We start from the raw sequence: 1,153,433 nt of genomic DNA, 5'->3' as shown, positions 1-1,153,433 counted from the left end.
CGCAATTTTGTGTTTAAGGAAATAGTGAAAATTATAACTACCATCAAATTGCACCTATTGAATATCCACCTTTCGAGCACATTCTGCCAAGAAATGGGGGTTGAATGTAAAACACTGCTTTTCATCGCTGAGGAATGCTGGCTGGCAGAGAGAAATGTGCTCCTAGGAGCTGTAAAATCAGGGATGGGACATTTCTTCATGATATTAATAATCTCAATAAACACGATTTCTATCATTTCAAATGCAAAGTGCATCTCAGCAATATCTTCAATTATCTTAACAATCCTGAACTCACCGCAGGAGAAATGAACTTTTGCCAGTTTTCCATGGTGAGGATAAGGTGTCAGAATTAAAACAAGACAAGACAAAACAAGCTAGGGTAAAAACGCTCCAGTTACTAGGAAATTGATTCATTCCCAATATTTGATGATTTTATTTCTCATTAGAGAAAACAAGACAGTGAAATCTTGGGTATGCTTAAAAGCCACATCAAGATGCAGCAATAAAATGGAAACAATTGCTTGACAGAATGAAATGTGACCAGGGTAGACTGAGAATTCGTTTGTCACTATCCTCAAGTAAACTCAAACTGCCACATTTCGATATAATTGTGGTCCTAGAGTTTTCAAGGTACTACTTACTAAATCTCTCCATTAATTTCAGGTCTATGTTTGACTTGAATGGGCTTCCCCAGCAGCTCAGCAGTTAAGAATCTGCCTACCAATTCAGGAGCCACAGGTTCTATCCCTGGGTAGGGAAGATCCCCTAGAGAAGTGGTAATCCACTCCAGTATTCTTGCCTGGGAAATCCCATAGAGAGAGGAGCCTGGCGGTCTATAGTCCATGGGGTCGCAAAAGAGTCAGACACAGCTGAGCGCCTAAACAACAAACAATATTTGACCTGAGTATCCCGATTAATCAGATGGAGCCATCAAGCACTCACATTCCCAATCATCGATAACTGTCATTTTAGCCTCTAATTTAGTAGCAGTAAGAGACAGGAAAGAAGCATAATGCTTGTAGAACCTAATGCTTGAATTATTGAGACAAAAGTGAAAAAGGTTAGCAATGAGATCATGTCTCTTCCACAGACACGAAACAATTATTTTTGCCATTAATATTATGTTCCATTTTTATAACTTAAGTACTTATCGTGTCTCTTTCTATTCACTTAAAATTAATGGTCCGTGAGAACAATGAGCAAACCATAGGGTGGTTTGGGAATAAGAAACATCTGAGAACTGCTGGTGAGAGATAGCTGATGGAAGAAATGGCTGAGGGAATTCTGTAGGCTACTCAAAAGCTGACGGTAACGAAAGTACACCCCCAAGTGACTTATCCTGGTTGTGACCATGGAAAATTGGGGATAAGTGCTGAAAACTGGTGGAGGAGGAAACGGCAACCCACTCCGGTATTCTTGCCTGGAAAATCCCATGGATGGAGGAGCCTGGCAGGCTGTGGTCCATGGGGTCACAAAGAGTCAGACACAACTGAAGCAACTTAGTACAGTATAGCACAGCTGAAACTGGAGCAAATCCTGAGATTTGCATTTGATGAAGACAGTTAATATGGGAATAATGGACTCTTTTGAAATTCTTAAAATACAAGTGATGGAAATGATCACATTAGTGTAAACTGATTGCATCATTAGTCACCATTTTTCAATAAAAATTGATATATACTGGTAGAATGACAGTAGATCAGAAACACTTTAAATCTGCCAAGTGATGCAAACAATTTTTTCTCCTGTCAAGAAGATTCATTTGCCAAAATTTCAGCCCAACTAGCCCCTTGTACAGTATTCTGTGCGGTATAGGATAGGCCCTTGCATCTTGTGCGGTATTCTGGGCATCTTCTCTCAGTGATTACCACAGTAAAGCTCATTGAGCTTTGGGAACAAAGAAAAGTAAAAGAACAAATATTTCTGGTATCCATACATTGTATTAGTCTTAGGTCTAGAAACATTGTCACAGCAAGAAGAAAGAGGAGAGAAATTGCCTAGATCCTAAATCTCATTATCATCCTTCAATTTAGCCCCATTTTCAAATTTTATGAACTCAATGAAATCGCATCATAATAGATGCAGGGGGTAGGAAAAAATTGCTATAAAGATATCAGGACAAGTAATATAGCTGCTGTAACAAATCACCCCTATATTCTTAGCGATCTTGTAGAGACAGTAGTTGAGCAGTCCTAAAGAGAGATTTTAGTTCTCTACACAGGAATTGAATGTGGAATGGCACCCCACTCCAGTACTCTTGCCTGGAAAATCCCATGGATGGAGGAGCCTGGTGGGCTACAGTCCATGGGGTCGCTAAGAGTCGGACACGACTGAGCGACTTCACTTTCACTTTTCACTCTCATGCATTGGAGAAGGAAATGGCAACCCACTCCAGTGTCCTTGCCTGGAAAATCCCAGGGACGGGGGAGCCTGGTGGGCTGCCGTCTATGGGGTCGCACAGAGTCGGACACAACTGAAGCGACTTAGCAGCAGCAGCAGCAACCTGGATGGAAACCAGGAATCGTAGCCACTAAACCGCCAAGGGCTAGAGGCTAGAAGCAAAGTGGCCCTCAATATTCATGAAAGAATGTTTCAAGGAGGCAAAGTCTGTGAAAACAACTACAAAGTTTAGAGACTTGAGAGACACACAGCAAAACATGTGGGCTAGTACACAGAGAAACAGATTGTTTATTTAAAATTGAAACAAGGCAGAAAGACACACCCATGGAGAGTGCAGGCATCCTGAGGTGACTTAAGTCACCACATAGGACAGTTCTTTGAGGTCTGTGTTTATTTTTGGCCTTGCTTCTTTCCTCCCACCTGACTGGTCCTAGGACTCTCCCCAAGATGTGCTCACCACTTTTTGCTGACAGCTTCCAGCCCTGAGGGCTGTGGGGGTATGTCCACGTATGTTATGGGCTTGCACCCCCCTCTCTTTTGACCCGCAAGGAAACTTCCACGTGCAGATTGGGAAGTTTTCCTTGACCTCTGGAATGGGCACGTTATCGCTTCACCTCAGCCGAGCTCAGCTTTCGCCACGAACTTTGTCCATAGAGTGTCTGGATGAGAACAAATTGCAGTTTTACTCAACTTGACAAACACCAGCTGTCCAGCCCAGGGGCCCATCCGTCTCCTACCTCATTAGTCCTGTATCACAGCAAAATTCTCCGTCTTGACCAGGTCACAGTATGCTCTACACTGAGGCTGCCTCTTCCATGCAGGGCGGGACACAGTGATAGCCAACTGTCTGCGTCGTGTGTCACTGCTGCGTTCACCTCCAAGGCTGCCATGGGAGAGAACGAGCCGGCTCACTGCTGCATTCACCTGCAAGGCTGCCGTGGCGGAGAACGAGCCGGCTCACTGCTGCATCCACCTGCAAGGCTGCCGTGGCGGAGAACGAGCCGGCTCACTGCTGCATCCACCTGCAAGGCTGCCGTGGCGGAGAACGAGCCGGCTCACTGCTGCATTCACCTGCAAGGCTGCCGTGGCGGAGAACGAGCCGGCACGCGAGACCTTTTGTGGAGTTCTGTGTCCAGACCTGGAAGAGCATTACAGAACTTCTGCCCGCCTCCCAGTGCCTGGACCCTCACCCCACAGCCTGGGTTACCAGTTCCAGGAGGGGCTGGGAAGGTGTTGTCCTGTGCACCTAGGAAGAGGGAACGGGATTGGCAATCACGCAGGAAGTCTCAGGTGGAGATGTTAATAAAAAATACTACATAATTAGGCTATTAAGATCCAAAAAGCATATACATTTTAAACATAAAGCACAATACTTCAAAGAAAGTTTGAGCTGAAGGGTTTTGATGGAATTAGACTATGGACCCCTGAGAAAACACATTCACACACTTATATCTCACACACACAAGAGCTATCTCAGTAAAGATGTTTGAGAAGCTGGTAGCAATGTGCTCAGACTGAGCTAACCACACTTCCTCATCTTCATCTTGGTGATCTGCATCAGAGAGCTGATCTCTGCACACAAATACACAATCTGCACACTTAGCACAAAGCTCCCTCTCACATCTTCCCTCCAGTTCAGTTCAGTTCAGTCACTCAGTAGTGTCTCTTTGCAACCCCATGAACCACAGCACGCCAGGCCTCCCTGTCCATCACCAACTCCCAGAGTCCACCCAAATTCATGTCTATTGAGTCGGTGATGCCATCCAACCATCTCATCCTCTGGCATCCCCTTCTCGTCCTGCCCTCAATCTTTCCCAGCATCAGGTTCTGTTCCAATGAGTCAGTTCTTCACATCAGGTGGCCAAAGTATTGGAGTATTCCCTCCAGCCACTCTCTCAATGGAGATAACCATTAAGGGATGGAAAGATGGAAACAACTGACGTAATGATCTAATTACCACTGTGATCTGAACAAAGAGACCTCAACATGGGAATCTGAAAGAAGATGATTGAGGATTAATTGCTGCTGTAAAAACGGTGGAAGGAATCTAGTTTGTTCAGATTTTAAGATTAAATAAAGGAGAAACTTCACAGTGGAGAGGGATATGGGATGGCGTTTCATGTGTGTCCACTTCAGAAATCTGCATGTGATTTTCTCTTCAAAATAATTGCTCTCTCTCTCAAAGTTGCTCAGTTGCGTCCAACTCTTTGTGACCCCATGGATTATAGCCATCCTAGCTCCTCTGTCCATGGGGTTCTCCTGGCAAGAATACTGGAGTTCGTAGCCATTCCCTTCTCCAGGAGATGTTCTCGACCCAAGGACTGAACCCAAGTCTCTCACATTGCAGGCAGATTCTTTACTGTCTGAGCCACTAGGAAATCCCCAAATAATGGTAGAACTAAACATGTGTTGTACAAGGAATGCAGTCATGAATGAAATTTAAAAGTCCCTTTCGCGGATGAACCTGTTTGAAGGACAGGAAGTGAGATGCAGACGCAGAGACCAGCAAGTGGGCCCGGGGAGAAGGGGAGGCGGGATGGACCGGGAGAGCAGCACTGCCGTCTGTACACACCGTGTGTGACACGGACGGCTAATGGGGAGCTGATACACAGCACAGGGAGCTCAGCTCGGTGCTCGGTGATGACCTAGCGGAGTGGTGTGGGGGTTCAAGGGGGAGGGGATATACGTATACATACAGCTGGTTCACTTTGTTGTATGGCACAAACTAACACAGCATTGTAAAGCAATTATATGGCAATAAAAATGATATTCACAAAGCTATTAGCAGTATATCTAGAAAAAATAAACAAAAAACCAAGTTATCCAAAAGAAATCTATGTTCACTTTCTCCTGAACTTATATGCATATTGGCAGAGCATCTGAGCAGCCATGATAAAAATTGCATTTTCCAGCAAAAAGCAAAGCAAAACAGTCCCTCTGAACACAGCAAAGTGTCAATAAACATTTGATGAATTGAGAAACAGGTAAAAAATGGTATTGAAGTACTGACAGCTCCTAAATATAGCACCCTGTCATTTTTTCATTAAAAAGATAAAGTCAGTAATTAGACTTACTGTTTTGAGAATTAATTTTCCAGAATTTCAATAATATTAAACATGTAATCATTACATGACTCTAAGTAAATATTTATAAGTTTCATGTTGTTAAGTAAAAAGCGTAATTTGATGTAGTTGGAATGCATACATCTGGAGATAACAGTTAGCAATGAAATGAATCAAACTTCTACAGTAGAGTGCAAAACCCACCCAGTCACAGATTAACTCTGTGATTTGCAAATATTTTCTTCCAGAGTGTATCTTGCCTTTTTATCCTTTTCACAGGACATTTTGCAAAATAAAGATTTTAACTTTGATAAAGTCCCATTGATATACTTTTGATTTTATAGATCACACTTTGGTTTCAAGTCTAAGGATTCTTTGTCTTGATCCAGATCATAAGGATTTTCTTTTTTGTTTAAAACAAATTTTACATTTTTACCTTTTACATTTAAGTTCATGATCCACTTTGAGAGAATTTTTAAGGTATGACACTTGGGTCACGATTAATTTTCCTCTGTAGATGTCCAATTGCTCCAGCATTATATGATGAAAAGACTATCTTTCCTCCACTGAATTTGCACCTTTGTTTGGGGATATTTGTGGGTCTGTTTCTGAGTGCTTTATTCTATTCTACTAATCCATGAGTTTATTCCTCCATTTAATATCACTCTGTTCTGATTATTGTAACTGTAGAATAAGTGTTGACATTTGGTAGACTGATTTCTACTACTTTATTCTTCATTTTCAAAATTGTTTTAGCTATTATAGTTCCTTCACTTTTACATATACATTTTAGAATCATCTTGTCTGTATCCACTAAAAATCTTTTAGTAGGTTTTTTAGCTGAGTTATTTGCTTACAACTTTAAAAACAACAAATGTGAGAAGTCACTGTGTGACCATTTTATGTTTGCCTCAGTTAAGTTCTGGAGGGTTCCAGTTTTCAGCCTGTGGTTTTCAAGCTCAGTAGCTGTTATTATTTACTGTAAACATCATCTGTGTGGGGGCACAGAATGACTCTATCAGAAAGAGATGAAAGTTCTCATATTCCCTTCCACCAGCTTGTCACCCACAAGAATTTGCCTGCCTTGGTATCTTGAGTATAGCGCTATTTAACCCCTTGGTTTGGCATCTTGCTCCTTACTTCTAACCTGCTGCTCTGTGGCACTATTAGACTCCACTAATGGAAGTCCAACACAGAGAATAAAATAATCTAAGAATTATTCCAACCACTTTTGACAGCCACTTTGCCAATGATAGCTGAGAACTTCCACCCAAAGATTTAGCTGCCATATAAGGAGAAAAGGAAAGATATAAGCATCTAAATGCAGAGTTCCAAAGAATAGCAAGGAGAGATAAGAAAGCTTTCTTCAGTGATCAATGCAAAGAAACAGAGGAAAACAACAGAATGGGAAAGACTAGAGATCTCTTCAAGAAAATTAGAGATACCTCAGTGTCTCTTTTGCTGTCTCGTACACAGGGTTATTGTTACCATCTTTCTAAATTCCATATATATGTGTTAGTATACTGTATTGGTGTTTTTCTTTCTGGCTTACTTCACTCTGTATAATAGGCTCCAGTTTCATCCACCTCATTAGAACTGATTCAAATGTATTCTTTTTAATGGCTGAATAATACTCCATTGTGTATATGTACCACAGCTTTCTTATCCATTCATCTGCTGATGGACATCTAGGTTGCTTCCATGTCCTGGCTATTATAAACAGTGCTGCGATGAACATTGGGGTACTCGTGTCTCTTTCCCTTCTGGTTTTCTCAGTGTGTATGCCCAGCAGTGGGATTGCTGGATCATAAGGCATTGAAACATGTAAAATATCATGTATGAAATGAGATGCCAGTCCAGGTTCGATGCACGATACTGGATGCTTGGGGCTGGTGCACTGGGACGACCCAGAGGGATGGAATGGGGAGGGAGGAGGGAGGAGGGTTCAGGATGGGGAACACATGTATACCTGTGGTGGATTCATTTTGATATTTGGCAAATCTAATACAGTTATGTAAAGTTTAAAAATAAAATAAAATTAAAAAAAAAAAAAAAAAAAAGAAAATTAGAGATACCAAGGGAACATTTCATGCAAAGATGGGCTCGATAAAGGACAGAAATGGTGTGGACCTAACAGAAGCAGAAGATACTAAGAAGTGGTGGCAAGAATACACAGAAGAACTGTACAAAAAAAGATCTTCACGACCCAGATAATCATGATGGTGTGATCACTCACATTCACCTATAGCCAGACATCCTGAATGTGAAGTCAAGTGGGCCTTAGAAAGCATCACTACGAACAAAGCTAGTGGAGGTGATGGAATTCCAGTTGAGCTACTTCAAATCCTGAAAGATGATGCTGTGAAAAGTGCTGCACTCAATATGCCAGCAAATTTGGAAAACTCAGCAGTGGCCACAGGACTGGAAAAGGTCAGTTTTCATTCCAGTCCCAAAGAAAGGCAATGCCAAAGAATGCTCAAACTACTGCACAATTGCACTCATCTCACACACTAGTAAAGTAATGCTCAAAATTCTCCAAGCCAGGCTTCAGCAATACGTGAACCGTGAACTTCCAGATGTTCAAGCTGGTTTTAGAAAAGGCAGAGGAACCAGAGATCAAATTGCCAACATGTGCTGGATCATGGAAAAAGCAAGAGAGTTCCAGAAAAACATCTATTTCTGCTTTATTGACTATGCCAAAGCCTTTGACTGTGTGGATCACAATAAACTGTGGAAAACTCTGAAAGAGATGGGAATACCAGACCACCTGACCTGCCTCTTGAGAAACTTATATGCAGGTCAGTAAGCAACAGTTAGAACTGGACATGGAACAACAGACTGGTTCCAAATAGGATAAGGAGTATGTCAAGGCTGTATATTGTCACCCTGTTTATTTAACTTATATGCAGAGTACATCATGAGAAACGCTGGACTGGAAGAAGCACAAGCTGGAATCAAGATTGCTGGGAGAAATATCAATAACCTCAGATATGCAGATGACACCACCCTTATAGAAGAAAGTGAAGAGGAACTAAAAAGCCTCTTGATGAAAGTGAAAAAGGAGAGTGAAAAAGTTGGCTTAAAGCTCAACATTCAGAAAACTAAGATCATGGCATCTGGTCCCATCACTTCATGGCAAATAGATGGGGAACAGTGTCAGACTTTATTTTTTTGGGCTCCAAAATTACTGCAGATGGTGATTGCACCATGAAATTAAAAGACACTTACTCCTTGGAAGGAAAGTTATGACCAACCTAGATAGCATATTCAAAAGCAGAGGCATTACTTTGCCAACAAAGGTCTGTCTAATCAAGGCTATGGTTTTTCCTGTGGTTATGTATGGATGTGAGAGTTGGACTGTGAAGAAAGCTGAGCACCGAAGAATGGACGCTTTTGTTTTTTTTTTTTTTTTTTTTTAATTTTATTTTATTTTTAAACTTTACATAACTGTATTAGATTTGCCAAATATCAAAATGAATCCGCCACAGGTATACATGTGTTCCCCATCCTGAGCCCTCCTCCCTCCTCCCTCCCCATTCCATCCCTCTGGGTCGTCCCAGTGCACCGGATGCTTTTGAACTGTGGTGTTGGAGAAGACTCTTGAGAGTCCCTTGGACTGCAAGGAGATCCAACCAGTCCATCCTAAAGGATATCAATCCTGGGTGTTCATTGGAAGGACAAATGCTGAAGCTTAAACTCCAATACTTTGGCCACCTGATGCAAAGAATTGTCTCACTGGAAAAGACCCTGATGCTGGGAGTGATTGAGGGCAGGAGGAGAAGGGGACGACAGAGGATGAGATGGCTGGATGGCATCAGCGACTTGATGGACGTGAGTTTGGGTAAATTCTGGGAGTTGGTGATGGACAGGGAGGCCTGGTGTCCTGCAATTCATGGGGTCGCAAAGAGTTGGACACAACTGAGTGACTGAACTGAACTGAACTGAAAGATTTTTCACAATAGGGCTCAGCAAGACTTTGGGGCACGTGACTTCATAAATGGCACTTAGACCAGTTTTGTAAGGGCTTTGAGGATCTCTGAATTTAGGTATTGGAGTTGGGCAAGACCTGGAACCAATCCCTCATGGATAAGAAGGGACAACTGGATATATTATACTTTATCACTTCTTTGTGGAGGGCAATGACACTGAACAGTTAGGGATCAAATTAATTATCATCCTATGACATTATTCAGCTTTAATGGGAATAGCTCTTGGCATTTCTCAAAAGTCAGACAATGAAGCAGTAACTTCTTTAGGTGATTATGTGAATGCTTCCAGGTTGTTCCACTCTTCTTAAAAATGTCAAGAGACACAAGAAAGGATACAAGCCAAAATTGGATCAGGTCAGATATAAAGAAGATGTTCCCAAGAGTGTAATAAGCATGGAAATGTTTTACTGAAAGATGGAGTGCATTATCTTGAGACATCTGTACAAAGGTTTAGATGTCAGCCTGTAGCAAGAGAAATTGATTAAATTACTCTGGAAGTCTTCAAGAGTTTTCATTATTGGAAATTCTGAATCAAAAATCAGATCCCTGAAAACATGTCTAAAATATCTTTGGTTTTAATAAAGCAAGACCAAACAATTCCAAATCTGAATTTGAGGGTTACTTAGAAAATTAAGATTTTGGTATAAATTTAGTAAATTAATTTAGATTAATATTGACAATGGAATTATATTGCTGATTAAGACCTCCAAAGAATAGTTGGCTTTGCAATAATAATTGCAATGTTAATTCAATATAGCTGAAGTATGTTGCAGATGACACCACCCTTATGGCAGAAAGTGAAGAGGAACTCAAAACCCTCTTGATGAAAGTGAAAGAGGAGAGTGAAAAAGTTGGCTCAACATTCAGAAAACGAAGATCATGGCATCTGGTCCCATCACTTCATGGGAAATAGATGGGGAAACAGTGGAAACTGTCAGACTTTATTTTTGGGGGCTCCAAAATCACTGCAGATGGTGACTGCAGCCATGAAATTAAGACACTTACTCCTTGGAAGGAGAGTTATGACCAACCTAGATAGCATATTCAAAAGCAGAGGCATTACTTTGCCAACAAAGGTCTGTCTAGTCAAGGCTATGGTTTTTCCAGTGGTCATGTATGGATGTGAAAATTGGACTGTGAAGACAGCTGAGTGCTGAAGATCAATGCTTTTGAACTGTGGTGTTGGAAAAGACTCTTGAGAATCCCTTGGACTGCAAGGAAATCCAACCAGTCCATTCTGAAGGAGATCAGCCCTGGGTGTTCATTGGAAGGACTGATGCTGAAGCTGAAACTCCAATACTTTGGCCACCTCACGCAAAGAGTTGACTCGTTGGAAAAGACCCTGATGCTGGGAGGGATTGGGGTCAGGAGAAGAAAGGGATGACAGAGGATGAGATGGCTGGATGGCATCACTGACTTGATGGACATGAGTTTGGGTGAACCTGGGAGTTGGTGATGGACAGGGAGGCCTGGCATGCTGCGATTCATGGGGTTGCAAAGAGTCAGACACAACTGAGAGACTGAACTGAACTGAAGTATGTTGGACACACACATACTCACACCATACATACATATATTGCAGATGAATGTGTCTTATTCATATGTCATAAAATTATTCTGAAAATTTATTTAAATAACTTTCATTTTAAGAATTAAATGAAAACTTCTAAAGAATAAATTTATTATTTAAGTTACATGTTTAAAAATATAAAAGCAAACCATCTGACATCCAAATGTAAACACAAAGAAACTTCAAAAGTTGTACAATAAACAACACGTTATAATTGCCAAAATCCCCACACTATGGATTTAACTGAATTCAATTTCACAGACATTGAGGGAGCATCTCCCAAGTGTTGATCTTATGTTAAGCACAAGAACTTCATTTCATGATGGTGGACCAAGCATACATTGGGCTGTCCTCTGCCATTAGACCCCTTTGAAATAACAGTCAAGAGATACAAAGGGAATAAAGGAATTGTAGTAAAGAGAACTGCAGAAGACTTATCAACAGATGAAAGATTCTTGAGCTCCCAGACCTTGCTTCAGATGTGTCAAGTCCCTCATCCATTAAACCACTGATGTCTCTGTTGCTGACTCTGGGTTCTTTTCTTTGATCATGAAGCTGAGCAAGTCCCACAAGGATCCCTTGTGGAATCCAGCCCAACATGCTCTCATGTTCAGGGGAAGCTGAACAAGGCAGGTGATGTGGTGCTAGTTGGCACTTTTGTTAAAATACTTTATTTTATTGAAATATAATTGATTAGCAATGTTGTGTTAGTTTCAGGTATACAGCAAAGTGATTCAGTTATACATGTACATATATTCATTCTATTTTAGACTTTTTTCTCATATAGGTTATTGTAGAATATTGAATGGATTTCCCTGTGCTATTCAGTAAGCCCTTTCTGAGAATTTATATTATATATACAAATGTACAAGTGTTTATCCCAAGCTCCTGTTTTATCCCTCCCTCCATATTTTCCCTTTAGTAAGCATAAGCTTGTTTTTGATATTTATAAGTCTGCTTCTGCTTTGTAAGTCCATTAATATATTTTTAATATTAGATTCCACATATGGGTGATATTATGATATTTGTCTTTCTCTGTGACTTACTTCATTTAGTATAATGATCTCTAGGTCCGTCTACGTTGCTGCAAATGGCGTTATTTTATTATTTATATGGGCTAATCTTCCACTATATATATATAGATATAGATATAGATATAGATATAGATATTGGAGAAGGCAATGGCACCCCACTCCAGTACTCTTGCCTGGAAAATCCCATGGACGGAGGAGCCTAGTAGGCTGCAGTCTATGGGGTCGCTAAGAGTCGGACACGACTGAGCGACTTCACTTTCACTTTTCTCTTTTCATGCACTGGAGAAGGAAATGGCAACCCACTCCAGTATTCTTGCCTGGAGAATCTCAGGGACGACGGAGCCTGGTGGGCTGCCGTCTATGGGGTCACACAGAGTCGGACACGACTGAAGCGACTTAGCATAGCATATATATATATACATATATATATATATGTATATATATATATATCTCACATCTTCTTTATCTTTTCATCTGTCAATGGACATCTAGGTTTCTTCCATGTCTTGGCTATTGTAAATACTGCTACAATGAACACTGAGGTGCATATATCCTTTTGGATGATTGTATTCTCCAGATATATGCCCAAGAGTGGGACTGCTGGATCATATGGTAGTTCTTAGTTTTTTAAGGACCCTCCCTACTGCCCATACATTCCCACCAACAGTGTAACAGGGTTCCCATTTCTCCACACCCTCTCTAGCATTTATCTTTCATAGATTTTTTGACACTGGCCATTACTGAAATCAGATTGATTATATTCTTTGCAGCCAAAGATGGAGAAGCTCTATACAGTCAGCAAGAACAAGACCGGGAGCTGACTGTGGCTCAGATCATGAACTCCTTATTGCCAAATTCAGACTTAAATTGAAGAAAGTAGGGAAACCACTAGACCATTCAGGTATGACCTAAATCAAATCCCTTTCAATTATACACATTAAGTGACATATAGATTCAAGAGATTAGATCTGATAGAGTGCCTGAAGAACTAAAGACACATGTCCCTGACATTGTACAGGAGGCAGTGATCAAGCCCATTCCCAAGAAAAAAATGCGAAAAGGCAAAATGGTTGTATGAGGAAGCCTTACAAATAGCTGTGAAAAGAAGAGAAGCAAAAGGCAAAGGAGAAAAGGAAAGATATGCCAATTTGAATGCAGAGTTCCAAAGAATAGCAAGGAGAGATAAGAAAGCCTTCCTCAGTGATCAATGCAAAGAAATAGAGGATAACAATAGAATGGGAAAGAAAATTAGAGATACCAAGGGAACTTTTCATGAAAAGATGGACACAATAAAGACAGAAGTGGTATGGACCTAACAGAAGCAAAAGATATTAAGAAGAGGTGGCAAGAATGCACAGAAGAACTATACAAAAAAGATCTTCAAGACCCAGATAATCATGATGGTGTGATCACTCACCTAGAGCCAGATATCCTGGAATGTGAAGTCAAGTGGGCCTTAGGAAGCATCATGAACAAAGCTAGGGCAGGTGATAGAATTCCAGTTGAGCTATTTCAAATCCTAAAAGATGATGCTGTGAAAGTGTTGCACTCAACATGCCAGCAAATTTGGAAAACTGAGCAGTGGCACAGGACTGGAAAAGGTCAGCTTTCCAATCCCAAAGAAAGGCAATGCCAAACAATGCTCAGACTACCGCACAATTGCACTCATTTCACTTGAAATAGCAAAGTAATGCCCCAAATTCTCCAAGCCAGGCTCCAACAGTGAACCCTGAATTTCCAGATGTGTAAGCTGGATTTAGAAAAGGCAGAGGAACCAGAGATCAAAGTGCCAACATCTGTTTGACCATCAAAAAAGCAAGAGAGTTTCCGAAAAACATCTATATCTGCTTTATTGACTATGCCAAAGCCTTTGACTGTGTGGATCACAACAAACTGGAAAATTCTTCAAGATATGGGAATACCAGACCACCTGACCTGCCTCCTGAGAAATCTGTACGCAGGTCAAGAAGCAACAGTTAGAACTGGATATGGAACAACAGATATTCCAAATCGGGAAAGGAGTACATCAAGTTTGTATATTGTCACCCTGCTTATTTAACTTATATGCAGAGTACATCATGAGAATCGCTGGGCTGGATGAAGCACAAGCTAGAATCAAGATTGCCAGGAGAAATATCAATCACCTCAGATATGCAGATGACACCACCCTTATGGCAGAAAGTGAAGAAGAACTAAAGAGCCTCTTGATGAAAGTGAAAGAGGAGAGTGAAAAAATTGACCTAAAACTCAACATTCAGAAAACTAAGATCATGGCATCTGGTTCCATTATTTCATGGTAAATAGATGGGGAAACAGTGGAAACAGTTACAAACTTTTTTGGGGGGACTCCAAAATTACTGCAGATGGTGACTGCAGCCATGAAATTAAAAGACGCTTGCTCCTTGGAAGAAAAGCTATGACCAACCTAGACAGCATATTCAGAAGCAGAGACATTGCTTTGCCAACAAAGGTCGTGTAATCAAAGCTATGATTTTCCCAGTAGTCATGTACGGATGTGAGAGTTGGACTATAAAGAAAGCTGATCACCAAGAATTGATGCTTTTGAACTGTGATGTTGGAGAAGACTCTTGAGAGTCCCTTGGACAGTAAGGAGATCAATCCAGTCCATCCTAAAGGAGATGAGTCCTGAATGTTCATTGGAAGGACTGATCCTGAAGCTGAAACTCCATACTTTGGCCACCTGGTGCAAAGAACTGACTCCTTGGAAAAGACCCTCATGCTGGGAAAGATTGAAGGTGGGAGGAGAAGGGGATGACAGAGGATAAGATGGTTTGATGGCATCACCGACTCAATGGACATGAGTTGGTGATGGACACGACTGAGCAACTGAACTGAAGTGAACTGATACTGACCGGTGTGTGGTGATACATTGTTGCAGTTTTGATTTGTGTTTCTCTAATTATTACTGATGTTGAGCATCTTTTCATGTGTCCTTGGCCATTTCTATTTCTTCCTTGGAAAACTATTTAGATCTTCTGCATATTTTTTATTGTTTTTTTTTTTTTTTTTTTTTTGGTTTCTTGGCATAGATCTGCATGAGCTGTTTGTATATTTTGGAGATTAATTCCTGTCAGCTGTGCCATTTGCAAATATTTTCTCCCATTCTGTGGGTTGTTTGTTTTGTTTTGTTTTGTTGATGGTTTCCTTTGCTGTGCAGAAACTTTTAAGTTTAATTAGGTCCTGTTTGCTTCTTTTTCTTTATATTTCTCTAGGAGGTGGATCAAAAAAGCTCTTGCTGCGATTTATGTAGTTGGCACTCTTGATCCATTGTGCCTTGCCGCACATCATGGAAGCCCAGAGGTGAACATAACTTATACGCTCACTAAACAGCAATGAGGCAGTGTTAGTAAATGCTCCAGTTTTATCAGGAGGCATCAGTGTGGTCAAAAGGGAGCTGAACTCCCACTTTCACGTCAACCTGTACACTATACCTTCACTGAGTGACTGCCTGCAGAAGAGAGAAATAGGATCCAGGATCTCACAACAATACAATACAAATAGATAGAATACAACCAAAAACTCACTTATAACAAGGATCATCTCAACATGAACAAGAAAACACAATCCATGGATGCTGTGCTGACACAGACGCTGCATTAACCGACAAGGATTGTAAAGCAGCCACCGCAGAGTGGGCAGCTAATGCCGCTCCTGAAACAAAAGGTAAAATAGAAGGTCTAAACAAATAAATGAAATATATGAGGAGAATAAAATGGAAGTCTCAGAATGGAAAAAAATATATAATAATGGACATTTTAAGCAGTCCTCCATAAATAAACGTGAGCCCTCACTGGACAGACTCAACAACAAAATGAATGTGACAGAGGGAAGAGTCAGTGAGCACACACACAGGGCAGAAAAATGGCTCGTCTGAAAAACAGAGAGAAGATGGGCAGAAAATAAATGAACAGAATCCCAAGGACCTTTGAATCTGTAGCAATAGATCTAACATTTGTATAATCAGAGACCCAGTAGGAAAGGAGGAAGAGTGGGACTCAGAATATTTGAAGGAGGTAATAATAATTCAGACTTTTTTTAGCAAGACAGTCCTCTTTTATATTTTATTTTTAAATTTCATTTTATATTGGGGTATAGTTGATTTATAATATTGTGTTAGTTTCAGGTGTACATCAAAGTAATTCAGTTATACACATATATATATCTATTCTTTTTCAGATTCTTTTCCTATATGTTACTAAAGTTTCTTGAGTAGAGTTAAAGCAGTAAAAATTTTCAGAGGCCCCTCCTTATCAGAGTTGTTGTTGAGCTGCTAAGTAATGTCTGACTATTTGAGACCCCATGGACTGCAGCACACCAGACTTCCCTGTCCTTCACCATCTCCGAGTGTCCTCAAATTCATGTCCATAGTTGGTGATATCATCTAACCATATAATTCTATGTCACCCTCTTCTCCTCCTGCCCTCAATGTTTCCCAGCATCAGGGTCTTTTCCAGTGAGTCGGCTCTTTGCATCAGGTGGCCAAAGTATTGGAGCTTCAGCTTCAGCATCAGTCCTTCCAATGAACATTCAGAGTTTGATTTCCTTTAGGATGGACTGGTTGGATCTCCTTGCAGTCCAAGAAACTCTCAAGAGTCTTCTCCAATACAATTCGAAAGCATCAGTTCTTTGGTCCTCAGCCTTCTTTATGGTCCAACTCTCCCATCCATACATGACTACCAGAAAAATCATAGCTTTGACTATACAGACCTTTGTCAGCAAAACGATGTCTATGCTTTTTAATTCATTGTCTAGAATTATTATTGTTTTTCTTCCAAGGAGCAAATGTCTTTTAATTTTGTGGCTTCAGTTACCATCTGTAGTGGTTTTGGAGCCCAAGAAAATAAAATGTTACTGTTTTTGCTTTTTCCCCTTCTATTTGCATGGAGTGATAGGACTGGATGCCATGATTTTAGTTTTCTGAATGCTGAGTTCTCAGCCAGCTTCTTTACTCTCCTCTTTCATCCTCATCAGGTTCTGTAGTTCCTCTTCATTTTCTGCCATCAGAGTGGTATCATCTGCATATCTGAGATTATTGATAATTCTCCCAGTAATCTTGATTTCTTTGGGACTGGAATGAAAACTGACCTTTTCCAGTCCTGTGGCCACTGCTGAGTTTTCCAAATTTGCTGGCATATTGAGTGCAGCACTTTCACAGCATCATCTTTCAGGATTTGAAATAGCTCAACTGGAATTCCATCACTTCCACTAGTTTTGTTCATAGTGATGCTTTCTAAGGCCCACTTGACTTCACATTCCAGGATGTCTGGCTCTAGGTCAGTGATCACACCATCGTGATTATCTGGGTCGTGAAGATCTTTTTTGTACAGTTCTTCTGTGTATTCTTGCCACCTCTTCTTAATATCTTCTGCTTCTGTTAGGTCCCTACCATTTCTGTCCTTTATCAAGCCCATCTTTGCATGAAATGTTCCCTTGGTATCTCTAGTTTTCTTGAAGAGATCTCTAATCTTTCCCATTCTGTTGTTTTCCTCTATTTCTTTGCATTGATCGCTAAAGAAGGCTTTCTTATTTCTTCTTGCTATTCTTTGGAACTCTGCATTTAGATGCTTATATCTTTCCTTTGCTCCTTTGCTTTTTGCTTCTCTTCTTTTCACAGCTATTTGTAAGGCCTCCCCAGACAGCCATTTTGCTTTTTTGCATTTCTTTTCCATGGGGATGGTCTCGATCCCTGTCTCATGTACAATGTCATGAACCTCAGTCCATAGTTCATCGGGCACTCTATCTATCAGATCTAGTCCCTTAAATCTAATTCTCACTTCCACTGTATAATCATAAGGGATTTGATTTAGGTCATACCTGAATGGGTCTAGTAGTTTTCCCTACTTTCTTCAATTTAAGTCTGAATTTGGCAATAAGGAGTTCATGATCTGAGCCACAGTCAGCTCCTGGTCTTGTTTTTGCTGACTGTATAGAGCTTCTCCATCTTTGGCTGCAAAGAATATAATCAATCTGATTTTGGTGTTGACCATCTGGTGATGTCCATGTGTAGAGTCTTCTCTTGTGTTGTTGGAAGAGGGTGTTTTCTATGACCAGTGCATTTTCTTGGCAAAACTCTATTAGTCTTTGCCCTGCTTCATTCTGTATTACAAGGCCAAATTTGCCTGTTACTCCAGGCGTTTCTTGACTTCCTACTTTTGCATTCCAGTCCCCTATAATGAAAAGGACATCTTTTTTGGGTGTTAGTTCTAAAAGGTCTTGTAGGTCTTCATAGAACTGTTCAACTTCAGCTTCTTCGATGTTACTGGTTGGGGCATAGATTGGATTACTGTGATATTGAATGGTTTGCCTTGGAAACGAACAGAGATCATTCTGTTGTTTTTGAGATTGCATCTAAGTACTGCATTTCGAACTCTTTTGTTGACCACGATGGCTACTCCATTTCTTCTGAGGGATTCCTGCCTGCGAAAGTTCACATTTCTATTCCACAACTTACTAAGTTAACAATTCAATACAGTTGCTAATTAACTAAAATTTTGTGAAAATTAAATGTGATGTCAAAGGATAATTTTCAAAAACTGATGAGAGATACAAAATGAACAGAGATTTTTATTACATTTATTGTACACCATATATTACAATGCAGGAAAGAAGTGTTGAAAGAAATTTTCAAAAACTATTCTATGTGTTAGGTAGTTAGAATAGGAAAAAGGAGTCCAGAATGGTGGTGGACAAAGACAAAGAATGGAAAAGCCCACAAAAATAGAAGAAAGGAAGCTCCAAGGACTGGAGTGAGAACCTCAGGTAAAACAAACAGCCCTCCTGGCTAGACCAATTTACCTAGGGCAGGCTCAGGGGGAGGAGAAAAAACATATAAAAAGAGGAGCCAAAATTGGGCTGGGGGCTTCTCTTCTCTTAGTGTCTTTTGGGTTGGCCCACCCTCATGCCTTGAGGATGTATTTTCCTTTGCTTTCTAAATGAAACTGAACTGTGACACGGAGCTGTAACACTGGTCCATCCGTCTGTCCCTTCAAAATTTTGTTGTGATGAGACAGAACTGAGAAAATTACAAACTCCTCCGACATATGCATAGAGCAATACTTGATTTTATTTCAACAGTGCACATCTAATTTACATTCCCATAGATAAGAATTGTTTTCATTGCTGTCAGTTTGTGACAAATTAACTTCTATCTCCAGAGCTATAAAATAGCCTAGTTAAAGTCCTTCAGGATGGAATTACTCATGATGGAATTAAACAATTCCTGGGCCTTCAACCTTTTATTGCAAGAATATCCAGTTACCTCTTGCCCATTTCAAAGTCTTAAATTTTTCTCTATAATGATAAAATCTATAGTTTAGCCTTAGCACAGTTAAGGAAGGCAGAATAAAGAACATATTTGCTGATGTTACAGAGGAAGAGATTACATCTATGTCTTGTGCTTAGTGTTTTTAACAAATAAAAAATAATAAAGCAAACAAAAATATCAATAACTGTGAGGAAGACATTTTAAATATTAATACTAATTTCACTTTAGTTATTCAAAATACAAATTCAAAAAATACAATAACTAGTAACTAAATGCAAAATAGAAACTGTGTGCTTTGCTTATACACAAAGGGCATAAGCTCCATCAAATGAAAATAGAGATTTATTTTTAAAGACTTGAAATTATTCCAATCAATTCGTTTTCTCTTGAATGAAAGAACATGTATTCCCATGTTAGTAAGTCAAGCAACAGAAGTCTAGGAAGATCAAATGGAAACATGGGTTGTTCTTCTTTAATGTAAACAGCCTAAAAGTAACATCCAAAGGAGTCTGAAAGCAATTTCCTTGAATTATTGACATTTGGTTGAATTATTTGATTTAAGATTAATTTATTCTTATGTCTACAGGTTTGATGCATTTTAATTTTCAAACAATAGTTTGTTTAGCAAGCTTTAATTATATATCCTTAAAAAAAATTGTTGTTCAGTCATGTCCAACTCTTTGAAACTCCATGAACTAAGCCAGCCAAGTTCCTCTGTCCACAGAATTCTCCAAGCAAGAATACTGGAGTGGGTAGCCATTCCCTTCTCCAGGGGATCTTCTCAACTCTGGGATAGAACCTGTGTCTCTTGTGTCTCCTGAAAGGCAGGAAGATTCTTTACTGTCTGAGCCACCAGGGCAGTCCCTTACTAAGTGCCTAAAACCACACTAAGTAGTTTTATCTTCTACCATTCAACACTATGAAAAATGCTATAATTAAATCAAATTGTAATCAGACCTTCCTTAGATTTCAACCATAAGTGAAAAGTTAAGATCAAAGCAAAACTCCTGAACTAAACTGATAGGAAAGCTAAGTGGATAAGAGCACTGGAAAATGGTCACTTCTTGGACTTGGATTTCCAAAGGCATCAAGAGCTAAGCAGTATACTCTCCTGTGGCACATTTATGCCCCAGTATAGATTCACAAGCCTCATAGAATTCTCTGTAGAGTTCACACAAATATGATGCTCATTCACTTTTCTATAACTGTGCCAAAACAGAATTCTAAACCTTGTCACATTAATTTCCACTACCTGAATCTCACCCCTAGCCCCTCCTTCCCTACTAGACTGAGTCCTTTTGAGGGCAAAATATGTGTATTGTACTTATGTAGGCACCATATACATGATCTTAGCACCTAGAGTGGCTAGCATAGAGTAGGCATATGAAAGGTTTGTTGACAGGTTAAAAGAATGAAGAAATAATAACTTGAAAAAAAAAAAACAGAAACAATTAGAGATTTTTCTGAGTTATCAAAAAACCTGTGGGATCTGATGCCATCTCTTGACAGTGTCAGACCTGGATTGAATTATGGGACAGCCTGTTGGCATCTAGGAGTTGTTGAGTGTGTGGGAACCCACCCCCAAACACACATATGTTTTGGAGCTGGGTACTAGAATTATATTAGCAGGGCTTCCCAGGTGGCTCAGTGGTAAAAAATTTGCTTGCCAATGCAGGAGACATGGGTTTGGTCTTTGGGTTGGGAAGATCCCTTGGAGAAGGAAATGGCAACCCTCTCCAGTATTCTTGCCTGGGAAATCCCATGGACAGAGGAGCCTGGTGGGCCACAGTCCATGGGGTCACAAGAGTCAGACACAGCTTAGCAACCACACAGCAGCAGGAGCCTCAGACAGTCTGACCACAGGGAGATAAAACCTAATTAGGCTGGCAAAAAACCTGCCTTCCTAGATGATCTTCTTTGCCATAAATTGATATACTATGCCCTGCGTTTACATACCAGTCTTTATAATACAGCTTTGTTAGTGTAATGGAGCAAAACTTGTCATCCAAAAATATCTCTTTGGCATGTAGATTATTTCCTGTTAAAAACAATCAAGGCCCAAAAGACTCAAGATGAAACTTTATCCTTCTCCCTAAATGTCTAAAAGAATTTAGAGAGAGGGCATGTTTCAGCACCTGAAAAGAATATGGGCCAGTTGTGGTGGGGGAAACTTTGCCTCTCCCCCCTTTTTAAATCAGTCATTGAAGGTTTTCATTTTCCCTGTAACAGCAAGAGGTTTTTGCAAGTCTTTTAGCCACCAGTTAAATGATCAGGTGAAAAACTTTAGATAGGAGTCTGTCATCAAAAGTAAATTCAGTTGGAACTTCCCTAGTCATCCAGTGGTTAAGATCCCACACCTCTATGCAAGGGGCACAGTTTGGCTCCTTGGTCTAGGAAGATTCCATATGCTGTGAGGCAACTAAGCCCATGCACCAAAACTACTGAGCCTGTGCTCCAGAGCTGTGCTCCCCAGCAAGAGAAGCCACCACAACAAGAAGCCATACTCGACCATAACGAAGAGTAGCCCCTCCTCACTGCAGCTAGAGAAAGCCCACATGCAGCAATGAAGACCCAGAGTGGCCAGAAATAAAATAAATTTAAAAAAAAAAAATTGAAAAAAAATACAGTTCTATGAAGTGGCTCAAAATCTGAATCAAACTGAAAACAGGAAGGCCGGGGATTGAAATATTATTTTAAGAGCCTCTCTCACCCCCAAATGTGAGTCACTCCATGGGCTGAGGGAAAGGAGGGCAGGAGGCCAAGCTACCATTTGAGTGAAGCCATGGCTGGATCGGATCAGATGTGGTTCTGACGGTGCCCCACTGTCTCTGTCCGGCCCAGCAAACATTTATCTGCCAAACGTTTACTTTTGCACCTCCATGTTAACTGCCTTCCTCCTCTTTGGGGTCCCAAACCACAATCCCCACCATTCTCTTTGGCCTTTGGCTGAAGATGTTATTTAAGGTGAGAGCTTCAGCGATTTTGCTAAGTTTTCCTGGGTCTTTTCCAGGCATACATGTTATTAAACTTTTGGGCAATTTTCTCCTGTTAACCTGTCTCATGTCAACTTAATTCTTAGGCCAGTCAGAAGAACTTAGAAGGGTAGAGGTTAATGTCTTCTTCCCTGATACTAGCACGTATCAGCATCTCAAGTTTAATCAGCTCTCGGGCCCCATCCACAGTGAGCCTCTGAATGCCAGACCCTCATGAAGGTGGGTGCCCCTGGAGACACCTGGCAGGCCTGGCACTTGGGGCCTCTCCTGGAAGCAGTCTGAATTCCTAATGCTTCTCCTTTATGGTCTTTGACTAGGAGGAAATGGCCATCATGAAAGCACAAGAGAGTATTCACGGAGTGGTAGACGTAATGGGAGCCAGGGACAGGTTTTTGGGCACATCACAGGGGCAATCAAAAAAACAAAAAGGAGCTCAAACAGACAGAGCTGAAAGCTCCATTTGGACAGTGGAGAATTTCTAGAAGAAAGTGGCCAACAGTCTAACATTATAGGTGGTCAAGTGCGATGAAGGTTGAGCAGAGGCTACTGGCTTTAGCACCTGATTGTTCCTCATTAGGAAGCACAGTGCTCTGACATGGGGAGGATGAACGTGAGGGAAGAGTAAAGCAGTGTCGCTGCATCCAGGGGCATCCTTCACGGAAGCTGGCTGGGAAGGGAAATAAGATAGATGAGGTGGAAACTAGAGGAGGGTGGAGAAGTTTCCCTGGACTTTGAGGTTCTCCCCTAATTGCTGCAAGAAGGAAGAGCTTGTCTGGACTACAGCTCCCATGAGCCTCCAAGTATTCTCCCTGGGGCTGGGGTGGGAACTGTCTCTTCACCACTCTTGCAGCACTGGGAGGGCATGGACAGCCGCAGGGTGGGTCTTAGATGAGCTCTTCTTTTTTCTCCATTTGCTCACTTATGAATATAGTTGCCCCACCCCCACCCCCTTTTTTTTTGGTTTGCCTGTGCCAGTCTTCATTGTGGCGTGCAGGCTCTTAGTTGTGGCATGTGGGATCTAGTTCTCTGACCAGGGATCATACCGAGGCCCCCTGCCTTGGGAGCTCAGAGTCTTAGCCACTGGACCACCAGGGAAATCCCCCAATATAGTTGCCTTCTGAACCAACTGAAACCATTTATTGCTTAAGGAAACAAGTCTCCTGACAGTAGTTTCTTGTATCAGAGACCTGTGACTACTTCTGGGTGCCTGGGTCACAAAGGCTGGGGTTCTGCAGCCCCACCTTCACTTGGCTCCTCTGTGTCAATCCTGGTCTCCCTGTGCTTATGGCCAGTAGACACCTTCTCTGTTGATTAGGGACGGTGTCAACCAGGAGCTAACTTTGGGCCAGGTGGCCGTGGGTTCAGATTCCTCCCTTGGTTGTGTGACAGGGCAGCACCCTGGTGCATGATGTAATGAGCGTTAGTGGCAAAGAGAGCTGTAAGCATGGCAACTCTCTCTTTTTTCCTGCTGCTGCTGCTAAGTCGCTTCAGTCATGTCCGACTCTGTGCAACACCATAGACGGCAGCCCACCAGGCTCTGCTGTCCCTGGGATTCTCCAGGCAAGAACACTGGAGTGGGTTGCCACTTCCTTCTCCAATGCATGAAAGTGAAAAGTGAAAGTGAAGTTGCCCAGTCATGTCCAACTCTTAGCGACCCCATGGACTGCAGCCTACCAGGCTCCTCCATCCATGGGATCTTCCAGGCAAGAGTACTGGAGTGCGGTGCCATTGCCTTCTCCGTGATCTTTTTTCTTTTTTTCTGGACACCATTTAAAGTTTATATTCAAATGTCTGTCTTTAAACATGATCCATGGGGTCGCAAAGAGTCGGACACGACTGACCGACTTCACTTTCACTTTTCACTTTCATGCATTGGAGAAGGAAATGGCAACCCACTCCAGTGTTCTTGCCTGGAGAATCCCAGGGACGGCGGAGCCTGGGGGGCTGCCCTCTATGGAGTCGCACAGAGTCGGACACAACTGAAGCAACTTAGCAGCAGCAGCAGCAGCCGCAAGGGCCTGTGAAGAGTACCAAGAAGAAATGAAAACTTACACCCACACAAAATCTTTTACATGGGTGTTCATAGCAGCATTGTTCATAAGAGTGCCAAGATGGAAACAATCCATATGTCTATCAACTGATGAATGGGTAAATAAAATGTGATACAACTGGGTCTCTGTATTCTTGGATGAGATTCCTTAGGTGACTGGCTGTATTCATTGTACTACACCAGTTTTATAAGGGAGTTGAACTTCCATGGATTTTTGTGGGGGTTCCTGGAGCCAATCCCCTGCAGATACCAAGTGACAACTGGTATAACCCTATGATGTAGAATATTACTTGGAAATAAAAAAGAATGAATTACCGATACTTAGAAGGATGAACCTTGAAAATAAGTGTGCTAAGTAAAAGAAGTCATTCACCAAAAGTCATATATTCTATGATTTCATTTATATGCAATCTACAGAAAACACAAATTCACAGAAAAAGGAAGTTGATTAACTGTTGCCTACACCCGTGGGGATTCAAGGGTTGGGGAGTGGGTCATGATGAAAGCTCAGGGCTTTCTTTTCGGGGTAATGCGCTGTGTGTAAGTTGACTGTAGTAATGGCTGCACAGCTCTGTGGATCTGCTGATGCCTTTGACGCCTACACTTTAAACGGGTGAGTTGGATGGTATGCGACTTATATCTCAATAAAACTATTGGTTAAAATGCCAGTGGAGAGGCCTCCCAGGTACCTTAATTTTGGCCTGCAGTAGAAGAAGTCCCAGGATGTGAGCCTTTCTGGGGAACCCTATCCATGATGGCAGGCAACTCTGCTGGTTGTAAAATCTCAGATGAGTTACTTCATTTCTCTGAGTGTGTTTTTTCCTTTGTGATCTGGGGATGAGAATAATACTGTCCCCATGATAACATGGGAGAAGGCAATGGCAGCCCACTCCAGTACTGTTGCCTGGAAAATCCCATGGATGGAGGAGCCTGGTGGGCTGCAGTCCATGGGGTCACTGAGAGTCAGACATGACTGAGCGACTTCCCTTTCACTTTCCACTTTCATGCATTGGAGAAGGAAACGGCAACCCACTCCAGTGTTCTTGCCTGGAGAATCCCAGGGATGGTGGAGCCTGGTGGGCTGCAGTCCATACACAGAGTCAGACACGACTGAAGCAATTTAGCAGCAGCAGCAGCATAACATAATACATGTTATTTACAGTGCCTGGAAGGTGGAAAGATTTGGGTAAATGTGGGCTAGCAGTATTATCAGTGAAATGAAGATAATAATACAGATCTCACAGGTTGCTCTCATCCCAAAATGAGTTAATGTGATGAAATTACTTAACACTGTACCTGGCACATCAACAATGATCAATAAATGGTAGATAGGGAGCGGAGGTTATCATTGGGATTGTTGCTGTTATGATTTTAGTGTGATTCAGGACTAGGAAGGGGGAAGGATGGGGAAAGAATTTGAAAATCTCAGTCCTCACATGCACACACAATTTTTAAAATTAACAAGGAACCTAGGTTGTCTTTCAGAGAAGGCAATGGCACCCCACTCCAGTACTCTTGCCTGGAAAATCCCATGGACGGAGGAGCCTGGTAGGCTGCAGTCCATGGGGTTGCTAAGAGTCGGACATGACTTCACTTTCACTTTCACTTTTCACTTTCATGCATTGGAGAAGGAAATGGCAGCCCACTCCAGTGTTCTTGCCTGGAGAATCCCAGGGACGGGGGAGCCTGGTGGGCTGCCGTCTATGGGGTCGCACAGAGTCGCACACGACTGAAGTGACTTAGCATAGCATAGTTTGTCTTTGGTTTTAAATTACGGCTCCAGCATCACCCAGCCCTCAGAGACATGGTTTATGGTTCTTCCTGGCTGCCTCAGGCAAGGCGAAGGAACTTCAGCGCTGAAGGTGCTTCCTGTCTTAAGAGGTGCTGGACAGGAGCAGGGAGATGGAGGCTGACAGGGACCCTCCCTGACCTCGTTTGGCTCCCTCTGCACCAGACAGACCTGTAGGTCTGCTCTGCAGCCCACGGGGAAGTTGGGGTGCCCTTGGGCAGACCTGCTCAGAGTGGCTTTGAACTTGACTGAGTAACTTTCCAAGGTGAGGCGGACTCTCTCCTGATGTTGCCTCCCTCCTCCTCCCGATATGGTTTAGTTGTGCTGGTTTGGAGGGATTTGCTTTGGTTTCTACCTCTTCCTTCATTTTCTCTGCTTTTATTGCCTGCTTTTACTGCCTGAAAGCCCAGTTCCCTCATGAATTACTTGTTAGAGAAACAGCAAGAGGTTCTTTTTTGACCTCTGGCTCCCAAATCTTCATTTCTCTCCTCTGTTTTCCCTCTAATGCCTCTGGAAGGAGCCATCAGAGCCAAACTCTTCTTCCAGAAGGAGCAGAGTCACACTGTTGCTAAGGATCCTGGAGGGCAATGTCCTGAGATGCTCCTGTAGATATGGGGCTTAGACAGTCTAACCTTTTCTAGCTCCTGATATGCATTACCAAGGCTTTCCTTGAAGAAAGAACAGGTGCTTCAGGGCCAGAAGGGTCTGGAGAGATCAGCTTTCCTGCCTTCCCATCTGTCCTGCCTCCATCTGCTCTTAGGTAAGTCTTGCCCCATTTCCCCCTATTTTTGTGTGGGTTCACACCATATATCCAATGCATATGCAATTCTTATTAGTTTCAACTCTTAGAATCTGCTCAGCTCACATCTGCTCCCTTTTCACTAATTGCAATCACACTAGTCCATACCACTGTCAACTTAAAAAGTAGTCAAAACCTAGAAGTTGAGAGTTATGTTTTATTTGGTGGAAATTTTTAGGATTCAAGCCTGGGAGACAGCTTCTCAAGAGATCCTGAGAAAACCGCTCCAAGGAGGCGGAGAGGGGAGAGCATGTCTGCAGCAAAGGGCGAGTAGTTTGAGCATCAAAAGATTATTGTTAATTAAGTAAAACCAGATATCTCAAGTGAAGGAATTTAGGGAAGATGCAAGAGTCTGGGCTTACTGAAATCATTCCTTTCACAAGCATCTCAGCTACCTGGGGCCAGCCTCTTGAGATGTGATTTTTCACATCCTTAGTCCCTTGCTCACTGTAGGGAGTGGCGGCAGCTTGTGGTGGCAGCTTGAGGGCTGCCGGATAGCAGGCACTGTTCTTCCTGGGCTCAGAAATTCACATTTGGAGTGCTGGAATCACAGATGGCTGTGATTCCTTGTTTATTGATATGGCAGGAAATGCTCTATTTCACACCACCAATTCTCATTTGGATTTTTAAAATAGCCTTATCATGAATCTTTCTGTGTAAAAAGTTTGTAAGCTGAAACCTCAATAAATAAATAGAGCTAGGAGACTAGAAGGGGGAGCTGTTTCCCGCTGTGACCATCTCAGAGCCCTGCAGGAATAAGAAAGACTCTTTCCTGGCAATGACTCCACCAGTGAAAAGCCATGGACTAAACCAAGGTTTACAGAGCCCTTCCAACTTCTTTTTCCTCTCTCTAAGACTTCTCCTTCCCTGGCTGTAAGGGGGTTTGCACATTGCCCTCCATGGTTGCAGACCCTGAACTGAAATTGCCTACTGAGTCTGAAGAAACCCATCTCTGCTGGAGAAATATCCAGCAGTCTATTTGTGTGAGGTCAACATTTGCATCAAGCCTGCTTTCCTAGAGTCAATCACTCTCAGAAGCTGTAAGCAGCTCTTTGCAGGAAACCACCCTCAGCAGGAAGCCCGTTTTCTTGTCACTTGAGCATGAAGCTACTTGAAACTAACTTGTAAATCATGCTCTACTCTTCTCTGGCCCAAGCACAGCTTTCAAAACTTTGAATCACACAATACCTTGTCTAACTTGCTGGTTCTTTCTGTAAGATCAACGGAGTAGAAATGAAGAATTAGTAATTAACGGATGACCAGATCTTTTCTCTGGCTTCCCTCCAATAATCTCTCCAACAAACTGAGTGAACAAGATAACATCTAAAGGGTGAGCACGAGGAGTGGACAGTCCTGCACACAGAGGGCGGTGACAAGTCTGACCCCCCATCTCAACGGTTACCTGAGGCGACGTCCCTCTTCCCCAAAACCTTGCATGGCCGAACAGAGCCTTCACAGGCGCTTTTCAGAAAGCAGTGAGTCTGCTCCACCATCTCTCCAGGTGCCAACATTCTGATTAGAGTCATTTTCCCTTCTGCCATTTGTGAGTATGTAATTGATTTTGTAGAAAGTGAGCAATGGGACCTGATTCATTTGGTAACATAGCCAAAACATTAAAAACGTTTATTATTATGAAACCTATCATATAGGTTTTTATCATATGAAAGACAGCATATATGATTTAAAGAATAATCATAAAATGAACACCCCTAGTCACCCCCCAGCTTAAATAGAATTTACCAGCTTTCTAGACATCCCCTATATTTCTTCCCAAATTGCATTTCCCTGTCTCCCCTCAGAGGTAACCTGCATCCTGAATTTTGTGCTAATCATCTTTGCTTTTTATTTTGTTTAAAAAAGTATCCCTAAATAATAGATCAATTAGTATTGTTTGTTTTGGACTTGATCATTCTTCTATGAATTACGTCATTTTTCAACCTTATGTTTTTGCGATTCAGCCATGGTGATTCATCTGAAAGCTTAAGTGAGCTCATGTCCTTTGCCTGTTCAAACACTCTCAGTGGCTGCCCACGACAGTCAGGAACTAAATGTAGCCCTCTTTCTTTCCTCAGAAGATCCTACAAGACTGGCTCTTGCTTGTTCCCCTGCCGCATCTCTTACACTCCCCTCCTTGTTTGCTCTGCTCCAGCTGCACTGATTTCTTGGTTCTCAGGTATGCCGCCATGGTTCTGTTCTGGGAAGCGGGATCCCTTCCGGGGCCCCCGAGTGGGCTCCTGTCTAACACTCGGAAATGAATTGTCTGAGGAGACACACCCACTGACAAAGAAAGAGATTTTACTGGGGAGGGCACCAGTAGGGTAAGGGAACCCAGGAGGACTGCTCTGCCCCGTGACTCGCAGTCTCGGGTTTGTGGTGATAGGATTAGTTTCCAGGTTGTCTCTGGCCAGTCATTCTGACTCAGAGTCCTTTCTGGTGGTGCACGCATTCCAGTGAGGAGGATTCTGGGAGGTTGATAAGACACGTGGTGTCTCCTTTTGACCTCTCCTGAATTCTTCCCTTGTTTTGGCTTGTTATTTCTGTGTTCCTCACTAGGACCTCCTGTCATAAAACAACGAATGCAAATGGTTATGATGGTGCCTGGTGGTTTCAGTCACTGTTTCCCCAACAGTTCCTACCTCAGAGTCTCCGCATGGGTGGTGGTTCCCTCTGCCTGGACTTCCCTTCCCTCTCTTCATGTCATTTGTTTCCTTACTTCCTTCTGTTTTCAAATGTCGCATCACAGAGGACCCCTTCTTAATTTATTTTATTTTAATGTTTCCTGAAATTCTCACTTACTAGCTATCTCCTTGCTGCTGCTGCTGCTAAGTTGCTTCAGTCGTGTCCAACTCTGTGCGACCCCTGAGATGGCAGCCCACCAGGCTCCCCCGTCCCTGGGATTCTCCAGGCAAGAACACTGGAGTGGGTTGCCATTTCCTTCTCCAATGCATGAAAGTGAAAAGTGAAAGTGAAGTCGCTCAGTCGTGTCCGACTCTTAGCGACCCCCTGGACTACAGCCTACCAGGCTCTTCCATCCATGGGATTTTCCAGGCAAGAGTACTGGAGTGGGGTGCCATTGCCTTCTCCAAGCTATCTCCTTACCTTGATTTATTTTTACTTATAATACATTACCATTTGTCCTTACATTATGTGTTAATTTATGATCAACTTCCAGGCAATCACTTGTCTTGTTCACTTATCTATCAGAGTCTGGCACATATTATACACTCAATATTTTTTATTAATAAATAACTGAATAGATAAGTGAGGGAATGGAAAGACGCATAATCTCCATTAGTTCACCCTTTCAAATCACCCAAATATACAAACAATCTGAATGTAAACATTGTGCTTGCTTTGAAAATGCAATTTTAAGATAGATGCCTACTCCTAGCCCAAGGGCCACCCAGTATAGCTGGGGAGCTTTCCGTAGTGTAAGCCCTGGCACTTGGCTTTTCCTTTTGTAAAGCAATTTTCTGGTTTAGGCTTTAATCGTGGTGGTACCCACTTCAAAGAGGCATTGCTTCCAGAAGTCTATCGCCAATAAGCACTGTTAGGGCTCACAAGGGGCTCATAGCATATGGTTAAAATATGGCCCACTGTGGTGACCTGACAAACAAGGGATGAAGTCTCAGTGGCCACATTGCCCTGTGGGCATCCTGCTTTTGTCTTAAGGCGATACCCTGTTTTTCCCTGCTGGTGCCTGGTTTCTCAAGACTACGTGACCACCCGACTGTGAGACCCCTTCCACTACGTGACCACAAGACCCCAGCTGCGAGCTAAAGATAAACTGAGGCCCCCGCCCTCTGGGGCACTGTTTCCCATGGATAGGGTATAAGAAAGGTTGGCTGTATAGAGATCACTGGTTTCTCTCTAAAGCCGGTCTCTTTCTTTCTTTTTGTAATAAACCTTTCTCTGCCTGACTGCCCAGCTTGCTCTCTTTTTCTCCACACTCGCCTTGCAAGCACATTGACCGCCACTGGGCTGGACAGAGCCAAGACCCAAGCCCCTTGCTGCCTCCCTGAGGCTCCTTTGTTTTAGGAATCCTGGTTGATTTAGATAACTGGTTATTTGAACTAGTTTTCTTTTTTTTGCTTACTTTTTCTCTCTTATCTCTCTACAAATTCTCTCTCTTCCTTTTAAAATTTGCCAATAAAGACAGTCTGTGAAACCCTAGATCCCTGACCCTTATCTTAATAAAAGTAGAACCCCAGTTTGAATTGCATTTTCTATATGTGCAACTAATTGGAAAAAGACAAGTAAATGTTCTAGCAAATATTCTAGTGAGTAATGAGAAGTGGCTATTCCAACGTCACTAGTATATATATGCGGTGGCCCCTGACACTGTGCAGCCTGTATTTGTTTTGTGCCAGCTTTAGCCCATTGATAATAATACAGGAAATGTGGGCTAGAAATGCCTGGAAGCACCCACCTGGGCCCCAGTGAGCTCTCTTCCTACCCATCCACCCCCTCGACCCCCACCCCTGCAATCGCTCCTCCCCCCAGCCCTACCCCACCACTCCATCAGTTGCCTGCCTTGTATATGCCAAGACTTGTAAGTAATGCATTCTTTTTTTTTATCATAAGTTTGCTAATACTTATTGCTAAAGGGTGTCTTGCAATCATAATAAGAATCACAAGGGTTGGTCCAGTAGTAACACTGAACTGGAATGGGGACAAGTCTGTGGGGAGTTCACTGGGGCCCAGGTGGGTGCTTCCAGGCATTTCGAGCCCACATTTCCTGTATTATTATCAATACGCTAAAGCTGGCACAAAGCAAACACATGCTGCATGATGTCAGGGGCCACCACACACACATACTAGCGGCATTGGAATAGCCACTTCTCATTACTCACTAGAATGTTTGCTAGAACATTTACTTGTCTTTTCCCAATCAGTTGCACGTAGTAGAAAATGCAATGGAAACTGGCATAAAGAAGGAAAAGGATTTGTTGGTCTGTGTGCCTGGAAAGTCTAGCAGAAGAGTGGCCATCAGCCTGCCTGATTCAGCAGCTCAACAATTGTATGGTCAGGGGTGCACTTTTCTCTTACTCTTTTCTGCTCTGCCACCCAGAGTATTCGTTTCCTTCTCAAGTGCATCCCAGTAAGTTGGAAGCTGCCTGACTTCTAACTGAAGACTTGCAGGAGGAGCTTCTGTCTCAGCATTCCAGCTGGAATCCAGATTAGACTAGCTTAGATCACATGTGGAAACTGACCAAGGTGAAGACAGTCTCATGGTCACAGGCACTGCTCAGCACTCAGCGTCGAGGCTTGCTGCAGGCTGGAGGGGAGTTTAGTCTCCCCAAGTAAAGGGTCTGCAAGGGGTGGGGCTGGACACCTGAGTACTGTGAGCAAGAAGGGAGGGGTGACTACTGCTGGATACACCCTCCAAAAATGTCCACTGAATCGCCCATGGACGCTGTATGGGGACTGTGAGGTTGAGAGCGATCGATCAAGAGTGACAAAATGAAACCAGGAGTAGAAGTAGAACAATGCTGGCTCTACATGTTGTGAATGTTTCTTTTCTTAAAAAGCTTCTTATTGAAATATAATTGATATACAATGTTGTGTTAGTTTCAAGTTTGCAGCAAAGTGATTCAGGTATATTAATATATATATATATATGAAGATACATGTGTGTGTGTATATATATATATACACACACACATACTCTTTTCTGTACATTCTGTTCCATTACAGGTTATTATAAGATACTGAGTATAGTTTCCCATGCTATACAGTTGGTACTTGTTGATTATTTCACATATATAATAGTGTGCATTTGTTAACCCCAAAGTCCTAGTTTATTGCTCCCCTATCCTTTCCCCTTAGGTAACCATAAATTTGTTTTCTATGTCTGTAAATCTATTTCTGTTTTGTAAATAAGTTCACGTGTGTGTGTGTGTGTGAGTGCATATATATATATATATATATAGAGAGAGAGAGAGAGAGAGAGATTTCACATATAATTGATGTCATGTATTTGTCTTTCTCTGTCTGGCTTCCTTCAGTTACTATGACAATCTCTAGTTGCAAGACACTGGAGTGGGTTGCCATGCCCTCCCCCACGTGATCTTCCTGATCCGGGGATCGAACCCCTGACTCGGGCATCTCCTGCATTGCCCCACTTGGGAAGCCCCTAGTTGCAGGTATGTTGCTGCAAAAGACATTATTTCATTCTTTTCATAGCTGAGTAGTATTCCATTGTGTACACACATACACACACACACACATATATATATATATATATATATATATAAATACCATATGTTATATATCAATTCATCTGTTGATGAGCACCTAGGTTGTTTCCATGTCTTGGCTATTGTAAATAGTGCAGCTATGATCATTGGGATGTGTGTATTTTTTTGAATTAGAGTTTTCCTTGATATAAGCCCAGGAGTGGGATCACTGAATAAGGAAAAGGATATGGGTCATGGAAATAGAAATCAATAGAAAACTGGAGTGAGCATTACCTTCTAGAGTTAAGGACAGTCACAAAGTGTGAGGGCCTGTTCTTTTTTAGAAATCCTTATATAGGGGAGTAAGATCTGAAATTGTGCCAGGTCTAAGTATGACCTCTTCCCTTGGCTTGAAGCAACTTGGCTGAGAGCACGGGGGAAAAAAAACACTGGGCTTCCTGAGGCAGCACAGTCTGTGATGCTGTCTGTGTTGGCTGATTTGCCTTCCCAGGGCATAGAGAAAATAACAGCTTGAGGTTCTGCTTCTTTGCAGCAAAGACACTCACAAGAAGATCTCAGAAGTCAGCAAAGTGCATAAGCCAAATGTCTGGCAATATCCTGACCTGGGAAAGGAAGCCTGAACCTTGAGGGAAAGAGTGCCTTACAGAGGCTTGGCCTCATTGCCTGGCACCCACCTTTGCTTTGAGCTACTTTGTGTCCTGAGAAGGATTTGACAAGTCACGACTCCTCGGTTTCATCATTACCCTTCATCAATATTTAAGGAGCTGGAGAGTAGGGGTGATAATGAATGTGATGCAAAGGATAGGGAAGCATGGCTGGATTGTGTGTGTGTGGGGGGGATGTGCACATGTGTGTATGAGATGTGACTGGATCAGTAGATGTGGATTAATCAACAACTTATTGGGGACTACCTCTAGGCATATCCCAGACAGTTTCCTGACTGTGTGTGTCCTTTTAGTTTTCTTCCGTTGGTCTGTCTGAAGAGTCTGGTCTGCAGGTCTGAGTCCCCTAGACATTAAGTTTCTAAAAGGGCGAGTAGGAAGGAAATAGATGGAGCAGACCACACAGTGCCACGCGGCACCCACAAGGACGCACTGCCACTGCACACCATCATGAAGCCAGGTGTCGGGGTGCCTTTCAGACCCAGCCAGAGATATGAATCATGCTGCTCCCAATCACGAATTCCCATTACTGCAGAAAGGTGGTTTAGTCAGGACTCAGGTGACAAGCTTCCCTGGTGGCTCAGCGGGTAAAGCATCTGCCTACAATGTGGGAGACCCGGGTTCAATTCCTGGGGTGGGAAGATCCCCTGGAGAAGGAAACGGCAACCCACTCCAGTACCCTTGCTCAGAAAATCCCATGGACAGAGAAGCCTGGGGTCGCAAAGAGTCGGACACGACTGAGCGACTTCACTTTCACTTTCAGGTGACAAGAACAGGAACTCTCTCAAGTTAGTGCAGATAAAGGAGAATCTTCTGGACCCTAGTGTAGCATGTGCAACTGTGCCTCATGGAGTCTGGGAGGTTGCTGGGCAGCTGCCCTCTCTACTTCATTCTCCCTGACCACATAGCCTCTTATCTGGGATTCTGGTCTTGTCTTCCTCTCTGCACACAGCTTTCTTTACTGTCCTATAAATTCAGCCTTAATGTGGCTTGGCGCATCAAGACTGATCCCAGCTTGACAAGACAGTACAGTTCCAGTACAGCTCCAATACGTCAGACCACCCTTCCTGTGCTGGTTAGTTAGTTAGTTAACTAGTTAGTCAGAGCAAGCAGCTGTGTGATTAGGGTGGAGTCCCTTGGCATAAAGGGCCAGTCCTATGGCCGCTTTGGCTCATTCCTTCAGTATGGTCTGTGGGGATGAGGTGGTCATACATACTGGGGACACATTTACATTAAAAACTAATTTCTTATTTCCCTGAAATTCAAATTTAACTGGTTGACCTATATTTTTATTTTCTAAGTCTGGCAACCCTTTAGGGGGCACTCTGAGGGAGTCTACCATAGGGACTAAGGAAACAATACTTTTTCAAGAGCACTTTTTGTCTTTCAGTCAAGGACAAATGTCAGCTTTGCTATATGTGACAAGTTTGAATCCTACAATCTTCTGAATGCAAGTTTCAAAATGGGCATAATTATCTTATTAAAGAAAAATCATAGGTAAGATAATTACTTACATTGTTCCAAAATAAAATGTGAAATAGAGTGAAAAAATAAAGCTAATATAGTGGGTGGCAGATTTAACCCTATGCGTTCTAAGGGCCAGATTGAAGAACTCCCAGGTAAAGTAAGTTAGGCTCCTGACAAATGGTGGAGACTCAGTCATTTTTGGTTCTTTTACAGGTTTCACCTTTCTCCTGCTTTAACCTACCCTTTTATAGTGAACAATTCTCATGACTGTGCCATGAACACTCAGCATTTTTTTCTGGGAGTTGCTAATCATTAATTTGAGAAATACCAATTAGTTGTAAAGTTCATTTGATAATGGGTATACAGACTAATGGCAATCATTTTTTTTTTAATATGGATAATAATTACAAAGAAAATGTAAGAACTATTAAGGTAAAGGGATGGTGACGGGTTTCTTTTCTTACAATTTCATTTGCAGTTATTATAATGTTTTATGTGCAGCAAATTTGAATTAAAAATACATTTCCGGGGGCATTGTATAAAAGCATACTGTGTAAGGGTTAAAAAAAAAAAAAAAATCTCCATTTGCCCTGGTTGTTTAGTGACCTATTTGGGAAAAGGCTTACAGTAGTTTCTGCCAGTCATTGGCAATTAGTTTGATGGATACAAATGAAGAAATTGGTAAGCAATGCCATTATTTACCAATAAAAAAATAAAAAAGATCTAGCAGCCCTAAGACCTGGAGCTGGAACAAGGGACATGAAGAGATGATTCCTGGGGCAGTTTATAAAAATCTGAGAAAACCCAAGGCTCAAGGTGAGGAACCTCGCCTTTCCATCTCTGGGATTGTTACGATGAAGGTCAGGGGTTTGACCGAATATTAGGAGCCTCTGATGCCAGGGACTCGAACAACAACAGAACTTGCTGTGTCTTCAGGTTGTGACAAGAATAAATGAGCTGATATAGGTAATGCTAAAAACAGGCAAGCATGTAGAAAGCCCCGCATAAGCATCAGCTATTATTATGATACCTCTGTTTCTCATGGCTCATGTCAACCTCATTTTCTGGTGAGAATTTTTTTTTCCCCTTACATGACAGGAAACATAGGTATTCATTAGCTTTTAGCTTTTATGGTATTATTTTCTTCACTGGAAGGGGTTTGTCTCAATTTTCTAATTCCAGTTAAAACTTGCACAGCTGTGGGAACTTCCCCGGGGGTCCAGTGGTTAAGAATCCACCGTGCAATGAGGGGACATTGATTTGACCGCTGTGAAGATCCCACATGCAGCGGAGCAGCTAAGCACAGGCGCTGCAACTGCTGAGGTCTGTGGGCCAGAACTAGAGAGTTCATGCGCTGCAAGGAAAGGGCCTGCATAATGCAGTGAAGAGCCAGTATGACACAATGAAGTTACCGCATGCAGGGAGACCTGAGGCAGGCTCCCACGAAAAAGATGTCACGGATGTAAGGATGAATGAGAAGCAATCCAACCCTGCAGGGTTGAACACCAGGTCCAAATCAACTGGATGAGAAACATACCTTAATCTATGGAGCTACATTAAGATGAGGAGCCCTTACAAGTAGCTGAGAAAAGAAGAAAAGCAAAAGGCAAAGGAGAAAAGGAAACATACATTCATCTGAACGCAGAGTTCCAAAGAATAGCAAGGAGAGATAAAGCCTTCCTCAGTGATCAATGCAAAGAAATAGAGGAAAACAACAGAATGGGAATGACTAGAGATCTCTTCAAGAAAATTACAGATACCAAGGGAGTATTTCATGCAAAGATGGGCACAATAAAGGACAGAAATGGTATGGACCTAACGGAAGCAGAAGATATTAAGAAGAGATGGTTAGAGTATACAGAAAACTGTATTGAAAAGTCCTAATGACCCAGATAACCACGATGGTGTATTCACTCACCTAGAGCCAGGCATCTTGGCGTGTGGAGTCAAGTGGGCCTTAGGAAACATCATTACGAACAAAGCTAGTGGAGGTGATAGAATTTCAGTTAAGCTATTTCAAAGCCTAAAAGATGATGCTGTGATGCTGCACTCAATATTCCAGCAAATTTGGAAAACTCAGCAGTGGCCTTAGGACTAGGATTTTCATTCTAATCCCAAAGAAGGGCAATGCCAAAGAATGTTCAAACTACCACATAATTGTGCTCATTTCACATGCTAGCAAGGTAATGCTCAAAATCCTTCAAGTTAGGTTTCAACAGTACATGAACCGAGAGCTTCCAGATGTGCAAGCTCTATTTAGAAAAGGCAGAGGAACCAGAGATCAAATGGCCAACATCCAATGAACCATAGAAAAAGCAAGGGTATTTCAGTAAAACATCCACTTCTGTTTCACTGACTACACTAAAGCCCTTGACTGTATGGATCACAACAAACTGTGGAAAATTCTTAGAGATGGGAATACCAGACCACCTCACATGTCTCCTGAAAAACCTTTATGCAGATCAAGAAGCAATAGTTAGAACCGGCATGGAACAACAGACTGGTTCCAAATTGGGAAATGCGTACGTCAAGGCTGTATATTGTCACCCTGCTTATTTAACTTATATGCAGAGTACATCATGAGAAATGCCAGGCTGGATGAAGCACAAGCTTGAATCAAGATTGCAGGGAGAAATATCAATAACCTCAGATATGCAGATGACACCACCCTTATGGCAGAAAGTGAAGAAGAACTAAAGAACCTCTTGATGAAAGTGAAAGAGAAGAGTGAAAAGCTGCCTTAAAACTCAACATTCAGAAAGCTAAGATCATGGCATCTGGTCCCATCATTCCTGGAAAATGGATGGGAAACAATGGAAACAGTGAAAGATTTGTTTTCTTGGGTTCCAAAATCACTGCAGATGGTGACTGCAGCTGTGAAATTAAAAGACACTGGCTCCTTGGAAGAAAAGCTATGACAAACCTAGACAGTATATTAAAAAGCAGAGACACCACTTTGCCAACAAAGGTCCAGATAGTCAATGCTATGGTTTTTTTGGTAGTCATGTAAAGATGTGACAGTTATACCATAAAGTAGGTTGAGTGCCAAAGAATTGATGCTTTTGAACTGTGGTGTTGGAGAAGACTTTTGAGAGCCCCTTGGACACCAAGGAGATCAAACCAGTCAATCCTAAAGGGAATCAACCCTGAATATTCACTGGAATGACTGATGCTGAAGCTCCAATACTTTGGCCACCTGATGCGAAGAACTGACTCATTGGAAAAGACCCTGATGCTGGGAAAGATTGAAGGTGAGAAGAGAAGGGGATGACAGAGAATGAGATGGATGGCATCACCTACTCAGTGGACATGAATTTGAGCAAAGTCCTAGAGATAGTGAAGGACAGGGAAGGCTGGGTGCTGTAGTCTATGGAGTCATGAAGAGTCAGACAGAACTGAGTGACTGAACAACAACAACATTAAGATGATCCTGATTATTAGCAAAAGCAAACAAAAGTTCTCTCTGGAGGAAGAAAAAATAATCATTGACTTTTAAAAATTACTCCGAGTAATTCTTTCATATACTATGTCTGGCATATAATCAATGATAAACAAGTATTTGAGGACATGAAACAATCAGAAGAAACATCAGCATAAATAATAGAAAACAGAGACAGATAGGTGAAAGACAGGGAAGCCTGGCCTGCGGCAGTCCATGAGGTTTCAAAGAGTTGGACACAACTGAGTGACTGAACAACAAGGCATAACTCCAGACACTTGAATTATTTGATACAGACTTTAAAACAAATGCTTATTATGTTTATAAAGATAAAGGACAAGTTTGGAAATTTCAGCCAACTGTTGGAAGCTATTAAAAAAGTGACACGTACATTTTCAAAGGATTTCTGCATCGAGGAAGGGGGAAATAACTAGCAGCAGACCAGCATCCCACTTAGGACAAAGAGAAAATTTGGATACAAGTCAAAAGTCTTTTCTTTAAGGCAGTGGAACACAGCTGAAGCAACAGCCATTAGTGGGCCTAAGACTCGAAGAGGGAAGGATCTTGGAGAGGTGAGTTGACTGCTGCAGCCACATTTTCCTAAAGGCATGTGTCAATTCTGAGTGTTGTAAGGAGGCTGAGAGTCCGGTGAAAAGCCTGATGCAAAGCTTGGGAAAGATGTTTCAGGAGAACAAGGAAATCAGCAAAACTTTTGAAAGAGATTTTGGGGGCAGGGGGGTCAAGCACACAGCTGGTTTATTCCTCTGGACATTTCCTGAATACTAGGGTAGAATGTTAAAAATTTTAGTGAGAAAACTTTGAAAAGGGCAGTGGAGTTGCTTCAACAATCTTTTGAGTCAAGGTTAGAGCTTGGGGACCACTGGGGAAACAGATCCTGTAACTACATGAGGTTCTTAGTTAAAAACCCAGGAGAGCCAAAGGCAGATATTCCTAATTGGATTAAAGTGATAAACAATGATTCCATTTATCAAGTTGTTGAGTTGCTAAGTCATGTACAACTCTTTTTGAGACCCCATGGACTGTAGCCCACCAGGCCCCTCTGTCCATGAGATTTCCCAGGCAGGAATACTGGAGTGGGTTGCCATGCCCTCCTCCAGGGGATCTTCCCAGGCCAGGGATTGGCAGGCAACTTCCTTACCACTAGTGCTACCTGTGAAGCCTGAAGTTTACGTTGTTGTTTGTTGTTCAGTTGCCGAGTCCGACTCTTTGCAACCCCATGAACTGTGGCACACTATGCTTTCCTGTCATTCACTATCTCCTGGAGTTTGCTTAAACTCACATCCATTGAGTCGGTGATGCCATCCAACCATCTCATCCTCTGTAGTCCCCTTTTCCTCCTGCCTTCAGTCTTTTCAGCATCAGGGTCTTTTCCAATGATTCAGCTCTTCACATCAGGTGGCCAAAGAATTGGAGCTTCAACTTCAGCATCAGCCCTTCCAATGAATAGTCAGGGATTTTTATTTCCTTTAGGATTGACTGCTTAAACACAGTTTTGTACATAATGCCTGGCAATAAATAAAAGTTATTAGGCATGCCAAAGACTAAAGTCAAGAGAAAATAGTTATAGAAGACTCACAGGTGATCCAAATAAAAGGGCTAGCTGACAAGGATTTAACAAGAAACATGATTAATATATTTTTTAAATAGAGGGGGAAATAAATAAAATAGGTGAAAAGGTATAAACTTTCATTAGAGGTTTGGAATATAAAATAATTCAATTAAAATTCTAGAACTGAAAAAATATAAACAAACTAAGTAAAAATTTGAATGCTAACATACAATAGCAAAAGTCAAAAATTTAGAGGTTGTGTTTAACAAAAGATTAGACACAGCTGAATAGAAAACTAAAGACCTGGAAGATAGGCTAAAAGAAATTATACAGAATGGAACATGGGGAAAGAAAAGGATGAAAAATACAAAAAAGAGTAAGAGAGGAGGTAGTCAGAAGGTGTATTGTGTGCTTAAATGGATTTCCAGAAGGAAAGGAGAGAAAGAACAGGGCAGATGCCATGTGCGAAGTGATAATGGCTGAGAATTACTCAATTCATCAGACAGATTAATGGTTTTTCAATTCAGAGATAATGAAAATGTTCTGCAAACTGAAGTATGATAAATAAAAATAAATCCACACTTAGATACCTCAAAATAAAGCCAGTTAAAATCAAAGATAAAAATAAACATTTAATAGTAGGTAGAAAAGATTACCTTCAGTTGAGTTCAGTCACTTAGTCGTGTCTGACTCTTTGCAACCCCATGGACTGCAGCACGCCAGGCCTCCCTGTCCATCACCAACTCCCAGAGTTTACTCAAACTCATGTCCATTAAGTCTGTGATGCCATCCAACTATCTCATCCCCTTCTCCTCCCACCTTCAATCTTTCCCAGCATCAGGGTCTTTTCAAATGAGTCAGTTCTTCACATCAAGTGCCCAAAGTATTGGAGTTTCAGCTTCAGTCCTTCCAATGAGTATTCAGGACTGATTTCCTTTACGATGGACTGGTTGGATCTATTTGCAGTCCAAGGAACTCTCAAGAATCTTCTGCAACACCACAGTTCAAAACCATCAATTCTTCAGTGCTCAGCTTTCTTTATAGTCCAAGTCTCTCAGCCATTCATGACTACTGGAAAAACCATAGCCTTGACTAGATGGACCTTTGTTGGCAAAGTAATGTCTCTGCTTTTTAATATGCTGTCTAGTTGAACTATTATACTGACAGTTGACTTCTCAACCAATATTGAATGTCAAACTATAGAATTTTGCAGAAACAGAAGAGCTATCATCTAGAATCCTATAGCTAACAAAAAGTTCCTTCAATAGCAGAACTGACAGTGCAATTAAGGCATTTCAGATATGCAAAATTGAAAGAATTAATCACAAGCAAGCTCTGAAAGCAAAAAGAATATTATCCCTGGAGGAAGATTACAAATATTGGAATAAATAATGAACAATGGAAGAAGGCAAATATATCAGTAAAATTAAATAAATATTTCTTCTACAAGCTAATAATGATAATATATTGTGACATGTATCCTTATGTTAGAAAGTAGAGAGGAACACAGAAAGGGACAGAAGGAAAGAGAATGAATGAATGTTTATATACAAACAAATATATAAAAATTGGGAGAGGATAAAGAGGGTTAAATTATTTGAAGCTCCTTACTTTATTGCAGAAGCAGGTAAAAAAGCTAAAATTTGTTTTTTGACAATTTTAGAATTACTGTTAATAATATAGTTCCAAAGAGTCTAGTAAAGAGTACATTACTTCTATATGGGCATATGAAAACAAAAGAAAAGAAATGATCATCAAAAATAATCCCAAAAAAGGCAAAAAAAGAACAGAAAGGAAATATAGAATAGGCAGCATAAATAGAAAGTACATAAAATGCACATATTTGCAAATATATAGCAGATAGGTATAAATTCAAATATATCAAATATTTAATGTAAACATCTTTATTTCATAAACAGGCAAAATAATTCAGAAGTTAAAAACAAACAAAATCCAAGCACAGGCTGCTTATAAGTGACAAACCTTAAGTAAATAGGTATAGTTGACTGCAAAATGACAGAAAAAAATGCAACTATAACAGTATTAGACAAGATAGACTTTAAGGATGAAAGCATTATCAAAGATAAGAGGTGCCTCATAATTATAGAAGTTTCAATTCACCAGAATAATATAGCAATTTTAAGTTTGTATGAATTAAATAACATAAACTCAAAATATATAAAGCAAACCCTGACAGAACTATAAGGAGAAATCAGCAAATTAATAATTATAATGAGAGATTTAACGTATCTCTCTCAGTAACAGCTAGAATAAAGACACTAAATCATTAAAGCTATAGAGGATTTGAATAACATGATAAATTTGATTTAATGAACATATCTAGAACATGGCTTATCATGCCCATAATTAGACCTTCTAATGGGTCATAAATCAAGGTGCGAAACAAACTTCAAAAAGTGGAAATCGTATGTTGTATTTTCTTATCCCAATGCAATTAAGCTAGGAATCAATAACAAAATATAAACAGAAAAACTTCTTATATCCTGAAGTGAGTAAATATACTTCTAAAATTTTAAGAAAATGTCAAGGGGTAAATTAGAAATGTAGGGCCTTGGATTTAGCTTAAAGCAATGCTTAAAGAGAAATATTTGTTCTTAAATGCCTGTATTGGAAAAGAAGTAAAACTGAAGATTAATGAGCTCAGGATTCATCTAAAAAACATTGGGAAAAAACTTCAAATCAAATCTAAAGAAAGCAGAAAAAAAATAATGACAAGAACAGAAGTTAATGAAACAGAACAAAAGTAGATTAGATTAACAAAGCCAACAAGGATTACAACAGCCCTGCTTCTACTGCTGCTGCTAAGTCACTTCAGTTGTGTCCGACTCTGTGTGAGCCCATGGACGGCCTCCTACCAGGCTCCTCTGTTCCTGGGATTCTCCAGGCAAGAAGACTAGAGTGGGTTGCCATTTCCTTCTCCAATGCATAAAAGTGAAAAGTGAAAGTGAAGTCGCTCAGTCGTGTCTGACTCTTAGCGACCTCATGGGACTGCAGCCTTCCAGTCTCCTCCATCCATGGGATTTTCCAGGCAAGAGTACTGGAGTGGGGTGCCATTGCCTTCTCCGTACAACAGCCCAGGGAAAAGGAATTAAAATTTACCACATGCCTGCTATGTAATTTACAGTATGCTAGGGTCCTAAAAAAATGTCATTTAATTCTTTTTAATAGCTTTATTGAGATATAATTTGCATACTATAAAGTTTATCTGTTTAAAGCCTACAGTTCAGAGGGTTTAGTATATTCAAAGGACATGCAACCATAATTACTTAGAACATTTTGGTTCCCACATAAAGAAACTCCACACTCCTAGGCAGTCACTTCCCATTTCTTTCCACTCTTCCCTCCCCAACCAGGCCCTTGGCAACCACCATTCTACTTTCTCTCTGTAAGTTTGCTTCTTTCTGACATTTCGTACAAATGAAATCTTACACTATGCTGTTTTTCATGACTGACTCTTTCATGTAGCGTAATGTTTTCAGGATTCATTCATGTTGCAATATGGATTAGTACTTCATTCTTTTTAAGAGGTGAATAATATTCCCTTAAATGAATTACCACCTTTTGTGTGTTCATTCATCAGTTGAATGGTACTTGGTTTGTTTCTGCTTTGGGGTTATTACAATGGTGCTGTGAACATTTATGTATAAGTTTTCCATGGATGCATGTTTGATTTCTTGGGTTGTTCTTTATGTATCCTGGATAAAGTTCCTTATGGCATACATGGTTTGCGAGATTTTTTTCCATTCTGTGGGTTGTCTTCTCACTTTCTTGACAGTATTATTTTCAAAGCAAAAGTTTCAAATTTTGATAGAGTCTTAACAGTTTTGTAGTTTTAGCAGCTACATTTAGATTTATGACCCATTTTTTAGTTTATTTTTGTGTATAATTTAATGTTTACAATAGCTCTGTAAGATGAGTACTGTTCTATTCATTTTATATGAAAAATAACTGTGACTCACAGTCTAAATTAGTTACCAAAGATGAAACAAACATGCTTGGAAACTGGGACTCAGACTCAAATTTCAAATTAAACCCAGATACAAAGTTCACAATACCACAAAACCCGACTGGCACTTCTCACATATGAAATCTCAGTTATTTTTAAAGTTGGCATTTTATTCAAAAGTATGCTTATTTCATGAAATGCTGTTTCATTAGGTGTTTAAATTGGAAACAAAATAAAACAATTTGGTAAACATCTTCCAAGGCTGAAGTTCATTAAAAGGACATGTACTATAAGTTAAAAATACATATAAGAAGACCAACTAGACTCTCCAGAGCATGGTTAATGAGTCTCATAAGTCACATCCCATTACATTCTATTTCTTAATTAAATGCTACATAAACTATTAAAATGCAGCATTTCTTCTGTATAGGTAGCAATAGCACTGATATCAAAGGACAGTAAAAAGGTGTCTCAAGCTAGCTGCCTTGTAGCATCAAAGAGCTGTAGCATCAAAGAGGTGATGAAAACTCAAAAGGGTACAGAAATGAAAAATAATTACCAAGAGAAAGAAGAAAACTAAGCCAGAGAGGAGGGAGCCATCATTACTTTTGAAGGCAAATGATCTAAACAATGTTTGTTTATGAAACTGTCTGAAATGAGTCTAATAAGCTGCCTACTTAAGAGTACTTTTGCTGGAAAGTTTCACAGCCCCATACAAAATAGAGAGAAAGAGAAGAGAAACAGAGAGAGACAGAAAGAGAGAGACATGCACAAGTGATGAAAGTTTTCTTCTACATAGAAAATCTGATGACTAAACAACTTGCTCCCTGATTTGGAGGTGGCCTAGAACTCAACTCTCCTGTGGATCTCCCAAGAGATAAATTAAAGTACTTGAAACTGCTTCACTGGGAGAAGAAATTGACCAGCATTGGAAGAAGTGGGCCAACCAAGATGTGCTGACATTACAAGTGTATTAGCAAGAACTTTAAGGAGAATTTTCATTTTGGCTTATTGTCTTAGTCCTCTAGCAATATACCATGGACTAGGTGGCTTAAACAACAAATATTTATTTCTCACAGTTCTGAAGGCTGTGAAGTCTAAGATAAGGCCCTGGCAACACTGGTTCCTGGTGGGAGCTCCTTCCTGGTGTGCACACTGGGTGTCTTCCTGCTGTGTCCTTTCATGCCCAGGAGAGAAATCATCTCCCTGCAGTGCCTCTTCTTCAAAGGGCACTAATCTCATTCATAAGGGCTCCTCCTTCTTGACCTATCCCTCCCCAGAGCCCCACCTCTAAATAGGATCACACTGCAAATTAGGGCTTCAACATATGAATTTGGGGGAGACACAAACATTGTCTATAGCACTCACTAATATATAAACTACATAATATCAGTTCAGTTCAGTCACTCAGTCGTGTCCGACTCTTTGCGACCCCATGAATCGCAGCACACCAGGCCTCCCTGTCCATCACCAACTCCCGGAGTTCACTCAGACTCAAGTCCATCGAGTCAGTGATGCCATCCAGCCATCTCATCCTCTGTTGTCCCCTTCTCCTCTTGCCCCCAATCCCTCCCAGTGTCAGAGTCTTTTCCAATGAGTCAACTCTTCGCATGAGGTGGCCAAAGTACTGGAGTTTCAGCTTTAGCATCATTCCTTCCAAAGAAATCCCAGGGCTGATCTCCTTCAGAATGGACTGGTTGGATCTCCTTGCAGTCCATGGGACTCTCAAGAGTCTTCTCCAACACCACAGTTCAAAAGCATCAATTCTATAAGTAGGACAAATTACCAAGAAGACTTTAATGAGCTTCATACAAGTTCCCTACAGCATTGACAGTCAGGAAGGGTTTTGTTGTTGCTGTTTGGTAATAAGCACCTCTATCTTCAAATAAAATCTTCTAATCATTCTCAGAACTCCCAGCATGTGAAGTAAATAAATACATATCAAGTCTTATCTTAGTGGAGAAAATAGCCCCAAACTTCAAATGGTTCTGTCTCCTACACTCCCATCTAAGATCTCTTTTGTAAAACATTGTGAAAGCTATGGCATCTCCAGCATAATAAACTTTCCTTTTTTTTTTTTTACAGTATTCAAAATATTTGAAATGGTGGAATTAATAGATGGCAGGCATTTTGCTTTTAAGACTTTAAGGGCTGGGTTTACAAAAACAAAGCAAAGAACTAGCAATTGTACATCAGCTACTCAAATTTTTAAAAAGTAATTAAACTATTATGTGTTGAGTTGTGTCCAAGCAAAAACATGTTGAAGTCCTAACCTTCAGTACCTTAGAATGTGACTTTGTTGGGAAGCAAGGCATTTATTAGGTTGTTGTTCAGTCGCTAAGTCATGTCTGACTCTTTGCAACTCCATAGACAGCAGCACGCCAGGCTTCCCTGTTCTCTACTATCTCCCAGAGTTTGCTCAAACTCATGTCCATTGAGTCAGTGATGTCATCCAACCATCTCATCCTCTGTCAGCCCCTTATCCTCCTGTCTTCAATAATTCACAGCATCAGGGTCTTTTCCAATGAGTCGGCTCTTTGCATCAGGTGGCCAAAGTATTAGAATTTCAGCTTCAGGATCAGTCCTTTCAATAAATATTCAGGGTTGATTTCCTTAAGACTTGTTTGATCTCATTGCAGTCCAAGGGACTCTCAAGAGTCCTCCAACACCACAATTCGAAAGCATCAATTATTCAGTGCTCAGACTTCTTTATGGGCCAGCTCTCATCTGTGCATGACTACTGGAAAAACCAAAGCTTTGACTATACAGATCTTTGTTGGCAATCAAACTAAAATTTTTAGGGTCAGCACTAATTCAATAAGACTGGGTCCTTATAAAAAAGAAAAGGAAATTTGGTCACAGAGACATATATGTGTAGAAGGAAGACAATGTGAAGACACAGGAAGAGCACCATCTATGAGGCAGGGAATGTTGAGGCTACCAGGAGAGGGGAGAAGCACACAGGGCAGACCCTGCCCTCAGAGCCGTCTGGAGGAACCAACAAGCTGAAATCTTGATTTCAGACTTCTAACCCCCAGATCTGTGAGAAATAAATGTCTGCTAGTTAAGCCACCTAGTGTCTGGCACTTTGCTATGGCACTCTAGGAGACTAATGCACAAACAAAGCTTGAAATCTCAGAGTCTGGGGAACACTGGCTAAGCAGACTCAAAAGAAAAATAAGACACTCCTTTTCCCAGAGAAGGAAGGCAATCCATGTCAGTGAAGTCCCTCCCATGTACCCGGAACCGGAAAGGGTATGGTTTTAACTCATCTTCACATCTAAATTCTCATAGCAGCACTAAGACATTGCTTATAGGAAACATATGCAGTACACTCTGACATGTCTTAGTGATATTTTTCTGCATCTATTTCCTCAGGCAAGGGAAACAAAAGCAAAAACAAACAAGTGGAACTTAAAAGCTTTTGCACAGAGAAGGAAACTATGAACAAAGTGAAAAAAACCTATTGAATGGGAGAAAATATTTGCAAATGACATATTTGTTATTGGGTCAAAGTCCAAAATATATAAACAGCTCATACAACTCAATAAAAAAATGTCCAATAAAAAATAAGTCGAGGAACTTGAATAGACATTTTTCCAAAGAAGGCAAACAGATGTAAAATAGGCACATGGAAAGATGCTCAGCATCACGAATCATCAGGGAAGTGCAAATTCAAACCATGATGAGATATCACCCGACACCTGTCAGAATGGCTAGACAACAAATAAGAAATGTTGGTAAGGATGTGGAGAAAAGTAAATCCTTGTCACTGTTAGTAGGAATGTAAATTGGTACAGCTGCTATGGAAAACAGTGTGGAGGTTCCTCAAAAAACTAAAAATAGGACTAACATATTATCCAACAATTCCACTCCTGGGTATATATCCAAAAATAAATAAATAAATAAATAAATAAATAAAACAACCAAAAACACTAATTCAAAAAGAATATGCATGCAAGTGTTCACAGAAGCATAATTTACAATAGCCAAGATGTGAAAGCTATCCAAGTTCCCATCGACATGGATAGATAAAGATGTGGTATATATATATATATGAATAACAGTTTGCTATTTACAACAGCATGAATGAAGCTGGAGGATATTATATTTAGTGAAATAAGTCAGACAGAAAGACAAATACTGTATGTTTTTCACTCATATATGCAGTCTAAAATATAAAACAAATGAATGAATATAACAAAACAGAAACAGATCCACAGATGCAGAGAAACAGCAGTTACCAGTGGGGAGAGGGTAGGGGGCTGGGGCAAGATGGGGGAAGGGGATTAAATTAAGAAGATACAAGGATATATTACACAGTACAAGCAAAGAGTTAACTCATTGGAAAAGACCCTGATGCTGGGAGGGATTGGGGGCAGGAGGAGAAGGGGACGACAGAGGATGAGATGGCTGGATGGCATCATTGACTTGATGCACATGAGTTTGAATGAACTCCAGGAGTTGGTGATAGACAGGGAGGCCTGGTGTGCTGCGATTCATGGGGTTGCAAAGAGTCGGACACGACTGAGTGACTGAACTGAACTGATACAGCACAAGGCATATAGTTAATGTCTTATAGTAACTTTAAATGGAGTATAATCTATAAAAATATTAAATCATACCACCTTACCTGTCTCCTGAGAAACCTGTATGGAGGTCAAGAAGCAACAGTTAGAATCAGACATGAAATAATAGACTGGTTCAAAATTGGGAAAGGAGTACGTCAAGGCTGTATATTGCCATCCGCTTATTTAACTTATATGCAGAGTACATCATGTGAAATGCTGGGCTGGATGAAGCACAAGCTGGAATCAAGATTGCTGGTAGAAATATCAACAACCTCAGATATGCAGATGATACCACTCTAATGGCAGAAAGCAATGAGAAACTAAAGAGCTTCTTGATGAGGGTAAAAGAAGAGAGTGAAAAAGCTGGCTTAAAACTCAAAATTCACTATTCACTATTCAACATAGTTTTGGAAGTTCTGGCCACAGCAATCAGAGAAGAAAAAGAAAGAAAAGGAACCCAGATTGGAAAAGAAGAAGTAAAACTCGCACTGTTTACAGATTACATGATCCTCTACATAGAAAACCCTAAAGACTCCACCAGAAAATTACTAGAGCTCATCAATGAATACAGTAAAGTTGCAGGATATAAAATTAACACTCAAAAATCCCTTGCATTCCTATACACTAACAATGAGAAAACAGAAAAATTAAGGAAACAATTCTATTCACCAATGCAACGAAAAGAATAAAATACTTAGGAATATATCTACCTAAAGAAACAAAAGACCTATATATAGAAAACTATAAAACACTGGTGAAAGAAATCAAAGAGGACACAAATAGATGGAGAAATATACTGTGTTCATGGATCAGTAGAATCAATATAGTGAAAATGAGTATACTACCCAAAGCAATCTATAGATTCAATGCAATTCCTATCAAGCTACCAACGGTATTTTTCAGAGAACTAGAACAAATAATTCCACCATTTGTATGGAAATACAAAAACCTTGAATAGCCAAAGCAATCTTGAGAAAGAAGAATGGAAGTGGAGGAATCAATCTGCCTGACTTCAGGCTCTACTACAAAGCCACAGTCATCAGACAGTATGGTACTGGCACAAAGACAGAAATATAGATCAATGGAATAAAATAGAAGCCCAGAGATAAATCCATGCACCTATGGACACCTTATCTTTGACAAAGGAGGCAAGAATATACAATGGAGAAAAGACAATCTCTTTAACAAGTGGTTCTGGGAAAACTGGTCAATCACTTGTAAAAGAATGAAACTAGAACACTTTCTAACATCATACACAAAAATAAACTCAAAATGGATTAAAGATCTAAACGTAAGACCAGAAACTATTAAACTCCTAAAGGAAAACATAGGCAAAACACTCTCCGACATAAACCACAGCAGGATCCTCTATGACCCACCTCCCAGAATATTGGAAATAAAAGTAAAAATAAACAAATGGGACCTAATTAAATTAAAAGCTTCTGCATAACAAAGGAAGCTATAAGCAAGGTGAAAAGACAGCCTTCAGAATGGGAGAAAATAATAGCAAACGAAGCAATGGACAAAGAATTAATCTCAAAAATATACAAGCAACTCCTGCAGCTCAATTCCAGAAAAATAAAAGACCCAATCAAAAAATGGCCCAAAGAACTAATCAGACGTTTCTCCAAAGAAGCATACAGATGGCTAACAAACACATGAAAAGATGCTCAACATCACTCATTATCAGAGAAATGCAAATCAAACCACAATGAGGTACCATTTCATGCCAGTCAGAATGGCTGCTATCCAAAAGTCTACAAGCAATAAATGCTGGAGAGGGTGTGGAGAAAAGGGAAACCTCTTACACTTTTGGTGGGAATGCAAACTAGTATAACCACTATGGAGAACAGTGTGGAGATTCCTTAAAAAACTGGAAATAGAACTGCCATATGACCCAGAAATCCCACTGCTGGTCACACACACTGATGAAACCAGAATCGAAAGAGACATGTGTACCCCAGTGTTCATCACAGCACTGTTTATAATAGCCAGGACATGGAAGCAACCTAGATGTCCATCAGCAGACGAATGGATAAGAAATCGGTGGTACATATACACAATAGAATATTACTCAGCCGTTAAAAAAAAAAAAATTGAATCAATTCTAATGAGGTGGATGAAACTGGAGCCTATTATACAGAGTGAAGTAAGCCAAAAAGAAAAACACCAATACAGTATACTAACGCATATATATGGAATTTAGAAAGAAGGTAACGATAACCCTGTATGTGAGACAGCAAAAGACACAGATGTGTTGAACAGACTTTTGAACTCTGTGGGACAGGGTGAGGGTGGGAGGATTTTAGAGAATGGCATTGAAACATGTATATTATCATATGTGAAATGAATTGCCAGATCAGGTTTGATGCATGATACAGGGTGCTTGGGGCTGGTGGACTGGGATGACCCAGAGGGATGGGATGGGGAGGGAGGTGGGAGTGGGGTTCAGGATGGGGAACACATGTACATTCATGGCGGATTCAAGTCAATGTATGGCAGAACCAATACAATATTGTAAAGTAATTAGCCTTTAATTAAAATAAATAAATTTAAATTAAAAAAAAAAAAGCTTAAGGCGGTCATGAGGACCAGGCCTCCACTGTGTCCCGGGGCTGCAGTCTCCATAGTCTCCTTTCCTTTTCAGTACTCCCTTGAGGGGGCAATTATATCCCGATTTTAAATTTGAAAAAAGGCCAGGGAAATCTCAGAGAGTTCAAAGAATCTGCCCAAGACTATGAAGCTAGTCATTGGGCACATCTATGGATTCTCAGTGCAGGGCTCAAGAGAGCCCGTCAGCCTCTTGAGGGAAAAGAAAGCAGTTTTGATTTTCATGTCACCCTCTTTGTTATCATGTCCTGCTGTTTAACAAAGTTGCTCTGGGGCTCTCCAGATTCACAGATCACTGAAATTCACTGGTTAGTTCTATTTAAAGTCCCCGTTTCACAAATCCTCTGAATTACAGCCCTAATATTTACTGGAAGCTTAATTACATGCTAGGCACTGTTTCAGGCACTTAAAAAATATTAATGAATTAAAAAAATATTGTAAAGGAAAATAAATTAATTAATTAAATTAAAAAAAAACTCAACATTCAAAAAACTAAGATCATGGCATCCAGCCCCATCACTTCATGGCAAATAGATGGGGAAACAGTGCAAACAGTGACAGACTTTATTTTCTTGGGCTCCAAAATCACTGTGGACGCTGACTGCAGCCATGAAATTAAAATTCACTTGCACCTTGGAAAAAAAGCTATGATCAACCTAGACAGCATATTAAAAAGCAGAGACATTACTTTACCAACAAAGACCCATATAGTAGGAGCTACGGTTTTTCCAGTAGTCATGTAAGGATGTGAGAGCTGGATCATAAAGAAGGCTGAGTGCTGAAGAATTGATGCTTTTCAATTATGGTGCTGGAAAAAACTCTGGAGAGTCCCGTGGACAGCAAGGAGATCAAATCAGTCAATCCTAAAAGAAATCAACCCTGAATTTTTATTGGAAGGATTGATGACTCATTCAGCATGGCTGAAGCTCCAATATTTGGCTGCTTGATGTGAAGAGCCAATTCATTGGAAAAGACTGTGATGCTGGGAAAGATTGTGGGCAGAAAGAGAAGAGGGTGACAGAGGATGAGATTGTTGGATGGCATCACCAACTCAATGGACATGAGTTTGAGCAAACTCCAGGAGATAGTGGAGGACAGGGAAGCCTGGTGTGCTGAAGTCCATGGGGTCACAAAGAGTTGGACACAACTGAACAACTGCACAACAAAAAACAAATATATTCAATTAAAAGCAAAAATGAATTGTGCTGTTTTAGATTATTCTATGATTGCCAGAGGTATCTTAATATCTATTTTGAACCAGTGCAGGCAGAAGATGACAAAATGAGGGTTATCTAAAATACCAGAACTACTTTGATTTTCATATGGTGTTAAAGAATGTTGAATTTAGTTTTAGACAGGAGACGAAAGGGAGAGAGAAAAGAAAGTCAAATTCAATTTAAGTTCAGTTATATGTAAAATGACTCATGATATATTCAACTTATATTAATGACTTTCTACAATTATTAAAACATGCTTTTTAAATCTTGACATCTAGAAATGCATTGGTAAAAGCAGATTTTCTTAATAAAAGTTTTTAATATTATGAGTTTTTCTGGACCAGGAGGAAAGCATCACAGGGAAGAGTCACTTTGATAGAGGAGGTGATATAATCAATTTTGTCCTACTCAGGATCAACACGGAGAAGGCAATGGCACCCCACTCCAGTACTCTTGCCTGGAAAATCCCATGGACGGAGGATCCTGGTGGGCTGCAGTTCATGGGGTCGCTAAGAGTCAGAGACGACTGAACGACTTCTCTTTCACTTTTTACTTTCATGCATTGGAGAAGGAAATGGCAACCCACTCCAGTGTTCTTGCTTGGAGAATCCCAGGGACGGTGGAGCCTGGTGGGCTGCTGTCTGTGGGGTTGCACAGAGTCGGACACGACTGAAGCAACTTAGCAGCAGCAGCAGGATCAACAAGGGGATTGTGGATCTCTGGCTTTGATTCAGTTACTTTGCCAGCATTGAATAAGACCTTTAGAACATAACATCTATACAAACTAAGTTCTTTCAGGAGTATTTTTCTTTTATTTTTCTTTCTTAAAGTTGATGCCCCTCTTAAAGGGACATTCCTTTAGATTACATATTTTCCTTCCTCGAAGAGAAGACTTACTTTACTGTGTTTTTTACTTTACGGACTTTTTATAGAAATAGGGAGAGAAATAGTGTTCGCAAATTTCTTAGCATAATGGCTGGCAATGAGAAAACAACAAATCTTACTATAATTCCCTGGAAACCAGAATGTTAACTTTCTGTGAGAAGGAACATAAAGGTCATTCCACATTAGCAGCCTGTACCTTTTAGTTTCTTGGAGAAATGTTTCCTTCTACTTCTCCACCTTTCTGACTATGAGCTTTAAAACTTCTTTTGTTTCTTTAAGTCAGCTATGTCAAAGCCCTTAGATATTTTCAAACTTGAATTTTCATAGTCTTATTTTCAAAGAGCAAACAGTGAATTAGAAAGCACAAAAGAGGATCAAAAGATATTTGAAACAGTTTGTGACAGTTCAGTCATCAAAAACAGCAATGTTTTTGATTCATTCCTGAGTGGAGAAAATAAGTAGTATTTATTGACATCAGTGCCATTTGTTCCCTAGGAAAAAAACACATAAAACCTTGAAAATCAGCTCTGTAGGGAGCAATCCAACCATCTAATTTCATCATTTCTCGAGAAGTTTGCAGTGCTGTTTCCTGGATGAAAAACATGAAAGAACCAATGGCATAAAAGAGAAGTTCCACAGAATAATAAGAAGAATTTCTATTATTTTAAATCAGTCCTTCAAAAAAGACTGTGGTCACCTTAAATTATTGTATAATCTTAACCAAATTATGTGTGTATGAAAATCTGTATTTATACTGCACCTATTTCTACCCCCAATTTTAAAGTATCTTAAGGTAAAGAACTTTCAAAAGAATGATACAATTAGAATAGAAAAAAAGATAATGATGGAGGAAAAAGATTATTACTAATGATCAGGAAATAATATGGTTAATGTAATTAGCAATGTTTTGTTCTAAACTGTGAAAAAGGGGATGTCTCCTTATCAGAAAAAAAAGACACATGGCAAGACTTAAAATTGTGCTTTATACAGCATCTTCTCATCCAGTGGAAGGTCACATAAAGCCTCCTGGTACTGGCTCCCAAGCAACCCTGTTCAGCATGGCCAACGATTGAAATCAAAATATGTTTGTAGCTGCTCAATGCAATTGCTCACACAACAAATTTATTTTGTTCCCAGCTGGCAATAGTGGTAAAGAATCTGCCCGCCAATGCAGGAGATGTGATCCCTAGGTCTGGAAGATCCTTGGAGGAGGAAATGGCAACCCATTTCAGTATGCTTGCATGGAAAATACCATGGACAGAGGAGCCTGGTACTCTAGAGTCCACAGGGTCACAAAGAGTCACACACAACTGAAGTACTTAAAATGTACAAACGCATTTAGTTGACAGGTGTTTTTGTTTCTTTGGTTAAAGTGAATTGACAGACCAATCTGATACAATCAAAACCAGCTGGCATCATTTTGGCTGAAATATCTGATTGCAAGTAACAGGAACACAAGCAAACAAAGATTTTTTTCTCCACGTGAAAAGGAATCTGGACCTGGGCAGTGGATGGGTTTGGTATCTCCCTGGAGAATTCCATGGATAGAGGAGCCTGGAGGGCTGCAAAGAGTTGAGCCCGACTGAGCGATTAACACATACACAAGGGAAAATAAGAAATGTTATGGGAGTAATGACAAGACTTGTGGGGAAACCTTGGTTAATCCACCAAGAAGTCCTCATTCTTCGGAGCAGCAAGGTCTCTGTGGGGAGGTCTGAGCAGCTGTTGGAGCAGTGAGGGGCCCCTGACGGGCCTGCAATCACTGTGGGGCTGCCAGGATCCCGTGACTCAAGTTGAAGGAACTGGGGTCACCCCTCAGGAAGGTGCTGTCTATGTAAATCTCGGGTTCTCCTGCATTTGATTCCTACTCCTCTAGGGAGCTTATGGAAACCCTTGGGAGCAGGTAACATGGAAATGGCTCGACATAATTTAGGATGTTTTAGGTATCAGGTTAGCCTTTTGAATCAAGTTGAGGATTATTACAGAAACTGTGTGATTGAAGCCCTCAGAGAGTCTGGAGGCATAGCACAGTACCTGGAAAAGTTATTAAAACTGCAATGTTGGGGATATAAGCATGAAGCGTGCTTTCTCCATGATTAAAACTCATTAATGTTCATATCCCATCACTTGAGGGAAAAAGCATTTGTTAATCAAAACAGACCAGTGGGATTTATCATCCTAGCCTTGGTTCCCCATCAATTTCTTTTCTTGAAGAAATCCCTTAGTGTGCTGATCCAAAGTTTCCCCAGGGAAACCCCATTCTCCTGTTTCACTTTAATTTCCTACCAATGGTTTATTGCTGTATTAAGTGTACCTTTTTTAAAAAGTTCATTTCATACAGATTCTGTTGTCTCTCCAGTGGTTTTGCCTATTACTGCAGATTCAGAGGCCCCGCAAGAAACAGAATAACATCAGATGGTAAATCTTCATCGTTGCTTGTACCAGAGTCCCTATTTTATTTCTCTTCATAAAATCAAAAATAAGATTAAATATGTTAACATTCTTAATAAATATCACAATTCCCAGGAGCCACATTCAAAACTCTGAGTATACATGCTAATCATCTGAGTTACATAAAATAAATATATTCAGCTGTGCCTTGGTCTCTGAGGGTGTTTAGCAATGAATCTTGGTAAGTACTGGGGAGAATCTGTCTTGCTTAGGGTCCAGTCAAGACACAGAAGCCACACCAGTTATTTCACAATGTTGTTGTTGGTTGTTGCTTTAATTGCTCAATCGTGTCCAACTGTTTTGTGACCCCACAGACTGTAGCCCGTCAGGCTCCTCCATCCATAGGATTCTCCAGGCAAGAATACTGGAGTGAGTTGCCATTTCCTTCTCCAGGGGATTTTCCCAGCCTAGGGATTAAAACCCTGTCTTCTACATTAGCAGGCAGATTCTTTGCTGTTGAGCCACTAGGGAAGCCCTATTTCACAATAGAGACAGTTTAATATAAGGATTGCTAGTTGGGCATGAACAACTGTTAACTAGGTAACTAAAAAGCCAGAAGGAAAATAAGAAAGTAGCACAGAGGCAACAAATGCAGGAAGCAGCTACTCTCCTGGGCTGGGAGACAAAGGGAAGAGGCTGAGATTATTAAAATTTAGACGCCTGAAGAGAGCCCCTGCTGAGGAGGAACTTAGATCTCTGAGGAGGGGCTACTGCACAGCTGGTTCTGGATTTCTGGACTTAGCAGAGGGGCCCCAAGGACCTGAGACCCATATGTCTGAGGAGGGGGCGCCAGCTGACTGGTATTAGAGGCTTTGAGGTGTTAAAAAAGTCTGGCTCACTGAGTGCTGGAAAAACTACTGCTTTTTTACAGTGCGCAGGGGAAAAAAACCAACACGTGGCTGTGGGGTGGCCGGCAGGAACAGAAACCAAGAGGGGCAGAATGGTGGTTTTAAGGACCTGCTCTGATTGGCTACGTGCGTGTGCGCCAAGTTACTTCAGTCGTGTCCGACTCTGTGCGACCCTATGGACCACACACAGGCCACCCGGCTCCTCTGTCCATGAGATTCTCCAGGCAAGAATACTGGAGTGGGTTGCCGTGCCCTCCTCCAGGGAGTCTTCCCAACCAAGGGATTGAACCTGTGTCTCTTACCTCTCCTGTATTGGCAGGCAGGTTTTACCACTAAGTGCCACCTGGGAAGCCCCTGATTGGTTCTGGTGGTTGTGGTTTAGTCACTAAATTGTGTCCAACTCTTGCGACTCCGTGGACTGTAGCCTGACAGGTTCCTCTGTCCATGGGATTCTCCAGGCAAGATTATTGGAGTGGGTTGCCATTCCCTTCTCCTTGACTGGCTATAACCCAATACAAAATTTTAAAGTTTTTTTTTTTTTAATAAGTATCTGCTCTGGGTCTGGAGGACTGTTTTTGTATCTCAGCCCCCATCAGTTTCCAGCTCTGTGATCTTGGGCAAGTTAGACTCAGTTTTCCCATGCATACAGTGGGGCTGGGATACTTTATCAGAGAAGGCAATGGCACCCCACTCCAGTACTCTTGCCTGGAAAATCCAATGGATGGAGGAGCCTAGTGGGCTGCCGTCTATGGGGTCGCGCGGAGTCGGACGTGACTGAAGCGAATTAGCAGCAGGATACTTCATGCGATATTCCTTACCTAAGGATCAAGAGTGACAGACTGTGGAAAGCCCTTGGCAAAGTATCCAGTACAGAAATGCCTAATGCACTCCTGCTGCTATTGCTACTAATACATGCATGAGAGTTTAAATCAATGCTTCTCAGTCCCAGGTGGCTTTGTTCCCCAAAAGACATCCAGCTGTGCCTGGAACTATTTTTTAATTAACTGGCCCATTATCCCTGGCTACACTGGTCTCTAACTGCATGCTGGCGTTCTGCAGTTGCAGCGAGTGGTGGCTGCTCTCGAGTCGCAGTGCTGTAGTCAGGGCTGCTCCTGTGGACCATGGGCTCTAGGGTGTGTGGCTTCAGTCGTGGCAACACACAGGCTCAGCAGTTGCAGCACACAAGGCTCAGCAGTTGTCACACACGGTCTTAGTTACCCCAAAGCATGCGGGGTCCTAGCTCCCTGAGCAGGGATTGAACCCATGTCCCCTGCATTGGCAGGCAGATTCTTAACCACTGGAACACTGGGGACATCCTGGCAATATTTTTGATCATCATGACTTGGATGCAGTGCTCTGGCATGTAGTGAACAAAGGCTAAAGAGGCTGGTAATCATAGGACGCACAGGACAACAAAGGATCGTCTAGCCTCAGATGTCAACAATGCTGAGGTTAAGAAACCTTGGTTTAAACTAAAACAAAAAGAGTGTTTTAAGAACCTTGAAAGAACAGTACTTCAGAGGGAAGGGAGCTCAGCCAAGGCTAGAGTAGTCTGACCACATTGAGAAGGAGGACTCAGAAGAAAAGTGGATTTGGTAATGAGCAGAGGAAGGAGGGTACCTCAGATGGGCAATGACACAAGCAAAGGCTTGAGGGGGCACCTTGTCTTCTTCTCTGCCTTTAGCACCAGTTTGCATATCCAGACCCTCACAAAGGTGCTATAAATCACAGACTTAGAGGTGATGTGCCAAAGGTAAGTCTCCATTCAGATTGTTTTCCTAACAGAAATCTCACACGACCACTTGTAATCATTATGGTGAAGGTGTCCATTCAGAACACGTCCCTGGTTTAGCTCTCCTGCCAATCAGCATTTCACATAACCAGAGCAGCAGTCAGAAATATGTCAGATGAGAAGAGATGAGAAGGAGGCCCAGTAAATGCAGCTACCTTTTAGAGTCCTGCCTTCTAAAATCATTTCTCCTATAGCAATTCAGGGACCCTCCTGAGCAATGGCCTTTACAGGAAGCTGACCACTCTGGCTAAACCACAGTTTGGCAAATCAGCTGGGCTTTGGACCACACACTCAACCTCATGCAAATAACCTTACACGATTACTACAAAAAAGACACTGATTCAGTCTCACTTATTAATTTTTGCTTTTGTTGACTTTGCTTTTGGTGTCAAATCCAAAAATCATCACCAAGATCTATCCTCATGGGTTTACCCCCTATATTTTCTTCTAGGAGTTTTACTGTTTCAGGTCTTACATTCAAGCCTTTAATTCATTCTGAGTTGATTTTATCTGTATCCCATGTTCATTGCAGCATAATTCATGGTAACCAAGATATGGAGACAATCTAAGTGTCCATCAGTGAATGAATGGATAAAGATGTGAGAGGCACAGAGTCTCTCAGAGGCACAGAGTCTAGAATGGTGGTTTCCATAGGTTGGCAGTTGGCTGTAAGGGAGACATTGGTCAAAGAAAACAAATTTTCAGCTATAAGATGAATAAGTTCTGGAGCTCTAATGTACAGTATGATTATTATAGCTTACAGTCCTTCTTATATACTTGAAAGTTCCTAAGAGAGTAGATCTTAGATGTTCTCACTACAAAATATAAACAGTAATAATCTGATGGGTTGGAGGTGTTAGCTAATCATTTTACATATGTGCTGTGTGCTGTGCTTAGTTGCTCGGTCATGTCTGACTCTTTGCGACCCCATGGACTGTAGCCCGCCAGGCTCGTCTGTCCATGGGGATTCTCCAGGCAAGAATACTGGAGTGGGTTGCCATGCTCTCCTCCAGGGGATCTTCCCAACTCAGGTTTCAAACCCAGGTCTCCAGCATTGCAGGCAGATTCTTTATCATCTGAGTGACCAGGGAAGCCCAAGAATACTGGAGTGGGTAACCTATCCCTTCCCCAGGGGATCTTCCCAACCCAGGAATTGAACCAGGGTCTCCTGCATTGCAGGCAGATTTTTTACCAGCTGAGCTATTAGGGAAGCCCTTTACATATGGAAGTAATATATAATCATTTTGCTGTATATAAGTGCTGTGCTGTGCTTAGTTGCTTGGTCATGTCCAACTCTTTGTGACCCCATGGACTGTAGCCTGTCAGGTTCTTCTGTCCATGGAATTCTCCAGGCAAGAACACTGGAGTGGGTAGCCTTTCCCTCCTCCAGGGGATCTTCCCAACCCAGAGATTGAACCCAGGTCTCCTGCATTGCAGGTGGATTCTTTACCATTTGAGCCGCCAGGGAAGCCTGCAGTATATAAGAACACAATGTGATATTTCAGTCATATAAAGCTGGAGGAAGGAAAGACCCTGATCACAGTCAAGGCTGTGCCATAAATGAGTTGCCTGAGAGTCGTCAGGTTTTAGAAGAATGAAGACAACATTCAAGGAAGAAACGGGGTTGAGGATCTGTCTCTGCTGCCAATGAACCGTGTGACTGTCCTTGACTAAGTCCGTGCACATCTCTGTGCCTTAGGTTTCGTTACACTGAGAATAAAGTCACTGGGAAAAGGCTTGCTTAGGCTAATTCAGGGTGTGCATTTTTAAGGCTTTATCTTGCTTTTTTCCCCAGAATCTAAAATTCCCAGGTCTTTACTAAAGTTAGGAGAAACAATATAGTGGTTGGTTGGTTGGTTTGAACCTGCCTTTCCTGCTAGGGTGGAGATTCCATGGGGACATGAGTTTGTGGCTTCATCCTCAGCAGGTAGAGTGGTTCCTTACTCCTAGTCGGCACTCGCTGAATATTTGCTGAATGTTGAAAGATCTCAGGTCTGCCATGGTTTAGGAATAGAGCTAGAAAAACATAGGGAGAAGAAGAGACAGAACAACAGGTGATTTCCTAGAGAGAAGAGAGAAGAAGAGAGTCTTATTGGACTAGAGCTGAGTCTTGTAGAATGGGAAGGAGTTTGCATGGGAAGAAGTGAAGGAGAGGATTTTGTATATAGAGGGGAAGCATGCTAAGTCATTTCCGTCATGTCTGACTCTGTGCGACCCTATTTGTGGGCTGTAGCCTGAAGGCTCCTCTGTCCATGGGATTCTCCAGGCAAGAATATTGGAGTGGGTTGCCATGACATCCTCCAGGGATCTTCCTGACCCAGGGACTGAACCTGTGTCTTTATGTCTCCTGCAGTGGCAGGTGGGTTCTTTACCACTAGTGCCATCTGGAAAGCCCTGTATACAGAATATTAGATAGGCAAAGGCCTGGGGAGCATAAAAGATCAAAGTTCTTTTCAAAAACTGCGAGTTTGCCATAGCTTAGATCTGGGCATAAGATACAGAGGAGCAAACCTCAGAAGACAACCTGAGAGCAAGGCAAATAAAAGAGAGATGTGTGTGCCTGCTGGCTCCTCCTCAAGGAATGGGCAGCAGCGGAAGAGTCTAAGATGATAGCCTGGGATGTGCCAGCGCTTTCACTGACAGCAAGAGGGCTAGACGACAGGCGGGGAGTGTGGGCGGGCATCGTGCCTGTCTACGGCTGTGTGGGGGATGGTAGAGAGCAGGGTACATCTCTTCACCTCATCCGATCTTCTGAATCAGGCTGGGTGGGTTCAACTAACCATTCACCAGAGGTTTCTCTGCTTTTCAAAACAGTATACAAAGTTCTCATAACCTTCAAGACTCGAAACACCTTGTAGATTATTTGGTACATTCAGCTGAACTCAAGTGAGATATTGGTTGGTATCTGCATTACTTAGAGTTTCCTTTTGTAACGTGTTGACTGGTTTTGAATGAGTCTTCGTAACAGGTGGGTTTCTGTATTTAGGTTATATTATATAAATTTCCATAAGACAGCCTCTTTATCATCATCACCAAATTGTCTGACAAGCTGTACATAAGTGTTATATAAGTGTTATATGTGTATAATTGTTTCGAACATCAAACTGACAGTGAAAATTTCCCTAGTAGGCTCATTCCTGGAAAAACAATATTTCCAATATAATCATTTCTTATCAGCATTTACCATATTACTGAAGGGACTCAAGTAAAAACAATGAATACGTTTTCCTGTTTCATTGTTTTGAGATGGGCCATGCCCGTCCAGACAAAGGGACACATGTTGTTTATTCATCTCTATGTTTTTCTTGTCCTTTTGCAAGCCGTCTCTTGTCATTTTTAAGTTCTTCTTGCCCTCCCTTTACCACTTAAGTTGTTTTTCTCTTTCCTTATAGACCTGTATTCACATCAAGAGGGGAGGATTGGTCATTGGAGTCCAGACATCCTTCACGTTGTTGAGTTTATCTTGTGCTTTATGTCTAGGGAGAGGCTCACGCTGATCTTCTTCTTCCAGGGCTTTCTTTCTGTGCTTATTGTAGTGTTTTTTATAATAAAGATGGAAAGACCCTTTGTGTTTAGAACTCATGCTCTTCCCCGGATCACAGGAAAGACGCAATGAGCACCACTGAGTGGACAACAGTGCCTATTATATCCTTAGTACTTAGCTACCTCGTTACTCTCTTTTAAAGAGACCTGTAATTACTTTCAGCTGCTACTAATGAGCTTCTACCCTGGGGAAAAATCAGCTCCCTAAGTAAACATACTGAAAACTACATTTGCTCACCTTTTCAGTGGAGACAGTATATTGGCAGGTTCATTGGCAGCGGATAACCATGTTGAACTTTCATGAGACTGATCATGGCCACTCTATATTTTGGCTTTTGTTTTTCCATGAGTTTTCTCTTTTTCAGGGCTCAAAGCACAGCCTAAATGTAATCTCATTTAATTTCATTGAGTTCACTAAAATCCGGAGAAGTTTTAGCTGAAAGAATAATTTTTTCCCCCTGGTGTGCATCTCCAGCTCACATGTTCAGAATGATTAGTGCAAACTCCTAACAACTTTGGTAAAGCATATAAAGAGTTATAAAAATAGCATTTGCTCTCCCAAAAATACCCTCCTTCACTTCATTCCTTAAGAATTCACTGAGCATTTACTAAATGTGTTACTACATTTACTATATGTGTTACTGTTATTGCTGAAAAATTTTCACTGATGCTCCATTGCTTACAGAATAAAATCCAAAATTCTTAGTCTAGTGTTGTAGATGCATCTATGATGATTCCACTCATCTTCCCCCAGTTCCTACCAACACACACACACACACACACGGACATATGTGAGCCTCCAAACATGAATACTATGCCTTCTTTTAGACCTTTGCTTATTTTCTGACTACTGCCTAGAATCCTCCTCTCAACCCTATAGCATGAATCCTTACCACCCTTCAGGGACATCTATTATAAGGAAGCTATACTGTGCTGGTAAATATTTCACAATCAACACTCCAGAAAACAAAATAAACAAAAAAACCCCACCAAACCTAACAAACAAACAAACAAAATACATTTGCTGATTTCTATTGAGTAAATATTTCTATTCTGGCTAATTTCAATGTGATGTCACTATATGCAGAGCTAGGAAGAGATGAGCAGTAGCACATCATTATATCACCAGATACAATAAAATTGAATAACCTCAAGAGTACAGATAATGGTAAAAGTGAAGTAACTAAGGAGTTATGTATTTACTACTTTTGTTTTCAATATATTTAATTGTAACTTTAACTTAATTTTTAATAATGATTGTATTTAACAACTGAAAACTTGCCACTTGTCTCTTGCGAGCTGGGTATAGCCAGGTCCAGCACACTTCTGCAAGGACCCTACCATACTTCTTAGCCCACAGATATCTCCCTATGTATACACGTGCCTTCTATATAACTATTCTGATAATTTATTCAAGCAACCATTTATAGAGTGCCTACTATGCACCAGAGAGATGCTGAGAAATATTGAGGGCAGGAGAAGGGGACAACAGAGGATGGTTTCACCAACTCAGTAAACATGAGTTTGAGCAAACTCTGGGAGATAGTGAAGGACAGGGAGGCCTGGTGTGCTGCAGTCCATGGGGTTGCAAAGAGTTGGACACGACTGAGCGACTGAACAACAACAGTAAACTAATATACCAGGCAAAGATATTACCTATATTCTGTGTTCCATCAGCTTTTCACATAGGTATTTCTTCTTTCCTCAGCTAAACTAAGAGCTCCTTGAAGACTAGAACCATGTATTCCCAAAGTATCTATCACACGGTGGGGCTCTTACCAGGATCATCCTCGTGGGGGTTTAATTGGGTTCGATGGTAGCAGAAGAGTAGCTGGAGGCCTTTATAGAAAACAGAGAAGGAGCTGAGAACACCAGTGTCTTTGTTGCATGCAAAGCAGCTCCCAGGCATTGGGATCACCCTCGGCAGTGTGCTCATACTGTAGGAATACTGGACCGTCTTATACGTGCATTGAATTTGACATGTCACCTTTCTCCCTGATAACTGCCTGCCAGGTGGGCAGAGTGAGTATTATCAATGCCATTCTTCAGCAGAGAAAGCAGGCCCAGCAAGGGAGCAGAGACCAGTTTAAGGCAAGTCTGGAGCAAAGGTAGAGACTGAACTCAGATTTTCCTTCTTCCTGCCTGTTCAGGATTCTGAAGTAAAAACCTTCTAAAACAACCATCCTCAACACATTTTATTTTCTATCTGACAACCGCACCCCAGCTGGGAAACTAATGCTTCATGCTTATGGCAAAGATGATGAACATAACCACCAAAAAACATTGTGGAAATAGCTTTATTTTTATTTATTTATTTGTCGTTTGTGTTTTTTGCTTATTTTTTAAACTGGTCTTCAATGTTTTTTTCTTTTATTATTATTTTTAAAAGATTTATTTATTTCTTGGTGCAAAGGTGGATTCCTCAAGGGAACTCCAGGATCCAAAAAAAAAAAAGTATCTTCAAGAGTGGAGGGCCAAGATTTCCCCAGAGAACAAATAGTACATAAACCTAGGAAGAAAAAAAGCAATCGTGGTACCAAAGTCAGAAGTAAACAAATTTGTGTTATGTATTATTCAGAAAAGACATTCCCGCTCACGACTTGGAGTGTCATTTCACTTTACTAGGCTGGGGATTGATATTTTAATAATGGACTCATGGTTCCCAGAGGCAGGAACACTTACTGCATTTGTAAATAAAACCAGACTTCCTTTCTTTTAGAAATGACTGAAATGCAGGCTTTGAGTTCCAACGAGGCAGTTAGTATAATTTGCTCATAGTATGTTTCTCCAAGGACAAACCTAGAATACATATTCTGAACTTTCTTCTAGCTCATAGTTTCTCCAGACTCTTCAAAGACTAGAGGCAATTATCTAGCATAAGTTGCTTTTTCATCTTTGTTCTTCATATAGGATGCAATCCCCAAACACCTGAAGAGCTTACAAGTGCGTCTTTGCCCTTCCAATCAAGTCTTCCAAGTGTCAGTGGTCCATTTCACAGGGAAGGGTTCCTAGCTACCTGCAAGCCACAATTGGGAATTTTCTGCACACAAGACTGGTTGGAGCAGACTTCCCTCATGGTCCAGGCATTAAAAATCTGCCCACCAATTCAGGGGACACAGGATTCCGGATCCGGGAAGATTCTACATGTCCCAGGGTAGCTAAGCCTGTGTGCTACAACTACTGAGCCCCCACACCTAGAGCCCATGCTCTGCAATAAGAGAATCTACCAAAATGAGAAGCCCATGAATTGCAAATCGAGAGTAGCCTCCTGCTCACTGAAACTAGAGAAAGCCCACAGGCAGCGACAAAGACCCAATGCAGCCAAAAATAAATAAACAAAATAAATTTTAAAAAAGGACTTTAAAAATAAGTCAAACAAACAAACAAACAAAAAACAAAAAAAAATTTTTTTAACCCTATAAAAAAACACTCGTTAGACAATTTTACAAAAGAACTGATTGGTGCATTTGCTTTTTTTTTTTTTTTCTCCTTAGTGTTGTTTTTATCTTTTATTTATTTTTTAAAAGCCATGTTAAATTTAGTTTTACTGACTTACAGCCAGATGCACCCTAAGAGCAAACATAATTTGTAAATTTCTTCTCTCTTCCAGTCTATTATTTATATCTTTAACATGCTATTTCTCTTTTTTTTTTCCTTTTTTTCCCATTTTTTCCCATTTTTATTATGGTAAATACTCATAGGGCTTCCCTGGTGGCTCAGATGGTAAAGAACCTACCTCCATGCAGGAGAACCAGGTTTCATCCCTGGGTTGGAAAGGTCCCCTGCAGAATGGTGGCTACCCACTCGAGTATTCTTCCCTGGAGAATTCCATGGACAGAGGAGCCTGCGGGGCTACAGCCCATGGGTCTCGAAGAGTCAGACATGACTAACACAAAATACACATAACAGAATTTATCACGTTGGTCATTTTTTAAGTGTACAGTTCAGTGGTATTACGTACATTCATATTGTGCAACCCCTGCCATCCATTTATCTACATATGTGTATCTTTATATTTTAAAAATGTATTTATATGTTTTCATATTTTAAAAAATAATCTCTTAATCATCAAGTCACAACTGTGATCCATATAACAATTCACATGCTTCACAGAAGCGGAAGCTCTGCTGTCAGAGGGGAGCTGTCGGATGGGGAGAAAGTGGACTGCAGAAGGAACTGGTGTTCCCTTGGAGCTTGAGAAGTGTTTAAGGAGGGGATAATAAGAGAATGAGAAGGTCATAAATTGTTTTCAGTTAGGGAGAGAATGCAGTTTCAGACAACACAGAGGGAAAATTACTGGACAAAGTGGAAGTGAGCCTAAGAGGAAGTAGAAATAGAACAGAGGCAAAAAGTCACAGAATTGAGAAAGTCAGGCAGCAAGTTGAAGAGATAAAAAATGCTGTCCTGTCTGCTTCCAGCGAATCATAGAGGTGCCCGCTTGTGCAAAGAAACCCTTCCAAGGGTCCAGACTCAAGGCTCCATCAAAGGGCATGTGCACCCACTGGCGTGTAGGATGAAGGAGCCAGTCGCATCTGAAACTTCGGGCCTTAAATCAGCAAGCAATGCTCAGATTGCTGGTCCTACCAAGGGATACCTCAGCTGTCCTTGGTGGCTGAGGTCTGCTGTGAGTCTCCAGGAAGATGCAAGGTCTGATGGAACCTTGATAAAAATGGCTCAGAGCTATAAAGAATTCATGGTCATGGACGACAAAGGACGAGATGGTTGGATGGCATCACTGACTCAATGGACATGGGTTTGGGTGGACTGCAGGAGTTGGTGATGGACAGGGAGGCCTGGCGTGCTGTGGTTCCTGGGGTCACAAAGAGTTGGACATAACTTAGTGACTGAACTGAACTGATGCAATCAAAGCACAGGCTCCGTTACATAGTGATTCCAGTAACCGTAGCGAGTGCACCTAGTCTGAGAGTCGGGGATCTTCCCAAGAAGAAATGATGCGTGGGCTGATATCTGATGGAAGAGTGGACACTGAGCACACCTGATGGTGAACACGCGTACTGTTTCTGGACTGGGGGAAAATGAGAGTTCCAGTTGCTTTATATTCTCACCAAAACTTGGAATTCTCAGGCTTTTAAAAAAGGTTTAGTTAATACGGTCAGTGTGGTGTATCTCACCACATTTAATTTGCATTTCTCAGAAAAGTCATGAGGCTGAGTCCCTTCATGATTATCAGTCATTTGGATATCCTCTTCTTAGAAGAGCCAGATCTTTGTCCTTTTTAAAAAATATTGAGTTCTTTGTCTTTTCCTTATTGACTCTTGGGAGTTCTTTCTTTATTCTAAATGAGTCTTTTGTTGGATATAATTATTGCAAATATCTTTTCCCAATAAATGGATTGCCTTTTCATTTTAATGGTATCTATTTTTTAAGGAATAGAATTTCTTAATTTTAAAAAATTATGTTACTAGATCTTTTCTTTTATGCTTAGCACTCTGATGTAGTATTTAAGAAAAATTTTCTACTCCAAGGTCATGAGGATATTTACTTCCAAAATTTTCATTGTATTTAGGACTATGATTCATATGGAATTAATTTTGGGTATAGTGTGAAGAATGGATCGACTTTCTTTAAAAAAAAAAGGATATGTAATTTCTCCAAAAACATCTATTTAAAAGACCATTCATTCTCTCTAAATTGCAGTAATGCCTTTATTATAAAGTGACTATATAAGTATAGATTTGTTTCTGAAGTCTCTGTTCCATTTCATTGGTCTGTTTGTCTACCTTTACAATTGTTTTGATTTTTTATAATTTTAAAATAAGCTTTGAAACTGGGAGCTAAGTCCTTTATCTTTGTTTTTCTTTAAAGAATTCTTGGCAATTCTAGATCCTTGCATTCCTATAAATATTTAAAAGTCAACATTTAAATTTCCAGTGAAAATCCTGCTGGGATTTTGACGGAGACTGTTGAATCAGTCAAAATGTTAAGATAATTAACATTTTAAAAATATCAGACTGTCCAATCCCTTAATACAGTTTATCTCTCCACTAATTTAGAAATGATTCTCTCAGTATTGTTCAATACTTTACTGTATAGTGCTGGTGCGTATCTTTTGTTAGATTTATGTAATCATCTGGTGGTGTTTGATGCTATTGTGAAAGATATTTTCATTTTCCGGTTGCTCGTTGCTAGCACATAGAAAAGCATTTTGCAGCTGTTCATTGCTAGTACACAGTTGATTGCTAGTTCATTGCCAGCACATGCTAAAAAAACATTTTTTAGCATAGTTTGATGACTATGCTAAAATCAGTATCTAATTTTAATCATTCAACTAATTAGTTGCTTATTTTGGATATTTTAATAAACAATCATTGCATTTGTGAATATGAAACTTTACTTCTTGCTTTCCGATATTTACCTGTCGCGTTTATTTCCCTTGCCTCAGCCACTGGTTAGGACCCCAGGTCGATACTGAATAGACAAGCTTCTCTTTTCCTCACTGTCATTGTGCAGATGTAACTGCGCCTCCTGAGACAGGAGTTTTCAGGGGAAACAAACCATCTTTGTAAAAAGAAGACGAGAACTGGAAGCTTGAGCAATGTTCAAGAGGACTGTTATTGGCTTGGGATTAATATGACTTCATGAAACTTCAGTGCTGATTGGCACAAGGATGGGGAAGAAGCATCCCAGGCGTATTTTGAAAGGCTGTATCTGTTTTGAAAGAAGGTTGATGTTTTTAGGTCTCACATAAGGACAGTTATGAAGTATGACTGTGAGTGTGTTGAGGAATGTTAAAAGACTGTGTTCAGAGAGAAATTTGCCCAAAAGTGCATGAGACTTCTACAGAGTTTAAGATGAAACTTAGAAGAGAACTTTTTAAGAACTGAAAAACTCAGATAAACAATGCTTACTGTCACCTTTTCAAGCTTTACAGAATTCCCAAGGAAAACCATACCATCTCTCAATAGATTTTTCTCGGAATGTTTTACATTACACACTCAAATAGTGACAGACTTTTAAATACCTGTTAAACACAGTAGATGCATAACTCAATGAATGAACCAAGTTACAGGCACCTTTTTGAGACAGTGTACATATATATGTACTTTGAGAAAAGTATCTGTGATAAGGTACAACCTCCAGGAATATCTAATCCCCCTGCTTGAAATATAAATGCATATATGTTATATATATACATATAAAATGTATATATATTTCAAGCAGTATATATGTGTGTGTGTGTGTATACATATATAGTAATGATAAAGGTTTATCTGCATTGAGTATCCATTTTTCCTGTCTTATATAATTAGAACAGAGGAGCTTCTGTGGCCTAGACAATAACTCCATCTCTTAATTAAATGTGGGTCTGGCTGATCAGCCAAAACAATTTGCCATCCTTAAGGGAACTTTATTGAGTTTTCACTTAATAATAGTGGCCATATATGACCAAGTAAGCCTGTTGAGCAACAGTTAGAGCTGGACATGGAACAACAGACTGGTTCCCAATAGGAAAAGGAGTACGTCAAGGCTGTATATTGTCACCCTGCTTATTTAACTTATATGCAGAGTACATCATGAGAAATGCTGGGCTGGAAGAAGCACAAGCTGGAATCAAGATTGCCAGGAGAAATATCAATAACCTCAGATATGCAGATGACACCACCCTTATGGCAGAAAGCAAAGAAGAACCAAAAAGCCTCTTGATGAAAGTGAAAGAGGAGAGTGAAAAAGTTGGCTTAAAGCTCAACATTCAGAAAATGAAGATCATGGCATCTGGTCCCATCACTTCATGGCAAATAGATGGGGAAACAGTGTCAGACTTTATTTTTGGGGGCTCCAAAATCACTGCAGATAGTGATAGCAGCCATGAAATTAAAAGACACTTACTCCTTGGAAGGAAAGTTATGACCAATCTAGATAGCATATTGAAAAGCCGAGACATTACTTTGCCAACAAAGGTCTGTCTAGTCAAGGCTATGGTTTTTCCAGTAGTCATGTATGGATGTGAGAGTTGGACTGGGAAGAAAGCTGAGCGCTGAAGAATTGATGCATTTGAACTGCGGTGTTGGAGAAGACTCTTGAGAGTCCCTTGGACTGCAAGGAGATCCAATCACCATTCTGAAGGAGATCGGCCCTGGGATTTCTTTGGAAGGAATGATGCTAAAGCTGAAACTCCAGTACTTTGGCCACCTCATGCGAAGAGTTGACTCATTGGAAAAGACTCTGATGCTGGAAGGGATTGGGGGCAGGAGGAGAAGGGGGCGACAGAGGATGAGATGGCTGGATGGCATCACTGACTCGATGGACATGAGTCTGAGTGATCTCCGGGAGTTGGTGATGGACAGGGAAGCCTGGCATGCTGCGATTCATGGGGTCGCAAAGAGTCGGACACGACTGAGTGACTGAACTGAACTGAAGCCTGTTGAAGCACTGCTGGGGAGCATGACACAAATATCAATTTCTTCCATTTTTAATTTGTTAAGAATCTTGAAGTATTGAGATTTGATACAGCTATTAAAGACTTGAAGGTTGCACCTTTTTAAAAGAGTGAAATTTTAAGTAAACTAAAAGGTAAAATGAAACAAGTGAAATTAATTTTAATATTTTGTTTCATTTACCAATGCATCCGAAATATTATCACTTAATGAGTAATCAATATGAGATATTTTACACTCTTATCTCGTATGAAGTCTTCAAAATTCAGTATTTTACATTACAGTACAGTCACGTTAGACTAGCCTCATTTCAGTTGCTCAATAGCCACTTGTGGCTAATATTGGTGTGTAGTTCTAGTGTAGTTTATATCCACTGGATATAAACATTTTGGAAAGAATACTTCATAGACAATGTTGTATACTTTCACGTCAAGAGACCCAGGATGACACATGATTAGGGACATAAATTTTATCATTTGATTAAGGGGGTGATCATCAGATGTGTTCATTACAAAGGTGTACTTTCATTTGTATATTAGTGAGAAAAATGTAGGCTGATACTTTCAGTTCAGTTCAGTCGCTCAGTCGTGTCCGACTCTTTGCGACCCCATGAATCGCAGCACGCCAGGCCTCCCTGTCCATCACAAACTCCCTGAGTTCTCTCAGACTCAAGTCCATCGAGTCAGTGATGCCATCCAGCCATCTCATCCTCTGGCGTCCCCTTCTTCTCCTGCCCCCAATCCCTTCCAGCATCAGAGTCTTTTCCAATGAGTCAGCTCTTCGCATGAGGTGGCCTAAGTACTGGAGTTTCAGCTTCAGCATCATTCCCTCATAGTTTGGTGCCATGCAAATATCCTGTCCCTAATCAAATTTCACCTACAGATTTTAGCCACCAGGACTAATGTTTGCTGGAATGAATTTCCATAATAGAGGCTATAAACTACTGACTCTATGTCCGTTATTCTTTTATATTCATTTACTTTACATTTGTAAAGAAGAGCTTTTTCTCAACCTTTCCTCCTCTTTTGAGAATCACTATGGCTTGTGGGTTTTTATTGGGTATGCCACGATTAAATCAGTTTTTTAAATATTCAAATAATTGTAAATTTTGGCCTCTTAAAACGTGTTTCTGTAAAGCAACTGATAAGTTTGTCTTTACTTAGATACTTGCCTAAATAATGTATATTTTTTAAAATTTCATAATCTAAGGGAAAATACTGATAACATTTTAGAATAAGAATGATCCAAGGTCTGTAACGTATGGCTATATCACAGCTGTTTTTAAGGTTCATTTCTTATACTAATATGGCAGGGATTATCTGTTAGCCAGAGTGTAAAATAGATTCCATCTTACTCTGTCTAAATAATAGGGCTATTTATGTCATAAATAAAACACTGGTGTTAGGGCAATAATAGACTGCTACTGCCAATCTTTCACTCTCTATAGACATATATCTCCTGACAGGAGTTCCATCAAATGTGATAAAGAAGATTGTGATCTGTCAATCATAAACTGATTCATGGTGTTATGTTTATTTCATGTTACCTTATGAGTGATTTTTCACTCTTTTTCCAAATTCATACCTTTCTTCATGCTAATATACTAAGAAATATATTTCATGTCATTTTAAAGGAAAAAAAGCAGGAATCATAAAAATGCTCTTTCCTTTTATAAAATAAGCCAGACTTTCCCCATAAAAATCCTCTTTCTTTTTATAAAGTAAGCCAGACTTTCCCCATAAAAATGCTCTTCCCTTTTATAAAGTAAGCCAGACTTTTCCCATGTGAGCAGCTGTCTTCATTCGATATCAGGATTGCCTATACTTCTCCAGATTCACCAGACAAGCATGTTTGGGAAGCTGCTCATCCTTCCACGCCTCCATGTTTCCTCACCATAAACAGTGGACTATGTTGTACATTTAAGCAGTGATGGAGACACCATTTTCTTGGGCTGGTGCTTATCTGTGCCAAGTTACATGGCAAAGTGGTCTGGCTGAGTAATAACAGCCAAGATGCTGTATGTATACTCCTGTGTCCCTCCTCCGACCTTAGGGCCGCTTGCTGTTGCGTAATTTTACTTAGCAGAAGTGCTGGATCTTCTCTGCATCAATTCACATTGTCCAAGGTTTCTGCACATGCATACAACTTTGGTACAAGGATTAATGCTACCTAGCCTTCAGGCACTGACCCTCGGGAAGGACACATATAAACACCCCCTCTTTTTGATCACACTCTTACCCCAGAGCTGGCATAGAGCACAGCTACAGATTTTGTATGTAATCTGAGTCTATGTAATCAGAGTAGGATGAAATTTCATCATCAGTGCTGTCCAGTAAAAATATTATGTTAGCTATAAATGCAAGCAGCCTATGTAATTTATAATTTGCTGAGAACCATATATTAAAAATAAAAATGAACAGGTGAAAGTAAGTGCCAAGATATAGTTTAGTTAATAAATATACCAAAAAGTCATTTGAGGATATAATAAACCTAAAAAATCATTAATGGGATATTTTATGTTTTGTAGAAATGATATTTTTGAAATCTGGTGTGTATTTTACACTTACATCACATCTTGCTTTGGACCAGTCACATTTCAAGTGCTTGGTGACCCTGTGTGGCTAATGACTGCATTGAACAGCACATGTCTGACCATATTTTCCCCTGAGAAGGAAAAATAGAAGCATATTATTCATATGCTCCATCTGATGAGAGTTCAGCAGATACAATTTCTTGTTATTGTCCACTGAATATAACTAGTGTGAAGTCTCAGAATAGAATAGAAGTCTCAGAAGTCTCAGAGAATAGAACCAGCTAACATTTAAGGAATTTGTTTCCCTACAGTCTTCAGTTCAGATCTGGTTGGGGTGGGTAGAGAGATTTTACCCTTAAGTGTATCAAAGATGATGTCCATGATGATAGGAAATACAGTGTAGCTTTGCTGTGTTTGGAGAATTGTTCACATAAGTCATTCCAATAGGCTCAGATTCATTAGTCTGCCAACAGACATGGCCTAGTCTGCATGGTGCAGAAGTGTGGGCCAGTTTGCAGGAGGATTACCCTCCTTTCAGCCTCCCAGAATAAGAATCCCTTGAGACACTCAGAAGCAGCTGATTGGGTGCAAAGACACCTACTTTAAATCTACCCAGAGGTCTCTAGAGGGACAGTTGGGTGGCACCAAGGAAGGCTTCCAGAAGGAAGTACACATAGATGGAGTGTATCCATCTGGCCTATGGAGTCATCTGCAACTTGCCTTAAGCTAGTAACATAAAGACCTATGTATTCTGTGATTACATTCACAGCATTGCTTTCCTGGCCCAGGCCAGGGTGTATTTAGAGTAAGGTTAAGGACTGTGATGGTAGCATGACACGCTTGGTCAAACATTTATTGATCTTCCCTATTGTCCTTCCTGACCAGCTCACAGAACCACCACCCCGCACCCCTCAGTACTGCAGGGGCTCTCCATCCATCAGTCGTGTGGCAAACAGCGCTACTCCCCACTGTGTAAAGGCTGCCAGCATCAGACAGTTTCCTAACAAACTCCTGATGACATCTTATCTCCATTCCCCACTAGTTTTGCATCTGTCCAAACACACACAAACTCACATGAAAACACAAGTTATTTTCAGAATTAAAGGCCCTAGCTGGTGTACTGCTTATGGCAAAGGATTCAACAGCCATTAAACCATGCTTTAGTCATTAATAATCACACATATGGCCACCTTGAAAAGTTTCTTTTTCATATTTTCTTTATCCTTCAAAGTCTTCCTCACAAATGATGGCCTACTGCTGCTAGACACCCCTTGAGGGTTCATTTTCCCTTTTTTGTAATAATCAAGCCGGGAGTCTTTTAACCTGTCAAAATTAACTTTTGCTGCTCTACCCAGTGTTCAGGGTGGTATCATTATTTTGAGCATTGGGGTTTGCAGAAAGAAATCCTTAATGTGATACCCAAGTGGTAACCAGGTGGCTCAGTGGTAAACAATCAACTTGCCAATGCAAGAGACTCGGGTTCAATTCGTGAGTTGGGAAGATCTTCTGGAGAAAGAAATGGCAACCCACTCCAGTATTCTTGCCTGGAAAATCCCATGGACAGAAGGCCTTAGCGGGCTGCAGTCCATGGAGTTGCAAAGAATCAGACATGACTGAAAATGAGGCACACGCCAACACATGTGCCACCCAAAAATATTAGCTAATATCTAGATAATTCACTAGAATGCTCACCAGAGTAATTATCTAGAGATGGGTCCCAATCCTCCTCTGTGATGCTCAGGGCCACACGTGCCAAAGACACCTGCCCTGTGACGCATACTGCAGTAAAGCAGCCTCTGATGATGTCTGCTCTAGTCCACGTGGGGCCTTCAGCATCCTTCCAATAAAACAAAGCCACATCAGCACCTCTGAATTTTCAAGAAGACATATCCTAAGGAGGTGAGAACTGGTGCTTGCAAGCCCCCAGGCTTCTCACTAAAGTAGTATTGGAAAGATTGGTCCATACTTCAGATGCATTTCTCCAGCAACAATCTCATTAATGTGCCGAAGGTTGAGGAAACACTCTCTGAAGCAACCATCCTCAATACATTTTATTTTCTATCTGATAACCACACCCCAGCTGGGAAATTAATAATTTTTATGGCAAAGGTGATGAACCATAATTACCAAAAAGCTTTGTGGGAATGCTTTTATTTATTGTTTATGTTTTTGCCTATCTTTCTAACTGGTTTTCAATGTCTTTTTTTTTCTTTTATTATTATTTTTAAGATTTATTTATTTGTTTTTGACCGCACTGGCTCTTCATTGCTGCGTGTGCGCTTTCTCTGGTTGTGCTGAGCAGTGGCTGCCCTTCCTCGCAGGGCACAGCTTCTCTTGTTGCAGAGCACAGGCTCTAGTAGTCGCGGCCTGAGGGCTCTAGAGCACAGCTCAATAGTTTTGGTGCTCGGGCTTAGTTGCTCCGCAGCATGTAGGATCGTCCCAGACCAGGGACCAAACCCCTGTCACCCGCACTGGGAGGTGGCTTCTCAACCACGAGACCACCAGGGAAGCCTGGGAATGCCTTTAAAGGCCAGATTTCACAGATCTCAGGAGTATTATCTGTCACTTCCAGCTCTGCATGTACTCCTACAGCACCCTGCAGGGCACCAAGTCACTGCTGTGGCTTTCTATGCCTAGAGCGGTGGGTTGGCTGATCTTAGCCTGGGTGCAATAGAACACTAACAGTAGCTTGCCACCTGTCCTAAGAACAGGCAGAAAAACATGCCCATTAGAGTGAAAACAATTTGGTCCTTTTCCAGATCAAAATGATGGGTTTTAGTATCTCAAAATGATCATGATTAATCTGTGAGTATATTTCATCTTATCCTGGGAGTAATAGAAACTTAGGCTATCAGAATGTCACAATGCGGCACCATCTCCCTGTCTTTGAACTGCGGTATAAGCAGATAGCATTCATTCAAACCCTTCTCCCCTAAAGGAAACCTAGGGTTCAAGAGGCAGGAGCCCACTGTGCAGCCTTAGAAACCCCATCCTGAAGGAAGCCTCTGATAGGGAACGTAACTGACATCCTACATGACATCACCCCACAGGTTGCTCCAACCACAGCTCTGGGCTCGCTCCCCTGAAGCTGGTGAGGCAGCCCTGGAAGAAAAGAAGCCTGAAATTCATAGGGCACTCTGACTCCAATGGTCGTGGAACCATGGCAGCAGGCAGGGCACGTGGAGAGCTCCTGCAGTGCACTGGAAACCCCAGCGCTTGACAGCGAACCAGCATGGATCCCATGCAACAATGCTTCCCTGCAGAGGTGGCCATCTGGGAGTCACCAAGCCAGCACGCGTGTATTGACAGTTAACTAAGCCACGCATACAGAGTAGAAAGGGAGACAACTCTATTGTGTTGTGTGCCTCCTAAGTGCATCATACTCACCACATACATATTTGAAAAGATATATTCAAGTCTCCTAAGTAATGTCTTTACAGGTTCTGAAGCTGTACATTCTTCTTACAGCTATGTCATCACTGTCTCTACAGATCAAAAAATTTATTCTCTTCATTCCACCATAAAAGCTCTTCTCTGTAGGTTGGCATCATCTGGCCAAGCTCTAATACTTCAGAACTCTCATGGACCTGCATGTTTTTGATTCTGAAACATTTTCTTAAAGCGGGGGCATTGTCCCACAGTTCCCAGAAGCCCAAGGCTCAGAGTGGCCTCCCCAAATGATTGCTGTAATGCACTCACCCTAAGATATGAATTGTGAGTGATAAACAACATAAAAAATCAGCACTGATAAATTTATTTAAATAGAATTGGTCCTCAAGTTCTCCCGTCCACCTTACCTTGAACATGTGTGCTGTATAATGTGCTGTATGTCGCCTTGGTGCTTATGTACCAAGTATTAAGTATTTTGTATAGGTACAAGTAGTAAGTATTTTGCAGATGACACCACCCTTATGGCAGAAAGCGAAGAAGAACTAAAGAGCATCTTAATGAAAGTGAAAGGAGAGAGGAAAAGTTGGCTGAAAACTCAACATTCAGAAAATGAAGATCATGGCATCCAGTCCCATCACTTCATGACAAATAGATGGAGAAACAATGGAAACAGGGACAGACTTTATTTTGGGGGGGGTGGTTCCTAAATCACTGCAGATGGTGATTGCAGCCATGAAATTAAAAGATGCTACCTCCTTGGAAGAAAAGTTATGACAAACCTAGACAGCATATTAAAAAGCAGAGACATTACTTTGCCAACAAAGGTCCGTCTAGTCAAAGCTATGGTTTTTCCAGTAGTCATATATGGATGTGAGAGTTGGAGTATAAAGAAAGCTGAGCGCCTAAGAATTGATGCTTTTGAACTGTGGTGTTGGAGAAGACTCTTGAGAGTCCCCTGGACTGCAAGGAGACCAAACCAGTTTATCCTATAGGAAATAAGTCCTGAATATTCATTGGAAGGACTGATGCTGAAGCTGAAACTCCAATACTTTGGCCACCTGATGCGAAGAGCTGACTAATTTGAAAAGACCCTGATGCTGGGAAAGATTGAAGGCAGGAGGAGAAGGGGATGACAGAGGACGAGATGGTTGGATAGTGTCACAGGCTGAGTGGACACGAGTTTGAGTGAACTCCCAGAGTTGGTGATGGACAGGGAGGCCTGGCATGCTGCAGTCCATAGGTCACAAAGAGTTGGACACAGCTGACTGACTGAACTGAACTGAGGTTATTTTGGGAGTCTAAAAACAGATACTTTCCTCTCATAAAAAGTTCTCCATAGCAAAGCCTCACATTCATATTTCTTTGAGGAAACACATCAAAAGCTCTGACCACTCATGTGTTTTCTTAAAAATTAGTCTGTGTGGTATTGCCTTTCCATTGTGCTGTTCTCAAAGAGCTGAGCCATGATGATGAACCGCTGTGAGAAAAATATGTTTGCCTTTGGGTTAGTGTTTATTACTTTTAAAAAAAAAACAAGCTGAGTAGCAAGTAGCTTCTTAATTCCCCCAACCAAGGGTCAAACCCACACCCGCCAACCTGCAGCAGAAGTGCAGAATCTTAACCACTGCACCCCAGTGAAGCCCAAGGGTCGGTGTTTATTCTTACAAGTTACATGGCATTGGCCACAGATTTTGGTCAACCCAGAAACATCCTCAGATTGTTCATTTTATTGTAATGATCAGAGTACGAAAGTATAAAACTAACTGGAGGCGTTGCTGACCACCCCGCCCCCCCACCCCGCCCCCCAGACACAAGGAGTTCCCATCCACCATGGTCACCTTTTATTGGAAAGGTCACATTTCCAATAAAATCTCTTGCTTTGTTAGCACATGTGTCTCCTTGGACAATTCATTTCCGAGTGTTAGACAAGAGCCCAGTTTCGGGCCCTGGAAGGGGTCCCCCTTCCTGCAACAAATGGCGACTCTGGCGGGGACTCTTCCTTGCTGACACTGACATCCTGACCACTCGGGGTACTCAGAGGCCAGTTTGCCTGCCAATGGACCAGACCCAGCGGCCGCAACTGGGACCCTTTCGTCCCTGGTCTCCTCCTGATGCGGACAACTGGCCAGAGTGCCCCGACCGGTAAGGAATAAGAGACTTTATTTACCTCTCTCCCCTTCCCTCTATCTTTCCTCTCCTTAACCCTTCCTATCCTTCCCTGTTTTTCTAGTCCCCCGGTCCTGGATGCAGGAATCTGGTCGAAGGGCCCTCAGCCTCAGCTGAGGATTGGAGACTGATCACCTCCTCTTGGCAGAAAACTCGAATTCTGGTTCTGGTCTGGTCTGATTTCTGGTAGGGCTGAGTTCCAGTCCTCCCTTCTCTGCAGGCCCAGGGAAAAGTCCCGTAAAGCCTGGGTACCTGTAGGTGGCAGGTGGTCTGTAAGGCCACCCCTTTTGCCCCCCGTCTCCCGTCTCCTCCCCCTTCTTCTTTCAACCTGGCTTCCTTTCCTCCCTTGAAATCACTTGGATCTGAAGTTCTGTGTCTCTATAGGAGGTTTTCTGAGAGACTGTATTCTTGTATTTAAGGGCTTCCCTGGTAGTGCACAGGTTAAAGCGTCTGCCTCCAATGTGGGAGACCTGGGTTCGATCCCTGGGTCAGGAAGATCCCCTGGAAAGGAAATGGCAACCCACACCTGTATTCTTGCCTGGAGAATTCCATGGACAGAGAAGCTTGGTGGACTACAGTCCACGGGTTGCAAAGAGTCAGACATGACTGAGCGACTTCATTGTGGTCAGCTTAGAGCCACATCTGAATATTCCTCAAACAGTTCCCCCACTTCTCTGTTGTGTCATTTTTTGAGAGGAAGATTCCCCAGGCTGTGTGAAGCACCCCTACCTGGGGTATGAGCAGCATCTCACTTTTCTCTGGGAATTGCATAAATTCAGCAGCAAAAATAGGTGTGAGCTGCCAAATGGTTAAAACTCACAAGGTACTAAACATCATAATGAATCATCTGAGTACAAAGAACAGAATTTAAATTTCTAAGTGCTCTTCTCTCTGATTCTTTACCCCCTGTCAGGTTAACCTCATTAACCTATCACCAATAAGCTCGTGTTACTCTGCAACAAGGAAGCCCACAGCCTGTTGGACTTGCATGAGGACCGGGGCTGTCCACACTTCTCTTGATGACTGGAGGTTATTATTATTAACCTTTAGGCCCAGCTCTGCCAACGAGAGGGTCTCTGCAAACTCCTGATGGTGAGATAAAAGATAAGGTCTGGTTTCAATTCCCAAAATGGATTTGCGGTCATAGTCAACTCTATGAAAATTTCACATAGAAATTCTGTTTCTTTAAAAAAAGTCTTTTCAGCTTCCCCATCATTTCTCTTGGCTACTTTGTACTCTCTACTATAGTTCCTGCATGTTCTTAGATGCCAGTGTTTCAGATGATTTGTTTGAGGGGTATTGTGCAGAGCATGTCCCCACTGTATCTCAGGAAGGCTGGCCAAACCTTTGGGACTTTGGTGCCACAACAGGCTGTATGACAGCCTGAGTAATGATCTGTTGGTTCAGAGCTACTCTCTCTACTGTAGGACTCAGGACTGTATGGTAGCAAGAAATAAAATAAAATAAAATTGCAGCAGGATTTTAAGGTCCACCTTAAAAACCAGGCCCTTGGGGATGTTGGACACATACTCCTTAAATATTGTTCCTTTAACATCATCTGCCCTATTCTTAATAATCTGTGTTGCTAACTTCAATTCTGTTATTGTAAGCACTTAAGCATTTCCAACAAGATGATGAGAGCTTTGGTATTTTAACCCCAAAGTGGCTTATTATTATTATTTTCTTTTACCCATACTACATAATATTAAAATCTATATACAGACAATATTTATGTATATACTATATATACATATTTGTAATATTAAAAATTTCTATACCACACGCTTGTTCCACAATTTCCAGCTCTTAGCAGTCTTATCACTTGCACATTTTTGTGCATCCAGGGAAGGGTTAGGAAACATTTGAAACTGTTTCCTCATTTTTATTGCAGCTTCTTTCACATTCATATAACAATAACCATCACCATTATATATAAGTCAGAATATGTCCAAAAAAAACATACATTTTCTTAAAAAGTGTATACAGAACCAATTTTAAACATACTTTCCTACTGTCCACTTAAAAAATAGTCACAACCTAAAAATTGAGAGTTATGTTTTATTCAGAGGGAATTTTGAGGACTTTAAGCCCAGGAGACAGCATCTCAAGTAACCCCGAGAGGACTGCTCCAAGGAGGTGCAAGAGGAGCCAGGTTACACCAAAGTGTGTCAAAGAGCACGCGGTCTGAACAACAAAAGACCATTGTTCATTAAGGAAAACCAGATATCTCAAGTTAAGGAATTTAGTGATTGTCTATGTATGAGAAGAGGCAAGAGTCTGGACTCACTGAAATCATTCTTCATATGCGTCTCAGCTGTCTGGGGCCAGTCTCCTGTGTTTCACCATAGGGAGTGGCTGCAGCCTGATCCCAGTATTGTTTTCCTTCCTGGTTGTCCTGGAGAACTGGAATCACTGATGACTGTGACATCTTTGTTTATTGACATGGCTAGAAATACTCCATTTCTCACTCCTGATCCTCAAAAAGAAATGTTTTCACTTACCTTGTATGGTAGATATAATTGAGCACAGGGGGGTGAAGAGGTACCACAAACCAGCCTCCCACCATTTCCTGCCATATATTATTCAACTGGATAAGAACTGTCCTGTGCCTGCAAGCATGCATGCTAAGCCACTTCAGTCCTGCCCGACTCTGTGACCCCATGGACTGTAGCCCACTGCACCTCTGTCCATGGAATTCTCCAGGCAAGAATACTGGAGTGGGTTGCTATGCCCTCCCCCATGGGATTGTCCCAAGAACTGCCCTATATTCACTCCCAAAATGTTTGCTTCAGATTGCTGGCCAGTGAGATTCAGGGATCAATCAAGGTGATCTGATGATGTTCAGATCAAGTTTATATTATTCAGAAAACTGTTCAGCTGACAGAGTCACTCCCTGGCCCACTTCCCGGGGAGGACGTTTTCAGACGGTGGCTGGCGGGGGAGGCTGGTTTCCTCCTGGCTGTGCAGCACTGCAGGTTGCTGGTTTACGCATCATCTGGTGGTCGAGGGCAGCTGTTCTCATGAGTCCTCGCTGCTGTGAATGGGAGTCAGAGGCCCCTGTTTCACCTGTTTGCTCACTCCTGGGGAACAGGAGAGGACTCACTTCGTATTTCCAAAAGAGAGAGGGGCCTTCTAGCAGGGTTAATAGAGCAACAAAAAGCATTTTCAGAATAGATTACCCTTCATCACTAAAGAAGCCTGGAACACCAGAATCAGGCCGTGTGCATGGGCTCTGTGCCCAGGGAGAAGAGAAATGTTCAGTTGCTTTGGAAGCCTTCCCATTCACAAGGGCTTTCATTACCTTCAGAATAACGGCAACTCCAGATCTATTCTCTCCAGCCAGGAACTCTCACCTAAGCTCCAGACAGACAGATTTATCCAGCTGTCTACTGGCTCCAGTGTCCCACACATGATCATTGTGCTCCCCCCAAATCCTGTTCCTTGCTGCTGTTCCCCCTTCTCTGCAACTATGCTGCCCAGGTGTCTTCTCATCACCCATCATCCAGGGGACCGTGTGTGCTCCCTACTACTGAAAGGTGAATCATTTAATTCAATAGAATTTTGCTTTCCATTCAGGTTGGAGGAGTCTGGCTCCTTTCTGGCAGGGGGAAAGATGTCATGTTCATGTGTAGCTCCCAAGGTTACTCTAGGCAAGGACACCCAGGCAGACGACAAGGGCAGAGAGAGTAGTCGTGGCCTGCAGGCTGTAGTTTGCTGACCCTTGCTTGAGAATCTCAGCTGCATAAGATCAGAGCCTTACCTGTCTCATTTATATTTCTTGTGTGCTCAGACACACTTGACCTTCCTGGGGAAGAAAGAATCTTCATACCGTGTTTGAACTGAAATATGCTAGGGGTGTTCTTTATTTCAAGCAGGAAGCAGAGAGAAAAATCTTCACTGGACTCTGATGTTTTCTTACTAATGAAAGAAAGCCCTCAGCATTTATAAAATAATAGGCTAATTAATAGCAGACTTGGTGTGTTCATTTAAGGTTTGTGAGCAAAATCTGTTTTCTTTAACAAATACATTTTACAATCTAAATGAACAAATACAATTTCCTAAAATAAGGGTTAAACAAGTTTTGTGGTTCTAACAAATGTATGGCTAAAGTTTACAGTCCTGTGAAAGGAAATGAAATGTTTGTAGTTAGATAACTGAATACCTCAGAGAACCATCAACTTTCTTTTCAACCCTGGAACTAGCAGTGGGAGAGATTATAATCAAGAGAGAGATGTGTAAGCAAGCACATTGGATATCAGTAGGCACTTAAAAAATGAACATAATACAGGCAAGGGATTACTTGGGCAACTTTCCTCCTAAAAACAACTGCAAATACTATATTTTAAAAAATATCTCCTCTGTCTGACTCACTTCACTTAGTATGATAATCTCTAGGTCCATTCATGTTGCTGCCAATAGCATTATTTCATTCTTTTTTATGACTAATATTCCCTTGTATATATGTATACCCTGTCTTCCTTATCATTTCAAACATAACATATCATTTATACATGGAATCCAAAAAATAAACTTATTTACAAAACAGAAAACAGACACACTGACATAGAATACAGACTTATGATTACCAGAAGGGAAAGAGGGAAGAGGGATAAATTATGAGTTTGATATTAACTGATGGCATCACCGACTCAATAGAGATGAGTTTGAGTAAGTTCTGGGAGTTGGTGATGGACAGGGAGGCCTGGCATGCTGCAGTCCATGGTGTCACAAAGAGTCGGATATGACTGAGTGACTGAACTGAACTGAACTGATACATGCTACTGCATATATAACCGAGAAGGCAATGGCACCGCACTCCAATGCTCTTGCCTGGAAAATCCCAGGGACGGGGGAGCCTGGTGGGCTGCCGTCTATGGGGTCGCACAGAGTCAGACACGACTGAAGAGACTTAGCATCAGCAGCAGCAGCAGCAGCAGCAACTGCATATAAAATAGACAACCAACAAGGACCTACTGTATAGCACAGGGAATTTTATTCAATATCTTATAATACCTAAAATGGAAAAGAATCTGAAAAAGCTGAATCACTCTGCTGACACTTGACATTGACACATTATAAATCAACTATACTTCAATTAAAAAACCCTCCTTAAAAGTGCTGAAGACCTGATAAGTATGCTAGTCATCAGGGATGTTTCTCATCCTTCTGAGCACATGGAAGCTTCACACTTCTCTGCCCTCTTGAACTTGATGCACTCATGTGACTTGTTTTGGACAACAAAATATGAGAAAACTGATTTGTCTGACTTCTTGGCAGACATTTAAGATCAGTGGGTGATTCACCATGACCCCTTCTTCCCCACATGACAACCAGCAACATTACAGATGATCATGCCTCTGTCATGCATGGTCCATAAGTAAGGAAAGGGTGGGACACACCACCACAAGTGACAGAGACGTGTATTATCAAAAACACATGTGTGTGTTAAGTCACTGATACTAGGGGGCTCTAATCTGTGGCATACATTAGTTTATTCTGACTTACATATTAAGACTGTAAGACATTACCAGACTTAAATTGTAAGGGAGAATGTGTACTCAGAGGCTGTGAGCAGGAATCGAGCACATAAAAGCTCTTACCCTGGAGACACTTGCTGATCGGGAAGATCTGAACTTGGTTTTAATGATCTTGTGGTGCTGGAGTTAGAGGTCAACATCCAGTGACTGTTGAAGCAGACCCTGGGCATGTTATCCTGGTATTCTAAAGGAGCAACACCTTAGGGTAAGGTTGAATGCTTGCTGTGCAAGGGACTTCAGAGAAACTTGCCTTAGGATGGAGTACAGCCAGGAAGGAATTAAAAACAAAAACTAAAACTCAGCTTTGTGGGAATTCTCTGGTGCTCCAGTTGTTAAGACTCCAGACAACCAACGCAGGGGACATGGGTTCAATCCCTGGTTAGGGAACTAAGACCCCACAAGCCGAATGTCACAGCAAAAAACAAACAACAACAAAACCACAAAACCGACCAAACAAAGAAATAAAACCTCATCCTTATGAAACTGAAACCCAAATCTAGCCCTCTAATGGATCTTTAGTCCAAATTCACATCACAACACCTGTTGGCACTAGCCTGGAAATGCCTCCTTAGATGCTTTGATGCTTTACAAAAGAAAACACAGTTTGTTCCTAGAGGAAGGATCTTTTATCCTAGATGTAAAACAGCACCACAGGTAGTATTTCCAGGACAGTGATCAGTATACAATAAGATCAACTTTACTAAGCAGACAGTGGAACTACGTGCTGTAAGTGAGAGCCAGCAAAAACAAGAGTAAGCAGGCAGACTCATGAGGACATCAGATATTAGAATCATCAGGGGTGTTTTTGATTTTAAAGTGGCTTACTTTGTTTAAATAAATAAAGGCAAACTTGTTAGAAAATAACTGCAGGGAAGAACAAAGTTATAAGGAGTAATGCAGAAGATTACAAAAAGAATCAAATAGAGCTTATAAATGTGAAAAATGCAGTTCCCTATTGCAACATATTAATGACCTATCAGACAGGTTTAAGAGGCAATTAGACAATAGGTGAAGAGACATCAGAAAGATAGGCCAGAAAAAAAGACATTTGTACCATAGAGAGAAAAAATAATAGAAAACATGGAAATGAAGTTAAGAGGCTTGAGGGACAGAGGGAGATGTTCTAAAGAAAAGTGAAAGTGTTAGTCACTCAGTTGTGTCCAACTCCTTGTGACCCCATGGACTGCAGCCCACCAGGCTTCCTTGTACTTGGGATTCTCCAGGCAAGAATTCTGGAGTGGGTTGCCATATGCTTCTCCAGGGGATCTTCCTGACCCAGGGATTGAACCTGGGTCTCCTGCATTGCAGGCAGATTCTTTACCATCTGAGCCACCAGAGATGTTCTAACATATGTTTGAGTGCTACAGGGAAGAAAGAATGGATGGGGCAGAGGCAATATTTGGTTAGATAATGGTTGAGAGTCTTCCAGAAAAACATCAGTTCACAGATTTGAAGTTGTGATTCCCAAGTCAGATAAGCATAAAGAAATCACATCAAATATAGCATAGTGAAAGTACAGCTTCAAATACAAAGAATCAATGTTAAAAGGAGCAAGAGGGAAAAAAAAAGATAGTTTGCTTTCCAAGGATCAATTTAGTCAGGTTACCAGCTGAGTGCTAAAGAACTTCTGTGGGAGTCAGGAGACAGGAAAACAGTGTCTTCAATGTGCTGAGAAAAAGTGAATGGCAACTTCTATTCTCAAATCTATAAAAATAAGTTTTAAGAAACTTAAAGAAAGTAAACTTTAAGAAAGTAAAATAGACATTTTTTTTCCAGACAAACCAACACTGAGAGAGTTCATCAAAATAAGTTCTTATTAGAATTAAATTCTTAAGGATGTACTTTAAGTGCACAGAAAATGGCAACAGATGGAAGTTCCAGCACCAGATGGAAGGTCGCGCCAAGAGACTATACAGTGCACACTTGCCAGCTAAGGCATTCCAGTCCTCTCCCACTCTTATGGACTGTAGCCTGCTGGGCTCCTCTGTCCATGGGATTCTCCAGGCAAGAAGTAGGTTGCCATGCCCTTCTCCGGGGATCTCCCAGACCCAGGGATTAAACCCATCTCTTACATCTCCTGCATTGGCAGGTGGGTGCTTTACCACTAGTGCCACCCGGGAAGCCCGAGAGATGGTACATATATGGATAATTCAAAATGGATGTGGACTGAATAACACAATCTTAATGGTTTGTAGGATTTTAAAAATAGAATGAAAAAAACAGTAATACGGGAATTCTTAGAAATGTAAATTAAATAAGTACTCCAATGTCCCTGTGTTATCCAGAAGGAGAGTTTAAGATTTGATTAACTCTAGAGGTCTGTTACGGAGAAGGCAATGGCACCCCACTCCAGTACTCTTGCCTGGAAAATCCATGGACAGAGGAGCCTGGTAGGCTGCAGTCCATGGGGTCGCTAAGAGTCGGACACGACTGAGCAACTTCACTTTCACTTTCCACTTTCATGCATTGGAGAAGGAACTGGCAACCCACTCCAGTGTTCTTGCCTGGAGAATCCCAGGGACAGAGAAGCCTGGTGGGCTGCCGTCTCTGGGGTCTCACAGAGTCGGACACGACTGAAGCAACTTAGCAGCAGCAGCAGCAGAGGTCTGTTAAAGGGCTTCCCTAGTGGCTCAGAGCTATAGGATCCACGTGCAATGCAGGAAACACAGGTTCGATTCCTGGGTTGGGAAGATCCCCTGGAGGAGGGCATGGCAACGCACTCCAGTATTCTTTCCTGGAGAATCCCATGGACAGAAGAGCCCGACATTCTACAGTCCATAGGGTCGCAAAGAGCAGGACAAGATTGAAGAGACTTAGAACACGTGCACAGAGGTCTGTTAAATATGCATATTTAATTTCTAGGGTAATCATGAAAAAGAAAAAAAGAAACGTCTAAACTAATGGAACTAAAATGAAACTACCAAAAAAAAATGTTAGTCAAAAAAAAAAAAAAAAAGGCATGAAAGAGAAGATAAAGAATATGGACTAAGTAGACAAATAGAAAGTACAGAATATATACTGGTAGACTTAAATCCAAGTAAGTCAGTAATCATATTAAACAGAAATATATTATATGTCTCAGCTAAAAAAAATCAAGCTGAGAAATCAGCTTAGAAATCAAGAAACCATGGGATTAATCTAGTCTAAATGAGAATAGAAGAAGAATGAAATTAAAATGATACAAAGAGGACTTTCCTGGTGATACTGTGGATATGCATCTGCCCCCTTTGCAGGGGACACTGGTTCGATCCTTGGTCCGGGCAGACGCCACTGCCACAGAGCAATGAAACCCGGGCACCACAACGACCGAGCCTGTGCTCTGGAGCCTGGGGGCACAGCTACTGAAGCCTGCGTGTTCTAGGGCCTGAGAGCCTGTGCCGCAGCCACTGAGGTCCAGGTACTGCCTGGGCACCACAACGACCGAGCCTGCGCTCTGGAGCCTGGGGGCACAGCTCCTGAAGCCTGCGTGTTCTAGGGCCCGAGAGCCTGTGCCGCAGCCACTGAGGTCCAGGTACTGCAGTGAGAAGCCTGTGGACCGCAACTGGGGAGTAGTTCCCGCTCTCCTCAACTAGAGGAAGCCTGCGTGCAGCAGCTAAGGCCCAGGGCAGTGAAAAATAATTAAATACAGCACTGTGCACATGTCAAAAAAGGAAAAATTTAAAAATACGCATAAAAAGGAGCTCACTGTATTTAAAAAGATAGAAAGATACACAATGCAAATATTAACCACAAGAAATCTAATATAGCTATGTTAATAACAGGCAAAATAGCTTTAGAGCAAAAAGGCTTATTAATGATAAAAAGATCATTTCGGGGAAATTCCTGGGTGGCCCAGTGGTCAGGATTTGGCACTCTCACTGCTGGGACCAGGTTCAGTCCCTGGCCAGGGAGATAAGACCCCACAGGCTTCATGGTGTGGCAAAAAAAAAAAAAAAATCATTTTTTAATGATAAAGATTTAATTTACCAGTTAACAATTTTAGAGTCTTATTCACCAATAACGTCACCTCAAAATGTATAAATCAAAAATTTATAATACAAAGATAAATAAATCCAAATATGGCAACAGATTTAAAATAATTCTTTGAATAATTTGTAGAAGAAACAGAAAAATAATTTCTAACTGTATACAAAATATGAGCAAGCTAACAATCCTGATTTATGGCTGTATACACCTTCTATCTGACAAATGCAGAATACATACTATACATACCATTTCCAAGCCTACATAGAATGCTTTTTATAAGTTGACCAAAATAGGGTAACAATGAATGACCAATATACTTAGAAGGTTGGTACTCATTCAGAGCATATTCCCTGATCATAATCCAATAAAGCTAAAAATATAACTAGAATATTCTTATATTTTGGAAATCAAAAGCACTGTATATAACTCCCAAGTCAAAGAAGAAATTAGAACTTAGAAAATATTTTACACTAAAAATGAACAAGCAATGACATATCAAACTATGACATACAGCTAAAGAAAGACTCAAAGGAAAATTTATCCTTTCAATATGCATTTTAGAAAAAAAATGGAAGTTTAAAAATTAAAGAGCTAAGCACTCAAACAGCAAAATAAACCCAAAGAAATTTTTTAGAGTGATAATTAAATTTTTAATAGAAAACAAACCTACAACAGGAAAGTTCTTTGTAAAACTAAGAAAATTGATAGATTCCTAGCAAGATTCATGAAGTAAAAACTCAGCCATTTGAGGCAGCAGGAAATTCCCTTAGGGCACCAGGCTAAATGAAGTAACTACAAATGGCATGTGCCATCGAGCTCTCCAGGAATTAAATCACGGCCACTGCAGCTGCGGATTTTCAACACCCCCTGACAGGAGTTAAGGGTGGAGAGCAGAAAACAGGTGCTCTGAGCGCTGGGAGAAACTGGCAGGACAGGTCCTCAGGTAGGTATCTTCAGGAGTCGATTTCATGATCCCAATTCTTGTATTTCCCTACCTCTGCTGCTGCTGCTGCTAAGTCACTTCAGTCGTGTCTGACTTTGTGCGACCCCATAGATGGCAGCCCACTAGGCTCCCCCATCCCTGGGATTCTCCAGGCAAGAACACTGGAGTGGGTTGCCATTTCCTTCTCCAATGCATGAAAGTGAAAAGTGAAAGTGAAGTCGCTCAGTGGTATCCGACTCTTAGCAACCCCATGGACTGTAGCCCACCAGGCTCCTCCGTCCATGGGATTTTCCAGGCAAGAATACTGGAATGGGGTGCCATTGCCTTCTCCTCCCTACCTCTAGAAAAGCACTAAAATCCTTCATGGTGACAACCAGAAGGTCCACGTGACCAGCAGAAACCTTCTGCAAAAATATGTGCTTGATTGCATGTTCTCCCCTTCCACCAAAATCACATATGTAGTGACCGTCCCCCTACCTCTTTGGAGCAGTTTCTCAAAGCTGTCTGAATGTCCGTTTCAGACAGCCCATTTCTCACAGTTTCTCAGTGCTGTCTCCTGGTTATAGTCCTCATTTTTCCCAAAATAAGACTTGCAACTTTCACACTATGCTTTTTTTTTTGACTGTGTTGCACGGCATATGGGATGTCAGTTCTCCCACCAGGGACTGATCCTGTGGCCCCTGCATTGGGTGCACAGAATCTTAACCACTGGACCCACAGGAAGTCCCATCACATTGTGCTTTTTTTAAAAGTCAGCAGTTAGGCAGAGAAAGAAAAGGCCATGTAATTTCATTTATATGTGTAATCTAAAAAAAGCCAAAACTGAACACTTAGATACAGAGAACAGATTGATAATTTGGTGATTTCAGCGGTGGGGGGTGGCATGGGGGAAATGGGTAAAGAAGGTCAAAAGGTACAGACTTCCAACTATAAAATAAATATGTCATAGAGACGTAATATATAGCATGGTGACTATGGTTAATAGTACTGTATTGCATATTTGAAAGTTGTTAAGAGAGTGGATCTTAAAAGTTCTCATCACAAGGAAAAAATTTAACTGGGTGGTAATGGATGTTAAGTAGATTTATTGTGGTGATTACTTCACAATATATGTAAATATTGAATTATTATGTAATGGAAATTAATATATATCATATGTCAATTATGTCTCAAAAAAAGAGACAAGGTACAAATAACAGAAACATGAGATATTGTTACAGATGTAAATATTAAAATATAGTAAGATAATATTATAAATAATTTTATTACAATAACTTGGAAAAATTATATGAAATAGATAAATTTATAGAGAAATACAATTTATCAAAACAGACAAGGAGAAATAAAAATTTTGAGTCAAGTGGAAATCATTGAATAAATTGAATCCAGTAGCAAAGAATACACAGAATACAGGTAGCAACCCACAGTGTACATTAGCAACCCACACAGAATACAAGCCCAGCTTATTCCAAAAGCAAATCCTATATAATGTTTAAAGAAGAACATGAAAGGGAGGAAAGGAAGAGAAAAGACAAAGAGGAAAGAAAGGATAGTGTAAGTATTGCAAAGGAAGAAATAATATTGTCATTGTATGAAGTTAATATGTATATTTATTTAAAATCTAAATGAAATCTCCTGAAACTGATAAAAGAATTTAGAAGCGTTACCTATTTAAAAAGTCAATATATAGTAAGCATTGGTTGCTCGGTCGTGTCCAGCTCTTCACAACACCATGGGCTTTAGCCCTCGCAGGCTCCTCTGTCCATGGCATTCTCCAGGCAAGAATACTGGAGTGGGTTGCCATTCCCTTCTCCATGGGATCTTCCTGACCCAGGGATCAAACCTGGGTCTCCTCCATTGCAGGTGGATTCTTTACAGTTTGAGCCACCAGGGAAGCTGCATAATACAAAAAATTATATCCCAAAGGTCAAGCAGCACAGAATTTAATAAATATTTAGACGAATCCCACAGTTAATAATAGAAAACTCTAGCGAGAATCTACTTTTGTGTAAGTATAAGATTATCATACAGAAAACTTGTTCTATTAAAAGTATCTTCTAGAAAGGGAAGAAACTATAAGGAAACAGACTATGTTAGAGATTTGGTTAAGTGCACTCCTTTTACAAATTAGAGACCGAGACTCAATGTTAATAAGTAGCATGTCCAAAACATCTCAATGGTGGAACCAGGACTGATTTCTGAACTTGACTTTTATTCTGGGCTCTGGTTTACCATATCTGTGTTCTCTCATTTTATGATCTAATCATATTATTCATTTATGACATTTTTATATTTAAATTTGAAAAATTAACAAGTAAGGAAATGTCATCTATCCAACAACTCTCTAATTTTTCTAAAAAATGAGCTTAACAAGAACAGAGTGCAGTTCATAACATTAGAGCACTTGCTTAGATTCATTAAGGTCAGAACTTTACACAGGAAAAGTTCACTTCACACAGAATTCGCTTTGGCCAACACAAACCTTATATAAAACTCACAAATTTTAATCTATATCATAGTGACTTCATATGTTGTAAAAGGGTTTTCTATAATCTTGACATTTTCTTTCAGACTGCCAGTTTTCCTGTTTTAGTTGCCTAATAAGAGCTTCCAAAGACTTCAGTCTCCCTAGAGATATATAAGAATGAGTTATATTTTTACATATTAACAAGAAAATTCTAGAAATGACATTTAAAAAAATGTTTCATTCACAATAGGATCAGGCTGTTAGTTGCAAACAAGCAAACTGACTTCAGAGACTGGGTCGCTCATGTTGATGGCAAGTTTCTAGGAATAAGGTTTTAAAATCATGTAGCATCTTCTTATTTTACACTGATTGATGAATGGATAAAGAAGATGTGGTACAGAGAGAACAAGATGGTGGAGGAGTAGGTGACATGAAGTACATCTCTCTCCATGGATACATCAGGAACACACCTTCAGACACAGAAGTGCGTGCAGAACACCAGCTGAGAGCAGACAGGAGGACCTGACCTACATGCGGAAAGGAACATATAGACCCACGCAAAACTCGGTAGGACAAAGGAACTAGGGGAAAAAATAGGAGTGTTAGTAGGACTGGACCTGCCCTTGGCGGCTGGGGGAACTGAAGCAGGCGTCTGATCCCCACATCAGGGCAATTGTCTGAGTTAAAGGAGAAATATTTAAGGCTGAGAGTGAAACAGCTGAGATGTGCAGCCTAAGTGGAATGAGAATCAGACAGTCCTTGCCACAGGCATGCACACCCTGGACAGGGATGCAGGTCTTCTGGAAGGTGCAGTGGCTGGGAGCTGGAGTTTAGGGATTGTGGAGCAATCCCAGGGGCAAGGGCTGCTGTTGACTGTGGAGAGAAGGATCCAGGGGATGTGAGGCAGGAGATTATGGTGGGAAATGCCTGTGGAAGAAAGCCCGGCACCATGGAAGCAAGGCGATACTGCTGAGTCACGTGTAGGGCGTGGAGCCATTACCGTGGCCTCTCTCCCCCACATGCCAGCATCCGCAGCTGAACAATAGAGGGGCTGGCCCATCAAGTGCCTGACGCACTGATTTACAGAGTAGGACCCCACCCAGGGAGGCACTTCTATGTGCCTGACGCACCGAACAACAGAGAAGGACCCCAGGCAAGGGAGCCCTCTAAGTGCCTAAATGAGTGGAGCTATAGAGAAAGACTGGCCAAAGAGGCCTTCTGATTGCCAGCTACAACAGGCTGGAAAAAAGACTCTGATAGGGCTATAACTCCTTCGGTGGAGGCAGTCCGTGTCCCTGCACACGTGGTGCCGCCAGGGTCCCCGCAAGCCAAGCAGCTGCACCACCTTCACGCTCAACCCTCACTGGGGCAGAGCTGCCACGGGCAAGAAGAAACTCGCGTCTATGCGCACAGGTTCGCCTCCATTGTGTCCAACTCTTTGCCACCCTGTAGACTGTGGCCTTCAAGGCTTTTCTGTCAGTGGGGCTCTCCAGGCATGAACACAGGAGTGTATTAGCCAGTACTTGTTGCCATACCCTTCTAGACCGAAGGAGCTGCAGCACCTCCACACCTGGCCCTCACTGGGGCAGACCCAAGTCCTCCAGGGCAGCCTCAGGAGCAAACCCCAGTGGACGACCCACATGCAGAGGTGGAATATATGAACGGACTTTGAGAGCTCCCACAAAAGAAAACGCACTAGCTCTGATAGCTGTGGACATTGGGGACAAAGACACACAGGAGTGGACCAGATTAGAATCTGAGCTGCCCCCACAGCAGGTCCAGAGATCAGCAGTGTTGGAGGGCATCCCAGGGAGCTGAGGCGAACTGTGACTCCCAGCATGGGAAAGGCCTCTACAGCAGGACTCAAGAAAAACATTCATTATTCTTGTGTTTTGACATGTTCTGTGGATTCTTCTGGATTTTTTTTTTAATTTTCCGTTTTTCTTACTGATTCTCTTCCTGCGCCCCGCCCCCTCCCCCACCACCCCGTTGTAGTTGTCAATTTCATTGGCACTATGAAATCTAATTAAGCTTTTGAGCTTTTTTTTCCCCTCAGTCACATTTTTTATTGTTGTTATAAACCTCTGCCTCTACGTTGGCCTTTTGCATTTCTGTGGAGTTTTCCTTTTATTTTTTTCTTCTTCCTTTTTCTCCCTTTTCTCTTTTTTTCATTTTAATTTTTTAAACCTGTTACTAGTTTTTCCTACTGTCCTTTTCCCCTTGCAGTTAATCTTTAATGTATATAAATCTTCTTTTATCTACCTCTATTTAACTCTGCATATGTATTTTTTCTTTCATCTGAATATATTTGTTAGTTTTGTTTTCATTGCTTTCCCACTTGGCACCTTGCTCTAGTTTTGTTTTCCAGTTTGTGCTTTGGTTATTTTTGCTCTTAACTGGTAGATACTATTTTTGGTTTCCTTTGTTTGCTGGGTCAATCTATTGTACTTTATTTTGTTGGACTGTTTTGATTTTGCTTATGGGTGTGTATGTATCTGTGTATATTCAGTCACACTTTTTATTGTTGTTATAAACCTCTGCCTCTACATTGGGCTTTTGCAGTTCTGTGGAGTTTTCTTTTTTTTTCCCCTCTTCTTTTAATTTTAATTTTTTTAAACCTATTACTAGTTTTTCTACATTTATTCCTTTGCTTGCATTTCCTATTGTTCTTTTCCCCTTGAAGTTAATCTTTAATGTATCTAAATCTTCTTTATCTACCTCTATTTAGCATTGCCTATCTATTCATTCTTTCTTTCCTTTCCTCTCAACATATTTGCTAGTTTAGCTTTTATTGCTTTATTCTCCACTTGGCACCTTGCTTCAGTTTTGTTTTCCAGTTTGTGCTTTAGTTAGTTTCATTCTTAACTGGTACACATAATTTTTTATTTCCTTTTTTTGCCAGGTCAATCTACTGTACTTTATGTTTGTTGGACTGTTTTGATTTTGCTTATGCATGTATATGTATAAGTGCATATTCCATTATTTTAATTATTATTTGCCTGATTTTGCAACTGCCATTTGTCTGAGGTTCATCTTTGGTTTCTAATTCTTGGGTATTTGTTTTAATCTCACTTAATGCCATAACAAACCACCAATGGAATCTTCATTCCTGACCAGAGATCAAGCCCTGATCTCCCTGATCTCTTGGAGCACTGACTCCAAGACCCTAGACTACCAGAGAACTAACCCTAAGGTGTATCAAATAGTGAGAACTCACACAAAGGAAACCACTTGAATTCAAGACCTGGCATCACACCCAACCACCAGTAGCACCCAGTGCAGGATGCCTCATCTAAACAACAAACAAAAGAAGAATACAAACCCAATCATCAGCAGACAGGATTATCACTTCACTCAGCTTTGCCCATCAGAGGAAAAACAAAGCTAAACTAAAAAAAAAACAGCACAAATCTCATCCTATTTTGAAGCTTACACAAAACCACTGGACCAACCTTAGGAGGGTAGACACCAAAAGGAAAAAAGAATTCAACTTTGAATCCTGGGAAAAGAAGATCTCAAACACAGTAAGGTAAAAAAAAAAAAAATAATAATAATAATAATAATGAAAAGGCAGAGAAATACTACACAAATGAAGGAACAAACTAGCAACACAGAAGTCTAAATAAATGAAATAGGCAAACTTTCTGAAAAAGAATTCAGAATAATGATAGTAAAAGTGATTTAAAAAACCTTGAAAACAGAATGGAGAAAATGCAAGAATCAATTAACAAAGACCTAGAAGAATTAAAAAATAAACACAGAGAGGCAAACAACACAATTACTGAAATTAAAAATACTCTAGAAGAAATCACTAGCAGACTATCTGAAACAGAAGAACAAATCAGTGATTTGGAAGATAAAATGGTGGAAACAATTTCTGAAGAGCAGAATAAAGTAAAAAGAATGAAAAGAACTGAGGATAGTCTGAGACCTTTGGGACAATACCAAATGTACTAACAGTCCAATTATAGGGGTCCCAGAAGAAGAAGAAAAAAAGAAAGGGTATGAGAAAAAATTTTGAAGAGATTATATTTGAAAATTTCCCCAACATGGAAAAGGAAATAGTCAATTGAGTCCAAGAGGCACAGAGTCCCATACAGGATAAACCCAAGGAGAAACATGCCAAGACACAAACTAATCAAACTAACAAAGACTATACACAAAGAATATTAAAAGCAGCAAGGGAAAAGCAACAAGTAACATACAAGGGAAATCCCATACACTTAACAGGTGATCTTTCAGCAGAAACTCTGCAGGCCAGAAGGGAATGGCAGGATATATTTAAAGTATTGAAAGGGAAAAATATACAACCAAGATTACTGTACCCAGCAAGAATCTCATTCAAAATTGATGGAAAAATAAGAAGCTTTTCAGACAAGCAAAAAAAAGTTAAGAGAATTCAGTACCACCAAACCAGCCTTACAACAGATATCAAAGGGACTTTATATATTTAATAAATACAAGAGAAGAAAAAGGTCTACAAAATCAACCCCAAACAATGATCAAAATGGCAATAGGAACATAAATATCAATAATTACCTTAAATGTAAATGGATTAAATGCTCCAACCAAAAGACACAGACTGGCTGAATGGATACAAAAACAAGACCTATATATATGCTGTCTACAAGAAACCCACTTCAGACCTCAAGACATATGTAGACTGAAAGTGAGAGGATGGAAAAATATATTCTATGCAAATGGAAAGCAAAATAAAGCTGGAGTAGCAATCCTCATATCAGACAAAATAGACCTCAAAATGAAGAAGATTATAAGAGATAAGGAAGGACACTACATAATGATCAAGGGGTCAGTCCTAGAGGAAGACATAACAATTGTAAATATCTATGCACCCAACATAGGAGCACATCAATACATAAGACAAACACAAATAGACATAAAAGGAGAAACTGACAGTAACACAATAATAGTAGGAGACTTTAACACCCCACTCACACCAATGGACAGATCATCAAAACAGAAAATTAACAAGGAAACACAAGTCTGATATGATACATTACATGAGATGGATCTCAGTGATACCTTCAGGACATTCCATCCAAATGAAGAAGAATACACCTTTGTCTCAAGTGTGCCTGGAACATTCTCCAGGATAGACCATGTCTTCAGTCACAAATCAAACCTCAGCAAATTTAGGAAAATTGAAATTGTATCATGAATCTTCTCTGACCACAATGCTGTGAGACTAGATATCAATTACAAGAAAAAAAATGTAGAAAAGACAAATACATGTCTTTTCTTATTAAACAGCACACTTCTAAATAACCAACAGGTTATTGAAGAAATCAAAAGGGAAATCAAAAATTTCTAGGAACAAATGACAATGTTAATATGACAACTCAAAACCTATGGGATGCAGCAAAAGCAGTTCTAAGAGGGAAGTTTATAGCAATACAATCCTACCTCAAGAAACAAGAAAAACATCAAATAGACAACCTAACTTTACACCTAAAATGACTGGAAAAAGAAGAACAAAACCCCCAAAATTAGTAGAAGAAAAGAAATCATAAAGATCTGAGCAGAAATAAATGAAAAAGAAATGAAAGAAACAGTAGTAAAGATGAATAAAACTAAAGCTGGTTCTTTGAGAAGGTAAACAAAATTGACAAATCTTTAGCCAGACTCATCAAGAACAAAAGAGAGAATCAAATCAACAAAATTAGAAATTAAAAAGGAGAGGTTACACAAGACAATGCAGAAATACAAAGGATTATAAGAGACTGTTATGACCAATTATATGGCAATAAAATGGATAACCTGGAAGAAATGGGAAGATACTTAGAAAAGTTCAATTTTCCAAGACTGAACCATGAAGAAATAGAAATTATGAACAACCCAATTACAAGCACTGAAATTGAAGCTGTGATCAAAAATCACCCAAAAAACAAAAGCCCAAGACCAGATGGCTTCATAGGAGAATTCTATCAAACATTTAGAGAAGAGCTCATGCCTATCCTTCTAAAATGCTTTCAAAAAATTGCAGAGGAAAGAACACTTTCAAACTCATTCTATGTGGCCCCCATCACCCTGATACCAAAGCCAGACAAGGCAACACACAAAAAAGAAAACTACAGGCCAATATCCAATACACTGACAAACATAGATGCAAAAATCCTCAACAAAATGTCAGCAAACAGAATTCAGCAACACATCAAGGCTCATACACCATGATCAAGTTGGGTTTATTCCAGGGATGCAAGAATTCTTTAATATATGCAAATCAATCAATGTGATACACTATATTAACAAGTTGAAAGATAAAAACCATATGATCATCTCAATGGATGCAGAAAAAGCCTATGACAAAATTCAGCACCCTTTTATGATTAAAACTCTTCAAAAAATGGACATAGAAGGAACCTACCTCAACATACTAAAGGCCATATATGATAAGCCTACAGCAAACATTATTCTCAGTGGTGAAAAACTGAAAGCATTCCCCCTAAGATCAGGAATAATACAAGGGTGTCCACTTTCACCACTATTAATCAACATAGTTCTGGAAGTCCTAGCTACAGCAATCAGAGAAGAAAAAGAAATAAAAGGAATCCAGATTGGAAAAGAAGTAAAGCTCTCACTGTTTGCAGATGAAATAATACTGTACATAGAAAACCCTAAAGATAGTATCAGAAAATTAATTACTAGAGCTAATCAGTGAATTTAGCAAAGTTGTAGGATACAAAATCAATACACACAGAAATCACCTGCATTTCTATATACTAACAATGAAAAATCAGAAACAGAAATTAAGGAATAATCCCATTCACCATTGCAACAACAAAAAAATAAAATATCTAGGAATAAACTTACCTAAGGAGACAAAAGAACTGTACACAGAAAAGTATAAGACACTGATGAAAGAAATCAAAGATGACATAAACAAATGGAGAAATATTCCATGCTCCTGGGTAGGAAGAATCAATATTGTGAAAATGACTATACTGCCAAAAGCAATCTACAGATTCAATGCAATCCCTATCAAATTAACAATGGCATTTTTCACAGAACTAGAACAAAATATTTCACAATTCATATGGAAACACAAAAGACTCCGAGTAGCCAAAGCAGTCTTGAGAAAGAAGAATGGAGCTGGAGGAATCAACCTTCCTGACTTCAGATTATACTACAAAGCTACAGTCATCAAAACAGTATGGTTCTGGCACAAAAACAGAAATATAGATAAATGAAACAAGATAGAAAGCCCAGAAATAAACCCATGCACCTATGAGTACCTTATTTTTTACAAAGGAGGCAAGAATATGCAGTGGGGCAAAGATAGCCTCTTCAATAAATGGTGTTGGGAAAACTGGACAGCTACATGTAAAAGAATGAAATTAGAACACTTCTTAACACCATACACAAAGATAAACTCACAATGGATTAAAGACCTAAATGTAAGACCAGAAACTATTAAACTCTTAGAGGAAAACATAGGCAGAACACTCGATGACATAGATCAAAGCAAGATGCTCTATGACCCACCTCCTAGAGTAATGGAAATAAAAACAAAAGTAAACAAGTGGGATCTGATTAAACTTAAAATCCTTTGTACAGCAAAAGAAACTATAAGCAAGGTGAAAAGACAACCCTCAGAATGGGAGAAAATAATTGCAAATGAAACAACTGACAAAGGATTAATTTCCAAAATATACAAGTAGCTCATACAATTCCATACCAGAAAAACAAACAACCCAATCAAAAAGTGGGGAAAAGATCTAAACAAACAATTCTCCAAAGAAGACATACAGATGGCTAACAAACACATGAAAGGATGCTCAATATCACTCATTATTAGAGAAATGCAAATCAAAACTACAATGAGATATCACCTCACACCAGTCAGAATGGCCCTCATTGAAAAGTCTATGCTGGAGAGGGTGTGGAGGAAAAGGGAATGCTCTTGCACTGTTGGTGGGAATATAAATTGATTCAGCCGCTATGGGAGACAGTATGGAGAGTCCTTAAAAAACTAGGAATAAAACCACCATGTGACCCAACATTCCCACTCCTAGGCATATACCCTGAGGAAAGCAAAACTGAAAAAGTCACATGTATCCCATTGTTCATTGAGCACTATTTACAATAGCTAGAATATGGAAGCGACATAGATGTCCATTGCATTTATGGCACAAATGTGCCATAAAATGAGGGCATTTGAGTCAGTTCTAATGAGGTGGATGAGCCTAGAGCCTATTATACATAGTGAAATAAGTCAGAAAGAGAAAGATAAATGTCATATTCTAACACATATATACAGAATCTAGAAAAATGGTACTGAAGAATTATGTACAGGGCAGCAGTGGAGAAACAGACATAAATAGACTTACAGACACGGGGAGAAGGCAGGAGACGGTGAGATGGATGGAAAGAGTAACATGCAAACTTACATTACCATATGTAAAATACACAGCCAGTGGGAATTTGCTGTATGGCTCAGGAAATTCAAACAGGGTCTTTGTTTCTATCTAGAGGGGTGGGATGGGAGGGAGTTGGGAGGGAGGTTCAAAAGGGAGGGGAGATATATATATATATATATATATATATATATATATAAATAAAATATACCTATGGCTGATTCATGTTGTGGTTTGACAGAAAAGAACAAAAGTCTGTAAAGCAATTATCCTTGAATTAAAAAATAAATAAATTTTTTAAAAAGGAAAAAAAAGATGTGGGATATATATATAATGGAATATTAGTCAGCCATAAAAAGAATGAAGTTGGGTCATTTGTAGTGATATGGATGGACTTAGAGTCTGTCGTGCAGAGTGAAGTAAGTTAGAAGGAGAAAAATAAATGTATATCAACACATGTATATGGAATCTAGAAAAATGGTACAGATGAACCTATGTGCAGGGCAGGAATACAGAGACAGACATAGTGAATGGACACAGGGGGAAGGGGAGGGTGGGATGAACTGGGAGAGCAGCACTGACACATATACACCTGCTGCTGCTCAGTCACTGCGTCACGGCCAACTCTTTGAGACCCCGTGGACTGCAGCACGCCAGGCCTCCCTGTCCCTCATCATCTCCCAGAGTCCACCCAAGCTCATGTCCATTGAGTTGGTGATGCCATCCAACCGTCTTATCCTCTGTAGGCCCCTTCTCCTCCTGCCCCCAATCTTTCCCAGCATCAAGGTCTTTTTAAATGAGTCAGCTCTTTGCATCAGGTGGCCAAAGTATTGGAGTTTCAGCTTCAGCATCAGTCCTTCCGATGAATATTCAGGGTTGATTTCCTTTAGGATTGACCAGGTTGATCTCCTTGCAGTCCAAGGGACTCTCAAGAGTCTTCTCCAGCACCACAATTCAAATGCATCAATTTCAGCCTTCTTTATGGTACAACTCTCACATCTGTACATGACTACAGGAAAAAGCATAGCTTTGACTAGAGGGACCTTTGTCAGCAAAGTGATGTCTTTGCTCTTTCATACGCCATCTACATGTGTAAAATAGTTAGATAGGGGAAAGCTGCTGCATAGCATAGGGAGCTCAGCCCTGTGCTCTGTGACAACCTAGAGGGGTAGGATGGAAGGTGGGAGGGAAGCTCAAGAGGGAGGAATGTGTGTGCACATATAGCTGATTCACTTTGTTATACAGCAGAAACTAACACAAAGATTTAAGGAAAGAATGCTCCGAATAAAATCTCTCAGTTCAGTTCAGTTCAGTCACTCAGTCATGTTGACTTTTTGAGACCCCATAGACTGCAGCACGCCAGGCTTCCCTGTCTATCACCAACTCCCGGAGTTTACTCAAACTCCTGTCCATTGAGTTGGTGATGCCATCCAACCTTCTCATCCTCTGTCGTCCCCTTCTCCTCCTGCCTTCAATCTTTCCCAGCATCAGAGTCTTTTCAAATGTGTCACTTCTTCGCATCAGGTCGCTACAGTGAAAATAAATTCATGCAGCAGAACTGCCCTGAAAAGGACAGGAATTCAACCGCTCCTTCCTCCACTGATGCCATTCTGCTCTGGAACTCAACCGTGTGGCTGCCCTTCAAAGCTGAATGATTCTGCCAGAGTCCTCACCTGCGGGGCCTCCCACATGAGGCCACCTTCCTCAGGCTGCTCACTTCTCAACTGAAGTCTCATGTGGGTCAATCTGGTGAGTGGAGCCTATGTCAGGTAAATCTGTCCCATGTGCAAAGGACACTGTGGAACACAGTTTCCTGGGTCTTCTTACTTGAAAAATAGGAAGTATCTTGAAAAACATCTAATAAAATGTATTCAAGAACTTACGGAGAATTTAATAAATGTTACTAAAATAAATTAAAACAGACCTAAATAAATTGAGTAGTACACCATGATCATAGATTCAAAGATTCAGTATTGCTGAATGTAAAATTTACCCCAAATTTATGTAGAGATTTTTGTAATTCCAATCAAAATTCTAACATTTTTGAGTATTCAGCAAGATGATTCCAAGATTTTTATAAAAATTGCAAGAATGAGGTAGAGAATTTGTTATACCGGAAATTATCTCATTTTAAAACTACAGTAATTAAAAAAATGTTGTGTAGTTCAGGGAATAAATAAACAATCAATGAAACAAAGTAGAGAGCCCTGGAATCAATTTATAAATATAAAGAGTCTATTAATATAATATAGGCAGAGAAACCTGGCAGAAGAGGCAGTACAGATTAAGGGAGCAAGTTCAGTCTTTACATAGCGGGGAAGAACCAATCTGACTCCATACTGGATCTGTGTCTTGTGCTTTAATCTTTGTATTCTACTGCTTTTGCTACAAGTTAATCACTAAGAGCATGTCGTCTATGGTTTAAAGTATATATAACAGCCTGTCTCCTGGACTTTGCCTCAGTGCAGGCAAGTTGAAGCTAAGATACCTTTGTTTAGCCCACAAGAAACATTCCGACCAGGCTTGCCTGTAAATGGCTGCAGGAGAGAAGAGACACACTCCCTTCAGTTTGGTTGGAACCAGGTAATATTTGCAACAACTTACTGCTTTTTAAACTTTACTCCTTAACCCCTTCTTTCTTTGTTCTATAAAAACAACAACAACCAGCAGCCAAACCTGAGCAGGATGGTTCTTTCAGGCATTAGTTTACCATCTTCTTGGTTTGCTGGATTTCTGAAAAAGTCACCATTGCTTGTCCCAATAACTTGTTCGTTGGCTGATTAGCCAGTTGTGGAGTGAGCAGTATGAACTTGGACTCAGTAACTTTTACAAGAAGTGATTCTGAGACAAGCCTATATTAATATGGATAAAAATGGAATTGTATTCCTCCCTTGTACCATACACAAAGTCAATTCCATGTGGAAGGTGAGGTTATAAACGATAGAGAATGATTCTTTCAAAAGGTAAAAGGTTAAAAAAGAAAAAAGTAGTAACAGAGGAAAAGTTTGATACATTGGATCATATTAAATTAAGAACTTCTGTACCTCAAAAAAGTCATAAAGAGGATAAAAAGGCAAGCCAAAGAATAAAAAGGCATTCATGTCACATAAAATGAACAAAATACTAGAATCCAGAATATATGGCAAACTCCTAAAATCAGTAAGTAAAGAAAGAGAATAACCCCATAGAAAAATAGACAAAAGTTTTTAACAGGTACTTTTGGAAAGAAGAGACCTGAATGCACAGTAAGCATATGAAATAGTGTTAAACTTATCTGTCATCAGGAAAATACAAATTAGGAACAAAGCACGGCATATCCTCTCGACTGGCAAAATGTAAAACATCGTGCACTACCTATCGGTGGCCAGGAGAGGGAGTACAAATGGGTACCACCACTCTGAAAAACAATGGAGTGTTGGTGAATTTGAAGATGCCCCACTCCAGGTAATATTCTCTTGCAAAACGTGTGTACATGTGTACCAGGATACACGGTTGTTCGTGACATAAAAAAAAAACACTCACATGTATGATTCCTTTACATCAAATTCAAAGACAGGCAAAACTGACTGTTATTTAGGTTATATACATTGGTCATAAAATGATAAAGAAAAGCATGAAAATGATTATGACCCAATTTGGAGTAGTGATTAATTTGTTGGGTGGGGAGGTTTGTGATGAAGTACAAGGGAGCTTCTGGAATAAATACTGACAATATTATCTTTCTTAACTAGAGTGTTAGGTATATGAGTTTTTACTTTATAATTGGGGCTTTCCTGATGGCTCAATGGGTAAAGAATTCGGCTGCAATGCAGGAGACACAGGAGACACGGGTTCAGTCCCTGGGTTGAAAAGGTTCCCTGGAGGAGGGAACGGCAACCCACTCCAGTAGGCTTGCCTGTAAAATTCCATGGACAGAGGAGCCTGGTGGGCTACAGTCCAAGGGGTCACAGAGTCGGACACAACTGAGTGAGCATATGCAGAGCCTCCCGTGACTACAGTGGAAGATACATGAGTTTTTGCTTTATAATTACCACTAAAGCATCCTTACACCCTCTAGCTTATGCACTGTTTCTGTATGTTACATTTCACAATTAGAAAAGCAGTTCGGTTTGGTTCAGTCACTCAGTCGTGTCCGACTCTTTGCGACTCCATGAACTGCAGCACACCAGGCCTCCCTGCCCATCACCAACTCAGTAGACACGGTAAAGTTTCACATGTGCAATGCTATATCTCAGCTTCCGTATGTACTACAGCATGTTCGCCACCAACAGTTCAAGTTCCGTCCGTCACCATTCGGCTGATCCCCTTTACTATTTCTTTATCACTCCACTCCCTTCCCCTCTGGTTACCTCTGCTCCGTTCTCTGTATCTATGTATCTGTTTTTGTTCAGTTGGTTTGTTCATGTTTTTTTGTTTACATTTTGGTTTTATTCATATTTCATGTATGAGTGAAATTATATAAGTAAAACCATTATTGCCTAATTCCAGATGGTGCTACTTTTTCATTATACTCCTGTGATCACAAAAAGGCAAATACTCCCTGACTTTCTCATTTTCTGAGAAGCTAACAGTTGGATTCTCCAAATACTTACTTCAACAAAATTATTTTCCCTATGAAATATCATAGTAACATAGTTTCTTTTAATATTTTCAAAGTCTGTTTAAGTTTGGACTTATCCTTAAATTCAACAGACCCAAATTCAAATTCATCAAATGAATGCATATCTCATGCATGCAATTCTTTTCCGTATGACGAGTTTATCCCTTTTTATCTCCTAGGAAGTATCTCCCTTGATTTTAAGCTGTGTTGGAAACCCCAGTAGTCACTTATAAATGTTGTTGAAAGTACTAGAAACCAGAGTTCAATTAATTCCATTTTTTATAAAGAGGAAGAAAGTGGATTTTGCAAGCCTCTGTCTGACAGGTCAATTTGAAGCAAGATTCTGGGAGGGGTAGACTCTGAGCTATATAAATTTGCTTTGGGCACTCTTAATAAAAGAGGATATGAATTTTTTTTAGAACTCAAAGCTTTTTTTCCTTTTGAGTAACTAGCATGAACTTTTTTTTCAATTTTGATGAGAATTATACAGTGTACTGATGAGAATTATTCAGTGGTAAAGAACCCACCTGTCAATGTAAAAACCACAGGAGATTCAAGTTGGACCCCTGGGTCTGGAAGATCCCCTGGAGAAGGAAATGGCAACCTGCTCCACAGTATTCTTTCCAGAATAATCCCATGGACAGAGGAGCCTGGCTACAGTCCACAGGGTCGCAAAGAGTCGGACACGACTGAGTGACTACTTATGCATGCGCACATGTAGTGTACTGTCTCAAACTTTGCTGCCATCTCCTAGGAGCCAGTTTTCAGTTCAGTTCAGTTCAGTCGCTCAGTCGTGTCTGACTCTTTGCAACCCCATGGACTGCAGCACGCCAGGCTTCCTTGTCCATCACCAACTCCTGGAGCTTATGCAAACTCATGTCCATTGAGTTGGTGATACCATCCAATCATCTCATCCTCTGTCGTCCCCTTCTCCTCCCACCTTCAGTCTTTCCCAGCGTCAGGGTCTTTTCAGATGAGTCAATTCTTTGCATCAGGTGGCCAAAGTATTGGAGTTTCAGCTTCAGCATCAGTCCTTCCAATGAATATTCAGGCCTCACTAAACAGTACATGGAATTCTCTAGGCCAAAATACTGGAGTGGGTGGCCTTTCCTTCTCCAGGGGATCTTCCCAACCCAGGGATTGAACCCAGGTCTCCCACATTGCAGGCAGATCCTTTACCAGATGAGCCACAAGGGAAACCCAGGAGCCAGTTTTAGGCTTTATATCAACTATGAAAACATTTACAGTCTGTACAACTGGATTCTATTTTCTGTCTTTGGTCAGCCTTTCTATTCTGATTTAAAACTCCTTGGTCCTATTTTATCATGCTTATTTGTGCTCTGTCATTATACTGTATATTTTCTGTGTAAGGCACTTCTAAATCCTTAGTAAAACAAGATAAAGGCAGCAGGAAGAGAAGAGAATGAGAAAGGAGACCAGGGAAAATGAATCTGGTAGCGAAAACCATAACCATATGTTCCAGCATGGCTTCTTTGAGCATCAAATCTTGGTGGGCAAATCAAATTTCCTTTCTTAATAATAAAGATTTAGATTGAACAAATAGATAAGGATGGTATCATGGAAGTCCGAACAAGAGTTGGAAAAGAAATTCCAGACATAGAGCATTTCAGAAGGGAGAGAGTTTATTAAGAACAAAGAGCAGAGACAATAAGGGCACCGCCTCCTGGCAGGCCAGTGAGAGTCCACTATTAGAACAGCACGTGGCTCAAAGGACACCTGATCGTTGGGTGGTTAGTAGCCAATTTTTATTGGAGAAGGAAATGGCAACCCACTCCAGTGTTCTTGCCTGGAGAATCCCAGGGACAGGGGAGCCTGGTGGGCTGTCGTCTCTGGGGTCGCACAGAGTCGGACACGACTGAAGCGACTTAGCAGCAGCAGCAGCAACCAATTTTTATAGCCTTAAGACAAAATTCTTGCTGGAAGGATGGCATTAGGTGATTGGTTAGGGCACCACTGGGTGAGCAAATCTGGGCAATTTTGCGTAATTTGGGGTCAGGAAGCTGGCTGATAGGGACCAGGGGGATTTGGGCAACAGTTAAAATGGGGCTCAGTCAGTTCCAGAGGTGACCTTGGTTCTGGGCTCTGCCTCCTGGCCTTGGTGCAAGGACTCGCACCTGTGAGCCTGGGAAAGGACCCCACAGAAGGTAGGGAGCACAGGCCTTACCTGAGGTGTCATGAGACCCTTCTTGTAGGCATGGAGAATTCTAATAACAGCAAAGCTCCAGGGAAACTTAGAATGTTTGCCTGTAAGTCAAGAAGGTGACCCAGAGGGAATTTGAGAGTGGCAGGGCTTATGCATGGACCCAGGCCGTGGCCACAGGCTCAGTATCTTCACCAGTGACTTGCATAAAGACCTAAATGGCATCCTCATCAAAGTTGCTAATGCAGTAGATTATAATCAGACAAGGCCTGGAACACAGTACATCAAAACCGAACAAGGCACAGACTGGGATGAAAAAACGCTGGCTTCAGATTCTCCTCTGCCCACATTTTAGAGTGTCATCATGGGCAAGTCACTGATGAGCCTTCATTTCACAACCTTTAAGTTAATAATACTTACCCTTAGGTTTGTTATAAACATTAAAGGCAATATATGCAGCACCTGGCATAGAGTAGCTACTCAATAAATGACAAATATATTTGATTGCATAATTAAGATCAGAAAACATTAGGCAGGCTGGAGAGATGAATCATATCTAATAAAATAAGATGGCTTTATTTTATAATTCAGATTTGGTTAAAAAGAATAAATAAGTAAATACACCAAAACAACTTGCCAAATTTCAGGGAGAGAAAGCCATGTGCATAGCTCTCTCTACAAACCTCTCTGCAGTGGGTTCTAACCAGTCCACTTTGTGCAAACCTTTTAGCCAAAGCAGATCTTGTAAAGAAACTGGTAGTTTTCAGTCAAAAAGCAAATATCTCATATGTCCATTCTGTCTGGGAGAACGGCACTGCCCAGCAGTCTGGCACTGCCCCAGCAACACAAGCTGATGGTCATTCTCCCCTAGGAATCTCTGCCTGGCAGCCTCCCAGCTGTGGACCCCATGGATCCCACCACAGTCATTTACAGCCCCCAGGGCAGCACCTGGAAAGGATTCGCTTAACTGCCTCTCCCTCATTCTCGTTTTCCTCAGTTCTCATCACTGCTTTGAGCACATCCCAGGAAAGCTCTGGTTGTCCTTAGAATTCAGAGGTAGAACTTATTCTTGGTGAGGGCCACAGAGATACTGGGTTAATATTTTATCTGGAAAGTTGTATGATGGTTCCCAATCCATAGAAAGTGAAAAGAGTCTTTTGAACTCCTATGCCTAAAGAGGCAGGAGAGTGAAGCATTTCCCACAAACCCCCTTCCCTGGCTCTGAGGAGAAACGAAAATTTGGCCTCTATTTTTTGGCCCCATTTGTTCAGCAGAATTTGGCGAGTAGCTACCATGTGTCAGGCACCACAGTAGGCACATAAAAGTTGTTGATGGAAATAATAGAGAGTCTGTAATAAGAATTGAAAATGGTTTTATTTGAGCCCAACTGAAGATGGTGGCCTTGGAGACACAGATTCAAGAAGCAATTGAATTGTGTTCCACCAAAAAAATAGGGGAGGCTTATATATAGAGGCAGAATCCACAAAATGACACAAGTTGTCAGGAATTAGGGCTGAGGCTGGTGAGAAGTAAGGGAGCCTGTCAAACAAGGATTAATTGGGGTCCAAAATGGCTGCACAGTTCCAAGCAGAGACCTTGAAACCATAAGGTTGCCACTGGCATTTGCTAACAGATACTGCTTTGAGAATGGCTGGCTGGTGGCATTCTTGAGTCTGACATAGTTCAAAAAATTCATGTTCTCAATGATGCAGGAATGTGTCTGAAACTATGGCCACCTAGCTCCATTTTAAATGCCTGAACCACAGTTACTCCATTCTTATTTTGCAAATGCATTCTACTCTTTAATGGTTAAAGCAGATGTACAGTATATATTTAATGGGCCACAAACAGACTGTTCTGGTTGGCCTAAAGTTCAAGTTAAATCATGTATAAGCCAGAACGACTTCCCCATAATTCAATATGTGAATGCTTTTTCCATCAAAATGAATAACGCTGTCTCCCATTGGTCCCGTAACTGGCCATGCCCGATCATGCCAGTTGTCACGGACACCCCATTGAAAAGCAGTAAGCCCGTCCTGCAATCCCGGCTCAACTCCTCCAAGCTCACTGAACCTCGACCCCTTGTGACAGTCAGTTCTCTGAAATCCCCAACCTGCTTGCTTGTTTGACTCCATCTATTCTCATCTGATTTATATACTAGTCTTAGTCTCTGACTGTCATCTTGACTCTGACCCAGGAGCCCACCCAAGGCTGCATTTAGTGACTGCCTCTGCGCCCCACACCCTGTCCCACAGGCAAGTGGAGCCCAGGGCTGGGCCGCTGCAGGCTAGCCAACAGCCTGCCCATGTCATCTCCACCTAGGAAGGGGGAAAGCACAAATCTCAGTGGGTCTATCAACCTGTGCAGCCCCCCTGACTGCCTGCCCATCCCACAGCCAGCACAGCTTGAAGACACTCAGAGACCCTCCAGACACCCATGTGCAGACCAGGGGGGCTCTCTGAATTCTCCTTGGGAAATAATCTATGCAAATGCACAGATATTTAATACTGCTGTTCATGACGTTCCCAGAACCTGGAAGGGATGGCATACCCATTGGATCCCCGCTTGCCTTTAGCTATTGCCTAATAGATGACAAGCCAGCACCTGCTTCAAAGGCAGCCTGGCCTCGACTCTTGACATCCCACAGCTGGGCTGTGCAGCTAAGTAATGGTCCACGCAGCTGGCCTCCCAGCTTCCAGGTGGCTTCCATCTCGAGCAAGTCTCCACAACATATGCTCATGCTAGAATCAAGGAGCCTTTCATAGGAACTCAAACTGTGACTGCATTTTACAGCCAGGAACTTTCCTTTTCTGCCATTAATCTATATCACCAAAAATAAGAGTACTGGGAAGTTCCTGGCAGTCTAGTGTTAAGACTCTGCACTTCCGTTGCAGGGGGTGCTGGTTTGATCCCTGGTAAACTGTGTGGTGCAGCCAAAAAAGAAAATTAAATAAAACTACACCTTTATAAAAAATAGGAGTGCTATTCTCCAGACTTAGAGGAGCTGGAATGTTTCTACTAAGGGAAATTGCACAGTGTGGCCAGAAGAACTCTGGGCTAAGCAGAGAAAATTAAAGTTTATTGAGTACCTACTATTTTCCAGTACTCTAATCACCACAATTCAATTGGCTAAATATTTTTTTCATGTAAATTTTTTTTAAAATTTTATTTTATTTTTAAACTTTACATAATTGTATTAGTTTTGCCAAATATCAAAATGAATCCGCCACAGGTATACATGTGTTCCCCATCCTGAACCCTCCTCCCTCCTCCCTCCCCATTCCATCCCTCTGGGTCGTCCCAGTGCACCAACCCCAAGCATCCAGTATCGTGCATCGAACCTGGACTGGCAACTCGTTTCATACATGATATTTTACATGTTTCAATGCCATTCTCCCAAATCTTCCCACCCTCTCCCTCTCTCACAGAGTCCATAAGACTGTTCTATACATCAGTGTCTCTTTTGCTGTCTCGTACACAGGGTTATTGTTACCATCTTTCTAAATTCCATATATATGCGTTAGTATACTATATTGCTGTTTTTCTTTCTGGCTTACTTCACTCTGTATAATAGGCTCCAGTTTCATCCACCTCATTAGAACTGATTCAAATGTATTCTTTTTAATGGCTGAGTAATACTCCATTGTGTATATGTACCACAGCTTTCTTATCCATTCATCTGCTGATGGACATCTAGGTTGCTTCCATGTCCTGGCTATTATAAACAGTGCTGCGATGAACATTGGGGTACACGTGTCTCTTTCCCTTCTGGTTTCCTCAGTGTGTATGCCCAGCAGTGGGATTGCTGGATCATAAGGCAGTTCTATTTCCAGTTTTTTAAGGAATCTCCACACTGTTCTCCATAGTGGCTGTACTAGTTTGCATTCCCACCAACAGTGCAAGAGGGTTCCCTTTTCTCCACACCCTCTCCAGCATTTATTGCTTGTAGACTTTTGGATCGCAGCCATTCTGACTGGTGTGAAATGGTATCTCATAGTGGTTTTGATTTGCATTTCTCTGATAATGAGTGATGTTGAGCATCTTTTCATGTGTTTGTTAGCCATCTGTATGTCTTCTTTGGAGAAATGTCTATTTAGTTCTTTGGCCCATTTTTTGATTGGGTCATTTATTTTTCTGGAGTTGAGCTGTAGGAGTTGCTTGTATATTCTCGAGATTAGTTGTTTGTCAGTTGCTTCATTTGCTATTATCTTCTCCCATTCTGAAGGCTGCCTTTTCACCTTGCTAATAGTTTCCTTTGATGTGCAGAAGCTTTTAAGTTTAATTAGGTCCCATTTGTTTATTTTTGCTTTTATTTCCAATATTCTGGGAGGTGGGTCATAGAGGATCCTGCTGTGATGTATGTCAGAGAGTGTTTTGCCTATGTTCTCCTCTAGGAGTTTTATAGTTTCTGGTCTTACGTTTAGATCTTTAATCCATTTTGAGTTTATTTTTGTGTATGGTGTTAGAAAGTGTTCTAGTTTCATTCTTTTACAAGTGGTTGACCAGATTTCCCAGCACCACTTGTTAAAGATTGTCTTTAATCCATTGTATATTTTTGCCTCCTTTGTCAAAGATAAGGTGTCCATGTGTGCATGGATTTATCTCTGGGCTTTCTATTTTGTTCCATTGATCTATATTTCTGTCTTTGTGCCAGTACCATACTGTCTTGATGACTGTGGCTTTGTAGTAGGGCCTGAAGTCAGGTAGGTTGATTCCTTCAGTTCCATTCTTCTTTCTCAAGATTGCTTTGACTATTCGAGGTTTTTTGTATTTCCATACAAATTGTGAAATTATTTGTTCTAGCTCTGTGAAGAATACCATTGGTAGCTTGATAGGGATTGCATTGAATCTATAGATTGCTTTGGGTAGTATACTCATTTTCACTATATTGATTCTTCCAATCCATGAACATGGTATATTTCTCCATCTGTTAGTGTCCTCTTTGATTTCTCTCACCAGTGTTTTATAGTTTTCTATATATAGGTCTTCAGTTTCTTTAGGTAGATATATTCCTAAGTATTTTATTCTTTCCGTTGCAATGGTGAATGGAATTGTTTCCTTAATTTCTCTTTCTGTTTTCTCATTATTAGTGTATAGGAATGCAAGTGATTTCTGTGTGTTGATTTTATAGCCTGCAACTTTACTATAGTCATTGATTAGTTCTAGTAATTTTCTGGTGGAGTCTTTAGGGTTTTCTATGTAGACGATCATGTCATCTGCAAACAGTGAGAGCTTTACTTCTTCTTTTCCAATTTGGATTCCTTTTATTTCTTTTTCTGCTCTGACTGCTGTGGCCCAAACTTCCAAAACTATGTTGAATAATAATGGTGAAAGTGGGCACCCTTGTCTTGTTCCTGACTTTAGAGGAAATGCTTTCAATTTTTCACCATTGAGGATAATGTTTGCTGTGGGTTTGTCATATATAGCTTTGATTATGTTGAGGTATGTTCCTTCTATTCCTGCTTTCTGGAGAGTTTTTATCATAAATGGATGTTGAATTTTGTCAAAGGCTTTCTCTGCATCTATTGAGATAATCATATGGTTTTTATTTTTCAACTTGTTAATGTGGTGTATTACATTGATTGATTTGCGGATATTGAAGAATCCTTGCATCCCTGGGATAAAGCCCACTTGGTCATGGTGTATGATCTTTTTAATGTGTTGTTGGATTCTGATTGCTAGAATTTTGTTAAGGATTTTTGCATCTATGTTCATCAGTGATATTGGCCTGTAGTTTTCTTTTTTTTGTGGGATCTTTGTCAGGTTTTGGTATTAGGGTGATGGTAGCCTCATAGAATGAGTTTGGAAGTTTACCATCCTCTGCAATTTTCTGGAAGAGTTTGAGCAGGATAGGTGTTAGCTCTTCTCTAAATTTTTGGTAGAATTCAGCTGTGAAACCGTCTGGACCTGGGCTTTTGTTTGCTGGAAGATTTTTGATTACAGTTTCAATTTCCATGTATGTGATGGGTCTGTTAAGATTTTCTATTTCTTCCTGATCGAGTTTTGGAAAGTTGTACTTTTCTAAGAATTTATCCATTTCTTCCACGTTGTCCATTTTATTGGCATATAATTGTTGATAGTACTCTCTTATGATCCTTTGTATTTCTGTGTTATCTGTTGTGATCTCTCCATTTTCATTTCTAATTTTATTGATTTGATTTTTCTCCCTTTGTTTCTTGATGAGTCTGGCTAATGGTTTGTCAATTTTGTTTATCCTTTCAAAAAACCAGCTTTTGCTTTTGTTGATTTTTGCTATGATCTCTTTTGTTTCTTTTGCATTTATTTCTGCTCTAAGTTTTAAGATTTCTTTCCTTCTACTAACCCTGGGGTTCTTCATTTCTTCCTTTTCTAGTTGCTTTAGGTGTAGAGTTAGGTTATTTTTATAATTTCTGTGACTTTTTTTCCCCCCTCTGTTTCTTTCTCTTCTTCTTTTATATAACATCGTATATCTGCAATTCCAAACTCTACTCAAGATTTTTAATTTATGCTTTTGGGTATTTGATATCAATTTTGTACCTGCATTTTCTTTATAATTTTTGCAACATTGTTTTTGTTGGTTTGTTTGTTTTCTCTCTTTATTTTTCTTCTTCTTTTTTTTTAACATTGTATTTTTGAAATTCCAAACTCTACTCTAGATTTTTAATTTTTGCTTTTTGGTATTAGTTATCAATTTTGTATTTGTAGTTTCTTTATAATTTTCGCAACCTTGCTTGTTTTTCTTTGTTCGTTTTTTCTCTCTTTCTTTTCCTTCTTCTTTTCATTAACATCGCATTTTTGAAATTCCAAACTCTACTCTAGATTTTTAATTTTTGCTTTTATGTATTTGTTACCAATTTTGTACCTTTAAGAACCCAATCTTCAGGACCCACTTTTCACTAGGGAACGAGATTACTGGCTTGACTGCTCTCTCTCCCTTTGGACTCTCTGTTTTCTCCACCAGGTCGCCTGTATCTCCTCCCTAACCCCTCTCTACTCTACCCAACTCTGTGAATTTCTGTGTGTTCCAGACGGTGGAGAACACTTAGGGAACTGATTACTGGCTGGATCTGTCTCCCTCCTTTTCATTTCCCCCTTTTATCCTTCTGGCCACCTCTGTCTCCTGCCTCCTTCTTCTCTTCTCTGTATAACTCCGTGAACATCTCTGAGTGGTCCAGTTGTGGAGTGCACATAAGGAAGTGACTACTGGCTAGCCCACTCTCTCCACTATTGATTCCACCTCATCTCATTTGGGTCACCTCTAACTGCCTCCTCCCACTTCTCTTCTCCATGTAACACTGTAAACCTCTCTGAGTGACCCTCACAGTAGAGAAACTTTTCATCTTTAACGTAGATGTTTTATCAATGGTGCTGTATAGAAGGAGAAGTTTTGAAACTATTGTAAAAATAAGACCGATAACTGGAAGTAGGAGGCTTAAGTCCAAACCCTGACTCCAGGGAACTCCTGACTCCAAGGAACATTAATTGACAGGAGCTCATCAAACGCCTCCATACTGACACTGAAACCAAGCACCACACAAGGGCCAACAAGTTCCAGGGGAAGACATACCAAGCAAATTCTCCAGCAACAAAGGAACACAGCCCTGAGCTTCAAGATACAGGCTGCCCAAAGTCACCCCAAAACCATAGACATCTCATAACACATTACTGGACATTTCATTACACTCCAGAGAGAAGAAATACAGCTCCATCCACCAGAACATCGACACAAGCTTCCCTAACCAGGAAACCGTGACAAGCCACCTGTACAAACCCACACACAGTGAGGAAAAGCCACAATAAAGAGAACTCCACAAACTGCCAGAATACAGAAAGGACACCCCAAACTCAGCAATTTAAACAAGATGAAGAGACAGAGGAATAGCTAGCAGATAAAGGAACAGGATAAATGCCCACCAAACCAAACAAAAGAGGAAGAGATAGGGAATCTACCTGATAAAGAATTCTGAATAATGATAATGAAATTGATCCAAAATCTTGAAATTAAAATGGAATCACAGATAAATAGCCTGGAGGCAAGGATTGAGAAGATGCAAGAAAGGTTTAACAAGGACTTAGAAGAAATAAAAAAGAGTCAATATATAATGAATAATGCAATAAGTGAAATTAAAAACACTCTGGAGGCAACAAATAGTAGAATAACAGAGGCAGAAGATAGGATTAGTGAATTAGAAGATAGAATGGTAGAAATAAATGAATCAGAGAGGACAAAAGAAAAACGAATTAAAAGAAATGAGGACAATCTCAGAGACCTCCAGGACAATATTAAACGCTACAACATTCGAATCATAGGGGTCCCAGAAGAAGAAGACAAAAAGAAAGACCATGAGAAAATACTTGAGGAGATAATAGTTGAAAACTTCCCTAAAATGGGGAAGGAAATAATCACCCAAGTCCAAGAAACCCAGAGAGTCCCAAACAGGATAAACCCAAGGCGAAACACCCCAAGACACATATTAATCAAATTAACAAAGATCAAACACAAAGAACAAATATTAAAAGCAGCAAGGGAAAAACAACAAATAACACACAAAGGAATACCCATAAGGATAACAGCTGATCTTTCAATAGAAACTCTTCAAGCCAGGAGGGAATGGAAAGACATACTTAAAATGATTAAAGAAAATAACCTACAGCCCAGATTATTGTACCCAGCAAGGATCTCATTCAAGTATGAAGGAGAAATCAAAAGCTTTTCAGACAAGCAAAAGCTGAGAGAATTCTGCACCACCAAACCAGCTCTCCAACAAATACTAAAGGATATTCTCTAGACAGGAAACACAAAAACGGTGTATAAATTCGAACCCAAAACAATAAAGTAAATGGCAACGGGATCATACTTATCAGTAATTACCTTAAACGTAAATGGGTTGAATGCCCCAACCAAAAGACAAAGACTGGCTGAATGGATACAAAAACAAGACCCCTACATATGTTGTCTACAAGAGACCCACCTCAAAACAGGGGACACATACAGACTGAAAGTGAAGGGCTGGAAAAAGATTTTCCATGCAAATAGGGACCAAAAGAAAGCAGGAGTAGCAATACTCATATCAGATAAAATAGACTTTAAAACAAAGACTGTGAAAAGAGACAAAGATGGTCACTACATAATGATCACAGGATCAATCCAAGAAGAAGATATAACAATTATAAATATATATGCACCCAACACGGGAGCACCGCAGTATGTAAGACAAATGCTAACAAATATGAAAGGAGAAATTAACAATAACACAATAATAGTGGGAGACTTTAATACCCCACTCACACCTATGGATAGATCAACTAAACAGAAAATTAACAAGGAAACACAAACTTTAAACGATACAATAGACCAGTTAGACCTAATTGATATCTATAGGACATTTCATCCCAAAACAATGAATTTCACCTTTTTCTCAAGCGCACATGGAAACTTCTCCAGGATAGATCACATCCTGGGCCATAAAGCTAGCCTTGATAAATTCAAAAAAATAGAAATCATTCCAAGCATCTTTTCCAACCACAATGCAGTAAGATTAGATCTCAATTACAAGAGAAAAACTATTAAAAATTCCAACATATGGAGGCTGAACAACACGCTGCTGAATAACCAACAAATCACAGAAGAAATCAAAAAAGAAATCAAAATTTGCATAGAAATGAATGAAAATGAAAACACAACAACCCAAAACCTGTGGGACACGGTAAAAGCAGTCCTAAGGGGAAAGTTCATAGCAATACAGGCACACCTCAAGAAACAAGAAAAAAGTCAAATAAATAACCTAAATATTTTTTATTTCCATTCTACTGATAAGGAAACTTCAAGACTCAGAAAACAAGACTTTGGATAACTTGCCTGTACCATGTAGTTGATAAGTGGCAAGATCAAGATTTGCACCCAGGTCTATCTGAAAAGCTCAGCCACTTTCTCCCCACCAGCCTCCTTCAAGCAGGATCACTGGGGGCCTATCTTGGATGGTGGCTATTGCACAGGACATGGACCAGCCCCCTTCACTCCCTTGCTGAGCTCAGTGTCTCCTCTCTCAAAGCAGAATAGCTGACCTCACAGTACTTGTGATAATCAAACATGAAGGCATCTTAACAACTCAAGCCCTCAGGCCTGGACTCCATCCCTGAGGCTGGAGCCATTGTCTCCTGAGAATCTGCAGGTGCCCCCAGTGGCTGGGACCTCAGGCCACAATTTAGAATAGAAAGGCGAGTTCCCCATGGGGTAGGCAGTGAAGGGCACTGTCAGAAGCTGCAGGTGCCCAGGCCACCTGCCCCTGGACCTGTCTCTACCTGGGAACTGGAAGGCTGTGACTCAGAGACCCTTTCATCTCAGTTCCTGGGCTAAAAAGCTGGGCAAAACCTAGTGGGATCCAGGTATGAGTATGAGCCTTAAGGACAAAGGGTTGTTTTGTTTTGTTTCTCTCTCTTTCTGAGTAAGAAGGAAAGAGGGTCCTGTAGTCTTTGGAAGAGCGCGGTAGCAGCAGTGAAGGCCAGAAGTGCTGACAAGGGAAGGGGCAAGACCAGGAGGAGCCTCCTGCTTCATGAACAGGGATCACAGTCATTCCAAGAGAGGGCACACCAGGAAGAGGGCCTTCCAGGAGAAGCTACAGAGAATGTGAGAGGAGGGGAGCCCGAGGAACGCTGATAGGGACTCTCAGAAGATGAGCCTTGAGACAGCAGCACCTGGGGCAAGGGCCCAGGAGAGACTATAGGTCACCTTTGCATTGCACTGTCCAGATTAAAGACAGAAACGAAATTTACCTCGTGACGGTTGGTTAGGATACAGCTGTATATTAAGGTTTTGGGGAAACAGTGGCTCTTTCTGACCTCTCCAAGATTCACATCATCTGTATAATTCATGCTTTCTACATGAAAGGAGTTAATCTGACTTTTCTTGTGAGGGTACCAGCCAATTTACATAGAAGTATATGACTTCACTTTCACTTTTCACTTTCAAGCATTGGAGAAGGAAATGGCAGCCCACTCCAGTGTTCTTGCCTGGAGAATCCCAGGACGGGGGAGCCTGGTGGGCTGCCGTCTATGGGGTCGCACAGAGTCGGACACGACTGAAGCGACTTAGCAGTAGCAGCAGTATATGACACCCAAATGAAACAGCACCTCCATCATTTTGAATCAATGAAAATTCCCTCCTTGTAACTATGTCAGTGCATATTCACAGAAGAAAATTACAATATGCAGACTGTGAAAAGAAGGAAAAAAATACCCATCCTCCTATGACCCAGAGTTGACCCTTGGGGGAATCTCTTGAGGAATTACCCTTCCGCATGTATTTCTACACATATATTCTCTAGAAATAAGGCCGTGCTATCTCTGCTGATTTGTTATGTGACTTTCATTCACTCAACTATAGGTTTTTAAAATAACTATTCATCTTCAACATTATTTTTGATGGTGGCATAGTATTCCATAGTATTGTATCCAATTGTAACTTGATAATTCTTCTACTGGTTGAATGTTTAGATAGTTGACGATTGAATTTTTAAATTCTGGGGGGTCACATGTTTTAAAAAGATGTAAAATATATAAAATAGCACAGAAATATCTGTGTGAAAATTGCATTTTGACTACTACAAAACAGATAATGATAAAAATTCCTATAGTTAAATCTGTGTGCTTATATTTAATTTCATCACTAGGATAAATTCTTGGAAGTTAACTCAAGCTGTGTGCACATTTCCTCCCAATTTTTTACTTTTAAAATATTCAAATGTAGAGAAAAAGCAGAACAGTACAATAAACATAAATGGTAGACTTCTGTCAGGCTCCGCTGTCCATGGGATTTTCCAGGCAAGAATAATGGAGTGGTTTGCCATTTCCTACTCCAGCGGATCTTCCCAAACCAGGGATAGAACCCCAGTCTCTTATATCTTCTGCATGGACAGGAAGGTTCTTTACCGCTAGCGCCACCTGGTATTAAATACATGACATTTCACCCTATCTACTCCAGTTAGTATCTCCTAAGTACAATAGTCATTAACGCATTTAACTGCAACACCACAATCACACCCCAAAGTTTTGACATTGATTCAGAAATGTTTTGGGGCTTCCCTGGTGGCTCAGATGGTAAAGAATCTGCCTCCAATGCAGGAGACCTGAGTTCAATCTCTGAGTTGGGAAGATCCCCTGGAGAACAGAATGGCAACCCACTCCAGTATTCTTGCCTGGGAAATCCCATGGACAGAGGAGCATGGCAGGCTACGGTCCATGGGGTTCCAAAGAATCAGACACGATGGAGCAACTAACACGTTCACTTTTTCACAGAAATGTTACCCAGGTTTCCCCAATTATCCTGCAAATATTTGTTAACTGTCACCCGCCACCCCCACAGCCAGGATTCAATGAAGACTTACGCGTTACTTTCGGGTGTCATGTTCTTTTCATCGCCTTTAATTCGGGATCGTTCTTTTGCCTTTTATTTTCTTTCACGATGTATTAGTTATATCTACTGAAGTAGAGCAGCTATCTACCTCTCCAAACTTAGTGGCTTAACTCTAAACAGATGTTAACTCACATTTTTCTGTGGGTTAGGAATTGGAGAATGGTTTAGCTGTGCAGTTCCAGCTTGGGGTGGGTCATAAGGTTGCAGTCACAGGTCACCTAAGGAAGCAGCCATCTGAAGGTTTGCTTGAGGCTGGGGGGTCCCTTCCAAGGTGGCTTACTCATATGGTGGACAAGATAGATGTTGGCTGTTGGTAAGAGGTCTCAGTTCCTCACCACAGGGACTACTCCATAGGACTACTTATGTGTCCTTCTCATGACTTGGTGATTAGCTTCCTCAGAGCAACTGAGCCAGGAAGATACAAAGCAGAAGTCAATGTCTTTGAAGACCTAGCTCTGGGAGCCATACACAGTAAATTCTGCAATACCTTATTATTTACACAAGTCAGCTCTCGCCAGTGTGGGAGGGGACTATCCAAAGGCATGAATACCTAATAGCTAGGATTATTAGAGGGACATCTTGGATGGTGGCTATCACAGATGACACTGTCATTTTGAAAAGTCCAGGCCGGCTGTCTTGTAGAATATTACACATTCTGGGTTTATCTGATTTTCTCCTAACTAAATAATGTACATTTCTTATTATATCACATCAGGAGGTACATAGTGCAGTGTGTTCTCTTATTGATCATGCCAAGTTTAGCTACATAATTAAGGTAGTGTGTGTGACATGCACTCTACATTTTTGATTCGCTAGTAGCTTCTTGACAAAGCCTCTTCTCTTGCTGCTGCTAAGTCGCTTCAGTCGTGTCTGACTCTGTGCGACCCCATAGACGGCCTCCTATCAGACTCCTCTGTCCCTGGGATTCTCCAGGCAAGAACATTGGAGTGGGTTGCCACTTCCTTCTCCAATGCATGAAAGTGAAAAGTGAAAGTGAAGTCGCTCAGTCGTGTCCAACTCTTAGCAACCTCATGGACTGCAGCCTACCAGGCTCCTCCATCCATGGGATTTTCCAGGCAAGAGTACTGGAGTGGGGTGCCATTGCCTTCTCCTATCTTCTCTTGGTAAAGCATCAAAATCACACATGCCAATGTCTGGGGTGATTTCTCTGCCAAAAAATTGGAAAGTTCCCTTGTGCTTTGGTTACCAAACCAAACTTGGGTCTGCCTACCCAAAGCAGCACAGCAAAGCCAATCTACTGACATCAGATTGTGGTGAAGGGAAGCACAACATTAATGCAAGACACCAACAAGAGTATGGGCAGCAAGTGCTCAAAAGACCTGAACTCCCAAATGGTCTCTTCAGAAGAGTTTTTAAAGGTAAGGTGAGGGAGAGGGTCACGAGTTGCCTGATCAACTCATGGACAATGTTCTTCTAGTTGGTTGGTGATGAGAATTACATGGTGTTTGGGGACTCTCAATCATCAACCTTCTGGTTCCAGCTGGTCTGGGATCTATGTGCTGGTGGGCAGCAATTCACTTCTTCCACCTGACGGAAGTTTTCAGTATATGCTCAGGATATTATCTATAGCCCATGAGGAGGAACTAAAGGTTCTTGACTTTGTTAGCTAAACAATTATCATTTTGTCTTGCTTGATGATTTTCCTTAGTTTCTGCATTTTCTCACTTCTCTGATTCAATTTGCTCTTTGGAACTTTGCAACTTGGGGAAGGCCTAGCAGGCTAAAGTTTTTCTACAAATAAGAGGCAGGGTTCAGAGGTGGGGGAGGGAATGTCTATCCCCAGGAAGGCCCTACAGAGTACCTCTCTGTTTCATTTTTATACTACCAGTCTTTCAGCAGCAAACAGCTGTGTGTGTGTGTGTGTTTTGGTGGGGGTGGAGTGTTTGATATTGATACTGATGGACATTCTGAAGAATGCCATTTTGATAGGGAAGAGGTGAAGGGATACACCTTACCTCACACTTCACACAGGGAGTGAGGTCTGTCTTATTTTTCTTTGTATTCTGTTTGCCTTACACTGTGTTAGACAAATATAGTATCACGCATTTAATAAACATGTGCTGAATAAATACAAAAACAAATAAAAATGGAAAGAAACTAAGAGAAGCAGAGACAGAAACATGTACAACCAAAATATTACTTTTCACCAAAATAAATGACTAAGTCTCTGGGATTCTCAGCCCCTCCATTCCTGTCTTAGGGTGGTTTTAGGGCTTCTGTCCCCACTGTCCTCAGGCCCAGCCACCACGAGGGGTCTGGCTTCTCTGACGTCTCCATGCTTCCTTAGAAAGCACACTGCTTTCTAATCCCACTTTTCCTTTTCTTTACCATGATGATGAAATGCTTGCCTGGTGTCTTCTATCTTGCTAGATCTCTTAGTCACTCCAGGAAGGAAGTAAAGTACCAAGTAATGATGTTTTCCTAATGGTGAGAGCCGCGGTAAATGGAATTGCCTGAGCTAATCTAAATGCACTTCTGTATTCAGAATTACCCTTTCACATTCAATTCCATTTTCAATTCATTTTCTCTGTGCCATGTTGATCTATGAGACCTCCCCCTGAGCTGCATAAAACTGTAGTAAGGTGTCCCACAGTGAAGAAAATAATTAAAACAATAGGTTTCAGTTTGTAACTACCTTTTTTCTATTATAGAAAAAGAATGTGGAAAAGCACCAGGTACCATGGAGTTAAATGCCCCCTCTTCAAGCCTACCTCAGTTGAATCAGTGGAAAATGACCTTCTCAAACATGTTCTTCCTCCGACCCATTCTTATAAACACAAGAACTGAGAAGCCAGAACACAGCAGAAAGAAGAAAGGAAAAAGGGATGGAGGAGGGAGGGAGAGGGGTTGATCTTGCCTACCAGGGCCAGGCACTGTCACTCACACTGCCTCACATGAGAGATGTGGGCTAAAGGGCATTCATGAATTGCTCAAGGTCACAGGTAGGCAGGAAGTGTCAGGTGGAAGTCCAAAGATAAGGTTTCTCTGCTGCCAAGGCCAGTGCCTTGAACATCACACCACCACACTGTTATGCCTTTTTTCATAAATTAGGATAAAAAGCCCTTCACCTCCAACATTTTTTGGCTTATCTTCCATACCTCCACCCCCCCCAACAGTCATACACACCCTAAATTCGAATCTTATTAGATGATCCTTAAACACATAATGTACTTTAAAGTTATCAAAGGGTGAACATATCTAAAGGAAATTAAATCTGGCTTGCAAAGAGATATCTGGATTCCCATGTTCATTACAGCATTATTCACAATAGCCAAGATAGTCAAACAAGCTAAATGTCTGTTGACAGATGAATGGATAAAGAAAATGTGATATATACGCACAATGGAATATTATCTAGCATTTAAAAGAAGGAAGTCCTGCCATCTGCAACAGCAGGAATGAATCCGGAAGGCATTATCTTAAGTGAAATAAGCCAGACATGGGAAGGAAATATTTCATGATTTCACTCACACGTGATTAGCTTAAATGTCAGATTCATAGACCCAGAGAGCAGAATGGTGGTTACCAGGGACTGCAGGGAAGAAGGAATGGAGAGATGTTGGTCTAAGGGTGCAAAATTTCAGTTATGCAAGATGACTAAGTTCTGGAGATTTAAGGTACAGCACGGGACAATAGTTAACAGTACTGTATTGTATACTTGAGATTTGCTAGGAGAGTACATCTTAAGTGTTCTCACTGCAAGAATAAAAATAGTAACTATGGGAGATAACAGGTATGTTATCTAGGATTGTGTGTGACTATTTATTATATTATACTTTATCTATGTCAAAACATCAAGTTGTACACCTTAAATATATACAATGTTATCTGCCAATTATACTTCATTAAAACTAGAGAAATTTTATCTTATAATATTTGACAGCTAGTATGGTTACATTCAAAAAGTATATGGACTATGTGGGAGAAGGCGAGGGTGGGATGATATGAGGGAATGGCATTGAAACATGTATCATGTGAAATAGATGACCAGGGCAAGTTCCATGCATGAAGCAGGGCACTCAAAGCCAGTGCTCTGGGACAACCCAGAGGGCTGGGGTGGGGAGGGAGGTGGGCGGGAGGATCAGGTTGGGGGGACACATGTGCACCTGTGGCTGATTCATGCCGATGTTTGGCAAAACCCATACAATATTGTGGCGGATTCATTTTGATATTTGGCAAAACTAATACAGTTATGTAAAGTTTAAAAATAAAATAAAATTAAAAAAAATATTGTAAAATAAGTATCTTCCAATTAAAATAAATAATTTTTTTTTAATTTATATGGACATCCCTGGTGGTCCAGTGGTTAAGAATCTGCCTGCCAATGCAGGGGACATGGGTTCGATACCTGGTGGGGAAGATCCCACATGCCACAGAGCAACTAAGCCCATGCACCTCGAGTACTGAGCCTGTGCACCCTAGAGCCTGTGCTCTGCAACAAGAGAAGCCACCACAGTGAGAAGCCTGCACACCACAACTAGGGAGTAGCCCCACTCGCCGTAACTAGAGAAAGCCCTCTCACAGCAATGACGACCCAGTGCAGCCAAGACAAACAATCAAACAACTTATTTTTTCAAAGTATGCGATGAACATCCTCCTATCCACTTCTGTAGCATGCCTCCCAGTTTCCCTCCTCTCATTCAGTACATTTATGTGTCTTGTTCATTTTCAGAGATATCTTATGCATGACTGACTAAGAAAGGTTGTTGCTGAGCCATGAAAGATGCTGGGATTCTTGGCCTCTGAAGGAATTCAATCCTGAACCAGTGACAAGGCTTGATTGTTCAGAGATTTTGTGTAATAAAGTTTTATTAAAGTATAAAAGAGATAAAGACAGCTTCTAAAAGACATCAGAAGGGGGCAGAAACAGTGCCCCCCAGCTAGTCTTCAGCAGTATGTTATATTCCTATCAGCAGGCTGTTAATTAGGGAAAGGAAATGTCTTAAAATTCAGAGTGGCACCAGGCCCCTCACCCAGAACAGGCACTTTGAGATAACATTGGCACAAGGTGAGTCATCCCAGGCCATAAAATGATTGACATGGATCTTGAAGAAAGGCAAGTTTCCAAGCAAATACATAGTCTCATTAACATAGCTTAAGAAAACATTTGCATGAGTAAAACATACTGGTTTGTCAAGTCAGTTCTGAGGCTTAGGCAGAACACTTGAAGAAAGAGTCTAGGGTAGTTCACTAACATAGCTTAAGAAAAACTATACAAAAGAACTATACATAAAAGATCTTCTTGACCCAGATAACCCGATAACCATGATGGTGTGATCACTCACCTAGAGCCAGACATCCTGGAATGTGAAGTCAAGTGTGCCTTAGGAAGCATCACTACAAACAAAGCTGGTGGAGGTGATGAAATGCCAGTTGAAATATTTAAAATCTTAAAAGATGATGCTGGGAAAGTGCTACACTCAATATGCCAGCAAATCTGGAAAACTCAGCAGTGGCTACAGGACTGGAAAAGGTCAGTTTTCATTCCAATCCCAAAGAAAAGCAATGCCAAAGAATGCTCAAACTACTGCACAATTGCACTGATTTCACATGCTAGCAAAATAATGCTCAAAATTCTCCAAGTCAGGCTTCAGTATGAACCGTTGAACTTCCAGCTTTTCAAGCTGGATTTAGAAAAGGCAGAGGAGCAAGAGATTAAATTGCCAACATCCACTGGATCATTGAAAAAACAAGAGAGTTCCAGAAAAACATCTACTTCTGCTTTATTGACTATGCCAAAGACTTTGACTGCATGGATCACAGCAAACTGTGGAAAATTCTGAAAGAGATGGGAATACCAGACCACCTGACCTGCCTCTTGAGAAACCTGAATGCAGGTCATGAAGCGACAGTTAGGACTGGACATGGAATGACAGACTGGTCCAAATCAGAAAAGGAGTACGTCAAGGCTGTATATTGTCAGATAGCTTAAGAAAAACTATGCAAAAGAACTGTACAAAAAAGATCTTCTTGACCCAGATAACCATGATGGTGTGATCGCTCACCTAGAGCCAGACATCCTGGAATGTGAAGCTTATTTAACCTCTATGTAGAGTACATCATGCGAAATGCCGGGCTGGATGAAGCACTGTTGTAGCCACGCACTCTGGGAAACAAACTCCCTCAGGACAATGCAGATAGTGGAGGGCAGTGTATTACACCGGCATGCTGAAGGCAGAGTCTCCTCTTAGCCAAGGACCCTGACCAGTTTTTGTGAAAACCTTGTATATTCTAAGTATACGTGCCACCTCCCCAAATTCCCTGAAACTAGTCTGAACAAAGGAAAAGAAAGATACAATCAAAGTTAACCATGATTCATATGCCTTAAGCCTAGGTAGTTAACAGTGGACAATTATCAATAGGCCTGTGGTCATACCCCAATAAGCATAATAGAATTTATGATTCTATTCAGTTACACAGATAATTAGGGTATTCTTTTAGGTGATGGAGAGTCTAGGTGCGAGCCCTGGGGCTCTTCCATCAGAGGGGTCTGGTTTTCCATTTGGTATGTTGTTTCCATGGATACTGGGCACATAGCTCAAAGTCCACAGTCCGGCTCAAGATAGAGTCCAGCTTTTAAGATGGAGCCTGTTCTGTCTGTTTCCTCCTCAGCACAAGCTGGAATCAAGATTGCCAGGAGAAATATCAATAACCTCAGATATGCAGATGACACCACCCTTATGGCAGAAAGCAAAGAAGAACTAAAGAGCCTCTTGATGAAAGTGAAAGAGAAGAGTGAAAAAGTTGGTTTAAAACTCAACATTCAGAAAACTAAGATCATGGAATCTGGTCCCATCACTTCATGGCAAATAGATGGGGAAACAATGGAAATAGTGACAGACTTTATTTTCTTGGGCTCCAAAATCACTGCAGATGGTGACTGCAGCCATGAAATTAAAAGACACTTGCTTATTGGAAGAAAAGTTATGTCCAACCTAGACAGCATACTAAAAAGCAGAGACATTACTTTGCCAACAAAGGTCCATTTAGTCAAAGCTATGGTTTTTCCAGTAGTCATGTATGGATATGAGAATTGGACTATAAAGAAAGCTGAGTGCCAAAGAATTGCTCCTTTGAACTGTGGTGTTGAATAAGACTCTTGAGAGTCCCTTGGACAGCAAGGAGATCCAACCAGTCCATCCTAAAGGAAATCAGTCCTGAAAGTTCATTGGAAGGACTGATGCTGAAGATGAAACTCCAATACTTTGGCCACTTGATGCGAAGAGCTTACTCATTTGAAAAGACCCTGATGTTGGGAGAAATTGAAGGCAGGACGAAAAGGGGATAACAGAGGATGAGATGATTGGATAACATCACTGACTCGATGGACATTTAAGTAAGCTTCCAGAGTTGGTGATGGACAAGGAAGCCTGGTGTGCTGCAGTCCATGGAGTTGCAAAGAGTCGGGCACGACTGAGTGACTGAACTGAACTGAACTGAAGAAAAATGCATTGGTTAGCTCAAGGTTTGAGAAAAGTTAAGTTTAGGTGGAACCAGGTGTCATCATAGCAACACAGAATTGTAAAAGAAACCTCCTTTTAAATTTGTATAGAGAAGGGAGAAAAATTGGACACCTGCAGTTTGTTTCTCCCTGTTGCTTAAGAGAGAGATAAAAAGTGTCTGAGACTTGTAGCCTCTTCCTCAGTTTGGAGACCCCTAGCCTTCCTGCCTGTTACCCTCTCAATTATTTCTATTTATTCTTTATTTTATTCTGTTCACTTTATTCACACAAATAGTCATCTTCCTTACCTGCTATTCTGTACCTTGTACTTTTCCTTTGTAAAATATCTTGGAGATCGTTCCGTGTCGAATTACAAGGAGCCTTGTCATTTTTTATGGCGCCATGCTGTTGCACTGATGTTTCTTTTCCCAGTGCCCTGTGACACACATTTAAGGTGTTTGCAGTCTTTGACTACCCCAAGGTATGTTGCCACAATTAACCTAGTGTGCTGTGCACAAGGATGAATGTATCTCTAGCACAGCTTCCTAAAAGAGGAATTGCCAGATTACACGGAGGTGCATTTGCAATCACGAGCGATCTGCCAGGTTGTCCTCAGTAGGGGTCCGGCCAGTTTACACTCCAACAGCACATGACAGGGCTTGTTTCCTGCCCACACGGGATCACATACATTTTCAGCCTTTGACCGCCTGATAAGTAAAAAAATTGGACTATACATTTCAGGCATCCATGCCTTTGCCTTTACTTTTGAACCTTCCTCTGCCTCTCACCCAGATCCCTCTGACCTGTGACCTATCTACTCTGAGCACTGCCAGTCTCTATAATTCCCACAAGCATGTAACTCCTGTAGCTGGTTGTCCTTTCTGTTATTGAACCTCCCACATTACTTGGTTAGACGTCTATCTCCCTGACTATTAATTTCTCCAAGGCAGAAACTTTGACTAAATCACCTTGATGTCCTCAGGACCCAACACCAGGCCTAGAAGATATATAATTGTTTAATGAATATTAAAAATACTTAAATTGCATATGAGTTGGTGACACCATTATTAACAGCACACTAGGTTTTCGTAGTTTGAGGTAACTTCTCCTCTCTCATACACGTGATACTCTGTCCCTGGAGCCACTCTGCCTCAGGAGCCTCCCCTGCTTTGCCCCTGAGTACCCATTCTGTATAGGCTTCCCTGGTAGCTCGACTGGTTAAGAATCCGCCTGCAATGCAGGAGACCCTGGTTCGATTCTTGGGTCGGGAAGATCCCCTAGAGGAGGGATAGGCTACCCACTCTGTTATTCTTGGGCTTTCCTGGTGGCTCAGATGGTAAAGAATCTGCCTGAAATGCAGGAGTTCTGGGTTGGGAAGATCCCCTGCAGAAGGGCATGGCAACCCACTCCAGTATTCCTACTTGGAGAATCCCCAAGAATAGAGAAGCCTGGCGGGCTATAGTCCATGGGGGTCACAAAGAGTCGGACACCACTGAGTGACTAAGCACACACAACACGTTCTGTGCAGAGATTAAGGAGATAATGACTGGGAAAGAATTGTAGACTCCATCGTCAGATCTGACGCCATCCTTCCAGGAAAAGGTCTGGGTTTACTTCTGAAAGCAAAGTTGGAAAAACGCCAAATGTTTTCTGCTGCCATGTGTGCCAGACTTAAAAGGAATACATCTGATCCAAGGGGGCTTCCCAGGTGGCAACAGTGGTAAAGAACCCGCCTGCCAATGCAGGAGACATAAGAACTGCAGGTTCAATCCCTAGGGCAGGAAGATCCCCTGGAGAAGGGCACGGCAACCCACTCCAGTATTCTTGCTTGGAGAATCCCATGGACAGAGGAGCCTGGTGGGCTACAGTCCATGGGGTCGCACAGATTTGGACACAACTGAAGTGACTTAGCATGCATGCACACATCCTATCCATGACTTAACTAGAAAGGAGTTAGCTTTACTATTTCAGCCATGGAAACTTTCTCCCAACTTTCCTTGCAAATAGTCATTGCTTAAATAAAAGGTTATATTGCTACTGTTGCTACTGCTAAGTCACTTCAGTTGTGTCCGACTCTGTGTGACCCCATAGACGGCAGCCCACCAGGCTCCCCCGTCCCTGGGATTCTCCAGGCAAGAACACTGGAGTGGGTTGCCATTTCCTTCTCCAAAAGGTTATATTATTGAGAAGTAAAACAAGCCAGATTTCTTTGAAATGAAAGCATGGAGCTAGTTTGTACATTAAATATGTATTTAAGCTTCATGAGAACCACTCCTGACTGCTTTGAAAAGGAAATGAATGTGACTTTATCATCAGCTCTGCCCATTTTTCTCATGTATGCAATGTGTCATCCTCCTAGTCTACCTCCATGCTGGTTAAATGAAGAGAAATGATGATGTATCACATCTACTTACCTTAATTTCATTGTTTCTCATCATGAGCAATTTATATGAGAACTGACATTAATTAATTCCACCTTCATCTGTCATTTAATTCAACATTTAATCTAGTCCCGTGCATCAGATAAAAATGTAGTGTTCTAAATGCTGAAGTTTTTACCTTGAGTGAAAAAGGAGGTCATAAATCTAAGACAGCGCTGGCGTCTCGTCCTTTTGCCTGCCACTCCATCAACCTTAAGTAGATACTGGCTTCAGGGAAGTTCAGGAAACAGAGCTGTCAAGATGGATGGACTTAATGTGGAAGTGTGTGTTACCGTGACCAGACTCTCAATTCGTAATGATCCTCACAATAAGAAGTCTATTCTGAGGAATGCTATCAGAAATTCTAGCAGCCTTCACATTGAGTCAATACTGTTTCTAGCATTTCACCATTATTGTGGGTTCCTTTTTAGAGCCACAGCAAAGATCAAACACATTCCGATGTGCCTCTTTGAAGAGCCAACCGTGAGGCTAAGGCCCGCAGCGCTTTCCCGTTGCCCATGATCCGTCTCCCCAGTCTTCCTATCCACAGCTCAACACACTCGCCTCCCCCCCTCCGTGTGGGCTTGCTTCTCCCCCCTCCCCACCACTGCTCGGCGGCCGTGCTGTAAGTGAGCAGATCACTCATCTCTGTTCTGAAGCTGGGTCTGCCTCTTCCTTCACAGGTCCATGGCTGTGGCCCTGTCATTCCCCCGACTCAAGTCTGTGTGTCCTCCAAGGGTTCTCATTTTCTACTGTCATCTCGCTTCGCTCCACCCTAAGGGCTGAGGCCCATCCCTCGCCCCTGAGGCTTGCAGTTAAGCCTCTGATCCTGCTGCCAAGCACATTCCGGTCCACACTCCTAGCCAGCCACCTGGGGGTGAGGATACCCTGTACCTCTCTGTGGACCATGGACAGTGGTTGCTCACCTTGAATCGTCACCATTCACCGTTCTCCCTGAATACCTGACTCTAGGTGTTGGATCTATTAATGCTTCTTCCCACTCCTGTCAGTGCAACAACACCCCCCTCAGCCCAGCCCTTCCTTAGCAAAGGCAGGCGGAGAGAGCTCATCCAGACCCTGCTCTCCATCCTCTTTTGCTGTGGCTAAGCCATCCTTGCCCACTGAGCTCATGACAGATGGCAAGAGTCCTAGTAATGTAGTACACTTAAAAACATGTTTTAACCTTTAACTGTCACTAAATAAGACATCTTCCCATGAACAAAAACAATATAAGGGGGCTTCCCTGGTGGTTCAGTGGCTGGAACTCCATGCTCCCAATGCAGCGGGCCCTGCTGGACCTCTGGTCAGGAAACCAGATCCCACACGCTGCCATTAAGAGTCCGCAGGCTGCAACTAGAGAGAGATCCTGCGGGCCACAGCTAAGACGCGGTGCAGCCAAGAAAGAAGAAACAATAAAGAAATAAAGCGAAAAATGAGAGACTCTGTCCTTCAACCACAGTGCATCCCTTTTCCCAATGGTGAAAATTTGGAAAATTCACCTCCAGACTTCTACTGTGTATATATATCTTACTGAAACGAAGCAGCTCCGCCCGGTCCTTGCTCTCTACCATGTCCTCCACATGCCTTTTGCCTGGGGAAAACTTTAGTCAAAGAATAAGCTTGATCAGAGAAGTGAGAAATGCGGACACAGAGGAAAACAGCCAAGGAGACTAAATAATAATAACGCAGTCATCAAGCACAGTCAAGGACTTTAGTTCTTTCTCAAGGGTTACAGATAATATTCTGAGCCACGTCCTGTGAGTGGTCTTATAGATACCAAAATACCAGATGGAATGTTAACTACCTGATGATCAGACTGTACCCAGGACTTGAGCCACCACAATTCTGAGACTGGACCCCAAAGAACTGGGAACAAGTGTGCCCCGGAACTGAAGATGAACTCTACCTAAATCAGCGAGATGATGCTGGGCAGACCACCGATGCCAGCTGAAGATGACTGTTAGGGATGGAGGTGCTGTTCTGCATGTAACCTCCCCCCAACTCTGTGAAACCTCTCACCCCTGCTTGTGGGGGTGGGGGAGTCAGCCTTGGGACAGATGTCTGCCACCCGCCCCCCATTTGCCAGCATCTGAAATAAAGCAAACATTCTTTTCTACCAACCTGGACTGCTTGTGGGCTTTTGAGCGGCGAGCAGCCAGAACCCCCACGGGTGCCTTTCGGTAACATTATAAGGAGATGAACACACAGAAAGAAGATTTAATTTAAGGGGAAATGATACCATACTATACACTATTATCTTCAATTTGATGTTTTTTTCTCATTAAGCTTGATATTGGTATAACAGATACAATTCCCTGTTGATATACACACCTACCTTTGCACAGCAGCATAGTATTCCATAGTTTATATGAACTGTTGTCTATTTAACCATAATTCTGTTGATACATACTTAAACTGAATACAGTTTTTCAGCACTACAAATAACGAGGTGAGCTACATTCTCATACAAAATATTATAAACAGTTTCACAAGTTACACAGCCAGGTGTGTACATTCAAGCGAGAAAGAGACGATGGAGCAGCTGGTGAGGCAGTTGGAGAGAAAGGCGAGGGAAAGAATCATGTAGAGCTGTGATCTTCATAACCGTGGAGAGACCAAGAGTGATTTCCATAGAGGAATCAAACAACCATTGTACATTTTGGAAAACCACTTTGGTCGGATTATGGAAGAGAGAGGAGAGGAGCAAGATTAGAGCCCCAGCAGTATTTAGAAGGCTGTTAGCACCCAGGCTATTGTGGTAAGTCCATACACAGGGGACGGGTTGTTCATACCACACGATAGGTTACATAGCTCTTCAAGCTACATTAATATAAAAGATTCATCATTTTAAAACACAGACTAGGGCTTTCCTAGTGGCTCAGTGGTGAAGAATCTGCCTGCCAATGCAGAAGACACAGGTTCCATCCCAGATTCAGGAAGATCCCACAAGCTGTGTAGCTACTGAACCCCTGTACCACAAGGGTTGCGCCTGTGCCCTGGAGCCCGGGAGCCACAGATACTGAGCCCTCCTGTTGCAACTACTGAAGCTCGCATTCCCCACAGCCCCTGTTCTGCAACAAAAGGGGCCACCACAATGAGAAGCCCACATACCCCAACTGGAGAGTGGGCCCCGCTCCCCAAAACCAGAGAAAAGTCCTTGCAACAACGAAGACCCAGCACAGCCAAAAATAAACTTAAAAAAAAAGGCAGAATTACTCACATAGACACTGCTAGCATATTGATTTTTGTTGGTAATGAAATAAAGCAGTCAACAGAGTATGCACATAAAAAGGAAACTGGGCAATAAAAGTTGCCTACAAATAAATTGTAAAGATTTTTCTGAGTCACCCAAATAAAGGAGATTTAATCCCAGGCTACATTTTAAATTCCAATAACCTAACCTGGGAGACCTGGCTGAAATTCTGAGAGGAGACGTCACCTTTTTGAGGTCTAAAATACAACTTTAGGCCCAGCCAGTTCTAAACAATTACCTTGGCTATGGTACAGGAATAATTAGTGGGGTAGGCAGTACCCATCAAGGGCTCTTGAAAAGGACTCCAATCAGATGGGCATAGGAGGTGGTCCCCACTTAAGTAACAAGGGTCTGGAAGCAAATATGCTTAGAAAATAGTTCGTTTCCACTTGGCCTCCAAGGTACAACCCACTGTCTGTCTGCATTTTCTTACAGACTGAGAAAGAACAAATGCATCACCTTTGTCTTTACCCAAATTTGTACTTCATATTCATTTAATATCAATTCATCAGTTAATATTTGGAGAGAATGAAAGAAACACCCCTGAACTGGTCCTTACCTCTAGCTGGAGAGTTCGGTAACTCACAAGTAGATATCATCTCAAGAGACTGAAAGCTGACAGGAAGAGAATTAGCCTAGGAATCTGAGCCTAAGCCAGATGGGAGTCACTGGGCAGGTTTGCTTCTTCTCTCTCTCCCATGCCAGCGCTGCCCCTTGTCACAGGATGTGGTTGTTATGGTGATAGTGTAGAGAGGAGGAGAAGGAGTAGAGGGCACCCTCAGTACCTTGTGTTTGGTGTGTTGAGATATTTATCTATCTGTAGAATGTCTGCTTCTACGCCTCTAACCTGGCTCAAGTCCTGAGATGCCCACAGCCTGCTGAGGACACGACGAGGCCAAGAAGGCCCGGCAGCGGCTCCTTTGTGTCCCCAGCATGCGGGCCCCAGGTGTCGGACTCCTCCCACCCACTTTTGGTGATTTTTCTCTCAGGGTTTCGACACCCTCCCATGTTATCTTGCTTCCATCACGACTGTGTCAGCTCCATCAATCCTTGTCTGTTTAGCCCAGTCTTTCCTCAGATTCAGTGGAGCTACGCACAGCAAGGACTGTGTCCAGAGGCCGCTGTCCAGTTCCCGTTGTGCTGTCACCTGCTTTCCTCCAGCAGCTCATCCCAGCCTGAGTTCTGCTCAGCTAGGATCCCCGCCCCATCCATAGGCACCCAGGTGCCGGGCCACATTTCTAGGTGATTTATAATAGGGGGAGTGAAAAGTGAAAGTGAAACTTAGTCCCTAAGTCACGTCCGACTCTTTGTGACCCCATGGACTGTAGCCCGCCAGGCTCCTCTGTCCATGGGGATTCTCCAGGCAAGAATACTGGAGTGGGTTACCATGCCCTTCTCCAGCGGACCTTGCTGACCCAGGGACTGAAACTAGGTCCCTTGCATTGCAGGCAGATTCGTGACCATCTCAGCCATAATAAGAGAAAGAGATAGATGAATATCTCAACACACCAAACAAAGGGTACTAAAGACAGAGATAAGAAGGACAGCTTAACAACAGGAAAGAACAACCCCAGAACACCTAGGCTGATATGTTTTGATGTGTGGACCTTGAGTGTGTATTTGTGTGTAAAGATTACAAAAGAGACTACAAAAGAATCAATGACTTTGAAAAGAACCAGAAAAAGTCGATTTTGTAAAGCCAAATGCAATTCGGAACTTTGACAGAGATCTGACTTTTAGACTTTTGCCTAAAGTGAAAAAAAAAAAAGGATTTTATATTCCCTTTGACTTGTTCTCCTTAAAACTTTTGGAAATCTTTAAAAGCACTTTTAGAATGAGGTTGTTGTGCACTGGTCATGTGCAGGGCCCAGTGCTGACATCTTCAACTGAAATATAAATGGCACCGAAAACAGCACTAAATCAAATTCTGATGCTTTGCCATGCTATGCTAAGTCACTTCAGTCGTGTCCGACTCTGTGTGACCCCATAGACGGTAGCCTACCAGGCTCCCCCGTCCCTGGGATTCTCCAGGCAAGAACACTGGAGTGGGTTGCCTTTACTTATACATAAATGATTCAGTATAAATTATTTTATTTCCTTTGTGATTTTTCTTTGACCCATGGATTTTAAGACATATGTAGCTAATTAGCCATTAAGGAATGTGTAAAAAAGGGTTAATATACCGGGGTCTGAGACCGCCATCCTTTGAAAGGTCTGTGAGGTTGGTCTTTAGCTCTTATCTGGACACTTGGATTTTTCTCACCATTTGATAACAGAAAGAGGGACTCATTGTATCGAAATTATTTATACAAATAGTGTTTCTCGTGATGAACACCAGCTTCCCTTTGGGGAATCCAGAGTTTTGACCTATGCCAAGCACAGGGTGCCCACATGCCTGAGCTCCAGTAAAAACCCCAAACACCTAGGTTCAGGCAAAGTTCCCTGGGAGACACATTTCACGAGTCTCATAATCATTTGCTGCTGGAGTGATTGCTTCCTGTGTGGCTCCACTAGAAGAGGACCCTTCGGAGATGGGAATCCTCTTTCTCCAGATTTCCTCCACACCCCCCTTTTCTGTGACAATTTTGTTCTGTTTCCTTTACTCCACTCTGTCCAGGTACCTGTTAAGCCTTTCAAATAAACTTTTCATCTCTGTTATCACATTTTTATTTCAACATTACCATTTTTAAACGCAATTTTCATTTATGTGCTAAAATCCCCTTTTCACATGCATTGTCCACCTTTTCTATCACATCCTGAGCCATGTTTTTCAGTTATTTTATTTTTTATTGGGATATAGTTGCTTTACAATGTCATGTTAATTTCTGCTATACAACAAAGTGAATCAGCCACACATATACATAAATCTGCTCTTCCTTGGATTTCCTTCCCATTTAGGTCACCACAGAGCATTGAGTAGAGTTCCCTGTCCTATACAGTCAGTGCTCTTTAGCCTTCTATTTTTACATAGTATGTATAATTTCTATTTTATACATAACCTATAGTATATATAGGCTTCCCAGGTAGTGCTAGTGGTAAAGAACCTGCCTGCCAGTTCAGGAGACATAAGAGACACAGGTTCGATCCCTGGGTCAGGAAGATTCCCTGGAGGAGGACATGGCAACCCACTCCAGCATTCTCGCCTGGAGAATCCCCATGGACACAGGAGCCTGGAGGGCTACAGTTCATATGATTGCAAAGAGTCAGACACCACTGAAGTGACTTAGCACACATGTGTGCACACAGTGTATATATGCCAATCCCAATCTTCCAATTCATTGCACCTCACTTCCCCACATGGTATCCATACATTTGTCTGTGTCTCTATTCTTGCTCTGCAAATAAATTCATCTTTACCACTTTTCTAGATTCCACATCTATGCATTAATATATATATATATATATTTGTTTTTCTCTTTCTGACTTACTTAACTCTATATAACACCTGTATTTTTTCATCTATTTTAAAGTCCTTACTTTCTAGTTCCAACATTTGTACCATCTTTAGTTCTCCTTCTGTGATGACTCTGTTCTTGTCCAGGGGTTGAATCTCCTTTCCTTTTTGAGTGTCTCATATGTTTTTATTTTCTGGCATGCTAGAGATAAAAACCACTGATGCTCAGAAAAGGGCCCACCTGCTCTGTCAGGCTTCTAGCACACACGCGCAGGTGTGGGGGTGGTGGGCGTGGGAGTGGTCTTGCCTCAGTCGAACTTCTAGTTACCCAAGTCTAGTCTTGCATCTTTCCTTAGATTCTGTTCAACACTAGCCTCAAACATTTTGAAGGTAGGTCCAGGGTTTCCTTGGTATTAAGACACCTGCTCCGCGGTACCTTCTCATGCCAGCCCCAGCAAACTAACACAGATAGGAACGAAGGTATCAAAGTGGTATCTTGGACCAGGTTGTCCAGCATCAAAAAGGTAGAGGGTGAACAAAGTTCCCACACTATTGCAGCAAAATCATAATGATCTTTATTTAAAATCAGAGTCTACAGTGAGAAGACATCCCACATGAGTATGTACATGCCTGATGCCCTGGGTTTTTCCCATATCCCTCCATTCTCTCAGCTCCTGGATCATCACCAAAACCTGTGGGGAAAAAAAAAGGTCCCAGTTAGTGGACTGTTAGCAATGAACCCTGGCAAGCCAGGTGACATCTGCGGGCCCAGCGAACTGAAGCGAGCTTTTATTCCTTCAACTGCATTTCCTGAGCCAGAGCTGTGTCACACTCAACCCAGAGCAAAAAGGTACAGGATAAGAGGAGAAGGTGGGGAACACCCCATTGTCTTCACGTCAGGAGTGGCTAGCCAACCCCTGTAGTTGGTGCCTGGGGGCAGGAGGCAAGAGGAGCAGAAGGCAAGCACAGGCCAGGCCTGGTTCAGCACAGGCTCTGCCCAGAGCTGGGAAAAGTGGCTGCAGCCCCGGGAGAGGCCTTAGAATTCCTGTGTTTCTCTGTCTGGGGTCTGGACTGGGAGGCCTCCCTCGGCGGGACTCTCCACACTGGGCAGTTGAATCCCAACCTTTCAGTCACTAAACCTGGAACATCTACTTTCTGAGCAGTCTGGTTAAAGACCACCAGGGTCAGAATCAGATTCCCAGAACGCTTCCCAAGATCTGCACAGTCAAAATCTCCTGTTTGACAACATCCCAGGTCAAACACACACACACACACACACACACAAACAAACAAACAAGAGCCCCAGGCTCCATACCTTCTTTAAGTTTCTTTGTACAAGCATGGGTAATACCTTTTCAAGGAGTTTTAACAATTAAATAAGATAACACGTACCCAGCACTTGGAGCCCCCAAGCTTCCAGGTGACCCAGTGACTGGGCACAGTGTGTCAGTTGCTCAGTCGTGTCCGACTCTTTGTGACCCCATGGACTGTAGCCAGGCTCCTCTGTCCACGGGATTCTCCAGACAAGAATCCTGGAGTGGGTTGCCATGCCCTCCTCCAACGGATCTTTCCGACCCAGGGATCAAACCCACGTCTCCTGTGTCTCCTGCGTTGGCAGCCGGTTCTTTACCACCAGCACCACCTGAGAAGCCCTCTAGCAGCGACAGTGACGACTAAAGCTCCCTAAACGTTAGAAATGTCAAATGTTTAAATATGATTACCCAATGTTCAGTAATAAAATTCCAATGCAACTAAGTTTTGGGGGAAAAACCCTGAGAATACACAGGCTGAGGAAGGCCCTGGGGCAGAGGTGGCCCCACTGCCACACACACCTTCCTGTCCCCTTCCGTCCACCCCCGTCTTCTCGGGTCCCTGCTTCTCTCCTTCCCGGTCACCCTTCACGCTCTGTAGGTAGAATAATGACAAGGGAATGATGACGAGTGCCAGCCATGCCCTCACTCTCAGGCCGTGCCATCGCAGCAACTCCTCACACAGCCCTGAGGGGGCAGGCGGTGGCACGGTCTCCGTTTAAAGGGGAGCAACTGAGGAAAACAGAGGGTGGGGGTCTGCCAATCACACAAGCAAGTCACACAGCTTGAACAGGGTGGGACCAGGAAAGGAAGCTGGGCAGGCTCTACTCCAGATGCCTGAGGGGTGTGTGTGTGTGTGTGTGTGTGTGTGCAGTATGCCTATAGTGTGGTGTGAGTGGTGTATACTGTGTATATAGGGGTGTGTGTGCGTGTGCAATATGTCTGTAGTGTGGTGTGAGTGGTGTATACAGTGTATATAGGGTTGTGTGTGTGTGTGGTATGTCTGTAGTGTGATGTGAGTGGTGTGCACAGCATATACAAGGGTGTGTGTGTATCTGATGTGGTGTGTGTGTAGTATGTCTGTAGTGTGGTGTGAGTGGTGTATACCATGTATATAGGGGTGTGTGTGTGTGTGCAATATGTCTGTAGTGTGCTGTGAGTGGTGTATACAGTGTATATAGGGTTGTGTGTGGTATGTCTGTAGTATGATGTGAGTGGTGTGCACAGCATATATAAGGGTGTGTGTGTATCTGATGTGGTGTGTGAGTAGTATGTCTGTAGTGTGGTATGAGTGGTGTATACCATGTATATAGGGGGGTGTGTGTGTGCAATGTCTGTAGTGTGGTGTGAGTGGTGTATACCGTGTATATAGGGGTGTGTGTGCATGTGCAATATGTCTGTAGTGTGGTGTGAGTGGTGTATACAGTGTATATAGGGCTGTGTGTGTGTGTGTGTGGTATGTCTGTAGTGTGATGTGAGTGGTGTGCACAGCATATACAGGGTGTGTGTGTATCTGATGTGGTGTGTGTGTAGTATGTCTGTAGTATGGTGTGAGTGGTGTGTACAGTGTATATAGGATGTGTGTGTGTGGTATGTCTGTAGTGTGATGTGAGTGGGGTGTACAGTGTATATAGGGGTGTCTGTGTGATGTGGTGTGTAGTGTGTCTATAGTGTTGTATGAGTGGTGTATACAGTTTATATAGGGCTGTGCATGTGGTATATCTGTTGTTTGAAGTGAGTGGTATATACAGTGTATATAGGGCTCTGCGTGTCTGTAGTATGTCTGTGTGTGGTGTGAGTGGTGTGCACAGTGTATATAGGGTGTGTGTGTGTGTGTGTGTGTGTGTATGTCTGTAGTGTGCTGTGAGTGGTGTATACAGTGTATATAGGGCTCTGTGTGTGTGTGTAGTATGTCTGTAGTGTGGTGTGAGTGGGGTGTACAGTGTATATGGGGGGTGTGTGTGTAATGTGTCTGTAGTGTGATGTGAGTGGTGTGCACAGTGTATACAAGGATGTGTGTGTGTGATATGGTGTGTGTGGGTTTGCACATGTGTGCACACATGTGTGTAGGGAAGATCCTGGCAGGGTTGGGGTGCAGGATGCTGTCCTCGGAGCGGCACCTGCAGAGCACCCCTCGTCCTGCCCTGCAGAGCTTCTCCTTCCAGCCTCACTCACAGAGGAGCCCTGGACTCCTGCATCCCCTCAGGGGAAGGGGCGAAAGCAGCAGGAAGCCCAACCAGGAGGGCAGCAGTGGGGAGGAGGCTGCCTCTTGCACCCCAGGCCCCTGTGCCTTCTGCTCCTTCCTCGCCCGTGCGGGACCAGGCCCCGGCGCACCCGGACTGTGGGCGGGCTATGCCGGATGTGCTCACTGGGACGCGGCCTCCAGGACCTGCAGGGGTCCTGACTGCCTGACCCCAGCGTGCTGAGGGGCTTCTCGTCCACAGGGTGAAGGAACCCTAGCTGTGCACTGTCCTCTGACTGGCTGGCACAGCCCGGGCGGCTGACCTCCCCCGAGGAGTGGATTCTCTCCCATCATTTCCTGAGTGCATTGCCCGGCTGGGCATCAGGTGGGAGATTATCTGCCTGCACAGGGGCCCGGGCGCTATCAACGGGGGTAGGCTGGCTGCCCGGGCCCTCAGCCTGGCTGCCCTTGGAAGAGTTCTGCAGGCAGCGCCGTGGGTTCCAGAGGGCAGAGATGATCCTCTTGTATTCCCTGCGGAAGTTCTGGTTCAGGAGCCCATAGACGATGGCGTTCAGGCAGCTGTTGAAATAGGCCAGGAAGTAGCTAGAGACGAACAGCCCCTCTGGCACCCGGGGAGCCACTTCTTCGGGGTCAATGGCCACAGCGAGGCCAATGCAGTTCAGCGGCGCCCAGCAGATGGCGAAGATCACAAAGACCACGAACATGCTCAGAAAGCTCCGCACGCGACCGGACCATGGGCGTGGCTTGCTCTCCGCCTTGACCTTCCTGCGGGCGCGCAGCACCAGCACCCAGATGTGCAGGTAGCAGAAACACACAACAGCCACGGGCAGCAGGAAGTGCACGAGCACCACGGCCGCCGTGTATCCGGCGCTGGCCGTCTGCGCGAAGGTGCACGAGTAGACGCGCGGGTCGTACTCCAGGGATCCCACAAAGAAGTTGGGCAGCAGGACCAGCAGGGTGAGCAGCCAGACGAGGCCGACGTAGAGGGCGGCGTGCCGGCGGCGGCAGAGGCGGTGGTAGGTCACGCTGCGGCAGACGTAGCAGTAGCGGTCGACGGCGATGGCTGTGATGTTGAAGACGGAGCCGACCACGCTCAGACCCATCACGAAGGCGCTGGCCTTGCAGTGCACCTCCCCCAGGGCCCAGCCGTCGTGGAAGATGGCCACAAGGGTCAGCGGGTAGGGGTACAAGGCTACGGCCAGGTCAGCGAACGCCAGACTCACCAAGAACAGGTTACCTGGAGCAAGAAACGGGCAGAGAGAGTCAGGCCGAGACCGTGTGATCTTCATCCTCTAGAATATTCTAGCCTCTGTCCCTCCCAGAGGGACTCTCCCAGGACACCGATGTGCCACTGTCACCGTGCATCTGGGGGGCCCCTGCAGAGGCTGAAGTGACCACCTCAGGGGTCCAAAGCACCTGGCTGATGGAAAGGACCCAAAAGGCACAGCAATCAGAAAAGCCAGGTCTGATCCCAAGGGGGTTTGGGAAAAGGGGGCTCAGAGCCACTCAGTTGGGAGTGCCCCCAAGTCAGACCCTCAGGTAAAGCAGATTCTACACCTGTAGCTACAAACAGACCTACAAGGTAGAGAAAGTCCTCCGTGTCCAGATACACATTGTCACCCCACCTCAGAGAAGACTCCTGGGGAAGCTGGAAGACCCACAAGCAGGCTTCTTAAAATGCCTGTTTTAGCCTCAGATGCTTGAGGTCACCTCACTCAGAAATGACTGAAAAGACATTTGTTAGTTCCCTGGGAGTTCTCAGGACCCAACTGTTCCTGAGTCCAGAGCTAAGTTAGGATCTGAGGGAAAAGTGTTAGTCACTCAGTTGTGTCCGACTCTCTGTGACCCCACGGACTAGTAGCCCTCCAGACTCCTCCTCCATGGAATTCTCCAGGCAAGGGATACTGGAGTGGGTTGCCAAGCCCGGCTCCAGGGGATTTTCCTGACCCAGGAATCACACCCAGGTCTCCTGCATTGCAGGCAGACTCTTTACCATCTGAGCCACCAGAGAAGGGTCTGAAGGAAACAGGGTGTAACTGAATAGAAAGGAGCTCATTTGGACATTTGGAAGTGCTTTCCAAGCAGTGAGCTTCCCTGTCTCTTGCGACTTTCAAATACAGGTTGGATGGTGGAGGACAACCCTGTCTTACGGTAAACCGTGAGATTCCTTCCTATTCTACTGTCTCGGGAATCTGCTTAGTTAATGGGAGAAAATCCCCCTCAAATTATTTCACGCTGGTACTACAGGCAAGAAATGCACATCTCAGGACCTGCTTGGGATGTGGGGGAATCTCCTGCTTTTTCATTTAATTCTCAGTCTTGTTCTCTGTTTCCACTGGTAGATTTCAGTTTCTGATTCCACTGTGCATATATGCATGCTAAGTCGCCTCAGTCATGTATGACTCTGTGTGACCCCATGGACTGTATCCCACCAGGCTCCTTTGTCCATGGGATTCTCCAGGCAAGAATTCTGGAATGGGTTGCCATGCCCTCCCCCAGGGGATCTTCCTGACTCAGGGATTGAACCAGTGTCTCTTATGTCTCCTGCACTGGCAGGCAGGTTCTTAACATCTAGCACCACTTGAGAAGCCCTTCTGACTCTACTACTTAGACCTTACTTGGTCTCAGAGAGTGAGGGATTACCTCTTTCAAATTTGTTGTCAGATGACTCAGGAATCATTACAGTTGATTTACAATATTGTATTAGTTTCAGGCGTACAACATAGTGATTCAGTATTTTTATAGATTATACTCCATTTAAGGTTATTATACAGTATTGTCTGTATTCCCTGTGCAATTCTTACAGTTTAATTTGCACCTAGTATTTTTCTCTCTGAATCCCTTATTGCTATGCTGCCCCTCCCCCACACCCTCACCCCACGGATAACCACGAGTTTGTCTCTGTATCTGTGACCCTGCTTCTTTTTTGTTATAGTCACGATTTGTTCTATTTTTAGATTCCACATAGAAATGGAAACACGCAGTGCTCATTCTCTGTCTGACTTATTCTACCAAGTAGAATGGCATCCAGTTCCATCCAAGTGGTTGCACGTGGCAAAACTTCACTCATTGTTATGGCTGAGTAATATCCCATCGTGTATGTGTATACACCACATCTTCTTTATCCAGTCATCTGTTGATTGCCTCCATACCTTGATAATTGTAAATAATGCTGCTATGAACACTGGGGTGCATAGGTATCTTTTTGAATTAGTATTTTCTTTTTCTTTCAGACATATAACCAGCAGTGGAATTGATGGATCATATGGACAGTCTATTGAACGTGAGAAAATATTTGCAAATGGTATGTCCGATAAGGGGTTAATATCCAAAATGCAAATAGCTCATAAACTCAATATCAAAAAAACCAAATAACCTGATCAAAAAATGAGCGAAAGACCTAAATAGATGTTTTTTCAAGGAAGCCAACAGGCTTACGAAAAGATGCTCAGCATCACTAATCATCAGAGAAATGCAGATCAAAACCACAGTAAGATATCACCTGACACTGATCAGAATGGCTATGACCAAAAAGAACACAAATAACAAATGTTGGTGAGGATGTAGCGAAAAGGGAACAGAACCTTAAAACACTGTAGGTGGGAATGTAAACTGATGCCGCCATTGTGGAACACAGTATAGAGACTCCTCAAAAAAAAAAAAAAAGAAATTAACTGTTTTGACATTTTGACACTTGGAAGTGGGTGCTGGAAGTTGAAGTGACCTGGGGCAATCTCAGTGCTGTCACTGTTTAACTTGACCAAGTCCCTGAACTTCTTTTCTCTGTGATGATTGCTTTGTCAGTTCTGTTCTTTATTTTTGGAGCCCTCTTTGCTCCTCTTCAGACAACGTGGCATGGCTATTTCTGTGACAAAAATCCCTTCTTGCCAACGTGGGGATGCTGGCCTCCGCAGGGCCCACAGCCTCCTGGCGGGGTGACAAAGGAGCTTCCTGCCCTTGCAAGCACAGGACAAAGGCACGAGCGGCTGGGAGCAGGTGCGGCTCAGCCGGCTGTTTCTCAGGAAGCAAGTCAAGCTCTGCGATGTTAACGTGTCCCAGCCCAGAATAACGCCCCAGAGGCGGCAAAGAGCTTGTAAACAGTGGGTAGAACATATTCAGCTCCACGTGGAAAGTGATTCAATAACTTCCCCATTACTCCGGCCGTTCCTAAAAGGCTGAAATCAACCAGTTCCTGCTGCAGATCCATCTGCCCAGACGTCCTATCGTCTCCAGACTATTCCAAATTAGAGGAATAAAATTCTTGCCGTGTTTCCCATCCCTAAGAAGCCAGGCCCTGTTTAGATGAGAGTCAAGGGGAGGCTGAGTTCTCCAGTCCCATTTTCTACAGACAGGTGAGAAACTGAGCAGGACACACAGTGCTTGCTGCCCATCACCCAGGCACAGGCCTCTAACGAGCATTTATCTCACAAGCCTTGGCGTTACTTATTTCCATCGGCCTCCATCAGACAGGGCATGTTAGTGGAGACAGACCTTCACAACAGGGTTTTGTATTAATATGGGTGGAACTCCTCCCAGTATTCATACACAAAGCACATCCCTCCACATACACAGCCACCACGGTCCCCTCCCTCTCGGCCTACTTTCCCTTTTTCAGGAAATCTAGTCCTCAGTGGGGATGTGTTAATCTGGAAGAGAGCCAGCAGATGTTGAGCTATCTGGTCTTCATCAGAATTCTGCATCCCTCTTTCCTGTGCCCATTCTATTTTCTAAGAAGAATGTATTGGTTTTAAATTGTCTCTGCTCTTTGAGCTAAAAGTAGCAATGCAGAAATAGATAGTCATGGACTCATTTGCTCAACAAATACTGCTGAGTATTTACTGGGTACTGGCTTTGACTGTGGGCTTCTCTGGTGGCTCAGCCGGATGCTCTGACTATGCTGGGGCTGAGGGTAGTGTGGTAAGCAAGAACGATGCTTGAGACTCTTACAAACCTCATGGTCTCATACAGGGGACAATGAAATGAAAGTGAGATGTGAAGGTGATCTAGTGGTCACCATGCAGAGTGGCCAGGTTTGACCCTGGTCAGGGAACTAGGTCTTGCATGCTGTAAATAAAAAAATCCTGCATGCAGCAACTAATGAATCCACATACCTCAATGAAGACAAGGAGATCAGGCGTGCTGCAACTAAGACCCAGTGGAGCCACGTAAATTAATGAAATACAGTTTTTAGTGAGATGTTGTGAGTGTTATGATAGGGAAGTTAACACTATCATCTCTGTAATCCTTTCCAACAAGGTTAAACTTCCCATACCTTGAGGTCTTCCTCCATCTTCCACTTACTCAAAAATATGTGCTGTGTCCACTGAGCACCTATCATGCTTGGGTAGGGCACAGTGATGGCTGAAAGACATGCCCCTGCCACTGGGATGCCCACAGTGCTGTTGGGGAAAGAGACACAGAAACTGCCTTTTCGTGTAGGGAGAGCTGGGTGGGAGTCCAGCATGAGGGGGTGAGAACACTGGGCAAGAGTCGAGTCATCCTGGGGCTGAGGGCAGTGGGCAGTGGGGTGGGGATGAGGCTAGTCAAGCACGACCAGCCAAGGGATCAGCCACAAATCACAAAGGCCCTTCTTACGGGCCTGCCTCCATCCCAGGATGGCTATTTACCTCAAATGGGATCTTGCATGGGAAAGGATTTAAGAAATAATAATGATCTTCAAACAAATGTGAGGTATTCTTATTAGTTATATTCAGGGATAGGCATTTGAAATAACTGAATAGGTAATTTATTTAAAATGTGACTTCTTCGCAAATACTAAAACAATGTCCTTTCATATTAATGTAAGCTCCTAATTGGGCTTCCCTGGTGGCTCAGTGTTACAGAATCTGCCTACCAGTGCAGGACACCCAGGTTCGATCCCTGGGCTGGGAAGATTCCCTCAAAGAGGGCATGGCAACCCACTCTAGTATTCTTGCCTGGGAAAATCCCATGGACAGAGGAGCCTGGCAGGCTACAAGTCCATGGGGTAGAAAAAAGAGTCAGACACAACTTAGAGACTGAACAACAAACAGAGTTCCTAATTAATCTCCAAATTCTTTGAGGGTGGACATTGTTTTCTTCCAAAATCACAATATTTATGAAAACCCTGGATCGTGTGGGTAAATCATACAAGGGCTCAATTGAAATCTAACATAATTTTAACTTACACTTAGCAAGCAAATAGCGTATGCAAAAATAAGATGGAGATATTTTAACCACTTAAAAGAATATATTTATGAGCACAAGCATCAACTTAAATAAGTACTAAAATGCAATAAGCTTTGCTGTGCTCAGTGGCACAGTCGTATCTGACTCTTTGTGACCCCATGAACTGTAGCCCACCAGCCTCCTCTGTCCATGGACTTCTCCAGGCAAGCATACTGGAGTGGGTTGCCATTTCCTTCTTCAGGGGATCTTCCTAACCCAGGGATCAGGATCAAACCTGCGTCTCCTGCTTGGCAGGTGGATTCTTTACCATTCGGCCACCTGGGAAGCTCTATAAGATGCTTACCACAAAATCTTATACCATAACCATCAAAGCATTGCTTGGAAACTCTTATGGAAGCATTTTATTACTTTAATAGACTTAGTTATAACAAGAAGGCTTCCCTGGTGGCTCGGATGGTAAGGAATCTGCCTACAATGTAGGAGACCCGGGTTCAACCCCTGAGTCGGGAAGATCCCCTGGAGAAGGGCATGGCAACCCACTCCAGTATTCTTGCCTGGAGAATCCCAGGGACAGAGGAGTCTGGTGGGGTATAGTCCATGGGGTCACAAAGAGTTGGATGTGACTGAGCCACTAACACACATAACAACAAGAAAACAATTGGTATAGCACCTTAATGTTTATAATATGCATTCACACTAACTGACTCAATTGTTTTTCACAGGAATCCCTTAAGGCTGATTTTATGATGGATCAGCTGATTCCATTTTACAGATCAAGACATTAGCACCCAGAATATGTGAACAGAGAAAGAGGGGAGGGGAAAAAAAAAAAAACAAAACAAAAAAAACAAGAAGAGAAACAAGAGGAAATAAGGAAAAAGAAATGTCAAAGGGATTAAGGGTATAGAGTTTTTGGTCATCACAAGAGTGAGAAAGTGCCCTCTCAGCTGCCAGCTAGGAGACCAGCAGGGATGTGAGCAAGGGCGAGCCCGGTGAGTGCTGGAGGACACACTTCTGCACTGGAGACCACCCTTCTAATCTGCTTTGCCTTCAAGAGAAGGAGGGAAATGAACTGGTGCTTGGAAAGGGCTATCCTTTGATAGAGAGACTGTGTAAGATTTTTTGTTTTTCTCTCTTTTAAATGAGAGAGGATTCTACCTGACACATAATAAGCACATAGTAGTCTTTTTTTTCAATTTACAATGACATGCTGATTTACAACGTTGTGTTGATTTCTGCTGTACAGCAAAGTGATTCAGTTATACATGTATACACTTACTTTTCTTATATTCCTTTTCATTATGGTTTAATCGTACGATATTGAACATAGTTCTCTGTGTTACACAGGAAGGCCTTGTTGTTTATTCATTCTATATATAATAGTTTGCATCTGCTAAGCCTATGTATAACAACCTTAGCTATTACCTATTATTGGGATTTTTATATTATTATCACCTGCATTATATCAGTCTTATATTATTATAATTACATAAAATTATGACAACTTGATATTATTATTACAAAGAACAGAAAGAGGCTCATAATGTTGGACTAGGCTCCCTGGGAGATAAGATGTGAGAATTCCTATAGGATGAGAAAGGTGAAGTTAGGACACTGCTCCTGAAGTGTAAACTCCCTCAGAACTGGGACTTAACACCCTAAGTTTTCCTCTTTCAGCCATCAGTATCTTAAACTGTAAGACTTAATGGGGCATCAGGATCTTCTGAGTTTTGCAGCATATCATGCTAAATACAGACTCTGAACTTTGTGGGGAGGAAAAAAAGGCAGTCAAACATGAAAATGTTCACACTCAGGGATACTGAGGACTCCAAGGGGGCAATTAACAAGGATTATGAGCTTTATGGCTATTTGGCTAAAAGACATAATCAAGAGATTTAAAATGCTTCTATTTTTGCTCAGTAAAGAAAATACTTAGAGCTAAAATGTGACGTTGGAAGGCTCAGGCAACATCAGAGGAGTCTAATGCAACGCAGTTTGGTTTTCAGCTGATGATGAGCCCTCCAAAGCCTGAAGGCTCCAGCAGCTTAGATGCTTGCCACCAAGGGGCATCTCCAGGAGTGCTTGATGCTGGATAAAGCCTGGCTGAGGGGGGCCGCTTACCTGGTAACGCCTGGAGGGCGGGGACTGTGGGCCCAGTAACATTTCCTCCAGGCCCTTCAGAAGCTGTAGCTCAGGGTCAGCCTGTGACATGTAAATAAATCACCATTTACCTCCTCAATTCAGGATCTGCTCTAAGCTAACTGGGGATGCCAACAGGGCCAGGCTGAAATCCGCCCCAGGAAGTCTGCAGCGCAGCCAGTGGTTCTGGGTGAGAGATGATGCAGACTCTGCACACTGCTGGGCGTCCAAGTGACAGAGTGGATTCCAGACAAGGACCTGGGTGTTCAGCAAGTGCTCCATGTCTTTCTGGGTAATCCCAACATCAGATATTCCACATCCTTCTTCCTTAGAAATCACAGGAATGCCCTAGGTATGGCCATACCTCCACTCACTAACAACACCTCCCCAACAGCCTCTTAATCCACCTGCAGAACAAGAATCCATTGTCAGGCAGTGGCTCCTGATCATCACCTGGTGGGCCAGGAACCATGGATGCCGTGGTGCCTTCCACTAGCTGATGGAGATTATCTCTGCATTACAGTAAGGACACGTTTCTCTCAGCTCTTTTCTGTGTGTGGCTGACAGTCTGGATGGTGCAGGGTAACAACAGGAGGCTCCATTTTATAGGTGGTTTACAGTGAGTAGCCTCAAGCCAGAATGGGCAGAAGGCACATACACATTACTATATATAAAACAGATAACTGGTAAGAACCTGCTGTAGAGCACAGGAGACTCTACTCAGTACTCTGTAATAGCACAGATGGGAAAGGATCTCAAAAAGAGTGAATGCATGTATATGTATAACTGACTCACTTTGCTCTCCCCCTGAAACTAACACAACGTTGTAAATTAACTATACTCAAATAGTTGGAGAAGACTCTTGAGAGTCCCTGGACTGCAAGGAGATCAAACCAGTCCATTCCAAAAGAAATCAGTCCTGAATATTCATTGGAAGGACTGATGCTGAAGCTGAAACTCCAATACTTCGGCCACGTGATGTGAAGAGCTGACTTTGGGGAAGACCCGGCTTTGGAGAAGACCCTGATGCTGGGAAAGATTGAAGGCGGGAGGAGAAGGGAACGACAGAGGATGAGATGGTTGGAAGGCATCACCAACACAATGGACATGGGTTTGAGCACACTGTGGGAGATAAGGAAGGACAGAGAAGCCTGGAGTGTTGCAGTCCGTGGGGTCACAAAGAGCCGGACACACCTTAGTGACTGAGCAACAACATACACCAATAAAAATTTAAAAAACAAACTCTCTAAGGAGTCACTGGGGCACAATTTTAGGGAGCCGGCTGGCCACACAGGAACAACAGGGGTCAGTACACTCTAGAGAAGGTGCCAGTTAGCTTTTGAGGACAAGAATGAGATATACTTTGGGCTTTTAGTGCTCATGGCAGTTCAGTTCCCTGAGATTCGTACTGATGGCGTGAGTGGTGCTGAGTATACCTCACCTCATGAAGCAAAATTAATACCTTCTGTCTCACTGCTTTCTTGATATTTTGTCTATTTCAATTTGTTCCAGCAGACCTAGATTAAGTTTCAGAAATGGAATAAAAGTCTCTGCTCTCAATGATTTCACAGTCCTGTGGGGAGAGAAAAAACTCAGAGCGGTGCTGCAAGGGAAGTGCTGTGTTGACTGGGCGGGGTCGTGGGGGGAGACAGTAACCGCACCTTTTATGATATTAACTATAAAGCCAACAACCAGCAGGAGGGCTGAGGAAGGGGGTTGAGCTAGTGTCTTGGGAGAAGACAGTCTACCTCTATGTTGGCTACTTCTTTTCCTAGTCAAATTTGATTTTGATGTCTGCAAAAAGAAAGTGAAAGTGGCTCAGTTGTGTCCTACTCTTTTCGACCCCAGGGACTACAGTCCATGGAATTCTCCAGGCCAGAATCGTGGAGTGGGTACCCTTTTCCTTGTCCAGGGCATCTTCCCAACCGAGGGATCAAACCCAGGTCTCCCGCATTGCAGGTGGATTCTTTACCAGCTGAGCCACCAGGGAAGCTCAAGAATACTGGAATGGGTAGCCTCTCCCTTCTCCAGCGATCTTCCCGACCCAGGAATCGAACCTGGGTCTCCTGCATTACAGGCAGATTCTTTACCAACTGAGCGACCAGGGAAGCCCTTGAGGTCTGCAGCTGGTGTGCAATTCGTAGAGCCTAAAGGAGCCTCCATTTTTTGCCTGAGCCTTACAGCATATGGGATCTTCCCTGAACAGGGATCAAACCCGAGCTCAGGGTTTTAAGCACTTACCACCAGGGTAGTAAGGGATTTGAGGGAGATATTCTCTAGCCAAAAAGAGGCAGAGGAGCTTCCCGAGATGGAGAGAGAGCATCAGAGAACACAGGCCGGGAGCGGGTGGCAGCAGCTCCTGTCTCCATAAGCGGGAGCAGAGAGCTGGGGCTGTGACCCTGGGGAGTCCCGCCAGCCCCACAGGCTTGTGCCAGGGCGCTGGGGCTGGACCCCATTCTGTAGATGCAGGAAGTGGTCCCTGGACGCAGGGGTGCGTCTGGCCATGGTGACAGGGAGGATGGAGGGGCGGGGAAAGCCGTCTGGGGACCAGGGGCATGGCTTGTTTAGGGGACGATAAGAGTGTGAATTGGGGCATGTAGAGATACTATGAGACCAAAATCAGGAGGACTTGGGGAACAAAGGGACCAGTGATGACTCTCAGGGATCGGGTGTCTCAAAGATGAAGAGAGGAAGGAGGTTTAAGAACTAGCATCAGGTGAGCCGAGGGAATGGAAGGTCCCGGGAGGGAGCAGCCCCCAGTGGCACACAGCACAAGGCATCTTCCAGGAGGGCAGACCTAGGGGGCTCGGGGGAAATGGGGAGCAATGAGTGATTAATGGATATAAACCATTAGTCAGACGTCTGCTGAAAAGGAGAAAGGAGTCAGGAAGTTAGAAGGATACATAAGACCAAGGAAAGATTACTTTTTCTTTTGATCAAAGGATCCCCAGTGTGTGGGGTTGGGTAGAGGGGCTAAAGGGAAAGAGAAATTGAAAATACAGTGAGAGAGAAGGAACGTGATAGAGGAAGGCTCTGTAAAAGCAGGAGAGGAAAAGAGAAAATACAGGGGTGGTTGTTGGTGTGGCCTGGACAGGGGACGGACAACAGGGGTGGGCACAGGGAGAAGTCCCCAGATGCTCCAGGAGAGCCTGGGGTCGGGAGGGTCCCCAGGGAGCACGCACGGGGAAGCGGAGACACCATCCGTGCCACGCAACAAGTAAGGCTCCAGAAACGCGGCAGGGAGCGAAACACACTCCTGGTCTTACCGTCTAAGTGGCGCAGTGCTCTGCATCTGCCTCCCACCCTCCTTCGTTCCCTGTCTGCCATGCTCTAGGGCCATCTCTGAGAAAGTTAGCCCAAGGCATGAGCATAGAAGTTGCAGACAGGGGAGTCCCCTGTGCCCACAAAAGGACAGTCAATCTAACCATCTACACTGCTATGGAACATCCCTGTTATTAACAATAAGAATCTGCCAGACAGAGAAACTGAGTTTATAATAGTCAAGTAGAGGATAATGACACCTGCTAAGAATGCGGCTGTAACTTTAATGTGTGCTGTGTGCCTGAGTTATTGTAAATATACATGTTCTCATTATGACAGCCCCATTTTCTTAAGACGGATGAATTAAAGAACTAGACTCAATTACAGAAAGGTCCAAGATGTTTCTTAAAGTAACTCCAAACTCTTCAGTAAGAGGAAAAACTGACGAATAGTAGTCAAAGTCTCTCAGTAGTGTCGACTCTTTTAAATTGTATATATAAATTATATATGTGTGTGTGTGCATGACGTCTGACTCTTAGTGTGTGTGCGTGACGTCTGACTCTTTGTGATCCCATGGACTCTAACCTGCCAGGCTTCTCTGTGTATGGAATTCTGCAGGCAAGAATACTGGAATGGGTGGCCATTCCCTTCCCCAGGGGATGTTCCCAAGCCAGGGATCAAACCCGGGTCTCCCACATTGCAGGTGAATTCTTTACCAGCTGAGGTACCAGGGAAGCCGATGAATAGTAGAAGGGGTGCTAACTATTCAAAGTGCTGTCGGTGTTCGGGCATCTTGTGAAATCGCAGTCTGCCAAATGATTTTTCATGACCATCATCAATAAAGCCAAGGGTCAAATAAAAACTGGTTAAGTTGCGTGACTGGGGCAGGAAAATGTCAGAAACAGGAAGATGCCCTGAGGGGAACGGCTACCCACTCCAGTATTCTGGCCTGGAGAATTCCATGGGCTGTGTAGTCTGTGGGGTCGCAAAGCGTCGGACACGACTGAGCTACTGTCACTTTCACGCACAGATGTGCTATTACATTCTTTTTCCTGGTGCTGGGCTGTAGCAGACTCGCCAAGACACGGGAAGGATGAACACTGCGGGTGCCAGTGTTTTAACACGCTCATTACCCACCCCAGCCATACTCTCAAATCAATAAGGTCTCTGTGAACTCGCTAGGAGAGAGGAAGAGGCCAGCCCGCCTGTGGATGGAGGAGGGGAGAAGAAGCTTGCCTCCTTCAGGCAAAGGAAACAGCACCCTGCCCCAGCCACCCCACCCAAGGGAGGAAGCCCACAAAGGCTCCTCTAAACACCTGGTTAATCTGGGAGAGAAGCCCTGCTTCCCCGGGCAGGAAATGAATCCTTGTGGCTGCTACAAAAGACAATATGATCAAAATGATTTTAACCTGCTCTTTCCTAATAGATAAGCCTCTAGTCCAAGAACACAACAATATCTTGAAAAAGTTATTGCAGATAATAAAAGTCACCACTACTGAAATGACTGAGTTAGAAAGTTTAACTTTTCCTTTCCTTCCAGTTTAACTGAGATGTAATTGAGACCCAGCACTGTATATTTAAGGAGCAAAGCAAGATGATTTGATTTACATACACCATGAAAAGATTACCACAATAGGTTTAGTGAAGATCCATCATCTCAAATAGATGCAAAGAAACTGAAAAAAAAATTTCCTTGTGATGAGAACTCTTAGGATTTACTCTCAACAATTTTCATATGACATACAGCAGTGTTACATTTACCATGCTGTACACTGCATCCTGAGTACTTATTTATTTTAGAAGTGGTCATCTGTGCCTTTAGATTGCCTTAATTCAGTTTCCTTGGCCCTCAACTCTTGCCTCTGGCTCTACAAATCTGGTCTTTTTTTCTGTTTGTTTTTGCAGTATAACTAACCTATGTTGTGTTAGTTCCTAGTGCACAGCACAGGGATTCAATACTACTATGCATTTCAAAATGATCCCTATAAATCTAGTTATCATCTGTCACCATACAATTACTTCAAATGTGGTTTCCAATATTACAGATAGAAGCTCACATTTTTGTTTGTGCTTTAGATAAAAAACCTTGGGAGTCACTGGGTCACATAAAGTGTTTATAACAATGTACTAGAAATAGCCTTTCTGAATGGTCTGCCTCCTTAGAAAAGCATGATTAAGTTATCTGATTGGTTTTCTGCTATCTTTTCATTTTAATTCACTCTAACATTTGAGTTGCCCCTAGGCCCAAACAGGGAAAGGACAAATGGACAAACGGGTCACTGAGCTTCTCCGAAAGCTAGAATGGTCAGCATGCTCCGATGACCTCGGGGTCAGAGTTCAGACTCCCTCCCTCTGGTTTTGTTCCCTAGCACACCTACATATGAGAAAGTTGAAATGAGTGTATTGAAAGGGAGAAATAGTCAGGATTGCAACACTATTTTGCCAAATTATTATTTTAATCTTCGTTTAGTCCTACGAATTCCCTGTCTTCATTAAAGACGGGGGTTATTTGAAAACAATGCAGTTCTGACCAAGTAGATGCTGTCGACGGCTGCCTTTGCACTCTTGTTTGGAACCAAGATGAGGAGCTAAATATCGGACCAAAACTCTCCAAAGCGTTTCCACTAATTTACTCGTTGTCTCAGTAAATAATTTCTAAGCACGTGCTGCGTGAACCACAGTGCTTGGCAGGGGAGGGAGGTGTTGAAAATGAGATTCCTGTGGCCACGGAGGGGCACCATCCAAATCCGCAAAAATTGGAGCGCCTTAGCGAGCTTTGACTTTCAGACGCTCCTATTTTCACAGCTCCCTGCTCTGCCAAGAAGTGCTCGAGAAAAACTTTACCCGATGCACGCCGGCACTGATGCGCCAAGCGCTTCCCGATGCGTTTGCAAGAGCCACACGTCGGGGAAAGGCAGCAAATTCAACCTAATTTTGAGTTCAAGACCAAACCTGGGGACTTGAGAGAAGGGCAGGCGGCGCGGGGAGCGGAAGACAGACCAGGCGGCTGACTGCGCGGTCAGGGTCAGACCAGAGACCCGGCCCCCGGGAGCGGCCGACTCGGCGGCGGGCTGGGCGCTCACCTGCGTTCCGGAGCTTGCGGTTGCCGAGCACCGAGAGGATGACCAGCAGGTTGCCCACGATGTCCACGGCGGTGGTGACGACGAGCACCGCGGACAGCGCGGGCGCCACCCAGGGAGGCCGGGGCGCCCCGGAGGGCCGCGCGCCGCCCGCGCCAGTCCAGCGGGGGCTCTCTGCCCGGCCGCCCGCCTCGCAGCAGTTGGCGAAGGAGCCGTTCTCCGGCATCCCGGACGCTCCGGCGCCGCGCCAGCCACGGCGCACCCCGTCTCTCCGCAGGCAGGGCGCCCCTTTCCCTGCCCAGCCCCGCGCACCAGCGAGGAGGCCAGTGCGGAGGCACCTGGACTAGATGATTAATTAAGCGTGGGCAGGGGGCGGAGAAAAACGTAGGACTGAGAGGAGCATTTGGGGTGCAGGCGCTGCTGAAAGAAGAGCGTCTCTGCTTGGCTCGCTCAGGAGCAGGTGCGACGGCGCGCCGCCCGGAGCCCAGCACGTGGCTGGCCCGGTTCCGGCCTCAGCGCCTGAGCGCACCGCCCAAGAAGCTGGGTGTCCAGGAACACCCAGATTTTCAGACTGGAAAAGGTGCTGCTCGTCAGGACCTGCTGATTGGCTGTCAGAAGGGCACTGCCCCTCTAAAGCGAATACATAACTCCAGGCGCTGAAGAGAGATCAGGCAGACAGCTGCACGAGAAAGAAGACCCTGTGCCGTTTATTTGCTGTTTACCTGAGAAGTATTGGCGATGCCTCAGCCCTGTCCTCTTTATAAAACCGCGACAATACTTATAACATCTTTTTAAACATAATAATACTTAAAGAGATGTATGGTCAATAGTGGGGGTTATTATAAGGTGTTTTTTGAAGGGATTAGAACAAAAAGAGGAGTGCAGTATGGTTATAGGAAAGAAGAAACGCAGATGCCCTTTATTTAAAGTGTTTGAGCACTTTATCTTATAATAACAATTGCTCATCCCTCTCCAGGGTAATTTTATGCCAAGTACTGTCTTACCCACTTTTTGCATCACTAGAATCAAAATGACTGATAATCTATTTGGCAAAAAAGTAAAATACCTGCTTTGATGAGAATGAAAAATGGTACAGTTACTGCTGTTTCGTAGTTTCTTATACAATTAAACATATTCCATTTTTTGACCAGCAATGAAATGAAGATGAAACGTATGTCCACAAAAAGATTTGTGCAAAAATTGTCCAGAGCAGGGTTCGTTATAGTAGCCCAGACAGCCCAAAGGTCCCTCAAGAGAGAAATGGATAAACAATTGTTAATTGTCAATATGACTCGTCAGTAAAAGTTACTGATACACAACAACATGGGTTAATCTCAACAGTATTATGTCGAGCAAAAGAAGCAAGATATAAAAGCATACATTCTTTGTGATTCCAATTGTATGATGTCCAAAAACAGGGAAATTCATCTATGGTGATAGTTATCAGAACAATGGTTGCCCAATGCGAGGTGAAGATTGACTGGAACAGATCATGGAATAAATTTCTGGGATATTATTGGTATATGTGTTATTAATGTACATTTTACTCTCCCACTCTGCACACACACACAAAAAACAGAAACCAAAGAATGGAGAGAGGGACTCTAACGGTGTGATGTTGCAGGAGAAGATGATAGTTAAAGCAATAAATGCCTTGAGAAGTGAGCGCATCTGAGCCCAAGGAAGGCAGATTATTGTTAGGAGAGAGAGGCTTTCCCCCCTACAGGGGAAATGAAGCATAAGCCAGTGCAAATTTGGATCTGTTTCTAAATCAGCATGAGATGGGGAAGTTCCCCTCTGGCTGCCGTCTTCTCAGGGAGCTCCGGGCTGCCTCATTAGCTGGGATTCAGGGGGAAAGAGTGTGGGAGACAAGACAGGAGGCCTGAAATGTCATTGCAGAAAACAGGAACTTGAAGAAAACGCAGCAGGTGTGTCAGGAGACGGAAACGTCCCAGTGCAGCTTAAGATGACGGCTCAAAATGAAGCTCGTCAGCCTTGTTGGCGGCTCTGTAGCAGCAACTGGGAGCTGCTTGGGGTGGATGAAAAGAAGGCAGAGTGAAGCTCACCCAGAATGTCGATTTGCCAGTGAGGAGCAGCTCACAGAAGGAAGTTGAGGGGCATGGTGGGAAGATGGACCCCAGGAAGACCTTAAATGGGAGAGGATGAAAAAAGAAAGGAGGCTGGTAGTCATCGGAAAGAGGTGGGAGTCAGGGATGGGAGGGTTTGGATTTAACGAGTTGCAGTGGTGAATTTGAAAAAAAATAGTTTGTGATATTGGGAAAGTGACTTCCTTGACACTGAGGTTTCTGAGAATTGTGGATTCTATCGATGTGAGGGCTCTGAGAGTGATGATGGGGGTGGGTTGCTGGAGGAAGCTTGTTGAAACTGAGAAGGTCAAGTTACAGGCTGAGTATTATGGTGATGTGAGAAAAGGAAACCCATGATTTTGGTGTGAATCCCCAATAAATGAGGAGCAGTGAGTGGCAGGGATGAGGGGAAGACACAGCTGGATGGCAAGAGTGTCCAGGGGCATGAAATAAACTAAGTTGTCTCTTTTTTTTTAATTGCTTATTTGGGTGTTCCAGGTGTTAGTTTCAACACACGGGATCTTTGATCTTCATTGCAGTATGCAAACTCTTTAAGTTGCAGCATGCAAGCTCTTTAAGTTGCAGCATGCGGGATCTGTTTCCTGACCAAGGGAACTCCCTGCATTGGGAGTTGCAGTCTTAGCCACTGGACCGCCAGGAAGTCCCCAAGGACATTTTCATAGAAAGGACAGCCATGCTTTCCCTGTTCTTGCAAGTGCACATGTAACAAACAAAAAGTAGCATTTCTCTGACTGTCAGTGGCCCCCAGAGCAATTAGTCAGTTCAGTGTAACATATGTCGCTCCAGCTCAGAAACACTAATAACACACAATTGGTTGATTGTGTATGAAACACACGGTATTTGCCCAGGGTTTCCCTGGACTGGGATCATGCAGATATCCACAACGGATATCTCAAGACCTTTGGACATTAAGAATTGGGGTGCATGCATGCGTGCAAAATTGCTTCAGTCATGTCCTACTCTTTGCAGTCCTCTGGACTGTAGCCCACCAGGCTCCTCTGTCCATGGGATTCTCCAGGCAAGAATACTAGAGTGGGGTGCCATGCCCTCCTCTAGGGATCTTCCGGATGGGGGAGCTTGCAACCTAAGATGGTCATGCTGTCTCCTGGCAAAACTGCTCAGACCATGCCTTAAAAGGTCAGAAAAATGTTATAGCCACTTTGAAAGACAGTTTGGCTATTTCTTACAAAACTAAAAACATTCTTACCACATGATCCATCAGTTGCACTCCTTAGTATTTCTCCAAAGTTGAAAACTTATCTCCACACAAAAATTTGAACATGGATGTTTATAGAAACTTTTACTAATAATTTTCAAAAGTCGGAAACTACCAAGATGTCCTTCAATAGGTAAATGGGTAAAGTTTGGTACATTCATACAATGAAATACTGTTTAGCACTAAAGAGAAATGAAGTATTAAGTCATGAAAAGACATGGAAGAAACTTAAATGCATATTACTAGATGAAAGAAGCAAATCTGATAAGGCTATATATGATTCCAAGTATATTATATTCTAGAAAAGGCAAAACTATGGAGACAGTAAAAACAGCAGTGGTTGCCAGGGGTTAGGGGAGAAAGAGATGACTAGGCAGAGTACAGAGGACTTTTAGGGCAGCGAGTCTGCTCTGTGTGGGATAATGGTGGGTACATGTCATTACATTTGTTCAAACCCGTGGAACGTATAATACCGAGAGCAAGCTCTAATGTAAACGATGCACTTTGGGTGATTCATACATCTTCAAGCGAAACAGAATCCACCCTACTATCAACAAGGCAAACTAAAGCAAACCTAGGGGGAAAGTTATGATGACGGGGAGGCTGGAGTTATGACATCCAAGGTGATGGGGATTTCAGAGAGTATCACATTCAAAGAATGGAGAAGACATTCTAGAAGAAGTAAGCTCAGGCTGAGATACTGGGCAAGAGAAGTGGCAGGGACTGAGCTTTACAGTCATCTCAACTCTGGACTTGATGCTGGGCCTCGTGGACTCTGCTGAGGGGTGTGCAGACATCTGCATCCCGCCCCGCTTTTGCAGACTTCCCTTCCCTTGCAGAGAGGATGCCTGCCTGGAGAGCGGTCACTGCATTGACGACCAAGTGAGGACCCATGGGGACTGCTGCCCCAGGCCAAGGGCTTTTAACAGAAGAGGTTCTTCCCTAAGAGCTGAGACTGATAGAGGCTGCCCACAGTGAGGGAAACTCAAACCCCGGCAATGGGAATGGAGAGACACAGAGGAAAGAGTCCAACGTTCTTGGCTGATTTCTTTGAAAGGTAAATCGACATTTTGAATACCTGTGGAGGATCCTAGGGTTCCAAAAGCGAGTAGAACTGGCATTCTTTACACCAGCCCCCAAGTCCAAATGCAGATAGAAGTGTGCTCACAGAAGGTCATCTTCCCACACCCCAACAATAATACTTTACACTATGGATAATACTTGAGGCCTTTCCAAATCTCTTTTACCCAGGCCATCTCGTATTTCTTTCATCAGCTCTGTGAGGCCTGGGAGGCAGGTGCAACTGGTCCAGCTGGAAAAGAAAGGAACAGACTCTCAGAGACAAATAATACACCAAGGTTTGTGGCTGATGAATGGCCAAGATGAGTCTGTAACCAGCTGTCTGACAAAATTCAATTCTTTTTTATTTTATTTTTTAACTTTACAATATTGTATTGGTTTTGCCATATATCAAAATGAATCCACCACAGGTATATATGTGTTCCCCATCCTGAACACTCCTCCCTCCTCCCTCCCCATACCATCCCTCTGGGTCATCCCAGTGCACCAGCCCCAAGCATCCAGTATCGTGCATCGAACCTGGACTGGCAACTTGTTTCATATATGATATTATACATGTTTCAATGCCATTCTCCCAAATCTTCCCACCCTCTCCCTCTCCCACAGAGTCTTCCCTAGTATAAAATATGTAAAGCATATAATCAAAATTTCTTCAGGTAAGCAGTTTACAACATGGTTGAAAGAGCCACTTGCCCATTTACTGATAGTGCAAAAAATAATCGTAGCAGCCACAACTAATAGTGAGTGCTTTCTATGTGCTAGGAGACATTTCATTTAATCCTCACATCTCTATGAGATGGATACGGTTACTGCGTACTTTGAAGAAACTGAGATTCGTCTAGTGGATCTCGGAGCTAGGATGATTCCAAACTCTGACAGTTTGGCTCTTGCGTCAGGGAATGTTAAAACCTCTGGTTCTTCTCTGGTGGTCCAGTGGTAAAGAACTCGCCTGCCAATGCAGGGGACACAGGTTCGATCCCTGGACCAGGAAGATTCTATATGCCCAGAAGCAAGTAAGCCCATGCGCCACAACCACTACAGAGCCAGCACTGTAGACCCGCGTGCCCTAGAGCCTTGCTCTGCAGCAAGAGAACCCACTGCAATGAGAAACCCACGCACTGCGTCTAGAGAGTAGCCCCTGCTCACTGCGACTGGAGAAAGCCTGCATGCAGCAAGGAAGACCCAGCAGAGCAGAAGTAAATAAATGCTTGTTGTTGTTTAGTTGCTAAGTTGTGTCCAACTCTTTTGGGACCCCATGGACTGTAGCCTGTCAGGATCCTCTGTCCAAGGGATTTCCCAGGCAAGAATGCTGGAGTGGGTTGCTGTTTCCTTCTTCAGAGGATCTTCCTGACCCAGGGCTTGAACCTGAGTCTCTTGCACTGGCAGCCCAGTTCTTTACCACTGAGCCACCTGCTGCTAAGTCGCTTCAGTCGTGTCCGACTCTGTGTGACCCCATAGACGACAGCCCACCAGGCTCCCCCATCCCTGGGATTTTCGAGGCAAGAGTACTGGAGTGGGTTGCCATTGCCTTCTCTGAGCCACCAGGGAAGCCCAATAAATAAATTTTTAAATCTTTAAAAATAAAATAAAGCCTGTGGACACCTACCACCTCAAGAAAATGCGAGATTGTCAATGTTGGGCATGTTGAACCCTGGAAGAAGAAGGTTGTGTGGGTTTTGAAAAAGATGGTTTTTATAAAGATGCTTAGAGGGTATACCACACCTTAGCATTGTGAAGCTGCCCTAATCTTTTCCTGAAGTGAAGAATAGTCAGGAAAGAGGAATATTTTACAACAGAAGAGTGAAAACAAGACAAAACAACAACGGCAACAGAAAACTCACATCTGGATAGTCTTCCTCCTGTTACCCAGCACTGGCCCGCGGCACTGAGACCAGCACAGTGACCCGGAGACCCAGCTGGGCCAGGGCCACCAGAAGGTGAATCCTCTCCGCTGCTGGCTGGTTGCGTGATCTTTACCTTCTCTGACTTTTTCTTTCCCTCAGGGGAAACATCCGCATGAGACTTATTGTCCTGGTTATTTCAGATTTGAATCAAATTAACAGCTCAATGTTCAAGCAGAAGGGGCTGACCCTTGCCTCGGAGTCCAGTGAACTCCACATCAGTGTTTCTCTATGATTCTACCCTGTCTGGAATGCGTTATTTAGTGTGGGGAATGAGTTATTTAGTGGGTTATTTGGGCTTCCCTGGTGGCTCAGATGGTAAAGAATTTGCGTGCAATATGGGAGACCTGAGTTCAATCCCTGGGTTGGGAAGATCCCCTGGAGGAGGGAAAGGCTACCCATTCCATTATTCTTGCCTGGAAAATCCCATGGACAGAGGAGCCTGGCAGGTTACAGTCCATGAGATCACAAAGAATCAGACATGACTGAGCAACTAACATGCACACACACACACACACACACACATATAATTTATATATACAATTTAAATTGTTTAATTTTTTATTTATTGGAAAAAATTTTATAGTTTACAATTTACCAGAACAGTATATTTTCCTAGCAAAAATAAATTGAAGCAGAAAATCATAAGCAGAAAGATTCAAGTGAAAGTGTTACACTATGGTTAGAATGATTTTTATTTCTATGGAAGGAAATTTTTTTGAAATCTTAATGCTTTTGTTTAAAACCTGGTGAAGGACTTCCCTGGTGATCCAGTGGTTAAGATATCAAGCTTTCAATGCAAGGGGCACAGGTTCAATCCCTGGTCGGGGAAGCTCCTCATGCCATGGGATGCAGTCAAAAAAATTCCCAAAGGTTATGAAACCTGGGGACAAGGGGACTCATTCACAGGGAAATCAGTTAAGGGATAAGCTATTAGGGAATTGAGGTCCCCAAGCTGTGAGGCAAGTATGGTCCAGGAGCCAATGTGGATTCCATCTCTGGGGACAGAGGGCTGGAGCCTCAGCTTGGGGGGGGTATGTGACCAGTGTCCTGTCTCTCAGGGGCATGGCTATTTTAGGAGAACTCCCAGTGTCTCTGCAGAGGTGCTGTCTGCAGACCAGGCGTCTTCCCCAGAGGCTGGCTATTGTCGGCCCCCAAGGGCCTCCGTGCTGGGCCTTTGCCTCCAAAGCCAGTGAGTGGGACACTCAGCCTGGGGCAGAATTTTATTGCTATTACTCTTTAAATTACATAAATTTGTATTCAAATATATCCTTCTAGGTACATAGAAGTACAGGTCTCAGAAAAAAGTTTTCATCACCTCCCAGTCCCTATAAACATATTCAGAATACACAAGCCAACTGTCTCATGAATGCCTCCCCCAAACTTTCTCAGGTATCTATATGCTACTTTGGAAATTTCTACCTCTTACTGTCTCTCCATTAACACTCATCAATCAATTTTGTTGGTTCCATTGGGACAGAATTTGAAACACAAGTGACTCATTCTAGGTTCTCTCTGTGACTGCTTAATGACAGCTATTTTTTGTCCAACCAAGTTAACTTGCCAAGGCCTGGCCTGTCCCCAAACTAATATCCACAGCCAGCTGAAGCCTTCTTGAATTTATAGAGATTTGAGTCTGCTCTTGTGCTTGCAGAAACAGCTCATAATGCATGGGAGTGACTGTATCTTTGGCCCAAAAGTCACCTATACCAGACAAGCCTGGTGGCTCATTAAAGAAGACATGGATGACACGTGGAAAATTGGTTTGTTTGGAAAGGCCTGTCATCACCTGCACTATTAGTCAGAAGGCAGAGAACTGCCGGCTACCACTTGCTTACTTGACTCCCTGTGATCTGTTGTTGAGGGCAGGGATGGTTTGATCCGGAAAGTGGCCTGTTGTAAGAGGAGATTGGATTCTTGAGCCAGTGCCCAGGAGCATTGTGGGAACAAATGGGCACTTGATTGAAGTTCCTAAGAATTCACTGTCCACTGTTCACCCAGCACCTGCCTATGTTGGTCCCCACTTCCACTCTAATACACAGAATCCTCTGGTGTGCAGGATGTACTTTCATCACTGTTGTTGTGTCTGACTCTTTTAATCTGTGGACTTCAGCATACCAGGCTTCCCTGTCCTTCACTATCTCCCAGAGTTTGCTCGATTCATGTCCATTGAGTGGGTGATGCCATGCAACCATCTTATCCTCTTTTGTCCCCTTCTCTTCCCGCCTTCAATCTTTTCTAGCATGAGGATCTTTTCCAATGAGTTGGCTCTTTGCATGAGGTGGCCAAAGTATTGGAGCTTCAGCCTCAGCATCAGTCCTTCCAATGAATATTCAGGACTGATTTCCTTTAGCATGGACTGGTTGGATCTCCTTGCTGTCCAAGGGACTCTCAAGAGTCTTCTCCAGCTCTGTACATTTGAAAGCACCAGTTCTTCAGTGCTTAGCAAAATAAGGTTGGTCCTCCTGTGGGGTCTGTATCTACAGACTTCTCACTGTCATCGTTTATTCTTATACCTCTTCTTTTTCTTCTGAACCCACATCCCCTGGCCAGGGCTGCATCTAATGTTAACAGTCATTTAGAGTAGCTGACTTTATTTTTCTGGGCTCCAAAATCACTGCAGATGGTGACTGCAGCCATGAAATTAAAAGATGCTTACTCCTTGGAAAGAAAGTTATGACCAACCTAGACAGCATATTAAAAGGCAGAGACATTACTTTGCCAACAAAGGTCGTTAGTCAAGGCTATGGTTTTTCCAGTGGTCATGTATGGATGTGAGAGTTGGACTATAAAGAAAGCTGAGCACTGAAGAATTGATGCTTTTGAACTGTGATGTTGGAGAAGACTCTTGAGAGTCCCTTGGACTGCAAGGAGATCCGACCAGTCCATCCTAAAGGAGATCAGTCCTGGGTGTTCATTGGAGGGACTGATGTTGAAGCTGAAACTCCAATACTTTGGCCACCTGATGTGAAGAGCTGACTCATTGGAAAAGACCCTGATGCTGGGAAAGATTGAGGGCAGGAGGAGAAGGGATGACAGAGGATGAGATGGTTGGATGGCATCACTGATTCAATGGACATGAGTTTGGGTGGACTCCGGGAGTTGGTGATGGACAGGGAGGCCTGGCGTGCTGTGGTTCATAGGGTCGCAAAGAGTTGGACAGGACTGAGAGACTGAACTGAACTGAACTGAACTGAGCATATTTAGATACTGAGCATATTTACCACTTCCTAGGCATTGAAAGGGAGAAGGCAATGGCACCCCACTCCAGTACTGTTGCCTGGAAAATCCCATGGATGGAGGAGCCTGGTAGGCTGCAATCCATGGGGTCACTAAGAGTCGGACACGACTGAGCGACTTCACTTTCACTTTCCACTTTCATGCATTGGAGAAGGAAATGGCAACCCACTCCAGTGTTCTTGCCTGGAGAATCCCATGGATGGAGAAGCCTGGTGGGCTGCAGTCCATGGGGTCGCACAGAGTCAGACACGACTGAAGCAACTTACAGCAGCAGCAGCAGCAGCAGGCATTGAAAGTGGAAGTGTTAGTTGCTTGGTTGTGTCCGACTCTTGGCAACCCCATTCCTAGGCATTGCCAAACAATAAGTCTCTGAAGTAGGTAAGTTTGTTGTTCATATTTTACAGATGAGGAAACTGAAGCACAGAAATTAACTCATTTTTTCCCAGGCCTTAGAGCTAAGAACTGACAGGTCCAGGTGTGTCTAATTCCAAAGCCTCTTGACCATGACTGTCTTCCTGGTCAGGTAATACCTCTGAGATATATGATGGGATAGCTAACCCTTGAGCCAGACCACTAGCTGTGTGACCCTGGACAAGCTGTTTAACCACTCTGTGCCTCAGTTTCCTTGAGTATAAAATATAAACATGTAAAGTATATAGAATGTAAAGTCTTAACACACAGACCCAGAAATGTCGTCATTTGACCTTGAGGTCCTGGAAGTCAGTTGTCTGCCCAGGGCTTAGTGGCCAGGGGGGAAGCCAGGCCAGCAGCAACTTCCAGACCTCTCCCCTCTCATTCTGTACACGTGCTGAAGCAGGTGGCTCACTCTGGATGTGAAAATGTCTTTGGGAGTCCCAGGAGGCTCAGTTGGTAAAGAATCTGACTGCAATGTAGGACACTGCCTGCAGGAGACCTGGGTTCAGTTTCTGGGTCAGGAAGAACCCCTCTGGAGAAGGAAATGGCAACCCACTCCAGTATTCTTTCCTGGAGAATCCCATGGACAGAAGAGCCTAGTGGGCTACAGTCCATGGGGCCGTAGAAAGTCGGGCATGACTGAGGACCCACACCCACGTCCTCAGTATCCAACTTGGTGAGTGTCCTGAGTGCCAGGAACACACAGATAACTGACTTAGTGGAACTGGCTGGCTCTGGCTCTGAATGTCCAGACCCGGATTCTACAGGCAGGAACGAGCAGAACCAGTGAAGTTACAAATGCCCACTGCACACATGTAAATGCTTCTAAATTCCAAACCCTAGAGTGATTATATCTGACCATCTGGTCTCTAAGGAGGTGATAGTGAGCATCTTACCTACAGTTCTTTGACACCCAGAGGGTGTCAAAGGGAGCAAGCTTGGAGACTTGACTGAAATAAAACTAACCCACTGTTTTTGATGACTCAGTCACTCAGTTGTGTCTGACTCTTTGTGACCCCATGAGCCGCAGCACACCAGGCCTCCCTGTCCATCACCAACTCCTGGAGTTTACCCAAAGCCATGTCCATTGAGTTGGTGATACCATCCAACCATCTCATCCTCTGTTGTCCCCTTCTCTTCCTGCCTTCAATCTTTCCCTGCACCAGGGTCTTTTCCAACGAGTCAACTCTTCGCATGAGGTGGCCAAAGTATTGGAGTTTCAGCTTCAACATCAGTCCTTCCAGTGAACACCCAGGACTGATCTCCTTTAGGATGGACTGGTTAGATCTCCTTGGAGGCCCATTGCAAACATAAAATGGACACATAACCTCTGCATGAAGCCTCTGCTCACCCCTTCCATCCTCACGAGGCACCAGACACCCTTTACCTCCTTTGCTCTCTGCCCTCACATCTCCTCTTCTCAATGGGCCTTCTTATTTGCTACAGTAGCCAGTCCTAGAACCTAGACTCTTCTTGACATTTCTCCACGTTCAGATATCTCTTTCTGTTTTCAGACCTTGGGTTCTTCCGGTTCTTGGTTGAAAATGCAGACAGCAGGACTCCGTCACCTTTAGACATTACTATTTGTGGCACAGTCTGAGGTCACCCGGACTGGCTGTCTCCTCATCTCAAAGAAAACACAAGTAAGGCTATGAACACAGTGAAAAGCACCATAGCCTCTTTAAATCTTTTTTTAAGTGATTAATGCTTTAATTTCTGGCTGCACTGGGTCTTCGCCACTGCATGCAGGCTGTCTCTCATTGAGGCGAGCAGGGGCTGCTCTCCAGGTGGGCTGCATGGCTTTTCGCCGCGGTGGCTTCTCTTTCGTGGAGCACGGGCTCGAGATGTGGACTCAGGAGTCGTGGCGCATCGGCTCAGTTGCCCCTTGGCACGTGGAATCTTCCCGGAGCAGGGATCAAACTCATGTTCCCCCGCCACTGGCAAGCAGATTCTTAACCACTGGCCTGCCAGGGAAGGATTACTGTTTAATTGTCTCGGGTATGCAGGGGATTATATCTATACCATGTGGCAAAATACGTTAAGGCCACTTTAAGCTGTGCTCTCTTTTGTTGAAGTTGTTTTCCTTCACCGACTGACTCTCTGCGGCTGCTTCCCCACTTGGCCCAGCCTCTCTTCTCCTCTCCAGATCCTCTGGCCATGAGTTCATTTTAAAGCAGATAAATGAAACCCTCTACTAACCTTACTTGTCACCCTCATTAACAAAACAGCCTCTCAGTGTTGGTCTTCCTGCCCACTTTGATTCTCTAACTGGAGGAAGGGAATTCATCCTTCTTCGGAAGGAGTAGGAAAGACATGGAAAAATACCATCATAATGAGAAAGGGAGGAAGAAGCTGAACATACACCTCATAGCTGGTATATGCCGGAGAGACTGTCATTTCAGGGAGTGAAACCAGTTTGGCTTGGCCACAGAGTTATGGCTCTGAAGGTACTTTGTAAATATTTTAATTAGATGTCAACGGTTGGAAATAATAAGATCTCACACAAAAATACTGACATCTGGTTTCTCTTGACTGGAGACTTGTACTGCCTGGCCTGACTGTAGGCAGAACTTAATTGGGGCTGGCACTCTCACCTGCCCTAAATGGGGCCTGCTTTCTACTGTGTCCCCTTCGTGGATCACAGCCTCGTTGTGGCAAAGAGGCTTTTGTAACTCGATGAAGCTATGAGCGGTGCTGTGCAGGGCCACCCCAGACAGATGGGTCAGAGTGAAGAGTTCGACTAAACGTGGTTCCCTGGAGGAGATGGCCCCCCATCCCAGTATTCTTGCTGCAAGAACCCCATGAACAGTATGAAAAGGCAAAAAGATAGGACATCTGACTATGAGCCCTGCAGGTCAGAAAGTGTCCAATACGCTGCTGGGAAGAGCAGAGGGTATGACTAATAGCTCCAGAAATACATGAATTTGGGCAAACTCTGGGAGATAGCAGATGACAGGGGAGAGTTGGGTGCTACAGTCCATGGGGTTGCAAAGAGTCAGACACGACTTAGTGAGTGACAGCAACAACTTCTGTAGGGTGCCACATCCCCACCGCTCCCTGTATATTCTTCAGGGCAAAGTCAAATCAGCTGCCATCCTTCATCATGCTTACACTGCTTCCTTATGGTCAGAGAATTAAATTCAAACATAGGTAAGTAGAAGACCTTATGTGCTGCATGCTCCTTCTCTTACACACTAGTTCACTAATCTCACCTGCCTAATTCCCATAAGCACTGAAGTTTGTTGTGGTTTAGTTGCTAAATGTCATCCAACTCTTTTGCAACCCCATGGACCATAGCCCACCAAGCTCCTCTGTTTATGGGATTCTCCAGGCAAGAATACTGGAGTGGGTAGCCATTTCCTTCTGTAGGGAATCTTCCTGACCCAGGGTTTGAACCCAGGTCTCTTGCATTGCAGGCGGATTCTCTACTGTCTGAGCCACCAGGGAAGTCAATGTGTGGCAGGCATTCCACAATTCCCAATGAACTGAATGACAAGATTAAATCTGGCAGGAAGCCTTGCCTAATATCTGCTCTCCTGCATTCTCCCTCCTTTACTTCTGCTGCTCAGGAGAGGTAGGCCCTCTTCAGCCCTTCAACAAAATGTCGAGTGCCCTTTTGAGCCAGTTAGTCCAAAATCTTCTGAAACACTCATGACTATGCAAGCACGAGAATAACTCAAAAATATCTTAGCAGCACTTTATCAGTAGACCATGATAGAGAGTTTCCGGTTGCTAAGTTGTTATAAGCCTAGTCTAAGTTAGCTATAACTAGCTCACAGTTTTGTGGGCCAGCCAGTTTAGTCCAGAAGCTATTTAATAATCTTTTAAACCACTCAGCTAAAAGCCCCCTTTTGCAAGGAGAATTGGCTGGCAGGGTGAGGGCAGAGAGGAGCAAAGAAGACACTGAAAAAAACAACAAATAATTTTATAGGATATTTGCCCTAGATTTTTCAGTACACCTAACTGTACACTTTCAATAAGGATAATTTATTAATTGAATGAGATGGTTGGATAGCATCCCTGACTCAATGGACATGAGTTTGGGCAAACTCCAAGAGGTAGTAAAGGACAGAGAAGCCTGGTTTACTGCAGTCCATGGGGTCACAGAGTCAGACACGACTTGGCGACTAAACCACAGCAACATTAATTAAATAGTCAAATGTGATCTAATACTTATGCCTTTATAAATTTTCATTGAAATAATTTTAAACATTAGGGAGAAAATTCATTGTCACACCATCAGTCCAAATTCCTTATGATAGTTAAAAATATATAATTTCTTTCCCAATAAAATTGGCACTTCTTGGGAAAAGCCAAAGAATCCTGAGCTAAGGTGATAGGGTGATGTTAGGACTGGGGAAATAAGGTTTGTCTTCCTCAAGTATCCTCGGGAAAATGTTGATTTTATTTCTTACTTGTGCTACCGCTCTCTAGTCGACTTCACCTTTATTTTATACCCCATTTGGCTCCCTACTGGTTTCTAATAAATGTACACCCTCTCCCTCATTAGATCAGAGCAGTTTGAGGAGGGAGTGTACCTTCTTTTTCCTTTTTTAGCTTCATTAGCTCCTCACATGGTACCCAACATGCAATAAGCTGAAAATTGCTTCTTGAATGAATGAAAATAACTTTTTTGTTGTTGTTCAGTTATGTAATCATGTCCAACTCTTTCCAACCCCATGGACTGCAGTACTCCAGGCTTCCCTGTCCTTCACCATCTACCGGAGCTTGCTCATATTCATATCCATTGAGTCAGTGATGCCATTCAATCATCTCATCCTCTGTTGTCCCCTTCTCCTCCTGCCTTCAGTCTTTCCCAGCATTAGGGTCTTTCCCAATGGGTTGGTTCTTCTCATCAGGTGGCCAAAGTGTTGGATCTTCAACTTCCACATCAGTCCTTCCAATGAATATTCAGGACTGATCTCCTTTAGGATGGACTGGTTGGATCTCCTTGTAGTCCAAGGGACTCTCAAGAGTCTTCTCCAACACCACAGTTCAAAAGCATCAATTCTTTGGTGCTCAGCTTTCTTTATACTCCAGCTCTCACATCCATACATGACTACTGGAAAAACCATAGCTTTGACTAGATGGACCTTTGTTGGCAAAGTAATGTCTCTGCTTTTTAATACATTGTCTAGGTTTGTCATAACTTTTCTTCCAAAGAACAAGCATCTTAATTTCACGGCTACAGTTACTATCTGCAGTGATTTTTTGGAGCCCAAGAAAATAAAGTCTCTCACTGTTTCCATTGTTTCCCCATCTATTTGCCATGAAGTAATGGGACCAGATGCCATAATCTTAGTTTTTTGAATTTGACCTTTAAGCCAGTTTTTCCACTCTCTTCTTTCACTTTCAGAATACTTAGCATAAAAACTGAGAAACTCTCCTACTTTCCATCACTGTCCCCTCTCATAGCTGTGTTTCACTGCTCCCTCCTCAGCATGGAGAGAGACTCTGAGTAGGCTGTGGACATTGGGAGTAAGAAGCCAGAACAAAACCCACCTCCAGTTTTTCCCACTTTTGAAGAAAGTGAGACATGGATGAGCATGATTCCACCATGATTGTGATGCTGGTGTGAACTGTGAGTGTGGGCTCCCAGAAAGGGGTGGCCAGCTGGACACCAGGGTCCTCACTGCCGTGTGTCCACTGTTTAGGAGCAACCCAACTGTTTTAATGTATACACACACACATGCTCAGTCACTCAGTCATGTCTGACTCTTTGAAACCTCATGGACTGTAACCCACCAAGCTCTTCTGTTCATGGGATTTTCCTGGCAAGAATACTAGCGTGGATTGCCATTTCATCTTCCAGGGGATCTCCCCGACCCAGGGATTGAACTCACGTCTCCTTCATCTCCTGCACTGCAGGCAAATTCTTTACTTCTGAGCCACCTGGAATGACTAGCTATTTTAATGGATGCCATCAAATATCCCCATACCTTCCTCAAACCAGTCCACTGGCACCTTGTGCTTAATGCTTTAAAATGAAGTTACCACAGCCATCCCAAACCTGCTGGTTCTCTTTCATCTCCTTGTAAAAAGACGTCCCATATTTATCCAATTATTTACATTCACTTCCACCATCCTATAAGGTATTACTGAACTGAGAGATAAGTGTTGGGTAAAAGGAAAGATAGCTTTATTGAGGAAGCTGGCAATTTTGGGCGTCTCTTGTGGCTCAGCTGGTAAAGAATCTGTCTGCAATGTGGGAGACCTGGGTTTGATCCCTAGGTTGGGCAGATCCTCTGGAGAAGGGAAATGCTACCCACTCCAGTATTCTGGCCTGGAAAATTCCATGGACTGTATAGTCCATGGGGTCGCAAAGACTCAGACATGACTGAGCGACTCTTGGGGGAAAGGTAGACTCATGTCCTGAAGAACCAACTCCTCACTTCCAGGTTTTGCTCAGAGATAATGTAGGGAAAAGGGAAAAGGACCACTTACTGAGGAGAGGGTTGAGGGGTATGTGATGGGTCATGGGCATTCTTCTGATTGGTTGGTGGTGAGGTAACTGGGAGTCAACATCATCAACTCTCTGGTTCTAACTGGTCTGGGGTCTGCTGGCTTGTGGTCAGCATACAGTAAACTTTTTCCACTTGGTGAGAGTTTCAGTAACTGCAAAACAGCTCAAAGGATATGGCTCTGAATATTATCTTGAATAACCAGAGGTCCTTGACTTTACTTAATGGTTAAACTATTATTATTTTGTCTTGCTTGACTATTTTCCTTTATTTTTGCATTTTCTCCCTTCTCTGACTAAATTTATTCTTTGGCACTTGGGAAAGGCCTAGGAAGCTAAAGTCTTTCTGCAAGCAAGAGGGAGATAGAGGACATGGAGGCAGTCTGTGGAGGGGAAGCCCCGGTGGGTCCTGCTTGGTGACACAAGGGTAGGATGACAAGCAATGGCCCCGATGAGTCAGCCTGTCTGCTCCTACCTTGCCTGCCTCTGACACTTTTCCCATACAGCAGACAAGACTAGTTTTTTAAATGTAAATCAATTAATTTCCCAGCTCAGAACCCTCCAATGATTTCCTTTAACACTTGGAATAAACACTCCAGGCTCCTTCCTACGGTTGCAAGATTGGATCTCATTTGCTACCAGTGTCCCCTTCTCCTTTATCCCAGCCTCCTGGCCTCCGGGTCTCTGCTCTGTCTGCAGCCTCTCTCTGTGAAACAATCCACTTTCACTCTGCCTTTGGTGGCTCCTTCCTGAGACAGAAAGTCCCCCACCCCCCACCCCAAGCCCCACCACCATACCACCCTGCTTCATTTTCCTCCTGGCACTTAGGATTAACTGAAGTGATCTACTTCACTTATTTCTCTACTTGTTTATTATCTGCTTCCTCCATGTGGCAAGATATAAACAGCATGTGTGTGTGCTTAGTCGCTCAGTCATGTCCAACTCTTTGCAACCCCATGGACTATATTCCCGCCCAACTCCTCTGTCCATGGGGATTCTCCAGGCAGGAATACTGCCCTCCTCCACAGGATCTTCCCAACCCAGGGACTGAACCCAGGTTTACTGCTTTGAGCCTCCAGTATACAGATTTCCAAATACATTGTTTGGGTCTTTCCTTTGGTGAGAAGATCCCTAAAACTGTAGTCACATCCATAAGCTCTTTAATGATGAAATCAGCAACCTCAGAATAGTTCATTTTAGTAAGCAAAAAGATTAAAGAATTATTGCTCACTTTTTAAATGAATCATAATGGTATTGTGGTTATATATCTAAAAGGTTTTGATCTTTTAGAGATACATAAGAGATGCAGGTTTGATTCCTGTGTTGGGCAGATCCCTTGGAAAAGGGAATGGCACATCACTCCAGTATTCTTACCTGGAAAATTCCATGGACATAGGAGCCTGGTGGGCTACAGTCCAGGGTGCCTCAAACAGTCAGACACAGCTCAGCACACAAGTGATGAATTTGGCATAAGTTGATAATTATGAATAATGCATGCATGGGTATTCATTATACTAGTCTTTATATTCTTCTGTATGTTTAGAATTTTTCATAATAAAAGGTAGCAAAAGAAAAAAATTCTTACAACATTTTCAGAGACCTGTTTTAGACATAAAATCTCTTTTATTAAGACAGAGACACACTGTCTGCCTTTCAGGTCATGCCAACTCAAGCTCGCCCTTGGACTGGGCTATGCCTATCTCATTTTAGCAGCTGGCAGAGATCCACAGTGCCTTTCCAGGATGTAAGCCATGAGCACAGAAAACTTATGTGGTGCTCCTGAAAGTACTCCAAGCCTCCAGACCCATTCCTGGGGAAAAACATGTACTCACTAAACATTATTAAACATATAAAGTACCTATTTCAGATCATGTCATCCATATCTTTCCAGTCACTCAGACTGCAACTTTTAGGTCACCAGTGCCCTCCTTCTCTACACCCCATCTCTCACAGGGGGCCTTTTACTCCATGCCCAATGTCGGTGTCCTTTATTACTGCTCATGTCCACCGTTGGAACAACACAAACTGATTTCTTTATTCTAGCCCTTCTCTTCCCTGGAGCATACTTCATTTATTCTTTTAAAATTAATTTATTTATTTTAATTGGAGGCTAATTACTTTACAATATTGTAGTGGGTTTTGCCATACATTGACATGAATCAGCCATGGGTGTACATGTGCTCCTCATCCTGAAACCCCCTCCCACCTCCCTCCCCATCGCATCCCTCAGGGTCATCCTAGTGCACCAGCCCTGAGCACCCTGTCTCATGCATCGAGCCTGGACTGGTGATCTGTTTCACATATGATAATATACATGTTTCAATGCTATTCTCTCAAATCATCCCACCCTTGCCTTCTCCCACAGAGTCCAAAAGACTGTTCTTTACATCTGTGTCTCTGTTTCTGTCTCACATATAGGGTCATCGTTACCATCTTTCTAAATTCCATATATATGCATTAATATACTGCATTGGTAGTTTTCTTTCTGACTTACTTCACTCTGTATAATAGGCTCCAGGTTCATCCATCTCATTAGAACTGATTCAAATGCATTCTTTTTAATAGCTGAGTAATATTCCATTGTGTATATATACCACAGCTTTCTTATCTATTCATCTGCCAATGGACATCTAGGTTGCATCCATGTCCCAGCTATTGTAAACAGTGCTGCAATGAACATTGGGGTCCATGTGTCTCTTTCAATTCTGGATGCTTTGGTGTGTATGCCAGCAGTGGAATTACTGGGTCGTATGGCAGTTCTATTTCCAGTTTTTTAAGGAATCTCCACACTGTTCTCCATAGTGGTTGTGCTAGTTTGCATTCCCACCAACAGTGTAAGAGGGTTCTCTTTTCTCCACACCCTCTCCAGCATTTATTGCTTGTAGACTTTTTCATTCTGACCAGCATGAGATGGTACCTCATTGTGGTTTTAATTTGCATTTCTCTCATAATGAGTGATGTTGAGCATCTTTTAATATGTTTGTTAGCCATCTCTATGTCTTTGTTGGAGAAATGTCTGTTTAGTTCTTTGGCCCAATTTTTGATTGGGTCGTTTATTTTTCTGGAATTGAGCTGCCTGAGCTGCTTATATATTTTTGAGATTAATTCTTTGCCAGTTGCTTCATTTGCTATTATTTTCTCCCATTCTGAAGGCTGTCTTTTCACCTTGCTTATAGTTTCTTTCATTGTGAAAAAGCTTTTAAGTTTAATTAGGTCCCATTTGTTTATTTTTGTTTAATTTCAATTAGTCTGGGAGGTGGGTCATAGAGGATCCTGCTGTGATTTATGTCAGAGAGTGTTTTATCTATGTTTTCCTCTAGGAGTTTTATAGTTTCTGGTCTTATGTTTAGATCTTTAACCCATTTTGAGTTTATTTTTGTGTATGGTGTTAGAAAGTATTCTAGTTTCATTATTTACAAGTGGTTGACCAGTTTTCCCAGAACCACTTGCTAAAGAGATTGTCTTTTCTCCATTATATATTCTTGTTTCTTTTGTCAAAATAAGGTGTCCATAGGTGTGTGGATTTATCTCTGGGCTTTCTGTTTTGTTCCATTGATCTATATTTCTGTCTTTGTGCCAATACCATACTGTCTTGATGACTGTAGCTTTGTAGTACAGTCTGAAGTCAGGCAGGTTGATTCCTCCAGTTCCATTCTTCTTTCTTAAGATTGCTTTGGCTATTCCAGGTTTTTTGTATTTCCATACAAATTGTGAAATTATTTGTTCTAGTTCTCTGAAAAATACCGTTAGTAGCTTGATAGGGATTGCATTGAATCTATAGATTGCTTTGGGTAGTATACTCATTTTCACTATATTGATTCTTCCAATCCATGAACATGGTATATTTCTCCATCTATTTGTGTCATCTTTCACTTCTTTCATCAGTGTTTTATAGTTTTATATATATAGGTCTTTTGTTTCTTTAGGTAGATTTATTCCTAAGTATTTTATTCTTTTTGTTGCAATGGTGAATGAAATTGTTTCCTTAATTTCTCTTTCTGTTTTCTCATTGCTAGTGTATAGGAATGCAAGGGATTTCTGTGTGTTAATTTTATATTCTGAAACTTTACTCTATTCATTGATTAGCTCTAGTAATTTTCTGGTGGTGTCTTTAGGGTTTTCTATGTAGAGGACCATGTCATCTGCAAACAGTGAGAGTTTTACTTTTTCTTTTCCAATCTGGATTCCTTTTATTGCTTTTTCTTCTCTGATTGATGTGGCTAAAACTTCCAAAACTATGTTGAATAGTAGTGGTGAGAGTGGGCACCCTTGTCTTGTTCCTGACTTTAGGGGAAACGCTTTCAATTTTTCCCCATTGAGGATAATGTTTGTTGTGGGTTTATCATATATGGCTTTTATTATGTTGAGGTATGTTCCTTCTATTCCTGCTTTCTGGAGGTTTTTTTTTTATCATAAATGTATGTTGAATTTTGTCAAAGGCTTTCTCTGCATCTACTGAGATAATCATATGGTTTTTATCTTTCAATTTGTTAATGTGGTGTATCACATTGATTGATTTGTGAATATTGAAGAATCCTTGCATCCCTGGGATAAAGCCCACTTGGTCATGATGTATGATCTTTTAAATATGTTGCTGGATTCTGTTTGCTGGAATTTTGTTAAGGATTTTTGCATGTATGTTCATCAGTGATATTGGTCTATAGTTTTCTTTTTTGTGGCATCTTTGTCTGGCTTTGGTATTAGCGTGATGGTGGCCTCATAGAATGAGTTTGGAAGTTTACCTTCCTCTGCAATTTTCTGGAAGAGTTTGAGTAGGATAGGTGCTAGCTCTTCTCTAAATTTTTGGTAGAATTCAGCTGTGAAGCCATCTGGCCCTGAGCTTTTGTTTGCTGGAAGAATTCTGATTACAGTTTCGATTTCCATGCTTGTGATGGGTCTGTAAAGATTTTCTATTTCTTCCTGGTTCAGTTTTGGAAAGTTATACTTTTCTAAGAATTTGTCCATTTCTTCCAAGTTGTCCATTTTATCGGCATATAGTTGCTGGTAGTAGTCTCTTATGATCTTTGTATTTCTGTTATCTGTTGTGATTTCTCCATTTTCATTTCTAATTTTGTTGATTTAGTTCTTCTCCTTTTTTTTCTTGATGAGTCTGGCTAATGGTTTGTCTATTTTATTTATCTTCTCAAAGAATCAGCTTTTAGTTTTGTTGATTTTTGCTATTGTCTCCTTTGTTTCTTTTGCATTTGTTTCTGCCCGAATTTTTATGATTTCTTTCCTTCTACTAACCCTGGAGTTTTTCATTTCCTCATTTTCTAGTTGCTTTAGGTGTAGAGTTAGGTTATTTATTGGATTTTTCTCTTGTTTCTTGAGGTAAGCTTGTATTATTATGAACCTTCCCCTTAGCACTGCTTTTACTGAGTCCTATAAGTATTAGGTTGTTGTGTTTTCATGTTCATTCATTCCTATGCCTATTTTGATTTCTTTTGTGATTTGTTGGCTATTCAGAAGTGTGTTGTTTAGCCTCCATATGCTTGTATTCCTAATAATTTTTTCCCTTTAGTTGACATCTAATTTTACCGCATTGTGATCAGAAAAGATGCTTGGAATGATTTCAATTTCTTTTAATTTACCAAGGCTATATTTATGGCCCAGGATGTGATCTATCCTGAAGAAGGTTCTGTGTGTGCTTGAGAAAAAGGTGAAACTCATTGTTTTGGGGTGAAATGTCCTATAGATATCAATTAGGTCTAACTGGTCCATTGTATCATTTAAAGTTTGTGTTTCCTTGCTAACTTTCTGTTTAGTTGATCTATCCATAGATGTGAATGGGGTATTAAAGTCTCCCACTATTATTGTGTTACTGTTAATTTCCCCTTTCATACTTGTTAGCATTTGCCTTAAATATTGTGGTGGAACACACTTTTTAACTGTTATCAGAGAGTTCTTTCAGAAGCAAGTTGAAAAATCTACTCGGAAAGAGTCAATGGTTCCCCAATCTGGCCCCTTATTAGTAAAAGCATATCTATATTTTCCAGAGAAGGCAATGGCAACCCACTCCAGTACTCTTGCCTGGAAAATCCCATGGACAAAGGAGCCTGGTAGGCTGCAGTCCATGGGGTCGCCAAGAGTTGGACGTGACTGAGCGACTTCACTTTCAGTCATTGGAGAAAGAAATGGCAACCCACTCCAGTGTTCTTGCCTGGAGAATCCCAGGAATGGGGGAGCCTGGTGGGCTGCTGTCTATGAGGGTTGCATAGAGTTGGACATGACTGAAGCCACTTCAGTTCAGTCAGTTCAGTCACTCAGTTGTGTCCGACTTTTTGAGACCCCATGAATCACAGCACGCCAGGCCTCCCTGTCCATCACCAACTCCCGGAGTTCACTCAGACTCATGTCCATCGAGTCAGTGATGCCATCCAGCCATCTCATCCTCTGTTGTCCCCTTCTCCTCCTGCCCCCAATCCCTCCCAGCATCAGAGTCTTTTCCAATGAGTCAACTCTTCATTCCTTCCAAAGAACACCCAGGGCTGATCTCCTTAGAATGGACTGGTTGGATCTCCTTGCAGTCCAAGGGACTCTCAAGAGTCTTCTCCAACACCACAGTTCAAAAGCATCAATTCTTCGGCGCTCAGCCTTCTTCACAGTCCAACTCTCACATCTATACACGACCACAGGAAAAACCATAGCCTTGACTAGACGGACCTTTGTTGGCAATGTAATGTCTCTGCTTTTGAATATGCTATCTAGGTTGGTCATAACTTTCCTTCCAAGGAGTAAGCGTCTTTTAATTTCATGGCTGCAGTCACCATCTGCAGTGATTTTGGAGCCCCCAAAAATAAAGTCTGACACTGTTTCCACTGTTTCCCCATCTATTTCCCATGAACTGATGGGACCAGATGCCATGATCTTCGTTTTCTGAATGTTGAGCTTTAAGCCAACTTTGTCACTCTCCACTTTCACTTTCATCAGGAGGCTTTTTAGTTCCTCTTCACTTTCTGCCATAAGGGTGGTGTCATCTGCATATCTGAGGTTATTGATATTTCTCCTGGCAATCTTGATTCCAGCTTGTGCTTCTTCCAGTCCAGCATTTCTCATCATGTACTCTGCATATAAGTTAAATAAGCAGGGTGACAATATACAGCCTTGATGTACTCCTTTTCCTATTTGGAACCAGTTTGTTGTTCCATGTCCAGTTCTAACTGTTGCTTCCTGACCTGCATATAGGTTTCTCAGGGGCCAGGTCAGGTGGTCTGGTATTCCCATCTCTTGAAGAATTGTCCACAGTTTATTGTGATCCACACAGTCAAAGGCTTTGACATAGTCAATAAAACATAAATAGATGTTTTTCTGGAATTCTCTTGCTTTTTCCATGATCCAGCGAATGTTGGCCATTTGATCTCTGGTTCCTCTGCCTTTTCTAAAACCAGCTTGAACATCAGGAAGTTCATGGTTCACGTATTGCATCTTAGCAGCATCTATATTTTCATAATGTCAAACAAGCACTGACAGGAGAATGTTGGATCCCACCAAAAAAAGATACCCCACATCCAAGGGCAAAGAAGAAGCCCCAACAAGACAGCAGGAGGGGTAAAATTGCATGTAGAATCAAACCCCATACACACTAGAGGCTCTCAGAGAGCTCAAACAAACCTTGTGCGCACCAGGACCCAGAAACCCCACAGAGACTGAGCCAGAACTGTGTTTGAGTGTCTCCTGTGGAGGTACAGGTCAGCAGTAGACTTCTGCAGGGGCAGGGGCTCTGGGTGCAGTAGACCTGAGTATGGCATAAGCCCTCTTGGAGGAGGTCACCATTAACCTCACCATAGAGCCACCAAAACTTACACAGGACTGGGGAAACAGACTCTTGGAGGGCACAAAGAATACCTTGTGTGCACGAGGACACGGGAGCCAGGGGCAGTGACCCCACAAGAGACTGACCCAGACTTGCCTGTGAGTGTCCAGGAGTCTCTGGTGGAGGCGTGGGTCGGCAGTGGCCTGCTGCAGGGTTTGTGGCACTGTGTGTAGCAGTGGCTGCTTGGGACCTTTTGAAGGAAGTCACCATTTTCTTCATTACCTCCACCATAGTTTGGTCTCAGGTCAAACAATAAAGAGGGAACACAGCCTCACGCATCAACAGAAAATTGAATTAAAGATTTACTGAGCATGGCCCTGCCCATCAGAACAAGACCGAGTTTCCCTTTCAGTCAGTCTCTCCCATCAGAAGCTTCCATAAGCTGCTTATCCTTCTCCATCAGAGGGAAGACACACCGAAAACCACAATCACATAAAACTAACCACTCTGATCACATGGACCACAGCCTTGTCTAACTCAGTGAAACTATGATCCATGCCGTGTAGAGCCACTCAAGATGGACGGGTCATGGTGGAGAGTTCTGACAAAATGTGGACCACTATAGAAAGGAATGGCAAACCACTTTAGTATTTTTGTCTTGAGAACCCCATGAACAGTATGAAAAGGCAAAAAGATAAGACACCAAAAGATGAACTCCCCAGGTCAGTAGGTGTCCAATATGCTACTGAAGAAGAGTGGAGAAATAACTCCAGGAAGAATGAAGAGATGGAGCCAAAGCAAAAACAACACCCACTTGTGGATGTTACGGGTGATGGAAGTAAAGTCTGATGCTGTAAAGAGCAATATTGCATAGGAACCTGGAATGTTAGGTCCATGAATCAAGGAAAATTGGAAGTGGTCAAACAGGGAATGGTAAAAGTGAACAATGGCATTTTAGGAATCAGTGAACTAAAATGGACTGGAATGGGTGAATTGAACTCAGATGACCATTATATCTACTACTGTGGGCAAGAATCCCTTAGAAGAAATGGAGTAGCCATCATGGTCAACAAAAGAGTCTGAAATGCAGTACTTGAATGCAACCTCAAAAACAACAGAATGATCTCTGTTCATTTCCAAGGCAAACCATTCAATATCATAGTAATCCAAGCCTATGCCCCAACCAGTAATGCTGAAGAAGCTGAAGTTGAATGGTTCTTTGAAGACCTACAAGACATTCTAGAACTAACAGCCAAAAAAGATGTTCTTTTCATTATAGGGGACTGGAATAGAAAAGTAGGAAGCCAAGAGATACCTGGAGTAACAGGCAAACTCAGCCTTGGAGTATAAAATGAAGCAGGTCAAAGGCTAACAGAATTTTGCCAAGAGAATGCACTGGTCATACTTAAACACCCTCTTCCAACAACATAAGAGAAGTCTCTACACATGGACATCACCAGATGGTAAATACCTAAATCAAAATGATTATATTCATTGCAGCCAAAGGTAGAGAAGCTCTATACAGTCAGCAAAAACAAGACTGGGAGCTGACTGTGGCTCAGATCATGAACTCCTTATTGCCAAATTCAGACTTAAATTGAAGAGTCGGACACGACTGAAGCGACTTAGCAGCAGCAGCAGCAGCAAGAAAACCACTAGACCATTCACGTATGACCTAAATCAAATCACTTATGATTATACAGTGGAAGTGAAAAATAGATTCAAGGGATTAGATCTGATAGACAGAGTGCCAGAAGAACTATGGATGTAGGTTCATGACATTGAATAGGAGGCAGTGACCAAGACCATCCTCAAGAAAAAGAAATGCAAAAAGGCAAAATGGTTGTCTGAGGACGCCTTATAAATAGTTGAGAAGAGAAGTGAAAGACAAAGGAGAAAAGAAAATATATATCCATTTGAATGCAGAGTTCCAAAGAATAGCAAGGAGAGATAAGAAAGACTACCTCAATGATCAATGTAAAAAATAGAGAAAACAATAGAATGGGAAAAGATCTCTTAGAGATCTCTTCAAGAAAATCAGAGGTACCAAGGGAACATTTCATGCAAAGAGGGACACAATAAAGGGCAGAAATGGTATGGACCTAACAGAAGCAGAAGATATTAAGAAGAGGTGGCAAGAATACACAGAAGAACTATATAAAAAAGATCTTCATGACCCACATAATCATCATGGTGTGATCACTCACCTAGAGCCAGACATCCTGGAACACGAAGTGAAGTAGGCCTTAGGAAGCATCACTACGAACAAAGCTAGTGGAAGTAATGGAATTCCAGTTGAGCTATTTCAAATCCTAAAAGATGATGCTGTGAAAGTGCTGCACTCAATATCCCAGCACATTTGGAAAACTCAATAGAGGCCACAGGACTGGAAAAGATCCATTTTTATTCCAATCCCAAAGAAAGGCAATGCCAAAGAATACTTAAACTACCGCACAATTGCACTCATCTCACACGCTAGCAAAGTAATGCTCAAAATTCTCCAAGCCAGGCTTCAACAGTACATGAACTGTGAACTTCCAGATGTTCAAGCTGGATTTAGAAGAGGCAGAGGAACCAGAGATTAAATTGCCAACATCTGTTGGATCATCGAAAAAGCAAGAGAGTCCCAGAAAAAATATCTACTTATGCTTTATTGACTATGGTAAAACCTTTGACTATGTAGATCACATCAAACTGTGGAAAATTCTTCAAGAGATGGGAATACCAGACCACCTGACTCACCTCCTGAGAAACCTGTATGCAGATTTAGAAGCAGCAGTTAGAACTGGACATGGAACAATAGACTGGCTCCAAATCAGGAAAGGGGTACTTCAAGGTTATATACTGTCACCCTGCTTATTTAACTTATATGCAGAGTACATCATGTGAAATGCCAGGCTGAATGAAGCACAAGCTGGAATCAAGATTGCTGGGAGAAATATCAATAACCTCAGATATGCAGATGACACCACCCTTATGGCAGAAAGTGAAGAACTAAAGAACCTCTTGATGAAAGTGAAAGAGAAGAGTGAAAAAGTTGGCTTAAAGCTCAACATTCAGAAAACTAAGATCATGGCATCTGGTCCCATCACTTCATGGCAAATAGATGGGAAAACAATGGAAACAGTGAGAGACTTTATTTTGGGGGGCTCCAAAATGGTGGCTGCAGCCATGAAATTAAAAGACTCTTGCTCCTTGGAAGAAAGGCTATGACCAACATAGACAGCATATTAAAAATCAGAGACATGGCTTTGCCAACAAAGATCTGTCTAGTCAAAACTATGGTTTTTCCAGTAGTCATGTGTGGATGTGAGTTGGTCTATAAAGAGAAAGCTGAGCTCTAAAGAATTAATGCTTTTGAACTGTGGTGTTGGAGAGACTTTTGAGAGTCCTTTGGACTGCAAGGAGATCCAACCAGTCCATCCTAAAGGAAATAAGTCCTGAATATTCATTGGAAACATGATGCTGCAGCTGAAACTCCAATGCCTTGGCCATCTGGTGCGAAGAACAGTCATTGGAAAAGAGCCTAGTGCCAGGAAAGATTGAAAGCGGGAGAAGAAAGAGACGACAGAGGATGAGTTGGTTGGATGGCATCACCGACGCGCTGGACATGAGTTTGAGTAAATTCCAGAGTTGGTGATGGACAAGGAAGCCTGGTGTGCTGCAATCCCTGGGGTAGCAGAGAGTCGGACATGACTGAACAACTGAACTGAACTGAACAGAACCTTCTTAGAAAGAGATGGAGCATTATTGTGGGCTCTTGTGCCCCCTGGTGGTAGAGAAGGAAAAATACAAGCAGTGGAGTCTAGGAGATTGGAACCTATGCCTGTCACTATGTCCTGGAGCCTACACCTACCCTGTGAGAAATGGTGTCCACAAAGGACGAGAGCAACACACACACAGTGATGAAACACCCTGCCTGTCGCAAGAGACGCAAGAGACTCAGGCTCATCCCTGGGTGGGGAAGATCCCCTAGAGAAGGAAATAGCCCCCAGCTCCAGTGTCCTTGCCTGGAATGTTTCCTGGACAGACAAGCCTGGCCGGAATGGTCCAGGGGTGCGAAGAGTCAGACACAACTGAGTGACTGAATAGACACTCACTCATGTTAAACAGCTTTGTTCACTTCTAAGCGGTCAGCACTTCTGTTAGTGCAAGAATAGCCAGAAGATAAAAAATACTCCTATTGTATCTGCATCTTTGTATTTTGTAATAAAATGCTGGAGGATCGTCTCAAACTTCCCAGTTACCCTACTGGCCAGGAGGACTAATCTATAACTCTGGGGCGTCTTGCGGGGGTGGCCAGGGGAGAGTGGTCCTAAGCTGCAGTAGCGAAAAGAAAATTTTTTGAAGTTTCATAATCTATTATAAAAACACATGTGCCTGCTACATTCTAATGCACTAATATATCACTATGTTTAACACAAAAATGATACTTACCTCAAATCTCTGAATAAAATGAACTCTGTAGAAGGATTCACCATCTTTATGCAAAGCATCTTATCCCCTATGACTTTTGGGCCCAAGGGTCCCCAGTGTCAAGGGCAAAGAGGTCATGGTGACCTCATCAGGCCAGACTCTTCTGGTTCCAACCCCAATCCTCCTGTTTTCCATCCATCTCACACTGGTAGATTAACTCACAGCTCTGAAACCCAGTTTTCTTATCTGTAAAAGCAACATGAAGCTCTCAGCTCTGGAGAGCCAGACCTGTCGAGAATGGTGAAAGCATTGTATACACGGTATTTTACAAGTTGCCAAACATTCCCGTGAGTTACTTTATGTGGGAACTTGGACCCCTGGATGTGGAAGAGAGCTAGAAACCTTAATTTGTGCCTGAAGGGGCTCTGTGCTTATAGGCAAGTGACTTAACCCCTGAGAGCATCCAAGAGCTCCCAAGGGGTAAGTTATGAGTGAAAGACCTGGGATAATGACATTGCAGGTGATTGGGATAACTAAGCGCAACCTACCCTCTCCCCTTCATGAGGGATTCCCGGGTGGTGCTAGTGGTAAAGAACCCGCCTGCCAATGCAGGAGACAGAAGAGATGCGGGTTCCATCCCTGGGTCAGGAAGCTCCCCTGGAGGAGGGCACGGCAACCCACTCCAGCATTCTCGCCTGGAGAATCCCGTTGACAGAGCAGCCTGGCTACAGTCCCTGGGGTCGTAAAGAGCTGGACACAACCTAGAGACTAAACAAGAGCAACGGAACACAGAGTAGTGGCTGAGTCATGGGACAGGAAGGCTTCCTGCAGGCATTTGTGGTTGGTGGCCCACAGGGAAATAGGCTCAGAGAGGGTCCCCTCCGTCAGCATGCCTTCCTTTCCCCAAGTGGGATGTCCAGGATTTAAATTTGGATTATGATTCCAGATCCAGCTGTATTTTCACTTTTCTCCAATAAGGTCTCCTGGGATTGGGGCTGTGCATTTTATGTTAATTCCTCAAGTCCCTGGGGTGGGCCCACAGGGATCAGTGCTCACACAGTATTCCCAAATATAATCAGCAAAGCTTCTCAGGCTAATTACTTCTGGTTCAAGAAATAATGCTTCCTAGAGAGGTTGGTGGAAAGACAGAAGCCCCCGTCCAGTGGAACTTCTCCCTGGGACTAGGCAGTTCTCTCAGTTGTCTTAAGCTATGATAGGGAGCCAGCATTGACACCTAATACCTGCCCAGGCTCAACAGAGTTACAAAAAGTAAAAGCAAAAAAAGATGGTAGATCGTTTTCTCCAAATATAAAAGAAAACTGAGGCCCGCGGAATTTGGAGCCCTGACCCACACCCCTATGCCTATTGTGATCTATCTACGTCATAACCGGAGCCGTCCTCATCAGGGCTCAACCAAGTACACGCCCGCCTCTCCGTTACTGCTGCTAACAGCCCCGCTCAGCCATTATATGTCCACATGTTAGGTGTGTGCCCCAACCCCACCTAGTCCCTAAGCTGAGCCAAAGAGAAGTTTCAAAAATTCAGATCTCATCAGATCATACCCTTGCTTAAAATCCTTAATGACTTCCCATGACTCCTAGATAAATCCTCAGGAAACAAAATCTTCACAAAGCAAAATTCCAATCATACCCTGAAGTATCTCACCCTTTTCTACATCTCCAGTCTTTCCCCACACCCTCTCCATCTTTCTCTGCACTCCAGACATGTTAACCTTCTTCTATTCTTCCCAGCTCAGAGCCTTTCCATGTGATGAGTCTTTTGCCTGGAAGATTCTCTGTCGCCCTCCACTTTCTATATCCTCTAGGTCTCAGCTTGTGTAGCTTTCCCAGGAAAACCTCCCACAAACCTATAGACCCTAGGTGATGGCAGACCGCTCTCTCCACCTCCTCACAACATCTTAGATTTTTCTTTCATGGTATCATCACAATTGGAGGGAATCATTTAAGTAGCTGTTTAAACTTTGCTGACATGCTGTGAGTGTGGATGATGCTGCCAGAGTGAGCCGCCCTAGGCCTGGGCTGGGCGACACTGTTCATCGCAGCTGGGACAGACAAGCTAGCGCTTCTGCACCGGATGCAGACGTGACCCGGGGAGGGGAGAGAAGGGGTCAGATCATGGGGGCAGGGTCAAGCTCAGCAGTCACCGCGTATTTGGGCACAGAACTCTGAGAATTCCAAGAATTCTAAATTCAAACCAGGATTTCTGGGTTAACTTGAAAGCAAATAAACCATTTTATGTAATGATTTGTTACTTGATTCATAATCGTTAAATGGACACAGGCCATTGGAAAAGACCCTGATGCTGGGAAAGGTTGAAGGTAAAAGGAGAAGAGGGCGGCAGAGGATGAGATGGTTAGATAGCATCACTGACTCAATGGACATGAATTTGCGGAGGACAGGGAGGACTGGCATGCTGCAGTCCCTGGGGTTGCAAGGCATTGGACTGAGCACTGAACAACAACAATGTGGATCTCAATTTGTATTCTAGCCCAGAGGCTGATGACAGGATTTGTTAAATGAATAGATTTTATCCCTGGATCTCAGCATTTACCACATGGACTGATTGGATGAAAAAAATGTATGTCTGGTTCATGCAAATCAATTCCCTCAATAGCAAATGCATTCTATTTATTTATTTACTATTTAAATAAAAGGAAGATCCAGCTGCCAAATGTAATCTGCCTACAGAGGGTGAGCTATTTTTCTCAGGGCAGCTCTGACTTGAATGTGTCCTTTCCATGATTCAATAAGAAGTACAATTAATCACAAGAGCTAATATGTATTGGGCCCTTATGTTCAAGCACTGTTTTAATCCCTTTACATGGATTGATTCATTTAATAGTCTCAATCCTATGAAACAGGTATTGTTATAGTCCTCACTTCACAGATGAAAAAAAAAAGAGATTCAGGGAAGTTAAGTGACTTGCCTAAGGTCACACAGCTAGAAAACAGCAAAGCTAGAATTAAGTTCCCAGCATTCTGGGTTATATATTTTGTAATGTGATTTGTGCAGAAGTCCAAGTCTTCCTGTGCTCCCCCCACCACCCCCCGCAATAGCGATCTCTGGTAGCTCTTGGAGTCTTAAGTCTGAATGCCACACTCCCTAATGCTGAGTTGCCTTTGCAATGGGTGAGAAATAATAGGGGATTAAGTTTGGAGTTTAGTTAGCCAGATGACTAATACCACTAATACCCCCATCCCTGGGAAGTATTCCATCTAATTTTTACATTCAGTCTCTTCCTGAAGCCTTATGGGAAGGCAGAGATAAGATAAAGAACATCTCATTTATTTTCAACAATGAAAGTTTTGGATTTTCACTTAATAATAAATGACATCGGTTTTTTGGACTCTGTTCTGGGGTGGGGGGGGCGGGGTGGGGAGATGATTTGGGAGAATGGCATTAAAACATGTATAATATCATATAAGAAACGAATCTCCAGTCCAGGTTCGATGCAGGATACAAGAAGCTTGGGGCTGGTGCACTGGGATGACCCAGAGGGATGGTCTGGGGAGGGAGGTGGGAGGGGGGGTTCAGGATGGGGAACACGTGTACACCCATGGCGGATGCATGTTGATGTATGGTAAAACCAATACAATATTGTAAAGTAAAAAATAATAATAAAAAAATTAAAATAATAATAATAATTTAAAAAATAATAATAAATGACATCAAGGGACCCAGACTGGGGGGGAATCAAAGTTCCCTAAAGGTGAATTTTTTACATGCTGTAAACTTTAATTAGCAAATATATTGACTGCCCGAAAATGCTCTAGTCCGCCTGAGTAGAGCTTTATTGTTAGAATGGAAAAACCCGAGTCCCAAAGTGAAAGCAGAGAAGTCCTTTCCTGTTCTCAGGCAGTAGACTCACTGGTCGTAGCTCTAGGGACCCCCAGGGGGCAGTCTAACCGTCAGGGATGGACTGGGAGAAGTAGGATTGGGGACAGAAGGGAGGAAAGCCTGGAGGTGGACGCGGAGTGTGGAGCCTCCAGAGTATTAACTCCCCAGCTACATATATTCAAAAGATGCTCACGTTTTCTATTGTGTGTGGGCGGGGTGAAAGGGAGACCATTACTAAGGTCATGCTCAGTATCAAATTGCTATATGCCCTATCCCAGGAGACATTCAGAAACCCCTGCTGTAGGAAGGGTTCAGGTAGTGTCAATACTAATCAACAATTAATAAATATTTTTGAATGACAAAAATATTTTTATTTTAGTATGATTCTATGCAGCATTATTCATAACAGCAAAAAATGAAAACACCTTTTGAACTCTGTAACTGGTGCTCAATGAATATCAATTCTCTTTTCCTCCTCCATTCTCATCCTGATCTTCCTTTCCAAACTTACAAACCTGTATTTCACAGGGTCCTTATGAGAATAAACTGAAACAAACACTTCTCTGCTCAACCCAACTGCCATTCACTAGTAACCACGATTTATTGAAATGAAGTAATGTAACAGTTGCCAACATACAGTGTAAGTTTAACACGTTTGCTAAGCAAAACAAAAATGGTTGGAACATGGCTAAATGAAAGGACAATGCTCCCCCTTCCCAAGCTTCTATGGATGTGTCCCAAATCAGAGTGATGGAAATAAACCAGACTGCAAACTTGGGATAGTCCCAGTGATTTCAAAGCACGTACCAAAACCCAGGCTTTGGCATCAGTATTCCTGAAATAAAGCCCACACAGTTCTCAGAGGAGAGTTACTTCTGGACCAGAAATTGGCTGCCTTCTCAAATGGTCATTCAGAAGGCACCTTGTTCTGCACCACAAGCCCTGGTTGTCCTGTGACTGTATCTTACCTGCTCCTTGAGACAGTCACCTCGTGTTTCCCCTCTGCTTGCTCTCCCACCCTACCACACAGATGCCTTTTCCTTTGATCTCACATAGCCTTCTTTCATAGGTAGGTCACATGGGCCTGGAATAGGGAAGCCTGAAAGTAGATTCTGGCCTTGTCCTGATCCAGCTTATGCAACTGACCCTCAGCAAGCCATTGGCCTCTCTGTGCTCTCTCTATCTGCAAAACAGTAATGATCTGGGGTTTCCTTGGCCGTCCAGTGGTTAAGACTCCATTCTTCCACTGCAAGGGGCATGGGTTTGATCCCTGGTCAGAGAAGTAAGATCCTGCATGCCACATGCCATGCACAGTGCTGCCAAAAATAAACAAACAAACAAAAAACAGTAATAGTCTGGTCATTGTGTGATTGTTATGTTTGAGAATCTCTTTCCTGAAATGTTCACCAAACCCTCCTATTTCCTCACCTCCAGTTAGAATTACCCGAGTTGTGTGTTATCTCTCTGTTAAAGCACTGTGGATGTCTTGGTTTCATCTTTTCTTCCCGCATCCCTGGATCTCAGTCTCCTTATTCCCTGTGATGCTCAAGAATGTCTGATGAATGAATGGGAAAACAGTAAAAAGTACAATGCTTGAAAGCAGTCAAACTTATTTATAAAAGTCCAGATAGTTAATAGTTCAAGATTTGTGGGCCTGTTGCAAGCACAAGAACTAAAAAGCCTCCTGATGAAAGTGAAGAGGAGAGTGAAAAAGTTGGCTTTAAACTCAACATTCAGAAAACTAAGATCATGGCATCTGGTCCCATTACTTTATGGCAAATAGATGGGGAAACAGTGGAAACAGAAGAAGTGAAGTTGCTCAGTCGTGTCTGACTCTTTGAGATCCCATGGACTGTAGTCTACCAGGCTTCTCTGTCCATGGGATTTTCCAGGCAAGAGTACTGCAGTGGGTTGCCATTTCCTTCACCAGGGGATCTTCCTGACCCAGGGATCGAACCCAGGTCTCCTGCATTGCAGGAAGATGCTTTACCTTCTGAGCCATCAGGGAAGCCCAATGGAAACAGCGAGAGACTTTATTTGGGGGGGCTCCAAAATCACTGCAGATGGTGACTGGAGCCATGAAATTAACAGATGCTTGCTCCTTGGAAGAAAGACGGCATATTAAAAAGCAGAGACATTACTTTGCCAACAAAGGTCTGTCTAGTCAAAGCTTTGGTTTTTCCAGTAGTCATGTATGGATGTGGGAGTTGAACTATAAAGAAAGCTGAGGGCCGAAGAATTGATGCTTTTGAACTGTGGTGTTGGAGAAGACTCTTGAGAGTCCCTTGGACAGTAAGGAGATCCAACCAGTCCATCCTAAAGGGAATCAGTCCTGAATATTCGTTGGAAGGACCAATGCTGAAGCTGAAACTCCAATACTTTGGCTACCTGATGCAAAGAACTGACTCAATGGAAAAGACCCTGATGCCGAGCAAGATTAAAGGCAGGAGGAGAAGGGGACGACAGAGGATGAGATGGTTGGATGGCATCACCGACTAGATGGACATGAGTTTGAGTAAACTCCAGGAGTTGGTAATGGACAGGGAAGCCTGGCGTGCGGCAGTCCATTGGGCCGCAGGGTTGGACACAACTGGGCGACTGAACTGAACTGACTGAACTGCAACCACTCACTCAGCTGATGTGTCCCAAAGCAGCCATTGACACAGGTAAATGAATGGATGTGGCTGTGTTCCAATTAAATTTTAATTATGGACACTGAAGTTGAATGTCATCTGATTTTCACATACTATGAATTATCATTTTTCTTAATCATTTTAAAACATAAAAGTCATTCTTTGCACATGGGCACACAGAAAGCTGATGCAGGCCAGATTTGGCTCACAGGCCCTTGTTTGCCAGACTCTGCTCTAAAGCGATAGTGGGTGTGTGCTCAGTTGCTAAGTTGTTTCCCACTCTTTGTGACCCCATGGACTGCAGCCTGCCAAGCTCCTCTGTCTAAGGGATTTCCCAGGCAAAAATACTAGAGTGGGTTGCCATTCCTTCTCCAGGGGATCTTCCTGACCCAGAGATTGAACCTGTGCATCCTGCATTGCAGGCAGCTGTAACCCTGGGCCACCAGGAAGCCCAAAGCAATAGCAGATATGATTTTTTTTACAGGTGATGCTGGGACTGCCCACGGGTGCCTCTCCTTTCATGTGAATAGATACTGAGATGCACCAAGTATGTAACACTAGGCTGTATCTCCCCAACATCAGCAGGGAGGCTCCTCTTGTCACCTGCTGCCCTGAAGGTCTCACCAGCTGCTTTCCCTTCACTCTGTCCCCTCAAATGATCTATGACTCTCCTACTCCTGGGGTGCCTGGACTGGTTTTCAGTACACAGGTCATCTTCCCAGCAGTGGGTCACATGTGAGTTCTGCCCACATCTGCAGATCACGGGTTATTCTTTGGTCATGCAAATTGGTTAAGAATTGGGGTGAATTTGCCTCTGTCCTTTCTTGTTCATTGTGCAATTACACTGATTTATGTTATAACACCTTGTTCATTGAACACCTTGTTGTTGTTGAGTCACAAAGTCGTGTGGGACCCCATGGAATGAAGCATGTTACTATGTCCTCAATCAGCACTGCGCTATGGGACTTTTCAAGTCTACCTCATTTATAAAATGATTTGAAAGTAGCATTGATGTCTCCATCACCAAAATGGGCTTCTTTCTCTTTCAAGACCTGTTTAACTGAGGGAGGTTGGTAGGAACTAGCTTTGGAAGCATAAAAGATTTGTTGAGAAGGGAGGTATAATAAAACCATCAGTTATTGAGAGTTTAATACATACCAGGTGCCATTCTACAAATTCTCCCATGAAAGGATCAAAGCAAATGTAAGAGGGCAGATATATCGTTATTTCAATTTTATGTAGCAAACCGAGGCTTAAGAAAGTTTAACTGGTTGAAAGTCATTTATCTAGGAAGTAGGAGAGTGAGGCTTTGCCCAAGTGATCTGACTCCAGAGCCTCTTCTTTTTAACAATTTTGTCCCAGAATTGTTAAAGTCATAAGTGTATTTCATCATTTTCCACCATCAGTATAAAGTTTTGGTTAAGTTTCCTCTTCTTCCTTTAGGGTATTTTTATATTGTTACGTCACTCCATATTCTTTTATGAATTCCTTTTTCTTCCATCATCACCATCATTTCCCTCTCTCTCTTTTTTTTTTTTTTTAATATTTTTTTGGCCAGAATGAATGTGGGATCTTAGGCTTCCCAGGTGGCTCAGAGACTCAGGAGATGCAAGTTTGATGCCTTGGTCAGAAAGATCCCTTGGAGTGGGAAATAGCAACCCACTCCAATATTCTTGCCTGGGAAATTCCATGGACAGAGGAGCCTGGTGAGTTACAGTCCACAGAACCACTTTGAAGGGGTCATTTCAACGTCCCAGTTATAGTCATACTATATTATATCCCATATGTACATAGTTTGATAATAAGCATATGTCTATATGTACATATGTTATATAGAGTATTCAGAAGTCTGAGGATTTAAGGTTTGGGGTCATCTCTTGTGATTGTTAAGTGCCAAAGATAAACAAGAATGTGATTTGTTTCTTTATAAGAAATATGACCTCCATGGGAACTGCTCTTTTGCCCTATTTTTCTATGCTCTAAACCATTATTTTCCAAAGTATATTCCTCAGTACATTAGTTCCATAAGTGGTTAATAGTGTACCTCCTAAAAAGGGTTCCCCAATCAAATACCTGCAGTGAACTCTGCTGCAAGTTTTTGCCCTCATAGGAAACAGGGTCCCATAGAATCTGAGGCATGGACTGCTCTGTTCTCACCTTTAATGAGGCTGCTGCCTCATCCTATGCTAATGAGGACACCATTCTCCCGAGATTACAATGTTATCAGCTTCTCAGGTACTTAAAATGTACAGATTATTGTTCAGCTGGGGCTACTTCTCCAGGACATTAACTTCACCAGTTACGAATGCATTTTCTCATTGTTTCTTCTTTCTCAGTTTCATTTTCTGAGGGTTAGGAAAATAGCTTTCCTCCACATTCAGACAATAGCCTCCACTCACCTGCCTAAACCTTACCTTCCTTCCTTCAGTTTTCATTCCTTCTGTTCTTGCCAAGTCTCTTGACTACTTCAGTGCTTCACCAGAGGTGGTAACCTTGACCTTTTAATGACCATCCCCCTCCACACTCTCATTCTCTGTGTGAAGGCTACAGATGCTTATGGCCTTGTGAAAACAGTTCCTCATTCATTCATTCAGTTGTTAAAAATTAAGGACCTACTATGGGCTGGGTGTTGTTGTAGGATATGGTTGAAAGGATCAGTAAATGAATGGATTTCCTCTGGGATTTGGGAAGCTCTGTTAAGTAATGCATGGCTAGATAGGTATATTTATCTTTTAGGAAGAAAAGTGCTCTATAAATCAGGGAACTATTATATTTACATATTGGTCCCATGAAAAATGATTTAAGCAGTTTTCACTGTATTAAGACTCCTGATAATTTGCATTTATATAAGCACATTATTGGCACAAATTTGTCCCTCTGAGTAGCTCCACTTAAAGTGGTTTTGCTTTAATTATCTCTCACAGAGCAACTATAAAATGATTGTAAAACAATTTGCAAGTATGTGTGTTATCCATAAATGCTAAATAACAGTTAAATTATAAACACTATGCAGTGGAATCTGACATTTCTCAGGATAATATTTCAGTTGCTCACCTAATGTACTGTCAACTCTGGAGCATTAACGTCTGGATTAGGATAGATGTGTATCTGAAGAGGTAAGGAAGAGTGTGCACTTGCCTTAGGAGCATCCCAAAGGAAGGAGAACCTTCTTTTACCCTCTAATGTTTTTTTTTTTTCTGTATCTTACTAACCCTCAGTGGACCACATGAAATGATTTCCAAAGCAAACCAAGGTAGTCATAAAACATATATGTATTCAAGGGCTAACACCATGAGTTCAGATATATAAGGTGTTTTAAATAGTAACTGATGAATGGATACAATAGACATCTGAACACTTCCTTTGATCCTTTATTAATGCACTCAATGCAAATCACTGTGAATGACATCTTGGAGACAGCAATGAATAAGTTCGTCAAGATCCCTTAGCACCCATCCAAAAACAAAAAACAAACAAAAAAAAACCAGAAGCTCCTGATGATATTTACATAGTCACTTTTCTCCTCCACTGCTTTGAAGGTAACATTTATTTTTGCCAGCAGTGCAGAAGTTTAAAGTTCTCAGTCTGTACTCACTCTGAGCATAGTTACTCTGTGGGTCCTTTCTGAAGCTTACAGTTTCATTTCCAACCCATTATCTGATTCTCCTAAGGAGCAGTGGAGGGTAAGGGCAGAATGGTCATCAGTCCTATTCCACAGGTGAAGAAACTGTGAGGAACCGGTGGGCTAAAGGTCCATGAGGCTGCAAAAGAGTCAGACATGATTTAGGGACTAAATAACAACAACACACACTTCACAGTGAAAAAAGTGACAATTGAAAATATGTACTTTTGCATTGTTACATGAATGCAAGAATGAATCAGCAGTTTTATGCTGGATTCCTGCGCTGACTTCTCAGACTTGCTGTCTTCAAAAAGAAACCCTTTGGGACATTTAACTTTGTGTATCCTTCTTCCAGCCACCACCCCAGCACCACCTATTTCACATCAGCCTATTTCCTTCTCTGTCCCTGATGAACCACAGATGAAAAAAGCCGCTCCTGTGCCCCAGTTATTCCTCTGGGACACTTCTCTGAGAGGGATGTGGGCCTGGAGAAGGAGCACCCTTGACAGTTTCAGTCTCCATCCTGTGCTCTTTATTTTATTTTTAAATTTTTATTTATTTATGTATTTTTAATTTTAATTGGAGGCTAATTACTTTGCAATATTGTAGTGGTTTTGCCATACATTGACATGAACTAGCCACAGATGTACATGTGTTCCCCATCCTGACCCTCCCTCCCACCTCCCTCCCCATCCCATCCCTCAGGGTCATCCCAGTGCACTGGCCCTGAGTACCCTGTCTCATGCATCGAGCCTGGACTGGTGATCTCTTTCACATATGATAATATACATGTTTCAATGCTATTCTCTCAGATCATCCCACCCTCTCCCTCTTCCACAGAGTCCAAAAGACTGTTCTTTACATCTGTGTCTCTTTTTCTGTCTCACATATAGGGTCGTCATTACCATCTTTCTAAATTCCATATATATATGCGTTAGTATACTGTATTGGTGCTTTTCTTTCTGGCTTACTTCACTCTGTATAATAGGCTCCAGTTTCATCCACTTCATTAGAACTGATTCAAATGCATTCTTATTAATAGCTGAGTAATAGTCCATTGTGTATATGTACCACAGCTTTCTTATCCATTCGTCTGCTGATGGACATCTAGGTTGCTTCCATGTCCTGGCTATTATAAACAGTGCTGTGATGAACATTGGGGTCCACGTGTCTCTTTCAGTTCTGGTTTCCTTGGTGTGTATGCCCAGCAGTGGGATTGCTGGGTCGCATGGCAGTTCTACTTCCAGATTTTTAAGGAATCTCCACACTGTTCTCCATCCTGTGCTCTTTAAATTCTTACAGAGATGGGGATACCAGACCACCTTACCTGCCTCCTGAGAAACCTGCATGCAGGTCAAGAGCAACAGTTAGAAGCAAACATGGAGCAACAGACTGGTTCAAAATTGGGAAAGGAGTATGTCAAGACTGTATATTGTCACCCTGCTTATTTAACATATATGCAGAGTACATCATGAGAAACGCTGGGCTGGAAGAAAGCTGGAGTCAAGATTGCCAGGAGAATCATCAATAACCTCAGTTATGCAGATGACACTGCCCTTATGGCAGAAATCGAAGAACTAAAGAGCCTCTTGGTGAAACTGAAAGAGGAGAGTGAAAAAGTTGGCTTAAAACTCAACATTCAGAAAACTAAGATCAAGGAATCCAGTCCCATGACTTCATGGCAAATAGATGGGGAAACAGTGGAAACAGTGACAGACTTTATTTTCTTGGGCTCTAAAATCATTGCAGATGGTGACTGCAGCCATGAAGTTAAAAGACACTTGCTACTCAGAAGAAAAGTTATGATAAACCTAGACAGCATATTAAAAAGCAGAGATGTTACTTCATTGATAAAGGTCTGTCTAGTCAAAGCTATGGTTTTTCCAGTAGTCATGTATGGATGTAAGAGATGGAATATAAAGAAAGCTGAGCACTGAAGAATTGATGCTTTTGAACTGTGGTGTTCAAAAGAGAAGACCCTTGAGAGTCCCTTGGACTGCAAAGAGATCAAACCAGTCCATCCTAAAGGAAATCAATCCTGAATATTCACTGGAAGGGGTGATGCAGAAGCTGAAGCTCCAATACTTTAGCCACCTGTTGTGAAGAGCTGACTCATTTGAAAAGACCCTGATGCTGGGCAAGATTGAAGACAGGAGGAGAAGGGGGTGCCAGAGGATGAGATGGTTGGATGGCATCACCAACTCAATGTACAAGAGTTTGAGCAAGCTCTGGGAGTTGGTGGTGGACAGGGAAGCATGCTGTGCTGCAGTCCATGGGGTCACAAAGAGTCGGACACGACTGAGTATCTGAACAACAGCAACAGTCCTGTGCCCTGTCCTGCCTCTGGGCTGAAGTTTAGAGCTCACATGTGTTTGGATTTATACTGCTATATGGCTTATGATCCAAAGTGAGGAGAGATTGGGAGCCTTCAAATTAACTGCAGTCTTGGCAGAGAGATGTCACCCCTAGAGCACTGGGAAAGAAAAGCAATTACATAAATAAATATTACTGGGGTCTTCCTTTGTTGGACAAATGTTCAGTAGAGGCACCTGTGATCAAGTCAGTCAGCAAGGTGTACTGAAGGCTTGTGCTTCCACTGCCTGTGCACAGATCTCTGTACGTGAGAGCCTAACTGTGTGTGGGTGTGAGTGTGCTACCCGAGACTGGGAATGTGTCAAATCAGCTGGCCTGGGAATTCCTAGAGGTGCAGGTCCTTCGTGAACCATGACTGACACGTAAATGTTTGTGGATTCAAATCAGACAGAGGAGGACTTGCCTGAGTCTCAGTTTCCACATCTAAGATGAGCAACGGCACCAGAATGAAGCCAGGGGACTTCCAGGAGGCAACATATCCTGGCTATCCTAAGTATGTTGTTTTTAGAGAGGAACTCATTTTGGGGGCTTCCCTGGCGCTCCAGTACGTCTGCCAACGTAGAGGACACAGGTTTGATCCCTGGTTTGGAAAGATCCCACATGCCACAGGGCAACTAATCCCATGTGACACAACTTCCAAACCTGTGTGCTGCAATTACTGAAGCCCATGCAGCTGGAACGTGTGCTCTGAACGAGGGGAGCCGCCACGAGGAGAAGCCCGTTTGCTGCAATTGGAGAAGGTTCGCGGCGGCGAAGACCCAGTGCGGTGAAAACTGAATGAATAAAAAGAAATAAGCCCTAGAAAAAGAGAAAGGAACATGTCTGGATTAAAATTCCACCCCTGCTCCTGCCCACACGTTGGTTGTGTGGTTTGGACAATTGATTTTACCTATCTCAGCCATCTGTGAAATGGGAGTTAGGCAAAAGCAGCTTTGAGGTGGAGATGCAGTAACACAACGTGCTCCAGAAATATTTGTTGAATGAATGATGCTCAGAGTTGAGGGAAGGGTTTCCATGTTAATAGGACATGACCAGAGCTTCCTCCACTGTCCGTTTCCCCTTAAGTTGTCAAGCTCTGGAACATAAAGAAAAGGACCTTCTCCTCTTGTCTCCATTCCCCATCTAAGCAAGAATTATTTGAGTGGAAAATCACTAACTTAGAGTTTCTCCAACATTCGGTGCTTTGTCCCCTCCAGGCCAGGACTCCAGCTCCTGGGGTGTGGGGTGGGTGAGCCTGGTGTTGCCTCCCCCTTCTGCTGTTGAGGCGGGGACAGCAGACACCCCAATCTGCCATATGCTTCAAGACCACTGCAGAAAATGTGCTCTATAAGCATCTGTGCAAGAAATAACTCCATCCTACTTAGGATTTGATTTCCTATGTTTGCAGGTCTGCAAACTGGATATCTCCTTATTCAGGTGATCAGATGCTGGGAAACTCAGCTTTCCCTGCTTCTCATGTACACGCTTGAAATGGGACTAAACTAAGTCAAAACAATTCTTTTTTCAATTTTTAAAATTTTTAATCAAAGTATAGTTTGACTTTCAATGTGTGAATTTCTGTTGTATGGCAGAGTGATTCAGTTATACACATGTGTACATTCTCTTTTATCTTCCTTTTCACTGTGGTTTATCACAGGCTTTTGTATATAGCTCCTTGCGCTATAGAGGAGGACCATGTAGCTTATCCATTCTATATGTGCTAGTCTGCACCTGCTAACCCCAAACTCCCCCTTCATTGCCGCCCCACTTCTCCTCCAACTTGGCAACCTCAAGAGTGTTCTCTCCATCGGTGTGTCTGCTTTTGTTTTGTAGATAAGTACATCTGTGTCATATTTCAGACTCCACATTTAAGTGATGTCATACATGTCTTTCTCTGTGTGACTAAATTTAAGGTGTTGAAACTTTACCTTCAAAGTTCCCCATCACTAACTCATTTCATTCATCACTAACTCAGTTCATTTCATTTTGTGGCTTTCTTCTAAAGTATACTGAGCTTCCCTGGATACTGATAATAACAGAGAACAAATAAACAAAAGTTCCTACTGTATAGCACAGGGTATTATATTCAATATCCTGTGATAAACTATAATGGAAAAGGACATGAAAAAGAATGTTTTTACAGGCATTTCTGAATCACTTTGCTCTACAGTAGAAATTAACACAACATTGTAAATCAACTTTGCTGTTGTTCAGTCACTAAATCCTGTCTGACTCTTTGTAATCCCATGGACTGTAACATGCCAGGCTCCTCTGTTCTCCACTATTTCCCAGAATTTGCTCAAATTCACGTCCATTGAGTTGGTGATGCTATCTAAACATCTCATCCTCTGCCAACTCCTTCTCCTTTTGCCTTCAATCTTTCCCAGCATCAGGATCTTTCTATTGAGTTGGCTCTTTGCATCAGGTGGCCAAAGTACTAAATTTCACTAAAACAAATGAAAAAAAAAATATATATATATAATACTGATACTGTTGTGCAGACTCAGTTTATGTTTGTAATGGAGTCTGTCTCTAGAAACTTGAATAAAATGGGGTGATCTCATAGCTATACCTTTGCTCACTAACTATAAAGACCAAGGGGTTTTGGTTAATAGGTAAATTAATTAATAGACATATTTAGTTCATATGCCAACATTGACCACATAGTCTAGCTTTTTTTAGGAAGCAACCCTCCCTGGAGTAACTTTTCACTACAAAGTCACCCCTTCTTGTATTTATGCAGTTGCCCAACAAGCACATCTTGACCATGTAACTTCATTTGTCTCATTGTATTGAGCTTATCGTTCTAAATGATTTTATTTCATCCTAACTCATCTGAGGCCTGCATTACAGTCAGTATAGATTCATTCTAATTCTTAACCATCTTGTTCCAGAAACCCTGATGACTTTATGTTTATACATTGTAAATACTATTTCTAATAAAATGATAATGAATTGCCAGGGCCCTTCAAATTTGTAAATAATGGGAATATTTTTCTAGCAACTGCCAATTACACTAGCTGGGAAAGTCAGTCTATCAGGAGCACTTACCCTTCAGCTGATTTCAATGTCAGAAAACCTCTTCATTCTGATTATTCCTTAAGTTCAGAGTCAGCCAAGACTACAGAGATACTATGTAAATGGCTTAAATGGAAGAAGCATAACAATAATAATTCTTAATGAGGAGACAGTCTGGCTCAGCAGAAGCCTGGAAACCAGGAGATGGAGGGATATCCTCCTATTTCTTCACTAATGTGCTCTGTGACCTTGGGCAAATTGTTTGGCCTGTGTAGCACTTGGCTCTCAGTGAGCAGAGTCTGGCAACACAAGGCAGGGAGAGGAAGACAGGACCAGAGGAGACACTGGCTATGGATCACTTGCCACATGCCAGGAACTGCGCAGGATGACTGAGTTCACTGCTCAAGAAAGCGGGAGGCAAGAATTACCCCCATGTTACAGATGAGGAGACAGAAGCTCAGAGACAGTCGATTCCCACAGCTAGGAAGTAGAGGAACCCACTCCAGTGTTCTTGCCTGGAGAATCCCAGGGATGGGGGAGCCTGGTGGGCTGCCGTCTATGGGGTCGCACAGAGTCAGACACGACTGAAGTGACTTAGCATAGCATAGCATAGGAAGTAGAGGAGGCAGAATGTAGACTCAGGTCTACCTGATTCTGAGGTGAAATTCCGTTACACGCCTGATTTGCCTTTGTGCTATTTCAAAGAGGCTCAAACAAGACAGATTATCTCATCATAACTAGTAAGACTCATAGCAAGACTGATAGTAAGACTAGGGAACTTCAGATCCAGATCAGGGAGTGAGCTCAATTGCTCTGGATGGAAGGGCTGGAGACTCAGGAAGGGGTCTAGACTCCGACTCTCGCAGTGGTCCCCAACCTTTTTGGCACCAGGGACTGGCCTGGTGGAAGGCAGCTTTTCTACGGATGGAACTGGGGGTGTCGTGGGGGATGGTTCAGGTGGCATTGTGAGGGGCAGGGAGTGACAGGCCCTGAGGAGCGGTGGGTGAAGCATCACCCGCGGGCCACCTGCTGCTCGCCTCCTGCTGTGCAGCTCGATTCCTATCAGACTGAGGACTGGCATTGGTCTATGGCCCAGGGGCTGGGGACCCCTGCATTAGAGTTAACTGTAGGGTCCTCTAGTGCTGTATCAAAGGCTTGAGCTTGACTTTGGGATGAGAGAGAAGATGCTGACAAAGGCATGTGTTCCCCATCTTGATGGCAAGTGCTTCTGTTGGCACTTCTGGTCCCCGCCCCAACTTCTGAATCCCCCTGTATTTATGTGGAACATGCGTCAGCTGCACCCCCTGGCTGAGACGTATCCCCTTCTTCCAGGACTCCTGCAGTGGCCTCCTAAGGGGTTTTCTGACTCCAGCCTCAGCCTCTTGGAGCCTCTCCTCACTGAAGGAACAGTAATTTTCCCCCTGAGGACAATAAAGAGTAATCAAGAGATTCAAGCCAGGGGATTACATAATTAGACTTACAGTTTAGGAAAATTAAACTCTGAGCAATTAATGCATGATGATCTTCCCCTTTTATCTCTTTAGCCATTGTTTCCTTCCACTCATTCCCTCCAGGCAAACTGAGTCCAGAACTGTCCTTAACGGATTATTCTGCCTGACAAGCCCCTCTGCCTGATGCCCACGCCTGTGATCTTGCTGAAACATTTCTATGAAGCAGTCCTCCTCTCCCCACATGCTTGGGAAGCCCCCCAAAGACCTTCACTCACAGCCCTCACAACTCACTCGTTACTTTGAAATGGCTTCTTTGTCTCCCTTCCAGTGTGAGCCCCTCAGAGACGAGGGCTGCAGCACTCCCACAGCAGTCACAGCTCCCAGGGCTCCACTAGATGTTGCGGAATGAGTGGCTCTGCCGCTTCTCTTCTGAAAGGTGACCGGACGAGGGAAATACACTAACCGTGGGGACCAAGACACTGCAGAACCTTGGGACAATCCTTTGACCATCTTGGGCTTCCCTTGTGGCTCAGATGGTAAAGAATCTGCCTGCAACGCAGGAGACATGGGTTTAATCCATGGGTCAGGAAGATCTCCTGGAGAAGGGAATGGCCACCACTCCAGTATTCTTGCCCAGAGAATTCTATGGACAGAGGATCCTGGTGGGTTGCAGTTCATGGAGTCACAGAGTTGGACATGACTGAGTGACTAACCCTTTCAGTTTCACTTTAACCATCTTAGACCTTGATTCTTCTATAAAATCAGGAGAGAAAAGAGACAGATGTTTTCTGAGGATCCATCTTCTCTGACATTCCAGCTTTTTGATTCCTTAGGCACAAAGGTGAAAATGGTGATTTAAGAACAAGAAGTGGGAAATTTTCCTAGTGGTCTAGTGGCTAAGACTCCACACTCCCAATGCAAGTTCTGGGTTCGATCTCTGGTAGGGGAACTAAATTCCACATGACACACCTAAAGATCCTGCATGCCACAGCTAAGACCTGGCACAGCCAAATAGATAAAGAGAATAAATATTTAAAAAAAAAAAAAAAAAAAAGAACAAGAAACAGGCAATGCTCAAGGAGGTGGGCCTCAGTGGGATGGGGAAACTCGAAGTCTAGAGTATTGGCCTCTTGGGCCCAGGCTAGGGCTGTGGAGAGCAACTGGAGGCCGTCAGCCTTGGCTGAGTGACTGAGCACTGCCAAGAGCCTTCCTGGGGAGGGAGGAGGACATATTCAGCCTCAGAGAAAACCCCAAGTAGCCACAGTCCAGCCTCGAAGCAAGTGCCTCCCCACGCCCCAGCAGTCCTGGACTGCTGACTGGAAGGAGCCCCAGAAGGACCACTGACTCTCAGGGAGCCTGAGAGCTCTTCCCAACAAAGTCTCGTCATGACTGCTTCCTAATTCCGAGTCCTCAGCCCCTGGTGGTATTGAGCACTATACTTCCCAGTGCACTGCATGAATGAATGAAAGTCCACAGCTATTAAAGCACCTTAGTCTTGGGAAGTTACATGCAAAGTCTGATGCCATGCAGAATTCATTATTATCTTCTTATTTTTTTCTTATTTCCCAAATCTTCCCTTCCCCAACTCTACCCACACATTCACCTATCCATGCTTTCTTCATCTGAATATCCAATCAGTCAGAGAAAAAGTCTGCAAAATTGGGTTTGGGGGTAGGGAGTGGCATTCCCTACCCAGCTCTGGTGTCAGATTTGGGTGGAACCAGAGGCAGGCCCAGGGCTGGGCTTATAAAAGCAGCAGGTAAGACAGCCATTCGCTATTGTCACGGCTGCTGCAGCTCCTGCTGGATCGCCTTTGTTCCCTCTTCTCTGAAGGTAGGTGCTGGCAAGGGGCAGGAAACCACCTTCAGGCTATGGGATGGCAGGGTTTCTTGTACATGGAATGGGCTGGGGGGGTGGTGTTGGGTGGGGAATTGGAACGATGGGAGATATGTGGGGGAATGGCTGAGCCCCCACGTGTTCTAGGGAAGGCCCACATAGGACAAAGGAGGGAGGGGCCAGGGCCGCTTGGAATTCTCAGCTATAGCCCTGGGACTGTGACCCTTGCCAGGGTGCAAGCCTGGCAAGTCCTTTACTTTTCAGTTGGTGCCACCGTGTCCCAGGCTCTGAGCTAGGCCATGACGTGGGGAGGGGGTGCTAGGGCAGAGTAGGAGGAGAGGAGGCGTAGTGAGAGGCAGCCCACCTGCCGGGACATCCGGGCCTCACCCTCTCCCCACCCTCCCCTCCCGTGCTCCAGTGGAGCAGTGACTGAAGGAAGCAACCACTGCAATGGGCAAAGAGAAGACACACATCAATATCGTGGTCATCGGCCACGTGGACTCTGGCAAGTCCTCCACCACTGGGCACCTCATCTACAAGTGTGGGGGACTGACAAGAGGACCACTGAGAAGTTTGAGAAGGAGGCAGCTGAGGTGAGGCACCCACCCGCGGGGTTGGCTCTAGGAGTGGCGGGGGCTGGGAATGGCAGTCCGCTCCTGGCTGGGTCTGGTGGCACAGCGTGGAAGCAGGATGCGCTGTGAAGTCTTGGAGCGGTGGCTGAATCCCCTGGGAGAGATCCGGCTGCTCGCCATCAACGCGCTCCTCACTCCTCACCCCTCCCCAGATGGGTAAGGGCTCCTTCAAATACCCCTGGGTGCTGGACAAACTGAAGGCAGAGAGAGGGCGTGGCATCACCATCGACATCTCCCTGTGGAAGTTTGAGACCAGCAAGTACTACATCACCATCATTGATGCCCCAGGCCACAGGGACTTCATCAAGAACACGATCACTGACACCTCCCAGGTAAAGCAGCCCTTGTTCCCAGTCCCCTCCCTTTCGAACCAGGGCGGACTGTAGGGGAGGTGTCTGGCAGAGGGAGGGGAGGAAACTCAGGCTTTGTTTCCTGGGGAGGAAGTGCATCATAAGCCTTAGAAGGTTTTCCTCATCCACTCAGACCTTCAGTTCTGACCAATCAGAAGATAGACTCTAATGCGGTCCAGACACCATCCTCCTTTCAGGCTGGGGCAGGGACTACATTTTCTGACACCCAGACAAGTAAATTACCTTGTGGGGCTCCTGACAAAAGAACCAAAAGCTCATGTATGGGACTGAGTAACAGTTTAAGTGGGAGGCAGGACCTCTGCGCACAGCAGCATCCGGGGAATGAAGGCATTTGTCAGTTTCTGGGGAGTGTCCAGCTTGCAAGGGGCCAGGCATTGCCCGCCAGAAGCTCTAGCCAGCCTCCCAGCACATCCGGCGCCCCCTCCCCTAACCAATCTCTTGCCCGCACGATGTCTGCCTCCCGCAGGCCGACAGCGCTCTGCTCACTGTGGCTGGCGGTGTGGGCGAGTTCGAGGCAGGCATCTTTGAGAACCGGCAGACTCGCGAGCACGCGCTGCTCGCCTACACCTTGGGTGTGAAGCAGCTGATAGTAGCAGTCAACAAAATGGACTCGACGGAGCCTGCCTACAGCGCCGCGCGCTTCCAGGAGATCACCAAGGAAGTGAGCGCCTACATCAGGAAGATCGGCTACAATCCGGCGACCGTGGCCTTTGTGCCCATCTTGGGCTGGCACGCAAACAACATGCTGGAGCCCAGCACCAACGTGAGTGCAGGCGGGGTCCATGGGCGGCCGGGTCGGGGGGCAGAACGGGTCTTGGTTCTGGGGTGGGCATGCTGGGAGCCAGGCCCCTGCCTCGCCTCCCCCTTCACTGCATTCCTGTCCCTGCAGATGCCCTGGTTCAAGGGCTGGAAGGTTGAGCGGAAGGAGGGAAACGCCACCGGGGTGACCCTGCTGGAAGCTCTGGATTCCATCCTCCCCCCACCTCCCCCAGTAAACAAGCCCCTGAGGCTGCCGCCACAAGACGTGTACAAGATAGGAGGTGAGGAGCCAGGGCTGGGCAGACTGAGGGGAGATGCCACTGGAGGACGAGGTCCACTGTCTGACTTGCTGGGCTTCAGATCCTGACTTGTGAGCAGTGCCAAAGCCCCAGAGTTTCCAGTTTATCTGATATGCAGAGGAAACAGCCAGTCATTGAGTTTGGCACTTCCTACCAGCTCTGTAGGTGACCTTGGCCCTTGATCCCCAGGAAGCCAGCTCTTACCGGGTGGGGCTGGAGTGGTTCTAACCGCCTGCCCTTCTCCTACGCAGGCATCGGCACGGTGCCTGTGGGCCGAGTGGAGACCGGCTTCCTGAAGGCCGGCATGGTGGTCACCTTTGCCCCCAGTGGCCTCACCACTGAGGTCAAGTCTGTGGAGATGCACCACGAGGCCCTGCGGGAGGCCCTGCCCAGGGACAACGTGGGCTTCAACGTAAAGAACGTGTCTGTGAAGGACATCCGTCGTGGCAACGTGGCTGGAGACAGCAAGAATGACCCCCCGATGGAGACCGGCAGCTTTGTGGCCCAGGTGAGCCGCTCAGGAGGCCAGAGCCCTTGGTGCATGTGCCTCTGAGAAATCAGTCCTGGTTTTGGTGGAAGCCCCAGTCAGCTCGAGGCTTGGCCCTGGCTCACAGGTCCCAACAGTGATCCTCCTCCTCTCCCTCTCTAGGTGATCGTCCTGAATCATTCAGGACAGATCCAAGCTGGCTATTCTCCGGTGCTGAACTGTCACACAGCCCACATCTCCTGCAGGTTTGCTGAATTGAGGGAAAAGATTGACCACCGCTCAGGCAAGAAGCTGGAAGACAATCCCAAGGCCCTGAAGTCGGGCGATGTGGCCACTGTGCAGATGGTCCCTGGCAAGGCCATGTGTGTGGAGACCTTCTCCAAGTACCTGCCTCTAGGTGAGCTGGGGTGGATAGCTGCCAAGTCCTGGGAGGAAAAGCACTTCTGACTGAGGCCATGGAGCCATGCCTTCCATGTCTCTTTTCAGAAATCTCACTCTTTTCCTTCCTTCTGTCCTCCAGGCCATTTTGCTGTGCGGGACATGAGGCAAACTGTGGCTGTTGGCGTCATCAAGGCTGTGGAGAAGAAGGCAGTGGCTGCGGCCAAGGTCACCAAGTCAGTGGTGAAGGCCAGCAAGAAATGAAGTGCGTCCTCCCACACCATTTCTCAGCAGCCTCCACTGTATGAGATACTTCTATGACTGAATAAAGTTAGTAGTAAAACTTCTAGCAATTTTGGTTTCCTTCAAGAAGGAAAGCATGAGGTCAATGAGGAGATTCTGGGTAAAGAACCAATTTAAGCACCATAGGCTTGAAACTGTTTTATGCCCTGGGTGGTGAACATACCATTCAGGTCTTAACAGCCTTCTTATGTTTCCCACAAGGAAGAATTGTTTGGCGATGTGATGAAGTAGAGTCACAATGGCATAGGGTGAGATCCCAGGGCTAATAGGTGAGTCCAACACTACCATGTCCAAAGGCTTAGTTTTGCCAAGAGAATGCACTGGTCATAGCAAACACTGTCTTCCAACAATACAAGACTCTATACACGGACATCACCAGATGGTCAAGGCTGAAATCAGATTGATTATATTATTTGCAGCCAAAGATGGAGAAGCTCTATACAGTCAGTAAAAACAAGACCAGGAGCTGACTGTGGCTCAGATCATGAACTCCTTACTGCCAAATTCAGATTTAATTGAAAAAAGTAGGGAAAACCACTAGACCATTCAGGTATGACCTAAATCAAATCACTTGCGGTTATAGTGGAAGTGCGAAATAGATTCAAGGGATTAGATTTGATAGACAGACTATGGATGGAGTTGTGTGACATTGTACAAGAGGCAGTGATCAAGACCATCCCCAAGAAAAAGAAACGCAAAAAGGAAAAATGGGTGTCCGAGGAGGCCTTACAGATAGCTGAGAAAAGAGATGCTAAAGGCTAAGCAGAAACGGAAAGATATACCCATTTGAATGCAGAGTTCCAAAGAATAGAAAGGAGAGATAAGAAAGCCTACCTCAGTAATCAATTCAAAGAAATAGAGGAAAACAATAGAATGGGAAAGACTAGAGATCTCTTCAAGAAAATTAGAGACACTAAGGGAATATTTCATGCAAAGATGGGCACAATAAAGGACAGAAATGGTATGGACCTAACAGAAGCAGAAGAATTTAAGGAGGTGGCAAGAATACACAGTTCATTTCAGTTCAGTTCAGTCTCTCAGTCCTGTCCAACTCTTTGCAACCCCGTGAATTGCAGCATGCCAGGCCTCCCTGACCATCTCCCAGAGTTCACTCAAACTTATGTCCATCGAGTCAGTGATGCCATCCAGCCATATCATCCTCTGTCATCCCCTGAGTCAACTCTTCCCATGAGGTGGCCAAAGTATTGGAGTTTCACCTTTAGCATCATTCCTTCCAAAGAACACTCAGGCTGATCTCCTTTAGAATGGACTGGTTGGATCTCCTTGCAGTCCAAGGGACTCTCAAGAGTCTTCTCCAACACCACAGTTAAAAAGCATCAATTCTTCAGTGCTCAGCTTTCTTCACAGTCCAACTCTCACATCCATACAATACCACAGGAAAAACCATAGCCTTAACTAGACAGACCTTTGTTGGCAAAGTAATGTCTCTGCTTTTGAATATGCTATCTAGGTTGGTCATATTTTTCTTCCAAGGAGCAAGCGTCTTTTAATTTCATGGCTGCAGTCACCATCTGAAGTGATTTTGGAGCCCCAGAAGATAAAGTCTGACACTGTTTCCACTGTTTCCCCATCTATTTGCCATGAAGTGATGGGACCAGATGCCATGATCTTCATTTTCTGAATGTTGAGCTTTAATCCAACTTTTTCACTCTCCTTTTTCACTTTCATCAAGAGGCTTTTTAGTTCCTCTTCACTTTCTGCCATAAGGGTGGTGTCATCTGCATATCTGAAGTTATTGATATTTCTCCCAGCAATCTTGATTCCAGCTTGTGCTTCTTCCAGCCCAGTGTTTCTCATGATGTACTCTCCATAGAAGTTAAATAAGCAGGGTGACAATATACAGCCTTGAGGTAGTCCTTTTCCTATTTGTAACCAGTCTGTTGTTCCATGTCCAGTTCTAACTGTTGCATTCTGACCTGCATACAGGTTTCTCAAGAGGCAGGTCAGGTGGTCTGGTATTCCCATCTCTTTCAGAGTTTTCCACAGTTTATTGTGATCCACACAGTCAAAGGCTTTGGCATAGTCAATAAAGCAGAAATAGATGTTTTTCTGGAACTCTCTTGCTTTTTCGATGATCCAGCAGATGTTGGCAATTTGATCTCTGGTCCCTCTGCCTTTTCTAAAACCATCTTGAACATCTGGAAGTTCACGGTTCACGTACTGCTGAAGCCTGGCTTGGAGAACTTTGAGCATTACTTTACTAGCGTGTGAGATGACTGCAATTGTGTGGTAGTTTGAGCATTCCTTGGCATTGCCTTTCTTTGGGATTGGAATGAAAACTGACCTTCTCCAGTCCTGTGGCCACTGCTGAGTTTCCCAAATTTGCTGGCATATTGAGTGCAGCACTTCCACAGCATCATCTTTCAGGATTTGAAATAGCTCAACTGGAATTCCATCACCTCCACTAGCTTTGTTCGTAGTGATGCTTTCTAAGGCCCACTTGACTTCACATTCCAGGATGTCTGGCTCTAGGTCAGTGATCATACCATCGTGATTATCTTGGTCGTGAAGATCTTCTTTGTACAGTACTTCTGTGTATTCTTGCCACTTCTTCTTAATATCTTCTGCTTCCATTAGGTCCATACCATTTCTGTCCTTTATCGAGCCCATCTTTGCATGAAATGTTCCCTTGGTATCTCTAATTTTCTTGAAGAGATAGATCTCTAGTCTTTCCCATTCTGTTGTTTTCCTCTATTTCTTTGCATTGATCGCTGAGGAAGGCTTTCTTATCTCTTCTTGCTAGTCTTTGGAACTCTGCATTCAGATGCTTATATCGTTCTTTTTCTCCTTTGCTTTTTGCTTCTCTTCTTTTCACAGCTATTTGTAAGGCCTCTCCAGACAGCCATTTTGCTTTTTTGCATTTCTTTTCCATGGGGATGGTCTTGATCCCTGTCTCCTGTACAATGTCACTAACCTCAGTCCATAGTTCATCAGGCAGTGTATCTATCAGATCTAGTCCCTTAAATCTATTTCTCACTTCCACTGTATAATCACAGAAGAACTATACAAAAAAGATCTTCATGACCCAGATAACCAAGATGGTGTGATCACTCACCTAGAGCCAGACATCCTGGAATGTGAAGTCAAGTGGGTCTTAGGAAGAATCACTACAAATAAAGCTTGTGGAGGTGATGTAATTCCAGTTGACCTATTTCAAATACTGAAAGATGATGCTGTGAAAGTGCTGCACTCAATATGTCAACAAATTTGGGAAACTCGGCAATGGCCACAGGACTGGAGAAGGTCAGTTTTCATTCCAATCCCAAAGAATGCTCAAACTACCACACAATTGCACTCATCTCACATGCTAGCAAAGTAATGCTCAAAATTCTCCAAGCCAAGCTTCAACACTTCATGAACCGAGAGTTTCCAGCTTTTCAAGCTGGATTAAAAAAGGCAGAGGAACCAGAGATAAAATTGCCAACATCCATTGGATCATCAAAAAGATGATTCAGAAAAAGAGTTCCAGAAAAATATCTACTTCTGCTTTATTGACTATGCCAAAGTCTTTGACTGTGTGGGTCACATCAAACTGTGGAAAGTTCTTAAAGAGATGGGAATACCAGACCACCTGGTCTGCCTCCTGAGAAATCTGTATGCAGATCAAGAAGCAACAGAACTGGACATGGAACAACAGACTGGTTCCAAATAGGAAAAGGAGTACATCAAGGCTGTATATTGTCACCCTGCTTATTTAACTTATATGCAGAGTACATTGTGTGAAATGCCAGGCTGGATGAAGGTTGGATGAAGCACAAGCTGGAATCAAGATTGCCAGGAGAAGTATCAATAACCTCAGATATGCAAATGACACCATCCTCAGAAAACTAAGATTATGGCATCTGTTCTCATCACTTCATGGCAAATAAATGGGGAAACAATGGAAACAGTGACAGACTCTATTTTCTTGGGCTCCAAAATCACTGCAGATGGTGACTGCAGCCATGAAATTAAAAGATGTTTGCTCCTTGGGAAAAAAGCTAGGACTAACCTAGACAGCATATTAAAAAGCAGAGACATTACTTTGCCAAAAAAAGGTCCATCTAGTCAAGGCTATAGTTTTTCCAGTAGTCAGGTATGGATGTGAGAGTTGGAGTATAAAGAAAGCTGAGCACTGAAGAATTGATGCTTTTGAACTGTGGTGTTGGAGAAGACTCTTGAGAGTTTCTTGGACTGTAAGTAGATCCAACCAGTCCATCCTAAAGGAGATCAGTCCTGGGTGTTCATTGGAAGGACTGATGTTGAAGCTGAAACTCCAATACTTTGGTCACCTGATGTGAAGAGCTGACTCATCTGAAAAGACCCTGATGCTGAGAAAGGCTGAAGGCAGGAGGAGAAGGGGATGACAGAGGATGAGATGGCTGGATGGCATCAGCGACTCAATGCACATGAGTTTAAGTAGGCTCCGAGAGTTGGTGATGGACAGGGAGGCCTGGCGTGCTGCAGTCCATGGGTCTCAAAGAGTCGGACACGACTGAGGAGCTGAACAGAACTGAACTGAACCATGTCCTCGGAATACTGGTGCTAGGTGCTTTAGCATTCAGAGCCCTGAAACAGGAAATGCCAAATTCTTTTAGGCAGAAGGGGTACTATAAATGGATGTTTGAGCTTGATCTATTCAATTAAGTTAGGTTACTATGTCTAGACAGCGAGGAATGAACGGAGCTTTGTAGCCTTTGTTCCCTAATTTTTGTTTTCCATTTTTTTGGACGCAGCAGTATATCTCATGGAAATTTTATAAGCTATATCACATATATCATGTACTGGGAGTCAAGTCTTCCAGTTCTCCTGTGGCATATTCATTTATCCATCAATTTGGCAGATAATTTGTGCCAGATGGTGGTCTGATCCCTTAGACTTTACCTAAAGTGTAGAGACATGTAATTATCAGGTGATAAGTGCATAAAAGTGAGTGAGCAGTAAGAGGGTAGAGGTGGAAAGTAGACCATGAAAATTGTAAAGCAGTAAAAATTTCCAGTCATCCCAGCACGATGGCAACTTGGACCAGGTGGATAGTCATGATGGAGATAAGTGGTGAGAAATTCTGAATATATTTAGAAACTGATAAATATTTAAAGATTGCATGTGAGATATGAAAGGGAGTTGAAGGTGACATCTAGTTTCTTGGCCTGTGGAGTTAGAAAGATTGGATTTCTATCATGAGAGGTGGGAGTGGATTGCTAACTAAAAGAGATGCTAATCTGGAGCGGAGAGAGGTCCAGGCGGAGATAATCAGGGAAGTAATTAAAACATGGAAAGTGGATCCCTTTCCCAGAAGCATCTGCTTGGAGCTGCTAAGACATACACATACACCTTCCCTTCCTGGAAGTAAATTAATCAGTTGCATAACCATTGCAATCAATTCTCTACTGGAAAAGTCATTACTCTTCAAACACTGAGAGTACCATTAAAATGAATCAAAGCCTAAAAGGACTGTGGGAGCTTTTTCAGAAGTCAGGTTGGGAATCAGCAGGAAGTGATATTCCTAATCACTATGGAAATTTGATGTTCAAGATTTAGACCAGGTTGGCAGAGACCTTTTTTTTTCCCCACTGATCAATAACATGACCTGTTCCTGCCTGTCAAGTTGGCTTCCTTTCATGTACAAATCCCCAGGGAAACCCCATACCTAGCACAGACCTAGAAATAAGAGGATGACCCGTCAGAGCTGTCACCGTGCCAGGTATCAAGGAGCTCACCTTCCAGTGCTGGGAAGCTTGTCAAACTTCAGCTGGTGTCAGCATGAAGCGGCCTAAAGGAACCTGGACCAACCTTGGAGCATCTCAAGACTGTAAATGTCAAAGACCACCCAAACTGAGACCTGTGCAGGGGCTGTGGTTGGTGTGGAATGCAAATTGCTCGCCTGTTGGATTCCTCATGCCTCCTGGGGCGTGTGCAGAACGGCTAGTCCTTTTTGCCCTCAGAACACTTTATTTAAAATTCTCTAAATCGTAACCACAGCTTTGCTTAGAATGATTGGGGAATTAAACTTCCACCTAAGTTCATCCTTAATATGTACTTAATAAACATTTGTTGACTTGTGAATGAATGTCAACCTGCTTTTATTGAGAGAAGTGAATGCTTGAATGCTAATTTATTGCTTTTGAAAGTTTTTTTGGTGTTGCTGCTGCTGCTAAGTTGCTTCTGTCATGTCCAACTCTGTGCGACCCCATAGACGGCAGCCCACTAGGCTGCCCCGTCCCTGGGATTCTCCAGGCAAGAACACTGGAGTGGGTTGCCATTTCCTTCTCCAATGCATGAAAGTGAAAAATGAAAGTCAAGTCGCTCAGTCATGTGACTGACTCTTTGTGGCCCCATGGACTGCAGCCTACCAGGCTCCTCCGTCCATGGGATTTTCCAGGCAAGAGTACTGGAGTGGGGTGCCATTGCCTTCTCCGTTTTTTGGTGTAGACTAGTTTTAAAGTCTTTATTGGATTTGCTATGACATTGTTTCTGTTTTATGTGTTTGGTTTTTTGGCAGCAAAACACATGTGATCATAGTTCCCCAACCAGGAATAAAAGTCAGACCCCCTACACTGGAAGGCAAATTGTTCATCACTGGACCATCAGGGAAGTCCTGCTAATTTACTCTTAATTTTTAAGAACAATCATGGTTTTGATTCATGTTTTGTAGCTATGCCTTTTTAATTTGAAAAAAAAAAAAAAAGTATCATAGTTAATGCTCTAAGTACCATATTCTCTACTCAGTAATTCCACAGTGGGTGGGAGCAAACTTTGCTCATAAGCAACAGGACCTCATCTCATTAGAAACTCCAAGAGTCTTTCTATATAGCATTGCAAAGAGCCACCAGAATTGGCCAAAGTTTGGCACCAAACTATGGCTATAGCAGTTCAGACTAGTAGTGAGAGCTCTGACATTTAACCTAAGAAGTAGTTTCTGCTGGCCCAGTCCCCCTCCTTTAGCCCTTAGCATAATGTTGTAAGTGGACCTAAGGCACTTTGGAGTAGAGTATGTGAGTCGCTCAGTCATGTCCAACTCTTTGCACCCCCATGGACTATAGCCTGCCAAGCTCCTCTGTCCATGAAATTCTCCAGGTAAGACATTCCCTTCTCAAGGGGATCTTCCAGGCCCAGGGATTGAGCACAGGTCTCCTGCCTTGTAGGTGAATTTTTTACCATCTGAGCCACCAGGGAAGCCCAAGGCACCTTGGTTGGTCATAGTGATTAGGTTCTTGACTGGAAGGTATTAGAGGCCTCCACTTGTTACGTATCACTACCAGTTGATATAATGAACCATTCTCAGACAGTTCCTTCACATATACCTCTATTAGCAGGCATAAAATGATCACATGTCTGTTGTAGAGTTTGATGAAGTCTCTGAGCTTCTATTGCCCTTTCAGTCTCTGCTGCATGTAAGTGACAGCATTCTGGCAGTAGATTTCAGCTGGCATTTTCGTGGGGGGCAGAACCCCCCAAAATGACTCAAGATAAGATGGAGTCCTCAGGCGCTGACTGCCACCTCGGAGGCTGCTGGGTTCAACTGTCCATCCAGGGAGATGACTATGCAGTAGTGTCAGTCAAGCCGTGCGTCATCTCTGCTCGCTTCACCTGTGAGACACACTTTACTATTACCCATTAAAGCAAGCAGCATGCCCTCTCGTGCTGACTGGAGAGCAATAGCGTTGAGACTCATAACGCTGTGCTCTCCACTCCCCGCCTCCCCCACCCCCGCCGAATCCATCAGAAGGGCTTCTGATTACTCTTTCCAATGCTATCTTAACCAAAAGCTCTATGTTAACTAAGAAGAAACTGCTTCTTAGTTTCTGCTGGTTAAAATACTTCTTATCTCTAGAGTGTGTTGTCTCGAGGTACTTCAACTGACCCTACAGACTGCATCTCACATTAGAGCACTCCCCCTGGAGCCCACTCTTCCCTGTGAGATCATGTTGCCCCATCCCAGCCTTCTCGCCCACTTCTCAGGAAACCTGACTTGCTTTCCTGGCAGCTGCCTTCCTTCCGGAAGTGGCACTAGTAGTAAAGAATCCACCTGTCGGTGCTGGAGACACACATCCGGGTTTGATTCCTGAGTCAGGAAGATCCGTCAGAGAAGGAAAGGGCAACTCACTCAAGTGTTCTTGCCTGGGAAATTCCACAGACAGAGGAGCCTGGCAGGCTCCAGTCCGCAGGTCACAATGAGTTAGACAGGACAGAGTGCGTGCGTGTGCGCACGCGCGCACACACACACACACACATCAATGATGGAATCGTCCAACAGCTTCAAACCCCAAAGGAAGCACCCTGGCTTCAAGATATCAGTCTGCCCTCTGTCAGCATCCAGGGCTCTAACACACTTCCTCCCAGGGCACCTGTGAGCCCATCTTCCCAGGCAAACAAGGAGGCTCTGCCGCTCCACACGCCCTCCTTGGGGTGGTCTGTGCTTTTGTGAAGGGAGCTTGTTCTGGGCTGACACGCAGCTCTCACTGAGTCCCAGCCACTCCACGCTCCAGGCTGCGGCTGGTAACACCCGATTCTGAAGACTCTCTGTGGATATCTGGCCTCCTTCACGGAGTGAGGCCAGGAGGACATGAGGTCACTTATTGCTTCATTCATCCTTCCCCTCTTTCACCAGATGTTCGCTGATGCCACATGGGATGGGACTGAAGTAAACATTTCATCCTGCTCACCTCGATCTCACCCATCTGGCAGGGGAGACAAACAAGTGACTAGAAAATTCTAATAGGTGTAAGAAAGGTTGCGAAAAGGCTCACCTCAGGAGGCTGTGGAGAACACAGGAGGGCCAACAACAGAGCTTGAGGAATCAGAGAAAACTTATTGGAAATATTGACCTCTTAAAAAAACATGTGTGTAACACAAGGGACTTCCTTGCTGACCAGGGAACTTTGCCTTTCCATGTAGGGGGTGTGGGTTTGATCCCTGGGCAGGCACTTAAGGTCCCCCATGCCTCCTGGCCAAAAAACCAAAACATGAAAAGCAGAAGCAATATTGTAACAAATTCAATAAAGACTTTAGAAATGGTCCACGTCAAAAAAAAAAAAAAAAAAAGCACAAAAGCCCAGAGGGGAGTGGTAGCCAGGAGGGCAGGATGGTGGGTGTGTGGACTGGGAATGCCAAGAATGGGCAGGCCTTTGAAGAGCCTTGATGTCAAGCTGGGGTGTCTGGACTGGGTGGTGAGCAGCCAAGCTCAGGGGCATAGTTTCTCTCTGAATGAGACGTGCAGGCTTCAGGCTGCCTCAGAAACTTATCTTGAGCCCTAGTGCAAAGAGAACACGGGGAGTTGATGTGACCTGACACTCCCCTCTACTGCTGGGCGGTCAGGGTACCCCTACCCACTTCCATCAAGCCTGAGCGGCCCTAGTAGTGAGTGCAACCAGCTCGTTGGCAGGGAAATAAAAAAATAAGACTCTACCAGACTGAGACAGCCCCTTCTCAGGGTGGAAGCGAAATTGGAATTCTGAACAGACTCTCTAGTCATTTGTCTCAATACAACGGATTTCTTCTTGTTAATATTAAACCAAGACCCAGACTCCAGAAGCAGAAACCCAAGCTGCCATTGCCCATTCACATGCACGACTGGTATTTTGGCCTCGTCGGAAGGCACACCAGCTCCTGTTTACATAGCTGCTTGCATTTAATGACGACAACATAACACAACTGAGAAAAGTCACCCTATGGAAAAATCTGTTTTCCTTCTGTTCTGAAAAGAAAAATTCCACCACATCGGAGAGAACAGACATGTCCGGCATTCACAGATAGACGAAGACCCTCAAAGAGAAATCTACCCCCTCCTGTTCACCTATAGGCCAACTGGGCATTGGGAGTATTTTCAGAGAAAAACTTCATACCTTACTCACTCACATCTCCGTGTCCCATAATTAGCTGAGTTCTATTTATTCCCGGTATTGTCTCTGGCGCATTCCTTTTGTGAGACAATGGTGGGTAAGACAATGGTGCATAATTCAAACACAGGGCCAATCTAAATGAGAAACTGGCAGAGGGCTCATGGGACGATTGCATTATTCATGAAAAGACATCAGAACAATTGGAGGATAACATTAGATTTTAAATCACAGCGGCGATTACAAGACAATTATCCCAAATGCTGTAATTGCCGCAGCCACAGGGTGAGTGGCAGAACCTACACAGCGTTCGTGCCACTTTCTTTTAATACCATGATGAAGACTGATTTGTTTATTGTAAGAGGAAATTCTCCGGAAGGAAACATTTGTATTCCCTCCTTTTGTGCCCTGTAGAGCTGGCAACCAGAGCCTGGGTGAGAAAAGGAACCAGAGGCCACCCTCGAGTCTTTCAGGCACCCCGCCTTGCCTGCTGTAAGACGTGCAGCGCCCAACTCCTCTACTTCATCCTTGAACTTCAACCCAAGTACAGAACCTGGGTTCTGCTCCTTCTAGATGACGTTCCTCAGCCAAGGACTCCTCATGTGCGGCAGTGGGGTGTCACTTGCTTTTCAGGCAGCAAACTGGGGTTTACTTCCTGTCCTAATTCTTATTGACAGCACAGTTTGGTTGGCTCAGACGGTAAAGAATTTGGCTGCAATGCAGGAGACCCAGGTTCAGTCCCTGGGACTACAAGTCTCACTCCAGTATTCTTGCCAAAAAATTCCACGGACAGGGGAGCCTGGTGGGCTACACTCCATGGTTGGCCAAAGTCAGACATGACTGAGTGATTAACACGTTGCCTTTCATTATAAAGGCAGTTATCATGTACTGAGTACACACAATGAGTAACATGCTTCTCACATCTTGTATTTATTCATACTGAGGCAAAGCTGATTCATAATGTAGTGTGCAGTTCAGTTATGCAACAAAGTGATTCACTTATATATGTATATAAATACATACACACACACATACAAATATGTTCTTTTTCAGATTCTTTTTCATTATAGGTTATTATAAGATATAGAATATAGTTTCCTGTGTTACGGAGTAGGTCATTGCTGTTTATCTATAGCAGCACTATTTACAGTAGCCAAGATATGAAAGCTATCTAAGTGTCCATCGATGGATGAATGGAATATTATTCAGCCATATAAAAGGATTAAATAAAGCCATTTGCAGCAACATGGATTATCATACTAAATGAAGTAAAACAGAGAAAGACAAATATGGTATGACATGGCTTATATGTAGAATATAAAATAATTACAAATGAACTTATTTATAAAACAGACAGACCCACAGACATAGAAAACAAATTTAAGGTTACCAAAGGGAAAAGAAGGGGTAAATTAGGAGTTTGGGATTAACAGATATACACTGCCACGTATCTTTTCTTATGTAACTTAACCTCAGAGGTTCTTGGTTTTCTTTGCATTATTTACTCAACAAGCATGTCTTTATCTAGTCTCTGCTTTTTAACTGAGATCTGTTTCAAGAGCCTGGGTTGCACCAATGACAGAACAGAGCCCTGCCTTCTTGGAGCTTACCTCATGGGAGGTGTTTTGCACAGCCCTGGGGACACAATGTACTGTCTGAAGCACTGCTACTGCTGCTAAGTCACTTCAGTCGTGTCCGACTCTGTGCGACCCCATAGACGGCAGCCCACCAGGCTCCCCGTCCCTGGGATTCTCCAGGCAAGAACACTGGAGTGGGTTGCCATTTCCTTCTCCAATGCATGAAAGTGAAAAGTGAAAGTGAAGTCACTCAGTCCTGTCCGACTCTTAGCAAGCCCATGGACTGCAGCCTTCCAGGCTCCTCCATCCATGGGATTTTCCAGGCAAGAGTACTGGAGTGGGGTGCCATTGTCTTCTCAGGCAGAACCAAATGTAGGTTGGTTGTCAAACACTCTCCACCTCTTTCCTGACCTCCTTTCTTTGCTTTCCCTTCATTTTCTCTGTCCTTTTCTTCTAGTCTAAATTTGCTGCAGAACTCTGAGTCTATTCAAACCAATTCAACAAACACTCCTTAAGCATCTGTTAATTTGATAAGATCTAGCAATGTTTAAAATGAATTTATCTTTTGATCTCATAATTTCACTATTAGATCTTTATCATATAATATTCTTATGTAAGAGGGCTAAAATATATTCAATGATACACATTGTTGTGTTGTTTGTGACAGTTCCAAACTGGAAACAATGAAAAATATCCATCAATAAGGGAACTGTTAAATAAATTATGGGGCATCCATGTAGCAGGATATTATGCAGCTGCTAAAAGAATGTACTGATTATAGGAAGATGTCCAGGGACTCCCTTGAAGTGAAAAGGGCATGTTTCAGAACATTGTGTACAGTTGGGGCCCAAATTTGTAAAACAAATTTCACACATTTACATTTCGTTATTTAAAGAGACCAGAAGGGTATGAATCAAATTATTACACGGAGGTGCCTCTAGGGAGTAAGTTGAAAGTAGGAAAGATTTTACCTTTCTTCTTCATGTGTTTTCTGATTTAAAATCTGTGTAGATTACTTTTTAGTTAAAATAAAAGCACATGAAGAATGTGGATTTTCTTCCCAGCTCTGAGCACTGGATAATCAGAGATGACTAAGAGAGTATGGATTTCTGCCCTGGAGGAGGTTAACCTATGTGTCGACTTGGCTGGGCTATGGTGCCCAAATATTTGGTCAAATATTTTGGTCAAAGGGTATTCTCTGAAGCTGTTCTTTTTTTTTTTTTTAATGAGATTAACATTTAAATCAGTGGACTTTGAGTTAAGGGATTCCCTGGTGGCTCAGACGGTAAAGTGTCTGCCTGCAATGCGGGAGACCCGGGTTAGATCCCCGGCTTGGGAAGATTCCCCTGGAGATGGAAATGGCAACCCACTCCAGTACTCTTGCCTAGAAAATTACATGGATGGAAGGAGCCCAGTGGGCTACAGTCCATGGGGTTGCAAAGAGTCGGACACGACTGAGCAACTTCACTTCACTTGAGTTAAGCAGATTATCCTCTGTAATATGTGTGGGTTGAATCAGTTGAAGACATTAAGAGACAAAGACTGATCTTCCCAGGTAGCCTAGTGATAAAGAACCCACCCATCAACACAGGAGATGTAAGATATGTGGGTTTGATCCCTGGGTTAGGAAGATTCCCTGGAGGAGGAAGTGGTGACCCATTCCAGTATTCTTCCCTGGAGAAACCCATGGACAGAAGAACCTGTCAGGCTACTCCATCCATGGATTCTCAAAAGAGTCAGACACAACTGAAGGGACTTAGCACACCTAACCAGGTGAAGATGTTAACAGAACAAAGACTGACCCTCCCAGAGCAAGAAGGAATTCTGCCAGCACACTGCCTCTGGACTTGAACTTTAACCCTTGAATCTCCAGACTGCTTGTCTACCCCATCACATTTTGGACCCACTAAATCACCATGATCACATGAGTCAATTCCTTAAAATAAATCTCTCTATACCTCCTGTGTTGTTTTCTGGATAACCCTAATACAAGGAGAATACGGTTTAGTGAATTAATGACTCTCCCAGGGGAGCGTTGGTTCCTCCAGGCAGTTGTTGAGGCTAAACATGTAGTCAGCCTGAATACCAAGGGATAACTTGGGTTGGGGGTTGCTGCTGTTGCTGCTGCTAAGTCGCTTCAGTTGTGTTAGAGCTCCCTAATTGTCAGTCACCCCAAATAAATGTGAAATCTATGAGTGTGTTTGGCCTACAAAAGGAGATTTCAGAATTGTAATGATTTCCTCTGGAAAACAAGGCATGGAGCTTTAGAAAGCACCCACACCCATCCCTTATGCCCATAAGGGCCTTGGGCTTTGGTCTCGAGGTCTCCCATGGCCTTGTGGAAGCATCCATGTCACCAAGGGGGCTCATTCTCAAACACAAGGCTCTCTCACCCCAGCGGACGATCCCCATGTCCAGAGGGAAGAGGGCTTCCTTCTTTCTGACACCAGCCTCAGAAGATTTGAGACACTTCTCATTGCCCTCTCTCCCAGCTTTCCCAGCTTGGAAGCTCCATCTTCCATGAAATCATCCATGACCCTCAAATACAAAGAAGGGAAATTATTAACACTTAATTACAATTAAGTAGAAGCAAGAAAAATGCTTAAATATACAGAGTGAAAAAATAGAATCTGAAATGATGTCTATACTGTGATTACAATTATGAAACATTTATGCAAATGAATGAAAGACTGTAATGTAATCATAGAAAATACAAACAGAAATTGTTAAGGAAGTGGAAGTGTGGTGAGTCCTCCTCTCCTGTAATAAAGCTTGTTACATATTGCTATTGTTGCTTGTCAGTCAAAATGAAATAAGTGCTGTTTTGCCTGAGGAGGACAGGGTTGGTTATCTCTACTGGGCTTGTTTCTTACCTCCAGATCTCCTGGAACTAGAAACTAGAATCTTAGCATGTGCCAAACATCTGTCACATTTGTACCTATAAGCAGCATCTCATTTAGCCATCGCCCCAATTCTGTGTGGAGAAGGAAACGGCAGCCCACTCCAGTATTCTTGCTTGGAAAATCCCATGGACAGAGGGGTTCGGCAGGCTACAGTGCATGGAGTCATAAAGCATCAGACATGACTGATTGACTGAGCATGCATGCTAATTCTGTAAGGTAGATATCATTCTGTAACACCAGATTTCAAAATCCATGTGTCAGCTGGGTTGGTTCCTTCTGGAATTTCTGAGGGCAAATCTTCTCTGAGTCTCTCTCCTAGTTTCTAGTGGTTGACAACATTCCTTGGTGTCCGCTGGCTTGTAGTCAGGCCACCTCAATCGCTGTCCTTGTATTTTTGTGGCATTCTCCGTGTGTGTGTCTTCATGTATCTTATCTTCTTACAAGGAAGATAGCCATACTGGCTTAGAGGCCACCCTAATCCAGTGTGACCTCATTTTAACTTGCTTACATTTACAATGACCCTATTTCCAAATAAGCTCACATTCACAGGCACCAAGGGCTAGGACTTCAACATCTTTCCAGGAGACAAAATTCAGCTCACAACCACGGATGTCAAAGCCAGGTCTCTGTGCAACCAAAGCTACGTTCTGGGGTGGGACACTCAGAAATCTTGATAGTACAATTAGAGATTCTTATTAGTACAAAATGAGGCAACACATAACAGAATATCATTCTAATCATTTTGAAAACACATGCTGGATAAATGGTGTATTAATAAAAAGCATCACAAATACCCCAGGAAATATTTAAATAGGCAATGACCAAAGTAACATAAAAAAATGGACAATTTAAACACAGGAGGTTGTAGCACATCTTCTGTGAATGCTAGATTCATAAAAAGTGAATTTTTAAAAAACTGAATTTAATTTTTAACTGGTACTAAACTGATGACTAAAAGCTGTTGACAACCTCTTCCTGTTAAGGAAAGCAAGTTTAATTTGGTGGTAAGTAAACATAACCTACATTATATATAAGAATAATTTATTCATCCATTTTGTCCCAGGGCAAATCATGAAATAGATTTACACACACACACAGTAATTACAAAGAGAGCAACATGGGCAACTTAATGTTAGAGAAGATGAGAGTCAATTGTAATTTGTACATTTTTCTCTCAAGTATTTTTCAGCTCTGACAATCATTTCCATGATTTAGATTTAACCACTTGATCCTAATTTTTGCTGCAAAATCAAAATCAAAAGCAACAATTTAATTTACTGACTGTACTGTATGAACATTGCTCTTTACATTATCTAAATTCAAAATCTCTGCCACAAGACAAGAAAATTAAATTTTCTCATTGTTAAAAATGATCAGAATAATTCAGCAGAATGCCTCCAGGATATGGTTTTTCTAATTACCTTGTATCCTGAATTGTTAATTAATTATATTCTGAGACAAAAAAAAGTCCCATTGTGCTCAGAGCCCATCCTGAGCCTTTTTCCATGCTAGGTTAATTATTTACACAGTAAATCTTATCACTGCATTTCAGTTTTGTGCCTGAAGTTGCTGCCCTTTTGGTCATTCCTCTCAGAGTCAATTTCCTACCATTTAGAACAAGCATCCAGACCTTTAGCCCCTCCTACACACCAAGACCTCGTCGCCTGTCACTGAATCCCTTTGTGACCTAGTTAAATGACATTTTTTTTTTCTGGGTCACAGGAATGATACAGCCTTAAAATCTCTGCCTGGACAAGGAGCTCCTGAAATTGGCCAGGGACTCAGCTTCATCAGAAAGTGACTGGCCAAGATAGAGGATGAGCCTCCGCACAGATGGGCAACCACATCAAAGCCCTGTACCTCCTATCTGTGAAAAACACATTTATTTAACTAAGATGATGGATAACGCTCCAAAGAGTTTTTCCACAAAGCTAGACTCCAGAGAACACCTGCGCTTTAAACTCAAAAGGATTTTTCTTTTGTTATTAATAGCTTTAATTATTATGAACTGAACTGTTCCTCCAGCTGCCACTAGTTGGAGCTCTTGGAAATGATGAAAGCTGCTTCTATACAAAAGGACCTGGATGAAAATTAGGAAAAATCATCTGTGGCTACGATTTGAGTACTTCATATTTGTCACTCTTTGTATGCATTACATCACTGTCTTCCTGTAACCTGCCTGTCTTACAGATGAAGCAACTGAAGTGCAGAGTGACTAAGTAACTCACCCAAGTTCTCACAGCTGGTACATATTAGAGTCTGAATCAAAAGTCCAGCCAAGCTTCACAGACATTCGTGTACAGATGTATGTATCACCTGGCGAACTTATTAACAAGCAGATTCTGATTCAGTGGGGCCGGGATTCTGTGTTTCTAGCAGGCTCCCTGGTAAGGTCAATCCTGCTGGTCCCTGGACCACCGTCTGAGGAGCAGGATGCATGCATGCTAAGTCGCATCAGTCATGACCGACTCTGTGCGACCCCATGGGCTGTAGCCCACCAGGCTCCTCTGTCCATAGGATTCTCCAGGCAGGACTACTGGAATGAGTTGCCATGCCCTCCTGCAGGGGATCTTCCAGCCCCGGGGATCGAACCTGCTTCTTCTGTATTGCCAGCAGATTCTTTACTGCTGAGCCACTGGGGAAGTCCAAGGAGTAGGGTAGTAGAGCCTAACTTCACAGCCTCTAAGGCAATTATCATAGTTTCTGTCAATCTTTTTTGTTTCCAACTGATGAAAGCCCATATGAAAATCCACATTTTAAGACTTCCTTTGAGCTTTTTTACATTGCAGATATAAAGAATCTCAAAGTTAAAGTTTGTGGAATCACAATGGCTCAGATGTGGCTTGATGTTATGAGAACCTCAGCATTCAAACTCTATAGAACCTGCTTACATTTTTCTTGCTAACATCTGTCTTGCCTGGACCCTCCTGTTGGAACAGGCAGAACAGGCGCCTGTTCTCCCTGAACAGGCCGAGAAGAGCGGCACGCGAGACAGCATTTACAGATGATATCGAGACTTGATGGGTCGGTGCTCATGCAAGTTTGTTTGCTCAGTTGCCAAGTCGTGTCTGACTCTTCACAACCCCATGGACTGCACGCCAGACTTCCCTGTCCCTCATCATCTCCCAGAGTTTGTCCAAGTTGGTGTCCATTGCATCAGTGATGCCATCCAATCATCTCCTCTGTTGTCCACTTCTCCTTCTGCCTTCAGTCTTTCCCAGCATCAGGGTCTTTTCCAATGAGTTGGCTGTTTGCATCAGGCGGCCAAATATTAGAGTTTCAGCTTCAGCATCAGCAGTTGCCATAGCAGTGCCTAACCTGGATCTCCTGAGAATCTGGAGCAGCAGTATGGCTTCCAGAACAGAGGCCAGCTCTACGCACTTGGTGGAGAGAGTAAGTTATAAGTTGCTGCATGTTGGGTGTTACTGTTGGTGGAATGGGGCTTCCAAGGTGGCGCTATGCCAATGCAGGAGACATAAGAGACATGGGTTTAGTCCCTGGGTTGGGAAGATCCCATGGCTACCCACTCCAGTATTCTTGCCTGGAGAATCCCATGGACAGAGGAGTCTGGCAGGCTACAGCCCATAGGGTCTCAAAGAGTCAGACATGACTGAAATGACTTAGCACGCATGCATTGGTGGGATTATTATTTGATGAAACCATTTTGAAAGCAATTAAAATGGGAGAAAGGTTCAGACTTAAAAGTGGAGGTCTTCTTTGACTTAAAAATTCTGCTTGCAGAAATCCATCCTTCAGGAATCCTAACATGTGTGCACATTTATACAAGAATATTCATGGGAGTCTTGTCTGTAACATCCAAACATTAAAGCAGTCAGTCTAGAAGGGCATGATTGATTTATATGTGGAATCTAAAAAACACAAAGAATGAATGAATATAACAAAATAGAAACACATTCACAGATATAGAGAACAAACTAGGAGGGAGAGGGAGGGAGAAAGGGGCAAGGTAGGCGTGTGGAATTAAGAGATAAAAAATACTATGTTTAAAATAGGTGAGAAACAAGGATATATTGTATAGCACAGGGAAATAGAGCCATTATTTTGTAAGTAACTTTAAATGGAGTATAATCCTTAAAAGTACTGAGTCACTATGTTGCACACCTGAAACTACTATAATTTTATAAATCAATCATATTTCAATTTAAAAAGAAGGGCATGATTACATAAAATTATGGAATAATCATGACATGGAAAACAATGTCATTAAGCAGAATACAGCATGGACCTGTGAAGATGTCTAAGACAGAGGGTTAAGAGAACACAGTAAGTTTCAGAGCAATTTTTTAGAATCCCATTATGTGACTCTTATCTACATATGTGTATTTGTGCTGTGTGTGCTAAGTCACTTCAGTTGTGTCTGACTCTTTTCAATGCTATGGCTGTAGCCCGCCAGACTCCTCTGTCCGTGGGATTCTCCAGGCAAGAATACTGGAGTGGGCTGCCATGCCCTCCTCCAGGGGGTCTTCCCCACCCAGGTCGGACTTGTGTCTCTTATGTCTCCTGCATTGGCAGGCAGGTTCTTTCCCACTAGCGCCACCTATACAAAAAGTTGCCATTATCTGAATCCCTCACTGTTATGAGGTTGAATGGGGAAGCATACGTATTCACACTAAACAAATACTCACCAATGAACTGAAAATTTGTAAAAATAGTGTCTGCTCCAACATTTCTTCCTGCTTTCTCCTGGAGTCAAGGTCTGTCCCAGTCTGGCTGTAGCTGATCAAGGGCTCTGCATACTAAGTGCCAGTTCAATGCAACTTGCTACCAAATGAAAGGGCACATCTGGAAAAATGGATGGAAGGAAGGATTTCAGAAAGCCTGGGAAAGTGACATGGAAGGAGAGATATTTGACTCTTGTGGAACCTGGTTGACCAATGAGGGACTTGTAGATCAGAAAACATCTAAAAAGGAAATCATTACAAAAGGTCACCAAAAAAGCACTTAATAGAGACTAATTTGAATATAAAAAGTTTTACAAATTTCCCCTACATTTTTAAAGAAATGATCCTGTTTGTTTTGGAGGGAACATCAGTTGAAAAGTGCAGGGGAGAGAGAGGTCCAGGAGCAAGGGGACACGTGTGTATCTACAGCTGATTCATGCTGATGCATGGCAGAGACCCACACAGTACTGTAAAGCAACTATCCTTCAATTAAAAATAAACAAAGTTAAAAACAGAAAAACTGTTCAGGGGACCATTCATGCTTTGTTTTGGATGTCTTTATATTATGTCTGTCTTTGTGTGGAAAGCACTTATCTACTACTTGGGGCAATATTTCTTAAAATTCCAAAAAGTATATTCATAAAGGTTCTCGTTTAAAAATATTAATCTATGTAGACAATGTCCTAAAATCATATACTCTGGAAAACAAATGACCATTTTTAGAGACATATGCAAGTGTTCTATAAGCCCTTCTTTTGCCTGGCTTCCTTTATCTCATTTTTGTGATGAACCTGCACTGGTTTGGAAGTAAGAAAAAGGAAAAGAGAAAGAGAAGAATAAAGGAAGCAAGAAAGGAAGAAGAAAAGGCAGTACAAAAATTAAGGGGACATGAAAAAATGTTTTAGATAGAGTTTTCTATTTTTGATCCCCTTATTCTTGCTTGATCTGTTGGGCTGCTTTAATTTTGAGGCCAATTAATTCCAAATTATCATTATTGTTAATTATTTAGGTTGTTCCAAATCTTTATTAAGAACAGTACAGAACAAGCATAAGTGGCTGAAAAGTAATTGGAAAGTAAAAGAATGGAGAGAAAAAAGGAAGAATTTTGAGAAAAGAGCCAAAGTGCTTCAAGATGAATATCTAGGTTGGGAAACTGCCCTGCTGTGCACTAAAAGAGAATTAGTGACCACAGATGAGAATTTTTACAGAAATCACAATTGAATAGTATCATCTGTTGACCAGCTTGATTTCAGATGTTTTGGCAGAAGTGTTTTGTTTGGATCTTCTGTCCACACAGAGAAGGGCAGGTCAAGGTGTGAAGAGCTGCAGGCGACATGGAGGGGCCAGCGGAAACTGGAAGCTGCTAACTGGTAGGAACTTGGACAAACAGGAGAGCGTCAGTCTGAGAGAAACTTCAGAGGGTTTGTGCAGAGACTCGCAGCCCTGATACTGTCCTCTGAAAGCCCTGCTCACAGCAGCATTTGACGTGTGTTTGGAAAAGTGAATTTAAGGGAGAGTTCCCACCATTTTAGCATCATTTATGCTGAACTCTTACATTTCTTCTGGGAGTCTGGAATTTTGGTACATCCCAGGCAGAGGTGCTGACAAGACCAGCCTTCAGTGAATCCCTGGATGTTGAATGTCTGTTGAGCTCCCCTGTGGTTGACTATTTTATAGTCATGAGTAGAACTCTGTGCTGAATCTCCAGTTATCTTAGGGAATCACTGAACTCAGGTGTGCCTTGGAGACCCCGACCCAGACAAATAAAGTGGCCTTTCCACAGAGATCTGTTTCCAAGCTAAGAACCAGTCCATTATTTCAAAGGAACAGCAGAGAATGGAGACTGACATAAAAAAATCTCTTTCTTTTCCTCTTTCCCTAGGCAGACCAACATTATTTCTTAATTGACATCTCTGGGTGGCCCTACCATTTTAGAGGTAAGGATGGAGATTTAAACACATTCTCTTTCTGCTAAGGGTGGTCACAGGAGAGTCTTGAACACGAATATTTTCTTGCTCAATTCATGAGCACATCCCTGTGTTGTTGGATTGAAAGGCAGGAGACTTTGAGCATTCTCAGTGCTTCCCTCTCTTGACATCTTTCTTATTGCAGTTACTAGATTCACCAAAATGAGGAAGGATTTATAAGATCAAGGGAATTTAGTTGGAGATGTCACTGATTAATTTTTCAATCAAGAACGTCTAGTGAGGGTCAGAACTGCACTGTGCGTGCGCGCTAAGTTGCTTCAGTCGTGTCTGACTCTTCGCGACCTTGTAACTCTTGTGTCCACGGGATTCTCCAGGCAAGAATACTGCAGTGGGTCCCCACTTCCTCCTCCAGGGATCGAACCCTCATCTATTATGTCTTCTGCGTTGGCAGGAGGCTGCTTTACCACTAGCACCATCTGGGAAGCCTGGCATTGTCCTGGAAACCCAGGAAATAAAGGCAGTAAAGACTCAGCTCTGCCCTCAGGTAGCTTCTGATCCAGTGGAGGAGCCAGGGCCCTACTGACATTGGCTCAGACTGGGTTTCCAGAGCCCAGCAGCTTGTGAGCTGGTTCACATTATCCCGGTGGTCTGAAGCCAGCCATGACACGAGTGTTCATACTGAAACCGAGCAGCACCCTGCGGGGCTCCTGGGCATGGAAGCCTCTCTGTGTCCCCTGTTCCTAGTTTGTAGGGAATGGATTTTAGCCCCACGGCCTTCCCTGAGTTCCAAAGGGCAGGTTCAGTTATTAGTTATTATCAGGCAAGGGAAGGGATGCAGAGACAGAGGAGTAGCAGTTAAGAAATAATAGTGTAGCCTTGGGGCAGGATCCTGGTTCCACCTGAAGGGAAGAATACACTGTTTCCGAGCTCTTCTGTAGAACTAAAACCCCCAAGGAATGGAAGATGCTAACTACTTGACGAAGCATTCTTCATTCCAGAGAGAAGGTCACAGATTGATAACTTGGGAATCACAGAAGCTCATCAACAGACTACCTGAGACTGGATTAAAGGCGGGCAGGCCCCGAACACACTCTGATCCTTATCAGCAACCCTATTCTTGAACCACTGCTATAAAACTCCTCACCAAATCCCACATACACAGTTTGGAGGGCATAAGCACATGTGACCTCCTTTGCCTGGCAAAGCAATAAAGCTGTTGTTTTCTACTTCACCCAAAACTGTGTCTCTGATTCGGCACCAGTGCCTAGAGGCTAAGTTTTTGGCATCAATACCATGGAAGTGGGCAAAGCTAGCAAATTGGTGCGCTCCCTCTTTTATCTGATTGTTTATCTGCCTGCCAATGCATGGATGCGTTAGAGGAAGCACACTGATTGAAACCTCCCACCCTGGCCGGCACCATAGGAACTATTTGCAGGAGTCCTTTTACGACAGGAGGTTCTGGTAAGGAACACGGAACTAATAAGTCGCCACCAAAGAGAAGAGTTCAGGAAAGGTCAGAAGGAGACACCATGTGTCCAACCACCTCCCAGAATCCTCGCTGGCATCCACCTTGGCTGAGTGATGCCTGCGCCACCAGAAAGGACTCTGAGTCAGAAAGTTTGGCTAAATACAACCCAGAAACTAATAACAATACCCTAGACTGCAAGCCACAGGGCAGAGCAGTCCTCCCGGGTTCCTTCAACACTCCTGCTCTGCCCGGGTGCCCTTTCCCAGTAAAAGCTCTTGCTTTGTCAGCACATGTGTCTCCTCAGACAATTCGTTTCCTAGTGTTAGACAAGACCCACTTTTGGGCCCTGGAAGGGGTCCCCCTTCCTGCAACAGATGGACAGGCAACCGGAGGATCACAGCCCACTTGGTCAGGAGAGACTGAAAGCCCAGCCAGGGGAGCACAGCAGTGAGAATCCAGCGTCCCGGGGAGGGAGGGGCCCGTGGAGCTGGGCTGCTGGTGCTGGCAAGGCCAGCCCCCGGCCGCTCAGTGCCCGAGGAGGCGCCTTCCTGCTGCTGCTGCTCAGACAAGGATGCTCTCACAGCAGGCCTGGCCCTCCCGCGCCCAGGCGGGGTGGGGACTGTGCCTCTCCTTCTGTAGTCCCTTGTGGTCTCAAGTTAACTTCCTGTAATGTCACTTCTTCAGAAGATCAATTTGGCACTCCTCAACTTCTCTTGTATATATTTTGACTTTTAGTCTGTATACAAAATTGTCTAGAGCTCTGCTTTTTGGAGGAAACTTCAGGTGCTAATTGTGCCCCCAGTTTTTGGATTTATTTATTTATTTAGGATGGAGAAGGCAATGGCACCCCACTCCAGCACTCTTGCCTGGAAAATCCCATGGACGGAGGAGCCTGGTAGGCTGCAGTCCATGAGGACACGACTGAGTGACTTCACTTTCACTTTTTACTTTCATGCATTGGAGAAGGAAATGGCAACCCACTCCAGTGTTCTTGCCTGGAGAATCCCAGGGACAGGGGAGCCTGGTGGGCTGCCGTCTATGGGGTCGCACAGAGTCGGACACAACTGAAGTGACTTAGCAGCAGCAGCATTTATTTAGGAAGAGGCTTGCTGGTAAAGCTGCCTAGAATGCATGGGGATGCATTTACAAAAGATTTCTGCAGTGATGAGGCTCGATGATCCAGCACTGTTTTCATCCCCATCAGGGAAAAAACCCTACAGGCGATGGCACCCAGTAAGAAGCTACATCAAATTTCAATGTAGGTGTGCACCAGAGCCCGTGGAAGTCTTTATGGCAGAAAGAAGTTTCTGAGAAAACTACTATCCCTACAAATATAATTGCCATGTGAGCAATTAACTGAAGACAAATGAAAGGCAACACTTAAAAAAAGTCAACACCATTGATAGTTTCATTTTTTTCTTTTTACTTGAAAATTTGTTTAACCATCAAATTTTGGCAGTTACAAACCTGTACACTGTTCGATTTTTTTGTGGGTTTTTTTTTTTGTTGTTATCTTTTTTGTTTTTCTTTCATTTTTTTAGAAAAAGAACACAAGACTGAATACTGCCAACAGCATTATATGCAGAAACAATTCATTTCCTTAAGGGACAGGATCCACTTTAAGTGCTAGCTTTCCCTTTGCATAAGGTTTGGTGTGTGATGTGTGTGCAAATTGAGGTGAGTGTATGTGAGTGTGAAGAAATGATGTACTTCATTCTAAATCTGAAATGGCATACAAATCAGGTACTTAGTAACTGGGCAAAACACACTCGATTTTTAGAATGTCAATAAAAACATTTTCTTGGAAACAGAGAAAGTTAAATCAAAACAGTGGAACCAAAGAAAGGCTATAGAACATTTGGAAATGACTCAAAAACACCATTTTCAAATCTAAAATGCTTTATGTATGTGTGTGTGTGTAGTTACCTCAATAGTTTGCAGACCAACAGCATGGGTGACTTAAAATTATATTCAACCCCCCAAATTAAAGTATCCTGATAGGCATCAAATACAGTATATCTACAAAAGCCTGGAAAATTGAAACCATTATATACAATTTTATAAACATTTTAACACCGAAACATACATCTTTTACAAACCAGCCTGTTTGTAACAGGTAAATTTACATGACAATCTCTCTGATACAGTGCTTAAAAAGAACTGCTTCCATTTCTGAACACATCTGAACACATTTGTCATTTCCCAAAATGCAGTAGTATGGGCTCATAAAATTGTTCAATAGTAGCAATTCAGGTATTTGTTTGCCAGAAGGGTACTACAGTACATACTGATGGGTCCAAACACACTCCAAACGACTCTACGATTCTCGAGTGCATTCTAAACACTGGAAGAGACTAATTATGGCCTTTGTGTAATATTACATACTTGTAATTATTGCTTTTCATTATTACATAAGGAAAGAAAATCTTATTCTTTTCCTATCTCTTAGCCAGCTGGCTAAATATTAACTGATGCCAAATCCACATATGGCAACTTTAAACCCTAGAATTATACAACCAGAAGCTTAAAGACATTGTGGATTTCCACCAGACTAATGTGCAGTTGAACGCTGCAGGATAAACCCCAGCAAAAACACAGAACCCGCCTGCTCACAGACCACACAAAATGATGACACTAAAGAAATGCCTCTTCACATCTCCATTTCTCATGATTGGAAGCTAAAAACAAAAAACATAAAACCTAACCACTTTAGAAATATCCGTGCACTGGGAGGGCAGCAGAGAGGAGAGACCAGACGATTATCTGGACAACGCATGCCAAAGGAACACCAGAGCTCCCAAAATTCTCACATGGAGGTGTTCCTGGGTCCTAAATGATCTAGTTTGCTTACCTCTTGTCTCCCTGATGCTAATCATGTAGACTCAGGCATCGGCAGGGCAGCGGGTGGGTGGGGGTGGGAAGTAAACAGGAATTGGCCGACAGTGTTTTCCTTGCTTCCTTTCCCCAGGCTCTGCTACTGATTCCCAAGAGTGGTTCCGGGTAAGTTCCAGGAACGCATCAATCCCCTCTCTAGGTTTTCACCCTAATTGTCTGATAGGATAAATCTTAAATGCATGGACGTGACTTGTTCATATCACCAAGTCTTCTACAATGGCATTTCATGAACTGGCAGAATAGGAGTACATGGAAAGTTGGCATGGAATGAAACTCAGTAACAGAATCCTCATAGAAGAAAGCAAATAAATTAAACACCTACCTTCTTTATCTTTTACAGCCCCAGAGCTTCTGCTGACTGTATGACAAGCATCACTAGTCCAGCTACTCTCAACCTAATCAGAATGTGTGCAATACAAATAAAGTGCCTACAATGGGCTATGGAAAATGGCTTCCAGAGGTAGCACATACAGGTTAGGAAAACATGTATGGGAAAGACACTAATTGGCTTAAATCTTTCCCATGTGGTTCATCAGGGTGAATGGGGTAGGCATAAATACCAGGGCTGGGAGGAAAGAAAAAAGAAAAACAAATGGACCCGGTAGGTAATATAATCAGAGCTTTACTGTACTTACTGATCAGTTTGAGTTCATTTTATAACTAGCATTCCATCCTCATTTTAGAAAACATTCATTTGGTAAAAGCAATTTTGATAGATGCCCAAAGAAATGTATGAATTTTGTCAATATACCTTTCCTATGGGGGCTGCAAAAAAAACCTAAGATCATGAGGCTTCCAGAGAAATACTCTCCATGAGTTCTCTCTTCTAGTATATCCCAAAGCAGGATTGGGGTGAAATCAAAAGCTCCAGCAGAAGCAGGCAGATACCATGCCCCATGCAGGTTAGTGGTGAATAATAGTAATAGAAAGAATACTGGTCAAATGGATGAGTTCTAGTTCTTGTTCAGCTACTTAACTTCCTGTGTGAGCTTGGGTGAGTCCCTTCCCCTCTCTGGGTATGTTTCCTCTTTGATAAAATAAGGGGATTGGATAAGCAGATCTTAAGGACCCTTCCAGCTCTTGAATCATTGGTCACCCCACCTAGTTCCATCTTGGCCTGGCTGCAAACCATTTCAGAATCTACAGGAAAAGCTAATTATCCAGAAAGTGAAAAGATATCATGTGTTTAAAGGTAATTGATCAAAACATAACACACTTGTCTGGGATACATTTAACTGCAGAGCTACTCTGCAGAAAACCAGGGGAAGATATCCTGAAGAAAGAGGTATTTTATACAGGTCAGAGCCAAGAGTGGGCACAATTTTCTTGGGTGACTTCACAACAGCATTAGGATCTATTTATTACTTCATTACTGGGTTCCGAGGGCACTCTGCCTGGAGGGTATGCTGTGCAAGCAGGAGTGACTCATCGGCATTAATCTCCTTCTAATATTTCCTGGGGCAAGAAATGAATTGTTGGTTTTACTTTGATTGTTTTTTATGCCACTGCATCATAGAAAGTGTAGCAGCGATTCTATTCTAGACCATTAGTTTGTCATTTTCTCTGTGATTCTTGCAAATGGGTTTCTTACATAAGGAAAATACCAAAGATTTCTTTCTCCCAAGCAGCCTTAGTGAAATTCATTTATTTCAAGACCACAGTGCGGATAATGTTTCCATGAGTAGGTCTGACTAAGAGATAGGAAGAGGAGAAAAGCTGAAAAATCTGTGAAATGTATGAGTGTACAGTTTACTCAGGAAGCTTGAGAATGAAAAGGAATTTTTGTTTGTTTTAACCACAAACTTTTGGAAAAACTGACTGCTATAAAGAAGTGGATTGAACATGAGTGAAACAACTGAAAAATACGTCTGAGTGGATGAGACACACCAACGCCGTATGTCACCAGAAACTGTGGACACAGAGATTCGCTCATATGCAGAGAGTGCAAATATGCATTTATTTAACCATGGCCTCTGTGCACATGCCCATGAGCCGACTGAAGCAAAAGAGTAAAGTAACTCAGCTCATCACCTTTAAGCTTCGAGTTACTGTATTTCCAGTCAGATGATTCTCCTGGCAATTTTGGAAACTCAAGGTCAAAGCCCGCATGTCGGAAGACAGGAGAACCAAAAGGCAGGGTGTAATGAAACTTTATACTTTTTTCAAATAAGAGTTTAGTTCTGAAAAATTATAACAAAATACTGTTCTGTCTTCTTCCTTAAAAAAGCTCAGTTTTGCTTCAAGTTAATATAAACAGCAATACCAAAATAAAGTTAACTGAATCGGAAAAAAATATGGCATTTGGTGTTTCTCTAATATCATCAAGATCAGAGAAATTGGAAGGTTGGCCTTGCTGGCAGGATTTTTAACACAGGTTGTATCCTAAAACCTTCCTGTCACTTTTCCTCAAGAGCAGCCTTACTGAGTGCAAGCACATATCTGTACATAGGCCCAGACACACACACTATTATAATTTATACACAATAACTAATCTTTCTTCTCCTTTTTTTAAAAAACAAAATTGCATCTATAGTGATGATGCTACCAATTTAAAACACACACCTTTTATCTGCATTATCAAGAACTGTGATTATCTAGCTGAAAACTTTGGAAGTATTAAATTTTCTTTTTTTCCTTGAATTTGTGAATTCTGCTTAAATCTCTCAATATCTCTCATTTTAGGGAACAATGTACTAAAATATTCCTTTTTTTGTCTCTTTATTTCCTGATTCTCAGAACAAAGGCCAATTTCTGCCTCAATGTTAAAACTGTAGTTACAGCCAAGAATATTTACTGGAAAACACAAAGACTGATAATCACATTCTTTCCAATGTTTGCACAATGTTAACTTTCCCCTCAACTTACAAAATGGGACCCAGATATCTCAAGTATTCCTCTTCATTGATATCTTTCTCAATGATCATAAAATATAACTATATTATTTTGGATGCTTAACACAAACAAACAAACAAAAATAACTGAGCATACTAAACATGTTACCCAAACCTAACTTTATAGCTGAAAATTGGGTAGCTTATTTAAAAAAAATAAAAAGTTGATTTGAAAGGCTTCAGCCCATTTTCTTATTTAATAATGGTCGTTCCTCTTTTCTTTTGCCTAAGAGACTAACTTTTCCAACAGTCATAACTACTATTTTCACTTCCCCCCATTGGCTCAAAATTACATGCAACAAAGCCTCTTGGCTTGCTGCCAGGTATTAATACTGCAAGGACCAGACCGACGCTGTAACACTTCCCAGGGCACAAGACTGCACAAAGCAGACAGAGGGCCGTCTAACGTCACGGCTGAGCTTGATACCCCCTTGAAAAACTCGGTGCACCTCTGGGTCATGTAGGCAGGCACGTGCTGCCCGGGTGATGGGTCACCTCTCAGAAACAATTTCTGAGCCTTTCCTTTTCACCCAAGCGGAGTCGAGCTTGCTCGTGACAGTACGGGGAAGGAGTTTCCAGCTGAAAATACCACGTTGTTTGCTGTGCGGAGCGGGAGCCGAGCCGGTCTCTGCGCGTTGTGCCAGCCCGCGGGCTCGACGCCCCCTCTACACCTGGGTCTGCTGCTGGGTCTCCAGAAAGGGAATGTGGAGGCTGGCGAGGCTGAGTTCCCCGACGCTCTCATAGTCACTCACGGCCACTTCGGAGTCGTCGAAGCCGCAGCTGGCCGACACGTCGGAGGACGAGGGGCCCCGGGAGTTGTGCAAGGAGAGGGCCACGCCGTCTGCGGGGCCCGCCGCGGCCTCCGTGCCCGGGTTCACACTCACAGCAAAAGTACTGAACTCGCCGGCGGCGGGCGGGCCCCCCACGTCCGTCTCGTGGGGGAAGGGGTGGGGAGGGAGGTACTGGCTAGGGTGGAACTGCGGCCGCCTCCGGCAGCCCGGGCTCAGCGTGCCGGCCAGCGAGCCGGGCCGCGCGGGTGGCAGCCCGTCGTACTGGTCCGCGAAGTCCTCGGGCAGCGGCGGCGGCAGCGGGTCCTGCCCCAGGAAGTCATCGTCGTGCGGCGGCGGGTACTCGCTATCCACGTCGTACCCCCCCAGGTAGTAGTCGCTCTCCAGCCCCCGTGCGCTGCCCGGTGGAGCCGTGCCCTCCTGGCTCTCGTAGGTGGGCACCTCTTCTATGTCGGACAGGCGGGCCCCAGGCATCCAGTCGGACGTGTCCCAGTGGTAGGCTGTGAGAGGGAAGCCGGGGCAGTTAGTTTCCTCCAGGGCGGCGCTGGGCACAGGGCGCAGAAAGCCGCGGGCAGGGGACCTGGCATGCAACTTTCAATGCCCAGGAGACAGCTAAGAAGCCAGGCACAGCCCCATGCTTTTTATAGGGTCCTTCTCAGTCCCAGCCTTGCTCTTGCCCTGGGGGTACAGGCAGCGGCAGCTCTGAGGAGGACGCCTGATTGCTGCCGTGTCTCCCACTCAGCCTTGGTGAGCAAGGGCACGCTGTGGAAACACAGTTCTAGAAGGCTCTCCCCTCCACGCCCTCTTTCTAGCTGCAGGCTAAGTGCAGACCCAGGCTGGCAACATGCTCTAAGAGGCAAGATGCACCAGCCTTTCTGTGGACCGCAGGAGGGCGGGAGATACCCGTGCAAATGAATGAATGACTGGGGAAGGGAGAGGCTTGGGGAGGGAGATGTGGGCGGGGTTTTCACCCCTAGTGCCGAGCACACAAGACACCTGGAACATGCAAAAGTCAGGTCAAAGACACTCAGAAACGATGGAGGGAGACGGACAGGGTAAGAGCAAACTCAGGAATTCCTAACGCATAAGGAACATCTGGTGCGGGGGCGTGCCAGTGTCACCTCGGTTGAAGTTCTGTCCTTGATCCATGACGGACACTGTTTAAATACAAAGGGAGAAGTGAAACGGACAGTCCAAGGCATGTGAAGAGGGTACAACAGGGCATTTTAGATGACTTTTAACAATGCTCCTATTCCTCCCTGTTGTTATTTACAACACAAACAAACAAAAAACCCATGTATAGCAGGCCCTAATAGTTTTAAATCACTAATGAAAGTTACTAATTGAAATCAATCCCCATAATATTGTAGCTTTGAATGATTTCTTAAATATCCCTAGCTCATGGTAGGTGCTCAATCATGTTGAACGTAAGAATGAACTTAGTATTAATCTGGACTTCAACTAAGTGGATATTCTTCTCTGGGAAGAGATTTTGTAAAAAGAGTATCTCACATATTGAAAAAATTATGAGCTGGATTTTTTTTCAAAACTGTAAAATTCACTCTAATTCAGAGAGAGACATTCAGTGTCTCATTTGAAACCACCTTTTTACTGTTGCCAGCTGATTAAAATCACCCTTAGTTCATAAAATAAAGAAGCTACAAGGATGTATTATACAGCCCAGGGAATATAGCCAATATTTTATAATAACTATAAATGGAGTATAACTTTCAAAAAGTATTAATCACTATGTTGTACATCTGAAACATATATAATACTGTACAACTATACTTGAAAAAAATAAAATAAAATCATCCCTTTTTCAAAGTAACAAGGAAGCAGTATTTCCTAAAAAGGTAGTTGCCCAAAGAAATGCTACAGAAGAAAACAGTAAATACCTTCATTCTCTATAGTGTCAACTACATTGTTGACAAGCTGAATGACAGTCACTATGGATGCTTGTGGCCAGGAAAGACGACAGGAGGGAGGAGAAGGACAGTCTCAGGTTAGTTACGTCTTCTAAACATACACTCTTAACAACAGCACAGCAACAACAAAGGTACAGCCCGCAAATACCCAGAGTTTCCCACAGTCCACCTACTGGACTACAGCGGACACTCTTATCCCCTGGGGTTCTCAGAGGAAGGGAAACAGCAGCAAATCTAGGGCCAGTCCTCCTGAAAGGCATGGTCGGCAGGAATTGCCACGCCATAAATTCACATCTCGTGGCCCAGGGAAATCAATCTAGGAAGGCAGAGGCTCATAAGCTCATACTAATTTCTCATTAGTAACTCCCAAAGGCTCCGAGGAAGATCGCACTATTCCCAGGGATAATTACTTGCTGGTCAGCCGTGCTACTCTGAGCCAAATGCCAGTGATGGACGACGACCTTTGCAGGACTGATGGTTTCACCCTCAGATGGCGCCAAGGGCAGCCTGGGACGACCCGAGGCCCAGCTCCCACCCGCAAAGTGTTGATGGGAGCTTGGCCTCTGAAATAGTCAGAAAATGGGGAGAAGATTTCTGTGCCCATCTGGGTCGCCTTAGCATCTGATACCAGAAGCTTTTGGAGAGGTGATTAGGCTTAAACCAGTCGGTAGAAGGCTAAGTCAAAGACCTCTTTTTGTAAATGTCATATTACTCTTGGAAACATATGGCTTATCTTCAAATATCTTTTGATATTGATTTCTAACATAATTCCACAGTGATTAAGAGAACAGACTCTGTTTGACTTCAAAATCTTTAGACCATCAAATTTTTGTACCTTGTTTTATGACCCTGGATATATTCCAGTGTCTCCTAGTTTATAGTCCATGGGAACTTGAATAGAATTTGTATCCTACTATTATGCAGGTCAGGAAGCAACAGTTAGAACTGGACATGGAACAACAGACTGGTTCCAAAAAGGAAAAGGAGTACATCAAGGCTGTATATTGTCACCCTGCTTATTTAACTTATATGCAGAGTACATCATGAGAAACGCTGGGCTGGAAGAAGCACAAGCTGGAATCAAGATTGCCGGGAGAAATATCAATCACCTCAGATATGCAGATGACACCACCCTTATGGCAGAAAGTGAAGAGGAACTAAAAAGCCTCTTGATGAAAGTGAAAGAAGAGAGTAAAAACGTAGGCTTAAAACTCAACATTCAGAAAACGAAGATCATGGCATCTGGTCCCATCACTTCATGGCAAATAGATGGGGAAACAGTGGAAACAGTGTCAGACTTTATTTTTTAGGGCTCCAAAATTACTGCAGATGGTGATTGCAGCCATGAAATTAAAAGACGCTTACTCCTTGGAAGAAAAATTATGACCAACCTAGATAGCACATTGAAAAGCAGAGACATTACTTTGCCAACAAAGGTTCGTCTAGTCAAGGCTATGGTTTTTCCAGTGATCATGTATGGATGTGAGAGTTGGACTGTGAAGAAAGCTGAGTGCTGAAGAATTGATGCTTTTGAACTGTGGTGTTGGAGAAGACTCTTGAGAATCCCTTGGACTGCAAGGAGATCCAACCAGTCCATTCTGAAGGAGATCAGCCCTGGGATTTCTTTGGAAGGAATGATGCTAAAGCTGAAACTCCAGTACTTTGGCCACCTCATGTGAAGAGTTGACTCATTGGAAAAGACTCTGACGCTGGGAGGGATTGGGGGCAGGAGGAGAAGGGGACGACAGAGGATGAGATGGCTGGATGGCATCACTGACTCGATGGACGTGAGTCTGAATGAACTCCGGGAGTTGGTGATAGACAGGGAGGCCTGGTGTGCTGCGATTCATGGGATCGCAAAGAGTCGGACATGACTGAGCGACTGAACTGAACTGAATTGTGTGAAAATTGTATAAATCTTAATTGTGTTGAATTGGTTCATGGTGCTTTTCAGGCCTACTTTGTATGTGTGTGTTAGTCGCTCAGTTGTGTCTGACTCTTTGAGACCCTGTGGACTGTAGCCCGCCAGGCTCCTCTGTTCATGGAATGCTCCAGGCAAGAATACTGGAGTGGGTTGCCGTCACCTACTCCAGGGGTTCTTCCCAACCCAGGGATCCAACCCAGGTCTCCTTCACTGCAGGCAGGTTCTTTACCATCCAAGCTAGCAAGGTCCACTGTATCCTTCTACTTTTCAGTATATTCATTCTATTAACTTTTGAGAGTTTGATATTGAAACTCCAACTAAAAATCTTAATTTACTTAAAAAATTGTAATATATAGTGAAATTATCTGTAATTTTGTTCTGTCTTTTCCAAGTCTCCTATAAATGTGTTATCATACTTTCATAATTTAAAAACAAGAACGAGGAAAAAACAATACTAATTGGAATAAAATTCCTACCACTTTAGGAAGCCTGCTAGAATGGACCAGCCTAGAATGCTAAGCATGAAAGCTCAAGTGTGTCATGAAGCAGAGACTGTGAAAGTAGTCAATCGGACATCGTCACTGGAGTTGCAGTGCGGAGATGGAAACACTGTGTCCTTGGGTGCCTCTAGGTGAAACACAAACCAGAGACAGCTCTTCTTCTGGTAGGGCTGAAGAAGGGGGTAAACACCAAGGCAACCGGATCTGGAGACCTGCCTCTGACCTTCTGAGATAGCCTGGAGGAAGTCTGCTGTCAGCGCGGCTTGTTGCCCAACGGTTTCTGCACCTCTCAGGAGGGCCAGGGATTTGGGAAGGAAGTGGGAGGGATTACGGGTAGTGGTGGGGAAAGCAGAGAGTTTTACTTCCGTGATTGATGTTATGGTCTTGGGGCTCCCCTGTTTCTATCTTTACCTGTGGGGTGGGAGTGGGGGGACAGCAAAGACTGTGCTGCTTTCATTTTGTACTTCATGGTACAGAATGCCCAGTGTTGGAGTCAGCGCTCAAGAGAGACTCTGCAAGGGTTTAGGGTTGAATGATGCCATACATTAATACATATTCCATTTTTACCAGTTGTTGACAAATGGGAAAACAGCATAAGGTATAGACTAAGATAAGGTTGCCTGTCTGTTTATGACTACTGGAAATTATTCTTGGTTCACCACCATGTGGTAAATTCTCACTGTTTCATGACCATTTCTGCTCCCCTCCCCTTCCTGGGGGGATCAACCCAGTCTCCAAGCCTGGTTCCTCAGGTCAGAAGACTGAGTCCAGAATTAATGCCCTCTCCGTAAGCAGGGGCTCGTAGGCAGTGGAGGTGGCGGCTGTGGAGTCAGTGGGGCTCATGAGCCACATGGGACGGGATGCACCATTTTGGGTGCATGTTAGTGTTTCAAAGGAGCGGATGTATCATGTCTACTAGAGTCTCCAAAAGCTCACACCCGACACGATCATAAGGGGTTCTCAGCTGAATGAAGGCACTGCCTCTCTGGGAAGCAGGTTCTACAGGAAGGAGGTCTTGCCTCTGAACGAATTTCTAATGATGCGGAGGTTGGATGTAGAGTGAAGAGTGAAGACATCATCACAAGTTAAAACAAAAAAGGAAATAAATCACAGTTTGCTAGAGAGTATTCTTTGGGAGAAGGTGGTTCCATCATGACCCAAATCAAAGAGGACACATTGCTGGAGGTCTGGGGGAACCTCGTGTCCTTCTGCACCTGCTCACAGCTGGGGCAGCTCAATGAGAGCTTTGCTTTTTCTGTGAAAACACCCAACAGTGGTGTTTTCCAAAAACACCAAAGTTCACCAAAACTTTTTGGTGAGTTGACCAAAAAGCTGTGAGCATGGGCAGAAGTCCAAGATCAGGTCAGGAAACGAAACAGGTCCCATCACCCTCCCTTCAGCCAGCGGCTGCTGTACAGGAAACACCGTCCTCCAGGGGAAACAAATCCCAGGACTTCTTACCATTGTCGTCGCCCGAATCCGACTGGAAGGAACTCAGGGACTGAACTTCCGAGTTGCTGCCTTTATTACTGCCTGCAAAGCAGGTCACTTCTCCTGGGTCATCAACCCCTTTGTCTTCGCGGACAGCCAGAGAGAAAGCAGAAATGACACTGGTTATCTTGTGCATATTTCCAGCCCTGTCCCCTGCCAGAGTTCACTCCTTGGGGCGCTTTCATCTGCTTACAGAAAAGAATTCAGCCACACAGTAGAAAATTGATTGTGCCATCGGGGGCAAAGGTCTGTCAATCAAGAGATTTACATTATGGATTCGAAACCCTTAACCCGTGGCAAATGAGCTTCCAAATAGCTGACAGCCGAAAGTCACTGCTCTGTCTTCAAAGGGGAGCGACTGAGTGAGGAGTGAAGGGACGATGGAGTGGGCTGGGTTTTGCCCTTCAGAGTTAATTTAAATCATTTGCATGGGCCAATGTGGTGTCAACACCAGGTTAAGTGAGATTATTTTTAAAATAGGGGTATAAATATTTTATAGGCAAGAATATCATTACAGGTCTCCAAACTTCATCTCTGGGGAGTGAGTGAAGTTTTCCGTGTCGCCTTCTAGAGGGCAGCGTCACACCACTTTTTGGGAATGGCAGCACGCGGCACTCTGGCAGGAGGGCAGTCGGTGGTGTGGACGTGCTTTTAGCCACACACTTCCCCTTTCTTTGCCGCACAAAGACAGCCTGCACACACACACACCAACAGACACCCACACAGCCACACACACACTACAGGGCTACTGTCTTATTTGATGGACTAAGGAAGCAATGGAAAACAACCCGTATCTCCAAGTTGTCAAGGGAAAAATGAATTAGTCGCTCAGAGACTGTCTCGCCAGCTAGCGCTGCCTTGCTTAACAAAGGAGGAAATGTATTCCATAAAAACTCAGCAATACTTTAGGGGGCTGCTTGAGTTTTGGCCTGAGGTGGAGTCTGGAAATAAAGCTGTCACGTTCCGAAGTAGGGGGAGGGAACTGATCAGCAGGAAAACTTCCAATCATTACAGAGTGTGACGGCACCAAGAGAGGGGCCTCGTGCTTCAGGAATGGTTGTTCTTCTCTGTGACTGGAGGGATCACTGTTTCTTCCACATGGGGTGGTGGTGGGAGCAGGCACTGCAGTGTGGCCTCTGCCACCAGATGCTGGAGCCACAGCAAAACAATCAGTTGATAAACAGCTGATCTAAGTGGAGAGAGACACCAGGGAGAAATTCACCTATCAGCAGCCATACCGCAGAAAACAAGACGTGCCTTGGAAAAGCACAAAGTGGGCACCAGGCTCAGCCGTGAACACAGCTGATGGGAGGGAGGAGATGCCAGGTGACCCACCCTGGTGAACACAGTGCTGGGCAGAAACTCCTCTCTGCACTCCTCCACTTATTTAAGCCCCCCACTTTTCATTGCTAAGTAAAAGGAGGCTGTCTCTTTGTGGCCGGTGTGTTTCCCTTCCTGGCCCTAACCCCTGCCTACCTCGCACACGCAGGCATTTGCAAGTGGTCCAGATTGAGCATACTCTTAGCTCCTGCTCCCTTGGTGAACTCACACTCTCAGAGATTCAATCATCTGGAGTGTAGTTGGCATCCAAACTTTTACTTCTAGCCTTGCCTTCCTCCTAAACAACAGAGCCAGACACCCCTCAGGAGACCCCTTCTGTGTCCTCTGCACTAACTGAGCTGCTTCCTGCTTCTAGAAGCCCCTCTCAGACAGTTTCCTCTCAAATCTTCAGTTGAGTTCAGTCGCTCAGTCGTGTCTGACTCTTTGCGATCCCATGGACTGCAGCACGCTAGGCTTTTTTGTCCATCACCAACTCCTGGAGATTACTCAAACTCATGTCCATCGAGTTGGTGATGCCATCCAAGCATCTCATCCTCTGTCGTCCCCTTCTCCTCCTGCCTTCAGTCTTTCCTACCATCTTGTAATAGGTTATTCAGTTCAATTCAGTCGCTCAGTCATGTCTGACTCTTTGCGACCCCATGAATCACAGCACGCCAGGCCTCCCTGTCCATCACCAACTCCCGGAATTCACTCAGACTCACGTCCATCGAGTCGGTGATGCCATCCAGCCATCTCATCCTCTGTCGCCCCTTCTCCTCCTGCCCCCAATCCCTCCCAGCATCAGAGTCTTTTCCAATGAGTCAACTCTTGGCATGAGGTGGCCAAAGCTTAAAGACACCAGGAGGCATGCCCCCTTCCTCCATGGAGGAACCCTTTATCTCCTTGACTACAGGTGCTTTCTACCTTCATTTAAAACCAGCCTCCCCCCGCTTCTGCTCCAACATATATCAGAGTACTGTATCCCCAGCCTTTGGAAACTCCAGCCACCCAGGGTGTTATTGCTGCTTGAATATAAAGCCACTAGGCCTGATGAAAAGTCATAGGATACAACAGAGCTTGCCTGACTGATACTAGAGCGGGGAAAACAATCACCACCTCTCGCCTAGATGTTCATAGAGGCCAACTAACTGCTTCCTTCTCGCTTACTTTCTGCTTAGTCTCTTTTCCATGGATTGGTCTGAACCATCGTTTAAAAATGGAAATTATATTGTGCTACTTTCCTGCTTAAAATTCTGCATTAGTGTTGCTCACCAAGCTCCAACTACATTGACCTTGTTTATGTTCTTCAATAAACTAAAGTCTTTCCCACCCCAGGGTCTTTGCACTTGTGGGTCTTCCTTTTGCCTACAATTCTGTTCCAGGAGGCCAATAGGAGAGGGAAACACTAGCATCTGGCCTGGACCACATTTCCTGCTTGTCTCCTGGACCCTGCATTCCAGCCAAACAGAAGGACCTGCTCTTCTTCCGAATTTGTGGGTGCTTCTATGTAGAACACTTTTCTTTTACTAGACTTTTAATCCACCATGGTCCAGCTCCAGTGTCCCTCTGCTCCTCTCAAGTCTTCTCCCTAAGACTGGAAATACTCCCCTCTGACCTTCCAGAGCACACTTCCTGTATATTGCATATGTGGCTACCCTGCTTGGTTTATTGCCAAGAGTATGTTGTTATGAGAAGAACATGGGTTTTAGAGGCTGGCAGCCCTGGATTGGAATACCAACAGCCTCTTACGAACTCCGTGATGGTGGGCACCTTATGTATGTTCTCTAAGCCTCATTTTCCCCATCTGTAAATGGGGATAGGAACCAGAGCAATATTTCAGAGCTGGTGTGAACCTTCAGTGTCAGGGCCTGCCCTAAGGAGAGCTCTGTGCCTCTGGGGTCGCTCTCCCTTCCCAAAGTTCTACTAAACACTAGTGGAAGCAATGCTGCTGAATTCCTCCTGCGGACTCACTCTCAGTGCCCGCGTCCCAGCCGTTCTTGCGGATGGAGTCGCAGTCGGAGCGGCAGGGGGACACAGCGGGCAGGTTGGGGGCCACGCTGCACACCACCACGCCCCGCCGAGCCGTCAGGATGCGCGGGGACTCGGGGTGGAAGGTGGTCATCTCCTGGGGCTCGCTGCCCAGCCCATCCCCGATCTTGTCCAGGTTGCTCCTGGAGTCGCCCTGGAAGCATGGGGTGTAGGCCATGGGGCGCACGGGCACCTGCGGGGGCCCGGCCTCCTGGTACGCGTGGCGGCCGTCCCCGGCGCGCAGGTTCCGGAAGGGCACGCCGTTGCTCTTGCGGAGCAGGGCAGCCGTGGCGGGGTCCTGCACCAGCGTGATGTTGTTGCGGGAGTAGCTCTTGCGGAAGACCTTCTTGCGGAAAACGACGAAGAGGACGATGAGGGCAACGATGACCAGGAGCACCGCGGCGATGCCGATCAGCTCCTCCCTGCCCACATAGGCGTGCCCGGCCTGGATGTTGGGCACCACCACCGGCCGCAGCCCACAGTACTGGCCCACGTAGCCCGGCGTGCAGTTGCACACGAAGGAGCCGAACACGTTGACACAGGCGCCGCCGTTCTCACACTCCTCCCGCTCGCACTCGTTGACGTCCTCCTCACACCTTTGCAACAGAACACAAAAGCCCCCTCTTAAACAGCAGGGCTGGCGTGCATCTGCTCTTACACGGACATCTTTCAGAACAGTAAAAAGCCCCTGTAGGGGCCTCTGAAGCAACACAGAAATGACGCGATGCAGGGTACACGGGAGATGCGTGGGCCCTAGGACGTCCTCATCACTTCCTACCAACCAGCCAATGCCATCTCTCCTGTACTCTGAACCTGCCCGGCTGGGTGGGGAGGAAAGGGCTGTCCTGGGAGAGAAGAGATGGCATGGAAAAAGAAACCAGAAATGCTGTTGAAGACATACTGGTCTTCAAATGCTCAGGGCCAGATGGATCTCAGAATGCAAAATTTTGCAATTTTAGAAATGACATACACTACGTGTCTTTCATATTATGTAAAATACCCACCCCATCCCACAAACTGGCATAGGACCTATCACCAAATATACCAGTGTTTCTACAGTGAAACATATGGATAGTCACACTAAATGAGGGAAATAAAGACTAGAATAGCCTTGGAATGGTTTGCTTGGTTTTGCCAGCAAATGTTTGCCATGATTATATTCTCAATCTTTTTACTTCTTAGAGCTTTGGGGATTGTAGAATTGCAGATAAAGAGCTGTGAACCTAGACACCCCATATAGAGTTTCCCAGGAGGAGAAAGTTTTTGATTCTGACATTTCCCTCCAATGAACACAGTAATTTTTGGTCTCTCTGGGAAGCTAGGGTAATGGGGCATATGTAGGTGGTGGGTGGAGGGATAGGTAGCAATGTTTATCTTCCAGATTCTATGCTTAGGTTTTTAAATTTTATTTTTATTTATTTAATGTGAGATCTAGTTAACTCACCAGAGATGGAACCTGGGGTTCCTGCTGGGGAGGGTGGTCTCTCAGTCACTGGACTACCAGGGAAGTCCCTGTGTTTCTGTTAAAGGCTAATGCTAACTCAGATTACCAGGGGGAAAATGGTTAAAGCATTCTAAAGAGAAATAAATCAACTTTATTCTCTTTAAAGCAATCCATGACTTGCTTTGAGTATAGTTAAAATAGGCAAACATGTAAGTCTTCCTCTGAGTTTAACGTTATTTAAGAATATAGTCTTTCCTCTTCCTTGTCCTCTACTTCTGCAGTTGTTCTGACATGTTCATTTTAAAAGGTCCGATCACGTATATCTTTGGTAATCCACCTTTTAAAATGTAGTCAAACGTCCCTAATGTGAACAGACTGAGGCCAGGTCAGCTGGAAATTAGTCAGAATCACAGAGTAGTTAAAAATAAATGCAGCTTTATTACTTTAAATTACATCCAACGATTTAAAGTCAGCTAAGTATTTCCTGGTAAAGTCCTCAGGAGATTTGCTTTAATGAATACATAAGACTGATCTGTAATTAGAATATCACTTTGCTTGAGATTTTACATATATATATATGTGTGTATATATATATATATATATATATATATATATATATATATTTCTAAAACCATCAAGGATGGTTAAAGTGGTGTTTTACTCAGAACTGAAAACATTCCCTTTCCATTTGGCTAACACTTTAATTTCCCTCATTCTTGGGGGAATAAAAGATTTTCAAAGTAAAGGTAAGTCTTTAGTTTCTCAGGATGATCATAAAACCCTAGGTAGTAGAGTCCAGTTGATGAGTTCTGGGGAAATGCATAGCATATCTGTCTCAGAATTATCCTGGAAACATTAGGGTCATAGATGACTTTCTTTAAAAGAATTTTTTCCCGATTATATAACACATAGTACTTATATAACTTTTTGAAAATATAGAGAAGAATAAAGTAAAAATGTAATTTCCCCATAATCCCACTCCCCAGAGATATTCCCTGATAACATTCTAGTCATTGGTAAGCACTCTTCATGTACAGGCATTAACCCTTTGCCCATCCTATCAGTAGTGGATATTTTGCCCCAGTTAGTTTTGTTTTCTTACCAAGAAGAGGCAGTGTAGAAAAAGACTAACTGCACAGTCTCACTTACGTGACTCCAGTGAGTCCAGCTTTGCAACTGCAGATGAAAGTGTTTCCTATGGGGTCGCAGGAGCCTCCATTCCGGCAGGGGTTTGGGAAGCAGGCTGTGATCTCAGATTCACAGTTTCTCCCAGTGAATTGGGAGAGACAAGTACACTGATAACCTGGAGAAACAGAGGAGCTCGTGAGCCATGGATGCTGCTGCTGCTGCTCAGCGTGCACAGACTCTGCCATAACGTGGCCTCCTAATTCCTCTGAACAGGGTCCAAATTCCAAAGATGATTAGCAAATTGGTTATTTTGAACTTGGAACACATCTTGCCACAAAAATGCCACGTAATGGTTTGTAGCTCGTGCTAGTCCACAAAAATTCATCTAATTAACCACATACATGAATGATAGTAAGAAGGGTAAAAAGACACCCAGGGAACAGATCCCAAGAACAGAGATCAGGATGCGAAGGAAGATGCTTTCCCCACCACACTGCTACTGTAAAGATAGGATGTCTCTATGTAGGACTTTATCTAGATACTGTGCTCATGTCATTAGATCTCTTCCACAGCAGCTTCCTGAGAAGGGGTGTGCATGAGGTCAAGTGAGACCTCACACAGCTGAACGTATTTTTACTCCATCATTACACTTTTTTTTTTTTTTGATAATTAAGTTATGTATGGGATTCTAAGCAATTCCTTCTGTGTTACTTTTGAGAAATCCAAAGTCATTTTGGTTCCTGTGTGTGACCTGGTTTCTTTTCCCCTCTTAACAGTTTGGAAGGCCTTCTCTTGCTCTCAGTTTTCTGAGCTTTCACAATGATGTACACTTTCATGTGGGTTTACTTCAACCAGTCCTGGGTACTCAGTGGGATCTCTTACAAGGTGTAAATCGTAAGAACTTTGGGAAATTTTCTTTATTTCATTGATGATTTCCTTTCCTTTATTTTCTCTGTTCTATCTTTATGGAAGTTTTATGGTTTGGATGTCAGATCTTTTGGATTTTCTTTAATTTTATTTTTCTCTCTTAAATTACACCTCTGTGGGGTTTTGCCTTACTTTCTGAGTTTATCATCTTTTGAAACTTTTATTGACATTTTCATATATGCTGAATTTTTCCAAAGGCTCTTACTTTGTTCACTGAGCTTTTATTTTCCTAAAACACATAACATCCGGCTCCTGTTTTGAGGTTATACTATCTTCTCTTATTTCCCTAAAGATATTAATAATATGCTAATGAAGCACTCTCCCTGTATAGTATCTTCCAAGTCGCTTTTATCTGTTTCTGAGGTTTGGTCTCTGTGAAGGCACACTTCCTATGTCCAGTTGACTAAGCTCTAGTGCCCAGTTACTGGTCAAACACTAGTCTGGATGTTGCTTTGAAGGTATCTGTGGATGTGATTAATATTTACAATGAGTTGGCTTTAAGTAGAACAGATTGGGCTTCCCAGGTGGCACTAGTGGTAAAGAACCACCTGCCAATGCAGGAAACATAATGAGACGTGGGTTCAATCCCTGGATCATGAAGATCCCCTGGAGGAGGGCATAGCAGCCCACTCCAGTACTCTTGCCTGGACAATCCCATGGACAGAGAAGCCTGGCGGGCTGCAGTCTATAGGGTCACAAAGAGTCAGACATGACCAAAGCAACTTAGTATGCATGCACAAAGCAGATTATCTTATATAATGTGGCTTCAGTTCAGTTCCATTCAGGTGCTCAGTCGTGACTCTTTGTGACCCCATGGACTGCAGCACACCAGGCCTCCCTCTCCATCACCAATTCCCAGAGTTTACTCAAACTCATATCCATTGAGTCAGTGATGCCATCCAGCCATCTCATCCTCTGTTGTCTGCTTCTCCCGCCTTCAATCTTTCCCAGCATCAGGGTCTTTTCAAATGAGTCAGCTCTTCACATCAGGTGGCCAAAGTATTGGAGTTTCAGCTTCAACATCAGTCTTTCCAATGAATATTCAGGACTGATCTCCTTTAGGATGGACTGGTTGGATCTCCTTGCAGTCCAAGGGACTCTCAAGAGTCTTCTCCAACACCACAGTTCAAAAGCATCAATTCTTCAGTGCTCAGCTTTGTTTATAGTCCAACTTTCACATCCATACGTGACTATTGGAAAAATAATGTGGGTGGATCTTACCTATTCAAAAGAAAGCCTTAAGAAGAAGGAATTCTACCTCAAGACTGCAACACAGAAATCTTGGCTGAATTTCCAGCTCTGAGGATTTCAAATCAAAGACTGAAAAATGAACTCTTCATGAATTTCTAGCCTGCTGTCCTGCCCCATAAATTTCAGACTTGCCAGTCCCACAATCCTATGAGCAAATTTCTTAAAAATCAATCAGTCTCTCTCTTTCTCTGTTTGTTTCTCTCCCTCCATACCTATCTATAATCTATATATCTATCCATCAATCATCTGTCTATCCATTCATCTATCCTATAGCTTCTGTTTTTCTGGGGAATCTTAAGACAGTCCCTATCTTCCAAATGAGAGGATTTCATTCCTTGTCTGATAATCCTGGCTTATCAGTTCATACTGAAGAATGGGGTGGAAGAAAAGTAGAAATCTGATAGGAAGCTCTGAGAATATCAGTGGGGCTTGTCAACTATGATACTGTGTCAGTATCCTTGAGTGGGTCAATTTCCACAGTAATGACCCTTATCCCCTGTTCAGAGGGAGGGTGAATACCTGGTTTCTAGCACATGGGGGATTGGGCGGTAGTAGAAGAAGTGTGTGGGTCTCAGCATGCAATGAGCACATCATATTTACTGTAGTCCACAAATAACCATCCTCACTGTTATTAGAAGCACTCTTGGGTTAATCTCTGCTTCCCCCAGTGGTCAGTGATTGATAGTGGAATATTGTAGATTGATCTCTGCAGGTGTAAGATAATTAATAATCTGTAGATTGAAATAGCGTATGCTCTCCGTAATAACTCCACACTCCAGAGAACTCTCACGTACAGGAGGACATCGTGACTGTATGTGGATGCTCATAAATTTGGAGAAAGATATCTTCAGGAGGCAAGTGGAAGAGGCAAGAGAGACATCTTCACATTCACAGAAGAAGGAATCTGTGTAGCCCCAGCCTCCCTGACAATAAGAATCACAGAGAACCAGAGATTGAAGCTCAGAGAGAGACCCAAGACTCTTGAATGCAACACCAACGAAACATCAGAGAACTAATTTATAAAGAAAGATCACTGTTGATGCAACCTGTGTCCAGAGAGAGCTGGCCTGAAGTCTGTGGGCAGGATGCTTGCTTCAAATTATGCTGCTGACTTGGGGCAATTTTTTCTCCAGTTTGGGAAATTGTTCACTTAAAGGGAAGTGGGGATTGCTGAAAGCAGTTGTAACTGGGAAAAAATGCTTCTTTATGTCACCTGGCTAGCCTTTGGTGAGGGTGGCATGCCATTTAGAGGGAGAGTGACTTGTGAGAAGGAACTCAGTTCCTTTTTAGACTAAAGGGAGGGGCAGGAGAACCAGGAATCTGCAAAGCACAGCGATGATGAGGATGGGGAAGGCGGTCAGCCCAGTTAGGACTCCTCCTCTCCAGCTCCTATTTGACAAGCTTCTGGCTGTTTCTCAAACTATAGCAGAAGTAAGTGGGGGCCAGGGAGGGGCAAGGAGGGACTGTCCGAAAATAAGGGGCATTTGACTATCATGGAAACTGGCTTCTATGGAGGGTCATGGGTTTGATTTTTTGATTTGGCGTCTCTGACCTTGGGCAATAAGAATTTAAAGCGAGGCCTGCCCTCCAGGGCACCGCTGTACTCCCACACATTTCCTCCCGCTTTTCGTCACTTAGCACTACTCGCTACTCTATGCGGCCGCCAGCCTCACTGGTTAACCTCCTCGCTGCCACCATGTGTCTAAGCCATCAGCAGTGGCGCGCTGGAGCTGGCTCATCTACGGTTCGGGGTGCTGACTTTAAGTGTTCAGGAAGTTGGCAGACAGTTATTAAATCACTGGTAGCCTGATGCCAGCCAGGCTGGGAAGAGTTACACCACAGAAATCAGCAAACACTCAGATCAGGGCTTTTATTTTTAGAGAACTGGTTTACCAGCACAGCTGGGGATAGGGATAGAAGGACGGAAAAACACCACCTATGAGCACAGAGATCACTACAAATCCTGCACAAGGAGAAGCCCTGTTCTGCACCTGAGAAAATTAGATGTCTATTTCGAAGGTGATGATGATGATGGTAGCTAACACTTAGTGACATTTATTATGGACCAAGGACAGTTGCTTTCGAACTGTGGTGCTGGAGAAGACTCTTGAGACTCCTTGGACAGTAAGGAGGTCAAACCATTTAATCCTAAAGGAAATCAAGCCTGAATGTCCACTGGAAGGACTGGTGCTGAAGTTGAAGCTCTGATACTTTGGCCACCTGACATGAAGAGCCAACTCATTGGGAAAGATCCTGATGCTGGGAAAGATTGAAGGCAGGAGGAGAAGAGGGGGCAGAGGATGAGATGGTTGGATGGCATCAGAAGCTCAATGGACATGAGTTTGAGCAAGCCCTGGGAGATAGTGAAGGATAGGGAAGCCTGGCGTGCTGCAGTCCATGGGGTTGCAAAGAGTCAGACATGACTGAGCAACTGAACAGCAACAAAGGACAGTTCTAAGCACTTTACTTGTATTAACTCATTTAGGTCTCAAAACAAGCCTACGATAAAGGGACTATATTTATTATTCCAATTTTATAGATGGGGTACAGAGAAATAGATTATGTAGTCATGAAACTAGAGTGAACTTGAACCCCAGCAGTCTGGCTCCAGAGTCCTGCATTGTTCAGTTTTCTCCTGAATTGCATGTTTAATAGTCACACTTCATTTCACTCTCTATCTGAATTTCTCTGTTTATTAAAGACAGAAGCAAACTCTCCAGGATCTGCTCTCTTGATCTCAAATCCATGGGACAAGAGAAGCAGAGCCCTTTGCAAGATATCTTGCTTTTGTGAGTGTTAGTCACTCAGTCATGTCGGACTCTTTGCGACCCTGTGGACTGTAGCCCACCAGGCTCCAGCAAGAATACTCGAGTGGGTAGTCAGTCCCTTCTCCAGGGGATCTGATTGACCCAGGGATGGAACCTGGGCCTCCTGCCTTGCAGGCAGATTCTTTACCATCTGAGCCACCAGGGAAGATTTCAGAACTTCAAATTTGGAGAGATTTTTACATTAACGTGCTGAAAGGGAAAAGCAATTGGATTTTAAAAAGTAGTCAGGTTTTTTTTTTAATGAAAGAAAAGTTATATTTGCTATTAAGCCTTTGTGAAAGTGGCTTGTTAATAAAATTAACTCATTCTAACAAAGTATTATTTATGATCTCATTATCATGGCCTGAGCCCTATTATTATTAATAATATTTTTTTATAATATCAGCAAGTTTGCCATAATGATATTAAGTGATATAATGTTTTAGTGGCTTAAAATCACTTTGTCATTCTATGAAGGATCACAATAATTCCTTGAAAGAAAATAAGAGGCTCCATTAACACCCTAACTCCCTGGGAGTGTTGGAGAGATGAGTGGCTTGTTCAAGTATGTACAGCTAGTAAGTGATGAATTTGAACTTGAATCCAGACTTTCAGATTCTCAAATATTTCTGCAAGACTGTATTGGCATTGGAACTTGTCACTAAGCTAGAACTTGCCACTTACTAGGCTTCCCACAACTCTCCAGGGAGCCATTGAGATGCAGGGAGATGGACAGCATCAGGTACCCTTCAGGGAGCCAAATAATCATAATGAAGATAACAGCATATTAAAGCTTCTGCATTTCCAAAGCATTTCCATATATAAAACACAAATAGAGGGAAGAGAATTTAAAAGATGGCCAGGCATTATTTGATCACAAACAATATTTTAACACTTTTGTGTACATGAAAGAAAAAATTCAGAGGATAACCTCAAAGTTTTATTCAAAAGAATGGATTCTTTTTTCTTGGGTTGGAAAATATCAAATAAGGAAACTATTAGCAAGAACATCAGCTTCTTACATGCTAGGAAAAACGCTAAGAGCTTTCCATGCATTATCTCACTTAATACTTGATAAGAACCCTATGCTGAAAGTACCATTATTTTGAAAAATGGGAACTGAATCTTACATAGGATTATTTGCCCAAAGTTACATAGTTAACAAGTGGGAGATGCCACTTTATACCACTTTCCAGATTTAAAAAAGATAATTGAGTCTGTTGCTGTTTTGTAAGTAAATTCATTGTATCATTTCTTTTTTAGATTCCACATATAAAAGAATGAGCTTCTGGTTGTAAGGGGTGGGATGGGAGGAAGGGATAGGTAGGGAGTTTAGGAGGGGCATGTACTCTGCTGTATTTAAAACAGATAAACAACAAGGAGCTTCCCAGGTGGTGCTAGTGGTAAAGAACCCACCTCCCAATGCAGGAGACTTAAGAAATGTGGGTCCGATCCCTGGATCAGGAGGATCCCCTGGAGAAGGAAACAGCAACCCACTCCAGTATTCTTGCCTGGAAAATCCCATGGACAGAGGAGCCTGGCAGGTGACGGTCCATGGGGTCGCAAAGAGTTGAACACGACTGAACAACTAAATAACAAGAACCAACAAAGACCTACTACTGTATAGCACGTGGCACTCTGCTCAATGTTATGTGGCAGCCTGAATGGTAGGGGAGGTCGGGGGAGAATGGATACATGTATATGTATGGCTGAGTCCCTCTGCTGTTCACCTGAAGCTATCACATTGTTTGTTAATTGGCTACACGTCAGTACAAAATAAAAAATTAAAAAAAATAAGATAATTGTCCTGATAGCACTGAGATACACATGTAAAAAAAAAAAAAAAGAACGCACAATTTTCACCTCGCAAATCCTTATGAAATGAGAAGTGTATTTTAAAGCCTTGCCTCAAATCTATGCTCTTGCTTTCGATACTAGTTATAGCTGACACAGATGATTTTGAAATCTGCACCCAGAAGAACTTAAAATGCCCTCTCCTTTCCTTGCACAAAGAACATGGCAAAACCTATTACATGCAATAAATAGAAATGGTTTGAGCAATTATAGAGTGAATTTGGACCGTGTAGGCAAATAATCAAGATCATTTCTTACTCTGACTTAGTAGTTGTTTTCTGACCTGGTTCATCCAAGTGGTGACTTCCACCTTCTGCCCCACTCGCTTGGTGGAGGTGAACATTATCCTGATTCGGTTTTGGCTCCTTGATAAGGAAACATCTGCCTTTTGCACAAAGAGGGAAATAATGGCAAATGTGCAACTAGCACTTGGGATCTGAAGTCAGCATCGACCACTATGCTTGCTCAGTTATGGACTGCATTTAGACACTCCAGGAACTTTATGATTTGGGGAGGGGGTGGTGATGTGGTGGGTACACATCTAAGTTCTGGCTGTTTCCCATCGGCTGAGCTGCCTGACCTCTAGGAACCTCCGTTTTTATCGATAATTAAGCCTCACTCATACCCACTCATAGAAGATAATGAGGTTTCTGGATTCATCAACCACAATGAAGCCCACAAACATTAGGTGCTTTATTGTTGTAATTACTGTAATTAGAATGGATTCAGAAATCAGCTTCTTTTTTCTTGCTCATAATCAAACAATGGAAAGCCATGAGTTTTTTTGTTTGTTTGTTTGTTTGTTTGAACTCTAACTTGTAGGCAGTATCTGGAGAAGGGAATGGTTACCCACTCCAGTATTCTTGCCTGGAGAATCCCATGGACAGAGGAGCCTTGGCGGGCTACAGTCCAGGGGGTCACAAAGAGTCAGACACGACTGAAGTGACTTAACATGCATGTAGGCTATTTATTGGGAAATATTGAAACTTCTGTCCATGTGAGTCTCAGTAAGCTTGAGAAAACTGCTGACCACATTATTATGTGGGGTACCACCCAAAAATGGAGTGAGCTTAGCTGTGGCTTACGGCCTCTGTCTCTACTTCACCCCCTCAAATTGAAGTCACTCAGACTCTCCTCTTTCCCCAAGCAGGGCCCATGCAATACCTTCAGACCTCATGAGATGAAAACTTTTGAAAGGGAGCTCTCTAACTTTCCCAAGGAAAGCTGGCTCACAATTCTCACACTATACGTTGGGCTGAGCCTCTAATACTTTCCTTGAGGATCCAGAAACACTTACTGTGTTAACAACATTAAGCACACTGTAACATTTCACTCTCTAGCATGTTCTTTTGTGTCTGCACAAAATTTGAGTGCTTTAGGGTTTTGAGTTTTTCTATTAGGATCAATAAAATATTATTAATGCTACTACTATGAGGTTTTTCTAAAGTAATCCCCAGAAAGTTAATTCAGTATTTAGAAGAAAGACACCCAGAAAAAAAAAAAAAACTTTTCCCCCTCATAAGCTTCAAATCTTAGTCAAATTTGTCCACAGTATATTATCTTGGAGCCTGGCTTTTTTGTCCCCCAGTGCTAAGTGGGCCAGTGGACTGAGCACACCCAGGAAACCTGTCCAATTCCTTTAAGCCCGTCATGAAGGGAGGGAGGCTGCATAAGTGGATCCGTTGGTCACAGAGACATCAACAGGATCCTAGAACTTAACACAGGGCTTTGCACAAGTCAGGCAATTGATTAGAGCTTGATAGACTGAATTAATCTAGACATTTACAAGTTAGGGGCTCAAAACATCACCCAAAGTAGCACAGGTCACCCTGTAACTGAAGATGCTTCTGTGCCCAGCTATTTACAACATCTGGGAACTTGCTGCCTCGTGCATGTTGCTTAGAGGGGGAAGGTACACACTATTACTTTTACCTTTGAAAGGGAGCTCAGGATGACCCCAAACTTCTGAGGAACAAAGTTCAATCTTTACACTAAAGCAGTTATTACAAAATGCAGGCTGTGCACCTGACATTCAATTTCTGAATGTCCTATGTCTCCTGGAATTCACTGATTCACATTCTGGCAAATACAGAATTTATTGGGATTCTCAAATGTCAGTGGTTCTCAAGTTCAGAACTGCATAGACTTTGGAGGCTTGTTATAAACAGAGATGCCTGAATTCTACTCTTGCAGATTCTGAGATTCTGATTTGTAGGTCTGGATCTTTTTCTTTCTCCAAACTTTTCACTGATTATTTTTTATTTTTTTGGTGGTAAGTTCAGGAATTTGCAAAATACAACTCAGTGACCTAGCAGAAGGTTCCTCTGACGTGGACAAAGAATGACCGGGGCAAGTCAACAGATTTTCCTTTCTCCTTAACAAGCAAGAGAGTCTTCTAGAACAAGGTCTCATTTTAATCAGGTTCTCAGGTGGTGCAGAGGCACTGTGGAGTTTGAGAAATACTATATTCAACACGCAAAAGCAGAATAGAACTTGCTTCTTTTGGTGGGGGGGGGCAGGGGCGGTTCAGGGCAGTTCAGAGACAGAGAGATAAAGCACTATATCACCGAGGGATCTTGTTAAAAACACAGATTCTGATTTATTCTCAGATGCTGCATTTTTAACATTTCCAGTGATGCTGCTGCTACTGTTGCTTGGAACACATTTTGAGCAACAAAGGTTAAGAGTGTAGTCTGGGGGCAGGGGGCAGGGGGCAGGAGTTCCACAAACAGGTATCAAGTCCTGGCTTCCCGACCTTACCAGCTGTGTGACAGTGGGCTGGTTACTTTTTCATCAGAAAAATGGGAATTGAGGGGAGCAAAGAATACCACTGATCCATGTACAGGTGTGAGAGCTGGACCATAAAGAAGGCTGAGCGCAGAAGAATTGATGCTTTCAAGCTGTGGTGCTGGAGAAGACTTTTGAGTGTCCCCTGGACAGCAAGGAGATCAAATCAGCCCATCCTAAAGGAAATCAACCCTGGATATTCATTGGAAGGACTGATGCTGAAGCTGAAGCTCCAGTACTTTGGCCACCAGATGCAAAGAGCTGACTCATTGGGAAAGACCCTGATGCTGGGAAAGATTGAAGGCGGGAGGAGAAGGGGACAACAGAGGATGAGATGGTTGGATGGCATCACCTACTCAATGGGCATGAGTTTGAGCAAACTCTGGGAGACAGTGAAGGACAGGGAAGCCTGGCGTGCTGCAGTCTATGGGGTCGCAAAGAGTCAGACACACTTAGTGACTGAACAACAAGAGTATTTGGGTGAGAACAGTATCTCAGCGCAGAAGCACTTACAAGTGCTTACCACAGCGTCAAGGACATAGTAACAAACTGAAATACAAATGGGACTCTATCACTGAAAGTTATCAACTTCTCATTTTAAGATTGAGCTGTAATAACCTAGAGGGGTGGGAAAAGGTGGAAGCTGGGAGAGAGATTCAAGAATGAGATGACATATGTATACCTATGGTTAATTCATGTTGATGTATGACAGAAATCAAACCAATATTGTAAAGCAATCATCAATCAATTAAAAATAAATAAATATTTTTTTAAAAAAGAGTTAAGTTTTCAGTCTTATGAAAGCCACCTGAATGAGTGTTTCTGCCTGGCAGTCTTGGTTGCCACACTGCTTTGCCAAATTATAGTTTAGCTGCACTGTGTTTTCTGGTCACAGGCTTCAGCTGAGCAGGATGAGACTCTGAGGACTGAGACCCGCATATTCAGACTGTGGGTGCTCCCTGGGCTGCTGCCGACCCACTGGGTCTGGAAGCACAGGGGTCACAGTGGGACTAGGCTAGTTCTTTTCCACGGTGGTTGCTATTTCCAGCTCATGTTTATGAAATACATATAATTTTAAGGCTTTACCAAGAGAGAGCCTTCCCTCTGTGGTTGATTTTCAGAGTCATAATTACCCTCTTATTACAAGTCAGTGTTCTGGGCCCTGACTCCCCTGGGTTCTCGTGGCCAGCTTGTGGGACAGACAGAGGTATAACACTGGTCAAATCTGCTGACCACGCCGTTCCGAGCTAGCAGACTCGGCAGCCTTGTCAAGGGTTTGAGTGGGCTTGGAAGTGGTTTGAGCAGAATCCTGCTTCTCTGAAAGAAATCTGCTTCATGCTCTGGGTTGCCCACTTTTAAAACTCTGAATGATCTGAACAAGAGTCTGGTGCTAAGATTGTCACAATTTGAGAGCAGAGGATTATCAGGACAGCCAATGACCAATATCCTCCAGCATCCTCTAAGGTCCAAGAGAATGACTGTAGAAACATATGTGTCATGGAAGTTTAGAGTGACACATAACTCAGGGTTGCAACAACAGCAAGATGCTCAGATAACTGTGTTATCAACATTCTCATGTGCAAGGCATCATTTAAGCACCTTGCTCTACTTTCTCTAGCTCCAATTTCCTCTTTGACTGCTCCTTGCATTCTAGCCTTTGATCTGGGGAAGTAAGACTCTTTCCCTGTGATTAGATACCCTGGTAGCCAGAGGGAATTCTTCCAGGCATGAATATTCTTTCATTAATGACAGTCTCTTTGTTCTTTTTATTTTTTCTCTTTTTCTTTCTTGTTCTTTTTAAATCATCACTCACAACTGAGATGATTTCTCCCTTATTTTAAATAACCTTATAATTAGCTAAACAGTTCACAGATATGAGTTAAAGGCCAAACTGTTGGTTCTGCCTTTTCTTGCTCCCCCCACACCTCCCTACTATTTAGCACCAATTTAGGAGGGATTGGGGGCATGAGGAGAAGGGGACGACAGAGGATGAGATGGCTGGATGGCATCACTGACTCGATGGAAGTGAGTCTGAGTGAACTCCGGGAGTTGGTGATGGACAGGGAGGCCTGGTGTGCTGTGATTCATGGGGTCGCAAAGAGTCGGACATGACTGAGTGACTGAACTGAACTGAACTGAGGGCATGCATGCATGCTAAGTCGCTTCAGTCATGTCTGACTCTGTGCGACCCTATGGACAGCAACCCACCAGGCTCCTGTATCCACTGGATTCTCTAGGCAAGAATACTGGAGTGGGTTGCCATCTACTTCTCCTCAATTTAGGGCAGCAGTCCTCAAACCTTTTTGGCACACAGGGACAGGTTTGGTGGAAGACAAGTTTTACATGGACCAGGGGTGGTTTGGGGATGATTCAAGCGCATTACATTAATTATGCCCTTTATTTCTATTACTATTACATCAGCTTCAGCTCAGATCATCAGGCATTAGATCCTGGAGGTTGGGTGCCCCTTATTAAGGGAATTTGCAGATGGGATACGGGGACCCAGCAAAAAGTCCTCTCATGTGAACAGAGAGTGGGGCAAGAAAATGGATTCTCTCTCCTCTTTTCTAGAAGCCAAGACCCCAATCCTGATAGCCAGGCAGCAAATAGGTACCTCCTCAGAAGAGGGCTCTGCAGTCCCCATGGAAGCAAGTCCTCTTGGATTTCCTGGTGAGTTGCCAGGAGTCTGCTGGCCCGGGCTCAGCACTGCTGTGCATGGTACTGCCCTTTCTGGACCATGCCCAGTGGGGCGGGTCCTGAGATAAGGACCACTGGGTTCTCTCAACTACCTCTCTCATAAGAGGTAGTAGGTTTGGGAGAAGGGAGATGAAGATGAGGAAAGATACTTTGTTTTAGGAAAACATGAGCTCCCAGGAGAAAGGAAAGATTTGAGCTGATAAAAGAAAGACTTTATTCCCTTGAAAGAAAGAATACCTGCCACAGAATCCCAATCCCAAGTCCAAGTATAGGGGGAAGCTGGGGAGCAAGGGACAATGAGGTGTTTGACAGCAGATGCAACCTATGGGCAAAGCTGGGTCCCTGGAGAAGGGAAAGCATGGCACGTTCTTTAGACCATGTGAAAAAGTATCAATATATGGCAGGTGGGTCCTCAGTCCTGAACTTTGGTTAAGCCAAATGAGCTTCTAAAAACAAAGGACAACTTCTGTTTCTGATGGGGGTCATAGATATTTAATGAACATACCTGCACTGAAGACTTAGTTCAGGGATTTTTATGGTAATTAGAGAAGGATGAGCCGTGAAGAATTGATGCTTTTGAATTGTGGTGCTGGAGAAGAGTCTTGAAAGTCCCTTGGACTGCAAGGAGATCCAAGCAGTTAATTCTAAAGGAAATCAGTCCTGAATATTCATTGGAAGGACTGATGCTGAAGTTGAAGCTCCAATACTTTGGGCACCTGATGTGAAAAACTGACTCATTTGAAAAGACCCTGATGCTGGGAAAGATTGAAGGTGGGAGGACAAGGGGGTGACAGAGGATGAGATGGTTGGATGGCATCACCAACTCAATGGACGTGAGTTTGAGCAAACTCTGGGAGATAGTGAAGGACAGGGAAGCCTGGGATGCTGCAGTCCATGGACTGGCAAAGAGTCAGACATGACTTAGCAACTGAACAACAACAAAATTAAAATATACACTGAAGAAAAAACAAGCTCCCTTAGTCTTTTTCCTTAACACAGTGATTATTATTATTTTCATGCTAACCCATTGTGGAAACCCATAGCTTTGCCAGCAAAACAACATCCTGCCACTGTTAAATGTATGTTACAATTTGTGGCTGTGGACCTAGTATTTGACATGGAGTGGTGTTCTATTTCAACCCAATTTAATTATATGCTCCCTTTATATATCGTGGATAGCTCACACTAACAGAATTGTTTTGGCTGGTGAAAAACTGGCCATGACTTGTCATAATAGGCTGCTTTATAGAACCACTGAAGTATAGTTACTGCCCATCATTTGAGAATTATGGCACCGTAACCACCCTTTATTTACATATACTGCTGAGACAGTAAAAAAAAGCAAATAGATTTCTTAAATCGAGACAGCAGAAATCTCCCCCCAGGGCAACTGGCCCTCGTTGCAGCAGTAACATATGCAAGCCTAAATAACTTCGGTGTCCATGTTTCAGTAGCACATCATTTCATGGGCAGTTCGCAACATTCTAATAATAAAATGGAGTCTAAATTTGGAGTTGGGCTTCACCAACAGTAGATGGTAATGTACACAGCAAAATCTCTATGTGATTTGTGAGGAAGGTTTAAATTTGCTAATCACACTCCCACTGAGAGATTCCACAGAAGGCCTCAAGTGGAATCAGATGGCAAAGCCTTCAGCCAGGAGAGCCTGACCTAGTTTACGTTAACTCAGATCCTGCATCTGAGTAAAGTCAGGGATTCTTTCATCTTCAGACTCCTTGACTGAAAGAGTCTTAGCTTTCCCCTCATACAACAGAAACCCTCTTTAAATCCACACCATCCCTGCCTCTCCCCCTCTTTTTTTGCCTACTCCATTCTGTCCTCTTCATGATCTCTGGGGAAAATTGTACTGGGGTAAAGCATCATTGCTCTCATCGACTGTCTTGATAGTTCATGTAAATTGCCTTCTCCTTGTTCTTTTGGAGTTGCACTAGGCTTATTTGTAATACACACATTTTAAAAGCTTCCTCCAAAACATCTCCTCTACACTTCTGTTTCTAGGGTGGTGTATTCACCCTCAGGTGCCCTTTAGCTTCTAGTAAAGTCCCCTGTCTGCCTGTGAAAGGGTAGTGCGTGGTCATTACGACTCAGATTGTTACCAGTCTTTCTGCAGTTACATGCAAGTGGTCCAAAGGGGGCAGATACTTCAAAGGGCATCCTGTTCCTCTGGGCGGCTGAGACCTGGGAAGGTGTGGAGAGGGTGGGGAGAGGACACCAGACAGCACCTTGCAGGCCCCTGCAGCTGGCCTTCTGGGCCCTTGGGATTCTGCAAAGCGACTGGCTCCTGTAATTGCCAACTTCCATCAGGGGGTTAAGAGGCTGAGCCAGTACGAAATCCACCTCTCTGGGAGAGCACTCGGGTTGGTGATGCTTGAGAGAGAAGTCCGGCAGGTCTGCCTCCCCTCACCATCTCGCCCCCTATCCCTCCCATCCCCCTTCCCCCCATTGGCGGGAGCCCAGGGCGCTCACCTCCGGAAGCCAGGCTGGCGCAGCTGCCTCCGTGCTGGCAGGGCCCGCGCTCGCAGGCGTCGGGGTAGAGCACGCAGCCCAGCTTCAGCTCGGTCAGGCCCACCACCTCGGCGAAGCTGCTGCGCTTGTTCTGCAGCGGCAGCTCGTTGTTATTCAGCACCACGGAGTCCAGGCAGCCCTGGAAGCCGCTCAGCACCTGCGTGACCCGCGCGTCGGTCAGGCTGCGGATGCTGTCCGCCTGCACCAGGGCCCCGAAGTAGATGGTGCTGTCGGCGCCCAGTGTCTGGTAGTAGAGGGGCGCCCGGCGGCGCTCCACGTAGCTGTCGTCCAGGGCCAGGCTGGTGAAGTTCCGGTTGAGCTCCAGGAAGACCGAGTGCCAGCTCCCGTCGTTGACTGCACGGCCCGAGATGCCCAGGATGCCGGGGCCGCTGCCGCAGTCCAGCTGAAACCACAGCCTGCCGTCCACGATCTGTGCGGAATGAATACCGGGGCGCTTTTCAACATATATCTGGCCATGGACTCCTGGGCACCCCGTTCCCAACCCCCATTCCCAACTGGGCTTTTGATCCACTCACAAATCTGCTATGGTTTGGTTTTTAATAATCTCGCTTTCTCCTCATTATATGCCATGCAGATGCATACCTGAGATTTCACAAATTGTCTTGTAATTAGCAATAGGAGTGCAGGTTCAGAAATCCACACTAATATTTCAGAATATTCCTATTGTGTCCATTTCATCCTTTAAAAATTCACTGCAGTTTTCTGTTTAGGGGGTTCGTTTATTCTGTGCGCCCTTCCAAACTATGACCAGCACAGAGTGAGTTTCTGTGAACTCATTAATATTCATTTACAAATATTTATTGAACACCTACTGTGTGCCAAGCAGAGTGGCAGTGCCTGTGAGGGCCACTGAGCAGAGTTGTCACCTCTGTCCTCCCGGGCTTCTGTTTGAGTGGGGACACGGCCATGAGTCAAATAAGCCCAGAAACACATGTATATGCCCCAAGGAAATCTGTGTGACTGTGCTGTAGGGGGTGAAGGAGGCCACGCAGATGTCTTACTTTCCAGCTTCATGCATGTATAAGGTTTAAAAACTCTCTTATTAAATGCTAGCCATCTCCTTACAACAGTTCTTCAGGGTTGCTATTCATCATTTAGGTTAAGATTATCTTATAAAGTCCTCAGGGCTTGGCCAGTTGCTAGGAACATATGTATCTTCACTGCTACATTAAAAAGGGATAACCAACAAGGACCTACTGTACAGCACAGGGAATTCTGCTCAATGTTTTGTGGCAGCCTGGATGGGAAGGGGGTTTGGGGGAGACTATATGGCTGAGTCTCTTCGCTGTTCACCTGAAACTATAACAACACTGTTAATCAGCTGTGTCTCAATACAAAATAAAAAATTTAAGAAGAAAAGAATGGATGTGTATTTCATGACCTCAGGAGCTCCAGAAGGATCTGGCTCGCTGTGCACACCTTGCAGATACTCCCAGCCCCTGGTCTGGGGTCAGCTACAGAGAACCGCCTGCTGTTTCTGTTGCCCTGGTGAGGGAAGGCACCCAGGGCTCCCCCGCCCCGAGCAGGCTAACTCCAAAAGGACAGCAAACTCAGGGACATGTGCTACTGGAGGATACCAGTGGGCTGAATGCTGCTGGGCTGATCCCAGTCCTCCAGGGAGATCCAGGATCAGCTGCTGCGGAGGAGACAGGCTGGCCTTTCCTCTGTCACCCACCCTCATGTGCATTTCTCAGAGATGCGAGATGGTGTGAGGATCCAGGGAATGAAGGCCAGAGCACTGTCTCGTCAACAAGTCAGTGTTGGGCCAAGAGGGATTCACGGCCAGAAAGCATGAAACAGAAGCTACGGTTCTGTCCTTTGTGAACCAGCAGAAGAAGCCTGTGGAGGCCAGCCTCTGAGTCACGCTAGGGCAGCCAGCTTTCACCTAGGATCTGCCGACACACGCAGTCTTGTGCCAGGACTTGGGGAGAGAGCAGGAGCTTGTAGAGAGATAAAGGTAAATGGACAGAGGGGAAGGCATGGGGGTGCTCAGGGCACTGGTGCCAGGGAGGTAACAGTGTCACAGAAATAACCTGAATCCATCTTTCCAAGATGCATTTGGCTCCTGACAGACCTGTTAGGGACAGGTACAACAGCACTCACCCTCACAAATGGGATACTTTTCTATGCCTCAGCATTTTTTGCAGGCAACTAATTCCTAGGGACTCTCACTTCTGCATTTGGCTCCTGACAGACCTGTTAGGGACAGGTACAACAGCACTCACCCTCACAAATGGGATACTTTTCTATGCCTCAGCATTTTTTGCAGGCAACTAATTCCTAGGGACTCTCACTTCTGCCACTGAGACTCTATAAACTCATTGGCATCCTTTCTTCCTACATATAAAGTTTATGCCACATAATATGTGTATATGAAAGGCAGGAGGCTCTGTGAACCAGGCAGAGCCTTGGGAATTTAGGAATGAGAAATCAAATTCCAGCTTTGTCATGTATCACACAGGTTCCCTAGAGGGAACTGGTTGGCATCTGGGTTTGAAAAGTGAAAGTGTTAGTTTTTCAGTCGTGTCTGACTCTTTGCAACCCCATGTACTGTAGCCTGCCAGGCTCCTCTGTCCATGGGATTCTCCAGGCCAGAATACTGGAGTGGGTTGCCATTCCCCTCACCAGGGATCTTCCCAACCCAGGGATTAAACCCAGGTCTCCCATATTGTAGGCATATTCTTTACTGTCTGAACCACCAGGCAAGCTCTGGGTTTAAGACCCCTTATAGCAATGGCACCCCACTCCAGTACTCTCGCCTGGAGAATCCCACGGATGGAGGAGCCTGGTGGGCTGCAGTCCATTGGGTCTCGAAGAGTCGGACATGACTGAACGACTTCACTTTCACTTTTCACTTTCTTGCATTGGAGAAGGAAATGGCAACCCACTCCAGTGTTCTTGCCTGGAGAATCCCAGGGACGGGGGAGCCTGGTGGGCTGCCTGCCATCTATGGGGTTGCACAGAGTTGGACATGACTGAAGTGACTTAGCAGCATAGAGAAAGCAAAGGGAACTGCTGTGGCTTATTTTACAAGGAGAATGAGTCCATTACAGAATTGTCAGCCACCTTGTACACAGTACATACATCCTGTGCTAGTAATACAAATGTATGCAGGCAAAAAGACTGGAGACAAATTTTTATTTTCAGAGATCATTCATGTGTAATCTATGCTGTTGTTTTTGTCATTTTTTTGGTCATTGTTCAACAAAATGTACTGAATGAATATTGTAAATCATGCCAGAATACTTGCTCAGTGACAACTCCTGGATAATATCCATATTTTTATTTCAATGTCAGTAATAGAACGATCAAATGTGACTTTGGGGACTACCTGCCGCTGGCACAGTCCATCTGTTGTAGTGTTCAGTGGCTGTAGAGTCTATAGGGGTCCCCAGTCTATCAAGGAAAATCTTGGGGTGAGGGTGCAATTCATTTAAGGTTTTGTAAAAGGGTGTATTTAATTAATATATTACTTGGTACATTCCCCTCCCTAACCCTAACCCCCATCTCTTGGGATAATAAGTTATAAATTCATCCAGGAGAACTTATGTGGCTCTGATGTAGTCACATACATAGATGTTCTATCACTAAGGAAGACAAAATTATCCCTTGGTAATACAGTGTATGGTTAAGCTTACTGTTTTGTTTTTCCTGTTGAAAAAAATAACAGCAACAACACAGATGAGTGAATAGAAACCAGACACCTACAGGACCCCCAGCTTTTGAAAACAAAAGTGACTCATACCTTCTAAATTCTAGGAGTTTGGAATTTTAAGCCTTGTCTAGATATTCTTGCCTGGAGAATCCCAGGGATGGGGGAGCCTGGTGGGCTGCTGTCTATGCGGTCACACAGAGTCGGACACGACTGAAGTGACTTAGCAGCAGCAGCAGCAGATGACAAACTAGAATGCTGATACCAAAAGCTACCTTGTAAAAAGTCAATATCTGGCTATTTTACAAGTATATTATGCCAAGAGGAGGAGAGAATGCTTTCATATCTGAGTCCTCTCACCTTGGAAAATTATACTCTGATCATATTTAGTTTTTCTGTCTTCAGAATGGGGTTTATCCTGTTTTAAAGAATCTCTCTTTTAAGAGGACAAAGCTTCTTCAAAACAGAGGGCAAGTTAGTTTAACAGAAACTGAAGTATACAAGAAATTGTAAGAAAAGTCTACAGCAAGGATCTGAAATGGTGTGCGTTTGTCGGGGTGGAGAAGTGGAGACAGGCAGGCAACATGTTCAATTAAAGCATAATGTTACAAAAGGTGCAGGTATTCAGGGTTGTCTGAAATCAGCGATGTGCTTTAACTTCAATCTTCAGTGGCTTGGGGTTAGGGAGACAAATTATCAGAGCTGTAAGTCACCTTGTAAGAAAGCAGGATTTTGAGTAAGAAAGTATAAATTACAGTGCAAAGTCTACTGCTTCAGACTGTGTGGCTCTGGAAGTGCACATCATCATGAACTTGTAAGAAGGTTACAGATACTCTTTGAAAGGGAATGTTTCGAAACCTATTTTTAAGATGCCCATTAGTAGCTATCTGGCATACAGTAGGATGGACACAATAAAGGTAAGGTTCTAGTAGAGGCAGAAGGGATTAAGAAGAGGTGGCAAGAATACACAAAACTGCACAAAAAGGTCTTAATGACATGGATAACCACGATGGTGTGATCACTTACCTAGAGCCAGACATCCTGGATGCAAAGTCAAGTGGGCCTTAGGAAGCATCACTATGAACAAAGCCAGTGGAGCTGATGGAATTCCAGCTAAGCTATTTCAAATCCTAAAAGATGATGCTGTTGAGTGCTGTACTCAATATGCCAGGAAATTTGGGAAACTCAGCAGTGCCCAGAGGACTGGAAAATGTCAGTTTTCATTCCAATCCCAAAGAAGGGCAGTTCCAAAGAATGTTCAAAGTACTGAACAATTGCATTCATTTCACATGTTAGTTGGTTATGCTCAAGCTACGTGAACTTAGAATTTCCAGATGTACAAGCTGGGTTTAGAAAAGGGAGAGGAACCAAAGATCAAACTGTCAACATTTGTTGGATCACAAAGAAAACAAGGGAGTTCCAGAAGAACATCTGCTTCATTGACTATACAAAAACCTTTGACTATGTGGATCACAACAAACTGTGGGAAATTCTTAAAGAGAAGGAAATACCAGACCAACTTACTTGTCTCCTGAGGAGCTTGTATACAGGTCAAGAAGCAACTGTTAGAACCTTATGTGGAATAACAGACTGGTTCAAAATTGTCACCCTGTTATATGCAGAGTACATCATGCGAAATGCCAGGTTGGATGAAGCACCAGCTGGAATCAAGGTTGCTGGGAGAAATATCAACAACCTCAGATATGCAGGTGATACTAATTTAGTGGCAGAAAGTGAAGAGGAACTAAAGAGCCTCTTGGTGAGGGTGAAAGAGGAGAGTGAAAAAGTTGGTTTAAAACTCAACATTCATAAAACTAAGATCATGGCACCTGGGCCCATCATTTCATGGCAAATAGAAGTGGAAAACGTGGAAAACAGTGACAGATTTTATTTTCTTGGACTCCAAGTCTCCAAAATCACTGTGAACAGTGACTGCAGCCATGAGCTTAGAAGACACTTGCTCCCTGGAAGAAAAGCTATAAAAACCTAGACAGAGTATTATAAAGCAGAGACATCACTTTGCTGACAAACATCTGTATAGTCAAAGCTATCGTTTTTCCAGTAGTCATGTATGGATGTGAGAGTTGGACCATAAAGAAGGTTGAGTGCTGAAGAATCGATGCTTTCAAATTGTTTTGCCTGAGAAAATTCTTGAAAGTCCCTTGGACTGCAAGGAGATTACACCAGTCAGTCCCAAAGGATATCAACCCTGAATATTCATTGGAAGGACTGATGCTGAAGCTGAAGCTCTAATCTTTGGCCACTTGATGCAAATAGCCAACTCACTGTGAAAGACCTTGGTGCTGGGAAAGACTGAAGACAAAAGAAGAGGGTGACAGAGGATGGGATGGTTCGATGGCATCACTGACTCAATGGACATGAACTTGAGCAAACGCCAGGAGATGGTGAAGGACAGGGAAGCCTGGTGTGCTGCAGTCCATGGAGTTGCAAAAAATTGGACATCACTTAGTGACTGAACAACAACAACATACAGTAGATGCTCAAAAAATATAGTTTTAATGAATACACAATGAATAAATCTCAGTCCTCTGAATCTCTTCTTTTGATAAACAGTGCAGTACTCCTGATCTGCCTGCCACTGCCAGAGGCCAGGTCAACTACTGATTAGTTAAGGCAAGTCACTGATGCTCTCTGAACCTCAGTTTTCTTAGAGGTGAAAAAGTAGGCACTCACACGTGTGCACAAGAGAGTGAGAACAAAAATACATGGAAACTGCTGTAAAGCACAGGGAGCTTAGTCTGGTGCTCTGTAATGACCTAGAGGGATGGCAGGATGGAAGGGAGGTTCAAGAGTGAGGATACAGGTATACACACACTATTCACATTGTACAGCAGAATACACACAACATGGTAAAGCAGTTATCTGGGCTTCCCTGGTGGCTCAGATGGTAAAGAACCTTCCCGCAGTGCAGGAGATTCAGGTTCGATCCCTGGGTAGGGAAGATCCCCTGGAGAAGGAAATGGGAACCCACTCCAGTATTCTTGCCTGGAGAATTCCATGGACAGAGGAGCCTGGCAGGCTACAGTCCACGGGGTCACAGAGTTGGACACCATGGAAGAGACTTAGCACATACACTAATGAGCAAGTACTGCTTGTACTTTTGCTATAATATTGGACCTGAAAGACTAACATAGGGAAAAATATTACTTGTGTCTTGGGAATCTCTCCTAGTGATCCAACATGTTTCTTTTATAGGTTTGAGGAGAGCCACGGAACCTATCCCACCATTTTCATCATGACTGGCTGCCAGGAAATTCAGAGCTATGGTCTGTGTTCAACGAATCCCTGGTCTAGATTTTTCAATGGTCTGTTCATCCCTTTTTACTAGTTGAGTGTTAGCCTTTTGTTTTTTATCTTTTTAAAAGTTCAAGTATAATTAACTTATTATATTAGTTTCAGGTGTGCCACATGGTGAATCAATATTCTTATACATTACAAAATGATCATCAGTGTTGAGTCTGGCTACTATCTGTCGCCGTACAAAGTTATTACAGTATTATTGACCACATTCCCTATGCTGTATATTACATCCTCATGGCTTATTATAACCAGAAATCTGTCCCTCCTGATCCCCTTCCCCTAATTCACCTATCCCTGTTTTCATCTTAATGGTGCTTTGATTTTATCACTTCTGAGTTTTTACAGTGAGCCTGGAATCTCTTTTGGAAGTGACAAAGTATCAATCGTAAACAGAAGGATGAACGCCTCCTTGTCCATGAGCATGTTCATTTCCTGAGGTCTCCATGCAATTCTTCAACTGTCTTCGAGGGGTACCCTCTACCTTGCAGGTCATCTTAAGTACTTTTTAGAGAATGTGCTTTAGCTGGGAAAATATAAACAACCAAGAGGTGCGATTTAAACAAAACACTGCAGTGTAGTCATTGAACCAAAGTACAAGGCACACACTGAACCTAGAGCCAATGAAATTAAATCTTGCATGAGGCTGAAAATGTTAAGCAAACAGATTCAAATCCCCTAAGTGGATATTCCTGGCGACTGCAGGGGAGTATCCGCAGTAGTTTAGTACAGCTGTGTCCTGCTTTGGGCAAAGCCAACATATGAAAAGCAAACTTACCCAACAGACAGATTGGGGCAGGGGTGACTATTCACATCACAAAGGGATTAATGGAAGGGTTCCTTCAAATAGCAAGCATCCCTGGTTTATTAGAATTCCATTTATAGAGATTCAATTTACACAACTCTCAGAAACACACTTGTTTCATGAAATACAATATACCTTAGGAGCTAGAGCCATGTAAAAGGTTGAATTATTCTTCTTTCCCATCCCTAGGGTTCTGCACATTTTAGACGTTTACCAGTGAAGTATCAAATGACACGTTCCGTTTTAGGATCAAGCTATTCATATCCCATATTTTTGTTCTCTCTCAAATTTAATGCTATTTAAAAGAATTGCTAATAGAAAGTATTTGCTTCCTAAGGATGTTCAGCAGCTGACAGTCCTGTTAAAGATGGAAGGAGAGAGGGGAAGGTCAGTGACACCCGAGCAGGACCCCTGGAGCTGTGACCTCTACATGAGCCTTCCCAGTAATCATACAAGCCTGCTTCTCAGGGATGTTTAGGATGGTGGGGACACATGTATACCTACAGCTGACTCATATCGATGTATGGTGGAAACCATCGCAATATTGTAAAGTAACTATCCTCCCCTTAAAATGAATAAATAAATTTAAAAAATAAAATTAAAAAAAAAAGAAAGTGAGCTAAGGATGCTAGGAAGCTTGCTTCAGTAGCCAGGAGGTTAAAAAGACAGCACTTAGGTTTTTGAATTTATCATCTTCCATCATGAAGATCTGATTTGAATTCACTGTTTTCTAAAACTGTGCATCCTGAGTGCTGAGTGTTTCTCTCTCTCTTTTTTAAAAAATAAATCTGTCCAAAACTTTTCTAATTGGTATACTTTCTTATTTTTTATTTTTATTTTTTGGCCCTGTGGCATGCAGGATCTTCATTGCCAACCAAGGACTGAATCCTAACACTACACGGTAAGTGTGGGAGCCTGACCGCTGGGCCACCAGGGAAGTCCCTTTTTTCTTTTGAAAACACTGTTTTCCTAATGGGGATGAACTTATTCTCTGATTTGAGTGAGTCAGGGTAGCGGGAGATTCCTCACGAAAGTGGCCAACTTTAAACTCCAGCTCGCGGCTCACTCCCTCCGCACAGAGCCTGGAGTTCCAGAAGCAGGTGTATGAAGTCTGTGTGGCGGGAGGGGCCGTCGCATCTCCTCCTGTTCTACATGCTTTCCTCCCTCCAGGATTAAAGCCTGAGTCATCTAATCAACGTGGGTGGGACCTAACAAACAGCCAAAGCACAGGAGCTAACACGGCCCACCACAATCCCTGTTAAGCCGAGTGACAGAGCAGCAGGAAGGAGAAAACCACCTGCCATTTCCCCGTGGATGAGCGGGTCCTGTTGGACAGATGCCACCCACCTCTGAGTGCAGGTCCAAAGGAAAACAGTGTTCCATTAAACATGGCTCCCTCCTAGGCCCCCCTCCCCTCCCATCCGGAAGGCTTAGTCTTGTCTATAGAAGCCCACGTGGTTTTGGATGGAATGAGTTGTCGTAACAACACTGAAAGCTGGGGACAGCGTGGGGATGGAAAGCGTGATGTGAGCGAGACTGGAGGTGGGGCCAGGCTTGGCACGCTGTAGCCGTACAACCTTGTAAGTAATCTAACTTTTCTGAACCTCTCATGTCTGACTCTTTGCAACCCCATGGACTGTAGCCCACCAAGCTCCTCTGTCCAGGGATTTCCCAGGCAAGAATACTGGAGTGGGTTGCCAGGCTCTCCTCCAGGGGATCTTCCCAACCCGAAGATCGAACTTGGGTCTCTTGGGTCTGCATATGGGATCCCAGATGGCACTAGTGGGCTGCCTGCCAATGCAGGAGACACAAGAGACTCGGGTTCAATCCCTGGGTCAGGACGATCCCCTGTAAGTGGCAACCCACTCCAGTGTTCTTGCCTGGAGACTCCCATGGACAGAGGAGCCTGGTGGGCTATACAGTCTATGGGGTTGCAAAGAATTGTACATGACTGAGTATATATATGTAAATAAATCACATTTATTATATTAACTTCATAACACAAACCAAATGAGGCATGTAAAGCTGTTAGTATTACTGCTGCTGTTGTTTTTATGAAGGCATCAGAGGTTCTGATGTGAATACAAATGCCAGACTTGCTCTAAAGGAAATCTAGTGCCTTTGGAGAGTTTCTGAGGCTGGGAATGATTTAAAAATTAGGCTACTTGGGCCAGAAGAGGACATATGGAATATTCTATACCCCAGATCTCCAGTGTCCTTCCAGGGAAAGAATAGAAGTGACCTTCAGGGGTCACTGGGGATAGACCCATGTGGTATAAGAGGATACAGTCACCCTTTGGAAAGACCACCCCTGCTGTGGAATTGATTAGGAAACACTCTAATGAACTGTTGAGTGATTACAGCTCAAAGGAGGTCGGCCCTTGAACCCACTCTAGAGAGAGGTACCCCAGTCTCCAAAGAGGCAATTCTGAAGCTGAATGCACAAAAGGAAATGGGGTATTGGCACACTTCCCAGTTTTGCTGCTGCTCTCCGGCCCTAAACTCAGCTTCTGGTTTCTGAACTTAAAAGACAAAACGATTTCAGACTCCAAACCAAGAGCCAAAATACTAACATGAGAACTGACTGCGGGAAAAGATAACCCATTTTAATTACCTTCAGTATGATGCAGGGGTTTGCTCTGGTGTACATTATAATCCCATTGCTTTGCAGGGTCCGCAGACGCAGGGCCAGTTTAAAGTCTTCTTCTTTGCTGTTTTCAGAAAGCCGGTATTTGATGTAACTGTTTCCGGCAAAGCTGAGAGAAGTGTGTCCTGAAAAGACCATGATGAGGAGATATAGATACTTTGAACATCCAGACACCAGAAGGGACCCATGGAATCACAGAACAACTACCAATCAAGTTGATTAAAGACCGTGGGAAGTTGGCAAAGGCATTGAGGACAAACGATTTTGGATTAAAATCTGGTTCTCCATTTTGGGTCACATTCCAATTTCAAAGTAAAAAAAATATATATTTAACTAGTCAGATGCCCCAAATCTGAGTTCTCTCATGTCAAGGGCAACTTGGTATGTTCTCTAACCTGAATTTTCCTAGAGTCACTAAACTCCCAATTCCTGCTTTCTAAAATTAGCATTTAAAAAAAATATTCCTTCATGCCCACCCACACCACTTAGACGCTTGAAAACTTTCACTTCCATGAAACAAGGGAAAGATAAACCATTTTCAAAGAATATCTACATTCCCCAAGTATCCTGATGCTGAACAGCGAACTTAGGTCATTTGCACAAATGTTGAAAAAGGCAATGATACAAAGGAAGTTCAAGGTTTGTGCAGTCACAGCTCTACCTTTGACCATGAATTTCAGGCTCCCCTGCCTAGAATGTTTAGTAGCTACCCATATCATCCAATTCGGAGTTCATTCTCTCTCTCTTTTTTTTTCTTTACTGCCGTCCACTGATGTTTTAAGAAGCAAAGTAATGGCTGAAAAGCTGTCTCACTGGGGTGAAAGTGTGGAAATACACCAAAATGGATGATAATCGTGGACAATGAAGAATTTTCCATATAGAAAGGAGAAGGGAGATGGGCAAAAAGGGGCATGTGAAGCTAGGAAAAGTACCCTACTGTCACCCTGCAGACCCAGCTGCGGTGCATACAGCAGGCGCGTTGCGGGTGGGGCAGCATAAGTGTCTTAGAGCCTTAGAAGACTTCAAAAGCAAGTATGTGGACTCAGGGACAGCTCTGTTCTTGAAGTCAACTCTGAAAGAGCTTTGGCTTCCATTTTTAAGAATAGTGCTTGTCTTTGCAAAGCCTGAGTTTTCAGAACCCAGTGCTTAGCAAGTGCCTTTCACATACTAGATATAATTTTTTATTCCCATTGTAATTGCTATTATAATCATCACTCAATAAATATTTCTTGGATTCTAAAACTGGTATCAGCATGCCTATATCTGTAATACATCCTCTACTAAAAAGGGTTCTGTTGGTAACAAAAGTGAACATTACTCTTTTTAGAGGAAAGAAATGGTAGAACATATATGAATCAAGAGAAGTATTGAAACTGAGTGATGATCAGAAATGGAGGATCATCTGGACTGGAATAACACGAATACTGATTTTTTTTTTTTCTTTAAGACACAGAGGTGATCACCTCGCCTTTCAGGAACATGCAGTTAGCTGTACATTTGCAGTGGGGAGTCTTATCTGATCTAGGCTGGGCTTACCCTACAAAGGTCAACTGAACTGGCTCAGCTTCACTTTCTGTTGAGAGGTATGGGCTCAGAACATGAAATGCCATGCGACAGATACTCCAACTCCTCTGCCTAACCAACAGCCTTTTATTTATTTTCTAGAATTTCACAGTCTTAGCATCCACATGACACAACTGAAACGCAGGCTATGGTCTCCCATTCTATAAGGAACCCACAGGCATTGCATGTTTCCTGAGCACAGGCTGCAGCGGCAACAAATTCCAAGTATTTGAGGGGGATGCTAGCTGGGGTCCACTCCGAAGGAAAATGTTACATGCAGACAGAATGTCTTCTGGAAGGGCTAGGGCAGCATAATTTACTCAAGGGCTAGGGCTTGCAGAATATGAATTTAGATCCTCATCATCCCACCACACTCTGCACCTGAGCACTCTCCGAGCTTTCCCGGTGGACACTGGCAGAGGAACGGTCTCCTGCTGGCTTCATAACCAACACACTGCATGTCCCCCGGACACGGCTTCTCCACGCAAGGATCGTTGGCCCCTGGACACAGTCCTCCTGTGACAGAGGGGAACACACATGATCAGTAAAAGGCAATCACTCTACACTCCATAAAGTCCAGGAAGCACAGGATGGTTTGAGAGCTGGGCTCGTCAGGCTCTGAGCTGAGAGACAAAGTGCTGCCCAGAAGCAGGAAGGCCTGAGTGGGCTTCACCTGGTGCGGGTGCCCATTGGGGGTCTCTGCATCTCCCAAAGCTCACTGCCAGACTGAGGTAGGATGAGGGCAAAGAGTCAGTGGAGCTCCCCTTTTTAGGCTAAATCAAATATCAGATATACTAAGGTTGTGAAGTTACTGCTTGTAACTTCAGCTGAAGAAAGATCACATGACACAGGCTCTGATAGTCTTTATTGGCTGGGACTCCTGCATGTTCTTGTTGTTTAGTTGCTAAGTTGGGTCTGATGCTTTTGCCACCCCATGGACTGTAGCCCACCAGGCTCCTCTGTCTGTGGGATTTTTCAGGCAAGAATACTGGAGTGGGTTGCCATTTTCCACTCCAGGGGACCTTCCAGACCCTTGGATTGAACCCAAAACTCTTGTGTTGGCAGATGAATTCTCTACCACTGAGCCACTAGGGAAGTCCTGGGGCTTGTGCATATTGGGGGCCACTTGAATGCATCACTTGTGTTTAGATTTCTTCTACAACTCCAGGAGATGTTAGCTGTTGCTTTCAGAGGGAGGAAAAAATGACTTTTATTAAGAAAAGTGACTCATTCTAAATCATGCAAGCATAACTCCCATTGTTTCCGAATCCCTTCTGCTCCCTGCTATTGTATTGATTGGTTGTAAATGTGCCCCACTGGCTATCAAACATGGTAAAATTATCTTTGGCAAAGGAAGGCTTCCTTTTCACCTGTTCAATGTTCATAGCACAGTGAGATGAAAGGTTAATTCTTCAGAAAGCAAATTCTGGAAAGCAGATTAGCTGATTAAAGTAGAATTCAGGACCCAAGGGAGATTTTCAGAACTGTGAGGATGGCAAACACGGGTTCCCTGAAGGAAATGCACTTCCCAAAGGTCTTGGGTATTTCAAATGTAATTAGGTGAGAGTTTAAATGGTAAAATACTGTAGAAAAGAAGACACAAATTGAAAGCAACCTACAGCTGGGTTAGGCAGTGGCCTAAAGAAGCCCCTCTTCTCTGTGGACCAAGAACACACTGGACCTTAGCAGCATCTTTCCTCAGCAAGATCCGGTCCATTATCATCTTCCTTTCTAGCCCAACTCTTTCTTCCTCATTAAGCATACTGTTCCATTGTACAGTCATTTCTTTGTCCAGGAGAAAGTGGACACTTAATGCCAATAACAGATAAACATTTTAGGAACTTTAATCCTGGAGGGGAGTGATGTAAGAAGCACCAGCAGACTCAGAATTCATAAATCCTGTTTTCCACCAGTTGAGAGCTCAGCCATAAAAGATACTCCTGGCAAGGATCCAGCTTACAAAGTCTTAGAAGATGAAGGGATTTTTAACTGAAAATTTGAAGTGATCTTCACAAATGGTTCTGAAAGACCTAAGTGCCCTGAAATATATCTTCCTCTGTTCGTTCCAGAAAAATCTTTATTCCTGCTTTGTTTTTATCAATATTTATGGAATTTAAGACAGGTGTTCAACCACCTTATGATCTGTTTCAAGGCGCTTTTGATAAGCAGTTTTGGAATTTTTGATGCATTCACCAACAAGAAAAAAATTTTCAAGCCACTGAGGTGATGATAGGCCTGGGCATATAAAGATGAAAACAAAAACTATCCCATCTCTTCCTCCCCTAGGAAACAACGCACAAACACATGATTAGAAGACACTAAGGTAACTGATTTGCTAGGGATTTGTGAGGACAAGAGAAGCCCTAGAGAAGGAACAATCGTGCTTCCTGGGAGACTGTCATAAGTCTTTGCAAAGGAAGAAAGCATTTTAAACTCGGGTTTGAAGGATAAGATCTTTTGATTAGTAAGGGCCTGTGCTTTTTGGGAATGAATCAACCATGTGTGCATGTGTGCTAACTCGCTTTAGATGTTTCCAACTTTTTGTGACCCTAAGGACTGTAACCCACCAGGCTCCTCTCTCCATGGAGTTCTCCAGGGAAGAATACTGGAGTGGGCTGCCATGCCCTCCTCCAGTGGATCTTCCCCACCCAGGGATTGAACCCATGTCTCTCATGTCTCCTGCATTGGCAAGCGGGATTTTTACTACTAGTGCCACCCGGGAAGCCCTTAATCAACTGTAGTTAGTGGTTTAACTGCAAGCATGTTTACTCATGGAACGTTCACAACACTCGCTGCCCACTCTGTGTTGTCTCCCTGGGTGGCTTCACTTCTGTTTCTGAGGCCTGCACACTTCTAGGTAGCTCCCCCTTGTTGGCTAGTTAGCATTCACTCAAAAGTGCCAACTGAGCCCAGGGCTGATGTCAGCAACATGGAGGTGGTAACGAGCATCACTGAATCACAGAGTGCATTCCACCAAATAGACCTAACTCTGAAGTCATTGGACAGTAACTTCCAATTAGACATAGAAACGATGATTTATGTATTTAAGAAATCTATTCCTCTCTGTTCCATGGATGTGTCTTTTTCTATGTCCTATTTTAGCCAGCCAAAAGATGTCCTTTCTATAAAAGTCTGTGCTTGAGACATAGCGACATGTACTACATTCATAGTCTTTTCTACACTAATGCAATAGCTTCACTGCTTAGAAAACTTGCATTATCAAAAATGCAGTTTAAAAACCTCTGTTTCAAAGGGGGAAAAGAGGACTAGATAATTTCCAGACCCATGATAGCAAAGCTATTTTCTTCTTCCAGGAGTTATGGTAACATTAAAAAAAAAAGCTGTAAGGGCTTATAATAAAGGCTGCTGCTGCTAAGTCGCCTCAGTCGTGGCCGACTCTGTGCGACCCCATGGACTGCAGCCTACCAGGCTCCCCCGTCCCTGGGATTCTCCAGCCAAGAACACTGGAGTGGGTTGCCATCTCCTTCTCCAATGCATGAGAGTGAAAAGCGAAAGTGAAGTCGCTCAGTCATGTTCGACTCTTGGCAACCCCATGGACTGCAGCCTACCAGGCTCCTCCACCCATGGGATTTTCCAGGTAAGAGTACTGGAGTGGGGTGCCATTGCCTTCTCCGATAATAAAGGCTAGACACTATATTTCGGAATAAATACAGTATTTGCATACTTCTACCTTTTATTCACATATTTGACCTTTTCTTTTGCCACAAGTCCTGCCCTGCTAATTAGCATTGGGCTTCCCACTTTATCAACCATATCACTTATATTGGGTTACAGCAGAGTCACTTAGACCAGCAACTGGAGTTCAAATTCACAGTTCTTTTCTTCTTCTTTCCTTATATTATAACCATGTGTGTGCTCAGTTGCTCAGTAGGATTGGACTCTTTGTGACTTTATGGACTATAGCCCACCAGTCTCCTCTGTGCATGGGATTTCCCAGGCAAGAATACTGGAGTGGGTAGCCATTTCCTTCTCCAGGGGATCTTCCCAATCCAGGGATCAAACCCGTGTCTCCTGCTTCTTCTGCACTGGTAGGCAGATTCTTTACCACTGCACCACCTGGGAAGCCCATGTCATAACAATAGAACCTAGATAATTAAATTAATCAAATTAATGAATTATGTTAGATCCAGTCCCCCTTATAAATACTCCAGCTGGTGGACAGATAGAAGCTATATTAATACATTATAATAAGTACATTCTAAGATTAATATAAATGTAAATATTAGACATATAATGATACATATTTCTATTCATTCCAGCAGCCATTGACTTTGATAGGTTAGTGTTCCTTCTTTTTCTTTTTAATACGTTTCTTAAGGCAGAAGGGACAGTTCTGGCAAGGGATCAGTTTCTTGATGCTTTAAAAATCCCAGGGGGCCTCCTCCCTGCCTCCCAGCCCGGGATGGAAAGAGCCGTAAACCTTTGCTCCCCAGCTGCTGCTGTCAGTTCGCTCTGCTCGCATCTGCTCTCTTGCGGCTCAAGGAGGTACAAAGGCAGATTAGAGTCTGGAGGTTAGTGTGAATGTAACGTCCTCCTTAGCTGGGGACAGATAATGAGCAAGTGTATAAAATGTAGTCTCTTTCAAGCAGAGAAAGAGTTCTGATTACTGAGAAAGAGCTTTCCCCAAACCAATTACTCCCCATATACAGCACTGTATTTCTTTCCTCTCTATCTGCTATGATAAGAAGTTAGATCCTTTCTGAAATATTTATGAGAGGGACTTGACCTTTGTACACCAACCCTGAATAATGCCACATGTCCTTTGACCTCAGATGATGTCAGATCTTCCCAACCCAGGGATTGAACCTGTGTCTCTAGGTCTGGGTCCTGGGGACACCAACCTTCTTCCCAGCCAAAGCCCTAAAATCTCTAGCAACATAAAATGCAGCATGATTTCAATGGATGAGGAAGGGTTAACTTGTTTTGCAAAGTTTATGGTTGCTCGGTTCAGTTCAGTCGCTCAGTTGTGTCCGACTCTTTGTGACCCCATGGACTGCAGCACGCCAGGCCTCCCTGTCCATCACCAACTCCCGGAGTTCACCCAGACCCATGTCCATCAAGTCAGTGATGCCATCCCGCCATCTCGTCCTCTGCTGTCCCCTTCTCCTCTCTGAACAGAGGTCCACCGGGGGTGCAGGCTCTAGCTTTACATGCTCTATACCTTCAGGCATCCATCAGTTTGGGGCCAGGGTGAGCATGAAGGGAGAAGCATCCCCTTTATCAAAGCAACTGATGCCATTTGTGGCGAGTCAGGGCAGGACAGAAGGATCTGGTGCTTTTAGCAACTGTCAGAGCAGGAAGGAGACAGAGAAATCTCTGTCCCCCGCTCCTAGGTCCCCTCTGGAAGGCAGGGCAGTGTAATAGGGGACAGTGTGGTGCTGACAAGCGGCGGCCCTGAATGTTGTTCCTGACTAGTTATTCAAAGCATTTCCTGTGTGGGACCTATCAACATTAATGGCTGCTGGAAGACTAGAAGTAGACATTATTATATGTCTAATATTTACATTAATATTAATTTTAATATTATTAAAATATATTATACATTAATATATTTTCTATATGCCCTTCAGTTAGAGTTTTTAAGGGGTCACTTCACTTCTCTGGGTCTTGCTTCCCCTTCATGAAAAATGAGGATAATTACTCTTCAAAACTTGTGAGCATTAGATGGTTTAATGTATGTGAAAGCAACTTGTACAGAAAAAAAAAATTGAGGGTAAAAACAAATTACTACAGGGTCCCCAAACTGGAGACACTCGCCTGACTGGGAAACATGGCAGAGATCTGAGCTCCAGTATAATCCCTTCTTTGCTGTCCTTTTTGGGTCAGATTCACGATTTGTAAACTGACAGATGGTATGAAGTACCATGTGCTTGGGAGAACTTTGTGTTAATCAGTGTCACAGGCAACGTGCAGCGGGGTCAGCCCCTTCATAACTGTCCTGGGCAGAGGGATTCTTTTCACAAAGACTCTCCACCAGGAGGGGTGTGCACACGATGTGGCTACTCGTCACAAGGCTCCCCACCTCCCAAAGCTTCGCTTGGGTGGACATTTCGGTCACCCTTCACAGAGCTGAAAATGTAATTCACTCGAGCAGAAGCTCAGGGCTTTGGAACCTGCAGGGAGGAGAAAGGCAATCCTCTCGTGGTTTTAGAAGGGTCTCATTGCCCCATGTATGTCTCTCCTCGCCTTAGTGAAAGTCACTCAGTCATGTCTGACTCTTTGCGACCCCATGGACTGTCCATGGAATTCTCCAGGCTAGAATACTGGAGTGGGTAGCCTTTCCCTTCTCCAGGGGATCTTTCCGACCCAGAAATCGAACCGGGGTCTCCTGCATTGCAGGTGGATTCTTTACCAACTGAGCTATGTGCCTTATCTCCCCAGAATTCCCTCGGCTCCCTGGGTTAAGTCTGTACCTTTGGCTAATGTATTAGTATCCAGCTATGATTATTACTGCTGCCACTTTGAGCTTATTCAACCTCTTGATTTATATCTCTGCCTTATTATACTGAGAATCTAATAACTAACGGTAAACATCCTACACCCTGAATTCACATGCTTTGCCAAGGTGCCATGTCTCAGCCAATGCCACATACGTCAGTAAGCTCCCTTCAGAATTTCTGGCCTGCATGAAATTTTAAAACATATTTTCCTAAGGTCCCTTGGCTTTGTAATGGTTTCCTGTGGTTCTCTCCAAAGCACAGAATCGTCTTGATTGGTGTTTGCTTTGTTCAGCCCTGTTTTCTGGGATGATCTAGCCAAAGGCCGTCTCATTCAGGACACCCTCTCTGGGGCCGCTGTGTGTGGACGGAGAACATAAGGGATCATCCACATGGTAAGCGGTTGGTATCTCCTCCACAGTGGACACGTCCAGACCTCTCTACGCCCTTCAGGACTCCATGCACGCTAAAGATAAGGGATCTGCACACAGACATCTAACATGAATGAGAAATAGAAACTGCCCAGTTTGTAGGGAAATCCGGTTAAGGTTCAGAGACACTGAATTATTCAGGGGTGGGACTATGGGCTCTGTCCTCAGAGAATTGGAATGAACAGTCCTGGCCTGAGTGTAAACCCGATCTCAGATTTCCCCGTGCTTTTTAAATACTCGTTAAGGCTGAGTTTCACGTATAGTCCTGCCTCGTGGAAGCCTTCATGGTTTGACGTTACTGTGCGTGTGAGAAGTGCGTCACTGCGGCTGCGTCACCATGGCTGCCTATCGCAGGCCCGTTGACCTGTCCCAGCACGTTCCTTTCGGGACTGTCTCTCCACCAGCCAGTCCAGCTGAGCTCCCTGTCATTCGCCCAGGTCACGATGCTGCTTCATGGGCCACGAGGATGGGACCATGTCAGCCTCACTCACTGCTCTAACTCCAGCAGCCCATCCAGGGCTTGGAAAAGTATTTGCTTCACTGATGAGTGAATGAGAAAATAAAAGTAGTAAAGAAATGTTCCTTTACTACTTTCTCTTCTCAGAAATGCCTTCCCAGGACAAGTCACTGCTTCCAGTGCCTTTCACGGACTCCTCCAAGTAAGACAGAGAACTCCTTCCTTTATGCTTGCTCTCTATTCCAACTACACCACCTATGACTCTTTCTAGCTCCTATTCTTGATGGCCAAGGAACAGAGGACCTTAGGCTGTTTGTCTCAAAAAAGAGGATTCAAGGGGCCCTAGTAACTATCCTTAGCTGTCTGGAAGGCGGTTTGTATGGGAGGGTTAGACAGGTCAGGCTCCGTGTGGCTTAAAGAGTGCAGTGGGTGACCTCACAGGAGGGAGACTCAGTGCCCACGAAGCCAGCTGTCTCAGGTCCATCTTGAGAGGTAGCGAGTGCTAGGACTGGGCTCAAACCTCGGCTGCATTACTGCGGCAGGAGGATAGTAAATAGGATGGCCGAGGTGCGTGGGAAGTGGGAGTCAGTTAATTTCAAGTTTTCTCAAACCTGTGCGGAGGTAGGAGAGTACAGGGGTTGGGACGGCCAGGTGTGAATCCTGGCTTGACCTGCACTAGTTCTGTGGGATCCCGAGCAAGTCAACGGGCCATTCTGAGTTGTAGCTTCCTTAACTTCTGAGGAAAGTTAATGATCCCTATCCTTTAGGGTGACTGTGAGGGTTAACTACAATTACACATGTGTGAAAGACAAAGCAGCAACAGGTACAGTAACAGTAACAGTCCAGCTCAGTAAGTGTGAGCTGCTCCGCTGGTCCCTGCCTCCACCTGTGCACTGGTTGCACAGGGCTTCTCACCTCCATCGCTCGGCTCTACAGCTCCCCAGCCTGGACTGACTCCTCCCCGTGTCCCGTCTGATTCTAGGCATCGTTTCAGACCGAGGGCGGCGGCCTCAGCCTCAGGCCTTCTCCTACCACCCTGCACAGCCTTCCGACAGTGGGCTGCCCCCGGCTGAGGGCCCAGTGCTGACACCTCACCCCACAGCACTGAGCTCACCCGTGACAGACGCTCCATGCATTTGAATAGAGCTTCAGTTTCAAGTCGGGGTTCCATGTCTGAACCAAGACTGGACAAATCAGGCACCCACTTCCACCAACACTCATAAACACACCAATCTTAAATGCTAATGGTCTCAGGGCAAGTCCATTCTCTTGGACAAGTGTCTCTCCTTTTTGATATGTATCTAGATCAGATTTTTAAAAAATCAATGAAAATCTTCCCAAATGGACCATCACCACTGCCCTAATACTCTGTCCTCTGATTTCCTCATCGGAGCTCAAGGGCGTTTATCATTCCCCAGGTTTTCTTACCCAAGTGCCAACATCCCCTGAACACCCAAGGTTTACCAGGAGCCATCTCAGGACAGCAGAACCCTTAAACTTCTGCTCAGACATGATGCTCCATGGGGGCTGGAATGTAATAAACCTCTTCGGCACTAAATTTCAAGCTTGCTTTCATTGTGTCAAAGCAAACCAGCATTTTAGTTCAAGATGATTAATGATGTTAATTCAACCCAAAAAAAGTCTCCATGAGAGAAAGATGATATGGAAGCTGGGAAGAGGGTAGACTACTGAGGCCAAGTTTGTATGAATATTTCTACACAGCCCAGAAAGGATCGCTACCTCTGTTTATCTCCTAATTATTCCACCAAGTGGTTGGAAAGTCCATTTACTGTATCTGCCAACCTTCCAGGCTAAACAGCAGCCAACACTATGGTGTGTGTGGGGGGGAGTGGGCTAGGAGTATTTACTGACTTCAATTATCTCTCCTTTCCAATATATGAGAAAATGCCTAAAATGCTTAATGCTTTCCTTAACAGTTTTTCACTGTATTTTCATTTGATATGGTACTTTTGGAAAAGTGAGAGAACTATTAGTATTATAACGAGGAGCTCACCCCCTGAACCCACAGAAAATTTTTTCTATTTTATCTTGCTGTGAGATTTATTAGAGTTTGTTTTCCTAACCACCAGAATTAGGGTCACCAGGCTACATGCATATTGACTCAGGGCTCCACTCAAAGCCTCCTGTTATATTTGAGTGCAGGGCTCAGTAGTGGGCCTTTCTAGTAAGTCACAGGCCTACTGGAGTCCAAGACCCTCTGCCATCCTGCCATGGGTCTGTGAGACTGGTGATCAGTCTGTCAGGAACAATGGGGTTATCTGAATATTCTTATAGTGTACAGAGCATCGGGGTTATAAGTCATATACAAAATGGAAGAGCTCTTGTTCTTAGGATGCAATAAAACAAGGACCCAAGAATAAAATATGGAAGAGCTCTTATTCTGAAGATGCAAGGAATAAAACAAGGACCCAACATAAAACTGCATTGAATCAGTATGCCATTCTCAGCAGCTCTATGCCCTGGGCAAGGCAGGGAGCTATTGCATTTATAAAATGGAAATAATCATATAAAGCTGCTGAACATGGGGACTGGACCAGGTGGTGTTTTGAGGTCCTTTTACCACTAAAATTCAGTATTTTATTTTACAGCTTAGTTACACGAGTGACTTAAAGGTGGCAAGAGGCTGAGAGGTGGGCCTGAGTCTGCAGAGTAGCTCAGGAAATGCTCCCTTGTAGATTGAGAAAGCCTCTTCCTGGGATGTCTGGGACTGAATCACAAAAACTTCCAGAATTCTGGGTTTCCTATGAGTAGAAGGGTTTATGGGGACTCGAGAACAAGAGTCCTGGGCAAGGCTACCGCCTTGAAACTCACTGCATTTAAAACATCAGTGTCTCTTTAAGGAGCGCCTTAAGGCTGAGAGTGGTGGTCGTTTAGTAACTTAGTCATGTCTGACTCTTTGCGATCCCATGGACCATAGCCCACCAGCCTCCTCTGTCCATGGGTCTCAGGCAAGAATACTGGAGGGGGTTGCCATTTCTTTCTCCAGGGGATCTTCCCGAGCCACGGATCAAACCTGAATCTCCTGCATTACAGGCAGATTCTTTTACTGCTGAGCCACCAGGGAGAGGTCCCCACTAATAGCAGACTAACAGTATCCTTAACCCTACAACCAGAAGGAACTGAATTCTGCCAACTCTGAAGTGAGTTTGGAAAAAGATTCTTCCCCTGAGCCTCTGGCTGGAGAGCCCCAGATGTCTGACAGCTTGACTTCATCTTTGTGAATGCTTGAGCAGAGGAACCAGATGACAAGCTGCACCCACCTGCACTTCTGACCTACAGAACTGTGAGATAATAAGATCTTGTTGCTTTAAATCAAAAAATAAAGTAAAATAAACCATCAGTGTCTCTGGGGACTTCCCTGGTGGTTCAGTGGTTAAGACTGTGTTTCAACTGCAGGGCTCACAGGTTTGATCCCTGGTTGGGGAACTACGATCCCACATACCATGCATGGTGTGGCCAAAAGATAAAAATAAAAAAATAAAATATAACATCAGTGTCTCATGAAAGATGCAGAGGAAGATCCCTCTCTCCAACAAAATCACCCCTCTAAATCCCTGCTGTAAAGAAAATCTGCCAAGCCTACCCTCTGCCTGTCTCTGCTTGATGAACTCATACTCATCCTTCAAAACCCAGAACACAAGTGGTCTCTGGTCTCATCTAAATGTCACCGAAAGCTTTCCTCTGGCTGTGACAGGGACTCTGTGCCTTTTTCCTCCCCAGCATTTCTTATAATACTATTAAGGCAAACGGGGACTTGCAAAGCTGAGCTCGCAGCAGCCAGCTCCTGAGAGAAGGGACTGTGTCTTTTATTCACTTTGAATTTGCAGCACCTAAGACATTGCTGATGGGCTTCCCTGGTGGCTCAGATGATAAACAAACTGCCTGCAATGCGGGAGACCTGGGCTTGATCCCTGGGTTGGGAAGATCCTCAGGAGGAGGGCATGGCTACCCAGTGTAATGCTCTTGCCTGGAGAATTCCATGGACAGAAGAGCCTGGTGAGCTACAGTCCAGGGGGTCGCAAAGAGTCGGACACGACTGAGTGACTAACACAAAACATTGCTGCCACCGCAGATTTTTACTGAATGAAACAAGCTTTCAGAGAGCAAGGATTAATTAGCTGGTTTAGCTTCTCCTGCAGGGTCCGCCCTGTCCTGTCTTGAACCTCTTTTGAACTGTGCTGTGAATCCCTGCAGGAAGGCTCTAGCAGACCTTTGGTGCATAAATCAATTTGCCTACAAAGGGAACCTAGGTGAGGTCTGGACAGCTGGCATTCATAAATTCTGCATGTTGGTGGCATCTGCCAGAAACACATTTCCCCTAGCATGCATGCATGCATGGAATTACTTTGGAGCTAACTTACATACTCAACAGTTTGGACATCACTGCATCTCCACCTGATGGAAACACAAACAGAACTCACTGGGGACCACAGAGGGAGTAGCTTGCAATCTTCTAGGCTGCGTGGGGGTCACAGAAAGGTCTCCTGGAGGGAGCTGTGATTTCCAGGGCTTTTTTCTGATGAACTCATTCTCCAAAGGGCAACTCGAAACTCTCTGCAAAGGGAGAGGGTGAGGGCCATGTCTGTCCTCAATGATCTAAAGGGGTGTTTTATGGATGGCTTCTCTTCCGGCCACAGTCCCTTTGGGTCAAGTTCATACTGGCTAGGAAAATGCCGGGTGTGATTTTCTTTGACGAGGGCAGTGAATTTATAGCACCACGTGTCAGAGAAAAAAAGAGGGAGCGAGCAATGCTTCTTGCTGACCACCGTGGTCGACTCTATGGCCTCTGAGCAGGGAAGGTCAAAGTTCAGAGACTCTAGTTACATCGACAAACAGGAACCACCCGCCTGCGCCGCTCTGCGAGCCGAGCCCACCCCAGTTGTGCTCCCGAGCATCTGGCCCTCGGGTTTCACTCCAGCAAACCCAGCTGCCCTTACGCACCCTGGTAGCTTCTGAATGTGTTTCCCTGCCTCTGGCCCGGCCCATCTAACCCATCCCCTTAGCAGTCAGCAAGCTCTCCGTGAAAGACAGACCTGATTCTGTGACTTCTCCACCTCAAACCAGCCGATGGCTCCCACTGCTTTGGGATGATTTCTAGGACTTCATCCTAATGGCTCTTGTGCGATCACTGCTCATAAGTCTCCTTTGTCATCACCGGAAAGCTCTTTCAACACCCTTGGTGTAGGCTACTATCTTGCCCTTAAGCCTCATACAAACATGTTCTCAACTGGAATGCTGTCCCTCTACTACCTTTTTCACACATCTAGTTACTACTTTTCCTTTTTTGAAAAAATGGAAATATACTTGATTTACAATGATGCGTTAGCTTCAGGTGTACAGCAAAGTGATTCAGTTTTATATACATAATATATATTCTTTTCCAGGTTCCTTTCCATCATAGGCTATTATAAGATATTGAATACAGTTCCCTGTGCTACACAGTAGATCTTTTGTTGTTTATCTGTTTTATATGCAGATAAACAACAGATATGTATCTGTTAATCCCAAACTCCTGATTTGTCTCCCCTGCCTTTCCCCTTTCGTAACCATAAGTTTGTTTTCTATGTCTGTGAGTCTATTTCTGTTTTGTGAGTTCACTTCTATCATTTTTTTAGATTCCACATATAAGTGATATCACATGACATATGATACAGCCACAGTGGAGAACAGTATGGAGATTCTGCAGAGAATCTAAAAACAGAATCTGAAGAATCTAAAAATCTAAAGCTAAAAACAGCCACCATATGATCCAGTAATTCCACTTCTGAGCATGCATCTGGAAAAGGTGAAAACTCTAATTTGAAAAAAGTACATATACAATGTTCACAGCAGCACTATTTACAGTAGCTAAGACACAGAAGCAATCTATGATCAACAGACGAATGGATAAAGAAGATGGGGGTGTGTGTGTAACGGAACATTACTCAGGCATAAAAAATGAAATAATGCCATCTGCATAACACAGATAGACCTAGAAACTATCATACTAAGCAAAGTAAGTCGGACAGAGAAAGACTAATTCCTGCTTATCTTTCATCTCAACCTAGAGAATAGTCCCTTCAGGAAAACTTCCCCCTTGATTGGGTCCCCTAAGGATGCTCATTGCAGGGACAATGCCCGCCCACTTGTATGTCTGGCTGCCCATAAGCTCCAAGCTCCACCAAAAGGGGGCTGAGCCTGTCTTGATCACCCCGCAGCCCCGGCATCTCTCACGGTGAGAAGGCACATCGTGGGTGGTCCGGTGAGTGAATGAACTAAGACGTGCATGCGGGGACGGTAACCCAAGCCGCCTCACACAGCCCAGGCAGCGGAGGGGATGCTCCAAACCGCACTCACCATTGCAGGTGCAGCGCACATTCCGGTAGAAACGTGGGCACACGAAGCTGATGCGGGCCGTGCTGTACGTCATGAGTGCGTGGGAGTCCAGCGACAAGCCCTGCTCGCAATGCTGCTCCTGACAGTCCAGCCCAGAGCAGTTCTTCTCCAGGATGGCCGAGATGCGCATGGCATTCTCCAGGTGTCTCCTGGCGTTGGACAGCTTCTGGATGAGGTAGGCCGGCTTGTAGAACTCGCTGCTGTGCGTCTCCACCGCGAACAGCATGTCCAGCTCGCTGGTGCCTGCCACGGGCTGGATGCTAATGATGTGCAGGCTGTCCTGCTTCTGGGTCAGGACCGCGTTGCGCAGGGTGCGCCGGAACCCATGCATGTGGAGACCCACAAAGTCCTCGGGGGACACGTTCTCGAAGCGAATGGTGACGGTGTTCTGTAGCATCTCCTGCACCAGCTGCTCCACGTGCACGACCACATCAATGGGCACCTGGAAGCGGCCGTCGCTCACCGACACGTTCAGGACGTACTTGCCGCTGTCCAAGCCCCCCAGGGCAATGATCTTCCCATCGTGACTGTTCACCTTGAACAAGCTCTTCTGCTCCGATTTCAGCGCAAATGTGAGGACGTCATACACATCCTGATCTGTGGCGTGGATCTTCCCAATGACCCCACCAGGAAAGTCATCCTCCATGGTGACAATGAAAATCTCCAGGGGGATGGCTGTGGGCTTGTGGATACTCTCCTCAATGACCCGCACTCGGACGTAGGAGTGAGACACTTGCTGAGGCTTGCCAGAATCTTTCGCCTAAAATCACCCAGCAGGGAGGGAAGATGAGGAAGTAAGGCAAAAGCCCATGATAACTTTTAAAAAAGCAACATAACCCAGATAGAAAGTGTCTGCTCCTTTAACCACATTGCTGCTCCCTCCATCCCTTGTCATTATTCTACAAAATTTGAGCATGTACATATAAGTAAGAGGAGTGATTTATCACTTTTGGTGCCCATAAGTGCACTCTGCTATGAGAATAAAATGTGTCAATGTAATAAAGCCAGTGGGGGTGAACTGGGACAGAGGGATGCAGGGTGCTGTGAGATCCACAGTACCCCAAAGAGACTGGCTGTGTTTTAATTTAGGACAGAAGCCACAGGGGAGCCTCGTAAAGTGACATTCCCACTTAGAAGAGAAATCTTGGTTGTCTTTGGCTTCTTTGCTTTGCATGGGACCAGACAGCACTTTTCTGTACATTTAAGAAACAACGTTATTTCAAGTGAGAAGGACACAATATGGAGGCTTAGAATAAAGGGTGGTACAATGAGAAAAGCCTGAAAAAAGCCATTTTGTCTTCCTTCTTTCTGTAAGGACTGACAGAACCAACACCCTGACAGATCGTAACTGAGGACCTGCCGCATACAACGTGAAGGTGGTCAATGCTGGAGGACTTCTGCAAAGGGCAGATTCGCAGCAGCTGGGGCCCCAGGGTGGGCATCTCTGGATGGGGGCGGCCAGGTGATACCTCAGGAGATATGTCCTTGTATGTGGAAGGCAGTGTGAAAGCAGGAGCTTGGTCATCTCATGGACCCGAGTTCAAATCTTTGCTCTTCCTCTATGTGTCTGGCCTGGAATAAGTCACTTAACTTCTTTAAGCTTCAATTTTTGTATCTTATTTGAGTGAAATAGTCCTATCTACTTCACAGGATTCTTGTACTGTGGGGATTAAGACTCACGTGATTGCAACATACTCGGCACAGACCTGACCCACAGAAGTACCTGGTGCATGAGAGTTAATGTGATTGTTGTTATCTTTATTATTTCCATAACCACATGCTTTTTAAAATGGACTATCCAACCAGTCCATTCTGAAGGAGATCAGCCCTGGGATTTCTTTGGAGGGAATGATGCTAAAGCTGAAACTCCAGTACTTTGGCCACCTCATGCGAAGAGTTGACTAATTGGAAAAGACTCTGATGCTGGGAGGAGACGACAGAGGATGAGATGGCTGGATGGCATCACTGACTCACTCGATGGACATGAGTCTGGGTGAGCTCTGGGAGTTGGTGATGGACAGGGAGGCCTGGCATGCTGCGAATCATGGGGTCGCGAAGAGTCGGACACGACTGAGCAACTGAACTGAACTGATATGAACCAGAGATGCTAGAATGGAAAATTCACTTACAGGGAGATGGATTTAGCAAATAGGACTGAACTTGAAGTCAAACTGTGTAGAGCCTTGAAGGACAATGATGAGTTCAGACCCCATAGGTCAGAGGTTGCCCACTCAAAGATCAGAGGCCAGAAAGGCAAGAAGCCACTGGGTGTAAGGTAACAAACCCATGGTCCTGTGGGCTAAGAAGAACTGGACAGTCATGTCTGCCTAAAAATCCTAAAATTCAGTGTCTGAACAAGCCAGAATTCACAAGGTTCCTGGCAATAGGGAGCTCAGATGTTTTTAGTTTAGGGGTTAGCACCCATTTTCTGTAAAGGGCGAGACAAGAAATACTTTAAGTTTTGGGGTTATATGATCTGTATCAACTACTCAACTTCCAGCAGGAAGGCAGCTCAGAGCATATGTAAATGAACTGGAGAGGCTGAGTTCCCATAAAACTTTATTTATAAAAACAGGTTGAAGACAGGATGTGGTTCAGGGGTTATAGTCTGTTAACCTCTGGTTTAGTGGAATGAGATAATCAAAGTGGAATGATTAGCCTGGAAAGGGTACAGAGATAGATCAGAAAGAATAAAGCTGAAGCCAGAGGAACATCCAGGAGGTTTTGCAATAGTCTCAGTATGGGACAATTTAGAATAAAGGGGGGAGATTGCAAAGGGTATATACCTGATGCACGCTGAGACATTCTGGAGACAGAATGTGGGCCTCGGTGGTAAATTTAATATAAGGGACAAGTAGCAGAAAGCTCTCCATGGTGTTTACAAAGTCTGAGATGTGAAATATGCTAACAGGCAGAGAAGGTAGGAAAAGAACTGTACTGGCTTCTGTATGCACTCAAGTCAGTCAGTCATGTTTAACTCTGCGACCCCATGGACTATAGCTCTCTAGGCTCCTCTGTCCATGGGATTTTACAGGCAAGAATATTGGAGTGGATTGTCATTTCCTCCTCCAGGGGCTCTTCCCTATGCAGGGATCGAACACAAGTCTCTTGCATCTCCTGCATTGGCAGGCAGGTTCTTTACCACTAGTGCCAGCTGGGAAGCTCCAGTAGCTTCTGTGAGAAGGTACTAAAACTCTCTCCTTGCCCTTGAGGACCTCTAACTGTGATATAAAGTCATTTACATAATATTGTTGAAGGAGTGGGTGACAATTGAAGAGTTTATCAATGTGCGTCAAGCCAAAAGTCATTAATTTGAAAGGTTTCGTGGGGTAGGGTAAGCCATAACTTATCCAAAGAGATAAGGTACACAATTAAACTCTATATAAAGACTATTCTCATCATTGCCACTATTAATAATAGGTTGCTGTCTGTGTCAACTGTGCTTAAAAAACAGTCACTCAGTCTCACTGATGGGACCCACGTCTTGGGACTGGCAACATTTGCAACCAGGGGGTTTTTGGCACTCTCTCGTTTCCTGCTTCTGTTCATGCCCTTCCCGTAACTGCCACTTCCACCTCTTGGTCTCCCTTCATTCAACATCATGACCTTGAGGAAGCTGAAATGTTGGGAGGCCACTGCCACCCGAGTCCCTGTTCCTGTTTCCCCTCTCTGGGGAAACTTACCAAGAAGTGTGGTGTGCTAAGTCTCTTTAGTCATGTCCAACTTTGTTATCCTATGGACTATAGCCCTCCAGGCTTCTCTGTCCATGGGATTCTCCAGGCAAGAACATTGGAGTGAGTTGCCATGCCTTCCTCCAGGGGATCTTCCTAACCCAGGGATCAACCTGTGTCTCTTACGTCTCCTGCATTGGCAGGCGGGTTCTTTACCACTAGTGCCATCTGGGAAGCTCAAGCAGAGGTCTCTTAAAAAGCAGAGGTCATGAAATATTAATAGCTTCATCACACCAGGACAAGGATTGATCATTTCCCAAGTGGGGTGATCTGGGAAATACTTCTCAGGACCAAGAAGTAATGGAGAAGGAAATGGCAACCCACTCCTGTATGCTTGCCTGGAAAATCCCATGGACAGAGGAGCCTGGCAGGCTATACAGTCCATAGGGTTGCAATGAGTGGGACATGACTTAGCAACTAAATGACAACCACTCCCAAGCAGTAAACCTTGACCAGTGAGTTGTCCTTGGGCCTCATATGGAGCCCCAGAAGTGTTCAGAATACAGATTTAAGCCAGAGACCGTCAGTCCAGCACACCCTACAGGAAAGTCCCTTTTCAACAAAGATGCTTCCTTTCCTTCCTGTTCAATTTCACACACAGAGGCCTCTTTTATTGGTGTGAAATTGAATTTGAGATTAAAAGGGGAACACTCCTACACGGTAATGAATTATGTTGACTTGCTCAACAGAAAAAAACAAAAACAACCAAGGGGCAGAGCCCGTAGTAGGGGAGAAAGCTGGCCTGCAACAGGTAGAGGATGAGGCCATACCTGGACACACAGCACGTACTCTGGAGACTCCGTGTGCTGGAAGACCACGGCTGACCTCAGGATCCCGTCCGAGTCCAACACGAATGCCTCCTCTTCGTTTCCCGACAAAATAGAGAAGGAGAAGGGAGGCCCATTGTGAAAGGAGTCTTTGTCTGTCACCATGAGCTGCAAAACGCTGGTGCCTACTGGCTTATTTTCCTGCATAAGAGAGTATATTAAAAGGGAAGATAAAATTACACCTCTTTGCACATTTTAAAAAAACCCATCATTACCGGCTGAGAGTGCTGGGCTAGAAAACAGAGCTTTTAATGGAAGGGATTCCCTGTGATATTATCTCGTCTTCTGAAAAATGCTGGTGTCTGTAAGCATCATCCCATCATTGGCTGCCTCCCCAGACTGCCCCGTGAGACAATGAGCTGCAGGTGAGAACACAAGGATTTGGCCTTGAACTGCTTTGTAGGTTCCAAGGACGCTGCCTGGCTCCATCTGTCCTTGAAAGGCCGGAATTGCCCTGAGTTCACCCAGATGGCTCTGGAAATCCACGGTGCTCATCAGCCCTCATGATGGCATCAGAAATCCACTAGAGGCAAGAAAACATCAACCTTTTGGGATGGAAAATCTTTCCTCACACTTGTCACAACACGATTACGCTGAGGTCCAACACAGTGACACTGTGTCACGATACTGGACTTTTAGGGAGACATACAGGCAACTTCCTGGTAGAAATACAAAGGCATGTGTTGGGTGGAAAATAGGGCTTTAAATCCCACCCATCAGAACACAGTTCCTCTGTTTCTTGAGGGAAGAGAAAGGGGATGGGATATTCCTCAATCAGAGAACGAAGAGAAAAGACATCTACAACTTCATCAGAAGTTTAGGAAGCCCAGATGTCCTTATGCCAACATTATATTGCTGAAACTTTGCCTTATATCTCAGATGGAAACACAGAGACTCTTAGTCACTCCTTCTCAGGTCCAAGGTTGTCCTCTGAAAACACGAAATTAAATTCCTCAGTGGCTTGGGCACTGGTTTCCTTGCTCTGCCCTGTCTGGACTTTAGCATTACCAGAGTGCAGGCCTGGAGTCAGCTTCATTAGTTCAGGCCTTCTGATGAGATTGACTTTGGATTAACTAAGTCTGGGTCACAGAGATGGAGACAGTGACACCCTGCATGATAGGAGTCACACACAGGGAGGGTGCACTCACGTTTTAGGTGCCGAATTTGTCTTATAAGAACCATGTGCTGGAAAAAGAAAATTATTTTTGGGTGAACAATGGTAGGAGCATTATTTTTTTGCAAGAGAATGAGGCGAAGAGAACCTCAGAGACCTCTCATTTGCTTCTCCTCTCAAGTGGCCTTTGGGTCACTGGGAACCAGACACCGGCTGTCTCTGGGATCAGTCATGGAAACGCCCAGCCACGCACAGATTTACTGGTGCACACCGACAGCAGCTTCAGCACCACACCAAATAGATTTATGGATTTGTTTGCTCTCTCTCTAAAAGCCATTTCCTCTGCAGCAGAGAGAGGGAGAGAGGATGTGTGCCCGAGGGGTCGCACGTGAGGAAGGAGGGTGAAATACAGCGCAGACGGCCACGCTGCAGACAGGAGCCATGGTCACTGCTCAAGGGCTGAGTCTCTGTTCCTCCCTGGCTGACTTCCTGGAGCGTGGGTGAGGACAGGCCATCAGGCTGATGGATCATGTCATAAAAGCACAGGTTGCTGTGGCAGAGCCCGTTTTCCATGGGGCTAGTATGGAGCGGGGGAGGGGGAAACAGCGGCCCCGAGGGGACGGGGGTGGGGGTGAGCCAAACCATCGAGGAGACAGGGCGCCGGGGTGAAGGGAGGGCATCAGAGCCTGAGCAAGCTCTGTAGAGTCGCGGAGGGGCAGGCACACACAGCTGCTGGAAAAGGCATCAGAGAGGAGAGGAAAAACAAACACCCCCAGAGAAGAGATCCGGTTCCCCTGAGGAAGCACTGACAAGGAAGCAGAGATGCTCAGCCTGATCCTGGGGAGCCCAGTGGGGCAGGGCTGAGGGGGCTATGGATGGCCAGACTCAAAGTCTTGAATGTTACTCCAAAGGGGGTCTCTCAAGACCTGGCTCACTCTCATCTCCCCTTCTACCCACAAAGCCCTGGGAACCTGTGGGGGTGATTCTGAGGCTGATTTCCTAGAATATCTGTAGCCATCCCAGTACACATCTGTCCATCCCTGTCTCCTATAAATCCTCCACGCTGACAGTATTCCTGGACTGGGTTTCCTGATCCTCCTGAAGTCGGGCTTCCAGCTTCTAGAAATGCTAGGAAATGGAAGTAGCTCAGTGCTTAGGACTTGTGTTCATGAGATATCTTTTGAATAAAAATAAAAAAGGTAGGATGAAAAGTTATTCTCTCTGAGAGCAGAATACCAGCAGGAAGTCACTGTCTCCTGCAGTCTAATTTTAGAGAGCAGGTGGGCTTAAAGTGCTAAACAAACTGCTTATGGAAGACTGATTTTAATGAGGAGCAGTTCTAGCCTGATGGCCAATCCCTCTTTGACAAATGAGATGGCTCCTATCAATAGCCCCTGCTAGAACAGCACAAAGTGCTTAAAGGCAGCCTGTCATTGTGGGCAGGGAATACTCTCTTCTGAAGACAGACCTGAATTCAAATGCTGACTCCAGCACTTTACAGCTGCCTGACCTTGGGTGAGCTACTGAACCTCCCAGATCCTAACCTCCTTCACTCTAAACCAGGGGCTGGGCCACAATGGGGACAGATGTACAGAAAGCACTTGACACTTGAGAGAACCCCACTGGCGAAATTTTTCTTATCAATGTTTATTAATCAGTTGCAGTGAAAGAATCAGGCTCTTTTCATACCAGCTGGGAGAAATACCAACAACCTCAGATATGCAGATGACACCACCCTAATGGCAGAAATTGAAGAGGAACTAAAGAGCCTTTTGATGAAGGTGAAAGAGGACAGTGAAAAAGCTGGCTTAAAACTCAACATTCCAGCCATAGAAGGAACATACCTCAACATAATAAAAGCCATATATGATAAACCCACAGCAAACATTATCTTCAATGGGGAAAAATTGAAAGCATTTCCCCTAAAGTCAGGAACAAGACAAGGGTGCCCACTCTTACCACTACTATTCAACATAGTTTTAGAAGTTTTAGCCACAGCAATCAGAGAAAAAAAAGAAATAAAAGGAATCCAGATTGGAAAAGAAATAAAACTCTCACTGTTTGCAGATGACATGATCCTCTACATAGAAAACCCTAAAGACACCATCAGAAAATTACTAGAGCTAATCAATGAATATAGTAAAGTTGCAGGATATAAAATTAACACACAGAAATCTCTTGCATACCTACATAGTAACAATGAGAAACCAGAAAGAGAAATTAAGGAAACAATTCCATTCACCATTGCAACGAAAAGAATAAAATACTTAGGAATAAATATTACTAGAGCTAATCAATGAATATAGTAAAGTTGCAGGATATAAAATTAACACACAGAAATCTCTTGCATACCTACATAGTAACAATGAGAAACCAGAAAGAGAAATTAAGGAAACAATTCCATTCACCATTGCAACGAAAAGAATAAAATACTTAGGAATAAATCTACCTAAAGAAACAAAAGACCTATATATAGAAAACTATAAAACACTGATGAAAGAAATGAAAGATGACACAAATAGATGGAGAAATATACCATGTTCATGGATTGGAAGAATCAACATAGTGAAAATCAGTATACTACCCAAAGCAATCTAAAGATTCAATGCAATCCCTATCAAGCTACCAACAGTATTTTTCACAGAACTAGAACAAATAATTTCACAATTTGTATGGAAATACAAAAAAACCTTGAATAGCCAAAGCAATCTTGAGAAAGAAGAATGGAACTGGAGGAATCAACCTACCTGACTTCAGACTATACTACAGAGCTACAGTCATTAAGACAGTATGGTACTGGCACGAAGACAGAGACACAGACCAATGGAACAAAATAGAAAGCCCAGAAATAAACCCATACACCTACAGTCACCTTATTTTTGATAAAGGAGGCAAGAATATACAGTGGGGCACAGACAGCCTATTCAATAAATGGTGCTGGGAAAACTGGACAGCCGCATGTAAAAGAATGAAACTAGAACACTTTCTAACACCATACACAAAGATAAACTCAAAATGGTTTAAAGACCTAAATGTAAGTCCAGAAACTATAAAACTCCTAGAGGAAAACAGGCAAAACACTCTCTGACATAAATCACAGCAGGCTCCTCTATGCCCCACCTCCCAGAGTAATGGAAATAAAAGCAAAAATAAACAAATGGGACCTAAGTAAACTGAAAAGCTTTTGCACAATGAAGGAAACTATAAGCAAGGTGAAAAGACAGCTTTCAGAATGGGAGAAAATAATAGCAGCTTATGCAGCTCAATTCCAGAAAAATAAATGACCCAATCAAAAACTGGGCCAAAGAACTAAACAGACATTTCTCCAAAGCAGACATACAGATGGCTAACAAACACATTAAAAGATGCTCAACATGATTCATTATCAGAAAAATGCAAGTCAAAACCACAATGAGGTACCATTTTACGCTGGTCAGAATGGCTGCTATCAAAAAGTCTACAAACAATAAATGCTGGAGAGGGTGTGGAGAAAAGGGAACCCTCTTACACTGTTGGTGGGAATGCAAACTAGTACAGCCACTATGGAGAACAGTGTGGAGATTCCATAAAAATCTGGAAACAGACCTCCCATACAACCCAGCAATCCTACTGCTGGGCATACACACTGAAGAAAGCAGAATTGAAAGAGACACGTGGACCCCAATGTTCATCGCAGCACTGTTTACAATAGCCAGGACATGGAAGCAACCTAGAAGTTGACTGGCAGACAAATGGATAAGAAAGCTGTGGTACATGTACACAATGGAATATTACTCAGCTATTAAAAAGAATGCATTTGAATCAGTTCTAATGAGGTGGATGAAACTGGAGCCTATTATACAGAGCAAAGTAAGTCAGAAAGAAAACTACCAAAACAGTATATTAACACATATATATGGAATTTAGAAAGATGGTAACAATGACCCTGTATGCGAGACAGCAAAAGAGACACAGATGTAAAGGACAGACTTTTGGACTCTGTGGGAGAAGGTGAGGGTGGGATGCTTTGAGAGAGTAGCATTGAAACATGTATATTATCAAATGTGAAACAGATCACCAGTCCAGGTTCTATGCATGAGACAGGGTGCTCAGGGCTGGTGCACTGGGATGACCCTGAGGGATGGGATGGGAGGGAGGTGGGAGGAGGGGTTCAGGATGGGGATGCATGTACACCCATGGCTGATTCATGTCAATGTATGGCAAAAAGCACAGCAATATTGTAAAGTAATTAGCCTCCAATTAAAATAAATAAATTAATAATAAAAAAACCCCTCAACATTAAGAAACCTAAGATCATGGCATGTGGTCCCATCACTTCATGGCAAATAGATGGGGAAACAATGGAAACAGTGAGAGACGTGATTTTCTTGGGCTCTAAAATCACTCTGCTGATAAAGGTTTGCATAAAGCTATGGTTTTTCCAGTAGTCATGTGTGGATCTGAGCGTTGGACTATAATGAAGGTTGAGCGCTGGAGAACTGAGGCTTTCAAATTGTGGCTCTGAAGGAAACTCTTGAGAGTTCCTTGGACAGAAAGGAGATCAAACCAGTCAATACTAAAGGATATCAACCCTGCATATTCATTGGAAGGACTGATGCTGAAGCTGAAACTCCAATACTTTGGCCACCAGGTGTGAAGAGCCGACTCTCTGGGAAAGACTCTGATGCTGGGAAAGATTGAAGGCAGGAGGAAAAGGGGATGACAGAGGATGAGATGGTTGGATTGCGTCATCAACTCAATGGATATGAGTTTGAGAATCTCTGGGAGATGGTGAAGGACAGGAAAGCCTGGCACGCTGCACTCCATGGGGTCGCAAAGAGTCGGACACGACTTAGGGACCAAACAAGAACAACAAATCATGTGATGAGTTGATATTAGGCAGAAACAAGAGTAAGCCATGACAAGGAAACCACAGCAGAGGATGGAGGCTGAGTGCAACAGCACAGGTGCCTGGCAGGCCAGATTTGCTTACCTGAATCACAGCGGTGGCATTAGCAGGTGTAAAGACTGGGCTGTTGTCATTCACATCAGAAATATCGATGTTGACAGTGGCAGTTGAGGACATCGCAGGCATGCCGCTGTCTACTGCTTGGACGAGCAGGGAGTATCCAGACACCTACCAAAGCACAAAGGGCCCACAGTAAAGATCACGGTGCCTGCTTCCTTCTGGGCCCACACAGAGGTGCTGTGGGCTTGCTATGCTCTGCTAAACATGAGCTGTCTTTGCTTTGAGTCTTTGGACCAGGTTTCTCAACCTGGGCACCAGCTGGCATTTGGAGCCAGATCATTCTTTGTTGCCAGGGGATGATCTGTGCATTGTAGGATGTTTAGCAGCACCCCTGGTCTCTACCCACTGGAAGCCAATATTGCCTCTGACCATTTGTCAGAAACAAAAATGTCTCCAAGTGTTGCCAGATGTCCCCTGGGGGCACATCGCCCCTGTTTAGAAGCACGGCTCTTGGCCTTGTTTAAATCACTGCAGTTGCCACCACTGATCTGTCTCCTGTGTCAGTTTTGATACTTCGGGAGTACCTTATGGGGCTCTATCACACAGTGAGATCTTTCTAAGCCTCATGTCTATGGCATCTTTTTCCGTATGTTAACTTCACGTTGAAGACACATTTTTAGTCAAAAAAGACAATGTTTAGAAACTTGGTTTCACCTTGACAGAGGAATCTTCTGAATCATTCTTTCTGACCTAGATACCTTCAGGTAGTCCTTTTGTGTCTTCTCACTTAGGGCCAATGCTGCTCATGAAATCAGGACCACAGAATCCCAATGCTGAATGTACTTTTCTGCCTTCTTGCTTTGGAAGGACAGAAATTCAAACCATTCAGAAATATACACTTTTGCTTTTTCTTTAAAACTTCCCTAAATAAGAAACCATCAGTATCTATTGGAAGCAAGTTCTTTCAAAGGTTTTAATGCAAATATTCCCTGCTGCATTTCAGCCCATTTCTATTTACTCCCATTATTTAGAATGGAGAGTGCTCGCATGCTCAGTTGCTCAGCTCTGTCCAACTTTTTGCCACCCCGTGGACGGTAGCAGTTCTGTGTCCTGTGTAGCCCGCCAGGCTCCTCTGTCCATGGGATTTCCCAGGCAAGAATACTGGAGTGGGCTGCCATTTCCTTCTCCAAGGGATCGTCCCAACCCAGGTATCAAAATCGTGTCTCTGCAGCTCCTGCATTGACAGGTAGATTCTTTACCACTGAGCCACCTGGGAAGCCCATTTAGAATGGAGAACCTCCCTACTTATACTCACAGAATCCATGCCTGATTTCAGTGAAGGGGGTGGGGATCGTGGATGGGAAGGGAGCAGGCCTGAACTAGCTTACCCGTTCCCGGTCCAATTTCTTCTTAACTTTCACAAGTCCCAAGACAGGATCCACAGCAAATTCATTATCCCGGTCTCCATTCACAATGGAAAAACGAATCTGTGCATTGGGCTGGCTGTCTGCATCTTCTGCTATTAGCTTCACAGGACACAAACAAAACAAAGATATGACAGGGGAGACCCAGGAAAGGTCTATTCTTAGGGTCCAGGTCTACACAAATGGGCACTGCTCTGACAGGTTTCTTGGGTGCATTGCTCACCAGTGCCAGCAATCAGGCCCCAGGGGGAGAGATTTTGGGTTAACCTAAGAAGGAAAGCAGCATTACTGGAACTGTTATTTTATTTCTCTTCATTTTCATCTGAATGCAGCCTGATGCTTATTAGGCCTGATTTCCCTCAGTCCTTGAGCCAGTTAAGACAGACCCCAGACTAACTGATAGGGATACTTCAGTAATTCTTTCCCAATTCTGCAAAACAATGATCTCTGCCACTGAGTTGTATGTTTTGTAAACCTATGCACTTCCATGTTAAGGAAGTCCAAGAGAACTTCCTTTTCCACACGGCTAACATGCAGACCCACTGTCTCCTGCTCTGCATTGCTGGTTTGGCATTTGCATGTACAGAAATAGTCTCATATAGTTCCAGGCCCCAGGAGAGAGGGCCTGCAGGGTCTACCAGGGAGGTATAAAGAAGGAACATCCCCAACCTGGTGCTGCAGGAGCCAGGAAGGCACCCCTCCAGCCTAGGGGTGGTGAGGGTCCTGAGGATGGGGCTCCCTGTTTCCCGATGTAACTTTCATATCTAAGAGAACCTGTGTTCTCTTAACACATGTTCTTACTGCTATTAGAAAAAAGTTGCTTCCAGAAAGAGCTCCTCTAAGAGTGGCCAATCGATCTTAAGCTTGATCCTATTTGGAGCTGCCTTACCGTGTGTGTGTGTGTGTGTGTGTGTGTGTGTGCACGTGTGTGTGTGTGTGTATGTATGTGTGTGTGTGTGTTTGGTGTGAGGCAGGTGAAAATAATTTTTTTCTGTCCTTAGACTTGTCATCTAAGTTACAAACTAATAGCAGCTATTAGGAATTAATTCCATGGTCTGTTTTGTTTTCTTGAAAAACATCTACTCCTGGGAGGAAAGTGGTAAAAGATTGCCTACCCTTTGCTGTAAATGAACTTATCAGACCCTCTCTAACAGACAAAAGGGGGGAGGAGCAGCTGAAAGACTGGTGTCTGAGTAGAGTTCCTTGGGGATCAAAGGGAGCCTGAAAGGAGAAAGTGTGAAGAGAATCCAAGAGGGACTTTGCTCACTTTTTCACTCTCTTGAAGACCATTCATCCAAAATACCTAGACCTCTGAAATGGCACCTACCAAAATGACTGAGCCCCCGACCGCAGCGTCTTCACTTATGACAGCACTGTACACGTCCTGGCTGAACTCGGGAGGGCTGTCGTTCACATCCGTGAGGTTGATGCCGACAGTGGCCACAGCGCTGAGGGCAGGCGTCCCGCCGTCTTTCGCTTCCACCACCAGGTAAAACTTGCTGCATGATTCATAGTCCAGGGCCTCAGATACAGAAATACCCCCTTTGAAGAAAAATGGGGAGTTTTAGATTTAATCAGGAAAAAAAGAAACACTCTGGTCAGCAGCTCCACAATCATGGTAATATCTGTGACATCGTCTCCAGCCAAGACTCTGAGATATTCAGGAATTTGTTGACTTAATGCCTGCTGAAAGCATCCCAAAGTCTGATTAACGCTGTCAGTTAAAACACAGCTACCCACCAGACACAACACTGAAGAAATCGAGTCTTTGTTTATTTCTGCAACAGTGTCAGAATCCCTCAAGCAGCTGGAAATCTCTGGCATTATTCACCCTTATGGGAAGAGGGGCAGGAGAAAGTGGCCCCCGGAAATGTCTCCCCAGGATTCCTCCAGAAGACCCAGGCAGACTGGGACTGAGCCAAGATGCATCAATGTGATTCTATGACCTCAACCCTCATCAGTTAGTGTATGTGTGTGCGTGCTAAGTCACTTCTGTTGTGTCCGATTCTGTACTACACTATGGACTGTAACCCACCAGGCTCCTCTGTCCATGAGATTCTCCAGGAAAGAATACTGGAGTCGGTTGCCATTTCCTCCTCCAGGGGATCTTCCCCACCCAGGGACTGAATCCCTGTCTCTATATCTCCTGCATTCACAGACAGGTTCTTTACCAGTAGCACCACCTGGGAAGGACCAGTTAGTATATACTTGTGAACTTCACCTAAGTCTTAAATTGAATTACCCACTAAGGTGCCTTACCTACTCACAATGTGCTTATCTAAAACTTTTAGGTCACAAAGAGGACAAAGAAAATTAAGGATACTGTAACATGCTGGAGAAGGAAACACTTGGGAATCTGTAACCAAAAGAAGTGTGAGTTTAGTGTCCACAACTACAGAGAAGAGCTAACACTCATGAAAGTGAAAGTGAAAGTCACTTAGTCATGTCAGACTCTTTGCGACCCCATGGTCCATACAGTCCATGGAATTCTCCAGGCCAGAATACTGGAGTAGGTAGCCTTTCCCTTCTCCAGGGGATCATCCCAACCCAGGTCTCCTGCATTGCAGGCAGATTCTTTACCAGCTGAACCACAGGGGAAGCCCAAGAATACTGGAGTGGGTAGCCTATCCCTTCTCCAGTTGATCTTCCCTACCCAGGAATCGAACCGGGGTCTCCTGCACTGCAGGTGGATTCTTTGCCAACTGAGTTATCAGGGAAGCCCAACACTCATGGTACAGTTATTTAAGCAGATAAAAAAGGTGAAAGCAGCTAGCTGGATGGCACCCTCACAACGGGCTCCCTGAGTTCTCTTTCCCATCCATCCTAGTCCTTTCTGGTGGGCAACCTAGTCCTGAGTTCAGCAGTTGGTAGTTGATCACTGTGCCGTTTGCAGGAAAGTTCTCAAGGGCATTTCCCTGGTGACTCAGATGGTAAAGAACCCGCCTGCAATGCAGGAGACCTGGGTTCAACCCCTGGGTAGGGAAGATCCCCTGGAGAAGGGAACGGCTATCCTCTCCGGTATTCTCGCCTGGAGAATCCCATGGACAGAGGAGCTTGGGGGGCTACAGTCCATGGGGTCGCAGTTGGACACGGCTGAACAACTAACACTTTCACCTGGAGAACAGTCACTGAGATCAAGGTGAGTACATTTCGTTCATTCTCTTTCCAGACAGGCAGCGTCTCTAGCAGCTAAGGCTGCCTCTACTTAAGGTGAGAAGCAGAAGTCATACTCATAACAAGGGCCTCTTTCTTGCCATAATTAAGTTTTCTTAGCAATTACCACCTCTAGTGCTTTATTTTACATCCCAGTCTCGTTATCCAGAGCCATATTTAAACAGTACTTAACCACTCCTCATGGTATTCATATACAATGGCCATAACTAGACAAGCTAAGGCTAACACATATTTAAATGAGGAAAACTCCCACACATTTTAATTTGAAATAATGACCTTAATAAGCAGGGTTACTGCTGGGAAAAGCAGCTACTGCAATCCTTTCATTAGTTTTCACCCTCCCATTCTAAGGGCAGGGACTATATCTCCTCCAATTTTTTCACCCTCGTGGCATAGCTGTGTTACGTAGAGGTTAGAGAATGTATCCCAGAGTCAGGAAGATCTGAATTCAAATTCTGGATTCCCCACTCCCATCCCCACTTACTCTCACTGGAGGAATTATTTAACCTCCCTGAAGCTGATTTTCTCATATGGAAAAAGGGGGAGATAACTAGCAGGAATCGGTAAATAACAGGAGTCTGGCATATTTGCCATATTAGATGACAGTGCTGCTAATTATGATAGTTTCTTGTTCATACTTACTGGATTATCCAACAGAAAATGGACCTTCTTTACCCTCTGGCTCAAGAAGCGCATATTCCTTGAGAGACAAGGGGATTATGTCCAATGGCCAGAAGGTGTCAGAGACTGACTTTTCTTATCTGTGAATAAGGGACTGCCTTGCTCATTCATGGGAGGGAGGAGGTAAACAAATGAGAATAGCCAGAAAGAATGAAAGGATGGAGCCAAAGCAAAAAGAATACCCAGCTGTGGATGTGACTGGTGATAGAAGCAAGGTCTGATGCTGTAAAGAGCAATATTGCATAGGAACCTGGAATGTCAGGTCCATGAATCAAATCCCTTATGATTATACAGTGGAAGTGAGAAATAGATTTAAGGAACTAGATCTGATAGATAGAGTGCCTGATGAGCTATGGAATGAGGTTCGTGACACTGTACAGGAGACAGGGATCAAGACCATCCCCATGGAAAAGAAATGCAAAAAAGCAAAATGGCTGTCTGGGGAGGCCTTACAAATAGCTGTGAAAAGAAGAGAAGCAAGAAGCAAAGGAGAAAAGGAAAGATATAAACATCTGAATGGAGAGTTCCCAAGAATAGCAAGAAGAGATGAGAAAGCCTTCTTCAGGGATCACTGCAAAGAAATAGAGGAAAACAACAGAATGGGAAAGACTAGAGATCTCTTCAAGAAAATCAGAGATACCAAGGGAACATTTCATGCAAAGATGGGCTCGATAAAGGACAGAAATGGTATGGACCTAACAGAAGCAGAAGATATTAAGAAGAGATGGCAAGAATACACAGAAGAACTGTACAAAAAAGGTCTTCACAACCCAGATAATCACAATGGTGTGATCACTGACCTAGAGCCAGACATCCTGGAATGTGAAGTCAAGTGGGCCTTAGAAAGCATCACTACGAACAAAGCTAGTGGAGGTGATGGAATTCCAGTTGAGCTATTCCAAATCCTGAAAGATGATGCTGTGAAGTGCTGCACTCAATATGCCAGCAAATTTGGAAAACTCTGCAGTGGCCACAGGACTGGAAAAGGTCAGTTTTCATTCCAATCCCAAAGAAAGGCAATGCCAAGGAATGCTCAAACTACTGCACAATTGCACTCATCTCATACGCTAGGAAAGTAATGCTCAAAATTCTCCAAGCCAGGCTTCAGCAATATGTGAACCATGAACTTCCTAATGTTCAAGCTGGTTTTAGAAAAGGCAGAGGAACCAGAGATCAAATTGCCAACATCCGCTGGATCATGGAAAAAGCAAGAGAGTTCCAGAAAAACATCTATTTCTGCTTTATTGACTATGCCAAAGCCTTTGACTGTGTGGATCACAATAAACTGTGGGAAATTCTGAAAGACATGGGAATACCAGACCACCTGACCTGCCTCTTGAGAAATCTGTATGCAGGTCAGGAAGCAACAGTTAGAACTGGACATGGAACAACAGACTGGTTCCAAATAGGAAAAGGAGTACATCAAGGCTGTATATTGTCACCCTGCTTATTTAACTTATATGCAGAGTACATCATGAGAAATGCTGGGCTGGAAGAAGCACAAGCTGGAATCAAGATTGCTGGGAGAAATATCAATAACCTCAGATATGCAGATGATACCACCCTTATGGCAGAAAGTGAAGAGGAACTAAAAAGCCTCTTGATGAAAGTGAAAGTGGAGAGTGAAAAAGTTGGCTTAAAGCTCAACATTTAGAAAATGAAGATCATGGCATCTGGTCCCATCACTTCATGGAAAATAGATGGGGAAACAGTGGAAATGGTGTCAGACTTTATCTTTTTGGGCTCCAAAATGACTGCAGATGGTGACTGCAGCCATGAAATTAAAAGACGCTTACTCCTTGGAAGGAAAGTTATGACCAACCTAGATAGCATATTCAAAAGCAGAGACATTACTTTGTCAACAAAGGTCTGTCTAGTCAAGGCTATGGTTTTTCCTGTGGTCATGTATGGATGTGAGTGTTGGACTGTGAAGAAGGCTGAGCACTGAAGAATTGATGCTTTTGAACTGTGGTGTTGGAGAAGACTCTTGAGAATCCCTTGGACTGCAAGGAGATCCAACCAGTCCATTCTGAAGGAGATCAGCCCTGGGATTTCTTTGGAAGGAATGATGCCAAAGCTGAAACTCCAGTACTTTGGCCACCTCATGAGAAGAGTTGACTCATTGGAAAAGACTCTGATGCTGGGAGGGATTGGGGGCAGGAGGAGAAGGGGACGACAGAGGATGAGATGGCTGGATGGCATCACTGACTCGATGGATGTGAGTCTGGGTGAACTCCAGGAGTTGGTGATGGACAGGGAGGCCTGGCGTGCTGCGATTCATGGGGTCGCAAAGAGTTGGACATGACTGAGCGACTGAAGTGAACTGAACTGAACTGATGAAAGAGCTTGGAGAACATTGATATAAACACTATGAAAATACAAGGATGAGCATGTTTACTTTTCAAAGATCAGCCAAACTTTTTTCTGAATATCCATCTTCATTTACTCAAAGTAGCCTTAATTCATATTAACTCCCTCAGGAAAAGAAAGCCCTGGGGTTCTATTTTTGTTCTCTTGGTTTCTCTCTAGATATCTTTTCCCCAGGGGACGCCACATCATACCCCGAGTTTGCAAAGGTTATGGTGAGAAATGGAAGTGCTCTGGCCAGGAGGAGTGAAAGCGAACATGTTAGTGGCTCAGTCACGTTCAGCTCTTTGCGACTCCATGGACCAGCTGCCTCCATTCATGGGATGTTCCAGGCAAGAATACTGGAGTGGGATGTACCCAGAAGTCGAACCTGGGTCTCTTGCATTGCAGGCAGACTCCTGACTGGCTGAGCCACGAGGGAATTTCTAAGGATGCCCCCTGCCGAATTTCAACTCCATGCTGTGGGCTCACGGGGCAAATCCTTGGCCTGTAGGTTTGCCCTAGGATTTTTCAGATAGGAAAGCTCAGGAGGAGTAGTGTGGTTCAAGATGGGGAGACAGTATTTGCAGACGGAGCCTAAGGGTTTGATTGGGTATCTCTCTTTTCTGTTGGCTTGTTGTGTTAACTTGGGCTGTATGTCTCTCTGTGTGAAGTGCTCCTGGAGATTCGCCTCCACTTGGCCTGTCCGCACTCAGGCTGTGGGTCTCTGGTCACCTCCCAAGGCAGACATTAAAGAGTGATCAGCGTGGTCACCTTGAGACCTTCTCAACTCAGCACCCAGCCAGCTGGAATGGCCACTGTGTTTGATTCTAGCCCCTGGAGAGGGAAATGGCAACCCACTCCAGTATTCTTGCCTGGAGAATCCCATGGACAGAGGAGCCTGACAGGTTCATGGGGTTGCAAAGAGTCGGACATGACTGAGCAACTTCACTTCATCCTTAGAACAGAGCATCATAGGGCACTCTGGAGTCTGGGTGTAGGTCCTGCTAGGAGATTTGTTGGTCCACTTAGAAGGATGATTGATTAGAAAGGGCTAGGAGGAGAAGCAGGGTATGGCATAGCCTTGCATGCTAAGTACGTTGCTGTTTACCCACCTGTCTTTGGATTGATCCTAAATTTCCCCTGCTCATTTCCAGACCGGATGAGATAAGTAATCTCAGCATTTGTGCCTATATCTTTGCTGGTGGCAAAAACAGCAAGGACTTGGGTGCCAGGGGAGGTGTCCTCAGGCACTGACACCAGGTAGTCCCTCCTTTCGAACACAGGGGGGTTGTCGTTGACATCCAGAACGGTGATGCTGATGGTGGCCAGAGAGGACAGCGCCCGGCCTGGGCTTTGGTCGGTGGCCTGCACGCGAAGGGTGTAGGAGGACTGCTGCTCTCGGTCCAGTGGGCGCTCCAGGACGACGATGCCAGACGAGCTGTCCACGGAGAAGAACCCATCGGCCGAGTCGGCCAGGGAGTACACGACCTTCCTGTTGACACCTGCGGGAGACAGAGGGCGGGAGTGAACAGGGGCGTGGCCGGACGCCCTCTGCAGAGGAGGACGGCTCTGCCAACTGTCTAAGGGACATGCAAAGGAGCACGGGAGCTGTAGCAAGGTTCCTACAGCTTTGGTCCCACAGCAAGTTCAGCTTGTAAAATATATACACCCAGACCAAACGGTAAAGAAATGGAAAACACTGGCCTCGAATATCAGAAAGAGCTGGATCTAAAGCAGAATGCCTTGCAGGCGTCACGCTGCTATAAGTCTTTAACTAATGTTTTCAAATAACTGACTAGCTGTCTTGATCACGTTAGAGAGACTGACTTCAATTCTTTTGGCTCTTGTGGTTTCCAGAAGTCACATTCTTTCTTACCTGCCTATGTCAAATAAGATGAAAATGATTTGGAAAGAAGAAAGAATATATAGGCTATAATTATTCAAACCCTCGACCAATTTCTTTATATATTTATAATCCCCATCTGAAACTATTCTATTGAGGATTACCATATATTTTCTAATAAACAAGCCAGGAGCCTTAAAAAAAGAAAAAAGAAATAGTTGAGTCTTCTTAATATATTAAAGAATCCCATGAGTTTAAACTCTAAGATGTCAATAAGTATAAGGATCAAGATGTGCCACAGAAAGAGAAATATAAATTAATGAATTAATTACTTTGAAACATTTTTATCTAGAATCTATCAGACATTATTCTAGGGGCTAGAGAGTCCCAAAATGGTAAGGGTCTGACATTTCATGAAGGAAAATATTACATTCTGTTGAGTGTAAATAAGACATGAACAAGAACAATTAATCTGTAAAATATATGGGATGTGGGGGAGGAAAAGGGAGAAAAATGAAGCCATGAGTGGGGGGATCATGAGTGCTGGGGGAGAGGGAGGTTGGGAGCTGGAGGGAAGGCAGTGGTTATTTCAATACAGCGGTGGGAAGTTTGCACTTGAGTGAAGATGCAAAGGAGGGGAGGAGGGGGCAGCGCAGACATCTGGGGAAGAGACGGCAGGTGGGGACCCCCGGGAGCAGGGGCGTTCGTGAGTCAGGCTGGTGTGACTGAGGAGATGCGGGAGCGCATCGGCATAACCAGAGCCGAGGAGAAACACATGGAGGGAGAGAGACACGGGAGGAGGGAGACGTGGGATGAGGAAGACGCGGGAGGAGGGAGACGTGGGACGAGGAAGACGCGGGAGGAGAGAGAGGTGGGAGGAGGGAGACGTGGGAGGAGGGGGATGAGGGAGGAAGGGGATGCGGGAGGAGGGAGACATGGGAAGAGGAGGACGTGGGAGGAGGGAGATGCGGGAGGAGGGAGATATGGGAGGAGGGAGACACAGGAGGAGAGGGACGCAGGAGGAGAGAGAGGTGGGAGGAGGGAGATGTGGGAGGAGGGAGACGCGGGAGGAGAGGGACGTGGGAGGAGGGGGATGCGGGAGGAGGGAGACACGGGAAGAGGAGGACGTGGGAGGAGGGAGATGCGGGAGGCGAGAGAGGCAGGAGGAGGCAGACGCGGGAGGAGGGAGACGTGGGAGGAGGAAGGGGACGCAGTGGGAGGGAGACGCGGGAGGAGGAGGAGAGAGGCGGGGGAGGAGGGAGACTGGGTAAGGAGGGAGACATGGGGGGAGGAAGGGGACACAGGAGGAAGGAGATGTGGGAGGAGGGAGACGTGGGAGGAGGAAGGAGACGCGGGGGTAAGGAGATGCTGGAGGAGGAGAGACGCGGGGGGAGGAGGGGGACGCGGGAGGAGGGAGACGTGGGAGGAGGGAGACGTGGGAGGAGGAAGGGGACGCGGGGGTAAGGAGATGCTGGAGGAGGAGAGACGCGGGGGGAGGAGGGGGACGCGGGAGGAGGGAGACGTGGGAGGAGGGAGACGTGGGAGGAGGAAGGGGACGCGGGGGTAAGGAGATGCTGGAGGAGGAGAGACGCGGGGGGAGGAGGGGGACGCGGGAGGAGGGAGACGTGGGAGGAGGAAGGGGATGCGTGGGGAGGGAGAAGCGGGAGGAGAAGGTGAGACGCGAGAGGAGGAGGGGGAGGTGGAGGGAGGAGGGGGAGGCGGGGGAGGCGGGGGCAGGCGGGGGGAGGAGGGGGAGGCGTAAGAGTGGGGAGGCGAGAGCAGGGCGCTGACAGCATGGGGCAGATTTCACGGGCGATGGTCCCGGTGGTGAGGTGGGAGGCCTGGTGGCTCTGAGAAGGAGGCACGTGATGTGACTCAGCTATTCACAGGCGCTCAGGCGGCTGGTGCTGAACAGAACAGCAAGACAGAAGGCAGAAAAGACACGGGCCTCCCAGTGTCCAGAGCAGCGCTATGTACAACAGCCAAGACACACAGGCAACCGAAGTCGACATCAAGAGAGGAATGGATAAAACAGATACAGCATATATATACAATGGAATATTACTCAGCCATAAAAGAAATGAAATTGGGCCATTTGTAGGGGTGTGGATGGACCTAGAGTGAAGTGAGTCAGAAAGAGAAAAACAAATATTGGATATTAATGCATATACGTGGAATCTAGAAATATGGTACAGATGATCTTATCTGCAATAGAGAAACAGAGCTGCAGACATAGAAAACAAATGTATGGATGTTAAGGGGACAAATGGGGAGTTGGGGTGGGATAAATTGGGACTAGGATGGACATATACACGCTGTTGATGCTATGTACAAAATAGATAACTAACGAGAACCTACTGGATAGCTTGGGGAACCCTATTCGGTGCTCTGTGGTAACCTGAATGGGAAGGAAATTCAAAAAAGAGGGGATATATGTTTATATATAGCTAATTCACTTTGCTGAACAGTAGAAGCTATTAATATTAATTATTAAATAGGACAACATTGTGAAGCAACTATGCCCCAATAAAATGTAGAAACAAGCAAAAAGACAGGAAGAGGAGACATGCTGGCAGTCCCTGCAGGAAGACGGGCAGTGATAAGGGCAGCTGGGACAGACGGTGGAGCTGGGGGTGAGAGGCAGTCAGGCTCCAGGTGTACTCTGAACAGGCAGGAGTGAGAAGTGAGGGGCCCAAATGAATTCAGAATTTGGAGATGGGGAGAATAGGTGGAGCTGGCAGGGCATGGATGTAAATGTCAGAGAAGATCCCAGAATGACTATTGGGTTTTTGTCTGAGCCACTGAAAAGATGAGGTTTTCATCAGCTACCATGAAGGGCTTCCCAGGTGGCACCAGTGATAAAGAATCCGCTTGCCAATGCAGAAGATGTGAGAGACTTGGGTTTGATCCCTGGGTTGGAAAGATTCCCCTGGAGGAGGAAATGGTAACCCACTCCAGTGTTCTTGCCTGGAGAATCCTATGGACAGAGGAGCCTGGTGGACTACAGTCTATAGGATTGCAGAGTTGGACACAACTGAAGTGACTTAGCACACACACATGCCATGAAGAGGGCTGAAGGAGGACTAAAATCTGATCAAAAGATAATGGGCCCCATTGGGATATAGACTGAGTGTGAGATGGGCATTTTATATTTAAGTGGAGATTCAAGTAGAAAGTTTGTATAGGAGGCTGGAGATCAGAGGAGATGTCCAAACTGGAGTTATATTTTGAAAGGTCATCAGCATTCAGAGAACCAGCAGAGCCATAAATGGATGTGATCGTAAGGGAATATAAAGAAAAAAAAAAAAAAGAAAAAGAAAAGAAATCCAATGGCCAGCAAGCCTAGAGCATCCCAACAAAGAAGGGAGAGATTTTGTCAGAGGGTGGTTTCTAGTTCTATGACTCAAAGAAATGCACTTTGTTATCAAAATGTCATTTTACCTTAATATATACTAAAGCTAAAACATACAAACCAGGAAATGTCCATTAACAACCAACGAATCAGTGAATGATGATTGGATCAACTTTTGGTTCTGAAGATTGATTATACTATTTTTATCCTAGGGTCTCAGCACTTCAAAATGGTTTATTATAAGCCTCCAAGTCTCTAGGAGTTATAGTTTATAAGCAAAATAGAACAACTTCATGGGTGGAAAAGCATCATGTTGTCCTAAATGCTCTTAATGAAGACAGTATGACAGCTACCTGAAAATGTCTTTTGTGAATCACAGATCCTTAGAATATAAGCTCTTAGAGGGAGGACCTACATATGTGCTGTTTTCTCTTATACCATCTCACCATGGGGACAGGCCTTTGGCATTAATAAGAGGTAAACATTTTATTCCCTCAGCGTACAATTTCCCTTAAGCCAAAATTCCCAGCAAACCAATAAAATCACGTATCTGGAGGGAATGACATAAACTGCATTATGTGGCTTTAACCAAAAGGTCAACATTGAGAGTCTGCCCTTGGTTCCATTCCAGAGAGGCCATTTTCCCCAAAGTTTCATCATTTACTTTTATTTCTCTTTCAAAACCATCACCCTGTGATATATAAACACCAACCTCTGATTTTATTGGTGCTGGGATTAAAAACAAGAAGTCATTCCTATTTCCTTGCTGCCCCTTGAAATAAGGCCCCAAAGCAAAGCTTTAGGGATGCTTTCTGGCTATTTTTAGAAGTGGCTGCAAGACTAAATTATCCATCATACACTCCTGGGGTGAATACATGGAGGACTGCAGAGGTGATCAAGCTTTTACCTGAAAGAGAATAACCCTGCCTGAGTGTCTGAGTGACTATGTCCTAGAAGCTGCCCTGACCGATCTGATGGCCTTGGGACACCTCTCAAAGGGCACAAAGATGAATTCATGGAAACACACCGGCAATTGACATAAATATACCACTTCCTTCCTTGTTAGTTGCTTAGTTGTGTCTGACTTTGTGCAAACCCGTGGACTGTAGCCTGCCACACTCCACTGTCCAGGGGATTTTCCAGGGAAGAATACCGGAATGGGTTGTCATTCTCTTCTCCAGGGGATCTTTCTGACCCAGGGATAGAACCTAGGTCTACCGAATTGCAGGCAGATTCTTGACTGTCTGAGCCACCAGGGAAGACCAAGAATACTGGAGTGGGTTGCCATTTCTTTCTCCAGGGTATCTTCCCCTAGGAATCAAACCTGGGTTTCCTGCATTATAGGTAGATTCTTTACCAACTGAGCCACAAGGGAAGCCCAAATATACCACATGGGTTTTCAAATCACATATTCCCTGGGAATTTGACTCCCCGCCAGCATATGGAACACCACTATCCCCAACAAATAAGGCGTGGCAGGATATCCACGCAGGACCTTTCATCTGAACACTGGCCAACAAGATCACCCCCTTCAGAGACGCACAAGCTGAGGGCTGGGCGATCTGCCCATTGCCGCAAGCATTTTTAGGTAAGCACGAGGGACAAAGTCCTCTTTCCAGGAGCTCTGCTTCTGGATAAGCTTCCTCTTCAGGCTTGAAGACCAGGCAGGAATAAAGCAATTTCTGACTCTGTTCTGAAAGCCAGTGTGCTCCAACCCGCTGAGCTGGGAGAGGCAGGGGCTGGGTTTGTGCCCTGGCGCTCTCTGTGGCAGCAAGACCCAAAGGCGAGGTGCTTCTCATGGCTGCCTGTGTGTCCTTCACCGGGACCGAGAGCTGAAATCTAAAAATATTCCTGTGTTCCCAGCCTGCAGATTTCTCGCCCAGCCTTCAGCTCTGCACAGACACCCATGCAGGAGAGCGGTGTTCTCTGAGCATCCAGCCCTGTGGCAGGAGCCCTACGTTTACAAGGCTGACATCAATCAGTGACGCAAAGACCACGGCTCCCCTTTGGGCAGGTTCTGTTAATTTAAAACTTGGTAACAGGGTTTTTCTGCTTTAGCACAGCAGAAAACCATCCCCTGTCCCACACGTTGCTGACCCCAAGTCCCTGCCCCCCATACACTATTTCTGACGGTATCCTGGGCATGCACACCAGGAGGAGCAGGGAGAGTCATGGTTGACCTCACCTTTCTGTACCAGTCAGACTGACATGAAAGCCGCACTAGAAAAGGTGGGGGTAGGGCACCCAAGCCACACACCTGCTCAGAGGTGTCACTTATGATCTGGTAGCTGAAGACAAGAGCAGGATATATTTTTGGAATGTATTAAAACTCCAATTTAGACACAATTGAAACATTTCATTAGTTTCTAGCAATGAAGTCAGATGCATAAATGCCAATGTGCAGGCAATAATTTTGGTGGAGCCCTTGGGTCTCTGCTGTATTACTATGCGATAGGGGTGGTTTTTGTTAAATGAACGCATGTCCTGTCACTAAAATGGAAACTTTCTATCCAAGGGTGTTTGATAAATGCCATCCTTCAAATCTCGATCCTTTCCCTACGTACCTGGCAGAAAATCTGAACCTGAGCAGAAGACTCGCTTGCTAATTGGCCTCATGCTCTCACTGCATGTCACGACATATTATATTAAGGTAAAACATTAACCCATCGTTTTGCATTTATGTTTTTCAGTATGTAATTCTCCTCTCCAATTTGCACCTAATTTAATGAGGATGGAGCTATTTAGCTTCTTAAGATGCTGAAATGCCCGACTACCAAGTATGATTTTCATTGCATGTGAAGTTTCTGCACGTTAACTGCAGCAAATGGAGCAGGCAGGCCTTCAGAGGATTAAAATCAAGTAAAAAGAGAATGACTAAAATCCCAATCTGTTCAAGGAAGTAATAGGTAGTGGCATTTTGTGGAGTGGGCTGGGAGGAAAGAAATAGCACATACAAGTTCCCAGGAGGGAAGGCTGTGAAATCCTGGGGTGGGGGGTGAGGGTTCCAAGGGCTTCTATATTCACTTCTTTTGAAGGTTTCTAAGTGGAAGTTAGGTTCCTCTCATTTGGGCCAAATGGAAATAGATTATTTGGATGGGGGGCATGGGTTGTATGGAGAAGGAAATGGCAACCCACTCCAGTATTCTTGCCTGGAAAATTCCACGGACAGAGGAACCTGGCAGGCTGCATGCAGTCCATGGGGTCACAAAAGAGTTGTATATGACTTAGTGACTAAACAATAAACAAACGGACTGCATATAAACGTCAGAGTGTAAAATGAGAGCATTGTGGTCTCAATGTGGTCCAGCGCTCAAAGACAGGAGACCGTGCTTGTAACCCAAGTACACTTGTGTAGCTTAACCTTGTTGGGTCTCAGGTGTCTTCATTTTTAAAATGATAGAACCTAGGTCCACTGAGATCTAAAATGATCTTCCAGCACTATTTTTTATTTGCAAATTAAATTAATTGGTGTTGGTTTCATTTCTGTTTTCAAAGGGCTCATCCTCTCCTCCAACTGGCCATTAAATCGCTGGACCTCGGCATCCCTGGGCAGTTAGCAAAGGAAAAGTCCACATTAAACCTGATGATGACGAGCTACTGGAATCTTCTGGATGGGATGAAAACTTAACACAGCAGATTCATGCCATTTAGTTACGTGTTGAGAGTTCACACGTATACTTTACAGCAAGGCTTTTACATCTCAGCAAGAAATAACGTCCACTGCCAGGATCATCTGCGAGGATCTCACCTAGTGTCAGAATAACTCAGCTTGATAGTTGAGATTGTTAAAGGTGTTAGAAACAGCACCAAAACCAAATGGCCAGAGCGGTCAACACAGCAAGATTGCTGAGATTTTTTTAATCTGGTCTTTAAAAAACATTGTCTCCTCTCCTTGTGAGAGCAAGCTCCCTGAGCTTCTCGAACCTACAAGAGCACTGCTCTTACTTTGGGGTCTCACGTGGCAGGGGTGCTGACCCTGTCAGGGCAGGGCCTTCTCTGTGACATTCACCTTCCACCCTTCAGCGGCTGCACAGGATCTGGTCTGTCCACGGCACACAGAAAATGTGGACTGTACTAAATTGCTATAAACTGGCTTTTATAAACAGACATGAATTTATACAGAATAGATATCTGGGGGAAGATAATTTGAAATAATCTGATTGCTGAATCAGACTCTAGTAACACTTTTCATTTTGGTTCTAATCACTTATTTTTATATCAGCTTGATATATAGACGTGTCATAATTTATATACAATAATAGGAATGCATTTGTCTGACCAACATACACCTTCATGGAACCAGTATCCTCAAAGCATTTCAATTGTCCCCTAATGTTCCTTCATGTCCCGTGGCTGTCTGCCCCCAAATTCCATGACCTAGGCAAGCTAATAACTTGTTTTTGAACCAACACTTTTTCCTGCCTGCATGACTGCCTATTCATCAGTGCTTGAAATCCCACAAGTACATTTAGATTTCAGTCTTTATGACCCAGGCTTGGTGATTAAGGCACATTCTTATTTAAGCTATAAGGATTATCTTTTGAACAAAAATGCTAAACAAAGCTTTGGTTCTTGCATATGTCATTACATTCCTTTGCGACAGCCTTATCCTTAAAATATAGCACTTTTGAGAGGCGCAAGAGTTCTGTCTGTCTCACTGGAGACCCTGGTTATGACCCTCCCATTTAATAAGGATTTGTCAAGAGCCACTTGTTTGACTATCACGGGCACCTTGTTGAGAGAAGTAGAGCCCAGAAGACACCTCCTTAACTCTAGGAGCTTAGCAACTTGACAAGGAATTACTCATACTATTAACTATGTATTTAAGTAATACCTAAACTATTTGCTTAGGGTTAGAATGCCGAGTTCTTTTGATTCTACCTCTGAGAGCTGTCCTGTTTGTGGCTGGGGCTTAGAGTCAGATAAGGCTCCACCCTCTCTCACCTACCCAGCTGCAAGAGACTTCTAATTGCAAACTCAGACTCCATCCTCTCCTGACTAAACCTAACCAGAGTTAAGCTCCTAAAACTCTGGGTCCAGTCCTGCCCCAGCTGCTCAAGGTTGTCACTGCCTTATCACTTCTTTCAGCAAGAAGTAAAAATGGGGCACTTCCCTAGTGGTCCAGTGGTTAAGATTCCATGCTCCCAGTGCAGGGGTCCCAGGTTCCACCCTTGGTCAGGGAACTAGGTTCCACAAGCCATGCCGCAACTAAGAGTTTGTGTCCCTCAGCTGATTTTGCATGCTGCAACTAAAATCCAGAGTGCCACAAAGGAAGACAGAAGGCCCTGCGTGCTGCAACCTGAGACCCGGGACAGCCGAGTAAATACAAACGGATCATTAAAAAAATGAATAAATAAAAGATTGAGAATGGCTTTCCAGTCCTTTGCAGTCTGGTCGCAACTCACACTCTCCATGTCATTCCCAGCTCCAGTGCCACAGGGGACGGTCTGTTGGAGTCTCTCCTGAGGACACACGTGCATTCATTACTGCAGCTTTCTGCTCACACTCTCACTTCTACTCAGATCACTGTCTTCCCCTCCTTGTCAAAATCCTGCATGTTCTTTGCAGGTTCTGGGACAGCCTCCTTAATTTCCCTTCTTTCTGCTTCCTTAACATCATTTTCACATTCTCAGTAGCTATATTTATGTCCTCTCTCCCACTAGATTAACATATCATTTAGGCAGAGGGACTGGGTCTTTTTCTTCCTTTACATTTTATTCTTTCCCCAGTTTTATTGAGATATAATTGACATACAGCCTATATAAGTTTAAGGTATAAAACATAATGATTTGACTTAACATAAATCATGAAACGATTATCACAGTAGGTTTAGTGAACATCCATCATCTCATATAGAGGTAAAATTTTTAAAAAAGAAAAAAAATATTTTCTTTGTGATGAGAACTCACATAAGATTTACTTTTAACAGATTTTATATAAGACGTGGCATTGCATGCCTGCTCAGTTGTGTCCAACTCTTTGCAACACTTTGGACTATGGCCCGCTATACTCCTCTGTCCATGGGACTCTTCAGGCAAGAATACTGGAGTGGGTAGTCATTCCCAACTCCAGATCTTCCGACCCAGAGATTGAACCCAGGTCTCCTGCATTGCAGATGGATTCTTTACCTGCTAAGCCATCAGGGAAGCCCATATATTACATACAGTGATGTTAATTATATATGTCACGTACATTATATCCTTAGTACTTAATCTTCTTATAACTGGGAGCTTCTATCTTTCCACTGCCTTCATCAATGTTTCCCACGTCCACCCACGACCAAAGGACTGTATCTTATCTTTGTACCCCGGTACTGAACCCATAATAGGAGAGAATGAATGCTGAACTGCAGAGGAAGCAGCCAAGGGACCACAGCAAGTACATGATGAGCCTGCTAACATGACGAAGGCAGGGGCGGTGTGCATACTGTTCTTGCATGTCCACCACAAATGCATGTGCCAAAGAACTAAGGCCTCACAAAAGTGCCGAGTGGAGAAGTCAGGGATAGTTAATACTAAAAACGAACATAAAATACTCATAGATATATACAAGGTTGCTGCTAAATGGATATCTGCATTTGTGAAAACTAAACAAAACCGGTAACTACTCAATTTTCCAAGAATAAAAACTGGTTGAATAAATTATATACATTCAGCTACTGAAAAGAGTGAGTTATAAAACAGTATTGAGTTTAGGAGCACTTGTGTAAAGGAAAGGGCAGAAGAGACTTTTATCAAAGTGGCAACAGTGATTAGAATTCACTTATTTTTTCTTTCTGCGTATCCTTCCAGACTTTACATAGTGGTCACAGACCATGCTTGCAATAAGTAAAAGAACTACTATAAAACTCATGTACATAGAAAACAGTTCTTAATATCAGTCTTAGAGAGTAGCCACATTTTCACATTATTTTCAAACCTGTTTAACCCTCAACATACACATTATGTGAAATAATTGTAGAAAAAGATGCCCATCTGTTCTATAAGATTCTTTTCCTGGATATTTCCATTCCTCACTTTAGCTTTTATAGAAAAAAGATTTTTTGGTCAAGGTTCTCATTATAAAGTTATTTCAAGGGATACATTTTTAAAACCATTTTTTACGCTTAATTAAGCAGTTGAATAAAATTGCTTGCCTAAAATTCTTCTCTCATTTGTGGGAGGCAAATAAAATTCCATCACAGTGAGGGAACTCAAGCTGACCATTCTTTTCTGTCTTTAAAATATGCCTTCAGATGATAGGAAATAAAACAGAAAGTTGCCATGAGGAGGTCCATGGAATTGCAATTACTTCTGAAGTCAGAAATGACTTTTAAATAGACTCTCTAATTAGGTCTGTTTTAAGTGCCTTTTAAAAGTTTTTCATTGGGTGATAACTAATCCTGGCACATTCCCACAGGCAAAATACCAACTCTGGGGGTCAGTAGTCCCTTTTTACTGTCGTTTTGAATAATCAAAAAAAAAAAAAAGACAGAAGGCAGCACCAGATGCAGAATCAGGGAAATCCTGACTGTACCATAAACCTCTTGGGGACTTGTCACTTGGGCTGGCACTGGCTTTGCTGGGCAAGACTGGCACACCATGTGAGGTCTTGGAACATAAAAATGCAGGCACCCTTGTTTAACAAATGCTAACAAATGAACTTATTTATGAAACATAAACAGGCTCACAGACATTGAAAACAAACATGGTTATCAAAAGGAGAATGAGGGGGAAGGATGAACAGGGAGTTTGGGATTAACAGATGCACACACTATATGAATAGAGAACAACAAGGGTCTACTGTTCTTACAGCACAGGAAACTGTGTTCAGTACCTCCTAATAACCAATAATGGAAAAGAACCTGAAAAAGAGTATATATACACATACATATGTCTATCTATTTGTCTCTCTCTATATATATGCATGTGTGCTCAGCCGTGTCCAACTCTTTCAGAACGTATGAACTGTAGCCTGCCAGGCTCCTCTGTCCATGGGATTTCCCAGGCAAGAATACTGGAGTGGGTTGCCGTTTCCTACTCCAGGAGATCTTCCTGACCCAGGGACTGAAACCACATCACCTGCATTGGGAGGTGGATTCTTTACTACTGAGCCACCTGGGAAGCCCATACACACTCAGACACACACACACACATACACATGTCAGTATCTTTATATATATCTCTGAGTCACTTTTTTGTACACACCTGAAACTAACGTGATATTGTAAATCAACTATACTTCAATTGCAAATAATCTCAAGGCATCAAGGCAGCCAGAGCAGAGCATTAAACCAACATGGGGCCTTTCTAAGCAGGAGGCCCTGCACAGTTGCAGAAGTTGCACACTGATAAAGCTGGCCTCATTCTGAGTCTGCTTTCCACGGTCTCTCAAAAACTGCAGCTCATTAGGCTAAACTCAAGCATCTATGCATCTATGGTTTGGTAGTTTGCTAACTGGGATAGCCAATAAATAAATAAAATTAACCCATCAACCAAGTACTCAAAAGTCCATCCCTGCTGGGGCACAGAACTTCTAAACTGAACTATTAAAACTGTTTCCTGAGTGAGTCACTGACTGTGACCATTTATCCGTTCAATAAATATTCACAGGACTTTCCTGTAAGGTAGGCAATGGGGATATGAATCAGACTGGATCACAGCATCTCAACCCTCAAATGTCTCCTATTTCTAAAGAAACAAACATGCATATAGTAGATTGTTGGAGAGGGGTGGCCAAGGAAAATTTCCCAGAGAAGGAAACAATTGAATTGATCCATGAAAGAAATTCAGGTGTTGAAAGGAGTACCAAAGTGGGAAATTGACAAGAACAAAGGGCATTTTGGGTGTGTGAACATATGTGAAGTTAAGAAAGATGTAATAGTAAGCAGAGCACTCAGAGAAGGGTTAGGGATCAGTATTTCAAAATTCTAAGTTTAGAATGGCAGGTTTTGAAGCTTTTTGTTTTTGGAGCCACTAGGAAATTACCAGGGCTGCTATTAATAATTATAGCTAGAGTAAATAAAAATCTGGGCACAAGTTAATGGATATATCAGCAAAAAGAGAAGAAGGAAGATCGGAAGGAGTGAACTGGAGTGAGTGTGCAGGCGGGAAGCACTATGTAATATAGGGGAAGTTATTCCAAAAGCTCCTCACAGACGATGGACAACATAATTGCAGCTGTCTAGGAGGCTTCACAAGCTGAAATGGTACCGCATATCCTGAGGCAGAGCTGATAAGCACACCCCACTGAGCTTCAGTATATCCTGCAGAGGCGCCAAGCCAAAGCTGGGGTCCCAGATTCTGCATAAATTACTCAGAGGCAGGTAAAAATTCCCCCTGACACTCTAGTACTCCCTTGGTCCTGTCTTTCGTGCTGCTGCGTGTTGGAGCAGGGCTGACCCAGACAGCTCAGAAGCCAGTCCCCGGCGTGTGGGCGTGTGGTGTCTACGGATGAGGCAGTGTGTGGACGGGGGAGCTCGCAGGAATGAATCACTGAGATCAATTCTTAGAAGTCAGAATTCTCTACCTGTGCCTGCTGCTGGAACACTTCACTAAGATCTCCTCTCTGAAAGGAATGTGGTGTTTCATTTGATAAGGACTGTTTTGACCCCCTGCTTGGGAGATGTTAAAAAGAGTAATAATAATAGCTTGTATGTGTCCAATGCAAAGACTCCTAAACCAGGGAAGACATCCCAGTTAACTCCAGAAAAAAATGCACACCTAGCCCCATCCCAGACTTTCCCGAACAGACTCTGGAGATGCAGCCCTGCCTGTCTGTTTATTTTTAAAGGCTCACACGGGGATTCTGATATGGATCCAGAGCTGAGAGCCAGTTTGTCTTGCTTTTATGCATTATTTTATCTCTGCTGCTGGATCCTGGATTTGGGACGGGGTGGTCCCTAAGGCCCTCATCAACTGAAAGCATCCTATTTTCTTGGGCACATCACACTGTTCTCCTGTGTGACTGGCCAAAATGTTTGTTGGGGTTTTTCTATAACATCTTATGGAAAAGCCTGAATGGGCTTTTTGACCAACCCGATATTGTCTCCGATGGAACTGGAGAGGGGAATTTCCAGCCTCTGAGATTCAAGGCAGCCCAGGCCATATGTATGAGAAGCCCTGAGGAAGGAATCCACCTGTGTTCTAGACATGACATTAGGGAATTTAGCTGGAAAGTCATAGTTCTCTCACTGGGAAAGGAAATGGCAGCCCACTCCAGTAGTCTTGCCTGGAAAATCCCATGACAGAGGCGCCTGACGGGCTATAGTCCATGGGGTCACAGAACAGTCGGGCAGGACGGAAGCGCCTAAGCACGTCTTACTTCTTCCCACTCGGGCAGCTCAGCAGACCTGCACTGAGCGCATCCTGGGCAGCTGGGGCCTGGCCCCTGCTGGGCCACAGAGGTGGAGAGGCTGGCACATCAGCCCCTCTGGAGCTCACGGTCTGGAGAGAACACAAGGAGCTCATAGCTCATTTTTCCAGGGAGGAAGAGGAATTCAGAGAGGCGGGGAGACTTGTTTAAGGCTAGAGAGTTAGCAAGGATTGGAACTGGGATATTTAATCTGGTCTCATCCCAAAGCTACTGTGTGATGTCAGCTTTCAACGTGCCAGGACACGTGACCCGGAGACCATGGGGCGTCCCAGCCTGCGATGTCACTGGATGTCCTGCGGAAGATGCGCTGACGCTGCTGGTGGGTAGAGAGGTCAGGGAGCGATTTACGGGTCGGGAGTCATTTACTCAGGACTACTACTCATCTCACAGATGCTTGAGAGGGTCCACCATGCCTCTTTGAACCCCACTTTCTCCATCTGCTGGCAGCAAGGTCAAGGTCTGTTAGAGCTGTAGCAAGACATCAGGTATGAGGGTTTGGGGCTCTGCGGACCAAGGCTAAGATTATCTGTTTTGATATCTGTACGACAGACTAAGGCTTTTGCCCACAAAGTGCTCCTGAGAATGGCTCATGTCTCTGTCTTTAGGGGCAATTATTTAGCTTTTACAAACATTTTAATAGTCTGTCAGCCGCCTTCAAAGATTTAAGACTTCAGAAAATAACAGAGCTTTGGGGAAGGAAAAAAACATATTAAATCACTTGACTTGTATAGCTTAGAGGTAATAATTTCTAAGGTGTTAAGGAAAGACATAGAATATACAATACCTAAGAGCAGGCAGGTTGACATTAGACTTGAATCCTTCTCATAACATCTTTAGGAACATGTATATTTATATGGATATATGTATAACTGAGAAGCTTCCCAGATGGCTCAGGGATAAAGAATCCACCTGCCAGCAAGGAGACATGGGTTTGATCCCTGGGTCGGGAAGATCCTCTGGAGAAGGAAATGGCAACCCACTCCAGTATTCTTGCCTGGAGAATCCCATGGACAGAGGAGCCTGGTGGGCTACAGTCCATGGGGTCACAAAGAGTTGGACACAATTGAATGACTGAATACACATGTATAACTGAACCACTTTGCTGCACACCTGAAATTAACACAACATTGTAAATCAACTATATTTCAATAAAAATTTTTTAAATAAAAATACAAGTCTCACTTCTCTCAGAAAAACTGATGATTGTATTAAAAGCTATTAAAATAGAAAACAAAACAACTCCAGTATTTTCTGGTAGAAATTACTAGAGAATAGAAAAGCACTTTGTACTGAGCTGTCAGGGGACCCTTCTTTTAGATCCAGCTTTGCCACTAAAGAAGTCATCTTGGGTAAGTCTCTTTATCTTTGAGCCCCAGCTTCCTTCTTAGAGAAAAAAGGGTTTGACTGGATCTAGCCTTCCACGCATAGCACCCGAAGATTTGCAGGGGCTGTGACTCACAAGGGGACTGGGCCAGGTGACCCACGGGGGAGGCATGGATCCCTGAGAACAGCTGCAAAGAGCAGCCAGCAGCTGTTACGTCATCTCTCCCGCAGTCTGGCTGAGCCGCTCCGTCTGGAGGGAAGGCCCTGTGCCGACTCACCAATCCACGTGCAGGGGCCCATCTTCCTTCAGCATAAAGCCCTTGGAAGAGAATGGCCATGGGAGAATCCTTAGGGGTATGTGGGTAGAATTCAGAAGGCCTGTGAACTTGCACTAGACTGTTAGTTCTGTATTGCTCCATGCCAAACAAGCCCAGAACTTACCGGCATAAACAATAAATATCTAGTATCCTATGGTTTGCATGGGGCAGGAATAGCTTAGCTGGCTGGCTGTGGCTCAAGGCTTCTCACGAGGCTTCAGTCAAGCTGCTGGGCTGGGCTGTGGTTTCATCCGAAGGCCCCAGAGGAGGCCGCGTTCTCTTGAGTTCACTCATGCAGTTGTTGGCAGGCCTCAGGCCCTTGAGCTGTAGGCCCCTCGCAGACCTGCCTTCCCATGTCCTAGCTCTCTCCCCAGGGGAGCGATCCAAGCCAGAGTTAGAGGGCCTGCTCTGCCCTGAACTGTGTCCCTCTCAGATAGACCCGGGACCTGGGGTTCCTGGCTGCAGTGCTGCAAAGCTTGTACCTGGACACACCTCTGTTTGAGTTAATAATACAAAGAAACTATATGCAACTAAAAATAACTGTGTGCATGTGTAATTGGGGCAAATTCTGGACCAAAAAGATTCACAAGGACAAAAAAACAAACAAACCAAACAAGAGCAACCCAATTGCCATTTCTGAGAAGCTGGGAGCAGGCGTGTAAGAGGGTGCTGTGCCTGCTCCCTGGACTCAGCACCACAAAGGGGTGGGCAAGCTACGCAAGCCACCCATCTGGCCCAACCCCTGAACACACCCCTTCCCTCACTCCATGTAATGCACCAGTCCCCAGCCATTTTGGCCCCAGGGATGGGTTTCGTGGAAGCCAATTTTCCATGGATGGGGTGGGGGATAGTTCAAATGGGGTCATGTTAGCAATGAGAGTGAGGGGGAGCAACAGATGAAGCTTCAGCCAGCTCACCCGCTGCTCACCTTGTGCTGTGACCCCATTCCTAACAGGCCACAGACTGGTACCCATCCTCAGTCTGGGGGTTGAGGACCCCAATAGAAGGAGAAGTGATGCTCACCCCTCCTCGGGAAGCAAGCAAGGGAGGATATTGCTTGTTTTTGTTCCCTCTTGCAGTCGGCACAAGGAGCCCCAGTAAAATTTTGCCTGAATTTCTTGTTTGGCTTCTAGTCAACTTCCTCCAGGGAGAGCCAAGAATCCTAGTTGGTATCACCCCCACCCATAAATCCATATGTTGAAGAGTCAACCCCCTATGTGACTGTATTTAGAGCTAGGGCTCTTCAGGCATTAAGGTTAAAGAAGTCATAGGGTAGAGTCCTAACCCAAGAAGATTGGTGGTCCAGAAGAGGAGGGGGACAAAGAGTGCTCTTTTCCTCCCTGCACACACCAAGGAAAGGTCACGTGAGCGCCTGGTGAGAAGGCGGCCACCTGCAGGCAGGAGCTGACTGTGCTGGCACCTGAGCTGACATCCAGCCTCCAGAACCGAGAAGGTGAATTCTGCTGGTAAGCCACTCAGTCTGTGGTATTTTGTTATGGCAGCCCGAGCAGACTAAAACAGAGAGCATGACCAAGAGGGAAGGAACAGTCTTTCTGTAACCTGATCTCAGGAGGGATACCAGCCATCACTTCTACCATATGCTATTCATCACAAGTGAGCCAGGAGACTTTCCTGGTGGTCCAGTGGTTAAGACTCTGTGCTTCCAATGCAGGGGTTGTGGGCTCAATATCTAACTGGGGAACTAAGAAACCAAATGTTGAATGGCTTGGCTAAAAGAAAAAAAAATGTATTTAAAAAGATTTTAAAAATATTAAAACAAAAGGTGAGTCTGGAGTCAGTTTAAGTCCATTCAACTTTCTTTTTTTTTAATATAAATTTATTTTATTTATTTATTTTTAATTTAAATTTATTTATTTTAATTGGAGGCTAATTACTTTACAATATTGTATTGGTTTTGCCATACATCAACAAGAATCTGCCACGGGTGTACACGTGTTCCCCATTGTGAACCCCCCTCCCTCCTCCCTCCCCGTACCATCCCTCTGGGTCATCTCAGTGCACCAGCCCCAAGCATCCTGTATCCTGCATCAAACCTGGACTGGCGATTTGTTTCTTATATGATATTATACATGTTTCAATGCCATTCTCCCAATCATCCCTCTCCCTCTCCCACAGAGTCCAAAAGAATATTCTATACATCTGTGTCTCTTTTGCTGTCTCACATACAGGGTTATCATTACCATCTTTCTAAATTCCATATGCGTTAGTATACTGTATTGGTGTTTTACTTTCTGGCTTACTTCACTCTGTATAATAGGCTCCAGTTTCATCCACCTCATTAGAACTGATTCAAATGTATTATTTAACCTAGATGTCCATCAGCAGATGAATGGATAAGAAAGCTGTGGTACATATACACAATGGAGTATTACTCATCCATTCAACTTTCAAGGAGAGACATGGGACTATCAAGAGGTGGAGGGTCATAGAGGGTCATCCTTAGAAGCTGCCTACAACACTGGGAATAATTTACATCTTTACTTTGATTAACCTCTAACTGGACTTAGCATCACATTCAATTGTAAATGTAGACAACCAATCATGGCACCCCACTCCAGTACTCTTGCCTGGCAAATCCCATGGACGGAGGAGCCCGGTAGGCTGCAGTCCATGGGGTCGCTAAGAGTCGGACACGACGGAGCAACTTCCCTTACACTTTTCACTTTCATGCACTGGAGAAGGAAATGGCAACCCACTCCAGTGTTCTTGCCTGGAGAATCCCAGGGACGGGGGAGCCTGGTGGGCTGCCGTCTGTGGGGTCGCAGAGAGTCGGACATGACTGAAGCGACTTAGCAGCAGTAGCAGCAATCACTACAGGATGAGAAGCACCTGTGATCTGGTAACCACTGCTCTTTTCCTGTTGTTTTACAGTTGTGGCACATATCCCTGTTTACCACCACTCCAAAATATAAAAATTATGAGATCTACCATGTTAGATCGTATTTAATCTACTAAAGCAGACATTCATTTTACTACACACTAAGACCAAAAAATACCTGGACGCACCATTTCATTTCTGACCTTTTGCATTTTACTTTATGAAGTGTAAAGCATTATTCTGAGAAACAATCTGTAGGTGTCACCAAACTGTCAAAGTATTGGTGGCATAAAATGTTTAGGAATCCTTAAGCCAGTGGCTCTGCAAGTATGGTCCTGGGAACAGCAGCATTAACTTGCCCTGGGAATTACTCTGACACACAGGTGATCAAACCTCCTCCCAGACCCGATCAGAAACGCTGGGGGTGGGCTAGTAATCCCCAGGGTAACAGGCCCTCTAGCTGACTGGTGCGCACTGCAGGCTGAGGCCCACTGGTCTAGAGTCTTTCATTCAGAGTTTGCATTTCCAATAAGCTCCCTGATGAAATTAGTCTGGGGACCACTTTTTGAGAGCAGTGCTCTTGACTAAAACATAAACCATCTTGACTATTAGCTGGATATCTGTTAACCAAGTCTCCTTTGGTGCCACTAACTAGTCTATCGTTCATGACAAGTTAACCCTTCAGAGTTTATTCATATGTTAACTAGAACAATAACAAAAAATATCTGCCACTTTCAGAAGTTGCTGTGAGAACTGGAAATAATGTATCTGCAGTACTTGGCACAGTGCCTGGAATGTAATGGAAGCTCAAAAAAGCAAATGTCATTAGTCACATTATGTTTATTACCATTTAAAATTCTTACCAAACCCCAGCTTTGCCTAGCAGGGTTTAACAGTAGGAGAGAAGAGGTATGTGAGCAGTTCCACAAAAGGAAAATCTTGAGATGCTGCTGGAGACCCAGCTGCAAAGAGGGCTGGGTTGGCAAAGCAAGCATTCCTCCTGTGCTCCTAACATTATAGAAGAGCAAACAGTCTGAGGGAGAGCAGTGACTGGCCCAAGGTCACACAGCCTGCATAGTGCAGGGTACTAATCACCCAAGGCTTCCCCCCGCCCACACGGCCTCTTGACCTCTGGTCATGAGATGTGCCCCTTCAGGACACTGGGGGGATATGCAGGGTCCAGAGGAGTCAAGGGTTGCTGGCTTGTCTGGGGTATGATGTCGTCACCAAGAAGCTTCCCAAGCTTCTCCTTGGGAAGTCCTAAAACAGAAAAACGATGGTCCACCTGCACAGCTCCATTGTGGGGTTCATGGGCACACCTAACCTCCTTCACAGACTCCACACCCTGGCCCTTCTCTCCCACACAGCCAGGTGAAAAAGAGGTGCTTCAGAGTTTACCTGTTTGGTCAGGTGTAACATTTTTCTTTTGCTTTTGGGGTGGGCCCAGTGCAAAGGCAAGCTAAGCCCTTCCAAGAGTACATGCTGAGTGAATACTTGTTTTCCTCCATGAGACTAAAAGGTGGTGATGAAAGATTTCAAATCAAACCCCATTACGGGGACCTCCATGAGACCAGAATGGTGATGAGGGAATACTGATCTAACTTCATCCCAGGGACTGAAACGTTAGCCACCACACTGACAGCAAGGGAGAGCTCCAAATGGAGACAGATGTTTCTGACTCTGACAGACGGGGTGGCATGCACGACCCTCCCTCAGACTTAGTGACAGCATAGGAGACAGCCAGCCTGGAGCACTGGACTCACGTGCGTCTCCGCCAGCCTCCCAGCGCTTCGAGGTGCACTCCACTCATCTCTTAGCTGTTCCTCCTGAGTCTTCTCATGGTTCTAACAAGTGGGGGACATGTCAGAAGAGGCGAGAGATGGCGGGAGAGATTTAAAGCGGCCTGGGGAGGAAGACCTCCCTTTAATAGCTCTCAGCAGTTACTTTTGTGAACATTCCTCTCAGGTAAACAAGTTCCTGCTCCTTCATGGAGCACAACATACTCAGATCTAATGATGCTCTCAGACACTGGGCCAGCCTTTTTGTCTGACAAGATCTGTGCTCTGGAAAACCAAGTTCATTCCAGCTTTTGCCCCATGAGAGCCCATGTGGGGTCAGGATGCCATCTGTCTCCCTCATGAAATATGCAGAAAATGAATCTCCAACAAGAACTGCAAGCTTACATCACTACAGTGAATGGCAGTGCAAAATTAAGGACGCTGAGGGCTGCTGGAAAACAAACTCTTGGGTAAAAATGGAAAAGTTCTGTCAAGAGATACGTTTTCTCTGTTTCTTTCCTATTCTCTACTAATAAGAGGATCTATTGATGTTAGAGGGAAAGGCATCATTCTGGAAAGCTCTGAGAGAAAACTTCTATCTTTTCTATTCATGAAATTCACTCTACTGGTTGGGTCTGCTCACTTCTGTAACCCAGTACCTACAGAGCCCTCAGTGGTGGAAGGAACTTTTCTTCCCCATTTTTCAGTGACTCCAAACTAACTCCCTGTGCTCGCCTCAGAGTGCCCAGCCTGGCTGCCGCCGTGTTAGTCTCTTTAGTTGACAGACTCTCTTACCACATGGAGATGTCTGAAGGCAGATGTGCACCTCCCAACTGGGTTTTCCTCAGCCTCTCCCTCTTAGTTTCTTTTTCTTCCTTTGAAAGTCAGCCTTTTTTCTTTCTGCTTCTCCCCTTCCTTTCACGTCGAGGAGTAAGTGGTTGTGGGCTCTCCTTGCTGCTGAGGCTAACCCTCCCAAACCACAAGATGAATGCCATCTTTTCCCACTTCTTTGAAATGTGATGGGGCAGTTTCTCTTTCCTGCTTTCATTACTGTAGCAGAGACATGAGTGCTCACCAAATACCCTGTGGCCTCTCCTATACCTGCCAGCATCATCTGACTAGTTCTAGTCAATGGACAGTGACAAAGTGGCGCGAGTCTCTCCTAGGCTGAGGCAGCAAAGAGCTGCCGTGCCTTCTGCATCCCTCTCTTCTTTTGCTGCAGTGACCTTGTGAAGCAAAAGTCACAAAGGTGGTATTGACCCAACGGAGGGACCCGACTTCCACATTGCTGAATGGACTTGCACTGACCTGCTCCCCCAGGAGCAAGAATTAAACTTGTGCTGCACTAAGCCACTGAGATTTTTTGAAAAGTTACCTCAGTCTAGTCAAGGCTATCTTAGTTAATACAATCCTCTTTTGCTACTAGATCTTTCCCTTCTTCTTGCCCCAACATCAAGCCCCAACCCTTAAAACCTGACTTGAATGCAAATACCATTTTGTGAATATTTTCTGAGTTGTCTCACTTGAAAATTCACTGCTCACGTTTTCATGTCTCCACAGAGACCTGAGCTAGCATTTCACATGTGTCTAACTAATCCTTAAAAAATCCCTACTTTTACAGATGAAGTGACTCTGTTATAACATTGATCTCATTGTCTTTGAATGTTCATTTGTGCTTGTCTCTCTGAATGTTCATTTCTGTTTTTCTGTTTCCCATAATGGAAGCCCTTTGACGGCAAAGCCTTCCTACTCTGTCATGATTAGCAAACTTATCTTCACTCCTGAAGGACTGTAATTTAATTCCTGATGTGTCTCCAATTTTTTATCTTTTTTACACGAGGTCCTGCTTCAGGCCACCTAGGCTATCTCTGTCCATCTTGTACCTGAACTTGAGTTCTTGCTTGGCCTGTCCCTTGTGCCTTCAGTCCAGTCAGTTGCCAAAACTGGCAGATTTCACATGTAAAATCTCTCTCTCATCTGCTTCTTCCTTTTAAATCCCAAGCTACCACTTGAATTTTGGTCTTTGTGGTCTTTCTCAATGATCTCCTAGAAGCTTTCTTCATATCCACGTTAGAGGCTTCCATCAGATCAGCAGTTCCCAAACCCTGATGAATTTCTTTTTTCCTATGTGTGCAGTGGTTCTTTACCATCTTTTGGTTTAAGCACAATTCCTGGCTTTTGTCAACCCCCACAATGGGGCCCAGATGCCTTCTCTCATCTCACTGTCCAGCTTTGTGTCCTGGACCATGTGATGCTCTCCCAACTATTTAGTTGGGTCTAAAGAGATGGGAATACCAGACCACCTTACCTGCCCGCTGAGAAGCCTGTATGCAGGACAAGAAGCAACAGTTAGAACCAGACATGGAACAACGGACTGGTTCAAAATTGGGAAAGGAATACATCAAAGCTGTATATTGTCACCCTGCTTATTTAAGTTATATGCAGAGTACATAATGTGAAATGTCAGGCTGGATGAAGCTCAAGCTAGAATCAAGATTGCCAGGAGATATATCAATAACCTCAGATATATAGATGAAACCACCCTAATGGCAGAAAGCAAAGAGGAACTAGAGTTTATTGATGAAGGTGAAAGAGGAGAATGTAAAAGCTCCCTTAGAACTCAACATTCAAAAAACTAAGATCATGGCATCCAGTCTCATCACTTCTTGGCAAATAGAAGGGGAAACAATGTAACATTGACAGACTTTATTTTCTTGGGCTCCAAAATTATTGTGAATGGTGACTGCAGCCATGAAAGATGTTTGCTCCTTTGAAGAAAAGTTATGACAAACCTAGACTGTTTTAATACTAAAAAGCAGAGACATCACTTTATAGGCAAAGGCCCATATAGTCAAACAAAGATTTTTTCAGTAGTCATGTATGGATTATGAGAGCTGGACATAAAGAAGGTTGAGCACTGAAGAATTTATGGTTTTGAATTGGGGTGCTGTAGAAAATTCTTAAGAGCCCTGTGGACAGCAAGGAGATCAAACCAGTCAATTCAAAAGGAAATCACCCTGAATACTCATTGGAAGAACAGATGCTGAAGCTGAAACTACAATACTTTGGTCACCTGATGTAAAGAGTCAACTCATTGGAAAAGACCCTGATGCTGGGAAAGACTGAGGGCAGGAGGAGAAGGGGCAACAGAGGATGAGATGGTTTATTGGCATTACAGACTCAATGGACATGAGTTTAAGCAAACTCAGGGAGACTGTGAAGACAGGGGAGCCTGGAATGCTACCGTCCATGGAGTCACAAAGAGTCAGACACAACTGAGCGACTCAACAAAAACAGCACGTTCCCAACTTTGCAAATTTATCCTCCTGGTTCCTGCCTTCCTGAAGGCCTTCCTCCCTCTGCCTATTGAATCTCATTCATTCTGGATTCTGGAAGTTCTTCCTTTTATGACAGGTTTGTGTCTTCCAGATTTATGCCCTTCACTACTGCATAGACCCTGGGCCTGTCACGGCATATTTCTCATATAGTTCCTTCTATAATAGCTGCTATGTACCTACTCATTAAATATCAGCTATATTGAATGGAAAATAATTTTAATGTGTGCTACAAGCTTCCAAGTTTCTCCAAAATCCCTGAAAAGAGGTCTGAACTGTGTAGGAAATATTTTACAGGAAAGAAGTGAACATGTTCATTAGAACATTTCCTTGCTTTATGTCCCTGATGCATAAGAGGAAAAATATGTCCTCTTGAGTCTCAAACATCTGGACATTGGCCTCTCAATAAATCATGGGCTCTGACACATTTTTCCAGTGCAAGTTTACATTTGATTTTCATGTCACTTTGCCTAAAATGGTCACAGATTTTAGCTCTGATTTTTATCACTGCATATTTCCTTTGTTAGTTTAAAAAACCCTCAATACTGAGAACCTGGACACCTAACCTTGCCTTAAGAGGTAGACTAAATAGCAAAATATGAACCCCAAAGAGGTGGTGCAACAAAAAGTCTCCTAATGTTTACTGAAAGGATTAAATTTTTATAAATATGCGGTCATAAAGTCATGTCATTAGTTCATGGGGTGGCGGATGTTTCCATTTTACAGGAAAATGAAGAATTTAATGCTAAAATCTAGATAGTTGCCATGCTATTGCTTAGAACTCATAAAATGGGTGCTAAAGTAGTCTTGTCTTCCTGTTTTTATTTTTTTTTCCTGATCTAGGCAGTTACTCTAACATTAGCATTGGTTCATTATGAATAATGAATTTGGCATAGCAAAGAGTTGTTTGGCTAAAAATAATGATATATATATATATATATATACACACATGCTAATTAGAAAACCAGGATATGAAAGGTTAGCAAGAGATTGTAAGAATTTTGAATCTATGAAGTAATGGAATCAGATTTCAGGTTAATATATCTTTGTCTTTTTTCTGCAATTTATAGTGGCTTAGTATATGCTGTAGCCAAATACTGATGAAATCGCTGGTAACTTTAGGTAAAGGAATATGCTTGACAAAAGAAGTTTCATGAACCAAACAGCTCTGTCATTTATACAAATGGAGACAATCTTCTTCACTAGGATCAAAAACCAATTAGACAACTTGGATGGATCTCAAGGGAATGATGCTGAGTGAAAAAGGACATTTGGAAAAGGTTACAAGCTGCATGATTCCATTTAAATAACATTTTGAAATAACTAAATTATAGATATGGAGATTAGTGGTTGCCAGGGATTAGAGACTAGGAAGGAAGTGTGGGGAGAAGGTGGGTGTCGTTATGAAGGGGTAGCGAGTAGATGAATGGGGTGGTGGTTACATGAAGCTACACAGGTGATAAAACTGCACAGAACTACATGCACACACAGACAGACACCTGTGTCAAAATCTAAGTGTACTATAGTTATGCAAGATGGTATCACTGGGAGAAAAGATTGTGTGAAAGGTACATGCCACCTCCTGTACATTTTTTTTTTTTTGGCAAATTCCTGTGAACTTATGGTTATTTCAAAGTTAAAAGTTCTTAAACATCAGAATTTCCTTGTCACTTTAGAGAAGGGGCCTATGCAGGTCAGGCAGAAACCTAAGTGAGATGGCTGGGAAGGTGAGAACTGGCTGATGGCAGCTTCCAACCATGGTGTGACTATGTGCCTGGAATTGCTGAGTCTTCTGAGTGCTCTTTTTAGAAAATGCCAGAAATTGAAAATTCAAATTAATATCTCTTGACTTTTATTGACAATTAATCCAAATTGTTTGGAACACTCTATATAAGTCAGACTAAAGACACTGGATGGCTGGATTCAGTAGGGTTGGATTCAGTCTTAATGATTCAGGAACAAACTCAGCTTTAGGCCAGAGTTTAGGTTTGGCCTCCAGATGATTCACCTAGCCCTGCCCACCCCAAACTGCTCATCTCAATGTGTGGCTCAGGCTCCTCTGTGCTGACTTACAGCAGACTGAGAAGTGGGGATCAGGCCACTGATGAAAACGGCATAAGCACCCCCCAGTCACTGATACCTGGGACTTTGGAGAATATGGGTTTGACTATGGTTCTTCCTGCAGGCTCTGAGCAAGACCTCCACCCCCACCTTCTGAGCACGGTGCCTAGAAAGAGCAGGTGCTCAGTTTGCCTTTTTAGAGGAGCTCATTTGTTCCTCCCCAGCTGTCTTAGTTTTTATTTTTAAAGCTAAATGAGATCTAAAAAAACTGAGAATATGACCTAGAATCTGGTATTCTATGCTAGAGTTTTCTGGAAGTGAATACAATGGCCTGATGAACACACAATACGAATAGCACTCATAACCTCCGTGTTGGTCTGAAGCCATGAATGTAAGCCTTCTGCTGATTGGTGCAAAGAGCAGACAGAGGTGCTGATAGGTTATCCTGGGTCTAGTGTTTGAAAGCTTCATCATCTCTGCCCCTGCTAATGCACAGAGTCCAGTCAACCCTTCTTCCCCACTGCCAACCGGGACAGCTGACTCGGCAGAATTGAGCAGCACAAAGCTAGCTGCCTGCCCTCTACCGCAATCACATCTGTCGGTGGATAACCTCCCACCTCCTGTCTGAAGCATAACGTACTGATCAGACTCTCTCCATGTTCATTCTCTAGCAGACAGAGCACACCCAATTCCTTTAGGAAGGAGGTAAATAGAAAAACTCCAATTTTTTAAATTGAAATTCTAATTAAAAAATTTTTCAATCTTAAAATTTCATCTCTGGCCCAATTATACATTCTCAAAATTAAATTATTAATGATTCATCTGTACAATTTCTGTCCTCTTTTTTCCAAAAGCTTGCTATCAAGAGTCCAGGGAATGTTTTCTAATCCTCCTTTAAAAAGGAGTATTTGCAAATAATTCATGATTATAGGTCAATAAAAGAGTCTTTTCCAGAATTCCCTGGTGGTCCAGGGTTTTGGACTTTGTGCTTTCACTGCTAAGGGCCTGGGTTCAATCCCTGTCAGAGAACTAAGATTCCATAAGCTGCATAGTGCAGCTGAAAAAAAAGTCTTTTCCTATTTATTATGTTTTTTACCAAGCTTTACAATATGCAGATTTTTAAAGGGCTGGTTCTCAGCCTCGAAAATTATGCTAATAAGGTAAGAACAATAATTCATAGTATAGTCACTAATTTCTCTAAGGGGAAATATGCAGAGACCCTGGGCTCTACATTTGTTTTCAACTAATTATCATGTATTTACTTTTCCATTAGTCCAATAATTTTTCTTTTAATTCAGAATTAAGCAATAAGACACTGAATTATATAAAGGCCTGTTTATCATAACAGACACACCCCATCGTTCCCCAGTCCTCTGATTTACAGCTCTTAAAATGCACAGCCAAGAGGCTGTCTGTATGCCCTTTTGTATTTAGACTCCATCATGCAGTCACCTCAATAACTTATGCATTCTCAGAAAGGCTACCTAGCAATTAACTCCAGTCTTTTCTAACTCACCATCTCATTATGTAAAGTGGATCTGAACACAAACTTTATTAGCAACTTTCAATTCTAATTCCTTATTTCCCCCTGCCACTCCCACCCCTCCGAGTAATGTCAGTTTATGTGACCAAAATACTCTGGAAAATGGCAGTTAGAAGAAATCCACATTGGGCTGGCAGCACATTTAGTAATTGTCTTTGCACTATGGGGCGCCACCATAAATCGAGACTGTCATATTTCAGCTAAAGCATGGGTTGCAATTCTTTATAGAAATAGAAACGAATTCTTCCCACCACACAACAGTTAACTATGTTCAAGAGGAATGAGTAAGTAGGAAAGCTATAGTTTTTATTCTAAAGGTTAAAAAAAACCCCACAAACTCAAAACCCTTTGTTAAAAGTTAAAGGAATTTATAGTATCGCTTCTCTAAACCCTACAAAAAGGTAGGAAGATGTCTTGCAGATTTCTTTCACATGTGTGAAGTACATCAGCCAAAGAGCCGAAATTGTACTTGTCCTGACGGGAAGGAGGAGCCCAGGTGGGCTGATGGAGCTAGAGGACAGGTAGCACCTGAATGTGTGAAACGCACAGACAGGGAGGCCCCCCATCTGGGCGGCTGACTTACCAACATCCGGATCCACTGCTTGAACTCTGGTCAACAGAGCCTTGGTGGCCATGTTCTCATAGACACAGGCATTATAGTGGTCAGAGGAAAACACCGGGGGGTTATCGTTCACGTCCTCCAGGGTCAGACGGACGTCGGATTGGCAGAATCGGCCGCCCCCGTCGGTGGCCCTGGCAACGAGGCTGTACGCAGGGACCCTCTCCCGGTCCAATGGAGCCAAAGTTTTTAACTCACCTGTGAAAATAAATGGCCTGGCTTCTCAAAACTGTCTTTCTTCAAAGAGCAGAGAATCAATTACATACAGAACCCGAGTGTAGGAAGGACTGCTGATATTTGGCTCAAGAGCTTCATAATTTGAAAAATAGAGCAAGTTCAAATTTTTTAAGCATCAGGGAAAAATTTATGGGATTCTGGATGCAACAAGAAACCAACAGCATGACCTTCAAAGGAATTAATTCCACTGTGAAGTCTCCTGTGTCAGGGATTCCTTCTTTTGGCAGGACGGAGAAGCTCTACACCTCTTTAAACCTCGCAAGAACTGCTCAGTTCTCTGATGGTCAATCAGGTCAATGGTCTTTAGACCCAGAAGGGTTAGTCTGTCTGCTTCCAGACACTTAATCTTTTTTTAACCCCGTCTTCTAGAGGAAAACAAACAGTCCAAATAGGCTGGCTCCAGCAGAAAGGTTACAAAGGAGTCCTGTTGTGCCCGGCAAATCCCACTTGCTGGGAGAGTGGAGGGCCAGCAGTTGTTGCGGGGAGGTCCCAGTGCGGGAGAACTGAGGAGCCCAGAGCAGACATGCAGGAAGGGCATTTCATAACCATGGAGGGATTATTACTTTAATCACTGGAATAGCTATACTGGTCCTGGGTGTCAGTCCCTGTGGGGATTTCATTGCTACTTAAATTTCAATGGATAATGGCAATGAGCACAATGACAGACCTGAATAAATGCCATTTGGTGAAAAGTCAGACTCATGAAATATTATTATGTACTTTTAGTAAAATTAGCAGATATCACTGGGAGCAAGTCATCAGTACTTACAAAGCTGTTCTTCCTACAGCTTCCTGAAGGCAGGCAGTTCTCAAATACAGGCTGGATCATTTCCCCCTCCTCAAAAACATCCAGGGAGTTCTCAGTTGGGCATTCAGGACCCTCCAAGATCCGACCTAAACTTATTTTTCCCACTACTTTTCTGGCGAGTCAGCCTGTGGCTCCTCTGACCAGTGACAGTACTGTACACAGCATTTCCTAGAGGTGCTGTGCTCTCTGCCCACGCCACGCCCATGGCCGGCAGTGACCCGCTTTAGCCCCTAGAATCCTGGCTCAGTTCAAACGTTGGTTCTTCTTTACAAGCTTCCTCTTCCCTCTCACCAGAACATTAGCTGCTTTTTCCTCTGTGCTCAGATATAACTCTTTTGATATCTCAAGCAGGCACTCATGTCATTCTGTCTTTCATAACTATTATAATTTCTGTTATTATTATTACTGACTCACTGCTCTGTCTTCTCCACTGGGTTACAGTATTGCTCAGAGATGCTTTGAGGGGTTCATGTCAGAGTCTATCACAAATATTCCATAAAGTGTTTTTAGGTCTAGTAGTTAATAAATGCTAGCTATTCAATAAAAAAAGTGCCAGGCCTCTATATCCAAGTAGTATATTGTTATGCAACTAAGCCCTTCGCAGTAATATATAGCTGACATGGGAGTAGGTTATTGAGAAGCCAATACCTTCTGGAAACTCAGTAGTTAGTAATTATTCACTGCAACCAATACAATGCTGGAAATATGCAAAATTTTTAATCATTACACTTTAATTCAAAATTGTCACTGGATGGGCCAATCCAGTACACAGCACTGTAATAATTTACCTCCATAGAAAATGTCTTTTCCTTAAGCTTTGGCCTTCAATGCGGGCATCTGCCTTCAGTGTACATAACCTTTCACCTTATAAACTTTACCTTAACATGGAAGCAAATCTGAGGTCTCACAACTAAGCAGAAATGATGAATAAAAGCCAGACAAGTGTGGTAATAAGCATAGGAACCCAAAAAGGGTTTCAACAAGGTGAAACTCTCCTTGCTGTGCACTGCTGGCTGGTTTGCATGGAAACCTGCATTTATGATATTATTCTATATATACACTTAACAGGGCAGCTGCTTTAACTCATGGAAATGAGAAAGAGGAGAAGCAGACAGACACATCTGATTCCCTGGTGCTACTACATGTAGGTAAAGTCAGGGCAAGTTTACAAGTCAAATGAGGTTTGTGTCTTCCAGACACAATGTGCTGCTAGTACTTCTTAAGAGTCCAAGATAACAGAGTGTCATATTAAGGCTCTTAGATACCAACTACCCCCTAGTGATAAGACCATGTGAACATTTAACTTCTCTTGTGGATTAACAATGTCATTTCAGAGAATAAATTTTGCCTTACCACTTTCTGGATCTAGAAAAAATTCATTGTTTCCAGGTCCATAGAGTGAGTATCGTATATCTCCATTGGGTCCAATGTCAGCATCCTTGGCACTGACCTTCAGGATGATTTTATTTGATGGAATGTCTTCAGGAAGTGATGCTGTATATGCAACCTGGGCAAAGGCAAAATCATTAGTATGTGTGGGGCGATTGCCATATTAGCCTTATAAATGATTTCTTTAAAAAGGCACTCTCATAATTTATCTTCAGTTACGTTTTTCCTTTACTGTAGAATCATCTTACACCATCCGATGAAACATAAAATATCTCTTGCCCTGCCCCTCCCATGCTCATTCATTCAACAAATGCTAATTGAGCTGCTACTATGGGTGAGGGGTACAATGTATTGAGATGCTAGAGGTACAATGCAGAAGAAAACAGACAAAAATCCCTGCCCCTGAGGAACTGTGATGCGCATCAGATAATGATCGTATCAGATAGTGATCAGGCACCAGGGAGTCCTTGGGACCCTTCAACTTTAACATCTGGCATTAGTAAGATTTGCAAAAATTTTCTAAGCTAAAGAACACCAATATTGTCTCGCAGTCCATATGTAAGGGAAAGGTAAATGCAGGGTGATTTAATTTTGGTAAGAAAGAATAGAAAGTCAATAATTGACACCTTGCATTGGCTCTCATGCTCTGAACTATGGGGGAAATGACACTTCATGAGAAGCCTGGAGACCCAGCTTCATTACAAACATTGCTGCCAGCCAGCTGTATAAACTTAACACAACAAAAGTAATCCATACTTCTGAGTGGCCCATTTTTCTTTTATGAAATCAGTAGTTTAGATATGAAAAAAATCACAATATTCTTTATGATTCCTTAAAAAGCTTTTTATTTTAAGAGTCCTGATTTTATATTTTTGTTTGTATTTTTTAATGGGCAGAATTAGGTACTAATAGTGCTACCTATACTCTTTCCATGTTTATAGTATTTCATCCTCTTACATGCTTATATAAAATTGGACTGCACTAATTAAGGAGAAAGGAACAGAATGTAGCCAGGTTTTAAGGAGAAAAATGAAATGGGTTTTGACTTAATTTTAGAGAAGCAGAGTGAAAAGCAGCAATCTGACATGGCCACAGATCTCACCTGATCACACACAGGGCTATTGTCATTCACATCACTGACAGTCACTTCCACCATGGCCTGAGTGACAAAGAGCCCATCGGTGGCAGTAATATTGAGGAAGTAAATGTCTTGTTCTTCTCTATCCAGGTGTCTCTTCACATAGACCTTCCATTCGCTCTGCACCAGGCCCAGGGCAAACCTTCCTCGGGGGTTCCCTCCTGCAGTGAAAAGAGAGTTTCTGAAAGTGAGCAATGAAAAGCTTTGATCTCCACCTACAGAGAGAGGCCTGTGCAAGGTCAACCAGGTGCCTCTCAAACAGCATCATTTACGAGACTGGAAAAAAAACTGACACTTCCTTTTGATTCTCCTGCAACAAAGCATGATATTTATATGCTTGGCTTGTGTGGAAAGTAAAACACTAACTTTCCAAGGGAAGAAAACGCACTTAGAGAAGCCGGAGATGATCTCTTGTTTAGCTCCCCTTAAGGACAATCAAATTCAAACTGTGAACAATCAATCTTCTTCTCAGATGATACAATTGTCTCTCCACTCCGTCTCAAGAGAGGATGTAATACACTATAGCTCTTGTTACCCAGACAATTTCATTAGCCGTTGATTATGCAATCAAGGAAAGGCAGTCAGCTCTATTAAGGGATGTGTTAATGAAGGCGTTATCATACCGAGGCTCTTCTTCTAAGGACTGAAATCTAGGGGAGAAAAGTTTGTGTGATAGAGGAAGACCCATTTGGAGTAAAGAGCCCCAATGAGGGGTTATTGAAGGAGGCGCTCAAAGATAAGCACTGCAATTAGATCAAATTTATCAGAGGGAAGCTGGTGAAAATGGAAGAAAAGGAGAAGAGTTGGAGCGGAACCACTTTTGATGAGGCTGAAACAATGAAAGTGGTCCCAGCAATATTCCTTTCCCGCATCACTGACCTACATGGAGACAAAAGCAGCTTGGAAGAAGGAAGAAGAAAACCATCTTGACCTTCCAAACGTGAAGAAGGAGATAACGTCACTTCAAGCGTGGAGGAAGACTGGACGAGACAACTGGCCTGAAGCCCAGACTCCAGGTAGATCCTCACCGTTTCTTTGGTTTGGGGGCATTCAACATGTATTTGTCACCTGCTTTGGACCATGCGCTGTGCCACGCACTGGGGTTACAGCAGTGAACAAAAGCGACAAAAATCCCTGCTTTTGTGGTGGAGTTCACTTTCCGGTGGGAAAGATTGACAATAAACAAATAAATAAGGAAAGCCTACTGCCTGTTGGCTGCTGCTGCATTGAAAAAGTGCAGCCATCTCACCTTCTTACAATGAATCTTTAAAAGAGTGTGAGCTAAGAGTTAGTTGTGCCTGCCTCTTTGTGACCCCATGGACTATAGCCCACCAGGCTCCTCTGTTCACGGGATTCCCCAGGCAAGAATACTAGACTGGGTTGCCATGTCCTTCTCCAGGGGATCTTCCTGACCCAAGAATCGAACCCTCGCCTCTATGTGTCTCCTGCGCTGGCAGGCGGGTTCTTCATCACTAGCACCACCTGGGAAGCCCCAGCCTGGATGCAACTGTAACCAAGCAGGGTCCCACGAGGCCTTTCCAGAATAGACCCCACCCATGTCCTGTCCTCTGCCTGCTTTTTTTAAATTGATTTTTTTATTGAAGGATAATTTGCTTTACAAAATTTTGTTGTTTTCTGTCAATCTCAACATGAATCAGCCATAGATATACATATATCCCCTCCCTTTTGAACCTCCCTCCCATCTCCCGCCCCACTCCACCTCTCTAGGTTGATACAGAGCCTCTCTTTGAGCTTCCTCCTTAGCCATATAGCAAATTCCCATTAGCTATCTATTTTACATATGGTAATGTAAGTTTCCATGTTACTCTTTCCATACATCTCACCCTCTCCTCTGGAGAAGGCAATGGCACCCCACTCCAGTACTCTTGCCTGGAAAATCCCATGGATGGAGGAGCCTGGAAGGCTGCAGTCCATGGGATGGCTGAGGGTCGGACACGACTGAGCGACTTCACTTTCACCTTTCACTTTCATGCATTGGAGAAGGAAATGGCAACCCACTCCAGTGTTCTTGCCTGGAGAATCCCAGGGACGGGGGAACCTGGTAGGCTGCCCTCTATGGGGTCGCACAGAGTTCGACACGACTGAAGCGACTTAGCAGCAGCAGCAGCACCCTCTCCTCATGTCCATAAGTCTATTCTCTATGTCTGTTTCTCCATTTCTCTCCTTTAAATCTGCCTGCCTTTTCTCTGTAGGAGTACTTTAGTCAAAGAATAAATTTAATCTGAGAAGTGAGAAAATGCAGAAAGGAAAACAAGCAAGAAAAAATGATAATGCATTAGCCATTAAACAAAGTAAAGGACCTTTAGTTCCTCCTCGGAGACTATAGATAACATCCTTTGAGTTGTTTTGCAGATATTTGCACCTCCCAGGTCGAAGAAGTTAACTATGCTACCCACAAGCACATAGACCCCAAACCAGTTGGAACCAGAAGGTTGATGATGCTGACTCGTCATCACCATCTCAACCAACTGGAAGAATGTCCACAAGCTGATCATGCCCTGCTCCTTAAACACTATAAGGCTCTTCACTGCCCACTTCCCAGGATGGAACACACAGTCTTGGGGGCATTAGCCCACTGTGGCCCCCTTTGCCTGGCAAAGCAATAAAGCTATTTCTTTCCACGTTACCCCAAACTGTTTTTGAGATTTAATATGGCACTGGTGCACAGTTCAGTTCAGTCCAGTCGCTCAATCATATCCGACTCTTTGCGACCCCATGAACCGCAGCACGCCAGGCCTCCCTGTCCATCACCACTCCCTGGAGTCCACCCAAACCCATGGCCATTGAGTTGGTGATGCCACCCAACCATCTCATCCTCTGTCGTCCCCTTCTCCTCCTGCCCTTAATCCTTCCCAGCATCAGGGTCTATTCAAATGAGTCAGCTCTCAGCATCAGGTGGCCAAAGTATTGGAGTTTCAGCTTCAGCATCAGTTCTTCCAGTGAATATTCAGGACTGATGTCCTTTAGGATGGACTGGTTGGATCTCCTTGAAGTCCAAGGGACTCTCAAGAGTCTTCTCCAACACCACAGTTCAAAAGCATCAATTCTTCAGTGCTCAGCTTTCTTTATAGTCCAACTCTCACATCCATACATGACCACTGGAAAAACCATAGCCTTGACTGGATGGACCTTTGTTGACAAAGTAATGTCTCTGCTTTTCAATATGCTGTCTAGGTTGGTCATAACTTTCCTTCCAAGGAGTAAACGTCTTTTAATTTCATGGCTGCAATCACCATCTGCAGTGATTTTGGAGTCCAGAAAAATAAAGTCAGCCACTGTTTCCACTGTTTTCCCATCTATTTGCCATGAAGTGATGAGACCGGATGCCATGATCTTAGTTTTCTGAATGTTGAGCTTTAAGCCAACTTTTTTACCTCCCCTGTAACACTGGTGCACAGAAGCTGGATTTTGGCAATTTAACCATGGGCTAAATGAACCATAGTGGGCAGACAATGCAGAGAAGCTGCGAGCTGCACATTTCTCCAGGGCAGTGATTCTCAACTGAGAGTGGCTAGTCCCATATCCCCGGGACATTTGTCAATGCCAAGAGACATTTCTGAATGTCCCATTAAGGGTGATGCCAATGGCCGGGCTACTGGAATCTACTGGGCAGGAGCCAGTGGTGCTGGTAACCACCCCACACTGCCACCTGCAGCAAGGAACGGCCGCCCACAGTAGAGACTTATCTGACCCTCAAGGCCAATCTGCTGAGGTTGAGAAAAATGCTCTGGTGAGGCACGGGTTCTCCCTGGGATATCACTTTCCTCCACCACTGACTAGGATTCAATTAGGCTTCAGTTGAATATGATTTCAGCATGCACAAATGTAACCTCTCTATTAAACGCTTTCAGTGTAGGCCCACACTGCTCTTTTGTGAAATGAAATGATTAATGGTCCTTTGTTCATCTGTGGCAGCACAGCCAAGTTGTGTTACATCAAGAGCAAAAGTTAAATCTAATTAAAATCAGTTGGTGGTTGGCACGGCTAATAGTAACAGTAGCTTGAAGCTATTCTGTTCTCATTACTTTGGTAAAGTCGATGGGATGGTCCCTTAAACCATCCACTGAGAATTCAGAGACAACGTGTAAATAATTAAAGCTGAGTATTTAACTGTTCTTCCAAATAGAAAAGTATCCCTCCAAATGCCTACGAAGCTTTTAGTCTGAAACTGAATGCAAATAAATCCAAGTGATCCTGTACTCACCTTTCTTTCCTCACCACGATCGCTCATGTCTTTATTGCAGAAATATACATTTTAATGAAAAAAAACCACATACACAATGAAAGGTATCAGAAAAAGCATAAATGCATTAAGACTTTTAAACAGAAAACAGCCTCAAGAAAGCAGTTGCATAAAGAAGAGGAGCGTGCAGGGAGATGTGAGGGTCCTGAGCATAGGCACATATGCTCTCCTGTGGGTCTTATTCTGCAGTGATTAATTAACTTTCTCACTAAAGTACTTAAGAAGATTTTGCGTCCTAAGGGCATTCTAATTAATTCATTTTTCACTTTGAATAATGTTGTTTTTCTAAAGGGAAGCCACCTGACTACAAGTATGGATGGATTCTGTGAAATTTTTTGGCACTTGGCTTATGTTCTGCCTTTGAATGGCACAACATCAAAATATTAGCTTTAGAACCCCCAAACAGGAAGACTGCTCCCACAACACCAACCTCTCCTCTTAGAAGTTGAAGGCCATCACCCCTGGAAATGACCCCTGATCAGTGATACCCCATTTTCACTCTGACACAAGATGCTCAGAGCAATGGTGACATGTGTGTGTGTGTGCATTCTGTGTGACCTCACTTGTCTATCTTGGCTTTCCTATAGAACTGCTATTCACTATTTGGAAAGACAAAAAAGGGATCCAAAAAATTTGCCATGTCAGGACACATACCCTTTGACTTGGAGTTATAATTTAAGATTTTTCAGCCAAAAAAAACCAAAAAACAAAAAACGCCCTCTGATTTGTATGTGTGTGCGTGTGTGTGTGTGTGCATGCATCTGAGTTTTTATTACCAGGAAAAACTTGTAAATAAAGCTATTTATTTTCTTACCATTACAAAAAGTAGGAAAAAGGAATATACTTAAAAATAAAGTCCTCTATCAAAGCACAAATGCATTAAGACCGTTAAACAGAAAACAACATTAAGAAAACAGCTCCATAAAGAAAAAGAAGAGTAGTGTGGAAGGGAAGTGTTGTGTGTTTTTCCATTAAAATGTATATTTCTGCAATAGACGTGAGTGATAATGGTAAGGAAAGAAAGGTGAGTAAAGCATCACTTTGATTTATTTATATTCATTTCAGACAAAAAGCTTCTTAGGCATTCTGTTATTTTTATTTCTTCAACTGGGACATTTGGCTGGACTCTTTTTAAATTTTATTTCTTTATTTTGGCTACTCTGTGTGGCATGTGGGATCTTAGTTCCCTGACTGGGGCCTGAACTTGTGTCCCTTAAACTGGAAGCAAGGAGTCTTAGCCACTGGACCACCAGCAAAGTTGGACTTTTTTTCAAATGATAAAAATTGACTATCAACCTGGGTCATCTGTCACAAGCAAACTGCTGCTGCTACTGCTGCTAAGTCGCTTCAGTCGTGTCTGACTCTGTGCGACCCCATAGACGGCAGCCCACCAGGCTCCACTGCCCCTGGGATTCTCCAGGCAAGAACACTGGAGTGGGTTGCCATTTCCTTCTCCAATGCATAAGAGTGAAAAGTGAAACTGAAGTCACTCAGTCGTGTCTGACTCTTTGTGACCCCATGGACTGCAGCCTACCAGGCTCCTCCGTCCATGGGATTTTCCAGGCAAGAGTACTGGAATGGGTTGCCATTGCCTTCTCTGGTCACAAGCAAACTAATGAACTGCAAAATCTGGCTGAGTTAGTAACAACTAAAGAACTGAGTTGTCTCAGCCCCAGAGAGGTAAGATAACTCCTCAAACCCTCATCTCATGTCTTTCTCCTCTACTCTTACCCCTCTGCTGTGCATGTGTGTGTGCTAAGTCGCTTCAGTCATGTCTGACTCTGTGGGACCCCATGGACTGTAGCCCGCCAGACTCTGTCCATGGGATTCTCCAGGAAATAACACTGGAGTGGGTTGCCACACCCTCCTCCAGTGGATCTTCCTGACCCTGGGGTCGAATCTGTGTCTTCTGTGGCTCCTGCACTGCAGGTGGATTCTCTACCACTGAGCCACTGTGGAAGCCCGCCCCCTGTCACCTTCCATCTTTCTTTAGGAAGCAAAGCATAGAGTGAACACCGAGGGTGGCAGCCTTACCTGTAATATGGTAGCTCACTTGGCGATTGATGTCAGATGTGTCTCTGTCCCACGTGCTGAGGACGGCTACCACCTCGCCTGGAGGGTCGCTCTCCTTCACATTCCCTCGGTACACCTCGTGGGCAAAGACTGGAGCATTGTCATTTATATCTGTCACCCTGACAGACACCAGTGCCGTGGAAGAAAGAGCGAAGGCTTCCCCGAGGTCCGAGGCCACCACGGAGAAGGTGAACATGGGGTCTGTCTCATGATCCAGGTCCTTCAGGGTACTGATCCAGCCTGTGTTGCTGTCGATGCTGAACGCTTCCATCACCTTCTCGGGCTGGGAATCCGAGTGGAGGGAGTAGGTGACCTGCCCGTTGGCTCCCCAGTCCACATCCATGGCTCTCACCTGTGTTAGTTTGGTGCCCACGGGCATCCCTTCCATGATGATTGTCTCGTAGTTTGAAGTTTCAAAGACCGGCTTGTTGTCATTCAGATCCAGTACCTTGACGTCTACATCCACCGTGAACACAACGTCTACTTTGTCCAGGGGTATAGTGGCTGCCACTTTGAAGTGAAAAGCGGGGCTGACCTCATGGTCAAGACGCTTGTCCAGCTTGATCGTGCCTGTTTCCTGTTCTATGATGAAGACATTGCCTTTGTTATTTTCCAGCCGCTCCCCATTAACTGTGCTGAATGTGACCTTCTGAGTGGGCAAAATCCTCAGGGTATCCACCGTGCTCCCAATGGCTGTATCTTCTGACACGGTGAAGGAATACTGAGACTGGGTAAAGGAGGGCATGGACGTTTCAGGGGGTAAGACGTGGATGTAGACAGGAATGAGGGAGTGCTTCACTGGGATGCCCCCGTCCACTGCTTTGACAAAGAAGGACAGCACTGTGTTCTTCAGCTGGTTAAAGTGGCCCTTGGTGACCATCCAGCCATTGTCAGGGTCGATTTCCAGGAGGTCAGCCACTGAGACCGAGGCCTCACTATAGAGGGAGTAAGTAATCCTTGCATTTGCTCCATCATCTGGGTCCATGGCTTGGACCTGCGTGACCAGGTGGCCCCGCCCAACATCTGCCCTGACGCTGGCTCTGTATTCCACTGTCAAGAACTGGGGGGCGTTGTCATTTTCATCCACTACAATCACCCTCACCGTACAGAAAGTTGTTCTTCCTCCGCCATCGAGGGCCCTCAAAAAAATACTGATGTCTCCTTCCAGAGGGTTTTCCCTATCGAGCCTTTCTGTTGTGGTGACCTGTCCATTGCCATCTATGAGGAATCTATCCTTAGCAAAGTCATTGATGATGGCATAGCTGATCTGCCCATACATCCCCGGATCCCCATCCGTGGCTCGAATGTGGATTACCTTTGTCCCAGCGGCTGCGTTCTCTCTCACCTCAGCTACATAGGTGCTCTGTGAAAAGGCAGGACTGTACAGGTTGGCCCCAAGGACCCTGATATGCACTTGGGCGGTGCTCGTGAACAACCCATCAGAGACCGACACGTTGAGACTGTACAGAGGCTCCATCCGCTGCTTGCGGTGGTTGGACAGTGTAATGATGCCACTCTTGCTGTCCATCAGAAAGCTCGTCCGGTCATTCCCAGATAAAATGCTGTATTCCAACCGGTCAAAGTCAGAGCTGTCTGCATCGGAGGCTTGCACACAGGTTACAAAATGGCCCCGGGGGGCTAATTCACTCACATATGACTCATAAATGAGCTGATTAAAGACCGGAGGGTTGTCATTTACGTCTGAGATGTAGATATGAACCAGGACCTCGCTGCTCAGTGATGGGAAGCCATCATCTGTGGCTCTGACTTTCAAAGTGCAGCGTTGCACTGACTCGTGGTCCAGCATCCGCGCGGTCAGGATCAAGCCACTTGCGCTGTCTATGTGAAAATAATCCGTACTGTTGTAAGTATCCTGGACAATCTGATAATGGACCATTTTGTTGTTTCCTGAGTCTGCATCAGTAGACACAACTTGTAAAACAGGTGTCCCGATGAGGGACGCTTCTGATAATGTTGTATTGTATGTGGGTTGACCGAAAATAGGAGGGTTGTCATTCACATCGTTAACAAGCAGGTCAATGGTAACTTCAGCCCTGGCCCCAGTAAGCGCATCACTGGCTCTTACTGTCAGCTTGTAAACTGATGTCATTTCATAATCCAAAGGGCTAATGACTTTCAGGACCCCAGTGTCAAAGTCAATGTTAAATTGTTTATACAGATCCCCATCAATGATGATATATATGATGCCTTGCCCTTCTGGACTGGTGGCGTTGATGCTTAGAATGGGGGTATCCATGGCAATATCTTCATTGACAGATGCTGTATAAAAGGGCTTATCAAACACAGGCATTGCTTTGTTGACAATAGTGATGGGAAGTTCCACGGATGTGGACAAAGAGGGTTTTCCACCATCTCTGGCTAGGATGGTGACTCCATACTCAATGTTGGACAAGTCTGAGTTGAATGCTTCTTTTAAAATAACATTCCCTGAATTAGGGTTAATTTCGAAGTGGCCATAGTCATCCTGTAGGACGTAGGTCACTTCTCCATTTGCACCTTTGTCTTTGTCAATGGCCGTCACTCGGTAAATCAGAGTGCCAGGCTCAGCATCAACCTGTACAGCAGCGTAGTAAGGGAGACCCACAAAGACTGGAGAGTTGTCGTTTATGTCTTCGATGCTAACCCTGACCACCACCCTTGCCACCCGTAGATGGTCAAGCTCTCGGCTGGCTTCCACCACCAGCTCATATAACTCCTGCTCCTCACGGTCAAAGGGGACTCCGGTGGTCTGAATGACCCCTGAGGTAGATTTTATCTTGAACTTGTTTCCTGGGTTTAAGATGCTATATTTTAAGGGCTCATTAAGGCGATTTCCAACTGCATTGACAATAGCAACTTTGGTTATGTTAGTGTTGTTCTCTGAGATGGAGGTGGAGTAAAAGTTTTGAGTAAAGTGGAGGCCACTGTCCATGGCTTCTTTAACCAAGATGGTAACCATCGATGTACTATAGAACTTTCCATCAGACACCTTCACTATCAGCATGTAGTGATCTTTGGAGAAGTTGTTGTTTTTCACGGTGAGCACTCCACTATTTGAGTCAATTAAAAAATGATCCAAGCTGCCTTCCATTAGGCTGTATGTCAGTTCAGGGGGTACCTCGGAGTCAGGATCCGTGGCACTAACTTTCAGAACCTCCACTCCGACATAGGTCGGTAGAAGTAAGACAGTCTCAAACACAGCCTGAGTGAACACAGGTGGGTTGTCATTCACGTCCGTCACCTCTATGTTGACTTCAACGGGACTCTCCGCGGTCAGCTGAGGGCTACCACTGTCTCTCACATGCACATGAAAATGGAAATGGGCGATGGCCTCGTGGTCCAGGCTGGCGATTGTTCTGATCGCCCCTGTGCTGGAGTCCACTGTGAAGAACTTCTTGGCTGTGGACTCCACAATCTGATACACAAGCAGAGCATTCCGGTTGCTGTCGGCATCAGTGGCTCGAATCACCAGGGGGCTGTTATCCAAGCTCCTGACAATGCTATTGATGGGGGCCGCCTCGCTGAGGCTGCCCGAATACTGAGAAAAGAGAAAAACTGGCGCATTGTCATTTTCATCAACAATCTGAATGTTGACTGTGACATTGGAAGCCATTCCTGCCATGTTGGTGGCCTGGACAATGAGCTGATAAGAGGAAGTCCGCTCGTAATCCAGCGCCTTCCGAGTGGTGATGACTCCAGAATAGGGGTTTATGGTGAAGATCCCATCAACATTTCCATCTTTCACTTCATAAATGAGAGTGGATTGACTGATGGCAGAGATTAGAATGACAGATGTTCCAACATCAACATTTTCATTCACTTCTGCTTGGTAGTCTTTGTGAGTGAACCTGGGGTTAGAATTATCAGACATAGTGACAGAAATGCGCACGATGGCGGTGGCAGACATCGGTGGGGAACCCTGGTCCGTGACTTTGACCGACAGGACAAACTGACCCGTTGTCATCATGTCTGGCTCTTTGGAAACTGTGATGATGCCCAGGACCGGTTCAATCTTAAATGTGTTCCCAGTATTCCCTGCAATAGAGAAATCAACAAGAAAATGAGTTCAAGTGGGTCACTTTCTGAAGATTAACTCTTCATCTTGAGGCTGCTTTACACAGCATGGCAAATAGAAGCAATTATTTGTTTTTGCTCCACCTTATCCTGAAATAAAATGAGAGACTTCCCTAAAAGGATATTCAAAAGACTTTGAAATGAATTTTCCAGTACATTGTGAATTTCAAATTAGTGTCTTCTTAATCCAGGTTAACAAGAAAAACAGCCCACCACTTATGTAGTTTCAAACTGGGAAATAAGAGTTTGTAGGAAAGACTTATCTAGTACGAATGTTTGCTGCTGCTGCTGCTGCTAAGTCGCTTCAGTCGTCTCCAACTCTGTGTGACCCCATAGACGGAAGCCCACCAGGCTGTCCCGTCCCTGGGATTCTCCAGGCAAGAACACCGGAGTGGGTTGCCATTTCCTTCTCCAATGCATGAAAGTGAAAAGTGAAAGCGAAGTCGCTCAGTCGTGTCCGACTCTTCACGACCCCATGGACTGCAGCCCACCAGGCTCCTCCGTCCATGGGATTTTCCAGGCAAGAGTATTGGAGTGGGGTGCCATTGCCTTCTCCGAGTAAGAATTCTTAGGACTTTCTTATTCCCAGATTGGGCTGGCACATGCCAGTCACACTGGTAAAAAGGCATTTATCCTGAAATCAGTGCCACAATTCCATGTTCTATGCTGTAAGAAAGAAGGTGGTAGGAATCGTGTCAGAACAGTATCACATAATCATTTAGTTTAAGATTATACCAAAGGTAAGTTTTGCTGCATGGAATTGGTATTGTTTCATATCCTCAGGATCAACTTCATTCCCAGCACTCCTTGGGTGAGGGGGAGGGGGTTTGCTGCTCAGGCATGGAGAATTCTTCTCAAGTCATCATTTGCTTTGTAAGCTGTGAGAATTTTTTTCTGAATCCCCTACACTCCAACACACACACACACATGCACACATGGATGTAACAGTGGACATAAAAAATGACAAGGCACTTGTTTCAATCGGTAGCCATTCTATTTGCTAAACTTTTGAGAGGTTTCTGGTGAAGTACAGAACTGTTCATCAGAAGCGGCACTGATACCAAGAACTTGAGGCATAAACCTCAGGAGACTGAGAGTCTGCAGCCCGCTGTGCACCCTGACCCCTGACGCTGCAGAAGCTGAGAGGCCTGCCTCTGACACAGGCCAGGGGTGACATCTGGGACTGTGGAGGGTGAAGAAAGGGGAGGAGAGAGTGCAGAACACAAAATGCAAAGAGCGCCAAGAACGCGGCTCACAGGTCATGAACAGTGGGGAGTAGCATCCTTCACCAAATGGCTTTTTACTTCTCTTGGGGCTTTCCCCTACTTCTCAAACAACACACATACTTCTGGGTCCCCAACTCTTTTACATCACAAGTTAAAAATCTAGGTTATTCAAATATACCTGAGTTTTTCTTACTTTTTGAAGTTCTATAGCATGGCAACATACAGAGAGTTTAAATGTCATTATCATGACAATAGGCTCCAGGATTGAGAAGGCAGGTAAGTACAGTGCTTATTGAAATATGGAGCTTCCCTGGTGGCTCAGTGGTAAGGAATCTGCCAGCCAATGTAGGAGACATGGGTTCGATCCCTGACTCAGGAAGATCCCCTGGAGTAGGAAATGGCAACCCACTCCAGTGTTCCTGCCTGGGAAATCCCATGGACAGAGGAACCTGGTGGGCTACAATCTATGGGGTCACAAGAGTCAAAATATACAATAAATACAGCTATTTACACACTCCTTACTACATACTTGTTAATTAAACTTTTCCAAGTCTGAAAACAAAAATGTCATGTTCCTGTGAAGTCTATTTGTATGTTTGTTTATTTCTCGACAGGGAGCAAATCTAACAGAGGTAAAGAATTTGATTCTGACCCCAAATGTGGACATGCCACCTGAACATGACCATTTCAGGATGACAACAAGAAGGCCAATGAGCTCAGGAACAAGCTTGCAAATTTTCAATGAATGGTACTGTGGAATTGAGTGTGCTCCAATATTTGATTCACAGACCCTCACAAGAAGGCAGGAATCATTTTACTTCAGCATCTCAGGGGAGGGAAATAGAGAGATACGTGACATGCAGGCCTGAATGCTACATCCTCATTACGGGGCCCCATGTGGAGTTTTCATGTGAGACTTTTCTTCCTTTGTGTGAGACCTTTCGTCTTCCAGGCTCAGGACATAACAGCAAGATACACATGGCAGGGATGAAAGAGGCCCAGCCTTTGACCCTGAGTAGCTCTGTTCCCGTCTGTGGTCCTGTGGCTGTTGATCTCCTTGGTACCCCACCCCAGGATGCTGTCCAGCAGCTGCTTTGTCTCTCTCTCTCTTCAGCGCACTGTCCTGCTTACTTAGAATCCACTTCCTGCTTACTCTCTTCTGCTCTACTTCAACCTTTGGAAGCTAATCTCTGCTTGTTTTCTTGGAATCTATGCCAACGCAGGAGATGTGGGTTCTATCCCTGGATTGGGGAGATCCCCTAGACAAGGAAATGGTAACCCACACCATTATTCCTCCTAAGAAAGCCCACGGCCAGAGGAACCTGGTGGGTGACATCATGGGGTTTCAAAGAGTCAGACACGATTTAGTGACTCAGCAGTAACAACGGCATGGCTTCTTATAGACTTTCGGCAACTGGGCAAAACCTGTGCTGACATTACCTACCATTATGAATCTGGTATATAGCACAGTGCCTGGCACAAAAGAGGACCTCAATAAATATTTGTTGAATGACCAAGAGAGGTAGACTCAAAAAAGATTAACTTTCCATCTGTATCCATCTTGGGGTCTAATACGCTCCCTCCCGTCGTAACTTAGCTCTTTCCTAGTCCTGGTCTCTCCTGTACTGCCTTCTCTCCAAGCTACTCGTAAACCAGTGCCAACACCAAACGCCAACCCTGAACTAAATACAAGACCTGAAGCTCTGCACCTGATTCTACCTCAGTCCTTTGGGTAAAAACAAAAAGCTTCAGGGACTTCCTTGGAGATCCTGTGGCTGGGACTCTGAGCTCCCAAGGCAGGGGCCCAGGTTTGATCCCTGGCTGGGGAACTAGATCCCACATGCCACAATGGAAGATCCCTCAGGATACAACCGAGACTTGGTGCAGCCAAATTAATTAAAAAAAAAAAAAAAAAAGCTTCAGTAGTTACTTCAGGCCAGTCAGGGGACAGGAAATGTATTGCTGTTGTTTACTCACTGAGTCATGTCCGACTCTTTGTGACCCCATGGACTGTAGCCCACCAGGCTCCTCTGTCCATGGCATCTTCCAGGCAAGAATACTGAGTGGGCTGCCATTTCCTTCTCCAGGGGATCTTCCTGACCCAGGCATGGAACCCGAGTCTGTGTGTCTCTTGCATTGGTAGGCAGATTCTTTATCATTGAGCCGCCAGGGAAGCCTTAAATGCGAACCACCAATAAAGAGAGTGAAACCTTCCTTATTGAGCTTTGTGAGAGCACTTAAATGAGTTGAGTTGGGCATGACTTAGCAACTAAACAACAACACTTTGCACCAAACTCTTGTTATTTGCTTCAAACTCCTGAACTAGCTGGGATCTGCCTGTCTTTTACCATGATCTGCAAAGAAACTTGGCTTAACCAGAACCGGTCTAGGTCAAGCATAGGTCGGTCTGTCCTGTAATTCTCATTAGCTTTTTATACATCTAATCAAAGTTTATTCTTTGAGATATGTAGCATGCCTTGGGTTTTCTGGAAATTCAAGTTTTCTGTATAAAAGAAATTTTAAGGGAAAAAAAAATTTTTTCTGCCTAGCTTTAATTGAAGAAATGACTGAATTATTTCTCTATGATTAGCACTCGGCTACAGTCTTTGGAAGCTGAAAGATAAACAACACAGAACTTTCAGCTGGATGGTAAATTACCCTTAAATTACTCTTTGAGAACCCCCACATTGGTTTTGAAATTGTCTGGTTTTCTGAGAGGAGAAGTAGTATCCCTAATGACAAATATAAAATGCAAGTAGACACACGGACAAATGCTTAGAAGATGTTAAGCAAAGTAGAACTAAAACCATACACCTAAATGATTACAATGACATAAAAGAAGGTATATGCAGAAATGAATGAGGAGAAAAGAAAAAAACACATATGATTAGGGGAGAACTACAGAATGAATATAAAGAGTTATTGAATTGCCACATTTCCTGTGGCAGTACTTAAATATTTATTTTTTAAAGTTTCCCTATATTATTTGTGAAACTAAAGGAACAAGGACTGAATAACAAAATAATTAAAATGGCCTGTGATAAACAAGAAATGCAAAATAGCATTTAAAAACAAGTACTGTCAGGCCTGGCCTTCCCAGGCGGCACTAGTGGTAAAGAACCCGCCTGCAACGCAGGAGACGTAGGAGACATGGGCCTGACCCCTGGGTCAGGAAGATCCCCTGGAGGAGGACACAGCTCCCCACCCCAGTGTTCTTGCTGGAGAATCCCATGGACAGAGGAGACTGGCGGGCTACAGTCCACAGGGGCACAGGGTTGCACACGACTGAAGTGATTTAGCACACATCTACGCACACACGCACTGTCAAACTTTAGGGTGAAAGGAAACTCTGAGGAAAATTGGAAAAAAAAATGGACAAATTCTCTTGGGGCACCTGGCTGTTATGAACCCATGTCTTTTTTTTTTTTTTTTTTTTTTGGTATAGAGTTTACTCAGACTCATGTAAAATGTCAGTGTCTAATACAGGAAATAGTTTTATATTATCATTCAATAGAGGGGCTATTTTTAAAGAAGATTGTTAGCTTTTTTTCCTAAAAATTTTTAGTTCAAAGTTGTCATTCTAGCATTCATATTTTAACCACTCTCAAATCAACCACTCTCAAAAATGCTCCTTATTTAAATCAAGAGAAAGAAGCCTTTCCAGCGCTAGCATGAAAGGAGACAGCATTTGGCATTATGCACGGCAGACATAATGTTGCAGAACACTTCGGAAATATGTGGCCTGAATGTTCAAAAAAGACAGAACAGGGAAAGGGAAAATTGAGCAGAAAAAGGATCTGTGTAATTTTTAGGCTTATGGTCCTCTCCTTTCTTGGACATTCATCTCTTCTGTCATAAGTGTTTTCTAAGTGTCCATCTTCAGACCATCAGTAAACTATGGTCTTGCCTTCTAGATATTAAAATTGAATTTTTAAAATATTCTTAAGTTTTAACAACACAAGAGTCTGTATTTATTTATCTGTCAGGTTAAGCATGCTGTTGAGTCCTTACCCACTACTATGCTACTCATATCACCTCCAATGAAGGGAGTTTGTGCTAACTAGGGTGTGAGGAGTGTAGGCATTTTTGAAGTCCACAGCCCACAGCCAACCTGCTGACAAGAAAACAATGATCTTTAAGATTCAATTCACAGAACTGTCTGGCAGCCCTCCTATGATGGGGGGCTTTGGTTATTTCAGTTTGAGGCCACGGGCTTGTTGACCCATCAGAAAAAGCCACAGAGTTATTATGCAGTCTTCTCTCTTCTCCATTCCAGAAAAATCTGAGATTGAACACAATAAAAGGAAACTCTTTCTTTGCTGTCAATGATGGAAAACATATTACTGAAATGCCAAGAACTTAATACACCATCACTGAACAAATAGGGCAGTTGCTTGCCCAAAAAATCCATTTGGAGACATGCCAGTGGTAACTATGAGAATTTTACATGGTGATAAATACTACTGAGGGTCCAGTGCCATGCATGATGCTGCTGTCTGCAACAGCTCTCACCTGCTTCTATGGTATACATGAGTTCTGCATTTTCCCCTTTGTCTTTGTCCAGAGCCGTCACCTGCAGTACAGCTGATCCCAGAGCAGCCGATTCAAACACAGACGCTTCATAGAGTGGGTTGGTAAAATAAGGGCTGTGATCGTTAGCATCTTCCACATTCACAATGACTCGGGCCAAGTTTCTTCGATAAGGAAACTCCTGATCTCTGACCTTGAGGCAAAATACAAGAAGCAATAGGACTAAAATCTTTAAGTTGCAAAGAATTCACAGGGCTGTGCCTACAGTGAAATCAAAATGAAATCATGCATGGCAAGTGCTTGACCCATTCCCAGGCTGAGTAGGTTCTCAGTAATTAACAGAGCTTCTAGCAAGTGGGGACATCGATTGTGAACACGGTGAGAGCTAGGGCCACAATGTATTGCTCAGCATTATACCTGGCCTCTGGCCTATGTCCGGTTCGTGCATGTGGAACTGAAGCCTGAATATCACAAACACAGCGCTTCCCTCTGGTCTCCGTCACCCAGCCCTCTGTAAGTTGCCTCAACAGTTGCTAATGGAATGGTGGATGGCGGCTCTTCTAAAGGGGCAACTGAAATGTGGAAGTAATGAATGCAATGGGCACTGTCGTTCATTCATTCATTCAACAAACATTTATTATCATCTATTATCTCTTAAGCCCCAGGATGGCCCCAGGTGTTTCAGCACTGATTAGATACAGTTCCCACCCTCAGTAGTTGACTAGGGAATGCAAACAAGTAAGTAGTCAGATACAAGGCAAAAAGATAAATGCCAAAATATGAGTAAGCAGTAAGAAAAATGTCGCCTAGCTTACAAAACCAAGTAGAAGTGGTAAAATGCTGGGGGACGTGGTGTGTGGCATAGATTTCAGGCAAGAGGAACCAACATAAATAAAGGTCCAGAGCTAAGAGAGAACCCTAACCACTGGGAAGATGAACCAAATCTTAATTTCTAAAATGTGACACCCCCACACTGTGAAATACCAAAGAACCTTGCCTGACTGCTTTAAAGGTCTCTCTGGTTTGCATATGGCAGGAGCTTAGTTCAGTTCAGTTCAGTTGCTCAGTCATGTTCGACTCTTTGCGATCCCATGTACTGCAGGAGGCCAGGCTTCCCTGTCCCTCACCAACTCCCAGAACTTAGTAAAACTCATGTCCATTGAGTCAGTGATGCCATCCAACCATCTCATCCTCTGTCATCCCCTTCTCCTCCCGACTTCAATCTTCCCCAGCATCAGGGTCTTTTCCAGCAAGTCAGTTCTTCACATTAGGTAGCCAAAGTATTGGAGTTTCAGCTTCAGCATCAGTCCTTCCAATGAATATTCAGGATTGATTTCCTTTAGGATGGACTGGTTGGATCTCCTTGCAGTTCAACGAACTCTCAAGTCTTCTCCAATACCACAGTTCAAAAACATCAATTCTTCAGTGTTCAGCTTTCTTTATAGTCCAACTCTCACATCCGTAAATGACTATTGGAAAAAATATAGCTTTGACTAGATGGACCTTTATTGGAAAAGTAATGTCTCTGCTTTTTAATATGCTGTCTAGGTTGGTCATAGCTTTTCCTCCAAGGAGCAAGTGTCTTTTAATTTCATGGCTGCAATCACCATCTGCAGTGATTTTGGAGCCCAAGAAAATAAAGTCTGTCATTGTTTCCATTGTTTCCCCATCTATTTGCCATGAAGTGATGGGACCAGATGCCATGATCTTACTTTTCTTAATGTTGAGTTTTAAGGCAGCTTTTTCACTCTCCTCTTTCACTTTCATCAAGAGGCTCTTTAGTTCTTCTTCACTTTCTGCCATAAGGGTGGTGTCATCTGCATATCTGAGGTTATTGATATTTTTCCTAGCAATCTTGAGTCCAGCTTATGCTTCATCCAGGCCAGCTTTTCGCATGATGTACTCTGCATATAAGTTAAATAAGCAGAGTGACAATATACAGCCTTGACGTACTCCTTTCCCAATTTTGAACCAGTCCTTTTTTCCATGTCCAGTTCTAACTGTTGGTTCCTGACCTGCATACAGATTTCTCAGGAGGCAGGTCAGGTGGTCTGGTATTCACATCTTTTTCAGAATTTTACACAGTTTGCTGTGATCCACACAGTCAAACCAGTCTACTTTGGTGTAGTCAATAAAGCAGAAGTAGATGTTTTTCTGGAACTCTCTTGCTTTTTTGATGGTCCAACAGATGTTGAGCTTGTGAGATGAGGGCACTTGTGTGGTAGTTTGAACATTCTTTGGCATTGCCTTTCTTTGGGATTGGAATGAAAACTGACCTTTTCCAGTCCTGTGGCAGAAGTTTGCAACTAATCAATTCTGTAACACATGATTTTGCTATAATTGTATGCAGCATTAATCCAATGTGTGCTTTTTTCTCGTTCAGGTGTAGATCCCCTAACTTCAGAGAGATTTGAAGAAATTAGAAAATCTACCAAGAAAGGCCCTATCCCTTACCCTACCTTTAGATACAAGGGGAAGGAGTTTTCAAAAATAGTACCTGAAAGGAGCTGAGCAAAATGACTAAAAGGGCTTAGCTTGGAGAAAGGCAGTATAAAGGAGTTGTTTGCTCTAAACACTCAGTTACATAAATGATAAACGATACAGGGTGAGCACACTGAACTCTGAGTTATTTAAGGAAAGAATGAACAGACGGCTTGAAGAATGGTAAGAATGGTGTTAGTCACTGGGAGGGGACTTCTGTTCCTGAAGAGATATATGTAAATGCTAGCCAGTTAGCATGCTAAGTTCCCTGTCTATCGACCAGCCTGCCCCACCTAAGGACCAAGCTGGACTCTGTACTTTGGGATTATTGAAATCTAGGTCTTTTCCAATCAAATGTCCAAGGGTGCAAGGACTTTGTCTCTTTTATATCCTCAGTGCCTAGAACAGAATGTAATACACAGTGGGTGCTGGAGAAATATCTGTTCAATGAACGCATGAATGAGCAGCCAGAGGAATGCATCTGATGAACCCAAGTCCCTCCTCCGTTCCCTGTACTCTCAGCTGGCAACCACAGCCAACACCACAGCACTCAGCTTTCCTCTTGCCCAGAGAGGTTTCCAGACTTGGAAAGAAAAAGCAGCACTTACTGGAACATTACTTCAGCTGCTTGGGAATTGATAGCATCTTAGTGCATCTTGGAGTCAATCAGTACAGAAATTAAGTCTCTGCCCTCCTACCCAGTCTTAAGGAACTTAGGGGTCTCTGATAGGCAGTAGCTGTGAAATTGCCCAGGGGGCTCTTGGATAGTTAAAGGGACAGGTTTTAGGTCATAAACAAGGGTGTTTTCTTACTAATCTTTACTTCTTATTTATGCAAACTCGTCAAACTTTGCTTTATAATGAAAGCAACTTCTACACAATTTGGAGACCCTATGAACCCACATTTAGACTTATTTCTCCAGGCTTCTCAGGTGAGTTCTGAGATCTCTTTTGTGAGCCAGTATTTATCCCTAGGTCCAATGCCAGTGCAATAAGTGATAAATCAGTCCTCTAAATGCTTCTAAGGACTAAGGACAGTACAGGTCAAATAAAGGATTACCCTGTGATTATCTTCTCAGGGAACTTCTTTTAAAATTTCCACCAAATCTTCTGGACACGAACCAATACCACAGCCTCGGAGATTTATGGAAACACGGTCTGTTACTTCCCTCTCAAGTCAGGCTGTCATGAGACTTTACGGTACAATTTGTCTAAATTTCAGTTTGGCAAAAATAGGGAGTCAGTAGCTAACAACAGTAATTCCTCTCTGAAGTAAAAAGGCAAGAATGAAGGCAACCCTGCTGTGAAAAGATCAAATTTACTACTACTTACAAAATTCAAGGGCCCTGCCCACCTGGTGGCTAAGGTGTGTGCCTTAAGAAGGTGCTTCTGCTAGGAGAGCATTAAGCAGTCTGGTCCTACCATTATGTGCAGGATGTGCTTGTCTTGCGCCTCGTGGTCCAGCCTCTCGGCCGTGTAGAGGACGCCAGTGCTGGGGTCTATGCGGAACTTCCTCATGCTGATGGAGTCGATGCTGCTGTGGACAGTGTAACTCAGCTTGTGCTTCTCGTCTCTGTCTGTGGCTTCAATCTGCAGGATTTCTGTATCTGGAAGCACATCCTCAGAAATCGTCACATCGTAATTTGGCTGAGAGAATTCTGGGCCGTTATCATTATTATCCAGCACTTTGATAAATACCTATAGTTAAAAGAAGACAAGAGTGATGACCGATGTCAGTTTACTCACTGATAATAAGAGAGGCCCCTCCTTCTCTCTTCCCTCCATGTCCTTGGATACTAGCTTCAAACAGCTGTTTTAATAGGTAGGGAGATTCTTATGAAAGCGCACTGTAATTAGAGATTGACAATAAACCAGCAGTTCACAATAATAGGAATATAAACTGTGAGAATCAATATTCTCACTATTAATTGAACAGATGAGATGACCCCAGGAGGATGATAATTCCGGAAGATTATCTGAGGCGCAATGTAGGACATCCCAAGGTGACCTCAGTTTGTTAAGTTCCCATTATCGTACATTCTGGTTATGTGCTCTGACTGCTCTATAGTGGACTCAACGTGGAGGCAACGACAAGATAAGCAACAAGGAAGAAGCAAAGGAAAAAGAGGAGAGAGCAGAGGCGCTTCTCCTTGGGAAAGAGGTCTACCGAAGAGCACGGCGCTAATGCTAATGGTAGCTAGAGCACGGTCCCAAGTTGTTTCTTTTTAGAAAGCGTTTTGTTTCCAAACTTTTCAGGAGAATTTTATAAAAGTCATAGCTTGATGAACCCTTGAGTATTCATCACTCAGCTTTGGCAATGATCAGTTCATTTATGCCCGTTCATTCCCATCTGCTCCCTTGTATTATTTTGAAGCACATCCTAGCCATCATGTAATTTCAGTGTACACCTCTAAAAGACAGGGAGTCAAAGTAAACACATACACTCACACACTCACAATACCACTACTGCATCTAAACAGAGAAAACAACAATTCCTTAATGTCTTTAAATATTCAGTTGGTGTTCATACTTCTGTAATTGTTTAATGGCAACCCACTCCAGTGCTCTTGCCTGGAAAATTCCATGGACAGAGGAGCCTGGTAGGTTACAGTCCATAGGGTTGCAAAGAGTCGGACACGACTGAGCAGTTTCACTTTCACTGATATGCTTGTGTACTTGTGCATATATATTTTCATAGTTTCTTTTAACCAAGATGTGCAAATAAGGCACACGCACTGCACCTGATTGATGTCTCCTGTCATCATCTCTTAATCTGTAGCTTCTCCCCACACTTGTCCCTTGCAGTTTTCATGTTGCTGTTGTTGGTAATCAAAAAGCTGAGCCATTTCCTCTTTTGTTCCCAGTCTGAATTTTTGCTTATTGTATCCCTATAGTTTCATTTCACATGTTCCTCTGTCCCCTGTATTTCTTATCTTGGCAGTTTTATGTAGAAGACTTAATAAAATTCCCATTCAGTTTCCTTCTTCCTTTTCCTTTTTTTTTTTTTTTTTTGGACAAAAGCCCCTCATGGGTGAAACTGTATTTCCATCTGGAGATACATAATATCTGGTTCTCTATCTTATTCTGTGTTATTGGCAACTGATGATCATGCTGCTAAGTCACTTCAGTCGTGTCTGACTCTGTGCGACCCCATAGACGGCAGCCCACCAGGCTACCCCGTCCCTGGGATTCTCCAGGCAAGAACACTGGAGTGGGTTGCCATTTCCTTCTCCAATGCATGAAAGTGAAAAGTGAAAGTGAAGTCGCTCAGTCGTGTCCGACCCTTAGCATGGACTGCAGCCTACCAGGCTCCTCCGTCCAAGGGATTTTCCAGGCAAGAGTACTGGAGTGGGGTGCCATTGCCTTCTCTGACTGATGATCATGATGCAATGTTAATTCATTAAAGTGCAAAACAGCACCATTTTAATTCTATGATTTCATCCTCAATTATTAGCTAGAATAGTTCTAAAAAGAAACTTCTCTTTAATTGTTTGGTTACTTTGAAGTGCACTTCATGTAAGGGCTTTCTCGGTGGCTCAGCAGTAAGGAATCTGCCTGCAATTCAGGAAATGCAGGTTTTATCTCTGGTTTGGGAAGATCCCCTGGATGGCACAGCAACCCACTCCAGCATTCTTGCTTGGAGAATTCCATGGACAGAGGAGCCTGGTGGGCTACAGTCCGTGGGACTGCACAGACTTAGGACATGATAGAAGTGACTTAGCATGCACACATGTATACACACTTCATGTAGAAAAGGACTATATTTATTGATGTACACACGGTCCTTCCTTGACCTTTTCAAGTTGGCTCTTGTGATGTTCTGACACAACCCAGCAGTCTTTGATAGTTTTCTTGCTTTCCAGTAACTGCTACTGGTAATTTTTTCAGTCTTCTTATACATATCCCTGCTCCATTCTTGATTTATCTATAACTTCAAGAAGTGTTGGTTTCTTTTTAGTTAGAAGTGGCATTTAGAAACCATGATCTGGTGTTAGGAATGCTTATTGCTGTCAGTTTTGGTATTTTTTAGCAGAGTCAGCAAAGCATTTTTAATAATTATATCATGAGTTCATATTGATACTTCCAATTCAAAACTAAGCTGTTAACAACTCTGTCCATCAGTGGACTGGCACAGCCTGGGCCCATTCCCCCACCCCCGCCCTGAGCCATGTGGCCAACTACACTGGGATCCGACCTTGTCCACAGTGGGCCATCGGCCACTGCATGTGGCAGGGCCTGGCCACTAACAGGGATGACAGCCAGCCTGCCCGCCAGCACATCCACAGTAGTTGACTGTTGCAACAAAAGAGCCCGTGCAACTCACATAGGAGGCATCACTAGAACATACAGCCCTTGTAACAAGAGGCTAGTACGCTGCTGGGCTGCAAAGGCAACTTTGCACAATGTGACTTTTCCAAGATTGAGAAACATAACTGAACTACCTAATACATAAAACAAATATAGAAAATGAGGAGATGGAGAATATGCCCTAAATGAAAGAACAAGACCAAACCCCAGAAGAACTAAGCAAAGTGGAAAAGAGCAATCTTCCACCATTGAGTTTAAGACAATGATCATAAAGACGTTTAATGAGCTTGGGAAAATAAAATGGACAAGCCGAGTGAGAAGTTTAACAAAGATTTAGAAAATATAAAGAAGAACCAAACAGCTGAGGAATACAATAACTGAATAAAAAAATACTCCAGAAGGAATCAACAGTAGATTAGGTGATATGGAAGAAAGGATCAGGGAACTGGAAGATAGAGCAGTGGAAATTCCAAGCTGAACAGAAAAAACAAACCAAAAAAAAGAATTAAAAAAAAATAAGGATAATTTAACAGACCCCTGGAGCAACATAAAACACACTAATAAACACACTAAAGGTCCCAGAAAGAGAACAGAGAGAGGAAGGGGGAAGACAGTATATTTGAAGATATACTAGCTGAAATTTTTCCTAACCTTGGAAGGGAAACAGACATCCATGTACAGGAAGGACAGAGAGTCCACAGCAAGACATATTATAATTAAAATACCAAAATTAAATACAAAGAGGGAATCTTAAAAGCAGCAAGAGAAAAGCAACTAGTTATAAACAAGAAGACTCTAATAACACTATCAGCTGACTTTCTAGCAGAAAATGTACAGGCCAGAAGTAAATGGCATGATATATTCAAGTGTTGAAATGGAGAAAAAAATCTATCACCCAAAATAATCTATCCAGTAAGGTATCATTCAGAATTGAAGGAAAGTTTTAAAAGACAATCATAAGTCATAAGCTAAAGGAGTTATCACCACTAAGACAACTTTACAAGAAATGTTGAAAGGATTTCTCTAAGTGTAAAAGAAAAGGCCACAAATAGAAACTTTTAAAAAAGGCTATGACTGGAAAAACCTCACTGGAAAAGGCAAAATATAGGAAAGGTAGTGGATCAAAACACTTATAAAGCTCAGTAGGAAGGTGAAAAGACAAAAGTACTAAATCATCTTTATCTATAATAAGTAGATAAGTAATACACAAAATAAAATGAAGTACAATGTGTTGTCAAAAATGTGGGAGCAAAGGAGTAAAAAATGTAAGTCTGTTAAAATGCATTCAAGCTTAAGAAGTAATGAACTTAAAATCAATACCCATACATAAAGTTGTTATATATAAATTTCATGGTAACCGCAAATCAAAAGCCTAAAATAAACACACACACACACAAAAAAATAATAAAGAGAAAAGAATCCAAATAAACACTAAAGACAGTCATCAAATCACAAGGGAAGATTGCAAGGGAAGAAAAGGAATAAAGGAGAACTACAAAAACAATGAGAAAACCATTAACAAAATGGCAATAAGTACATGTCTATCAATAATTAAATGAAAATAGACTAAACACTCCTACAAAAGACAGAGAGTGACTGAATGGATAAAATAAGACAAGACCTACATACCTGCTGCCTCCAAGAGATTATTTCATATCTAGAAATACATACCCACTGAAAGTGACAGAAGGGAAAAAGGTACACCATGCAAATGGAAATCAAAAGAAAGCTGGAGTAGCAGTACTTAGACAAAATAAACTTTAAAACAAAGACTGCAACAAGATACAAAGAAAGACATTACATAGTGTTAAGGGAATCAGTCCAACAAAAAGATAATAAATGCAAATAGGTATTTATCCAACATGATGTTGCTATCATTTAGTCCCTAAATTGTGACTGACTCTTTTGTAACCCCATGGACTATATTCCCTCTGTCCATGGGATTTCCCAGTAAGAATATTGGAGTGGGTTGCCATTTCCTTCTCCAGGGAATCTTCTCAATCCAGGGATTGAATCCACATCTAAATTTTCAGGTGGATTCTTCACCACTGAGTCACCAGGGAAGCCAATTAAGCACATAAATACATATAGCAAATATTAACAAACATTAAGGGAGAGAATAGTAGGAGACTTTAATACTCCACTTAAATCAATGAATAGATCATCCAGACAGAAAACCAGTAAGGAAACATTGACTTTAAATGACACATTGATCAGATGAACTTAATTGATATACATAATATTATATATATCAATCTCTCTCTATCTATACATGTGTATATACATAGAACATTGCACTCAAAAGCAGCAGAATACACATTCTTTTCACATGCACACGCACATGGAATATCCTCCAGATCAGATCACATGCTAGGCTAGAAAATAAGTGTCAGCAAGTTTAAGAACACTGAAACCATATCAAGCACCCTTTACAACCACTACAGTATGATACTAGATATCAACCACAAGGAAAAAAAAAAAAAACTGCAAAAAAACACAAATATGTAGAGTTGGAACAGTATGCTACTCAACAACCAACAGTCACTGAAGAAATCAAAGAAGAAATTAAAAAACGCCTGGAGACAAATGAAAATGGAAATACAATGATCTAGCATTTATGGGACACAGCCAAAGCAATTCTAAGAGGGAAGTATATAATGATATACGTCTACCTCAAGAAACAAGAAAAACCTTTGGCCAGACTCATCAAGAAAATAAGGGAGAAGGCCCAAATAAATAAAATTAAAAATGAAAGGGATGTTACAACTCATGCCACAGAAGTACAAAGGATCATTCATAAGAGATTACTATGACAAATTTTGTGTCAGTAAAACGGACAACCTAGGGGAAATACATAAATTCCTAGAAACTTATAATCTTCTAAGACTGTATCAGGAAGATAGAAAATATGAACAGATCAATTATCAGCACTGAAACTGAGTCAGTATTAAAAAAAACTGCCAACAAACGAAAGTGTAGGACCAGATGGTATCACAGAACTCTACAATACATTTCAAGAGTCAGTATCTATGCTTCTCAAAATATTCCAAAAAACTGAATTGATTCAGGCCGGCAGAACACTGGTACCAAAACCAGACGAAGACACCCCTCAAAAAGAAAATTACAGGCCAATATCACTGGCGAACGAGGATGGAAAAGTCTTTAATAAAATATGAGCAAAATGAATTCAACAATAAATTAAAAAGATCATACACCATGATCAAGTTAGACTTATCCCAGGAATGGAAGGATGGGTGGTTCAATAACCATAAATCAGTGTGATCCACCACGTAACAAACTGAAGAATAAAAATCATATGATCATCTCATTAGATGTAGAAAAGGCTTCTGACAAATTAAACATAAATTTATTATAAAAAAGGTCAACAAAGTGAGAATAGAAGGAACACACCTCAACAAAATAAAGACTATGTTGGACAAACCTACAGACAATATTATAATAAATGGTGAAAACATGAAAGCATTTCCTCTAAGACGAGAAGCAAGACAAGGATGCTCACTCTTGACACTTTCAAATTTGGAAATCCTTTTACATCTTAGAAATCCTAGCCACAGAAATCAGACAAGAAATTAAATACTTCAAATGTAAAAGAAATATAAGCGTCACTGTTTACACGTGATATGATACTAAATTCAGTAAAGTTTCAGGATATGAAATTAATGTAAATAAACCTGCATTTCTATAAACAATGAACTATCGGAAAAAGAATGTAAGAAAACAATCCAATTTACAATTGTATCAAAAAGAATAAAATGCTTAGGAATAAATCTAACTAAGGAGGTAAAAGTCCTGTACTCAGAAAATTAGAAGACACTGACAAAGGAAGTTGAAGATGACACAAAAAGATGGAAAAACAAATCATCTCCTTGGATTGAAAGAATTAATATTGCCAAAATGACCATATTACCCAAGGCAATCTACAAATTCAAATGCAATCCCTCCCTATATAAATGGCATTTTTCATAGAACTAAAACAAATACTTCTAAAATTTGTACAGATAGCCAAGACAATCTTGAGAAGAAAGAACAAAGTTGCAGGCATCATATTCTCTGACTTCAAACTATTCTACAAAGCTACACTAATCAATGAGGTATGGCACCTCATCAAAACAGAGACAGAGAGATCAATGAAACAAAACAGAGAATCCAGAAATAAGCCTATGCTTATATGATCCATTAGTCTATGACAAAGGAGGCAAGAATATACAATTGGGAAAGGTCAACCTCTTCAATAAATGGTGTTGGCAAAACTGGACAGCTATATGTAAAACAATTAAACTGAATTATAGATACTTTCTTATACCATATAAAAAATAAACTCAGAAGGATTAAAGACTTAAATGTAAGACCTGAAACCATAAAACTCTTAGTAGAAAACATAGGGAAAATACCCTTTGACACTGGGCTTAGCAATATATGTTTTGTATACGTCTCCTTAGACTACGGGAATGAAAGCCAAAAGAAAAAAGAAATGCTAAACAAAAAGAAATTGGACTGCACCAAACTGAAAAACATTTGTGTAGTGATGGAAACTATCAACAAAACAAAAAGACAACCTACCGAATGGGAGAGGATATTTGCAAATGATATATTAGATAAGGAGTTAATATACAAAATATACAAAGAACTCATACAATCAACATCAAAAACCCAATCTGATTAAAAACTAAGCAGAGGACCTGAATAGACACACTCCAAAGAAGACATACAGACATGTCAGTTAGCCAACAGACACCTGAAAGGAAGGTCAGATTCCTTTGTCACCTGTCAGAATGACTTACCAAAAAGGCCACAAATAACAAACATTGGTGAGGAGGTTGAGAAAATGAAACCCTCATGTACTATTAGTAGGAATGTAAATTGGTGCAGCTGCTATGGAAAACAGTATGCAGGTTCCTAAAAAAATTAAAAATAGAACTGCTATATGATCCAACAATTCCACTTCTGGGTATTTTTCTGAAGAAAACAAGAACACTAATTTAAAAAGACATATGTTCTCTTATGCCAATTGCAGCAACCATATATATATATACACAGATACATGTATATATATATGTGTATATATATATGCTGCTAAGTCACTCCAGTCGTGTCCAACTCTGTGCGACCCCATAGACAGCAGCCCACTAGGCTCCTCTGTCCCTGGGATTTTCCAGGCAAGAGTACTGGAGTGGGGTGCCATTTCCTTCTCCAATGCATGAAAGTGAAAAATGAAAGTGAAGTTGCTCAGTCGTGCCCGACTCCTAGCGACCCCATGGACTGCAGTCTACCAGGCTCCTCCGTCCATGGGATTTTCCAGGCAAGAGTACTGGAGTGGGGTGCCATTGCCTTCTCCTTGTACTATATTGTACACATGAAGTTAATACAATATTGTAAGTCAATTATACTACAGTAAAAAACAAAACAAAAACAATATTAAGGTGCCCTTCAAGGTTTTTACATAATCTCCTTCTTTTTACATGTGTATCTTTTTTCTCCCATGATGACATTTCTCATGCTCAGTGACATCATCATATGTATTTACCTGTCTGAATATTCACTTATCTGAAATACGTGCCACAAAGTGTCTGAATAACAGCAATATTGTTATTATAATTACAATTATGGTCATTCAAATTGATCTAATACTCTTTTGCAGTTCTTTTTGTCCTTTAGATTTATTCCACTAAGGCAATGGCACCCCACTCCAGTACTCTTGCCTGGAAAATCCCATGGATGGAGGAGCCTGGTGGGCTGCAGTCCATGGGGTCGAGAAGAGTCGGCACGACTGAGCGACTTCACTTTCACTTTTCACTTTCATGCTTTGGAGAAGGAAATGGCAACCCACTCCAGCGTTCTTGCCTGGAGAATCCCAGGGACGACGGAGCCTGGGGGGGCTGCTGTCTCTGGGGTTGCACAGAGTCGGACACGACTGAAGCGACTTGGCAGCAGCAGCAGGGATATATAGTCAAATTAGTACGTGTAAAGTCATGTGGAATAGTTTACCCTGTGCATACATGCTTTCAACTAGATACACATATGAATTTGTTTGCTTCCATTTACTTTCAAATTTTTGACTTGCTTTTTTAACATTTAATTTCATTTTCTATTATATGTAAAATCACCAGTGTTAAATTTACAGAAAAGTTATAGTCAAGCTTAGCTTCATTATTTTGTATTCCCTTCTCCTACAAGCAACCATTTTTCCAGTAATGTTATATTTTATCCATTTACTTTATCAGTGTAAACACATTGTATACACTTGCCCTCAACAAGCTATTTCACCTAACGTTTTATCAGTAGTTCTCAACCAAGGAGGACCTTGTTTCCCAGGGTCATTTCACAGTGTCTGGAGATGTTTTTGGTTGTCACAACCCTGAGGGGAGGAGTTTTCCTAGAACCTGGGAGGTAGGGGGCAGGGAAGCTGCTCAACCTTCTGGAACGCACAGGCTAGCCCTGAAGCAGGAGGCAGATGGGCCCCTCCGCACCAGGGTGAAGGGAGTAGAGGCTGGTTCCCTGTGGACTGAAACCCTGAAACAGCAATAGCAGGATGGAGAGAGGAGGCTGCCCAGACAGAATATAATGGCCCGCATACTTCTCATTCTCACAGTCAGGAAACCTCCCCAGCTACACAAGCACAGAAGGGCTCCTGGGAGGTCCAAGGGGAGTGATGCTAATGGATGCCAAGCTAGGCCCCTTTGGTGGAAACTACCTTGGCTAAGAGATGTGTGTGCACATGTGGGAGGACCCTGAGACATACCAGATACGTACTCTGAACCAGGCTAGTCAGAATGACTGGCCAGGGTAAACCTGGAAGAAACGCCCCATTAAGTCACTTAAGCTGTCACGAGGGCGTGACTCTCTGAGTCCGCCCGCGTGCCTGTCCACATGTACTGTACACATTTTCCTCCTAATAAATACTTGCTCACCACTTTCTTTGTAGGAATTTTCTTCTGCAAAGCCAAAGGGTGAGGGCCTTTCACTGACACTTGGTCTGGCGGCTGCGATGCGGCGCTCTGACTGCCGCAGCCCGACCTCATCTCTGGCCGGGGACCGAAGCCCTGCCTCAAGCTGCTGCAGGCTGAGGCCACCTGAGGTCAGCCGCTCGCAACAAAGAGCCATCTGACTAAAAAGGTCAATAACGTTGCTGCTTTATATAATGAAGACCATGCCACAACAGTGTAGAAATAATCTTCCAAGGGTACATGTATTATAATTAATCCAACCAGTCCTCTACTGACGTTCATTTAAGATGTTTCCTATTTTGGCTCTTACAATGAGCATGCAATAAAGAGCCTTGTGCTGTGTGTTTTCATAGTTTTGCTAACATATATTTGTGTTCCTAAAATTGGGATTGCTAGCTCAAAGGAGACGTGCTTATGATTTTCTGAAGCACTTCCTATATTTTCATGCCCATAAGTTTGATCACTTGGCATTTCTACGGTTATATACAAGAATGACTGCCCTCTCACAGCCTTACCAACAGAGCATGCAGTAAAATTTTTGGCCAATCTAATAGATGAGAAACGGCAGCTCAATGTTATTTAGAACTTTCCTTTCTCTTATTACGAGTGAGGTTGAGCATCTTTTCAAATGTTTAAGAACCATTGGCTTCACTGCCTCCGAGAGAGGCCGGAGCCACGGCAGCACTTTCCCGCCTCAGTTCTCCCATCCCGAGCGGAGGGGGCATGCCTGATGGTGCCCCTGGGGGAGGCGTGTTCCTGGCTTGCAGGACCCTACATCCAGCCGGATGCCCCCGCCCCGCCACTGCTCTAGTGCCCTGTCCACAAGACCCCAACCTCCCCTCAGCAGCACACACGTACTTCCTTTCCTGTGAAAACTATCAGCTCATTCTCCTGTGGGTTAGATAGTCCTTTTTTCTGTTTATTTTGGAAGCATGATATAAATTTCCAATGTTGTCAACTTTGTCATTTATTTTTACTTTGTTCATGGAAACCTTATTTTTTTGTCATGCAAAAGTTTTTATTTTATTTTCATGTAGTTGAACACGTCAATCTTTTCCCTGATTGCTTCTGGATGTTAAAGCATAGTTTTGCATTTCCAGGTTTTGGTGATTACACATTTTTCAAAAATAGAATTTAAATGCTTCTTTTTCTTACATTTTTATCTCTAATCCATTTGGAATTTCTCCTCGTATATTATGTGAGGAATGAATCCAGTTTTATTTTTTTTCCACATGGCTCTCCATTTATTTCAATGATAATTTTTAGAAAACTACCACTTTCCCACGGATTTGAGTAGCCACTTTTACTCTATACTAAATTTACATATGCAAGTAGTATATTTCTGGCTTTTCTATTTTGTTCCATTGGTTTATCTGTCTTCTTGCATCAACATCAAAATGTTTTAATTATAGAGCCTTCGTAGTACTTTCTTTCCTTCCAGTTTCTGGAGACATAACTGACATAAAGCACCATGTAAGTTTAAGATGTACAGCATAATGATTCCACTTCATGTAAGTCTTGCAGTGATTATCAGAAAGAGTTTAGTGAACGTCTATCATCTCATATAGATACAAAGCTAAAGAAATAGGAAATACATTCTTCTCCATGATAAGAACTCTTAGGATTTACTCTCAACAAATTTCATGTATAACATATAGACATATTAATTATATTTGTTGTGTTGAACATTACCTCCCTAGGACTTATTTATCTTATAATTGGAAGTTTGTACCTTTGCTTAGGCTTCCCAGGTGGCTCAGTGGCAAAGAATCTGCCTGCCAATGCAGGAGGCCCAGGAGACGTGGGTTTGATCCCTGGGTTGGGAAGATCCCCTGGAGAAGGACATGGCAACCCACTCCAGTATTCTTGCCTGGAGAATCCCACGGATGGAGGAACCTGGTGGGCTACAGGCTATGGGGTTGCAAAGAGTTGGACACGACTAAGCGACTGAGCACGCACACAGGACAAGACAAGACCTTTTTTTGTACCTTCATCCAGTTCCCCCTCTTCCTACCACCTGCCTCCGGTAACCACAAGTATGACCTATTTTTCTGTGAATTCGTTTGTTTCTGAAGTATAATTGACCTATGGGGCTTCCCCAGTGGCTCAGTGGTAAAGAATCCTCCTGCAATGCAGGAGCCACAGGAGACCTGGGTTCCATCCCTGGGTAGAGAAGATCCCCTGGAGGAGGGCATGGCAACCCACTCCAGTGTTCTTGCCTGAAGAATCCCATGGACAGAGGAGACTGGTGGGCTACAGTCCATAGCGTCACTAAGAGTTGAACACGACTGAAATGACTTAGCGTGAATAATTGACCTACAGCGCTATGTTACTTCCTGGTGTGTAAATAGTGATTCAATATTTTCTTTATATACATTTTAATTATTTGGAAAAGCTAAGCCCTCTTTAAGGTTTTTTCTTTTCAGGATTTTCCGGGCTATTCTTGCTTGCTGCTCTTCTAAACTAATTTATAATCAACTTATTGCATCTGACAAAATGATAGAATTTTAAATTTAGATATTAAAAGTACAGCATAATTAAGGGAGAACTAATTTCTTAATGATAGAGTCTTTCTATCCAAGAATATAGTTTGTCTTTTTCCCTTTGTTCAAATCTACTATTTTTTCAGTAGTGTTTTAGTTTTCCACAAATAGGCTTTGAAAAAATATATATATATATATGTGCTAACCTAAATGGGTTCTTTTTAATTACACATTTTCACTGTTTTTTTTTTTTTTTGGTTGGGGGGAGGTGAGCTATACATGTAGGCTATTAATGTTTGTTAAATTTATAACTTGTTACTTTACTAATTTTCCTAGCTTTTGAAGTAGCTCCATTCACTCCTTGGAAATTTTCAGATATATAATTACACTATATACAAATAGAGATCAGTTTACCTTTTTCTTTACAATTCTTATAATACAAATTGCTTTATCTTAGCTAATTGCATTGGTGGATACTTACAGCATACTGCTAAATAGTAGTGAAAACAGTGATATTCTTGTCTTATCCCTAATAAGAAAGTCTTTAGTTGGTTCTCCATTAAATAATAGGCAGGCTTTTGGCTGTAGTCTAAAAAATTACTTACTTTTAGAAATAAATTTAGTCGGACCATGGTTGTTTGTATAAATACCTGTACTATACACCACTTTGGTGGAGATCGTTTTTGAGTGAGAGGAAAAGGGTGGTACCATGACTTATGTGCCAGGATGACTTGCCATGGGGGTGAGCTTGACATGCAGACAATCTTTGCTTCTAGTTTATGGTAGAAAAATTTCAGAGAAGTGTGATGGAGGAATCTGGGGCACTGTTTTATCTCCACTGTATTTGGAAAGCCATACTAGATTCTTTGAATGCCATTTATTTCCTTTAAAAAGTTCCAGTTAACTTAGCCAAGATGCTAAAATATTTGTGTTCACAGAAGCTGTTATATTAATGGGATAAAAGAGCCTTTCCGGCCAGCAAGCCTGCCCTGACCTTCCTGAAGTTTCAAAGTTGATGTGCTCTTGAAAAGCTTGCCTCTTTCTGCTTGCTTTGTCCTGAGCCTAATCTACAGTCAGAACAAGTGTTTCTCTGTAAAAGACTTCCTTTTCCTCATTTGCTTTTTATTTCCCACAGTTGGGGCCATTTGTGAGCTCCTGAACAACCAAACAAAGCAAAGTAACTTTCAAAGATGTTGTGTTCAAAATGGTAATTGAAAGGCCTAGAGAAGCACAATGGACTGCGAGCAGGAGGGACCCTGAGTGTGGGAAGTCTCCTCTGGTTTCAGTGCTGCCCACCACAAACACTCCGGGTTTTGCAGGCTCGTCTGAGCCAAGTCTGGGTAGATGCCGAGCCTCGCTTTACAAAGACTCATGGCATGAAGTGTCCATGGGGTGAGCTGAAGGGTAAGGCCTCTGTCTTTTATTAGAACCAATTAAATCCTGAATTACTGAAAATTCTGCCTCTGTTTGCATTCAGAACAATATTTAAAACACTCCACAGTTGTAGTTTCAAGGATGATGCCTCTGGTATCCCCTCCAAGCTTGCAAGACCTGTTTTTGAATGCATTAAGGAGAAAAATCACATCGGCATGTGCTTGTTTTCCAGTTTATCAACTTACATCACATTCATTTCTTCAACTTTACTATCTTTAGCTTATCAACGTGACAAATGAGAATCAGAGATGTTAAGCAATTTGCCCAAGTCATAACGGCAAGGCCACACTCATACCTAGGTCTCAGGGAGCCAAATTGCGTAGCATCCCATTATATCATTTCCATGTGCGCTTAAATTCTTGTTTAGTTGCTTAGCCATGTCTGACTCTTTTACGACCCCATGGACTGTAGCCTGCCAGGCTTCTCTCTCCATGGAATTTTGCAGGCAAGAATACTGGAATGGGTTGCCATTCCACCCACCAGGGGATCTTCCTGACCCAGGGATCAAACCCGTTTCCTGCATTAACAGGCGGATTCTACCGCTGAGCCACCAGGGAAGCCCACACTTAAATTATATATGCATTAATTATAAATGTGCAAACATGATGTTCCATTATACAAACACCCTAATTTACAAAACAGCTAACTGACATGACCATTCTCATTTAAGGAACATTAATCTTGAGATTATTCTGAACAGAAAGTGTCCTGTTGCCTTTAAAGTTGGAATCCATTTTCAAGAATTGATTTGCTCATAAGTTGTCAGGCATGGGTCTATTACATACAGTGAGATTTTTATCATTATTTTTTTTTAACATAGAGTCTCACGGTAGAGTTGGCTTGCTGCCTTATTTCATCTCTTTAATTTCACTTGTTCCAGCACTGTCCTATCCTAAATATACAAGGAAGCTTTGGGCCCTTGCCCTTTTCATCTGCTAAGAAGGAGATGATGTTAAAGGAAACAAAAGATATACCCAAAAGAGAGCATCCTTCGATCCAGGGGGTCATGGCGCAGCATTAGCTGTTGTCATTTCTGTTGTGTAGTTGCTCAGTTGTCTATGACTCTTTTGTAACCCTATGGACTGTACCCCACCAGGTTCCTCTATCCATGCGATTTCCCAGGCAAGAATACTGGAGCAGGTTGCCATTTCTTTTCGGGGATCTTCCCAACCCAGGGATCAAACCGGAGACCCCAGCATTGGTAGGCAGATTCTTTACAACTGAGCTACCAGGGAAGCCCCAAAGCAGTGTTAACAAAAGTGATCTGTTTCTACCCTCCACCCCCTTTTAAGCAGGTGCAAGTTGGAGGAAAAGGCTAAGACAAAGTTTGAATCTTTAAGGTAAAAAGTGAAAGTGTTAGTCATTCAGTTGCATCTGACTCTTTGCAACCCCATGGACTATAGCCTGTCAAGCTCCTCTGTCCATAGGATTTCCCAGGCAAGAATACTGGAGTGGGTAGCCATTCTCTTGGCCAGGGGATCTTCCCAACCCAGGGATGGAACCCCGATCTCCTGCATTATAGGCAGATTCTTTACCTTCTGAGCCATTCTTTTCAAGAAAGGAGGCCAATCAGGAACTCCCAACATCACCTAGAGATAAAAGAGGAATGGAATCCCTGTGGTTGTCATGGGCAAGGCTAACCTAGGAATGCAGATCATGGACCTCCCAGCCCCAGAGAGCACAGACCTGCTGGCAGGAAGACTTAGTGGTCAATCTCAATTAACTACTTTGTGGGGCTTAAGAAATGTGGGGATGATCTGAAAGAGACTTTTAATCTCAGGTTTGGCTGTGGAGCAAACAAACACAAGCTGATTTTCATATCTTTATAAATCAAAGCAGGACTCAAATAAGGAAAGCATATTAAAACCACAAAAGCACATATCACGAGTCCCTGAATCAAATCAGTGTCATTTTGAGATTATTATTTGGGCATGCATATCCCTGCTGCCTTTCATAAATAACAGTAAAAAGCCCCCACACATAGGATTTTATAGCTAGTAGGTATATTATTCAATTTTAAGTTGAGAAAAAATGATAATAATAAAACCTACTTGTGTCTGGCAGGTCACAGATCTCAAGATACCTCATAGTATCTTATTTTATTCTTAACAATAACCCATGAAGTATGTAAGATCTTATTCCAATTATGCTGGAGAAACTGAGTCTCACAGAGACGAGGCTCCCTTCTGTGGTAAGAAACTGGTTTAGGGTTGACTTTGAATAAGGGTCACCTGATTTAGGGTCAATGCTCCTTCCACTAGACAAAATTCTTCCCCTAATGAGTTGCCCAGTATGCTTTGCATATATAGATATATAGAGCAAAGTTCCTGAGATGGTACCTGATTTTTAGTAGGAAGAAATAGGCTTGTATGATATCTCTTTACCTGTGTCCACCTAGGGCAGCCGCCTAACCTGTCTGTGCCTCAGTTTCTCACTGGAAAAATCAATGTCATGATAAAACTTGATTTAACTACTCCCAAGATGTCAGGCAAATGAAACTTAGAATGATGCTAATTAATTGTACAAATAACAAATGTTATATATTACTATAACTTTTTATCCATCAGTCTTTTAGGAGAGGCAGGCTCTCAGTTCAGTTCAGTTCAGTCCCTCGGTCGTGTCTGACTCTTTGCGACCCTATGGACTGTAGCACGGCTGGCTTCTCTGTCCATCACCAACACAGCGGTTATAAGATCACCAGCTGCAGCAGGAGAGGGCAGGAAGAACTGAGAGAGAAGCATTGAAATATATGGATCACCACATGTAAAATGGATGGCTAATGGGAAGTCACTGTATAACATAGAGAGCTCAACCTGGTGGTCTGCAACGACCTAGAGGGGCAGGATGGGGTGGGATGTAGGAGGGAGGCTCACGAGGGAGGGAGCATATGTGTACCTGTGGCTGATTCATGTCGATGTATGGTGGAAACCAAACAGCATTGTAAAGTAAATTTTGTTGTTGCCGTTCAGTCACGCAATCGTGACCAAGTCTTTGTGACTCCATGTACTGTAGCATGTCAGGCTTCCCTGTTCTTCACTGTCTCCCGGAGTTTACTCAAACTCATGTTCATTGAGTTGGTGATGCCATCCAAGCATCTCGTCCTCTGTCATTCCCTTCTCCTTCTGCCATCAATCTTTCTCAGCATCCGAGTCTTTTCCAGTGAGTCAGTTCTTCGCATCAGGTGGCCAAAGTATTGGAGTTTCAGCTTCAGCATTAGTTCTTCCAATGACTATTCAGGACTGATTTCCTTTAGGATTGACTGGTTAGATCTCCTTGCAGTCCAAGGGACTCTCAAGAGTCTTCTCCAGCACCACAGTTCAAAAGCATCGTTTCTTTGCTGCTCAGCCTCCTTTATGGTCCAACTCTCACATCCATATATAATTACTGGAAAAAACATAGTTTTGACTAGACAGACCTTTGTCGGCAAAGTAATGTCTGTTTCTTAATATTCTGTCTAGGTTGGTTATAGCTTTTCTTCAAGGAGCAAATATTTTTTAATCTCATGACTGCAGTCACCATCTGCAGTGATTCTGGAGCCCAAGAAAATAAAGTCTCTCACTGTTTCCACTGTTTCCCCATCTATTTGCCATAAAGTGATGGGACTGGATGCCATGATTTTAGTTTTCTGAATGTTGAGTTTTAAGGCAGTTTTTTCAGTTTCCTCTTTCACTTTCATCAAGAGGCTCTTTAGTTCATCTTTGCTTTCTGCGATAAGGGTGGTGTCATCTGCATATCTGAGGTTATTGGTATTTCTCCTGGCAATCTTGATTCTAGCTTGTGCTTCATCCAGTCCAGCATATCTCATGATGTACTCTGGATATAAGTTAAATAAGTAGGGTGACAGTATTCAGCCTTGATGTACTCCTTTCCTGATTTGGAACCAGTCTTTTTTCCATGTCCAGTTCTAACTGTTGCTTCTTGACCTGCATACAGACTTCTCAGGAGGCAGGTCAGGTGGTCTGGTATTCCCATCTCTTTTCCAGTTTGTTGTGATCCACAGAATTTTCCAGTTTGTTATGATCCACACAAAGGCTTTAGCATAGTCAATGAAGCAGAAATAGATGTTCTTCTGCATTTCTCTTGCTTTTTCTATGATCCAACAGATGTTGGCAATTTGATCTCTGGTTCCTCTGCGTTTTTAAATCCAGCTTGAACATCTGGGAGTTCTTGGTTCATGTACTGTTGAAGCCTGGCTTGGAGAATTTTGAGCATTACTTTGCTAGTGTGTGAGATGAGTGCAGTTGTGTGGTAGTTTGAGCATTCTTTGGCATTGCTTTTCTTTGCAACTGGAATGAAAACTGACCTTTTCCAGTCCTGTGGTCACTGCTGAGGTTTCCAAATTTGCTGGCATAGTGAGTACAACACTTTAACAACATCATTTTTTAGGATTTGACATAGTTCAGCTGGAATTTTGGAGAAGGCAATGGCAACCCACTCCAGTACTCTTGCCTAGAGAATCCCATGGACAGAGGAGCCTGGTAGGCTACAGTCCATGGGGTCGTGAAGAGTCGGACACGACTGAGCGACTTCACTTTCACTTTTCACTTTCATGCACTGGAGAAGGAAATGGCAACCCACTCCAGTATTCTTGCCTGGAGAATCCCAGGGACGGAGGAGCCTGGTGGGCTGCCGTCTATCATGTAGCATAGAGTTGGACATGACTGATGCTACTTAGCAGCAACAGCAGCAGCTGCAATTTCATCACCTCCACTAGCTTTGTTTGTAATGATGCTACCTAAGGCCCCCTTGTGGAGAATGCAATGGCACCCCACTCCAGTACTCTTGCCTGGAAAATCCCACGGATGGAAGAGCCTGGTGGGCTGCAGTCCATGGGGTCACTAAGAGTCGGACACGACTGAGTGACTTCACTTTGACTTTTCACTTTCATGCATTGGAGAAGGAAATGGCAACCCACTCCACTGCTCTTGCCTGGAGAATCCCAGGGACGGGGGAGCCTGGTGGGCTGCCGTCTATGGGGTCGCACAGAGTTGGACACGACTGAAGCAACTTAGCAGCAGCAGCAGCAGCAAGGCCCCCTTGACTTCACATTCCAGGATGTTTGGCTCTAGGTGAGTGATCACACTATCATGGTTATCTGGGTCATTAAGATCTTTTTTGTGTATTGTTGATCTTCTGTGTATTGTTGCCACCTCTTCTTAATATCTTCTGCTTCTGTTAGGTCCATATCATTTCTGTCCTTTATTGTGCCCCACAAGAGACTAAGCCAGACTTGCCTGTGAGTGTCCAGGAATCTCTAGCAAAGGTGTGGGTTGACAGTGGCCTGGGGTGGGGTCAGAGGCACTGAATACAACAGTCCTGGCATAAGTCCTTTTGAAGGAGGTCACTATTCCTGCCATTACCCCTCAGGCCAAACTACAGGTAGGGAACATAGCCCCACCTATCAACAGAAAATTGGATTAAAAATTTACTGAGCATGGCCCTGCCCATCAGAGCAAGACTCAGATTCCCCTACAGCCAGTCCCTCACATCAGAAAGCTTTCACAAGCCTCTTATCCTTATCTACCAGAGGGCAGACAGAATGAAAACCACAGTTACAGAAAACTAACCAAACAATACTTGGATCACAGCCTTTTCTAACTCAATGAAACTACGAGCCATGCCGTGTAGGGCCACCCAAGGTGCATGGGCGTGGTAGAGAGTTCTGACAAAATGTGGTTCACTGGATAAGGCAATGGCAAACCACTTCAGTATTCTTGCCTTGCGAACACCAAGAACAGTATGAAAAGGCAAAAAGATGACACTGAAAGATGAGCTCCCCAGGTCAGTAGGTGCCCGATATATTACTGGAGAGGAGTGGAGAAACAGCTCCAGAAAGAATAAAAAGGCTGAGCTAAAGAGGAAACAATGCCCAGTTGTGGAAGTGACTTGTGATGGAAGTAAAGTCTGATGCTGTAAAGAACAATATTGCATAGGAACCTGGAATGTTAGGTCCATGAATGAGGATAAATTGGAAGTGGTCAAACAGGAGATGGCAAGAGTGAACATTGACATTTTAGGAATCAGTGAACTAAAATGGACTGGAATGGGTGAATTTAATTCAGATGACCATTATATATACTACTGTGGGCAAGAATCCCTTAGAAGAAATGGAGTAGCCCTCAGAGTCAACAAGAGTTCAAAATGCAGTACTTGGGTGCACTCTCAAAAACAAGAGAATGATTTCTGTTTGTTTCCAAGGCAAACCACTCAATATCACAGTAACCCAAGTCTGTGCTCCAACAAGTAATGCCAAAGAAAGAAAGTGAAAGTGAAGCCGCTCAGTTATGTCTGACTCTTTGCGACCCCATGGACTGAAGCCCACCAGGCTCCTCCATCCATGGAATTTTCTAGGCAAGGATATTGGAGTAGGTTGCTATTTCCTTCTCCAAGGGATCTTCCCAACCCAGGGATCAAACCCAGATCTCCCGCATTACAGGCAGACACTTTATCATCTGAGCCACCAGGGAATGCTGAAGAAGGTGAAGTTAAATGGTTCAGTGAAGACCTACGAGACCTTCTAGAACTAACACCAAATAGAGATGTCTGTTTCATAATAGGGGACTGAAATGCAAAAGTAGGAAGTCAAGAGATACCCGCAGCAACAGGCAAGTTTGACCTTGGAGTACAGAATAAAGCAGGGCAAAGGCTAACAGACTTTTGACAAGAGAATGCACTGTCATAACGAACACACTCTTTCAACAACACAAGAGAAGACTCTACACATGGTCATCACCAGATCATTAATACTGAAATCAGATTGATTATATTTGCAGCCGAGATGGAGAAGCTCTATACAGCCAGAAAAAACAAGACCAGGAGCTGCCTGTGGCTCAGATCATGAGCTCCTTATTGCAAAATTCAGACTTAAGTTGAAGAAAGTAGGGAAAACCACTAGACCATTAAGGTATGACCTAAATCAAATCCCTTACGACTGTACAGTGGAAGTAACAAATAGACTCAAGGGATGAGATCCCTTGCCTGAAGAACCATGGACTGAGGTTTGTAACATCGTACGGGAGGTAGTGATCAAAACCATCCCCAAGAAAAAGAAATCCAAAAAGGCAAAATGGTTGTCTGAGGAGATCTTAAAAATAGCTGAGAAAAGAAGAGAAGTAAAAGGCAAAGGAGAAAAGGAAAGATATATCCATTTGAATGTAGAGTTCCAAAGAATAGCAAGGAGAGATAAGAAAGCCTTCCTCAGTGATCGGTGCAAAGAAATAGAGGAAAACAATGGAATGGGAAAGACTAGAGATCTCTTCAAGAAAATTGAAGATACAAAGGCAGGCTCTAGATTTGTTTAAACCTACTATGAAGATAATGGCAACCCACTCCAGTGTTCTTGCCTGGAGAATCCTATGGACAGAGGAGCCTGGTGGGCTACAGTCCATGGGGTTGCAGAGAGTTGGACACCACTGTGTGACTACCACTTCACTTCAGTTCCCTATGAAGATACAGCAGTTCATACGTGTTTGGTAGATGCATGGAAAAAACTGTTAAGAACTGCTCTTTTCTCTTCTTTGCTAATGTGTGTCTCTGTGGCCCGTAAGCTCAGTGGGTGGAAAGCAGGGCTATGGGGTGGTTGACGTATTTTGCTGTCTTCCTAGCATATATGACTGGCTATGAGACAGTCTAATGGCCAAAGGTAGTGCCATGTTTACCAGGCAGTCATCTTTAAAAGTGTCCCCCCTGATAACAGCAGAGCCAATTGAGTGTCTCTTCCTGCCTGGGAATATTAGCAAAGACACCATCTTCCTTTTGAGAGGCATCACAGTATAGTGGCTGAGAACACAGAAGAGGTTCTGGAATCCAACTACCTATAGCTGAACCCTCATATACTGAAGTTACTTAAAGCTGTTTTGCTTCAGTTTCCTTATCTGTAAAATGGGGATGATAATAGGGTGTTATTTTCCTATTTCCAACATAAATCATCACAGTTTTATCAGTTTAAAACAAAACTCATGTATTATTCCTAGTTCTGCAGGTCAGATGTTGGGGTACGGTATGGCTTTGAGTCTCACAAGCCCCAAATCAAGGGGTCCTCAGAGCTGTGTCCCCTTCTGGAAGGTCTGAGGATGAACCAGTTCAAAGGTTCACTCGGGTTGTTGGCTGCGCTCAGTTTCTTGAGGTTCAAGGCCTGCGGTCCCTGCCTCCTTGCTGGCTTTCAGCAGGATCCAAAAGGCTGCCTCCCTTCCTGGCCTGCTGCATCTTCCATATTCAGACAAGGGCTTCCCTGGTGGCTCAGAGGTTAAAGCGTCTGCCTACAATGTGGGAGACCTGGGTTCGATCCCTGGGTTGGAAAGATCTCCTGGAGAAGGAAATGGCAACCCACCCCAGTACTCTTGCCTGGAAAATTCCATGGATGGAGGAGCCTGGTAGGCTACAGTCCATGGGATCACAAAGAGTTGGACATGAATGAGCGACTAGTTATTCAGACTAGCGATGATATTTCAAATTCTGTCCCATTCGGACATCTCTGGTTTCTCATTTTGCTGCATTGCTTCCAGATTCAGCTGGACAGGAGCGTCTGCCTAAGGGCTCATGTGATTAGACTGGATCCATCGGAGTCATCTAGGCAAGTCTCACAAGCTAAGATCTGTAACCTTAATCACATCTGCAGTGCCCCCTTTGCCATGGAATGACATATTTACAAATTCTAAAGGCTGGGAGGGCACAGGCACCTTGGGTGCGGGATGGCGATACATTCTGCTCACGGCAAATAGCACCTGCCTTATGGAGGGACTGTGAGAGTTAAATGAGTTTGTTTGTTTTTGATTATAGTATAAACACAGGTTTTATCTATTTCATATGTTTCTGTCCATTGTAGTCATAATTCTTTTTGATGCTCAAACATTTCCATCTTTAACTAGTAGAATGCAGTTTGAATTGTCTCTTGTTACCGTCAAACAATATTCCACTAGCCTTTTCTGGCAGGATAAGATGCCGAGGCTTCTGTCCCAGACCTGGAATCAGCTAGTTCTACAAGAAATCCTGGTTTCTTCCCATGGAAAATGGTGTGTAGAGACCACAGTCTGGGTGCTAAGAATAGAATCACTCTTCACATGGATCTGTAGTGCTCATGTGTGTATGGACAACCTCATCCTTCTCAGCAGCTCATTATTCCTGCTCCTTATAAGCCTCCCGTTCCACCTGAGGTTCCTCCTTCCTCTCTTACAACAGCTGGTGTTCCTGTGATGCCTCACGTTCCCACCAGCCAGAAGGCCCCCCTTCTCCTAATCCTTTCATCATTCCCTGCCGGGCCAGACACCTCTGCTCACCTCTGGCCTGGCATGGCATCAAAGTGGGGAACACTTCCATAACGCTGAAGAATACCGCACCCGCCGCCCCCCCCACCCCCGCCTTTTTTTTACAGAATGTTTCTGTTTTTAAAAAAAATTCTTCAGGGGAGCTAAATTCCTATTTGCTACTGAGAAAGTCAATTCCTAGGCAGGTTGATAAGAAGTCCAGGGTCCCTGAGGAGGACAGAGGGGTCTGGGGCTCTCCAGGAGGAGACAGGGATCTGGAATTCTCAAGGAGGAGGAAAGGATAAATGTCTTCGTTTTTCCTCTACATTCCTTAGTCTTAGTCACATCAAATGTTCATAATTCTTTTTCTTTAAGCCAAGAACTGATGATTACACAACAAACAACTCAGTTTAAACTCTGTACTAAGGATTATATAACAACAATGTATCCTGCTTGAGGACAGTTTCTCCTTCCTTAAAACCTTCTGGCTAATCCTCTTATCTTAAAATGTAAATTATAAGAGTGGGTCTAGTAAGATCTTTACAACCTTGAGACACTCTTTTGATTTACTGTAATAACTAATTAAAAAGTATATAACTCCCTAGGTTAGATTAGTGAGGGGGCACTCTCCATCCCCCTTCTGGTGTCTATGTTAGAAGCTTTCTCTGTGCCGTTTTATACTTTAATAAAACTCTACTGCACAAAAGCTCTTGAGTGATCAAGCCTGACCCTTGGTCCCAAAGGTGCATCTTCTTTGAAGATGAGTCCGACACTGTTCACCATAGGCTGTCACTATTCAGGGCTTTGGTAAGCAAACTCATTCTCTTTCTTAACTCAGAATGACAGTGCTTTGAAATAGTATGGCAAGAGCCAGCCCCATCACCGGAGCAGGAAGGTATTACAAAGCCAATAACTCCCTCAGGTATGTGTGCTTCACTGGTGGCTCAGTGGTGAAGAATCTGCCTGTCAACGCAGGAGACACAGGAGATGCAGTTTTGATTCCTGGGTCAGGAGGATCCCCTGGAGGAGGAAATGGCAAACCACTCCAGTATTTCTTGCCTAAAAAATCCATGAACAGAGGAGCCCAGAGTGCTATAGTCCGTGGGGTTGCACACACGATGTGTGTTTCCTAGGAAGTCTGGGTGGTTGCATGTTGAAATTTTTAACTAGAGTTTCCCAGTAATGAAAGTGTTGAGGAGTTAATTTACCTTAACCAGTTTTAGGGCAACTACCTATTTTAAAACCTGATTAATACTGAGGAGCTACTCTCTGAAAATATGTACAAGCATACCAAAATTTATCAACACTTTCATGAGTTTCAGGACCTGTTGGATAGCTTCCAAAAAGCTGTCTTGGAGAGTTTAGTTTGTTTGCACTAGATTCTTTTTTAATGTAGACCATTTTAAAAATCTTTATCGAATTTGTTATTATATTGATTCCTTTTTGTTTCTTTGCTCTTGTTTTTTGGCTGCAAGGCATGTAGGAGCTTAGCCCCCTGACTGGAGATCTAACCTGTACCCGTTGCATTGGAAGGCAAAGTCTTAACCACTGGACCCCCAGGGACGTCCTGAACAACTAGGTTCTGGTTTGCATTGGCTTGTTGGAGGCAGCTGATGTGGAAGCTGGGAGGGGGTGTGGACAGAAGGGAACACAGCTGGAACTAGGGTGGAGGTTTTAAATTTCTCCATTCATCATTATTCATGCTCTGGTCTATAGCAATGAAGGTTATTTCTGTTGCCAGTCATGAATTATTTGCTACCATTCCACGATATTTTATGTGTAGAAATTGGAAGTCAGCTCTTAAAACTTGGGACAATTTTGGAATATAGACAGCACTAAAAAATGGTAGCTGGTTATAGGCAAAGAGAAGACTGTTAAAGAGCCATCAAAGGTAGCCATCTCACAAGGGAAGGGAATGGCACTCCACCCTAGTATTCTTGCCTGGAGAATCCCATGGACAGAGGAACCTGGCAAGCTACAGTCCATGGAGTCACGAAGAGTTGGACGTGACTGAGCTTCTGAGCACACAAGCTATATTATATACAGCACAATAATATCAGCACTTCTTAACACATAAAATCAACACCTCTTTTATACAGAGGCCCTTGTCCATCTTAGCAGGAGGTTTTTGTAAAGAGGATGCTTTGTTCTTTTGTTTAGTACATCTGAGTCTTTATAACTTGAAGTCCACAGCACCTTTTTACATTCTGTACTTGTGCTGGAGAATCTCAGAGAGAAAAAGATGTTTATTCGTCACCAGATATTGTAGCTCTGAGGCACAAGAATCCTGGGAGAACAGGACAAAACCGCAGATGAAGGGAGGGCTTTCATGTAGACACAGAGGTCCCTGAGGCTCTGATTTATTTGACGTTTGTGAAGTGAAACTCAACAGGTTGTTTATGGCTGATTTGAAGCCCTTGTCATACCATGTTTTATGGTTCCAAAGGAACAAAGTCGAAAAAAGTTCCCTAAAGAAAACTGAACAGGTGTTTTCGGACTACAGGATATTTTAGTTACGGGGTGAAGAATCTCCGTTTGATGTTAAGTCATTAAGTTGCCTTGGGTCATGGGTTGGAGTGTGCATTAGCGGTTGCTAAAAGAAATCTAGAACGCTTTTCTTTTCCCTGGATATCCTTCTTGTAAAAACATTCTTGATATCGAGGGCTGTGACTAAGCCAGAAATTGCCCCCGTAGGTACCACCAGGAGCCATGGCTCAGGTGGGCAGAGGCCTGAACGGCAGAGGCTGGACAGGTCTTCATCCCAAATACAGCCGGAGAGACAGAGGACTGGTTTTGTGATGGTAAGAATGATGGCACGCAAATCTGTACCTTGAACACTGTTCTCACTTCTTAAGAAGCCCATGGCTTCCCTGGAGGTCCAGTGCTTAAGACTCTAAGCTCCCAATGCAGGGGCCCCAGGTTCAATCCCCAGTCAGGGAACAAGATCTCACATGCCACAGGTATGAGTTCGTATGCCTCAAAAAAAACAAAAAAACAAGAGTTTGTATGCCACGACTAAGACCTGGTGAAGCCAAATAAATAAATATTTTTTTTTTTTAAAGAAGAAGCTCACAGACCTGGAGACAGAGTAACTTGGAAACTTTTGATAAGAAAAATCTCTTGATACCCTTTAGTAACCTACTGAGCTTGGCCTTGCCAAGGGGAACCACTAAGTTTGCCCCAATGCTCTAATTTCTGAACTGCCCTAGTGAAAATTGAAAGTACAAGTCACTCAGTCATGTCCAACTCTTTGCAACCCCATGGACTGTAGCCCGCCAGGCTCCTCTGTCCATGGAATTCTCCAGGCCAGGATACTCGAGTGAGTTGCCATTCCCTTCTCCAGGGGATTTTCCTGACTCAGGGATGGAACCCAGGTCTTCTGCATTGCAGGTGGATCCTTTACCATCTGAACCACCAGGGAACTGCCCTAGAGACAAGTCAACTGTATACTGGTCTGAAGTAAGATTAATGAAAGCAGGATGTGAACAATGTGCCCATTCAAAGGCTTGTAACACATTCTCTCAATTAATTTTTTAAAAAATAGGTGCACATCAGTCATCTCGATTTAAAACTCTGAACCACTCTGACTTCAGGCATGTAGTAAGCTCCCTACACATGGCATGAACTCAAGAAATATTCATGGAGTAGATGCTACTGAATGATTTACCATTTGGTCCTACTGAAATTCTGAAATAAAAGTTTCTAGCTAACTTTTTTAGGTTAACATGAATCAGTTGTGTTCTCTGGATATCCACCATACCTGCCACTCAGACCCTATTGAAAATGTAACATCTACTATTCATTAATTCATTGTGAAATATTTAACATGTATCTATAACATTCTGGGCACAATGAATCACCATTTAATTCAACCGTTAAAAAACTCTAGAGACAAGTATGTAATGAATAGGGTTCCACGCTTTATTTGTATTTTATTCAAATACATCTTATGTTTTTAAGTGGTGCTAAGGAGTTGAAGTTGGATATGCTAAGACATGGTTGCTGCTGCTGCTAAGTTGCTTCTGTCGCGTCTGACTCTGTGCGACCCCATGGACTGCAGCCCACCAGGCTTCTCCATCCATGGGATTCTCCAGGCAAGAACACTGGAGTGGGTTGCCATGTCCTTCTCCAATGCATGAAAGTGGAAAGTGAAAGCAAAGTCGCTCAGTTGTGTCCGACTCTTAGCGACCCCATGGACTGCAGCCTACCAGGCTCCTCCATCCATGGTTAGCCATGTCTAATTTAAAAACTCTAAATTCTTATTTAAAGTGAATTAGCACTAAAGACTTAGCAATACTACACGTGGGTTGTTAATTAGTCCTTAGAGTGTGTGATTCCTGCAGGATCTCAATCCTGGGCCCCTTTCAGTTCTCACTATCTTTTGAAGATCCTCTGAAGCAGTCTGGGTTTAGGTAGGGTGACCACATAGTTTATTATTCCAACTGGGGCCACTTTGAGTGTGAACTGGGTGCTGTTGATGATTGCATCAGTGCAATAGGTATAAAGGGGATTCTCTTGGACAAACAGGGTCTTGGGTTTACCTTAAGAACACTGGTGGAAGGATCCGGAGTTGATATGCACTGGCTGCCTTATCAGTGCCTGTCACGTCCCCCTTTTGGGTTTCAGTTTATTGGAATGAAGAAAAGGAAAAGCGTTGTACTAAAACCGACCGGCAGAAGATGAGATGGTTAGACAGCATCACTGAATCCTTAGACGTGAATTTGAGCAAACTCGGGACGAGAGTGAAGGACAGGGGAGCCTGGAGTGCTGTGGTCCATGGGATTGCAAAGAGTTGGACACAACTGAGCGACTGAACAACAACAAAACCCACCCTACTGCTTCGTTCAAATTTCACCACTCGACAATTACAAATAGACCCAAAGGAAAGAATCTCATCATGTTTTTGAAACAGCTTCAAATTCAGAGATAGTTGGCTAGACAAGCACATGAAACACTTTTTAAAAACTCGCCCCTTTTAAAAACCACGTTGTTACCAAAGCATACATCATATTTTAAATCAGCTTAAGAAATCAATAAGTCGACTTCAGGGTTGGCAAACATTTCATCCACACCACCTGAAGCATCGTGTTGAGGCTGCACCTGGGCTCATGAGGAAAAAAACAAAAAACAAACCTCAATCAGTTAGTGATTGTTTCTGGGGTCATGGGGACATGAGAGAGACGCAAAGAGGATAGGAGGGGTTACGGGCTACGTGCGTGCACCCGTTCTCTGCCAGGGCCGGCCGAGGGTCTCCGGTACTAAAATACAAAACACAAGAAAAACCAAACCCAGGTTTAGGGTAAATCTGCTTCATACTGGTATCTAACACAGTGTGAGTCTCACCCAGGGATTCTTGTCCTTTTCCCTGCTCTCAGCGGCCTTCCATAAGCACTCAGGTGGCAGAGTGTAAGTGATGGTCAGCAACCCTGGCGCATGTCAGGATCACATAGGACTGCTGGGAATGGGCCAGGCTTTGCTGGGTTTAACAGCCCTGCCTCCCCAGCCAGAGCTTCCACCTGGCAGGGAGGACAAAGACCCGCTGGCAGAGGGGCTGGAACAGGGAGCGGGGTCAGGGCCCCCTGCCCTCAGTCCTCATTTTTATAAAAGCTGTGTGACCTTGGACATATTACTTTTCTTAGTTTGTAAAATGAATTTGGATTCAGGGATTTTCCAACTTTAACCTTCTGTGACTAAAACATGAAGAGGTGAAGAATATCACGGTGTGTTAACTCCATGCTAGATGTCCTTTTCTTTGCAAATTCAAGGAAAGCTCCTTTTGTGGTCAAACCAATAAATCTTGCAGTAAATGATCAGGAAACAAACACACATAACTCTTTCATGCACCTGTGTGTCACGTGCTCAGTCATGTCCGACTCTGTGCAGACCCACTGACTAGCCTGCCAGGCTCCTCTGTCCATGGGATTCTTCAGGCAGGAATAGTGGAGTGGGTTGCCATTCCTTTCTCCAGGGGATCTTCCCGATTCAGGGATCAAACCTGGGTAAGCAGGCAGATTCTTTACAGACAGAGCCACCAAGGAAGCCCATTTATGTATAAATAGTCATAATTTTTTGAAAGAGGCAGCTCAGTTATATCACACAGTAAGCCCCCTACATATGAATTTTCAAGTTGCAAACTTTTGAAGATGCAAATGCCCCCTGTATGCCAACTGTTGTATTGTACTACTGTGCCTTTCAAGGTATCGTACTGTAAGGTCAAAATGACTTATTTTTTATGTTTGTTTTTTACATATTACTTGTGTGAAAAGTATTACAAACAGCACAGTACTATGTGGGGATTTCTTGATGGCTCAGATGGTAAAGATTCTACCTGCAATGAGAGAGATCCCAGGTTCAATCCCTGGGTCAGGAAGTTTCCCTGGAGAAGGAATTGGCAACCAACTCCAGTCTTTTTGCCTGGAGAATTCCACAGACAGAGGAGCCTGGCGGGCTACAGTTCATGGGGTTGCCAAGAGTTAGGCACGACTGAGTGACTAACACACACTATAGCCGACCGTGTTAGTTGGGTACCTAGGTTAGCTTTGTTGAACTTACAAACAAATTGGACTTGTGAATATGCTCTTGGAATGGAACTCATTTGTATGTAGGAGGATTTAACTGTACTGTTGATAGAATCCTTTGTCTAGGTTGTTCTTGCAAATTGTTTCTTTTTTTTAGACACTAAAAATCCATGGACATGATTTACTACTTCAACATATATTTTAGTTGCTTGCATCTCTGACTTTAGCAGATTTCTCAGCATTCTCACTGTTTAATAAGTTGCCGTCTTACCTGAGTGACAGCAACATTCGTCCCGTCGGTGACTTCCACACTCATATTGTAGATGGACCTCTGCTCTGCATCCAAAGGTTTTGCGATGACAATGGTCCCAACACCCTTCTCTGCATCAAAAGAGCTGTCAAAATTGCCCCCTGACGAGTTCACAGAAACAACATGAAATTAGCATATCTGAGAAGTTATTACACATACTGAAGCCCACAGTATTAAAGGGAGCGCATATACACAAACGCTTTTTCTGGACAGGCATCCCTGTGGCTCAATTTGTACTTCTTAAATGAACCCTTTATTTTCTAACTTAACTCATATTTCAAAACACAGCCTCTACAGTGCATAACAAATGCCACAAAAAAAATGTATTGCCAAAAATCCCCGCAGCACATAAATTGACCCCATAAAATATTTAGAAAGGTAAAGTCCCATTCAACCCCTTGTGGCTTCTGGGCTAGGAATTTGTAAACCTTTTACTTTTCCAAAGTAGATTACATTCTAAGTACACAAACAGTCCAATCATTATTAACAAAAATGAGTAGGCACTTTGAAATCTGTACCAGGATTGATGGTAAACATGTGGTTGTTAGAGTTCAGATTCCCTCAATTTGATGTCAGAAATGAAGTTATAAATACTAGAAAATAAGGAAAAGCAACAAAATTGGATTTCATATTAAAAATTCTCTATCTGTAAGTTGGGGTATTTATAGAAAAAAAAATTTTTTTTTTGCCATCTTGACAGTGTGAGTTATCTTTCTCTGCCCAAAGTAGAAAGTTTGCAGGAGATTTACAAAATGAAATCTGGAAAGAATGAGAGGGAAACATCACCTATGGAACAACTGATGAAATATTTCATATGAAAGTTTAGGAAACTTTACTTTTACCACTGGACCAGGTATAATCCATAATCTATGACTAATGTGCTTAAGACAATATAGACTTTGTTGAAATTACTGTAGATGTTTTCATCTCTGAGAATCAAAGTGTGGTTTATGATCTTTTTCAAAATGAAATATCTTTTTTAAGGGGGAGAGAACATATTGGTAGAAATGCTGGAACAATTTTAAATAAGTATCAGTCTATGTTCACAAGCTCTATTTACTCTAGCTTGAAATTTCACTATGTCAATTAATTTTGTTCCTGGGCAGTAATTTTATTTAATTATAGCACATAGGGCAATGTGTTTACTGAATTTCATATTTTAGAAAGGTAATCTTGGCTTCTGTTTTCTGCATTTCATTTTGCTGATCAATGAACAATGTTATATACAATTTCTATGATAGTACAATTAGAAATGGGCAGATGAGTTAAGGGGAAGAAGAATTTTATGTGAATTACTAGAATTTGATATATAATGACATGAAATAAATAATGTGGTGTACTTACAAAAAAAAGTGGTCATATATATTTCAAATACTTATTGCTTGCAGCTGCCATATACACTTAAGATTATTTAATTGCTAGAGAGAACATAATTGCCCTTGACATTTAATTAAAGCTATGAAGATATGGGGTACCAGAGAATTGCTTGGAGATGATATATTTTTCAAAAATTTCATTTAAAAAGAGACTCATCTTCCAATTAATATATTTAATTGATTTACTGAGAAATACTAAATGTTAACTCCAGAAAAAAAAAAAAATGTCTTTTGAAGAACAGGATAAAGAGAAAGGGGAGGAGATCTAGGCTGAAAGAGAAGCAAGCCTTAGGTCACCATGCCTTTTTCAAAGGGAATGTTTCATGTTGATAACCACATGAAATGAAATGTATGGCTGATTCAAGTGTCTTGAATAACCATCCTAATGAGCAAAGAAAAGTCATTTGCTATCAAGTGGTACATTCTGAAAAAAAACTTTGCCATGGAAACTTTCAAAAGAAAGATGAAAAATCGCCTCAGACTGTATAGAAGGAAAGATGAGAAAGCAACTTCTCAAGCTATTTCTGGTGGGTATTAAGTCATATTTTAAATCACATTAAAAAATCATCTTTAGAATGCCTCCTTACCAAGATTTTTACTTTTTTAAATCTGAGGAACTTGGTTTTGGGGGTGGGGGTTAAGAGTGGGCCAGTTATTTTAGAAGGTGAAAATTTGTAGGTCAACGTAAAATGGAAGCTCTGCAAATGATAAAACTTTGGTTTGCTCCAAAGACAAATAAAAATGAAATTTAGAGGATACGCAAGCAACGATTCCCAGTTTCAGTGGGATGATTTATATACTTCTTCCCTCACTGCCTAAGGCCCACATTTTCCTCGGGACCCTCCCTATGCAGAAATACATCATCATTATGCTTAGTGGCATAAAACTTATTACATACTTTACATATGGCATATAGATTGTGTGCAATATTAGTCTTTTTTTGTATCAAAAAACATTTTTGATTACTTTTATGGTAGTTTAAAAAACTTCATTTTATATTGGAGTGTAATTGATTAACAATGCTATGTTAGTTTCAGGTGTACAGCAAAGTGATTCAGTTACACACACACATATGTCTATTCTTTTTCAAATTTTTTTCCCATTTTGGTTATTATCAAATACTAAGCAGCGCACAGGGAGTGCTGCTCAATGTGGGGGTGATTTTTTACAGTTCTCTCTCTTTCTGCGTGTGTGTGCATGTGTGTGTTTTATCTCCCCCATTCACCTTTGTTGTTTCAAATACTCTAGACCAGAAACCTTGAAAGGAGCAGGGGAGATGGACAAGGAGAAAGCAGATCACGGTGAGCTGGAGAAACCCTGTGAGTATCTCTCCATCCATCAATAAGGCTAGCAGCCTCTGACGCTCACTTCTAGGGCTTTTGCTCCTACTGAAACAAAGATTTCATGTAAAACCAGGTTTCCCAAATCGTCCCTGAGTTTTACAATGAATTTCTGACAAGGGACACAGAATCTAGACCAGCAGTTCACCATCAACCCTCCCGCAATTTCATAACCTACCACTTAAGCCTCCCATTTCATGAACGACTCTGTCTCTCTCCCCCAGGCCTCATTTCTCAGGCTCCCTTCTAGCCTGAAAGGTGATATCATTTCGTTGGATCCCAAGTCCAATTCATCTGGCGTGAGCCTATTAGATGGAATGAGTCTGCTTTCACTAGCAGTGCCCGTTTAAAGAAGATGTGCTTCCTCAGAGCCAGTAACAACATGCAAAGCCAGAGTGTGCTGGGGTGGCAGCGCTGGGCTCAGCACAGGGTGGGGAGGGGCAGACACCGCCAGCTGGGCTGATCAACAACGTGGGGGTTAAGAGAAGTCACAGCCTGAGCGTTGCTGCAGGGGCGTGCGGCAGAGATGGTCATAAGCGAGGTTGTGAACAGCCCACATAACAGAATTCATGTTAGGACGTTTCTCTTTGACCATTTTCGGTCAAGACAGGTGCAAAGGAGTAAACAGAGAGCCACGAGGGGTGTGTTGCATCTCTACTGGATTCTAAAGTTAACATCAAAAGTCGGAGAGTCCCAAAAAAGCTTCAAAAAATGGGATGGGAATGAAAATACTTGGAGCCAGCAGCTACTGCTGGAATGTGCGGGCAGCAGGGTGTTGGGCCATAAACCAGTTAAGTTTTCCTTTAAAGAATCACCCTTCTCTCTGGGTTACGAGACCCAGGGGTGACTATCTCACATCTTTCCCTTTAGAAAAGCTTCCAGACCCCTCCCCTAGCTCTGATTCCAATCCACCCTACTCGCAATGGTAAAACTACCAACCAAAATTTCAAAATCAATCAAGAGGGAGGAGCTATGGGAGAAGCTTCCCAAACACTGAGCCGCAGAATCTCAGTGAACTCCCATAGGAGTCGTTTGCAAGCTGTTCATTCAAGTTCAGCATGCACACCGAACTTGAGGGAAAATACTACACACTATTTCTGCGATTTGATTATGAATAACTGTCTGCCTTGGAAGGAAGAAAGCACAGTACAGGGCTAAAACGGATATTTACATGGGAGGCAGGAGAAGCAGGCTGGAGGTTAGAAACAGTGGTAGGAAGGAAAATCCCTTCTAGAATCTGGTTTAAAATTCATTTTCTTACAATAATATCTGAAGCAGTTTTAAGGTTTTTATTATTTTCCTAAAGTTTCTTCAGGTGTTTTCCTATGGCCCACATGGCTGCTATGGAGGAAAGAGAAGCTTGTTGGGGATCCAGTGAGAAGAAATGATGTTGTTGATGACTCTAAGCAAGCGTCACCCTGATGGAGGGAGAGCTGTATTAGAAATGGGACAGCCCTCTTGGGAGGAGTAGGGGAGAGTTCAGTGATTAAGAAATGTGGCCATTGAGTTAGAGAAGACCCAGAGAGGTTAATGCTAGTCAGGGTGCCATCAAAGAGTTTAACTTGCCTACTTGATGGAACCCTGGGGCTTCCCTGGTGGCTCAGTAGTAAAGGATACACCTGCCAATGCAGGAGACACAGGATCAATTCCTGGGTTGGGAAGATTCCCTGGAGAAGGAAATGGCAACCCACTCCAGTATTTTTGCCTGGGAAATCCCATGGGCAGAGGAGCCTGCCAGGCTACAGTCTATGGGGTTGCGAAGAGCTGGGACATGAGCACACACACACTTGATGGAACCCTAATGGGTATGGCCCCATCAGGGGTGAGGTTCTAGAAGGACAGGTCTAAGCTTGCAAGACAGAAGCAGTCAAGAAGCCAGATTCCCCAGGAAGCAATGACAGACTAAGGGCCCAGGCTGTCTTCATGCTCCTGCAACACAGAAATGTGTTTCAGCTGAGCTGGACCCACATGCCACCTTATGCCATCAGGGGATTATTTGCAAAGAACAACTTTTCTCTTCTCTACGCATTAGGTGAGGCAAATAAACAGAGATAGGTTAAGTGCTTACTGCCTACCAGAAAAACAGTTTTCCTAGTCTAAGTCAGGGGAAAAGCTAGAAAAGTGGGTGGTAGTATCTCCCATCAGACTGGAAGTAAAGAGGAATCGTTTGGAGTATGTAGTAACGGTGGTCTTTACAATACAAATATTTGTCAGCGGGATAAAGAGAGAGGGACTGTGAACCAGATTGCGTGCACATCAGAGAGTATGTAAATCAAGATGGGCCGAGTTGAAATCCTAGTCTCCTGAGAAGTGTGAAGATACGCGACAAAGCCACAAAGGATTGTGGGTTAGCTTTGTTCCTTTCGTCTTCTCTCCCTTTTAGCCCAGGAAAGGAACATGCTGTGCAATGGGCTGTTTAAACACAGAACAGCTGAACTCTATAACGTTTCCTTTTAATTACAGCTTTCTTAACTTGGTGACAAGTGGGGTTCTGTTTCTGGAAGCTGAAGAGAGTCTAGCTCTGTGACACTGTAAGCCTTTGGAGGCACAAGAAATTATCTGGCAGGTCCTTGATACTGGGGGTCCCGGCTTGGGAACAAAATCTTGCTCTCTACATGGCTTTTGTGCATTCATATGATAGTAGGAGCAAAAGAAATGCAGTTAAACAAGAATCAGGGAGATTGGGAATATAGAAATAAGGAGACACTACTCTCAGGGGAAAAGGCATGCCAGAACACTATTTCTGCTTATTTAATGTGAATTCATTAGAGCATCTGTAAGCTGTGTTAGGCTGGCAGGAGGCATGGCCTGTAACCCTGAGTGTGTGTATAGATGTCTATCCAGCTGTAGCACACTGCTAAGTTTCTTAGGCAGTGAGAAGCCCTTTCCCTTATCTCCCCTCGATGTCAGCTTGGCCAAGAAAGATATTTGGGTAAGGAAAAAGGAAAGAGACAGAGGAGAGTGTTGGGGGCCAAGGACAAATAAGCAAGAAATCTTGAAAGAGTGAAACATCTGAATATGATAAAGGAAACAATAGGTTTTTAGAGAAGAGGAAAAGATGTTGTCAACAGGTTGGGAAAATATGGCTCTCTGAGATCAGAAAAAATTTTCAAAGGGGGGATTTGGTGGAAGGGGGACCATATCTATTCTGAATACAGCCAGCACCTGGGGAAAAGTTTGTACTTTCTCCATGACTTAAAGAGTTGACATTTCAAGAGGCTGGCTGGATGCAGGGATGGAAATAAAATCAAGTTCTATTTGGGCATCTGGCCCAGTAAATTTAATTTGCAGGAGAAGCTTGACTGGATTTTACCAGATACACAGTGAAATCTGTGCTAGAAGCATCTAGACTAGGGGGACAATGTCGTAGGTCTATATTGAGAGAAGTGCACGCATGCCTGCTCAGTCGTGTCTGACTCTTTGCGACCCCGTGGACTGTAGCCTGCTAGGCTCCTCTGTCTACGGAATTCTTCAGACAACAAAACTGGAGTGGGTTGCCATTTCCTACTCCAGGGATCTTCCTGACCCAGGGATCAAACCTGTGTCTCTCAAGTCTCCTGCATTGGCAGCCAGATTCTTAACCACTGAGCTACCTGGGAAGCCCATTAAGAGAAGCATCTGAGCACTAAAACTGGAAAGATTATATAAAAGGAGCACAGATTTAGGAATAAAGATGGAGAAACATGAAAATGGATGAAAATTTCTGATCATGATTCCTAGATATGATTTGGAGCAGCCTAAAGGGACCCCTTCCTAGGAGGACTCTGGTCTGTCAACTGCCTGTCTCTTCTTGGACCAGTTCTCATTTAGCCAAAGGCACTGTGGTGGCTGAGGCTCAGAACACCTGACTCTGGACGGGTCTCAGGAGGGATCAGTGGGCTTAACACATGGGCTGCCTGGGGCCTCTCCATTGGCTGGCTTCATTACCCCACTCACCCTGGGTGGAGATCAACCAAAGCAATGGCAGGAGGAAGGGGGAGGACACAAAGACCTTGACCTTAAGGGTTAAGATTGAAGCCAGGATAAACACCATGAACATGTACGCCAGCACTAACACTGCTGAATGGAATGCATGCAAGTCAGGTCACACGCAGCATCATTAGGCATGCTTTCCTATACACAGTCATACACACACGCAGGCATGCTAAGGATTTGCACAAATGACTTGGATAACTGGGGTCAGGTGGCCGGTCAGACTGAGCATCAGAGGAAGGTGTGCTTGTAAGATTTCTGAAGGCATCCTGGGGTGGGTGGGATGTGCCGCATGTCAAGAGGTTGTATGAACGCATCATGCAAGGGAGAGAAACAGTGCTTTCAGGCCATAGAGGCGCTTGCAAACTGGAGTGTCGGAAAAGGATGGAGACGAAGTGATCATTGATGGCATAAGGCAAGTCCTCCCACGGCTCAGGACAGCGCAGCAGGAGCCTCGGCCTTTGGCTTTCCACTGCACTCTTCCTCAAATTACCGAAAAGAAGTCAGATTGCATGGGAGACATGCTGAAACTGAGATGCATCTTCTGTGACCCTGACAGGAGGCGGTGGTGAAGGAATTAACAAAGGTGATGCGGTACCAACAGCCAGATGATGCCTGCAGTGTGAGAACACGACTCAGAAGATGGAGGAGCAGAGAGATCTTCCATGGATCAGAAGAGGTGCCATTTCAAAGGTGTTAAGTGGAAATGAAGATGGAGTGGAAAGCTGGGAATGACGATGGTCATGCACAGGGATGGTGTGATAGATGCCCATTAAGTGAAAGAAAGCCGTTCTACCAGCATTCTAGAAAATGAAATAGGTAGAAAACAAGCCTTTTCTTTGGGGGAAGTTCAGGGGATACTCTACTGATGTTCCATTTGGGGGCCATGGGGCATTCATTCTTTTCTATGCTTCATTAAAACAGATGTGGAACATTCTAAATGCTTTCCCCAGACCCAGTCATTCCTGGGAAGAGAGGCAGGTTCCTGCCCATCCTATCCAAGCAGTGACACGTGAAGGAAATGATTCCCCCAGACCAGCTCTCCAGAGTCACTGCCTCCCACAGACGACCGTGGGAAGTCAGCTTCAGCTGGACCCAGCGTCAGACCCAGGGCTGGCGCGCGCTCATCCCTTTGCTTGGATTCCTGGTCCTCAGCACTTATTTCCTCTCCGCCGCCTCTCCCTGCCGGGTGGTGAAGGGGCAGTTTTGCCCTCTCTTTTTGCAGCCTGGTGTGCTTTCTTGCTTTCTTTCAAGGAATTTAAAGGTTGGCTTTTAAGGTCTATCCTGCCTGCGTCCATCTGCTTTTTGTATTTGGCTCTCACAGGAAACTCTTGCTGGCTATATATCTAGGCTCTGTTTCCTGTCCTTCCTATTGTGGACAACAGCCCGGGCCTCTCCTGGGGGTGGGGGTTTGGGTCTATGAATGGCATTCCTACAAAACTGAGGGGCTGGGATCTATTTGAATTTACTTTCCAATTGGAAAAGGCCCAGGTAAACTAACCTATGAAAAGATCAAAACAACAAAAAGCCCACATACCTCAAAAGCAGAGAAAAAAGTTTCTCTAAAGAAATCAGAACAACCCCCCCTCCACCCCAAATCCAAATCCCATCGAACCTCTAACAAAGGAGTCACTGGATATGAGTAACGCAATCGCCGTTAGAGGCATGTACGAAATCTGTGGGCTGCGTTTCAGCCTGTCACAGGCAGTTATGAAAGATGTAATTTAATTTGCTTAAAAAAAAAAAAAAAAAGAACCCGTAAAAGGCAGATTGGATAGCTGTATTTTAGCAAATGTGTTTGCACTAAGGGTACCTTCTGTTGAACAGTTCTGCCCACAAGCTGTCTGTAGAATATAGAACATCTCTCGAGCATGCTTGCCACCTTGAAGCAGGGCAGTCGGGAGCAGAAAAAAAAAAAAAAAAAAAGAACAGAATGCAGAAAAAAGGTGAAGAAAAAGAGAGAAATGAAGGACAGCAAGTCTAGTACCATCAATACATTTAGAAATGAGATTAGCCAAGTGTGACAATAGAATTTAAATGACACACAGAAAGACATTAAGATTGCAGTAAATAACATACTATGGAAACTCCAGCCAGAGAGCACTTTCGGTTCAGCATAGCTACAGAACTCAGAACGAAAGCACAGGTCGACTATTCATTTTACTGGCTCTTCTGCATTCCAGCACTATACATCTTTTAATCTTAGCATAGTTTTTAAGCGTTTTTGTTGCTGCTGTTGTTGTTATTGTCTTTTCTTTTTTGCTAGTTGCTCTAAACAGTCAGTGATTACGCTGCCCAATACTGCCCTGGGGGACTCAAACTTACCGACGATGTCAAACCACAGAAGGGTGTTAGCTGGCTGCACAGACACCACCCCGACAATCTCGGTGACTCTGTCATTCTCCATGACTGTGAAGTTGTAAAATGGCTCATCGAAGGTCAGCGGCACAGGCGAAGGAGGCGGCTTCTTAATCCATTCGATGTGGAGGCGGGCCGTGGAGGACTTCTGAGGGCGCCCGTTGTCCACGGCCTTGATCTACTCACACGCGGAGAGGACAGAGAGCTGTTTCAGAGCCTGGGTCCTGGTGGAAGCCTGCATCTGTCACTCGTATATTGTGGGGCTCAGAGTCCATCCTCACGACGGGGTTGGCAAGGGGAAGACGCGAGGAGCGATCTGAGGACAATGGGCTCAGGGACTGCAGGAACCAACTCGGGCACATGGGGCCCCGAGCACATTTGCCAGAAGCTGTTTTGAATCACTGCCAGCCTTGCAGATGTGGGAAACTTGAAAAGCAAATGGTGCACTTGCAAATTTTAGTGTTGTATGGACACGAATGACAGCTACAAAAGTAAGAAGAGCTAATTTGATTTCTTACAGCTGTGGAGGTAGTGTTGAAAAGGGAACAAATGCATGGTTATTGTCACGTAGAATTGTCACCTGGGATTCCAAGAGGGAGATGGGAGGAGGCAGGGGAAAGGCATCAACCTTGCAAAACTCATCTCAGAGGCCCTCTGGTTAAGCCAACCCTGAAGGAGTGAAGGAGATTTCTCTCGGTGGAAACGTGGGTCCCTCGAGGCAGTGGAGTAAGGAAGGGGGTGTTAATAGCTTTTCTCTATGGTCTGATATAAGGGCTGAGAAAAGCATGTTTCCTTGCCCAGATATGTAGGGTTAACTGCTATGCTGTCCTGGACGTAAATGTGTGTGTGTGTGTGTTGGAGCGGTGGGGGCAGTTGTAGTTAAGTCTAACAAGCAAACCATCAGTGACAGAAAATTTAAAAACCAAAATAAAAAAGGATTGTAAACTATTACATTAATAATACCATTTCCAGATGCATTGCTAATAGTTGTAGTCTTTAAAAACAGTGACAACTCATAGCTCCCTAGTGCTGTGTTCATGCGTGATCACTTTGCCCCAGTTTCTGTGACAGGAAGGGCCCTTGAAGATAGACGTCTTAGGTCGGGTTTCCCAGAAGCAGAGTCTGAGACAGGGATGTGAGTACAAATGATTTCAAGAGGAAGTGTTCCCATGAGAAAGGGAGTGAAGAAAACAAGATAGACAGAGGAGGATGCTAAGCAAGGATGTGGTCTCAGTTGAAGTCTAACCTCAGCCTGATCCCAAAGGGAGCTCTGAATCATTCACTGCACTACTGAGTTGGATCCACCTGGAGGCAAGGAGGTTGGGCTTTTATATCTGGTGTCCATTAGGAATTGGCTGTGGGCTGCTGGGCTAGTGTAGGCGTATAGATCATCTTGGCTGAGAAGTATAGCCAAGGATGACTCTCTGAAGAAGGAATCAGCTTTGAGCCCTTAGCAGTCAACACTCACAGCAGTTGGGGGATGGCTGGACCAGCCTGATAAAGGGGATCTGGGCAGGGTACCAACAGTATCCACTGCAATCCACCTGGTCCTCAAAGATTTCCACTGGCAAGTCTCAGACAACTGCAGCAGCACCTGTTACATCACAGCTGCTGATGGTAGAAACAGGACTGGTTTTTAAGTTCTTTTCTTTTCTTTATTCACTCTTCTGAATACACTACTGAGCAGGGAATGGAGCCCAAGTCCAGTCCATAGGCATAAAAAATAAATGGACTCAGACCATCCTTTAAAATAACAAAGGACTGACCATACACAGTGGAGAAGACTGAAAACTGAGAAAAAGACGGCAGATGGCGATAACTCTTTGACAGTGGTTGGGACCCTGGAAAGTGCCCATCACCGGTGAGGCTGACCAGTGTCCTTTTAGGCACAGCTGCTGCATGTCTAAAGTGGTTGGGGTTGGGGGAGCAGGACGGTGCCTTAGGCATGGTATTAATAGTTTAAGTCTTCATTTGAGATGGTGCTCAGACTTTTTTTTATTTTTTTATTTTTTAACAATGAAAAATGTTATGTTTTACTTAAGATTTTTCACTTTTTGCAGAATAAGCCTAGCTATGATTTGTGTCCCTCAATTTATACAGTTAAATTCATGTTCTATCACACTGCCAACAATTACAAGAGTTGTTTTCATTGGGATGTCTATGTTGAGTGGCAGGCAGGTTATGTTATTCTGCTGCTCCCCTCGCCTCAGTTTACGTCTATGCTCAGTACCTTGAAACGATCTGGGGCTACAGGAAGTGTGAGTGAGTAAATGATGGAGCAGGCTGTGTACTGGAAATGGGGAGGTTAGGTGTTAGGACACAACCAAAGAAAATGGCCTTGTTATTTAGGAATGTCACTGCAACAGAAAGTAGCCTTCCATTGTTATCTGGCTGCACATTTTAATCCATAGATTTTTTTTGTTTTTGCTTGAAACGAATATATGAATAAGAAAATAACTTCCTCCCCCTCATTAATGTTACCGAGGTTCAGGAAAATCTTACCGTGAGAATGTCGTAACTCCCTGCTGTAAACTGCTTTCTGGAAGAGACCATGCCGGTCTTAGGGTCGATGAAGAACCTCCCATCATCATTCCCGTCCACGATACTGTAGGAGATCTCAGCGTTGGGGCCCTCGTCTCTGTCAAATGCAAATGCCCTGTAGATGGGCTCTCCCCGCTTCTTTCGGTCACGCTCAGGCAGCTTGATCTGGTAGACCTTCTCTGGGAACTGGGGCTTGTTGTCATTTTCATCCAGAACCTGAACCACCACCCAGATGGTTGACTGTTTAGGGGAGAAGCCACCATCTGTCACGGTCACCTGAGTTTCAAAAGAGAAAGTGTTTTACAATCAGAAAAGAGAAAAACTTTTCTCGCCACTCCTCCCCTTGCCACCCCATGAAAGGTCCGTTCTGGGCAGGAGGGCATCTCAGCTTCTCTTTTTCTTGCAGTTCATGTCAAATGCATAACTCTTCATTGTCCATACATAAGAGCAGGGAAGACCCTCAATCTGGTAATGGAAATCACTGATAAAAACGTAGGAAGGAAGGAGGCTCTTGTCGTGGTGTGAAGAGGAGAGGCAGAAGAAATACGGTTGACTTTACAAAATGTACCAGGTTACAGAGACGCAGCAGACCTAAAATGTGCCCCTCCCTGCTGAAATTCGCTCAGTGGCATCCGACTTTTTGCAACCCCATGGACTGTAGCTCTCTGGACTCCTCTGTCCGTGGAACTTTCCAGGCCAGAATATTGGAGTGGTTTGTCATTTCCTACTCCAATGCCCTTCTCAACAGACACCAAAAACACAATAACCATTATTATGTGTTAAGCCACGGGTGTTTCGTCTAATCCTTGGGCAATGCCATCACCATCCAAATTCTTTCAGTACTCATGCTCTTTTCTTTCTTTTCCATCTGCATGGAAAATTTGTGATTTTTTTTTTTTACATTGTCACTGAATGAAAGGAAAACTCTGATTATAACTTACAATTTTGATGGCTGCTCGTAAGTACATTTGACAGTTACAGTATGTTTTTAACAGTCATAAAATATTTTTTATTCCTCTCTAGAAAGTGGAAGAGAATGGCCACCCTTTCCCATAACTCTGAGATGCTATTCTTATGCATGTCTGTGGAAATGGAGAGCGGAGAGAGAAGAGGAACTTGTAGATAAAGAATTTGCATGGCAGATGTAAACTGTCTTTGAGTCTTAGGATGAATAATATTCTTGGTCACAGTGATGGTAGTTATTATCTTATTAATACTTACATGTGGATGGTGACATATAAGGCACTCTCCTATCTTTCTTCAGTAAGTGGAACAGGTTTGTTTATTCCCAGTTTACAGATGAGAAAACAGAGGTCCCATCATTACTAGGTCTAAAGTCAGGTACTGAACTTTTGGCAATACTTCAGTTCAGTTCAGTCGCTCAGTTGTATCCGACTCTTTGCGACCCCATGAATCGCAGCACGCCAGGCCTCCCTGTCCATCACCAACTCCCGGAGTTCACTCAGACTCACGTCCATCAAGTCAGTGATGCCATCCAGCCATCTCATCCTCTGTTGTCCCCTTCTCCTCCTGCCCCCAATCCTTTGGCCACCTCATGCGAAGAGTTGACTCATTGGAAAAGACTCTGATGCTGGCAATACTTGGTATTGTGTTTAATCACAAAACCTGGAGGAACCTCTATTCAATCTTTCAATCATTCTCTTGATTTAACTAACGTTAAGACTAACTGTAAGATAGTTGAGGCTGGAAGGGACATAAAGATGCACTTGGCATCAACAGGAGAAAAACAACAGTGAGTTACAGCCCCTCATCATCCAGTTTTCTACCTAATGAAGCAACCTGACAGGAAAAATGAAAAGAGGCCCAAAGTGTGAGAAAACAAATTAATGGCTTTTTGCAAAATGGGACCCCAGTCTAGTCTAGTTTCTCTTACAAGGGGCTTTAGAGGATGGCTTTAATAGACTTCAGGTAAATTTTCATAGGAGTTCTTGTTTTCTTTGAAAAATCAATCAAGTTTCCTTCCAAGGTTATTTCCCAATTGGCTTGTTACGTTTCACAAAAGAAACACCGTTAGGGCGACTATGTGCCAAGGCTGGATTTTGACTCTTGAGTTAATTCCTGGACATGACGAGTTCTGAAGAGGCACGTTCCGCTGCTGCTGCTGAACTAAACTGTTACACTCCCAGGTGAGCTATGTTGACCAAAACACATTGATTTCTTGGCACTCAACTCCTCTGCCTCTCTTTTCTGCTTGAACGGCCCCTTTCCAAATCCAGATAACTCCCACTGTCTTCCCTGTGCCCAGAATCACCTCATTGCTTGTCAACACGTGCCCTGCAAAGGGGTCCAAGTGGAGCTCTGGAGCTACTTCAGGGCCAGAAGGCTGCCAAGGAACAGACAGGCCCTCCTGGGGCCATTCACCTGAGGATCCTGCCACTATGAAGGTGCCTCCTTCTAGAGTTCTCCCGGGTGTACAAACCCAAGTCCTCGAGGTGTCTGCTTACAGGCGGGAAGGGCGGCCACTGCACAGGCTCATGAACAGCCTCCAGGCTCACCTGCATCACCATCTCTCCCTGGGTACCAGCCCCCATGCTCCCCCAGGCACACGGGCATCCTTCGGGTCTTCCAGCATACTTGCTTCCATCTCAGGGCATTTGCCTATGCCATCCTCTGCCCCTCCCTTCACTGATCTTGCCTACTCATCCTTTGGATCTAGCTGAAATGCTGTTTCTTCAAGGATGCTCCCCGACTACATGAATCAAGTACCAGCCGCCCCCACCCCTCCCCTGGCTACTCTATCTCCCTTCTGAATTATACACTCTTGAAATATCTTATACTCTTCTTTTGCAGCACTTACTGTCATGCAAATTAATTAAGCATGTGATTCTCCACCAAGCTAAGTTGGTTAAGGGCAAAAACTGATCTTGCCTGTTGTGTTCACTGCTCTTGTGCATGTCAAGTCACACAGGTGTGACTTGAGTATTTACTTAATACATTAGACTCTAACTCAGGTCCTATTTGGACAATCTCTTTAGCCGAAGCAGTCTCACTTCGTGAGACCTTTGTGGATCATTCAAGGAGTAACCCTAAGCAGCCTCTCTGCCCATAACGCCTCCATTTCCTCATCCCTCGCTTTAACCACCACCCCTATGCTGATCATTCGTGCTCAAACCTCGTCTCCTGTCTCCAAACCAATATGTTCAACTGTTTACTAGAAATCTACTCTTTGGACCTCACACATGCACCCCAACATCCCCAGAGCCCCATCCTGAAAAAAATCATTATCCTCAGATGTTCTCCTTCTCCCTTTTACATTGTCTCAATGAATGACAGCCCCCACCCCTCACTCACTCACACACCGGTCTGCACCAGGACCCTGGGTGTCCACGCAGTGTTCCTGCTCTATCTAACTATTCACATGCAAGCAGATGTGGAGGCCAGGAGGCCTTTCTCATGTGCACCATTCACACCTGTCTCTTCTGGGACAGGCCTCATCTGCATCTTGCTTGGAGACCCTCAGTGGCCTTCTGGTCTCCCCGTCTTCAGCCTTCACCTTTGTTGTAAAGCATTATTTCTTCCTCAAAAGAAATAACTTCTTCCTTCCATCTGATCACATCACTGGCCTGCCTAGCATTTTTCAAGGGCTCTTGAGGCTGAGGGTCTGGCCTGCCGTGATTATCACCGCTCTCTGCCTGCTCGTCGCCACTCTCCACGCTCAGCTGCACAGCGAGCCTGGGGTGGTGCTGAGTACGCTGTGCTCTTACACCTCCATTCCTCTGCATATCTGCTGGCTTCCACGGAAGCCTTTCTCTTGAGAATACACTTGACTCATTCTAGAAGCTTCGATTCAAGCACTATTTTTTCTGCAAAGCCGTTCCTGCTCCCTGCAGACAGCTCTACATGCCCTCACCATGTTCCCACTCCACTGGGTGTACCGTCCCAGGACATTAATTATCATCATGCAGTTTTTATCATCTGTTGCCTTGTTGGTCTGTGCTCAATCCTTCCAGATTGTGAGCAAGTGGAGGTCAGGGACCGTCTCATTCATTGTTCTGTTCTGACACCCTGTACAGCTCTAAGTGCCAAATAAATGTTGTTAAATGAAACTAAGAAGTGATCCACTCCCAACTGTGCCCTATAACGAATGGAGGAAACATTCATACAGTGAAGGGGTCTGCTTATTTATCTGTAGGAAATGAAGAGACTGGTAGCATAAGATCTCCCAAGTGCTCTATGATTCTCTGAATGGGGTCAGGTAGAGGAAAACAGATTTGTTGTTGTTGTTGTTCTGTTTTGGTTGGCACAATATGGCTTGTGGGATCTAAGTTCCCTGACCGGGGAGCAAACCCCGGTCCCCTGCATTGGAAGTGTGGAGTCAACCACTGCACCAGCAGGGAAGTTGCAGGTAGACACAGTTTTAACCACATACCGGGGTTCCTTACACTGCTTACATTGCTGCTGAGCCCAGGGTTACTTGTAACAATTTCTAGCTCCTTCCAAAACTGTGCTGATCAGCGTGGACACTTGTCTACAATTTACTCCAAAGATCTTTTTGTGTGTTGGCTCCCTCAGGACAGTGTGAGCTACTTGAAGGCAAGAACTTTGTCTTCTTCATCTCTTTCCTGGGACCTAGCGTACTCCTAATAAATGTTTGCTGACCCGAACTACATCCTCTATAACCTCAAAGTCTTAATGTCTGTTATCATTTCTCTAGACCCACTCATGTCTGCAGCCACGTTGCTATCTGGAATATTGAAAGTGAAAGTGAAGTCGGTCAGTCGTATCCCACTCTTTGCGACCCCATGGACTGTAGCCTACGAGGCTCCTCCATCCATGGAATTTTCCAGGCAAGAATACCAGAGTGCCATTTCCTTCTCCAGGGGATCTTCCCAATCCAGGGATCGAATCCGGGTCTCTTGCACTGTAAGCAGACGCTTTTACCGTCTGAGCCACCAGGGAAGCAATCACCGACAATTCCATCAGATCCTCAAACTTCACACTTCACACTGCCCTAGGCCTCAGTCCATCACGTGGAATTAGCCTACATGGAAGGAGCAACCCTGGAGATTGAGCCCAACTGAGATAAATCCTCATCACCTCCTCTGCATTGTTTTTCATAAATGACGCGTAAGGAATTAGCCGTTGTTTAGAAACTACCCATGTGTCCCCTCTCTCTGCCACCCTAACCCAGATTTTCTACTCTCACAATCGATCAGTAATCAGTGGTTCAGCAATCAATCACAATCCTTTCATTATTTACAGCTAACAAGGAACCACAAATAATGTAGTGGCACTGAAGGACAGCAAAGCTCGTTTCAACTTTCTGCGCTCCCCTTGTGATCTGTGAAGACCCGGCAGAGCCAGAAGGCAGGCAGCATGGCCCGGTGCACGATGATGCCACAGGACACAGAGGAGTCTGGGTTATGTCTCTCCACGGAAGAGGCAAGAGCTTCATAGGGTCAAAAGTGAGCGAACACCGCCGAGGGAAGGCCATACTTCCCTTACTCTCCTTCTAAAGGATAGTTCATTTATTTATTTGGCAATGCTGGGCCTTAGTCATGGCACATGGATCTGGGTCACTGTGGCATGTGAACTCTTAGTTACGGCACGTGGGGTCCCGTTCCCTCACCAGGGGTCAAACCCAGGCCCCTGCCTTGGGAGCACAGAATCTTAGCCACTGGACCACAGGAAAGTCCCAGAAGGCCATACTTCTCAATCATTTAAATTGCATGATGTATTTACTTTTCTCTCTCCACATGGCAGAAAATAAGTTAAGTACATAAGCTGCCTGAGAGCTGAGACGTTGTGTCTTGTCTGCAGTATTGTCCCAGGGATTAAAAGAGTGTCTGAGAATATATTCAACATTTCTAAGATGAAGAGTTTAATTCTGTCATTCTCTTCAACCCTTGATTTATAAAAAATGACTACTTCCAGGTTACTAACCACTGAACTGCCAGGGAATTCCTCTATATTTAAAATTGTAAACCTTTCTTCAGAGACTACGTATCTCTCCTGCTCCACTTCACATTTGTCTTGGAAGCTTTATTTTCATCTGATACATTATATACACTTCACATGTAAGCTTCTTTATTGCAGGTCTGCTTCTTTAAGAATATAAGCTCCAGGAACTTCCCTGGTGGTCCAGTGGCTAACCGTGCTCCCAATGAAAGGGGCGTGGGTTCCATCCCCGGTCAGAACACTAGGTCCCACATTCTGCAATTAAGACCTGGCACAGCCAAATCAATAATAAATGAATATTTAAAAAAAATAATATGAACTCTACAATACATGCGTTTTCATCTTTTTTGTTTATAGATATATCCTGAGCACCTACAATGATGAATGTAATAGGCATTAATAAATACTTATTAAATTAATTAACAAAATACTCATCCAGTGTCTTCTAGGTACAAAACTCTTTTCTTTTTAGGCAAATTGGGAAATCAACCAACCAACAAGCATGGATTCCTATCAAATTCACCCCTTCCCGATGCCCCAAATCCTTCTTGCTGTTCCTGACCTCTGGTCATCTGGCCTTATTCAGATATTTTCAGTAAGAACTAGTACCTTATGAAGCAGTCCACGTGCTGTTTGATAGGTTCAGTCTTCCCAAAGTTCTTCTTCTTATTGAACCTGGATCTATCCATCTATTCTTAGCCTAGACAGATGGTAGCTTCCTAAAGACTGCCTTTGTTTCACTCTTTGTAACTATACAAAAAGACTCAAGTTCGTCCTCCACACTGTGCCAGTTATCTACTACTGAGTAACCCCAAACTAGGTGGCTTAAGATAACCAGAGTTCTTTTATTAACTCGCCTCCTGCTAGGGCTTGAACGGAGCACTTCTTCCTTGGAGTCTCTCATGCAGCGGAAGTCATCAGTCACTCGGCTTGTGGGCACTGGTGACGTCTGTCGGTTGATGGCAGTCACTGGCTGGGACCTCAGCTGGGGCTGAGGTCAATAGGCCCAGGATCTACCAGTGGCCGCTTCGTGTGACCTGCGCTTCCTCACAGCATGGTGGCTGGGTTCTATAAGCAAGAGGCCTGGAGGACAGTAAGTGGCAGTTTCTTCAGGCCCAAACCCAAAACCTGGCATAGCTCACTTGATCCATGTTCTGCTGGGCAACAGTCCCAGAGTCCAGATTCAAGCAGAGGGGTCATAAATCCCACCTCTAAATAAGGGAGGGTTAAGTAATGTGTGGAGGGGCATTTTTTAAAAATATTCATTTAGTTGGCTGCATCAGGTCTTACATGGGATCTTCACTTCAGGACAGAGGCACCAGAGAGGTGGGGTTGCCCACAGCATGCAGGGTCTCAATTCCCTGTGCTCAGTCCCTCAGTCCTGTCTGACTCTTGTGACCCCATGGACTGCAGCCTACCAGGCTCCTCTGTCCATGGGATTATTGTGGAAAGAATACTGGAGGAGGTTGCCACTTCCCCCTTCAGGGGATCTTCCCAACCCAGGGACTGAACCCACATCTCCTGTGGCTCCTGCATTGGCAGGGAGATTATCACTGAGCCACCTGGCAAGCCCAAGGATCAAATTCATGTCCCCTGCACTGCCAGGCAGGTTCTTAACCACTGCACCACCAGGGAAGGTCCTGTGGTGGAGGAGGGTAGGGGGCATTTTTAAAACTAGCATACTCTCATTATCAGAGAAATGCAAAGCAAAACCACAATGAGGTACCAAAACCTCGATGAGGTACCATCGCACGCTGGTCAGAATGGTTGCTGTCAAAAAGCCTACAAACAATAAATGCTGCAGAGGCTGCGGAGAAAGGGAACCCTCTTACACTGTTGGTGGGAATGCAAACTAGTACAGCCACTATGGAGAACAGTGTGGAGATTCCTTAAAAAACTGGAAATAGAACTGCCATACGACCCAGCAATCCCACTGCTGGGCATACACACTGAGGAAACCAGAATTGAAAGAGACACGTGGACCCCAATCTTCATCACAGCACTGTTTATAATAGCCAGGACATGGAAGCAACCTGGATGTCCATCAGCAGATGAATGGATAAGAAAGCTGTGGTACATGTACACAATGGAATATTACTCAGATGTTTAAAAGAATGCATTTGAATCAGTTCTAATGAGGTGGATGAAACTGGAGGCTATTATACAGAGTGAAGTAAGTCAGAAAGAAAAACACTAATACAGTATTAACACAAATATATGGAATTTAGAAAGATGGTAACAATGACCCTGTATGTGAGACAGCAAAAGAGACACAGATGTAAAGAACAGAGTTATAGACTCTGTGGGAGAAGGGAAGGGTGGGATGATTTGAGAGAATAGCACTGAAACATGTATATTATCATATGTGAAACAGATCGCCAGTCCAGGTCCGACACATGAGACGGTGCTCACGGCTGGTGCACTGGGATGACCCAGAGGGATGGGATGGGGAGGGATGGGGGAGGGGGGTTCAGGATGGGGACACATGTACACCCGTGGCTGGTTCATGTCAATGTATGGCAAAAACCACTACAATATTGTAAGTAGCCTCCAATTAAAATAAATAAATTAATTAAAAAAACTACCATACTGATAAAATTCTTAGGGATATTTGAGAATCCTCACCCCAGACTGAAAAAATTCAAATTCATATAATCATCTCTCAGGTCATTCATTATGTGTAATGAGTTTCTATTAATTATAGTGCTTGCCTTCGTCAGGATATTTTCTTAAAAATCAGCTTCATTCTTACAACATGATAGCCAAGACAAAACAGGACAAAAAAGCACATCAAACTTACTCAGATCTGAGCAAATTGCTGTAGTCTTAGAGATAATCGCAAGTCTGTTTATTCAGCTCATCATTCTACTCACACTAAGTGGCAGTCCTGTCACACAGCTCTGACACATGATTGAATTAAACCATTTAGGTCTTTTTCTTCAGAGAAGCAATAAGTGTGTGGTTTCCTTATGAAGGCCAAAGTGATGGATTTTACAGTGCTTCCTATTCAACTTCATCTTACTGAAAGTTTTAGCTCCATATTCTAGGCTGCTGGGATAGTCACAATGATGCCAAAGAGCAGGTATCAAACGGTTACTGTGCTTGGAGGGCTCACTCTGAGAGGCATAGTCCATGCTCCTTTAATTGTTCCTTTTGCTGTTAAAATAATCTCATGAGGACTTTCCTAGTGGTCCAGTGGATGAGAATCGGCGTGCAGATATGGGAGATATGAGTTCAATCCCTGGTCCTAGAAGACTCCACATGCCATGGAGCGACTAAGCCTGTATGACACAACTACTGAGCCTGCTGCCGGTACTGAAGCCCGGTGCCTAGAGCCCGTGCTTCCCAATAAGAAAAGCCACCACAATGAGAAGCCCATGAGTGCAATGGAGAGTAGCCCCCGCTCACCATACCTAGAAGAAGCCCTGTAGCATCGAAGACCTAGCACAAGAAAAATAAATAAATAAGTCAGTTAGTCGGTTAAGTCACTCAGTTGTGTCTGACACTTTGCGACCCCATGGACTGCAGCATGCCAGGCTTCCCTGTCCATCACCAACTCCTGGAGTTTACTCAAACTCATGTCCATCAAGTCGGTGATGCCATCCAACCATCTCATCCTCTGTCGTCCCCTTCCCCTCCTGCCTTCGGTCTTTCCTAGCATCACAGTCTTTTCCAACAAGTCAGTTCTTGGCATCAGGTGGCCAAAGTATTCGAGTTTCAGCCTCAACATCAGGTCTTCCAAGAATATTCAGGACTGATTTCCTCTAGGATGGACTGGTGGATCTCCTTGCTGTCCAAGGGACTCTCAAGAGTCTTCTCCAACACCACAGTTCAAAAGCATCAATTCTTTAGTGCTCAGCTTTCTTTATAGTCCAACTCTTACATCCATACATGACTACTGGAAAACCACAGCTTTGACTAGATGGACTTTTGTTGGCAAAGTACTGTCTCTGTTTTTTAATATGCTGTCTAGTTTGGTCATAGCTTTTCTTCCAAGAAGCAATCATCTTTTATTTCATGGCTGCAGTCATCATCTGCAGTGATTTTGCAGCCCCAAAAATAAAGTCTCTCGCTGTTTCCATTGTTTCCCCATCCATTAGCCATAAAGTGATGGGACTGGATGCCATGATCTTAGTTTTATGAATGTTGAGTTTTAAGCCAGCTTTTCCACTCTCCTCTTTCACTTTAATCAAGAGACTCTTTAGTTCCTCTTTACTTTCTGCCATAAGGGTGGTATCATTTGCGTATCTGAGGTTATTGATATTTCTCCTGGCAATCTTGATTCCAGCTTGTGCTTCATCCAGACCAGCATTTCTCATGATGTACTTTGCATATAAGTTAAATAAGCAGGGTGACAATATACAGCCATGATTTATTACTTTCCAGTTTGAAACCAGTCTGTTGTTCCATGTCCAGTTCTAACTTTTGCTTCTTGACCTGCATGCAGATTTCTCAGGAGGCAGGTCAGGTGGTCTGGTATTCCCGTCTCTTGAAGAATTGTCCACAGTTTGTTGTGATCCACACAAAGGCTTTGGCATAGTCAATAAAGCAGAAGTAGATGTTTTTCTGGAACTCTCTTGCCTTTTTGATGATCCAATGGATGTTGGCAGCTTAATCTCTGATTCCTCTGCCTTTTCTAAATCCAGCTTGAACATCTGGAATTTCATGGCTCGTGTACTGTTGAAGCCTGGCTTGGAGAATTTTGAGCATTACTTTGCTAGCGTGTGAGATGAGTGCAATTGTGTGGTAGTTTGAGCATTCTTTGGCATTGCCTTTCTTTGGGACTGGAATGAAAACTAACCTTTTCCAGTCCTGTGGCTACTGCTGAGTTTTCCAAATTTGCTGGCATATTGAGTGCAGCACTTTCAAAGCGTCATCTTTTAGGATTTGAAATAGCTCAATTGGAATTGCATCACCTCCACTAGCTTTGTTCGTAGTGATGCTTCCTGAGGCCCACTTGACTTCACATTCCAGGATGTCTGGCTCTAGATCAGTGATCACACCATCTTGGTTATCTGGGTCATGAAGATCTTTTTTGTATAGTTCTTCTGTGTATTCTTGCCACCTCTTAATCTCTTCTGCTTCTGTTAGGTCCATACCATTTCTGTCCTTTATTGTGCCCATCTTTGCATGAAATGTTCCCTTGGTATTTCTAATTTTTTTGAAGCGATCTCTAGTCTTTCCCATTGTATTGTTTTCCTCTATTTCTTTGCATTGATCACTGAGGTAGGCTTTCTTATCTCTCCTTGCTATTCTTTGGAACTCTGCATTCAAATGGGTATATCTTTCCATTTCTGCTTTGCCTTTAGCTTCTCTTTTCTCAGCTATTTGTAAGGCCTCCTTGGACAACCATTTTGCCTTTTTGCATTTCTTTTTCTTGGGGATAGTCTTGATCACTGCCTCTTGTACAATGTCATGAACTTTGGTCCATAGTTCTTCAGGCACTCTGTCTATCAGATCTAATTCTTTGAATCTATTTGCCACTTCCACTGGAGAAGGGAATGGCAAACTACTTCAGTATTCTTGCCTTGAGAACCCCATGAATAGCATGAGAAGGCAAATAAAGGAATGAATAAATAATTTTTAAAAGCCAGGATCTATCCACTATTAAGAAAAAAAGAAACAAAATCTCAGGACACACACACTACTATCATACCCATTTGATAGATAAAGGAGCTCAATTTATGACCTTGTCCAAAGTCACACTGCTCATAAGTGGAAAGGTTTTTATTTTAATCCTGGCTGTTTGGTTTTTACACGCTGGGATTAGCACACAATGGCCAAATCTGGTCACTTGTTTTTGTAAATAAAGTTTTATTGGAATGTAGCCATGCCCATCCACATCATCTAAGAACATATTATCTACAACCGTTTTCCTGCTTTAAAGGTACAGTTGAGTACTTGAAGCAGAGAGTATATAGGCCACAGAGCCTAAAGTATTTATTATTTCGTCCTTTACAGAAAAATTTTGCCCATCTCTGTTCTCAACCTTATGTTCTGCTGCCACTTTGGCTCATGGAAATCACTGACTGCGTGTTTGTTTTGCTCAGTCCTTGGCGTGAGCATTTACACTGTCACTGTCTTTCACAGGAACCCTGGAGACGCTGCCATTTCTATTCTACAGCTGGAGACAGTAAGACTCAGAAGTGATGTAAGTTTTGCAAGGCCACTCAGCCAGTAAGTGTTGGGACTTGGATTTGCAGTCAGCTTGGCTTCCCAGCTCCTGCTCTTTTGCTACCTTGCACAGCCCATGTAGAAGCATCTGTTAACCATCTGTTTAAAATTCTCTCCTCAAGCGTGGCTGTGGATCAGCATCAAGCTCATGGCTGTGCTTCTAGAATCAAGCTTTTCCCTTCTTTAATAATTGGGGACATCCCCAACTCCAGCCTTGTGGCACCCTTCCTGTTGTCCTCAATTGCTAAAAGACTGCCACCAGACCATGGGACATGGCTGGAGCTTGTTTCAGCTCTCTAAGCCTTATTTAGTGGAGATCCAGCTTCTCCTCCTATTTCGCTATGTGTCTACACCTTCGGCTCCCCTCTCACAGAATTCACCAGGCCCTTCTCCCTGGTAAAGGCGATGGGAGGAAGGAGGATGAAGCTGAGTGGTCCCCAGTTTCTGTTCTCTCCTACTCATCAGGCACTTAGTGCTTATTCTGTGCACACACTCTTCTAAATCTTTAGTAAATATTAACTCATTTATCCTTACATCTGGCTTCCCAGGTGGCTCATGTGGTAAAGAATATGCCTGCCAATGCAAGAGATGCAGGTTCAATCAATCCCTGAGTCAGGAAGATCCCCTGGAGGAGGAAATGGCAATCCTCCAGTATTCTTGCCTGGAGAATTCCATGGACAGAGGAGCCTGATGGGCTATAGTTCATGCTTGCATGCCCAGTAGCTTCAGTCGTGTCTGACTCTTTGCTCTTCTATGGACTGTAATCCTTCAGGCTCCTCTGTCCATTGGATTCTCCAGGCAAGAGTACAGGAGTGGGCTGCCATTTCTTCCTCTAGGTGATTTTCCTGACCCAGCGATCAAACCTATGTCTCCTGCATTGAAGGCAGATTCTTTATCCACTGAGCTACCTGTGGGAAGCTTGGGCTGCATCCATGGGGTCACAAAGAGTCAGACACGATTGAGCATGCACGCGCACACACACACACACACACACACACCCTTAAATAAGCCCTGGGTGCAGGGGGGATAGTCATCCCCACACTGCAGATTAGGAAAAGGCTTAGCGCGGTAAAGTAGAGTGGACTCAGCCTGCGCCAGGGTCTGTGCTCCTCACCTCTCTACCCTATGCTGCATCTCACCTAAATGCTTGCTCCAACTCCTTCCTGCGAACGCGGTTGGCACATGCTCTCTCACAGCCCTTGGCACCATAGTGCAGCCTCAAGCAAAGCTGGCAAGCCTATGGCATGAGGGCTCTGCTTCTCCACCCTGACAGCCGCAGCCTGAGGCCACCATGGGCGTCAGCATGTCACTCTTCATGCTGCCTGTGGGGCCTCGCACAGCCAGGGTACAGCTATCCGGAGCACCATCCCATCAACCCAGCTGTCTCCATCCCACTGAACACACCCCAGTCCCCACATCTCAGCATCCTGCCTTGGCTGCCACACACCTCCTGCCCGTCTGGCAATACCCTTTCTTCTTCCCAAGTACTCCATGGCCTTTTTCTGAGTCTCCTGATTGCTCTGAGCTGTTTTCAGCACCTGATACTCTTCTAAAGTGGAAGACAAAGCTTAAAAGAAATTTATTTTTCCCTCCCCTTATTTCATCATCTAAAGTCTCAAGGTCTGGCTAATAGATTCTATGCAAGGAAGAAATCTAAAGACAAAGCTATTTAAACTAAGGCAGTTTCCAACCACATGTGGCAAGTCAGTGTCAGATGTACTGCAATATGGATCCTCCTAACTTTTTGATAGATGCGTGTGACCTCCTCTAGCTGAATCTAAGGGCTGGTAACCTCGAACCTTGGGTTAGCCTTGCCCTTTACCCAAAGGTATTGTACACATGTTATCATCTTCTTTGTGCACTATAAAGGGAAAAAGGCTAGAAAGCCTTGTAGTAAGTTACAAATACTAATAATGTCACCCTTCTTTGGATTTGATTATATTCCAACACAGTATGTCTAGAGGTCCCTGGATTCAAAAGACATGTGCTTCATGGGTAAGATATTAGATGCTGTTGACAATAAATTCTAGTGAGGAAGCCTATCTGTTTTCACTGTTTCACTCCAGGGCCCGTTGTGGATGGCACAATTTTCACCACTTACGTGTGCTGGGTATCTGTATTTATGGTCACCACACAGGTAGACAAACGGATGAAGGGACCCATTGCACAGTATTTTCTTACTCCTGCCATGTTGCTTTACAGACTTTAGAACCTCAGGCTAGGGAGAGACTGGCTTTCCTCACTTCTATTATATTCAGGAAGGCATAGTCACTAGACATTAAGAGCTCGAGTCCTTGGAGTTTAGGCACCATTCTGGTTCCATCTGCTCACTTTACAGATGAGGAAACAGATGTAGACTGATGTGTTTCTTAACCCAACATCATGTTACTGGCAATAACCTCAATGTTTCCACGAGATTAGTTCCATGACTCCAAACTGCCCTTTGAGCTTCAAATGAAGCATGCAGTCACAAATTCTCAGATACAGATATTGGCATGATTTCAGTATGGCAGAGGCTTTAATTTAGGTATTTTTCAAAATGCTAGACTCTTAAAAAAATAGAAGTGTGTGTAGAGTAGATGTCATGTTTATTTTTCATGTTTACTTATCTTCAAAATGTTCCACAACCATTAAATCCTTAATCCTTCCAAGACAGCAGAGAGGTTGAAAACCAATTTATCTCTTCCTCACAAGGGGAGTAACCTTCTCAAAAATACTCAGGGGCTGATATGAAGGCAAGGGCTGGAATTTAGACCTGTCTGCCTATGTGTTCAGTCTACTGCATTGCTGGGAAGACAAGGGTTTCCCACCATTTCTAGAAAGGAAACTACTAGCCAATAGTAAATTAAAGGGTACGTCTCAGAGGAGGAGCAACCTGAAGATAAACTTTCTGGAACCTCCACAGTCACTCATACTTTCCATGGAAGAAAAGAAATAATAATAATAATAAAAATGCCCTAAACCATCTGCCTTTGGATTTACTATATGCAATTTCTCTTATCTGACCTTTAACTTGGCATTAGGGCATTAATAACCCAAGCGGGGATGGGAAAGTGTCCTGGTCCCTTCCCACCTTGTCTTCCCCATCCCGTGTTGCAGGACCTATTCTTGGGCATTTCAGGAGACGTATACTCAGTAGTTTGCATACATTTACAGAGTGGTTTATTTTATATGGAAAAGTCTCTATCTGAAATTTTTAAAAAGGAAGGAATGAGGAATGAAAGGAAAGAAAGGAAGGAAGAGAGGAGGAGATGAAATGGAGGAAAAGGAGAGGAGGAAGAAAACATTAAAGTATGGTGTGAGGGAGGGAAGGAAAGAGGGGCAGGAAGGACATGACAAGGTCGAGTAGGTAGGTAACCTTTCAGAAGAGGTGAATCTGGAAGGAATAAACAGAATTCTTTTCTGAAGAGAATGGGGGTGTATTACCTTCCATGGGCTTCCCTGATAGCTCAGTTGGTAAAGAATTTACCTAAAATGCAGGAGACCCCAGTTCAATTCCTGGGTCAGGAAGATTTGCTGGAGAAGGGATAGGCTACCCTCCCCAGTATTCTTGGGCTTCCTTGTGGCTCAGCTGGTAAAGAATCCGCCTGCAATGCAGGAGACCTGGGTTCGATCCCTGCATTGGGAAGATCCCATGGAGAAGGGAAAGGCTACCCACTGCAGTAGTCTGGTCTGGAGAATCCCATGGACAGTGTAGTCCATGGGGTTGCAAAGAGTAGGACACCACTGAGCGACTTTCACTTTCACTTTACCTTCCATCCAGAGAAAGCCATTGAGAAAGTTATGGAAACAATAAAGTCCAATCACTTGGATACAAAAGATGTGCTATACATGCATGATGGAATATTACTTAGTCATAAAAAAATTAAATGTTGCCATTTGCAACATGAACCTAGGGATTATCATACTAAGTGAAGTAACTCAGAGAAAGACAAATACCACATGACATCAATTATATGTGGGATTTTTTAAAAAAGAATACAAGTTAATTTATTTACAAAACAAACTTACAGACATAGAAAGCAAATTTATGGTTACCACGAGGAAAAGGAGGAGCAGAAGGGATAAATTATGAGTGTGATGTAAACAGATACAGGCTACTGTATATACAGTAGATAAGCAACAAGGATTTACTGTATAGTGTGGGAACTATATCTAATACTTTGTAACAACCTAAAGTGGAAAAGAATCTGAAAATATATGTGTGTGTATATATATACACACATATAGCTACACTACTTTGCTGTACACTGAAATTAACACAGCATTGTAAATCAACTATACCTCAATTAAAAAAACAAATCCATTCTCTAAATGCTGAGACTGCCAACCTTTGGGGAAAATCTGATGAGTTTGCTCTGAACTTTCTTTCAGAAAGTTTCTTTTTTCTAAAAAGTTGTTTTTCAAATGGCACAAACCAGAGGGGCTCCGTGACCCACAGAGCACAGGCTTTCAGGTCATTGAATCATACTCTTTATTTTTGTGCTATTTCTCTCTGCGCAAAGATGCCCATTATCAGGGAGCCCCAGGACAGTCTGCTCACAGTCCACCCAGAGAGTATGGCGTGTTGATTCCCATGAGTCTGTGAGCCGCTTTGGGGCTGGTGCAATGCTACACAGAGCTGGTGCTCAGGAAACATTTGTTGGCTGAATGCACCTTTGAAGCTTGTATCTCAGGACAAGAAGGCACTTTTTCCTCACCATGTTGAGACCCAGCAAAAGCTAAACGGCAGCTTTTTTTAGAAAGATCCTTGACCAAATTCACTTTGGCAGTGGCTGCTAATATTACAGCTTTGTCCATATCTCTTCTTTGCACTTCAGGAAATAAAGTATTTCTCAGCCTGACATCCCTTAGAGCTTTTTTTTTTTTTTTTTCCCTGCAGAGAGGTATACATCAGCTACTAATCTCATCACATTTCCATTTCCTGCCAGGCTCATCTGCTCATCATTTTCTATTCATAAAACTTGCTTGATTCTAATCTTCCCTATCAGCAGGAACTAAACACCTCCTCAAAGTTTCTTTAGAGCGATGGTGATTACCACACATGTGCTAACTCCCCCTTTCAAACAGATGGGTCCAATCTGTGTGCTCATATGCGGGCCATTAAGAAAGTTCTGCCAGGAACCAAGAGGTGACATCATATTAGCCCCAGGACTAAATCCCCCTGCACCACTTCACAATCTCCCTGACATGGAGGCCTTAGTCAGTCAATTCATGATTCCACACTCCCCATTCTGTGAAACAGAATCCACGAGGAATGAATTACAATGGGAAGTGTGTATTAGCCTCCCCTCTCTTTCACAGCACCGGACATCACACTCTATATTCCTTTTATCCTGGCAGACTCTCATGCCTTAGCACCACTGGTGATGTGATTTGAATGAAAGCTCTCTAACACTCTCCAGGCACCAGATTTTGGGACTTTCTTTCTATGGTAAAGACTTAATGCAAAAGTAAGGACCTTGTTCTAATTATCAGCACAGGAAATTTGGCTTTTCTCCTCCCAGCAATTCAACCTAGGTTTGTAGGGCAACTTAGCAGGTCATCTAACACCTTGTCTACCTAAAAGTAGATCCCATTGACTATAGCCTACCAGGCTCCTCCATCCATGGCATTTTCCAGGCAAAAGCACTGGAATGGGTTGCCATTTCCTTTTCCAGGGGATCTTCCCAACCCGGGGATCGAATCCAGGTGTCCTGCATTGCAGGCAGACGCTTCACCCTCTGAGCCACCAGGGAAGCCCTCCTAAAAGTACATGAATTTTAAATTTATCAACTTAAAAAAAAGCGGGGCCCATGTATATGTGTACAAAGCACATATGGGCTAAGAGAGGAATCATGGACGGTGGGGCCCAGAGATATGCTTTTATTTGGCCCATACAGACTATTGAAAGTTTTCTGTCTACATTAAAAACTAGTGAGATATCACACAAAAAGTCAAATACCCAGTCTGTCCTGAAAAATCACAATAACTGGCCCACCCTTCTCTATATTTCTTAACTGCCACCATGTCAGGTGTCATTCATCATCAGTACTGTGCAGACACTTTTCTTGGAGTAGAGAAACATTTCTCACTATCTACATTCCTGTCAAAAATGGCTATAAAATATAGATGGTGGAAACTGCATATTCAAAAGCAAAAGCGAAAGACAGCTTGTCTTTTGGTAAGTGAAGGACATTTCTGTAAGTTTAACATGCAAATACTCTGCTTGCTCCATACTTCACTCACTGAACATGCCTGAGTGGACTCTGGAGACATTTGGGTTGGCAATCCTTGGTTTAAGGTGTTGGTAAAAATCTCTCCGTAATGATAGGATATTGAATTTCATGTGTGGTGGAGAGGAAAATGTAACTCCTGGGAGAGGCTGTTCAGGGCAAATAGAAATGCATCTTCATCACATTCCTTCTCCAGGTACTGTGATTGCAGATATTATAGTTGTAGAAGTATTAGAAGTTTACAGAAGACATCTTTGGCCATGCTATCACTTAAACAAGAAAGATGAATCATCATGAATGCTCTTCTTGCTTTCCCCCCACATCTCATCAGTCATTAACTAGGGACCCCACAGTTGTGACACACCCTGTCCTTCATCTAGACGGGCACAGCCCTGCTCCTGGAGGCTCAGCTCGGTAACAGGGCACAGACCAGACTCAGTGCCCGGGGACCTTGGCCAGGAAGCCCTGGGCAGTGTATAACGTGTCTGACTCCAGAGACAGCTCTGATAAGTCCTACCTCTGATATGTCCTTGGTGGCTCTTGGTTCTTTCTTCTTGCTTCTTGGGGTTCAACTCTCATTATCTCCTGCTGAAACTATCACGCCTATCATCAAACTGCCTCCTCTCAGTCCATTCTTTAGAAGACCAGTGCACGCTAAGTTGCTTCAGTCGTGTCTGACTCTGCGATCTCATGGACTGCAGCCACCAGGCTCCTCTGTCCAAGGGATTCTCCAGGCAAGAACACCGGAATGGATTGCCATTTTCTTCTCCAGGGGATCTTCCTGACCCAAGGATCAAACCCACAGCTCTTATGTCTCCTGCATTGGCAGGCACATTCTTCACCACTAGGGCTACCTGGGAAGCCTTGAGTTTTTAGAAGACCAAAAATCTAAAATGAAGTTCAGATCAGTCCACTGCTGAAAGCTCTTTAAGTCCTTCTGTTAGGACAGATTTCCATAAAATGTGCCATGGAGAACCCCAGTCCTGCAGGGTGGAGAGGGTCTAGGATCCTAGAAGTTTGAATTCCATAGAATTTTTTTGGAGCTTCATAATGCACATGAGCAGAGACATGGCTCAGAAGAAATCTAAGCAAAGAAACTACTATTTAAACCAGTATTTCCCAAGCTTATTTGACAACAGAATGCTTTTGTTGAGAGATGCTTATTACCGTCCTTCAGATTTGATATTTTAAGGGACATACTTTGATAAGTACTGAATTACAGGATAAAATCCATACTCTTTAGTATTAAATTATAAGATTCTTTAGTACTGATACAGCCTATCTACTGGGCTCTTCTCAGCTTCTGGTTTCCCTAACCCTAAAGTTTTAATCACACAATCAGATCACATATTCAACAAATATATACAGTGCTTACAACGTGCAGGGTTTTAGACATGGGGTAAACAGTGATGAGCAAGATGAGCAAGATGAACTCCCTTCCCTGCAGGGGCTCCCTGTCAACCTGTTCTTCTAATGTGGACTGTGTACTTCAACTTGCTCACAGCTTTACTGGGGTTCCCTCAGTATAGAATCCCCTTTACTTCCCTGATCTTGCAGTTCTTACAAAATCCTCTGAGGCCTCATGCCAATGTCTGTTCTTTTATGATTTCTTCTCAAGAGATCATGTTCAGGTAGGATTACTTCCCTCCATGGTTCACTTGACTTGATTTCGTACACTAATACATTACTGAGCACATATCTGATTATTATGTGTCTGTCCTCTTTTATACCCTTGCCTTAAACTAGCTTTCCAAGTTCCCTGAAGATAAAGGCAATCAATCACTATATGGGTAGCATCCTGCATGATGTCTGGTACATAATAAAGGTTAAACTAACATCAATTTCTTTTGGTTTTCATAAGAGGCACAGGAAAAAGCCCCTGCATTGGGGAAGAAATTATCCTGCTTTTTTCTGCTTCTAATGGATGTTATTTTTATTTTGAATCATAACAGATATCTTAGATTGCTAATAAATTAGGTAGATATCCTGTGGGTTAGAAACAAACATTATTAATTATCCCATTAACACAGCTATTAAGAACCCTGTGTTCTCTTAAATTCATCACAGAACAGGTAGGGTTTGTTCTTTATATGTGATAAAATAAAAATCCCTGGGGAAACATGTCTTAGGATATAGCTACTAAAAGAGAAAGATGGTTCATCTTAGATACTTAAAGCATCTTAATTACTTTCACAAGACAAAAGGGAGTATATGCAAGTTTTAAATAAAGATCAATTCAGTAGACTAAAATAGATTCACAAAGTTAAATTCAAGGGTGAATATAACGATCAATATGCAATATTTAGGGCTTCCCAGGAGGCACTAGTGGTAAATAATTCACTTGTCAATGCAGGAGACGGACTTGGGTTCGATCCCTGGCTTGGGAAGATCTCCTGGAGTAGGTTCCAGGCAACCTTCTCCAGTATTTTTGCCCAGAAAAATGCATGGACAGAGGAGACTGATGGACTATAGTCCATGGGGCTGTGAAGAGTCATATAGGACTGAGTACACAAGCACATGATGTAATATTTAGGAAGTATTTATAATGTATCGGTATTTAGCAAATTTATTAGATATATATTTGCATTCACCCAGCTTTAGCCTCCAGGGAGAATGTAAGACACATGTTCTCAGTCCTAGGTTTAAACTATGTCCTATCTTCTGGGAGCCTTCAGAGTTTATGCTCATTTTTATCAAGCCACCTAAAAGGCTGCATTAAAACTGTGAGTTCCTTGAGGGCAGAAAATGTGTCTTTCATTTTTCCATTTTCAGTGTCTTTCAGTACTTTCATTTTTCCATTTTCAGAGCAGAATGAAAGCAATGCACAGAAAAGTAAACTGCCAAAGTTATGAAGCACAAGCTGGAGTCAAGATCGCCGGGAAAAACATCAATAACCTCAGACATGCAGATGACACCACCCTTATGGCAGAAAGGGAGGAAGAACTAAAGAGCCTCTTGATGAAAGTGAAAGAAGGGAGTGGAAAAGCTGGCTTAAAACTCAACATTCAGAAAACTAAGATCATGGCATCCAGTCCCTTCACTTCATGACAAATAGTTGGGGAAACAATGGAAATAGTGAGAGACTTTAGTTTTTTGGGCTCCAAAATCACTGCAGATGGTGACTGCAGCCATGAAATTAAAAGACGCTTGCTCCTTGGAAGAAACGCTATGACCAACCTGGACAGCATATTAAAAAGCAGAGACATTACTTGGCCAACAAAGGTCTGTCTAGTTAAAGCTATGGTTTTTCCAGTAGTCATGTATGGATGTGAGAGTTGGACTATAAAGAAAGCTGAGTGCCAAAGAATTGATGCTTTTGAACTGTGGTGTTTGAGAAGACTCTTGAAAGTCCCTTGGATAGCAAGGCTATCCAACCAGTCAATTCTAAAGGAAATCAGTCCAGAATATTCATTAGAAGAACTGATGTTGAAGCTGAAACTCCAGTACTTTGGCCACCTGATGCAAAGAACGGACTTGCTGAAAAAGACCCTGATGCTGGGAAAGACTGAAGTCAGGAGAAGGGGATGACAGAGGATGAGATGGTTGGATGGCATCAGTGACTCGATGGACATGAGTTTAAGCAAGCTCTGGGAGTTGGTGACGGACAGGGAAGCCTGGTGTGCTGCAGTCCATGGGGTTGCAAAGAGTCGAACACAACTGAGTAACTGAACTAAACTGACTGAAAGTTATGAAAATTCAGCCATGAAAAATATTAGCAAAAAATAATTCCACACTGTATCAAGAAAATGAAGCCAATCACAAATAAAAAAATATAAAATCTATCCACATAGTCAAAGCTATGTTCTTTTTTTTTCAGTAGTCATGTATGGATGTGCGAGTTGGACCATAAAGAAGGCTGAGAAATCCAATAATTTAAGAAAGTGAATTTTTTAAAATAAATTTTAAAAAATGTCTAAAACTTCCACATTGTTCCTCGTCAACACTACCTATTGAAATTCCATTTAAAGATTAATTCTTTACTTTTCACATTTTCCAACAGTGGAGGCCAAGGGCTAAGTGGAAACATTCTCATCATTAGTGCCCCAGGCAGCCCTTACCACCAGGCCTAAGCAATGAAGAACAGTGGCTGGTGAACTTTCTGTCCATGTCAAAAGCAAAATAGATTAAATGTGTTAAATCATTGAAGATAAATAAGTCACACTGCCCCAGGAGGCAATTAAAAATGTATAACTCAGTTCTGCATCTGTAAACTTTAGAAATTGCCTTTTTGTCTAGTCAAAACTATTGCAAAGGCATTTGAAACAGAAGACTTCCAAGATGTCCTCGGTTTCTCTAATATGGTAGTCTTCACAGATGAGACTTTATAATCTTGAACTTTATTCTCAGAGTGGGCTTATGATGATCAGATATAAGTCCCTACAGTGTGCCGTATTCTCACAGGCCACCGTCTGCTTTTAACAGCTACAGCCTTCCCACTTCATTTTGTGAACCAAGGCATGACATTGCCAGGGAAGTTGTCCTTTCTCGATTTCTATCCCAAACTTTCTTCTTAGAAGATCATGACCACAAACACCTACATATGAAAACTTTTGAGATCCCTGGTGGGCAGCACTGGAGAAAAGTGAGTAATGAATAACGAATGCCTCTTTGCAAGAACTCTACTTAGCGGGAAGCTGAAACTATTTTTACTTTATGGCAAAAGCACTCAGAGAAATATTCCCAAACCACGTTCCAAAATGTGTGAGAGGCAGCAGAGATTGCCAAGCATTGGGTGAGATTTAACACCACAGTGCACACTCAGGAAAGATTGAATTGTTTCGCTCCAATTGTCCTGAAAAATCTTATTCTGGACATAAATATGGAACTTTGTGAACGAGTATCTATCTTTTCCTTCTGGCTTTGTTGCTTTGTTAAAGAAGTGTTTCAGGAATCCCAATACTTGCCCAAGGTAGGAAGAAAGAATTCAATAAAACGTATGGAGAATGTTCTAGGAAGTCTTATAGCTTGACAGTGAGAAGAACTGGCTTACGAAACTCCCAAATGGATTAGACTTTTACTAGAATAAAAAACTAAGCAGAAACAGACACAAAGCCATAGATGTGTGGTTGCCAAGGGGCAGGAAGATGGACTGGGAGTTTAGGGTTGATAGATGCAAACTGTTACATTTAGAATGAATAAACAACAAGACCTTACTGTATAGCACAGGGAACTATATTCAATATCCTTGGGAAAATCAAAATGAAGAAGAATATAAAGAATGTATATAACTTTGCTATACAGCAGAAATTAACACGACTCTGTAAATCAACTACCCTTTAATTTAAAGAGAAAGCTCAGCAGAGAGCTTCTGATAAAACTGACTCTTGAATAGACTTAAACACAGGGGGAATATCTATTGATCATTAAATACTATCAGTTGCTGGGACTTCCTTTGTGGGCTGTGGCTAAGGCTCCACGCTCCCAATGCATGTGCCCCAGGTTCCTCTATTGGGATCCCACATGCCCACCTAAGAGCTCCCACGCCACATCTAAAGATCCTGTGTCACCACTAAGGCCTGGCACAGCCAAAGAAGATAAACAGATGAGTAAATAAATAGTATTTTAAGTTATCAGTTTCCATGCTTTAGTGAATAGGCCAACTGTGGGCTCACTCATATCCGACTCTTCGCATGGACTGTAGCCCGCCAGGCTCCTCTGTCCATTGCCATAATATATAGGCTCACAGCCTTTCCTGAAAACCTCCAGAAATCATTCAAAGAGAAAGACCACACAAGGCATTAGGACACTGTGTCGGCAGCAGCTGAAGGCCACCTGAAGCCAAAGAATCAGGAAGGCAATGAATGATGTATGGCTGTTTGCCCGGTTCTGGGCCTTTTGGTTTTCAAATCTGACAGTCAGGGCCCACGACACACCACTGCAGCCCAGGGCAGGCTGAGCGGGAGATGACCTGTGCACTCACAAAGATGCTCCCGTCACACGTTTTGGATCTCTGAGTCAGATCAGGTCTAAGGGCTCCTCGGTGCTTTTGAGTTTGGTGGGTCTGTTGTCAGGGTGATTTATTATTGAAAACCACAGGGTAACAGGGACCCCTCATATTCTAGGTCCTGAAACCACTATAACAACAACACTGAGGCCACCTCATTCATGCCACCCCTTTGGAGCACTTTCACATCTGTGACCTCATTTGTTTTCCCAATGAAATGACCAGGGAAGTGGGTCAAGCTATTTGACAGCAGATAGAGGACATAGCCCGGCATGGTGTGAAATCCAGGCTGATGCTACAACACCCTCAGAGACTCACAGGATATCAGTTCAAGTTCACATACACTCCTAGGGAAAATCAGCTAAAAGTTGGGAAGTATCATATCTTTTGGCTTCCCAGGTGGCTCAGTGGTAAACAATGTGGCCACCAATGCAGAAGATGCAAAAGGTGTTGGTGCAATCCCCGGGTCAGGAAACTCCCTTGGAGAAGGAAATGGCAACCCACTCCAGTATTCTTTGCTGGTAAATTCCATGAACAAAGGAGCCTGGTGGGCTACAGTCCATGGGGTCACAAAGACTTGGACAGGACGGAGCACACACACATCCATCTATCCATCCGTCCGTCCATCCATCATTTCTTTATATACAAAAGTGTACTGTGTAAATAAGAATACTTTGTATTCACTATTATCAATCTGAAATATGTATCGTGTGTTCTATGATTACTTCTTGGGGACCTGCAATGAGAAAGCACTGTTTGGGAGACAGACCATGAAGACGAATAAGAGCACACTCTCTGCTCTACATGAACCATCTGGAAGAGACAACAGGTATGTTTACAAATAAAGAAGGGATGACAGAAGAGAGAAAAGCCCTGTATGTAGGCTGTGCTTGGAATAGTCCATCTGAAACCTCCAAGTGGCATCATCAATGCAATGGTGCCTGGGGTATTCCTAGGGAACCCAGTGTTTCAAAGGAACGCCCTTTACTTCTGGAAAATTAGATTCCCAGAAAAGAAATCTATATTATTGATGTCTCTTTTCCTAAGGCTACTGTGGAATTCTTCCTCATAAAGAGAGATGTTTTTAAGTATATCTGGAGTGATACAGTTGTGTTGTTTTGGAGAGCTGCCCAGAGGCTTCCTGACGGTCCTGCTTGTCCTTAAGAGTTGTACTTCTCATGAAATGCTACAGAAGAAAAGATCATAGCCTGATGTATCCCTTTTGAATGGGTTTATAGGATATCATGATCATTTATCACTGATTCTCAGCTCCTGTGCGAGAAAATAAGTAGTCCACCTGTTTCATAGCCTTCTCGGAACCGAGAGGGCCAAGAGCACCGCCAACTTCTGGACGACCAGACACACAGGCAGCAGGGCCAGGGAATGAGGTTTCTCTGCATCTTTACACAGCTGAGCAAATCCGTGCAGCGCGTGGCTTCTGGACTCCTGCGAGTTATGTGAGCAATACAGGTTTTAACTTAAAGCAGTTTATTCTTCCCAAATTTCAGTAACTAATTCCACTGAGTTAAACAAAAAGTTAAAATAGCAAATACCTTAATTTTTATGTTTATATTTCATTTGAAATATACTGAGAATTCTGACTGCTCATGTTTAGTAACTATTGGAAAATTAAACTAACCAAGTAAATTCTTATCTCATGGCTGGGTCATCAATTTCAGTTATTCACATGACTTTATCATGTGTTCCTTTATGAATAAACAACTTTCATATACACACACACGCTTGCCCACACATATGCAGTGAAGCAGACACACACTCTCTTTAACTGTGGTTTAGGAAGATGCTCTGGGTGAGGTCCTTAACCTGCCTTTGGCTGCTGCAGGCAGGGATTAGGATCAAATTACTTGCATCTGACATCACCACATCATAATAGAACAAAATGCTCTTTGCTATTCTTTAGATTATAAGTACTGTGGCTACCCAGAGAGAAACCCTGTTCATAATGAAAGGACCCCAGATGAATGGAAATCAGAGACTGAAATCAAGGGCTGATATATCCTCTTTGTTACAAAGTGTAATCAGGAGACCAGGCAGATTACTTGAAATTCCAATTTCTTCCCCCTCTGCTGACAGTACACTTCATCTTGTGCTTTTCCAAACATTTTGAATGGTGACTGAGAATTCTGTGAGGTATTACTGCTTCAGTCTTCCGAAAGTTGCAATTAAATATGCTCTACGTAGATGTCACCTTGCCACCTTTTTGGAAAGGTATAAGAGAAAAAAATTAGCCATCAGAGGAAACGAATTCATAGTTAAGGCTCTTTCTTCTCCCTTAACCACATTCTGTTGTATCTTTATGGCAACAAAGGTCTGTAATCAGTCTGGTTCCAGCTTTCTAAAGGCATCAGTGAGATGAGCAGGGGGTGGAGTGGGAGGATTATATTGCCTTCTACACGTATGAAAGGAGAAAAAAAAAAGACCACCTTGCAAGTGAGTGAAATTGCATCTGAGTAACAGATTTCTTAAATAAATGGATCAGATTCTGACTGAATAGCTCAAACACCAGGAATCACTCCTTTTCAACAGGGTGTAAGTGTTGCTCTATGTATGACTTTCTTCCCAAAGACAAACTTTTAAAAATCTCTGTAGCTAGATGAGGCCTGGGGACTTTCTGGAAATTTTGGTTGGACAATGCTAATGGCCTCTGGCAGCAGGGATTCAGAGAAGGTATAGGTATAGTCTCAAAATGAATTTGTTTTTAGCAATCTCACGTGGGTCTGCCCAAACACCTAAAGGGTAATTGGCATGATTTACTTCCTATCACTTAACAATTCTGCCTCCACATGCCGTTCTTCTTCTCCATTTCACTCTCTTGCAGTGTAATCAGATTCTACTGACTCAACGGGAATCGTTTTCACGGTTATCTGAACACAGTCTGGTGGCCTGTGGGTGAGGAATTACAGCTGCATGTCTGGGCCTGGGGAGCATCCTGCAAGGCTAGGGTCGTAAAAGTCATCACTGTGTTCATTTCACAGAGCTGGGGGGCTGGGGGCACCACAGCTCAGGGGCTCTGCTGGGGCTTCCCAAACAGCAGTTCCAGATGGAGATGCAAAATGTCCGAGTCAGCACAAACCAGCCGGCTGCCAATTGTGAGACTTCTCCACGACCTGGAAGAATCACTCAGTTCCCAAGTAAGGCACTGTGCAGAAACTTGAGGAGGGTCACACGGTGCCTTCAAAGAGCCGCCTCGATGACAGTGGAGAGCAGGAGAAAAACATTACTTCTGGATCACAGAGGTTTGTGCTTGATTCCAGCATTTTCACTGCTTCTGAGCTTAACAACCTTTGGGAAATTATTTAAAACTTACTATTTTTTAGATTATTTTTATTTATTTATTTTTGGCTACTCTGGACCTTCCTTGCTGTGTGCGGGCTTTCTCTAGTTGTGGCAAGTGGAGGCTTCTCTTAGTTGCGATGCACCAGGTTCTCATTGTGGCAGCTTCTCTTACTGCAGAGCATGGGCTCTAGAGTGCATGGGTTCAGTAGTGTGGTGCATGGGCTTAGTTTTGCTCCATGACATGTGGAATCTTCCTAGACCAGGGATGGAACCCATGTCTCCTGCGCTGGCAGGCAGATTCTTAACCACTGGACCACCAGGGAAGTCAGAAACTTATTTAAATTGTGCCTCAATGCCCACGTCTGTTATGTGGGGACAATGATATTTACCTTATAGAGATTTTACTAGAATTAAATGAAATGTTATGTTAATTATTCCACAAACATTTGTACAACACCAGCTTCCTGCTCTAGGAATACCAACATTAAAGATCCTCTACCTCTGTCTCCCAAGAGCTTTCTCCCCGCATTGCAACATGATTACTGCTGTAGCTAACCACTCCTATTGCATCACGTAATTACCACTTCTTTTTTGTGGTGAGAACATTGACGATTTGCTCTCTCAACAACTTTCAAGTATACAATACAGTATTTCCCAAGAAGACATACAAAAGTCCAAATAGGTACATGAAAAGGCACCCACACCCATCATTAGAATCAAAGCCACAATGAGCTATCAGTTTACACTGGTTAGAATGGCTGCCATCAAAAACACAAGAGATAAGAAGTATTGGTGAGGATGTGGAGAAGAGAGAATCTTTGTGCACCGTTATTGCGAATGTAAACTTACAACAAACAGCTTTGAGTCTAGTAGTGTATGTAAGTATCCAAAATAGGCTCTTGCACGGAGCTGATGGTTAATAAATTTAAGTTTGCCTTTTATGAAATCATTTTCTTTAAAATTTTTTAAAAGTTATTTAAATTTTTAAAAAATTTTTATTATTTTTATAATTTTCTTTTAAAATAGCACGCTCATGTAAACAAGGCAGTAACTGCTATCATTCACGTCTATTTGTCTGTCTATGTGTCTATTAATATTTATCTCTATCTACATTTGTCTATTCGGAGAAGGCAATGGTACCCCACTCCAGTACTCTTGCCTGGAAAATCCCATGGACGGAGGAGCCTGGTAGGCTGCAGTCCACAAGGTCACTAAGAGTCGGACACGACTGAGCAACTTCACTTTCACTTTTCACTTTTATGCATTGGAGACGGCAATGGCAACCCACTCCAGCATTCTTGCCTAGAGAATCCCATGGACAGAGGAGCCTGGTAAGCTGCCGCCTATGGAGTCGCACAGAGTCGGACACGACTGAAGCGACTTAGCAGCAGCACATCTGTCTATTAGTCCTCCCAATCACCTGTTCATATACTGCCTGTGTGCATCAGTTTAACACGCACACACATATGCAATGAGCAGAGGATTCAGTGAACTTCTGGTAAGGTGCCTGAAAATTTGAGAGCAAAAGCTGTATAAATAATGACTTTCATGACACTAGCCTCATGGAATGGTTTTAATGCAAATGACTTTGTCCTAAGATAGTGAAATCTTCTAGGAAAGACCCCTGTGTGAACTGCTATGATTATTCTTTCTGAACGGCAATTCAATTCTACAATCACGAAAATGGCTATGATTAGCCCCCTAGTGACCTGAAAGTGTTAATGCTACTTCCCAAAGTGCCAACCAAACAATCAGGGAGAAGAGCCTTGGTGCTGCAAAAATCAGGCCCATCATTCAACACAAGGTGGGGTCAGATATGCAAGTTCCAAGTCCAACACGATGCCCTCAGGCTCGACTGGAAGTCTCATATGGTGGCTTTGAGAACCCTGGCCTGTTCAATCAGCCACCAAGTTCCTTTAATTCTAGCAGCCAAATCTATTTATAATCCATCTCCTCTTCTCCATCTCTACTGTAGTTCAGATCTTATCCATTCTCCTCTCGACCAGGGCAATAATCTCCTGACTTGTCTCTTTTTTTCCAGTCTTGCTCCAACTGTAACCATGCTCCCTGTTGCAGGCTCAGCGATCATTTTGTACAGCACATCTGATCATTTGCTTGACAATATTTTCAGCATGACACACCTGTACACCTTGCCCATTCTTTCTTTTTCTATATTTTTGTACCGCATGCCTTAATCTTTCTTTCTGGGATAAACACACTTTATTCCTTTATCTCTTTGCCTGTCTGGCAAACATTTCTTTTATTATTTTTGAGCACTTATAATGTTGCAAGGAAACAAGTGCATTGCTTTTTTTTTTTAATTAGGTCTGCAAAAAAGTGCCTCCTTTTCCAATTCTCCTATTATATGCAGTGCCTTTGTTATAACTGGTGAACCAATACTGATATGTTACTATTAATGAATGTATCTGGTTTACATTAGAGTTCATTCTTTGTGTTGTATATTCTGTGGGTTGACAAATGAATAATGACCTGTGTCCTCCAGTGTTACAGTATCATATAGGTTAGTTTTATTGCCCCCCAAATCCCCTGTGCTCTACCTATTCATCCTTCTATTACTCCATGAAACATTCTGGCAAACACTGAACTTTTCTGGGAAGGTGGGGATATGAAAGGTTTTTATTTTCCTTTGCTTGTAGGTGACCAACTTTTTGAGTTTTTATTTACTGTATTTTTAAAAACGTTTAATTTTATATTGAAGTACAGGCATGGCACAGTGCTAAATAATCTGCCTGCCAATGCAAAATATGCAAGAGATGAGGGTTCGATCCCTGGGTTGAAAGATCCCCTGGAGGAGGAAATAGCAACCCACTCCACTATAATTGCCTGGAAAATTCCATGGACAGAGAAGCCTGGTGGGCTATAGTCCATAGGGTCCCAAAGAATTGAACATGACTGAGCACACATGAATGAGCACAGCCAATTAGCAATGCTGTGACCGTTTTAGGTGGACAGCAAAGGGACTCGGCCGTACATATATGTGTATCCAGTCTCTCACATACTCCCCTCCCATCCAGGCTGCCACTTAACATTGAATAGAGTTCCCTGTGCAACACAGTAGGACCTTGCTGAGTATCTATTTTAAATATAGCAGAAGCACTGAACATTTTACTGCTTCCAAAGTATGCCTTTTTCTAGAATGTCATACAGTTGGAATCATTCATAGGCTTCTCAAACTGGCTTCTTTCACTTAGCAATGTACATTCAAGATCCCTCCATTTAAAACAAAAACAAACAAATGGAACCTAATTACACTTAAAAGCTTTTAAACAATGAAGGAAACTATAAGCAAGGTGAAAAGACAGCCTTCACAATGGGAGAAAATAATAGCAAATGAAGCAACTGACAAAGAATTAATCTCAAAAATATACAAGCAGCTCATGCAACTCAATACCAGAAAAATGAACAACCCAATCAAAAAGTGGGCAAAAGACCTAAACAGACATTTTTCGAAAGAAGACATCTAATAAACGTCTAATAAACACATGAAAAGATGCTCAACATCACTCATTATTAGAGAAATGCAAATCAAAACCACAATGAGGCACCATCTCACACTGGTCAGAATGGCCATCATCAAAAAGTTTACAAAAAATCAATGCTAAAGAGGGTGTGGAGAAAAGGGAACCCTCTTACACTGTTGGTGGGAATGCAAACTAGTACAGCCACTACAGAGAACAGTGTGGAGATTCCTTAAAAAACTGGGAATAGAACTGCCATACGACCCAGCAATCCCACTGCTGGGCATACACACCAAGGAAACCAAAATTGAAAGAGACACGTGTACCCCAGTGTTCATTGCAGCACTATTTACAATAGCCAGGATGTGAAAGCAACCTAGATGTCCATCGGCAGATGAATGGACAACAAAGCTGTGGTACATATACACAATGGAGTATTAGTCAGCTATAAACAGAAACACACCTGAGTCAGTTCTAATGAGGTGGATGAACCTGGAGCCTATTATACTGAATGAAGTAAGTCAGAAAGATAAAGACAAATAAATTAATGCACATGTATGAAATTTAGAAAGACAGTACCAATGATCCTACATGCAGGTCAACAAAGGAGACAGATGTAAAGAACAGACTTTTGGGTTCAGCAGGAGAGGCAAGGGTGGGATGATTTGAGAGAGTAGCACTGAAAGATGTACAGTACCATATGTAAAATAGATGACCAGTGCAAGTTTGATGCATGAAGGAGGGCACCCAAAGCAGGTGCGCTGGGACAACCCAGAGGGGTGGGGTGGGGAAGGAGCTGGGAGGAGGGGTTCAGGATGAGGGGGACACATGAATACTTGTGGCCTATTCATGCCGACATATGGCAAAACCATCAAAATATTGCAAAGTAATTATTCTCTAACTAAAATTAATTAATTGAAAAAAGATTCCTCCATATCTTTTTGTGTTGATAGTTCATTTCCTTTTTTCATTATTGAGTAATATTCCATTGTATGAATACACTATAACTTGTTAATCCTTAAGGATATAACTATATATCCTTGTTTAAGGATATAACTATATCCTTGTTTATCCATTCACCTACTGAAGGACATAATAATTACTTTAAAGTTTTGGCAATTATGAATAAAACTGTTATGAACATCTGTGTGTGTAGGTTTTTTTGTAAACACAAATTTTCAACTCTTTTGGGGGAGCACTAAGTTGCATGATTGCTAGATCCTATGTTTAGTTTTGTAAAAAACATCCAAACTACTTCCAAAGTGGTTGTACCATTTCACATTCCCAGCAGTAAATTAGACTTCCTTTATCTCCAGCTTCCCTGGTAGCTCAGAGGTTAAAGCATCTGCCTGGAATGTGGGAGACCCGGGTTTAATCCCTGGGTCGGGAAGATCCCCTGGAGAAGGCAATGGCAACCCACTCTAGTACTCTTGCCTGGAGAATCCCATGGAGGGAGGAGCCTGGTAGGCTACAGTCCATGGGGTTGCAAAGAGTCGGACATGACTGAGCGACTTCACTTTCACTTTCTCTCTCCACATCCATATCAGCAAATAATTCTGTGTTTTGAATTTTATCCATTCTTACAGGTGTGTAGCACGTATCTCATTGTTGATTACCTCCTCTTTTTTTCTGAAAGTCAGGTCAAATTGTTCTACCTTCATAATGGACTCGATGCCTATAAGAGCTCTCATCTCAGGTGTTGATGTTCTTGAACTAGAACCTTTATGACGACTGTGGTTTTCAGAAATCTGCATGCACAGAGCTACCATTTGTGTGCTTTATGAATATTCTGTTAGCTATAACACTGTCAGCTAAGTCAGATAAACAAGCATAAGCTTAGCTAGGCTGTGTTCTGTGCTTAGTCACTCAGTCCTGTCTGACTCTTTGTGACTCCATAGACTGCAGCCTGTCAGGCTCCTCTGTTCATGGAGCTTTCCAGGCAAGAAGACTGTAGCAGGTTGCCACGTCCTCCTCCAGGGAATCCTCCCGACCCAGGGATTGCACCTGTGTCTCCTGCATTGGCAGGCGGATTCTTTACCACTGAACCACATGGGAAGTCTGAAACTTAGTTATAGCTAGATATTATTTATAATGAATATACCCAAGATTTGATAATAGCCCTGAATCTCTCAATTCAAACATAATCCTCTGTGATGTCATCTCCTACTCTTCCAGCTTGCCTCCTCTGGTCATTGTTGCTGTTTAGTCACTAAGTCCTGTCTGGCTCTTTCACAAAAGCATGGACTATAGCCCACCAGGCTCCTCTGTCCATGGGATTTCCTAGACACGAATACTGGAGTGGGTTGCTGTTTCCTTTTCCAGGGCATTTTCTGAATCAGGGATTGAACCCATGTCTCCTGCATTGGCAGGAGGATTCTTTACCAGCACCTTCTCCAGTACTCCTGCTCAAACAGCATTATTATTTGTGAGACCCCGGATTCACTGACCTCATAGGTTCACTAACCACCATGTCCTTCATTCATCCCTTTCTTACTCAGCTTGGATTCTACTCTAGCCTACTCAAGGGCTTCCCTCTTATAATTTTCACTGCTTTTCCCTGCTCCACCATTTAATTTCTTTTATCAAAATATAGTTGATTTACAATGTTGTATTAATTTCTGCTTATAACAAAGTGACTCAGTTATACGTATATATGAAATTGTTCATACTTTTCCATTATGGTTTATCATATAATATTGAAAATGGTTCCCTGCACTATAAGTAGGACCTTGGTTTTTATTTAGTCTATGCCTAACAGTTTGTATCTGCTAATCTCAAGCTCCCAATCCTTCCGTCCCCACTCCACTTTCCCTTTGATAACCATACATTTGTGTTCTGTATCTAATGGATTTGTTTCTGTTTTGTAAATAAGTTTATTGTGTCACATTAAGATTCCATGTAAGTGATATCATATGATATTTGTTTTTCTCTTTCTGACTTACTTAATTTAGTACAATAATCTCTACTTCCATTCATGTTGCTGCAAAAAGCATTTCTTTTCATTCTCTTATATGGTTGAGTAGTATTCCATTGGTTATCACATCTTTTTTTTTATCCATTCACCTATAAATTGACATTTAGGTTGCCTCCATGTTTTGGCTATTGTAAATAGTGCTGCTAGGAACGCAGGGGTGTATGTATGTTTTTGAATTATAGTCTTGTCAGGATATATGCCCAAGAGTGGGATTTCTGGGTCATACAGTAATTTTCTTTTTAGTGCTTTGAGGAACTGCTTTCCATACTGTCTGTACTGGTTTATATTCCCACCAACAGCTGTGCCACCATTTTTGATTCCCTCAGTACTGGATCATATACTAAGGAATAAGTAATAGCAATAATCATCTTCAAACAAAACAAAGCCTTCCTTAACTCAAAGCTTTGTTACTATTGTTATTGTTTTATTCTTCACTCTCATTCATAGCAAAACCCCCAGAAGAATTGGGTCTACTCCCTCTCTCCACTTTCTGACCCCCCTCTCTCAATCAACTGGGCTTGTGCCTCCACAGCTCTATCAGTGTTGCCAACACCCTACACCAGCCAAAGCCGATGGTGTGCTCCGTCTTCATCTAACGCAACTCCTCACTATTTCTGAACCCTCCAATTATAGCCATTTTGAAACCCTACCTTTTCTGAGCTCCCAAGCCACGCCCACCTGCCGGCTTCCCTTCTGCCTGCACCGCCTCCCCCTTTGCAGTCTCACTAAGATGTTGGGCTGCCCAAAGCTTTTAGCACGTGCCTCTAGTCTATCTGCTTTTTCTGTCTCATGGCTTCAAAACCTATCCATATGCTGATGACCCCCAGGTGTGGATCTCCAGACTTGGATCTTTGCCTAGAGCTCTAGTTCTCAGTATAAAATACTTTAGAGGCTTCCCATAACATTTGGAGTAACATACACTGTGTGTGTGTGTGTGTGTGTGTGTGTGTGTGAGAGAGAGAGAGAGAGAGAGAGAGAGAGAAAATGTCACTCAGTTTTGTCCAACTCTATGATCCCATGGACTGCAGCCCACCAGGCTTCCCTGCACTTCACCATCTCCTGCAGTTTGCTCAAATTCATGTTCATTGAGTGGGTGATGTCATCCAACCATCTCATCCTCTGTTGCCCCCTCTCCTCTAGCCCTCAATCTCTTGCAGCATCAGTGTCTTTTCCAGTGAGTTGGCATCAGGTGGGCAAAGTACTGGAGCTTCAGCTTTAGCATCAGTCCTTCCAATGAATACTCTGGACTGATTTCCTTTAGGATTGACTGGTTGGATCTCCTTGCAGCCCAAGGGACTCTCAAGAGTCTTCTCCAACACCACAGTTCAAAAGCATCGATTCTTCAGCACTCAGCCTTCTCTATGGTCCAGATGTCACACCCATACATAACTACTGGAGAAACCATAGCTTTGACCTTTGTTGGCAAAGTGATATCTCTGCTTTTTAATGATGTCTAGGTTTATCATAGCTTTTCTTCCAAGGAGCAAGCGTCTTTTAATCTCATGGCTGCAGTCACCATCTGCAGTGATTTTGGAGCCCAAGAAAATAAAGTCTGTCACTATTTCCATTTTTTCCCCATCTATCTGCCATGAAGGGATAGAACAAGATGCTTTGATCTTAGTTTTTCGAAGGTTGAGTTTTAAGCCATCAGGAAACTTGCACAAGCCTCTTATCTTCATCCATCAGAGGGCAGACAAAATGAAAACCACAAGCACAGAAAACTAACCAAAATGATCACATGGATCACAGTCTTGTATAAGTTAATGAAACTATGAGCCATGCCATGCAGGGCCACTCAAGATGGACGGGTCATGGTAGAGAGTTCTGACAAAATGTGGTCCACTGGAGAAGGGAATGGTAACCGCTTCAGTATTCTTGCCTTGAGAACCCCATGAACAGTATGAAAAGAGGCTCTCCACTTGCTGCTGTTTCAGCTTATAAATCTTTTCCTGTTCTCACCTTTTTCTTTTCATTTAGGTCTTAACTCAAATAGATATCCTCAGAGAGATCATTTGCTGACTATATATTTGCTAAAGCAACTCCCCTACTCACTCAACTATATTACTTTACTGATTAACATATTTCTTGTCCATTGCATCCAACTTCAACACCAGCTAAATGAGGACAGGCACTAAGATGGTCTCATCTCTGCTTTATCCTCAGTGCCTAAACAGTGCCTGGAACAGACTAGATGCTCAGTATATTCATTTGGTGGCAGCTGACATTGTCTCATTTAACTGAAAATATTACTTAGCCTTTTGAGTTCAATTCAAATGATCGATTTTTCTACCTGACTTCCCTGGGCAAGGAGACCTCTGCCTTTGGTACAGACCTCTGATTGAGCCCTTACGCATGTTGACTGTGACTATTTGCTTGACTTGCCCCCAAAAGAATTTGCTGTGTCCCCAGTATTTGACCTAGTGTCCAATATGTAGTAGGCACTCAAATATATGCGGGTCTTACTGACCTCTCTATCACTAAACTGAATTTCAACTTGCTTCTCTCTCTACCAGATATATATATATATATATATACCTATATATATATATATATATATATATACCTATATATATATATATATATATATATATATATATTAGAAGAAGTAGGTACACTGGGTCTGGTTATTAAAGAGCTCTCACCATAATTAAATGAGTGATGTTCCCCTATGTATTAAAATATTAGATACTCAGAGAGTGCTTCAGAGGCTGCAAAAACCATACAGCTTCCAAAAGTGCCAGTTTATCACAAGGGAGTTACTGAGGACCCAGAACATGCTGGCTTATTAAGTAGAAGCACTTATTAAACAGATGCTTTCCAGCAAAGAAAAGTTTACTTTTAAGTACCTCTCTGGTAATCAAATGTCAGACCAAAGCAACTAATTATTACTAGAGAACTTCTTTTAAAATACTTACATAAAGCCCATGAAAGTGAAAGTGAAGTCATTCAGTTGTGTCTGACTCTTTGTGACCCCATGGACTGTAGCCCTCCAGGCTCCTCCATCCATGGGATTCTCCAGGCAAGAATGCTGAAGTGGGTTGCCATTTCCTTCTCCAGGGGATCTTCCTGAACCAGGGGTTGAACCCGGGTCTCCCGCCTTGTAGGCAGACACTTTACCGTGTGAGCCACCAGGGAAGTCCAAAGCACATGAAGAAGCATCAGCTTACTCTTGAACAAGCATCTATGTTTTGATGTTTCCCAAATCTGTTCCTCCAGCTTCAATTTCTTGTTTTCCTCACAGATATCTGAGGTCCAAGCAGGAAGTTTCACTTTTTTGACTCTCTTGTGTCTAAAACTCAATGAGTCAAACTCATCTTACTATTTTCTCTCTCAAACCACATCTGCCTACTTCATCCTGGAACCACCACACCCTCATTTTCCTCAGCTAGAGGAAATAGCAGGCTGTCCCCTTCCCCTGTCATACTGCTGGTTTTTCCTTCCAGAAGACTTCTATCCATCTCTTCATTTCTGTTTCGGTTGCTCTCCCATACACCTGGTCTAGAGTCTGATAACTGAATAACAGTTACATATCTGGCATCAAGCCTCAAGTCTCTTTCTCATCTAGGACACTGGATACATGGTGCTAAAGCATCATGTGGGTTTTATCACTTGGTAGGTAAGAGACCACCGAGATGACCAAATTCCATCATAGTCCTGCCTTACCCTACTTATTCAAATTAGTTCCCTGAACTTTCAAATATGAGCTCTGGGTGAGTAACCCCAAAATGTGCCACGTTTCCCTGAGTCTGCACCCTGACCCTTCCAGAACATAAGACTATTTTATTCGTCTATTACATGCTTACCAAGTACTCTGTTTTTCCCAATGGCTGGCTCCCAGTTGTACCCAAACTCTCTAATAAGTCCCATTGACTTCCAGCTTTGCTTCTCAACCTTTGCTCCTCAATCCACGTCCCTTTCCTCTCTCTCTCTTCTTTTTAGAAAGCACTCATTTACTCACTTTCTCTCACTTTTTTGGCCGGGCCAGGCCTTAGTTGCAGCGTGTGGGGTCTCTGACATTTGCTGTGGCATGTAGGACCTCTGGGCTGTGCTGTGTGGGGTCTAGTGCTCTGGTCAGGACTGAGCCGGACCTCCTCCTCTGCAAGTGCAGAGTCTCGGCCACTAGGCCATCGGGGAAGCCCTCTGTGTGTTTTGTTTTTGCTTCCCCTCTCCCTTTCCTCTCTCTGTCTCCCGTCTCTTCTAGATTTCAGTCAGCTACCTACCTCTAACAAACCTGCTGTCTTTATGTATGGAACACCCTGTTCAGTTTCTTCCTGGGATTAACTTCTATTGTTTTTTTTTTTTTTTTTAATATAAATTTACTTATTTTAATAGGAGGCTAATTACTTTACAATATTGTATTGGTTTTGCCATACATTGACTTGAATCTGCCAGAGGTGTACATGTGTCCCCATCCTGAACCACTCCCCACCCCCCACCCCCGACCTCCTTCCCCATCCCATCCCTCTGGGTCATCCCAGGGCACCAGCCCTGAGCACCCTGTATCATGCATCGAACCTGGTCTGGCGATTCATTTCACATATGATAATATACATGTTTCAATGCCATTCTCCCAAATCATCCCACCCTTGCCCTCTCCCACAAAGTCCAAAAGACTGTTCTATACATCAGTGTCTCTTTTGCTGTCTCACATATAGGGTTATCATTACCATCTTTCGAAATTCCATATATATGCATTAGTATACTGTATTGGTGTTTTTCTTTCTGGCTTACTTCACTCTATATAATCGGCTCCAGTTTCATCCCTCATTAGAACTGATTCAAATGCATTCTTTTTAATGGCTGAGTAGTACTCCATTGTGTATATGTACCACAGCTTTCTTATCCATTCATCTGCTGATGGACATCTAGGTTGCTTCCATGTCCTGGCTATTATAAACAGTGCTGCAATGAACATTGGGGTACACGTGTCTCTTTCAATTCTGGTTTCCTCAGTGTGTATGCCCAGCAGTGGGATTGCTGGATCATAAGGCAGTTCTATTTCCAGTTTTTTAAGGAATCTCCACACTGTTCTCCATAATGGCTGTACTAGTTTGCATTCCCACCAACAGTGGAAGAGGGTTCCCTTTTCTCCACACCCTCTCCAGCATTTATTGTTTGTAGACTTTTGGATTGCAGCCATTCTGACTGGTGTGAAATGGTACCTCATTGTTGTTTTGACCTGCATTTCTCTGATAATGAGTGATGTTGAGCATCTTTTTATGTGTTTGTTAGCCATCTGTATGTCTTCTTTGGAGAAATGTCTATTTAGTTCTTTGGCCCACTTTTTGATTGGGTCTTTTATTTTTCTGGAATTGAGCTGCAGGAGTTGCTTGTATATTTTTGAGATTAATTCTTTGTCAGTTGCTTCATTTGCTATTATTTTCTCCCATTCTGAAGGCTGTTTTTTCACAGTGCTCACAGTTTCCTTTGTTGTGCAAAAGCTGTTGATTTTAATTAGGTCCCATTTGTTTATTTTTGCTTTTATTTCCAATATCCTGGGAGGTGGGTCATAGAGGATCCTGCTGTGATTTATGTTGGAGAGTGTTTTGCCTATGTTCTCCTCTAGGAGTTGTATAGTTTCTGGTCTTACATTTAGATCTTTAATCCATTTTGAGTTTATTTTTGTGTATGGTGTTAGAAAGTGTTCTAGTTTCATTCTTTTACAAGTGGTTGACCAGTTTTCCCAGCACCACTTGTTAAAGAGATTGTCTTTTCTCCATTGTATAGTCTTGCCTCCTTTGTCAAAGATAAGGTGTCCATAGGTGCATGGATTTATCTCTGGGCTTTCTGTTTTGTTCCATTGATCTATATTCCTGTCTTTGTGCCAGTAACCATACTGTCTTGATGACTGTGGCTTTGTAGTAGAGTCTGAAGTCAGGCAGGTTGATTCCTCCAGTTCCATTCTTCTTTCTGAAGATTGCTTTGGCTATTCGAGGTTTTTTGTATTTCCATAAAAATTGTGAAATTATTTGTTCTAGTTCTGTGAAAAATACCATTGGTAGCCTGATAGGGATTGCATTGAATCTATAGATTGCATCAAATTCATGGTTTTCTCCTCAGGAAGCTGTCCTTTGTCATCTTTCCAGCAAAGCTGCTCAGTGACTGCTTGTATGCATTTATCAAATTATCCTGGAAGGTTTGCCTACTGTCTATTTTTTCTCACCAAATCATGACCTCTTTGAGGGAAGAAACAATATCTTACTGGTCTTTATAATCTCTAGACATAGAGCAGACACTCAAAATTATGCTTATTCAGTACATGATAGATAGACAAAAAGAACACCTGTCTGAATCTCTTCCTATTTTCAGGAAAAAGGTTGGACCAATTCACTTCCACAAGTTCCTCTACAGTTCAATTGTATTTCAATATTGCTATGAATAGATTTCTATAGCACTCAGTCATTCTGTGTGTTATAATTGAATTATATAATGCCATATTGTCTTTACTCAAGTCTTGATTCCTCATTACTGAAAGGTGGGCTTCTTACACCTTTATGGCCATATTATAAGCACTTAGCATAAAAAATAATTAGTAAATTGATGAATGAATTAACTGGGTGAAAAACAGATCACCACCTGGCAAAAATAAAACCAATGGAAAAAATAAAACTGAAGTTGGAAGGTAGAGTCATTCTGATGAAGTCGATGGGAAACTACAGGCAACTGAAATTTATGACCTATAACTTGAATTCAAAAGTCTGAACAATGCAATGAAAGTCATGCATTCAGCAAATATTTATTACCCAGTTTTTATGTGTTAACACCATTACCCTAGGTTTTGGCATTATACTGTAATTTAATTTACTGAGCTGACGAAAACAAAACATCACCTTTAAATTACAACCAAAACCCCAAACCTATTCTATTAGAGCTTTAAAGAGAAGATATAGACAAAGGAGCAACCATCTGTACTTGAGGGTCTTCGTACTGACCTAAATGTTTCCCCCGACCAAAAGAAATTAATCTGAGGGCTCAGTTCAGTTCAGTTCAGTTCAGTCACTCAGTCATGTCCGACTTGTTGCGACCCCATGAATCACAGCATTCCAGGCCTCCCTGTCCATCACCAACTCCCGGAGTTCACTGAGACTCACATCCATCGAGTCAGTGATGCCATCCAGCCATCTCATCCTCTGTCGTCCCCTTCTTCTCCTGCCCCCAATCCCTGCCAGCATCAGACTCTTTTCCAATGAGTCAACTCTTCGCATGAGGTGGCCAAAGTACTGGAGTTTCAGCTTTAGCATCATTCCTTCCAAAGAAATCCCAGGGCTGATCTCCTTCAGAATGGACTGGTTGGATCTCCTAGGAATCCTCAAGTCACCAGAGAGCAAGCCACTTTCATTCCATAGATTTGAGCTGTGAGAGCCTTTTGCTATGCAAAGGTTATGGAGAAGTAAGGGTGAATCTTGGTATCCTGAGTGTTGCTGGACCTCGGTTTAATGCATGTTTTGTAGAGCCTGCATCTCCGTGCCTTTCAGTGGGAAAAGAGCTGGGACCAACTATGAGATGAGCTGAAAGATGGGTGCTGTTAATCTATGCCAGGGTTTGTCAACATGGGTAGTATTCATAAAGTTCTGTGTTGTGGGGGGCTCCTCTGCACATTTGGGGATATTTAGCAGCATTCCTGGACTCAACCTACTAGATGCCAGTCCTCTCCATATGACAACCAAAAAAAAAAAAAAAATGTTCCCAGACATTACTCAATGTTCCTCAGGTGCAAAATTGTCCCCAGTTGAGAACCTGTGATGTAGGCTGTGCTTTGGAAGTATCTCTAGGTTTCAGAACCAAAAAGTAAACCATCAATTAGCTTCTTCATACGCATTTCTATATTCAATAAAACACTTATCCTTTCTTAATGATTTTTATTGTGAGATTTTTTGACAGTTATTTCTATATTATATATAGATAGGTACGTCTTAGTTACACTGCACATACAGTTTCATCTATGGTCTTTCGTTTACCTTTGCTATGAAATTCTAAATATTTAAGATCTCTCTTAATACTATGGATAACTTGGGACTTCCCTGGTGGTCCAGTGGTTAAGACTGCATTTCCACTGCAGGGGACCCAGGTTCTATCTGTGCTTGGGGAACTAAGATCATGCATGCCAAAGGGCATGGCCAAAAATTTTTTTTTAAATATGAATAAACTGTCGTCTAGAATAGACTCTAGATCTGAGAACACATCCTTAGTGTTCTCAGATCTAGAGTCTGCCAATCATTAGACTTCTTAAAAAAAGTCTTTCCAAGAATAAAAATTCTACAATACTGCAGCAGTATAAAAATACATCCTTTAGAAAGTGTCAGAGACCCAAAGGCCACTTTTAATTAATTTTAACTGTTCAATTCTCTTGTGTAGAGGTCTGGGAATGCTGTGACCAGCCAGCATGTTCTCTCAAAGACTAAGAACTCTGCGGAGAGCAGAAGGCGGCAGAACCGCAAGCATAAAAATGAAGAAAAGAAAAGGGGACTAGGGAGACTGGCCTCGGTGAGGGCAATGGGGAGCAGTTACAGAACAGCAAGCAGTAGGCAGAGAGAATCTAGGAGCCCTCCGGGGAGTGAGATAAAAGACAGAAACACGTGGGGAGTTCAGGATATCACGGGGATCACCTACAGGGCATGTGAGGAAACAAGAAGAGCCCGCACACAAGTGAAAGCAAGAGCCTGGAAAGCCGGCAGCCCCCCTCCATCGGCACCTGCGGGCCCCAGCAGCCGCGCCAGCACAGCGCGGATGTACCTGGGCTGTTTTGACAGGCAGACTGCATTTTCCATTTCTGTTTCTGTTTTGGTCGTGCCATGGGGCGCGAGCAACCTTAGTTCCTCGACCCCGGATCCAACCCACGCTCCCTAAACAGGGAGCATGGGTGTCTGAACCACTGGAAGACCACGGAGTCCTGCATTTTCTATTTCTGGTCAATTAAAAATAAAAACTTCCGATACCAGGTCTTCCTCTCACACGCTCTCATTTCATACCATGCTTTTTTTTTTTTTTTTAAATTTTAAAGCACTCATTAAAACTCAAGCTTAACAATTATTTGAGTACCTTTTGTTTAGTGTTTGTCTTCCCTATTACAGACTGTAACTCTCAAGAGGGGCAGGATCTGTGTCAGCCACCTCTATACCCTACTTTCCCGGCCAGTGACTTCTGGCACTCCGTATTTATTTTACAAAATGAGTCTTTGATGATCTAGTTTGTTCTCCGAGGGCACGACATATCAGAAGAAAGCCAAATTGCTAAAAATCAATACACTGAAATAAACAATACACAGAATGACCAGTTTGCCAAAGCAAATTTGCCAAAAATCAATGTGCTAAATTTACCAAAACATCTTATTTCTTGTAACTGTTTACAAAGTTAATGGAATTCTATTACATTGGGTGGTTTTACTAGCTTTTGACAGCCTTAAGGAAGTATTACACGACTGTTTTTCCATTTTAAGAGCTGCATTTTAGTGAATGTTCATTTTATTGAGAGTTAAGAATCAGAGTGATTTAGATTTCCACTGAATAGATTTAATGGTAAGATAAATTTGATAGTTCCCCAATCTTTTGAGTTGTCCCATCCCATTTCCTTTCTACTGCTTTGGATAGTTCTCACTTTTCACATTGAATCTGTCTGCCCACTGCTACCATGGTGACATAGCCCATTTATCTTATAGCTTAGCTGCTAGATAATAACAAAAGAGCTTATCATTTGAGATGGAATGGCTTTAGACATTCTAGATTTCATTAGTTGTTTTTCCTACTTTCTACCAGAATGATTTATCAGCCATCATTTGGTGCTTTTGACAACTCGTTAAATTTTACTGTATCGTGTGAAAGAGTTGTTTGGGGCATATGAATATCCTCTACCCTTTGCCATTAAAAATACTTCAGATTTCATCATTTAATCATTCTTTGACCAATGACACAACGGGTGTTTCAGCTTAAGATTTGTATTCTAACGAGTAACCAAATTCATCATATCCTATTGACCTGGTCACTCTGGATATTTCCTCAGCAAATTCGTATTTATGATGAATATACAGGAAACGAGTTCTATCCTGAAATTACGGTTGTTGGCAATAAAATATATTTTTTCTAAAGATTAACCATATCGACTACCTGTGACCCTTAGTTTTAGAGAAATTAAGTATTTTTAAAGAGCTGGATATAGAACAGAAAAGTTTGGACTTTGTAGAAACTGTCAAAGCTGTTAAAGTAATTCTATTCAGTGTGAAGTTCTGTAACCCTTACTGCTGGTATTTTAATAAATTTGGTGAAGTGGCTTAAAGCTTTAGATAGCATAAGTTTTTTGTAATTGGTTAATGAAGTGGGTAGCCATTCTCTTCTCCAGGGGATCTTCCGGACCCAGGGATTGAATCCAGGTGTCCTGCATTGCAGGCAGATTCTTTACTATTTGAGCCATCAGGGAAGCCCTAAATTTCAAAATATTCTTAAAATTAAAAAAATAAACTGTCTACTTGAGAGAGATAATGGAGAGATAGAGTCTCTCTCCAGTGTGGCAGCCTGGTATAGTTTTGTCACTATTTCACTCTTGAATCAATAGATATAAATGTTGAATAGGAGTCTCTATATAAAACCTTAGAATTAAAGCAAAAAAAAAAAGGGGTCATGTTTTGAAGGAAAAAATAAGAGCTTTTTATAATCCTAAACTAACATGCTATTAAGAAATTTGCCTAGTAATTATATTAGGAAAGTCTCAAGCATATCTGAGGCAACAGATTATAGAAAGAAAATGGCCATTTAAGATGCCATTTAAGACACTAGTCTTCTATACCTACAGAATCAGCTCTTAAGAAGTCTAAAGTAAGAAAGCCCTTTTTTTTTCCTTCCTCTTTTATCAGGTATTTCGGAAGCAGGCATTTAATTTGATGCCATCTCATGGAGGGCTGTGTTTATAGAGAATGAAGGCCTAGGGATAGGAAATCAAACTGAACACTCCCCCAGGTAGCTGGGGGATGGATTTTTCTACTTGAGACACAAGCTTGAACCTGAAGAGGAAATTCAAAGTTGGATTGTAAAACTTCTAATGACTGTGGACAAAGGTTTTTGGTTCTTTTAGGTAAGGTTGCATCTGTGGAATTGAGTGGTTTTCCTGGCTAGACCCTGCAGGCTGCTCTCCACCTATTAAGGGGGCCCTCTCTTAGGGACAGTGGACAGTGAGATGATGATGGGGCTGTTTTAACAAGGTTGTGACATCTTCGGCAATTTTAGACTACCTGCTGCTGATTTTCCTTTTGACAAGTAGCTTAAAAATGGCGGATTTCATAAATTTCTTTTCTTGTGTCAGTCAGTAGGATCAGTTCAGTCTGTTCAGTCACTCAGTCGTGTCCAACTCTTTACGACCCCATGGACTGCAGCACACCAGGCTTCCCTGTCCTCCACCACCTCCCTGAGCATAGTCAAACTCGTGTCCATTGAGTCTGTGATGCCATCCAACCATCTCATCCTCATCTCATCCTTTTCCTCCTGCTTCAATCCTTCTTGGCATCAGGGTCTTTTCCAATGAGTTGGCATCAGGTGGCCAAAGTATTGGAGCTTCATCTTCAGCATCAGTCATTCCACTGAATATTCAGGACTGATCTCCTTTAGGATGGACTGGTTGGATCTCCTTGCAGTCCAAGCAACTCTCAAGAGTCTTCTCCAACACCACAATTCAAAAGCATTAATTCTTTCATGCTCAGCTTTCTTTATGGTCCAACTCTCACATCCATACATGACTACTAGAAAAACCATGGCTTTGACCACTCTTGTCTTGATGTGTTTCTTGTTGCATTCTTGTGAATGCTTTGGTCTACTCTTGAGACCTGTTGCTGTGAGAGCAGTTCTAACTGGTAAATAACCAGAATCAGAACATAAAGTAAAATGAAGTTGATTTTCAATTAGCCAACATGTACTAATTATAGCATAATTTTAATCCCATCCTGGGTTCTTTGAATCCCATTCTGTGGCATTTTTTTTTTAATAGCAGCTCAAACTGACTAAGATATTTGGTGAACTTTGACCAGTAAAACACAGTGAGAGTAACACTGTGCAAGCTCCAATCCAAAGTCTGAAGCTAAAGGATGAGAGACCACATGGAGGAGAAGCGAGATCCCTGGATGCTAAGCCTGCCAACTGCTACACGAGTGAGTGAATCTGTCCCAGATCAACCAGCCTTCTCATCCGCTGAACATAATCTCTTGAAAAAGTCCAACTCTGGATCAGTCACACCAGCCAAGATAAGAATCACTTAGCAACCCACAAAAATGTGAGCTAAACGAAATGACGGTTGTTTTAAGCCACTAAGTAACACGGCAATAGGTAACTGATGCAAACGTGCTTTATATTTTACACATTTGAGTCTCTGTAAGCAGCCCCATCACAGTGGGACTTAATAAATACCTGCTGGTTGGCAGGAGCATCAGGGATGCAGAATCTATATCTCATGAGATGCAGCCATGCTGCTGCTGCTGCCAAGTCGCTTCAGTCATGTCCGACCCTGTGCGACCCCATAGACGGCAGCCCACCACGATCCCCCATCCCTGGGATTCTCCAGGCAAGAACACTGGAATGGGTTGCCATTTCCTTCTCCAATGCATGAAAGTGAAAGGTGAAAGTGAAGTCGCTCAGTCGTGTCTGACTCTTAGCAACCCCATGGACTGCAGCCTACCAGGCTCCTCTATCCATGGGATTCTTCAGGCAAGAGTACTGGAGTGGGGTGCCATTGCCTTCTCTGGATACAGCCATAGCCACAGACAAGATACAACTTTCAGGAAATTCCTTAGGCAGTTGACCTTTTCACCTTTCATGTTGCAGTTGCTAACTTGTTTCAACTCAAGGTTTGTTAGGATCACGGATGCCTTTATAAATATATGTAAATGAAACCATTATTTCATTCCTGCACTAGGATACAGCTTTAAAATAACCAGTTTTATTGAGATTGTTAATACTTCACATATCATAAAGCTCCCCTGTTTAAAGTATGCAATTAAATGGGTTTTAGTATATATTTAGAGGAGAAGGCAATGGCAACCCACTCCAGTACTGTTGCCTGGGAAATCCCATGGATGGAGGAGCCTGGTAGGCTACAGTCCATGGGGTCACGAAGAGTCGGACTCGACTGAGCAACTTCACTTTCACTTTTCACTTTCATGCACTGGAGAAGAGAATGGCAACCCACTCCAGTATTGTTGCCGGGAGAATCCCAGGGATGGGGGATCGTGGTGGGCTGCCGTCTATGGGGTCGCACAGAGTCGGACACAACTGACGTGACTTAGCAGTAGCAGTATATTTAGAGAGTTGTGCAATCATTACCAAAATCTAATTTTTAGGACATTTACATCACCCCAAAAGGCACACAGTTTCTTGCTTCATATTTTTCTACTACTGATAGCTAAAAAGGACCTTTAGCATTCTAGTTAATTCATGATAACATGTTTCCTGCATCAGCCAATTAACCCATATCGCAACACACGCAGTGTGCCAAAATTTAGAATCCTGGACACAGAATCTGAAGGGCATAACAACCGCTGAGTTCAAGTACTATTTGCATTAAAAGGGCTTATTCAGCAGATTTTGAATTTGAAGCCGTTGTGTAGCTTAGTAAGCTTTTGTTTGTTTCTTTAATATTTACTTATTTATTTTAACTGGAGGATAATTACAACATTGTCATGGTTTTTGCCACACTGCAACATAAATCAGCCAGAGGCAGACACGTGTGTGCTCCATCCTCAACACCCCCCCCACCCCCACCTCCCTCCCACACTGTCCTTCCTGGTTGGCACAGGACACTCTGGGTGCCCTGCTTCATACATCAAGCCTGTACCGGTAATCTATTTTGTATACGGTAATGTGTATGTTTCAATCCTATAGTAAATTATTTTTAGTGCAGAAAAATTAAACACATTTAGATCGCACTTCAAATTGCTATTAACAAGGCAAAGAAGAGTTAAGTTCCAGAAGCTGGAGTGTGGAATCTAGAAATATGGGTGCAGAATAGAGTAGAGATATGTTGCGCACTCCTAAAAGTGTTAGAAAACGCCAGCCACTCCCTTACCCAGTGTGCAACACTGCCTAATTAATGGTCTTCCTTCACCAAATATTTCACAGTTCAGTATTTCAAGACAGTTTTCATGAAAACATATCTCCATATGCATGGTAAAAAAAAATGGCAGGAAAATAGATTCAATTTATAGAGTCAACTCCATAGTTCACCTTAGGTGTACCTATCTATTTCCTAAAGAAAAGTTAACAAGATTACATTTTTAAAGCATTTTAAATTATAGGTTAAAACAGTTACCTTATCAGTGACTTCTTGATTCATTTGCAGTATATCAAGCTCTGGGTAAAAGAAGATAATCAATCCTAGAGTTTCAAAGATATTAAAGTGCTCCTGAAGATCAATTAGTAATTATTCACAACAGGTTTTAGGGTCTAAGAATTAGATGCTATGAGATGCGGTGGGAGGATACAGACGGCAATCAACTTCTGAGTCTAAGAGCTGTCGCCTGGGATCTCTCTGTAAGGTGCATGGATTTCAAATTCTAGATCTCCGTACTCTATAGGTTTTGGTCATAAATAAGAACATTAACTTGGAGAAGGGAATGGCAACCCACTCCAGTACTCTTGCCTGGAAAATCCCATGGACAGAGGAGCCTGGTAGGCTGCAGTCCATGGGGTCGTGAAGAGTCAGACACGAATGAGCGACTTCACTTTCACTTTTCACTTTCATGCATTGGAAGAGGAAATGGCAACCCACTCCAGTGTTCTTGCCTGAAGAATCCCAGGGACGGGGGAGCCTGGTGGGCTTCCGTCTATGGGGTTGCACAGAGTCAGACAGGACTAAAGCAGCAGCAGCAAGAACATTAACTAAGCCTAGTGGCACAGAGGAAACCTCAAGAGAGACTCATGCAACAACACTTATCAACCATTTCAAACGTGCTATGGCAAACACAGGGTGAAGAATAATCTGCCTCCCACAGAATAACCTGAAGGCATGACTCAGCTTCCCCCAAGGGCCAGGTTTCTCTCAAACAGAGGAGGGACAAGGGAAAGTCAAGTCCTCCTCGGACTGTTCTGTGTGTCTTGGGAGTAAGCATCCACTTACTAATTACCAATATTATACTTACTTCCAAAGAAGGTTTGAGAAGACTTAATAGGAAAAGCATGTGTATACATGTAATTGTTAAAATTATGTATATACGTAACATATGAGCCAGTAATCCCACTCCTGGGCATATATCCAGAAAAAGATGAAAGCTCTAATTCCAGAAGATACATGCACTCCAATGTTCATAGTAGCACATTTACAATAGCAAAGATGTGGAAGTAACCGAAGGGTCCACTAACAGATGAACGGATAAAGAAGATGTGGTGTGTATATACAATGAAACAATGCCATTTGCAGCAACATGGATGAACCTAGAGATTATGATACCAAGTGAAGTAAGTTATAGGGAGAAAGGCAAATATATGATATTATTTATATGCAGAATCCAAAAAAATGATACACGTGAACTCATTTACAAAACAGAAACAGATTCAGGGACACAGAAAACAAACTTCTAGTCACCAAAAGGGGAAGGAGGAGAGGGAGTAATTAGGAGTTAGGGGTTAACAGATACACACTAACATATATAAAACAGATAAACAACAAAGACCTACTGTACAGCACAGGGAACTGTATTCAATATTTTGTAATACCCTAGGTGTGTGAGCTCAGTCACTTTAGTCGTGTCTGACTCTTTGCGACCCTATGGACTGTAGCCTACCAGGCTCCTCTGTCCATGACGTTCTCCAGGGAAGCCCTATAATGGAAAAGAATCTGAAAAAGAGGTGGTGTTAGTGGTGAGGAACTTGCCTGACAAAACAGGAGACATAAGAGATGCAGGTTCAGTCCCTGGGTCAGGAAGATCCCCTGGAGGAGGGCATGGCAACCCACTCTAGTATTCTTGCCTGGAGAACATGACTAAGGCAACTGAGCTCGCACAGGCATATATATACACACATATATGTATATACATATTTAAAACCACTAACACAATATTGTACATCAACTATAATAAAAATTTAAAAATGAAAAACAAAAGAATGAATTTTATATACGTATTTATAAAAAAGGTAAAAAGCAAAGGGCTGGGGGATAATAATATGAGAAAATCTAGAATAAGGGGAGCTACTACTGTTCAGCACAACAGTTCCTTCTGTAACAAAGAGCTAAACTTGTCATCTCAGAGAGAAGGAACTGTCCCTTAGCCCCCGATACAAACTCTGAGATCCTCCTGTGTGGATCCTTCCTAGGAAATAATGAAACACACAGAACAGCATTCTAAGCAGCACTTTAAAAAAATATTCAGAGATGCTGGATATGGCTGTGTAGCATAGGAACATAAGAAGGAAATCAAGAACACAGTGCTGCAAAAATATCTCCATGAGAAGCCAGATTAACCCAATCCAGGTAGATGCTGTCCTGATGATCTGACTTGCTACAGGGTAAAGCTCAAAGCTTAGAGAACAACCAGAGGCTAACATTTCTTAGCCATCCCTTTGGGAGTATCAGTTTACAAGAGATGCAGAGCAGGTCACTCAAACTTCAGATCATTAGAGTTACCTGCAGTGAGACTGCTCTATAATGGGGCACCAAATATCACAACTAAATACAGAGAAGCTAATGTTCAGTAGTAGAAGTTCATCTGTGTATTAACTGAGCACCTATTATGTATTAAACACTAATCTAAAGGCTGAGATTCAGGGGAGAACAACATAGACTTGGTCTCAGTCATTCCTGAGTTTAAGATCTGTAGAGGGCAGAGAAGGTAGAGAAATAAAATGATAAGTAAATTTTTTAAAAAGATAATTTCAAATGCTCAGCACTTTGAAGATACTTGCAACAAAGAGTAACAGAGAGTCTGACTCCATGTTTCAGTTTGCTGATGGCTCTCAGGCTCTACTATATTATCTTGCTCTTACATTCTACATCTGGGTAAGCTGGCGAGAAAGCTCAAGTGTGCCTTTGCTTTTGGAAAGAAGCTCAAGCCATGGCAACCCTTCCTCAAGGGCAGGAACCCTCACCTTTTATGCAACCCCAAGCTCATCTCCTTTCCCTCCTTTCTCAAGCCATTTTTGGAACAGCTTAGGCATTTATCCTTCTCACCCCAGAAAGCACTTTATTCTAACAATGAACTTTTCATCCCCTCCTGGCCAATGTGTGACATCATGAGTCTTGACATTTGAACCAAAGTTTGGATGGAGGGGCTGTCTTCCTCTGAGAAGCAATCATATCAGAAAACAGGCAAAGCCCTAGGATTACAAGCACAGTAAGAAAAGCAACCAGGTCTCTCAAAGGCAGGCTGGGAAACTGTACAGTGTCACTTCAGCTAGATGGTTATTGGTCAGAGCAAGTCCCCAAGCCAAGTCTTCACTCTTGCTAGGAGGAGCTGTGAAAATTTGTCTCCATCTTTGCAATCCATCATGACCATCTAGCTGAAAGCACTTTGGCCACACCCAGTTTATCCATTTTGTTACAATTGTGAGTAAAAATCTTTTGACCAATATCATTCCTGATAATCGTGTCTCCTGATGGTTCAGCATGGCTTCTCCATGCTGTAAGAGGGGGGGCTGGGGTCCCAGTGGGCCAAGCCTTGCCTCCTTATATCCCTAGGACACTGAGCACGGAACTTGTATATCCTAGGCACTACTGTTATTTTATGTGTTGCAAGTATTCACATGTATGTGTGTATACAGAATTATTATAGAAATGGACTGAAGTCAATCTTAAGCTAAGAACTCTGTAATGGCTAAAGCATAGGAGTAAAAGGGGGAAAAAGCCTGACATAAAACATTTGGAAAACCTTCCATATATGTTCATACATTATCTCGTACATCATTCACATTTTTCAGTCATTTTGAAACCAGCAGTGTCAAACTGAGGCCTCTTGTCAGGTGGGTGGCAAAGGCATTGGAGATAATTCTGACATTCTAATAGCTTAATGAGGCACCAGATCTGTAGGAGGGTGAGTCATCGTGAACCTCCTGACAGACCTGCGAGATGAGGAGATTGGCTCACCATGGGGAGGGCAATGCGCACACCCACAGTTCTATGGGTGCATGCTAGCTGAAGCGCTGCATGAGCTTCCGCCACTGGAAGGCAGGTATGTGCATTTGACTATGCATGCTGCTGCCTTCCCTGGTCCTCACGAAGCCCTTTGACTTTGGTATCCACTGGGCAAAATACTTACTGACTTTTCTGGGACTGTGCTAAGCCTTAGGAACAATGATGCCTACAGGGGTTCCTGCCTTAAAGAAGAAGGAAACTAACAGTGTTCTTTGCTAGCCTCTCTGCATATCCTTCCTACACAGCACTTAGAACAATCCAGTGAGGTTTTAATATAGATTATAAATTTGTTCTAAGTCATTCATCAAGTATATGGCAGACTCTTGATTCAAATCCTGGTCAGTTTCAGCCTATACACCCAGGCTCTTTCCAGCCTATAACAACATGTTTCTTCCAACTATGCAAACACGGTTATTAAAGGAACACCTCCCTTCCTTCCCCCAATGAATGTCTCTTTAGATTCCGTCTGCACACAATTGTGACACCACTGCGATGATGGGTTCACCTGACAAAGTAACCCTGGCGAGTGGAGCACCCACGCCTCGAGGACACACACAGTAAAGAAGGAAATTAAAGTATGTGGACCCCCAAGTCAAATTCACCTCTGCCAGAAACAGTGCAGTTTCCAGAGTGGTTGCAACATGCAGAATCAAGAATTCTATGAAAAGAAGTAAAACTAGAGTACACATATCTTTACAATAAAAAGAAGGAAAATCATCTTTCATTTTCTTTCAGAAAATGCTCATGAAAGGCTTCTTTTTCTGCACAAGATTACACAAATCTGGAAATCATAGTCTGATGGTGATGCATACATTCTCAGTTGTTCAGTCGTGTCCAACTCTTCTTGACCCCATGGGCTGCAGCCCACCAGACTCCTCTATCCATGGCATTTTCCAAGCAAGAAATACTGGAGTGGTTGCCACTTCTTCCTCCAGGGAATCTTCCGGAGATTCAGGGATTGAACTCAAATCTGTCACATTCCCTGTCGCCAGGAAGCCCTGATGGTCATATGTGCATACATGCTAAGTCACTTCAGTCGTGTCCAACTCTGAGACCCTATGGACTGTAGCCTGCCAGACTCCTCCATCTACGGGATTCTCCAGGCAAGAATACTGGAGTGGGTTGCCAGGCCCTCCTCCAGGGGATCTTCCCAAACCAGGGATTGAACCCACATCTCTTATGTCTCTTCCATTGCAGGCAGGTTCTTTACCACTAGTGCCACCTGGAAAGACCCTGAAGGAGTTAATTAAGCAGGTAGCAGCCATCATGATGACCACGTCACTTCAGCTAAAGGGAAGAAACACAAATGAAGCCAACACAAACGATGTCTACCCAGGTCTGCTACCGATACCAGCTTCTGAGAGCTGTGGGAAGGAAATAACTACCCAAGTCCTCCCTTAAGTCTCCCAGTTAATCCCCAAGTTTCACCCATATGCCCATGTGTCTTTAGCCCCATAGCATTCCCACGTGAGTGATGGCCCTGCCTGGGATTAGGTAGCAGTCCCCCTACATCTGGACCTACCTTCTCTGAACTGGCCAGCATGCCCTCAGTCTCTTTCTCACTCCAAAGTCCCCCTTTACCAGATAAATTCTTTGTGTGCAACTTCCATCATGGCACTCTTCTGCTCAAAAACCTTTTCATTGCCGGGCTTCCCTGGTGGCTCAGTGGTTAAGAATCTGCCTGGCAATAAACAGGACACAGGTTCAACCCCTCGTCTGGGAAGATCCCACCTGCTGCAGAGCAATTAAGCCCGAGCATCACAGCTGTTGAGTCTGCGAGCCACAACCACTTAAGCCCGCTCACTCCAGAGTCCACGCGCTGCAAAAAGAGACGCCACTGCAATGCGAAACCCACACACTGCAACTAGAGAGGAAGCCCTGCTCACCACAGCCAGAGAGGAGCCCCCGCTCACCACAGCCAGAGAGGAGCCCCCGCTCACCACAGCTACAGAGGGGCCCCCGCTCAGCACAGCCAGAGAGGAGCCCCCGCTCAGCACAGCCAGAGAGGAGCCCCCGCTCACCACAGCCAGAGAGGAGCCCCCGCTCAGCACAGCCAGAGAGGAGCCCCCGCTCACCACAGCTATAGAGGGGCCCCGCTCACCAGCCAGAGAGGAGCCCCCGCTCACCACAGCCAGAGAGGAGCTCCCGCTCACCACAGCCAGAGAGGAGCCCCCACTCACCACAGCCAGAGAGGAGCCCCCACTCACCACAGCCAGAGAGGAGCCCCCGCTCACCACAGCTATAGAGGGGCCCCCGCTCACCACAGCCAGAGAGGAGCCCCAGCTCACCACAGCCAGAGAGGAGCCCCCACTCACCACAGCTATAGAGGGGCCCCGCTCACCACAGCCAGAGAGGAGCCCCGCTCACCACAGCCAGAGAGGAGCCCTGCTCACCACAGCCAGAGAGGAGCCCCCTGCTCACCACAGCCAGAGAGGAGCCCCCTGCTCACCACAGCCAGAGAGGAGCCCCCCCGCTCACCACAGCCAGAGAGGAGCCCCCCGCTCACCACAGCCAGAGAGGAGCCCCCGCTCAGCACAGCCAGAGAGGAGCCCCCGCTCAGCACAGCCAGAGAGGAGCCCCCGCTCAGCACAGCCAGAGAGGAGCCCCCGCTCAGCACAGCCAGAGAGGAGCCCCCGCTCACCACAGCTATAGAGGGGCCCCCGCTCAGCACAGCCAGAGAGGGGCCCCCGCTCAGCACAGCCAGAGAGGAGCCCCCGCTCACCACAGCCAGAGAGGAGCCCCCGCTCACCACAGCCAGAGAGGAGCCCCCGCTCACCACAGCCAGAGAGGAGCCCCCGCTCACCACAGCTATAGAGGGGCCCCGCTCACCACAGCCAGAGAGGAGCCCCCACTCACCACAGCTATAGAGGGGCCCCGCTCACCACAGCCAGGGAGGGGCCCCCCGCTCACCACAGCTATAGAGGAGCCCCCGCTCACCACAGCCAGAGAGGAGCCCCCCGCTCACCACAGCCAGAGAGGAGCCCCCGCTCACCACAGCCAGAGAGGAGCCCCCACTCACCACAGCTATAGAGGGGCCCCACTCACCACAGCCAGAGAGGAGCCCTGCTCACCACAGCCAGAGAGGAGCCTCCACTCACCACAGCTATAGAGGGGCCCCGCTCACCACAGCCAGAGAGGAGCCCTGCTCACCACAGCCAGAGAGGAGCCCCCACTCACCACAGCTATAGAGGGGCCCCGCTCACCACAGCCAGAGAGGAGCCCCCACTCACCACAGCTATAGAGGAGCCCCCACTCACCACAGCTATAGAGGGGCCCCGCTCACCACAGCCAGAGAGGAGCCCCCACTCACCACAGCTATAGAGGGGCCCCGCTCACCACAGCCAGAGAGGAGCCCCCGCTCACCACAGCTATAGAGGGGCCCCCGCTCACCACAGCCAGAGAGGAGCCCCCCGCTCACCACAGCCAGAGAGGAGCCCCCACTCACCACAGCTATAGAGGAGCCCCCACTCACCACAGCTATAGAGGGGCCCCGCTCACCACAGCCAGAGAGGAGCCCCCACTCACCACAGCTATAGAGGGGCCCCGCTCACCACAGCCAGAGAGGAGCCCCGCTCACCACAGCCAGAGAGGAGCCCCCCGCTCACCACAGCCAGAGAGGAGCCCCCGCTCAGCACAGCCAGAGAGGAGCCCCCGCTCAGCACAGCCAGAGAGGAGCCCCCGCTCAGCACAGCTATAGAGGAGCCCCAGCTCATCACAGCCAGAGAGGAGCCCCCGCTCACCACAGCCAGAGAGGAGCCCCCCGCTCACCACAGCCAGAGAGGAGCCCCCGCTCACCACAGCCAGAGAGGAGCCCCCGCTCACCACAGCCAGAGAGGAGCCCCCGCTCACCACAGCCAGAGAGGAGCCCCCGCTCAGCACAGCTATAGAGGAGCCCCAGCTCATCACAGCCAGAGAGGAGCCCCCGCTCACCACAGCTATAGAGGAGCCCCTGCTCACCACAGCCAGAGAGGAGCCCCCGCTCAGCACAGCTATAGAGGAGCCCCCGCTCACCACAGCCAGAGAGGAGCCCCCCGCTCACCACAGCCAGGGAGGGGCCCCAGCTCACCACAGCTATAGAGGAGCCCCTGCTCACCACAGCCAGAGAGGAGCCCCCGCTCACCACAGCCAGAGAGGAGCCCCCGCTCACCACAGCCAGAGAGGAGCCCCCGCTCAGCACAGCTATAGAGGAGCCCCAGCTCATCACAGCCAGAGAGGAGCCCCCGCTCACCACAGCTATAGAGGAGCCCCTGCTCACCACAGCCAGAGAGGAGCCCCCGCTCAGCACAGCTATAGAGGAGCCCCAGCTCATCACAGCCAGAGAGGAGCCCCCGCTCACCACAGCCAGAGAGGAGCCCCCCGCTCACCACAGCCAGGGAGGGGCCCCAGCTCACCACAGCCAGAGAGGAGCCCCCGCTCACCACAGCCAGAGAGAAGCCCCTGCTCACCACAGCCAGGGAGGGGCCCCAGCTCACCACAGCCAGAGAGGAATCCCCGCTCACCACAGCTAGAGAGGGGCCCCCACTTACCACAGCTAGAGAGGGGCCCCCACTTACCACAGCTAGGGAAAAGCCGTGCGGCAACAGAGACCCAGCTCAGCCAAAAATAAATGAAAACAAATGAACAAAAATCTTTCACTGCTTTGTATTTCCTCATGTTTCTAGCCAAACTAGTCTTTAGTTTTTCCACTCCATTGCTCTCCAATCCTACCGCCCTTGGCAGACTCTTGGTTCAGAAGTCTAAGGGTGCCATCCCCATCTCTCTCTCTATCTGTACTTAGAGTATGCACATCTTCTTCTCTCACACTCCACTTCTCAGCCAGAGCTCAGGTTAAGCCTCTTGTCTTCCACCAAGCTTTCTGTGATAAGCCCAGCCCTTAACTCTTACAGGACATACAAATTTGTTCTCACAATTGGGTGCATAATTGTATTACATACTGTCCTACAGTTAATCATTGCTTCACTTGTGTTATTCTGGTGTCCCTAATTGTTCTAGGGTAAACTAATATGTAATTACATTTTATGTGGTGGAAATACTCATGTTTATGTATATATGTGTGTTTTAACAAATATGTTAGTTTATTGTTATTTCTTTACTGTATTAACCACTTATTGTTAACCTAATTTCACACCAAATATTTTCATAGTCTCATGAATGATAATTTACATAGATTCAATGTCAATTTAAATATTTCCAGAGTAATTTTATCATACTTCTTGATAAAATAGATTTTTAAGAAGTTGGTTAGTTGCCCTAGAAGTCTCAAATGAGATATGAAAACAGTTAAGGACTTTTTTTTAAGGTAATCGCAACAGTTTTCTCCTTTTAAATGAGGTTTTAGAACAGTTGTGAATTTCCCTTCATAGATGATTCGTTCATTCATTCACACAACTAAACAGTTTCAGAATGCTCACTGGATGCCAGGTACTGTGTGAAGTATCAAGGACACTATTCAGATCAGAACTATCTGAAGGTAGTTTCTATTAAGCCAAAAGGAAAATGCAGTTTCATAGGAAAAATATGTAGACACTGTCAAGATATCCCAAAGTTTCAGTTCAGTTCAGTCGCTCAGTCGTGTCCGACTATTTACAATCCCATGAATCGCAGCACGCCAGGCCTCCCTGTCCACCACCAACTCCCGGAGTTCACCCAAACTCACATGCATCAAGTCAGTGATGCCATCCAGCCATCTCATCCTCTGTCATCCCCTTCTCCTCCTGCCCCTAATCCCTCCCAGCATCAGGTCCTTTTCCAATGAGTCATTTCTTCGCATGAGGTGGCCAAAGTACTGGAGTTTCAGCCTCAACATCAGTCCTTCCAATGAACACCCAGGACTGATCTCCTTTAGGATGGACTGGTTGGATATCCTTGCAGTCCAAGGGACTCACAAGAGTCTAATGGTAGTTAAATTAGGCCAGTGGACAAACTTGGGTAGTCCTGATTAAAAGAAAACAAAAACCTATTCCAGCTCCATTTGATTTCTACTTTAACCTCTTCCATTGACACAGATTGAGGCTGGTCAGAGCTATTTAACTGTCACAGATCTATTAGAATTTTCTGTTTCTCCCCTTTTGTGTGTGTGTTAGGGGTTAATGATGTAGATGGCTTGGAAGATACAGATTGGAAAAGCCAGGATATTGAGCCTTCAAATTTTATTGTGGGAAGTAAAGTTCTCCTGTGTTTAAATGAATTCTTGGACAACCCAATGGCTTTGTTCCAAGAATGTCCTGCTGCAGTGGAGGATTATCTCACATGGGTCATTACACTTCTAAGCTTTAAGCCTCAAAATGAGCATTAAATTAAAATTCCCTAGTAGGCAGAACATTGTGACACTCAAAAGATGTGGAAGTGCTAACTGAATTCTGGGCAATAATATTATTACCGCTGCATATTTATTGAGTTCAACAGGGTGCTAAGTACTGTACAGACAGATAATACAAGCAACCTATACAGAAAAAAGCAACAGAAGTAGTCTTATAATCGTCTCCCATTCATCTGCTTGAGGAACAGACGGTATAACTAGACTTTTTAGAAACAGTCTCCTCTTTTCAAAAGTGTCCTCAAGGTTTTCCATTCTTTTGTTTGGTTGGAAAGTGTCTGATTTTCTACAGTTACCATGTATGAATGTGGCCAAGTCTCCCAACTTCAAAATTACCATAAGAATGCTGCAGGCATTTAACTGAAGAACTTCATTCCGTTGCAACTGGTAATTATGAGTGAAGTTTTCTGGGAAATCTTAAATAAATCAATTGTAAAATATGATATACATACCATTGTGTTTTTCATTCAACAGGGGAAATAGGAGTTTTCAAAATTAACAATATTGCTCTTTCTAACTAGCCTTCAATTTTCTGAAAAGATGCATGCATTTGAATGTGAAAAGAATTTAAAAATTAATGAGTGAAAATACTCACAGTTGAAGCATGAAGCAAATATCCTATTTTTTAAAAACAAATCTAGACACAAAGTTCAAGTACAGTATACTCAATATGTATGTGCACGAAGCAATATGCATGTGGATGAGCTACAAGAATAACTCTGCATACACAGAAACTAATTGAATTTCAGAAACCTAACTTTCTTTATTTAAATGCCAGTCCATCAGGGTTAGAAGAAAAAAAAATTAAGCACTTTAGAGAAAATGGGTTATAAACTGTCATTGTTGAGTTTAATGTTCTGACAACTTTGAAAGTAACTATAATGTAATTTCTCAAGTTGGTAGCTAAAATAATGGAAAATTTGGATGCCATTGAAATCTATGACAGTCAAGGAGAGAACAGAAAAGCAGCGGGAACAATGCTTTTCTTTGCTTATGATTCTTTACGGTTTTGAACTCTTGCTCCAAACCTTGGCAGTCAAGGGCAGCTCTCTGCTCAGTGGTTCTCCGTCATTCCTGCTCATAGGAGCCACGTCTGGGCCTGCTTACCACTTTCAGCAGCTGTCCTTTCCACAAACTTGTCTCCTTCATCTGCTGTCAGGCCTACACCTGAACCCCTATGCTAAGAAGTGAGTAATGTCTCATGTAAATGGGTCAGTGTTAGTTTCAACCTTGTAGGCTAGGTCTGGCCTTTGGAATTAGTATCTCCAGTTATTAACAAACACGGAGTCCTGTCCATCTTGTCCTGGGGATTGTTGTTGTTCAGTCATTAAGTCATGTCCAACTCTTTGAGATCCCATGAACTGCAGCATGCCAGGCTTCCCTGTCCTTCACCATCTCCCAGAATTTGCTCAAACTCATGTCCACCGAGTCACTGATGTGATCCAACCATCTCATCCTCTGTTGTCCCCTTCTCCTGCCTTCAATCTTTTCCAGCATCAGGGCCTTGTCCAATGAGTTGGCTCTTCACATCAGGTGGCCAAAGTACTGGATTTCAGCTTCAGCTGTTCCAATAAATATTCAGGGTTGATTTCCTTTTGGATTAACTGGTTTGATCTCCTTGCTGTCCAAGGGACTCTCAGGAGTTATTCTTCATCACCACAATTCAAAAGCATTAATTCTTCCGCAGTCAGCCTTTTTTATGGTTCAACTCTCACATTAGTACATGACTACTAGAAAAACCGTAACTTTGACTATTCCAACTTTTGTTGGCAAAGTGATGTCTCTGCTTTTTAATATGCTGTCTAGGTTTGTCATAGCTTTTCTTCCAAGGAGCAAGTGTCTTTTAATTTCATGGCTGCAGTCACTGTCTGCAGTCATTTTGGAGCCCAAAATCTAAGTAACCCTAATGTGGACAACATGAAGTTGAACTATAGGGAAACAAGATTCAGATACATTTGTCTTACCAACAGGTAACCTCAGAGATGGCGCTTCCTTCTATGGTTTCTGGACTGGCCTTGTCATTTGTAAAATGAGTAGAGTCACATATTTATGTCATTGGAAATATGTGGGCACTGGCCTATGCAACTCAAGTTCCTTCTGGATAAGAACTGACTGAGTTGGGATTCCTTCCTTCCTCTGTCTAACCACAATAAAGAGGAGGGGGAAAACAATTTTTTTTTTTTCAATCCAATTCAGCCCATACTTACTTGGAGTCTAGTAAGTATAAACTTAGTGCCAAGAGGAAAATAGAAATTGTCATTAAAGACTTTGTAATCTACAGTCTCATGCTGCTGCTGCTGCTAAGTCGCTTCAGTCATATCCAACTGTGTGCAACCCCATAGATGGCAGCCCACCAGGCTCCCCCATCCCTGGGATTCTCCAGGCAAGAACATTGGAGTGGGTTGCTATTTCCTTGTCCAATGCATGAAAGTGAAAAGTGAAAGTGAAGTCCCTCAGTTGTGTCCGACTCCTACTGACCCCATGGACTGCAGCCCACCAGGCTCCTCCATCCATGGGATTTGCCAGGCAAGAGTACTGGAGTGGGTGGCCACTGCTTTCTCCAAACTATGGTCTCATAATAGACACATATTCATGAATGGCATATTCCTTTCCGTTTTTACCTTAAGAAGGGATATTTCATAGAAGCATATTATTTTTCCTGCCCTCCCTCACTGGAAACCACACTTCAAGGTTGTCTGAAAGTGGAGTCTCTCTGGGTACAAAGATGGCTTATTCTTGGCATGCACACCAGCCTTTCCACAGTCCCTTTTACTTCCCAGTGCCAAGTTGGAGCTGCTATGACATGTGTAAGGGAGTCAGGGCTGCCCTTGTTCCTACTAGTTCTCCTTGTGTCCTGCGATGGGATTTTGTTTTGAAACACAGGAAGGCATATGCCCCCTCTAAATGACATGTCAAGCCTCAGACACGGTTTGGTTTGGATCCTTTCCCCCTTCTGACACCACAATTTGTCACCAGTAGAGAATGCAGATAGCCATGCCAAATGCGAATGTCACCTGCGTGCGCACATTTGGCAAATGTTTACCCAGATCTTTACTTTGAGAGTTAAACAACTAATCATCTAGTTGTTTAGTTGTTAAGTCATGTCCAACTCTATTGCAACCCCATGGACTGTGGCCCACCTGTCCTCCGTCAGTGGGATTTCCCAGGAAAGAATACTGGATTGGGTTGTCACTTCCTTCTCCAGGGGATCCTCCCCACTCAGTGATTGAATCTGCATCTCTTGCATTGGCAGGCAGGTTCGTTACCACTGAGCCACCTAGGCAGCCCTCATCATCTAACAGATGATATCTAAAGTACTACTTAGCATTGAAATTTTGTAATTCTGTGGGATTTATTGGCACTTTTGTGAAAAGCTGCCAATGATATGCCATTTTGCTTTCACTAAGAAAATGTTACAAAGGAGAACATTAATCTATAGCAGAAGAGATGAGGATAGTTCATATTTGTGGGTAAAATATTCAGAAGTCTAATGTTACCTATTTAGGTTACATGTTCAAGTTTCTGATATAATTTTTCAAATAACATGAATAAATATGCAGTATTCTTTTTTTTTCAAGTGTTTTAGAGATACTGATGTAAAAATGTTCTTACATTTTATACTTCTTCCTTCAAAAAGTGAATGCTATAAGGTAGGGTTTCATAACTCCATCCAAGGGAATTCGTTTTGCTTGTATTTGCATGCAGTCTGGTCAAGTGCCTGAAACAATCTGTTAAGTGATATTTGATCATGTCCAGGGTCTTGCTTTCATCCGATCTACAGGAAGGAGGTTAAGAAAGAGACTGCTTTCAAGCAGGCACCAAACCAACACTACAGAAGTGTGAATAGGAGAGCTGGGAGTCTAGGCTATACCCATTACAGTCTTCCAGAATAAGTGATGGATGGTCCACTTCTTAAGATCATTAAAAACCCTAACACAGATTGCCATGTATGCAACCCCCCAAAAAGGCCCATATTGAATCTGAATGTTTTAATGTAAAAAATTTCCCACAGTAAACTGATAAATGCAAAAAGGAGGTTACAAAACTATACCTATAGTATGATTTCAATCTCTTTGATAAACTGGATTATATGTCATTTATGAGCTTATACACATAAATGCAAAATAAAACTTCATACAGTTTATATTCCAAAATGTAAAAAGTAATCATCATTTCATTGGGAAATTATGAATATTACATTTTTCTTCTTTTTTTTTTTTGCATTATCTGTTTTTTAAAACAACAAATACATATTATATAATATTATATGTTTCTGGTGCATTATAGTTACATGTTTTTACCTATTCTGTAATTAGAAATAACTATTTTTTTTTTAAAAAAAAAAAGCTTAACATAGGCACTAAGTAATTTCTAAAAGAAGAGTTTTGAAAATAAACCCGAATTTTCTCCCTTTCATTGAAGTATACAGATACACGCTTTAGATCATAAGAAATTGATTTCACTCTTTCCTACATATGGATGTCCTTGTGATATGACAGGAACTTTTAAATGAGTTGCTCCTGGAAGCATCATTTCTGCAGACGGGTAAATGGTTTTATGCATGTATCAAAGCACATATCATGGTCTGTCATAGCCTTGCACAGAGAGATTTGTAATTCTTCATCCCGAAGTGGAGCAAGCATGTTCAGCTCCCACTGACAGAGAGAACAAGGTCTCCTATTGTCAAAATGCTAAATAAACCCCCCTGTGTTCCTTAGCTGAGAGCACATCTCTAGTTCCCAGACACAAGTCTGTCTGCCGTAGCCCTGTCCCCCTGCTGGCAACGTCATAATGTGTTTTAAATTTAACTGCAGCCTTTCTGACTTCCTCATCTGATGAGAAGGGGTCCAGGGCCTTGGGACAGTAATGATGGAGCGTGTAAAGGTGCGTGTGCGCTTGCTAAGTCGCATCAGTTGTGTCTGACTCTTTGTGACCCATGGACTGTAGCCCGCCAGGCTCTTCTGTCCATGGGATTCTCTAGGCAAGAATACTGGAGTGGGTTGCCATGCCCCTCTCCAGGGGATCTTCCCGACCCAGGGACTGAACCTGTGTCTCTTTTGTCTCCTGCATTGGCAAGTGGGTTCTTTACCATTAGCGCCACCTGGGAAGCCCCATGTAAAGGTGAGACTTAGCCAAATTTATTAACAATGGCAAAGAGGATGCCCCCACAATGTAAAGAGAAAAAATTTAGGCATTTGGTATCTTTGTGATACCCAAAGTTGCTTATAAAATACTCAATTTAAGAACAACACAAGAGAAAATCAAGTCCCCTCTAAATGGAAAAAGTTGGAAGACATTCTGCTTTTTTAGAATATGGAGTTTGATTGGTCAGAGGCTCCTGACCCATGGACATTTATTTCTTAGTTTAAAAATGTCTTTGTGAAGCTTCTTAAGAGGGCTATTAATGAGTACTTATACATTTTTTTAAAAAATGAGCTTTTCCTATTTTATTTGAAATAGTATCCCAAGTTATCTCAACTACATATTAGCAAAGTATACCTTAGCATGGAACTGAGCCCCATGTCCAATTTGAAGATTTATCAGCATCTTTAAAAATGTATAGTGGCATGCCAAGAGTTATAACAGGGTACCTCATGAAAAATATACAATCTTCCTTCTGAATTATGTATTTATGACCTCCTGAGGATGACAGATTTCAGGGAGAGAAACGTGATTTAGGAACTGCTTTTAGGCTCCAAACATACACTGGGGTTTGCAAGAGGCCCCTGTACTGACTGGGGTGAAGCCTCCCCTTTCTGAAGGTCAGCCAGCATCACAGGGGTCATGCCCTCCTTTTGCTTAGGCCCCTACTTTTTGTGGATTTCTGGCAGTACACATCACAGCAGCCTGGGAAATACGGATTGTCTGGTTTGTGGATTACCTGGAGCTCTAAACCTAAAGTTTAACCAGCATTCAGTGTGTGCCCATGATGTCCCAGGTGTCGTCCCAGGTGATGGGAGTATAAAGAGGAGCACTTCTTAGTTCTGGCCCCCATCCCACCGCTGGCCTTCACCAAAGAGAGGGCCGGGAAGCGGGCATTGTTTAATCTCTGGGGGAGGCCCATCCTGCAGCTTGCTAACAGATCTGAGACTGCCTGAGGACAGGCAGAGCTTGAAACCACTGAGCGTAAGAACTGTGAGTTAAGGTATCTGTCGCTGAGTATTAGCTATGCTGTGGATGACCTCCATCCACTGAGAATCTTTTGATTATTCACAATTAGTTTACTATTTCCACACAACTGAGGTGCTGACATCTGAATGAAACAGAAAAAAAAAAAATCCCATTATGTGTTTAAGTCTTAAATACACTGCATTAACAACCACACATAATTTAAGGCCTTAAAGTAGTTATAATTCTGGAGAAAACTTGGGAGTTAGTGATGAGATTGGATAGGCCTAGAGATGGTTAACATGGAGAAATTAGCCATCTGTCCCAGGCTAGTCTCAAGAATAATTATTGAGTCCCTGAATTGTTGGGAAAGGTATAGCTCCACCATTTGAGCCGGGATGCCTCTGTCTCCAGCTCAGATTCTGACTTAGAAAGTCAGGGGGACCACAGATCCTCCATCAGAGCCCCGGAACCTTCTTCATAACCAGGCCAGATCCATGGTTGACTCATTATTCTGCCTATCTTGGGAGAATGGGCTGCTGCAGCTTAGATGGTCATAGTCCACTTAGTGGATGTTAGCAAAAGGAAGATGATAAATCTCTGAAACTTTGGGCTCATCTTCAGAAAAGGAAGGAAGAAATTAGTGCTCTTTTGAGTGCATGCCATATGCCAGGATCTAGGTACGCTTACAGATGCTATCTTGTTAAAGTACAGCAAATACATCCAACAACCATGGGCCAAACTATAAATACAGTGCATAATATAATGCACTCATTGTTCTGAATTCTGCCACAAAAAGACAGCTTCAGCAGTCAAAAGAGAAAAATTTTAAGCTTCTAATCATATGGCGAACACTTTATATGCACCATGCATATGCACCAGGCCAATCCTCACAAAATCCTGTGAAAAAGAGAATATAATTATTGTTATCCCAATTTTACAGGAAACTCAGACTAGGTAGACTAAGAAAGGTTATACAGCTAGTGAGTGCCTAAGCTTGTCTGCTTCCAAATGCTATGCTTTAACTACCTCTGTCTAAATTTGTTTCACATGATTCCAGTTCCAGTTCAGTTGCTCAGTTGTGTCTGACTATTTGCAACCCTGTGGACTGCAGCACGCCAGGCCTCCCTGTCCATCACCAACTCCCGGAGTCCACCCAAACCCATGTCCATTGAGTCGGTGATGCCATCCAGCCATCTCATCCTCTGTCGTCCCCTTCTCCCCCAACCTGCAATCTTTCCCAGCATCAGGGTCTTAAATGAGTCAGCTCTTTGCATCAGGTGGCCAAAGTATTGGAGTTTCAGCTTCAACATCAGTCCTTCCAATGAACATTCAGGACTGATTTCTTTAGGATGGACTGGTTGGATCTTCTTGCAGTCCAAGGGACTCTCAAGAGTCTTCTCCAACACCACAGTTCAAAAGCATCAATACTTCGGCGCTCAGCTTTCTTTATGATCCAACTCTCACATCCATACATGTGGATGTGTTTATTTCTCAGTAAATAAGATTAAATAATTATCTAAAATACATTTCCAAAATGTGAAACAATGAAAGTTATTACAGGTGTTCTCAATTTTAAAGGAACGGTATTTGCCCGGACATACAGACCTATTTTCCTTGGCTCTGAAACCTGAGACTCTCCTGACTTCTCTTCCTTACAGTCATCTGTGTCCTGCTGACAACCCTCTCAGCATCTTACTAAGCCAGTCCTGCTGCAAAATAGATGAGGCTGGTAGCCCCTGATCTGCCATAAAAGTGAGTCACTTGAAAGGTCCTGAAACAATAGCTCATTTGAATAAAGCTCTCTGCAGCATGCAGAAGGCAAGCCAAAGTAGTTTTCCTTTTTATTCATAGAGGTACTTGAGTTAAAATCTCAAGTTCTGAACCTGTTGCCATTCTATTTTTCATTTTCTCACAGACAGACTTACAGTGCTCAACTGGGTCATACATGGTGTTAGGTACAAGTGTGGATGGTTTCTGAAGGGCCCCGATGAAATCAGACTACATGGATCATTCTGTAGCTCACCGAGTGTGTTGCACAAATGAATTAGAAAAGCAACACAGTGGGAGAAGAGGAAAAATTAACTGGGAAAGCCAAGGGCAGAGGGTCAATTTACCATTTCTGCACTATGAAGAAGCCAGTCTGGGCTGCCAGGCCGTACAGTTGGGAGCTCTCATGATTGTTCAGAGCCGTGCAGGGAAATCTGAACCTCTTCTCTGAAAAGGGAGAAGCCATTTGTGTGATGCCAGCCTTGTGGGGTGAGAGCTGGCACCCGCCGACAGGACCCCCAGCACAGGCTTGCCCCGGAGGCTTGAAGGAAGCAGCAGCACATCACTCCATGGAGAAACAAAGGCAGACTCTCAGCTCCCTGAAACCCGAGTGCTGGCTCAACAAGCTGTAACCCTCCTGGAGCCATCAGCTGCCCGCAGAGCACAGAGCGGAGCGCAGAAGCCCCCTCATCTCCAGAGCCACTGGCCGGAAGGGCTCCCCAGGTACGAGGGGACAGGTCTCATTCACTGCGGCTCTACTAATCAGTGTTCAGATTTAAGAGGACATAAATGCAACATTTCGCAAACAGGTAAATTAGAGGTTGTTATTTATGGAATCAAGGCTTCCCTTGTGGCCTAGCAGTAAAGAATCTGCCTGCCAATGCAAGAGACTCAAGTTTGATCCCTGGGTCAGGAAGATACTCTAGGGTAGGAAATGGCCACCCACTCCAGTATTCTTGCCTGGGAAGCCTGGTGGGCTACAGTCTATCAGATCACAGAGAGTCAGACATGACTTAGTGATGAAACAATAAGAACAATTTATGGAATCAAAGAGTGCTTTCAGACAACTCTCCGAGCGTATGTACATGTTCGTCTTCCGATCATGAAGTTGGAGGCTGACCAGGGGCTCAGAGGAACAAGGCTGAGAGACAGAGAGCTGACGGGGGACACGGCAGACGTGACGCCCAAGCGTCATGTGGGTCCATTCAAGGACCCATGGCAGCCCTCCCGCCCTCAGTTCAGACGGAGGCCAAGTGAGAAGAACACTCTCAGCCAAGATCCCAACCAGGTCTGCGCATGTGTGTGTGTGTGCTAGGTCACTTTAGTCGTGTCCGACTCTTTGCAACCCCGTGAACTGTGGTCCGCCAGGCTCCCCTGTCCAGGGGACACTCCAGGCAAGCATACTGGAGTGGGCTGCCAACCCAACTCCTTACATGCTATCCTTTTCAACCTCAACAGGCTCTCTTAAAACTCAGCCCTGAGCTCATTTCTTTTTTTTTTTTTTTTTTATGGGTCCAAAGGGGCACATTGTGAAAAAATGTGAGGTGAAGAGATGACAAGAGATTAATTGCAGTCTACAATCCATGTGAATTACTTCCTTTGTGAGAGGATTACATATTATGAGGCAAGTAAGGAAAGAAATCTTTTTTATATCAAATGTTGCCAAACAGGGGCTCATTGGCTTACAGAGTATTAAAAAATGGAGGTGTCAAATTTAATATGGGGAGATTTGGCCTGTAAATTTGATTTTGTTAAAAATAAGACTTTCTGATGAAATGGCCTGCTCCCACAGCTGCCACTGACTGAGCGTCGGGGGCACGTAAGACCCACCGTAGTCCCCCTTCCATCCCCACCAGCTCACAATACCGCTCCTCTGAATTACCTTCCCAGCCCTGTGAACATCTTGGAAACTCTGTTTTGAACAAACTATCTTACAATTAATATTTGCTTTGAAAAATATGCTTGTGTGTCTGATTCATTATTTACTCTTTGGTCAATTGGGAAAATACAGCAGTCCATCAGCAATTCACATTGCTGGGGGGGGGGGGGTTGTGTTTCATAAAAGATGGTTCTTAAGCAGCCACAGGAAGCTGGACTTCTCTGCAGGAACCGGAACATCAGTCTTGCTCTTACCTCATGCACACGTGTGTGCATACACAGACACGTACACCACCACCACTAACACTCCTTTTTAACTGGGCTGGAGCCCAAGGCCACCCCTGCCTGGCCTGCTGGGGCCCTGCTTAAGACATAGGAATGACAGCAATTTAGGAAAAGCTACTGATGCACAACGGGCTCCTCAGGTGGCTCAGTGGTAAAGAATCCATCTGGAACACAGGAGACTTGGGTTCAATCCCTGGGTTGGAAAGATTCTCTGGAGTAGGAAATGGCCACCCACTCCAGTATTCTTGCCTGGGAAATCCCATGGACAGAGGAGCCTGGTGGGCTATAGTCCATGGGGTTGCAAAAGAGTCAGACATGACTTGGGAACTAAACTGCAACACAGCTGATAAGGAAGGGTTTGTTTCTGAACGAGAATAATTCCTGTGGGTAAAGGGATAAGATTTCTGGGAAAGATGGACTGGAAATCCTTCCTGAGGAGAGTGGAAGAATCAGGCAGTCAGAAAGGCATGTGCTTCAGCCTAGGGAAGCAGGAAGAGCCTTCAGTGAAGAATTGTAACTCGGGGGTATCCCTCCCTTGTACTATGGAGCAAGGAGTATGGAGATACTCATATTTAGACGGAAGCTTTAGCCTTCTAGGCCGTAAGCATAGTTGCCCTGGTCCCTTGGTATCTGATGCATGTACACAGCCTTGTGAGGTGGTGGTGTGAGAAGAGAAGCGGGTGGGGGAGAAACGCAACGTGAGTGAAGGCTGGCTGCTGTATTAGTTACGAGGGCTGCCAGTACAAAGGACTACAGGCTGGGTGTCTTAAAGAACAGAAATTTATTTTCTCACAGTTCTGGGGGCTAGGAGTGTTACCAAAGCAGCCTTGGGTCTGCTCATCCTTGCACAGTAAAGCCAATCTACTGACACACGGGGTGGCATTGAAAGAAAGTACAGCCTTTACTGCAGGGCACCCAGCAAGGAGAACGGGCAGCTCATGCTCAGAAGACATGGAAATCTTTGATGGATTTCAGGGAAGAGACTTTAAAGGCAGCTGGTGCACAGTCCTCAGATTGGCTGGCATCAAGGTGAAGTTTCAAGCATCATCAACCATCTCTGTTTCTATTGTGCATCTTCACATTTCCTAATCATTGAGTATTGAATCAGTCTTTGGAGACCCAAGGGAGGCCTAGGAGACCAAGGCAAAAGCCTTTTCCTTTGAAAGAATACAGTGGGGCTTCCCTGATAGTCCAGTGGTTAAGAATCCACCTGCCAGCACAGGGAACATGGGTTGATCCCTGGTCCGGGAAGATCCCACATGCCGTGGGGCAACTAAGCCCCTGTACCCACAGGTACTGAGCCCGTGTGCCCACAAGTACTGAGCCCGTGCCTTAGAGCCTGCTCACCCTTAAAGGCCTCACACCCTACAGCCTGTGCTCTGCAACAGAAGCAGCCGCCACGGTGAGATGCCCACTTTCCGCAACTAGAGAAAGTCCACGTCCAGCAATGAAAACCCAGCCCAGCCAAAATCAAACAAGTGATAAATAAATAAAAATGACTTTTGAAAAAGCGCACAGGGGCTTGTATATAGTTTCAATGCCATATTTTCTTTGATACTCCTCAGTGTTGTGGGGAACAGGTTCAGGAAAAGAGAGGAGATGAAGATTTGGATAGAGAGGTCGATTGTAACCTCAGCAGAGGAGCTCAATTCTAGGGGCACTCGGTTTCTGGAGTATGCGGGGAAGGAGTCAGCAGATTGGCTCCTCCTGAGGCCTCTCTCCTTGGCTTGCAGCTGGTCATTTTCTGTCTTCCCATGGTCTTCCCTGTGGATGTGTCTGTGTCCAAATGTCCTCTTCTTGTAAAGACATCTGTCACACTGGATTAGGGCTTACCCTAAAGGCCTCACTTCAATATAATTACTTCTTTAAAGACTCCAAATAGTCTTGTTCTGAGGTAGTGGGGATTCAAGCCTCAGCATACGAATTTTTTTTTTTTAAGTTCTTCTTTTGGCTCTCTCCTTCACACCTTCTTAACATTTATTTATTCATTTTTATCCTTTGGCCACATTGTGTGGCAAGTGGGATCTTAGTTCCCTGACCAGGGATCGAACTGGAGTCCCCTGCTTTGGAAGCATGGAGTCTCAACCACTGGACCACCAGGGAAGCCCCCAACATAAGAATTGTAAGGGGTTACAATTTGGTCCGAAACAGTCGGCGTACAGTCACCCTTCAGCTAGAGTCCAGGCAACACTCGCCACAGGGGCACAGCATCCTCTCAGATGGACTCTGTCCTGGAGCTGGGGGCAGGGCCAGTGACAGAGTGAGGCCTGTCCAACACGGGGCCTGCCACTCTGAGGAGCAAACAGCAGAGGGGCTGGTGAAAAGATGACCAAAGAGTAGAACAGAAAACCTCCTCTTCCCCTACATCTGTACCCTGATCCTTGAGGGGGACACTGAGCTGACTGTTGGGTAAATCTGCTATAAAATGAGAGTAGGGGAAAGATGATTTGATTTGCCACACTTTAACACACTGATGGATGTGCAGGGCTGTATATGTCCTGTAGAGTGCGGAAGACCTATGCTGGACATCACTACAAAGTGACTGTGTGACCTTGGATCTCTCTCCTCTTTTCCAGGTCTCAGTTTCTGCATCTCAGTTTCTAAACAGGAGGGAAGCAGTTGGGATGATATGAATGAAACACAGCCCTTCAACTCCAAGACAGAAGCTAACTGTAGTAGTCATGAATGATTGGCAGCGTAATCTCTAACAGAGATCAGTGTGAAAGGCAAAGAAACATCCAGTGGGAAAAACAGGCTCACTCCAGTAACAGGACCTTGGTGCTAGCCCAATACCAGGCTCAGAATAAGCATTTAAGAAAGGAAGAAAACACGGAATTGAGTTTCCATTAACTTCACGGAAGTTGATAAATACAAAGAACAACGAAGACTAGTGAAGGCACAGTTCTAGAAGTAAAGAACAGGAAGAGAGGGTTCTAGGGCTCTTTTGGGAGTTCTGGAAAACAAAAGTCACAACCAAATCTCCTTTAGAGGCCCATGCCTGCTGTAGGCGCTATCTGTGCGCACAGACACACAGCTTTTTTGATGGCCTACAGGTACTTCCTGCAAAGTTTTTTGAGGGTGGCAAAGAGCCTAATGAGACAAACAGCCATTTCACTAGGAGTTAAGTTATCAAAATATGGACGGCTTAACAGGTTGAAATAGACCTGCAACTCTTCACCACCAGAAATTACCGTCATCTCAAAAGCAGCTGCTTACCAAAGAAACCACTAAGGATGTACACTCACTAAAGAAATCAATTTGCATCCCAAGGCAAGAGGAAATGTTATAAAAACTTACGGAAGAGCAATATTTTTTTTTTCCCCTCAGAAAATACAACTATAAAAAAGGATGAGAATTTCAGACAGGAAGAAAAAATAGTCACAGGAGATTCAGCGTACCAAGGACGATGGATGAGTATGCTAAAGAGACAGATACTAAATAATTTACATTCCTATAGATCTAGCATATTCCTCTGTAATGTGTTCTGTTATTTATACCATCTGCACTATAAAATCTCACCACCTACTCTGAGCTTCTTCCAGATATACCCACACAGACAATGCAATTTCTCACTCTCTGTCTTTATACTGGTTACTGGGCCTTGTCATCTTTTTCATTTGCAAATAAAATACTATCTCTGTGCTCTTCCGGAGACTTTTATCAGAGCCATCCACCCCTGAACAGAGGAACATTTCAAGATCAAAAGAGAGGCAAAGTCACACTCTTTAAGCAATTGAGATAAAGATTCACACATAATTAGGCCGGGACAATAGGATTCTTTAAATAGATATATCTTTTAAGAATAATCAACTGCTATAAGCTATTCAAATACTGCAACCAGTACTAAAAAGAAGACAGGGAACTGACAAAGCCTTTACTGAGGACAAGGAGAGCAGGCAAGGGAAGAGGGAGGGGCGAACAGTGGTTTGAAGTGCCTGTGCACCGGCTTCCCTGGTGGTCCAGTGGTTCGGAATCTGCCTACCCACGCACGGGACACTGGTCTGATCCCCAGTCTGGGAAGATTCCACACACTATGGAGCAACTGAACCTGTGCACCATGACTACTGAAGCCCATGCTCTCTAGAGACTGTGCTCCTCAACAAGAGAAGTCACCGCGATGAGCAGCCCATCCTCCACAACTAGAAATTAGCCTCCACTCGCCGTAACTAGATAAAGCCTGCACACAGCACCAAAGCTCCAAAGCAGCCAAAAGTTATTTTTTAAATTGTGTCCCCATTTTATGGGCTTTCCTGGGGGCTCAAATGGTAAACAATATGCCTGCGATTCAGGAAACCCAGCTTAGATCCCTAGGTTGGGAAGATCCCCTGGAGGAGGGCATGGCAACCCACTCCAGCATTCTTGTCTGGAGAATCCCATGGACAGAGGAGCCTGGTGGGCTACAGTCCATATGGTTGCAAAGAGTCGGACATGACTGAAGCAACTTGGTATACACATTTTACAGATGACAAAATGGAGGATCAGAGTTAATTTAATTTGGCAAAGCAGATGGAGAGAGGCAGAATACTCTGTCCCTTCTGTCTGCAAGCCTACGCACTCTCCCCGGTGCTGATACCCACCTCTGCGATCTCATGGAGAGGGAAAATAATGGTGTCTTAGAGTAATCACTCATTCACACACCCTTTATTGGGAGTCTCATGGTTCTCAGGGACTGAACTAGATGCTCTGAACAGAAAGACAAATAAGACAGTCAACGGGCGCCGACCCCCATATTCCACTGTTCCTGGAATATACTATCTAACAGACATCATCTTTGGTACCTTTCATTTGTCATTCTGCAATCTGGAAGAACAAATCTGACTCCATATGAGAGCTGTTTCTTTTACTTTATCCTTTGCATTCCATTGCTCTTGCTATAAGTTAAGAATGTTGCCTACGGTTTGAAATAGATAGGACAGCCCATTCCAAAGGCTCTGACCTTTAAGAGTATAACACTTTCCCATTCACATAGAGATAAATTTTCAGAACAGAGAATAACATTTGTCCTGTTGGAAGATTACAGGAACTTGTGACCTGACCTATGTGGACAGCTACAAAAACTAAGGATTCTGAAACCAGGTTTGTAGCAACCAGCAACCAACCATACCCCCACCCCTTACAGTACAAAAGAAAACCGAATTCTAAATGTATCTTTGGGATACTAGTCTACCATCCTCTTATCTCTGCTGGCTTTCCAAATAAAGTCACTATTCCTTGCCCCAACCACATGTTATCCCTTGATTCTTTGCCCTATCATGGAGGGAGCAGGATGAACTTGGCTGTTTAGTCATTCAGTCATGTCTGACTCTTTGTGACCCGATGGACTGCAGCATGCTAGGCTTCCCAGTCCATCACCTACTCCCAGAGTTTGCTCAAACTCATGTCCATTGAGTCGGTGATGCAACTTCATATGCTCTTTACACCAACCCTATGTTAGAAACCGAGAACTTACAGATGTTCAGGCTGGTTTTAGAAAAGGCAGAGGAGCCAGAGATCAAATTGCCAACATCCACTGGATCATCGAAAAGGCAAGAGAATTTCAGAATAACATCTACTTCTGCTTTATTGACTATGCTAAAGCCTTTGACTGTGTGGATCATGACAAACTGGAAAATTCTTCAGGAGATGGGAATACCAGACCACCTGACCTGCCTCCTGAGAAATCTGTATGCAGGTCAAGAAGGAACAGTTAGAACCGGACATGGAACAATGGAGTGGTTCCAAATTGGAAAAGGAGTATATCAAGGCTGTGTATTGTTACCCTGCTTATTTAACTTATATGCAGAGTACATCATGCGAAATGCCAGACTGGATGAAGCACAAGCTGGAATCAAGATTGCCGGGAGAAATATCAATAATCTCAGATATGCAGATGACACCACCTTATGGTAGAAAGTGAAGAGGAACTAAAGAGTCTCTTGATGAAGGTGAAAGAGGAGAGTGAAAAAGCTGCCTTAAAACTCAATATTAAGAAAATGAAGATCATGGCATCTGGTCTCCCATCATTTCATAGCAAATAGATGGGGAAACAATGGAAACAGTGACAGACTTTATTTTGGGGGGCTCTAAAATCACTGTGGATGATGACTGCAGCCATGAAATAAAAAAATGCTTGCTTTTTTAATAGGAAGAAAAGCTATGACAAACCTAGACAGCATATTAAAAAGCAGACATCACTTTGCTGACAAAGGTTCATCTTGTCAAAACTCTGGTTTTTCCAGTAGTCATGTATGGATGTGAGAGTTGGACCATAAAGAAGGCTGAGCACCAAAGAATTGGTGCTTTCATATTGTGATGTTGAAGACTCTTGACAGTCCCTTGGACTGCAAGGAGATCCAACCAGTCCATCCTAAAGGAATTCAGTCCTGAATATTCATTGGAAGGACTGATGCTTAAGTGGAAGCTCCAATACTTTGGCCACCTGATGCAAACAGCTGACTCATCAGAAAAGGCCTGACGCTGGGAAAGATGGAAGGTGGGAGGAGAAGGGGACGACAGAGGATGAGGTGGCTGGATGGCATCACCTACTCAATGGACATGAGTTCAGTAAGCTCTGGGAGTTGGTGATGGACAGGGAAGCATGGCGTGCTGCAGTCCTTGGGGTCACAAAGAGTCAGAAATGACTGAGTGACTGAACTGAACTGAACTGATGGTAAAAACCATCATTCCCACTTAACAGATGAAGGAAAGGGGATTCAGAGAGTGTGATAGCCTGTCTAGACTCTGTGAGCAGTCTCCACAATAATCTCAGGACTGGCTGAATGGATCACCCATGCTTTTCCACACCACTTCCATTCTCTATCTTGATAAATCAAGTTTCATGCTATAAAGAGATTAAATATGGTAGGTGAAGAAAAAAATCTATACAAGTAATTATAAGAAAGAATTAATGTGTTTCTTTATTTCACAGCTGCCTTTTTGATAACGAGGTAATCAAGGCTAAAGTCATAGCCATTAAGGTAAAACGTTAATTCACAGTTTAGTTTATGCATCATTTTCAACTTTGTGCATCTATTTGCTGAAATTAGCCTTCTACCTCCACTGCAGTCATAACTGGCTATCGAGGGATGTATATGACTTTGAATAAATGAGCTAAAAATTCCAGATTTTTGCATTTCATAGTAGGGAGAAAATATCACGCCAAGATTTTCACATATTTCTTGATTAGGCAAGAGGTAAAACTTAGAACTCACTAGAGTAGTTTAAGCTGTACTTGTGAATTTTTCTACAGTCCTTTGCTGCTCTTATTTCTTTAGCAAGTCCCTTTGATTAGGATAATGACAATTCCTTCTTATAGTCTCAGATTTAAGGCAAATGTTCTATAAACTCCAAAACCCTTACAGTGTGTGTGTATGCATGTTAAGTCGCTTCAGTCATGTCCAGCTCTTTGTGGACAACTGTAGCCCACCAGGCTCCTCTGTCCATGGGATTCTCCAGGTAAGAATACTGGTGTGGGTTGCCATTTCCTTCTCCAGGGGATCTTTCAGACCCTGGGATTGAACCTGAGTCTCTTGCATTGACAGGCAGGTTCTTTATCACTAGCGCCACCTGGGAAGCCCTACAGTGTATACACAGTCAAGCTAAATATCCGAAATTAAAGTACAGGCATAGTACCAGCAGTATGCAATTAAAGTGCCTTCCATAATAGGGCCAGCACACTATAAACAAATCATTAATGCCCTCCTGGTTACCTATTCAGAAGTGTATCTCCCAAGTCAGCTTCTAAACAGAGCCTTTCAAGAAGAGTCCAATTTACTTGATTGGAGAGGAAAAAGATGAAATAGAGCCCCAAGGTTAATATGAGTTTAAAGAGGAGCATAGGGTTATCTTGGCAATTAAAGGCCTTCTAGGAGGTTAATTACCCACAGGTCAGACTTAAAACTCACACAATGTATTGGCAGTTACAAAAATTTGTGTACAGCAGAGAACTCTCTTCTGCACTCTGAATGATATTATTTTATTCATTTTTCTTGCAGGGCTGAGTTAAAGCAATATTGTTTCCATGACCCAATCAGAACAAGGGAAGAAATGACATTCAAATGGTCACAGAAATATTATACAGAAAAAAACAATGTAAGAATTTTATAATTTAGGAAGTGAAAGGAAGAGTGTTATGTGCAAAAGAGAGAGAGAGAGAAAGAAGAGAGAGAGACAGAGAGAGGGAGACCGGTACTCAAACAGGTACCCAAAACCTCTGGAAGAGCGTTTACTGAAGAGCACCTCTGATGGGGAATACTGGTAAGTGGGCAGAGCTGGAGGACAAATTAGCGTAAGCCTGATGACCTGCAGGTATTCAAATTCTACCCCAGGAAATTCAGAAAAGCCATATGCTCTTAGTTGGCTAGAACCATGATGGGATTTGTATGAGACCTTCATCTAAGTCCCCATCATCTCTCACCCGGGTCCTTCTGAGACAACCCCCTTGCCCAGTCTGCCAGCTATGAAGGCCCTTGCCCAGCCCCTGTCTGACTCGCAGTCTCTCCCTCTGCCAACCCTATCATGCCCCACCCCCTCTCCCTGCTTCATGGCTTGCCACCAAACTTGGGAGAAAGTTCAGAATCCTTACCGCAGCCCTATTTGCGTTTTCCAGCTTGCTTTCCTACCACCTCTACATCCTTCTAACTTGACACCCTCAGTCACACTGGCTTGGTTCTGTGTCTCCAACAGAAGCTTGGCTTCCTGTCACCAAACGTCACCTCCTCAAAGAGGCCCTCCCAATCGCTCCACTGCATGTTGCCTACCTGCTCCTCTTTTACAGGCACTGCTATGGAGCCTTCTTTGAGCGGCCCAGAGAGCTTGTGTCTGCAGTGACAGCATTCGCTCATCGGCTGCCTGCTTGCCCATCCTCACCACACAGTCTGTATCCCTGGTACGCAGCTCAGCCCTGGAGAAACGGCTAAGCGCAGTGCTGCTGCCTCTGGCTCCTTCTGCCCTGGAGCTCTGTCTGTCCTGGAGTGTGCAGATGAAGCTGAATCTTTAGGAAAGGTCGGGCATTGTGACACCATATGATAATAATGAAAACCACAACAATTTTAACCTGTTAGTCCAAAGGCCCAAAGTGTTGGGTTGGTATTCATGTAAATCTGTAAAGGATGGGGAACTGTTAAGGATCCCTTTGGGAGTGAATTCGAATGCCTGGAAAACACTTTTGCCTCTTTTCCCTAGAGTCACACTCTGCACCACCCCACACACCCCCAGGACACTGCCTTTCCGGGGACAAGGCAGTAAGTGATCTCAGCAGATTTCCCAGCTAATGAGACACCGTCCCTCTTCCCTGCTGGGAAGTAATAGGTTCAACTATCTGAGAACCCAGCCCCTCCAGGAGGCCTGGCCTCTGCTGCAGAGGAAAGAAGGCCATGAATATAATATAAAGGCTATTATTCTGGCAAACCTATTCTATTTCTGGACCAGGTATGTACTGGAGCCCATTAGGATGATTTTGAAAAAAGAATTACAATAATTATTTTTTGGCAGCCTGGAGTCTTTTATCTTTATGTGATGATAGCAATGTTTTAAAAGGGTTATCATAGCGCTGCATAATAATAATAATCTTTTATTAGGTGTAATGCTGTAAGAGTTTTAAAAATACTTTGATATAAAAGGTCAGGTTCGATCCTAATAACGATCCTTTGAGGTATATGGAGTAGCAGTTACTTGCCACATTTCACAGTAGGGGAAACTGAGGTCCAGGGCAGCTGAATGGCTTCTAAGGCTCCAAGCTAATCATAGCAGGGAAGTCCTAGGACCCAAGGCACTGATTCCTAGTCCAGTGTTCTTTAAATAAATCGTTACTGGAGAACTGACCTAAAGGAGACTATCAGGAGAGATGTGAGGGGGGTGTGTGTGTGTGTGTGTGTGTGTGTGTGTGTGTATACAGGATGGTGGATTCCAGTGAGTGGTTCCTGGGACTGACAGATCATTTTAGCAGCAAAGACACAATATAACAGAACTCTACCTTCTAAGCACCGTCATCCGCTCAGTATCAAGACTGTCACACTTAAATCACAGCATCATACATAGTACCCAGGCTTCAGGCTTCCCAATAAAGAAACTTGATATGTATGGAAAGAATGTTCCAAAAGACTCTTTCATATCTATTTTCTCATCCCTTGCCTTATGTTTTTGTGTTTTTTTCTCCAGAAATAATGCTCTTACAGTTTATATTGCTGCTTCTGTCTTAATGAATTATAGGAGCACATTTTATGGTTTCAGAAAGAGTCCTCTCTGGCTGTGAATCAGCCAGCTTTCCCTTCCTCGGTCTCTCCCAAGAAAAGAAATGAGGAGCCTGGCAGTGCCGTTCTTCACAAAGGGTGTGCTTCACACTGACTGCTGCACTTCGGTGCGCTCTGTCTTTTCACCTCCGAGGCCACGATGGCTTACAAGGCTCTACTCCTGAGCTTTCTTTTCTGATTATTGACAAAGGGCCCAAAGTCAAGGCAGAGATGTCAACACATCTGCTTGCTTTTCAGGAAGGGCAAAGGTCCCACCATCCACTCTCGGCACACCAGAGTGCATTCACAGAAAGGCACCAGAAATCTCCAGCTTCAGAACCAATCAGCCCTAGAGAAATAGCTTCATTTTGCAACTCACTGTTCACACACATGCAAGTTCACGTGGAAGGTTAAAATAGTTGAGGCAAAGTGAGTTTTAATGAATATCGGCTCCCTCTATGAGCTTACCTCCAGAAAATGTTCTGCCTGCTGTTCTCGATCCAATTTCCTTGAAGTTGTTGTAATCAGACCTGTGTAGAAATGAGAATATTTGACTTGTAAATATCTGGGGCAAGCAGCTTACTGAGTGTGGGAAGCAAGTCCAGTTAAAGGAAAAGCAAAAGTCATGGGGAACAGTATAACTCACCAGTCCTCAGCGACAGTCAGATGGTTTCAGAATTACTCTAAACAAAATAAAACTGACAATGAAAACCCGAAAAATTTGTTTCTGGGTTCTGCTTTCCACTGTTCAGGTATTTTAATCACTTTGGGGATGTGGAACCTCACTAAGGAACAATTGTTTTTCTGGTAATGAGGAATTTCAATAATTTATTTGCATATATAACTGAAATTCTGCCATAGAAACCTCATTGAAGATTTTAGAGTTCTTGAACAATTAATAGATTGCTGATTAGATTCAGGCTATGAAACAGAACTTTCTTATTTAACTTTTTTACGCTTATATAATATTTTGGTTATACTGACAAAGAATGTTATTTTTGCAATGACTACTTGTACACATAATTATTTCAAATTTACTCATATATGAAAGATCTCATGTTGTAGCTTTATCACTTTGCTTTATTTGTTTAAATCTTTACACAAAACAAGTTCTTTTTTCTTTAATACCTAATATATGAAATATCTCATGCAGTAGCTTTATCTCTTCATTTGTTTAAATCTTTACACAAAATAAGTTCTGCATTGGAAATAACATTCTTTCCTATGAATGGCATTTCTCATAAATGAATCATCCCTTTGAGCAGAGAGACAAAGAAAAGGGAAGGAGAAGACAAAACTTTCAAGGCCATTCAATTTGTCGTTTGCAGATTTTATCATGATTATTCTTAAATGGCAATTAGGAGGCCAAATTTACATTCCATTTCTTGATTCCACACTGTCCCTGAAAATAAGACCCTCTGATTGGGCTGCTGACATATGCTGATCAATGAGAGAAGAGAAAAGCTCACTCTCAGTGCTGGTGAAGTGCATGAAATATGGAAAACGTATGTCATCAAAATCCGCTGAGGCGTTCATGTGTTTATTTTCCAGTAGTGGATAGAGTACATGATTTTGCTGCTGCTGCTGCTGCTAAGTCGCTTCAGTCGTGTCCAACCCTGTGTGACCCCATAGACGGCAGCCCACCAGGCTCCCCTGTCCCTGGGATTCTCCAGGCAAGAGCACTGGAGTGGGTTGCCATTTCCTTTTCCAATTCATGAAAGTGAAAAGTGAAAGTGAAGTCGTTCAGTCTTGTACGACTCTTAGTGACCCCATGGACTGCAGCCCATCAGGCTCCTCTGCCCATGGGAGTTTCAGTTCAGTTCAGTTCAGTCACTCAGTCATGTCCGACTCTTTGTGACCCCATGAATCGCAGCACGCCAGGCCTCCCTGTCCATCACCAACTCCCAGAGTTCACTCAGACTCACGTCCATCGAGTCAGTGATGCCATCCAGCCATCTCATCCTCTGTCGTCCCCTTCTCCTCCTGCCCCCAATCCCTCCCAGCATCAGACTCTTTTCCAATGAGTCAACTCTTCACATGAGGTGGCCAAAGTACTGGAGTTTCAGCTTTCGCATCATTCCTTGCAAAGAAGTCCCAGGGCTGATCTCCTTCAGAATGGACTGGTTGGATCTCCTTGCAGTCCAAGGGAGTCTCAAGAGTCTTCTCCAACACCATAGTTCAAAAGCATCAATTCTTCGGTTGTCAGCCCTCTTCACAGTCCAACTCTCACATCCATACATGACTACAGGAAAAACCATAGCCTTGACTAGATGGACCTTTGTTGGCAAAGAGAAAGCCAAAAAAAAAAAAAAAAAAAGACTACAGTGGGGTTAAATGGCTCCCCATGGCCTTGAAAATAAAATCCTACTAAAAGTAACATGGCTGTTAGGGTTATGGTTAGGAAGATCTGACTTCCAGTAGAACTTGAGCCTCATTATAGGCTCATTGTAAGGCATTAGCATGCTGAATGACACACTCACAACCTCACTGATCATAAAAGGCCAAAAAGTGGGTGTGACCCAGTTGCGGAAATCCCCACCAGATAGTTGGAATAATCTTCCTACTTGTTAGCCCATGAAATTACTCGGCCTCTAAAAACTAACCACTGCAGGTCTCTTGAACTAATTTGGAGGTCTCTGCTGCCTTCTGAGATGGACTGCCTTCTCTCTGTGGAATGTGTCTCTCTCTACATAAACCTGATTTCCCACTTAGCTCTTGAGGCAGAGCCCCCTTGCCTGCCTGCTTGTATCCTTCACAAACATCCTGCATTAATAATTAAATCTACTTCTTACTTGTCACTTTGTCTCTTGTTGAATTCCTTCTACACTGAGACATAAAGAACCGGAACTTTAGTTAAGTCCAGATACCACGTGAGTGATTTTTATAAAGACAGAGGGTTCAATTTCCAATCTGAGGTTTGACAGGGTCCAGGTCTCAGGAGGCATGCCTAGGTTTGAGCTCCAAACAGAGGGACGTGGTTTGAACCCCACTCACTCCACTCTCATCCGTCCACACTCCCATGGGAGGGAAACGCATACTCCCCTTGCGCTGATGATCTGCCTTTCCATGAAAGTTTCCTGGAATGTGCCCCCACCTTTCTGCTTCATCCACAGATTTTTCAAACTTAGCTCAGGTGTTAGAGAGGTGACCCTCTCTCCCAGGGTTAGGGGGCTGATAAATACTACCAGCACAAGGATACTCCACCACACTATCATTCTTGGCCTTTTACTACACTTCTTTGCTCACAGGTCTGTATTTTCCCACTAGACAGACAGAGTGACTTCATGGGAAAGACCTGCCTTCTGCTTCAGAAGCCCTGGTGTCCACCTAAGCACCTGGCCTAAAACAAAACTGGAGACTCATTAGCAGTCAGTGGACAAAAGCTGCTGTGGAAAAGAGAGATCACTCATATTCTGATCTTCAGTTTTGCTACAGGCTTAGCAGGTGGCTGTTTAGGAGGTACTGTTTTGTGTGTGGGGAGAGTATCTGCGAGTGGGGAGGAGGCATGTGTCTTTAGTGCTCAGTTAAAGCTATTTTCTGAGTTCCTCTATGTGAATGGTGCAGTGCTAGGCACTTCTGCATATAAAAAAGAATACATTTGAAGCAGTTCTAATGAGGTGGATGAAACTGGAGCCTATTATACAGAGTGAAGTAAGCCAGAAAGAAAAACACCAATACAGTATACTAACGCATATATATGGAATTTAGAAAGATGGTAACAATAACCCTGTGTACGAGACAGCAAAAGAGACACTGATGTATAGAACAGTCTTATGGACTCTGTGGGAGAGGGAGAGGGTGGGAAGATTTGGGAGAATGGCATTGAAACATGTAAAATATCATGTATGAAATGAGTTGCCAGTCCAGGTTCGATGCACGATACTGGATGCTTGGGGCTGGTGCACTGGGACGACCCAGAGGGATGGAATGGGGAGGGAGGAGGGAGGAGGGTTCAGGATGGGGAACACATGTATACCTGTGGCGGATTCATTTTGATATTTGGCAAAACTAATACAGTTATGTAAAGTTTAAAAATAAAATAAAATTTAAAAAAAAAATAAAAAAAAATAAAAATCACTTATCAACATTAACAAAAAAAAAATAAAAGAGCTTTTGATTCACGTTTAAAAAAAAATGAGTTATTGTCAGAGATGATGGGGAAAGACTGCTATCAAGAGTTTCAAGGTAGGGGGCTTCCTTGGTGGTCCAGTGGCTAAAACTCTGTGCTCCAAATGCAGGGGGCCTGGGGTTCAATCCCTGATCACAGAACTAGATCCCATATGCTGCAACTGAGGGTTCTGCATGCCGCAGCTCACAGATCCTGCATGCTGCAGCAGAGACCGAAGACCCCACATGCTATAAAGACCTGGCACAGCCAACTAGCAGAGAGGTAGATAGATTTAAAAAAAAAGGAACTTCCAGGGAGAGAATCAGTAAGTTCCCTTCCTTAGCTGCCCATCAGAACCTCCTGGGAAACTCAGAACACGTGGTTCTGTGCCCCATTCCATCCCTCATTTCCTGTCTCTGAATTTCTTGGGATGATGCCTTGAGATGGTGCTCTGATTCTATGAGAAGGCTCTCTGCAATGCCAGTATTCTTTGTTGAATTTCAGCATGACCTTTTACTGACATGAGTTTTTCTGCCCATCCAAGAATGAAATATACTGAGCAGCTTTAGCATCTGGGTCAGACCTTGAGCTCATTGTGTGTGTGTGTGTGAGTGTGTGTGTGTGTGAGAGAGAGAGAGAGAGAGACGGGTGAGCAAAGGGGACATGGAGACGTGTGAATGCAATGGAGGGTGAGGTGATCAGGGGGGAATAGAGAGGAGCCTGCTCTGAGTCATACTGACTCAGGGTCAGCATGTCACACCAGTGAGTGCCTAACACACAAATCCGACGCCTTCACTTTCAGGTCAGGCTGTTCCACAAGCTCATTTATCACGGAAGCTCTTTCTAAGTGAGAAGTAACTGTGTTCTTGAAAGGGGTCGGGAGGCTTTTGCAGCCCTCACCCCCTCTTCAGGGAGCCTCTTCTGTGAGAGGTACCAGTGGGAATGAGAAACGCTTGTTATATGGAGGCTATAAAGGGGTGAGCGGGCTGACCACCTCTGTTCCTGTTCGCCTGCTGCCCTTCCCCTCTGCGGTGACGGCGCTCTGGGAGGAGGTCAGCTTCCCCTCTCCACTATCCCGAGGGTAATTCTTGAGGAAAGCCACTTGTCACAGAGCCCGTGTGCAAGTGGGGGGCAGGTGGCTCCCTTCCATCTGTCTACCTTCCCCGGGTGTGCTTTTCACTTGCTTATCAGCCCACAAGGAGGAAGACGGGCTTCCTGAAGAGTCTGACCAAAACACACGTGGCAGTGACCCCGGAGCTATGAGAAAGACCAAGAGTCTCCATCCCTGAAGGAAAAGGCAAGGAAACCTCTGTGGGGCTCAGTTCTCTGGGTTTCTTTCACCTTTATTTTCACAGATTGTGAAGAAAGCTGAGCGCCGAAGAATTGATGCTTTTGAACTGTGGTGTTGGAAAAGACTCTTGAGACTCCCTTGGACTGCAAGGAGATCCAATGAGTCCATTCTGAAGGAGATCAGCCCTGGGATTTCTTTGCAAGGAATGATGCTAAAGCTGAAACTCCAGTACTTTGGCCACCTCATGCGAAAAGTTGACTCATTGGAAAAGAGTCTGATGCTGGGAGGGATTGGGGGCAGGAGGAGAAGGGGAGGACAGAGGATGAGATGGCTGGATGGAATCACTGACTCGATGGACGTGAGTCTGAGTGAACTCTGGGAGTTGGTGATGGACAGGGAGGCCTGGTGTGCTGCAATTCATGGGGTCGCAAAGAGTCAGACACGACTGAGTGACTGAACTGAACTGAACTGAAAGTAAAACATAAGAGAAAACTCTAAGTCAAAGTGAATTTCAGGAGTTCCGTGGTGGCCCAGTAGTAAGGAATCCACCTGCCAATGCAGAGGCCACATGTTTGACCCCTGGTCTGGGAAGATTCCACAGGGCCACTGAGCCCCTGTGCCACGAGTACTGAAGCCCGCGCGCCGAGAGTCCCCGCTCTGCAGCAAGAGACACCGCGTGGTGAGCGGCCGCCCCCGCAACAAAGAGCAGCCCCTCTGGCACCAGGGAAGGCCCAACGGCAGCAAAAGGTCCGGCGGAGCCGAAAATGAATTAATCAATTAAAAAAAGTGAAAATTAGTAGGAAATGGGACGAAGTAGGGCAAGGAACACAGAGTGATTTCTAATGGGTGCAAAGTTTCTTTTGGGGCTGATGAAAATGCTCTAAAATTACAGATTACCGTTATGGCTGCACAGTTCCCTAAGTATTCTGAAAGCCAGTGAATTGTATCTTTTAAATAGGTGATTGTTATTCTATATAAATTATGTATCAGGAAAGCTGTTTAAAAATCAGCAGGAGATCATAAACTCTGCCTTTTAGATTTTAACAAGTCTTTCAGTTTTGGAGGAGACAGATCTTTAAAAATACTTAAATGATTGAATGACTATATCTCACCCATATTTTTCACTGTATTTCACTATATTTTTTAAGATTGAGTGAATGAAAGAGTGAGTTAGTCTACAAATCTGGTAGGAAGAAGGATTGGAATGAACAGATCCATCAGGTTTGTCCATGGGGAATCTGGAACATAAATATAATGAAAAGAACATTTGGGGTTAAAGTCACAATCGGTGGTTATTTGCACTGAAAATAAACCTTGTTGTCAAGAAAGGGTCAACTAAACCAAGGAGGGGAAAAAGCATTCTTCCCTCTAAAGGCACACACTGAGGATGAGCTTTGCGGCTTCAGCAGCACTATGCGCTCTGCAGTCACACGGGAAGGAGGTGGACCGTCTCTCACAGACCAGAGGTATTAGACAAAGCTGCCAAAGCTGCGTCTTCCCTTCTAACAGCTTTGTTGTAGCTGAATGCAGTTGGGCCTTAGAACAGGGCAGAGCCTGAAACAGAGCAATTCCCTCTTCAACTGCTCTGATTCGTCACTGTGGAAGGCATCCTCCTTGTGCAATCTCTGCAAGAGAGAGGCATGCACATCACACATGTAACTGTAGACCCGGTGGGCGCAGTAAATTGGGGACTGACATGAGGAAATTGAATTTCAAAGATAAATCATAGGCAAGCTTTTGAAAGTGGTTTGGAGATATAAACAAACACATCATTTGATATAATTACATATGCAAACCTCCAATTTAGGAGGGGATTACGCCAGTCCTAAGTGAATGATACTCAGTAAAGAGAAGGGGAGAGCATATGGTTGGAACCATGTAATTACTTTAAAAAGAACTGCTTTTGATTTTTTTTGTTGTTGTTGTGGAAATGGGGGAATCTAAAAACCTTTCTGAGAAATAGGCTGAGCATGAAAATGGGGCTGCCTGCTCAGAAAAGAACTCAAAATGTTCTAAGTAGTTATGGTCAGAGAAGTGATACTCAAAAGGATGACATCTTTTCCCTGCTTTTCCGCCCTGTGGGTGTCCTGGGTCGCAGCTGTGTAATCTAGTGCCATGACATTGACATTTTCTTTAAGTGCTACTTGAAGCTGTGTAGGTCTTTGCTCAGCATAATTTTCCAGAACTGTTGGAAGCTGAGATTGGTATTACAAACACAACTGGAATAACAGCCCTGTGAGCTACAATTAGTGTTTACTCTCTTTTTCCATATTCCATTTACTCTTCTTACCATGTCTCCATGCCTACCCCGACTATCTGGTAAACCCTCTCATCATCCTTCCAGAAAGTTCAAATGTCACCTTCTCTGCAAATCATTTTCTGACCTTCCCTCCTCCAGCATGCTGCATGTAACTCATCTATTGTCTGGACCTCTCTCTGGACCCCAGTGGTAGGAAGGCTTTGTTTGGGTGGGTCACCAGCTGAGCTCAGGAACCTACATTAGTGCCATTATGTTTGTTGAATATAAAGATACTACTAGTATACCACCATATGACCCAGCAATCCCACTCCTAGGCACATACCCTGAGGAAACCAAAACCGAAAAAGACACATGTATCCCACTATTTATTGCAGCACTATTTTCAATAGCTAGAACATGGAAGCAACCTAGATGCCCATTGACAGATGAACGGATAAAGAAGTTTTGGTACATATACACAATGGAGTATTACTCAGCCATAAAAAGGAACACATTTGAGTCAGTTCTAATGAGGTGGATGAACCTAGAGTCTATTATAAAGAGTGAAGTAAGTCCGAAAGAGAAAGATAAATGTTGTACACTAATGCATATATACAGAATCTAGAAAAATGGTCCTGAAGAATTTACTTATAGGGCAGCAATGGAGAAACAGACATTGGGAATAGAATTATGGACATGGGGAGAGGGGAGGAGAGGGTGAGATGTATGGGAAGAGTAACATGGAAACTTACATTACCATATGTAAAATAGATAGCCAACAGGAATTTGCTGTATGGCTCAGGAAACTCAAACAGGGGCTCTGTATCAACCTAGAGGGGTGAGGTGGGGAGGGAGATGGGAGGGAGGTTCAAAAGGGAGGGGATATACGTATACTTATGGCTGACTCACGTTGAGGTTTGACAGAAAACAAAATTCTGTAAAGCAATTATCCTTCAATTGAAAAATAAATTAATTAAAAGAAATACTACTAGTATAGAAGGCCTTCCCAGGTGGCTGAGATGGTGAATCTGCCTGCAATGCAGGAGACCCAGGTTCAATCCCTGGGTCAGGAAGAAGCCCTGGAGAAGGGAATGGCAACCCACTCCAGTATTCTTGCCTGCAGAATTTCATGGACAGAGGAGCCTGGTGAGCTACAGTCCATGGAGTTGCAAAGAGTTGGACATGACTGAGTGACTAATGCACGTGCGCGCACACACACACACACGCACACACACACATACAGTATAGAAACCAATATTTGGCTCTAATTTTTTGTTAAGGAATCAATCTTCCCAAACAGGATATAAGCAAAAGGTAGTTAACAGATCTTATTTATCCTCTGTCTATGAGGCTAACATGGATAGAGTCCTCCAGGACTGTCAGTATTACCTTATATGGAGTGGTCAGTCCCCCAGGACTCTCAGTATCGCCTTATATGGAGTGGTCAGTCCCCCGGGACTCTCAGTATCGCCTTATATGGAGTGGTCATATAGCTCCTAAGCATAGAAGTAAGGTTATCTGAATGCCTTCTTCCATTCTTTGAATAATTTTAATGTTTTCCCAATTTTTGGACACTCTCTTCCATGCTGATAGTTGGAGGTCATTAAAACCATTCCTGATAGACTTTAATTTATTTATTTTCAGAAGTTGGTTAAAGATTTTTAATGTTAGACACAGCAACTCTGTGCTCATTCCATAGTCCTCCCATGTCCTGGTTTCTAATGAATTCACGGAGAAAGGTAGGTAAATAATAATGCAGTAGTATCCAACATTTATTGAGTACTGTGTGCCAAACACTAGCGCCAAACAGCTTGCATACACAATCTCATTTAAATGAACAAGAGTTCCAAGAAACAGGAGCTATTTTGACTCTGGAAACTGAGGAAGAAATGAGAAATAACTTGCCCAAGGTCAGCCAAGACGGAGCCATGACATGCACCCAGGGACTCTGACTCTGAAGCTTTTCCACTGTCTTCTTAGCAGATAAGAACGCAGAGCTGTGGCAAAGCCACCCACCCAGGAACCAGGAGACCTGCAACCCAGTTTCAGCTCTGCCAGTGACCGGTTATGAGATTAGAGAGGTCACATCTTTTATTTTTTCTTCTCTAGAACTGTTTCCTCATCTAGCAATGTCCTAAAGTCTCTTTTCAATGTGAAGAGTCTACAGTCATACAGAAACATTAAAAGCAATCATTCTTCCTTTCTGGCTCCCTCACTGGACCCCACTTTCTCCTCAGTTAAACTGAGTCCAGCTGTGTAGGACATGGGAATGTCACCCAGGTAAAGCAAGAGGGGTTGTGTTCCGGTTTTTATTTATTCAAGAAATTAACACTTAATACCCACATGTATATTTCTCAAAAGGAGCAAAGTAAAAACATCAGTTATCTATGAATGCATGTTTTTAAGTAGGGAAAAAAAAAACTAGTTATTTTCATGTTTGCTGTCTCTTCTACAAAATTCTAACTTCTAGAAACAGAGAACAAACCTGACTCCATATTGGATCTATGCCTTTGGCTCCAGGGCTCTGCACCTTTGTAAAAGAATGTTGCCTACAACCTGAAATAAACCTGATAGTCCATTCTCAAGGCTTTGACCCTTAAAGATATAACACTTTTACATTCATCTAGAGATTAATACACTGTATAAAAGAAAGTAACAATTGTTTTGTTGGAGCTTTATAAGAACATTGTGACTAGACTTTTGTGGACAGGTACAAGAACAAAGAGTTCCAGCACCAAGTAGTTCACACCAACCAGCCACAACACTTCCTCTTTTAAAATAAACACAATTTCTAACTCAGGTAAAATAGTACTTAGGAGGACATTAGTCCACCATCTTCTGAGTCTGCTGGCTATCCAAATAAAGTCACCATTCCTTGTTGCAACAACTCATCTTTTGATTTATTGGTCTAACCTGTATCGAGCAGTAAGAACTTGGACTCTGTAACAGAAACTATTTCTACATCTCATTTCAGCCCATTAGAAAGCCTTATTCCCTGTAGTATTTACATACAGACATAAGACTATTCACTGAATTTGGAGAGAATGAAAGGGACTCAGTAGATGCAAATTTCAGTATTGTAGAAAAAAAATTAAAGCTTAAGTGAAGACATGCATTAGGTTTGCTTAAAAAAAGACTAAATAATGTGTGTTTGGACTATATGATGTTTCTTTGAAAAGAAAAGAATAACCAGAAAGACAAAAGCATATACAACACCAGTTATGAGGGAGGTTAACAAAAGGATTCTGGGAACTGGCCCCATCAGGGTTTTTTCTTAAGTAGGAGCTGTTTTATCTGATATAAGATTTGGAGTTACTCAATTAGGTGCACAGTGCTGCCATTAAATTTCCTTCAGAAAATCTGATAGGGAAAATCACTGGTGGAGCTTTAAGCCTGCAACTTGGATGTTTCTTTATAAATAGTGATTTCCAAAATGCTAATACAAGTTTTAAGCCGCATACGTGAGAGTGCATCTTAAACATAAGTATGAAGACGCTGTGTGTCCAACATGGTTCACAGCTGTTGGTTTTCCATCACAGGTAAGTTTCACTTGTTTTTCTTTGCAAGCCAATGGATAGCATTTCCCAATTCTGCCTTGAAAAGTTAAAATTAAAGTGAAAATCACTCAGCTGTGTCCAACTCTTCGTGAGTCCATGGACTATACAGTCCATAGAATTCTCCAGGGCAGAATACTGGAGTGGGTAGCCTTTCCCGTCTCCAGGGGATCTTCCCAACCCAGGGATCGAACCCAGGTCTCCCACAGTGCAGGTGGCTTCTTTACCAGCTGAGCCATAAGGGAAGCCCAAGAACACTGGAGTGGGTAGCAGTGAAGTCGCGGGCAGTGCTCTTTTGCCAGAAACACTCCCCCCTTTGGATTCCATAGCTGCCACAGGTAGCAAAGGGGGAAAGCCAGCTTATGAAGGTAAGTGTTGATGCTCGTACATACGTTGCGCCTCCATCAGCCTTAGATGACAGATGGACTTGTCTGCAGCCTGGAGGGAGAGTTCTGAGATTCAAGCAAACCCTGTTCCCTCTCTGTATCGCTCATTACAGACAAAATCGATTAGGGGATTTGGGTCAAGGCAAATGGCAACCCACTCCAGTGTTCTTGCCTGGAGAATCCCAGGGACGGTGGAGCCTGGTGGGCTGCCGCCTATGGGGTCGCAAGTCGGACACGACTGAAGCGACTTAGCAGCAGCACCAGCAGCAACTTGTCATCAGGGTGAAAGATAAGATAGTAGCTAACAAGGGAGGAGTAAAGTTGAGGCTGTATGGTTAAGAATATTTCCAAAGGCTGCCTCCTCTGAGTAATTCTTATACCAGGTGGTCCTGACACATATACCCACATATGCACACATACATACACGTGTACACACACATATACTTAGGACTCAATGGACATGAGTTTGGGTGAACTCCGGGAGTTGGTGATGGACAGGGAAGCCTGGAGTGCTGTGGTTCATGGGGTCGCAAAGAGTCAGACACGACTGAATGACTAAACTGAACTGAGAGATGCTGTGTATGAGTCCCATTTTGTCAGAATACCTGGATACTTACCAGGCCCATCTGTCCTTCCCTCAGTTCCTCACCTCATTACCAGTCCTCATGGCTCTTTCCCTCCCGGGCTCACACAGCCCTTCGGCTCAGCCTCATGATTCAGCCTAGATGAAGAAGTATTTATATACCTGAGGAAGTCTCTAGGTGATTTAGCTAAACCTTGAACGCCGTATTGGATTTCTTCAGAGAAATTGAGCTGCAGATGGTGAACCAACACTAGAGATGTGGCATGCAATGATGCCACTTTAGGTGCCATTAACACGCCACTGGTGTGTGTGCTCAGATGTGCAATATGGCACCCACCACCCCTTTCTCTTTCTGCCAAGATTTTTTTTTTTTTTGCAGAATTCTGAATATTGGATGATCAAAATAAGGAAGTGGCTGGAAATTTAAATTACATTATATGGATGGGTTGTAAAGATTATCTAGCCTGAGGCGCATCATGTACCATCAAGTAACCAGTCCTAAGTTCTGGCATCAGACTGCCTTGCTTCACAACTCAATACCAGCCCAAGGCAGCTTTCTGTTTTTAACAAATTATTTAGCTTCTTTAAGTAAAATGAGGCTTATTAAATTAAATGCTGTGCTGTGCTTAGTCTCTCAGTCGTGTCTGACTCTTTGTGACCCCATGGACTGTAGCCCACCAGGCTCCTCTATCCATGGAATTCTCCAGGCAACAGTACTAGAGTGGGTTGCCATGCCCTAATAGTTAGTTTAAAATGCTTCACTCAGTTCCAGGCACATCTGTTGTCATTCAGTCACTCAGTTGTGTCTGACTCTTTGTGAACCCATGGACTACAGCATTCCAGGCCTCCCTGTCCTTCACCATCTCCCAGAGTTCGCTCAAACTCATGTCCACTGAGTCAGTGATGCCATCCAACCATCTCACCCTCTGTCCTCTTCTCCTCTCGCCTTCAATCTTTCCCAGCATCAGGGTCTTTTCCAATAAGTCAGTTCTTCACATCAGGTAGGCAAAGTATTGGAGCTTCAGTTTCAGCATCAGTCCTTCCAATGAATATTTAGGGTTGATTTATTTTAGGATTGACTGCTTTGATCTCGCTGTTGTCCAGAGGACTCTCAAGAGTCTTCTCCAGCACCACAGTTCGAAAGCATCAAGTCTTTGCCACTCAGCCTTCTTTATGGCCCAACTCTCACCTCTGTACATGACTACTGGAAAAATCCTTGCTTTGACTAGATGGACCTTTGTTGGCAAAGTGATGTCTCTGTTTTTAAATATGCTGTCTAGGTTTGTCATAGCTTTTCTTCCAAGGAGCATGTGTCTTTGAATTTTAAGACTTCAGTCACCATCCTCAGTGACTTTGAAGCTCAAAAAATAAAGTCTGTCACTGTTTTCATTTTTTCCCTGTCTGTTTGCCAAGAAGTGATGGGACTGGATGCCATGATCTTAGATTTTTGAATGTTGAGTTTTAAGTTAATCCTGACACATTAAAAGCTCAAAAATGCGAGACAGCAAAAGAGACACTGATGTATAGAACAGTCTTGTGGACTCTGTGGGAGAGGGAGAGGGTGGGATGATTTGGGAGAATGGCATTGAAACATGTATAATATCGTATATGAAATGAGTCACTGGTCCAGGTTCGATGCACGATACTGGATGTTTGGGGCTGGTGCACTGGGATGACTCAGAAGAACGGTACAGGGAGGGAGGAGGGAGGAGGGTTCAGGATGGGGAACACGTGTATACCTGTGGTGGATTCATGTTGATATATGGCAAAACCAATACAATATTGCAAAGTTAAAAAATAAAATAAAAAAAATGGAAAAAAAAAGAAAAAAAAAGCTCAAAAATGTTACTCTTATTATTAGCTCCAAGAATCATCCCTGGGGTATCATATATGTCCAGTGGTCTAATCTTGCTTCCTGGCCATCTAGAAATTTCCAACACTAGAGTCTAAATATTTGGGCAACAAAAATTGTAAAATTTCTATTTCTTACCCTATTATCTGACAGAGAAACTGATGCTTTCACTTTCAATATTAACAACTTGTTCAAAGATTTATTCATGAGAAATCCTTCATCCAAGCATTGCTAAATTTTATTGAGAGGAGAGTGAGTAGCAAAGTGTGGCATGGCAGAGCAGCATCAGCACCAGCTGGGAACTAGGTCAGAAACGCAGAGATGCAGGCCCTCCCAGACCGTGAGGCTATGTGCCACACGCTGAATTCTGAGGAGCCTGACTGATGCCAGGGTCCCATGCCCACACATTCTGAATTATGTAGTATGGGTAGAGGCCTAGGGATTTTTAAGATGCTCCAGATGATTGCAATAGTCAGCCAGAGGTGAGAATCACTGTATATACAGATGTTATTAAGGGGTAATGCAAAAGTGAAAGTGTCAGTCATTCAGTCATGTCCGACTCTTTGAGGCCCCATGGACTGTAGCCCACCAGGCCCCACCATCCATGGGATTCTCCAGGCAAGAGTACTGGAGTGGGCTGCCATTTCCTTCTCCAGGGAACCTTCCCAACTGAGGGATCCAACCCCCGTCTCCCATATTGCAGACTCTTTACCATCTGAGCCACCAGGAAAGCCCCAATGGGTATTGGGGTTGTGGTAGTCAGGTTTTCTGGCTTATCTAAATCGTTTCATTTCCCCAGAATAAACAACACTTGACTTTATAATACAAAACAATGAAAGGTCAGTAAAGTGAGGCACCTGGCCCATGGCCTCCAGTATGTCTTCCTCTGAACTCTGCAAGGTTCTGTTGTGAACTCTCTGGGAAAACGACTGAGCTCTGGCTGCTGGGCTTCTTCTGACTTCAGCTCTGCTGCAGGTCTGGCGTGTCCCCCTAACTCTGGATCATCCCAGTCACAGCCTGGCGTCCTGGCCCTGGCACACTCTTTCACACTGCTGCTCCTCGCCTAGCGTCTCCTGGCCCTCACGATCCTCGCTGCGGTTTAGTCCCTAAGTCATGTCCTACTCTCTCTGACCCCATGGACTGTAGCCTGCCAGGCTCCTGTCTACAGGATTTCTCAGGCAAGGTTACTAGAGTGGGTTGCCACACCCTCCTCCAGGGGATCTTTCTGACTCAAGGATCAAACCCTCACCTCCTGCATTGGCAGGCGGATTCTTTAGTGTTGAGCCACCAGGGAAGCCCCGGGATCCTTATAGCAGAGTGTTAAACCCCACCTCTATGTGATGTGACCTCTTTCCCACAAAAGCATATTTTTCTAGGAGGTACAGTGGCAAGAGCCATGATGATACAACAGCATCTTACAACAGTAAGCTCTCATATTTGCCTTCAAGGAACTAACAATTTAATAAGCAAGACAGACGGGCATGCAAATAACTGTGACATTAGGAGTGAGCTAATACATGCCTTGCACGACTGTGGGTAGCCTGAAGAAAGAAAGATTGCTGAATTGTACAACTGGAAAAGATGAGGGAATAAGTTGAATTTGTCCTGGACCCTTAATGGTGAATCAGATTCTAACAGAGACGTTGGAGGAAGTTAAAATGTCACACCTGTAGCTAAGAATCATGAGACAGAAGGTTAATGCAAAAGGGAAATCTAGGTTTAAAACTTGGCTCTGCTATTTCTTAGCTGTGTGACCAAGGACCGATGACATCACTTCTCTGATCTCAGTCTCGTCAGGTCTGACGTGGGGATGTAATAACTCCCTAATAGGCTTTTGGTTAGAAGTGATCCAGATGAACTGTTTGGCACAGTGCCTTGCACGTAGCAGATGCTGTTCTTAAAAATAGGAACAGCATCTATAAAAGCAGTGCATTATTTTTTACTTTTATTAAAAACCCAAAGAGCAATGGGATGCTATTTCTGATTACACTGTAAAGGAAAACCTTATTGTCTCTAGGTTGGTCACCTCTGACAATGTTTGAAAATGTAATAATAGCCAAGCAACTAAAAGCTGCAGTTTCCTTCTGTTTATTCAAATGAACACCACAAAGTTGTTTCGTTTCTGCCATACTCCAGAGGTGTGAAAAACCACCACTGCGCTCCCTGTAGAAATGATTTCACTGCAAATAATTTTCTCTATATCTGGTTTCACATGACAGACAAAATCAGGAGGATGGGTAAAGTGCAAATTACTCAGAGGATGTGCAAAGTCTTGAAAACACACAGGTCCTCTGCAGGCATGCAGTCCTTTAAGATCATCTTTGCTCTACGAGGTCTTAGGTAGAAGCCATGTTTTGAAACCCAATTAAAAAAGTCTAGGAAAAACATCACTTGTTATGGAGAGCTTTCAAAGTTATCAGAAGGCTGACAACACTTTTTAAAAAATATCACACATTTTCCAGTTAATTTTCACATAATTCAATCGTTTCCTTTTGTCTTACATTTTTATACACTATAAAACCTCATTATTTTTCATTCTCGCTATCTGAGAATCTGTAATGGTTCTGTGGCTGGTTGAAGTTTACCTTTGTACTACCCAGGTAAATTAATAGGGTGGAAAGGTCCCAGGAGAATATTTAATGTACTCCAGACAAACCATTTGCAAAGCACTTTAATTTTAACAACCCCCATTTTGATGTTCTAATTGCAAATGGCCTACCTTAACTATTCATTAGAGTCTGTCCAAGCAGGTCTTTTGTTTGGCAACATTTTGTTAATAGTAGCATTAACCTGACTTGTGTATTTGAAAGCAGGAAACGAGCGTTTCCTGAAATATTCTAGAATATGCATTTTCAACCTCTGTAAAATTTTCCTCAAAATCAGTCTGAATTAATGGAAGTTTATGGTGCTCCTCTTTTCTGGGGAGCCGTACCATCTCTTGCAAGGATAATGAAATTTGTAGTTAATCATTTATCAATAAATGCAGCAACTTTGTGCGAGCCTTTAAAAATGTTATGTGCCTCAGTTTCTTCCTCTGTAACATAGTAGCGATTTAATGAGGAAGCAATTAACTTTTTCCATGCTACAGGTAATATATGCTATTTTTCTCCTTTAAAAATATAAGTGGAAATAAACGAATTAGAATCCTTTCTAACTCCTTGAGAAAAAAAAATGCCTTATCAATTCAGGGAGGAGTTGAATATTCCCTCTGTTCTTTTGTATAGAAATTTATGAACGATTCCATTATAGCTTCATCACTTTGTATTTTATTTGCATGTTTGTTTTCTTCAACAGACTTTGGCTTCTCCAGGGCCACTATATTTTCATTCTTTTAATGTTCATTAAAGGAATAGCTTTTACGAGCCTATGCTAATGTTTATAGCTTTCAAAGGACGATGGATGGTGATCAATATATATTAGTCTATTGGATGAATGAACTATGCGACAGAAAGTGTGCATGGAAGTGTGTGTGAACACAGGTACGTGTAGTATCATCCAAAGCAGGGAATGGTCCACACACTTGAGAAGGAGCATTCAGCATTTATATTATGACTTACAAAAGCTTCCATGCCTTTGGGCAAAAGCTTCCAAATAAATTGAAAATGAAATTATGTGCTGTGATAATTAGTATTTTGGGTTTTCAACATACAATATTACAAGTTCACAAAGCCACATTTTTTGGTATTATACGTCAGAGTCTGCAGTCTGCGTGGTTAATTGAGGTTAATGGGGGGAGATGGCAGATTGCCAATGCTAATGAGTTTTTCTTGACTCTTTCCAACGTGTATTTTATTTCTTTTTTGCTTTACTTTTTGTTTAACTAAGTTATGTTATTTATCCAAGAATCTGTCACATAGAAGCAGAAACTGCCAACCTGCCAGAGCGGGTTCAGCCCACGTTTCACTTTCCAAAGAATAACAAGAGTGGCGGGGGTGCTGCGACAAACGAGAGAGGCCTGGACAAAGCAGCCGAGCCCTGCTTCCTCGGGGCCCACCAGGTGCGCCGGAGTGAAGAACGAGAGAGGCCTGGACAAAGCAGCCGAGCCCTGCTTCCTCGGGGCCCACCAGGCGCCAAAGTGAAGAGCGAAATGGGAGAGGAGTCACAGGGCCTTGTAGGACTGCACTCCCAGGTGGATGCTAACCTGTTGATCCTTCCAAAATGCAACCAATAATCTAGTAACAGGAGTGCACTAATGGGGTAGCTCAGCCACGTCTTAGTGAAAGAGTGACTTAGGTGCCATTTGAGTTTCTTGTTCAGAAAATGAAAAACACAACAAACCTGATAGACCTGTCAAGTAAGTGAATCACTGAAAGAATAAAAGCTGGGATAAAATCAGAGAGCAGTAAATACTGTTTCTACAGGGGTGGCGCTGGTGTGGGGAGTTGTGGGGAGGTGGGCAGCCTTGAAGACCACCGTAGCATCTGTCGCTAGATCTTGATTATTCCATGTTTATTAAAAACATCAACATAAAGGTAAAGGCATGCCATTTATTAAGAGTTACATTGCCACTAGCTAGCTCTGTATGACTTTCAAATGTGTGCCCTTAAGCTGGTATACCGTAGTCATTTGCTAGGCTTTCCTCTTACAGGTTCCCTTGGAGAGGTGGCAGAAGCACGCTTAGGCTTTCCTCCTGTTTCAGGCGTGGGAACAGTGAGGGCCGACCTGAAGTGGAGTAACCTGGAAACTCAGGGCCGCCTCTGGCACTGGGTCAGCTGCCTGGCCATGTTCAGCTTTCTGTCTTACTCCTTCTCTTGTCATCCCAAGGTTGACTTTCCCTCCCATGCCACCCAGCAAAGAGGCCAGAAGCAGAATCATTAAGATGTTTCTTCTACATTTTCAGCAATTTAGCATCCCCTCTTTGGGGCTACCAGTTTGTAGTGGATGAGTAACATGAGACACTGATTTAAAAACCAGCAAGCCAAGTAAACATGCCACCCATGTTAAAAGAAAATATCATTGTCTTGGCTGACACTGAGAAATTCAGTACCTTCTGAACAAATGGCTGTGCATACAGACTCTGACAGTAGATTTTTAAACCATTCACAACACTGTGTCATTCCTTCTTTCTCAGTGAAAATGAGCTCAATTCTGCTGTGGTTGTAATTAGTGGATAATTAGTACTTGTACATGTCAATGCTATGTGTCATGGAACTGGCGCCTGGCTTAGTATCCATTCAACAGAATTATTTAATTTTGCTGCAGTTTTCATTCTTGTGAGTCACATTGGTACCCTGGCCCTAGAAAACCTGGAACTCATGCTAGATAGACTAAGGTTTGAAATTAGAGTAATGAGTTTCATTTTTCCCATGGAAAAGAAAATCACTAAAAGGTTCTGCATTTAAAAACCAGAGCAGCAGACAGGACAGAGGGAAAGATACATTCCACTGTCTCATCAGCCATTCTGGGCTCTGAACTTTTAATATTACGTGAACTACTATTCCTGTCCCAAGGCTGCTTGCAACTAGGGTACTTGCCTTCTGAGAATGCTGACGGTACTGGCAATGGATAAATAATTATAACTAAACTGTTGGAGGAGAAGGCAATGGCACCCCACTCCAGTACTTTTGCCTGGAAAATCCCATGGATGGAGGAGCCTGGTAGGCTGCAGTCCATGGGGTTGCGAAGAGTCGGACACGACTGAGCGACTTCACTTTCACTTTTCACTTACATGCATTGGAGAAGGAAATGGCAACCCACTCCAGTGTTCTTGCCTGGAGAATCCCAGGGATGGGGAAGCCTGGTGGGCTGCCGTCTATGGGGTCATACAGAGTCAGACACGACTGAGGTGACTTAGCAAAATGTTGGAGAAGCAGGTAGAATTATGAAGAAAGGCAACATGGGGGCACAGAGGAGTCCGCCTTGAACGCTACCTGGGAAAGCAAGGGAAGCCGTCTCAGCATGGAGTTTCTTGGTTGAAACAAGCAGTTGGTCAGCTAGACAAGGAAGAGAGGACCTTTCATGGTATTAAGATGAGACAGGGAAGGTGTAATAGCGAAGAACAAATCTGACTCCATATCACATCTGTTGCTTTTACTTAACATTGTATTCTATTGCTTTTGCTACATGTTAAGAATGTTGCCTATAGCCTGAAATATACAGGATAGTCCATTCTAAAGGCTCTGACCTTTAAAGGTATAACACTTTTCCATTCATCTAGAGATAAAAAGCTGTTGAACAGAGAGTAACATTTGTCTTGCTGAAGAATTGTAAGAACACATGACCCGACCTACATGGACAGCTGCAAGAACAAAGGATTCCTATACCAAGAAGTTTGCAACAACCAGCCACACCCCTTCTCCTACTGGTTCAAGGGATGCTTGAATTCCAGCTGGGGTAAGGGGCTTCTTTTGCACACAAGTTCACCATCTTCTGTCTGCTGCTTTCCACATAAAGCACCAACATCTCACCTCTTAATTTATGTCCTGTCACGCAGAGATCAGTGCAAGTTTGGACTTGGTAACAAAATCACACAGGAAAGAAGGACCCCAGTCCTATTCCAAAGTTATTTCAGAGCATCTTCTGGGAAACCTTGAAATTCTGTATTATTTATTGTTGGAAATGGAAAGAAAATAATACCTTTCTGCTTACAAGCACTCAATCAGTCAGCTCTGCAAGGCACTCTCTTAAATTTTATCAGATCAGATCAGTCGCTCAGTCGTGTCCTACTCTTTGCGACGCCATGAATCGCAGCACGCCAGGCCTCCCTGTCCATCACTAACTCCTGGAGTTCTCCCAGACTCACGTTCATCGAGTCAGTGATGCCATCCAGCCATCTCATCCTCTGTCGTCCCCTTCTCCTCTTGCCCCTAATCCCTCCCAGCATCAGAGTCTTTTCCAATGAGTCAACTCTTTGCATGAGGTGGCCAAAGTACTGGAGTTTCAGCTTTAGCATCATTCCTTGCAAAGAAATCCCAGGGCTGATCTCCTTCAGAATGGACTGGTTGGATCTCCTTGCAGTCCAAGGGACTCTCAAGAGTCTTCTCCAACACCACAGTTCAAAGGCATCAATTCTTCGGTGCTCAGCCTTCATCAGTCCAACTCTCACATCCATACATGACCACAGGAAAAACCATAGCCTTGACTAGATGAACCTTTGTTGGCAAAGTAATGTCTCTGCTTTTGAATATGCTATCTAGGTTGGTCATAACTTTCCTTCCAAGGAGTAAGCGTCTTTTAATTTCAAGGCTGCAGTCACCATCTGCAGTGATTTTGGAGCCCAGAAAAATAAAGTCTGACACCGTTTCCACTGTTTCCCCATTTATTTCCCATGAAGTGATGGGACCGGATGCCATGATCTTCGTTTTCTGAATGTTGAGCTTTAAGCCAAGTTTTTCACTCTCCATGGAAGCATTTTTACATGTCATGAAACAGCATGGTGGGTGACGATGGGAAAAGTCCTCTCTCCACTCCTGTCAGGCTCAGAAAAAAGGGACCAGGCCCACGGTGCAAGCAGGTACTTGAACCTAATAAAGTGACCGATAGGTAATGCTAAGAGAGAGAGTGAGAGTGAAGTAGCTCAGTTGTGTCTGACTCTTTGCAACCCCATGGACTGTAGCCTACCAGGCTCCTCCTTCCATGGAATTCTCCAGGCAAGAGTACTGGAGTGGGGTGACATTGCCTTCTCCAGGGTATCTTCCCGACCCAGGGATCGAACCCGGGTCTCCTGAATTCCAGGCAGACGCTTTAACCTCTGAGCCACCAGGGAAGCCCCTAATGCTAAGAGAATGCCAGTCAAATATCATTTAACCAGAGCTTCCTCTCCACTGCCTTTGCCTCCTCTTGGAAGCAACACTTTTGGAGAGTGAGCAACCATTTCCCAAGAATATCCTGGTTTTTAGCACTGAAAATCCCAGTTCTACATCCCAAGAAACCCCTCAGTCTTAGGCAAGTCAGGATCAATGGTCACATAGTTTTAGATCACATCTGAACACCAGGTTTCTGTGATGAACTTATTCAAACAGTAGATGTTCAAGGCCAGATGCATCTGAGGGCCTTTACTACCTGGCCTGACATCCCTTGGGTTTGCAGATGAGGAAACTAAAGCCCAGGAAGAAGCAGCATCTTGTCAGATACCACAATGCTTAGCCACGATTAGGCAACGGCTGTGTTCAGAACCACTTTCTTTCTTTTTTTTTTTTTTCTGTCTTCCTCACACAGTCACACATTTTTCTAAAATAGCTAACAACTGATACCATTTCATGAGTTATTTTCCATGTGGTTGGTAATATGCTGAGCACTTTACCTGCAACATCTCATTTAATCCTGGCAATTCTAAAATATTGCTCCTAAATTATAAATACTATTATCATCCCCATTTTGCAGGTGAAGAAGAGATGGAGTCTCAGAAAGACCAAGTGACTTATGGGAGGCGGGGTGGAAGGAGGGGATATATGTACACATTATACATATAGCTGATTTACTTTTTGTATATAAAAAACTAACACAACACAGTAAAGCAATTTTACTGCAACAACAACAAAAAAGACCAAGCAACTTGCAGAGGTTACACAGTTAGTGAGAGCTTTGAATCTTGAGCAAGTTTTCTGACTCAGGAATCCTCATTCTTAACCACAAAGACGCAGCGCTTCTTTTCTTATTCAATTTTGCTTTGCACTACTTCAAGTAAAATGACTCCATCATTTCACCAAAATACTTGAAAAAGCTTAAGAATGATTTTATTCTTTTAATTGTCTCCTGTTCTATTCCATTCACTGGAAAAGCATCTATAAGGGTTTATACTTGCTTTTCAGTTCCCAGTGGGTTCAGGGCCACATTAAATCTCATTGCAAAACTGCTTCAGAAAAGTGCAAATCCGGTATGTAGATAGTATTTTTGTCTTAAGCCATTGAGCTGCTGTATGATCAATTAAATTGTCATTGGGACCCCTCATTACCTGAAGGAGACCTACAGGGATCCATGCTTCTCTTAAGAATTCTGCCAAGACCAGACCACTAGCATTTGGATTCTGCTGGATCCTATCAGAGGGTTTCTCTTCTGAGGTTCTGTCCTCTTTTGTATCCCCTTGCCAATCTTTTGAAAGCAAAATCTTAACAAGTTCAAATAGTTAACAAATTCAACTCTATTTTCCAAAACACTGATTACTTGTCACCAGATGCCAGCTACTCAGTCAGCAATTCTTTGTTTTCTTTGAACACGTAAAGCTTGTTTCTGCTTTAAGCCTTTGTCCTCCCCCTTCCCTTGGCCAGGATCCATCTCCCTACCTGCCTCCACTCCCCCCAGACCTGAAAGGCTGATTCCTGCTTCATCACACAGGCCTCAGTTCAAACACCATCTCTCAAGAGAACACGCACGTCCGTTCTCGGACCACCACACCTAAAGTCTCCTCCTCCTTGTTTTATTTTCTTCCGCTCTTATTGTCTTATCTCATTTGCATACTTGTTTACCTATCTATTGCCTGTCTTCTTCTCTAGAATGTAAGCCTTGCAAAGGTAGGAGCTTTGACTCCACCTGATGAACTGCTACCCTTGCAGCACCTAGAAGAGTGCCTGGCACAGAGTAGACCCCCACTAAGTGACTGTTGAAGGAAAGAAGTGTTGCACGAAGGAGAGTGGGGCGCTAGAGATGGTCAGTCCCGGGTTTCAGGCGAGTCCCTGAGACAGCCGTCAAGTGTGGGTTCCCAGCTTCCCTCAAGAGCGAGACACGGTGAAGTGAAAAAAGGCTTATTCAGGGAGGAAACACACTGCACAGTGTGGCCATCTTGGAAGGCAAGAGAGGCATAAGGACATGGGGTTGTCTGCTTTTATAGGGGTGAGCAACCTCATATGCTAATGAGTAGGGCTGGTACCCCAGTTGTTAACAGCAGTGTGACAGCAGATATTTGGCTCATGGGAAGAGACAAGCCACACGCACTCGGAGGATCAGAAAAGACTGTTTATTTCAAACTGGTGCTGGCCCAGCAGAGTCACCTCCAAAGGCTGAGCACCCGACTCAGGTTTTGCTGCTCTTATATACACACAAGCTATTGGGCAGGGCAGAACTTTCATGCAAAGGATGTGTTTCTTAAGGGGAGCCAATCAAGGATGAGAACACGCAATGTGCCTTCTGTTCTCAACCAGGTCCGCACTTTAAACTCCCTTCTTTGGGCGCCATCTCTGGTGGTTGGCTGATGCAATAAGCAAGCTGGGTTACAGAAGCAAAAATGCCAAACTGAGCATTACGTGGAGGATTTGTTGAATTTTCCTTGTCACAGCTATTTTGGGGAAGTAGTGAGAATTGCTAGGAATTGGGACACTGTCCACTCCTTTGACATTTATAGCTGGCCTTGGGACTATCATGATGCCTGTGGGGTGCCACTTAGCATGCTAATGTGCATACACTAGGCTCAAGGTCTAGTGGAAGTCAGCTCATCCGCCATCTTGGACCTGGTTGGTTCAGATCGGTTTATATCACATCCTCAAATTGTGTCATTCTTTTAAATGCTGTGCCCTGCCCCTTCTTGTCTCAGAAGAAATGCCTCTATGCAAAATACTTATATACATTGCCAAAGCCCTTTTGCCCTTACATTTAAATATTCTGCAAGCTTTTTGTTCTACTTTTATTTTCACAGTGAATGTTTTCAGTATGGGTGTTGACTCTATGAGTACGTTTCTGGATGTTCTCCATCCAAGAACCAGCCTGAAGGACAGTGGACAGGAGTCAAGAAAGATCTAGGTTTGGTTCTAAGCTTCCCCACTTCCCAGCTAAATGATCTTGAGCAAATAACTCAAATTTGCTTCTCTCAGCTTTGGTTTCCTTCCTGACTCATAAAATGGGAATGTTCATCTCTACTTCATGGGACCACTGTGACTATAAAATGAGATGAGGTTTATAAATTACCTGAACTGCAAACAAGGAAGGACTTGATATATCCCTGACATAGTTATTAAGTATATCTAACTTTTATAAGGCAAAAAGACATGACACTGAAAGATGGACTCCCCATGTTGGTAGGTGTCCAATATACTACTGGAGAATAGTAGAGCAACAGCTCCAGAAGGAATGAAGAGGCTGAGCCAAAGTGGAAACAATGCCCAGTTGTGGATGTGTCTGGTGGTGAAAGTAAGGTCAGATGCTGTAAAGAACAATATTGCATAGGAACCTGGAATGTTAGGTAAATGAATCAAGGCAAATTGGAAGTGGTCAAACAGGAGAGGGCAAGAGTGAACATCGACATTTTAGAAATCAGTGAGCTAAAATGGGCCAGAATGGGTGAATTTAACTCAGATGACCATTATATCTATTACTGTGGGCAAGAATTCCTTAGATGGAGTAACTCTCATAGTCAAGAAAAGACTCTGAAATGCAGTACTTGGGTGCAATCTCAAAAATGACAGAATGATCTCTGTTCATTTCCAAGATAAACCATTCAATATCACGGTAATCCAAGACTATGCCCCGACCAGTAACGCTGAAAAAGCTGAAGTTGAACAGTTCTATGAAGACCTAAAAGACCTTCTAGAATGAACACCCAAAAAAGATGTCATTTTCATTATAAGGGATTGGAATGCAGAAGTAGGAAGTCAAGAGATACCTGGAGTATCAGGAAAATTTGGCATTGGAGTACAAAGTGAAGCAGGGCAAACGCTAAAAGAGTTTTGCCAAGAGAACACACTGATCATAGCAAACACACTTTTCCAACAACGTAAGAGATGACTCTAAACCTGGATATCATGAGAAGGTCAGTACTGAAATCAGGCTGATTATATTCTTTGCAGCCAAAGATAGACAAGCTCTATACAGTCAGCAAAAACAAGACCAGGAGATGACTGTGGTTCAGATAATGAACTCTTTCTTGCAAAATCCAGACTTAAATTGAAGAAAGTAGGGAAAACCACTAGGCCATTCAGGAATGACCTAAATCAAACTTTTTACATTACACAGTGGAAGTGAGAAATAGATTCAAGGGAATGGATCTGATAGACAGAGTGCCTGAAGAACTATGGATGTAGGTTCATGACATTGTACAGGAGGCAGTGATCAAGACCATCCCCAAGAAAAGGAAATGCAACAAGGCAAAATGGTTGTCTGACGAGACCTGACAAACAGCTGAGAAAAGAAGACAAGCAAAAGGAAAAGGAGAAAAGGAAAAATACATCTATTTGAATGTAGAGTTCCAAAGAATAGCAAGGAGAAATAAGAAAGCCTTCTTCAGTGATGAATGAAAAAGAAATAGAGGAAAACAATAGAGTGGGAAAGACTAGAGATCTCTTCAAGAAAATTAGAGATACCAAGGGAACATTTCATGCAAAGATGGGCTCAATAAAGGACAGAAATGGCATGGACCTAACAGAAGCAGAAGATATTAAGAAGAGATGGCAAGAATATACAGAAGATCTATACAAAAAAAGATTTTCATGACCCTGATAACCATGATGGTGTGATCACTCACTTAGAGCCAGACATCCTGGAGTGCAAAGTCAAGTGGCCCTTAGAGAGCATCACTACGAACAAAGATAGTGGAGGTGATGGAATTCCAGTTGAGCTATTTCAAATCCTAAAAGATGATGCTGTAAAAGTGAGGCAGCAAGTCTGAAGAACTCAGCAGTGGCCACAGGACTGGAAAAAGTCAGTTTTCATTCCAATCCCAAAGAAGGGCAATGTCAAAGAATGTTCAAACTACCACACAATTGTACACATTTTACATGCTAGCAAAGTAATGCTCAAAATTCTCCAAGCTAGGCTTTAACAGTACATGAACCAAGAACTTACAGGTGTTCAAGCTGGATTTAGAAAAGGCAGAGGAACCAGAGATCAAATTGCCAAAATCCACTGGATCAGAAAAAATGAGAGAATTCCAGAAAAACATCTACTTCTGCTTCATTAACTTTGCTAAAACTTTTGACTGTGTGGATCACAACAAACTGTGGAAAATTCTTAAAAAGATGGGAATACCAGACCACCTTACCTACCTCCTGAGAAACCTGTATGCAGGATAAGAAGCAACAGTTAGAACTGGATATCGAATAATGGACTGGTTCCAAATTGGGAAAGGAGTACGTCAAGGCTATATATTGTCACTCTGCTTATTTATCTTATATGCAGAATACATCATGCAAAATGCTGGCCTGGATGTAGCACAAGCTGGAATCAAGACTGCCAGGAGAAATATCAATAACCTCAGATATGCAGATGACACCACCCTTATGGTAAAAAGCAAAGAGGAACTAAATAGCATCTTGATGAAGGTGAAAGAGGAGGGTGAAAAGCTGGCTTAAAACTCAGTCTTCAAAAAACGAAGATCATGGCATCTGGTCCCATCACTTCATGGCAAACAGATGGAGAAACAAAGGAAACAGTGCCAGACTTTATTTTCTTGGGCTCCAAAATCATTGCAGATGGCAACTGCAGCCATGAAATAAAAAGACCCATGCTCCTTGGAAGAAAAGCTATGACCAACCTAGACAGCATATTAAAAAGCAGAGATATTACTTTGCCGACAAAGGTCCGTCTAGTCAAATCTATGGTTTTTCCAGTAGTCATGTATTTGGATGTGAGAGTTGGACTATAAAGAAAGCTGAGTGCTGAAAAATTGATGCTTTTGAACTGTGGTGTTGGAGGAAGCTCTTGAGAGTCCCTTGGACTGCAAGGAGATCCAACCAGTCAATCTTAAGGGAAATCAACCCTGAATAATTGTTGGAAGAACTAATGCTGAAGCTGAAACTCCAGTATTTTGACCATCTGATTTGAACAGGTGACTCATTGGAAAAGTCCCTGATGTTGGGAAAGATTGAGGGCAGAAGGAGAAGAAGGTGTCAGAGAATGAGATGGCTGAATGGGCTCACCAATGCAATGGACATGAACTTGGGCAAACTTTGGGAGATGGTGAGGGTACAGAGAGGCCTGGTGTGTTGCAGTCCATGGGGTCACAAACAGTCAGACACCACTGAGTTGAACCACAGACTTTTACCTCACTGTCTACATGGAACAAGTCAATGATGAATTTGGAAACAGAGTTTGGAATATATGGAAGTTCAGGAAAGCCTTAGAATTTTTTTTCAAAAACCCTGGAACGTTGAGTAACAATTGTCAATAAAGGTCTATTAGAAGTTTGGTTCCATAGCAATGTCTGGAGGTCAGCACTCTGCTGGCAGAAAATTCTAGGGAGGATGTAACTTCTACCAGGAGACCAAAGAGGTTAGTGTGAAGGTTAAGCGACCTAATCTCATATTGGAGTCAATATACTGATATTAATCTCCAGCAAATGAGATCATCAAAACAGTTCTCTGGTCCTCTGGGCTAGCACTTCTTATTTTTATATCCCTTTTGCTCAGTTGTAATCTCTTTGTTGGGGGTGGTAGGTGAGTTGCAGGGGGCTGTGCCATGTGACTTGCAGGATGTTAGTTCCCTGACCAGGAACTGAACCTGAGGTCTGGGAGTGAAAGTGCCAAGTAGTCACCAGTGGGTCACCAGGAAAGTCTTTCAGCTGTAATCTTCTACCTGAGTAAATGGTACCTATCTGTGACCTGAAAATAGGCCAAAGTTTTAAATTCTCTTATTTTTGACCCTGGCCCTGTTGTTTGCTAAGTGGCCTTTAGTAAGAGAGACTGCAGTGGAGGATAGTGGAGAAAACTCTGGAGCCCAGAGAACAAGGCTAAACCTCAGTTTCTCCCCTTAGATGTTCTTTGATCTTATGTAAGTCACATAGCCACTCTGACTCAGTGTCTGCATTCTTACAGGGGTAATAACAACTTCCAGCCACGTAGCTCATTCATTTGTCATCTACGGCCACCACATCCTCGCAGCCTATTAAGTACAAAGTCTCAACCTCACCTGATGTCCAGCGCCTTTGGTGATCCACTCCCAGCCTTTCTTTCCAGCCCTAAATCTCCTCTGCAGTGTCTAGACATAGGCTTTAATAAATACCAGTTGAGAGAATGAATGAAAATGAGAGGCTTCGAGTAAGACAACTTTACAAGAGTTATTTCAAATAAAAAGTACTACTTTAACAAAATTAGGACAGTGATTAAAGTCTCTTGTTTTTCAGACTTCAATATAGAGATGTGACTAAAAAAGATATATAATCATAGACTCTCCAGCCATTCTGTAATTAAACAGTCATGCTTTGACCAAGATTCACTTCTGCTTAAACTTACCTATTTCAAAACTCAGTTTGACTTTCATCTCATGTATTGAGTCAACAAGAATGTACTGAATGCTTTCAGGCTATGCATCAAGGATCTTCAACTCCTTCGGGAAGTTTCCAGGTATGACCATCTGGGTCCAATGTCTGCCACTCCTTGTGCCTGAGTGGGTGGGAAGGGGCTTTGTGGCAATGATGCCAACTACAGCCAAATCTGGGCTAAGATGACCAGCATCAAACAGAGTGGATGCCAGTCCAAGCCCCACTGGTTACCTCCCACGTGCCACTGGACAGCCTCTCTTTCCTCACCTGTTAGGTAGGGAACAATACCGACATTGTATGTCTTACTGTAAATATAAATTATAATCATACATATAAAAGCAAGAAGGATGAGGGTTGGAGCACAGCAGGGAATGAGTCCATGTGAATACCTCGCCCTTGGTTGCATCAAAATTAAACGGCTCCCATTTGTGGTGGAGGCTTTATCTTGGTGAAATGCATCATATTGCAGCAAAGGTAACAACCATTATCACAGGCCAGGACAGATAGCTGTGGCTCAGCGCTTTGCAGGCACTCCCTGTTTCTTTTCTCTGGCCTTTGTAACCCCTACCTATATGCTCATCGCCCCCTCTCCTGTTATTATATCCTAGAAGGGATGTCACAAAAGGCTGCTCCTTTAAAGACTTGTTAAATGGTCTCAGGATGAAAACTGAAAAGGCCTGGGCATTCAGGCAGCAGCATCCTCTTTATAGCCTTCCCACCCGTGAATGTCAGAGGCTGGAGGCCTCACCCCAAATCAACCCATCGACCTAAAAGGGGAGACCATTTGTTTTTCTCCTGCAAAAACTTTTAACAAGGAATAATATGAGCGAAATCAATCTTGGGTTTAACTCCTCTAGGAATGATTCTTAGCAGAGAATACAATCAAATGAAATTTAAGTTCAATTTGACCCAAGTTCTCATAAGATAAACACATCCCAAATGGAGGGTGATGGGAACCTCATTACTTAGAATTGGACAAATAACCTAAGGCAGTATGATTATAACCTGGCAGCAATAATGGTTTGCTCAGCAAACTGCCTGAACCTCTACTGGGAACATTTAACACCACTTGTGTTTTGAAATCACAGGCTACATCTACAGGCAATGAAGACTGTTATCTCTCCGATTCATTGCAGTTGCACAAACACCCAGTTAATTCAGCTATAACACATCTGCCCAGAGAAATGTTTACTTTTGGAGCCTCCAGGGTGTGCTTTAAATTTTTCCTAATTGCTATCCATTGAGTTCTAAGTTTAAATGCTGTTGTGATGGACTTAGGTCCTATTTCCATCCTGAGAAGTTCACAGCTATCAAAGATAAAGTGCAGATTCTCAAATGACCTTAGCTGTGTTCTTAGGAACTGTTTTCTTCCTGCAGTGGAGGGAGTGGCATTCTCCTTGAATCTAAAAAGATGAGTTTTTCTTGCTGCTCATTTGGCTTCTCAGTAGAGCAACTGGATGATAAATATTTCTCAAGGATCACAAAGAGAGTAACACTCATGTTTTTGGCTAGAGAATTAGATTTCTCAACCACTCAAGCCATAGGAAGTGAATTCTCAGGATACCTCTTCAAACTGTGAGGGTAGCAAGCATTAAAATTAAAGCATTAAAATAATAAGGAAATTGAGTCAGAGGAAGATCAGTTTTAGAGGAGGAACAAGGAATAAAATCTAGCAGATCTCATTCTCCAAGGGGGTACTAATTATGAAAACATCTTAATGAACATAACTTATTTATCCTGCTCCTTCCAACCCCCTAATTATATATATTTTTTCCTGGATAATTTTTTGCCTTTCAGAAGCATGATGAAAGAACACAATTCAGAATATGAGGCAGGTTGGGGAGGAACATACTGACACCAGGTTCCCAGTGCTTCTGCACTCAGGTCCACACCTCTGTGTGCCAGGGCACACGCCCAGAAACCCCTTCCTTTCTCTCCTTGCCCTGGACCTCAGGAGCTCTCAGTCCTTGGAAGTGCCAACATCACAGTACTTTGCCCTCTACATCTCCAATTCCTCATCGCCTCCCACATCACATCCAGCACCTTCTCCAGATCACAGTAATTGTCCCTCTTGGTAAACGAGGAAGAGGCCAGGAAAAGTCAAGAAGGGCTCCTCCCTCACCTGAGTTTACACCAGTCTTCAGATGTGGGACCATTTCCATTCTATACTCCAAAGACTTTTTTTTTCAATTGCAGGACTAGAGTCTAGACTAGTCCAGTGGAAAAGTAATACCTAATGAGCACACTCTAGCAAAGACAATAAGATAACGAAATAAGATAACAGACCAATACATAAAGAAGTAACATAGCACCAAAGGCAATGGCACCCCACTCCAGTACTCTTGCCTGGAAAATCCCATGGACAGAGGAGCCTGGTAGGCTGCAGTCCATGGGGTCGCTAAGAGTCAGATACGACTGAGCGACTTCACTTTCACTTTTCACTTTCATGCATTGGAGAAGGAAATGGCAACCCACTCCAGTGTTCTTGCCTGGAGAATCCCAGGGACGGCGGGGCCTGGCGGGCTGCCGTCTATGGGGTCTCACAGAGTCGGACAGGACTGAAGTGACTTAGCAGCAGCAGGCACCAAAATACCAACCAAAATGCAAATTCTTGGAGAAGAGAAATTATATCTCATCCTTTTTTTTTTTTTTGCATCTGGATACCTACCAGTTAGGCCTTTCCAGATGGCTCAGTACCCATGCAGGAGACTAGGGTTTGATCCCTAGATCAGGGAGATCTCCTGGAGGAGGAAATGGCAATCCACTCCAGTATTCTTAACCTGGAAAATCCTATGAATAAAGGAGCCTGGCGGACTAGAGTGCATGGGGTTGCAAAGAGTCAGCCACAACTAAGAGACTAAGCATGACCTACCAGTTAACCTCCTGCTGGAAGTCTCCCTAACCGCTGCTTCTCTCCCAGGATGTCTTATACAGTCTTTTTTGCACTCACATAGTATCCTATGTGAATGTCTACCATGGCACTTATCACCACACAATAGGTATTCATTACTGTTTGTTGAATTGAACATAATTGGATATTTAACAGTAAAAATTAAAATTAAACTGACACTTGGAAAAAGTTTGAGAGTTGATGACTTCTTTGCCAAGTATTGGTATGAGCTATTCATGTGAAATGGAGGAAATAATCTAATTTCAATTTAATTCCCCTTTTAAATCACTTTAGAATAGTAGCCTGACCTTCTGATCCCAAGGCCTGAAGTAAAGTAGCCTAAAACCAAAGCAAATCAAACTAATGAACGGTTTTTAATAATAACCCCAAGCACAATAAGAATTACTAACTCCCTGAGTTGGAAAAAGCTTTAGAGTTCATTTCAAAATCAGTATATGAACATGTTTTGCAATATTCCTACTGGATGGTCAACCAACCTCCACCTGGATTCTCCTCACAGTGTCACGTCAGTCCTCCTCACAGGTCACCCTACACCTCTGAATCCAAAAAGGGGTCACAAGCTCCTACTTGTAGTGATAAAAATGAATCCCTATAATGCTCATGTCAGCCCTCCGGTGAAACACAGGCAAATCTTCTCCTGTTCTGTATGCATCCTCATTTGCTCAGTCATGCCCAACTATTTTGTGACCCCATGGACTACAGCCCGCCAGGCTCCTCTGCCCATGAGATTCTCCAGGCAAGAGTACTAGAGTAGATTGCTATTTCCTCCTCCAGAAGATCTTCCCAACCCAGAGACAGAACCCACATCTCCTGAGTCTCCTGCATTGGCAAGTGGGTTCTTTACCACTGAGCCACCTGGGAAGTCCTCTCCTATTCTACATGGTACTTATTTGAATACTTCATGATAAACATTGCATTTCTCCTTTTTTTTCTTTTTAAGCATAATCATTATGTCCCAGTTCCTCCCTCAGATTTTCAGATCGTGTTCCATCATGGTTACCCTCCTCAAAACAAGCTACCCAATCTGTATCTCTGGTTTGACCTCAAAGACGCCATGGCTGCCGGAGACATTCCACCATAAATCAGGACCATTTGAAACAGAGGGCACAGTCTTCAGCAGTAGGTACTTGAAGGTTTCCAGTGTTTGGAAACATTGCAAAACCCATTTCTGCTCGAAAGATGCTTCTGTTAGATTTTCCTGCCCATCCAGCAACAGGCAGCCTGCAGACCACATGGATGGACAGCCTGACTCTGAAAGGGTGTTTCACAATGGGATAATGCTGCCAGGGAGCAGGTCACGTGAGCATGACTAGATGGGTGGAGAGTCCAAGGAGGAGAGGGTGCTTGCTGTATATTTTGTTCTTCTTGCTTAGCATGTAGCCCTGCCAAAGGCCTCATTCATTAATTCATTTATTCCAGAAATTATCTAATACTTAGATATTAACTAAATATTTAAAATTATGTAATAAAGCCTCTATTATTCCCTAAGAAGTTTTTATGAAAAAGTTAAAGTGTTAGCTGCTCAGTTGTGTCCAACTCTTTGCCACCCCATGGACTGTAGACCACCAGGCTCCTCTGTCCATGGAATTCACCAGGCCAGAAACCTGTAGTAAGTTGCCATTTCCTGCTCCAGGGGATCTTCCTGACCCAGGGATCAAACCCAGGTCTCCTGCATTGCAGACAGATTATTTTACCATCTGAGCCACCAGGGAAGCCAAGCATTTTTTTTATAAATTTATTTATTCATTTATTTATGGCAGTGCTGGATCTTCATCGCTGCATGGGGTTTTCTCTAGTTGCAGCGAGCAGCCTTCTCATTGCAGTGGCTTCTTTTGTTGCAGAGCACGGGCTCTAGAGCGTGCAGGCTCAGCAGCTGCAGCTCCCAAGCTCCAGAGGGCAGGCCCCGTTAGTTATGCATGAGTTTAGTTGCCCCGCGGCAGGTGGGGTCTTCCCAGATGAGGGATGGAACCCAGGTCTCCTGCCCTGGCAGGAGGATTCTTTACCATGGTGCCACCAGGGAAGCCCTGCTGCCTGGACATTTTACTCACATATAAAAAGAATAGAACAAAGAGCAAAACACATACAATCCCTGCCCTCACAGTCCAGTAGGAAAGATGCCCATTAGACAAAAAACCCACAGATACAGGGCGGGATGCTGTAGTAAGTCCTTTGAAGGAAAATCAATGGGTGCAATGAAATGGACAAAAAAGGGACCAAATTTAGACTGGAGGGCACAGCAAAGGCCTGTTTGAACAGGGGAGCTCAAAGGCGAGTCCTGGAGAATGGACACAATTTAATCAGCCTGAGAAGGGGAGAAACTTTCTGGGCAGTAACCGGCATATAGTACCAACCTGAGATGGAACAAGAACTTGGTGAATGAGTGAAAATGGCATTGAAACATGTAAAATATCATGTATGAAATGAGTTGCCAGTCCAGGTTCGATGCACGATACTGGATGCTTGGGGCTGGTGCACTGGGACGACCCAGAGGGATGGAATGGGGAGGGAGGAGGGAGGAGGGTTCAGGATGGGGAACACATGTATACCTGTGGCGGATTCATTTTGATATTTGGCAAAACTAATACAGTTATGTAAAGTTTAAAAAAAAAAAAATGCCCCAGATGGTACTTCAAAAAAAAAAAAAGAAAATGAATATTTAAAAATTGAAGTTCTTATTGCAACTTTAAGAGTAATAGAAATAAAAGTCATAAAATTCAAAACCAAAAAAAAAACCAAAAAAAAAAAACAAAACAAAACAAAAAAAACAAAACAAAAAAAAGAAAATGGAGAGGAGGCCCATGCAGCTGCAGAAACTTGAGCCAAGGAGTAACGGGGCGGGCTGGGGCTGGGGGAGCAGGCAGGGGCGACGTATGCTGTATTTAGGCTCTTTTCAAATTCATTTTCACAGCGATGGAAAGCTACTTACGGGCTCTGATGGAGGGGGTGACATGATTGATTACTAGCTCGGGAACCAGAGGCTTCCGGAGCCTTCCTCATGTCCGATGAGTAAGCTCTGGCTAGACACAGAGTGGTTTTGTGTCCAGACAATTTGTCTACCCTAACCTGTCTCGCTTCCCCGCCACAGGTATGACCCATTTATAAAATGCTTTTTTCTCTTTTGAAATTCAAGCCATCTCTTCTGCAGATGTGATCACAGTGTAAATAATCTAGCACCCACTCTGCTACAATGGAATTCAGGAAACCGTGTCATGAAACACGGGTTGGTCCCAATTCCCAGGCACTTGGGGCACGCTGCCTCAAAAAGACACCTGATATGCCAACACAGCTCATCCCCAAATGATGCAGCTCAGACCATTAACAAAGCACTTCCTCTCAGAGGGAACTCGAATATCCTCTGAAAGCATGCGATTTGCTGTGTTTCATTAATAAAGGAACATGTGATGCGGTTGCAGATCTGTATCTAGAAAAGGCTGCGCTGTGGTTTTGTAGAGTTGGCCAAGGAGCGGCACTGGTTTTAGTGCCGATCAGGATCAGCTCAGGTGAAATTTGTGAAACAGGAAGTCTGCTTTTAAGGAACACTCCAGAATGGAAAGCAGCTATTTCAACCCAAAGGAATGAGACACTCCTATCACAAACATGTTCACTGAAGATAAACGAGAGGTTGCCCATGATTTAAAAGCATGTCTAGAAAGCAGATGCTAAGTCATCAAGAATGAAAGCCATCTCGGGGGGCAGCACCAAGAAGGAGAGTTAGAATATTAATAAAAATAAGGACACAACTTCTATTTTCTCCTTTTAGTCAGAGATCACCACTGTGGAATCTATATGAGAAGAAATATTATGCCTTTTGACAACAGAGAAAATATACACAGAGCAGCTAAAAGGCTCCTCTGGAGTCACATGGGCTTCCCAGGTGGTGCTAGTGGTAAAGAACCCGCCTGCAACACAGGAGACATACGAGACATAGGTTCCATCCTTGGGTCAGGAAGATTCCCTGGAGGAGGAAACACCAATGCACTCCAGTATTCTTGCCTGGAGAATCCCATGGACAGAGGAGCCTGGAGGGCTACAGTCCAAGGGTTGCAGAGAGTCAGAGCATCTTAGCACACTGCAGCCACATGGCCCGTTGTTGAGGAGACTAGGTTTTGACTTCTGGTTCCTTTCCTGCTTACAGCCCATGCTGCCTGTTTGGAGAGACAGTCGTACTAGCTAGCTGCTTTGGGATTCACTTACATGTTCTCATGTAATCTCCACCATCATACTGCAAAGTTGGCATGCTTGTTCCCACTTGATGGATCAGGAACAGCGTAAAATGCTTTGCCTAGGGCCTGTAGCCAGTGAGTGCTGGGGCTGGTACTGGAAGCCAGGGTTGCCTGTCCGCAAAGCATATGCTCTTAAGCTGTCCTATCGCCACACAGCTTCCAGATAAAAAGGCTAGCCAATTTTTGCTAACCCAGATAGGAAGACTGAGCCATTTACTCACATGGGCCGTAACAGAGACAGGCCAAGGATTAAGGAACTGGTAACTGACATGTCCAAAGTGGGGATTCTGTGTAGGAAAGACCAGGTCTGTAGGACAGACAAGAGAAGGGATATGATAAAAATCTGTATATTGACAAAGCCAAGGACATAAGGAACACGGGTTTGCCCATGAAATTCAGAAGGGGATTGTTGGCAGAGCGTGAATTGTTTCATTTAATTAGCACAATTGTTCAGCTTAGATTTTGTGATCACTGCTTTAGAGGCTCAGGAACATTGACTGACTATGTAAGATCACAAAGCTAGAAACCTCTGGAGCTAAGATCTGTTGGTCTGAAACCAAGCTCAAGCTCTAAAGGGTAAAGGAATTAGTTTATAGAAAGTGAGAGAAAGGATTACTTGAGATGGCAAGAGTCAACTTCAATCCTTTATCTTAGGCCATAGAATAGTGTGAAACCGTCAAAAAACTGAAAAAAGATCCAGCTGAATCACTGTTGAAGGCACTATAAAAGGTGTCTCAGAAAGCCAGGGATGTTCTACAGGACCCCCTGCCATCCTGTGAATTAAAACCACTGAAGACAGCCGTGTCCTCACTAGGCAGCCCTTGGCACTGTCCTAGTACCCTACTTGCCTTCTGAGCTCTGTACTTTAGCCCAGTCAAGGGACTCCTTCCCCAGCGGGGGACCTTTTCATTCAGCTTGGACCCAACCCACTCCTAGAGCAGACCCAATGCCAGAGCAGCAGTGTGGACTTTTAGAAGATGCTTATGTCGTCTAGTCCAACTCTCATGCTTTGCAGATAAGAGATTGAAGAAACTCAGATCTGTTTACTAAGCAACTTACTTGATGTCAGGCACATACTAGGAGCTTGACACACATTTATTCTAAACCCCACAATGATCTGAGAAGAAGGTATTGCTTCCTTCATTTTACAGATCAATGGAGAGATACAGGAACGTGAGATAACTTGATCAAGGCCGTGCAGCTTACAGGCAGTAGAGTTCAGATTCCAACTTACATTGTGAGAACCAGAAGACCATGTTATCTCTCCCTCTCTCCTGCAATCTCTTTTTCTGCCCTGGATGCCCCCCCGACCAGTGCATGAGGCCAGAGTATTTCAGAACCACTTGGATCACCACAGATTCCCAGGGTTGCTCCAATAGACAGAATTAACTTCTTGTAGGCAAGGATCTTCCTGGATCTTCCCTGGTGGCTCAGATGGTAAAGAATCTGCCTGCAATGCAGGAGATCCGGGTTCAGTCCTTGGGTCGGGCAGATCCCCTGGAGGAGGGCATGGCAACCCACTCCAAAAGTCTAGCCTGGAGAATCCCATGGACAGAAGAGCCTGGCAGGCTATAGTCCATGGGGTTGCAGAGAGTCAGACACAATTGAGCGACTAACACTTTTTTCAGGCAAGGATCACACCTTCCTCTTTGAGCTTTCCACTTTCTGCACTGAGTTCCTGGAAGGAACTCAGGATGTGCATTTGTAAAAGGCATCCTTCCTGGTTGGCAGGATGGAGATCGATCAGCAGAGGTCACATGGAGCCAACCTCAATCCTGGGACACGTGATTAAGGAAAGATTTACTGAGCAACTTTCTGTAAGAATCCTAGTGAGTTCTGACAACTCTGTTGTCCCACCACCCAGTCCTGAAGACACACTGTGCTCCCCAAATGGAGGAGACAAAAAAACAAAACAGCCAGCCGGCAGCCAGTGCGGGCCTCCTGCTTCTCTGATGGTCTGTTCAGCAGGGAGCCTGAGGCGGCCTCCCCGCCCTCCGCCTGTCCCCGAGACAGGTTGCATTTGCACAAGGAAAGCACACACATCACGAGCTGCTCTTGAAAGAGCCTTGGAGGTGAAAGTCGCTCATGATCCACTTTTATATGCGAGTCTGACATTTGGGCAGCAAACAGACATCAGTTTGAGCCAATGACATTTCTATGGGAAAGGCGCCCGCTCCACAAAGGAGTGGGTGAAAGAGGCAGTTAACCCTGTGGTGGCCTTTTTGTTCCTCTTTCATGATGGGGAACACTAGGACCCCCGAGAGGAGGGCTGGGAGAAAGGGGGCTGCCACCCGTCGCCAGGAATGACATCACCAGCGCAGCAGGCGCCAGCACTCTTTGGGCAGCTTGAGTGCACGTCATCAGTCAGCACGGGCTCCTCCGCAGCCCCGTTCACCAAGGGCTCAGCCGTCAGTGCTCAGCTTCAGGATTCCAAGGGATCTGCCAAACGCCCGGCCTGCATCCTGAGGGGACTTGGCCAGCATTCAAAGTTACCTCAGAGGGGAGGGATGAGAGTGGTGTGGGATGATCTCTAAGTTTTGTGGGTTTTTTTTTTTTTTTTTTTGGTCTCTGTTCTGTTTTTTTACAAGCCTGTAGGGGTTAAGGAGTCAAGGGGAAAGGGTATAAGAGGCTGAAAAGAAGGAGAAAAACTTACCTCATCCTCTGTAATGGGAACAGGAAAAAGTGTAATAGTAAAGAACAAATCTGACTCCATATTAGATTTATTCCTTTTCCTTTAACCATTGTGCTTTGTTGCCTGTGCTTAGTCATGTTGACTCTGCACTTTTTGTACAAGAATGTTGCCTATAGACTACGTAGGATAGCCTGTTCCCAAGGCTCTTGATGAAAGTGAAAGTGGAGAGTAAATAAATTGGCTTAAAGCTCAACATTCAGAAAACAAAGATCATGGCATCCGGTCCCATCACTTCATGGGAAATAGACGGTGAAACAGTGGAAACAGTGTCAGACTTTATTTTTTGGGGCTCCAAAATCACTGCAGATGGTGACTGCAGCCATGAATTAAAAGACGCTTACTCTTTGGAAGGAAAGTTATGACCAACCTAGGTAGCATATTCAAAAGCAGAGACATTACTTTGCCAACAAAGGTCCATCTAGTTAAGGCTATGGTTTTTCCTGTGGTCATGTATGGATGTGAGAGTTGGACTGTGAAGAAGACTGAGAGCTGAAGAATTGATGCTTTTGAGCTGTGGTGTTGGAGAAGACTCTTGAGAGTCCCTTGGACTGCAAGGAGATCCAACCAGTCCATTCTGAAGGAGATCGGCCCTGGGATTTCTTTGGAGGGAATGATGCTGAAGCTGAAACTCCAGTACTTTGGCCACCTCATGGGAAGAGTTGACTCATTGGAAAAGACTCTGATGCTGGGAGGGATTGGGGGCAGGAGGAGAAGGGGACGACAGAGGATGAGATGGCTGGATGGTATCACTGACTCGATGGACGTGAGTCTGAGTTTGTGATGGATAGGGAGGCCTGGCGTGCTGTGATTCATGGGGTCGCAAAGAGTCGGACACAACTAAGCGACTGAACTGAACTGAAGGCTCTGACCTTTAAGAATATAACACTTTTCCACTGGAGCAGGGGTGGGCATGAGCCACCCTTTGCAGGTTTCTTTGCAGGACCATGCAACAAACTATTCTCTGCCTCTAACATTCACATTTTGGTTTGCTTGGCTTCACTGTGCATCAGGCACACAAATTTGGATTCAGTAACTCAGTAAAAAGAGGTCCCATGAAATACTTCCTTTTAACATAACTGCTGAAGTCCACTTCACAGTTGTATTTTATTTTGTTAATTTTAATTGCTGGAAAATTCCTTTAGGAATTAACTGTCAATGGATGAAGATTAATATATATGAAATAGATAGCAAGGTCCTACTGTATAGCACAGGGAACTATATTCAGTATCTTGTAATGACCTATAATGGGAAAAATCTGAAAAATAATGTGTGCGTGTGTGTGTGTACTTGTATAATTGAATTTGCTATACACTAGAAACTCACACAACACTGTAAATAAACTATACTTCCCTGTCGGCTCAGACAGTAAAGGATCTGCCTGCAACGCAGGAGACCTGGGGTTGGGAAGATCCCCTGGAGAAGGGAATGACAAGCCACTCCAGTATTCTTGCCTGGAGAATTCCATGGACAGAGGAGCCTTGCGGGCTACTGTCCATGGGGTCGCAAAGAGTCAGACACGACTGAGCGAGGAACACACATGTTCCAATTAAAACAGTAATAGAAAAAGAACCAACTGCCAGTGGTGCAGCAGTCAGATGAGAGGCTCCCCGTCCATTTGGAATCGCAGGTGTTAGTGTTCCCAGGGGAGTCTCAGGCGTCACCCTCCTGTTTCCGGGTGAGTAGCACACTCAGGTGCAGAGAGGCCTGGCTCAGTCCTCATCCACTGCTGCCGCTACTTAGTGCTCCCCAGAGCTGGCTCCTCTTCCTTCTGGGCACAGCTGGACTAGGCTGCCTGCGCCCCTGGCAGCTGGGCATGGCTAGTCAGCAGAGTGTGAGGACATGGGCTGTAAGTCCCTTTGAGACTGGCCCGAGAATAACTTTCTGTGCCCTGGTGTCATGCTTTTCCCCCTCTGCTGGCTCACTGCACTCAACATTAAGGCTGGACAGTAAGTTCCTACCTTTCCCCTTCTCCTTTCAGAATAAGTTACACAAGCAACCTGTCCCTGAAGGATATATTTTCAATACCCCTCAAATTCCTCCTTAACTACAGATGAAAGATAAAATCTGGCTAGGCAAACTATTATATATAGGATGGATAACCAAAAAGGTCCCAGAGTATATAGCACAGGGAATGATATTCAACGTGTGCGAAGTCACTTCAGTCATGCCTGTTTGTGACCCTAGGGACTGTAGCCCACCAGGCTCCTCTGTCCATGGGATTCTCCAGGCAAGAACACTGGAGTGGGTTGCCATGCCCTCCTCTGTGGGATCTTTCTGACATAGGGACTGAACTGATGTTTCTTATGTCTCCTGCATTGGCAGGTGCATTCTTTACCACTAGGATGGATAACCAACAAGGCCCTGCTGTATAGCACAGGGAACTATATTCAATATCCTGTGATAAATCACAATGGAAAAGAATATGAAAAAGGATATATACACGTGTAACTGAATCACTCTGCTGTACAGTGGCAATTAAGACAACACTGTATATCAACTATACTTCAATAAAATTAAAAAAAATAAAATCTGGATAAATTAATCCATCAAGTATTATCTGTTTCCCTGCCAAATTAACATCTTGATCAGTTAAATCATCAAACACAAATGTTTTACCCAGACTCCTCTCAAGCTTGAGGTTCTTAGTTCACTGCTTTTACTACATTCATAACTCAATCCCTTTCTCAGCCTTTTTAGCAGGATGTTGCCAACAGGCAATGTCATAAAATTTGCATCAAATGAGGCAGAGAAGGTGTTTCAGAACAGAGTGCTAAAAAGGAAAAGATAAGCTTGGAGCGCAAGCAATTTTTGAGGTGAAACAAAGAGAAGACCCACTTTGAGAAATCTGCCTCTCTCACCCAGAGAAAATGTCAGCATCCTCAGAAGAGCTCGGCTCTTCAGGCAGAAGTGGAGTGGTTCTCAAGGTGGCCAGTGGAGAAGAAAGAGAAGGCAAGGACCACAGCGGGTCAGCGAGGCAACCACGTGCGCATAGCTCGTTTCCCTGCCAGAGTTTGAAGCTGCAATCAGGAAATGAGAACACAAAGTTCCGGCTTGATTGATCTCTGGTTATTCCCTTAATTTTTAGGGGTTCAGTGACCAGCAACTGAGGTGACACCATTTCCTCCACAGTTAAGTGGAGGAAGGTCATAGAAACCCTAGAAGAACTCTCCTGGGGCTTCTCTGAGAACCATGTCCATTGCTATCACTAGTGTTCCCCAGCTTGAGTATTTATCTTCTCTTTCTTTTTATTAATTAGAAAGAGAAACCTTACTGTCAGTAGAACCAGAAAAACATAACTACAGCTGGTACTAGTTACATTTTTAAAAATCTGTTATTTTTACTGGAGTTTCTCTTCCGTACTTGACAACATCACACTGAGAGATGCATCTGGACAAGCATTCGTCTCTGGCACAGCAGAGATGGCGTGAGGTCAGAAGGCTGGGGCTGTGGCTTTCAAACCAAACACCAGCATGCATCTGTGGGAGGTTCTCAAGGAAACAATTTATTTTTGAGGCAAACAGAGACTCTTCTAACCTCTCCTGTCTCACAGTATTAAAACAATTTTGATTGTAGAACATAATTGGATAAAAATGTCTGAACAAACTCTTGGGAAGTCTGAGCAGAAATCAGCAAGCAACTGTCTCGGATGACAAATGGGACAGATACGACTCCTTGCTGAGGGTTTTCAGGACACAGATTTCAGACCAAACACATGACCAAATAATAAAACTGTTCCTTCTTCATCCAATCTAACACTGCAAACACAATCCCAAACAAATAACCAATCCACTCTGGTTGGGAATGAAGATGGATGCAGATGGGGATGAAAGACTAACAGAGGAAGAGGAATTCATAAAAGCACTCAGATGGCAAACAGATAAATAATCTAATATTTGCATATTTTATGTAAGGAAGATGTTTTCCTGAAGGATCGGAAGTTAAGTTAATGATCAAAATTCTGGGAGGAAAGTATATATCAAATGTATTATATATTTCATGTTCTCATTGATAAGCTAGAATGGTAATTTTTATTCTTTAAAGAAATATAAAATTTCTCTTAAAAAGTGTATTGCGTGTGTTGTGTGTGTGCAGGGTGGGATAGGAAAGACACATTTGCCAAGTGCAGATAATATGTTTTATCTCTGCTAACTCAGTTCACAGAAGAATAAAAAGTAAATTTAAAGAAGATTTGAGAGTTGGGTTAAGAAATGGCACATCATAATCCATCACACATTCATTTCGCAGACATTGATTAGAGTCTCTTGCATAGTAGGCAGCAGAAGGAGAACTAATGCTACAGGCTATGTCATTACATTCATGCAGCTTACAGTCTGATGGGAGGGTCAGATATGGGAAAATAGCTTGTTATTACTTAAAGGGAACAGATTAAAAGTGCTAAACTACTCAGTCTACACACTAACACTACAGGAGCACTGAGGAGTGAGTGAATTGATCATTGTGAAGAGGAAACAAAGAGAAGAATCCAGTGGGGCTTTGTAGGATGAGTAGGAGTTTGCCACACAGGGAAGGGACACGCCACTTAGTGCAGACGCATGGAGATGAGAACCAGCATGTACACCAGAAAACACAAGCCCAGACATGGTGCGAGGTGTGTTAGGGGTTGGGAACCGGGCCAAGGTGCAGGATTAACAGGAGAGAGGCAGAGAAGGCCAAATTGTAATAGTTCCCCGGACAGTTCTTGATACTGTGAGAAGCAGGGCTTTGGGCTTTGGTAACAGAGAGCCAACGGTGAGTTTAGAATCTCCAAGTCATAGGAGCTTATCTGTTTTTGAACCACAACCAGGAGGCTGGACTGGGGAAGGGGAAGAAAAAGACTCAGCTGACATTGGATGACAATGAGTAAGAGGAAATGGATTCACGCAGCAGGAGTGAGAGTCTATCAGGGCGATGAGTGGTGGTGTGTGGGAAGGGAGAGATGGAGCACTTAGGATGGTCAGATGCCTGTTTTTAAAGTTTGACCTAATGAGTGGGTGAATGTACTGTTTCTCATAAATAGTAATGAGTTTCGATTGGTCGAACTTCTGGACACGCTGGATACCTACTGTAAGTGAGAAATCCCAATAGAGCAGTGAGCACTTAGGTCCCCAGCTCAGGAGACAGGGCGGGGCAGTATCTCTGGGAGCCCGTCAGCATCCACCCTCCTCCTGAACTGTAGGTCTGCCACTCTATGCAGTGACTTCCTTCAGCTCCCCACTGCCACAGAATCAGGTACAGACTCCTTACTCCAGCTTTCAGAGACCTCTGTCTCAGCCTCTCTTTCCAGCCTTCTCTCTCAACCTAGGTGCTCAAGCCAAGAAAACCACCCCTCCGTTTCCTGAACACACCCTCAGGTGCTTGTGTTTCCCCAGCGTCGGGCTCCCCTCCTGCTCACACTCACTGCATTGGTTGAAATCAGACCCATTTCAGGTTTCAACCCAAACCCTGTCTTGGTACTCCTCCATGATAAACAGTCTCCTCTCTTCCTTGGGGCTCCTGGAACCTGCAGTTCACACCTCTGATGCATGTCTTGCCTCCTCTAGCCTGACCCGTCACTGTCTCCCTAAGGCACTCCCCCACACTGGACTGGAGTTTATCCGAGCAGGGTCATCCCCACAGGATGTGCTACATCAAGGCGTGCAGGCTCCTCGGGCTTCGTGCTCAGATGTCCTTTGCTCTGCTCCTGGGAATGCAGTCTTGCTATCACATCGGAAGCTAAAAGCTTCAGGGCTGATCGCTCGGGCCCCAGCGGGGAATAGAGAATTCAGGATGATGTGATGAAACATGACAAATGACTTAGCGGACTGACAAAATTACAAAGATTAGACCTTCCTTCTTTCCTGGTGTTCATCCGACTTCTCTACTTGTCATGACCCTTTCCTGCCATGCCTGAGCATGAAGACTTCTGTGTGCGGACCCCAAAAAGAGGGAAAATGTGTTTTCTGTGAAAATTTAAGTGTGAGGTTTTCACATTTATGTACCCATTAGATATTTTGAAAAGAAAAAAAAAAAAAAAGATTATTGGCACTTGTGTGAAAGCAGAAGCACGTGTGACCCGATGGTGGCTAAATTCAGGCTGTGACCTCAGCTGTCAACAGTTCAAGGTCCTTCCAGGAAAACACATAACTTGACCTCTAATTATCAAGGAACTATTCTAGAAAGGAATCAGGTTAATGAGGGGTGGACCTCACAGTAGAGACAGGTTCTTCTTCTTTGTAAATTCTCTCATCACCCAAGAGTTAGAGGTGCAGAAGCAAGCAAAAGATGCTTCCCGCTCCCCAAAAGCTGCCTCTCATTTCTGCTCTTTGCAAGGCTGCTCCTGATAATGGCTCCCTGGCATAAGGTACCCTGTTCTCACTTCATATTAGCTGACAAGATACTAGCAAAGGAGATTCTCGGTGCCAAGAGGAAAGATTATGTCCTTAGATCCTGCTCATAAAATATAGCTCCCTCTATGTTTAGACCAGTCAATGTTAGTTGATATTAATAGTATCCCAATAATTATAGTAACAGTAATAATAATATTGATGTAGAGGTAGAAGAAACACAGATCATCTGCTTGGCTACCGAGGAAGCCACTTTTTTTGGTATAATAACCACCCACATTCACGGATATGTAAGGCATGAATCTTACATCTGCCCGAAGAGCTTCTGTCTGTCAAATAAAATACAAAGATTCTTTGTGTCTCTCTATCTTATAATTCCTTTCTCACAGTCTCTGCCTGGACTCTATAAATAGCCGGTGCTTATTTTAGTAAAAAATTAGATGCAGATTTATTGATCATTTCCAAAACGCGTCTATTTCCTCCCCAGTTCTTTTTGAAGCACTCACTTTTTCAATTTCTAAAGACAAATGAGTTGTCCCCCCAACATGAATTTCTTGCCTCTTCCAAACAGATCAGTGGAGATGGGAACATTTATTGATGAGAGTGGACATGTGTCAACATGCTGTAAAAGTAGAGAGAAGAAAAGACACCCTTGCTTCTGAGGAGCACTGCCAACCACACTCTAATGCCCATCCATTATGCCTCAGAATCACATATGAAACTGTCTGCATGACTCTAGGGGGTCCTTGGAGGCAGGATGTGGACCTTGCAATTAAATTCACTTTCAGACTTTGCCCAATGGTAACAGCATCTCCCATTCAGAACTGCAGGGCAGTTTCAGATACATCATGGACCACAGCCAGGGTTCAAAAGACCACACACTTTTCTGTCCCCTCAATGTGACCACATATCAAGTTTATCTTATGGATATTTTTTGCATACCCTTGACTCAGATGTCAAGAAGGACTTATGATGAAGCTGAATTGCAAAGAGATCAAACCAATCAATCCGAAAGGAAATCAATCCTGAACACTCATTGGAAGGACTGATGCTGAAGCTCCAATACTTTGGCCACCTGATGTGAGCTAACTCATTAGAGAAGACCCTGAAGCTGGAAAAGATGAAGGCAGGAAGAGAAGGGGACAACAGAGGATGAGATGGTTGGATGGCATCACCAGACTCAATGGACATGAGTTTGAGTAAGCTCGAGAAGTTGGTGATGGACAGGGAGGCCTGGCGTGCTGCAGTCCATGGGATCGAAAAGAGTCGGACACGACTGAGCCACTGAACTGAAGTGATCAAATATTTAAAAAAATGAAGTGCCTAGACTAGTGTGTGTGTGTGTAGGCAGCAAAACAGAGTAATGTAATATTTTTTTAAAGATTTACTTTTACTAGGTCTGTTGATTCTCCTCTCTTTGCCATGGGACCTAAATATTGAAGAAGCCCCACCGTGAAGACAGCTGTTGCTGTTTAACACATAATCTAGAACAAGATATATTTTATGTGCTTATGATTTTGGAGAAAAATTTAGGTGAAAGCTACATGATGAAAACCTTTCAGCCCATGAGGTTGGTGGCAGGCTGAAGCTGTTGTTTACCTTTGTCCCAAAGCCCTGAAAGCCAGAGCAAGGAAACGAGAGCTCCAGGTTAAGAGCACAGTTCAAACCACTGCACGAGACCCAGGCTGCTCATCCCCTGCTTTCCTCTTAGCATAACGCTCACTCTCAACGATAATTACCATCGCTCTCACAGAGGAGCTGCTGTGAGCAGACAGCTCTCGACCAGGCTGGAAACAAGATTTCATTGGCCGGCAGCAGGCCGTGTGGGGCGCGCAGGATCGCTCTCTGCTGCGGGGCTGAGCATCACTTTGGGTCTTAGTGGACAGGCCTCTGCTTGGAAACTCCGAATGACAAGGCTGTCACATCATCCAGGCCCTGCTGGCGTCTGCCACCCCTCCCCACCACCACCACTTGAGAAGATGTCAAAGAAAATGAAATGCTCTTGAGATCTTTATTCAGTCCAGACTCTAACGTTAATGAGGAAATCATCTCTTTCATGAGTTTAAAGAAACCGTTATAAACCCTGCTTCCCTGATTCCCAGCTGCTGCTGCTGCTGCTGCTGCTGCTACTAAGTTGCTTCAGTCGTGTCCAACACTGTGCGACCCCATAGACTGCAGCCTACCAGGCTTCTCCGTCCATGGGATCCTCCAGGCAAGAACACTGGAGTGGGTTGCCATTTCCTTCTCTAGATTCCCAGCACAAATGTTCATATATTTCAAATCGATTTATTCTTAGGTTAGATGCTAAAGTACTGTGTGTTACCACCTAAGTGTGGAGTTTAAAATATAAAACACAAGAGTGAATATAACAAAATAAAAACAAACTCCCAGGCACAGAGAACAAATTAGTGGTTTACCAGAGGGGAGAGGGAAGGGGGAGGGACAAGACAGGAGCAGGGAGTAAGAAGTACAAACTAGCCTGTATGAAATGAATCAGTCACGAAGATACACAGTACAGGGAACATCGGCAATAATTTATAATAACTTTAAATGGAGTACAATCTATAAAAGTTTTGAATTAGTTTGTTGTACACCTGAAACTACTATAATACTGTAAACCAACTGTACCTCAATAAAAAAGATATACTGTTTTTATGTTAAAAAAAATACAATACAATAAAATAAGTAAGCTACAGTGATACATTGTACAGCACAGGGAATACTGCCAATATTTTATAATAACTTTAAATGGAGTATAATCTATACAAATTTTTTTTTAAATCACTCTGTTATATACCTGAAACTAACATAATACTGTAAATCAAATATATTTCAATTTTTTAAACCACTTTGAAATAAATAAATAACAAGAAATCCAATGAGTCATGTGGGGTCTTTATTATATTTTACTCATACTGATGTGGAGCACACTACAGTTTATTAGACAGTGGGAAAAAATCCTAAGTGGTACGCATAGCATCCGAACCACCAGGGAAGCCCCCACTGCTACACTAAACCTTCCTTAATTCTCTTTTCATGTTTTCCATATGATACCTGGAAAATACAACCATATTCTCAATAGGTGGCTCTGAGAGGCTCAGTAAAGAGCTCTAAACTTGGCTGCTGCTCTTTTTATTTTTTTTGTTTTCCAAGCACCTTCACAACATTCCTCAAGGAGTCACTATGTAAGAGCAGAATCTGTATATATAAGGTCGGTGCCCACATGAACCGGGCTGCAGTCCGAGTGCTCTGAGGCGCCCCCAGCAGGCGCTCCATGGCCCCACTCAGCTGCCCCTGAAGGCCTCCTCCTCTCTGCCAGTCATCAGCCATCACTCACGTTTCGGAAACAAGGCCATCTACTACCATCAGCTTCACACCTTTTTTATTTTCCTTTTAGGGTCCAGGCTTTACAATAGGGAGTCCAGCCGAGGTAGCAGCCCTCCTAAGATATTATTTCTCTAGGATGGTTCTACACTTGACTATCTTTCCTCTCAGAACTTCTCATTGGCAAAATCAGGGTGATGATGAGGAAACTGAGGGAAACTGTAAGATAGTATCTGTGAGCATTCTTAGAAGCAGAAAGTGACAGGAGAACGCTTCACTGATGTGGGCACAACTTTATAACAGATGGGAGTGCATCCGGTGCCTAGTGGCTCAGTCATGTCCAGCTCTTTTCGACCCCATGGACTGCAGCCCTCCAGCATCCTCTGTCCATGGGATTCTCCAGGAAAGAATACTGGAGTGGGTTGTCATTCCTTCTCCAGGGGATCTTCCCGACCCAGGGATTGAACCTGCATCTTCTGTGTCTCCTGTACTGCAGGCAGATTCTTTACCCACTGAGCCATCAGGGAAGCCCATAACAGATGGGCTGGAAGATAGTTTTCCTTTCTGCACTAACAATGTCACTCTCATTTGGTAGTAGAAACTTCAGTGTTCAACACAATTGTGTTAACTGAGAACTTGTGTTATTACATTCCCTAGGCTCCGTCCTCCAGTAAGGATGAACAGCAGAAATAGCATGGAGTTGGGAGACAGGCTATCTTGGATTTACATCTGAGCTCTGCTGGGTGATCTTGGGCAAGCAAATTCACCTCTGTGAATTTTAGTATTCCCAACTGTAAAACAGGGCAGGGAGAGCTAGCCAGACTTCCCTCAGTATTATATTGTATCAGCATGCTTAGGTATTTTAGGTTCTTTTCTCTTCCATAAACTCTTTAGTTTGATATATAGCATGAGAATGCTGCTGCTAAGTCGCTTCAGTCGTGTCCAACTCTGTGCGACCCCATAGACAGTAGCCCACCAGGCTCCCCTGTCCCTGGGATTCTCCAGGCAAGAACACTGGAGTGGGTTGCCATTTCCTTCTCCAATGCAGAAGGGTGAAAAGTGAAAGTGAAATTGCTCAGTCGTGTCTGACTCTTTGCGACCCCATGGACTGCAGCCCACCAGGCTCTTCCGTCCATGGGATTTTCCCGACAAGAGTACTGGAGTGGGTCCCCAGTGCCTTCTCCGTAGCATGAGAATACAGTTCTCCATCTTCAAACAGGAGCTTCAGTTGGATGGTGAGGGTTTGATGGACTGCAAGGGGGAAAGGAGTGATGACCACACTGATGATGACAGTGAAGACAATGGCCAAGATCATGAGGATAAGAACTACTTTTTAGACACTTTAACCATAAAGTGTTAGATGCTCAGTCATGTCTAACTCTTGGTGACCCTATGGATTGTAGTCCACCAGGATCCTCTGTCCATGGAATTCTCCAGGCAAGAATACTGGAGTGGGTAGACATTCCCTACTCCAGAGGATCTTCCTGACTCAGGGATTGAACCTGAGTCTCCTGCATTCCCATCAGATTCCTTAGCATCTGAGCCACCGAGGAAGCCCCTTAACCAGAAGGCATTTACAATTCATTCAACAAGCTGTAGGCTAAGCTGGAGCAAGCTAAGCCAGCTGTCTCTGCAAAAGGGCATTTATCTATTCAGAAAATCCAATGGGTTCTTGAAGAGCTATAAACATATCTACTTGCAGAGAAGAACTTGACAAAACAGGTGGCATGATAACTTTACAAGGACTAACAATGCTCAGGTTTGTGTTTCAAGTAATCACTGAGTCAACAGCCTCTGGGAAGGTGGCAAGGCAGAGTGGCAAGATCAGTGGACCAGAGCTTTGCAAAACTGGATGAGCTCAGAGCAAGCCAGAGATTCTTCAGTCCAGCTTCTTCCGCCATGCTGCCAATGGGTGCCAGGCAAGTCCTTCTGCTCTGCCCCCTATTTCTGATTAAGACCCTGCTTCTTCCCAAGACCCACATGGGGAATGATTGTGAATCTAGCCCCATGCCGCCCCATGCACCAGCAAGCATCCTCATGTGACTACTGACCACATGAAACGTGGCCAGTGCAAATGAGGGTCTAACTTTTAAATTTCACTTAGTTTTAAATAAATCAAATTAAAATTTAGAAACTGATGGTATTGTTGGAAAACTTTTAAATAGGTTTAGAACCACCTGGATATATGAATCTATCTTTTCAACTGTAAATTTTACTGTAAATCTAAATACAGATGAATTTCTGATGCAAACAGCATTCAAACCGAGATGTGCCATTAGTATACAAGGCACATTGGATTTTGAAGATTTGGTGTGAAAAATAATATAATATCTTTTTAGTATTTTTACATTCATTACATATCAAAATTATGTTTTGTACATAGCAACTTAAATATACCATTAACCTTAGTTTTCTGTTTATTTTTACCTTTTTAATGTGGCTAGTAGAAAAATTTAAATTGTATGTGTATGTTATATTATATTTTTATTTAACAGCACTGACCTACAGAAGTGGACATAAAATTTCCGATATTACTGACTGCTAAAAATGCTCTGAAAATATTATATCCTTTGAAATGGATTTGTTGGGTCTAACAGGGCATGGGCTTTGGAGCCTAGAGCTGAATTTGAGGGCTTCTCAGGTGGCTCAGTGGTAAAGAATCTGCCTACCAATGCAGGAGACTCGGGAGACAGGGCTTCCATCCCTGGGTCAAGAAGATTCCCTGGAGGAGGAAATGGCAACCCACTCCAGTATTCTTGCCTGGAGAATTCCATGGACAGAGGAGCCTGGTGGGCTATATAGTCCATAGGGTCGCAAAGAGTCAGACACGACCTAAGGACTGACTAGGCACACACAAGCTAAATTTGAATCTGGCTTCTACTAGTTTATAACAGACATCATCAGCCTCTTATTGCTGTCTGAGGTCTCCCTGAACCCTGATGCAGTATTCGAAAATATTTGCTTTCTCTTTTATCTGTACGTCCTCTGCAAATTTGATAAATATGCCTTCTACTATTTGGTTGAATGACAAAATGTTGTGGAATTCATCTGGGAAGGCTTCAAAGAAAACGTGTGAATTCCACTGCACACTCCAGCTTTCCGCCATCATTTACAGCGGTGAAGACCGCCTTACACAGCCCAAAGAGGGGGCCCTCTGAACTCTACACGTCGATCTCACCAAGAACCTGGCTAACTCAGACTCTAGGGCTATACCATTTCCTTTCTGCGTGTCCACAGTGCAAATAAAAATCAAATGGTTCCTTCTGCCATGAGGATTATTAACCAAGAAACGTTAAATGCATATCTTTACCCTTTCATGATTATTTTTATTGAGCAAAATTTGCTCACTCTAAGTTCATTGGGCACATGACTGGATGCATTGCAGGAGACACACTTTGTGGACCACCAACCACTCAGTGTAACAGGGGATCAGCCTAATCCCTGTTCTGGGGATGGGGGTGAGTCCTTGGTGATGCCAGTAAGAAAACAGACATGATTTATACAAAGAGATCTGGCAAATGCTTAGCAGAGTGACTTTCCAGGGGAAATAGACTCTTGATTCACTCCCATCCTCTTCTCTCCTAGGGCAGTCTTCTCTAGCCTAATTCCTGATGGTCATCCAATTTTATTTTGTGCCACAGGTATTCCCCACCTCTCCCTGTCCTGTATATTCACACATGCAGGAATCTGTGAGGTAGGTGTTTGGGGGAGAAAATCTGCTAAAATGAGCAGCAGAGGAGGGGGCAGAGAAATAAACGGGAAAAGACAGAGCTCCAAGGGGCACATCTGAGTTGATGTGTTTCAGTTCCTCCATTTATAAAATGGGATCCAGGCCGATAAAGTCTTCCACCCAGGGATGCTATATTAATTGGCTAATTAATGACTATAACTCACCCTTAAAAATTCCAAGAAAGCCATTAATGCTAAGTATTTGCTAGTTTTTTTTTTTTTAACACAGAAACCTTTTAAAGTAATTAGCAAAACTAACACTGTGAATTAGAAAGTAAATTTAAACTTGGGAATCTATTACTGGGATGGCAAAAAAAAAAAGCTGAAGTAATGGTGGTCTAAGCCATCGTAGTGGGAATTTTATGTCGATGTGTGGTGGTTTTGTTGTGTCATTACATCAAGAAGATGGGCTATCTGTGAAGAGGAGGTAGCTTGGGTTATAAAAATAAATATGCTGCAAAAATGCATGCATGCAGGTGCGAAGAATAAAGTAGAAAATAAGGCATCTATATACTGGACACTGATGCACCTAGCCCAAGGCAACTAATCACTTTAGAGCCCCCGGGTCACTAGACCAGAGCTATAGGGTGGATTTTAAGGGAACAAAGCAAATTCATCATAGCTGGCTATCTATATTTTACAGTGGAAATGAACAGAACTTTAAAAACCAAATCCCATCTTCACATCACTGAACATTATATAATTTTGCTTCTATACCCAAGATGACCAAACACTCATAGCTTCCCAGAAGGAACATTTGTCAAAGGAGCAGAGGCAATGGTTTGAATCAAATATGAGGTAAAGGAACCCAATCCCAGGACTCATAAACCCCAAATCCAGAGGTCCGTGAGTCTTGGCCAGTGTTCAGAAGAGATTTCAAGCATTTCACAGGCTGGGCACAGCCTGGAGTCTGAGTTAGCCAAGTTCTGGGCGAGCACTATGAAATCGACATGCAGAGCACAGAGAGCCTCTTCCACGGGACTTCGGAGGAGCTGTCTTTACTGTTTCAATGCTGGGACTTCACTGCCACCCCTAAGGGCAGTGATGGACAGGGTGGGATGCATTCAGTGCATCTAGAAGCTTAGATTAGGTTAGAGTGACTCACTCATTTATTCTTTCATTCACCCATTCAATATATATGCTGCTGCTAAGTCACTTCAGTTGTGTCTGACTCTGTGTGACCCCATAGACAGCAGCCCACCAGGCTTCCCCATCCCTGGGATTCTCCAGGCAAGAACACTGGAGTGGGTTGCCATTTCCTTCTCCAATGCATGAAAGTGAAAAGTGAAAGTGAAGTCGCTCAATATATATGCAATGAGGACTAAATGCAAGGTATACTGCTGGACAATGTGAGGTTACAAAGCTGAACCTGACACAGAACTACTCTCAAGGAGCTTACTGTCAAACTTCACAAATCAACCAAAGCCAGCATGCATGCTAAGTCTCTTCAGTCATGAAGAGACTCATGAAGAGTCTCTTCACTCTTTGCAACCTCATGGACTGTAGCCCACCAGGCCCCTCTGTCCATGGGATTCTCCAGGCAAGAATACTGGAGTGGGTTGTCCTGCCCTCCTCCAGGGGATCTTCCCAACCCAGGGATCGAACCCTCGTCTCTTAAGTCTCCTGCATTGGCAGGTGGGTTCTTAGCGCCATCTGGGAAGCCCATACAACCTACAGAAATAAATATATTTGCACTCAGCATAAAGTGTGGTACCTGTGGGCAGTTAAAGGAAGCTGAATAGCTGTGCACAAGACAGAGAGGTGTGAACACCAGGTTCAAAGCACACACTCTGGCAGGTCCGAGTGAGGGGAGAGCACTTCCCCTGAGGAACGCTGGTGGAGGGCTGTAGTGAGAGCTGATCCTGTGTGGTCTGAAGCAGACTGATGGCAGGAGACACGTGTGTACGGAGAAGAAACAACAGCGATAACAAACATTCATGAATGCTTATTTTGCCAAGAAGCTTATATAACTGTTTCATTTTGTCCTGACAACAAACCTGTGTGCAGAGAAAGGAACAAATACAAAAGAATGAAGCAGTATATCCATAGACACGAAGTGACAGAGCCAGTACCCTTCATGCACCTGCTACTCATTCAGTGGCTACAAAGCGCCAGAAGGTGTGCTCGGTGCTGGGCATATAGAGCTTTACCAAACTGATACTGTTGCTGCCCTCCCAGTGGGTTGGAATTCTGAAGGAAATGTATACAACATTCCCCTCATTAATTTATTTCCTGAATGTCCAGAGGGGAAGACAGAGGGGATGACATGTAAAGTCCCTTAAGTAAGCAGATTTCTGCCAACATTGACCGAGATAGAGAGCCAAACCAATTTGCAAACACGACACAAGAAAATAAGGGAACAATAGTTTAAAATGGAGTCATTTAGTAATTTATAAGCACATTTTAAGACTAAATATCAGAAGGCTTAGAAATACTGCAACATCCCCATGAGGCTTCCAGACAGCTTTGAGAAGTGGTGGGCAATGTGTGGAGGAGTCCTTTTTCTAGAACCACGAGATGCCTTGTAGAGGCAGCATAAATAATCTAATCTATTGAAAAATTTTTTAAAAAGGAAAGTGAATGTATTTAAAATTCACTGAGGAATTAATGCTAATTAGAGCCATACTTTGGCAGCCAAGAACAGAAGATGTAATTTGTTAGGTTCACAGTAGGAAGGTATAACAAGGAACTGGACTTTCCAAGTACAATTTATGGAACAGTGAACAACGCAGTGACTTAAGACTGATTGTGAACCAGACTCCATTGCTTCTGAATACTGCTTGAGCGACCAACTGTGTTAGTTAAGAGAGTTCTGGATGCTCCCCAACACACTTATATTGAATACATTTTTGGGAAGCAGAGATTGGGTTTTGACAGTGTTTATTGGGTACTAATACACACAAAGCATCTTATTGGCTGGAAGGTGGGCTGCAGAGAAGATTCAGGTCTCCCATTTCCAAGGAACTTATCTATCAGCTTAGAGTGGGGTTCAGGAAGTCTGATATACCCAATTTGTAACACCACAGGAGATGAGGGGCGCTGGGATGGTAGAAAGAGCCACTGGGACACAGAAGTGGTTTCAGTAAATTCTGGCTTAGGGGTTAAAATAGGATTCATAGAGGAGGAACATTTTAGTTGGTTATTGAAAGATGCACACACACACATACTTTATGACAAGTAGAGAAGGGGATTTTAAGCAGACTGTGAGCCCAAATGCAAAGGAAATGAGGCAGAAGCCAGAGTCAGAGACATGGTAATACTTCAGGGAGCATCTCCCCAACTTCCATATTTAAATGGAAGATACAAAATCGTTACAGTAATATACACAGATACAAAAGGATGACTATCATTCCCTAGCAGAGTGCCTCCAGACTCTTTTGTCCCTCTGTTTCTGAGGAGCAGTTAAAGCAAAGGGAAACATTCAAGCGATGAAGGCAGCCTTCTGGGTAACTGGGAGAGACAGGAGAAGCATGGCATTCACGGCTCTTTATCCTGGGTAAGCTAGTGGTATTCTGATTTTAATCAAAGCTTCATTTGCAGCTCTGAGGAACACAGGGCCCGTTTTATTAGAAAATGTGGGCCAGAGTTTTACATAAGTTTATCTCTTCAAACTTGGTAAATTCTTAAAAGCAAAATCAGTTTGATGGCTTTAAAAACAGTATTAGAATTAAATATTTTAAAATTATGTTAATTTCAATATCTGACCTCCTTAACTCGACATGCACACATCTGGATAGGGCTTACAGCTTTGATGAGAACCAAGCCCCTTTCGGGCTGGATCGGAGGGCCTTGCTGGCAGTGGCAAACAGTGAGAAGTGGTCACTGGAGCACCAGTCTTAGGAGCAGAGCTTTGGGGTCAGGCTGTCCAGGTTTCACCAAGGATGAACTGCGGCATGTTGATAGGGTTAGTTCAGTCCAGTTCAGTTGCTCAACTGTGTCCAACTCTTTGTGACCCCATGGACTGCAGCACGCCAGGCTTCCCTGTCCTTCATCATCTCCTGGAGCTTGCTCAAACTCATGTCCATCAATTGGTGATACCATCCAACCATCTCATCCTCTGCTGTCCCTTCTCCTCCCGCCTTCAATCTTTCCCAGCAGCAGGTTTTTTTCTAATGAGTCGGCTCTTTTCATCAGGTGGCCAAAGTATTGGAGTTTCAGCATCAGCGCTTCCAATAAGTATTCAGGACTGATTTCCTTTAGGATTGACTGGTTTGATCTCCTTGAAGTCCAAGTGACTCTCAGGAGTCTTCTCCAATACCATAGTTCAAAAGCATCAATTCTTTGGCCTTCAGCTTTCTTTATAGTCCAACTCTCACATACATACATGATTACTGGAAAAAACATAGCTTTGACTAGATGGATCTTTGTTGGCAAAGTAATGTCTCTGCTTTTTAATATGCTGTCTAGGTTGGTCATAACTTTTCTTCCAGGGAGCAAGTGTCTTTTAATTTCATGGCTGCAGTCACCATCTGCAGTGATTTTGGAGCCCAAGAAAATAAAGTCTGTCACTGTTTCCAGAGGGTTAGAAACACTGCATTTTAATGCATATGTAAAAGGAATCATAACAGCATCTCCCTCCTAAGATTGCTGGTGTGACTACAGTGAGGCTATGTGTTAGACAATATCAGGGCATGCATGAGTAAGTCCCTAACATTCAAAGTGCTTATAGTCCAGACAGGAAGACAGAGAATTAAAATGAATATACTATGTAAATTATCAAGTCCATTTCCATTTCTTTAAGCCAAAGCATCACTTAGATGTTAACATTCAAAATCGTAGAAATTTTGGAGTTGGCTAAGACTTGACAAGCACAGCTTTGACGTTGCCTAAGGGAAACAAAGGCTGACCTGTTACACGCTCATTCCCCCACACAATCCAGAGGAGGTGAGAAGACTGGGAGGAAAAACTGGGAAACCTGGAAGTGCACAGTGGAGCAGCCACTCTCCTGGCAGGGGCCTCTGCTCTCATCATTGGCTCTATTTCCAGAAACTGAGTGTGCACCTCCTGACTCTGATTAACCAAGGTAGAACTCTATGGAAAGGGGCCACGCCACTGTATTCTGAGAATTAAAAAGTAGATCTTAATTCATATTAAAAGACTTTACTGTGACTCTATTGTTTTCATTGTTGAGTTGCTAAGTTCAGTCTGACTCTTTTGCAACCTCATGGACTATAGCCCATCAGGCTCCTCTTCCATGGGATTTCCCTGGGAAGAATACTGGAGTGAGTTGCCATTTCCTTCTCCAGGGGAACCTCCGACCCAGGGATCGAACCTGTGTCTCTTACACTGTTAGGCAGGTTCTTTGCCACTGAGCCATGAGGGACACCCAACTAAGACTATCAGTTCAGTTCAGTTCAGTCACTCAGTTGTGTCCGACTCTTTGCAACTGACCCCGTGAACTGCAGCACACCAGGCCTCCCTGTCCATCACCAACTCCCAGAGTTTACTCAAACTCATGTCCATCGAGTTGGTGATGCCATCCAGCCATCCCATCCTCTGTTGTCCCCTTCTCCTCCTGCCCCCAATCCCTCCCAGCATCAGGGTCTTTTCCAATGAGTCAACTCTTCGCATCAGGTGGCCAAAGTATTAGAGTTTCAGCTTTAGCATCAGTCCTTCCAATGAACACCCAGGACTGATCTCCTTTAGAATGGACTGGTTAGATCTCCTTGCAGTCCAAGGGACTGTCAAGAGTCTTCTCCAACACCACAGTTCAAAAGCATAAAAACTGAGACTATAGCCTAAAGCAATGCACAGTCTTAGATTGGATTAGAAGTTCCAGCAGATCTTCTTTACTCCATATTGGCTTATACAGAAGGAAAGCCTGTTTCACCTGTCTCTGAAGCTGGGTGTGTCGACCGAGCCCAGGAGTCCTCTAGGGAGGACTCATCCTGCAGCACCAAGACTGCTGCCCTGACGTTCCTTAGCCCAGCTGGCTTCACAGTTCTGTGTTCCGTGCACACATCTGTCTCCCTCCACTGAACAGTAAGCTGGTTGAGTGAGGTCTACAACTGCTCAGGTATTCTCCCTACAGTGTGTGTCTCTTTTGAGAACAGCAGCCATTTAATAGGGTTTCCCAGATGGCGCTAGAGGTAAAGAACTTGCCTGCCAATGCAGAAGACATGAGACGCAGGTTTGATCCCTGAGTTGGGAAGATCCCCTGGAGGAGGGCGTGGCAACCCACTTCAGTATTCTTGCCTGGAGAATCCCATGGACAGAGGAGCCTGGCAGAATACAGTCCATGGGGTCAAACAGGATGATGGAACTACAGGAGACGGTCAGGGTTGCCAGCCGTACTTTGCTTCTCAAATGAGGCCCCTAAGCCAAAGGAGGCCAGTCTCTTTCGACAACCAAAACCAACATTATGAGTTGGGTTGTTTATATTAAAGTTCACCAGTGTGTGTGTGCATGCTAAGTTGCTTCAGTTGTGTCCAGCTATTTGCAACCTCATGGACTGTAGCCCCCCAGGCTCCTCTGTACATGGGATTCTCCAGGCAAGAATACTGGAGTTAGGTTGCCATGCCCTCCTCCAAAGGATCTTCCTAACCCTGGGATCAAACCCGAGGCTCCTATGGCTCCTACATTGCAGGTGTATTCTTTTACCACTGAGCCACCTGGAAGCCCAAAGTTCAACGGAAGTAATGCTTATTGCAGAGAGAGAGAGAGAGAGAGAGAGTTGGATTACTGATGAGACAAAGGTGCCTAGCACTCCTAGCTGGGAGAGGGAAATGGCAACCCACTCCAATATTCTTGCCTGGAGAGTCCTGTGGACAGAGGAGCCTGGTGGGCTGCTGTCCATGGGGTCGCACAGGGTTGGACACGACTGAAGAGACTTACCAAGGATACATGCATTAGAGAAGGAAACGGCAAACCCTCCAGTATTCTTGCCTGGAGAATCCCAGGGATGGGGGAGCCTGGTGGGCTGCCGTCTATGGGGTCACACAGAGTCGGACACGACTGAAGTGATTTAGCAGCAGCAGCAGCACTCCTAGCTAACTAGGTATCCCTCACTGAAAGGTTATGATGTTCATCCTGCTTACCTAAATTCTGTATGTGAAATATCATTGAATTCTCACAATAGCCCTTTGAAGCAATTATTTTTGTATTAACCTCATTTCACATGTGAGGGACATGGGGTGTGGAGAGGGTAAATAATGTCCCCCAGGGCTGAAAAGAGCTCAATCCTAGGACTGATGGTGTCTGGTACCAGCGAGTGAAACTCAACTGTGATCTCATCTTTTGCTAACTGCACTGAGTGATTTCATTTGGGTACCTTAAACTTGGCCGTGGTGGGAGTATTCAGTTCAGTTCAGTTGTTCAGTCGTGTCCCACTCTTTGTGACCCCATGGACTGCAGCACGCGAGGGCTCCCTGTCCTTCACCAACTCCCGGAGCTTGCTCAAACTCATGTCCACCGAGTCAGTGATGCCATCCAACCATCTAATCCTCTGTAGTCCCCTTCTCCTCCTGCCTTTGGTGGGAGTATTAACACCATGGAAATCAGCAAGCACTATAAATCAGGTCTTTAGGTATGTGTGTGTTTGAGTGTGTGACAGCTAATTCTTACCAGCAGCACATCCGCCATCTAGGGCTCTCTGATTTCAAAGTCTCTGTGCTAATGAACCACTACCCCTATGTAATCAACAATCAATAGTACATGGACCTGACCATGACTGCATGTTGGCATGACAAGGGCTGGGGGCAATGCTGAGTGCAAACAGAAGGACCGAAGTATGGGGGGAGACTAGAAAAGGAACACAGAGTATTAAAATCTCCCAGGAAGTTCCCCCACACAGTAGATGAACACTGTAGCTGGAAGACCCAAGCCACTAGAAAGCTATGTTCTTGTAAAGCAGGAGGAGTAGTTCATAAGTTTCTGCCACAGGCTGGAACAAATCTCTCTCAAGACCATACAGTGCTCCTTGTCTGATTCCTAGCTGGCTTCTGACACCTGGAGAGCAGAGCTAATACTGGCACTCCGGTTGCTGAAGGATATATGCTCAGCGGTGATGACAGAAAATGACTCTCTGGGCTCTCGGTGGGCCTGCTCACTCCTTCTCTCACGCTTGACCCTCCTAGGGGTTCTGATGAAAGCGCTCATCTCCACACAAAGGTAAGCACTCAGCAGTCTCCTCGAAAGGACCTGACTTCCTCTTCACTTATCTGCTCTAGAAAAAAAGTGACAAGGTAGAAAGCAAAAGGCAAGAAAGGAAAAGGTCATATACACTTTGGTGCAAAGTGGGTGTTCAATCAGTGCTTGATGAACAAAGAAGAAAAGGTAATGAGAAAAGAAACTATTATTTTAATTTGATCTGTAACTATCTCATATCTAGATCTCTGATATGAAAACTTATCTAAAACAGACTGACCTGGCTTCATGGGGATACAAGGTCCATTTTCCTTCATCTGGTATCATTTGTACCACATGGCAAATCTGTGAAGCCCTCTGAGATCAGAGTCTGAACAACAAGACACTCAGCTGAGATGCTGATGCCTGCTCTGTAGCTTTGTGGGGGATCTTTCCAAAATATGTGGGATGGATGCCCAGACTTGATACTTATTGGCAACATGACAAGGAGATAGGCCCTCAACAACAGGTACAGGAAAAGGGGAGCGGAGAAAGCAAACAGCTAATTCCAGAAGAGTTCTTGAGCTCTGCATGCAACTCAGGTGTAGCCTCTGGCTCCGTCAGGTCAGTCTTCCCAAGGATGGCTGGGAGGCATTTGCAGATAAAGCACAAGCAATTTCTTTAAATCATAAACCCTCAGACAAGCATCAGAGGCTGATTTTTATGGTACTCTCTAGAGTCTTGCTTGCTATAAAACACCATCCTAAGGTATCAGTAGCTGTGGACTTCCATTTTGAGGTTCATAACTCTCTACAAGTTAATGGAAATCAATAGACCCAGTGATCCTATATTCTTCATAATTAGTGAGAAATGCCGGTCTTCATCACAATCCAGGGTGAGACCTGTTTCATCACGTGCCCAGACACTGTTCCACACACTAGTTATGAAAGACAAATATCACCTTTTATGCCTTGCTGGGCAGGTACACGAAGCTGAATTAGAAAGATGAATAGATGGAAAGGGACTCAGAACGGGACTAAAGAGAGCAAGGATGGGAGACAGAAGGAAAGGGGTCACCCAGGGGTATCTGCAGCAGTCCTGGGTGACCCCCGTGGCCCTGGGTGACCCCCGTGGCCCTGGGTGACCCCTGTGGCCCTGGGTGACCCCCGTGGTCCTGTGATGTCTTTCAACTGTGCAGTCGTCACAGGCCACACTTAAATGTGCATCTTCATGCCTGCTATTGGTCCCTGGTCAAAAGTATGTCTCCAACCGATTGTAGGATCCTGGTTCTGGAAAACAATTTTGAAGACAGCCTGTGTTTTGGGGTAGGTCCCCCAGGAAGCTAATTGAATAATGAATACTCACTGGAAGGACTGATGCTGAAACTCCAGTACTTTGGGCGGAAAACACCTTGATGATGGGAAAGACTGAAGGCAAAAGGAGAAGAGGACAGCAGAGATGAAATGGTTGGATGGCATCACTGATTTAAAGGACTCTGAACTTGGGCAAACTCCGGGAGATGGTGAGGGACAGGGAGGCCTGGTGTGCTGCCGTCCGTGGGGTGGCAGAGTCGGACTCGACTGAGCAACTGAACAACAATTCCTAGGAAACAGACTGAGATGAAGATCTGTGTGTGGACAGTTTACTGGGGGGCCTCTTGGGATCAACACTCACAGGGCTGTAACAGGAGTAGATCAGGCAGACCGAGGAACAGACGTGCAGCAAAAGACGTGCAGTGGATCCAGAGAACGCTCTGGAGGCAGGATGACCCTGCAGAGCTGTTTGACCTTGAGGGGAGTGGGTCTTGGCATATCCCTGGAGTCAAACTGTTCGGGAGAGCCAGATGGCTCTCTTCAGCTAAGACCATTCCCAGAGATGGAATCAGCTGAGGGCCATCAGCCGCCAGCACTCCCAGAAGCAGAAGGGCTGGGGTCCTGGCCCTGAGGGGCCTGCAGAGCAACCACAGCATCCACTAGAGTGAAGGGCAACCAAGGAGGCCAAGCACGCACGACACTGTCAAAGTGTCCGGTATGGTTTTCAGTGGTGTCAATGACTGTAGTCACCCTTCAAGTTCTGTCTTCATGTCCCTTCTTTGCAGAAAGCCTCATTTCTCCCAACAAAAATAGGGCAATGTGATTCATCTGCTATCTGCTCTACAACCCAGAAAGAACGTTACTATTTTCCTACCCCACTCACCCCTCCACTCATCAGAACAGACATGGCAGACCAAGCCATCAGAATGAAGACAAACACGCCTTCTCACCCTCCAGTATCCCTGGCGTCTTGACCACTTTCCTCTTCCTGGGACATTACCAGGTGAATTTTTACTGAAATCTCCATTCAGGCTATTCTAACCATAGGAGAAGAGGATTTTTTATATCCAGGTGTACCAGTGAAATGGGTCTAAGTAGACTTTTTATGAAGGGCTTCCCTGGTGACTCAGGTGGTAAAGAATCTACCTGCAATGCAGGAGACTGGATTCAATCCCTGGATTGAGACAATCCCCTGGGGAAGAGAATGACTACCTACTCTAGTATTCTTGCCTGGAGAATTCCCCAGACAGGGCGACTGTACAGCATGGGAAATAAGCACATTATCAACTCATTTAGTGATTTCCTGCTCTGTACATTTGACATTTATTAAAAAACTCTGCTCATGCTGGAGCAGTCTATTTGCCCCATCAAACATGAGACAGATGTCTACAATTTCCTGTGTTCCTTGTTTAGAAAGCCAGAAAAATTAAGATCCAGAGATATGATAAAGGTAATACAACTTATTTGATAGGCTGCTGGTTGGTGATAAACCAAACTGCTGTCCCTCCAATTCTACTCCGCACTTGGCTGAAACTACAAAATGTTATCTTATTGGTCCTGATACCTCCCAGACCTCCCAGCAGAGGCTGCTGCTCAGCTCAGGGGAATGAAAAATGTTATAAGAATTCTGAGTTACTCTCTGAATGAGGAAATAATTTAGAAGAAAAACTCCATGTGAAAATTCAACTCCTTGATAAATGCACACACAGTATCAGTTTGAAATGCTTTGTCATGTTGATGTCAGACTTTTCCAATTTTCCAGCTGAGACTGGCCTCTTTACTCTAGCATCCAAGGACTCAATCGGGTGATCACAACTCACCTTGTTCATCTTATTTCTAGCAATTATCTCATCTGAAGCCCATTCTTCAAGTTTATTGTTTTTCTTGACATCTTCCTGTACCTGGATCCTAAACTAAATGATGTATTCTCTTTAAATAAGGATCTATGTTATTTATTATGATTTCTATAACTTTTTCTAACTCTAACAATTTACATTGTTAAGCTCTTTTTTGCTTAATTTATTTTGTGGACACAGAGGTATATTAAAGCAAGGTGTCATACAAAGAACAGAAAGATAATTAGAATACGAGGACCAAAGAAAAGGAGACAGTGCAAAAACGCCAGTGGACGGCTGAACACAACTGCCAGAGGTGCACTTACGGGTCGGACTCTCCAGAAGCCAGTAAAACAAAGAGAACAGGAATTGTCCTAGTTCTCATCAGAAAGAAGAAAGCAGAACAAGTCTAATAAAGCCTCTTTTTAGCACAATTCTGAGAGAGAGTTCTCAGCAAGGAATTCTGTAAGGAGAGGTAGCAGTCAGTATTTCACAGAAAATGACTCAAAAATATATATACATTGCTTCCAATGGTGTCTTTCCAAAAATGGTGTTGGTTATGTCCTGTTATCTCTAATTCACTGTAAAGGGAAAGTGAAAGTGAAGTCACTCAGTCGTGTCCAATTCTTTTCGACCCCATGGACTGTAGCCCACCAGGCTCCTCCATCCATGGGATTCTCCAGGCAAGAATAGTGGAGTGGGTTGCCATTTCCTTCTCCAGGGGATCTTCCCGACCCAGGGATTGAACCCAGGTCTCCCGCATTGCAGGCAGACGCTTTAACCTCTGAGCCACCAGGGAAGCCCACAATTCACTGTAAACAGCTTCTAAATAAAGAAATGCTATTACTGTTGATGATCCTGGTTCTACACCCATGTTTTAGTAAAAGTTCTTTCTTTGAGAATACCTTCCTTCAACATTTTCAGCTTTTGAAACCTTCTCCTTTAGTTCAGGCTCAGGTTAAAACTCACTCATGTGCTATGCACCTGTGGTCAGTCCAAAGGAGGCAAGACTACACAATGTTGGAAAGAGTCTCTTCAACAAACGGTGCCAGGAAAATTGTACAGCTACATGTGAAAAAATGAAATTAGATCATTCTCAACACTACACACAAAACTAAACTCAAAATGGATTAAGGGCCTAAATGTGAGACTGGACACTACAAAACTCCTAGAGGAAAACATAGGCTGAACACTCAGAACACTCTACCAGATTCAGATTTCTGGTAATAGCCTGTCCTGCCACCAGCCCTCATGAAAAGAAGACAGATCAGATCAGTTGCTCAGTCGTGTCCAACTCTTTGCGACCCCATGAATCGCAGCACGCCAGGCCTCCCTGTCCATCACCAACTCCCAGAGTTCACTGAGACTCACATCCATCGAGTCAGTGATGCCATCCAGCCATCTCATCCTCTGTTGTCCCCTTCTCCTCCTGCCCCCAATTCCTCCCAGCGTCAGAGTCTTTCCTAATGAGTCAACTCTTCGCATGAGGTGGCCAAAGTACTGGAGTTTCAGCTTTCGCATCATTCCTTGCAAAGAAATCCCAGGGCTGATCTCCTTCAGAATGGACTGGTTGAATCTCCTTGCAGTCCAAGGGACTCTCCAGAGTCTTCTCCAACACCACAGTTCAAAAGCATCAATTCTTTGGCACTCAGCCTTCTTCACAGTCCAACTCTCACACCCATAAATGTGAGACTGGAAACTACAGAACTCCTAGAGGAAAACATAGGCAGAACACTCTCTGATATAAACCACAGCAATATCTTCTTTGATTTGTCTCCCAGAATAATGGAAATAAAAACAAAAATAAACCAATGGGACCTACTTAAACTCCAAAGCTTTTGCACAGCAAAGAAAATAATAAACAAAATGAAATGACAACCCACAGATCAGGAGAAAATATTTGCAAATGATGTGATGGACAAGGGATTAGTCTCCAAAATTTACAAAGAGCTCATGATGCTTTACAATGTCAAAATAAACAATTCAGTCAACAAATGGAGAAGACCTAAACAGACATTTCCCAAAGAAGACATACAGATGGCCACAAAGCACATGAAAAGATGTTCAACATTGCTAATTGTTCAGTTCAGTTCAGTTGCTCAGTCATGTGTGACTCTTTGCAACCCCATGAACTGCAGCATGCCAGGCCTCCCTGTCCATTACCAACTCCCAGAGGCTACCCAAACTCATCTCCATTGAGTCAGTGATGCCATCCAACCATCTCATCCTCTGTCGTCCCCTTCTCCTCCTGTCCTCAATCTTTCCCAACACCAGGGTCTTTTCAAATGAGTCATCTCTTCACACCAGGTGGCCAAAGTATTGGACTTTCAGCTTCAACATCAGTCCTTCCGATGAACACCCAAGACCGATATCCTTTAGGATGGGCTGGTTGGATCTCCTTTCAGTCCAAGGGACTCTCAAGAGTCTTCTACAACACCACGGTTCAAAAGCATCAATTCTTTGGCACTCAGCTTTCTTTATAATCCAACTTTCACATCCATACATGACTACTGGAAAAACCATAGCCTGGACTAGACAGACCTTTGCTGACAAAGTAATGTCTCTGCTAATTATTAGAGAAATGCAAATCAAAACTACAGTGAGATTCACCTCACACCAGCTAGAAGGGCTATCATGGAAAAATCCACAACAGTAAAAGCTAGAGAGGGTGTGGAGAGAAGGAAACCCTCCTACCCTGTTGGTAGGAATGTAAATTGGTTCAGCCACTATGGAGAACAGAGGAGGTTCCTTAAAAACTCAAAACAGAGCTACTACATGACACTGCATTCCCACTCCTGGACATATATCCAGAGAAATGCACAATCTGAAAGGATGCATGCACCCCAGTGTTCGCTGCAACACCGTTTGCAGCAAGACATGGAAGCACCCTAAATGCCATCGATAAAGGAATGGGTAAAGAAGATGTAGCACATACATACAATGGAATAGTACTCAGCCATTAAAAAGAATGAAATAAGGCCATTTGCGGCAACATGGATGGACTTACAGAGTGTCCTACTGAGTGAAGTAAGTCAGAGAGAGAAGGAGAATGTCATATGGCATCCCTTATATGTGGGATCTAAGGGATGGAATGGGGAGGAAGGAGGGAGGAGGGTTCAGGATGGGGAACGCATGTATACCTGTGGCGGATTCATTTTGATATTTGGCAAAACTAATACAGTTATGTAAAGTTTAAAAATAAAATAAAATTAAAAAAAAATAAAAAGAAATGACACAAATGTACTTACTTACAAAACAGAAAGAGACTTACAGACTTAGACAATGAATTTACAGTTGCCAGATTGGGATAAGGGATACTTAGGGAGTTTAGGATGCTATATTTAAAATGGATAACCCACAAGGTCCTACTCTATAGTACATTAAACTCTGCTCAATGCCATGTGGCAGTCTGGATGGGAGGGGAATTCGGGGGAGAATGGATGCGTGTATATGCATGGCTGAGTCCCTTCCCTGTTCACCTGAAATTATCACAACACTGTCAACTGGCTCTATCCAAATACAAAATAAAAAGTTAAAAAAAACTCACCCATGGGCTCCATGAAGTCTAACCTCAAACTGCGTATTTCCTACTCTGTATTCATGTGATATTCACATATATAGCACATACCACTCTCGCCTAAATATGTCTTTTAGGTTGTTCAGTAACAATGCTTTCAAATCGGATGGTGTGATAGATTCAAGATGGCTACTGAAAGAGGAATCAGCTATCCTCACACTGAATCTGGGCTGACTTCAGGGACTCGCTTAAATATTTACATATGGAGAAAGGGCTGTTATGGCCGTTCCATGCCTATCCTCTCAGACAGTCGGCACCTTTTGTTTCTCCCTCTTAAAACCTAGTGTCACAACCCTGTGGGAAGCCCAAGCCACATGGAAAGCCCATGTAGATGCTAGGATCAATAGTCCCAGTTGGGTCAAGCCTTCTCTCCATCCTGGACAAGGAAATGGCGACCTGCTTCAGTATTCTTGCCTGGAGAATCTCATGGACAGAGGAGCCTAGAGGGCTACTGTCCACGGGGTCACAAAGAATCGGACACAACTGAGCAACTAACACTTTCACTTCACAATTTTCCATCCGTCCCCTCAAGGACTAGATATGATAAAGCTCTCTTGGACCTTCTAGACCAGTTCATCTGCCAGCTAAGTACCACCAACTGACCTCCATCAACACCATGCAGGAAAAAGAACTCCCAGTGGATTCATGCACAAATCCTAAGCTAACCAAATCTTAAGATCTAATGAAATATTAGTTGTTTCAAGCCATTTAACTTTGCGTGTTTGTTAATCACTGTTGTGAGTAGCTATTCCCTTCTCCAGGGGATCTTCCTGACCCAGAGATCAAACCTGTATCTCCTGAGTCTCCTATGTTACAGGCAGATTCTTTATCATCTGAGCCAGCAGGAAACTTTGGGGGTGGTTTATTATGTAACATCTGATAGCAAAACAAACATCCTGAAGCTGAAATCATGCATTCTACTTCATTTCTTAATTCACTTCAACAAATAGCTATGGCATATCTACCATGTACCAGGTACTATTATAAAAGGTAAGAGATACAACAAAATAAAGAGGACAAAATCTCTGCCCTTTCTAAGCTGACATTGCAGTAAGGGAGACAGTCAATGAACATGAAAACAGATCATGTTAATTTGTAATCTCCACATTGCCAGGTATAGAGCTAACTATAGAAAGTGACAGAGAGATGCTGCTCATCTGTGCCCTACAACACAGCTCAACCTGTCACTCTCCATTGTACCCAAAAACAAAACCCCAAAACCTAACTGAATCCAAGTGTTTGGAAGATGAAGTTATTAACAAGACATGTCAGATAAACCAGAGAAGTTTATAAACAACACATTTCTGGAACAATAGATACAATGAATGGATGTTTACCTAGTTCTCAAAAGCAGTGTCCCTTTTGCCTGTGGAACCCTAAAACTTTTATTAGGAGCATGGGGGCAAACCCCCAGGTCTTCAGAAATGTAGGTTTCCCTAACCAGGATAGAATGTATCGCTCCGTGAAATGTCAACATCAAAACAATATAAAAAAAATAATTACAGACAGTGGGAGTGTTGTAAGCGGATAAGGACCAGATGGGCTTTTGTATTTATGGTTTTCCTTGTGCATACAAATGCTTTGGGGATCTAATTAGCCTTTTACAAAACTCAAACTGGGTAATTACTATCATTATCCCCTTTTCAAATAAATCTGAAGTCTAAACTGCAATTACGTTTTTTATCTTACATTTGGTATTCACATATTTTAAGAATTGTTCTTTGCCATCTACTCAGTTCATCTTAACATGAACTGACATATATAAAGTGCAGGAGGATGATTTAAAAAAAAAGAAAACATTAAAAAAAATTGCATCACTCTATTAGAGGAAAGTGCTGACTACCACCGGAGCCCTTTCTCAATCAGAGTCCTCTTTCTGTCACATTTTCACTCCAATCAAGAATAAAGCCCCTGTTCTCCGCAACTTTATATTTCCACTTATGCTTTGCACAGCAGAAGAGAAGAATTTCTACATGGAGACATAACCAGTCACACGTGTTAGAGAAAGGATTCTCTGTGAGATGCAATGTGGCAGCATTCAATTAACTTGTGACTCTGCCCCCAAAGGGTGATACCTGGGCTGGCAACGAGCTATGGAAAAGGAACAGCGCACATAACAAGGCTGGCAAGTCATCTTTATCGGATTTTTGGCCTCGGGACAGTGAAGTCACATGGTAACGACATCTCTGGACTGCAAGTCGAGGGAGACGTGATCATGTGCGCCAGTGAACTCATAACAGAGAATGCACCTAAATCTATCTCCAGTGAGAAGTTCATGGCAGGGTGGGGGGGGGGGGCGTTGTCGAAAAGCAACCGCTTCATTTCAGGCACAAGGCCAACACGATTAGAGGTGATCGGGGGCACGTGTGTCTTCCTTGACAGGGCAAAGCATGGGCAGTGACAAGTGATGAGGAACACCGCCTTTCCCACCACAGCTCCCTGGGAAAAGGGTCAAGAATACTCAGAATGTCTGGCTGACATCTCAAAATTCAGCATCATGATGACTGGTCTGGAGGGCAACATCCAAAAATAGCTGACAGAGGGAAAAAGCCAGATGATAAGCAGAGCTGAGGAGGACGCCTGGCCCTGGGGAGGCGCTTCCACTACAGGGGGATGCTGAATGTTGATGCAGGTTTCAGAGGTGCCCCTGGCCTGCCCGACAGAGGAGGGCTGCAGGCCTGCCACCTGGGTCCTGCCCCCTGAGCCTGCCCTGGGCTGCCCTGGAAGGCAGCAGCACAGTCTTTGACAAGGATGCCTGCAAGTTCAGACTTTATAGTCCCTGATAGGGTGGCAGTAACCCCCTATTGCTGCTAATAAGTCACTTCAGTCGTGTCCAATTCTTAGCAACCCCACGGACTGCAGCCAGCCAGGTTCCTCTGTTTATGGGATTCTCCAGGCAAGAACACTGGAGTGGGTTGCCATGCCCTTCCCCAGGAGATTTTCCCAACCCTGGCATCAAACCTTTGTCTCTTCTATCCCTTGCATAAGCAGGCCAGTTCTTTCCCACTAGCACCAGCTGGGGAGCCTAATCCCACAGCTCACTGAAAACAATCTCGAAGGCCCACGTCCACTCTTCCACTGAAGCAACAGATATTTACCAGGCATCTCCCTAGGGCTGTGTACAGTGTGAGACGATTTATGTGAGTTCAAGTGTCAGTGAAGACACTGGCTTTGCAAATCCTGTCATCAGTGTCCCATCATAAAAGGAGTTAGAGCCGCAGCCCAGCACCATGGCAGAGTCGAAGTGCGTGGAGCAGAGCTCATGGCCTGGTGGGTGGGTGGACAAGCAGTGTTGAAGTCTTTGGGTTGCGGAACTTGTCATGCAAGGAGCTGCCTGTCTGTCACTGAGTTCATACACCTCCTCGTGATCACATCTTAACATCGGTACAGCTATTTTTACAGTGTCTCTTGACTATCATCATCCTTTTCAGAAGCGAGACAGGTGCTAAGGTTTTAATTTTATAGACACACAGATGAATCAGAGGCATGAAAGGACTTGCCAAGAACTGGACAGCAAGAAGTCTAAGCAGGACTCACACTCAGATCTTCTCAAGATAAACAGATTTCTAGATACTTCTCTGTCTAAAAGGGCTTTTTCTGAAGCCTCTGAACAAAAATCTTGGTGCCAAGGCTGCTCAGCATCTCAAGTGTTCCTCTTGCTTCTGAGATTGCATATCCAGAAGCCCAGGGAGCTTGAATCGGGGCAGGACCAGGCACCTGCCTTAATTAGCTTGTAACCTGATATGGCAGAACAAGCAAAGGCTTCCCGTGAGCAGGCGTAAGTTCAAATCTCATCCTGGCCTGGATGAGCTCCATGAAGTAACTTCACCTCTTTGGGAATCATACCTGTTGCAATTAATAGTAAATCAAAAGCATCCTGGGGCTGACATCACGTATAAGACTTCATTTAACACCAACGCATATATATGGAATTTAGAAAGATGGTAATGATAACCGTGTATGCGAGACAGCAAAAGAGATACAGATGTATAGAACAGTCTTTTGGACTCTGTGGGAGAGGGAGAGGGTGGGATGATTTGGGAGAATGGCATTGAAACATGTCTAATATCATATATGAAACGGATCACCAGTCCAAGTTCGATGCATGATACTGGATGCTTGGGGCTGGTGCACTGGGATGACCCAGAGGGATGGTACAGGGAAGGAGGTGGGAGGGGGGGTTCAGGATGGGGAACACGTGTATACCTGTGGTGGATTCATGTTGATGTATGGCAAAACCAATACAATATTGTAAAGTAATTAACCTCCAATTAAAATAAATTTATATTAAAAAAACTAAAAAAAAAAAAAGACTCCATTTACTCATTCATACCATTTTAAGTTCACAGTGAGCAGGTGATAAGACACTTGGGATGATGCACAGAGTAAAGACTAGCTGTGTTCTTCTTTCTATCATCCCCTGTAGATTTTGTCTACTCTGTAAAAAGAGTTGTTATTTACCAATAAGTTGTGTCTGACTCTTTGAGACCCCATGGACTCTAACCCACCAGATTCCTCTGTCCATGGGATTTCTCAAGCAAGAATACTGGAGTGGGTTGCCATTTCATTCTCCAGGGGATCTTCCCGGCCCAGGGATTGAACCCATGTCTCTTGCATTGACAAGCAGGTTCTTTACCATCTGAGCCACAAGCAAAGCCCTATCTGGGTGTACCCTAAATCTAATGAAAGGGTTCTTAAAAGAAAAAAAAGCAGAGAGAGATTAGAAACACAGAGAGGAAGTCCATGTGAAGACAGAGGCAGAAATGGAGTTATGCAGCCTCAAGCCAAGGGATTCCTGGAGCCACAGAAGCTAAAGGAAGTAAGAAGAAATTGTTTCATAGAGTCTTCAGTGAGAGCCTTGCTCTCTGACATCTTAATTTTGGACTTCTTGTCTCTAGAATAGTGAGCAAATAGATTTTTTGATATTTTAAGTCATCAAGTTTGTGATAATTTGTTACAGCAAGTCTAGGAAACTAAAACAATATGTTTATAATGTGTATATAAGTGATCTATATATCTACACACCTATATATACATATATGTTCAGTGTGTGTTTGTGTATTATACAATGGATATGTTGATCACACATTTAGATCACATAGGATCTAAATTCCTTCATCATCTCAGGTTGAATGATGGAACAAAAAGCAAGAGAGATTGTCACCCCTTGACCAATTGCATTCAGCAGCTGTGGCTTAGGTGGAGGGCATAAATGAGACACTGGGACTCTTAAAATGGGAATTGAATAGAGAGAAAACCATGCAGGGTTATCTCTTACTCAGAAAGAATCATTCAATACTAAACAAGCTTAGGGTACCTGAAAGAATTCAAGATAAATGCATTAATAATATATATGCAAAGGTTGAGTATGCTCAACATTCAAAGGATTATACAGCATGAAACTTCGAGTAACAGTTCACATAAAGTATTTTGTCCTTATTTTTATGTGTATGCATTTAGAGTAAAACATCCTGGTATGTTTATAACATGTTCTATAAATGATAAGGGCTTTCCTGGTGGCTCAGTTGGTAAAGAATCTGCCTGCAATTCAGGAGAAAGAAAGTGAAAGAAAAGTCGCTCAATCATGTCTGACTCTTTGCGACCCCATGTACTTTAGCTTACCAGGCTCCTCCGTCCATGGAATTTTCCAGACAAGAGTACTGGCGTGGGTTGCCATATCCTTCTCCAGGGGTCTTCCTGACCCAGTGATCAAACCCAGATCTCCCACACTGCAGGCAGACGCATTACCATCTGAGCCACCAGTGAAATACTCCTGAAATTCAGGAGACCCAGGTTCAATCCCTGGGTGAGGAAGATCCCCAGAGAAGGAAGTAGCTTCAGTATTCTTGTTTGGGAAATCTCATGGACAGAGGAGGCTAGTGGGCTACAGTCTATGGGATCTCAAAGAGTTGGACACAACTTACAGACTAAACCAGCACCGTAAATAATAAAACAGTAGTTATGATGGTTCTAATTAATGATTATGGACCATTTACTTTGATTTAGGCACCAGGCCAAACTACATGCATTACCTAGTTTAATGAATCCATATCGAAGTCCAGTGAGGAATGCATCATTACATGTGTTTTTCAGGTAAAGAAGCAAATGTTATATTCATCGAGAGAAGTGACTCATCCAAGCTGGTGGTAGCCATAATGAACAGAACTAACAGGCCTTTTGGAGAAGGCAATGGCACCCCACTCCAGTACTCTTGCCTGGAAAATCCCATGGATGGAGGAGCTTGGTAGGCTCCAGTCCATGGGGTTGCTAAGAGTCGGGAATGACTGAGTGACTTCACTTTCACTTTTCACTTTCATGCATTGGAGAAGGAAATGGCAACCCACTCCAGTATTCTTGCCTGGAGAATCCCAGGGACAGAGGAGCCTGATGGGCTGCCGTCTATGGGGTCGCACAGAGTCGGACACGACTGGAGCGACTTAGCAGAAGCAGCAGTAGCAGCAATAGGCCTTTGGCCTTCTGTTGCTGGGCTCCAGAGCCCCCAACCCTAACAAGCACATGGTGGACCTGGGGCACGTGGAACCTAAAACCTGTTGAGAGATCCTCTCATGTACTTATAATGGGTGACCAGACCCTGACAGAGCCTCTACACTCCCAGCCCCACCTCAGTTCAAGACACAGAAAAGTAAACAAACCAACCCCATGAGACTAAAATGAAGACTTCTGGGACCCTGGAAGTGTTGCAAAGACGAGGAGGGTTTGGGAGAGTGGAGGAGAACGCGCTCTGAGGAGGGACCGGCAGGAGGAGCTTGCAGGCTCGCGGGGCACTGTCCCGCTGGCCTCGGGCACCTAAGCCGCCAGCGCATTACCTGAGCTCCGCCCAAGCTTCTTCCCTTCAGGTGATTACGTGAACTTCCAATCCAGAAAACGTACTTGTAAAGAGGTTGAGAGTGAGTAAAATCCATGAAGTTCACAAGATAAAGCGGTTATTCTCATTGGCAACAGGAACTACCTGCAAATAAATCCCCCCAGCTGGTGGGTGAGGGCTGAAAAGCACAGTGCATTCAGAAGCCGAGGCCCTGGAGGCCTCAAACTCCTGCTCCTCACGGGCTGAACAGGTTCACACACGTTGGCTGCTTCTGTTGTAGGGGTGTGTCGCTGTGCAAGTATATTGTTGAGTGCAATGATCAGACAATAAGGGGCTCCCAGCAGATTTGGCAGGTTAGTGGGGCTAGGGACATGAGAGAGAGAGGGAGGGAGGGAGGTGGGGGAGGGAGAGGGAGATCAGGGAGTGATGCTGAATTTTTCACAACCACATCTCAGTGCTATTTGCTAAGAACCACAGGGCGCTGTAATGCTCCCTAAATTGCAGGAACAGGTACCCAGCTCTCTGTGTATTCACAGTCCTTAGAGTGTAATTGATTAGACTCGTGGAATCAGGTTTTGTTTACTCCCCAAAGTGAGGAGAATGTGGAGGAACACTGACGACAGAGCCAGGGAATCTTGCCCTCGAGGGGCAGACGCTAGATCTGAAGCCCCGGGACCTAGGATGGCACTGTCGCGATTATTTCTCCCCTCACGAGCAGGTGCTGGCTCATGTATTAGGGAAGGGCTGCAGGGTTGATTCGGAGAAGGCAATGGCACCCCACTCCAGTACTCTTGCCTGGGAAATCCCATGGATGGAGGAGCCTGGTGGGCTGCAGTCCATGGGGTCTCTGGGAGTCGGACACGACGGAGCGACTTCACTTTCACTTTTCACTTTCATGCATTGGAGAAGGAAATAGTAACCCACTCCAGTGTTCTTGCCTGGAGAATCCCAGGGTTGGGGGAGCCTGGTGGGCTGCCGTCTCTGGGGTCTCACAGAGTTGGACATGACTGAAGTGACTTAGCAGCAGCAGCAGGGTTGATTCCAGGACAGGAGGGCTTCAGTCTGGAAGGCAGCCTAAGTTAACTCATCTGTGTCTGTGCCTTAGGCTATTAGCATCAGTACACTCACCATACTATAAAAACTAATTAACACATTAATCTGGAGAAACGGGTTCCTAGAGATACTCTGTGCATGGGAATATGGGATCTGGACCTTCTCGGTTAGACAGGGCTGAAGTCAGCCTAGCAGGGGCTCTAAAAGGCAAATGACAAATCAGTGAACAAGTACCCCTGCACTCTGAAACATGACTAATAGCACTACCAGACCGATCACCATCGAGGTCCTCTGCTGTATCAGGTTGAACTTTTGGAAGAAGGGAGTAATGCATCTTGGAAACCAGGTCTAGATCCTATGAGTCTAGTCTCACTTCTTCATGTATGCATACAATCCAGAAAAGCAAAAATCACATCAGAATGTCTTCATGACTTATGAAAACTATTACCGATGCTGACATTTGCTGTAATGCATGCCAATGAGTTTTCAGGCCAATTGCAAAATCCAGTGAGTCCAAATGTGTTCAAAAACCACATTTTTGAACTCCTATTCATTTAGACATATCCCACAGTGTCAAACATGGCTTTCCCCATAAAGTGCAAATTTATGATGCAAATGAGCTTACTCAATTCACTTAGAGGTAAAGGTCAAGAATCAAAGAGTTGCTATCAAGATGGACAATCATGATGGGATACACTTGAGACCTCAGCTAAGGCCAACAGATATGGAAATAAGAGTCAAGAACACTCAAAAAAAGTCCTAAACTAGGAATCTGATGACTTTATTGCACTTGGGTCAATAGGTCAATATCATGGTCAACAGATGATGAAAACACATAGGAGTTCAAGGTTATTTTTATATCATACTTGCATATACATGCCTTTCTGTTTTCCACATTATTTAAAAGTAGCTTAAATTTAATAATGCAAATAGTCATCACCCACTCCAATGAGTACTTCAAAATTTTTTTTTCACCATGTCACACAGCATGCAGGATTTTAGAGCCCCTACTAGGGATTGAACCCATGTCCTCTGCATCCCTGCATTGGAAGTGTGGTCTTAATCACTGGACCACCAGGGAAGATCCTTTTCAAACTTTTAAAAAGGCATTTTAGTAAGCTCTGGTTATTGCAAATCAGACTAAATCCATGTGAAGAGATTCATGTTTTCCCATGACCCAGGCCTGCAGATGCACCACACATAACAGGGAGCACGTGGGCTCCTTGAGCATCAGTGTGCCCGTTCCCTGCAGGAGGGGTGCGCACTGTGTGAGGGTATGTTCACACAACATGCAGGTTCCTGAGGCAGTTTTATTTCCAGTTGCCTCCTATGCCTGATATACTAGCTTATTTATCTTAAAAACAAAAGCCCCATGTAGAATGTAGAATGAAGAAGCATCATTATCCAGAGACATGATGGAGTCAGAATTATTTCCACACTACAGAGAATATTCACAAGCCCAGCAACGTAAGACAACCCTTCTTCACAGTTACCTTGTTCTTGTTTACTTGGGAGATTTTCATAAACCACACGGAAGTGAACGCAAAGTACCTACGGCTCTTTCAGCTCTTAACAATGTATGTTGATGCCTGATCATAAGTTACTTGGCTACGCGGTGCCTAATCATAAGTTACTTGGCTACACATTGAAGATGAACATTGTGTAGCTATTTATCAAGCCTTGCTGTGGAGAATGATGGAGATACCGTATAGCGTTTCTTAGTCTTTGCAATGATGCATTGCAAAAGTGAGAGAAAGTAGTAATAACAGATAACCTACTACTTATTTTCAGCAGATACGTAGCATGTTATACTCTCTTAATTTTGTTATCAAGTGACCATCCTGTTAGCCATTCTCTTCCAAGATAACATGAGGCGTTCTGAGGAGAAGGGATATGCAAGAAGTTTGGTACGTTTCCTTAAACCAGTATTTGATGGAACACTGCTTTTCCAGTCATTCATTCTATGCCTTACACCACCCTCCTCAGCAGACTGTCAGCCTCTCCAAGACAGAGTCTGGCTTTTCCTTGTCATAAGCCTTCGGAGCATGTCCCCTTTCTCACTTTGACCCTGACTTTCCCGGCAGAGCACCGGCTCTGAACTGCAAATGCGGGCACTGCATCTTCACCCAGTACGGGTCTGCTGTAGTTGCCTGAGGGACCCTTCGAACGTGGACAGAGATAGGCAAGTGGGAGGGTGGAGCCCCCATTCTGAGAAGAGAAGGTGAACGGCAGAAATAAGAAATGCTGAGTCTATAGTGCCAGCCAGATGCCCTGCTAGAAAGGATGGACAGGGTTAGCACTGAAGTCCTGGGAGATCCTGGTATTTGGACCCAAGAAAACTTAATTTTACTTAGGATTGGTCATTAGCCATTTGAAGAATGAACTAGCTGAGGCTGACAATGAAAAGGACATAGCTGGATTGTCACCACAGTTCTTTTTGATGGAGAGGGCTTACTGAGCAATCTGCTCTGCACCTTCACCTGAAGAAAAGTGAAGACGTCTGAAGCCTGGAGTCCAGTTCGAGCAAATTCTTTAGTGACTTCCAAATGGTGCTGTCAATAGGAAGCCCAAGAGCTGTTATGAATCTTGCTGACTATATTATTTTTTTAATAGCTCATTGATCTCTCCTTTATTGTTGGATCTTTGTTTTTCAGAAACTAGTGGATACCCAGGGATGCTTTAGAGAGCTGCTAAAACTCACTGCCCAATAGTTCGGAAGCTCTAATTTGTCTAAATTCTACCTAAAGCTCTCAAGCTATACTCGTCTCTGCTGCCTTAAGTCCTTTAACAAGCTGCAGTGACTGAAATGGATTATAATTCACAAAGAACTCCAACTGGGCAGACGTAGAGAATGGACCTGTGCATACAGCAGGGAAATGAGGAGGAAGGACAAACTGAGAGAGTAGCATTGACATACATATGCTACCGCGCAAAAAATAGATGGCTGGTGGGAGCTGCGAGCAGCTTCCCAGGTGGTGCTAGTGGTAATGAACCCGCCTGCCAACACAGGAGGAGTAAGAGATGGGGGTTCAGTCCCCGGGTCAGGAAGATTCCCGGGAGGAGGGCACGGCAACCCACCCCAGTGTTCTTGCCTGGACAATTCCATGGACAGAGGAGCCTGGCGAGCTACAGTCCATAGGGTCGTGAACAGTTGCACACAACTGAAGCAACTTTGCCAACAAAGGTCTGTCTAGTCAGGGCTGTGGTTTTTCCTGTGGTCATGTATGGATGTGAGAGTTGGACTGTGAAGAAGGCTGAGCGCCGAAGAATTGATGCTTTTGAGCTGCGGTGTTGGAGAAGACTCTTGAGAGTCCCTTGGACTGCAAGGAGATGCAACCAGTCCATTCTGAAGGAGATCAGCCCTGGGATTTCTTTGGAAGGAATGATGCTAAAGCTGAAACTCCAGTACTTTGGCCACCTCATGGGAAGAGTTGACTCATTGGAAAAGACTCTGATGCTGGGTGGGATTGGGGGCAGGAGGAGAAGGGGACAACAGAGGATGAGATGGCTGGATGGCATCACTGACTCGATGGACGTGAGTCTGAGTGAACTCCGGGGGTTGGTGATGGACAGGGAGGCCTGACGTGCTGCGATTCATGGGGTCGCAAAGAGTCGGACATGACTGAGCGACTGAGCTGAACTGAACTGAACTGAAGCAACTTAGTACCAGAAGCTGCTGTACAGCACAGGGAGCTCAGCTCGGTGCTCTGCGATGACCTAGAGAGGTGGGATAGGGCTGGGTTGGGGGGGGAGGGGCTCGAGAGGGAGGTGATACGTACATTGCTGTAGCAGAAACAAACACATTATTGTAAAGCAATTATCCTCTAATTTGACAAGATGCTTAAAAAAAACATAAAATATAAAAAGGAGAAAATGTAAAAAAACTGAAAAAGGGAGAAAATGTAAAAAAAAACAAAACAAAACAAAAATGGAACTCTAACAGGAATATAGATTATGGATAAGGTAATGACAAGTCTCTGATTTACAGGAAGAAGAGCCTAGGGTATAACTTAGCCTCACCTTCTCCTGCTCAGTCATGTATCATGACCAGAGTCAAAGGATGCGTTTGCATCATTTAAGAATAAAGAACGCTATAGGCACTGCTTATGTCTCTCTCTCAGGCTGTGCTACTGAACACACAATGACCCATCCTTTACGTGTTTTCCTAAAGAAATTACACCCACTTCATATTGAAATATTTACTTTGAGCTGTAAGACAGAACACTTCTCTCCTCTGCTTTAATCTTACCTTAACACAAAAGACTGTAAGTATTTAAGTCACTCCAGTTACATCAAAAGAGAATAATCAGTTTCTGTTCAGTGCTAGCTGAGTTAAATAGCAGCTCTGTTTCCAGAAAGATAATAATGTCAAAAAATTAGCGAGAAAACAGCAGGCATTCTGGGGAATTTAACCACTGAACAAATGACTGGAAGGGGCTTCAAAGTCAATTTAAATAATTTTAAAAAAATTATACCCTGACTTGAAGCCTAAGAATTCTTTTTCTCTATGTATAATTAAAACATAATGCTGAAGACCTCATCAGACAATGATTCCTGATATTTTAATAATAATGTAGAATGTCCTCATGGTATAGCTTATTATTAAATAGATTTGAATATACTACAGACTAAATCAATTCCAGTGGGGAAAAAACTAGCTACAGCATCAAGTAAAAGCCTGGTTCAACCAACTCATCTGCATAATGGATTCCTCAATATCAGTAACAGGAAATGCCCTGTTGAAAATGCAGTCTTAAATATTCTCCTGGAGAAGTAGGTCTGAAACACAGGGGAGGCAGGGAACCCAGCATGCTGGCAGGCTTGCGCAGGAACAGGCCTTGGGAGGATCCAGACGCAGAGAGCAGCAGTTAAGGACTGCCCAGGAACAGCTTGCATTTATGTGCTCAGGCTGCCCCAAGAAAAGACCAGACTGGGTGGCTTAACAACAGAGTTTCATTTTCTCACAGCTCGAGAAGCTGGAAGTTCGCGGTCGAGGTGCTGGCGCGGTCAGTTTCCAGCGAGGGCCCTCTTCCTGGCTAGCAGACGGCTGTCTTCCCGGGTGGTCCTTGCATGCCCTTCTCTCGGTGCATGTGTGTGCAGGAGATGGCAAGCGGGGTTTCATCTCATAGAGTCATTAAGTCTATCAGATCAGTCCCTGGCCTAAGAGCTCCTTTAACATTAGTTACTTCCTTGGAGGGTCCTTCTCCAAACATAATCACGCTGGAGATGAGGGCTTCAACATAGGAGTTTGGGGCAGGGGACACAAACGCACGGGCTGTACCGCTGTTCATCTCATTCCTCTGCTGCATTCCCATCCTGAGTGGAGGGCCGGGCCCCCGCGTGCAGGACTATCCACCGGCTGAGGGCAGCCCGGGCTGTCTCACCACCTCTGCCTGCTGAGTCCACAAGCAGGGCCACAGGCCGCCCCCCGGAGGACGTGAGCGGTGCGTGGTTCAAGGATTAGAAAAGGAAATTCACGAGGAGACATCAGAGGAACGCGAGTTGTATATCTGAGAGAAGAGAAGCTGCAGGTGACGTAACAACGTCTCACACAGACCGAGAGGATGCACAGCCTTCTGACCAGCTTCTCTTCTGCTGCTGGGGGCTGGTCAGGAGGAAGAGGACTCAGCTGGAGCAGTGGGGGAAATATGAGTGAGACAGAACGGACAGACTCTTGGACTGCACCAATCTGCCGCCTGACCATGAGGACTGAGAGACGGGTGGGGGGGAATAGGTGACGAAGAGGGTCTTGGGCTCCAAGGAGCTGTAAGAAATAGGGCTCTAATTTCTCCAAAGAAGACACACAGGTGGCCAACAGAAGACACATGCAAATATGCTCAACAGTGCTAGTCGTCACAGAAATACAAATCAGAACCACAGCGAAGCACCTCCTAGCCCCAGTCAAAACGTCCACAGCCAAAAAATCTATAAGTAATAAAGTCTGCAGAGACTGTGGAGAAAAGGAAACCCTCCTACACTGTTGGTAGGAATGGAAATTAGCGTAGTCACTATGGAAAACAGCATGGAGGGTCCCTAAAACATTTAAAAGCAGAACTACCATATGATCCAACAATCCCACTCCTGGGCATATGTCCAGAGAAGAATCTAATTTTAAAGGATACATGCACCCCAATGTTCACTGTAGCACTATTTACAACAGCCAGGGCATGGAAACAACCTAGACGTCCACTGAAAGAGGGATGGATGAAGAGGCGATACACACACACAGTGGGGCATCAGCCATGAAGAAGAACAAGGCGATGATATACAAGAACCTGAAAAAGAACATACATGTATGAACACACACACATATGTATATATTTTCCTCTTCAGATTCTTACATATATATGTATACTGCTGCTGCTGCTAAGTCGGTTCAATCATGTCCAACTGTGCGACCCCATAGGCCGCCCACCAGGCTTCCTAGTCCCTGGGATTCTCCAGGCAAGAACATTGGAGTGGGTTGCCATTTCATTCTCCAATATATGCATATGTATATATTTGAAACTGAGTCAGTTTGCTGAACACCAGAAACTAAGACAACATTGTGAGTTAACTGTACTTCAATTTAAAACAAAACAAAACAAAAAAAGGAAAGAAATGGATGAAGAAGATGCTCAACAGTGCTAGTCATCACAGAAATACAAATCAGAACCACAACGAAGCACCTTCTACCCCAGTCAAAACGTCCACCACAAAAAAAAAAAAAAAAAAATCTATAAATAATAAAGTCTGCAGAGCATGTGGAGAAAAGGACACCACACCTGCAGAGGGTGTCCAAATTGGTAGAAGAAGTAGCAGCAGATCAGAAGCAAAGCACTAAGACTGAGACCACCCTTGTTCAGAGTTCTGTTGTGTCTGAAACGCTATCCATTTAAGACTTCACTGTTGGAAGCTCTGCTTTTCCAAATCTGTCCTGGCTTGGGCAGGGCTGCTACATTCAAGAAGAAGGCTGTTTATGACACAAAATTCTATCAAGCAGAGGACAGAGGGCCTCAATTCCTTGGCATAAGGAATGAAAAGTTATGTTATACCAGGATCTTTATATGCTCCTGAACCCAACTCTGCTTTAGTCCAAGCCCCCAGAGAGAAGAAACATTTCACTGAATGCCCACATTCACAGCACTGCCCAGCACCCAGTACACACAGGCAAGGACAAGTAATTTTTTTTAATTAAAAAAAAATAATAATAAATAAAATAAAAATAGCGACACCTACAGGCAGATGAGGAACCCAGCTGAACTCTGGCAGGCTCCATTTTTCCTTTTTCTTAAACCTCACTTATTGAAGCTCTCTGGAGAAACATCATTGGAATGAGGTCAGAAGTGATCAGACTCAGGTCTATCCTTCACCTCCAAGACTAATAAGTAGCAAGATGAACAAGGGCCCAATAGAACTCACTTTGCTGCTCAATGTATTGTTTAAAAGGGAGAGTTCATTGCCTTTTACTCTTTTGTTCAGAACTTTTTGTTCTCCTTTGTGAAACCAAGTCAGTCTCCTGAATTTGAGGACAGAGGATGAATAACACACTACGGAATTATTCAGAAGCCTACAGGACTGTGCTGAGTCCCTACGCAACTGCTGACATTTGTAGAGTTCACAGGACCAGTATCCTGATTTTGGGGACATTGGAAACCAACAATGCTCTTAAAGTTATACTCTGACAACTTCTTTGGCTTATTTTGGCTTAGAAAATATAACCACATTCTGAAGGCTGTCTTTTCACCTTGCTAATAGTTTCCTTTGATGTGCAGAAGCTTTTAAGGTTAATTAGGTCCCATTTGTTTATTTTTGCTTTTATTTCCAATATTCTAGGAGGTGGGTCATAGAGGATCCTTCTGTGATGTATGTCAGAGAGTGTTTTGCCTATGTTCTCCTCTAGGAGTTTTATAGTTTTTGGTCTTACGTTTAGATCTTTAATCCATTTTGAGTTTATTTTTGTGTATGGTGTTAGAAAGTGTTCTAGTTTCATTCTTTTACAAGTGGTTGACCAGAATGGGAGACGATAATAGCAAATGAAGCAACTGACAAACAACTAATCTCGAGAATATACAAGCAACTCCTACAGCTCAACTCCAGAAAAATAAATGACTCAATCAAAAAATGGGCCAAAGAACTAAATAGACATTTCTCCAAAGAAGACATACAGATGGCTAACAAACACATGAAAAGATGCTCAACATCACTCATTATCAGAGAAATGCAAATCAAAACCACTATGAGGTACCATTTCACACCAGTCAGAATGGCTGCGATCCAGAAGTCTACAAGTAATAAATGCTGGAGAGGGTGTGGAGAAAAGGGAACCCTCTTACACTGTTGGTGGGAATGCAAACTAGTATAGCCACTATGGAGAACAGTGTGGAGATTCCTTAAAAAACTGGAAATAGAACTGCCTTATGATCCAGCAATCCCACTGCTGGGCATACACACTGAGGAAACCAGAAGGGAAAGAGACACATGTACCCCAATGTTCATCGCAGCACTGTTTATAATAGCCAGGACATGGAAGCAACCTAGATGTCCATCAGCAGATGAATGGATAAGAAAGCAGTGGTACATATACACAATGGAGTATTACTCAGCCATTAAAAAGAATACATTTGAATCAGTTCTAATGAGGTGGATGAAACTGGAGCCTATTATACAGAGTGAAGTAAGCCAGAAAGAAAAACACCAATACAGTATACTAACGCATATATATGGAATTTAGAAAGATGGTAACAATAACCCTGTGTACGAGACAGCAAAAGAGACACTGATGTATAGAACAGTCTTATGGACTCTGTGGGAGAGGGAGAGGGTAGGAAGATTTGGCATTGAAACATGCAAAATATCATGTATGAAATGAGTTGCCAGTCCAGGTTCGATGCACGATACTGGATGCTTGGGGCTGGTGCACTGGGATGACCCAGAGGGATGGTATGGGGAGTGAGGAGGGAGGAAGGTTCAGGATGGGGATCACATGTATACCTGTGGCGGATTCATTTTGATATTTGGCAAAACTAATACAATTATGTAAAGTTTAAAAATAAAATAAAAAAAAAAAAAAGAAAATATAACCACAGAATTCACTGTCCGAGAACGCCTATGAGACAAGAAATGGCTCTCGCAGCCCACTCAGAGCAGAGCCAGCACTCGCTTACCTCAAACTTGGGAGAACACTCGTTTTATATTAGAAACTGTCAATCCACAAGGGCTTAAAACCTCCTCAACTGGAAAAAAACAAACCTCAACTGTAGTCCTCTTGTGAGTGAAAAGCTGCTTATGCTTGTCTTATGCACAGAATTGGTGATATTTAGTCAAACCCCACCTCCCCACCCCACCCCCCCCAACCCCCCGCTGCCCACAGAGAAGGCGATGGCACCCCACTCCAATACTCTTGCCTGGAAAATCCCATGGACAGAGAAGCCTGGTAGGCTGCAGTCCATGGGGTCGCTAAGAGTTGGATACAACTGAGCGACTTCACGTTCACTTTTCACTTTCATGCATTGGAGAAGGAAATGGCAACCCACTCCTGTGTTCTTGCCTGGAGAATCCCAGGGATGAGGGAGCCTGATGGGCTTCCATCTATGGGGTCACACAGAGTCGGACATGACTGAAGTGACTTAGTGAGTGAGTGAGTCAACTCTCAAATGTGTCACAAAGTATTAGAGAATGAAGGAAAGTAACCAGGAATGGACAACTATTTTTCTAAAATCAGATCAGATCAGATCAGATCAGTCACTCAGTCGTGTCTGACTCTTTGCAACCCCATGAACTGCAGCACTCCAGGCCTCCCTGTCCATCACCAACTCCCAGAGTTCACTCAGACTCACGTCCATCGAGTCAGTGATGCCATCCAGACATCTCATCCTGTCGTCCCCTTCTCCTCCTGCCCCCAATCCCTCCCAGCATCAGAGTCTTTTCCAATGAGTCAACTCTTCACATGGCCAAAGTACTGGAGTTTCAGCTTTAGCATCATTCCTTGCAAAGAAATCCCAGGGCTGATCTCCTTCAAAATGGACTGGTTGGATCTCCTTGCAGTCCAAGGGACTCTCAAGAGTCTTCTCCAACACCACAGTTCAAAAGCATCAATTCTTCGGCGCTCAGCCTTAATAAAAGCAGTCAATTATACTACCAAGATTCCAGTTAACTACCATCAGTCATGGCAGCAGGTTCCAAATAAGGCGGAGTGTGTAGGCAGTAAGCTTAGGTGGCACGTCCCCTCAAACATGAGACGCTGTTGCAGAGGCCGTGAGGACAGCTGCATATATTTCCCGGCCCACGGCGTCCATGCACTCTAACACCCGTGTTTCTTCAAAGACAGAAGAATGACCTCAGGCCCAGAATAGAAATTAACCTCTGATCACACGAAACCTGGAAGAAGACGTTTACAGGCCAGAAGGTGAAGCCTGTCACGGCTGCTCTACCTCCCACCTCTGACTACGCAGCACGTGCAGTTTCCCCGGTGACCCTGATCGGGGCTGTGGTTCTATTACAGGCATTTGTGTTCAATGACTTGTTTACCTTCTCGACTTGTCTGGAGCCCCACAAGCAGAAGCTGGCCTGAAGGAGGCCTCAGTTAACATCTGCAGAATAGAAGTGACTGCCTCGCCTTCGGGAGCAGGCCAGACGAACTGAAGGATGCTTTTGGAAACCACCTTCAGGAGTTGATCATCCAGCTGGTGTCTCCGCTCACCCTCCAGCTCCAGTTCCCTCCCCTGAACCTGCCTGCCTCTGGGCCATTCTGCCTCTCATTAGCACTTTTCACAGAAGTGACCTGGGAAGGGAGAGGTTGTAGAATTCAAATGACTGCAGGTCTGATGGTAAGAAAAGATAGATAATTCCAAGTGACTCAAGATTCTCTTATGATCTGTAGATTTATTTATTTATTTATTTTAAATTTTTATTTATTTATTTATTTTTTAAATTTTATTATTTAAATTGCCCACACCATGCCTGGTGCTCATTAGCATGGGTAGTCGAGATCTTGCTAGAATGGTTATGTTTACTACATGGCAGGTTAAGCAGCAAACGGGCCTACAGGTCTTCACAGATATTCTGTGTGGATTATTTTCTGTAAAGAGTGCCTGAAGCCAAGAAACATACTGCAGATGTAATCCTAGACACAGTAGCTGAAATGTGGGCTCTCAGATTTCACCTATCACCCATGGCTACACTGATAATCACTTATTTAAGTTGACATATTTTCTCCAAGAAACTCCAAAGGCAGTTATCCAGTAAAGGGCCAGAAAACCAGCAGGTTTTATAGAGGGAGGGGTAGGGGCAGAGGGAAGCTTCCATAATGTCAAAGGAAAAGATGGAAACTTTCAATTCTCCTGAGTCATCACCTGATTGAACAAGGGCTTACTGCCCTGAGCTATGCTTTCTGCCTGTGCCTGGGGGTAAGGGGGATGACAGGCTTTAATTTTTCCATGATATTTTATTGCAGCAAGTATTCCTACTCTGTGACAGGTCCAACCCAGAAATCAAAGACTCAGCGAGGAGGCTGCATAGTGATTCTTTGGACATAGAAGCCTTAAGTCCCACTGACCATGCCTGTAATTCACTGCTAATCAGAATAGGTCTGGAGCGAAAACACAAGTCTGAGTAACTCATTGTGTCAAGTTGCAATCTGTGGCAATGAAACCAGAGAAAGGTCATTTTTAAACAAAATAGCTGGCTCTTGCAGTGTGAGGGAAAGCATCCAGCTGATGTAGTTTGGTGTTGGGGACATGAAGAGGGGAGGAAATTCTCAACTTAATACCAATACCAATGTGATGGCTGGCGATTCAGGCTTAACACTAGCCCCAAAGCTCATCATTTCAAGTATTTGATCTGTAAGTAAGAAATTTGCAAAGAAGCTCTGGGCTGAATGGTTCACGCTTTCATTTATCTAACCCTATTGATCACCTGCCAGGCATTCAGCTAGATGCTGAGGATACAGCATGGAGCAGCTATATTTTCTAAGTTCACGGTTCTAACCATCCAACAGGGGTGGCGAGAGCATGAATTACAGCTAGGTACCTGGCAGAACTGTTCAAAGTCTGTCGCAAAGGGTAATAATAAAGGGCTGAAGCTGGGAGAGAAGAAAATATGATCAAATAATCAGGAGGAAAATTGGAAGGGTTTGGCAATGTTTAGTGTTCAGGGTAAATAACAAAAATTAGATGAGAATGGCTTCAAGTTTCAGCTTGCTTGACAGTGGGATCTCTCCTGGGAGAAAACATGCTGTAGATGATTTAGGGAGGAGAAAATCTATGGACAGACTGAGGCTAGGGCTGAACATATGTCTACACACAGAAATTTCAACGGGACTCTGGAGCTTAGGTAAGAGATGGTCAGGGCTGTAGGAACATGCGGAGAAGGCAATGGCACCCCACTCCAGTACTCTTGCCTGGAAAATCCCATGGATGGAGGAGCCTGGTAGGCTGCAGTCCATGGGGTCGCTAAGAGTCGGAAACGACTGAGCTACTTCACTTTCACTTTTCACTTTCATGCATTGGAGAAGGAAATGGCAACCCACTCCAGTGTTCTTGCCTGGAGAATCCCAGGGATGGGGGAGCCTGGTAGGTTACCGTCTCTGGGGTCGCACAGAGTCGGACATGACTGAAGTGACTTAGCATAGCGTAGCATAGTATAGTAGGAACATGTGGGTGTCATCAACATATCTGGTCATTATACCAAAAGAATGGGTGATTTTAAATTGCTCAGTGTCTGTTGTTGTTCAGTTGCAGACTGCGGCTTTCAGGATTTTGTTGAACTCGCCCGATCGTAAGCCCGTAGTAACAGAACCAGGGTGCCAACACAAAGTGTTCTCATAGTCGGTTGTCGCTGAGTCACTAATGACTCTGTGACCCTAGGGACTGCAGTCTGCCAGGCTCTTCTGTCCATGGGATCCAGTCAAGAATACTGCAGTGGGTTGCCTTTTCCTTCTCTAGGGGATCTTCCTGACCCAAGGTTTGAACCTCAGTCTCCTGCTTGGTAAGCAGATTCTTTACCACTGAGCCACATGGGAAGCCCACCCAGTGTCTGTAGGGAAATATGATTAGAAGGTTGAGCATTGTATCCTGGGGGAAGCAACATTTAAGGATAAGGATGAGAAATTAGAATCCACAAAGGATTCAAGAAGGAACCGTCAAAGAGGCACAGCAGAGTGTCACGTGTGCCAAGTGGGGAGAGAGCTCCAAAGTGGGGTGGCCACCATGGGCCCACTCAGCAGCGGGCCCACAACGCCCCTGCGCCCAGAAGTTAGGGAGGACAGCAGTGGCCCTGGCAGACACTTCACTGGCGTGAGAGATGAAAGCCAGGTGGAGGAGGGCTGGTGGGTGGACAGGAAGAGAGGTGTAAGAAGAGGTGAGCACGCAGCAGTGCTCCCATGCTTGACAGCACACCAGAATCACCCAGAAAGCATGCTAAAAAGTCAGTTGCTGAGCCACATTCTGAATCTTTGGAATCAAAATCTCTGAAGGGGAACCAAGAAATCTGTATTTTATCAGGCTCCCCTCGTGATTCTGATACATAGGTTGGTTGGGACAAGGAGACTACTCTTTTAAGACACGAGGCACAAGATGGGATGAGAGAGATGGGCAGGAGTCTGACCGAGATGGGAGAGGGAAGCAGGGGTCAAGACAGGGGAGACCGGAGCATCCTCATCCGTTGGTGTTGGGGGAGAGCAGAGGTCAAGGTGAGGGAAAGAAGAGGCAGGAATAAGATCCTGGTGATGCGGACTGCTCATCACAGGAAGAATTAAACAGAATGCCACTCCTCCTTTCATTTTCCCTTCTGTTGTTCAGTCACCCATTCGTGTCCAACTCTTTGCGATCCCATGGACTGCAGCATGCCAGGCTTCCCTGTCCTTCACCCTCCCTTGGAGCTTGCTCAAACTCACGTCCACTGAGTCTGTGATGCCATCCAACCATCTCGAACATAATTTAGCAGAACAAAATTTCTAGCATAGTTACAAGTAACTGAATTCTCTCTGCTACTGTCTCTTGATTCATTTCCAGTTACACTAATAAAGAATGACCAGCTTGTAGGAAAAGGTCTGGCTGTATTCTCCATATGCATTAATTGGCTCTGCTAGGGAGTGCTACAGTTCTAGGTAGTATCTTATGTAAGAAAAGTTGTACATCCTTTTTCTTGTCACTATTTAAATCCTGGATGTTTGAGAAGCCAAGCTGTTTGAGAGAAGAAGTATGTTTGACTAAATTATGAAAATAAAATCTGATGCACTTTTTCCCTCAAAAATCTGTAATGGGATTCTTTCGAGAAGAATTCCAGCAGTGCAGTGTGTGTGTGTGCGTGTGTGTGTGTGTGCGTGTGTGCGTGTGTGTGTGTGTGCATGCCTACGGGCTCTTCTTGTTTCAGGAGATCTGGCTGCTAAGTCACGACTTTAAATAATAGCTCCACACACATGACATCATAATAGTCTCCACAGCAACTGTGAATGATATTACAAACCTGTCTGGGACTAAATGGGAAAGATAAGCAAGAAGACAGGAGTGGGCAATCTCCTAAGCAACAAATGCGCTTTTTCCATGGAAACACCACCTCGTGGAAGAGAAAAGGAAACAGATAATAGACATAGGTACACAATAGTTCCTAAATATAGCATTTCACTAAGCACTCTGTCAATTGCAATTTAAAGACCATTCAACCTATGAGAATAATCACTGGAAGAAAAGCTTCCCCTAGTTTAATGCTTCCAGAGAAAGAGGGCAGAGGCATTTTTCTTGAAGTTGGTCACCACGTATCATCACAGCTGCTCACAAAAGAGGGCAAATGGGAATGAAGTAAGACAACAGCTAAGAGTTCAGGTTTGCTCCTGCTTCAAGATAACACCAGAGAACAGAAGCCAAACTTAAGAAGCCAGACATATTCTGAGTAGATAATAAGCATTAGAAAAATCTCCTTATGAAGAGAATCACCCTAGTTTTCTTTGAAATAGCAAGATCCCTCATGAATGGATGATAAAATGCATAATCTGAGAATTACTTAAACCATTTTAGGGAATAATTTGCTCAACTGCCAATGACATTGTGCGCAAACACGTTATTGTTTAGTCACTAAGTCATGCCCGACTCTTTTGCAACCCCATGGACTGTAGCCCGCCAGGCTCTACGTGGGATTTTCCAGGGAAGAATACTGAAGTGGGATACCATGTCCTTCTCTAGGGGATCTTCTTGACCTTGAACCGATATCTCTTGCATCTCTTGTTTGGCAGGCAGACTCTTTATCACTAAGCCACCTGGGAAGCCCTGCTGACACGCATTATGGAGAAGGGAACACCAACTTGCTGGTGGCCACTATGCACACTCACTTGCTACGCCCTGGCCACCAGCACCTGAGCTATCCCGTTCAGGGACCAGAAGGAGGAGACTGTATCATCCCGTGTGTCACGTGAGAGATGGTAGCTATAGGAGCAAACATTCTCAGGACACGGTAGGTGTCAGGCTGTGGTTCAGACCCACCTCCTGACTCCGAAGCCCCCGGCTCTGTTCTCGAGGTTCTGTGGCTCACTTACAAAGCTGTTCACACCTACCTTTTCCTATGGTCCTGTCATGATTAATGTCAACTCATGTTTGTAATGCCGTCACCCTGTTTATCAATGGTGTGCACATTTTGCTCTCTACATTACAATCACCGACTATTAGAGGAAAGGGAAACTTCAAGAGACCCTGTCCAAGGATCTCTTTTCACTGCTCAGGAAACCAAAGCCCGAAGAGTCAGTTCCTTCCACAGAACTGAGACTCAAGTCACAGTCTTTTCTGGTTCTCAAACCCCAGCTTCTCCCCACTACACCCCCATGACCTAACCTTTGTTATTGTTGATAAATTATTTTCCTAAATGGGCTTCTTTATCCCTTCTTCCTTTCCCTTGCTTTGCCTCTACCAACTATAAATTTCTGGAGATTTAGGAGACATTTTATGCTATAAAAGCTTAAATCTCAGGGACTTGTTTCACAAAGGGCTCCCTTTCTCTCTGTTAACCGCTATAAAGGAGACTTTCAGAAGAGCCAGCTGCCTTCTTTCCATTCCTCCCCAGCCCATCATAAAGTCGTACATCTTTAGGTTGTATTTATCATCTCTGATGTAATAGAACCTTCACCTATGAATCAAGCCATCGACCTTATTTGCTCATACAGGGCCACTGAAATCATTGCTTGTCTTCCTTACTAACCTTTATATAAAGAGGTCTCTTTAATTAATCTGCAGGAACAATGATTAATGTTAACACGAGTTACATGCATATCAAAGAAGACCCCAATGCTTTGACAACATTCAATTTCCTCTGAAGACCTTTAAAAAGTGAGATGGCTGTAGATTACCCATTGCTAATAAATGGGGATTTGCAGGCTGATTAAAATGCACAGGGAGAGGCAGTCTATGTCTATTTCAACAAAGTTGCAGCTTCATTAGTAAAATTCACTCATTTTTTTCTTAACTGTATGTCACTGGGTAGCTTAAAAGTGTAGTTGTATGAGATGGCTCTTACTGGGATGAAGAGCCTTAGTGATTGGGCTCCCCCTGTACCAGAACGAGAACCATGCATAGTTCATGAGAAGTAAAATAAGCAACCGTAATAGCCTGGAGGCCCAGTGGAGCAGAGCATATCTGCCCCGACAGCCCGGGGGCAGCCATCGCATTTACTCCACACCCTCCTTGACTCCTTATTGGACTGAGGAGAAAACCCAAACCTCTTCACAACCACCCTAGTTCCTCGTCACTTCTCTGTCAAGACAGAGTTCTAGAACTACTTGTCATTCATTCTGGAGATGGCATCTATGAGAAACTTTAGAGTCCTCTGGGATATAATCCTTGGCTCCAAAAGGACCCAAGTGAGTATCAGAAGCAGAAGCCACAGAGTCATTTGACAAATGAACTCATTAAGGAAAGCATCAGGTTCATTTTTGGAAGAATCCCCAAATTTGGATATGTCATGGCAATGTCAAACTCTCTTTTCCTTGGTCTAAAATATCTTTCTGCTTAGCCAAAAAAAATGACGCACATAAATTCTTTTCCTTGTAACTCTCGAATCTAAAAGGGCCCAGCATATTATTTCTCTAAATTCCCTGATGAAATCAGGGGAATTATATCAGGTTACCAAAAGAAATCTTAACTTTCGAAACTATTACCTCCATCTTTTTTCTTTGAACTTTCAGTAACAATAATGTAGGCAAGTACAATACTAGTGTCTTTCTTCAGTTGGGAAGAAAAACAACCTTGGATAAATCCCAAGTTAGACGCTGGGGCTGCTCCAGGGGCGACAATAAAAGGAGCTTTCCAGAGTAACACTTGGTCGTTTTCCAAACCTCAGGCATCCTCCAGCTAACCCTCCATTAGGATGTCATTTGTTTGGTTCACTTCAAAGAGCTGGCTACTTTCTTGCATTTTTCTGAAAACAAGGAGTTGTCTGTGGAAATGATTTTGTCAGGCGATTTGGCAAGTCACTTACAATACTCATCAATTTCAATACTTTAATTAAACCCAGGAAGTCCCTGTGCTCAACGCGAGCCTCCTCTCTGGGTTGCAGTTTATCTCTGCCTTCAGCAGGGCCCAGTGCTTTAAGCGGCGTGGAATCTCAGGCCTGGGGTCAGCTAAGTATGTCTCAGGATTTGGGCAAAACTAACTAATCTGCTTTAAAAAAAAAAAAAAAAAAAGTGAAGGACAGATCCTGGGTTTACTGACTTCAGGGCCGACAATCTACCCACCCTGCCTCACTCCCAGGGAGCATCAGATGACCACAGCCATTGAGACTCTAAAGAGTCAGCATGGTGTCTGAGCGTACTCAGCTGCTGAGCTTGACGTCTTTGCTCTCTGGGCTATCCGTCTGAGTTTGTGGGGGCTCCAGCTGACACTGTGATTGTAGAGAGCGTCGAGAGGCTGGTTTTGCTGGCCTCAGGTGTCATTCCTGGTAATGACAGCTGCTGTCTTGAGAAGGGGGAGGTGAAACACGGATTAATGTCATCCGAAAAGAATGCCTTCAAGGCCATAGCATCTGACAGCCCCTGAATAAGCTGGGCAGCCCATGGTTTCCCCACAGGACCACTCCTCTAGGCACTGTCAGAGACTAAACCAATAAAGGAAGATAAACGCAGAAACAAAGGTGCTGTATAGGCATAAAGGAAAAGTCACCAGAGCAAGCAGCTTATATGATCATAATACATTTAAGCAAAACGTGGCATGGGCAGCCGCATAGCATGAAACCAATCTCATTCTCTCACCCCTGGACCTACAAATCTCCTTCTCAGCTAATGGCCCCATATCCACCCTTACAGGCTGAGTTGTGTTTCCCCAAAAAGTATACCTTGGGTTTTTACCCCCTCCCCCAGTGCCTCAGAATGTGATCTGATTGGAAGAGAGAGGTTTTCAAGATAAAACAAGGTCATTAGGATGAGTCCTAACCAAATAAGGGGTCTTCCCTGGTGGCTCAGTGGTAAAGAATCCACCTGCCAATGCAGGAGATGTGGGTTTGATCCCTCAGTTGGGAAGGAAATGATCCCCTGGAGAAGGAAATGGCAACCCACTCCAGTATTCTTGCCTGGAAAATTCCATAGACAGAAGAGCCTGGTGGGCTGCAGTCCATAGGGTTGCAAAAGAGTTGGACACGACTTAGCAACTAAACAACAATAACCCCAGTAAGACTGGTATCCTTAGAAAAGGGGAGTGAACCAACTTCATCTAATAATTCAAATCCCACATCTGTGGAATCTTCTGAACTTTGTGTACATAATCATATCGTCTGAATAGGAGGGGTTGTATTTCTTCCTTTCCCATTCATTTTGCCTTTTGTTCCCTTGATTTATTTCCCTAGCTGGGGCTTTCAGTACAATGCTTTCTTTTCAGTAGGAGAGACTTGGTGTTGGGGGTATCATTGTCTCTTTCCCAGTCTTTCAGGAAAACTTTCAAAATTTCACCATTAATTGTGCTCTCTGTAGATTTTTTTTATTTTTGGCAAATTGTTATCTTAATAAGGAAGTTTCCTTTTACAACTAATTAACTAAATGATTTGAGGATTTTTTCTTCCCCCCTCATTTGGTCATGAATGGCTACTGAAATTTGTCAAATGTTGTACTTCACCTACTGAATTTATGACTTTTCTCCATTACTGTGTTGATTTAGTAAACTGCATTGACTAATTTTCTAATGTTAAACCAACATTGATTCCCTGTGTGAGGCCAGTTTGATCATGATGTATTATCTTTTCTTTATATTGCTGGGCCAGTTTGCTAATGGTTTGTTGGAATCATTGTACTATTATCCTAGAGTGATTTACCTATAATTTCCTTTTCTTCAATGGACCTTAATAGGTTCATAAAATGGAGACATTTACCACAGTGTATAATGTTGTTCTTAGGACTAAATGTGAAAATATATATGACAAAAAGGGGGGTAGTGAAAGTTGGATATAGGGAGAGACATGCATGTTGTTGTTCAGTCACTCAGCAGTATCTGACACTTTGCAGCCCCATGGACTGCAGCACGCCAGGCTTTCCTGTCCTTCACCAAATCCTGGCATTTGCTTAAGCTTATGTCCATTGAGACACGCACAGAGGAACGAAGATGGGGAGATGAGTGAGACAACAGCCATCTGCAAACCAAGGGGGAATACTCTGAACGGATTCTGTCCTAACAGCTTGGCTGACTCCTTGATTTCAGACTTTCAGTCTCTGGAACTCCTGGACAATACACGTCTGTTAAAGGCATCCAGTTGGTGGTACTTTTAACAGCAGCCCTAGCAAAGTAAGACTCCCACCAAGCCAGACACTGACATTTCCTGTCTCTCTCTCTTGACCTATAGCCCAATAGTGCTTGGTCCATTAATGCTTAATATTTTCAGAATCTGTTGTTCGACCTTAGTTTGGACCACCATGATCCTTCATGTGGGTCCCCACTAGAGGCTTCCAGCTGGTTTGTAGGCCTCCAACCTCAGCATCCTCCATTTCTCCTTGTTGCCAAGGTGGTCTCAATGCAAATGGTTTCTAAACCTTCACCACACACCTCATGGCATCAGGGTAGAGAAACTATGCTTAGCCTATACAGGCCAGACCCTTCGGGATTGCACCCAGTAAGCTTCTCCAAGATTTTTATCTTGCTAATTTCCCCTCCTTCAAAGTCATGGGTCACCTGATTTCCTAGAACTGCCAGGCTCCCCTTCTCTACACATTTGTTGCTGTTCTCTCTGCAGGGAACATCCTTCTTCTGGCTCTTTACCTGGCACAATACTGCCCAACCACAGCCAGCTGCTATCACTTCCGGGGGCTTCTCTGGGAAGCCTTCTCTCATCCCAGAAGGGCTTTGCTCTGTTCCTAAACTTCTTCCATAGTTGCATGGCTCCATCAAAAGACTTGCTATGTTGCTCATTAATCACGTCTGACTGAGCAACTTGGGAGCAGAGGCCACGTCTTGTTTGCTCTCCTACCCTTGTTTATTGAGTGTCTAGCCTAGTGGGCACCTACTTAGAACTTCATATGTATCTGTTGCATGGGGTAAAAGTTTTACCATTTAAAAGCACATGATACCAATTCTATAACACTGTAAATGCTACAATTTAAAAAGCCATCACAGTAGCCACCTCCACCCCAGTTTAGCATCCTTTATACAGCAGTGACGGAGAAGGCCATGGCACCCCACTCCAGTACTCTTGCCTGGAAAACCCCATGGATGGAGGAGCCTGGTAGGCTGTAGTCCATGGGGTTGCTAGGAGTCGGACACGACTGAGTGACTTCACTTTCCCTTTTCCCTTTCATGCATTGGAGAAGGAAATGGCAACCCACTCCAGTGTTCTTGCCTGGAGAATCCCAGGGATGGGGGAGCCTGGTGGGCTTCCGTCTCTGGGGTCGCACAGAGTTGGACACGACTGAAGTGACTTAGCATAGCATAGCATAGCATACAGCAGTGAATAAACAAGAAATCTTCTTGTCTCCCTACAATACTGGTACAGTAATGTCTCAGTTGTTTCCGGAAACATGAGTTCACATATCCTCTGCTAACACATCTGATTTAAGACTAACAAGACCAATCTGATTTAAGTCAATTCGAAGCGATTCTCTAAGTACACATGTGCTGTGAGCACTGCTGATATGTTGCACATCAAGTAAGGGACTGAAGCAGGTGGGAGTGAGGAAGGCAGGTGGGATGGGGAAGACTAGAAATACCAAAGTGGGCCACAAGGGCCCTGTTTTCTGTGTGAGATCACACATCATTGTAAGTTCACAGATCACTGGGGCAGGCACATGTCCTTCTCTGCAATAAGCTGTTACATCGAACGAGGTAAGGCAGGTAAGGCAGACGTAACAGAAATACTCTATGTTCGTGTTCTTTTCTAAGTTTTTAAGATGAAGTCAGGGCTGAACTCTAAGCCTTTTAAGAGTAAAGAGTCAAAGGCACTCAGCACTCAAAGACATCCCTGGGGTCAGCCTTGTAATGGGAGGTGGTGTCCTGAATCCAAACTTGCTGGGAGGCCACCCTGGGGTGGCAGGGCAGTGGGGGGGGGTGCTCTCAGTCAATGACTGATCACGGAACCACAGGGAACGTGGCAAGAACCCTTTAAGCAGAAGCTCATTCACATGGAAGAGGAGGACATGAGGTTGCTTCTGCAGCCAAGTTTTTTACAGGGAGTCTCAGGGAAGAAGAGCATCATTTCAGGCAGAAGATTTAAACTCCCTTTTATTAACCTCTGTGGCTTCACTGTGAAACCAGTAGGGCTCAGAGGAGAACCCTTTGTGACCCTGCACTCAAGATGCCTCTTTTCTCTACTTTCAGTTGATCTTTCACTTCTTCTTCCTAAAACCTCATGAAAACAGGTCAGGCATGACTTCTGATCTGTGATGCTTCCGCTCGAATGTTGATACAGAAATACACACAGCATGTCTGTTTCTTATCACAAGGGAAAGCCTCACATGCTCCCCAGAAGTCAAGGCTGACGAGGCAGCAATGATGGATTCACAATCAGAATTTCTCAACAATGGTATCACCCTCTGTCTCTCTATCTGCCTGTGTAAACATTTGCTGCTGTACATACTCTACTGCCCCCAAAGAACTGCTCAGCAAGAGATTATTGGGAATATTGTCTAGGATCAATAACCAACAAAGAGTATGAAAATAACTGCACTGATAAGAGAGATCAATCTCAGGACAAAGATCCAACAAAGGTCCATCTAGTCAAAGCTATGGTTTTTGCAGTAGTCATGAATCGACGTGAGAGTTGGACCATAAAGATGGCTGAGTGCCAAAGAATTGATGCTTTTGAACTGTGGTATTGGAGGAGACTCTTAAGAGTCCCTTGGACTGCAAGAGGATCCAACCAGTCAACCCTAAATGAAATCAGTCCCGAATATTCATTGGAAAGACTGATGCTGAAGTTAAAGCTCCAATAGTTTGGCCAAATGATGCAAAGAGCCGATTCATTAGAAAAGACCCTGATGCTGGGAAAGACTGGGGGCAGAAGGAGAAGGGAGCGACAGAGGATGAGATGGTTGGATGGCATCACTGACTCAGTTGGACATGAATTTGAGCAAATTCAGGGAGACAGTGAAGGACAGGGAAGCCTGGCATGCTGCAGTCCATGGGGTCACAAAGAGTCAGACACAACTTAGCACTTGAACAACAACAATCTCAGGAACTCGTCCATAATTATTCCACAAAAAATTTAAGGAGCTGGATGCTAATGGTGAGAGCAGAATTCTTACCTACGATGGGGTACATACATGATGAGCCACGAAGTGTAGGTCTAAAACTTGAATATATTAGAATTCTGTGGGTTGCTAAAATGCAGACTTCTGAGTCTCTACTCAGAGTCACTATGCCTAAATCTGATTTTTAAACAGAAATCCCAGGGGTTTCTGATAGAGGGGTTCTGCTGATTCAGTCATAAGAAACAACTCTGAATATTTATACAGCATGGGTTTGGCTATAGGCTCGTATAACATTCATGTCCTTCTTATATGAATACAAGCAATTCAAAGGACAGATTTTAGAAACCATGAACATTCAGAGAACAACACAGAAATACAAAGATAAGCCTTAAAGGTAAAAGGATAAGTAGAAGAACCATCCTGATCATTGATGGTAAAGGAAACAAGATGGTCATGAGTTATTTCTACTGTGGAAATTAATGATGTTGCAACAACATTTGGAGGACTGAGCCAGATCACATAGTGATGCTTTTGCCAAGTGTCTTGTGGGTGATTCTCTCCATCCTCCCCAAAGAACTGATCTGGTTAGAGGAGGTTCAACATTTCAAGGAGGAACGTTAGGGAATGAAATGAAATATAAACCTCAATCATAAGCAAGAAGCTTTGGTGATTTAATCTATTTAATCTAATTTAATCTATTTATGTTAATCTTAAAAGTTTTTCTTTTTCCCCCAACTTCTTACATAAGATAAGATTTCTTCTGCTACCTCCATTTCTGTTTGGATACTCTTGATTCCCTGATGAACCCAGAGCATATGTAAATATATTCCCTTGTTGACTGGGAAGAGATTTTCAGGGATGAGGCAGAGCTAAATTTTGTAGAGAAGTTAGGAAGCAGTTTCCAAGGTCAAGCCTTGCTTTAGGATGGTACTTGTTATGACTATGTTTGTGTTCCTTCCAAATTCATGTGTTGAAACCCCAGTGGCCAATGTGCTTTCTGGAGATGAGGACTTTAGGAGGCAATTAGGTCACAAGGGTGGAGTCTGCATGACAGGATTATGTCCTTATGAAAAAAAGCCTCTTGGGACTTCCCTGGCAGCCCAGTGGTTAAGACTCTGCACTTCCAATGTAGGGGACACAGATTCAATCCTTGGTCAGGGAACTAAGATCCCACATGCCACATGGTATGGCCAAAAAAAAAAAAGCCTCTTTCTGCTCTTCATCCTGTGAGGACATAATGTGAGGCTGGCTGTTGGCAAACTAAGAAGAGAGCTCTCACTGGACGCTGGATCAGTTAGCACCTTCATCTTGGTCTTCCAGCCTCCAGAACTTGGACTTCCAGAATAAGTGTCTGTTGTTTCAGCCATCAAGTTTACAGTATTTTGTTACAGCAGCCTAAAAAGACTAAGGCAGTGACAGAGGAAACAAAAAATGGCACAAAAATTAAAAAAAAAAATAGTCTTAAGGAAATAAGCATACTGATTTAAAACTTCAATTAAAAATGTGAACTGCAAGAAGAATTTTAAAAAGTAATGGTATATCAAGAGTGTACTAAATAAAAGAAATCAACCAAAATTTCCCCTCATTAGCTGAGGAGGTAATATGATTGAAATTTGGTTAAAAACGTAAAGCTAAGCTAATTTTGCTACAGGAAGCTACTGAAGAGAAAGGTGAAAAAAAATGAGGCTTAAGTCAATATAAAATTTATACTACTAAGATTCCTGTGTCAAAGTACACACTCCATAGAACTTGGGAAAATATCAACAGGGAGACAGAAGGGTTGAACAGCACTATAAACTAGCTAACCAGACCAAAGAGACATCTACACATCACTCAGCAACAAATTACATATTCTCAAGAACAAATGGAACAGGATAGGACATAAGCCAAGACCCAATACATTTAAAAAGATTAGAATCACGCAAAATGTATTCTCTGATCACAGTGAAATGAAGCTAGAACCCAACAATAAAAAGACACTTTGGAATTCCTAATGTGTGTGAAAATTAAATACAGTCCTAAATGACTCATAAGTCAATGGAGAAGTCACAAGGGAAATTAGAAACACTCTGAGATAAATAAAAGCAAAAGCACAACATTCCAAAACTTACGAAGGTGAAAGTGCTAGTTGCTCAGTCGTGTCCGATTCTTTGCAACCCATGGACTGCAGCACACCAGGCTCCTCTGTCCGTGGGATTCTCCAGGCTAGAATACTGGAGTGGGCTGCCATTCCCTTCTCCAGGGACTCTTCCCAACCCAGGAATCAAACTCGGGTCTCCCGCATTACAGGCGGATTCTTTACTGTCTGAGCCACAAGGGAAGCCTAAAGGTGACCTTACCCCAAGTGGGACTTATGAGCTGCAGCTAAATTAGTGCTTAAAGGGAAATTTATAGTTGTGCATGACCACGGTTAAAATGAATAAAACTTTCAAATCAATAACCTAAACTTCTACTATAAGGAGTTGGAAAAAGAAGAGAAACCTAAGCTGAAAGCAAGTAGAAAGAAGGAAATAATAAAGAAGATAGTAGGACATTAAAAAAAAAATCTATAATAAATAGAGGTTGAATTAATAACAATTAATTTTTAAAAATCTTCCGCAAAATAAAAGACCAAGTACAGATGGCTTCATTGGTGAATTCTACCAAATATTTAAACATGAATTAATTTCAAATCTTCACAAACTCTTCCAAAAAATATGGGAAGAGGGAACACTTCCCAACTCATTATAGAGTATTATCTTGATGCCAAAACTATAATAAGAACAGAACAGACCCATATCTCTTATAAATATATATGCAAAACTTCTCAACAAAACACTAGCAAACTGAATCAAGCAGTGTCTAAAGGGGATTATCATGTTGAGCTGGGATTTATTCCAGGAATAGAAGATTGGTTTGATCTGATAATCAATTAATATAATATGCCATTTCAATAGATAAAGAACAAAAACCACATGACTATACTAACAGATTCAGAAAAGTGTTTGACATATTCCACACCCCTTTCATCAGTAGAACAATAAACACATTAGGAATATTAGGGCCCTTCTTAAATTGATAAAAGGCACCCAAACAATCCCCAGGGCTAACATAATACATAAAGATTGGATGCTTTCTAAGTTCAAGAAAAAGACAAGGATGTATGCTCTTTAATTCAACATTGTACTGAAGCTTCTAGCCAGGGCAATTAGCCAAGAAAAAGAAACAACTGACATTAAGTTTGGAAAAGAAGAATTAAAACTACGTCTATTTGTGGATGACATGATCTTGTATATAGAAAGCTCTAAGGAATACACAAAGAAACATTAGAGCTAATGAGTTCAGCAAGGCTATAGGATCCAAGACGAGACACAAAAATATCAATTGAATTTATATGCACTAGCAATGAACAATCCAAAATTAAGAAAGTGATTATATATGCAACAGCATCAAAAAGAATGAAACCCTTGGAAATCAACAAATGTATAACTTCTATTCTGAAAACTAGAAAATGTTATTAAAAGAAACTAAAGAAAACAAATAAATGGAAAGATATCCTTAATACATAGATCACAAGACTAAATGCTATTAAGATGGCCACTGCTGCTGCTGCTAAGTCGCTTCAGTCGTGTCCGACTCTGTGCGACCCCAGAGACGGCAGCCCACCAGGCTCCGCTGTCCCTGGGATTCTCCAGGCAAGAACACTGGAGCGGGTTGCCATTTCCTTCTCCAATGCATGAAAGTAAAAAGTGGATGGCAATACTCCCCAAACTGACCTAAGGATTCATACAATATCCATCAAAATCCCAGTTATTGTTGTTGTTGTTTTTTTAAGAAATTAACAAACTGATATTAGAAATTCACATGGAAGCACAAGGGACAAAATAGCCAAAACTATCCAGAAAAAGAAGAAAAATCTTGGATGAGTCACTCTTGCTGATTTCAAAGCTTACTGTATAGCTACAATAATCAAAACAGTGTGGTACTAGCCTTAAGATAGGCGTATAATTCTGTGGACTAGAATTGAGAGTACAGAACTAAACCCTTCCATTCATGATCAACTGATTTTCAGTAAAGAAGCCAAGACAACTCAAAGGAACAGTGTATACAACAAATGCTTCTGGGACAACTGAATGTGTTGTTGTTGCTGAGTTGTTATGTTCGACCCTCTGAGATCCCATGGACTGTAGCACTCCAGACTCCTCTGTCCACCATCTCCCAGAGCCTGCTCAAACTCACATCCATTGAGTTGGTGATGCTATCTCCAATATTCTTGCGTGGAGAACCCCAGGGACAGTAGGAAAAGGAACAGTCGAGTATCTACATGAAAATGATGAAAATTGAATCTCTATGCCCATTATAACCAAAAAAAAAAAAAAAAAAAGACTCAAAATAAATCATAGACCTAAATGCCTGAGCTAAAACTATATAACTCCTGGAAGAAAATATAGGGTTACATCTTCATGACCTTGGATTAGGTAAAGTCTTCCTAGATACAACATCAAAAGAACATGTGACAAAAGAAAAAAGATAAATTTAGGTTCATAAAAATGTTAAACTTTCGCTGTTCAAAGACTATCATCAAGGAGGTGAAAAGATAATCCACTGATTAGGAGAAAACATTTGCAAATCATCTACCTGATAAAGAACTTGCATCCAGAAAATCTAAAGAACTCTTACAATTCAACAGTAAAACAACAAACAAGCCAATTAAAAATGGCAAAGAATCTAAATGGACATTCCTCTAAGAAGGAAATCTATATCCTCAATGAGCACACGGAAAGACAGCTAACATCATTAGCCATAGGGAAATGTAAGTAAGAGCCACAGTGAGGCGCTGCTCCCAACTCAGCAGGACGGCTAGAATCACAATAACAGACAAAGACAAGCCGTGGTGAGGAGGTAAGGAGTCTGCTCACACAGTGCTTGTGGGGAGGTCAGATGGCAGAGAGCCTCTAGAAAACAATCTAGCGGTTACTCAAAATGATGAACGAAAATTAAGCATATGACCACATCCACTCCTAGGTATATTCCTAAAAGATGTGGCGATATATTTTCACATAAAAACTTGTACATGGATTATTCCTAATAACCAGAAAGTATAAAAGTCCAAATATCTGTCAACTGATGAAAGGACATACAAAACATTCCACATGATGCAATATTATCCTGCAATAAAAAAATGAAAAGCTGTTACACACTGCAACACAGATGATCCTTGAAAACATTATACTAAGTGAAGAAAGCTAGTCATAAAAACCACACATTATATGGTATGACTATTTATTGATACATGAAATGTCTGGAGTAGGGAAATGTATAGAGACAGAAAGTTGGTCTGTGGTTGCCGAAGTGTGGGAGGCTGTGATGGTGGTGGGGGATAGACTGGTAATGGGTGCAGGGTTTGTTTCTGGGCTGATGAAAACGGTTTAAAATTGGCTGTGCTGATGGGTGTATGACTGTCAATACACTAAAAATGACAGAATTGTGCAACTTAAAAATAAGCAAACAAGTATTTCATTACTCATTGATTCCAATGTGCTTCTCAGTAAAGCTGATACTTTGATGAGGGAACTTCTTAGGGATAAGGTGCCTCATTCTCCTTTGCCAGTTCCCAAATAGATGCTGAAAGATGTTTGGAGAGTAAGCCTAGAGGAGTAATGAGAGAAGAGTTCATCGATCCTTAAATATGAATGTGTGTGTGTGTGTGTGATGTGCTCATATGATTTTTAAAAATGAATACTGAAAGATAATGATTTAAAAAGGAGTTAGAAGCATTTTTTCCCCTTCCCATTGCTTTTTAAATCAATCTAAAGTTAGCTTAGAAGTTAATTGCATTATTTTAGAACAGTTCATTTCTTTACACTTAATTGCTTTTGAACTCAATATTTTCACCCTCAATAAAGGTGTTTTAAATGAACTCTCTGGTTTTCTTAAGTCCTAAATAGAAAACCTAGAAAACTCCACAAATGCGGAAAAAGGAAGAGGTTAGTGAACTAACCTCTTAGTGAGGTGACCTAGTCCAGTGACTTCAAAACTCTTCCTAACCAAAGAAGTACAAGAGACATCATTCCACAAATATATATATTAAGACCAACAACATAGAAATGATGCACATATAGATCTATTAAACTCCAACATGAGCTGCAGGAAGCTCTTGCCTTAGGGTGATCCTTAAGTTTGATAAAAGCTATGATTTTCATCTTAAGAACTTTAGAGACTCCAAATATAGGAGCTGTTCTCAGTATAGTAAGTACAGTTTACTCCGTGACCCCATGCTACTTTTTAAGCTTTGTTAGTCTCTCCCACAGAAGAACTGTACAAAAAAGATCTTTACGCCCCAGATAACACGATGGTGTGATCACTCACCTAGAGCCAGACATCCTGGAATGTGAAGTCAAGTGGGCCGTAGGAAGCATCACTACGAACAAAGCTAGTGGAGGTGATGGAATTCCAGTTGAACTATTTCAAATCCTAAAAGACGATGCTGTGAAAGTGCTGCACTCAATATGCCAGCAAATTTGGAAACTGCAACAGTGACCACAGAACTGAAAAAGGTCAGTTTTCATTCCAATCCCAAAGAAAGGCAATGCCAAAGAATGCTCAAACTACCACACAATTACACTTATCTCACACACTAGTAAAGTAATGCTCAAAATTCTTCAAGCCAGGCTTCAGCAATACGTGAACCATGAACTTCCAGATGTTCAAGCTGGTTTTAGAAAAGGCAGAGGAACCAGAGATCAAATTGCCAACATCTGCTGGATCATCGAAAAGGCAAGAGAGTTCCAGAAAAACATCTACTTTTGCTTTATTGACTGTGCCAAAGCCTTTGACTGTGTGCATCACATCAAACTCTGGAAAATTCTGAAAGAGATGGGAATACCAGACCACCTGACCTGCCTCTTCAGAAATCTGTATGCAGGTCAAGAAGCAACAGTTAGAACTGGACATGGAACAACAGACTGGTTCCAAATAGGAAAAGGAGTACGTCAAGGCTATATATTGTCACCCTGTTTATTTAACTTATATGCAGAGTACATCATGAGAAATGCTGGGCTTGATGAAGCACAAACTGGAATCAAGATTGCCGGGAGAAATATCAATAACCTCAGATATGCAGATGATACCACCTTTATGGCAGAAAGCAAAGAACTAAAAAGCCTCTTGATGAAAGTGAAAGAGTGAAAAAGCTGGCTTAAAGCTCAACATTCAGAAAACTAAGATCATGGCATCCAGTCCCATCACTTCATGGCAAATAGATGGGGAAACAGTGGAAACAGTGACAGACTTTACTTTTGGGGGCTCCAAAATCACTGCAGATGGTGACTGCAGCCAGGAAATTAAAAGACACTTGCTCCTTGAAAGAAAAGTTATGGCCAACCTAGAGAGCCTATTAAAAATCAGAGACATTACTTTGCCAACAAAGGTCCATCTAGTCAAAGCTATGGTTTTTCCAGTGGTCATGTATGGATGTGAGAGCTGGACTATAAAGAAAGCTGAGCACCAAAGAATTGATGCTTTTGAACTGTGGTGTTGGAGAAGACTCTTGAGAGTCCCTTGGTCTGCAAGGAGATCCAGCTAGTCCATCCTAAAGGAGATCAGTCCTGGGTGTTCATTGGAAGGCCTGAAGCTGAAACTCCAATACTTTGTCCACTTGATGTAAAGAACTGACTCATTTGAAAAGATCCTGATGCTGGGGATGACTGAAGGCAGGAGGAGAAGGGGATGACAGAGGATGAGATGGTTGGATGGCATCACTGACTCAATGGACATGAGTCTGGGTAAACTCCGGGCATTGGTAATGGACAGGGAGGCCTGGTGTGCTACAGTCCATGGGATCGCAAAGAGTCGGACAGAACTGAGTGACTGAACTGAACTGAACTGAGTCTCTCCCTTCCAGTACCTGCATAATAACACCTTCGCATTTAATGGAAGCGTCACTATTTCTCCCTTACTACCTACCTTTGTGCCTTTGCTCATATGCTTCCTTCTGCCTAGAGTGCCCTCTCAGGGTTTTATCCTCACCTATCAAAACCACAGACATCTACAAATGAATCTACCCACAAAACAGAGACAGACTCACAGACAGAGAGGACAGACTTGTGGTTACCAAGGAAGTTACCACGGGAGAGAGAGGGATGAATTGGGCGTTTGGGTTTAGTAATGCAAGCTATTACATATCGAAGGGATCAACATCGCGGCCCTACTCTACAGCACAGGAAACCATAGTCAATTTCCTGAGAGAAATCTAATGGAACAGAATATAAAGAAAAACGTGTATATATGTAAAACTGAATCACCTTGCTCTACAACAGAAATTAACACATCACTGTAAATCAGCTACATACTTCAATCAGAAGTAAAAAAAAAAAAAAAAAGAGAACCGCCACCCTCATTCCAGGTCCATCTGCAATGCCACTGTCTTTAAGGTGCTGTCTCCTGATTTCTCCAGTCGTGGCCACCTTTTCCAGCCTGTGAACTGCACGTCGCACTTCCTTAGAACATCTCCAATTTAATTTCATGCCACAAAAAGTATGCACTTAAATTGTCCCTTCACTAGAATTTAAGTTAGCCAGGGGTTTGCTTCCGAACAGGTGCTCAGACATTTATGCAATGAGAAAGGATGCCATCGTTTCTCTCTGACTCCATCGAGGTCCCTTCTCTTCAGCCAGCTTTTATCAATTCAGTTCCCCATGTCAAGACAAACCTTCTGACAGAACTGGGTCTAAATCCGGGCTTAATTCAGATAAAAGAAGTCCCTGCTCTCATTTCTTTCTGTTTTTCTTCTGTGTCTTTTTTTCCCCTGCTGTGTCTATGTTCCCTAATTAACCAGCTCTCAAGGCCCTGCTATAGTAAGCAGCTTTCTCCCGTTCCTCTAATTGAGGAAAACAACAATACACAAAAAAAACCCATTCGTAAAAGTGATAAAATGGATTCTTATCACTCTCATTATCAGGTACAGATTCAGAGTCAGTTTGCAAAATGGGGGCTTTTGTAGGGGTGGGATAGAGAGATAAGTAACCAGTTGTCATTTTTATGGTTATTCTGGGACAAAGAGAAAAAAATGGTTTAGTGCAAAATCAAAATGTTTTTGTATGGAATACTTTAACAAGTAAAGCAAGGGAAGAAAAATGTGGAGATGGTCTTATTTTTGGTTAACTCTAAATATAGGAGAACAATAAAGTAGCTAATATTGAGTGTCCCCAATGTGCCTGCATGCATGTGCATGCTAGGTTGCTTCAGTCGTGTCTGACTCTTCGTAACCTTATGGACGGTCACCCACCAGGCTCCTCTGTCCATGGGATTCTCCAGGTGAGACTACTGGAAGGGTTGCCATGCCTTTCTGCAGGGGATCGTCCCGACCAAGGGACTGGATTCAGGTCTCCTGCTTGGCAGGCGGCTTCTTCACCGCTGAGCCACCTGGGAGGCCCCGTGTCAATTAACCAACTTTCATGTATTATCTCTTCTGGCCTTCAAACTGCCCTATGAAGTAAGTCCTATTTCCCCCTATTTTGAAGATGAGGAAACTGAGACACTACAAGGTAAGACACCGTGTTAGAGGCCTCACAGTGAGGGCAGATGTGCAAGTTTCCTCACGCAGTCTCAGCTCTCTAGTCTTCTTTCTTCTGAGGTATGGGGGTGTTTGGCCCTTGGGGCCTCCTCCTGAATGATCTCTGTTGATACCACTGCAATTGGATCTCTTCCCTCCTCCACTTATTCCTATACCACCTTGTGGCTCAGCTGGTAAAGAATCTGCCTGCAACGCAAGAGACCTACGTTCAATCGCTGGGATAAGAAGATCCCCTGGAGAAGAGAATGGGTACCCACTACAGTATTCTGGCCTGGAGAATTCCATGGACTGTATAGTCCATGGGGTCGCAAAGAGTCAGACACGACTGTGCAACTTTAGGGGCTTCCCTCATAGCTCAGATGGTAAAGAATCCGCCTGCAATGCAGGAGACCCTGGTTTGATTCCTGACTCAGGAAGATCCACTGGAGAAGGGATAGGCTACCCACTGCAGTTCTTGGGCTTCCCTTGTGGCTCAGCTGGTAAAGAATCTGCCTGTAATTCAGGAGACCTGGGTTCAATCCCTGGGTTGGAAGGATCCCCTGGAGAAGGCAAAGGCTACCCACTTCCATATTCTGGCCTGGAGAATTCAATGGACTGTATAGTCCATGGGTCCGCAAAGAGTTGGACGTGAATGAGTGACTTTCACTTTCATCAGTGTATATCAAGAAACTTCAGAAAGAAGATAATCTTATGTGGCCATTTGCTAATTCTTTATTAAGAAAAAAAAAAACTTTTGAAGATCAAAAGTAAAATAGGACATGTTAGAGATTCAAAGTCAAAGAAAGAGACCAACCTTGGTTTAATCACTCTTTAATCCTGGATTTTGAAATATTCTCCAATTAAATTGGATTGGCCAGGAAGGAAGGCAAGGGAGAGACCAGCAGAAAGCCCAGGACTGGGACCAGTGACAGTTTTTGCACATTCACTCTCTTCCTCTGGGAGTATCTATTAAGTGCCTACTGGGTGCCAGGCATTCTCTTGGTGTCAGACAGATATAGTCTTTATCTAGTGAAGTTTTTAGGCTGGGGAGAGGGAAGCACAGAAATTATATATTTAATGGTGTGATTTCAATTATGGTAAGTGCTCTGAAACCACCGTAGGGTGGTTTGAGATCTTGAAGAGGGGAACCTCACTTGCTCTGAAATGCTAAACACAGTTTCCCTGAGGACAAGACACTTAAATCAAGATTTTATAGTTAAAGAGAGTGAGATCTGAAGCTTGTAACTTAAAAGATAAAATGTTTTAAAGACACTAAAAAGTCTAAAAAAGAGAAGTTGAGCCTAAATACTGGCCTGAAATATGTGAATTATTAAAATTTAGAATATCTTTAAAAGCACGATATATAATAATTTGATATATATCAAATATATAATACAGCAAAAAATCAGTGCTATCAGGATGTTTCAGAGCTAACACAAACTTGTTTTAAGGACCAAGGTAGAACTCATTAGAATTACTCTGCAGAGTCCCACTAGTATCTAAAAAAGAAAAAAAAAGACTGTCTTTAAGAATAATCTGAAAAAACCTGTGTATAGACTAGATGCTCAGTAAATGTCTACTCTAAGGATGACTAAAAAATTCCTTCTAGTACAGATTTTACTGCTAATTTACTGTACTATTTTAGTTTAGTTACCAATCCTTTATACCAATGCAATAGTAAATGAGAGCTCAATCAAAATTAAATTAGCTCAATTTCACATAATATTGACTTAATAAAGTTTATATTAAGTAAAGAAAAATTTCAAAAGGAATCTGCATAAAGATGCATTATTAATATAGAAAAAGGTGAAGGCTGAATGGAAGATCATTTCTAGAATTATCGACATTTCAAACTTAATAAAAATTTCTTCGTTTCAGTTACTAACAAAGAAAGACAACTTTAGTCTGCCAATTTTAAGTAGTTCAATGTCAATTATTCAATGTCTGAACCCAGAGATTGAGAAATGATACATCTTCCTGGCCCATTTGTACAATGGAACTGAAATAGTGTCAATAGGAAAAGATGTGTTTAAATTGTAGATATGCACACACACACACACACACACACACACCCCATCCATCCAGTCTGCTCTTTTAGCCACAAGATTATTGAAAAGTTTAAAAAAAAGTTACTGAAGTATAGTTGATTTACAATGTTGTGTTAGTTTCAGGCATATAGCAAAGAGATTCAGTTATATATACATTATATATTCTTTTTCATATTCATTTCCATTATGGTTTATTACAAGGTACTGAATCTAGTTCCTTGTATACTAGGACTTGTTATTTATTTTATATATAGTAGTTTGCATCTGCTAATCCCAAACTCCTAATTTATCCCCTTTTCCCCTTTCCCCTTTGGTAACCATAAGTTTATTTAAGACAAACTGACTTTTATTTACAACTGTCATAATCACTGGTTTTCACTTTTGTATCTGATCTCTAGCTTTGGTTTTTAATCCCCAAACAATCTTTGATACCAAAATATATTGTTTCGGCCACCAGGTCACTCAGACAGTATCTGAGCTAGACTGAGTTTTTGGTGCACTTTTTTTCATGAACACACAAAGCAAATCCACATTCAGGTTCTATCAGGGATTGTGTGCTTCACCTCAAATATACACACATCCCCAGATACACACAAAGCAGATACATGGAGCAACCTGCAAATTCCAAACAGGTTTTCACCTATATTTACACTAAATATGAACCAGAAGTTCTCAGACCCCCCACTTGATGCTTCTGTAAATGCTTTGCTGTTATTACCAAAGTGTTGGTCTGTCAGTCTTGTCTCTTTGTGACCCCCACAGACTGTAGGCTGCCAAACTCCTCTGTTTATGGAATTTTCCAGACAGAATAATGCTGTGGGTTGCCATTTCCTTTTCCAGAGGATCTTCCCTACCCAGCCATCGAATCTGGGTCTTCTGCATTTGCAGGCAGATTCTTTACCATCTGAACCACCAGGGAAGCCCAAGGAGTTACTTAAAAGTTCATTTCTGCTATGGAAGTGGCAGAGACACACCATGGAACAAGTGCTGTACACAGTGCATTCCAGTTCTGAGAACCCAAGGACCCACAGTTAATTATTCAGCAATCATGAATAAATAAGGACCAGTGGGAAAGCAAAGGCCTTTTGCTCAGTAAGTGCGCAAGGATACATCTGCTCAAAGTGTAGGCAAAGTGAAACAGCTATGTTATAAACAGTGGCATTTCTAAACCTCAGACACAAAAATAAAAAATCAGGAGACACCTCTGGCAAAGGATTCCATTTAATGCTTTCCCTTCCTTGCTCTGTGCCACAAAGTTGTAGCCTCCGGAAGCTTGGACCATGCAACCGTTTACTTCCAGACTTTTCAAAGCTTCTGCAAAGGGGAGGTTCCCAGCGTTCTCTGGCTGGCTGGCTCTCTGTGGTTACTTCCGCCTTCCCTGGCTAAGATGCTGTTCCCTAGGCAGCAAGCACACGGCCCAGTTAGATACAAGTTGTTTTTAATTGATGGACTCGGGACTGTATTTTCATAAAGATCATTATCCTGCCATCGGGTTGTGGTTTTTTTTTTTTTTTTTTTTTTTTTAATTCCCTCATTCTTACAGGCATAATTACCCAGGAATGCACCTATGCAATCAGCCAGCCCGATCAAAAAGCTATATCCTGTTTCAGGATGCTGTCAGGAGAGAGAGGTAGACTGGAGAAGTTTTGAGGTAGGATGCAAAAAGAAGACACAGGCAGAAAATATGTAACCTGCAAATTCACATATTTCACACCCAAGCAGGATTTTTCCATTTCGTTTTCTATTAAAAGCTGAGTAATTGCAATATGAAAGCGTGAACACAGATTGAAAAGTAACAACTAACAGCATATCATTCTGTAAGGAGCTGAAAATGAAAAGTAAATTAACTGAGTGTTGGCAAGTATCAATATCCCGGTAATATAAAACCCATCAGAAGTCATGTGTGTAATACTGCCTCAAACAACTCACTGGAAATGGAAATAAAATGCATTAACTTAACGTTTGAAGATTTTTAAGGTCAGGGAATTGGTATTTGTTCACAGCAAAAAGGCAGTGATGACTCAGCTCCTTCAGATATATGTGAAATTTGTTACACTGATCATCCATGTATCATTATCTTATGGCTCCTGCAGGCATCCCAGCTTTTAATTTCCTGAACACACTTAAAACCTCAACCACAAAGTTAGATGTCATGGTATTTCATTTTAAGGTGAAAAAGATAAATGTTCCAAAGTGAAAGGCACGCTTTGTTTACTGAACCACATATCTAAGGAAATTTAGGTAGATATGAAAGATGCTGGTTCAGAGTCTTATCAGGATAAAGGAAATTGGACAGGGCTATCAAGACTGGAAATCAGTAATATTAAGGGTGACCAAACACATACTTGTATTTACTCACAGGAGAAGGCAATGGCACCCCACTCCAGTACTCTTGCCTGGAAAATCCTATGGACGGAGGAGCCTGGTAGGCTGCAGTCCATGGGGTCGCTGAGGGTCAGAGACATCTGAGCGACTTCACTTTCACTTTTCACTTTCATGCATTGGAGAAGGAAATGGCAACCCACTCCAGCGTTCTTGCCTGGAGAATCCCAGGGACGGCGGAGCCTGGTGGGCTGCTGTCTGTGGGGTCGCACAGAGTCGGACAAGACTGAAGCAACTTAGCAGCAGCAGCAGCATATATAGAACTTGACTCACAAATCAATCAGCAAGAAAAGTAAATTATCTTTAAAATGGAAAATTGAGAAGTGAGAAAATGTAAATGAGAAATCAGTAATCATTTTTTACTAATGTGACTTACATGCCAAGAAAAGTTTATGATAATATATGAAATATGGGGGTGATTTTAATCCCATGGTATTCAAGAGGATGATCAACATTGAATTGTTAAATTGTAATTAACAACATTGTAATTGTTAAATACATGTTTAAAATATAGTCCTGCCTGGTTAATTTGTTTAGAGACTGAACAGCAAAACAATAATTATCCCTTCATATATGCAAGAAATTCCTAAACATTTGCTTCTAAGCTGGTTTGAAAACAGTGGGAAAAACAGATAAAATTCCCCAAGGAGACATGGTACCCTGTTACTAACCAACTATTGTATGAAAATGTCTCTAGAAGTTAATTTTTAAAATCCGTGTAATTGCTACCATGTTTCTTAGATCAAATGGATGACAGCTAGCTGCTGGAACTGGTCATTTTCCCCCTCTCTTAATCTCATCTGTCAGCATCCACCATACTCTGCTTCCAAGGCGGTACAGAAAGAGGTGAGAGATTATATGAGAAATGATGGGTCTCCATGGGGAAAATTTTCATTGAGTGTATCCCAGCCAGTACTTACACTGATCACCAAGAAAATTTTCTAAGCGTCACAGAAAATTCACATCTACCAAAAACACCAAGTGGGATCCCAATCAAGAAATACAGACGCTACAATAGACTACTCAAGTGAAAACTAAGGTCACAAGTGGGATGGTGTGGTTGGACGACAAGTCTTTGCTGATGGCGGGTGGCTTAGAACAGGATGAAGATGTAGAAAGCTGCCCAGCTGCTCCGCAATCCAACAGTGCATTAGCGTTCCTGTGACAGCCCCCGTTTCCCCACGTCCCTGTCTTTGTGGGGAAGGGGGACCAACAGTGAACCAAATGATGAGAAAGCAGACGGGGGATGGGCACCTCCCACCCACATCTGCTCCAGAGTCCACAGAAACTCATTGAGGACCAGGCAGGTGTGAGACAGAGCCAGGTTTGGGTCTGGCTTCCGAGGCAGCACTAGTGGAAAGCATCTGCCTGTCAATGCAGGAGCCGTGGAGCCGTATATGTGATCCCCGGGCCTGGAAGAGGAAATGGAGGCCCTCTCCAGTGTTCCTGCCTGGAGCATCCCATGGGCAGAAGAGCCTGGCGGGCTACGGTCCACGAGGTGGAAAAGAGTCTGACACGACTGAGTGACTGAGCAGCAACAGCAGCAGGTATGAGTCATGAGCAAATCAGTTGACCATCTTGAGTCTCAGTGTCCTCAACTTGCAAATATGACTGAATAATGGAGACCTCAGAAAACTGGTGACGATTAAATGAAACCGTGCACATGAAGCCGTTAGAGTGACGGGCACAGAGTGCTTTACTCAACAAATGAAAAGTGCTTTCATTGTTGCTGTTATCATCTTCAGTGCATGGACATGCATGGACCCTGGTGAGCTGGCAAGAGGAGGCAGGAGACGGAAGCAGCCCACCCCTCCTGCAGGCTGGCGGGCCAGGCGGTGCCCAGGGTCTCGGGCGTGCCGGGCCCCTCACCTAGAGGAGCAGCCGTTCTTGGGAGGACATGCAGACCGCCCACTTGTCCTGGGAGGAGGAGGGATGATGCAGGCTGGGTGAGCTTGGAAGGGAGGACGTGGCTTCATCCCAAATGGGAACAGAATCCTCTGCTTAGTAATTAAAAAAAAAAAAAAAAAAAAAAGAACACCTCATTAAGAAACTCCTGGGACAAAATTATGAGGCTTAAACACTGCAGTCACGGAAACTTCATAACTTGCTGGACTGAGAAAGCACTGAGGCTTTCTTGACTTTAAAGAACTAAGTAGAAAACTGGAGGGGGCTGAGGTCTGGGACTCAGTCACCAGTTGCTGACGGCCTAATGAGGGAAAAAGCAGATACTTCACCACACAACTAGCTCATTCAGCTTGTAAATGAGGAGAGAACATGAGCTTTCGGTGAAAAGATGACATTCTGTGTGCACTGAATTTACTGTCTGCCTCACTCTAGCATGCTGGCTGGTCACCCATTCTGAAAGCTGACGCTTTTCGGCAATGGGGGCAAATGGAGATCACCAGACTATAGGCCAGGACTGTGGACTGTCTTGGTGGCAGTCCTGGTCTGGGTTTCATTTGAGTTGACGTAAGAATGACCCTTCCTGAGTTTCAGTTTTCTCATTTGTAAAAACAGGATAATAGTAGCTGTTTCAGTGCATTACTGTGAAGTTTAATTTTTTGCAAAGTATAATTTTTGTGATTTGTATAAAGTACACGAAGTAGTGACCTGTGAGTCGTTTCAACTATTATTATGCCATTTGTACGTTCAGAGGGGATTTCTCTGAATTTCCAGGGAGCAATTTCCAGAGAAAGCGCTTTCCCTTTACTTTTTCTCACAGCACCCTCTTCTTTCCCAGTATTTACTAATCGTGTTTATTGAAGCATCTTGCCCCACAGTTGATACCTGTCTAGGGGCGGAGATCAGGCTTGCTCGGTCCATCACTGCTGTGCAAGCTGTGCCCACGGCTGGGTAAGAGTAAGCGCTTGGCAAATACCGAAAGATGAGGGCCCATGGAGCCCAGTCACTGCCCAGCCCACCCTGGGCGTCAGAGAAGCACGGCCCCCAGCTGTGCCGGGACACGCGTCCTTGACACACACACTGCCGATGGTTAAACCCTTGGTGGGAGAAAGCTGGCCTGCTTCTGTCACCTGGATAAGAGCCGATTTCTTTGTCAAGCCCCTCTTGTCTGTCAGACTAGGTGGGTGTGAGACTTCAGAAGAAGGCATGATGTAGGCCTCTGTCTCTCAGGAATTCTGCAGAAGGCAGTTGGAAGGGGACTTGTTCACGATCCTGGAGGCACTAGGGTAATGCATTTCACAGGACACGCCTGGTCCTGTTAGAGCTCCAGGCCCCGAGCGCAGACTGTGGGCCAGGCACCCTGTCTGAGGCTGTGCACACTGATCTCATTGCCTTCTTTATGAACAGCTTGCAGGAGGCCTTATATTTACAGATGAGGAATTACAAGCTCAAAATGTGTAAACGCTTTGCTCGTGGACTCTCAGCTGGTGCATATCTGAGCCCACATTTGACCTCAGGCTTGGCTGACCTGGAACCCTCTGTCCCAAGCATTTCTGCCTGTGCCCACTCCCTGCCTTTTCTGAGGACTGGGGGTGCCATCCAGGGAAGGAGGCAGGGGCCAGAGACCCGCCCCCGGAGTTCAGCCCTGCTGCTGGAAACAGAGTAAGATGATGTAGGATGAGCTGCTTTTGCTGCTAAGCCACTTCAGTCGTGTCCAACTTTGTGCGACCCCATAGATGGCAGCCCATCAGGCTCCCCTGTCCCTGGGATTCTCCAGGCAAGAACACTGGAGTGGGTTGCCATATCCTTCTCCAATGCATGACAGTGAAAAGTGAAAGTGATGTCACTCAGTCTTGTCTGACTCTCAGCAACCCCATGGACTGCAGCCTACCAGGCTTCTCCGTCCATGGGATCTTCCAAGCCAGAGTACTGGAGTGGGTTGCCATTGCCTTTTAGGATGAGCAAATATTACTAAAGAGCAGCAAATGCCAAAATTTAAACACTGGAAGGAAATCCTCTTGGAGCAGTGATTGGTCATGAGGTACAGCACAGTTTGGTTTGGGGGTAAGACTGGGATTGGAGGACACCTAGGGAGGATTATAAACTAAACACCTCTGAAAAAGGTCAATTCTTGTGTCATTTATTTCTTTGTGAGTCTCAGCCTGGTGCTGAGATGTAGAAGATATTAAAGTGTAATTGAATATAATTAAGTTTACAAGGTTATTCTGCACTCCTCAAGCACAAATTCATAATAAAAAGGAAGAAAATAATCCTTGCCAGCAAACTGGTCTATATTAACATTTGCTTTTATATAATGTATTTTTAAAAATATTTTTCTATCTGTTTAGCAATGTTAACCTGGGAGGTACAGTCTCAGGGATCTCCCCCTCTGGGTGGGAACACTGAAAACTCAGCACAGCTGATGGACACATTCACAGAACAAAACACACATAAATCCCGAAGTGGACCCTCAAGGAAATACATATATGACATCCATTTCACTGTAAATGGAAACTCCTCTCCACTACATAGGGAAATTAGCATTTTATATATAAGTAGCTGGGGAGATACTTTATTTTTAAAGATTTTTTTTTTTTTTTTTGGTGTGTGCCATTTCTAAAGTCTTTATTGAATCTGTTACAATATGACTTCTGTTGTTCATATTTGGTGTTCTGGCCTCGAGTCAGGGGGATCTCAGCTTCCTGACCAGCATTCTCCCTCACACCCCTGCACTGGGAGGTAAAGACTTAACCTCTGGACCACCAGGGCAGTCCCAGGGAGGGTATTTCAAACTGAGCATTAAGGGCAAGATTAAATAGGTATCTTTTGTTTGTTATCAGGATGCAGAATATAAGAGTCTAGTACATGTGAAAATAGATATCTTGTAATGGGTCAAAGTCAGGAAGAAAAATATATCATAAAAGCATACATTATGCTTCTTTTTGGTAGAAGATGCTAGTTATTTAAGTGCAAGCTGGTGAACTGTTCAATTTCACAAACATATCATAGATACCTATTAACCTACAAAACTTGGTGTTTGGTGCTGTGAAAATCCAAAGATAAGGCGAGATCTTGAGGGTACAGAAATTATTGGGACAGAAGCAGACCCTTTGAGTGGAAAAAAAAATTTTTAATGCAATCTAAATATCTAAAGATTTAAATGGAATTTATCCCTTTATGAGCAATGTAAAACTTCTGAAATTCCTATTTTTTGTTGAAACTGAGGCACAGGTTGATGGGGCTCTGATAGAAAGCAAAAATTTTTAACTGAAATGGCCAAGCGATTAACCTTGAGAATTTAGGTGAACAAACATTATTCTCCTACTGTGGAGACTTTGATGATTTGCAAACTTGGCCAAACTCATTCATATACATTATAGTCCTTTGGAAGGAAAGCAAAAGTCACTATGGAACTGTGTGATCCTGGAAATGCTTTTCCCGAGATGGCATGTGACCAGCACAGGTGCCATGGGGGTAGATCGGGCAACGCCAGAGAGTTGGAGAGAGCCTGCAATTCTCACTGATGACCTGGAAGCTTACCAAAGTGGAGTTTACCAAAGTTTAAGAACTACTGAGAAAACGTAAGCCATAACACAAGATTTCTGTACATTAATTCTGATTAGTAAGGTCTGAGTTAAATGATTTATCACCTTGTCTCACAGTATTCACACTGAAAGTAATGAAGTCTTTGCAATATGAACCTTCCTTACAGCACACGGCTAGTAAATCTTTGTTGAAAAGCATGTCAAAGCTGCCAGGATGATTATTTTTATTTTTTGGCTGACACCTGGCAGAGCCAACAATTAAATGAAATGAAAATTTCCACCAACCCTGGATCTACTGAATCTTTTGTTCAAGAGCTCACAAACCTTGTACTCTGTTCTTCTTTTTAATAAGTCAAGTATTAGATATCTACTATCCTTCTATCAAGGAAGAAGCTGCTTTGGGGTTGGAGGAGATTCCAGAAGCTGTTTAATAAAGAAGGAAACAAGCAGATGAGGGTTGGGCTGCACAGCGAGCCAGGAGTACCAAGTGGCAGTTGGCCTGGCCTCTTGGATGCACCACGTGCTCCATCCGCACTCAAGTCCCTGAGCGTCCGAGCTGGAACATAAAGCCTGGGGGAGGCAGCCTTGGGGGAGGCAGAGCCTCAGAAGGCAAGCAGCCGGAGTTCAAGTCCTGACTCGTCTCTCACTATCTGCCACCCTGAACAATCGAACTGCCCCAGAGTGCTGTGCAAAAGTGAGACAGAAAGGTATGGGAATCTCACACAAGGGAACACACGTCAGCGAGGAGGCCTGGGCCTTGCACGTGGTGTACACTCAGGAAATGTCAGCTCTGCTTATTCTTCCAGGGAGAGAAGCAGAACCAAGTGTGCTGTAAATACCTGGCTGGAACCGGCCCAGGTTCGTCTTCCAAAGCCCCAGATTCACAGAGCGCACGAGCCAGCAGAGTTTCAGGATGAGTTATTTTGGACTAAGAAACTGGGCGCAGTGCAGTTTCTTCTATGTGAACTCTCAGAGGCAATCAAGCCTTGGCACTAATGGTGTGAATCTCAACTCTAAGCTGTTTTGCAGAAGGATAAACACAGAAGTGTAGCCTTCTCAGCTACAGAAGTTTATACCATATGTAATAGATGCCATTCGAAGATTCCACACACTAGTGTCCCTCCCTCCAGACTTACATCCTTCACCAGCACTCTGCCCAGACCATCTCCCTGCACTGCTCCCCCTCTCTATCCTCCCCCTCTCTCTCCATCTCTGTCTCTCCCCTTCTCTCTCCTCCCTCCATCTCTCTCTCTCTCACACACACACAGACCCCTTGCACTCTACGATCCTTCCTTCGAAGACGCTGCCTGGAATGCTTTGCCTGTGTTACATCCGTCTCCCTACCTGCCCCCATTCCCACCTCACAGCCCCCCTCCGCCCTGGGTGTCCCCCCACCCCCACCTCACAGCCGGCCTCCACCCTGGGTGTCCCCCGCTCCCACCTCACAGCCCCCATCTGCCGTGGGTGTCCCCCTGCCCCCACCTCACAGCCCCTCTCTGGCCCGTGGTGTTGCTGAGTGGACCCAACGCTCAGGGCTCCTGCTCCCTGGCCCCCTACTGGAGTGCTGCTCCTCTGCTGTGCCAGTGGGCAGACCCTTCACTGTCCAAGCTCCTCCTGGGGCCTTTCCCAGCCACCTTCTCTGATGCAGCCCCTGAGTCCCTCCCCTCTGTGTGTATCAGAAGGTTCCTTTTCTCCATGTATGTGTCTCCAGCAGTTTCTACCCTCTGATGTGCTCTTGTTTCATTTCCTTTTATCGTCTTCACTCTCACATACATGACCATGAAAACAGAAACCTTGTATGGCGTATATACTGTATCTTCTCCTGCAACACAACCTTGCATACAGTCTCACTCCATGAATACTTACTGAACACATGCATGAAGGAGCGGATGCATGATGGAGGGGATATGCCAACTCTCACGGTTCTCTGAGGTCTAGCTAAAGCTTCTCCTATTCTATGAAGTCTTCCCTAAGGTTTCTCATCTAATCTGAATTCCCAGTGCACCTACTATCATGACTAGGCGTCTTCTTGTGAACAAGCATGTTCTATTTCATCTGTAAAAATGTGCATTGTCTCTTCCCACTGGCTTCTAACTACCTTGACAGCAGCAACCTTGACTGTCTCAAATGCAGCTGTAGGTCAGGAGTTATCAGAAGTTCAGGCACACAGATTGGAGGAGAAGATGCTTGGGCCACACTAAGGGTCTGTAAAAGTGAAAGTGTTAGTCACTCAGTCATGTCCAACTCTTTGCAACCCCATGGACTCCCACCATGGGATTGTAGCTCGCCAGGCTCCTCTGTCTACGGAATTCCCCAGGCAAGAATACTGGAGTGGGTAGCCATTCCTGTCTCCAGGGCATCTTCCCAACACAGGGATCAAACATAGGTCTCCTGAATTGCAGGCAGGTTCTTTATCTTCTGAGCCACCAAGCCCCTAAGACAAGGGTCTATCCACACGCTCCTATTTTAGGCACAATTTCAGCATCCCAACAAATTCTGACAACAAGAAATAACAGTAAGCAAAAAGAGGTAAAGAAGACAGCAATGGGCAAAGAAAGGTGTAAGAGGTCAAAGGCACATGTGTCAGGGGTTGGCATCACATGGTAAGAGTCAGCACTCGACCACAAAGACATCATGGAAGCTGCTTCATGATAGCCCATGTGATCATGGGTGGGCTGTGGATCACAGTCAACTGTAAAAGGCACAGGAAAGTGTTGTGTATTATAGAAAAGCTTACAATCAAAAGAAGTGTTTTGATAAATCCTGGAGAAGGTGTTGAGAAAAGGGAACCCCCTTATACTGTTAGTAGGAATGCAAATTGGTGAAGACATTAAGGAGAACAGACATTAAGGAGGTTTCCTGAAAAACTGAAAACAAAGCTGCCACATGATCTAGCCATCCCACTCCTGGGCGTATATCCAGAGAAAAGTCTAATTCTAAAGGATACATGCACCCCAATGTTCATAGCAGTGCTATTTACAATAGTCAAGACATGGAAGCAACCTAAGTGTCCACTGACAAACAATGCATTAATAATGAAGACAAATCAATAGTACATATATACAATGGAAAACCACTCGGCCATAAAGACAAATGAAATAATGCCACTCAAAGCAATGGATGGTTTAAGTGGATGGTTCTAGAAATTATTATACTAAGTGAAGTAATTCAGACAGAGAAATGTAAATATCATATGCTATAACTTAGGTGTAGAATCTAAGAAAATGAAACAAAGAAACTTATTTACAAGTCAGAAATGAACTCACAGGCTTAGAAAACCAACTTATGGTTACCAAAGGGGAAAGCAGTGGGAGAGAAAACTTAGAAATTTGGAATTAATAGATATACACTACTAGATATAAAACAGATAAACAGCTAAGACTTACCATATAGCCCAGGGAACTATATTTAATATGCTGTAATAACCTATATGGGAAAAAAACCTGAAAAATTATATATACATACATATATATATATATATATATATATAATTATGAAGCCAGCACAACACTGCAAATCAGTTGTACTTCAGTAAAAAAGATATTATTGGGATAAATAAAAAAGAAGTCCTTTGAGGTATAGGTTCCAGTTGTCAAGACTTCTCCCCTTTGGGTGGAACACTGTTTTCCCATGAGGTCAAATAAATAAGGCCCTCTTGCTCTAAGCTTAGCACAGCGTTGGGTACATCACATAATTTTTACTGACGGAACCATTTCCTTGGGGAGACAGCCTAGAATGTGAAATGTAATCTCTGTAATCACTAATTCTCTTTGCTAAGGGACAATTATTTGATCTGGTATTTGCTGGGAGAGCGTGGAGCTTGTTGACTGGCACTTCTGGACTTTCTACTAACGTGTCTTTCTGGCATGTTGAGACCATGTCCTTGGGCAAGCAATGAACTCCCTGGGCGATTTACAGCAAACAGAGAGGTGAGGAGACGCAGAGGGCTGTCCTCCTCTCCAGACGGCAGGCGCTCTGGAGGGTGTCCTCTTCTCAGGAGCTTCCTCTGCAGCCAGCAGGGGCAGGATGGCATGAAGGAAAGAGCAGAGGGCTGGGAAGCAAAACCATTTCAAGAGGAACTGACACCTGTCATTTCCCTTGTGCTGGGAAACTGTGCTGACAGCTTTTTGACCATTACCTCACTTCATATGGGGGCTTCCTTCATAGCTCAGCTGGTAAAGAATCTGCCTGCAATGTAGGAGGCCTGGGTTCATCCCTGGGTTGGGAAGATCCCCTGGAGAAGGGAAAGGCTACCCACTCCAGTATTCTGGCCTGGAGAATTCCATGGACTATACAGTCCATGGGGTCGGGAAGAGTCGGACATGACTGAGCGACTTTCACTTTCACTTCATATTAAGAACAATTCTAGCAGGTCTTTTCTGTCACTACCACACCGCTGCCACCACGACCAACACAATAATCATTACCATCAGATCACCATCATCATCACACAGAAGAATAAACCGAGCAACAGAGAGCTTAGGCCTGGCTAAGATTAGTAGATAGAAGGAGCCGGGTCTCAAACTGACTTGGTCCCACTACTTTCTGGTTGGATGTCTTACACATCACATAAACTTTCTGGGCTTCAGTCTTCTCATCTATAAAGTGGAATAACCCACAGTCTCTCCCTCACAAATGATGCCTGCAAACTCTGTGGAACTTTTACCTGACATACAAAAGCACTATATATGCGATTACACAGATGGCTTGTATGTAAACACCTATGCAACAAAACCATATGTTTCCCCAAGCCTGAGAAGCCCATTTAAAAAAGGAAAGTGTACCTCGACTTTACACAAGTTGATGTGTTTTTCCCCCTCATCAGTCTTCAATATGGATTTCAAAATTGTTTTCCAACTATGACCTTCTAAGAAAGCTATTCTGTGAAGACTATTCTCTTAGGAAACTCCAAATAAAATACAAATCTTTCAAATAAATGAGGCCATTTGAATTCCCATGGGTTACTTATGCATTTTTATTTCCATATTTCAAGCATTTTCCCAAAGGCTTTTCTCCCTTTGATCCATATTGGTCTGACATGTTGAACTTAGTTATAAAGTTGTGACTAGCCTGGGATCCCTGGGTCATTGAGTTTTGTATCCTGTTATCCTGTATCTAGTTATTATATAACTAGACCTACTTCAGAATAAAAGCCTACATTTCATAGAATTACTCCTATTCTCCAGGCAGATATGCAGCTAAGGAAGAATTGCTTGAGAAATGATCAGAGGGGCTTCCCTATCCAAGGACTTTCCATCCATGAAGGAGTCTCCATAACGCAAATAGTAGGGCTTGGCTAAAATCATAGAGACCAGAGTTTAAATCATGGCTCTATCCTTTCATCAGCAACGTGAATGTAGGGCAAAGACAAACTATGAGTCTCAGTTCCTTTAACTATAAAATGAGAATAATAATATCCTGTAAATTGTCTGTCACTTGTGGGTGCTCAATAAAATGTTAGCCAGAAAAGAGGATGCATTCATTTACACTGAAAAGATTTGATGGATCACAATCTAAGGCTATCAGTTAAGCTATAGCTTAAAGAGATGGGAATACCAGACCACCTGACCTGCCTCCTGAGAAGCCTGTATGCAGGTCAAGAAGCAACAGTTGGAACTGGATATGGAAAAACAGACTGGTTCCAAATCAGGAAAGGAGTACGTCAAGGTTGTATATTGTCACCCTGCTTATTTAACTTATATGCAGAGTACATCATGAGAAACGCTGGACTGGAATCCAGAAAGCTGGAATCAAGATTGCCAGGAGACATATCAATAAGCTCAGATATTAACTAAAGAGTCTCTTGATGGAAGTGAAAGAGGAGAGTGAAAATGTTAGCTTAAAACTCAACATTCAGAAAACTAAGATCATGGCATCCAGTCCCATCACTTCATGGCAAATAGATGGGGAAACAATGGAAACAGTGACAGACTTTATTTTCTTGGGTTCCAAAATCACTGCAGATGGTGACTGCAGCCATGAAATTAAAAGACACTTGCCCTTGGAAGAAAAGTTATGACCAACCTTGACAGCTTATTAAAAAGCAGAGACATTACTTTGCCAACAAAGGTCCATCTAGTCAAGCCTATGGTTTTTCCAGTAGTCATGTATGGATATGAGAGTTGGACTATAAAGAAAGCTGAGTGCCGAAGAATTGATGCTTTTGAACTTTGGTGTTGGAGAAGACTCTCGAGAGTCCCTTGGACTGCAAGGAGATCCAACCAGTCCATCCTAAAGGAGATCAGTCCTGGGTGTTCATTGGAAGGACTTATGTTGAAGCTGAAACTCCCAATACTTTGGCCACGTCATGTGAAGAGCTGACTCATTTGAAAAGATCCTGATGCTGGGAAAGATTGAGGGCAGGAGGAGAAGGGAACGACAGAGGATGAGATGGTTGGATGGCATCACCAACTTGAAGCACATGAGTTTAAGTAATCCCTGTGAGTTGGTGATGGACAGGGAGGCCTGATGTGCTGCAGTCCATGGGATTGCAAAAAGTCAGACATGACTGAGTGAATGAACCAAACTGAACTGAAGGGAAGACCTCTATAGAATCATTTCTAACCAGACCATCTGTCCATAAATGACACAGTTAAATGTGATATCAGACAAGTTCTTAGCAATCCAGCTAATTTATGAAAACACTCTGTAAAGCATTAGCACATCCAAGAGGCTGCAATGAGATAGGTTTAATGAGAAAGAATATTGAGGGAGAGATGTTGGAGGTGATAAAAGGGACAGAGTGAAGTAAGGAACAGGCACAGAGAAGAAAAGAGTTAAACTAAAAAGTGAAGGATACAAAATCCACACATATGTCAAGGTTGGTCTTCAAGGGATAAAAGGGAGGAAAGAAAATCACAAATCTTAGCACTACAGGGTGGGCACAGTGTGAGAGAACTACCCTGTTGAGTGCAGGCAAGCTCATGAGAACTCCTGCGGCCTTACTGGGCAGACGGGGCCTCAGCAACCGATGGTACTAAGCCAGGAGGGATGTCTGACAGCAGTAAAGCCCAGTGTAGGTTGTTTGGTCAAAACAGTTTGATAATCAGGGTCACTAGGAAGTTGGGAGGAAAGCAAGTTTGTTGTTCTGGTAACTGGAGATGAAGGACCAAGTATCTGACTCAAGAGACTAGAGAAGGAAGCCCCAGTCTCATTGTACGGCTCATTCCCCTGCATGGTGCGTGCGAGGGCCAATAGCAAGATGGTTATGTCTCTCATCAGATACCATCATACACTGGAACATGGGATCTGCAGGCCACTCAGTCCAGAAGAGCATGTCCCCAAAGCACGGTGTCCGAAACCACCGTCCGTCTCAAGGATAGACTGGAATACACATGCAATCCGAACAAGATTGTGTTGGTTCTGCAAATGTGGTGCAAGGCAAGTTCTTGAAGTTCCCATCAATCTGACTGACCCCCACCCTGTCCCATCCAGAAGTTCTAGCACTGCTGCTTGTGTGTCTTAGAAAGTAAGATTTGGAGGGTGCAAGGGGTGGGTGGGTAGGGGGAGAAGGTGGTGGAGCTGGATTCCACAGTGGGGAGGCCTCAAAAGCCATGTACTGGCCTGACAAGGTTAGGTTCTCCCCAGAATTTTATTTTTTCAAGAATATATGTTAAAATGTGGCTTCCAAGGTGGCTCAGGGTAAAGAATCCACCTGTAATGCAGGAAATGTGGGTTCGATCCCTGGGTGGGGAAGACCCCCTGGAGAAGGGCATGGCACCCACTCCAGTATTCTTGCCTGGGAAGGCCCATGGACAGAGGAGTTTGGTGGGCTACAGTCCGTGAGGTTGCCAAGAGTCAGACATGACTTCAGCAACTAAACGACAGCAAATGTTAAAATGTGGTATATTTCTTACCAAAAGAATGGCTACCCCGTGGGGCTTGTGTATTGATAAGGGTGACCTCAGAAACATCACTCTCACAGGGCTCCGCACACCGCTGAGCTCTCGCTCCACCACCCAGGGTCCCCCCACCTCCAGTCTTTCCTGGACCACACACACAAACATTACCCAGTGCTCTCTCTTGTTTTAGGGTCATCAATAAAAAGCGGGTGTCAGTTACCCCTGCAGACCCCAGGAACCTGGATGCCAAGCATGAAAACCTGCTAGTTGGGGGTGGGGAGCTGGTCTCGGAGTCTCCCAACATCGTTACTCTACCACACTCACAGTGTTCAAGAGGGGCCTGTAAGCACACGAAGTATCAGTCTCAGGGGTGAAGCTCCACATGAATGAGGTCATATTTATTTATGCCATCTAACGCCTGTACACTACCACTGAGTACTTACAATGCCTCCTAATGAGAAAGTATGTCTTGTACCTTGGAATAAGATGTGGGAATAAGCTTGCCTTTATAAAGGACTTAATTATTACTTCGTTATTAGGGTTACAAAGCTCTTGTTCTTTTCTTTCTTAGCTCACAAACCAACAAAAGAGAGAGCAAATTCAAGAACCATGGAAATCCTGCGCCAGGAAGTACCACCATAATGTTCGCGAAGAAAAGCAATTTGTGTTGTGGACAGAATGCATTTCTCTCCCATTATAACCACAGCCTGTTAAAAGCCTGTCAGGAAATAAATAAAACACTTTTTGTTCTGCTGCCCACATCCTTGTACTCAATTCAGCAGATTCGAGCTTCTCAGAAATGCAATCGAAGGTGAAGCCAAAGAGGACACGCAGGCTGGGGAAGGGAAGTGTCCAGAGGAGCCTGTGGGGACGTGGGCCCCTCCAGACTTGCTTCCCCAGTCCCTCTGCCCCCACGACCCTCACCTGAACTCACACACTGTTACAACAGATTCAGCCACGAGGTTCACATCCCTGACAAATCCCATCCTTCCTGCCAAAAAGCAGCATTCATCTTACCAAGGAAAAGAGGCGGGGTGAAATTAAAGAGCTCACACGGTTTATGTAGAGTACACGTGGGCATCGAAAAGATTCTTATTCCTAGCTCCAAAAAAATACTATGTATCTGAATGAGTGCTTTAAGATGTATGCTTTTTCTAACAGTATTTAAGTGATGCTTACTATATATAATATATTTTTCCCCTGCAAGCAATCCACCTCACACATTTTCAGAAGCACTACCAAAATAGAAAGCATTCTGAAGCATGCTGTGGATTCTGGCAGCAAACATTAAGGGTGGGGAAAGGGGGCTGGGTTTTACGGTAAAGCAATCTGGGGTATCATTGCAAAATGTATAGGCAATCTTTCAACTAAGAGCCCCTGCCTTATGAATAATCCATAAATACCAACTGACCCTAAGTGTCCACCATAAGCTCAGCTACCTTTTTCCCCACATCTCATTTCCGTGCCCAGCAGAGGGCCTGACCCACGAGGCACTGAAAGGATGAGTTCCATACACGTGTGGCCACTGACTAAGTGAAGGCCGATGAAGGTGCAAGGGCAACTGGTACACAGAAGTGACAAACGGTCTTGTTTTCATGCTTCTAAACACCAAGGGGCTAAGGAAGACTATTCAGTCATTCTCGTATTCACTTACACAGATGCGCAAGTTAAATAACTGGGATCAGAGTCCTTGCAGTGCCCACCAGCCCCAGCTCCCTGAATCCTGCCTCTTGTTCCTTCTGCTTCTAGTGCTGAGCCCTCACTGTGACACACACCACCACTTATCAGTGGGTGAAATGGACATTGGGGCGAAGGGGTCCCTGCTCCTCCTAGTTTGTTCAGGGTGTGTCTCTGAAGCCACAACCTGGAAGTGGGCACATACGTAACTGAGATAAAGCTTTGTAATAAAAGTCATCATACCAAGTTACTACTTTTTGCACATAGGTTTTCCTGACCTAACTTGGGAATCAAATACTATATTATAATGGTATGTGTTTCAGTAAGACACTAGTAAACACATGCAATATGCAATTTGCTCATAATCATAAGATTCCTTTCATATGAGGTTGTGAAACAAGGTGCTGCATCATGCAACAGGATCAGGATTACATACAGACCCTTAACCTGCTGCAGTCGCCCTTCTAGAATGTTCAAGGAAGAGAATGCACCGGATTGTAAGCTGAAGTCACCAGGTAACTTTGGATCAGTCAACTAACTACAAGAGAAATACTCTTAGAGCTCAGTACAACCCAGCCCAGGGTCCTTAGCTAGCAAGTGCTACATAAACATTTGATAAATGGCAAATTAAAACCAAATTAGGTCATTTATTTATTTATTTTTTAATTTTTTTATTTTTCTGGAGTTGAGCTGTAGGAGTTGCTTGTATATTCTCGAGATTAGTTGTTTGTCAGTTGCTTCATTTGCTATTATCTTCTCCCATTCTGAAGGCTGTCTTTTCACCTTGCTAATAGTTTCCTTTGATGTGCAGAAGCTTTTAAGGTTAATTAGGTCCCATTTGTTTATTTTTGCTTTTATTTCCAATATTCTGGGAGGTGGGTCATAGAGGATCCTGCTGTGATGTATGTCAGAGAGTGTTTTGCCTATGTTCTCCTCTAGGAGTTTTATAGTTTCTGGTCTTACATTTAGATCTTTAATCCATTTTGAGTTTATTTTTGTGTATGGTGTTAGAAAGTGTTTTAGTTTCATTCTTTTACAAGTGGTTGACCAGAGTTCCCAGCACCACTTGTTAAAGAGATTGTCTTTAATCCATTGTATATTCTTGCCTCCTTTGTCAAAGATGAGGTGTCCATATGTGTGTGGATTTATCTCTGGGCTCTCTATTTTGTTCCATTGATCTATATTTCTGTCTTTGTGCCAGTACCATACTGTCTTGATAACTGTGGCTTTGTAGTAGAGCCTGAAGTCAGGTAGGTTGATTCCTCCAGTTCCATTCTTCTTTCTCAAGATCGCTTTGGCTATTCGAGGTTTTTTGTTTTTCCATACAAATTGTGAAATTATTTGTTCTAGCTCTGTGAAGAATGCTGTTGGTAGCTTGATAGGGATTGCATTGAATCTATAGATTGCTTTGGGTAGTATACTCATTTTCACTATATTGATTCTTCCAATCCATGAACATGGTATATTTCTCCATCTGTTAGTGTCCTCTTTGATTTCTTTCACCAGTGTTTTATAGTTTTCTATATATAGGTCTTTAGATTCTTTAGGTAGATATATTCCTAAGTATTTTATTCTTTCCGTTGCAATGGTGAATGGAATTGTTTCCTTAATTTCTTTTTCTGTTTTCTCATTATTAGTGTATAGGAATGCAAGGGATTTCTGTGTGTTGATTTTATATCCTGCAACTTTACTATAGTCATTGATTAGTTCTAGTAATTTTCTGGTGGAGTCTTTAGGGTTTTCTATGTAGAGGATCATGTCATCTGCAAACAGTGAGAGCTTTACTTCTTCTTTTCCAATTTGGATTCCTTTTATTTCTTTTTCTGCTCTGATTGTTGTGGCCAAAACTTCCAAAACTATGTTGAATAGTAATGGTGAAAGTGGGCACCCTTGTCTTGTTCCTGACTTTAGAGGAAATGCTTTCAATTTTTCACCATTGAGGATAATGTTTGCTGTGGGTTTGTCATATATAGCTTTTATTATGTTGAGGTATGTTCCTTCTATTCCTGCTTTCTGGAGAGTTTTTATCATAAATGGATGTTGAATTTTGTCAAAGGCTTTCTCTGCATCTATTGAGAAAATCATATGGTTTTTATTTTTCAATTTATTAATGTGGTGTATTACATTGATTGATTTGTGGATATTGAAGAATCCTTGCATCCCTGGGATAAAGCCCACTTGGTCATGGTGTATCATCTTTTTAATGTGTTGTTGGATTCTGATTGCTAGAATTTTGTTAAGGATTTTTGCATCTATGTTCATCAGTGATATTGGGCTGTAGTTTTCTTTTTTTGTGGGATCTTTGTCAGGTTTTGGTATTAGGGTGATGGTGGCCTCATAGAATGAGTTTGGAAGTTTACCATCCTCTGCAATTTTCTGGAAGAGTTTGAGCAGGATAGGTGTTAGCTCTTCTCTAAATTTTTGGTAGAATTCAGCTGTGAAGCCGTCTGGACCTGGGCTTTTGTTTGCCGGAAGATTTTTTTATTACAGTTTCAATTTCCGTGCTTGTGATGGGTCTGTTAAGATTTTCTATTTCTTCCTGGTCCAGTTTTGGAAAGTTGTACTTTTCTAAGAATTTGTCCATTTCTTCCTCGTTGTCCATTTTATTGGCATATAATTGTTGATAGTAGTCTCTTATGATCCTTTGTATTTCTGTGTTGTCTGTTGTGATCTCTCCATTTTCATTTCTAATTTTATTGATTTGATTTTTCTCCCCCTGTTTCTTGATGAGTCTGGCTAATGGTTTGTCAATTTTATTTATCCTTTCAAAGAACCAGCTTTTGGTTTTGCCCCAATCAAAAAATGGGCCAAAGAACTAAATAGACATTTCTCCAAAGAAGACATACAGATGGCTAACAAACACATGAAAAGATGCTCAACATCACTCATTATCAGAGAAATGCAAATCAAAACCACTATGAGGTACCATTTCACACCAGTCAGAATGGCTGCGATCCAAAAGTCTACAAGTAATAAATGCTGGAGAGGGTGTGGAGAAAATGGAACCCTCTTACACTGTTGGTGGGAATGCAAACTGGTACAGCCATTATGGAGAACAGTGTGGAGATTCCTTAAAAAACTGGAAATAGACCTGCCTTATGATCCAGCAATCCCACTGCTGGGCATACACACTGAGGAAACCAGAAGGGAAAGAGACACAAGTACCCCAATGTTCATCACGGCACTGTTTATAATAGCCAGGACATGGAAGCAACCTAGATGTCCATCAGCAGATGAATGGATAAGAAAGCTGTGGTACATATACACAATGGAGTATTATTCAGCCATTAAAAAGAATACATTTGAATCAGTTCTAATGAGGTGGATGAAACTGGAGCCTATTATACAGAGTGAAGTAAGCCAGAAAGAAAAACACCAATACAGTATACTAACACATATATATGGAATTTAGAAAGTTGGTAACAATAACCCTGTGTACGAGACAGCAAAAGAGACACTGATGTATAGAACAGTCTTATGGACTCTGTGGGAGAGGGAGAGGGTGGGAAGATTTGGGAGAATGGCATTGAAACATGTAAAATATCATGTATGAAATGAGTTGCCAGTCCAGGTTTGATGCATGATACTGGATGCTTGGGGCTGGTGCACTGGGACGACCCAGAGGGATGGAATGGGGAGGGAGGAGGGAGGAGGGTTCAGGATGGGGAACACATGTATACCTGTGGTGGATTCATTTTGATATTTGGCAAAACTAATACAGTTATGTAAAGTTTAAAAATAAAATAAAATTAAAAAAAAAAAAACAAAAACAAATTAGGCCACTTCACACCCATGAGGATGGCTACTAGGAGAAAAAAAAATAGAAAAATAACAACTATTCGTGAGGATGTGGAGAAACTGAAACTCGTATATACTGTTGTTGTTCAGTCGCTCAGTCGTGTCTGACTCTTTGCGACCCCATGGACCACAGCACGCCTGGTTTCCTTGTTTTTCACCATCTCCCAGAGCTTGCTCAAACTCATGTCCATTGAGTTTGTAATCCCATCCAACCATCTTGTCCTCTGTTTTCCCCTTCTCCTCCTGCCCTCAATCTTTCCCAGCATCAGGGTCTCTTCTAATGAGTTGGCTCTTTGCATCAGGTGGCCAAAGTATTGAAGCTTCAGCGTCAGCATCAGTCCTTCCAATGAATATTCAGGACTGATTTCCTTTGGGATAGACTGGTTTGATCTCCTTACAGTACTGTTAGTGGGAATGTAAATGGTGAAACTCATATAAAAATAGGAAGGTGGTCCTCAAAAAATTGTAAATAGAATTACCACCTGATCCAGAAATCCCACTTCTGGATATATACCTAAAATAATTGAAAATGGGCCTTGAAAAGCTATTTGCACACCTGTGTTCATAGCAGTATTATTCACAACAGCCAAAAGATGAAAGCAGCCCAGGCATCCATCCACAGACGAATGGATAAACAAAATGTGATGTATGCATTTTCCTTTGTAGCCTAGCCAGGGACGCCTCTCACCCGTGGACTTCCCTGGTGGCTCAGATGGTGAAGAATCTGCCTGTAACTCAGGCGACCCAGGTTCAATCCCAGGGTTGGGAAGATCCCCTGGAGAAGGGAACGGCTACCCACTCCACTATTCTTGCCTGGAGAACGCCATGGACAGAGTTACAGTACATGGGGTCACAAAGACCTGAACAGGACTGCACACCTACAAAGGGATATTATTCAGCCTCAAAAAGGAAGGAAATTCTGACACATGTTACAACACAGATGGATCCTGAGGACATTATGCTGTGCAAAATAAGCCAGTCACAGAGATAAACAGCACAGTGATTGCACTTCCACGAGGCACCTGGAGTAGTCAAATCATGGAGACAGAAAGGAGAGCAGCGGTGGCCAAGAGCCACTGGAAAGAGGAATGGAGAGTTGCTTAATGTATGCTGTGTTTCAGTTTTTCAAGATGAAAAGAGTTCTGGAGACTGACTGACAAACAATGGGAATGTACTTAAGGCTGCTGAAACGTACACTAAAAAATATTAGGATGGTAACATTTATGTTTTGTGTTTTGCCACAGTTAAAAAATACGTCCACAAAAACAAAAAAGATATCCACAATAACTAAAGAGAGATAATGCTCTAATATCATCAAATACCCATCAGCAGCCCAATTGTTCCATAAATGTAATAAATTTGCTTTAATCAGTACCAAAATATGGTTCATACTATTTTTAAAAAATAATTAGAAGATTTAGAAGATTCCTGATCTATTGTTGGGCAATATTGTGGTCTATAAAAGAAGTAGTGTCTAGATAAGTTTTAAAATGACACATATTCCTTGATTACAAGACTAAGAAGGATTTGAAGGCAGGCCCTGTGGTCTTATTTATTCTGTGTCCCCAAAGCCTTAGAAGAAATACTGAATAAATGACCAAATAGCGCATTCTTTCAGTTTAACTACTGCAGAAACAAGATATAGGTCCAAAGAAACTGACAGAAAAGGCTCCTTTTCCTTTCCTTTGTAAAAATCCATCTGTCAGAAGCTGGATGCTTACTACTCTGCCTAAACTGCAGCTACTCTGCAGCTAAACTGATAAAATTCTATGTCTTTTTAGAAGCAAAAATATTTTAAGTTCCTGTCATGAGCTTTGTAAAACAACTGATACGCTTATAGTTTAGCAAAAATTGACTTGGTATGCCTAGCAGTCTCTGCATTAGAGATACTGTGTTAGACATGTAAAAAAAAAAAACAAAAAAAAACTCTTTAGGAGATGATAATGTTCTACATGGAGTAAGATAATTAAGAGGGGTGCAATTTTTCATATTAACCATTTTTAAAAAGCCTTTATTGAATTTACTACAATATTCCTTTTTTTTTTTTTTAATGTTTTGGATTTTGGCTGCGAGGCATGTGGGATCTTGTCTCCCCAAGCAGGAATCAAACTAACAGCTTACCTGCCTTAGAAGGCAAAGTCTTAACAACCAGACTGCCAGGGAAGTCCAAGGGTAATATAATTAACACAGTAAAGTCCTAGCTGTCATGCTTCTGTTGTTGTGATGTGGTTGTTTACATTGAGTGAGTGAATTCTTGGAACTGACAGAAATAGATGAATACATTCCACAGTATTTCAGAATCCTTCCAAAATCCTCTCCCAGAATGTGGCTCTCTTACAGGGCTCCTTACATATGAGACCTGCACTGTGGATACACCCAGTGCAGAAACCAGCTGTGGGAGGCACAGGGGTCCATTAAGAACCACAGCTATTCTGGCAGTTACTGCAGAGATGAGGGATATTAAAATATTAAAACTTCAGCCTTAGAGGATATGAGGTCACCAAAGCCATATTTCAAAGCCAGAAGGCCATCCTTAGTACTTTAAGTGGGTTTTATTGTTTTGTTCCTAGGGCAGGTAAATTTACATTTGGCTTGCTAATAGAATTCTTTCAAAGGGGCCTGAATTTGAAAACACCCAGGCCCTTAGCTTTCCTTCTTTTGTATTTGATTTAAAGACACACAGAGGTCAGTCTCCTTGGGTTTATGGTTGAAAGATAATTCCAGCAGTACAAATGGGTTGTGCTGGACTGAATAAGGGATAGAAATTGGGAAGGAGCCAGTCTTGTAACCAAGACTGCTTACAAGTCAAGACTGGTTACCAGTCTTGTAAACAGACTGCTTTAGGCACAGTTTAGCCTCTGTGTCAAAATCCTAGCTCCTCTGACCATACTAAATTATAGAGGGATTGTTAGTGATGAAAGAAAAGAAGGGATGTAAGATAAAGGCAACAAACATCTCCTTTGTTTTTTACCTGTACATCAGCATGCTAGCGGAGAAGGAAATGGCAACCCACTCCAGTGTTCTTGGCTGGAGAATCCCAGGGACAGAGGGGCCTGGTGGGCTGCCATCTATGGGGTCACACAGAGTCGGACATGACTGAAACGACTTAGCAGCAGCAGCAGCTAGACCAGCACATACAGTGAATGCTGATAATCTATCACAGTGGTTGCTTCATAAGCAAGTGCTTCTGAAGCTTTTGTGCCCAATCAAATGAGACAACTACTGTAAAACAGAGGAGTGTTCTTATGAATGAATACATGCTAGTTTTCGAGCACTCTTTTTTCAACCTTTTTATATAAAGTCAGCTATTTTTAGAGGATAACAGAAGTAGTGATAACTAGTTAAAATCTGAGTTTGGTTTTATGATAAGAAATTGTATCCTGTGAGCCTGGCCACCTTTTGTCACACAGCTTGTCAGCTGCTTATCCATCTACAATTTGATTTCTCTACTTACACACGTGGTTTTTCTTCCTTACCACTCCACCTTCCTTCTAAATACTCTAGTGCTCTCTGTGACTGAACTTTTCCATCTCCTAGCTCAGCTCCTACTCCTGTAGGAAAAGCCTTCCTACCATACGTCCCTATCTAAGGTTTAAAGGCCAAGTTTAAATTTTCCTTCTCCAAAGAAGCCTCTGCCACACTCTCTCATGTTGTATTAATCTGTCACTCCCCGACCTCCTACAGTATATTGTTGAAACTTTGATTATGTCATTCATGAGTAAGTTCCCTGGACTAAAAAAATCTCTATGTGTCAGCATCCGTGTTCGAAGCAGTTGAATCATATACTTGAATATGAGTATCTTGAATCCGAAGCACTTGAATCTGAGCATCTGCTTAAGAATATTTACTGAGATCATACCAAAAGAAAACAATGAAGGAAAAGATGAGTTTCTAAAGGGAGGGAAATTTGTTCCAATTTAGAATTCCAGTGAAATTTAACTGGGGACGAACATGAACACTAGGCACCTATTTGTATTGGTCTGAAGTAGCAGGCTGGCACTCCACGGGCTTCCTGACGGTACAAGATTGATTTCCTATATTTAAGCATACTTTTATGACAAACGGGGCTTGATATGGAAGGAGACAGCAGCTTCACAATATGAATAGCCTCAATTAGGGCTCAGTTAGACGTGTCACATCTTTGTTACTGAGATCAGAGGGGAAGAAATGTCGTCTACGTGGCCAGAGAGAGAGAACATCAAAAGTCATGCTAAAAGATACACTCACTCAAATAAAGCAAGCATGATATATCCACTTGACTGAACACATGAGCAAGTTTAAGCTTAAGTAAGAAACACAACTTAATAAGGAGGAGAAAATTGTGCCGAGATGGTGCGAGGAGAGAGAGAATTGGGATCTGTTGATTAGAACCTGCTATACTTCATACCTGAATTCATAACTGAATCAACTCATTCAATGAAAATATACTGAGTACCCGTAAGTGTAAGAATCCACCTGCAATGCAGGAGACCTCGGTTGGGAAGATTCCCCAGAGAAGGGAAAGGCTACCCACTCCAATATTCTGGCCTAGAGAATTTCATGGACTCTACAGTCCATGGGGCCACAAAGAATCAGACACGACTTTCACCCATAAGTGCTAGTTAAATGCTGTTTGACAAAACTTTTACTAGTAAAAGGGGGCGTGCTACAGCAAATAAATCCGAGGTGGAAACTGCCTCTCGCCCACCACTGTCTGTTCTCTCCTTTCACAGTAATAGAAAAGCCTGTCCACTCAGCTAGAAACCACATATATTCCTCATCCTCCTTCACGGCTGGGCATGCAGAGTTCTGGCCAATGGAATGTAACTCCGAGGTCATCTCCAACTAAGAAGTCATGCCATATGCCCTTCCTTCCTTTCCTTTCCCTATGAGCTGAAACATGGAAGTGCCTAGGACTCAGCTTCAACCACAGACAGAAAGATAATACCCAAGGAGATAGTGGGGTCATATGATGGACAACTCCTAGTCCTTGACTGGTCACATGGAACAGAACCACCGAACCTGCCTCAACTGTCACCTCGGTGCTGTTACATTAAAGGCAAGCAAACTGTCTTCATTATTCTACTGCATTTTAGAAGCTTCTTCTTTATGACAGCTTAATTCTTATCCTACCTAGCCGAAGGCAATGGCAACCCACTCCAGTAAACTTGCCTGGAAAATCCCATGGATGGAGGAGCCTGGTGGGCTGCAGTCCATGGGGTCGCTAAGAGTCGGGCACGACTGAGCAACTTCACTTTCACTTTTCACTTTCATGCATTGGAGAAGGAAATGGCAACCCACTCCAGTGTTCTTGCCTGGAGAATCCCAGGGACGGGGGAGCCTGGTGGGCTGCCATCCCTGGGGTCACACAGGGTTGGACACGACTGAAGCGACTTGGCAGCAGCGGCAGCAGCAGAGTCAGAATGGGGCTTCCCAATCGTGCTAGTGGTAAAAGAACCCGCCCGCCAATGCAGGAGACAGAACAGACTCGGTTTTGATCCTTGGGTCAGAAAGATCCCCCGAGAAGGACATGGCAACCCACTCCAGTATTCTTGCCTGGAGAGCCCCCATGGACGGAGGAGCCTTCTGGGTTTCAGTTGATGGGATCTCAAAGAGACGTGACTGAAGAGACTAGTATGCACAGAGTCAGAATGGGGGCCAGGCCTTTGTGGTCTTATTTTGTGGGAAATGTGTCAAATACTATTTGCTTTTCTGTGGGTCCTTGTCTAATTTTGCTCCAAACTCATCTGACTGATATCTAAAAAAAAATGGTTGACTTCTTTCTCACCTCATCTATGAATACCAGGGACTTGCTGAATGGTCCAGAACAAGCCTCTTAACTCTTTTCATCTGCGACAGCAAAAGTACCCATTTTCCTCTGTGGAGTATTTTGTTAATTAATGTCAGTAGAGCAGAGAATGTTCCAAAGCAGGACTATTACTGTAAGCCTCCTTTACTCCAACTGTATAAGCAACATTAGAACTAATCACTCAGGAAGTAAAATCAGTAGGAAGTCGTCAAGAGGGTCAGCCTGTAATTAATCAATGAGGTCACTGCCAATAACAATAGTACATTCTGCTACATGTGTAACTGGATTTAATGGATGTACCACACTGGCAAGTTACTGGAAGAAGAAAACATTCCATCTTTGCCCTGGAACAGCATCTTATTGGAAAACACAAATGAAATATCTGTGGATCATGCCAAACAACACCAAAAAGGAAGTTGAACAGAGGCCATTGCTAGAAACGCCATTACTCTACCAGAGAATTCAAAGAGAACCACAGCAAAGGGACACCGCTGTTGAAACCATGTATGCTCTCTAAGTCTTGAGCACAAATCTATTGGAAAAGATCCTTCACCTTATATGGTCATCCTCTTGATGGTAAAGCAAAGCACGAGACTGACTGCTTCAAGTTCTAGAAGTTTCTAAGTGACTCAGAGATGCGGAGAGGACTTGACAACAGACTTTAAATACCTGGAGAGTTGTTTGTGTTGCTGACCAACCTTGCTCCAAATCCACTGATTAGAAAAAATGAACAAATGTGTTCCTTAGTGAGATTCGGCATTTGGCAGAGCTTGCAATCGCACCTTCTCCGAGGTCCCTAGGCATCAGAAGTTCTATGTTCTAATACCATGATGTGGTCTGAGTCAGTAGACACACTATTATGATGCCACATTCAAAATCAAGGTTTCATTTTGCTAAGTTAAATATGCTATACTTTAGCATTTTTAATTATTAAAAAAAGCTTAATCAGTTAAAGTCATGAGGGGCATTTTAGTTCATGTGCCTACAAGTATTTTGGCAACACTTCAAAAATCTCTTTGACTTCCAAGTCTGCCTCTAGGAATTTTTTTTCTAAAGGGAAAATAGAAACAGATTTACAAAGATAATGACCAAACCACCTTTTTAATAACAGTAAAAAATTAAAACCAGCCCCATCCTGGATATTGGAGACAAAAGAAAAGGCAGTACATGGGACCTGCTGAAATGAAATTACACTAATAACCAAGTTAGTGTAATTAAACACTCCATTTTCTACAGATATAGGTCCCTGTCTTGAGGATCCTGAATATAATGTACTGAATTCTTTTGAGTTTAAGAAGATTATAAAAGTAGGCCCACTTTAACATCAAGTAAAAAATCCTTAGAAAATGTCATATTGATATTCTCTCATGTCTAGAAGAAAATTAAGTAAAAGGAAGAACACATCAGCTGTAAGCATTCTCATCCTTATTGTTGTTCAATTGCTAAGTCGTGCCAACTCTTTTGCTACCTCATGGACCGCAGGATGCTGGCTCCACTGTCCATGGGATTGCCAGGCGAGAATACTGGGGTGGGTTGTCGTTCCTTCTCCACCGTCCATGGGATTGCCACGCGAGAATACTGGGGTGGGTTGTCGTTCCTTCTCCACCGTCCATGGGATTGCCAGGCGAGAATTCTGGGGTGGGTTGTTGTTCCTTCTCCACCGTCCATGGGATTGCCAGGCGAGAATACTGGGGTGGGTTGTCGTTCCTTCTCCACCGTCCATGGGATTGCCAGGTGAGAATACTGGAGTGGGTTGTTGTTCCTTTTCCACTGCCCATGGGATTGCCAGGCGAGAATACTGGAGTGGGTTGTCATTCCTTCTCCATGGGATCTTTCCGACCCAGAGATTGTAGGTAAACTTATACTAACAGGAAATTAGTTGTACAGCTTTGCACATTTCATTTTTGCCATTTGCCATTTCTCACATTTGAAATTATTCCAAGACAAGGAAAACATCTTTCTCTTAATTACCTGGAACCAGTGTTCTAAAAAACTCTCCAGTTAGTATCATTCAGAAACATGATTTTTACAAAAGCAATTTAGGAAAAAAGGTTGCTGAAATGTAGCCCATTTCTTAAAAGCATGGTATTTCAGTGAATCAGAGTACATTCTGAAAAGAAAGCATATAAAAATATTACCATTACGCAGACTTACTATTTGCCATTAAAAGAAACTCTTATTTAATCCACAATTAGTGGAGTTTAATAATCCTTGATTCTGGGGATTTGATTAAATTCCAAACTTCAAATTTACTGACAAAAAGAACCAGAAAGTAACAAGACAACTGTGATCCTGGCCAATACTATTATTTCTTTCTTTTAATTTTTATTTCAAAATAATTTCAAATTTACAGAAAAGCTACAAGTAGAGCATAATGAACCTTCATACGTCCCTCACTCAGAGACACTACTCAGATTTGACTAGTGGTTCTGATAATTCCCTTTACAGAGAAGGATCCGATTTAGGACCACACATGGCACTTAATGGTCACAGCTCTTTATTCTTCTTCAGTCAGAAGACACTCTTCAGTCCCTGCTCACCTTCATGACCTTATCATTTCCGATGATGCAGGCTGGACTCAGGTGTGCTTATCGATACTGAGGTGTCCCTCCTGAACAGAGCTAAGAAATATTTGTATATAAATACACACACATGCCCTTGCATCTGTATTTATTTCTACAGCTACCTATATATCTTGAATATAGCAATACCTCTAATTGCAATCCAACATCACAGAGTCACTCTAGTCTTCTTCCTCTACTGTTTGTAACATCCTTCTCCTCTGTCAGTAAGAAAACTGGCTTTCATTATCCACTTCTTTGCTCACTAGCCAATAAGTCACCGGTCTCATCTACCGACATGACCAGCCATTGATCTCAGCACTTTCGTCTCTCCGTGTCTGACCTCAGTGGGGCCAACTCTTACCAGCCACCCTCTTCACTTGGCCTTTTCTCCCCTCTTTATTCTGAAACAGAAAGGAGGTGAAAGAAGAAGGAAAAAAGGAAGAAGGGAAAGGAAAGGAAAAGAGAAAGAAAGGAAAGAAGAAAAAGTTTTTGATAGTAGTAGGTATGGTGCATTTCAGGGACAAAAAAAATAAGGAAAATTAAAAAAAAGGAGGAAGAGACAAGAGGTGGCAGAGAATACTCAGTAAGATCCTGGGCTCTAGAAGCAAACTTGGGTTGGAATCTTGAATCTGCTTAGTAGTTGTGAAAATTCGGGAAATTTGCTTTACCAATTTGTGCCTTGTTTACCCAAGGTTAGGACAAAAATCATGTACCTATCATATAGGACTAATATATTCACATATTTAAAGCATATAGAAAAGCATTTGGAATGTTGTAAGAATAACTGAATGCTAACTATTACTTATCTATAGAAGTGAAAAATTTCTCTCCTGAACATGAGGCAATTCTTTTAATGCATTCAGCCAAGTTTTCTACCTTAAGATGTCCTGGCAAGTATGCTGATTGTGGAAACTGCAGAAAGACAATGCAAAATTAAATTTACAGTCACCAGAATTTGAAACAATGAAAACAAAACTTATTATCATATCCAGTCCTAACTCCTTCATATTTCCCCAATCCCTCTTTTCTACAGAATGGCCACATCCTAAGAACAGAGACTGGGTTATCTTGATTGTTGAAGACATGCAAATATTAATTATGGTCCCAATAACTTCATTGTCAATGACTGCTGTTATCATTTTCATCATTTTTCTTCCCACAGGATGATAGTTAAGGTATTTTTTCAGCAGTGAAAATTTCTAAAATGAAGGCCTCTACATGAATACAAAGCGGTATCATTTTAAATTCTAAATCTGTAGCTCAAATAATCAAAGTACATTCCACAGGCTATTTAAAACACAGCTCAAGGTAAAATACTGCCCTCCAGCTGAGATAATGACTAATTTTCCAATCAGGTTTTTTTTTCTTCTTTTTTTTGGCCATTTTTCAATCCACTGAAATGTTCCTCTGCACTTTTAGAAAATGAAGTGAAATATTCTAATTTACAAATAATTACCACACACATCTCTGTAGGGATAACAAACTATCAAAAAATTAAAATCTATGCATTGCCACTCTTTTGTAATACTTGCCTTTTTACTATCATCCTCACCATGTCAGTATCCTAAGATCCATTTCCACCTCTATTCTGTATTCCTGGACATGACTATTTCACCAGTTAATGGCACTAACATGGCTACAAACTGAAACACTCAGCCTGTGCTCTAACCCTTGGCTCTATAAATGGGTTCATAAGCTGCTATTTGCTGAATGTTTGTGTCCACACAAATCCGTATATTGAAACCTAACCCTCAGTCTGATGGTGTTCAGAGATGGGTCCTTTGGTCAGTGATTAGGTCATGATGGCATGAACAGGAACCTAACAAGCAGGGCCAGGAGCGGGTCCCCGCGCCTTTTCCACCGTGCGTGCTGACAGTGGGAAGACAGTCGCCCATGACGAAGCAGGCCCTCATCAGACACTGCAACTGCAGGAACTGTGGTCTGGGACTTTGCATATGTATGTTCTCCAATCTTTGAAGAATAAATAGTTGTTGCTTTTAAGTCACCCAGTCTATGAGATTTTGTTACAGCAGCCAGAACAGACTAAGATGCACGTATAAGCAACAAGGCAGAAAAGTTCCTCCAAATGTATTGTATAGCCTTCAGGAATCAGTTCAGTTCAGTTCAGTCGCTCAGTCGTGTCCGACTCTTTGCGACCCCATGAATCGCAGCATGCCAGGCCTCCCTGTCCATCACCAACTCCCGGAGTTCACTCAAACTCATGTCCATCGAGTCAGTGATGCCATGCAGCCATCTCATCCTCTGTCATCCCCTTATCCTCCTGCCCCCAATCCCTCCCAGCATCAGAGTCTTTTCCAATGAGTCAATTCTTCGCATGAGGTGGCCAAAGTACTGGAGTTTCAGCTTTAGCATCATTCCTTCCAACTAAATCCCAGGGCTGATCTCCTTCAGAATGGACTGGTTGGATCTCCTTGCAGTCCAAGGGAGTCTCAAGAGTTTTCTCCAACACCACAGTTCAAAAGCATCAATTCTTCGGTGCTCAGCCTTCTTCACAGTCCAACTCTCACATCCATACATGACCACAGGAAAAACCATAGTCTTGACTAGAGGGACCTTTGTTGGCAAAGTAATGTCTCTGCTTTTGAATATGCTATCTAGGTTGGTCATAACTTTCCTTCCAAAGCTTAGCTAAATGTCAAGTGGCAAAAAAAAAAAAAGGGCTTTCTGTACCATAAAAATCACTTCAATGAACTCCACGAATCACAGTTAAATCATTTTTTTTATGACTGAAAAGACAAAGATTAGGTCTTTGCAGAATTCAGGGCCCACCACTATGATCCCTAATGCCGAGTCTTTTTGAAAAATTAAGTCTCTGTGCCCTGGGAGGAGGCTGAGGAAGCAATGGGCAAGCGGCTGCTGGGAAGATGGTGCACCTGATCCCCACCACCATGCACAACAAGCAAGACAGTAAGAGCCATTGTCTACAGAGATTATTCAAAGCTAGTCAAGGCACACAATGTCCCTTAATCTTCTCATAAATCCAGAGGGGCAGCTATATTTTATCAGTTTTTTAGACAAGAAAAGGGAGAATCAGAGAGTTTCTGAACTTGTCTGAGGTCATCACCAAGAGAGTAACAGGCAGAGCTGGAATTCAAACCCTTTTCTATCTAAAGGTGATCCTTGCCTTGCCACAAGAATTTGCATTTTGCAATATCCATAAGAATTCTCTCTAACCTTATGACTCAATTAAAATACTTCATCTACTGTCTACTGGTTTTCAATATGCTGCTTGAAATAATTTTCTGTAGGTACAGAGCATCAGGTAACATCAATTCTAAAATTCCTTCCAATTAAAAATGAAAGAAGGAAGGAAGAATGGAAGGGAAGGTGGGAAGGAGGAAGACTAACCAGTTCCTGAGCTGCCTGGGAGCTGCCTAAAATCAAAATTTTAGACAAAATTAAGCGGAACATCAACTTTAGAGAGAGCTGATAACAATGACAGTGGGCTTGTGGCCTGAGGTCAAAGAGCACAGAAGGTCTTTTTGGAGCTTTAGAGACAGGACTGGGTAAGTCAGATAACTTTCCAGACCAAAGATCATCAACAGATAAACTGTTGGCAAAAAGAGGGGCAGAGTCTAGCTCCAACCACATCTCTACAAATGACCAAATTTCATTCCTTTCCATGGCTGAGTAATATTCCATTGTATATATGTATCTCATCTTCTTTATCCATTCATCTGTCAATAGACATGTAGGTTGCTTCCATGTCCTAGCTATTGTATGCACATCAGAAGCTAACATACCATTATAAAGCAACTACACACCAATTGCACTCATCTCACACACTAGCAAAGTAACGCTCAAAATTCTCCAAGCCAGGCTTCAACAGTATGTGAACCATGAACTTCCAGATTTTCAAGATGGATTTAGAAAAGGCAGATGAACCAGAGATCAAATAGCCAATATCTGTTGGATCATCAAAAAAGCAAGAGAATACCAGAAAAACATCTACTTCTGCTTTATTGATTACGCCAAAGCCTTTGTGCAGATCACAACAAACTGTGGAAAATTCAAGAGATGGGAATACCAGAACCACCTGACCTGCCTGCTGAGAAATCTGTATGCAGGTCAAGAAGCAACAGTTAAGAAGCAGACATGGAGAAACAGTCTGGTTCCAAATCAGGAAAGGAGTACGTCAAGGCTGTATATTGTCACCCTGCTTATTTAATTTATATGCAGAGCACATCAAGAGAAACACTGGGCTGGAAGAAGCACAAGCTGAAATAAAGATTGCTGGGAGAAATATCAATAACCTCAGATATGCAGATGACACCACCTTTATGGCAGAAAGTGAAGAGGAACTAAAAAGCCTCTTGATGAAAGAGAAACAGGAGAGTGAAAAAGTTGGCTTAAAATGCAACATTTAGAAAACTAAGATCATGGCATCCAGTCCCATCACTTCATGGCAAATAGATGGGGAAACAATGGAAACAGTGACAGACTTTATTTTTGGGGGGCTCCAAAATCACTGCAGATGGTGACTGCAGCCATGAAATTAAAAGACACTAGCTCCTTGGAAGGAAAGCTATGGCTAACCTAAACAGCATATTAAAAAGCAAAGGCATTACTTTGCCAACAAAGGTCTGTCTAGTCAAAGCTATGGTTTTTCCAGTAGTCATATATGGATGTGAGAGTTGGACTATAAAGAAAGCTGAGTGCCAAAGAATTGATGCCTTTCAACTGTGGTCTTGGAGAAGACTCTTGAGAGTCCCTTGGACTGCAAGTGGATTCAACCAGTCAATTCTAAAGGAAATCAGTCCTGAATATTCATTTTCAGGACTGATGCTGAAGCTGAAACTCCAATACTTGAGCCACCTGAGATGAAGAACTGACTCCTTGGAAAAGACCCTGATGCTGGGAAAGATTGAAAGTGGAAGGGGACGACAGAGGATGAGATGGTTGGATGGCATCACCAAGTTGATGGACATGAATTTGAGTAAGTTCCGGGAGTTGGTGATGGACAGGGAGGCCTGGCGTGCTGCAGTCCAGGGGGTCGCAAAGAGCTGAACATGACTAAGCAACTGAACTGAACTGAGCTGAATAGTCCAATTAAAAAAAAGAGAGGCAGAGAAAGGAGAATGACTCAGAATGTGAAGCAAGAAGACCAAAAAGACATATTAGTTACACTCTTTAGTTTTGCTGAGGATCCTAAAGGCAGACTATATGTCAGATGAACTTTATCCTAGGTTGGTCATGTCTGAGTTAATGTATTAGTATATTAATTTGAGAGGTTATCAATTTCCATTTCCCTCTAAGCGTGATTTCCATAGACCAACCCAGAGCAAAGCTTTCCACCAAACTTCTGACTTCACTCAACAGAAAGGAGGAAAATACAAAAGAAGCGGAAGGTTATCTGGTGAAGCTTCCTAAACTTTTCCCATGTTTTTCTTCATTAATAGAGAAAAGAGTGTCTCTATTCAAGGGGAATATTCCAAGACGCCTCCCTTAATGGGAAAGGTCTGTGTAACGCTAATTAGATTTGCTAAATGCAAAGATATTTTCTTTTAGACAAGAGAGCCTGAATTAAATTTAATTTAACATAATTGTAGGAGATGGGTGGTTTAAAAAAAAAATTTCGCAAAGTGCTAATGTGATTCACCATAATCACAGCCTAATAAAGGAAACCAATATTTACAGGGAAGTATATGAAGTGAAGCACAAAAATTGTTAAGGAGTGTTTAATAGGTGCTTTATCATGCACGATATATTTCACTTCCACTGCTTTCTGTGGTACCTACTGTGGCTAAGCTTTATGCCTAGGTGTTTGCTTCCATGCTCAGAAGAGGTCCAATTCCATGTTAAGACAATATTTAGAGAAATGCACTTTCCAACTATTGAACAGGACTTTACCTTCACAACAGAAGATCTGAAGATGAGCTGAAGTTTATACGGTTTACGCCTTTAAGACAAAGTGGATTGAGGTGATCTTGAAGGGCGTCACGTCATTCTGTGCGCCGTCACAATATTTCACACTTACTAAGCTTAGAGAACCTTTCCAGACCAAAGATTTCATCTGATATCTAGCTCTGAGCAAGTGACTGAATGTCATGGACCCTTAGTTTCCTCATTCCTAAAATAATAAAGGTAATGAATGCTTTGTGTAAAAGGTTGGTACATATAGCAAATTAAAATATGAGCTGCTCAGTTAAATTTGAACATCAGATAAACAACAAATAAAGTTTAGGATAACTCTTTAGCATATTACACAACTCAGTATTTTCATCCTATATTTTATCTGGCAACCCTACTCATGTAGATTAAGTTAAATAAATCATGGACAGCCTGGCACATACCAATATGTGTGTGTGTGTGCATACCCACATGCATATGTAAACACAAGTACAATTATATTTTCTGAGGGAGGTGCAGTGGGCAAAAGAGAAGACTATGGCATCTCCTCCCCACCCCCACCCCCAGGAGACTTTATCAGCTAGATGGTAGGATGAGATACCCGTTCCTGGAACAACTGTAAGATAACAATTCAGTCAAGGCCAAAATCATGAGTGCACTGTGTGGGTGAGGATGGGGAAAAATCAGATGGCCTGAATTGTGGGACAATAAAATCATAGAGAGAATAGATCTTGAATTGGGTTCTAAATGGAGTGCAATGGAAAAATGAGAGTAAAAAGGATGCTGTTTTAGATAATGGGCCATCCCAGCACAAGCAAATTCCCCAAGGGGGCAGGAGCCTGTGGTCCTCAAAAGTCACCAAAAAGAGCCACCCAACAGGGGGGTACTTGGTGGGAGAGGGCAAAGAAGCTTGCTTAGAGAGGGTGAGGGCAGATTACACAGGGTTTCGGGTGCTGATATAAGACTCTGACTTGTTAATTTCATAGGGGCCATAATTTCCTTTCCTACAAGGAGAACAGCAGACCTCTGTGTCCCTACTTGGATGTGCGATATGTTGGATGGTGACGTGCATTTGGGCTGAAAAACAGACAGGGAAAGTAGAGCCAAGAGTCAGTTCCTTGGCAGAATGAGAACAGAAAACAAAGCGAAGAGCTGCCCAGTGAGGGCCATGACATGATGGAATGATCCGGAGGCCAAACTCAAGCACGTGGAAACACGTTAGAAACTAGGAACCCCAAAGCAAACACGGGAAGATGGAATGCAATGAAAAAGGCAAAGGCTGGAAAAGTTCCCTGAGCTTTAAATTGTACCTGTGGGGTTTGATGGCTTCCCAAAGCTTAGAAGGAGAGGGCAAGACTGCCAAGAAATCTGAACAGGCTCAGATGAGGTAGCTGGGGCAGGAATTCAGCTATAAATCAAGAGAAGCCCAGAGCAAGAGGGCAAAAGTGAGAGTGGGCAAAAGACATTCGATTCAAAGGCATAAAGACAAGACCACTGATGGTGGGTAAAGAGGTGGCAAGAGGGGAAACAGATTCAACAAATATTTAGTTAATATCCAATATATGCATGATGGGGTTCTAGACTTTGCAAAAGAAGACAATGATAAACAAGACATCAAAGCCTTCAAAATGCTTCTGATTAAGGAGGGAAAGATTAAGATTAAGATAGATATAAACAGCCTGATTCTGATAAGGCCAGCAGAAGGCATGAACTAGGCACCACGTGTTGCGCTGTGCTTCGCTGCTTAGTCATGTCAGACTCTTTGTGACCCCAAGCCCACCAGCCTCCTCTGTCCATGGGGATTCTCCAGGCAAGAATACAGGAGTGGATTGCCATCCCCTTTTCCAGGGGATCTTCCCAACCCAGGGATCGAACCCAGGTCTCCCACACTGCAGGCAGGTTCTTTACCAGCTGAGACCCCAGGGAAGGCCGGGTACCATGGATGTGCCCCTGACAGGAAACGGTCCTTCCAAATTGGGAACGAGGAGGGAACTGGATAAAGAATCTTTGAGTTGAATCTTAAAGAATGTGTAGGGTTTTAACAGGTGCCGCTGGTGTTGGGGGAAGAGTATTTCCAGCAAAGGTGATATCAAACAATCATGGTAGCACTGCTGGATGAAATGGAACATGGGTCCAGGACCTAATGAGCCATCTAAATAAGGCTGCTCTGGAATTTGCTGGAAAAACAAAGCTTGAGTTAAAAGTGAAAATGAGAACATCAGTAAGAGATATGAGTCATTAGTCTTCCTGACCTAACCTTCTACTTAACACAAAAAGCTTACATTTAAATTTTTTTCCATGCCAACTTAACAAAAAATAACAAAAGCAAAATACACTGGCGGCTGCTTTACATGCCTTAAGCAATTCAAGCAACTATCAGGCATTTAACATACCCGGGATAACTAGCCTTATGTAATATTCTAGTCTATGCCAAACTGTTTGTTTACCCCCACTACTGGCATTTTAAAAGCATATTAATTGTATAGAAATATTCTGAGATTACACAATTACTGCTTTTTATAAGCATTTAATAATTTTCAAAGGAGGCATCCCACACTCTTTGCCATTTGGGGTACCAAAGTGTGCGCATGCTCAGTTGCTCAGTCATGTCCAACTCCGCGACCCCATGAACTGCACCCCACCAGGCTCTTCTAATCCATGGAATTTTCCAGGCGTGAATACTGGAGTGGGTTGCCATTTCCTACTCCTGGGGAGTCTCCTGCATTGGCAGGCAGATTCTTTACCACTGCGCCGTGGAGGAAGCCCTCATAAGGTGATAGAATGTGGCAAGTCCTTTAAATTCCAAAATCTTTCCGTAACAGGTACTGACGATGGGGCAGCTTTTCTGATGCTACTGCTAAAGAAGTCAGAATTCTGTAGCTATGAGAAAGAGAAACAGTCTTATGTTTTCTCATAAGGTCTTTACTTAATATGCCAAGTAGCATTTCATAGGGTCCTGTAAGGCTGCTGCTCTTCGAGTGAAAGACTCTACATACTGAAGTACTCTGTCCCCAAATTTAATTATCTCAGGGCATGACCACACACTATGATAGAATGTGCCCTTTTATCTACTGCCTCTAGCAATCTGCTGAGATGGAAAGGTGGCCTATTATTAAATATATCTCCAGAAAAAAAGAGAGATTCTATAAATTCAATCAATAGTGCATTCCAGTAGCTTACAACTCTCAGATGCATCAGGGTCTCCCTAGAGCACTGCTTATAATCCTCTGGTCATAATTTAAAGCAATTTCTTTTCATTCTGGCCTCCAGTCACCATCTACCTCTCATATATCTCTCAGCCTATAGCTTGTCTTCTATTTTATTCTCTCTCTCCAACCTTTCCCTAACAAGTTCTGCTTCCTAATTCAGAGTCATTTTCACTGATCCATTCCTGACCTTTTCCAAATATTTCATTTATCGTAGGGTCCTGACATAGCAATTTAATAAGAACAGACCACTGATCTTTATGTTACAAATTTTACTCCCAAAGGAGTCTGGATTTTAGCTTACAACACAATTAATGGGGCTATAGATACTCATCTGGTTTTTAATAAAGACCTGTCTTAGAATCATGGGCTCAGAAATGCCCTTATAAGGCAATACCATCCAGTCACCAAGATAACAGACTATTTTTATTTTCACCAGTTTTTCATTCCTTTCAACTCCTCTGTCAAAGCCACATACTTAATTATCTTTCCAGCACTGGTTTTTTATGACATATTAGACAATTATAGTGAAAAATGTTACTTTGTCATGTACTTTTCTTCTAAAGAACACAAAGCTTCTCTCATAAGTGATATAATGTTCCTTAAAGCTCTCATCTCTGAGAGGTGGAAGTTTTTATTACTCCTTATTTTATAAACAGGCAAAGTGAGGCCTCAGAAGAGGACATGATTAGGGTTTGACAGACGGTTAGAACAGAGGTAAGAACTGGGTTGTGTATTCCTGGTTCTTTGCTGCCTAATGCAATTGGAAGATTGCCCTTGGTAATAACTCTTTCAAATTTGCAGTCCATTATCAGAAGAGTAAATATCTCCAACCCCGTGTAACTGTGCTTCAGGGAACAACACGGCCTGGTGGAAAGCTCATGTGAGGTCTGCAGTCGGAAAGCTTCTTAGAGGTGTGACTTCCAGCTGATCACTCAAACTCGGGGTTTTTGTTTTGTAAAGTGGTCTTGTGGCAGCTCGGCAGTAGAAAAACCACGTGCCAATGCAGGAGACGTGGGTTCGATCCCTGGGTTGGGAAGATCCCCTGGAGAAGGGAACGGCTACCCACTCCAGTATTCTTGCCTGGGAGATCCCATGGACTGAAGATCCTGGTGGGCTACAGTCCATAGGGTCACGCAAGAGTCAGACATGATTCAGTGACTAACAACACAACAACAACTTGATAACAACAGTGACCACAGGGTAAATCAGAGGGTACACAGCAGCACTTCCAAGCTAGGTATATGCCTTATCACTGCAAATGAGCAAACCACCTTCAAACCTTTGACTCTTCAAGGCGCTGTATAATTATTTTAAATGACTTAGCCCACGCACAATCTGTCAATAAAGAGTAACCATGTGAACACTACCAGTCAGTGTTGGTCAAATTAGTTTTTCTTTTTTCTTATCTTTACTATTTAGTACTTGAATAGTTCTTTTCTGGTAACACTTCAGTATCTCTTTGAGTCCATAACTGATCTGCCTGCATATAATTTTTCAATGTGAAGCTTAGAATTTACATAATAGCTATGCGTCCCATTACACTGTGTATACGTTAGGTATGTTGTAAGAGTCTGTTGGACCATTCCTAATAGAAGGATTACTTGCAAATGATTTACTTCTCAGTGTGTTTACTCTCTAGTTCACTGTTCTCTCCTTTTCTCTCTCTTCTCTCTTTCTCTAAAACTCCATTTCTTTCTCTCCCAGGTTTCCCACAAAATACAATCGAAGGAAATCAAACAATAAAAAATTATATCACAAAAAGCTTATATCACAAACAGATCTGCATTTTTCTTTGGAAATGGATGCTATCTCCCAGCATCTGGATGCCCTGTGAACCCTGTGAAGTTCTTTGTTGAGCTCCAGGTAATCTGAATGCAGGAATTTCAGTGCCATGGTATTAATTTTTTTTTTTTAATTTATTTAGTTTCAGTTCAGTTCAGTTTAGTCGCTCAGCTGTGTCCGACTCTTTGCGACCACATGAATCGCAGCACGCCAGGCCTCCCTGTCCATCACCAACTCCCGGAGTTCACTCAGACTCACATCCATCGAGTCGGTGATGCCATCCAGCCATCTCATCCTGTTGTCCCCTTCTCCTCTTGCCCCCAATCCCTCCCAGCATCAGAGTCTTTTCCAGAAAGTCAACTCTTTGCATGAGGTGGCCAAAGTACTGGAGTAGGCTAATTACTTTACAACACTGTGATGCTTTTTGCCATCCACTGACGTGAATCAGCCCCGGGTGGACGTGTGGCCCCCACCCCGAACACCCTCCCCTCCCCCTCCCCCCATCCCATCCTTCTGGGCTGTCCCAGCATGCCAGCTTCATGCAGCGAGCTGGGACCAGCCATCTGTTTCACATAAAGCCACTTTCCTCTCTTGAGTACCATAAAACTTTCAGTGTGATGAGCGTACTGCTTCTTTCTCTTCCTGGTGGTTATCAAAAGCAAAACCTAAGTTAGAGACAAAAGGGGTATTTTTTGGTTATTGTTTTGGTATTTAAGCTGCTCCTTTATCACTCACAGGAAAGGTATAATTCTTACTATGTTTCTCCCTCCATCATGTGACAGACACTCAACTGATTGGAACTTTGGCCTGGAAGTTAATGCCAATTTTCAGAGGAGTATTCCTCATAGGATGCCAACTTGGTATGTTTTGCCCATATCTGCCACTTTTAGCATTTGAGAACAGAGGCTAGAATTTCAATGGATGTCCCAATAGCACAAAAGCACTTCTCGAACTGTACTTACTTAAATAAGAACAGCTTACACATCATGCTTGGGAATGAGCACATGATCAAAACAGAAATATGAACTTTCAGGCTATAAATTTATAAATTTACTTGTGATACAATCCATCTGTTTGTCCATCCCGAAGTCCTCACCACCAGATGCTATTTAATGACACAGGCAAGGTTGTGTTGAGGTTGAGACCAACAAGCAACTGAAACCAAACCAAGAATATTTAGTATTCTCTAGGAATCAGCTCTGGGAAGCCCCGCCTCCAGAGAAATGGACGCAGCTCTGTGAGAGGCAAAGCTGGCAACTGTGGAGGCTGTACTGCTTCTTCAGTTTCACCCCGAAAGGACACGACACTGTTAGTCACTCAGGCATGTCCAACTCTTTGTGACCCATGGACTGCAGCCCACCAGGCTCCTCTGTCCATGGGATTCTCAGGGCAAGAATACTGGAGCAGGTTGTCATTCCCTTCTCCAAGCGACATTCCTAACCCAGGGATTGAACCTGGATCTCCTGGGTTGTCATTCCCTTCTCCAAGTGACATTCCTAACCCAAGGATCAAACCTGGATCTACTGGGTTGTCATTCCCTTCTCCAAGCGATGTTCCTGACCCAGGGATCGAACCTGGATCTCCTGGGTTGTCATTCCCTTCTCCAAGCGACGTTCCTGACCCAGGGATCGAACCTGGATCTCCTGGGTTGTCATTCCCTTCTCCAAGCAACGTTCCTGACCCAGGGATTGAACCCGGATCTCCTCCACTGCAGGCGGGTTCTTTACTGCTGAGCCACCAGGCCTCTTCCTTTAAAAACTACTCTGATCATTTGTGTATACCACAGAATCCTGTCCCGGGTCGGAGCAACCACTTATGCTGGCAAAGATGATACTGAGAATCAGCACACATTTTTAAGCTCTCAAGTTATAATTCACTTTATGACAGCTCAGTATTGTTGTTACTGTCGTTCAGTCGCTCAGTTGTGTCTGACTCTTTGTGACCCCTTGGACTGCAGCACACCAGGCCTCCCTGCCCTCACCATCTCCTGGAGTTTGCCCAAGTTCATGTCCATTGCATCGGTGATGACTTCCAGCCATCTCATCCTCTGATGCCCTCTTAATTTGCATGTGAACCTGAAATTAGTTGTGGTAAATTTGAGCACAACCCAGAAGTCTGGATCTCTGATACTTTTAAGTATTTCTGCTTTATCACAAACGCTGACTTTCCATTTCTAGTCTCAAGAAACTGAAAAGGGTCCTGAAGAAAAGTCTTCCTTCCTTCTGCCTTCTGACACATCTGGATATTTTAAATTAAACATTTATTTTTAAATTTATTCACGTTATTGCTGAGACTGCACCTTTTAGAAGTGCCAAGCATGGAGTCAGCACGTGCTCTTAGCACTGAATCATATAATGACAACTTGGTGAAGCAACCACTATCAGCCCCACTTTATGGTTAAAGAAATTGAGACTTAGAGAAGAGATCCTCCCCCTCTGCCTACCCTATAAAATAAACCAACAAAAAATCTAAACCAATTCTCTTACAAGATCTTTAGAAGGGTCTTATGTATTATATACTTGGATAATTAAGTTGAAAGTATGAGAGACAAAATATATAGTTTAATTCCAAATTTGATTCATTTCAGAAAATCTCATTACAGATTCATATGTAGTGTATTATTATTATTACTATTTCTTCAGCATCGTTTACAATCAATTTACAGTGTTGCCTGGGAAGTCAAAAGAGGCAGCAGAAGCAACCAGACTGAGGGTGGTTCTGGTATTGGGCACTGAATGAGAGAGGGATGGTGTTTACTATGTTCCTTTAATGCGTCAGATGGGAAAGAATCTGCCTGCAATGCAGGAGACTAGGGTTCAATTCCTGGGTCAGGAAGATTCACTGGAGAAGGGAATGGCAACCCACTCCAGTATCCCATGGACAGAGGAGCCTGGCAGGCTACAGTCTATGGGCTTCTTAATCGGACACAACTGAGTGACTAATCGGAGAAGGCAATGGCACCCCACTCCAGTACTCTTGCCTGGAAAAATCCCATGGATGGAGGAGCCTGATGGGCTGCAGTCCATGGGGTCGCTAAGAGTCGGACATGACTGAGCGACTTCACTTTCACTTTTCACTTTCATGCATTGGAGAAGGAAATGGCAATCCACTCCAGTGTTCTTGCCTGGAGAATTCCAGGGACGGGGAGCCTGGTGGGCTACCGTCTATGGGGTCACACAGAGTAGGACATGACTGAAGCGACTTAGCAGCAGCAGCAGCATATTCTCTCAGATAATATTTACATCACCTGTATTAGCTTCATACATTGTCCCTCAAAATTCCTGAAGTAGCTAAACGATATCCATGCCAGACAACAGTATAAATAATAAATGAGAAAATCAGGGTAAACACAGAACAATGATAGGGCAGTTTTTAAAAAGCAAGTCACAGGCATTATAATAATCATATATTTTTTGTGGGCGGGAGCCTGGGCTCCAAAGCCACCAGGTCTGGATCCGAGGGCAGGCCAGCCGGCAACTCCACTCCGTAATGGGGTGGAATCTTGAGTCAGTGACCGTGGTACACTCAGAGCCTCAGTCCCCTTCTCGGCAAAGTGGAGATGATGATGGGAGCATCACTATCCCCACCCAGAGCTGGGATAAGACAAACAGTCAGAATATATACTAAATGCTTCGCACAGTGACTACAGTGAAGCAAGGCTCCACACACATTAGCCATTGATATGAAAAACAATGCACGATACACGGGGCTCAACAAGGTTGCCAAAGACACAGTACATTTACTAGAAGCTCACCGGCATTTGGCTCAATCTCAAACACACTGAAGTAGGAAGAACAGAAATCTGCTTCAAGATCTACAGGTTGTATTAGCAGAAAACAAATCAACCACTGAAGAGACAGACAGCTGCTTTCCCTTTCTGTTAAAGAGGCTGATGATGATGCTTCCTGCTTCCTGTGGCATTATTATCCCCGTCTTATTGACAAAGAAACAAAACCCTGCAAAGTCAAACTCCAGGCTCAGTAGCACAATGAGAGACTGATCAGGACACAGGGCTCCTGCTACATGAGTCTGCTGCCGGGTAAAGGCATTTGGACTCCACTGAGAGATTTGCTCAGACGGTAAAGAATCCGGCTAGAATGCAGGAGATGCGGGTTCAATCCCTGGGTCAGGAAGTTCCCCTGGAGAATGAAATGGCAACCCACTGCAGAATACTACCTGAAAAATCCCAAGGACAGAGGAGCCTGGCGGACTACAGGTTCATGAGGTTGCAAAGCATTGGACACGACTGAAGCGACCGAGCATGCATGCAGGCTCAAGAGATTTGGGGTGCACCATCAAGGGAGTGGATGCTTCTGTTATCTCTGGCATGTGCCATGAACACATTTCAAATTCTAAGTCTGATGTGGGAAGGGGGAGTTTGGGGAGGGATTTTTGTTTCCTGCTGTTCTGCAGCTACAGTGTCATCTCAAACTTTGTGCCTAACTTTGGCCACCAGAGACCGCAACACATAAAACAGGTGTGTGACACGGCTCTGTGGTGACCAGCCTCATCCACTGCTACACTATTTTCAACCAGCAGGGAGAAATAAACCAAATTTCTCTTTCCCTTAAAGGCCCTTGGAATGTTTGGAGGCACGTTAGCTTTGTGAAAACCAGGGTCTGCTCTTTTATGAAACCTGCCTTGAGTGGAATGTGTCAGTTACATGTTGTGGCTGGATGGAGACCCTTCGTTGTAGGTGATTTCAATTTTCTTCATGAATTGTTTTAATCAGTCAGTATCTTAGTTTCCTAGAACCGCCAGAACAAAGTACCACAAGCTGAGTGGCTTAAGGTAACAGAAATATATTCTCCTATAGTTCTGGAGGCGAAGATGTCAAAATCAAGGTGTCAGCAGAGTTGGTTTCCTTTGGAGGGTCTGAAGTTGGGAGCCTCTCCAGCTTCTGGCGGCTGCTGGCACCCTGACAGTCCTTGGCTTGGGCAGCATTGCTCCTTCACTCTGACCTCTGTCTCTGTCTTCACATGGCCTTCTTTTCCCTGGGTGACTCTGTGTCTTCTTTCCTGTCCCCTTTTATAAGAAGATTTACTATGGGACTTAAAGCCCACTGTATTTATTTATTTTCAAATTATTCCAATGAGAAGCTTATTTTATTTTATTTTTTTAAATTGAAGTGTAGTTAATTTACATTGTTGTGTTAGTTTCAAGTGTACAGCAAAGTAATTCAGCACATGGATTTCCCTCGTGGCTCTGGGGTAAATTAATCATCGATACGAAATCTGCAGGAGATGCAGGTTTAACCCCTGGGTCAGGAAGATCCCCGGAGAAGGAAATGGAAACCCACCCCAGTATTCTTGTCTAGGGAACCCCTGGACAGAGAAGCCTGGTGGGCTACAGTCCATGGGGTCACAAGAGTTGGAGATGACTTAGTGACTAAACCACTACCACCATATATATATATATATATATATATATATATATATATATAGTATATGTATATGTGTATATATATATATATTCTTACTCATATTCTTTTCCATTATAAGTTATTCTGAATATTGAGTGTAACTCTTGTGCTATACAGCAGGTTCTTGTTGTTTACCTATTTTATATATAGTAGTATGTATGTCTTGGAGAGGGCAATGGCAACCCACTCCAGTACTCTTGCCTGGCTAATCCTATGGACTGAGGGACCTGGTGGGCTGCAGTCCATGGGGTTGCTGGGAGTCGGACATGACTGAGTGACTTCACTTTCACTTTTCACTTTCATGCATTGGAGAAGGAAATGGCAACCCACTCCAGTATTCTTGCCTGGAGAATCCCAGGGACGGGGGAGCCTGGTGGGCTGCCGTCTCTGGGGTCGCACAGAGTCAGATATGACTGAAGCGACGCAGCAGCAGCAGCAGCAGCAGCAGCAGTATGTATATCTACTATATATTTAATTTGAGATAAACCCAAATATCTAATTTGAGAGCCCACTTTAAATCCAGGATGATCTCATCTCAAAATCCTTAACTTAATTATGTCTGTTCCCAAAAAGGCTCATGCTCACAGGTGCTGGGATTAGGACTTGGACATACATTTTAGGGGTCTTACGTAAATTATTCTTACCACTATAACCAGTGGTTGTCTGTGTTCAGGCTTCCCAGCTGGGTCACTGGTAAAGAATCTGCATGCAGTGCAGGAGCCACAGGAGACCCGGCTTCCATCCCTGAGCCGGGAAGATCCCCTGGAGAGGGCATGGCAACCCCCTCCAGTATTCTTCCCTGGAGAATCCCACAGACAGAGAAGACTGATGGGCCAGAGTCTACGGAGTCGCAAAGAGTCAGAGACAACTAAAGCTGAGCATGCATACAATCTGTGTTCACTCCCAACAATTCCAACAAAATGGAAAGTAGAGGGGCATTTCTAGGACTCATGGAGAGACTTCCTGTTGGGGTAAGGTTTGATATTTTGAGGAAATTACTCCTATCCCTACCAGCATAGTCACTCCAGGGGCTCAGGGAGCAGAGGTTGAAGTGGCCACCTCTTTAGGAACCTCCGACAGCACATTTAAGCATTTATGACCCAAGACTAGTCTGTTGGCTCATGAAAAACAAGAACATCCCTCTTCATCTCTGTGCCTTAGCATCTGCACAGGTCCCGGGACATAATAATTAAGACAGTTAAGCTCCAGGAAAGGTGGGGAAATTAAGAAACTGGAATAGTACACAGAAGATAAAATACCACCAATTTTGTATAACTCATCAGTTCAGTTCAGTCGCTCAGTCTTGTCCAACTCTTTGTGACCCCGTGAATTGCAGCACGCCAGGCCTCCTTGTCCATCACCAACTACCAGAGTTCACTCAGACTCACGTCCATCAAGTCAATGATGCCATCCAGCCATCTCATCCTCTGTCGTCCCCTTCTCCTCCTGCCCCCAATCCCTCCCAGCATCAGAGACTTTTCCAATGAGTCAACTCTTCGCTTGAGGTGGTCAAAGTACTGGAGTTTCAGTTTTAGCATCTTTCCTTCCAAAGAAATCCCAGGGCTGATCTCCTTTACAATGGACTGGTTGGATCTCCTTACAGTCCAAGGGGCCCTTAAGAGTCTTCTCCAACACCACAGTTCAAAAGCATCAATTCTTCAGTGCTCAGCCTTCTTCACAGTCCAACTCTCACATCCATACATGACCACTGGAAAAACCATAGCCTTGACTAGAGGGACCTTTGTTGGCAAAGTAATGTCTCTGCTTTTGAATATGCTATCTAGGTTGGTCATAACTTTCCTTCCAAGGAGTAAGCGTCTTTTAATTTCATGGCTGCAATCACCATCTGCAGTGATTTTGGAGCCCAGAAAAATAAAGTCTGACACTGTTTCCACTGTTTCCCCATCTATTTCCCATGAAGTGATGGGACCGGATGCCATGATCTTCGTTTTCTGAATGTTGAGCTTTAAGCCAACTTTTTCACTCTCCATTTTCACTTTCATCAAGAGGCTTTTTAGTTCCTCTTCACTTTCTGCCATAAGGGTAGTGTCATCTGCATATCTGAGGTTATTGATATTTCTCCCAGCAATCTTGATTCCAGCTTGTGTTTCTTCCAGCCCAGTGTTTCTCATGATGCACTCTGCATCTAAGTTAAATAAGCAGGGTGACAATATACAGCCTTGACGTACTCCTTTTCCTATTTGGAACCAGTCTGTCGTTCCATGTCCAGTTCTAACTGTTGCTTCCTGACCTGCATACAAATTTCTCAAGAGGCAGATCAGGTGGTCTGGTATTCCCATCTCTCTCAGAATTTTCCACAGTTTATTGTGATCCACACAGTCAAAGGCTTTGGCATAGTCAATAAAGCAGAAATAGGTGTTTTTCTGGAACTCTCTTGCTTTTTCCATGATCCAGTGGATGTTGGCAATTTGATCTCTGGTTCCTCTGCCTTTTCTAAAACCAGCTTGAACATCTGGAAGTTCACGGTTCATGTATTGCTGAAGCCTGGCTTGAAGAATTTTGAGCATTACTTTCCTAGTGTGTGAGATGAGTGCAATTGTGTGATAGTTTGAGCATTCTTTGGCATTGCCTTTCTTTGGGATTGGAATGAAAACTGACCTTTTCCAGTCCTGTGGCCACTGCTGAGTTTTCCAAATTTGCTGGCATATTGAGTGCAGCACTTTCACAGCATCATCTTTCAGGATTTGAAATAGTTCAACTGGAATTCCATCACCTCCACTAGCTTTGTTCGTAGTGATGCTTTCTAAGGCCCACTTGACTTCACATTCCAGGATGTCTGGCTCTAAGTCAGTGATCACACCATTGTGATTATCTAGGTCGTGAAGATCTTTTTTATACAGTTCTTCTGTGTATTCTTGCCATCTCTTCTTAATATCTTCTGCTTCGGTTAGGTCCATACCATTTCTGTCCTTTATTGAACCCATCTTTGCATGAAATGTTCCCTTGGTATCTCTAATTTTCCTGAAGAGATCTCTAGTCTTTCCCATTCTGTTGTTTTCCTCTATTTCTTTGCATTGATCGCTGAAGAAGGCTTTCTTATCTCTTCTTGCTATTCTTTGGAACTCTGCATTCAGATGGGTATATCTTTCCTTAACTCATCAGTGTTGCCTAAACCAAGCTATGGCATTTCTCAATTTTGATAAGACTCAAACAATCTCCCTTCTCTCTTCTCACTGGCATGCTGGGTACCATCTTCTCACAGCGTCAGCTTCTTAATTAGGTTAGCAAGACACCAAATGCTTATCAGTTCACCCATGAGGAAATCAAATGCTTGAGTTGTAAGTAGTGGAAATTCAATGTATATTACAGAAGATGAAGGGTTCTGCTGTCATGGTAACTGAACAGGCTGAACAACTCCCCCATTCAGCAATTAGTTACTTCAGTGACTGGTTAAGTAGTTAAAAACACCTCAGTGTACACAGTCATTTTCATTCTTTCACTCCTGGGAGAGATTTCAGTTTTATACCTCTCCTGACATGCGAGAGGTCCTACGGATACATCACCACACACTACCTTTCATTTAACTATCTTATTAAGGTTGTAATATTGACAGATTTTTTAAAAACCATGGTCAGTTGTTGATACTCTTGCTCGAATAGCACAGAGAGCAAGTGGCATTTTAAAAAATGTCCCTTGACATTTAGTGCATGGATGAGAAAATGCTGAACTGTCTGCAGCAGTTATTTCATGTTATTTTTGTCATCAGATGCTCAGGGTTACCATTTCATCCTGGCTGGCTTCAGGCTAAATCACATTTGAGAATCTATCAGCTTTTGAGTATAAAAATTACCCATAAAACTTTTTGGTAGAATAACATAGTAACTTAGTTAAATACTATTGGGTTGGCCAAAAACTTCACCTGGTTTTTCCTACTATCTTCTGGAAAAATGCAAACAAAGTTTTTGGCCAACTCAGTATCTTTAAAAATATAGATCTCTAATGTTGTTTAGTCACTAAGTTGTGTCTGACTCTTTGGGACCATGTGGACTGTAGCCCGCCAGGCTCCTCTGTCCATAGAATTTCCCAGGCAAGGATACTGGAGGGGGTTGTCATTTCCTTCTCCAGGGGACCTTTCCAACCCAGGGATCAAACCCATGTCCCCTGCATTGCAGGCAGTTTCTTTAGAGCTAAGAAACAAGGGAAGCCCAGACCTCTAAGATCTTTCCATTTAAACTGTACAATGAATGACGTCTTTTAGAGACACGATGTGTTACCATAAATCACAATGGGATGGGTGCTGAGCCCCATGAAAGCAGAGGCTGTGTCTCCTTAATGACACATGAACTTCTATGCCTACACATAAGTGACACTCAGCCAATACTGTCGGAATGAACAGGGATTTATGGCCAGGTACCTATGAGTGCTATAAAAGCCAAGTGTCAGTATGAGGGTGAGACTCTGAGCCTTTCTTCCATCCCCAATTATGTGACAGGCAATGCTGAAGTTCAAATGTTTTCCAACATACAAAAATGCTACCTCCGTGAAAACTCTCACATGGTAGCCAAGAGCAAAGTCAGGAGAAAATGGGAAGAAGGATGGTGAGAGAAAAGGAAGAAATCAAATGTGGAAGTGACTCAAAATGAGCAACAAATGAGAGGCGAGAATTAGACCAAGAAAGAGAACCCAGGTCCCAAAAGAGAAGCTAACTCCTAGAGGAGAAAGGGACAGGAAAAAATAGAGCTAAAGCAAAAAGGACAGCAGCTGTCCTGGTCTCACCAGCCCTCTGCAGAAGACACACCGGTGAGCTGACAACAGTATCACACGTTCAAATTTCAGGCCAGAAGTAACATTGACAAACTTGTCTCAAGTCAGGGCAAAGCTGCAGAGAGAAGTGAGGTGGCGCTGCACGGCGGGGATGGCGTTGACAGTCACTCTGGAAGAGCAGCCTTCAGTGCGGGGTGACACGGCTTCACTGAGCTCATCACAGTAGGAAGCAGACTGCTGACGGTGTGGTTTGGGCTGCAGATCCCGAGAGCAGTGATGCCCCTTGTCGCTGACTTTCAGAACCCAGGATGGCCCCTGGCCCTCAGGAGCTGGGAAGCCTCCGGGAGCCCTCCTCCCCCTGCACTGAGCCCGCTCCTCAGTCCCTGGGTCATGCCTCGGTCTTCCCCTCCTCCCTCTTTTATTCTTCACTTCCAGGCCCCCTTGATGGAATCTATTCCAGCTAGAGAGTCCTAGAAAGAGCTAAGAAGAATTTTGCTATTTATTTTTAATCCAAGCACCCAGTACAGTCCCTGGCAAAGAACAGATGTAAAATGGTAGTCAGTGACCTTCACTGAACACTCGATAGAGGACAGGAACTTCATTCTCAGAGGATAAATGAACCAACAAATTAACAAGCTCCTGACATGGAAATTACACCTTGCTGGTTGTCACTTCCACTAGCTTTTAAACGAGGATCTTGAGAAACTCTGGAAAAGATGGCTCTGTGTGATCAAAACAGGGTCCATACAGACAGGGCCTATGCCACTTTGAATCAATGGCATTAAAATTACAAGCAGAGCTTGCTCTTAGAAAATATTCTTTGAAGGCAGACAATGCAATGTAAGTTATATATTTATTTAATTTACTGCATAATCTGCATATATGTGTCACAATCTTTCCTATATGTTTTCTTCAAATTAGTCGGATCAGTGAAAGGCATGCTAGTGGTATAGATGAAACCAGCCAAGGGTTAGTAGCTTCCCTGGTGGCTCAGACCGTAAAGAACCAACCTGCAATGCAAGAGTCCTAGGTTCAATCCCTCGGTCAGGAAGATCCCTTGGAGAAGGAAATGGCAACCCACTCCAGGATTCTTGCCTGGAGAATCCCATGGACAGAGGAGCCCGGTGGGCTACAGTCCAGGGGGTTGCAAAGAGTCGGACATGACTGATGGACTACCACTTCATTTCATTTCAGTAGTGGTTGAAGCTGGATGCTGGGTATATAGGAGTTTGTTATATTATTCTCTTTCATATGGTGTTTGTTTACCAATTTTCATAATCAAAACGTTTTGAAAATTCCCCAACATTAATTCCCCATCATTAATGATTATCCAACACCACGCTCAGATTCTCACTCACACAGTCCTTGCTCAGCCGTGTTCTGAGGGGTAATATATGCTGAAGGTGCTTATATGCAAGCACTGGGTGACCAAGGCTGTCTTAGGGAGCTTACCCCTGGAGAAAAGATACAATATGTGCATCTATTATTATTATTATCCATGGCAGGAGCTGAAAACTGTTGCCAAGTGCATATGCAGCGAAAGAGTGAATTCAGCTTAAGTCAATTACAATTTTTCATTCTCACCAACTACTGCAGACTCATTCTATCCTTTGCTCACCAGCCCAAATCCAGTTTTACTACCTGGTCCCAACACAACTATTAAGGATGCACTGATCTCAGTTCTTCTCATCACCAACTGAAATTGTGGATTTCAGACACCTTGCTGGCAGAGATATTAAAGGAACATACGTAGTCAGACAAAAGCGAGCAGTAACACCTCACAGACTGACAAGGAGGCCTGTGGTGAGATGCAGCACTCAGTTCTAGCTGCAGATAGTGTGAGCTGCTGGAAATCACTTTTCCCACCAATTATTGCAATGAGGCACTGAGGTGGTAAAGGCTTGAAATTCCCACAGCAGACACCAGTCTCCTAACGAGGCAGCGAGCATGCTAGCTTTATTAAATATGCAAAATGATCAAATTAAAGGCGGGGGGGGGGGTACTTTAATTGAGCGGGGATGTGTCCACTAGACTTCTTATGAATACAATAGGATATGTAGGGCAGTTAGCCATTTCTCTTGGGGAAAACAACAATAAGACCCACGACAACAAAAATTACATGAGCAACTGTGTTTCTGCTCAATTTCCCACCAGTACAGCTGGAAATCTACCAAACCTACCAATTTCTCCTGGGAAAATAGGGGTAATACTGTTTTTAGCACCCCAGTCTCGTCTCATCTTTCTCTCCCCTTCTTCCTGTGGTTGGCATCACCTCCCTGCATTCATCACATCGAATATTCAAAACAAGCAAGAACTCGATGCCATACATGACAGCATCATTTAGACTTTAAGGGAAGGCTACATACACTTATGTGGACTTGCACAGACTTGGCATTGTGACCATGGTAGCTAAACTGATTCTAAGAGGTGTGTTGATTCCCATATTCCTGCTACCTCCTAACAATGTTTGTTACCTTCATTTTACAGGAAAGGAAACTGAGGCACGTAGAGGTTAAGTAACAGCAGGTCACAGAGTTAGTATGTGGGAGAGCAGTTAGTATGTGGGAGAGGGCTGCTCCCACATGACAGCCACCAGGCGGAGCCCCCAGAGGCAGGTGGAGGGCCAGTGGAAGCTTCTAGTTTATGTGCAAACAGAGGGCATGGTTATCTGCTCAATGTAGGTGTCCTGTAACACATAATGGTGTAGACACAACGGAGGAGAGACCTTTTAACTACAGAACATCAAGCTATATCCACAAAGTCCTCCAAAGCAAAACCACTGGTTTTCTTTCTTTTTGTTAAATTCGAGTACAGTTGATTTAAATATGGTGTTAAGTTTCAGGTGTATAGAAAAGTGATTTGGTTATATATATATATGTGTGTGTGTGTGTATACATATATATTTTTATTCTATTTTTTCATTATAGTTTATTACAAGATATTGGATATAGTTCCCCGTGCTATATTGTAAATTCTTATTGTTTATCTATTTTATATATGGTATGTGCATCTGTTAATACCATTTCCCAATTTATATATCCCTTTTAGTAACCACAAGTTTGATTTCTTCATCTGTGAGCCTGTTTCTCTTTGTAAATAAGCTCATTTTTATGATTTTTCTAGGTTCTGTATATAAGCAATATCATGTATTTGTCTTTCTCAGTTTGACACGTCACGTAGTATGACAACCTCGCGGTCGAGCCATGTCGCTGCAAATGGCATGATTTCATCAATCATTCATGATTTCTGGCTAAGAAACATTCCATTACCTATCACATCTTCTTTACACATGTATATACCGATGGACATTTAGGTTGCTTTCATGACTTGGCTATTTTAAATAGTGCTGCAATGAACACTGGGGTGCATGTATCTTTTTGAAGTAGGGTCTTTGTCTTTTTCGAACTCATGCCCAGGAGTGGGATTGCTGACTCATATGGTAGATAAAGAAGGCTGAGCGCTGAAGAACTGATGTTTTCCAACTGTGATGTTGGAAAAGACTCTTGAGAGACCCTTGGACTGCAAGGAGATCAAATCATTCAATCCTAAAGGAAATCAACCCTGAATATTCATTGGAAGGACTGATGTTGAAGCTGAAACTCCAATACTTTGGCCACCTGATGCGAAGAGCTGATGACTCATTGGAAAAGACCTTGATTCTGGGAAAGCTAGAAGGAAGGAGGAGAAGGGGATGACAGAGGATGAGACGGTTGGATGGCATCACTGGCTCAATGGACATGAGTTTGAGCAAGCTCTGGGAGATGGTGAAGGAGAGGAAAGTCTGGCGTGTTGCCGTCCATGGGGTTGCAGACTCAGACATGACTGAGCAGCTAAATGACAACAACATGGCAGATCCAGTTTTAGGTTTTAAGGAGCCTCCACACTGTTCTCCATAGTGGCTGTATCAGTTAACATTCCCACCAACACTGCAGAGGTGTCCATTCTCTCTCTGGAATTTATCCTTTGTAGATTTCTTTGACGATGGCCGTGCTGACTGGTGTGAGGGGACATCTCCTTGTAGTTCTGATCTGCATTTCTCTACCAGTGATGTTGAGAATCTTTCCGTGTGCATGTTGGCCAAAACCACCAGTTTTCGTGAGGATCAGGGGTTGCCACTAGTGCACACTTTGGTCATGGAAATGACAAGTCAAGACAATTAAAATTCAGTGAGCCGAGGGCTGACAGGCGCCCAGGCAGAAAAGCCACTGGAGGTCAGAGTGCAGGGTGAGTAACAGTCTGGAAACATCTGGGATGACTTCATAAAGGGGATGGATGATCTTTCAGCAGTTTTGAAGGACAAGTTGGAAACCACTGGGTAAATAGGGTAAGGATTATATTCAACGCATGTATAAATGCAAAAAAAAAAAAAAATGTTAACAAGACTAAAAGGCAGCTAGGAACCAGAGAGTGAAGGTGCATGAATGCCAGGCCAAGGAGTATGGATCTTATCCCATTAGCAATGGGGAAATATTCAAAGACTAAAGAGTTCTATGATAACCAGTCTAGTCACAGTGAGCTAATGGTTGCCTGAGGATCTGTTACACTTTTGTGTATCTCGGCCTAATAGCAACACATTTTCTCTTCTTTGCATTGCTGGCATTAGTCACAACAAAGCCTCATCACCTGCAATTTTTGGTTCATGCTAAAGCAAATGCACAATATAAAAAGGGCTTAATTGTGTGCTTCCCCAGTACCTGCTGATGCCCTCAGGATACTGTGAATATTACATGTGGCAGGTCACCACCTCCCCTGGAGAAGTGGAGAAGGGGCAGTGATACTGTTTATCTGCACATTAAATATCAGTAAAATTCTAATTCTTCTGATCTTGGGGGTGAAGATAAGTCTATTTAGAAATTACAGACTGTGCTACTGTGCCCTCACTGCTGCTCCATGAATAGCAGGTGGGCTTGCCTGAAGGACAGAGGCTGGAGGCATTTGCTCCTCACTATGCTCTCAGTGCCTGCAGTAGAGCCGCGAGGCCAAGCAGGTTTTCAGTAGTTTGCTGTACGGACTGAAAGGAGTGAATGTTTCCATTTCTAATTAAAAAAAAATTATAAATTTTTATTGGCTATTTTCCACTTACATTATTGTAAAATATTGGCCATATTCCCCATGTTGTATAAACACATCCTTGAGCTTTTCACGTACCCACCTCCCTCTCCCCCAATTCTATAATTCTGCCCTTACCCCCTCCCCACTGGTGAAAAGGATGAACTTTAAACTGGATTTAAAGCAGGTTAGGTGGAGGGATAGTAAGTCTCAAGAATTTGTAGAGGGAACTTACTGTGGTCCAGTGGCTGAGAGTCCGCATTCCAATGCAGGGGACATGGATTCAGTCCCTGGTTGGGGAACTAAGCTCCCACAGGCCGCGGGTAACTAAGCCTGTGCTCTGCAACTAGAGAAAGTCTGTGCTCAGCAACTAGAGAGAGCCCGTGTTCTGCAGCAAGGAGCCCTTGTGGCACAACAGCAAAATTAGAAAAAAGAATTCATCGAATTTCTCAGTTAAAAATGAGTCATCTATCATAAAACCAATCCTGGGTTCATACCTCTTGGCTGAAAGTTAAAGAGTGCTAAGACACAAGACTGAACTCATTTAGGATGGACTGGTTGGATCTCCTTGCAGTCCAAGGGACTCTCAAGGGTCTTCTCCAACACCACAGTTCAAAAGCATCAATTCTTCGGCGCTCAGCTTTTTTTATAGTCCAGTTCTCACATTCATACATGACTACTGGAAAAAGCATAGCTTTGACTAGAAGGACCTTTGTTGGCAAAGTAATGTCTCTGCTTTTTAATAAGCCGTCTAGGTGGCAACCCGCTCCAGTATTCTTGCCTGGAGAATCCCAGGGACAGAGGAGCCTAGTGGGCTGCCATCTAGGGGGTCACACAGAGTCGGACATGACTGAAGAGACTTAGCAGCAGCAGCAGCAGCAGCAGGTTTGTCATAGCTTTTCCTCCAAGGAGCAAGTGTCTTTAAATTCCAGGGCTGCAGTCACCATCTGCAATGATTTTGGAACCCAAGAAAATAAAGTCTGTCACTATTTCCACTCTTTCCGCATCTTTGCCATGAAGTGATGGGACCAGATGCCATGATCTTAGTTTTCTGAAAGTTCAGTATTAAGCCAACTTTTTCACTCTCATCAAGAGACTCTTTAGTTTTTCTTCACTTTCTGCCATAAGGGTGCTGTCATCTGCATATCTGAGGTTATTGATATTTCTCCCAGAAATTTTGATTCCAGCTTGTGCTTCATCCACCCTGGCATTTCACTTGATGTACTTTGCATACAAGTTAAATATGCAGGGTGACAATATACAGCCTTGATGTACTCCTTTTCCTGATTTGGAACCAGTCTGTTGTTCCATGTCCAGTTCTAACTGTTGCTTCTTGACCTGTATACAGATTTCTCAGGAGGCAGGTCAGGTGGTCTGGTATTCCCATCTCTTGAAGAACTGTCCACAGTTTATTGTGATCTACACAGACAGGATGGTTTCCATAAAGGAATCCCTGCTTTGTACAGTTTATATGGTGGCTCCGTATAGGAGGCAACCACATGTACACACCACATGTAAACATAAATATCCAAGTGCACGCATGTGTACTTTGTCGCTCAGTCATGTCCAACTGACTTTTTGCGACCCCATAGACTCCCACCAGGCTCCTCTGTCTGTGGGGATTCTCCAGGCAAGAATACTGGTGTAGGTTGCCATTTCCTTCTCCAGGGGATCTTCCCAACCCAGGGATCGAACCCACGTGTCTTGTGTCTCTGCATTGGCAGGAGGGTTCTTCAACACTAGCGCTACCTGCTGCTGCTGCTGCTACTAAGTCGCTTCAGTCGTGTCCAACTCTGTGTGACCCCATAGATGGCAGCCCACCAGGCTCCCCGATCCCTGGGATTCTCCAGGCAAGAACAATGGAGTGGGTTGCCATTTCCTTCTCCAATGCATGAAAGTGAAAAAATAAAGTGAAGTCACTCAGTCATGTCCAACTCCTAGTGACACCATGAACTGTAGCCCACCAGGTCCCTCCATTCATGGGATTTTCCAGGCAAGAGTACTGGAGTGGGGTGCCATCGCCTTCTCCTGGGAAGCCCAAATATCCAAGTAGTGACTAATGTATGAAAAAAACTTCATGTTAAAAGGTGAAAGGCTGGAAAGCGATCATCAGAGTTAAACAGAGCCAGGTGAGAGGTCAGTTAACATCACTACTGGGAGGGGAGAGCGCCCAGATAACAGGGCAAAAGGAAAGGTTACCTCGGGTAGAGATTTTAATCACTCAACTTAATGAAGGAATGTGTGGTCAGTTGCTCAGTTATGGCTGACTCTGTGCGACCCCATGGACTGTAGCCCGCCAGGCTCCTCTGTCCATGGGATTCTTCAGCAAAAATACTGGGGTGAGATGCCATTTCCTTCTCTAAGTGAATGTATATAGATGCTATTAAGATCAAATTCCTAAATATCCTTTCTTCATGGGCAAGACGCCTGCAATGCAGGAGACCTGGGTTCAATCCCTGGGTTGGGAAGATCCCCTGGAGAAGGGAAAGGCTACCCAGTCCAGTATTCTTGCCTGGAGAATGCCATGGACTGCATAGTCCATGGGGTCTCAAAGAGTCGGACACGACTGAGCGACTTTCACTCACTTTCACATGGACAAGAAGCACTTAACATTATCAAATGGTTGATGGCAAATTTACTATTTCCTCTGAGAACACAAAAGAAGAAAGACATGGGAACTATAGAGACAAGATATTTATGGAGTTGGAAAAATTCCCACATGTTAAAAAATATAGCTTAAGTCTTTAAAGTACTTTTAACTGCATGGATTTTGGTGGAAATTTTATGAAAATTAAGGAAATAAAGTAGCTGAATTTTTTTCATGTAAATGCTGTATTTTCACCTTCAAAGAGCTCTCAGAACATTATTAAAGTTAAAGCAGATAACATTAATACATGAGGCAGATAAAAGTGTCATAATGGAACCATTTTGGGTAAACAAACACACACATACACACACCCACAGTAGAAGAATCTGAAAGGCTGTCAATACTGAAGGAGAAGAACTATGGAAGTGTCATCCACACTGCACATACTAGGGTACCGTAGTGACAAAAACGTCTGTGAAATTTGGAGAATTTTCCTTGCAAGTGCCTCAGATAGGCTATTAAGTAACTGAAAGAGAAATTTTCTTTCCTACTGATAAGTGCTGCCTAACCAGTCTTAAACCACCTTTTAAACATTCTGTCAAAAAAGCTGATAACATAAAGAGGGCAGTGCATTGACAGGCATTCTTCCTTTTCTAAAAGGGTCTCTTCTAAAGCATGAAAAGTTTCTGCAGTGAATATTCTCGTGTTTATGCAGAAATGTTTAGAAGGCCAATTGGTGAGAACAGTAGCATAATAACAACAACAACAAAATAAGCAACACATAAACCACAGGAGCTGAAATACATAACTCAGTTACAAAGAGACCAATAAACATCATCAAAACTCCAACCAGACTTAGTGCAGCACCTACAATGAATACAAGTGATGCTCAATTGGGGGGAAGGATATCTTTAGAAAACTCAAGGATAAAATTAGATGATAGTAGTTTCTATGATCACACACAGTATAAACAGGATTTGTCAACAAATTCCAGTATTCTTGAACCAAGGAATATACCTATAAAAAGGAAACTATGTCTTAGAACAATAAAAATAAGAGGCAAAGCATGGGATTAAATTTTGTGACTTTGGATTTGGCAATGTGTCCTGACATGTGATAATCAAAGCACAAGAAACAAAGAAATGAGCAGATCAACTAGACGTTATCAAAATCAAAACATTTCCATTCTTCAAAGGACACTATCGAAAAAGTGAAAGACAATCAGAATGAAGAGAAAATATCTGCACATCATACATATCTGTACCTAGAATATATGAAGAACTCTTACAAATCAATGATAAAAATTAAACACAATTAAAAATTGGTCAAAGGACTTGATTAGATGCTTTCAGAAAGAACTGACATATCTATGAAGATGATACAAGAATAGACAAGAAGTACATGAGAAGATACTCCACATTATTAGTCATTAGGCAAATGTAAATGAAAATCATCATGTGATGAGGAAGCAACCTAAATATCCATCAACAGATGAATAGACAAAGAAGATGTGGTACATGCACATAATAGAATACTACTCAGTCATAAAAAGAATGAAGTATTGCCATCTGCAGCAACGCGGATGCACATAGAGATACGAAGTGAAAATTGAAAGGGCTAGTTGCTCAGTCGTGTCTGACTCTTTGTGACCCCATGGACTATAGCCCACCAGGCCCCTCTGTTCATGGAATTCTCCAGGCAAGAATACTGGAATGGGTAGCCATTCCCTTCTCCAGGGGATCTTCCCAACCCAGGGATCAAACCCAGGTCTTCCTCATTACAGGCAAATTCTTTGCCATCTGAGACTCCAGGGAAGCCCATACTAAGTGAAGTCAGAAAGAGAAAGAGAAATTGCATATGATATCACTTATATGTGGGATCTAAAGTATGACCCAGATGACTTATTTATGAAACAGAAACAGGCTCACAAACATGGAAAAGATTTGTGGTTGCCACGGTGGAGAGGGGTGGTGGAGGGAAGGAGTGAAATTTTGGGATTAGCAGATGTAGACTATTGTATATGAGATGGATAGACAAAAAAGTCCGACTGCATACAACAGGTAACACTCAGTACCCTTTCATAAACCACAACATAAAGAATATGAATTATATATACATACATATATATATATCTGAATCACATTGTTCTATACCAGAAACTAATACAACCCTGTAAATCAACTATACTTCAGTAAAAAATAAATAAAAATCAATCAAATAAACAAACACCCACCATGTAATACCACTGTATACCCTGTTGGATGACTGAACACAAAAAGTCAGATGATAACAATTGTTGGAGAGGATATGGAGCAATCAGAACCTTCACACTGCTGCTAGAAATGTGAAATGAAGCACTCACTTTGGAAAATCATAGGGAATTCCTCAAAACTTTAAACATATAACCTAGCAATAACCATACGACTTAGGAATTACACTCCCATGTATATTCCTAGGAGAGTGAAAGTATATATCCACAAAAAAACGTGTACATGGACATTCATAGTAGCATTGTTCATAGCAGCCCAAACAACCCGAATGTCCATCTGCTGATGAATGGATAAACAAAATGTGGTATATGCAGATAATATCCAGCCATAAAAAGAAATTAAGTACTGGTGTATATGACAATATTAATAACCTTGAACACAAAAGGCTACACGCTATATGATTCAACTTGAATGAAAAGTCTAGAATAAGCAAAGATACAGAGACAGAAAAGAAGTTAGCTGTTACTTAGGGTTGAGGCACAAGGGAAGGGGGGTGACTGCTATAAGGTACAAGTCTGTAAAAGTTCTAAAACTGTTCATGTTAGGAGTTGCACAAATCTGTAAATATATCAAAAAATGGTACATAAATATGTGAATGTGTACATAAATAGGTACATAAATTGTGTGTTATATGAATTATATCTCAATAAAGTTCTTATAAAAAATTATTGGAGCTTCCCAGGGGCTGAGACTGAAGGTGGAAATAAACATGGAATCACAGTAATGGACGGAATACAGTACAAAATGGGACTTTTGAGGTTGACAAGCATAGGTTTGAATTCCAATTAAAATACTTATTGTCTGAATGAATTTGGATAAGTCACTTATTCTCCCTAAACCTCAGTTTATCGATTCAAAAAGAAAGTAACAATTATGCCAAATGTACAGAAGTATAATGATGAGCACCATATTTCCAGTTTGCACTGAAAACAGAATTATCCTGTGTCAATGTCCCACATTATTCTCTGACAACCACCAGCAAGTGTAAAATACAAACAGCTTCCTTAAGAGGAACAAGTGCTTGCCAATGAGTTATGACTGCAACCTACAGAAATAAAATGCACGATAAATGCAGCGTGCTGGAATCATCCTGAAACCATCCCTTCACCTCATCCGTGCAAAAACTGTTTACAGCGAAACCGGTTCCTGGTGCCAAAAAGGTTGGAGACTACTGCTCTAGATCAACAAATGTGCCACTCTCGAAACAGTCATTATCTTAGGATTGGGAAGAATTACTCTTAACATGAAAAAGCAGGTTTTAAATACTATGTTACTAAGTCTCAAGGTCCTCAGCTCTGGAGTGGAGAATAACCATGATGGCTTGATTGGTTGTTATGAAGATGAATTAAGACACATGGAAACAACCGAACACAGGCAATGCCTAGTGTGTTAGAGCGTTCTGAGTGATTTTTTAAAAGCATTGGCAAAAGCCAGAAAATTGTGCTAAACAATAAAGGCTCTGGCTCAGTGTTACTATTCACTGATCAGTTTTAATACCAACTGAAGTTCTCCTTGACCCACACTAATGGGGCTTGGGGAGTGTGGGGGTGAAGGAACAGACCCTTGAAGGTCTCCCCAAAGTCAGCTCTTTGCCATCGAGGAAAGCAATTTCCCAGCCAGGTGCAGAGTAGCTATTTGGAAAGGCTCCTGAAAAATTCTTCTCTGGGTAATCAAAAATATTAAAAAAAAAAAAAAGCCCACACAAACAATTTTGTCCCTGTATTATTAATTACCTTTCAGGACAGAAATAAAACAAAACAAATTACCCCTGCTGAGTAGTGTGATAACCAGAGACGGTACCAGACGAGCTAAGCCTGTTTTATGCCAGAGACAAATAGGGCTTGCTCAGTGCCAGAGATAAATTAGACAGACTCATCTCCTAGAAATAACCCTCAAAATACAAAAGCAGGTTTAGCACTCAGCAGCTTAAACACACATACACACACACACGCACCAGCAGCACACGCAAATACATCACACTCTGCACTCATGCTTTGACTTCTGAGAGACCATTCGAAATGTAATTTAATGCTGGTTAGGCAAGAGCTTATCTTTAGGAAAAGAAAATTCCCTCTTCCCTAAACAAACATTTTCTAGAGTTATTCAAATAAATTCCTATCAGTGGTTAGTAATTATGTCCCTGGAATGAGCCCCTGACAACCCGTACCTCTGAGAGGACAGAGAACTTCACCCTCTAGCCCAGTGAGCCAAGTCTTCTGCATGCCCAGACTAGTCCTGGAGAATGATGGCCCGGGATGGGATGCTTCGTATCTCAAAGCATTTCTCACAAGCCAGAGGCTGGCAGCAAATGCCTGCTATGATAGCATGAAACATCTACCTTGGCCAAATAAAAAAAGCCATTCCAAAATAAGGCCCATAAAACATGTGCCAAGACCCTTCAGGCCTATGAAATTTTCACATTTTGTCAAAGGCAATCCTGGCGAATCTTTACCCCCAAATAAGTCACCCCTCAGGAATAGAGAATGAACTTTTTTATTTCCCTTATTAAATTCAGAACATTTCTTGGTTCCTAGCACATCAGAGGCCAAGATTTCAAGAGATTTTAAGGCATCCTATGATTCTATTTTCCTCCCTTCCAAACCAAGACAGCCTTACTAAAGTACAAGTTTTATCACTCCCTCTACTGCTCATGAATTTACAAAGGCTCCCTGCAGGCTGAACTGGGCAAAGAGCAGCAAGCTGTCACCAGACCATGGCTGAGTTCAAGGCAGGTCCTGCATCAACACAGAATTTATCAAGAATGAAGCAACCCTACCTTGGAAAGGTCAGGGCTACAGAGATAAGGGTGCTAAGTTGCTTGAATCATGTCCGACTCTTTGTGCCCCCATGGACCATAGCAGGCCAGGCTCCTCTGTCCTTGGGATTCTCCAGGTAAGGATACTGGAATGGGTGCCATGACCTCCTCCAGGGGATCTTCCCCACCCAGGGATTGAACCTGTGTCTCTTAAGTCTCCTGCACTGGCAGGCCAGTTCTTCACCATGAGCACCACCTAGGAAGCCCCATAAAGATAAGCTGGGTGGGGTTAAATAGGAGAGAAGTCAGAGTTGACTTCTGGCTTGAGGTTTGATCACAGATCAAATGGCCCAAAGCAGGCAGTTAGGCAGAGACACAAAATATGGACCACAGTGCCAAGAATAATTTTAATTGGTTTAAGGCCAGTACTCTGAACAGCTTTGGGGGAAGGAACTTAATAGTTAAAATTAAACTTCCTTAGAGCCTGCACTATTTTGTAAGTCATCAAGCTAACAACAGTAGAAAACATAGGTGGAGGAGCATCCTGGGAGGAAGAGAGAACCCGCGATCCATCCCACTGCCTCCCATAATGTGTGGTAATGGGGTACAGTGAAGGCATACCCCTTAATGGGAAGGCAAGGGAACTCACACAGGTCAGTATCAACACCCTTAACAAAATATGAGCCAAATTCTTCTGTAGAAAGTGAAGATGGAAGAGGGGAAGATTCAGTGGAAATGTTTGAAAGAGAAATGGGGAGGACTGAGATGGAGAATAAAGATTTAAAAACTATGAAAAGTGGGTTTGCCAACCAACAGTTAGGTACTACCTACAAAGTTGAAAGTGAAAATGCGTTAACTGACATGAATTCAAATTTTAATTGAATTCCTACTATAAGCTAAGTTTGAATAGGGGCACAGAGACATGCAAAGCAATGTAGAGAGCTCAGTGTTCAGTTGGGACAGATATGTAAACAGGAAGTTACAATTCAGTGTGTGGTCAGTGATTGTGCCAGACACAGGGCATTTGTGAATAACAATCTGTATTGGAGCTGTGATTTTTTTTTTTTTCCTTCCTCTAGTGGGGCTTGGCAATCTAAAACTATCAGGACTGAGGATTTCAGTGACCCAGAGGTTTGGATTGATAAACTGGGTGTGGAAACAGTGTGGTCTTTATTGTTTCAGCACCTTGGAGAGTACCGGGCTCAGAGAAGAGCTTTGACTTTTCCCCCTCTTTGGTGCAGGAATTAGAAGACAATTTCGTGAATTAAGTAATAAATCACCATGGCTCTTCACTGAGCAGGAGGCATGTGAACAGAGAAAGAAGACAAAGGATTGTGAGAATTCAATTTCAGGGGTAGGACTCAATGCAAACATTTCTGCTTTGCACGTGTAAATGACCTAGAGAACAGAGAAGTTGATTTTGTTTGAAATGATGAACTTTTGATAATCACATGAAGTCATTGTAGTCTCTGAGGATAATGATGAAGGCAAAGATAGAGAAGATGATGGTATGGTAGAACACATAGTTTGTGGGAAAACGTGTGGGAGGCTGGTAGATAACAGCTAAAAGCATGGATAGAATTTAGGGCAAGAGACTGAACATGTTCTTTAATCCTCCTCCTCCATGTTATGCTGAATAAGAGAGAAGCCTCTACTTGAGTTGGTTTCCAGAAAAGCAAATTCCTCTACAGTGAGTTGGCCATGGGCACACTCATAAAAACAATGAGAGTCATAGCCAACATTTGTTTAACACTTATTTATTCACTGTGTGTGCATTACCCCACATAATCCTCCTGTCCATAAGAACAGACAGCACCATCATTTGCCTCATTTAAAAATGAGCACACTGAGGCTTTCAGGATTTCTACTGAACTTACTTGATCATAAGCCCATAGCAGCAGAACCAGGATGTCAACACAAAGTGCTCTCTCTTAACCAGTTGTTGCTGTTAAGTTGCTCAGTCGTGTCTTACTCTTTGTGACCCCATGGACTGTCGCCCGCCAGGCTCCTCTGGCCATGGGATTTCCCAGGCAAGACTACTGGAGTGAGTCCCCATTTCCTTTTCTACTCTTAACCAACAGGTTACAGAGAAGGAGGATAAAATGCAAGATTTGGGATGAATGGGATAATTCATGTGTGTTCATATATTTCTGATTAAAAATATAAAATGGCACCAACTTTCCAAACTGACTCTGTGCATTCTGCCAACCCTCCAAGGCCTGCGCCGAGTCCCCCGTGGACCAGCCGTGAGGGTGGGTAGCTGCAGGATCAGTCAGCCCAGGCCGCTGCCCCGCCTGTCTGCTCAGAGCGCAAAGCGCCACGGGGCAGTGACAGGTGCAGCTTCCCTGCCTGGCCGGGCTGTGGGCGTCAGCTCAGAACACACTGACCAGAAGGTGGCCTAGACACGCCTGAGTGAACAAAGCAATACAAGCCTCAAAGAAAGAGCAAATCTGTCCCGGGAGGTGAGAGCACACAAACCTTTATCCCGGAAGGCACCTGGCTTCACGACAAAGGAAAACAGCTTCCAGCAACCACAACTTCCCATTCTCATTTAAAACTAATTTTATGGCCCGCAGTTGAAGTTATTTCCAACATGAAGTTATATAAGAATATTATTCCTAACCATAACCGAGGTAAACCTTTCTCCTTTCTGCACTTACCTCCTTCACACTGCAGTAAATACCTACTACACCATGGCAGTGACAATCACAGAAACTCCGAATCATTTCACATCATGTTTTCCAGGATAAGAAGTGTATCTGGGCTTATGGTATCTCAGCAAATTTCCAAGGTAAAGCACCAACTAGCTTCAGATAACACAGGAGTAACTTGGAATGAGATTTTTAAAAACTTTTTGGTCTCAAAGCTTCTGTGATGACCAAAGGATTGAAAAATTTGCCTCTGTAATAAAAGGTATTCTCTGCTAACATACTAGTGAATGAGCATAGTCAGACAAATGAATAAAAAGTGTTAACAGTGCTTTGATCCCCAGTGGAATCTTCCCCCTAAGTCACGAGCTTATGGGCAGCTAGCACATGAGGATCAGAGCGTGAAGAGACGATGCTTCCTACTTTCCCCAGTGCCAGCACCAGAAGCGCTCACAGCCATCTCAGGGACTGGCAGCAACACTCAAGACACACATGGCACACGGCTCCTCTTAAGGAGAGGGAGCTTGTCTGCCTTGTAACCAGCACCCATGGGCCACAGGAAATATAAAGTCTGGCACAAAAGCTGGGCCTAGGAGGACACACCTCTTTACGTTCAGAAGATGTGAGATCAAAGACTGGGGTCAGAATTAGGCTGTAGATGTTATCGTCATTCATATCATCCCCTAAGCCACTGACTTCTGCTCAATACCCTATAGCTATGGGTTTGAAATACACAACCACTGTTGCCAAAACCTCCGTTTTCTTTCCCGAACTGAATCCTATCCCATCTTGCCTCTCAGATGATAAAGAAATCGTGAATTCTAGAACGTATGATTCGGTTTTCCCATCACTGCCTCTCTAGGACTTAGATCTACTCCTAGTGTGGCAAAAAGCTCAGCTTCATCCTCCACTTTGCATATAAACTTCTTATTTTCATGAGAAATATCAGTCTTCCCACAAAGTAAGGCTGAAAAGTGCCTGGTAACTTCAGGCACAGAGCATCCCCACTGTGAATTCCTTCTTTCTGGAAGGAAACAAGATCTCCAAACTCTAAGCTCTTTTAAGCCGGTACTAGCGTCTTGTTATCTTAGATCCATGTAGAAACTCCCCAAATATTATTATTATAGTACTTCAAGAAGAAAGGATGGAAAGTATTTGATATTTGGACAAAATTTAGCCTTTCAACCAAGTGCAAAGAGGTGATGCTTAAAGTTGCAAAAGTACAACTGGAATGTTCATTTTTAGCCACTATACTATCAAATACCATAAAGGAGTAATACTATTCCTTATAAGCTAGAGATTTCTTTCTTTCTTTTTCTGTTTCTATTCTCTTTTATTCTCCCTCCCACTTCTAATTTCTTCTTTCTTTTCTTTCATCAGTAAATTTCTTAGTAATACTTTATCAAGGGTGTTAGAGATCATGTTAAAAGAAAAGCATAGCTTCTACAAGCAGGTGGCTCAGTCGTGGGACCCACCTGCAGTGCAGGAGGCGGAGGTTTGCTCCCTGGTCAGAAAGGTCCCTAAGAAGGAAACGGCTACCCACTCCGGTGTTCTTGCCTGACACAATCCTGCGGACAGAGGAGCCTGGCGGGCTACAGTCCACGGGGTCACAGAGAGTCGGACACTGCTTAGCGACTAAACGACAACTACAAGCAGAAATACCAACAAATCCTGAGACTTTGAGAAACTTTCTTCAACTTATTTCTTACAAATAGCAGACAGAGGACTTGAATCCAGAACTCATTAATCTAAACCTAGAATTCACTTCCCAGTAAGAGTCTGCCTCTCCTGCTCTCTCAACAGCCAATGAAGCACATTCCTTATATTTACTGACAATAGTAAACACAAGTGCTATCCTTCATTTTAAAAGCAGAAAATAGAATATTTTGTTTTCTTCTCTGTAAGAATCTTAAAGTGAGTTGGTATTTATTAATCTGATTCTTAAATATGACTTTTCGTATTCAAGTCTGTGACTTGTTATAAAGAGAGACACTCAAAATATTTCACAGTTAATTATTCATGTTATAATTAGTTACAAACACATTTTATTTTTATGTTAAAGAAAGAGACAGTGTCCCTTTAAGTGATTTTGTCATGATTTTCTACTGCAATTCAATAACTGCTCGGTGCTGAGAAGGCTGAAATTTTCATTTGAATTCTTCTATTTAAATTTTTACATCACTGGCTGTAACCCCAGGGTATGGGCAATTTGTAATGTTAGCAATTCTTTAGATGCTGAATATTAAAATCTACTTTTGTATTTCAAGGGTTATTTCTAATTACATGCACAATTGCTAATCCATCTGCCTACTACATAGATGTCTGTGGTTATATATGCTTGAATACTTACTGAAAATTAAATAACATCATAACAGTCAAATTAATTTCCTTGAGCATACCAAAGGCAAGAAGTCTGTGCTAAGACAAAATATGATTTGCCCTGAGAAACATAAAGAAGGCTTATCTTATACCTCCCTGAATTTGTCACATTATATCATTGGATAGTCTTTTAAGAAAAATCCTAAAATTTGAAATAAGTGATACCTGAGAAATATTACCTTATATGTATGTATATATAATGCATGAATGATTATCTGAATAATCTGGATTAATAATTTAAAATTTTAGTCTAAAGATGTTTCACTGTCAAACCAACAATCCATAATGTGTTTCCTGCAATAACATGACCAAATGTAGCAGTTTCAGTAAGAAGTTGTTTCCCTGCATGTTCTAACATAACAGAAAATTGTAAAAGACAAGAAATTCCTGGGCTGTCTTTTGTTTCTTCCCTCACTGTCATTGTTTTAAAGTAGGGGGAAAAATGTGAACGGCTAGACTTCAGAGTCCATGAAAATGATATTTATCCAAATTTTATAGAGATGTTGAGGAAAACTTAATTGCTGAGAAAACACACAGGTCAGAAGAAAAAGGCAAAGGTTGTCTGAGCAAGTTGCAATAGTGAAACAGTTCAGGAGGGAGGAAGCCTAAGGAATATGTCTCCCTGTTTTAGAGAGAAAATAAGATCCCATGTTTTAAAGTTGGCCGAGAGGGCTGGTATTGACAGAATAGTTTTCATAGAGATTTAGAAAGTCCCAAGAAAGGCAAAGTTGACCCTGATGTTTCCGCTTCAGGGTCTTTCAGAGAATGAGCCCCAGGTTGCACCTACACATCTGCTGAAGGTGAGGATACTTGCTGGCCTCCAGCTGGTCTACAGAAACCACTGGGGCTTAGCCCTGCCCCAGAGGGATCAGAACCAAGATACAGAGGATGATGGGTGCAAAGGTAAATGAACTTTTGTTTGAGGTTCAGCCTCATTTGAGCCACAGCATTTGGGAATCTGGAAGCTGGGCCATACTCTGACAGCGATGCTGGTACAGTTTCCAAGGCAGGGGCAGGCGCTGAGGTCAGACCCAAGTGGTAACTCAGGTGCCGGGAGAAGGGCAGAAACACGTGCTGGCTCATGGAGCGGGTTACAAGCCGCAACCAGGGTGGGAGAGACAGAGCCAAAGAGGCAGCTGACGGAACGCTGTTGAGGAAGGTCAGAGGCACAAGCGAGCGCCCTGCTGGACAGAAAAGAAGTCTATTAATGAGCGTCCAGAAGACCAAGGACAAGCTCCAGGTGGGCCCAAAGACAAATGTCTCCTGGATCATTCAGGAGCCCTGATGACCTGAGGATCCATGTATGCACACACATCCACACGTCATCATATTTCAAGCCATGTTTAAAACCAGGCTTTTAATTTTAACTGTTTAAAATGTTAAAATCTTTTTCCGTAAGTGGTTTCTTAAGAGTACCGCTCTCCCTAATACAGACCTAAGTAGGAATCCTGCTTCGCTAATCTGCTGGCTATGTGACCTTGGGTAGGTCCCGCTGACCTCAGTTAACAGATACATACCACTTAACACTGTTGTGAGACTCAGAACAGGCACCGCATGGAAAGTATTTAGTCCAGTGCCCAGCACAGGGCTCTTCCCCAGACACCCCAAGTTCTCATTCTGTTCATGCTGGCTCCCTCCCAGAAGGCCTTCTATCACATACCCATCTACAGGTTTATATACAACCCACCCCCAGACTCCTGGAATTTGGGTTCAATGTGTGCCCCAACCCTGAACTTCCACAGAATCTGGTCTCAGCAGGACCCATCACCCTGTGCCACCCTCCCCATCTATCTCTGAGCCCCACTGAACCTTGAGCTCCACAACGGCAGTAACCACGTGCACTGTATTTGCTGGACTATCTCCAGGCTCAAAGAAGTGCACGGCACATAGAAAGTGAAGCGTTAACTTTGCCAAGTTCATAAATGAATAAGTGAGAGAGTTAGTTTTTGGACACTACTCTATCTTCTTCCTGGGCTTCGTAGATGGCACTAGTGGTAAAGAATTCACCTGCCATTGCAGGAGCTGCCAGAGATGTGGGTTCGATTCCTGGGTTGGGAAGAGCTCCTGGAAGAGGAAATGGTAACCCACTCCAGTATTCTTGCCTAGATAATCGCATAGACAGAGGAGCCTGGCGGGCTATAGTCCATGGGGTCCGAAGAGTCAGACATGACTGAAGTGACTGAGCATGCACACACTAGCTTCTCCCCAGCTTGCCCACATCCTGAGTAAAGCAACTTTTCCTTTCCAATCAAAAGGAAAAATAAACCAGTGAATGATTTAAGGGTCTAGATCCTCTGTGATATCTCAGACAATACTGAGCTGTCCTTTCCTCAACTAAAGTAGCTATTACCCATGATAATATTGTATTTCTTAATCATACCCAGATTTATGATGTGGTTTATACATGCACATATGCAGGTATATCCCAAACAAAAAATTTAAAAATTTTATTATCTTGATGCCACGCATTTCTACATATAGCAGGGGGTCAACAAGCATCCAATGAATTAAAATTAGGTTCATCAGTTTAGTTCAGTTGCTCAGTCATGTCCGACTCTTTGCAACCCCATGAATCACAGCATGCCAGGCCTCCCTGTCCATCACCAACTCCCGGAGTTCACTCAGACTCACGTCCATCGAGTCAGTGATGCCATCCAGCCATCTCATCCTCTGTTGTCCCCTTCTCCTCCTGCCCCCAATCCCTCCCAGCATCAGAGTCTTTTCCAATGAGTCAACTCTTCACATGAGGTGGCCAAAGTACTGGAGTTTCAGCTTTAGTGTCATTTCCTCCAAAGAACACCCAGGGCTGATCTCCTTCAGAATGGACTGGTTGGATCTCCTTGCAGTCTAAGGGACTCTCAGGAGTCTTCTCCAACACCACAGTTCAAAAGCATCAATTCTTCAGCACTCAGTTTTCTTCACAGTCCAACTCTCACATCCGTACATGACCACTGGAAAAACCATAGCCTTGACTAGACAGACCTTTGTTGGCAAAGTAATGTCTCTGCTGTTCAATATGCTATATAGGTTGGTCCTAACTTTTCTTCCAAGGACTAAGCATCTTTTAATTTCATGGCTGCAGTCACCATCTGCAGTGATTTTGGAGCCCCAAAAATAAAGTCTGACACTGTTTCCACTGTTTCCCCATCTATTTCCCATGAAGTGATGGGACCAGATGCCATGATCTTCATTTTATGAATGTTGAGCTTTAAGCCATCTTTTTCACTCTCCTCTTTCACTTTCCTCAAGAGGCTTTTCAGTTCCTCTTCACTTTCTGCCATAAGGGTGGTATCATCTGCGTATCTGAGGTTATTGATATTTCTCCCAGCAAATCAATTAAATTTTGTGCATCTCAGTCCTTCTCTGTAAAGTGTCTACATAAGCTCTGAACACCTTTGATTCTGTGAGTGTACTGAAAGGAAAAATCAAGTGTGAATTACCAGTCAACATGCTGATATAGAGCACAGACCCACATATACACTCTGTCCTCTTATAATTTTTAATTAAGGTACCATAGGATATAAAGAAGCAAAGGACTCCCAAATCAAGTCCTGTATCAAGGAAAGAACTGCATTTCCACATGGAAAGGCACTCATTTTGTTAAGCACCCACAAAGACCTAAAGACGTTCATGCCAAGGACTGTTTTAGCATGAAGGCTATCAAGAAACATACTTGCACATACAAAACCTATTTTTTTTTTAAGATGGAAATATGGCAACCAGGTGGAAGGAACAAGGTAATTTCCAAAGTCCTAGCTTTTTCTTGGCAGGGGATTTGGGTAATAGCCTGCCAATTGCTGGTTACTGCTGCCAAGGACCAAGACTGCTGTGCTCAAATTGCTGGCAATGGCCACCTATTGTTTGTGAATTTCTGTCTTAGCAGGAACTCAGCAGAGAGGCTACTCAAGACAGCAGGGAAGTGGGTCTGGCCAATGCTTGCAAGGGTCATCACTGCCTTGTAGAGAAGTCACAGGAGAGCAACATGAGAAAGAGTACACCTATGAAAATCTCCCTGAAAGATTTCCTGAATCTTTGGCCAAACGTAAATATATATGTACATATGCATATGCGTAGGTATATGTATATCCATCTGTATACACATATATGTAGGTGGATGATGCCCTTTGCAAAATAAAACAAAATAATATTAAAAATTGCTCACTCTAATCACTGAACAGTTACAGAACCACAGCTTGCAGCCCGCTGGCTCTTCTCTCTTGGCTGGTGGTCTCTTCATTTAAGCTGGGCAGTGATACATCATACAACCGGATGAAAGAATCCATTTGGAAATTTTTGTCTGGTGAACGTAAATATAGACACTGTGGCATCTCTCTTATGGCTTAATTACCTAGTGTTACCTGCTAAATACTACAGAAAATGATTTAAAACAAAAATTGGATTTAAGTTCTTGAAGATTTCTCCCCTTTCTGGTCAAAAGGCCCAGCACTCTAGAGGCTCTGGAGTAAACCCCAACTCTTGTGTTTACAAGCTGTGTGATTTGGGCACATTTATAAAAGCTCTCCAAGCTTCAGTGTCCTCATCTATAAAATGCAGCTAATCACAATACCCTCCTCTGGCTTGCTGGAATGAAATGGAATCAGAGTATATACGTAAGGCCATTCCTATTACTAAAAAATGCTGGCTATCATGTCTGTCTTATGTCTGTCTCACGGAGCATTAGACAAAAGCACTTGCTGTCAAGTCAGTGGATCTGTTCTTGAGTTCTGATCCTGCTACTTACTAGTCAAGTGACCCTGCCAAGTTAGATTCCTGAATTTCATTTTTTAAACGATAAACTAGGAACAATCACATTGATCATTAAGCATGCTTGGCATATACACCAAGATATAAGTCATCATCATCATCCACCTATACCTTCACTAAATGCCCCAAATCACAGCATTCTCATCTATCTTCTTCTACTATTATTTGGGATCCACTACTTAATCCAGCTCATTGGGTCATGGAACCAATGAAGAGAGAAAGAAATTCCACTGATAGACTGACAGCAGGTGAAAAACAACAACCTTAATCTACAACATAATACAAGCTGCGTTATGACTAAAAGAGCAGAAAGATTTTGAATGAGCTTCTTAATTTGAAATATTCATATATATATATATACACACACACACACACAACAAGATCTGCTTGTACTAAAATATGGCTTATTACTTGTCCTAAATGAAAATGTCCTAATAGCAGAGACAAGGCCTAAGATAGGAAAAATGTGAATGAGTCTGTGAGGAAGTGGGTATCCAATAATATCTATTGTCTTTCTAATATGAAGAGGCAATTATGACATTTTCAGGCATTAGAAACCATTCTGCACATAAAAGAAGTATTCCATAATGGGGTTTTCAGGCTTATATAGCCTTAGAACCAGACAGTATTATGATCTTGGCAGCCCAATTAGCCAGACTTTCTTTTTTTAAACAGTTGATTTAATACACTAAATAGAAGAGCATATAAGTCTGATGCCAATATTCAATGGTCATTGAAGCCTGAAAACGTCAATTGAACTGACTTCAGTATTAAATTCTACATCCCACACCAAATAACCAGTCTTATAATTACAAAATGCTTTAGTTTAAACTGTGTTTAAAATATCTTCCTCTTAGTAAGGAAACTCTCTTTCCCTCTTCTCACTTGCCTTCCTAAACAAAAACATCAACAGTAATCTGTTTTTGAAAGGACCCTTTACTGTTACATAAAAGCTACATGGGTGTATGCTTCCAGGGAAACTTAGGCAAGAATATAAGCACCAAGTCCTTTGAACAAATTAATTTTAGAAATCATACATAGCTTTGAAAATGGTCACAAGGGCCCTAAAAATCAAAAAGTTATCAGATTCAGAGGAAAGACATGGACGTTTTCATATTTAAACAACACCATCATGCTGATTTTGTCTGCTGCTCCATTCTCAAGCCAAAGTGAAAGATTTCAAGGACTAGAAAGGTAGCCTCAGATGGTCTTTGCATTTAACCGTAAGAGCCTAAAGCAAACAACTGCAGCTAAGAGAGTTCCATGGAACAGACATTCCCTGGAAAGGAGGTTCTGCTCGGAGGAACCAAAGGTCTCATCTGGTTAGAAATGACCTTAATAAGCCAGAATAAACTTTATTTCATCTCCATTTTCCTGAGGGGGAAACCAAGGCTGCAGGAAGCTAAGAAAACTGTCACTGATCTGGCAAGTGACTGGACTTTCAGATACGTCAGATTCAGTTGACTAAAAAGCCTTTGACTCTACATGAACAGAGGCTGTCTCTCATTAGCCAGGATACTCCTTTGTAAATGGGCTTCCATGGTGGCTCAGCTGGTAAAGAATCCTCCTGCAATGTGGGAGACCTGGATTTGATCCCTGGGTCGGGAAGATCCCTGGAGAAGGCAAAGGCTACCCACTCCTGTATTCTGGCCTAGAGAACTCCATGGACTGTACGGTCCATGGGGTCACAAAGAGTTGGACACGACTGAGTACCTTTCACTTTCCTTTGTAAACTGAGGCCTTGAGACTAATAAGATGACCTCTAAGATCTCACTGGGAACAAATAATATTCTATGGATCGAGGGCTTAAACACCCCCCTGAGATTGCAGCCACCGAGGCCGCTGTCCCTACAGGGCAGGAGGGGAGACTCCAGCCCTCATTCAGCCTTGCCACCTCCCTCCCCTCGCCGCCACCCAACAAGACCAAGAGCCTGAGGGGCCATGGAGCTGGGCCCACTTGGTGTTGGTGTATAACCTTGCACACTTGGAATGAAGTCTAGATTCTAGACCAGTCTCTGCCTTTAGGGATCCTGGGATTCCTTGTCTTAGTCACCACCTGTAGCCTGTTTCCAGGCCGGGGTGGGTCTCCTCAGTAGATCCATTCTCCCTGGGTAGCCCATGCCCCTCCAGTGCCCGGGACAGAGGGCTGTTTAAGCGACAGCTGCTTCTGGGGGAAAGTATTGGCGTGTGAGGGAGCAGAGCATGGCACCGGGCCGGGGGTGAGAGGAGAGCTGAGCAGGGGTTGGCAGGGCCGGCTGCCCCCACATTGGTCTGACACTCGTAGGATGCGGAGACCTCCCACTTCAAACATGGCCTTTCCAATTTGAATATCTGTCAGAGGAGGAGGACAGAACATATTTTATTAACAGCTGTGCTAGCTTGATTTATTAGTTTTAAATATTTACATTGTGGTATGTGGGCCTCTATCTGTTCTCTCTTTGACTTCAGACCTGCCAGAGTTAAGGCCGTAGGCACGTTTTTCTTAGGCTGGCGCCTACAACTGCTTCTTCTAGGTTTGAACTAACATTGCATAAAACTCGAGGGATTTCACATGGAAACAGTGATTTATCGCATCCCTTGAAGAAAGAGCTAGCCACTCCAATGCAACATTCTGGATTCAATCATCTTTAGGGACGAAAAGTGGCAGCTCCCTGTTAGATGTGGGCAGGGCAGGACTGGCTGTCCGCCACCTTCAGTGATAAGTGAAAGTGTAAGTCATTCAGTTGTGTCTGACTCTCTGTAACCCCATGGACAGCAGCCTGCCAGGCTCCTCTATTTATGGAATTCTCCAGATAAAAATACTGGAGAGGGTAGCCATTCCCTTCTCTAGGGGATCTTCCTGACTTGGGTACCGAACCAAGGTCTCCCGCTCTGCAGGCAGATTCTTTACCGTCTGAGCCACCAGGGTTCCAGGTAAACGGTCCAGCTGGACCTGTGCAGCCAGCATCCTGCTTTCTGAGCAGCCACCTGACCAGGCCCACCTCATTGCCTTGTGTTCCCTCTCTGCCCTGGCAGGTATCTGAGCAGACATCCCTGATCTGAAGAAATCTTAAAGCATTAGCTGAATCACCTCACCTAATACAATCATCTGGGGAAATTAATCTAATTGAGCTTGTTTTGTGAACAAATAAGTGTCATTTGATGTGATTGAAGATATAACCCCTGGCCTCACGACTCTCTCACTTAAGACAAGAATACAGGGTAATCACTTGAATTGAGAGAGAAGTCTCTTTAACTATCCATCTTTCTCTGGTTCAAGGCACACCAGATGAACAGCTAGTTAAAGAGTTCTTTCCTGATCGTGCTCACAGAAAGAAAATAACCCTCTTAAAAAGCCTTATTGAAAAATAATGAATCCAAACAATGAGACTGTCATTTGCATCCTCACGGTGGAATCTCAGTCTTTAGAAGAAGGGCAGTGCTGCTTGTGCTTCATTGTAACAAAAATATTTTTTTCCGGATGTTGAAAGCTCTAGGGTGACTCTAATTTCACTTCAGATCAGAAAGAACCAAGATATGATGTATGAAAGCAAAATTAATGATGGCCTCAATATCCCTTCTTAATTTTTTTCTCCTCATCATGTATTAATCTTCTGGGGGTTATTCTACATGTTAAAATACGGTGTATGAATTGCTGTTAATATGCTGTTGCCAGGTTAAAGTGCTAGAGAATGCGAGGATGCCAGAAAACAGATCCCAGAGAGAAATGAAACAGTGCTTCCCTTAGTTTATGATTACCATGCAAATAGACTCCTTCTGAATTTAAATTACAATGACAAAAAAAAAAAATCCTGTACAGGCGCTTAAGCACACCAACAAGGATGAAGGGCAGGGGAGCTGCACACAGCAGTTCCGGGGCTATTATCACCACTTCTACAGCCTCACATGCAAAAACACAATCAGACAACACGCTCTCACTTTGAAACTTGGAAAGTATCGTGTTGCAAAACATTACGGCAGACGACATTTCTTGAATTAAAAGCAAAAATCTGTTATCTTCAACTGCAGGGAAAAGTTATTATAAACAACGTATGGAAAATCTAACAAGCACACGGAGAGAGAAGCAGGGGAAAAAATGACAATTTCTCTAAGTACAGTTGTGAACATTTCCAGGATCAAAAGCTTAATTTTAGAAATGCTCACATTCTACTATCAGTTCTCATCTCAGGATGGGAAGGCTATTTGCTAAGCCACAACATGTCCAGAAGTGGCTCTGAAATGGCTTTGGTATAAAGCATGAAACATCCATGACTGCACAGGGGAAAATGTCTTTAAATAGAAGCCTGGCAAAGCAAATTCCCATACAAACCCAGGACAGAGGGAAAGAATGTACCTGGCCACCTCTGCTTCCACACCTTCATGTACACCTTGGCTGTTCTCTCTTTGACCCACTTGCCAACATCTGCACATTTTAAATGAGGAAGTTCATATCATGCCTACTCCCTAGGCTTTTGGTTTGGAAAATTAATGCATGGCCTCTCAACAGAGAGGGTACAAATTTGGACTTCTGTATTTGTGATTCCTCCAAGTAAGGATTCTAGCAAATTTATCCTTTCATTAAATGATCTGATTACTCACTTAGTCATTCAACAAATATTTACTAGAGAATTCGCTGGAGATCCAGTGGTTAGGACTCCGCGCTTCCACTGCTGGGGGCACAGGTTCCATACCCGGTCTGGGAAGTAAGATCCTGCATGCTGCACATCAAAGCCAAAAAAATAAAAGTGACTGGAGAATAAAAAAATTATTTACTAAACATCTGCTTACTTGCCAGTCACTATTTAAGACAGAATATACAGGGGTGTCTTCCTGGACCTTCTACCCTAGTGGGTAAATAAAGAAGAAGCCAAATAAGCAGGTTACAAATACGCTCTCTGTTAGACAGCAGGAAATGTGCACGAGAGAAATGGAGCGGGGAAGGGCTCAGGAAGAACAGGACCGGCAGGGTTAGCGCAGGGGGTCAAGGAAGGCCGCCTCCAGGGCTGACACCGGGGCAGGACCCTGGAAAGAGTGACCTGGTGCCCAGCAGGCTGAGGGGACGTGCGGCCCCGGCCCCAGAGCAGGAGCGCCAGGTGCCCGAGGGCAGAGGAGGGCGTGGGGAGCAGGGGGCCCAGCACACCTGTCCTTCAAGGCCAAAAGAACTCGTGCTGTGACCTAGTAAAACCGAACTTTTTGAGCATCTGTGGAACAGTGAACATTAATTACAGAAGGTGCCTCAGACAGTTCCACAAGTCATGGGCACAGTGTCCGGCTCACCTCACCTCCAAACCGGTCTGAAGAGTTAGTCACTGCACTGCCTCAGGGTGCAACCACAGGAGTGACGGCTGTTGCTCAACCAGGAGCTCCCCGAGGGCCCAGGCAGCTGGCCACTCCTTTCTGGCCACTGCTTTCTGCTCTCGGAGGGGGGCTGCCCTCAGAGAGCACCAGGGGTCTGTGTTGATCCTAAGCGCTTCCTCAGTGGCACTAGTGGTAAAGAATCCGCCTGCCAATGCAAGAGACATAAGGGATGTGGGTTCGATCCCTGGGTGGGGAAGATCCCCTGGAGGAGGGCATGGCAACCTGCTCCAGTGTTCTTGCCTGGAGAATCCCATGGACAGAGGAGCCTGGAGGGCTACAGTCCATAGGGTTGCAAAGAGTGAGACATGACTGAAGAGACTTAGCATGCATGCAAGAGCTTTCCTAGTTGGGGACAGGACTCTGGGAACCTCAACTAAGGGTGACTCTGCTGAAAGTCCAGCTGTCACAGTGTGATTTATTTCCTGGGCTGGAGGAGACAGGGCAGGTGATGAGAGTTGGTTTATACCAGGGAGTGTTTCATTTCTGGTTAAAACACATTCAGTTCAGTTCAGTCACTCAGTCGTGTCCAACTCTTTGCGACCCCATGAACCGTAGCACACCAGGCTTCCCTGTCCATCACCAACTCCCAGAGTTTACTCAAACCCATGTCCATTGAGTTGGTGATGCCATCCAACCATCTCATCCTCTGTCGTCCCCTTCTCCTCCTGCCTTCAATCTTTCCCAGGATCAGGGCCTTTTCCAATGAGTCAGTTTTTCGCATCAGGTGGCCAAAGTATTAGAGTTTCTGCTTCAGCATCAATCCTTCTAATGAATATTTAGGACTGATTTCCTTTAGGATTAACTGGTTTGATCTTTCAGTCCAAGGGACTCTCAAGTGTCCTCTCCAACACCACAGTTCAAAATCATCAGTTCTTTGCCTCTCAGCTTTCTTTATGGTCCAAGTCTCACATCCACACATGACTACTGGAAAAACCATAGCTTTGACTAGATGGACGTTTTTGGCAAAGTAATATCTCTGCTTTTTAATATGCTGTCTGGTTGATCATAGCTTTTCTTCCAAGGAGCAAGTGTCTTTAAATTTCATGGCTGCAGTCAACAACTGCAGTGATTTGGAGCCCAAAGAAAATAAAATCTCTCATTGTTTCCCCCTCTATTTGCCATGAAGTGATGGGACCAGATGCCATGATCTTAGTTTTTGAATGTTAAGCTTTAAGCCAACATTTGCACGCTCCTCTTTCACTTTCATGAAGAGGTTCTTTAGTTCTTCTTCACTTTCTGCCATAAGGGTGGTGTCATCTGCATATCTAAGGTTATTGATATTTCTCCCAGCAATCTTGATTCCAGCTTGTGTTTCATCCAGCCCAGCCCGGCATTTCACATGATGTACTCTGCATATAAGTTAAATAAGCAGGGTGACAATATACAGCCTTGTCATACTCCTTTCCCAATTTGGAACCAGATTTAAAATTAAAAATGTAAAACAGATTGTTGGTTCTCTATTTACTTGCTGTTGTTGTTTTCAATTTTACTGAAGTATAGTTGAATTACGATGTAGTGTTAAATTCAGGTGTACAGCAAAGGGATTCAGTTATATATATATATATATATATATGCTGCTAAGTCGCTTCAGTCGTGTCCGACTCTGTGCGATGCCATAGACGGCAGCCCACCAGGCTCCTCCGTCCCTGGGATTCTCCAGGCAAGAACACTGGAGCGGGTTGCCATTTCCTTCTCCAATGCATGAAAGTGAAAAGTGAAAGTGAAAGTGAAGTCGCTCAGTCATGTCTGACTCTTAGCGACCCCATGGACTGCAGCCCACCAGGCTCCTCCATCTATGGGATTTTCCAGGCAAGAGTACTGGAGTGGCTTGCCATTGCCTTTCTCTCTCTCTCTCTCTCTCTCTCTCTCTCTATATATATATATATATATATATATATATATTCTTATCCATCATGGTTTATCGTAGGATACTGAATAAAGTTCCCTGTACCACACAGTAGGCTGTTGTTGCGTGTCCATCATATATACAATACTTTGCACTGTATGAATCCCAAACTCTCAATCCTCTCCTCAAACCTCCTCCACTCTTTCCAAACCCTTGGTAACCACAAGTTACATATCTTGAGTCTCTTCTGTTCTCTATATCTTGAGTCTGTTTCTATTTCGGCTCTGCATTTACTTTTGGAAAGAAACCAGTTTCTCTTCACAAACATCCTTTTGGAAATGTGTTCTTTAATGTGTAACTGAGGACTGTATGCTCCAAACAACGATTTGAGAGTCTTCTTTACCAAGAGGGCTGACAGCAGGGTTCACACATGCTCCTCCAGTGCAAGGAAGTATTGGTTTACAATCATTCTTGTCTTGACAAAGAATCCAGGATGCAGAGGAAATTAAATCTATTTATAGGTAAGGGACCATTTGTTCAGTAGGGATCAATAAAAATGACATGAAGTACTGCAAAAATTGTAACAGAAGTCTGAAGATCCTGCCTACCTTAAGGAATGACATGTTCTTGCTTTTGTATTTTTGGAATGCCTGACACAGAGCAGATTTTCCTTATGTGTTTGCTGAATTAATTAACCCAGAATTATTACATGGGGGTTTCGTGGTGGCTCACTGGTAAAAAAAATCCATTTGCCAATGTAGGAGACATGGGTTTGATCCCTGGTCCAGGAAGATACCCTGGAGAAGGAAATGGCAACCCACTCTAGTATTCTTGCCTGGGAAATTCCGTGGACAGAGAAGCCTGGTGGGCTACAGTGAATGGGGTCACAAGGAGTTGGACACAGCTTAGCATCTAAACCACCACCAACATCAACAATTATTACATGAGTCAAGTAAAAACAATATCAACTCATGGGAGGCTAGAGAATACTGAATTTATTTACGATGTTTATGATAAAGACCAAATCCATAGATATACAACACACTGCTCCCAATAATTTGTTTCTAATGAGTTTATAGACAACTGGCCTTACTTTTATCCCAACCCTTTCTTTATTTTAACTCTCAATACAATGGTTGGCCTTCCTCAAAAATAAAGGATCTAAGTAGGATTGGTTAGTAACCGAGATTTGTCCACTGTTTTTGATTCTGAGGTATACAATTCCAAATCTAGAGAACTTTTCTGTAGGTTACCTAGGTGGACTTTTATCTTTGAAACAGGTTATTCTAAGCCTATCATAGATAAAATGTGTAAGAGTTTTAAATCTGTGAAGCATCATATAAATTATAACTATGATCATAATTATTACTATGACATCTATTAGCAAAGACCAACTCCCATTTTCCTCCTGTTTATGAAAGTAAAAGGTATATCCCAAATAATTACCTGCTCTCCCCCTCCACATGTCAAATCACACTAAAATCCACCCTAATAGAAGGACAGCCTCATAGAGGTAGGTCACTGGGACACTGTTTTAACCATGCCCACACCAGTTAATGTTAAGACCTGGCACAAAATTGAAGCTGCAATTTCCAAAGCACTTTGATAACCTAGAATAAACCGATTGTAAAAAAGACTAACTTGCTTAGTTTTCCTTTATGAACACATGAAATTTTCAGGACTTTGCCCATTTTGATAACTTGAAGGCTATGTCAACACAAAATTTCTTTCAATTTCTCAGAGGCAAGTGAATCCAGAGATGACATTTTGAAAATAGTTCAAATGTCAAATGGAAGTTTAAACAAAAGCAATTAGTCAGGAGAGATTCAACCATGGTTGGATTTCAGAAACGTTTAAGTGCTTTTTGCTAGAAAAGGAGTTCAGAAATCCCTATGCAATATTAACAAATGACACATATTACCCAAAGCATGTATTTCTTTTCCTTCTTTCCACATTTCCTTCGAGTTCTGCTGTGTGTAAAGCACTGTTCTCCGAATGGAAAACAACTTCCCATTGCCCATTGTACCCTGGTGCCTACTGCAGTGTCTGGCACATAGTAAGTGCTCAATAAATAACACAGAATGGTGAATAAATGAACAAGTCAACATGATGAGGGGCTTCCCTGATGGTCCAGTGGCTAGGAATCCGCCAGCCAACGCAAGCGACACGGGGTCGATCTCTCATCCAAGAAGATACCCCATGCCGGGGAGCAACTAAGCCCATTTGCCACAACTACTGCGGCTGAACGCTAGAGCCTGTGAGTCACAACGGCTGAGCCCACGGGCTGCACCTACTGAAGCCCAGGTGCCCGGAGCCTGTGCTCTGCAACGAGAGAAGCCACGGCAACAAGAAGCCAGCGTGTACAACTAGAGTGCAGCCTCCACTCACCGCAACCAGCAACAGACAGCGGCAGCAAAGACCCAGAGTAGCCAAGCATGAATCAATCTGTTAATTAAATTAAAAAATAATGATGAACAAGAAACATCCCTTTCCACTCTGAAGACTTTTCTTTTCTTACAATACAAATGTCAGCACATTTCTTCTACGATGAACCTAAGACATAACAGAATATTTACGTGGTTTGGCTTGCTTTTGCCAGACAGAGCTTGGATGCTGGAAAGCAGAAAACTACTCCAGAAGAAAACTAGAAATCACTGCAAAGATGAGCTAGTAGAAATCCAAGTAGACTGTGAAAAATGAAGTTGCATTGTTGTAGGGAAAACCTAGCAATTATGACCTGTGTCAAAAAAAAAAAAAAAAAGAAAATCATGCAGAATGTTGTGATATACAAATGTACTTATAATTTAAAAAAAAAAAAGTATAACATGGTTTCCTTTAGGATAAGAGGGCACCAAGCAAGAACAATGCTTTGAAGGTACATAGACAATTTGAAAGGATAGAAATTACTGGAATCTAAAGTGCTTTCACTTTAAAAAGCTAAAGTGTTTTAAAGTATCTAAAATCTTTAAATCTAAAGTGTTTTAAGTCAACAGGGAAAACGTCATAGCTCATCAGATTTATGTGACAGAAGTGTCATAAAAGAAACCTCACTTATGTTCTTTCTGTCTATGATTAATTTTGAAAATTAAGTGGGCTTTGAAAAGAGCTTGCTGCCAACAATTTCCCTTTAATAGAAATGGACCAGGATTGCACGGTCTTACCTGGTGTTTATATGGAAGCAGCCTCTGCACCAGAGCAGTCAGTCCAAGGGAGGAGTGAAAACGGCCTGTGATCACTAACACCGACACCACGAAGCCTGTTTACTGCGCTGCACACTGAACTCCAGGGGAGGAGGCTTCAAGGTCACCCTTCAAAGCCTGCTGATTTGCAACCTACTTATTATTCGAATCCCTCATTGATACGATGTCTCAGCAGATGAGAAGCAGCAAATTAGAGGACAGAGCCCTGGGAGAGAAAGGCATGCGGATAACAGAAGCCAGTGCTGGCGAGCTGAGCTCAGACACGGGCATGTGTGTGCTAAGTCACTTCAGTCGTGCGTGACTGTCACCCTGTGGACCGTAGCCCGCCAGGCTCCTCTGTCCATGGGATTCTCCAGGCAAGAACACTGGAGTGGGTTGCCACGCCCTCCTCCAGGGCATCTTCCTGACCCAGGGATGGAACCGACATCTCTTAAGTCTCCGGCACTGGTAGGTGGGTTCTTTATCACTAGCGCCACCTGGGAAACCCACATGAGGAGGCGCAAACAGTAGTCCATTTCATGGCCCTAGACGACCATCAGATGTCCAGAGGGAAACCCTGTATCCACAATGGACTACGTAATTTTCAGGGCCCAGTGTAAAATGAAAGCACCAAGCCTCTTCAAAAACTATTAAGAATTTTCAGATAGTGCCAGCAGAGCATTAAACCACACTTGCGATCTTTCTGGACATGAGCCCCAGGTGGGAGCATGACACCAGACCTGCTGGTATCACCACATTCAGTATAAGTATACTAGGCTTGCAAGTTGAAAGATACATTTAACACACTTTGGCAAGTGCACCCGAAACCAGAGATGTTTTCTTAAAGTGTTGTTTTTTTTTTTTTAACTGAAGTATAGTTAATTTACAATATTGTGTTAGTTTCAGCTATATAGCCAAGTGATTCAGATTCTTTTCCATTACGGGTTACTATAAGATACTGAGTATAGTTCTCTGTGCTATATAGTACATCCTTGTATTTACCTATTTTATACATAGTAGAGTGTGTATTGGAGAAGGCAATGGCACCCCACTCCAGTACTCTTGCCTGGAAAATCCCAAGGACAGAGGAGCCTCGTAGGCTGCAGTCCATGGGGTCGCTAAGAGTTGGACACGACTGAGCGACTTCACTTTGACTTTTCACTTTCATGCACTGGAGAAGGAAATGGCAACCCATTCCAGTATTCTTGCCTAGAGAATTCCAGGGATGGGGGAGCCTGGTGGGCTGCCATCTATGGGGTCGCACAGGGTCGGACACAACTGAAGTGACTTAGCAGCAGCAGCAGAGTGTGTATATGTTCATTTCAAATTCCTAATTTATTTCCACCCTCCTCCCACCCGCCTATCCCTTTTGGTAACTATATGTTTGCTTTCTATGTCTGTGAGTCTACTTCTGTTTTGCAGATAAGTTAAAGGGTTAAAATTCAGTTATATGGAAAACCACTTCTGTGTAATTTCACTATCCTGGAAGTTACTGGATATGACTAAACTTCCAATACACAGCTTCGGTAACAAGCTCAGGATTCAACCCCAAACATACGCCTTCCTTTTGTGAAAAGTGGCTTTCAATATTGTAAAAACACACAGTTCACTCTCTTAGGGCTGAGAAGTTTCCTATTTCTTTGTGTTCCTCTCACACCTATGTACAGAGTCCCCAGACCACAAAGCCTTATTAAATCAGATGGGAATGAAACACAAAATAACTTAAGCCATTTACTAATTATGATAACCCAGCAAAGCACTGATAGTGATCAACTGAAACCATCTCTGATATTTCTAAACATATGCACATAAATATAAATCCACCAAGTGTATTTGATTAACTGTAAAAGTTAGACTTTGGGGATAGACTGTCAAAGCCCACTTTACACTAAAAGCCATTTCATTGGGCACTAAAAACACTTAAATACAAAATGAGAGAAATATGTCTAAATCTAGTTTCATAATAAACCATTTTAATAAATAACCCCATTTCCCGTGCATGAACATCATTTCTTCAGAGAAAAGCATTGCTCACTGTGACAGAAAACAATTTAACTAAGTAAAAAATGAACAATTTAGTATGTACACAGCCAAGATGAAGTATGTCTTTATAAAATAGGAAATTTTACAGAGAAATTAACTAAAGTGGTAGGAGGTAAAATTGGATTTGTCTTCCTTAACTGAAGTATCTGTAATGGCAACATATTTAAAAACGGTGCATTGGCAAAAGCTCAGCATTTTCTTGTAATATTCTGTTTCTAATGTGATGTATTTATTTTACATTTCCTCACTCATGTTCTCAGATGTTTTCCTTCCGAAAATAACCTATAAATATTGTAACCATCTATTATTGCTGGGAAAAAAAAGTCCCATAAAAGCCTTTAATATTATTTACTTAATCTCTTCATTTTCAAGCTGTGTGACAGCAGCAGTGAGTGGCAGCCAATGGTGAAATACTTCTGCACCGTGAGATGCTAAAGAAGAGCGCTCTTGTTTTATCATCCTTGGGCACTGGTATACAGCAAACACTCATAAAAAATGAAGCATTTAGTATATATCTAGTTCCCTCAAGGCTTCTATTTACACTGATTCTTGTCAGTTTTCAAGAAAGGATTCTTTATAAGCATATCCTGATGAAAAGCAAAATGTTGAATGCATTTAATAATGACTGCATGCATACATGCTCGGTCACTCAGTCGTGTCTTACTCTTTGTGACCCAATGGACTGCAGCCCACCAGTCCTTCTCTGTCCATGAGATTTTCCAGGCAAGAATACTGGAGTAGGTTGCCATTTTCCTCCTCCAGGGGATCTTCCTGACCCAGGGATCGAATCCACATCTCCAGCATCTCCTGCATGTGCAGGTGGGACCCTTACCAGTAGCACCACCTGGGAAGCCCCTTAATAATGACTATGGCAGTTCATACTATATTTCTTGAGCATTTTATTTGTACAAGGCTAAGCTAAGGCTTTATAAAGTGCATAAATCTGTTAAATCTTAGCACCACTTCAGTATCCCCATTTTCCTGATGAACAACCCAGTCATAAGAAGTTAGGAAACTTGTCTATTGCCATAAGTTTAGCATGTGACAAGACGGGGTGCCAATCCAGGAAGAATCCTTGCTTCTCACGGGTGTATCTGGCGAATTTCACGGGGTGAAACTATGAGAAAACAGGTGGTTATCATGCACATCTTGTTGCAAACCTTAAGGATTAACAGGGTTGTCTAAAACAGGATAATGTGCTTTTAACCAAATTGTTGGCAAATTTTCCTACAGATAAAATTTAAGCCAGCTAATATCCCTCTGAAAACTATTAATAAAGAGAGACAGGGTTTAATTCAAGCACATGCTGGAGACCACAAATATTTTAGGTCATGACTCACAGAATTCCACAAATAAAAGATGCAAAGTGGTGGTCGACATTCAAGCTAATGCAATCCTAGCAATAATGTGACTTAAAAAGACAAAGGCCTTTCACTGGTTTCTCCCCAAATTACCAAATCTAAAGGCTTCTTCCCTGTGTGCACTGTTGACATTGGAGAACGTTTCTTCTGTCCTGAGCCCCGCTCCTGACCTGGTTTCCACAGCAATAGTCTATTATGGTCCTTTCATTTACAAAAGAGACACTCCAAACTCTGATGGAAAAAGTATGTATTATTACTGTAGGGTCCCTTAGAGAATCTAAGGGCAAAGAGTACAGCTGCGTGTCACTAACTTCTGGACCAACCAGTGGAAAGCCTTCAGGATCAAGCCCATCAGAGCCTGTCTGTCTGTCCCTCAGCTGCCTCATGCTCACAGCCTCTGTCTCAGTCCACCGGGATAGCTCTAACAAAATATCATCAGCTTGGTGTTTCATAAACAACAGAGATTTATTTCCCACAATCTGGATGCTGGAAGTCCAAGATCCAGATGCAGCAGACTCAGTATCTGGGGAAGTCACACTTCCTGGTTGGCAGACTGTGTCTTCTGGATGCATCCTCATTTTGCAGAAGGGGAGAGGGATCTTCCTGAGATTCCTCTTGTAAGGGCACAAATCCTCTTCATAAGGGCCCCACCATCATGAAAGAATCATTTCCCAAAGGCCCCACCTTCAAATACTACCACATCAGGGATTAAGTTTCAATATATGCATTCTAGGGGGACACAAACATTCACCCACAGTTGTCAGGTTTAAAACTCCTCAATTCCACCACACCCAGAGATTACCTGTGAATCCCAATAATAAATTCAGGAAGACAGAATCTTGGTCCCAGGGTCAAGGAGGGAAGGACTGGTGATCAGTTCTCAGAGAAAAGGGATGATGTTCTGGGCTAGGCATATACCTCCAAAGCCATTAACAAGGAATCTTCTCTGTGGGGCTTCCCAGGTGACTCAGTGGTAAAGACACCACCTGCCAATGCAAGAGATTTGGGTTTGATCCCTGGGTCAGGAAGATCCCCTGGAGGAGGAAATGGCAACCCACTTCAGTACTCTTGCCTGGAACATCCATGGACAAAGGAGCCTGGTGGGTTTCAAAGTGGGATTTGCAACCCCAAGTCCCTGGAGCTGCAAAACAGTTGGACAAGACTAAGCGATTGAGCACGCATGCACATATCTTCTCTGTGAGATTTCAGGTCTGATGCTACTTTGCACCACATCGCAAAGATGGTTTTCAACACTCACGTTCACCAAGTTCTGGTTAGCTGTATTTCTATGCTTTGTCTCCTGTCAGTCCCCTTCTTTCCCTCCCTTCAATATCACTGTGTTTTAGAAACTCAAAGACTAATCATACAATGTGGAAGTCAAATTAGCTAAAATAAACTCCATGCATGTGAAGACAACATCATTCTACATTTACTGAGAATTTACTATGTGCTAAATTCTTACTAAAGTACTCTATATATATTAACTCATCTATTCTTGGTGGCAAGCTAATTCATTATTTAATGTACATACTCTCATTTTTGCAGTAAAGTAAACTGCAGCTCAGCGAGGTTAAGTAATGTGCCCAACCTCACACAGCTGAGAAAGTGGTAGAGCTAGGATTCAAATGCACACATATCTGATTCCAGTGCCCAAGCTCTTGGACATTATTCTACCTGGCTTCTCCCCTCCCACGATTAGAAGTCTGATCATGAGAATAAATGGCAAAGAGCTAAACAGACACTGGTCCTTGTGCTATTAAGTCATGAAACTGCCATCAATAATTCACCACAGGTTGGTTTTGTCATTTTATTGTCAGATTTTCATATGCTTTCCTAGAATAATCTACCTCAATGTGAATAAAATTTATGAATTTTTAAAACATTTGAACATTTTTATAACAATGTCGAGAAGCTAGGAACAAAGTCATTTAAAAATGACAGGAAATGCCAAAAGCAGAATGTAAAGTGGCAGCAGTAGTAAGCTGGACTTTGGGTTCTCAAGGTCAGTGGGGAAGCTATACCTCATCCTGTAGCTACGTTTCAGGTAGAAATTTCCAGTGCTTTGAAAGGAAAGTGCTTCCAGAGAATTTACTTTAAAGGACTCAAAAGTGATCAAATAAATGAGACTGATGAGATTCTCATTTATGAAGCACACCAGTGATGCTCAATAGTAACTTCCACATGGCCTTGTGACTTACATGAAAATTCTCCCACAGTCGGTCCTGTGGGCATGAGAGCATGGATGCTCTTTCAGGAGTAAGGCCACACAAATCTCTCATCAAATCCCTTATACCTGTTAGAACTCCCCCAAGTCATTAAACTTAACCAAATCACAAGTACTACACCACAAACAACAAAAATGAGAGATCTAACTAAAGCCTGGATTGACGATCTCAAAAACTGCTAAATTCTTAGGTTCCACATAGAAGCAATATCACAGGATACCTGTCTTCCTCTGTCTGGCGTGCTTCCCTTTCTGTGATAATCTCTAGGTCCATTCATGTATAGTTTATATGTAGAATCAAAAACAAAATGCAAATGAGTTTGCATGCAAAATAGAAATAGACACACAGACATAGAAAAAAACTATGGTTACCAGACAGGAAAGCAGGGGGAAAGGGATAAATTAGGAGTTTGCCATTAACACATACACACTAACATACATAAAATAGATGAACAACAAGGACCTACTGTATAGCACAGGGAACTATACTCAGAAATTTTTAATAACTGATAAGGGGAAAGAATCTCAAATATATATCTATATATATATATATGTGTGTGTGTGTGTGTGTGTGTGTGTATTTTACAGGTGGCACTAGTGATAAAAGAACCCACCTGCCAGTGTAGGCAGACAGAAGAGATGAGGGTTCGATCTCTAGGTCAGAAAGATCTCCTGGAGGAGGGCACAGCAACCCACTCCAGTATTCTTGCCTGGAGAATCCCATGGACAGAGGAGACTGATGAGCTACAATCCATAGGGCCACACAGAGTCGGACACAACTGAAGTGACCTAGCTTAAACATGTATTTACACACACACATATATAACTGAGTCACATTGCTGTATACCTGAAAGTAACCCAAAGTTGTAAGTCAACTATACTTCAACAGGAAAAAAAAAAACTGAACAAAGGCTGAAAAAAAAGCCTGCTAACTTGTTAACATTTGGTGAAATAAGAAAAGCATGGTATCAGGAATCCTTGGTTATGCCAGCTACCTCCGCCCCTTACGAGATCTCAGCCTTCCCATCTGTGCCCTTCGACGGTAGCCTGTGGAGTCTCTGAGGGCAGCCATAACCAAGAACTGCAAACTGGCTGCTGAGCACAACAGACATGTATTATCACACTGAAGGTCTCAGGGTAAAAGCCGGGGTGTCAGCAGAGCCGCCTTCCTCTGAAAGCTCTAGGGGAGGATCGGCCCTGCTTTTCCCGCCTTGCAGAGGGTGCTGAGGACCCCTGGCCCTCTGTGGCCTGTGGGAGCATGTCTTCAACCTCCGCCTCCACCTCCAGCCCCACGGCCGTCTTTTCTCTGAGTCAGGTCCCTCTTCTAATAAGGACAGCAGTCACTGAATTAGGTCCACCCTCATGCAATTTGGGGGCTACCCAGTGGCGGTATGTGTGTGTGTGTGTGTGCCACTCAGTTGTGTCCAACTCTTTGCGACCCCATGGACTGTAGCCACCAGGCTCCTCTGCCCTTGGGATTCTCCTGGCAAGAATACTGGAGTGGGTTGCCATGTCCTTCTCCAGGGGATCTTCTGGACCCAGGGATTGAACCCAGATCTCCTGCATTGCAGGCAGCTGCGTTACCGTCTGAGCCACCTGGGAAGCACAAGTGGCGCTAGTGGTAAAGAGTCTGCCCACCGGGGCAGTAGACTCAACAGATGTAGGCCGATCCCTGGGTCAGGAAGATCCTTTGGAGAAGGAAATGACAACCCACCCCAGTACTCTTGCCTGGGAAATCCCGTGAACAGAGTCGTCTGGTGGGCTACAGTCCATGGAACCACAAAGTCAGATGTAACTGAGCAACTGAGCACACACACACATACACACACTCATGGATCTCATTTTAACTAGATTACATCTACATGGGCTTATTTCCAAATAAGGTCACATTCATGCGTAGAAGGGGATTAAGACGTCACGATGTCTTTTGGGGGACACAATTCAACCCATAAATGCATACAAAATAAAGTGTGTGTACACTCATCTGAAAGAATTCACTGAGCACGAGTCCTCAGATCCTTGATGCATTCCCAGAGCTGCTCACATTTTCACATTCTGTGGCATTTGTCCATAGCACTGGGGACCATTAATCAGAGCAACCCCAGCTCTGCACCATCAGTTGGGTGACCTTGGGCAGGTCACCAAGGTGCCCACAGGCCCATTTCCTTCCCAGGACTGTGTGTGTGTGCTCAGTCGTGTCTGACTCTGCGACCCCATGGACTGTAGCCTGCCAAGCTCCTCTTTCCGTGGGATTTCCCAGGCAAGAATACTGGAGTGGTTGCCCTTTCCTCCTCCAGGGGGTCTTCCTGACCCAGGGATGGAATCCAAGGCTCCTGCGTCTCCTGCATTGCAGGCAGATTCTTTTACAACTGAGCCCCCAGGGAAACCCTCTCAGGACCGTGATGAGAGGTGAACTAGCTAATCTGTGAAAACCCGGGCACGGCTTGGGCACAGAGCAGATCCGCACTTGGCTTCCTTGGTTAATGTTCCTCTTCTTGCTGTCACCCCCTGGAGGAAGGAAGCACATGCCAGGGAATATGCAAGAGTCCCCCCCAACAATGTCCGGAAAGAATGAAGAGAAGCGGGCAGTGATTTCAATTAAAATTCACTGTTTCTCTCAGAACAGAAGAAAGTAATAAACCAATGCAGTAAATTACTGATGTGGAGTTAATGCCCAGATAAAAGATATAAAAGGGAAATTTACGACTTTAATCAACCTTTTTTCATTTATATATATATATATATAACTCCATCATCTGCTTTATTTACGTGACTGTATCCCCCTCCCAAATAATTATCAGTAATTTCCAGCAACAGCTACGCCAGCAGCTGAGCCCCAGGAGCAGGATGGGCATCTTCTGGGTATCTGGGACCTGCCCCTCCCCCATCCCTCCTCTGGAGGCTGGAGGACTAGAAAGGCCGAGCAGCAGCATAGGCATTGCTGTTCAGCCACACAGTCATGTCCCAGTCTTTGTGACCCCATGGACTTCAGCATGCCAGGCTTCCCTGACCTTCACCATCTCCTGGAGCTTGCTCAAATGCATGTCCATTGAGTCGGTGATACCATCCATCTGTAGTCCCCTTCTCCTCCTGCCTTCAATCTTTCCTAGCATCAAGGTCTTCTCTAATGAGTCAACTCTTCATATCACGTGGCCAAAGTATTGGAGCTTCAGCTTCAGCATCAGTCCTTCCAACGAATATTCAGGACTGATTTCCTTTAGGATGGACTGGTTGGATCTCCTTGCAATCCAAGGGACTCTCAAGAGTCTCCTCCAACACCACAGTTCAAAAGCATCAATTCTTCGGCGCTCAGCTTTCTTTATAGTCGAACTCTCATATCCACACATGATGACTAGAAAAAGCATAGCCTTGACTAGATGGACCTTTTCTGGCAAAGTAATGAATCTGCTTTTAAAGATGCTGTCTAGGTTTGTCATAGCTTTTCTCTATGCAGCAGCATAGAGACATGAGCAATACCACAGCATTGCTGAATAAGCAGTAGGCAGAACAAGCAGCATCCAACCCAGGTGGTGCTAGCGGTAAGGAACCTGCCTACCAATGCAGGAGAGAAAAGAGAGCAGGGTTCGGTCCTTGGATTGGGAAGATCCTCTGGAGGAGGACACGGCAATCTACTCCAGGATTCTCACCTGGAGAGTCCCATGGTCACAGGATACAGTCCATGGTGTCTCAAAGAGTTGGACTCCACTGAAGGGACTTAGCATGCATGCACCCCCTCAGGGAGGGGCCTCTGAGCCGCCTGCATGCCCAGGGTCTGTTCCCAGACAGCCATCTCTTCCCTCCAGCTTGTGCTTGTTCAGGCTTCTGTCCGTTTTGCCCAAGATCCCCTGGAATTGGTTTCATAGAACTCAGCACCTGAAAATCCTTTTCCCAAATAACAGTCATATTAACTCAAAGAACTGAATCTGTTTCTCATGAATGCTGTTGCCTAACTAGCAGCCTCATCCGTAAAAACTTGACTTACTTTTGGTGGTCAAAGTTTTCCTTCCTAATGCTTACAGAGACACCAATTCTCACCTAGCCGAGTCTTTTCATCCTATGGTGTATCCGAGGACGATGATCTCAGACACTGGTTCTGAGTCCCCACAAATCTAGCAGTTCTCTGGGGCTTATAAATGAACATTGAGTAGTTAGGAGAGCCCTAATCTGGATATAGGACTGCAGAATCTCTGGCTGAGGGCCAACGGATTTGGGTTCTTCTTTTTCACCCACTTTTATTCCAGGGAAGAAACAATCCACACACTTGTCCATTAGAAAGCTGACATTAAGCAGAAATGGGATATGGAGCTGCTTAAATATTTCAAGGGAATAAACCCTGGGACCCTCAAAATAATCTCTTGATGCTGTTTCCTGAAGAACGCTGCACAAAACTGACTTTGATGAGGATTTTGTCACCAGCCAAATCCTTTCCAAATACTGAGAGTTAAGAAAACGATAGTTGCATCCACTTTCATTCTGCTAGAAGTTATTGTTTTGTTCTTTTTTTGCCAATAAATTTGATTTCAAATACTCACAAAATCTTTAAAATACAAGGAACCTGGAGTCAGAGGAAAATTAGAGGCACCTTTGGATTTCTTCCTTTTTCATTTTATTTCATTTGATTATTATTAATATATATGCAACTGTATCTATATATTGATATATGCACACATGCATTTTTTGAAAATGTTAACAATACTGTCACACTTCCCTAATAAGTCACTCATCTTGCACAGGGTTTTTTTGTTAAGGGCATATGAAACAGAGTCTCAGAAAATATGCCACGTGAGTTCAATGGTTTTCAATGAGTTCCAAATATTCCAATGAGTTTTACCCCAGGGGATGTTTGACAATGTCTGGAGGTATTTTGGCTGTCACAGCTCATGGAAGGGGTGCTAGTGGCATTTTGGAGAGGCCAGAAATGTCACTAAACATCTTATAATACATAGCACAGCCCCCCACAACAAAGACTTACCTAGTCCCCAATGTCAAAGGGATTGAAGCTGAGTAACCCTGAAATCCATACTTAAATTCACAGCCACTCTAACAATCAGGCCACAGGAAGACGCAGCCCGAGTCCACACTAGGTGAAAACACACCGCCCCCCCTTGCGATGTACCCGCCCCCTCCTCAGCAAGGCCTCTGCACCCTCAGAACTGCCCCGAACCCCCAGTCCACACTTGTGAGTTGATCTCATGGGGAAACGCAGTCTCCCCAGAGACACGCCGACAGTGCAGAAAAGCTCCCTTCGTCCTTGTTCATGTGAAGCACATTCACAGGGATGCAAAGGTCACCGCTGAATTTAAATAACCTCCTGTGATAAATCTGCATGAGGCCGATTTGTTCTACTGGACTTGTTGGATTAAATGAACACAATTTAATGTTCTATAGGACAAGGCCTCCTTTCATGGCTGAAAGAAGGGGCGAGGGTGATTTACAGTTTCATACATACTCATTCGCTGCATTATCTGCTTTGTGCCCGGACTTATGAATATCAACTCATCACCCAGCGGTCATTTCTCCCCATTCAGGAGAATTTAGCTTTTCACTAGGAAGGCATAAGGAACAAGAGACTGTAATAAGAGATTTCTGCAATGTTCACTCAAAAAAAAAGCATCAATATTTGTCCCCTTGTTCCTCAACTTGTGTGTGTGTGTGTGTGTGTGTGTGTTTTAATCTCTGATGTTATAAAGCAAGGTCCCCTTCTGTTTTCCAGGAAAAAGTATTTTCCTAAGCAGATTATCACTGAAAGGAGCTGGGCATCAACAGAAGGCTTAGCTTACCTAAGATGTTAGATTATTTTTTGAGCACCCCTGTCTTCTGAGTCATCATTCTTTTTATGAGGATAAAGTAATTCCGAAGGTTTGTCTATTCATTAAAGTAGTTCTGAATTCCACTTAGCAATGGTTTCTGCTTAATTATATATACTTGGAAATAATAAAAGGGTATCCAAACATTGATATAGCCCAGATTTTTATTAACCACAGTCTTAGGAATCACAATGTTTTTGCTCATGGACCATTAAAGAGACAGGATTTTTATTTTTCCCTACTTCATCAAACAGAGTATCTGACAGCTATGAGAGTTGATTGTAGGGGTAGGTACAGAGAGCACTCTGCATTCATGGTCAAGTCTTAGAATCCCAGCTCTGGAAGGCAAGGATGTATGGATAAAGGATAAAGTTGGCCGCCCTGTCTCAGGTACATCCCTCAGCACTGCGTTACCTCCCTCCTTTGTTTCTCTTTGGATACTAAAGTCCTGAAGCTTGGGAACCAAGCTTTCAGGGGAGCAATGTCAGCATCACATAGGACTTTCTTAGAAATGCAAATTATTGAGCTCCACCCTAGGAATCTGTAGTCTAACAAGCTTACCAAGCAATTATCATCATGCTGAAGTATGGTCTAGAGTTTTCTCTCTCAGTTACCCCTCTGGGTAATGTGTTTCAGGTTTGTCTTAAACCATATACCAAAAGGCACACTGATGCTTTTTATTTATGTTTGTATTTTGGCCACGCTGCAGGGCACATGGGATCTTAGTTACCCAACCAGGGATCGAACTTCTGTCCCCTGCAGTGGAAGCAGGAAGCTTAGTGTCTTAACAAATGAACCACAGGAAAGTCCCAAGCTGATTAGAGTTAGTTCAGAAACTAATGACATCCAATGTTTTAATAATTTATGCCTCCCATTTGTATAGGGAAACTATCCAAGCCCAAGGGAATCAATAGGTAAGGTTAGGCTTTGATATATTCCTACAGCAGACACGCTTTTGAAGAGAATCTCTTTCTCTCAACTCCCCTAAGAAGAGATGGCAATGAGTCGTCCTACACATCAGGGTTCTTTGATCAGGTCAATGCCACGAGGCTCACACAAAGTGAAAGAAAACTGAACCTCCACCTCCTCTCAAAGGTAGCTGGAGATGCCATTGGCCAGAACACGGGTCAAAGGGAAATATCACAACTGCAGGAAGGAGTTTAGAAAGTCTATGCCGTGGATAGTCAACCATCAAAAGGTCTGGATTAAGTAAGGCTCACTTCCAGAGATTCAGGGTTTTAACACAGCATAAGCTAACCCTGGTTGGATGTTTGACAGAGGCAAAGAAAAGAATAAAGGGATCTCTCTTAGGCATGATTTTTACTCTGTAAAATATTATTTTACTAGGCCTCTCAGAAGGTAGACATAAAACCCAAGGCTTTAATAAATCTAAATATTATCAAACAAAAATAAAAGAGATGTGCATAGTTGCTAGTCGAATATCTTCCAACATTCCAGACATTTATAAGTCTTTTAAAATTCCTTCTTTAATGATATAAAGCCTCTCCAACTAGCTCAAGTAGCAATGGATGGGCTTTCAAGGTCAGCTTAACGTGTCCACAATCCCTGAGTAATTTTCTCACTTCTCTCTTTGCAGACTGATCCATTCCTCAGGCCTCCCACTTCCGGGGTCTTCAAGTCCTCACACCATCCTCTCCCACTCCAGCTGGCATTGAACTCTGCCCCACCCTGACGTATTACTCTCTTCACAGCTTATATTCCACAGAGTTTGGCCATTTATTATTTTTTTTTAATAATCTGCCTTACACTCTTGCTAAAATGCACTGCATGCATGATGGGCCTATTTTTCCCAAGAGAATAAATTCCCTAAATGCAGTAATGTCTTATACTTTTGTTCTATCATCCATTCCACCAATGCCTGAGTTCTAGAATAGCAGAGGCACACACAGTCCACTTAACACTTTATAAAACCCAATGGAAGGTTCCAGTGCTACGCACTGACTAGGGAGGGAAGCCACTGCAGCAACATGGATGAACCCAGAGCTTATCACACTAAGTGAAGTAAATCAGACAGAGAACCCCATATCATATCGTATCATATCACTTACAGGGGGAATCCAAAAAAAGAGATATAAATGAGTCTATTTACAAAACAGAAACAGACTCACAGACACAGAAACCAAAATTATGGTTAACAAGGTGGAAAAGGGAGGGAAAATTAGGAGTTTGGGATGAACAGATACATGCTACTATATACAAAATAGATAAACAAAAAGGACCTACTGTATAGCACAGAGACCCATATTCAATGAGCCACCAGGGAAGCCCATCAATATCTTATAATAACTTATCATGGAAAAGAATCAGAAAAAGAATATATGTGTGTGTGTGTGTGTGTGTGTGTGTGTGTGTGTGTGTATCAACCAGTCCATTCTGAAGGAGTTCAGCCCTGGGATTTCTTTGGAAGGAATGCTGCTAAAGCTGAAACTCCAGTACTTTGGCCACCTCATGCCAAGAGTTGACTCACTGGAAAAGACTCTGATGCTGGGAGGTTTTGGGGGCAGGAGGAGAAGGGGACGACAGAGGATGAGATGGCTGGATGGCATCACCAACTTGATGGACGTGAGTCTGAGTGAACTCCGGGAGTTGGTGATGGACAGGGAGGCCTGGCATGCTGCGATTCATGGGGTCACAAAGAGTCAGACACGACTGAGTGACTGATCTGATCTGATATATAGGGGACTTCCCTGGTGGCTTAGACGGTTAAGCGTCTATCTACAATGTGGGAGACCCGGGTTTGATCCCTGAGTTGGGAAGATCCCCTGGAGAAGGAAATGGCAATCCACTCCAGTACTATTGCCTGGAAAATCCCATGGACAGAGGAACCTGGTAGGCTACAGTCCATGGGGTAGCAAAGAGTCGAACACAACTGAGCGACTTCATTCACTTTCACTTTCACATGTATGTGTGTGTGTGTGTGTGTGTGTGTGTGTGTGTGTACACATCTAGGGAGCAGAATGCTTGCAACTTACACAAATAACTCTAATGGGGAATACAGGATGACTAACAAGATTACACTGCAAAAGTGCTACACTCAATATGCCAGCGAATTTGGAAAACTCAGCAATGGCCACAGGGCTGGAAAAAGGTCAGTTTTCATTCCAATCCCAAAGAAAGGCAAGGCCAAAGAATGCTCAAACTACCACACAATTGCACTCATCTCACACGCTAGGAAAGTAATGCTCAAAATTCTCCAAGCCAGGCTTCAGCAATATGTGAACTGTGAACTTCCAGATGTTCAAGCTGGTTTTAGAAAAGGCAGAAGAACCAGAGATCAAATTGCCAACATCCGCTGGATCATCGAAAAAGCAAGAGAGTTCCAGAAAAACATCTATTTCTGCTTTATTGACTATGCCAAAGCCTTTGACTGTGTGGATCACAATAAACTGTGGAAAATTCTGAAAGACATGGGAATACCAGACCACCTGATCCGCCTCTTGAGAAACCTGTATGCAGGTCTGGAAGCAACAATTAGAACTGGACATGGAACAACAGACTGGTTCCAAATAGGAAAAGGAGTATGTCAAGGCTATATATTGTCACCCTGCTTATTTAACTTTTATGCAGAGTATAATGAGAAACGTTGGGCTGGAGGAACCACAAGCTGGAATCAAGATTGCTGGGAGAAATATCAATAACCTCAGATATCCAGATGACACCACCCTTATGGCAGAAAGCGAAGAAGAACAAAAAGCCTCTTGATGAAAGTGAAAGTGGAGAGTGAAAAAGTTGGCTTAAAGCTCAACATTCAGAAAACGAAGATCATGGCATCTGGTCCCATCACTTCATGGCAGATAGATGGGGAAACAGTGGAAACAGTGTCAGACTTTATTTTTCTGGGCTCCAAAATAACTGCAGATGGTGATTGCAGCCATGAAATTAAAAGGCGCTTACTCCTTGGAAGGAAAGTTATGACCAACCTAGACAGCATATTGAAAAGCAGAGACATTACTTTGCCAACAAAGGTCCGTCTAGTCAAGGCTATGGTTTTTCCAGTGGTCATGTATGGATGTGAGAGTTGGACTATAAAGAAAGCTGAGCGCAGAAGAATTGATGCTTTTGAACTGTGGTGTTGGAGAAGACTCTTGAGAGTCCCTTGGACTGCAAAGAGATCCAACCAGTCCATCCTAAAGGAGATCAGTCCTGGGTGTTCACTGGAAGGACTGAAACTGTAATACTTTGGCCAAGTGATGCAAAAAGCTGACTCATTGGAAAAGACCCTGATGCTGGGAAAGATTGAGGGCAGAAGGAGAAGGGGACAACAGAGGATGAGATGTTTGGATGGCATCATCAACTCAGTGGACATGGGTTTGGGTGGACTCCAGGAGTTGGTGATGGACAGGGAGGCCTGGCGTGCTGCGGTTCATGGGGTCACGTAGAGTTGGACACAACTGAGAGACTGAACTGAATAATAATAACAACATTTATTGAGTGCTCTACTAAATGCTAGCATGCTGGCACTGTGCTAAATGGTTTCCATACTGTAGACAAGACTACAGTAAGCACTCTGAAATCCTAGAGGAACTTCCCACACCTTTTCCCCGAATCAGCCTGGACGACCACTCAGTGGCCAGCTTGGATTTCACTACAAATGCTGGAAGAAAGCATTCGAGTTCCTGCTCACCCAGAGAGACAGGTGAACACCAGCCTGCTTGGTGTCTCCAGCTTAGAACACGTAAGCAGGGCTCCGGTTACTGACAAGCCAAGGCAGGGCCCTGCCTGGAAGCTGCCTTTGATTGAAATCAACTGCTCAGCCTGGAATCAATCAAGGTTTCTCTGTACAAGCCAGGAAGGACCTAGGAGCATTACAGCTTTTGTTTTCCTTCTTAAGCCACAGGAATTATTGGAGAAAGTCCACAGACTACTGACTTTAAGTGATTTTAGGTCTGGTAGAAAAAAACAAAACAAAACAGTTCTTTAGGTAGAGAACAGAGTGTTCATCAGAGAAATCTCTGTCTTTCTCTTCCTTCTCAAGTTCAGGACATCTGTTATCTGCTGCAAGCTGTGGACCCTAAGCATTGACATTATTTGAGTTTGCATTAATCATTTTAATCCTTATTTATTATGGAGCACATTGCCAAAGCAAAACGAAACTCTATAAATTTCAGCTCTACCACAGAGGAATGAAAGGTCAGTTTACCCAGGTCCACATCTAGTTGAAAAAAATCTAAAGCATAAATCTTACCTAAATATACCAGTTAGGTACATCTCCCCTGCATTCCTGAAAAATGTTACCTTAATGTAACCATTGCAGACAAAGGGCTTTAGAGAAACAAGAGGTATGCCCGAAATTAAAGCATCTCATTGGAGGGTTTGTTGAATTGGAGGGAAATTTCTCCATGGACAGGATTATTAGAGCAACACACTTAACAGGAGTTACACCAGGCTCATGGTTTCGTGCACCCCAACAGAAATAGGAACAGCCATAACATGATTCTTTTGGAGATTTGTATTTCACCAATGGCCTTCAAACACATCATGACATTGAAACTTCATGAGCAATTCGTATGAAGAAAGCAAGGCATTTTCCTTCTCTGGGTAAGAACTTGAGGCCCTAGGAGATTAAATGATGTGCCTGTAATCAGTTACAGCAGTCAGATGGGCTATCAACTTTCTTTGCACAGTTTCAATGTGCCAGCCACTGTGGTAATCACTTTACATGAGAGCCTCTCTGTCCCTTGCAACAATCCTTTCTCACTAAACAATGAAGTTCAGAGAGGTTCAATAACTTGCCCAAGCTCATAAAGCACAGAGAGTCTGATTTAGTCTATGTTTTTCTTTGCAGTTGATGGTGCTTCCCAGTTAGATGTACAGAGCAAGGTTTTGAAAACCAGGACTTCTAACCCCAAATGTTACCTCCTCCATGAAGTACGCCCTGACCACCACTCTCACCTGCCCCATATTGAGTGCAACTGTTCTACCGTAATCAGTTATTGCACTCTCTCACTCTACTTTCACTCTATCATAAATGTTTGTCATTTTACTAATTTCATGTACCTTTGGGTCCCTGATAAGCTTGGGCCATCTCTTAAGTTTATAACTCTATAAATTAGATCTTATTTGTAAACCAGAAGGCACAGTACATGCTTGGCGAATGACTAAATGGAGAAACAAAATCCAATGTTTTCTTATCATGTGTCTGAGAATTACAAAGTGTGCCATGCGTTCCTTTTAGACTATTAGAAAAGTTGGTCTGAATTGTCATTCTTGGAACAAATCCTTTTTAAAAATCTACAACAAGGACAGGGAAATTATCACTATGATGAGGTTCCTATCATGTAATGCAGTCCAAATTTTGATAATACAGGACTTTCTGAAGATTTACGCATAAACTTTTCAAAGCTGTATAAAAGACATCTTTAGTTACAGGAGTCTACATGCTCTCTGCAAATAATGTTCGTTCTATGGTCTTCACCTCCAACCCAAATTCTTCCCTGTGACATGTATTCTTTCCTTAATTTCAGCCATGAGTGCGGGAAGATACCAGTTGACATTGGCCTTGTGCAGTGTCTTTTGCAAAAGAGGGCACTGGGCTTGCCCTTACTGACTCAAATGCCAATGGAATCAAGAGAGAAGACTCAGAATCTAGCTGGGGTGGTTCAGATTCCACAGGGGAGTGAAATGTGAAGATGGCCATGTCCTCAACTTCTTTTCTGTGACTTTTTTTGTCTTTGTCCTTTCTTCTTGTTAATTTGCCAAAGTATCTGAATTCATTTCTCTTTCACCATATTACAGAGTCCTTGGCTACAGTGAGAGGTGAATCAGGAGGGCGGGCATCCTCACTTGCGTGGGTTTAAGGTAGTGCTGAAGGGATGGGCATGGCTCCAGCTCTCTGGGCCCTTCCTCATGTTCAGGGAGGCCTTGATCAGACACTGGTGGCTGATGACTACTCTGTCTTCTAAGAAAATGAGGGTCGGATCTGGATTCAAAGCTATTCAAATGCTGAACTCTGCTTAACAAAATGACTAACCTACTCATATTATAGTTAGGAAAAAAATCAATAGTTAAAAAAAAAATCCTTGGCATTCTCCTTACATTATGCTAATGGGAATCTGGCACTTATAAAATGCTCGGGGTCAGCGGTATGTTTCTACTCGAACAAACACAGTCAGGAAAAACAACTATCAACTTAATCAGGACTTTGTCAAGAAAGCAGAACACATCCCCAGCAACATATTCCCATCACCCAGCCTAACTTTTGACCAACATCAACTTGCCCAGTGGGAAACAGCAATAATATCTTTACATTCTTCTAAATTTCAATTAATTAAAACTGCATCCATCTCAGCTCTCACTGAGTATTTCACCCTCTTGTACATATCAAGAAGAGGCAAATCACAAGAAAGCAACGAACTTCTGAGATTTCCTCTGCAAATTATTTTTTTCCAGTGCTATATACTTGCTTCTTGCTTCAGAACACACTCAACCAACTCCACACCTGCCCTTTCTGATCCTTAGCCAACAAGTATAGTTTTGTGCAATCTCTAGAAACTTTTAAGCAAAAACCCAGAAAATTAAAAATGTATGTTTTATGTAAAGATTTAGATACTGGAAGTTCTTCTAAACATAACACTTCATTGATGGGTAGTACAGAAATCATAACAATCTGGGCCTTAAAGTTAAGGCTTTAAGGAGATTATTTATAATGAGCTGGATTAAGGCCAAGCGAGGGAAGAAGTCTCGAAGGAGAGGCATCACAAAGCCAGATAGCCAGAGAACTCAGCATAGCCTAGGCTATGTTCTCCTAAGAAAGCGAGAGCAAGCAGCCAGCTCTCTGAATGGTCTAGGAGCCATTTTTTCTAGTTATGACTAAAGCAAACCTAAGGCTTTCTGAGAAAGCCTCTTAATTTCTGTTAGATCACTTCACTTCCATTCAGCTGAGGTTAAAACATACCGAAACAGACTGGAAGAACATTCACCTTTTCAGAAACTGTTCCCAGAAAGAAGGATGCTCTTCTCCACACAATGAAATAAATAAAAAGGCACAGCAAATACCAGAGTTGTGAATTTAAAAGGTGGACTAACAACTGTAAAAAAAAGTCACACAAGCATCCCCTTACCTGTTTTGACGTTGATGGCAAAAAAGTTCTGAGGATTCCCGCTTGTAATCCTGTAGGTCAGTTTTTCATTGGAACTAGAGTCAGGGTCCTCAGCCTGGATCTGAATGACAGATACATCCTTTGGAGAGTTTTCCATGACAACAGGATAATAAATAGGTTCCGAGGTCAGCGGGGCGTTGTCATTCACGTCTTCAATTTCAATGTAGACCTCAATAGTGGAATAGAGTGGAACAACACCCCTATCTGTGGCGTACACGGTCAACCAGTACGACCCCGTTGTCTCTCGATCAAGAATGTCTGCTGTAGAGATGACTCCTACGAGAGAGTAGGGAAAGAGTGACTGAGAGAGCAAACCGGGAAGAGACTAAGGCAATCATTCCCAATAGAGAAGGGCTGTGCTAAGTAATAATGGCAAATGAAAAAAAATACAAAATCAAGATGTTTCTCTTTACATCAAAACATTATTTTCCGCAAAACTATACTAACTAGTTCATCCACCATTTGAGACGTATAATCATATTCACAAATACTTTATTTGAATTTCCAGCATGGACAAAACACATACACACACAAGACAGCTGGGAGCAATGGGAAGAGAGTGGGAAGAGGGCAAAACACTTCCCATTATCCCTGGGAAATCTGTGCACAATCACACCAATATTCCCATTTACCCTAAGGTTGCATTGATTTCTTATGCAACCAAAAGCTTTCCCAGGACACAATATTTTATCTGTTCATTCACAAAAGTGAAAAAGACCTTTTAAGTGTTCTTTAGCCTATTGGGATGGAAACTGCTTTGCATGCAAAAATATAAGCCTCCTTGATGCAATTCCCCTACAAATCAAATGTCACAGTTATTCCAAAAGAATCAGAGAAGACACCGTAATCCATACCAACATACTTTCTGCATGAGCTCTAGGTCCCTCAAGAACTCTACAGAGGGCCCTTAATAAACTCTGAGCCACATTGAGGGATATTCATGGACAAGCATTTTAAATTAGGAGCAGAAAAATGCCCAGCCTGCTCCTTCCCACCTTTCTCATTTCAGGGTTGAAACAAGCGCCAAACAGGAAATCAAACATGTGCCAGAAAAGTCAAAGGAAAACACAGTGTTCTTGACTATCATTACAGCCCTCGCCCAAAGCACCAAAGCTGCAGAAACTTACCGCGAGAACTCTTAAGTACTTACCACTGTGATGGGAAAACTCTGGGGCTCAGCTTATAAAAGCTCTAAAAGTAATTAGGATACTCATGAAAAGCATGGAATTCCTATAAACTGTTATACTGCAAAAAACATCCATGGACGGGGTGAAGAAGCAGTTCTCCAGTTCTGGCCTGAATCTTCTATCCTTGGTTCTCTTGTCGGAGTTTTGACCATATTAGGCGCATAATCTGGCCTATAGATTTTGACTAAGCAAACTGCCAAGTGTATCACCTGGGAGGGAGGAGAGCATCTGTCCAGAAACAGGCCAGAAGAGAGCTGCCTAAAATTCAAAACAGCTAAGTGATTCAAAGGGAGATTGTACAACTGATGTTGAAGTTTTAGGTCTAAAGTTATCCACCAAAGAACCATGCAAACTTTATAATTCTCTCATAAATGAGGGCTGCTACTGCTAAGTCACTTTAGTTGTGTCCGACTCTGTGCGACCCCATAGACGGCAGCCCACCAGGTTCCCCAGTCCCTGGGATTTTCCAGGCAAAAACACTGGAGTGGGTTGCCATTTCCTTCTCCAATGCATGAAAGTTAAAAGTGAAAGTGAAGTTACTCAGTCGTGTCCAACTCCTAGCAACCCCATGGACTGCAGCCCACCAGGCTCCTCCATCCATGGGATTTTCCAGGCAAGAGTGCTGGAGTGGGGTGCCACTGCCTTCTCCATAAATGAGGGCATTAAGTCTCAAATGTGAGTATGTAACATGTTTCAGGTTGCATGGCTAATTGGAGAACCCAGGTCTGCCTGCCTTGAATGTTCCACTTTGAAATCCAGACTCCACTACTTGCCACCTCTTTGACCTTGTACAATGTGTTTAAACCCAGCAAGCCTAGTTTTATCACCCCTATCTCAGTGCCATGATGATCATTAATTAAATGCATGTCGAGTGTTTGGCACAAAGTTTGCAACATATTATAGTGTTAATAGATGCTGAGTATATGTTAAACCAAGATGAATCAAAATAAGTACCCCAAAACCTTGCAAATAGTAGCCAAACCCCAAAGTAAGGGTGAGGAGAGAAGGTGAGAAGTTTGGGATGAAAAGTCTTGTTAGATATTATTTTAATCTCCAGTCATGTGGCATATTGTTGCTTGGTCTTTGTGACTGCCCATGATACCTTTTCATGAAAATATCTGGCTGGTTTGGGGAATAGCCAGGTTAGTCCATTAAAAAGAAAACTTAATTTAACAAGGAACAAAATCAAAGAAGTTAGGTCAGCTTTGTCTGTATCTTGCCTGATCACCCACCATGCATGTGCTCACATGCACAGACAGCAAGCATGCATCTGCATACACACACACACACACAGATATGTAGTCACAAAATTGGTCTGTGGTCCCTGGAAATCACTTAAAGCTCTCTTCTTGCACCTGTCAAACTGGGAGATGGTGTATTACTGGCTTTGGACATTTAGGTGATTTTGAAAAGTTCTTGGATGAAAGGCACCCACTAATGTAAATTAAAATATATGGGTGAATTTTTCCTCTATTTTTTTAATGAAACATCAGACATGTCCTCTAGAAGTTAGAATTCTCTCTCATTAATATGAAATATGTTTATGGCTATTTACTCATTAAGTAGAAGTGCAAATGAGTATCTTGGAACACAGTGTTCAGGCATCATTCCTGATCCAAAAATCTGAGGACAAAAAGAAAATAATGACTGTGAAATGTGTTGACAATTATTTTAAGATTCATCCAAGGCTCCATATTAACCATATTAAGCAACTAATGCCCAGCGATAGCATTTCCTCACTTTCTTCAGTGTTTCACAGCTAATTATGATCCACATGGTCACAATTAAAAAATGGAAATCCACATGAGCTTTTCTATCAAGCAAAAACTCACTTCTGAGGTTTCCAAAGACTGCCAAAACCATATAACCCCATTGCTTTTTTTATTACTACCATGCATTCCTTTTAACTTTTTTTCAATTGAGGTATAATTGGCATACAATAACTAAACACATTCAAAGAAAACAATTTGTAAGTTTTGATACCCTTGAACCATCACCACCATCAAGACAACAAATACAATCATTATTTCCAAAAGTATTCTTCATCCCATTTTTAATCTAATTAAAATGTTCTCAGATTTTGCCTACCCCTCCTCCCCATGTAACAGATTAGCATCTGGTCCCATGAACTCATGGAAACAGAGGGGAGAAAGTGGAAGCAGTAACAGATTTTATTTTCTTGGGCTCCAAAATCACTATGGACAGTGACTGCAGCCATGAATTTCCTCTACAGAAAAGCTAGGATGAACCTAGACAGCATGTTACAAAGCAGAGACATCACTTTATTTATGAAGGTCCATATAGTCAAGGCTATGGTTTTTCCAGTAGTCATGTACGGATGTGAGAGTTGGACTATAAAGAAAGCTGAGCGCCAAAGAATTGATGCTTTTGAACTGTGGTGTTGGAGAAGACTCTTGAGAGTCCCTTGGACTGCAAGGAGATTCAATCAGTCCATCCTAAAGGAAATCAGTCCTGAATATTTATTGGAAGAACTGATGCTGAAGCTGAAGCTCCAATACTTTGGCCACATGATGCAAAGAGCTGACTTATTGGAAAAGACCCTGATGCTGGGAAAGATTGAGGGCAGGTGGAGAAGGGGATGACAGAGGATAAGATGGTTGGATGGCATCACCAACTCAATGGACATGAGTCTGAGCAAACTCCAGGAGACAGTGAAGGATAGGGGAGCCTGGCGTGCTGCAGTCCATGAGGTTGCAAAGAGTTGGACAAGACTGAGTGACTGAAGAACAATTAAAACAAAAATAAAGCATCTACAGTGACCTTCTAGAAGCAAGTTTCTGGGGGTGCTGGTCAGTAGAGAGGACTCAGGTAGAATATCCCAAATGCAGATACATCCTTCCCCTCACGTTTCACCTATCACAGAAATACACAACATAGACCCTACTGAGGTACCCAACTTTATGTTGATATTTATTAAGATGCTCATTAAAAAGTTCTTTAGAAATACAGTTGGGATTTTTTTATACTCTTTGAGATATGCTTAGGTTTATAAAATTTTTCTCCATCTATTTCTTCTTACTGTATAATAAAGGCAGACTGGAATTATTTGGGTAACAATATTTAATAGTATAAGCAGGTACATAAACTGTATTTATTTATTTATTAGAACTGTGCACACTTTGAAATGGAATAAGTTGATCCCAGCATGAAGCACGTGCCAGCTATAGTTGTTCTTTCTTTTTGACAAACAAATTATTAAAAAAAAAAACTATATATACCTTGTTCTTATCAACTAAGCTCTGAATATTGGAAATGAGGGGAAAAATTCATGGAGTTGTTCAAAGCAGATGACTATCACAGGCTGGGTTACTCAACTCATCATTTTCCAGCCGTATCTCCATATGGAGCAACCAAGGTGTCAAATGATATCTTGCCCCAGAAAAATGACACCCAAACATCCATAACTACTCTAAAAAAAAATTGTCAACAAATGGTTTAGGGAATGCTTTGGTGGCCATGTGCCTAAATAACATGATGAAGACCCCTCTTCCAGGAAAAGTATTATAGATTTTGAGGCAGTTAAACACACACACACACACACACACACACAAACCTTTAAAAACACCCTGGCAGTATATTCTTTGTAAATACTTCTAATAGAGGTTTACCTGTTTCCTTGTGCAGATATATATCTTTAATTCTTATTCCCAGTCAGTCAAAATATTAACTCCCAATTCTCAGTGCACTTACATTTTGTAAAACTTCTTATTCTGAAATAATTATAAACTAATAGGAAGGAACAAAGAAATGAACTAGAGTTCCTGGGCAACCTTCACCCAGCTTCCCCAGTGTTAACGTTAAGTGTATTTTTAAATTGCTTATTTCTTCAAGAATCAAACACTTACTACTTTTATATCTGAGAGAACATGGAATTCTTTCATGGGCTTCATAATCCCTTTTAGCCAACCCTTGCTTGCCTTTATTTAAGAGGATCACACAGATAACTATTTTTCTTTCTTTTCCTATTCATCCCTAGACTTGTATAAAGCTCTTATGGCCTTAGGAAGGATCACTGTTCTGAGCCGCATGTGGTGATAATTAGGGCAAGAACGGGGATTTTATCCTCATAGCTCAACCCAGGTCACTCCATTCACACCCATGGTCATCCCTATAACCTTTACCACTCTGAAACAGACTAAAATCAACCGCAATCAGCTAAAATGGGAGGAGCCAAGAGGCACAAAGCAATTGTGGGAGGACAGAATCTTAAAACAGGTATTCAAAATGCTTCAGATACATTTTAGTATATACATACTACACACGCATATACTTTAATACACTTTATATGTCACATATTTGACACATAATATATTTAAACATATGCTTTAAAGCACTTTTAAAAGTGAAAATTTTAAGCGAATCACCCAGCTAATTGAGTGGCAGAGTTGGGTCTGGAATCTGGAGCTGTGAACCCGAGCACACTCTCTTTTCATTACTGGAGCTGCCTGCTGATCTACCCGCATGTGCCCATTATCATGAAAAAGAAGGCAATCCCGTGCCCCAGCATCCCTCACAGTGGGTTGGTATCAGCTCTTTGGTAGCAGGAAATTCAATAGTTTCCTTGCTTCCCTCTATTTAAGTTGTTTTAATATATTATTCTGAATCCATTTTTATATCTCCTCAGAAGATCCTCAGTTGCTGGAATGGTTGGAGACCAGGAGAACTGGAAGACAACTTCTTCCTTAAATACCCCATCACCCCTCTGCTTTTGTACAAAGGCGTCTGCACTCACTGCTCCTTCAGTCCCTGCCTCTGGGAACCAAACCATCTTCTCTGTTCCTTAAGGAAGTTTCAGATTCAGAGAACACCCTCCCCCAGCCAGCCAGGTTCTGGGGCGTCCCCCTCTGCTTTTACTTTGTCCCTTTACCAATCTACTACGACCTCCCTATGAATACAGAGCATTCTGTCTTGTTTTTCGATATTCTAGGATGGTGGCTAGAAATTTGGAACACTGTAAATGTTGGATAAATAAATGAAGGATAACATCACAACATTTGGTAAATGCAAGTAAGTTGGGATGTCTGGCTCTTTACAGACAAGCACTCTGAGGAATAGCTTCATTTGAAAAAAAACAAAACTGAGTCATCTCGCCATCCTGTGATCACTAGGCAAAGTAAAGTGGGATAGACTGAGCCTGTCATCCGTTTTAGATTTCTCTAATGTACATGCAGAGTTACCTAGCTCTGAAAGTCAACTCTCAATCTGTGAACTATCCTATTTGATAACTTTTTTTAAAAAAATTTTATTTATTTTAATTGGAGGATAGGTACTTTACAATATTATGATGGCTTTTGCCATACATCAACACGAATCAGCCACAGGTATACACATGTCCCCCCATCCTGAATTCCCCTCCCACCTTCCTTCCCACCCCACCCCTTCAGGTGTCACAGAGCGCCAGCTCTGGGTGCCCTGAGGATAAGACAGTTTTCTTAGAAAACGTGCAGTTTTGAGTTGTCCCTTTACTACCAAGAATGTGGATGGTGCCACGGTATTGTCTTCAAGGCTTGAAGCCAAGATGCAGCTTCATGAAGACATCAGTTGATTTTATCATTCACTTACACACTGCACTATACACAGATTCGCACCACAGACAGCCGGAGTTAAAGCCCCGGGCCCCAGATAGAGAGCCCTCAAGGCTCACTAGCTCACTGGCCGCTCCTCCGCTGATTCTCATCCACCCGACACTTTTGTTCTACTCTGTTCCCCTCCTCTTCATACCAACTCCTGTTGAGATATCTTTCATCTTTGCAGAAGAAGAAAAAGCCACAGCACAGTTGCAGGAAACAATTATGTCCTGAAATGTAAGCCGCCTTCATTCCCTGTTATTTCACAAGGCTCAAGGCTGGAGAGCAGCACATGAAATTAAGGCAAAAGACCACAGGCTGATTTCAAGCTTTTGTTTGGAGTTAATGAAAATGGACAGCTCTTCTCATCTGTTTAGGACCCACAAATTTTAAAACTTAGCTGCCTGCTCAAAAGCCTCCCAGGAAGTTCTATGAACTCAGTACTAACATACGCTTGGTATTTTTTTTTTTAAGACAAACTTTTCAGGACCAGTTTTGAATGGACTGAAAATGTATACCTGTTCTCTCTCTACAGTAAATCTGGTCTGTGTAGCTAGCACCAGATGCCAACAGCCTGAAAACAGGAAGTGGACAGAGGACCAATCTGTAGCAACACATCCAGCTCTTATTGTTTTTTCTTTTCTTTTCTGTATCCCAGATTGTTCCCAGCCTCAGATCCTTTCTGTGCTAATTTGCATACCACCCCTAAACACAATGACTGGATTCACACAGTCAAGTAGAAAGGAAGGTTGAAATTTAAACCAGGAGAAAATGATTTCAGGAAATATATGAAATAAAGTCAAGAGTTAGTTTTGTTAAGTGTCTAAATGCACAGAGTTTATTTCACAAAAAGCAGTAATTCGCTGGATTTTTTCGAAAAAATGAGCACACACCTCAGCATAAAGCATTTTGGTTATATACACAGAAATATTTCCTGGTAGCAATGGAGAGGAACAAAGAAACGGGTCTATGGGGGAAGCTGGAGTTCCTATCTATTCCCATGCTTCAGTAACAGGAGACAGAGCAACAGAGAGGGAGAGACAGGGAGAAAGAAAGAAAAGAAAGGGGGAGGAGGGAAGAAGGAAGGAAGGAAAGAAGAAAGAAAAAGAGAAAAAGAAAGAGGCAATCTTTTGCCTAGCAGAAACTTTTGGAGCATTCAAATTGGTTACTAGGTAAATCTTTGTGTTGAAAATAAAAAGATTTCATTGTAGAAGAAAATATGAAAAATAAAGGCATTTTTAAAACACCCATTATTTCATGACCCAAAGATAATAACTGTTAATGTCGTTGATGTATTGCCTTTGCTCTAGATTATTTTCTCCCAAAGCAGAATATTTCTCAGGAATTGTGGATCCTCACTCATTATCATCTATTAAACAGCTTCCCATACCAATACCTGTAGTTCTATACATTTTGCTTTTAATGGTTGTGTGGTAATGCCCACTTGCCCACTAGCCAACTAACAAAAAATATAAGCTCCCTCCGTGAGAGAGTTTTCTCTGTTGCATCACTGTTGTCTACCCTAGAGAAATGGCTAGTACACACTAGATGTTCATTAAATACCTGTTGAAATACTCACACAATGTTTATCGTTTATTTAATGAAGCCCCTTTGCTAAGTCATTTAATAGGTTATATTTTATTTTTTGCTATTGTTAATATAACTCATACTTAGATGAATAACCTTGCATCTACGTCTTTTTTCACGTATTTCTTAGAATAAATTTCTAGAGAGAGAAATAATGAGTCAAAGGGTCTTATATTTTTAAATGCATTTGAGTCAACTGTCTTCTAAAAAGTCTACACTACTTATAATGTCACCAGCATTTTCTGACCACATTTTTTACTAAATCTTCAAAAAATCTGTATTATTGTTAATGGAAAAAAAATCTGCAATGTACTTTCTATAGAGCTAACAGCTGACCTTATAAAACCCTTTAAATCATTCCTCACTGTATTTTAACCTTTCGACTCAATAACCAAATGCCATGTTTTTGTGGTGAGACGAAACACTGTTGACAGCAAGATGGTGCTAAACATTTTATTGTAAAGAAAGACTTTATATGAGGCACACCTTTAATGAAATTAACCTCTGTCCACAAAAACAAATTCTTCAGCTTTAAAAAGTGCAGTAGTATTTTTAAATGAAATGTCAGAGCATAACCTTTAGCTCTTCAAGAAAGAACACTAGATATCAGTCATACTTTAATCCAATATTTAGGATTATCTACTATCAACTTAACTTAGCACGAAGGACAAAGGGCACCTGGGTTCTCTGAGCAGACTAGCTCTATAAAAGTCTTCATTTGGACTGGAATTTTTTTTTTTTTTTCCCTCCCAGGTTCACTGTGATACAATTGACATACATCCCAGTATACATTTAAGGTTGTACTTTACTGTACTGTATGGCATATTTTCTTTACTCACATATACTGTGAAATGTTTTCCACAGTAAGTTTAATTAGCATCCACGATCTCATATGGTATATACAAAAAAAAAAAAAAATCTGGGACTGGGAATTTAAGTTTTGCTTAGAAAAGCCTTTTCACTTCCAAGAAGTTAGACTAGACTTAAAGAAAGATCTCCTGAACCAAAATGTCTGGGCTAATGCTTTAAAGTGTGTGCTACAGACATATTCACAAAAGCTCTTGTGTTTAAAGCAATGCAGGGTGGTACAAAGTTCACTCTTAAAACTGGGACTGCACCACTTGAACTTTATGGAAATTTTCACTTTTGGAAAACTTCTTCTCCAAGTTAAAGGGAACACTTCTTCCTTTTTCTTTTCTTCTATATCAGAATATGGCAACTAAAAGTCACATTGTACTCACCCAGATACAAGGCTCTTATCTACCACTCCACAGGGAGCTTCCCAGGTGGCACCAGTGGTAAAGAATCCACTTGCCAATGCAGGAGACATGGGTTCAATCCCTAGGTCAGGATAGAGGAGCCCGGTGGGCTACAGTCTAGAGGGTTGCAGAGCTGGACATGACTAAGCACTGTTATACCATTCCAAAAAGAGCAAAAGCCTTCAGAAACTTCTTAATAAAATAATGAAAGCATACAGCTCCCTTATTCTTTTTCTCAAGTGAATGCACTCTGACTTTCACAGCTGAGTGGATATTTACCAAGAAAATATTTTTACTGAAGTTGCAGAGATAACTGCATATATGATACCCCAAAAAGCTGAAATGATCTCCTTGGCAAAAACACACTCTAGGTGATGGAAGTGAAGCATAGAGTAAACAAAGGAAGCTGGATTGGAGTCTAAGTTTAGTATTGTGGTTGCTTTTTCCCGAATGTGATTGAAAACTTATAACTACGTTTATTATGACAAGTTTATAAAAGCTTATCTAGGAGAAAAACAGCCTCCAGAACTTGTGTCTTCTTTCATCCTTTCAGGTTAAATCTCATTAGATTGCTTTTTCCTTTAACCAGTTTTGCTGAAACTACACAGACAATGCCATACTTAGGTAATTAAGTTAGGCTGATTAGGTTATAGGGACTATACATGCACATGAATAAAATCCTTGAAACCACCTTACCTTTCTTTACAGTGGAAACAATAAACTCTTTGCTTTCCTATTTATAACCAAATAAGCACCTACAATAGCCTAGAGAAACCAGGGCCCAGAGGAGAGAAGTGTCTGGTTTCAGCTAATTGAGTTTCTCCCATTCTCATCTTCTACAGATTCCTGGGATTGTTTTCCAATTTTCATTCGCATTTCATCCCATTAAACGGTTCTAACCTCTGACACGTGCACGCCACCCTGGATTCATCTTCTATTCATAACTGGGATGAAATGTGCCCACTTGCTCTGTGGACAGTACCAGAGGCACTGACAAGACAGAGATAAATACTCAGGCTGTTAGGCCAGCTTTTGAGAAGAAAACAAAAGCAGACCCCTCGTCTAGATGGAGTCCTTAACATCAGTGTGCACAGGCACAAGGCTTGCATTTTTGATAAACATGTAGCTGTTGACTTGCAGGAAGAAGAAAAGAAGAAGAAAAAAAGACTGCTATTAAGCCTAGTGTGTTGTTACCATGCTGATATATTTAAAAGTGCTTAGTGATTCTAAGCTATGCAAATAGCAATACAGGTAAATGTTAGTTTTAGGACAAATTATTGAGATTTGTGAACAAATTGCTATGCCGTTTTCTCAACATGAAGATGAAAAATCATGTTGAATTTTCTCCCCTTTGTAAGAACATTAATTAAGATACTGCCCATACTGTGATGCAAGTAATATGCAAGGAATCAGAAACAACTATTTTAGAAACTCTAAAAATAAAGCAGTAATAACGTGACCTCTGCATTACTGTGAAAATTCAAGATAATTTGAAAATTATTTTATTATATTCTGTTAACACACTGATTAAGACATGTATGTGAATGGCTCCCAAGAACGGTTCTGAAGTTAGGTATAGACAGTGTATGTACATTACTGATAAATTTCCAGTATCCAAAGAAAGTTGAATCACTGACATTAAAATGTGTAAGACTGGTATTTGGGAGGTATCCCTCAACAAATGTGGCTCCAAGTTAAACTTAGGGTAGTTCCTTGTCAGATACTAGGAACACAGGAGGATCAAAGAGCAGAGAGGAGGGAAGTTCAGAAAGGAGGCTCTGAGCTGTCATGGCCTTCACTGCCCTCCCTTCCTCCTTTCATGTGTCTACACTGCATAGTCCAACAGAGCTGAAATCCCAGGTCCCTAAGGAGGGCTGCAACAGCAAAGGACAGCATGGGAACTGTGATATTAAAGAGGATGCAGGAATAAAACGAGAACAGCTAAAAAAAGAAAGAGGATGCAGGGAAAAAGAAATACCATATGGTATTACTTATACGTGGAATTTAACATGTGACACAAATACACTTAGCTATGAAACACAAACTGACACAAAGACACAGAGAACAGACTTGTGATTGCCAAGAGGGAGAGTTGGAGGGGGACAGATTGGGAATTTGGGATTAGCAGATGCAAAGTATTACCTAGAGAATGGATAAACAGCAAGGTCCTAATTGGGGGATTAATATAACAAAGAATTCATGTATATGTAGAACTGAATCCCTTTCCTGTACAATAGAAACTAACACAACATTGTAAATCAACTATCTGTCAATAAAATAAATTAAAAAAAAAACTAAAATAGAATGCAGGAATAACCCTGGATTTTCAGGAGATCATCCTGGACTGCAGGTTGCCTACAGAATTTTTGTATTGGGGTCCATCAGATCAGATCAGATCAGATCAGTCGCTCAGTCATGTCGGACTCTTTGCGACCCCATGAATCGCAGCACGCCAAGCCTCCCTGTCCATCACCAACTCCCAGAGTTCACTGAGACTCACATCCATCGAGTCAGTGATGCCATCCAGCCATCTCATCCTTTGTCGTCCCCTTCTCCTCCTGCCCCCAATCCCTCCCAGCATCAGAGTCTTTTCCAATGAGTCAACTCTTCGCATGAGGTGACCAAAGTACTGGAGTTTCAGCTTTAGCATCATTCCTTCCAAAGAAATCCCAGGGCTGATGCCTTCAGAATGGACTGGTTGGATCTCCTTGCAGTCCAAGGGACTCTCAAGAGTCTTCTCCAATACCACAGTTCAAAAGCATCTGGCCTGCTATTTGCTCAAAGTCTTAGGCATGCTCTGTAGTTACAGAAGCACTTGCCTTTTTGAGGAGCAGATTTCATGTCAGGTGACCTTAATTCTGGACTTAGTGCCTATCTCCGCATTAGACTATACTACTCCCCAGGGCAGAGAGGGTCCTTCCTGTCTTCCTTCACACAGATCCCAGCACCTCCAGAGCCCCTGACGCTTTGTGCACAAAATGCTTGGACATTAAATATGTGTTGAACGAGTGAACAGTGTTTCTATTTCCAATGGAGTTTTGATGGCTGTGCAGAAAGAACCCAGCCGAGAATTATTATAATTCCATTAACAAGTCCAACATATGGCAACGTGCTAAAAAGGAAAAAAAAAAAAAGCAACCTAGTTAGCCCCAGGAGACTGGAAACAGGAAGAGCTGCTGAAAGAAAGTTTAATTAAGATGGCAGGAGGCCCCACTGCGAACATCTAATCTTCCCCGGTTGGCACAGTCTTCCATAACCCACGTGAGGCTGCAGGAGGTGTAGGTGGGTGAGCCTGCCCCACTGTGGAGACAGCCAGAGAGGGCAGTGACCGCGCCGGCACAGACTGGACGTCCTGCTTCAGCTCCTTCTGAGTGCAGCCTGTGTACGACCAGGAGCTGGGACCGGCGGCGTAAACAGACACCCCAAGTCCCGCGTCACCTGTAGCGTCTGCTCAGCCTCCAGCAGAAAGTCTCTAAGTTAAAGGCCAGTTGCAGAGGGCGGAGCAGCCAGAGCCATCCTCTTCTGCAGAGGGCTGAGAGCCCTGGCCCAGGGAGACCCAGTGAGGAGAGAAGCGGGCGGCCCTCCCACACCGGAAGTCGAGTCTCCCGCACCGGAAGTCGGTCCGCAGCCGCAGCCAGCGCACCATGACCATCTCTGCCACCCCATCTCCTTCCCCTGCACCCACCCATCTGCACACTCCAGACACCTCAAAATCGCTCACATAGGCCCCTTGGCCTGGAAGAACAGCCTCCCACCTTGGACACACAGACTCAGCGCTTCCTGCTTTGTGAAGTCAGTAACTCCCAACCCAGACTTGGCCACTTACTCTCCCACTGTATTTATGGCCGCCGTTACTATGGCATTGAAGACACCATTTTGCAGTTTTCCTTGTATGTCTGACACCTCAACGAGGGCCTTAAAGGGGGCCAGTGTCTTATTTATCTTCTGCTTGCTCGGTCCCTGACACACAGAATCACTCAGCCATTGCGAACTGGATGAAAGGGAAACCCATTCCTGAGCTGCAGCCATTCGCAGAAAGGTTCTGGTGGGGAATGTGCCAACAGGTAAATCTTGTCTGGAAGATCGTAAAGTCCAGGATAAGGGGATAACTGTTCTTGTGCAAAGAGAAATTATAGCAAGGAAGGGGAGGCAAATGTGTAATATATTTATTCATAACCAGTTCAAGGAATGCTTCAAAGACATGCCGACACAGGATTTTTAAACCAGCTATAAAAATGCTTTATTTTTAGTGAGTAGAGCTGATCAGTCCTTTGCTCGGTTTCTTGCAGAGAACCAATATTAAATTCCTAAGGAACAGTTGTTCACAACCAGTTGATCTTTGGAATACCTAACTTCTGTTTTTGTTATCCAACCAAAGCCCTGAGCAGAGACCAGAAAGGTTTCAAATGCCCATTAAATAAATGGTCATATTCGCTGGGAAGCATCCAGAAGAAATGGGTGGAAAAAAAATCACTAAAATGAGTTAGACCTTCTCCCTCCATGCCCAAGTCTGAGCACTGACCTCCCAAGAAGTCTGGCTCGTTCCTGGAGTCTGGGCGGTCTCTTGGCTCTTACATTGTATTTTTCATGGCACAACTGGCTTTTGTGTATGATCGGAATCTGACAGCTATGGCTGTTCTAAAATGAAAAACTACAACTATTTAGCTTCCATTATATATAATTCACAATCTCTGATGGAAATGTTCAAGTCACTTAGGACTCTGATTTGGAACCATGTATCTGTTTTAATTCAGATGACAGCAGTAATTCATTTGGACAACATGATTCATATAATGTGCTTCTCCTTCACTGTAACCTTTGCATTATAAAATGACACTGTTTCATGAGACCACCTCGAAAGAGTAAGAAGCAAAGCCTTTTACATATAAGAGTCTTATTACTTATCCAATGTATAGAATTTTTTATTCCTACAGGAAAAGAACAAATGTGTATTATTTTTTTATTTTAATTGGTAATGATCACTGAGGTAAGATCAGTTTAGTAAGTCCAATCTGTGTATTTTTTAAATGAAATATAATAGGAGGGAAAATCAGTGTTGTGTATAATAAGGGCAAATAGTGCTTTGTAGAACTTATATGTGTGAGAATGACAGAGAGAGTAAAGTGGGCTATGATACAAAATGCATTTAAATGCACTTTTTACTGAGGGTGATGACCAAAAAAAGGCTGAAAATGGCTGATAATTGACTGTGAATGGAAGTCTCTCAGTCGTGTCTGACTCTTTGCAACCACATAAACTATACAGTCCATGGAATTCTCCAGGCCAGAATACTGGAGTAGGTAACCTTTCTCTTCTCCAGGGGATCTTCCCCACCCAGGGATCAAACCCAGGTCTCCTGCATTGCAGGCAGATTCTTTACCAGTTGAGCCACCAGGGAAGCCCTATAAATTGACTGTGCTGCTGCTGCTGCTAAGTCGCTTCAATCGTGTCCCGACTCTGTGCGACCCCATAGGCGGCAGCTCACCAGGCTCCCCCGTCCCTGGGATTCTCCACGCAAGAACACTGGAGTGGGTTGCCATTTCCTCCTCCAATGCATGAAAGTGAAAAGTTAAAGTGAAGTCTCTCAGTCGTGTCTAACCCTCAGCGATCCCATGGACTGCAGCCTTCCAGGCTCCTCCGTCCATGGGATTTTCCAGGCAAGAGTACTGGAATGGGGTGCCATTGCCTTCTCTGATAAATTGACTATAAATGACCCTAATTTTGAAGTCAGGAAGCATAGTGAAAATTCAGGTAAAAAGTCTTGATTTTATCTCTGTCATTTATTAGTGATGTGCCCTTGTGCAAATAACAACTTCTCTGCTTGTTTCCTTACCTATAAAATAGGGATGGCACCTCATAAAGTTACTTGAGTTTTAAAGAATATAAATGTGTTTAATTCACTATTATAATAATGGTAGGAAACACAGATTGTTTACTATTTAAAATGCCTAGCACAGTATAATAATATGTGCAGTATATAATAATTATGCCTAGCACAGGCATAATAAAATGCCTATTATGCCTGGTACATAATAGAAAGTGTGAAAGTGCTAGTCACTCAGTCATGTCCTACTCTTTGCAACCTGATGGACTGTAGCCTGCTACGCGCCTCTGTCCACAGAATTCTCCAGGCAAAAATACTGGAGTGTGTAGCCATTCCCTTCTCCAGAGGCTCTTCATGACCCAGGGATTGAACCTGGGTCTTCTACGTTGCAGGCAGACTCTTTATGGTCTGAGCCACTAGGGTATGTAATAAGTACTCTTTAAATGCTAGTAATTATTGTTTTTATATTTTTAAAGTATTACTATTGTTTTATAAGGCAATATGTATTTTATGATCATGTGTTGTCTAAAATAGCATCACCAGCTCAATGTACATGAATTTGAGTAAACTGTGGGAGATGAGAGGATAAAGGAGCCTGGCATGCAGAGTCCATGGGTTGCAGAGTCAGGCATGACTTTGCGACTGAAGAACAACAACAAAAATTGCCTAAAATGCAAGAATCAAGTATTACATTCCAAGTTCAATGGACATAACTAGGCAAACAAGACTGGCACTCTTGTCATTGCCATGCTTTCTGATTCAAATCTCTTGACATTCAGCTGAAAATTTAGCTAATAACTCATTATTTAACCCTGGCTAACAATAGCAAGAAATTGAGAACTGAACATTACATTAGCATTTCATCAGCTGAAATTAAACTCACTGGTCAGACTAAAGCAAAGAAGCAGAGTAGGTATATAAGGTTAGAGCGATGCCAGCTGCCTTTGATGGAGTCCTGACTGTACCGTAGCACTTATTCACAGGTGCCATATTAAACCCATTTTAGAGATGAGAAAACAGGTTTGAAAGTTTTGCAATGATGTTTGCAAGGTCATATCATTGTAAGTGAGAGAATCATGCTTTGCTTTCATGTCTGGCGCATGTTGAGAATCTCAACACAGGAAGAACATCACAGTCATCAAATTCACACATCCCCTGTGGCAGGTGAAGGCTCACTACATTCATGAGCTCCCTCTTCCCGAGCCCTTCTGCTCCATCGATAGGCAGATGTAACTGATAGAAAGCTCCTTCTCATATCGGACCCGCATATTTGCCTGCCTACACTTTCCACCCACTGGAACACTACGGAATACATATTCAGCCTCTTCTATTTCACATAACTGAATACAATGAACGAATCTATCTCCTCTCTGTCTTCTCTTCTCTGGAGTCAACATTCCTAGTTGTCTTTGGATTTCACTCTTATAAGATGGCTTTTACCCATTCTTCACATGCTGTTCATCTACTGCCCTAGATGGTACTCAATCTGAAAACACCCTGTAATGCACTATGCCCAATGCACGAAGCCTGCCCAGAGTACTGGAAAACTGGTTCATTTAAAACCACACTTGGGCATCACTGTACTTGGAGGCCATGTTAAGCTAAATAGAAACAAACTACATCACAATTTCATCTCCAGGTTTTGGTCACCTAAAGAGTCAATTCAAATGAATTTCCAGGTCATGCTTCCACCCTTCATTTCTCCAACCACACTTCTGAACCTCAATGAAAGTTTTATTTTCATCCCTGTAATATTTCCTTGCCTTGCTTTTGGCCCAGCTTTTCGGCCTAGAGAGGTCATTTCAATTCTTAATTCTGTCTTTCATAAAATTAACTCATTCTCAGGAGTATATCACATGCAAATGTAAAAAGTATGTGGTTACGTTAAACCGCTGTAAGTTGACGGCCGAGACGAGCAGATGGGAATGTATGTATACAACCACAAAAGCACCCATTTTTGCTCCTCTCATTAAATCTTGAGCTCACGTGCTCCTGAGCCCTGCGCCCTCTCCTTTCACTACATTGTGTGGGCACAAAGGTCACCATATTCATTTTGACTGAATGATTATTAATTTGCACATGTCAAAACTCACTGCTAGAATTGATGATAAGCCAAGAGGCAGGAGAGGAAATAAAACACCACACATCTGAAGTGTGGGTTCAAAGGCAAGGACTGGCATGTGTTGCTTCCCTGAACCCAATCAGTCAGAGATGTGACAGAAAGTGGAAATCCATACGAGAAAGGAATCCGGCAGAAAGACAAAGAAGAGAGAGACAGGAAGAAAACACACATATGCACGTACCTACATATACACACACACTCACACACACACAGAACTGACTGGTGAAATTTAGTTACTAGAAGGCTTTCACACATGAATACTGCCATTTAATGGCATTAGATCCTTGACTTTGTATTACTATTAATAGACAGCCTATTAGGGCCTTGCTATTTACAGGTTTCCACAGGGCAACATGATTTCCCAGTAGTATATTACCATTAATTGGTAAAAGGCACTCTAGGAATATCAGTCTAAGACAATAGCTCAGCCACAATTAAAACAGAATTGCATTTGCTGACCTAGACGACAAAGCCAAGTGTGCCTGGGAAATTCTCTGCAATATTTTACAACCTGAACTAATTAAAGATCACATTTTCCATACAGCCAGAGAGCAAACACGAGAAATACCCCTCAGCCGAAGACTTTCTAGTTTGATGGTTACTATAATGAGTTCAGTCCCAAAGGGACAAGACAATAGAAAGACGCTTCTGTCTGAAGGTTGTGGCGTGAAACTCAGAAATCCCTTAATTTTAGAGCAATTCTTTCTTGTGTAGTATCAACTTCATCCAAAGCCCCACAGTCCATTTCTTTTCCTACAGTGAACACAGGGAATGTAGCGGGGAAATGCATTGCATTGTAGCCTGCTAAATTTCTCAGATTTAATGTTGACAAAGATTAAGAATAGCATATCACCATTGCCAGACTGTGTGGTGGATGAGTTTCCATTATTAACTTACGGGAGCCTTCCCTCATCTAAAACAGGCAGCAGACTAAACCTGTTTTTACTATATGATTAAAGTATCTTTACACAGGCAGCCCAAGGCACCCCGAGTTATTGCTCTATAGCCTGGAGGTAAATTAAGGTGATCCTTTTCCTTTTCCCCATCTCTAATAGGATTGTACATTCTGCTTCTGGCAAACCGGTCACACTATTACCTACTGCAGAAACCTCATTTCTGAATGCTGATGTGTCTTCTGTCACATTGGGCTTGAAAAAAAATACCTCTTACTACTTTGTTCTGATAAAGGGGAATCTTGCAAGAGGGATGCTTTCTGGGAGGGAAAGCAAAACACAAAAGAAAAATGCACATTATGCACTTAATGTGAATTACCAGATGTCATGATCTGAAAACATTTCATCTTGTTTTTCCTTCTTCAAATTCCTTTTACAGTCAGTCTAATCCTGACGGCCAGCATTTTAGAGCATCAGTGCCATCGCGGTAGGTGCAGATTATTTTTCATCTCCAACATAAATCTGTTCTTAGAAGAAAAAAGTACCTTCTGATAATAAGATATTTAAAATTAAATGCAATAACTTATTCTAAACCAATGCTCTATGACCCAATACAAATCTTCGAGAATTGATCCTTAAAGGAAAAAACATCAATATGTAATGTGTGTGATTAGTCTTAGCATTTTAGTGTCAATAAGCCCTGAAAATTCTAGCCAACAAGTATTTATTGAACATGTACTATGCTTCATAAATTTTCTCAATCTGTGGATACAGCATGGAATGTGAAAGCCCAAAGAGAATTAAAAGCACTTTCCATTTCACAATATTATTTAAGCTTTCTCTAACATAACATAGGCCTCAGTACAATTCCAATCTGAATTTCAAAAATTTCTACATCAGATGCTTGACATACGTAAAGGCAATGGATGTTTTGCACTAACACTCCAAGTCTCAGAAGCTGTTATAGGTTCCTTGACTTCTATGCTATCACATTTTTTGATAAAGGTCATGTTTCTGATGTGTTCCCTCCCAACACGAGTAAATAACTGCTTTCTAAGTTTTTTAAGATTTAGTATTTCACATGACAGTCATTTCCAATAAGGTAATCAAAGCTTTGCTCATGTACGAGATGACTCAAAGTGTCACAGAGAACAGCAAAGCCAAGTTCAGATGTGAGTACTGAGGAGTCAGGCAGGCTCACTCACCCTGCAAATCCCTTGTTTCCATGTAGCACTCCAAAGCCAGGAGGTTCCAACTGGATTCTCAGCAAAATTAGGAATTGCTCATATCAGGTACCCTCAAAGCAGTTCTTGAATAATCAAAACCGCTGGTGTTATATCTTTGATGATTAAAGGTATACTCTGCTGAGTACTGTGTAGCAAGATTTCATTTGCTTGTCACTTAGAGTTAACATTTGGATGGTAGAAGACAGTTGCACATAAAATGTGATAAATACGTGGTCCTGAGCTGCCACTCAGGGGATCATCTTAAGTGACTGGGTCAGCTTGTACCATATGGAGACTTGGCCAGTTCCTTACCTGCCTCCCTGCCTCACCCCCTCCCCGAGCAGAATCAGTCACTCCATCTACTAGATTTCCAAAATAAATTTTCTGTGTCATTAATAAAGCACTCAAGGCTTCCCAGGTCCATGGAGTGGCAAAGGGCCGTACATGACTTAGCGACTAAACAGCAGCAGCAATGAAGCACTCACGTGCTAAACAGCAATTATCCCTTTTAATGTATCTATTCAAGACCCTAGGACATGTAGTAGTCACTTCTGTATCAAAAAGAGAATAGGTCTTCAACAAATGTTTACTAAATGAATGACACCAAAATATCCTTTGTAAGTATGCCTGCACTGAAGATGAGCAGTCTTGCAAAGTTGCACCGAATTGCAGAACAGTAGAGAAGGGTAAATTCTGAGAAACCCTTCAGTCCACCTTGGCTTTTAAGCAAGACCTTACAAAAAGACCCAAAACTGCATTCCTTTATGCAGTATCCTTGTCAGGTTGATCGAAGGCTTCTAACCAACTTAAACTGTGTCACCTTGATAATTGCTAGATGATGTCATATCATAAAATCTTGAAGCCAGACCTGGGTCAAGGTCTGACTCTGTCATGAACCAGCTGTGTGACCTTGCACCAATGATTAAACTTCTCAAGAGCCTCCGCTTCCTCCTTTGTAAAATCAAGCTGAGAATGGCACCTACTTCACAGAAGAGTTGAGCAAGAAATGTATATGGCAGAGTTGCATTGACTTTAGTTTCTATTTGTATCAAGTTTTCCATTCTAAAATGATAGGTCCCCACCCAAAAGCTCTGCACTAGGCACCTGCTGGTGCTATTTTAAAATGCCTAGATATTAACCTTGATTTGAATCCTTTTACCAAAAATAACCCTCTTGGGGCACTTCCCTGGTGGTCCAGTGGCTAAGAATCCACCTGCCAATGCAGGGGACATGGGTTCGATCCCTAGTCTGGGAAGACACCACATGCCTTGGGGCACCAAGCCTGTGTGCCACGACTACACAAGCTCAAGCATCTGGAGCCTGTACCCTGTAAAGAGAGAGGCTACTGCAAGGAGAAGTCCGTGCCCTGTGACAGATCAGCCCTGCTCACCCACCTGGAGAAAAGCCCAGGCAGCAACGAAGACCCAGCACTGCTCAAATAAATAAATAAAAATTTAAAAATAATCCTCCTGAGAGAGTTTCACTTAAAAAAAATCTGCTCAGACCTCAATTAAGTGCCAGGCAGCAGGGAGACAGCTGTGGTCACTTCTCTGATGGAGTAAAAAGACTAAGAGGGGATGGAAACCAAACCCACCATGATGGAAAATTGTGATGAAGTGTGTCACACATCAAGTTCGTAAGGAATGGGAATCCCAGGGACCTAAGGAAACAGGTAGCAGAGGTGCAGACTGGGCTACAGAATTCCAGAAACTCTGGGCAAATTCAACTGAACTCCATCACCAAAGTCAGGTTCAGCCAGTTCTAATGAGGAGGATGAACCTAGAGACTATTATACAGTGTGAAGTGAGCCAGAAAGAGAGAAACACGTATTGTATATTAATGCATATATATGGAATCGAGAAAGATGGTGCTGATGAACCTATTTGCAGGGCAACATGGAGACACGGACGTAGAGAATAGGCTTGTGGCCACAGTTGGGGTGGGAGAAGACGGTGTGGACTGAGAGAGCAGCGTGGGAACATGACATCACCATGCATAAAACAGCCAGCCAGCAGGGAGCTGCTGTGTGACTCAGGGAGCTCACATCTGGTGCTCTGTGACCACCCGGAGGGGTGGGGGGAGGAGGTGGGACAGAGGTGCAAGAGGGAGGGGACAGATGTACACCTGTGGCTGATTCATGCTGACCACGGTAGAAACCAACACACTATTATAAAGCAACTATCCTCCAATTAAAAATAAGTAAATTAAAACAAAACAAAACACTTTTCCCAAGTAAATAGGCTAAACAAAGGGCGTCTTGTGGCATGTGTTTAAGTAATCCCAGGGAAGGGGTGGAGGATGCAGTGCGCATGTGTGATTCACCCGATGATTATCACCTGCCACCATGAATGCTCTGCAAATATTAGCACTTCGTGGCTCTGGAGTGTTGCCTTCTCTGGCTCTCTCCAACAGCACAGGAGGGTTTCTTCAAACCCTGCTCTCAGAAAGTAAAATTTAATGGCAACCCACTCCAGTGTTCTTGCCTGAAGAATCCCATGAACGGAGAAGCCTGGTAGGCTGCAGTCCATGGGGTCGCACAGAGTCGGACACGACTGAAGCGACTTAGCAGCAGCAGCAGCCCTCTTTTCCTAAAGCAGTTTGCAAACCTAATACCTTTGGGCTAGATGCTGAACTCTTTCCTTCCTTACACTCAACAAGGAATCGGCAAGTGTCTGCTGTGTGCCCATCCCCACTCTAGAGAAAGGAGCACCCGCATGAGCAGAGCAGAGGCCCTGCACTCATAGGCACAGCCTAGGGGCCTCTGACAGGTGGCCATGGAGTATGAGAGATATGGTGGGAATTCTGTGCAAGGGAAAGCGGCACACATGGGCATGCTGTGGACTCCAACTCCAGCAGGTGTCACAGAAGTTCCCACGGAGGAACAGCATGCGATCTGGGCTCAAAGGATGAATAAAATCTCTAGGCAAGAGAGGGGTTATGGGAATAGAGATTTTCCAAGAGGCAGCAGGAAGTCTGGCGCTGGTAACAGAGGCCACCTGGGTTAGAAGTGGGGAGGGAGGGGGCAGGGGTGCAGTGGAGAGGTGGCTTGGGGTGAGCAGACGGTGAAGGTCCATGACGTTACACTCATGCAACAAATATTCACTGACCACTCTGTGCCAGACACTGGGAACAGAATCAGGAGCAAAATCTCGATTCAGCTGGAATATTTTCTAAGTAAGAGGTTACATATGCTGTAAGATCCATTGGCTTTTAATAAATATACATTCAGTGGGTTGGGCTGGCAGAGGGATCCTAAGCCAAGCCTTCACCCAATACTCTGCACAATAGATTTAATCCATCCGCAGTTCCTCCCCCTGCCCCCATTTTTGCACTGAAAATTGTCAGTGCTCATCTTTTGGATGGATCTACAGCAGAGCAAATGCAGGTCTAAGGAAGATTTTACAGATTACCAAAATGAAGAGCTAAAACTTGGAAGTGTCTCTTCAACTCTGATTTAAACCAGCTGATGTGGATTCAAATAGCTAAGAGCTAATGACCAAAATTATCTCCATCCCACGTGGCTCGCACTACAAAGAACTCTATTAAACTGGCCTATCAAGGGCCTGAAAAAATAGCATAATGTGTACATAGCTTTATTACTCTCTAAAGACCCTCCTGTGGATGTTATGTCTCAGAAGTCACTGGAGTTGGTTGGATGACCTCTCCAACATGAAGCTGGGCCCCATTTACCAGCTGCAAGGAGATTATTCCCAGTGATGACTAATGAGAAGAGAGTGTGTGTTAGCCATTGACTCAAACAGTGAACTCTGCTCTGAAAAGTTTTAGGTTTCTGAAGAAAAGACTTTTAAGGATGACCAGTGGTTTACTTTCTGCTTCTTTCCTGTGTGTGTGTGTGTGTGGGTGGGGGGGGGGGGGGCAAATTGCAAACAATGCGCTTCTAAGGTGCTTTAGGAGAAACCGTGGAAAAGAGTGACAGTTGATATTTATCTCCGATTGTTTTGAGTCCGATCAGCCAGTCAACATTTATTGAAGATTCCATTGTGTTCAAATTGTTGCAACTGTCCAGTGCCATCGCACAGAAATAGGCATTTAGGAAGAGATACATGCTAAGCCCAGAGACTTGTCACTAAGTACTTATGCAATCTCCAATAACTCACCCTTGCTATAAGACTCAGCCACCTCATCTGTTCACAAAGAAGGATGTCTTTTGCCGTGCCTACCTCGCCAGGTTGCTGTGAGTAGCAAACGAGATGAGTTTACAAAAGCACTTCAGAAGGTACAATTAGCTAGACAAACACAATGATCCATCATTTAACAGAGGATGCTTTCTTATCTTCGAGGAGGTTATAGACCAGCAATGAAGAAAAAAGCAAATCAGACTGCAGTAAGTTTCTAGTAACCTGAGCACTTAAAAAAAAATTAAAAAAAAACAACATTAAATTTAATCTCCCAGAGTAGTTTTCAGGCTGCCCCTAAATGATGCTTAGTGGTCTCCTGATTTGTGCTTATTATTTATGTTTTAGTATTATTAATGTGTTAGGATTATTTGGCCCTTTGGCCCATTCCTGGGTAAATTTGGGAACCTGAAATTTACAGTGTTTCATTAAGGTAGAAATTATAATTTCCACAGGTTTTGTTAAAGTTCCCACAGTAGAAGTCTATATGCCAGACCTGCATCAATTTTAGTTTTTATTTGTATGAAATTTTCCATGCTAAAATGATATGTCCTCAACCCAAAGTTCTGCACTAGGTGCCTGCTGGGAGCATTTAAAATGCACAGATATTACCTCCTTTGTCAAAGATAAGGTGTCCATATGTGTGTGGATTTATCTCTGGGCTTTCTGTTTTGTTCCATTGATCTATATTTCTGTCTTTGTGCCAGTACCATACTGCCTTGATAACTGTGGCTTTGTAGTAGAGCCTGAAGTCAGGTAGGTTGATTCCTCCAGTTCCATTCTTCTTTCTCAAGATCGCTTTGGCTATTCGAGGTTTTTTGTTTTTCCATACAAATTGTGAAATTATTTGTTCTAGCTCTGTGAAGAATGCTGTTGGTAGCTTGATAGGGATTGCATTGAATCTATAAATTGCTTTGGGTAGTATACTCATTTTCACTATATTGATTCTTCCAATCCATGAACATGGTATATTTCTCCATCTGTTAGTGTCCTCTTTGATTTCTTTCACCAGTGTTTTATAGTTTTCTATATATAGGTCTTTAGTTTCTTTAGGTAGATATATTCCTAAGTATTTTATTCTTTCCGTTGCAATGGTGAATGGAATTGTTTCCTTAATTTCTCTTTCTGTTTTCTCATTATTAGTGTATAGGAATGCAAGGGATTTCTGTGTGTTGATTTTATATCCTGCAACTTTACTATAGTCATTGATTAGTTCTAGTAATTTTCTGGTGGAGTCTTTAGGGTTTTCTATGTAGAGGATCATGTCATCTGCAAATAGTGAGAGCTTTACTTCTTCTTTTCCAATTTGGATTCCTTTTATTTCTTTTTCTGCTCTGATTGTTGTGGCCAAAACTTCCAAAACTATGTTGAATAGTAATGATGAAAGTGGGCACCCTTCTCTTGTTCCTGATTTTAGAGGAAATGCTTTCAATTTTTCACCATTGAGGATAATGTTTGCTATGGGTTTGTCATATATAGCTTTTATTATGTTGAGGTATGTTCCTTCTATTCCTGCTTTCTGGAGAGTTTTTATCATAAATGGATGTTGAATTTTGTCAAAGGCTTTCTTTGCATCCATTGAGATAATCATATGGTTTTTATTTTTCAATTTATTAGTGTGGTGTATTACATTGATTGATTTGTGGATATTGAAGAATCCTTGCATCCCTGGGATAAAGCCCACTTGGTCATGGTGTATGATCTTTTTAATGTGTTGTTGGATTCTGATTGCTAGAATTTTGTTAAGGATTTTTGCATCTATGTTCATCAGTGATATTGGCCTGTAGTTTTCTTTTTTTGTGGGATCTTTGTCAGGTTTTGGTATTAGGGTGACGGTGGCCTCATAGAATGAGTTTGGAAGTTTACCATCCTCTGCAATTTTCTGGAAGAGTTTGAGCAGGATAGGTGTTAGCTCTTCTCTAAATTTTTGGTAGAAATTCAGCTGTGAAGCCTTAACAAGTGGTGCTGGGAAATCTGGTCAACCACTTGTAAAAGAATGAAACTAGAACACTTTCTAACACCATACACAAAAATAAACTCAAAATGGATTAAAGATCTAAATGTAAGACCAGAAACTATAAAACTCCTAGAGGAGAACATAGGCAAAACACTCTCTGACATACATCACAGCAGGATCCTCTATGACCCACCTCCCAGAATATTGGAAATAAAAGCAAAAATAAACAAATGGGACCTAATTAATCTTAAAAGCTTCTGCACATCAAAGGAAACTATTAGCAAGGTGAAAAGACAGCCTTCAGAATGGGAGAAGATAATAGCAAATGAAGCAACTGACAAACAACTAATCTCGAGAATATACAAGCAACTCCTACAGCTCAACTCCAGAAAAATAAATGACCCAATCAAAAAATGGGCCAAAGAACTAAATAGACATTTCTCCAAAGAAGACATACAGATGGCTAACAAACACATGAAAAGATGCTCAACATCACTCATTATCAGAGAAATGCAAATCAAAACCACTATGAGGTACCATTTCACACCAGTCAGAATGGCTGCGATCCAAGTCTACAAGTAATAAATGCTGGAGAGGGTGTGTAGAAAAGGGAACCCTCTTACATTGTTGGTGGGAATGCAAACTAGTACAGCCACTATGGAGAACAGTGTGGAGATTCCTTAAAAAACTGGAAATAGAACTGCCTTATGATCCAGCAATCCCACTGCTGGGCATACACTCTGAGGAAACCAGAAGGGAAAGAGACACGTGTACCCCAATGTTCATCGCAGCACTGTTTATAATAGCCAGGACATGGAAGCAACCTAGATGTCCATCAGCAGATGAATGGATAAGAAAGCAGTGGTACATATACACAATGGAGTATTACTCAGCCATTAAAAAGAATACATTTGAATCAGTTCTAATGAGGTGGATGAAACTGGAGCCTATTATACAGAGTGAAGTAAGCCAGGAAGAAGAACACCAATACAGTATACTAATGCATATATATGGAATTTAGAAAGATGGTAACAATAACCCTGTGTACGAGACAGCAAAAGAGACACTGATGTATAGAACAGTCTTATGGACTCTGTGGGAGAGGGAGAGGGTGGGAAGATTTGGGAGAATGGCATTGAAACATGTAAAATATCATGTATGAAACGAGTTGCCAGTCCAGGTTCAATGCATGATACTGGATGCTTGGGGCTGGTGCACTGGGACGACCCAGAGGGATGGTATGGAGAGGGAGGAGGGAGGAGGGTTCAGGATGGGGAACACATGTATACCTGTGGCGGATTCATTTTGATATTTGGCAAAACTAATACAATTATGTAAAATTTAAAAATAAAATAAAATTTAAAAAAATAAAATAAAATAAAATGCACAGATATTAACTTTGATTTAAATGCACAGATATTAACCCAGGACAGCTTCACATAAGTGTGTTCTGACAACACCTGAGGTAACATAAGGGACAGTAGGAAAGGGGTCTTGTAGTAGGACTGCCTGACTTTAAATCTCAATTACTTATTATGGAAAATATTGGGCAAATCACCCACATTCTGTAACCCCCAGTTTCCTCATCTGTGAAACACGTATGACCATAGCTCCTCTTATTTTACAGGATTGCTGGGGCAAAAAAATCAAACAAGAAAATGCACAGACAGTGTCCACCACAGTGCCCGGCACAATAATGTTTATTAATGATCATGATGGTGGCAACCAGAGGGCAGATGCAGTAAACTCAGACCATGCAGCAGACACATGCAAGGGACACCCTAAAGTCACTCACACATCAGGGAGGCTAACCATAAAAACACTTTTCACTAAGTGCCAACTATGGGTCAAATGCATTATCTCTAAGTAGGTGATACTAACCACAGCTTTAGCAAAAATCCAAGTCACCATCGGAGAGCTTACACAATTTGCATGAGATTGTAAAGTTACTAATTGACAGAATAAAGACTTCCACGCAGGTCTGGAGGCTCCTGTGGATTCCAGGAGGCCATTCTCCCAGTCCACTGCTGACTCTAGCTAAGTTTCTGAAACTCCTGGACTTCATATACGGTCAGTTCCCAGGGCACCAAAAGAATGAAGTCTGAAGGATCTACGTATAGTTCCATTCCTGCCATTATCCTTCAGCATGTCTGTAAATACTTTTTGCTTCCTTCTCTCTCTCCTTTTTTATATGCATTGAGGTACAACTACTCCATGTTTACATCGTAGCAGACCTGTGAATTCAATGACGATTCCTTTTTCATAGCCTCTTGGCCCTGTGAACTCAAAGTCTTCCTGGGCACACACGGGAAACTAACAAGCATTGTAAGTAGCATAATAAATATGATTACATATGCCATGTGATTACATGAGGGAGAAAAATTCTCCCTCTGGGTTGAGCCTTAGAAAAGATAGCTGTGCCTGTCCTCGGGGGTGGAAGTGCAATTCAACCAGAGTGGAAGGAGCATTAATATATTCAAGAACACCAAGCAGAGGAAGGTGTCTGAGGAAGTACCAGAAGATTGGGGCGAAGCTTACTTAAGGTACCTCAACTCCACGTGGAGTTCAGTTTGGACCAGGGGAGCTCGAAGGGTTTGAGAGGGGAGACCACACACCATCAGTGAAGTGCCAGAGTAGTATCTTCAGCTCAGAGGAAGGCCAGGAGTCAAAAGACTGCAGCTCTGGGTGTAAGTAGGAAAATGTTGTCAACCTCCAGGGCGGTCTAGTTCAAGGAGACCCTCAGAGGTCACAGAAGAAATGACTTAGCCAGAGAAGAAATTCTGGAGTTCAAACTAGGACTGGAAGGGGGTGCAACCAGGAGATTGATGCAGACAGGGATGAGCCTCCATCCAAGGTCAAAACCATCCATAAGAAATATCTGGAGATGTCTAGAGATCAAAGCAGAAACATTTCACCTTGGAGAATGACAAGTCTTCTGAAATTCACTGAAGTTTGAGGGAGAGAAGAATCTCTGTATCTTTTGCAAAAGTTAAAGAAAACAAAGCCAAACAAAACAAAAATCTCTGTAATTCCCCTTATTTTCACCCCTGACTTTTATTTAACCTCATTTGTTTTTGCCAGCAGTAAAACCCAGAGAACATCTTGACGATGACTGCCTCAGGGAGAAGGGAACCAGCATTTGTTCAGTATCTACTGTGCGCCAAGAATGTTAAATGTTTTATTTCATTTAGTTCTTGCAAATCACCCAGTGGTGCTTGGAGAACTTAAATGACTTATCCAAGGTCACAAAGCTCTGACTTCCCGCTGCTTCTGCAGAGCTGGCACCAGATTGGGATGGCAGGACATGTAGTCGCAATCGTGGTGGTGGGTTGGCGAGGGGAGCTCTCAGTGTGAGTTCCAAAGAATAGGAAGTCATCTTATCAACCCTACTTTTCTCCAAAGTACCAATCAAAATGCTCTGCACGCCCTCATCATCCCTGTCATAACAGCAGTAAAACTAAAGCTACTATCAATTAGCATAACTGCTGTTGAAAAGTAAAGTGCTAGTCGCTCAGTCATGTCCGACTCTCTGCAACCCCAAGGACTGTAGCCCACCATGCTCTTCTGTCCATGGAATTCTCCAGGCAAAAATACTAGAATGGGTAGTCATTCCCTTCTCTAGGGGATTGTCCCAACTCAGGGGTCAAACCCGGGTCTCATGCATTGCAGACAGAATCTTTACCATCTGGGCCACCAGGGAAGCCCATGTTTTAGATCCTTTAGGTACTATCTCTCATCCTGAATCCAATCTTGCTCTTTAAGTATTATGAGCTCCATTTTAGAGACATGGAAACCAAAGCTTAGAGAGGTTGAAAGCATTTGCCCGAAGATTGGGAAAGATTGAAGGCAAAAGGAGAAGGGAATAGCAGAAAATTAGATGGTTAGATGGTATCACTGACTCGATGGAGATGCATTTGAGCAAATTCTGGGAGATAGTAGAGACAGAGGAGTCTGGCGTGCTGCAGTCCATGGGGTTGCAATGAGTCAGATACAACTTAGAGACTGAACAAAAATAACATTAGAAGCACAAAGGGCTGGCAAACTGCATCAGCTGAGATCCACAGCCCTGCATTACTGCTGAAGAGCACCGTGGGTACCACTCCCACATGCTGGCACATCAATCTTCTCTGAAGCATAGACTATGCAGGAGACATTGTACCAGGTGCCAAAGCTAGGAAAGAAGTGTTTGGCTCACGTGTTCAAATGTTCACCTTCATGGGGTCTAATTCCTAGAAACACTCATCAAGGGGAAACGAGACCAGGTCTGTGAAGTCCTGAGGCTGGGTTTGATTATCCACCTGTGTTATCACTACAGCATACTCTCCGCATGAGCATCTTAAGAACTGTGATGATATTCACGGGCTGTCTGGCAGGAAGAAGTATTTATTCTCAGGAACAAAATGAACTTACAATCCCACCCTCAATGTGAATTACTGCTGGAGAAAAGGAACTTAACACAACACTACTTCTCTCAGAAATGCTACAACAGTGCCCAAGAGCTCAGGATTTCTTACATGTGAGGCACGATTCCAGGCCTCTGTACTTTTGCAAATGCCACATTCTTTGTCAGGGATGCCCTCTCCTTCCTCTGTCTGCCTGGCCAATTTTTTTGTTATTTTTTAAATGCCAGTTCTGGTGTCGCTGCCTCCAGGAAGCCTTCCCTGACTCCTCCAGCTTGAGTAAGGTTTCTCAACCTTGGCACTATTAACATTTGAGGCCTTGTAAGTCTTTATTGTGAGAAGTAGGACTGTCCTGCACATTGCAGGATGTTTGGCAGTATCCCTGGTTGCTAACCATTTAGATGTCAATAGTACCTGACCAGCTTCGACATAATAGATGTCTCCAGATATAGGCAAATGTTGGGCTGGGGTAAGAGTGATCACCTTCAGTTCAGAACCACTGAGCTAGAGTCATTGGGTGTTAGGTCTATACCTTGGTCATACTGGCTGAGCCCTGGATTTAAGCAAACGATTAAATCATTGAAGTCCCTCCTAGTTCCATGTTTCTATGCTAACTGAAGGTTGAGATTTAAAAAGAAGAATTTACCAAGTGGTCCACTCTGCAAACTCAAGATCCCTGCCTGTGTGTGAGGACAAGAGAATGATGAATTCAAGCTTGGACCTCGGACCTTGTTCTAAGTTTACTTATCCTAAAAGTGGAACTAAGTTTTGCTTCCTCCTAAGGTTTTTGGGTTAAGTTAAATACTCACATAAAGCGGCCTAGTAAGATCACATCTCCCTGTGCCCCAGAAGGTTAGGAATGGGTTAATGTGTGACAAAATGCTTTATAAATCGTACGTGCTAAATACTTGTGAAGAGTTACTATCTGATTTTTAAAAATCAGCAGTGAAATTTGAGCTTCTTTTCTCAATGTAGCATTCAAACAATTTTTTTAAACTCCCTGTCCTATGAATTAGCAATAATAATGACCTCCTTTCACACACATGGTCTCTTTTGATGGTCTCTTGCTAAGGATGGCATTGTCTGCAAAGTGAGGAGATGACCTTAAAGAACTAAAGAAACACCCCATGTTCTCAGAGCCGGAAAGCAAACACTCAAATCCAATTTGTGAGAACAGACCTCTTTCCAGTGAGCACTGAAGTAATATTTTAAATACAGAACAAAGAGCCATTCAGCCCAGTCTTTCTGAAATTTGAATTACATCCCTATATGCAAAACTAGGTAGATAGTAGAGACCATTAGCACTGATTATGTCAATGGCTATCATCATTAGTTGCACATAAGCCAGCATTAAGGATTTGCAGACATAAAAAAGAGCTATTTCTTTTGTCAAAATCAATTATAATTAATTCTCAAAATATGTATATGTTCAACCTAAATCAGATGAAGGAATAAACCAAGGGGAGAGATGGGCTCCTGCCATAACTACATGTAAAAACTCTTAATTAAACCCAGACATTCCAAAGTATTTTCAGAAGAAAGGTTAATGAAATAGGGTAGGGAGGGAAAACATCTCCAGAGAAGCTTGCAGACTAGTTTTCTGGGCCAACTCTTTTGTTGCTCTCAGGATAAGTAAAAAAAATAAAAATGTACAAAATGCATTTCTCTTTTTGGAATCAAGACTGGAACTAAGCTCTTCTCCAGCACGCTGCAGAGAGAACTATGTTGTGATGTATTCTCCAGCACTCTGACCAGCCCTGGCGAAGAGGAGCTGAATTCCAGACACACAGCACTCCATCTCATAGAGAGGCCAATGTAGTCTGGTTGAGAGCAGTAAAGTCCTATGAACATCTGGTGGATGTTACAGCTTTGGAAATACATTAAGGAAGAAGTAAAGTATTAAGGAGCAAAGATGCTCAAGTGTTTGACCTCATACAGTCATTCAAGACTCCCTCTCCCCTCTGTTCCATGGCAACAACAAATTACAGACTATGGTACAGAGTTCACTGGAACCCATGATCAAGAACAAGCCTAACAGATTCTCCATGCGATCTCAACACAACCCAGCGGGTGAAGCATGGGGCTCACGGGCCAGTGCAATGAGAGACTGAAATACAGAGGAAACCGCATTCCACCCAAGTGGAGAGGACACGCATGGACCTGGGAACGGGCCCCCGGGGTCGGGTCCCGGACCTGTTACTGGACCGCTTGACTGTCCACATCATGCCAGGTACTGCAGGGAGCACAGGGGCAGAAATGAAAGGAAGAATGCTCATGTTTCCCATTCACACGCAGCTTATAATCTAGAAGGGAAGACAGACATGAGCGTTAACAAATGGAAAATTTCAAGCAGTGAAGTGATCACAACAGTCACAACACGGAAAGCAGCCCACAGCCACTGACTGAGAGCACACCGAGTCCCATCAACTCGTCTGATTTTTCTAACCTGATGAAGTGACCCCATGTCACCATCCCCCTCTTTAATGAGGATGATGATGTATTCCTAATTTGATGATGTAACCGATCCTCAGGGCTTCCCTGGTGGCTCAGCAGTAAAGAATCTGCCTGCAATGCAGGAGTTTCAGGAGACGCAGGTTCCATCTCTGGGCCAGAAAGATCTCCGGGAGGAGGGCGTGGCAGCCCACTCCAGTGTCCTTGCCTGGAAAAGCCCATGGACAGAGGAGCCTGGTGGGCTACAGTCCATGGGGTTGCACAGAGTCAGACACAACTGAAGCAACTTAGCACACACGCACGCAACTGATCCTTATCGCTGCAGTGTTGAAATGGAGACACAGAAAGGTTAACACCCTTATTCAAGGTTCCTTCCACAGATAGTAAACAGTGAGGCTGAGATTAGAACCTGGACATGTGGATTTCAGAGCCCGTACTTTTAACTTCCAAGGTGGTGTATAACAAGGACTCCTCGTTCAGGCTGAGGTCAGTGAAGGCTCTGCTGAGGAGGTGACCTTTGAGCTGGAAGGTGATGGATTCATCTAAAGAGAGATCAGAAGTTAATCCTAGATGTCCATCAGCAGACGAATGGATAAGAAAGCTGTGGTACATATACACAATGGAGTATTACTCAGCCATTAAAAAGAATACATTTGAATCAGTTCTAATGAGGTGGATGAAACTGGAGCCTATTATACAGAGTGAAGTAAGCCAGAAAGAAAAACACCAATACAGTATACTAACGCATATATATGGAATTTAGAAAGATGGTAACAATAACCCTGTGTACGAGACAGCAAAAGAGACACTGATGTATAGAACAGTCTTATGGACTCTGTGGGAGAGGGAGAGGGTGGGAAGATTTGGGAGAATGGCATTGAAACATGTAAAATATCATGTATGAAATGAGTTGCCAGTCCAGGTTCGATGCACGATACTGGATGCTTGGGGCTGGTGCACTGGGACGACCCAGAGGGATGGAATGGGGAGGGAGGAGGGAGGAGGGTTCAGGATGGGGAACATATGTAAACCTGTGGCGGATTCATTTTGATATTTGGCAAATCTAATACAGTTATGTAAAGTTTAAAAAATAAAATAAAATTAAAAAAAAAAAAAAGAAAAAAAAAAAAAAAGAAGTTAATCCAGGGGGAGGGGGCCACTCTAGGCAGAGGAGGGAAAATGGGGAGGGGCTTAAGTGGCTGCAGCAGCAGAACATGTGAGATAAGCTAGGACCGGAACCTTTGCTGCAATGCTCACACCTGGGCAAAGGTCTCCTGGAGCAACAGAATAGGAAGAAACTATACGAGACTAAAAATAACTGGCAGTGGGGCACATTATGGGCAAGATTCAAAAAGATCAAAGAGCCAACTGCCACTTCTGAGATGACGGCGCAAGAGCAGGGTCCTGCGCAGGGGGACCGCGCCAAGCACCAGGAAGCCGCCCTCCACCCTCGCTGGGGGTCAGCCCCGCCCTCACCCGGGAAGGAACCAGCTCGCCACCTCCCAGCCAGCTGACAGGGTACCTGTTACTCGTTTTCATCCCTTGTGATGCAGCACAAGTGCCAGTAAAGCAGAATCTGCACCCACAGACTGCGGCAAGTTGCTGAAAAGCTGCTTTGTGTGTGTGTGTGCGCTTGGTCGCTCAGTCATGTCCAACTCTTTGCTACGATTTGTGTTTGAAAAAATTCTCTAGATACAGTGTGTGCAGTGGAGCAGCGAGGTCCATAAGGAGTGTGGAGAGAACAAGCAGGATATAATGTAGTCATCTGGGGTCCAGGCCAGTGATTCCCAAAGCGTAGCCTCCGGACCAGCGGCATGACTGTCTGCAGGGGCGTTTTTATAAACTGAAATTTTGAGAACCCACAGCAGGCCTATTGAATATTCTTTCTCTTCTGCAGGGGATTTTCCTGACCCGGGGATAGGACCCAGGTTCTTTACCAGCTGAGCCACAAGGAAAGCCCAAGAATATTGCAGTGGGTATCCTATCCCTTCTCCAGTGGATCTTCCCGACTCAGGAATCGAACCGGGGTCTCCTTCATGGCAGGCGGATTCTTTACCAACTGAGCTATCAGGGAAGCCATCAGAATCTTCTATAATGTAACTTAATCATGGGGGTGACACTCATTACCTTTGCCAGACGCTATTGGTAAGACTCAAGTCACAGATCCCTTGCACATACCAAGGCACGAACCCCGCACGGCAGAAATTGTGGGGCACCACCTCAGAGTCTGTCCACCATAGACCCCATACTCTGTATTTTAAGATGTCTTCCAGATAACAATGATGCGTGCTCAGAGTTAAGAAGCACTAGGAAAATCCCATGGATGGAGGAGCCTGATAGGCTGCCGTCCATGAGGTCGCTAAGAGTCGGACACGACTGAGAGACTTAGCTTTGACTTTTCGCTTTCATGCATTGGAGAGGGAAATGGCAACCCACTCCAGTGTTCTTGCCTGGAGAATCCCGGGGACGGGGGAGCCTGGTGGGCTGCCGTCTGTGGGGTCGCACAGAGTCGGACACGACTGAAGCGACTTAGCAGCAGCAGCAGCAGTCCAGAGTATGGATTTTAGGGATATTTAGAAGTTTTTCAACCAAAAGAGCTAGGAGCTGCAGTAGCACCATAGATTATTTAGTTTAGCACTGTGATCATAAGCATGAGTTTGGGAGCCATTAAGTTATAGGTTAAAGTCTCTACTGCTTCCTGAATTATGTGACCTTAGGCAAGTTACTTAACTTCAAGCAGCTTCAGCTTTTTTTTTTTTCTCTTTCTTCATCTTATATAATGGCATTCCCAAGGAATCTGCTTATGAGAAATTAGGGCTGTGGTGAGAGAGAACTGGTCACCAGTGTAAAGTATGTCTGGATGTCTGACACAGAGACACTCAACAAAAGCCTACTATTTAAACAGCCTACTATTTAAAATATCTGTGGGATTCACCTTCCTCTGTAAAAATGAAATTAGACCACATAATATATGTCTCCTGGTTCTAGAATTCAAGTATTATAGATGAAAGATCTCGCTTTACAGAAGGTTTTTTTTTTTTCTTTTCCTCTGCTTTCTATAACGGTAATAGGACCATCCAGACTATGAGTTTTTAATCTCCTGTGTTATTGGAATGAAGCCCTACCAGCCTCCCTTTGTTTGCTAGAAAATAATTTTTGTGTAGACCTCCCGAGCGCTTTGTCTACCCTCCAGGGACCCAGTTCCTATACTTGCCTCCTTTGAAAGAGATAATCTGAAACAGATTAAAACAAGTCAAACGAACACCCTCAAGGAAGTATCTAAACAATTACTAAGTGAGAATTCCATTCCATGGGAACTTGTGCTTCGGGCACTTATCACAAAACATTGTTAATTACAGACTTACTTTTCCATCTCCCTTACTTGACTAAAAACTCCTTGGAAGTAGACACCACACTGCCCTGTCCTGGAGAAGGCGGAGGAGAAGCTTCTCTTGGAAAGAGGTGATGCCTTTTCTGACTCGCCCTTCTCTCTCCTCTGTGCTCTTGCATCCTCTCCGTCTTCCCCAAAGTTACACTTCCCAGTAACTGGGAAAAACTGTGCACTTAAGAGAGTGCCTGCCAGTAGGGATCAGAAGGGAGCTAGACACTGGGGTAAGATCTTGGTAGAAGATAAAGGAAAACTTAATTTCAAACCCCGCTCTAGTTCTCTGTGCCCATAAAGGTAAAGATCAGAGTTCATCTTTGTGCAAAGAAAGCTATTTAGTTAGGCAAACCACCCAAATAGGCTTTTAACATTGCCGAGGTAAAACAAAGACTCAGAGGAGAGGGATGAGGATGCCTAGAGGAGACGTGAGCAAGCTTCTGGATGATACCAATCACACAGCCCTCAGTGTACAGCTCTGGGTAGTGTTCTTCAGGAAGGCAAAGAGGAAATCCCGAAGATCTGGGATTTTTAAATTATACATGGTTATAGTATCTGGCACAAAGCCAGTACTTTAAAATGCTTAAACTACAGAATGAATAAATGAATGAAATCTAATCTTAAAATTTCCCCCTGTACTTCATAATTTGACCTCTCTTTATTGACTACTAAAATATGAAATGGACATGGCCCCAATAAATAGCAGACAGAAACGTAAAAGCAGCACCAAAAATTGCCCATGTGAAACAAGCACTGCCATCTGCCTAGGTTGGGAAGTATAATTTAGTAAAGAAACAGGCAGAACACGTAGTTCCGAGAATGTTAATCCACAGTCAATAAAGTAACTAACCAATCTGTAGTAACAACCCCCCAAAGGACAATTCTGGAGTGTTTTATTCTGAGAGCAAATTAAAGCAAGACAAAGATGAGTCTACCAAAAACACAGCAGACTCTCCTCTATTTCTCATATGAGTCCTGAGAGGGAGTCATGGAAATTATCTATATCTTTCTGTATCTCCTACCTGCAGTGTACAGAGTCAACCCAAAATCTTTGTTCAAGTGCAGCTACACTGGATTAACTCTGAGCTCAGGGCTCTACACTATTCCTTCGATGCAGAATATGTTCAGATTTAACTATTTATAAGCCGTATTGATCTAGGAACAGAGTCAGAGTTTTGATTAGGTTGCAATGAGCCAGTTACCCAATCAGAAGTCCTTTCATCAAATCATTAATGATTATTTTAAAACAGTAGAATTCCTAGGGTGCATAAAAGCTGGTACTTTATTCTTTGCAGGTGAGAACGGATCCTGTGCTTTTCTGGTGCCTCAGTGGCTGGGAAGCATTCCCACGGGACCTGTGGCTGTGTAGCACATGTGACCTTGTGTGCTTGTGTTGGGGTCAGGGCAGGATGGGCACAAGTGTTTTCATTCATCATATATACATGACCATAGAATTAGCTTTTCAGACACTAATTTGGGGTTTGGGGCCCTTCATTTCTGTGCAATCTATTGGATTTGGTGCTGTCATTAAGATGATTAAAATAAGCCAGTCTATCAATATGCGGTCCAATTATTTCAATTGTCTAAACACAGGTTTAGTCTGGTCCTTTTCTGTTGTGAGAGAAGCATGACATAAGAGATCACTTTTCTGGACTTTTCTAGGACACCTGGGTCACTCCAAGCTCCCTTAAGTCTCCCAAAATGAAATCAGAGTAGAAAAGAGATGAACAACATATATTTCAGTCTTCAATATATGTTTATGACAAGTGATACATCCACTAGAGTTTCCAGAGAATGTACATACGATCTACTGGTAGGATTCCAAGCAGTTAAAATGGCATATTTTCATTACATTATTGGCTTCCATGATGCCAGGGAGCTTCTCTTTAATTTGATGTATTGTTCTATTTTCACTCAATTGAAATTAAATATGACTTGTTTTTCCCTTAGAGGAACCTATCTACAGGCTTACCTCTGTATTACTTCTGTATTTTTTAACCCGTGAATCTTGTTTTCCAAAAATTGTACACTGAGTGAACGGTACACTGAGGCTGTATAAATATACACATGAACACTCCCCTCATTCAATTTCATCACACACATTTTCAGAGACACTTCTCAAAAATTACTCGTCTAATTAACTTCTTTATGAACAAATAAATTCTCTTCACCTACGGATGAGCTACAGTTACAATCTAGCATCCGGGTGTCGGATTTCAGAATCTTATTAATGGTGGTTATTAGCTGACGATACAAAGGAGAGGTGAACATATACAGTGAATTTACAGTTACTGTCTGAAGAGAGATGGTGAGAATCACCCAGTCCCTCTAATCTAATTTAGATACAATAAACAGGGTTTTAGATTAAATGATTTTTTCCTGTAGTTCCGTAATTTACATATGATAAAACTGATGCATCGTCATTATCAACTTCAACATTTTAAATCTTTCTTTTCCTTTCCCTGAAGAGGCCTAAGGAAAGCAATATTTCATTGTTCTAAAGTAATTTTCATCTTCTCCCTTTCCCAGGTAGATTTCATCTTGAATGTCACGCTATACCTGTATCTATCCACACAGTACAAAGAAGCACCCTTATGAACAACAGTCTCTAAGTACTATCTTCCCAAGGTTTCTTTCTTTCTCATAATAGTCAACACTGGTGAAAATTCTAAAATGGGTAAAATTGCCCAACCTCAGAGTCTACCTTATGGTGAGGGATTGGGGGCAGGAGGAAAAGGGGACGACAGAGGATGAGATGGCTGGATGGCATCACTGACTTGATGGACGTGAGTTTGAGTGAACTCCGAAAGTTGGTGATGGACAGGGAGGCCTGGCATGCGGCGATTCATGGGGTCGCAAAGAGTCCAACACGACTGAGCGACTGAACTGAACTGAACAGTTGTTATATAAGAAAGTAACAAAATGTGTTATAAAAGAGTAACAAAACTGGACCACTGGACAAGGGAATGGCACACCACTTCAGTACTCTTCACTTGAGAATCCCATGAACAGTATGAAAAGGCAAAAAGATAGGACACCGAAAGATGAACTCCCCAGGTTGGTATGTGCCCAGTATACTACAGGAGATCAGTGGAGAAATAACTCCAGAAAGAATGAAGAGATGGAGCCAAAGCAAAATCAATGCCCAGTTGTGGATGTGACTGGTGATGGAAGTACAACTCCAATGCTGTAAAGAGCGATATTGCATAGGAACCTGGAATGTAGGGTCTATGAATCAAGGTAAATTGGAAGGGGTCAAACAGGAGATGACAACAGTGAACACTGACATTTTAGGAATCAGTGAACTAAGATGGACTGGAATGTGTGAATTTAACTCAGATGACCATTCTATTTAATACTGTGGGCAAGAATCCCTAGAAGAAATGGAGTAGCCATCATAGTCATCAAAAGAATCCAAAATGCAGTACTTGGGTGAAGTCTCAAAAATGACAGAATGATCTCTGTTCATTTCCAAGGCAAACCATTCAGTATCACAGTAATCCAAGTCTATGCCCCGACCAGTAATGCTGAAGAAGCTGAAGTTGAATGGTTCTATGAATACTTACAAGACCTTCTAGAACTAACACCAAAAGAAGATGTCCTTTTCACTATAGGGAACTGGAATGCAAAAGTAGGAAGCCAAGAACATCTGGATTAACAGGCAAATTTGACCTTGGAGTACCGAATGAAGCAGGGCAAAGCTTAACAGAGTTCTGCCAAGAGAATTCACTGGTCATAGCAAACACCCTCTTCCAACAACACAGGTGAAGACTCTACACATGGATACTACCAGATGGTCAACACTGAAATTAGACTGATTATATTCTTTGCAGCCAAAGATGGAGAAGCTCTATACAGTCAGCAAAACCAAGACCAGGAGCTGACTGTGATTCAGATCATGAACTACTTATTTCCAAATTCAGAATTAAATTGAAAAAAGTAGGGAAAACCACTAGACCATTCAGGTATGATCTAAATCAAACCCCTTTTGATTATAGAATGGAAGTGACAAATAGATTCAAGGGATGAGATCTGATAGGCAGAGTGCCTGAAGAACTATAGACAGAGGTTCGTGACATTGTACAGGAGGCAGTGATGAAGACCATCTCCAAGAAAAATAAATGCAAAAGGGCAAAATGGCTGTCTGAGACGGCCTTACAAATAGCTGAGAAAAGAAGAGAAGCAAAAGGCAAAGGAGGAAAGGAAAGATACACCCATTTGAATGCAGAGTTCCAAAGAATATCAAGGAGAGATAAGAAAGCCTTCCTCAGTGATCAATGCAAAGAAATAGAGGGAAGCAATAGAATGGGAAAGACTAGAGACTAGAGATCTAGTCTAGAGATGAAGAAAATTAGAGATACCCAGGGAACATTTCTTGCAAAAATGGGCTCAATAAAGGACAGAAATGGTAGGAACCTAACACAAGCAGAAGATATTAAGAAGAGATGGCAAGAATACACAGAAGAACTGTACAAAAAAGATTTTCATGACCCAGATAACCACAACAGTGTGATCACTCACCTAGAGCCAGACATCCTGGAATGTGAAGTCAAGTGGGCTGTAGGAAGCATCACTATGAACAAAGTTAGTGGAGGTGATGATGGAATTCCAGTTGAGCTATTTCAAATCCTAAAAGATGACGCTGTGAAAGTGCTGCACTCAATATGCCAGCAAATTTGGAAAACTCAGCAGTGGCCACAGGACTGGACAAGGTCAGTTTTCATTCCAATCCCAAAGAAAGGCAATGCCAAAGAATGTTCAAACTACTGCACAATTATACTCATCTCACACGCTAGCAAAGTAATGCTCAAAATCCTCCAAGCTGGTCTTCAGCAATACGTGAACTGAGAACTTCCAGATATTAAAGCTGGTTTTAGAAAAGGCAGAGGAACCAGAGATCAAATTGCCAACATCCGCTGGATCATGGAAAAAGCAAGAGAGTTCCAGAAAAACATCTACTTCTGCTTTATTGACTACACTAAAGCTTTTGACTGTGTGGATCACAACAAACTGTGGAAAATTCTTAAAGAGATGGGAATTCCAGACCACCTTACCTGTCTCCTGAGAAATCTGTATGCAGGTCAGGAAGCAACATTTATAACTGGACATGGAACAACAGACTGGTTCCACATCCGGTAAGGACTATGTCAAGTCTGTACATGGTCACCATGCTTATTTAACTCATTATGCAGAGTACATTATGAGAAATGCTGGGCTGGATGAAGCACAAGCTGGAATCAAGATTTCCAGGAGAAATATCAATCATCTCAGATATGAAGATGAAACCATCCCTATGGCAGAAAGGGAACAACTAAAAGAGCCTCTTGATGAAAGTGAAAGAGGAACATTAAAGTTGGCTTAAAACTCAACAGTCAGAAAACTAAGATCATGGCATCGGATCCCATCATTTCATGGCAAGTAGATGGGGAAATAATGGAAACAGTGAGAGACTTTATTTTCTTGGGCTCCAGAATCACTGCAGATGGTGATTGCAGCCATGAAATTAAGACACGTGCTCCTTGGAAGAAAAGCTATGACCAACCTAGACAGCATATTAAAAAGCAGAGACACTACTTGGCCAACAAAGGTCTGTCTAGTCAAAGCTATGGTTTTTCCAGTAGTCATGTATTGATGTGAAAGTTGGACTATAAATAAAGCTGAGCACCAAAGAATTTATGCTTTTGAACTGTGGTTTTGGAGCAGACTCTTGAGAGTCCCTTGGTCTGCAAGGAAATCCAACCAGTCCATCCTAAAGGAGATCAGTCCTGGGTGTTCATGGGAAGGACTGATGCTGAAGCTCGAGCTCCAATACTTTGGCCCCCCTGATGCTAAGAACTGACTCCTTGGAAAAGACCCTGATGCTGGGAAAGATTGAGGGCAGGAGGAGAAAGGGATGACAGAAGATGAGATGGTTGTATGGCATCACTGAGCCGATGGACATGAATTTGGGCAAACTCCAGGAGTTGGTGATGGACAGGAAAGCCTGGTGTTCTGCAGTCCATGGGGTTGCAAAGAGTCAGACACGATTGAGTGACTGAACTGAACTGAAATAAAATATAAAAGAAAAACAACAGAAAATAAAACTGCTAATGTGTGGGAATATCACAGTGGAACTTGGGATGTAACAAATATTTGTTTTGATAATTTAGGTAGCATAGACAGAGGGCCAAAGTTCGGTTCTATGCCAAGAAGGCAGACCTTGAGACAGAAGGTGATCTTTTAGAAAATTTGTGCAATGGTCACATTGAGAAAGCAAAGGAATAACAGCTCTTGACCACCTATTCTATCCCACGTGCTATTCTTAGGATCATTCACACTGACATACCACCCTGATTTTAGTGTGTAACAGTAATAAAAACAACCTAAACCTCAACTGGGCAGGCTCAGTTCAGTTCAGTCACTCAGTCGTGTCCGACTCTTTGAGACCTCATGAATCCCAGCACGCCAGGCCTCTCTGTCCATCACCAACTCCCGGAGTTCACTCAGACTCACGTCCACCGAGTCAGTGATGCCATCCAGCCATCTCATCCTCTGTCATCCCCTTCTCCTCCTGCCCCCAATCCCGCCCAGCATCAGAGACTTTTCCAATGAGTCAACTCTTTGCATGAGGTGGTCAAAGTACTGGAGTTTCAGCTTCAGCATCATTCCTTCCCAAGAAATCCCAGGGCTGATCTCCTTCAGAATGGACTGGTTGGATCTCCTTGCAGTCCAAGGGACTCTCAAGAGTCTTCTCTAACACCACAGTTCAAAAGCATCAATTCTTTAGCGCTCAGCTTTCTTTATAGTCCAACTCTCACATCCATACATGACCACTGGAAAAACCATAGCCTTGGCTAGAAGAACCTTTGTTGGCAAAGTAATGTCTCTGTTTTTCAATATGCTATCTAGGTTGGTCACAACTTTTCTTCCAAGGAGTAAGTGTCTTTTAATTTCATGGCTGCAATCACCATCTGCAGTCATTTTGGAGCCCAAAAAAATAAAGTCTGACACTGTTTCCACTGTTTCCCCATCTATTTCCCATGAAGTGATGGGACCAGATGCCATGATCTTCGTTTTCTGAATGTTGAGTTTTAAGCCAACTTTTTCACTCTCCTCTTTCAATTTCATCAAGAGGCTTTTTAGTTCTTCTTGACTTTCCGCCATAAGGGTGGTCTCATCTGCATATCTGAGGTTATTGATATTTCTCCCGGGAATCTTGATTCCAGCTTGTGCTTCTTCCAGCCCAGCATTTCTCATGATGTACTCTGCATATAAGTTAAATAAGCAAGGTGACAATATACAGCCTTGACGTACTCCTTTTCCTATTTGGAACCAGTCTGTTGTTCCATGTCCAGTTCTAACTGTTACTTCCTGACCTGCATACAAATTTCTCAAGAGGCAGGTCAGGTGGTCTGGTATTCCCATCTCTTTCAGAATTTTCCACAGTTTATTGTGATCCACACAGTCAAAGGCTTTGGCATAGTCAGTAAAGCAGAAATAGATGTTTTTCTGGAACTCTCTTGCTTTTTCAAAAACTGGACAGGCTAGTTGGGAATTATACCATGGCCATACACAATCGCAACTTGATTTCTATAAGTAAGTGGGGAATCAATTAATAGTCTTGAAATTCAGTTTCTTTATTGTTGTTAGACATTGACAGATGAATGTAGTTAAGTATTTACAGAATGGGGTTTTCCTGGTAGCTCAAATGGTAAAGAATCTGCGTGCAATGCAGGACACCATTGTTCTGTCTTTGGGCCAGGAAGGTATCTTGGATAAGGGAATGGCTACCCACTCCAGTATTCTTGCCTGGAGAATCCCATGGACAGAGAAGCCTGGTAAGCTACAGAGCATGGGGTCCTTCTCTGTGTCAGATACTATGCAAGAGTCTAGGTTACCCAGTCCTTTGTATTAGATAATAAGCATAGTGACAGAAAAGGCTATATTTTGCACAGGTCATCGTAACCTCTGAGGGTGCCATGTGGCTTGGCAGTGCTTGACATAGACGAGGTGCTTAATACACTTGGATGGAAGAATGGAAGCAAAAAATGGTAGAGGAAGAGAGAGGTGAAGATAAAAGAGAAATGGGATAGGATTCATACCTGCACAGTCTCACAGTCTGAGAGCTACATATATAAATATAGAAAACAACTTTGCTTAAAAATAACATGTATACCTGTGTGGCGGATTCGTTTTGATGTTTGGCAAAACTAATACAGTGTTTCAGGTTTAAAAATAAAATAAAATTAAAAAAAATAACAAAAGAAAATAAAAGACAGGGGAAGGTGTTTGATGGGTGAAGTGGAGAAAGCTTAAGGAAGAAATTGGGTTATGACGCACATGCAGAAAATTTCCAGAAATATATACTCTTCCCACATGATGACCGGAGGTCAATCAAACACTGCTACCTCTACCCCACAGTTCACGTAGCCTGTCTATGCATCAGCACCTCCTCCCAATGCCCAGAGGTCATTCAAACACTGCTATCTGTACCCCACAGTTCACGTAGCCTGTCTAAGCATCAGCACCAGCTGGTGGTTATTTTGCAATATGAGTTTTACCGAATGACACAGCAACATCTCCCAGTTCGTTTACTTGGCTGTTCCCAATACCTGGTTGTACCAGTGTAATTCCAAGCACCAAAGAGCATCTATGACTTTTTCTGTACTGTTCATGCAGTGATTTTTCTTTCTCCCTGCCCCTCCCCAATTTATGATGTCAGCTGCTCTTTGACACTGCTTCTGAGATTGCTGGTCAACTGAAATCTGCTGGCTGACAGCAAAGGCATTATAAATCCAGCAAAACTAAAGATATTTCTCCCTCTGTTTCTCTGGAACCTAGGGAGGCTGCGCTTTCTACCAAGAATGCAGTCTCAGCAAGGAGGCCAATATGGAGCTGGGGAAGGGCCAGGCACAAAAGAGGAGGGACGGACAGGATGCCAAGGCCTGTCCAGATGTGACGGTGAAAGCAAAGGTCTGGAAGGGTTTGTTCCAGGCTGGCAGCACAGCAAGGTGGAGAAGCAGCTCAGGCTGAGATACAAGAACACAACTGGATGAAGCAACTCCAGTACTGCGGCAGGCCTGGCAATGGGGTCAGAGGACAGTGACGGGCTGCAGAATCAGAGCAGGGCTAAAGTCCTGAGGCTGTTTCTCGTTTGCTAAGTGGCTTCAGGGGAGTTTTTTACTTTCTTTAAAACTTAGCTATAAAATGGGGAAACATAAAGGAACCTCCCCACCACAGTTGTTCTAATGATTAGAAGGGAACGCTGCAGACTGCCAGCAGAAGACACAGTGCACACGCAAGACCGCAAAGTTACCAACAGCGACTGCTGCTGCGATTAGACCTGTGATCCCCCTGCAAAAATTTTAATTCACAGAGATGCTCTGTGGAATCTACCCACGGGAAAGTGGAAAAGACTACCCATTGTAATAGTGTTGGAAATGATGAAAAATGGAACACGATCCACACGTTCACTAGCAGAAGCAGGGTTTACAGTGTAGTACATCCTTACTATATTAAAACGAATGAGATCCACCTATGTACGCTGACACGGCAGGTGCCCAAATGGATAATTCAGTAAAATAAAAGAGAGAGAGAGAGACCAAGCTCAACGATACATATAGCATTGGCCCATTTCCCTAAGTTAAATTCATTTTTAAAAATCTGAAAAGTATAAGCATCAAGTTATTAGAAATGGTTATCTCTGTGGAGTGAAATTAAAGGAGACTTTAATTTTCTAAAGTATACTTTGCATATTTGTGTGTTTTAACAAAAATGTATGCATTGTGTAAACATAGTTTTTTACTATTATTTTTTAAGGAGCAGGTGATGAGATGGCTGATCTTTTTCTTAATAGCCTTATTCTCAATAGTCTGCTTGCTACCTGGTGTCCCAGTGGGCACTGAATCATGTGTCTGGTGTTTTCAACTTTCTGGTCAGCAATTTAAAGCCACTGATATCTGATATCTCACAAAGGAGAGAAATCAAAAGATGCGGTAACAGCACGAGAGCTACAAGCATGAAACATTTGTATTTTAGATGGTGACTTAATTAATTTCACTAGTCAATTTGCTTCTTTAAATCCTGAGAAATGATCAGAGCCAGTTCAGTATTACTCTGTAGTCTTCCTTGCATAATACTAAAGGAGCAAATGTAAGCTCACCTTCAATTAAATAGATTCTTCAAAAAAGGAAAATAAACAGGATTTAAAAGGAAATAAACAGGATGAATGCACTAAAATTGGTAATATACTATTCCCTTGAATTTATGTTTCCTCTAACTTCATAGTTTGTGCTCTGATTGCTTTTTCCCCCTGGAGATTTAAGATTTGACTTCTGAAGCAATAATGTAAAGCTTAAAATATCACCAGGATCCCAATATATAATATAAAGAGGTAAATATTCTATACAAACACGGTTTTTCAAGCTATATATAATTTTAATATCATCATTGCCGAGAAATTTTATTAGGATGAGCAAGGGGTAGAAATGGCATGATTCCAAGTTAACTGATTGGAATGATTGAATATTTTCCTTGCAATGTATGGTCACATAAAAACATCAAGTCAATAAATGCTTAAATGATGCAAAGATCACATTGACCATCCAAGTCTTCCTTCCTGATTACCTGTTTGCTGCTGCTGCTGCTGCTAAGTTGCTTCAGTCTTGTCTGACTCTGTGCGACCCCATAGACGGTAGCCCACCAGGCTTCCCCCTCCCTGGGATTCTCCAGGCAAGAACACTGGAGTGGGTTGCCATTTCCTTCTCCAATGCATGAAAGTGAAAAGTGAAAGTGAAGTCGCTCAGTCGTGTCCGACTCTAGCAACCCCATGGGCTGCAGCCCACCAGGCTCCTCCATCCATGGGATTTAGGTTCTTTTAAATGAAACCCTCCTACCCATGTTTAAAGAAGAAACTCCTAAGTTTACAATAATATTTTCTCGCTCATATGAATGAACAAAAGGAACTGGACAATAGTAACAGCAGCTTAGTTGCTTGCAGAAGCTCCATTCAGACAACTTTGTAAGAACTTCCTTTATTTGTAAGAACTTCCTTCAACATCTCTTATGGCCTGGTCTACAAAGATCATTTCATTCCACATGACCTATGCATTTTTTTACTTGGTTATGCACCATTCAATGAAAGGATTTTATTAAAGTCACAGTCAGCAACTGGTTGACTCCTCTGGTGCTTATAATAAAGCACTTACATGCACTTGCAGTCACAGTAAAATGGGCACTGCTTCCATTTACATGATCCTGGAGCCTTTCTGATCTCCCAGCAAAATCCACATACATCATGTAATGCTACAGAAAGGGGGCATATGGAGGCTTAGGTATCTTTTGCTGGTAATCTTTGAGGACACTGGAAAATCCGTTTTGCATAAACTTACCGAGAAAGAAGAACACAAAGTCAGTTGTCCCTCTTGCCTTTCACCCTGTGGGTTGCATTCCGAAAACACACTCCCCAGTGTAATTTTGGTATAGTGAGTCCTTTGATGCAAATGCTTTCCTTAATTTGATAGTAAAAGCTCCAGTATTAGTTTGCTTCATAATTCAAGTATGCAGAAGCAGCCAACTCCAAAATACATAAACTCTTTGAACTTACTCCACTTAAAATGTGTGTTTCTGGCACTGTTTTAATGGCCGCCTATTCACCCCATTATTAAGGGAAGTGTTCCCATCCTATGGTCATGGGGATGGCGGGACACAGGACACTCAACATGGATGGATGAGATCAACTGCCGTTTATTAGTCCCAAACACTCGCAGGTCAGGGGAGGGGAATGGGCGTCAGGCAGGACGACACAGGGGCTGTGTGGGAACAAAGTGAACAAGGGCCTGTGGGAGGCAGGCTCTGTAACACCAAGACAACAGTGTGCACCCCGCTTCTTACCAGACGATGTGATTGGCCTATTTGAAAAATTGTGCAGGCTGGCAGGAATGAACTGGAACTGGACCTGGTCCCTTTGATAAGGGGGAGTATTTGACCAGGGAATCTTATCTTCAGAAGCAGGGCGGGGAGAGGCACTTGCTGTCCGGCCATTCAAGACATTCCTGAGTAGACCAGAGGCTGTTAGCAGAACACTGAACCTTAATTTTAGGCCTTACCCTGGAGGCACATAGTAACTACTCATAAATATTTGTTAAATGAGTGAGTGAATGAGTGTTGAAAGTGGGACTTTGGGCAAGACATTGAACATGTTAGCTGTACTGCAGCCATTTATAAAGTCTATAAAATGGAGACTTTTCTGTTTATCACAGGAGGTTGTTTGTGGGAATAAAATCATTAACATATGTGGACAACATCCCCAAACATTCAAAAGGCCTGAAAGGTCCTCCGCCGATGATCTGTCCCCTCACACCCACCTTCCTCATACTCTAGGCACACTGGGTCAGTTTCCATCGATGGCTCCATAGCCGTCATGCATCATTAGCAAGGAAGGCGAAGACATGATCTGTTACATGCTTTCAGAACACCCCAAATTTCATCTACAACTTAAGTGGAAACTGTCTGTTTCGTGTATGTCTCCTAAATATCTGGCAATAGTAAATGTTCAAGAAAATAGTAAATTTTCCAAAAAAGGTGAGCACAATAAATGAATACAATGGTGTACAACTATAAAGGCATACTTAGAAGTCAGAAGTTCGACACATGATTTAAAGGGCAAGATTATTATAACTTTCGTCTCCCCCTTCAGTTGTGGGGAGCGTCCCCTTACATGGCCCTCCACCCCGCCTCCCCACCCCAGTCTCACAGCTGCGGTGCTGTCTGCCCTGCTGAGTAGGGAGGCCTGGTCTGGGCTCGTGGGTCAGCTCACCCAAACCTTTCTACCGTCCCTGCCCAGGAACTGGGCTTCTGCCACAGCAACCATCAACCACCCATTGAGTAAGAGCAGAATTTTCAGCATGAATAGATGACTACATTTTTTTTTTTTTTACAGTGTAAATGGAATTTGGCATAACCAGAAAAGTCTGGAAGAAACCAGTTCTCCCAAATGTCATAGGCTACAGATAACCATGAAAAATTCTTAATTTTTTTAGAGAGTTCTACACAAATTCAATAATTTTACTGGTGGAAGAAGCTGTGGACGGCATCTGACCTCATCATTTGCTTCATAAGATGAAGAAATACGGGCCCAGAAATGACCTGCTCAAACTTACACCAGTAGTCAGCAACGAAGCTAGAGTGAAATTCAGGTCTCTAGGCTTATATACTTTTTCCTGCATTTTCCACAGTGTTCTTTCTTTTTGTGAATGTGCACGCGTGTGTGTTTGAGAGATAATATTGAAGACGGCAGGTCCCCATACTGACATACAAGAAAATAAACAGAAGCAAAGCAACATGATTCCTCCAAGCTCCACTGATGTGAGTTAAAAATATATATGCATGCTTATAAATATTTGCAGGTATTTTTGCCACCATAAGGGGTAAAAGCTTTTCCTCAAGGGAGGTTCTTCGTCAGAAAGTGAATGAGTGGGAAAGATTTAAAATGTACTAATTTTGATTATCAATTAAGCACTGACATACACTGGTTGTCTGTAATTAAGCTGAATCATCTGAAATAATCTAATATTATCATGGTCAACCCGTTCATATGTTACCCACAAGTGGAACTAGAGTATTGAGTTTCTGCCCTCAAGAAGTTTTTATCTTCTTGGAAATAAAAGTAAAAGAGCTATAAAATAGAAAACTAACAACCCAGAGCAGAAGAAGGCTGGGACTACACTGTGTAGCGTTGCTATGCAGCTACTGTCATGAGTTTACATTGTAATGGGGTGTAAATGCAAATCACTTACTCTTTGAACAACTGTTTTCCACTACCCCTATTAAATCACCATTTCCTGACTCTTAATGACAGGGTTGAGTCAATTCTAGTGATTTTATCTATTAAAAACTTCAGCCAGTCCTGTTTCCATTGCTTTCCCAGCATCATCTCAATTATTACTCCCAATATTTTTAAGAATTAGACACTATTATTGACCCTATTTTCTATTGGAAAAAGTCTGAGGTTCAGAGGAGTTGGGAGCTATCCCCATGAGGCATCTTCTGGCCAATGGAAAAGTACGAGACTTACATGCTCCCTCTACTAAGCAAGGAGCCTGAGATCCGTGGTGGAGGCGATCAAAGGAATTCACTCAATGAGCTGAAGGACAGTGATGGTAAAACTGGAAGGAACAGACACCAAGCATGATGCTGAAGGTAAACCTGCAGAATTTGGCATGTGCCACAATAAGGAAGTCTAGGAAGAAATTTTTAAAGAAGAGGGAAAAATGGCTTTCAGGATGTCAAGTTGGGGTGACTTGAGAAAATGATGTAGCATCTATAGAAACTTCAGAGTCAACCGGTTTGAGAGAGCGCTAAGGTGATGAATGTCCAGCTCATGATACTCTCTGTGACATAAATACTGAAATTAGTGTTTTCCTAGGGAAGCATTTTATTTTGAAAATGTTTTTCTGGCCTCACATAGCCAGTGCTTAACCAATAGCTAGAGGCCTTAAATAACTTTTCTACACTGTAATTTTCCTCATAAGAACACTCCAGAGAAGTAACACAGCTCGCTAGACCACTCAGTCTACCAGGCCTTCTGGTTTCTACTCCAAAGGCTGTTACCAAGGACAGCATTACTATTAATGAGCCACCTGGATTCACAGACCCCATGCTGAGCTGCCATTTTGACAGACCTCCCAAGGCATGCTCTTGTAAGTTAACCAAGGTCAAGGCTGATTATGACTTGCATACTCAGAGCTGTCTAACCGATCTCAAGTTCTCATACGGACACAGAAAATTCAGTGAACCTTGAATGGATTCAACCATATACATATCCTGGGCATCTGCTCTGGGGCCAGGCACCAGCTGTGTTAAGTGTAAGAGCTACAAAGCTGAATAACATATTTTCTGCCTTCAAGAAGCTCATATCCAAGCCTGCACACGGACAACAGAATAAATAAGTACAGTAACACAAATTCAGTGCTAGAGGAGACGTAGATATTGTGAAAGAGTAATTGATTCCAGTGAGATAATAAATAAGGTCAGGGAAAGAAGATGATGGAATATTTAAAGACATGTCTATAAGAACAAGTGCTTACCAAATGAAAGGTATATGAATTACTCAGGAAAGAGGGGAGAGACACACTAATATGGGAGGTTAGGCTGCTTGTCTCATTTTGTACCAATTTATTCAATTCCCTGAAGTAGGAGTTTGACAGTTTGTATTTTTAGAATGCTGCATTCACCATATACAAAAAGTATGAGGCCACACACAAAAATACACTTCGTACCAGAAAACCCCGAACAGTGAAACCTACATTGTCATCTGCTATACAGAACAAGCAACCTCATGTTACCATAGAAATCCCCACTCTTTTCTGTGGGGAAGTATTTTAAATAAAGCTGTCAGACAGTCTCAATTAAAAACAATAAACGAAAGACCAATCATGGTCCCTCTGGATTCATTAATAAAGTTCATCAATGAACTTTCCATCAGGTATTCAGAAACAAAAATTTTAGCATATGGAGGAATTTTCAATGCAATTAAAGCACACCATTTACATTTTACATTACCATCTTTGGCTGCTGGCAGTCTGAACAGAATTAAATAACTGGTTTCACAAAGTGAGGCTTCACATGACGGTCAAGGTGACAGGAGAAATAAACAAGCAGAGAAGAAAGCCATAGCAAATTTACTTGATATGGCCAATATTCTACACCTTTCCAGAACAAAGTTAATTAGTTTTGAGCTCCTCTGTACCACTGTCTTCATCTCCGATACAGAGTACTCATAACACCTGGTGTATTTTAGTAAACATATGTTGCCCGTTTACATTCACGTTCCCCCCACAAAACGCTTTGGGTGTCCTAGTTTATAAGCTTATGGGCTAAAGCTTTGGGGCTTCATGAGGGCAGGAGTTAGCTTCTCTTTCTCAAAAAGCTCACTCATTAATTAACAGATCACCCACTCGATTTGGTTTGATCAATTCAGTGCAATCAATGTATTTGACGCCACTCCAGGGCTTTCTAGATGTCACTAGTGGTAAAGTACCTGCCTGCCGATGCAGGAGATGTACGAGATGTGGGTTCGATCCCTGGATGGGGAAGATCCCCTGGAGGATGGCGTGACAACCCACTCCAGCATTCTTGCCTGGAGAATCCCATGGACAGAGGAGCCTGGCGGGCTACCGTCCACGGAGTCGCAAAGAGTCAGACACGACTGAAGCGATGTGGCACGCGTGCCACTACTGCTCAGTCATTCACGCTGCACTCTCCAGTCTCAATGCCACTGCGGATTCCGCGCATTCTGCATGCTCCTGTGTATCTAGCATTCGGGGTCTGTGTTACTCTGCCGAGAAGTCCCATAAAATCCCAAATTCTCGTTCTGCCTCTGCAATAAGAGACAGAACAAACAGTAGACTTTGATGTAATTTCATGTCCCCGATGTATTTAGATGGCTTCTACAAATGATTTCGCAATTGGGTTACACAAATGAGCAAGATCCTCACTGGAGCACTGCCATTCGATCAGCTCTGTGAGTGGACCTAGGCAGGGGGCTTCAACAGGAAGACAGTGGCAACACAGCCAGAGCTGAAACAAAACAAAAGGCTGCCCTCTTGGCATGCGTCCTGTGGCCACAGTCTCAGTGATGCCCAGATACTCTCTGCTGCCCCCTCACCCCGTCCTGAGATCCTCTCTCAGCCCCTCCACAGGCTAACCCACACTCGGGTACCCACAGTGCCTAACTCACTGCTGGCCAGTGATGCCTCCACCAGATACGTGAACCTTGAAAGGGAGGTGATCTCTCACTAGAGTTGTCTCATAAATCACTTAACCTTCCTCCTCTGCTCCACATTAACCTTCGGTCTTTAATTTCTTCCTTTTCACTTGATTTTATGACCTGCTCTCTGAATAAAGCTGTTTTAAAAGGATTTGTATGAAGATGACTCCCTAAAAACAAATTTCAACTTATACATGACTATGATGATTCTAGTCCGTAATGGTAGATTTAAACTATCATGCTCCTAATACTTGCTCATAAATAAGTGAATGAAAGATAATCAAGACTAATGATTTGAAATACTGTCATATATTTCTTGTTTTGCTGAAGTACTCTGCTTGTTTCTTCGCTTTGCCTTGCTTTGGTCAATGAGTAAGTGCTGAAAAAGGAACAAAGAATTTACTATTTGGTAAAGTTGAGAACTGAAAAATCCTCCCCCATAAGGGAGAGAATTGTCAGGCTTGGTCTTTGTGGGGAACATGCAGGCAGCTTTTCACATGTATATGTGGGTTCTTTCTGAACTGTTTCCCGTCCCCCTGACCCTGGGCTCCCCACAGTGAAGAAGAGCTCACAGCAGCATCCCAGGGAACACCCATGGCTGTTGTTCATCAGTGACCCACAGACAATAAACAGACAGTCCCGAACAGAATAACCGGTAGAGTGCTACTGGCGCATGGAGTTCTCCGCCAGGAGAGGAGCAACATAGTTTAGGAGAAGTCACTAAAAACAGCACAAGGACTGAAAAAAAAAATGCAGAAAATCTTAGACTCTCCGAAGAGACAGGTGAATTAAGGAAGAGCAGAATCCCAGGACTAAAAGGGAGACACACTTTCCACACTCAAGGACCATGCCATGAAAATGGTGAGATAAAAAATAGCCTTTAAATAAGACCTACAGTGGTAAGGTCTAAAAACAGCCATCCATATCCAGGTGGGTATTGAGAAGGGAGAATTCCTGCAGATCCCTAGACATCTAAGAAAGGCGATACACCCATGAGGCCTTCCATACATGGGCCACTGAGATAACATTACTGCTTACAGTAGAGCCAGTGAGTAAGAAGAGATCCCGGGGCAGCAAAGCACGTGTGTGGGCACCTTCAGTGTCTCCCCCACTTCGCGGGTTCTTCCTGTGTCTCCAGCCTCGGAGTAAACTAAAATCAGTCTTCACCTCGACATGGCCCAAATGGAAAGATACACACTCCGCTTTCCCGCTTCACTGGGTAACTTCAGAGTTCAGCTTTGATCTCTGGTTTCTGTCTCAGGTGGCCTTCCCAAGGGCCCCGAGGTTACAGCAGTCGCCACACTCGAAGTGTCCAGAGTGCCCTCTTCTCACTGGGATGCCAGCCCGCCCTCTGAGCCCGTGTCTAAGGCCTCTTGTCCTGGCTCCATGCTGAGCACCTGGAGTGCAGAGACGACATCTACCCCTTCACTCCTGGTTCCCAGCACACAGAACACACGCTCAGTCCACAGGTTCTGACCAATTCAGGTAGAATCTGTGCCCACCTCACTATTATCAAACTCTCACTACTCTCAGAATTAGGCTGCAGAGTTAGGCTGCAGAGGCCATCCCAGGAGTTAGCTTATTCTTCATTCATCTTTATATTGCTGTGTGCTGGGCTCAGTCACTCAGTCATGCCCAACTCTTTGCAACCCTATGGACTGTAGCCCACCAGGCTCCTCTGTCCATGGGATTCTCCAGGCAAGAACACTGGAGTGGGTTGCCGTGCCCTCCTCCAGGGGATCTTCCCAACTCAGGGATCAAACCCATGTCTCTGGCATCTCCTGCATTGCAGCCAGGTTCTTAATCTTTATATTGGGTTAGCCAAAAACTTCGTTTGGGTTTTTCTACAAATGAAAAGATAAACCTGAAAGGACTTTTTGGCTAACCCAATATTTTATGCATGCTCATTTTAGGGAACATATTTGTATATCTACTATATCTCCTCCTGGCAATACATTTCTGATAGAGATATGTGTTGTCAGAAGAGAAATTATGATGGCTCATTAGCTGGCTTAGGATCCCCTGTTGTACAAAATGTTATACCTGCTCTTGTGATGAGAAAATTAGAGGGTGTGCCTCAGGGTAGGATTTATTGGAGACCACTGGGGTAGTCTAGAAGGACCTTCCATCCCAAAGGCAAAGAAGACCACTCCTTTATCTCCTGACAATTGAACAGCATGACCTCTGGTCTGAGTTAACATCACCCCATAACACGGTACCCACGTGATGTTTGTGATTTGTGGCTCCATAAGCATGCGGGTGGTGGGCATGTCTTGATAAGAACCTTAAGTGACAGCAGTACATTAAAAAAAGCCCTACGGAGACCTGAGGAGATTGCTCCTTTAACAGTCTTTCTACACAAAAGGCCCAGGAAGAACCCAAATCTTTCTGGAATAGGACTATAGAAATGGCATATTTTTTTAACCTAAAAAAAAAAAAAAAGCTCTAAGCTACTAGCCAGTCCCAATCTTCACACAGCATCTTCTCTGTGAGAGGATTTGCTGACCCAAGTCCTCCTATCTCTTGTATGAGGCATAAAATACATTCTTCCTGGGACACTCGGGGTTTGGAGTTAGTATTTAACTTCAGGGCAAAACCAATCAAAGGAAATGTCTCACAAGCCCTTGGAGAGGTTTACCATGCTTTGTCCGGGTATACGCCCTATGCAATCTATGTCTGTCTGTACTGATGACAACGCAGGGATCCAGGCTGTGCTTACTGAATATGCAGGTGATGCTAAACTAAATTATTCCAATACTTGTGGCTTTTCTGGGTGGCTCAGCAGTAAAGAATCCACCTGCAATGCAGGAGACACAGATTTGATCTCTGGGTCAGGAAGATCCACTGGAGAAGGAAATGGCAACCCACTCCAGTATTCTTGTCTGGAGAATCGCATGGACAGAGGAGCCTGGTGGGCTACAATCCATGGGGTCACAAGAGTCAGATATGACTTAGCAACTAAACAACAACAACAATAATATTCCAATACTATAAATGACTGGATAAAACTTCAAAATAATTGCAATCAATGGAAAAAGGATCCCAGAGGAAAAGGATGAAATACCAGAGAGACAGAAGAAGTGAAAATGTAAGATGGTGGAGAACTAACTCAGTCTCTCTCTCTCTTTTTTTCTCTCTCCACCCCACTTCCTGAACAGCCATCTTCACATACACACACACAGACACACGACTGAGATGATTGCTAATTCCAATTAAGTTAACAAACATTTACTGAGCACCTGCTCTATGGTAAGCACTGCACCAACTGTCTACAAACATGAAGAACACAGTCTCTGACTCTAAGAAGCTTATAAACCTAATTCAGGAGATAGATACACACACCAAGGGTCACAATTGAGGACAGAAGCCTGTAGATGTGGATATTCACAGGGGCCCATGAGCATGCAGGAGAAATGAGGATCAGGAAGACTGTCCCCAGGAATTTCCTTCTATGTTAAATCTTAAAGGATAAACAGGGTTTACCAAGCAGATAAAGAGTAAAAAAAGTGTCAAACATGCAGAAAGAACAATCTGGAAGTCACCGGTGAATGGAAGAGTGAGCAGCTTCTAAGAAGCATGATCCAGCCTGCAGAGTGACAGCTGAGTAAGAGGGTGGCAGGCAGTCTGGAAGCCATGACAGTTGCATTCGTTTCCACTGAGGACTGGATTCAGACTCTGAAAAGGTGTTAGTAGTTCAATTTTTATGCAGAAAATTCAGTTGCCAGGAAGGCTCACAGCACTGTATGTTGTAAAACATGTGTTGACTTGCATTATTAGCTTAGCTGGAAACAATCTGGATGTCTAACCAAGGGCCAGGTAATTTTTTTGCAGAGAAAAATTTGTTCCATTGCTTTCGAAAATACCTTTGACTCCTGTCAGAGTCTTCAATCACTTATTGGTTATCACAAGACAGACTAGAGTGTGAGTTCAAACCTTCATGATTGGTATAAATAATATTCAAAATTAAGCTACAGAGATCAGATTCCCAAACTGCCATTAGAAATGAAGCTGTTATCAGTATTGGAAAATATAGGGGGAATGGATAACCACCATTCTAATGGTGAACATAAAAATTGTTCATTTATACTTCAGAATACTAAAAAGTATAGTGGAATAATATATACACTATATACTGCTTATTTAGCTTAAGAGCTAAAACTCTACAGATATAATTAAAATCACACTACATTTGCCTCCATACATCACTGCTTTTATATCTCATTTTCATGCATGCTTTTTAATATATTTACTCCACGTGAATATCTCCAAAAATAATATAAATTGATGCTCTGTTTGTTTTAAATATTATTTAAATGATATATGTAATATGCCAAAAGCTGGCTCTCTTAAATCCTCTTTTTTTCTATCAACAGTATGTTTTTTGAGATTTATTTGTGCTGATAAATACAGTTTTGCTTTACTCATTTCACATCTATACAGTATTCTACTGTATAAGTACACTGTACTATGTTGATCCATTCTTCCAGAAATGGACTTTTTAGATGTTCCCACTTTCTTGCAACCAGAAGCAACACTATAATTAACTTTTGTGCACGTTTAGGAGAGTTTTCTCCAATAATGATAAGCATCAGTGCATTTTCCATTCTTCTTTACTACAGATGTTGTTGAATTGTCATCCAAAGTTGCTGAAACAATTTACACCCTCTCCAGCAGTGCACAAGTGTCTTCTTACTTCACAGCCTCAATATCACTTGGTTAGAGCCAAATTTAATTTTTGCCAAGCTGATAGGTGTGAAATGGTTCTTGCAATTTTAATTTGTTTTCCTGATTACCAGGGATGGTAAGTATCTTTTCACGTTCACTGACCATTGGCTTATTCTTCTGTAAGATGCTTGAGCAAGACATTTGACATTTTTTCCATTGGACTATGATTCTGTAGTTTCTTTTTACATGTTGATACTAATCCTTCATTCAAAAATCTTACAGAAAATAAATTATTATTATGTATGGATTTTAAGACCTTTAAAGGTCTTAAACATGCTCATATCTTTTAACCCAATGATTACACTTAATTCGGAGAAGGCAATGGCACCCCACTCCAGTACTCTTGCCTGGAAAATCCCATGGATGGAGGAGCCTGGTAGGCTGCAGTCCATGGGGTCGCTAAGAGTTGGACACGACCGAGCGACTTCACTTTCACTTTTCACTTTCACACATTGGAGAAGGAAATGGCAACTGACTCCAGTGTTCTTGCCTTGAGAATCCCAGGGACGGGGGAGCCTGGTGGGCTGCCGTCTATGGGGTCGCACACAGTCGGACATGACTGAAGCGACTTAGCAGCAGCAGCAGCACATTACTTACTAAAAAGTAAAGAAACATGTATACCTGTGGTGGATTCATTATGATATTTGGCATAACTAATACAATTTTGTAAAGTTTAAAAATAAAATAAAAATTATTAACAGAAAGAAAAAAAGTATATTTAAAGATTTAGCCTTTAAAGATGCTCACCAAAACACTGTAATAACAAAACTTACAAGCAATATATTTAAGTAATAGCCATAAAAATATAAAATTCTTCCATAACAAAAAAGGAATTGGCATATCCATAAAACAGGTTACCATTCAGACATTAAAACTGACATTTTTAGAAGAATATTTAAGGTGTAGAAGAATGTTGAAATTAAATGGGAGAAGCAGGCTGCAAAAATTCTCAAGTAAAATATGCGATCAGTGCACTGTCTTCTTTTTTCCAAAATTTCTATAAAGGATATACTAATCAAATGGTTTCTTAAAGTTATGCATACAAATATAACAGAGAGATGCTTTCAAAATTGAATGATCAGGAGAAAAATTAATCAGAGACAATTTTGAAAAGCACCAGATTGCAAAGAGCATTGGAAACTACAAATAAGACCAGTGTGTACACGTATGCAAGACTTCTGTTCCTGAGGCCAGATATTTCAGCCAAACCCATTGGAACTGATCACCCTTGGATTACTGCTGTCTCACCTAATGGAAAATAATAACCCGAGAAGTTCTGTGGGTTCCATGTACAGAGGGCTGAGTGTTTCCCAAAAGATTTACAATCTAAGTAAGACAGATGAGACAATTAAGACAAACAGACAAAGGATGAAAAAGGCAATTTGTACCCCAGTCATGAAGTGGGCATATGGTTTCTATGTCTATGCTTACATTTGAGGACAGTTTAAGGAGAGCCAAGCCAGATTTAAGTAGAAAATACAGCTAGAACTGGGTTTTGAGGGTTATAAGACGTACACTTTATGCAGCTGATGCTAGAAGTCAACAACACAGGATGAAAAGGCTGACTGTAAAACACCTTGACCGGAAATCAGATGGTGTGAACCACCGACGTGACTACCTTTAGTTTATGAAACATTTGCTTATAATTACCCGGATTTTGAATGCATCAAAGTCAAATATGGAAAGGAAGAGAGAGAACATCCTTCAGGGTTAGATTCAAATTGGCCTTGGGCATGTTTCTCAACCTCTTTAGACTCAATTTACTCATCATAATAAAGGGGGTAACAACACAGTATTAGCCATTCATGGCTATTGGACCTTTAGAAATAATGAGAATAAGTATCATAGGCAGCATGTTGGAGGCACTCAAAAAGGGGAATGTATGAATCCCAGGAATATAGTGGTTTCTTCTGTAAATGGAATTGGAACATCACCGGATAATAAATCCTGGATATTTAACTGCCACACTATGTAAACTAAGGGCTTTCCTGGTGGCTCAGAGGGTAAAGAATCTCCCTGCAATGCAGGAGACCTGGGTTCGATTCCAGGGTCAGGACGATCCCCTGGAGGAGGGCATGGCAACCCACTGCAGTATTCTTGCCTGGAGAATCCCCATGGACAGAGGAGCCTGGTGGGCCACAGTCCATGGGGTCACCAAGAGTCAGACATGACCGAGCAGCTAAGCACAGCCCAGCACAGCATGTAAACTAAACAAAACTCTAAAAGCTTTGAGTAAAATCTTACTACCAACACCGTTTGGCTTCAAGCTTTACTTTTTCTATTTATAGTACATTTATTTTTCATCTTAAATGATCACAAGGTAGGACAATTTAAGATACTTTATAAAAGGAGTCACCCATGGTCATAGGCAAATCCTAGCTCCCCTGGTTTCTTGTTCATGTAAAATATACAATTAATATTTTAATCTAGTTCCTAAAATAGTATCCAACCATTTCTCCTTTGTTTTGCCAAGAAGAGACAGATGGTGAATCAGCTTATAAATCAGCCCCCAAAATTCTTGAAGGCAAATAAGTGCTTTATAAATCAAGGTTTTAAAAAGGTCTCGTTTTTATAACAGTTATTACTTTGAAGCAATCTTTCTCTAATTATCTTCATAAACATTAAACAGGGCTAATTTATGAGTTCCTGAACAATTTGGGGGTTTTGAATGAAACAATCAAGATCCCACATGCCCGCCTTTTCTCTTTTAATCATCACTAACATATACAATGACCTTGATCAGCCTTATGGTTCATTAAGCTATGGCCCTAATAGACAGTGAAACCATGCTGAGAAATTATTATTCAGCATTAAAAGTCAACACATTTGAAGATGACTTTGGGATGATGAGACACCTTGGTAGCTTGGGTATGGCCTCACATCCAAGAAAAAGAAATGACCAGGAAAGAAACATGAAGTATAAAGATTGACACAGGCCTCTAAATCTAACCCACTCTCTCCACATGCTCTTTGCCTCTGTTGATCTTATCTCCATCTCTCAAAGGGAAAAGTAGGGGAATTTTGCTGTACCTGTCTTCTGAATATATTGAGAGCTGGTACCTTATAGATGCTATAAGAAATAGTGTATAGGACAGGAAAACTTTCTCAGGCTTCTATGATCTTTATAAAACATCAGGACTTTCCTGGTGATCCTGTGGCTAAGACTCGGAGCTCCAGAGGCAGGTGTCTGGGTCAGGGAACGCAGTCCCACGTGCTGCAGCTGAGGACCCCAAGTGCCACCACTAAGACCCAGTGCGGCCAAATAAACACACTCTGTAAAAGTCTATAAAGCACCAAGGCAGGCCAGCCGTATTTTAATCTGGTGCATTTTATTGTGAAAAACATGTACTTCTTTCTAATTCAAGAAGAGAAAGTCAAATTTCCATAACAAGGCATGTGGCATGGAGAGTGCTTTATACAAAAGTTACCGAGTTTCCCCTCTGTTAGTGCAGGGCTACAATCTCTGATTTATCCACAATTCTAAAATCCCAAAATGTTCAAAAACTCTTTTAAACTGCAAAACGTTAGCGAACCAGAAATCATTTCATGATTAAACACAACCTGGCCCAATGTGAGGCTATTAGAGTCAGCCCACCAATGTCATTCTCTGTATTTTTTTGCCACGGAAATATTCAAGTATTTGATTACAAGCTACTACCCTGCATTCAGCTGAAGATGTTATGTAAACATTACAGTAAATGTCCCCTCTTGTTGCCTTTCAAAAATTACGGGAAATTCTGAATTCTGAAACACACCTGGCTGGCCCCATGGCTTTGGATACAGGATAATGGACCTGTGTTACCAGTTGTATTTTTCTTTCTTCTGATAGCGAAGAAGGAAGTTAATGCTGCAGCCCTAGGGTTGGAGAAACAGTGAAACCTCAGCAAATGTTCAAAAATAGTGATGCACTCGCCTCCACATTAGAGGGCACGTGGTCAGGTCACCCTCAACAACATTCATCATCAAGTCTGAGGTTCATCCGGGGCACAGGATGCAGGCACAGCCTGGAAGAACTGACAGTGGGCAACAGGGCAATGAAAGGACCAAACCTCTGACTGCCAAGCCCTGGACACACGCAGACGTGGTTAATCAAATTATACAGAGGCCGGGGGTAGGGGCACCGAGGACTGATGAGCAAAGTCATCATGGGCTGGCTTCTTTACACAGAAGAGAAATTGAAGCTGAGATCATGACTCTTCTCATTAACCCCAGGAAGGGAAGGATTAATAGAAAAAGCAAGACAATAACCACAGAGTCCCCAAGGTGTGTGCGAGTCTCTATGTGTTCATTCACAGAAGAGAAGAGGAGAGTCATGATACATGTCAAAAGACGTTATGAAACGAGTCACAGATGTGGCGACGTGCCCATGCCGAGTGGACTGCGTGATGGAGACAAGGTGAGGAATGCTGAGTGTGCGAGTGACAGATTTGAATCATGTTTTCAGAACCTAGAGATAAAATCTAATGACTCAACATCCAGGAATGATTTCTCTCTTATTTATACATAAGCTTACTTAATTTTATTGCATGTTTTACTAACTGATGTTTTCTGGCAACCCGGCTTTGTCAGATGGTGTATTTGAGAAATAAAGGATTTTTAAATGTATTTTTATTTATTTGACTGTGCAAGGTCTTAGCTGTGGCACACAGGATCTTCCATCTTTAGCTGCACCATGCAAACTCTTAGTTGTGGCACGTGGGGTCTAGTTCCCTGACCAGGGGTTGAACCCAGACCCCCTGCCTTGGGAGCATTGAGTCTTAGCCACTGCATGACCAGGGAATTCCCAGAAATAAAGTATGGTTTAACTGAGATATGTATATTGTTTCTTAGACATAATGTTATTGCACACTCAATAGACTATGCGTGTGTGTGCTCAGTTGCTCAGTCATGTCCGACTCTTTGCGACCCTATGCACTGTAGCCCTCCGGTCTCCTCTGGATTCTCTAGACATGAATACTGGAGTGCCATGCCCTCCTCCAGGGGATCTTCCTGACCCAGGAATTGAACCCATGTCTCCTGCTTTGCAGGTAGGTCCTTTACCCACTTAGTCACCTGCGAAGCCCTTAACAGACTATAGAATATGTAAGTTTCATATGCACTGGGACGACAAAAAAATTGAGTCCCTTTACTGCAGCATTTGTTTCATTGCAGTGGTCTGAACCCGCAGCATCTCTGAGGTATGCCTGGAGACCCCTCGATGTTAGGTTTCTGGTTGCTCGTTGTCCATCTTGTGCGCCCACTCTCTGGTCTAACAGTACAATTGATAACAGTAATCACCCTGTATGTCTACTTGCATAATACTCTGTAATTTAGTAAATACTTCCAAAAAATGATTTTTTGAGACAATGATATTCCAAGCACAAGTATTATTACCCTTAAAAATGAAACCAAAGTTCAGACAGTCAGAGTTCAAATCACAGTTATCACTCCTATCTCAGATAAATTAATTAAGCTATTAAAACCTTGGTTTCCTCATCTGGAAGATTAGAACAATAATACTTCTTATACAGAACAGTTAGCAGATTTCAATGAGGTGATATACATGAAAGTGATTTTCAACATTCACTAACACTAAAGCCCTATAACTGCTGCCTGTATCTGTGGCAACTACATGTGTGACTTTCTTCATGTTTTACTCTAAGGAATCATCCCCAGTCCTTCTTCTTTTCTTTGCCAAGCCACAATTTAGTTTTGAAGACAGAGCCTTAAAACAAAGCCAAAATCAGTACTAGGAAGACTCAATTCAATTTTCACTTTAAAAATAATTCTGATAATTACACTGGCTTAATATGAACTTTCTGGCATAAAGCAAACCATAGTCTAGCAAGACAACATTTAAAATGCAATTCAATTAGCTTGCAATTAGTAGTTTTCACACGTACAGGAAAAAGTAAATTGATTTAGCACCTTTCTCCTGTCCAGAGTAATACTGAAGATTTTTTCCCCTGCCGTTATTGTACCCTGGTTGCAAATATTAGGTACGCTAACTGCATATCACATAAATCAAATAAATGCTTCCTCCTCCCACCCCTCCCCCCATAATCATGTCTGCAGCTGCTCCAGCATGTTTTTCAATGGCTATCCACTGGAACTCATTAAGAAAGCATTATGTACAGTAAATTAAAATGCAAGGTCTATGATCTGCAGACAAAAAGATGACAAAGCTTATCAAATGTGTGCTTTGGCCTTCTCATTAGCTCTCAGGGTTTAAATGGCATTCTCTTCTCAAACAGGTCCGAGTGCATTTCTATTTCTTATGAGGAGAGTGAAGTCAGGCAAGCTTTATGTGCTACAGATATTTCAACATTCCTAAGAAATAACTTTAAATAGAAATTGGAGCCTGAGATTAAGGCTTGGAATAGTCTGAGAAATATTTAGAAGTACTTATTTGCTTATTCAGGGCTTCACTGAATGGCTCTGTGGTAAAGAATCTGCCTGCAACACAGGAGCCACAGAAAATGCAGTTTCAATCCCTGGGCCAGGAAGATCCCCTGGAGGAGGGCATGGCAACCCACTCCAGTGTTCTTGCCTGGAGATTCCCATGGACAGAGGGGCCTGGTGGGCTACAGTCCATGAGTTTGTAAAAGAGTCAGACACGACTTAGTGACTGAACAACATATAAACTTGCATGCATTTGTTAGGCACCTTTTAAGTGCTGGCACAAATGTTTGCTCTTCTGTGAAGCTTCCCCAAATACCTATGAAAAATACAGCTCTCACACTGCAGACCTTCAGAAGCACATCACATCACCCTCTGTCCTCGCCCCCACCCAGCCCCACTGGCGGGGGTCTCGCCATAGCCCAGGGGACTTGTGGGTCTGGGCACTCAGCACAGTTCTCAGCAGACACCAGCGTGTGCTTGTGAAAGGGAAAAATAAAGGGCATGCTGCTAAGTCACTTCAGTCGTGTCCTACTCTGTGTGACCCCATAGACGGTAGCCCACCAGGCTCTGCCATCCCTGGGATTCTCCAGGCAAGAACACTGGAGTGGGTTGCCATCTCCTTCTCCAGTGCATGAAAGTGAACAGTGAAAGTGAAGTCGCTCAGTCGTGTCTGACTGTTTGCGACCCCATGGACTGCAGCCTACCAGGCTCCCCTGTCCATGGGATTTTCCAGGCAAGAGTCCTGGAGTGGGGTGCCATTGCCTTCTCCGAATAAAGGGCATAAAAGATGCCAAATGGACAACAGATTTGGTTGCAGGGAAATTGTATTTCTTTCTGAGACAAAACAGAGCATAAGGTGTTAGAAGTTTTGCTGGCCAGGGAATAAAACAAGCAATCTTTTAACCTAATATATCTTATTGGAATTTCAATTTCTAAAACAATTCTCCCCACTTCAGCTTTATTGAGGTATAACTGGAATATGATAAATGTAGATTTAAGGTATACAACCTGATGATTTGACATATTTATATTTTGAAATAATTACCACAATAGAGTTAGTTAACAAATCCATCTCCTCACATAATTCTGTTTTTTGTGCTTGTATGTATGTGTGATTGGTTCACCAACTGGTGAACTGACTGGTTCAGGATTGAGAAAGGAGTACGACAGGGCTGTCTGCTGTCACCCTGTTTGTTTAACCTATATGCTGAGCACATCATGAGAAATGCCGGGCTGCATGAGTTACAACCTGGAATCAAGACAGTTGGGAGAAACATCAACAACCTCAGAAACATGGATATCATCATTCTAATGGCAGAAAGTGAAGAGGAACTAAAGAGCCTCTTATGAGGGTGAAGGGGGAGAGTGAAAGAGCTGGCTTAAGACTAAATATTAAAAAAAACTAAGATCATGGCATCTTGCCCCATTACTTCATGGCAAATAGAAGGGGAAAAGGTATAAGTAGTGACAGATTTCCTCTAATTGGGCTCCAAAATTACTGTGGATGGTGACTGCAGCCATGAAATCAAAAGACAATTGCTTCTTGGCAGGAAAATTAGGACAAACCTAGACAGTGTGTTGAAAAGCAGAGACATTGTGCTCGCTTCGGCAGCACATATACTAAAACTGAAAAGCAGAGACATGACTCTGCTGACAAAGTATAGTCAAGTATAGTATGAAGTATATAAAGTGTGTATGTATATATATATATAAAGTTATATAAAGTATAGTCAAGTCAAAGTATAGTCAAGGCTATGGTCTTCCCAGTGGTTATGTATGTTTGTGAGAGCCGAACTGTAAAGAAGGCAGAATGCCAAAGAATTGATGCCTTTGAACTGTGGTGTTAGCAAAGACCTGAGAGTCCCTTGGACAGCAAGGAGATCAATCCATTCAATCTTATGGGAAATCAACTCTGAATACTCATTGGAATGACTGATGTTAAAGCAGAAACTCCAGTATTTTGGCTTATGTAGACAGCTGACTTGCTGAAAAAGTCCCTAATGCCGGGAAAAATTGAGGGCAGGACAAGACAACATTAGAGGATGAGAAGGCTGGATGGCATCACTGATGAAATGAATATGAACTTCAGCAAAATTTGGTAAATGGTGAGGGACAGGGAGGCCTGGTGTGCCGAGTCCATGGGGTTACAAAGAGTTGGACACGACTGGGCGATGGAACAACAACATGTATGTGTGTACTGCTGCTGCTGCTAAGTCACTTCAGTCGTGTCCGACTCTGTGCAATCCCATAGACGGCAGCCCACCAGGCTCCCCCGTCCCTGGGCTTCTCCAAGCAAGAACACTGGAGTGGGTTGCCATTTCCTTCTCCAATGCAGGAAAGTGAAAAGTGAAAGTGAAGTCACTCAGTCGTGTCCGACTCTTAGCAACCCCATGAACTGCAGCCTACCAGGCTCCTCCGTCCATGGGATTTTCCAGGCAAGAGTACTGGAGTGGGGTGCCATTGCCTTACACACACACACACACACACACACACAAAACTTTGAAAAAGCTAGCTTAAAACTTAACATTTAAAAAACTTAGATCATGGCATCCAGTCCCATCACTTCATGGCAAATAGAAGGGGAAACAATAGAAACAGTGACAGACTTTATTTTTGGGGTCTCCAAAATCACTGTAGATGATGACTGCAGCCATGAAATTAAAAGATGCTTACTCTTTGGAAGAAAAGCTATGACACACCTACCTGGTACATTAAAAAACACAGACATTACTTTGCTGACAAAGGTCCATCTAGTCAAAGCTATGGTTTTCCTGGTAGTCATGTATGGATGTGAGAGTTGGACCATAAGGAAGGCCGAGCACCATAGAACTGATGCTTTTATACTGTGATGTTGGAGAAGACTCTCCAACTGTCCCTTGGACTGCAAGGAGATCCAACCAGTCAATCCTAAAGGAAATCAACCCTGAATATCCATTGGAAGGACTAATGCTGAAGCTGAAACTCCAAAACTTTGGCCAATTGATGCAAAGAGCTGAATCATTAGAAAAGACCCTGATGCTGGGAAAGACTGAAAGCAGGAGGAGAAGGGGATGACAGAGGATGAAATGGTTAGATGGCATCACTGACTCAATGGACCTGAATTTGTGCAAGCTCTGCGACATGGTGAAGGACAGGGAAGCCTGGCATACTGCAGTCCATGGGGTCGCAGAGTCTTTCACGACTGAGCGATCACTGAACAATGATGATGCATGTGTATGCGTAGTTAGAGCTTTTAAGATTATCTTAGTGATTTTCAAGTACACCTCACAGTATTGTTAACTATAATCAGGATGGTGACCCCTCTTACCCTAGCCCAACGCTTGCCTGTATCTGGAGACATATATTATTGTTGGGGCCTGCCAGGTGCTTACTGTTGTTGCTGTTCAGTCGCTCAGTCGTGTCCGACTCTTTGCAACCCCAGGAAATGCAGCACACAAGGCTTCCCTGTCCTTCACTATTGCCCAGAGTTTACTCAAACTCATGTCCATTGAGTCAGTCATGCCATCCATCTGGTCCTCTGTCATTTCCTTCTCCTCCTACCTTCAATCTTTCCCACCATCAGGGTCTTCTATGTTTTCTTTGCCCATCATTCTTTGCCTGTTGCTGACAGACACTTAAGTTGTTTCTACATCTTGGCTATAAAACACAATTCTTAATGAAAAGCATTCACAAAGAAGAGTTAGTCATTGCAGCATCAGGACGTTCAAACTTGAAAGCTAAATAATAATTTAGATTTGGAACTCTCCAGCATGAACAAAGGAATCATTCTGGGTAAAACATGCACAAAGCACCCTAGATTTTCTCTGAGAATAAAAAGGGAGGAGGCTGCACTTCTCAGAACTCCTCGACATGGTCCTCCACTCTCCCCTGGGTTCTCTCTTCCCCTTGCTGTTTGTTTATCTGCTTTGCCTTCCTCTGCCATTTCTAAACATAGAAGGATGATGAATCTGCCTTAATATCCCAGATAAAATCTTAAAGCTAAGGTGAGCAGGCATTTGCTTTATAAGCAAAGGGAAAGAGAATGAAAAATAAAATGTATACAATGTAAAAATACTCATGGAATTGGGAGTATAGGATTCTTGTCCTAAGGCTCTCAGTGGATACAGCTAAGAGTTTTCCTAAGTCCCAAACCTTTTTTGGACAGACTGATACCTCAGTCCCAAAGGGAGTATATCAAGTGGCTTCCTGGTTTTATTCTCAGCCAGGTTAATCTCTGGCTACCAGCATGTATTCCTGAGCACTAAAGATTAGTTAGGTCAAAATGCCTAATGAGCTCCAAGTAGATACAAGAAATACCAGTGAACAATTAAGTCACATTCCTTGTCCTTGTGGAGTTTCTAGACTAGGTACATGAAAAAGTACCTACCACACTGTTATGAGGAGCAGGGAGCAACAGAGAATGAGACAGTCAGATGGCATCACCGACTCAATGGACATGAGTTTGAGCAAACTCCTGGAGACAGTGCAGGACAGGGAAGCCTGGCATGCTGCAGTCCACAGGGTGGCAAGAGTTGGACACGACTTGGTGACTGAACAACAAGGCTGTGACGAGTGCCATGACGGGAGCTGTGGGCGCACCAAGAGGAGGGTGCCTGTGTCTCAGAGGAGGCAACCTTATACCGCAGTGCTCCCTTACCTCGACTTCCAACCTGAGCCTTCAAAGGCCTCGCTCCTCTGGTCTGTGCTTCAGACTCCAGGCCCCTCTCTGAAAAGACCACTTTCTGTTTCCCCTTAAACCTAGCTCTTCACCCACCAGCGCCCCCGCTTGGGGTCCCCTCCCCACTCGGTCATCCCCTCCTCAGGCCTTGATCTGGGTGCCAGGCCCCCTTGCCCCACGTGGCTGTTCCCAACTCTGCTCCAAAGGACAGTCTGCATCCTCACAACCCCCGTTCTTTTTCACATCACAATGCACGTTTTTTTTAAAAAAACAGTGCTTTGCATCCTGTAAAAACAAATTATGAATGTGTTTACTCTAATTTTTATAAATGGGTTTACTCTAATTTTTATAAATGTGTTTACTCTGACTTTATAAATGTGTTTACTCTGATTTTGTCTATCATTACTTCCAGACCATTAACTCTATGGACGTGAGGACTACACTCCAATTCTGTTACTATCTCACAACCAGGCCCACTGGAGAGGGAGAAAACAGTGGTAGGCGGGCCAGCACCAGGGAGGCTCCTACGTCTGTGCTCTTGTCTTCTAGGAAGATGCAAAGGAGCCTCCAAGGGGCCAGGATTAGGGTGAGACCAGCAAGGGACCTGTCCCAGTTATGAAACTTAAGTGGGTGCCCAAAAAGCCACCATAATCCAGACAGACACTGTCCTAAGGCAGCATTTTTCATGATAAAGTATCAAAATTTGAAATAAAGACAAGATCGGTATTACTGATTGCTCCTTCAACAACAGGCTGCAGTATGGTGAGGCATGGCATAGCTCTTGAAACATTTTTCTGGTCCTTACAGCTCAGGACAAAAAGAACCTGCTATTTGGTTTCTGGGTGACTTTGCAATGTATCTGCAGGGCAGGGTGATGGCTTCTCAGAGGGGCATTCCCTCCGTTATTCACAGAGAAACATGAAGTTTCCCATAATGTAACCATGGGTGTGTGCATGCTAAGGTGCTTCAGTTGTGTCTGGCTCTTGCAACCCCATGGACTGTAGCCTACCAGGCTCCTCTGTCCATGGAATTCCCCAGGCAAGAATACTGGAGTGGGCTGCCATGCCCTCCTGTAGGTGACCTGCCCCGCTCAGGGATCGAACCCAAGTCTCTTGTGTCTCCTGCGTTGGCAAGCGAGTTCTTCACCACTAGCATCACCCAGGAAGCCCTATGTACCTATAATACAGTGCTTTACCTTTACAACATCCATAACACGTATCTAATGAGAGGGGAAATACTGGGCGCACGTGTCCTGTGTGTGAATGAGCGTGTTTCTGCAGTGTGTAAAGGTCACTGCCTCGCAGTGTGATTCTACATTTCATCTATTTGTCTCACTAGCAATGGTTCTTTGGACCGGTAGCAAGCACGCTGTGTATCATGGGACCCTAAATACAGACAGATATACTTTCTAATACTGTTTTCAGACAGTTGTCAATTTCACATGTATGCTCTCTTGCCTGCTAAAAGATCACTGTTAAAACAGTGAGATCCAAACCCACAAACACTCCCGGTAAGGCAGCAGCACTCCCAACCCATTCATTTGTGTGATTCTGACAGCTGCGTAATTAGTCCAGCCCTGCCGCCTGCCTGTGGGTCAGAGTCGGACCCGTGCCGAACACGACAGTGAACAGATCAGTGCTGTGATTCAGCAGAGACCTGATTTCCCAAATGTCACCTCCCTTTGAAACACATCACTCATTCACTAGAAAATAAAAACACATCAACAAGTGCCGGGGAACAAACAAGAGCTTAATTATCTGTTCTCTCTTTAATGTGTGGATTCAATATTTACGCTTCCATTTCTCGAACCTCTGAAAGAGATTCAAAATCCATTTCACAGGACTCACTTTACAGAGCACTGCTAAAATTAAGCTGTGCCCAAGTATCCAAGACAGGCATCACTGGAGGCAAAACGAGGACAGAGAACAGCTGCTTTTCAAAGTTGGCTGATAAGTAGGTCTCTGGCAGCAATAAACCCTGGGCTAAAGACAAAGCAAAGCAAAACATATTTTTTCTTTGTCTTGCACTACCATAGCTCTTCTTGTTTAGTATCACAATTTGAAGGAGCTCCAGGCTTGCAGACGAGGCATACAAAGTTCAAGATCAACTAGCATTTGAAGCAACTACAGAAACACATCCCTGCACCAGCCAGCTTCCTGTTTCTGATCCTCTGGACCCCCTGGGAAACGTGAGTTTGATGTTTTGCCAGAGAAATGCATGGTGACATCACACCAGTGTTGGCTGTTCCCCCAGCTGAACAAGCAAGGTACTCGCTCTCCCCTCAAATGAGCAGGAAGGCAATGAGACCCCATCTGCTCGAATTTGAAAGGTTTGACCAGAATGATCCATGTAGTACTTTTGGTTCATTCCATCATCAAATACTTCCAAGCCCGTCCTCTACTCCAGGAGCAGACAGGGAAGTTAAAGAGCATTTCCAAGAACAGGAGGTGCTTATTCAACGGAAGCTGACAATAGCCCAGAAGACGGCCATGCATGGTGTCCTGCGGCGGACTCTGAAGACGACTTAGGCTCAGAGGCGCGCTGTGGTTTCCCCAAGCTGCAGAGCCGGCCAGGGGAGGGAGTCAGACCCCCAAAGCCCCCTGCACATTCACGTTCCCTGATTCAATGCTCCTCACCTCCTCAGCACTACGGGAGAAGCTCTCAGGACCAACTGGAAGACCCCATGGGCTACGGGGTGCTCGGAACCCTCCACGTGCATAAAGCAGGTTCTGAAGCCGCAGGCTCTGCCAGCGGAGCACGCACCCTGCGGCGAAATCATGCGCCAGCGCCACCCCATTCAGGCATCCGTCCTCGCCTGGCTGCGCTCTAACAGGTCCGTGCCCTGCTCCCTGACAGATGGAGCCACGCCCCAGCAGACTCCTGCACAGAGGGTCACAGGACTGGAACAGAGGACAGTCTGCACGTCAAGGTTGTCAACCAATGTCATCTTAATATAGGGATCTGTAACCAACTGTCTCAAACACTTTATGATAAATAGTTGCAGATGCTGCTTCAATTCAAATGTAGCGAGCAGTCATCAAGGGCCTGCGCTTGGCCCGCAGAAGTCAGGCGCAATGCTGGTTGATGAATTTTGCTGAATGAAAGCAACGGGCTAAAGGCTGATGGAATCGCAGTGCAAGGACTCCTGTGTCCCCCTTGAGCCGGGCTCAGCTGTCCGGCAGCCTGCTCAGAGCCCAGACCGTGCAAAGCGATGCTGCAGCTTGTCAGTTCCCCCAGTAGGGCATCACACCGTATAAAAGCCCAACACGGAAGACACCCCTGGGAGGCCAATGAAAATGATCTTTCAAAGGACAGTCATAATGGCCCGCACCACTTAGAGTGAGGGACACAGAGGAAAAGTCTCTCTGCTGTGGCTGGGAAGGGCAGTCAGAAAAAAGGGGGTGCAGAGGCAGTACTGAATTTCTCAATTTTCATGGCAAAATACAGAAAACAAGTTCGACCTCATGCATATGATCTTTCTTCCCTACTGAGAAAGTGGTGTAAAAAAATATACATTACTAATTCTGGAAACTAAAAAAATATATATTCCTTAAAAAGAAATCAGACAAATGAACTTATTTACAAATCAGAAATAGACTCACAGACTTAGTTGCCGAGGAAAAGGAATAGTTAGGGAGTCTGGGATGGACAGGTACACACTGCTAATATTTAAAATGGATAACCAACAAGGACCTACTGGAACTTGCACATGGAACTCTGCGCAATGTTATGTGGCAGCCTGGATGAGAGGTGAGTTTGGGGGAGAAAGGATACATGTCTATGTATTGCTGAGTCCCCTTGAGGTGCACCTGAAATTATCACAACCTTGTTACTCAACTATTTGTTGCTGTTTAATCGCTAAGTCCTGTCTGACTCTTTTGCAACCCCATGGACTGTAGTCTCCCAGGCTCCTCTGTCCATGGGATTTTCCATGGGATTTACCAGGCATCGAACCCATGTATCCTGCGTTGGCAGGTGGATTCTTTAAGGAAGCCCATTAATTGGCTATACTACAATCCAGAATAAAAAGTTAAAAAAATTTTTTTTAAATAAAGAAAATGACTCCACAGAAAAGGCAACTATAGAAACCTACATAGTCAGGGACAAAGTGTACAAGTAAATGTCAGAATCTGGAAAGAGCAAGGGAAATGCTGCTTCCAAATATAGATTAATGGGCATTGTGGCATTTATTATTTATCAGTTAAGCCCTGTACAGTTCTACCCACTGCTTCAAATCCCTATGGCAAAAATACAATGACATTCCATTAGTTAAAACAGAACAACCAAGCTGGAATAGCACAGTCTCATTATAGCACTGTTTACCATGGGAGAAAAAGGTTGGAAACCACCTAACAAGAGGCGGTGTTTAGGGGAAAACTGGGGATTTCCTTCTGGTCATAAGTAAGAGGCTTTGAAGGAGGAGGTGATGCTTTTTCTCTTACCTGTCTCTGTGAGAGGTAGGTACACTGCTGGCTTAATTCTGACCCAAGGCTCTAATACGATGTTTCAGTTTGTTCACTATAATGTTGTTTAATCACTAAGTCATGCCCGACTCTAAGTCACGTGACCTGATGGACTGTAGTCTGCCCTCTGTCCATGGGACTTTCCAGGCAAGAATACTGGAATGGGTTGCCATTTCCTGCTCCAGGGGATCTTCCCGCCCCAGGGATCAAACCTGTGTCTCCTGCATTGGCAGGCAGGTTCTTTACCACTGAGCCACCTGGGAAGCCCTATTTTAATGTATAATTATATTAAGTAGAGTGCTATTCTGGGAGGTCAGACTAATTTGGGTGACGTCTCTTTAAAAATATATTTTAAAAATTGTATCTGGCTGCACTGGGTCTTGGCTGCAGCAGCACATGTCAGCTCTCAGCTGACCAGCAGGATCCGGTTCCCTGACCAGTGACCGAATCTGGGCCTCCTGCATTGGGAGTGAAGAGTCTCAACCACTGGACCCCCAGGGAAGCCCTCTAAATGAGGTCCTCTTGATAATTTTTTTTTTAAGGCAAGGACATTGATATCCATCTATCAGCCATTCTCTCCCAGTTCTCTGGGCAAGCAAGTTGGGCAGGCTCTTTGCTGCAAAGGAACTTACGTATAGCTACCAGAAGCTCCAAGGAGTGGTTACAACCACACACCTGCACGGCTAGCTTCTCAAGGCTCACAGGTCGAAGTCATACCGGGCCATCCATGTGGTATTCCCATATGAAACACTTTCACATTTCCTCTTGGCCTATTTGTATTTATATATCATATTTATCACCTACAGTGTCTACTTCAAGGATTTTTCCCAGATGCCCCCCACTCACACAGCTTTTGGACCTTGTCTGACAGCTTGGGGCACAGGGCCACAGCCTCAAAGAGACAAGGGTTCCAGCAACGGGCAACACAGAGAAAGTCTGTGCTGCTAACGGAAGTTCTTTCTAGTCCTCATCTGCAGGATCTCCGGTTTAGCTTGCCTTGCCTGTTGTCTGTATCATATCCTTTACTCCATCTGCCCTCACTCTTAGATTTGCTTCCTGGAACAGCCTTGCTCTTCTTCCTCCTCTGTCCAGGAAGTGGTGACAGTCCCACCTTGGCCCTCACCTCCTAGCTGCAGATCGTGACCAACCTCAGCACTTTACACGGAGACCAACACTGGAAAGAGCTGCATGCTCTTTAGGCATAAGATAGTTTCATCATAGTGCTATTTGCCAAGGCACACGCACAGAAAAAGCACCAAATGCTCAGAGGTGGGTGATGACTGAATGAATTACAGTGCATCCATACAACAGAATAGTATGTAGTCATTAAGAAAGTATGAAGTCATTTGTTATTGAGAAACATTTATTAACAGATAAAAATCTACCCACAAATGATAAAAATAGGCTGTAAACAAGATGCATAGTATAATTCCATTTTTAGAAAATTCATATATGCACACAGCAAGACAAAGATATGAAGAGCTCTACATCAAAGTATTGAGTGAGTGAGTGAAGTTGCTCAGTCATGTCTGACTCTTTGCAACCCCGTGGACTGTAGCCTACCAGGCTCCTCTGTCTGTGGGGTTCTCCAGGCAAGAATACTGGAATGGGTTGCCATTTCCTTCTCCAGGGGATCTTCCCAACCCAGGGATCGAACCCAGGTCTCCCGCATTGCGGGCAGACACTTTACCATCTGAGCCACCAGGGAAGCCCTACCATACTTATCTCTGAGTAGTGTGATCATGGATTTCAATGTTCCCCATCACTTTGTTCACTTTGCTTATTATATTTATAATTTTTTTACTATCTGCAAATCAATTTCAAGATCCCAAACTAAGGAATGGAGCCAGAGTTTAGATCCTAGCTCCGTTTAGGTCATCTCACTCAAGAATTCATATTTTGTACCACCAGTCAGTTAACAGAACTTGTGCTGAATAGTAGCCCCAATGAAAAACACCACACTCACAAAATGAAATTCTTTCCACCCAAACTCACGCCATATTCCCAAGCTGGCAGAAGCAAACTGTCAGTGTTTTCCTCGATTTGATTTCCCAGATCACTGCCTACAGGAAGCCATGCTTCAGTCTGGAAAACATCAGCCCATGAATTAACAACATAATTACCGCATGATATCAGCTGACACTGCACAGTAGTGAACAGGTGTCCTGGTAGAGTAAGATTAATGAAGTGACTGCAGCAGGAGCTTGTCAGAGTCACAATTTCTGGTAACAGAGAGAGCTGTCATGTTGAAATTGCAGGGTCTGGATAAACTGAAAGTAGACTCAGAGAATTATCTTGACTCTCCCAGCCTAAGTTCAAACTATTCCCTGATTTTTAGAAAAGAAATGTTATAACCATCACATTTACAGAAAGGAAGAAAGTATTTTAACACCTCAGTTGACAAAGATATTCAGAGATGTTCCTTGAAGCACATTCTCTTGCAGTAGTTGGTCTACAGCCATCCTACCATGACTACCCAAACTCAGCTTCCATTCAGATCCTGGAAGGTTGTGAATTCTTCAGTGAAGAGCACACAGGGATCCCATGTTCTGTAACAGCATGGGTTCCAGCACTGAACACAACTCACAATGGTGGAAGATCAGTCAAAATTTCCTAACCTGACTAAGCCTTAGTTTTCTTATCTATACGATGAGGCAATTAATAGAATTGTAACAATTAAAAGAGATACTGAATATTAATAGGGCTTGGCCCATGGAAAACAAAGAAAGGTTGTCTATGACTATTATCAGCTATTTTCTGTAGATACCTGTACACATACCTGCTTAAATTATACTGCATTTGAAATTTTTCTAGCCCTCAAAGACCAGAACAATGTTCCAGCAAAATACCTTTCTTTAAAATCACACATCCAACTGTCTGTCAGGCTTCCAACACACTCAAGGGCCTACCCTAAGTAAAATTAAACGTTATGTTGACAAGGTTAAACGAGGTTTATGGATATCTTCCTGCTGATTTTCATTAACTCATGAAGATTTACCCAATCGTGCTCCCTCTCCATTGGGAAAACTTGATACTGGAGCTGAATGCAGCTGAAACAATCAAAGAAACAGAAAATGTGTGCGTACAGGTCTCTTATCAACTGATCTGCATTCCAGATGAGTTGACGGGAGTCAAGGAGAACTGGTCACACAGAACTCCTGGAAACAAGCCCTGGGAAGGCTTTCCCACTGAGGCCATCTTGGGAAGGACCTGCACCAGCCAGAATAGTGGCCACTGGCCACATGCGGCTACTGAGTTGTTGATATGGAGCCGTCTGAACTGCAGAATGTTAAACGCAAAATACGTGCTGGATGTTGAAGACTGAGTAGGAACAAATGGTAAAAATGTAAGGTATCTTTAAGAAGATATTTTAATATAACTTTTATATTTTTAATATTAATATACCTAGTAGGTTAATAAGTGAAGTGAAAGTGTTAGTCATTCAGTCATCTCTGACTCTTTGTGACCCCATGGACTGTAGTCCACCAGGCTCCTCTGTCCATGGAATTCTCCAGACAAGAATGCTGGAGTGGGTTGCCATTTCCTTTCCAAGGGGTCTTCCCAACCCAGGGATTGAACCCAGGTCTCCTGAGTTGCAGGCAGATTCTTTGCTGTCTGAGTCACCAAGGAAGCCCAGTAGGTTAGTAGAATCTATTTCTAAAATTATTTTCACCTGAGGTGTTTTTTTTTTTTTTGCCCATTTAACTAGAAAACTAAAAATCACATAGTGTGGTTGTCTATCTGTTGGATCTATTGTCTATCTATTGGGTAGTGCTGATTCAGACCATGAGGTTCACAAGTCATACATGGTGTACAACATTTTGTTTCCCTTAAATGGGTGATCATTTATCAGACAGTTATTATGTGTTACAGTGAAACAAAATTGGGATAGGCAATAAAATAATACCTTGGACAAGAGTGCCCGTCAATAAATGTTAGCTATTTATGTATAATTCTTATGTTGAATAAGCAAAAGTGAGTTGAATAAGTTAAACAGTAAAAGTGTAAGCTGAAATAAGAAAAAGTTCTTTGGTCCAAGATTTCTCTGAGCCACTGCTCTACTTTATATGAAATTTCAAACTCAAAAAAGATATGTGGCTAGTGTTTTTCAGACTCATTGGATCACATCATTTTTATCCTTTTTTTCTTTTTGAGTGCCTTAAGGGACTTTTTTTTTTTTTTAATGTTTTGGGACCCCAGTCTTTATTTGGACTGCAAAGAGACAAAAACAAGGAATCTTCCATTTAGAACCAGAGAACCTGAAATTTGATTAGCACAATTAAATAATCCAAAGAAAGTGGAAATGACATTTTGCCGGGCCTAACATACACAGTACACTGTGGTACATAATAAATAATTAATTTATAGCATTTGTTTTTATTAGTGAACAGGATGAAAAGCAGCATTTGAGCAATAATTTGTCTTACTCTGACTGATTCACTGAGCCCAGGCTCTAAGGATATCTTTTGATTAATTTCTTAAACATTCACATCTTCTCAAAGCTGATTCATTCTGGGTGAGAAGACAGCTAATGAGCAGTACTGTGAATAGTAGTTGGTAGAGATCAACAATAAAACAAGCACATCAATTTAGGGTTACCACAGTGGATGTTTATAGGGAAGTTATCACCTGCCCTCTTGTTAGTTATTTCCATCAAAGAACTAATATGTGCTTGTTTTCTTTAGCATTAACTGAATCACAGTGTACAGGTCATTACAGCACCACCCCTGTGGGTACTTGTTCCCATCACAGCACTACAGCAACCTTTACATGCTTTTTAGGAAATCTCTTCTCTGCTGTAATCTTTTTTTTTTTTTTAATATCTAAACAATAGTGATTTATTGGTAAAAGGTTAGTTTCAATGGACACAAAATTGCTGTGTAAAATAAGTTTTCAAAATACATTTTTATAGGTAAAGTTTTATCTCTTAGTAAAAGAGCGATTATCTATTAGAAAAGGTATTTAGATTGGGGGTTTGAAAGTGTAGGTCCACCCACACCCACGCATCCATTAGGTGGCACCTGGCACCAAGTAGACTATATTGGGCTTACTACGTCTACCGCTTTCGAGTACTGCCACCCCACCCCCTTTTTAAACGACAGCTTTTACTAGCATAGTTGATAAAAGCCAAAATACCCTGAATAACTGGTCCTGCAGGGAGGTACCCTAAGGTCACGGAACACTTGGTTAAACCTGTACACTGCACCTAAAGCTATGGCTCTGACCGCTCGCACTCAGGCAGCAGTACAAGGGCGGTCGGGGGCACCAGACGGCCTCCTGCAGCACACCTGGCCCGCTGTCCCCATCTCCCTCCCTGCCTGGGTGGCCTCAGCCCCGGAGCTCAGCGCTTCTCCACGTCAGCCCCCGGGCTCTAGTGGGATGAGAACACCAAGCCAGCACCCACCCGCTCCAGTCTCCTTCCATGTGTCACTTCTGGGGACCGCTCAACCGCAGGGCAAGGAAACCAGCCAGCGCGGTGCCAGCCGTCAGCCAGCCCACGGAGCAAGTCTGAAAGAGCCTTTACTCTCAAGCCACCTGTGGACAAGTTTGTGTAACATGTAAGGAAGGAAACCACGGCGGCTAAAAATGGATGGGACAGGCCACACACTGCTGTCTGCCTGAAAACCATTCAGGATGGGATCAGTCCAAGTGAAGCCAAACCAGGAGTTAAAAAAATGACCTCAGAATTCAAAGACTTTTTAAAAAACTCACCCCAACAGCCTGTTTGTGAAAAAGCTATTTAAGTATAAACATGTATCTAATTAGATTTCTTTTCATTTGGTAAACAGATAATGTGCAGATGAATTAACAGTATGGAGTTATAGCAGCAAAACTGGTTTTACGTGCTGTGCTCAGACAAAAGCAAGGCAGGGAAGCAGGTGCCAGGGCTTGGTGAGAAACGGCCTCATACCCAGGCAGCTCGTCCTTCTGTGTTCATGTCTCTACTGCTCAGGAACATTCTCGAAAATCTGAATGTTCTGGAAGTAAATCACGATTAGTTGGTTAGACCAGTCAAACCAAACTCACCTACTAACTATACGTGCTGACTGGTCCCTGGGAACCGATGCTAGTGTTAGCGGTTACTTCAAGTGGAATAAGAAGGAAGATGGACAGTTCACCTCACAAAATATCAAGTATAACATCACAATGTAATGTAAATGTTAAGGTACTTCATACAAAACAACACATCAAAAGTTAAAAAAAATAAATACATTCTCAGGCACAGGCACTATGAAATGTGGACAGGCACCCCTCCAACAGTCTTGCAAATATGCAGCTGTGTTACTCATGGGAATATTTATCTTGCAAAGTGTTTCCTCACACGTGGTGCCCGTGGACCTTGCCATCACTGTCGCTGGCCTGCAGCTACAGCTGCCCCTTCATCGAGGTGATCATCTCTTGCATGCGGTGGAACTCAGCTTCCTTTTCCAGAAAAATCTGGTCTTTATTCATGTCCTCATTTTCCACCTTTCTGCCACCTCTCTTGAGCCTCTCTGATCAGAAGTTTTCATAGTGAAGGTCCTGGGTCACCTCTTGGAGATCCTGCACGTGAGTGATGAACATCATCCTCAGCTTCAGAAAGTCCTTGTGCTCCAGGTTCTCCACCTCCAGGATGGCTCAAGGGTAGAGGCGGCCTCTGACCTTCTTGCCTTGGGCTTCAATCAGCTGATTGGATCCAACCACAGAGAAAGGGATGCTGCTCTTGAGAAGTCTAGTCTGCTCTTTGAAATCTTCATCTTCGCCAGACTCTGCATCAGGTTAGTGATAGATTCTGACGTCATGTTCCTCGATTTCATCCAGAATCCTTTTCTTCAGGTGCTCCTGCTCCTTCAGTGTGCGTGTGTAGCCTTTCTCAACAACAGGCACAGTGTTCGCCTTGCTGTGTATTGCCTTCACAAACGCAACATCCAACGGCTGAAGTCTGTGTCTGAAAGGGGAAATGAGGTAAGAGCAGCAGTGCACCCTGTTACCGATGATGCGCCTCTGTTCAGACCACTCTCATCTGCAGGCGCTGTTCAAATTGCCATCAATGTAGGAGATGACTGTTTTAAAGCAGTCCCTGCAGTTGATGGTGTCCCCGAAGCCCGGTGTGTCCAGCATGGTCAGACGCAGCTTGACCCCTCGCTCTTCAGTTTCAACAGTCGAAGCCTCAATTTGAAGAGTTCTTGCAATTTTCTCTGCAGCTCCAGGTAAGACTCTTTCTGGGTAGAGGTCAGTCAGCAAGATGAGGTTTATGAGCATCGACTTTATGAGACCCAATTCACCGACCACCACTAGTGTGAATTCAAAACCTTTTTTCACTGATTTTCGATGAACTTGATTTGGGAAGATTTGCAAATCCAACATATCCAGGAGTTTCTGGATTTATAAACGGAGTTGATTGTTCCTTAGACATTTTTAGCAAAGTTTCGTCAATTGCAGACTCACCAGAGAACTAAGACCGACTGACCACGCGCAGTGCACCCACCCAGCGCCCACCCTTGGCTGTAAGCTTTACCAACCACCACTTGGTAAAGTTACTTGGTTGAGTTACTGATCAACCCATCCTCAGTGGCAAAGATGTCTATGATGCTCTTCACAAAGACTAAGGACTTTCATCGATCTCTCTCTGCCTCTTTGCAGAGATTCCTAGGGAGCTTCCCAGGCAGCGCCAGTGGGAAAGAACCCACCTGCCGATGCAGGAGACATGAGACGAGGGTCATCCCTGGGCTGGGAGATCCCCCAGAGACAGAAATGGCAACCCACTTCACTGTTTTTGCCAGAAAATACCATGGACAGAGAAACCTGGTGAGCTACAGTGCATGGAGCAGCAGTGAGTCAGACAGACTGAGTGACTAAGCAGTAGGAGACTGCTGACGCCTTGATCATTCCCTTGAAGGTGTGTATATCACTGTAAAATCTGTGTTCTTACAGCTAGAAGGATATCCTACTGACAGATACTATCACTTGCATACTTTTTGACAGCAGTTCCAACACTGTGAAATAAAGACCAGAATGAGCCTAGAGGAAGCACGTGCCCTTTACAAGAGCTCAGCCACAGACAGTATGTACAGATAGAACCCTAATACGCGTCAGCCGAGATAACACCTACAGTCTGCCTAGATAGAAAGTGAAAGTGAAGTGGCTCAGTCGTGTCCAACTCTCTGCGACCCCGTGGACTGTAGCCCACCAGGCTCCTCTGTCCATGGGACTCTCCAGGCAAGAATACTGGAGTGGGTTGCCATTTCCTTCTCCAGGGGATCTTCCTGACCCAGGGTTGAACCTGGTCTCCTGCATTGCAAGCAGACGCTTTAACCTCTGAGCCACCAGGGAAGACCCAGACAGACAGAACCGCATCCTAATGGACTGTTCTCCTTTCCCCCTCTCTCATCTATCTGTCAGCCTAACTATCTATATACATTTAAAGACAATTGCTGAGAAAATAGTGCTATAAAGAGTCAGAGTTGTTTGGAGAAACGTTTAAAAAGACATATGTTCAAAATATTCCTTGCCCATTTTTCAGGCAGGAACTTGTGACCAATTCATACTAGGCACTTTCACAGCTTAGGAAAAGAAGATACACATCAATAATTACTGGGGTCTCAAAGTTTTTGTTGCAAAATTTAATGTAGCCTCCAACTAATTTTTTTTCTCCCCTATAAAGAAGTTATTTTTTAAGTTCTCACCCCTGTTCATTAATTTGGTTGCCAATCATTCACATCCCTCTATTTCACATGATGGATGCTACCAAGAAAAATAAAAGGAAAATGCATTATTAAATTTCAGAGAAGTATCGACATGCGTGTGATAAGAACATCCAAATACCGCCATGCTCACATAACTAATGCTCACTTCCCCTCATTCAAAAAGGGCTGCTTCTTGCTTCCTTTAATGTCTTTCATAAATTTGTTCTCCAGGGACTGCTGGCTGCTGTTAATTACGCATATCAACTCCCGCTATGCCAGAGGAAACTTAATTATTCTAATTTTCAAGGTCATAGACATATCCAAAGGTGCTGGTTTGACAGTCCAAAGAATATCTGAGCTCAAGGAAATCAGAAGCAGGACTTGCCGTGGAAGGCTGGTTACACCCTTATCCACAGAGCAGTGCGGGTTTGCTAGCTTCCCAGCCCGAATTAAATTGTTCAGGACAAGCTACCCCCGAGTGACCGGCCAATGACCCTGGCCATAAATAGGAAACATTTCTTTGCAACATGTGGGAGGGCAGTTTTCTTTCTAGGGTCCTTCAAAGCTGCAACTTCTTTCCTACAGGCAAGAGTTTACCTTTGCAAAATCACTTAAACCTTCTTGCTTAACCACTGAGGTTTCGGCCATGAAGACAGAAAAGAGAGAAAGAAAGGAAATGCTCTGCAGAATTTCAAATAAAAGTTGTTCTACAGTTTCTGGGAAAAAGTAACTCCAGAGTAAATTTCCAGAAACTGACCAGCAAGAATCAGAATCCTGTTTTAAATCATCCTGATTTCTTGAGGAATCCTTAACTGGAGGCCCAAGATTACTGGATTTTCATTATTGTAATTAAAAGATGAGTTTCTAAACAATGCACATCTATCTGGATAATAATATGTCAAGGGAACATAACATAAAAAGTGAACACACTTTCAGTTTAGCAAAGGATATTTTAAGCTCCAGAGTAATTTTAAGTGGTAAATTTTAAGTGGTAATTAAGTGGCAAAGAACCTGCCTGCCAATGCAAGAGACAGAAGAGACCTGGGGTCAATTTCTGGGTCAGGTGATCCCCTGGAGGAGGGCATGGCAACCTGCTCCAGTGTTCTTGCCTGGAGAATCCCATGGACAGTGGAGCGTGGTGGGCTGCAGTCCTTGGGGTTGCAAAGAGTTGGACACGTCTGAAGCAACTTAGCTCACATGCATGTAAGTACAATTCTGGGATTTTATGGCTTCTGGAATATAACTTCTTATTCACTGGAAGTAGATTCTAAATTCCCAGGTCGAGTTCTGCTTGTAAGATTTACCTTTTTCCTCCTGTTTTCCAAGTCTTGCTGCTGCTAATTGCTTCCAGCCCTGTGTGGTTCATAAAGCCTTCAGTACGCAGAGGCTGTGCCACTACGTTTCCTCTAGGGCCTTTATCTAGCTCATTCATAAAGGTCTTCCAGGAAGCCTCCGGTGGAAATTGTACCCATAAATCCCTCCACCGTCACCCACCCCTCCCCACAAAGCCCCAAGGAAGCTGAGCTCCGAACATGAACACAATTGGAGAGCAAGTTCTCACCCCTGCAGGATATTGTGTAAGCTGTCCTTAAAGAAGATGCCATTCAGCTATCTAATGCCAAAAGTTTAAAAAATGCAATTCAAAATGTAAATAGTAAGCACCGTGATAATCACACGGGAAAGAAGGGAATTTAAAACAACAAAACGTTTCAAAACATTTACTGGGTCCTCAGCTGGCCTGTCAAAGCTGAGAACATCAGGTCAGGCAGGAGGTGTACAGATGGTTGTCACAGTCCGTTGGTGCTAGGGCAGCATTCCTCTCTGGCTAAGGAGTTGGCATTGCTGGGCAAGAGATGGCATGGGGAAGGAAAACAAAGTGAAAGTGTTAGTTGCTCAGTTGTGCCCCACTCTTTCAGACCCAACAGACCGTAACCCACCAGGCTCCTCTGTCTGGAATTTACCGGGCAAGAGTACTGGAGTGGGTAGCCATTCTTTTCTCCAGGGCATCTTCCCAACCCAGGGATCGAACCTGGGTCTCCTGAATTGCAGACAGATTCTTTACTGTCTGGCCACTAGTGAAGATGATGGGGAAGAAAGCCGATAATCTGTGGTCTAAAAGCAAATTTCTCAGACATGGGCTTTGGTGTACCAGATCAGTCAGTTTGGAGGGAAAGAAGTCTAGCGGCCAGGAGAATTTCATGAGAAGAAAGTGACCCATATTATGGAAGACAAGCCCACTAGAACTTTCAGCAGAGAGTTAACAACAAAAACAGAGGTAGCAAAATTAAAAGAGAAAAGACCGACCTATTCTTCTTGGACAGTTTATGTAAAATTATGGTTTGGATTCTAAAGGATGAATGACCTTTTACAGATCTTTTCTATGTCAAGATTCCAATTTTTCCATGTGGAGAAAATCTCTGACTCAGCCTAAGGTAGGAGAGTGAAAGGATTGTATTGAAATTTCAGCTCCACTGCTAAGGAGCGGTTGAAGCCTTTTGCAAGTTACCGAGTTACTCTGTGCCTCGGTTTTGTCATCTGAACTTTATCCTACACTGTTTTCATGGGGACATATTTTCCCAAAACATGCTCCTATGGCCTCTCTCCAACACTTGAGTCATTCCATTCATCTCCAGTGGGAGTGACACGTGGTTAAAGCATACTGGGGAGAAAACTGGACACACTCCATTCAGCTCCACACCCTTCCTCCTGAAACTGAGCGGTCCACAGAGAGGCCCAGTGCAGCTGCCCCTCCCAGGCCTTGGACACCACTGGGGTCAGGGGACCAGCTGAAGAAGCTTCCACTGCATTTGGGACTGGCATGTTCAAGTCCTAAATCTGGGGTTCATTCTTTGGAAGCTCTTTTGGCTCTGATAGTAACCTACATCAGCTACCTTAGCATCTCTACAATGAAGATGATATCCTGGCCTCCATCTTTGCTCTTTTATTTCCCAAACTGTTCAGAATTCAGGCTGAGAGGGGCAATGCTCTTTCGTGGTCTCTCTCAGGTATCCCCACCAATCTGCAGGCTAGAGATCAGGTTGGTGTGAAGAGTGAATGAGGCGGCATCTGAAACCACCTATCACAAAGTCCCATTCAGAGTCAGATTTCACAAAAAGTTGGCTGGATCAGAATCTTGCATCCTCTTGCTGAACTGTTCACCTCCACGCCAACAGGCCAGCCAGCCACAAGGATCTCCAGACTCAACACTAGCCTGGCACCTGCCTAGCCACATGCTGCCCTTGGGAACTATCCGGGTAGCAAAATCTGATCTTTGTAGTATATCTTAGAGCAAAAGCACAAAAAACTTAACAACAGAATTCAGAGATCAGTGGCTCTAAATTGAGTTTGAAAGTGAAAGTGTTAGTCACTCAGTCATGTCTGACTCTTTGTGACCCCATTGACTGTATCCTGCCAGTCTCCAGATCCATGGAATTCTCCAGGTAAGAATACTGGAGTGGGTAGCCATTCCTTTCTCCAGAGGATCTTCCGATCCAGGGATCAAACCCGGGTCTCCCACACTGCAGGCAGATTCTTTACCATCTAAGCCACCAGGGAAGCCCACAAAGTAGGTTTAGTGACAAGTCAAATCCCAGAAACTGAATGAAAAGAGCTGGGGAGGAGGAAGTGTGAAAGCACAGCCCTGTTTCCGCAGCCCGCTCTCAGCAGGCAACACGGACGATAAATTAAGGGCGGGGAGGGAGTCCAGCCCCACCAAATAGTCCAGCTGTGATTGAAGGAATCTATCATGGAGAATGAGAAAAGAAACTGGAATCCCGAGCAAACACATCTGCTAAAAACTAATTCATGTTCTAATCTCAGAAATGTGTGGAAGCGTTAATTCCTGTTCTGCCTGCAATTATGTTCTGTACTGTCCAGGTCTATCGGAGTGCAGAATTTACATCTTAATGATTAGTTAGAAAGATGAACCATTCTTAATATAAAAAGTAACTGCCTCCATGACTTTAATTTAATAACAGAACAGGCTCAGGACTTATCATTCATAATGCTATACATTTTCCTGCCCCTAGAAAACAAGAAACCTTCAAGAGTCACCTCTTAAGTGGAAAGGCACATAAATTCAGGTGCAATCATGGAAAAAAAGAGGGGAAGGAAAACTTGGCAAGAGCAAAACTGACCATTCAGCTCTCTACAGGTAGGTAGATTACAAAACCTAACATTTACTGAATGCTTGCTTTTTGCCATATGTTTTCCAAGCACTTTCATAAATTAATTTCCTTAATTTTCACAACAAACTTTGAAGGTAGGTGCTATTTTTACCCCCACTTCACAATTAAGAGAATCAGCCACAGTAAAGCAAAAAAACTTGCTCAAGGTCATATAACTAGTACGCAGCTGAGACAAGCAGCCAAACCCAGGCTATCTGGCCCCAGAATGAGTTTGTTCAGACACCCACAAGCCCTCCCTCTGGCCCTAGAATGAGCCTTTAAAACTGCAAGCAGATGTGAACCTCATTCTGAATCCTGCCTACCTGTCAGTGTGTTTGCAAGATTACAGTCAGCCTCCACCCTCTGTAAAGGTACCAGTGCTCTAGGCAGGACTATCTTCCCCTCCCACCGCTCAAGAGATTAGCCTTGGATGAAAGGAGCCATTCTGGTTCTTTTCTTTCCACTCCTCCTTCCAGAAATGTTTCCACATCCCTGACTGTAGGTCCTGGCTCATAGTGGATGGACATGCTTATATGAAGACACTTGCTCTGGCAACGCACACGAGGAAACCTTGCCCAGATTCGGCAAAAGAAGTGTGTTGTCTATTTCCAAATAAGACCAGGAAAACCTCACTCTGTGCTTTGTCCTCCTAGGACTAGATAAAAGTGTTACCTTGCTCTGTACAACGACTGTATGTCAGACTGGCCTCAAAGGAATTTTTGTTATAATACTGTTTAGCTGTTACCGGGCATTTAGTGGGCCAAGCTGGGGCATCTGGAAGAACCCCACCTTAATTTTGTCATTTAATCGCCACCTGCAAGTAAATATTGTCCTCACTTTACAGAAAAGAAAACCAATTTGGGGGAGTTCAATGGCTTCCCCAAAGTGACTCAGGGAGCGAATAACAGAAAAAGAGTATTAGTCCAAGTCAGCCTGACTCTGAAATATGTGCTCTAAACTACCAATATAAATATATACATATATTACATTATATATATATATATATATATATATATATATATGTATATATATGAGTTCCCTGGTGGCTCAGATGGTAAAGTGTCTGTCTGCAATGCGGGAGACCCGGGTTCAATCCCTGGGTCAGAAAGATCCCCTGGAGAAGAAAATGGCAACCCACTCCAGTACTACTGCCTGGAAAATCCCATGGATGGAAGAGCCTTGTAGGCTACCGTCCATGGGGTTGCAAAGAGTCGGACATGATTGAACGACTTCACTTCTATATATAAATATATATTTTGTGTGTGTATGGAATTTCTAGCTAGAGAATATGTGAATAACAATTATTAGGCTACATTCAATAAACATTTATTTGTTACAAATTTCTTCTGCAGTATGTCAACCTGTGTAAATTTAGAGATGGGTTTTAGAGAGGATTCAGTTCAGTTCAGTTCAGTCGCTCAGTCGTGTCTGACTCTTTGCGACCCCATGAATCACAGCATGCCAGGTCTCCCTGTCCATCACCAACTCCCAGAGTTCACTCAGACTCACATACATCAAGTCAGTGATGCCATCCAGCCATCTCATCCTCTGTCGTCCCCTTCTCCTCCTGCCCCCAATCCCTCCCAGCATCAGAGTCTTTCCAGTGAGTCAACTCTTCACATGAGGTAGCCAAAGTACTGGAGTTTCAGCTTCAGCATCATTCCTTCCAAAGAAATCCCAGGGCTGATCTCCTTCAGAATGGACTGGCTGGATCTCCTTGCAGTCCAAGGGACTCTCAAGAGTCTTCTCCAAAACCACAGTTCAAAAGCATCAATTCTTCGGTGCTCAGCCTTCTTCACAGTCCAACTCTCACATTCATACATGACCACAGGAAAAACCATAGCCTTGACTAGACGGACCTTTGTTGGCAAAGTAATGTCTCTGCTTTAGTCAACCTCAAAAAGTTTACAGTCTCAATGATTTTAGAAGATAGGAGGTGCTGAACATGTGAAGACACAAGATTGCACATCCAAATGCATCACTCCAAGGACTATTTTCTGATATTTACTTTGATGACTACCTGGAACTATTCAAAACTACACAAAATATCTTTACATAAGTGAAAAACTGAATATAAAAAAATATGCTCCATTTGCAATGACTAAAAAAACATCAGCAGGTTGAAGACTAAAAGATAGTAGGAAAACAAAAATAGTTTTCATATTAGGATGGGATTATGAATATAGCTTATGGACATATGGATATCTTTACAATTTAATACATAACAAGAATTATTATAAAAACACATTATATTCAAGAAAATCATGGTGTATTAGTTTTTCGTAAGTGAAAATAAGAGAACTGTGCAGAGGCATGCCTTACTCTAAAAATATTTCTTGTGTAATTTCTGGTCTTTGATTAGGAAGCATGTTTGAAATATGATACTGGTTAGGAAACGTAAACTCCAAAATCAGCTCAAAATTAAATATGCTGCTGCTGCTGCTAAGTCGCTTCAGTCGGCAGCCCACCAGGCTCCCCCATCCCTGGTATTCTCCAGGCAAGAACACCGGAGTGGGTTGCCATTTCCTTCTCCAAAATTAAATATAAAAGAGAGTAAAAGAGACTGAAAAGGGGCTCACAGAGGAGTTGATGGGTAAGCTTAGGGGCAGTAGAGGGTATAACTGTTAAGAGTGTACATAGGCTCTGGAGCTAAATTGCCGCTGCCATTTCCCAGCTGCAGGACTTAGGGTGATTGAGCTAACATCTCTCTCCTAGCCTCGATGACCTCACCTGTAAAATGGGTACAGCAGCACATCACATAGGTTGTTTTGAGATGATGAACATAAGCATTTATCATTCAAGACCCATGTCAGTTATTATTTTGACATTGACTTTCACTTGCCATAGACTTTTTCTTTTTTTCTTCCAACCTGATCTTGTTTGGCTGGGGACTAATAGCTTTGTGTCAATGAAATGTTGCATGCATATATGACTATACATAACAGGTAAATTTCCCGAAGAGGTTGATTAGTGTATTCATAAGGAGGGATGATTAGCAAACAAATGGATTAGAAGTTCAATTTACACTTCAATTGTGAAACACATTATTTGTTAGCATCAGACCTTTTGCCCTAACTGCAGGTTTGAGAAAGAGAAAGTACTGATTAACCTCAGGTCATTACCACAAAACACCAAACTGCAAAATTCCACTCAGTTATGACCTAAATCAAATCCCTTAAGATTATACAGTGGAAGTGACAAATAGATTCAACAGATTAGATCTGATAGACAGCCCGATGAACTATGGACAAAGGTTTGTGACATTGTACAAGAGGCAGTGATCAAGACCATCTATAAAGAAAAAGAAATGCAAAAAGGCAAAATGGTTGTCTGAGGAGGCCTTACAAATAGCGGAGAAAAGAAGAGTAGTAAAAGGCAAAGGAGAAAAGGAAAGATATACCCATTTGAACTTCCCTGGTGGCTCAGACGGTAAAGCGTCTGCCTACAATGCCGGAGACCCAGGTTTGATCCCTGGGTCAGGAAGATCCTCTGGAGAAGGAAATGGCAACCCACTCCAGTACTCTTACCTGGAAAATCCCATGGATGGAGGAGCCTGGTAGGCTATAGTCCATGGGATTGCAAAGAGTTGGACACGACTGAGCAATTTCACTTCACTTCACTTCACTTACCCATTTGAATGCAGAGTTCCAAAGAATAGCAAGGAGAGATAAGAAAGGCTTCCTCAGTGACCAGTGCAAAGAAATAGAGGAAAACAATAGAATGGGAAAGACTAGAGATCTCTTCAAGAAAATTAGAAATACCAAGGGAACATTTCATGCAAAGATGGACACAATAAAGGACAGAAATAGTATGGACCTAACAGAAGCAGAAGATATTAAGAAGAGGTGGCAAGAATACACGTAGAACTATACAAAAAAGATCTTCATGACCCAGATAACCACAATGGTGTGATCAGTCACCTAGAGCCAGACATCCTGGATTGTGAAGTCAAGTGGGCCTTAGGAAGCATCACTCCCAATGTCCTTAACACTTTCATCTTTGAATTATCTAATGATGGAAAAGGACATGGGGAAACAATCACAGATCAGAAACCTGAACAGGTTCCTTTGGTGGTGGAATTATGGTACCTTTTCCTTGCTGAAGACAATACATGCATAATACATACACACATGTGCTGTGCTGTGCTGAGTTGCTCAGTTGTGTCCAACTCTTTGTGACCCCATGGACTGTAGCCTGCCAGGTTCTTCTGTTGATGGGGATTCTCCAGGCCAGAATACTGGAGTGGGTTGCCATTCCCTCCTCCAGGGGATCTTCCCAACCCAGGAATCAAACCTGGGTCTCCTGCATTGAAGGCAGATTCTTTACCAGCTGAGCTACCAGGGAAGCCCATAATACACACATACCTAGGAATAAATATTCAGCCATTCTTAATCTAAAATATCATCAGAATCACTCACAGATAGTCTTAAACACAAATTCCTGCCCCCTCTCCTAGAACTCCCATATTCATAAATCAAAATTTCTGTGAATCTCTATTTTTAAACAGATATTTAAATGACTGGAAAGATCAGTCATACTGGACTATTACTGGATCCTGTGGGATGACTTTCTTTACCCTGAGTAACAAGCTCCATAACCCAGACCCTGGATGTAAGATTTGTTATCCCTCCTGAAAGGAATCAGTTGGGGACACATCTGGGGGCAGACAGTGTAAATGGTGATTCTCAACCTAAACTGTATCAGAATCTTTGGGGAAGTCTTTGCAAAACACAGCCACTCACGTCCTCTGCCCTGCAATTCTGATTCTATTGTTCTGGGATGGTACCCTGAGTATCAATTAAGAAAAAAAATTCTAATGTGATTCTAAACACAGCCAGTTTTGAGAGCTACTGATTTGAAACAGTACACTAGTTACTAGGGCTGCTTTAACAAAGTGCCATAGGCTGGGTGGCTTAAACAACACATCTTATTTTCTCACAACAGATTTTATTTCCAGAGGCAAAGAATTCTAAGATTAAGGTGTCAGCACTGCCGGTTTCGGTAGAAGCCCCTCTCCTTGGCTTGTAGATGACATTCTCCTCGTGTCTTCACGTCGTCTTCCTGAAGTATATGTCTACGTATAAATTTCTCGTTTTTTATAAAGTCACCAGTCAGATTGCATTAGGGGCCATCCTAACGGTCTTGTTTTAATTTAATTAGCTCATTAAAGACTCAATCTCCAAATATAGTCACATTCTGAAATACGAGAAGTTAGGACTTCAGTATATAAATATAAGTCAGCTAATAACAGTTTGTGACTTTTGAATTCTGTTGTGTGTTATCAAAGTGACAGAACCTTTTCCTTGAAAGATAGAAGCCACCGAGCTACCTGGGAAGGACTTCAGTTCTTCAGTGACCACTGATTTCCCCACAAAGCATCTTTGAGAAAGGGAAGGGTGTGTGCATTGACTCCTGCCATAATCAGGGGTCCTGAGCATTCTTATCTGATGTCTGTGAAACCGACTTATCCATTCTTAAAGAGCACTGTGCTTCTGTGAAAGTAATGTAAGCCATATTCTGCATTATTTCCCCCAGTAATAGTCCTTTAACATCATTAAAATATTTTTCTTCTTCAGAACCTAGTGGATATTTTCTGCTTTGACTGACCTGAACTCTAACAATTAACTATGTTTCATTCATTCTTTGAATGGCACAATTTTTATTATATTTCTTTATCAAATATTTCAATATAGCACTCACTCTGCAGAACCCTAGTTCAAGTCTTTTTATAAACAGATTAGCTCACATTGTAAACACCACACGGTACCTATAAAGCTAGGAATGTTGGATAGAAAAAACATCAGCCTTTGAATCAGAAGTTTAAGCTCTAGCTCTGTTACTTAAGCTCTGCTGCTAAGTCGCTTCAGTCGTGTCCGACTCTGTGCGACACCATAGACGGCAGCCCACCAGGCTCCCCCGTCCCTGGGATTCTCCAGGCAAGAACACTGGAGTGGGTTGCCATTTCCTTCTCCAATGCATGAAAGTGAAAAGTGAAAGTGAAGTCGCTCAGTCGTGTCCGACCCTCAGCGACCCCATGGACTGCAGCCTTCCAGGCTCCTCCGTCCATGGGATTTTCCAGGCAAGAGTACTGGAGTGGGGTGCCATTGCCTTCTCCGACTTAATCTCTAGCTCTGTTATTTAAGCTCTAGCTCTGTTACTTAAGAAAACAATGTCACACCAAAGAGTCAGTTTCCTCACTTCTGACATCAACTATCTCACTAACTCACTTTGTAAATTATAAAAGAATAAACTACTTGAGGGCTTCCCCAGTGGCTTAGACTGTAAAGAACCCACCTGCAATGCAGGAGACCTGGGTTTGATCCCTAGGTCAGGAAGATCCCCTGGAGGAGGGCATGACAACCTGCTCCAGTACTCTTGCCTGAAGAATTCCATGGACAGAGGAGCCTGGCGGGCTACAGTCCATGGGGTCGCAGAGAGTCAGACACAACTGAATGACCAACACACTTTCAAATTACTGGAAGGACATCATTATGATCTTTTTCTCTTCTTCCTCATCCTTCCCTTCTTCCTAATTTCTTATTCACCTTCTCATTATCCCTTTTTCTTATTAATATTATTATAAGCCTATCACCAATAGCAGTCTGGAACAAGGACCTGAAAGAGAACTCACTGAGAAACAGTCATCTTCCCACACAGAATGAATTGGTTTCTTGCAAAAGCCCTTCAGGAAATAGCTCAGAACATAATGTTTTAGAACGAAAATAAAATACATGCTTTCTGCGAGGCTGGCCTTGGCAACTTGAAATATTAACTGGACAGTCCTCAAGTGTAAGAGACTGCGTGGCTATTCATCTCTGGTTTTCAACTTCTCTTCGCAGGGCCAAGTCAAGGGTCCAAATCACATGCTGGCAACAATTCAAAAGAATCCAGGAGAATCTGAACGTTTCTATAAAAGCAATTTTTTAAAAAAAAAGCATGCTGTGTTAAGTTCTTAGAACAAAACACGTATGTCAGGAATTTTCTCAGTAGCTCCGTAAGCATCTGACAATACCGTGTGTGGCGTGCACTAGGGGGACTTTCAGCTACTGACATCACACCCCTGCTCCCCAGCAGCAGCGCCAAATTTGGAAAGCTTATTTTTAGAAACAATAAACTAGGAAGAGCCTCTCTACTCTCAAAAGACTGATCAGCTGAATTGATTTTTCTCTCCCTGATTTAGATTTCAGAATTATATTTCCAGCTTTGAAAATACAAACTCGAAAAGTGTACAAGACATGAAACTATTCCTTGACAAAACTTTTAATATAGGTATGTTTACAAGTACAATAGAATCAAGACAGACACAAGAAGGGTCACCTTTCGGCCAGTCCATCAAGAGACAACCACTGATTTGTGTTTGCCTGTCACCGTAGACTCTTCAAAGGGCTTACACGTATCACACACTGTTACACTTGTGAGCAGTAGCATTTCTTGGAAATACAAGGGAAGGCTTACCTTTGTTTCAGAGGATTCTAAAGATCATGTATACACATCAGCCCAAAATCTCAGCTAATAGGTAGTATGAAAAAAAACTGCACTATAGAGTGTCCACAGATGTAGTTTGGGATTCACGATTACCTGCCAAGCTTCATCAGAGAAGGAGGACACATCAGCTTTTTGATTCAGTAGTGTAAAAATATGGCCTGTCTGGGTACCAGAGCAGCAGGCGGATACAAACACATGAAAACACATTAAATGCAGGCAGTGGCACACAGTGAAAAGGAGCGTGACTGGGGTCCTGTCTGGATTCCCTTTGCCATCAGCTTTGCAGAAAATTTCAGGGGTCTCTGCACCTGACTGCTGCTTTGTAAAGTGCACTGCATCTACACTTGCCAAGTAATTTTTGCATCTTCAATGCAGAGAAAGTATGGACACAGCTATATTATATGTGTATGCATGCATGCATGTACGTGATTTCCCAGGTGATGCTGTGGTGAGGAATCCACCCGCCAATGCAGGAGATGCAGGAGACATGGATTTGATCCCTGGGTCAGAAAGCGCTCCTGGATTAGAAAATGGCAACCCACTCCAGTACTCTTGCATGGGAAATTCCATGAACAGAGGAACCTGGTGGGCTACAGTCCATGGGGTCACAAAGAGTTGGACAGAACTGAGCATGCACCCCCACACATGTATGTATGCATGGATGGAGACATTGCACATAGCAGTCTGAATGCCACATGTGCCCACATAAACTTCTGAAGTGTTACATCTCAAAAGAAGACCAATCACTTATTTCAGGGCTTCATTACCTCACAGAATCTGTCATGGAAGAGACGCACTGTTTTTTCCAAAATGTATTACGTCTAAAGTAAGCCCTGGTTCACGAATGTGCCTATAGAAGATGGGCGGCTGAAAGTAAAAGTAAGTCTCCAAGGGTTCCTTCTCAAATTTACTCAAGTGGCTTCACATCCAAAACTGATGACGTTCTAGATAAAACACATCCCTCCGGGGTTCCCCATCTGCAGGGACTGGATCTAGAATTATTCAGTTGTTACTATTTATATTTAAAACCCTAACGCAGCTTCACTTGTGTCCGTACATTAGTTAAGGAACAGAAAGAAGACAGCCACTCTATAGTGGTTTAAACACAGATTCCCCTAATAGGCACAAGATGCCATTTCGAGATTTAAATCAGCAGGACAGACAGCCGGTCCTCCAGGTTCTGATAGGGAATGATGAAATCAATCAAGCAGCTAAAGACCATTATTAAAGCTCGGCGGCACCCACTGTGGAATTTCCATTGGTCATATTCATCCTTCCCCATCTGGGGGTCAGCTGTAATTCACAGTCAGTGTTAAAATGCTTGAAGAAGTATTTATCATCTTCCAGGCACAATTTATTGCTTTTGATTATTCATTTTTCATTACTATGGGAAAACAAGATTAATTGTTTCAGAAGCAATTGCTTATATTAATCTTTCAAACACATGCTCCACGTAAAGCTCTGTCAGGAAAACATGTATAATTCCTGCTGCCAAAATGGCCATAGATAAAAGTAAAACAGCATGTAACAATATGATTCTAGAGTCCATCTGGAGACAGAGGAACAGGCACAGAGAAGATACAGGGTGTGGGCTTTCAAGAATGGGCGGGCTTGGGGGAACGCTGGAGAGTGCATTTATTAGAGCCAGCAGATGAATTCCATGAACATTTTAATTTCAATAGTCATTTAAATTAACTCTTTATTTAACTGTGAAATTAGATTACTTCTCTGACTAATGTGCAGTACACTTATGAACTTAATAGACGACAAGGAGTGAGGCGGGAGCTGCACCATATCTTTGTATCCAAATAAATTGCCTCTTGGCGCTGGGAGAGACTGGAAACAACCACCTCACTTTATTCAACAGGAACCTGAGATCCGGAAAAGCTGAGGGATGTTCCTGAGGTCACAGAGCTAGTGAACAGCAAAGCCAGAATTAGAAGCAACTTTCAGAGCAAGCCTATTCCATCAGACCACTCAATTAACACGTATTTGGATAATTTGGAGTTATCCAATCATGAAAGCACAATCATGACTATGTTTTTGGTAAAATACTACTTTCCTTTCAACTGTCCCTCCTTACTGAAATTTTCCTTCACGTTGACTGATTTCTAAGACATTGCACGGCAATCTGCTCTGTGTGTGTGTGCATGTGTGTGCGTGTGTGTGTGTGCGTGTGCGTGTGTGTGTGTATTAGTCAGTTACTCATATCTGACTCTTTGTGACCCCATGGACTGTAACCCATCAGGCTCCTCTGTCGAAGGAATTCTCCAGACAAGAATACTGGAGTGGGTTGTAATTCCCTTCTCCAGGGGATTTCCTCAACCCAGGGTTCGAACCTGGTTCTCCACCATTGCAGACAGATTTTTTATTGTCTGAGCCACCATGGAAGCCCATTCTGATCCATTCTATTCTCAGTTTCTTCCACTGACACCTCTCCACCATGACCATTCATGTTATGGATATAACTTGATGTTTTATCTCTTTCTTTGTTACGTGCTAAAGGTTCTAAGTACAAACACCTCTGAGCATCACTGTCCAAGAGCATTTTTTTTTTCCAGCACCACAAACTTATTATCCTAAATTCCATCCATTTACTGTCTCAAGAGTCCAAGTGGACTTGCTGTGCCTAGGGTCTCACAAGGCCAAAATCAAGCTATCAGCTGGACTGGACTCTCCTCTATAGGCTCTGAGAAAGAATCGCTTTTGTAGCCCACACAGATTGTTGGCAAGATCCTTTTCCTATGGTTGCAGGACTGAGATCCCTGGTGTCCTGCCAGCTGCCCAGCTTGGGTTGCTCTCAGCAGGTAGAGACTACCCTCAGACTCTTTCCACATAGTCCTTTCCACAGTCAAAGACACCAATGGCATAGCGAGTCCTTCCGGTGCTTTGAATCTGGTTTCTTTCTGCTAATAGCTAGAGAAAACACCCTCATTTTCAAGAGCGCACATAATTACATTAGGCCCAAATATAGTTTAGTTTATTAACTAAAAAACAATTATATTGTTTGATGAATGTCCTTATTATATTTGCAAAACCTCTTTTGTCATTGTCTTAGTGCAAGCTGCTATAAGAGATATCATAGATTAGATTAAACAATTTATTTCTCACAATTTGGAAGGCTGGGAGGACCAAGATCAAGGTACAGGCAACACTGGTGTCTGACAAGATCCCCTTTCCTAGGTTGCAGACATCCCCCTTCTTGCTGTACATGGAAGAGTGAAACTAAAAGAGCTTGTTAACAAAGCAGGGCAAAGGCTAATAGAGTTCTGCCAAGAGAACGCACTGGGCATAGCATACACCCTCTACCAACAATACAAGAGAACACTCTACACACAGACATCACCAGATGGTCGACACCGAAATCAGATTGATTATATTCTTTGCAGCCAAAGATGGAGAAGCTCTATACAGTCAGCAAAAACAAGACTGGGAGCTGACTGTGGCTCAGACCATGAACTCCTTATTGCCAAAAGTGGAGAAAACCACTAGACCATTCAAGTATGACCTAAATCAAATCCCTTATGATTATACAGTGGAAGGGCGAAACAGATTTAAGGGACTAGATCTGACAGACACAGTGCCTGACGAACTATGCATGTAGGTTTCTGACATTGTATAGGAGACAGGTAACAAGACCATCCCCAAGAAAAAGAAATGCAAAAAAGCAAAATGGCTGTCTGGGGCGGCCTTACAAATAGCTGTGAAAATACAGGAAATGAAAAGGAACAGAAAAAATGAAAGATATACCCATTTGAATGCAGAGTTCCAAACAATAGCAAGGAGAGATAAGAAAGCCTTCCTCAGTGAGCAATGCAAAGAAATAGAGGAAAACAACAGAATGGGAAAGACTAGAGATCTCTTCAAGATAATTAGAGATAACAAGGGAACATCTCATGCAAAGATGGGCTCAATAAAGGACAGAAATGGTAGGGACCTAACAGAAGCAGAAGATGTTAAGAAGAGGTGGCAAGAATACACAGAAGAACTATAAAATAAAGATCTTCACGACCCAGATATCATGAAGGTGTGATCACTCACTGAGAGCCAGACATCCTGGAATGTGAAGTCAAGTGGGCCTTAGAAAGCATCATTACGAACAAAGCTAGTGAAAGTGATGGAATTCCAGTTGAGCTATTTCAAATCCTGAAAGATGATGCTGTGAAAGTGCTACACTCAATATGCCAGCAAATTTGGAAAACTCAGCAGTGGCCACAGGGCTGGAAAAGCTCAGTTTTCATTCCAATCCCAAAGAAAGGCAATGCCAAAGAATCCTCAAACTACTGCACAATTGCACTCATCTCACATGCTAGTAAAGTAATGCTCAAAATTCTCCAAGCCAGGCTTCATCAATACGTGAACCATGAATTTCCAGATGTTCAAGCTGGTTTAGAAAAGGCACTGGAACAAGAGATCAAATTGCCAACATCTGCTGGATCATCGAAAAAGCAAGAAAGTTCCAGAAAAACATCTATTTCTGCTTTATTGACTATGCCAAAGCCTTTGACTGTGTGGATCACAATAAACTGTGGAAAATTCTGAAAGACATGGGAATACCAGACCACCTGACCTGCCTCTTAAGAAACCTGTATGCAGGTCTGGAAGCAACAGTTAGAACTGGATATGGAACAAGAGACTGGTTCCAAATAGGAAAAGGAGTCTGTCAAGGCTGTATATTGTCACCCTGCTTATTTAACTTATATGCAGAGTACATCATGAGAAACACTGGGCTGGAAGAAGCACAAGCTGGAATCAAGATTGCTGGCAGAAATATCAATAACCTCAGATATGCAGATGACACCACCTTTATGGCAGAAAGTGAAGAACTAAGGAGCTTCTTGATGAAAGTGAAAGAGGAGAGTGAAAAAGTTGGCTTAAAGCTCAACATTAAGAAAACTAAGATCATGGCATCCACTCCCATCACTTCATGTCAAATAGATGGGGAAACAGAGGAAACAGTGGCTAACTTTATTTTTCTGGGCTCCAAAATCACTGCAGATGGTGACTGCAGCCATGAAATTAAAAAGATGCTTACTCCTTGGAAGGAAAGTTATGACCAACCTAGATAGCATATTCAAAAGCAGAGACATTACTTTGCCAACAAAGGTTCGTCTAGTCAAGGCTATGGTTTTTCCTGTGGTCATGTATGGATGTGAGAGTTGGACTGTGAAGAAGGCTGAGTGCCGAAGAATTGATGCTTTTGAACTGTGGTGTTGGAGAAGACTCTTGAGAGTCCCTTGGACTGCAAGGAGATCCAACCAGTCCATTCTGAAGGAGATCAGCCCTGGGATTTCTTTGGAAGGAATGATGCTGAAGCTGAAACTCCAGTACTTTGGCCACCTCATGCGGAGAGTTGACTCACTGGAAAAGACTCTGATGCTGGGAGGGATTGGGGGCAAGAGGAGAAGGGGACAACAGAGGATGAGATGGCTGGATGGCATCACTGACTCGATGATGGACATGAGTCTGAGTGCACTCTGGGTGTTGGTGATGGACAGGGAGGCCTGGCATGCTGTGATTCATGGGGTTGCAAAGAGTTGGACTCGACTGAGAGACTGATCTGATCTGATCTGATCACCTTTAAATATCATCATATTGGGTGTTAGGTTTCAACATATGAATTTGGAAAGACAGAAACTTTCAGTTCATAGCAGCCAAATAATTTAACATTACCATTTATGTGATATTTTGTTTCTAGTCCCAGGAGTCTGGTTGGAGAAACTAAGATTTCTGCCTAACAGCTGAGATATTTTTATTCCTACCACAGACGTGCGTTCCAGCTGTGCACGGCACTCTGGAAGGGCCAGCATCCATGCCCCTGGGAGTGTCCTCAAGCAGCAGAGGTCCGAGTGCTGTGAGCAGGGGCTGCCTTGGCCTCGGCTGGGCTAAGTCTGGGGTGTCTCACACACTGTCTCCCAGAGCTCCCAGGCAGGGCTGAGCTCCTCTGGGTGTACGAGCTCAGCGTCTTCATGACCCGCCCTTCACTGGCTTCTCTCCCCACTTGTCCCCATTTCCTAACCCCCTGCTAATGTTTCTGGGGATCACCCACTAATATAAGACTTGCATTCCAATCCTTGCCTCTAATTCTACTTCCGGGGAAACTCATTATCGAAACATTACAATGTATGTCCCCAATTCTGCACTTCTACGGGCTCTTCTTTCCATCCAGAAGACACCTTCTGATGTATCACCTCCCTGTCTGTCACCCATCGTTCAAGGCTCTGGGCCAGGCTCCACCCTCCAGGTCCTCGTCAGCCCTTCACCTAGGGAGACTGCCACCATCCTAAGAACTGTGTGCCTTGCGGAAGCACAGGTCTCCGGTGAAGATGTTTACATGTGTACTGACTTCAGCTGCAATCCACAGAGGAAATCATGAAGCCCTGGGGCCAGACACCCCGTCATGTTCCTTCTCACCTCCACCAGAGCCACTGTGCTCCTGTGCAGTAGCTTTGCTCCATGTCTGCGGAGACAAAGTGAACTTCTGAGAAATGTCCCTAAATGAAACCATGTGTTTTTCCTTGAAGGACGATTCCTTATGGAGTTATTTTTCTATCTTATGGGGAAATCTGGCTTTTACACTGTATAATAAACATACCTAGTAAGACAGAACATACGAGAGAAAAGTGCTACAATATTCTCAATTCTGCTTTAGAATAGAGAGCACTGCAGCCCATATGTTGCAGAAAATAAATTTAAATAGCTTGGTGTTTTGCTACTTTGAGACCTTTTGTTAATACTGATGCAACAAAGGTCCCTGTAAGTGAAGGAATCTGGGCATCAGAGAATTCAGTTATATGCAGCATGAAACTGATATGGAGATCCCTGATGCTCTCACAGAGGAAGCTCTCCCACAAGCAGCGATGTGCCAAAGCGAGGACTGGTGCCTCTGTGAACATTTCCTTAGATATGTGACCTTGGCCAGCCCTGGGTCCCTGGGTTTCCTGAAGCTGGTGTGACAGCTTGATCGTGGATCTGGTGGCTTGGTTGCCATGCAGTCTACGGTGCACACCAAATGCCTTCAGGTCCCCAGCAGCTCCTAAGTCCAGTTCCCATAAATACGGTGTCCCAAATCTACCTCAGAGAAAAGCACGTCTGATCCAGGGGGATCAGACGCTGTAATAAAACCGTGAGGACAGCCTGGCCCGCTCTCAGTCCCCATGCTTCCTCTCCACTCTGCCAGTCGTGAACCGAGTCAGGGCATGATTTCCCTCATCCCAGCCAATAGTATCCCTGTGAACACTGAAACCTCACTGTGTATTTTTTAACTCAAATTTTGTTTCAGTTATAAAATTAAAAAATTCAAACACTAGATAAAAGTATGAAGAATAAAGAAAAATCACCTATATTCTAGAGATGGAGATGGCTGCAGAAAATGGTAAATGTATTAACATCACAGAGCTGTTTTCTTAAGGATGGTTAAATAGGAAATGTTATGTTATATATTTTTTTAATTCAATTAAAAAGTCACCCAAATGTAACCATTATTGATATTTCGGTTTAAATCCCTGCCAGACTTTTATGAATTAAGGCATGGGCCATCATACATACACATATATTTTTATGAGATCACATAAACATAGTATTTTACACCTTCTGAATCATTTTAGCATTATCTCGGTGATCTATGTCAATTAAAAAGCAATATCATTTTATCACTAGATAATATTGAATTATATAAACTTGCCATCTTTTAACCAAGCCCCTGTTATTAGATACTTAAGTTGTTAGTTTTAACCTATTATTTCTGCATACTTTTCTAAAATCAGAATCGCCAGGCAAGAATGAGACATATTTGTAAGTTTTTAACATACACTGTCAGACTACAAGCTATAATTCCACTTTATCAAAAGAAAACTTCCCTTCCTGTACAACTGCATCAATTACTCTCCTTTAGTCCAGATATAATCATATCTCTGTCTGTCTGTCCCTCTTTCTCTCTCTCTCTCACACTCATTCACACACTCACACTCATTCACACACACACACGACTGAACTTTAAATTCCATGTCCTGGCATTCAAGACCAGCCATGATTAGATTTCAACTACTTTTTTTCAGATCTGAATCTCCCTTCTTGAATTCATGCATTACATAGCAGAGTCAAGGTGGATTACTCCTAATATTCCTATTAAGACTCTCAAGTCCCTGTCTATGTGTCCTTCCTTCCTGGAATATCCTCACCCACCATGAACACCTGTTGAAAATGTAATTTTGCAGATCAGCTCAGAGAGGATTTGTTTCACAATTTTCCACACTCCATCATAATAATAGCTAAAGTTTACTGAAATGAACTGACCTGGTGGCTTATTTCATTTAACTGAAAACAGCCCTATGAGCTACACTGAAACTATTTCCCCCTTGCATGCAGATGAGGACACTGAGGTTAAATAACTTGCTCAAGGTCAAAAAGCTAATAAGAGGGAGAGCTGGCTCCAAACCTAGTGTCTCTACCTCAATTAATCACTGTGTAATTAACACAGGGAAATAGTTTATTTGGCTTTAAGTTTTCTCATTGTTAAAATGCATAAAGGTAAATTAGATAACCACAAAAGTATTTTCAACTCTGATATGCTATGAGATTTTAAGAGTTTCTTAAATATTTCACATCTCAGTTTGCAAGCCTTTGCATTCTTCAAAATGAAGATGAGTGTTTATTTACTTCCTACTCAATGGCACCCCACTCCAGTACTCTTGCCTGGCAAATCCCATGGACAGAGGAGCCTGGTAGGCTGCAGTCCATGGGGTCGTGAAGAGTCGGACACGACTGAGTGACTTCACTTTCACTTTTCACTTTCATGCATTGGAGAAGGAAATGGCAACCCACTCCAGTGTTCTTGCCTGGAGAATCCCAGGGATGGCAGAGCCTGGTGGGCTGCCGTCTATGGGGTCGCACAGAGTCGGACACGACTGAAGCAATTTAGCAGCAGCAGCAGCAGACATTCTAAGATTCCATCCACTAAGTTTCCCAGGAGGCCGGAATGAGAAGTCCAACCTTATATCAACATCATAGCTATTACTACACTTCCCAGTGATCGACTCATTGACTAACCCAAAATCCAAAGATAGGAATCAAGACAGCACTGAGGAAATAGTGTCATAAAACTACTTTCCATCCAAGACTGAAATTTCTGGAAGCTTCCATGACAAATGCAAAAATATGCCTTCTCTTAATTTTTCATTTGAGGACTGCTGTGCAACACTCCACAGTCTCCACGCTTTGTACTCAGGAGGCAAAACAACACAGAACAGGTGCCAGAGCAGCAGAGTGGGCCCGTCAGAAACCGGAAGTCAGAGGCCAGAATGGAACAGAGGGACCTCTGTCCCACCTAGACTCGTCCCCGGATCTGAGAGGCAGACTTTCATCTCCATCTCTAAGAAGAGTGGTGGCTGACAGAACCAGGAACCACTCCAGAAAAAGCCAGGTCCTTGAAGCTTTGCTCAGCCGACAGACAGTGTCTAAACTCTGAAGGGTGGAAACCCATTCCTTCCAGAAAAGATTCCTGTCAAAGCAGAGATAACTCTGGGTATCAAACTAAAGGGAGTGTAAAGAGCTTTTCACACCAGAGAACTCCCAGGGTGTCTCATAAGTGAACGAGAGCATCCTCAGAATACTTTAATTTACGCATCTACATGCTAGAAATCTGGGAAGTACTAGGCCACAAAGACTTTGTGAGGTCAGAAATGGCATTTTATTCAACTTAAAATCCTCAGCACTTACCAGAGAACCAGATACAGAGTCAATAATGAAAATATGAAGAAAACAGGAAGGGAGAGAGAATCCCAAAGACTGAAGTCCTTACCAGCTCTGTTACCAGTTTTGGCTTTCTTGTGATTCTCATGTAAGTTAGCATCAGTCCCAGTATAGATACCTGGGAAGAGCTACCTACCAGGGCACTGACATTTCATGCCTAAGGACAAAAATCTGAAAAGAATTAGGGACAGCCGTTAATAAATATAAAAATGGCTTTGTGTAGCGAACATCGGCATGTATTGAGTATTGCGTGCACTGCTCTCTTTACCCAATCCCCAACAAAACTCTCGGAAGCAGGCGTGACACTTGATGCTGCAGAGGAGCAGACGCACAGGAGGGCAGACAGTCTGTGTCACACAGCCAATCAGCAGTGGAGACTGCCTTTTAGGTCAAGATTTACCTGGCTTGAGAACCAATGCTCTGAAGCAACATCAAAGACTCTAGAAGGAGGCAAAGCTTTGACAACAGCTGCACGAGACAACGATGCAGATACAACATCCAACAGATGACACAGGAGCGATTCCGAGTCCCTAAAATGTGACTTGAGTTCTCTCTACATCGCATCATGATCAGGGGCTTCTAGAGTGGTGACCTCAAACTTGCCTGACCACATGCTCCAAGAAATAAGGCAGTATGAGAGTTCTTTAGACTAACTACTAATGAAGATCCTACTTACAACAGATTTATTTTCAAGAGTCGAGAGAAGCACTTGGGCATGAGCTCATACTGTGCTTTTGCTGTCAGTGGAAATGATGCACGTAAACCTGACCATGAGCATGACAGTCTCCTTTCATCCTCTTTCCCCAACATCACATTTGTGAGACACTGCCAGGGAGGACCATGAGCAATCCCAGCAGGGATTTCTGTTGCAGACCCACCTTGCTCTCCTGGCCTATCAGTTCAAGTCCTCAACTCACAAGGCTCCCTTAATCCCTTGTGAAGTGAAACATTCCAAGACCCATAGGGCCTCTCACCTGATCAGTATCCACTGAATCTCATCCTTCTCAACCCTAGTTAGTGGTTCCCTGAAAAAGTAGCTTTCTGTTGCCACTTAGCAAGCAGCTCAGCCCTCCATGAAGGTCTCCAAGGGTGCTGAGGGTTGGGTCATTCCCAGCCAACCTCAGGACCCAGAACAGGCAGGGCTCAGTAGGAAGCTTATGATGGTAATTTTCCTAAGCAACCAGAAAGTTCTTTTAAAGAAATTCAAACAAGAGAAAAGCTTCATTCACAAAGCAGTTCACTGCAGCATTATTTACAATAACAAAAGAGAACTGGTGAATATATTAAAGGTCCGGCAGGGAAGAACTCTGAATGACTTAAATGTGACATTCTCACATGATGAAGACTACATCTCACATGATGAAGACGACAGACAAGACTTGCGGGAGGTACTTATTGTCGCTGGAAAACGTTCCCTTATAAAGTCACTTGACAAAAGCACAAAGCACAGAAGTATGTAAGCCATGCAATTTTCCCTTGTTAAAAGCTCACAGAAAATGAGGTGGAAAGGAAACGCTCAAATGTTAATGATCCTACTGTACTCTGATCACTCTGATCAGAGTTACTATTTTTCATTTCTGTTCCTTTTTCAGGCTTCTTCAACAGCTTCCAAATGATCTATAGTTGGCAAACAATTCTTCTAAAAGTGAGGGAAATGCAACACTTAAGGAATTAAGCACTAAGTTGACTATTGGGTCAGCAAAGATGAAGGATGAGCGATTCATTTGTATATTTTTCAATATAGAACTTTGCAGAATTCTCTTTCCTTCTCCAAAGATCCTAACAAGGCCAGGTTTCTGCTAAGGGTTTACTGGTTACTCTGTTGCAGTTTACTATAGGGCAAAGCTGTCTAGTGGTCAGTTCCCCATTTGGTGAAAATTAATGCTTTTATGGGTTTTCTGGGCACTTGAGAGCCCTCATACTTTCTCTTGCAGCAAGACATGGAAAATAATACTTTTACAGCAGTTTCTATAGTTTAAACAATGTGTCCCAAACAGCAAAGCTATTTAGGAACATTCTTCTCTAAACATTTCATGACATATTTCATTATAAACATTTTATAAAATGTTAAAACAGTTTTAAATACAAAATTACATATAACTCATGCTTAGTAAAAAAGTGATCTAAACCACCAAAGTGAAAAAATATTTTTCTTCTTTAAAAAATTATTTTAAGAAGCCACAAGGTCAAATTGGCAATACTCAATAAATCCATTGCCAATAACTACAAATAAAATTAAATAGCACGACAAAAGTCCTAACAAATTGTCTGGCCTCAGCACAGGCTTAGGGCATTAAGGACAGCTTTGAGCTATGTTCGTGCACCACCTCTCGTCCCTAAGTGGTGCGCTGGGTAATTTCCTATGACAGCTCCCCTGGGCTGTGGCGCCCAGCTGTGTGGTCAAGCACCAGTCTAGATGTTGCTGTGAAGGTGTATTTTCACTCTTAATTTTTCCTTTCTGTTGGCCATGCTGGGCCTCCGTTGCTACGCACTGGCTTTCCCTAGTTGTGGGGAACCAAGGCTGCTCTCTAGTTGTGGTACATGGATTTCTCACTGCAGTGGTTTCTTGTGTTGGGGAGCCTGGGCTCTAGGGCAGGCAGGCTTAGTTGCCCCAAGGTATGTGGAGTCTTCCTGGACCAGGGATCGAACCTGTGTCCCAGCACTTGCAAGCAGATTCTTAACCACTGGACCATCAGGGAAGTCCCAAGGTATTATTTCATGTAAAATAATTAAATCAATAGACTTCAAGTAAAGTAGATTACCCTCCAGAACGTGTGTGGGCCTCATTCAATCAGCTTCAAGATCTTAAAAGGTTTCCCAAGGAAGAAGGAATTCCCCCAGGCCTGAACTATGGAAACCCTGCCTACTGCCTGTAGCAGAATTTGGACTTAGACGGAGGCATCAACTTTTAGTTGAGTATCCCGCCTATGGCTGGCCTGTCGTATGCATTTCCAACTTGCCAGCCCCCATAAGAATGTACGTCAATGCCTTAAAATAAATCTCAGTATCCCCTTATCCGCTTTCCCCCGTCTCTTCTGCTCCATACAGAGATAGATGGATCTAGATGTATATAGATCTATATATCCCATTGGTTCTGTTTCTCTGGAGAACTCTGGCTAATACAGGCAGAGTGGCCATAATTCTTAATTAGCTTGAGGCAGGCCCAGTTTACACCTGTTGTGGTCTAATTAAGAGCTACCCTTTTCCCTCTGAAATGTGTCCCGGCTGGTGTAATAAATCACATGATCTCTTTACACACAGAGCTAAAGATAGATTTATGATATTCCTAAGTAATGAGCTCTTTTCACTTAAAATGTTGTGTTTCAAACTTCCTGGTGACCCGCAATAAGAAATGTATTTTCTGTCACAAAACATAACTGACGCTCATGATGTGCAATGCAATGATCTCTATTATATTTTATAATGTGTCATTTCAAATGCTCTCTGCAACCCACTGACTTCACAGCATGATCCATGGATGGGATTGTAACTCAGTTTGAAAAGCACTGACTTAGACGAATGCAGGGCTGGCTGGCAGGCAGTGTTTGTATCTGCCCCAGGGACACATGGTGACAGAGAAGAGGCAAGAGCAAGGCCCATGTATCAGAGATTCTACTTGGTCTACGCTGCATACAGTCTTCAATATCCCTCCTCCTAGATATAAATAAGTGAAAGTGAATGTCACTCCGTTGTGTCCCTCTCTTTGTGACCTCAAGGACTATGCAGTCCATGAAATTCTCCAGGCCAGAATACTGGAGTGGGTAGCCGTTCCCTTCTCCAGGGGATCTTCACAACCGAGGGATCGCACCCAGATCTCCTGCATTGCAAGCGGATTCTTTACCAGCTAAGCCACCAGGGAAGTCCCCATATATATTAAAGTATATATAAACACACTTTAATGGCATCATCTTTTAGGATTTTAAATAGCTCAGAATTCCATCCCTTCCACTAGTCTTGTTGGTAGTAATGTTTCCTAAGGCCCACTTGACTTCACACTCCAGAACTGATGCTCTCGAACTGTGGTATTGGACAAGACTCTTGAGTCCCTTAGACTGCAAGGCGATCAATCCAGTCCATCCTAAAGGAAATCAACCCTTAATATTCCCTGGAAGGACTGATGCTGAAGCTCCAATACTTTGGTCACTTAATGCAAAGAGCCAACTCATCAAAAACCCTGATGCTGGGAAAGATCGAAGGCAAAAGCAGAAGGGGCAGCAGAGGATGAGGTGGTTGGATGGCATCACCGACTCAATGGACAAAGGTTTGAGCAAACTTGAGAAATGGTGAAGGACAAGGAAGCCTGGCATGCTGCAGTTCATGGGTTGCAAAGTGAGACACGACTTAACTGAACAGTGAACGAAATATAAACACGTCAATTAAGAATATGATTCTGAAGTGTTTTCCTTTAGTGAATCTCCAGTTTCTTGTGAATCTTACACACAGAGAAGAGGCAAAAGGAATAATACTGGAATCCTATTGGGTTATGCCGTCTCTAGCTTCTCCTTTCTCCAACTCAGTTAATTTCCCTTACAGGAAGACCTATAAAGTCCAGATTCCATCTGCAGCCATTCAATAAATATCCATGGACTGCCTGTCAGACAGGGCAAGGCAGGATTTCCCTGTTGCAGAAACCAGTACTCGAGAAACCAAGCACCATACTCAGAGAGTTGGAGAACTCAGGTTTCTTACACCAGCGGGCTCAGAGGAGTTAACACTCCAAGCTCTGAGCTCTGAACAAAGGGGTTACAGAGTTTTTATAGACAGACGCTAGTGGGCAACACTAGCTGCTAATAGGCTGGTTTAAACTAAGCAGTTTCACGTGCATGGGAACAGCAGTCAAGACAGGGAGGGGGATGCCTGATCTTTACACGGACAGGCATGATTAAGCATCTTGGCAGGGGCTGGGTGACTGCAACGAGCAGGACAAGGGCGAGTGAGATAAGCTCCAGCTCCTAGTATTGTGAGTCCCCACTTTCTGAGACCACATGACCTACGTGATCCAGACTTTACAAGGAGCAAGCCGAGTTACAGAGACAGAAGGAGCAGGCGGTGATATAAAACTTGAACTTTTCCTGTTCATCCCTAGCCACAAGTCCCAGCAGCTCTCAGCAGCCATAACTGCATGTCTGTATGCCAGGCTCCTTGGCCCATCTTTAGAGTCCTTTCGGCCTTTTGTCTCCTTCACTGCACACCTTTCCATGGCCACTGTTAACACACTTATCCACACGTGCACCCTGGTCCCAGCATCTCGCCACAGCCTCGGGTCAAATATTCTTCTCCGCAACCCCAGGCACCCTGCCAAGTTTCTCCTCATCAAAAACTGCATCCCTTCTTCTTAAAACTGCCCCTGTTTGCAGATGACATGATGCTACACATAGAAAACCCTAAAACTGCGACCAGAAAACCACTAAAGCTCATTGATGAATTCGGTAAAGTGGCTGGATACAAAATTAATATATGGAAATCTGTTGCATTTCTATACATTGACAACAAAATACCAGAATGAGAAATTAGGGAAACAATCCCATTTGCCATCTTGCCAAAAAGAATAAAATACATAAGAATAAATCCACCTCAGGAGGCAAAAATCCTATATTCCAAAAACTATAAGACACTGATGAAAAAAGCTGAAGACCACACACATGGAAAGATGTATTGTGTTCTTGGATTGCAAGAATGAGCATTGTCAGTCACTATGCTTCCCAAGGCAATCTACAGACTCAGTGCAATCCTTATCATATTACCAGCCGCACTGGTCACAGAATTAGAACCAAAAATTAAGGCTGCCTTGGGGAGCTGAAAAAGTGAGGGGGGTCAGGGAAGCACAAGGCAGAGACGGGCGGGAATGGACCGGAAGTGTCAGGTGAAGGGGGCAGAACATGAGTGGTTCAGGAATGAGTGGGTTGAGACAGAGGGGGACATGCTGCTGGGACGCAGCCAGGGCAGAGATGAGGTGCTCTTGATGGAGAGTCAATCACACAAGACAAGAAAGGCAAAGGCCAAGGGGACAGGAAGGTGTATCACAGAGTGATCAAGGCACAGGCACAGCTCAAAGCTCTGTTCTGCCGCACTGGCTGGGGGACCTGACAAAGGCCACCTCCCCATCTCAATTTCAGGATCTGCAGCTGTCAGACAGGAAGGAAAACCAGCACTCGGTGGGCAGCAGAGGCAACGGGCCGTGTGAGAAGGCCTAGCGGGCTGACTGCAGGCTCCCCGGGGCCCGGTCCGCAGCCGTGGCCTCTCCCGGGCCGGCGTGCATCCCTGCGAGACTGGAGAGCTGCCCGTCTCCAGTCTCTGTGACTACAAAGGCACAAGGTGTGGCCAAGAGGAAAGGGACACTCAGCTTCAGTGTTTTGAGAGTGACTGTCACTCAATTAAATGCAAATACATTTTTAACCAAATGACAGTGTTTTAGAAAGCTTCCTCTTCTAGTCTGTTTGGAGACCAAAACTTAAGATCTCCAAAACTTGCTGATGTAAATTCCATAAACCCAAGTAAGCAGACAATTGCTCAATTACCATACACATGGTCACTTGCCAATAAAACAGGAGGAAGCTAAAAAAGAAAAATGCAAATGCCTTATGCAGGCCTAGATGGCTTCAGCAACAGACTGAAAGGGACTCAACAGAGAATAAAACACCAAACTGAAACTTATTAATACAAAACCAGGCATCTTTTCTAATTAATTTTGCAGATAAGAGCTGAATAAATTAAAACTGAATATCTTCTTATCTAAAAAGTAGAAAATGATTTTGTTTAAATATCTAGGCTCTCAGCAATAAGAAAGTACTAAATAGCAAGCCACAAAATTAATGTAATTAAATTCAAAGTGATATTCAGATTACAACATTAAATGTGAAATTTGACTAAAACAACAACCGAGGCATTATTCTTCATGATATATTCAGATAAAATCATCTTATCTAAGCCTCAAAGAATGATCTGTTCATTCTTTTGAAAGACATATTTCTATTGAGTTATGCAATATCAATGGGCAGGCAAATTATCTGAGACAGAAAGCATCAGTTAATGGAAAAATGAGAAAGTTAATAAACGAAGTCAAACTGGGTATTTTATGAGTGCTGCTGAAAATACAATTCATAGAAGTAAAATACCGATTACTTGTCTTAAAGGCTATGTGTGATAGAAATCATTTAAATCAATTGAGTTACTGTTTCTTGGCAATTTGATAAAAAGGGAAAACAGTGTAACAGGGAGTCAAGTGCTCCTTTGGGAGGTGAAAAACAAGCCAGCTGGGTTTCTGAGTATACCTTACTCTGTTTGTGTATTTTCCCCTTGTTTTAAAAAAAAAAAGACAGGAAAGATTTCCTAAATCAAGCTGCTAGAGTCCTGGAATTTGTAGAATTTAAATTATAATTACAGATTTGGTTACGATGAGTATTCTCTCTGTCCTCCAAGCCCCATCGGAATTGAGAGGCTGATCACCACTCACTTGAACCTTGACTTCTGCAACTGTTAAATCCTTTGGGACCAGAACTCGGATGTGAAATCCCACTCACTGTGAAACTGGGTGGAAAATGAGAATGGAGGCTCCAGAATATCTTCATGAACTAAGGCGGAGTGAAGCCATCCACGGGCAGTCTTGGTTCGGCTTTTCCCCACTGCATCCTTTATGAGCATCCAACAGTGTTCACTTTGGGGAAAGTAGAAATTGTAATGCGTGGACTTACTGACAAGACCACTTCCTTTTCTTAATTGAAATGCAGTTGATTTGGGGGAATTCTCTGGTGTTCCAGTGGCTAAGTCTCTGTGCTCCAATGCAGGGGGCCTGGGCTGGATCTCTGGTCAGCGAACTAGACCCCCTATGCTGCAACTAAGGGTTTACATGCCCTAAATAGAGGCTCCACATGCTGCAACCTGAAGACCCCTCACGCCACAGCTAAACACTGAAGATCTCGCGTGCTACAGCCAAGACTCAGCACAGCCAAACAAATAAGCATTTTTTAAAAAAGAAGGAAAAGAAACAGGGGATTTACAATGTGGTGTTCATTCCAGACACACAGCAAAGCAACTGAGTTACGCATGCATGTGGTGCTGCTGGTTCTGGAGGTCTGCTCGCTCAGTCGCGTCTGACTCTGGTAACGCCATGGACGCAGCCTGCCAGGCTCCTCTGTGCGTGGGATTCTCCAGGCAAGAATACTGGAGACTGGAGTGGGTGGCCATTTCCTTCTCCAATACACACAAATACATCTATTCTTTTTCAGATTCTTTTCCCTTACAGGTTCTTGTAAGATACTAAGTATAGTTCACTGTGTTAGATGGTAGGTTCTTGCTGGCTATCTATTTTAATATGTAGTAGTGTGTGTATGTTAATCTAAGACTCTTCCTTTTACAATCTATAATTATTAATTAAATTATCCTCATAAATATTAAGCATCAACGATATCCTCAGGCAGGGTTCTGCAAACTTTCTCTATAAAGAGTCAGAGAGTACATATTTTAAGCTTTGTGGTTCAGAAGGTTTCTGTGGCAGCTATTCAACTCTGCCTTGTGTGGTAAAAGCTGTGTCCCATTAAAACTGAACAAAATCAGAACCTCCCTCCCTCCTCCCATCCCAGCCCTCCCTCTCAAGGGGGAAGAGACATGTGTTTACCTGTGGCTGATTCATGTTGATGTACGGCAGAAATCCACACAATATTATAAAGCAATTATCCTCCAAATAAATATAAATGAATAAATTTTTTAAAACCAACAAAATCAGGCAGCCAGCCTACAGGTTGGGCTTTGCTGACCACTGCTCTGACAATCAACTTAAGAAATAAAAATGAGCTTAAAATCTCAGTGAGCTTTCCATGCTTTTCTGCCTTGGACATCCTCAAGGAAACAATCTTGTTTATTACACAAGTTCCCCAAATTCTTTAAAGACTCTATGAGGCTACCCTTGAAAGATGGCAAGTTTTCCCTTGAGTCAACTGTGATTCTGTCCTTTAGCTGGAGGGATGGCATAAAGTCTTCAAACAAATTAAAAAGAGTATACCTGAAATTGAATTGCTGGCTCCAGACTCTTACTTATCTCATTTAAGACTAGTCAGGGGCCTTGGCTTTAGTGACGGCTACACAGTTGAGATGAACAAATACACGACAGTAACAGCAGTCATAAAAATAAAGCATTAGAAAGGCAGAGAGTGAAATTCACCTTGGAAACCCATTCATGAAGATAACACTAACCCAACACACCTGGGGATTAAAGAAATCCAAGGTCTAAAAGAAATGTCATACAATCTTCCTATCTCTGCTTTATATCTTATTATTAATCTTCATGGGGATCTTCAGCTTTTTTAAGCCCCAAACTCTCTGCTTCAGGCACACTTTATAGCGGGATTAACACAAACTAGGGCCCCATGAACTTCCTGGATCTTTGTAGGTCAATATAAATATCCATCACCTGCAACCTATACAAGGTTTTCCTGGAAGTCAGGTTGACTTAGCAATGTGCAAGCCCCTTCAACCAGAGGTCCCAACTTCTGGGGTCTAATCTGAAGTGGAGCTGATATAATAATAATAGAAATAAAGTACACAATAAATGTAATGCACTTCAATTCATCCCGAAACCATCCCACCCCTGGTCCCTGGAAAAACTATCTTCCGCAAAGCTAATCCCTGGTGCCAAAACGGTTTGGGACCGCTCGCTGCCTTAAGCCACTTTTAAGAATGCTACATGGAAATGAACATAGCATACTACTATGAAATTTAAGAACATACAGGAACTGAAATGTTAAGTGTTCATGAAAGCTGTTTTATCATTAAATGCTTATGTAAGGAAAATGAAATCCAGAAGTCATAATAAGGGTTCTGGTTTCCCAAGGAGTTTATATATAGAACGCTAATAATTTAATATAGAATATGGATTGGGGGAGGGGAGCAGGAAGCCTGCACTAAAGGGCTTTCAGATTTGGTGAATGTAAGTCAGAAGTCTCAAGTGGAGGGGGCCAGGGAGGGGCCAGAGCCTTCTCTGAACACTCCTTTGCTTTGCTGATAATTTCTGAAAACTAGAATGATGTTTGGCCAGGAGGTCCAAATATTAACAAATGTTTTCTTCTCCAAGCCGAGTGATTTCCTCAAAGCTGTAACAGGCACACCTATTTTTGCAAAGACTGAAAGCACTCTAGTGTGGTGGTTTCAGCTCTCTTAGTAACACATACCGCAAAGGCAATTCCCAGCAAAGTTATGTCAATAAAAACAAACAAACAAATGGAATTTTGATTCAGAAAAGAACCCAAACACATTCCCTAAGCAGACTACATTATGCATCTGTTACTGCAGGCGGGGATGAGCCCTCTTGGCTGGAGTGGTCCCCAGGGCAGCAGGGTCAGTAAGCCAATCAGATGCTTCCTGGGGACCTATAGGCACAAAGAGGCAGATGCTGCTCAAAGCTGCATCTTTGCCATGGCGTACGGCGCCTTCTGATGACGTGACACACCCCGTCACACACGGAGGGCAACCGAATTACAACAAGACACCAAGTCGGAGAGATGCTTGGTGGTGTTATAATGGACAAGTTTGTGTTCTCTGCTGGGGAGAGAGGAAGCTTGTTTAACTCTTTCACCGAAGCTGGTTATTGTTATAGTTATTCCTAAATATAATTTTTAAGATAATTTATTTGTGGCTGTGCTGGGTCTCTGATGCTGCCTGGGCTTCTCTCTAGTCACAGTGTGGGCTTCGCAGGGCAGTGGCTTCTCTTGTGGAGTGCGGGCTCTGGGGGTTGGGGCTTCAGCGGTTGCAGCGCCCGGGCTCCAGCACATAGGTTTAATTGTGGTGTGCAGGCTTAGCTGCTCCGAGGCACGTGGGATCTTCCTGGATCAGGGACCGAACCCAAGTCTCCTGCATTGGCAGGCAGAGTCTTTATCACTGAGCCACCAGGGAAGCCCCTAAATATTATTTTTTAAAGTAATTGCTTCTCCAGCCTAGTAAATGGCTTCTTCAGGGTATGAGGTTATCACTACATAAAATACATTTTACTAAGTAATCTAAAAGATATGGAATCGTATTATGGAATACAGTTATCCAGTATGAGGCAACTGTTGAGACACATGAATTATTCTCCTTCATGTGTCAAAATATATTACAAGGTGTTTTGATAGGTAATGAGATCAGAGTTGGAAGGAGAATTTAGATAGACACACAAACAGCTAATTTTGATCAAGATGAAAGAGACTCCGCTAAGTGACATGCCCGAGGTGACACCCCCATTGGTGACTGTAGAAAGGAGGCTAGAATTCTCACCTCAGAACCCCCCTGCGCTCCCACTCAACAGGCACACACGAGGCACCTGCTGGTTTAAGGGGAAAGCAGCTTCTAAACCTACTGCTACGATTCCCTCTCCTAAATTTAAGGAAGACGGTTCTCACCTAAATTTAAGAACAGCTATTGCTTAAATATCCACAGGGAGCACCAGTGATACTGTACGCCATTATTAATAGAGCCAGAATCTAGTACTTTAGTTGGGCTCTTTTTGTTTTCAATTTTATTATTTTTTTTTTAGATTCTGTAAGTCAATTCTTTCCCATCCAGAGTGGTTTAAAACTGTGTTTGCTTTGGCAGCACATACACTAACAAACTGGAATGATACAGAGAAGATTAGAATGGCCCCTGAACAAGGATGACATGCAAATTCATGAAGCATTACATATTCTTCTAGTGACTGCCAAGACAGAGGCAGTGGTAGACAGTAAGAGTGGGAGTGTGGGATTAGCAGATGCAAACTATTATATATAGAATGGATAAACAAGGTCCCACAGTATAATGCAGGAGAACTATCGTCAATATTCTGTGATAAACCATAATGGAAAAGAATATATACATACATACATACATACACATACATGTATGTAATATATAATACATATATGTATGTATGTACATATATATACATACATATATATATATATAAATGAGTCAATTTGCTTAACAGCAGCAGTTCAACACAACACTATAATCCAACTACAATTCAATAGAGATAAATTTAAAAGAAAAAAGACTAAGTTATATAAGAATTCCCATCTATGCAACTCCGCTCATGCTGTGTGGCTCTGTCCAGTATGTTCTCCATCATGTCTTTTCCTTTTCTGGTAAATTTCTCTCCTTCTGATAACACGATTCAGGTATCATTTCCTTTCTGAACTCTTCTCTGAGTCACACATTCCTCCTGCAGTTGTTAATGACCTCTTTCATGCTCAGCTTTTACTTTAGCATTTCTGTGGCTACATTCACCCATCACACCCCTTGGTAGTTATTGGTTTACACATCTGTCTTCCATATGATATCTTACAGAAGAGCACAGTCCATTTTTTTCATTTTGCTATTTCCAGAATCCAGCAAAGTATCTAAGTGGTATCCAATACATGTATTTTAATGCTGAAGAGTCGGACACGACTGAGCAACTGAACTGAACTGAATGCTGAATTTGAGAGTGGACAATTCAAAATCAAGCCCGTGGAATGAGTTTAATTATCCAATGAGAAACACAAGCCTGTTATCAGCTGACAGCAAACTGTTCCCCATAGCTGTGACTTAGAAATTACCTTCATAATAGGTTAACAGTCTTAAAGTAGGAACTAAACTAAACTCAACAACAAAATCACCACCATTTCGTAAGAACTATCAAAAGAGCAGGTTGTACGAAAGCAATGATGACTAGGAATTCATTTCTAAACTTGAAAAGGGAAATGAATCAAACGATTGTCTCAATAGACTTTTTATCCTCTACTCCCTTGCTCCATCTCCAGGATCATTCTGCATGGTTGGTATTATCTAAGGCACACATACAAGCTGCCTTGGCCAAATTTCCCTGGCCGCTGCCTAACCTCCAGCATCTGTCCTGGTACCCACTCTCTGCTCCCACCAAAGGTCAGACACGTCCATCTTTCTCAGCAGGATGTGGACAGATCTGCACCTGTGAAGGATGTGGAGGAGCCCTGAGGAAGCATCTCACCAGTTTCTGTGTGCTGGTCTCTGAACCAGGACCCGCTCAACAACAGTGCCTCGCAGGTGATCTCATGCCTCACGGAAACCTCATGTACCAGGCAGCTTCTGGGGCGGGTTGCTAAAATGCTAATTGCTGTCAAGGGACTGGTGGCAACCATGTGAGCTGTTCGTGTCACGAGCCAACTCAGTGTCCTGTAATGGATAAAGCACTGATGAAGCTGAGATACCTGATCCAGGTGGCTCTGCCAGTGGTTTCTTGCACACACTTAACAAAACAGCATGCTCATTTTCCCAAAGAAAGAAAAATGTAAAAGAAACTAATTCAAGGGTCATAGAAATTAATTATCATTAATTTAACATGAAAAGTTAAATAGGTTTTAAGGAGTTCTGTCTGTGGGATGGTGGTTTGTTTAAAACACAACAAAGAAAAAAAAATCTTATACTGGAAGACAAATACATTGACCCACATGGTTGTTTACACTGTTTCTCACCTTTCAAGTGGTAGAGGCACAGACCTCCCCCGGGGTCCAGCAGTTAAGAATCTGCCTGCCAAGGCAGGGGACACAGGTTCGATCCCTGGCCCGGGAAGATTCCACATGCCTTGGGACAACTAAGCTTGTGTGCTCTTTGAGTCTGTGCTCCAGAGCCCAGGAACCACAACGACTGAGCCCATGCCCTGCAAATACTGAAGCCCGCGTGCCCTAGAGTCCATGCTTCGCAGCAAGAGAAGTCGCTGCAGTGAGTAGCCTGAGCACCACAACCAGAGAAAGCCCACATGCCGCAGAGAGGACCCAGTGCAGCCAAACACAAACAACACTTTTTAAAATTACAAGCAAAGTGGTGGAGGTTATAACAAAGTATATTTCAGGGGGCCACTTGGACCTTGCAAAGCCAATCAATGGTACCAGGGAAACCCCCAAAGTCAGTCCTAGACTTCAGATGCTTTGAACTACCTGCCTTGTGCCTAGCAGTATTTTTGTTCCTTTCTGACACTAGATGTTCTTTAGTTCAACCATTACAAGGGAGCATCTTCCTAAACCACAGTCATGGATATATAAAGTGTGGAGCAAGATTGCTCCAGTGAGACTTCACTCTTCTGAAACTGTGGCTAGCACAGGGGAATAAAATATAATTCTGCTATTCCAGTGATGCAGGACAGATCAGCTAAGGGCCTGGGGCATCTGTTCCTACACCAGGGCTTCTGATTCTATGCCCATCTTGATTCAGACACGCCAAGAACATACAACACCCAGGAATGCAGTGCCCAAGGCAAGTAACAAACTGAGAGGCCGATCAATCTTTGGAACGCGGTCAGCACGCACTGCTGAATAAATTAGATCAGATGAAAACATATTTCAGAGTTGGGAAATGACAGGATTATTCTAGGCTTACAATTTTACAAAGAGAACAAGTTAAACAGGCACCGCAGTTCTTCATGCTGTAATTGGCCAGAGGATCCATTTTTCCCCTCACACATCAGGAAAAGAAAGTTTTTCAACTGGGAATGTTCAGAATCAAAGATGTCACTGCAAAAATATTAAAACACAAGCCACATTTATCCAAATAAGTGTATTCTTTAGATTTTTTTAAAGCCCAGTTGCAAGAGGGTAGTACGTGGTGCTCTCCTGCTGAGAAAATTAAGCCGTTGCTATATGCAGCTTTGTCAAATATGTTTCCAAGAAAGAGCATCATCTAAGCCTGTGTGTTGTATTTCTTGTAGGCGAAGAGATAGTGAAGAAATACAAAACTGACGCAATGCTTTAAAAAGGCAAAATAAGAAAAAACAGGCTAAAATTAAAATTCGATGAACGCAACTACATTTTATTTTGCAATGGAAAACCGCATATGCCAGAGAAATCACCTAGGGGGTCTAACTTTCTAATCTACATCAAGTATTTTGTATTGGCCAGAACACCAACCCAGAACGCATTTTTCTGCTTTGCTCAAAAAACAGCAGACTCTCACTTGTTCACTAGATCTGGGGGAGGTCTTGATTTCATTGTAGCTCCTAGTGCCCTGCGTAAGACTTAGGGGCCTGGGGGTGATGATCTCTGCCATCTTGTTTTTAGATGTGCATGCTAAGTCACTTCAGTCGTGTCCAACTCTTTGCGACCTCATGGACTGCAGCCCACCAGGCCGCTCTGTCCACAAGATTCTCCAGGAAAGAATACTGAAGTGAGTTGCCATGCCCTCCTCCAAGGGATCTTCCCCACCCAAGGATCGAACCCGCATCTCTTATGTCTCCTGCATTGGCAGGCAGATTCTGCACCATCAGCACCACCTGGGAAGCCCTGTTTCTAGAGAAGTGATTTTCATATATGCAAAATAACTCAAAACAAAGGCTAAGGATAGAAGACAAATAGAAATGAGAAAGATAGGAGATGATATCCCAGCGTGAAGCACAAGAATAAATTATGAGAACTGAGCATTACTCACTGAGTAGTGACCTGTCAAAGAAGCACGTGTCCAAGAGCCCTCTCAGACCGCCTTGCATAACATGCAAAGCAGACGGAGACGGTAGGTGTGGCGTCCCCTGTTCCTACAGCAAAAAATGAAAGGATACCCTATGCCAACATCACCAAGATAGTACACGTAGGTCTCAGAGGTCCAGTGAGCCTGGGCCTTGCAAAAGCCCTCTCCTCTGTGAAAGGCTCCATTGAGACTAGCCACACCTTCATCTCAGCTCTGCTAAGAACATTTATTTAGTCTTCAACGCTTTACAGACTCATGGGTCAGAAATTTTCCTCTCCTGCCTGTCAACATATATGGAAATAATGTTCTTGGTGAAAACTCAAATGACCATACAGAAAAGTGTCTTAAATTTTCAACTTGGTGCTATTCAGCAAACCCACCCACACTATTTCGTCTTTTCTTGCTTTTAGTTCAAGCAGGAAATGCTGAAATTCTAGACCTCCAGTCGCGTGTGAAGGGGCCTCTTATGGCAAGATACAGCACAGGGAAGCCCAACTCCGACTGAGGAGCTCTCCATAACCGATGTTTCCTCGTCCCCTACCCACAGAAACTTAAACAGGAGAGAGAGATAAGAACAGAGGTGCAGATAGACAAACATGTGGCACCACTGACTGACACCATCTCAGGATTCTAGGACTAGAAGAACAAATGATCGTGGTGGCTTAAAGGCACATATGAGATACAAGAGAGTCCACAGAAATAATAACTGTCATCTGTTAATCACCGTCTGTGTTCTTTTACGCACACTAACCACTTGATCGCCACATGGCTTAGGCTGATATCATGCAAGATGAATCCTATTATTCCCATTGGACCCATGAAGACAGGCCACTGGGCTGACTGTCTGGACTTTTGCCCCAATAAATGTGTTTTCAAACCCAGAGGGCTCCTTTGCTGACTTTAAAAACTGCAAAGCCGTTCAACTTTTACTTTGTTAAGACAGCATAAGAAGTTAAAAAAACTTTTTTTTTGAACTTTGCTAATCACATGAGTTTTGAGTAAGCTCCGGGAGTTGGTGATGGGCAGGGAAGCCTGGTGTGCTGCAGTCCATGAGGTCGCAAAGAGCGGGACACAACTGAGTCCCTAAACAAACTGAATTATACTTAAATAAGTTAGGAATAAAATAAATGCATTTTTATTTATATGTAGACATCACGATCACTACTGAGTCTGCAGACAAAGGCCAGGACATACATGGAGCTAAGAGTCCACGTAATCAATCCCAAGTTCCCCATAAATCCAAGGACAGTGTGTTCAAAACACTGTCCCACATTGTCTTATTTCTGTAGGTAAATTCTCACAAAGAAAAAATAATATGTGGGACTCAAGATATTCATCCACTTTGCCCGCTGAGCCAGAGACCTCAACCAGCACCAGGTATAATTTGGGTCTTTGTAACTTTGGAGAAATATGGAAAATTTGAGGAAAGCCCAGACAAGAGCAATGAAAATGATAAAAGGGCTGGAAGGTAGGAGAAAAGGCTGACGAACAAGGATTAATTAGCCTGGTGAAGAAAAGGCAGTGGGGAACTTAATATTCTCCTTGAAATATAGCAAAGGCTGCTATACAAAATATGATCACCATGATTCACTATTCCACTGAGAATGAAGACAGAGGAAACAGCCTTATGGAAAAGCATGACGAATATAGATTAAGTATAAAATAAATCTTTCATTCTAAGAGTTGGAGGCACTAAAATAGACGATGTCTTGAGGACTCTGCAAATTTTGCCTTCCTGCAGTGCCTACTCATGTTCTGTCTTCTCCTCTTGCTCAATTTAAATACCACCTCCCCCACGAAACCCCAAGTCTCTCTTTATACACAGAATATTTCTCAAATTATAGTGAGCATCAGTAACACCTGGAGGGATTATTAAAATACTGATTCCTGGGCCCCGTCTCCAGAATAGGTTTGGAGGGCACCAATGAAACTGCACGTATAACAAGCTGCAGATCAGAAGACACACTTCCAGAAGCGATGACCTAGATGAAGTCTCTCCCTACTTCAGGTCTCATAAAAACACATCTACTTCTCTGGGCAACTGTCACTGTTCTCATACAAGGCGGCACTAGTGGTGAAGAACCTGCCTACTGATTCAGGAGACATAAGAGACATGGGTCCAATCCCTGGGTTGATCCCTGGGTCAGGAAGATCCCCTGGAGGAGGGCATGGCAACCCACTCCAGCGTTCTTGCCTGGAGAATCCCATGGACAGAGGAGCCTGGCGGGCTAGAGTCATAGGGTCACAAAGAGTCGCATACAACTTAGCACACGCACACATGGCAGCTAATGTACTTATCTATTAAACTTTGGTCTGATTCACCTTTGAACTTTCTACAGTACCTAGCACAATGTGAACAGCACGCACGCCCTAAGTAATACCACCCTTCACCATTCCCTTAAAAGTGGGTCATTCTATGAAATAATGCCATCGGCAGCAACATGGATGGACCTAGAAATTATCATATAAGTGAACTAAGTCCGGCAGAGAAAGCCAAATATTATATGGTATCACTTACATGTGGAGCCTAAAAACATAATACAAATCAGCTTGTGAAACAGAGACAAACTCACAGACACAGAAAACAAAGTTATGGCTACGCAAGGAGAAGGGGGAGGAGGAAGGATAAATTAGGAGATGGAATTAACATATACACACTACTGTATATAAGATAGATAAGCAACATGGATTTATTGTATAGCACATGGAACTATATTCAATATCCGGCAATAACCTATAATGGAAAAAAATCTGAAGCTATAAACCTGAAGCTAATACAATATTGTAAATCCACTATAGTTAAACAAATGTGTTTAAAAAGTGTATCATTCTGACTTTGTAACTTGCCTAGAGGTTTTCCTAGCTTCATTTCTCGTGTATTATTTTTTCCTGTTTCTTTGCCTAAGTGACTCCACAGCATTAAGAGCTTCCAATCTATGCACATGAACTTGTCACATATACCAACTGTATCTAACATGCAATATCAAGAAAAAAATCTACTGTGATATATGAACATTTCCTTCTGATAAGGTTTATTTTTCCTCTGAATTTTGGCTTATGTCCCCAAGACTATATTCCAAGAAAATGGCAGGAAAGGAGACATATTTTTAATTTATTGTTTATTTTGCCTGGTTCTGGCAGGAAGGGGGGAGGCCAATGAGCAAATGAGCACCTAGCTTGTCTGAAATCATGCTGGTTGCAGCTGAAGTACAGGTCAGAAACTGATCTGGAAAGTCATGCACTAAACTCCCCCTCCTGCACATCAGCTAAGAATTAAATGCAAAACAAATGACACAAGAATTTACACAGCAGCAAAAATATGGACCCCCCTCCCCTAATGGAAAAAGTGGGGACATGCCTCTTAGGCTTCAAGTTAACTCAAATTGATTCAACAAAGGTGTTTTTCAGATTATATGCCCAGCAACTGGGTCATCATATCATAATCTCTCAGATGTCTCAACAGCATGGTTAAAGTTCCACTCTTCCCTTAAACTAGTTCCAATGATTATTCACACACACACACACACACACACACACACACACACACACACACACTACAAAGAGTTCTACTACAGTGAAGTTTTAAATGGCCACGAAAAGCAATTAGCATGTAGGTGAATAAGCCAGGACAGAACACAGTAAAAAGGATTTCTGGATTTGTGGAATCTCTAAGCTGCTGTACATCTGATGACAACAAACAAAAATTCACAGAGCACCTTACACAGAGCAGATAAGACCCATAATCCTAAAAAAGATCCTCAGGTAAAAACAATCTAAAAATTGGACTTGCTTTTATTCCCTATATCTTGACCCTTGCTTCTTCCATGCATTTTTTCTTTTCCTAGAATGCATGCTCTTTGTTACTTCTTACCAGTGAGTAGATAAACCAATGCAACAGCACAATTTAGCAGTCAAAAACGGATGTCCATTCCACTCGACTTCATTTAGGGAAATTCAAGGTCTATTATCCCAACTGCCAACACAGAACACTGTCTGAGACAGGCAAAACACGAAAGAAAATTAAAAATCCGAGTCCACTCCAAAGAAGAACCATAGCAAGAAGTGACTCTGAGCTGCATGTGCTGGTCTGCAGGCACACCAGCTCGTAACCGTGAAATATGGTCGTTATCTCACGGAACTGATCTAATTTTGTACTCAATGCCCTAAAATAATGTGTTTCTTTTGAATATCAAATACAAGGACTGGGACCAAAAATTGATACTAATTTGACAGCACTTTCAACACAGCTTATTTTCCTTCCACCTGTCACAGTAAATGGCACCAAATGACAACTACTCCATAGGCTGGATGAATGAAAGAAGATGCATTTGCTGAGCTGAGGAAATGCCACTGATAAACTACAGCAGAGGACTGATAATAGCTCATTAGAGGGCTTAATACGCAGGTACAAACAGCATGTTTAACGAAAATCTACAAAGGTCCTGGAATGCAGCTGGCGTAACACTAGATGGATTTTTTTTCTTTAGTACAAAGAAAGGAAGGGGAAAATATGCTTATCTCTTTAAGAATATCAAGGTTCAGGCTGTAAGATTTGTGTTTATAAATGTGTGTGTGTGTGTGTATGTGTGTGTGTGTGTGTGTGAATGCCTGCAGATGTGCTAAGCTGCTTCAGTTACGTTGACTCATTGTGACCTGTGGACTGAGGCCTGCCAGGCTTCTCTGTCATGGGATTTTCTGGGCAAGAATACTGGAGTGGGTTGCCATGCCCTCCTCCAGGGGATCTTCCCAACCTAGGGATGGAACCTGCATCTCATGTCTCCTGCATTGGCAGGCAGTTGTTTTTAGCCACTAGTGCCAACTGGAAAGTCTCTATATATATATCTATCTCACTGCTCTGGGCTCAACTGTGTGTCCCCATATATATATGAAAATTTCATTAAATCAGGTTAACAAAGAAAGTGAATGTACTGGGGTGACATTTATTAACATCCGTGCTAAAATCAGGAATAACAATTATATGTAACACTTGGCTGCTGCTGTTGCTACTAAGTCACTTCAGTCGTGTCCGACTCTGTGTGACCCCATAGACGTCAGCCCACCAGGCTCTCCTGCCCCTGGGATTCTCAAGGCAAGAACACTGGAGTGGGTTGCCATTTCCCTCTCCAATGCATGAAAGTGAAAAAGTGAAAGTGAAGTCACTCAGTCGTGTCCGACTCCTAGCGACCCCATGAACTGCAGCCCACCAGGCTCCTCCATCCATGGGATTTTCCAGGCAAGAACACTTGGCTAGAGGAATTTAATTTCAAATACAACAAGAAGAAAGCCCAGAAAAAACAGGGACTCTTTTCTCAGGAGACTTATTTGCAGAGCAGGAAATAAAAACAACACTTTTATACATAATGTTTAATTCATTAACAGTTGACAGGATTATTAAAGAAAAACATTTAAAGATGGGCATACTTTTAAGATGGAATCCTGCTGAAAATGATTCCATTTTATTTTCTCATCAAAGAAAGGCCTTAGCCTAATCCCATAATTTGAAAGAATAGAATTAAAGTCACTCTCTCATTTACTCAAGTCATTAAAAATGCCTTCCTGAGCCTCATGATTCCACAATTTCCATTGGTGTTAATGTATTTGCTAATCCTCTCATTTTCTCAACATCACCACTTATTCCAGTTGTCACACGTTCTGCATTGAATCCCTGCTTCTGAAGATTTTTCTGCCCCCCTAGAATATGATCCACTAATTACTGAAGGGCATCCACACCAAAAGTTTGCCTATAACCCTGGAGCCCAGCCTGGTCAGGGAGAGAAGCACGCAGTCCCAGTGGACACAGTGGTAAGGGCAGGGGAGGGCTGGCCTCTGGCAAGTGCCCCCTACACACCCTGCCCCGGACAACATCTCTCAGCTACTGATAGATCCAACTCAATCTCTCGACTCAGGCTGTGATTCTTGCTCCCCTAGCACATGGAGTTAGGAGAACTGGACTCAGAGAACCTAAGCAGCCAGCCAGGGTGGATACAGCTAAGCAGAGAAAGCACTGCAAGCTGTCCCACTGGCCTGGGCTCAACCGTGTCCCCCAAAGTCATAGGTTGAAGCCCCAACCCACCGAAGCATGTGTACTGGAGACAGGGCCTTGCAGGAGGTAATCAGGATGCAATGTTATGAGCACCGCACCCGGATCCAACAGGGCTGGTGTCCTTATAAGGTGAGATGTGAGCGAGCCATCTCTCCTCCCCCATGGCCCCTGCCACTTCATCCTCTCTCCATTTCTCTCCGTGAGCACTCCCAGGGAAAATGCACATGAGGACAGAGCCATCGAACAAGCCAGGAAAAGAGCTCTCAGCAGAGACTGAAGCCTGCCTGAACCTTGATCTTGGACTTCCCAGCCTCCAGGGTTCTGAGATAATAAATTTCTGTTCTTTAAGGCCCCCAGTCTGTGGAATATTGTTACAGCAGCTAGAGCTGGCTAAGACACTTGGTTTAAAGCTCTCCCTTGCCACGTTGCCTCACGGGATGCAAAGGTTCATTCCCCCTCAATTTCTACAGCAGAAGCCTCCTTCTGATCCCCTTGGACTTTCATTGTCTCCTTATTAGCTACATCCATATGAATGAAATAGATGATTCTGCAGGAGGCTCATCATAATTTAACAGGAATTAATGCCCTCTTATTATAAAGGACCCGACAAGCCGTTGCTTCACAGTCAGCCACAACTGGAATTAATTCGTGTCAGATGAACATCAAGAAAAATCCATTTATGACCCTGAAGTCATGAAATTTAGCATAATTACACATGCTCTTGTTTGGGTAATTTTTTCTGTCCTCATTAAATTAAGGGTCTACATTCGATTTCAATCTGATCAGTCCTGACTAGTTGTATGTCTGTAATCAAGGGCATTTCCTCTCAAATCAACCCAGGGTTCTGCAGGCAAACTAAACTACAAGCATGAACAGAAGCCAAGGTACTGACTATTGAAAACTCAGAAGGTAACACTTTACCGACAGCAGAGAATCTCACTCTTACTATTTATTCATGCTTTCCCTCAACAACTATTTATCGAGTACCTATTATGCACGAGGCAGTGTTCTGGGTATTTGGGAGACATATGAAGTAATAGTGGAGGAGGAAATGGCAATGCCCTCCAGTATTCTTGCCTGGAAAATCCCATGGACGGAGGAATCTGGTGGGCTACAGTCCACGGGGTCGCAGAGAGTCGGACACGACTGAGCACGATGAAGTAATAGCACGTGAGCAGCGTTCTGAGAAGCTCTAGAGCACGTGCCTGCCTTTCTTTTCACCTCTGTATCCTCGACTCCTCAACAGCACCCAACACTTGGTATTTGTTCCATCATCCAATGAATAAACACATTTTTTCAAAAAAGAATCCTTTTAGTGTTACCAATCTCCATCTCCCTATCTTTCTCTCTTAAACCTACTCTGCCCCTTTTACTCTCTTGCAATATCTCCTAACTAATTTTTCTAGCAAATAAAATCATCTGGTTTAAGCCTGAACAGAGAGACTTCCCTTGAGGCAGGTCTCTGGCAGGTAGAATAATTGTCATCTTCAGAAAAGTTCAGTCTTCCAGGGTCTCTTTCTCTAATTATCTCCAGAGGTCAAGCCTTCTAAGATAGTAAGAGAAAATTTCTTCAGTCATTAACTTGACAATGTCATGAAGAAACAGAGGCCTCTCCTGGGTCTGTAGGGTGAATTCGTCAGTTGTCTGGGAAAAGGGCACAGATCTGGAGAATCTGTTGCTGCCTAGAAGGATGTGTCTGTCTAATCTACATTGGCAACTTTGGGTGCCAGGGACCCAGAGGCACCTGGAATTCGCCCACTGGGAGCTACTAGGATGTGCTGTTCCTGGTTCCCAGAAAGGAACTGAAATTTGTACCCCTCTAGGCCAGGCTCATGGAGCCCATGACTGTAAAGACTCCACGTAAGTTATCTTTCCCTTTGGAAAAAATTCTAGAAGTCCGTGCAGTCTGCACAGCTTTCCAGCCAGCAAATTAATCATGTGCATAAAGCAAAGAAATCAGATTATGTTTGGGGAAATCAGATGCTGTTCCCTTGGTTACTCTAATTTAGGAAGCACTAAGGTATTTATTTAAGAAAGGGAACAATTAGCTACAAAAGAATTTTTAAGGATCCCTTATGTGCTAAATATACAATTATAAAGGAAGTGTTTAAACTTTTACTGAAATATGGTTTTATCAGGGACTGGGGTAACACAAGGAATAGAAATAAAATAGCTCTTGTTCTCTAGATTACTAACTCCTGAAACAATTTCTCAAAGAACAAGACAATCTCCATAGAAACATTAAGACGGAGTGATAGAATGTATGGCTCAAATGGTAAAAGAGAGGCCTTTTAAAAATTCTGCTGTTGCCACACTAAAAGGAAGAAATTGAGCTCTCAGTGGTGCCTGGGTAGGATATATAAGAAGCCATATATAAATCAAGTAGCATGTATGCATGAACCAAAGCATGAAGCTTTTTTTTAACCGCTTTTACAATAACAAGTCATATTTAAAGTGTCAAGATTACATCCTAAAAGAGTAAAAGTTTTCATGACTTTAACTAAGTCATGAAATAGGAAAAGCTCAAACTGATTTTGCAAAAAGCAAAATGTTACTGGTCGTAGAAAATTTTAAATATTTGCAAACTGCCTATGAATAGAAAATTTGTGGCCACTCCCATTTCCTACTTTCTCTACCCAACTAAATGCATACTTTTTTGAAAAGTTCTCCAATTAGTTCAAAGATGTCAATGTATAAATAAATGGGAGCCTCATTCTCATGCCATCCTTTGCGTGCGTATGTCTGTGGGTTCGGTTGTGCTGTCCAACTCTTTGCAACACTGTGGACTGCAGCTGGCCAGGATCCTCAGTCCGTGGAATTCTCCAGGCAAGAATACTGGAGTGGGTTGCCATGCTCTCCTCCAGGGGATCTTCCCAACCCAGGGATGGAACTTGAGTCTCTTATGTCTCCTGCATGGCGGCTCGGTTCTTTACCACTAGCGCCACCTGGAAAGCCCATCCTTTGATACCACTCAAAAGAAGACTGGATGAGATCATGATATAGAGGAAGTTCCTCCCAAATAATACAACCTCTTTTAACAGGGTTTGAGCAGCTCTGCTGCTGTGAATGTCACATACCGCCCCTGGATGTACCTCAAGATCACTTTGCTTCTCTGAAGCACCACAGGAAGGCATTAGGAAGGAATCCTGCACGATCAGAATGATATATGTAAACTTGGGGAAAACAGAAGCAACCTCTACACTTGGAAGTGAAGGATCTGTCAAACAGGAGAGTTCTGCTTGGGAAGAAATGGCCATGAGAACACAGGAAGCAGCAGTAAATAAGAGATGTTTTAGGACAACTGCCAGTAAGGCAGCCTCACCCAATAGCCACGCCGGGCTCGGAGGCCACGACCCAAACACAGAGGGATCAAGCTGGGACCAAATGCAGAGGGAAGACCTCCAAATCCACCAGAGCTCACTGAGGAACGGGGCTGAGGACCTGACAGAGATAGATTGTCTATTCTAGCCATCCAGGATAGTTTACCTGGGATGAGATTCTTCCCATTCTTTGCTATTCTTTCTCCTGCCTGATGAAATTAATCACTCCCCGCTCTGGGCCTCCCATCCCCAGTCATACAGTCCACCAGGACAGCACCTGTTGCAGAGCATTTCAGTTACAGACACATCTGTCTTTTCAGTTGCAAAGCTCCTTGAAAGCATGAGTTGCATCCTTTTAACGCTTGTACTCTGGAATAATGGCAGAGAGATTAATATAGAATCAATGCTTGATGAGATGGTTAGATAATATCACGACTCAATGGACATGAATCTGAGCAAACCCTGGGGAGCAGTGAAGGACAGGGAAGCCTGTCATGCTACAGTCCATGGCGTTGCGAAGATTAGGACAACACTTAGCAACTGAACAACAGCAATTTGCTACATGGAAAAACAAATGAATAAATTCATAGATAAAAGTTCCAAAACCTTTAGCTATTTTTCTTTATAGGATAAAATCCATTACCAATATTTCCCATACTTATCTTTCACCACTCCTTAATGCAAACTCTTTCTTCTCACTGCAGCAGACTGACCTACATGGACCCACACCTTCCCACCTCTAAACCTTTAATAATGGACTAGAACATTCTTACAGATCTGCTCTACCTCTGAAAATGGCAACCCTAAATTTGAAGGTCTAGTTCAAATCTAACTCTTTTATTTTTTTTTTTTTTTTTTATATTGTCACCCTGTTTATCCAACTTATATGCAGAGTACATCATGAGAAATGCTGGGCTGGAAGAAGCACAAGCCGGAACCAAGACCGCCGGGAGAAACATCAACAACCTCAGATATGCAGACGACACCACCCTCACGACAGAAAGTGAAGAGGAACCAAAAAGCCTCCTGATGAAAGTGAAAGAGGAGAGTGAAATCTTAGATGTTATCCCCAGCTTTCATCTCTAAACATCTACTGTTCTCCTGGTCTATAATGTCCACAATCACATGTTGCAATGAATCGTATTTAGTGTGCTTCTTCTGGGAGCCTATGTGCCAAAAGACAACCCTCCTTTTCATGGAATAAGCAAGAGTGGGAGTGGCTAAAGGAAACACAGATAGTCAGTGAGAAACCTAGAAGCAGAACAATTAAAAAAAAAAAAGAACAATTTAAGACGACAGTGAGAGTGGGGACTTAGAAGACTGGGTAAAGCAGAGAAGATGCAAGAACCCGAATAGGGGGCCGCTGTAATGCGACATCATGCTCGGCTACCACAGTCTGTTTCTACTTCTTGCCATTAAGGCGTCCTTTTTCCCTCCACCCTCATCAACTCTTTTTGTCTTTGCTCAGAAACAGAAGAGTGGATGGGGAGCTTAGGCTCTGAATTATGCATCTTAATCACCCATTAATAGCTATGTGAGTGAACTCGCTCAGTTGTGTCCAACTCCTTGAGACCCCATGAACTGTAGCCTACCAGGTTCCTCCATCCATGGGATTTTCCAGGCAAGAATACTGGAGTGGGTTGCCATTTCCTTCTCCAGGAGATCTTCCCGACCCAGGGATTGAGCCCAGGTCTCCTGCATCGTAGGCAGACGCTTTACCATCTGAGCCACCAGGGAAGTCCATTAATAACTATACGACTGAGCAAATTACTTAACTAACCCCTTTAATCTGTTAACTAGTTTTTTTAGTTGATAGATATCTTAGTGTTGCAGTATCTCCTAGGAAAAATACTTCTTAGACATAATGTATTTTTGTAGGTTACATTGCTGGGTTCAGTTGCTAATAATTTATTTGGGATTTTCACATTTATATTTGCAAGTGAGAGTTACCCACGCTTTTATTCCTTAGGTTTATCCAGTTTTGGTAAAAACATTAGCCTTATAAAACAAAGTGTGCCATTTGCTTCACTCCCCATTCTCACTTTTTAAAAGTTCCTAGAAGACTTTGAATAGAATAGAGATTATATACTACTTGAAAGTTAGGTAAGCTTGATGTAAGACTATGGGTCAGTATCTTGGTGGTGCGGGGAAGGTTGGGTGGAAGCGGGAAGAGAGGGAAAGAGTTCTGATTCTACTGTTTTATGCTCACCCGGCTCTTCCCAACTTCCTTTAAGGTCTTCTCTTTGTTGCGGTTTTCTGCAGTTTGAATATGACATGTATAGGTGTGAGCTTTTGCTATTTGTCTGGTTGATTGGTTAGTTGATTACATGGTATTTATCCTGCTTGATATTCTCTGAGTTACCTGGATCTCTTGGTTTGTATCTGTCATTAATTTTGGAACATTCTCAACCATCATTACTTCAAATATTTTTTCTACCCTATTGTTTGTCTCTTCTGCTGCTCATAAAAGAAACATTGTATCTTTTATACTATCCTACCCTTCTTGGAGGTTGTGTTTGTCTTTTTCCCTGACTCTTTTCCTCTTTACATTTCAGTTTTGGAAGTTTTATTGAATTACTTTAAAATTCACCTATTCTTTTCTTTTAGTGATGTAAAATCTACCTATGAATCTATCAAGGCATTTTTTGTTTCTGTTATCATTATTTTTTTTTTTGTATCATTCCCTCATAGCTCAGTTGGTAAAGAATCTACCTGCAATGCAGGAGACTCTGGTTCAATTCCTGGGTAGGGAAGATCCACGGGAAAAGGGATAAGCTACCCACTCCAGTATTCTAGGATCCTTGGGCTTCCCCGGTGATTCAGTTGGTAAAGAATCTGCCTGCAATGCAGGAGACCCTGGTTCAATTCCTAGGTCAGGAAGTTGCCCTGGAGAAGGGATAGGCTACCCACTCCAGTAATCTTTGGCTTCCCTTGTGGCTCAGTTGGTAAAGAACATGCCTGCAATGTGGGAGATCTGGGTTTGATCCTTGGGTTGGGAAGATCCCCTGGAGAAGGGAAAACTACCCATTCCAGTATTCTTGCCTGGAGAATTCCATGGACTATAGAGTCCATGGGGTCACAAAGAGTCAGACATGACAGAGCAACTTTCACTTCTCTGCTGACATTAACCACATGGGTTTGTATTTTGTCTATTTTTTTCACTAGAGCCTTTAATATATTAACTATAATTATTTTAAATTTTATGATCATTGCAAAATCCATGTCATATCTGGGCTTGGTTCTGATTAATGTTTGTCTCACCAGACTCTACGTGTGTATGTGTGCACACGTGTGTATGTGTGTGAGTATGAGAGAGAATTTTTTCTTGCCTTTTGGAATGATTGCTTACTGAAAGCAAGATGTGGAATACAGAATGATAGTTATTGAAAGAAACGGGACTTTAGTGTGAGAATCTGTATTAATCTGGCGAGGAGAGAAGCTGTGTTTCATGTTTGGTGTAGCTGCTGGGTACCCGAGGCTTCGGATCCCTGCACTGGGTTTCCCCGTCCCTCCTCTCTGGGCATGTGGACTTCCCTGTTTACTGTTTCTCAGAGAGAGCCCATGTTTCACGGTCTCTTCAGCGTTACTCCACTAGTATTCCTACTGGAGGCTGGCTAATGCAGGGGCAGGGTGTGGGGGAGAGGAGTGTCCTCAGACGTGCTCCTGTGTCTCAGGCTGGTGAGCCTGTCTCAGGGCTGTGCCTTCTGTCCCTCTCCAGGAGCAGAGGCCTATTTCTTCCCTCTCTCCTCCTAATCATCTTCCTGGCTGTAACATTTCCAGTCTCTTTCCTTAAACTCCCTCCCCTGTTGACTACAGCTTGTAATAGGCCATTGGAACATTCTGGCCAGCCCACTATTCCTCTTTATTGAGGTGAGGGGAGAGGCCTGGGGCAGCTAGAGCGGGGCCAGTTCCCCTCGCTCATCTGGGATAAGGTGTCAGAACTGCCCTCTGGAAAAGCCCTCACCGCTGAAGAGCAGACCTATGTCAAGGAGAAGGGCCTGGGCGGAGCCCCTTTATTGCACCCGTTCCCTTCCTAAGGCCATGAGGGGCGCTTTCCAGTATCTTCTTCCTAAGCACTAGGTAGGTTCTAGAGGTGTGGGTGTGTGTGCTCAGTCACTTCAGTTTTGTCTTAACTCTTCGGACCCCATGGGCTGTGTAGCCTGCCAGGCTCCTCTGTCTATGGGATTCTCCGAGGAAGAATATTGAAGTGGGTTGCCAAGCCCTCCTCCAGGGGAGCTTGCTGACCTAGTGATCGAACTCAGGTCTCCTGCATTGTAGGAAGATTCTTTATCCACTGAGCCACCTGAGAAACCCAGGTTCCAGAAGTAAAGGTTGTGAACAGTGGTGACCCACTTAGACCTCAGCTCCCAGGAGCTTTTCAGTCTTCCACTTGTCAGGAATTCATCAAAATCACTATTAAAATATCCTACTAGTTTATGGCACCTGCTGCTTTCCATTCCAGGTAACCAAATTCCAAGAAAAGTCAATGTCCAGTTGGATCCAGTGTTGCTATGGACTAACGATGCTGCCTGCCAGGTCAGTAAACAAAGGATGCTGCAGCCGTTAGCCCAGAAGGTAAGACCTGAGGGAACTCGGGATGGAAAGAGAATGTCCTCCATCAAGCCATCAGACACTGAAGCCACCCCTGGCCATGGTGTACCCTGAGGACCCTCAGGAGCAGAAGGCACAGGATACTGGCCTCAGAGAGCTAAGGTCCATATCAAAGGAAGTGATACAAGACTCCTGCATCTTCCCAGAAAAAGAAAAGTGCTAAATTCCTTATCTTGAGGTATCTGCTTTTCTTTAATTAACACTAATCTGTCCACGTTCCAACAACCTGATCTTTATTACAAAAATTCCTATATATCCTGAGTCCCTCCCTTACTTCTTTGTAGCAGTCTCTTAAAGTTATCTGATAGGCTATGTCCCAGGGTTAAGTCCCCAGTTTTGTCTGCCAAGTAAAAAACATAACTCTCAACTTTTAGGTTGTGTATATTTTTTAGTCAACACTGTAATATTTAGAGTGAAAATATCCTAACTCTCTACATCTCAGAGATGGAGCTAGAAGTCTCCTTTGTATGGTTTTAATCTTTTGGGGTTTTCTATTTCTTATACGGTCAATTTAAGTAATCTATTCAAATTAGAGTCTGTTTGATCAAAGACCCAACTGTTTTTTTTTTTTTTTTTTTTTCCATTTTATTTTCTTTTTTTTTTTTTTTAATTTTATTTTATTTTTAAACTTTACATAACTGTATTAGATTTGCCAAATATCAAAATGAATCCGCCACAGGTTTACATGTGTTCCCCATCCTGAACCCTCCTCCCTCCTCCCTCCCCATTCCATCCCTCTGGGTCGTCCCAGTGCACCAGCCCCAAGCATCCAGTATCGTGCATCGGAACTGTTTTCTATACCCAGAATAGGAAGTGGCTGGTGCTGCTCTTGGGAGCTTAGTCACGGACAGCATGAAGGGCGTGGAAGCCAGTAGGGAGACCTGGCTTCTAGTTCACTGCCTGTGGGTTTTAGACCTGTGGATCCCAGGTCAAACAACAGGGAGGGAACACAGCGCCACCCATCAACAGAAAATTGGATAAAAGATTTACTGAGCATGGCCCTGCCCATCAGAACAAGACCCAGTTTTCCCCCTCAGTCAGTCTCTCCCATCAGGAAGCTTCCATAAGCCTCTTATCCTTATCCATCAGAGGGCAGACAGAATGAAAATCATAGTCACAGAAAACTAGTAAAACTGATCACATGGACCACAGCCTTGTCTAACTCAATGAAACTATGAGCCATTCCCTGTAGGGCCACTCAAGATGGACAGGTCATGGTGGAGAGTTCTGACAAAACGTGGTCCACTGTAGAAGGGAATGGCACACCACTTCAGTATTCTTGCCTTGAGAGCCCCATGAACAGTATAAAAAGGCAAAAAGATAGGACACTCAAAGATGAACTCCCCAGGTTGGTAGGTGCCCAATATGCTACTATAGATCAGTGGAGAAATAACTCTAGAAAGAATAAAGAGATGGAGCCAAAGCAAAAATACGCAGTTGTGGATGTGACTGGTGATGGAAGTAAAGTCCGATGTTGTAAAGAGCAATATTGCATAGGAACCTGAATGTTAGATCCATGAATCAAGGTAAATTGGAAGAGGTCAAACAGGAGATGGCAAAAGTGAACATGAACATTATAGGAATCAGTGAACCAAAATGGACTGGAATGTGTGAGTTTAACTCAGATGACCATTATATCCACTACTGTGGGCAAGATTCCCTTAGAAGAAATGCAGTAGCCATCACAGAAAACAAAAGAGTCCAAAATGCAGTATTTGGGTGCAATCTCAAAAATGACATGATGATCTCTATATGTTTCCAAGGCAAACCATTCAATATCATGGTAATCCAAGTCTATGCTCCGACTAGTAATGCTGAAGAGGCTGAAGTTGAAGAAGGTTCTATGTAGGTTCTATGAAGACCTACAAGACTTTCTAGAACTAATGCCCAAAAAAGATGTCCTTTTCATTATAGGGGACTGGAATGCAAAAGTAGGAAGTTAAGAGATACCTGGAGTATCAGGCAAATTTGGCCTTAGAGTACAAAATGAAGCTGGGCAAAGGCTAACAGAGTTTTGTCCAGAGAACACACTGGTCATAGCAAACACCCTCTTCCAACAACACAAGAGAAGACTCTACCCATGGACATCACCAAATGGTCAACACTGAAATCAGATTGATTATATTCTTTGCAGCCAAAGATGAAGAAGCTCTATACAGTCAGCAAAAACAAGACCAGGAGCTGACTGTTCTTCAGATCATGAACTCCGTATTGCCAAATTCAGACTTATATTGAAGAAAGTAGGGAAAACCACTAGGCCATTGAGGTATAATCTAAATCAAATCCATTACGATTATACAGTAGAAGTGAGAAATTGATTGATTCAAGAGACTAGATCTGATAGAGTACCTAAAGAACTATTAACAGAGGTTCTTGACATTGTACAGGAGGCAGAGATCAAGACCATCCCCAAGAAAAAGAAATGCAAAAGGGCAAAATGGCTGTCTGAGGAGGCCTTACAAAGAGCTGAGAAAAGAAGAGATGTGAAAAGCAAAGGAGAAAAGGAAAAAAATACCCACTTGAATGCAGAATTCCAAAGAATAGCAAGGAGAGATAAGAAAGCCTTCCTCAATGATCAATACAAAGAAATAGAGGAAAACAACAGAATTGGAAAGACTAGAGACTAGAGATCTCTTCAAGAAAATTAGAGATACCAAGGGAACTTTTCATGCAAAGATGACCACAATAAAGGACAGAAATGGTATGGACCTAAAAGAAGCAGAAGATATTAAGAAGAGGTGGCAGCAATACACAGAAGCACTATGCAAAAAAGATCTTCATGACCCAGATAATCATGATGGTGTGATCACTCACCTAGAGCCAGACAACCTGGAGTGCGAAGTCAAGTGGGCCTTAGGAAGAATCACTACAAACAAAGCTAGTGGAGGTGACGGAATTCTAGTTGGGCTATTTCAAATCCTCAAAGATAATGCTGTGAAAGTGCTGCACTAATATGCCAGCAAATTTGGAAAACTCAGCAGTGGCCACAGGACTGAAAAAGGCCAGTTTTCATTCCAATCCCAAAGAAAGGCAATGTCAAAGAATGTTCAAACTACCACACAATTGCACTCATCTCACATGCTAGCAAAGTAATGCTGAAAATCCTCCAAGCCAGGCTTCAACAGTACATGAACCATGAACTTCCAGATGTTCAAGCTGGATTTAGAAAAGGCAGAAGAACCAAAGATCAAGTTGCCAATATCCATTGGGTCAAGAAAGCAAGAGAGTTCAAAAAACATATATTTCTGCTTTAATGACTATGCCAAAGCCTTTGACTGTGTGGATCACAATAAGCTGTGCAATATTCTGAAAGAGATGGGAATACCAGACCACCTTACCTGCCTCCTGAGAAATCTGTATGCAGGTCAAGAAGCAACAGTTGGAACTGGACATGAAACAACAGACTGGTTCCAAACCAGGAAAGAAGTACATCAAGGCTGTATATTGTCACCCTGCTTATTTAACTTATATGCAGAGTACCTCATTTGAAATGCCAGGGTGGATGAAGCACAAGCCGGAATCAAGATTGCCAGGAGAAATATCAATAACTTCAGATACTCGGATAACACCACCCTCATGGCAGAAAGTGAAGAAGTAAAGAGCCTCTTGATGAAAAATGAAAGAGGAGAGTGAAAAAGTAAGCTTAAAACTCAACATTCAGAAAATGAAGATCATGGCATCTGGTCGCATCACTTCATGGCAAATAGATGGGGATATGAGACATTACTTTGCCAACAGACATCCATCTAGTCAAAGCTATGGTTTTTCCAGTAGTCATGTATGGATGTGAGAGTTGTACTATAAAAAAAGCTGAGCACCGAAGAATTGATGCTTTTGAATTGTGGTGTTGGAGAAGACTCTTGGGAGTCCCTTGGACTGCAAGGAGATCCAACCAGTCCATCCTAAAGGAAATCAGTCCTAAATATTCAGTGGAAGGACTGATGCTGAAGCTGAAACTCCAATATTCTGGCTACCTCATGGGAAGTGTTGACTCATTTGAAAAGACCCTGTTGCTGGGAAAGATTGAAGGTAGGAGTAAAAGGGGAAGACAGAGGATGAGATCATTGGATGGTATCACCAACTTGATTAACATGAGTTTGAGTAAGCTCTGGGAGCTGGTGATGGACATGGAGGCCTGGCGTGCTGCAGGGGTCGTGAAGAGCTGAACATGACTGAGTGACTGAACTGAACTGAACTGAACTAAGTAATCTTATATTTTCTAGAATTTTGTGCATTTCATTTAGGTTTTTTAAAATATTGGCACATAGTTATTTCACGTCATTCTCTTTGTGACTCTATGTATATACACAATTTTAAATTTCTACTAATCCTCTAAATGTGGCTTCCTAGGTGGCACTAGTAGTAAAGACCTGCCTGCCAACGCAGGAGACTTAAGAGACCTGGGTTGATCCGTATGTCAGAAAGATGCCTTGAAGAAGGGCATGGCAACCCTCTCCAGTATTCTTGCCTGGAAAATCCCATGGACAGAGGAGCTTGGTGGGCTTCAATCCATAGGATCACAAAGGTCAGACACACCTGAAGCAACTTAGCACTCATGCATGTAACCCTGTAAATAGGCATTTTTGAATATTACTGATTTGTGGTTCCTCTCATTTGTTGATCATATCAATTTTCATTGTTTTGTCATATGTTTTACTTAATTTGTACTTTTATCTTCCCTCTTTTCAGTGCTTCATCTTATTATTATTTATCTACCATTTAAATTTCCAAGTTTCAGTGTCTTTGGGAATAAAACTACAGAGAGTACTTTTCTCATAAAGATGTTGGTAAGAAAATGCACATTTGACAAAGAATAAGTAATGCAAAAATGGAAAATGATACAAACACTGACTGCCCAGCCACCACAATGCTTTTACTTTCAGATATGTTTATTATAAATTCCTCTGTAATCTGGCTCATGTACAGTGCTAACCATTTCTGACCAACTTTATCTTCTGAGCATTAGGCCTGTTTGTTGAGCACTACGATCTACACAGAATACACTTAAAAGAGCACAATCAAAGTCAAAGCATATTCCTTGTGCCAATAAACGATCCAAGGCTATGACAGTTACAAAGAAAACGGCTCTCAGTTGTTTCAAGCCAGGCTGCAGACCTCCCGTGTATTTCTCTGGCTTTATCTTACCAAGTTAATAAAACACCAGTTGACATTTCCTAGTAAATACCTAGTGGAGATACATATCTGCCTTTTTTAAAGTTCAGCTTAAACCCATCCTGCTCAATAAAAGTACTGACACAGGCAAAAGTCACCTATATCAGTAGAGAAAGCTCTTTCATGGTGAGGGATGCGTTCTCTTCCTAACAATCTGGGAGATGCTAAGAACAGCCGGGACGAGCCAATACGCCCTGCTCTGAGATAAGAGCAGACACCCCAAGTCCACACCAAGAGCATCCTTGAAGCAGAGCAGGCACAAAGAAGCACGTCTAGCAAGCTCCTTATATTTCTCCATGCTGTTTCACTTTTAATGCACCTCCTGTCATCTGGTTTATGGTCAGGCCACTCACGGTGGCTGTTCTCCCGCTTAACCAGGGCCTGCTTCACCTACACCCTACTCACCTGTCTACGTACTCACCCCACCCCAGCTAGCGACTGTTCTTATCAAAAGGATGGTGGGGGGGCATGTCCCTCTGCCAGTTTCCCTGGTAACGGATGAGCCAACCTGAGGCTAATTTCCGCTCTAACTGGCCATCTCCCTGTAACCCCAGGAGCAAAAGCTGCACCCATGTCCCGCCACCATCCACAGCAGATGGTGGAGTGCTGCTCCGGGACCTTGCTTCAAGCCTGTGAGCTCCTCCTCTCCGCTGACGGCCCTGCTGCTGCCTCTCGGCTGTTTCTTCAGTCTGAAAACTGGGCAAGTGCCGGCCCTACAGGCTTGAAGAGTGTACCCCAGCAGCTGGGTTCTGCTTTCCCAGCCATGCATTCTGTACCTGTGGTAGATATACAGATGGGGAGGGCTGCAGAAGGTTTAGACAAGAGGCCCTAAATGGAGAACTGATTCAGGTAAGCACTCCTCAAAATGTGAGAGCTCCTTAACCCACCAGCACTTACCCAGCTCAGCAAATCAAACACTGCTCTGTGTTTCTTCATAAAATAGGAACCCACACCCATGGCTAGACTGAAGGGCCTTAGCCAGGAGACAGTTCTCCACGATACCTCCTCTTTGGACCCCACCAGCTGAGCTGTTAAGCTCACTGAGAAACAGCTGGGTTTGTGCCCTAAACAATGTATGCCAGTTTTACTTGTTAACAAAACTGTGCAATTTAATTAAATACTGCAAAAGCTAATAGAATATGAGTGTTAATAAAAAGAAAATTAAGTTGAATGAGAGTTCATTTTTGTTAAATTAGCCATCAAATCAGACATGAGCAAGATTATTCTGGGGGCTTCCCTGGTGGCTCAGATGGTAAAGAATCTGCTTGCAAAGCAGGAGACCCAGGTTCGATCCCTGGGTCGGGAAGATTCCCTGGAGAAGGCAACGAACTCCAAACTCTTGCCTGGAGAATTCCATGGACAGAGGAGCCTGGCAGGCTGTAGCCCATGGGGCTGCAAAGAGTTGGGTATGACTGAGCAATTAACACACACACACACACACACACATATATATACATACACACACAAGACCATTGTGAAACTTCCAGGAAAATACTTAACAATTTTTTACATCAGTAGAGAAAGCTCTGCTCAGAATTCTACACTCAAATTGCCTTGTGTTTTTAATTCTCACTCTATTACTTAATCCATTATTTTTAAAAAATCTCCAAAAGGAAACTGTGGCTTTATGCAGAAAAAATGTGGCTTTATGCAGAAAATTTATGCAGAAAAAGTCTGCATATGGGCTTTATGCAGAAAAGTGATGTAAAATGTCAACCATTAAAACAACAGTAACAGCAACAAACACAATTCTTGGTCCAACATTAAAAGGCTGGAGAATAAATGAATAATTTCTATCTTGTATGATATGTGTATATAATTGTTGGTATTATGAATTTTTTGATTAACAACTACAGATCCAGATTACATCAGATATAATGGATTCTGTGTAGTTTCACTCCTAATTTCCTACTCATTTCACTTCATCTTTATTATATTTAACTTGTTACTTGGTCACTAAGTGCATCCGTCTCTTTGTAGCCCCATGGACTGTAGCCCGCCAGACTCCTCTGTTCATGGGATTTTTCAGGCAAGAAGACTGGAGTGGATTGCCGTTTCCTTCTCCAGGAGATCTTCCCCACCCAGGGATCTTGCACTGGCAGGCAAATTCTTTACCACTCAGCCACCAGGGAAGCCAAATAATTAACTTACCGAGTATCTTATCATAGTTTCTTCTTAGTTTTCCCTATAATTTCCTGTAAATTGTGGATTAAAATCCCCATTTTTTAAATAGAAAGAAACGAAGATCAGAGAAGCCAGGTTCAAACTCAGAACCACTGTCCTCAATGGTATTTCAAACTTACATGAAGTTAATTTCACAAGAAATAAGCAACATTTTTCATAAAAGAAGAGAATAGACATTAAGATATTACTTAAGGATTGGTGATCATGATGGATTGAATCACATCCCCCCCAAAAAAAGATACAGTCACATCCTAACTGGGGGTACCCCTCACTCCAGTCCCTCAGAATGTGACCTTATTTGGATAGAAGGTCTTTACAGAGGTAATCAGGTTAAAATGAAACTGTTACGGTGAGCCTTAGTCCAATACGACTGGCGCCCTAATGAAAAAGGGACATCTGACCAGGGACCGACACATCCAGAAGGAAGACCACGCAAAGACACAAAGGGAGAACACAGGACACCAAAGATCGCCACGCACCCCCGAAGCTAAGGCAAGGGACGTTCCTCCCCTGCAGTCATCAGCGAGAACACGCCTAGGCCAGCCTTGACCTCTGGCCTCCAGAGCTAAGACAATACATTTCTGTTATCTTAAGCTACCCCATTTGGGGTCCACTCTTACAGCATCTAGGAAACTAACCCAGTACTGTTTTTCAAAAGCCTCTGCAGAGTCCCTTTGGAGCCTGTGCTTGTGTGGCTGAGGATGGATATTCTGGTTCACAAGGTAAAATTTAATTCCTATGGTAGACTGTGACCCAAAGCAGTTTGTGAAATAGTGTTCCATAACACAGGCAAATAAAAACCTATCGGGCAATCTCCTGAAGACAGAGATTAAAAAAAAAAAAATCTGGGGTAAAAAAGAAGAGAGATGGAGCATTTGCAGGGTGGTGAATGGAGGGTAGTGCCAGCACAGAAGGAGCTTTGCTGGGAAGACGGGCAGGGAGAGCAGTACGGTTAAACAGACTAGCTGGTGATCAGGCCAATATGCTGCACGAAACTGGCTGTGTGTTGAGTGCAAGAGAAGACCGAAATAGCTGTTTTTGCGGGTATTTGGGGAAAAGGTTTTTGCTAATCCACTATGCATAAGTGAAAACGATTTAACCGAGCCCCAGCTTCAAAAAAAAAAAAAAAAACCGTGTGAGGCGTGTTAATGATGCTGGGAACTCCATCCAGACAGGGAGAAGATCGGAGTAATGGAAAAGCAGACCTTCAGGGACCCATGTGCCGTTGACAGCAGACGGCAGATTGCTTAATATTCTTACACAATTAAACTAATTCCTTTTAAGCTGCATTCACATACCATAAACAAGATCTTCCGATCCCTTAGAAATTAACTTTTCACATCTGGGCAAATGTATTGCTTAATGCCCAAATCCCCCAAATTCTAGTCCTTTTGTTAAAAAACAAAAAAACAAAAAAAACAGAAGCCAGGCATTTGACAGTTACCCTGCTTTTGCTGTTCTTCCGAAATTTGGCAGTTGACTTTTTGGTCACTTTGTATCTTGCTGTCCATAATTTGCACCTGCACTCAGCTATTTTTAATCCCTCATAGTTTCTGGAGGAGATATTTGTCTAAGTATAAGCTCTGCAGCAAAGGCCCCAGGTCCCAGGTCCCAAGCTATCTGAATCGGACCTGGCAGTGGGAGACCTGGTTTGTACACAACGGTAGATTCATAGGGCGGTTTGCGGATAGCGTTATGGTAACGGGTATGGAGGTTTTCGTGAATCAGCCACTTGGCCCAGCCCAGGACTCTGGGCAAGGACAGCGATCAGACCACCAGGCGCAGCCCGGGGCGACAGCATGCCAGGCTGGCTCACCGCACAACCTGCTCTGCTTACTGAGAAGTCACTGGGTTTCTCTAGCCGTCCCTTTGGCACCCTTACTGGCTACATACACTTGTGCGTGACTGAGACTTGGTAATAATGCAGCTTTTCCTCTATGAACGATAATAAGACACTAATTATGGGCGCTTAAATTGTGTCACAATGTGCATTACAACAGCAAGCCTAAAACTGCTGACAAAACGTCAACTGCCGAATTTCTGAAAAGCTAGGAGCAAAAGCAGGGTAATGTTGCATGCCCTGTGCACTCAACACCACCAAAGGGGTGGGCAAAACACCTCAGCCCCCCACCTGGCCAAGTCCCTGGACTCAGCACCACCCTCACCCACAGAAGGGGCAGTTCAGTCTCCACCACCCTCACCCCCAGAAGGGGCAGTTCAGTCTCCACCACCCTCACCCCCAGAAGGGGCAGTTCAGTCTCCATCACCCTCTTCAGTCTCCACCACCCTCACCCCCAGAAGGGGCAGTTCAGTCTCCACCACCCTCACCCACAGAAGGGGCAGTTCAGTTTCCCTCGGCGAGTGAGCTAACAAGGTAACCTGTTACTTGTTCTAGCTCCCTGCTCCCACAGCGGCGCCCCAGTAAAACCTCACCTGAATTTATCTGCCCTCTAATCAATTTCTATTGATTAAGGAAAGCCAAGAACCATGACTGGTATGAGAGCAAGCAGATGACCATTAAATTCTGTGGCTCTGGCTCCTATAAAATACCCGCATGTGAGACAGTGGGGCAGCGGAGCGAGTAAGACAAAGGTTTAGACAAGAAAACAAATCATTCACTGCAACACTCTACTCAGCAGCTGCACATCTCTGGTTCTGTGGGAAAGAGGGTGGATTTGTGATCACGCTCTTTGCACAAAGTTTCTGAGAATTAAATAAGATGGTAACTATAAAATGCCTGGCTCAGGGATGGGCTCAGATTTATTACATGCAATTTTGAGATCCCTTACCCATCTATATAAGGGAAGCTCTCATCCAGTCGTGCTGTAAACATTTCAGTGTCCTGACTGGGCTGGGGACTGAGTAGGCTTCAGGATGGGGTAGCTGTCAGTTAAAGAGAGGGAAAAGGAGACGAGAGTGAAAAAGCGAGTTTCCCTGAGCTCGACAGGCTCAGCACCTCCTGAGAGACACACACCTAGACCAGTGTAGACCACAGCACTGTTGGTTAAATATTACCAGAATTCAGAGATGTCCAAGACAAGAGCAGGTGACACTGAACCCAGGTTACGACAATGCAGAGTAAGGAGCAGAAAGAGAGCACGAAAAAATGTGTGTGCATGCTCAGTCACTCAGTCATGTCTGACTCTTTGTGACCCCACAGACTGTAACCCACCAGGCTCCTCTATCCATGGGATTTCCAAAGAAAGAATACTGGAGTGGGTTGCCATTTCCTCCTCCAGGAGATCTTCCTGACACAGGGGTCAAACTCATGTCTCTTGTATTTCCTGCATTGCCAGGTGGATTCTTTACCACTAAGCCACCTGGGAAGCCCAAAGGGAGCTAAAAGGAGTCATGAAAAATTAGTCTATCTGTAAAAAATGGAAAGAAATATGGTGAAATGTGGTGAAGCTGGAATATAGGACTCTTAGACAACACTAAGAGATAAAACAGGAAGACCTAGACGTGCTGTATCATTTTGTAAAATATGAATGAGTAAAAAGCTGTCCATATACAAAAGGGGACTGAGAGTCAATCAGATGGGCTACAATATTTCAACAAATATTTATTAAGCACCCAGTAAGTGCTAAATAATGTCAATACTGTCAAAGTATTCAAGTATATATTTCAACCATAAGTCTTTTTGTTTTATAGAAAGACAAAAGAAATTGATAAAGATCAAAAGGGGATATATCTAGGGAAACTGTACAGAAAAAAGTATTTAGTACTACTGAAAATAGATGGGGAAACAATGGAAACAGTGAGAAACTTTATTTTGGGGGGCTCCAAAATCACTGCGGACAGTGACTGCAGCCATGAAATTAAAAGACACTTGTTCCTTGGAAGAAAAACTATGACCAACCTAGATAGCATATTCAAAAGCAGAGACATTACTTTGCCAACAAACATCCGTCTAGTCAAAGCTATGGTTTTTCCAGTGGTCATGTATGGATGTGAGAGTTGGACTGTGAAGAAGGCTGAGCGCCAAAGAATTGATGCTTTTGAACTGTGGTGTTGGAGAAGACTCTTGAGAGTCCCTTGGACTGAAAGGAGATCAAACCAGTCAATCCTGAAGGAACTCAGTCCTGAATATTCATTGGAAGGATTGATGCTGAAGCTGGAGGTCCAATACTTTGGCCACCTGATGCAAAGAACTGATTCATTGGAAAAGTCTCTGATGCTGGGAAAGATTGAAGGCAGCAGGAGAAGGGAATGGCAGAGGATGAGATGGTTGGATGGCATCACCGACTCAGTGGACATGAGTTTGAGCAAGTTTTGGGAGATGGTGAAGGACAGGGAGGCCTAGCATGCTGAAGTCCATGGGGTCACGAAGAGTCAGACATGACTGAGCAACTGAACAACTACTGATATTTAATTAATAGTATCTTAAACTGGAAAAAAGGTTATTTATACCACTAGGTTAGAAAATATTTGGGGTTCAAGTATTCACTCAGCAAATATTCAATATCTAGTCTGTGCCAGGCACTCTTGCATCAAATGGGTGAGGCATAAAAACAAAACAGACACACATCCCTGCCCTAATGGGAGCTGAAGTCTACAGATATAGTTAATGTGTTCTCATTTAAAAAGTTAGAGAGAAGTAAGGAAATACTAAAAACTTTTAACTCCTTTTAAAGATTCCAAAAGGCTTCATCTGTGTGTAGATAGATACAAATGCTTTATGACATCAGTTCAATTCAGTCATTCAGTCATGTCTGACTCTTTGCGACTCCATGGACTGCAGCAGGCCAGTCCTCCCTGTCCATCACCAACACCCGGAATTCACTCCGACTCACGTCCATTGAGTCAGTGATGCCATCCAGCCATCTCATCCTCTGTTGTCCCCTTCTCCTCCTGCCCCCAATCCCTCCCAGCATCAGAGTCTTTTCCAATGAGTCAACTCTTCGCATGAGGTGGCCAAAGTACTGGAGTTTCAGCTTCAGCATCATTCCTTCCAAAGAAATCCCAGGGCTGATCTCCTTCAGAATGGACTGGTTGGATCTCCTTGCAGTCCAAGGGACTCTCAAGAGTCTTCTCCAACACCACAGTTCAAAAGCATCAATTCTTTGGCGCTCAGCCTTCTTCACAGTCCAACTCTCACATCCATACATGACCACAGGAAAAACCATAGCCTTGACTAGAAGAACCTTTGTTGGCAAAGTAATGTCTCTGCTTTTGAATATGCTATCTAGATTGGTCACAACTTTCCTTCCAAGGAGTAAGCATCTTTTAATTTCATGGCTGCAGTCACCATCTGCAGTGATTTTGGAGCCCAGAAAAATAAAGTCTGACACTGTTTCCACTGTTTCCCCATCTATTTCCCATGAAGTGATGGGACAGGATGCCATGATCTTCGTTTTCTGAATGTTGAGCTTTAAGCCAACTTTTTCACTCTCCACTTTCACTTTCATCAAGAGGCTTTTTAGTTCCTCTTCACTTTCTGCCATAAGGGTGGTGTCATCTGCATATCTGAGGTTATTGATATTTCTCCCGGCAATCTTGATTCCAGCTTGTGTTTCTTCCAGTCCAGCATTTCTCATGATGTACTCTGCATATAAGTTAAATAAACAGGGTGACAATATTCAGCCTTGACGAACTCCTTTTCCTATTTGGAACCAGTCTGTTGTTCCATGTCCAGTTCTAACTGTTGCTTCCTGACCTGCATACAAATTTCTCAAGAGGCAGATCAGGTGGTCTGGTATTCCCATCTCTTTCAGAATTTTCCACAGTTTATTGTGATCCACACAGTCAAAGGCTTTGGCATAGTCAATAAAGCAGAAATAGATGTTTTTCTGGAACTCTCTTGCTTTTTCTATGATCCAGCAGATATTGGCAATTTGATCTCTGGTTCCTCTGCCTTTTCTAAAGCCAGCTTGAACATCAGGAAGTTCACGGTTCACATATTGCTGAAGCCTGGCTTGGAGAATTTTGAGAATTACTTTACTAGCGTGTGAGATGAGTGCAATTATGCGGTAGTTTGAGCATTCTTTGGCATTGTCTTTCTTGGGGATCGGAATGAAAACTGACATTTTCCAGTCCTGTGGCCATTGCTGAGTTTTCCAAATTTGCTGGCATATTGAGTGCAGCACTTTCACAGCATCATCTTTCAGGATTTGGAATAGCTCAACTGGAATTCCATCACCTCCACTAGCTTTGTTTGTAGTGATGCTTTCTAAGGCCCACTTGACTTCACATTCCAGGATGTCTGGCTCTAGGTGAGTGATCACACCATCGTGATTATCTGGGTCATGAAGATCTTTTTTGTACAGTTCTTCTGTGTATTCTTGCCATCACTTCTTAATATCTTCTGCTTCTGTTAGGTCCATACCATTTCTGTCCTTTATCGAGCTCATCTTTGCATGAAATGTTCCTTTGGTATCTTTGATTTTCTTGAAGAGATCTCTAGTCTTTCCCATTCTGTTGTTTTCCTCTATTTCTTTGCATTGATCACGGAAGAAGGCTTTCTTAGCTCTTCTTGCTATTCTTTGGAACTCTGCATTCAGATGTTTATATCTTTCCTTTTCTCCTTTGCTTTTCGCTTCTCTTCTTTTCACAGCTATTTGTAAGGCCTCCCCAGACAGCCATTTTGCTTTTTTGCATTTCTTTTCTATGGGAATGGTCTTGATCCCTGTCTCCTGTACAATGTCACGAACCTCATTCCATAGTTCATCAGGCACTCTATCAGATCTAGGCCCTTAAATCTATTTCTCACTTCCACTGTATAATCATAAGGGATTAGATTTAGGTCATACCTGAATGGTCTAGTGGTTTTCCCTACTTTCTTCAATTTAAGTCTGAATTTGGCAATAAGAATTTCATGGTCTGAGCCACAGTCAGCTCCTGGTCTTGTTTTTGCTGACTGTATAGAGCTTCTTCATCTTTGGCTGCAAAGATATAATCAATCCGATTTCAGTGTTGACCATCTGGTGATGTCCATGTATAGAGTCTTCTCCTGTGTCGTTGGAAGAGGGTGTTTGTTATGACCAGTGCATTTTCTTGGCAAAACTCTATTAGTCTTTGCCCTGCTTCATTGCGTATTCCAAGGCCAAATTTGCCTGTTACTCCAGGTGTTTCTTGACTTCCTACTTTTGCATTCCAGTCCCCTATAATGAAAAGGACATCTTTTTGGGGTGTTAGTTCTAAAAGGTCTTGTAGGTCTTCATAGAACCGTTCAACTTCAGTTTCTTCAGCGTTACTGGTTGGGACATAGACTTGGATTACTGTGATATTGAATGGTTTGCCTTGGAAACGAACAGAGATCATTCTGTTGTTTTTGAGATTGCATCCAAGTACTGCATTTTGGACTCTTTTGTTGACCATGATGGCCACTCCATTTCTTCTGAGGGATTCCTGCCTGCAGTAGTAGATATAATGGTCATCTGAGTTTAATTCACCCATTCCAGTCCATTTCAGTTCGCTGATTCCTAGAATGTCGACATTCTATCTTGCCATCTCTTGTTTGACCACTTCCAATTTGCCTTGATTCATGGACCTGACATTCCAGGTTCCTATGCAATATTGCTGTTTACAGCATCGGACCTTGCTTCTATCACCAGTCACATCCGCAGCTGGGTATTGTTTTTGCTTTGGCTCCATCCCTTCATTCTTTCTGGAGTTATTTCTCCACTGATCTCCAGTAGCATATTGGGCACCTACTGACCTTGGGAGTTTCTCTTCCAGTATCCTATCATTTTGCCCTTTCATACTGTCCATGGGGTTCTCAAGGCAAGAATACTGAAGTGGTTTTCCATTCCCTTCTCCAGCGGACCACATTCTGTCAGACCTCTACACCGTGACCCGCCCGTCTTGGGTTGCCCCACGGGCATGGCTTAGTTTCATTGAGTTAGACAAGGCTGTGGTCCTAGTGTGATTAGATTGACTAGTTTTCTGTGAGTATGGTTTCAGTGTGTTTGCCCTCTGATGCCCTCTTGCAACACCTACCGTCTTACTTGGGTTTCTCTTACCTTGGGCGTGGGGTATCTCTTCACGGCTGCTCCAGCAAAGCACAGCCATTGCTCCTTACCTTGGACGAGGGGTATCTCCTCACTGCCACCCTTCCTGACCTTCAATGTGGGATAGCTCCTCTAGGCCCTCCTACGCCCATGCAGCCACGGCTCCTTGGACGTGGGGTTGGTCCTCCCAGCCACCGCCCTTGGCCTCAGTCGTGCGGTTGCTCCTCCCCGCCGCTGCCCTTGGCCTCGGGCTTAGGGGCGTGGGGTAGCTCCTCCCGGCTGCCGCCCCTGACCTCGGATGCGGGGTAACTCCTCTCGTCACCGCCCCTAGCCTATGAAACTATGACTTTCCTATTAATTGTGGACTGTCCAAGAAACTCGGGAAAGACTGTGAATCTAATTTGGGATAAAAGTTTTCTGCTTTAAGTCTTGTGTATAATTCATTTGCTGAAAACTTAACTTTTTATAATTTGTTGGTGATTTAACATACTGTAATGCCTCCTAAATAAATCTTATCTGCCAATGTTATTCTTTTACTGAGTGATTTTTTGGGTACCTCCTCAGGGCCCAATGCTGTAGTGCATTCCTAGGAGTAGAAAAGAAAAACATAAGTAGCCCCTATTTTTAACAGACTCATTACTTCTCTCAGAGGAAGAAGGGGCAGAAAATACACATTTGAAACAACTAGAAAGCAATCAATCAAGAGCAATTTATAGCATATAAAATTCATGTGCTAGAGCCCATAGAAAGTAGAACCTTGCTCAACCAGAAGTTTAGACACTCTTTTCTGCCACTTAGGAAAGCAACTGCTTCATGCTATTCTGTTTAATGATGCTTCTCACTAACTACAAGCCAGTAGATTAGGCCTTGGAAAAATATTGCAGCTCTTTGTAATTAGTTAATCCATTCATTACACTGTCAATTACTGTCTGGATTAGAAGTAAATTCAACACTATTTTAGTACCTATTGTTTCTGAAATAAAAAATGCAGAGCACCCCACTCCATTCCCTCCATTCTGAGAGCCAAGCACAGGCTGTGCTCATCCCGGCCAAGATGCCGGCCATTGATTCACGATGCCTCACCCCTAAAAGACCTGGGATGTGGGTGTTACTGCTGATGAGAGCATATGGTCTGGTGGTTTGGCAGGCGAAGTCCTGGCAGAAGAGTCTCGAGTGTCAGCAGATGCTGCCAGAGTGCAGACATGCAAACAGCGGCGTGCCTGCCGCTGCTGCTGCGATGCACGTGTTTCCCTGCGATGACAGCCATGCCTTCCTAGAGAGGCTGGGGGCAAAGCAGATGCCCTTCCCAGTCCCCAAGACAGACACACAGAAACACACACACGAGCCACATGCACACACGTGCACACACAAGCAGGTGAGGCCAGCCTTCCGTAGGTCCCTGTCATCTGCCTAGAATGGAAAGTCCCCTGGAAAGGGAATGGCACATGGAGAACTATTTCGTTTTTTGTTGCCTCAGATGGTAAAGAATCTGCCCGCAACGCAGGAAACCTGAGTTCAATCCCTGGGTCAGGAAGATCCCCTGGAGAAGGGAATGGCTACCCACTCCAGTACTCTCGCCTGGAGAATCTCATGGATGGAGGAGCGTGGTGAGCTACAGTCCATGGGGTCACAAAGAGTCAGACACGACTGAGTGCCTAACACTTTTCCTTTTGCTTTCCATAACACTGACATACAGGTCCCACTCAGAAACAAGCAGTCACCCCGAGACTCTTCTGCCAGTACTTCGCCTGCCAAACCACTGGACCATATGCTCTCATCAGCAGTAATACCCACACCCCAGGTCTTTTAGGGGTGAGGCATCGTGAATCAATGACTGGCATCTAGGCCAGGATGAGTACAGCCTGTGCTTGGCTCTCATAACTGAGGGAATGGAGTGGGGTGCTCTGCATTTTTTATTTCAGAAACAATAGGTACTAAAATAGTGTTGAATTTACTTCTGATCCAGAGAGTAATTGACGGTGTAATGACCGAGATGCGGCAGTCTAGCCCTAGACTCAACCTGGAAACCCAGTTCCAAACAAGACAGACTCTGCGGTCCCTGACTCAAGTAGAGGAGAGAGCCAGATCCTCTGACCCACACCGGGAAGCATGCATCCTGCTACACTAAGATGTTGGGGTGTAGAGACAAGGCAGGGCAGGCAGAGCCCTGAGTCCCAGAGAGAAACCACGGCACCCGGGTGGCTGGGGGGAGACCGGCCGAGGCAGAGGGAACAGCCCCGGAGCCGGGCAGAAATTTGTCCTGGAGCGTCCGATGCTCCCAGTGTTCCCTCTTCATCTAGTATATGGAAGAATGTGAGGAAAGAACCTGGGACTGAGGAATGGATAGCCATCACTGTCGTGCTTACGGTTATATCAATGCTAACAATAACTGCAACAATGGCAGATGCTCAGAGGTAAGAAAACAAACGGAACATCCTGGGAAATTACCATGCTTCAGTTGGGCTGGAATATGATGTATATTTATGTACATGTGTGTGAGAGACAAAGAGAAGACGTGAGGAGGGAGAAGCAGGAAGAGAGACGCAGTTGATAATCTGAAGGTAGGTGTCCGGGTTATTCAAACTTGAGCCTGATGCTGAACTGCTGAATGCCAATGGAATGGACGCAACTGAGCATTCTGGACAACCAGCACCACTCCACAGGACAGAGGAACAACTTCTAGGTTCTGTGGACACCTCACCTCTGAAGAGAGCACCAGGACGCTTGTCCTGTCTATCTCAAAGAATTGTTGATGTTAACAAATCCCATCCCTCACTCTGAGGTGCCAGGAAAAACTCCAGAAAGGACAGGTAAAAGTAAGTGCCTGCAAAGAGGTCAACTGTCAGGCTCATGGAGATAAATCTCCAAGTTGGAGGGAGTGACTGACCTAAAAGCACGAAACTGCGGAGCTGTCCGTTTTGAATGTCAAACTTTCGCACGGTCCGCATTTGTCATTAACTGGATGAAAAGTAGACCAATTAATGAGCTGACAGAACGCAGATCTAAACTCTGCATAAATAAGAAGAGCTCAGAGTAAAAGCTTACACATTGCCCTCCCCTGGCACAGGAACTAAGTCACTCTGAAGAACAAGAAGAAAAACATTACACATTTTTACAAAGCACAGATGCAGGAGCTAAGATGTCAAGATAAAGAACCACTCATCTACAGCCTTGGGACCAAAACTAATGGGTGACTGACAGTGATTTAACTCCTCAGTCAAAATACAAATTAAGAGCATGAGGGGCCAACTTGGGAATGACTAGGCTAGGAAACCTTTGGGGGGACATGGGTGTTATATTCATCTGCAAGTTTGCAAAGGTATCCTCAACTCCCTCCTTGGAGGGAGCCTGGAGTCTGACTGCTCTAGAGCCAAGCGTGACCAAGGATGCAAGTCCTGACTCGCACTCACAGGCTGAGGGACAGCTGGGTAGAGTTGGAAGAACATGAGATTCTGTCTCAGGCAGACAAATCCAGGGTTCAAATCTGCGGAGTTCTAGATCTTCCCAGTTGTGTAACCACAGGTCAGTTATTCAGCCTCTGTGGAGCTGTTTTTGAATATTAAGTGAGTCATTCTTACATGTGTGCAAAATGCTTAGTAGAGGATTTCATTGTAAAGATCACAAACAAAAGATACCCTCAATGACTCCTCAGTGCCTGCAGGCTGAAGTCAAAACTCTATTCTCACATTCAAGGTCCCCCATGGCAGATGCTAGCCCCAAACTGTAACTTCAGGATTTAAGTATTTTCACAACACGAATCATGCTTTTCCATAACCATGCACTCTGCTCACCCTCCTCGAAAGCTTGTCTTATCCCCTCACTTCCGAGGTCCTCCTCATCCTCAAGATCCAGCTTTGGCTCCAGCTGCCCCTGGAAGCCATCGCAGAGGAGCTTCACTTCCCCTTTGGAAATATAGTCAGTCCTATCCAGGTAAGATCTAGGTCTCCTTTGCAAGGCTTTGACTATACTGGGCCCTGAAGAGAGGCATCCCCACGGACTGGATGGCCCACATGAAGGCTCAGCAGAATGTCAGGGTGTGGGGGGACATGGGTTCTACTGGATGGTACACAGGCAGCATGCAGGTAGCCACTGAGGAGGCCCTGAGGAGCAGCGCGGAGTAACCACCACGGCTCCCGGAGGTGACACGTGTGCCCCTGGGAAAGGGGAAGGCCAGCAGACATGGCCCTGGCTGGCCCTGGCATGCTCTCCAGACTTGGCGGCTTTGCTTATCTTCCTAGGGGATGGCCCAGGTCTGGCCCCACCACTGCAGAACCCAGATCCCTTCTCCCTGCTCAGGTCCTAACTAACTCTCCTCCTCTACTGACCTGAAGATCTTCAGCTAGGCTGGCGAGGATCAGGTGGGGAGAGGGAAGCTTATAAATCTTACTCTAGTCTCTTTCCAATCCATTACTATGGCATAAACCCTATGACCAGCTTTTTCAGAGACCTTTATTTTTTATTCTCAGGAGGCTTTTCTTCTCTCAACAAAACTTAGCTCTTAGGATCAAAACCTGTGCTTTTAAAACTGTTATTTTTGATGTGGCTTTCAAAAACCTATTTTGGAAGTTAAAAAATAGCTCTTTCCCCCATTTTTTTCTGCTTTCTTTGCTTTTCTATGGACATGCCTCCTGCTTACTCTGCTCCCTGTCTAGAATGCCCCAATTCTCCACAGGGCAGTGAAAACTACCAGCTGATTAGACCGATCAAAAAGTGAGGCAGTGAGGAAAAGCACAATTCAGTTTAATATGTCAGGGTGTTATACTGCTGTAATTGCAGTGTTTAAGAGAATAGCACTGGAAACAAACAGACGTGACATTTACTCTGACACTTACTAATCTGTGATCATTAACTTCTCTGTCTGATTTCATCCTCACTAAAAGGGGAAAGTAATCGTACCCATTTCTAACTGCTACTATGAAGATTATTATAAGGCGTCTCACCAGGACGAGCACGTCCATACCACTGAGTAAATGAGAGCTTTTATTATGCACCATGCATTTGACAACCCACCTTGAAAGTGAAAGTGTCAATCACTACATCATGTCCAGCTCTCTGTGATCCCATGGGCTTAGCATGCCAGACTCCTCTGTTCATGGAATTCTCCAGGTAAGAATACTGGAGTAGGTAGCCATTACCTTCTCCAGAGGATCTTCCGAACCCAGGGATCAAACCTAGGTCTCCTGCCCTGCAGGCAGATTCTTTACCTTTTACCTTGAGGTACTGCTGCTGCTGCTGCTGCTAAGTCACTTCAGTCGTGCCCGACTCTGTGCGACCCCACAGACGGCAGCCCACCAGGCTCCCCTGTCCCTGCAATTCTCCAGGCAAGAATACTGGAGTGGGTTGCCATGTCCTTCTCCAATGCATGAAGGTGAAAAGTGAAAGTGAAGTCGCTCAGTCCTGTCCGACTCTGAGCGACCCCATGGACGGCAGCCTACCGGGCTCCTCCATCCATGGGATTTTCCAGGCAAGAGTACTGGAGTGGGGTGCCATTGCCTTCTCGGACCTTAAGGTACATCTAACATTATTAGTTTTTATTATTTAAATCTATTTTTGTTTCACTTTCATTGAACATAACCTTTCTCTCCCCAGACTAGATTTAAGTTTGTCCACTATTTTTCCATCTGTAAAACAAAAATAAGAATAACTTGCTTTCTGAAGTTATAAGCATTAGCAGAAGTGTATTTAGTCCAATGCCAGGACAGAGACCAACAGAACAATCGATAGGCATCGGAGACACTGTAGGGGCCTCCATGATATCCTAATAACTTTGCCATTTCTGATCATGCTACCATCATAATCTTGGCCTTCTAGCTTCTAGAACTGTCAAAGAATGAATTTCTGTTTAATCCATTTAGTTTACTGCATTTCATTTAAGCAACTGGAACTTTAAAATACCTTAACAGTAGTTTTCAATGCTCTGAATTTTAGTTTTCTCATCTATAAAAATGGGGCTAACAATAACATCTGTGCCACGGTGCTATTCTGAGAATAAAGTGAGAAACTCTGTGTGTTACTGTGGCATTTGCTGGGCACAGCAGGGAATAGAAAAGTTGAATAGACAGAGGTCTTACCCAGAAGAGGCTCTAGAATAGTGCAGAAGACAAGACTCAGACCTGAAAAACTGCAATACAAAGGAGCACGGATGAAATGTAAAGAAAAGTCCAATTCAGGGAAAAGGATATGACCTTCAACAAGCCTGCCATGTCGTTTAAACAAAGTAAGCAAGCATGCAGGCTGCCCAGAGAGACTCCTTTCTGCAGAATTCCTGGTAGGAAGGAGAGGGTGGGACTGATGGAGAGCATCGCGGAAACATACACACTAACACAGGCAAAAGAGCCAGCCAGTGGGAAGCTGCCGAATGCCGCAGGGGACGCAGACCAGGGCTCAGTGACAACCTGGGGGGGCCTCAAGAGGGAGGGGACACGTGTATGATCCACGCTGATGCATGGCAGAAACCAACACAATAGGTAATTACCCTTCAGTTAGAAGTGAGCAAATTCAGAATAAAAAACGCCTTAGCACTTGCTAGGCAGTTCTGCTCTGAAGCCCCAAGCTGCTTTGGATATACTTCTGTTACAGTACTCTACTCACTGCTTTGTTCTTATTTGTTTGGAAACCTGTCTTCCCCAAGAAGTTTATACATGCAGCTCCTTCATCACCCCAGCAGGAAACTCACTAGACTATCTGATACACAACAGTAAGTTCCAAATAAACGCTACTGAAACATGAACAATTCTCTATCCTGCCTCTATATACATAACATACAAAACATGGCGAAGTAAATTATAGTCACAGCTTCATTTTTCTGAATAAATTCTTTGCTTTTCTGACTGAAGTATAGTTGATTTACAATGTTGTGTTAATTTCAGGTGTGCAGCAAAGAGATGCAGGCACACATATCTTTATTTTTCAGATTCCTCTCCTTTATCAGTTATTACAAGATATTCATATAGTTCCCTGTGCTATACAGTAGGTCCTTGTTGGTAATCTATTTGATAAACAGCAGTGTGTTTATGTGAATTTCAAACTCCTAATTTTTCTTCCCCACCACATCTCTTCCAGGAAGTCTCTTGGCCTGAGGTACTGAGCTGCTGCTGCTGCTGCTGCTAAGTCGTGTCAGTCATGTCCATCTCTGTGCGACCCCACAGACGGCAGCCCACCAGGCTCTGCCATCCCTGGGATTCTCCAGGCAGGAACACTGGAGTGGGTTGCCATTTCCTTCTCCAATGCATGAAAATGAAAAGTGAAAGTGAAGTCGCTCAGTCCTGTCTGACTCTTCGCGACCCCATGGACTGCAGTCCACCAGGCTCCTCCATCCATGGGATTTTCCAGGCAAGAGTACTGGAGTGGGTTGCCATTGCCTTCTCCAAGGCACTGAGCATCATAAGGCAGATGGGCAAGTATTACTTTCCACCCCATCGGGGATGGTCAGAAGATAAGGCAGCATCTTCTAAGGCTTCCCTGGTGGCTTAGCTGGTAAAGAATCTGCCTGCAATGCGGGAGACCTGGGTTTGATCTGTGGGTTGGGAAGATCCCCTGGAGAAGGGAACAGCTACCCACTGCAGTATTCTTGCCTGGAGAATTCCACGGACAGAGGAGGCTGGCGGGCTACAGTCCATGGCGTCTCAAAGAGTTGGACAAGACTGAGCGATTTTTGCTGTCACTTTTTCTCTTGAGGAACATACTGAAATGACCTGACCCACTGTTGGCAGGGGAAGGGCAGCACAGGGCGAGACTCAGCCGTGAGTCGAGGGCATGCTTCCCGCTAGGAGCTGGTGTTTCCTTCACTTAAAAAAAACGCATAAATAATGATACGTCCACAAAACCATGTTGAAATCACAAAACTTCTGTTACTTTATCAGTTTGCAGCAAAAGCATCAGAAACTAGCAGTGCCAATTTCCATCTCCCTGCTTCTAAGTGCTGCCTCCAGTAGCCTAGCAAAAGCCCCCAATGGAAACGAGTTGTTCAGATTAATTCCCTTCACCAGAAAACATCCTTGTGGTGTATTTAAAACAAGCAGAGCACACCACGGTTCTCTAAGAAGACAGAACTTGATGTACGCCAGTCACTCCTGAAACCGCTTAATAAGGAAAAGCCAGGTGACCTATATTGATCCAGGATGATCGCCTGCGTGAAGAAATCCACGCTGTAGAGCCTGCGCGGTGCCACTCCTATCGGAAGCCCCATCTGATGCGTCAACATCCGAGCTTGTGTGCTCAGTTGTCTGACTTTGTGATCCCATGGATGGTAGCCCACCAGGCTCCTCTGTCCATGGGATTTTCCCAGCAAGAATACTGGAGTGCAGTGCCATTTCCTTCTCTAGGGCATCTTCCTGACCCAGGGATTGAACCCACGCCTCTGCGTCTCCTGCACTGGCAGGCAGACTCTTTACCACTGAGCCAGCTGGGAAGCCACCTCTGATGTGTCAGAGGTTCATAAAACCCACCAGTATGTTTGGCATCTTTCCACCTGAACAGTGACTGTTCTCCTACATACTTAATCTAGATAAATGGTCTCACCAGCCCACGCACATCAAAAGCTAGAAGCCTGAGGACCGTCACTAATTCTGTCATTAGTCGCTCCCCCAGCATCACCACCCTTCCTCCCCACACAGGCGTCCATGGGTTGCCAGATTCTGTGACTTCTCCTTCCTTAACATCCTGTGAATTGGTTCCTTCCCTTCATCCCTGCTGCCCCACCCTTACTCCAGCCACTGAATTCTGGATTTTCCACAACTAGTCTTTCTGGCACCAAATCATCCTGACTGCAAAGACACATGGCTCTTGACGAGCTTTCCAAACTGCTGTCCTGGCCAACTCACTCTCTACTTAAAAACCATCAAATGAAAACCAGCCCTATTCGGCATAGAGCCCCATACCCTTCATCCCCCTAGACCTCTACCCATGCTGAACTGAGGATGACTGTTCACCTTCTCAGCTGTCTTCCTTTTCGCAGTCTTTGCAATTGCCACTCTTGTGACTTTAGGTTGCAATGAGCCCCACCTGCCGTTTGAAACTAATACCTAGCCTTTCACTGGGATGAAGTTCCCACTGTGCCGGGGTCCAGCCCTGGTGGATCCAGGGATTCGAAGCTGGGACGGCGTTGGCGAAAATCAGGAAACAACTGGTTAATTAAACGTTTATTAAGGATATCGCTCCCTGCACCACTGGACCTCCTTGGGGAAAGGATGTTCTGATAACTTCTCTCTCCAACACACATAAGCGTATACACAAACACACAGGCCCTGGGCACTGCTGACTTTCAGCATACATCGAGGTACACTGTAATTCCCCTCTGAGTCACAGGTTTCCTTAACTGTGTCCCCTGCAAATGTCTTTGCAGCTCCAGAATCTGACATGGCTCCTGCCACTTGGTAAGAACTCAGGAAATGCTTATTTAAAAATAATTTAAAAGATGAATGCCATGGAGCCTTATCATATTTCTTATTCTGTGATGGAATGATCTGGGTCTAACAATCAGGCTATAATGGGAGCAGTTTAATCAGATGAACACACCAACGAAAAGAAAAACTGCCAAATAAAACAGCTCCTGGGGAGCCCTCCCCTCAAATGGGTACCAAGTATATCACAACTTACTTATTCAACATACATATTATTTCATAAATCTTATCTTCTTCTCGCTCGAGTTTAAATGACCCAAGGCAGTGATAGCCCACCAGGCTCCTCTGTCCATGGGATTCTCCAGACAAGAATCTTGGGGTGTCCTCCTTCAGGGGATCCTCCTGACTCAGGGATCGAACCTGCATCTCTTACATCTCCTGCATTAGCAGATGGCTTCTTTACCACTAGCACCACCTGGGAAGCCCAGGGACCAGATACACAACTTCATATCTGATGGGAAGCACTCCACCTATGTATTCATTCAGTGTCTTTTCCTACAAACATGTATTGAATGTTTACTATGTTGAGGTCTTTTAAGGGGATCAAGGCATTTTCTTGAAGTAGGTATCCTTATTGTATCAAAGAAGAAACTGAGATATAGAGAGATAATTGCCCCAAATCCCACAGCTGAGAAGTGGTAGAGCTTCTATTTCAATGCAGATAGCGGTTTCCAGGGGCTTCCCTGGTAACTCAGCTGGTAAAGAATCTGCCTGCAATTCAGGAGACCCTGGTTCAATTCCTGGGTTGGGGAGATCCCCTGGAGAAGGGATAGGCTACCCAATTCAGTATTCATGGGCTTCCCCGGTGGCTCAGATGGTAAAGAATCCTCCTGCGATGTGGGAGACCTGGGTTCGATCTCTGTGTTGGGAAGATCCCCTGGAGTAGGAGATGGCAACCCACTCCAGAATTCTTGCCTGGGAAATCCCATGGACAGAGGAGCCTGGTGGGCTACAGTCCATGGGGTCACAGAGATGGGACAGGACTGAGAAACTAAGCACCGCACAGCACAGCTGGTTCCAGAGCTCATTTTTCTTTTTTTTTTTTTTGTAATCCACTAAACGAAACCGCCTCTTGCTCATGGCTTCAGAAGAATAAGAAGTTATTTTCTCTCACTTTTTAATTTCTGCCTCCCCCCTTTTATTGTTTTTTTTTTGTGTGTGTGTTTTCTACTTTTTCTACATTGAGCCCTGTCATTTTGAGCATAATTTATAACAGGAAAAAAAAATGATTTGGCTGACCACATAGTGAAAACAGTTGCTGCTACATTATAAAGAAAATATGCAGAGAGATCATAAAATGCTAATTTGATGAGCTGTCTAAAATCAGCATGAGTCCATTTCCAGACTCTCCACTGATGGACACTCAGGGCCACCAGCCTGCATCCTGTGCTGCCTGCGATCCCAACTGGAGCCACAGCCAAGAAAGATGCTACCTAATTTCACTGCTTAAAAAAAGATCCCTTCATGAATTCAGAGAGAGAGGTGATTGAGGGGAAAAAAAAACAGGAAGACCTGGAGGTTGGTGCTGTTTTCTTTGGAGGAGACTACAGCATGATTTCCAAGTGAAAACAGTCCAGTTTAAGCTCTGTGGTCAGCACACAGAATAGGCATTCCGGGTGCCCATGCTGTGCTGTGCAGATCCTCTCTCTCCCTGCTCTGTCTTCTGGGTGTCTGCAGAAATCTGGGTCACTCAATCACATGGCTGACCCACATTTACAGAAACCCAGCCTTCCCATACTATTAGAAAAACAGCAGCTCTGTAGAAGCAAGATTTATGAATAACTAAATTTACAGATAAGCCCATTTTAATTAGCTTGAGAAGACGAACTCCACTCCTTCTTTCAGACAAAGCCAATACTGATTTTTCTACATCAGCACATCTGCAAACAGCTCCCCTGATTAGTCTACTTTAAATTCCTTCTGAGTATCATTAATTTGCTTCCCCCACCTTTTAGAATCTGTGCATCAGGAGGGCAGTGCTTTTGAGCCACCAGTTTGAGAGGGATGATGGCACTGCATGATCCCCAGATGCCTGGTACTCCGGCTTCTGCTGCACCTAAATTCAGTTCACTTCAGATTTTCACAATGAATCACCGTATCAGGGGCTGGGGTGGGGAGGGGGGCTCTAGGGGAGGGATTAGCTTAAGTGAGTTGTGAGTCAAAGTTCTTTTCTGTGGTTTCATGGTCAGAATTCTGGGACACACATATTCCTACTATTCTCTTTCCTTTTTCTAGGAATAAGCCCTCTGAGAAATACAGTTTTGTCATTCAAATGCACTACAGGAATTTCCCTTTTTCTTTGGGAAGCCATCCTTTCCCTGTTTCCTCCCAGATACACCAGACAGAGAAAGGGTGAAGGCTATTTAGCAGGGGGCATGCAGATGGGAGGAAAGTGAGGGGTGACCAGTGTGAAACCCTCAGAGATTTTTACAAGGAAATGCCATCTCTGCACTCTGCCCAAAAATCGCTGCTTCAGAGTTAAAAGACAGCCCCTCCTCCACCCGCTTCCAATCACACAGAAAGGGAGGCTGGTATTAATGAGTTATCACACTTGTGTCTGCACATGTTCCTGTGGGGAGGCAAAACCTCCTGTAAAACACATGTAAATTTCTTTGTTAGGCTCCAGCTACTCCTGGGAAGTATACCTTACAATCTGCGCATTCCAGAGGAAATTTGTTGGTTCAAATTTATATGTTTGGCTCAGGAGGCAAAGAGATAACATGCCAAGTTAATCTCATTTTTCTTTTCCTTTAAAAAAATTTTATTTGCCCATCCCTTTTCTTCTTTCCTCTCAAAAAATGTGTTTGCTGAACTGTGGATCAGGGAAATTCTGTAGATCTAGCATAGCTGGATGTCAGCAAGGCAACTGACAAAATCTATCATGAGATCCCAGAGGATGTGACAGGGAAAATGTGGGCTGAAGGACAAGCCAGGGAAAGGGTATAAAAGTGTCTCAATTTCAGTATACGGAAGGCAGTGCCAACGTAGAATATGAGTCTCCAGGGCTTTGTCTCTGGACTCTGAATCCAGACTATTTGCCTTTGTCAACATTTTTCTAATGACTGGAATTAGGTCCTGAACATCTCACCAAATTTTCTCATGACTCAACATCAGGAGGAACAGCAAATGTCCTGAATAATAAAGCAAGGCCCCCAGTGGCTTCAACAGGTTAGGACAGTGGTCCTCCAAGTGTTCTGTACATCACTTATCTCAGAATCATCTGATTTAGAATGAATTATCCACTTTTAAATGCGGATGTTTGGTTCTCTCTACACCTGCTATCTTGCAGCAGACACTCTTTAAGAAACACGTGCACGCCAATGTTTGTTGCAGCATTATTTGCAATCGACAAGATATGTAAGCACCTAAGTGTCCATCAACAGATGAATGGACAAAGAAGAAGTGGTATGTATATACAGTGAATATTACTTAGACATAAAAAAATGAGATAATGCCATTTGCAGCAACATAGATGGGCTTAGATGGCATTATGCTAAGTGAAATAAGCCACATGGAGAAAGACAAATGCTGCATGATATCACAAAAATGTGGAATCTAAAAAGTAAATGAGCTAGTGAATAAAACCAAAAAGAAGCAAGACTCACAGATACAGAGAACAAACAAGTGGTTACCAGCAGGGAGAGGGATGAGAGGGCAATGTAAGGGTTCTACTCCCATATCTCTTTTATTTTTTGCTGCACGAGGGCTTCATTCAGAGAAGGCAATGGCAACCCACTCCAGTACTCTTGCCTGGAAAATCCCATGCACGGAGGAACCTGGTAGGCTGCAGTCCATGGGGTTGCGAAGAGTCAGGCATGACTGAGCAACTTCCCTTTCACTTTTCACTTTCATGCATTGGAGAAGGAAATGGCAACCCACTCCAGTGTTCTTGCCTGGAGAATCCCAGGGATGGGGGAGCCTGGTGGGCTGCTGTCTATGGGGTCGCACAGAGTCGGACACGACTGAAGCCACTTAGCAGCAGCAGCTGCAGCAGCAGCTGCAGCAGGGCTTCGTTGCAGCCCTTGGGCTTTTCCCTAGCTGCAGCACCCATCGGGTTCTCCTTGCAGTGTTGGCCTTCTCTTGTCATGGAGCATGAGCTCCAGAGCCCGTAGGCTCAGCATGAGCTTCTCTAGTTGCAATGAGCTGGCATAGTTGCCCCACGGCGGGTGGGATCCCAGTTCCCTAAGCAGGGATCAAACCCGTGTCCCCTATATTGGAAGGCGGATTCTTCACCACTGGACCACCAGGGAAGTGCCAAGGTAGAGGAATTTTTAAAAAGGCTTATTGTGGGTTTATATAAAATCATGTATGTGAAACTTGGAAAATTGTAAAGCACTGTGGAATTTTAAAATGTTGTCATTCAATTAAAAATAAATTAAAAAAAAAAAAAAAAAAACACTGAAGAACAGAGTCACCTGAAATAGTACGTCTTGATCTATGATTTGGTGTGTCCATGAACATCCTTCCTGATACACACTTGAAAAAGGCCATTAGACTATGGCAATCTCAAGATGAGCCAAACTTGAAGGAGGTAAAACCCTCCAAGGTATTTGTTTGTTCTTGTGTTTAATTCAGGGAAGACCAAGGCGTATCTCAAAATGGATTTAAGTTGGGGCTGACAGGCATCTAGGTGGTGGCAGAAAGATTAACACCAAAGGACACTCTCGAAGAATCAGAGAATGTTCCTGTTTAAACTTCAAGGGACCCTCTTGTGAGGCAGAACCTCATAATAATCTCCCCTCAGTATTTGAAAGGTTTTATTCCAGGTGCCTTCCTGGGAGAAGCCACCCCAGCAGGTAACTCCATTAGCTTTGTCACTTTAATAACAACCAGATTCACCAAATGAAACCTGAAGGAAATATTGAAAAAGGATAATGTAAATACTGCTTATTCTGGAAAATGACGCTTCAATTGACTACCCCACCATTTTGGTCTCTGTGAATCTTGTATTTTAAATACCAACTCTGAAATCCACTTCCAAGGGTCAGTGAGAGACTCATGCAAACTTCAAACTTGAGAAAATTAAAAATACATGTGAAAACGTGTTTTTTTAATTATTAAATACTGGAAGTCAATATTCAAATCTAGAATCAAAGGAAAATTCAGCTTCTGCCCCCTTATTAACAGGAGGTGTTTTCATGAACACCTCCTGTCTTCTAACATAATATGCAATTGATTTGAGCCAAAGCATTCAATTTTCTCCTGGATCTTTTGGCATTTTATAAGATCAGGTCCTCTGAAAGTAACTAATACTGCAATAAAGAAGCAACAAAAACTCATGAAACAAAAATCCTGCTGCAAACACACAAACTCTCCTCCAATGTTTGAGAAAAAGGCAGCATCTCATGTTTCCTTCATTCTCTTTCTTAGGCATGGCATGCTTATTTTCCTGTAACGAATACTTAGTGTTTCAAAAATATTTCCCTTTAAAGAAGAAGAAAAAAAAAAAAAGAATGGGATACTTAAAATGGGCAATTAATCCATACACTTTCATACTGTTACTAGGATTCATCAAAATATACAATTTTAAAATGAAAAAAAAAAAAAAAAAAACAGCCAGTTCATCAACTCATTATCTTTCAGCTAGCTGGCTATCTGCTCAAACAAAATGTATAGGTTTATTCCTTCAAAGTCAGATCAAAGGTGCTTCAGAAATATAACGTCTTTCTTTTATCACTAAAGGGAAGATAAAGCAAGATGTGGTTTTATCCTTGAAACTCACCTCCTGGATTTATGGTAACATACATCCCAGTCCCTAAGATTCCACCTTCTCTTTTAACTGTGGGGTCCCTGAATCACATGGCTACACTCTGTGCTTAGGAACACTAGAAACGGAAGACAGAAGACAGACTGGCGGTCTGCAGGCGAAGGCGAGAGGGGACTGAGAGTCACCGCTCAGTGGGCACCCGGTTTGGAACTAGAGAGAGGTCTTGGCTGCACCACAATGTGAATGCCACAGGATCCAACACTTCAAAACGTTACATTTCATGTTATGTGAGTTTCACCTCAGTACAACAAAAGCCAAATTCAAAACCAGGAAGATGCCCGTGTTTCCCTAAGGACGTCATCCCTCGAACAGCTCATCAACAGGAAGAGGTCAGCTGGGGTAGGGAGTGTGGAGCAGAGTCTATATTCTGGCACCCACACGTGGAGATGTGACCTCCCCCCGCACCTCTCCCAACCCGTGAACGAATTCTAGCTGCTAAATCAAAGACTGGTGTGTTACCAAGACATTCTCTGGCAAAAGGGAGCTGCCTTAAAGAGAAAGGGATCTGGGTTTTGCCTCGGCTCTGTGAAAGTGTTAGTCACTCATTCGTGTCCAACTCTTTGCAACCCCATGGACTATATTCTACCAGGCTCCTCTGTCCATGGGCTTCTCCGGGCAAGAATACTGGAGTGGGTTTCCATTCCCTTCTCCAGGGGATCTTCTCTACCCAGGGACTGAAGCCAGGTCTCCTGCATTGCAGGCGGACTCGTTACAGTCTGAGCCACCAGGGCAGCCCTATGAAGACAGATAAATTATACTGACTATCCTTAACCCTGAAGGGTGTGTGATCATGCCTGTGGCTGTCAAGGTCACACGGGCGCCACCTCACATGGGGAGGCACACTCAACATGGTTTCTTTCAGGGTGCTCAGAAAAGAAGAAAAGAAACAGCTGTATAATCACAGGAGACAGATCAAGCAGACAGCCAAGTCAGCCCAGAAAAGGGTGACGGAGCAGGGAGCACTGAATAAGAGCCACAGAACACTGAAGGCCACAGAGCAAGTGTGATGTCCACACCCCAGGTACAGACTGTGCACTCCAGCTATTAGCAAGAGGCACAGTAAGTGTCAAAGGGCACAACAGTCAAATGGGAATTGTGAGGATAAGAGATGCCACTCCTTGTAACAGACATACTCACATTTGTTTTCAACCCAAACCTTTTCTGCATATCATTCCTATTATAAAATTAAACCCCATTTATCTTGAGAACAGATCCTCACCTGTACTGTTTTGTTCCTGGCTCTTCCTTGAACACACACACACACACACACACACACACACACAGGAATCTGATTACATGATGGCATTCCATCCCAACAATCTCATCAAACAATGGTGCTATCCCTCTGGTCTCATGGTTGCTTCCTCCGAATGTTCTTCCAGTGATGACCTAAACAGCCCCCTCAACCTGACCTCACCCCACAGCCCCATCCTGGGACATCCATCTTTCAGAACCTGCTCTGATTCCTTGTCGAGCTTCTTCCTTCCTCAGAGAGAACTTCAGCCCACATTCTTTTGCTCCAAAGACCCTATTCTAGTCATGTTGGCAATTCTAAAACAGTGACAAAGTTCAAGCCCAAATGCACAATTTTGCTTTTTTTTTTTTTCTGATACTTAGGTTGTTTTTGATGACATCAGTGAAGACTCTCACCCTGAGTATAAACACATGAAGAAGCCAAAGCTAAGGGCTGACCTGCAAACCTCTCTCTCATCTGTCCACAAGAGTCTCTTGGCTAAAAGAACATGAACCGCCCTAGCCGAGTATCAGGCTGCTTTCTCATCTCTCACTCAACAAAGTCATTTTGGTGGGGGCCAATCCAGAACAATCGGCCTTGGTCTGGGTTAGCACCAGTGAGAACTGCCTGGCCTGTACAGAAGAGATGATTCCCCATCTGTAAGGACCATTTTCTTGGCTGCATTAAACAATGTAACTCATCAAAAGTAGTATACACTACCTGTCAGAAAAAGAGGAGTCATGGCTTGGTAAATATAGAAATGTTTGATAACTGAATGCTCTTGTGTTTCAAATATATGAATGTTTGAGCCTTTGGGGGCAGGTACAACTGAGCACCATTAATTTCCATTACATTCCTTTTGGAATGAGAAAGGCTAAAGATTATGTATGTGTGTGTGTATATATATATATATATATATATATATATATATATATATATATGTAAGGAATCTTGACCATGGGTGGTATATAAAATAACTCATTTACTATATACACAAAATCAGTTGTGCAACAAGCTTAAAACCATGCTATTCTAAGAAGAAAAGTAGATTATTTCCTGCTGAAGAAGAAAGTGGAATTAAGGAGAAGACAGAATTGTTAAAGAGGTCAGGGAAGTTTTGCCAACACAAAGCGCATGGGTGGCAGGATGGTCAGCAGGTGACAGAAACCTAACTTTGAAAAACAGTGAAGTAATTTTGCAAAGAAACAGCAGAAGAAGGCAACCCACATAAAGCAGAAGCTGAGGATGAAGATTTTTTTAAAAAATTGCCCAAAAGAGAGTGGTGAAACTGGAGGCCCTTGGCACAGTGGAAACAGTATGGAATACCTTAGATAACAACCACTACCTGAAATGATCCCAAAGTGCTAGCCAGGGTTTGAGGGAGCACCTGCTGAAAGAGACAGGGATGTGCAGGGCTTTGTGAGCTGAAGTTGCTAATAATAAGTTGATAGGGCCTTACTGAAAAAACAGAGTGGAGAAAAGAAAGCTAAAGGAATTACGTGGATGACAAAGTCCTTCAGATAACAGAGTCAGCCAAAGAAATGGCCAAGAGGACATTAAACAAGAGAAGCAGCCAGGTGATGAGAAAGCACGGGGAATCAGAGAGGACGCTTACACAGAAGCAGTGGCAGGAGCTTCCCCGCTGGCCAGGTGGTGAGGACTCTGGCTGCCAATGCAGTGGGTTTGGGGTCAACCTCTGCTCGGGGAACTAAGATCTCACATGCCTTCTGATGTGCCCAAAATATTTTCAAAGAGTGATGGGCAGCTCTGTGGACGTTTTTTATTTTGTTTGTTTTGTTTTGTTTTGTTTCTTTTGGCTCTGTTTGGGTAGGGATAAAGAACATTTAAATACAAGCTAAAAAACCCTACTGGGGTCAATGGGACAATGAAAAGTTATTATAAAGTAAAATTACTTTTAAATATAACCTATTTTTATTTTTGTCTCTACCTTCAATAACCAGGAGAAAATAAGCCATGGATCTCCAGCACTGGCAAGGAAGCTCTTCAGGAGAGTATTTGTGTCTCAATTTTCTTTATCTTCATACTGGTTATTCAAATCTTTGAACCACAGTAGAACAAGAAAGCTCCTGGGTCAAATCCCCACCTGCTCAGAGGTGAAGCTGATTACCAGAAAACATGTTTCCTTCACCTCATCCAACCTTTGCAAAGGAATGAGACAGAAATGCAGAGCTGCGGCTGGAGGTACACCGCCAGCCCTTTCCTTTTCCTTTTCTTCCAAAAATCCCCACTCAACCTCTGACTGGGTGAGCACAGGACACAACTGTGCTTAAGAAATCAATCTTTAGAAATCCTTTGTGGTATACATACCTACACCTAGATCTGGAGTCTGGAGAAGGAAATGGCACCCCACTCCAGTACTCTTGTTTGGAGAATCCCATGGATGGAGGTGCCTGGTGGGCTGCAGTCCATGGGGTCACAAGGAGTCAGACATGACTGAGTGACTTCACTTTCACTTTTCACTTTCATGCATTGGAGAAGGAAATGGCAACCCACTCCAGTGTTCTTGCCTGGAGAATCCCAGGGACGGGGGAGCCTGGTGGGCTTCCGTCTATGGGGTCGCACAGAGTTGGACACAACTGAAGTGATTTAGCAGCAGCAGACTTAGTTAGCATCTGTTGGTAGATACTTGCGTTGCTTCCATGTCTTGACTGTTGTAAAGAGCCCTGTTTATGAACATTGTGGTGCATGTATCTTTTCAGAGTCTTCTCCAGACATACGCCCAGGAGTAGGATTGTTGGATTAGGAGTACGGGATTAACAGATACAAACTATTATATACAAAAGAGATAAACAACAAGGATTTACTGTATAACACAGGAAACTACATTCAGTATCTTATAATATTCTATCATGGGAAATCTGAAATATATACATACATAGAACTGAGTCATTTTACTCTATACCTGAAACTAACGCAGTGTTGTAAATCAACTACATTTCAATATTTTTTTAAAAAAGGGAAAAAAAGAAAAATAAATCCTGCCAAAGGAGCTTACAATTAAGCAGAAAGAATAAGACAGATACACAGCTGATACTGAACTAAGATGAGGGATATAGTTCAAGCTGGGCCTATACACCCAAATCTTGCACATGCCTGGCTGATCCAACAAAATCACAGAGCTAGCTGGAAACAGTCAGTTCAGTATCTTGGTATTATAAGTATAAAAACGTTTTGAAAAAGTTTTGTCATCTGCCCTCTGGGCAGCTGAACAGAATGTTGATACATACAGTTTTTATTTCCTAGGTAAATTTGGAGCACAGTTGGATTTTTAAAAATTTTTCCTATACAAACTATTAAGTTTAACCACCAGTAATAGCTCCTATTGCTGCCTGAGTGTTCCTGGAAGAAAAATATAATTAAACGTTGAAACTGGATTGTTCAAACTGATAGTCTTAAAAATTACATATTCATAAACACAAGAAGGGAGAAGGCACTGGCACCCCACTCCAGTACTCTTGCCTGGAGAATCCCATGGATGGAGGAGCCTGGTGGGCTGCAGTCCATGGGGTCGCTAAGAGTTGGACACGACTGAGCGACTTCCCTTTCACTTTTCACTTTCATGCATTGGAGAAGGAAATGGCAACCCACTCCAGTGTTCTTGCCTGGAGAATCCCAGGAATGGCGGAGCCTGGTGGGCTGCCGTCTATGGGGTCGACAGAGTCGGACACGACTGAAGCAACTTAGCAGCAGCAGTAGCAAACACAAGAAGAGGCAACATGTTGGAAAAAGGAAGTATTTGGGCAAATCACCAAACCGTCTTGTGCCTCATTCGTAAAATGGAGAGAGGGTAATAACACACAGGATACTGCAACAATAAATGAGCTGCCATACGCAGCAACACCTTTAAAAGCCTTTATCATTACAGTGTTACATGTTCTCATTCAACCTGCAATATTCAACCACAGATGGTGGTCAGAAACATGTTTTTCTATGCATGAACTCTTCTTGGGTTTTATTCATTTATTTTTATCCATATGTGTACAGAATACACAGGTTTGAAAATCTGTACCTCAATATTCTTAAGCCTTTAAAGCTGCTTGCAATTGAAAGTCATATTTTTAATGTCTGCTGAAGGGAATTTACACTGTATTTATGGCCTGGACATAATCATTACCTTCCAATAAAAATGACTCATTAAATAAAAAGCAATTTTCAACCATGAGCTTCTAGGATACATTTGCTTACTAAAGGAAATCCAGTAACTTCCTGCTTAGTATTTTCTGCATTTCTTACTACAGTTATTTGGGGTTCATATGTCTATTCAAGATCTAACAAATCTGAGGGACTCATAGACGCTGAAAGACAGAAAACAATAACAAGAAACACACAAGCAAAGAAAACCACACTCGTTATCTGAAGTGAGAAATGCTAGGATCCATTTGAGAGGGACAGAGAACTTCTGATCTTCATTCAGCTTCTGGTTAGAAGCTGAAACACAGCAGCGCTGCTATTTCCAACATCTTCATTAAGAATCCCACAGGCCAACTAGGAAAGCCTCCCTGCAAGCAGAGAAACCTTCCTGAGAGTGACAGGGCATCTACTCATAAACCCGGGTACCAAGCTCCTCATGTCAACTGAGCGTCCGAGGTCCCCAGGACGCTTCAGTGTTTGTCCCAGAGCCAATCCCACCTGCACGCTCCCCACCCCTGTGCTTTCCCACTGCAGCCCTGGCGGCCTGAGACCAGCACTGGCAACTAGAAAAAGCGACAATTTAAATTTACCAAAGGGCTGGAAATTCGACCTCACAGCTGGAGAAACTACATTGAGTCTGATCAGAACAAAGAAAGCAGAAACCTCTCCCTTTCACCAACCCACACTAGCAGCCGGGGCAGCCAGTTTCAGCAGAGAATTTTCAGCGGCCCAGTGTTCTCCCAGGGAAGCCAGAGGAACAGGGCTGGGCATCACTGGGTTTACCAGGCACTGCCAGAAGCCACAGGGGGATGTGTTGTGTTCGTGGTTTTCATAGCTCCCTAATATTTTAGAACAACAATGCTACTGTTTCTCATTTTAATGTGTAGTGCTCTAATGTTGGACTTATTTATCTTACCCCAAACAGCATAGTAATTGCAGAGTAGAAAACCACTTTGGGAAAAGGAGTGTTTGCATATGCTAATGATTTCAAGAGTTCTGTGACTAAAAACTAAGCGTGTGTGATTTAAAAAGAAAAGTGTGTCCTGCCCTTTGCTTCAAATGGTAGGTGTGATGTTTTTAGGTCAGTAAACAACAGAATGTAAAATAAGTTGCAAAATATCATAAAGCATGGTCAGCCAGAATCCCCACAAGTGTAAAGTGCACAATCAACTCTGGTGTCAGCCATTCTAGTAAAAGATCATGCCTGCTTATGGCCAAGTCGGTAACTCCACATCTCAGTAGTAAATATGGTTAACAATGACAACCCAGGACTTAACAGCATCTTCTGAATCAGGGAGACAGATCTCAGCAGAACAGTGGTACATGATTGTAAGTCCTGGATTCTAGGCTCAGTTGTACCACTGACCATTTTGGGATGGTGGGAAAGTCACTTTATCTCAATAAGTCTCAATGTCCTCAAATTTCAAAGCAGGGCACTGGGCTAAATATGCTCCAATGAATAATCAAAGAGTGTTTAAATATCCAGTTCAATTATAATTTTGGCCAAAAAAGGGATCTTAAATTACTTAAATTCTTTGAAAATTAGTAATTTAGGTACAGGGTATATACATGTTTCTTTTATAAAACAGGACAGCACACTTCCTCTTTTCCCACAGGCATGCCTTATCCTCCCAACTAGAATAGAAATTCTCCAAGCAAGGCACCAAGCATCTCACCCAGCAGCTAAGACATCACACCTGATACAGCACCTGCTCAGGTCGACGGTTTGAAAGACAATGAGTCAGCAAGTGCTTAGTTGTTCAGTCATGTCTGACTCATTGTGGCCCCATGGACTGTAGCCTCCTGGGTTCCTCTGCCCATGGAATTTTCCAGGCAAGAATACTAGAGTGGATTCTCCTCCAGGGGATCTTCCTGACCCAGGGATCAAACCCAGGTCTCTTGCATTGCAGGCGGATTCTTTCCTGATTGTGCCACTGGGAAAGCCCCTTAAAGACAACACATTTGATAAAAATCAAAGTAGAGTTGCTGTAAAACAATATGCAGAAAAATAGACTCTAGAAGGAGGATGGGAAATAATTATATCATTACCAAGGGAAATAGATTTTTCTCTTAAGATGTGGGCATGTTGGAGTTAAAAAAATTTTTTTGAGATGGATCAGACTTCCCTGGCTCAGATTGGTAAAGAATCCGCCTGCCAATGCAGTAAACCTAGGTTCAGTCTCTGGGTCAGGAAGATGCCATGGAGAAGAAAATGGCAATCCACTCCAGTATTTTTGGCTGGAAAATCCCATGGACAAAGGCGCCTGGTGAACTACAGTCCATGGGGTTGCAGAGAGTCAAACAGGACTGAGCAATTAACACATACACATTGATATCAAGACTTTTGATTCACTGGAAAACACTTTAAAACAGGATACTTCTGGGTTGAACAAATCTGCATTTACAATTGTGTCTTTTAAATTACACTCCTCCTACAGTTCCTAGTGGTTTTGTTAATCACGAAGAGCAGTTATCAGAGTTTGTCTATGACCATCAGCCAAGTTTGTGCCCTTTCTTGCCTTCCTGCAAGCTGAAGTAACAAGCTTCCACATCTAAAACCCCTTTATGACTCAATCCAGAGGCTGTCTTAGTGAGGCCTTCTCTGAAACCCTCTGCCACCTACACACATTCTTTCTTCCTTCCTTGAGAATTATTTTAGGTGCTTAGCACTTAACCCGTCTAACACATTGCATGTTATACTTACCTTGATTATTATCCATTTCTCCATAAGAATGTTACAAGGATAAGGATTTTTGTCCACTTGATTCACTGGTCTAACTTGGTGCCTGGAACACAGCTCATCACACAGTAGGTGCTCAATATATACCATATATAATGGCATACCTTATCTGATACTATCAAATATATAACCTATTACACCTTTATAACATATGATACTATATGATGTATATTATGTGTTATATTGGAGAAGGAAATGGCGACCCACTCCAGTGTTATATAGTTTGTTTTGGGGGGCTTTCCTGGTGGCTCAGTGGTAAAGAATCTGCCTGCAATGAAGTAGACGCAGGAGATATGGGTTCGATCCCTGGGTTGGGAATATCCCCTGGAGGAGGGCATGGCAACCCACTCCAGTATTCTTGCCTGGAGAATCCTGTGGACAGAGGGGCCTGGAGGGCTACAGTCTGTGGGGTCACAAAGAGTCAGACACGACTGAAACAAATGAGCACAGCATACTGTAAATATATTTAATATGTATTATATTTTTCTCATATGATCATTATATTAAATATTACATGTATAATATGCAGCACATATTATAATGGGTTGCTGAATATTGCAGATATTCCCTTTAAGCTCCTAGCAACAAAAGCACACGAAAAAAGGGGTGCACAGGGCGAGGGTGGGGGTGGGGGAGGCATTTTTCCAAGAGGCCCCAACATGGGGGCTCCAAGAGCAGCAAGTGGTCAGGACAAGGACAAGGACTGTGAAGGGAGATGATCCTTGGCTCTGCTACTTGTAGCTTTTTGAAATTAAGCAAGTTATCCAATCTCTCTAAACCTCAGTTCCCACACCTGTAAATCTAGGGTCATGAGACCCTGCCCATGAGTTTAATGTGAGGACTGCATGGGTTCCAGTATGTGCCACACGCTGCAGAGGATCTAACAGACAAAACAGTGCTAGATGGTGGCGGTGGTCCCAACGAGGAGGACAACGGAGATGACTACATTGTGCCAAGGAATGAGACGGGGATGTAGGTGAAGGAGACACACTTTCTCAGCATCCTCAGACCTTGGTCTCTCTTCTACCTCCCCTGCATTTCTAGCCCCCAGACTCATGCACACACAGACAGTTGATAAATCAGCACTCAGGTTTCAAGAAAGGAGAGGTGTTGCAAAGAGGTTTGGCCCACATCGATCAAAGATATGGAGCACTGGCAGTTCTTCCAGGGCCGTTGTTCGCATCCAGGGATCAGAGAAACAGGAACCATGACACCCTCACAAAACAGAGCCACTGGGGAAAGTGCCATTTTGGGTAATGTTGTTTTCCAAGTAGCTAAGCATCTACGTAGGCATCACAATACTATGGGTTGTGTTTCTTTCTGCTTAGACTTTGTTTTGACCAAAGATCTTTCCCAAATACATTGAAATTCTCTGCCCAGCCTCTGTGTACTGCCAAGATCCACTAAGCTCAGCCTGATCCACTACCCACCCGAACAGAGTTGAGGAGTTGATGCCCCACGTGGCAGATCTGATCAATAGAAGGTCAAAGAGGGAAAGAATCAAGAGAAAAGCTGCTTGTCCAGGCTGACTGGCCCATGATGCAGAGGTTCCATGTGACCTCCCTAGAGACAAGCAGGGTGACTGAGAAACAGGCTGGCACTTTTTGTAAAGCTGTGACCAATTTAATTACATACTCATTTATATCTGGTCTCCCTTTCTGCAGGTCTTGACTTCCTTTTTGCCCTCATACGTGTTCCCCTGGGACTGCACCCTTAACAAACATTAACATGTGCTGTAATTTTTGCCTTGGGCTCTGTTTCCTGAGGAATCTGGGCCTCTACAATGATTGGGACTCTTCATTATAATGACCAGCTCTTATACTGGCTTCTAATGAAGTGATGGGCTCCCTTTGGGTCAGCCCTCAAGGAGACACTTAGCTGTTTATCCAGCAAATGTCTGAAGTGTAGGGAAGTGATTAAGAGCTCAGATTGGAGCAGGCCTGCCTCATTCAAAACCCAGCTTTATCACAAGCTGGGAAACCTGGACAAGTAACTGAAAACCAAGCTTTTGTTTCTTCATCCTTAGATGTGGGTAAGCAAGTAACGACCTCATGGAATCCTTGTGAAAAGTAAATGATTTAATACTTTTTAATGCCTGACACACAATTAACCCTCAATGGGGGTTAGCCACCAAGCTCTCTCACTGTCTGATTAACAGGGTTAGTCCTCATTGTTGCTACTATGCCACCACACAGCAATCCTCTACACTGTACAATCTCTAAGATACCATAGGATCATATCTATTGAATCTAGAAAAATGGTGCTGATGACCCCATCTGCAGGGCAGGAATAGAGGTGCAGATATGGAGAACAGACTTGTGGACAGATCGGGGGGAAGGAGAGGGACAAACAGAGAGGGGAGCACTGATGTATGTATATATATATATATATATATATATATACACATACACTACCATTTGTAAGTAAGACAGCTAGTGGGAGGCCGCTCTAAACACAGGGAGCTCATCTTGGTGCTCTGGGAGGTCATAGAGGGGTGGGACAGGAAGATGGAGGGAGATCCAAGAGGGAGGGGATATATGGATACACATGGCTGATCCAGTGTTCATGTATGGAAGGGAGAGCTGGACCATAAAGGAGGCTGAGCACTGAGGAATTGATGCTTTCAAACTGTGATGCTGGAGAAAACTCTTGAGAGTCCCTTGGACTGCAAGGAGATCCAACCAGTCCATCCCAAAGGAAATCAGTCCTGAATATTCATTGGAAGGACTGATGCTGAAGCTGAAACTCCAATACTTTGGCCACCTGATGTGAAGAGATGACTCATTTGAAAAGACCTTGATGCTGGGAAAGATTGAGGGCAGGAGGAGAAGGGGATGACAGAGGATTAGAAGGTTGGGTGCCATCACCCACTCAACGGACATGAGTTCGAGCAAGCTCCAGGAGTTCGTGATGGACAGGGAGGCCTGGCGTGCTGTAGATGATGGGGTCACAAAGAATCGGACACAACTGAGTGACTGAACAACAATGGCTGATTCACAATGTTGTACAGCAGAAACCAACAAAACATTGTAAGGTACTTATATTCCAATAAAAAAAGAGAAGTCTAGCTTACTAGAATTGTGTGCAAAGTAAAAGTAAGTAAGATCCAGCAAAAAATGCGAGAGTTAACGTATATCAGAACAAATTATTTTTAAAGTTTTGTAAAAGGCTCCCCACAGCAATTTTTCTTTACACTCTGCTTCTTGATTATATTCTACCAAATTATCAAGTTCCAAATTAGCTAACTGTACATTTTTGAGTCATGTGGTGTGACTGTACAATAAGAGTTCTGACTTAACATTAACACCATTGAGTGCCTACCTTGTCTTAGCTGTGAAACACAGGAGTTTAGTGCCCATAAATGAAAGAGTGGCTCATTCTGATTATTTGCCTTCTTGAATAAAACTACCAGACAGACAGATGGACAAAGGCTGCACTTTTAGCAATTAGGACAATGTGTTAGGAAACTGTTATCCAAAACTAATCACCATGTGGTCAATGCAAGGCTTATTCAGTCTAATCATGCGGCAAAAATTTCTTTAGCAGTATCCTCAAGGTGTGAGAAAGAAATACAGAACTCTACCCAGGTCTGGGGAGAGATACTGATATGCATGAGAGCAGAGGATGAATATACACGAAAGAAGGCCTTAACCTTGCTTTCCATCACCAGTGTCTCACTCAAGATCTCAGGGTCTCATGCTGGCTCATGTATGACATGATATTCCAAGTATAGAATTCTCTATCAGAGCTGATCTCATCAATGTTTATTTTTAATAATAAGACTTTATCAAAGTGCAGTCAAGGAAATCAGAAACATCCTACCAATGCCAGCAGCCCATGGGGATGGAAATAACCAATTGTGAGATGGGCTGCTGACATGTACAATATAATAGTAATATATTAGATTATAAAAAAACATTGTAATAATAATCTGGAGGCCTTCCCTGGAGGTCCAGGGGCTAAACTCCATGACCCCAATGCAGGGGGTCTGGGTTCAATCCTTGGTCAAGGAACTAGACCCTACATGCTACTGCTAAGAGTCCGCATGCTGCAACTAAGACCTGGGGCAACCTAAATAAATGATTTATCTATATATAGTATGAAGTGTTCGCCACTCAGTCCTGTCTGACTCTTTGCAACCCCATGGACTGTAGCCCGCCAGGCTCCTCTGTCCACGGGATTTCCCAGGCAAGAATACTGGAGCAAGTGGCCATTCCTTTCTCCAGGGGATCTTCCTGACCCAGGGATCAAACCTGGGTCTCCCGCATTGCAGGCAGATACATTACTGTGTGAGCCACCAGGGAAGACCATATATATGTGTGTGTGTGTGTGTGTGTGTGTGTGTGTGTGTATTGCAGAAATTATGGTTAAGTGAAACCCCTAATGATTTAGGAGAAACCTCCAAGTCATGCTTTTAGGATAAGATGAGTTGAATAAAAAGAACTCTGTGACAATCATTAGGACAGCTCTCAAAGGCCATTTTTCTTGGCTTCCAGATCCTGGTATATTCTTCCTAGTAAATTCCTAAATAGGAGTTAAAAAAAGAGTTGGGCCCAAGGAATAATGCAATTCCCTCAGCAGCCAACCACTCAGAAAAGGCAGAGCGCTCAAGACCATCTTTCTTGAACTCTCAGACTTATTCTTCGAGTGTTGCTTTGGCTACACGACATCAGGGCACCTCCTTTAGATACTTAGAGATATCAGGGAACCTGGATCCACTCACGTGCAACCTTGATCTTATGTCCTTTGCAATGTTATGTTTGTTGGTTCAATAACACACCAGAGAGACAAAAACCTTAAACCTGGTCTAGGTGTCAGCAAACTACAAAGCAACACTAGACTTTGCGGCCTGGCCCAGCTCCAATGACCCTCCAGTCCTTCCCACCAATGACCTTAAAAATGTCAGAGAAAAATGTTCATTTACCAGTACTCATCACAAATGCACATTTAATATGAAGCCATCAAAGCTTCCAAGCCCCAGGGAGGACCCAAGTAATGGTTCACAAGATTACACATTTGACGCTAGTAGTAAAGAATCCGCCTGCAAACGCAGGAGTCATAAGCGATTCGGGTTGGATCCCTGAGTGGGGAAGTTCCCCTGAAGTAGGCAATGGCAACCCACTCCAGTATCCTTGTTGGGGAATTGCATGGACAGAGGAGCCTGGTGGGGTATAGTCCATGGGGTCTCAAAGAGTTGGAAACGACTGAAGCAACTTTGCACACATGCAGGCACACTAGGGATCTAAGTGAGAATGAGTTGAAGACACATTAGGCTTGCATTTAATAGCTCACCATCAATGCCACATACAGACAAATTGGTACCAGCTGCCCAGGGTAGGAACGGCTTACCAAAACCCTTCTCCTACCCATTGCACTGAAACACCCAGCACATGGACATGACGGGACAGAGCTTGCATCACCACACGACCATAACCTGGGGTGGCCAGTATTAGAATTACGGCCACTGGGGAGGAGAAACTAGGGACCAGATGTACAGAGCCAGGAGTTAGCCTGTGGGAAATTCCCCAATCATCAGGCATGCAAGCTTGTAATTGGAAGATTTGGTTCTGAAAGTTTTCTCCTGAAAAGAAGCAAACAAATTTTAAGTGCACCATAAGTTATTTCTTTTGGTTGATTAGATTCTCAGAAATGGAAATTACTAGAATTTTGTTGTTTGTTTGTTTACAGAGCACAAACCTATAGTAGTCAGTTATTATTAACAGCAAGTATAAGAAATAAACTTAACAGAGATTTTTTTCAACTTTGACAGCAACGGAGAAAACACATATAGCACTATCAATAACAAGCTCTTTCTTTAGAAAAACATTTCTAAACTCCAAAAAAAAAAAAATTTGAATCAACCACACTGGGGGAAAAATAATCTTTCTGAACTTTTTACAGAAACAATTACAAGATTATTATAAGAGGCAATCAAAGAAAAAATGCAACCAAAAAGTATACAGGAAAAAATGTATTAGAAATGTGTGGTAGACACTTTATAAAATACAAACAAAATATTATATAAGATAATTATAAATCACATTTATATTTAAAATAAATATAAAAATATAAACAAAATATATTTTTTCTGAGATTTGTGATACATGTGTTTGTTGACTTTCAAACTCATGAATTACTGTTATTTCGTTCCTCATTCTAAGCAAATATAAAAACTTTGTAGTCATACTGTTTATACATTTTTCTCAAAGAAGCCACCCAAATTGTATGAGTTTCAAGCCTCATAAAACCCGGATCCATTTCTGGGGTTATGCATTCCTTGACAATTAAGCCTTGCTGATATATCATCATCAACTGACTTTAATGCTCTGGTTATCTCTCAGACTGTCCTGTCTCCAATTGGAATTTGTAAAAATCATCGCATAATGCCAAAGGGTGATGCCGAGGCCACAATGAACATGATAAATGGCCAGCACACGGCTCTGACTTATGTTATGTCACCTATGTATCCCACAGTTTGCAATTACATGCTTCTCTGTCTCTACTACTCATTCTTGACTTAAACATCTATGCATCTTCTTCAGCCCCAAAGCCTGCAGGGAACCCGTTACTATATAAATGTGGCAAGGAGAGAAGGAAGAGGAGGAAAATGAAGAAAAAAGGGAGCAGAGAAACAGCGAGAGTGAAGAGGTAGACTTTTTAAGGAAGAAAGTGTAGAAAAAGATTGAAAATGATTTAAGCTCTGTTTCATATATCGTGCAGCTAAATCACAAAGCCTTTCTGTTTTTACCATAACATCCGTGTGTGTGTGTGTGTGTGTGTGTGTGTGTATGTGTGTGGGTGCTGACCTGTATGCACCACAAATTTTTATCTTAATTCCTTCAATTTTTATTGAAACTTATTCAAACTTTTAGACTCAAAATATTTCTTATTCAATATATTATTTTATTTGGCATTATTCTCACCAGCATACTACTTTTTAAAAGCAACTCGAATGTTACCTATATTATGCAAATGAAAATCGGTGAATTTAATCACACAGAGTTGTCCTAGAGGGCCACTAAATCATCAAACGTCCAATGGAAAAATTTGGAGAGTCCTAGTATATTTAATAATTCACGTATCAGTGCCCAGAATTTAATATAAATTGAATTGAATCCTACACACAACTCTTTGTAGATTCTGTCGATAAGACAAGCTTTCATAAAAACTGGCATGCTAAAACTACAGACTGCAGCCCATTTTCATTTTCATTTCATTTTCTTTTCAATGAAACACTGTGAATATAGAGGCATCACATAAATATTTATCAAACTCTATAATTTTTCCCAATGTAATGATAAATGAAAGTATCCTTCAATGTGCATATAAAACACCTGCAAAAAAATTTTTTTAGAAGACTGAAATGAGATACAAGCTACCCAAAGTCATAAACAATAAATTTATCCCAATACCTCTTCCAGAGAGCCAGTGATACATGAAGCCATCATATGATCGCTTTTGTAACTTCTGCATACTTGGCCTCTGAAATTTCATTCTTTGCTAATTGAAGAAGTAAATATCATTCAGTGTCACCTAACACGGGGGAAATCATGATGCTGCTGACAGGAAGGGCCAGGTAAACCGTGGGCAACCTCTATTATAAAAACATGAAAGGAAGATGGGCTCAGAGAAAAGACCACACAAGCTTCAGATTGTTGGCTTGCCCCCCAGCATGGATTTCCTCTTTATGCTGGTCATTATATTTATCATTTACTAGTTGCATGGGGACAATGGCAGCACAGAGTTGATACACAAGGCAGAAATAATTACAGATTTGAACCAAGGGTCCTCTATTAAAGCCCGAATTGCCTTCAGCCCACTGCTAAGAAAAGGTCAAGAAGAAGGCACCTGCTGAAAAGAGCAATAAAAGCATGCTGTTCATTATTTTCCAGAAGCTTCCAATCCTCTCTCCTGCCTGATTTACATGACAACTACTGCATTCATCTGAACGTTGTGGAGTGTTCAGAGCTCCTCCAGGAACATTATATTTCTCTCAGATAATTATGATCAAAAAGTCTAGAGCTAAGGGTAAAACTCGAGAGCCAACAAAAGTTTCTGCTATCACTTGACCCTAACTTCATTCCTCTCCTTAACTTGCTCTGGTCCCAGGGGCAAATTTTAAGCCAAATTTAACGAATCTCTTTTGACCTAGATGGGTAGGGGATACAAATATCACCTGGAAAAAAAGAATGAGGATGGGGAACACCATTTAGTCTGGTATTTTCGTGAACTACACCAAAGTTGCTGAGTAATATCTGTCTTACTCCTCAAATTGTCAAAAAAAAAAAAGTTGAAAGGGCAAGTTTTTGGAAAAGAAGCTGGAACGGTTAGCAGCTGTCTAAAGACAAAATATGATTTCCAATGCCTCTGAGTATCAGAAAAGGGAAGCTTATATTTTGTGACATTATGCAAAAAACATGATCATATGGAAATTACCCAGCTCTTTCAATATCTAACTTCTGCAATGATAAAAGGCTCCTCAAATTTCTAACAATACAAATGTTTCTTTTCCTGGTTTTGATTCACCCACTCTTGACACTTGATTAGAGTCTGCAGATAAAGAGTATTAGACTCAGCACTGGCAGCTAGCAAACAGTTCTTCATTTGAACTAAATAAATAAATGCTACATAGTTGCATATCTTTATTCTTTCTCTGGCTACCAGTTGAAATGAATTCTTCTCCCTATAAAAGATCAAGTATAGCATCTCAACACTGGAGAGCTAGAAAGATCCTGATCGCACTGGAAAAGGCCCAGTCTGACACCTGCAGCCCTCTGTGTCACCGCAAACTGACCCAGTGCCTTCCACAAAGGTAGTGCCCAAACAACAACAGACTGTGAAGACAGGAGTGACTGCTGTCATATGCTATGCCAGGCTGTGTTATTATTCAGTAATTATTCATTCCCCTTCCTCCCTTCCTCTGTAAGAGTAGTCCTCTCTGCCCCACATCAATATTCAATTCGATCCCAAGATGGTCTTTGGTCAATGGAATGCAGACCAGTCTTGAGTTAAGACTTCAAGAGGCACTGCAAGCTTCCATCAGCCTCTGGCACTCCTGACCTGACTTCGAGAACACTACAGCCCAGACAGTGAGTACTCCCTTCAGCCTGGGTCCTGGAGTAGGAAAAACATGTGGAACAGATCATAACTCACACTACAGCCTGCAACAACCTCAACTATTTTGCCAGACCCAAGAGCAAGAGAAGGAAATGGCAACCCACTCCAGTGTTCTTGCCTGGAGAATCCCAGGGATGGGGGAGCCTGATGGGCTGCTGTCTATGGGGTCACACAGAGATGGACATGACTGAAGTGACTTAGCAGCAAGAACAAGAAAAAAAAAATCTGCTTTTATAAGCCACTGAAATTTTTGATTGTTTGTTACACAGCAATAATACAGAAAACCCTGACTAATACATACACTTAGCAAGGTTATAGTGGCAGACTGGAGTAGAAAAGAGGGGGACTAACGTGAGATTTGGAGTCCATTTCACTAGACTGTCAATTCCAGCTTAGACAGCTCCCAAATGCTTGACCCTGGTTAGGCAAATCTCACTGAACCCCACCTTGCTGGATTAATGTGACAATTGGAAAGTACCTACAAAGCACCCAGCACAGTGCCTAGCACACAATAGGTACTTGATAAATGGATCAATAATATAATCAGTAATAATGAATGGTAAAATATCTTCCAAATTATCCATGATTAATGTTCTGAACTGGAAACTATTTGGATTAAATATTTCTTTAATACCAGCTAAATAAAACAGTGAAGTCATTGAAGCTTACAAAAGAATCTAACAGAAAATTACAGTTTAAAATGTACAATGTACTCTATCTAAACCTTCTAAAACTTCTGAGTAGCCAAGAATATGAATTTTTATTGTGTCAAAGAATAAGAATGTGTTCTTTGTGAAGAAAAAAAAATTATTAAATTGCATGTTCCATCTTCCAGACTGGTCACTGGTCATTTAAACTGTGATCGAATCCACTGTAGTTGAAGGCCCCTCAGCTAATCTATTTGCTGTGAATGTTATTAAACATTTATAAGTGCCTGTACCCAGTAAAAAACTCAAAGGTATGATTTCGTTCACTGAGTTCCAAAATAGTAAAGAACATAACACTACTAAAGTATAAGTGATAGTTGCTCAGTTGTGTCCAACTCTTTGCAACCCAGTGGACTGTAGCCCACCAGACTCCTCTGTCCATGGAATTCTTCAGGCAAGAATACTGGAGTGGGATGCCATTCTCTCTCCAGGGGATCTTCCCAACCCAGGGACTGAACCCAGGTCTCCTGCGTTATAGGCAAAGTCTTTACAATTTGAGTCACCAGGGAAGCCCCTAAAACTACTAAGCGGATCAACTAATCCCAGCATAGGCTGATTCACAAAACAGGAGCACTGCAGTTACTAAAGCATATAAATAGATTTTTGATTCATCAAGAAAGCATTCAGAAAACTATCACTACTAATGAGTAATAGAAGATTTATTGGGGTTGGAAAGCTTGCTTAAAATAGAAATTCATCCAAAATATGAGTTCAATTCCCTGCCTTTCCAAAGAATAAGGAAAAGGAATTTATAGGAAAGATAGAATCTGTAAACATACTCTAAGGAGGCCAGGTAAATTTAGGGTAGTGTTTCTGAACCACATGCAGAAGAACAGCTTGAAGAGCTCACATGAAGATTCTTAGGCTCCCATCCCAGAGCAACGGAATCAGAATCCTTGGGAATCAGGCCTGGGGACCTGAACTGCAAACAAACTTTCCAGCTGATTCATGTGCGTGCATAAGTTTGAGACCCATGAATCAATGCAAGCCATGACACAAGCTTTGGCAGGAGTCGTCAAGGTTCTTGAAAGACAAAAATCCAAACAAGTTTAAGCCGTTTTATGCCTGGGGGTCAAACGAAGAGCAGAGTCCAGACTTCAGAACCAGTAACAGTTGTAGGGCTAAACAGCCATTCATTCATTCTGCCAATGGCTCAAGCCATGATTTTTAGTGCTTGCAGGAAGAGCTGATGGATCATTCAATAGGAGCATAAGCCAAACAGTACAAAGGGATGGCTTCTCTTGTTGCTCGTACATTTGCCAAACTTCTCCCCAACCTTAGCATCCCCTGGCATAAGTCAAGGCAATCATTCCTCATCAGCTTCTTAGGCTGGGATGTTAAAATCTACAAGAAGTGAGATGGAAGAAAGATGGCTAAGAATATTACCATATGGGAATTCTAATCTTCAGTAAAACATTTCAACATCAAGTCCAAGCCTCTTTTCTGATAACCAGAGAAAAACATAGTTTTAATTCCTTAAACAGGGAAACCATATGAAACATAAAGGAGAAAAAGAAATAGTCACTATAGTTTTAAAACTGAATAATTTTCTAGGAAGTTAAATCAGAAACATGGTTATTGAATGCAAAGAAGAGAGTACTGAGTTAAGACTGAGAGGAAATGGTTCTAGATATATCCTCAAACAGGTACGTGACTTTACATAATGCACTCAGCTACTCTTTACCCCAGAGGAGTTAATGTCCTAAGAAAAAATATTAAGTCACAAAGCAATGTCAAAATGAAAGTGACGTTATTATCACTTGTGGCAAAATTTATTTTATGCAATCCAGAATATAAGGGAACAAATGCAAAACAGTGAGCTGACTTTTCAACAGAGGCAAAAGATACCAAACTCCTGAAGTCAAAAACACTAACTGAAAAAGGTACATGCACCCCAATGCTCACAGTAGCACTGATTACAACAGCCAAAGCAGGGAGGCCACCTGAACGCCCGCAGACAGGTGAGCAGGTAAGGAGGAGAGATGAGTGGATCAAGAAAGGTGAGTGGAGTGTTACTCAGTCATGCAAAGCATGAAATGATGCCATCTGCAGCAACATGGATGGACCTAGAGATCATCATATTAAGTGAACTAACAAAGACAAATGTCATATGATATCACTTACACGTGGAATCTAAACAAGTAATACAGACCAACTCATTTATAAAACAGAACGAGACTTAGAAAATAAATTTATGGTTACCAAAGGGGAAGGTGGGTAGAGGATAAACTGGGAGTTTAGGATTAACAGATGTGCACTACTCTACATATGCTGTGCTGTGCTTAGTCACTCGGCTGCATCTGAGTCTTCGCAAGCCCATGAACTGTATACAAAACAGATAAAGAAGGACCCACTGTGTACACAGGGAACTATACTTGATATCTTGTAATAATCATGGAAAATAATGTAAATAGGAATAGAATATATATATATATATATATATATATATATATATATATATATACACACACACACACACACACACACACACATATCAGAGAAGGCAATGGGACCTGACTCCAGTACTCCTGCCTGGAAAATCCCATGGACAGAGGAGTCTGGTAGGTTGAGTCCATGGGGTCGTGAAGAGTTGGACACGACTGAGTGACTTCACTTTCACTTTTCACTTTTATGCATTGGAGAAGGAAATGGCAACCCACTCTAGTATTCTTGCCTGGAAAATCCCAGGGATTGGGGAGCCTGGTGGGCTGCCGTCTATGGGGTCGCACAGAGTTGGACACAACTGAAGCGACTTAGCAGCAGCAGCAGCATACACATATATAATTATAAATTAACTATACTTCAATAAAAATAATTTATATAAAGAATTATAAAACCAGCTATAGCATCAAATAACTATACACACATTTTCTGCAGTAATACCCAAAATGAAAACAGAATAGTACAAACTTGGAAAATCTAGGCCACTCTCACCAAACTGCTCCTGCTCTTGCCTGCATCAAGCTACACCAAGGTGAAACTTCATAGTAAAACAACCCACTGTGGCTTGATGTAGCCATCTAGGCTGCAGTGGTTACTGGTTCAGCCTGACACCGTACTGTTGACCTACCTACCTATATCCACCTGAGTCCCAAGGTAAGCTTCTCACACTGGAGAAGCACACAAACAATGGGACTGGAAGGACAAAGGACGGTGAGTAATGGCTGGTGCCAGCCATCTCTGAGCTCAGGACTCTAAGGATTTTGACACACATCTCACACTTTAATTCTTAAAGATTTTAGATCAACTCCAAATTCAAGTGTGTCTAGAAACAAGCAAGGAAGCCCATGCTTGTCCTTAGACTGGAGACTGCAGTGTATACCACAGTTACTCAGAGCTAAACTTGAAATTAGGCTCCAAGTTATGTATCCTCTCTGAATATTGGTTCATGAATTAGGTATTAAGATTAATGGGACTATTGGCAGAATTAAATAAGACTTGACTGTAAAACCCTTCATAGAGTATGTTGCCCATTGTAAGTACTCAATGAAGCCATTACTGTTAATAGTAAACTAGTAGCAGCGAAGATCGCTGCTTTTCCTTTCTCATTTTGTATTTCAAAGGTAAAAGCACATTCTAACTGAATGACAAGTTACATATAAAAGATAGAGTATATGATTAAATCAGAACCCAGTTTTCCTGACATTTACCTTTTCCTTCTTTGTGGCTATGGGATCGGTTTTACGGTTTACACTGGCCACAATCAGAAACCACACATTAAAAATTTACAATTTAAAGTTTAAGTCTGTGATGGTACAGAGAGTTTGGTACTTCTATCCAATACTGAAACAGCTTCTCAAGCCCTTTTTCTGGTATAACTACTGTAAACTAGGATTCTTAGGACAACCCCTTCCCTCTACCTGTTCTCATGATCGTCATCAGCGTCATCACCGTCTTCCTTACTGGGAACAAAACACCCTGTGAGCATTGTAGAAAATACTTTACTGGATCCAAATGTGTCCCCGAAAATGAAAAGCACCAACAGTACCATTCACACGGGAATAGAGAAGACGCAGCCCCTGTCTTGAGATGTCTACAACCTAGAGAAGACTAGAAAAAGATATGCACGTGCTGCAACTGAGGCCCGGCGCAGCCATGTAAATACATAAAAATAAATATGAAAAAAATAAAAAGTTACTCTGCTGATCAAGGCATGCACACGCGCACACACACACACACACACGGCCAAGCACCTGTATGTTTAAAGGCAAATAATGACAATAAGAATAGAAGTAAAATACATATCTGTAGCTATGATGATGTGTAAATCAACAGGTAGGGGACAACAAAACTATCAGGACAATTTTGTCCCACATATTAAAATGTTTCTATAAAATGTAAATTCTTACAGGTAAAATCTTAAAACCATTTTTTTTTAAATAAATAAAATCCACAGCATGCCTCCTCTAGTCTATCATGAAAGCATCTATAGAAGGATGCCTCCATGTATCAATGGGGCCGATGCAGTGCAAACGCCTGTCAGTCAAGGGCCCGAGGTGCCTATGAGACACCAGAGGCCAAGCAACTAACGCCAGATCGCTTCAGCAGAGCCTGTTTGTAGAGGGAAACAAGAGCCACTTGAAAACTCATTTCACACTACTAATGTAAAGCCAATGCAAAGGTAATTTACTTTATCAGGACCCTTAATTTAGTGAAGGTCATGAGTACACTCAGCAGAGGTGAGAATTACCTACACTTATCAAAAGATAACCTGGTGACAGCATGGCTGAACAGGAAATAAACCAGGGACTCCCACTGAAAACCATCAGCTCCCATGCATAAAGAGGTCTTCTTACAAGTCGGTGAATTCTAAGGAAAAGCTTTGACTTGGTCACCTCTGCACCAATGCAACCTCATTTGCCATTCCGCTTGAGTTCAAGAATAGCCCTTCACTTTCCCAGTGTTGACAACTGAAGAGACGTGAAACAACACTTCTGGCACAAAACATGAAACTTACCACTCTCGTCATCAATATTGAACCTTCCAAGACCACTGCCATCCCTGATGGAGTACTGGATCTCCCCATCCCTCCCCGAGTCCTCATCGTGGGCAGTCACCTGCAGCACGCTGGTTCCAATCCGTGAGTTTTCTTTTACAGAGCCAACAACAGCAAAGTCCGGGAAATAGGGAGTATGGTGGTTTTCATTGACATCCACCACTTCCACCTCCACAAAGGACATGGATGACAGAGAGACAGGCCGCCCTTTGTCCTTGGCCCGAACTGTGAGGTTATAGAACTGCTGCTTTTCATAGTCAAGCTCCCTGCTCAGGCGGATGGCGCCACTTGCTTTATCTATTTCAAATCTCCCGTTGTAATCATTGACCAAAGAATAGCGCACTTGACCCCCCAGTCCCAGATCTGGGTCATGGGTCTCCAGCCAAGCAATGACGGTGCCAACGGGGAGGTCTTCAAGGACCTTCACACTGTAGCTACTGGGAATGAAAGCTGGGGAGCAGTCATTGACATCATCCAAAAAAACCTTCAGGGTGACAACGGAAAAGAGCTGCTGGCCACTTTCTGCCTTGTCTCTGGCTTCTATTTTTAAAGAATAGTTCGCTTTGGATTCCCGGTCCAATTGGTCCGCTATATACACGATTCCAGTGGAGCTATTGATGGCAAATTGCTGTGTATCTGTCAAGACTGAGTATGTCACTTCACCATTAGAACCCAAGTCTTTGTCTCTGGCTTCCACTTGAATAATCTCAGTGCCAATACTTGAACTCTCAAGAATGTTAACTGAATAACTGTCTTGAAGAAAAATCGGGCTATTGTCATTGGCATCCTCCACATTGATGGTAAGCAACCTCCATGAGGACTTTTGTGGATTCCCTAAGTCATAGATGGTGATGTTAAGGAGATAGAGGTCTCTGTGCTCTCGATCCATGGGCATAAGGACTTGAAGTTGCCCGGTCTCCATATCGATATTAAAACAGCTATCCATATTCCCATCAGATATTGTAAATAGCACCTTCCCATTGAAGCCAGAGTCGGCATCATAGGCTTTAATCTTCAGGATATTAGCACCAACTGGCAGATTCTCCTTCACAGCCACATCAGAAGGAAATGACTTGTCAAAATGTGGTCCCTGCCGGTTAACTGAATAAAAGTCAAGAAATCCATCTTCTAGATTCAGTTTCCCATTTGCTTTGGCCTTAATGAGGAGCTTCTCTGCCAGCTTCTGAGCCACGCGAGTTTCTCGGCAACTGAAGCTCTTTGAAGACACCTTCCCATGTAAGACTGAAATGTTAACAGACATGGGGTCTGCAAGATTCTCTCCATCAGTGGCTGTAATCCTGAGGGCAAAATTTCCATTTTTAATGCCAGAATTCATCAGTGACTTTTTAAGCTGCAAAACACCAGAGTCTGGGTTTAAATAAAAGAAACCAAGTTCGTTTCCAGAGATGATTTTGTACTTTACAAGCTCCAGCTCGTCAATATCAATCGCTGAGACAGCTGTGATATGACCCCCAACTGGAAAGTCATAGGAGATCACTCCCTGGCAAGCCACTTTTTCAAAGAGGGGGCTGTTGTCATTGACGTTTCCGACTCGAATAGTCACGTTGACCTCACTCTCGTGGCGGTATGGCGAGCCCCAGTCAGAGGCTCTGACAATGAACCTGTACGTTTCTGGAGAGGATTCAAAGTCCAGGTCTTCCGTGGTGCTGATGACGCCTGTAAACTGGTTAATAGCAAACGGCAACACATTCAAGCTGGCTATACTGTAGGTGATGTACCCATTTTCTCCTTTATCCTTATCAGAAGCTGAAACTGTCAGAATGCTTGTTCCTACGGGAACACTCTCATTCACAAATGCTTCATACAGCAGCTGCTGAAATTCTGGGGTGTGGTCATTGGCGTCTTCTATGCTGATGGTGACTTGCGTTTTTAAATCTCCTTCTTTATTTGTCACCCCCAGTCTATAAACCTCCTTCTTAATGGTATTCAGTGGCTGTGCGGTGACAATCAGACCCGACTGGGGATTGACTTTGAAGTACTGGGCATCCTCTCCAGGGGACAATCTGTACTCCGCATCTAGTGGTTCGGGACTTAATTTCACTATAGCAACCACGGCACCAGGAGGGGAAAACTCACTAATGCTCACTTCGTACGCTTCTTTCTCAAATCTAACTGGGACAGTGTCTCTTTTGGGGTTGGCGATGTGGACTATCTTGACTGCTGAAAATTTCTGAGGTGACCCCTTGTCTTTGGCTTGAAGAGTGAGGTTGTAGCCATAGGGAAAGCTCTCCCAGTCAACTGGCTTCTTCTCCTTAATCCTGTACTCATTCACCCACTTTCCTTCCTTGGCCAGGAAGAATTGGTCTAAAGGGTCCCCAGCCACGATGGAAACAGACTCAATCTCTCCATTGGCCCCTTCATCGAGGTCATCGGCTGTCACCACTGCATATACAGGCTCTGTGTCCAATGAGAAAGGAACGTGAGCGACCACGTGGAGAGCAGGGGCATGTTCGTTTACCCGTTCAACATGAACATAAAGCTTGGCAGTGCTGCTCACTCCATTATTCCCATACAGCTTCATCCCCCGGTCCACGGCTAAGATCTCCAGATCGTATCTGCTCTTTTCATCATAATTTAGTCGTCCGCTTAAGGAGATGACCCCGCTCGTGGGATGGACTGAAAATAGCTCAACTTTGTTCTTGAAGTAGTAGTAGAATTCGCCATTGGAACCAATGTCTGCATCTGTTGCCGTCACCTGGGCGACACTAGTCCTTAGTGGTGTGTTTTCTGCGATTGTAACCGAGTAGGTTGTGGGTGAAAATAAGGGTCTCAGGTCATTCATATCTAAAACCTGTATGCTCACTTTGGTCCATGCTTCCAAATCCTCGCCTCGGACAGAGCCTTTGACTATCAATAAATAATTGTCCTGAATTTCCCTGTTCAATATGGCGGAATTGCCACCTTTAGTTCTTATTCTGAGAAAACAGAAATCTGCAATGATGACTTCCTCGGCTTTGAAAAAGCCTTCCTCGTCTCCAGACACTATTCTGTATTTGATGTCCCAGGACAGATCGATCAAGGTGATGCCCATGCGACTCTGGCTGTTGACGTAAGTCCTTGCTGCCGAGTTCTCATACACGGTAGCATTATAAATGGAATGTGTGAAGTGGAAACCCAGGGGTCCGGTCCCGGGAAGCCCCTGAGAGAGTGTAGCCAAAAGCTTGAGAAGCAGGAGAATTAGGCAAGAGGGAGGCCGTGTGCCCACACAGTATCCCATAGTTAGATCCATCACATCATACTTCCATCCTGGAGGGGAAAAACAGAGAGAGAGAAGAGATAAATTAACCTAGAGGATCATAAGAGAAGGAACAGAAGTAACTATTATGAAACACTGTGTTTTGAAAACTTTATTATAAAGTCTTTTTACTAAAACATCAATACAAGAAAAAAAAGTAGAACACTCCCCACTATTAGATGACAAGGAACTCAAAATCACTAGGATTTACACTTATCATGCCCAGTTTTACTGAGTAACACGTCTACAGTGCTGATAGGATTGACTGTCCACTGGTGTAAGTTTTCTTGCAGTCTGAAGGTCAGTTTAGAAATACATACTGCAAGGCTTAAGAAGTTCATTTACAGCTGACATAATATTAAATTCTAGGCAATTATCCTAGGGAAATAATTAGATAAGTGTACATTTACAGGACAGTTTAAAATACAAAAATTGAAAAAACATTAACTGCTTATCAATTGAGAAGCAAATGCTTTGTGGCACATTCTAGAAAACAAAAGACTATGCAGCCATTAAAAATAATGACTGAAAAGCTGTATTTTCAGATGCAGTAAGAATATAATACTACATGGAAAAAAGAGAGTAAAACACTATATGTGATATGATTCTATTAGGACTTAATCATTTATATATAAACTGCATTTTTACCTTTAAAATGAATTAACTATGTTGTGAGTTTGGGGAGCATCTTGCATCTTCTAATATTTCTTAAATCAACATTGTACATCAATGGTTGTATAATTACTTTTTATAATTAGGATCTTTAAAGAAATGTATTCCAAGTATTACCATCTTCTGTTGTGTTGAATTTTAAACTGATCAAGAGTTAGGCATAAGCCAATACGATGAAGATTAACAAAACATCACGAACAAACCAAGCAGGGAGGACCATCCCTAAGGAGTTACCTGATCTAAGTGATATTCACAAGTGGACTGTGCCTCTCAGAACAAGAGAGGTAAGGAAGATTTTGTGCAAGGAATATTTAAAGAATGATAAGAGATTTATCTTCTTACGAGTAATTGAAGGAATTACTTCCAATTATTTTTATCAGCTACTATTAAATTTCCACAGTCACCACAGCTCTATGACTGTGTAGAAGAAAAGATTAAAAATATTTTCCTATTTTGACTGTAAAATCTGTCAAGTGCTTTAAAAACAGAGAAGGGGAATGCTATTTAACAGGAAAGAGCTATCTATTTATATGCTTTGGCTCAGATTTTTAGAACAACCAAATGTATGAGTTCCTCCACCAAGACATACTCACCAGACCCTCACATTTCCTTTCTCTGTCTCTTCTACGGGAAACAGAATGGAAGAGAAGAGGAGAAAGGAAATGAACCCTTCTGCAGGCATTCTGTGACTTAGCTGCTTTGTTACATTTAATCCCCGCAACAACCTAAAGTACTACAGCACCCAACTACATGTTAGAAAATTGAAAGCTAGAAGGCTGTTAACCCATTTGGCTGGAACACTGGCCCATCCAGTTTCTCCCAGCAGCAGAGCAGCATCTCAAACCCTAGTCTTTCCTGCTCCAAAATCGGTGTTTTTTCCCATCACACCCTCAGTCTTCCTAAATTCTCTATCAACATAAGCAAGAAAGAAATTATTAAGGCTTCCCAGAAGCACATATTACTTTAATTCTACAGAACTAGTCAGTATTTATCACTGATGGAAAAGCATAAAACTCACCCACTTTCTCTGTTTGGTTACCTCCATTCTGGTTTTAAACTAGTTACAGTCATTGACTGTAAGCTGAAAAATCCCCTGGGGAAGTTTAGCATCTTCAAATATTACCAACTTTTCTGTAGCTTATAAAAATATCCATGGTTGGCAAGGCACATATTATTATAATTTTTTGTAGATAAGAACATCAAACCTCACTTTCCTAATAGCAGAGTCTGAATTAGAACTCTGACTCTCTCCACACTCCACAGTGCTTTCCCATTTTTCCCCCAATTCTGCCTTCCAGGAAACTCTCATAAGTGAAATTCTGGGCCTGCATTTGCACGGTTCTACCTGAGAAGGAAATACGCCTTGCTGCTATCATCAGATGCAGCACCTAGGAGACACTGAATAGGTGAGCAAAAAGAGTACAGTTTAATATAGGAATTTCATAAGCAAAATAAAGACTAAAAATAAAGCATGCTGATGTAATGACCTTTCATATAAGAAGTTAATTTCACAGGCAGTTCCTCTGGCTGTCTGTCCTTGGGAAATTCTCCATGTGCTAAGTTATGTGCGAAGAAGCAGCTTGGAGGCAGAAGTTCAAATATCCCTCCCAGGAGAGTGAACCCCAGGGGGCCAGTGCAACTGGGGGTACCTATCTGTGCTGAAAGAAGGGATCCTTAGGGATTACAGATAGAAACCAGGAGAAGCTTTAATAAGAACCCACATGACTTAAGAAACTCTTGCAGTTCACCATCTGAGAATGGTGAACTTCCAAAACAGAAGAGGCATTTTTACGTTCACTATGAACACAGTGGAAGGAGACAGGTGTTTATAAGAAAATAATCGAAGGCATGCACACTCTTGTAAGGTAGAAAAGAGGTTACTCCCAGCATCTCTAGAGAAATGCAGATTCTGTTTCTGCCTCATTACCTACTCACCAGTCCTCCCTGGTGGCTCAGACAGTAAAGAATCTTCCTGCAATGCAGGAGACAGGAATGGCAACCCACTCCAGTATTCTTGCCTGGACAATTCCATGGACAGGGGAGCCTGGTGGGCTACAGTCCATGGGGTCTCCAAGAGTTAGACATGACTGAGTGATTAACACTTTCATTTTTTCAACAGAGTCTATGTCCACGGCACTTCCTGTGGTTTTACCCAATACATCACCCGAGGAATCTGGACTCTTCGGTCACCAGAAAAGAAAACCACTCCAATGGTGAATTCAGTTCAACTAAAGTTTTCTTAGTCTGTCCCCACATTTCCACCCTAAGCTCAGCCTGAAGGAAAGCTGTTAGGATGTGCCAAAACTGGACACCATCCTATTCCCAGCATCGATACCAGCGTGTACCAAGAACCACGTACCACGAAGAAGGTGTACAGTACTGGTGTGCTGAACACAATACTCTTTCTAAAGTTTTTATCAAACTTGTTACAATATTGTTTTTGGTTTATGTTTTGGTTTTTTGGCTGTGAGGCATATAGGATCTTAGCCCTCTAACCAGGGATCAAACCACACCTCATGCATTGCAAGGCAAAGTCCTAACAACTGGATGGCCAGGGAAGTCCCCGCTAAACACAGTATTAAGGGAGGGAAGTAAATAGAGACCCAGAGGCCTGTAGTATGCTCAGCTCCCAAATCCTCCAAATAAGCACATCTTACTTCAGGAAAGAGAATCAAGAAATTATACAAATTCAAAGGAGGCTGAAGGGCTTCCTAGGTGGCACTAGTGGTAAAGAACCAGCCTGCCAATGCAGGAGACACAAGAGATGCGGGTTTGATCCCTGGATCAGGAAGAACCCCTGGAGAAGGGAATGGCACCCCACTCCAGTATTCTTGCCTGGAGAACTCCATGGACAGAGGATCCTGGCGGGCTACAGTCCATGGGTTGAAAAGAGTCGGACATCACTGAGGGCCTGAGCACACACATATAAAGGAGGCTAAAAGATTATCTGTTTCACTCTCTTGAGTTTACAGGTGAAGAAATTGCTACCCAAAAATAGGATGAGATCCCCTAATATAAGGTCTCAGGTCTCCCAGGTTCTAGACAATACCAAATGGAAAAGTTTGCCAACTGAATTAGTTTTCCTTTGAATTTTATTACAATTTTCACTCTGTGGTTTATCATCATTTTGCAGTCATCTTTGTTTTCTAACATCTTATTACTCCCCCTGGAGTTACTCCCTCCTCTAAGTAGTTAACTGTTTATAAATAAACATTTAAGTGCCCTGGGGGAGAGTTACTTTTACAAACCCTTCTGGTGAATCTGTCAAAAAAAAATGTTGTCATAATATGAAAAAACATCATTCATTTTAACTATTCGAAAATGATATTTTTGCATACTGAGTTTATTTTTTTTTAGCAAGATACACCACCGGAATATTTTTCTTATAAAGCAGAATTAATGATCTTAAATGCAAATGAAAAGACTTTCAAACCATACTGAAATCGAAATGTATTCTTGTGTTCTAAAATCTGTATTTAACTTCAAAACCCGGAGCAGGACTGAGTTTTCAACTTCAGTTGTTAAAACGAAAATATCTCATGAGGTTTTAGTATTTTTAGTTTTGTAAAAAAAAAAAAAAATACAAAACCCTATATGGCACAAATTAATTCAAAAGCTTGCAGTTTTCTCCATCAATTTAGAAAATAAAGGAGTGCCAGAAGCGAGAAATTCTTTAAAATTCTGTAAAGTAAGTATTAAAATAAGACTTTGGCTTCCTTTTTTAGTATGCAAAGATGACTGTTAGGATGTTTTCTTAAAAAAAGAAAAGAGTCCTGCTTTTCCACACTAGGGACAAGCTATTTGTGAAACCCGAGTATGAGACTGATGCTGTTTGAGAAGCTCTGCACATTGATTTATTTTACTGCTTCTGGATTATTTTAAAGAAAGCACTTAGTTCCCAACCTTGGAGCCTATTTTCTACGACTTAGTAACATAATCAATAATTTTTGATATAATCTCTGAAGAGATCATCGAGTCATCAATCTTGGAGACACTTCCTTTCCAGAGGCAACGCAGCGTGCCTCACCGCCTGGCCCTGTCCGCTCGGATGGAGGTTCTCAGGCTGGGCTGCAGAAGGGCAGGGGGTTTCCTTTCCAGGGATGAAAAAACACCACAGACCCCAGGGCAGAGAACAGCTCCTACAAAAGCCACCTCTCTGTGAGCCTTGGCTCGGAGCAAGGCTCAGCTTGCTTGGGGAACCTTGGGGAAGCTCCATTTTGCCATCATTAAACTGGGCTCCTGAAACAGCTGGGATTTCGGAACAGTAAAACAGCGCTTTAGAAAAGCGTTCTATTTTTACTTCATCTCTTCCTGTCTTACAGATTTTTGAAAGGAGTTGATAAGCCAGACAGAGATGGTGCTTGGGGAATGAGCTCTGAGAGCCTGCGAGACAAAGTCAGTATCCAAAGGGCTTCCCCTTCATAGGCATACTTGACCAAGATGCTTTATGTGAGAAATGCAAAGGAAGCTCAGGTGAGGGCTGTGACTGAGTCCAGGACCTATGCAAACCCTGTGCGTACAGTGGTTCCAGAACACACGCTCTGGTGCCTGACCGCCTGGGTTTGAATCCCAGCACTGCTCTTGAGTAGCTGTGTGACCTTGGGCAAGTTATTTAACCTGTCAGTGCCTCGCTGTCTTCAGCTATACAATGAGAACGATAGTGCCTACTGAATTGGATTTGAGTTAATAAATATAAAGCACTTAAAACAGCCCACGGCACATGGTAAGGTACAACTGCTATCCATTAATATCATTAGCTAAGACAGTTTTTAGAGAGGACACAAATCTGTGAGTCACAAATGCAGGATAAGGGAGGAAATTCGCAACCTATGCTGACATTTTCTTTTTCAAGAGGAGAATCCACATCAAAGGTAAAGGAAAGGATTACGTTTTACTAACAGCAAAGGGCCACTTCATGAGGCCCAAAGGTGGCCTAGCCACTTACTGGCTGGGTGACTTTGGGGTAACACTTAAAGCTTTTCAAATAGGGCTTACCTTTAAAATAGGGGGCTTATACCATTTCCCACTCTCATGAAACAGGCTTACAACTGTGTTGGGCACACAGTAAATGTTCTACAAATATGAACTGGCATTACAGTAAGTCCCCTACACATGAACGAGTTCCATTCTGAAGCACCTTCATAAGTCCAATTTGTTCATTAGTCCAAGTTAGCTTAGGTACCCAAGTGACACAGTCAGCTATACAGTACTGTAATAGAATAGGTTTATTAATACTTTTCACACAAATAATATGTACATAAGAAACAAACACAAAAAATAAAGACAACATATTTCATATTATAATACAGCACCTTGAAAAGTGCAGTGGTACAGCACAACAGCTGGCATACAGGGGCTGGCACGCAGGTTCACATCTTTGAAAATTTCTAACTCAATGGTTTGTGTGTAGGGGACTACTGTATGATTATTAAAGTGTTCATAAGAAGGAATACGAAGCAGAAAGTAACTGAAAACTGGGATAAGGATAAAGGGTCAAGAAGAAGACCATTCATGGAGTGTGTGCATGCTGAGTCGCTTCAGTCGTGTCTGACTCTTTGTGACTCTATGGACTGTAGCCCACCAGGCTCCTCTGTCCATGGGATTATCCAGGTAAGAACACTGGAGTGGGTTGCCATGCCTTCCTCCAGGGGATCTTCCCAACCCAGGGATCAAACCCGTGTCTCCTTTGGCTCCTGCATTGCAGGCTGGGAGCAGTCCATCCTTAATAGGAAAGCCACTCTTCCACAGACCCAGGCCCCTGCCATGGGTGGGGGCAGAGCCAGGGAGAGGTCTCATGCATGGTGACATGGGCTAAGGACTCTTGCCACAGTCTTGTAACTTATTTCCAACTCCTGAACGTACACTTTCAAACTTAGGAAACCAGAGCTGCATTAGGGAGCTACTCCTTAGACTTGGCATTTAAGTCCTGGGGAGTTCTAGCAGGATTTCTCCTTGCAACAGTGAGACCCAGCACAGCCAGATACTGCTAAACCCTATCTTCTAGAGCAGCTTATTCCAATATAGCTTAAATTGCCACCTTCATGACATTACTTGATGTTCTGGGTCCCTGCTCCTGAAATCAGTTTCAGACTGTCTGTACAACACACTTGGGAATAAAGTTTTACTCTCTGGCTGATGTTAATGGCTGCCTGAAAAGTAGAAAAAAATGTTTATTGTGTAGTTTGTATTAATACAAACCATTGTAGCTAGAGAGTCTACAGGATAATATACTAGGTGTTTGGGTCACAAATAATCCATGTCATGCCATTACTCAGAAGATATTATGATATACTAAATCAGAAGCACATAAACCCACTGAGGACCATAAAATTGTCTAATGCAACACCCCAGGTTTAGAGTTGAGGAAACACACCAAGAAAGGTTAGGTGATTTGGACAAGGTCACACAGATTGCCAGTTTAAAGCAAAAAAGCTAAAAACCAGACCGTAGATTTCTACTGTGAATTTGTCTCATTGTTATTAATTCCTTTATAATATAGGCCTCCACTGGTTTGACTCTTCTTCCTTGATTTAGCTAAACTGTACATACTCTATGAAGCAATCCCAGAGATACCCCTCTACTCAATCCACAGTGAGCTCCACATCTAAGGTTGCAATTCTTAAACTTGAGCAAATATCTGAAACATGGCAGGACTTGCTAAAGCTCACATTGCCGGGCTCCCCTCCAGAGTTTCTGGATCGGTTGGTCTCCAGTGGGGGCTAGGAATCTCATTTCTAACAGGTTCCCAGGAGAAGGTGGTCTTGGGGCGATCAGCGCTCTGAGGACCACTTCTCTAAACTCTGTCTGTATTTTATCTATATGCACCTCCCTCGATAGCACTGCCTTCCTTGTATTAAAGTTTCTTACAAGGATTTGTAAATTACATACTGCACTGCAATCTGCCTTGTTTCTTCTTCTTAGAGTATTTAACAAATGCCTTGAAAAGGCAAAACTTCAATCAAATTGTGGAGTAACTCGTGTCTAGCCAGTGTACGCTGCAACTCCACAACATGCCCCAGGGAGGGAATGAAAATGAGCCTTAGACAAATCAGGAATTATAATCATTGAAACTAGAGACCCTGGTGAAATAGCTAGTCCACCATTTCCCAAACTGTATCCCATATCACTCTATGGACATGTGAATATGTGTGTAACTAAAAAACGTTTTAGGAGACACTGGTTAAACAAAGGTAAACAGATTTTTTCATTTAGAACTTTTTGGAGTCTTTAGTAGGCTCCACAATAAACTTCCCCCATCTCCCTTCCTTAGTCATCTCTAACGATTTCATCCTGCAACAATTCTTCCTGCTTTGCAATCTCCATAGGAAAGCACAATCTATATTTATCATTTCCACTATAGAAATAAAGTTCCCTGATACTCGGTCAGGAATCAGTAAATGCTTGTTGTGTGTACAGGCATATTATGTAAATTGTGATTCCAAGGGATATTATATACACAATTTCTAAAATCTTTTTGATCATGAATTTCCTCCCCATTCCTCTCCCCACACTACCACCGGCAAGAGAAGAAGGAATATTTTGTGAATACAGTTGGGGAAACACTGATCAAGTCCAAGTTAGATATTGTGGCCTAGACAGGTCAAACAGCTGCCCAGAAAGCTTTGAAGGCGGGAGGTAATCCCAGGATTCTTGAGACTGGTTCATTATTCTTGCTACATCATAGCACAAGGTATGCATTCTCATTTCAACTAAGCAGGGCCTTATCCCTGAAGAAACTGCTTCAATGCTTATCACATAAACACATCTCCATGCTTCAAATGAAGGAAAAGCTGAAAGTGCCACACTGGACTGTACATTTGCTTTTCTCATTGAAAAAAGGCAAGTTAAGAATTTTCACAGTCCTAATACAAAGACTCTATGTTAATCATTTCATAGTTTTTATTATCTGTTTTTACTTATCCAACAGTCATAAAGCATTTTGCCAAATCAAAAATACTCTGAGATGCAAAACCTTAAAACCAAGTTCATATTTCACACCTCACTGGAAAATTCTGCTTGTCTACTTGAGCCCCAAGTCTAAGCAGGGTTTTATAAGCAAAAGAGTATTTCATCGACAAGGATAAGATATCTGTCATTCTGAACAAGGACTAAGTAAGTCCCAAACCAAAGCCTCCAGCTGGTTCTGTCAACTAGCCAAGCAGACCGTTACCCAAACTCAATCTTTTTCCTTATAATAATACTGTAAATTCTCATTTTTTTCCAGTGGTGCAAATCTTTCTATTGTCTGAAAGTGGTCTCTCAGGAGAAAAGTCAGTCAGCATGAAGCAAGTGTAATTCAAGTTGGTTCTGAGAAAAATGGAAGATTCAGCCACACAGCGGCAGTATTATGAACACCCGCCTTTATTTTCTCCCCAGGTGCTAGAAATATTTCCATACAACAGTGGTTAATGTCAAGTATCATTTCATCAGTAAATGCTTCAAATTCAGGGGTAATTCAACCAGGGGCTATCAGAAGGAAAGATTAGCATGTTGTTCAAGCCTTTTAAAAATCACTTCTCCCTCTGGAGAAAGAAATTCATCATGGAGTAAGAGAAAAAAAAATATACAGAGAGGATGTAATTTGCTTCTACGCTTGGCTGTCTAAGAAAATGTTCCAGAAAAATGCATGATTTCAATTTTCTCTGGTGAGCTTCGCTGACAGAAACCAAAGAGTAAATACATAAGTATTTGCTTACTCCCAAGATTTTTTTTTTAATGAAGAAAAAAAAGCAAGGGAAAAAAGAAAAGAGAGAGAGAGAGAGACTGTCCAAGTAATAACATTTACTCTGGGATAACTGCCTAAAAGAAAAAAGAACCCGAATAGTTTAGCTGAAAGAATGCCTTTAAAGAGTGTTCATCCCAGTAGTTATGGGGCAAAATGCAGTTGAAGGGAAATGTGTTCTCTAAGGTCTTCCCTGATGGCTCAGTGATGAAGAATCCGCCTGCAGTGAAGGGGAGGTTGGTTTGAGCCCCAGCTCGGGAAGATCCCCTGGAGGAAGACATGGAAACTCACTCCAGTATTCTTGCCTGGAAAATTCCACAGACAGAGAAGCTGGATGGGCTACAGTCCGTGGGGTCACAAAGAGTCGGACACGACTGAAGGAGACTTAGCACAAGACAACGCAGTTTTTATGTTGCATTAGGCATTATAAAGAAATCCAGAGCCCTTTGCTGACTACCTTTTGACACAACCCATACTTACTGCAACCTCCAGGACATGGAGAAGGACAGGGAAGCCTGGCATGCTGCAGTCCATGGGGTCGCAAAGAGTCAGACACGACCGAGTGACTCAACAAAAACAAATACTTACTTCTGTGTTAAGTCCTTGTGGTCTGTACTATTTGTAAAAGTTAACATCCTTTCCGCCATCCCAATTGCTGTTGCCCTTGAAAAGTGGTCTTTAAGGAAAAGAGTATTCTGAATAGTAAAATCAGGCATCAGGAAAAGAGAGTATGGGGAATCTCTGTCTACCTCCCTTTTCCCTCAGTGATAAGTGATGGTAATGCTAGGAAGGGCATCCTTGGGAGAGCTGAGGAGGGGTGAGGTTCCCAGAGTTCCAGGACCAAAGCAAGGTGAGGAGAAGCATCAGGCTCCCCTCTTCTTGCAGCACTGAATCACCAAAGGAAGATGCAGAAAATAACATCCAAAACACTGTTGGAAGTCTTCTGGGAGAATTCAATTCAATTCCATAGTTTTCCAAAATCACACACAGGATCAGGTCTTACTCTAGACAAAGCAGGTCACAAGTTCAGAAGGCAGTTCTGGAAAGGCCTATGTGTCTGGGTAAATACTTGCCACCCCTCCGCCCCCCCACCCCCACCCCCGCCACCGCCCAGCTGATGTAAGGCAGCAGCCCTGAGCCCTATATATTATGCACAAAACAGCATTGCTAAATGAAGGTAGCAAGAGAACAATTCTCTACAATGGAGTGATACTATGCGTGTCTCCTCATGAAGGCTGGGGAACAGGCAGATGGGGGTGGAAGAAGAATACATAGGCAAGAAATGAAAAAAACAATATATCGGGAAATTGGTAAGACTCTTAGAAAACAGCATCTTAGGCAGCAATCTCAATAAACTCAAAAAGGAAAAGAAATGACAAAACAGGTTAATTTATGAAAGACAAACACATTATGGTGAGAGATTAAAAAAAAAAAAAGTAAGAAAACGCAAAGCAGATGATTTGGGACTAGGCAATGAAAAAAATTGTCCAGGATTTAAAACAGCTCACATGTAGTTCAAGAAATGCCATCTTGAAGTTTGCTGACAATCCAGAAATCTTGTCAGTCACATCTCCTCATGTTGCCATCACTGACAACTGGGTCTCAGCAAACAAGGCACAAATGCAAATTGCGTTCCTTCAGCTCTCCCACACTCCCCATTAAGGTTATTTATTATCGACTCACGGGTTTAGGCCAACATTGCTTGGATTAGTCCCCTGTGCTAATGAGACCAGGGTCACAAGTTCAGTCCCCACATGGGATTACCCAGAGTGTTCCTAAGAACAGGTCAACAAGGATTGCTGAGCATTGACTACTCTTCATCTTGAGATGCCCAGTGATGCAGAATCATGTGTCTGTGGGATCCTCATGTTCACTAAAGAAAACGTGTTTCCAGAGAGGGCTGAGACATTTGTGAACATTTCTGTAGACCCAGATTGAAGGAGCTGCCAAAGAACCTCTGAACACCTAGATAGTAATTTCAGCATAACCAACCTTATCCTGACATGCTGGGTGCAGGGCAGGGTGACTACCCCAAATCAGCTGTACATGAACTAGGTGTGAACACTCAAAGTCTCAGAACTGGTCTGAGGACGACTCTGGGCCTTGAACGAAGCCAAAAGGCCAAGGGCAGACCCTCCCTTTGGAGAACAGCTCCTAAGCACACAGACTGTGCTGCTCAACGGAGTCACCCTGAGAGACGCTAAACTACTGCTTCCCCATCTCTGTCAATCCTGCCGTACATTCTAATTTTGGAAGAATGAAGACCCAGTGTGGTGGTGTGATTAATGAAGTGGTGGGACATTCCCTCAGTGCCCCCCACACCGTCCCCCATCTTCTGGGGACCTTGGTATCATTCTGGATCCTGAGAACCAGAAACAGAAAAGCAGCCAAATGTAGTAAGTTCAAAAAGAAAATGAATGTTATGAGAAGACTGTGAGTTCAAATCCAGGACTCTGGAGTTGGAAGAGATTACAGTTAACTCACGGCTGATGAGAAGGAGGATATTGCTGAGGGCATATTTCCTGGGCCTTCAGGATGATAAAGACCCGAACCGTCACTGAGCCTCACCAGTGATGCCAATATCATGCATGTTGAGTGAACCTGCCCTCACTTCCTGTCTGAACTCACCTCCTACCAAAGCGTGCCCAGACCCCCAGCCCTCACTTCCTGTCTGGACTCACCTCCAGCCACGGCATGCCCAGCACCCCTGAGCCTTCTCCTGCTTCTGGCGGCCTGCCTCCCACCCTGGGGCTCTGCTCAAGTGGCCACCCCGCGCTGAGCTCCTGTCCCCGATTCCCCGTCAGGAATCCCAGGCACATTCCTTACAGCTTCTGTCTCTCTCCAGGCACATTTGTCTGGTCCCCAAGTCTAGCTGTGGCTTCCTGTTATTGGTCCTCAGAGCACCCAGAACTTTTCCTTCCTAACAGTTATCACTATTTTAGTTATACTTTAGTAAGACTATTCAATTAATATCTGTTCTCTCAACTGGACTATAAACTACATGAAGGAAGGGACTGTCTCTTAGGGTTATCACTGTTGTCCCACATCAAAACTACTGCTTGGCACATAATGGGTGCCTAGTATTTGCAAATATTGGGTAAACTATAAATGTCTTATGAGAATACAGGATTGGAGCAGTGGTTCTCAACTGGGGCTGACTGTGTCCCCAGAGTACGTTTGGCAGTGTCTGTGGACATTTTTCACTCTAACTATGAGGAGAGAGGTGCCACTCGCATTTAGTGGGCATGGGGCAGCGATGCTGCTGGACATCTTAGAAGACACAAGATGCCTCCCAAACAAAGAATTATCAGGAGAAAAGGTCAATTAATGGTCAATTAAGATCAATTAATGCTAAGGCTGTGACTGGTCTAGGGGAACCAGGGCAGTTATATTGGGAAGCGTGCATGTGTGCATGCTAAGTCCCTTTAGTCGTGTCCAACTCTCTGTGACCTCATGAACTCTAGCCCACCAGGCTCCTCTGTCCATGGGATTCTCCAGGCAAGAATACAGGAGTGGGTAGCCATACCATCCTCCAGAGGATCTTCCCGACCCAGGGATCAAACCTGAATTTCTTATGTCTCCTGCACTGGCCTGCAGGTTCTTTAACACTAGTGCCACCTGGGAAGCCCCCATTGAGAAGGGTAGAATACATATATGAATAAAACAACTCCCAAGAAGCATGGTTCATAGCAGAGACAGTGTGCAAAGCCTTCTGCTGTCCTTGAGATATGCCCAGGGTATACCCAGGGAGACCAGCTCTTAGTGTCTGGTACTAAGAATTGAGCTCTCCTCTGCTAGGAGCTTCCCTGGGGCTCAGTTGGTAAAGAATCTGCCTGCATGGTGGGAGACCTGGGTTCAATGCCTGGGCCTGGACAATTGCCTGGAAAAGGGAATGGCAACCACTTGCCTGGAGGATCCCATGGACAGAGGAGCCTGGCGGGCTACAGTTCATGAGGTTGCAAAGAGTCAGCCATGACTGATCAACTAACACTTTCACTTTCTTTCTGTTAGGGATGGGATGACTCCTATGCCTAGAATATGAGCCCTGCTGGGTTTTCAGCTCCCCATCTATAACGAGAATGAAGAAACCTTCACCTCTCGGGGGAGGACCATTTGACCTGATTTCTCCAGGAAGCAGTCACGTGTGGCCAGGATATCAGTCACTCTGACAGCCAGACTCCCCGCTCCAGTTTTCCACCAACCTGACTTGGATCTCACTCTTTACAGAAGCATTTATTCTGCCAACAAAATCAAGACCTTGGAAGGTTGATCTTTCCAGGTCAATGGAGCGCCACGTCTCTTGAGGTTTACATAATTTTTTTCTGCATGCCTACTAAGACCACAGACTCCCCAGTCTTTGAGCAGCTTCACTTTTCCATGGCTTTGAGGGAATCATTTTCCTCTGCAGCATGGTGCACAAGGCAGGGGTCTCAAACCCAGTCCTGGATGGAGAGACCAAGCACAACTTCCACAATTACCCCAAGCTGCAAAAGCCCAAACAGATTTTTCAACACCCCTCTGTGTCAACAGCTGCTGGCAAGTCAATGGGATTGAGACACTTACAAGCCTTAAACCAACTACTCCCATTCCCTGAAGTTAAATAGAGCTTTCTTCTTGTCTACCCATGAGTATGTGTAGTTAAAAACCAAGTATACATTTTGCCACTAATTATGTATTACAAATAAACAGTTTACACAAGCATATGTAAACCGTCAGGGGGGAAGCCGCCATTCTGAGCAGCCATGACAGATGTTTAGGGACAGCTGCACAGAAGAGCTGACGAGAATTCAGATGAAATTTACTTTAAAGTCCCAGAAGAGTGAGAGAAGGTTTGTTTAACCTTTACCAAACCATTCTACTTAAGGGGTTCAGATTTGAATTTTCCTTGAGAACAGACTTCTCTTGCGCTTAACATGCCTTTCCCACTTCCTTTTTTAACTAAAGAAAGAAGCCCCAGTGGTTTGCCCATTACAAGCAAATGTCATCCAACCATTACAAATGTAAGCCCAGAAGTTTGCTTTTCAATGGCCATGTGTTATTAGTAAATGCGAACAGACTAAACATTATTAATAAAGAATTTAGCAACAGAAAAGTCTGTATGCCAAGAACTCTAAGTTCTGAGCTTCAAAAATTCACTAGACTACACCATTATTTTGAACTCTCTTGCCTTCCACATGAAAAAGAAAGATGCCAGCTCTCAGCCTACAGGGAAACAATACTGTCCTTCCACTACTTAAACATGTTTTTAAGAGAAAGAGCAACTGATATTAATGAGCAATTAACTTCCATTAAATGTACCTAACTAGAATCATAGGCATCACTACCCTGTGCCTCCCATATATTCTGCAAGATCAAATACCAGACATTCAAAAAATATTTGTTGACTTGGGAAAGACTAACAAGAGCTAACACAGGATGAGTACCTACCACATGGCCAGTCTTGGTGCATTGTTTTGTTATCTAAGATAACTTGATAACTGATAGAGTTAGAAAGGTTAAGAAAGAAGGAACTTAAAAAAAAAAAAAAAAGGAACTTTAGAAGTAGTTTTGTTGTTTACTTGCTAAGTCCTGTGCAACTCTTTGGGACTGCATGGAATATAGCCTGCCAGGCTCCTCTGTCCATGGGATTTCCCAGGCAAAAATTTTGGAGTGGGTTACCATCTCCTTTTCCAGGGAATCTTCCCGATCCAAGGACTGAACCCATGTTTCTGATATTGGCAGGTGGGTCCTTTACCACTGAGCCACTAGAGAAGCCTAGTTTTATAATAGGGAAGAACAAATATGACTCTGTATTAGATCTCCTTCTGTTTCTTTAACCTTTGTGTCCTGTCCTGCTGGTTCTGTACCTTTTATTAAAGAATGTTGCCTGTAGCCTGAAATAGACAGGATAGCCCATTCTCAGGTCTCTGACTTTTAAAGGTATACCACTTTCCCACTTATACAGAGATAAAAAATTTCAGAACAGAGAGAAGAAGATTTATCTTGGAGTTTTACAGGAACAGATCAGAACCTGATCTACCAGGACAGCTACAAGAACAAAGGATTCCAACACCTAGAGTTTTGCAACAACTAACCACACCCCTCCCTCACCTTGCCTTGACAAATGCTTTGCTAAAGGAGAGACTCAAGGTTTGGGGGGTGTGAGCCACCTGTCTCCTTGCATGACCCTGCAATAAACATTTCTCTGCTCCAAACTCTGACATTTTGGTATTGTTTGGCCTCACTGTGCATTAGGCCCTTGAACTTGTGCTCAGTAACAGTTTGATGCAGCAATCATGGCATGGAGGTTGAATGGCGATGGTTAGAATTCAGTACTAATCACAGGGGCTTGCTGAAGGCAGGGCCAGGATGAGAACTCAAACTCTAAACCAAAAATAAACAGTTATGATTCTATTAGCTTTTAAAATAAGTTTCTAGAAGTACAAGTCCAGTTCAGTTGCTCAGTCATGTTCAACTCTTTGTGACCCCATGACTGAATGTCCATGTACATGTCGAGGTACAAAGAGAATGCTTATTTACCACTGCTGCTGCTAAGTCGCTGCAGTCTTGTCCGACTCTGTGCGACCCCATGGACTGCAGCCCACCAGGCTCCTCTGTCCATGGGATTTTCCAGGCAACAGTACTAGAGTGGGGTGCTATTGCCTTCTCCCTTATTTGCCACACTCTCATAGAATTGCATATGGCATATGACCCTGCCTCTCCCACTCTGGAGTGTATTTGGATTCTACATGTCACTAAGAAACAGTCAAGAAACATTATTTGGTAGCTGAGGTTATTTAGTTTTATAATAAAATAGCTACTAGTGACTTGATTTTATTTAAAAATGGCTCCCAAAAGTCAGTTCTGTTCCAGATTATCAAAATGTTGATCTCTCCACTAAGTAAGAGTGAAGCCAATGAATAAATGACTTGTATGTCTTTGCCCTTCCACCATTCACATACAGATTATATAGAATATATACTCATATGATTCACCACGTATCAACCTGCCTTTGAAATGTTGGACTTTATTCTGTTTGATTTTGGGGGCAATTTTGGACTGTCCTTCTTGCTCTAGCTAGTTCCTTTTCCACTGATTCAATTTTAGTTTCAGTTCCAGAATCCTTTTTTTTTTTTTTTTTTTTGAACAGCATGTTCACAATCTCTGTCACATTATATCCACTTATTTCTGGACTGAGACCTCCTCAGTATCATTAGGTTACAGTTAGAAAACAATGTGAATACACTTAACGCTACTGAAGGATATATTTAAAAATGAATATGATGGTAAATATTATATGTTTTTTATAAAATTAGACTTCCTTTTTTGCATCAAATTTATACACTGATGCTTCCCTTGTGGCTCAGCTGGTAAAGAATCCACCTGCAATGCAAGAAACATGGGTTGGGAAGATCCCCTGGAGAAGGGAAAGGCCACCCACTCCAGTATTCTGACCTGGAGAATTCCACGTATTACAGTCCATTGGGTTGCAAAGAGTCAGACACCACTGAGTGACTTTCACTTTCATACTATGCAAAGTCATTGAGATTTTCAGAAAAGCAACATATTTTTGGAAAGAGGGAGTGATTGTTGTAGATTACATAATAGCAAACAATCACTGCACTCAAACCAAGGAAGTATACAATAATTCTAATACATCATCTCTGTCTACCACCCATCCAATGGATCACAAAACTCCCCTGCCTGTCAAAAGAGCCATAATCAGCCACTTAGCCCAAATAAAAAGTCAAAGGAGTGAAACCTTCCATTTCAAGTTATTTGGGAATTTACATACATTCAGTGTCTGAGTCAGGGTAAAAGACAGTTGGGAAATTTTTGCTGTTTTTAAAACAAAAAGAAGTATGTAGGTTTCTCCACATAAATCAACAGGAGAAGAACCCAGCACACAGGCTGGGAGGAAATGGGCAATAAAAGGAACTCCTGGGGAGTCTCACAGTGAGCCAATGAGGGGGTGGCGTCCGTCTCCTGACACACGTCCCGGTGCAGCACCACCAGGCATTTATCACGGTCGGCGCTTCTCCTTTCTAATTCATGCAGGGTTCCTCAAGATCCTGGCATACAGTGCCTTCAGGGTAAGAATTTCCACAGGTCCACTCAATGGTGGACATACAGGGCAGTCCTTCCAGCCCAACATTCCCTCACAGAAGCCTAATTTAATTGTGACCCGTTCTTATCTGAGTCAGCTCTTCACTGACAGAATAGAGCATCTCTGAACAGGTTTCACAAATGCTAGCCCAGGGCTGTCTCAAAGTCTTCCCATAATTAAGGCAGGTATCTTTTCTCCTCAAGGTGGTGTCTTCCTATTTTACCAGGGAGAGAATTATAAGCTCAATATGAATGGCACTGTCTGCATGTGAGATGTGCCCTCCTAAGTCACGGAAAGGCACGCCTTTATCAACCACACTCTGGAATCCCTCTATGCGTTCAGTCAGTTCAGTTGTGTCCGACTCTGTGCGGCCCCACGGACTGTAGCCAGCCAAGCTCCTCTGTCCATGGGATTCCCTAGACAAGAATGCTGGAGCAGGTTGCTATGCCCTCCACCAGGGGATCTTCCTAACGCAAGGATAGAACCTGTGTCTCCTGTGTCTCCTGCACTGCAGGCAAATTCTTCACTTCTGAGTCAGCAGGGAAACCCGGAATTCCTCTACAGATGAGTGAAGTTTAGAAATGGAGAAAGAAGGAAAACCACCAGCTACAGATTAGCCTCTTAGGTAAGAGTGTGAAGTGAAGCCTGATAATACTCATAAGCCATTTTGATAGGCATTTTGCAAAGTCTATCAAAGATAATGATGTTGCTCTCTGTAAGTCAGGACTCTTGTTTCATGAAGTCACTTTAAAAGAGAAGAAAGGCAAGACGGAAATATTGGAGTACAGGTCAGTTCCTTTGTTTAACAGTTCAATTTTCACCCTCAGTCCTTTACCAATTGTAATCTACTTAACTGGGAACCAAGTGAAAAAGTTTTCTCCCCTTTTGATTTGGGGGTTAGGGGAGTGAAGGTGGGAATCAGGGGAGAGTTACAATTAAAGAGATGTTTTAGGAAGAGTATTAATGCCTTGAAGCTCAAATGCGTGGGTTAAAACTGGGGAGAGCCCCTAACATCTTGTCCTTTCTTCAAATACATCTCAAGTCTGCCTTAATGGAGGAAAAAAAAAATACTTTTAAAGTAAAGCCTACATTTAAGAGGTAGATGAAGGGAGGATGATAATTAGAACATGATTTAAGGTTGGAAAAAACTTTCACAGTTTCTCTTGACTTTAATGATTCAAGATGAGAATCTGGAGAATCCTGAATGTGTTCCAGGACTTGTGGCTCCCAACTCCCCACCAGATAAGGAAATTCAGAGAGAAACCACAGGTGCATAGAGAAGAGGAGGAGAGGGGCAGGACAGCCAAAAAGGCCCTTCCCTCCGGGTCACGGGGCGGGGGGTCAGCTGCTGCTTGACTTGACTGCCTGACTCTCTCATACCACAACCGCAGTGAGTCAAGTAAGTCAGGATGAAGGAAAGCTAGCACTGCTAATATGACCTGTGCTCAGTCCCTTCAGACTCTTTGTGATCCCATGGATTGCAGCCTCCTCTGTCCATGGGATTTCCTAAACAAGAACACTGGAGAGGGTTGCCATTTCCTTCTCCAGGGAATCTTCCTGATCCAGGGATCGAACCCAAGTCTCCTGTGGCTCCTGCACTGTTGGTGGAATCTTTACCACTGAGCCACCAGGGAGGCCCTTTAATGAGAATGTAAAATACAGAGAAATCACCATTACAGTAAACATTTGTAACTTTACAAAGAGTGCAGAGCAAATCACGGGTGCTAATGTCCAAACACTCTACACAGAATTCCATGCTGAATGGCCTTGCATCAGTTATCTGCCCTCTTCGTCCTTCCCAGCTGTTTATAATTTAAGGATCTGGCCTCCAGGGCTGCTTATTTTCAGCTCAGTTTCAATCATTACACTATAAAAATGATGCTTGAGTTTTGACATGACTTAGAAACCATTAATTATTTAAAATTCCCATTTATTTTATGATGAAATCATTTAAACCCCACTGTTATTAAGTACAGTGGTTCAGCAACTCAACTTTATTCAACCAACATTTGTGAAATACCTAGCAGAGATAAACTTCAAGAAGCGTAAAGAAAGAAAAATGCTAACCGAACATGGCAACACTCTAAAGGTGTAAATGTTATCAGAATTCAAATAGGAGGCTAATTGCTTTGTAGGATGAAAAACAGAGAAACTCCATGGAGGAGGAGGTGTTTAATAATATTTTCCTGAGTGCCTACTAAATGCCAGGCATTGTTCTCCTATGCATCTTACCTGTATCATTTTATTTCATTTTCACAATAAATTCATGAGGTATCACTATCTCCATGTTATAGATGATGAAACTGAGGTTTGAACAGTTTCAGGTCTGGGCCCATGCTCTCGTTCACCTATGATGGAACTACAGTTCCATCTGGTGTGCCGGACTGCAATGTTTTCCAGGTTCTCACCCACCACAGAATTACACTGTCACGTGCAGGGGTCATAAAGTGCAGAGAGAATTCTAATGATCAGCTCCAGGGAAGTGAAAACACACAGGCGGGACAGTGGAGACCTGGAAAGAACCAGTGTCCCAGGGCAGCTGGACTAGAGAAAGCAGGAGGCCACTACGAGGAAAGAGATAAATAAAGCTCAAGAGACTGACCTCCAAGCCGCAAGTGCCACACTGAACACCATGAACTTTAGAGGCAGTTCTGGAACCCTCTCCCTGCCTATTTTTGTTGATCAGGGAAGCATCCTGATAGAAGAGCTGCTTCGGTAAAATTATAGCTCTGTAGCTAATGTGTGTGGGATATAATGGTCCAGGTTCGATGCATGAGACAAGGCGCTCAGGGCGAGTGTGCTGGGATGACCCTGAGGGATGGGATGGGGAGGGAAGTAAGAGGGGGGCTCAGGATGGAGACACATGTACACCCGTGGCTGATTCATGTCCATGTATGGCAGAAACCACCACAATTTTGTAACGTAATTAGCCTCCAATTAAAATAAATTACTAAATTAAAAAAAAATAAATAAATGAATAATTGAATCTTTTTAAAAATGTTAAAAAAAAAAAGAAGAGATAAGAGTCAAGGAAGTCTGATAAGAAACGCTAAGCTAGGAAAAGGCGATCTTAAGAAACATAATATAATAGCCCTTAGTCTAGTTAATTCATCTCAGCTTTAGTATATGCATTCTTATTTAATGTATTACTTCTCCATTTATAAAGCCCCCTAGTTACATACCTTGGCCTTCCCTGGTGGCTCAGCTGGTAAAGAACCCGCCTGCAATGTGGGAGACCTGGGTTCAATCCCTGGGTTGGGAAGATCCCCTGGAGAAGGGAAAGGCTACCCACTCCAGTATTCTGGCCTGGAGAATTCCATGAACAGTATAGTTCATGGGGTCACAAAGAGTCGGACACGACTGAGTGATTTTCACTTTCACATTCAATTACATAGCAATACTACTTTACTCAAAAGATTGAAAAATGACTGAGTCACAAGAATACAGTAGAAGAATTAGAAGTCTTTTCTAAAAGCAAAGTTCCAATGCTGTTTTTCATTCACATTAGGTTTCATTGTATTACGAATTTCACAAGCTAAAGACAAGAATGCCAGTACCTCACCACTGGAATGTCTTAGTCCATGATCAGGGCAAAGAGGTGAGGATGTATGCTATAGTCACGATGGACATCAGCTGCTCCTGAAGCCCTGTGGCACAGACTTTCATAAGGAGGCGTTCTCTGCTGAAATTACAGCCTGCACCTGCCTTGGGGGGCTGTGTCTAGTGCTATTTTACTACGATCTGCATTTCATGTGCCTCTGCCACAGGCCTTTATTTGGTCAAACAAACTATAATATATGATCTGCCTGAAGAGAAAATATTTATACAGATCAGAGAAGGACTTTTGATAAAGTAGAGAGGTTTCGATGGAAACCACATTTAGAAAAAAAGGGAAGAAAGAAAACATATCTTATGTACACTGCATTTCATGATCCATTCAACCATAGATAATGTTTAACCGTGCAATAGGAATGCTCAACAATGTTAAATTACTGTTGATCTATTACATCTAGAGATAGCCTGAAAACTTATCTCAAATGGCACTCCTAAGTATACATTTTACTTAACATGATAAAGGATTTTATTACAGGTTTCATTTTCTTAACATTTATTTACACAACTGTGTACAGATTCAATAAAGGAATCTGAAAAGCTGTAACTGTGGTTGTAGATGTTTTACACACACACACACACACACACACGCATACACACTGTACTCCTGTCAGTTCCACTAACAAGAAATCCCTTCCTTTATTCCATTACCATAATTTGCAAACTAAAGTCAATGGAAACTCATTAAAATGCTTCACATTATTCAATATTTGCTATGTTTGTCAGATATTTAAAGCTTTTCCTTCCAAAGTGCTAATGCTCCCAATAATAAAACAATGACAAATTTTGGAGACATAATAGCAACATGTAAATGTTTACTCAAATAAATAACACTTAAACAATAAAGTACTCCATTTATTTGTATCTGGGTCCTGAAGATCCTTTTTTTTTTTTTTTTTTTTGTACAGTTTTTCTGTGTATCCTTGCCACCTCTTCTTAATATCTTCTGCTTCTGTTAGGTCCCTACCATTTCTGTTCTTTATCGAGGCCATCTTTCCATGAAATGTTCCCTTGGTATCTCTAATTTTCTTGTCCTTTATTAAGCCCATCTTTGCATGAAATGTTCCCTTGGTATCTCTAATTTTCTTGAAGAGATCTCTAGTCTTTCCCATTCTGTTGTTTTCCTCTTTTTCTTTGCATTGATCACTGAAGAAGGCTTTTTTATCTCTCCTTGCTATTCTTTGGAACTCTGCATTCAGATGGGAATATCTTTCCTTTTCTCCTTTGCTTTTAGCTTCTCTTCTTTTCACAGCTATTTGTAAGGCCTCCTCAGACAGCCATTTTGCTTTTTTGCATTTCTTTTCCATGGGGATGGTCTTAATCCCTATCTCCTGTACAACGTCACGAACCTCCATCCATAGTTCATCAGTCACTCTTGTCTATCAGATCTAGTCCCTTAAATCTATTTCTCACTTCCACTGTATAATCATAGGGGATTTGATTTAGGTCATACCTGAATGGTCTAGTGGTTTGCCCTCCTTTCTTCAATTTAAATCTGAATTTGGCAATACGGAGTTCATGATCTGAGCCACAGTCAGCTCCCGGTCTTGTTTTTGCTGACTGTATAGAGCTTCTCCATCTTTGGCTGCAAAGAGTATAATCAATCTGATTTCGGTGTTGACCATTTGGTGATGTCCATGTGTAGAGTCTTCTCTTGTGTTGTTGGAAGATGGTGTTTGCTATGACCAGTGAGTTCTCTTGGCAAAACTCTATTAGCCTTTGCCCTGCTTCATTCTTACTCCAAGGCCAAATTTGCCTGTTACTCCAAGTGTTTCCTGAATATCTACTTTTGCATTCCAGTCCCCTATAATGAAAAGGACATCTTTTTTGGGTGTTAGTTCTAAAAGATCTTGTAGGTCTTCATAGAACCATTCAACTTCAGCTTCTTCAGCATTACTGGTTGGGGCATAGGCTTGGATTACTATGATATTGAAATTAAAAGATGCTTACTCATTGGAAGGAAAGTTATGACCAACCTAGATAGAATATTGAAAAGCAGAGACATTACTTTGCCAACAAAGTTCCGTCTAGTAAAGGCTATGCTTTTTCCAGTAGTCATATATAGATGTGAGAGTTGGAGAGTGAAGAAAGCTGAGTGCCGAAGAATTGATGCTTTTGAGCTGTGATGTTGGAGAAAACTCTTGAGAGTCCCTTGGACTGCAAGGAGATCCAACCAGTCCATCCTAAAGGAGTTCAGTCCTGGGTGTTAATTGGAAGGACTGATGTTGAAGCTAAAACTCCAATACTTTGGCCACCTCATGCAAAGAGTTGACCCATTGGAAAAGACCCTAATGCTGGAAAGGATTGAGGGCAGGAGGAGAAGGGGATGACAGAGGACAAGATGGCTGGATGGCATCACCGACTCGATGGACATGGGTTTGGGTAGGCTCCAGGAGTTGGTGATGGACAGGTAGGATGACATGCTGCGATTCATGGGGTTGCAAAGAGTCAGACATAACTGAGCGACTGAACTGAACTATTTGTATAGTCTTATCCTTTACCCAGTGTAAGGTTCTCACGGTTTATAATAAACCCTAGCCAAGCAGTGAAGCTGAAGAAACTGGATTTGGGAAGTGAATGCAAGGTTCACTGCTTGCTTATGATCCTGGGCAAAATGTTTCAACTGTTCCACCCCTCCTATTCTACAGAGCTACTGTGAAACTATGTATTTGAAAGTAACCTGAAAAGTAACCTATGAACTGTTTCTCAATGTACTGAGGAGGAAGCCATCCACAAGAAAGAGGAAATGTATTGCAAAGTTAAAATCCAGAGGGCAACAGAGCCAACACAGCTGGGGTGCATTCCCCAATAAGCAGACCCATGGTTGCTGGGGCATCAGCAATGCAGGAAGCAGAAGAGAATAGCTGCCAAGTCCATGCCAAGTCCTTCAATCATGCAGTCAAGAAATACATTATTTTAATTTCAACATTCATGGAGCCCTGTGATATTTCTCCCCAGATAGTATTTTATTTTGATTTATATATGATCTCTAGGATAATAATTCTACTTTTTCCTTCAGTTTTCTGTCCACTATCTTACAGTTGCTTTGGGGTTTGTCTGTTAGTTTTCTTCTTAGCAAAACTCTTTGCTAAGAATTTATAACCTTTGCTTTAAAATATTTAAAGTCTCAGTTAGATAATGCATGGAAAAAATGTTAAATTCAAAAGTGGTATTCAAATAACAGTGTTAGTGATCTACCAACCTATAGGTAACTTGAGTTGGAAAACCAGTTTGTGATTTTCTGTACTAAATAAATCAATTAATATTTGATCAATTTCAAGTTCAATGATATAGAAAAAAAAAAAAAACATTTAAAGTCCAAAGTCATTTTAATGTTTGACTTTAAGACTATACCTAATTTCTAATGACTATGAAAGAAAAAAAGTCACACTGTCGTGTCTGACTCTTTGTGATCCCATAGCCCACCAGAATCCTCTGTCCAAGGAATTCTCCAGGCAAGAGTACTGGAGTGGGTTGCCATTTCCTTCTCCAGGGATCTTCCCGACCCAGGGATCAAACCCTGGTCTCCTGCATTGCAGGCAGATTCTTTACCAACTGAGCCACTACGGAAGCCCATTGAATATGGAAAGATACATTCAAATGAAGCTGAAGTTTATTAAGCCCAGGTAAGAACTTCCTGGGCTTACCAGGTGTCTCAGTGGTAAAGAATCTGCCTCAAGCACAGGAGATGCAGGTTCAATCCCTGGACCGATCCCTGGTTTGGGAAGATCCCTGGAGAAGGAAATGGCAACCCACTCCAGTATTCTTGCCTGGAGAATCCCATGGGCAGAGGGAGCCTGGTGACAGTCCATGGGGTTGAAAAAGAGTCAGACATGATTAAGCAACTAAACAGCAACAACAACTTCCTATGATATCACCAAGTGTACAAGTTTCAGTCCTTCTCTACAGCTGATGACTGCAGAAACTGTCAAGATACTGATTCACTTACAGGTAAGGCTCACAAGGGTTTTGGAGTAACAAGCTAGGAAGGGAGAGGTTTTGGGGTGTGTATGTATGTGTGTGCACTCATTTTGTTTGGGGGGCTTTTTTTTTTTTTGCATTTAGCACCAGCCTCCTTTTTGTAACCTGTTCGGATCTCCTTGTATGAAGCTCCCAGGCTATCACAAAAGAACTGGATGCTTGTGCAACCATTACCCTCTGTTTACTGTCTGAGACAAGAAACAAAGAAAGATAGGTGCCCAGCAACGGAAGCGCAGCAGGAAGAATCTGAGTTGGCCCCCATCTTTCAGAAGCTGCAGTTAAAACAAGTTAGCAAACAGAGGCAGTTTTCCCCCAGCAACTCCCTGAATCCTCAGGGCTCAGCTGGCTTGAGGTTTTAACTGACAAGACTGTGTTAGGTGCAGACAACTCTTAAGGATCTATGAAGGTAGAAAGCAGAAAGCCTAGTGCCTGTTCAGAAATTGCCTGCCAAGATCCATTTCCCATAGTGTTCTCCAAGGTCTAGTTTGTGGAAATGTGAGCTCTGGAGTAAATGAGAAGTCCTGGGTTTTGTGGCAGGTAAGTGAGAACACAGCCAAAGGGTGGATGAATGCCCTGGTGCCTGTCTCTGAGCAGCTCTTCCTCTCTCCCAAATGGGAGGTGGTGGGGACTTTTTGACATTTCAGCTGGAATCCCAGCATTTTAGTTTGAGCTAGTGCAGAAGCAACACAGAAGCACGAGGAGATTATAAGAATACACTGACAAGCCCTAACCCTCCACACCGCAGGTAAATTTGGAGCCCTTTTCAGTGATAATCTGAAGCTCTTGCTCAGTGTCTTTAATGCACACAGCACTATGCTAGTTGGACACTAGGGGATTAAAAAAAAAGTAGACAATGAAATCATCACTTCAGAGAGCTTACCTCACCACCCACCTTGACAGTGTGAAAAATACAATTCAGATTTCACTTTTAATGCCACAGATCTTAAAAATGTATCTATAATGCCTGGTGTTTCAGGGTACAAAGAATCAAGATACAACCTGTACTGGCCTCAGAGGAAACTTAATCTATATCAGAAAGAGGTCCAAAAAAGGGTTCACATTTACAGCACTAGTATCACATATCTTATCATCTCACCCTCTGCACAGAATTTTCCAAATTACTCAGGTAATTTTTATATGGACCAGTTAGCATTTTCTTCATAGCATCTCTCTGAAGCAGGCATTATTTCTCAATTTATAGGGCAGGAAGATGAGGCTTAGAGAGACTAAGTGACTTGGGAAAATTAATTAGCTCTTAAGGCCCACAAAAGGGGATGACAGAGGATGAGATGGCTGGATGGCATCATGGACTCGATGGACATGGGTTTGGGTGAACTCCAGGAGTTGGTGATGGACAGGGAGGCCTGGCGTGCTGCAATTCATGGGGTCACAAAGGGTCAGATATGACTGAGTGACTGAACTGAACTGAACTGAAGGTGCACAAAAAGAACTAACATCCCAGGGTCTTGATTAACAGAGGGCTTGGTTATTATGGACCCCCAAGCAAAATAACTTCAGCCATGCTTTTAGTTAGAGGAGAAAAGTATTAATTCATGGATATATATTTTTTCTCTTTAGTACATTTTAGCTTAAGTTATAACTGGTTTAGTGAAAATCTAATGTTGGAAGATTTCTCTTGCAAAAGATTTTGAATGCCCTTTTGTGATGTGGCGAGCATCGACATGTGTCTGCCCCTTCCTGAAGGAGACACGGCAAGGCTTGGGCTCTGGTTCCCTCACCGCTCTGACCTTGGGAGGACCACATCCTTCTCACCCTGAGATCCGTTCCTGTTCCTTTTCATGAATTTAAAGGTGTCTTCAGAGAAAAGGGGACTCAGAATAGATCAACACTTCACCAGTGATCTTCAACTGCCTTGCAGCCCACCATCTTCCTAATGTAAGATGCAATTTCTGTTTTTCTAAGAAAGACTTGCTGAGGATAAATACCTTCTACCTACATTTCTGTCCTGACCTAATTTCCTCTAAAAGCAATCCTCTAAGCCAGTTACCTATATATATATATATATCCCTTAGTCATTCATGCACTTATATTACTTGAAGACATTTTTCATGAATTCTGCTATTTTCTCATTCTGTACTGACAATAATGCATCTGTTTGTGGATAGGATTCTCCTCCAGAAGAAATACACTAAATTCTGCAACCCTGTGTAAATGCAGGTCTTTGCCACACTCCACTAAGTTCTGTTCTTCATCTCAAGATGCTTCCTCTAGCAAATATCTTCTTGGTCATCAAGCATGTTCTTTCATACTGTCTACTAAGAAACCAATTCAAATGACTGACTCATTATCTTTCATTAGTCACTAAACCATGGTGGACTGGTCCCAAAACACATCTTGATAGGCTTAAAGTAGAGACAGGGGATAGTTTATAGCTTTTCAGATCATGGGCTTCCCTCACAGCTCAGCTGGTGAAGAATCTGCCTGCAATGTGGGAGACCCGGGCTCGATCCCTGGGTTGGGAAGATCCCCTGGAGAAGGGAAAGGCTACCCATTCCAGTATTCTGGCCTGGAGAATTTCATAGACTGTACAGTTCATGGGATCACAAAGAGTTGGACATGACTGAGCGACCTTCACTTTCATTTTTCTCAGATCTTGGTGGGGAGATGGCTTCAAGAGAAACCAATACCCTTAGGTGATCTGGATCACCAACCTCATGCCATACAGGCCTCCAGATCCTGGATCACTAAGAATTCATTTTATTTTTGGTACAATTTTAAATTTTATTTTCTTTCCTAAACAATTGTCCATTTTTAGAACTTCAAAGTAAAATGAGAAGTCTACCTACAGTCATACATGAATCAAGAATCTATACCCTAAAACAAACAAACAAAAGCAAAAAAAAAAAAAAAAACTTTAAAAGGACTGTAAAAAAATTCAACTTTTGTATTGGAGAATAGCTGCTTAACAGTGTCGTGATGGTTTCGGATTCAGAGCCAAGCAACCCAGGCGTATACACACATCCATTCTCCCTCAAACGCCCTCACACCCCGGCTCCCACATAACACTGAGCAGAGTTCCATATGCTGTACAGTAGGTGCTTGTTGGCTACCCATTTTAAATATAGCAGTGGGTACATCAATCCTAAACTCCCTACCTGTCCCTACTCACTATCTTTCCCCATTGGTAAACATAAATTCATTCTCTTAAGTCTCTGTATTTCTATTTTGTAAATAAATTAGATCATTCACATCTTTCTTTTTAGATTCTGTGTATATGTGATATAATATGATATTTCTCTTTCTCTGTCTGCATTCACTCAGCATGACAATCTCTATGTCCAACCCATGTTGCTGAAATTGTCATTATTTCATTCTTTTTAATAGCTGAGTAATATTCCAGTATATATATGTACTACATTTTCTTTACCCATTCCTCTGTTGATGGACATTTAGGCTTCTTCCATGTCTTTGTATTATAAACAGTGCTTTAATGAACATTGGGGTGTATGTATCCTTTGGGCCCATGGTTTTAGATTTTTTCAATGTTTGCAAATCAATTAGTGTGATACAGCACATCAACAAACTGAAGAATAAAAACCATATGATGCAGAAAAAGCTTCTGATAAAATTTAGAACTCATTTGAGATAAAAACTCTCCAGAAAATGGGCATTCAAGGAACAAATCTCAACATAATAAAGGTCATATATGATAAATCCACAACTAACATCATACTCAATGGATGTTAGACAAGACAAAGGGTGTCTATTCATGCCATTTTTATTTAGCATAGTTATGGAAGTCCTAGTTCTGGCGATCAGAGATGAAAAAAATAAACAGAATCCAAATTGCAAAAGAAGAAGTAAAATTGTCTCTATTTATGCTGATAACATGATTCTATACATAAAAAATCCTAAGACACTACTAGAAAACTATTTAGAACTCATCAATGAATTTGCTAAAGTTGCAAGTTACAAAAAACGAATACAAATAAATCTGTTACATTTTAATATACTAACAGAAAAAGAAATTCAATAAACAATCTCATTTACCATTGCATCAAAAAGAATAAAATATCTAGGAATAAACCTACCTAAGGAGACAAAAGACCTGTACTGCAAAAAATATAAGTCACTGATGAAAAAAAATCAAAGACACACAAACAGATGGAAAGATATACCATGTTCCTGGATTGGTAGAAAAAAAATTATAGTATTTCCACAATCTTGTCAGGGAGAAGACACAATGCTTAGAAAGGCATAAAGAAAAAAGCTAACAGATTTGACTGCATGTAAATTAAAAACATCTGAGCAGCAGCAGATGCCATAAACAAAAGACTCATGACAGACTAATGACCAGTCCATCCTAAAGGAGATCAGTCCTGGGTGTTCACTGGGAGGACTGATGTTGAAGCTGAAACTCCAATATTTTGGCCACCTGATGCGAAGAGCTGACTCATTTGAAAAGACCCTGATGTTAGGAAAGACTGAAAGCAGGAGAAGAAGGAGACAACAGAGGATGAGATGGTTGGATGGCATCACCAACTCAATGGACATGAGTTTGGGTAAACTCCGGGAGTTGGTGATGGACAGGGAGGCCTGGCGTGCTGCAGTCCATGGGGTCACGAAGAGTTGGACATGACTGAGCGACTGAACTGAACTGAATGACAGACCAGAGACAGCTTGGACTCAGAGGTAGACAAATACAGTCAGTCCTCCATATCCATGAGTGCTATTCATGATTCAACCATGGATCAAAAATATTTTTTAAAAAAATTGCACAAAATTCCAAAAAGCAAAACTTGAATTTGCTGCTTGCTATTTACATAGTATTCATGTTGTATTTCTAACTATTTGCATACATTTCCAATGTATAAGGTATTTCAGGTAATCTAGAGATTCATTTAAAGTATATAGCAGAAGGAGGGGGGGGTGTATGCCTAGATTATGTGCAATCAGTAAGCTATTTTATGTAAGGGTCTTAAGCATCAGGGGATTTTGGTATCCAAGGAGGGGAGCTGGGGGCTAAACCAATCCTTCATGGAGAGAGTGGGGAGAAAGAACTGCACTGATAAATCTGGAACAAGGACACGAGCCAGCCCTTCACAGCAAAAGACATGCAAGTAGCAAAAAAATACACACACACAAAAACTATGAAAAAGACATACAACCATCACATGACCAAGGAACTATAAATCAAATGAGGGCCTGTTTTTCTTTATCAAATTGAGAAATAAGAGTCATATCCCCCAAGGATGGTGAATATGCGGGGAATTGGGCACACTCAAACACTGCAACTATTAATAAAAGAGTAATTTAGGATGAAGCTTTGGACGACGGTGAGCCGCCCTTTTATTAAATTAAAATTTTAATATTGCATATTCTTTGACTCTGAAATTTCACTTCTTTGAATCAATCTACAGAAATACTGTCATAATACTTTTTACTAGACTGTTTTTAGCAGTGATATACCAAATAAAGACTAAATGCCCTTCCATACATAATGCTAAGTACCTCTAGTGACTCCATCCAGTAGAATGTCAGGCACTCATTAAGAAGAATCAAGTAACTCTTTTTGACTAACAGCGAAGCATTTTTTTTAAAGCAACCATGATTCATTTTTTAAAATGTATATACATACATACATTGTAAGGTATAGAAAAAGGTCCAGAAGCTTATGCACTCAAAATTCACCCAAAAGAAGGATTTGAATGGGGTAGGAGATTTTACACTTTGCTTCATGTCTTCCTTATTGTTTAACGAATGAAGAATTGTTCAAAGCATACTATTTGAGGAATGGAGAGCTGTGATTTTTTCTTTGGTGCTTTAAGCGCAATCTTCGGAATGTCAGAGCAGACGGCAGCCGGCACCGTGCCCACTGAGTGTCCTCCACGGGCCACATGAAGTGTCACGAGGTAGACAGCTGCTCGCGTCATGGTACAAAATGTCCCAGTTTCTTTACGCCACACAATCCAAGACACGAGTGAACACACCTGTCTTCACTGAGTCCACTTTTACAAGATAAGAAAAGCTAAAAAAAAAAAAAAAAAAAGCAGGTGGCGGTAGATGTTTTACAGCTGCAAAGCTGAGCCTACATACACTTGAGGTCCATCTAGTTTACAAGTCATCTTCTAAAGTCAACATGTCCCTTGAACACATGGTGGGCCTTTGGCCGGTACTTGATTCAACAAGGAAAAACATAAGGAACAGGAAGTAGAAATTGTGAAGAGGTGGCTCCTATAGAAGCCAGAGCCCAGGATGGGAAGATTTAGGTGCAAGGTCTTGTATTTTTTCACTTTTTAGCTAGTTGACCTTGAGCATTACCTGCTTAATCTCTCTGAGTCTTAGCTATTCAAATGAAATAAATAAAATCCAAGAGGGATGTCCCTATTTTGTTCCTTGGCCTGGTATGAGAATTACAGTAAATATGATTAATGTGAAAGCCTTTTGCAGTGAATAAAGCATTATATATCATGTTAGTCTTACCTCCACATTATTTCACCAACTGGAGATCCTTTTCAGGAGAATGCGATACTTGTAAAAAATGCAAATAGCTTGCTGAAGTTGAGCACCATGAGGCAACCTAACGTCCATCACTGTCATCAAATAACCTGGCGACTAGCTGAGTTTGGCTTAATATTCAGAGAATGCAGAAGGTAACTGGACAAAGTCAGTGACATTGAAGTCAGTGAAGGGGAGTGACATTCTGAAGAGGGAAGGAGGCCATGTCTGGCGGGGCCGGCGGGAGGGAGGGTGCGAATCCAAAGCATGTAACGTCTAGGTAGAACCGAGGAGAAACAGAAGGGGCAGAGCCCCCAAACCCCAGATGGGGGGCGGCAAGGACAAGACAGGAGCCAGAGCCATGCAACACTCTGAGTTAGTCTGGAAAACTGAGAATCACAGGCTTGTTGGGCACCACCCTGTCCTCTTGTGGAAAGAGGAAAACAAAAGTAGAGACAGGGGTCCATGGAGGCTTCCATCTCTTCCTTTCCCATTTTTAATACTTGCTCAGAGCAATATTCCAAACATTCCCAGATTACCTTAAAACTGCACACTCCAAAGGGAAAGCAAGACCCTGATTTTGGAAGTTGAACAGGTCGAATACATCCACTGTTTCATTGGTACGAACTCCCTCAAGCCAAGTGACTTCTCTCAAAGTCATTGCCACATGACTGCTACTGGCAAAACCAATGGCTGGCACCCAGGGCTCTCAGCTAAAGGGCTGATGCTCTCTCTGTCACCCAGTCACGTGGGGACCTGGTGATGGCCAAACATCATTCAAGGGCTACATGCCACAGAAAAGACACATTCAACCCATATTCTAATTAGCTTGGAAAAGCCTCTTGTCTCTTCTTGACAAATGATGAAAGAAAATAGCCAAATTCCTTTTACTAGGAAAAAACAGACTAGTAAATGGTTTTTTGATGTTTAACAGGCTTCCATACACTATATATCTTGGGTTCTGACTTTTCTGAAACACTCTGCCCCCCAAATAAGAGTCCATCAGTGTCTGATCACTCCAGGAAACTCTCCATCGTCCTGGTCTCTTGAACACAAGGTGACCTATTTCTGTCCATTCCCCACCGCCCTCTGCTTGAACTACAAATAAACCTGAATTCTCTGATTCCACGGTTCTGAATCCTGGCTGTGCAAGTAGAAATCTAACAATAATGAAAGAAGGAAGTCACCCATTCGGCCTAGGTGCTTTTATATAGGAAGACTTTAGAAGTAATATTTTTCTTTTCATGCAGATAGGAAAAAGAGTGACTCCATATCTTTTCAAAAACATTATGAAAAAGCTATCTAGACTGCATGAGAAATATCTTAAAGCTCTGATTATGCTTGTTTCACTTTGAGAAAATGATAGAGGGAAGGAAAGGGAACTTCAAGTTTGCTTCTCAAATGCAATACTAGGATAAGAGACAAGAAAGCCTTCCTCAGTGATCAATGCAAAGAAATAAAGGAAAACAAAAAATGGGAAAGACTAGCGATCTCTTCCAGAGAAGGCAATGGCACCCCACTCCAGTACTTTGCCTGGAAAATCCCACGGATGCAGGAGCCTGGTGGGTTGCAGTCCATGGGGTCACTAAGAGTTGGACACGACTGAGCGACTTCACTTTCACTTTTCTCTTTCATGCATTGGAGAAGGAAATGGCAACCCACTCCAGTGTTCTCACCTGGAGAATCCCAGGGACGGGGGAGCCTGGTGGGCTGCTGTCTATGGGGTTGCACAGAGTCGGACACGACTGAAGTGACTTAGCAGAGATCTCTTCAAGAAAATTAGAGATACCAACGGAACATTTCATGGAAGGATGGGCACAATAAAGGACAGAAATGGTAGGGACCTAACAGAACCAGAAGATATTAAGAGGAGGTGGTGGCAACAATACATGGAAGAACTATACAAAGAAAGATCTTCACGACCCAGATAACCATGATGGTGTGATCACTCACCTAGAGCCAGACATCCTGGAATGCAAATTCAAGTGGGCCTTAGGAAGCATCACTACAAACAAAGCTAGTGGAGGTGATGGAATTCCAGATGAGCTATTTCAAATCCTCAAAGATGATGCTGTGAAAGTGCTGCACTCAATATGCCAGCAAATTTTGAAAACTCATCAGTGGCCACAAGACCAAAAGGTCAGTTTTCATTCCAATACCAAAGAAAGGCAATGCCAAAGGATGTTCAAACTACCACACAGTTGCACTCATCTCACATGCTAGCAAAGTAATGCTCAAAATTCTCCAAGCCAGGCTTCAGCAATATGTGAACCGTGAACTTCCAGATGTTCAAGCTGGATTTAGAAAAGGCAGAGGAACCAGAGATTAAATTGCCAACATCCATTGGATCACAGAAAAAGCAAGAGGATTCGAGAAAAAAAAATCTACTTTTGCTTTATTGACTATGCCAAAGCCTTTGACTGTGTGGATCACAACAAACTGTGGAAAATTCTTCAAGAGATGAGAATACCAGACCACCTTCCCTGCCTCTTGAGAAATCTGTATGCAGGTCAAAAAGCAACAATTAGAACTGGACATGGAACAACAGACTGATTCCAAATCAGGAAAGGAATATGTCAAGGCTGTGTATTGTCACTCTGCTTATTTAACTTATATGCAGAGTACATCATGCGAAATGCAAGGCTGGATGAAGCACAAGCTAGAATTAAGACTGCCGGGAGAAATACCAATAACCTCAGATATGCAGATGACACCACCCTTATGGCATAAAGTGAAGAAGAACTAAAGAGCCTCTTGATAAAAGTGAAACAGAAGAGTGAAGAAGTTGGCTTAAAACTCAACATTCAGAAAATGAAGATCATGGCATCCGGTCCATCACTTTATGGCAAATAGACAGGAAAACAGTGGAAACAGTGACAGACTTTATTTTTTAGGCTCCAAAATCACTGCAAATGGTGATAGCAGCCATGAAATTAAAAGATGCTTACTCCTTGGAAGAAAAGCTATGACCAACTTAGACAGCATATTAAAAAGCAGAGACATTGCTTTGCCAACAAAGGTCCATCTAGTCAAAGCTCTGGTTTTTCCAGTGGTCATGTATGGATGTAAGAGTTGGACTGTGAAGAAAGCTGAGCGCTGAAGAATTGATGCTTTTAAACTGTGGTGTTGGAGAAGACTCTTGAGAGTCCCTTGGACTGCAAGAAGATCCTCTGAAGGAAATGGCAACCCACTCCAGTACCCTTGCCTGGAAAATCCCATGAATAGAGGAGCCTGATATGCTACAGTCCATGGGGTTGCAAAGAGTCTGACATGACTAAGCGACTTCACTTTGCTTTCCTTTGGACTGCAAGAAGATCCAACAAGTCAATCCTAAGGGAAATCAACCCTGAATATTCTTGGAAGGACTGATGCCGAAGTTGAAACTTCAATACGTTGGCCACCTGAAGCAAAGAACTTCAGTTCAGCTCAGTTCAGTTCAATCACTCAGTTGTGTCTGACTCTGTGCAACCCCATGAACTGAAGCACGCTTGTTGGGATGGCAATCCAGTCATGGTCAAAGATGGTCCCACATCACATGCATTATATTCATCATAAACTACAACCATCCTGATGGATGTAACCAAGAGAAGGGAAGTCATCCTCAACCAAAGGATGGAGCGTAAGGCAGGCAACTGGTTGATGCAAATGCTTCTTTCTTTTTCCATTGTACCAAATGAATAACACAGACTTTAAGCATGGTCAGTTCAACATGGAGAAGGGCTAGAGGGATTAGGATTAACTGCTTCCCCTGCGCATTTAATTCCTCTAGTACAGAAGGCTGTTTGTACAGAAACTAAGATGAGGGAGGCAATGTTGTTGAAGTTTATTTTTTGTCTATCTAATAGTCATCATCCTGCTGTTAGCTAACACCACATTTATTTAAAGACCAAATATGTCCAACTCCAGGTGAGGACCACAGTTCATCTCCTTTGCAACTAGGATGTGAGTCAGGGTAGGCCAATGAAACTAGCAGAAATAGGGATGATATTAGGTGACAGGAAGCATGACCTTTCTTTCTTCTACCTGAAAAGGGATGTGATGTCTGAAATTCAGTAGCCATTTTGCAACCATGTGGAAGAAAATAGGGAACTCTATGAGAATCACAGAAGCATTGACTGTAATATGGCTGAGGTCCTTAACCAAAGTTAACAACCTGTAGACAAAGTGCAAATTAGAAAGATAAACTTCTATTTGTTTAAGCTGTTATAGTTGGGATTTTATTATTAATATTTGCTGCCAAATGCATTTCTGAAGAATATAAACACTTCCTATCTTCTTACAAAATGAACATTAGATAAAATACTTTTATACATAACGAAGATGAAATAGATGCTAAAAACAACCAAAGTAAAAAAGAGAAGCCGAGGAAACCAAAGACGAACAGTAATCTAAAGCTTGCTGATGTGACAAGCCACCAACAAAATTCCTTGAGAGCAGATGGATTAATTCAGAAACTCTATTCCATGTTCATATCCATATCATTTATCACTTAAGCTGTCAAAGAAAAAATATTTTCAAAATATATTTATTTTATGCTAATAAAATGGACTCTAAGCAATAATTATTGTACACTTGTGTGCATGCATGCCAAGCTGCTTCAGTTATCTCCAATTCTTTGCCACCCCGTGGACTGTAGCCCACCAGGCTCTCCTGGCCATGGGATTCTCCAGGCAAGAATACTGGAGTGGGTTGCCATGCCCTCCTGCAGGATCTTCTCGACCCAGGAATTGAACCCACAACTCCTATGTCTCCTGTATTGGCAGATGGGTTCCGTACCACTAGCACCACCTGGGAAGCCCCACAGTACCACTTACAAAGTACTTAATATGTATGCAACACTAGTTAAGTGTTTCCAATGCAATGTCTCACTTCACCTTCAGTTGATCCTAGAGATAGGGTAAATGAGCCACATTTCACATCTGGGAAAACTGAGTCTTAGAAAGTAAATTACTTGTGTTCATTCACATAACTAGTAAAAGATGCACCCTGAGTGTGCCCAGAGCTCAGAGTTCTTAGTAAGACGATGTTGCCTACTCAAGATGCGTTTGTTTTGAACTACTTTACCAATCTGGATATGGCATGGGAGCCAGACCCTAAGTTACAAAGGCTTAGGCATGCATTAAAGAAATACACACACCCCTACAAATAAAGAAGAACCCTTAATCTATGTCATTCAAGCTACTGTAGACACGCCACAATCCTGCATTCCAAAAGCACAGACACCATCTTAGCTGGATATCAAAGGAGCGTTGAGGCAAGGAGCTATCTGTCAGAATAAGGAGACACCTACTGTCAATTAAAGCACAATTAAAGATGGAAAAATGGGAAATATACCCATTCTGTACACCAAGGGAGTCATCGATAATAGGCTCAAGTTTCTAACTTAACAGCAAACGCCAACCCGAGAGCTTCTACCTTTTCTCAGCAAAAATGTCTTTCATGCCGTTCTGGCCACAGGGAACAGAATATTTTCACTGTGCTAGGGAACCAAGAAGAAGTGTCTCTGGGTCCCCACCAACTGTTTGGAGCTGTCAAGTCTGGCAGGCACATCAGAAAGGATCGAGTCAGGCTTGTCATAATTGCACCTTAATGACTTCACAAGCTGTAGGCCCCTCACCTGCTCCAAATGTCAAACAACAGTCCCCAGAGAATGCGCAGATGCCAGAGTCATCTCCCCAGAGCCTTGACATAATTTACCTAACATGCCTGAAACGGGTTTTAAATGTGATCAGATTAAAGGCCCTAGTTCCTGGAAGATTTCTGCAAGAATCATCTTCAAATTCCTGGTGGCAGTCTTCAGCCAGGGCCTCCATCTAATCCACAGGGAGTTCTAGCTTGCAGAATGTCAGCAATGGTTGGTCTTTTCTTCAGAGAATCTTTAGATCAATTTTTATCATCATGAGATGAGTTAGAGGCCACCATCATGAGATGAGTTAACACCACGTACTGTTATTGGCGCTTTGTTATCTTACACACACGTGGTTTCCTGGGACTCTAACACAAAGCCCGTATTGAACCTGAATCTTCAGCAGTTAAGATTTTTGACAATGACTGCACAAAAATGTTCAAAGCTCTTTCGTCCACCTAAGACTGCAAAGGTCCATGGTATTGAAACTAAGCAACAGTCGCTTGCATAGAAATGGTGATCTGGTTTGCAACATCTTATTAAAAGAACAGACACTCAAGTATGAGCATATGAAAAACAGCTTTCCACACAAAAGGATATTCAAAATGAAAAGAAGATTGTATTTACATTTCATCTGATTGTAATGGCTGTGGCAGGAGTTACCCATTACAGCCTGTTTTCTCCACTCAAAATACAGCTGCCCCCCTAACACCTTCAAGGCTGTCCGCACAGGAACGCGAAGCCTGCAGCGCTGATCCGGTTCCGCCGCCCAGCTCTCTGATCCCAGCTCTCTGATCCCAGCTCTCTGAGGTGTGCCATCAGAGCAGCTATGGGGAGAAAGGTAAACCTCTTCAGACGGGTTTTCCCAAGTTTTCTTGTCCCTCCGAAAAATCATCTCCTTCTCAGAACCAGAATTTTTTGCTTTATATTTCTCTAATCACATCATTTTAATTAAGCCACTGTCATAAACTCCTTCAGCACAACAAATTAACAATCTACAGTCCAGCCCTAGAAACAACCAGGATTTTTAAAAAATGAGATCCTTCACTCCCTCCTCTCTTAGAAGACATCTATTTTAGGCCAAGAGTTTATCAAACTCATTTGCATTACAAAATTTCCTATCTCTGGGGATTTGGGTTTTTATAAATCAGATAAGTTTAAGCATTATTCCCTAACAGAAGGAGAGAACAGAACAGTTTACTACATATTACATTCAATCTCCTGGGAATGTCTGCTGCAAAAAAGGAAAAAAAAAAAACTATAAGGATAATATAAATGAAATAAACACCACTACAAAAAATTTAAATAACATGTCAATGTGGACTCAAAAAACAGGTGTGATTTTTAGTGCTATCTGAACCACCATCACATAGGAAATGTACAATTCAAAGGAAAGTCCCAAACCAATACTTGATGATCTTTTTTTTTTTTTTTTTTTAATCTTTAAGCCTTTAGTATGAGAAATACATTGAACAGCATTTTCTAATCTGCTAGTTCCATAAATATCAACATGCACTTCTTGGATAAAAGGAGTTGTGCAGTTACATAAATTGGGGCGAGGAGGGTTGCACTATGCATGACATGCCTTGGAGCCTGATGGAGCAGACGAGCTAGCTGCTTAAACTAGCTGCTTAAAGCTGGTCTCCCAAAGGTGCCTTCAATGAAAGTCCAGAATTCCCACTTCCCCAACTTTTGATTCACTGAGTCTTTGGAGCCTAGGAATTTGTGATTATGATTCCAGATTTGGGAACTACGGCTATAACGCAGGTTGCCGGTCCAGAGTGCACATCCAAACTCAGGTACTGAAGCCCTGTGCCCTAGAGCCGTGCTCTGCAACAGGAGAAGCCACAGCGATGAAAAGGCACACCCTGCAACCAGAGAAAAGCTCACGCAGCAACAAAGACCCAGCAAGCCAAAAATAAACAAACAAATTATGTTAAAAAAATTAAAGGTCACAAGAAAGCATGTGTAAGGAAACCCAGCTAACTTTCTTTAGCCCAATGTTTGCTAAACTCCTCTGACCAGGAAAACTCTGTCTTCCCCACCTCCCCTCCCCCATAACTATTAACATTTTTCCATTGAATTAAACTCATAAAGCACTGATACAAGCAAATGCCCTGTTTTCATAATCTTCACATTTTCAGAATCTCATTATTTACATATATATATGGAATCGTTAAATGACTTTCAGGAAAAGATTCCCATAATGCTTCCAAACCCAAGGTGGGATATCAAGGCTGTCACATTACCTGTCTGTAGCTCTTTGTCTACTTCTAGAAATCTGGGCCCAATATGGTATTTCCTCTCCCCCATGGGAAGTTATGTGAGTTGGACTTTGCAAAGTACTTTACAAAATATTTTCAAAGTAAAGGTAGATAATTTCTGTTAAAGAAAAAGCTTTCTAGCAGCGGCAGACGAGTTGGAATAACTCTTTCCCTCCAGTCACTCTGGGCCAACTTTGATCACAGGTGGGAGCTTTCGTATTAAATAAATGCAGAGAGAAGAATAAAGACTATTAGAATCAAGCCTCCCTGATGGTTCAGTGGTAAAGAATCCACCTGCCAAGCAGGAGACACAGGTTCAATCCCTGGGTTGGGAAGATCCCTTAGAGAAGGAAATAGCAACTCACTCAAGTATTCTTGCCTAGAAAATCCCACGGACAGAGGAGCCTGGCAGGCTATGGTCCCTGAGGTAGCAAAAGAGTTGAACATGACTTATCAGGAAACAACGACAAGGCTGAGGCCACTGAGGTAAAAGAACCCCCCAAGAGCAGTTGGTTAAAAGCAGTGACTGCATTTCTACCTTCAACCGGAGTATTTCCTTCCACCATGTTCCCTGCATCCTTTGATTCTAGCAGTCTGAAGACATGGAAAGCCTTCAAAAAAGTTGTGAGCAGTAAAGCAGCGTAAGGCCCCTCTAGTTACTCTCAAGTATATACTTACTAAGAACCAGGGAGAAGCCACAGTCAACTGGGACAGGCTTTACCCAACCCAGCAAAGAGAACATGATATTTGGCAAACCTGTGAGCAGAGCTTGATTGATGGATTGCCCAACAAAGACTCTCCCACTTCTCTCTAAATCACAAAGAACAAGCTCTTTCCCCACCACCAGCTCTGCCTCTTCCTGCAAGTCTACCCTGGCAGGGATAGGGGATACCAGGCCACTTTCCTTTCCCATGCTAATGCAGTTCAAACAACCAAATCCTTTGATTTCCCAGCAAAATTGCCTACCTGGGGTTACTCAGCAATGAAAAGGCATAACAAAACTGCAACTAAAAAAAATTAACCTTTATATCCTGCAAACAACAGAATATAACTAAATCCAGAAAGAGTGCCTGTGAGTCTCCATGTCCATGTTTGGAGGGAGTGGATGGGAGCATTTTTAAAGTGCATGTTTCTGGTTTTCTCATCCTTCATTTTTCCTTCATCCCCCTGCCCCACATCCCTCTTTCCTTCCTTCCTTCCTTTTCTCCTTCTTTCATCACTTCCTCCTTCCTCAGCATCAGCAGTCCTGAGGTCTCAATTCCTTCTCCTTCTCAGCCACCTCCTTAGTGACACAGCCAATATGCTCCATATGTCCTAGGGTTGGCAAGGTGTCTGGTTAATCCCTTCTTTGCTCAAATCAAGCCACAGGTTTCCCGTTTCCCAAGGCACCTGCCTCCAGAGTGGAGAAAGGGTAGGATGCGGGAAATCACTGCTTGAGAGCCACAGTGAGGTCACTACTGAACAGGGCATCAGCTCAGCACACCGCAGCACGGGCCCCCTCAGGCTTTCCTTAACTTAGACTGATGGTCAAACAGAGAGTTGATCTAAAACCCAGTGAGTCCAAAGTGTGATCTAATCATTTTTTTCTTCAACACACAGAGAAGATGGGCACCATGCAATTCTATCTGACAGCTTAATTTTGCAGTGATGCTAGAAACAGATCAACAATTTGGTTGTGTCATTTGCCAAGACTAACTGAAGCAGTTAAATTATGAAGTAGTCAAGAGGTGCACACTCAGTCACTTCAGTTGTGTCCCACTCTTTGTGAGCCCACGGACTGTAGCCGGTCAGGCTCCTCTGTTCATGAAGTTTTCCAGGCAAGAAGACTGGAGTGCGCTGCCACGCCCTCCTCCAGGGGATCTTCCCAACCCAGGGAGCAAGCCCGCACCCCTTACGTCTCCTGCATCGGCGGCAGGTTCCTAGCCACTTGTGTCACCTGGGAAGCCCACGTCAAGAGATACATCAATTCAATTTATTAAGCATGGGTAACTAGAGGCTTTTTTAAAGCATATTAAAAGGACCATTGTAAATAGAAAAACAGACATTTACATTGTTTTTATAAATCAAAGCAACTAATAAATACACATTTTTATATACTTCGTCAATGACCAACAGTTATCGTACTGCCAATGGCATGTTATCCTAGGTTGCAGCCTATGTCTGAGAACTGAAACCTCTCTTTTTCATCTCAAAGAAACCTTCTACACTTGTGGAGCTCCAAGAGGAGTGTCTTCTTTATGCTTCTTAAGGGCTCTCTTCTTCCTATCCTTCTTTATATTCCTAATTCTGCTCTGTTCCAGGCATATCAGAGAGTTACAGAATCTACAGAGGCCTTTGGGGACCTCTCGGCCTAGCACTGTCCATTCGTTTTTACTTAGGAACACAATTCACTGTAATGTATCATCACTGGAAACCCCTTAGGAAATCTTTTATTCATTTCATCCTTTTTACAGAGTACATTAAGAAGGATTTAAAAATAAAGCATTTCACTTGAGATCAATATATTATTAAAAATATTATCATAAAGTTCATTTAATACAATTTTAATTACATTCATTATGTGTGAAAACAAATTTCACATTTTCCTCCAGTTAATAAGAAGTGCTATTTCATTTACCTTGATTGTAAGAAAAATAATCATTTGTATACAATGTAAATTTAAAGGATTACAGACATGTTAACAAGCACATTGAGGCTTAACTGCACCATATTGTGTCAAAAATTTTTTTAAAAATTAACTTTGTGATCTGATAGTTGAAATGTTTTCATCATATGCTTAATCCACTTTTTTGGGTAATTTTTATGAGCACACACATCTCAATAAATAACCATAGAGTGGATATAAATAATTTTTAATCTAAGTAAATGAAGAGCCATAGTGGATGGGGCAGGTATTGGGTCTTATATTTTTAGCACCTAATATGTTATATAGGAACCCCAATCAACTCAGCTTGAAGATATGCTTAGAACAATCTTAAGGTTAAGCAGGATTATCATTTTTATGCTTCTGGTCAGCTTATTTGTATTTCAACATCAATTTTCTTGTTTCCTCTCTTCAACCAGAAGTTCATGAAGGTTAAAAATTAAACTATATATGTGTACTAGTTAGCTATGGCTGTAATAATAAAATATCACAGGATGAGTGTCTTAAACCACAGAAATTTATTTCTCGCTGTTCTGGAGGCTGACAAGACCAAGATCAAAGTGAAGGCTGTTTCAATGCCTTGTGAGAACTCTCTTCTTGGCTTGCAGACAGCTACCACCCTCTCCGAGTCCTTACACGGAGAAAGCTGTGGTGTCATTTCTTGAAGGGCACCAGAACCTGTGGGATTAGGGTCTCACTCTTAAAACCTCATTTAACCTTTCTCACCTCTTCATAGAGCCCATCTCCACAAATGGCCACACTGGCGTTACGCCTTCAACATATAAGGTGGGCATACAAATGTTCAGTCCCTAACAGGATGTTGAAGAGTAAAAACAAGGCAGGTATGGTCAAAGCATCAGCCCGGTAGTCAAGTGCGTAAGTTCTGAGCACCGTCATCTGACCGAGGACTGCACATGTGCCCAGGAAACGTTCCAGCGGCTGCACCTGGAAGGGAAAGGCCTCGTGAAGGAGTCAGGGAAGATGAGCCAACTGCCGGGGTCAGGACAGGAGCCGGCTGTGTGGTCTGACGGGCACCGCCGCTGGAAACCAGCGGAGGAACTGACAATGCACGGGCCCCACGTGCAGCTCTAAACTCTGGGGTCATCACTTTGGACTCTCTGGAGAAGTTCTGCACATTCTGCAGGACAAGATTAGTGGGCCCGGGTGGTGGTGGTGTCGCACTAAGTGGTGTCTGACTCTTGAGACTCCACGGACTGTAGCCCGCCAGGCTCCTCTCTCCATGGGGTTTCCCAGGCAAAACTACTGGAGTGGGTGATCTTCCTGACCCAGGGATCGAACCCATGTCTCCTGCATTGCAGGTGGATTCTTTACCACTGAGCCACCTGGGAAGCCCTTCAATGGGCCCTACCCATCAACTCAATCTCCAAAACTCCCACTAAGAAACTGTGAGTTAAGATGACGGAAAGAAAACTTTCCCCTTTAAACACAACATCCTCCCTTTAGTATACACGTTACTTCTTGTTTCTTCTCAAAGTCTAATCACTAAAGAAATCCAGTTTATTTTACTGGGGGTTGTTAAAGCAGATACATCAGTATGTTAGAGGAATATGCACCAACATTGGAGGAAACATTTCCCAAGGCTCTTTGGCCCAAATTTTATAAAGTAATAAATAAAATAAGTTGACTCAAATTGTGTATCCAAATATACACCTTTCCTTCATTTATGGCTCATGAGACAGATTGATAAATACAGTTAGATTGCAATACATATCACATGTCCTGAGCAGTAGCTATAAAAGAAAACATCATTAAAGAGATCTCCATCTCCAAGAAAATACAGCCTATACTCCTACCAAAGAATCCCAATAAATCACCAGAGCTTAAGAAAATAAGGTGTAATCATATTTTTTCCAATAAAACTCAGCTGGTTTCCAACTGTACCAATTCCACAATGATGGACAATCTGTTTTTGAGATTATGTTTCTTTAACCAAAGTTAAGCTTTTTTCCCAAGATAATAGGCATTTGATAGTTCCTATTACTTTAAGTGGGCAAGTTTGAGAATCCTAAGTTATTTCAGTTCCTATCTGACTTCTGAACAACAATGGAAAGTTTCCTCTAAATACACACAAAACAAGAGGCACACTTGGTGATTTGTATTTATCAACATGTATTAACTCTCACTACAGTAATTGACCGATCAGTGTAAATGCTACATCTTGTTTAAATAGTCTCTCACTTTCCTCATTCTTACTACTCAAATGCACTGCACTATAATTCTTAATTGGGTGAAAATGCAGCCTGCCAGAATAAAATATTCTTATTTTGGGACAAGACTAAAACTCTTATTCCCAAAGTTTATAGAAATCATCGAAAATGGTGATCGCATGTACCCCACAACTCTTCACTGGTAAATAAAAAGTTTTAGATGAAAAGAAACATCATGGAATCAAAGTTTGTTTTTTTTTTCTTTGAAGACACATAGATATTCCATTAGTGCCATAGATTGCCAAGATTATATTTCTATCAGATATTTTTTAAAAATTAGAGAGATCTAATAGATAAGCTAAAGAAATCAAACAAAAACTCATCATTCCCATCGTCCCTCAAGAGTCAATTAGTTGAAGGCCTTAGAAATAGAACAATGAATGAATTCTTTGCAGCAGCAAATTACAGAAGCCCTTACCTTTTAGTCAGAGTAAGTGACAGATAACCAGCAGAATGGACTCAGCAGGCATGCCTGCGGCACACATTTCTCAGCAGACTGTTTCTGCAGCCGCCAAAGAACGGTGCATAAAAACTCCAGCCTGCCTGCTCCATCCTTCACTGTCTGAGATACCCACTCGCTACCACGGTAACAAGAAAGGGTCGAACTAAGCAGCAATCTCAGTTTCTTAAGGACCTTTGTCCTGGAAAAAGAGAAGGGAAAAGAGCAAGGGCTGGGAAGAGGGAAAAATGGAGATGAACAGAGTAATGACTTTCATGAAGGTGAAGAGGTGTTTGCCATAAGCTAAATGCACAGCAACCAGCGTTCGAAGCTTGAATGGCTTTGCCTGGAAGTTCCTGAAAGAATCTGCCCCTTACCTCTGCCTCTTAAGGGAAGAAAAGTGTGTGTATGTGTGAGAGAGAGAGAGTGTGTGTGTGTGTGCGTGTGTGTGTGCACACTAGCAAGTGCATGCCAGTGCTTGGATGCCTGAACAAGGAAGGGGAGATGACTGAAGGGATGCGGGGGAGAGGAGGGGGAGAGCTAGGATGTGACCCACATATGGAATGAACCTTAGAACAATGAGAGCAGGCCAGCCAAACCAGTGCACTCTGGGGCAGCAGTTTTCAAAACAAGGCTTCACAGCTTTGCAGGAAAGGGGGGTGTGGGGAAACACAACACAAACCAGCTAATTGAAATAAGCAACTGGATACACAATGCACTGTCCCGATCACAGCAAATTGGGACAAGGCAGCCTCCTGGATTCATTTTTCTGCAGCCTGTGGCTTATTTCCCCTTCTCACTAGAAAGCTTTCAGTCCCGAGGGTTTAGAATTCCAGAGGACCCAATTAACACCACACTTGGCTAGCTCCCTGGGATGATCAATATGAAATAAGCTGCCTTTTAGCATCTCCATAAAGTAACACAGCCTGGAAACTGGGTCTGCTGCGTTTTTATTTCCTCCGTAGAGTGACAACCAAATTGGGGGCAGTGGAAGGGGCTTCAGACGGGGAGCCACACACATATCAGGCAGTAAGTAAAGACAGAAAGGGTGTGATGAGTTTGTTGGACATATTTAAGAACCTTAACTCTAATAGAGCTTTTCGGCCAATGAAATCATCTCTGCTGTATCCCCAGGTCTTTGAAGGCTGCAGACTGTTACACATGCAAAGTTTTCTGAACTTTGACTCACAAAGGACTGTCATGATTACTGGCTTCTTCATGGCAGAATTCCAGTGTTCTCTCAAATGATTCATTGATATACATTTTAGAGAACCTGACTTGGTTCCCTCAATACTCTTCATAGCAAGTCTTCCTTAGAAATGGTATTCTTTCGGGTTCTGACGCATTTGATTATCAAACAGCTGATTTTTTTCCAAAGCCCAAAGATAAAACATCAAAACCAAAATTGCTAAAGGCAACTCTCCTACACTGCTGGTGAGAATGTAAACTGGTGTAGCCACCATGGAGAACAGTGTGAAATTCCTTTGAAAACTAAAAATAGAGCTACCATCTGATCCAACAATCCCACTCCTGGGCACATATCTGGAGAAAACCATACTTTGAAAAGATGCAAGAACCCCAAATAGATACGTTGCAGCACTATTTGTAATAGCCAAGACATGGAAGCAACCTGCATATCCATTGACAGGTGAATAGATAAAGAAGGTGTGGTACATTTATACAATGGAATGTTACTCAGACATAAAAAGAATGAAATGCCATTTGCAGCAACATGGATGGACCTAGAGATGATCATACTAAGTAAGTCAGAAAGGGAAAAACAAACATCATATGATATCATTTATTTATGGAACTAAAATACGACACAAATGAACTTATTTAAGAAAAAATAACAGTTTCACAGTCATAGAAAACAAACTTAAGGTTACCAAAGGGAAATGGGGTTGGGGAGGGGTAAATTAGGAGTGCAAGATTAGAAGATACAAACTACTATATATAAAATAATCAACAAGGTCCTACTGTATAGAAGAGGGAACTATATTCAATATCCTGTAATAAACCATAATGGAAAATAAAATGAAAAAGAAATATATATATATAAAACTGACTCACTTTGCTATATATGTATACCAGAAATTAGCACAGCATTGCAAACTAACTATACTTCAATTAAAATTTGCTAGATATAAAAATAGGAACCATTGTCAATGAGGGTTCCAACCCATCAGCTCTTCACTTAGTAATATTTTACTTCTAGCACAACTAGTTTAATTTGTAATTTCAAATTCTTTCTGCCTTCTGTCCTCTGCTTACTTTGAAAACACAGATATTTAACCAACCCATGAGAGAAAGAGAGGGTATAGCAGTAAAACGTTCTCAAAATACACACACACACACATCCCAACTGTAAAGTCCAGGAGAGAAGGCAACTTCAAAATAAGTACCTGTGTCTTGTGTTACAAGTCTAATCTTCTGATTTCAGAAGTGTGTGACCAGAAAGATAAACTGTCCATGGTAAACTCGGTTAGAATACCTAGGTTTATACCCAGCTTTAAACAAAATCACTCTGATAAAAACACTAAAGATCAAATTTCCATAAGAAAAAGCTCAATTTAAAATGTTCATAGAGAAGAGGTCATTAGTTCCCCTGTGTTACAGGAGGTCCTAAAGAGTTAAATCACAGACTATGAAAGCCTGTGCTTAAAAGGTGTTTGGGCAATGACACCAGCTGAGGAGGGAAATAAAATTCGTAAGTGGCGGGAATGAGGGGCTGTCAACACTAGCCCCTAACTCAGGCTCCTGGCTTGATCCTGTATTTCATTTAACACAGACTTCTACTTGCGGATGATTGGCCTCTTCCTGTGAGGTCTGGTACTTGAAAATCTGGGCTGTGAGCATATCTGAGAGGCATGATGAGGTGGGATGAGCTGACGGCCGGGCTCGGGGTGGGATTTACAAGTGTCAGCTGTGCCTCCAAGTCAATTCATGGCACGTTGCTTCTCAGGGTCCAACGTGTGCTCCTCCGGGCAGTGACCTTTCGGATGCAGCAAAGCTGATCTTCTGACCAAACGTGACTGCTGACAAGGGTGCTTTTTATTTGCATTTGCTTTTATTTGATTCTAACTTTGCCTAGTCGAATAGTGAACCAAACCCAGCGAAGAAAAACTTTTAAATACTTGATTCCAGCTTCCGCTTGATGTTGTTTTCCTCTAGGCTGTTCTGAAATGTGAGTCAGGATGTAAATGGACTGTATCATCTTGTGTGGGGCTGGCCAAATAATTCCCAGGAAGCAGGAATATTTCAGGTATTGTGTGGCCTGTTACACCACGTGCAGGACCCTCTTTAAGAAACAAATATAAAACTATGAATTCAAAACCATCACTAAAGAGGGAAGGGATAATATATATACAAAATTACGGCTGATTTGAATTGTTGTATGGCAGAAACCAACACAACATTGTAAAGCAATTATCCCCCAAGTTAAAAAAAAAAATTTAAAGATAGCATGCAAAAAACATTTTTAATAAATAAAAAAAATGAAGTCAGAGGTTTTTCGAAGAGGTCCCTGAGAGTGAAGGGTTCTAAAGCTGAAGCTTCCATGACTTCATGGTAAATATGTGCTATTATCATTGGGATCTCACTTAAGAAAAGCCTAAGGGTGGGAAGACCAGAGGAGGGCTGGTCCTGGGTGGGAAAACCCGGACCAGCCCTCCTCTCTTATTGGTGATGATGAGAGGAGACAGCAACCTTGAGAAGCTAAAAAATGTAGTCTGAATATTCAAGTAAAATTATAACAGCAAAGGGGCATCTGCATGTGCTTTAATTTTCTTAGAAGAGGGACTAGGTATATGCAGAGACAGGATATGAAGGAATCAATGAATCCATTAGCTCAATGAAGCTTAATGTCTCCTTAAAAAAGAAAAATTTTGTTTTTTTTTAAATTTCAAATTTATAAAACAGTTGAAAAACTAGCACAAAGTGTTCCCATATACCTGTCACTCGGCTTTCCTAGATCTCACATCTTATACAACCATATAACAATTGCAGGAAATTAACACCGATGCTACACTATTAGCAAATCAACAGACTACTCAGTTTTTGCCTATTGTCAACCCTTTGCTGGTTCAGAATCCAATTCAGGAGCTGCCACTGCATCTAGTTGGCCTGTGTCCTTACTCCTTACATCTGTGTCCTATGTCCTTAAACCTGTGGCATTCCCTCAACAACCATCACTTAGACATTTGAAAAGTACTGGTTACTTATTTTGTAGAATGTCTCTCAATTTGAGTTTAGATCGTGCCTCCTCATGACTAACTCAGGGTGTGTATTTTTGGAAAGAATACCATAGAAGTGATGCTCTCCTTTCTCCTGCATCAGACCAAGCATTACATGATACTGATATGTCATGTAAAAATAACTGTGATCATTTGGTTAAGGTTGTGGTTGCTAGGTTTCTCCACTGTAGAATTACTATTTTCCCTTTTTAATGTATACGTCTCTCATAGAAAGATACCGTGGGAACATGCAAATATCCCATTTCTCATCATACATTCATGCACTGCTTTTAGCCCCACTGATGATTATCTGTGACGATTATTGCTATGACATTTGCCAAAGGACGATTTTCTATTTATATTATTCCTTCTACATTTATGAATTAGAATTCGACAGTATGAAGGAGCTGTCCCTTCTAAAACAGGGACTTTTAAAAGAAAAAATTATAAAAATGTAATTACTCCCTAAACAACCTAGTTGATTTATATTACACACACACACACATACACATATAATATCACCTCTCTGGACCACCTGAATTTTGGATGATGGGAAATCTCTGAAGACTTTGCTTTCAACATTCTGTTGGCATTTCAATATTTTTCAGCAGCTCCACTGCAGAGAAGGAGAGGGTACAAGATGCAAGGAAAGGACAGAGAAATGCCAAGAGTTTCCCATTAGAAACTGAGGCTTACAATGAGAGAACTTTGAAACCAATGGACAATCTTTCCTACAAAGGTCAAGCAAGCAAACTTAGCCAATATGTCCCATTTATATCCTTTTTCTGGTCCAGAGTTGAATTCTGAAACTCACACCGCATTTGGTTGTCATACCTGGGTTGGCCTGACCCATTTAAAAGATTATTCCCACCTAGCACATGTGCCCACCCTGCCGAAAAGACCCACAGAATGGCCTACGTGTGACACCTCATGCCTCCTGCCCACCGCTCCCCACCCACCACAGATCCCCATGTCTGTGCGACATCCAGGATGTGCCTCAACCTACCTCCTGCAGCTCTATGAATGATCAGGCTTCTCTGAGTCCCAGACGAAGTCGTCCCCTTTCATTCTTCAAATAATGCCTGTGCAGAACCAGACAGACCTCATCTTTCTGACCCGGGTGTGTCCTGATCAGAGACAGGAGCCAGATACTCGCCCTCTTTGCCCCTCCACGTCTACAAACAATTGGGAGACAACCACAGCACTGATTGACCTGACTGGCTTTTAGACTGAAACTTCAGTCATGCAAACATAGAAGAAAACTCAGCCAAGAGGAAATTCTATGAGAGCAAGAGTAGATAGTCATGGCCAAGATTGGGGCACCCTCTCACCCCAGGTACGCATCTTCTCATTCTGTCTCCCAACACCTATACAGGAGACATACGGGCCCTGTGATTTGGGCCTGTACCAAACCCCGTCAGAAAGACCAAGAAGGGGACTGAGAAGTAATTGCTTTCCAGAGAAATTACTCTGTCACTGACATGTAGACCCAAGAGGGACCCTGATTCATCAGGCAGAAAGAAAGGTGGAGGTCAGCAAAGAAGTTAGCCAGCCCCCTTTGGAGCCCCCATGGAGACCTGCATTATGGCTCACTCCTCAGGCTGAAGGACCAGAAGACCACCTGGAGAGGATTAAGGAGGGAAAAGTCTTCTGAGGAAAAGGTGAGAGAGTGCCTTGAAAACCACATCACATAGCTCCCTTACTTTTTAGGTACACACTCTACAAACCTTTAAAATCAACAGAACACCAAACAGTATGTCACCAAACCCTATGGACTCTCCATCAAAATCCCTCCATAACCATGCGACTGCTAAAACAAGCTTCTATATGGATTACATTTAATAGGATGGAAAACCCTCTAAATTACATTTTAATGGGCTGTCAAAACTTTCTCTAGGTTTTCAACACCAGGTGCTAAATTTTCATCCAACATGAAATAATTATGTGATGAGGTGAAGCCAGTCCACCCCCTGCTATGATAGCATGGTTTCTCTGACTATTCATCTCATGAAACAAATCTTTCATAAGGGGGCAAAATTAAAGAGCTAGTTCAGCACCTAGGCTCTGTTACTGAAATTCTAAGCTAAACCATACAAATATTGTTCTTAAATCCATTTATATGGCGAGAATTCTAGACTCTATAAGAGCAAATTACAGAAGCAACGCCTACCACTTGGTTCAAATTCTTCAGGGCCTAAGGTGATTCAGACTGTTATTCCCTTTAACTGTGTTAGTAAAGTATTCCAATGGCACTTTTAAGAGTTGGAAAACTAAGCAGTCTCAGATGTGAACCTTTGGAAATCAGTCACAAGATACAACCATGTGGGCTGGTGCATGAGACAGATCTCTATTCAACAAATGGGCAAATAACCCCATTACCGTGCAATTAAAAGAGGGAAAACGGAAGCGAAAACAACACAACAGAATTTTAAAACTATCACCAATCTTAATTTTAAAATAAATTTTATCTACAAAGTAGTAAATAAATTCCTTGTGAAACTGATTTTAATTTAAAGGGGAATCTATGCATTAAGCCAGCTGGTCCTAGTGGTAAAGAACCCACCTGACACAAGAGAAGTGGGTTCTCAATCCCTGAGTCGGGAAGATCCCCTGGAGAAGGGAATGGCAACCCGCCTCAGTGTTCTTGCCTGGAGAATTCCATGAACAGAGGAGCCTGGTGGGTACAGTCCATGGAGTCACAGAGTCGGCCACCACTGAGCAACTAACACTTTTGAACATTACGAATCAGCACAAACTTAAAATTATACAGGGGATCTCAGTCCTTCTCAGTAATTGGCATGGACCAAGCATCCATGAACAAATGATACTCTGGTAGAAGCTAAAGCTCTCTAATCCAGATTGCAAACATCCCAGAGAGGTCAGCACCCCTGTGACTCACAACCTGTTTCTCTACAAGCATCCACTCCATTCATTAGCTGTTGCAGTAAAATAGAAGATGAGAAACCCTGAATCTCTGCTTATTTCCACCTGTGTTATTAAGTAAACACCATTTTTGTGAATAAAATTAAACTAAACCCACATACACGAAATGACTTCTTCCCTTTCTTCAAAATCTTATTAACACTGCCAGAAAATTAATCAACACAATTGTTAAATGATTAATAAAAATAGTGATTATACTAATACATTCTAACTTGAGACTATTTCTCATTCAAAATCAATCTATGAGTTCTGTTTGGATTTTCCTGCCAGCCTGAGAAAAAATATTTATAAATGGAGAGACTGTTTGTAAATGCAGTGCCTTCTGTGCTACTATAGAAGTTAGATAACAGTCCACAAAGGGGTGATTTCTACCCATTGGTATTGGCAAATTTTTCTTCTTTTCCCTAAATTAAATTCAATATACATATAAATGGCACTGAACCTGAAAGAAAAAGTAAGGAAATAAAACAACCTTTTCAATAACAACCCTTACATGAGAAAAGGTTAGATAGATAATTACAATTTACATCTACACAATGAACTGCCAGAGTTTTTCAGCTGATTAAATGGTACTCTAGTTCATTATATAGCCATACTGCAGAAAAAGGCCAATTTTTTTCCTTAGAATTTCAGTTTCTGTGACATGAAACCAGCAGAAGGTTTGAATATTATCCCATAGTACCTTTTCATTTATTTATTTTTAATTAGAGGATAATTACTATATTGTGATGGTTTCTGCCATACACCAACATGAATCGGTCATAGGTGCACATATGTCCTCTCCCTCTTGAACCTCCCTCCCAACTCTCACCCCATCCCACCGCTCTAGATTTTCACCAAGCACCAGGATTCGAGCTCCCTGCGTCATACAGCACATTCCCCCTGGCTTTCTGTTTTACAGACGGCAATATATATGTTCCACTCTTACTCTCTCAACTCGCCCCACCCTCTCCTTCCCCAGTTGTGTCCACAGGTCTCTTCTTTATGTCCCTGTCTCCACTGCTGCCCTACAAATAGGGCCCTCTTTCTAGATTCCGTATATTAATGTATCAATATTTTTCTCTTTCTGCTTTACTTCACTCTGTGTAATAGGCTCTAGGTCATCCACCTCATTAGAACTGACTAAAATGTGTTCCTTTTTATGGCTGACTAATATTCCATTGTGTATATGTACCACCACTTCTTTATCTATTCATCTGTCTATGGACAGCTAGGTTGCTTCCATATTCTAGATATTGTAAATAGTGCTACAGTGAACATTGCAACGAATGTGTCTTTTTCAATTATGGTTTCCTTAGGGTATTGGCCCGTAGTGGGATAGTCGGATCATATGGTTGTTTTAAAGGAATTTCCATACTGTTCTCCATAGCTGCATCAATTTACATTCCCAGCAATAGTGCAAGAGAGTTCCCTTTTCTTTTCACTCCCTCCAGAATTTACTGTTTGTAGACTTTTTGATGATGGCCATTCTGACTGGTGTGAGGTGATACTTCATTGTAGTTTTGATTTACATTTCTCTAATAATAAGTGATGTTGAACAGCTTTTCATGTGTTTATTACCATCTATATGTCTTCTTTGGAGAAATGTCTGTTTAGGGCTTCTGCCCACTTTTTAATTCTTTTAATTATTCCTTTAATTTTTATCCCATAGTATTTTAAAGCTCATGGAAAAATATTTCCATCTTTTTTAGTCTCAACCTCTTAAGCTAATGATCATTAATGAGAAATAAGGTAATGGCACTCTCTTATGGGGAGATGGTTATATATACAGTTGATCCCTGAACAAACATGGGTTTGACCTGCATAGGTCCACTTATACATGATTTTTTAGGAAGGGCAGTGGGTCAACTATGCATATTTGTGCGTGTATGTGGGTGTGTGCACACACGTGCACATCTCCATCCCTAAAGCAGAGATTACAGGAGTTAATACCCTGACATTTCATTAGGACATGTCAGTGGAATTCTAGAAGGTTCTGCAGAGTTAGACTGTACCCTGAATTATTCAAGGCTTTTATGGACCCTTTAGAAAAAGGTGGGGGATGTAGCTTAATGTAAAACACATACACACACATATACTCGACCTAATATAAGGCATACAAGGATGATCCAGTTGTGACATCTGACACTTCAATCATTCTGATTCCCACGCTCCCCTATAATAACTGTAGGAAACTGCAAGCTCACTTGAAGCAGAGGAACAATAGTAACAGCTTAACTGGCTGTTCTGAGTCCCAAGGCTGAGAACAGTAGGTATAACTGTCTCCACTGGAGACAGTGATGGACTGGCTATCCAGCAAAGCTAGTTCCACACCCTTACCCCATTGCCCGCCTTCAGACTATGAAGAAGAGGGTGGTTAAGGTAAGGGTGACTGGCTGGCCCAGAACTGGGGCATTCTCTATTCTGCTTTAATCTTACTGAAAAAGCAGATTCTGTGGGGGGAGGGCGAGGGGTGTGCACGCAGCTACCCCCACCCAAGTGGGCAAGGTTCTGTGCATACAGGACACTCGAATGGTTGGAACCCCAGGATTTCCTGGTCACAGGTTTATCCCCCATGGTGCTCTCTCCTTTGCCATCCTCCCCTCTTCCTTCAACTCCATGAACTTATTTTCCTTTGGGACAGTCATTAAAGAAAGAAAAAAAATTACCACTGTCCCGATAGTAAAGCATCTGCCTACAATGCGGGAGACCGGGCTTCAATCCCTGGGTGGGGACGATCCCCTGGAGAAGGAAATGACAACCCACTCCAGTACTCTTGTCTGGAAAATCCCATAGACAGAGGAGCCTTTACATGGACAGTAACAGGTAGGTTACAGTCCATGGGGTCGCAAAGAGTCGGACACAACTGAGTGACTTCACTTTCACTTTCTTTTCTCACAAATGTAACTCATATATCAGGATGGGCATCTGACTTGATGCAGATAGACAGGTGAAAAAGACAAAAGAGATCAAACCAAACCCTGACCCTGGGAAGCCAGGCCCCAAAAGCACGTGAGTGGAGGATCCAGGACCCCATGAATGTCTGTGCAGCACCTGCTGAAGACAAGCCCTGAAAAGTCAGCAGCCTAGAGCCAAATGTGGTCAGGGATAACATGCCATCCTGCTGTGTTTATCTTCAAGGTGCCAGAAAATTCCAGCCAGCCCAGCCAAAGAAGAAAACACTGTGAAAATCTGTTGTGAGCTCATTGTTAAATAATAAAAATGTATCTTGGACCAAAAATGCAAACTAAGTAAAACGGGAACCAAATGCCCTTCATGGATTAGACAAATACATGATGGAGGCTCTCGACAGGTCAGGCACTGTTCGAGGTGAGAGTGATCGGGCAGTGAATAAGACACACCACATCCCCACTCAGCTTCAGTTAGGAGCAACGGACATAAGCAATCAAGGACAAGGACCCACTGTATAGCACAGGGAAATCTACTCAAAGACTTATAACAACCTATAATGGAAAAGAATCTGAAAATGATGGTTAGATAGCATCACGAACTCAATGGATGTGAGCGTGAGCAAACTCCGGGAGGTGGTGAAGGACAGGGAAGCCTGGTATGCTGCAGTCCATAGGGTCGCAAAGTTGGACATGACTTAGTGACTGACAACATATACATATGTGTGTGTGTGTGTGTGTGTACACAATCACTTTGCTACACACCTGAAGCTAACACATCAACTATTCTTCAATTTTAAAAAAGCAATTGCAAAATAATTTCACACAGTGATGCCTGCTACAAAGACAACACACCTTGACAAAGTGATAAAGAGAAACCTGGATGAAAGGAAGGGTCTGTTTTAGAGAAGAGGGCCTCTAAAAGGTCAGGAGAGGCCTCTCTGAGACCGAGTCATCAGTTCAGAGATCTGGGCCAAACACATCATGGACAGCGAGGACACGATGACAAAGGCCCGCCGTCATGGTGGGCCTGCATGCCTGTGAATTTTCATTAAGCTCCTACTCGTCAACAAAGTGAACTCGACAAAGCCCTTGCCTTTGAAGGCCCCATGGTGCAGTGGGGGAGACCCAGAGACACAATAAGTGTACCCCAAACTGCCATCCGAACCCCAATGGAAAAAGTCCATGAAAACTTCTAAAAAGTGACCTTTGACCATGACCTTGACTGAAGAACTGGATTTTGCCACCAGACCTGCTAGAAACAACATTCTGGGCCTAGGAAGTACGATGTGGGAAAGAACAGTGGCCTGGGAATGCATGACATGTCTATGAATGACATCAGCATCCTGCGGAAATTACTCTTATGGCACGGAAGCACTTAGTTGTTCTATGTCTTCCCCCGCTTGCTAGAATGCACATTCTTCAATAGCAAACGTACTCATTTTGAATCGTTATCCTCTGGCACTCTGTACTGGATGAAGAGTAAAAAGATAGGTTCACGGAAGTTTGTGAAGGTTGGAAGGTGAAGGCTGGAGACAGCTGAACTTCTTTTTGCAGGTATGGGGGCCATTAAAGGTTTTGCAATTCACAAGAAGACCCCAAGGATGACAGCCGTGAGCTTAACCTACCAGTGAACTCAGAAACCTGCCCTTATAAAGCCTATACTGGTCGTGCTGACAGGGCGCTGCTGATGTTGTTTAAATGAAGATATGGCTTTTTGTGTCCTTCACTGAAGAGACATATATTAATTACAGTGCTTTTTAAGGCATGAAACATGGTTTTAAAAGCTTGATAATCTCTTCTACTAAAGGTTTCCTGCTGTGATTGTCAAACCTAAGTCTTCACCCCTTCCCTGGGAGCCACCCCTCTGCCATCACCTGGCTCACACCGAATCAGTCAAGCCACATGTATTTATCATCTTCCTCCTCTATGCACGACAAGGAGCATCATGTGAGGGGGCATCCTTCACACGTCAGAACTGTAAAGTAGCCTTAATGGCCTTTGAATAGAGGAAGAAAGTTTATGGATGTTTCCTCCTATTGTACTTGATTATTAGTCCAACTCTTTCATCTCACCTTACAGATCTAGTCCAACCCAGGTAACTTGGTTGGTTCCTGGAAGAGCTCGAATGTCCACTTGGGTTTCCTGGTTTCACATCATCAAGGGACCATGCCTTGTCCTTCTTAGGTATGTCAAAGGTTGCCTAACACAAGGGCTCAGAACTTAAAAGCTCAGTGTATTTCCTCAGATTAATTAATACACCCTATAGGAGCTTCGTCGCTCAGTCATGTCTGACTCTTTGTGACCTCATGGACTGTAACCTCCTAGGTTCCTCTGTCCACGGGATTTCCCAGACAAGAATACTGGAGTGGGTTGCCATTCCCTTCTGCAGGGGATCTTCCCAACCCAAGGATTGAACACGTGTCTCCTGCCTTGCAGGTGGATTCTTCACTGTCTGAGTCACCAGGGAAGTCCTATGCCCCACCCTAATACATCCTATGCCCCACCATTGTAACAACTCTCATGTCTGTGCCCAGCGTACCTCTTCAATCTCTGTTCCCTTTTCAGATGTCAGGGCATCAGGCTCATGTAAGTCCTAAAGCCATAGAGAGCTGGCCCCCTATGGCATAACTCTGTTCACCAGCAGGAACTCTGGCATGGCAACACATGCAACATTTGGCCAACCAGAAAGAACCCAAATGTGGCCACACATCTTTGAGCATACAAGGCACTAAGATTAGATAAGTGTCTGAAGTTCAATACAAATGAGGCAGACATGGGCAAAGCCCAGCTGATAAAATAGATCCGTTCTCCCAAGAGACCCATCCCAATCATGCAAAGGCACCAGGGAGTTCCACTGATCAGGTTCAGGTTCAAACTGGACATCCTAAGTTTCCCAATCTCACTCATTCCCTGACAAGTTCAATAATCTGTAGGGAAGAAAATCTTTAGCTATTTAGTCTGCATGGAGTTGCCTGGCTTAGAGATAAAAATTAAAAAGGAACTTAGTGATTATCTTTAATAGTACAAGGGCTTGTCACAGCAAAATAATGCAAGGGTAGCTGTCCAGATCAAAGATGTTGAACCAAATTCAGATCAGAGAAAACGTGAAACTTCAATAAGTATGATGAATGTCCCTTCCACTTATGCTAGCAGTTTTAGTTCAAATTACTTGTTAATGATCTACTATCACCTTATTCTACAAAGCACTAGTTTGGAAATTAGAAGTTAAGATGCATAAAGGAGACATCACTGTACACAGAGAAACCAGAAACCCAACGAGAGAGGGAAATGACTGCTCTCGAAAGAATGGGACCCATGGGAAAACACATCTTCAAAGTAAACTAACACATGGAGAACTTTTTCTTCCACAGTTCTGCACATTTCCATTTACTATGCACAGAATCATTTCCTTAAGCAGAAGGCATTTATCTCTCCGAGACAGAAAACTGTAATTTAATTAAAGTTAAAATGAAGAACTTAAAGATTTGCTACATTATTAGTGCCCTTTGAAAGAGTTAAATGTTCCCCTGCTCAGATCTCCTCTCTTCCCAGGCTTCAAGATAAGTACTGGGAGATTTATGTGCCATGAATTTCCAATTACCCGTCTCCACCAGCTGGGCTGTCAATCACCACTTGTCTCATCCTAGATGTCTTCACCACCCCCATTTCCTTGCTGTGCACACAGAAACAAGCTTATTCTTCCCAAAAGAGCTTACCACCAGGCAGGCAAACGCTGGTTTTTTTAATGTCCAGCTTCTACTGGACGGAATTTCTGACTCAAATGACTGCCATCACAATCATTCCAACATATTCAAATAAAGCCAGAGCTGCCACAGATTGCAAACAACTTAAAATTTCAAAAGAGAATTTACATCGTGTGTCTTCCCAGCGTCCAGTGAGGCAGAATTGATGAGCTCTCAAGAGCAATCCCTCCCCCACCTTTGACATCTTGAAGCAGGTGGGAGAATTCTAAATGATAACTACACTCAGACACCAGAAGAATAAAGAAAACAGTACGTTTGCAAATGTATGCTTACATAATAGTTGCAGATTTGGAGGAAAAACAGTAGAAGCTCTTCCTTGCTTTTGGCCACGGGTTTTTGTCTGGAGGATGGACATCCTAAGGTATTGAAAAATTCTTAAAAGGACTTTAGAAGGTCTGGACATCAGTATTGCTATTAAATAGTCTGAAAAGTAAATGATGGCTGTCATTCAGACATCAGGATTACAATGGTGAGTCTTGATAGTACAGATTAATTTCTTGTAATTGTGCCCAGAACATGTATCCATTCATTTGAGGCACATTGAGTACTTACTTTGTAAAAAGGTTTAGATACTAAGGGAGATACGAAAATAGCTAATAGAAGTCCCTCCCCTTAAGAAGCTTGTAGAAATCTGTACATAAATAATTTTGATAACAGAAAACTAGTCCTTAAAAAGTGACGGAAATATGAGAATTCAGAAAACGCAAGACCTTGTATCTGGCTGGAGCAGGATAAGAATTCGAGGACAGCATCATGAAGGAGAAGGACTTTACCAATGATGACTAAATCTGGTCAACTACAATATTTCAGTGCTGTGGCCCATCTACTTCTGGGGCTGCTCCTCTTTCTCCTTTCAGACTTTGCTTGTTTCTAGAGGACAAGGCAAAAGCAATAAACTAAAATTCAAGCTCGTATGCTGTTGCTTATTTGAAGCATGGATAATGTTGACACCTACAGAGGTTTTTATTACTAAAATGAAATCTAAGGATCACTTCATACTCACTGCTCTGGGTCACTGAGTGGTCTAAATAACACAGGAGGCAGATTCAAATCCAGGAAAGGGGTCAGTCTGTTTTTTTTTTAGGTTCGAAGCCTGGCGAGTGCTAAGGCATAGGATCTGCTATGATTTCAGGCAGCAGGTACAATGGAGTCATCCTTCACGCCCCATCCTGGTAAATAGGGAAGTCAGTCGTGAGGTGGAAAAGGCTAACCCTAGCTCAGCTCCATTTCATTCTGGACTTCAAAACACCTATGAAATATATCATCCATTTATTCCACTGATTGTCAAAAACCCATGAAACAGACATGCCATGGCAAGTTGGACCTGACATGCAGTTGGCCACTAGAAGCTTCCTGAACTTGCTTTCCACTCTCAGATCATCAGTTAGAGTGTAGTAGCCAGTATCACTGGCTTCCCAGGTGGTCCAGTGGTAAAGAATCTGCCTACCAGTGCAGAAGACAGGGGTTCTATCCCTTGGATGCGAAGATATCCTAGAGGAGGAAAGGGCAACTCACACCTCTGAGTTTCTTATGCAAGTACTCTTGCCTGGAAAATCCCATGGACAGATAAGCCTGGTGGGCTACAGTCCAGGGGGTTGCAAAGACTGAAGCAACTGAGCATGCACGCATGCACACACCCAGCATCGCTACTGCTGGGACTGGCACTCAGAGCCCAGGATCTCTGGTTAACTCTCATATTAGACACACAACAACCCTGGAATTCAATGTCTAGTGAGCTTCTCTCTGCAGCCAATAGAATGAAGGGCTTACTCTTTCTGCACAGTCTGTTTTAACCATTAAAATCCTATGATGCTACATGCATTTATTCTACCATTTTTCCAGAGGGGGAGCTAAGCCACGAAAACAGAAAGTAGCTGCTCCAGATCCACACTTGGTAAGTGTAAAATCCAGGATATGAATGGTAAGTGTAAAATTCAAGATGTGAATCCTGTTCTTTCCAACTTCAAAGCCTGTGACCTTGATCATGTGCTCTGAGCCACAACTCTGTAATGCTTCTCAGAGACTGTGTGGGAATCAGAGGTGAATTTCTGAGCTTTTAACCTAGGCAAACTGTTGAGAATGTGGGTCTGAATCTGTCTGTCTTATTTCAATAAGCATAATACCCTCCAAGCCCAAGGGAGACAAATACTGTATGATATCACTTATATGTAGAATCAAAAAAATATAACAGACTAATGAATATAATGGGCTTTCCAGGTGGCCCTCATGATAAACAACTTGCCTGACAATGCAGGAGACATAAGAGATGCAGGTTCGATCCCTGGGTTGGGAAGATCCCCTGGAGAAGGAAATGGCAGCCCACTCCAGTATTCTTGCCTAGAAAATCCCATGGACAGAGGAGCCTGGCAGGCTACAGTCCATGGGGTTGCCAAAGAGTCAAACAGGACATAGTAACTAAACAGCAAAGTGAATATAACAAAAAAGAAAATAGGCTAACTGATGTGGAAAACAACTAGTGGTTACCAGCAGGGAGAGGGAAGAGTGAGGGGAAAGACAGGAACTGGGGATTCTGAGGTACAAGCTACTAGCATAAAATAAGTAAGCTAAAAGGATATATTTTACATCGCAGGGAATATAGCCATATTTTATAATAACCATAAACAGAGCATAACCTTTAAAAATTGAGAATCATTATGTTGTACATCTGAGATTTATGTAACATTTTAAATCAACCATACCTCATTAAAAGAAAAAAAAAGAATGTGGGTCTAGATATGGACAAATGATTTCAACTATATTTAGACACTGTGTGTTTGGCCATGACCATTGAACCGGGAAGAATCCCTCAGTGACTTCCTTCATCTACTCCTCCCAGCCATTCCCTCCAGTTTACCAGGAGCAGCTGCATGTGATCAGTTATCCAACCAACCAAACCCTGGTGAAAACCCGGTAAGATGGTGGTCCTCCACCTTGCTGTACACGGGAACCTCAGGCCTGGGTACCACCCCGGAGACCCTGCTGGTCTGGAGCAGGACCTGGGTGTTCAAAACATCCAAGGTGATTTCATTGTGCATCTGAGAATCAGAATTACTGAATAAAAGAAAAAAGTCAAGAGTCTGAAGCCCCTTCTTCCACAGTCAGCAGAGCAGCTAGCTTTCTCTCATGCTGTTATGGAAGCATATGAATATATATATATATATATATATATATATATATATACCCCTGGCTGAAGAGGGACTACTCTCACAAGAAGAAAGCAATTTCCTGACTGTAACCTAAAATTTAAGGAGAAGTAGAAGAAAAGCAACAAAGGGAAAATTTTTCATAAGAGTATCATATGTTTTTAGATTAAACATAAAATAAATGATCATCAGGGGAAACTCTTATTTTTCTAACTGAGAGGAAGCATTTTTTGACCCTGCATCCATAATTCTGTTAAAAAATTGTATTCAGACATCACCCAGCCCGGGATGGCAAATATGCAGTTTGCACATCACTTCTTCTCTGCATACATGTGCATGTGTGCATACATGCTAAATTGCTTCAGTCATGTCCGACTCCATCCATGGAATTTTCCAGGCAAGAATACTGAAGTGAGTTGCCATTTCCTTCTCCAGGGGATCTTCCCAACCCAGGGATCAAACCTGGGTCTCCCGCACTACAGGCAGATGCATTACCATCTGAGCCACCAGAGAAGCCCCTCTTTGCGACACTATGGACCACAACCTGTCAGACTCCTCTGTCCATTGGATTCTCCAGGCAAGAATGCTGGAGTGGGCTGCCATGCCCTCCTCCAGGGGATCTTCCTAACCCAGGGATCAAACAAGCCTTCTCTTTACACACAGACCTACTGATCCAGCAGAACCTCCTGGTCAAGTCTGGACACAGCCTTCAGAAACATTTAACCTATCAATAGCTGCTCCTAGCAGACCCTATGAACCAGGCTTTTATATGAACTGCAGATGCTCCATCCTTGTACTAGCCCGCACACACCTCCAGGTGAAGAATTATCTCATTCTGCCTTGTACCTACTAGTTCCACCAAGAAGCGCTTATGACAAGCCGCAAACGTTCAGCAAATGTGAGTTGAATGAGTAAATGAGCCAGCAACAAGGGAAATGCATTTTATAGAAAATCTTCAGCACTCTGATGTCTTTTTCTTAGCAAACTGAGATTTCAAGTTTGCTCCTGATCAGGTGATCAGAAAGACCTTGAGCAAAGAATCCATGCCTATGGCCACTGAATAAAGCAAGCAAACTACACTAGGAAAGATCAATAGGGATTGACAGAGATTACGCAGCTCCACGAAATCGCCCAACGATCTCTTTAAACAGACAAGGCTTAGAAGAGGGAATAGAGAGGAGCACATGCCTGGAATTAACATCATGACAACTGCCTGACTCTAGGCTCTGCATTTTCTTTTATTTATTCATATCCTATCGTTCCACAAAAAAAATGCAGGAGAGAGAGTAAAGGAGTCTCATGGCTCACAAAATCGTGTTAATCCAGCAAGATGATGTTACATACAATAAAATAAGAAAGCAAAGGCAAAAATAAGTTCTGTATTTTGTGCTTGAGGTAGACAGCACTATAGAGTCAACCTTTAATTGCTCTCTTCTCTTCTCCCTGACACCTATTGTCTCTCAAGTTGTGACTCACACATCACTTCCCAAAGGATGTCCTCTCTTAACGTACAGTCCTATGCGAGTTTACAATTACACTATAGCATCACATGGCAATTTCATATGGATATGTCTCCATCTCCTAGATCCCTTAGCAGCACAACAGCAGTGGATACCTAATAATATTCGTTGGGTAATGTTATGGACTGAATACTGTGTCCCTTCAAATTTGTATACCAAAGACCATCCCACAGTGTGGCTGTATTTGGAGATAGGACCTCTAAAAAATAATTCACGTTAAATGAGGTCTTAAAGATTGGGCCCCAAGCTGATAAGACTCAGTGCCCTTACAGGAAGGGACACTAGAGCCCAGAGAACACTCAGTACCTGTCCCTCTCTATCTCTCCCACTTCCCCTCCCCTCGTGTGTGCACTCACCAAAGAACGGCACATGAGAAAGAAGTGAGAAGGCAGGAACACGGGTTTCACTAGAAACTGAATTGGCTAAAATCTAGATCTTGGACTTCTACCCTCCAGAACTTTCAGAAAATAAATTTCTGTTGCTTAAGCCACCCCGTCTATGGTATTCTGTTATAGCAGCCTGAGATTAGACAACAAGGAATTGATGTACTTAGTGATATGATGAAAAAAACCACTCCATTTGAAATCTGGATCTTTATCTGACAATGTTGTTGTTGTTCAGTTGCTAAGTCCTGACAGACTCTTTGTGCTCCATGGACTGTTGCTCGCCAGGCTCCTCTGCCCAGGGGGTTTTCCAGGCAAGAATACAAGAGTGCTTTGCCATTTCCTCCTCCAGGGGCTCTACCTGACCCGGGGATCAAACCTGCATCTCCTGTAGTGGCAGGTCGATTCTTTACCACTGAGCCACCAGGGAAGTCCATCCAACTGTATACTTAGAGGTAAATGACTTTAGCCCAATATTTTGTTTCCTCATCTCCAATATGGACAAGTCTAGACCACTTTACTGACTGTTAGTGACACTACAGGAGCAGAGAACCTCTGAATCTTCTTAAAGAGCTTCATGAATGCAAGGCTGTGCAGCATTGTTATTACACGCAGAGCCAGGCTCCTTTCCAGAGCACCCCGACGATCAGGCTCCAGGGGCCTGAGCCCTGGGCGGGCTCCGGAGCCTCTCCTGGAGGCCCTTCTCTACACACCACTGCTGCTAAGTCACTTCAGTCGTGTCCCACTCTGTGCGACCCATAGACGGTAGCCTACCAGGCTCCCCCGTCCCTGGGGACATTGTTTGTTAATTGCTTCATTAAGAAATCTGATGGCTAATATGTTAACTAAAGCGGTATGTTCTGTATATTCAAAGTGGATAAGGAAAAAACTACCTACAGAACATCTGAGGCTCCACTTCACAATAGTAACTGGTTATGTCAGGGTCAGGTGGTTATGGGCATGATTATAGTTTTCTTTTTTATATTCGTGGACATTCTTTAAATCTTCAACAAACAATTGAATCATTTTTGAATGAAGAGAAAGAGAAACCGACATAGGGTGCAGGCTGTTGATTCTTCTAAAGAAAAGACCCATATCCCTGTTGCAACAACATCACACGGCCACTCCCTCCAGCTGAACAGAGAAAGGAACAGCCCTGGAGCTGGCGGACGACCGCACACCCCCCCAGGAACCTCCCTCTCCCTGTGGCCTAACCTCAGCAAGCCCAAGAGGTCCTGGGACAGCACTTGCCACACTCTCGGACTCTCTTCTCCATCAGCTCAGGTCACTGAGAGCTGCTTCCCTTCCCAAATGTCCAGGATGTCCAACTCCAACCCCCTGCCCTTCCTAAAACACCTCTGCCTTCAGAGTCCAGTAGGAAATGCCAGCTCATGCCCAAAGCACATGTGTAGCCCTCTGCTGGGCACACAGAAGGTGCTCAATCAGTGTGGTTTTCCCTTCTTACTGGGCCCCACACAGAAATCTCCCTTTTAGATAAAAGTGTCATTTTTGGTGCAGAGACATTTGCTATAGAGGACTTCCCTGGTGGTCCAACGGTTAAGAGTGGAAGCTTCCACTGCAGGGAGCATGGGTTCCATCCCTTGTCTGGGAACTAAGATCCCACATGCCACTCAGCTTGCCCCCCTTCCTCCAAGAGAAAGAAATTTGCTATACACAGCACAGTCTAAAACTTTCTGTACATAGTCACAGAGCTATGCAGAAGCATAAACTGGATCTGCTTAATAAACATGGAGGCACTCCATTCTGTGGTTGAAAACTATGCATGCTAATTTTCTGGAAGACAGAAGGCGATTGTCACACAAATTAAGTTTCCTCACAGACAAAAGCAGCTGTCTTACCTCACTTCCCATCCCCATGGTCCTGTTCAACAGCTCCAGCTTTGAAACTACTGCTGGAAGTATGTTTAAATTTGAGAGAAAATACAGTTCTGGACATCTGGATTCATTAAAAAATAACCTAGCCCCTTCTCTCCCTAAGGATAACAATGATAAACCCACCCTTAATGTAGTCACACTCTTATGCTACACCCTGAGTATATTTTTTAAAAAATATTCTTCTGTTTGTCATTAATCTAAGAATATGTTTAACCAACAGGTTGTGCCTTGATTACAGACCACCGATATCCATTAATTAATAACACTTATTTGGGTTTCACATCTGTGGCTAAATTTTGCCTTGTAATAGAAAAGAGGGATTAAAAAACTAACCAAACTTTCTGATGCCAGCACACACATATGCAATTTCTACATAAATCAGTATTTTTTCAGGAAATAAACTTCAAACATGAAAGCAAATCATGATACCGCTAACCATTCTTGTGTGTGTGTGTGTGTGTGTGTGTGTGTGTGTGTGCTCAGTCACTCAGTCATGTCTGACTTTTTGCAACCTCCCCATGGACTATAGCCCACCAGGCTCCTCTGTCCATGGGATTCTCCAGGCAATAATACTGGAGTGGGCTGCCATTTCTTTCTCCATGGGATCTTCCCGACCTAGGAATCAAACCCGGGTCTCCTGTAGCTCCAGCTCCTGCACTGGCAGGCAGATTCTTTACCGTCCTTACTCTATATTAAGTTGCAAATCTTCAGTTGTGTTCTCAATAGAGGCTAAATCCTAAAGCTTCTGCCAGAAGGACAACGGAGGGACTATATCACAGGAGAGGGAGCAGAGCAAGCCAAGGGCCAGCGTGAGAAGAGAGAAGTGGGTGGGAGCACTTGTGTGCTTTCCCTGACGGCTGGAGCACACATAATAAGGAAGTGTTCAGGGAAACACTGACTAAACGGCCCACCCTAGCCAGGAACCATAGTAACCATTTGCACGAGTTATTTTAGGACAGGAGGTCCTAGTGAGGAACACAGAACTAACAAGGCACCACCAACCGGAAGAATTGAAGAAAGGTCAAAAGGAGACACTATATGTTCTACCAGCCTCCCAGAATCCTCCTGGTTGGAATCCATCTTGGCTGAGCAAGCGTGGCCACCAGGAAGGACCCTAAGTTAGAATGATCAGCCAGAGACAACCTCGAAACTTATCCCATCATCAAAAACTCCCAAAACTGCCAGCCACGTGGCAGAGCAGTTCCATGAGGTGCCCTCACCCTGCTTCTCCACCCCCAGCCACCCCTTCCCAATGAAGTCTCTTGCTTTGTCAGCCCATGTATCTCCTGGGACAGTTCATTTCTGAGTGTTAGATAACAGCTTGGTCTTCCCTGGTAGCTCAGCTTGTAAAGAATCCACCTGCAATGCAAGATCCCGGTTCAATTCTTGGGTCAGGAAGATCCCCTGGAGAAGAGATAGGCTACCCACTCCAGGATTCTGGCCTAGAGAATACCATGGACTGTATAGGCCAGGGATTGCAAAGAGTCGGGCACAACTGAGCGACTTTCACTTTCAGTCAATAGCTTACTCTCAGGCCCTGGAAAGGGTCCCCCTTTCAGAAGAAATGATGCAGGATCTTTAAAATCCATCTCAGCTCTGAAATCCTCTGATTTGGGTGATCAGAGCAGATCTGGGCTTTTTCTGTGGCTCAGACCTAGGAAAGCAGAAATAATTTTGGGCCCCCAGAGCAGGACATGCATTTAGACCAAACTGCTTTGTCCAGACACAGCTAGGAGGCAGGCACTATATCTGAGTTCAGCAAAGTCAGAGACTGTACTTCTCTTCCCAGCTGAGCCTCTAAAGTGCTCCCTCCCCAGGCTAAAGCACAGAGCTGGGCCCCCAGGCTGAGGGTTTGGGCTGGATACCAGCCCAAACCTTGAGCACGGGATCCCTACTGTTCTCAGCCTGCCTCTCTCCTCTCCCACTGGACCTGACGTCATGAATGCGTCAGGCTCCCACTAGGGGCGGAAGCACCTACCTGATGAGAAAGGCAAGACCTGCCCAGTGATCCCTGAGGAGCCCGTCCTTCCAGCAGAGCAGAGTGCTTAAGACATCTCCTGACTTGGCCACTTACTCACCTTTAAACGTGACAAGCTACTTATGCTTTTTACACATTAGGGTCCTTATTCGCAAAATGAAGAAAAAAAAAATGCCCCCTACCTCACTGTATGTGTAGGTGTGTGTGAGAAATAACAAAAAGTATTTAACAGAGTAAACTAAAGAGTAAAGGCTCACTGTTAGTTTTTCATTTTTTTGGCTGGGATGGGTCCTCCTTGTGGTGTGCATGGGCTTTCTCTAACTGCAGCACTCAGGCTTAGTTGCTCTGCGCATGTGGGATCTGTTTTCCAACCAAGAATTGAACCTCAGTCCCCTATACCCCTGAACTGGAAGGCAGACTCTTAACCACTGGACCACTAGGCAAGTCCAAAGTGTTAGCTATTTTTGTTATGGTTGGTCTCTTTAAAAGACAGTTAGGGGGCATCTGGCTTCTCATATATCTTTGCAAGTCCAAGCTTTTCAAGTTAATATTTATAATATCACCTCTATAACTATGTGAAAATTCCCTGGTTAGTTAGACAAGTCATATTGATGTTCCAAGGTGGCCAGTGTGCAGCTAAGAAGCCATTATATAAACTAAATGCACTCCCGCTGGTGAGCTTGGAATGTCTCTTATTAAGAATTAACATCTCCAAAAACAGAACCTCTGGGCCATGAAAAGGCAGGTTTCGCTGGAAAGCATTTATTCATTTATTCAAGGCACTGATGGCTTATTATGGATCAGGTACCATTAAGGAGTTAGTGATACAGACCCAGACAGAAAGCAGATGATAATCTTTGCCCCAGAGGGGTTTACATTCTGGTAGAGAGAGACAAAAAAGAAATGAAGAAAATAAAAAATCTGATGATTGGAACTGTGGCAAGAAGGCAGGAGAGGCAGGCAGGCCACTCTGCAGGCAGGTAAGAGTCTTCACGGCATCGCCCGAATGAAGGAGGTGCAGGGAGCCGTGAGGGTGTGAAGGGGAGAGGGTGCCAGGCTGATGACTCAGCCCAAGCGAAGGCCCTGGGGCGGAGCAGACCTCTGCTGGGGGGCAGGAACGACAGCACTGTGGCAGGAGTCAACGAGATAGAGAAAGGGGAAGATGAAGTCGGAGAGAAACCAGGTCCCGATCTGCAGTCTTTGCCAAGTTGACTCAGAGTCAGAGAGGAAGCCATTAGCGTTCTGAGCAGAGAAAAGAGATGATCTGACAAAGGTTTAGCAATATTAATGAGCTGAGGTGTTGAAAAGACCACAGCACAAAAGAGGAAAAGTGAAGAGCAATAGTTAAGAGGTTTCTGCTACAATCCAAAAGGGAGATAATGGTGACCTGAACCAAGGTGAGAGCAATAAAATGTGGTCAGATTCTGGAGCTATTTAATTTAAAAATGTATAATAAATATATTTAATAGGTAAATGTATAATTTACAACTTCATACTATATTTATCACAGTTATTATATATATATATATATATACATAAATATATGTATATACATGCATGTCATGGAACTGGACATGAAACAACAGACTGGTTCCAAATAGGAAAAGGAGTACGTCAAGGCTGTATATTGTCACCCTGCTTATTTAACTTATATGCAGAGTACATCATGAGAAATGCTGGGCTTGAGGAAGCACAAGCTGGAATCAAGATTGCTGGGAGAAATATCAATAACCTCAGATATGCAGATTGACACCACCCGTATGGCAGAAAGTGAAGAAGAACTAAAGAGCCTCTTGATGAAAGTGAAAGAGGAGAGTGAAAAAGTTGGCTTAAAGCTCAACATTCAGAAAATGAAGATCATGGCATCCAGTCCCATCACTTTATGGCAAATAGATGGGGAAACAATGGCTAACTTTATTTTTGGGGGCTCCAAAATCACTGCAGATGGTGATTGTAGCCATGAAATTAAAAGACGCTTACTCCTTGGAAGGAAAGTTATGACCAACTTAGACAGCATATTAAAAAGCAGAGACATTACTTTGCCAACAAAGGTCTGTCTAGTCAAGGCTATGGTTTTTCCAGTAGTCATGTATGGATGTGAGAGTTGGACCATAAAGAAAGCTGAGCACCGAAGAATTGATGCTTTTGAACTGTGGTGTTGGAGAAGACTCTTGAGAGTCCCTTGGACTGCAAGGAGATCCAACCAGTCCATCCTACAGGAGATCAGTCCTGAGTGTTCATTGGAAGGACCGATGTCGAAGCTGAAACTCCAATAATTTGGCCACCTGATGTGAAGAACTGACTCATTTGAAAAGACCCTGATGCTGGGAAAGATTAAGGGCAAGAGGAGAAGGGGACGACAGAGGATGAGATGGTTGGATGGCATCACTGATTCAATGGACATGAGTTTGAGCAAGCTCTGGGAGTTGGTGATAGACAGGGAGGCCTGGCATGCAGCAGTCCATGGGGTCGCAAAGAGTCAGACACGACTGAGAGACTGAACTGAACTGAGACATACATTTACATATATGTACTATATATGTGCATATATATATATACACATAATTTATATAATTGAGACTCCAAGCTGGAAGATGTCAGAGCTGCAATTATTGAGGAATATGGCAGAAGAAGCAGGTATGTGGGATAAAGACCTGGAGATCGATACTGGCCATGTGAAGTTTCTCATGCCTTCTGAAGATCCAACCTGTATGTTGAGTAAACCACTGAATATATGTGAGTCTGGAGCATGAGGGAGTGTTAGGCCAGAGCTCTTCAGTTAGGATCTATATAGATGGCATTAAAAGCCACAAGACTAGACATCACTAAGGAATGTGTCTTCTTTCAGAAAAGAAGTGAACTGACCCCAGGGTATCCCGCTGGTTCACAACAAGGGAACCTAGAAGACATCAGCACGGGAGGCTGAGAAGGGAGGGGCTGTGTGGTGGGAGGAAAGTCAGTGTCTCTTTCTTGGAAGAATGAGTCTCAAGAGGCAAGAAATGAGGGATTGTGTCCAATATTGTTGATGGGCCAGGGAAGAGGAGGGCTGAGTGCTGACCACTGGATCTAGTGATCACGGGGCCACTGACAAGAGTATTTTCAGGGGCATGATAAGGATGAAATGGAAAGGAAGCGAGGGAAACAAGAATAAGCAACCCTAACCCTGGCAGTCCAGTGGTTGGGAACCTGCATTTCCACTGCAGGAAGCCTGGGTTTTGCATTCAATTCCCGGTCAGGGAACTAAGATTCCACATGCCTTGCAGTATGGCCAAGATAAATCAATAAAATGAAACAATTTTTAGAATGATCTTCTGCTTAAAAAAAAAAGAATAAGCAAATCTTTAAGGAGGTTCAGTGAAAGAGGAGCAGAAAATGGGGCAGTGTCCTGAGGAAGATGTGAAATCAAAAGAAAGGTTATTTATTTATTTTTTTAAGATGAAAGGAATTCCATCATCTATGCATGCCATTAGAAAGTTCCAGAAAGCAGGAAAGAGACAGTGCAATAGGAATTTTCATTCAGAATCAGGCGACCCAGAACTTGGTCCCCACACCTGAGCCTGGAACTAAAACACACGTGAGAGGCAAGAAAAACTGTCCCTACCTTGATGAGCCCTAGAGTCAGACCTGGGGGACTAACCCTTCCAATACTGGAAGCTTCCAAATAGCCAGCCAACGTGTGTGACTGAAATCACAGGAGAGGTCATGGAGAGAACACCTGCTCTCGTGTGGACCCCACGGGGTTATCTATGACTGTTTTTACAGCTCTGCCCCTCTTCGCCTCGAGGCCTGACCTCTCGACCTGACTCCAGAGCCCAGGAAACCGGGCCTGGTGCTCACAGCGGATTATCTTCAGGTTCCAGCAGTTCAAAGGAGGAGTTGTCAGTACATTCACAAGGAATGGACAGGGAGGAAATGACATGGGAAACCTTTCTTTTCCCAGATCAGGTTTAACTACCCTTCACCAAAGAGCTAACCAAGTGTGGTCCCAGCAAACCAGGAGGATTTTTTAAAAATGCAAATATTTGATTTATGAGGCTCATTCCCTAGCAACATTTTTTTAAAACTCATAGCACAAAACGGAATTTTAGATGCTGTAGGTTTTGTTTTAGTTGCAGCAAGGTCCTTATCTTCCTGCAACCCCAATCTGAGGGGTGGAGGAAGGAAAGCAAGCAAGATAGAGAAACACGTGCAGATTTACAATATGGGTAAACAAACGGATGATAAGAATGAACGCAAAGATGCACATTAAAACACAGAAGGCATAAATTCATTCATTTACTGATGTACTGCCCTGTTCCAGGCAAGATCTGAAATGAGGAAATGCATAAATAAGCCAGGCTACAGAGCTAAAGAACAAGGCAGGCGAGAGGCAGGCTCAGGTCCTGATCAGCTCTAGGCTCTCCCTCTGTCCCTCTGAGTCATAGTCTCCTCGTGGCTAAAGCTGCAGGTAGAACCTGATGAACAGGGTCTTCTCAATCTCAATGATTTTTTAGAATATTTATTTATTTGCTTATTTGACTGCAGCAGGCCTTAGTTGCAGCACGTGAGATCTAGTTCCCTGACCATGGATTGGACCCAGGGCCCCAGCATTGGGAGCACAGTCTTAAGCGCTGGACCACCAGGGAAGTTCCTGCTGCTGCTGCTGCTAAGTCGCTTCAGTCGTGTCCGACTCTGTGAAACCCCATAGACGGCAGCCCACCATGGCTCCCCCGTCCCTGGGATTCTCCAGGCAAGAACATTGGAGTGGGTTGCCATTTCCTTCTCCAATGCATGAAAGTCCCTACCTCAATGCTTTCTTGACTTCACAATTCATCTTATTTCCCAAAAAGTATTTCTCAGCCCAGGAGTGACTTCTGTTTGACAAATGCACGCCTCCACACACTTAGATCAGAGACAATGCATTTGCTCTGCAACTTTCCTGCAAATGGTTTCATACTGAGGCCAGTTAAACAAATGCCATAGCCTTCAGTTCCATGGCTAGTCCATCGTGTCCAGTTGACAGCAGACACATCCTGGAAAAGCTGCCCCCTGCAACACGTGGCACTCTGGAGCAGACTGGCTCTTTCCAAGCCAGCACCACAATGTTGAAGATGGCCGCAAGGGCTCAGAGCAGTGGTCACTAAGCTCAGCGGCTTACAAATCCAACTCCACAAAGCAACTCATGGAAAGCAAAGCTGGCTTCTTCAAGAAGTATTATGGCTGTTAGTCACAAACCAAAAGAGAAAAAATGATGGGGATCACTTAGAGGGGACCACTTAGAGGGGACCACAAGTATTTGGAAGGGTGAGGGGAGATCTTAACCACAGCAGAAAAAATGTGAAATAGGAGATACGGAAGAGGACTTCCCTGATGGTGTGGTGCTTAAGAATCCACCTGCCCATGCAAGGGACACAGGTTCAATTCCTGGTCGAGGAAGATTCCACATGCCACAGAGCAGCTAAGCTCATGAGCCACCACTACTGAGCCCATGCTCTGGAGCCTGTGCTCTGCAGCAAGAGAAGCCCCACAGTGAGAAGCCCACACGCTGCAATTGGAGCATAGTCCCCGCCTGCCGCACCTAGAGAAAGCCTGCATGCAGCAAGGAAGGCCCCGTGCAGCCAGGAATGAATGAATAAATAAACACATAATTTTTACAAATTAGACTTGGAAGACTTGGAGTTTGCCTATTACTCTGCACAAAATTCTACTTCCTGACAGTGGCATTTCTGATTCAAAAAGCAAGATAGGAAACCCAGGTCCAAAGTAAGAGCTAAATATGGCTACAGTAGAAGATACTATACTGTACATCATTGGGCAGAAGAAGAACAGGACTCATGGTGCTTCTGAGTAAGTTTCTCAACCATGCTGCACGTCAACTACCTTGTGATACCGCCACAGCAAGTTCTCGGTCCAAACCACCTCAGGATGGAGATTTTTAAACACCACTTAAAGGATCTTCTCCCCAAAGAATCAAATTACCATGTATGAGTCTATTCTTCTATTAAAAATTAATAAATTTACTAGCTCCTAGATAGAGGCCTTCATTTGTTTTATAATGAAAGAAAAGCTTTGATCTGCAATTCTCCAAGGCTTCGATTATTGTTATTCTTCAGCACTTCTCATTAAAAATAAATACCTGCATTTTCTAAGATACACCTGCAAAGCACTTAAAACACCCATTTGAACAATAGGAAACCTATTTTCGTCTCCCTGCAGAAGAACCTAGTGATTCAAGTGCTCCTGCTATGGGAAAAGCACTTTTCGTCTGTACCCAGGCACCATTCTGGGTGGTGAAGGACAAAAATTGAAGGTTTGTGACTAATCAGTATTTACAGAGCAAGCTCAAAGGGCAATGTCTTAAGGCTGAAGATCTGAGCTGTAATCAGAATTCTTCACGTATTGTCTTTAGCTCAAGAGGAAGTAAAGAGCCAACGTGAAGTCACAGATTGATTCATTGAATACTTCAGGCTACACCCCTAATACAGCCCAAACCACCAGGAGTAGCTTTTCTTAAATACATGCCACAAGCCTTAATAGGAAAAGGCAAGTGAGCTCTTAGTATGTAACCTAAAAAAAAAATGGCTGGCAACAGCTAGAGGTTTTCTCCCATGCTATCACTAAAATAAAATGCTCATAATCGGGCCCCTAAGTGTTTAATATGTGATTAAGACAAGGGAACTGTGAGGCTTTTCAAAACAAACTAGTTATCAGAGAATATTGCTGCTGCACATGCGGTCATTTAGGACCACAGCTACACCAAAGACATGTTCCAAATTTAAATAACAGGACCCATTCCACTCCAGTAACTATTTGTTGATTACATAGAGAACAAACACAGTACATTCCCTCCCGTGACTATAAGGGAAGGTTTCACAAAGCTATCTCCAGAATTTGGGCACCCACATCCTTCACCCACCACTAGATTATCCAGGCTTCTGCAACATGAAATTTAGAATAATCAAAAACCCTGGACCGATGCTGTCACTGGCAGTGATTGCCTGCCTAGAAGTTGATAAAATAGACTTGAACCCTGAATTTTTCCAATCCACCGACACCGCACACTGAATCTCTGTAATCAATCATCTGCAGGAGTGACAAAGCATCACCAGCGAAGTGTATCCCCACTGCCAAAACTGAGGAGAGTTTCCCATTAGGAAGTGTCTCTGATCTAAAGCCTGGAGCCAGCAGGAAAGGGAGGCAGTCAGTCCCTGGGGAGAGGAGGGAGTAACGCTGTTGTCGAGGAGCAGCCTCTGCCAGCACTCCCATCTTGGGGAAGAGCATTCGCAGTAGTATTCAAGATGCTGCCAAGCTGTTCACCCGCTGCCTGCCATCCTGCCCACCAGGCCCGATCATCTTCTGAGGAGGGGCAGGCACACAAATTGGGACATTCTAGAAAACAAAACACAGAATCCCCTCAATATGCTGCCATTTCCACCCTCTACTGCCTCAATTCAACACACAGAAGCAAATGCATAAGTGACTAGAGAGAATTTTTCTTCATTTTGGCATGGAATTAAAAATATAGGAATGCCTCCCCTTAGACAAAACACTGACATGCACAACAGAGCCAAATTGAAGACCCTTCTGCCAAGATCCTGCTTTTCCCCAAGTATAAAGGAAATAATTCCAAATTGGACTAAGAGATCACTTCATGGAAACAGAAGAGACCTAACTGCCTACACCCAGGTGTCACACTGATGATCAAACAGCCACTTGAGTAGATGCTTCAAGTGAGATGCAAGGAAGGGAAGACCCTCTGAACAGAACACGGCCAGCACTTCACAAGCACACCATCACTCCAGCCCCAGTATGCCAACTCTCTCCCATTTCTCCGCATACAGTTGCATAGTCCACTTACTCCCATTCTGGAAAGTCTGTTTGGCAAAACAATGGTAATGATAATACCACATTAACAGATAACAGCTTGTTCCCAGGAAAAAACTGGATGTGTACACCCATGTGTGTCTAACTGGAAAAACAAACAGACTGGGTAGGTTTTCCGAAAACCCAGCTGCACCTGGAGCTGTGCACACGCAACTCACAAGCAGAGCCTGCTGAGCTGTCTCCACTGTGCTGGGCTCTCTCACTCCTCCCCTGGGACAAAGGGAAGACATCAGTTCCATGCTGTCTCCACTATCCCAAACCCCCTCGTTTGTGTCCCAGGGAGAGCCACTGGGCTGATGACAGCCCACCGCCCCCTGCCCTCCTCTTTCTGCTCCCCCAGTCCCCGTGGCATGAGGGCTGCAGGAACAGAACGCCTGCAGTGTCATTTTCCCAGGAGAAAACGCTACTACCCATAAGCTAGGAGCATCCAACTCTGATATGGAAGGAAACTTCTGTTTCTGATGCCCCTGAGGTGAGCAATACTGTCTTTGGCTATATTTCAGCAACTCAATTCCACTCAGACGATATTGACAGAGGCTCCCCCTCATGCCAGCACTGCACTCAAGCTGGGGAAACAAAGTCGTCTCAGCCAGTTGCAGTCATCCGTGCCGAAGACTGATCTGCAAGCATCCCCAGGACAATGGTATTTGAGGTGCTATGTTGGAAGCACGTGCAAAGAGCTAAGGGGCAGAGTGACCAAGTCTTCCAAGCACTCAGCCTCTGCAAAGTTCGTCTAAAAAAAAAAAAAAAATCCAGCGCAGGTTTGTTCAAACACAGCATGGCCCAAGGTTGACAAATGAAAATAACACGCAAGTACTCTCCACTGGGATGGGCCCATTCCAAGCACACTGGCTTTCTTCCCATCCTAGTCCTATACAGTCCTGAACTCCTTGAAGGATTTGCCAGGCTCTGATCCTCATAACATGATATTCCCTTTCTCGTCCCTCACCTTTCTTTACCTTAAAACCTAAGAGATGGAGTCTTTAGAACTGGTGCAAAGGTCAGCAAGCTGCAAATTTATCAGCTATTTGTTGCCTTTTTTGCAAAGCCCATATCAGATCCCAGGCTCCTTTTCCAACATGAATTCCGTTTTCTTACCTTGGTGAATCCCATATTGCATACAGAAGGAACCCCTCTTGCATTCACAGAGGTTTAAAAGCATTTCCATTTCTGTATCTTTAACGTGCTACCTCCACTGCTGTGATGCCCTCTCTCCTTTTTCATGTCCATCCTGCAAAGCCAGCTCAGATGCCACCTCCTCCACCATCTTCCCAACAGAATTGTATTTCATCCCACACGTATGTGTTTATATTCATCACACATTTATGAAAAACCTGTGCTGTGTTGTGCCTGGTTACTAGGGAGGTAGAGATGAATGAACAGAATTTGTGCCAAGTTCTCACAAAACTCAGAGACCTGGATATACAGAAATGCAATACAATAGGATACAAATTTAATAAAGTCCCAAGAAACCTTTTGTGTTTCTTGGGACTTTATTATCATCTACCTCAATGAGTCAGCAAAGGCTTTAAAGCAGAAGTCAGCTTTAAATTACTTTAAATTTACTTTAGGGCAAGGTCAGGGTCTGGTTAGTTTCTGCAAGGTACAGTAGCCCAATAAACAGTGAAATAAAGGAATAAATGCATGCATGCATGAATGACATAGCCAACTCATCCTGTGGCTCTCACTTTGTTCAAGGCAAAGATTTGCAGAAAGCACCAGGATTCCAATTGCACGGAGTGCATCACTAGCTCTTCCTGAATTGAAGGTGAGACCAGAAGCTTACTCAAGTGAATAGGCTATCATTAACTGTAAATGTTGCAAAAGAAACTGGATTCAACTCTTTAGGGCATTCACTGAACTGATAGCTAAAAATTCTCTGAAACCTAAACTAGGAAAACCAATGAGTAGAGAATCTAAGAGGTGTTACAGAGCCCGTGTTCTGATAGAACCAGGCCTACCTGACAGTAGCAAGATGAGTCAGAAAGTGATCTAAGGTTTAATTCTTGAGGTGGCAGTTTGGTGTCAAAAACTCTGATGAATTTTATAATACTCCAACCTACCTGTCAAGTAAAAAAAAAAAACAAAAAAAACAAAAAAAAAACTCCTAATGCCCCGCAACTCAGGGGCAAAGCTTGCCACAGATAAGTAAGCCTCAGATTTGGTTTTGCTTTAATGGCGATAAAATAGTTACTGGTATGATCTTTTCTGAGGAGATAACACCAAGATGAGAGAGGAAGATTTTCCAAAGAATTGGTCTGAGCTGTAGACAGAGCACTGAACTAGGATTCGCACAGGAGTAGAATTCTGAAGGTCATGTTCCAACACCAGCCCCGTAATTTAATTTTGACTGTGGAGAAATCATTCCAACTCTACACCCCAGTTTTCTCACCTATAAAACAAAGATAAGCATACTTACATCAAAGGCTTATTTTGTAAAAGCTAAATCAGATTGTAAATTTCGGGTAACAGCAAACAGAAAAGATAGAAATGATGGTTACTGAAGTCCCAAGCAGTGCTGAAATTTCCTGCATTCACAGCAAAGCTAATGCTCAACAAAAATTAATTCACACTTCCTAAGCAGCCTCTTCAGAGGGGGTCAAAGAGTATTACTGGGGCTTCCCAGGTGGCGCTACTGGTAAAGAACTTGCCTGCCAATGCAGGAGACATAAGAGACACGGGTTCGATCCCTGGGTTGGGAAGATCCCCTGGAGGAGGGCGTGGCAACCCACTCCAGTATTCTTGCCTGGAGAATGCCCTGCATAGAGGAGCCTGGTAGGCCACACACAGTCCGTAGGGTCACACAGTCAGGTACAACTGAAGTGACGAGGCATAGCACAAAGAATATTACTATTCTTGTTGCTCATATTAAATAATAGAGGAAGAATTAAGTTCTACTCATTCTATTTTCCAAACATCCCTGCACCATTTTACATTGTAAACTCTCAAGCTCCATAGACATAACACCTCCTGCCACTCACACTTAGCCTCTTACCCACTCACATGAGGTGGAGTCCAGTGGCCCCCCAGCGGGTCCCTCTCCTCTCTGTACCCCCCTGACTCCTGGTCTTCCTCCCCATGAACCTTTCCCCAGGCTTCACAACATGGCCTTGTCATCCACAGGGAGGCTCACGGCTTTAAGCAAAATTCCAAACTGCCTCCTCCGTCATCCCCTCCCACCCTCTTCTTTTAAACTAAGACAAAGGACCTCTTCACTGTCCTCTAATTCATTTTGTCATCCACCACTTTTGTTTTTCCCTCCAGCCAACTCCACCATCTACCACTTTCTATACCACTCTCCACAACTTACCCATGCTTCAAGATTCAGCTAGGTTACTTCCTCCAAGAAGCCCTCATAGTTACACTTAGAGGAAATCAAAGATACACCTATTCCTCAGATTCCCCCGGACACTATATATTTATCACTGTGCTTATCAAAGTTCATGTTGTATCATGTCTATACATAGTATCTCCTATGAGACTGAGAAATAATTCTGTGGGCCAGATCATGCTGTCTCATCCTCATCTACAGTTCTTTTCATAGCCCTTTACAAATGGTAAGCATTTTGTACCTTCTTGTTGAAGTGAACGGAACTAAATGTATTTATCCTTCACTGTGTTTTCCATAAATATGGACAGAATGCCTTCTATTAATACATACCAGACACAGTCACAGGCTCCGGGGAAACAGCTGTGAACAAAACTACCATTCATCTTTCCATCTACTGGAGGTTAGAGAGACATAAATAAGTAAACTATGTCTGCTGGTGACAATGATTATACAGAAAAATAAAATAAAAATCAGATAGGGCTTCCCTGGTTGTTCAGTGGTAAAGAACTCGCCTGCCAATGCAGGAGACATAAGAGACACAGGTTTGATCCCTGGGTCAGGAAGATCCCCTGGAGGAGGGTATAGCAATCCACTCCAGTATTCTTGTCTGAAGAACCCCATGGACAGAGGAGCCTGGCAGGCTACAGTCCATAGGGTTGCAAAGAGTCAGACACGACTAAAGTGACTTAGCATGCAAGAGACACTCAAGTTCTTGGGCAAATAAAATTTTTAGTTTTAGATTGACTGGTTAGGGAAGACTCAGGTAAGAAAAATTCCTAAGGCAGAATTGGTGATACAAGGATACAATCATTTACAGAGCACCAACTATGTACAAAATTATAATTTTAATAATTAAAATTATTATAATAATGATGTAAAATATAAGTACATTATAATAATATACAAAATATAACAGGCACTCACTGTTAAGAACTGAAATCTAAACAAGACATGTTTCACACCCTTGAGGATCCTTAAAGTCTCCTCATCTTCACAGAATAAAGGATGTAAACAAAAATAACTAATACAAGGCAAGAGACAGGAAGTCCTGATAAAGAGATTTCAAATCTCTGATAAGACCAAAGACATGAACTAAAGCTTCAGGGAGCTGATGGCATTTGAAACAGAGCTGAAAGAAGAGGCAGTTTGTAGAGGTCAGATGGTGGGGGTGGGGACTTGAATAGTAGGACACCCTTAAGTGTGAGGACTTGGGGTTAAGTTCCAAGAAAAGCAGCCTTGCAAACCCACTGTCTTTGCTCCCAGGTCCCCATGCTCTCCAGGTCTCCTGTTACCACACAGCAGGCCAGTGAACGAGTAGGTAGCTGCCTAGCTCTGGAGGAGGCGTCCTCGCTGGTTTCTGGGTTCATGAACTCTGACTGAGCACTCATCATAGGGAAGCTATGTCACTGAAGACTCCTGTCTGCCCTGAAGAATACCACAGTCTGGGACTGGGAGAGATGAACAGATGAGTGACTAGCATCCGGTAGCACAGATGCCCAACTGAAGCTGAGCGCAGAGCCTGAGGAAATGTGAAAGAGAGAGAGCCCCGTGGGCAGCGGAGGTCCTGGAAGGCTTTCCAGGCAGGTGGACCCTTGAGCTCATTTGCATGCATTTAATTAGAATTGTGTTCTTGATTACAAAATACACGTACACTCGTGGAAACTTGGAAAACATAATAAATTAATATAAATATTTTATATAAATTGTTATTTACTACATAAATAAAATATAAAGAAAAATTTAAATCACCTATAATTTCTACCACCCAAAGACCTTCCATCACTTCTAAGATATTTCCTTCTAGTGATATTTTCCAATCTGTCTCTTCCCCTCCTCATTAAATAGAAGAACAGACACTAAAACTAATAAATTAGAATAAATATACATATGTTTGTGTTTCATACTCTTCTAATTTAATATTACAGATGTTTTCTTATGTTATCAAAAAATCTATGAAAATATAAGTCTAACGGAAGGTAAATGCAGTATTGCGTGGTGTTTATTAAATCATTTCCCTACTACTGGATATTTAAGTTGTTTCAAAGACAGTACTTTTGCTATTATAAACAATAGCAATAAACATATTTGCACATAAATATTTGTTTCATTAACATAAATTCTTAGAAGTGGAATTATTAGGTCAAATAGAATACACATATTTTAACCAGGCTTGAGTTTTGAAGGGGAAACACAAGTACTATGAAAAGAGAGCCATAAGTACTTGGCTTAGTCAGTAAAGAATCCACCTGCAATTCAGGAGATGAGGAGTCGATCCCTGGGTCAGGAAGATCCCCTGGAGAAGGGCATCTCAACTCACTCCGGTACTCCTGCCTGGAGAGTCCCCCGGACTGAGGAGCCTGGCGGCCACAGCCCATAGGGTCACGAAGCGGCAGACAGGACTGACGCGACGGAGCACGCACGTCACGTGAGGGAGCACGGAGGAATAGTACATGCACATGAAACAACCTGATGACTTTCAGGAGCTTCAAGTGGTAACTGGGCAAGGCCAGGTCAAAGGGGCACGTATGATGAGACAAGGGAGTAGCTGAATGGAGAAGCTGAAGAGACGGCCAGGGACCAACCCATAGACACAAATTGTCTCGGGGGCTGAGGTACTAGGATTTAACTCCGTCACAGAGTTAGTTACCAGAAACTCTGAAATTTAAGTTTAGTTTAAGGACACAATGAACATGCTTGCATTCGTGATTTAGAGGTGATGCTTGTGGAAGTAATAGATGAGGGGTACGTTAAAAGGGAAAAGGCACCCTGGAGACCTACTTGAACATTCCAGGAGCAAACGAAGAATGCCCTGGAGCAAGGCAACGAAGAGGCACAAAAGGGGTACATACAAAGCATAGTAAGCTGATAGAATCTGCAAGATGTGGAGACTGATTTCAAAGACAGAGCACTGCTAACAAGAAGACCTGTAGGCGACCTGTCCCATTTGAGAGGGAGAGAGGGTGGCATGGACTGATGAAGTTCTAGAAGGACCTCCAAGTCCCTCTTCCCAAATCTACTGTTCAGGTTCTCTCTAGAACCTTCCCTCTGTAGACATTTATTCAATATTCTTCCTTACTTCTGGCAGATATGTGCTCACTGCCTTAGAGCTTGGCCTCCAAATTGACCTATACTTGCCCTGTATATAGATGGCCTCAGCAGTAGTCAGGGAAGGGAGGCTGAGCCATATGTTGGGATGGGTCGCACCAAGGACAGGAGACAGGTGGTACCTGATGGGTATTTAGACAAACCTGCATACCCTATGATCATCTTATGGACGGTATAAAAAGCTTAAAAACTCTGCCATAAAATGTATAGTAGTGTGACCATAAATGATACCACTTTTCTTTGGACCCATCTCTGTACTGCTCAGACTAGAATTCATCCTCGTGGGAGAGGCATTTCCTAATGCAGAGCTTTTGTTTCCCTTACCTCTTCTCCTGATGTTCCTGTGGTCCTTGGAATCCAGTAGTGTCCAGCACAAAGGACAGGAAGCCACCCATGATGAAAACATCAACTGGCCACACAATCAACCAACACTGTATTTATCATCCTTGAGACAGACTATCTCTTGAGATGGGCTGGTCTCCAGAAAAATGTCCCTTACTCAATCACGTATCTTTTCTATTTGGCACTCATGGCAAGGGGACCTAACATGAATCACTGCATGATGCAGATTAACTTTGTACAAACAGGATTCAAACCTATAGAGCTGAATCACAACCTGTCTTTATTCATCCATTTATTTTGACATGTGCTTAGGACTTCCTTATATAGGGACAGAATATATAGATATATATACACACTATAAATTTATGAAGTATATTTATGGTTGTATCTATATGTACTTCATAAAGAATACATATGTAAAATATTTATATATAATCATTCATCCACCTCAGCTTCCAGTTTCCATTAGTATATATTCTCTAAAATTACTTCTAGATTTAATAAGTCCAAAATTTCGACCCTTAAAATTGTACACTGAAAATCCAAAGAGCCCCAGCAAATTCTAAATGTGTGGAGCATCCAAATAAATACCTACTTACAAGGAGAAATACTATAATAAAGAACAAACAGGAAGAAATGTTTATTCCAATAGTCAAAACCTCACAAATCTCCCAAAAATGTTCTACAAGGGAGCAAATTCCAATTAAATATCAGTAACAAAGGTTCTTTTTAATCCAATAGTTATGTCAATGGATCAAAAATGTGACAGGTGAATAAAAATAGGAAATCATCTCTTAAACACGTAATTTTAACATAAAATACATGGATATAAGTTCCGTTCAGTTCAGTTCAGTTCAGTTCAGTTGCTCAGTTGTGTCCGACTCTATGCGACTCCATGGACCACAGCACGCCAGGCCTGCCTGTCCATCACCAACTCCCAGAGTAGGTGATGCCATCCAACCATCTCATCCTCTGTCATCCCCTTCTGCTCCCATCTTCAATCTTTCCTAGCATCAGATCTTTTCAAATGAGTCAACTCTGCGCATGAGGTGGCCAAAGTATTGGAGTTTCAGCTTCAACATCAGTCCTTCTAATGAATATTCAGGACTTATTTCCTTTAGAACAGACTGGTTGGATCTCCCTGCAGTTCAAGGGACTCTCAAGAGTCTTCTCCAACACCACAGTTCAAAAGCATCAATTCTTCGGCGCTCAGCTTTCTTTATAGTCCAACTCTCACTTCTATATATGACTACTGGAAAAACCATAGCCTTGACTAGACAGACCTTTGTTGGCAAAGGTTCCTTTACCCATCATTAGAGAAGACCAAGTCTTCTCTCAGCTGTGTTTTATATGAATGGCACACACAGGTTGTTTATGATTTCTAGTTAGGCAGAAGCAGGAGACCAAGTTCAATCCCTGGGTCAGGAAGATCCCCTGGAGAAGGAAATGGCAACCCACTCCAGTATTCTTTCCTGGGAAATCCCATGGACAGAGAAACCTGGCAGGCTACAGTCCTTGGGGTCACAAAACAGTTGGATACAACTTTGGGACTAAACAACAACAACAACAACATTCTTTAAAGTAAAGTAATAAGTTAGGGATACTTTCAAAGCAATCTTCAAGAGCTTACAATTGTTTTCCATTCCTATACAGTTACCTCACTTGCCTTACTTGACAGAAACTTTTTGGAAACTAGCTTTCCCCCAGTGTTTAATATGGAAAGAAACAACTATCTTTACACAAATGTATTTCACTAGTAAGTACAACTGGTATCAGCAAGCTTGAGCACAACCAAAACTTATTACTGGAAGCCCCTAATGACTGTTTCGGGCAGAAGCACATGGGCACCTTGAAGAAGAAGCTACCAGCTGCCTGTGATCGTGAGTCACCAGCATCAGTCAGACTGTTTTATCAGAGTGGGAAGGGAGTGTCTGTGAGCCCAGAAAGGAACTCGGAAAGTGAGTTAGTTAGGAAAGATTTTGCCAGAAACAGAAATGACTTAATAACAAATACGGTTGTCCTATGAGTCTATATCAATTAAATAACGTCACAATTATGCTATATAACAAATACACCAAATTCAATGGAATACGATCAATCATAAGCATTTCATTCTCATGCCCATAGGTCCACAAGCCAGCTCCTATCTCAATAGGTCAGCATCTCTGCTTCAAACCGTGGGCCAGCTGAACTTGATTCTTCACTGCAGGTGGAGCTGGGTCTGCTCCACACACATACATTCAGGCACCCAGCTACCTGCGGCGGGGTGGAGAGGGGTGGAAGTTCTTCTCATGGCAAAGCCAAAGCACAAGACACCTTTCAAACCTCTCTTCATGTCATGAGTGTTAATATTCCAGTGGCTGAAGGGAGCAAGTTACCAAGGAACAGGTAGCAGATTCTACCAACCTTGAGGACAAATCAAGTGAATGGTCAGTCCAAGATTCCAGAGTGAGAAAATATATTTCTCCCATGGGGACAGAGAATGGAGTGAATATTTTCAACAATAATCTAATCTACCACACAGGCCAAAGTAAAAGGCTTATTTGTGGTCCTGAATATGTCAAAATTCTGGTTAAAATTGATTTTTAAAGTCACTTTTAGCTCTATCATTTTATGATCTCACAATTTTGTGACTACTTAGATAAAAATGCATTGCTAGGCTGATTGATAATGTTAATAGAAACAAAAAGAATTAGTGTTCTCAGCATTGTTTTTGTTAAACAGTTTGAGCTAAAGACATTTTAATTCAGGTCTAGTTGTCCATACAGATTCAAGCACAGAGATCTGCAATGTAGCAGATAAAAATGTTCCATTATGATGGCCAAGCAGCCTCCTCTTCACACTCAAAACTTGATGCAATGAGGTATCAGTTCAGTTCAGTTGCTCAGTTGTATTCGAATCTGAGACCCCATGGACTGCAGCACGCCAGGCCTCCCTGTCCATCACCAACTCCCAGAGTTTACTCAAACTCATGTCCATTGAGTCAGTGATGCCATCCAGCCATCTCATCCTCTGTTGTCCCCTTCTCCTCCCACCTTCAATGTTTCCCATCATCAGGGTCTTTTCAAATGAGTCAGTTCTTTGCATCAGGTGGCCAAAGTACTGGAGTTTCAGCTTCAACATCAGTCCTTCTAATGAATATTCAGGGCTGATCTCCTTCAGAATGGACTGATTGGATCTCCTTGCAGTCCAAGGGACTCTCAAGAGTCTTATCCAACACCACAGTTCAAAAGCATCAATTCTTCAGCACTCAGCTTTCTTTATAGTCCAACTCTCATATCCATACATGACCACTGGAAAAACCATAGTCTTGACTAGGCGGACCTTTGTTGACAAAGTAATGTATCTGCTTTTTAATATGCCGTCTAGGTTGGTCATAACTTTCCTTCCAAGGAATAAGTGTCTTTTAATTTCATGGCTGCAGTCACCATCTGCAATGATTTTGGAGCCCCCCAAAAATAAAGTCTACCACTGTTTTTGTTTCCCCATCTATTTTCCCTGAATTGATGGGACTGGATGCCATGATCTTCATTTTCTGAATGTTGAGCTTTAAGCCAACTTTTTGAGATATCAGGTCCTTTAAAAAAATCTTACCCTACATGTACCACATACATATAATATTATAAATATATGATAAACTATGTACACAAATTTGACTCTAATTTTAAAGGTGAAAATATTCTGAAGATGAGACATTTCATTTTATAGCTTAGGAAAGTTGCTGGAAAACTTGAATTATTGAAAATAAAAGATTGAGATTAATAAGCATAAATGTAAATAAGTCTCAAATTTGGGACTCATTATCATCAAATTGGACAATTAAAAGATGCTCCTTATTTTTCAAAGTGCATGTGCTCCTGAAAAGTAATCATTCAATTGGTAGTTTATTTTTTAATGACTCTATATATATTTATTTATTTTCTCAATTAATTATTTGTTGAGTATAGTTGATTTACAGTGTGTGTTGGTTTCTGCTGGATAGTAAAGTGAATCATTTATACATATATCCACTCTTCTTTAGACTAGTTTCCCATATAGATCATTATAGAGTATTGATATACAAATATATAGTTATTAGTTACCTGTTTTATACATAGCAGTGTGTGTATGTCATTAAGTTTTTTATTCGTTTGGTTGGTTGGTTGGTCGGTTGTGCCATGCAGTGGCTTATGGTATTTTAGCTCCCCGACTAGACCAGGGATAGAAGCTGGGAGCCCTGCAGTAAGACACTGAGTCCTAACCAAGGGACCGCCTTGGAAGTGTTCATCAGTCTCATGTCTTTCTACCAAGTGAGGAAAAGCAGTGATTTGGGTACATGGTGACGGTAAGAATCGAGATGGACTTTTAGAAGATAGATAAGTTTTGGTAAAATTCAGATGACTTAGGAAATAGTCCAGAAAGGCTGGGGGAAGGGAGCCATAATTGATGCCTCAGAAATGAGAATAAGCTTGGTGTGTTTGCCATCAGTAGAACCAAAGACTGACAGCGGGTCTCTCAGCATTTACAGAGAAATTAGGAGGAATACAGAAGCTGAGACCAACGATGGCGGCTTGGGAAACCCAGGTACCAGAGTTTGGGTTGACTATGGTGGGGAAGTTAAATGCTGAAAGCAGCTGAAAGGGAGAAGTTCCTCTAGCAACAGGGACGGACAACTAGGAAGAAAGGAAAAAGAGGAGTCCTGCAGAGGCTGCGTCCCTAATTCAGCGCGAGACGAGGAGAGGAGGGGCTGGCCGGGCTGCAGCGCCTCTCAGGGAGGGAGGGCAGGGTGAAGAAGGCTTTGGGTATGATGCCAGGAAAGACGGGAGAGTCAAGGCTTAGCATGCAGGGTTCATCTTGCAGCAGAAGTCCCCGGTTATTGTTGCCACTCTGATTTATACTGCATCAAACATCTGATACGCATTATTAAAATGCAGAAGTGACCATCATGTATGTGCACAAATAGATCTTTTTATGAAAAATGTCTCCTAATGCCCATTTACAAAGTCGTCATTCTTTCATATGGATCTACGGGTTTCCAACAGCTGTGTAAAGCTTTTATATTAACATTCATAAAAGCAAATAACACAGCAAAATAAACATATAGGAAAGGCTAGACAAATGTGAGTGCCTACAGAGTCACAGGAAAGGTCAGGAATTCAGTGTTCTATTTTCCTCTGGGTTTATCAGAATGGGTAAAGTGAGACTCCTAAGATGATAGCAAGGTCAAAATACTATAGTTTTGTCCCTAAGCTAATAAAGGAAGCACAGAAATACCATGAAATAACATAAGTATAAAACATTTTTAGAGATTTAAAAGTATATAAAAACTTTTGGCCAAAACATTTTCTAGAAGATAAGTCCTATACAATTTAAGTATTTAAAAATGCTTTATAACTTGGCATATCACATTCACAGAAATGAGATTTGAAAATCAACCAGAAGTAATAAAACAAATTAATGTATCTAAAGTGCTCAAAATTCTGGGACTTTAAATCAAAATTTGCAATATGTAATTGCAATTAACTGCAATATTATTTAATTTTTTAGAAAACACTCTTCTTATCAATAATTCTGAATCAAACATTAGTGACCCTTCGAGTAATCAGATATTTTTAATTGAAGAGCAAATCAAGAAAATGTGCAGTATTACTACAAATATAGTTACAAAAAGAAGTTACTTTGTGAAATAATAGAAAAATACACATAAATATTATATATATATAATATGTATATACATATTATATGTGTACATACATGCTGCTAAGTAGCTTCAGTCATGTCCAACTCTGTGTGACCCCATAGACAGCAGCCCACCAGGCTCTCCCGTCCCTGGGATTCTCCAGGCAAGAACACTGGAGTGGGTTGCCATTTCCTTCTCCAATGCGTGAAAGTGAGAAGAGAAAGTGAAGTCGCCCAGTCGTGTCCGACTTTTAGCGACCCCATGGACTGCAGCCCACCAGGCTCCTCCATCCATGGGATTTTCCAGGCAAGAGTACTGGAGTGGGTTACCATTGCCTTCTCCGGTATACATACATATACATGTACATGTGTATAAAAATACACATAAATATTATATATATAATATGTATATACATATACATACGTATACATACATATACATATTATATATATGTCTCAGTTGTTCAGTTGCTAAGTAGTATCCGACTCTTTGCAACCTCATGGATTGCAGCACGCCAGGCTTCCCTGTCCTCACTATCTCCCAGAGCTTGTTCAAACTCATGTCCATTGAGTCAGTGATGCCCTCCAACCATTCCATCCTCTGTAGCCCTCTTTTACTGCCTTCAATCTTTCCCAGCATCAGGGTCTTTTCCAATGAGTCAGCTCTTTGAATTGGGTGGCTAAAGTATTGGAGATTCACACACACACACACACACACACACACACACTGGTCTCTGCCCCCAGTTCCTGGCACAGAGTTCCTAACAAGTCTCTAATTTCCTAAGTGTTAACAGCACTAGGAGCATCATTCTGTTCTAATCTTTGGTCTTTGACTGGTTCCTGACAAAGATCTCCTAAATCTCTTGGAATTTCCTGATCAATGGTGATGCCTTTTATTCAAATTAGGTGACTCTTGGTGAGTTCCTGTATAGCTCCTGTATAGCTTCACCAAAAAAAGACTAAGGAGTGATTAGAAGCTTGAAATGATCAAAACTAAGCTATGATTAGAAGCCTGGAACTTTCCACCCCACCCTCATCCTTTGCAGACAGGAGACTGAGTTAATGACTGAGCATGGCCACATGATGAAGCTTCCATGAAAATACCCAAAGAATGGGTTTCAAGAAGCTTCCAGACTGGAACATGTGGAGGTGCTGGGAGAGTGGTGTTCCCAGAGGGGAGATGGAACGCTGTGTACTTCTTCCATCTTGCTGTTCATCTGTATCCTTGATTACATAATAAACTAGCAGATGTAAGTGTCCCCCTGACTTATGTGAGCTGTTGTAGCAAATTATGGAACTCTAGGAGAGAGTCATAGGAACCCAGATTTACAGCCCAGTCCATCAGAAGACGGGCCCTCATGACTAAGCTAGTAAAGAATCTGCTGCAATGCGGGAGGACCTCGGTCCAATCCCTGGGTTGGGAAGATCTCCTGGAGAAGGGAAAGGCTACCCACTCCAGTATTCTGGCCTGGAGAATTCCATAGACTATAATCCATGGGGTCACAAAGAGCCGGACATGACTGAGCAACTTTCACATTCACTTTCTTTCCATCAGAAGACAACCTGAGAGGAGCCATTGGTGCCTTAAGTTGAGATAGTCCTGTGGAACTGAATCCTTCCTTCAAAGAAAGTGATGCCACCTCCAGACAGACAATGTCAGAACTGAGTTGAATTGTAGGATACATATTTGGTGTTGCAGAAATGCCTGCTGTGTGGAAAACTCACACATCCAGTGTCGGACATGAAGTGTGGTAGTAATATGAGAGTAAAGGAAATAACAGGAAAGTGTTTTTTTCCAACGTGTGCCTATTTTCTAAAAAAAAAAGAAAGCAAAAGCTCCCTTAATTAGGCTCCACCTTTCCTCTATAATCACATTCTAGATTACGCATGTGAAGGAAACAGCGACAAAACAGTGCCGATGAAAATGTGAAACTTCAAGAATTTTAGTGCTCTAGGAAGATAATGGGAGCACAAACTGATTAAAGTAATAATGAGTCTTAGAAATATTGAGACCTGATTTTTAATAAGAAAGCTGAGAAATACCATCATAATTTTCATTAAATTTTTGATAACAGCAGACATTTCATTATAGGCTATAAAAACCAATGCATTGAACTGTGCACTAAACTTGAAACCTGCTGATAGCAGGCCCCTCATAAAGTCAGTTTATTATACCGGAAATGTTCTAATAAACATAATCATATTCTACAAATCAAGCAACTTTGCATACTAACTTACATCAACAAGGAAGAATAATAACGGTTAAATCAAATGAGTGGTTGAGACCATCATTTTCTACTCTCTATAGAATAACAGGGGCCCAGAGACTCAGAGACCCTTGTTGACATGAACTTGATTTTCAGAAATTTATTCTGGCTACAGAAATTTATACTTCTCCCCTAAGTTAGCCCTGTAGGACTAAATATAGTCTGTTCTTCCTCCTTCACCAATTTCTAGACCCTGTGACTTTCATTTCATTTTACACAGAGGTTCCATAACAACTTCATTTGCCAGCTTTTAAATTATTTTGATAAAGTGTATGATATTATACAGTTATTACAACTAGGACCACAGGAAACATTACCAGATCGATATCACCATCTCCCATTAAAAGGCGATTCAGTGTGTTAGTAATTTCCTTTCATTGCACTTCAAATCCTCAAAATACCCAAGATCTTTTATTATGTCGATCCCTGCAGGCTTAGAATGTTACAGAATCTGGAGAGGGTGGGGAGGACGACAAGGGCAGGGGAGGGGAGAGATGAAGGGGCTGGACTTAATAGGACTGCTACAAAGATGGTGAAGAAGTCATTTTATTTTTTCCCCAAAGCTGAAATGATTTTAAAGGCAGAAGACATAAGTTGCATATAAACAGATTCAGCATCTCAGCATCACATATAAATAAAAGACATGAGATGAATGGTAGGTGGTTTATAATTTGTGAAAACATATAACTGGTGCATCAGACTCATGATTTCCAAATACTATTTTAGGATGAGATTCAATTTACTTAAGTAAAACAGAAGATCAATTTATAGAAAACTGACCTAAGTCGGAGGACAGGGTACCCATCAGTGACATTTCAGGAGAAGGGGACACTTGAAAACCTGACTTGGGAAACCACTCATACTGTTAACCTCTGCTTTCGGAAGTGTGTTTAAATTATTCAGCGCTAAGAAGCATCTTTTCCTTCGTTAATGCTTGTTCAGAAAAGGAAAGCACAGTCTCAGCAGTTGAAGGTTCTCCATCATCCAGCCAAAGCAAAACAGTTTCCCAGCCCTGGCTGGTAGGGTGTGCCGGCTCCACCGTGTTTCCAGATGCTGCCACTGTGGTGAGATGAGCTCATGGAGAACACCTGGTCTCCTTTCTGTTTGCCGTCATAACCTACTGAAACAAAGCACCTACCAGTGTCGGATCTAAGAATGCAAAATGATTCCGTATCAATATAAATAAGACTATCTTCTGCAAAAAAGAAGTAGACCTCAGAGTCCATGGGGTAGGCGTCTCCCAGTTTCCCTGCTCAAAAATACAGTACTGCAAAGGTGTAGGGTCAGATCTCCATCGGAAGCTGGACAGCAGGTTTGCAGATTTTGAGTGTATTGGGCTCAACAGATCTTACTACTGCAACAGGTCTAGCAGGCTTCCTTGGCAATCCTTTCTTTAATGAGGCTGTCCAAGGTCATGGACAACAAGAAGGACCCCTGAGGGTTAGCCTTCCCTAACACTTCAGTCATTTGGGGCACGTTTTCCCCAGCTGCCCTACCGACACAGCACCCGAACTCCTCAAATGGCCCCTCTTCCATGAAACCTTCCCTCTTCATCTCCCTACACGCATCCTTCCGCCAACCTACATGGGCTCTCCCCCTTCACACTCCCACCACATTTTGCTTCCTTCTTTCTTCTGGCCTAAATCACATTATGCCCTTTATGTTGATTATTTTCATATTTATTAAGAGCTCCCTGAGCACACGATCCATCTCTTTTTCATCTTCCCAGCCACTGTCACCACCCCTCCTCAGTAACTCACAAAATATCACACATTTATGAGCAATGCAGAGAGGAGTCTAATTGTGCCATGGGAATGCAAAGTTTATGCTGGAACAGGGAAACCTTAGCCAGCAAGCTGGCAGAGACCACTCAGCCTTACTTGCTGGATTTCTATCCTGCTAGGCCATCTGTAACCAGGTGGGACTCATAGAGATGCAGAGGGCAGTGAACAATAGTACCCTTCCTTAATTTCCCCTCTGATACCTTTCAGTGGCTTCCCTGTTCCTTCCCATCATCACCTCTACATCTGATGTGAGCAGAAATTCATAGCAACATCAATGAAAGAGCTCTCTTTGATGAATAAGCCAGGGATTTTCCCTTCTGCAACCCCAGAGCAGTGAGCTGAAGGATGATGACTCCTTCAGAGAAGGGATCTAAATTCTTACACAACTTCATAATGAAAAAGATGCAATCTCAAGGCAAGCCACTCCCAATCCAGGAGAGAAGGCAGAGAAGTCAGTATAGTCTGCTTCTAACAGTTGTAACACACAGGTTAAAAAAGAGGGCAATGGTTTTACAACGTAAAATAAATCCACTTCCAAAATGGGTATAAGAAGAAGACAAAAAAAGGGAAGCTACGTTAAAAAGATTAATAGCCTCTGGCAGGGTAATGTCTTTAGATGAACGCGGCACATCTAACTTAGTCCGGCATATCAAAGGGAATCGTTACCTCTCCTTTTAATAAATAAATGAAAAGAGCTACAGAAACAAGAGGCAAATATAGTCAGGCAGTGCTTAGTGAGCTGCTACTGTGCCGAGCGGCAGCACTATGCACTGTGCAGCGTGCTGTCCTGAGGACTGAGGGAGCAGCACCGAATCGACAGGCGCCCACGGACCAGAGCTGCTCCGGTGGCTGACAGAGCAGAACATATAAACACAGTCATTTCAGTATTAAGATGTGCTGTGAGGAAGACGAAATAGCATCATTCAAAGACAGAGGGTTGAAGACGAATTATTTCAGCTAGGACAGTCAGGTATGTGCGCTTGGAGGGAGTGAGTCAAGATATAAATGATAGAAAGCAGAAGAGAGATGACCTGGAGGAAAAGGAAGCAGATGGTGCAGTGGAGACAAAGGTGACGGAGCAGGACATCTATGACACAGAGAGAAGACCACACGGCGTGACACCCAGAGACACGTAGTGGAGGGAGGGGAGGTCAGACAGAGACGGGCCAGGTCACAAGGAGCCTTCAACCTGCGGTGAGGAGTCTAAACTTTATACTGCTATCAGTGGGAAGCCACTGAGAGGCTTGAAGCAAGACAGGGATGTGCCTGATCAACCCTCTGGTTTAGTGTGGAGGAGGAATTTTAAAAGTAGAAGACTGGATGGGAGCTGCTGCAGTGGTCCGGGGATGAGATGCCCATCATCTGAACAAGGGTTGTAACAACGGAAATGGTGAGAAGTGGTGAGGCTCAGGATATGCCTGGGAAGTAAAACAGATAGGAGTTGATAATGGTATGCATGGGGGAAATGAGGTTAAGGGAGGAATTGACACTGACTTTTAGGTTTTTAGCCTGAAAAAAATGGGTGGATGATGGTGCCATGCATGAAGGCTGAAAAGGCAAGGGGGTAAAATCAGCTTTCAGGATGGGGACTGGAGAACAGGTGTTCTCTTTAGCTACATATGTACACAAAGTCCTTCAGATATGCACATGAGAGTTTGGATATGTAAATTGAAATGTAATTAACCTACTGCTGCTGCTGCTAAGTTGCTTTAGTCATGTCCAACTCTGTGCAACCCCATAGAAGGCAGCCCACCAGGCTCCGCCATCCCTGGGATTCTCCAGGCAAGAACACTGGAGTGGGTTGCCATTAACCTACAGATGGTATTAAAACCAGTGGACTAAATGATATCACTAGAGGTTAAGAAGGAGAATGCAGATGAAGAGAGAAGAGGGTCCAAGTTCAAGATCCAAACACTCTCAATATTTAGTGGTTGGTAGGTGGTCAATGGGCTTCCCCGATGGCTCAGCAGGTAAAGAACCCACCTGCCAATACAGGAGGCATAAGAGACATGGGTTCCATCCCTGGGTTGGGAAGAACCCCTGAAGGAGGAAATGACAACCCACTCCAGTATTCTTGCCTGAAAAAAATCCCGTGAACAGAGGAGCCCGGTGGGCTAACATCCAATGGGTCATGATGAGTCAGACATGACTGAGCAACTAAGCACAGCACATAGGAGGTCAATAAAGGAGACCAAGAGTGAATGGCCAGTGAGATGGAAGGGTAATGTTCCATACTACCAGGACAGGGTAATATTACTGAAGACCAAAAATGAAGATGTTTCAAGGCAAAGGAAGTGGTCATCTATACCAAAGCTGCTGAGAAATAAATCTCACCACCTCTGGCAGCTTAGAACCTTAAAATACATATCAACCAGATGTCATCAATCACCTGGAGAGAAGGAGCCTTAATGGAGAGGAGAGTGGCCATAGCCAAAATAGTAAGGGAACATCTTTATTCTTCAGATGGCTTCACCATCAATTATTTCTGAAGTGTCCAAACTAATAACTTAATGCACGTTACAAAGTGAGTTGCAACAGACATTAAGATAATGCATTACTGGGGAGCACTAGAGGATGTCAGGTAGAACACTTCCCAAAGCCCAACTTTCCAAATTCCCAAAGCTGCCAAATGGGAAGGGGAAGTGGGTCATAGTGGGCAGACTGATGCCGAGAGAACAGCATTCTTGGTTTGATTCAGCAAATCATCTTACTTGTTTCTACAACGGTGATCGGAGAAGGCAATAGCACCCCACTCCAGTACTCTTGCCTGGAAAATCCCATGGATGGAGGAGCCTGGTAGGCTGCAGTCCATGGGGTCGCTAAGAGGCGGACATGACTGAGCAACTTCACTTTCACTTTTCACTTTCATGCACTGGAGAAGGATATGGTAACCCGCTCCAGTGTTCTTGCCTGGAGAATCCCAGGGACGGTAGAGCCTGATGGGCTGCCGTCTATGGGGTCGCACAGAGTCAGATACGACTGAAGTGACTTAGCAGCAGCAGTACAACAGTGATACTCAACATTAGGTACATATGGATAAGGAAGAAGCTAGGTAAATATTTTACTGCCTGAGAGCATTCCCTGCATATGCACACTATTGTATATTGTCCTTTCTTTTGACATCATTTCTAATGAGAAATAGTTTCCATCTTATGACTTCAAGCCATAGGCTCTTCGACAAATAAACTTCGGGCTTCCCAAGTGGCATTAGTGGTATGGAACCCACCTGCCAATGCAGGAGACGTAACAGGAGAGGGTTCGATCCCTGGGTGGGGAAGATCCCCTGGAGGAGGGCATGGCAACCCACTCCAGTGTTCTTGCCTGGAGAATCCCAAGGACAGAGGAGCCTGGCGGGCTGTGGTCCACAGGGTTGCAAAGAGTCGGACACAATGGAAGCGACATAGCATGCATGCACAATTAACTTAAAGATGAACTGAAGAGCAGAAAGTTCTGTTTGTTCAAATTATATGATCCGGTATGACCCAGATTTATTTTTTCATGGGATGTGGATAAAAACAGGAAAATGAAAATAAACCAATAGAACAATTTCCATTCTCATGTAAATAGCTTGTGGAAAAAACCAGTGGGAATCTCACCCAGTACACACTTGCCTACAGATCTAACACACATGCAAGTGATCTGAATTCAGGGTACTTCTGAGTGGTCGAGGCTAAATGGCCAGGCAAAAGAGTGTTTTTAGTTCATTAAGACCACACATCTCTCAGCTCCCTCGGCCTTTCTGGAATCTGTCAACATTGTGAGTCATATCATAACTATAAGGAAATGTTTTAAACTTAACTTTTGACCTTCAGTCTAATGAATCCTCTAATTCTACCAGTTCAAACTGTTGAATAATTCAACAAACAGTGTTCTGACCCAAAGCAATTTAAGATATGGTGATATTTTTGCTCTGAGATGAAAAGGAGAAAAGAGCTGATTCTGCATTCCATTCCAGCTCATCATGTTAAAAACACCTGAATACATCCATTTTTAAATTTCTCCTATGCCAAGGAAAAGGCTGAAGTGGAATGAAATGAAAAAAATAATGGTTTCAAACCAGAATCTCTTTACTGTAACCAAAATCGCCCTTGAAAATGTCTCTTTTCCCCTTCCTTAAAAGGAAGAAAATTGTAAGTTGGAGCACTGCTTACCAAGGGGTATATTTTGTGCATTTTTCTAAATGCCAGAAGTTTTCTGAAGCCAAGGGTAACTTATATTTTAGTCAATTCTGTATGAATGCCTGGGGAAATATGTAAAACATTAATCAGGCTAACTACAATTGCATGCTTATCGTCTGAATTGAAAAGAAATATATACAGAAGGGCAACCAGAGATTAAAATTAAGTTAGTGAAGCATCTGAAAGCTCAATTAGCTTTTATGCAAAAACAAAAACAAACAACCAAGCTTAAAAATAGGGAAGGAGAATTGTGAAATTATAGTCTTGAGGAACATTATTTTTATTTTTGAAAAAATTAAGAAAAGGAATTCTATATTAATCTTTTTTACAAATGATATATATGTTCAAATTTTTCCAAGTTAACTAATATATAATATATTGGAAAGATCGTTTAGGGGAATGTGATACCTGGGTCTAGTCCATTCTTCTTATCACTGACTAGCTGAATAGCCTTAACTTGGGCGTCCTCATGGAAGGAACACAGGCACTGACACTAGACAGATCTAAATTTAAAATTAAAATCTCTGCCTTGTGTTGTGTTTCTCTAAACAAGCTCCTTAACATCTTGGAGTATCAGTTTCCCAATATGTGAAATGAGGATAATAGTCAACACTCAAAGCTAAGATTAAAAAAGTTACTGATCCGAAATAATTAGCACAAAGCTGGTACCAGAAATTATTCTCCTTCCCTTTTCTGGTTTTAACTATTCTTTTTTAATTAATGAGGGACTTAGAGCAAATAACTCAATTTCCTTTATATTCTAAAAGCCTATGTTAGTAATGCACGCTGAAGAGGAGATTCACTTTCCAATTATTTAAGGATCTCATGAAGAAGTGCTATTTCATTTAATCTGAAGAACTAGCTCCCCAAATCCTAACAAATAAGTGTTCATGTACATCATTATGCAAAGGAAGTACCCTTACACAGCCCCATAAAAAGATTTTCACAGACTCGATTACTTAAGAGTTTCAGGACACGTTTATTATGTTAAAGTATGTGGTGCTAGTGGTAAAGAACCCGCCTGCCAATTCCAAGATGTAAGAGACACCAGTTCGATCCCCAGGTCTGGAAGACTCCTGGAAGACAGCATGACAACCCACTCCAATATTCCTGCCTGGAGGACATAGCCAGGTGGACTACGGCCCACAGGGTCACAAAGAGTGGGAAAGGACTGAAGCAACTCAGCACACATGCATGTTCCCTCTGTGCCTACTTTCTAGAAACTTTTTATCATATATAGATGCTGAATTTTATCAGAAGCCTTTTCTGAATCTATTAAGATGATCATCTATTTTCTCCCTCAATTTGTTCATGTGGAATATCACACTGATTTGTGGATACTGAATAATCTTTGCATTGCTGGGATAAATCCTGATTGATTATGGTGTATGATTCTTTTAATGTGTTGTTGGATTCAATTCCCCGGGACAACAGGGGGTGAAGGGCACCTCTGCACATTCCCAAATCCACTTATAATCAGCCCTCCATATCCCCAGTTCTGTGTGGGTGGATTCAGTGATCCATGGAGCATGTAGTAGTGTAGTATTTACTACTGAAAAAAATATCCACATATAACTGGACCCTCAAGGTTCAAACTGGTATTGTTCAAGAGTCAATTGTATCCCCAAATAAATAAGGGTAACAAGTAGCTTCTGTCGAGAACTGTCAGAATTAAGCTTTGCTTTTTTACTTCCCTTTAACATAAAGCCACTTAGAGGATAAAAAAAAAATGGACAGGATGTGAGTGGTCTAATTGGTAAATGTATTTAGGGGGTTCATTTACCATCACGGGCTTCCCTGGTGGCTCAGCGGTAAAGAATCCGCCTGCAACGCAGGAGACACGGCAGGAGAAGCAGATTAGATCCCTGGGCTGGGAAGATGCCCTAGAACAGGAAATGGCAACCCATTCCAGTACTCTTGCCTGGAAAATTCCATGGACAGAAAAGCCTGGCAGGCTACAATCTATAGGGTCAGAAAGACTTGGACACAACTGAGCGACTGAATACACACACACACACACACACACACACACACACACACATTTACCATCACGTGACATCATTGCTTTTTTCCATACTTCCAAAACCCTTCAGTTGTTCCTTCCTAAAAGCAATTGCTCCCAAGTATCACTTCCGGCCCAAGGACCTTCCCCAACTCCTAAGCACTTCAGGCTGGAAGGGGACCTCTAGCTTCTGTGCTCTTCTTCCCCTAACCCCAGCAAAACATATCTATCATATTATTTTTATACATAAGGTTAACTAATCAGAATGGATTAACTAATTAGATTTCTGGTAAGAGGTTTCAGCATTCATTTAGAAATTCTTTACAAATATAAATGAATAACCTATAATGAGCAATCTCTACACTGTGTTCATCTTTGAGAAGTGGTGGTGTTGTTCAGTCACTCAGTCATGTCCAGCTCTTTGCAACCCCCATGGACTGCAGCACGCCAGGCCTCCCTGTCCCTCACTATCTACCAGAGTTTAGCTAAGCTCATCTCCATTGAGTCGATGGACATGATGGTTGATGCTATCCAACCATTTCATCCTCTGCTACTTTCTCCTCCTCCTGCCTTCAGTCTTTCCCAGCATCAGGGTCTTTTCCAATGAGTCAGCTTTTCCCATCAGGTGGCCAAAGTACTAGAGCTTCAGCTTCAGCATCAGTCCTTCCAATGAATACTCAGGATTGATTTCCTTTAAGATGAACTGGTTGAGGAGTGGAGGGACATATTAAAAAATTGTTTTCTGTCCCATTGCTTCTGTCCTGAATAACAAGTAATATGATGAACTCACAGAGGCTGAGTAGGTTTCTTTTGCAGTAAATGTTTTCAATAAATGAGGTGGTGCAAAGCATCAGCGTGGCGTGCTTTTAGGGAGCTCTGGCTGGTGACAGGCAGGACGCTGTCAGGCGGACAGCCTTTCAATGCCTTTCCACAGCAGAGCGGAGCAGTGGCCGACTCCAAGATTCTTCCAGAAGTTTCCTATCAGCACAGGGGAGCATGCAGACACATGCCAACGGACCATTTGCTTATGAATATTACTCTGTGGGTGACATGCTAGAATTAACTAAGAATCTTGGGGCATGAGTCACAGGGTATGAAAATCATCAGATGAAATCAGGAAAAGGCACTCAAAAAGCATACCCAAATTTTCTGACGGTGTTTCCATAACATTTTGGGCAAACAGTCACCCTACAAAAAGAAGATATACTCTCTCTGCAAAACAGAACTGCAGATGAGCTGAGTATCTGCAAACAATTCCTGCTACCCCTCAGCAGAAGGCTTTCAACCAGAGGGTAGACAAAAAGGGTTTTCAGTCACAACCCCCTAGACAGAGCAAGCTGAGGTTGTCAGAGTGGAAAGGGACATGAATTTCTCCAAGGCAAAATGCTGTACTGAATTCCCTAAAATAAAACATACCCACTAGAGTCAATAAAGGAATGAAAGCACCCTAGATTACACTTAATTTTCTAACACAGACAGTGATAAAAGCTGAAACGTACCTACCAACTGAGGCCACACAGCTCAATATGCCTCCCTAATGACATTTTATCAAGGAGGATTTGTACGTGTCAAACACGAAAATAAATAGCATTTTGGGTCTGAAGACACTCCTTTAGCTCCTGCCCATACTAAAAAGAAAATACAGTTTCAAGGATGTTTGGGCATAATTTTTCATTGTGAGGCCAGCTTCTCAAACTAGAGAACGAGATGAACAGCATGAACTGCTCAGAGAGCTATGTTGATGAATTTTGAAAAGAAATGTAGCTTATTTATTATCCCCTTTCTCTTAATGAAAAACTAGTCAGTATTTCTCTAAAAGCAGCATTTAGAACCTGAGATAAATCTCCTTCTAAGTTAAAGACTGGGAGGAAAATATTGCAAATCATGCCTTATGTTTAATAATAAAAAATAGTTATTGAAGCCATAACTTAAGTTGGGACAAATATTCAAGATAATCTCCAAAAACAGGAAGAAACGAGGGAAGGAAAGGGGAAGGGAGAAAGAAGAGGGGAAAGAATCCTGGAGTCTCTTGCTCTGCCCCCTGAGCCTTTCTCCAGGAAGTCTTTCCAGCCCCAGAGGCCTTGGGTTCCCCTTGCCTGCTCAGGGAATGCTGAGTATCATGCTGTGGTCTTCTGTCTACCCATCGGCTTACCCCTGAGACCGGGGACTTATGAAGACAGAAAGACAGGTCTGCCCCAAGCACCACGCTGTCCACAGCTCCCAAAACAGTGCCTGGCACTCAGTCCATACCGGAGGATGGAGAAAGAAGGCAAAGAAAAGAGAATGGAGGGGCTGCAGGGAGAGGGCCCAGGAAAGCATCGGGCAGCAGCGCTATACTCCTTAAAACCTCCTAAGCAGCATTTGGGCTTCCCAGGTGGCACAGTGGTATAGCATCTTCCTGCTAATGCAGGAGACACGGGTTTGATCCCTGGGTCGGGAAGATCCCCTAGAGAAGGGAATGGCAACCCACTCCAGTATGCTTGCCTGGGAAATCCCATGGACAGAGGAATCTGGTGGGCTACGGTGCATGGGGTCACGAAGAGTTGACACGACTGAGCACACAGTCACATGAGCAATATTTTTTGTTAGCCTAGCAAAGTAGAAGCCAATGCGTGTGCTGTCTTTCATATAAACACAGGGTTTCAGCATGTAAATGGCTGAAAAATTGTTGAATCATCTACAGCTATTTGATTCTTTAGTAGTCCTCTTAATTCATACTGTGGGTCCCAAAGAACGAACCCCAAGAGAAAAAGCCCCAAGGAACCTTGGGGTAATTTCCAGATACTTGGCTTAGTAACCGTTTCGTTTCTTTCTCCTCTCTTCTTTTCTTTTCTTTCCCGAATGCCAAGAATCTCCCCTCAACACTCACACAAAATATTCACAGATTGAAGTCCTTACCACCTATAAATGGGGGTCTGGGTATCTCTGATTCTGAATCCTCTTTACCCAAGATTTAGATTTCAAATCCAAGTTGAAATAAATATGTGCTAATCTTTGAATAAGAACAGTGAGGAAAGATGTCTAATCTCTCATCATAACTGTCTTTAAGAGGAGTTGGCAGCATAGCTGAGTGACATCCAAGCTGAGTTCCAGGACCTCCACTAGGAGATGAGAGTGAAAAAGAGAAATAATTGTGTTAACTCTGAAGAAATATGCCTAATGTCTTTCTCACTTCTTTGTAATATGAAGTCAGAGAAGACAAATATGAACTGTGAACTTAAGCGGTATTTCAGCTTTGTGTGTTTATACTCTAAAAAGGAGAAAATGAAAATATATCCATCGTCACAGTAACCTGGATTCACCCACAGTAAGTATATGGTATGTGAAAGCGGTCATCCTGAATTACTGGTTAAGCTCCCTCTAAATGCATTGTGTGTTCTACTGGACAAGGGGAACAGATGACTTTAATGTCCTTGAACAACCCAAGATTGGCGTCTGCAACTTAACCATTTCAATACACATTTCATTTACATTACAGATAATTAACTCAGGCTCAGTTCTTTAGATGTGGAAATCAATGCATTAAGACCCACTATCCTGAAATAGGTATAAGAAGAAAACAAGGCTCAAAATTCAAGTCCAAAGTTGTTCCAGATTCAAATATGAAATAAATATATAATATTAGCATTAGGATAACATCCCTTGGGGGTTTCCCAGGTGGCACAGTGGTAAAGAATCTGCCTCCCAATGCAAGAGACATGAAAGACGCAGGTTTGATTCCTGGGTCCAGAAGATCCGCTGGAGAAGGAAATGGCAACCCACTCCAGTATTCTTGCCTGGCAACTTCCATGGACAGAACAACTTGGCAAGCTACAGTCCAGGGAGTCACAAAGAGTCAGACAGGACTGAGCGCGTGCACGCACACACACACACACACACACACACACACACACAAACACACAATCTCCCTTGGTTTGTCATGAGACAAGAAAAACATCACATTGCCCTGGTTTCTATTATGCATCACTTCCATAGTTAAATTAGCCAAGACCAACAAAATGACACCTTACAATACACAAGAAGAGGGAAAATGGTGAAATTGAAATGAGACCGTGGGCTTGGCAGTGCTTGGTCTGTAGTCCAAAGATAACTATGGCCCTGAAGTACTTAACTACCCTGCAGCCCAGTTTCTCAGTGGAAGTAATAATACCTGCCTCATAACTCTTCTCTGAGCACTGCCTCTCTAGCACAAAACCTAGAAACACAGTGGCTGTTCAGGATATGTCAGTACTCTTTCCTCCTACGAAATAATACCAACTGTAGTTCCTTGCTTTTGGGCGCCTTAGAAAAGTAAGTCAAGTTGAAAAAGAGAGTCAGAAGACTAAAAGAAATACAAAGTAGGATATGCCAAATGTTAATAGATGATAAACTGGGGGATTATTTCATCACTTGTTCATGGGGAATCATTTAGAATTAACATTATAACACACATCAGTTCAGTTCACTTCAGTCGCTCAGTTGTGTCCAACTCTTTACGACCCCATGAACTGCAGCACACCAGGCCTCCCTGTCCATCACCAACTCCCGGAGTCCAGCCAAACCCATGTCCATTGAGTCAGTGATGCCATCCAACCATCTCATCCTTTGTCGTCCCCTTTTCCTCCTGCCCTCAATCTTTCCCAGCATCAAGGGCTTTTCAAATGAGTCAGCTCTTTGCATCAGGTGACCAAAGTATTGGAATTTCAGCTTCAACATCAGTCCTTCCAATGAACACCCAGGAGTGATCACCTTTAGGATGGACTGGTTGGATCTCCTTGCAGTCCAAGGAACTCTCAAGAGTCTTCTCCAACACCACAGTTCAAAAGCATTGATTCTTTGGTGCTTAGCTTTCTTTATAGTCCAACTCTCACATCCATTCATGACCACTGGAAAACTATACCTTGACTAGATGGACCTTTGTTGGCAAAGTAATGTCTCTGCTTTTGAATATGCTGTCTAGGTTGGTCATAACTTTCCTTCCAAGGAGCAAGCATCTTTTAATTTCATGGCTGCAGTCAACATCTGCAGTGATTTTGGAGCCCAGAAAAATTAAGTCAGTCACTGTTTCCACTGTTTCCCCATCTATTTGCCATGAAGTGATGGGACCAGTTGCCATGTTCTTCATTCTCTGAATGTTGAGCTTTAAGTCAATTTTTTCATTCTCTTCTTTCACTTTCATCAAGAGGCTCTTTAGTTCTTCTTCACTTTCTGCCATAAGGGTGATGTCATCTGCATATCTGAGGTTATTGATATTTCTCCCAGTAATCTTGATTCCAGCTTGTGCTTCCTCCAACCCAGCATTTCTCATGATGTACTCTGCATATAAGTTAAATAAGCAGGGTGACAATATACAGCCTTGACAGACTCCTTTTCCTATTTGGAACCAGTCAGTTGTTCCATGTCCAGTTCTAACTGTTGCTTCCTGACCTGCATATAGGTTTCTCAAGAGGCAGGTCAGGTGGTCTGGTATTCCTATCTCTTTCAGAATTTTCCACAGTTTATTGTGATCCACACAGTTAAAGACTTTGGCATAGTCAATAAAGCAGAAATAGATGTTTTTCTGCAACTCTCTTGCTTTTTCGATGATCCAGCAGATGTTGGCAATTTGATCTCTGGTTCCTCTGCCTTTTCTAAAACCAGCTGGAACATCTGGAAGTTCACAGTTCATGTATTGCTGAAGCCTTGCTTGGAGAATTTTGAGCATTACTTTACTAGCACGTGAGATGAGTGCAATTGTGTGGCAGTTTGAGCATTCTTTGGCATTGCCTTTCTTTGGGATTGGAATGAAAACTGACCTTTTCTAGTCCTGTGGCCACTGTGAGTTTTCCAAATTTGCTGACATATTGAGTGTGGCACTTTCACAGCATCATCTTTCAGGATTTGAAATAGCTCAGCTGGGATTCCATTACCTCCACTACCTTTGTTCATACTGATGCTTCCAACAGCCCACCTGACTTCACTTCCAGGATATCCAGCACCAGGTGAGTGAAAGTGATCACACCTTCGTGATTATCTGTGTCATGAAGATGTTTTTGAACAGTTCTTCTGAGAGTCCCTTGGACTGCAAGGAGATCCAACCAGCCCATTCTGAAGGAGATCAGCCCTGGGATTTCTTTGGAAGGAATGATGCTAAAGCTGAAACTCCAGTACTTTGGCCACCTCATGCGAAGAGTTGATTCATTGGAAAAGACTCTGATGCTGGGAGGGATTGGGGGCAGGAGGAGAAGGGGACGACAGAGGATGAGATGGCTGGATGGCATCACTGACTCGATGGACGTGAGTCTGAGTGAACTCCGGGAGTTGGTGATGGACAGGGAGGCCTGGCGTGCTGCGATTCATGGGGTCGCAAAAAGTCAGACATGACTGAGCAACTGATCTGATCTGATCTGTGTATTCTCGCTACCTCTTAATATCTTCTGCTTCTGTTAGGTCCATACCATTTCTGTCCTTTATCGAGCCCATCTTTGCATGAAATGTTACCTTGGTAGCTCTAATTTTCTTGAACAGATCTCTAGTCTTTCCCATTCTATTGTTTCATCTATTTCTTTGCATTGATAGCTGAGGAAGGGTTTCTTATCTCTCCTTGCTATTCTTTGGAACTCTGCATTCAAATGGGTATATCTTTCCTTTTCTCCTTTGCTTTTCACTTCTCTTCTTTTCACAGCTATTTGTAAGGCCTCCCCAGACAGCCATTTTGCTTTTTTGCATTTTTTTTCCGTGGGGATAGTCTTGATCCCTGTCTCCTGTCATGACAATGTCATGAACCTCCGTCCATAGTTCATCAGGCACTCTGTCTATCAGATCTAGGCCCTTAAATCTATTTCTCACTTCCACTGTATAGTTATAAGGGATTTGATTTAGGTCATACCTGAATGGTCTAGTGGTTTTCCGCACTTTCTTCAATTTAAGTCTGAATTTGGCAATAAGGAGTTCATGATCTGAGCCACAGTCCGCTCCCGGTCTTGTTTTTGCTGACTGTATAGAGCTTGTCCATCTTTGGCTGCAAAGGATATAATCAATCTGATTTCGGTGTTGACCATCTGGTGATGTCCATAACATGCATATATATTTATATTTAAGTGCCACACTTGTCATATCACACTTTATTATAAATGGAATTTTACCTAACAGATCCAATCTTCACATTTTATGTAGACCTAAGAAAGGAAATTTGAGACAAAGGATAAACAGTGTTTTGCAAACCATTAAAATTTTTATAAAGCAGTGATATGGTTATTACTCCAACAGACTTGATGATATGAAATCTTTCTCAAGAAATCAATTTTCTATTTACAATTGTCTAATACAACCAACCTAGACAGCATATTAAAAAGCAGAGACATTACCTTGCCAACAAAGGTCCATCTAATCAAAGCTATGGTTTTTTCAAGAGTCAAGTGTGAATGTGAGAGTTGGACTATAAAGAAAGCTGAGCACCTAAGAAATGATGCTTTTGAACTGTGGTGTTGGAGAAGACTCTTGAGAGTCCCTTGGACTGCAAAGAGATCCAACCAGTCCATCCTAAAGGAGATCAGTTCTGGGTGTTCATTGGGAGGACTGATGTTGAAGCTGAAACTCCAATACTTTGGCCACCTGATGCAAAGAGCTGACTCATTTGAAAAGACCCTAATGCTGGGAAAGATTGAAGGCAGGAGGATAAGGGGACAACAGAGGATGAGATGGCTGGATGGCATCATCAACTTGATTGACATGAGTTTGAGTAAACTCCCGGAGTTGGTGATGGACAGGGAGGCCTGGCATGCTCCAGTCCATGGGATCACAAGGAGTCAGATATGACTGAGAGACTGAACTGAACTGAATGTACATAATGTCAACACTATATATACAGTGAACCTGTTGACTCAGAAAGTAAAGAATCTGCCTGGAATGCAGAAGACCGAGGTTTAATCACTGCGTCGAGAAGATCCCCCAGAGAAGGGAATGGCTACCCACTCCAATATTCTTGCCTGGAGAATTCCATGGACAGTGGAGCCTGACAGGTTATAGTCCATGGGGTCGCAAAATAGTCAGACATGACTGAGCAGCTAACACTTCCATATATATATATATATATATGTACATAATACATATATACAAATATGTATATACATATATATGTATGTGTGTGTATGTATATGTATATATATTTCCAGACTGTGATCTGACACAAAAACCCTGAAGAAAACTAGGTTAAAAAATTGAAAAAGAAAATGATGGACAGACCTCAAGAAATGCGGAGCCCAGCAAGGGTTGGCGGGGTTGCATAGAGATGCCGCCCCACACGCAAACCATTATCTCTTCAGCACTGTACTTTAAACATTGTGAACAGAGCCACCAAAAATTCCCAGGTGGGTGTGACCAGTATTCCATTTATTAGAAGAAACTACATGGGGTATAGCAACCAGCTACAAGGTGAATGGGCATTAAAAAGGAAAAGAAGGTCAAAGGTAACTCTGTAGGGGCACTGCAGGCCCAAAGAGGCGTGCCTGCATTTCAGGAGCGACTTTGACCAGAATGAGTCTCAAGTTCTGCATGCTTCTACTATCCTGTTCTTTACAGGACAGAACTGACAAGCATCCTTCAGAAGCATTTATGATCATTTGCTTTGGGACCAGGTGTTACAGATTTGGAACATGGTCACTGGCACCCTCCCTTCTTCTGGGAATGTTCCCTAACCCTGGTGTTATTTTGGTCCAATGTGGAATCTTCTAATTTCCTCAAGACGGATATGGAGAAACTCCCAAATAATTACCAAAGGAAAACTTGATTCAATTCTTCCATTAAATTCTTTGAAATATATCATGCTCTACCCATTTCATAACAGACTCGCAAAAGTCCCATTGGATGGGGAAACAGATTTAATTCACTGAGACAGTGAATGTGTCATTAAAAGGTCTATCAGGCCACGGATACCTTCAAAGTCTCTCCTAATAGTTCAGGGATTGGACTCTCCAAATTCTGAGCTAAGATTTCTTCAGTTGATGGAAAGAGCTTAATATATCAAGTGACTCCTCTGAATTCAGTGAAAGTGGGTATATATTTGCTCTTTCTATCCAATCCTCAAAAGAGTCACTAAAACTACTTCTTGACATCTATTAAAAGAAAATATAGAAGGAAAGACAAAGAATCTTGAAATATATTAAAACTACCCACAAGCAGTTATTACCAATTGCAGGCAACTAAAAAGGGCTCCTTCTATTTGGTGATCTGTTCAAGAAAGGAATTTCCAATTAAATGCTCCTTCTCTGGACATTCTTATCATAATTCTGTCATTTCAGATTCCTCTAGTAAGCAAAAGCCACGTCTAATATGGTAGCCTTTGTGCAAGTTTCTTTAAGTCACATGGAAGGAAAATAATGTCTAAGTCTATTTACCTTTCTAAAGACTAAAGCATTTTTTTAATGTAAAGAAAAAAGCAAATATATAATAAAGGGAAGCAATATAGGCATAAGAAAATCTGGAATTCAGGGGAAAGAGGATAATGTAATTTAATTGGAAAATTAATTAGAAGGCAGTAATTTGGAGAATCCTGAATGAAAGGAATGGTTAAAATGCCTTGGCGTCCAGCCAGCATGAGTAAGTCAAAGAACCACTGCTTTGGAGATTCAAGATACACTGCCCTTAACTCTTCGTTCTGGCACTATTCTGCTTTTAGAAAGAAATCTTTTGAGAAATGCAGTACCAATATATAAGATATGTAGCCACTGAGGGGTTGGAATAATACAAAGGTTTGGAAATTACAAAACCCTTAGATTGAATGCTGTAACTGAACTGGGCTCAGCTGGTGACTGCAATTTTGCTGTTCTACTCTGAGCTGGGCTAAAATGTCCATAAATAAGACAACAGCCAAATCAAAAAACAAAGACAGAGCAAACTAAAGCTCAGTTCTTAGAATTCCTCACCATAAAGCACAATTCTCAACCCTTGTGAGTATGAGGCCCTTTTAATACTCCCCCTCCACAAACAGAAAAGGACTCAGTTTTTACTCATTAAGTCTGTAGGCGATGGAGGTCTGACACAACTGCAATAACCCGGAGGTCTGAGGCCCCAGGGGAGAGCTGTGTTAAGATATCTTTAAACTGGGTATATTCCTCCTTACCTTCTCTATTTAATGATAGGAACTCAGTAAATGGCTTTCTTGCTTGGATGAATTCCTCCTTACAGTCGAAAATTCCTCCCATGAAGAAACTGAAATAATTTTGCCTCTGAAAATACTATCTTTTCAAAACTCCCCTGAGTATAGGGATTTGGGATGATTTATGGGAGCAACACTCATCTGAAGTAGAACATTGTCAGAGTATTTTTTAATATGAATAATGATATGGCTCTTTCTTTTCCAGTAACTCTGCCCTACAATAAACTAGCACCACACTACCCATGGATAACGGTATAACATTTTTTCCCCAGCTATTCATATTGCTTAATATCTCCAGACAAAAAGTGAATAGAATAACCACTACTTAAGTTATTTTGCTGTCTATCTGATGTCCCATGTGTTGGCATACTCAACCTGCAATTCTCAAAATCTCAAGTCTTCTATTAAAGGACATTGTAATGTCCACTTTAACTTATCAAAGACAGGCTGGCCAGTGCACGTCTGCCTTCAAGTACAGCCTCAGGTTGTAACTACATTGTCTCAACCTCAGGACGACAGAGGATGAGGTGATAAGTTAACTTGAGGCTCTATTTATTAGGGGTACATAAAAGAGGCTTCCTGGTCTAGATTTCGTGTCTTGAATTAGTTTATGGTCCTTTCCTGTAACATACCTGGATGGAAGCTTATTACACTGATGCATTTATCCACAGGGCCTTTAAGGCCCTAAAAGAGCTGTTGAAAGCAGGAGTTTACAAAGATTTTAAAGAAACTCTCAGCAAAATTCAACTAAAGGAAATAAGTCTAGCTATTTTTATGCCATCTGTTCCAATTTCATGCCTTACCACTTTTATAACCAAATATGAAAGCTGATAAGGATTTCTGCTCTTCCTTTTCCCTATGAGGCAAAAGTTTCAGAATCCTGAATCAAGTTTTTTTTTTTTCTTTTCTTTTCTATTCTTTTCTTTATAACTCCTGGAAGACAATTAGGAGTCTGAGCTCAAGCACACAAATGAAGACTCTTAAAAAGACACACATACACGTACTCACACACATCCCTCTTACAAGCTGCTAAATCTGAAACATTCCTAATAGGAAACAAAAACAAGACTGACGAAGGAACATGGCTAGCGGGGAAAGAGGCCAGCTCGCCAAGGGCTGCATGTGCCCAAAAAACCAGGTCACACTGACAGGTTTTATAAATTGGGTGCTTAGAATTCTGCATGACAGCTGTACAAAGCTCTTCAGCCTCACTTTCCTGCCTCAAAAATAGCAGCTGCCCAGGGTGTAATAGATCCGATCCCTGGTAAGTAACACTGTCTTATCCTTGAATGACTAGAGGGCAAACCCCAGTCCCAGCTTAGAAATACTCCAACCAAGTCTTCTGTTCTCCATCCCTTACATGAAAAATACCCAGAGGAAGAAGAGATGAAAGCAGGTTGAAAACTTTCTCCTTTAAAACCTGGGGAGGTCATTTAGGTGCTCTCTAGTATTTAAGGAAGCTCAATCCATTCGTTTTCAATGACAGGTCTGTTTCCCTTCCAAATTATTTCAACTCAACAAAACTTCAAGTAACTTAGAGCCATAAGGTTATTTACAAATTGTTAGATGTAGAAAAAGATTTCAGTTCTTCCTGAAGTGCTGTTTTGAGCACTAAATACACCCACCTATACCAGCAATTCAAGGTGGACCTCTTCTTCTTATGTCATCTACCATATATAAAGGCAAGACAAGAACTTAAAGGTAGACTTTTTTCAGCTTGTAATATTCATTGCATGTCCATTAGTGTGGGTCTCTTTGGAAATTTCAACCCATTTTCTATTTATTACCCAATGCACAATTAGCCTTGATAATAAAGCTGGCCAATGTAGATACCACCCCAAAGTATAGCCATCATAAGTGTCAAAGGTGGAAACTTCCTCTTCACTAATTAACATATCCTTCCACCATTCACTTAAATTGTATTTTTTTGCTTTAAATGTAAAGAGCTTAAATCTTATGCAGCAGCAGAAAGTTCAGAAGATTTCCATATTCCATTTCCTGTTCCTCTCTCCTCTTAACTTTCTGAGAATTGCTGGAACCATTCCATTCTCTATTTTTTTAAACAAATAACATTTGGAATAATAAGTAGTAAAAATTAAAGATGTCTTTTTGCAGATGTAGACACATGTTTCGGGGGAGGGTGTGGAACTGCCAGCCCAAGATTACAGAGCTAAGGAAGCATCAGATCAGGTTCTGAAAGGCGGCAACCCTGGCCGCAGCTCTTTCCAGTTCAATAGACCCACCTCCCCCTTACACACACACACACACGCACACACACACACACACACACACACACACTTGTCTCCTTTCTCACCTAACTCTGCCACAGCGTTTCTCTCTGTTGTCCAGACTGCTCCCCACCGCGTTCTAACCGTACAGAACCAGGGACTCCACCATGGGCTCTGCGGTCGCAGCACCCTTGGACTCGGTCCCCACCTGCATCCTACCTCCTCTGCGTCCATCCCCCATCGTCTGCATCCTGATTCGTCTGGTTCTTTGTGTCAGTCTCTCCTGCCCTCGCGTTCCTCCCACGGTGCACACCACACTGCCTCCGGGTAACTCTACAGTAATCGTGGTTCTCACAACAACGCCAAGAGGCTCACATCTTTTCAGCAAAGCTGGAGGAATCAAGTCCAAGCTCCCTCCCTGGCATTCACAACTATTCAAAATCTGGCTCTGATTTTCTCGCCCACTACCATCCTCCACACAACCAACACTTCAGTCAAAGGAAAGCGTGCACAGTGCCCGGCCAGTCACGCCTGGGCTCCCCAGTCCTGGGCCTCTGCTGCTCTACCAGCTGAACCCTCACTTCCTGGCACAGGCAAGACTGTAGCTAATTCAAACCATCTCTCCTCCCAAGGCGAAGTCTCCCTCATCTGAACTTCACACCACTTGGATCCTTCTAAGTTCTGGCCATAACATACCGGCTATTTTTTAAATGTTTCTTTATTGTGTTAAAATCACATATTATAAAACTTACTATTTTAAACATGTAACTGTACATTTCAGCGGCACTAAGTACATTCACTAGGTACAGGTGGCCCACTGGTAAAGAATTCACCTGCCAATGCAGGAGACGTGAGTTTGATCCCTGAGTCAGGAAGATGGAAATGGTAACCCACTCCAGTATTCTTGCCTGGAGAATCCCATAGACAGAGGAGCCTGGTGGGCTACAGTCCATGGGATGGCAAAGAGCCAGACATAACTTAGAACACACACATACACACTCTAAGTACACTCACGTTGTTGTGTAACTCTCACCATCATCTGCCTCCAGAATTTTTCATTTTCCTTAGCTGAAACTCTTTCCCTGCTGCTGCTGCTAAGTTGCTTCAGTTGTGTCCGACTCTGTGCGACCCCATAGACGGCAGCCCACCAGGCTCCCCCATCCCTGGGATTCTCTAGGCAAGAACACTGGAGTGGGTTGCCATTTCCTTCTCCAATGCATGAAAGTGAAAAGGGAAAGTGAAGTCGCTCAGTCATGTCCAACTCTTAGCAACCCCATGGACTGCAGCCTACCAGGCTCCCCACTCCCCTCCCGACCCTTCCACTCCCCGCCATCTACCAATGTACTTTCTGACTCTATGAATTTGACTATGCTATATATCTGGCATTTTTGCTCCTTCCATAAATGAGTTACTTCTCCCACTCACAAAAGCAGCAAGTCCGTGTTTGTTTCAAGTGTGGGTCCCTCGCAGCTGTAACACAACATAAGGCACACAGCAAGCACTCACACCGTTGGTCTGAAGAGCGTATGTGGAATCACAGAAGCCGGCTCCCTCTATTGTTGCTTACTCACTCAGTCGTGTCCGACTCTTTGCAACCCCATGGACTGTAGCCCTCGGGGCTCCTCTGTCCAAGGAATTTCCCAGGTGAGAATACTGGAGTGGGTTGCCATCTCCTCCTCCAGGGCATCTTCCTGACACAGGGATCGAACCCCAGTTCCCTGCACTGCAGGAGTGTGCTTTACCACTTAGCCACCAGGAAAGCCCCTATTCAGTCAATTCAATTCAGTCACTCACTCATGTCCAACTCTTTGCAACCTCACAGGCTACAGCACACCAGGCTTCCCTGTCCATCACCAACTCCCAGAGTTTGTTCAAACTCATGTCCATCAAGTCGGTGATGCCATCCAACCATCTCATCCTCTGTCAGCCCGTTATCCTCCTGCCCTCAATCTTTCCTAGCATCAGGGTCTTTTCCAACGAGTCAGTTCTTCGCATCAGATGGTCAAAGTACGAGAGCTCCAGCTTCAGCAGCAGGCCTTCCAATGAATATTCAGGACTGATTTCTTTCACGATGGACTGGTTGGATCTCCTTGCAGTCCAAGGGACTCTCAAGAGTCTTCTCCAACACCACAGCTCAAAAGCATCAATCCTTCAGCACTCAGCTTTGTTTATGGTCCAACTCTCACATCCATACACGATTACTGGAAAAGCCATAGCTTTGACTATATGGACCTTTGTCAGTAAAGTAATGGCTCTACTTCCCTATTGGAGCATATTTATCCCCAAAGTCATGCACAGTTTTATATACATTGGCCAATAATAAAAGTTAACTCTAATACTCTGGCCACCTGATGCGAAGAACTGACTCATTTGAAAAGACCCTGATTCTGGGAAAGATTGAAGGCAGGAGGAGAAGGGGACGGCAGAGGATAAGATTGTTGGATGGCAACACTGACTTGATTGACATGACTTTGAGTGAACTCCTGGAGTTGGCGATGGACAGGGAGGCCTGGTGTGCTGTCATGCATGGGGTCTCAAAGAGTCGGACATGGCTGAGTGACTGAACTGAACTGAACTGAGGACAGCAAGAGACACTGTGTCATCCTGGGACAATCTGAATAACAACAAAATGCATTAAAATAGAGCAGTTATTGGGATGTATCACGGTGGGGGACTGGGTTTAACGTTCCTGGTTTCAGATACAATTTCCAAGCAAAATGGAAGTGGGGGGTGGACGGTGTTCCAGGTGAAAGCAGATTGCATAATGAGCCTCTTTGAGCAGGAAACCCTAGTATACAAACAGCTGAGCCACTCAACAAATATCTATATATTCCTTCCATGGAAAAACAAAATGCTCCATCATAATTAGGTTATATTGGTCATTAAAATATACTTTCAGCTGTACCCAAAGCCATCTTGAATGGTGCAGAATCTCAGCACACAGCACTGATTCAGAAGGGGGAAATGAGGCTACAGAATTTGTGAGTTTCAATCACACTTCATTTCTTTCTTCTACATGCGCTGCTCCTGGCTTGTCTCTGTTTGAGAACACACCCATTCTTCAGAGGCGAGACAGAAGGGCAGCAGTTTACAATCCTGAAAATAAATCGAGGTGGTTCCATTTCACGTTTCTGTTGTTTTTTAAGGCAATTTTTCCCTTCCTAAAATTTTAAGAAATGGAAAATCCATTAGGTAATTATGGCCAACCCAAGAGACCAATTCAAGCCTGCTCCCTACAGTTCACTTTCCAGCAATTTTCCAGTCCACTTCCCTGGGGAAATGCTCAAGTTGTCTCCCCCACAGCTCCTTTCAAATTTAGACTGAACCCGGTACCCCTGTAAAGCTTTAAATGTAAACTTCATAATGAGACCTGAGCTGAAATTGCAAACAGCCATGAAAACCAGGACCTGTGCTCTTTGCAAGGGGGCAAAACAATCCTAGGCACAAATGGAAAAGACCACGTCAGGTTTCTGTGCATTTCTGAGTTAATCTCACCATAGCTGTTCTCCCCAGCAAGGTTCCACACGTGGAAATTTATTTTTCAGTGTTGTCATTCTCAAAATAAGTAACAACCTGAGCTAAAGTATGCAGTTTTCACTTAGATTCATTTAAGTCAATACCTGAATGGTCAAACGCAGGTTATAGACTTCTAAAACTAAAAAAAAAAAAAAAAAAAAAAAAAAAAAAATTACTAAAAGAGAGAAGCAAGATTTGCTCATCAACCTGCGATCAGTTGCTTGTTGTTACCAAAAGCCCACATTTCCCAAGGGTGGAGAGTATGTGAAGCACTGGATCAGGGCAGACCCAGGTTCCAATGCAGACTCCACAACCGATTGACTATACAGTCTCAGACACACCAGATAATGCCCGTGGCCTCAGTTTCTCAACTATACAATGGGTATAACAACACCAACCTCAGAGAACTACGATAATCTTGACACAACGCAAGTGAAATGTTAAACACAAAACATCCTGTGGCTCAGAGGAAATCCAGGGTAAATGCCAATGGTAAAAAAAACAACAAAAACAAAACAAAACAAAACGCTTAAATGACTCAGTTCAGTTCATTTCAGTTCAGTTGCTCAGTTGTGTCCGACTCTTTGCGACCCCATGAATTGCAGCACGCCAAGCCTCCCTGTCCATTACCAACTCCCAGAGTTCACTCAAACTCACGTCCATTGAGTCAGTGATGCCATCCAGCCATCTCATCCTCTGTCGTCCCCTTCACCTCCTGACCCCAATCCCTCCCAGCATCAGTCTTTTCCAATGAGTCAACTTTTCGCATGAGGTGGCCAAAGTACTGGAGTTTCAGCTTCAGCATCATTCCTTCCAAAGAACACCCAGGACTGATCTCCTTTAGAAGGGACTGGTTGGATCTCCTTGTAGTCCAAGGGACTCTCAAGAGTCTTCTCCAACACCACAGTTTAAAAGCATCAATTCTTCAGCGCTCAGCTTTCTTCACAGTCCAACTCTCACATCCATACATGACCACTGGAAAAACCATAGCCTTGACTAGACGGAACTGTGTTGGCAAAGTAATGTCTCTGCTTTTCAATATGCTATCTAGGCTGGTCATAACTTTCCTTCCAAGGAGTAAACGTCTTTTAATTTCATGGCTGAAGTCACCATCTGCAGTGATTTTGGAGCCCAAAAAAATAAAGTCAGCCACTGTTTCCACTGTTTCCCCATCTATTTGCCATGAAGTGATGGGACCAGATGCCATTATCTTCGTTTTCTGAATGTTGAGCTTTAAGCCAACTTTTTCACTCTCCTCTTTCACTCTCACCAAGAGGCTTTTTAGTTCCTCTTCACTTTCTGCCATAAGGGTGGTGTCATCTGCATATCTGAGGTTATTGATATTTCTCCCAGCAATCTTGATTCCAGCTTGTGCTTCTTCCAGCCCAGCGTTTCTCATGATGTACTCTGCATAGAAGTTAAATAAGCAGGGTGACAGTATACAGCCTTGATGTACTCCTTTTCTTGTTTGGAACCAGTTTGTTGTTCCATGGCCAGTTCTAACTGTTGCCTCCTGACCTGCATATAGGTTTCTCAATGACTATTAAACCCAAAAGAATCACAGTATCTTACACCTAGAAAAGGGTTGATCATGAAAAGAATGAAATATGGGACTTCCTTGGTGGCCCAGTAGCTAAGACTCCACGCTCCCAATGCAGGGGGTCTGGGTTCAGTCCCCGGTTAGGGAACTAGATCCCACAGGCCACAACTACAGGTTCACACGGCACAACTGAAGATCCCATGCTTGGAGGAAGAGTGAAGGTTCCACATGCCACAACTAAGACCCTGGGCAGCCAAATAAATAATTTTTATTTAATTTTAAAAATTTAAGAAGGAAGGAATACTGGCATTTGCAGCAACATGGATAGACCTAGAGATACTTAGTGAAGTCAGACAGAGAAAGACAAATATTATGTATCGCTTATATGTGGACTCTAAAAAATAATACAAATGAATCTACATATAAAACAGAAACAGATTCACAGACAGAAAACAAACTTACAGTTACCAAAGAGGAAAGGGAGGAGACAAGAGGTAAATTAGGTGCATGGGATTAACAGATACACATACTATATGTAAAATAGATAAGCAACAAATATTACACAGGGAACTATTATTCTTTTACTAACATATAATGGAAACTAATCTGAAAAATACAAATATATATAATTGAGTCGCTCTGCTATGCACCTGAAACACAATATTGTAAATCAAATACACTCCTGATTATTTTTTAAAAAGGAAGAAAAGGCTTGATTCACACATGCTAAATGATGCCTGGATTTTCTTTTGGTTTTGTACTTTGGTTTTCTAATTCACTATCTCCTTTTTATTTATTTGTCTCCTTGTTTGTTCATAATATTAGCAATCTTAAATTTGGAGGGCTTCTGTATCTTATGATCAACAGTGCTTTATAATCTTTACAGATGAGTCATGTACAACCTTGCCCACTTGGAAACCCCTTGATCATAAATTCCAAACATTTAAAGCATTCCTATGTCACTGAGGGAAGCCATGAGAATTTTAACAGTGTGCGTGAACTGAGTGTGCACTTTTCCCAGGTGGTCTCCTCTGGACACCCTCCTCCTCCCAGAGCAACATGCCCTGTTCCACGAAGCACCTACTGCTGTGCTAACAATGGATGCCAAACCCTTTCAAAGTGAAACTCAGCAACGATGAGACAGAACAGTCAAAGATACCCAGTGTCACTTAGGTTAGGGGACAAAAAGGTAACCATTAGCACACTTCAATATCCAGATACAAATCATGGGTTTTTGTATACTGTACATCAGTTTTTCACAAAAGTTAAGGGTATCTGCACTCATCTCACATGCTAGTAAAGTAATGCTCAAAATTCTCCAAGCCAGGCTTCAGCAATATGTGAACCATGAACTTCCAGATGTTCAAGCTAGTTTCAGAAAAGGCAGAGGAACCAGAGATCAAATTGCCAACATCTGCTGGATCATCGAAAAAGCAAGAGAGTTCCAGAAAGACATCTATTTCTGCTTTATTGACTATGCCAAAGTCTTTAACTGTGTGGATCACAATAAACTGTGGAAAATTCTGAAAGAGATGGGAATACCAGACCACCTGACCTGCCTCTTGAGAAACCTATATTCAGGTCAGGAAGCAACAGTTAGAACTGGACATGGAACAACAGACTGGTTCCAAATAGGAAAAGGAGTATGTCAAGGCTGTATATTGTCACCCTGCTTATTTAACTTATATGCTGAGTACATCATGAGAAACGCTGGGCTGGAGGAAGCACAAGCTGGAATCAAGATTGCTGGGAGAGATATCAATAACCTCAGATATGCAGATGACACCACCCTTATGAAAGTGAAGAAATAAAGAGCGTCTTAATGAAAGTGAAAGAGAAGAGTGAAAAAGTTGGTTTAAAACTCAACATTCAGAAAACGAAGATCATGGCATCTGGTCCCACCACTTCATGAGAAAATAGATGGGGAAACAGTGGAAACAGTGGCTGACTTTATTTTTCTGGGCTCCAAAATCACTGCAGATGGTGATTGCAGCCATGAAATTAAAAGACGCTTACTCCTTGGAAGGAAAGTTATGACCAACCTAGACAGCGTATTAAAAAGCAGAGACATTACTTTGCTAACAAAGGTCCGTCTAGTCAAGGCTATGGTTTTTCCAGTGGTCATGTATGGATGTGAGACTTGGACTATAAAGAAAGCTGAGCGCCGAAGAATTAATGCTTTGAACTGTGGTGTTGGAAAAGACTCTTGAGAGTCCCTTGGACTGTAAGGAGACCCAACTAGTCCATCCTAAGGGAGATCAGTCCTGAGTGTTCATTGGAAGGACTGATGTTGAAGCTGAAACTCCAATACTTTGGCCACGTGATGCAAAGAGCTGACTAATTGGAAAAGACCCTGATGCTGGGAAAGATTGAAGGCAGGAGGAGAAGGGGATGACAAAGAATGAGATGGTTGGATGGCATCACTGACTCAATGGACATGGGTTTGGGTGGACTCCGGGAGTTGGTGATGGACAGGGAGGCCTGTCATGCTGCAGTCCATGGGGTTGCGAAGAGTCAGACACTGAGTGACTGAACTGAACTGAAGGGTATTTGCATAGGAGCTCAACATTCTAGTTTTACAATCAACCCCAAAGAGGGTTCCCTGGTGGCTCAGACAGTAAAGAAAGAAACTGCCTGCAACGCAGGAGACCTGGGTTTGATCCCTGGGTCAGTTGGGAAGATCCTCTAGAGAAGGGAATGGCTACCCACTCCAGTATTCTTGTCTAGAAAATCCCATGGACAGAGGAGTCTGGCAGACAGAGGAGCCTGGGGTGGCAAACAGTGGGATATGGCCGAGCAAGTAACATGTTCACTGTTTTACTTTCACTTGAACAACAAATATGGGTTTGAACTGCCTGGGCCCACTTACTTTTTTCAATAGCAAATACTACAGTACGACATGGTCTGCAGTTGGTTGAATCCATGGATGAAAAACCTCAAATAGGGAGGAACTGCTGAAACAGAGGGATAAGTTATACCCCGATTTCCCACTGTGCCCCTGACCCCCATATTGTCCAAGGGTCAACTGTACTTGATTTTTCCTGTTGTAATGGGGTAGCTGTCACCTCCATATTAATTACTTGGGCAACGAATGCCTTCTCTGGTTTCACCCACTCCTGACGTCCCTGTCCTAGTAAAGGCCCTGTTTCTAATTAGTGCCAGTCTGAAACACACATGGCAGGGAAGCTTGTCCCTGCTTAGTCAAGAGCCCATTCATTCATCTTTACTCCAATCCTCTCGAGCACTCTCTATGTGTCAGGTCCCACTTCCTATTTATAAAACTCTACAGGATATGGGGCTATTATTCTCACCTATTTACACAGAACATTAAGACATGGTAAGGTTAAGTCAATTTCCAAAGTCCTGAAAGCTGGGGAGTGGCAGAGTCAGACTCAATCCAGAGTGCATGTGCCTATGTGTTCGGTTGTGCCCGATTCTTTGTGACCCTGTGGACTGTAGCCTGCTAGGCTACTCTGTCCATGGGATTTCCCAGGCAAGAATACTGGAGTGGGTTGCCATTTTCTCCTCCAGGGTGTCTTCCTGACCCAGGGATTGAACCCGCGTCTCCTGTGTCTCCTGCTTTGAGCACAATGCCTATAACTACTCCTGTAGCCCGCCTCCTTTGTATCCAAAATGCCCACATCAGCTCCTTTTCCCAAATAAAAATGTAGAAATCTGATTGTTTCAGCACTCACTCGTTCATTCATTCAATATGCTCATTTAATTAAGTTTCTATTATATGGCAGGAGCCATGCAAGATAACAAGGTTCCAATAATGAAGAAGACAAACACTGTATCTGCCCTCAATGCAACTACTGAGAATTTTTATTCAAAAACTCTAATATTAAAATTTAACAAATAATTAAATAAAACTTAACAAAGAAAGCCCTAAAATTAAGAATTATGTAAGTTACTAATTAAATACAGTCAAAATCATTGCTACAAGCCTGGGAGGACCCTGAGAAAGGATGCATACACCCAGGATGGAGGGCACCACCCTGGTCTGGAGGGCCAGGAAACACAGATTTCTGATGTCAGGTCTAACTTCACCACAGCATCAACAAAAGCAAAGTAGCACTGGATTTGTCTCTGGAACACCTGGAGTCCTGATTCCAGTCCAGTAGAATTGTTCAGTCATTTGCTAATTTTTAAAAATAATACAGGATGGCTGTCAATAAAACTTCAAAATGCCAACCTTCCCCCCCACCACTTTCTGGTTGTCTATACATGCCTAGAGATTAGATAAGTTCCTCTAAAAGTCTGATAAAATAGTTGGTCATAAAATGCTTTCCCCAGCCCTAAAATTTCAAGTAGCTCTCTACCATCTAGCCTGGAATCCATCACCAGTTTGGACTTTATCTAAGGCTCCTCCCTAGCTAAGGATTTGGAAGTTTCAATATATAATGGCTTTAAAATATTGCAATGCCCTATTTTTCCCAAATGCTTTGTGAACAGGGTTAATATTTCTAGCCGTCAAGGTCTTAACTCTTTGAAACTTTCTTTTACACTTAGTCCTTTAAGATCCTTCTTTTGCATTAACACAGTGCTGTATCTTAGTAACAGTCTGGTGACTAAAATAAAACTGGTCTCTGATTAACTCAGGATCTTGGATTCTTCTGTGGGATTTCTCAGGATGTCAACATTTCTTAAATCTTGTCTCATGACCGTATTTGGGTGTGCAGAACAGGACCTTTGGCACGGGGAAGATGGTATAGTTTTACTAGATGACAGTGAGCAGGCAGAGTTGCTGGGTTTCGACTTGTCCTCCGCCCTCCATCTTTCAGTCCGAAGCACACATACAAGGCAGAAAGCACCAGGGGATGATGTAAGAAGCCTTGGTTCAGAGCCCTCTTCCTCTGCAGTTAGGGACCTTTGCTTTCATCTATTTCAAACCTGGAGCTTCCAGGGAGAATTTCAATGTCAAGTAAGGAGGCCACGGCTTTCAGGGGTTAGAAAACTATCAATACCTGACTGGAATTAGTTCAAGTGTCTGAACCCAAATGAATTAACTCTCAGAGTGATCTAGGAATTTGCAATGTGATCTTTTCAGTCCAGAATTCAACAGTACAAGACGGACAATCTTTCTCAAATCTCTTCGAACTTGAGATTCCATGACTCGAATCTGTTGTCAGCCCGGACCACTTACCTTGGACTTTTCTGCAGTTCAAAAAAAAAAAAAAAAAAATCCCCACAAAGGCTGACTTTCTTAAAAGTTTCCTTTAAAAAAACTACTAGGAAGAAAAAATATGGCTAACTCACAGTTGCAATTTAAGGTTCTTCCCATCTGAGAACACTATTACTTCACATTAAAAGAAACTGAATTACTATTAAAAAATGCTCTCTATAAATTCCAAGTACTAAGTAATTATCTTCAACCTTTCCAGTTGGTTTCCTTTTCAAAGAGCCAATAAATATGTCCTAGGTGCCCTTAGCAAGCAAAGGCACCAGGTCCTGTCACCTGGGGAAAAAAAAAATCCCAACTCAGAGTAGAAACCAAGGAAATAAGCAGGAAAAACTAGCAAGAAGGAAGAGGAGTGAAGGGAAAGTCACCAACTCTCTGTGACCCCACGGACCATACAGCCGTGGAACTCTCGAGGCCAGAATACTGGAGTGGGGAGCCTTTCCCTGCTCCAGGGCATCTTCCCAACCTAGGGATCGAACCAGGGTCTCCTGCACTGCAGGCAGATTCTTTACCCACTGATACCAGGGAAGCAAGACTGAAGGGCAATGTTTTTAACTATTAAGCTGGTGTTTTACATCATAGGTTTAAATATACCAATTGACATATCAGTTGAAGAGAGCTCTCCCCCAAAAGAGGAAGGACCTAATCTGAAATGCATCGGTGGGAAAAAGACAAATAGAAGCCATCTAGAATGCAGGGAGGCGAAGAAAAGGGATAGCTCCTTTATGGTGTGATGGACCAATTTTCCTCCCTCTCAGTGGATGTATTACCCAGATCCACTCCGCAACATGGGACAGGGAGAGCCCTTGAGCATCATAGTGAGAACCTTGGGCAGACATGTGAAGGTCCTCTCAGGGCCATTCGCAACTGCCCAGAGGAAATAAAAGACACACCTCCAGGTTGCTCCCTGGAGCGGGGCTGGGGGAGGTGAGGTGGGTGGAGGGGTTGGGAGTGACTGAATTTATGCAACAGGCCCAGGTGCCTGCAAAATACTGCTTGCAAAAAGGCAGCAGCAGAAGGAAAATATGCAATGATTTTAGAAAGAACAGGAGGTACCTGGGCTTGAGTACTGATCTCAGAGTGACAGTCAAATCCCCTGGGAAAAGCAAGATGGAGTATGTGTGACTTACACAACTTACTTCACATCCAACATTTTACAGGCAGGTGTAGAGGAGGGAGGTGAAGAGAAGATGCCCTTCCTGCAAATTTGACATAGAGGTTGAGAGAAAGAGAGTTACTTATTGCTATTGGAAGACTGGGCTTTCCTGGTGGCTCAGATGGTAAGGAATCTGCCTGCCAATGCAGGAAACATAAGAGATGGTGAGTTTGATCCCTGGGTAGGGAAGATCCCCTGGAGGAGGGCATGGCAACGCACTCCAGTACTCCTTTCTGGAGAATTCCACGGATAGAAGAGCCTGGTGGGCTTCAGTCCATAGGGTCACAAAGAATTGGATACAACTGAAGCAACTTAGCACACATTGGAAAGATTACCTGTACTTACTTGCTATTCCTTGTCAAGGAAATTGCCTTGAGACAGCAGGATCCAGGAATCTCAATCGTAGAGCTCCCGATTCTAACTCACAGCCAAGTCTGGGAACCATGGCTTAGGAAACAGCTCTGACACTAACACGCTGTCAGAGACGGTTAGAGACCTCAGGCGATGGGGCCAAGAAACTGGAAGGAAAGGGAGTGACCTGAGGCTCCAGCCCAGTAGACTGTTTGAGATGTTCAGTAACATGATTTAGAGGAAGCCCCTTCTCTCCTTGATGTCCCCTCCAAGAAGAACCACAGCACAGGGTCCCTGAGAGACGGTCCTAGAGCTCCCGGCCCGGCAGCTGTGTGCCGTGTCCCTCGGGGCAGTGCAGCCGCCGGGGCCACAGTGGGCAGTGGATCCACAGGATCCTCTCCAGTCCAGCCTGTGTCTCTGCCCAGCCCTGACGTGGATACACAACCTAGGAGAAAGAGCTCTCAGCTCCAAAGACTGTGAAAAGCTTTGTCTTTGGCAAAGTCGCTAAATGTATTTTCTGCGTTCTTTCCTCGGCACTTCCTTTCCTCAGATAAGCGGTTGCTGACACCCCAGGGCCTTCTGGAAGCACCACCTGACCGAGTGGCTTCTGATGCATTTACACATTTATGATCAACACTCAAAGCCTTGTTAATTCATCCAGTGTTAGTTGTTGAAAGAGACGAGGGAAAAAATCAGGAGTTTGGGATTAACATATACACACTCCTATAGGACTTGCCTGGTAGGCCAGTGGTAAAGCATCCGCCTTGCAATGCATGCAACTTGGGGGCCATCCCTGGTTGGGGAACTAAGATCCCACATGCTGTGGAGCCTGCACGCCACAAGTGCTGAGCTGTAGCTAAATGAATAAATAAATAATTTTAAAAATAAATAAAATAGATAATGAACAAGAACCTACTATATAGCACAAGGTCCTCTACTCAATATTTTGTAACAACCTATAAGGGAGAAAAAAAATCTGAAAAAGAAGACATATGTGTGTGTGTGTGTGTGTGTGTGTGTGTGTGTAAACACATAGATGTCACTGAATCACTTTGCTATACACCTGAAACTAACACAACATTAAATCAACTATACTTCAATTAAAAAAAAAAAAAGAGTACTATGCAACTCCAGATAATCTAATCACATTTTAAAAAGTAACCAATGAATTACTTATATGGACCTTTCAAGTTTGTTAAAGCAAAACAGGAGAGAAGATTTTCCCAAGTAAACTAATAATACTTATCAATACATCAGTTGCATAGAGTCAGACACGACTGAAGCGACTTAGCAGCAGCAGAGTCTTTCCAAGTGACAGCTAATTCAAATGGATAAAAAAAAATCAAATCTAGTTATTAGCTATCTTTTCCCTCAAAAAACTATAAGTTTCATGAGGACAAGACTTTGTCTGTCTCATCCCCATGTATCCCTGGCAGCATCAGAAAGCCTGGAGCAAAGTAGGCACTCAAATTTCATGTTCATTCAATGAATTACTGAAAAAGCAATTTTTAATTATGAAATATAATTTGTGGCATTTTTCCACAGATTCATCTCTTTTAAATTAATTTCTACTTTGATTAATACTAAAATAAATATGAATTCCTTAAACCTGTTACTGGAGACATAAGAGGTAAGAAAACCAGGGTAGAAAAAATATCTGGTTGTGGAAAACCATGAAGTCATTGTACTTCAGTTGCTCCATCAATTCTTTTTCCTTGTTTTAACAACTGAATGCCTGCTTTTATGTCTAAATGCTGTTGTTGTTGTTCAGTCACCCAGTCGTGTCTGATTCTTTGCGACCCCATGGACTGCAGCACACCAGGCCTCCCTGTCCATCACCAACTCCCGGAGTTTGCCTAAGTTCATGTCCATTGCATCAGTGATGCCATCCAGCCATCTCATCCTCTGATGCCTCCTTAAATGTTAAAGGTTCCTAAATGTCTAAAAGTTCCTTAAAAAATTAAGATGAATAATTGGATGAATTCAAATAGTATAACCTGATACATAATACAGTTTTTTTTTAAACATTTATTTGGCTACGGCACTCAAGACTCTCTAGTTGCGGTACTCAGGCATAGTCGCTTCACAGGATGTGGGATCTTTGTTTCTGGAGCAGGGATCGAACCTGCATCCCTTGCATTGCAAGGTAAATTCTTAACCACTGGGACCACCAGGTAAGTACCTATTCTACAGATTTTGAAGAAAGACTGTGATTGCAACATACCTGGTTTCCATTACTCATCACATGTGGAACTCAGGCGCCTACCTCAGGCTCGGTTTCCTCATCTATAAAGATGAAGGACAGGATCACCAGCAGCAGCCAGAGGCGAGGACGCTTACGTGAGACCACCTGGACCACCACAGTGCTGCCCTTCAGGTAACAAGGATGCTGATTTGTACTAAAGTCTTGAAACACACTTCATTTTGGTTTTTCAGATTCTGGTTTCAAGGGAATTCCTCTGGCTCTGTTTATTTACTAAAAACCATCTCAAGAAAAAGCCACGTGAACTGCAGACACTGATCCACAGCAAACATGGCCACCATTTATCACCTCACTTCACAAATGGGACCTTCCATAGCAATCTGGTGAGGGCTCATGACATTTTACTGAACTAGTGCGGAAGACACACTTCTGCCTGTAAATGCTCTTTGCAAACACTGTGAAGAAAAGACAGCCATTCCCAGAACATTTCCCATCCTCCTTCTGCCTCCCCCTCACAGAGAAAATAGAAGCCACGGCTCTGAATCACCAAAGAATACACTGGTTCCCAGCCTCTCTTCTCCAGTTTTGCTCTCTCAATTGTTTTGCTCTTTCAAATTACGGTCCCTTCAGAATAAGCCACTTCTCACATGTGAGGGCTTAGTGGTCTGGAGTGCTTCAGAAGTCAGCTCTTTTAATTACAGACAACCTCAATGGCAGTTTTTGCTTTCTTTTTTCCTTTTGATGCATTAAACTGGCTGTCAGAAATTAAATTAATTCAGAAAGGAATGACTGAATATCTCCAAATTAAATCAGCTATGAAAGAATGCCTGGAATATGATTTTTTTGTTGCTAATGCTGGGCGACCAATCTACAGAGTAGACTTCCTTGTTATTTAAGGGGACAATAGACATTATTATTATACAACCTCATAGGCCTTTCCATAAAAGTTCCACATGCCTGTTTTATATTAGCATAAAAAATGCTTAGATGCCAAAAACATGAAACTATACCTTCAGTGTTAACATCCCACTTTGTATCAGTAAATTTTTTAAAAAAGAGTATTTTAGGATTCATCTGCAAAATAAGAATTTTAAATAACTTTATATTATAATGAAAAACAGGTGCTAAAAAAGAAAAAAAAATTCTTACAGAGTTTAAATATCTGTTTGTATCCAGAAATAGAAGTGAATGTTTTAGGATAAAACAGGAATTTAAAATGTTCACAACAAAGAGAACAAGGACTGTTTTTTTTTTTTTTTCACAAAAAGCATAGTAACAAACTTCGATTTCTAAGATTTATGAATTTGAAAAAAATTTAGGAGCAGACAAGACCACAGGTATCAAGCCTTTTATTATTCTACTGCGGGCACATGACAGACAGAGGGCACATAACCCTCCACGACAGACAAAAATCTATTTTATCCTGTACCAGGATTATGGATTTGCAATCAAGTAGAAATATCTGCAGGTTTCCCTGGTGGCTCCGTGGTAAAGAATCCGCCTGCAATGCATGAGACACAGGTTCAATCCCTGGGTCGGGAAGATGTCCTGGAGGACATCATGGCAACCCATGCCAGTATCCTTGCCAGGAAAACTCCATGGACAGAGGAACTTGGTGGGTTACAGTCCATGGGGTAGCAAAGAGTCGGACTTGACTGAGCATCTATGTACCCTAGAGTATCTGCTATTATTTGCAAGGGGGGCACTTCATGACATGATTAGTGCCGAATTCTTTTCTTGGTTGTGAAGTCTCTCCAGATCTGTCTAATCTCTCCGTGAGTGTAAACTTCCACTAAACTCAGGAGGGCTGGTTGCTACGACTCCAGGTTTTTACAAGATGTTTCCACTGCTTTTAAATCGGTTTCATCATAATGACACTGTCTTTTGATGCTTCACTCTTGTATATGAAGCTGAAAGAGGAAAGATGAAGTTCTTTGTTACTCTGATTCAAGTATCAATCTTTTCCAGTACTCTCAGCCTGCACACACAAAAGCCAAAAAAGCCTCTTAAAAGAAGGTGATTTATGAACTTGTAAAAACCCAAGAAGTCAATCAATATGTAATGAAGTAAAGAGAAAGAGAAAGAAAAGCAGGCAGGTGTGACAGAACGCTCGGTCGATCGCAATTACTGACATGTCTGGATTGAAAGCATTCAGTTCTCTTACGAAGACCTCCAGTTCTGATAAACATGGATTGATGAGTGAGAGACACATCTTGGATGACACGTGCCTCTGCGTTTTCACTTTTTCTCAAAGTTGCAGGTGGTGGCTCGGTGGTCACAGACACAGGCTGCCTTGTTCCTGTCTCCCGTTCCCCATCTGAGCATCACGTTCATCTCAGTTACTCCCTGTAAGTTCATCTGAGGGGATAGAGTTTGTTTCCAGAATGATGGAACTGTCAAAATGTTCCCGTATTTTGTGAGCTAAATGCACGTACTTTAACTTATTTTCAAATCACAAGTAAGCCCTCTAACATGCCTGCCACACCTTGAAATTCAGCCTGCAAATGCTAAAGTGCTTAAACCTAGACGACTAATCAGGGAACTAATACAGGACCTAGATGCAGTGCAGAATTTGTATTTTAGAATATCCGAGTCTAGCCCCTCAATAGGTCCCAAATTAGTTTCACGATCCTGGGAAATTTATTAGCCCTCAAAATTTCAGTTCATCTGTAAAGAAAGGAGATTAAGTCAGACTCTCTCTTAAGTTTCTTCCAGTCCTAAAACGCATAGTTGTTACATCTTTTCAGGATCGCTAATGGAACTATGGTGTTAGAACTCACTCTCTTAGGAATTGCCTATCTAATACAGATTATTCAAATGCCAAACAAACTCTATGCCTTATCAAAATGTGTGTCGAAATGTCATAATCATGTAGTCAGTTTGGGGATCCTATTTGTCTGTTGAATACAATCAACATCAGTTGTTTTTCTTTTCTTCCAATATCTATTATTTCCCCCAATGACAATATAAATAAAGTTGGGATAGAGTATTGAAAGAAAACTTTAAATTTATTTTTAATGCTTTAGTTCTGAAAATACTGATGTCAAGTGAGGCGTAAAATTTTCTGCACAGATTTCGTCAAAGGGAAAACATTTATACATTCCAGCCAAACAGATAGGGCATTCATAACATCTGACAGCTATTCTAATAATCTTTCCCCAACATTCATTACCTTTCATATTCAAGTCTTTCCTTTGGCAATTCCAAACTGGAGGGAAAATATGCAAAGGATAATGCTATCTGTATAAGATATGAAATCTAGTGTGAGATGTGATGATTCAAATATTAAAAAATGATATACTCTTCAATTCATTTTCTCTGATTTTTCAACTGATACAGGAGACAGCATGAGATATAAATCAAGCCATTCCTGTAGAAAAAAAAAAAAACTTCAGAAACAAAGGTAAATTTAAAACACAGTCCTCTTTTCTGGAGGCGAAAAAATAATGGTTGTATAGAAAAAGAGGAGAAAAGGGGAAGGATTAGGGCTGATGGGGAGAAACTTCTCTATAGAGAGAAACCATTTAATTATTTCTTTTAGGTTCCTCTTAAATTTTCATTTAAGTGTTATTTTTATTTAGTTTACTAAAGTTATCATACATGAACTTGCATTTTTTAGTAGAAAAGGATCCAGTTCCTTTTAGAGGGTAATTTGCAACCAAAAGCTGGTAAAAAGATAAGTGAGCCCAAATATTTTACAACAGACAGGCTTCCTCAAAGAAGGCAGTCACAACACAGACTTGCAGGTATCAGTAAATGTTCAACAATGCTCCAAAACTTAGCAATAACTTAGGGAGAAAGAGTGCTCTCTCTTTCACAGAGGAACCTGGAAAGCAGCTCTCTTCTGATTTGCAAAAAATAGTGATGGAAGTTCAAGTTACCAAGAGAGAAGCACCCGAGAGGTAGGGCAGTGTTAGTCTATCATCTTTCTTCATGCTTCTGCCGGGGGAGGGGAATGAGGAAACAGAGGAAAATGTGCAGTGAGTTGCTTCAGTGGCCGCAGAGAAGACACGCCACACCCAGCAAGGGCAGAGACAGACCAGAAGAGCAAGGGCTGCGGAGCCTCACAAAGATCAGAAGAAGGCCGTCTGCAGGCTCCCTCAGGTCGAAGAGGAGGCAGGTCCCCTCTGCTGGAACAAGAGCTGCCTCCTCTCCCGCCAGGATCTTGAGTGACTTTAAGATCCACCTTGCTGGGACTTCTCTGGTGGTCCAGTGGTTAAACAGTGCTCCAGTCAGTGCAGGGACCCAGGTTCGAGTCCTGGTCACTGAACTAAGATCCCACGTTCCTATGCCCTTCAACCACTGAGCCCACAGCCTCAGTGAAAGATCCCACATGAGCCAACTGAGACCTGGCCCAGCCAAATAGTAAAATAAGTAAATGCTTAAAAAAGAAATCCACCGTGCTAACCTACCCAGGATACTCACCTCAATCCCTGAAGATACACCCTTCAGCTCAGCTTCAAAGCCTGATTCCACAGCCACACCCCAAACCCTTGTCCATCCCCGAAACCACTAAGAAACCCCAGCGTCTCCAGTAACTTCCGACCCGCCTCAACCCCATCTCATCTCCCTCCACACCTGCTCTTCTTCATCTTCACCAAGACTTCAGCCTGTGACACCTTTGGTTTCCTTTCCTTTCCACTTCCACTTCATTTTTCTTCATATTCCCATTCACAAGCATCTCCAGTTCTATCAGCTCATGCCTTTCTGACCAATATCTCTTGACAACCTGCAATTTCTGCATAACCCTCCATCTGTTACATGTTCTGCATTTTCCAGGCACCTAAGACTACAGGAAAGTCCCATGAATCAAAGTGACGTGTTTGTGTGTGTGTGTGTGTTAGTTGCTTAGTCATGTCCGACTCTGGATGTACACAAATAAGCTTCCATCCCAGCAGAGTCTCCACGCTGCATGGTAAATGTGGTACTTTCTGCCTTACTGCCTACTCCAAACCATCACAATTTCCTTAAAATCCCTGCTTCCCACAGTCTCTTCACTGTCGCTGAGCTCCCAACCTTTCCAAGGAAACCAAGGCTGTGGGTTGGGAAGTCTCTTTCCTTCCTGGGAACGGAGCAAGCTCACCCACTCCTGTCCTGGAGGAAGCATTTCCCTTCTCCAGTCCAGGGCAGTCTCCACGGGCTCTCTCACTGTCTTCCCACTGCTGCCTTGACAACTTTCCTCCATTAACGCTCTCTCCTCTCTTGGATTTTCATCAGCTCCCTGTTTACTCCCTCTGCACAACCCAGCGGGCACCATCTTCTGAGGACACCTTGTGTTTGCAGCCCAGGTTGACTCTTCCATTGGCCCTTTCCTCTCTGCCCATAAACATACTTGTTTTTCTCTTATGCTCAGAAAAAGCTTCTCGGACCCATTTTTTTCCTGAAGCTTTGGCCTCGACACCCTCATGTCCTTCAGGGCTAAATTTCCTGAAAGGGGACTCAGCACTTGTTGCCTCCACCTCCTTCACTTCCCCCCGCTGCCATCTGGAGCATCCCTCCCACCGTTCCATTCAGACTACTCAGCTAGCAGCGTCATTGCAGCCTAACCGCCCATCCAGAGGCCTCTTCCAGCATCCATCTTCTCCCGCAGCCTTAGCTGCCCAGAGACAACAGACAAGGGTGATCAAGTCCATTCTTGAAAAGCTCGGCTTCCTTGGCTTTGGGGCTACTCCATTTGCCCGGGTATCCTACCATGGCTCAGATCATTTGTCCTCAATCTCCTTTTCTTCCACTTGGCTTTTAAACCTGGACATCCTCAGTGCTTACCTTTCTTGCAGCCTAGAGCAGGGGCTGCAAACTGAGGCTGACCCAGGGGCCCAATCAGGCCAGCATCCAAGTCTGGTAAAGAAAGCTTGACTGAAACAGAGCCACACCCCATTCCTTCATTTACATACCACCTACAGCAGCTGCAGGAGGCAGAGTCAGGGTGAGGCAGTCCAGCCGACAGAGCCTAAACTCTTTACAATCGGGCCTTTACCTAAACATTTGCAGTTCCCTCTCTAAGAGTCTAGGCTGTAGCTCCTAAAGTGTGGTTCCAGATGAGGAGCACTGATGTAAACTGAAAACCTGCCAGAGAAGAAGTCCTTGAACCCCACCGCAAGTTTACAAAATGGTGAATTATGGAGTGGGTCACAGGAATCTATGCGTTACAAACCCTCCCCGAGATTCTGATAGAAACTGCAGTTTAAGAACCTTGTGTGCATGTGTGCTAGGTCACTTCAGTCATGTCTGACTCCTTTGAGACCCCATGGACTGTAGCCCACCAGGCTCCTGTGTCCACGGGATTCTCCAGGAAAGAATACTGGCGTGGGTTGCCATGCCCTCTTCAAGGGGATCTTCCTGATCCAGGGATGAAACGCATGTCTCTTAAGTCTACTGCATTGGCAGGCAGGTTCCTTACCACTAGTGCCATCCTGGGAAGCCCCTTAGGAACCTTAGGTCAACACAGTGACCCTAGACAATCTCCAGGGCTTCAAGTACCACCCCTGCATGTGATGGCAACTCTTGAGTCAAGCTCTACTGTGCTCTAAGTTAGCATTTTGAACTAACGCCTGGATATTTCCCCTTGGAGGCTCATTCAGTCATTCAACAAACCCCTTCTCAATACTCTCCATAGGATGAACTGTGATCTGTGCAGGAGTTGAATGGAAAGATACAAATATGTTTCATGTAATATTGGGGATATACTTATGCAAAGAATTGCTGGTTGTTCAATTCAAATTCAATGAGAGATCTGTGCTTTTATTTACTCCACCTAGCAAGAGCTATAAAGTGAACATAAAAGAGTAAATTTTTACTCGAGTAGTACAGAGTTCAATCAGGAACTCAATGACATAAACACAGTATAAAACAATACAATTACCTCCAAATTCTCACATTTCAAAAATATCCCTCCCCTCTTCTTATGGGGGAAGAAGTTAACAGTTTCAAGGTCTTTTTGGGCTAAGCTACTTCAAAGGCCTCTTCTAAATTTTCCCCAAAAAGAGATTCTAACCCTAGAATTGAGGGAAAAATTGTAAGGCAGAGAGGAGCATTCTAATCAAGTGTGTGTATAAGAAAAGGGTTGACATACGAATCACAGTGGGAAGATAAAGGCCTTAGATTTACTCGGGTGCTCATTTCTTTAAACTCTGATCTTTATCCATTGTTATATATAATGAACAGTAACAGAGTTGTTATTTACTATGTTAAGGCAGTTTCATAAAGAGTGGATCCATAGTTTAAAAAAATCATACCCAGTGAAAAATTCATGATTTGGAATCTGGATCTAAAATTATAGTCCTTGGCTTATGGTTCGGACCACAGACCGAAGCCTTGCAGCTCATCTGGTAGCATCTTACCCTATTAGCAGGCCAAGGATCCAGGGAGAACTCTTTAGCGTTGGGTTTACGAACCCTTATGACAGCAGTGAACGCAGAACAGTCTATCGACCAGCATCTCTGGCAAAAAGAAAGCCGATTTCTGAAACGACGGATTGGGAGGATGCAAAATGTTTGACCTGCTAATTTTTTACTTTCTGACAGTTTTCTAAAACATAGAGCAAGGCAATTAAAAAAAACAACAACAACAAAAACCAGGGTTTCCAGCAAAGAGCATTTCTGTCTAACTCTTAACTCCGAGAGAACTCATTTTTAAAACTTTAAGATAATAGCAAATGAAGCAACTGACAAACAACTAATCTCGAGAATATACAAGCAACTCCTACAGCTCAACTCCAGAAAAATAAATGACCCAATCAAAAAATGGGCCAAAGAACTAAATAGACATTTCTCCAAAGAAGACATACAGATGGCTAACAAACACATGAAAAGATGCTCAACATCACTCATTATCAGAGAAATGCAAATCAAAACCACTATGAGGTACCATTTCACACCAGTCAGAATGGCTGCGATCCAAAAGTCTACAAGGAATAAATGCTGGAGAGGGTGTGGAGAAAAGGGAACCCTCTTACACTGTTGGTGGGAATGCAAACTAGTACAGCCACTATGGAGAACAGTGTGGAGATTCCTTAAAAAACTGGAAATAGACATGCCTTATGATCCAGCAATCCCACTGCTGGGCATACACACTGAGAAAACCAGAAGGGAAAGAGACACGAGTACCCCAATGTTCATCGCAGCACTGTTTATAATAGCCAGGACATGGAAGCAACCTAGATGTCCATCAGCAGATGAATGGATAAGAAAGCTGTGGTACATATACACAATGGAGTATTATTCAGCCATTAAAAAGAATACATTTGCATCAGTTCTAATGAGGTGGATGAAACTGGAGCCTATTATACAGAGTGAAGTAAGCCAGAAAGAAAAACACCAATACAGTATACTAACGCATATATATGGAATTTAGAAAGATGGTAACAATAACCCTGTGTACGAGACAGCAAAAGAGACACTGATGTATAGAACAGTCTTATGGACTCTGTGGGAGAGGGAGAGGGTGGGAAGATTTGGGAGAATGGCATTGAAACATGTAAAATATCATGTATGAAACGAGTTGCCAGTCCAGGTTCGATGCACGATACTGGATGCTTGGGGCTGGTGCACTGGGACGACCCAGAGGGATGGAATGGGGAGGGAGGAGGGAGGAGGGTTCAGGATGGGGAACACATGTATACCTGTGGCGGATTCATTTTGATATTTGGCAAATCTAATACAGTTATTTTAAGTTTAAAAATAAAATAAAATTAAAAAAAAAAAAAAAAAACTTTCCTCAAAAGCCCCAGAAGAAAACTTACCACTGTGATAATTCACCCACGCCTGAAAGCACTCCATTGAATCATCTGTGCTAATGGAAACAATGACAGCAGAGACAAATGACATTCAGACTTTATCTCATTTTAGCTTCTACATTCTCTAGCTCTGTCTCCTCTTTTCATTTTAATCAGTATTGGCTGATTTCAATTCAACAGGTCCTACACTCGGCACCTGGCTGAGGTGGAAGAATGAAGGCTATGGAGAAGGGGCAGCTGCCAGGCAGCAAGATGGTCTGCAGACCAACTCAAGTTATCCCCGGATTTTAAAATATTGAACACTGTTTGGTAAATCCAAATTTACAACTCATAAATGATATCTGTCTCCTGATAAAACAATAACTTGGAGGGCCTCTTTACATAAAAAGATTTCATAACAAAAAAAATTAAAAATTTTTGAATTTAATTTTTAAATTTTTATTTTTTATTTATTTTTTATAAGATTTTTTAAATTTTATTTTATTTAACTTTACAATATTGTAAATTTTAAAAAAAATCTCTGAAAATGACATATTATGTTTCCTAGCTTCCCTGGTGGTTCAGACAGTAAATAATCTGCCTGCAATGCAATAGACCTGGGTTCAATACCTGAACCAAGAAAATCCCTTGGAGAAGAGAATAGCCACCCACTCCAGTATTTTTGCCTGGAGAATTCCACGGACAGAGGAACCTGGTGGGTTACACTCCATGGGGTCGCAAAGAGTCAGACATGACTGAGCAACTAACTAACACTTTTCATAACACACCTTCTAAATAAGATTTCCTTCTAAGTGCTCCTTGAATAAATAGCAATTGTCAGGATAGATCAGGAGCATTAAGTTGAGAAATTGGACTCTTCAAGCATTAGTTATTAGATAACTGGCCACCCATGGTTTCTGTATCAGGATCTTCCAGCATTGAACAGGGAGTCCTGCCTTCAGTTCAGTTGCTCAGTCGTGTCCGACTATTTGCGACCCCATGAATCACAGCACGCCAGGCCTCCATGTCCATCACCAACTCCCGGAGTTTACCCAAACTCATGTCCATCGAGTCGGTGATGCCATCCAACCATCTCATCCTCTGTCGTCCCCTTTTCCTGCTGCCTTCAGAGGTGTTCATAAGAGACAGATGAGAAATCAACTGCTAGGGGAGGTTCAGAGAAAACACTTCTGTGTCCAGACCAGCAGAGCACAGCCACTGTAGCAAAACTGTGACTTACTCCTTGATGGTTACTGGTAGGCCTTATCTCACCCCCATATCTTAGCTTTCCAGAGGCCAAGAACAGTGTTGTATTTACATCCTCAACTGTCCCAGCACCCAGTAAGATGCAGAGTGTAACAGGGTCACCATGAATGTTTAGGATCCAGTAAAGAACAGGAGAGGAGGTGGAAAAGCACAGAGAAGGGTGGTTCTAAGCTTTCACTCTAATCCTGCATCGAACCAGCCCTTGAAATACTGTTCCACTATTTTAACTACTAGTACTTTCTACTGCCCTTGATCAAAATCATGAAGGTGTAATGCCACTCTCAGCAGAATTCCAGATAACCTGTCATTATCAGACGTCTGAGCAGTCCTTCACGCCACTAGGCAGTCAGATACGGCAGTTTGAAAGGTACTGGTTTATAAAAGGCCAAAATAGTTTTAAAAAATTATTGTTGTTGATTCAGTACCTTAATCCAAAGACATCTGTTAATCCATGAAAGGGGTCAAATCCTCATTCTGGAATCCTCATGTGAACACAGAGCTGCTCAAATCTCCCCTCTCATCAATGTCAACGTTTCAATTCTTAATGTGGAGGGGAGCGAGGTGCCAAATGAATGCTCTTCTCCAGATGCCTAGGCCTTCTTACACCGAGTGTAAGGTGTGCTTTCTTTGAGTTAGCAGTTATTCTAGCCAAAATCTCAGAACTCAGTGATTACATAGCTCAGCATCTGCCTGTGTGTAAAGAAAACCCACTATATTGAAATAACCACTGAGAGAACAATGACTTAATGAATCAGCCATTTAAAATATGGCTAGTTGCTCAAACTGCAAAAGGCTCCTTCAAAACTGGAATTATGAGACAAATTGATCATACTTTTATAATCATATTTTTTAAAAAAGAACAAATCACAGTAGTGAATTAAAGACTCCCTTTAACCAAGCAAATGTAATACCAGCAATAATCTGTACTCATTAAAGTTTCTTACGGAATTAAAATCTGATTCCACCACCTTCAGTAACAAGTGAACTTACTATTAACGCATCTGCAAAATCAGATGAAATCAAGTTTGAACTGTGAACAATTAATTTTAAAGGAAGTATTATGTGAACAGTTACCAGCCCAGACACAGATTTTTCTACAGAGTATATGCAAGAATTTGTGACAGATGCAAGTGAATAAAACATCTACCTAAATATATAGCAGTTAGCAAAGATAAAAATACCTGAGACAGCAAAGGAAACACCACAAATGAGCTTTCCCAATACTGTCTTGGCATAAAAACAAGTGTATCTTGCGAACAGAAGTATGGGTTTCCTGAGGTACCCACAGTCTGAGAAGCATCGTGGAGATGCAAAGAGGTCCTTAAAATGAAAACATCCAGGAAAAAGGAGCTGTTGAACTCAGCAGCCTCGACTAGCAGGTTCAGAGTCAACAAACAGTTAAACACCTAGGCCAGTTCCGTAATGAATGCTTAGTAAGTTTGGCCAAGGAATATCAAGTAGATACCAGCGCTAGAGTGACTGCTAAGGAGATGACCTCCTTGAATCTCATTTACATAGCAATGGGATGTCACAAAGGCATTAAGTCTGCAACTGCAATGCTGTTTCTAATCCATGCTTTTTTTTGTTGTGACATTTAGCACACTGGTTTTTAAAGTAAAACAGAAATGATTCCAGCAGTGCAAGCATGGGCTGGGGGGGCAGCGAGGGAACAAGTATGGATTATAAAATAGGCTGGAAAACAGCTATGGAAAGAGCTACTGAGTCACTCTGTGAGCAAAACCAGCTGAAAAGAACAATAAAATAGTAGCTTCCAAGCATATTTCCAAAGTGAGACCAGGTAAGTAAGTTGCTGGCTTCTGTCAACTGATGTGTATTACTTGGGCCAAGAATAATGCCTGTCTACTCACAACAGACAAAACAACACGTCAATAAAACAAGCCAAACTCTCACCAAGCTTATCTGTTACAGCCTTAGGCTATTGCCTGTAATGATGCAAAAACCGTCAATTGCAGTTTGGGGTTTGTTTTTGTTTTGCCTTAGTTTGCTTTAAAGAATTGTGCTTGCAAGTATTATTATCATTAGTTAAGGGAGACTGGAGGGCTCTTTACCACTGAAGAATGCAACTTCTTTTAAATACATTGGATTAAATTATATATACAGTCAAAGCTGCAAAAGAACAATGAAAAAAAAAACAGTACTGAAGTCAAGTTTTTGTGTTAAAACAGATACAAACTGCAAAGGCATGCATTAAAATAATGAATATTGAAGCTCTACCTGTACTTTAAAAAAAATACTTCCAAACTTCAAATGTCACAAGTTCATTTCCCTCTTAGAGACTTAAGCAGCAAATCTAAATCCAGTCACAGTGCAATTAAAGGAAAATAAACAAAAACATTTCCTGCATGATGCCTTAAAGACGCAACTTACCCAGTGACGGTTGTTTCATTGCTGTAATTACCAAAGAACATAAAGAGTTTTACCCATTTCTGTCAACAACACAGGCAAAATGAGAGTGGAGTTTTAGCTGCCTGTTAAATTTCTGAACCACCTTTCCAAAGGCATAAGAATAACTCTTTCACTTTGTGATTTTGACAGAACCTCGAGTTATTCAACAGACCATATGAATCTACTTCGGGCAATGAAATTAATATTTCAGTAAGTTCGTCCATGAAACGGGAAGCCTTTTAGTAACGACCTTGGACCGGATAATAAAAAAGCGAGAAGAGCTGGGGTCCAAAGCCAGAGGGTAATTGTAATTCAAAGACTCTTTTATGCAAATAAAGCCCCTAATCAAGCTAATGCAATTTTCTGCATTTTTATCTTCCATCTTTTTATTTACATTCAGCTGAGAAATCAAAATCAGAAAATAGCAGATTTCCAGCTTCTTGATGCAAACTGTCCTGGGTAAGTGACAGCCATGGATAACTGTATGACGGTCACCCGGAATCTAATAGCTCAACTCCCAGGAGATCAGCACAGCAATTCTGGTTAGTTCCAGCAAGGTTGCAACAACCCACATTTACGGGTACTGGTTAACCTTTCTGTTTCCGCTTGTGTTGCCCTATTATCCTGGAAGGGAAAACTAATTTTCAAGAGGGAACATCTCAGCTCTTCCTATGACCCTCTCAGTTCAGTTCAGTCGCTCAGTCGTGTCCGACTCTTTTCGACCCCATGAATCGCAGCATGCCAGGCCTCCCTGTCCATCACCAACTCCCAGAGAGTTCACCCAGACCCAGACTCAATTTGCTTCCTCTGTCCTGAGTTACATTCTCAAGTTTTAGAAACTCAAACCAGATTTGCATGCACCGGCAGATGTTTTCAAGGATACTGTAGCCTGGAGACATCTGGATGTTTCCACAGATCTCTGTGTGTTAGTTGTTTAGTCTTGTCCAACTCTCTGTGACCCCATGGACTGTAGCCCACCAGGCTCCTCTGTCCGTGGGGATTCTCCAAGCAAGAATACTGGAATGGGATGCCATTCCCTTCTTCAGAGGGTCTTCTCGAGCCAGGGATCAAACCCAGGTCTCTCACAGTGCAGGCAGATTCTTTACCATCTGAGTCACCAGGGAAGCCCAGGATCACTAAGGGTCACTATAAACAATGACCGAGGCTGAGGACAGGCCAGCGACTCAGAACTCCACCAAGGAAAGAAACAGCTGGTAGCCCAGTGGAGAGATAAAGAGCACAGATTATACAGTTAGATAAAGCTGAATTTGAATCCTGACCCTGAAACCTGCCTAAGAGTGTCATCCTGGGCAAGTCACTTGTCAACTCTGTGCCCCGATTTCTTCATCTGTAGAGAAAATAATGATACCTGCCTCAAGGATTTGCTGGTAGGTAAATGAGATACTATATATAAATCTCTTATCAGTGTTAGCTGTTGCAAGCAAATGCAAAAATGAATGATGAATTATAAATGGTAAAGTTCTAAGAAATGCTAGTTATTATTAATATTGTCAAGAATTACTTTCTAAGAATCTTCCATAAATTCAGTGCCTGCTGACCAGTGGAACTTTAGGAGTATTCTATTTTTCAAGGATTGTTAATCTAGATTCTCCTTTTCTCAAGTGTCTCCTGTAAGTTTTGTCATCCATACAGTAAAACTAGGAGAAAATGCCATTTATAACTAACCAATTCATCACAGGCACAGCAATTGTTTTGGGCGTCATAATTATCATTCAAATAATGCAGGGGAGTATGGTTCTGTGCCTGCTTCTCAAACTTTGATCCACAGTAGTTACATCAGGATGCTTAAAGCTCCTGGATAAATAAGACAAAGTCATGGGAAGTTTTAGCACCCTTCTCCTCACTAACAGCCCTAGGTCACTGCAAATACACATGCAATCTAAGTAAAAACCCACACTTTAATGGAACAAAATTTCAAGATAGGTTCCTCAATCACTCTTCCAACCACACTGTCAGCTCTGATTCTCTCTTCATGGAATGCCCATAGGAGTCCCAGAGGACACAGGAGGAGCAACTTCAGGTGGGTCCATTGTAAGTAAAGATTTGGGACAGAAAAATTAAGTATTGGTACTTTGATAACCAAGTAATTTAAAATATGATTTCACATTTAACCAAACGCATTATGGAAGAGACTGTAAAATTCCCATAAATGTTTGTAGAAAAACACTCGGCCTTCAAAGAAATCTGCCTGATGCTCATGGCCTATCTCTGGGCTCCACCACCAAGCTCCGACAGTATAGACCATCCTCCTCTGCTGGTAACGGGACTTGTACAGCTTCATTTGAGAACCCTGATTATCAACTAGGGCTGTTGGTTCAAATCCTGACCCTGCCAATTAAGGTCTGTCACCTTGGTTCAATTCCTGGTCATGTATTTGTCACCTGGGAAATAATGGTAACAACCACCTCTCAGAACATGACGGATGATGGAAGGAAAGTACACATACAAAGGGCCCAAAATAGTAAATGCTCAATAAATCGTAGCCCTTTCTTCTTTCATACCCCATTCCCCTTGCCTCCTTGTTATTCATGATCTCTGATCATAATGATCTTGGAACTCCACAATACATGATCTACAATTTCTCACAAAGATGCTACATCATGCCAGCATCCCAAACGTATACAGCAGCATACCATTCACCCATCCAGCCGGCAGGTATTTTGTGCATATATTTTGTGGCAGACATTGCATATGCATGAAAGGACTAGGAAGCAAGAAAGGATGTGTGTGTGTGCATGCCAAGTTGCTTCAGTCATATTAGACTCTGTGCGAAGCTATGGGCTATAGCCTGCCAGGCTCCTCTGTCCATGGAGTTCTCCAGGCATGTAACTATTCAGGTCATCACTCCAGAGATGAAGTAGCTTCAGTGATACCAAATGGCTACAAAGCCTTCTCAGTTTAAGGAAAGAGGGAAGCAATGGCAAAACACGCTGAAATTCTGGGTAATTCCAGTGTGGTTATGTTCCCATCAGTGCTCACTAGGACACTGGGATCTCAACTCAGTTCTCATCAGGGATATTAATAATAACCAAAAGCTATTAGTGAGGCCAAGAAAAAGAAAAGGCCCCAGACCCAAATAAAGAAGAAGGCTTCTCACAGCAAAGAGCCACCGAGAAGAAGCTGCTGGACCTTGGTCCCCCGTGCCTCAACTACACAGCCTGCCCATTCAGTCTCTTTCCAGGGCAGTGGGACAGTCATCCCACCATTCAGACATGGCCCTCACGAACTGCTCCAGCCTGCCCGGAAATCTGCATGGAAGCAAAGGATCAAAATGCCTTTTCATCTAAAGAACTGTGAGTTAACTCTCTGCCGTTTAATTACTCTCAATTACTTTCCCACTATTTATAAAGATTTTTTTTTTTTTTTGCATAACAAAATCCAACTCTAATCAATATATGCAGTATATCCCAGCTGATTAGGGTAATTCTGACTCCACCGTGATGCTGGAGCTGTGCCAGCCTTACCTAGCACACAATTAAATGTCTGCTAGTGCCTGCTGCTACCCAGCAGGCCTCGTGAGTTACCAGTGAAAAAACGGGATTCACATTTGCCTCTACCAGCCCCTGAGTGCCCTCGCTGCCTCTCATCTGCTTGTAGACACGCACGGAGTGTGCCTGTACAAATAAGGACCTTGCACAATTCACACAGACCTAAAAGGCCCAGGAGCAGCAGAAAAAGATGCCCCAAGTCTAACTCATCCTCTCATTTCAGCAAATCCTTCCAGGAATAAGCTATCACTCTTTCCATCCCCTATTCCAATAGTGCACTTGTAAGCACATTCTAAGTACCGAAAAGACTCAGATATCTAGACTCACCTAAATCCAATATTATGAATTATGTTCAGTGTACCTTCAAGCCAATTTTCAATAAACACAAATCACTTAATAAGAAATTAAGTGCATTACACATTTCTCATGCTCCCATGCATTTGGTGTTAATGAGATTTTGTTTGTTAAGCTCACAGAATGATGGAGTGTCTAAAAGACAGACATAGACTTTTTTCCATTCATTCAAGATATAGTTAGTGAACATGTTTTGTAATATAACATTCCTGAGATGCACATCTGGTCACATGTTGATTTTACCGGCCAGCTCCTCAAAGAATGCTTTCTAGTGCAATGTAGTTTAAAAAAGAAAAAATACTTGGAATTTTACAAGACTTGCTTTTAATCTATTCTAACTGCCAGGTAACCTTGTGCATTCATGTATACACGCACAAGCTTTATTATGTCTCGGACACTGTAAATTCAGCCCTTAAAGTAGGATTCTCTTACCCAGGATGGTCAGAACTGGGTGAGCGATATCCTTGGGGAAGCTCTGTATCTTGGTACTCACTGGAATGGTGCATTGATTATAATTTAGTATAACAAGAGTTACAGCAAAAATGTTTACAAATAATTTCATTTTAAATATAAATGTAAAAGTCTCCAAATGTTCTTGCAATAAAAACATTCTCACATATGTAGTCTATGGTGTCCTTAGAAGACTCAGCACTGAGATGTCTCCATCTCCCCATAAATTTGACCTTTGACTGTGTACATCAATATTCACATGTATGTACCATTAGGCTAAGTAACTGCCTATCAGAACCTCCTGGAAAACAAAGTGGTGCTCCTAAAAAGTGACAAACATTTGGATATACATGCCTTTTCAGTGTCTTTACTACACGCGCTGAGAACTTATTGGAAAGAGTCACAGATTGATAAGCCAATCAAGAACTTGGGTATACATGCCTGGAGGGTTTTTTCTTCAACTAGACAATAAGGACCTCGTCTACTACAGCCTTCCCTCAGAAACCACAGGGGGTTGGCTCCAAGGCTCCCCTTTGTACCAAAATCCGTGGGTGCTCAAATCCCTTATATAAAATAGCATAGTGATTGCATGTAACCTACATACCATCCTCCCAAATACTTTAAATCATCTCTACATTACTTATAATACCAGCTGCTGCTGCTGCTACTAAGTCACTTCAGTCGTGTCTGACTCTGTGCAACCCCATAGAGGGCAGCCCACCAGGCTCCCAGATTCTCCAGGCAAGAACACTGGAGTGGGTTGCCATTTCCTTCTCCAATGCATGAAAGTGAAAAGTGAAAAGTGAAATTGAAGTCGCTCAGTCGTGTCCGACTCTTATCGACCCCATGGACTGCAGCCCACCAGCTCCTCTGTCCATGGGATTTTCCAGGCAAGGGTATTGGAGTGGAGTGCCATTGCGTTCTCCAACTTATAATACCCTAATACAATGTAAAAGCTAGGTTGTGTTGTGCTAAGTCTCTTCAGTCATGTCTGACTCTTTACAACCCTATGGACTGTAGCCCACCAGGCTCCTCTGTTGGTGGGATTTTCCAGGCAAAAACGCTTGAGTGGGTTGCATGCCCTCCTCCAGGGGATCTTCCCAAGTCGGGGATCGAACTTGGGTCTCTTAACTCTCCTGCATTGGCAGGTGGGTTCTTTACCACTAGCACCCACCTGGGAAGCCCCAAAAGCTATGTAAACAATTATAAATATGATGTAAATGCAATGCATAATAAACAGTTGCCAGTGTGGCATCAGAGAAGACAATAGCACCCCACTCCAGTACTCTTGCCTGGAAAATCCCATGGACGGAGGAGCCTGGTGGGCTGCAGTCCATGGGGTCGCTAAGAGTTGGCACAACTGAGCGACTTCACTTTCACTTTTCACTTTCATGCATTGGAGAAGGAAATGGCAACCCACTCCAGTGTTCTTGCCTGGAGAATCCCAGGGATAGGGCAGCCTGGTGGGCTGCCGTCTATGGGCTCGCACAGAGTCGGACACGACTGAAGCTACTTAGCAGTGTGGCATGGGCTTCCCAGGTGGTTCAGTGGTAAATAATCCACTTGCAATGCAGGAGCCACAGGAAACATGGGTTTGATCCCTGGATTGGGAAGGTCCCCTGGAGAAGGGCATGGCAACCCACTCCAGTATTCTTCCCTGGAATATCCCACGGAGAGTGGACCCTGGTGGGCTACAGTCCATAGGGTTGCAAAAAGTCAAACATGACTGAAGCGACTTAGCACACACGCAGTGTAGCAAATTCAAATTTTGCTTTTTGAAATCATTTGGAATTTTAAAAAAATATTTTCTCTCTGTGGTTGGTAGAATCCACAGATACAACACCCATGGATATGGAGGGCCGACTGTAAATCCTACAAGAATCATAAGGAAGTCTTAACACCCAGGGGATGATTTTCAAGGTTTGGTCTTAGATGTTCCACTGTGAAAGTCAATGATACATTATTCAAGCTGGAACATCAACAGATATGGTCATATAGTTTAAAATAGTAAGCACTGATAAGCCACAGCAGTGATAAGAGTGGTAGTTCAAAGATTCATGTTATGTCACTGAGCCTGTGGAATGCAGGTCTACAGGAGACAAAAGACACCAACACAGTAAGTTCATTGCAAGGCAGTATTAGTTGTATTAGTTGTCATGATAGTAACGCCAACTGTAGTGGGCAACTGCGTATAGAAATATTAAAAAGCAGTACAGCAGGTTAGGTTGAAACAAGACGTTCAGGATGGCACAGGGCTCTAAACAGTGGCTGCAGGAGCTGGGCAGGGACAAAGACACCAACAAGCACAGAGAACAAAAGCCAGGAGAAGGGACCGTGGCAGCTGAGGAGCCCTGAGCCAAGGGACCCTTCTCTGGATGCTCCAAAGGCTGGGGAGGGGACTGGTCCCACTCGGCATCCTTACTGTGCTGGGATGGACGCTGCAGCCGTCAGACGCCACAGCTGCCCCCGAAGGTGAGAGCTGAGGCTGGGAAGAGGATGCCAGTCATCAAGCTGTCAGACGCTGCACCCCTCAGCCCAGCGTGCATGCCCTGGGAAGACTCAGGATGAGAAGGCACAGGATACCTGCCCCAGAGAGCCGAGGTCCACATCAAAGGTGTGATTTCAGTGAGCCCAGACTCTTGCATCTTCCAACACAGAGAAAAGCTCTAAATTCCTTGAGATGTCTGGTTTTGTTTTATTAATAGTCATCTTTTGACATTCTGACTACTTGGGCTCTGTTACAAACACCCCTGTATATCCTGACTTCCCCCTTCACCTTTCAGAACAGTCTCTCAGAGTTACCTGAGATGCTGGATCCCAGGTTTAAGTCCTCAGTTTTGTCCACCAAATAAAACATAACTCTCAAATTTTAGGTTGTGATTTTTTTTGTTTGTTTCAGCCAATGTCACAAAGGAGCAGATATCATCAGAGGTGTAACTCTGGGTTGCACTGGCCTGGCTCTATGGCACAGAAATCCTCAAGCTTTCTAACATTTCCTCAACCTCCACGATTGACATGGACGTCCCCATCCTCTCTAAATCCTGGCGTGTCTTTCCCATTTAGCTTCCCCTGTGATGCCTCTCTTCAAAGCAGTGCAGAGGGAGAAGGTCAAACTTTCAGTTCATCACAGGTTTAAAAGCAAATATATTTCCCATAGGTATATGCTCTTGCCTCTGAGAACTCTGATATACAAACATTTAAAGTTGAAACATACATAAATTAAGGAGAAACAAAATATTCTTTACTTTATAAAAGAATGTGACACAGGATCTGCTCAAATAGTGGAGAGTTTTCCTTAATTGAATGCAGTTAAAATGTGATTTGCTTTAATAAAATGGGTTTTACACTTCCACTTAAAACATATCTATTGTATAACAGCAATCTAAGTTTATTCACTTTGATTATTATAATAACCACTGATGAGCTCTATGAAAGTGGCAAATCTTATAAAATACCTGTATTTCCCTTTCTCTCTTTTGAGCGGAAGTATGATATTATTCCTATTTGTTAACAGAAATAGAGTATAAATTGAACAGGCTGTGTGTTACCACTGAATACAGCTTGGGAATGCAGTGATTAAGACAAATAATTACACATATAAAATTTGCACTTCCAAAGTAAAAGATTATCTAATTAGTGGATAATTCAAGGAGATCTAGGAAACTGATTTGGCAAGGTAGTATGTTTTTGTCTTACATTTCCTAATCAATCGCCTAGATTGCATAATTTCCTCAGTGTAGTCACTGTCTTCTAAATATAAACGGAAGGCATTCTGTCCCCTTGCTAATTTGGGCATTTCCAAGTAGATGACATCACTTCATCTCAATAAAAGATGCTGGTGCCATCTTTCTGACTTGGGTAGCACATGCATTTTGCTCTTTTCTGGGCCTATCTAGAGAAATAAGAGTCAATTGAAAAAGCTAACTTTCGAAGGATCAGGCACCACATTTGTTTAATATGCTCCATGCAAAATCAGTCCAAGGTAATAAGAGCACGTCAATGCACGTTTGCCAACAATGACATGAATCTGAAGAACTCAGCACAGGCCATCAGAAAGGCTAACAATGGAATGTGTACTTAGTTTTCCCAGACTGTGCGTGATCTGCTATGTCTACAGGAAAGATGGAATGCTAGAGTATGCTAAACTGCTCCTAGTTAGACAACATAACCCATGAAGATGAGGAATTAAGAAATAGTGTCAAACTAGCTGTTCACATTCATACCAGTACAGGAGGCAGCTAAAATCTGAACTGTAAACAGGTAGCAACAAATCCTCAAGGATCAGGTGAACTGAGTTTCGCCCTCTTCCTCACTCGGTGTCAACATTCCCAAGTTATTTCTTTATTATTTGCAGTATTTTCAAGCATTTAGAATCATCAAATGCAGCTGAAAAAGAAAGAGATCACACAACAAGGATATGAAAAAAGAAAAAAAAAGTCCCGTTCTCCTACATGTCTGGGGAAACTCCAGCCACAATCTGGAGTAGAAAGGATTGTACTACCAACTGATCAACCATAAAACTGAGAAGGATACAGAGAAGTGTGAATTTCACTATTAGATAAATATAATATAGAGCTGACAGTATTGGGAAGAAATTCATCTCAACAAATTCACAAATTACTTTCAAACTGCTAGAGCGCCACTTCCACTGTAATGATTTCCCTTTCCCATCCTTGTTTTCCAGTATGAAGCCCTGTGTGATGCTCTGGTGACACCTCATAATGTTAGGGAACATTATATCATAATGTTAGGTTCATGCCTCAGGAATATGCATCCATTGGGAGAAGCACATCCAAATCAGTTGCAAAGTTAAAAAAAAAATAATAAAGTCGAGAAGCACAAAATGGCAAATGGTCAAGTTCCAACAGCTAAAAAGATCCAAGACATTACGAGCTTTTAATGAGTGAAGCATGCCATGAGAAAGAGACCTTTTGTCAATAAATCCAAGCCCTGGTTCACTAAGTGAACCATCGAATACAGTGTCTGAATATGTAGACACCAGACTTCAACATTTCTTAATTATATTCAATTCCAGCCATATCTTTCCATTTAATTGACATCCTGAAATGCCTTTACAGTCCTATCAGATAGGTTCCAAGTTCTCAAGGGAAATTACGACACACTTCTGATTTTTGGCTCATCTGATTGAAATGATTAGTATGAAACTTTCTTTTTTGAAATGTGGGAAAGATTCACATTTTTCTCCCTAATTCCAGCAACGTTGAAGTCGTCTGCATTTGGCCCACTTTCCTGTGTACATTTCTTTATGGAGAGGCTCTCTACAGCCAGGCCAATCTGATGAAACTGTAGCCACATGCTCCAGCCTGGTGTGGGACCACGCCACACGCATCCCACAAGGCCCTTCTCAACCAATCGTGGCGCTAACGGCCATCATTTAGCCACCACGTAGAGCCAGAGAATTTCAAGCCACAGTCTTTAAAACAGACTTCAGATGCCACAAAATATTAATCAGACGCTCAGATTCTGGAAACATCAACAAAACGTCATTCATAATAGATGTTCTAGGTATCAAACAAGGCCGAGCTACCTCTTCTCCCGAGATACAGCCTCCTCCTGCTTTTGAAGAAAATGTACACACTCACTGTTTATCTGATAGAAAAAAGTGATATTTATACTGTCATTAAGCGCATTTGTCACTAGATGTAATCTGTATTATGGGGCGCGCTTTCAGATGTTTACCCGTGTTAAGTACTGTTCAACGATATTTAGTAGCACTAATAATTTTGAGTTTATTTCAAAATGTGAAATGTAATAGCTGCTCCGGGGCGCTCACTTTTTAACCTTTCCTGGTACTGTAAAGGCTATAATTTTTATCAGATTGTTGGGAATTTAATTTAGTGGAAGTCCTAAAGTTACATTTAAACTTCTTAACCTTTCCTATCTGTGCATCACTCAACAGCTGGGCTTATCTCTGACAACTTGAAAAAGAAAAGAAATAAAGAGTAACTGAAACAGTATTTGCAACTGCTTTGCAAAGTAAAAATATCAGCAACTCATGCTGAACCTCCAAGGTAAAAGTTCTGGCCTTTTCACCCATCTTCTGAAAGCTAGCATTACAAGGCTTACCATTTACTTGACTTTTTTTTTTTTTTTTGAACATTAAAAAGCCAGCAACAGACCTGAATGCCGAATTCCTAAAGGACAGAACACCTCAAAGTTCTCTATGACTAGAGGTAACTGTGAGATGACTAAGGGCCAGAGGGAAATGGAAATAAGAAGATGTCAATTACAAGATACATGGGAATTAAGTATCTTCCCCACACATGCCAGAAGCATGCATGCCTTCGACCCCCAATATTAAACATTGCTGTGATTTTTTTTCCTTAAGTGTACATATTTTGAGCTCTAACAACTGTAAGCTTCTTGAAGGCATGATTCATTTTTTGTGTGCAGTGTATTTCTTATACTCCTCACAAATAAAAAGAAAACTGAGCATGTATCAATGGACTGCATTGCAGTCATTTTCCAAATTCAGACTTACATAAAGACTCCAGATACGATGAGTCCAATATAAAAATGGGAAGAATTTCTGTTCCTGAAGATGTTTCAAACGTTGCAAATATCATTTACCAGTTCCTGGACCATATCATGATTAGTAGCTGGAGATGGCATTTTGGCCAACTAGAGTCAAACTAAGGACAAAGCCACATTAAGCAACAGAAAGCATTAAATGCCAGCAAAGCAGAGAACCAAAAGAACACTGGAGGAAGAAGCCACGAACCTTCCCAGCCACCTCCTCCAGCATGAGTCTCGCTTAACTTCAACTTTGTGCAGAGTCCCAGGGGTTACATTCACAGCAGGAGAAGGCAGACCATGTGTTTCTGATTTTCATTCAAACTCCCCAGGGCCTGGGAGCTTCCTAAAAGAGTGAACTCTAACTCCAAATAGGAGGCACAGCCTTTACAGCAGTGGTCCTCGACCTTGGCTACCAGCAAAATCCACCAGGAGGCTTTAAAAAATACTGGTGCCTGGGTCCTACCCCCAGAGAGTCCAGTTTAAATGGTTTGGATGCCACTGGGTGGCCAAGGTTGAGCTCCAGGTTGAGGTCTCTGCGACACACAGCAAATTCCCACAGGCTGTCTGTTTTATAGTGGTAACACACGTTTCAACACAGGGGTGGGATGGAGCAGGGGTGGGAGGGAGGTCCAAGAGCGAGGGGACACGTGGCTGATTCACGTCGATGTATGGCAGAAACCAACACATTATAAAGCAATTATCCTCCAATAAAAAATAAATAAAAAATACAATTAACAGTTATTTTAAAAAATGGTCGAGATGCAACTTGTGAGTCATTTGTTTTAAAAGCCCCTGGGGGATTTCAAAAGTGCAATCGCTTTGGGTGGTATGAGAAGCCTCCCAGTTAACTGTTGAACAGCAACAGGCTGTGATAGAGGACCCAGTCAGTTTGATGCAAAACAGCAAAAATGAATGATTCTTTAAAGGACCCCCTAAAGGGCAGTCCTTTTGTCCTTTATTTGCACCCATACTTTTTAAACACTATCAACAGGGAAAAAACTTAAAAACCCCAGAATTGGTGACAGAAACACAAGGAAGCCAGAAAGTGTGTGCAGGTAGGGCTGGAAGCAGGGACCCACGTGGGCACTGGTGTACAGGCTCCCAGACGCGCTTCAAACACCTGCAGCTCTTCTCTGAAGCTGGGGGTGCAGACACCACAAAAGGATAATGGAGAAATGGGCCTGAATAATTCAGGTGTCTTACCAAAATACTGAAAAACATGGATCAGTCTATTTGGCCTGATCCATGAGTATGTTATTCCCAAAAGGAGCACTGTCCTAAAGAAATGAAAGACTTGATTAATTCTGTAGTGTATTGACTACATTAGAGTTTTACTAAGAATTATTAAATTGGATTATATTCACTTTGTGTGAAGAAAGCTGAGTGCCGAAGAATTGATGCTTTTGAACTATGGCATTGGAGAAGACTCTTGAGAGTCCCTTGGACTGCAAGGAGATCCAACCAGTCCATTCTGAAGGAGATCAGCCCTGGGTGTTCTTTGGAAGGAATGATGCTAAAGCTGAAACTCCAGTACTTTGGCCACCTCATGGGAAGAGCTGACTCATTGGAAAAGACTCTGATGCTGGGAGGGATTGAGGGCAGGAGGAGAAGGGGATGACAGAGGATGAGATGGCTGGATGGCATCACTGACTCGATGGATGTGAGTTTGAGTGAACTCTGGGAGATGGTGATGGACAGGGAGGCCTTGCATGCTGCGATTCATGGGGTCGCAAAGAGTCGGACATGACTGAGCGACTGAACTAAACTGAACTGAATCACTTTATAGTCCTCAAATCAGTTAATCCTAAAGGAAATCAATTTTGAATATTCATTGGAAGGACTGATGCTGAAGCTGAAGCTCCAATACTTTGGCCACCTGATGCTAAGAGCTGACTCATCAGGAAAGACCCTGATGCTGGGAAAGACTGAAGGCAGGAGGAGACCTTCTCCTCAATCGAGGATGAGATGGTTGGATGGCATCACCCACTCAATGGACATGAGTTTGAGCAAGTTCTGGGAGACGGTGAAGGAGAGGGAAGCCTGGCATCCATGGGGTTGCAAGGAGTCAGACACTACAGAATGACTAAACAGCAACAATTCTCCTCCTAAAACTTTGCTCCAGCTAATATTAATCTCTCTTCCTCCAGGACCCTGTTCAGCGACACTATTTTGTCAACTAATATGTCCTGGTGTTGATTTCTGGTTTGCACACAGGGGTATCTCCCATTTTCCCAACAATACAAAGAAGCAAAGGATATATTTAACTTTAACAAAGGGTATATCTGAATCCTGTGTGATGCCTTCAAAGGGACATAGGGTCAGTAAATACTACTGAGAAGAATTCAGTGAAATAAATTCCTTAAAAAAATAAAGAATTGCAATTTTTTTTTCTATTTCCTTCACCATCACTGACTTTCCAACTACTACTAGAAACTCCTAACTGGTTTCTCTGCATTATTTTTCTTCCCACATTTCCACAATGAGTTCTACTCCAGAATTAATCAGAATAAAGCAGTTTTATCCTGTCTCAACCCAACTCTCCCAGTGACTCCATTTTATATTCAGCCTGACATTCTAAGTTTTCCGTAACTTCACCTCCTACTTTCTCAACCTTAATGCATGTATGCTCAGTCCCTACATCATATCCACGATTTGCGAATCCATGGACTGCAGCCCACCAGGCTCCTCTGTCCATGGGATTTCCCAGGCAAAAATAATGGAGTGGGTTGCCATTCCCTTTTTGGAGCAGGGGTGGGGGATCCTTCCAACACAGGGATCGAACCCACATCTCATGCATCGACAGGCAGATTCTAAGCCACCAGGGAAGGTTGTCGATGTTAGCGTCTACCCCTTTTCAACATAAATGATGTACTGCCACTAATTTCTAAGACTTGAGAACTAAATGTATATGAGGAGCCTCATGTTCACTTCAGTATGGAACATGTTGTTTCAGAAGATGACATTGCAGTTAAGAAAGAGAGGTTCTGAAGACAGGTAGAGACATGGAGCTAGAGCTCAGAGAAAAGGCAGCACGTGAAAGAGAATAAAAATTGATCAAATATCAAAAACGTAAAGTTTTTTTTAAAAGAAAAAACTGAAAGAACTTTAAATTCAATGTGACTTAGTAGAATAAAAATTAAGGGATAAATTTAAGACATAGAAGGGCAAGAATTAATTGAACGAATCTTCTTTATTAAATGCTGGCTTCCCTGGTGGCTCCAACAGTTAAGAATCCACCTGCAATGCAGAGTTTGATTCCTGGGTTGGGAAGATCCTCTGGAGAAGAGAATGGCAACCCACTCCAGTATTCTTGCCTGGGAAATCCCATGGACAGAGGAGCCTAGCAAACTACAGTCCAAGCGCAAGGAGTCAGACAAGACTGGGTGAATTTCACTTCACTTTATTAAATAGAGGTTGTAATCCACAATCTTGGAACCTGGAAGATCAGAAAGACGAAGTACTAAAATCTGCTCACAGATCCCTTTCAGGGTCTTGTGCGGGACCTTGACTTATCTGTTCAGGCAAGGCAATATTCTTTCATAAAGCATTTTCTAAAGAAGGACAATTTACAACCCTCCCCAGACCTCCTCCAAGGCCTCCACATTCACACATCTATCTAGCAAAGGAAGTAACACATTAGTTATATGAAGAGTGTGATCATTAAGTTTTGAAATCTGTTCTCTATTTTCCCCAACCATCATCATGGCAGGAAATCCATTCTCAAATTTTCATCCTTTCTACTTTAATACAAAAATATCTCAATCCTAGAATTGACTAATATTAAGACTAACCGGGGAGGGCCATTCCAATCCAGAACTACTAGAATGGTCATTTGTCACTGTTACATGTAACGGATAGCCTATTCTAGTAGACCAGGAACTGGCTCACAGCCACTAGACAAGTGTCAAATACGTTCTCCATAAACTCAATCTGTGGCATTAAACTGAATCTTTTTGTTTTAATTTCTTTAAGGAAAGGCAAGCTTTCCTAAAGTTATTCTTGGAAAGAAATTTGGGGGAAAGGATCAGTGTAAACAAGGGAAGAAAAAAGCTCATTAAAGAAGCAGATACTCTTCAACTGACAGAAAAAATCACTAAGTTTGAGAAGGATGCAGAATCAAATTGAGTGAAACACAGAAAGATATGTACCATTGGGGTCATCATAGAGGAAGTCACCCAAGCCACAATGCTTCTTCAGAGTCTATTAGGCAGTAGGGACTGTGGTCATTCTCAAAGGACGGACTATAAAAAGAGACCCAACCCTCGCAATGTAGGAGAAAGATGCTTATAAAGATACACTCAACAATTAGAGATTGAAAAGCATTTCAGAAAATTTTATCAATAAGCAAAACAATTCACACTGGGGTTGGCTCTCTTTAATTCTTTAAGACCCTGCCCATCTGGGGAAATCGGGGGCTCTCTTTTCCACAGGAAGGAGCTGAGGGGCAGACATACCCTCCACTAGGTCTGGCAGGGCTCTTTCTGTTTAATTATCATTCCTTCCTGGTGTCTGTCACAATCAGCAAAGACAAGGGTTCATCAATAGCCCTTCCCCAGCAATCAAAGGAAATCAATCCCAAATGTATGGTCCCACCTGATCCCATCAGTAGATCCCCGCTCAGTGCTCTTGCAGAAGGAAAGGGCCGAGGAGTGACCCCAGTGCAAGAAACCAAACCCTCCAATGTGGCCCTTTCCCTCTGTGCTCGCAGGAAAAAGCCAACCTACAGTCAGCTGCACAGAAGGAATGCCACATGCAACTCTGCAAACAGGAAAATAAAGCCACCCTGATCCTCCCGGCCTCCATTAAGATAGCATAACAACACAAGAGCCATGGGGAGCAGCCTCAGAGGAGCTGCTAATGCCTAAGTATCTTCTCCTCTCTGGTAACTGCCTACTGTTTTCTATTTAACGTAATTCATCAGCCAGATTAGAGTGGGTCATTCTGCAGCATATGAAGAAAGCAAGACTGATAACATAACCTGACACATCAAAAATATTCTTCTGCGAACAGCCTGAAGAGCTGTTGTTTACAAAAAGCTGTGAGCAGGGAAAATAACCATATAGCCTGCCTACAGGTCAGTGGGCAGTCTGTTTATTGATACTCATTTCATTTTTGAGTAGCTCAGCACAACTGTAATTGCTAGTTAACAGATAGACTGGGTCCTGACTATCCAAAAAAAAAAAAAAAATTCTCAAAATGACTCTGCCAGGAGGCAGAATAAATAAATTTGAAAAAGGGCGGGGGTGGGGGGTGGGGAGACACCCAGCCAGTCACTGGTCAACAAACACTGGCTGTGAAAATCCTGGGACTCCAAGACAGGAAGCCAGCCTAGCAGCTGAGCGATTTCTGATCTCCGAACCAGCTGCCTTTAATGTGAAGTTCTCCGTGTGCCTCCAATATGAAGACATTATAACTGGGCAGAGCTGGGAACTTTCTCATCGCGGTTCACTGTGTTCAGAAACTGGCCCCAGCACCATTCACTGTCCGAGTTTCAAAAGGCAACAGGGATCCATGATTAAAGACCAGCATCCCCTAATTCTGAGAGGCAACTTTTCTCCTGGTAAAACGTGAAATGCCCTTCCCCCACTCCAATCCAAGCGGGGAAAAATGCACATCAAAGCGCTAAAGTTACTATGCATTTTTTTTAGCCTTTGTCTCTTGGTGCCCTGGTTTTCTTGGCTGTCCTTTATTCTCTCACTGCTCAGCTGCTCCAATTTAGGAATAAGAACTCAAAAAAAGGAGCAGCTGGCTTGGTGCTGTTTCCAGGATTCTGCAGAATCTCAGTCTCTCCATCTCTTTCCTTCCCTCTCTTCCATCCCCTCCCTTTCTTTCCTTCTCAGATTCAAATCTCCACGTCACAAACCAGAACGCCATTCGAGCCTTCCATAAACGTTAAGAGAAGTTCCGCGCCTGCCAGGGGAAGCGAAATCCGGGCTGACTTTGATCGACACCGAGAAGGGGGTACCTCAGTCCTGGGTTCCTAGATGGCGGGTTTGCCCGGTCCACCACCTAGCCCTGCCGCCCGGATCCGGGGCAAAGTCGTCCGCAGTCTTTCAGGCCGGTTCTCAGCCTCTCTGCCTGTATTTTAACTCAGCCCGGGCGCAGAGAATCGAATCCCAGCAACAAAGCCGGGGGCGCAAACCCGCCGTCATGAACTGGTCGGCCTGACCCCCAACCCCTGCCTCCTCCCTCCCCGACTTGCCTTTGAAAAGACAGGCGTTGGGGGCAGAAAAGGAATACGTCCGAGGCGAGGAGGAGGGAAGCAGCGGGACACAAGTGGCCTGAGTGGTCTGGGGGTCGTGGTTTGTTTACGTGTCTCTTAACACCCAGGACCCACGGAGGTGAGCCCGGCGAGTCGGGCGCCCCACGGGAGCCTCACCGCCCCGGGCGCTGCGCAGACCTCTCGCCCCTCGCCCACCGCCCGTCTGGCGGGCCCGGGGTAAACGTGGAGGCTCGCGCGGGTTTGTCTGACACTTGTAAATGGAAGTGGGATCCAACTTGGGAAACAAACGCGCCGGGGTCTTGGGACGGGGAGGGGCGGGAGACAGGGGAGAGGAGAAGAAAAGCCTCTTCATCCGGCGGCGCGCCCGGCGCTCCCCGCCGGCCTCCCGCCGCGGCGGCTGCAGGTTACCCGGCCCCAAGGCCGAGCCGGGACCGGCGCGCGGGGAGCGGGGCGCGGGGCCGGGGCGGGCTGGGCCGGCAGAGGGGGCGAGCCGAGGCTACCGAGCGCCCGCTCTCCAGGCCGCCGGCGCCTCTAGCTCCCGGGAGCCTCCCCGAGCCCCACGCCACGTCCCTGCAGGCTCGCCCCCTCCGTCCTCAGTCTTCCAGGGATCCCCTTCCACTGCCAGCTCTGCCCCCATTATTACGTGGAGCTACAGCCGCAGGATGCAGCCAGCACATACACACACACCGGGGGCACGGGGGGGTGGGGGGGGGGGCTCCTCTCCTCTCGTTGCAGGCTACCCCGAGGCTCGCTGAGCCCGCAGCCACACTCCCGCCACCCCCACGTCCTTGCCCCCAGCGATCCCCAGCCCACGAGAGCCGGGCTGGGAAAAGCGAACAATGAAAGTTGCTTTCCGCGAAGCCTCATCGCCGTCTCGGTTTAACTGTCTCGGAAAGCACGCGCGACGCGAGTAGGCGAGAGAGGCGTGCAGACCACAGCGAGGCTAAAAACACCCGGGCTCTGCGCCCTGCGCCGGCCTGGGGGCCCGATGCACTTTAGCTCAGCGACCCCCACTGGCGGCGCACGAGCGCGCCGGGCGAACACGCTCCCGGCCACCTCCGCCCGCGCCCGCGCGCCGCAGACCCCCGCCGGGACCCCGAACCCACACTGGTCCCGGCGCAGGGCTCCACCCGGCACCGCCCGGCAAGGGGCCTTGAGAGTGGAGCTGGAGCACGCTCGCATTCGATCCCACTCGGCAATCCAGGGCGGACCGCAGCGCACCCGCTAGGACGCCCAAACCCGCGCGGCTTTCTTTTCAAAGACAAGCCACCTTCACGCACGCCCGCCAAAACCCGTGCTCTCCCAAGGCACTCCGTTTGCCTGTCCCCAGGAGAGCAAGGAAAGTCCCACCTCCCCGCCACTCCACAAAAAAATCTGTCGCCCCAGTCCCAGAGTCTCTGCCGCTCGGTACACCTCACCCTGCCCGTGACCCCCGCACACCAGAGTCACACGCGGAGCGGACCCGCAGAATGTCTCGTAACCTTTTCCCCTCCCTGGTCAGAGTGGAGTCTGGGCTCTGCTACAGCCGGCGCCTCGCCAGGCGACGACCCAACTTGAGCCTCGGGTCCCCAAGTGCATCCTTTAGCTTCTGAACGTCCCTACAGCGCCCCACCGGCAGCGGCCACCGAGCAGGCTCGCCGCCTGGCCCCTCCGATCCACCTGCAGCGGGCGGGCGGCCGGGAGTCGGGGGCCGGGTGCACCGTTCTGAAAGCCGCCCCGCGCCCCTTTTTCCAAATCCTGAGCCCCAAACTTGGCCAACTCTCCATGCCAACCTCCCGGCTACCGCCGCCAGACCGAGCCTCCTTCCCCTCCTCCTCGTGGAGGCAGCCAGGGCTGCTCCAAGCCGTGCCGAGGCAAGAACTTTACCAGGTGAAAAGTTTCCCCCGCGCGCCCCGCCGGCTCTCGCCTCCCCGAGCCCCCCAAGCCCCCCGTTCCAATCCGGCAGCTGCAGCTGTGCGTCTGGCGGCGCCCTCCAGCCGAGGCACCCGGCAGCCAAAGCATCGCGTTCAAGATGCCCACGCACCCTTGCCTCCGCCGGCGACTCTCCGCTCCACCAGGCGCTGTCCGCGGGCTCTTCCTCGGCCGGCGCTCCCGTCCGAGCCGAGCCGGCCACCCGGCCGCGGCCGCCGCAGTGCCCGCCGCACGCCCGCCGGGGCTGGAGCCGCTAGCAGAGGCGCTCGGGACGCCGCCGCCGCCGCGCGGGCTCGCGGGCGGAGGGGCGAATCCGGGAGGAGGGGGCCGGGGGCGCCAGACCCCGATCCGCAGCGCAGCTCGCGGCGCAGCTGCCGGGAGGAGCGCCGGCTCCGCGTCTGCTCCGAGCCGCCGCCGCCGCCGCTAGTGCCTGCCGCCCGGCTGCTCCGCGCTCCCCATCACCGCCGACGCCGACGCGCGGCCAAGCCCCTCTCCCTCGCCGCCCCCCTCGCGCTTCTCTCCCGCTGTCTCCTCCTCCCAAACCGCCAGCGCAAAGGGCGAGGGGGGAGAAGCCGCGGCGGCCGGGATGACTCGCGGGCTCAGAGCGCCGCGGGCGGGGGGACAGGGGAGGGGGCCGGGGGCGGCGCGGCGAGCCGGAGGGTGCTCCCGGCGCCCGGCCTGGAAGCGGGACTAATTTTAGATCTTGGCTTCCCCAGCCGCTCCCTGGGGCTCCAGGACACCGCGAACGTGTCTTCCTGGCGCGGGTGGTGTTGGTGATGCTGGCTCCAGGAAGCTCACCCTCATCGCTCTCTATCTCAGCCCCGCCACAGCCCTGCGCCGAGGTCTCACACGTGCTGCTCTCACGAGACCGGGGAGGAAACTGAGGCACGTCGAGGTTTACATGGCTTATCTAAGATCCTGAGGTGACTTTGTAACTGCAAACCATCAGATGTTGCGCATTTTGATTTTCTATTGCTTCCCAGACTGGGCTCCTGGTACTTGCCCACACATTTTTGGATCCTGGGGGTCCCCTTTGGAGGAAAGGTATTTTTCCGTGGCCCATCTTCTTCCCTTTCCCCAAATCGTTTTAAATCATTTCGGTCGAAATGGAGAGGTTCTCTCGGTGGAGTGAGGGAGTGACTTGGGGCGGGGTGATTTGCAAGGCCAATCCATCAGTCCGCCTGTGCCACTAACTCCTGTGCCCTCACCCTTCCTAGGATCCCAGACCACGCTCTCACCCCACTGCCACGCATGCCCTGTTGCTACGGGGCCTAACTCACCCCTGCTCTGTGTATCCTGGCCTTTCTTCCCCTCAAAACTGAGCAGCCACCTGAGAACCCCCAGCCCCGGGCCCCTTTCCCACTCCCCACACACAGCAGCGCACGTCTGTTCCTTCGGCGCACAAGCTGGCGCCTTCCCTGGGATGCTCTCTGCCAGGCAGTTTCCCCACCGACTCTACCGCTGGCATCACAGGAAGGTGCCCCAGGCCTGCGGATCTATTCTCCAAAAGAAATTGTTAATTTTTTAAAAACCATAAAATTCTCCTTGGGGAATGAGGTAGGGGTAGCCAGTGGGGACTTTGTGCTCAGTCACGAGAGCAGAACGAGCCCTTGGAAGAATCAGCTGAGTCTGCCTTTCTGCCCTTCCAGCTCTCGCCTGCGACCTCTGCCTTGTCGCAGCTGCACAGTGGCCCCACCGCCCTCCGCAGGTGGAGGACTTCCCGCGAAGGCCTGCAGCAGCCTCGCCTCCTTGACTGCCCCATAAAGTACCAGCAGGCTCTGGTCACCGCCTGGAGAGTTTAATGTGAATACTGAAGAACAGGGAGGGCTCCCCTTACATCAGCTAACTCTGAGGCCATCAGCATGATGTTACCTAGGGTTTCCTTGTCTCGGAAGGCCGGAAGATGGGTCTGGAGGGAGGGGAAAACCACCAACGGGGCTAGGAAGACTTTCCAGTCCTCCAAAATACTATCAGTTGAATAATTTAGTCCTGATTTTATGTTTATTTCACTACCTTTCTAAGGCGTTGGGAAGTTTATTACATATGTGTAATATATATGAACATATACATATGTACATATGCAAACATATATATGTGTATATATATATAAGGGGCTTTCCTGGTGGCTCAGATGGTAAAGAATCTGCCTGCAATGCAGAAGACCCAGGTTCCATCCCTGAGTGGGGAAGGTGCCCTGGAGAAGGAAAGAGCAACTCACTCCAGTATTCTTGCCTGGAAAATTCCATGGACAGAGGAACCTGACAGGCTACAGTCCATGTGGTCACAAGAGTTGGACATGACTTGGCAACTAAACAAGGATAACAAAGATATATATATATATATATATATATATATATATATATATATATATATACACAGTGGGTATACTTGTCCCTGGCATGACATCTTTCTTGTGACCAGCAGAGTTCAGCTAACTGCATCAAAGGTTTTAACAAATCAGTGCATTTCCCACCCAGGTACTTCTATGTACGTGTTGAAACAAGTTGGCTCCTGAAACCAGGCACTTTGGTCAGCTAGCAGTTGTTTGGCCACTAGGATGCTGAAGGAAAGAGCACTGGCAAGGAGACAAGCATCTTCCACCTTCTGCCTGGGAAGACTGCCAGGTGAATGTAGGTGTGGCTACTGCTACAGCTGCTACCCCTCCTGGATTTCAGCTCCTCAGAATGTTCTCTTATGCCTCAGAGGCACCTTACAGATAAGTACAGAAATCTGTCTAGGTTTCAACTTCTCCTATCCCCAGGCAGTACATAGATAATAAAGTAAATAGTCTTCACTCCCTTGGAAGACATAAGCCATTACAGCAGGGGGTGAGACACTTCCTACAAGAATGATAAAATGTTTCATCTAGTGGGACACCCCTCTGGTCATTTAAGATCTGCATAACATTAAATACTCAATCTTAAAAGGCTGTTTTATTTCTTTAAAAAGTGCCTACTGTGTGGTAGTACTGTAGTAGGCTCAGCGTTGATAACATAGTAAGCTTTATGACAGTGGGGAATCTGTTTATAATAATTATGTTTCTATCCCCAGTTCCCTACAACGAGGCCCAACATACTCAATGAATATTAGTAAAACTCAATAAATATTCAAAGGGTAAACAGATAATGAAAGCTTGATAATCGCCTGTTAAACCCAACGAATATGAGACATAGGATATAATTGAAAAAATGTAAACCTATAAGAAAATAATGTTATGTTACTTGCTATATCGCATCTCCCATTTGCCACTTCCTATCCTTTGGGCTCCACACGTGTCTTTTAGCCAAGTTCTAAACAGGCTCCAGCTAGCTTTAGTCTGACAGTGTCTGACCCTCAACCTCTCTTACATCTTTCCTCCCACCCAGAGGCTTTTTGGTAGAAGTTTTGGTGTAGACTGAAGCCCAAAAAGAAGTGTGAGAGCTTAAACACTTGTGATAAATCTTTGACCAATGGGAGCCCATAGATAAATGTTCCCTTTACCATCCTCCAACAAAGGATCCTGAAATGTGTTCCATAGAGCTTCCCGGGTGGTCTTCCCGAAGAGCCAGTCTCCCGAAGCAGTGGCCAGCTTGATAATGCATCCTTGTACTGGCTTTCCATCCTTAGCTGGGTCCCTTCCGCTGTCCCTCACACGCTCCCTGAGGTCACACACCCCAATAAAGTACTTCAAGTCAGTCTTTGTTATCAGGCTTTTTGTTTATCATGATCCCAGAGAATCACTCACCATCAATCCTAAATATTTACATTAAGGAGCAAATGATTTTCCAAATGTGCTGTAGCGTGCACGCACACACACACACACACAAACACACACACACACACACACACACACACACACACACTTACACTGGCTCCTCTTTGTGATCAATTAAATCCCACACAGATGTGTTCTTAATAACCCCATTCACTTTGTTTCTGTGCTCATAAAAAACTGCAGAGGAACTTGTCTGTCTCATTGCTAACCTTCCATAAACATTTCAGAACAGTTTGCCTATTGGACTACTGAGAAACGTGATGGAATTTCTTCCCTGGAAGTATTTAATCAAAGGATAGGTGTTTATCAACTTGGGATAGAAGTGGATCTGTCCAGAAACTGTGGTACTAGGATGTTTTGGAAACAGATAAAGTCAAGTTATATGATGGCAGGGAGTCAGTTCAGGGAGGTGTGAAATGAGCAGGCCCTGGAGGGAGGCAGAAAGACTGAGTTAGGATTCTGGCTTTCCACCTTCATCTTCTGTATTAACTTGGATAAGTTACCTAATTTCCCTAGATTTTAGTTCCTTCCTATACAGCTTGGAGCAGTACAATGATAAAATTATTGTAAGAATGCTGCTGCTGCTAAGTCACTTCAGTCGTGTCCGACTCTGTGCGACCCCATAGACAGCAACCCACCAGGATCCTCTGTCCCTGGGATTCTCCAGGCAAGAACATTGGAGTGGGTTGCAATTTCCTTCTCCAATTGTAAGAATAAATAAGATAATTCATAACAGCATGTACTCAGTACACAATGAGTACCCAACAAATCTTAGCTATTATTGTTCTTTTAGAGACAAATCATTAGGCAACTATTTTATAGCATCTGAGCTTAAAGTCAGTGCTAAAAGCCAGAACAAAGTTCAGACTTACTATGCTAAAGTTCTGTGATACTCACTTCAGCCCTGGAAGGGCATCTTACTATTCATCTCACCAGTGAAGGCCAAACTTTTATTTAAATACAGCAAAATGATGTTCCAGATATTCAGTATCATGCAGTCCATACACTGTGTGTGGCTCACTCACAGGTGGATGAGGACATCTGTGGATAGCTTTTTTTTGCACCTCATTAATAAACAGACCTGCTCAGATTTCTTTTGGTGGAGGTCTCCACTGCTGCACAGGCTGTCCTTACCCCTGGCGAGCAGGGGCCTCTCTAGTTGTGGCGCATGGGCTCCTCATTGGGCTGGCTTCCCTTGTTTCAGAATGTGGGCTCTGTGGACATGTGAGCTCCAGTAGTTCCAGCTCGGGGCTCTAGAATGGAGGCTCAGTGGTTCTGGCCCTTGGGCTTACTTACTCTATGGCATGTGAGATCTTCTCAGACTAGGGATCAAATCCACGTCCCCTGCATTAGCAGGTGAATTCTCAACTACTGACCACCACAGACAGCCCATCTTCCTTAGATGGGCTGTCAAATTCACCTTTTGCAAGATTATATATTATGATTAGCAATGACATACAGTACATGCATGAGTGCTCAGTCACTCACTTGTGTCTGATTCTTTGTGACGCCATGGACTATGGCCTCCCAGGCTCCTCTGTCCATGGGATTTCCCAGGGAAGAGTACTGGAGTGGGTTGCCATTTCTTCCTCCATGGGATCTTCCCGACCCGGGGAGGAACCCGAGTCTCCTGGGTTGGCAAGTGGATTCTTCACCACTGAGCCACCTGGGAAGTCCCCATATAGTGCATATATGACTAATTATAATTCAAATATTATCGTAGAAAAAGGTTTCCTCATTTGACTCTGCATATTATAAAACATAAAAGAATACAGATGAGAGTTTGGATACATTTTATGCTTTTTGAGTCACGCACATCTTTGATTAAACTTACAGAACCTCTTTTTAAAAATACACATACACACACATATGCATCTTGCTTTCTGTTTCAGTAGTTTATGAGTCCCTCTAAGGTCCCTCCAAAGAACCCAGATTAAGGGAAAGGTTGTGCATGAAAAAATTATCCTGAAATTCAAGTTCTGTTTCTTCAATATTTTAGTCACTGAGCTAGCATTGCTCCTGCAGATTTACTAGAAGTAATATGTAATATCTCAGGGTTTGGAAATGGAAACCCACACCAGTATTCTTGCCTGGAAAATTCCATGGATGGAGGAGCCTGGTAGGCTACAGTCCATGGGGTCACAAAGAGTCATACACGATTGAGTGACTTCACTTTAGCTCCAGGGTTTGGAGGCATAAACTGTACCTGAAATGAACTTGGATTATTTCAAACTCTTAAGAACTTACTCTTAAAATAAATATGTATACCCAAGGCCATGTGTGTTGGGGGACCCACTGTGCAACAAGAAGTTATCTGAATTAACTTCCACTTAGACAAAAAAGCTTATTAAAAGATAAGGAATTAAAATGTGCTAATTCGGAGTTTACAAACTCCAAATTAAAACTCAACAGTAACTAAATTACAATAATTTAACTGCAGGGTTTTTTCAGAATTTAGAAAGAGAGAGATCTTGTTACAGAAGAATATTTTATCGCTGATGTTTTTAGAGTTGCATGTCTATAGGGATACTGAAGAACAGACAGGACTTCCCAGGTGGTACAGAGGTTAGGGATCCATCTGCCAGTGCAGGGATGCAGGACACTCAGGTGTGATCCCTAGGTCAGGAAGGTCACCTGGAGGAGGAAATAGCAACCCACTCCAAGGTTGTTTTCTGGAAAATTCCATGGACAGAGGCACCTGGCAGGCCACAGTCCGTAGGGTTGGACACAAGTGAGCACGCATGAGAAGGGAAAGAGAAGGCTGAATTCTCTTTACAAATTCTCTCCATACAGCTAGCACTTCCATTCAATCCAACACCTGCACGCGGGTCAGATCTCTCCTATTGCCCCACCTTTTGAACACAAGCCACTGATTATTCTTGCAGCGGTCCTTTTTTTGCCAGAACTATCCTAAAGCTGACTAATCCCAATCTCCCTTATTTTGGAACAACAACTAAAGAAAACTTGGGCAGTCCTAACCACTTGGCTTTCACCAAGCAAACTGTCTTATTGTCCTTATCCTTTGGAAATTTCTTTTTATACATCTGTCTTTAGCTGCAACTATCCCCTCTTTGGCTACGTGGAGACTAATAATAAATGAAATATCAGACACTAATTTTTAACACATCTGCAATTCTACATTTTTTAGGCCACTCCTCTTTCTTTTTTATTAATTCAAAAATTTCATTTCAAAAAGTTCTACACAGTTGGCTGTCTGCTAAGTACTAAGATTTTAATGGTTAAGAAAAAATAATGCAATATCTGCCTCCTTGGATCTTTGGACCACTGGAGAAGTCACTCTTTATTAAATGGATGATACAAAAAAATGCAACAGAAAAACTGCAAATGAATACTTCAAGTTGTTTGTTTAATGATCATTGCCACTCAGAGGGAACTTTCATTTATCCTTTTTCTTCATTCATAAATTAAAGTTCAACACTAACTATGGCTAATAAGCAAACAGGATATTCAGTGCTACATCTGATTTACGTTTTGAGATTGTAATATACATGATAAATGTCATTAAACACTAAGATATTAGAGTTTTTTTTAATTTCAGAGGTTTCTTATTCAAAACCACTCCCTTTCAAATTATACAGTATTGGTACATATTGTCTTCCCCTGTATTTCAATAAAATACATAATTTATATTATAAATAAAATATGCTTACATGCACTAATCTAATCAGATCACAATTTATAGTATTTTTCTGTGGGAAAAGTATTTCACATCCAAAACAACTGGTTTACAAACTTTTGGCACATGGCTTGTTTATAAAAGATGTCCCATTCCCATAGTTGCTATATAACATAAAAGTGAGGTAATCATTTATTACAAGTTCCATAAAGTCTTAAAAGTTAGAAAAGTAGAGTTTTCTCTTATGTCTTTTAATTTACCTGTAAGTCATAGTGTCTTATTGCTTCAGCCTCTGGTGCATCTCAGAAAAAAGCAGTCTAGGCGCAGAACAAAGAAAGACTTTTGTCTACTTGCTAAAAGGAAGAAATATACTATCTTCTACCCATTCACTGACTAATGCAAAAAGGAATGTGAAAAAGAAATCCATCTAAACTCAGGGGCCCATGAACCAAAGAAAAGGAAAAAAGCCTTTTCAAGAGGTTAGTGAACAAATTACAGCAATTGATTTTATTACCTGATCTTAATTGAATCAGCACAGTATTATTAAAAATAAATGTTGGCATATTGCCTTAAATTAAGGAACATAGACCCCCTTTTCATTTTGAATTCATGAAAAGATCTACTTACTCTTATTTTTGGAATACTTTAGCTCAACAAATTAATACCTATTTCATTTCACTGGGCCGAATGTTAGCCATGAATGTTAGCATAATTTTTCAAAAATGAACTGCATCAAACTATTTGCATAACAAAAATGTCACTGTGAACCATCACCTTGCTGCCCCTGGCTATTGTCAGAGAAAGCTAGAAGAGCATCATCTATTTTTATATCTGATAACTTTGTTCATCCCCAAATAACTACTTGTCAAATACAGTTAATTTTCAGTAAAGTGAAAAAAAATGAAAACTACTGACTCTGAGGAAGTAGCAGGTTCAAGGATTTGATCGTAGGATTAGGTTGGTTTTTTAAAATTAATTAATTAGTTTACTTTTGGCAGTGCTGGGTCTTTGCTGCTGCGTGAGCGTTTCTCCAGCTGTGACGCCGCAGGGCGCGCAAACTTCTTACTGTGTTGGCTGCGCTTGGTGCGGAGCACGGGCCCTAGAGCGCCAGGCTTCAGGAGTTGAGGCGCAGGGGCTTAGATGCTCTGTGGCATAGGCAATCTTTCCGGACTAGGGATCGAACCTGTGTCCCCTGCATCGGCAGGTGGAATCTTATTCACTGCGACACCAGGGAAGTCCCAGCTGTTTTGTTTTCAAATTTCAAAATCTGCCAGTCCAAATTCACACCAGATTTGTGGTGATTAAATGTTCTTTTCCCTAGATTCTGATTTAAGGATCAATTTGAAGCAAGCTGCTTCTCTCCGTACATTTTCATTGAGTAGATTGAGTCATCACAGCATTGAGAGCAACTCATTAACACACTGAAACCCTACTATGTGCTGAGGGGCAGATGTTGGAAGTCTTTGTGGCATAAATGGTTCCTGATATCAGGAAGCCTACCCACGGCAACCAGCACTCGGATTCAGTAAGGCTGACGTTTTTGGATGTCAACAGAAATGGGAATCTCTGTTTCTTAATTTCCCTGATAAAGAATCTACCTTCATTGCAGGAGATCCAGGTTCAATCCCTGGGTCAGGAAGATCCCCTGGAGAAGGGAATGGTCACCCACTCCAGTATTCCTGCCTGTGGAATTCCATGGACAGAGGAGCCTGGTGGGCTACAGTCCATGGGGTCACAAAAGAGTTGGACACAACTGAACGACTGAGACTTGAGCACCTTTATTCTCAGTTCTTTGCTACCTCACCAACCCCAAAGCTTTTCCTAATGAACCTCCAATCCCAGTGGAGTGTCTGTGGTCTGTGTTCCCAGCAGCAACTGGTCTTTACGTCTATGAAACCACTTCTCACGCTGCCTCATTCTCACCTTCCTCTGGTTTTGTCTCCATCTCTCCATCAGAAAGGGAGACTCTTGAGGATAAAGACTGGTGTTTATCTCTGCATCACCAAGGTGGGCATTACATGGTGTGTGCTCAACAAGAATGTTTGCAAGTTGAATGAATCATCTCAGCCTTGTTTGTTCGGGTTTCCAGGATGTGGGAGAGCATGGAGTTGTCATTTTCCTGAGAGAGAGGCCTAGATCAGTGGTTCTCAAAATTTGGTCCCTAGACCAGTGGCATTCACATCAATTGGTAAAAGGATGTATTAGAAATGCACATTCCCAGGCTCCACGCCAGACCTCGGCTTACTTCAGTGGCTCAGTTGTGTTGGACTCTTTGCAACCCGTGGATTGCAGCATGCCAGGCTTTCCTGTTAATCCAGGTTTCCCCATCCATCACCATCATGCCAGACCTAGTGAACCAGAAATTCTGGATGTGGAGCCTAGGGATCTGAGTTTTAACAAACCCTCCTGTTGTTTCACTCTTCTGCTGCTTTTTATTTTTATTTTATTTATTTATTTTTTTAGTCAGTTGGTGTGATTTTTTTTAAATTTTATTTTATTTTTAAACTTTACAATATTGTATTAGTTTTGCCAAATATCAAAATGAATCCACCACAGGTATACATGTGTTCCCCATCCTGAACCCCCCTCCCTCCTCCCTCCCCATACCATCCCTCTGGGTCATCCCAGTGCACCAGCCCCAAGCATCCAGTATCATGCATTGAACCTGGACTGGCAACTCGTTTCATACATGATATTATACTTGAGAACCACTGTTCTTCACATGCACACAAGGGTTCAGAGATCAGAATAAGCCCATGTGAAGACTGATCTTGAGTCCTCAAGGATGGAAGTGCCACGCCCCTTTAACTCAACCTGGAAATCAGTGCACAGGCTGCAGTCAGTTAGTCTGACTCATTTGGCAAAGCTCCACATTATTTTCTCTGCTCCCAATGATGGGGAGGTGTTTGCACTTGAATTGCCAGGTAATTGTTTCAGTTAACCAATTCATCTTGCTTAGGCAGGCACAGCTGGTGGGGAAACCATCTATAGTTCACAACGAACTGTGGAAAATTCTTCAAGAGATGGGAATACCGGACCACGTGACCTGCCTCCTGAGAAATCTGTATGCAGGTCAAGAAGCAACAGTTAGAACCAGATATGGAAAAACAGACTGGTTCCACATTGGGAAAGAAGTACATCAAGGTTGTGTATCGTCACCTTGCTTATTTAACTTATATGCAGTGTACATCATGAGAAATGCTGGACTGGATGAAGCACAAGCTGGAATCAAGATTGCCGGGAAAAATATCAATAACCTCAGATATGCAGATGATACCGCCCTTATGGCAGAAAGTGAAGAAGAACTAAAGAGCCTCTTGATGAAAGTGAAAGAGGAGAGTGAAAAAGTTGGCTTAAAACTCAACATCCAGAAGACTAAGATCATGATATCCGATCCCATCATTTCATGGCAAATAGAAGGGGAAACAATGGAAACAGTGAGAGACTTCATTTTTGGGGGGGCTCCAAAATCATTGCAGATGGTGACTGCAGCCAGTGACTGCAGCCGTGAAATAAAAGATGATTGCTCCTTGGAAGAAAAGCTATGACCAACCTAGACAGCATTTTGAAAAGCAGAGACATTACTTTGCCAACAAAGGTCCGTCTAGTCAAAGCTGTGGTTTTTCCAGTAGTCATGGATGTGAGGCTTGGATCATAAAGCTGAGCGCCAAAGAATTGATGCTTTTGAACTGTGGTGTTGGAGAAGACTCTTGAGAGTCACTTGGACTGCAAGGAGATCCATCCAGTCCATCCTAAAGGAAATCAGTCCTGAATATTCATTGGAAGGACTGATGCCGAAGCTGAAACTCCAATAATTTGGCCACCTGATGTGAAGAGCTGACTCATTGGAAAAGACCCTGATGTTGGGAGGGATTGGGGGCAGGAGGAGAAGGGGGCGACAGAGGATGAGATGGTTGGATGGCATCACTGACTCAATGGACATGAGTCTGAGTAACCTCTTGGAATTGTTGATCAACAGGGAAGCCTGGCTGCAGTCCATGGGTTCGCAAAGAGCTGGATATGACTGAGCACCTGAACTGAACTGAAAAGTGTTCTAGCCCGTTCTCAGGTTGGAGCCAGCTGCAGAGCTACTGGGAAGGGGATACGCACGCCCCATCTGTGGGGAGAACAGAACCTCTGTCTGCTCTTACTTGGCCCTGTTTACACGTTTCTCTCCTTTACACCCTGATTCATTCGATTTTATGCTACCAGGGTCTGGCACCTGAGTGATGGAAGGAAGTGCTTTCCTGTATGGAATCATATACAATTAGGGTGCATCTCCCCCACCATTAGAATCAAAATAGGGGAAATGGACTAGAATGGGAAATTGCTGCTGCCTCAGCAGCTTTGATTTTCCTGTCGATGTTAAGTGCAGTTTTGCATGGATATGAACCTGAATTTGTCTCTGCACCTTATGAATGCTGTATCCATAATAGTCACTGGATTTGTGAAATTTTGAGATGACAGTTTTGAGGCAGGTAATTACAAGTAATCCTGGTTGCTTTTAAGAAGCAGTCGGATTACTTACATGGATTAGGCACCTGAAAAAAAAAATTGAAAGACTGTTTAAGGAGTTACATGGAAACTATTTTCATTTTCTTCAAGTTGTGCCTAAAATCAGTAACTTTTTTTTTTTTTTTTAGCCCTGCTGCAGGTATTACCTTCCCTGAGATATTGGAAACCTGGTGCCAATAACTTTTTATTTGCCTTTAAGACAAAATTGACTCACTTTATAGAGCTTTCTATCTTTCCAAGTTGGAAGGCTTAGGTGAAGAAATGTCTGAAGAAAATTTCATTTCTCAGGACATATTTCTAAGCTGGTTTGGGAGTGACAGTAATGGCATTACAAGGTATTGAAGAGCTGCTCCTGGAAGCAGGAGGACAGGCTGGAGTGGTGTGGAAATCAGCGGATCTGCAGAATGTCTTCCAGCTCGTGAGGGCAGCACAGAGTGATTTTCACAGAAGCTGGCCCCCTCTTGCTATTGACAAACAATATTTAGAGATCACGTCAGATTTTTGCTTAGTATTTTTTTTAATTTTATTTTATTTTTAAACTTTGTATAACTGTATTAGTTTTGCCAAATATCAAAATGAATCTGCCACAGGTATACATGTGTTCCCCATCCTGAACCCTCCTCCCTCCTCCCTCCCCATTCCATCCCTCTGGGTCCTCCCAGTGCACCAGCCCCAAGCATCCAGCAGCATTAATTACTGGAAATTTGAGTGTTAATTCTGATAGAGGATTCTGATAAGGTTAAGGTTGGAGCTTCCCACGTGGCTCAGAGGTAATGAATTTGCCTACCAAGCAAGAGACACATATTCTATTCCTAGATCAAGGAAGAACCCCTGAAGAATGAAATGGCAACCCACTCCAGTATTCTTGCCTGGAAAATCCAAAGACAGAGGAGCCTGGTGCTCCATAGGGTGCTCCATAGTCCATAGGGTAGCAAAAGAGTCAGACATGACTTAGCGACTAAACAACAAGGTTAAGACTGGACTAATAAGCTCCATAAGAACCAAGAAGGGACAAGACTACCACTTGTATTCATTTATTAGCCATGTGTTCCCTTGTGCAAACATAAATGCATGCTATACACACCGCTGAGCTTCTATTGTGCTTCAGAAGCAGAGAGCCCAGAGGTTAATGGGACAGAGTTCCTGCCTCAAGGAGCTTGCATCCTACTCTAACTGTATCTGCTCACCTTTTCTGTGCCCCGGAACATGTTAACAGGGATTTTAATTAAGCTTATGCTTGCTTCCTCTGCAGGGTCCTGTCCCGTTCAGAGTATCTCTAAGTCCCTAACTTGCTTACTATTTTAAAAAAACATCCAGAGCAGCTACTAGGATCTCAGATGTGTGTCACTACCTCATGTGGTTTGGAAGCCCCAGTGTTGGGTCCTGCACAGTCCCCAGGAGATTATTCCCAGTAGTGATCTCCCTGAAACAGAAAGAGCTAGTGATGGGAGACTCCTCAGCACAAACCATTGTCTTGTCCCCAAAGGGTTAGAAACAGCCCTTCAGAGAATGGACTTGGCAGCTTCTTTATTGAGGTGGCACATGTGGTTACATCCACTCGACAGGGCACCTCCTTGGTCAGTTTCCTTAGCATTTCTCTAACAATTGACTGGGGCTTCCCAGGTGGCTCAGTGGTAAAGGACCCACTGCCAATGTAGGAAAATTGGGTTTGATCCCTGTGTCGGGAAGATCCCTGGAGAAGGAAATGGCAACCGGCTCCAGTATTCCTGCCTGGGAAATCCCATGGACTAAGGAGCCTGGCGGCCTACAGTTCATAAAGTCACAAAGAGTCAAACACAACTTAGTGACTAAGCAACAACTTATTAACTTGGAAGGAAGACTAGTGTTTAGTCTGAATGATCCTTTCATCCTAAGTAGAAACAGTGGATCATTGTGGTTTTGCATTAACAAGTCTTGCTGAATAACAATCTTTCCCAGTTCTTGCTTTTGTCGGTGCTGTTCCCTAACTTGGTCAAGCATCTTCGGTGGTCCTCCGTCACATTGCTGGTGAAGACACTGAGAAACTGCATCAGCAGTGACCTGGAAGCAGAGTCTACCACTAACAAGTCCATAGCTTTTGAATGGAGCCAATTTGAAATCTTGCCCAGGATCTTTGAACTCCAGACTGGCCTCCAGGCTACCTTGAACTTGGATTTGTCTCCTTAATGGCTGTCTCCCAGCATTGACAGTCTCTGCCCTGCAACAGAGACACAGAAGCACCCACCCAACCAAAAAGAGCCAAGAGGCAGAGAAAGAGAGGAGGGGAGGGACCTTTTACAGTCCTTTTTTGTTCTTAATCAAAACTTCAGAGCTATTTTCACTATATGCCATCTAGCTAGCTTAACCTAAAATATTTAGTTGCCTTAACCATTTAACCAATTGTTTTTAGAAGATAGAAATAGTTTTGTTTGTTGCTGGCTGTATTCCTGACTCTCAATATGCTTAGCCTCTAGTTGTAGAGATAGGTGTTAGACTCCTAACAAAGACCAACAATCACAAGGAACATTTCCTAGCTGCCTAGAGAGTAGGACACTTAATGAGAGATTTGTCCTTTCTGGGAAATCAGAAATTACTGCATGCTGAGACAGTCAGAAGCTTCATTGAAGAGGTGCAACATGGGCAAATCCTAAAGGATGAGAGGGGATTCAGAGAGATGGGCAGGACAAATGGATCATTTCAAATGACCTGGATGAAAGGATCAGTATGGAGGGTGGTGAGAGTACCAGGCTAGTGCTTTTCTGTGGGAGTTTTAATGGAAAATAATAACATGAAGTTCAGATTTTAAAGATCATGGGAAGGTGGGCAAGGGAGTCTGAACATCATCTTGAGGCAGCTGAGAGACACTGAGGATTTTTAGTTACAGAATGACAGGAAGACGGTGTTTCAGGGCCCCAGTGGTGGTATGTGTGCCCTGCTTGGAGAAGGGATGAGCCCACAGTCAGGGAAGCTGGCAGCAGTGAGGAGGGCAGCAGCCGGAAGAGGGGGCTTGGGACTCAGTGGGTCTGGGTTCAGCCTCAGCCGCTTCATGTCCTAGCTGTGCAGGCTACTTCACCCTTCTGAAACTCAGGTTTGGGTAATCACCTGTGTCCTCATCATATATTCAGTCAAAAGTCCTGAGAACCTGCTCTGCCAAGTACTTTTCTGGGCACTGGGGATATGTGGGTATATGGTCTCAATCATGTCTGACTCGTTGCAACCCCATGGACTGTAGCCCGCCAGGCTCCTCTGTCCATGGGGTTCTCCAGGGTTCTCCACTCAAGAGTACTAGAGTGGGTTGCCATTTCCCTCTCCAGGAGATCTTCCCGACCTAGGGATTGAACCCAGGTCTCCTGCGTCTCCTGCAATGGTAGGCAGATTCTTTACCACTGTGCCACCTGGGAAGCCTAGGATGCTGGGAATACAGTGGAGGGAAGATGAACAGATTCCCCTACCCTGAGCTCCAGCTTTCCACGGCTGTAGGAGAACTGGGAGGATGATACGAGGTTATGTGGTGTCCATGGGGTACAGTAGATGCTCAATAAGTGGTGACAAGAAACTCCCTGGTGCTTGAAGGCTGGTAATGAAGCAGGAAAACTTCACAGCGTGCTTTTCTAGAGCCATTGGTTGCCAGGGAACAAACACGTGTATACCTTTCAGGATCTGGATTCCACGGCCCTCGCTGTTTCTCAAGGAAGCCTCAATCCTTTTATTCCATCTGGGCTGGACTTCAACCACTTGAACCTCTCACATTTTCATGGACTTATCTTGCTCATCGCAAACCCACTGTGTGAGACCAGTGATCCAGGAAGCGTTTCCCCTCTCTGGATGCCTGGGCTGTGGAATCAGCCACAGGCCTTCCCTCAGGCCCAAGCCCAGAGCCCTTCCTTCCCTTGGACAGCCCCATCACCTCCTGCATTCCACCTGAGAAGAGGATGAGAACTGGGATTATCTCCTCAACATCCCTGTGGTCAGGCCAACTCTGCTAAAGCAAGATGTATCCTTAAAGGATCTGTTCATGATGTGAGCACCTATATTTTCCCTCGCCAGCTGGTGGACCAAAAGAACAAGCTATGTTTGATATCTTTGATATCCCCCAAAGTGATGCCAAGGAAAGCACTGAAACACATTTTATTTTTATTCTGCATTTGCAACTCTATAATTTGACTTGGAGTCGGCTGCCAGTGAGTTATTAAACAATATTTCCTCACTCTCCATTATGTGCAGAATATTGTGCTGGATGTTAGGGTTGAAAGTATGGAAAAGTCCGGATTCCTCATTGTTATACTTCAAAGGAAGTATCACTAGACTCGGAGGCAAAAAAAAAAAAAAAAAAAAAAAAAAAAAGGGTTCTAGCCCTGGCTATGGCATGTGGTCCTGAACAATGCATTTAAATTCACTGTGAAATCTGAACAATGTAAAAACAGTTAACATTCGTTGAATTACTATATGCTTGAAGTACTAAGTGCTTTACATATATTATCTTATCTTATTCTCACAGCAACTGGATGATGTGCATATTATCATTATTCTTTTTTTATACATTAGAGAAGTGAGGCTTGGAACGCACACCTCCCCCCAACCCCCACAACCCCATGACCACTAATGGAAAAACCAAAGTTGAAACTACATCCCTCTAAATCCAGAGCCCTGAGGCTTAACTTTCATTCCCCAGGGTTATTATAAACATCTAGCCAGTTAATATATATAAAAGTGTACTTGGAGCTTGTAACCAGTGTAGAAAATGCTTTTTTTTCAACTGCAAAAGCTTTGAAAGAAAGGGTTGTATCTGATTCCTATGTGTATTTTATCCATTCTTGGTGTGAACCAGTGGGTGGTCAAGGCGTACTGGATGGACAAAACATTTGTATACCCATGTTACCTTATTCCCAGCCCCACTGCCATATCAAATTAATCTCCATGTCCACCGAACTGCGCCAAACATTGCTATTTACAGAATGGAGAGTGGATGTCATTTACATACTGAAATGAAGTGTCCCTAGCTCTCAAATCCTATTTTAAATTACTACTCAATTTTGAGGACATGCATATCTGTAGAAGGCTAAGCTGTCAGAGTTAGGAATTTCTACCTTGTCAAACTGAGAATCCACCCTACGAGACTGTCATGACTGCAGTATGAAGAGAGCACAAAAATGCCAGGGGAGAACCAAGCAAGTGATGATCATTCAGGGGGAATAAATGATGAAAGGCATCCCAGAGTGGTTATTTTCAGGAGGAATTTGAAGGAATGGCAGGAGGCTGGAATGGCAGGAATGACTGTCCACTTGGGATATGACACACAAACCCCTCTTCCCTGGTTTTTTTTAACTCATACCTCTCTTGGCCTCCTAACGTTAAGACTAACTGTAAAACCGATTGATCTTTTAAACATTTACTGCTGTTTGATCTTGTTTTGTAAACGGTGGTGAAGTCGCCGACAGAGTAGACAAGGCGTTAGATCAGACACTGCCCCACTTCCCTGTCTCTTTTCCACTCAGCACCAGCTGCTGGGACCTCATGTGGTCACAGCTGACCACGCCTTGCCTTTGGCTGATGACCAGGGATTCACCTGGTGTCCATGTATGTGCAAACCCAAAGTGCAGGATTAATGCTCTGAGGACTGAACCGCATCCCATGGGAGATGGGTACTTGTGGATAAAGGCTCTTCCTCTGTCCTATGGATGACCTTGAGATTCTGGGTGTATAGCTTGCCGAACTGTCCTGTGATGGCCAACTTGACGATGCCTCCTCGTGTTGACTCTCTTTCCTCCCCGACTCCTCTCCTCCTCTTCCCCTCCCTCCCAGTAAGCTGAGAGAATACATACCCTCTGTCACTGACTCTGCTTTCTGAGAGTCTCAGTTTATAACAAATATCAAGAATGCGAGGTCAGTATCTTAGCCAGGAATATCCTTAAAACAGGATCTTTATTTTTTTGACTCATGGATATCAAATGTGACCATGAGAGGTGTAGACGTGAAAAGGAATTCTTTAGTTTGTTGAACTAAAAGCATAAAAATCATCCCCTTCAAGAATATTTAGTGAAAATGATCTGGGTTAACACTGACAATATTAAAGGTGAGTAAAATTCTTCAATATTCACAAATCAATCAATGTGATACACCACATTAACAAATTGAAAGATAAAAACCATATGATTATCTCAATAGATCCTGAGAAAGCCTTTGACAAATTCAACATCCATCTATGATAAAAACCCTCCAGAAAGCAGGCATAGAAGGAACAAAACTCAACATAATAAAACCCATATATGATAAACCCACAGCAAACATTATCCTCAATGGGGAAAATTGAAAGCATCTCCCCTAAAGTCAGGAACAAGACAAGGATGCCCACTCTCACCACTACTATTCACCTTAGTTTTGGAAGTTTTAGCCACAGAAATCAGAGAAGAAAAAGAAAAGGAATCCAGGTTGGAAAAGAAGAAGCAAAACTCTCACTGTTTGCAGATGACATGATCCTCTATGTAGAAAACCCTAAAGACACTACCAGAAAATTTCTAGAGCTAATCAATGAATATTGTAAAGTTGCAGGATATAAAATTAACACACAGAAATCCTTTGCATTCCTATATACTAACAATAAGAAAACAGAAAGAGAAATTAAGGAAACAATTCCATTCACCATTGCAATGAAAAGAATAAAATACTTAGGAATAAATCTACCTAAAGAAACAAAAGACCTATATATAGAAAACTATAAAGCACTGATGAAAGAAATCAAAGAGGACACTAATAGATGGAGAAACATACTATGTTCATGGACTGGAAGAATCAATATGGTGAAAATGAGTATACTACTCAAAGCAATCTATAGTTTCAATGCAACCCCTATCAAGCTACCAACGGCATTTTTCAGAGAACTAGAACAAATAATTTCACAATTTGTATGGAAATACAAAAACTTCGAATAGCCAAAGCAATCTTAAGAAAGAAGCATGGAACTGGAGGAATCAACCTGCCTGACTTCAGACTATATGACAAAGCTACAGTCATCAAGACAGTATGGTACTGGCACAAAGACAGAAATATAGATCAATGGAACAAAATAGAAAGCCTAGAGATAAATCAATACACCTATGGACACCTTATCTTTGACAAAGGAGGCAAGAATATCCAATGGAGAAAAGACAATCTCTTTAACAAGTGGTGGTGGGAAAACTGGTCAACCACTTGTAAAAGAATGAAACTAGAACACTTTCTAATACCATACACAAAAATAAACTCAAAATGGATTAAGATCTAAATGTAAGACCAGAAACTATAAAACTCCTAGAGGAAAACATAGGAAAAACATTATCTGATATAAATCACAGCAGGATCCTCTATGACCCACCTCCAAGAGTAATGGAAATAAAGGCAAAAATAAACAAATTGGACCTAATTAAACTTAAAAGCTTTTGCACAGTGAAGGAAACTATAAGCAAGGTGAAAAGAGCCTTCAGAATGGGAGAAAATAATAGCAAATGAAGCAACAGACAAAGAATTAATCTCAAAAATATACAAGCAACCCCTGTAGCTCAATTCCAGAAAAATAAACGACCCAATAAAAAAATGGGCCAAAGAACTAAACAGACATTTCTCCAAAGAAAGCATACAGATGGCTAACAAACACGTGAAAAGATGCTCAACATCACTCATTATCAGAGAAATGCAAATTAAAACCACAATGAAATACCCTCTCACGCTGGTCAGAATGGCTGCTACCAGAAAGTCTACAAACAATAAATGCTGGAGAGGGTGTGGAGAAAAGGAAACCCTCTTACGCTGTTGGTGGGAATGCAAACTAGTGCAGCCACTATGGAGAACAATGTGGAGATTCCTTAAAAAACTGGAAACAGAACTGCCATATGACCCAGCAATCCCACTGCTGGGCATACACACCGAGGAAACCAGAATTGAATGAGATACATGCACGCCAATGTTCATTGCAGCACTGTTTATAGTAGCCAGGACATGGAAGCAACCTAGATGTCCATCAGCAGACAAATGGATAAGAAAGCTGTTGTACATATACACAATGGAATATTACTCAGCTATTAAAAAGAATGGATTTGAATCAGTTCTAATGAGACGGATGACACTGGAGCCTATTATACAAGTGAAATAAGTCAGAAAGAAAAACACCAATACAGTATATTAACATATATATATGAAATTTAGAAAGATTGTAACAACAACCCTGTATGTGACAGCAAAAGAGACACAGATGTAAAGAACTCTGTGGGAGGAGGCGAGGGTGGGATGATTTGAGAGATAACACTGAAACATGTATATTACCATATATGAAACAGATTACAAGTCCAGGTTCCATGCATGAGACAGGGTGCTCAGGGCTGGTGCACTGGGATGACCCAGAGGGATGGGATGGGGAGGGAGGTGGGAGCGGGGTTCAGAATGGGGGACACATGTACACCCATGGTTGATTCATGTGAATGTATGGCAAAACCAGTACAATATTATAAAGTAATTAGCCTCCAATTAAAATGAATAAATTAATTTTAAAAAGATGAGTAAAAAGTAAGCTATCTTTTCTATAAAATACACATTTATGTGTATGCCAGAGTATCATGAAAGAAGGATGCCAATGCTTTCCTTATGGTTTTCTCTGGGTGATAGCATTAGGGCTGACTATTTATTTAGTCTTTTTATAATTTTCCCTAATGTTTATGATCATGCTCTGCCCCACAGGACTTGTGGGATCTGTTTCCTGACCAGGGCCTCCTCAGTGAAAGTGCTGAGTCCCAACCACTGGACCACCAGGGAATTCCCTTTATCTTTAAAATTAGAGCAAAAAAATCTTGTTAGTAGAAGTGACCCTAAAGAATCCTTTATTCCTTCATTTAAGATTTTTTTCTCTGTAAAAGCAAATGTGTGTTTCTGCCACAGGAAGCATTCCAGAGCCTTGTTTTTTTCCAGGTCAAGAGTTGATACGGTTTATGTGATACTTCAGTTGCCGGTGGAAGCCTAGCGATGGCGTCACCCTTGGGGTGGGTGGGAGCTTCCACGGCAGGGAGGCGGACAGCACGTGTGCGGGTGGGAGGGTGACGCTAATGACAGTGATGAGGGGAGAGACACGCGGAGTGAGTGCGGATGGCATGAGGATGTGTTCAGAGCACAGGCAGATGGTCTGAGGTCTAAACTTAATTTACGTTTACACAGGACATCCTGACGGCCCCGAGGGCCACCCTCAGTTGCTGAAGATTTATGAGGAGACATAGGTACAGAGACTTTTCGAGGCCTTTAGCATCTTAATCCCTTTACATATGGGTAAAATAGGTGGCTGCCCATGGAGAGTGGGGGCTTCTCTGGGGGCTTGTGCTGAAGAATTGGCCTGCAACGCAGGAGATGCAGGTTGGATCCCTGGGCTGGGAAGATCCGCTGGAAGGGGGCATGGCAACCCACGCCAGTATTCTTGTCTGCAAAAATCCCACGGACAGAGAAGCCTGGTGGGCTACAGTCCATGGGGTCACAAAGAGTTGGACAGGACTGAGTGACTTAGTTGGAGAAGGCAATGGCACCCCACTCCAGTACTCTTGCCTGGAAAATCCCACGGACAGAGGAGCCTGGTAGGCTGCAGTCCATGGGGTCGCTAACAGTCGGACACGACTGAGCGACTTCACTTTCACTTTTCACTTTCATGCACTGGAGAAGGACATGGCAACCCACTCCAGTGTTCTTGCCTGGAGAATCCCAGGGATGGGGGAGCCTGGTGGGCTGCTGGCTATGGGGTCTCAGAGAGTCAGACATGACTGAAGCGACTTAGCAGCAGCAGCAGCAGAGTGACTTAGCATGCACACATGCATGTAGGGTAATGGCAGGGTTGTGCCGAAGCCCACAGTCCATCACAGGTGCCAAATTCCTCCATTATTACCCCTTTGTGAGAGGGTGAGCAGTATCCACTGTCAGGTTAGACAGAGTCCCTCAGTGTAGTCCTGAGAAGACATTTTATTATCTCATTATCAGTTCATATTTTATACTGAATATCAGCTTTTTTCATCTCGGACAGCAAATTAAGAGCAGATTAAAAGGACAAAGACTGAAAAAAGGAGCAAGTCTGACTTCACTTACTCTATGTATGGGTCTCCAGCTTGTGAACTCATGCTGGTGAACTGAGGTGGAGCTGATGTAATAATAATAGAAATAAAAGGCACAATAAGTGTAATGTGCTTTAATCATCCTAAAACCATCCCCCCACCACCCCAGCCCATGGAAAAATTGTCTTCCATGAAACCAGACCCTGGTGCCATAAAAGTTGCGGACTGCTGTGTAGGTGCAAACTATTGCCTACTGTAAAGAGACCCAAGGGACTATATATTACCAAAATACTAATTTCACATATTTCTACATCACTCTATCTATCTAGCAATCTATGGATCATAAATCTATCCACACATACCCTTACGCCTATTTGACTGTAAACCCCATAGGATAGATTGCTCCCAATTCTTCACCATTTCCTTATTTGTTCCCTTTGCCATGTGACTTTACAGTTGCTCCCTTGAAACTCTGAACTAGGTGACAAATCTTGTTTTGACCAAGGATGTATGAACAGATGTGGCAACCCTCCCTTATTTCACTTGCTCTCCTTCTCTTCTGCCGTTGTCAAGATAAGAGCATGCAGCAACCGGCCGACGGAAGCAGGATGAGAGCTGTCTGAAGCAGCACCTGTGCAGAGAAGCACAGCCTGGATTGGCATGCCCAGCCTAGCCGCAGGTGCAAGCGTGCGTGGGGGTGTGCTCAGGTGTGTCTAACTCTTTACGACCCCCTGGAATGTAGCCTGCCAGGCACCTCTGTCCCTGGGATGATCAGTAATTAATGACCTTTATTTTCAGCCCCCAAGTTTGAAGTGATCAATTACACAGCAGCAGCTGGGTGATACAGTGCTCTTTTTTTTTTTTTTTTTTTTCTTACATCCTAAGTTCACTGGCTCATAGCTCAAATAACACTGAGCATCAGGTGGACAGGAACCATTTTTTTCCCCTCCTGCACAGTGTTTGGCACTTGTTATGTAATTGATGACTGTCTGTTGAATGAATGATTCTTCACAATAGTTCCCAATTGACCTTTTCAACCTTAACTTTATATTATAGGTTAAACTGAGTACCCCCTAAATAAATGGTGAAGTAATAGCCTCTGGTACTTTAGAATGAAAACTTATTTGGATATAAGGTCTATACAGTGTAATCAAGTTAGAGTGAGATCAGAAGTGTGGACCCTAATGCCATATGACTGATGTTATATGAAAAGGGGACATTTGGGTACAGAGGCAGACACACCAAGAGAAAAGAGATATGAAGACACCAGTAAGAAGATACCAGGTGACTAGACTGAAGCATCTACAAGCTAAGTGTGAGTATGTGCTCAGTCTTGTTCGACTCTTTGCGACCCCGTGGACTGTAGCCCGCCAGGCTCCTCTGTCCATGGAATTCTCCAGGCAAGAATACTGGAGCAGGTTGCCATTGCCTTCTCCAGGGAACCTTCCCGACCCAGGAATCTAACCCATGTCTCTTGGATCGCCTGCATATGGCAGCTGAGCCACCATACTAAGAATTGTCAGCAACTCTAGAAACTAGGAGAACACAAAGCAGGATTCTCTCCTAGGGCTGTCAGAGGGAGTGCAGCCCTGGGAACACCTTGATTTCAGACATTTAGCCTCCAGAACTGTGAGACAATACATTTCTATTGTTTAGGACATCCAAGGTTTGATACTTTCTTAGGACGGCCACAGGAAACCCATGGACTCCACTGCCGTGTCCATGCACTCCTCTCTGCTCTTTTATTGAATACATGAAATTCTGGTTTTGGAATTTTACTATTTGTCTTCCTCAGCTATTTAACTTCCTATTCAGCTTTCAAACTCAGCAGAAAGCTCACCTCCACTGAGAAACCTGATCTAATACTGCAGGGATAGTTCATTTCTCACCCTATGTTTTTTTTTCTTTTTTCTTTTGATATGGACCATTTTTAAAGCATTTATTGAATGTGTTAAAACATTGTTTCTGTTTTGTTTTGGTGTTTTGGCCAGGAGACATGGAGTGTCTTAGCTTCCTGACCAGGGATTGAACCCCTACCCCCTGCAGTGGAAGGTGAAATATTATCCTCTGGACCACCAGGGAAGTCTGTCTACTATTTTTTTTTTTTTTTTGGCTTCATAACTGTCTTGCAATATTTGTCATACTGTAGTTCATTATCTGTGAATGAATTTTTCCCCTTGTAAGACTGTAAATGGGGCTTCCCTGTTGGCTCAGTGGTAGAGAATCTGCCTGCCTATGCAGGAGACGTGGGTTTGATCCCTGGGTGGAGAAGATCCCTGGAGGAGGGCATGAAAACCCATTCAGTATTCTTGCCTGGGAAATCCCATGGACAGAAGAACCTGATGGACTACCCAAGTCCATAGGGTTGCAAAAAAAGTTGGACACAACTTAGCTACAAACCACAACCCCAAAGACTGAACTCCTGGAGAGCAGGACCTATGCATTATTTATCTCTCCTTACATCTTCCAGATCTGCTATAGTTTCCAACATAAGTCCTTGTTACATACTTGCTGACTGACCACAACGGCTTACAGAATGAGGCTCCCTTTGGGAACAAAGGCTAAGAGTGCCCACGGGACACCTACATGGTGGCCAGGGAGCCTGGTGTCCATGGGGAGAAGGCATTCCATGGGGCTGAAGAGGTGGACAAAAAGGAAGATACAGGCTGGCTAATCAAGCTTTTTCTTAAGGGAGAGTCCAACTTTCCCCACAACAAAGTGTGAGTAAAGGGGCACTTCTGGTTCTTGTCTGTACATTTATCTCCTGATTGTTACTGATGGAAGTTTCTCACTGAAGAGAAAAAAATGAAGGGGGCTGCGTGCCCCTTCTTGGAGGTCTCCTATTAGAATACACAGTCGTGAAGGAATATACAGCAAGCAGGGCCTTTGAAGTCAGGAAGACAGGGGTTGGAATTTCCCTTGTATCACTTGTCTGCTGTGTGACTTTGATCAAGTTCTTTAACCTCTCTGAGCCTCTGTTTCCTTATTTATAAAAATGGAGATGTTACTTTCTGCTTCATAAAGCCACTGTAAGGATCAAAGTATACACACCATCTGAAAGAGATGGGAGCATAGACGGTATTCTTTAACATCAGTTTGCCTGTTTTAGGCCTAATCAATGAATAATTCAATCCGGAACAGGAATGTTGCCTCTTTGGCAACACGAACAAGCAACTAGAACGTTCTGATCTTTAGATCACATTGCTTTATCCTGTGCCTTTCACAGTAAAATATATGAAAGTGATTAGAGAACAGAAAGAAAATGTGTGCTAACCCTACAATTCTGAATAATTTACATCAAGTTCAACCCTTGATACAGTTTTACAGATGAAAACTTACAGAAATCAAGGTTAAAATGAAAATGGACAGACTTCTAACTCAAGCAATAGAAGGGGCCTCTTTTTGTAATGGTATAAGCACAGTAACCCTTGGTTAAACTTTATCAGGGTTCACAGGTTTTTCACTGCTGGATAGAAAAACCACAGTATGGTACCTGGACTCAGGAAAGAGTATAAATAATATATTTATAAATGCCAACAATTTTGTGGTCCCATTTCATACCTGTCACCTAGCATTAGGAAATACATCTTTCTGTGGGTACTCAAACACACCAGCCTTCCTTTCGTCTTTAGAAGAGTTTCCATTTCCATTATAAAAGCCTGTTCAGGGGCAAATCTTGTTCTTAAAAATTGCAGTTCATGAAACCTATTTTCAAACTAAGCAAAATTATTTCCATAGCATCTGGTTCCTTCGTGTGCTCATTTATTTTTATTTATTAGAAGAGATTTTCTGACAGTCAAATACAGACTCAGCAACAGGTTGGCAGATGCGCCAGGTGCTTGAGTGTCTTATTAGCCTTGGGTCAACCTCTACTCAACAGGGTCACTCCAGAGGCACCTTCCAAACGCGGATTGCTCTCAGCCTCAAAGAAGGGGTAGAGACCAAGCTTTGCTTTATGGTGACTACAAATATATTTAGAATATATTTATCCCTGGAGGTTTAAGTTTTACTGTGTATAAAAAAGAGAATGTGAGTTTTAGTGCCTTTCCTAACCAGGATCTCCTATTAAATTCTTTAAATTACCTATGAGAAAAATAAAATTAAAGAAAAGCAATGTAAATAACAGAGTTGCAGAGCATATAAAATAAACACCTCTAAATCAGAAGGGCTCATAAAAATAATATTTGAAGCTTTTGCTATTAATATTAATATAAGACAGTTAACGTTAATATACCTACACAGTGCTGCCCTTTTTCCTCCAGGAAGCTGAAACTGTTTCACGGATACTATTAGCCAAATGTTAACACATGCTACAGGGTGTGGAAAACACAGAACTTATTTCTCCTGATTTGTGTAGAAGGCGACCAGACCATAGAGAGGTTGACTGAGTTTCCTGATTGCTAATCCGCATATTACAAGTTTAAGATTACACTTTTTTGAATTCTTTCACAGTGCATCTCACTTTACTCTAACCCAGAAGATCTGGCTTTAGTCTTCCCACACTGCCTTCTCCCAGCCAAGTGGTTTCCTTTGTAAATCTGGTGTTCACACCGCCTTTCCAATTATGAAGTCACTTGATTCATCTCCCAAAATCTGTCCTCAGGCAGAAGCCAGCTCAGATTAGGAGGGTTTCGTGCAATCTCCTTCCTCCCAAGAGCTCCTAATAATCAGATATTCCTCAGGGTACTAACTCCAATGTTATAAAACTAGCTGAGAAATTCAAACATGAAAGGCAAGGGTCAGCCCCAACTACTTCAAGCCTCAAGATAGTCCTGTAAGCAGGAATTACCTTCTCCTTGAAGGGAGTCCTTCATGCCTGCACTGACTCATGCATAAGCTGTGTTCATCACTGGGAGTACAGAGATAAGAGACCTTATGTTGAGATAATGCTGTGAATTGTGCGTTTAAGTACCATTCTCTCTTCCAGATAGAAAAAAAAAAAAAAAAAAGAAACATAGAATGAGAACTTTTACAAGAGATTTTGTGTTTTAAAACAAGATGATTAGGGACTTGCCTGGTGGTCCACTGATTAGGACTCTGCCTTCCAACGCAGGGGGTGCGGGCTCCATACCTGCATGGTTGGGGAACTAAGACCCCAAAAAGCCAAAACATAAAACAGAAGCAATGTTGTAACAAACTCAATAAAGACTTTTAAACTGATCTACCTGCAAAAAAATAAATCTTTAAAAAATAAGACAATTATCCCCAAGGACCAGAAATGAAATGTAAGTGCAAAATCAGGAGCAAGGCTGTGAGACTGTCCTGTTGGCCTCCTGGCCGCCTGTTCACAAATAGGCAGAGCCCATCAGGAGGCCAGATCATGGAGGACGACCAGACTGAAAGTGCTTCTCAAGGAGGTAGGGACCTGAGCCAGCTTCACTACTTAATAAGGGGCAGGAGAAATCCCACTGGCATCCCCCACTGGTGAAAACATGTGGAAAAGGAATTGTCAACTGCTTTCTAGACTGGAGTCCCTATATAGCTGTATAGTTATGGAAACTGAAGGACACATTATCACATTAGGAGGTCCAAGCAGTGCTGATTTGAACTGGATCTGCTGAGAAGCCAGAGAAAAATGTAAAAATCAAGATGATTTAAAATATTGATCTGTTTCTATTCTGTTAATGATGAACACTAAGTATAAATTGTGTCTGAAAATCTAACACTATGGTAGTTTGAAGCCATTGTAATTATCAAGATACTAAGAAAATAATTGAAAATGATATATTAAATTTTTTGTATTACATGGACAGTTCAATTGCTCAGTCATGTCTGACTCTTTGTGACTCCGTGCAGCACACCAGGCCTCCCTGTCCATCACCAACTCCCTGAGCTTACTCAAACTCATGTCCATTGAGTTGGTGATGCCGTCCAACCATCTCATCCTCTGTCGGCCCCTTCTACTGCTTTCAAACTTTCCTAGCATCAGGGTCTTTTCAAATGACTCAGCTCTTCACATCACGTGGCCTAAGTATTGGAGCTTCAGCTTCAGCATCAGTCCTTCCACTGAACACCCAGGACTGATTTCCTTTAGGATGGAATGGTTGGATCTCCTTGCAGTCCAAGGGACTCTCAAGAGTCTTCTCCAACACCACAGTTCAAAAGCATCAGTTCTTTGGTGTTCAGTTTTCTTTATAGTACAACTCTCACATCCATACATGACCACTGGAAAAACCATAGCTTTGAATAGACAGACCTTTGTTGGCAAGGTAACATCTCTGCTTTTTAATCTGTTGTCTAGGTTGGCTATAACTTTCCTTCCAAGGAGTGAGTGTCTTTTAATTTCATGACTGCAGTCACCATCTGCAGTGATTTCGGAGCCTCCAAAAATAAAATCTGCCACTGTTTCCCCATCTATTTGCCATGATGTGATGGGACTGAATGCCATGATCTTTGTTTTCTGAATGTTGAGTTTTAAGCCAACTTTTTCACTCACCTCTTTCACTTTCATCAAGAGGCTCTCTAGTTCTTCACTTTCTGCCATAACGGTGGTGTCATCTGCATATCTGACTTTATTGATATTTTTCCTGGCAATCTTGATTCCAGCTTGTGCTTCATCCAGCCCAGAGTTTCTCATGATGTACTCTGCATATAAATTAAATAAGCATTGTGACAATATACAGCCTTGACCTACTCCTTTTCCTATTGGGAACCAGTCTGTTGTTCCATATCCAGTTCTAACTGTTGCTTTCTGAATTGCAGACAGATTTCTCAGGAGGCAGGTCAGGTGGTCTGGTATTCCCATCTCTTTCAAAATTTTCCACAGTTTGTTGTGATCCAGACAGTAAAGGCTTTGCAAAGTCAATAAAGCAGAAATAATTGTCTTTCTAGAATTCTCTTGCTTTTTTGATGATCCAATGGATGTTGGCAATTTGATCTCTGGTTCCTCTGCCTTTTCTAAAACCAGCTTGAACATCTGGAAGTTCACGGTTCATGTATTGCTGAAGCCTAGCTTGGAGAATTTTGAGCATTACTTTACTAGCGTGTGAGATGAGTGCAACTGTGTGGTCGTTTTCACATTTTTGGCACTGCCTTTCTTTGGGATTGGAATGAAAATTGACCTTTTCCAGTCCTGTGGCCACTGCTGAGTTTTCCAAATTTGCTGGCATATTGAGTGCAGCACTTTCACAGCATCATCTTTCAGGATTTGAAATAGCTCAGCTGGAATTCCATCACCTCCACTAGCTCTGTTTGTAGTGTGCTTTCTAAGGCCAACTTAACTTCACATTCCAGGATGTCTGGCTCTAGGTGAGTGATCACACCATCGTGATAATCTGGGTTATGAAGATCTTTTTTGTACAGTTTTTCTGTGTATTTTTGTCCCCTCTTCTTAATATATTCTGCTTCTGTTAGGTTCATACCATTTCTGTCCTTTATTGAGCCCATCTTTGCATGAAATGTCCCCTTGGTATCTCTAATTTTCTTGATGAGATCTCTAGTCTTTCCCATTCTATCATTTTCCTCTGTTTCTTTGCACTGATCACTGAAGAAGGCTTTCTTATCTCTCCTTGCTATTCTTTGGAACTCTGCATTCAAATGGGAATATCTTTCCTTTTCTCCTTTGCTTTTTGCTTCTCATCTTTTCACAGCTATTTGTAAGGCCTCCTCAGACAGCTATTTTGCATTTTTGCATTTCTTTTTCTTGGGGATGGTCTTGATCACTGTCTCTTGCACAATGTCACGAACTTCTGTCATCAGAAGGAGCTCATCAGACACTCTGTCTATCAGATCTCATCCCTTAAATCTATTTCCCACTTCCACTGTATAATCGTAAGGGATCTGTACTACATGTAGATTTACAACATATGCTATTTTTCAGAAAAATAGTATTGCAAGTATACTGCAAACACATATACATATATTCAACTTCTACTTCAAGTGTGGTTCACAGATAGGAGGCTGGTATCAAATAAAGGTGGAGACCATGCCATGGAGGAGACGCTTATGGTGCAAAGGTGATGGGGCACGTGACATAGGTGGGTGAAGAGGCCCAAGGGAAGCCCATTTGAGGAGAAGCAGTCCAGCCTAGAGGGCTGCTACTGCTGCTAAGTCTCTTCTGCTAAGTGCTACTGCTAAGTATCTTCAGTTGTGTCCGACTCTGTGCGACCCCAGAGACGGCAGCCCACCAAGCTCCCCAGTCCCTGGGATTCTCCAGGCAAGAACACTGGAGTGGGTTGCCATTTCTTTCTCCAATGCCTGAAAGTGAAAAGTGAAAGTGAAGTTGCTCAGTTGTGTCCCACCCTTCACAACCCCATGGACTGCAGCCTACCAGGTTCCTCCGTCCATGGGATTTTCCAGGCAAGAGTACTGGAGTGGGGTGCCATTGCCTTCTCTGCCCACGTGGAACTGGTGGTAAACAACTCGTCTACCAGTGCAGAAGATGCAAATTCGATCCCTGTGTTGGAAAGATTCCCTAGAGGAGGGCATGGCAACCCACTCCAGTATTCTTGCCTGGAGAATCCCACAGACAGAGGAGCCCAGCAAGCTATAGTCCATAGGGTCGCAAAGAGTCGGAAATGACTGAAGCAACTTAGCATGCAAGCACCCAATCCAGCCCAGAGGAAGTCAAGGGTGAGGGCTGAAGGACAGATAATTCAGAGCCAAGCACAGAGGGCATGGAGGGCATTCCAGGCAGAAAAAGCAAAATCAGCAAGGGCGTGGCAGACTTGAAGTGTTCTGTTGCAAGTCACACTGATGTCAAATTTTCAGTGTTTCCCTTGGGAAGGAATAAAACATACAGGCTTAGCAAAGAAAAAAAAAAAAAAGACACACACAGGCTTTAGTGTCAGACAGACTGAAGTTTGAGCCCAAGCTCTGCCACTTGTTCCGTGAACTTCCATTGCTTCTCTTTGATGACCATGGATGCTTCATCTGCAAATGATAGTAATCATACCTATCTCATAGGATCACTTTGAGCATCACCAGAGATGCTGTGCTCTTACTTAACACTATGGCTGGCCTGTGTCCAATGTTGGGTGATTGCTGTAGGTGGAAAGGATTTTCTAGGAAATGTTCATGCGGGGAGGCAGCGGTGGTCCAGACCCACCAGGGGCACCCTGCAGATTGCACTGCCATTGAGGACACTTTTTGCTGGCACATTCTGCCCTGAACCTCGCATGGTATAGGAAGAAGCCTTCAGTACTGTAAGGTAATAGATGAAAAAAATGAGGGGCAAGGAAGAGACCTTTCGATGAATTGTGTTGGGATGGATAAGAAAGCACTTGGAGAAACTCTCTGGGAAAAGAGCATTTTGAACTGGGAGAAAAATGATGCTTCTCCCATCTCTTCGGAAGTAAAATCTGGTACACACCGCTGCCAGGCTCTGCACTCAGGGCTGGGACTTGTCTCTTCCAGTCGTGTGTCTTCAGCAATGCTCTGAGGCAGGCAGGGAGGCACAGTTAGTGGCATCATAGACAAAGCAACATCTGGGAAGAATTTCTATCACCAAAAAAAGAAAGGGGAACAAAAGACTGGAGAGATAGAGCTGGTGTGTGTGTGTGTTTGCTTAAAGGGAAGGATGTTTTGTTCTACTCTGTTGAGGAAATCACTGGAAGAGAATTCCGTCGGTCTAGGTCAGGAAAAATTAACTCAAAAGAACGTTAGAAATCAGAATAGGAGGTAGAGTTCTCAGCTTCACAGGAAACCCCACAGAGGGTTGTTACTCAATTACATCATTTCCTCGTGTTGTTGTTATTGTTTTATTCACAAGATCATCTTGACCTTTGTTTGTTTCAGCAGCTTCTAGAAGGTACAGGTTAAAAGACACAGGGAATGCCCACCAGCCTGAATTTGCCTTAAGTCCTTGTCTGCAGTGTTCAGGCTCTTATCCTTGTATGTATGTCTGGTGACAGAGCTAGTAATTAGATGGAGGCATCTCTCACCTTCAGCACATCTCAGAGGAACATGTCTCTTCTAGGTAGCAATAGGGTTAGATATGTCCTCTCCCCAAGTCTGCTCTTTTCATAGGAATACCCATTTTTTTTTTTCTGTTGGATCAAAGAATGTTGGTTCTAGCCACTGTAGAGTTTTCACTTCCATGAAGAAGGGTTAGCCGCATGTGGTGTGATGGAAAGAGTTCTTTTTGTCCCTGCTCCACCAAGTACAGAGGATTTGGTTTTGGGCAAGTTACCTAACTTTTCAGAGCCTTAAATTTCTCATCTACAAGTGGGAAAACAATACCCACCTAAAAGAGTTGTTGCAAAGACTGAATAAAACAGTATGTTTCAAGTACCAGGCACAGTGGCTGGCATATCCGAAGAATGCAACCAATGCTAATTGCTTCATTTCAGATGGTAAGGAATCTGCCTGCAATGTGGGTGATCCCTTGGTTGGTAAGATCCCCTGGAGAAGGGAATGCCTATGCACTCCAGTATTCCTGCCTGGAGAATTCCATGTTCAGAGAAGTCAGGGGGGCTCTACAGTCTGTGGGGTTGCAAAGAGCTGGACACGACTGAGAGACTAACATTTTCACTTTTTCCACCAGGCACATTGCCTAGCATACCCAATGAATGAAACAAGTGCTAATTACATCATTTAATTAGAAATTACATTTAGTTCATTTAACTGAGTTCTCTGGAAAGGCCTTCTCCACTTGGTGAGGAAGATGGCTCCGGCCATGAACAGTCCTCAGTGCTAGTGATCCCACAGACAAGAGGGTGGCCCATCTCTTGGTATCAATATCAGTCTTCAGAGAACACTGATCAGGCCTGTTTTGCTCACATGTCTACCCTCAGACCGTGACAGTGACTAGAGTGATGAGGCACTTTGAGCAGCCTATGTCATTTGACCACTCCTGTGGTAGGAAGCGTAGACAGATAAAAAACAACTCCTTATTCAAGTGTAAACTCCTTATTCATTTACACCTGATGGGAAAGATACAGGATGGAAGCCTTGCAAGGCTAGACCCAGCTTTCAATGAGTCCTTTGACCTCCTAATCTTTAAGGTTCTTCCCATTCCTTTAATTTCATCATTCAAAAGCAACTGGCCATTTGTTCTAAAAACACACCAAGTAGAAATAATATTGTGTATTTAGTATTAAGAAGAAAGAATAAAATAAAATGCAATAGGGAAAAATAAATTATCTGGGATAACTGGACCATGAGATAAAAGCCTGAGAAATTATCATAGGCTATCTTTTGGGCTTTATGAACATCTAACTGCACAAAATCATAGGAGATCTGCTGCGTGGATACATCTAGTGGGGTGAATATCTGTCTCTAATTTCTATAAGGTGGCCAGATAATCCTGGAGAAATCTGGATGAAGCAACAAGAAAGAAGTCAGACGTGTGAATGTGACTCAAGGAGATGGAAGGAAAGGCAGCAAAGAGATGCTGAAGCGGTATCTGCGGAATGGACCCCAGGCAGGAACAGAGTTGAATTCACATTTTCAAGAATCTAATAACAGCCTTAAAGATGATTTAAAAATAGCTGCATGTCTATAGCATGCATTGTATGCCTATACTGAGCACTGCATGTATCAGGTAATTCTCACAAGAGACCTCACAACAAGTAAGGATAGGATATTGATCTCATTTTGACACCAATTAGAGGAGACAAAAACAATGAGAGGGTAAAAGGTTACTTATTAGAGGAAATAACATTTTCCCCTGACAAATTGCAACTTTCTTTTACCTATAGGAATGTCGATTTGACACTATCTTGCCCTAGCACAGCAATTATCTTTAAATATTACCATCAATTTATTTTATGTAAATTGGCATGCGAGAAGCCATGTCATTACAACAGGAGAGCTCTTCCAGGTTTAATGGGGGCAGTCTTAGGACCCATTATCATCTGGCGGCATTTTCAGAAATTTTGCTTGTTACTTTTGGTCTTGTAAAAAGAACAACTGTTTATCTCTGTCCCTATAGAAGGAAAAACATTTAATTTATAAGGATACCCAAGTTAGAAATAAAGCATTTTCTATTTAATTAACAGCCTCACTAGAACATATTTTTCACTTTTCCTAGTTAATGACAGAGATGACACTCAAGGGGATTAAAGAAGGCATGTTCTGAGACTGACCATAGCTATTTCGAAACATCAGATTTGATAAAGGATGTCAGCTGACCACCCAAGGAAGTGTAATCTATTTAAGCACTGTTTAGCTTTATCTGTAGCCTTTCTATAATGCAGAGTGAGCTTTGTTTCATCTGTCACTCTTTTAAGAAACTATGATGACAAGCTACAGAATTGCTTATTTCTCACGGATACCTGGTGAGCCAGGTTGCTGTTTCAGTCCTTGGAGGTGAGAAACAGAATCAGTGAGGCCAGACTATGTAACTCATGTCAGTTACAAGGTGAGAGCTGGGTGTAAAACCTGAATTTGAATATTTCTTTTCTTTGAGCCAATTGCTTCTCTTCACAATCATGTATTTTTTTTATGTTTTATATATTTACAAGAGAATGAAAAATATTTAATATAATGGAAAACATGACTAATAAACATATCACTTTATATCTAATGATAGTTATCACTTGCTAGTCCTTGTTTAATAAATATTCTAGTCCTTGCATGAATAAATATCTTATACAAGTGTATTTGACAGTCCAGCTTTTAGGTACTACTCTCATTTTTAATTCCCAAATACTAATAGCCAGAGTTCTTATCCTACTATATTCCAGGAATAGCAGTCTGTTTTTAGGTTCTTTTTCTCCAAAGTTTCTACATATCCCAAAGAAAGCTTGCATGTGCATGCTCAGTCGTGTCCGACTCTGTGCAACCCTATGGACTGTAGCCTGCCAGGCTCCTCTGTCCATGGGATTCTACAGGCAAGAATACTGGAGTGGGTTGCCATGCCCTGCTCCAGGGGATTTTCTTGACCCAGGGATCGAACCTGCATATCTTATGTCTCCTGCATTGGCAGGCAGGTTCTTTACCACTATCACACCTGAGAATCCCAAAGAAGGTTTCAGTTCAGTTCAGTCGCTCAGTCGTGTCCTACTCTTTGCAACCCCATGAACCGCAGCACCCCAGGCCTCCCTGTCCATCACCAACTCCTGGAGTCCACCCAAACCCATGTCCATTGAGTCGGTGATGCCATCCAACCATCTCATCCTCTGTCATCCCTTTCTCCTCCTGCCCTCAATCTTTACCAGCATCAGGGTCTTTTCAAATGAATCAACTCTCCACATCAGGTGGCCAAGTACTGGAGTTTCAGCTTCAACATCAGTCCTACCAATGAGCACACAGGACTGATCTCCTTTAGGATAGACTGGTTGGATCCCCTTGCAGTCCAAGGGACTCTCAAGAGTCTTCTCCAATACCACAATTCAAAAGTGTTCCACAAATTCCATTCTGCTACCAAAATGGCCCAGACCCAGTGATGTTTTGTATCAACAACTGGGTTGCTGGAGAAAAAAAAAATGTGTTCATACATATGTACGTAAAGATAGCACTAAGTCGTGTTCAACTCTTGCGACCCCATGGACTGTAGCCTGCCAGGCTCCTCTGTCCATAGGATTCTCCAGGCAAGAATACTGGAATGGGTTGCCATTTCCTTCTCCAGGGGAACTTACCAACCCAGAAACTGAACTCAGGTCTCCCACATTGTAGGCAGATGATTTGCTAACTGAGCTATGCAGGAAGCTTGTATGTACATAAGTTTATTATTAATTTTACTGATATAAAGGATGTAACACAATTTACAATAACAATAAAATATGCAATATTTTTATAGTAAATTCTATATCACAATTGGTTCTCAAGGAATGATTTCATTGATTTTTGCAGAACTGTTGTGCCCTAGATAACATATGCTTGCAATTTACAAGTGTACTTCTAACATAAATGGTTGACATTTTGGGTTATATTAAGGAATATAGCAAAAGTGAAACAATGAAAACATAGGCTGAGCTTCAATCATTTCATTTTTGGCAATGTTTGGAGCTATTCACAATGTAATGGCTACAGACATAACACAATTTAAAGGTTAATCTGGATTTTAAAATATTTTCTGTATCACTTTCTTCGGTCTGCAAGTCAACAAAACAATAAATCAAACCCTATTTTATAGAAGTTGCCAATTTCGTGGTGTAAATGGAACCACCATGGCTGATTTCAAGCTATTAACAAGACACCATCAAATGTGAGTTGGAGAGAGCTGTGTGCAGTGTGAGTGTGTGCTAAGTCACTTCAGTCATGACCGACTCTGTGCGACCCCATGGACTGTAGCCTGCCAGGCTCCTCTGTCCATGGGATTCTCTAGGCAAGAATACTGAGGGGGTTGCCATGCCCTCCTCCAGGGGATCTTCCCCACCCAAGGACTGAACCCTGCTCTCTTCCGTCTCCTGCATTGGCAGGTGGGTTCTTCACCACTGGCGCCACCTGGGAAGCATTATCTATTATACAGTATTTCCACCATACAATACAGATAATGGGAGTGTAAGTAACTTCAAGAGCACAGGTGGTAGTAAAATATAACAAAATAGGAAGTGATGAGTTTTGAGTATCTGTTAACTTTATTTGTTCATTTATATCATTTTTTTTTTTTGCTGCACCGCACAACTTGCCGGATGCTAGTCCCCCGACCAGGGACTGAACCCAGTCCCTCGACAGCAAAAGTGAGGAGTACCAACCACTGGACCACCAGGGAATTTCCTAACTTTATTTTTAATAAAATTTATTTTATTTTAAGAGTATATAATATAATTTAATTGTGTTAAATTATAAGATTATATGACAACATTTAACTGGATGATTATATCATGAATTTTCAATAATGGCTGCTTTTAACAATGATCTTACAAGACTTCTGAGAATTTAGCAACTGGGTTTTTGGAGCCACCATGAGCTGGCTTCAGTGCATTATTCCCTAACCCATGCTTCTACACAGAGGTTAAATTCCAGCTTCTTTGAAAGACCCTCTCTTCCACAGCAATGAGAGGCAATGGAGGAGAGGGAATGGGAGGCTCAGGATGTTATTAAAAAAGGAAACAAAATCTACAGAGATACATACGTCTCTACTTGCATTAAAGACCAGATCATTATCACACAGAGCAGTTAACCTCCACACATCTTCCCATTTCACAGAAGGATTTTTGCTTCACTCTGTGTAACTGAAACATCCACCAAAACATTCCTTTATGGACAAATGAATCATCTGCTCCAAAGGCAAACTTTCCTTTCACCTCAGAAGGCAGACCCTGCTTAGAACTTTTAAAATAGATCTTCCTCTCTTTACAATCAGGATTGGCTTTAAAAATATGCAACAGAATTCTAAGTTCTAATGGACTCAATTGCACTGTAAGCATTCTGTGTACCTAAAGGTATACATATTGCAAACATTATGTTAATCACATTGTAAATGTAATATACAACTGTAATTTACATAACATTTCCTATTTTGCTTGACTTACATACATAATATATTGTATACATTTACCTATTGGGTTTGCAATTTCCATTTCACTGGCTGTATGTAATATAGAATGTTTCCTACTTATTATAGTAACTGAAGTTCATTTATTCATTTAGCAAAAAATTTATGGAGGACCTACATGCCAGTTTTTTGATGCAGGCAAATCATGAATGAGGCATAAAAGTCCCATGATCCCCCTTCCTGCAACTCACAGTCTAGTGGAGGAGAGAGACATTGTAGCAAACACACTACTACTTAGAAATTGGCCTGAAAGCTGAGTGGAAAGTTCAGCACATGATCAGAAGGAATAGCAGAGACAAGACCATGTAGGGTTGTAGACCATTTTAAGAAGATAAAATTTTATTTATTTTGAGTATTATGGGAAGTCTTTGAAGGTTTTTTTTTTTTTTTAAATACTCCATGTTTTGATTTATTTCCTTCTGGTCTTTTTTTGTTGAATATTGTTGCACATAGTTAAGAGTAAACTTGCATGTATACATATGGACGTAAATGTTCACAAGTGTTCTTTTATAACATTAAAAAGCCTTTATAAAAACATATTTTAATACTGCATATTCCTCTTCTTCATCTTTATTTTTTCCCTTCTGTTTGAAGCATTTTAGTAGAGATTGGATGGAATGCAGTTTACATCTTGAAAGCTCTCTGTGGCTGTCCTTTGGAGAATGGGAAAGGAGCAAGAATGTAAGTGAAGGGATCACTCTGGAGGCTGGGGAGAGCTGTGGTCTCGGGCAAGGCTGGAAGGAGGTGGAGTTAACTGACGTGTCCTCTGGGGTTAGCACTGACGGGATGTGGAAGCGACGTGATAGAGGGGTTCGAGGAGCTATATGGAAGGAGCCGTTCAGAATTCAGAGGAAAGGGGGATAGGATCACACTTCAGGGGCTGCGATCATTGGCAGTGGAGGGTCAAGGACTCACGGTGTTTGTTTGTTTTTAATTTAAGCATATTTGCTACTTCAAATTTTGGCAAGATGAGGTTAATCTCTCTACCTGTTTTCTTTTCTGATGACTAACATATAGGGTAAGCTTAGAGTCTCAGAGAGCAAATTAAAGGATACATCTTAAAGGTAATAAGATATACAAGAAGCAAAAGAGCCTAGAAGACTACTAGAGAGAAGAAAGAAGAAAAAAGTTTGAAAGTTTCTGTCAAATCACAAAGAATCATTGGAAATATACTGTGTTATGAAATTCTGTGAGAACCAGCTTGTTATTGGCATACAGTGATTGGCAGCTTATAAGTTTCTTGCATGTAATTTTTCCTACTTAATAAAGTTGGCTTTTGTTTAAACCGTAAAAGAGTTACATAGTGTCATAAAAGGGGAAAAACTCCTTAAAAGTGATTTAGCTTATATTGAAGTTATATCTAAGATGATCTGAGTTATAAGAACTTTGAATAAATTGCAATGATACTTTCAGTTTCTTTTCTAAAAATAATAGCCCTTCTACAGAGTGACACCACAAATATGAATAGACTAGATTTGGAGAAGGCAATGGCACCCCACTCCAGTACTCTTGCCTGGAAAATCCCATGGATGGAGGAGCCTGGTGGGCTGCAGTCCATGGGGTCGCTGAGGGTCAGAGACGTCTGAGCAACTTCATTTTCACTTTTCACTTTCATGCATTGGAGAAGGAAATGGCAACCCACTCCAGTGTTCTTGCCTGGAGAATCCAAGGGACGGGGAGCCTGGTGGGCTGCCGTCTATGGGGTCACACAGAGTCAGACACGACTGAAGTGACTTAGCAGCAGCAGCAGCAGATTTGGTTACTCTGTGGTTACTGGTACTTCTAAGCTGATCTGTCTGCTCTGGGCTCTAGAACATTGGTTGTGATTGCTATTTGGGTCCCACAGATTCAAAGTCTTTCCTCAAACAATATCTTAAACTGTTTTTTTATGGGGGACTTCAGGAAGACATCCAATATATAAAAATAAATACACAAGTGCTCAGGAAAATACACATAATATCATAGAGCTATGTTCCTGGAGGAGTTGCTTGGCTTGTCTCAGACTGGGTTTCCTTATATGAATTGTATGGACAGTAATATGTAATTCATAAGGTTACTTGAGGATTAAAGGAGGTCTTGTTTATAAAGTGTTTCTCACTGTATTTGGCAAAGAGTAAACCCTTAATAACTAGTAACTATTATTATTTTATTTACTGAGGTCTGTGTTGTCATTCTTTTATCTCAAATTTTTCTCAATAAGGACTTGTTGAAACCCTTATTTTCTAAGCATTACTAGAGTTTGATCTTTTTGTCACTTTATTCCATAATGTCTGCTTATCTTGTATTGGAATTTTCTTCTGCACACATTGCTGCAAGGCTGTCACTTATTGAGTCACTACCATGCGTTAGAGGATGTTTCAGATGGACCATTCCTGCCTCAGTTTGAGCCGGGGCCCCAGATCAGTAGGTGTGAGTGTTACAGAGTCCAAGCCCAGACTGCCTGTCAGATGACAGTCCAACAAATTGAGAGATGAGTTGTTGGAGCATGAAGTAGCAGCTTTATTTGGGAAGTCAGCAGACCAAGAAAATGATGGAGTAGGGTCCCAAGGAACAAGTCTCCTCAAATTAGAATTTAGGCATCTTTTACTAAAAGAGGATAGGATATGATTGGTTGTTTCAAACTTCTCGGTGTCAGAATCCTCTGTTCTTGCATCTGTTCACCAGGGTCAGGTCACAGTGTTCAGGTTCCTGTAAACCTCCAATGAGACAAATGTTATTCTCTGTTCTGCAATTTTTTATCTCTGTATGAATGGGATAAGTGCTATACCTTTAATGGTCAGAGCCTTCAGAATGGGCTATTCTGTATATTCCAGGATATAGGCAACATTCTCACCTTTAGCAAAAGCAATTGACTATAGAGGTTAAATTAAAGGAAACATATCCAATATGGAGTCAGGCTTGTTCTTTCCTTTTATACAAACGCTCTTCTACAATAGAGTGAGGTACTAAGCTATCTAGGCAGGGTTTACAAAAAAGGTTTTGAAGTCCAGTTTTGTAGTCCTTGAATAAACACCTGCTTTGAGGGTGAAAAGTAGAGAAAGTGTGTGGAAAAGCTGTCAGAGTTCTGAGGCATTTTCTCTCATATCTCATTTTGCTGTCTAAATATCTCTTGATGTTAAAAAACTGAAGATTTTAACAACAGAAGTAACCATAAAGGATTCTACCCATTAATATCATCATGTTACCTCAAATTGTAATGCAGAATCCCAGAAAATTCTTTTAACAAATTCATCAGCTTGGTTCTGTGTGATAATGTAGCGGGGTGGGATAGGACAATGGGAGGGGACTTCCAGAGGGAGGGAATATATACACTTAGAGTTTATATATGTATCTGCTTCACATTGTTGTACAGCAGAAACTAATATAGCATTGTAAAGCAAATACCCCAATTAAAAGATAAATTAAAAGCAAAAAAATTCAAGGGTTATGGTACTGTTATGCTTTCTCTGCTCAGTTCAGTTCAGTTCAGTCGCTCAGTCATGTCCAACTCTCTGTGACCCCATGAATCACAGCACGCCAGGCCTCCCTGTCCATCACCAACTCGCGGAGTCTACTCAAACTCATGTCCATCGAGTCAGTGATGCCATCCAGCCATCTCATCCTCTGTCGTCCCTTTCTCATCCTGCCCCCAGTCCCTCCAAGCATCAGTGTCTTCCAATGAGTCAACTCTTCACATGAGGTGGCCAAAGTATTGGAGTTTCAGCTTCAGCATCAGTCCTTCCAATGAACACCCAGGACTGATCTCCTTTAGTTGGATCTCCTTGCTGTCCAAGGGACTCTCAAGAGTCTTCTCCAACACCTCAGTTCAAAAGCATCAATTCTTCGGTGCTAAGCTTTCTTCACAGTCCAACTCTCACATCCATACATGACCACTGGAAAAACCATAGCCTTGACTAGACGGACTTTTGTTGACAAAGTAATATCTCTGCTTTTCAATATACTATCTAGGTTGGGTAACAGCTCAGGTTCTCAGCTTCCCAGTCCAGCTGTGTCTCTTTGCTCCTTCTCTGTCCCAGACCATGGCCAAAGCCTCTCCACGAGGTCTGGTTCAGGAGCGTAATGGGGAGGCTCACCAGGCCAGTGATGGAAGCCGGACGTGGACTCACAGGGCAGAGAGGGGAGGGACAACAGGCAGGGGGCCGTGGCCAGGCAGGGCTGGGAGCCCGGCGGGAACCCCAGCCTCGTCCCTGGGAGGGGACGTCTCCTTACTTCCAAGGAGTAAGCAAGCGTCTTTTAATTTCATGGCTGCAATCACCATCTGCAGTGATTTTGGAGCCCCCCCCAACCCCACAAAAAAAAGTCTGACACTGTTTCCACTGTTTCTTCATCTATTTCCCATGAAGTGATGGGACCAGATGCCATAATCTTAGTTTTCTGAATGTTGCGGTTTAAGCCAACTTTTTCACTCTTCTCTTTCACTTTCATCAAGAGGCTTTTTAGTTCCTCTTCACTTTCTGCCATAAGGATGGTGTCATCTGCATATCTGCTCAGTCGTGTCCATCTCTTTTGAGACCCCATGGACTGTAGCCTGGGCTCCTCTGTGCTTGGAATTTTCCAGGCTAGAGTGCTGGAGTAGGTTGCCATTTCCTATGTAAATTCAATGATTTGTTGGTGATTGCTATTTAACTCTTCATTATTAAAGATCTAAATGTTTTCATGTTTTTTACATTTTAAGTCAAAATAGAATATACATTCATTCCTCATCCTAATTCAGAAATGTAACAAACCCCTTGGGGTTCTTTTCTATGTCAAGATGGATATCAAAGCATAACTGTAGCCACAGTTAGAAACGCAAAGGCTATTGAAAGCCTTTCTCATATAAGTTCTCATGATTTAAACATTGTATAGCAACCGACACTTAAGGTGAACATTTTTTATACTTAATTTAGAACTCATTTTCTTAACACCATTCATGTTCAGGCCACTGTGCCAGGTACTGTAAGGGACAAAAAGTAAATAATCTGTGGATTCTCTGACCTCAAGAAGTTTATGATTTGGTGAAGATAACAAGAAGTGAAGTGCTGCAGAAGAAGAAAGTTGAGTTCAGAAAGTAAGGGGGGAAATGAGGAGAGGAGGAAGTTGTAAAGAAACAATAGAAGTAAACTTAGAGCCGAGTTAGGGCAAGACTTTTGATTGAAAGCCCATCAGTACAGAGGAAGGAAAAAGAAAAGCACCATAATGATGTGCTGACTACCTGTTCGTCTCTCTATATTCACTCTCCGCTATTCTCCACTTTCTAACATGATGGATAACACCATCTGGTCCCCAGCCCTCGGCTTGTGGGTGGGTTTGGCCAGTGGGAGTCCTAGTGAGAGATGGAGAGGGGAAGAAGGTAAGCTTGGGGTGTTTATCTGCGGCTGCCTCTGTGTGGAGTCTCTTCAGGCTGATTCTGTCCCTCGACCAGCCTGCCATCAGGATGCTTTTCTGGGACTCCCTGGCCTTCCTGTCCTTCCTTGTCCCATTGAGCTCAGGAGCGGTAGCAGCTCTGTAATGATCCTAAGTCACGGCAGCATCCTCTGTGACTCTCCCGCATCTCCCTTATCCAATACTGTCGTAAATATTTTCCAGGCTGTGTGCATGCTTGCCAAGCTGCTTCAGTCCTGTCCGACTCTGTGCGATCACATGGACCGCAGCCTGCCAGGCTCCTCTGTCCATGGGATTCTCCAGGCAAGAATTCTGGAGTGGGTTGCATGCTCTCCTCCAGGGGATCTTCCTGACCCATAGTCTCTTATGTCTCCTGCACTGGCAGGTGGGTTCTTTACCACTAGCACTGCCTGGGAAGCCCCATCCTCCAGATTACTCCTCCTCAATACTTCTTTATTAACTTGAGTGGGCCGTTGCTGGAGGAGGTCATTGAGAAGGCATGACTGCAAGGTCACCGGAGACCTGGGCCCAGGCAACCTAAGGCTCTTCACCCCTCCCGGTCCTTGGAGTGTATGTTTCCCGCCCCCCATCCACATCTCTGGACTCATTTCAAGACAAGGCGCAGACTTGAGGGAGCAACATGTTGTTGAGACAGTCTATGTGACTGAACCAGGGTAAGGACACTAAAGAAACGTGTAAGACTCCAGTGGGTGGGAGGGGAAGTCTATGCATCTTGCGGCTGCCCAGGACGAGCCTTGTATGTGAGTTCCCTTGCTTATTAAACCTACCACCTACCAGTCTGGAGTGGTGAGCCTCTTTCTTTGGTCTCTTCTTTGTACAGGAGAACTCCTCAGGTTACACACAACGGTTATCTGTTCTTATGAGAATCCTGACTGATAAGCTTAGGTCAATCGTCATGAAATTTCAAAATATCAAGGAAACAGAGAAGGACTTGAAAGCTTCAGAAAGGAAAAAACCTATGATAGGTATCTACAAAAGAATGAGAGACAAATTAGCCAAAATTCTCAACAACACTGGCTGAGAGATGACAGCAGAAAGATGCCTTAAATATTATTCTGAGGGAAAACTATTTTAAATCTGGAATTCTGTTCCCAGCCAAGCTATTTTGAGGGCAAAATAAAAACATTTCATATACTCATACATGTGATCAGTTTTTCCTATCACATCTCCATGCACCTTTTGCAGAGAGTGAGACTCTAGGGAAACTTAGGTGAAAACCAAGAAAGAAGATAAAGAATTCAAAATATTGTGGGACTAAACCAGGGTATGATTAAAACTTATCCTGTAATGATAATTTGTGCAGAGGTCTAAAAAGAAAAGCTGTAAATGGCAAAGATAGAAGTTTCCATGAAGAAAGTCCTCATGAAAAAAATATAGTGGATTATAAGCAGCAGAGGGAATAATCAAGGAGCTGAAAATTGGCAATATTAGTGAAACTATGAACTATTTTGTCAAGAAGAAAAATGACAGGCAATTAGAAACTTATGGGAAAATTAAATAGAGAGTTGTGTTGAAAATCATGGTCCGAACGTGAAGGAAATAAAAGGTATTAGATGAATTAAAAACATATGGGGTAAACATGAGTGCATCAATTTGATCTGGATAGTGGAAGCATTCTCAGAAGGGAGGTGAGGTGGAATCAAAGGTTCAGTTCAGTTCAGTTTAGTCACTCAGTCGTGTCCGACTCTTTGTGACCCCATGAATCACAGCACACCAGGCCTCCCTGTCCATCACCAACTCCCGGAGTTCACTCAGACTCACTTCCATCGAGTCAGTGATGCCATCCAGCCATCTCATCCTCTGTCGTCCCCTTCTCCTCCTGCCCCCAAGGAAAAGACTCTGATGCTGCCCCCTCTCCCTCCCAGCATCAGAGTCTTTTCCAATGAGTCAACTCTTCCCATGAGGTGGCCAAAGTACTGGAGTTTCAGCTTTAGCATCATTCCTTCCAAAGAAATCCCAGGGCTGATCTCCTTCAGAATGGACTGGTTGGATCTCCTTGCAGTCCAAGGGACTCTCAAGAGTCTTCTCCAACACCACAGTTCAAAAGCATCAATTCTTCGGCACTCAGCCTTCTTCACAGTCCAACTCTCAGATCCATACATGACCACAGGAAAAACCATAGCCTTGACTAGATGGACCTTTGTTGGCAAAGTAATGTCTCTGCTTTTGAATATGCTATCTAGGTTGGTCATAACTTTCCTTTCAAGGAGTAAGCGTCTCTTCATTTCATGGCTGCAATCACCATCTGCAGTGATTTTGGAGCCCCCCAAAATAAAGTCTGACACTGTTTCCACTGTTTCCCCATCTATTTCCCATGAAGTGATGGGACCGGATGCCATGATCTTCATTTTCTGAATGTTGAGATTTAAGCCAACTTTTTCAGTCTCCACTTTCATCAAGAGGCTTTTTAGTTCCTCTTCACTTTCTGCCATAAGGGTGGTGTCATCTGCATATCTGAGGTTATTGAGATTTCTCCCAGCAATCTTGATTCCAGCTTGTGTTTCTTCCAGCCCAGCGTTTCTCATGATGTACTCTGCATATAAGTTAAATAAGCAGGGTGACAATATACAGCCTTGACGTAGTCCTTTTCCTATTTGGAACCAGTCTGTTGTTCCATGTCCAGTTCTAACTGTTGCTTCCTGACCTGCATACAAATTTCTCAAGAGGCAGATCAGGTGGTCTGGTATTCCCATCTCTTTCAGAATTTTCCACAGTTTATTGTGATCCACACAGTCAAAGGCTTTGGCATAGTCAATAAAGCAGAAATAGATGTTTTTCTGGAACTCTCTTGCTTTTTCCATGATCCAGTGGAATCAAAGGTAGGAACATTAATATTTGTAAAAATGTATTTATTTTTAGCCAAAGAAGAAATGCTTTACGATCTTGGTTTCATTTCCACCATGTATGGATAGGAATTATCCGTAGGTGTATGTGTGCCTTCCCTCTTGAACCTCCCTGCGACTTCCCCCCACCTCTCACTCTTTCCCACCCATTTAGGCTGGTTCAGAGTCCGAGTCTGAGTCCCCGAGGCACGCAGCAGGTCTCCACCGGCTCTGGGGCCGTGAAGACGCGTCCCGGCGCTCTCTCCACTCACCTTCCCCGCCCCCTCCCCGCCGTGTCTGTAAGTCTGTCCTCTACCTCTGCGTCTCCGTCTGCAAAGAGGTTCATCAGTACCATTGTTCTAGATTCCACGTACAGGGGTTAATGCATATTTGTTTTTCTCTTTCCTACTTACTTCACTCTGTATAATAGGCTCTAGGTTCATTCACCTCATTAGAACTGACTCCGATGCCAGGAACACATTATTTTCACTGCACATAACGGAGAGTCAACGTGTACTTCCCAAAGTTGATGAAAAAAGATTAGCCAAAATAAAAAAACTGTGAGAGAGTAAGAATATGGAAAACAAGGTAAGTAAGTTGAAATTTATTCTCTCATGGCAGGAACTAACATACAATATTCTAAGCTTATAACTCAAAAAATATGATAGCTAATATCTAGAAGTACTAGTATACAAGTCCTGAAAAATGGTTACCTTTAGGCATTGGGAAAATCCCATGGACGGAGGAGCCTGGTAGGCTCTAGTCCATGGGGTCCCTAAGAGTCGGACACGACTGAGTGACTTTACTTTCACTTTCCACTTTCATGCATTGGAGAAGGAAATGGCAACCCACTCCAGTGTTCTTGCCTGGAGAATTCCATGGACGGAGAAGCCTGGTGGGCTGCAGTCCATGGGGTCGCCCAGAGTCAGATACGACTGAAGCGACTTAGCAGCAGCAGCAGCAGGCATTGAGAAGGTTTGGGGGGTTGCCTAGTAAGATAAGGAGGGTCAAACACTGTTGCTTTTCATGAGGACTCATTTTGTATGATTTTAAAATCATCATTATATGTTTATATTATTTGATTTTGTTGTCTTGACACAAAATAAAATAAAACCGTTTGAAAGGTACACACAAAGAAATACAATGAGACACACGTTATAAAGTGAGAGAAAAACAGTAAAATATGCTTGAGGAATCAAACGGGGAGAGATCATTCAGGGTTAAGAGAATTCGAGAAACTTGCAGGAAGTAAGGAGTTTTAAATCAAGGTAATTTCTTTCTTTTGAGAAGAAAAATTTAGGATCAAGCCATTTTAAGGGGGTGTGTGTACCCACAGTGAGATGTGTATGTAATAATTACACTAACAAAAACTGTTGCCTTCAGAACGAAATAAACAATGTGTTTCCCTTTGGTCAGAGATAGCTGTAAAAATCAAATGCAGTTAAACTCTAGTGAAATAATTAAAAATCACCATTTTTGTACCTTTAACACCCAGCAAGTTGAGTGACACTTGGTAAGTACAGGTGAGGCAATTATTAATAAATGAGTGAATGAATCACTTGTGATTAGGAATTACTTTAGCATAGTGTGCACACATACAGCAACAAAGTCACGGCTTGATATATGTGCTGTGCTCAGTTGCTCAGTTGTGTCTGACTCTTTTCGACCCTGTGGACTGTGGCCCATGAGACTCTGCTGTCCATGGAATTTTCCAGGCAAGAATACTGGAGTGAGTTGCCTTTTCCTTCTCCAGGCTTGATATATAAAATACATCAACATACCATATGACAAATGCGCTCATAGAGTGGAAAAAGCCCCCCCACTGAATGCCAAAGCTATAGGACAGGGCCATTATCAGCTTCGTGTTCTATGAATCACGGAGTGCATATAAGGCTCAGTAAAAACAGAGGTATGTGATGAATGACTTGTCTCTGCCCTTTGTACTCACATCATTTCAGATACTAATTGGAAAGAGGTTTAAGGTAAGGTAATAAGCAACCATGCTGAGGAAGTCCAGATTTAGTATCCAGGATACAAAAACAAAACAAGAACAGAACTGAATTCTGAGCAGAGGCAGTCAATTAGAATTTGGCTGTCTTCTCATGATCATGGCTACCTGAGAGTTTCCTGGACATAATTAAGTAAAATAAGTCAGGATGCTCTCTGCATTTCTACTTTCTCCACTATACATTTTGCATTTCGGAGGAAAGAACACTTAATTTGATAACTTTAACCAGGTCTTTTTCAGGCTGGAAACACATGTACCTGTTTACTAGCATATTTCCAGGCTATACAGTTCTTGGCCCAGAGCAGGTGATTGATCAATAGCGTTTTAGGAAGAGAAGACAAATGCTGAAATTCTGACTTATTAATGCACTTCAGAATTGATCTCACTGTTCTCTGAGCCCCTTCAATGATGGTGAATTCACTCTGGCTGAAGAAAGGAGATCCTATTTGTAGATGGTGATACATGAGTCATTACCCTTCCTGTGTTGTGGGCCCAGATCCAAATTACTGCCCCAGATGACCTCTGTAGTAGAAAACAAGGCACTGCTCCCTGCCTTAAAAAAAAAAAAAAAAAAAACAAATAAAAACGGCTTGTTTACTTATCTGCATATTTGCTTTTACTTTCGGCTGTATCGGCCTCTCACCGCTGTGCGCTGTGCGTGCGGAGCGGGGTCTGCCCTCTGAGCATGGCGTGCCGGCCCCTCACGGCGGCGCTTGGGTTCCAGGGCACTCGGGCTCAGTGGCTGTGGTGCCTGGTTTAGGTGCCTCGTGGCGTGTGGGATCTTCCCGGACCAGGGATCGAACCCATGTCCTCTGCACTAGCAGGTGGATTCTTAACCACTGGAGCACCAGGGAAGTCTCCCCTGCCTTTTTTTGAGTTCTGTGTATCTATTATGAGTGAATTGACTTTTGGTCCTTCATGCCAAGGAGTTCGGAGAAGGCAATGGCACCCCACTCCAGTACTCTTGCCTGGAAAATCCCATGGACGGAGGAGCCTGTTAGGCTGCAGTCCATGGGGTTGCTAAGAGTCCTACACGACTGAGCGACTTCACTTTCACTTTTCACTTTCATGCATTGGAGAAGGAAATGGCAACCCACTCCAGTGTTCTTGCCTGGAGAATCCCAGGGACGGGCGAGCCTGGTGGGCTGCCGTCTATGGGGTCACACAGAGTTGGATACGACTGAAGTGACTTAGCATAGCCAAGGAGTTTATTCATACTGAATTTATAATTATTTCTCAAACTTCTACATGTATGCAATTAAATAATATCTTTCTTATTTTGTATTTATGAAATTTGTAAATGAAATAAAATAGTCCATGGTTACCCATGTTATATTTTGGAAGGGAAATATTTTTCATTTAAAAAATTTGTGTATTTTGCATATAGTAAAATTTACTGCCTTTACTGTACAATTCTTTGAGTTTTGACAAATTTATACAGCTATGCAGCCACTACCATGATCAAGATAAAGAGTTTTATTGCTCCAAAATTTTCCCCAGTACAGTTTTGTAGCCAACCATTCTCCCATTCTCATGTCTGCAATCACCGATCTGTTTTCTGTTCCTACAATTTTGCCTTTGCAAGAATGTCTTTTCAGGGAAATCATACAGTATGTATGCTTTTGACTATAGCTTTTTTCATACAGTAGAATTCATTGAACATTAAATCATATTGTTGTGTGCATTGTGTGTGTTTGTTTCTTTTTTGCTATTGAGTAGTATTCCATTGGCACCCCACTCCAGTACTCTTGCCTGGAAAATCCTATGGACAGAGGAGCCTGGTGGGCTACAGTCCACGGGGTCGCTGAGAGTCAGACACTATTGAGCCACTTCACTTTCACTTTCATGCATTGGAGAAGGAAATGGCAACCCACTCCAGTGTTCTTGCCTGGAGAATCCCAGGGATGGGGGAGCCTGGTGGGCTGCCGTCTATGGGGTCGCACAGAATCGGATACGACTGAAGCGACTTAGCAGTAGTGTTCTATTTTACAGATATACTGGGAGTTTATGTATTCCTAAGCTGAGAGACACTTGAGCTATTTCTAGATTTTGGCAATTTACAGATAAAGTTGTTCTAAACATCTGTGCATATCTTTTTGTTAAACATAAGTTTTTATTTACTTGGGTTAATATTTGGTAGTGGAATTTCTAAGTTGCATTGTAAGTCTATGTTTAACTTTGTAAGGAACTGTCAAAACGTTTCCCAAATGTGAAGTACCATTTTGCATTCCTCTGAGAAATGTTTGAGAGTACCACTTACTCTGCATCTTCATCAGTACCTGATGTTGTCAGATATTTTAAAAAAATTAGATTTGATTCTAATAGGTATATATTAATGGTTGTATTTTATTGTGGTCTTAATTTTCACTTCTCTAGTGACTATTGATGTTGAGCATCTTTTTATGTACTTAGTTGCCATACTTGTATCTTCTTATATGAAGTGTCTACTCAAATATCTCCCTATTTTAAATTGTCTATTTTTGAATTTTGAGAGTTCTATTTATAAGCTGGATACAAACTCTTTATTAGAAATAAGATTTACAAATGTTTTCTCCCTCTCTAAGGCTTCTCATTTTGATATTGGCTTCCAAAGAGTAGATTTTCTTAATTTTGATGAAGTCCAATTTATTGAGCATTTTCTTTATGGATTGTGCTTTAGGTGTTGTATCTAAGAAATCATTGTTTAGGTCAACAAAACAGCATTTTTTTTACATTTTCATTTTTTCCATACATTTTCATTTTTTTTTCTATTTGATTGCCTTTTATTATAATTCTTTTTTTCTTTTTAAAAATATGTATTTATTTTTAATTGATTGATGATCAGTTTACAATATTAGTTTGATTTCTGTCATACATTTTCTTTTAGAAGTTTTATAGCTTTAGGTTTTACATTTAGGTCTATTATCTACTTTAAGATAATTTTTGCATAGTGAGAGGTATGGATTGAGGTTCATTTAAAAAAAACAAAACAGAATCCCCCACTGTTACCTAATTGTCCCAGCACCATTTGTTGAACTTACTTTCCTTTCTCTATTGAATTGCCTTTGCACCTTCGTAAAAAATTAAGTGATACTACATGTGTGCATCTATTTCTGGGCTCTTTATTTTGTTCCATTTATTTCTATGTATTTCTTCTCACCAACATCAGACTGTCTTGACTTCTGTAGTTTTATAGTAAGCTTAGAAATCAGGTAATGTGAAACTTCCAACTTCTGAAAACTTTTGGATTATTCTAATTTCTTTGCCTGTCTATATAAATTTTAGAATGTTTATTTTTTTTAAATAATCCTCTTGGGATTTTTATTAGGACTCCATTAACTTTGTAGACCAATTTGTAGAGAACTGACATAACAACTTTGAATCTTCCTATCCTTGAAATAGTATATCATTGCATTTATTTAGATCCTCTTGGTTTCATTCATTAATATTTTATAGTTTTTAACATATAGGTCTTATACTTACTTTGTGATATTTTTTACAAATATTTTGTTTTTGGTACTGTTGAAAATGGTGCTTCAAAAAATTAAAACTTCTGATTATTTACTTCTAGTATATAGAAATACCATTAAATTTTTATACTGATATTATATTCTTCAAGTATGATACTCACTAATTAGTTTTAACAGCTTTTTAAAAGGCCTTTGAGTTTTCTATATCATCTCTATACAGTTATGCCATTTGCAAATAAAGACAGTTTTATGTCTTTCTTTCCAGTCTTTATGCCTTTTATTTTTTCTTGCATCTTTGTTTTATCTATTTATCTATTAATATATATCTATATATCTATATCCATATCCATATCCATATCCATCTGTACTTAGTTGCTCAGTCGTGTCTGACTCTTTGCGTCCCCACGAACTGTAGCCCACCAGGCTCCTCTGTCCATGGAGATTCTGTAGGCAAGAATACTGGAGTGGGTTTCCATGCCCTCCTTCAGGGGGATCTTCCCAATCCAGGGACTGAACTTAGGTCTCCTGCATTGCAGGTGGATTCCTTACTGACCTAGCTGCCTGGGAAGCCCAAGAATACTGGAGTGGGTGACATATCCCTTCTCCAGGGGATCTTTCTGACCCAGGAATTGAACCAGGGTCTCTTGAATTGCAAGCGGATGCTTGACCAGCTGAACTCCCAGGGAAGCCCATCCATATCCATATCTATATATATTTATATATTTAGCCCATTGTTCTGACTCGTCAAGTGGCCTTCCCAGGTGGCTCAGTGGTAAAGAACCTGTCTGCCAATGCAGGCAATACAGAAGACACAGTTTTGATACTTGGATCAGGAAGATCCCCCAGAGAAGGGAATGGCTACCCACTCCAGTATTTTTTCTGGAGAATCCCATGAACTGAAGATCCTGGTGGGCTTCAGTCCATGGGATCGAAAAGAGTCCGACATGACTGAGCATGCATGAACTAGCCTACTAAGAATCTTGGAATCATGAAACTGGCATCTGATTTTTTTACTGTTGACCACAAAGTTCATCAGTTCCCCACTGTAGTTTTTAAAGTACCAAACTAGATAATTTTTGTAAACAAAATAGATTTGCTTTTTATTAGGAGACATTTAAAGTATCTATGTTGTTGTTGTTTGGTTTCTAAGTCGTGTCTGACTCTTTGTGACCTCATAGACTGTAGCCCACCAGTCTCCACTGTGCTTGGGATTTCCCAGGCAAGGATACTGGAGTGGGTTGCCATTTCCTTCTCCAGGGGATCTTCCTGACCCAGGGATCGAACCTTTGTCTTCTGCATTGCAAGTGGATTCTTGACCACTGAGCCACAGGGAAGCCCTAAGGCCTCTATGTGTGTGTTGGTCACTCAATCGTGTCCGATTCTGCAACCCCGTGGACTGTAGCCCGCCAGGCTCTTCAGTTCATGGAATTCTCCAGGCAAGAATACTGGAGTGGATTGCTGTTCCCTTCTCCAGAAAGCATCTATAGCTATGGGGAAACCGTACAACGAACACGTCACTCCAATCAGAAAGCATCAAAAGTTACCAACACGTGGCCAGTCTTGCTTCTTCTATACCGTCACTGGCTGCTTCTTTGTGTGCTTACCATTGGGTAATTTTAAACAGCATAGTGTGTTCAGATAGAGATACTATAGTGAACACCTCCACTATGCTATAAGCTATCCAAAGTAAAGAATGCTGTCTTATAATTTTATATCCACTATAGAGCTCAACACCTTGCACATGGAATATATGTTCAAGATATTATTGTTGAACTAAATTTTTGTGGAATCTCTCACTTCAGTATAGTTCTAAATGCCCTTTCTCCATTTGTTTTCTGAAAATCCATCTAGTTTACTTTGAGGTCCTTTCCTATATGTAGTTGTTTATATAATCTTTTTGAAAATATTTTATTTAAAACTCATGATGAAACGTATATAATGCATATGTATCAAAGCATAGTAATGCCATGTACACTCAACACCCAACTCAGGAACCAGAATTTCACAAGATTACTGGAGGTTCTGTACTCCTTATCTCCGTCTAGAAGGAATCGCTATTGTGAATTTAATCATTCATATTTTTAATAGTTATATACATAAGTAGACTCTATATCTTTGTCAGTCCATGATGTTGTTAGATATTTTTAGAAGCATCTTTAAGAAACATACTGTTTGGTTTTGCTCATTTTTATTAGTTTAATTGCTTTATAATGCTGTATTAGTTTCTGCTATATAATTTGGCTCATTTTTGAAGCTTGTAAAAATGGTATCATATAGTTAAGAGTCTGCAAATGATTTTTAAAATAATGCCATTCAGACGATTTCATTTTATATAATTATTGGTATCATTTGCCTTAAGTGTACCATAATTGTTTTCTGTTTGTCTGATCTGTTCTTTGTTTCTTTTTTGGCTTTTGTTGACTTCTTTTGGATTAATAGAATATTTTTGAGATTCTCTTTCACTTCCATTTGTTTCTCCTAATTAAATTTCCTTTATAATATTTGGTGATAGCTCTAAGGTTTAAGGGAGAAGGCAATGGCACCCCACTCCAGTACTCTTGCCTGGAAAATCTCATGGACAGAGGAGCCTGGTGTGCTGCAGTCCATGGGGTCGCTAAGAGTCGGACACGACTGAGCGACTTCACTTTCACTTTTCACTTTCATGCCTTGGAGAAGGACATGGCAACCCACTCCAGTGTTCTTGCCTGGAGAATCCCAGGGACGGCGGAGCCTGGTGGGCTGCCGTCTACAGGGTCGCACAGAGTCGGACACGACTGACGTGACTTAGCAGCAGCAGCAGCAGCTAAGGTTTAAAATATATGTTTTAACTTAGTATAGTCTATCTTGACATTTATTATATCACTTCATACAGATTATGTGAGCCTTGCAGCAGGATTCTTCCCTTCTTCCCTCCCAGCCTTTGTACTATTGTCTTCATATGTTTCACTTCTCATATATCATAAAGTTTGTAATACAGTGTTACTACCAACACTTTGGCCACCTGATGCAAAGAGCTGACTCATTTGAAAAGACCCTGATGCTGGGAAAGATTGAGGGCAGGAGGAGAAGGGGACGACAGAGGATGAGATGGCTGGATGGCATCACCGACTCAATGGACGTGAGTCTGAGTGAACTCCGGGAGTTGGTGATGGACAGGAAGGCCTGGCGTGCTGCGGTTCCATGACTGAGTGACTGAACTGAACTGAACTTATGCTTTAGACAACATATTTTCTCTTAAAATTATTAAAAATAAGAAAAAATTTGTCTACCCATTCCCTTTTCCTTTTGGTATCTGAAAGTTTGTTTCCTGTGTCTCTCAGTCCCTGTCTGTTTTGGAAATAAGTCCATCTGTGCCTTTTTTGTTTTAGATTCCACATATAAGTGGTGTCATATGATATTTCTTTATGATATCATATGATATGTCTTTCTCTGTCTGGCTTACTTAGTATCATAATCATTAGGTCCATCTATGTTGCTACAAATGGCATTATTTCAATCTTTTTTAATGGTTGAATAATATTTCATTATGTATATATATACCGCATATACAAACTAATATATATATATATATATATATATATATTCAGTTCAGTTCAGTTCAGTTCAGTCACTCAGTCGTATCCGACTCTTTGCAACCCCATGAATCGCAGCACGCCAGGCCTCCCTGTCCATCACCAACTCCTGGAGTTCACTCAGACTCACGACCATTGAGTTGGTGATGCCATCCAGCCATCTCATCCTCTGTCGTCCCCTTCTCCTCCTGCCCCCAATCCCTCCCAGCATCAGAGTCTTTTCTAATGAGTCCACTCTTCACATGAGGTGGCCAAAGTACTGGAGTTTCAGCTTTAGCATCATTCCCTCCAAAGAACACCCAGGGCTGATCTCCTTCAGAATGGACTGGTTGGATATCCTTGCAGTCCAAGGGACTCTCAAGAGTCTTCTCCAACACCACAGTTCAAAAGCATCAATTCTTCAGTGCTCAGCTTTCTTCACAGCCCATGTATAATTAGATAGCTGTGTTGTACATCTGAAACTTACATGATATTGTATATCACCTATACACCAATAAAAAATTTTAAGATAAAATAAATGAAATAACTATGAAAAAATGAGATTAAACAATCATCTCAGTTTTAGGCAGTGCCCTTGTGCCTGGGCCTAGGGGATAGGGCATGCTTGGTGTTTCCATCATTCCCACCTGTGGCAACAGAGCTCTGCCTTGGATCTGCGGCAGGCATCCAGAAGAATTCCTGCCCCTGCCTAGGGTATCAGCCTTCTGCTCTGTGTTGGTTCAGAGCACGGACACAGAGATTTTCCATTGTTGCTACCCTTCCCTAAGAAGCTTTCTGGTAGCAGGAAGGGGAGTGTCATACTCTGCCTCAAGAGGCTGATGGCTTTTGCTGCCATCTCTTCTCCAGTGACCCTGGACACCAGATGATTTTGTGTTCTTCCCAAAGCGGCTTTTGTTTTTGATGAGAGATGGATTTGCCCCTGAATCAAGCAGAAGCTGCTCTCCATCCATGTACACCCCTGAAGGGAGATCTCTCTGGTGTCCTGTCCCGCCCCTAATCTTTCTTGAGGGCGTCACTGGCACCATGGAGAAGAGCTGGTGTGTGAGTGAGAACTACCCTGGGTCTGGGGCTCCTAGTTATTCTAAACTTATATCCTAGGCCACATTTGGACTTGAGGAATTTGTTAGGATTTTAGCTGATGCCTTACCCTCTGTTGGAGTGGTCTCCTATTTTTCTTGATCTCTGCAAAGGTGAAATAATTTCCATGTCTTGTCTTTCTTTAAAGAGACTTGTCTGGTTTTGAAATTCAGTTCTTATGGCTGCCTTGTGACCTCAGCTCCCTCATGGGTTCAAGATAAGTTATAATTTTACATATTATCTTTTTTTGTTGTTATTAGGATGGGGGAAACATTCTCTTGCAACTTTCTATAGCTTATGTGGAAATGGGATTTATAAAGCTTATTTTCTTCACTCAGTAGCAAAGTTTTAAGATTTATGTTAATGCATGTAGCTGCAGTTCATTTATTTCCCCTGATGTATAATATTCTACTATGTATTTATATTACAAATTACTATGTGTATATATTACAAACTACTATGTATATATATATTACAAATTCTCCTGTAAATAGGCATTTGAATTGTTTCCAGTAATTTATTTTTATAAACAACATTGCTTTGAACACTCTTAGTCCTGTCTGTTGGTCTACCTTTGCAAGTTTCTCTAGCCTGTATATCTATAAGGGGTGCTATGCTATGCTATGCTAAGTCACTTCAGTCATGTCCGACTCTGTGCGACCCCATAGACGGCAACCCACCAGGCTCCCCCGTCCCTGGGATTCTCCAGGCAAGAACACTGGAGTGGGCTGCCATTTCCTTCTCCAATGCATGAAAGTGAGAAGTGAAAGTGAAGTCACTCAGTCGTGTCCTACTCTTAGCGACCCCATGGATTGCAGCCTACCAGGCTCCTCCGTCCATGGGATTCTCCAGGCAAGAGTACTGGAGTAGGGTGCTACTGGATTGTAAATTATGCACGCATGGAAGTTATTTGTTCATGTATGAATGTATGTAAGCTATTTGTTCAACCTTACAAAACAATGCTTTTTAAAAATTTACCACACCACACCTTCTGAACAATAAAGAAAACCTGCATGCATCACTGACACGTATCCTTTTCTTTTTTTGTCATCACCTATGTCTTCCCTTCCTTTCCTTATGACCTCTTGGATTTCTAACTCCTTCTGTTTTTCTATTTGGTTCATGCAGCCTAGGATTCAGCTCTTAGTTCATGTTAATGCTGTTTTTTTATTTGCCTGCATCAAGTCTTGGTTGCGGCATGCAGGGTCTGTCATCGCAGCGCATGGATTATTTACACGTGGCGCACAGGCTCAGCAGCTGCGGTGCATGGGCTTAGCTGCTCTGTGGCATATGCACACACACACGTGTGGGAGCTTAGTTCCCTGCTGCTCCTACTGCTAAGTCACTTCAGTCGTGTCTGACTCTGTGCGACCCCAGAGACGGCAGCCCAACAGGCTCCCCTGTCCCTGGGATTCTCCAGGCAAGAACACTGGAGTGGGTTGCCATTTCCTTCTCCAATGCATGAAAGTGAGAAGTGAAAGTGAAGTCGCTCAGTCGTGTCCGACTCTTAGCGACCCCATGGACTGCAGCCCACCAGGCCCCTCCGTCCATGGGATTTTCCAGGCAAGAGTACTGGAGTGGGGTGCCATCGCCTTCTCCCTTAGTTCCTTGACTAGGGGTCAAACCATGTCCCCTGCATTGCAGGGCAGATTCTTAACCACTGGACCACCAGGAAGCCCCCATATTAATGCTATTATTTCATTTCTTGATTTTTATCTTAGTTTTTTTAAACATATTTTTGCTTGTATATGCTAACATTTGCTTGAATTTGCTAACACTGAAATAGCTAACATGTGTTGCGCTATAGATTGTAATAGCCCTCATTTTACTCAACCCCTGACTCCCACCTCCAGCTCTCGGTAGCTGAGCCAGCATCCCAACCTAGTATTCACCCTTTGGCCTCCTGTGTGTGTGTTGGTGGGGAGGGCACACGTGTGTGCATGTGCACGCATGTGTATTCTTATCTAAACACATGAAGTTGAAATAACTCTACCAACTACTGTCCTTTAGGTAGACTTAATTTTATTCTGGAAAGTGGTTTAAGTAATTAACTATTCACAACTCCCAACTGCATTTCTCTTCTTAGTCTTCAAGGATATTAAGAAAGATAAAATTGAGGTTTGGACAGTTTAGGACTCGGTGATTTCCCGCCCCCCCCATTCACACTGTAGGTGACTCAGAGAACTTGCTTCATAAAACACAAATTAAGATTTTTTCACGGAATTCACAGATTCACAGTGAACTTGGAGAACTCCTAGCTGAGAGAAACCTCATGATCTTGGAGGTCCTGGCACCACCCCCAGGCCAGGTCCACTCCTGATGACTGACCGATGACTGGCTGATACAGGGCACAGACGGCTGAACTCCTTGCCTCTCGAGCAGGGAGAAGGCAGCAACTCTGTGATGTGATTCATACTCTAGAGAAAGATCAGCAAACCATGGCCCCTTGGCCAAATCTGATTGCTTTTGTAAACAAAGTTCTATTGGAACAAAGCAAGGCTCCTTTATTTTATTGCCTACAGTTACTAATGTGCTACCAAGGCAGAGCTGAGAAGCTGAGAGATGATGAAACCCGCTGACTCTGGTTCTAGAGCTTTATTCCCAACTGCAGACCCCCACCAGACACCCCTGCTCTCGCTTGGTTCTCTCCTCTACTGTCCTGCTGCTTCTCCACCCTCACAGGTTGCACCCAGTTCTCATCATCAGGCTCTGCTTCCTGACAAGGGAGACTAACACATGTACTCGCTTCTTCATTTTCCTGCTATTTTCTTTGTGTCTCCATTGGCTCTAAGAGGAGTGTCCCAGACCCATGTGCTGACATTGCTAAGCAATCAACTCCCTCCCAATTGGTTTTTTGAATCAGTGATGCTCTTCTCAGAAAGGGAAAGTGCTCATCATTTCTGCAAACTCAACTTTTCTTTCTACAGCTTCTCTGATGGAGGGACACTCATTGCCCAGAATGATCTTTGTTACCTTAGTTTCAAGAATCACAGGTTATTATTATTTAATTTGCATTTATAATATTTTTCAGATCACCAGAAGCCTCCATGGCATTTATCATCATATGATGCATGCTGTAGCCCATGTCGAAAGACCTGGGAATATAAATTTCTCACCCCAACTGCCAGTAATTATTAAGTTGTTGTTGTTGTTTAGTCGCTAAGTCGTGTGCGACTCTTGCGACCCCATGGACTATAGCCTGCCGGGCTCCTCTGTCCGTGTGATTTCCCAGTCAAGAATCCTGGAGTGGGTTGCCATTTCCTTATCCAGGGCATCTTCCTGACCCAGGGATTGAACCCATGTCTCTGGCATTGGCAGGCAGATTCTTTACCACTGAGCCACCAGGGAAGCCCAATGGTAAAGTATGGGCAAGAATTAGGTGAGGATATTGTTGCAATTCATTATATTAAAAATAAGGACAAAATATTTTGTCTACCATTTGTCGAGCATCACACAGAAAGAATGAAGTTTGTTTAAGTAGCACCCAGTCCTGCCGCCTCCCTCCTGAGTTGCCTGCCTTCATGCTAATGAAGCAGCACTGAAATCTTCCCATGATGGGGATGTCTTCCTTGCATGATTACTTGCAGTTGATGCTTAGAAAGATATTCATGGTTTCTAAATGCAGTATGCTTAAATTTTTCTTCTTACTGAGAAAGTAAAGGAAGCAGTAGGGCTAACACAGAAAATGAAAAATATAATTACCATCAAAAGTTGAAACAAAGTCATTTTCTGAAAGGATAAAGAGGGGAATGAGGAGAAAGAGAGAAACTTATTAATGAAGTAGGATCAGGTGTGCTGAGGTTGCATTTTAATATTGGCTGAGGATCTGGGCTGGGATGATCGAGGCAGGGACTGTTCATGTCTGTGTGCAGAGACAGTGGATCGTTTCAGAAAGGCTGAGGCTGCTTCTCAGGACACAGGAGAAGTGCAGTCTCTCTTTTCTGAAATGTGTGTTTTCAGGTCAGTGGCCCACTGGAGGATTTTCAAATGGGTGGTTTCATTCAGCTTGCAGGAAAGTGCTGTGTATGTGGCATAAGAATAATCTCTTTACCAGAACAGGGATTTTATGAGCAGAAAGTTAATTTAGAATGTCATTTGTTGATGAACTTCAGTAAAATATTTTATATCTAAGGGACATTTACCAAAGCCCTTTTCAGTTTTCCAGTTGATTAAAAATCATTGCTGAGTCCTAATAGGTGAATAGAGGGGGACTCAAGATTCAGAATTAGATACTCACATACAACCATTCAATTTTAAGATAGTAATTCAAACCTTCCAATGACCAATATGATGATGTAGCATATAATAACACGTGTCACATTTGTACATTACTCTAGAATTCTTTCAATGTACTTTCATGCTTTTAATTTTATTTTACACTCACAGCAATACTGCAAAGGGGAATAGGTATTTAATTCATTAATGAACTTAATAATCAAGCTCAAAATAAGCTTGTTGTAAAAACTAACATATATGTGTTCTATATAATTAATGTTGTTAAACAGATATATAGTAGAGTCATAAATATGAGTATGTACTTTGGACAAAATTAGAAAAAATATCTGGGCTCAAGCACTGATCCTGACTCTTAATGGTTTGGTGACATTGAGGATGCTACACCTGAACCTCATTTTAAAATGAGGAATTTAAAATGAATATGGTCTTAATGAACAGCAGCTAAGCCTGTGAATGTGAACTACCTGACACAAGCTTCAGTCCAGTTCAGTTCAGTTGCTCAGTCGTGTCCAACTCTTTGCGACCCCATGAATCGCAGCACGCCAGGCCTCCCTGTCCATCACCAACTCCTGGAGTTCACTCAGACTCATGTCCATCGAGTCAGTGATGCCATCCAGCCATCTCATCCTCTGTCGTCCCTTCTCCTCTTGCCCCCAATCCCTCCCAGCATCAGAGTCTTTTCCAATGAGTCAACTCTTCACATGAGGTGGCCAAAGTACTGGAGTTTCAGCTTTAGCATTATTCCTTCCGAAGAAATCCCAGGGCTGATCTCCTTCAGAATGGACTGGTTGGATCGCCTTGCAGTCCAAGGGACTCTCAAGAGTCTTCTCCAACACCACAGTTCAAAAGCATCAATTCTTTCTAATGTTTAGCAAATTTGAGTGACTTTTCTACTTACTTTCAGCTATAGGCCTCCCAAATTTAAAAAAGATAAAAGACAGCTTCCAAGATAAACCTTGTGTAAAATGGGTATGAGTGAAACAGAAGAAATGCTATCTAATAAAGAGCCACTGCCCCAAATAGATAGTGCCATCAATTGAAGATGAGTTAATTCCTAAGGTATGTATGGATTTAGCTCTGAGTTTCCTGACATCTGAAAGGAAGCTCATTAGTTACCTAATGTTCTCTCCAGTCAAAAGAAAGCACACATTTACTGCAAGACATAAAGCTTTCCTTGGAATTATGTTAAACGAAGAATATTTCCATGGGCCTTTTGAAAATTGATGTTTGCAAGTGTAGTGGACATTGCTTGGCTCCAGCTTTGAAAATGCAACAGAAATACCAATGAGACAACTTTCCTATCGACCCTCTGCAACAGCTCAGGCAAAACCTTCCATCATCAATCAGTGAAGGCATTTCTATAGAGAACTGAGATGATTTGGTCCAAGTTCGTGACTTCTTGATGATCTAACTTAAAAAGCAGCAAGATTTAGAGAGTCTAGAAGAAAGGGTACTTAGCATGTCCATTACACTTTCTCTTTCAAATATCAGATGCCTTAAGTCAGCCCTTGGCAGGTGTTGTGTGTAGGCGCTCAGTTGTGTTCAACTCTGTGTGACCCCATGGACTGTAGCCCACCAGGCTCCTCTGTCCATGGGATTCTCCAAGGAAGAACACTGGAGTGGGTTGCCCTTTCCTCCTCCAGGGGATCTTCCCAACCCAGGGATCGAACCCGCATCTCTTGCATCTCCTGCTTTGGCTGTTGGATTCTTTACAACAGCATTACCTGGGCAGCCCTGGGCAGGTACTGGCTCGCAGACAAATCCTGATTGAACAACTACGTGTGACGCAGCTGTTCTACACTACTGGCTTGTATGCTTTAGACACCAGACATGAGGGAGGCAGTATTATCATTATGTCATGAATGTTAAGAGCTTTACTTACATTTTGGCCAAGTTGGAGGACCAACCCATTTCAGTAGCTGCTCGGAAAGTGGGTGGATTTATAGGTAAGGTTACTCTTTCCCTTACAAGAAAGCACTGACTTTTCCCTGTGGGCTTGCATTCCTCAAGTTCTGTGACTTACAGTGCAGGAAAGACAAGTATCATCTTCATACACCAGCAGCATAGGTGTTACTAGAATTTTCCTTCTCCGATTCCCTGGACCAGAGGGGTTTACAGTGGTAGATACTGGGTAAAGCTCTGGAAACAACCCAATTATGAAGACTTCAGCTTATTGCTTCTGCCATTCTTTCTGGTTTAATCCATTTCAGATCAAATTCTCAATAATTCTGTTTCATGTCCTAAAATTCTGCTTGCTTGGGATGTGTGTTTCCACGGATGATATTTTTCATACCTGGCTGGTTACCCTGGTGTCAATATATGTTTTCAAGGACTTTGGTCCAGTCATGTAGGGAGGACCCAATTCAGTTCAGTCGCTCAGTCGTGTCCTACTCTTTTCGAGCCCGTGAACTGCAGCATGCCAGGCCTCCTTGTCCATCACCAATTCCCGGAGTTTACTCAAACTCATGTCCGTTGAATCGGTGATGCCATCCAACCATCTCATCTTCTGTTGTCCCCTTCTCCTCCTGCCCTCAATCTTTCCCAGCATCAGGGTCTTTTCCAAGGAGTCAGTTCTTAGCATCAGGTGGCCAAAGTATTGGAGTTTGAGCTTCAACATCAGTCCTTACAATGAATATTTAGGACTAATTTCCTTTAGAATTGACTGTATGGATCTCCTTGTAGTCCAAGGGATTCTCAATAGTCTTCTCCAACACCACAGTTCAAAAGCATCAAATTCTTTGGCATTCAGCTTTCTTTACAGTCCAACTCTCACATCCATACATGACTACTGAAAAAAACATAGTTTTGACTAGACAGACCTTTGTTGGCAAAGTAATGTCTCTGCTTTTTAATATGCTGTCTAGGTTGGTCATAGCTTTTCTTCCAAGGAGCAAGCGTCTTTTTATTTCATGGCTGCAGTCACCATCTGCAGTGATTTTGGAGCCCAAGAAATACAGTCTGTCACTGTTTTCACTGTTTCCCTGTCTATTTGCCATGGGGTGATGGGACCGGATGCCATGATCTTAGTTATTTGAATGTTGAATTTTAAGCCAACATTTTCACTCTCCTCTTTCATTTTCATCAAGAGGCTTTTTAGTTCTTCTTCACTTTCTGTCATAAGGGTGGTGTTATCTGCATATCTGAGGTTATTGATATTTCTCCCGACAGTCTTGATTCCAGCTTGTGCTTAATCCAGCCAGGCATTTCACATGACATACTCTGCTTATAAGTTAAATAAGCAGGGTGACAACATACAGCCTTGACATACTCCTTTCCCAACGTGGAACCAGTCTGTTGTTCCATGTCTGGTTCTAACTGTTGCTTCCTGACCTGCATACAGATTTCGCAGGAGGCAGGTAAGGTAGTCTGGTATTCCCATCTCTTGAAGAACTTTCTAGAGTTTGTTGTGATCCACATAGTCAAAGCCTTTGGCTAAACAATAAAGCAGAAGTAGATGTTTTCCTGAAATTCTCTTGTTTTTTCTATGATCCAATGGATGTTGGCAATTTGATCCTTGGTTCCTCTGCCTTTTCTGAATGCAGTTTGAACACCTAGAATTTCATGGTTCACGTACTGCTGAAGCCTGACTTGGAGAATTTTGAGCATCAGTTTGCTAGCATGTGAGGAGTTCAGTTGTGTGGTAGTTTGAATATTCTTTGGCATTGCCCTTCTTTGTGATTGAATGAAAACTGACCTTTCCAGTCCTGTGGGTGCTACTGAGTTTTCCAAATTTGCTGGCATATTGAGTGCAGCACTTTAACAGCAATATCACCTTTTAGGATTTGAAATAGCGCAACTGGAATTCCATCACCTCTACTAGCTTTGTTCATAGTGATGTTTCCTAAGGCCCACTTGACTTCATACTGCAAGATGTCTGGCTCTAGGTGAGTGATCACACCATCCTGGTTATCTGGGTCATGGAGTCCTTTTCTGTATAATTCTTCTGTGTATTCTTGCCATCTCTTCTTAATATCTTCTGCTTCTGTTAGGTCCCTACAATTTCTGTCCTTTATTGAGCCCATCTTTGCATGAAATGTTCCCTGGTATCTCTAATTTTCTTGAAGAGATCTCTAGTCTTTCCCATCCTATTGTTTTCCTCTATTTATTTGCATTGATCACTGAGGAAGTTTTTCTTATCTCTCCTTGCTATTCTTTGGGACTCTGCTTTCAATGGGTATACTTTTGACTGTGGTTCAGATCATGAACCCCTTATTGCCAAATTCAGACTTAAATTGAATAAAATAGGGAAAACCACTAGGCCATTCAGGTATGACCTAAATCAAATCACTTATGATTATACAGTGGAAGTGACAAATAGATTCAAGGGATTAGATCTGATATACTGAGTGACCGAAGAACTATGGATGGAGGTTCATGACATTTTACAGGAGGCAGTGATCAAGACCATCCCCAATGAAAAGAAATGCAAAAAGGCCAAATGGTTGTCTGAGGAGGCCTTACAAATAGCTGTGAAAGAAGAGAAGTGAAAGGCAAAGGAGAAAAGGAAAGATACACCCGTTTGAATGCAGAGTTCCAAGAATAGCAAGGAGAGATAAGAAAGCCTTCTTCAGTGATCAGTGTAAAGAAATTGAAGAAAACAATAGAATGAGACCCAATTGAAAAAAAAAAAAAAACTATTTCTGTTGCTCTTATAAATGTGTGTGTGTGTGTGTGTGTATGCAAGCTCTAGTGTGCCCAACCCTTTGTGACCCCATGGACTATATAGCCTGTCAGGCTCCTCTGTCCATGGGATTTTCCAAGCAAGAATACTGGAGTGGGTTGCCATGCCCTCCTCCAGGGGATCTTCCTGACCCGGTGATCCAACCCATGTCTCCAGTGTCTCCTGCATTGCAGGCAGATTCTTTATCACTGAGTCATCAGGGACGCCCACTCCTATAAATATTGCCAAGTATTTTTATGATTTCTCTTTCAAGAGATGGTAATTCCAAGATTTGCAGGACAGGACGTGCTTCGGAAGTTTAAAGGCAGCCACTTCATGCACACGTATGACTCACAAGTGGAATTATGTCCGTGCAGGTGGCATTTGTCTGAAAGAATAAACTGATGTTTGTACAATATCTTCTCACTTATTTGTAAGATTCTTTACCTGATGGTGTTGCAACTTCCATATGCTAATACTGACATCCAAAGCAAAGTGGGATTATGGCAATAATACATGAGCTTAATTTTCTATCCAGTGTTGCACCTGGATTCCTAATTAATGAAGTATTTCTTTATTGTTATCTGTCTTTTGTAAGAGAAAATTTCCCAGGCATGCAAAATATATTCTCCTGAGTCTCATCACAGAATTAAAATATAGCAGTTATTGCCTCCATCTTTATGGTTTTTTATTGCAAAAATGAAAGTCCACGTTCTGAAATGTTCAAAGTGAAATATGGAGCTATTAATAGTTCTTACTCCAATATCATCCCCTTGAAATTTTTTGATTAATATTTTGTCTCAGTTTAAGGATTTATCACAGAAGAATATGTTCATAAATATTTTCACTCAATAGATTACATAAAATATCATAAAATATTTTGTGCTTGGAACAATGATAGCTGGTTAGTGAAGTATTTTTATAGGTAAGTGTTTGATTTTTAAGCTCTGATTAAAAACCAATATATCAAATAAAAATAATGTGAAAACCCTCCAATAGTAAAACATGAAGAATCTCCATTCCAACAACTCTCCATTCCAGAACCAATCAGTAAAGTCATTGAGAAGGAATTTTATTCTTCCTTTTTTCAGGCTCACTCCATCAGGCACAAGTAGATCGAGTTTTCAAGGGCTGAAACAAAGACTTCTGCCTTAGAAATTTAGAGAATAGTTTTCTGGTCTTTGTGAAGAATGTCTTCACTAATAAGCTTGTGTGGATGAATCATCTCCATGTTTTTATCTACTCTGTAAACGTTTCAACTGGGACTGGCATTCACTTAGCAAGATTGAGCCACAGTGGGTTAATGACATATAGCCCTGCTCTGAGCCTTTGCAAAACATCTCCATTTATCTCAGGAGAGGATCAGCAGGACCCCTACAGCACAAAAAGAAAACACAGAGGTGTGTGATGAAGGTCTGAGTTAATCAGGGACAAAATGCAAGCTAAGGTCTCTAAATCTGTTTGTAATTAGTTTTCGATTGAGTGTAGAGACTGCTGTGGCTGAGAAGTTTTCCGTGGTCCCTTAGGCCTGGGTTAACTGCATCTCCTAGTTTCCATGGTATCCTGTGCACAGAGAACAGGCTATGATCATTGCAGGTTACTTGAATTTCCAAATTGTAAGCCCTTTGAAGGTAAGAATTTTGTCTCATTAATGATTGGCTCCCCATCTCTTAACACATTTCTTGACCCATAGTGGTATCTCCATAAGTATTTACAAAAAAATAAATATATAAACACACAAATAAATGTTTACTAAAATTTCCAACCTCATCAATAGCTTCCAAGCTCTAGCTTCAGGGTTTTGTTAGCTGTTAACACTGGTCACTAAACATGCTTAAGAAGGCCAGCTTGCTGTCTTCTGAGACATGTCTCAGTTGTCATCACTTTGAGGATTCTCAGAGAGTGGGGCTATTGTTCTGAGCTATGCACTGAGTTGACACCCTTCTAAACAGACACATGTAGGAATTTAAGAGGGTGCCTCTCATTTGCATCACCTAGAACTCTGTCTCAAGAGGCCAGGACCTGGCTTATTTTGCTTTGAGGTTGGAGACAGAAAGCACCTGCTGATCACTGCCTGGACACTGGTGGGCGTCCCCTGTATGGGGCACAAGGCAGAACACGGCCTCTGAGCGGCGGCGGTGCTGCTGCTGTGGGAGACGGGCGGGCCCCTCGCACTTCACCTGCCTGTCCTTTGGACCTCCACTCAAAAAGTAAGTTTTCGGTGAGAGTTAACACTATTTCCTGTAACTGAATTATAATTGCCTGGTTACTCGTCTTATTTCTTCACGAATTGACAAACCCCTTGAACCATGATTTTATCCTGTTCATTGTTGTGATTTAGCTCCTCATGCATTGATGTAATACAAGAAGTAATGTAAAGTAATTATTTCTGCTCAGCGTGGGAGATTTCTCAGGTAATAATAAACCTGGAAGTTATATCAGGAAGATGATGAAGCCAAGAACACGTCCTTATCCTTCTGTAACTAAGCAGAAACAAAAATTACAGCAGGCAGTGTCACCAGAAATATCAGCAACCTCAGATGCGCAGATGACACCACCCTTATGGCAGAAAGTGAAGAGGAACTAAGGAGCCTCTTGATGAAAGTGAAAGAGGAGAGTGAAAAAGTTGGCTTAAAGCTCAACATTCAGAAAACTAAGATCATGGCATCCGATCCCATCACTTCATGGGAAATAGATGGGGAAACAGTGGAAACAGTGCTGACTTTATTTTTTTGGGCTCCAAAATCACTGCAGATAGTGACTGCAGCCATGAAATTAAAAGATGCTTACTCCTTGGAAGGAACGTTATGACCAACCTAGATTAAAAAGCAGAGACGTTACTTTGTCAACCAACGTCCGTCTAGTCAAGGCTATGGTTTTTCCAGTGGTCATGTATGGATGTGAGACTTGGACTATAAAGAGGGCTGAGTGCCAAAGAATTGATGCTTCTGAACTGTGGTTTTGGAGAAGACTCTTGAGAGTCCCTTGGACTGCAGGAGATCCAACCAGTCCATCCTAAAGGACATCAGTCCTAGGTGTTCATTGGAAGGACTGATGTTGAATCTGAAACTCCAATATTTTGGCCACCTGATGCGGACAGCTGACTCATTTGAAAAGACCCTGATGCTGGAAAGATTGAGGGCAGGAGGAGCAGGGGACGACAGAGGATGAGATGGTTGGATGGCATCACCAACTCAGTGGACATGGGTTTGGGAAAACTCCGGGAGTTGGTGATGGACAGGGAGGCCTGGCGTGCTGCAGTTCACGGGGTCACAAAGAGACAGACAGGACTGAGTGACTGAACTGAATTGAGGTGTCACCTGATATGTGCTGGAGAACTTGCCCCCAGGTTCTTGCACTGCATAGACATATCCAATTAAGTACAACCATAGACAATTAAGTACAACCATACTTCTCAGGGGCTCAGTGGTAAAGAATCTGCCTGCAATGCAGGAAACCCAAGTTCCATCCCTGGGTTGGAAAAATCCCCTAGAGAAGGAAATGGCCATCCACTCCAGTATTCTTGCCAGGAAAATCCCATGGACAGAGGAGTCTGGCAGGCTACAGTCCATGGGGTCACGAGAGTTGGGCATGACTTAGTGACTAAACCACCACCACCACCATCCTGAGAGCTACAGAAATAGAAATAGAGACTCCCCTGACATTGTTAATTTCTGAAATTAGTTTTAAAAACCATAAAGAAAGGGGAAAGATTTCCTTATGGGAATTGGTAAAATCAGTGAACGGTGCAAAAAAGAAGGAAGCAAGATCAGGTCAGAGAACTTTAGTTCACAAACTCCTTCTTGGAGTTCACAAATTCCCTTCTCAAGAGAAGTTAATGTGAAGAAGAATGTCTTCATTCGTTCATTCAACAACTATTTTCCAGGCAATGTGTTAGGTTCGGGGGATTTAAAAAGAGTAATTAAGGCTTCATGGAGTGCATTGTCTAGAAAGGAACAGACAAAACTAAAACAAAATCAGAAAGTAAGTAGTAAAGCAAGGGTAATAAGACTTTTTTACTTTAAGCACAAAATAGCACATAGAAGGGAAACACTGCATCTTGAAAGATCAGAGAGCAGAAAACGTGACTTCCAATGTTTTGGAAAGTAAGGATCAAGACATGGAATTATTGGAGATGAGATTGAAGGGCAAGCAGGGTCACTTCTTTGTTACCGTGTTAGGATCTCGAACCTACAGTGTAAGTCATAGAGAATCGAAGGATGTTAAACCACAGAAACATATCTGGATGTTTTAAACCATAAAAATATATCTGGATGTTAGACCAGTGACGCCTCATGACAGTGTAAATCATGAGGAGTTATTGAAGGGTTTTAAACCATAGAAACATATTTGGATGTTACATAAGCATCTTTGGGGGTGGTGACTGTTTGGACGATGGACACCAGAGAAAAAATAGTGAAGATGAGATGTGCAAGTGGTCCAGAGAGAAGGGATGAGGGTGTAGGCCTGGGAAGTGGTTGTAGAAATGGAACGCAAGGGCATCTTCTGGGAGACACTGCAGACGTCCAGCTGGAAGTATTTAATAACTCACTGTAATGTGGGGATGAGAGGAAAGTAGAGGTATGGATGCCTGCTGCTGGTTCCGAGGGTAGATGCTGACATGAACAGGGAGCGGATCACAGGAGGAGGACAGAGAAGAGGGTGAGTGTAGTTTTGTGGCTATTGAACAGAGAAGTCTGAAGTTCCTGCTGAATATATGGGAGTAATATTAACAGGTGAGGAAGAAAACAAATATGTATTTGTATATGCCATCAGTATACAGTTTGAAATCACCAGAAGAACAACCTTGTACATTGTTTTATATTGTACATATTAAATACTTGTATATTATAATATAGTATGTAATTTGCTATATTTATGTCAGAAGTAATATTTATATGTTCATACATAATATTGTGAGTACTAAATGAATACGTATAATACAATATGGCTTTGTGGATTACGTATATTTGTGTATTGTGTGTGTGTGGTTGTCACTCAGTCACGTCTGATCTCTGTGACCCCATGGACTGCAACCCACCAGGCTGCTTTGTCCAGGCAAGAATACTCCAGTGGGCTGCCATTCCCTTCTCCAGGGGATCCTCCCAAACCAGGGATTGAACTCAGGTCTCCTGCATTGCAGGCAGATTTTTCACCATCTGAGCCACCAGGGAAGCTCATGTTTGTATGTTAAACGCATATATATATATGTTTAATATTTAAATTTTTGTATTTACACTTAAGCTACTTTTCTGATGGGGCATATTTTAGAAGGAAATTACTCTATATTCCCCCCAAACAGGGAGGCAATGTGGTCCTTGGCCCTATACTTCACTTCTAATACTTCTTCAGCCAAGAGTGAATGGTTGGGCTTAGTGACTTTGGGCCCACTGATTATTAACCCTTCCTCTAGTTCACAGACCCTCACATTTTAGGAACAAAGAGTTGTCTATAAAATTCCAGGTCTCCCATCCTTTTATTTTCTAACAATGAAATGTGTTCTGTTTGAAAATTGTAACCATCCCAGAGTAATCAAATGAATCCTCTTTTAACTTACTAGACTGCTCTGTATGAAGAGACTCCAAAAAAGAATCAATAATCTTAACAGGCATTTTAGCTCTATAACATAAACAGGATTTAGCATCCACACAATGCTATTTTCACACTATTAACGAAGAAGCATGCAAATCAACACTGGTCTAGTCTGTGCTGACATTTCATTAACACTTCATTAAGAAGAGTCGGGGCTCTTGGTACTTGAAGTTGTGCCAGAGATGGGATATTTCTTTTCCTTGAAAACCACATATTTTCCCCCAAAGCTCCAGAGCTTCTTGGAATATCTGTTAATATTTATATATATTTCAGCTGTTATTAAAAAAAAAAACAAAACCCTAATGGCTTCTGCTAACATCCTATATCTCACAGAAGGCCAGAAGTTCTGAGTGTCCTTCTAAGGACTCATTTTAGATCCAAAGTGCTCTCCTTGAGAAAAGTTGCCCTGGAAGGTGACCCAGCAGTGGTGGAGTGATGAAATAATCAATGATAGGGCGAGTTTGCTCCATTCAACCGTGCTTTTAACCATTCAGTACTTAGTAAGCACTTATGGTATTTATTAAGTACTTAGAGCGTTCTAAGCACCCTGTAAGGTTTTGCGGATAAAGTATAAAGAAGTTTCAATCCTTGAGAATGGATTCATCTAGTGGTTGTGGAATGTAACCATATATATCTTACAACGTAGTAAATGTAAATATATATCTTATAATGTAGTGTATTAAATTTCACAATCGGATTATGAATAGTGTGCTATGGAAGCCCTGCCTCTAGGACACTGACATGGAGAAATAGATATTTAGTCTGAGAGTTTGATCATAATTAAAAATTTTCCATATGGAGAAAAGTGTCTGTGTGTGTGGAGGGGTCATTGGTGTGTGTATTCCTGAATTTGGAAATGGAATGGGTTTTCACAAACCCCAACTGTGTCCTGAGTACAAGAGGAAATGGTATACTGAGAAGATAAAGTGCTATTGAAGGCTTGAGTGTTGGGCCAGAGACGGAGGCCCGTCCTAGTTCATTTTAGCTGGACAGTTGGACCTCAATCAGTTTCAGCTCCTGGAGCCCTCTTGGAAAGCCTAAGAAATTTCCAGTGTGTAAGATTATGACTTACTGAGCAATATCTTCAATGATAATAGACATCTGAGTCTGAAACATCTGGGTCCTAAGTCTGTTGAGGTCCTGCACTGAAGATCAACAAGGACCCAGTTTTTCCTTAAGTAAACTTCAAGTCCTGGGTTAATGCAGTAGGTGGAGCATCAGTTGCTCGTGACTTTCAGGCTTATGTCTGTCTGCAATGCAACCCAGACCTCATTTCTCCTTGTCTGTGGGGCTCTAATGCTACCCTGAGAGAACAGGCAAAATAAATGTCAGCCTCTGCATCCTCAGCATGCTGAGGGGTTCACATCTACACTTTCAGGAAGGTACCTGTGTGCAGCCTGCAGACAACGTACTCAGACAAAATGTCACTTTCGTGAGAAGGAAAAATGTGAGCCACATTTAATAGTGGCATTTCTGGAGTACTGAGTCAGTTTCACAAGGGACTGATTGTTCTTCATCAATTAATCCCTGCTGAATGCCTAAAATGGGATTAACACTGGTTGGGATGAGTATTCCCTGTAGAAGGATTTCCAGTTGGCAAAATCTCTTTGTCCTTTCAACATCCTGGGGACATTCTATTGCTTGTTGAGGACAGTGGCTGTCTCTTGTTCAGTTTTATTTACGTGGCACTTACAAAAGTGTTTACTATTTTTGAATTAAAAAAAAAGAGTTCTTAGATAGTGTTATCTAAAATTTTTCTTATAAATATTTAAAGTTCTGTTTGGAAGTATTTAAACTTGCTGCTGCTGCTGCTAAGTTGCTTCAGTCATGTCCGACTCTGTGCAACCCCATAGGCAGCAGCCCACCAGGCTCCCCCTTCCCTGGGATTCTCCAGGCAAGAACACTGGAGTGGGTTGCCATTTCCTTCTCCAATGCATGAAAGTGAAAAGTGAAAGTGAACTCGCTCAGTTGTGTCTGACTCTTAGCGACCCCATGGACTGCAGCCCACCAGGCTCCTCCATCCATGGGATTTTCCAGGCAAGAGTACTGGAGTGGGGTGCCATTGCCTTCTCCAGAGAATAACCAAAAACAAGGTAGATATCAGTCTAATATCAGAAATTTTCTTATAAATCATTCTTGTGATGTCCTCTTGGAAACAAAGAGTAGCAGAAGTCATGAACACTAATAGGGTTCAGATAAAGAGTGTATCTTGACTTAAAATGAATAGAGCAACTGCCCCCCCCCACCCGACCCCCACAATTTATTCATATCAGTCAGCATGACCCAGCTAGAAAAATGTTTTAGCTTACTATAGTTTTCTAGTTAAGACAGAGCAGTTATGCCAATAGCAGTAAGACCCTAACCCTTTGCTGTAGGTTTCAGAAGAGACAACAGAAGCAGAAAGGAAGCCCTCATATTTGAGCTAACAGCCTCGGCGGAAGGAGACAGCTAAGCGAGCTGGGCAGGAAGTGGTCATTGAACACTCTGCAAAGCTCTAAGCGCTGCCACGCCTGGGACTGACGTTCAAAGCTGTCATCACGTTTGTTCAAATGGCCCCTTGAGACCCAACTCTCCGTCTCCATTTCTTTCCAGGGCAGGAAAAGCCAGACAGCACAGTGAACCCTAGTCCAGAAGGGGTCGTCGGAGCTGCGTCTGTTTTGACCTGTGTCTACCGTGACGGTCTCATGCTTGGTGGCGAGGGTTTATAGCATGACCACGTGCCAAGCTTCCGGGAAGGGCCGTTCCCATTGCTGACCACTGGAGCATTGCTTGGAGCCTCAGGGAGCAGCATGGCCATGGGTAGCCCTGACCTTCCCTGGGGGGTGCAGGACTGGACACATGGCGATCGTGGAGGTAGTGTGACTCCTCCCTTTTATCCCAACTCCAAATAATAAGCCTCTTTCCTCCCTTTTAAAATATAAGCTTGACACATTGCTTACCTTGTTTGAAACAGGTAAATCAGAGAAAACATAAACAGAGTGTCTGCAAACAACTCAGTTAGGTATAGTAGCCTTTCTGTGATTCCAGTTAGAAGCAACCACTTACAGGACAAGAAGACTAAGTGCCTATCTCATTTACATCAGCCAATGTCTGTCGGAGGAGGGGCTTGCTGACCTTTTCATCTTAATTTTAATTATCTATCAATTATTTATCTCTGTCGGTGAGCCATAGACTGTCTTAGATGCTTAATAATTCCTTGCTGGAGGAAACTGCTCACCATCTTTGCAGGAGAGATCCACAGCAAAGCTCCTTCCCTTCTTTTTCCTCTCTCTCTCTTTCAGCATTTTATATTTAAAGGAAATAGAGCTGATCTATAAAAGAAGGAACAATAACTCAGTAGTTCTGCTCTTCGCATTGAGGGGTTCATTAGGAATATGCAATTGACAAATATGCTGTAGCCCAACAGTTGCACATGATATATTGCTGACCTGCCCTCTCTGGCCGGTGGCTGTATTTTGGTGATACATTGGCAGGACAGTTGGTTTCACATCTAGATTGCTCCCTTGATCTTAGTAAAACAAGGTTTCTGTCACACATGACTTCAGACATCATAATTCTTAGAACAAGAACCAGCATTTCCAAGGAAGTTTTTTAGCAGTTGCTTGGAGCAAGTTAAATTACGACTCAGTGCAAGGTTAATATGTTTCCTTTGATAAAATTTCAAAGAAAATAAAGCTGTAGACTCACAGGATGACCTTGGAGGATTTGTAAAATAATCATTATCCCCATAATTGGAAGGAAGTTTTGGTGCTTTTATCTATACCCATCCACCTGTCCATTACGTGCTGTCTCTTCTTGCGACCCCCTGGACTGTAGCCCACCAGGCTCCTCTGGTTCTGGCATTCTCCAGGCGGGAATACTGGAGTGGGTTGCCATTTCCTCCTCCAGGGGCTTTTCCTGCCCCAGGGATTGAACCCTCGTCTCTTGCATTGCAGGCAGAGTCTTTACTACATGAGCCATCAGGGAAGCCTGCTTTTATCAACATAGTGTTTAAGAACGTGATGCGTGATAAAAAAATTATCCATGTTGATTGTCTTTAAGTAAAAGAATTTCAGAAGGAGCAATCTCCTTATTTACTTGAGGTCTTAGTTTCTGCTGTTAACAAAATCAGAGTACAACTGTTTCACCTCATGCAGGGGTTAAAGTGCAGCTTAGAGAGAAAATGATGCTGCCGAGTCGTGTGAATATTTCAGTGGCACAGAAATGCCTATTATCAATAATAATAGTAATAAGCAGTGAGGGATTCAGCTGAAGAAGCTGAAGGCGAGACACTGTCACATTGTTTCCCTAGAATTAAAAAAAAAACAACTTTGGCTCTCTTGTGCACATGACACTTTCAATTGTGTGGGGAAAAGAGAGCTCTAAATGTGGTGCTTGGTTGTCTGAGGAATTCTTGATGGAGACAGACTTCACAGGAAGTCTAAATTGTGTCACTTACTGTCTGAGTTTTTGCATTCAGATCTTTAGAAGATAATTTGTTGATTCTTCATGTAACCTCAGGCTGAATTCTCTCAGGTTATCACAGAAGAAATGTTACCCCAAAGCAGAAAATATCCCGGAGATTGCTTCAGGCTTGAGCACAAAATTTCTTGTCAAAAAATTAAGTCCAATCTTGAAGGTTATCAGTGTTTGCATATATACCCCTATTCTTTCCATTTCCCTGGGACTGAAAGACTGAGTAGAAGTGGGAGGAAAGATTATTCTTACATTGAAAAATACTAAAATTTGGTTGATAGAGTCAAATTCATAGAGTCAGGAAGTGCATTGGTAGATGCCGGGGACGGGGGATAGGGGAATGGGAGAGAATGTATTTAGTGGGGATAGAGTTTTGGTCTAGGAAGGTGAAAAATCCAGGAGACGGTTGATAAGAAGTGTCCAACAATGTGAATGTACTTAGTGCCACTTAACTGTACAGTCAGATATGGTTAAAAGGTATGTTTTATATTATGTGACTTTTACCTTAAGAAAAAACCATAAATAAATTGGCCGATAGCATTTTCCAAGTCTGAGTACGTGAAAGATGTTTGTATACCTGCTTGAGTTTGTATCTCTGAATCACTGCAAAGAAATGTTTTAAGCTTTTAGCTTTGTAGACAGGATCCACAATTGTTTATATGCAACTACTTTTACCATTTCCTCTCCAAATATCAGTCTATTTTAGGAACAGGTACTTTTTAAGTGTATATGAAAGTACGTATGAATTACTTTGTGGGTAATGTGACATTATTGCAAAGGGCAAAGTAAAAGTATTTTCTCTGTATGGCATGTTTTCTGTGTATTTTCTCTGTGGAAATTAGAAAGGCAACATTCACAGGGCTTCCCTGGTGGCTCAGATGGTATACAGACTGCCTGCCATGCAGGAGAATGGGGTTTGATCTCTGGGTCAGGAAGATACCTTGGAGAAGGAAATGGCTACCCACTCAAGTATTCTTGCCTGCAGAATCCCATGGAAGAGGAGCCTAGTGGGTTACATCCCACGAGGTCACAAAGAGTTGGACATGACTGAGCAACTAACAGACATCCACAGTAAATTCATTTGATTTGGCAATGTTCTTTTGCTCATGGAAAGCAGCCTTGGACAGAGGGGTAGATATTTTGGAAAATTAGGCAGAAGGGAGCAAGGGGATGGAGCCTGGTGAGCTGCTGGGGGCGTGTGTCCCTCAAAGCCTGCCCATTCACCGCCTCAACAGAGGGAAAAGGGTAGGACCTCATTTCGTAATTACAGCTTGGGTCTCACTAGTGATCTGATGCATTCTGGAGTCCAGGATATTTCCTGATGAATTTCAGACATCAAGTTACCCTAGAGGAATTTTGTTTTTATTTTTAAGGAGATGCTCACAGGACCACAGTCTTTGTTAAACACCAGCACCAGGCAATTGTTACAGATAGGAATGCTTCTTGTCCATCAGATAAATTGATTTGGCAAAGAATTACTAAGGATTTGGGAAATTCCAGAATTTGGTGTTAGGAACACTTTATGCTGAGGTCAGAAAGGTGACTTTGAACCTCTGGGGGTAGCCAATTACCTAACCACACCACAGCTGTTTTATTCAAGACACCACCCTAGGCCTTTAGAGAGGCACCTGAAGAATTATAAGACACAGTCTCTGTGGCCAAAGAGCTTGCATTTATATGCAGAAAAATTCAGAAGTGGACAAAAAATGAATGGGGCAAGGCAGTATCTGGAAAGTGCCCGTGAAAGGCAGGGGAAGAGAGGTTACAGGGAAGAGGGGGTATGAGTTAAGGTTCTTTGATTCAAATCAACAATAATGCTGTTTACTTGAGCAAAAGAGAATTTATTTGAAGAATTTTAGGAACTCACAGAATCAGACACGACTGAGTAGCTGAAAAACAGCAAGGAACTTACAGATTTGTCAGGAAGTATCGAGTCTTGCTTGGAGGCCTCGGACTTCAAGCTTGGGAGGGCTTAGAAGGCAGCCTTGCAGGAGCCGTCCAGAAATCTGAGGGTGTCGTCAGTCCTGGGAGTTGAAGAAATTATGTGTTAGATCACTCTAAATGGTGGAAATGATTTGAAACATTTTTATATTCCACCAGAGATGTAGAAATGATGTTGCTTGTATTCTTGGAATGAGGCAGAGTTCCTTTTGCTTGGAAAGTGTTAGGTGCTCAGTTGTGTCTGATCCTTTGTGACCCTGTAAACTGTTGCCCACCAGGCTCCTCTTGTGGCTGCTGCTGCTGCTGCTAAGTCGAATCAGTCATGTTCCACTCTTTGTGACCCCATGGACTGCAACCTACTAGGCTCCTCCATCCATGGGATTTTCCAGGCAAGAGTCAGTCAGTCAGTTCAATCGCCGAGTCGTGTCCGACTCTTTGCGACCCCATGAATTGCAGCACGCCAGGCCTCCCTGTCCATCACCAACTCCCAGAGTTCACTCAAACTCACATCTATCGAGTCGGTGATGCCATCCAGCCATCTCATCCTCTGTCATCCCCTTTTCCTCCTGCCCCCAATCCCTCCCAGCATCAGAGTCTTTTCCAATGAGTCAACTCTTCACATGAGGTGGCCAAAGTACTGGAGTTTCAGCTTTAGCATCATTCCTTCCAAAGAACACCCAGGGCTGATCTCCTTAGAATGGACTGGTTGGATCTCCTTGCAGTCCAAGGGACTCTCAGGAGTCTTCTCAAGAGTAGAGGCACTTCTAAAAACAAAATAGAGTCTAATATATGCTTTCTGCCTCTGTAACTCAGCTTGCCTCTTGCATGATCACTATAGATCCCCACTATAGTTTTGGGGAAAAACAGCAATACCAGGAGCTTAAACTTACCTCACTCACCCTGCTTCTTGCAATTACCCAGCCTCTGTAGTCTTGCGTAGCCATGCTTGTCTGTGTGAAGGTCAGGCAGTTCCCTGCCCCCTCCCTATCCTGCATGCCTAAAGTATCCAATACAAGATACAGAACGCAAACCCAGAATAGGACCCTATGAAGGAACTGTGCACCCAATGGTCAGGGCTCAGAGCTTGGAGTGTTAACTCCTCTGGGCCCACAGGCATAATAAACCTGAGTTCTCCAACTCTCAGAGTGTCCCTTGGTTTCTTGACAGCCAGTTTCTGCAACACTCTGTCCATGGGATCCTCCAGGTAAGAATACTGGAGTGGGTTGCCATTGCGTTCAACTGAACCCAGATCTCTTGCATTTTAGGCAGATTCTTAAGGAGAGAGATCAAGTTGGTAAGGTAAGTGGGAGCCAGATTGTGGAGTGTCTTCTTGAAATTATCTTACTAACTGGGGAGCTATTTGGTAAGTTTAGCAAGAGTTGTTGTTATTGTCTAGTTGCTAAGTCATGTCCTACTCTTTTGTGACTCCATGGACTGTAGCCTGCCAGGCTCTTCTGTCTGTGGGATTTCCCAGGCAAGCCTACTGGAGTGGTTTGCCATCCCCTTCTTCCTGACCCGGGGATCGAATCTATCTCCTGCTTGGCAGGCCATGTTCTTCCCACTGAGCCACCTGGGAAGCCCTTGCTGCTACTGCTAAGTCGATTCAGTGGTGTCCGACTCTGTGTGACCCCATAGATGGCAGCCCACCAAGGCTCCCTCGTCCCTGGGATTCTCCAGGCAAGAACACTGGAGTGGGTTGCCATTTCCTTCTCCAATGCATGAAAGTGAGAAGTGAAAGTGAAGTCGCTCAGTCGTGTCTGACTCTTAGCGACCCCATGGACTGCAGCCCACCAGGCTCCTCCATCCATGGGATTCTCCAGGCAAGAGTACTGGAGTGGGGTGCCATTGCCTTCTCCGGGAAGCCCTCAGCGCAGCAATAATAGCACTGTTTTCAACTCTGCTCTTTGCATGGTGTTTTCAGAAGCGCCCATGCCTTTCCTGGTTTCTGGTGCTTTCTGATTCAGCCTGTGGCTAGTCTCTTCCTAAGTACTCGCCTTCCTCAGAGCAGTCTCCAGCCTGCTTTCCCTAGGGCAGGGTTTCTAAAAAGAGCTTCACAAGGCTGCTGGCATTGGAAGTAACTGGGGAGATTTGTTAAAATGCATCTTCTGAGGGCTCTACAGAATTAGAATCTTTGGGAGTGGGGGCAGGACTCTGCATTTATAACAATTTCCCTAAGTGATTCTTTTGTGCACAAATATTCATAAACCACTGCCTTGAGGAATGCTTAAACGAACAGATAGATGCAGAGTTTACGGGTAAGACTTGATCGCCTTTTTTCTTGATCGTCTCTTCCTTTTCCTTTCATTTTCCAAATTCTGCTTCTCTTCCTCTGTCTTCTCTGACTCAAGAAACACTTCCCTTGTTGAGCACCTATGTGTGCAGAACGCTGCTGAATGTTTTTCACGGACACTGTAGGCTTAAAGACATACCTGAAGGTCTTAGAATATGTGTCTGTTCCAAATAAGCATTGGCAGAAAATCAGTGCTATTTCAGGGTGAGCCTTTTATGGAAAAGTTGTTTAGCATTTGCTTTGAGTAAGGCTGACTTTGATTTGCAAGCTTGGTAAGACTTGAGTCAGGAATATCTAAAAATTTTTGGCTGTTGATAAAGGGGCAGCAGCTGATGAAATGAAATGGCAGTGATCAGGGTAAGAGAGTCTCCCTCAGATTAACTCAGAACCTCAGTGAGTGGGCAGAACCAGTTAGGAATGCTTGGATTAGTTCTCTCTCCCCTTATTCACTGGTCTTGCTTTGTTTGAGATATCATAAAAAAAAGCATTTATTTAACATAGCTCATGTTTTGTAGATAGCATCTTATTACTAGAATAATACCAAGCTCATAGTAAGGTTTGAATAAATATTTAAAATATTTTATTTTTTATGTATTTGGCTTTGCTGAGTCTTAGTTGGCATGCAGGATTTTTTTTTTTTTTTTTTTTTTTTTTTTTTTTTGGTTGCAGCCTGTGGGATCTTTAGTTATGGCAAGTGGAATCTAGTTCCTTGATCAGGGATCAAACCTGGGCCTTCTGCACTGGGAGTGCAGTCTTAGCCACTGGACCACCAGGAAAGTCCTTGAATGAAGACTATTGTTGACAGACTCATTCATTTAATCAATCAGTGAACACTAAGCAATGTTCCAGGCACAGGAGATGCAGCAAGGAACAAAAAACAAATCCCTGCCCTCATGTAGCTTATCTTCTAGTGCTGCCTGTTATTTTATGTCAACTCTAGGTGGATAATATAATCTCCATTTGACAGATGAGAAACTGGAGCTTGGAAAAGTCAGCTTGCTAGAGGTCAGACAGCTAGGAATTTGTGAAGTCTGTAGGAGACAGATTCCCACATCTGTTTGGCTTCCAAACTCATATATTTTCTATGACATCATTACAGCCTCAGGCCGATTTTTAAATAAAAAGCTATCTTCTTTTCTCTGGATATGTTGGTCACCCTTTGGAATCGAAGTGAATTTCTTCAAAAACTGCCTTTAGGTAATGTGAAGAACTGAGAAGGTGCCAAACAAGGCATCACTCCGTCTCTTGCACCCTGTGTGGAAATCAAGACTCCAGTTAATCTCTTAGAAACCGAGTTGAACTGGAAACTTACATGGTGTTTGGAAATGTCTAGTCTCTAAAACACACTCCTGCCTCTGACATTTCTCCCCATTCCTATTGGGAAGAGTTTTGCACACCTTCCTATAAAGCAGCCAACCTCTCCACGTTAAAAGTCCTGCATGTTGTTCAAGTAGCTGAAAAGTTATCTTCCCAACCTCTCACTCACACTCTACTGATACCTAGCCCAGCCCTGTGGGGCTCCTGAGGGCAAAGCCTTTCTGTGCCTCTATTTCTTTGATTACAGGAAATAGCCTTCATTTAGCCTCCATGACCTTCCCTGAGTTCCAATGGGCAGATTCAAGACAGTTGTTAATTAGGGAAGGAAGGGGATGTGAGACCAAGGAGGAATAAACAGTCAGGAGTTAGGGTTAGTGCAACCTTGGGGCAAGGTCTCAGTTCCCCATCAAGGGGTACACATAACAATATCTTTGAGCTGTTTTGCAGATACTGAAATGCCCTCCAGGTGGAAGAAGAGGATGACTAACTGCCCACAAGCATATAGACCACAGAACAGTTGGAACCTGAGGGTTGATCATGCTGATTCCTGCTTACCTCCCCTCCAGCCCATCCGAATGTTCACAAGATGATCACACCCTCTTTGGATCATTAATATAACCTTCTCATTACCCTCTTCAAGTTGGGGCACTCAGTTTTCTGAGGCAGAAGACTGCTGTGCCCCGCCTTGCCTGGCAAAGTAGTGAAGCTATCCTTTTCTACTTCATTCAAAACCCTGTCTCCAGGCTTCAATTCATCACCAGTGTAAGAGAAGCTGGGCTTTCAGGATTACTATTTCCTGTTTCCTTTCCATCCTATCCTCTCTTTTCTCTGACAACCCAGTGTACTGGCATTCCCAGAGCCTTTCAGATGCTGCAGAATATGATCTTAAAAATGACTGTGTAAGACATGTGATATTTCTATTTTCCAGTTTTTGCATTTTAGAAGAGAGTACAGTTCAGTTCAGGTGAGTTGCTCAGTCGTACCCAGCTGTTTGTGATCCCATGGACTGTAGCATGCCAGGCTTACCTGTCAATCACCAATTCCCGGAGTTTTCTCAAACTCATGTCCATTGAGTCGGTGATGCCATCCAACCATCTCATCCTCTGTCATCCCCTTCTCCTCCTGCCTTCAATCTTTCCCAGCATCAGGGTCTTTTCCAATGAGTCAGTTCTTTGCATCATGTGGCCAAAGTATTGGAGTTTCAGCTTTAGCATCAGTCCTTCCAATGAATATTCAGGGCTGATTTCCTTTAGGATGGACTGGCTGGATCCCCTTGCAGTCCAAGGGACTCTCAAGAGTCTTCTCTAACACCTGAAAAGGGCACAGCTGAGCCCAAAGGACTGACCCTTGTCAAGGATGGCTGAGAGAGGGTGCAGTCTCTGATGTTCACTCCACTGTCCCTTCCACTCTACAGATTTCCTCTTCTCCCAAGCAGAATTAGTTACTTTTTTTCCTTTGAGTCCATAAACTTCTGCTAATACCAATGCTTATCATTGACTCACCTGTTTGATAATCAGTTGTTATCATGGCCTTGCCATTGGACAGCACTGGACTTGCATCTTGGAAACATTTGAACACGAGTAGAGGCTACAGCAGTCTTTGCAGGAGCTCCACCATGGTTTGGTGCGCTGAATGGAACTGAAGGAGTCATTCTGAGAGAGGGCAAATTAAAAGAGTCTGAACTGGACTTTGCATCCATTCAGAATAACTTGCCAATGATGTAAATAGGTGCAGGGAGAAGAGTTGGGCTTTCTAAGTCATTCTCTAAAGAAATCAGCTGGGCTTTCTTTCCCTGGTGGTCCAGAGGTTAAGTCTGAAGGGAGAATGTGTTTTGATCCCTGGTCAAGGAACTAAGATCCCCCATGCTGCATAGTGTGGCCAAAAAAACAGGCAAAGAAACTACAAAGACATCAAGTAAATGTCATTTTCTGGTCCTGACCATACACTTAAACAATGTGAATTTGGATAGACTGTCCCTTACTAGGTGGCGCAGTGGTAAAGAATCCACCTGCCAGTGCAGGAGATGAAGGAGGCATAGGTTCAGTCCCTGGGTCCGGAAGATCCTCTGGAGAAGGAAATGGCAACCCATTCCAGTATTCTTGTCTGGAGAATCCCATGGACAGAGGAGCCTGGTGGCTACAGCCTATCAGTTTGCAAAGAGTTGGGCACGACTGAGCGACTAAGCAGGCATGCACGATTTTGGATGAGTTACCTTCTCTCTCAGTGACTCAGTTTCTTTATCTGTAAAATATGCTAATTGTGAGGATTCCGTGGGGTAAAGCCATGAGCACACACCCCAGCACATAATAACTCCTCACTTATTATTACTTCTATTCTCACAATGTTTTGAGAGTCATGATACCTTCATTTTACAGATAAAGTAACACCAGCCACTATCATTTATTGGGTGCAATCTGTTGTTGAATTTTTACAGCAAGCTTGTGGGGGGGCATGGTGATCACCCCTGCTTTCTCCAAGAGGAACCAGGCTGTACTTTCAGTCACCCAGCTGGGTGAGCAGTGGAGCGGGAATTCAGACTTAGCTCTGATGAACTTCTGAGGTTTCATTCTTGCCACTATGACAAGCTGCCTGTAAGGAATGATTGCCACTTCAGAATGGCACTCAGCCCTCTTAAAATACTTCTGTTCTTCAAACGAAATCCCTCACGTCAGTTCTAAATCTGTAATACTTGGGGAATTAGAGTCTCATCTCATGTAATGTTGCAGTGTGCTCTCTGCACTGCTCACGCCTCAGACAGCAGGGTTCTTGCCCCGAGGCATCTGCGTTTCACGAGTGGGTGGCTGATCTCTATACCATCTATGAGGTGCTCTGACAGCTCTCTGGATGAAAGATGGCTGCAAATGGAAGTCAGTATTTCTGCACAAGACGACTGTGTTCCCTCTGCTGTTCCCACTAATGCTGAATGTATTAGTTCATCCTGTTTCCCTGGAACACTGAGAGCACATGTGCAGCGAACGTTGCAGCACGCATCCATTTCACACCCTGAGCTGCATTTTACAAGCATTCAGTTATTAACACGTGAATTTGAACTCTTGCTCCCTGCTGGAAGTAACAGATAGCAGAATAAAAATCGTTGACTATAACTTCAACATTCAAATGCGAATGGATAGGACCAGAGCAGAATCTTCTGATTGGAAACTGGCCCCTTGCCAGCTCTTGAGTTCTGAGAGAGATCTAAGACCTGGGGGAAAAAATAGCCAAGATATAAAATATGATTTCCGTTTGCTTTCACTTTGTTTCTTCAAATGTAACATTCCCATGTAGTTCTCAGTTATGTTTGATCACATCAAAGCTGGCTTGGATACTTCTTTTGAAACACTTGAAACATTTTGCTGAATAACCTAGAAAGGTCATTTATTTTAGTGTGAATAAGATCCAGATCTATTAGAAGTAATTGCCAATCTTTTTCCTCCCATATCTGTACCAGTCCTAGACAAATTTTCACAAATCTTTGGCAAAATGAAAAAAGAAAAAAAAAAAAAAAGAAGGGTGAGGTGGCAGATTTTCCATGATGCTAAATACGTTCAGTGAAAGTGCTGACCTCTATTTTGAGAACTGACTTTGCAAAATACTTTGTGTTGTAATGAAATGGTAGTGTTTTATTATGAAATGGTAGTATTAGTAGACTTAAGTTTTTGCTTCTCATGTTTTTGGCAGTATCCAAAGTTGCTATCTCTATTTCTGTCTGCCATTTTTCTTGTTATTGTTAATTTACTGGCCTGTATAATACAAATCTAGAAATCATCGGAGAAGGCAATGGCACCCCACTCCAGTACTCTTGCCTGGCAAATCCCATGGATGGAGGAGCCTGGTGGGCTGCAGTCCATGGGGTCGCTGAGAGTTGGACATGACTGAGTGACTTCCCTTTCACTTTTCACTTTCATGCTTTGGAGAAGAAAATGGCAACCCACTCCAGTGTTCTTGCCTGGAGAATCCCAGGGATGGGGGAGCCTGGTGGGCTGCCATCTATGGGGTCACACAGAGTCGGATACGACTGAAGTGACTTAGCAGCAGCAGAAATCATTGGTGTGGTAAAAAGAGCATAGGTTTTGAAAGTAGAAGCCCCTCTGTTTCCTTCCTTGTTGGATTTGCTAAGACCAGATGAGCTGAGTCCTTACTGGTTCTTTGTGAATTCCAGTTTCTCCAGTGGTCATGTAAAGGTGAGGGCTTCCTTCCTGGCAGAGTGGTAAAGAGTCTACCTGCAATGCAGGAGCCGCAGAAGACACAGGTTCAGTCCCCGGTTGGGAAGATCCCCTGGAGGAGGGCATGGCAACACCCTCTAGTATTCTTGCTGGAGAATTCCCCTGGAGAGAGGAGAATGGCAGACTACAGTCCAATGGGTCACAAAGAGTCGGACACGGCTGAGTGACTTAGCAGGCACGCACACAATGTAAAGGTGATAGAGTCGTTGAGAGAATTAAATAAGAGACCACATATACAAAATGTCTAACTCACAATCCTACCTAATAAATGACAATCTCTCCTCTTTTCTTTTTCCTCATAGAAGTTCAGTTCATGAGGAGAAGGAGAGTGTGGTCACTGGTTGAGATTTGGGGGTGGAGCAGGTTAAGGGGGACAAATCATAAAATAGTGATGGTCCCAAAGGCAGGTTGTGTTAGAGGGAAGCCTTTCTTTCTATACCTCACAACATTTTCTGATTCTGAGGAAACTTGGAGGGTAGGAACATATCTTGTTGCTGCTGATTCCCCGCCAGCTGGTCCAGGGCAGGCAGCACTGCTGCAAGTGGTATGACCTGGGAAGCAGCCTTTGATTTAACTATTTGCATGCGGGAGTTTATAAGGTGTGTTTTCCAGTTTAATGCCTGCAGGGGAAGTGAAGGAAGAAGGCTTAGGCAGAGATCTCTGCCAATATTGCAGGGAGTTTCGTCCCTGGGATAACTTTACAAAGTTGTTCTGACTTGGGGCAAAGGATTCAGATCCTTTACACTCCCTCCATCGACCACCATGGGTTGTGGGTGTGACTTGGGAGAGGTGGCTTTCCTCAGCGGAGGACAGTCTCAGGAGGGGTTTAGCTGTTGCTCTCAGTGGCTGCGATGGGTAGAATTTTGTCCCTCCAGAAGATGTTGAAGTCCTGACCCCTCGACACCTGTGAATGTGAGGGTTTTTGCAAAGGGTTTTTGCAGCTGATCAAGATGATCAAGGTTAGATGAAATCATTAGGATGAGTCCTAATCCAATATGATGTTATCAAAAGGGAGAAATTTTGACAGAAATGAGGGACTAGGACTTCCCTGGTGGCTCAGACGGTAAAGCGTCTGTCTATAATGTGGGAGACCTGGGTTCAATCCCTGGGTTGGGAAGATCCCCTGGAGAAGGAAATGGCAATCCACTCCAGTACTATTGCCTGGAAAATCCCATGGACAGAGAAGCCTGGTAGGCTACAGTCCATGGGGTCACAAAGAGTCAGACACGACTGAGTGACTTCACTTTCAGAGGGAAAATAGGGCTTCCCAGGTGGCACTAGTGGCAAAGAACCCACCCACCAACGCAGGAGACATGAGACCCGGGTTCCATCCCTGGGTCAGAAAGAGCCCCTGGAGGAGGGCATGGCAACCCACTCCAGTATTCTTACCTGGAGAATCCCATGGAGAGAAGAGCCTGGAGGGCCAGTCCAGAGAGTTGCAAAGAGTTGGACACGACTGAAGGGACTGAGCACACAGGTACACATGCAGAGGGAAAATAAGGTGAAGACCCAGGCAGAGTGCCATCTACAAACCACAGAATGCTTGAGGCTACCAGAGTCCAGGAGAGAGACATGGACCACATTTTCCGTCGCAACCCTCAGAAGGAACCTGCTTGCTAACGTCTTGATTTTAGCCTTCCGGCCCCTAGAACTTTGAAACAATCCATTTCTTTTGTTTAAGCCGCCTAGTTTGTTTGTGATACTTGGTTACAGCGGCCCTGGGGAACTTCAACAGCTCTGTGCTCTGGAGAGCCGTGCTGGGTGAACCTGAATTCTGAAGTGCGGATGCTGGGGGAAGCACATTGACTGAAACCCCTGCCCTGACCAGGCACCAGAGTCGCTGTCTGCATTAGTTATTTTAAAACAAGAGGTCCTGTAAGGAACAGGGAACTACCAAGCCAGTACCAACCATTAGAGTTCAGGAAAGGTCAAAAGGAGGCGCCATGTGTCCGGCCACCTCCCAGAATCCTCCTTGCTGGACTCCATCTTGGCTGAGCAGCGCGCTGGACGCCAGGAAGGGCCCTGAGTCAGGATGACGGGTCAGAGACAACCCGGAAATGAATCCCGTCGCCGCAGGGCCTGAGAGCTCCATGTGGCAGGAGCAGCCTCCCTGGTTCTTCGTCCCTCAGCCTCCTCCTCTCTGCCCAGCCGCCTCTTCCCAGTAAGGCCTCTTGCTTTGTCAGCATGTGTGTCTCCTTGGGCAATTCGCTTCTGAGTGTTAGACTGGAGCCCCCTTTCAGGCCCTGGAAGGGGCCCTGCTTCCCATACACGGCAGTGGTAGCCACAGAACTCCACGCTGTCTGTGGGCTGAAGGAGCCTTCAGGTGACAGTTTTGAACAATGCTGGCTCAGGTTACTCCCTGAGACAATTCACTTAACACAGCAGTAGACCGTCCTTTCTTCTAATGACGTCCACGCACTTCACTGTGATGAAATACCCCATCATGTGAAGCTACCCTGAGGCTGTGCCTGGAGACTGACAGAAAGAGAGGGCTGCGCACATGCTTCGCACACCCTGAATCTGAGGTGCCCTAGAAACAAGGGTATTTGTGGAGCTGGGGCTTAAGATAGGCTAGAGCTGTTCTGGAGCTTATGGCCACCACTCTAGCATTGTCAGTTTGAAAAACTTGTTTAAGGACATGAGGTTTTAAAATACATCGACAGTCCTGGCTTTGGAGAAGGAGGGAGATACCACAAAGTGAGTATAAGGATTTATTGTCACAATCTTGCTCTGCATAAACGCTAATGAGCAGTTCTCTTAGGGTAGAAGAGAGATGAGGCTGGATTCACATAATCATAAATTGATGTTTGCTGATATGACATGTTTCTCTGTTATCTTTGGATTTTGTCCAGCTTTCAAAGGCAGGGATGTATCTTATTCATCTCTGTAATCTTGTCACTAAGCAGAACGCCGATGCTGGGGACTGAATGTGTGTTTAGAGCTGGTGGTGTGGGTATATGAAATCGGCTTGCATAATCCTTTTGCGTCTTCCTGCAACTTGTGGGTGTTAGCTATATTCTTCTTCCATCAATAGAACAGTGGGAGGGGAAGAATCCATTATCTCACTCAGGCCAACAACCAAATTGTCATCAGAGTTTGAATTGCAAAATCTTTATTTCGGGTCAGAGACAGAAAGAAACAACTGGCTTTCTGCTGAACTCCAGGTAAGTACTCAGGGCTTGAGGTTAAACCAGGTCATTGTTGCATGGATATGGAAGGCACGATTAAAGCCTTTCAGTACTCTCTAATTTTTGTTTTTGTATTGTATATAAGTTTATGCCTATTAAGGAAATCACACAGTTTAGTGCAGGAAGGTCCAGACATTCACTGCCTGCTTGCAAATCATACTGTACAACCCTGAGATTCATGACAGGCACGTAGCAGGTGCTCAGTAAATATACTCAGAGTGCAATCCCATGCTTTACAATAGAAACCGGTTCCCCAAAGGGAACAGGCCAGGTTTCCACTGAAAGGTCCTTCAGGAGGGGACAGCCATCTTTTAGACTGCATTCTTATCATCTTCGCTTCTTCACCCTTCCCGGCCCTTCTTCCTTTTCCTGTGTATCTGTGAGCCTCCCACCCACGTCCCCGTCTGCAGCTCCAGCCCCAGGGAGGAGGCGCAGCGATGGGGCCCTGGGCAGCTCTGCCTGCTGGGTGCACTGTTGGTGAGAGCTGCAGGGTCCTCTGTAGGGAGGCGACGCTCGCTGCGGAGTGATGAGGCTTGCCGTGCTTTTCCCACTCTCCTTCCCTGTGAAGGGCAGAAGCTCTCTGAGGTGCTCCCTCCCCGTATCCAGCTGCTCTAGACTGGGGTGGGGTGAAGCAGGAAAAGTCTTCCCTACCCTTTTCCATGTGGCCATCTTCGGTTTTTGAGCTCAGCTGGGTTTCTGCTGCTGCTTCATTGTAATCTAGAAGTTTCTCAGAGCTATTTGGAAAACTCAGCAGTGCCCACAGGACTGGAAAAGGTCAGTTTTCATTCCAATCCCAAAGAAAGGCAATGCCAAAGAATGCTCAAACTACCACACAATTGCACTCATCTCACACGCTAGTAAAGTAATGCTCAAAATTCTCCAAGCCAGGCTTCAGCAATATGTGAACCGTGAACTTCCAGATGTTCCAGCTGGTTTTAGAAAAGGCAGAGGAACCAGAGATCAAATTGCCAACATCCACTGGATCATGGAAAAAGCAAGAGAGTTCCAGAAAAACATCTATTTCTGCTTTATTGACTATGCCAAAGCCTTTGACTGTGTGGATCACAATAAACTGTGGAAAATTCTGAAAGAGATGGGAATACCAGAACACCTGATCTGCCTCTTGAGAAACTTGTATGCAGGTCAGGAAGCAACAGTTAGAACTGGACATGGAACAACAGACTGGTTCCAAATAGGAAAAGGAGTTCCTCAAGGCTGTATATTGTCACCCTGTTTATTTAACTTATATGCAGAGTACATCATGAGAAACGCTGGACTGGAAGAAACACAAGCTGGAATCAAGGTTGCTGGGAGAAATCTCAATAACCTCAGATATGCAGATGACACCACCCTTATGGCAGAAAGTGAAGAGGAACTCAAAAGCCTCTTGATGAAAGTGAAAGTGGAGAGTGAAAAAGTTGGCTTAAAGCTCAACATTCAAAAAATGAAGATCATGGCATCTGGTCCCACCACTTCATGGGAAATAGATGGGGAAACAGTGGAAACAGTGTCAGGCTTTATTTTTCTGGGCTCCAAAATCACTACAGATGGTGACTGCAGCCATGAAATTAAAAGACGCTTACTCCTTGGAAGGAAAGTTATGACCAACCTAGATAGCATATTCAAAAGCAGAGACATTACTTTGCTAACAAAGGTTCCTCTAGTCAAGGCTATGGTTTTTCCTGTGGTCATGTATGGATGTGAGAGTTGGACTGTGAAGAAGGCTGAGCGCCGAAGAATTGATGCTTTTGAACTGTGGTGTTGGAGAAGACTCTTGAGAGTCCCTTGGACTGCAAGGAGATCCAACCAGTCCATTCTGAAGGAGATCAGCCCTGGGATTTCTTTGGAAGGAATGATGCTAAAGCTGAAACTCCAGTACTTTGGCCACCTCATGTGAAGAGTTGACTCATTGGAAAAGACTGATGCTGGGAGGGATTGGGGGCAGGAGGAGAAGGGGACGACAGAGGATGAGATGGCTGGATGGCATCACTGACTCGATGGACATGAGTCTCAGTGAACTCTGGGAGTTGGTGATGGACAGGGAGGCCTGGCTTGCTGCGATTTATGGGGTCACAAAGAGTCAGACACACCTGAGTGACTGATCAGATCTGATCTGATCTGAGGGAGACAAACATTGAGACCTTCTGGCCCACCATCTTTTTGACATCTGTCCAAGATCTGGAAAAGATCTGTCTTGAAAAGATAGACCCTACTACTGTTGGAAGCATTCACCTCAGGAACATCCTTCCAGCTTGAGGAAAAAATGAGCAACACAAACCTACAGCCTAGCAACTTCCCTCAACAGTCTAGAGTTGAGAGATGTTCTAGCCAAGCTAGAATAAACTCTAACTCCTAATGTGATTCTGAAACTCAAGAGCACATTGTATCATACAGACTTTTCCAGAGTGTCAGCCCTGTCGGGTTACCCTGAAGCCCCCTATTGTCATATAAATCTTATAATTTCTTGTGGGGTTCTGGAGAGCAGAGACTATCCATCACTTTCTTGAACAAATGGCACCACACAGGCACCTCTTATAAGTGATCCAACAAATATTTGCTTGATGATGTAATGGCCTGTGAGGATTGGACCCTGCTATTAGCTTTGAGATTTAGGCAACTTTGAAAATGACACTGAATTAACTTTCTTGACACCTACTATATAGGATTTTGAAGTGAAGTGAAGTGAATTTGCTCAGTCGTGTCCGACTCTTTGTGACCCCATGGACAGTAGCCTGCACCAGGTTCCTCCATCCATGTGATTTTCTAGGCAAGAGTACTGGAGTGGGTTGCCATTTCCTTCTCCAGGGAATCTTCCCGACCCAGGGATCGAACCCAGGTCTCCTGCATTGTAGACAGATGCTTTACGGTCTGAGCCACCAGGGAAGTGACATATAAGACTGTGGTAAACATCAAATGAGGACTGCCCTGATGGCTCAGTGGTAAGGAACCTGCCTGCCAATGCAAGAGATGTGGATTTGATCCCTGGGTCAGGAAGATCCCCTGGAGAAGGAAATGGCAACCCATCCCAGTATCCTTGCCTGGAGAATCCATGGACAGAGGAGCCTGGCGGGCTGCAGTCCATGAAGTCACAAAGAGTCAGACACGACTTAGTGACTAAACGACAACAACCAAGGTCAAATGAGTGAGTGGTACCAAAGCCCCGGACACACACTGGGTACATGGTAGGCACTGCAGGTCTCTCTATTTCTGTCTTCCTCCTTCCTGCCCTGTCTCAGGCCCTCCCTCCTACTGGCCGTTTACCTGTCATTGCCACCTCAGCACTCAACACAGGACCCATAGTCTTTTCTTCTTTCCTCATCCTCAAATGCTTCCTTCTTCCTCAGCCTTTTCTCCCTTATCCTCTCTCTTTAGCACCTCTAATCTGGCTTTCTTTTTACTTCACATTCAACTCACCCTGTACCTGGCTCCTCTGCCTTTTTGAAGGTTTTATTTAAACACCTAGATCTTCTCGCCCATGGAAAGACAGGTGATGGAGACTGTGCTCTTGAGGTTTAAATACCAGTTCTCAACTGCCTGAGGGAAAAAGACTCCTTATGGAGCTTGTCTTCTGCTCCCCACTGAGACAAAAGGGCTCCCCAAGCCCATGCAACCCGCCTGCTGAAATATTAATAGGAAAAGACAGAAAGGCAAGGGCACACACGTTGGGTGCGAGCCCAGCAGGTCTTCTGGAGCTCTGCTCTGTGCGGAGCCCCACAGGATGGTTGACATTCAGCTTGCCTCCACCCGGAGATGCAGATGGCTGCCTAGCCTATTTCAGGGAGCAGACAGGGAAGGGGGTGGGAGAGACTGGCAGAAGAGAACCACAGTTCCTTCCCGTGGCAGCAAGATGCCAAGACGCAAAGACAATTAAAAATGGATAAATTGAGGGAACACACACAGGGAGACAGTTTGAGCCTTATTAAAATGCATTTAAAAACTTTTTTTTTTTTGTAAATAGGAGGAAAAATTAATCTGATTTTTTTTTTTTATTTGTTTTTAAGCTACAAAAAGTAAATATCTCTCAAGACTGGCCTCTCCTAATAGGGTCAGTAGGGGCATGGCTATGTAAAAATAAATCCAATAGGACTTCCAAAAGTATTTTCCTTAAAAAAGATGCCAATAAATTTGAATACTGCCAAGTTCCAGAAGAACAGATTGAATTACTCAGGATTAAAAAATTCAAAAAAATTTTTCCATTTTAATTTCTTTTGAATTGCAAAATCTTTATTTTTGATTTTTAAACTATTTTATTTTATTTTAATTTTTTATTTAAATTTATTTTTCATTTAAATTTAATTTTTAAATTTAGTTTAATTTCTTTTCCTAGACTACTCCACGGTGGGGAGGGGTCACTGTCTTTTAATCGTTTCTTTTTTTGCTTCCCCCCACCACCCCAAGTGGGAGGCTCTAGTTGCAAGAGATACAAATACTTAGGTAGATTAAGTTAGAAATCACTTTGAGATTTCCCAATAACAGCCCAAGATGGGAGCAGTGTCCATATGTGAAGACGGTGAAACTATTAGCTCAGTGTAGTTTATTATTTTCTGATAGTGCATTCAGGGCTGGGCAAAGCCCATCTTCTCAGTCTCATTCATACGAAGTCAATGTGTCTTCATTTAAAAAGTATGCTATTCTTTTCCTTTTGGTCCTTTCTTCACCATTATAAATGTACTGATTGTTGTGGTTTAGTGGCAAAGTTGTGTCCAGCTCTTTTCCGACCCCATGGACTTTAGCCCACCAGGCACCTCTGTCCATGGAATTTCTCAGGCAAGAATACTGAGTGGGTTACATCTCCTTTTCCAGGGGATCTTCTTGAACCAGGGATGGAACACACATCTTCTGCATTGGCAGGTGGATTCTTTGCCACTGCGCCACTAGGGAAGCCATAAAGTTTACTAGCTCACATTTATTGTATAGTCCTTAAGAGCTTCGGAGAAGGCAATGGCAAAGAGCTTAAGCTCGAAAGCTGGATTATCTTTTGGGTTCTCATCTATCCATCATTGTATTAGTTGAGTGACTTTGGGCACATCACCTCATTTCTCTGAGCCTTGGCATATTCATCCGTAAGATGGGGATGTTAACCCTTGCCCCCGATGACAGTGAGAATAGCATAGGGTCAGCTTGTAAAGCCCTGAGCACACTGTGTCTGGCAGGCATGTGAGGAGTCCATGTTATATTGACTAATATTATTTCTGCTGCTGGAAGCGTTTGTATGACATCAACATAATAACTTCTGATACTTTCATAGCATTTTGAAAATTTCAAAACATTTCCACTTTCATCACATCATGCATCCTGTGAAGCTGATAGAGCAAGAATAACCTAATCTCCCTTAACACATTATGTTTAGACACTTACCCAAAATCATGCAGTTAGAAAACATTAGGTCAGGCTTGAAGGTCAGTGCTTTCTTAGTCTATTGCTACACTTATGAAATATTTATATTATGTTTAAAATGTAGTGAGTCCTTACAATGCACAAAGCACTGTTTGATGTGATTTACATCTATGATCTCATTTAATTCTTACAATACTTTGATTTAGGTCCTCTTATTTCTCCATTGTACAGATGAACAAACTGACGTTTAAACATTAGTATCTAGTCTCTTAACATAGTCACTTAAAATTTTAGGTAGAAGTACTCAGAACTACTTTAAGCACATCTGAATTTTCCAGTGTGTAATCTTGAGGAATTTCTTTACATTTTTGCTACCTTCTCTGTAAATTGGGAATAATAATTCAAACCCACTTCCCAGAATTGTGAGGATAAATTAAGACTTTCAAATGTTCTTTGGAAAAATAACACACAGGTACTAATTATTATAAATATGGCAGTAAGTCAGTTATACAGATACGCAGCTAAAATGACCACCAATGATGTGGGTATAATTATTTTTTTACCTTTTAAAGTCCCATTTTGGCAATCTATCGACACAGATATGAGAAGAGCTGCCTAGGAGCACAACAGCTGTATCATTGCGTTTATAACAACTATGATTTCTTCAAGAAATGGCCAAATTAGCAATGTTAGCATAGCTCAGATAATTTGACTTTGAATGCCTTAATTCTCCACAGCCAGATCTGAGTGGGTGCTGGTGTTTCCAGCTCATGGCTTCTGCACTTGACGGCCAGTAAATTCTGGACATCACTCTTTATTGGAATTGAAGTAGTTCTAAATTCATGAATGGCATTTTAATATTTGTGCAGATAACCCACAGGGAATCAGCACCTGCAATTGATTTTGGCTGTTCATTCCTCAACTTGAAGTCCACTTAATGCAGTTGTTTGAGGAATGATGTCTGAGTAAACATCGGTGTGCACAGACCTGGGAGCCCCTTCACCGGTGTTGTTTACCTTCGTGTTTAAGGAAAAAAAAATCAAACAGTGGTGAATGAAAGACAAGACTACAAGCCACTGTACTGTCTTCTTCAAGAGCATCTCCAGGCTTGCAGGCTGCCATGTCTTCTGAAATGTGTTAGCATCCGTAGAGCCTGGGCTTTGCCCATCCAGTAAAGGATCCCTCTCCTCTTCCTTCTTCTGTGGCTCCCCACTGCCTGAGTGCAGAGCAGAAGCCTGGTGTGGGCTCCTCTTCTCGGCACCTTGCTGGGACTCCCGACTCTGTGTTAGCACTGCAGCCTTGATCTTGATGAGTTCCCTGACTCTTCTCCTCATCTGTAAAATGGGGATATTAGTAGACAGTTTTGGATTAAAGACAATGAAGATGCTACAGGTAAAAGTGCATATAGAAAATCTGTATAAAAATTATTTCAGGGACCTCTCTGGTGGTTCAGTGGTTAAGAATCTCACCAAGAATCTTCCAAGGCAAGGGGTGTGAGTTTGATCCCTGGTCAGGAAAATAAGATCACACAGGCCACACAGTGCAGCAAAATTAAAAAAAAAAAATCATTGATGCTCAGTGAGTTCTCTACCATTGACACTCTTATATTATGAAGTTCTAAATCACAGGCCTTTAGGGAAAGGGTCATGGAAGGTGGGATGATTTAAAATGTAGGGTGCTTTACACTCATTATTTTGCTTTATCCTCACATGCATTATTTTGTTTTATCCATGAAGTGGGTACTGTCATCTTTATCTACTCCATAGAGCCTGTAGAGAGTGTAAGTCACTAGTCCGGAGTGCCCCCACCTAGTTGGTAGATGAAGGATTCAGACTTTGAACGCTGTGTTCTTTGTTGAAGAAAACACCAGATTTGGCGTGACTTTTGTTCGCGTGACCATGGAGGAGGTAATATTGCCTGAACCTTATCCATGCACGAGGCCTGTGCTAAGCCGTTCCATACCAGCTCTTCATGTTCATAATAACACTCTCCCCATTTTATGTGCAAGTGAACTGTGAGGTTACCTGTCTAACTGCAGGTCAACAGGTACCTGGCAGAGTCAGTATTTGACCCCAGGCAACCTGGTTCAAGACTCTCTGCTTTCTGTTCTGCACAGGATTAACCGAGGCCGCCCTCAAGCATGACACTTCTCTGCCCTGGGCCCCCAGCTTGTTAATTGGCAAGTGAGGAAGTCATTTGGACAAAGCATGAAGCCCTTTCCTTGAGTCTATCCAACAGTGCACATCAATGCAGTCATAATAAACAATCGCATCAGGGCAACTCCTGCAGGTCAGGCCCACCCTCACCATTCAGTCCATGAGTAACAGGGGCTGGGTGCCTTTTCTTTTGTTTCTGAGCTGCTGACATGAAGCTGAGGTTTACTGGGTTCTAGAGAAACGTGGTATCTCTATGGTAGGACCTTTCTGTCCTCTGAGGTGATTCTTCCTTGTTCTCCTTGTAATTTTCTTCCCAAATTTGAACTTCCTTTCACTATAATCAGAGTCAAGATACAGGTGGCAAAAGGATGGCTTATTTCTGGGGCTGTGATCCTGGTTCCAAGTGCGTAGCTGTAATAGATGTGGTTGGCACTCAACAGAAGCTGGGCATTGGTTTCTAGTTCTGTACAGTGAAATAGGCCAAACTGAAGCTCTCCAAACTTCCCCTCGAGGAAATGAAATTGTTCACACATGTGTCCTTACACATGTTGTAATGTTAGCTAGTCATGTCACCCTCACGATTGGTGGTCCCTGTCTTATCCCCGTTTGCTTCACCAGTCTGAACCCTGCAAAATCCAAGTGGATCATGGTGGATCATTCAAATATAACCAAATGTTAGTGCCAATGGCAACTATACCAATGTGGTAACTTTCCTAGAGCCAACTAACACAGTATACTACTCAGCCATTAAAAAGAACAAAATAAGGCCATTTCTAGCAGCATGGAAGCAACTGGAAATAATCATACAGAGCGAAGTAAGCCAGACAAAGACAAATACAATATGACGGCACTTACATGTGGAATCTAAAATATGCCACAAACAAACCTATTATAAAGCAGAAGCATACTCACAGACATAGAGAAAGGATTTGTGGTTGCCAAGGAGGCGGGTGGGGGAGGGGTGGACTGGGAGTTGGGGTTAGCAGATGCAAACTGTCACACATGGAACGGATGGGCAGCAAGGTTCTACTGTGCAGCACAGGGAACTGTAGTCAGTGTTCTGGGATAAACTGTAATGGAAAACAGTGTAAGAAAGAATGTACATATACGTATAACTGAGTCACTGCTGTGGAGAAGGCAATGGCACCCCACTCCAGTACTCTTGCCTGGAAAATCCCATGGATGGAGGAGCCTGGTGGGTTACAGTCCATGGGGTCGCTGAGAGTCGGACACGACTGAGCGACTTCACTTTCATTTTTCACTTTCATGCATTGGAGGAGGAAATGGCAACCCACTCCAGTGCTCTTGCCTGGAGGATCCCAGGGACGGGAGAGCCTGTGGGCTGCCGTCTATGGGGTCGCACAGAGTCGGACACGACTGAATCGACTCAGCAGCAGCAACAGCAGCAGCAGAGTCACTGCTGTATGGCAGAAATTAATACAAAACTATAAATCAAATATACTTCAATTAATTAAAAAAACCCACACAGACTTAGGTACATGGTAATTAATTAATTTTCTATACTCATCAAGAAGTATGATTAGGAACGGTTCACGTTCACAAGGGACAAGTAGAAACACACATTCACGGTCTAGTGACAGCACCGTGAACTCTTATGTTCTCTGCCATAATATATTCCAAAGGGCCTTGACTGTCTGGACGATTCAGAGCATCAATCAGTCTACAAAATTGATGACATCATGTTATTTGACCTGATAATCATTCAGTAGCAAGTACATTGGATGCCTTGAAAAGACATAGGCACTGCAGAAGGTGGGTGATAAGCCTTACAAAGATTCAAGGCCTGCCACATTGGAGATTTTAGGGACTGAGTGTTCTGTAATATGCCAGGATGTCTCTTTCACAGGAAAGGACAAGTTATTTCACCTTGCTCCTTCTACCACGAAGAGAGAGGTACAGCACTTAATAGCATTCTTTGGATTTTGGAGCCAATCCATTTCACACATGGGAATTCTGACACAATCCACTTACCAGGTGACTCAGAAGTCTTTTAGCTTTGACTGGAGATGGAGCTGAGACTCATGTGGAATCTCTGGCAGGACCCAATAGGAGAGTCACAGAGTCTTGTTCTGGAACAAGGCTCTGCCATCTGCAGCAGAGCATTACATATCATTCTAAAATCTCTCTGATGTGCTTCTGGGCCCTGATTGAAATTGATCCCCTGACTGTGAATTATCAACTGACCATGTGACTAGAGCTGTAGATTCAGTGATATGCCCTGTCAAACCCACCAAGGTGTAAGAATGAGAAATTCCAGCAGCAATTCATCAGTACATAGAAGTGGTGCATCCAGGATCAGGTTCGAGAAGGTCTAGAGGGATCAAAGATCCGAATGTCACTTATTATATGTCACTTTTACCTCAACTCACACCAGACCCGCAAGGTGGGAGCTCCACAGGATCAGCTGGTGGCAGAAGAAAAAGCCCCAGTTCCGTTCATGAACGGACTGGCTTTGTGTGTGTGAAGCATGAGCCATACAGAGACTGCTGCTTCACTACAGCCTCGCTCAGGAGTGCCCTTAAAAGAGAGCGCTACATAAAGATCTTTCCAATGTACTATATTTGAAGGAAATGAGAGAAAGAAGGAAAAGGAGAAGCAGAGAGAGAGAAACACACACACACACACACACACACACACACACACATTGAAAACACATGAAAATTTTAAAATGTTACTGAAAAGTTAGACAAATCGCCCAGTGGCCTATATATGCAATGGTACTGCTGTTCTGTAAGGACAATGGGCAGAGCTTTGGGCTTTGAACCCTGTTATCCATTTTGTGTGGAGAGAAACAGTTTGGAGCAAGGGTATATATAGACTTACGCAGTGAATATCTTAGTTGGTCAGAGGTGAAGTTTGAAAGTGCAAGGTTGGACACCTGCAGACAGAGTCCTAGAAAGAGTAATATAGATAATCCCAAGAAAGTGGGGAAAATATGTTTCACGTGTCATCGCCTATTAGAAAACATACATGGTAGAAGAGGATTAAACTTCCAAGCAGACGAGCTAATACAGTCAGTAGGTATGAAGCAGCCTCTATCATCAAGGACTCCAGTAACCAGATTAGTCCTGATGGCAGAGACGGAGGCAATTCACGGGTTCACCAAGGCTGATGTAGCCACTACCACTGAATGTCCAACCTTCCAACAACAGAAAACCTGAGACTGTGTCATCTTTAATAGAGACCAAAAAGTTGGCAAAGTGACAGACTGGACCGCTTTCAACTTGAAAAGGCCAGTAATCCATGTTTACTGGGATTGATAATAATCTAGATTCGCCTTTGCCTGTATGCCATGCTTTGGGCAGTGCCACTATCCAAGACCTCATAGAGTATCTGACTTACCAACGTGGAATCTCCTGTGACATTCCTTGGATTCACTTTACAGCAAAGGAGATGGGGCTGGCCGCACATGGTTATGGCATTCATGGGTCTTACCTCATACCATACCATCCAGAAGCTTATAGCCTAAATAGAGCAAGGGAAATAAACTCTCGTTACTATAGCTGGATCATAAGTATTGAGAAGACCTCATGCAAAGATGGAGTGCTAATAGTGTGTACTTATCCCGTTAAGCATTACATATTGTCTTTCGAATAGTTGTTATAGAATATATGGCTCTGAAAACCGAAAAAGTGGAAGTGGTAAAGGCACATTTTGACTCCCTATAACCCAAGGACTTTTTTGAAAACCTTTTTTGCAAATTTGAGCTCTGAGGTTTCAGATTGCTAAGGGGGCTCCTTCCATCTGTAGACTGCTAAAGTACTTCTAATCTAAAGCTGTGGTTGTCATCTGCTCGCTTTGGGATCCTCAAGCTGGGTGACCATCAACAAAATAAAGGAGTAACCATAATGGCTAATCATGAAGTGGTAGGATTGCTCATAGATAATTAAGGTAAGGAGAATACACCTAACATAGAGACAATCCCCATAGGTATCTCTTGCTGCTTTCATGCCCATTTGTAAATTCAAATTGACAATTAGAGTAATGACATCCTAATAGTAGCATAGTAATCAAGATTTCAGACCCTCTAGGGCTAAGAAGGAGAAGGCACTGGCGACCCACTCTGGTACTCTTGCCTAAAAAGTCCCATGGACAGAGGAGCCTGGTAGGCAGCAGTCCATGGGGTTGCTAAGAGTTGGACACGACTGAGCGACTTCACTTTCACTTTTCATGCATTGGAGAAGGAAATGGCAACCCACTCCAGTGTTCTTGCCTGGAGAATCCCAGGGACAGGGGAGCCTGGTGCGCTGCCGTCTATGGTGTTGCACAGAGTCAGACATTCAGACATGACTGAAGCGACTTAGCAGCAGCAGCAGCAGCAGGGCTAAGAGTCTTCCCTGGTGCTTGGCTGGTGAAGAATCCACCTGCAATGCAGGAGACCTGGTTTCAATCCCTGGGTTGGGAAGATCCCCTGGAGAAGGGAAAGGCTACTCACTCCAGTATTCTGGCCTGGAGAATTCCATGGACTGTATAGGGTTAAGCATTTGTGGCAACTCATCAGACAAGCCCCTAGTAGAAGCACTGGCCCAAGGGGAGGGAAATCTCCTGGGTTTTAGAATTTAGGGATGATGACGATTTCCGTTATGCCTCAGCAGCAGGTGGAGATATAGTTCATCTTGGAAATTTTTCCAAGAAATCGAGACCAATGAAAATCCTGAGAAACTATACTCAGAAGGAGTAAACTTAACATAAGAATCACATGAATACAAGTGGTGCAAGGGGTGAACTGTAGTGGATGCTTTTTACTTTGCCTAGATTTAAAAAAATCAACCAGTACACTCATGGCGGCCTGAGAATACTGAACAGATATTCTCTTTTTAGGAGAATTGCCAAAGGATCACCTGACCTTGGAGGCTATCTCTCCTTCCCTATTCTGAGACAAAAGACTCACTGGCAGAGTGTTATAAAAGGTCAGCCAGCCCACTTGCCTCAAGGTGGGAGTAACAACATGATGCGATTTGTTCTCCAGAGCTTCCCTTTGACGTCTGAATGATGAGACATCTAGATGACACCGTTTGCTCTCCCTGCCTCATCTGGGGTCATGTGCTCATTTCACTTAAGAATGTGCTGTTGTTTACCTGCTCAGTCATGTCTGACTCTTTGTGACCCCATGGACTGCAGCAGGCCAGGCCTCCCTGTCCATCACCATTTCCCAGAGCTTGCTCAAACTCATGTCCATTGAGTCGGTGATGTCATCCAACCATCTCGTCCTCTGTTGTACCCTTCTTTTCCCGCCTTCAATCTTTCCCAGCATCAGGGTCTTTTCTAATGAGTCAGTTCTTTGTATCAGGTGGCCAAAGTATTGGAGCTTCAGTTTCACCATCAGTCCTTTCAGTGAATATTCAGGTTTGATATTCTTTAGGACTGACTGGTTTTTCCAGTGGTCATGTATGGATGTCAGAGTTGGACTGTGAAAAAGGCTGAGCACCGAAGAATTGATGCTGAAGAATTGATGTGGTGTTAGAGAAGACTCTTGAGAGTCTCTTGGACTGCAAGGAAATCCAACCAGTCCATCCTAAACAAGATCAATCCTGGGTGTTCATTGGAAAGACTGATGCTGAAGCTGAAACTCCAAAACTTTGGCCACCTCATGCGAAGAGTTGACTCACTTAAAAAGACCCTGATGCTGGGAGGAATTGGGGGCAGGAGGAGAAGAGGATGACAGAGGATGAGATGGCTGGATGGCATCACTAACTCAATGGACATGAGTTTGGGTAAACTCCAGGAGCTAGTGATGGACAGGGAGGCCTGGCGTGCTGCAGTTAATGGGGTCACAGAGAGTCGGACACGACTGAGCAACTGAACTGAGCTGAGGACTGACTGGTTTGATCTTCTTGATGTCCAAGGGACTCTCAAGCATCTTCTCCAGCACCACAGTTCGAAGGCATCAGTTCTTCAGCACTCAGTATTTTTTATTGTCCAGCTCTCACATGACTACTGGAAAAACCATAGCTTTGACTAGATAGACCTTTGTTGGCAAAGTAATGTCTCTGCTTTTTAAAATACTGTCTAGGTTGGTCATAACTTTTATTCCAAGGAGCAAGAGTTTTTAATTTCATGGCTGCAATCACCATCTGCAGTGATTTTGGAGCCCCCCAAAATTAAGTCTCTCACTGTTTCCACTGTTTCCCTATCTATTTGCCATGAAGTGATGGGACTGGATGCCATGATCTTTGTTTTTTGAATGTTGAGCTTTAAGCCAGCATTTTAACTCTTCTCTTTCACCTTTATCAAGAGGCTCTTTAGTTCTTCACTTTCTGCCATAAGGGTGGTGTCATCTGTATATCTGAGGTTATTGATATTTCTTCTGGCAATCTTGATTCCAGCTTGTGCTTCATCCAGCCCAGCATTTCACATGATGTACTCTGCATATAAGTTAAATAAGCAGGGTGACAATATACAGCCTTGACGTACTCCTTTCCCAATTTGGAACCAGCCCATTGTTCCATGTCCAGTTCTCATTGTTGCTTCTTGAACCTGCATACAGATTTCTCAGGAGGCAGGTAAGATAGTCTGGTATACCCATCTCTTGAAGAATTTTCCACAGTTGTGATCTACACAGTCAAAGGCTTTAGTATAGTCAATGAAGCAGAAGTAGATGTTTTTCTGGAACTCTCTAGCTTTTTCTATAATCCAACAGATGTTGGCAATTTGATCTCTGATTCCTCTGCTTTTTCTAAATCCAGCTTGAACATCTGGAAGTTCACGGTTCACAAACTGTTGAAGCCTAGTTTGAAGAATTTTGAGCGTTACTTTACTAGCAGGTGAAATGAGAGCAATTGTGCAGTAATTTGAACTTTCTTTGGCATTGCCCTTCTTTGGGATTGGAACGAAAACTGTCCTTTTCCAGTCCTTTGGCCACTGCTGAGCTTTTCAAATTTGTTTGTGTATTGAGTGCAGCACTTTCACACATCATCTTTTAGGATTTGAAATAGCTCAACTGGAATTCCATCACCTCCACTAGCTTTGTTCGTAGTGATGCTTCCTCAGGCCCACTTGACTTTGCATTCCAGGATGTCTGGCTTTAGGTGAGTGAGCACACCATCGTGATTATCTGGGTCATCAAGATCTTTTTTTGTATAGTTCTTCTGTGTTTTCTTGTCAACTCTTCTTAATATCCTCTGCTTCTGTTAGGTCCATACCATTCCTGTCCTTTATTATACTTACCATTGCATGAACTTTTCCCTTGGTAGCTTTAATTTTCTTGAAGAGATCTCTAGTCTTTCCCATTATATTGTTTTCCTGTATTTCTTTGCATTGTTCACTTAAAAAGGCTTTCTTATCTCTCCTTGCTGTTCTGTGGAAATCTGCAGTCAGATGGTTATATCTTTCCTTGCCTCCTTTGCCCTCACTTCTATTATTTTCTTAGCTAATTTTTAGGTCTCCTCAGACAACCATTTTGCCTTTTTGCATTTATTTTTCTTGGGGATGGTTTTGATCACCACCTCACCAATGTTACTAACCTCTGTCCAAAGTTCTTCAGGCAGTCTATGATATCTAATCCCTTGGATCTATTTGTCATTTCCACTGTATAATCATAAGGGATTTGATTTAGGTCATATTTGAATGGTCTAGAGGTTTTCCCTACTTTCTTCAATTTAAGTCTGAATTTGGCAATAAGGAGTTGAAGATCTGAACCACAGTCTGCTCCCCCTGTCCTGAAAATACTTCTTGAATAAATCACTTGAATATATTTTTGGGGGACCCTAACACGTCCTATTAGAGAAGGAAATGGCAACCCACTCCAGTGTTCTTGCCTGGAGAATCCCAAGGATGGGGAAGCCTGGTGGGCTTCCATCTATGGGGTTGCACAGAGTCGGACATGACTGAAGCGACTTAGCAGCAGCAGCAACACGTCCTATAACTTTCACTCCTTGTTCATTGTATTGGGCTGGCCAAAGTGTGTGTGTGTGTGTGTGTGCGTTTTTCCCATAAGGTGGCTCCAGAAGCACTTAGTTGTCTTTAACTCCATTTGACATGATTTTGTTAGATTATATTATGACAGCTCTCATATCAACATGCATTTAAAAAAAACATCAAAATTAGTTAATTTTTGTGTAGCCATTTTAATATTGAAGATGGAAGTAAAAAACAACGTTTTTGGCATAGTACACTTTTTTCAAGAAAAGTACAAGTTCAACTGAAACTCTAATGCACCCCTCCCCCTCCACCTGACAGATTTGTGTAGAAGAGTGGAGAAGGTGCTATGACTGATTGAACATGTCAAAAGTAGTTTGTGATGTTTCATGCTGGAGATTTCTTTGGATGATGCTCCACGGTGGGGTGGACCATTTGGAGTTGATAGCAATCAAATGAAGACATTAACTAAGAACAGTCAACGTTCTGCCATGTGGATATACTCAAAATATCCAAATCAGGCATTAAAAATCATTTGTACCAGCTTGATTATGTTAATCACTTTGATGTTTGGTTCCATATAAGTTATGCAAAAAAATCTTCTTGACCATGTTTCTACATATGATTCCCTACTTAAAGGTAATGTAAATGTTCCATTTTTAAAACAAGCTGTGATGGGTGATGAAAAGTGGGTATTGTACAATACTGTGGAATGGAAGAGACCATGGGGTAAGCAAAATGAATCATAACCAATCACCCCAAAGTCCAGTCTTCATCCTAAGAAAGTGATGTTCTGTGTATGGTTGAATTGGAAGGCAGTCCCTTATTATGAACTTATTCTGGAAAACCAAACAATTAATCCCAAGAAGTATTGCTCCCAATTGAAGGCAGCATTCAATGAAAAGCACCCAGAATTCATCAAAGGAAAACATATAATTTTACATCAGGATAAGACAAGACCACATGTTTCTTTGATTACCAGGAAAAAAACTCTTACAGCCTGGCTGAGAAGTTCTGATTCATCTGCCATATTCACCAGACATTGCACCTTCAGACAGACATTGCACATTTGGATGTCCATTTATTTTGGCCTTTACAAAATTCTTTTAATGGAAAGACAATCAATTCCCTGAAAGACTGTAAAAGGCATCTGGAACATTTCTTTGCTCAAAAAGACAAAAAGTTTTGGAAAGATGAAATTATGAAGTTGCCTGGAAAATGGCAGAAAGTAGTGGAACAAAATGGTGAATATGTTGTTCAATAAAGTTCTTGGTAAGAATGAAAAATATGTCTTTTTTTTTTACTTAAAAATCAAAGGAAATACTTGGCTAATTGAATACAAAAGGATGGGAACTCTTTGTGCTAAAATATAAGGGGAAAAGTAAAGCATGATATGGTAATAATAAATTTTCTGTCTTTTCACTTTTACAAACTCCCAAACTGAGGCCTCTTGACACCCACCTCTAAACTCATTTCCTTACTAGTCTCTCAGAACAACCTGGTTTAATTCTAGAATGGCTTAAGGAGGGATAGTTAAGAAGCTACTAAGGCATGCCATCATATTTCACATTTTGAGGGTTCCTCACCTTCCACTTCAAATCACTGTATCCGAGTCTTACCGCTCATACTTAAGTTCCTGCTTTGCTACCTTGCCTGGTACTTAAGTTCCCTCAAGACTGAGAAGTGCCATAGTTTAGATGAGTCCTGCTGGCTTCCACAGCCCTGGCTTTGAATCCTATTTGAGCTGTGATGTCTGTCTTCATGACACACAACTGCACTGAGCTAACTGCTGTGTGCCTGGATCTCTCATTTCACGTCCTCTGAAACCAGCCCTTATGCCACTTATTGGACCATCCTATCACTACAGCATATTTTTCTGGGTCCTGTGTCCCACCTGCCTACGTGGGCTCCCTCCAGGTACCTTGTCCAAGGATTGGCTCATCCCTATGGGCTCTGCATAGATTTCAGAAACCTTTTGCCCCTCCTTGGCTTTTTCACTCAGTTTCATATGACCTTGTGAATGTTACTCAACATCTCAGTTCCCTATTTCCTCATCTAAAGAATAAGTGGGACTGACAGTTTATGGAGAATAAACAAAATATTCATAAAGCTTCCAGAAAGGTGCCTAACATAGTATCACTCAATAGTGGGAGTTATTCTTGTGAATTAGTTGTTACGACCTATGATGCAGATATGTCAGGGAAAAAAAAGCCACCTTAGGAATTTCAAGCAGAAAGAAATTTGACACAGTGAGAAAGAGGCTTTTACCATGTTGAAGGACCTGGGGCAAGAAGATTTAGCTGCTACTGCTAAATTTCAGAACACACTGATGTTTAGGAATCACAGAGAAGCCACCTCCTGTGGTCTTAGCTGCCAGCCTCAAGGAAGTGGGTGACAGTGACTGTCAGGTGTTTGCTAAGAAGTTTCTGGAAAAGTGCTCTACTTCTCAATGCCCACATGCCCATATATAGCTGAAAGAATGACTTTTTTTCTTTTCTCTTTTATGAATCTGATGCAAGTACCTCACTGGAAGAGTATAAATCTTGAAGGAAGAATCATGAAAAATCATAGCTTCTAAGTTTTTAGTCCTTGCAATAGAGGGGTGCTTAGAAATGCATGGATGGTGCTGAGGATCAGTAGATAATAAATGCCACAGTTTTTTGTTGTTGTTGTTGTTGGTGGTGGTGGTGGTGTTTTTAAAATGACTGCTTCTCCAGTTTTAATGTGTTAGAAGTCATGTAAAGGGAAATCTGGGTTGGAAGTCAGAGGATGTGATAATTGGAAGTGAGCACCAGAACCTTCCTAGAGGATTCTGAGTGGTTACATAGTTGGCTGATCTGCAGATAGGAATGAGCAAGCTCAAAAATAGAGCTGACATGATTGTCTAATGAAGACATGCCAAAAGCCTTGTTATGGATGTTCTTGGGCAATATATTGCTAAGCCTCTCAAAACTGATAAAAATGTCAGAAACAGAGATTACCCTGTAAAGAGAACATCATCTCTGGGGCTTTTATTGCTGATGCTACATCCCATGTCATCTCATCACATTTGCCTCCGGCAGTCAGGCTTCTCCCTGCCACACTCAGGACCAGCCTCTCAGTGCTGGCGTTGTCCACAGAGATCTAGATACAGGATATTCTCACAACACTAGTGTCGGGAACTAAGAGTAGAAAAGGCAAATTACAGGTTGCTCCTGTATTTCCAGTGGTTTGTACTGTGCCTGTCATGTAGAAAGTGCAATAGTATGATTTGTTAAATAAATGAAAGACTATTTAATCCAACATCTATGCTTCAATGTCCAAGTCCCACAGCTTCTAGGGGCAGTTTATTCCACTGAGGGTTCTGATTGCAAACTCTAAATAGCCTTTCAAGTTTTGGGGGATTGTGACCATGAAGGCGAGGGAACACTGAGGTGTAGACTTCATGGTTCCACCTGGGCAGCTCTTGAGCAGTTTATCTTACCTGAAAAAACAGTGAATTCAAGGTCACTGCACAGATGCTGAGCAAATAAATGACGTGAGGGGATGTCTAGGCTCTGTGGAAGGAAGAATATCCCTTTTGGGAATACTGAAAGGCTATGCTAAGTGTTCTTTGTGATGCTTTGAGAGAGCAGGAGCTTAAGTCTGAGGACCTTGGGGTTCCCTTTACACTTGGCAGAAGATAAGCAAACAGATCCCTTTCACATTTCCTAGGGTCACAGAATTTTAGAATCAGAAAGACTCTTGGAGACTTTCTGGCCGTACTCTTGTCTGGTACCTGAAGTTCCTTTTTATAATTTTCAAGAAGATGTTGTTGTTTTTCAGCCACTAAGTCATTTCCAACTCTTTGCCACACCATGGACTACAGCACACCAGCTTTTCCTGTCCGTCACTGTCTCCTGGAGTTCGTTTAAACTCATGTCCATTGAATCAGTGATGCCATGCAACCATCTCATCCTCTGTCGCCCCCTTCTCCTCCTGCCTTCAATCCTTCCCAGCGTTAAGGTCTCAGAAGTTACTGTCCTGCTATTATTTGAATCAAGGAGCTCACTACCTTCCTAGTCACTGCATTCCTTTTTAAATTTATTGTGATACTACCTCTCCCCAGGAGTTATCAGTGTTTTGATTTACTGCTCCATGGAGCCCCCTGATTCCTCATCTTCTTTTCTCCCCCTTCTTAAATCTTCTCTAGAGAAGATCTGTTATCCAGTTCACTTTAACCCTCCCTTTGTAAGGGACCTTGCCGTTAACAAGTGATAAAACCAAGATGGGATCTCAGGGTTGTTTGAAGTCCCAAGCCTGGACTCCCAACCATGACATTTATAGTGTTGGGCCAAAAATGTGCATTTGTGTGCTCACACCATGTTGTTTATCTTTCCACCAAGTCAGGTGCTCCTTGTTAAATTTCAGTCCCTAGAAATGTCCTTCACACGAGCCTCATGGAGCAGATGTAGTTCCTGAGAGCTCACAGACCCCAGGAGGGATGTTTATGTGGTAATTCACCTTCCTTGCAGACTCCTTAACTAGACTGTCCAGGCCAGAAGGGTTATTCAGTTCACTTCAGTTGCTCAGTTGTGTCCGACTCTTTGCAACCCCATGAAGTGCAGCACGCCAGGCCTCCCTGTCCATCACCAACTCCTGGAGTTCACTCAAACTCATGTCCATCGAGTCGGTGATGCCGTCCAGCCATCTCATCCTCTGTTGTCCCCTTCTCCTCCTGCCCCCAATCCCTCCCAGCATCAGAGTCTTTTCCAATGAGTCAGCTCTTTGCATGAGGTGGCCAAAGTACTGGAGTTTCGGAGTGAGTGTTAAATAAAAGTCTCTTATTTTATTAAAGGGGATATCAGGACCACAGCGTGAGGTGATGGCCCAACTTCTCTCGGGTAAGGAGCTGAAGACTCAGCCCTAACCTCAGGACTCCGAAACATTGCCTGGTGAACAGCAGTGCCTGGTGCTGTGCTGATCACAGCAGGCCAACCACACATATCAAAACCCTGCAAGACTGAGACCTGGATCCTTGTCTGTCTATCTCTTTATCTAGTCTTTAGCCTGGTCTTTACCCTCTTTGGAAACCCAGACTAATTTTTCTGTGTAATTCTCTGCTCTTTTTACTCAGTAACTCACATCATTCACAGTTATCTATGTGGACATGAATTATTGTTAAATAAGAGAGCTGGGGTGGAGGAACAGATGGAGGAGTCCCCAATGAAGGCCCAGGATTAGAGCTACACTTCCTCTGTAACATGAGACCAGACCCTCATGACCTCAAGAAGCATGGCAGTGATCAGAGCCATGCAGATCTGGATTCAAACCTTGCTTCTAGAAGTTTATACTTGAAAGAGTTTCCCACTCCTGCTTGGCCTTACATTCCTTAGCTGTAAAATAAGATTTTGTAAGGATAATGAGAAATATGTACATAAAAGTACTTTGCTTGGCAACTGGGACATAGTAAGTACTCCGTAAATAACATACCCTATTATTATTGAAAGTGAAAGTCTTAGTCACTCAGTCATGTCCAGCTCTTTGTGACCCCATGGACTGTACCCCGCCAGGCTCCTCTGTCCATGGAATTCTCCAGACAAGAATGCTGGAGTGGGTTGCCATTCCTTTCTCCAGGGAATCTTCCCAACCCAGGGATTGAATTCTGGTCTTCTGCATTGCAGGCAGATTTTTTTTTTACCATCTGAGCTACCAGGGAAGCTGATTCTTATTACAATGTATTTAATCGCGTGTTCTTTTTCCATAAAGTGAGTATTCAGTAGATTTCTGTTGACTGAGTATATAAAATTTACAAGCTCCTATTGTTACAATAAGGGAGGAAAGATGGTATCTTTTATTCACAACCCTGATAATGTGAGGAAGAGGGCTCCTGGTATCAGGACTAGTGAATGCAGATCTAAACCAGGGTGTGGCAAACTCCAGTCCACTGGCCAATCACTCCACTTCCAGATTTTGTAAATAAAGTTTTATCAGACCACAGGCATGATTGTTCATTTCCACATTGCCTATGGCTGCTTTTACATTACAATGAGAGTTGTGTCATTGCTGCAGAAAACATAAAGCCAGATTTGATATCTTGCCTTTTATATAAAGAGTTGGCTGTCTCCTGATATAAACAGATATGAGCCTGTCGGGTGCATGATTGACGTCTCAGAATGTCTACATCTGTAAGCAAAGGTACATGAAGGAGAAAAGAGAAACAAAGTCATTGCACTGCGTGGGTTAGTGGAGAGGCTATGAACTTAAAGTCAGGAGACCTGGGTGACAGTCTCACCCTCTCTAGCAGTTAGCTGAATGACCTTGGGTAATCACTCTGTTCCTCTAGGCAAACTTCCTTATCTGCAAAATGAAGGAGCTGGATTAAATCAGTCCTATGGTCATTCAATCGCCAATGGTCTATGATTCTTTGGAACTGAAGGCTAGGGCAGAGAGGAGGCAAGGCCTGGCCTGACATTACCTTGATAAAATGATATTCTATTATCTCTTTAGGATGTAGGAACATCTGGGAAAGGAAACTGGAATGATACAGAGGTGGACTTGAATTCAGAAAGAATTGCAGAATACACCTACTTTCCCCTCAACCTGGAAGTGAAGTATAAACTTTATTAATACTTTTCAAATTCTAAGGGGAATAAAGAGGCTGCACTTTATAAAGCTATTTTTGGCTTTTGTCAAGTGCAATAACCACATGGTTCAGCTATAAGAGCCAAGCACTAAAAGCATTAGGGGGAATTCCTTTCCACAGAGCATTGCTAACATGAGATTATGGCAACAGAGCACTCAGGTTGAAAAGTTTAAAGAGCGTTTTAGAAAGTTACTTGGGAGAAATAGATTTTAGTGTTTAAAAATTTATATAAATATATGTATATATACACTTCTTGAGCTATAGATGAATGTATCATTAACTCGCCCCTAGCCTGACATTTAGTAGTAGTTGAATAAACCCTTTTGAATGAATGAATAAAATCCACTTAGAGCTGCTACATTATACTACTTACACCTTAAACATATGTTCATTTCATGGCTATTATTTGGATTATTGAGGCTTTTTTCAGAGGTTACCACCTTACACAGTGTAATGAGTTCCTTTTAGCACTCCAGATGTTATTAATAATGTTCCTTAGATGAAATCCAAGGAGGGAATCCCAGAATAATAGTTTTAGAGTTGACAGGGGCCAGACAAATCCCCTTAACTCTTAAATGTCTTGTTCCTCTCTTCCCCAAGGTCCTAGGGCTGAAAGCAGTTAGATTTTAGATTTCTAAAATTCTTTTCTTTCTTTAGACTCCTAATTTAATGTTTTTTCCTTTACAATACCTCAACTTACATTTTAGAGTTTTATAATGGCATTCTAACACAAAGAATCCTTGACCATGAGAAGGAATTTGGGTGTTCTTATTAATGGCAATATGCTTAATCTATTCATTCATTCTTGAACACGAGTATTAAGTACACATCATAGCTGTTGAAATTTGACAGCCTTTCCCATGGATGAAACAGAAGGAGCACACAGCCCCTTTTTCTGACTCCTCCGTCATCTGCAGATTCCCCTGAACCTCCTCTGCTGCCTTGGGCTCACCTCCAGCAGTATGGCTGCCATGTTACCCTGTAGTGTCCTGTTGACCATCCCTCTCTTTTGTGAGTCTGAAAGACACTTGAGGGCACAGGCCACACTTTACTAATCACTGGACACATCCTGTCCCTTTCCCCCATGTCCCAAAAGTTATTTGATCTGCTATTCCAGGGAGAAAGTAAATTATATATAGGTTGCTGGTTTAATACAATATGTTATGGATTGAATGTTTTCTGACCTCGCCCCTCCACACACACACGAATTCTAAAGCCCTAGGCCTCAGTGTGATGGCATTTGGAGATGGGACCTCTGGAAGGTAATTAAGGTGAAATGAGGTCATGAGGGTGGAGCCCTAGTCTGATGAGATTAGTGCCCTTATAAGAAGAGAGGAAATGGCAACCCACTCCAGTGTTCTTGCCTGGAGAATCCCAGGGACAGGGAAGCCTGGTGGGCTGCTGTCTATGGGGTCGCACAGAGTTGGACACGATTGAAGTGACTTAGCAGCATAGAGCTCTCTCTCTTCTTCTTCTTTTCCTCCCCTCCACCTCCCCTCTTCTTCTCCTCCACCCCCGTGGCACTGGGAAAAGACCATGTGAAGTCACAACAAGAATGCAGACATGTGAAAGTCACAGAGCCTTCACCAGGACCTGATCGTATTGGTACCCTGATCTCAGACTTCCAGCCTCCAAAATTGTGACAAAATAAATTTCTGTGTTTTTAGGCCATCTAATCTGTATTAGTTTCAGCAGCCTGAACTGATTAATACAAAATGCTAAATCATATATTTTTGCATTATATCTAAACCGAAAATCAGGGGCTTCCCTAATGGCTCAGTGGTAAAGAATTTGCCTGCAATGCAGGAGACAGGAGATGTGGGTTCACTTCCTGGGTCAGGAAGATCTCCTGGAGGAGGAAATGGCAGCCCATTCTGGTATTCCTGCCTGGAGAATCCCATGGACAGAGGAGCCTGGAGGACTGCAGCCCATGGGGTCACAAAGAGTCAGACATGACTGAACATACGCATGCATGCACGTGCGCGCACACATACACGCACACACATCTTCTCAATAAACCTGAGAGATGGGAAATACTAACATTGTTAAAGCTGTTGAATACCTCATACGAGGCCCTATACTAATGGTAAAGCCAGTATTTAACTAAGCCTGCACTAATTTGTAGGTTTTAACCTCAAATGCAAGCATTTTTTCTTAAAAAAACAAAAAAAAACAAAAAACAAAAACACAACAACCTTATAAACCATTTTGGGATTCCTTGTCTTAAAACTTAAAGAAAAAAAAAAAAACTAAAAGAACTCTTTTTCTAATGTCTGCCTTGAGAATTATTCCATCATATATTCAGCCACAACCTAACAGAGGTCAGGTATACAGATCATCTGTTGCCTGATTAAGTTCTTTAAGAGTCTATCTTGCTCCTTCTTTAGATCAGCTAATCCGTCAGCATCTCTACTCATCTTCCCTTTGTCTTGGTAATCCATATCATCCCGGAAGCCATTTCTAAATGCTAAGTCAGGTGTCAAAGAGAAACTCAATGAATCTTGCCTGGACTCCAACTTTAGCCTGAAGTTAGTTTTTGTATCAAGAAAGCCTAATTCTCATACTGCTGTATTCAGTCACTGCATCTTCAAAACCACCTGAGACATGAGTTCAGTCAGTCTACCCTGGATTTGAAACTCTCCTATGCCCTCGCCTCTCTTTCTCATCCTCTTTTTTGGATCCTGATCCCCAGCCAGAAGCACATCCATGTGCCAGCCCCACTTAGCTCTGCATGGGTTTTTCCAAGGCAGTTGGAAGACTCATAATATTATTTGCAATTGTATTTCTGCATTTTGCAGCTGTTTGAAAAATTCCAGATTGATTTTCAGCCGAGCAGTACAGCCTCAACCCTAATAAGGTTCAAGCACTGAAAAAGTACAGCGATGAACCATTGATTAAGTTGACACTGCAATCTATTTTCTCTGCCCCTGGTAGGCTGAACCGCCTGCTTGCACTTGCATTTGTTAAACATTCCAGGCTTTTGTCTTTGTGAATAATCTTATCTGAAACCAGAGATGGTCCTGTTCTTGGTTGCTCTGTCTAGGTATCTGTCAGCGCCTCTTTCTAGGGATGTTGAAAATGAAGGCTGAGGAAATTAAGGGATGCCCACGGGGAATTCACCAATCTAAAAACCTAGTGTCCTGCTCTGCTACTGTGTAGTCCCAATTTTAGAGCAAAGAAGGAAGACCATGGTTGGAAAATGAACATGTCTTTGGGGGAAATACCACAGCAGGAATGCACACTACTGAGTGTCAAGTTTAAGGCAAGGATGGCCTTAGCACATTAGGCAGGTGTCCCGAGACAGAGGCAATTCTGTTGCAAACATAAATCACTAAGATACACAACAGCAGATCATCTCTCTATCCTAACTCACCCACTTCCCCAACTTCTTTAAAATGATGGATTTCATGGTGAATCAGGTTCTTAAAACTTACCTGCTGTGTGCTCTTGGAAAAACCTGAACTTACCTTCAGTATCCTTATCTCTAAAATGGGTGTTTTACAATACAGCCCTTGTGGAATATTGTTATGATCAAATAAACTAATGGGTATAGTAAGCTTAGTTTACAGTAATCATTTGATACATTAATACTAATGAAGCAAAGTTTCAATTGGAGACAGATAAAAGCATGTTGCAAACAATCCATATTAACAAAGAATTTTTTTTTTTCATTGCAGCAATGTTTAAATGAGTGGATAGAAAGAAGTGGTGTGGTTCATTCCCACAGTGGGAAGGGATGGGAGGGCACAGCCTGACCATCAGAGAGAGCCCCTGATGGAGCTGTCAGCCACAGTCACAATGTTAAGGCAGCGAGTCCTTATATCAGCAGTGGCAGGACGGGAAAAAAATGGCTGGGAAAAGGCACCTTGCTCCCAAGCTGCCCACCCTTCTCCGCTCTGCCTCAGCAAACGCAGCCTCCCTGCCCTCCTGTCTTCAGAGTGATTTCTTGTTGCATAACAGTTGTTCTAGGATGGCAAACATTGGGTCTTTCAAGTCTAATGTAGATGAATTTTAACCGTATGCATAGAATAAATATATACACACATCCATACACATATATAATCTTCAATGAATATTTATGGGGAGTATATAAATGATTCACACACAAATCCCTCTTATCTAGGAGAAGAATGGAGAGATGCACCGTTCTTTGACCTGACCTCTCAACCCCATCAGAATGCAAATCATCTAACCCTCGACGTGTAATTGCTCCAATAACACCGGTCCTAGAGAACTGATTTTCATGTGGAGCACAGCCACACTCCAGACGCATTGATCAGTCTACACCTTTGACAATAGATCCTGGACATTTCCCACCAGCTCCGTGCCTGCCTGTTGCTTATTCTGAAAAGATTTCTGCTTTCCTGTTGGTGCATTTTAAAACATACATGCATGTGGAAGGAAGCTTGAATCAGACTCTAGAGGAAGTTGTTGCCTTTGGAGGTGGGGGCAGAAGAAGGCCTTTCCACCAGCACTGTGCAAGAGCTCTTTCTGTGAGGATGAAGATGTTCTTCGTTTGTGCAGTCCACTGTAATCTCCAGGGCCATGTGTGGCCAGGGGGCAGTAGAAATGTGGTAGGTGGGAAGGAGACTGATTTTTATTTAATGGTGACTTTGAACTGTGGTGGTGGAGAAGACTCTTGAGAGTCCCTTGAACAGCAAAAAGATCCAACCAGTCCATCCTAAAGGAGATCAGTCCTGAATATTCATTGGAAGGACTGATGCTGAAGCTGAAACTCCAATACTTTGGCCATCTGATGTGAAGAGCTGACTCATTTCAAAAGACCCTGATGCTGGGAAAGATTGATGGCAGGAGGAGAAGGGGACGACAGAGGATGAGATGGTTGGGTGACATCACAGACTCGATGGACATGAGTTTGAGTAAACTCCTGGAGTTGGTGATGGACAGGGAGGCCTGGCGTGCTGCAGTCCATGGGGTCCCAAAGTGTCAGACACGACTGAGTGACTGAACTGAACTAAATTTTTAATGTTTATTTTTCAGGTTTTTGTTTTTTTTTTTTTTTTTAGTATTTTAAAGTCTTTATTGCATTTGTTACCATATTGCTGTTTCATGTTTTGGTTGTTTGGCTGCGAGGCCAGTGGGATCTTAGATCCTCAACCAGGGATTGAAATTGCATCGCCTGTATCAGAAGGCAAGGTTTTAACCAGTGCACAACCAGGGAAGTCCCTTAACTAGTTTAAATTTAAATAGACGTTTGTGACCTGAGTCTACTGTATTGGAAAGCAGAGCTTTAGAAAACAGATAGCGCAACCTTCTTTTAAGGAGATAAATAGGAAGTAGATGGAGAGGATCGGGTGAATTGGAGTGGGAGGAGTAGGAAGAAGCTGATAACATTATCTTCTGACTAAAATACTCAAGCTTGGGGTACTCTAGATCTGTTAGCATGAGGACAAATGGAAGATTTGAAGATTGCTTATCAACTCCTTTGTCATTTACTAAGAACTTTAGTGTCATTTGATATCCTCATTCTGAAATCAAGTGGGGATGAGGAAATAAAGTTAAAAGGAAAAACAACACATATACCTTTGCCCAAAGTCTGTATATTCAGAACATCAGACAGGCACACATTGCAATAACTATATACTGTTTAGTAGAAGAGAGGCCATGAAAAATACCTGAAATATTATTATATTTTTGAGAGGTATAGTTATTTTGGATTGGAGTTGACAGTTCTTATTCATAATGGTACTCAAGAAACCCAAAATATAACTCCATGAAGTTTATAAAAAATTGAAATGTAGTGGATATACAATATCATATTGATTTCAAGTGTATAGCATAGTGATTCAACATTTAAATAAAGTATGAAAGTATTACCATAAGTCTAGTCATCAATCACCTGTCCCCACACAGAGTTCTCACAGTATTACTGATGGCATTGCTTATACTGTATGATACATCCCTAAGACATTCAATTTCTAATTGGAAGTGTGAACATCCTAATCCTCTTCACATATTTCACCCAACCCCCCGCCCCCTTCTTTTTGGTAACCACTCATTTGTGCTGTGTATTTATGAGTGTGTTTTCATTTTGTTCTGTTGCATTTTTTAGATTCCACAGTGTAAGTGAAATCCTACTGTATTTATCTATCTCTGACTTATTTCATTTAGTATAATACACCCTGAATTCATCTATATAGTGACAAAAGGTAAGATCTCATCATTTTTATGGCCCCATAATATTCCATTGCCCGATTTTTAATCAGTTTCTTTGCTTTTATGCTATTGAGTTGTACGAGTTCTTTGTATATTAGAATATTAGCACTTCATTGAATATCTTCTCCATTCAGCAGGTTGTCTTTTTGTTTTGCTGATAGTTTCCTTCTCTGTGGAAAAGCTTTTTAGTTTGATGTAGTACCATTTGCTTATTTTTGCTTTTGTTTCCCTTGAATGAGGAAACATACCCAAAATGTTGTTTCTAATGTCAAAGAGGGTATTGGCTATGCTTTCTTCTAAAAGTTTTATTGTTTCAAGGTTTGCATTTCTCCATCCTGAATTTATTTTTGTGTCTGGTATGAGAAAGTGGTCCAGTTTCATTCTTTTGAGGGTAGCTGTCCAATATTACCAACACCATTTACTGAGGAGGCTGTCTTTTGTCCATTGTATATTCTTGCCTACTTTGTGATAGATTGATTGATCTATAAGCATGGGTTTATTTATGGGCTCTGTTTTGTTCTATTGATCTATTGTCTGTTTTTGTGCCAGTACAATATTGCTTTGATTACTGTAGCTTTGTAGTACAGTTTGAAGTCAAGGAATGTGATATCTTCAGCTTTGTTTTTCTCAGGGTTACTTTGGCTATTCTGAGTCTTTTGTGTTTCTGTACAAAATTTAGGATTATTTGTTCTAGTTATGTGAAAAATGCTGTTGGTATTTTTATAGGGATTGAATTGAATCTACAGATTGCCTTAGATAATTTTAAATTATCTGTGCCAGGCAGTTTCATAAAAGGAAAACCTACAGAATAGTGAATAGTTTCCTGGGTTCTGTCGAGATGGAGTAACCCTAGTCCTCCCAGGTCATAAAACAACAAAAAGACCAGGGAGACTCTGAAAGATTGAAAGAAGAAGGTGACCGGCATATGAATATTGGGATTTGGGAAGGAGCATAATGATAAGTTCCTAAGGTTTCCTTATTGCCTCCAATATATCCCCAACAGAGTTTTGAAGAAGCCTCTGTTCCAGATACATCAACAAGCACAGATAAAATTCTCTAAGAAAGTCTTATTCCCTTTAGTCAAAGGATGGGGGAAAAAGTGTCCTAACAATAAAAAGCCTTGTGGCAATATCTACATTAGTCAAGTCAAACACTAACAAAAAAATCCTGTCATGCTTTCCCTCCACTTCTGCTGGCCAGCCAAGAGCTGATCTTTCATGCTCCCTCTTAGCCCTTATCCTCTGGGAGCAGAAGGTGTGCCCCAATCCCCCACTGGCTGATGTCACGGGTGGGGCAGGGACCTGCCTCTCCATTTCCTGCTTGCCAGAAGCTGGTGGCAACAGCCCAGCTTCCCCACCAGCTGATGCTGGCAGGCTGAGTGGGAAGCTGGCCCTCCATCCACATCCCAGCAGACCTGGCAGTATCTGACTCCCGCACCAACTTAGTGTTATTGCCTGTCCGTTGGAGAGCTGAGCCTCCACCCCTACCTGGCTTCAACAAAGCTGACAAGGTGGTCAAAGTGGAGAGTAGCCAACACTTGATTTCCCAACCCCCAGCCCACGTCAGTGGGGCCCGCTGGGGACCTGAGCCTCCAAGCCTGACCTACAGCAACAAAGTGTTGGGAGTCAACCCTCTGCTTGTCCTGTATACAGCCCAGAGGCAGGACCTAAATTTCACTCCTCCTTGGAGACAACAAGGGAGTGTGATCATCAATGCTGCATTTTTAAAGGAGGAGCAAAGAGGGGGCTGAATGTCTTCTCCAACCTGAAGTGGGCGGGGTGAGTCAGCACTCCTCTGTTGCTGGATGTTGCTGTGGGCCTCCTGGCCCTCGTGTGACAGCTCAGTAGAAGGGCAAACGGATAAAACAAGGAAAAGATGAAATAAGGTCCACTCTCATAATATCTCATATGCTCAGGTAAATCACTTATTACACCAAGAATGAGGAAAACCACAAGAATGATAGGAGATAATAAACAGAAACCAATGCCAATCTGAATCAGAAGTCAAAATTATCAGACAAGTATTTTAAAGCAGTTATCATAAAAATGATTCAACAGTGATCTTGGAACAGAATAAAAATTAGAAAATCTAAGCAAAGAAATGAATGTTATAAAGAACCAGATATAAGTAATTTAATTGAAATATACAATATTTGAAGTAAAAAAATAAATAAAACCTCACTGAATGAGCTCACAAAATAGAATGGAGATGAAAGAGATAGAAACAGTGAACTTGAAGATAGATCAATACAATTTACCCATTCTGAATATATGAGAGAGAAAACAGATTGAAACAAAAATGAACAGTCTCAGGGACCTGTGAGGCCATAAAAAAATTGCTAACATTCACCATTGGAGAGCTTGAAGGAGAGGAAAGAGTGGTACTTAAGAAGTATGTGAAGAAATAATGACCGAAAACTTTCCGAGTTTGTCAAAACATGAAATCCTTGAAAGGAAGGCACATCAAAATTGAGCTTCTGAAACTAAAAAAAAAAAAAAAAAAAAAAGAAATAGAAGTGATGCATTCCTTTTTAGGAGAACACCAATTAGAATGGAAGTACATTTCTTATCTCGACCCATGATTCTTATCTTGACCCAGTAGAAAGTGGCCCAGCATTCTTTGAGGACTGATGGAAAAGCACGGTCGTGTCTGAGTTCTGTATTCAGCGAAAATAGCCTTCAGGTATGAAGGGGAGGGAAAAGGCATCTTTCAGATGAAGAGAAACACAGAGAATTAGTTGCTAGGAAACCTGTTCTGAAGAATAGTTAAAGAAAATTCTCTGAACAGAAAGAAAATGATAGCAAAAAGAGGCTTGAAATTTCAGAAAGAAAAAAAGAACACCATAATGGGTACACATAGGCAAAATGTAACAGGTTATCTTACTTCTTGTGAGAGTTTCCTAAATGAACATTTGATGATTGAAGCAAAAATTATAAACATCTGTTGTGGCTTTCAATGTATGGAGAGAAAATACTGAGGATAATTATATTTTAAAAGTAGGAAATGTAAAGACACCTATATGGGAACAGATTTCTACAGTTTACTTGAAGTGGTGAAGCACTGATATCACTCTCACAGACAGCAATATATATGTATGTATATTGAAGTACCTAGAACAACCACTAAGAGAACTATACAAAGTGATATCCTCAAAAACACTAAAAATAGATCAAAATGTAGTGAAAAATGTTCAAATAACTCCTAGGAAGGTAGAAACAGGAAACAAGAATGGGGAACGGAGGAAACAGAGGAAACAAACCATCCAACATAAAACAGTAGACTTAAACCTTTCTGTATCAATAATGACCGTCAGTCCCTATCAGTTTCAGTTTCAGTTCAGTTGCTCAGTCGTGTCTGATTCTTTGTGACCCCATGGACTGCAGCATGCCAGGCCTCCCTGTCCATCACCAATCTCTGGAGTTTACTCAAATCCATGTCCATTGAATTGGTGATGCCATCCAACCATCTCATCCTCTGTCATCCCCTACTCCTCCCGCCTTCAATCCTTCCCAGTATCAGGGTCTTTTCCAATGAGTTGGTTCTTCGCATCAGGTGGCCAAAGTATTGGAGTTTCAGCATCAGTCCTTCCAATGAATATTCAGGACTGATTTCCTTTAGGATGGACTGGTTGGATCTCCTTGGCTGTCAAGAGTCTTCTCCAACACCACAGTTCAAAAGCATCAATTCTTTGGCACTCAGCTTTCCTTATAGTCCAACTGTCACATCCATACATGACTACTGGAAAAACCATAGCTTTGACTAGTTGGACCTTTGTTGGTCAAGTAGTATAATATCTCTGCTTTTTAATAAAG

The 1,153,433-nt window shown here is 43.0% G+C and overlaps 2 protein-coding genes, 2 long non-coding RNA genes, 1 other non-coding gene and 2 pseudogenes across 6 annotated transcripts; 3 read left to right on the top strand and 4 right to left on the bottom strand.

Moving 5' to 3' along the window:
• Nucleotides 1-139,489: 139,489 nt before the first annotated feature.
• Nucleotides 139,490-154,034, bottom strand: MTNR1B (melatonin receptor 1B). Its single transcript, XM_055583524.1, has 2 exons — nucleotides 153,812-154,034; nucleotides 139,490-140,397 (listed from the first exon to the last, which is right to left on the bottom strand). The coding sequence occupies exons 1-2, from the start codon at nucleotides 154,032-154,034 to the stop codon at nucleotides 139,490-139,492; spliced, it is 1,131 nt and encodes a 376-aa protein (XP_055439499.1).
• Nucleotides 154,035-201,104: 47,070 nt separating this feature from the next.
• Nucleotides 201,105-204,441, top strand: LOC129653859 (elongation factor 1-alpha, oocyte form-like; annotated as a pseudogene).
• A 27,180-nt stretch (nucleotides 204,442-231,621) lies between these two features.
• FAT3 (FAT atypical cadherin 3) lies at nucleotides 231,622-925,980 on the bottom strand. Its single transcript, XM_055581629.1, has 29 exons — nucleotides 922,974-925,980; nucleotides 878,910-879,022; nucleotides 874,967-878,272; nucleotides 689,105-689,419; nucleotides 477,532-477,593; nucleotides 398,365-398,679; nucleotides 395,830-396,040; nucleotides 386,778-386,917; nucleotides 356,979-357,254; nucleotides 353,059-353,269; nucleotides 343,208-347,281; nucleotides 336,874-337,070; nucleotides 335,736-335,889; nucleotides 333,302-333,535; nucleotides 305,087-305,476; nucleotides 299,098-299,312; nucleotides 297,735-297,872; nucleotides 296,371-296,514; nucleotides 290,228-290,425; nucleotides 285,688-286,486; nucleotides 272,366-272,500; nucleotides 270,389-270,546; nucleotides 259,940-260,408; nucleotides 245,151-245,304; nucleotides 242,501-243,153; nucleotides 239,180-239,293; nucleotides 235,265-235,324; nucleotides 234,488-234,523; nucleotides 231,622-233,866 (listed from the first exon to the last, which is right to left on the bottom strand). Exons 3-29 carry the CDS (start codon nucleotides 878,253-878,255, stop codon nucleotides 233,244-233,246), a joined length of 13,764 nt encoding a protein of 4,587 aa, XP_055437604.1. The 5' UTR covers nucleotides 878,256-878,272; nucleotides 878,910-879,022; nucleotides 922,974-925,980; the 3' UTR covers nucleotides 231,622-233,243.
• On the bottom strand, nucleotides 768,315-769,524 carry LOC129652719 (septin-2-like; annotated as a pseudogene).
• LOC129654445 (U6 spliceosomal RNA) lies at nucleotides 803,742-803,850 on the top strand. Its single transcript, XR_008715509.1, has one exon. It is a non-coding gene; the product is annotated as a U6 spliceosomal RNA (small nuclear RNA).
• A 77-nt stretch (nucleotides 925,981-926,057) lies between the features above and the next one.
• On the bottom strand, nucleotides 926,058-929,709 carry LOC129652721 (uncharacterized). 2 transcript variants are annotated; one of them, XR_008714708.1, is made up of 4 exons: nucleotides 929,400-929,709; nucleotides 928,236-928,311; nucleotides 927,752-927,845; nucleotides 926,058-926,295 (listed from the first exon to the last, which is right to left on the bottom strand). It is a non-coding gene; the product is annotated as an uncharacterized LOC129652721 (long non-coding RNA). The 2 variants fall into 2 exon arrangements; XR_008714709.1 differs by having other exon boundaries at nucleotides 927,765-927,845; nucleotides 929,400-929,707.
• A 101,241-nt stretch (nucleotides 929,710-1,030,950) lies between these two features.
• LOC129653858 (uncharacterized) lies at nucleotides 1,030,951-1,031,804 on the top strand. The gene is made up of 2 exons (XR_008715244.1): nucleotides 1,030,951-1,031,361; nucleotides 1,031,642-1,031,804. It is a non-coding gene; the product is annotated as an uncharacterized LOC129653858 (long non-coding RNA).
• The last annotated feature ends 121,629 nt before the right edge of the window (nucleotides 1,031,805-1,153,433 follow it).

Source organism: Bubalus kerabau, chromosome 5, assembly GCF_029407905.1.
Source record: "Bubalus kerabau isolate K-KA32 ecotype Philippines breed swamp buffalo chromosome 5, PCC_UOA_SB_1v2, whole genome shotgun sequence".
NCBI classification, from domain to species: Eukaryota; Metazoa; Chordata; class Mammalia; order Artiodactyla; family Bovidae; genus Bubalus; species Bubalus kerabau.
This window is presented reverse-complemented; position numbering and strand designations above follow the sequence as displayed.

Excerpts from the sequence above, each read along its gene's own strand:
- MTNR1B (XM_055583524.1), bottom strand. The coding sequence starts at position 154,034 with ATGCCGGAGAACGGCTCCTTCGCCAACTGCTGCGAGGCGGGCGGCCGG. Across the intron at positions 140,398-153,811 it reads CCGCAAGCTCCGGAACGCAG|GTAACCTGTTCTTGGTGAGT; the intron begins GTGAGCGCCCAG and ends TTCTTGCTCCAG.
- FAT3 (XM_055581629.1), bottom strand. The coding sequence starts at position 878,255 with ATGGATCTAACTATGGGATACTGTGTGGGCACACGGCCTCCCTCTTGC. Across the intron at positions 290,426-296,370 it reads ATGCCACCGCTGTGATTCAG|GAAAATAAGCCAGTAGGCAC; the intron begins GTAAGCAAATCT and ends TCTCTTATGCAG. Across the intron at positions 270,547-272,365 it reads AAAGCTCGGAGAGTGCTCAG|GACACACTTCTCTCAGCTTT; the intron begins GTGCAGAGTGTG and ends TGGTCTTTTCAG.